Consider the following 956,952-nt stretch of genomic DNA (forward strand, 5'->3'; position numbering starts at 1 on the left):
GTAGCAGGGTTCAAAGTGGCGCACCTCTTCAGTGTAATATGTGGCGCCAACAGTGTTAGCTCGTATCCTGTTAAACGAGCACTAGTTAGATGCTGTGTTTTGTTTGATTCAATAGAGCATCTACCGCATGGGGAACTAACACCAACAATTTATGTGACAAAACTATCCCTTCACTCTGTCGTATAGCTACGGCTGTTGCTGCAACTGCTCGAAAACATCCAGGCAGTCCTCGAGCCACAGGATCGAGTACTGCTGAAAAGTACGCACAAGGTCTCTGTTTATCTCTGTGTGTCTGCTCTAAAACTGACAATGCACACCCATCCTTCTCATGTACATACAGTGTGAAGATCTTTGTATAGTCTGGTGTACCTAACACTGGTGCAGAACAAAGGGCTTGTCTCAATTGTTCAAAAGCATTCTGACATTCATCTGTCCATTCAAGGGGAATTGGTGTAGCTTTGGACAACAACGTTAACAAGGGTTTTATGATGTGCGAAAATCCTAGTATCCATTGCCTACAAAAGGACGTCAAACCTATGAAGGCACGAACATCTTTCTGAGTGCAAGGGACTGGTGTATCTAAAATTGCTTGAATTCGGTCTGATGTCAATGCACGTCCCTCCTTAGACAAAAGATGACCGAGGTAGGTCACCTTTGGTCTACAATATTGCAACTTTTTCCTCGAGACCTTGTGATTATTTTTGGCAAGAAAATAAAGTAGGGAGAGAGTACTCTACTCACATTGTTCCTGCGTGTCTGCTGCAAGTAAGATGTCATCAACATATTGAATAAGAGCCACCCCAGACTGTAAGTCGAAAGAATCAAGCTGTCTTTTTAAAGCCTGGCTGTAAATACTAGGGCTTTCTGTGTAGCCTTGAGGAACTCAACAAAATCTATAAGATTTATTATTTAATGTGAAGCTGAACAAATATCGACTGTCAGTATGAATAGGAATTGAGAAGAAAGCACTCTTCAAGTCAATAACAGTGAATGTAGTTGATGTAGGTGGAATCAAAGTAAGTAAGGTGGTAATGTCAGACACCACCGGATACTGGGGTACGACTATCTTATTAATTTCTCTCAAATCAATAATGAAACGGTAGATCTTAGTATCTGTGTCTTTCTTCAGGATCGGAAGAATCGGACTGTTACAAACATTATAGGGAACTTCCTCCACCACCCCTGCCATAATCAAGTCATTTACAATAGGTGTCAAGGCTACTTCGCCTTCTCTGGAGATCTTATACCGTGGTACACGAGGCAAAGACACTCCCTCCTTTACAGTAATACGTACAGGAGGAATAATCATTTGACCTACATCGGTATCAGAAGTGGCCCATAAAGTGCTTGGAAGAGAAGCTAACGCATCCGCCTCCTGCATGAGGCACGATCTCTCAACCTCTGGGTAGTTCTCATTCAAAATAACCCGCACCACTTCAGGGGCACAGAGTATGGTTGCTCGAAAATGTTTAAGCATATCAAGTCCCACAATATTATCTGGTGTGTTTGGAGATAACAAAAATGGGCATGGGGCAGTAAATTTATCAATGTGAAATGTAAGGGGTTGAGACAATGGGCTAAGAGAAGGTGTTCCATCGAACCCTATCGATGTAATCGTTTTTCCAGACAGGGGAGCCCTTGGAACCAAGTGTTTGGACAGAGCGCTACGAGTAGCTCCTGTATCGACCAGAAACTGATCAGTAGAACCCAAAACATGTGCTGATATATATGGACCCCTTTGATCGACTGGTACTTCAACCGATTCCACAACCCATCCTACGCAATCCTATGCATAATTTAATTTAATTTAATTTAATTGTGGGTTTATATAGCGCTAGAATCAACTCCCGGAGGAGTATCTCCGCGCTTCGACCGCTGGGGAACCCGTCCTGGCTCACCCTGAGAGATGGTCCCTAATAGGTATCTCTAAGGTGCGACCAAGCATCCCCGGCGGTCTGGGGGGCCGTTGTGAAGATGAGGCAAGCTAATGCCTAGAGTTGCCGAGTGTGGTCCCTGACTGGAGTAGGCACCGAGGCGAGAATTATCGAGCCCACTGACCCTGGTCCACGACCCTGCCGCGTCGGGAATCGAACCCTGGTCCCGGGCCGTCCTCTGCTTACGGGTCTGCCGCCTCTAACCAGTGAGCCACACCACTATTATTATACAGCCACACCATATGTATTATCCTGAGACTCAGTAAACTCTCCTTCAGCTATCTGGTACTGATTCAGTCGATCAAAAGTATTATGATCAGCCTGACCACGACCCCTTGCTTCAAACCTACCACGATCATTCGCTCCACTCCTCGGTCCTGAATAACTATTCCGTGACCTTCCACTTCCTCGACCCCGCTGATTACGCTGTTCTCGGAGCACCGGACAATCCGAATCCCAATGTCCAAACTGTTTACAGTATGCACACTGATCCTCAGAAATATCAGTACGAGTAGAAGACGTACCATACGATCCTCGTCTACCCCTATCATTCCCTCTCGACTGCGTCGCATAAACCTGAGCCAACATCACCTTCGTCTTCAAATCCTTTGCTTTCTTATCACTACTTTCCTTAGCCTCCAATTCCTGCCGTTCATAATACTGAGCCATAGTCAATAAAGAAGCAGGGTTTGCCGTGGTCCATGAACTTTCACCAGTTTTTAAACGTTTTGCAATCTCCGGTAGGAGATTAGCCACGTACTTATCAACGAATAAATGCCTGCCCGTGTCCTCTGTTAATGATTGCCCACTGTAATCATGAAATGCTTCCTCGAAACGTGAAAAGAAATCAGAGACCGATTCATCCAGCTTCTGTTTGCAAGAAGCCAACATCGTCCACTCAATTTTCTTAGGAGGAACAAGCGTTTTTAATTTATTCAAGATAGCCACCGGGAGATCTAAAATCAATTGACATGGCTTACACGCAGGTTCTCTATCTAAGTCAGCTCGGGCTAATTCCTTCCAATCTGCACCTAGAATCGCTCGATCATCAAACTTACGAATCGCCCTCCACATATCAGGAGGCAGTATCAACCCAAAGAAAAGATCAATATCGACTAATGTCATGACACACGAAGAAATAGCACCTTCCACACCTTCATAGAAAGCTGCTGGATTTTTACGGGGGTCAGGCAAAGCATTCTTGAGCGCCATAACGTCCGTTCTATTCCATGGCGTATAAACCCAATTATACACAAAATAACCCTTCGCATCTTTAGACCTCTTATCCTCATCTGTGCCTTGCCCATTAGGAGGGACATACAAAGGCGCAGCTTCTCGCATAGGCATGACATTAACTGCAGCGCTCTTATCTGTTCCAAAGATAGGGCACTCGTTGGATACTTCCGTTGATCCAGACGTAGACGAACCCGATGCCTTTTTCTCCGCTCGTAGCCGTGTCGCCTCATCCCGTAGCTTAACCAAACGCTGGAAAAACTCATCCGCATCTGCAAGAACAAAAATACCTTTACGAAAATTCTCACGACCAACTGATATAACTTTAGGTTCCAACTCAGGTGAATATCGTCTAAACCGTTCGACAACTTCATCTCCAAAATGATCTAGAAAATACAATCTTTCTTTTTCAGACCACTTACTCATAAGACCATCAATCTCTGAAACAGTTATAGAATTTGTAGTAAGTTTACGAGCAAACGAGCGCAATTCCGTAGCTCGATCAGCAGTTAACCTGATACGCTGATCTCCCTGATCGTCCTCGCCCGAGTCCTCATCCGGGGCCGTAGGCGGAACATACGGAGGCGGGCAACGGTCTAATAATGAAAAATCATCTGACTCATTAGTAAGGACAGGATAAAGAGGACGTCGAATAGGAAACTGACCATTAACTTGCAAATTACGTTCCCGAATCTCCCTCTCTTTCTGTTCCTGCAATTCTTTTTCCTGTAACTGTAAAGCTTTATCACGAGCAGCCTTTCGCTGCTCTTTGTCCGCCAAGGCTTGTTCACGCTTCATTCGTTCACGCACCGCTTTCTCCCACATACGCACACAATCAAACATATCCTGTCTAGACCTGCGCTGAAACAAACACTGCTCCACATATTGAACCTTTCGCAATTCAAACGACCCATGTAGTGGCCATTGCAATTCACGATCAGTTTTTGTATATTTGTGCCATAATGTACTATACATAATGGGGGAGGAAGGCGAAATTTTATGTACATTTCACGATTAGGTGTCCCCTCTGGGGGAGCCGGCTGAGATTCATTTAATCGATAACTGGTACTATGTCCAAAACAGCACATTCCTCGAAGTGTGCTTAGAACAGGCATGTCAAAATATCACGAAAAACGCGATATTACATAATATGGCACTTAAATATGTTTTTACACACTGTGTGCCGTTCAAACAACTACAAAGTCAGAGAAATATCTCTACGTGCCTGTCTATGTGAGGTGCACTCCACATATAACTCAAATCATAGGTCCAAATGTTAGCTAACTCAAACAAATCCAAAAAGCCACAGTAAGTGTCAGTAGACTACCTTACCAATCACAAGCTTACCAAATATTTTCAAACGTCCAGGTTCCAACTGCCAAGTTCCGTAATCGAATCAGCCAAACAGGCACTGCACGACAACCCAGCCGATCAGGATCTCAGTCGAGGACCGGCGCCACCTGGAAGGTCGAGTCAGAAGGAAAGGAAAAAAACACCGTGGATGCCAAAACTCGGGTCACTCAGTGGCAGCGTACGCGTCCATGGCGAGTTTCCAAGCCTTCGTCGCGACCTCTCCTTCGGGCATCCGAGTCGCCGATGAGTCCCTTCGTGGTCGCCAATTTGTGGTATTGGGTTTCGTCAGGTCTACATACTCTGCAAAAACTCTCGAACACCATAGAATAGAAGTTGGCACGGAAACTGGAAAATGCAAAAGACAAGTTTATTAAGACCCAATGGGGTGGTGGTACATTCCTACAGCACCCTTCGGCAATGCAAGAAGTTTCACCCCGAACATCGGTGCGCGACCTCTTTTATACAAGTTTAACAGTAATAAAAAGGTAGGCGGTATACTCTTTTCACAGTTTAGGTACATATAAGGGCATTTTTGGAACACAGCCAACATGTGGGAGGAGTTTAGTACCACTGGTCAGTTTGGAGAACATTCCTAAGAAGTGACCGCTCATTACCCTAAATGTTCGAGTGCGCATGCGTGAGCTTGACCAGTGCTAAAAATAGCCTTCTGCTGGGCAAGGTGAATGGTCAGTGGTATAGAGGAAGGACAAAATGGCATTCTGACCACGAGGCCGCATGTTCACACAAAATGGAAGCCAGGAAATACAAAATGGCCCCCGCACGTTTGGTCAAGTTAACGGTGAAAGTTGGTGTAGCTGAGCTAAATGCTAATTCAGTTGCTGCCAAATTACGACACTCAGACGTGAGTCCCTTGCTCACTTTGACACTGGATTCAAGATAGCCTGGCTGATGAGGATTATGAATCCGAAACCGGTCCCAGGATGCTTGTTTCCGGTCCAGGGAAGATATGGCTTGGCAGTTCGGGCTGGACTGTTCCCATGAGGCATAGGGTCAGACTGATTTGCCTATGGCCATGTCTGAACTGGGGTGGCGGAGTGAGCTAAAGAATGGTGATGGATTTAACCCAGATCATTTGACTGGGGGTGAGTGTTTGATTTGCTCAAACGCTCCGTCCATCATCCCCTTTTGTATCGCTTTGTTCGCCCTAAGTGTGGCAGGGTATGCTCAGACGTGAGTCCCTTGCTCACTTTGCCACTGGATTCAAGATAGCCTGGCTGATGAGGATTATGAATCCGAAACCAGTCCCAGGATGCTTGTTTCCGGTCCAGGGAAGATATGGCTTGGCAGTTCGGGCTGGACTGTTCCCACGAGGCACAGGGTCAGACTGATTTGCATATCTGAACTGGGGTGGCGGAGTGAGCTAAAGAATGGTGATGGATTAAACCCAGATCATTTGACTGGGGGTGAGAGTTTGATTTGCTCAAACGCTCCGTCCATCATCCCCTTTTGTATCGCTTTGTTCGCCCTAAGTGTGGCAGGGTATGCTCAGACGTGAGTCTCTTGCTCACTTTGCCACTGGATTCAAGATAGCCTGGCTGATGAGGATTATGAATCCGAAACCGGTCCCAGGATGCTTGTTTCCGGTCCAGGGAAGATATGGCTTGGCAGTTCGGGCTGGACTGTTCCCATGAGGCACAGGGTCAGACTTATTTGCATATGGCCATGTCTGAACTGGGGTGGCGGAGTGAGCTAAAGAATGGTGATGGATTAAACCCAGATCATTTGACTGGGGGTGAGTGTTTGATTTGCTCAAACGCTCCGTCCATCATCCCCTTTGGTATCGCTTTGTTCGCCCTAAGTGTGGCAGGGTATGCTCAGACGTGAGTCCCTTGCTCACTTTGCCACTGGATTCAAGATAGCCTGGCTGATGAGGATTATGAATCCGAAACCGGTCCCACGATGCTTGTTTCCGGTCCAGAGAAGATATGGCTTGGCAGTTCGGGCTGGACTGTTTCCATGAGGCACAGGGTCAGACTGATTTGCATATGGCCATGTCTGAACTGGGGTGGCGGAGTGAGCTAAAGAATGGTGATGGATTAAACCCAGATTATTTGACTGGGGGTGAGTGTTTCATTTGCTCAAACGCTCCGTCCATCATCCCCTTTTGTATCGCTTTGTTCGCCCTAAGTGTGGCAGGGTATGCTCAGACGTGAGTCCCTTGCTCACTTTGCCACTGGATTCAAGATAGCCTGGCTGATGAGGATTATGAATCCGAAACCGGTCCCAGGATGCTTGTTTCCGGTCCAGGGAAGATATGGCTTGGCAGTTCGGGCTGGACTGTTCCCATGAGGCACAGGGTCAGACTGATTTGCATATGGCCATGTCTGAACTGTGGTGGCGGAGTGAGCTAAAGAATGGTGATGGATTAAACCCAGATCATTTGACTGGGGGTGAGTGTTTGATTTGCTCAAACGCTCGGTCCATTATCCCCTTTTGTATCGCTCTATTTTAATTGGGTCAACATTTTCCATTAATCCTACATCCTTTCCAGTAAAATCCCATACTTCTGGTTTCACTGTTTCTTGGGGCTCTTCAGGTAAGTCTTTTATTGTCAGTCTTTTAATTTCTGAGTCGGGTCTTGCTAACATTAATTTGTATATTCCATCTTCGTCTGGGGTTTGAATTTCAACGCCATTTGGTGTGCAAAAGATAGTGCAGTTCATTTTACACAACAAATCTTGTCCTAGCAGGTTTACAGGACTGGAGTCGCAAACAACAAATCCATGCATTTCTTTAAAATTTCCAATTTTAATCTCCATAGGTTTTGTAACTGGGGTACTAATTAGCTGATTAGAATTTTGAATTTGAATTTGAATTTCAAATTATTTATTTAGCGCGCTTTTACCAAGAGGTTTCATGGCGCTTTTGAGTTACGACCAGCAACAGCAGCAAGGGGAGATTAGGCAGCAAAAGCACGGGAAAAAAGAAAGGTTTTAAGGTTCTTTCGGAACTCTATATAGGAAGGTAAAGTGCCGAGTCGCACCGGAAGAGAGTTCCAAAAGGCAGGGGCAAGGACCGCAAATTTTGCTCCACCAGCTTTTTTCTTTTTGAAACGGGGGGTGACCAGAAGTGCCATATGAGTAGAGCGAAGATCTCTGCCCGGCAAGTGAGGCTTGATGGCTGAGCATATGAACGCAGGGGCGGTGCCCATTCTGGCCTGAAAAGTGAGGCAGCCAAGTTTGAATAAGGCTCGCTCTCTCACAGGCAGCCAGTGTAATGCCTGCAACAAAGGAGTAGCACAATTAAATTTGGGCAGGCCATAGATCAGGCGAGCAGCCTGATTCTGCACTAGTTGCAGGCGGTGAATGGCATAGGTCGGCGCGCCATTGTAGATTATGTTACCATAATCAAGGCGCGAGAGCACCATTGCCATCACGATGACTTTTAGAGCCGGGAGAGAGAAAAAGCGGGAGATCTTCCTGATTGTCCTAAGGGAAAAGAAACAAGAGGACACCACGGAACTAACTTGGGAGTGAACAGAAAGTTGTGAATTAAGAAGAATCCCGAGGGTTTTAACTTTGGGGACCGGGAGTGGTGGAGCACCAAGTGATGAAGGCCAATAAGAGGGAGACCAGGGACTGCAACCACCTCCGGTAGAAACGCCCACTACTTGGATCGCTTCTCCCGAGAGGGGTAGGTTTGGAACGTCTGCTGTTCTCACAGTAGAACGGGTAGCACCAGTGTCCAACAGAAAGGTGACATAATTTCCTTCAACCTTTCTTTCAATGTATGGCCCTGTCTTCTCCACCGGCAAGGAGGCGCCAAGCACGTACTCCTCGTCCTCCCCCCTCAGGCACCGTCAGTAGGTGTCATCACAGAGAAACGTGTCATTTAACAGAAATTGTGAAGTTGCTGCATTTCTATCCTCCCTTCCTTCCCACACTTCGGTGTCTTCACCCTGTTGTGCTTTGCTCCTATAATTTGGTCTAGGTGCACGAGGCAACTGATTCTGCTTTACCTGTTGCTGGGTCTTCCGTGGTTTCTCATTCTGCGTCTGTGGATTTAAATCATTTATTTGTACGTTACCATTCTGCACAGCTGGACACTCGTCTCTCCAGTGACCTATTTGTCCGCGCCGGTGACAGGGGAATTTCTTTTTGGCCTCCTCTCGGCTCATCTTTACTCTGGGCTTTCCCTCACCCCCGGGGACTTGACTCTGATTACTGGTCAATTTCTTTAACTGCTGTTCTTGGTGTTCTGCTAATTTTACCTGTGCCCACATAACTTTTTCTTTTAACTCTTTTCGTTTATCTGCCAATTCATCCTCACAATATTTAGCATATTTCAGGACCTCATCAATTGGTTTAGACTGCCAGCAGATTTTATTGTCTTTGATCCACTGCGAAATCTCAGATCTTAACCCTAGCACAAATCTGTAAATGAAGTGGGTCATGTCCTTTATCTCAATGTTATCTAATCCACTGTACGTTTTGAATACCTGTAGCAGTTGTTCATAATAGGAATGCACAGTTTCATCTCTATTCTGGGTAGTTCTGTCTATTCGGTTCCAATCAGTTTCTTTTGCAGGCACCTTTCCTTTTAGATGCAATATTACCTGATTGTATTTTTTCATTACTTCTGCTGAAGGTGCCCCTGTGTTTGGGTCACTCGGGTATTCCTCACTAGGCCAATCAATAGCAATTTTACATTCTGTCTACAGATCTACAGGCACTACAATGTCGAAGAACCCATCTAAATCTTTCCAGAGACACTTCTGGACCTTCACAAATCTCTCGACCTGTCTGTACCAATCTACAGGTTTTTCTCGTAGTTTTGGGAAGTCATTAGTAAAGGACACAATATCTTGTCTGGACCATGGAACATGCACATACTTTCCACCTGGCACTTCTCACATAGGATACAATTTTTCTGCCTTGTCTGCTTCTTGTAACACGTATTCAGATGTCATTTGCTTGATCTATTATCTTCCTTTTTCTTGGCCCACCTGGCTTTCCATTTATCTAAGTCTCTCCATTTTTGTAACAGATTTATCAATTCTCTAATCTGTACCTTCTTTCCTGACACATTCATGTTCTCCAGATCCTTGTCTGTGAATTCTGCTCGGTAGGGTTTTTGTAAGACTTTCGATTTGCTAACATCTATTCCCATACTAGCTGCAGTGTCCATTAATTTCTCATGATATATTCTGGTATTTCGGGTTAGACTTTTACAAATGAATAACAATTCATCCTCCGTTAGGGTGTTCAGTCTGTCCAACCCCACATTTCCAGCTGAGTTCTTCCATTTCTATTCTTAGTTTGTAAATATCTAATGGTTTCGGCTGAGGATTTTGTTTCTCTAATTCTCGGCTCCATCTTTCAATTTCTTCAGGAGTCACTACTGTGACATTTCTAGTACCTGAAGTTGATTCCATTTGAATTTCTCTCGAAGTAAAAGGAGTGTTCTTTCTCTGTGACCCCCTTTCCGGTTCCCTTACTGGTAAATTCATCAAGGAAATCACAGATTCACATTCACTTGCCTGGTCATCTACAATCAAAGGCTCTTTTCTCGGCTGCACTACAGCTGGGGTAATAGTCGGAGTCTTTGGACTCCCCTGTTTATCCCCGTACAAAGGAACAACTGGTCCAATAGTTACTGTAATTGTCAAGGCTTCAGGACTTGTATTTAGTTGGGAGATTTTCTGGATTAATTCTGTTCTCTGTTTGGCTAGAGCCTCTCGCTCTCTATCCTGCAGTACCCTTTCCATGGAGGTTTCATGTAATATTTGCGGAGTCAGGGTTGGAGCATAATTCGGGGCAGTCGGATGTGTCATACTGGGTCCTTCACCATAATTAGGTTTTAGGAAGGGGTTTCCTGTACTCAAAGGCCTTGCCTCCTCCCGATAAGGAGGTCGAAGGCAGATATCTCTTGCATCTAAGGATCTTGTTCCCTCCTGGTAAGGTGGTCTTAGGCAAGTATCTCCTATACTTGAGGATCTGGGTTCCTCATTATAAGGTGGAGGATTCTTCATTAACAATTCCTCCAAATAATCATCATCTGAATCCACACAGGTCATCAGATGCTTTGTTTTCTCTATCTTTTTCTCTCCCACCGGTGCTTCTAGGGTTATCACAGGGTACAGTCCCTCTACTATCATGTTCTCTCTCCACTCTTTCATTCTCTTCTCTCGGGATTCTTTTTCCACTTTCGGATACCATTTGGTTAACCCTTTGTCCATTCTGGGTTTGTCTCGCTCAAAAGCCCCTATTTCCCATTTTTCTAAGGTCTCATATTGCGTTAATCTAGGTCTGAGATGTAAATCATTCATTCGGGTCCTCAAATTGAACAGAATCCTGCTATTAAATGTACCATCTAACGGAAATGTCAAAACTCCGTCATTTTTTAGTATATTCCACCCAATTTCCCAACCATACACAAGAGTGGTATCCTTTATCAAAAATCATGAATGATGCGGGAGTATTAGGTGGTGGAATGACAACTCCTTCTCTAGTTTTGATAGGCTTGTCTTTCTTGAAATAATTATTTACTTTGTTTACTAATGTCATTTTCCTCTTATTTCCGTACATAATGCTGTAGTTACCCCCTTTCCACTAATCTTTTCCAAACCCTAAATATCTTGGATCAGGTCTAGTCTCCGGAGTATACGTATGCCACATATACTTTTCCGCAATTTACTTTGTTTACAAAATCACTTCCAATCCAAATGCGTCTTTTATTTTCGTACCACCAATCAAATGCGCAAATTCAAAAGAATTCAACCAATGGGTGCGCGGCGTTTCTCGTAAACGAGTTCTCACGCTCCTGTGCTCACCCTCCTTTACAATTCCGCCTCAGCTACACGCCCGCTGTCTCGACCAATACCAGCGCGGCACTGAGTGACGTCAGCGCAGCTTCGCAACTGACTCCCTCCTTCACAAGGTAAGGAAAATTAAATTTCTACCCTTTAAAGTGCAAGTGCTCTGTTTAATTCACAACGTAAACACATTTGCCACTGTACTCGAGTGTCTAGAAAGAAAAGATTTGTTTCACTGCAAGTAAACCTCTTCTATTTACTTTTCAAATACTGCGAGCAGATCCCTTCTGCCTACTCTTCACACAAGCATTAGTGAACCTGCTACTCCTTCGACTCATCCACTTTGGGATATATACTAAGCCAAAAGTTTCACCAGTGAACTCCTGTGCTACGAATCAAGCTTAGATGAACCTGCTACTCCTTCCGTGTGACCCTTACTAGGTTATATCACAATAGAAGTTTTGCCAGCGAACTCTTTGCTATCATTTATTCAGACATTCATTCAGAAAACCCTAATTAGTGCTTCCAGTTCTGCCTAACCTGCACCAATTTTCCTCAAGCCACTGACCTCACTACGGCGTGGATACTCCTCACCACCCTCTATTCTGTCTCCGGGGATTTCCAGACAAACCTATAACAATCACTAACGAGTATTATTAGTACATTTATCAATATAACAGCAAGAAAAACAATTTAAAACATTTCATAATTTCTCAAAGCAATAAAACAACAATTTTACATTTGATCAATCGATTAGCAGCAACATTTTCACAATTAGCAGCAAATAACCTATTTACCTATCCTAACTAGTCCTACCTAACTTTAACTAGTCCATAACCATAGCTCTGCTACCAGAAAATTACTGATAGAGCGCGCAGGTCACCCGACTATACATTTTACCATATACGCATTGGGCCCATAAATTCAATTTATCATATTCATTAATCGGGTAACCTACACACTACTAACAGTAACCCTGTTCCTTCCTATTTATTTCCACTGTACCCGACTTACCAATCCACTGTTACGGGTACCTATGATCACAATGGATCAGGGAGCTAGCTGTAAAAGAAAGGCAGTCACAAAATCTATAATACCATTTTTATTCGTGCACTCATATAATAACCACAGACTCGGGAAGTTTTAAAACCTTTATCTAGAATTCGTCAGTTTCAGAAATCATAAGATTCACAGTAAGTAAACAGTCAATAACCAAGATTATAAAGAGCACGTATCTGTATAGGAAGTAAATGAGACTAACCATTTATGAGTCTAAAGGAAGGTAAGAACAGGGAACATGCTAGTAAGCAGTTTCAGAATTTAGACTTGCCAAGGAGCGACTAAAGGACGGGGAAAATAAGGAACATACTAGAATGTCACAGTTGAATTACCCCTGAAAAATGGGTACGGAAAAGAACTTTAGTTTGTACTACGAAAATTCTGAGATACCATGTAACTATAGGGAGGCTAAAAATAGACCATACTAATAAGACGGTATTATCACTTTGAATGGACTAAAGGATGGGTGAAGAAAAGGAACATCTATATTTTATGAACAGTATGTAGAACAGTACTTATAAGATGGGAAAAATTGGAACATGCTAGTATAACGACTATAATGTAAGACTTTATCATTTGTCAGCAAAGGGAGGTAAGAAAAAGGAATAAAAGGCAAGTACGATTTTATTTAAAGCAAGAATAGAGAATGCAAAATGAATGGGTTCCCTCAGATTTATATTTACCTAGAACGGTGTGGAGACCAACCCTGGCCACGGGTCAGTTAAGGACAGGAGAAACCCAAGGAAAAACAGTCGCCAGTAGGCCAGCAGGTGCAGTATAGAACCCAGGACAGGACAGGAAGACCAGATTAGGATCATGACAGGACCACCAAGGTAAGACCAGCACCCGCAGTTTGGAAGCAACGCCTGCGCTCCACCCTCTCTGCAGCTATCAGTCAGAACCCCGATTGGGTTATCGAATTTCCCAGCAAAGTGCTCCGCCAGCACTTAAGGTTTCCAAAACCCCCCTGGGTCTATGGAAATTTCGGACAGAGTGCTCCGCAGCACCTCTGTTCAGGATCAGCTATTGAGTGCGTTGGGTCAGTGACAGGTCAGCTATTCGGACAAGTCGGACAAATTCTCTAGCTAAACCTAGGCTAGTTATACTGTTTTCGGGTCAGTGTACCAGCCCCCAAATGTTGCAAGTGTAAGAATCCCCAATTTCGATTGGTCCAAAGAAAGGACAGGTCAACACACCAACCAGGATTTTACTTTTTCAAGCCCAAATTTGAATCTTTCATACCCGCCCATTGAGTTTCGGGTTCCCATGACATATTTTACACATTACAATGGCGCATCTATCAAATATACATTATGATACATTTAGTACATTTCAGCTTCTTCTACTAGGCGAAGGTGCATCTTCCCAGGCACATCTTGACTGGGACCTCTGGGTTGGCACACGTTTAATGTCACAGAGTTCATCCTCTGGCGGAAGACTGTCATGCGCAGAAAGGCTGTTCAATATGGAGTATTCCCATCCCTCAGGCCCACGGATTACGATACATGAAAAGTAAAGGAAAACAATTTAGAACGCAGAAATAAATGAGTACACTGTATACCAGAAATCCCTATATGACTCCCCTTACTTTATACTAACTATAGCATTAAGATTAGTGCAAAACGAACAGCAGTGCAAAAAACTGCAGAGCAAGCGTCGGCATGTGAGAACACAAAGCGGCCATTTTAAAGCTAGTGCGCAAGCGCAAAGATTTCCCACCAGAACTGCGAGTACGTCACGTCACGTGAGTGTGACCAACGCATGTGCAGAAGAAAATCCCGCTAAGCAGCGGCCATTTAATGAGGCAAGCGTATTATGGTTAGTAAACACATATGCAAGCTTCGCTGGGACACCCCGAATGTCAGGATGAATGGGATATTAGTGAGACAAACAGATTGATTTAGTTCATTAAGGTTATTCGAGGTTCTTGAATACAAGCAAGTCGCTTTACGTGCGAATCCTTGCTCCATCACTCATTATATGATGTGAGTTGAAAAACGTACTTTGTGTCCGATTATGACCCTGGCAGACACACTGCGGCGGCGGTCGGGAACACGCTGCCAAGCCGGCGGCATCCTGACAACCACATTACAACATTACCGCAGGGCTGGCGTGTGTCGGTGGCACAGTCATGGCGGCGGCATGCTGTGGCTCTAGGAAAGAGCCTGCAGTCAATCCAACCATGCTGCAATGCCCCCGGGCTGTCAGGCATATTGTTTCCCTGCAGCAGGGTCTGGTGGAGAAAGAGTGTGTGCAACAGAGCTGATGGCATGTGGCAAACACAGCTGGCTCCAGTATCATGTCTCAAGGCACACTCACACCAGAGACATGCTTCCATCCCAAAACCTGCCTTTCTTCCGAATTTTTCATGGCGATATGCCCACCATGAAAAGGTCGACAGAAAAGCAGATCATGAAAAGCTCAGCGATAGAAATGCCAGGATTGCCTCTGTGGGCCCCCACTGCCATCCTGGTAGCAGACATGTTGGCTGTGGTGGTGGTCCATCTTCCCTGCTCGTGTTCTGGCGGTCGGACTGACAGGGTAATGGGTGGTCGGACTGCTAAACTGCGATGGCAGTTTAAGAGACTGCTAGTGTCATAATCGGACCCTATGTGTCTCACATTTTCAACGCACATGCCAATAACAGGATGCCTGAATTTCCAGTTCAATTTTAAAAGCACAAGGCCAAACATAAGTATTGAAATAAGGACAAGACCTTTTTCTGTTCAACATTCTATGTTTTACAGAGAGCAAATGTATGGGAAGGTGTATATTAAAATATATACTGAAGAAGAGAGAAAAGAGGATAAGACCAGTTAGCTCACAGAGTCAGTGGCATTTTACAAACTTCACAGTGAAGAGCAAGAAAATATGGTACAGCCATGTCACAGTGAGTGACCACCTGCACATCAATGGGTCTAAACTGAGATGTGTGGCCATTTCTGTTCTGAGAGGGACATGTTGGGAGGATTCACTGCTTCTTCTGCTCTATTTGACAGAAATATTGGTATTAAAAATCTATCTATTCTTGTACATTTTCTTCTGTGAAGCTTGATGATTCATATTTCTTTTTTGTAGAATTTGGTCTGGAGAATCCATCTGCTTATGAAAGACAAAACCTCTTGTCGGAGATGATAGTTTATGTCTTTCGAGACCTTATCCATCTTGAGAGCCTTGTTGCTTCTTGAGAGGTGGCATCTTCACCCCTGCAGGGAAAGGTCTGCTTTGTGGAATTCTGGATATTTGCTTTGAATTTGGACTGCTTGCTAGGGAGTTTGAAAGTGGAACATTGTCAACTTTTCACACAATTTGGTGAGATGTTGTTGAGATAATTGTTAGAATATATTACAATCTACTTGTGATATGTGGACTAAGTACTTTGAATATTGGCTACTTGCTTTTTAGTATAAAAACTGAATGTTACCACCTTGTCAAAAATAATTTAGCAAAGTTGCTGTTTCTGTTTTTTAGTTTTACCAGTTCTTACATAAACCATTGCAATTAACTGTGGCTGGGTTACGGAGGGGGAATAAGGGACGGCATTGATGTTTGCTGGAATAGGCCTATCCATCCTGCTGCTCGAGTGCTGACTGAACACTGAATAGGAAAAAGTTTTTCTTTCCTTGTACTGTTTTGTAAAGAATCTGCAGCATGAGAGAGGGCTAGATGACGGAAGGAGTGTGGCAAACTCAGTCCCCCAGGTGTGGCAGTCATCTAAAGGGGGAACCGCACCATTAGGCAAACACGTGGTTAAAATTCGACATTTTTCCTGTGGACCCGTAAAGGGAAACACAACATCAGGTTGATGAAATTTCTGGGAAATCCAAAATGAAATGTCCTCCCACATAGGTGGGCGTTTGCCCATAATTGAATTCACAATCACTTGACTAATAACCAGTCCCAGAGCTTGATGCGCCTGAGCAGGTGCACCACTCCTAGCTGGATACACTAAAAAGGTATGGGAAACAAATTGGATTAGGCATCGATATAAAAGAACAATCTGGTTACATAATAATACATGTGTTTCAGCCAAATTTGAGTAAGGTGTAAAGCCTGCAAGAGTAGGCCAGGTGGCACTGTCAGTATCTAAAGGGCCCAAACGAAAAATACTGTGAACATGGCAAAGGGCTCCATTAAACCAAGTCTGGTGTTCCAAGACCATGAGAGGAATTTGAAGAAGTGCATAAGGACGATAAACATTTGATGCACCAATATAAATATGAAACATATTATCATTAGTGTTGACAGCTGGAAAAGTGACCCAAGTGGTACGATGCACCCGCTTCAATCACAAAAACCACAAAACCACAGGACCTCCAGCATTAGGGACTCCATGTGCCAGTAAGTGTTGAGTATCTGCCGGGCCACAATAAGCCTAAATGGCCACAGCCATAATCTATAAGCAAAGAATTAAAAAAGACAGCACAAAAATGGGTAAGAACCTTTTAATATTCAAGCTAGAAAACCAACAGAAGTAGGTGGTCCCTAAAAACTGTAGAAGATAAGTCCCACACACCACAGACTTCCACTCACCTCAGACTTCCATTCGAGATGATGCAAGCGAATTGTGTACAAGCATAAGCGCTACTCAGGGTTGCCACAAGTAAGTACCAGACCTGCTTAGGAACAGTAGTATCCTTGGGACCATAGGACATCAGTAGTTAGGGACTGAGTCACCAAACCACCTCAGTACCATGAGTCCGAGTCCGACTGGCTATAGTGTCTCATTTGCATTCCTACTCAAAACAGGAGTAACAATTAATTTATACCCCAGAATACAACAGTCCCGACCCTCCCAGGGATCAAAGTGACAGGACACTCCCTTTCACTCACACATGCATACTCATTCACAGGAAGATATGAAAGAGACACAAAATAAGTTTTACATTTTTATTTAAACTATCGGGTTCTGAAATGCAGTATATGTGCCACAATTAGAAAACAACTTCCTAGCAAAAATACCATCAGCATTGTCAATAAACCATATACTCTGAAAATCCCTGTCATATTATAAGACCATCTAGCATAACTCCCCTTCACTTCATCAAAAGCAAAACTGTTCATCTAGCAAAGATCTGTGGGCTTAGCAGCGGACCTCAAACCTTAGCATACAGGATTGATAGTTCTACAGCTCAGATACAGCTGTGATCTCTCTGGGAATATATCTCTCTCTCTGTTACAATGATGTGCATACCTATATCACAAGGTTCACATTTTCATAAACAGCAGCTGTATTTCTAAGTTGTGTCTAGTTGCAAGTGCCTGACCAGAACAAAATAACAAGGGACATTGTTGTTTGATCTTGTCTGCTGTTCAGACTAAATACCAGGAAAGAGCAGAACTGGAAAACAGCTGCAGGTTTGGTGTGAAAATATAATGTGCCGCAAAAGGAAACTTGATTATGTAGTAACATGTGCAAGGCTAATGCGGCCTAAGTCGTGTACAATTAGGCTAATATAGGAAAAATTCAATAAGCCCTATATGGAACCCATGACACTAGTACACACAATGTAAATCCTGAACAGGGTGGGGGAAGTGAAATTTCTTAACAAGGATTTGCCGACGGGTTTGACTCACCCTGTGACACTCTTAACAGGAGGAGACCCACATACCTCAAGGACTATGTCTGATTTTATTTCCTGTGTTCTCATATTATTGCAAAACTGTGTCCGCTTGGGTATTTTCCAAATTTGCTGTTCCTATCATCATTTTTTGTATTATTATACTATGATGATATTATTATAGAGAAACAAAGTAAAGTAAATAAATGTAATATGTACATACGTGCCCTCTATCCCTTATGTATCCTGCACCCCCGCACCCTCTTTATCTTTTGTACTTTGTGATTCCATGCCCATTTTACACTTATATGATCCCTGTAAAGCGCTCTGATACCCTAAGGGGTCAAGTTTGCGCTCTATAAAACACAACAATTTTTTTTTTTTTAAATAATAAAATAAATTGTATCTCTTTTTGGTTGAGCTAATATAGTTTCTTTAGTATGTGTTTGTTTTCTTAGTTTATTGTTTTGGTTTAGTGTTTGTTGGTTGGTAATGTTGGGAGGGGTGTGTTATGGCCTGTTATCACCTTCTTTGTCTATCTCCTTAAGATGATGTAATGCCCTGGAGCTTTGTGTTTATTCATGATCTTTGGAATGTTATGGTCACTTGGCAACAAGGAGATTCACGAGGAGAGGAGCTGTGCTGGCTGTACTGTCCTTGTGGTGGATGTCCTAGAGAACTGAAGTTAACCTTTGTATGAGTGTTCTCTCAACACATATAGAAATAACTAGAGGGTGAGTTGCTCTATAGCTTTCCTTCAGAGTAACTTATTTCTAGCTCTGGGGATGTTAACTGTTAACATGCGATTGTTTTATGGTTATTAGTGATATATGATTACTCAACATGTAGAAAGGCCCAAATGTCCAGCCATGTTTTTTACATGGCCAGTAACCAACCTCCTGTTGGCACTGAAACTCCCCTCAGTGACCTGTGTAAACCATGGACGGAGAAGTGGGAATCCTACTTTCAGTACACTACTGATTGAAAAGGATTGCACACAGCTGCCCACAAATGCAGCAGGCCCTGGGATGTAAAGTGTGATGGTATATTTAGCTCTCCCTCTCTGTCCTGTGTGGTTGGTAGAGTGGCCACAGACTCTCTGAGCCGTGCCCCCGGCACCAATCTAAGGTGTACCTCTCTGCATAGAGTCTGATACCTCCCAGTGTTAGTGACAAGCACTGCCTCCTCCCAAACACACCTCGAACGTGCTGGACTATTTCGCAAGAGTTTTCAGAGCTTTAGATGTTTTAGAAAGTGTAGGTCTAAAGAAAAGTGAGCTGTAAAATGCATTATTGCACTGAATGTTTTCAAATCTTTCTCATGTGGGGAACTCCTCTTGTGGAAAGAAGGTACCTCGCTTCACTTGCTCGCTGCAGTTTTGCACTTGGTATTATTCATGCAGGCATAGGTGGCATGAGTGGTGTAAGTAGGTGATGTCAACGTTGAACTACTTGGATGTTGGCTGGAATAGGCCGATCCATCCTGCTGCTCGAGGGCGCGCTGAACACTGAATAGGAAAATTGTAGTGTATGGTAAAGAAACTGCAGCATGCGCTTACCAGCTGATATGGTAATAAAGCAAACAGAAGACATTGCGAGCAACAATAGACGTGCTTGTTTTAGGCTAGTGCCTCAGGTCAGCAGAGCCACTTGTCCCATCATTAGATGTGGGCCCAGGAGGGCTGTGGTAGCTGACAGCAGGCTGTGTCTGGCTAGTCTATTAGGTGTAGTATACATTCTATAGTCCCTACTTCTGTCTGCAAAACCCAAAATGCCTATAGCAAACACCCATAGTTCCAATACTGTTTCGATTGTCCTACGTCTAGCATACTACTAGGACACCAGGGGTGCTGCCAGCTCCTCCAATCCTCCTTCTCTCACCAATTAATGTGGGAGATGGGGACTGGGACATTTGACAGAAGATGCACCGTTCCATGCAGGTAGGTTGAGGGAGTAGCCACTCTCTTTAATTTCATTACACTCCAAAGTCTTCCATCAGAGTTGCAGGGTGTGTTTAGACTGCTCATGGGGGGATGGAGAGGGTGGTGTGACGAAGGAGGAGTGTCAGCATGGCTAGGAAAATGCACAAAGAGTCGATGCAGGGTAGCAACATTGAGTAGGGCAATGTATTGGCGTGTCCAAGAAATCTGTAGAAGGGTAGAGCTAACAGAAGAAGAGGGGCAAGAGACATGTGGACGTGCGGGAATATTTAATCTGAAAGAATATTCATGGCATCATGTGATCTGATTTTCTTCTAGATAAAAGGATTAAATTAGAATGTTTTTTAATTTGGGATTGTTATATTTTATTTATAATATTCTTTAAAATGTATCCTTTTATTCGTTGTATGTGCACCCTGATGGTCTAATTGCAGGGCATGTGTGCATTATAAAGAAATAACGAATTGGGATGAAAAGAGACAGGCATAGCAGTGGGAGTGTTTGAGTGAGGGAGACAGGAAGGGAAATATCCCTCTCAGAGTGGATGTGTTTATCTGGAGTATACTTAATGATTGCCTTAATCAGGAACTAAAGGAATGGCAATTAACAGAACAAAGAAATACATATTTATTGAGGAGTTGTATAAGGTAATGAGTGTTGCCCTGCAGATAGTTTGGCAGCTGAAACTACAATTTGCTGATAAGAGTAGGTTGACGTCTGGCAAGACAGGATCAGTGTCCTTTCCCATAGTTCAATATATTCAGTCTGGACGGTCACCCTTTCTTACTAAAACCTATCCAAGGGTATCAAAGTGCTACTTTAATAGGTAGTGCCTGATGATGTTACCGAGAGAGAGAAATTGAAAGGGTAAACATGAAAGAAAACATACTTGAGGGCATCTAACACATTTTCTGATAAGTTAGCCACTTATGGTTGATGACTCTAATCTTGCCTCATTATTGAAACAATGGGTCTCTTTTTAAGCCTTTCTGGCATTTGCAATGCACAAGTCCAAAACAGGAGGGTGATGTTCCTTGTACAATTTAAGAAGGTAATGGCCAAACAGAATAAATTACAATGATGAAAAAAGCCCTTTGCTATTAAAAACAGCATTCTGTACTTCACAAAGTACATTAAAGAAAATATAATGATTAGATGATATAATAAAGAAGATAGATAAAATTGTGAAAGGCAAGTTGGTCTACAGAGTCATTGGCATTTTATAAACTTCACTGTTAAGGACAATGTAGTTTAAAACTTTATTTATAGAGTTTTATAATAATGAAACAATGCAGAAGAAGCCCAAAGGAAATGTACAAGGGACTGAAGAGATAGAAAATAATTATCAGCACGTACAATACAGAAAGCAGTTCATGCCAGTGCATATTATATATGAAATAAAAGACACCTATTAAAGCCAATGGGAAAGAATGAATAAGTGAAGAGAGAACATGCGATGGAGTATGAAGAGGAACAGGCAGCTACACTGCATCACCAACTGAAAGGGCAACCTGATAGTGGCCATGTTGAAGTAAACAACAGAGTCATCACATTGAATACATGTATGTTCCCAGTCACGCGTTAAACTCAATAGGGTATGCATCAACAATTCTCGGGTCCCTCTATAGCAATAGGGAAAAACAGCAAATAGTCCTGCAGTAGTTGCAATATGTTCTTGGGTATGGAGGCTGGTGGTTGTAATGTAGCATTATATATCACTTATGGTTTCGCAGTATACCAAATCAACAATCCATGCCTTTGCCGTCTGGCGGTAGTGCTGCCCTAGTGCAGGGACACCTGGTGTTTAGCCAATAACAGAGCATTGCAGCATAAGGTCGGACTCCTGCAGGCAATAGTTTAACATAGCCTAATAATGCCAATAGTGAGGGTCGGGGTAAGTGCAAAATCAATCATCCACTATAAATTGGAAAGAATTCCTCCCAATAAGAAAGTATTGGGGCACAGTTCCATGCCAGATGTGAAAATCAGAATGCTCCGTCTCGCATCTGGGACAACAGGGCGATTTGGCGGGGTCAATTTTAGTGATGAGTTGTGGGGAAGTGTATGCCCAGTGTAGGTATTTAAAGTGCAGTAGCTTGTGTTGATGGTTATGGGAGACAAACCCTGTCTGCTCACAACAATAGTACCATGTCATGTCTGGCAGGAGGTTCCCCGAATCTTTCTCCCATGCAACCCAAGCCTCCTCTACCCCAGCAGGTCTCAGTTGGAGAGATGAATGGTATAATTGAGAAACCACTTGGGCATTATCAGGGGACATAATTTACATGGTAAGTGGTGGGAAGGCCAAAAGCTTTGCAGGGAAGGACAAGAGTGTAGCATGCACGGTGTTGTAAATTCGATGCAGAATGAATCTGTCTATATAGGACACGTCATGCCCCTCTGTCAATGAAGCCACAGATCGCAGCGTGGCATCAACAAAGAGATTGCCCAGTGTGTGAAGACGACACGTGTCCAATGTCCGCTTAGTGAATGCCTCCGCAGTCATCAGGAGCCAAGGATTATCTGGGGGAGGAATATGTGGGGAGTATAAGAATTCAAAGCCCAGGAAACGTATAAGTCTGGTCCAGGCCCAGTGCGTAGTAGGGACCATCTGTATTTCCGAGGGAGTCCTTGGGAGGCCTTGCGGCTTTAGGAGTTGCAAGTGAGCATCCCAGTGGTACCAATAAATTGAAAAATTTGCCTGTTCTATAAGACAGTAGAGATAGAAGTCAGGGACCACAAACCCCCGCATGCGTAGGCCAAGGTTAATGTTTGTCAGCTAATTCTTGGTTGTTTACCGGCCCAGACTAGCTGTATAAGCAGGCTACGCAAAGTGTCAAAGAAATCGCCCATAAGTATATGGGGACATTAAGAAATAGATATAAAATCCAAGGTTACACCAACATCTTGATGATGGCAATTCTGCCAGCAATGTATAAGGGGAGCTTAATTCACTGATCAATTTGGGATAACAGCCTATTGATAGCAGAGCCATAATTGAGGCGCTGACCTCTGCGCTGTTCCGATGCTGATTGATGCCCCGGTATTTTGAGGAATCTGTATACCACTGTAAAGGGAACTCAAGGGGACAGGGGACAGTGGCCTCAGTCAACGGAAAAATGTCAGATTTACTTCATTAATAGTAAATCCCGAAAATACCCCAAATCGGACGACCTCCCAGAGAAGGGGAAAAAAGATTGAATTCGGGGTCCCTGAGGAAGAGCATCCCGTCGTTTGCATATAGGGAAGCCAAAAGGGGGCTATGATGGAAGTGCAATCTGCACTCCAAATGTTGCTCCTGGAAATTACGCACCAGGGAATCCATGGCGATGATAAATAATAAGGGAGAGAGAGGGCACCCCTGTCTAGGGCCTCATGAGAGCATGAACTGGTCAGTTAATTAGCCCTTCACCTTGAGTTGAGCCAATAGGGCAGTATAGAGTAGTCGCACAAGGTCCTGTAAGCCCTTTGGCTCACCTATTTTCCGTAGCATAGCATGCAAATAGGACCATCCAAGTGAATCAAACACCTTCTCTGCGTCGAGTAAAACTGCTGCAGCAGGGAGATCAGGAGTTATTTGGTTAAGGATAGTGAATAAAGTTTGGAGATTAACCGATGTAGAGCGAATTGAAACTAATCCAGATTACGATGAAGAGATTATGCTGTCCATAAGAATCGAGAGGCGACCTTACCCAAAATGTTGTTGTTGTGATTTAGCAGGGACAAAGGTCTGTATGAGGTGCAATTCTGCAGAGATTTGCCTGGTTTAAGTAAAAGAGTTATCACGGACTCATGCATTGTGGGGGGGAATTCCTTGTTTTAAAGATTCTGCATAGACTTGTAGCAGGTGAGGGTTCAATAAAGGCTTATAAGCCTTGCAAAAATCACCAGTGAAGCCATCCGTACAATGGGCACGAGTGCCACTTAGGTCATCAATGGCCTGCAAAATCTCGTCGCAGTAGATGGGCTTGGAGAGGAACTGTTGATGTCCCTTATCCACACCATAGCTACCTCTGCTAAATATTCAGCCAGCGCCTCATCAGTCACAATGCAGCGGGACATAGGAGAGGAAGGCATCGGAGATGTCTTCGCTATATGTAACTTAGGAACCATAATCCAGATGCACGTGCGTGATGAAGGAAGCCTGATATGGGGGTGGAGCAGTCTACTATAAATAACAAAAGAGAGAGTGGAGAGGTGGTGTCCTAACCAAACACCGGGGGTGGATTCGACCTCCCCTTGTAATTACTCATAATCAATAGGATCCACCCAAAAAGGATTATGGTAGAGGATTCCTTAAGCCCAGGGTCATGTGCATTGCCTACATTGGTTGGAAGCATATAGTGTTTCTTAAATACCCCTCACACACCAAAAGGGCCCTTGCTGTCATGCTTCATCATAGGGGTCTTCGCGCCCCTCTACGGGATGCGACGTGCTACTACCTGCGGATATGCAGGGGCACTGATATTGTTCACTATGTGTGGTGTAAACATGAGTAAGTGGAAGGGTAAGGAGTGAGTGTAAAGTGAATGTTAAAAAATACCTACCTCCTGTGGAGTAGAAACTTTAATATTCCATGGAGCAGGTATTGTTAAAAAGGTGTGAGATGGAGGTGTGTTGTGTCAATGTACAAAACCTCCTGTGTGTGTCAACATGTTTCGAAGCGTGCTGCTTCTTCTTCAGGACAGGTTAACAGATCCCTACCCTACTCTTATAGCTAGTTTGACAATATCATCAATGGTGTACTGGTACATAAACAGGTAGTGAATGCTACACGTAGGAGACCAATGGCCTAAAGATAAAATACAATACCAAAAGTAATTTCCTTAAGTATAATTTGTTGTATGGAAGGCGGGTGCCTCATGAGCCTTAGAAATGAGGGGGACAAAGTGGCAATTGAACTGTTCCTATCGGTCACTATATGCCCTTTCTCACCAAGACCTATCCATGGGCAACAGAAAATATGCTATTCAAACAGATGCTGCATTATATTACGGAGGGAGGCACAGATTTTTCAAAGGCTGAATCATGAGAGAAAAACACATCGAAGGCCATCTAACACATCCCTGGCAATGTAATCTCTTTCTTTGCTTGAGGAAAAAGGTCATGACCCTCACCTTGCTCCATTATTGACTAAAATGATGAGGATGTAATTCCTTTTTTAAACCTTTATTTTACCATTTTATAACACAGTACAGAGAACCAACCAGCAAGTATTGGTGAATGTGGCGAGAGACAGATGCACAGAAACCAAGTACATTTAAATATGAGCTTGTTGCAAGCAGCAGACACATTAGGCTCCTCAATAGGACACTGGGCCTCACCCCACAGGACTTTAAACCCCTCCCCTTCAGCATGTCCTGTTGTAGACCCGCTAATACTTACATTCCTCCCCAATATCGTCTGCCCCTTTTCTTTCTGAAGAGGGCCAATCCGATATTGGCCTCAGGAAGACACCACCGTCGTCGAGCTCCTCGTGAAGATCACTGGGGCCTAGGATCCCCAACTCTGGTCCCCCGTGGCTGCAGTGAAAAGGAGGAGAGCTCTGTCACACTCCCACCCGGCAGAAGAAGATGAAGCTGGGAAGCGTAGTCACTCTCCCCGTGAAGATTTCCAAGGGGCTTGGGCCCCGGTGCCCGGTGTCCGCGGCAAGAATGGGGGAGGCCTTCGCACTCCACGGTGGCAGGAGGAAAGCGGGAGGAGAGCCATTGCACTCCCCTGAGGCCCCGCCCGACCAGCCGCAGCCTCCGTGTCTGCCCGGCAGAACGCGAGGGTGCTAGCCAGTCAGGGAGCCGGCGAGAGTAGCCGGGGGTGGGCTCCCTGGGCTGCTCTCCTCACCTGGACAGAAGGGGTCCGGCTGGGTCTGGGCCCCCAACGAAGGGCTAATGCGGCGCAAGGCCTGCCACCTCAGGCAGCGCGGCTCTCCCCGGAGCAGTGGAAGAGCCGCTAATCTAATATGCACAAGATTGGGAAGAGTGCTGGGAAGTCCTGCATGAAAACCTGCCAGTTTTAAGTGTGTGGTGGTCTCAAGAAGATGGGATCACCACTAATTGGTTGAAAAGGTGCAGGGGGAGCTGCAGGATCAACGCAGACTCCCCTAGAACGAATCTGGAATGTCCCCACCCTCAGTCTCTGGGGGACACAAAGGATACTACCCCTTAAGGGTTCATCTGTTTTTTAAACCTGTCTCATGCTGGAACCTTTATTCTACAGCTAGGAGCTGAAACTTAGGGTTGCACTGAAGTGTGCAGGGTTAAACATGGAATGGCACTGAGGTGATAACCCCTAGAGGTGGGAAGGTGTAATTGCACAGGTGGTGCATTTATAAATGGTGTCCCTTTTGGGGATTGGAAATCACATGAGTAATGTGAAATGATAAGCTAATTGGGGTTATGTTGCTGGACATTCCTGCTAGGATGTCTGGCTGTACATGCTTTATTCTGTGATTATTATTGTGAGGCCTTTTAGGGACTTTAATTGCAATGTATTATAACTGTTGTCAGATATGATAAGTACCTGCAAATATAAAGGGATGCTAAACATGTATTCTTGCTACTGCATTAAGTGATGATCAACTCAGATTATTAGCCACTGTAAATCAGGGGTGCATACTGTATGGTCAGTATGAGATGCTCAGTCAGGGTTATGTGTCACTATGACAGGTGTTCCCGTTATAAATGCTTGTTGAGATACTGGGGTGGGTCGCCACTGAGATTGTGCCAGTGGGTAGGGCCCTCACTCAAAGTTATGGTCAACCCACTGCATTAGGGGGCAAGATGATGTGCATACATGGGAATGGTGGTACTAGACCCCACCCCACTTGGGAGGGGTGGGAATGTTATGCAATTCCACAAAGTAATTCCAATAGCTTATGTATGTTTGTAAATTGTTGCATGGTATTTAGTAGTGTGTGTGTTTAATAAATGTACTCTTCCTTTCATAAAGCAAAGTACAGACTTGGCAATCAATTATTGAGTGTTATTTTTGCATACTGGTAAATGGCAATTACTAGCCCACACCACCTCCCTGGAGTAAGCCTTGGACTGCTCTGCAACGCTACCCTCTGAGAGTCTAGCGCGACAATGGGGTGTTTGGTTCCCAATGAAGGACAAATGTAGACATGTTATTTGTGCAGGCCTCACAGATACTGCCTCATTTTCCAACACTGGCTAATCGGTTTTAATGTCCATTTGTCAAGTTCCCTGTGGAATGGGGCCCGCTTTAAGATGGTCTGCATGAAACACTGGCAGATAAAAGCTGTTTGTCGCACTATGTAAGGTGGTCCGCAGACGTCCCAGACCCCTTCATCAGAAATTCCCATAAGCGGCCCACTGTTGCACTGTTCAACATAGGCTTTTTTCCCAATGCTCACCTAGTTCAAGCCACCTGACCGAATGTTGAAGATGTGTGGCATAGTAGTATAATTCTAGACATGGAACCTCCAATCCCCCATCTTAGTAACGTTTGGTTAAGGTCATCAGAGCCACCCTGCTATGCCGGCTCACCCAGAGGAGCACAATTAAGTTGGAGTTAAGCTGCTTAAATTTTGTGTGCATTAGGTGACAAAGTGAGTTCTGCAGCACGTAGAGACTTCGTGGAAGCAACACCATTTTTGCAATAGCCATCCAGACCATTAGGGAAAGGGGCAAAGTGGTTCAGAGAGTTACTGATGTCCTCAAGGACACCCAAATGCGAAAATTGCTCTAATTCCCAAAGCAGTTCCAAAATTGGTAAACAATCCACCGGTGTGCCTATGAGAGAAGTGAGTGTGAATATTAAGGACTTATTTCAGTTCAGACAAAGACCCAAGATGTTTCCAAAATCATCTAGCAGCTGTAGAAGCTGTGGCGGCGAACCTAGGGGAGGAAAGATAAAATAATGCCTCATTGCCACATAGGGAATTGACATGTCGTACCTCACCCACCCGTATGCCCCAGTCGTGTAGTTCCTGGCATGCCCATATAGCTAGAAATTCTATCGGCAACGTAAATAGAAGAAGAGAAAGTGGGCATCCCTGGCGAGTTCTCCTACCGAGTGTCCACGACTCCGAGCAACATCACCCTACCTCACCCGTGCAGCCAGGTTTGTGTAGAGAAGCCAAATCCACCTGCAATACCGAGGGCCGAAACCCATGATCTGCAGCACCTGAAGTAATTAACCTCAGTCAACGGTGTCGAATGCATTTTCCAGATCAGTCAATCAACACAAGTGCAAGTTCTTCATTGCAATGATCTGTCTCGTGTACAAACATGCGTCAGACGCCTAAAGTTCATGCCGGTGCTCCTTCCTGGGATAAAATCACACTGGTCCTCATGAACCAAACGTGGCATATGTGGTGATAAACCAACGGCTAGTGTCTTGGTAAGTATTTTTATGTCTGTGTTTATCATAGTGAAAGGTCTATATGCTGTAGGGTCAGTAGCGTCACCCCTCCGGTTTAAGGAGCATAGAGAAGCCTCAGTAAAAACCTCCAGGAGGCCCTGCTTTAACATCGCTGGGCTGATAAAACTCAGTCGGGGAACCATCACCACCCGGCGTCTTGGCCCGTGGAAGCATATTATGCACAGAGCTAACCTCTTCAAGTGTTAACTGTTCATCCATCTCCTCAGAAGAGGTCCGTGCCGACTTAAGAGTGGCCAACCCTTCCAAGAAAGAGGAGTAGATACCCGCACTGCCATTCTTATCTACTGTATATACACGCTGTAAGTGTGTGCGAAACAATTCCACAGTACCCACCCTGGAGGTAACCCTGGTCCGATTCGGGGAGACTAAACTCGTCAGAATCAGGGATGACAGTTCCCTACTCAAAATCCAGACCAATAAGTGCCCAGATTTATTGCCTTCATGATGCAATTCTTGTCGATACTGCTTTAAAGTGTATTTGTCTAGTCAGGTCCAGGTGTCAGAGATACGTCCGCATATGTCTTGTTCATCCAGAAGCAAGGCCAGAGTAGTAGTTAGCATCACCTGGCTCCGAGCAAGCACACAGGTCGGCTTTGAATTGTCTACAGACCTCAAAAGACAGTCCCATACATGTGCCCCTTAGCACTGCCTTGAGTGCTTCCCACTCTACAGGTCTATTTCCAGAGGTGCCACAGTTCGACTCAAAGTAACCCTACAGGGTAAGCAACAATGATTCCCTGCCTGTCTGGTCCTCCAGTGCATCCACAGGCATCTGCCAATACTCAGCCCCCAGCGGTGCATCCGCAAGAGTAACCTTGCAACAAACTGAAGCGTGATCTGAAAGTAACTGTGCCATGTGCATTACCTGAACATCTAAGGAGGGATACATCCTGCCCATCTAGGAAACCCTGAATGAGAAAGTATCTGCCCCACATCCGCCTCCATGTAAGTGTGGGAAAATGGGACTTCAATGTGTCTCTGGTGTATGTGGAAAAGGATGAATGGAAAATGTGACGTATCCATTTCTTGGCTAGTGTAGTGGCACCTGCATCATTCATGTGAGTTTCCTGCAGACATGCAAAGTTAATTTTGTGGTGCTTAAGAAATGTGAGCACCCGGTATCTCTTTACATATAAGCCCAATCCCCAGACATTCCAGGTCGGGACTCTGTAAGTGCCCCCCATTCCAGGTGTGAATGTGTACCAAGCATCATCAACCCACCGACCCACCTGTCCGCTGCACCACTGTAAAAGTAAACAAACAACATGAACAGAACCCCCCCAACCAACCAACCCACCCATGGACAAACATAGCTCAAGCACATGTCTATCTATGTCTACCAAACGCGCGTGCCAGGACTCGCTCTGTATCCCTGGCCAGTCCAGCAGGGACTGGCTAACACCCAACTGTCAAACAGCGTCCCGGCCTGGCATTCATGGAATCATACTCCCCATCTTCACAATCAATATGTTGTAATGCACAAACACCAATGCGAGGCACATCATATAACTACAGAACTTTGCTTATTTACACTGCTTAGGAGATGAAACTGTGATACATTCCATTTTAAATTACATTTTAAGTGCCGTATCGATACGATCTCATTACGGAATAATTGTCTCATCGCACAGATGTCTTTTAATACTTGTTTTAGGTGTTTATGGGAAGTGTTTATCTCACAATCATTAACTTAATACTGTATGTGGTTATCTTTTATTTGCTCTGACTTTTATGCCGCAGTTGAGCCGAATAAAGTATTTGATGATGATCTACAGAACTAATGCAAATTGGATGCATGCTCGACTCCGGAGGATCCTAGGCACGCCCATCCACCCCAGGAATGCGCACAGACACTCCAGCACCATGCCATGCACCTTAACCGGTACATAGAATCACAACCGCAGGACACACAATTCACATTCCAACCCCATCTCCTCATACAAGTCCGTCTGTGCCCTTCCATGCTCGGACTGGGCTCAGGGCCCGTCCCCATGGCCGTTTTATTTCAAATACGATGGCCTACACTAGAGAAGACCTCTTTAGATTAAACCTGCTTGGGAGGATTGATGGGTACCCCTGTATTCCCTTTAAGGATAAGCCCAACCATCTTAGAAGTATTTGCCCTAATGCAACACACTTCTGCCACACATTCTGGAACTTCCGGCCTCCTGCATAACGATATAATAGGAAGGAGAGATAATACAATGGACCAACCTCCTCTTAGCTGTTTGCTGCTGAATACCAGATCTCTCATTGAACGCAGCATGGAGTGTGCACTGCTTATTGAGGCACAAGATATCAAATTGGCCTTCCTAACTAAATCCTGGTCTGATCAGGCGTCCAGTCCTGATTTAACTAATGCAACCCCCCCCCGGATTCCACTGTCACACTTTGGACAGACCTCATGGGAGAGGAGGGAGAGTAGCAGTCATTTACCATGATTCACTGAAGCCCACTTTTCACACTGCTTCAAATGCCACGTGTGAGGCTCTCTCATTTAGCTTACGCACGTCACACCATAGCACCTTTAAGGGGCTACTCCTCTACTGCCCTCCAGGCCCCAGGGGTGGGTTTTTAGAACTGCTGGGGACACTGCTTGAAGAAGGGCTATGTGCAGATTCCTTTGCGGTGCTAAGGGATTTTAATTTCTATCTGGAAGATCAATTAAATTCGGACACAGTCACACTGGGGCATGTGATGGAGGCAAGGGAACTAAAGGAGTTGAGCAGAGTACCAAGACACAACAAGGGGCACACGCTGGATGGGCTCTATTCCAACAATCCCACACTGGCAGTCTCTTCTGTACTCCCTTAGGTGTGATCTGATCATTGTGCCATCCTCTTTGAGGTGAAAGAGTCTAAGGACCACAAACTTAGATCGGTACCCACAGGTACCATCGGAAAAAGAGTTTGGAAAAACGTAAACTGCGAAGAGTTAGGAGAGGCATTGAAAAATACCAAGTATCCTCTCCCTGCATAGGTAGATGAAGCTACCTCAGTACTCACGGAGTGGTTAGAAGTAGCATGGGACAAACTCGCCACGTTAAAGTGTGGACCCCCAAAAGGGCTCATCCAACCGCCCCCTGGTTTTTGGATGAACTAAAAACCAAAAACAGGCCTGTAAACATTTAGAAAGGGTGTGGAGGAAAGGCTACAAAAACGTGGACAAAGAAAGTTATAAGCCAGGCCTTAGACAGTACAAGGATAAACTCTTGGAAACCAAAAAGAAGTTCTTTGCTGAACAAATCTCCCAGGCCGAATCCAATGCTAAATAACTCTTTAAAACTGTCACTAAACTAGCGGCCCCAAAGGTTCCCAAGAGCCAAAGGAGCCCAGAGCTCTGTGAAAAATTGGCCACATTTTTCCAACAAAAAGGGGAAGCGATCTTTTCTTCATTTAGCCTAGCTAAGAGAGGGATAAGGACGGTGCCTCCAAACATGGAACCAAACAAACCGGCATTAGCCAATTTCTCTCTGTTAGAGACTCCAGATACAATCAAACTTCTGAGTTCCATTCGGTCTGCATCCCAGATGGATCCATGTCCGGCATCGATATTAAAGCAAATCCCAGAAGTTATAGGATCGACCCTTACACCATTGTTGAACAACATAATTAAAACGGGTAAATTCCACAGCAACAGGAAGATTGCTTCTATCCTTCCCCTATTAAAAAAACCTATCCCGGACCCTAGTGATCCAAACAACTATAGGCCAATCTCAAGACTCCCGCTTCCCGCCATGATTATTGAAAAGGCCATGAACACCCAGATCAGCACATTTCTGCTAACCAACAATCTGCTTGACTCATCGCAATATGGATTTAGAGGAGAACACAGTACTGAGCTGGCCTTAATTAAATCCACAGAGGAGGTGTGGGAGGCCTTGGACAGAGGAGGAAAGGCAATTCTGATCATGTTAGATCTGTCAGCAGCATTTGACATGGTCCATCATGAAGTTCTGATGGACTGGTTGTCTGAAGTAGGAGTACACAGTGCTGCTTGTAACCTGATACAGTAGTTCCTCTTTGGAACATTGCAAACAGTGGAACTGGACAACCATAGGTCAAAGCCTTTCTCACTCCTGTGCAGTGTGCCACAGGGCTCATCGATAAGCCTGACACTCTTCAACGTGTATGTGATCTCCTTGGCTGGCCTAATTAAATCCTACTGCTTCCAAATCACCTCCTATGCAGACGACACACAAATAGTGCTGTCAATTAGAGACAGGGAAGAAAAGGAAACAGGGGCCCGCTTTCATGATTGCATGAGGGCCATCTCAGGATGGATGTCGTCCATCTGCCTGAAATTAAATTCAGGCAAAACAGAGGTTATTATGTTTGGAAACAACCCTAACCTGTGGACGCCAGATTGGTGGCTAGCAGAACTTGGCCTCTGCCCTGCGCCCACTAGGAAAGCAAAAAACTTGGGGGTGATTGGTGGTCTCGACATGTTTCTTAATCCTGAGAATCAAAGGAAAATAAAGTTCCTTCTTATGGAGAGCAGTCTCAGGACAGTGATCACAGCCCTTAATATGGCACGGATTGACTACTGTAATAGTCTATATTTAAATGCCCAAAAACAGCATGTTGACAGGCTCCAGATTGCACAGAATGCTGCAGCCAGAATGCCTACAGGTACTCCCAAATGTGTCTCTGTAAAGAAGGAGTTAAAACAACGACACTGGCTCCCCGTGAAGCCTAGGGTACGCTTTAAGGCCCTCTGCATGGCTTTTAAAGCCCTCAATGGAATAGGTTCCAACCATCTGAGGCAAAAAGTCAAATGGTATGTCCCTGCAAGAAACCTTCGGTCCACAGGAGTGAAACAAGTCCTAGTTCCTCTGATTAAAAAGGCCAGCTGAGGGGGCAGAAGTTTCATCACTTGTGCCTCTAAGACATGGAATGAGCTCCCATTCCATTTAAGGAACTCATCAGATCTCCTTCCCTTTAGAAGGAGGCTGCAAACTTGGCTATTCTCACAGTAAAACACCCATTGATGACATCAAGCAGGTATGCTCAGCTCCAGGACACCCTAGGGTAACCGTGCGCTATATAAGCTCAAATAACATAACATAACATAACATACAGCCCCAGACATTTTGCTCATACACCCTCAGTCTCGCCCACCATTCCAATCAGAGTATAAGGTACAATGTTCCTCACTTGACTGGAGGAATCTGTGTCTGCTCCATCTGGTTGCACAGCGATTCTGCATCCCATGCATCAGTCGGTCGGTCTATGGTAGACAGCTGACTAGTCCCAACCTCGCTGATCATATTTTTGTCGAGGTCCCAGAGTGCAAGAGTTAGGACTGGTTGCACTATCCTGTGGCTGTCCAGAGTGCTCACGAGTGCAGGTACCCCGCATTTGGGAGTGGCTAGCGTTCGACAGGGAGCCTGAAGGTTCACCCCAATCCATTCCTATACTTCTTCCGGTCGCTCAAAGAAGTGGGCCTTCCCATTATGTACGACATTTAAGCTTAGCTGGGTACTGGAGCATGTACCAAGATTGAGAGCCCTCAATTTCTGCTTGACGCTGAGATATGATTTACATCATTCCTGCACTTGTTTTGTATAGTCTGGGTAGATCGCAATTTTGGTGCTTCCAAACTGGGGGACAGCCTCTCCCTCGCAGCCCAAAGGATACAGTCTCTGTCGCAGTAGTTTAAGATCTTAGTAATGAGGGTCTGAGGAGGCGTCCTCAGATGAAGAGGCAGCACAAGGGCCCTTTAAGCTCTGTTCATCATGAACAATTCGGAGACGCCTTCTGGTCTAAATTCTGTCCTCACCCATTTCTCTAAAAATTACTCTGTGTAGAGTCCTTCTGCCTTTTATGGGACGCTTAATAATCAAATGTTGCTTCGATGAGAGCGTCCTTCCGCAACTTTGGCCCGTCGCTCTTGGTCCACTGTGATGGAGTTAAGTTGGACAACTTGGTGTTTGAAAATTGAGGGACTTTACCTCCCCCTGTAATTTAGTGATATTACCCACCGCTGACTTGATTTTATAAGCTACTTTCCGTAGGTCTGCACGTAGGAGGTGGACATCAATAGAGACTGTTTCAATCTTATGTTCAAGGACAGTATGTGATCCCTCTATGGCTGGCAAACATTCCGCTCTAGTTGGTTCTACATCCCCATCTGGTTCGTCAGTGACATTTTGCGTGTCCGACTGCCACGTGATCTTCTGCCTAGGCTGGTGCGGGGTGGTATATTGCGTTATGATGTTGGCCGCTTGAGCCCACACTGCCTTGTCCTTCCCCATTAGTGCTGTCGCCCTTCTCGGCAGGACCTAATCTCCAGCTATGCAGTGAGTGCCATACCTCCACCTTAGGTTATGGGACTCAATGCCAGCACTGGGCCACCCACCACGCGCACCCAATTATGCCACCGAACAGCAGCATGGAACAGCCCCCACTCCAAAATTCTGTGCAGCATAATAGCATCCAGGCTGGGGTGAGGGGTGGAGGTGAGCTCAGTCAGAAATGGTCAAACACCAAAGCTCAAGGGCACTCTGGGGCCCCTATGACCGATCTCAGGCAAAGTAATGTGGTTAGGAGTAGGATGGAATCAGTCCCTCGGCAGGGCAAGCATACGTGGGTCAACTCCCTACACAAGTCATGGCAGTAGTTTCAATCGAAGTGCCTGGATGAGCGAGCACTCTCCACACAGCCCCTGTGGCCCCAAACCATGCAGCAGGGCCTGGGGCACAGCTCAATTGTCTTCCGGCCACTCTCCATCCGGTGATGTCCCCTCTCCACTGGGCGATGCGCTTGGCCCCCGTCTTCCAAAGCCGAGGCCAACCCCTCTGTAATGCAGGCAGCAGGATTTCTGGAGGGCTCCACCACGATCTGATAACTTCACTCAGGCAATGTCCCTGCATTTTGTTAGGGCTCTCTTCTGAGATCCCCGGCTCCACGCACACTCTCTGTGGGGCCCAGGCTTCAATCACCAACGTAGGATTTAAATGCGGGTGCTACCCGCACTGAGCTCCCTCACCTCCTCTCCGTTCCCATGCCACTGGCAAGGGTGCATCTCTGCAGCTGTGGGGGTGAGCGGTCGACAAACCCTCGTCCCCTGGGTGCAGGTTCCTGCAGCTCCGCTGGGCCTCTGCCATTACTAGAGGCTGTGATTCCGCTTCTCACCACAGGCCTCACAACACAGCCTTTCTCCTTGCTGCGGCCACACATTACCGGTACGCTGTCAAGGGCTGACATCCGACCCTGATCAGATGCAGGTGTCAACAGGCATTCACAGCACCGGGGGAACAACAAACTGGTGTCGAGGAGCAGGATTTCTTGTTTTTTTATCTCTTTATTAGACAGCTTGTAACAATGAACACAGTGATCCCCCCCCAAGTTGGGGGAAAGTAAATCCACTTAAAGATTAGTCAATGCAAGCCATTTTCTTGAGTTAAACACAAGTTAAAGGTGCAGTAAATGACAACCTATTACAAAAAACACACCGTCTACCTCTGACCCCCCCCCGAAACCCGCCCCCCACCCGGCACTTATATGACCTTGGTGCCTTTTGACACACTTGAACAGCCACCTAAGCACTGAAGATAAGCTGACCGTCCTAGCAACACCTACAGATAATTGCATTACCTTTACCAACTCTCACTGTATGTCCGTATGGCTTAACAAATACCCCGTTAATGTGGCCCAAAAGTCCTTAGGGCACGAAGCCATGGCCAGCTCCTCTGCATAGATTCCCAACTGGTCTCTGCAGTATAATAGATCCCGGACCCATTTTTTTACTGTCAGGAGAGTTTTGGCCCACAAGCATTGTGCAATGGCCCTTTTAGCAAATAATGTGGAGATGGCCACCAGCCGTCTATTACGTGGCTTAAGACCTTTCACCCACCCAAGTATACAAACAACGGGTGTGCACAGCACATGCTCCAGGATCGCCTCCGAGAGACCTACCACCACTTTGTTCCAAAAAGCCTGCACGCCTGCACTGTCCCATGCAAGATGCCAAAAATCTGCATCATCGCTTCCACACCTCACACATCGCGCATTATCTCGCAGTCCGAACTTGCACAACTGCACAGCTGTATAGTAAATCTGGTGTAAATATTTAAAGTGGATTATGTGCAGGTTGCAGTTCGCTGTCAGGCGTCCTGTCATAGCACAAATGAATTTCCAAACTTCCAGGGTGAGGGCATCTCCCTGCGTCGTATTCCACCATTTATAGGAAGTGGTTTCAATGTGTTCCCATTCCCTGAGGGAGGTATTTTAAATTTTAGTGATCAGGCCTTGTCTAGAGTTGCTCGTCAACACTGCCTGTAGTGCGTGCAGTGCCGTAGGTTCCTCTGGAAAGTCGGGTAAACCACACGGTTGGCCTGTCGGATTCGTACATAAGTGAAGCCCAACATCAGGCCACTATCCCGTCCCTTCTGCACCTCTGGGAGTGTTGTGAACTGACCCTGTAGATACAGGTGGCCAAGGTGTATAATCCCCGTGTTTGCTAATGTGCGTTGCGCAGCCCGTGCCTGTGCAGCGGAAATGCCAGGAAGCACCACGATCGGAAGTGTCGAGGCATATAGGTAAGTCAGCTGTGCCCATCGTACCAGGGACTGTCAGGCCCAAGCCGTGCAGCGGACTGGGATACTCTCTGACCATGGCCCACCCTGCCCGCCCAACAGTGCAGCTGCTACCAATGGAACCGGGAGGATGGAGTCAGTCTCCACTGCCACGTGTGGCTGGAACGGTTGTGGATGAAACCAAAAGTGTGTGAACTGTGCCTGAGCACACAGATAGTAAAGACGCATATCCGGAGCTTCAAAGCCACCCCGGTCAAATGGCAGCGTCAACACGTCCTAGCTGCACTGGAGTTTCTTGCCTCCCCAGACAAAAGAAAGCAAGACCGACTGGAGCGTGTTAAAAAGATCGAGGTTTAGGTGAACGGGAATATTAATGAACATGTAGAGTAGTTTAGGTAAGATCGTCATCTTAACGACCGGTATGCGATCAGCTAGGGAGAGCGGCAGTGCAGACCACCTCGCCGCTTGCTCAGTAATTTTAGTGATGGTGCGTCCGTAATTTGTAGAGATGACTACTTCCGGGTCCGTATGTAGCCATACTCCCAAGTAACGAACCGGATAAGTGGACCATGTGAGGGGAAAGTCTAATTCTATTTCGAGAGTGCCCGTAGTCAGGGGAAACACTGTCAGTTTCGCCCAATTAATACTTAGACCAGAATATCGTTCGAATTTCAGATATTCGCTGAGTAGTTTGGGCAGATATGTGGCAGGCTCGTGGACATATAGCAATATATTGTCCACGTACAACGATACCACCAGTGGGCGCTGACCGGCGCAGTTTGCAAGCCAAAGGCTCAAGCATGAGCGCAAAAAGAATAGGTGACACGTGGCAGGCCTGACGCGTGCCCTGGTGTATCGAGAAGGCATCCAACACCCAGCCGTTCACACTGATCCAGGCAAGTAGAGTAAATGAATCCATTTAAGGAAAAAGGGGGGCATTCCCATACATGATAAGACCACAAACATATATTCCCATAGGAGAGAATCAAACGCATTGGCGTCATCAAGGAGCACCGCCACGGCCTGGAAATCTGGGTCGAAATAGTGCAGGGTGGCAAACACCGTGCGTAGATTGTGCATAGTCAAGCGAGCAGGGACAGATATGGACTGGTCCGGAAGGATCAGAAGGGGTACCAAGGGCTGGAGCCTACTGGCTATCATTTTCACCAGGATCTTGGTGTCGATATTTATCATGGACAGCGCCCGGTATGAGTCACAAACATTGGCTGGCTTATCTAGTTTCAAAAGCATTATTATCAGGGCTTCCGAAAGGGTCGGTGGAAATGTGTCTGTCTTGTATGCTTCCGCATAGACGTCTAGCAGCCGGGGAGCGAGGTCTTCTGCAAAGGCCTTGTAAAATTCACTGGGGAGTCCATCGAAGCTAGCCGCCTTGCCCGTTGGGAGTGATGCAATGGCTAACTTGACGTCCTCTACATAAAAGGGCTGTATGAGAAATTCCCTCTGGCCCTGGCCTAGCCAGCAGATCGCCACATCATCCAAATAAGACGTAATGTCCGCTTCGGGGGCGTGCGGCCGCTAGCTATAGAGGTTAGCGTAAAAATCTCCCACCACTCTGGAATGGTGTGCATTGCCCTCCTCATCAAGGACCTCAGTGATGAAGTCCGGACCACGGGTCGCCAACAACTTCTACGCCAGAGTTTGGCTGGGCCGACCCCCTCACCATAATAGCGTACCCTGGTGCGCCGCGATAGATGGGCCTGCTCCTCTCATTGTACTCCGTAACTAGATCGCAGGTCACAGCCAACGTAGACGAATCCAGATGAGTTTCATATTCGTGTTCCAATGGAGAGATTTGCGACGCTAGTTTATCAAGGCGGCCTCGGATGACCTTCAGGACTCCAGCCTGCGCGCCGATAAACACTCCATGTATGTCAACCTTAAATGCTTCCAAAAGGGTACCGGCGCTGTCCACCGTACCCTCTTTCTCTTTAAAGATGTGTTTGAAAACTTGATGAGTAAGAGAGGACTGTTGCAGTCTCCACAGGAAGGAAGGCCGACGGCATCCAGGAATACACAGTTCCAGTAAAACCGGCGAGTGTTCGGACAGTGTTTTGGCTAAGTGGCAAACCTCTGTAACCCAGGTGCTGACCACTTTAGACGCAAGCCAGTAGTCCAGCTGTGACCAAGTCCCGGGAACAAAGGATACAAACGTACTCTCTCGAACCCCAGGGCTTCGCTTCCTCCACACATCGTACAAGCTACCAGCCTCTAGTAACCCTAAAATGGCATCCACTGCAAGTTTATGTCGGGGGACTGAATTTCCCATTCTGTCCATACTCACATCAAGGCACACATTGAAGTTGCCCCCCATATGATTGCCGCTGATGGATATTTAGAAATGGGGCGCAACACATCTGCGAAAAGGGTGTGTTCATCCGCATTCGGCCCATATACATTCGTAAGCACCACCTCCACATCACCAAGTTTGCCATGTACAATCACTAACCTACCCATATCATCTATCTCCGAACCATAAGCTTTCAATGGGACATCTCTCTTGATTAGGACAAGCACACCTCTGGAGTATGAGGAGTAAGATGAAGCCACCCACATCCCGGCCCAGCGCATACATACAGTTTTATCAGAGTGGGGGGTGAGATGTGTCTCCTGCAAAAAAGATACCTGTGTCGATCCAAGTAGCTAAGGACAGAGCGTATTTTCTTGGGGCTGTTTAACCCTCGGACATTCCAGGCAATTAGCTTAATATTACCACCGGACCCTTTGCTGTCATATGTGGACATATCTATAGAGTTTAGAACGCAAGTGTTGTGCTGCCTGGGTACAGTTACAATGTGAATTAAAAGTGCCATCCGCCCAAACCCCCCCATCTTCCCCCCACCCCCCACCCACTTCAGCGACCCCAACACGCTAAAGCCATTACATCTTAGAACAAGCAGAACCCAAAAAAAAAGAACTAACAATGTAGAGCAGGTGGGCCATTACCATGTGGGGATCACCAGAGGGCTTCTACCCTTCCACCGAGTAGGAGGTGGCTGATTTATACCACTCTTCTGTGCTAAAGAGAAATTTTTGAATAGTAAGAAGGGGGGATTAATCCCCACCTAGACATAACCCACCACCCCGGGAAGCAGAGCAGCACCCAGCCGCTGCTGCAACTTAAGATGAACAGGATAAACTAGCCACTGAAATGGTAAGAGGCCTGCAAACCGATAATCTCCCTTGTGTGAGGTGTGATTGTGCCCCCCCACCCCGTCCACGTGTATCGTGAGCCCACAGCACATAATATCTATGCTAGTGGGGGCAAACAGCGTCAATAAACAGAGCTGGGGCGGAAGGAGTTTTCGGCATTGCGGCGCTTAAGTCTGGAACAGCCTTCCTTTTTCTTTAAGGAATTCGACAGAGCTGTTGTCGTTTAGAAAAGGACTGAAAACTTGGCTTTTTAGCTAATTGACTCCTACCTACTGGGCTTGCCACAGTTTCCACAGTAGGTAGTGTATAGCGCCAGGACACCTCAAAGTAGCAGCGCGCTCTGAAAATCCCATTAACATTAACATTAACAAGATGTCCAACTGAAGAAAAACAAGTCGCTTCATATAAGAAATAGTGCCCTTGTCCAGGGACCATATAGGTAACAATAGACATTGGAACACCCCAGGTGTACATAGCACTCGCATTAAGAACATTTATCTCAAAAGTAGTAAGATAATACAGTGCAGACTTGATCACATCTCATCCTCCTCCGGCTCAGCCTGCGCCTCGCGACGTTTGCACTTCGGCTTCTTAGTGTGGTCCATCGCCGCTTTGGGAGTGGTAAATATTTTGGATTTTCCATCTGAGCCAATTCGTAGGTGGGCCGGGTACAGCATGGCTTAGGGGATGCCTTCCGCCTGGAAGAATTTTTTAACAGTTCCATATTCCTGCCGAGCCGCCTGGACCGCCACTGTGAAGTCCGGGAAAAAGGACAAGGAGTTGCCCTGGTGTTCTACAGTACTTTTTTCTCTTGCCAGCCTTAAAATTACGTTGCGGTCCCTATAGTTCAGTAGGTGAGCATTGATAGGGCGAGGAGGGGCACCCGGCGCTGGCCTCGCCACCAAGGAATGGTGAGCCCGCTCCACAATGAACATGTTGAACAGGTTCTCCAGCCCGAAGATATCTTTAATTAGGGATTCGATAAAGGTCTCCATCTTCCCCGTGTTTGTCGACTCTGGCAGTCCAGTGATACGTAAGGTATTTTGATGGGGCAATGCCTCCAGGTCCATTGCCTTCTCTGACCCTTCGCCCAGGCCGTCTTCAGTGTTAGAGACCTGTTGCTCGACCTCCCAGATTCTGTAATTTTGTTTCTCCACCTGAGAGGACATATGGTCCAGCCTGTGATTTACCGCTGCCATGCTGCCTTCAATAGACTGGAGACTTTTTTGCACTGCCAACAAGGTTACTTCCAGTGTGGATGGTCCCGCTCCCCCCCAGAGAGTCAGCCTCAGAGTCAGAAGCTGCCCTCTGCTGCTGTTTATTGGATTGACTGACTTCAAAATTGAGGCACGACTGAGTCCTGTCCGTGCGCCCCATCATGAACTAGGTGTCGAGCAAGTGGCAGTGCCAAATCTCAAGGGGTCGTGTAGGTCAGGGGAGTCTGAGCGTAACTGCCACCAAACACCACAGGGGAGCCTCAACGCGCCCAGAGAATGCTGTTCCAGAGTATGTTCAACTGTGTAAGACGGAGACCCCAAGCAAAACCCGTTGTCTACCAACAGAACAGTGCCTCGACCGTCGTGAGTGGTTACAAGTACGTGGAGTTAGGGGCTCGTAGGCAGCGGAGCACAGATATGACGATATTGCACACCAGCCGGGCCTTAGCAGGAGTAGGTATATGGCAGGCAGCACAGTTCCATAGCCGCTCCTAAGATCGGGCACACCACCCGGGAAGTTTGATACTCAGTCTCAATGTGTCACATGCAAGACCAGCACTCCATTTTAGCAGGACCTAGTCACTTCCATGTGCAGCAGTCATGGGCAGCCGGGGCTTAATGGCGTTTATGAAGGACTCTCCCACAGCGCCAACGTCCTTTCAATAGCTAGTCTGGACTTCAAGTGATATTTTACAATAGATCCTGCACCTCACCGCGCATTCGAGGTTACGTGACTGCAGATGGTATAAGGGGGGAACCCCAAGGGGGGCGACGGGCCTCCACGCGACCCAAGTGCAGCTACGACACAGGACAGGTAGGTCCCAGCTCCCAGGACAATGCGCACAACCCACAGCCCGTGAGGCGCAGCCTAGAGCCCGGTCCCGCACCCGCCTCCGCAGCCGCAGGCCTCTGCAGGCCGCACCCCACTCACCGCAGCCAGTGTCAGCCTGCATTCGCAGCAATGATGAGCACACTCTCGGTCCACAGCCGACAGGAGATTCGCGTGGAGGCCCGTTCCGGTCACCCAAAATAGGATCTGGACCGACGCGTGCAGTGATGCAAGCCGCGGCCTCCACCGTGTCCCCCGCGCCAGTCACCTCAGGCTGGGCTCCCGCACACCTCGAGCCTGTCGCTGACCTCCACGGCAGTTAAGGGTCCACTCCGCCGAGTCACCTCTGTGCACCCGGGGGCAGGTATCTTGCACACAGGTGGGCCGGGCCTACTCTCCCCGCTACGGGGCGGCACGAGCCAGTGCAGGCCCGCAGAGCGGCTCGGTGTTTTCCCTGCTCCCCAGTCCTGCAGTTGACTGTAGCACTCTGTCCGTTGAGGTCAGGCAGACGGACAGACACCCCTCAGAAAGGCCGCTTCGCCCACATCCCTCAGCACTCTGGGTTGTCGGAGACCTCAGCGCCACACGCCAGCAGCCGCCATATAAGTCATCAGGCCTGCTCTCCGGTCAACTTGATTTTCAGCCGCTACAGAGCTTTCAGCTAATCCTTAATGACACCAGCGGCAGCAGGTGGTCTTCAGCTTCGAGACAGTCTTTGTTGATGTGGTGATGCTTCAATATTAGGCGGATCCTAGGCGGATTGGCGATATGCTGGGCAGAGCTACACTAAAGTGCGGCTATCTTGCCTGGCGCCCTCTAGCGCCCCCCCAGGAGCAGGATTTGATGCGGGATACAATGATTATTATGGCAGGCTGGTCGTTAGCTAAAGGGCTCACATCCTACCAGCCGTGTTGCTTGACCAAACCCCTTTCTTGTGCAATTGTAGAAGTATATGGCCACATAGAATATACTGAAATGACAAAAAGAACTCTTTAACTGTTAAAAACAATGTTTTGTGATTAACACAGTGACTTTAAGAAAAAACATGATTAGAAGATATATTAAAGAAGATATAGGAAATAGGGAAATACCATTTGGTCCTCAGAGTCATTGGCATTTTATAAACCTTACTGTTACTGTCAAGGAGACAATGAAATGCCCTGATCAACCATGCCATAGTGAGTTACCACCTGCCCTCCAATGTGCCTAAACTCTACTGTGTGGGCATTTTTGTTTAGACAGGGAAGGGTTAGAAGGTTTCTCTGGTTGCTCTGCTCTTTAGGACAGTGTTAGAAGATGGTTCTGACACTCTGGGCCGCCCGGATTTTTCGCTTTTTGAGCACCTTTTTGTTGAGCTTTTACTGTGGGAGAGCCTCATACGTTGGGACTCACCCACAGTGAACTCATGATGTAAGAGACTGCCTGTGGATTTTACTGGTGTCCCCCTAGCTTGACTAGGCCGCTGCGCAGCAAATGGAGTACGGGGCACCTGGCTGGTTACATGCAGACACATGTGTACATGCGTGTGCACACGTGTAGGGGCTGCGCAGGGGAGATTCCTGGGGTGTGCAGCCCAGGAGCAGATACAAAGTCAATGGTGTGGCAGGACTTATGCAGATTTGGGTGGTGACATGGAATAGGCTTTATACACTGGGAATAAGCACGCCAGGGAAAGTCACTGTGTTTTACTGTTTTCACTTCAGTATTCTCCTATGGGGATGTGAAGCCCAGGTGCTAGTTTCACTTTTCCAGGCTGGATTAATCACCTTTCTTCCAAGAGCGAAGGCCTCCTCTCCAAAGAAGAGAAGATAGGTGGAGCTACAGGCTCATTCATCAGCAGCTGTCACCGGGTGCCAGGCACCAAGGTGCACAAGTGAGAAGGCAGCACAGGGTAAGAGGCTTTCAGAGACCATGTGGCAGAAGACCCCTGGACGACGCCATCTTGAACCAACCCAGAGGCCTGGGCAGGATAAAGGGAGAAGGGGCATTGAAGTGATGTGTCGCTGTTTGATAGGACAAACAGAGACTTCCTGCCAGCCCCCTCCCCAAACTTTAAAAAGTGTTTGTACAGGAAGAGAAGCTCTCTCTGGGGTGTGGTCTGCTGAGGAAGAGGGTACTGGAGCCTAGTGCAAAGTGCAACAGTAGGGAAAGCGTTGGATAGTGGGAGGGTAAAAATTACTATTCCCACTCCAGTGCTGTGCAACAGTAGGGAAAGCGTTGGATAGCGGGAGGGTAAAAATTACTATTCCCACTCCAGAGAGTGCAACAGTAGGGATAGCGTTGGATAGCGGGAGGGTAAAAATTACTATTCCCACTCCAGAGAGTGCAACAGTAGGGAAAGCGTTGGATAGCGTAAGGGTAAAAATTACTATTACCACTCCAGTGAGTTTAACAGTAGGGAAAGTAATGATTTAATATATTAATAAAAATAAATTAAATATCAATACCAATAAAACATTAATTACAATTAATTACCAATTTAATATTATATAATAATTAATTAATTAGAAATACTAATAAATACTAGTTATTCAAAAGTAATTACCTATTTATAATTAATTAACAACTAATTAATTTTCAATAATAAAAAATAATTAAAAATAAAAATTGATACCAATTAATAATTAACTGTAAGTTAATTATCAATGCACAAAAAGTATTTTTTAATATGTAATTATTTACAATTACATTACTTCCCACCCCATTCCCCCATAAACCCACAACCTGCTACAGAAAATAAATTAATACAATTATCATAATTATAAAAAATAATTAGTTAATAAAAATTAATTACCAATTAATAATTAATTAACAATAAATTAGAAACCAATACCAATAAATAAAAATAAATTATTTACTTAATTACAATTAAATTACTTCCCACCCTATTCCCCTATAAACCCACAACCCGCTATGGAAAATAAATTAATAAAATTAACATAATTATCAATTATCAATTAATAAAAATGAATTACCAATTAATACAAATGAATTACCAATTAAAAATTAATCAACAATAAACTCAAAATGAATACCAATAAATAAATAAAAATATTTAATTAATTACAATTAAATTACTTCCCATCCTATTCCCCTAAAAACCCACAACTCGCTACAGAATGAAATTATGCAAAAACTAGATTAAACATACATTATACAAATAATATACACTTTTCACAGATATACTAACATAACAAAAAATGTGATATTATTAAAAATTCGATGTATTTTAATGCCTATATTATATACTGCAATATTTTAAACTTCTATATTTTGACAATCGATATTATATTACTTACCTTCAATTCAATATTTGTAACCACTATATTGTGTCCATTCGATATTTTGTCCATTCTATAGTTTTACTTCGATATTATGTCCATTCTATATTTTGTATTTGATATTATGTCTAGTTACCCTCTTATGTAACTCATGTAATCCAAAGTCCATATGTAATGCAACTGTTCTTTTGTAAATAGCTTTGACACCTTCGGGTAATGTTTGCGCTATAAAAAAATCGCATTAAATAAATAAATAAATAAAAATAGGGTGTCTGGCTGTTAATGCGTAATCCTGTGATTTAATCTGTGATGCCTTTGGGGACTGTGATTGCAATGCATTCTAATGATCCACAAAGGTGATGAGTACTGTCATTCTAAATTTATGCTTAAACATGTATTCTTGCTGCTGCGCTTAGGTGAAGAACCCAGACTGTTAGCCCTTAAGATGTAGAGGTGTATACTTCATGGTCAGTAGAAAATGCAGGGTTGCGTGTCACCAGGGCAGGTGTGCCTATTTTAAATGCTTGTTGAGGTAATGGTCTGGGTGGCCACTGGGATGATGCCAGTGCCCATGGCCCTCGCTCCAAGTTATGTTCAACTAACTGCATTTGGGGGCAAAATGATGTGCATACATGGGAGTGGTGGTACTAGGCCCCACCCACCCTGCCGGAGAGGGTGGAGATGTTAGGCAACGTCACAAAGTAATTCCAACAGCTTATGTATATTTGTAAATTGGTGCATAGTATTGAGTAGTGTGTGTGTTTAATAAATGTACTCTAACTTTTATAAAGCAAACTGGACAATCAATTATTGAGTGTTATTGCTCCGCACCTGTAATGACGATTACTAGCCCACACCACCTCCCTTGAGTAAGCCTCAGACTGCTCTGCAACGCTACCCTCTGAGAGTCAGGCGCTACAATTGGGTGTTTGGTTCCCAGTGAAGGACAAATGTAGTCATGTTATTTGTGCAGGTCTCACAGATACTGCCTTGTTTTCCAACAGACAGAAATATTGATATTTGGAGTCTGTCAATTCTTCTAAAGCTTCTTTGAATTCTGATCCATCTTGTTGTTTTGTCATGTTTGGTGTAAATAATCCATCCTCTTGTGAGAGTCAGTAACCTCTTTTTGGGATGACAGTCCATGTCTTTCTAAGTCCTTATCCTTGAGATGCTTATCCTATCCTGAGAGGCGGCAGCCTCACCCATGTGGAAAAAGGTCCACTTTGTGGCATTTTAGATACATCAAAATATAAAGGAATAATCTTCAATGTCGAGGAGACAAGTTACACAATTATTGAATCATTTTTATAAAGTGCTCTGTGTTGTCTTTGGGTTACTCCAGCGTGCTTGATTGAGGAGAATACAATTTACTGATTAGAGGATGTTGAAATCTGTTCAGACAGGTTAAGCAAAGTATTTCCACCTGCTGTTAATATACTAAGGGGCGTATTTACAAGCCCCTTGCGCCACTTTACATCACTTTTCCTATGTTAAAAATGACGCAAACGTGGCGCAAGGGGCTTGTAAATAAGCTCCCGAGTTTGCAGGAACACCCTTGCTCAACAAAAGGTATCTGTGGGTATCATAGTATGGATGTGCTTTACACAGAGTAATATAAAGAATGAAACCTAATTCGATGATATTATAACAACTGAAAATAGGGAGATGGCAATTGATCCTAAGTCATTAGCATTTTACCAACATCACGCTGAATTTCAAGGAAATAATGCAAATAACATCCTCAGTCCTGTCATAGTGAGTTACCCCTTGCCCATGAGTGTGCCTAAACGTAGGTGTATGACCATTTCTGCTCTAAGAAGGGTGAGTTAGGTGGTTTCACGGGTGGCTCGGCTGTTTAGGACAATAGGACAAAAACATTAGTCTTCAGAGTCTGGTATTCTTGGAGACTTTCTTCTGTGGTTCCTAACTAACTGTTTTGTTTTCTAGAATTTGATCCTCATAACAGAACCTTATTGAGAGCAAGCCACATATTTTATAGATTTCATCCATTCGGGAAAGCTCATCATTACTTGAGGTGGCAGCTTCAGAAATGTAGACAAATGTTTAAATTGTGATATTAGGGAAAGTTGCTTGGCGGTGTGAAAACTCAACGCGGACACATTTTTTGAAAAATAAGTTGAGTTTGTTTCTTTAAAAATTAAACATTGAATCAAATGGTGACTCAAAAATACAATTGCATGCAAAATAACATTTTATTCATAGTGTAGCTAGCTTAAATTCATGGAAAGGGTTGTGGTAAATGTAAGAAGAGGACAATAGAAAGCGAGAGATGGGAAATGAAGAGGCAAATCAATTTCATTTTATAGAATATTTATGATGTCATAAGAACTGACTTTCATGCAGTTAAATGAACAAGCAACTACAGTCATTTTATTTAAGGAACGCTGTTATTTCTCTTAATGAAACCTAACAATTGCAGTGGTTCGCAACTCATTTCAAAATGTTGTTAAGTCTTATTCATGGTAATTCAGCACAAGACCATATTATTTCATGCACAATTTCAATAATTCATAATCTTCATTAGCTGAGTTTTGAAGCTAGTTCTTTATTCATGTTCACATTCTTTTTCTTTATTATAAAAAGGGATAACCACAGTAGCCAACGTGTTTCATCCTGCTCGACTTCTTCAGGGCTCTATTCACAAATTAATTCCTATTGAAGAAGGGGCTCATATATAACTGGTGAACCTCTATGAGAGGACTTATCCTTTCGAGTCCTGTGATGTAAATGTGTTTCAAAAGTTACCAATTAGATCTTGGCGCTGGGAGTGTTGTCTTTGCTCATTGATGTGTGTTTTTCCATAACCTACGAATGTGGTTGATGAAAACACTGGGGAGGAGACCACATGAGTAGACAGAACGTCTAAATCCCAGAGGGACGGGAGGCACACAAAGGTCAGTATAACATATGATGGGAGACAGGAACATGGAACAACGCCCAACCAGCGTCAAGGTACTGGTGTCTCCTGTCCACCTACAGCTCAGACCGCTGCCCTGGCAGACATTCATGCAATGTATGAGACCGACCTGAACAGTTTCCCCAATTACATTCTTTTGGGCCTCCCCAATGCACTGACGTATCCCCTGGGGAAACGACCTTTGCCACAACTCCGGATCAACGAGTTCCGAAGTCACGCAAGCCAAACAACTCCATGCCCGAACAATGACTTAGCCTAAACCACGCGTGGTTAAGGCTGATTCGATCTAGTGTTTGGGCAAGGCAGAGTTCGGAGGAGCGTCACACAGGAACCGGTAAGAGGGGTTTGTGGGGTTGGGGAGGGGGTCATGTACGTTTTTTGGGGGTGTGGGGGTTGTGTTCGTTTTTTGCGAGTGGGAGGGGTTCGTGGGAGTGGGGTCTGGTTGTGTTCGTTTTTTTGGGGGTGGAGAGTTTGTGGGATTGAGGGATTGAGTTAGTTTTTTGGGGGTGTAAGGAGTTTGTGGGGGTGGGCGGTACGGGTTAGTTTTCAGGGGGTGGGGGGGTCGTGTTAGTTTTTTGCAAGTGGGAGGGGTTTGTGGGGGTGGGGGCTGGTTGTGTTAGGGTTTTGGGGGTGGAGAGTTCATGGGGTGGGGGGATTGAGTTAGTTTTCGGGGGTGAGAGGAGTTTATGGGGGTGGGCGGTTCGGGTTAGTTTTCAGGGGGTGAGGGTTGGGGTTAGTTTTAAGGAGGTAGGGCATTAGGGTTAAATTTTAGGGGGTGCAGGGTTAGTTTTCAGGGTTGGGAGAGGTTGGGGTTAGTTTTCAGGGGCGGGGGCTTGGGGTTAGTTTTTAGGGGGTGGTGGGTTGGGGTTAGTTTTTGCAGTGTGCAGGGGTTGAGGTTAGTTTTCAGGGGGTTGGGGTTGAGGTTAGTTTTTAGGGGGTGTGGGGGATCGTATTTGTTTTTAGGGGGTTGGGGTTAGTTTTGGGGGGTGGGGGAGTTGGGGGATCAGGGTAGTAGTCGGTATGCATTTTTTTCCATGCATGCCGTTAGCGCAAAAAAACGTGGCAAAGGAATGCGTGGTAAAATAAATCGTGGTTTAGACGAGGTCATGGTAGCGACCTCATTGTTAGGGCAGTCGTTGTTGAGGAACTCATTGTCCCAACATACAACCGTGGGAAATACCTCTCCCTATTCCAGCGATAACGTAATGAGAGTCATAGTGTATGCTCACGGGCTACTCATAGGCAGGGCCGGACTGGCCGTAGCAGGCCTCAGGCGTTTTCCTGGCAGGCTTAAAGGGGGGGTGGCCGAATTTACAGCCGTTTGTGCTGTTTTTGTTACTGGGGCCGGTATTGCAGCTGTGCTGATATATTGCCCCCAGTATTAAAAGCAACAGGGAGGCTGGTCCGTCAAAATTGCCAGGGATGCCCTATGTGTTCACAGTCCGGCCCTGCTAATAGGATCAAATTATGTGCTCTTGAGCTATCATATTTGTATCATTCCTTTGCACCTGTTTGAAAAGATTAGAATTACTTAAAATAAAGTTAAATACTGATAGGAAGTATTTGATAAGAAATCTCTCCTAAAACCCAGCACAGTATATCTAATGTGTTTACCCTTGACTCACCCCAGGAGGAGACTTCTTTCATGCCCTAGTCTCATAATCCACTAACGTGTTATAGTGGGAAAGTTATGTACCTTAATACTGTCCTGCTGTAAAGTCTGTTCTGCTACTTGACCAAATTTATTGGCAACACCTCTGCCCCCTTAGCTGTCGTTAGATGAGAACTATAAAACAGGCTTAATACAAGCAAGGACCACTAGGGACCTGGACAGGCTCAAGGGGCACTTTTCATGGATGATGATTTAATCCTGGTTTTGTAGTTAGAAAAGGGATATTTGACAAGTAATGAGCCTCTGAACGTCCTGGACATCCTCGTCCCAGTAAAGTTTACCCTATGCACTTACATTAATACTACAATGAAGATATATAGAAATGCAAAACCTCCAACATTTCCCTTACTGCTGGAAAAAAGATTTCAGGAATCAGTTGTATGTTTCTTTTTTCATGGACAGTAAAAACAGTTAAATACTTAATACTGCACTTAACACAGGTTCACCTGCTCTTCTTATCACTAGTCCTAGCAATTAAATTAATTTGGCAAATTTAAAAGCTTTAGGGCAGCCCCCTGTTGATTTTAGTCTGCTCCTCTGCTGGTTCAGGGCAGCTTTACTTTTAAGTTTTCACATTTCACTGCTTTTCTAAAGGTAATCATGTCCCTGAAGCTGTTGTGTAAGGATCTTCTGTGCTGCATCTTCTCAATGCCTATTAAACCCAGCTCTACTTAGTTTTTTACTGTGAACAGGGCTCTGCATAGAGATTCACTGCTAGTCTCAGCTTGTCTGATAATCTCCAAATGTTTAGCAATCAGCCTAGAAAACAGCAACAGCTGCATGTGTAGATTTCAAGGGTCACAGGTGATCTGTGAGTCGTACAGTGAGAAACCCTTCTCTAGATATGATTATAGGCTACTAAGAGTTATCTTATTGATAATGCCCAGGGTCACTCAGAGTTCTGTTCTTGACAATGTACAGATTTCCTAAAAAAACAGATTCACTAGGAATGTGCACATCACAATAACAAAACCTCATGGAGCTAAACATGTGACACCACCCAGATTTATTTGTTTTCATGGCTGCTGTGTAAGATACAGAGATCCTTTGAAAGCGCTTCTCTTAATTCTGCTCTGCCAATGATAACACTCAGAGGTTTGTTGTTTACAAAACTCATACTTACGTCACCCATTGCTCTGATCTTTATAAAGCCAAGTTATTTAGACCTCCTTTATGCACAATAATGCAATAATAAAATGCAATAATAAACTGTAATTTTTTGCGCCTGGCATGCATGCCCGACATCGGTTTATCCGCATCGGTGCGGCGCATTTTCCCGCTGTGCGCTGAAGTTTTAAAAAACCCGCGGTTCATGACGAGCTCAGCTCATCATGAGCGAACGAGAGGTGTACCTCATGATGAGCTGAGCTCGTCATCAGCGTCGATGTGGTTATAGGCAATGTATTCTTACACACAAACTAAAATCATCTTGTTCAAGTAAACCACTAAAAAGTTCAAAGTCCAATCCAATGAGGTAGCAAAATATACCACACTATCCAAACACATGCCCCCTAAACACCGTCTCCTTTACCTCCTGCTTTTAACCCACCCACATCTATCACCCCTTCTGTCACATTCATGAACAAGGCGGCATTCAGGTGATATGTCACCCAGAGCCCACATTCACTAGATCACCTCTGGCCTCAAAATTCGGTTCAGACACACTAAGAGCTCTGCTCTTCATAACCCTCATAACTCTTTTAATAATACAGACTCACTCCCAACTGTAGATTTAACAAAACAAGGAGATACTCCTTGAATAATACAGTTGTGTATAGATCTGCCCTTGAGAAGACTCTCAGTCACTAAAAACAGGGCTGGAGACTGTTCTGTTACAGTCTGCTGTTATAGATTCCAGTGCCAACTGTACACAGTTGCTCATAGTGTATAACATCCACAAATGTGTTTCTAAAGGTATTGTCAACGATTGTATTTATTTCATACTGTATTTTTTGTTTTCAGTTCTCTGTTCCTCAATGCCATCTCCAGGAATTTACGAACTGATCTATTTAAGCTAATTTCAAAATGCTAAGGGTGAGTATCCTTTTTTGTTCAGAATACAAGGTGCTTTCGTTTTGAAAGAGAAGGGTCAGGGTTTTCCTCTGGTTCTCTGGTAAATGGTCGGCATGTTTGTCCTGGTCAATCCTTGTAATTAGTACTTGGTTGATGGCGGCATGGCTGTTAGTCTATTCTTGTTAGGTTTGTGGCTGACATGCCCTCTTTTTCTGTTTAGCATTTGTCATCATTTGGCAGATTTGTGTGGATCTTTAAAAAGCTATATATTTGATGCAGAATTTGTTTCACCTCCTCAATGGCACAATGCATATTTATCTCACATTCTTATTGGCAGTGATGGGGACACTGCCTAGCTCTGTATGCCTTGGTATTTCCTACCCACTCTATTGAGGCAGAGGTAAAAGCATTTTCTGGAGATGCCAAGCAGATGACTTTGGTTTTGCTACTGGAGGCATTTACACCAAAATAAATAACAATTTGACAAGAAACCAGTCTTAGCTCACCAAATACATACTTAGTACCATAAAACATTCACCAACTGAATATAGGACTTTCTTGTGTGGGTTGTTAGAGACAACTTGCTGGCAGTGCTGCACAAATGTTGTTCCGCTTGGTGTCTTTTTGGCTCATCCATGAACGTCTCTCTGGATCTGGTAGCTTCTCTATGTCAGGGAAGAGTTTGTCTGCATGAGCAGGTTTGATGGTGTTTGTTGATGGTTACATTTTGGTTGTGTGCAGTTACTAATGATTTTGGGTCTTGCAGGGTCTTTGCTTCTCTGAACTTTGAGGGTTTGCTTTCTGCTTGGCCTTATTGCTTACTAATGACATTTGACTTTTTTTGGTCTAACTTGGCCCTTGTGCCTTCTTTACGTGGCACACTGTTCGGGGTTGGGCATGCTAGATAAGGCCAGGCTTGCATTGCAGTATAGTTCTTATGAGAGCCTTGAGTTTAACCTGAAGACTAACCGAGGGAAAGTACTAGTTGCAGAGAATAGATGCTACCTTCTGAAAGCAGCCAATGAGGTGCAGAAATGTAAGCTTTTGGTAGTTTATACCAATTGAAGACACTGCAATGTCACAATATTGGCTGATTTTAACATATACAAGTGTTAATTAATAACAATGTATGAATATTAATTCTATGTATGAAAAGGTAACCACTTTTCTCTCTAATGTTTCAGAAAAGGTGCTGTTTTTCTCAATGTGGTCCCCACATGGTCCAGGATGGAAGTAAGATCAATCTTTTTTTCTTCCTTGGAATTAGTGTTTATTTAAACTTCATTGAATTTTGATAAGCTATGAATAGATATTCAAGGCTGTAATCCACTGGTGATGACCAATAAAAATAACGCGATTAGGGATTAAATGTTTAATCAAACATTACAATTCCAGTACCCAGTGCAGAAGAAACTTTCACAGGCACTAAATGCCAGTGGTTAGCTTAACTAAGACACCCGCTCAGGTAGATAAACAGCCCCTCTCCCTCAATATATGATGTAGAAAATCCAACATAAAGCATCTAGTTAAAGGAAACTGAAGATCAATAAACACAATTACAGTTTCAACATGAAACTTCTGCACACTCTTTGAAGAAAAGGAAATTAATTAGCACCAAACATTATGGAACATTTTTTCTCCGGCCGGAGGTATAGGAAACGTATCATAACTGGTAACCTATGTCAAGTGGTTCAACCCACTCTAAAAAGGAATCTCCTGTAATCTTCACCTGTCCAAAAGGATTCTTTTCCCTGTCAGATTACAGTCAAAGGCATTCTCTTGAGAATTTTCCTAGGGTTCCATGTGGGTAGGTTTGAAACTCCCTTACCCGGTACGATTTCTTACGCAGGAGACTTGTGAGGAAAGTCCGCTGAGAGGTGTTTTTGGATTTAGATGTTGCTCACCAGCACAGTTCTAGAATCTGTTTGGTGTCAGTGATACAGCCAAAGTAATACTTATTTTCTCATTGGTTGTGACTGTTTCTGTGACCCGGCCATGACACTGGTTTGTGATAGCTGATTAATAACCATGGGGTGCCCCCCAGTGGAGGGAGTACCTACAAGCTCTTCCTATGTACATTTGTGAAGTCTTTCATGATTGGGTCTTCTCATTCCTCTGATTATATGTGTGATTACTCATTGGGTACGTAAGTGGTGACGAACCTCTCAATATGGGTCTATATGAAGCCCTTAAGGCTGCAGGATGATCAAGAAAGTTTACTGGTGGTTAGAGCTGCTGTCTCCCTTTTTCCATCTCTCCCCTCTGCACTGTTCTCTCATGTATACCCACTCTCAAAGGAGAAACCATTGCAGAGCCAGGTGTATGGGCCTCAGTTCAAATCACAAACTTTAACAACGTATTAAAGTTCCTTTGTGTTAACTTCTGTAGCCCAGTGTGTTAGCCTATGTCCATCACCAAAGTTGCTTAGTTAGGGAGACCAGAGCAAGACAACTTGAATGCAACCCTTAAAGGAGTAGGGAACATACTCTAGAGCTGAGGTGAATACTTTGTTTCTGCTGCAACATGAAGAAGAGAAGGAGAATGACTCCCTGGAATGTAGAAAATATGACTTGCTTCAGCCCAGAGTTCAAATCCAGCTGCCCAGTACACTGAAGCAAGAATCCTTGTTCAATAGACACTACTGAGCCTGGAGGACTCCAACCACTGCCTAGCCTGACCAAGGTTTGACAAGTAAACATTGGAAAGGATAGAGAGTGGAGATGCATTAAGGGGAATCACTAGCTGTCGGTATGGAGACTACCCCCATTGTCTGTGTGTACCCCTTCAAGGCACACATTCTGTGCATGAGGGCTGTGACGCTCTGATGGTGGTGCTGATGGCCCCTGCTGTGCATTAGTGCCTATGAGTATCCACCCTGACCTTATGCCTGCTCCACCAAGCCTGGTCTCTCCATCTGCAAGTCTTATGAGTTTGAAGACTCTGCCTGGCACCATCACTCATGTACAATCACAAGTGCAGGAAACTGTATCTCAAGGGCCATAATATCCATCTGAAATGTCCTATCTGTCTTTGGAGCCAAAGACCTTCAGAAGGCACTGCCAGTGCCGAAGCAGCATAACTCTCGTCTTCCACCTGAAAACTGATCTGTGTACCTTCCCTGCCTTTATGAACTTTAACTTTAAAAGCAGAATCCTCAAAAAGAGGGTCCTAGCAACTCAATGAGTTTGCAGTAGAATATGTGTTTTCTGGCTCCAGAGGCAATGGTAATAGTTGTCAAAAATTTTCACAGGCCATAGAGATCTGTACCAACATGGAGACTAACCTTAGATAAGCATTCTACAGTCTGTTCAAAACCCGAAACCTACAGTGTCTTCAAATAAGGCAGATAAAGGGAATATTCTGGGAACATATTTATAAAGATACCAGAGACCTACATCCCCTCCCAACATGATCCATTTTATAAGATGTCCCTCTTGGCCAGCCTGTCTGTGTTAAGGCATCAAAATATCAGAACTTAGTAGTACTATATGTCCTCTTAGTTACCAGTTACATGGCTGGAGCTGTTTAAAGTCGCAATCTTCTATGATATTGGAAATTATTTCTTTACCTTAAGCACTTTCTACCAGGATGTTGGACTATTGAATGAAATGTCTTGTACATTGCAGATCAATGTATCTCTTATCCTTCAAGCTTTAAACTCCACCTATCTGCCCTTCCCTTAGCAGTTGGAATCCCTTAACGCTGCATTATTGACCTAGAAAACATCAACACAGTTAATGTAGAGTCATTAAGGCATGTTTACTCAGTTATGAAATACAAACATGGCCTGATGCACAGAGAAAACTAGTTGGACATCAGAGCAAAGTACTTTTTGTTTTCCTCTAATTAAGTCATGATTTGGGAGTTTGGTTGTGAAAAACAAAGAATGCCCAGTGGGACAAAAGAACACGGAGCTTGCTCAACATTGTGTTGATCCTACAGTGCATGAGCGCACTGGCAGATTCACTATAGAAAGAGATCCTTACTAGGTATATGGGGCTTTCTAAATATGCAAGATTATGGTCCAAGGAAAAGGCTTCCTGACAAAACCATACTCTTGCTGTTTCACAGATTGCAAATTGAGTATGTCTTTGTGTCTTGCTGGTTTTAAATTAAGAATCTAGAGATTCTTAAAGTAAAATACTTTTCTGGAGAGATAAATTGATCTAAAAATTCAGGTGCATAGAAACATCTTTTATTTGGGGAATTCAGCATGTTAATTTTTTCTGTATTTTGCCACAGTTCCAAAGATGAAGCACCTGAAAGAGATGGACAGGCCCACAATCCTGCAAACACTGGATATCTGTGCTACATGCTACCCAAATAAAACAGCCATCTCCTGTTGTCGCTATTTAGAGTCTTTTAAGAAAGTAAGTCTGCTCATGCAAATACAGCTCTGACCACCACCTCCACTGGCAGAGGGTGAGGGAAGGCAGTGGTAAGAACTGAGGAAGTAGGCATCTTACTCTTGGTACGAGCAGTCATGTTTAAAACCATATTTCTTTCTTATTTCAGCTCGTATGGGAGCAAAGACTGGCAGTATTTGAAATACTACTCATCATCCTCCAGCGCGAGACAGTTGAATTCAAGATCATTGAGTGCATATCGCAAACCTCCTTAAAGTTCCTGCAGCAGCCGGTATGTTGCCTGAAGCAAGTTGTGACAGGTGTGGACTGGTATGAGGGAAAAGCATAAAGCCTGTTACAGGCTGGATTCCACTCAACTAGGTCGTGTTTTTAGCATTGTCAAATTCTAATAGTTTATTTATTAAAGAGTTTTCTATAGAGGTGGCTAGACCTGAGGGTATCAGAGCACTTTACATCATTGTCAAGGCATTATCAATCAGTATCAAGACAATATACATAGAGTGAGGAGAGTCAAGTCAGTGTATAGTCCTTGGGCGAAAATAAGATAGGAGGTGGTAGTTCCAGAGTGAGTTAGATGTTATATCCTGGATGGTTGAGGTGTTGAATGAGCAAGAATTATTTCAGTTGCCTTCTGAAACTCATGAAGAAAGAGTTAGTTCTGATATGTACTGGGAGAGAGTTCTAGATTTTGGGGGCATTGTCTGAGAAGGAGCGAGGAAGGGCTTTTTGTTTATGTATTCTAAGGGGGTGAGGAGAGGTGTATTGGAGATCCTTGGGTTACTTGTTTGGCCTGCCTTTGTGAATTTGGATGCGAGGAATGCTGGTTTACCAATGTGCACAACTCTGTGGGTGAGGCAGGCAGTCTTGAAGCAACAGTATGGTTCGATAGGTAGCCACTTTGGACTATTGATTGCGTGGGAGATGTAGTAGAATCACCTTGCTCCTGTGATCATCCTTGCCACTGAATTAAGAGTGGCTCTCAGAGGGGCTAAGTGAGATTTCCGGGTGCCTGTGAGGGTGGAGTTTCAGTAGTCCAGTCTGGATAGTACCAGAGCTTGTGTGGAAGTTTTTAGGTCCTTTGGTGGGAGGAAGGGCTTAATTGTGTTAAGGAGTTTTAGGTTGTAGAAGGCACCCTTTGCTGTAGTCTTTATGTGAGTGCTCATGTTCAGATTTGAGTCCGGGGTGATCCCCAGAGATTTAGTGGAGTCCGCCAGTGTCTGTTTGCATATCAGGGCATCTAGGTTATTTAGCGATTCTTATGTCTGGGGGAGCTGGCTGTGATTGGTCAAAAGGAGGATTTCCATCTTTTCTTGGTTAAGTTTGAGGTGGTTGTGTGTCAGCCAGTTTTGGACTTGTGTGAGAGTGGTATTCAGCCGGCGTATGACATCCAAAGAGGATATTTCCAGGTATAATTGGGTGTTGACTACATATAGGTGGTAGGCAATATTTGATTGTTCAAGTATTACAGTGAGGGGTTCCATGTAGATATTGGAGAGTGTAGTGTACAGTACTGAGCCTTGTGGGATGCCTTGTGTGATGGTATAAGCAGTGAAAGTTGAGTACTTTATCTTTTTTTATTTGAGATCGGTTATGTAAAAATGACGAGAACCACTTCAGAACCGCGCCATCTTATCTGATTCGTTGTTGTAGTGAGTTCAAAAGCAGTTTGTGGTCGACCATGTCGAAGGCCACTGATAGGTCAAGGAGGATGAGTAGGCAGCATGTATCTGCATCCAGAGAATTATGTATATCATCTGCTATATTCATCATAGCTGTTTCCAAGCTGCATTCCTTACTGAAATCGCATTGGTGGAATCAAATAGGTTGCTGCTGTCATTGTATTGATTGGGAGAGAACACACTTCTTAAAAGTTTTTACCAGGAAGGGGAGGTTGGAAACAGGCCTGAAATTGCTGAGGTGAGGTCATCCGGGATTGAACCTGTTTTTTTTCAGAGGGGGTGACTTGGCCCTCCTTGACACAGTCAGGTATAGTCCCATTGATGAGAGAGCTGTTTATTATCTTGGTCCAGAGAGGGGTTATGGTGTGGTTGAGACTTTTAACAAGAGAGGCTGGAAGAGGGTCTGCATAGTATGGGAGGGTTTGGATTTTTCAATCACCTTGTCGATGTCTTCTTCTGTGAGTGGGTGGAAAGTCTTCCAACTCCTGGGTGCTGTGTAGGACCTTGTGCGTTGGTAAAGACTGGTGGTCAAAGGTAGATTAGTCACTGACGGCGAGACCGGTGGGTAGGTAGAGTAGTTGCTAACCTCTGTGATGTGGGGGGGATTGCCAGTGGACATTTGCGTTTGACAGCCTAGGGAGGGTTCGATCTTCATGATTTTATCATTGAAGAATTTAGCAAAGTTTTTGCATCTTTCTCTGGAGACAAGAGGGGCTTCTTTAGTAGGTTTGGGGCCTTGCCGTTTGATGATGTTGAAAAGTTCTTTGGGAAGGTTTTTTGCTTTATCTAGTATACTGTGAAAGAAGGTGGCTTTCTCTGTTAGTATGGGATCTTTGCATTTCCTGCATTCCCTTTTGAGCTGATATAGGTGAGTTGGGAATGGGTTGGCTCTCCAGATTCTCTCTGCACCTTTCAGCTGTCTTCTTTCCCAGTTGAGGTGTTTGATTGAACCAGGATCTTTGTGGTGTCTCCCTGATACTTTTTAGTTTCATGGGCCTACTTGGTCTAGGATGGCTTTCATTGTCAAAATGTAGTGGGTTGCAAGCTTGTCAATGTGGGGAGAGGGACATCGTTCTTTCTCTCAGATCGGAAAGAGGCATCTGATTGATGTTTCTGGACCATTGGAGAGAGTTCCGAGATCGCTTTGGAGGCACTTCCGGTTTTAGGTCAGGTGAAACATGATGATGTGGTGATCTGACTAGTCGACTGGCAGGTTGTTGTCTATGTTTATTGAATTGTTCTGATGGCATCTATGGTTGAGCCTCTGTTGTGGGTTTGGCCTTTGCAATGTAGGGTAACATCTTTGCTGAGTAATAGTTAGCTTAAAGATTTGAGTAGCATGTCCTTCTCCTCATTCCAATGGAGGTTGAGGTCTCCTGGTAATAAGGTGTTAACGTTGGAGAGGGAGCAATGCATTATCAGATCCGACAGTTGTTCGCTGAAGGGGGGGGGCGTGTTTCCTGGTGGGTGGTAGAGTAGGTGACATTTAGTTACTTTATTGCCTTTAGGCGTTATGCTAATGCTGAGATATTCAAATGATGGGAAGGAGAAGGAGTCTGTTTCTGTCACAGTGATGTTGTTCTTGTTAATGATAGCTATGCCACCGCTGTGTCGGTCCTCCCAGTTCTTCTTGATAACAGAAAAACCTGGGGGACTAGAAGGTACAATTGGATGGTCAGACGTGCAGCTGATGCGCCACTGGCAAGCCTGTCTACGAACGCCAACGCCCGTCCGGGGCCAGGTGCCTGGAACTCTGGTCCTTTGCAACCAGAGATCAGATTCTAAACCCCAGTTGTTCTGTTATCACTACAGCCGTCTTGCAAAATGAACTTTCAGGTATTTAACCCCTGGATTGGTTTTTTTGCCAGCAATTATGCTTGCTTTGCAAATAATGTTGGTAGTCAAACTCTACAACACTCATTAAATAAGCTCTCACCTATTGATGCGAATGGCAACGCCCACAGTGATGGTTCCTTAGACAGAAGCCATCTCACAGCCCAAACATTGACAACACCTGTTTGGTTTCTTATGCGACCACAGACCTGATGCCCTATTTCTTACAGAGACTTGGCTACATGCTGGGTCCTTGCCGGATATAATTATGGCACTACCTGCAAATTTTTCTATTGTAAGGATAGAGAGGCAATACCTGATAGGTGGAGGCATTGCTATTATTTTTAAGAATGAGTGCCACTGTAAAATTTAAATTTTTTTGATCTCTGATTGTGAAGCATTGATCTTTACACTTGCTTTCACTCCTAAATTGTTGTTCTCCAGAGCTCTGATTTACAACCTTCCAAAGTACGCTGGGAAATGGTGCGGCTCTCTACCTAATCTACTGGCTACCCACATTTTCAAACTGCTAATTTTACGATACTTGGGGGTCTAAATCTTCATTTAGATGCCTAAAAGAGCACTCAAAGTGCTTCTTTGATTGCACTTATTTTGGCACTTACTAACTCACGGCCCATGGTGACTGGGCATCTTTTCGACCCTATTTTTTCAAATATAAAGGACTTGAAGACAGAGCCTACCCTTCCACTTTGCTGGTCTGACCACTTTGCTGTGCCTTTTACGGTCAAGATCCTTTCTTTCCTTCCCACAGCTCATCTAAAATTGCAATCAGAATGCAGAAATTGTCCTAAACTCAATATTACTGCACTGAATGAGCAACAGCTTTATACTAAACCTACTCTACAATAACAGATCGATTTAGACCAAGATTTAATTTGTCACTGGCTCACTGAGTCCATCAATTCTACTCTGCCAACTACTTACAATTAAGCGTGTAGGCAGAATTGGTTTAATGATGCCCCTAAAGCAGAAAGGAAATGCAGCAAAGCGTTAAAAGATGATGGAGGAAATGTCCTCTTTATATTTTCCTTTCCTAATGCGTTCCTTTTTTTCTTCTCTTCTTTTTCCTTTTTTTCTCCCCGATGAGCCTATTTCACTCTCTTTCCTTCCCACCACCATGCCTGGTACTATACGGGTTTCTCCACTGTTGTACTATGTAATTATTATTTGCTTTTTTGGTTTGTTGTATCTTTTAATTTCTCCCCATCCCTGAAAAAATTTCTCACTGTAAAAATGTTTTTTTCATGTACCGTATTTCTATTTTCCTTATATCTATATTATTATATTTGATTTGGCAGCCTTGATGAGTTCCCATGGCTGAAAGGCCAATCATAGGGGGCGAAGCACGTGTTAGCTGTGCCACAATTTTCTTTTGCTTTATTCTCTGTTTATGATTAAGCTCTCATAAGACTCTGAAAGTAAAGAGCCCTCTTCACACCTTACTCTGGACACAATAAACGGATTTCTTTCCTAATAAACGATGAATATTTTGATTTGTCCTGGCACACTAATTGGTCGTAAAATAAATGGGGGATGTTTCCCATTGCTGAGGACAAGTACTTTCATAAACATCCTCATTTATACGCTGGAGAGCAAATAATCTGGGCCCATTACCCCCTCAACCTTGTTAACCTAACTATGATACAGGACATTCCCAACTTTTCATGAGACAAGGGTCTGTGCCTCGGAGATGGAAGCATGCTATGGTCCTTCCGCTCCTAAAAAACCCATTTGGATTCCTCCAAAGTCTCTAACTTTCGTCCCATCTCTCTGCTACTAGTCTTTTCCAAAATATTGGAGAAACATGTGAATGGCCAGCTCATCTCGTTTGCTGAGGCCCAAAATGTTGTCCATCCTTCACAATGCGGCTTTAGGGCTGAAAATAGCACGCAGTCCGCCCTTTTGGGTGTCACTGAGCATCTAAGAGAACATCTAGGTGGTGGCAGCACTGACATACTAATTTTATTGGATTTGAGTGTCACTTTTGACACAGTATCCCATTTAATCTTGTTAGCTACAGTGGAGGCATTGATTGGGTCTGGATGATTCAGCACTGGGATGACTTGTCCTTCTTAAAAGACCATATATTTCAGGTATTTTTGTCCATTGGGTACTCTAAGCCAAAAGCTCTGACCTCAGGAGTTCCACATGGCTCTGATTTGAGCCCCCTTCTATTTAACATCTATGTCCACCCATTGGCAGTCTTAGTGAAGAGCCATGGACTTACCCTTTTTTCATATACTGACGATACTCAGATTATTTTCTCTTCATCGTCGGCACAGAACCATCACTCTTTGTTTCTGAACCTGGGTTGGAGCAACATTTTGACATGGATGAACATGAACTCCCTCATGTCTAATGGGGATAAGACAGAGGACATGATAGTGGGTAAGACAGCCTATCTGTGTGTAGGAAAGTAGGCTCTGCTTTCATGGTTACTGTGAGAAGTTGTCCTGGTATATGCTGTCCACTAATTAAAGTGGGCCCCTTGCACCAGTCCAAAAAACCCTTATGGTGATTTAAGAGGTAAAAGATAACCTTTGAAAGCTATCCAAGTTGTAGCTGCGGAGAGCAATCCTCAGGCTTAGTCTGGAAGGCATGCTAAGCATCTTGTTTTACCAGAATGCAATCTTATAGTAGTGGTTAAATGAAAGAAAAACGAAACAGTAGCAGTGGCGGCTGGTGACATTTGAAAGTGTGGGGCATAAAACAATATCGTAGTGCACTGAGGCGAGTGAGCATAGCGAGCGAGCCGAACCACCTATGAGTTGTTCGGGGAGTTCTGCCCCCGAGAAAATTTTGAAAAAAGTTTGGGCAAAGCGTGCATTTTCAAGCAAATTTGAGAAAGCAGGAAGGTTATTAAAGCAATCGTGAATCTTTTCTAACAAAGACAATGACTGGCAAAACTGTCTCAGGCAGGGAAATGAAACAGATTTTTGTGCCATAAAAAAGCCTGGGTGCGGCAGGTTAATGCGTCCATTGCAGGAACTTTCGTCAAACCTTTAGGGTACACACATTCCAATGCAGACGGTAGGTCTGAGGAATACAGGCTGCTGAGCTGGGCCACTGCAGTGAAGTGATAACCCCGGGTAACTGGAGCCTAAACTTTCCTCGAACTGCATGCTTGAAGGCGAGTTTTCAGGGGACCATCTTGGCCGAGAATCCAAGGCACACCACTTCTCATGAGCACGTGTCTGTCACCTGCAGAAGAGGAAGGAGGTCCTTGCCCTTCCCTATGCTGTGGGGAGGAGTGATGGTCACCCCTGCCCAAAGCACAGCTGCCGGCACACTTCGGGCATGGGCCGCCTCACTAAGAGCAGCTGCTGAGGGCGGCCAGCCTCTCCATGTGCACCGTGAGGCCCAGAAGAGGACAGAACTCAGGGGAGGCTGAAAAGTGCACTTTCATGCACACAACACGCACAAACACCGATCCCTCAATGTCCTCCCTGCAAAAGCATGGGCAGAACTTCACACAAGCAGGATTAAAAGCCACACACATTGCACAGCCAGCTTCCTTGTACCAACACCGCACAAGCCCGGCTTCACACTCGGCGCTCTGCCACACACCTCCGTACTGCACACCTAACTTCGTCCGAAGTATCAGCTGCCATACACACCATGCGGAAAGCAGCACTGCCTGGTCACTAGACACAGTGTCAGCCCCTGCATTGCTTCTTCTCATAGACACTGCATTGCAAACAAGCACTTTGGTCTCAACACGGTCTACCCAAAAGTACATGTGCTGCACGCCCCACTTATCAATCAGCTTTCATGTACCCACAGAACCTCATTCACAACACTGCTTCCACTCCACCAGAGCACTCCCATACACGGTAATGGAACTCGACCCTGTCCACAGACCACCCGGAATGCCTACACACAGCACACACCGATCGTTTGCATTATACGCCCAGCACAACACCCTGCCTCCCCACCAACCTCACAACATATACTTACAGAGTGTCATTTGTTTTGTGTGTGCAGTGAAACACTGGAAATATCTACAGCGCACTGTTTATTCTGTACAGTGAAACACTGGAAATGGCTACAGTTGTTCGGTGCAATTAGCACTAAACATGGTATACAGCACCACTTGTTCTGTGCTGCGCAACATAGGGAATATCTACAGTGCATCATTTGTTCTTTTCAGTGTGACACTAAACATCTATAACGTGCGCAATTTTTTCCTGTGCTTTGTAGTGCTAGAAGTGCTTACCTTCCATGTTTTTTTTTCTGTGCAGTGCTACATAGGGAATCTCTGTTCCCAGGAGGCCCCTATGCCCCACCGCCCACACTGAGAATGTGTGTGCACTAGAAATGGACACAGTTACGAGTTTTCTGCAGTGTGCAGTGTGAAGTGTCCGGACCCAGAGGCCAAGGCTAGGCTTCAGTGTTTTGTACATCTGTTACTAGATGCGGACAGCTCACTGTGTTGATATTTTTATAGTGCCTGCTTACCGTTTGCACGGGCCAAACGCTTTGACTCTTGAATATTCCGTACTTCGAGGAGCACATGGGCCGTCCTGTACCTGCTGGCAGCGGTCCCGACTCCAGGCTCGGGTTCTGATTTCTCAATGTTTCCTGCACTTCTGAGGTTCTGGTTCATAACATCTGGAATGGCCTAGTCTGGTCTTTGGTTATCTTATGAAATGTATTTATTTTAATTTAAAATATTTAAATTTTGCTCTGCAAATAGGTATTGTAGGATGGCCACTTCAGCAAAAATAATGCTGTTCTTAGCAAACCCTTAACCAGTTCGAGATAGCGCTAGGAGGACGTGCCAAAGACAGATGTGGCGCTTTACAAATCCCTCTGCAATAATGAAGGATCTTTACTTCAAAGGTGCAAACAATGGAACGGACAGAATAGTTTCCCACGCCTATGAGAGTCCCCTCCAGCTGTTTCTTACTTTCCCTTTTAAAGATATTTTACAAATTGGTAGTGCAAACCGAGTTCATGGGAGTCTCCCTAGAACGCCAGTCACGTGAACCCCAGAGACTTTCAGGAATACAAAATTCAAAGTCTCCCCTCATGATGTCAAGAAGAACTGCTACAGTCCTTGCTGCAATTAATGTTTACAATCAGACACAGTCGCAGCTCTCAATACGGGAGGTGGTTAAAACAAAAATAAATAAAACTTACCTGACCGCCGGTGACAGGGTACTGCGCCAGTTCTGCTCCTGGACAGTCCAGAACAGGCATGCTCCCTCAACCCTCCCTTCCTGTAAGCCAACCACAACGCTTAAATGGCAGCGTTGTAATTGGTGCAGAGTCCTGGACAGCGCTAAGCCCGGCGCCTGTAGGGAGGCCATTTTTGAGTCTTGCATAAACAGCACATGCGCTGCTTCTACGAGACATCAAATAATCTGTATGTGTTGGCTAGCGGCCGGTAGTTTCTCCTGCCGCTTGCCATTCGGTGAATGTTGACACAGCTCCTGTTAGCTGGATTTTCACTGGCTGTTGATGTCAAACTGACTTCCATGTAGTCCGGAAGCAGCGGCCACTAACTACAGTTTTCGTCAGCCAGATCGCACTTTTTTTTTTGTCGGTATCTCTGCCTGACGTAAACATGGCAGCGGCGCATGCGCAAGGCTGCGGCCGGGGACCATTCTGACTCGTACCACAAAATGGCTCTGTACGCTCTTTCTCTTTCCAGGAGTTATCATTGGTATCTCTGGAGCGGAAATAATTTACTCATACTTTGAGAGCTACCCTGATGGTCCCCTGATAAATGCACCTGTGTGCCTCGTTTTCAAATAGGAGTGTGGAAAATTCACCGATTTTCAAGGAAAATATATTTTCAATGAAGGAAAAACTGAACTCAATAGATATTTTTTAATTATTTCTAATTTCGTTGCCATACGTATGCATGAGCATTTTCTGCAACAAGGAGGCTCTGTGAACGTACATGTGGGAAAAAGAAGGTCACCTGAAAGTCATGTGAAAGCACAAATTTACATAAATTCTATGGCAACTGAACATGTTTACCTGGTAGTACCATGACGTAGGTACGTTTGTACGTATCTGCACACTAGGTTGACGTAAACCTGCATGCACCGAGAGTTTTGACGTTGGTATCTTGCGCATCTCCTCCCAGGAAGGTGAGGCTGGTTTTGTGAAGCTCTTTTCATCATTTTTGTGAGCGCCAGGGATACTGCGGGATATCAGTTTTGCTTTAGTGCTGTAATAAACAATTATGAGCGATATTTTGAACATTAGTGGTGCGTGGGAGCACTCTGGGGTGTTCATTACATGCACAAGGTTCCATCAGGTGTACGGCAGGGAGAGAGTGCCCCCCCCTGCCACAATTACAGACATCGAAAGGAGGATGGGTGAATCAGATCTTGAGCAGGCTGGAGGTTCGGCATTTCAAGCCATCTTCTGTAGTGGGCAGAGTCCCTGGCACGGGAATTTGTACTGGCAGGCACGAGGGTGCTTGTGTACAGTGTACACCTTTGAATGCGTCCGCAGTACCGTGTGCCCAGCAGATGCGCATGACAGCAGATCTGCTGCCAGTCTGCAGCAGGGCATGCCCCCTGCATTCCAAGGGCACGTGTGTTTCTATAGATGTAGTAAATGTAAATGTCATGGTACTTATAGAGCACACTGTCACCAGATGGTCACCTTGCGGTGTTGCCTATTCGGCTTCCTGGCGCTGATACTCATACCGCTGTGGAACCCCTCCTGGCTTTCCCTGTGAAGTGTCCACTCCTGGACACCCCCAGGGTGAAGCCAGGCATCCTTAGCGCTGTTGGGGCCGGTGTGGAGGCTAAGCAAGCTATTGCCCAGAGTTGCAGCATGGGGCCCGTGATTAGAATAGGCACCGAGGCGAGAATTAACAGGTACGAGGAAATTGAGCCCGAGACCCCGCCGAGGCGGGAATCGAACCCTGGTCCCTGGCCAGAACTCTGCATCAGGGCCTGCCGCTCTAACCATTGAGCCACACTCCTCCACTAGTAGGAAGTGCGAATGAGCTTCCCACCTCCACCCCCGCCCCCAGTGTGCTCTTTCACCAGGAGTTTGGTTGGGCGGTGTTCTCAGCAAAAAAGCACTTATGGTCACACTTTTCAATACCACCTTAGGCACAATGTAACATATAAGGGTATTTACAGAGGTAAACTAACCCCCTAGCCATCGAATGAAAAAAATCCATTTCTCTCTCTCTCTCTCTCTCTTTCTCTCTCTCTCACACACACACGCACACACATGACGTCTCACCGTTCTCTTCTCTATCACACACACACTCACTCTCGCTTGCACGCACACACATCCCTTATGTATGCGTGTCTCTGCTTCCCACTCAAACATACAAACAGAATCAATATGGCTTTTGCACACATGTAAATACATACATACTTTGTCTCGCTGTCACACACACACACACACACACACACAAACACAGATTTGCACCTCTGTCTCGCTCTCGCACACTAACAAAGACACATTACTTCCCTCTCTCTCATTCCCCACCCTTTCTACACAGTAAGACACCTGTATATCTGAGCCTGGCCTGCCATTATTACACCCACTGTATAGTATTGCTTGTGATATCTGCACGGATCAAAACAGACCCAGTGTCGCAAGGACAGTTTCTGGTCGCAAAAGCATCTTTGTTCCCCACTGGCTGAACTACTGAGGCAAATCACGTTTATGTGGCTCCTGAGTTTAATTGTTGAACATTAAAGAATGTATACTTTTCTAATATAACACATGGCAACCATTTCTGCATTTGTAATACAATCATTCGGATTTTGAGAGGAGTAAACATCTAAACATTTTTTGCCTTTGGAACCTGAATGGCATTTACCCCATCTGCTGAGTGCTAAAGGCGTTTACAGAAGCAGGAAGAGTTTCTCTCATAAACGGGAGACACACACAGAGGGCATCTGGAAAACAGGCATTTGCAATGCAATAGGTCTTGCATTTGCTAGAGTTTAAGCTATTGGCATTATAAATGACAATGTCTTTTATTTATCTATTTTGAAAACCAACACATAAATAAAAGGCATTCTCATTTACAATGCCAGTAGCTCAAACTCTCGCAAATGTGAGACCTATTGCATTGCAAATGCTTGTATCTATGTGGGCTGCATGCAGCCTACATTGAGAAAATGTAGAGTGTGCATGACTGCTTTGGTTGGCCCCACGGCCGACCAAAAAGGTCATGGGACTCAGAGTGTTGCAAGCCACTCCTCCCGACTCACCCACCCTCAACCAGGCATAACCTCCAGCCGGCCCCCAACCAAGCATATACCCCTGCCTTCTGCTTTCTCGCAGCGCGAGTAGCAGAAAATAAATGGTATTTAAAATACTGTGAGAAAGCAGTGGGGCGGTGCTCCAACGCCCTAATGGAGTGCCCACCACTGCACAGTAGTTATAAAAATATGTATTTACTAATATAACCCTTCTAGTACAACACAATTTTTGATAGATACATCTGCCAGTGGATTCCTCACCTTGTGTATATCCCCCTTGCGTCAGCAACGTTCGGAAAATTCTTCGTAGCACGCCGGCGTGGACGACGTCATAGGAACGCGGCATCGCACGCGACTCTATCTGACATCACCGACTCCTTATTAGGCCTACGTCGGCGTGATGAAATCAGGTCCCTTATTTCTGCGTCGTGGACGCTAACGGTTTCTGGGATCTTCTGTGATACAGATAGAGGCTTTGTAGCTATTTGTGTGTCACTGTTTCTGTTCTTCGTCGAAGATGTCGTCGAAGCAGTGCCGCTCCTGTGTCCGGATGATGTCGATTACCGATCCACACGGAGATTGCTTGTGGTGTCTGGGTTCAGATCATGACGTCAAGGGCTGTCGATCCTGCTCTAAGATGAATCCTAAGGCTCTGCGAGAACGGGAGGCAAAACTTCTAATAGCCAAAATTAAAGGTAAAGAAGCCAAGAGATCTTCGAGGTCAAGATCTAGATGCTCCAGATCGAAGCCGAAGTCAAGATCGAAGTCGCGATCGAGGTCGCGATCGAGGTCGCGATCGAAGTCGAGGGCCAGATCGGAGTCGGCGTCGAAGTCGGCTTCTGGGCATGCTTCGGGATCCTCGAAGAGAAAACACAAGAGGAAGAAGCATAGTTCGCGTCATCATTCGGGGTCGTCGGACTCGAAGGGGTCGTCGGACTCGAAGACATCATAAGGATTTTGTGTCTCCTTCTCCTGTTGTGAGCCTGAAGGTGGAGCCTCGCCGTTACGGTCTCGAGAGCATTCTCCGGATCCGGAGTTAAAACTAAATCCGGTTTCGGGTCAGTCTTCGGAGCATGAAGAGGTCGTGGAAGTTCCTCAGACACCGACTCCGGAGGATGACCTGGAAGGTCAAATGGGTCAAGAGGAGGCGAATCCGGAGTAGCCTCCTACGGAGCAGCTATTGGGTTCGTACCCTCCCTTTCCTGGTCCTGGTCAGGACCCTTCGCATTTCCTAAATGCCATGTTTGGTGTTTATGCGAGGGCAATGTACCCCACTGGAGCACCTGCGGGTCCCATGGGTCCTTTGTCATTTAACTTGGGTGTCCCCCAAGCTTATGCTCAGGCGCCTTTTCTACCATTTACGCCGGCGCCATATCCTCCTTGGCCCGGTAAGGCGCCGCCGACGTCATCGACTCCATTCACGGCTTCGCCGGCTCCGGAGCGACCTCGGGATTTGGATCGGGGCTCGACGCCGGTTCCGGCTTCCCAACCTCCAGTTGTTCTAGTTCCTCATTCGACGCCGGCTCCGACTCCGTCGGAGTCGTTACCGGATCCGACGACTTTGATTCGTCTGGAGTGGTCGAGGCGTAGAGCCCAGCATCTCTTGGAGGAGAAGGAATATGGGGAACCTCAAGTGGAGGAAGGCGAGCTTCAGGAGCACGAGGATTGCTTTGAGGGTCTGCATAGTGCAAGTAGCCTTGAACTTTCTCCAGAATGGGGGTTGCCTGTGGTTTCGGATGCACCCTCTAGGGATGTGGTGCCATACCACGTAGTAATCAAAAAGGCTGCTGAATTGGCAAATTTGACTTTGCCCACAGTGGAGTTCAAATCTAATATCCTCACGGAGGTCTTACATTCGCCTTATTCAGTTGTTGAGCCGACTCTGCAATTCACTGAGGCTCTGACTGAACCGATTTTAGAGGTCTGGAAAAAGCCTTTGTCTGCACCTGCGGTGTCCAGATCAGTGGCGAGACGATATAGGGTGGCACCTGGAGACCCTGAGTTTTTGACTTCTCATCCTTCGCCGGAAAGTCTGGTGGTGCAGGCCGCTTGTTCGAACAGGTCAGCAGGCTCTTTTCCCCAGGTTCCTGTAGATAAGGACTCCAAGAAAGTGGATCAAGCTGCTAAGGTTTTCTCCTCGGGTAGCATGGCTTTGAAATCCACAAATGCTACATGCCTACTAGGAAGGTATGTGCATGCCTTAATGGATTCAGTTAAGCAGTTGTCAGCTAAGCTTCCGGAGGAAGACAGGAAAAACTTCAACGAGGTTGTCTTGGACACTCAGGCGCCAGCCCGCCAGGTTATTCAGAGTGGCATGGACACTGCGGACTCTGTGGCTAGAGTGATGGGTTCTTCAGTGGCCACCAGAAGAGCCGCATGGCTAAAGTCTTCAGACGTTCAGGCTACTCTTATGGATTTGCCTTTTGACGGCATTGGCCTCTTTGGAAAGAAAGCCGATACGGCTTTTGAGAGGTTCAAAGATATCCGGGCGACGGCTAGATCTTTGGGCCTGCAAGCGAAAGGCTCTACCACCAGGAAGTTCAGGGGCTTTGGCAGGTCCTCCTTTCGTCCCTTTAAACAAAGCCAGCAACAGCAGCAACAGAACCCTCTGTACAAGTCATACAGAGGTAGACAAAGGGGTCGTGGACGTCAGGCCTCCTCCTCCTCTACTTCCTCCTCTAATACCCACCCCCCACCTACAACAGCAAAGCAGCCCTAGATCCGCCATTCTGGATCATGCGGGTCCAGTAGGGGGTCGGCTTACTCATTTTTTCCGGGATTGGGAATCGGTTACATCAGATCTTTGGGTTCTCAATCTCGTTGAAAATGGGTATGCTCTTCCTTTTCCGGAGTTCCCTCCCAATTACCTTTCTTGCCAAGGTTATTGACCGGAGGACCACCTGCTTCTCCTGCAGGAAGAAGTCCTGGCACTGTTCAGAAAGGGTGCAATAGAGGTGGTTCCGGAGCAGGAGAGGAGTCAGGGGTGCTACTCCCGGTATTTCCTGATCCCCAAAAAGGATGGCAGACTTCAGCCAATCCTGGATCTCAGGATCTTGAACTTGTATCTGAAACAGGAGAAGTTCAAGATGCTCACTCTTGCGCAGGTTCTTCAAGCGCTGTTGGAAGAAGACTGGATGGTGTCGATCGACTTGCAGGATGCTTATTTCCACATCCCCATCCTGAAGTCGCACAGGAAGTATCTCCATTTTACGGTAGGGTCGCCACACTACCAGTTTGCGGGCCTTCCGTTTGGACTTACTACTGCGCCTCGAGTTTTCACCAAGGTGATGGCAGTGGTGGCAGCACATTTTAGGAGGTCGGGAATACCTGTATTCCCGTATCTGGACGACTGGCTGATCAAAGTGGAGTCGCCAGAGAAGGTGCTTCTTCATCTGCAAGAGACAACTCAGTTGTTGCACAGGTTGGGTTTTTCCGATAAATGTACCCAAGTCTCACCTGGTGCCCTCCCAGCGCAACCTGTTCATAGGTGCGGTACTGGACACTACTGTATGTCGTGCATTCCTTCCAACTCAAAGAATTCGCGACAAACAAGAAATGATTCCTTTATTCTACAATGGAGCGGTTGTTCTAGTCCTGAAGGTCCTTCGTCTGCTCAGTCGGATGGCTTCTTGCATTCTGTTGGTCAACCATGCACGCTGGCATATGAGGGCACTCCAGTGGTGCCTCCGCAGGCAGTGGTATCATCACAACGGAGATCTCAGGGAGTCAGTGAGGATCTCCAGAGAAACTGCAGCGGATCTGTCTTGGTGGGGCGTAGAAGGCAATCTGTCTCAAGGAAAGCCTTTGCAACTTCCTCCATCGGTGGCCTCAGTGATAACGGATGCATCCACTCTCAGGTGGGGTGCTCATCTGGGGGATCTGGAGGTCAAAGGTCTTTGGTCTCCAGAGGAAAGGTTGCTTCACATCAACCTTCTAGAGTTGCGGGCGATACGTCTGGCGCTCAAGGCCTTCCTCCCTTCCCTTCGCGGTCAGTCGGTTCAAGTCCTGACGGACAACATGACCGTGATGTGGTATATCAACAAGCAGGGGGGAGTAGGGTCGCAGTGTCTCTGCAGAGAGGCTCTGCGTCTCTGGTCCTGGGTTCAGGACCACCAGATTTGTCTGATGGCAAATCATCTGGCCGGAGTTCTGAACGTACGTGCAGACATTCTCAGTCGGCAGTTCTCTGCCGACCACGAATGGAGGCTCCATCCGGAGATTGTTCACGACATCTTTCAGATGTGGGGGACTCCTCGGGTGGACCTGTTCGCCACTCGCGAGAATGCTCACTGCCTATCATTCTGCAGTCTCCAGTATCCGATGCAAGGAGCTTTGGGGGACGCGTTTCAGTTGAGTTGGGGAAGTCAACTCCTTTACGCGTTTCCTCCCATACCCTTGATTCCTCGGGTTCTGAGGAAGATTTGCCAGGACCGGGCCCAAGTCATATTGGTCGCCCCGGATTGGCCAAGAAGGGTGTGGTACACAGACCTACTTCCCCTCTCCTCTCACCCGCCGCTCCGTCTCCCTCTCAGGGTAGATCTCCTCTCTCAGATGGAGAGGCAGGTTCTACACCCCCACCTCCAGACATTACACCTTCATGCCTGGAGATTGAACGGGGCAACCTGATTTCCTTTTCTCTCCCTCAAGATGTGGTGGATGTCATTCTTTCGGCCAGGCGTGACTCCACCAAATCCATCTATTCGTATATATGGTCTGAATTTGTTGTTTGGTGTAGGGAGAAGGCTATTGACCCTTTGAGGGCTCATCTGTCCGATATTTTGCAGTTTGCTCTTTCTTTGGTGCAGCAAGGATTTGCTGTTGCCACAGTCAAAGGTTACCTTTCGGCATTATTGGCTTTTCTCTGTTTGCCGGATCAGCCGTCTCTTTTTAAATCTCCAGTGGTTTTGAGGTTTTTGAAGGGCCTCACTAATAAGTTCCCTCCTTCTCCATTTATCGTGCCTCAATGGGACTTAAATCTTGTCTTAACATTCTTGATGGGTTCTCCCTTCGAACCCTTACACAAGTGTCCTGTGAGGCTTTTGTCTTTCAAGACGGTCTTCTTAGTTGCGATCACCTCGGCAAGGAGGGTGAGTGAGCTTCAAGCTCTTAGTTCTAAGCCCCCATTCCTGACCATTCATGCTGATCGAATGGTTCTTAGGACAAGGGCTGCTTTTCTGCCTAAGGTGGTAATTCCCTTCCATCTCGGACAGTCCATTACCCTTCCTACCTTCTATCCTCCCCCTCACCCTTCCAAGGAGGAAGAGAGACTGCCCCGTCTGGACCCCAAGAGGGCCGTGTCTTTTTATCTGGACCGAACAAAAGACTTTTGGATGGACGACCAGCTGTTTGTTGGTTTTTCTGGCTGTCGGAAGGGTAGGCGGTGCACAAGCGCACACTTTCCAGGTGGATAATCCTGTGCATCAAGATTTGCTACTCCCTGGCGGGTAAGGACCCTCCTGAGGGTATAAGAGCTCATTCTACCAGGGCAAGATCTGCTACTTCTGCATTGTCTAGAGGTGTACCTGCTGAGGACATTTGCAGAGCCGCGACTTGGGCCTCCCTCCACACTTTCGTGAAGCATTACTGCTTGGATACCGAAGTAAGGAGGGACGGCCACTTCGCGCGCTCTGTCCTCCAAGATTTCTTGGTGTAGCAGGGTGGACACCCTCCTCCGGGAGTGGGGACTACTGTGGGACTCTATTCACAAGGTGAGGAATCCACTGGCAGATGTATCTATCAGAAGAACAAGTTACTTACCTTCGGTAACGCTTTTTCTGGTAGATACAGTATCTGCCTGTGGATTCCTCACTGACCCACCCGCCTCCTCGTTGTCCACTCTGCTATACCTGAGTTTATGTATTCTTATGTATATTTATATTTATATTTGTATATATATTGGGTTTTGATACCTTTGCTTCGCACTATGTGTGCAGTTCTGATTTGTATGTACTATGTACACTGTATATATGTATATTTGCTGTCATTGGTCCGTCCGGGTGCCTCGAAGGCACGGAAAAAAAGGGCAGAACTAATGTCATCACGTCCGACGTAGGCCTCATAAGGAGTCGGTGACGTCAGACGGAGCCGCGCGCGATGCCGCGTTCCTATGACATCGTCCACGCCGGCGTGCTACGAAGAATTTTCCGAACGTTGCTGACGCAAGGGGATATAAACAAGGTGAGGAATCCACAGGCAGAGACTATATCTACCAGAAAAAGCGTTACTGAAGGTAAGTAACTTGTTCATCTCATACATGGAGATAATCACAAAGCACACAATACTTAAGCACAGTCATGACAGTAAGCAGAAATAATACACAGTGGGCCCAGAGGGGCACCAAACTATATACTAATGAAGTGGTATAAGAACCACAACTCGAGTCAAGACAGTGTCTAGAGGACATAGACTCCAAGGAACCACCCAAGGTGAGTAAGTAGGCACGCCACGGAGGACAGGTGCAGTGTGGGAACACAAACGCGTGCTCCGTACAATTCTACGGGAAAGTCGCGGTTTAAGATTTATTGTTTAAGGACGCTTCCCAGTGGACTTCGAAGATGCCACTTGGAAGATGGAAGGTTGGAGAGCCAACCCACCCGTGGATACCGAAGTACCAGATTTCCTTATCCCAGGAGAGCCGGGTGCATAGGTCTGTAGTGGTTTCGGAAACCGCAGTCGAACCCAATGGAGAGCTTTGAAGAAGTGCAGCTGCTGGAAGGAATAAAAGTGTTCGTTAGAATTCAAATGTGGATTCTGGTCCAGGAGCACCTGAAAGCAGAGGGGACAGAGTCTGGGTCACTGGAGAGTGACCAGGGGCTTGATAGACGAATGCACACTGATGTTGAATGCTTCAGGTTGGTTGAAGGAGTTCTTGACTATGCAGCTGAGGGGACTAGGAGACGTCAAAGATGACCAGAAGCCAGATACAAGCTGTCCCATGAATATGTCGAGTGCTATGGGGTTGGTGTCCAGCGGGATCACCAACAAGCCTTGGCAACGGCAACCCATGCAAGAGGTCAAAGAAGTGTGCAAGGTGGACCAGCAATGCCCAGGAGACTCACCAAGCACAGGGGAGTCAGAGAAAGCCTGGAGCAACCAGGGAAGCTCAAGTAAAGTAAAGTTGACTCTCAAGTGGACCCACAGGCGTCACGAAAGAACCTCAAGCGATTTCGCAAACCAACAGCCCACAGAGAACCAGTGCAAGGAGGACAAAGTTCTTGGTACAACATGGTGCCAGAAGTTGGGGCTATCAATAGCCTAATGCACTTGTCCGGGAATGTTCAACAAGCACATGCACTTACAAAAGTACGCGGTGCACAATGTTTGGGTATTGCAGCCCTCATAAGAGATTCTGACCTCAAACTTGGTAAGAGGGCAGCTCAGACCTCAAGGGACATAGGAACCCACACCCTTTGTTGCTGGGATCTTCGGAGTTTGTAGGAGATCAGGAGCAGCAGACCGGTACTTCGCGATGTGGTGCCTACAGATTCAGGGGAGTGACTCCCTCACTCCATGGGAGATTGTCTTCAGTTGTCCTTGATACTCCACAGGTCCTGCACTGCTCTTGTCTGGTGCATAGGCACAGACGATACAGCAGACTGAGTGGGACACAACGTTGGGCCCAAACAAAGTCCAGTGAAGTCCAAGTGTCCAGACTGTCGAAGTTCAGCGGTTTTTGGTTTTAGAATCTTGTCCACATCAAATCTAAGGACCTACAGCCATGTAACCCCTGAAGTACCCACGGGGCAGGGTTGGGCAGATTCAGGGGACCCTCCTAGGGGAGGGTCTGGACAATGGGGAGGATACTCCCCTGTCCTTTGTCCAGTTTCGCACCAGAGTGGGAGCCGAATGGCTCCCATGACTGGTTTGAACTGGACAATCGACAGGGACACCAAATGTGCCCCTCATGCAGACTTGCAGGCACTGGCAAGCGCACCCACCCATCCCCAATACACTAAATCCCCTCTGGGAGGTGATCACACCTCCCTGTGACAGGATGCCTATTGTTCTGCCTTCCTCTCCTCGAGCTTGGCTCAGCAGCAGGAGGGCAGAAATGTGTCTCTGGTCGGCAGCAACCATTTTATGCTGTCCGGCACTAGAAGGCTGGTACCGTGAACACCAGGGACCCCACGAAGATCGCTTCTGAGGGGTGGAATGATACTTCCCACATTGGTTACCGGTGTGGCGGTAGGATTCCAACATGTTTGATACCAAACAGAATAGGGTTAGTTTCATCCATTTTAGAGTTGGTCTTCACGCGGTCGCGTAATGCCACTCTATGTTAGCCTGTGGCTGCATTACTGACAACCAGGGAAAATGGACTCCGTAGGCTGCAGGGGTGTCCTGTTCATGCAGGGGCACCCTCTCACTTAGAACCAAGCACCCTGCCTTCAGGATTGTAAAGGGTTGCTATAGGGGTGACTTATAGGTTTTAAGTGCAGTGACCCTTAGATATAGTTAACATATATCTTTTGTAAGTGGTGCATGCATCAACTCACACAGGCTGCAATGACGGGCCTCTATTTCCATTTTGCATTGTCTCTCATGGGTGGCATAATACATGCAGCAGCCCATGGGAGACCTCTGGGGTAGCTATGCCCTGGGGATATATGTGTACCATATACTAGGGTCTGACAAGGGTACCCCAGTATCCAATCTGGAGTGTACCTAGTACAATGTATAACAGTTTTAGAGAGAAAGCAGATAGACTGGGGTCCTGATTAGCAGGATCCCGGTCAGACTAGTCAAAACAGTACTACATCCAGTAAAAAGTGGGGGTAACCCTAAGAAGCAGATCCTACTTTCCTACAGTTACCCCCACTTTTTGCCTGGTGCTAAGATGTTATTTGACTAGTCTGACTGGGATCCTGCAAATCAGGACCCAGTCTATCTGCTTTCTCCCTTAAATTGTTGTGTTAGTACTTGGTACATCCCAGATTGGATACTGTGGTACCCTCATCAGTCCCTCGCATATGGTACTAAGGTACCCAGGGCATAGGTACCCCAGAGGACCCCATGGGCTAAAGCATGCATTATGTCACCCATGGGAGACCATTCATAATGGAGCTACAGGCCTGCCGTGCTGGCACCCTTACTAAAGATATAGATTTTCTATATCTAGGGACACTCAGCCACATGCATCAAGCTAAAAACCGGTCGCAAACGGGCAGATTCTCAGAATCTTCCCCTTTGCGACCGGTATTTTTGCATTTGAGATTCCTTAAATTGTGATTGCATTTAAGTAATCCCAAATTGAGATTCCATAAATGTAATGCATCAAAGTACAAAAATTAGCGATTTCGCTAATAGGAGTAGCAAATTACCATGAAGTTGAACTTCATGGTAATTTGCAAAAACGTTTGTGCATTTTTCAAAGTTTCATGTTGCGCACACACATGCCGTTAGGGCATGTGTATGTGCAACATATGTGCACAGATCAATTTCAGGGGTGCAACAGGGTGTCATTTTGACACCCTAGTACCATGGAGGCCCATAGGAATGAATGGGACAGCATTCCTTAATTGCGACTCGCAATTTGCGAGTAGCATTTAAGGAATGTGTAGGAATCGCTATTTTTATAGCGATTTCTACATGTATAGGCTTTTGCGATTCCTAAATAGCGATTCCTTAAAAATCGCTATTTAGGAACCGCAATTGCTTCTGTTGATGCATGTGGCTGATAGTACTTAAAACCTATAAGTCACCCTATTGCAGGCCTTAGCAATCCCGAAGGCAGGGTGCGTGGTTCTAAGTGTGAGGGTACCCGGGCATGAGCAAGACATCTATACAGCCTATGGAGTACATTCTCTTAGGTTGTAAGAGAAGCAGCCATATACCATATAGAGGGGCAGCGTGTAATTACGGATGACCATCTCAAAACTGGCTGCAACAAAACGATCATGTTTGGAAAAGCCCTCCATTAGGCTCGCAGTGTTCCTGGTGCCAGCCTTCTATACCCGGACAGCACGAAATGGTTGATGCCGACCAGAGACACGATTCTGTCCTACTGCTGCTGAGCGAAGCTGAAGCAGGGAAAGGCAGAACAATAGGCATCCTGTCAAAGGGAGGTGTGACCACCTCCCAGACAGGATTTAGTGTATTGGGGCTGGGTGGGTGTGCTCGCCAGCGCCACTCAATCTGCATGAGGAGCACATTTGGTGTCCCCATGCATTGTCCAGTTCAAGCCAGCTCTGGGAGCCGTTGGCTCCCGCTCTGGCACAAAACTGGACAAAGGACTTGGGAGTAACCTCCCCCCTGTCCAAACCCTCCCCTGTGAGGGTCCCCTGAATCATCGCAACCCTTTCCTTAGGGTACTTAAGGGCTTACCTGTGGGTGGGTCCCTGGATCCGTCTAATCGATTCAGATTAGACACCACTTCTTCTTCTACCAACTGGCCACTCTGGACTTAGCTGGACTTCCTTTAGGCTTGACTTCGTCTACCTTCCAGTCTGCTGGATTATCTGTGCCTGTGCACCATACAGGAACCTTCCAAGGCTTGTGGGCATCAAAGACACCTGAAGGAATCTCCCTTAAAGTGAAGGAGCCACTTCCCTGCATTCCCAGGCACCACAACTAAGTCGACCGGTCTGCTGATCCTGAGCTCCCCCGGACTCCAAGAGGTTCTGCAACACAGGTGGTGGTTCTCCACACTTCATGAGGCCTGCCCTGCCCTCTCACCAAGTTTGAGGCCAGTATCCCTGTCGGGGCTGCAATACCTGAACCCCTATGCACCTCATCAACTTGCAGTTGAAAAGGCTTGCTTCAGAGAAGATCTTCGGGCTTCAAGTAGCCCCAACCTCGAGTGACCAGAATCTTTAGCCAGACTGTATCGTGTGCATTGCGGCCAGCATCTTTTGGTGAGCTGCTTGTGGTCCTCTCGCGACTCCAGTGCCTTCTGCCTGTGGGTCGATATGAGGGTCACCTTTGCTTCTTTTGGGCTCCTCTGATTGCTCCGGGCCTGCCCTGACTCCCCTGCCTGTGGTGAGTCCCCTGGTCCTTGCTGGTTCCAACATTGCACCTTCTCCGACTTTTACATTGGTTGCTTTTTCCAAGGCTTGCTGGTGCTCCCACCAGACAACAACCGCTCAGCACTCGACATCCAACAAGGGACAGCTTGTGCATGGCTCCTGGTCTTCCTCAGCATTGCTTGGTCTTCACAGCTGCAGAGTCAAGGTCATTGTCATCACCCCTGTAATATCCGACATCGGAGGGCCTTCGTCTTCCAAGTCTCCTGCTCACTCCTAGGTAACATAGACTCTGTCCCCTCTGCTTGCAGGTACCTCTCATCTAGAATCCACCTTCGAATTCCACCGGACACTTTCTCCTTCTTCAGCAGTGGCACTTTCCTGAAGTCCTCCATTATGTTCAATTTCGGTTTAAGACACCAATTCAAAGCTATGCACCCAGCTTCCCTGGTGTAGGTAACATGGGTACTAGGGTATCCACAGGTGCGGTGGCTCTCAAACCTTGTGTCTTCTATGGGGTTTCTTCAGGGCCCACTGGGAAGGGTCTTTAATCTTTAAAAATCCAACCAAGACTTACATTTAGACTTGTACCAAACACGGGGTCGTGTTCCCACACTTGACATGCTCTACTTGGGGTTCCCTGTCACTCACCTTGGGTGGTTCCTTGGGTCCCCAGCACTTCTACGTCCTCTCAACAGTATCTTAACCTGAGTCGTGGTTCTTATACCACTTTCTTAGTATATGGTTAGGCCCCCCCGCAGGGCCCACTGTGTATTATGTGCTAATTACAGTAGTTCTATGCAAAGTAATGTGTGCATTGTGTTTATCTCCGGGTAGGAGATTTGTAAACAGGTTAGAGAGTATTATATAATGAATACATCTTTTTATAAATACCTTGTGTGGATCTTTTTCACTTAATTGATACTATAAGATTGCATTCTGTTAAAACAAGCTGCCTGAAGGCTGCTCTCCACAGCTACCACTTAGAGAGCTTTCTACGGTTGTCTAAGACCTCTTAAATCACCATTAGGGTTGTCTCGAATGGTGCAGGGTGCCCACTTACATAAGTGGACATCATATACCAGGCCAACTTCTCACACAAGTGGGATTCTAGACATTGGCTGGAGTCCCTTGGGGCCCTGCCCACCCTGTCTCCTCTGGTGAAAAATCTGGGCATTCTCAAGGATATTAAACTCCCCATGAAAACAGGACTAGAGTCACTGCTACGTGCTTTGCAGTTCTCAGATGGCTGAAAAAGATTCTTTGGCTGATCCCTTTAGCAGCGCAAAGAACGGTCATCCAGACCCTAATCGTATCCAGACTATTGTAATGTGTTGTACCTAGGCGCTAACATGATTCCTGTTTCAGCGACCTTCAGGTGGTGCAAAATGCTGCAGATAGGCTGCCCTTCCACTTACCAAAATCTTCCTCAGTCTCCCATCTGCTTCGGGAATTGTATTGGTTGAGGATCATCAAGCGCATTGAGTTTAAAGCATTGTGCTTTATGTTTGAAGCAAAACATGGCCAGGCCTGGACCGGGAACGCAAACCAGCTCTGGCAATTATGTCGAAGCAGCCTGGGGTGGGGAGTGGGTGCTGGTAGGAAACACTGCTGCTGTGCTTTTGTTACAGTGGGATGATTTTGCAGCACTGCTGCAAAACTGGCTCCCAGTAACAAAAACGACCCTCACCGGTCCAAAACCAGCCCAAACCCCATCAGCTCACTGGGAAAATGCCCACTACGACCAGTCGGCTCTGAACATGGCTTAGGACCTTAATAAATTCAGAAACTGGTGGCTCCCTACCAGCTGACTCGCTCCTTAAGATCTTCAACCAAACACTGTTCTCTGTACCGAGGTTTCGTCTAATCCACATGAAAGTTTGCTCCTGGAATTATGAGGCAGGTGAGGACCAAATTATGCCACAGGCTTTTCTACATTGTGTGGAAAGAAAATGTAAATAATGTTTTATGATGCCGCGTATTTTGGGATAGCATTGCTTTATTATTTTGAAATTTTTTAAACACAGTAACACTGAGGAAAGATTTTACCCCATCAGTACCAGTTTATAACCAAAATACAGCAATTAACATCAGAAAGATGTCTAGTCAACCTTTGTGAAGGGCCTCCCACTCCGCAAGGAATACGTGCTGCCACATTAGAAGCTCACCTGGCCCAGGCCGGGAGCAGCAAGGGTCCCTTCAAACCTTGGCGGTCTTGTGCAGAGTTAAGCAGTTTACCCATGCCCCTTTCCTCTCAACCCCTCCCCTCCATCCCTCTCTTCTCTCCTCTCCCAACCCCAGATCCCGTTCTAACTTTGCAGGCCATTTTCTATCACGCCTTTTTACAACTTCTGAACTCTCCCTATTCAACCTCTCACTTCACCTTTTGTCACCTCTTGCCATTCTGATTTTTCACTGCCCTCATCTCTAACAGCCTTTCGCATTTATCTCATGGCCTCTCTGGCCCCGTCACCTCCTGTGCACCTCAGCACTTCTCATTCACCTCAAGTCTCTCCATTCAAATGTTTGACTATTTGTATCTTACACCTCTCCAGTCCCCCCATTCATCTTTCACGTCTCCCCTTTGTTCTTCCACACCTTTTTGAACCAACGTCCCTCTCCCCTGTTACCTCAGCACCAGTGCCTAATTTGAGCAGGTGGTTTCCAGTGCTCATCACTGGCACCTAATTATGGACACTGGCACTATGAAAATCTTCCACATGGTGGCTCTGTCTGTGTAATTTAGAGATGAGCAGAACAGCTGTTTATTAATTCAATATACACTAAAAATTATAAACTCCTGGCACTCATGCTTATAGCTTTGGGGGCTTGAAATAGTCTGAATAGTCACACTTGTACAAGTGTTATGGCTAGTAGTTGCATAGGTATTGTCATTTACTGTGCAGGCAAGGCACTGGGTGGGTGTTTAAAGTTGCAGTGGCCTACTGGTGAGGGCCATGGCATATGTTGTATTACAAACGGATCACTGACATAATATAGAATGACAAAATATAGACCTACCAAAATATAGGATAGCAGGAGGGTAACATTTAATATTACCACTCCAGTGAGTGCAACAGTAGGGAAAGCGTTGGATAGCGTAGGGGTAAAAAATACTATTCCCACTCCAGTGAGTGCAACAGTAGGGAAAGCGTTGGATAGCGTAGGGGTAAAAATTACTATTCCCACTCCAGAGAGTGCAACAGTAGGGAAAGCGTTGGATAGCGGAGGGGTAAAAATTACTATTCCCACTCCAGAGAGTGCAACAGTAGGGAAAGCTTTGGATAGCGGGAGGGTAAAAAAGTACTATTCCCACTCCAGTGAGTGCAACAGTAGGGAAAGCGTTGGATAGCGTAGGGGTAAAAAATACTATTCCCACTCCAGAGAGTGCAACAGTAGGGAAAGCGTAGGATAGCGTAGGGGTAAAAATTACTATTCCCACTCCAGAGAGTGCAACAGTAGGGAAAGCGTTGGATAGCGTAGGGGTAAAAAATACTATTCCCACTCCAGTGAGTGCAACAGTAGGGAAAGCGTTGGATAGCATAAGGGTAAAAATTACTATTCCCACTCCAGAGAGTGCAACAGTAGGGAAAGCGTTGGATAGCGGGAGGGTAAAAATTACTATTCCAACTCCAGAGCATGCAACAGTAGGGAAAGCGTTGGATAGCGTAGGGGTAAAAATTACTATTCCCACTCCAGAGAGTGCAACAGTAGGGAAAGCGTTGGATATTAGAAGGGTAAAAATTACTATTTCCCCTCCAGAGAGTACAACAGTAGGGAAAGCATTGGATAGCGTAGGGGTAAAAATTACTATTCCCACTCCAGAGAGTGCAACAGTAGGGAAAGCGTTGGATATTAGAAGGGTAAAAATTACTATTTCCACTCCAGAGAGTACAACAGTAGGGAAAGCATTGGATAGCGTAGGGGTAAAAATTACTATTCCCACTCCAGAGAGTGCAACAGTAGGGAAAGCGTTGGATAGCGTAGGGGTAAAAAATACTATTCCCACTCCAGAGAGTGCAACAGTAGGGAAAGCGTTGGATAGCGGGAGTGTGAAAATTACTATTCCCACTCCAAATAGTGCAACAGTAGGGAAAGCTTTGGATAGCATAGGGGTAAAAATTACTATTCCCACTCCAGAGAGTGCAACAGTAGGGAAAGCGTTGGATACCGTAGGGGTAAAAAATACTATTCCCACTCCAGAGAGTGCAACAGTAGGGAAAGCGTTGGATAGCGGGAGGGTGAAAATTACTATTCCCACTCCAGTGAGTTTAACAGTAGGGAAAGTAATGATTTAATATATTATTAAAAATAAATTAAATATCAATACCAATAAAACATTAATTGAAATTAATAACCAATTTAATATTATGTAATAATTAATTAGAAATACAACTACATATTAGTTATTAAAAATTAATAACCTATTCATAATTATCTAACAACTAATTAATTTTCAATAACAAAAACTAATTAATAATAAAAATTAATACCAATTATAAATTAACAGGAAATTAATTATCAATACACAAACGTATTTTAATATGTAATTAATTACAATTACATTACTTCCCACCCTATTCCCCTATAAACCCACATCCCACTACAGAAAATACATTAATACAATTATCATAATTATCAAATATTTAATTAATACAAAATAATTACCAATTAATAGAAATGTATTGCCAATTAATATAAATTAATTACCCAAAAAAATTAATTAACAATAAATGTAAAATCAATACCAATAAATGAAAAAAATTATTTACTTAATTACTATTAAATTACTTCCCACCCTATTCCCCTATAAACCCAAGATCCGCTACAGAAAATAAATTTAGAAAATTAACATAATTAACAATTATTCAATTAATACAAATTAATTGGCAATTAATAAAAATTAATTACCAATTAAAAAATAACAATAAATTCAAAATGAATACCAATAAATAAATAACAATATTTAATTAATTACAATTAAATTACTTCCCACCCTATTCCCCTATAAACCCACAACCCGCTACAGAACTAAAAAGCTACATTTAATTAAAAATTGATAATAATTGCTAAAAATTAATATTTAATTTAATATCATTAAATTATTTCCCACCCTATTCCCCTATAAACCCACAACCCGCTACAGAATTAAATTACGCAAAAATTAAATAACATAAAATTCAATACTTAAAATACATTAAACATACATAACAAAAATTAATATGCACTTTTCACACATATACTAACATACAAAACACTTTAAAAAAATGTATATTATTAAAAAATCGATATATTTAATGCCGATGTTGTATACTTCGATATTTTGACTTCTATATTTTGAACATCGATATTACTTACCTTAAAATCGATATTTTTAACCACTATATTGTGTCCATTCGATATTTTGTCCATTCTATATTTTTACTTCGATATTATGTCCATTCTATATTTTGGAATCGATATTATGACTGTTTACCATTACAAACTAATCACTGCTCAGCACCCACCCCAGTACTCCCTCTCTTCCCCTAGCACTACTGTCCCTCACCCATGTCGCATCAAATTATCTTTTTAGGTTACAGATCATGTCTCAGCTATCTTATCTCACAATCTAACAGTAGCCCTCATCTTTTGCTCACACTCATTTATTGCATGTCCACACTTCCCTCCGGCACTTCACATTTCACCTCATTCCTGACCTCTTCAATCAAATTCTCTCACTCCCTTGCTGTCCTCTCATCTCTCCTCACTGAGCATACATGTCGGACCCGTATACGGGACCCGTATGCTCCTCTCGGCCTGTGCCACTCTGCTTATTGTTTTTTTTTTGTTTTTTTTTTTATTAAACCTTTTTATTAGTTGCTTTCAGTACAAAGTCATGACAGTGACAGCATCTGCAATCCAGTACAACAATAACCGTGGTACATACAGTAGAGAGGTATCAACTTCCCAAATGACAATAAAACACAGGCATATAATTCCATGTACAGCAGCGGGAGGCCAACATTCTAGGATCCCCCCCCCCCCCTCCAAAGACCGGGGCGTGATAAGGAAAGCAGCATCCTCCCCTCCCAGTTCAGACGGGAAGGCAGGCATGTAGGGCCGGCATCGCCAGAGTCCACCAACCCGAGATTGTCTACGCACCGACCAGGTAGCTGGCCGCATTATCATGTGTATCAGTGTATCATACGTACGCCAGGCGTATGCGTCTTCGCTGAGGAGCTCATCTAAGGTCAAATGTATGGATGATCAGGGTGCAGTATAGTGTGAAGCAGTGCGTAGTGCCTCCCTTCCCAGGAATCATCTGGAGCGTCGTGTAAGCGTAATGCCCAGTGTGTCTGTCCGTCATCCCCATCCCAAGTGGTGAAAGAGTGAGAGGGGCCCCTCCCTGAAGCAATATCACATGGTCCTCCGAATTTCCCAGTTTCTTCAACAGCAAGATTATGATGGGTGGTCCCCAGTCATGTCCTCTCACCTAAAGTCAGGCGGTGTGAAGTACCTCCCGTCACGTGTAAAGTAGCATGTTGAATGCAATGTAAAGCACCTATGCGCTCACGGGCCCGGAACCGGTTCGTCATCTCCAGAGGAGTCGCTATGTGTCGCCTGAGATAGCCAGTACACCTGCAGGGGGGACCAAAAGTCACGAGGCGCACACCTGGCAGGCAACAGTTCTGCATAAACGCCATGTTGGTCCTGGCAGTATGTGAGGTCGTCAAGCCAGTCCTTAAATTTTGGTGCTCTCCCCCTTCCCCATCTGCAAGCTATTCTCCGCTTAGCAAGGAGCAGCGCAAGGTCGACAAATTTGCGAACTGACTTGGGCAAATTTTTGGTGTACCCTAGCAACATCACGACCGGCTCCATGGGTAGGGGGCCAGCAATCATTATTTGGAGCGCATTATGTACCTGCTCCCAGTACAATTGTATGGCTCCACATTCCCAGGCCAGATGGAGGAAATCCGCGCCATCCGCCCGGCATCTAGCGCACCTATCATCCTCCGCGAGGTGAAACCGCAATTTCCTGACTGGGGTATAATAGTATCGTTGCACAAACTTATAATGAATAATTTTCAGACGACAGCTGGAGGAGACTCTAGCCGTGATCGAGCAGCAATACTCCCACTGCTCGTCTGTGAGTGCAGTTGGTAGGTCAGCGTCCCAGTTAGTCCGAGCTTTCGGCAGAACCGCTGGGCGCTGCTCACGCAAGGCGGCATACAGTTTGGACACCAAGTGCTTGCCATCCGACACGAGCATGACATGCAATGGCAATACCGTCCCCGGCTCCTCCGGGAAGGTGGGGAGAATGTCTCGCATACCCTGCCGGAGTCTAATATAGTAGAACACTTCCATGGGCGTCGGGGGTGTAGTCCGGAATATCTGTTCCTTGGTACGGAACATTCCATCATGGAATAAGTCACCCCACGTGCGAAGGTGTACGCGATTGCACATGGACCGAAATCCGTTTTCCGTTAGGAGGGAAAGTTTTGGGTGGTATGCAAGGGGCATCGCCGGGGAATAAAGCATGGGAGCGTTCAGCAGTTTAGTTACTCTCCGCCAAGCATCGACAGTACAGGTAACTGTGGTGGCAGGCGTTTCAACATCCCCAATCAGTCCCATCAGCATGCCCTTAAGCGGGATCGGGTGTACGATCCAGGCCTCAGCAGCGACCTGTGGCATAAAGGGAGCGGGGTTAACCCAGTGATAAGAATGCTGAGCCTGAGCACTAAGGTAGTACATTTCCATGTCAGGCACATCGAATCCTCCCCTATCATATGGCTGCGTCAAGACCTTCCAGCTAAGGCGTGGTTGCTTACCACCCCAGAAAAGGCAAAGCAGCTCAGATCTAAGCCGTTTGAAGAAATAGGCCCCCGGGAAGTATGGAATGTTTTGGAATAGGTATAAGAACCGTGGGAGGACGACCATCTTGATCAGGGAGGCTCTCCCTGCCATCGAGAGCGGCAGGGCCCGCCAGCGGGTTACGTTATCAGCCAATTGCGAGATAGCCACCCCGTAATTGGATCGGATTGTGTCGTCTTTAATGAGCGTCACTTCTATGCCCAAGTACCTTAAGTCAGAACTGCACCATTCCAGGGGGTAATCCAACGGAAACCGGGCAACCGATGCCGTGAGGGGGAAGAATTGCGACTTCTTCCAGTTAATGTGTACCCCGGAGATGCCGCCGAACGCCACGAATTCCCTCAGGAGCGGGTTAAGGTGATCTTGTGGGTGACGCACATACAGAGTGACGTCATCTGCATAGAGAGAAATACTAATCTGACGCTGCTGACAGTTAAAGGCACTAGCCTTGTGCAACTGACGTATTCTACAAGCCAGCGGCTCTATTGCCAGGGCAAATAGCAGGGGCGACAGGGGGCATCCCTGCCTAGTCCCTCTCGTGATCGGCATCTGTGCCGAAAGCACTCCATTGATGACGACCCTAGCAACCGGTAAGGTGTAGAGCAATTTCACCCAGGCTATAAAGATTCGAGGGAAGCCCATTCGGTCCAGAATTGCCAGCAGATAACCCCACTCCACCGAATCAAACGCCTTGGTGGCGTCCAGAAACACGGCAGCGATCGGCAGGTCGGGCGAGATGGTGGGTATCAGGGAGAACAGCGTACGCAAGTTATGGGAAGTAGCTCTCCCCGGGACAAAGCCAGATTGATCCGGCAACACCAGAGTAGTCATAAGTAGGGACAGCCTAGTCGCTAGCACTTTTGCGAGGATCTTCGCGTCGCAGTTGAGCAGCGACAGGGGTCGATAGGCATCAGTGTCCTTCGGATCCTTCCCCGGTTTCAAAAGCGACGTGATCGCTACCTCCCTCATGGAGCCCGGCAGTATCCCGACCTCAAGCGAGTCCTCAAAGACCTCTTTCAGGACAGGTGCCATGATGTCGATGTAGCACTTATAGAATTCGGCCGGTAGACCGTCCAACCCCGCCGCTTTGCCATTGCTAAGGGACATAATTGCCTCCCTGATCTCGTCCAGTTCGAACGGGCATCCCAAGAACGCCCTGTTGCTGTCGCTGAGCCAGCAAAGTGCGATGTCGTCCAGGAAATTACCGAACTCCACATCGCCCACCTGCTGAGTGGAGTATAGCCGCTTATAATGTTGTAGGAAGGTATTTCGAATTCCATTAGAATCCTGGTGAGTCCTGCCCTCCCCGTCGGAGATTTCCAGGATATGGGTAGCGAAGCGCTGGTGCCTCGTGAGCGCCGCCAGCACCTTACCCGGCCGGTCTCCCTCACAATAGCGCCTAGCCGTCCAGTATTTGCCCCGGAATTTCAATTCCCTGGCTGCTTCTTCCTCATATGCCGATAATTTTGTCCTGAATGCCCCCGCTAGGTCAGGGGAGGGATTGCTGACCATCTCAGCCTCCAGCGCCTTAAGCTCCGACTCAAGTTTAGTTAATGTGCGCACTATGTCCCGCAGTATCCCGCAGCTCTTAGAGATCGTGAACCCCCTCACTGTCACCTTAAAGGCTTCCCAGATTGTTTCGACCTTGTCGACTGATCCTTTGTTCCTAGGGAAGAAGGCTTCGATCTCCTCGCCCAGTTCATGTCGAAAGACAGGGTCCAGCAAGGCTGAAGGAGGGAACCGCCATGGCGGTCTCACCCTAGCATACCCCGGCATCTCCAAGACAGACAGTACAGGACAATGGTCCGAGTAGGTGCGAGGCAGATGGTTCACCCGAACAACCCCCCCAGCAAGGCCTCTCGAGATAAAGCAGTAGTCGATCCGTGCCCATGAGCGTGTATGCGCTGTGAAATGGGTACCCTCCCTAATCGTCGGATGTGTGTGCCTCCAGCTATCTATGAATCCAGCCTCTGTTATTATACCCTGGAGGGCATCCCTGGCGTTCGTGTTGTATTGTGCACTACCGTCTGATCTATCCACCATTGGGCATAACGACAAATTGAAGTCCCCCCCCCAGACAATGTGCGTGACTTCAGTTTCCAACACATGACCCCACAGCAACAAAAAGAAACCAGGAGTGTCAACATTAGGCGCGTAACAATTCACAAGCATTATCACATCGGTGCCCAACCGCCCCCAAAGGATGACGTACCTCCCTTCCTTATCCGCCCGCACCCCCAACTTTTGAAACGGGAGTTGTTTATTGATTAAAATAACAGTCCCTCTAGAGTACGTGGAATAGGAAGAAAACTCTCTCACACTCGCCCATCTACTCGCAAACTTGGGGACACTATTTGGGCTAAGGTGGGTTTCTTGGAGCATCGCTATCTGTACATGGTGCCTATCCAAATATGCAATCACATTCCTGCATTTACGGGGGTCATTAAGGCCACGGACATTCCAGGACATTATTGAGACAGTAGTCAAAGCATTATCACCCACTGTTATCTCCGCATCCCTGAAAGAAGCCTTTGGTCAACGCTCCAGCCCTCAGTCTGAATGTACCAAGTGCCGATCTGCCCGCTGTCCAGAACAATCTCTCCATACAACCAGTCATGCTGTCATACACACAAACTCCAGTACCTGCACACATGTCATGAGCGCCAACCGCAACAACAACTTCACTTTCAACAACTAGCAACCCAGCAGCCAAACCCCTCCCCTCCCTCCATGCACAACCTTCAAACCCCCGTTCACCCGCTCCACCCCCCACCCACTGAAGCAACCCAACCTTGCCAGTACCATAGCCCTCCCCCCCACCCCGAGCCCAACAAGCAAGAACAGTAGAAAAACCATGTGGGGAATCCCCTCCTAGTGACACTAGAGGAATGCACCCGAACACCCCACCACTCTCCTCTCGACCCGCATGTGCCATACGAAGAAGATAGAGAAGGCGGGGTGGTGCCTGGCCTGTATTATTCCTGCAGGCTAAACCCAGACAACCAGTCAGCGACTCTCATCACCACCCTCCATGTAAGAAAAGTTACCAATGAGTTCAGGAGGACTGTCCAAGGTGCAACCGCTGCATATTCCAGGACCTGCTCCACCATCGGGTCGCCCCGACCAAGATCAACTCCAGCATAGGGGCAAAGTATACGAAAGCAGATGGTGCCCAGCAGTAGGCCACAATGCAGCAAATCAGTCATCAACGTCTCTGCAGGTAGGGCCGGGTCTCCCAGACGGCAACAGGCAACAAGAGTCCAAGTCCATCCGACGTTCCATCATATGGAGTCAATAAGCAAATGTTCGCGATGGCGCATTCAAGATTCCTCGTGCTCAGCAGGGAGCACGTCTGCCTCATCCTCTCCCTCGTTCCGCCTGTCCCTCCTGGCATTGCGAAGCTTCCGAACATAGTCCTCAGCCTGCTGCGGATTCGTAAAAAAATGTTGTTTGCCCTGATGGGTCACCCTGAGACGCGCCGGGTACAGGAGCGCGTAGTCCACTTGCATGTCCCTCAGCTTCTTTTTCACGTCCAAGAATTTCCTCCGTTGGTCCTGCACCATGGGCGTAAAGTCCGGGTACAAGGAGAACTGCACACCGTCGCATGTCAGGTTCCGGTTCGTACGGGCTGCGCGTAGTGCTGCGTCACGGTCACGGTAGTTAAGCAGCCGGGCGATGATGGGCCTCGGCTGCGCCCCTGGTTTGGGAACCGGACCCAGGGAGCGATGCGCCCGCTCGACAACAAATTGACTGGAGAAGGCCTCCTTGCCCACTGCCGTGATGAGGATGCGCTCTACGTAGTCCTCCATGCGCCCAGTGTTGGTGGACTCCGGAACCCCCGTGACGCGAATGTTATTGCGCCTGCTCCTCGCCTCCAACTCCTCGTTCTTCGCCGCTATCACCCTCAGGATATTGTCCATTCTAGTTAGGCGCGCGTCGTGGGCCGTGGCCGTGTCCTCCGATGTTGAGATGCGCCGTTCCGCTTCCGTCAAGCGCTCCTCGTGGACCTCTATTTTCTGCGCAATGCCATCCATTCTGGATGATAAGCGGTCCACCTTATCCACTATCGTGGCGAAGCCCTGCCGCATTTCCTCCATCATCAGTCTCAGCTCCGGGGCCAAGGGAGTAGAGGGGGGGTCAGCGCCTGACGGTCCCGGGGCACCACTAGCCCCCGCCACGCTGCGCAGTGGTTTTTTGGCGGTCGGAGGTTCGAAAGAGAGCTTGGGCTGCTTATTGTCATTCTTGCCCATCGCGCCTCTGCTGTGAGCGCCCACCAGGTCCGGCGAGTGGCGCAAGTGTCTGTGTCCACTGGCCCCGGCGGAGCCTGCGCGTCCCGATGGCCCTCCGCGCAGCGGTCTCGTCTGAGGCGGTATTGCCTCCTCGAGGATGCAAGCCAGTAGTGAACGAGTTGAGTCCACACTCCGCAGAGCCCCCGCTCCGGTGAGTCAGCCGCGGGCAAGATGGTGAGGCGCCGTATCAAGCTACGCAGTTCAGAGCCCAGGGGATGGCAGCGGGGGGTGATGGTAGGCCGCTAGGCGCGGGAGGAGGGTCAGCGCGCCAACCGCGGGATGCAGGAGACACAGGCCGGCCAATGCCTATGTCCTCTGGGAGCCCCCAATCGCTCCACAGGCCTCCCCTCCCAGATGCAGGCAGATCACAGCAGGATTCCGGGGCAGCTGCAGGGGCCACGCGGTGCAGGGCCGGGTAGATGTCCGACCCCCTCGGCAGGCCCAGTCGGGCGCCGCGCTGGTCCCTCGTTACCTCGGCGGCCCACCAGCGGAGCGCACAGTATCCTAGCACTCCGCAGTGGCCCCAGAGGGGGAGAGACTCACCTCCGTCGCCCCCTGATAGGCCTCCAGCAGGTCGTACCTCAATCGATTCGAGCCCCGCAGCTCCGGGGCCTAGCCACCTCGTGGGAAGCCGCGGCCTCGCGTGGTCCGGCGTCCAGGTGCCTCGGCAGCTCTCTCCAGCGGCTCTCCCCGGTCAAAGCAAACAGCCGCGTATCTCCGGCATCCGACCTCGTATTTCTCTCAAAATTGGACAGGACCCGTGGAGTAAGCAGGTCCACCAGCGCTGTAAATCCTGGGCGGTCACTCGCAGGAGAAAAGGATATATTTAGGATGTCGCTGGCCAGGCAGCCAGAGCCTCACTGAAGTGCGGCCATTAGCTAGTGCGCCCTCTAGCGCCCCCCCACTCTGCTTATTGTTCCCTAATTCAGGAAGGCATGAATTGTCTATCTCACTGTTTTGGTGCAGGCCACGCAGTTATGGAACTTGCACCCTCCTTTGCTTCGCTCCACCAAGAATCTATTATCCTTTAAAAAGATATAAAAACCTGGCGCTATGCTCTGTAGGTTACCCCAATTGGCTGGCTCTCCTCCCCCTTCTGTGTGCTTATCGTAGGCAGAAGCAAGGGATCCACTACACCCGAACTGCAGGGGGGGCCGTTAAAACTCCAAGCCAGGGCTGGCCCTAGCACTGGTCACACACGGTGCAATCGTCTTTTTTGGTGCTCCCCCGTTTCCTCCTCCATGAATTCCCTCACTACCACTCACCAACAATAAACCTCATCTCTCTATAGCACCTTTCTGACCAACATTTCATTTTTTATAGCGCTACTCATAGTTTACTCACACTCCATGTGAGTGCACGGTGAGCGATGCAACAGTGTGAAAGTAGGGTAAAAGGAGTGATTGCAGGGTGAGTGAGGTGACCATATCAATTTGGGTGCGGATGTAAGTACAGAGTGGGACAAATTAATGCATGGTTAGTGATGGCCTCGTTTGAGTGAGCTACAGATTGAGCAGTGAGGGGGGACAGGTGAGTGAAGTGTCACATGAGTGCAGCGTGAGTAGTGTGCTCGTGTGCCTGCAGGGTGAGGTACAGGGTGAACAACGCAAGTGCATTGTTAGTGCAGAGTGATCACTGTGAGTGCAGGGTGAGCGGGTGAATGGTGTGAGTGCATGGTGATCAGTGTGAGTGCATTGTGATTGCTGTGAGTGCAGGATGAGCGTGAAAGTGAAGGGTGAGAATGAGGAGTGAGTTGTCTGAATGCAGGGTGCACTCCCAGACACTTGAAGCATAGGGTTTCAGATATAAGTTAAACTATTGCTATTATGGCATTAATCAGGGATCGAGGGTGGAGGGTGGAGGAAATAAATAATGTGCTGATCCTGCAACAAACTTCCAGTCTTATGATTAGGGTTACCAACTCATTATTTTGATGGCCCAGACGGTACAAAAATAAGCAGTCACCTAAAGCTGTATTTTTAGCACTTATCTGTCCATATGAATAGAAAGCACTTTTAATTGTGTTCTAGGGCTGCCTCAATAATCCTTGACTGATAATTAAAGAGAAAAAAGACAGAAAAGTCACATAACGAATGAATAAATACTTTTTTATTTATAACTTTATTTAGTGTCAAGAGGAGGTCTCTGCAGGCTCTTTAAACAATACATGTCAGACATTTTTCTTTTGGCAACCCTACTTTATATTCGTTTTCATTAAATGCATTCTCACACTAAAGCAGTAAATGAAAAAAATACAAATGTAAGAAATAGGCAGAGGGCCCAGGGGGTACTGGAACCAGAAAAAAAGCTAAGCCTCGGTAACCATTTTACAAAGGCATGTAAATATGCAAATGGTCTTTAAAGACCTGTGAACAACTCGGGCATGCCGGAGATAAGACTCCAGACACTGTCCAGCCGAGCCCCCAGCAGCTCGAGCTGCACTTCAGCAGCCCGGGCTGAGACACAAGAAGGGGGAGGAGGGGGGCTGAAGCCCCGTAGGCCTGGGCAGAAGTGTGACTGGGAATGCGCGACCCCCTTCAAATCACTCCACGGCCCCCCTGGGAGTCGCGACCCACAGTTTGAAGACTCCTGCCCTAAACTGTGGAGCTCTCTCCCCTCCGCTTTAAGGAATTGCAATCCTCTCCTGAGCTTTCATAAGGGTCTAAAAACCTGGTTATTTTAGCTTATCGCATCGGACCTGTGCATTATCCTTTGCCTGTAAACACTCTGGGGTGGCTGCATGCATTACAAATTGCATAATAATAATAAGGATAGGAAGGATAATATAGGAAGATTCATTTAACCAAGTTTCTGGGATGAATGTGATGTCAATGTCATTGTTCAGGATGGTTGCTGCCAGCTCTGTTGCATGCTTAATGGCCAGTCTACAGTTTATGAGCATGCAATTTGAATTGCTGCTGCTTCTGGGCTTCTAGGAGAGGGGTGCCGTAGGTATTTTGATGTACTGTGCTGGTGGCCTGGCAAACTAAGGAGGGTTAAGGTCTCATTCTACTCCAGAAATCACCTGTATCTTGAAGGTGGGGGTGTCCAGGGATGTTGTAGGGTTGTATGTTTTCGCTAGATCCATCGTCTCCCTTAGGAACATCATGGGGATTGATATTTCAGCCTGTGAAATTGGTTATCGAGGGGAATTGTGTGCCAGCTGTTCATCCGGGTCTGAGATAAACATAAGGGTTGCCTGGTGATGTTGGAGAAGGGTCGGTTTGAATGTCAATCATATGCAGGGTGGGTTTTAAGAATCTTACTGATGTTGTTGATACCCTTTGATACAGTAGCAAGTTGACTCTCCAAGTGAGTTAAACGATCGGTTATGCCGATTGTGGATATATAGTTCAATGGAGATATTAATTTGAGTTGACTTTCCATGCCGAGTTAGGCATTTTGACATGTCTCTTGATGGCGTACGTTTCAGTGGCGAGAGTATGGAGGTGTTGAGGGTCAAACTGTCATCTCTGTGGGGATCTGGGCTCTAATTCCCTTAGAAGCACAAGGGGCAAGAGATAAGTGCTATTTTCAGATGTTTCAGAATATGGTTTGACCCCTACACTGATAACACATGTTTATCATATAAGTTGGCAGGACTAGTTCTCCACCGTTTAATGTAATTATTTTTGTGGAGTTAGAGAAGTAGATGCTTCTAAATAACAAATTTGTAAACATTGTGATAGTCTCTACCAGATTATCTAAATTCAGGAACTTTCTGACTTTACACATTCTTTTCAGAGATACGGGGCGATTAGCTCACCACAGGAGCACCATGAGTTAGACATGATTAGGAATACCTAGACGATGGATGTGCGGCAGTTCTCATTAGTGCAAAAACAACAGGTGATGGACAGAATGCAGAACAATGTCATGCATTCGCCCCAGTACAGAGATGTAGGCCTAAATCCATCGTTTTTGTGCTCACCATGCCATTCCAGTTTGAACCCAGCCATATGCAAATCAGTCTTGGCCCTGTGCCCCATGGGAACAGTCCAGCCCGAACTGCCAAGCCAGGTTCTCCCTGGACTGGAAACAAGCATCCAATGACTGGTTTCGGGCTTTCAGCCCTCATAAGCCTGGATAGCTTGATTCCAGTGGCGTGGAGAGCACGGGACTCACGTCTGAGCATACCCGTCTCACTCGGGGTGACAAATGCAAAAACAACAGGTGATGGACAGAATGCAGAACAATGTCATACATTCACCCAGTACAGGGATCTAGGCCTAAATCCATCGTTTTTTTGCTGACCATGCCATTCCAGTTTGAACCCAGCCATATGCAAATCAGTCTTGACCCTGTGCCCCATGGGAAAAGGCCAGCCCGAACTGCCAAGCCAGGTCCTCCCTGGACTGGAAACAAGCATCCAAGGACCGGTTTCGGGCTTTCAGCCCTCATCATCCTGGATAGCTTGATTCCAGTGGCATGGAGAGCACGGGACTCACGTCTGAGCATACCCGTCCCACTCGGGGTGACAAATGCAAAAACAACAGGTGATAGACAGAATGCAGAACAATGTCACACATTCACCCCAGTACAGAGATCTAGGCCTAAATCTATCGTTTTTTTGCTCACCATGCCATTCCAGTTTCAATTAAGGTCAAAAGTTACTACTGATTATTCATACATCCATGTTACAGTGGTCAGAGCATTTATTAATGCATTGATAGGGTATAAAATATATCTAAAGTAGGCTAGCTGCATAAAAGATTGTATGTCACAATATTAACTACAGAAATATTTGCTACAAGAAAATCATAACAAAAATATAAAAAAAGAAAATATTGTGGAAGTATAAATTGGTAAGTGCTGATTTACGATTAATTCAACATTCATGTACGGTAAAGATACAAATGTCATAGGTACGTGTATGTGGAGTTTAACAAAGCTGAAATACTCAATAGTTATACCTTTATATACTTGTGAATGTTTTGGCTGTCAATTTGTGCAACAAGTTTGCAATGCATAGAAATGGTCAGGTAGATGTTTTGCAGGCTCACCTACATATAGACCTGTGTCAGCCCCATTTGAGGTTCCCCTCGTCAAGGAAATTATAGAAAATAAGCTTCACTGTCTAGGATAAGTGAACTCACTACTCTTACAAAGAGACAAACAAAAAACTCAGTAACAACTGCTCAAGTCATATCTGCCATCCTTCAGGTGACAAGATACCTTACCCCAAAACTATCCCCCCTCCACACCCCAGACGCTACAGTGGGCTCATTGATCACTTGTTTGACTAGCATCCCCTTTTCGAGGTGAGGCAAGGAGAGATGAGGAGTAAGGAGGAGTGTAGTGAGGAGTAGCAATCCTGCCCATCTCAATCTTGTTTACAGGATTCTTTCCCTCATAAAGAATAAGCCCACTAAATTAGTAAAATAGGCAAATGTCTTGATTCTCAGGTAGATTATATAATATTCCTAGATCTTATGATGTTCCTTCCTCAGCACTCAGGCACATAGAATTTACTAAGGGATGTGTGAACACTTGATCTGAGTAATTTTGTGGTATGCTTTGAGTGCACCTGTGAAACATCTTATTAAATAATATCCTAAGTGCTCATCGCTGCAATGCGTTACTCCATGCAACATACACATAAATGGTATGTGCTTTGGTCTGCATAAACCATCTATCTTCAAAGACACACTGCACTCATTTCAGTATTGCAGTGCAGTTACTCCATGCAGCACACACATACATGCATTGTTCCTTGGGCTACTCAGGCCTTCTACCTTCTGACACTGTATTCAAGGTTTACTGATGATGGATCTTCTGCTCACGGTCTCCCAACTGCAGTCATAGACATCATAATCAGGGATTTTTGGCACCGCAGTTAGGGGGATCTTTTTAAAAAGTCACGCAGCGCAGCCCCCAGCGAGGCTGTTCTACGTTGCGTGACTGAGCGGGAGCAGGAGAGGGGCTCTCTCCCCCCCCTTTCCCTTGTGCCGGCACTAATTTCAGCAGCTGTGCACCATGAACACACCTTAGCGCTGCAGCGCTAGGGTGCGTGCATGAGTGTAGGATAGGTTATGTACAGAAGGGGTACCCTTCCTGTACAAAATACTATGCTAGGCATGATGCAAAGCTTTTCCCACTTTGCATATGTGCAGCATGCATGGAAAGTTGGAAAAGCACATAGAAATTAAAGCATTTCACCTGTTAGCGCCTCTTTGAAGGGGTGTTAACTTTTGGTGCAAAACCATGTTTACAAATCTTTGTAAATATGGTTTTGCATCAAAAGGCTTGGGTGGTTGCATGGGAACGCCCATGTACCACTCATGTAATGCCCCCTCAGTGCAAAGTAACGCAACTTATAGGGTGCTTTCCAGCACAAATCATGCTTTGTGTTGGAAAGAAAATAGCAAAAAAAAGTATTCACGCTAGTTAGCACCTCTTTTGTGGCGCTAAACCAGCGCAAAAGGTTTGAAAATCTCCCCCTTAGTATTTGACAACAGCTATGTTCCCAGCCTCAAGTTTAGATATTACATTCTACAGAATTAAAGATTATGGTCTGCCGGTTTGATACTAGGGATTGTTTTTTTTAAAGTAGTCGGTCTTCATTGCTAACTAATCTCCCATAATCTTGAACAGCTGTCTGAGTTCACAGACGTGGAGAAAGTCGGCTGCAGAGTGATGGTGGAACTTGCTCGCTGGCTTCCCAACGTGGTACTTAGGAACATCCTGGGTCTTTTTGAGATGGAGGCCATCCCACATCCATATGTTGCGTTGTGCCTCCAACGAGTCATTCAAGGTCACGGTAAGTTGCCTGGCATTTGAGAGATCCTTACATCAGGGAAGACCATGCTAAGTGAAGTGGGAAATGGATTAAGTTCTGTTGGACACTATTGGTACAATGATCACACAATCCAAGATAGACGATATTCAAAGCACAATGGGGTAGTGATAGCTACAGACATGGGTCTCCGGTTAGGAGAGTACAGCACTGAGAAATTTCAACATCAGTAGTTCTGGCAGTTAAACTTAGAACCATAGGGTTTAACAGCAGATAAAGACTGTTGGGCCGTCAGCCTGCTTACTGCCTGCTTCTCGGAAATGTATAATGCAATCTGGTTCACAGCTTCAGCTTTTCCACTTAGTACTTTTCTTTGCTTGTCTCACTTGAACATTTTAGATTAAGTTACTGATCCATACAATTTCTGGCAGAATTTTACTGCGCATATTTGGTACTCTCTCTGTGATATCATTGTTACTCGTTACCCCCTCCCCCTTCCACTTCAGTTTTACTTTCTGACCTCTAATGTTGGGGAAATTGATGCTCCCAGGTTCAGGGCCTAGGGAATTCATGAGCAACCCTTCTAAACAAGTATGGCCTCTTGTACTTGAAATACCAGTAACCAGATACTACTGTGAGATCACAGAATAAAATGAACCTCCTTTTAGACTTTGACTCTCAGGGAATTGGCTGTCTATTTCCCGGAATCTCCTACAAGGAAACACAGCTAGTCTCCAGAAAGGACCTAAACAAATACTCTTCTAAATCTTGTGTGCCGCCTGTGTCAGATCAAAGGAAGCCCAAAGGCTGCACCGTTTCTCTGTTGGGCCATCCATCTCACTTCAATGTACACCCCAAGACTCTCCCTTTATATTGTCCCACCCATGTCAGTTCAAAGTACATATATTGGATCCAAACGGGGAAGGACCATAGCACTCCCATGTACTTCTGTTATTTCAATTGGTGTTATTGTCATTGGTGCAAATTGGTAAATCCTCCTGAGTAGGAGGATGAATTCAATGAACGTTTTGTGTTGCTCCCTGGGCGGGAGGGCGTCTCCAATTGCACTCCTTTGGGCATGAAAAGGCATTAATGTGTAAAAAGAACACATCTTTGTATTACTGAAGAAAGTAATATGACACAATGGAATAAAAAGCAACAATGAATAAAATTGATTTGGAAAATAATTTAAAAGAGTGAATACTTTATTGAAATATAAAGGAGTGCAATTGGAGACTTCCTCCCGCCCAGGGAGCAACGCAAACCATTCAGTTCAAAGTACATCCCAGTCCTAAGGTCTATCTGTTGTATGTTTCAGTTTGAAGGGCACTACAGGACTCCCATCTCTGCTGTGGCACCTGTGTACACCCGGGCACCACAGGCCTTTGCCTCCACTATGCAACCAGTCTGAGCTGTGTTTTTTGTTGTCACCTCACAGTGTCCACAATGAAGTATTCTGAGGGTTTAATCCTTGAACGCTTTCTACCCATCATGAAGAAAGCAAGAACTTTCACTCACTGTTGGTATTTCTGCCGCGGTAAGTATAAACTAGTATTAGGAAGCTTCTCTGAAACTGGATGGAGCAAGCACCCACTACAAGAATACATGCAATTTTTCAGAAAAAGCCAGGGATAATTTTATATAATTGTATGTATCATTTTGATCAACAGCCGCAGAGTTTGTCTGAGAATTTTTCCAAAATCTTCTGGGTGTTGAATTCATCTCTAAGAAATGATTTCGCTTTCTTCATAAAATGGACAGATTTTGTACATTGTATGTAAAATTGATATGCTCTGTATTATTTTGAGCAACAGCTGATGTATTAGAATGTGTCAAAAGTCATTAAAAAACTGCCCTCCCTCCCCTTGATTTTTATGAACCTCAAGCATGTATTCTGGGGAAGGGGAAAGTTGGTAGGGTTAAGGGTGTATATAGAGAAAGCATAAGTGGGCTTTTGGACAGAACTGATTTGTATTTTCTCTGCAGCCTTTGCATCCTTAACTTGGGCATTTGCCCAGAGCACAGAAGCAAAGCTTGTTTCGCAATATTTGAAGGGCTATGTTATCTGCAAGGTCTATCTTGACATACCATGCATGAACACCAAGGAAAAGTGCAAGGTAAGTTTTCAAGTCAGAATGGATTCTTGAGAGAGACAAAGCATGCTACTATTATCTACTGAGGGCCCGATTCACAGAATGAATTTAAGACTAAATCCTAAACTTACCACTATTTTGGTATTCACAGAATGCACTTACTACTTTTGGCATTCACAGAATGAACTTAAGACTCAATCCTAAACTTACTACTATTTTGGTATTCACAGAATGCACTTACTACTTTTGGTATTCACAGAAGTTAGGATTTTGTCTTAAGTTTGTCTTAAGACAAACTTAAGAAAGACTTAAGACAGACTTAAGTTAGGATTTTGTCTTAAGTCTGTCTTAAGTCTGCCTTAAGTTTGTCTTAAGTCTGTCTTAAGTCTGTCTTAAGTTTGTCTTAAGACAAACTTAAGACAAAATCCTAACTTCTGTGAATAGCAAAAGTAGTAAATTCATTCTGTGAATGCTAAAAGTAGTAAGTGCATTCTGTGAATACCAAAATAGTAGTAAGTTTAGGATTGAGTCTTAAATTCATTCTGTGAATCGGGCCCTGAGACACCAGTACCACATACTTTACAAAAATGTGCAAAGTGCCAAATATAATATCCCTTTTATCACCATGGATCATTTGAGGAAGGGGCCATGATTCACAAAAGATGGAGCCTTGTGAGGATCATGATGCCCCTCTCTCTGCCTGAACAGTGTTAATAAATAGCATGCTGCTGTCAGTGAGTGAGCATCTATGGTGCTTCACTGAGAAAAACGAAACAGGTCTTGGCTGCTACTACTGGAAGATGGCTCAGATTGACACCATGCGGTTGGTTACTGTCTGTCTTTAGTAGCAAAGTCAACAAAAGACAATGGACTTGAATTCAAACCCAATTAATTACCAATGGTTTAGATTAAATCTAGCACTCCATTCATCACTTTTTTTTCTAAGTGAGACGGCCTAAGTGCTTATCATGATGGCTGCATCAAAATGGGGACGCCCTAGTCCATTGTGCCATAGGCCATATGCAGAGCGGCACTAATGAGGCCCAGTCAGCCATACATTGGTCTGAATTTGCATATACTCACATACAGTGCAAACTTACTAGCTTCAAATGGAATGTTCCTATTGTAGAAGGACCGAGGCTGATTTGCAAACTGTTGATCATTATCTGTATTGGCAAACTGAGCAAAAGAGTGATGGATTAGAATTCAACCAAAAGTACAAATGGTTTAGGTTAATCCATTCTACCCATCACGTCTGAATTTACTCATAGGCGTATGACATGCTGTCTTTCTTGTGTAGAAGTTCTTGTGTAGAAGAATACTATTTAACCATTACTAGAAAGTAAGACTTTAACTGGCACATGCATCAAGGTAGGCTTTTGCGATTCCTTAATTGCGATTATTAAGGAATCGCAATTAAGGAATCACAAAAGCCTATGCATGTAGGAATTGCTATAAAAATAGCGATTCCTAAACATTCCTTAATTGCTACTCGCAAATTGCGAGTAGCAATTAAGGAATGGCTTACCATTCATTCCTATGGGCCTACAGGCCCATGGGAATTAATGGGAAATTGCGCATTCAATTTCAAGGGTGCAAGGGTGTCAAAAGAACACCCTGTTGCACCCCTGAAGTTGATCTGTGCACACATGTTGCGCACACACATGCCCCAAGGACATGTGTGTGTAACCTACAACTTTGAAAAATGCACTTTAGTGCATTTTTCAAAGTTATAATTTCTCTGTAACAGGCGGACCCAAATAGCGAAATCGCTATTTTGGGCCAATAAGGGGGCAGCACAGACCACAGACTAGCTTGTTGGTGTGAAAAAGGCCGCTTTATTGGAAACAGGTGCTCCTTACATACAAGTTCCCTTGGCTTGTGCCGTACAAAACTAAACCTCATTTCCTACTTTACCCCCCACCCCCTCCCCTAAACATTTTCCCCCCTGCAACAATTATAAACACAACTTGCAATTTATTAACCTTTCTACAACTACCTAACTAGGTAAACTTCTTATGTTCTTTCATAACTGTAACTATACATTATTATACCACAACTGACCTAGGAAAAACGCCCCAAAGAAACATAGCGCACCACACCAGCACCTGTTCCAGCGACAACACAAATACAAAATTCCCCCAGATGCACCTGCTCCCAAGAAAACTACCTAGCTGAAAAAGTAATGAGCTATCCAACAACAAACCCCGCAAAAACCAGCTGGAAGCTCGTTCCCTGGGGAGGGAGGGCGGGACAAAGCTAACCTGCCCAGTATCCTCCCTGACAGGCTGTTGTGTCACAAACTCCAAAATGGTGGCTAGTGACACAAGAAGGCCGGTTATAAAATGGCCAAGCCCAAAACTAGCCCAACCCAAGCCCAACAAGCCCAACGCCAGCCCAATGAAGCTCAACCAGCCCAATGGGCTCTGGCTGCCCCCCGGCCCAAAAAACCCCGGGGGGACAGGCTTCTCGCTGGTCGGCCACCACCCCCATGCCCTATTGGGCCAAAAAGGGGGGCAGCACAGACCACAGACTGCTTGATGGTGTGAAAAATGCAGCTTTTTTGGAAACAGGTGCACCTTAAATACAAGTTCCCTTGGCCTGTGCCGTACAAACCTAAACCTAACTAAATATTGTCTTCCTACTTTATCCCCCACCCCCTCCCCTAAACGTGTTCCCCCCTGGAAGAATTATAAACACAACTTGCAATTTCCTAACCTTTCTACAACTACCTAACTAGGTAACCTTCTTATGTTCTTTCATAACTGTAACTATACATCATTATACCACAACTGACCAGGAAAAAAGCCATCCGGAAAGTCGACCCCACTAGGACTCCTGACGCTTTGGGTATCTGCACACCCCTATCGCTCTGTCCAAAGCCTTCTTCAACTGCACTATATACAATTCCATGCCATAGCGGGACAGATGCAACCCATCTTCCCTGAAGACTTACACTGCCGTATAGCGCAGCTCCGGACGTTCCCTCCTTCCAAACCCTTCTTTGTCGCAAAAAACTCTCATGACCCTATAAATCTTCCTTCGCGCCCTTTCTATGGCCACCGACCGTTCAGCTCCTCTCCAATATCTCTTCGGTATAAACTCAGACCATATCACATGGCAACCAGACTATTGCCGCTGAATCTCCAGCAAATCCTGCTTCATTTGTTTCAGCAACGCTAAGCCTTTTCCCCTAAATGAATAACCAGAACATCCGGGCAAACTCCCCCCTTAACTACCTTACTCAGCTCTGGAATTAACTCATGCAACCTCATGCCCCTCTTCCCTTGCCAGTAACAACGAAAAGCCTAGGATCCAATGCTGGATTCAAATTCCTGGTCTTGTCCCATTCATATCGCTCCGCTTGTTTCATGAAAGAGTGTCCTAAGATGAGGATGGACAATGCTGCTATGGTCGGTCCCGCCTCCACACCTGAAAGGCACAAATGTGAGACAAGCGACAACAAATCAAGCCTTCTCCTCCCTGAAACCCCGCATCCTGATGTATGTCTTATAACAGTCCGATTTCCAGCACCCCAGTCGCATCAAATCCTCCCTCCGCACCCCTTCTTTGCCAGACCAAGCAAAGAAGTTGTTGCGCCTATACGAAAGGAGTGCATCCCAAACAGTCTGGTGTTCTCACCCATAGCGTGAAGGGCGTGCCGCAGAACCCAAAGTAGTCGTGCCGCTGACACCTGGCTACCCTCGGCCCGTCGAAAAACCTCACCCGCCTCATCACTCGCCCGGGACGCCGGCATCTCACCCCACAACGCGGGGCACACCGCCCGATCCGCCACGCATCCCATGACAACCCATTTCCCCACTCCCCGTTGATTAGTCTTCGAGTGCCGCAAATAAACCGCCACCTCCATGATCCGCAACTCCACCTCCCCCCACTGTACCCCCTGTTTCCCTCTTGTCCCCAGGGGCTCTGACACCCGAAAAACCCCGAAATACATCCGCGACATTAGCATGGAAAACAGAATAGCTTCCTCTCTGTTGCGGCAAATCTCCGGCATGAGCTTATCAAGCCGACAAGAATCCCCGCCGTAATGGGCGGCGCAGTGAGGCATTGGCACCTCGTTCCCGCGCCCATCCTTCCAATAAACGTGCACCCAGTTCACCCACCGACGGTGAATAGCCTCACCACAATTTTCCCATGAATGCTATGGCCGACTGCTTGCCCGCGATTGTCAACTCGGACATTCCTTTGTCCATTATTGCCAAAATGAAGTGCACCACCTGCTCACCCCTCAACCCATGACTGTCTAGCCGCGTCGCCCCACTGTCCAAAAAGTCCTGCCAAGCCTGCTCATACGCCCTCCACGTTGAAACGGCCACTGACCCTCTTACCAGTTGAGCAACTCTTTCTCTCCTACTGATCACATTCCTGTCGGCACCTGCATCTTGCATTCGTCCGCCTCCATGGCTAGCCCATGGAACCTCTGCCACTGTGAACGAGACAAAGCATCCGCAATGTCATTGTCCACCCCCGGCACATGCCGGGCTTGAAACAAAATGTCATGTTCCAAACATTGCAACACAAATACCCTAAACAACTTGCGCACCTGTGGGTCCCTGGCTGACGGCTTATTCACGACATGTACCACCGACATGTTATCCACCCTAAAAATCACCTTTTTGTGTGCCAGCTCCCCTGCCCACACCGTCACCGCCACCAGCTGGGGAAACCGTTCCAAAAATACAATGCTCCTTCCCCCGTTCTGCCACTGTGGGGGCCAAACCTCAGCGCACCACTTCCCTTGCCAATACAGTCCAAAACCACCCACCCCCGCCTCGTCCAAGGAGATGGTCGTGTCCCATTCCCACTCCTCCGGGGGGGCCATGGGAATACCATTAAATCACTCCAAGAACGCACGCCACATGCGCAGGTCTTCCTTCGTACCCGCCGACAGGCGCAGATGAGGGTGCGGTAGTGTCAAAGCGAACAGGGACACGCCCAGACGTTTGCAAAAGGTTTGGCCCGCTCGCACCACCCGGCACGCAAAGTTCAAGTGCCCTAAGAGAACCTGCACTTCCCGTACCGTTACCTAATGCTTGGCCAACATGGTGTCAATCAACAGCAGAATGTGCACCTTCTTATCTCCCAGAAAACGGGTCTCCATGGCTACAGAGTCTAGTTCTATACCCAGAAATGACAGCCCGTGCTTGGACCTTGTGACTTCTCTGGTGCCAGGGGCACACCCAGGTAGCCCATGAGCTCTCTAAAACTGTCCAGCTGCTGGTGGCAGTCCACCGAACCAGGCAGTCCCACCAGGAAAAAGTCATCCAGGTAGTGCGTCACTGTCTCTTTGCCCGTGTGCCACGAAAAAAGCCACTGCAAAAGGAGCTGAACCGTTCAAACAAAGCACAAGAGATGAAACACCCCATGGGTAAAGCTTTGTCCACGAAGATGGACCCCTCGAACTGAATCCTCAATAGTTGAAAATCCTCCGGGTGTACCCAACGCAGTCAAAAAGCTGACTTGATGTCGCGTTTTGCCATGAGGGCGCCTGTCCCCACCGTCACAACCAGCCGCTTGCCACGTCCACGGAGGAGTAAGAAACCGACGACAGATCAGCCGCTATGTAATCACTGACCGACGCCCCCTACGGCCATGACAGATGCTGAATCAGCCGATACTGTCCAGGCTCCTTCTTTGGCACCACTGCGATAGGGGAGATAATCAGGTCTCGAATAGGGGTCACTTGAAAAGGCCCCACCATCCGCCCTTCCCAGACTTCCTTTCCCAGTTTATCCAGTACCACCGCTGTGTGTGCTGACAGATTTTAGATTTTCGGCCCATCTGGCAGCTCTCAGACCCTCGTACCCCTGCCGGAAACCCTCCCGAAACCCCTGCCGAAGCAGTCCTGTGTCTTCGGTCCATGGATAAGACGCCAAGAAGGTTTCCTGCCGTTCCTGTTTAAATGGTGTATGAGCCTTTCCCCAGAGACCCCTGTCCTCCCCTACCTCCCCTGCCCCCGACTGTTGCCCCGACAGCGCGGACTGCTGACCCTGACTACCGCCTCCCTTCCCCCAGCATTGCACCACTGGGTACCGCCCTGCGCATTTGGAGCATTCGCACCAGAACCTGCAATATTATCTAGCACAAGCGCCCTTGTTGTAGTACCAACACACTCCCACTGTGGCACTGAACGTATTCCATCCCTGCCCCACCCCACCTGAAAGGGGCGAGGCGCGAGCAGTAAACCGCTGGCGGTTTATATTGTTTTGCCAAACGTTGCCCCACCCTATGGTCTGCTGGTGTAGATCTGAATCGATTTCCCCCCATTTCGCCTCCGGGTCCCAGGCCAAGCGCGCTCTAAACTTTTCGTCATAGTGTGACCATGCGTAACGCCCGTACATGAGCGGCGCTCACCGGATCACGTCCATGTATTTAAACAGCACGACAGACCGGTCCGGGTACTTTTCGCAGTACACACTGGCAAAAATCAAGAAACCAGCTGACCAATTTTCAATGTTCAGGGGCACCCTTGGCCGCTTAGCCAACTCGAGCTCCTCCTCCTTAGACCCCTCCTTTGCCGTCAGCTCACGATGCAGGAGCTTTAAGATATCCACTTACTCCCCTTTCCATATCTTCTCCTTGGTGGCCAACGACAGGTGTGCCCCCAAGGGATTCGTAATGCCCATATTCGGCAGCTTGCGCACCGGGACCTCATGACTCTGCTTACCTTCCTTACCATCCTTGCTCTCCTTGGGTATTCCCCCATCCGCCTTTCCCCCCGTCGCACCTAGACCCGTCTCCTCCGGCCCCACCCCTGTGTCCCACACGTTCGTTCCTTTATTCAAATGAACTCCTCTTCCTTCCCCCGCATCCGTGCCGACCGAGACCTTGTCCTGCGTGACTTACCTGGCGTCAAGGTCGGCGTCCGCACTGGATCCCGCCGCCTAACCAGTTGAGCAGGGGGGTCGTCACTCTCTCCGCCTTGGGTCTCTTTCGCGCACACTGCAAGCAACTAGGAACAGCATTACTCCGATACCCCCATCCTAACCCTCCCCCGCCTCTGCTACAATATTTCTCCTTCCACCACACTCTCCTCATCATAATCCAACTGTGACGGGCCATCCACCTCGGACTGCAGCCCTGTTAGCCCCATGCGTTCTTGCCATAGGCCGCCCTGTGCGGGCTCCCGCCTGCTCAGCCCTACCCGCTCCCTAAGTGTAATCCAAATGGGACGGGCCGTCCACCTCAGACTCCAGCCCTGTTAGCCCCATGCGTTCTTGCCATAGGCCGCCCTCTGAGGGCTCCAGCCTGCTCAGCCCTGCCCGCTCCCTACATGAGCGGAGCAGGTCACCCAAATCCAAACTCTCTTCCCTCTGCCCTGTGTGCCACTCCTCCGGGTCCCGATCTGAACTGACGGACCTCTGCCCCCATTCCCCGGTGGCTGCATTGACTCGTCGGGGGGGGGTTGGCGGGGTCTTACTGCCCGCCTCCTGTAGGACGCTACCGTCAGGTCCCTCGTGGGAGCACAACCGCCTGCGTGAGGCAGAGCTGGCCCATCCTCCCGAGCACCTCACCATGCAGTCCTGCTGAAAGAAAGAGGTGGAGTCCAACATGCCGGGGTTAAACCTGTCCCCTAAGCTGTCAAACCCACCAGCGTCCCCCCGGGAGCCCCCCAATCCCCCCAACCCCCACCGCACCGGACGAATGGCCCTGCACCGCGACTGGGTAGACCGCCAAGCCCCAGGCCCACTCCCCTGAGCGCCCCCCCCCAACCACCTGCACTTTTCTCCCCGTCACTCCATACCAAGGACTCCATCTCCCGGCGGACCACGCCTCCCCCCGGGCCCCCCGGCACCCATGCACCCCCACTAAACCCGACGATCCCAACGGCTCTCCCCAGGCCCCAGCGGCCGGCCACCGATTGCGCCGGTCCTCAGACGCCCTCTCGCGCCGTTCCCCCACGTCCAAAGCCGGCATGGATCCCAATGTAGAAAATCCCTGCCCCCCTGCCTCTCCCCCCACCCGTCGCCCGGCATCTCCCTCAACCCCATATTCTTGGAGAGCCCCCGCCTCTCTCCCACTTGACCCCTCCCCCACACCAAGACTACGCGACCTGGCCTGTACCTCCATGCCCCTGGCATATTCTCTCGGACCCTCTAATGCCCCATGTCCCCCATGCCCCCTCCCCTGCCCCTTCCCCCTCTTCCGTGCTATCAATAAGCAAGGTGTAAGACCCCCTGCTGTTCTCCAGGGCGGGCGTGTCCCCCCACCGCTCCACCCGTTCTGGGACCACCGCACCTCTCTTTTGCCACGTTTCCGCTTGTGGGCGCCACCCCCCTCGCCCGCTTCAACCCTGCATCCCCTGCCCCTCCCTGGACCGTGCCGCCCCCTCCCTAAACACAAGGTAGGCCGTGCAACAGTGCCCCGCTTCCCACCCCACGGGCGTTTGACAGGCGATTGCCACCCGCTGCGCTCCTAGAGGGTCTCACCTTCACGCCGGGCCGCAGCATGTCAGTCCGGTCTGCATCCTCTAAGAGGCGGATGGCCTCTAGGACACGCAGATCCTCCAAGCGTGCTATCCCTCTCAGTCAATGGGCCCCGTGCAGAGACGCTCCTCAGATCTCCTTGCTGACACCATGCACCGTCCCTCACAGCTGGTGACCAAAGGCTCCCACTGCCACTATCACCGAGAAACACACAACAGAACCCCACCACAAAGCTAAACAAAGCTAAAGTCAACAAAGCTAAATTGCCCAGTGTTGTCCGTGACAGGCTGTTCAATCAGTCATTTGTTAAGCGCACTACATACCCGCGAGGGTCTCAAGGCGCTGGGGGGGAGGTGGGGGCCGCTACTGATCGAACAGCCAGGTCTTTAGTGTCCTCCTGAAGGTCAGCAGGTCTTGGGTCTGTCGTAGCCTCAGTGTGAGGGTGTTCCATGTCTTGGCGGCGAGGTGGGAGAAGGATCTCCCGCTGGTGGTGTTCTTCTGATGCGTGGGACGGTGGCGAGTGAGACGTCGGCGGAACGTAGCTGGTGGTTGGGGGCGTAGAAGGAGAGCCGTCTGTTGAGGTAGTCTGGGCCGGTCTTGTGGAGTGCCTTGTGTCCGTGGATGAGGAGCTTGAATGATATCCTCTTGTTGACAGGGAGCCAGTGCAGGTTTCTCAGGTGGGGGGGTGATGTGGCCGTGTCGTGGTACATCGAGGATCAGTCGTGCTGAGGCGTTTTGGATGCGTTGTAGTCGATTGATGAGCTTGGTCGGGGCTCACGTGTAGAGGGCGTTTCCGTAGTCGAGTCTGCTGATGACGAGGGCCTGGGTGACTGTCTTTCTTGTATCTGTCGGGATCCATCTGTAGATCTTGCGGAGCATGCGGAGGGTGTTGAAACAGGAGGAGGAGACGGCGTTGACTTACTTGCTCATTGAAAGCGCTGAGTCAAGGATGATTCCCAGGTTGCGTGCATGGTCGGTGGGGGTCGGGCTGCCCCCAGTGCCGTTGGCCATCAGGAGTCATCCCAGGCTGACGGGTTGGAGCCGACGATGAGGACCTCAGTCTTGTCCGAGATCAGCTTCAGACGGCTGATCTTCATCCAGTCGGCGATGGCCTTCAATCCTTCATGGAGGTTGGCTTTGGCGGTGATGGGGTCCTTGGTGAGGGAGAGGATCAGTTGAGTGTCGTCGGCGTAGGAGATTATGTTGAGGTTGTGCTTTCGGGCAAAGTGTGCAAGCGGGGCCATGTAAATGTTGAACAGTGCCGGGCTGAGGGAGGATCCTTGGGGTACGCTGCAGATGATCTCGGAGGCTTCGGAATGGAACTGGGGGAGGTGGACGCTTTGGGTTCTGCCGGAGAGGAAGGAGGTGGTCCATTCCAGAGCCTTGTCTCGGATCCCTGCGGCGTGGAGCTGTTTGCGTAGTGTGCGGTGGCAGACGGTGTCGAAGGCGGCGGAGAGGTCTAGGAGGATGAGTGCTTCAGTCTCCCCGTTGTCTAGCAGGGTCCTGATGTCGTCGGTGGCGGGGATGAGAGCGGTCTCGGTGCTGTGGTTGCTGCGGAACCCTGACTGGGAAGGGTCCAGGATTCTGTTCTCTTCGAGGTATTGGGTTAGCTGTCTGTTAATGATTTGCTCAATGACCTTGGCCGGGAAGGGGAGCAGAGAGATGGGTCGGAAGTTCTTGAGGACTCTTGGGTCTGCCTTGGGTTTTGTGAGTAGGGTGTTGATCTTGGCATGTTTCCAGCTCTCTGGGAAGGTCGCGGTCTCAAGGGAGAGATTGATGATGTTGCGTAGGTGGGGTGCGATGGAGCTGCCTGCTTTGTTGAAGACGTGGTGCGGGAATGGGTATGACTGAGAGCCGGAGTTGATTGTGCTCATGGTCTTGATGGTGTCATTAATGCTCACGCTGGTCCAGGCTAGCTAGGGGACATGGTCGATGGTGTGCGGAGGGTCTGTTGTGTTGCTGTCATTTGGTGATGTCTGGGTGTTGAAGCTGTTGTGGATGTCTGTTATCTTGCGGTGGAAGAAGGTGGCGAGGGAGTCGCACAGAGCTTGCGACGGCAGGATGTCGTTGGTGTTGGAGCTGGGGTTGGATAGTTCCTTCACGATGTTGAAGAGCTCCTTGCTGTCGTGGGCATGGTTGTCGAGGCGGTCTTTGAAGGAGGTCTTTTTGGCAGCCCTGATGAGGTGGTGGTGGTTGCGGATGGCATCCTTGTGTGCTGCATGGCTGTCCAGAGTTTGTTCACTGTGCCATTTCTTCTCTAGTTTCCGGCAGGCTTGCTTGGAATCTAGGAGTTCTGCGGTGAACCAGCTGGCCCTCTTGCTGGTGTCTCTGTGGGGGGGTTTCTTCAGCGGGGCGAGGGTGTTGGCGCAGTCCTCGATCCAGCGTCTGAGGTTGTGGGCAGCAACGTCGGTGTTGGAGGGTTCGGTGGGGGGGCTGAGAGCGAGGTTTGCATGTAGTTGGCCTTCGGTGATTTTGCTCCAGCGGCAGCGGGGATCTGTTGGGTGTGGTGGTGTGTGGTGGGTTTCTGGAAGGTGAAGTGGATGCAGCGGTGGTCAGTCAAGAGGAGTTCGGTGGTGTGGCTGACGGAGACATGCGGGCTTGAGGAGAAGACGGGGTCGAGCGTGTGGCCGGCAGAGTGGGTGGGTGTTGTGACTGGTTGTCTCAGTCCAAGGTTGGTGAGGTTATCCATCAGGGTTGTAGAGTTGTTGTTGTTGTTATTGTTCTCAAGGTGAAAGTTCAGGTCTCCGAGGAGGATGTAGTCGGTGGAGGTCAGGGCGTGCGTGCTGATGAAGTCAGCGATGGAGTCGCTGAACTGGGGGCAGGGTCCGGGGGGTCGGTAGACGAGGGTGCTTCTGAGCATGGAGTTGGGGTCTGTGTGGATCTGGAAATGCATGTGTTCGGTGGTGCTGAGCGCGTCGTCAGTGCTAGTCGAGACCCTGATGCTGTTCTTGTGGTCGATGGCGATTCCTCCTCCGACTCCATTGTGCGGTCTCTGCGGGTGATCTTGTATCCGTCTGGGATGGCTATGGCGATTTCGGGTGCGGAGGAGTTGTTCAACCAGGTCTCAGTCAGGAAGGCGACGTCCGGGGAGGTTGTGTTGAGCAGGTCCCAGAGCTCAATGGCATGTTTGCATGCGGAGCGGGTGTTCAGTAGTATGCATCGGAGGTGGTTGAGGTCTTTCATGCCGGGTGGCTCGTCGGCTCTGTGGCTGGTGTAGCTGCAGTTCCGGCAGGTGAAGGGACCATGTGTGCGTTTTGGGGCGGCCTTGAAGCAGTTGTGGGTCCGTCCGGGGTTGAGAGCGTGCAGAGTGCTGGCGTCGTAGTGGCGGCGGTCGTCATGGCGGGTGCGGGGGCCAGGGGTTCTTGCGCTGGGCGCGGTCCAGGCGCAGACAGGCTGCAGATGGGCTTGCTGCGCACCAGTGGCATGTATGGAGAGATGGGAGTGCAGCAGCTGGGAGGCGGGGGCAGCGAAAGGGCAGTCAGGGGGGCGGAGCCGCAGGGGACGCAGCAGCGGGGGTGGTGAGGGGCGACGAAGGAAACAGAAGGCAAAAGGGCACAACAATTGAGGGGGGAACGATTTGCACAGAGGGCAGAAAGGTCACAAAAAGGGCAAAAAGGTCACAAGAATACAGGGGGAAACGAGTGGCACAGAAGGCAAAAGGTCACAAGAAGGGCAAAAAGGTCACAGAAAAAGGAGGGGAAACGAGTGGCACATAAGGCAAAAGGTCACAAGAAAGGGCAGAAAGGTCACAAAAAATGGAGGGAACCGAGTGGCACAGAAGGCAGAAAGGTCACAGAAATGCAGGGGCAGCTAAGCAACAGAAGGCAAAAACTGGCAGAGAGACACGGGGGCCGTGAGGGGAGCAGAATGAAAAAGCAGGCAGAGAGGCACGGGGGCAGTGAGGGGAGCAGAAGGGAAACCAGGGAGAGAGACACGGGGCAGTGAGGGGAACAGAGGGAGAGAACGGGCACAGACCACATACAGGCAGCGGGGAGGCAGACAACAGCAGTCACAGACAACAATGAAAATGCAGTCACTACAACGGGAGTAATGAAAGAAAATACAGGCAATACAATGGATGATGAGCAAACCTACGACCTACCACTGGCCACCAGGGATGAGGCGCAGGTGGTAGCTTGCGTGTGGAGGAGGGCCTCGAACTTCCTCAGCAGCAGCAGCTGGGCAGGGAGGCACAGGCGGTGCTGTGCGGAGGGGGAGTGATCTACCTGGAAGGGTAATGGGTCATGGGTCGCTCTCCTCACCGCACAGCAGCCGGCCTATATGGGGAGGTGGGAGGGAGGAGCAGCTGGGAGGCGAGAGGTGGGGGCAGCAAATGGACAGCTCGGGGGAGGAGCCACAGGGGATGCAGCGGCGAGGGGTGACAAAGTAAACAGAAGGCAAAAGGGCACAACAATTGAGGGGAAACGAGTGGCACAGAAGGCAGAAAGGTCACAAAAAGGGCAAAAGGTCACAGATATACAGGGGGAAATGAGTGGCACAGAGGCACAAAGGTCACGAGAAAGGGCAGAAAGGTCAGAAAAATCGGGGGAAACGAGTGACACAGATGCACAAAGTTCACACGAAAGGGCAGAAAGGTCACATAAATGGAGGGAAACGAGTGGCATAGAGGGCACAAAGGTCACAAGAAAGGGCGGAAAGGTCACAAAAAATGGGGGGAAATGAGTGGCACAGAAGGCAGAAAGATCACAAGAAAGGGCAGAAAGGTCACAAAAAACGGGAGGAAACGAGTGGCACAGAGGGTACAAAGGTCCCCAGAAAGGGCAGAAAAGTCACAAAAAACGGGGGTAAACGAGTGGCACAGAGGGCAAAAGGTCACAAGAAAGGGCAGAAGGGTCACAAAAAACGGGGGAAACGAGTGGCACAGAGGCACAAAGGTCACAAGAAAGGGCAGAAAGGTCACAAAAAATGGGGGGAAACGAGTGGCACAGAGGCACAAAGGTCACAGGAAAGGGCAGAAAAAATGGGGGGAAACGAGTGGCACAGAGGGCAGAAAGATCCCAAGAAAGGGCAGAAAGGTCACAAAAAGCGGGGGGAAACGAGAGGTACAGAGGCACAAAGGTCTCAAGAAAGGGCAGAAAGGTCACAAAAAATGGGGGGAAACGAATGGCACAGAGGCACAAAGGTCTCAGGAAAGGGCAGAAAGGTCAGAAAAAATGGGGGGTAACGAGTGGCACAGAGGGCAGAAAGGTCCCAAGAAAGGGCAGAAAGGTCACAAAAAGCAGGGGGGAAACGAGAGGTACAGAGGCACAAAGTTCTCAAGAAAGGGCAAAAAGGTCACAAAAAATGGGGGGAAACGAGTGGCACAGAGGCATAAAGGTCACAGGAAAGGGCAGAAAGGTCAGAAAAAATGGGGGGAAACGAGTGGCACAGAGGGCAGAAAGGTCCCAAAAAGCGGGGGGGAAACGAGTGGCACAGAGGCACAAAGGTCACAAGAAAGGGCAGAAAGGTCACAAAAAACGGGGGGAAACGAGTGGCACAGAGGCACAAAGGTCACAAGAAGGACAAAAAGGTCACAGAAAAACAAGTGGAAACGAGTGGCACAGAAGGCAAAAGGTCACAAGAAAGGGCAGAAAGGTCACAAAAAACGGGGGTAAAGAGTGGCACAGAAGGCAGAAAGTCACAGAAATGCAGGGGCAGCTAAGCAACAGAAGGCAAAAACGGGCAGCGAGTCACGGGGCCATGAGGGGAGCAGAAGGAAAAAACGGGCAGAGAGACACGGGGCAGGGAGGGGAGCAGAAGGGAAACCGGGGGGAGAGACACGGGGGCAGCGAGGGGAACAGAGGGATAGAACGGGCAAAGACCACGTACAGGCAGCAGGGGAGACAGACAACAGCAGTCACAGACACAACAATGAAAATGCAGTCACTACAACGGGAGCAATGAAAGAAGATACAAGCAATACAATGGAGGATGAGCAAACCTACGTCCTACCACTGGTCACCAGGGATGAGGCGCAGGTGGTAGCCTGCGGGTGGAGGAGGGCCTTGAACTTCCTCAGCAGCGGCAGCTGGGCAGGGAGGCACTGGCGGTGCTGTGCGGAGGGGGAGCGATCTACCTGGAAGGGTCAAGGGTTGCTGTTGTGTCACAAACACCAAAATGGTGGCTAATGACACAAGATGGCTGGTTATAAAAACCCCAAGCCCAAAACTAGCCCAACCCAAGCCCAACAAGCCAAATGCCAGCCCCATGGATCCCAACCAGCCCAATGGGCTCTGGCTGCCAAGCCCAAACCTAGCCCAACCCCAAGCCCAACAAGCCCAACACCAGCCCATTGAAGCCCAACCAGCCCAATGGGCTCTGGCTCCCCTCTGGCCCAAAAACCCCAAAGGGGGCAGGCCTCCCGCTGGTCGGCCGCCCCCCCCCCCAAGCCCCATTAAAAGGCATCTTGCATTGCATTCAAGGCATCGCAATTTGCGATGCCTTAAGTGCAATTGCACTTTGCTATTTTTGCATTTGGGATGATGCATCCCAAATGCAAAAATAACGGGCGCAAAGCGGCAGATTCTGAGAATCGGCCCGTTTGCAACCGGGTTTTCCTTTGATGGATGTGGGCCTAAATACGGACATGGGAGCAAATCAAATTGCGTGGGTCTTGTAAGTATGGGGCAACCTGGCTTCCTCTGCAAAGTGATTGTAACATGGGATAAATAAAACAAGAAACTGTGACTTCTTCAATTAGGAAATAAATGTTACCTTCTGACTATGGTAAGAACTTCCTGAATGCAGGCATATGAGTACAAGTTAACCCATGCCATGACTTTTTTTATGACAATGCATAAACATGCATCTCCACCACAAGTATTTTGCCATACAAAAACAATCAGTGTCCCCGCTTCACACGTACAGAGGTCAGAGGTATGTACTCTCTTCTGTGTTACTTCCTGTAGATCCGTGAACAGGTGTTACTGACACTTGGCCCAATGGCGACTCTGCTTCCCCCAGACCAGCTGGCTTTGGAACTACCAGGGGTGTTCCGAGAGGTATTATACCTCCAGGCAAGCCTGCCGAAAGAGAACACATTTGGCCTGATAAAGGTATGTCTGGGGCAAATGTACCCCTCAGAAATATCTACTGTATGTTTGAATGAATTATGTCCATGATGTATCGAAGAGAATCATAAGGGGGTGTCTAGTGAGAAGATGTTGTGTTTGGGGGTATTCTCTGCTTGTCTCTCAGATCTCTGCTGGATTTTTCTGCAGCTTTCGACACATCTGACCTAGAGCCCAGATCGGAGTGGTCATTATCTTGGTCTTCTCTTTTTTTCACCAGGGATATCATAGTCGGGCCTTCATTACAAGGGGCACAAAAATTCTGATGGTACAGGTTTCATTGGAATCATGAGGTTTGGAGGAATATGGCAGCTCTGCTGTGTTTCCTCAAAAGACCGGGGAAAAACAAGTACAGTAAATGAAATGTGACACCCATATGTTATTGCTCCCAAAATTTGAGTTCTTGTTATTTGCCCTTCCTAGACTCACAGCGAAATAGCAGATTATGATAGGTCACTCATAATGAGGGTCACAGTAATGCAGATGGAATCTAAGGAATCACAGAAATTATTTACACTGGTGCATTATTTTTTAAAACCCTTTCATTTTCAATTTTCTTGGGAGAAACTGCCTTTTTGTGTGGTCGCTGCACCACTACATAGAAGAAAGTAATGCTTTTGGAGATTCATTGTGTCAAAAAAGCAAAACTTTGAATCAAGACCATGTCAGTTTTTCTTCCTTCACTTTATTAGCCTTCCTGTCTCACTAGGAGTTAAAAACAAACTTATTCACAACTTTTGAATGTATAACTTATTTTTCGTTTTTCTATAACCCCCATATTGAGACAGAAACAATAACCAACTGGTTTTATTGTTACAATTGTACTTGATACCACCCATAAGAATTGTAATCATGGGCCCCTACTAGGGATCCAGATCACTTCTTCCCTTTAACCTCCATCGTTGGACCAACACTTACCTTATTTTTCATGAGTTGGTTTATATACTTTAGAAAAGGGTTTCACGTTTTTTTAAATCTGTCTATGTATGTTTTCTTAATAGCTATAGTTCACATGTGCCTCATAAATGTTCTATAGAAAACCTCTAAAAGCTTGGGAACTTACCATATACACTTTGTAACATCCAATGTCACCCTACCCCCCAGAGCAGCCTCATCAACAACTTCTATCTTAAGATTCTTATCAACTCTCCCCTCTGAGAATTCTGATCACCGCTCCTCTCCCTTTTGGGTATTTGCATCAAATCTCTTGGGATCCTGAACTTTACTTGCCACAGAAGATCATACTCTCCTACCTCTTGAGGATTCTCACCCTGTAAAGCTTCTGATCACATCTTCCTTCGTGGTGATACTGATTACCTCTCCCCAGTCAACCACTGACCCCCTTGAGAGTGTTGATCGCCTGTCCGCCACAAGGATCATGATTACTTCAATCCCCTTGACTGCCTTGAACTTCTTTCCTGAAGATAGAGCTTGATCCTGTCCTCTAATTTTTAAAGTGATGCTTATTCATCACTAGGAAGGGCCCTGTCCCAAGTGATGTCAGATGGCTGTGATTGCGTTGCTTAGTTGGTCAAGATCTGTCGTTTATGTGCAGTAATCATTTAACATAGTAGGAAATGAATGTGCTGAATGAAATTGAAAGCCATATGGATTAGTGATCTCTTTCTAAAGGCTTCTTCCTTACTAATTTCATTTCTTTTCCATTCAGCCTCTCGAAAATTTCCTTAGAGCTGGTGTCACAAAAGCTTGCAAGGAGGCTTCTTTACCGGAAGGGTTTGCAGCACTGCACAATATGGTAGGGGATTTTTTAGGAGACTTTTCTATCATGAAATCACTGTATCTTCTGAACAATAAAGATGATCAGTTGGTGTGATGGACACAAATCCTGATTAGATAGTAGAGATGTGGACTCCACTCCTGCCCATTCACTGACACCTCTCATGAGAGAGCACTAAAAAAGTCCCCTGTTATCTCCATCACAGAAGGCTGAAAATGCCACCCATTGTCTTTAAAGCACAACACTTTAAAGGTAATCCACTGTCTCCAAAGGGGGTGATTTCCATAGCTTGTGAGTGATATCATTAACCACTTTTTTCATAGCAAGGATCACAGAATTCCAGTCACTAGGTCTATAGCAGGAGACTAAGCACATTATTCACTTGTCGACAGCCAAGGAATAACAAAGATAGTCAGTCTCTCAATTCATTTGGTAAAAAAGGTCAACACCTAGCTTAACTGCTGAAGAGTCGAAACTAACACCCACTAGATCTATAATAGTAATGCTTAAGTGAGTAAAACAGAGAGTGAACTAAGGCAAACGTAATAAAGGATAAAAGTCTTAAATTACTCAAGATTTTGAAAGGAGCGCATCTGTTGTGGTCAAATTGTAAATGCTCTACAAAGTAGCAGCACTGAGGGCCAGATGTAGGTCGTAACGTCCGAAAATGGTGATTTTCCTGTTACCGGCCGGTATTTAGCCCTTTCTAATGTAGGAGGCTGGAAATAAGGATTCAGTAATTTACCGATTCCTTATTTTAAGGAATCGGTAAAATACTGAATCCTTATTTTAAGGAATCGGTAAATTACCGAATCCTTAAAACCTATGTAGCTAGCACTCAAGTGAGTGCATTTTTGCTTGAAGGATTCGTTATTTACCACCAACTACAAGTTGGTGGTAAATACTGAATGCAAAACAACAGGTGATGGAGAGAATGCACAACAATGTCATACATTCACCCCAGTACAGAGATCTGGGCCTAAATCCATCGGTTTTTTTGCTCACCATGCCTTTCCAGTTTGAACCCAGCTATATGCAAATCAGTCTTGACCCTGTGCCCCATGGGAACAGTCCAGCCCGAACTGCTAAGCCAGGTCCTCCCTGGACTGGAAACAAGCATCCAAGGACCGGTTTCGGGCTTTCAGCCCTCTTCAGCCTGGATAGCTTGATTCCAGTGGCATGGAGAGCACGGGACTCACGTCTGAGCATACCCGTCCCACTCGGGGTGACAAATGCAAAACAACAGGTGAAGGACAGAATGCAGAACAATGTCATACATTCACCCCAGTACAGAGATCTGGGCCTAAATCCATCGTTTTTTTTGCTCACCATGCCTATCCAGTTTGAACCCAGCTATATGCTGGACTGTTCCCACGAGACACAGGGTCAGACTGATTTGCATATAGCCATGTCTGAACTGGGGTGTCAGAGTGGGCTAAAGAACGGTGATGGATTAAACCCAGATCTTTTGACTGGGTGTGAGTGTTTGATTGATTCGGATGCTCCGTCCATCACCACCCCCTTTTGTATTTATTTATTTATTTATTGCCATTTATAAAGCACGACAAATACCCGCAGGCGTCTCGGTGCCCAGGCGTCTACCGCTTTTGGCCGCCACAAGTGTGGCAGGGTATGCTCAGACGTGAGTCCCTTGCTCACTTTACCACTGGATTCAGGCAAGCCGGGCTGAAGACGGCTGGAATGCCAGAAACCGGTCCTCGGAAGCTTGTTTCCGGTCCAGGGAAGACATGGCTTGGCAGTTCGGGCTGGACTGTTCCCATGAGGCACAGGGTCAGACTGATTTGCATATAGCCATGTTTGAACTGGGGTGGCAGATTGGGCTAAAGAACGGTGATGGATTAAACCCATATCTTTTGACTGGGGGTGAGTGTTTGATTGATTCGGATGCTCCGTCCATCACCACCACCTTTTGTACCGCTTTTGGCCGCCATAAGTGTGGCAGGGTATGCTCAGACGTGAGTCCTTTGCTCACTTTGCCACTGGATTCAGGCAAGCCGGGCTGAAGACGGCTGGAATGCCAGAAACCGGTCCTTGGAAGCTTTTTTCCGGTCCAGGGAAGTCATGGCTTGGCAGTTCGGCGCTGGACTGTTCCCATGAGGCACAGGGTCATACTGATTTGCATATAGCCATGTCTGAACTGGGGTGGCAGAGTGGGCTAAAGAACGGTGATGGATTAAACCCAGATCTTTTGACTGGGTGTGAGTGTTTGATTGATTCGGATGCTCCGTCCATCACCACCCCCTTTTGTACCGGTAAATACTGAATACCTTTAAAAAAGCAATAATTTGCTTTTCTCAAGGTGCCATGTGGCAGACATACATGCCCTTAGGACATGTATGTGCGCCACATGTGCACACATGCACGATTCAGGGTTACAACAGGGTGTCAATGTGACACCCTGCCATCTTGAATATGCTCCCGCTATTACCGATTCTGTAAATACCGAATCGGTAATAGTGAATGGCTTCCCATTCATTCCTATGGGCCTCCAGGTCCATAGGAATGAATAGGAAGGTATTTCTTATTACCGAATTGGTATTACTGAATCGGTAATAAGAAGTATTTCCAAATCGGTAAAGTGGGCAGATGACGGGATAGAGAAAATAAAATAAATAAATAAATAAAACCACCTCGATGACCTCATTATGAGCTGGCTGCAAATTGGTTTGAGGATACCGGGTCCTGGAATCTATAATTCTTGACTGTTATCCCGCTTCAAATGCTGGCTATCCTGAGTTTTCCCTAGAATGAGAATAACAACTTGGACCCAGAGTTACCAAAATATTTGGGATAATAAATACGCATTTCGGCTCCTGAAAGAGAGCTGGGATCGTGAGGAAGGTCTTAACTACACACAGCTCTGTTATCCACAGTATCAGAGATCCTCTTGTTCTGCACATTACAGTATGTGGGACAATAAATGATAATCGCCCCCTCACTAAATATTGTCTTCTTTTCTTTGGCAGATCTCTGCCGAGGAACCTCTGTCTCACAAAGGGCAAGCAGCTAAACAGACAGCAAATGAGCTCCTCCTCCTGCTTGGTGAGTACAGGATTGGTAAATCCTCAAACCCCATTTATTTGTTCGTCTAAAAATGTAATTGTAATTGAAAAAGTGAGCTTGTTCATTGGTTATTAGCTTGTACTAATCACCTTTGCTTCTGGCTGTGCCCTCCCCACATATCTCTATATTGCCTCCTTTGCCAATGCTTGTGCATTGCTAGTTCCACCTATGCCCTTTCCACTGCTATTGCCAGTTCTATCCATGCCTTGATGATAAATCACATGGGTGCATCTCCACTGTCCATGGCTCCTCTGAACATTACCTTCGCTCTTGTCTCCAGGCTCATTTTGTTACTCATAACTTTCCTCAGAACCATTTAAATGTTTTCTCTGTCGATGCATCTTCTACTCACGCTGCTTTAGTTCCTTTCTGTCCCTGCTTCCTCTGCCATGCCTCATCAGTAAACTTTAATCACCTCCTCACACCCTGTGGCCAAACATCTTTCTTTTTTCTCATCCCTTCTTTTCCTTTGCCTGCAAACTGCCCATGCTCCTGCACAATCCCTCCAACAATGGCTGTTTATAGACGCCTCCTTTGGTCATGTCTCCTCTGCTCATGCATGTACCCATACATTCTCTGCTATTGCCTTCACTGCCTTACTCTTTACTATATCTGTTCAGTTGTATTTTTTAACAAGTATGATTTCCTTCAAAACTAGATTTTGATGCTAAAGAGGAAAGTGATTGCCAAAATTCAGTACAATACAAACAAGTACATCTTTATTTGTAGTACTTTGTCAAATGTGATGATGGTGAACATATTCTCAAACACTTATGACAAGGGAGGGCTTCGGACTGCTATGGTTTATCAGCCTGAATTTAGAGACCAAAATCTGATCTATGTTGGCAGTCTGGTATAATTCTGGGAAGCCTAAATTTACAATCTTTATTCTCTACCTCTAGACTCGTCGATCCAGTCTTTGGATTCCTATTTACATGCACCTCAGTTTAAACCTAGATTTTAACCTGCCAACGAGCATCCTGGTTACAGGCCTCAATACTCATGTTTTGCATCTTGGCAATATATTTGTTAACATCAATCAATATGCTTAGGCTATGTTATGTTAATATGATTTAATATCATGCACAAGTCATCCCAGGGCTTCATCATCATTAAATTATTTTTTCCAGATTGAGTGTTCAATGTTTTTGAAACTTTTGGAACCATAGAATAGGCATAGACTACCAGGCAGGAAATGATCTAGATTTGAATACCAGAAAACTGACTAACAGGAAGTTTTTCAGTTCAAACAGTTGCTAAAACATTTCTGTAGGTCTAGGTCCAATTGTCCTAGCGAGAGGTTGTCTCTAGAATGTACCTTAGGTTCTCGACTTTGAGAACTGAAAGAAATCTTGCTATGTGTGGATCTGCCCTCTCTGGTGATGTTCCTGAAAGGATGGCTTCTGGTTTACAAACTGATTTCCGATGCAGCCTCTTGGCATGATCAGCACTCGGTGCCCTTGTCTTTCCAACCCCTGTTGGTGAGTATTCTGGCCCTCCTCTTTTCTTTTTGAGGGTTTCTTATCATGCTACTGATCTCTACCTCTAGGTTTGTTTGGCCAGCAAATATAATCTTTGTTAGAACTGGGATTTCTGTTTGGCTAAGGCTTGCGCAAAAGCAAGGCAGAAACCACCACTCTAGACAGGGCAAGGGAGTCACCTAAGGCGTGAATTACATTCTGCGCCAACCTCACCAGCCTAAACACATTATGCAATCTCTCACCAGTCTAAACACATTAGACCCTGCCTCCTAAGAATAACTCACATTTAGGGGTGTAAAGCACAGAGTGAAGTATCATCTCACTAACATGAACCTCCATAATCATAAACCACAGTTTAGAGGTATAAAACACAGGGTGCGCAAAACATACTAAATGCATTACATTGCCTAGCACCACATCACTCTAGTGCATAAATCACATTTAGGGCCTTGCGCCCTATCCACAAACCAGCCCCCCTGGCCAACTGGCCATCCCAAGAAGGGGCTCAAATGTCCTGTGTCCAGAATGTCAGGGCGCGCTGCCAATGCAGTGCCAGTCAGGGGTGCGCCATCTGCGCAAGCCTAAACGTTGCAGCTGCCCACTACTTGCTGGGCAGCTGAGGACAAGAACAGGGCCTAAATGCTGCAGATGGCACTAAGTGCTGCGCAGCTGTGGAAGGCCAAGGTAGGGGCGAAGGGAGTGCGACTCACTCCTAAGTTCACCAGGAACAGGTCCCCTGAAAGAAAAGCCTAAACGGTGCAGCTGCCCACTACTTGCTGGGCAGCTGGGGAACAAAACTGCGACATGGGCCCTCATTGGCCCTCTGGAGCAAAGACTGCGCCAAACCGTTGGAGCCCTCGTGGCTCTAAACAAATAAGGTGCATTTTGGTTGGAGCCACCTAGGCTCTTAAAACAACTGTGCCTCTCGGGGTGCCCTTCTAGGCTCTCAAACGAAGTGGGACATCAGGGGCAAGAACACGGGCCCCTCTAATCGTTGGAGGCCGCTCTGACACAGTGCCTCGCACCGCGCCTCAACACTCCATCTGCTCCCACCAGGAGCGGTAACTGAACTGCCCAATCGTGGGATCCATCCGGCTCAGGACAATGAGGCCGTAACGTGGGAGCGGCCCGCTGTTAGACGGGGCTGCTCAAGACTCGGGTGCCTCGCACATGTGGGCTCACCAAAAGCACCATTTCCTGCAAGTGCCGCAGTCGGCACGCACTGAAACACCCATGGAGTCCCCCAGCCCTTCTCTGACTTACCGGACTGTTCACGGGGGACTCCTCGTTGTCATTGGACGGCAGCACTTCTCCACCCGGTCATGGCGCAGGCCTGTGTGGCTCCTCTCCTCTCACGGGAGCCCCGCGCAGACAGACCTCGTCGGGCAGCACCTCGCAGCATGGCGGGAAGCAGTTCCGGTCCTCCTCCCTACGTGGGAGACCGGCAATGCTCCGCACGGTGCCTGTCTTCCGGGTCGCGCTGGAGCGGCCCGGCAACGTTTCTGCAAAGCAGCTCGGGCTGCAAGGGCGATTTAGGGCTGCATAGATGGGGTGGCACCCGTATTACCACTAATTAACGAGGACGCAGGGTGGACACCTGCTTAGCTCAAACTAAGCAGACTCCAGCGATCACATGCAGGATAGGCACCTGCTAATATCAAAATGAGCGGAGTGGGCACCCGCGCTGCCATCAACAAATGCAGCAATGAGGGGTAGGCTCCCTCAATAACAGGGCAAATTAAGATATAGCGCTTCCCAGGCGCTAGGGGGGGCACAGAGCCCACCAAAAGGCCCCAGAAATGACCTCTACAGCAAGAAGGGTCCTAGCAAAACAGGACACGGCTTCCAGGGCAAAGAGAGCCTCCCAGCCATCCTCAGGCTAGGCAGAAGGGGCCCCAGAAAGAAGTCCTGTAGCAATCCTGGGGCTGGGCAGGGCCCAGGGAGGCAAGCCTTCTCATGGGCCCCAGCAGCAGCACGCCCCTGGTAGATTCAAGTCAGGAAAAAAGAACATTTAACATGAGGTCACAGCCTCTTTTTATACACAGGAATCCTTTGTCTCCAAAGGTACAGGCAAGGGGCGAACCAGATGCAACTGGTTCCTGAGCACTTTGTTTTGCTCAGCCCCTCTGCCTATTCACAGGGTGGGTCAGGGACATCAGACACACCACAGGGGGCGGAGCCAGCATTGTGGAGGGAAAGCCCAGCCCTATTCAGGTCCCAGGTGCACCCCTCCCTCACATTAACATGCAGATCTCTCCATTCACCACCGGGGCAGACCTATCCTGACTCCAGGAGCCTGGCACACCAGCCAGCTCCAGCCAATCACAAGCCAGACAGTCAATTCACAATTACTGCACAGACACACCAACTTCTAGAAGTGGCACTTCCACACTAGACACATTAAAGCCGCACACATCATCGTGCAGCATTCAATCTCCCGAGTTCTCACATACCAAATTCGACCCTGCACTCCCCTCACATCAGGAACTACCATGGTCACACATATTCCCCATGCATTCCTATGGGAGGGCAGGTCACTCTCAACACACATACACAGAGAGCACACACACTTTACACTGGACCAAAGTGAAAAAGTACGCAGAGGCCTAAAATCACCAACACCAGGTTACAGAAACAGGCTAGGCAAAAGCAAAACGTTTCGGGGTGAACCTGCCAAAAGGGCCAGGACCAACACTCTTTATAATATTCCGACTGTGAATTGGGCCGTGATCTCTTTAAAAAGACTAGGGTGCAATAGGGAGAATACACTTCTCTGGATGCATGCCGCATCTTTATGACACTCATCTTGTTGCACTGCTATGGCACAGTTCCAGGTCCCACTAGCTACTGTGTCTTATAGTAAACACAGAAGACATTTATATAGTATGAATATTAGAGTTATTGTGGACAGGTGAGAAACATTTCCATGTATTGTTCATAGATTGTTTTACATTAAAACCTATAATTGGTGATGATCTGAAACCAAAGACAATAAATCAATAAAACAGTCTGATAGATCAAGGGCCTACCATCTGGTTAGAAAAGTAATTGCTAATTTTAAATATTTTTTGCCTATCTCTAGAGACAACTCAAAGTAAACTACTGGATGCAGGAGCTCAAGCGTCTCGTATTGAGGTAAGTAGCATAAGGCTGTGTCTCCAGAGAGCTTGTGCCACGGGTTAACATTTAGGAGAAGGCGCAGCAGTTACAACATGCTTATCAGGTTCTAAGATGCCTTATTTGTTTTATTTAGAGTGCTAATTTCCCGGTTAGCACAAGCGTTATGAAGAGAGACAAACTGAATAGTTTGTTAGAGTTTCTATGGTATATTAATGTTATGGAAAAAGCTCTAGAGCGTGAGTGTGAAATGCTTTTCTGAGTACTCTCTTGACCATGCAGGTATTACAAGGCAGGTTTCTTTGTGTTTGAGATACCAACTGATACATGGATGGAAACAGAAAAGAGTAACAATGTCAACATACCATATAGCAAATAGAGGGGGATTCTGGGACAGCCCTTTGCCTGTGTGGGAGAGCTTCCTTTAAGTATTGGCCTGATGAAATGTTTGTCATGTTTTGGTATCAGTCCAATGCATTTTGTGGTTGTGTATATTTCCCGCTGTTCGAAATTGTTTTGGAGAGTGTTTTAAAAAAAAAAAAATCTTTTGTTTTGCTCTTTTACTGTTGCCATCATTATGGAGTGTATAAAGCTGGGCTAGATCTTGTGAGTGGTTGATTGAGGGGTAAAGTGTCAATTGCTTTGCTCAGTAATTTTTCTAAACTGCAAACACTTGCAGTGTTCAGAGTTTGGCTTTTCTATTCTGACTTTATTTATTATATGGCTTTTGAGAGCCCTTTTTCAGGAGGGGCTGCCTTAGGGAACCTAAGGCCCTTCCATACATGACTGTGATGTTTCAGTGCAGAACCAAGCGCCTTTTTTATGCATTGCCAACGTTTCAACTTGGCCATGTGCCTATTGCATTGTATTGTAATTGCATTTGTATAGCGGTTACTACCCTGATGAGGCATCAAATCGCTTTTTCGACGAGTAGCACGCTACTCCGGGACCCACAGAGGATTAGTGTTGAATTAGTATCGTGAAACATGCAAGAACATTTTAAGTGGTGGATAGGTTAGGCAGTTATTTGGATTCTGAAGAATAGCAGAAGGATAGAAAAGGAAAAAGGGGTTTATATTTATATAGCGCTTGTTACCCCTGATGGGGTGTTGACGCATGCTACTCCGGACACCCAAAAAGGATTAGTGGTGAATTAGTATTGGAATATATGAAAGTAATTTGAGTGGTGGATATTACTCAGTTATTTGCTGTGTGAAGGATAGCTGAGGGATAGAAGGGGAAGAAAGGTTTGCATTCATATAGCACCTGTTACCCCTGATGCGGTTTTGAAGCACTTTTTTGGCAAGTGGCATGCTACTCTGGAACCCATAAGGATTAGTGTTGAAAGTTAGTATGGTGAAACAGGAAATTAATTTGAGTGGTAGATATGTTAGTCAGTTATTGAGAAGGGTTGGGGAGGGGTTAAAAAGGGGAAAAGGTTTACATTTTTATAGCACTTGTAACCCTGATGGGGTGTTGATACGCTTTATTGCCGAGTAGCACACTATTCTAGAACCCATAAAGGATTAGTGGTGAATTAGTATAGTGGATATTAAATTTGAGCTGTGAACATGTTAGTCTGTTATTTTGATTGAAAAGGATAGTGGAGGGATAGAAGAGTGAAGGATTTTTTTCTTCTTCTTTTGTTTTAGGTCATAGCAGTAGGAGTAGGCTTTTGGATGAGTAAAAAGGGTTTTTGGAGGGGAAGAGTCAGAGGGAAGAGTTTAGAAAGGTTTGTTTTGGGGGATCGGTATAGTAAAAGAGGTGTCAGATGATGCAAGGAGGGGTAGAGTAGGAGAGAGTCTAGAAAGGGTTATTTTGGGGATCATAGTAGTGGTATGGGGTTTGGGATAAATGGGAGAGTGGATGTAGAGGATATATTGATAGATTTATAGGGTGAGAGATAAGGTAGTGCATTGGAAAGAGTAGTAGAAAGAAGTTTGAGATGAGTCAGAAAGTTGGGCTAGAAGATATATTGAGAGAAGTGTAGGCTGAGAAATAGGGTAGTGCATTGGAAATGCTAAATTAGAAGAAAGTGATAAATATATAGATCCATAAGTACATTGAAAGTATATAGGTGCATAAAGGAGGTAAGTATATGTAGATTAAAGCTATTGATAGAGGTACAGGATGAGATATAGAGTAGTGCATTGGAGATGTTTTTTCAGGAGAAAAGTAACAGACACACAGATCCAAGTACATGGAGGTACATAAATGCACAATGGAAGTAAGTACGTGTAGAGCAAATATGATTTTTTTAACAACATAATTATTCTACATGTTTATACAAAGCAATACAGAAAGATAGGTACATAACTATAGTGAACATAAATGCTTATATACAGGCCGATATACTGTAAATTTCTGTTTGCTTATGGTGCTTATGTGGGTAAGACTAAATTCTTGAGTAGTTTTCTGAAGATAATATGGTTGTGGGTGGATCTTATGTTGGGGGGGTAATGAGTTCCATACATTGGCTGCTTAAACACAGAAGGATGTGCCACCCATGTTTTTTTTCTTGTATCTTGGGATTTTGAGGCGAGATGCCTCTTTAGAGAGGAGGTTCCTTTGTTGAAAGTGTTTGGTGATTATATTCCTGATGAAAAGCGGTCCCATTCCATGTATTGCTTTGTGAGTGATACTAAGTAGCTTGAACGTGGATCTTCGGGCAACCGGTAACCAATGCAGGTCTTTCAATGCAGGTGAGATGTGGTCTTGCAGTTTGATATCAAGAGTAGCCTGGCAGCCGAGTTCTGAATCCGTTGTAGTCTTTTCATGGTCGTTAAAGGTGATCCGTGGTAGAGGCTATTGGCTTAATCGAGTTTCGACAGAAAAAGGAGACAGTAGCTTGGATTTTGTGTGGAAATCCCAAATGAGGGGAAATTTGTCGCAGGGTTTTTCTAGTGACAAAGCTTGATCTTGCTAGTTTGTCCACTTGGGCATTCATAGATAGTATAGAGTCCTTGGTAATTCCTAGGTTTCTTACTTCCTTTAATACTTTAGGCGGTGATCCTAGTTTATCAGGCCAGGCGGCTATGTATTCTTCCAAGTCTTCATATACTTTTCAGACAGCACAGCTCAGAAACTGAAAGGTGTAACCTCTGCTCATTGCCAACTATAACTTATGCTGTGAGAAATGCTGAGTTATTGATATACATTGTACACAGTGCAAAATGCATATAAGCAGATGCACGGTTCTCCGTTGCATTTTTATAACAACCATATTCATGTACAAACATAGCAAAATTCACAGCAAGATCATCCCAACCGCACTTTATTGGCCCTTTTTTTTTGCAACCTGCCTAGCCCACAAGTGACAAAGAATCAAAAAGAATGAAAAAATACTCTGTTGCTAATAGTCTCTGTGTATCAATTGTTCCAACATCAGATGAGTACACAGTGTTACTTTGTGTTACTGATGCAACTACAATAAACATGTAGCTGAGTAATGTGAAATGAGGGAGCAACAAAATATTTCAAAAGAGGCCAAAACATGAATTGCTTAAAGGTGTATTGAGAGTGATGTAGCTGGGGAAATGTTATTTTGAATGAAGCGCAAAAAACAGCGAGTGCAGGTATTAGAAAATATATTATTAACTTGAGATGCCCCTTTAATTCACAGGGGCATATTTAAAAAAATGTGCGGATTACGCCAAATTTGGCAATGCCGCGCTCCAACATTTTTTAAACACAGGGATGTGCCATATTCACAAGAATAGGGCACACCCCTGTGTTTCCGCTAGCGCAAACAAAAGCTGCCTAGCATCAACGCAGGCAACCTGCCGCCCTGTTGCAAGGGTGCCTGCGCTGCAGAGGCGATTGTTTATGTACAAGAAGAGAGTTTCCCGCACATAAACAATCAATAATGGTGATGTGCTCTTTCTATATGTGTTGCAGAATGCGTTTCCACAGGTTTAAATTTGGCCATTAAAAGAGCAAAAATCAAGGAGCTATGAATTAAATGAATAATTTCTACTTGTATCGCAATTCTAAGTCCAGTTATTCCTTCTCGTTCATTTTTGGCGCTGGCTCAGCCTTGGAAATTAGGGGCAGTGTCAAAATGCAATGTGTGTTGAAATACTGAGGGGCATATTTACAAGCCTCCACCGCCAGCACAACGTCACTGGCTGTGATGGCAATAGGGGCTTTGCCTTATTTACATGGCAGCGTTAAACCACCTAACGTGGCTTAACGCTGCCTTGTAAATAAGGCACCCTTTCATGCTGTACTCAGCGTGAAAGGGGAAGGCAATGGGTGCTGCGGTGGGCATTCCACCGCCACGCCCATTGATTTTGACGTTGCCCCTATTTACAAGGGTGGCATAAATAAGAGGCAGCCTTGCAAATATCAAGGACCCCCTGTAATTGGATGTGATTTCTGGGACAGGGTAAAACATACAATGAAAAACAACAATCCCAGGCAATATGTGACAAAAGCAATGTGAAGAATAAGTTCAGGAAAACATTATTAAAAAATCATACATTTTAATTATTTCAGTAAATGATGTTTACATTTAAAAACAGCAGTCAATGACTGTCATTAATACATTTGAAATTCATTGCAAAATCAACAATTTGGTACAAATAACGATGGTTTCTTCGACGCGCGTTTCGACACTGGAGGTGTTTTCGTCAGGAAATAACCATCAAACACAAAAATTTCTAAAATCCAAGGCAGTAGAGCAACCTCCAGTTCTTGAGATTATTGTCGCTCAAGCATATAGCTTTAGAGCAAAATCTTGTCGTGAGGTGTAATGCTTTAGAAATGTGGTCGAATATTTAAAAGGGGCAATCGTTGTTTGGAGAGACCTATCCGTGTCGCTTACAAACGAACACTGAGTGTGTGTTCATTAGTTACGAAAACAAGCACTCTGGTGTATTCGTTGCTAAAACGCATACGGATAAAATGCGGAAATAAGTAACGGTCCCACAGGGATGCAGTGGTGACGGAGGCACACTGCTGTATTTATGGATAAAACGCATACGGATAAATGTGGAAATGAGTAGCGGTCCCACAGAGATGCAGTGGTGATGGAGGCACAGTATGGGAACCTGGGATTGGCTCTTGAGAAAAGTGTGCACTCTTTAGGGGCAATTTAAGCCTCCTTGACTCTGTCAGTGCGGGGTCAGTGCCGATTTGACCAAGAAAAAAACAACTTTTGTTTTCTTTAGTCACACTGCTTTTAAAAGCAGTGGGGTGGAGCTCCTCCGCCTTGGCGGAGCAGCCCCCACTGAACTCATGATACATTGAATTCTTTATCACATAAATCCATTGTATATCAAAGCAGGCTTTTAAAAAATATTTTAGTCAGGATTCAAAATGCAAGCCAAACCTAATGGCTATATCATGGTTCGTTTAGCTTCCTTAACAAAACTATATTCAAATGGGCTGGAAAAATAAGCATTGCTATTAAATGTATCATTCCTAATGACTATGATGAATATCCATAGTCTGTGATCAGCTTACTTCTCAGGTAGAGTATCCATGGGACTCTAGAACAAGTATAAGAGATACATTTTCTGTCTTCCAGAAGGGAGTGTGGTATATGGTGGTCCCTCGATTGGATCCTCCAGTGTTGAATGATTGACTGATGCCCTCTTTTGGTATCCTCACAGAAGCCGCTGGGATCTGCACAGGATAAAATCCAAAATAGATGTCTTGTTCCTTATGGTGGCCAACCTGAAAGGGTAAGTGGAAGGGGTGTGAGTGAATGTGGGATGCGAGTAATTAACAAACTGTCACTATTGTCCTCTGCCAGTAGACCCACTATAAGCTCAATGTCATCCTTAGTCCCTGGGTCATGCTTCATAACAAAAGACCCTAGTTTCCAAAGTTATCATTTGCATGCGCCCTCAACATGGCTTCAATGCCTTTTTATTATCAAATCAAATTCAAATTTAAAAAACATTATTTTCCCCAGATCATCCTCCTATCTACTAGCTAGCATATTCCCTGTAGATGTCACATTGATCCTTCCTAACCATATAGGCATGCTTCATACTTAGGCCATGCCTCCCACTGCTCCTTGTTAGCCAACTACTACCTTTTCCTGTTTTTTCCCGTCATTTCTGGATGTAAGGTACAGTTATCCCTCTCCAAATCCTCTCTCATCTAACGCGCCTTATTCCTCACATCTTCACCAAAATGGATGTAGAATAGAACAGATTAATCAAACAGCAACTATTGGTGATGGTGACTCTGAGGTCCATTTTACCATCAAGAGAGGATATTTGTACCATAAATCTACAGAATGTATATTTGGAAAACCAGGCTCCTGAGCACTCAAGAGGATTTCTCAGATCTAGATTGGTCACAGAGCATTAATTGAAAGTTCTCTCTTTCGGCCTGAGATTGACGCTTACAGTCCTCTTGATAGAGACAGTGCATGTACTTGTGAAAGGATTCAGGGCCCGATTCACAGAATGAACTTAAGACTCAATCCTAAACTTACTACTATTTTGGTATTCACAGAATGCACTTACTACTTTTAGCATTCACAGAATGAACTTACTACTTTTGGTATTCACAGAAGTTAGGATTTTGTCTTAAGTTTGTCTTAAGACAAACTTAAGACAGACTTAAGACAGACTTAAGACACACTTAAGACAGACCTAAGACAGACTTAAGACAAAATCCTAACTTAAGTCTGTCTTAAGTCTGTCTTAAGTCTTTCTTAAGTTTGTCTTAAGACAAACTTAAGACAAAATCCTAACTTCTGTGAATACCAAAAGTAGTATGTGCATTCTGTGAATACCAAAATAGTAGTAAGTTTAGGATTGAGTCTTAAGTTCATTCTGTGAATGCCAAAGGTAGTAAGTGCATTCTGTGAATACCAAAATAGTGGTAAGTTTAGGATTTAGTCTTAAATTCATTCTGTGAATCGGGCCCACCTTATCTAAAATGTCAAACTGGCTGTCTATTTTGAAAAAGATCAAGGAAAACATTCTAGTGCACCCTAATGTGCCAGGGTTGTCATTGACTTGTGATCTCTAATAATACCACCACCATTTGAAGCACTGTTAAAGATGTTCTTTTTGAAAACATTACAATTGCATATCAACAGAAGCATAGTGCCATAGATATAATAACCCTCCTATGACCCTATTACATAGAGGGCGCTCTTATCCTTTCAGTAGGTGTGCTGTGCGCAAACAGGAAAAGTGTGCTCTTTTATGAAGGGACAGCGGCGAACTTGTGGTGCAGTGGGGGCAGCACATTCAAGTGAAATACAGAGTAGCTGTTTAAACATTGCTCCCTGTTTCACTATGCAGGTGGCAACCCACCTGCACTTTTAAGAGGGATTATATATCCCTTTGTAGAGAGCCCCTTGAAGGCGGGTGCCTTGCAAGGGGTTGACTGGGAGGGGCCCTTAGGAGAGTGCGCCACTGTTTTGTGGCGCACTTTCAGTGTGCCTCCTGACAGCTTCTTTGCCTTTGCGTCTGTGTACATAATGCGGCATCGGTGCAAAGATAAAGAGATTCCCTCATTTGCATGGGGTCCACACCCCAATACACATGAGGGATCGCCCTCTAAAGATAGCACTGTCGCTACATGTACGCAGGTATTATGGAAGGATCCGAACAAGCATCTGCAGCCCCTTATGAAAAACCAAATTGCCCTGGGGGTGCACAAAGTGTGTGTGCAAGCCCGTTGCACCAAGGGGCTGCTTTATGTAACACGGCTCATGGTAGTAATAATCCAAAACCGATAAATATATATGCAGATAAGCATTTAGTTTCCCACAATTGAATTAAGCTGCTAAATTAAGTTAAAAAACACAGAGTAGTCAAATTCAGAGAGCATGGAACACAACAAAGACCTGAGTTTGACAGAACAGCATAAACGAAATATAAGTATTTATTGCAAAGGCCCCAAAGTGTTTAACAATGAAAAATTCTGATTGAGCATATATAAGTAAAGTATTAACAATTGTGGAGGAGAAAGAACTGTATCTTTGCCCCAAAACTAAGGTAAAATGTGGTTAGGAGGTATATGGGAGGACTATTGAGGGGAACAGGAGGGAAGGTAAGAAACGGATAGAATAGGTGTGAACAGGGCTTTAAGTGGGACGAAAAAGCTGGGGGGTCTCTGATAGGGGTGTGATTGCCGTAATTAAGGGCGTGGCTTAAAACCCTTAAGCTAAAAATCTGTGCTCAGCATAGTGTGCTGCCCCACTGGTATTTTGCTGCTTCTGTCCATTCATCCAGATATTTAACACAACAAGTATCATTACACCTACAACAAGCCAGGACTATTGACATTGTCAATGGTTGTAAATTGCATAAGATAAATCACCAACAACTATGACTTTGTTGTATATAATATTGAAAATGCTACTGTTCTTGTGGGTGAGGTTGTGGCGTAAGTCTAGAGCTGCCGACTTTAGAGCTGAGAAAGTGGGTTCGAGCCTGACGTCGGCTCAATATCCTCTGATTCAACAAATGAATATGTCCTTGTGTAATGCAACTGGTACTCATGTTTAGTTTAGTTTATTTGATTCAGTTCTCTTGCGAGAACAACACATTTTTAGCAATAAAATTACAATTTTGGTTTTAAAATTATCTATCTAATACAATTTTAAAAATGATTTAAAAAGTTATACACTTGGATACACACAAATTCATTGGGTGGAGCGTTGCAAAGGGTAATCAAATTCTGAACAGAATTTATATTACATTTGATTTTGATCGGTGTTATGTATCTGTTCCTGGCAGCGACAATAGTCGGATTTGGACAGGCAAAGAGAACATGTTCTAGATCTTGCACCCCACCTTTACATAAGCCACAGAGGTTAGACCCTCCTCCTTTTGGCAACCATTTAATAGTGTATGATCTTAGGGGTAGTATCCCAAGTCGTAGTAGAATAATACTTCGCCTGACTCCATGATTTAGATTAAAAAAACATATTGTTGCGTTTTTTTTAAAACGATTGTGTCAGCGTACTGATTGTATGTTGAGAGGACAGAGCAATATTGCTTGCAAGGGTCATGCTTAACCTGGGGGTAAGATGCTTCAGGCATAGTTTCAGTTGGGCTGGTGACCAAGATTTTAGCATATCCAAAGTCACAGATGATAATTTGAAAGCTCTGCATACGTTTTTTAAAAACACATACTTCGGAGAGTCTGGGTCAAATGTTTCAGTTTTTAACAGAGCTTGTAAAGTTCCTTGATCAGCATGGACCAGGTTATATGCCCATCTAATTATATTTGTGATCCCTCTGGAAAAAGAGCTGACTAATGATAGTTCGAGCCGGAGAGCTTGAACCGGTACAGCTTGCGGCATCCTGGTTAGTTTCCGCAGGATTTTCTCTTCTTTGATAACAATTTGTTTCCATTCATTGATTGGAATATGTTCTATTGCATATGATAGAACAGCTTCAATTTTAGAGCTATAGACCTGTGTCAAAGAAGAGAAGTGTCTTTGACCGGTGGAGGTATATAATCTTTGGAGGGCTCCTAGATGGACGCCTGCTTTTCGACCCATTTTTTGCAAGTGAGGCGGGTTGTGCAGGGACTGGGTGAAAATTCTCCCGAGATATATATATTCTTTTACAATTTCTTGTGGATTTCCCCCCAGTGTCCAGTTATATTTGACATGATTCTTCTTTCCTGTGAATGGTACTATTTTTGTTTTGGTGACATTTGGGATTAAATGATTTTCTCCAGTATATTTGGTAAGTGCCAACAGATTTCTTTGGAGCCTAAATGGGGTCAGGTCTAGAATCACTACGTCATCTGCGTACATCAAACAGTGGATTTTAAAATTTGCAATCTTAGGTGGAAAATTATTTACCTGATTAAGGTTTTCCGGTAGGTCGCTCAGATATAAGGAAAACAGCAAGGGAGCTAGTAGGCATCCTTGACGCAGACCATTTAAAGTTGGTATTGGACTTGTAAGGCCCTTCTCTCTCCCCATTTGGACTTGGCACCATGTCCCAGAGTGCAATGAGATTATTAGGTGAAGAAGATTTTGAGGGATTCCCATTTGCTGCAGTTTTTTCCAAAGTTTGTCTCGGTCAACCCTATCAAATGCGGTCGTAAAATCAACGAAGGCTGCATACACTGCCTTCGACTTTCTGATCACGTATTTTTCTAGTAGTGTTTGGAGTACTGCGATGTAATCTGTCACCAAATGTTTGGATCTAAACCCGGCTTGGTTAAGTGGAATAGAGCCGGTAGAGAAGGCCCACTCTTTTAGATGGTCTAGAACAGCAGCAGCAAAAATCTTCCCGGTTGCGTCCAGAAGAGCGATCTGGCAGTAATTGCTTGGGAGCAGCCTGGAGCCTTTCTTGTGTATTGGAATAACAATGCTTCCTTTCCAGGACTTTGGGTTTTTTCCTGTTCTATATATTTATTTAAAGAGGCATGCTAAAAGCTGACTCCATTCCTCTGGGTTGTTTTTTAGGACCGTAATTAGAATTTGGTCTGGACCCATTGCAGCCGATGGTCTTGCCTTTTTTATGTAGTATGTGAGGTATGAAAGTTCCTATTTTTTGCCTTCGTGTAATGGCAGTGTTTATCGTGGAATATCTTATTGGGCAGAGGATTATCTAAAAAAATTCCCTAGAGTGTCATTGTAGATCAGGTTACTTGATAGCACATTTCGAAAGCGTTCTTTTACGCTTTTAGAGGGAAAGCGTTGTTTATGGGACATTTAACATGACAGATATAGAAGGTGTGTAACGTTGTCTGTTGAAATAACTTCACAGCATGCTAATGACAATTCTTTTGTTGTTTAACATTTTTAGAAAAGAACCCCTGACGAAGGGCCAGTCAGGCCCGAAATACATGGGGTCAAGCTTTTTCACAGTTGCTAAATGTACTGGGAATTTCGACATGCTCTATACAATAAAAATCATGGAACATTGATTAAACTGGCTTACGATGATTCTTTCATCTTACATCGTGTGTTGCATCCTGGGACTGATATTACCCATATCAGCGATGGCTATGTTATTTACAGTACATTGCCAGTGTGTGCTAACATGTCCCTCAAGCTCTTTTTTTCTGTGGGAGAACAGGAGTTTAGGCATAGACAAATTTCCACTATTCGGAATACGCCAGTGTTTCTGGATAATTTGGGAGACCAGATTAGAAGCTACGCTATAGGTTGTGATACAGATAGGTTGTGATTCTTGATTTTTCTGTATAGAGCGTGTTTCCAGCAGGGCATCTCTATGGTTGTTTATGGTTGGTTAATGCTAATTTTTTAGCTTGGGCCACCATTCATCTGGGTAGTTCCTGGATATCAATTTTTCAGTTAGTTGTTCTGCTTGTTTCCTGCAGTCCTTTTGTTCGGTACAATACCTGATACTCAGGAACTGTCCGAATGGTAGATTCTCTTTTAAATGCCTGGGGTGAAAGCTATCAAATTAAAGGAAGCAGTTTTTTGTTGTGGGTTTCAAATGTGCATTGGTCTTCAAAGTGCCGCTTTATACAAAAATATTCAGATCCAAAAATACTAACTCCTTTTTTTCCCATGGTGTGTGTGAACTCCAAAAAAGTATTTTGATCATTTATCCATAATAGGAAAGCATTGGCTGTAGTCTGGTTGCCTTCCCAAATTAGTAAAATGTCATCAATATAGCTCTTCCAAAGTTTGATGTGTTGAAGAAAGGGGTTTGCTTGATTGAGGATTTTATGAGTTTCGAGATGATGTACATAGAGTCCTGCTACACTGGGGACGAAGATATTCCCCATACTGGTTCCATGCTGTTGGAGGAATAGCATATCCTTGAAATGAATTTATGAGAAAAATTCAACTAACTGCACCTTGTTATAACCTGTCAGTGGCATAACACAAAATGAAGGGGCCCCTGCAGAATGTGATGAAGGGCCCCTGAGTCTCCCTTATCCCACCAATATTAATTGCTCTTTGGCTGAATGGAGGATGGCAGAAGGCCTGGGGCCTCCTGCACCGCATGGGCTGTAGGGGCCTGTGTTTTGGGCCTGGCTGTGGCTGAGAATGAATGAACATAGGAGTACACCTATGATGTCCACACTACAAAAAAAGATCTCTTCGAGAAATTACTCCACACAGGTTCATGCAAATCTCACAACACTAATGATGTTTAGCAGTCAGCTCAGTGGTGGCCAACCAAATAAACCTCACTTGCTATGGCCACTAAATGAGGACTGTAAGTTGTCCAGAGGACACACAAATCAATCCTGGAGCCTTTAATCTCCAATTCATGACTTTTAGCACATTAACTCTCTTCCAGAGACGTGTGCTCATTTCACTTTCCCTTCGTTTTAATTCCTATCTCTTTAAAAAAGTACAACCTACTGTTCACCTTTGAACTTTATAATGGAGATATTTTAAAAACAATTACCATCCCTGGCCACAAGATGTCCTAGTTTCCAAAAAGTTGGGAATTGAGAGACGAAAATATCTGTAAGTTATGGTTTCACGACCCTTTCAATTATGTTTTCACAACCTTTTGTCAGCTTCTTCACTCAAAAATAACATCAGATCACATTCCCCAAATTGAGCGTGCACTTTTGTAAAAAGAACAGCCTTTTTACAAAACTGCAGATTTTGCGACTCTTTTGCAAAATGCAAAATCCTGGAGAGTCTGGTTGAGTATTTCAAAAGTTTATAAACTTCAAATATTGTTTCAGCAAGGTAGCAAAAGCCACTGACCCATCCTTTACAATGCAAATTTTACAAGATAGTCTTCCTATTAGAGGTCACTTCAGGAAGAACATTTGAAGAGATTGATTAGTGACAAAATCAGAGACACAAATAGAGTGTGGACAGATTATTGTGTCAAAAACATTGAGGACAAGAATATCAAGTAGGTAAGTGCAACTAGGTAAATGTAAATGTACTATTCTTAACTCCAGATCTACGTACCTTGACGATTGATATATAAATCGTCAAGGTACATATATGAGGAGTTATATGTAGCAAAACTTTACTTACCCCTAGAAACTGATGTACATGATATTCTTGTCCTCTATATTTTTGAGATGATATTCTGTCCCACAATATATGTGTTTCTGATATTTTTTCCAAATGCAAGCACTTTCAGGTCAGGCGTGTACAAAGAAGTGCCATATGAACATAACTCCATGTATAGGTACCATACTGATATCTACATCTTAAAGAATTGTAGGTGTTAGAATAATAATAAGTCATCTAAATTACATTTTATATACTTAATTATCAATATTTTAGTTAATAGTTTTTCTACTATATTATGGTAGCGCAATATTAAATTTGTTATATTCTGACAAACAAAGTTAGGGGTGTTTATTTGTGGGCATTGAGGAAGTGTGGGTCTCATTACTAAAGGCTGCGCTAGGCTTCATCTTGTCTGAAATCCCTTTTGTCTTCTTGTCAGCTTCCTGTATTGCCTCCTGGAACCACCATGAGACAGAGAAACTTCTCAATGTTATACAACCCCACACACCATATTGATGGGAGAAGATTGGTAAGAGTAAGGGTATTTTAATGGATATAAAGATGCTGTGTATCTGAGCCTTTCAGTAGCCATCCTTGGATGTTATTTGCAGTTCTCTTACATTGAATCTTTCCTAAGTACAATCTCATCTCCCAACCCTTGCTTCCAATCCATAACTAAACAGTCCAGTCTCTACACAATCCCTTTTCTATAATTTCTTGTCAGCCTATAATACCGCACCATGTCACTAAGATTTCCTACCAGTATTTACCCTTTTCCTCTTTTGCATATTTAGGAGGTCAGAAACCGCTTCGTTTCTGCTTCCTTGATCATCTCTCCCATTGCATTCCTCACTTCCCCTACCAACCATTGTAGAGTGAATAAGTTTAGTAAAAGTGACCGCTTCTGATGGTGATTTTACAATGCCTTTGATCAGTGTGGTGCCTGATAAGGCTTGTGATCAAACGCAGTACACCTCCATTTGCCCAGAACAGGCTAGAATTTCATAGGTACTGCAGAAAGAAAAAAGGGATCTCAAGGACAATCAAGTCAACAGGGTCATTATACAGGTTTGCAGTCGACCTTGCCATAAACCCCTCAAGGACCTTGTAGGAGGGCTCGATATGTTTTGGCTAACTTAATTTACCAAATGAACATTTTACGATTTATATGCACATGCTCCTCATACTCTTCATGAGACTGTATTGGGTAGAAAATATTGCCAGTTAAAAGACATTATGTTTGTGTTTGACCTCAATGACATCAACACTACCAACATCCTCGACAGCATGAACAACATCTGACTAACCCAACTCGTTCATGAACCCATGCACACCGCGGGACTCACACTAGACCCAATCTTCATCTCCAGTGACTGCATCAGGTACAGCCACACCACAGAACTCACCTGGTCTGACCGCTCCATCATTCACTTCACCATCACCAGCTCACGGACTGCTGACCCAGTCTGCCCAATCCCCCCACTACAGCTGAAGCAAAGTCTTAAAGGACACATGGATCAATACCCTCAACATCACCCACCTCATGTCCTCCAACAACCTAGACCAGAACGTCAGAAACTGCACCAACAGCTTCGCTCCCATTGGCAACAACCCACAGAAAGTTCACTAAGTATGCTAGCTGGAACACTGAAGACCTCCGAACAACTAAACAACAGCGTAAACAACTGGAAAGTAAATGTGCACCAGCAAGGACACAACCAACAAGACCAGCTTCAACACAACCCTCAACCTCTACTTCAGTCAGTTGAGAGAATTGAAGAAAAAAGCCTTATCCTCATGCATTGAATCAAGCACTAATAACAGCAAACAACTCTTCAACAGTGTCAAAGAATGCTCCAACCCCTCAGCTGCAACAAACAACATTACCCCCGCACAGGAATTCTGCAACAACCTTGCAACGTCTACAAATACTTTAAACGCTAGCCCAAGGCCACTGACTTCTTTAAGCAAAACAGCAAAACAACAACCTCGCTACCACCACAGACATCCGACTAACTGAATGGGGACAGCTCCCCCCACAGGACACTGCCTCCATCATGAACTCGGTCCATTCAGGGACCCCAACTGGCTTTTGCCCTCACCTCATCTTTAACCTAGGCGAAGCCAGAATAGCGAATTTCCAATTAATATACAAGAAGAATTTTGATTCCATTAAAGACAATTGAGGTTTACACTATGCAATGACCTTCTATTGCTGCAGCAACATCCAGCCCTTTAAAGACCAATAATACATCATAAAGCAATAGAATGTCCAGACAATATGTATATCCAGGGCACTCAGTCATCATCATCTTTAAGCTGCGACACAACAGGACAACATCTTCATTTTCGGTCAAGCTTTATAATAAGTTGTCTGCAAAGTAAAAAAATCATCTTTATTTCAGCCTTTGAGGTCATAAAAGCACAAATAAAAAGTACTGACATTGTAATGCACATGCACTTTATATCCGGGAAATTTAAATGTGTGAATTGTACTGTACTTTTTTGGTGCAAAAAAAAATAGAATTCAACATTAATTCACAAGTACTTGATGCTATAACACTATCAATTATAAACCTGTTAACAAACTTTGATAATACCTTTATCCTAGTCATTCTTTTTGTTTTTACATTTTTTTTTATTTTCTCCTCGTAGGGTGAGGAGGAAGGGATAATGTTAGCCTCTGAAGGCTACCATTTTGCAAGTTTAAAGCCATTCCGTGGCCACAGGTCTTAAATAACATTTTGCTAAAGTATTCGCATTAGATCAATCTGCTACTTTTAAAATATTTGTTAGCAAACTACCTGCCCAGAAAACCTTACTAGTCATTGCACCTCTTGAGGAATAGGCACCATATCTGGAAAGGTCTACTCGTACCTCACTTATTACTACTCTCGCCCAACTAGCTAAAGTAGCTGTGGAGACTGCCTTATAGGGTTTGACGTAATACAGTAACTCACCATCTGCCCTAAACTCCAGCACCTTACTCTCATACGATCTCATACATTTTACCACACATAGCTTTTCACACTCATGGAAAAATAGGATGAAAAACATGCTCAGACATTATTTTAGTCCTTTTCCATATGTTACAATGTACTCCTTCAGGAGAATAGAATCTATTTGAAGTCTCCAACGCTTTAACGTCGGAAACCCTTCTAAAAGAAATTAGACGAAATAAAGTTGCTAACTTCAGAAAGAGGAGAGACCTCTTGGCAGACTATGTAGTGGCTCCCACCAAACACTTATCACAAGGCAGCACAACAGAGGCATTCAAGGAGCTGCTCTCAATGGATCGCCTCTCCTCACCAGAAGAATGCAAAAAGTAATTTTACCCTTCACCTTCGAACCAAAGAAATCATCTGTGGACTAGAATCCTCGGTCATCCCCACCCTTTATAAAATGTATATGACACCTCTGCCCAGCATCATAAAAAACCCATGGACTGGTATCATATGGTACGCTGATGACACACAACTCATTCTCTCCCTCTACGAAGACACCACCAACACCAAGACTAACTTCCACAACTGCATTACAAACATTGCCAAATTGATGAACGACAACTGCCTGAAGCTCAACACAGACAAGATAGAGGGACAGATCTTTGGAAACAAAAGCTCCCCCTTGGATGCATCCTGGTGGCCCTCTTAACTCAGACCCCCAATGACCATGCTACAAACTGACTACAGACCATGCATAACACAGAAGGCAGACTCGCCATGGATCTCTCTAGACAAACCCACATCACCCCCTACCTCAGGGAAATCAACTGGCTCCCTGTACAGAAAAGATGCTGGTTATCAAGCTCCTGGCCCACGCATACAAGGCCCTACACAACTGCGCACCCACCTACTTGAACCATCGCCTGAGCTTCCATCAGCCCACCAGACATCTCCGCTCCACTTCCGTCTCTAACCTTCAACCCCGCATCTGATGTAGCAGATGCAGAGGTCGCTCCTTCTCCCACCTAGCAAGGAAGACATGGAATGAGCTACCCCATTATCTCCGGACCTCCCCATCTGTTCCAGAGTTCTGATGAGATGGGGAGCCCCTGAAGACCTGGCTATTCAGCTAATCAACTGGACCCTGCCATCGGCTGTATACCCTCACGGGTGACAAGAAGTGCTCTACAAATCTACTGATTGATTGATGCTGAGAGGCCGTATGGAGTGAATGCCTGTTGTTCGTGGCAACACATTTGAAGGGAATCTATGTCTAGCTAATTTGAGGAACATCAAAGTAAATATATTGATGCACCCTGTATGAATGTTTGTTGTTTTTATTCCTTAGTATAGTCATTGAAAGAGTGTGCCTAGAAATAACCATTAGCAAAAATATATTTTCTATACATGTTATCAAATTCTCAAGATTTTTATATTCAGCTACTGTTCCAGTAGTTGGACACTTTTCTGAATAATATAATTATTAGAAGTCTCCCTGGAAGACTGATACTGGATCAGCTAGTCCAAGGCAGTAGAATTGTCACACTAAGTATTCTTATTTGCCTGTGTTCCAGGTTCAGTGAAGGTCTGGAAGCCAGCAGTTGCAATTGGCCTTTTGGCCTTCCTATAGGGGTGCTAATAGATGTATTCGCCACATGCTCAGTAGTAAATTTTCCTGTTCTCCTTGTCTTAACCCCTCAGTCAATTAATGGGTTATGCTCTCAGTACATGGTATTAACTAATGTTGGGTGTATAGAGTGGGTAACATAAATGAAATATACAAACAGAGAGAGCCCCAATAGGGCAAATCACTCTGTTTGAAAAAACTGCCCACACTCACATACCAAGGTATGTGACATGCTTCATCATCGGGCCTGCTTACAATACGCCCTGGTGTATCCCCACACAGGGCGGAGCATAAGGGAGGGGGAACAAATAATACATTTCTCTTAACACGACATATAGTCAGGACAAGTGGACAAAGACAACACGTAACACATAAATTGGTGAAAGTCGTGCAAACACCAAGTGATCACAACCGAGAAGTGCGACGAAAAGTGCAGTATGGGGAGTGATTAAAACTGAATAAAGGTGTCAACCAGAACACAACCTTTATTAAACTTTTCTTGACACCCCTACCAGGATTAAAAAATGAAAGAGGATGGGAAAAAGCCTCAAAGAGATAGTTAGGAACCTCAAGGCTTCCCTCCTACCACTGCCAGAGTCAACATGTTTCGACCGCTCTGTGTGGGCCTGTAAGGTCACTCCGGTCTTCTTCAGGACCGTCGCATTCGGTGCCACTCTGGGTTCCTCCGTACTTCGGATAATGGTACCCCAAGGGTGAGGTAGGTCTAATCGATCCGTACCTCTCCTATATTGTGTGTGGACATTGTCCCCTCAAATGCGGGAGAACATTCACGAGTTTATATCTATTACAAAAATCTCGGTTGTGATCACTTGGTGTTTGCACGACTTTCACCAATTTATGTGTTATGGGTTGTCTTTGTCCACTTGTCCTGACTATATGTCGTGTTAAGAGAAATTTATTATTTTTTCCCCCTCCCTTATGCTCCGCCCTGTGTGGGGATACAACAGGGCGTATTGTAAGCAGGCCCGATGATGAAGCATGTCACATACCTTGGTATGTGAGTGAGGGCAATTTTTCCAAACAGAGTGATTTGCCCTATTGGGGCTCTCTCTGTTTGTATATTTCATTTATGTTACCCACTCTATACACCCCTCATGTGCGTACACTTAAGGTTCTTGGGGGTCTGGGGTGGTAGAGTATAAACTGATTTGACCCTCGCCCCTCTTCCGTGTTTGAATATTAACCAATGTTAACAAACTTTGCAGTGGGCAATAGTAGATAATACCTTAAAATCAGCTCTAGATGAGAACTCTCAGGACAATCTTAATCATTAGTGAACCCACGAATATGGGCAGTGAGATCAGAGTGCAATTACAAAAAAGAATAAAGATGCATGAGTGTAGTATCAATAAATAGCACACACTGCATAGCCAGGCTAATGCTTAGGAAAACATGCCTCACTTTGCACATGTCAAGATATACCTCACCTTTCTCTGCAAAATTATGTGACTTTCATTAATCTTACAAATTTACAGTTGTTGTTTTGAATTAGTATATTTCACTAGGATCCACCTGTTTCCATTGGCTATGTACCGGCCCAGTCCCTTACATACTAACAAGGTGAACATGTATCCTTGCTGCCAGAAAAATACTTTATACAGTCTATTTATACTCATGGAATGTCTATAGGCAAACTAGCCAAATACACTGCTCTGACACAGGAGCTCTTTAAAGCCTTTAAACCCTTAAGGGTACCATGGCTAATGATATGACTTTACAGCTAAATAATATTGTCAGCTCCTTTGTCACATGTTTTACTAGAAGCTAGGTTGCTGGCAACAAACTCTGTGTGATCATGGTCCTACTTAAACTTGGGTGCCACTAAAAGGTTTAATGAGAGTCTTTCATTGTGGTCATGGAGGGGGAGTTTGGTGTGGAAAGTGAAAATGGGTCTTAAAGTACGTTTTGCCTAATGCAATTTTTACTTTTACAGCAGCCACAGTGGTTCCCCACAGACACAATAATGAGCGAGAGCCGAAGCCTCCTACCTTATTCTGGCGAAAGGGTGAGACGGAACTTCAAAGCAACCATGTGTTTGAGCATTTCCTTCACCATGTGTTTGAGTATTTTCTTTGCATCCGTACATTTTATTTTTTGGTTTTCTATCAATGTGTAGTCGAAAAAAACAGTCATTTCTTGCCATGGTACACAATCTGCTCTATCATACATTGTCTTATCTTACTGCCTCATTCCTCAATGGATTTTACCCAACAGTGATTACATCTTTATCTGCCACATGCATCAACATTTGGATTTGCGATTCCTAAAAAGTGATTTTTAAGGATTTGCTATTTTGGAATCGCAAATCCCTATGCATGTAGGTATCTCAAAATAAATTAAGATTCCTTAAGATTATCTAATAGCGATTTGCAAATTGTGAAACGCTATTAGGGAATGTTACTCCATTTATTCCTATGAGCCTACAGGCCCATAGGAATGAATGGAAATGCATTCGCAAATTGCGATTGCCAAATTTGTCATCGCAAATTGCGAATGCAATTCTAAGGGTGCCAGGGGTCCTAAGGCCCCCCTGATGCACCCCCCAAAAAAGAGAACAGTGCTCATGTGGCGCAAACACCTGCCCTAAGGGCATGTGTGTGCGCCACATCTCACTTTGAAAAAAGCACTTTTGTGCATTTTTCAAAGAATGCGCAAATTACGATCAACTTGAAGTTGATGGTAATTAGCATTTCCTAAAGGCACACTTTGCCTTTAGGAAAGGGCTGATGCATCGCCTTTAGGGATTTGCAAATTGACATTGCCTAAATGCATTAGCTATTTAGGTAATCGCAAAAAATTGCGATTACCTAATTTGCAAATGGGAATGAGTTCATGCATCAGAAAAGGCCCGTTTCCGGTCGCAAATGGGCCGAATCGCTGAATCGAACCGTTTGCGACTGGAAAAAAGGTTGTTGCATGTGGCCCAAAGTTCTTTGAGTTTTGGCATAACGTTGCCAAAGGTTTGTTAACTTCAAATGAATGCTGTTTCATCAAGGTTAATAAAGGCCACTAATTGATTCTTTACATAGATGACTATTTACAATGTATATTTCTGAAGACAGCATAGTTTATGCAATAGTACTATATACACAGAGCCAAAATGTATGAGGAAGGTTTTATGTGAAACACTGCTGATTCTTTCTTTCCTGATTCCAACATTACCAGCTAATCTAGGCATTCACACTCTCAATATAAAAGACACCACGATCTTATAGGTAAATTATAAATTCCAAGCAAACCTTTGAAGCTGTTTATCTCATCACCACCAGAAAGCAAGCTTTCTCTTAATGAAGTAGACCCAGGCTGATGGCTTGTACAAACTTCCCCTAGCTTTGTAAATGCATATTTAATGGCAGCACCCATCTTAATGTCATTCACAAGTAGAAATATGGTGTCCTTTACATATATTTTGCAAACAAGTGTATGAGAATGATGATGCCTTTTGTGATACAACGTTTGGAATACAACATTTTCAGAAATATATGCAGTTCATTTCATGCCCTCTGCCAGAGCCACCAAACTGTATCATCACTATTACCAAGATCTACTGACTTAATTATATTCTTTTGACTCCTTAATGTTAAGACCAGGACATGGTATTGAAAGACCAGAAATGTGTAATGGACTAGGGGCCATATTATCAAGGAATGGCGATAACGTTATCTCTGCTTTAGCGGCAGGAAACCACCGCTAAATCAGCGATAAGGGGCTTGATAATATGCCCTTGAGAATTCCCATAGAAGACCAGGTTCTGGTGTGAACCTGGGCTTCTATGGGAATTCACAAGGGCATATTATCAATCCCATTACTGCCGCTTTAGCTGCAGTTTCCTGCCGCAAAAGCGGCAATAATGTTATCGCCATTCCTTGATAATATGGCCCTAGATTGGTAGGAAGCTCGAGAATCAAGATTGCATTGAAGTACCAGAGAAGAAGCTCATTCCATTGTTTAAGCTTTGCACCCAAAGCTGACATAATACATGGAACTACTCTGCCAGAGTAACTTTTAATGGATGATAAATATTCCTTGTTACATAAGAAACCATCTCCAGCTCTGCTGACTTAGGCCCAGTCACTCGAGGAGCTTGTGGAATCCTGCAAGCTCCATAAGATGTCGCTGGACTACCAAGGTCTTACAGGTATGCTAGAGACATCTTAGGAAAAAACACACATGCGCACACCATGCAATGTGTATCTAGTCTGTAGACGTTTGAAAACTCTTAGATTATCATACTCAGAAGACTCTAGTGACTATTAGAACTTCACACATTCTGGATAAGTATGCCGGTGCAAGAGAACAACTGACATGAGATTCTGTCAGCTTCTTTAGATCACTACCTCTGAGATTCCCTAGACGCAATGTTGACTCATCAAAACCTGCAAAACTCAAAAGGCGTACGTGGACTTCATTATTTCCCAGGGAAGTTTTCCAAAGATGTATTTTGAACAGAGCGATAAACAACCCAAAAGAAAGGGCCACAAAGGGTGAATATTTGGCTAGCTGCTGTACCCGTTTGTACCCAGGCATATATAAATATTTTTCTATATATATCTATATATATATGTATATATATCTATCTATATATATATATATATATATATATATTACCTACTGGCGGTCGCCAGTAGGTATATATAGTTAGGATTTTTTCTCTATGGGATTTTTGAAAATTCTATGTCTAATAACTTTGGCGTTTGTGGACGGAATTGGCTGAAATTTTCAGGAAAATGGCACATTTTGTTTCTGAGCAGCCCCTGAAAATTTTGGGGGGGTTCGTCAAGGGGGGGCCGAGAAAAAAGGGGGGTCCCAAAACGCGTTTTTCCCATGTTAATTTCCATAGGGCGGTTGGCCTCACTTTTAGCCCGAACGGCTGAATGGATTTGCACGAAACTTGGCAAAATTGTAGGGACTGGTAGCCCGATGTGCCTTTTGTAGGTCTCAATATATGTGCTCCAGTGGATTTTGAGAAATTAACGTTTAAAAAAAGATATATATCTGTAAGCGCGCTCTGGGCAGCGCTCCAGGACGCGTACTTTTCGCGCAACGGAGCTTTGTGAAGCGAAGCTGATTGGTTCTCTGGCGTCTGTCAACATTCCAAAAAGTCCGTAGCGGCCGCCATCTTGTCTCTCGGTAGGATCGAGAGACAAGAGGAGGCCAAAACAAAGGGGCAAATAACCATAAGGGGGCATAGTAGATCCTCCCTGACCCCCTAGGTTTAATGTGGAGGCTTTAAAACGGCCCCGCGGGGCAAAAAAAAAAAAAATTTTTTTTTTGTTTTTTTGCGTGGGTAGCGCCCGGTCCGGGAACCGGGAAGCTTTCTGGGCAGCGTACTGCAATGAAAAATGAATGATAGACTTTTCAAATACTGTTGTTAATTGATTGTTGGTTTTGTTGATTATTTTTTATTTTTTTTTATTTTTTAAGGATTGTTTATTGTGTTTAATAATTTATTAAACTTTCTAACGCGGCACGTCATATGACGCATTACGCGACAACGCAGGTCCAGAATATAGTCAAAATGTCTCCACCAACCAGCGGACGGCACACAACCCCTTTCAGCAGGCTAAATAGTTCTGTTAAATGACAACAGAAGGGACAGGCAACAAGAACCATCAGTCAAAGAGGGGAGGGCAAGTTCTTCTCTACCGGGTCACGTTGGAGCGCTACCGGAACTGATCGAATTGGTAGTCTACAGTGTTTCTGGATGTTTCAGACTGAAGCTGGCGTTAGCATGAGAGCACCACCATTTCGTAGCTCCGTCGTGGCCATTCCACGAGCAATCATGCTAGGCGCTCCCCACCAGAAGCCTGCGGGAGTCGGGGGCCCCCAAGACTTTTGTAGAATCTTCAAGGATGAGGGGACGCTTTCGAGAATGGAGCCCAAGCTCTAGCAGACAAGCGTCCGAGTTCCAAGGTGTCGCAGGCCCATTTTAGTGGACCACGCCCAAATCTGAAGAGATGGCCGCCATTTTGAGAGTCCTGTGGCAGCCGCCTATCGCTGCACCGCAAGAGCGGGAGCAACTCAAGTACATGGTGAGCGAGACGCTGTAGTCGAAAGAGCGGGCGGTAAACAGCTGAATAGCGGAAGAGGCACAGTGTAGCAAAAGCGGGCTGAATGGCAAATGAAACGGAAAAGGGGTGCCCCACTACAGCGTGTCTTTAGGTGAAACGGATTGTGGGACAAGGTGAAGAATGGAAGAGTCACCAAAAGGAAAAAAGTTCCGCTTGACCCCGGGAGCCGGCCACCTATGTCGGGGGCGATCTCAGGCCACACCAGGGCAACACGACTTGGGGAGGGGGCCGGAGCCAAGCGCCCCCTCCGAGTCCGCGACATGACACCGTCCCTCGGGGGCCTCCGTCAAGCGGTTCAGGGTGGCACCGCATCACAACAGCCCCCACTTACTTTAAGAATAGTGAAGATGAAGCAATTGCAAATAGGCTTCAGACAATGTTACAAGCACTCCTCAAAACTTTGAACTTTCAGAGTGCATGAGTTGGGACAGCGAGGGGTGATTTGGTTTCTCGGACTGTTTTTCTGGTCTCTCACCACTGGCATACTTTAACGTTTTCTTGTTTCTAGGACATTAATAGGTTTTATCATTACGTTATGTTATCGTTTCTTTGTTTGTTGTTTAATAAAAGTTCATGTTCATCAGTGGCCTACTGATTTTCGTTTTCCTATTTTTTTCTTTCCAGGTTGTTTCATGGTAAAGTTTCTGTTAACAGGATACAGTGATCACTTCGTTATTATTGCATATGTCCTTTTCACTAGGGGTGCTCTCTGGTCGGGCCAGATGACGTATCTCTAGTAAATGGTCCGGGTGAAAAAGGTGCATCAATCAGTGGGGAGTAGATAGGCATGACAGATTACAACGGGGGAGAAAGGTCCGCATTACGTACCCTTTCACTACTTGCAAAGATTTTCCTACGTTTATTTGCAAACAGGGAATACCTCCAAAAAGAACTAATTCCCAAACAGTCAATGTTCGGACAATCAATCAATCAATGAGGAATGAAATAGGTACGACGTGTTAAAGGCTTGCGTTACCTACCCTTCACTATCTGCAAAGGGAGAGAGAATATTCCTATTCTTCCTCGTTTGCAGGTAGAGAAGATCCTTAAGAGAATTAACTTCGAACAATTCAATGCTCGATTGAAACAATCAACAAGGGGTACTGTGAACACAAATGAACGCCGCTTATGTACATACGCATTGCTATTTTCAACAGGTTGTTCCTAATGTTTCTATTTTAGCGAGGTCAAAAAGAGATCCCATTAGTGGCCTACTGATTTTGCTCGATTCCTTTTGTTTTTTTACACGATTTTTCGCTATCTGCAAAGACTAAACAGAGTATTGCGACTCTGTGCTTGTTTGTAAATAGAGAATGAACCAAAGAGAACAATCAATCAAATGGAGAGAGAAGCAGGCACGACGTATTACAAAGGGGGCAAAGGGCTGCGTTAACTACCCTTCACTATCTGCAAAGAGAGAGTACTCCTAATAGAAATGAGGGGTGGGGGGCAGTATTCAAAGCAGATCAGTGTGCATAAACACGAAAATGTTTTTACTTACCACGTACTTGACATTCGACAGCTTATGATATTTGCTATTAAAAAACCATTGAAATTCACTGAAAAAACCATAGGTTATAGACCATATATAGTTAGGAATTAGCATTTACAAAACCTTGAAAATTCACTGAAAAAACCATAGGTTATAGACCATATATAGTTAGGAATTAGCATTTAAAAAACCTTATTTTACTCACACAAAACCATTGAAATTCCATATATAGTTAGTTGCACTAACTATATATCGCGCACCCGCAATCCACTGCTGATCATGTCACATATTACATCATTCATGACATGGTCAGTGACATCACTGATGACATCACTGATGACATCTCAAATGACATCAATGACCACATCACTGATGATATCATTCATGTGACAATACAATGCATCTCCTCACGTTTTAATATAACCTCTGTTTCACCCAGTGTTAAATACAGAGTATAATTTTTGAAACCATTGACACAGCAATACTAGTTACTACATACGTACTCACTGATTCCTACGTCTACACACACATTCACTCATTCACCCATACAATCATTCATACATACAATCACTCATCTTTACAACACTATCATATGCACTCATACACCTATACAGACACTTACACTCTGCCACTCATCCATGGAGTTACTCACACACCTAGTCAGTCCTGTAAAGAATCAATCACACTTCCATTTTCTTGTCTATACAGTTAAACATAGAGCACCTTACATTTTCAAACATACACTAACACATACTTACTTTCTTATACAATCATTGATACAAGTACACATTGATCGGCACAGAGTCACACACCTCCCAGCCAGCCACACACACACTCAGTCTCCTATACAAATACTTGGACAATCAATCAATAACCCATATAGTTAATCATATAGCTACTGATCAACACATGCAGCAGTTTACAGAACAACAGACATAATGATGCACAAATTAAGACAGTTTAGTCACTAACCCATGCACTCAGTGAGACACATTTAATCACTCACTCATACATTCAGTCATGCACCTACTAAATCCTTCGTCCAGACACTTATACATCTACTCATTCTTCAATATGTAAAACATATTTAAACTTTACAGAAACACACAGTCACTGGATGATGTCATCAGTGATCTCATCAGTGATGTCATTTGAGATGTCATCAGTGATGTCATCAGTGATGTCATTTGAGATGTCATCAGTGATGTCATCAGTGATGTCACTGACCATGTCATGAATGATGTAATATGTGACATGATCAGCAGTGGATTGCGGGTGCGCGATATATAGTTAGTGCAACTAACTATATATGGAATTTCAATGGTTTTGTGTGAGTAAAATAAGGTTTTTTAAATGCTAATTCCTAACTATATATGGTCTATAACCTATGGTTTTTTCAGTGAATTTTCAAGGTTTTGTAAATGCTAATTCCTAACTATATATGGTCTATAACCTATGGTTTTTTCAGTGAATATATATATAGATATATATACATATATATATATAGATATATATATATATATATAACGCTCAAACTCTTCGCGTATAACTCAAAGAGGCAGCACTCACAAACCAAAAGGTGTCCAAGTTATTTATTCGGGAACAAAGAAGCACAGACGCGTTTCGGCGTTAGCCTTCGTCAGTGTGTCACTTGTCAATTTCAAAACATCCCATATAAATACAAAAGTTTGTAAATGTTGACATAAACATAGGACTATGACCCTTTGTGCCTCTATGGGCGCCATATTGGAAGGGTGTATATCCGAATGTTGGATCTGTTACAATTCATCCATTAGTGCTAAGGTGAAAATAAAGCCGTGGATCGGCTAATGTCCTATGCTTAGAAGTAAATGTCATATTTACAGAAAAACAGTGCAGAAAATAATAACAATAAATATGGTATCAAACATATAAAGAGACCGTTCAGATGCAGGGACGTAAAGGAAAGAGTTACATATGTAAGTACGATGTACCCATAGTGGTCAAATCATCCTTGTGCTGCTATTCACTACATATTACTCTGGTTATTCAAGACCCATAATGGGGAGCAGCAAAAAGAAAGAAAAAGAAAGGAAAAACCTACTTTTCTATCAATTCAGGTTCCGATTTGCACCAATCAGACTCCGTACATACATATTTACATATATTGAATATATACATATCTACATAGTTACGTCCTTACTTTGAACTGACATTCCAGCGGAATGGGTAGAGCGCAGACTAGTGGTCTTCTGCAAGAAATGCAGTTAATGCAATTAATTTCATTCCAGCAAAGAGAGTTGATATTTCGGGATTTTTTTTATGTTATTAAGGTACAGTATTTCCGCTATCCACAAAATATACAAAATATGCAATTTACAACATATACAAATGGTCATCCGGCTGGTAGTAAATAGAGGGTGCTTATCATGGGTCCTACTACAGGCCATAGTTCTACTTCCCCAAATGACATGAAAGCTCCTCACCGCTGTTCATCCCTCCCGGATGTTTAGCCGAAAGGTCTACGATATATCTAGACTCGAGTCTACGGAGTTTCCTTAAGCGGTCACCTCCTCTTGCATTTGGTGGGACGATGTCCAATCCAAAGAATCGCAATTTAGTGCGATCTTTGTCATGTTCCTCAGCAAAATGCCAAGCAACCGGGTATGTAATATCTACTTTTTCGATTGCTCGTTGGTGTTCAAGGATCCTTAGTTTGAGTTCCTTAATAGTACTGCCGATGTAGCTGAGGCCACATGGGCAGACTAGGCAGTAAACTACAAACTGTGTACTACATGTGATAAAGTGCTTGATTTGCACTTTCTTGCCGGTGTCTGGAATGACGTATGACAGTACATGTCTGCTGCCACTGCAAGCCTTGCAGTGACCGCAAGGAAAGAAACCAGCCATCTGTTTTAAGGAGTTGGTTTTAGGAGGAAGTTTGTCTAGATGACTCGAGACTAACATGTCATTTAATGACCTTGCCCTACTGAAAGTAATTAAAGGATGTGTGGGTAGGTCATCCTTTAATATAGTATCAGTCTTCAGTATGTGCCAGTTCTTGTTAAGCATAGCTTTCAGATCTTTAGCTCCCCTGGAATACGGAGTGATTAATCTGAATTTTCCACTCTCCTTGTTGATGTTTCTATTTCTCGTCGCGTTAGGATCAACTGTGGCCAATAAAGTATTTCTCTGTATCCTCCTTACCTTATTCAGGGTCTTTTTCAATAAGGTATTGCCATAGCCCCTCATTGAAAATCTCGCTAGGCACTCCGAGGCAGCCGCCTCGAAGTCAGAGTCTTTGGAACAGTTCCTGCGGATTCTAAGCAATTCTCCATAGGGAATGCTATTCTTTAGTGGGGTGGGATGGCTGCTGCTGGCAAAAAGTGTGGAGTTACCAGCAGTTGCTTTTCTGTACAGAGTAGTCTGTAGGAGGTTATCTTCAATGTACACTCTCAGGTCCAGATACTCCACTGCCACCGGGCTCACTGAACCTGAGAAGTGCAAATTGAGGCCGTTGGTGTTAAGGATCTTTATGAATTCTTCTGCCGTATCCATCCCTCCATCCCACACGATGAACAAATCGTCAATATAACGATACCAGCATTTGACCTGTCCTGTGTCTGTACCAACTGTGCAGCTCCTGGGCACCTGCTCCTCCCACCAGCCAACGAACAAGTTCGCGTAGCTGGGAGCGAAGCAGGTACCCATCGCCGTCCCTGAGGTTTGTATATACAGTTGGTCCTCAAAGAGAAAAATGTTGTTAGACAGACACAATTCAATGAACTCTAAGATCATTTCGTTGTGATGTGCATATTTCAATTGGCGTTGTTTTAAAGCATATGTGACTGCTTCGAGACCCTGCTTGTGATCTATACAAGTGTATTGACTTGTGATGTCTAAAACCATTAGTAGGTATCCAGAGTCCCATTGTAGTTCCGGGATCTTAGTCAGGAAGTCTTTCGTATCTCTTATGTACGATTTTAGCTTAATCACCAATGGAAACAAAACATTATCAACGAAACGGGACAAGTTCTCCGTCAGGCTTCCAATCGAAGATATTATTGGACGACCGGGGGGATTGGTCATGTTCTTGTGTAACTTGGGGAGGTGGTAGAAGGTAGGTAGCATAGGGGTGTGGTTCCTTAGGAAGAGGTTCTTATCTTTTCCGAGCATGTTCAGGATATACCACTTTTGTATTAGTGCATCGTAGTTGGTGATGCTCCTTTGGTACGCTGTGTTTGTACATTCCTGATAGAAATTTCTATCGGCGAGTTGCCTTAATGCCTCAGTTCGGTATTGTTCTCTGCTCATTAGGACCACGTTACCACCTTTATCCGAGGGCTTGATTACCAGGAGTTTATCATCCATCAGATTCTTTATTGCTCGGCGTTGACATTCCGTGATGTTATTTGTTAAATGGGTTGGTTGCGATTTCCTATAGTTAGTTAGGTCTCTTTTCATTGCCTCTGTAAAGACATCAACTGCGTCCCATGTTGCTTGTGGTACGAAGGTTGATGCCGGTTTAAACGAGCTTTCCTCTCTTACTTGTTCTACCCCTTGTAGAACAGCTCGTTGAGCAATGGTCAAGTTTGCCAGTTCATGATCAGGCTCATGGTCCAACCGTAAGTCCTCTAATACTTCGATAGCTGGTAGATCTTTGGAGCTGAGTATGTCCAGTTCACTCACTTTGGTAGTTTTCTTGTTAGCTTTTAAATGCGGACGCATTTTAAAATGTTTATGGAGCTTCAGCTTCCTGGTAAATCTGAACAGATCGATTCTGGTCTGTGTGTACTCAAGGTCATTCGTTGGACAAAAAGTGAGACCTAAACTTAACACTTCAGTCTCCGCTTCTGTAAGTACCCTTGATGTCAGATTCACTACAGTGAGACTGGCCGAGTCAGTGTTGTCTTCATGATTCACATTTGTTGTTTCTTTGTCGTCCGGCGGTTTTGCCATGAGGAGGTTCTTGCGTTTCCTCTGCCTCCTCTTGCCGCCACCTGCCCTCCTCGTCCTCCTCCTCTGGTTGATGTTATTGTGGCATCTGCATCCGCATCGGGTGGTTTGTTTTTGCCACCCCTCAGCCAGGAGCTTTTGATCACTTCGTACTCCTCCTGAAAAGGAGTCTTCTTTGGGCGGGCCCCTTGTAAATCATACAACGCGCCTTGTGAATCCTGATCATTCTGCCACCGTTGTTCGTCTCCCGACTCGTTCTCAGTCAGGTCTGATTCAGAGGTAACGAGTTCTACCTCTGGTGTTCCGCTCGTGGTGGTTACCATAGTTCTTTTCTGGAGAGCCTTCCGTGGGGCATCATATTTCTTGGCGTAAGTGAGTACACGCCCGGTTTCGTAGTCGTTGGCGTCACGCTCATATTTCTCTTGCTTGCGTGTTCTTATCTTTTGTTCATATTTTGCCAATCTCATCTTCATCTGGTCCCTCATCTGGGTAGTTAGTGCCTTTACTCCGTCGTCCATTTCTTTTCCCAGTTCCTCGTTGATCAAATCAATTTCCGCCAGTGCTTTCCCCCTATCGCTCCAGGTGTACTTTACTAAGATTTTCAGGGTGCCCTCACAGTAGGATGCCGTATGTTCGAACCAATCTGTGAGGAGTTCGGGATCCAGATGTTCATACGTGGGCACCGTGTGCACTCTCAGCCCCCTAGGTACTCTCTTCTCTTCAATGTAATTAGTTAGGCTAGTAGCCTCCCACCATTTGCGCACTTCGCGCTCGTGTAGTTTCTCTAATTTCAAGAATGTCTCTTTCAGTTTATGATCCTGTGGTCGTTCTTCAGACGTTGTTGTTCTTGTTGCCACTTGCGCTGCTGGCCCCTTGCGCTTGAACATGTCTTTCGCAGCGTTCATATGCTCCGTATCAGAAAACATCTTTTAGCACTGTTAGTGGATGTTAGATGTTCGGTGTTGATAATCACAGTGGGGGTTGCTCCTATGATATGCTGCAACCCTCAGTGCATTGTCCCTTTTAAAACTCGGACACCTCTTGGTCTGCGGGCGTTCTATTGACAATTACCGCTACACGCTTAAACATCCATGTGTGAAAGGGAAAGGCAGAAAGTCAGCTTACCGGCAAGCGCGTCTTCCGTCTGGGAGCCCGGAGCAAGTCCAGCGCATTAATCCCTTCCGTCGATACACCGCCGATGTTGAATTGTCCTTTCAAAATGTTGCCCAGCGGCTGCAATGGTGCACAGCGTAACTCCTCCTCGGAAACGCTCAACTCCCACGGAAAGCCGTGCACACGTGAACGGGTGCTGCTAGCGGTTCGCGGGAAAACCGCATAACATAACGCTCAAACTCTTCGCGTATAACTCAAAGAGGCAGCACTCACAAACCAAAAGGTGTCCAAGTTATTTATTCGGGAACAAAGAAGCACAGACGCGTTTCGGCGTTAGCCTTCGTCAGTGTGTCACTTGTCAATTTCAAAACATCCCATATAAATACAAAAGTTTGTAAATGTTGACATAAACATAGGACTATGACCCTTTGTGCCTCTATGGGCGCCATATTGGAAGGGTGTATATCCGAATGTTGGATCTGTTACAATTCATCCATTAGTGCTAAGGTGAAAATAAAGCCGTGGATCGGCTAATGTCCTATGTTTAGAAGTAAATGTCATATTTACAGAAAAACAGTGCAGAAAATAATAACAATAAATATGGTATCAAACATATAAAGAGAACGTTCAGATGCAGGGACGTAAAGGAAAGAGTTACATATGTAAGTACGATGTACCCATAGTGGTCAAATCATCCTTGTGCTGTTATTCATTACATATTACTCTGGTTATTCAAGACCCATAATGGGGAGCAGCAAAAAGAAAGAAAAAGAAAGGAAAAACCTACTTTTCTATCAATTCAGGTTCCGATTTGCACCAATAAGACTCCGTACATACATATTTACATATATTGAATATATACATATCTACATAGTTACGTCCTTACTTTGAACTGACATTCCAGCGGAATGGGTAGAGCGCAGACTAGTGGTCTTCTGCAAGAAATGCAGTTAATGCAATTAATTTCATTCCAGCAAAGAGAGTTGATATTTCGGGATTTTTTTGATGTTATTAAGGTACAGTATTTCCGCTATCCACAAAATATACAAAATATGCAATTTACAACATATACAAATGGTCATCCGGCTGGTAGTAAATAGAGGGTGCTTATCATGGGTCCTACTACAGGCCATAGTTCTACTTCCCCAAATGACATGAAAGCTCCTCACCGCTGTTCATCCCTCCCGGATGTTTAGCCGAAAGGTCTACGATGTATCTAGACTCGAGTCTACGGAGTCTCCTTAAGCGGTCACCTCCTCTTGCATTTGGTGGGACGATGTCCAATCCAAAGAATCGCAATTTAGTGCGATCTTTGTCATGTTCCTCAGCAAAATGCCGAGCAACCGGGTATGTAATATCTACTTTTTCGATTGCTCGTTGGTGTTCAAGGATCCTTAGTTTGAGTTCCTTAATAGTACTGCCGATGTAGCTGAGGCCACATGGGCAGACTAGGCAGTAAACTACAAACTGTGTACTACATGTGATAAAGTGCTTGATTTGCACTTTCTTGCCGGTGTCTGGAATGACGTATGACAGTACACGTCTGCTGCCACTGCAAGCCTTGCAGTGACCGCAAGGAAAGAAACCAGCCATCTGTTTTAAGGAGTTGGTTTTAGGAGGAAGTTTGTCTAGATGACTCGAGACTAACATGTCATTTAATGACCTTGCCCTACTGAAAGTAATTAAAGGATGTGTGGGTAGGTCATCCTTTAATATACTATCAGTCTTCAGTATGTGCCAGTTCTTGTTAAGCATAGCTTTCAGATCTTTAGCTCCCCTGGAATACGGAGTGATTAATCTGAATTTTCCACTCTCCTTGTTGATGTTTCTATTTCTCGTCGCGTTAGGATCAACTGTGGCCAATAAAGTATTTCTCTGTATCCTCCTTACCTTATTCAGGGTCTTTTTCAATAAGGTATTGCCATAGCCCCTCATTGAAAATCTCGCTAGGCACTCCGAGGCAGCCGCCTCGAAGTCAGAGTCTTTGGAACAGTTCCTGCGGATTCTAAGCAATTCTCCATAGGGAATGCTATTCTTTAGTGGGGTGGGATGGCTGCTGCTGGCAAAAAGTGTGGAGTTACCAGCAGTTGCTTTTCTGTACAGAGTAGTCTGTAGGAGGTTATCTTCAATGTACACTCTCAGGTCCAGATACTCCGCTGCCACCGGGCTCACTGAACCTGAGAAGTGCAAATTGAGGCCGTTGGTGTTAAGGATCTTTATGAATTCTTCTGCCGTATCCATCCCTCCATCCCACACGATGAACAAATCGTCAATATAACGATACCAGCATTGGACCTGTCCTGTGTCTGTACCAACTGTGCAGCTCCTGGGCACCTGCTCCTCCCACCAGCCAACGAACAAGTTTGCGTAGCTGGGAGCGAAGCAGGTACCCATCGCCGTCCCTGAGGTTTGTATATACAGTTGGTCCTCAAAGAGAAAAATGTTGTTAGACAGACAGAATTCAATGAACTCTAAGATCATTTTGTTGTGATGTGCATATTTCAATTGGCGCTGTTTTAAAGCATATGCGAAAAGAAGTCGGATCGCACCACAAAACTTCTTTAAGACTAGAACGTGCAGGGCGTTCCCGGCAGCACATGGGGCGGAGCTGATCACGAGCTTCGCTCTCTACATAAATCATGTGTCAGCGCGCGCGCAGTGGTCGCGCCTAAGGCAAGCCCATCTGCGCCCGTCCGCGCCTGTCCCGCGCCCAGCGCTGGTCACTCAGCCCTAATCGACCCGATAGTATGCCGCAGATGGTCTAGAGACGGTCTCTTAGAACTGAGACCTTCAACAGTAGATAATCACACAAGGTACAACCCCGCGTTACCTCCGGACAGTTTCACCTGTTCAAACTGCCACTACTCCTTCCACCCCCCTTCGCCTCACTCATGTAAGTACACAAGAGAGAGACGCCTCTCCACTCCTCTACGTGAACTGAGTGCCTGCCTAGTCAATTGTCGGTCCCTGCCCAAACATGCTAGTGACATCTGGCTTTCTCTCACATCGAACGCCTGGGATTTAATGTTCCTTACGGAAACATGGACGAAAGAAGCTTCCAATCCCGATATTGCTTTAGCAGTCCCCCCTGACTATCAATTTTTCGGGCTAAACAGACCCGGATTAAATATAGGGGGAGGAATAGCTATTATCCTCAGATCCCACTGGAAAATCTCATCCAGAAAATTAGCTAATCTGGGATCTATTGAAGCTATGTACTTCAGTATCTACGAGGCCTCTCTCCTTATTGGTGCAGGGGTGCTAATTTACAATCCTCCCAACGGTCCCCCCACCCATACCACGTATTTATTTACAATCCTGGCGGATCTCTCTCTAAAACACCCCCATTTTACTGTCCTCGGAGACTTTAATCTACATGTAGATGACAGTAATTGTGCAAAGGCGTGCTCCCTAGTAGAGACTATGGCGGGCATTAACCTATTTCAGAATGTTGTGGGCCCCACACATACTGCTGGTCACACTTTAGACCTTATCTTCATGAACCTACCTGGCCTCTCTACCCTTGCCCCCCTCCCTGTGACAAGGTCGGACCATTTTATTATCCCTTTTAAACTCAAATTCCCACCTACCACGACCTCCACCTGCAGGACAGAGAAGGTGGCAAGAAAGTGGTTCAAAGTAACGCTGGAAGCGATGGAGCCGGCACTAGCCGAGCTCAGTTGGCAACCCTCCACAAACATAAATGAGGACGCAGCAAACCTAAATCAATACTTCACCACGGCCATCAAGAGCATCGCTCCCCTCACTGTTCTCTCCTCAGCCAGAACCAAACCATCTGCACCTTGGTTCTCCCAGCTATTACTGGAAGAAAAAAGCAAATGTAAAAGGTTAGAACGCCTTTGGCGCCGCACCTACGATTCAGCTGCTAAAACAACCTGTAGAGTGGGGCTAAAAAACTTCACAAAATCCAACAAAGTATTATGAAAGAATATTTCGCCAGCAAAATTAAATCCGCAGACAATTCAGCCAAGGTGCTCTTCCAAATTGTGAAAGATGTCACCAATCCTGCGGCCCTCTCGCACAAGAAAGAGCCTTGCCAAGAACTCTGTGATGGACTGTCGGATTTTTTCCACAAGAAAATTAATCTCATCTATGCTTCTTTTAATGTAGCGAATAGATCAGACACAGAGGTCATACCTCCTGTGCATACTACTACTAAGGACATTAGGCTAAGCGCATTTAAAACTATCACCTTAGACGCAGCATTGAACAAACTTCAGCTATGTAAATCGGGTTCACCTTTAGATCCCATGCCCGCTCAAGTCTTTTCTACAGTTGCCCCTGCGGTCGTATAACCCCTTGTAACAATATGGAACTCCTCTCTCCTATCAGGTCAGTTCCAGGAGACCTGGAAACAGGCCATCCTCATCCCCCTCCGGAAAAAACCAGAAGCAGACCCTACAGTACTCAGTAACTATCGCCCGATATCACTGCTTCTAAAACCAGCCAAAATCCTAGAAAAAATAGTCCAAGAACAACTCTCTGACTATTTAGAAAGCAATGATCTCCTACATGACTCACAATCCAGATTTAGGAAAGGGTATAGTACTGAGAGAGAACTTTTAGAGGTGTCAGAGACCGTGCGGGAAAGTGTGGACAGGGGCGAGGTAGCCATGCTTGTGCTCCTCGACCTGTCCACAGCTTTCGACACGGTCTCCCATGCCATCCTCCTAAAAAGACTCCTTGAGATGGGGATCTGTGACACCCCTTTAGCCTGGATTACCTCCTTTTTAACAGAGCGTACACAACAAGTATGGTGCTTTTAATGTTCTCCCTTCTTTTTAATTATTGTTGAATTATTGTTTTTAAACATTGCATTGTATAATAAATTGTCCAGATTTTTTCATAATTTCATTTGTGTTTTGCCTAATAAGTACAGTATTTCCTTAGTCTATGTGTTTTTGGTTCTAATTATGTATTGAACGTTTTTCACTTGAATAAGGTGTCCCAAAGGGAATTTTTGCTTGACTAAATAGTCTTCTTGGTATCCCATCCCTTTGGCTGTGGGGTCCCTCTCTCTTTTATTAGAGGTTTAAAAGTTTTCGAACCTGTCTTTCCAATATTGTAGCCTGGAAGACTTTGCACATGGTAAAACTTAATACGGACAAAACGGAGGTGCTGTTTTTTAATCAAGCAACCCCCATGCCACCTACCACCTGGTGGCCTGCGGAACTCAATCTGCCACCTTCCCCGGTAAAAGCGGCTCGCAATCTTGGAGTCCAATTCGACAACGAATTATCTTTTAAAACCCAGATCCAGAAAGTCACTTCGACATGTTTTCGTAAACTACGCATGCTAAAAAGATCTCCCCCTTTCTACCCGTTGAGTCACTGAAGACAGTGACCCACGCCTTGATCACTTCGCACCTGGACTATGCAAACAGTCTGTATCTAGGACTTCCTGCCTACCTACTACACAGGTTGCAGATCGTGCAGAACGCCGCAGCCAGGCTGATCTGTAAAGTCCCCTATCGCTACTCCATCTCGCCCCACCTTAGGAAGTTGCATTGGCTCCCTATCACTGCTCGCGTCAGATTCAAGGCCCTCGTACTAGTTTTCAGAGCTTTGAATGGTAAAGGCCCCAGATACCTTAGACATAGACTAAAATTAGTCCAATCGTCTCTCAACCTCAGATCTAACCACCTCCGGCTCCTACTCCCTCCCAGTTTCCGCCTTGCAAGGAAGAGTGGTAGAGCTTTTGCAGTGGTGGTATCTAAACTGTGGAACTCCCTACCCATCAGCCTCCGTCTCATTGACATCGAATCTCAATTCAGGGGCAAATTAAAGACCTTTCTATTCTCTGGCTGCTAATTTTCCCCCCATCTGCTCGCAATCCTCAGCGCAGGGACACCCCCGCTGGGGGTAGCCGTGCGCTCAACAAATGTCAATAATAATAATAATAATAATATATATATGTATATATATATATGTATATATATATATATATATGTATATATATATATATATATATATATATATATATATATATATATATATATATATATATATATATATATATATATATATGTGTGTGTGTGTGTGTGTGTGTGGGGGTGTGTGTGCGTGTGTGTGTGTGTATAACTTGATTATATACACTTAATACATATATATGTTTAAGCACTGCAGATGTGTATTTAGAATAAAAACTCTATGCTTATTTATATATACTTCTCAACATTTTGGTTATGTTTTTGTTATAAAATGGTAGAACAATATTAATAATTTGAGATCCTCAAATCCAAAGTTGTGGGCAGAGCAGGATCGTGAGCCTCAGTAGTGGAGGCTGGAGTTGGCCTTAATCTTTACTGAAATCATTTTTGGATTCTTTACAGCTTCCTGTATGCCTTTCTAGACACCACATGAGATACTGGAGTTTTTCATTGATTTTGGGCATCCCACATCATAATGCTGGAAGAGTATGGGTAAGTGAAAAAGTATTTTAATGGAGGAATAGGGGCCAGGTATTTGGGTGTTTCAGTTGCCCTCCATGCATGTTCTCTAAAATTGGATCCACTATAAATGTTATTTACCACACCCTGCTCCCAATCCATAACTAACCTCACCAGCCTCTATACAAAGCTGTTCCTAGCATTTCTCATCAACCAATAATACCTCTAAACCTTAGATGATCTTCTTAGTATCTCCACTTGTTGCACTGTCATTAAGCCCACTTCACTGTTCGACTATGCTTCTTTTCTTGCAAATTATTTCTCCTTTCCTCTTCTTTCCCCTTATGTCTGAATTAGACGTCACTCTTCTTTTAGATTCCCCATTTCATTTTCTGTCACTTCCTCCCACACCTACCTAACCTACAAATACAGTGTAAATAAGTTCAATAGGTATAGATCTTCATACACATTGGATATTTTTTGGCTTGCTAGTTTTAACCATATCCGTATTTCTACATTTACATGCACACGCTTTTCATATAATTCATGAGATTGAATCAGGTAGATAAGCTTGCCATTTAAAGGAGCATGTGACCACCTTCTTAAACGCGGGCACTGCTAAAAACTTTGATGAAGGTTTTTTATTATGGGTATGGTGTTATGTGGATAAAGGAAGTGGGCCTTGGAGAACGTTTTACCTCGTGCCATTCTTTACCACTTCAGCAGCCACGCTGGCCCACCACAGCGGCAATTATGAGGCAGAACAATAGCTTGCTACTTTACTCTGGTGAAAGGGTAAGTGACACATGATTTTAAAGGCCATCAGTTTTTTTGAGTATTTTCTTTGTCTCAGTACATTTTATCTACTTGGCTTCTAGCAATGGTGGATGGTCTACAAAGCAAATCTCATCCCTTGCACTCGGCCCCCGTCTAAAGAAAACTGTACAACCTCTTGTTTACAGCATCCTAATCTTATTGGCCTCTGGGTTTTGAAATTACTGTTTCTGAAGGTTTATCAATGGCAAATGAATGCTGTTTTTTCAAGGATTAATAAAGGCCACCAATCAATTATTTACATAAATGAATATTTACCATTCACAATTAGCAAGACAGTCTGTCTCTCATCCTTTCTTTCACTCCTCCAAACTATCCCAGACTCCCTTCACATCCCTTTTCTGCACCTACGCAGAGTAAACTTTTTTATCAAATCACAACCACTTTTCAAGGTGAGTTTGCAACTATTCTGCCATTGATACAGAGATTATATTTATTTCTACTTGCTGGATCTGCAGAACGTATATATATCCCCATCACCATTTACAAGTGCCTAAGACCTCATCTGACAGTTGTAATGATCACAGTCCAAAATAAAAGTACACCCTTTGTGCCCTGCAGTCACCTCATAACATTTTGCAGTTTTTAGTAAATAGTGACAGTAGTTTTGACATAACAGGGACACTATGTTTGTCAGTCCAATGGGGAGTGCTAATCCTATTTCAGACACAAATTCATTGCTTGATGTTTGCAGAGCACTTGCCCTCCCAGCCTTCTTGGTATAGGACGTCACCAGAACCCCTCTATAGCATATCGGACTAGATTACATGTTACCTTTTATGTAGTTTTTATTTTACGTATTTAGTTTGGGGTAATACACTTGAAAAAGATTGATTTCAAACAGACTAATGTTTATTGACAATAGTAAATAAAATATTGGATTATACTGTTTAGTTGCCTGCAGTGAAATGGAAAGTAAGCGGTGATTATGATGAATATGGAATTTTATTAAAACAACACTGTCTGTTAGTAAACACATTCTTCTGTCGAGTGCTGTTGTGTCAGTGCCCGGATTGGACCCAACAAGCCTTGGCGACAGCAACCCACGCAGAAAGTAAAGAAATGCTTCGGTGCAGACCATCAAGGTCTGAGGGACTCACCACACGGTGGGAAGTCAGAGCATGTGTGGAGCAACCAGGGAAGCCCAAGGAAAAGTAGAGTCACCTTCACAGGGACCCACCAGTCGAAGGACCAGGGATCGCGAAGGAGCCTCAAGCGGAAATGCAAGAAGCGGGCTCACGGAACACTCTTGCAGTGTAGTCCCCCACAATCTTCGGTAAAGATGGTGCTCGGGGTTTGGGCTACAAGTAACCCAAAGCACAACTTCAAGAGATGTCGAGAAGTTAATGCACTAGCAAATGTGCACAGTGTCCAGGAGTTCCGGTTCCACATCACTCGTGTGGGCTGCGGGTCTCAGCTTTGCTGGAGACTCGGATCGGCCTCTGAGAAGTCTGTAAATCCTTTTACTGTGCTACAGGTACTTTGGAGTCCGTCGGGAGCTTCGGAGATGCAGACCGTCAAATGCTTCATAGGTGCATGCTAAGCAGGGTAGTCACTCCTTGACCCCAAGGGAGATTTCATCCGTCCTCTAGTCTTTAGTAGAGCATCGAAGTTCCAGGATTCAGTTGTAGAGTTTCATCCAGGGTTATCTAAAGTCCTTTTGCCAGGGGTTCCTTACTTATAACTAAGAAAGGAGTTGGACTAACTCTAGAGACCCGCCTATGGGAGGGTTTGGAAAGAGCGGTGGCTACACCCATTTCCTATGTCCAGTTTCGCGCCAGAGCAGGGGCTGGTTGCCCCTGCAACTGGTTTGACCTTGGCTATGCACAGGGACACCAAATGTGCCCCCAATGCAGACTTCAACGCACTCTCTGAGTGCACCCACCCAGCCCCATACACTAAAGCCTGTCTGGGAGGTGGTTACACCTCCCTGTGACAGGAAACCTATTGTCCAGGCCTCCCCTGCCCATGTTTCGGTCAGGAGCAGTAGGCCAGACTCATGTCTGTGGCTGCAGCATCCATTTGGTGATGCCAGGGCTCTTTAAACTTGTTAATGGTTAGACCGGTGTGTACATGTCTCTCCCTCTAGAAGGGTGGAATTCTACCCCCACTGCCAGAACTGGCAGGGAGGGGTAGGATTCCAAAGTGTTTGACACCAAACACGAAATGTTTCTGTGCAGCCAACCCAAAGTTGGCATTTGCTGCGAGGTTATAATGCAATTAAGTGTATATGGTCAGGCTGCATCACAGAACAGCCCCAGAGAATAAATTCCAAAGGCTGCAGAGGGGCCCTGCTCATGCATGGGCACCCTCTCACATGAAACCAAGGACCCTGCCTTAAGGATTGATAAGGACTGCCATTGGGGTGACTGATAAATTTCTATGTATCGTCCTATCTCTTTGTTACCTCTTTATAGGCAAACTGTTGGAGAGACATGTCAACATCCATCTTTCGACCTATTTGGAGTCCACCAACTGTTTGGACTATTCCCAATCTGGTTTTTGGCCAAAGTACAGTACTGAACTGGCCCTGATGAAGGTAACTGATGATATAAGAATACTGGTGGATGCAGGTCAGGCAGTAATTTTGATACTGCTTGACCTATCCGCCGCATTCAATACAATATCTCATCAAATCCTAGTGGACCGATTACACTCTATAGGGGTCCAGAATTCAACCTTGAGCTGGATACAGAACTTTCTAACTGATAGGACACAAATAGTGAACGTGGGCCCTTTCCAATCTAAGATCAGTCATGTCACAAAAGGAGTGCCACAGGGCTCCTGTCTTAGCCCGTCTTTATTTAATGTTTACGTGGCCCCTTTAGCTGCGTTGCTTAGGGAAATTGGGTTTCTCCCAATTTCCTATGCAGATGATACGCAACTAATCTTCACTTATAACAAATACACCCTTGATGTTCAGAATGTATTCTCTGAAGGCATGAAAACAATAACCATTTGGATGAAGAGGAATTTTCTACAACTAAATACAGGGAAAACAGAGATCATGCTTTTTAAGGATGCCATATCTAGATGGTCTCCTGGATGGTGGCCTGAAGAATTGGGTGCACCCCCTACCCCAAAGACAGTGGTGAAAAACCTTGGGGTGCTAGTAAACAGAGATCTCAATCTCGAGGGTCACATTGCAACAGTTAAAAGATCTTGTTTTTATGTGCTGTCTGCTTCGGAAGATTTTCCACTTTCTTCCTATGAGTAGGCGCAAAACATTAATCCATGCACTGGTTCTTAGTCGCTTGGATTACAGTAATGTTCTATTAGTATCTGCCAAGGACTCTGATTTACAAAGTTTACAGGTTGTGCAGAACACTGCTGCACACCTGGTGGCCAGCGCCCCTTACCGTGCCCCTTCTCTTCCTCTCCTTCACAGCCTACATTGGCTTCCAATTCGTATGAGAGTCAATTCAATTCAATAATCTTTATTTCGTTGCAGTTGCATCATAAAAGATATACAGTTAAAATTCATTAAAATACAATTATATAATATTCAAAAGCACAAGTGGAGTATGGAAGATCTACTTAGGATTACATTGCATTATAAGTTCAGTTCATCCCGGTCTACGTCATCTTATTTGTGTCATGGTATTACGGTCAAAAAAATCATCACACATTTTGAATAAATATAGAGTTAAAAATAATCAACATTTTTACAAGGCTATAAAACAATTAAATTTGTAACCACCATGGCATAATAATTAAAAATTGCAATGGAATAATAAAAAAAATATTACATGGTTGGTATGCCCAACCGTAAAGTTGGGTACTCGGTCATCCTTTACTTATGGTATATGTAACGATCATGATATTAGTTTAAGAGGGTTTCAACAAGATATATGGTTAAAAGTGAAGACCCATTTTCAATCTAATAAAATTAGCAGCAAGGAGAAATCTACTGATGCCAAACACAATTTCTTGACTGGTGTCTGTTTTTAAAATTCTACCAGCCTTCTTATAGGAATTCGAACCAATAATGCGACATAGCGGCACTATCCACTTTTTCCTTGACTTCGCATAAGTGGAACAGAAAAATAATATATGTAAGACATCTTCCCTTACATTGTTAGAGCATAAAGTGCAGAGATCACTGTTTGTCTTCACCCAACTTTTCTCAAGGGCTTTAGTTCTCAATATTCCATATCTGTATTTTATATACAAGGTTTTTGCTAGTGGCGGCTGTACCTCATCCAAAAATGTTTCAAAATGTGCCACATCTTTAACCATTAAGAATTATTCAGTTAAGGGGCCATGGATTTTTATGTATGCAGAATCATAACTTATATTTGACCAGAATGACAATTTAACAATTTTTCTTGAACTCACACTCATAGATTCTGGCTCGCTCCAAAAATGGGCTAGTCCTAGTTTAACTAACCAGGATCTTACATGCTTTAACCAGTAAATTTTACTGCCACTATCTAGATCCATGACTTCTTTCAACCCGTTTTTATATTCGTTCAGCTCGGGAGTTGTCCATAATCTGACCCACAGCAATAGTGGTCTCAGCATTGCGTGTTGGTCAGTACATTTGATATTCAGATCCAAAAATAGTGGTATCAGCGGGATGTTAGTGGGCACTTTTAGTAATCCCCTAAAAAACTTATTCTCAAGGGTTTCAATAGTCTTCCTGCATACTGGTCCCCATAATTCTGCTCCATATAGTACCGCTGATTGAACCTTGCACCTAAAGATCTCTAAAGCTGGGGTAACTGCCTTGTTTAAGCATTTGTTGTGTCTTTTTAAAATTGGAAGTCAGTTTTGTTTGAACACTATTTTTGCTTTTTCTAGCTGCGGTCTCCATGCTAGTAGTGAATCAATTAATACACCTAAATATGTAAAGATCTGCTCGTGATCTAATTTGTGACCATTTAACATTAGATTTTTTCTAAAACTTTTGTGCGGGCTCAGTGCCATGTATTTTGTTTTATTTATATTAATTTCTAACCCTTTAAGATTGCAATAAGACTGGAACCTTTCTAATAAATTCTGGAGACCCCGTGGTGTTTGTGAAATAAGGATGGTATCATCCGCAAAAAGGAGGGACGGAACCCGTTCACCCCCCAATCTAGGTGAATCATTATCACACTTCTCCATGTAGTACGGGATGTCATTAACAAAAAGGGAAAAGAGTGTAGGGGCCAGCACGCACCCCTGGCGTACTCCCCTTTTTATAGGGATAGATTGTGAAAGTTCCCCGTTTGGGCCCCAACTAACCTTAGCGTAATTCTCCTTGTGGAGACTGTTGGACCCGGCCCTTGTGGGCAGGTTCACCCCGAGACTTTTTGCTTTTTCCTAGCCTGTTTCTGGAACCTGGGTTGTTGATTTTAGGCCTCTGCGCACTTTTTCACTGTGGTACAGTGTAAAGTGCGTGTGCTCTCTGTGTATGTGTGGTGAGTGACCTGCCCTCCCATAGGAATGAATGGGGAATATGTATGCCCATGGTAGTTCCTGATGTGTGGGGAGTGCAGGGTCGAGTTTGATATGTGTGAACTCGTGAGAATGAATGCTGCGTAATGGTGTATGCGGCATGGTTGTGTCTAGTCTAGAAGCGCCACTTTTAGAAGTTGGCATATTTGTGTAGTGAGTCTGCTGGCACGTGATTGGGTGGTGAGCCTGGCCCAGGAGTGCCTGGGCCTGCTTGTGGATTTACTGTCTGGTTTGAGTGGGACAGGGGCTGCAGAGCCCCCCGGAGGGAGGGGGTCGGAGTCAGCCCGTGGATGAAAGGCAGCATCTGCTGCCAGGGAAGCGGGAGGAGATAGCGTCTGATAATGCAGGGCTGTGCCTGCCTGGCCACCCTGCTGGCTCCCCCTCCTGCTGGCCCACTGTCACCTCTGACCTGAGGCTGACAGGAAGAAAGAAACCAGAAACACCACAGTGCTCCAGCAACCCCCAGAACTGGTTTAGACTGGGCTCAGGGCCCCCTTGCACACAGGCTTCAAAAGACTTCAAAGGACTTCAAAGACTTTTCTGTGTATAAGAAGGGGCTGTGTCCCCTTCCAAAATGTTCTTGTTTCTGACTTGAATCTGCCAGGGGCGTGCTGCTGCTTGGGCTCAGGGGAATCCCTGAGCCCTGCCCAGCCCCTGGACACTTGATGGACTTTCCCTAGGGACCTTTGCCTATGGTCCCCTCCTTGCAGACTCCTGAGGACTTTGTCTTATTTTTGCTAGGGCTTATTATAGCCTAAAAGCGCCTGGAAGCACTTGGTCTGCTGTTCTAGCGCTAGGTTTTTTTTTTTTGAAAAAACAAGTGCCACCCCCACCAATTTTCAGTGCTCTTTACTGCGAGCAAACAAATCAAGAAATGAATCACCGATCTGTTTGGTATATTTATTTATACCTGTTATTTACTAAGTTCAACATATAGACTTCAACGAGTTGTCCGAGGAAGACACTCAACATATAATTACTGTACACAAAAGAAAAATGTACGACGATTCACAAAAACAATTCAAAGAGAATATATATCACGAAATTCACAAACAATTTTAAACAAGAAAAAACACACAATTAGTGTAATACATATTTCATGATGAATGATCATTTAGCAACATTCATTTCATAGTGAACTTCAATTGATCGGAACATTTGCTCATCCAAAAACAATATGTACTCAATGAAGGAGACACGTTCTAGGAAAACAATGGGAGAATGCAGACGAATTAATCAAATGGCCAGTTAAACCAAGAAAACAATTATGTATTCTCTATGCATTCCTCCAATGATGCCGACGCGTTTCGAGTCCGTGAAACAATTAACGGGCTCTCATCAGGGCTCATTCAATCTGGATCTAAAAGTGTGTGTTAAAAACAAGAACAAAAAGAGAGAGCGACATGTCACCATTGTGTTCAGTATCCGAGTGACTGCCCCCACTGCCCCTCTAGGCCCTTTTAGTACCTGAAAAGTGGCTCCGGAGGCCTGATCTCGGGGATCTGTGAACACCAAAGCTTGTAGTAGGACCTTGTTATCTGTAAGATAACATAGAACTTAAAATGCCGTCAGGCATAGCATCATCATTGAAAACACACGCGGGAAAACCCGCGAACCATCAAGAAGGAAATCATCGTGTTCATACCTGGGACAGTACCGGGAGAAATCCCTGCCCCTTTCTTATTTCAAATGGCCCGTCATTCCTTCTTTAGACCTGTAAAATGCGAACCATAATAGCCGCATTAGGCTAATATCCCAATTCCCAACATTAAAAAAGCGCAAACGATATTCCAGAGTCAAAGGTTTTGCAGTCGCCTACCTGGAGACTCAGCGTTTTGTCCGTGGTCTCCGGTGAAAGGGCGTACTGTTCGTTCTGGTGGAGGCAAGAGAGCGCAGTGATGTATAAAAAGCCTGCCAACAGTCAAACTATTTGTATTTCAGGCGGGGTGAGTTTTAAATATCAGATCTTAAGTGCAAGTTTACCTTGGCTTCAGTATCTGTGGATCACGAACATATCAGTAATCCTTCGTGCGTTAGGGTGAAGCAGGTAGTGGCAACGTGGCATTTAATCCCGTCCAAATATCAGTAGCCTGTCAAGCAAAAGGGGAAGACGCTTCAGTAATCGTCTCCATTTGCGCATAAAAAACCATGACATTGAATGTTGTGTGGAGCACTCACCAGCTCAATAGGCGCTCCGTTGTCAGTCTGTTCAGGTTCGATTCCGAATCAGTACTGCCATGTTTGGGGCGGAGTTATAAACCTTTATTTAGCGCTTAGGATTCTGGGACATGTAGTTTCAAAAAGAGGTTAAGTGGATTAAAGCCTCGATACTTCAGACATGGTATTTAGTCCAGTTTGGGCACTGTTGAAACGCATAATTAAATACGCCTCCTTGCGCAGGAGGGTTTCCTCGATATCAACAAGAGCTTTTTTAGTGGGCATTGTATACAACACAGTCCAGGAAAAATCGGTTTCTGTGTGTGATTTATCAAGAAAGTGTTGGACCATTGGTGCACTAAGAACTTTATTTTTGATACGGGATCGGTGCTGTGTTATCCTGGTGTTGACCTGCTGATTGGTCTTCCCTATGTACAATTTAGGGCAAACGCAGGTAATGGCGTACACAACATTTTTGGTCCTGCAGTTGGAGAAACCTTTGTTGGTCCATTTGACCTGCTTGTGTTGAAATTCAGAACCTTCTAGACAGGTCCCACAAGACACGCAATTACCACATTTGTGGTGCCCCTCAACTGGTTTGAGGCCCCATCTGGATAAGAGATCCTCCTTGGGTTTGGATGTGGCAATGTCGGCACGTACCAAGTGTTGGCCGATACTTCTGTTTTTTCTGTAGGCAAAAATCGGCCTAGGGAAGGGACACTCTAGTTCTTCCAATAGGTGCCAATTCTTTAGGACCATTTGTCTGACACGATGTGTGTCAGGACCAAAGGTTGTGACACAGACCATCTGTTCTAGTTCAGTTTTTGTTTTGTTCTGCAGTAAGCATTCTCTTGGTGTATACCGAGCCCTTTTATGTGCATGTTTAAGCATCTTTTTGGGGTACCCACGGGTAATCATTTCATCACAAAACTTTCCAGCGTGATGGTCAAAGTCCTCCAAACTTGAACAATTTCTCCGTATACGGAGTAGTTGTCCATATGGTAGGTTACTTTTCAAATTGCGCGGGTGGGCACTCCGGTGATGGAGGATGGTGTTTTTGTCCGTTTTTTTACGGTAGAGTGAGGATTTAAGGCGCCCCTCTGGACAGGTAATTTGGACGTCCAAAAACGTCATCACAGTTTTACTCTGTTCAAGGGAAAATGCAATATCCTGGTGTTTATTATTAAGCCACTGGTGGAAGGCCATCAACTCGGCGTGGCTCCCCTGCCACAGGAGCCACACGTCGTCGATGTACCGTAACCACTGCCTAATGTGTTTCTGGAAGGGATTGTTGTTTTCAATGAACATTTGTTCATATTGTGCCATGTACAGAATGGCTACCTCCGGCGCATAAGGACAGCCCATCGCTGTCCCTTTGATTTGCATGTAGAATTGGTCATTGAATCGGAAATAATTCTTTTTCAATGTCAATTCAGCCAATTTTACAATGAATTGGGTTGGTACTCTATGGGGTCGTTCCCTAGTGTCCAAATACATCTCGATCACCTCAAGTGCCTCGTCTTGAGGGATCTGTGTATATAAGGACGTCACGTCCATTGTGACCATAATTTCAGATTCGGAATCAAATTCCATGCCCTCAACTTTAGCTAAAAAATCCGTAGTATCCTTGAGATAGGACCTTACCCCACTGACAAAGGGTTTTAAGAAAAAGTCAATGTATTTGGAAATAGGCTCCAAACACGAGTCACAGCCAGAGACGATTGGTCGTCCCGGGGGGTCAGTCAAATTTTTGTGGATCTTCGGGAGGAGGTACAATTCGTCTGCATTCTCCCATTGTTTTCCTAGAACGTGTCTCCTTCATTGAGTACATATTGTTTTTGGATGAGCAAATGTTCCGATCAATTGAAGTTCACTATGAAATGAATGTTGCTAAATGATCATTCATCATGAAATATGTATTACACTAATTGTGTGTTTTTTCTTTTTTTTCTTGTTTTTTCTTTTTTTCTTGTTTAAAATTGTTTGTGAATTTCGTGATATATATTCTCTTTGAATTGTTTTTGTGAATCGTCGTACATTTTTCTTTTGTGTACAGTAATTATATGTTGAGTGTCTTCCTCGGACAACTCGTTGAAGTCTATATGTTGAACTTAGTAAATAACAGGTATAAATAAATATACCAAACAGATCGGTGATTCATTTCTTGATTTGTTTGCTCGCAGTAAAGAGCACTGAAAATTGGTGGGGGTGGCACTTGTTTTTTCAAAAATTATACACGGTCCAGCCTACCCCACGTCCCAGGGCCTATCTCCTTAACTTTCAACACGTTCTAGCGCTAGGAGCGCTGTGGATTGTGCTCTAGCGCTAAAGAGCGCTTTATTTTTGTTCTAACGCTGGAAGCGCTGTATTTTTGCTCATTGCGCTGGAAAGCGCGCTTTGTGCTTCGCCGGTGCCCACCCGGCATCTGGCCCGTAAAAGAAATCAGCCCCCACCTGCCTGCCTAAGGAGAAGGGCTGCTGCGCTGCCCGCAGCGACCCGGAAGTGGTTGGCCGGCCGGCCAATCCCAGCGCGGCCGGCCGGAAGTGCTCGCCCCCGCAGCCCGGGGGAAAGAAAGAAGAAGGCGCCCGAGAGATGGCGGCCGGTGCCGCCGGTGCGGGGCTCCCATTGCTGTGGGAGAGCCCCGCAGGCCCCAGCCCGCCGTGAGGAGAGAGCGGAGGGGGCGCGGGGCACATTGTCGGTGCCCGCCCCCGCCGCCAGTGAAGCCGAGGAGAGAGGACGCCGGCGGAGGAAGGAGGAGGCAGCCTGGAGCTGCTGCCCCCCCAGCAGAGAATCCCCGTGACGCCTGCTGCCCCTGCGGAGGAGCCCCGCCGAAGACAGCCCGGTGAGTGAGAGGGCTGGGGGCTCCGTGATGTTGCTGGTGGTGCCGGTGGGGGCACAAGGTCCAGAGCGGTCCCGTGTGGCAGTGGACCGCTCCCACATAGAGATAGTGGTGCGGGAAGGGCGGCCCCGGTTGGCAGCGGGTCGCGCCAACGTGGGTTGGAGCCCCAGAAAGGCCATGGGGCATTTCGTGTTTTGAGCCCAGCGAGGCTCCAACGACGGGCGCATTTTGTGTTCTTTGAGCCCAAGAGGCTCACAGCGCCCCATTTCTGCTGAGGAGCCCATGAGAGGCTCAGAAGCGCCACATTCGTTTGGAGAGCCTAGATAGGCTCGGATGGGGCATCTCTTTGTTTAGAGCCACGGAGGCTCAGAGGGGGCATTTCTTTGTGTAGAGCCCCGAGGCTCCCTGCCCCATGATGATTAGAGCCCAGTGAGGCTCTTGGGGGGACACCAGTGATTATAGAGCCTGTGTGGCTCGAATGTGGCTCCAGCGACAGGCACAGTTTTTGTCGCCGTTTTGGCTGATGTCCCAGCTGCCCAGCAATTAGTGGGCAGCTGCACCGTTTAGGCGCAAGATGGAGAGTGAGTCCCTGAGAAGGACAGAGATGGCACAAAGGTGCCCGGCCAGTCACAGCTGCGCAGCACTTAGTGCCAGCTGCAGCGTTTAGGCCCTTGTGAGTGTTCCCAGGTGCCCAGCAAGTAGTGGGCACCTGCATCGTTTAGGCTCCTGACATTGAGACTCAGGGCGTTCTAGCCCCAACAAGGCCAGTTGGCCAAGGGACTGCCACAGTGGTGGCTTATGTGAGTTTTTGCGCAATTGTATGGTTATTGCACCTCTGAATGTGTTCTCTTGCATCATGTGTTATTCCTGCACCTCTGAATGTTTTTAGACATCATGTGACTCTTGCGCTACTGTACTATTATGGTACCTCTGAATGTATTTGTATTGCATCATGTGCTTTATTCTTAACACCGCTGAATGTGTAGGTTTATACATTATGTGTTTCTTTTTACTACTCCTCTGAATGTGATTTATGCATCATGGGTAATGTGTTCTCTCTTAGGCCCCTAAATGCTGTGTGATACTTAGGTGGTCGTTCTTTTTAGTACAGGTGGTCCTAGTCCCCTGCGTGACATTCTCCTAAGGTGTTTAGGGTTGCGTAGGAGGTACTTACCTGTTCCCAGTAGTTACTGGATGTGATCTATAACTGTTACTTTGTGTTACAGTGATTTTATATACTTTTATTCTAAGTTCTTTAAGTACTATTTCTATTTCTAAAAGTGCTGATTATGACAGTGGCCCATGTGGCCCTGTCCTGTGTAAATAATCCCATGTGAATATTGCCCGTGCCAGTTAGCACAATGTATATGTGTGATTTTATCTGATATGTTTTGACAATACAAAAGTTATTTTAATATAAACTTGTGTGGAGTTCCTTTTGTGGTGTGCCTAGGATGTTGTTGCTGTTGTGCGCTGGCGCAAATGCTTTACACATTGCCTCTGAGTTTAGCCTTGCTGCTCGTGCCAAGCTACCTAGAGGGTGAGCAGGGGTTATCTTGGCGTGTGACTTCCTTGCCCTGACTAGAAATGTGGTTTCTGCCTGGCTTTGGCGTCAGCCTTAGCCTACCAGAAATAGCCAGTTCTAACATTGTTGGTCAGCGGTGCGGATTTGGACTTGTGTTTGCGCAGTGCCATAGCAACAACTGGCTGCATTACAAAATTCTGCATTTTTCAGATAGTCACATGTTTGGGATTATTGTTTTTGATTTTGTTTTTCCTCAAGAGTGTCATTTTCAGACGGTGTTCCTGCGCTTTATGTTTAGTGGCAGATGAGAGAAAATGACAGGGCGGGACACCAGTAGAGAGGGGAGGTTCCCATAGATTAGGAATCCCTTGCTGGGTCCAGTGTCCAATTCCTGTTCCTGTCCCTGTGTGGGTAGATGGAAGAGAGGGAGGGTGGAGGAGAAATTGCTTGCTCATGAGGGTGGTTATTCCCTGAGTGTAGTGTGTGTGTCTGGATTCCCCAGTATGGTATGATCCAGTGGTGGCAGCTTAAATGTGTCCAGTGCGTGAATTCCCATTCCCAGTTCCCAGAGTATGGTGCCTGGTGCTCAGTAAGAGGGTGACAGGTTGAGAGTCAGAGGCAGTGAGGAACTGTTTCACCAGTCTGGAGGGGGAGTGTGTGGATGAGTGGTGTCTTGAACTGGAGGAGTTGGTGTGAGTTTTTTTTAAGGAGCTTGCACGGGAGGTGTACCTCTGGTGGTGTGCAGGAGGTCCTGCAGAGGCACTGGACAAGAAGGTGGATGTCTGGCAGTGTGCTAGATGTCTTGCCGAGGCATTAGGGAGTGATTCTAAAAGTAGTGGCTTGTGTATCTGATGAATCTGTGTAGGTGAAGAGGTTCATGTGTAGCCCAGCTAGGTCCCATTAGTATGGTAGGGGTGTAGGGGCTCACGTCCTGTCTCAGTGGAGGTGGAGTGAGTGTGGGGCGGTGCATCCCACGTTGGCTGGAAACCCTATCTCAGGGCCTGGAGGGTTCCCTAAGGGAGCGCCAGGTCAGGGGCCTAGGCTGTACTTACAAGTCATTTGAGGAGGATCTCCCTGTGTCTAGAGGAGGGGGAGTGTCTGTAACCAGAACTCCGGCGGTCCTAGTGTTGGGCAGTACCGCTCCTAAGTGGAGGGTGCAGAAGTCCTGGCTCGCTGAGCATTTGACCGTCTAGAGTGCTTGACCATTTGTGGGGCCTCTGGAGGTTGTTCCCCGAGGAGGGGGGAGGCCAGGTTCAGGTTCAGCCTGACCTGGAGGGAAGGGCATCTGTAATCAGTGTCCTGACCGGTTGTTGGCTTCCAGGGGTACCGCTCCAAGGTGGGAGGGTGCAGAACTCTAAAGGGGGGTGCAGAGGGACGGTGTCCTTACTTCTGACCCCGGTGGGAGGAAAGTGTGTTGCTGATACGCTACTGGCATGTGCTCTGTCTAGCCTGAGACATACTGAGAATCCCACTGTGATAGGGAGTACTGGAGGAAAGTGTGTTGCTGATACGCCTCTGGCGTGTGCTCTGTCTAGCCTGGGACATACTGGGCCTGTAATCATGGAACCGGAAGGGGGTGCAGAAGGACGGTGTACTTCTGACCCCGGTGCAACCTGAGGGTTTAGATCCTAGGTTGGGAGATTAGGAAGCTTCCAGGTCAAGAGGAATCTCTACTAAGGTGGATCAGCTGAAGAGACTGAGGGGGCTGCCCTTGCTGTGTGTTCTGGGGCCCACCTACAGTTTGTTGTTTCCACTAAGGTAGAGGAAAGGGGGCTTTGCTGTGTGCTGTGCCCCCCCACCTGCTTGAAGAGGGACTGTGCTGTGTGCTTTGTACCTCAGAAGTGGAATAGTTTCCAGGTGGTAGACCAGTGACGGAGTGAGGTCCTGATCTGGTAGGAGAATTGTGTTCTGGTGAGTGCTTCCCTGTGAGGGTGCGGGAACACAGAAGTAGAGGTAGGGTGGGGCATTCTTGCCCGTGACCTCTGGTCAGCCTGGGGGTGTGGACCCTAGGTTGTTGGATCAGTGGTAGTTGTAGCTACACTGAGAGAGAGAGTGGAGAATGGCTATTGTGTGCCAGGGGCTACTGCCCCCGCTCTGTGGATTGGTTAGGACCTGTGATATTTGGATGGCCTAGGGCCTGGTCCTGGCTGTGGATGACTAGTGTGTACCAGTGGGGTATCCTAGTTGTGCCAGAGAGCTTTTGTTGAGGGAAATCTATGTGGGTTCAGAGTGGCGAAAAACTGGAAGGTGTCCCTGCCGTGCGGGCCCGTGTCCGTGTTTTGTCGCCCAAAGCAGTGAAGCCCATCAGTGGAGTGATTGGTCTACCCTGCGTTTTGGCTGGAAGGGGGTTGTGTTGGACCCGGCCCTTGTGGGCAGGTTCACCCCGAGACTTTTTGCTTTTTCCTAGCCTGTTTCTGGAACCTGGGTTGGTGATTTTAGGCCTCTGCGCACTTTTTCACTGTGGTACAGTGTAAAGTGCGTGTGCTCTCTGTGTATGTGTGGTGAGTGACCTGCCCTCCAATAGGAACGAATGGGGAATATGTATGCCCATGGTAGTTCCTGATGTGTGGGGAGTGCAGGGTCGAGTTTGATATGTGTGAACTCGTGAGAATGAATGCTGCGTAATGGTGTATGCAGCATGGTTGTGTCTAGTCTAGAAGCGCCACTTTTAGAAGTTGGCATATTTGTGTAGTAAGTCTGCTGGCACGTGATTGGGTGGTGAGCCTGGCCCAGGAGTGCCTGGGTCTGCTTGTGGATTTACTGTCTGGTTTGAGTGGGACAGAGGCTGCAGAGCCCGCCCGGAGGGAGGGGGTCGGAGTCAGCCCGTGGATGAAAGGCAGCATCTGCTGCCAGGGAAGCGGGAGGAGATAGCGTCTGATAGTGCAGGGCTGTGCCTGCCTGGCCACCCTGCTGGCTCCCCCTCCTGCTGGCCCACTGTCACCTCTGACCTGAGGCTGACAGGAAGAAAGAAACCAGAAACACCCCAGTGCTCCAGCAACCCCCAGAACTGGTTTAGACCGGGCTCAGGGCCCCCTTGCACACAGGCTTCAAAAGACTTCAAAGGACTTCAAAGACTTTTCTGTGTATAAGAAGGGGCTGTGTCCCCTTCCAAAATGTTCTTGTTTCTGACTTGAATCTGCCAGGGGCGTGCTGCTGCTTGGGCTCAGGGGAAACATAGGGTAGGGTTTTCTGCGCTATCATTTTTACCATTACTATCCTGCGGTACACTGTTTTTATTTGGCTTGCTTATTTTGGATTCCATTACATCCTTTTCTTTGGTTGCCTCAGGAACCCCCTCAATAATTTTCGGTACCGGTGGGTCCTTCGGTACCGCTGGTGCCTCTGCAGTTTTAGTGACCTTGGCCTTCGGTAGTGTATGAGGTGCATTGGGGTTGACTTTTTTTAGGGAAGATTCAGCGATTCCCTTGATGTCCCCCTCAATCCGTTTTAGATAGGTCTCTACCTTGCTCAACCTCTCCTCAAGTGGACGTAATAAGAGTTTTAGTGTGTCAAAAATAATGTTTGACTCAATGTTCACAATCCCTTCCGTAACCCCTTTAGTTAAGTGGCCCCCTGTCGGTTGTATCGTGTTCCCATGGTCTAATGCATCATGCTCCGTGTTTGTGCTATCACTGATAATAGGTATTTCCATGATGCCAGGGCATGTTGAGATGTTTTTAGAACCCTTATTATTTTTTTTCCTTCCACCATGTTTAATCGGTGGGCCCGGTTTCACCTTGGGAATAGTCCCTGTATTAGCTCCTTTCTGTTGTCTGGTATTATGCACCTTGGCAACATTGGGAACATTGGGTAGTTTGTTTGGTGAAAGTAAGAGTGATTCTGAAACAGTAGAGGAGCTCCCATCTGTAACATATAGTGCATCACTATTAATATCCTGCAATGGGATTATTTCTAAGATAGGGGAAACATTAACTCCCCCATTAGGTAGAACTCTGTCCAAGGAAACAGGAGTTTGTGCGTTGGCTATTTGGCCTAGTGAAGATCGTCTTGCAATGGCCAGTTCCTGGGAAACCCGTCTCTCCATGATGACAATACTTTCATCGACAACAGAGTTCATCTTTTTAATGAATTGGTCCATTGCTCCAGTGAATGCAACAGTGTCAGTTTTCCCTTTAACCTCCTTTGTTGGCATTGTTCATAAGCCAGTTAGAAGTGAGAATTTAAAATAAGTTAAAAGAAATTAAATCCAAAGTACTCACGAAACAAAGATTTTGGGATGTTAGTGGGGTGGCCCGTCCCGGCCTCTGCCGGTCTTGAACGGGCTTAAACGGGCCCGCCCTTGGCCCGGGCTTTACCCGGGCGCTCCCGCGCGCGACTCGCGGGGCGAGAGGCGTTCCACTCCTTTAACGCGCCTCCGGGCGCTCTGCTGGCATCACCACCGCCGGGGCACCTGGGGGATGGAGTTCCCTGCCCTCACGGCGGTGATGTTGGCGATGCGGCTGCGGTGCTGAAGGTCGAGCCGTTCCCCTCACAGCAGAGTTATGGCCGCCCCAGGTATGTCTGCCAAGCCGTTCCCCTCACGGCGCTGTTGTCTCGTTTGAAAAGTGCTCCCACTGAGCGCTCGGCGGTCCACTCCTTTAACGCGCCTCCGGGCGCTCTGCTGGCGTCACCACCGCCGGGGCACCTGGGGGATGGAGTTCCCTGCCTCACGGCGGTGATGTTGGCGATGCGGCTGCGGTGCTGAAGGTCGAGCCGTTCCCCTCACGGCGGAGTTATGGCTGCCCCAGGTATGTCTGCCAAGCCGTTCCCCTCACTGCGCTGTTGTCTCGTTTGAAAAGTGCTCCCACTGAGCGCTCGGAGCTCCACTCCTTTAACGCGCCTCCGGGCGCTCTGCTGGCGTCACCACCGCCGGGGCTCCTGGGGGATGGAGTTCCTTGCCCTCACGGCGGTGATGTTGGCGATGCGGAGTATGAGATTCTATTTTAAAGTGTGCTGCTTGGGGTTCAAAGGTCTCAATTTGATGGGCCCTACATACTTAACTGAAAAATTAGTCAAATACACCCCAACACGTTCACTCCGATCTGAAGGGAAGAGCTTGCTCACCATCCCTCGTATTAAGCAAACTAGATTAGGAGGAAAATCCTTTCCTTATATAGCCCCTAAACTGTGGAATCAACTGCCCTTGGACCTTCGCCAATAAGCTAATTACTTGACATTCTGGAAAAAACTCAAGACTCAGCTCTTTTCACCTCTAATGCTCCCACTGTGTTGTGTTTACCAGTTGTCCTTAGCGCGGAGATACCCCATTTGGGGTGAGTCAGGCGCTTCATAAATGTAATAAATAAAATAAAAATATGTGCAGTGATTTAAGGTAGATATAGGTAACCTATATCTTAGTAAGGGGTGCATGCACCACCTTACCCAGGCTGCAGTAGCAGTCCTGTGGTGTCATTTTGGAAGGCTTCCCAGGGGTGGCATAATACATGCTGCAACCCCTGCTAGGCCTCTGGGGTACCTATACCCTTGGTACCTAAGGTACCATATACTAGGGACTCACAAGGGTACCCCAGTAACCAAACTGGAGTATACCTATAATACATGGAATCATTTTAGAAAATAAAGCAGATAGGCTGGGGCCCTGAATAGCAGCACCCCAGCAAAACTAAGTCAAAAACCATCAAAACACCGGGAAAAAAGTGGGGGCAACCATGTACTCAGATTCCACCTTCCTACATAACCCCCCCCAAAACGAAAGGAGATAAGGCTAACCTTGCCCAGTTGAGCCTTTATTGACTGAGTGGCCATATAAGGAAGTACCTACACTGACATGGTTACCCCCTGTCTTATGGTCCACTAAGCAATCCCTCACCCTAAGGCTATGAGAGGGTCTCCACCATGGGGAGTCACTACCTGTGGTGTGTTTTGGTAAAGTAAAAGACTGGTGAGGGGTCTGAGTATTGAAGTGAGGCCCTAATAAATTTGGTCTCAGCTCCCTCGGATCACTGTTCACCATGGATGCTTTTCTTTCCATGACTGAGTTGCACTTTGCTCTAAGGGTCAACCTTTTGCTGCCTAGAGCTAGGGTTTGGGTCCCTTTGGATGGAACACTGTAGGGACATGGTAGATTTGGAACCACTGGGTCCCAGGTGTGCCTTTGCCCAATAGAGTCTTTCTGGGGGTGGTCCCTTTTCAATGTCAAAAGGGATCCCTCAAGGGTGAGGAATTTTTTACCTGGCTAGGGCTACTAGACTGGGTGCCCCTAATCTGCTGATGGAGGGGTTCCTCTGGACAGAAAGCCCTGTAGGGTCCACTGACCTCCCTCACCTCTGCAGCCCTGGGCTGACTGAGGAAGGGTAGAGAGGGGCAAGTTACCTGCTCCAGGCTGGGTACCACCTTGGAAGGGTCCCCTGACATCAGAGGGGTTGTCAGGACAGGCCTGACTACCTCTGGGGCATTTCTTTTACTAGAGGTAGGATCAGTTCCCTGAGGAGGATGACCCTTACCTATAGTCTGGGGGGAAGAAGACTGTTCTTCATCCCTTGTGCTCTCTTGTGGAGAACAGTGGGCCATTCTTTCAGGCTCCATCACTCCAAACGTTCCCTGGGGTTGGGCTGGGGCCTGCACAGCCCCATTAACTCTCTCAGGGACGCCCAGCATTCTCAGATGGGCTTGGTGTTCAACTTGAGCCCAGGATGAAAATTCCAGATCATTGCCCAGTAGGCAATCTACAGGCAAGTTTGGGGACACTGCTGCTCTTTTTGGGCCTGTTACCCCTCCCCAGCTGAGATTGACAATGGCCATGGAGTGATCTGTTTTGACACCATCAATGTTGGTCACCTGGTACTTAAACTCAGGTAAAAGCTGTTGAGGGGGGACTAGTTTCCCTGTCACCATGGTGACACTAGCCCCTGTGTCCCTGAAGCCCACAGCTTTCTGACCATTGATTTTGGGCTCCTGTCTGTACCTGCCCAAAGCTTTGGGACCCATGGTAAATGTGGCAAATCCCATGCCACTGTCACAGACTAAGGAGGCATGTGAGGGGGACCTGTCTAAACCTTGGCCCACCTCTGTTCCCCAAGAGAATGCACATAACTTTTTGGGTGCAACACTACCGCCTGGGGGATTATCACTAGTAGTACCAGGAGGAGTGGTAGTGGTAGTTGGAGGAATATTTTCTTTATTGCCAATCCTGGGGCAACTGGGATCGGTTTTCCAGTGTCCAGGCTTATTACAAACATGACAATATGATTTCTTTTCAGGAGAGGAGGGAGTTTGGGGCCCATCCCCAGAAGTGGATTTTTGGGGCCCTGTAGGGGAACTGTCTTTTGATTTATCCCCACCTTTCTCTTGGGACTAGGTAGAATCTTTCTTCTGGTCACCACCTTGATTCTTAGGCCTTACCCTGGTTCTGACCCATTTGTCTGCCTTCTTTCCCAATTCTTGGGGAGAAGTCAGATCAGAGTCCACCAGGTACTGGTGTAAAAGCTGTTTTTGACAAATATTAAGGACCTGCTCCCTCATAATTAAGTTGTGCAATCCTTTGAAATCACACATTTTATTGCCATGCATCCAACCTTCCAGAGCCTTGGTAGCACAATATACAATGTCAACCCGGTCTTGAGTCTGTACCTTTTGGGTATCTCTGAACTTAATCCTGTATTGCGCAGTGGTTAAGCCAAACCCATCAATCAGAACACTCTTCAAGACAGTATATTATCAGCATCCTCTTCTCTAACAGTGAGGAGCTTGTCTCTACCTTTGTCTGCAGAGGAGAGCCACAAGATTGTTGCCCACTGCTCCTGGGGAACCTTCTGAACTTTGCAGGCCCTTTCCAGTGCAGTTATCCACTTGTGGATGTCATCCCCACTCTGGCAGGGAGGGACAATCTTGTTTAAATACCTATGGTCATGAGATCTTTCTCTGCCAGTATGGAAGGTGCTGCCACCATGCAACTCTCGTCCCATCTTTTTTCTAGCTCTTTCAAGCTCTAGGGACTCCCTTTCTTAAGCTACCTGCTGTCTTTTAATCCTCAGCTGGGCTTCCTCAAACTTCAGTTGCCTTTCCCTCTTCTCCTGGGAGGATTCCCTCCTATGAGAAGAGACAGAGGTTCCTATAGATACACCAGAATGGTCAGACTCCACAGAAGGAGATCTGGGCCTTCTAGGTGTACCTCCAACCCTTCCTGGGGGAACAAAGAGAGGGAATTCCTGGCCTTCATTATTTTTTCCAGGAGGAGCTGCACTGTCCAGGTCAAGGTCATTGTCACCACCCTGGTCAGCATCAGAGTCTGAGTCCTGGTGGTTTGCACCACTGGGCTCTTCCTCATCTGCTGCCCCATCCCCACTGCCTAACCCTTCAGGCTCTGAAGACTTTCTACGATCATCTAGCAGTAGTACCTCCTTGGAGCATTGGGTATTGGCACTTTTACCTGTCTTCAATTTCCTCATAGTACACAAGGCCCTCAATTCTAAGAATGGGAATGTGTCATACTTGGATGTCTGTAATATACTGACATCTGGCAGGGACCCACTGGTTCCAGGCCTTGAAGACATTACTAGTGTGGTGTGGTGTTGTCAGAATAGTCAAGCCTACGGTCAGAAAGAGCCTTTCAGTGAGCACGACATGTGGAAAACGCAAGAAAGCAGTAAGGCAGAAAAAAATCACCAATCAAGGGCAACCCTAAAATGGCCACCAAAAATCGATTGCCAGAGTTGCTGGTCAGCGCTCTAGCCTTTGATTGCAATCAGCATGACCCAGGTGAAGCGCACGTTCTGTGGCGCACTTCACCTGAACTTTGAGGAAGGAAGGACGCCCGTTGGAAATGCGCAGCGAAGTATTAGGAAAAACTTCATCGCGTTTCTGAAAAATAATCATACCTGGTTCGAGTACAAGTCCAGAGGAAACTCACGGAAGCCGCAGTAAGACTGCTCCGAGTATTATATTATTACGAGCATTAGCATTGTTTTGTTAGAGTAAATACTGTGTAAGAGGCATGTGCATTTGAGACTGAATTTTCTGAGGTTCTGAGCATGCATTTCATTGAGTCCTCTGCTCCCGTTGAATAAGACTTCCAGAGTCAGAACAAGTCTATAGAGGAAGGTCAGACTTGTAACACGCACCTTTATTTAGCGCTACAGTAGCAAGTGTGAGAGAAAGCGAATAGCAGCAATTAAAAAACAATCTTCGAAGATAGAGAGCTGTAGCTCGAAGAGAGATTACATTTAATAATATCAACGCAGCACTACTTAGTTGTGTTTTAGAGTGAATATTAACCTATAGTTGGGCTTATTGTTTAAGGAGACAGAATAAAGAAGCATAAGTAAAACCAAGTTAAGGTGAAGCAAGATAATAAATTAAACTGATACTTACCAAATACAGAATCCACAATAAAGACGGAAGCAGTAACACGTTAGGTAAGGAACCTGAGAAAGATAAAAGAAAAGAGGTTAGCAACAGAGATATAAGAGAATTAACCAATCACATTAAATGCTAGTTACAGCTATTTGAAGATAAGAACAAATAAAAAACACCAAGAAGAGAGGCATTGGTCACATCAAGACGGGGTAGGCGAGCAAGAGTATAGAATATATAGCACTATAGAAGTAAGAAGGGAGTTAGAGTATTAATGAGGGTTTTTCCCTTACAGTAAAACTTCTACTCGTTCTAACCAGAAGAAGACGTTTGAAGCTGAATAAAGAATTAGACGCGTTGTTGCTGTCTCTTCTCTGCCCCATCCCTTTTTCCCCCTGGGGTTTAGTTGGCATACACGCTCACATTCGCGTGTTGCTGAGAAAACTTAGTGTGGCATTGGGAACTTGCGACATTCTGCTCCTGTGTATTGGTGAAGAGCACATCTTGACAGGTGTATGCACCTACCTACTCTAGTGTGGCTTACTAAACTCTCTTGAGTTGTAGATAGAGTGTGCTAAGCTCTTGACACAGACCTTTAAGTTCAGTAGAACTTACTGTATTTAAGCTTGTATTATATGCACCTCTGGTACCTTAAGTGGTTTTCAGTTAGTCAATCACTTGAGATTATCTGGTAAAACAATGGCAAACTGGAATCCCACACGCTGCACACCAATGTGAGAAGTTGGCCTGGCATATGCTGTCCACTATTCTAGTGGGCACCTTGCACCAGTCCAAACGACCCTTATAGATGATAGGTAAAAGACAACCTTTATTGAAAGCTATCCTAGTGGTAGCTACGGAGAGCTGCCTTCAGGCAAAGTCTTGGAGGAATTTAAAGCAGCTTATTTTACCAATCTATAATCTTGTGAATGACCAAATGAATGGAGAACCACACCAAGTATATATATATAAAATATATGTTTTTATTCTAAACACATCTCACTAGTCTCTTTATGAGGCTAGCGGCAAAAGTACATACGGAAAGCTTAATAGCACACAGTAAATTAGCACAATATACGTTGAGCCCTAGGGGCATACCAAACCGTATATTAGGAAAGTGGTATAAGAACCATGACTTGACTAGACGCAAGGCCTAGAGCCTGTAGAAGTGCTGGGACCACAAGTAACCACCCAAAGTAGTGACACAGAGGACCCACAGGGGACGCGTGCAGTGTCTAAACATAGCTGCGGATCGCTGTTGACTTCAATGGGGAAAGTCGCGGTTGGAAATTTAAAGAAAGGGACACTTAGAGGAGGACTTTGAGCAAACCCCTTTTTTACTTAAGGGGTTCTACAGCCAACACCCACGGGAGCACTGGAGTACTCGAGTTACCTCAGCCAGGGAAGTCGGGTGCATAGTAGGTGTTGGGAATTGTCGTTGTTTCCAATGGCGATCTGCTGCAAAGTGCTGCTGCAGTCGAAGAAGAAAGTGTCTGGGTGATCCAAGCCTGGATTGAAGATGAGAAGAAACTGAAAGCAGAGGGGACAGAGTCTGGGTCACTAGTCAGTGACCAGGAGCACAAAAGGCGGATGCCCACCGATGTCGGGTGATTTCAGGTGAAGAAGGTGAAGCTTGACTCTTCAGCCATGAAGACCAGGAGGTGTCAACGACAACCAGGTTCTGGAATCGAGCTGTCCCACAAAGGATGTCGAGTGCTGCGGTGTCAGTGTCCTGATTGGACCCAACTAGCCTTGGCAACAGCAACTCATGCAGAAAGTAAAGAAATGCTTTGGTGCACACCAGCAAGGTATGTGGGGCTCACCACGCAGTGGGGAGTCAGGGCACGTCTGGAGGAACCAGAGAAGCCCAAGGAAAAGTAGAGTTACCTTCACAGGGACCCACCAGTCCAAGGACCAGGGATCACGAAGGAGCCTCAAGTGGAAATGCATGAAGCGGGCTCACAGAACACTCATGGAGTGTAGGCCCACAATTTCTGATGCAGATGGTGCTCGGGGCTTGGGCTACAAGTAACCCAAAGCACAACTTCAAGAGATGTCAAGAAGTTAATGCCCTAGCAAATGTGCACAGTGTCCAGGAGTTCTGGTTCCACGTCACTCGTGAGGGCTGCAGGTCTCAGCTTTGCTGGGGACTTGGATCGGCTTCTGAGAAGTCTGAAAATCCTCTTCCTGAGCTGCAGGTACTTTGGAGTCCGTCGGGAGCTTCAGAGATGCAGACTGTCAAATGCATCATTGGTGCCTACCAAGCAGGGGAGTCACTCTTTGACCCCAAGGGAGATTTCTTCAGTCCTCTAGTCTTTAGCAGAGCGTCGAAGTTCCAGGATTCAGTCGCAGAGTTTTGTCCAGGAATATCTAAAGTCCTGTTGCCAGGGGTTCCTTACTTATACCTAAGAAAGGAGTTGGACTAACTCTAGGGACCCACATATGGAAGGGGTTTGGGAAGAGGGGTGGCTGCACCCATTTCCTTTGTCTAGTTTTACTCCAGAGCAGGGGCTAGTAGCCCCTGCAACCGGTTTGAACTGGGCTATGCACAGGGACACCAAATGATCCCCCAGTGTAGACTTCAAAGCACTCTCCGAGTGCACCCACCCAGCCCCAATACACTAAAGCCTGTCTGGGAGGAGGTTACACCTCCCTGTGTGTGGAAAACCTATTGTGCAGGCCTCCCCTGCCGGAGTTTCAGTCAGCAGCAGGAGGCCAGACTCATGTCTGTGGCTGCAGCGTCCATTTTGTGATGCCAGGGCTCTTTAAACTTGTTACCGGGAAGACAGGTGTGAACATGTCTCTCCCTCTAGAAGGGTGGAATTCTACCCCCCCCCCGCCAGAATTGTCAGGGGGGGGCAGCATTCCAAAGTGTTTGACACCAAACACGACGTGTTTCCGTGAAGCCATTCCAAAGTTAGCATTTACCGCAAGGTTATAATGCACTTAAGAGTATATGGTAAGGCTGCATCACAGAACAGCCCCAGAGAATAGATTCCGAAGGTTGCAGAAGGGCCCTGCTCATGCATGGGCACACTCCCTCACGAAACAAAGCACCCTGCCTTCAGGATTGATTAGGCCTGCCATAGGGGTGACTGATAGGTTTCTATGTGCAGTGATTTAAGGTAGATATAGGGAACCTATATCTTAGTAAGGGGTGCATGCAGTAGCAGTCCTGTGTTGTCATTTTGGAAGGTTTCCCAGGAGTGGCATAATACATGCTGCAGCCCCTGGTAGGCCTCTGAGGTACCTATGCCCTTGGTATCTAAGGTACCATATACTAGGGACTCACAAGGGTACCTCAGTAACCAAACTGGAGTGTACCTATAGTACATGGGACCCGAACCAGGAAAACATAGTAAGCTATATTGAAGATAGCGGGATACCAATAGCTGATGCGGAGGAAGCAGTTAAATTAGAAGACATAGTGTCTATAGAAGAAGTGGAACTGGCATTGTCAACCTTACAGGGAAGGCGGCTGGAGTTGATTCGTTGGCATTAGAATTTTGTAAATCTTTTAAAAGAGCACTATTATTGCCTTTGTGTAGAGTGATACAATCGGTGGCAGCAAGTGGGCAGGTGCCGGAGTCGTGGAATACAACACAAATTGTATTTTTCTTAAAAAAGGGCAAATCTCCAACAGAATGCGGGTCATATCGGCCTATCTCACGTATTAATACTGACGCAAAGGTCTTTTCAAAGATCTTGGCAACTCGCCTAGCTCCACTTATGCCACGACTAGTTTCTGAAAGACAACACAGGTCCATTATGGGGAGGGACACTACTGCTCATGTCAATCAATATGGCCATTGGGGCATTTGATTACGCAGATAAGATGGGGATTGACTTCGGTATGATATTATTAGACGCCGAAAAGGCCTTTGACCGAGTCAGGTGGGACTTCTTATGGGCCGTACTGGCCAAAATTGGTCTAGGACCTCAATTTCGGTCCTGCGTACAGACTTTATACTGTAATCCACAGGCCAAGCTGTCGTATGGGGGACTGCATCGTCATCAAAAAGCTTTATTCGATTTTTTACAATCCTAAAAGCATATACAAACAGCAGTACATCAGAATTACACTAAAAGATTTCGGACTGATCTGAGCCATTTAATTTGATGTAATGTGTCTGACTTAATAATATCTAGGAAACCCTGGGCATAGCCAATAAGTTCAGGAGTGGTCCACAATCTCCTCCAATAGAGCAGGGGACGCAGTTTAGCTATAGCTGCAATGGGTTTCTTACCTAGATCTAACAGCAATGGACACATAGGAGAGCTCTGGGGAAGTCCGGTTATATTTCTTAGAAACCTATTCTCTGCTGAGGTAAGCGCTACAAGGTTCTCACAGCCCCACACCTCTGAACCATACAAAGCTCAACTAACAGCCTTCAGATTATAGATTTCAAGGACGGGACTGATAGGCTTAGATAGGATGCGATTTTACTCCCGACAAAGCTCTCCAGATATCTGTCTGAGTTTAAGTGAGGCTATGTCGATTTGCCGGCCCCACTTCATACTACCTTGGAAGTTAACTCCCAGATAGGGGAACTCGTTAACTATTTCAAGAGGACCCTCTTTCATTGCAAATCCTCTCGTGTTTGCCTTGCGTGCATTAAACGTCATTAACTTTGTTTTAGACACGTTGACCTCCAATCCCCTCTATCAGCAGAAATCCTCAAAAATTTGAAGAGCTTTCTTTAGTCCGCTCGGAGTCTTGGAGAGAATCAACGTGTCGTCGGCAAACATAAGGATGGGGGAATGCATTCACCTCCATTTCAGTTTCTGTGTGGGACAAGGCAGGGATGCCCTCAGTCCCCGTTATTATCCACTCTTTATATAGAGCCATTTCTGGGCACACTACAAAAGTGCACACAAATTAAACCTCTAAAAGCTTACAATACTAAACTAAAGATCCCATCCTATGCAGACGATATCGCAGTCTATGCAATCAACCCAGAGGAAGCTGTAATTAGTATTAAGGTAGAAGCAGACAAATTTGGCAATGTTGCAGGGTGCAAATTGAATGCTGACAAAACTCAGGTACTTACCACTGTCAGGATTCAGAACTCCATTATCGGATCTTGTGTCACTATAACTTACTTGGGAGTAAAGATAACGGCTAAGATTAATCAGATCATTGATTTAAATTATGTACCCTTGCTAAAAGAAACTATTAAATTGTTAAGAATTTGGCATAGGCTCCCTATAGGCCTGTTAGGCAGATGTAACTTGATCGAAATGAAAATATTGCCTACATTTCTATTTTTGTTTCTTTCTATTCCTTTGAAAGTCCCCAACATATTTTGTTTAAAAATTAGAGTTTTTTTTTAGTAGTTTTATTTGGGGATATAAAAAACCGAGGAGGGCGATTGAGCTGCTTAAAGCTACATATGATCAAGGTGGGCTTGGCTTCCCAGATTTCAAAGTCTATTTCTGGGCTGCTTTTACGGGTCATTTTCGTAGTTTGGTCGGCCTAGATCAGACTGATTTTGTCTTCACATTTATGCTGGGGAACCAGAGGGATACATTTTTATATGGAATTAGAGATCCAAACTATTTTAAAAGGGTAGAATTTAAGACCTTTAAGGATATTGTATATATTTGGCACTTTCAAAACATCTATGGTAGCAATATTGCTGTAGGTCCTCAAGACCGACAACTGATTGAATCAGACGAGGTTTTAGCCAGTTTTACTATCAAAGAGGTGCAGAAGGCAATTGAGGACACGGCAGGGAAGAAGGCCCCTGGCCCAGACGGCGTACCGGCCGACATGTTTAAATCAAACTCGGGCATGTGGGCAGTAGTCCTCACTAATGTCTTCAACGTGATTAGCTTGGAAAGGACAAAAGCACCAACATCATGGTCACAGTCTGTTATAATCCCCATTTTCAAGAAGGGACAAAGGGGAGACCCTAGATGCTACAGGCCCATTTCTTTGCTAGATTCTACCTTTCAAATATTGGGCAAAGTCATCTTGGAAAGAATCTCAAATTGGGCAACAAACAATGATATCCCGTGTGAAGCTCAGTATGGCTTTCGAGCCGGGAGAAGCACTGAGGATCAATGCCTAAATTTACATCTTTGGCTTTTATGGATTTGTCCACAGCTTTCGACCTAGTTAATAGGTCAAAGCTGTGGTCAATACTTTTGAATTTGGGCCTAGACCAAGCATTAGTGAATTTCCTGGCACAACTCCATAGTGATCTGAGGGCTACCATACGTATGTCCCAAGAGGGAAACTGTACTGCCTTTTTTAAATCAGAAAGGGGGGTGCGCCAAGGGTGCATTTTGGCACCAATGCTCTTTTCACTTTATATTAATTCACTGGGAAAGACCCTGGAAATGGCCTCCATTGATGTACCACGTATGGGTGACTCTTTAATGCCGGTCTTATTATATGCCGACGACACTGTACTGTTGTCAAGAACCCCCAATGGATTACAACGTCTCCTAAATTCTTTTGGGGACTTTATGCAAAGCTTGGATTTATCTGTTAATATTGATAAATCCCATGTTATGGCAGTAGGAAGTCGTAAGAATAGCATTAAAACCCTCACCTGTAATGGCTCAGTGTTATCTAAAGTTAAAGTTTTTACTTACCTGGGTGTGGTGTTCGAAGAGAAGGGGACATGGGCACCACAAATTACAAGTAAAGCTGTGGCAGTAAAAAGATCGGCTGCCGCTATCCTAGGTTTTGCGAAAAGGTTGGGAGGTAAACCACCTCAGGCTATATTAGCAATTTACAGAGCCAAAACTTTGTCTATTGCGAGGTATGGGGCTGCGATATGGGGCTACAAAAATCTGGCCCACATTCAAAGAGAAGAGAACATCTTTTTGCGATCCCTACTGGGCCTTCCTAAATCCACCCCAGCTTTCTCCGTACATATGGAATTGGGGATAGGGTACATTGAAGACTCTTTGGCCCTGGCCCCGCTACTGTCGTGGATTAGGACATGGCTTAACCCAGTCTTAATTCTAAACCATGTGATTATTAGGGATTGTATGGGGAGGGAAAACGTGGTTAAGATAGGTTGGCTACAATATATTAAAAACACAGCAGTATACTTAGGCCGCCCGGAGCTATATATAAACCCCGAGAGTCTAAGGAGAGAGGACATTGACTGGGTTAAGAAAAACTTTATAGAGAAGAAGGAAGCAGAGAGAGAGGCTATCGAAATTTTAAAACCAACTGCCAGGGCCCACTATATGATGATTGCTTCGTTATCTATTCAATCTTATTTGACGATAGTAAATAAGCCTTTCCATAGGTGGGTCCTCACTAAATTCCGATTTAACCAAGCACATTTTTTGCTAGGAGAATTTGACAAATGGTGTAAGCCTCACGAAAATGCTCCCTGTAAATGTGATCACTTCTCAGATCAAGATTTGCTACACTTTGTGTTTTTCTGCCCCTTGTATAAGAATGGGAGGGAGAAATACATTAAACCAATTTTGAGAGGTTTAGACTTTATACAGGTCAGACCAGCCTTACTGTATTTGCAGCTCATGGAAACTACAGTAGTTATGTATGGGGTAGCAAATTTCTTGATAGTGTCAATTCGATCAAAGCAAGCAAGATCAAGGTTAAATTGCTAACGTAAATTGTTTGCTTAAAACTATTAATTGACTAATGTTTTTGTAATCCAGAAATGTGAACCAATGTTCTGCACGTCTTGCACTTTTTCCCCAGGCTGTTAGTACTTTTGTATTTAGAATTGTAAATATATGTTAGTCTTGCTAATTTTTTTCATCTTTTTTACATTGTTATGGGCCCATAAAACTATTGTCCCTGCAAACATGATGACAAAGAAGTTTTTATATGAATATTTCACCTTTTAATTGTAATCCTTTTAACTTTTTTACTTGTTTTTAATAATTTGTCTGTATGATTGAAAGTGATTTTGTAGCATACTTTTATGATTTTAAAACAATCGAATAAAGTGTTTTTGACTCTGACTCTATATATTTGGCAAGCAATGTCTACTAGGAGCAATCTACTGATATTCCATAAAAACTAACCATTGCGGGGGAATCCCACTTTTCCTGAGGTATTTAGGGATCAAGTGGGTAAAATTTGGGCGAACTATGGAGTAAACTGCTTGGGCGATTTATATAATGATAGAGGTATTAAATCATTTGAAAATTTAAGACTGGCCTATAAACTTCCGGCCCATTTTTAAAAAAATATTTGCAGATTAAGGGTTATCTTGCTTCTAATGTGGCCGTAAAAGAAAAAAAAACATTTTACAGTCTGGGATTGTATCTATAGGGAGAAGTCTAAATCTCTCATTGGCTCAATGTATGCTCTTCTACATAGTTTCAGACCATTGGGCAATGAAAAATGAGTGGAAAGTTGGACTCAAACCTTGGGGACAATGGTCTCACCTAGAATGATAGAACAGGTATTAGGCTATGTTAAGGACTCTGCCCATTCTGTTAGCTTACAGCTCCAGCAAACACGTATTTCTTGCATGATGTATTACACTCCAGCTAGAAAAGCTAAATGGGCCCAGGGAAATAAGATGGGGGATAAGATAAAATGCCCAAAATGTGGACTGTATGCTGCTAACTTAAAACATATGTTTATGGAATGTCCAGAATTGAATAGGTACTGGAGGAAAATCGAGCAAATACTTTAATCTAAAATAGGATTGGATCACCCACTCACGGATCTTGAAATTATGTTGGGATATAGAAATGGTAATCCGGCAATAGCGCGTCTCTTTACAATTCTAATGGCTGCAGCTAGGCTGGCTATTGCCAGGGCATGGGTCTCTACTACACCACCGGTGGCAGAGGATTGGTGGGCGATTATCAGAGATACTTATGGTGTAGAGGCAGCTCTGGCAAAGGCATGGGGCATCAAATCATTAGTTAAATTAGAGGTATTGTGGGGGCCATTGGCCCTGGATGGCTTAAGGTAGCTGGATTTGGCTAAATATGAAATAAGAAGTATTTCCCCCAAAAAACATTTTCCTTACATATGCTATGTTACTGTGAAATTTCTATTTGTTTCCTCTCTTTTGTTTCTCACTATTCTCTTGCCTATGTATTCATATGTTTGCTTATTCATATTAATTTATTTGTTTATGTCAACTGTATGAACATGCTCATCTGATGGAAAAAAATATTTTATAAAAAAAAAAAAGGAATCATTTTAGAAGAGAAAGCAGATAGGCTGGGGCCCTGAATAGAAGGATCCGAGCCAAACTAAGTCAAAAACCATCAAAACACCAGAAAAAAGTGGGGGCAACCATGTAGTCAGATTCCACCTTCCTACAGTGAGGAGTGGTGAACTTATAAGTTACTCCACACTCCTGTCACATGGACTTCATATAATTAGAAATGAAGTTTGAACTACGGTCTGACACCACCTCTCTGGGAAACCCCACATGGAAGAGAATCCCCATCAGTGCACGTCTCACCACAAGGGCCGTCAATGTCCTGAGAGGGATGGCTTCTGGGTATCGGGTAGCATGGTCCACCAAGACCAGGATAAACCTGTTGCCCATGGCTGTCTTGGGGTCCAGAGGCCCCAAAATGTCAACACCCACCCTTCCAAAGGTTTGCTGACCACAGGGAAGGGCTGGAGAGGAGCCATGTGCTTCCTCCCACTCTTCCCACTTGCCTGGCAAGTTTGACAAGTCCTACAATGAGTATCTGAACTCTTGCACATCTGGGGCCAATAAAAGTGGGTGACAAGCCTTTCAACAGTCTTGTCCTGCCCCAGATGTCCAGCTAACGGTACATCATGAGCCAAACCCAGTAGGAAGGCTCTGAAGCGCTGGGGTACCACCAGCACACGGGCTGACCCAGGCTCAGCAGCATTAGGCTCGCTATACAGTAGGCCATTCTCCCAGTAGATCCAATGTGATCCAGACTGATCACCTGCTGCCTGGCTTGAGGCCAACACACAAGAGAAGGGCACTTCTTCTGTTCTGTACAGAATTCCTCCCTGGAGGGTCCTCCTTCTTGCCGCCAATGGGTCAGCTCAGGCAGGTCCCTCAGTTCTGCAACTTGCTCCCCTGTAGGTTCCAGGACATCCCCCTCAAGGTCTGCCTCCTCCTGGACTGTGGGAACAATGGGGGCTGGTTTCTCGCGCCCCCTACCTCTTCTCTTTAAGGCAAGTACCTGGGCCATACTTTCAGGCTCCAGGACCTCTTGAGCACACCTACTGGCTGCCATAGATCGAGTGGTAACACACTCCCACTCAGGCAAACCCAACATCTCTAAATGAAACCTTCTCACCACCTTAGCCCAAGGAGAGCTCTCTAAATCATTGCCCAACAGACAATACACAGGCAAGGCTGGCCTCACAGCTACTTGGAGAGCACCTGAAACCCCCCCACTCAAAGGAAACCTGAGCCACCTTGCAGTGGCTCTCTGTGTTGTCAGCGGCAACAACTGGGTAACATGCATTTGGGACCACCTGCTCTTCAGACACCAGCTGACTACTGACAGCTGTCACACTGGCCCCGGTGTCTCTCTGAGCCTCCACCCTATGGCCATTGATGGTCACCCACTGCCTGTACTTTTTGGTGCTATCAGGCAGCTGGATCCTGGGGACCACCTCACAATCTCCTAAAGAGACAAGGGACATTTCTGTGGGACCCCACCCACCTTGGGCACCCATCTCCTCCCCTCCCAGGTCTACACTCGCCACCAGACGGGGTGGTGTACAGGGTGGTGCATTGTGATTCTTCTGGGGGCATTGGGGATCATACTAGCGGTGGCCCACTTGTTTACACTGAAAGCATGTAGGGGGCCCCCTGTGAACAGGTTTACCTGTCGGGGCTCTGACTTCTTCTCAGGGGGAGGCTGGGAACCCTTACCTTGGTTCCCTTGGGAATTACTTTGGGGCCCTTTCAAGAACTCCCTCTGTTTACCCTTGTCCCACCCACTCCTCTGCTTGGGATACTTCACCAACCTTGGCGGAGTCTCCTTCATGCCCCAGGTGGTCCCGGGTATTCACCCAGCGGTCCGCCTCCTCAGCAAGCTTCCTAGGGTTAGTTAGCTTGCTATCAATAAGGTGCTGGCGTAGCTCTGGAAAACAATTACCAGACAAGTGTTCCCATGCAAATAAATCATAGAGCTTCTCAAAAGTACTCATTTTGCTACCCTTCACCCAACCATCCATAGCTCTGCAAAATAAAGACACATATTCTACCCAGGTGGTAGCCTCCAGCTTGTTACAATTCCTGAACCTCTATCCATAGAGTTCTGGGGTCAGTCCATAACTTGTCATCAGGGCTTCCTTCATGTGGGCATAAAGCATCCTACTCTCACTGGGCAGGTCTTACAATGTATCCCTCCCATCACTAACAAAGCGGCCCCACATTCCTGCTCCCCAATCCTTCTCAGGGACCCGGTGGGCCAACATTGCCATTTGACAGGCTGCAAACCACTGCCCAAAATCTTCATGCTTATGGAAATCTTTGATGACATCCTTTGGGAAATATACCCGGCCTTCTGCAGGCACAGATGATGCCCTGCCACCAGAGGGACTCAATTCAAAACTTTTAGCCTTAAGCTTCAATTCCCTCAAAAATCTTTCATGTGCTAATTTCTCTTTTTCCCTTTCAAAAGCTATTCTGTTATTCTAAAGCTTCAACTTCTTACTCTCTAGGTCCTTTTGACTCTCTAACTTGAGCTTGGCCATCTCCATTCTGTGCAATCTATTTCTCTCTCTGTCCTCCAGCTCTCCTGGGCATATGGCCTTGGAAGAAACACTGCTGCTTATGGGGGAATACACTCTCTTCCTGGCTGGACCCAATGGCCAATCCAGCTGCCGTTCTGCATTCTCAGCCTCCTCTGCAGGCTCTTCCACATGCTCAGAGGCATTTCTTGCTTCCACCCAGGCCCTCAGCGCCTCTTGGAACTCATTCTTCTTGGTGAGGCCTGGAGTAGCAACTTTACATTTTCTACAGAAGGCTTTCAGCTGTTTCACATTGTAGGCCTCCAACCTTTCTTCCTCAAAATCTATATCCATAGATGCGTTGGATGCTGCTTTACTCATGGCAATACGAACTGGCGGTCTTTAGCAAAAATAACAGTTCCAAGGAAAAATAATTCTACCCAAAAAATGTATGTGGTTGCGTTTGGTCTGCACTCACTAGTAGTGCACACAAATCACTGTATATGAGTCACAAATGCAAGTCCAAATCCTCACCGCTGACCACAAATGTTAAAACTGGGTGTCTTTAGTTGGCAATGGCTTATACCTTTGTCCAAATAGGGACTCTTGCTTCTAGTTGGAGTAAGGGGCTACACCCATAAAATAACCCCTGCTCAACCCTGTGGCAGCTTGGCACAAGCAGGAAGGCTTATCTCAGAGGCAGTGTGTAAAGCATTTGTGACCACACACAGTAATACAGTGAAAACGCTACAGATGGACACAGTACATGTTTTATAAAAATAAGTATTCTTTATATAGACTTAACACAAGACCCAAACGACAAAAATCCACAGTACTGTAGTAAGAAAATGACTTTAAGATAGTAGAAATAACTCAGTTCACTTTAGATGGTAAATGCGACACTTTTCTCACAAAATACCTTTGGATGCATCACGCAAGATAAACAAAAGGTTCGCAGAGAGAATGCTGCATCTGTTCCTTGCTTCGGGGTAGGTGATGCGTCTGTTCCTCAGTGCTTGCGCGAAGTAGGCGATGCGTCTGTTCCTTACCGGAGATGTGGTGGTGCGACGATCTTGTGGTGCGCCCCGGTTGCGATGCAACAAGATGGCGCCTTGATGCGATGCGACGATCTGGTTCGATGCGAGAAGATGGTGCCCTTGATGCGATGCGACGACGTAAAGACGATGCGTGCATGCCCGGCGGCCGTGAGGCGACTCTGTAACTTTAGGGAGCCACGACAGGCCCTGCGACACGCTTCTCCGGTGATGCGACGGCGACCCTTCCGGTAGCGAGACTCTACTCCTGTGATGTGACGACACATAGCTGTGACGGAGACATGCTTCTCCTATGATGTGACTGTGACCCTTGCGGTGGCGGCACGCTTCTCTAATGATGCGACAGCTGCGGATGCGACACGCTTCTTCTCGTTGAGTCGCACTTCCAGCTCCCAACAACACACAGGTTTCTGCAGACATAATTCCCAGCAAGGAAATTCAGGGGGAAGCTGGTGGTGAAGTCTTGTATCCCTGAGACTTCAGCAGGAGGCAAGCACAGTTCAAGCCGTTGGAGATTCTTCTTCAAGATGATGAACGTTGCAAATAAAAGTCTTTCTCATTTCCTTGGAAACAAAGAAACCACTGCAGGCCATCCCCAGCAATTACATCTAAAGTTCGGGGTCTGGGTCCCCCTTTTTATACGCACAAATCCTTTGTCTCTGAAGGCAGAGAGTGTCTGTACCTGGTCTAAACCAGTTCTGGGTGCATTCTGCCAGTGCACAACTTATACCTTTGTCAGTGTGGGCCAGTGTTATCAGACTCACCACAGGAGGTGGAGCCAGCATTGTGGTAGGCAGACAGAGCCCAATTCAGGCCCAGGTGCTACTCCTCCCACCACTCGCAATGCAGATAGGCATATTCAGCCTTGTGCTGACTCACCGTGTCTCCTGGAGCCACCCCAGCCCCAGCCCCTGTCACTCACAAACCAGACATGGAATACACAACCTAGCAGAGGGAGGCTTGGATGGATGGTTAGGCAAGAAAATACCTACTTTCTATAAGTGGTATTTTCAAACACAAAATCAACTTCACTAAAAGATGTATTTTATCATTCTGAGTTCAGGTATACTAAATTTGTTTCTCTACCATGTTCCGTGGGACAGTTAGGGTTATAAGATGTTATAATCAACTGCCCATTCTGGCCTATGGGGACAGGTAGCCATGCAATAGTGAAAACGAGATTGGCTATAATTCACTATCAGGACATGTCACACACATCAGGGCATGTCCTACCTTTCCCACATAATGCAACCTGCCCTAGGGCCTACCTTAGGGGAATCTAACATGTAGAAAAGGGAAGCGTTAGGGACTGGTTAGTGGGTGGACTTACCAAGTCGACATGGCAGTACTAGACTGCACACAGGCTCTGCAACGGCAGGCCTGGGACACACTTTACGAGCTGTTTCTGTGGATAGCACAATCAGTGCTACAAGCCCACTAGCAGCATTTTATCTAAATGCCGTGGGCACACACGGTGCACTGTACTAGGGTCTGACAAGTAAATCAAATAAGCTAATCATGGAGTCACTTATACATTACAAAAATTTACAATAGGGAGCACTTGCAGTGTGGCACTGAATAGCAGTGGCACAGTGTCCAAAGCATCTAAAACCAGCAAAAACATAAACGGAGACTCACTCCACTAGTACCTAGTCTATATTGACGAAGGCCATTTAGTGGCTGAAACGCGTCTCTCCTTGTGCTCAGGATTGAGGGCGACATCAACAAATAAAGAGATGCCGAATCCTGAACCACTTTGTGTCCGTGCTTTCCTTCCATGGTGTCACTGTGGGAGGTGGATTGTTTGGTTCATTTACTTATATATATATGTCCAGTTGAAGACTAAGTATAGTTGAAACGCGTAGGCCGTCCTGTTGCTTAATGCACGTGGTGTTTGTGTAATAAAGAAAATTTGAAATCTGACCTAGCTGCTGTGGTGCCGTGACTTCTGTGGTGAATAATACGTGCCCAGGGGATCCGAGGTGATATATATAAATAAATGCCATTGGAGGCAAATGAATTGCGTAAAAAACACCGGACTGGGGAGTGACACAGAGCGAGGCTTACCTTTTGAAAAAGTTCCAGGCGGAATGAAACATGTCAAGGACTGAGCCGCAAGCCGCTTGTTTCATCTCAATAAAGGCAATTTTAACGAAGTTTCCTGGTGTGGCCAAAGGTTTTTTTCCCCCGTGGAAACGAACACTGTGGAGAATATATATCGGCTTGGTTCAGCCGGAGGCTTAACACCACCACAAGAGCGCCGGCAATCTCCCGCATTGAACCAGTGTGTGTGAAGTCGGTAAAACCGAAGAAGGGAGATTGGTGCCGCCGGGGACCTCACCTCGGTTTTGGTTCTGGTGTCGGTTTCCAAAGCAGACTGACCCGGGGAAGCTCCGTGTCTAATTGATGCAACTGAAGCACTGTACAACAGCTGCGCAACGCTCTACCCACTGGAGGGTTACAAATAATTGAAACGGACTCCTTGACTCACGAGCACGACGGGGTTATGGAAAATATCTAATTGGAACAACAACTCCGAGGGAGACCCCCAAGAACAATAGAAATAACTAGAAAACTCGGACTGTGAATCAAGGGGTCACGGAGTAAGACACGACCACAAGTCCCAAAATGCATTTCAAACAGGAAGTGATTCCACAAATAAATGCCATTGGAGGCAAATGAATTGCGTAAAAAACACCGGACTGGGGAGTGACACAGAGCGAGGCTTACCTTTTGAAAAAGTTCCAGGCGGAATGAAACATGTCAAGGACTGAGCCGCAAGCCGCTTGTTTCATCTCAATAAAGGCAATTTTAACGAAGTTTCCTGGTGTGGCCAAAGGTTTTTTTCCCCCGTGGAAACGAACACTGTGGAGAATATATATATATATATATATATATATCAAAGGTGTTGCTCAAGCATCTCCTGCCCGCTCCAGACCGAAAGTTGTATCGTTATAGAAGGACTTCTTGGGCTAAGTCCTATTAATTAGGTAAAGGAAAACGATACTTGTGGGATTGTTAGAAGTTCTTTATTCCGCCGCCGCCAAACGCGTTTCGACTGCCAAGCAGTCTTGCTCACTGGACAAGAGGAAAAAGCGCGCGGCCATTTTTAAATAAAGAAATTACACGTAATGAACTACATGTCAAAGGACATGAAAGACAGACTCGTAATTTTTTGCATAATCATAACAGTGCTTATAGAATCACAAATATCCTTTGGCAAGACAACATGATAATTGTATAATTCACATTTCTGTGTTCATTTACAAAATTATTTGGTAAAAACGGGCACACTATTAAATTATCTGTGTGAATTTTCGCTTTCCATTAAAATCTGTCAACAAACTTTATCGACAAACTTAAGGGTGTATAGCCAAACTCGCGCCCAAGTGGGCATACAAAATTTGTCGATTAACATCGGCTTGCAAAATAAAGCTCAAGTGAGCATATACATCCTTCAACTATGTCAACCTGCTCTTATCATGCCACATTCCAAATAGATACCAAAATCACTAAGATTAATCCATCAGTTTTGCCAAAATTCATTTACGAATCTCATTTCCTATTAACACTGAACAAAGTCGAATCAGTTAATTTTGCTATGAGTCTGTCTAGAAAAAACTTTCTTATTCGTGAACATATTAATACATCAGTTACAGGCAGCTTCTCCCACTGTATTCACATACTATGTATTAAAGATGTGTATGTAAATCCTCCTCCATATTGAGACCCTTAGGTTGTTTTGAATCTAACTTGATTATATAGCGAGATTCCAACTGTCTTAGTTTTTTAAGACGATTACCACCTCTTAAGCTTACAGGAATAGAGTCAATCACATAATATGTAAGACCATTAGGGTCTTTATTATGTGAGCTCTCAAAATGTCGCGCTACGGGGTAGGATCTGTCGGAGTTCTTAATAGCTCTCAAATGTTGCAAGATGCGTTTATGTACCTCATTAATTGTGCTCCCCACGTAACGCAAGCCACAAGGGCATTGCAGCACGTAGACAGCATAATCTGTCTTGCATGTGTACTTGCCCTTGATTTTTTCAACTCTATTAGAAAGGCCCAGTTTGTACTTGTTACAGTTGACACCATGCGTGCATGCCTTACATTTTAAGCACTTCACAAATCCATTTTTCTCCGATAGCCAGTTTTTCTTTGCACGTGGTTTTTTAAGTGTATTGCTCACTAGGGAATCTCTGAAGGATTTGGACTTTCTAAAGGTAATTTGCGGTCGCCTGTCTACCTCCTTTCCCAGAATCGGGTCATTCTTGATGATGTGCCAGTGCTTGTTGAGTATTCTTCTCACCTCAACATGCTGTTTACAAAATGTGGTTATAAACCTACACTGACTCTGTTTTCGTTGGGCGGTTTTCTGGTTAGAAAACAGAATGTCCTCTCTTTTCTTTTTTGATGCCTTACAGATTCCCTGATCGATCCAATTCTCAGGGTACCCTCTTTCTGTAAATCTTCTTTTTAGCACCCCTAATTCTTTTGCTGTCTCTTCTGGGGTACTGCAGTTACGCCTAACTCTCAGGCTTTACCTGCAAGATTTAACCTTCACTTTACGGACTACAAGTCCCATCAATCACCAGAGTGACGATGCACTTAGCATACGCCCACTGGGGGGCTTGTTAATTAAAAAGTCGGAAATGAACAGCAAAGTGTTTTCCAGTGTCTTTCTTGCAGCCTCTGAAGACGGGGTCTTTGACCCTGAAACGCGTCAGGCAAGCTAATCTAAGTGGAGCTGGAAGGCATGCTTGTAATGAAGGCTGGAGGGTCAGAGAAATGTCGAGTGCTTTGGCAAATGCTAAGGGCATTTTGATGGACGATTTCTTGCACGGCGGCCTGGTCGTGGCCACTGCACCATCGCCTGTTGAAAAAAACAACTTCACTCAGCAGTGCGAGGCCTGAGTCTAAAACGAATTTGGATTCCTTGGCACATTACTCTACATGAATGCAGCATGCTTGAATGTGACACAACCTGCAAATGAAAGGTATTTTTTAAAAAGACAAGCATAATATGGAAATGCACACTGGGACTTACTCAAAGCAAGATTTAACCTTCACTTTACGGACTACAAGTCCCATCAATCACCAGAGTGACGATGCACTTAGCATACGCCCACTGGGGGGCTTGTTAATTAAAAAGTCGGAAATGAACAGCAAAGTGTTTTCCAGTGTCTTTCTTACAGCCTCTGAAGACGGGGTCTTTGACCCTGAAACGCGTCAGGCAAGCTAATCTAAGTGGAGCTGGAAGGCATGCTTGTAATGAAGGCTGGAGGGTCAGAGAAATGTCGAGTGCTTTGGCAAATGCTAAGGGCATTTTGATGGACGATATATATATATATATATATATATATATATATCCATTCCACAAAAGTGGTCCGTGACTTTCAGACGCACACTGTCAGCGGGTGCTCAGCGTAGGGGTCGGACCCAGACCCTGAATTCACTTATTTATCACCAAGAGACGCGGCACTCAGAGAAAGATGCAATCTGGAAAAGTTTTTATTTAAGAAAGCTCAACCGACGCGCTTCAGCCTCCACGGCTTTGCTCACGGTTGGTGAGTCCTTTCTCTATTACACTATTCGTACACCCACCTGGCCTCAATGTGGCATTGTGGGTAATGTAGTGCGTAAGTTAAAAATTCATGAAAGGAAATCATTATAGAATTTTTGCACAAGCAAACATTAATTAACATTGATATAGTATCAATTGAAATAACATTCACGATTACATAATCGTTCAGTACGTTATTCTGTTCAATTTCAGATTTGCAGCGTCTTTTGTTTAGTGCATGATAATTTATAACAAGGGAGTACGAGGGAAGGAAGAATAAAAAGGAAAGAAAAAGGAAAAGAAAAACTTTATAGAGTGTTATTTCATAGATCTGAACTTGTCTCTGCAAGAAAGTATTATTCTATAACTATGATGATTCTATTAGTCTCACTTTATTCACGATTAGTATCGTTGAAGTAATCCCATTCTGCAAATTTATGCATGGGCCAAAGTGTAAAAGCACAAAAAGAAGAGAAGAAAAAAGAGAGAAGAGAGAAAGGGAAGGGAGGAGGGAAGGGAAAGGAGAAAGGAAAGGGGAGGGAGAGAAGAAGGGGAAAAGGGGAGAAAAGAAAGAAAAGAGGAGGAAAAAAAGGAGGAAAAAAGAGGAGGAGGGGGGGTCGGGAAAAGCATGTTTCAGTCGCATTAGATATTCCATTCCACAGTTCTCATAGAGGTATCAGGATAGGGGTTTCTCAGTCCAATGGATATACTATGCACATCTTTACTCGAGATGTATAGAAAGTTCTTCATCAAAGTTCAGCCCTCTCGGTATTTTAGTTTTTAGTCTGATAATATATCGGGATTCCAATCGGCGTAATTCTCTTCTACGATCACCGCCTCGTTCATTTGGCAAGATGGTATCAATTCCATAATAGTTCATTGCCCGCCAATCTCCATTTTGGCATAGTGCTTGGCAGTAGCATATGCAATATTTTTGTTTTTTACAGCTCGGATATGTTCCAAAATGCACTTTTTTAAAGGACAAGTGGTGCTGCCAATGTATTTTTGGCCACATTTACATTCTATAACGTAGACCACATACTGTGTTGTACATGTTATTCGTTGGTTCACTGTCAGTTTGTTACCATTTGTTTCTACGATAGATTTTGTATTTTTTCCGATTGTGCATGCCTTACAAGAATTGCATTTTGTAAAACCATTCCGTTGTTCCTCAAGCCAATTCGCCGGTTCTTTCTTCTTGAAATGACTGCTTACAAGTATGTCCTTTAATGATCGTGTTTTTCTGTATGTCACTGTTGGCTTCGGGCCTATTAATTCTCCAATATCAGTATATATATATATATATATATATATATATATATATATATATATATATTGTCGCAAAAAACGAGGATTAAATCTCGGCGTGCTCCGCCGAGTGTGTACGCCAATTCCCTTGGGCCATAGGAAGTCGGAAGGAGGGACTTGTTGACTATATACATATATATATATATATATATATATATATATATATATATATAGTTATAGTTATAGTTATAGTTATATATATATATAAAGACAATAGAGATGCTCCGTCTTTCGTTGCGATTGCTTCTGCCGAACAGAAATTCACAAACAACCGGAGATGTAGGAAATGTATTCTTTTATTGTCCTCAAACAAAAAATAGAGCGAGAGAGAGAAAGAGAGAGAGAGAGAGAGAGAGAGAAAGAGAGAAAGAGAGAGAGAGAGAGATTGAGATAAATTTAGATATATCTCAAGAAAGAGATAGGCTGTAGTACCCATTTGGCCTGCCACAGGTGGAATGGCACATGGGAGCACCCAAATGGTTACGCTCATACATCATGCTGCTCCGGGAGTAATGGTAGGTGAGAGGAGATGCTAGTAATTGAGTTGAAACCATGTCTTGAATGTTTCCCTTGTCCTCCCATGCTAGCGATGAAGAAATGGCCTTTAGAGTAGTTATTCAGCATGACACCTAACATTCACCTCTTCATTGTCTTTCTAATAATGTCTTGACCAAATGTCACTCATTGCTATTCATGCTCACTTATCTTGGAACACATTTTTCAAAGAACATTTTTTCCAGTGACCTTGCAGTACTTTCTACCTGAAACATAATATTTGGCTTGATTCCTTGATTGTTCAACAACCTGGTGATTTTCATATCTGCAGCAGTGTCCCAAACAATAGAAATTTACATTGGATACAATAAGCTTGTAAGAGTTCTGTTTTGCCTTGAACTTTATGTTGGCCATTTTAAACGTTCCTGTCCCTAGTGACCCCACATTAAGGGGACAAATGGAATGCCATGTTTGTCCTGGTAATATCCATACCTTCTAGGATGCACTGAATGTTGCAGAACTGAAGATATGACTGCAAAGTGATAACCTTGTGCCCTCTGCATATTTTGCAAATTGGAGCTTCAGTAACATCTCCCTTGAAGGTACTGCTTTAAAGTGCAAAGGTCAACATAAGTGTGCTATATCTAGATGATGTGGGATTCTCTTCTAATGTTAAGATCTATTCAAAGTGAGTGAATCTTTAAAGATTCCTGATGCCAATAGCATTCCAGGTAAATGTTATTTCATCTACTATTCCGCCTGAGTCATAAAGACAACTTTGATGATTATGTATCAATTCCTTACTTAAGATGAGTGATTTGGGAAGTGTGGTCTAGTGATAGGAGAGGGATAATTTGTGGAGGGCAGAGATGGCGGTTACTGAAGGTGGGCCTTGTACTGGGTTGTGCCTGGCTCTCTTTTTTGTGTATTTACAGCTAAGAGTCTGGACATTCCAAGCCCGAATTATACAGTGGAGCAGCTACATGTTCAGTGTCATACTGTACAATTCTGAAGGAGACTGGGTAAGTAAGATGGGACGTCAGAGGGGGGAATTACTTATACATTTCTGTGTTTCCTTTATCCTCCATGGATGTATTTCTGTCACAAGTTAGTTGTGTGAGACACATTTAAAGCTGAAATCTGAATGACAATCATCCAATTTTGATTATGCAATTCAGGATGCTGAGCTCCACTATGATGAAATATCTTGAAGCTGAACATTCACGAAGTAAACTTCTGTCACAACAATTTAGAGATACGCAGAAATACTGAGATGCTTTGAAGAGCGAAAAGTCATGTAGCAGGATAGCCATTCACATCTTTGCTATGTGTATGCAGAAGAGTGGCAAGATGCTTGCTCTTCATGAATTAAAATACAAGCATGAATTGACAATTTTAACTCAAAATAAATATATAAGATTCTCTTGTGAAAAAGGGTATCCTCTAAGCCGGACAAAAAGAGTTGTAGCATGACCAGTCGACAGAGATTCTCTTTTGGGCAGCACATCTGTATTCTGTCTGATTACTGGTGATACCAAATCAGTTGTAAATAAACAAACTTTGATTAGCTATGAAATACAACTGATCCATCGTTAACAAAAGCAACATATTTAAATTTTATTTTCTAAAATACATGATTAGATTTCAATTTATTTGTTGTTGGTTCCGCACTCCTGGTAAATAGTTTAAATTTGGGTTGATTTAAAGGTAACAGTGTCGTTGGTGCACTGAATGGTAATCTTGCTGGGCTTCCAAGATTAGAGTATACTGAAATAGAAATATGTATCCTGTGACACAAGATGCATTCCATTCATGCACTCCTTTCCAAACTTTCATATAATTCCATACACTTTTTGAATGTTCAGTGAATCATTTATTCATAGCGAGGTTTTTATAACAGTTCATTGTTTTCATGAATGTTCAAAACATTTGATATTCGTTTTTTAGACTGCTAGTAGTGCCCAATGCATTTCAAGCTAATTGCCCTTCCTCAGGGGACTTCCATTACATCTGAAAGCAGTAATAATAAATCTTAGGTTAGTGTCTAAATGAAACTCGACAACTCTTGTCAAAGTCAAAGGTTCTCAAAACATAATACGAAAACATAATATTTTAAATGCTCCCCCACATTCGTGATGCATCAAGTGAAATGAACGGCATTCTGTTATAAAAACCTCGCTATGAATAAATGATTCACTGAACATTCAAAAAGTGTATGGAATTATATGAAAGTTTGGAAAGGAGTGCATGAATGGAATGCATCTTGTGTCACAGGATACATATTTCTATTTTAGATTTCAATTTATTCATATGATCTGTCATAACGGGCAGGCTATAAGGTGTTATTTCAACTGTCCTTTTTTCTCTAAATATTCAATATGAGTCAATCATAATCTTCCAACACGTGCGCCATAAATGTCTATTTTAGCATTGCATTTTATTCAAGGGCCTCCTTGTGCCTCAGGGACATGGGGTGCATGCAGGGAGCACTACATGTGCCCCCTGTGTGCATGCACCCAATTTCCTGCACATGCCATACCGTGCAGGAACTGTTTTTGGCGTTCTCATTGTGGTGCCCACTTTCGGAGGAACTGTCATGAGAACGTCAAATAATAGCCCGCCGAACACAAGAAATACTTGTAATAGGGCGGGTGGCCTGACCACGGGTTTGGTGGTGCAGCTGCAGGGCGAAACCGACGCTGCACTGCCAAACTCGTATCAGGCCCCACGATGGGACATAAGAGCTTGGCTAGCAAGGAAGATATATATCAGAGAAAAAGATTTACGAGAGGCAGGAAAATATGTAAACCCATGTTCTGCCATCTGAGAATATCGGCAGACATCCACCAGAGCATAAGATCTCATTACATGCAACAAAACAGCCATAGCTATTTCCTTTGAGCTACAGGTGCTTCTTGAAGAAGAAGAGTTTAGCCCTTGAATACTAAAAGATGAGTCTATCCACGGGTTAAGGATGATGTTGAAGTCCACGCAAATCATCAATGGTTCTCACCATTGATGTAGCTTAGAAAACAGACAATTAAAGACCACAGGATCACCAGTGTTGGCCCAATTGAGTACACATTGCATAGTGCATAATAGGCCCCTCTTGTCTGTTGCTATGAGCCATCATCCACCTATCCTGAGCCAGTAGGGCAATCCCTCTCTGAGAGAAGTGAAGCAAGCTCAGGATAGGACTTCATCCCAGAAATCATCCAGAGGGGAGGTCTGTTTATTCAAGAACTGAGTTTACTGTAGGCCAACTAAATGTGGATGAAGATAGCGTAGCTCCTATTAAATTAATTCTCGCTTATAAGATGCTTACATTTAATTGATATTCCACAGAAGAATATGAAGATGCTGCTCAGAACCACACCCCGGGCTAAACCTTGACATTCTTGATTGAATAACTTGCACACCCTGAAAGAGAACAACAGCACAGAATAATTTTGGTCCTAACGTTACCGTCCACAACCATAAGGCCTAATTTTTTCCCAACAACCTGACCAAACATTCCAACAAAATAATCAGTATAAAGACAAAAGTGATCCAGACTATGGCCCCGCCACCCACCCGACCCCCAGCCTTTCCCCAACCCTATCTATACCATGCAAGGCCCAGAAAAAGGGCTGACCAACCCCGGTCAAAAGAATACCACTAGCACTGCAGTAGACATGAGTATATAAAGTCCCCTACCCCCCAGAGCACCGCAGACCGAGGATGGATTTGGGAAAAAGAACTAAAGGGGCAGGGCAGTGACCGCCCGAGACACCCGCCCAAAGGACCCAAAATGTTTTCACCCAGAGCCATAATTAATAAATGAAGAACCCTCATGAAACTTTCATGAAATCTAACCTAGGTGTCAGCTGACCCTGCAGACCTAAAGCTTCCATTAACAGAGAGAAATAAAAAAAGAAAAGAGGGAAGGCGTACGCAAGAAACTAAGTTAACCACTCTGTAACAACCTACAAGGAAAAAGAAGCAAGAAGAAAAAGACAAAGCAGAATCAACCAGATCCATTAGTCTCCTTATTTCCCTCCACTGACTTGGTCAAGAGCTCCTCACCCCAGGCTGTTCAATACATGAATACATTTGCTCCTCATATTGGATGCACGGGATTGCTGGCTCCAGTAATGAAACCGAAGTTCCAAGCTTTTGAAGTTCCGGATTATGCTCTCTCAACTTCCAACGAAAAACTAGTCTCATGAGAGAAATCTGAACGAACAAAAAAGTCCACTCCAGCTGCTTTCACTGGTGATCCTGGATGAGCATCCATGTTTATCTACTGAGGGAGGAGGAAGTTACCCACATATATCAGGATGGCTTGTGAATAATGAGGATATGAGAATGGATAGCGATGGGCTCTCTGAATCATGCTGTCCATGTCCCAGCCCCCCAGTGTAGAAAAGGCTTCCCTAAACAACCAAATTATATAGCCTCTAGGATTGGTCCTCTGATCCCTCGGGATCCCCAATATCTTGAGGTTATTCTGGTGAGACCTATTCTCCAAATCTTAAACGCTTGATGAGAGCATGGTCATTGGAACTACATGTCATGGGATCTGGGTCTTGACTGCTCTCAAGAGTGTTTTATGGCTTTTCTGAACCTTCTCAACTTGCACAAGTTGTGAGTTCAGGGTGTCCATATTTGCAGAGAGTTTCCATTATTCCAAGGGTTACATTAGATCACAATTCTTTATTGAAGAAATGGGCTGAGTGTTATCTTTCCGGTTCCGTGATAGTGCAGCTGCAATTTCTGCGATCAAGAACTCTCAAGGGACTATTGTGAAAAATCCAGCCCTTATCCAAGAGGAGTTCCACAGCATTTATCAGAAGTTGTGTGACTAGGAATTGGTCCTTTCACAGACCAGATCATCCAGTTTCTCTGGGTCCACCATCATCGAAAACTGTCTGCTACACAATAGCATAAGCAAAAAGGTCAAATATCAGTCTTTGAAGTGTAATACGCTATTGGCTAGCTGGCATGAGGTAAGGCCTATGGCACCGATCAACTTCCATTGGATTTCTATGTTAGATTGTCACATCTTGTATTACCGGTTCTCCATGCTCTATTCAACTCTTTTGAATTACTTGTAAAATTTTAAAAAATAGACCGACTTCGTCATCCTTCCTAAGACAGGGAAAGATCCCTTTCTCAGTGGTTCATATCAGCCTATTTCTTTGATGAATGCTGATCCCAAGATGTATACTTAAATTTTAGGAAACAAGCTTTAGCAATGGTTAATTCTGATCTTGTTGATGAAAATCAACATGGTTTTGTTCCAGGGCGGGAAAACACTGCCCATGTTAATATTGTTAGCACTGCATTTGTGCTCAGGGAAATCAGGGCAGAGCAATCATGTTAGACCCTGAAAAGGCCTTTGAATGGGGTTCGTGACCTTTTCTTAGGGCCATTATGGCTGTGTAAGGATCTGGGCCGCGCTTTATTGCTTTGATTCAACAGCTTTACCAGAATCTTAAGGCTAGGGTTTAATGTTCAGGGTCTTCTACCAACCTAATTTAGATAAATTGTGGCACCCGTAAAGTGATGTCCACTTTCACCATTGCTCTTTTGTGCTTTATATAGAACCTTAAATTCAAGCCCTCATGAGCCTGAGGAATACTGCCTTGCTGCGGATCGATCAACGTGAGCTCAAAGTGCTTGCTTGTGCGGACGACATTACCATCATGACCTTTGCCCCAGAGGATTCTCAGGCAGCTTTTGAAAAATTGGCTAATGAGTATGAGTATCTCTGGGTACAAACTAAACCTTGATAAGACCCTGCTCCTCACCATCACAGTCCCTTCTTGGGATGATAGGCGATTGGTCAAGTCGGTGACCTACCTGGGGACCGAAGTCTCTGTGAAAAGGGAGGATGTAAGGGAATCTAATTATGGCATACTATCCGGCAGAAAACAGGAGAGATTGAGTAAGTGGCATCATTTTCACATTGGTCTAATCTGTCAATGCAACTTAATCACGATGATTATTTTCCCTTGCTACCTATACCTCTTTCTGGCATACCTTTATATTTAGTCAAATACTTTTTACGCAGACAGAAGCTATCTGGCAAAAGTTCATTTGGGGGTATAAAAAGCCTAGGGCTAACATACATATGTTACAGCGACCACGACTGGAGGGTGGACTTTAATTAACAGATTAACGTTTCTACTTTCTAGCAGCATTTATGTCCAGACTAGTGAAAGCATTGTGGTGCGAACCAAGGTGGCTAGGTGGATTGTTTCCAGAATTCCTCTCTTTCGGGAAATCAATATCACCCCACGCTTTGGCATTATCGATAGTGTCTATTTGAAGCAAACTCGTTTTGAGATTCTGGGGGTTCTTTGACTCTCTTTGGGCCTATCCGAAAATGCAGATGTTGGTGATTACATTATTTAACACATTTTCTTATATAGGTTCTAATCCTAACTTTACCCGTCAACTGCACGGATATTAGATCAACTGCTGTCAGACATCCTGCATACTTACTTTAGGCTCTTTCTTTGAGGGTGAGTGTCTTCTCTCTGTCGAGATAATATCACAGCGATTTCTCTTCCTTGCTTGCTGTATCAAGTTGCATTGTTGTTGAACTAAGCCATGCTGTTCATGAAGCTGTACTGATGAAAATCGAATACGGATTGAATCATATCCCTTAACTGATGTCTAAGGATTAAAAGTGGACTAGAATATTGGAGACTTTGAGACTGTTATTGACCATCTATTACTTAATGTGTGCTCGGAGAGGATTTGTGTATATTTTTCAGACAATGGCTGATAAGTGAAGCCGATCTCTTGGGGTCCAAGTTATTGCTGATGAAATGAGACGTACAAATATTTGATCAAATTCAGTTCTGAATGTCTCCTGGGTTAAAACTCATCAGTTCAAATGTATCAATGACTTCTATTATACTCTTATCATTTAGGAATTATTAATTTGAGGCAGGACTCAAGTGTTTTCGATGTTCTGGTGATTGGGCAGACTCAGTTCATATCTTTGTCACTTGTCTTGCAATTTTTCAATACTGGCAGGCCGTATTTTTTAAGCCGAATATGCTTAGCATTACTATCATGAGGTGGGCCCCTAAATTAATTGTATTGGGGCATTCACCTTGTGTACTAGCCCACCTAAGTGGGTTTTTTCTGTGCTATCTCTGTAGCTCAACTGAATCTGGCCCTGACATTGGTTGTTGGCACAGGCTCCTAACACAATTCTCTGGTGGCATGAATTTACCATAATAGGGCTCTTGGAGAGCCTGATTATCCCTAATGATGATGGCGTGCTTGCCTTAGGAAGATATAGGCACCGTTTAGGGGCTGTTTGGTGCAATTGCAGGCAGGTCCTTACCACCTATCTCCATAGCTTTTACTTTCCTTGTTTCTTCTGTTCTTGATCGTACTCTTTTTTTTATGCATCCAGCTACATTGTCTCTATGATTGTGTGATTGTTATGTCCTATAACTTTCGTACCACCAACTGATGGATTTGTTTTGTAATGTGTTATTTTGTGTCTGACTTATGACCTCAATAAAAATATCTATAAAAAATAAAGACAAAAGAGTGTGCTTGGTTTCTGGTGTTGGTAAATGAGTGGCAAAGATTATCTGCTGCTTTGAAATAATGACACAAGTGTCTTTGCTTTAATCAATGTAGCCTGCTAAATCATTGGAAGAGCCAAGAAAAATTCTCTAGCCCCAATAATAATGGAATTTGAGTAAAAAATAGACACAGTGGAACAGTTGGAGTACTCTATTGCCATGCACATAGAAAAATCAAAATGCTATTATAAGCAGTTTTGCTTTTTGGAATGTCTGAGCTCAAGAACATAATTGTTAAATCTTTCTTTCAAGTGTAACTTCACAACTGGGAGTACACTCTCTAGATGATCAGTTACAAAATCTCAAGAAGGTTCACTCCATCCTTGTTCAACAGATGAACTCATTTAAAAAAAAAAATAGTACTAGTTATTTCTTTTGTTTAGTCATATCCTGTAATTTGTTTAATCCTTTTAAACTCTGTTGGAGATAGCAAGTTGGACCTCATTGAGTGAATAAAAGAAAGGAAGATACAACAAATCATGGGTGCCTCTCCCGCTCAGTGTGGTTATCAAATATCAACAGTTTTGATGTTGCCATTACCTCTTTCATAAGACCGAGTTATTCTATGCAAATTAAAAATCCTCTCCTCAGGCCTTCAGCCCACATTCAGAGAAATTGAGGAGTGACAGCACATTTGAATGACCAAGAATGTCTGCCCATATTTAGATGACTGAATGTTTTATTTACGTGACCATCAGAAATGATCAGTCAGACTGATTTTCTATACACTGTATCGAGGTCCCAAGAACTGAGTATTCTCTGTTGTTTGAACAAGTAGGTATCTTTATGCAGAGGGCCCAATCGGGGTTAATGACAGATACTACAAACAGTAAGACTATTCATCACCCTACAGGAGGTGTTCAGGTATTATATTACATTAATACTATACCATTGAGCCTGAAAAAAATCTCTGCAGGAAGTTTGAACCTTCAATTGACAAAAGGACCTGGTCAGCAGGGCGAGAGATTAACACTCATACAACATTCCAAAGATGCATTAAAGTGTAGTGTACTAGCAATAGATTTGCGCTGGTGGTGATGACCAGCATTTCTGGGACCCAGGACTCTGCTTTTTCATGAACAGACGTTTGCTCGGAATGAGAGAGGGAGAAAGGAGGAAGAGAATGATAGGAAACTGAAACAAGGGGAGAAAGAATGGATGGAAAAAAACCTGCAGAGTGATGTAAAGATAGAGGCCTTAAGTATAATGAAGATGAGGCAGCTAGAGATAGAGCAACTAAAAATAGAGATGTGTATATAGTCAAGTTAAGTAAATATGCAGTTAAGAATAGTAGTTTTAGCCTTACCAGGTTGAAGCGCTCTATGGGAAGATCACGGAGGGTGAGATGGCTACAGCTATCTCCGAACAGAGCAATGGCAAAATAGAGAGCCCTAACAGCTTCTCTGTAGACTTTTTTTTTTAGCATTGTAACATCTTAAGGTGCAAGCCAATCTCTCTATGCTTAGCACTGCCTGGGAGATGGGCACCTTGCGCGTGACCTTCGTGAAGCCACAATTGTTCTGATATATAGGGATAGGAAACCCCTAGATGATTGTGCCTCTTTTAGGCTGATCTCATTGATTAAAACAAAAACGAAAATCCTGGCCAAGAATCTAGCAAACCACCTCATGTAGGTGGTTGACATGCATTTTAATTTTTGCCGTACAAGGCCATGAGTCATATTCTGCAGGGATTGATAGGCTGCTTGACACACAGTAGGGGACTACAAGAGTCAGGGGTCCTACTGGCCTTGGAAGCAGAGAAGGCAGTTGACTCCCTAATGATGGCCATGCTCCGCAAGAAGGGATTTGAACCTTATTTCGTATCCTGGGTTGGCCTACTATATAAAGACCCAGTGGCAAGAGTCCGAGACAACAGGGACCTCTCAGAAAGTTTTGTACTATCCAAGGGCACCCAACAGGGCCGTCTGCTCTCACCCATACATTTTACGGTCGCTCTTGAACCCCTGGCATCGTGGATCTGAATAGATGCACAAATATGGGACCTCCGAAAGGACCCGGGCTGTGAGGATGTTCTCTCACTATATGCTGATGATACCCTCCTCTACCCCGTGCTCTGTGCTGAGAATTCTGCTCACCTTGGAGATTTGGGACCTATGCTGTGTTCTGCATTAATTAGCAAATGTTGGTGGCCTTTTCCATGGAGGTGGGAGACCCGAACTGGGCTCTGGATTGCCCATTACGATGGATGCCCCAGGGGTTACAATACTTGAGTATTTTTGTGACACCAAACCGGACTTGTATCTGCAGGGAAACCTGGTGAAAATCCTATAGGTCTATTAGAGGGATGTGGAGAGTCGGTGGAATCTCACTCCTGGGGTAAGTGGCCCTTTATAAGATGATCTATTTACCAACATTTTGTACATCCTGCAGAATACCCCCTTCCCAGTCCTGGATGCCTTTTTCCACAGGATGGACAATGTCACAAGGGTTCTGCTGTGGGACGGTGGAATACCAAGAATTGCCCTCTTGTTACTGACAAGATGCCAGATTGAGGAGGACATTGCCCAAACCCAAACATCTGGCTCTATCACTGGCCCTCACAGCTGCTGACTGTTAATTCTTGGGCCTTTTCGGCCCAACAAGAATCGTCCTTGAGGGCAGACCGTACTGCTATGGCCCCGGAAGGATACCTCCGTCGACTCTACGGAGAGGGACGGCTACCCTATTCCCCTTACCACAGAGACAGTGGTCAACACAGAAGTGGGCAATGCATACAATGGGGTGGCGGGGCTGATTGACATTGGCAACCACACTTTGGGCCTCGGACATCCTCCGTGGTTTGCACAAGACAGAGGGACATCAAAAATGGTACCTGTTGGGGATCTCTCAACTGGGTGACATATTGAGAGAAGATGCAGTGACCATGTTTACTGATTTGCACACTGAATATGAGCTGTCAAGGAGTCAGTTTCCTAAGTACCAACAGATGCGATTCATTCTAGGTAAATGGGGGGCCTGCAGGAAGAGGTGGAAGAGGAATCTCCTATGGAATACAGGGTGCTGGGTGCCCCCCAACAGAGCATGCAGTGTCAAGGCTCTACTCCACACTCTTGAGTAACAGCCTTGCATCACTTGAATCTTTGAGAGAAAAATGGGAGAGGGATCTGGGTAGACGGGAGGATGATGAATGGGGGCAGGAGTGCGGGTATCCCAGAGAGGTCACGATGCAGGCGAAATTCTGCTTGATCCAATTCAAAATCCTGAGTTGGGCACATTACACTTTCACCCGCTGTTCCGTATGGGTCGGGCAACTGATGAACAATGCCTGAGGAGATGCCGCATGAAAGGCACCCTGATGCACACGCTGTGGCAATGTGCAAACTTTGGGGCCTACTGGAAATGGTGGGGGATAGAATATTGGATATTTTGGGCTACGAAGTGAGGCTTACACCCCAGCTGGTCTCATTAGGCATTTTGGGTGAACAAATCCTGGACCACTTGTGGCTCTGTGAATTCTGAACCCACTTTATAAATGTAAATGTGGGATACTTGTAAAGCGCACTGTTACTCTACCCGAGTGTCCTGGCGCTGTAGACCGCTGGGGAACCCGTCCAGGTTTTCCCTGTGAGATGGTCCCTTTCTGGGTATCTCCAGGGTGAAACCAGGCATCCCCGGCGTCTGTGGGGGGCCGTTGTAGAGATGAGGCAAGCTTAATGCCCAGAGTTACCAAGTGTGTTCCCTGGTTAGAGTAGGCACTGAGGCGAGAATTATCGAGTCCGTTGACCCTGGTCCAAGACCCTGCCGCGTCGGGAATTGAACCCTGGTCCCGGGCTGTTCTCTGCTTACAGGTCTGCCGCCTCTAACCAGTGAGCCACACCTCTCCACTCCAAATGTCATGGTTTCTTACGAAATTGATAGTAGCAAACCGTAACTAGTGAGTTCGGCAAGTACGAGTGATCTCGTCATGTTAGACCGACAGGTTCACTACGTATTTGGCGATTTCGTTCCGAACCATGGGTTCCATTTTGTGCATGGCAGCCATTTCTTTGGTTGCCCTCACATAGGCCGTCGACTGCGGTCGAACGAGTCCTTGGTACACGTACACGTTGCCCCGAGTTCGTGCTGACTTCTGGATGAACCAAGTGAACTGACCTCGTTGCCTGAAGCTGACCTTGCTGGACCAGTTCCCTGCCCGATAGCTGATCAAGATTAAGGATCAGAGCACAGGACATTGTAAAGTTTCATATGCACACACATCCCTTATCCTGCTCTGTATCTGTTCTGTTTCTTCCTTTATGGCCTCCTTTATGACATGGGTTGTGGTCCTTTCTATTGTGGGTTTGTCCGACTTATGTGAGAAGGAATGTTGATAATTTATGGTGGGCCGGACAACCGAAAAGTGGGTTTGCCGTTATGCGATACCTTTTGTAATAATGCCTATGATTGGACAAATTGTAAATAATGGGTGTTTGTCCGGAATGTGATTTTTGGCATAAAAGGAGAAGATCCACTTCACAAATTTGAGCAGTCTCCTACGAATATACGCGGTGTTGTACTTCGTGGACCTCTGTTTCTGGTTGCAGCCAATAAATCCTATCTTTGACGCCACCAAGAAGTATCCCGTGTCTCTGTATTCTAAGACAGGTGAACCCGAAGACTTTGGGCGTGCCCCTGGCGCCGCTGGGTACTAAAAGCCCGGTTCTTCAGTTGGCGCCCAACGTGGGGCGACTTCAGCAGTACCGGTCCAAGCCCGAAGATTGCGAGGAGCTTTGTGAGGAAATACCGGAAGAGGCCCCCACTTCATCGACCCCAGCATGTCGAACGTGGACTGAAGGTTTTTACTGCAAGGCTACCCGTTTTCCTGGCGGCTACGGAGGACTGCTGCCCTGACTGTCGCCCTGTCTTGGACACCCCCCTCCCCCTTGTGATGATTTGTACGGTGAGACGCTAGACGGATCTTCTGGTGGCGTGACTGATACCTTAGCTAAGTATAAGTGGGTCGCTCCCAGTCCTTTGTTTTGGGTTTCTTTGGGTCTTTGATTTGGTTCTTGCAATTACCAAAGCCGAGGGACTCGTACATTTACGAGACTATCGTTTGTGATAAATCCCTTGAAGTTTGAAGCTAGATTAGTGAGCGAAGATGCCTGGTCTTAGCAAAATTAGGAAGATATTTTGTTGTGGTTCTAACAGGGATTCCCGATTGGAGGACTCATGTCCGATACCTCTGGTTGGAACTCCGACTTATGAGCTCTATTCTAAACATAGCGTGGGTCCCATTACGTTTAACGAAGTATGGGTCCGCTACACTAGGAAAGATGGTGTCTTACGATGGCCTCAACATGGTAGTTTCAATACCGAGATTTTAAATAATTTGGAAGCTGTATTATTTAGGAAGAACGCCCGGCTGGCAATGTTTGACTCTTTCCGCCTTTGGTGTAAGGAAGCCAAACAACAAGAAATTAGACAAGCCAAAAGAGATAAGAGAGAAAAGGGTGTATCGATAATGCAAGCTGCTAAGCAGTTTAAAGAAAATGAAGAAGATCAAGCGATTGAGGAGTTGCATAGGCAACATAATATGGCCATCGATAAATGTTATCCAGCTTTGCCATCTCTCCTACAAAGTGCAACAAAGGACCCTGAAAAGGATCCTTTGATGTCACATTTGTTGAGATTACCACCTCCTTATGTGCAGAGTGCTACAGCACCTCCGTAACCTCCTGCTGTTGCTCAGCCGCCAGCTCCTCCTCAGCTGGTCTCTCCTTCTACGGCGCAGCCTCCTCTGGGGCCGCCGCCTTTACTATCAGTTCTGCCTCAAACTTCTTTGCCTTGCTCTCCTGTACCTTTGACTTCTCTTACTACTACTGCTACATTGCTATCACCCCAGAATACTTTGTCTCCTGTCCTTATGACAGCTTCACCTTCCACTCGACAAAGAATGACTGATACTATTACGGGTCTTTTGTCTCCTCTCTTTGGGTCATTGAATATGACCCCTGTTTCTGCACGTAAACAATTACGTAGCCAGCTTACTGGTCCCAAAGAACGGGTAGTGGTAGATCTTTTGGCTCGTAGATGGGTTTCAAATGTCTTGAGATATGATCTAGAGTCAGTTATGGATGTCTTCCAGCAATGGAAAGCACCGAAGCAAAGGTACGTTTTTGATGTTATGAGTACTTTCCTCCGTGAGGAATGGGAAGATAACGAGTCGGGTCAGGTCCCGTTGGAGTTACTTAATGTACAATCCGAGTTTGCGAAAGGGACGATAGTGGGTCCCGCGTTGAGAAAGCAGTTGTGACGATACTCGCGTTTAGGAGCGAGCTTCCTCTTAAGCAACTGTTTGAGTCTGATCCTTCTGTTAGCAGAAAAGTGAGACAGTATCCAATGAGAGAAGTTCCTCCAGTATGGCGCGATGCGGTAGCTGCTGGTGTGAATAATAATCCCCCAGCTGTACCAGCACATTTCCAAAGAGTATGGGTACATGTTCCGTGGAAGAGAGTCGAGGTTTTGGCTCTCAAACAGTCTTTACCTGATCCCCGTAAGAATCCGGCTGGATATTACAAAGAGTTGTCCCAGACAGTTGACGCATGCATCATGAATTTAGCTGACATAGACATGTTGTTAGGCAACGTGGTTCCCCAACTTTTGTGGGCGAAGATTCGTCATGAGGATCATGCGCCAGAGTTAGGTGATACATGGGTGAATATCGCTGCTGCGGATGGTAGACAGGTTGGTGGAGCTAAGCCTGAGCCTTTAGTTGCAGAATTACCTGGCAGGATTATCAATCTTATGAAGACAATGATGCCGGCTTTACGAGTGAATTGGGATAAATTAGCCGCATGTAAGCAAAAGAAGGATGAAAGTGTGTCTGATTTCTTCACTAGGTTTGAGGAGACATTCATAGATCATAGAGGTCAGGATATGAGTACGGAAGGTGGCCAGAGGTTGTTCGTAGACAAGTTTGTCTTTAATTTATTACCCGAGCTTTGTAATAAGTTGAAAGATTCTGAGAGTTCATGGGCTGTTTCTTCGTCGGCCCAGATATTGGCAACTGCACAGTACTACGAGAATAGGGACAAGGATGAGAAAGATAGAGTAGAGAAAAAGACTAAAAATTTAAAGACAAAGGTTCTGTTGCAGCAGGCGTATCCGCCTCGCCCGACTCAACAAGAGTCACAGCAACGCTCGCAGTTTCAGCAACAGCCACAGTTTCAGAGGATATCAGAGAAGCCTGAGTATTTTCCTCCAAGGCCGCCGTTAGGTCCGAATCAGTGTGCGTATTGTAGAGAGGAAGGTCATTTCAAGGGCAATTGTCCTGTCCTACGACAACGCGCGAGTGGTATACCGGGTCCGAGAGGTCGTGGTGGTTTCCAGCAAGTATCGAGGGGTAGAGGGCGTGGCACGTTTTCTCAGAACGAGCGTTCCTTTCCCCCACAGAATTCTATGAATTATTTTGATCAGCAGAATGTTTCGACTGTCAGATCTGCTCAATATTATGCTGATGATTATTATGTTGAGAGTGAGAGTACTGGTTATAATGATTGCTAGGATAGCCGAAGACAAAGGGAGGGAGTAGTGTCAGTTCCAGTAAACCAGAGTGGACCTTATGTTGCAGTAGTTACATCGGGTGTGGTAGAACCCTTTCTTTTGGATACTGGTGCAGCGTAGCGTTCTATCATGCACTCAAAACTCCCTGGCGCACCTTTGTCTGGCTTAACGAATGTTTCGGTAGGTTTCTCTGGCGCCCCAGTTCGTAATCCAGTTTCTAGTCCTTTGTCTCTTTCTATCGGGCCTTGTGAATTGGAAGCACCCCTTATTTTAACGACAGGTTGTGGTGAGAATTTGTTGGGTTTGGACTTGTTGAAAAGGTTGAATGCAACATTGCATTGTTCTCCTTCAGGAGTGCAGCTTACATTGGGTAAGAAAGTGGTCTCTCCGATGTATTTGTCTAAAGATCGGCTTCCACCGGAATTGCGTTCTCTCCCTGATACTCTTTGGGCTACTGGTCCTAATGACGTTGGTCTTTTGGAGATTCCACCTTATGTTGTAACGCTTAAAGCACATGTTAAATTGCCACGCATTCCCCAATATAGGATTTCTAGCGATGGTGAAAGAGCGCTTTTAGCGATCATTTACGATTTGATTGAGAAAGATGTGATTGAAGAAACGAGAGGTAACGTGTGTAACAGTCCTGTTTTGCCTGTTCTGAAGCGTACTGACTCTTCTCAGCCGCCTGTTTACAGTTTTGTGATCGACCTTCGAGAGGTTAATAAGATTGTTGTGCCACAGTTTCCTGTTGTCCCGGACATTACTGCTTTACTGACTATGAGTCCTGCTTCAGCTGCTTGGTTTTCGGTTATAGATCTGAAGAATGCTTTTTTCAGTATTCCAATTGCCGAGGAGAGTAGAGATATTTTTGGCTTCTCTTTAGGAGGCCGAAGCTTCTGGTTTAAGCGCGCTCCCCAAGGTTATTGTGAAAGTCCCTCCATCTACAGTCAGGCTTTGAAAACACAGCTTGATGCAATTGTCTTGCCAGCTGGTGTTGCTCTTATTCAGTATGTGGACGATCTGTTGATTGCTGCTGATGATGAGGTAACTTGTAAAGAAGCTACTCTTTCTTTGTTGCGACATTTGTCTGACCTCCACCATAAAGTGTCACCTTCGAAGTTGCAGTATTGTCGACAATAAGTGACCTACTTAGGTCATCTCTTATCGAAGGAGGGAAGAAGGTTGACCCCAGAACGAATTAAAGCGATTGCACAAATGACTGTGCCATCCACACAGAGAGAGGTGCGTGCTTTCTTGGGTATTATCTCGTACTGTAGGCAGTGGATTCCGAACTTTTCATTACTTGCGAAACCTCTGTTGGCACTTACTCTTATTGATACTCCGAATCCTCTTCCTTGGTCTGACGAATGTCAGGAAAGTTTTTCTGGATTACGTGATGCATTATGTTCTGCTCCGGTGTTGGGTATTCCCGACTACAGCAAGCCTTTTACACTCTATGTTCACGAGAGAGAGGGTTGTGCATTGTCAGTTTTGACGCAACAGTTTGGTGACAAGCAACGTCCATGTGCTTATTTCTCGTCGACTTTGGATCCGGTAGCTAGAGCATTGCCGAGTTGCTTGAGAGCTACAGCGGCAGTGTCTGTTTCAATTCGACAGTCTGCTGGTTTGGTGATGGATAATACGTTGGTTGTGATGGTTCCACATGCAGTGGATACTTTATTGAACAGAACGAAGACTCAGCACTTGACTAGTGCGCGATTGTCAGGTTATGAGTTGACACTTTTGGCGAGTCATGTGCACATAAAGCGATGCAACACGTTGAATCCAGCTACATTGTTGGCGATCTCTGTAGAGACAGATGCTCAAGAACAACATGATTGCTTTCTCAGGACAGAGGAAGAAACGAAGGGTAGAATCGATCTGAAGGATACTTCTCTTTTGAATTCTGATGATACCCTATGGGTAGATGGTTCATGCTTTAAGCTTCCGAATGGCGATACGACTGCAGCGTATGCGGTTACGACTTTGCACAGGATCGTTGAAGCTTCACGTATTCCACAGAATTCAGCTCAAGCAGCAGAATTGATTGCACTGACAAGAGCGTGTGTGTTGTCAAAAGGAAGAAGAGTGACTGTGTATACCGATAGTCAATATGCGTTTGGTGTCGCCCATAGCTTTGGGCGATTGTGGAAGGAACGTGGATTCCTTACTTCTCATGGTACGATGATTCAGCATGGACAGTTGGTGAATGAACTTCTCGAGTCGCTTACGTTGCCAACGCAAGTTGCGATTGTAAAATGCAGTGCACATAAGAAAGTTACAGATGACGTTAGTCGTGGTAATGCGTTTGCGGATGAAGTAGCGAGAGAAACGGCAAAAGATGTGACGAGTCGAATGTATGTTGCAGGTCCAGCGAGATGGGTTCCGGATAGAGGAATGTGTGAGGACACAATAGAGAGTGTGAAATTGATTCTGGCTGAAGCTACTGAGAAAGAATTGAGCGTGTGGAGAGAGAGTACGGGAATGTTACATTCGACTGGCTGTTGGATTGAGTTGTCAGAACACCAGCGATGGTTGTTGCCTGATGCGTATGTGCTTGCAGTGGTTACGATGGCACACGGAATGGCGCACATTAGTGCGAAAGGAATTTGTAAGTTGTTGGCTCCAGTGTGGGAGAATGGTAGAATTCCTAAGTTTGCGGAGAATCTGGTCAAGAATTGCATGGTTTGTCTGATGCATAATCCTGGCAAGGGAACCCCAACCCAGCAGGTCACTTCGCGCCTCCGACGTATCCGTTCGAGGTGTTGCAACTGGATTTTATCCACATGGAGAGATGTAACAATCTGAAATATGTCCTTGTGGTTGTCTGTGCCTTTTCAAGATGGGTGGAGGCTTATCCCCTAAAAGATAACACTGCTTTATCCACAGCTAAAATTTTACTCAAGGAGTTTTTCCCTAGGTTTGGTTTGCCAAGAATGGTGTGGAGTGATAATGGAAGTGAGTTTGTGGGCCAGATCATGAAGAGAGTGTGTGAAGGTTTGGGCATAAGGCAGAAATGTCATGCTGCCAATCACCCCCAATCAGCTGGTTTAGTTGAGTGCTATAATGGTACTCTGAAGCTTAAGCTAGCCAAGATTCAGGCAAGTTCTGGTCTCCAATGGCCCGATGCGTTGCCGTTGGCACTTTTGTCCACTAGAACTAAAGTGCATTCCCGAATAGGACTTAGTCCTTACGAAATTGTGTTTGGTCGCCCGGCAAATGTGTGGGGAGTGCCGAGACAAACGAAGTTCAGCAACATTGAATATCCTGTGTTGGTTGATTATTTGTATGATCTGACGGCTAAATTACGCGTTTTACATCAACAGTTTCATGATAACCTCCCACAAGCATCTGAAGATCCAGGTCACACCATCAATCCTGGAGATTGGATATTAGTGCGAAATTTCCAGCGGACCAAGAACATTCAGCCCCGTTGGACCGGCCCATACCAAGTACTTTTATCGACACGAACAGCAGTGAGAGTGCACGGCAAGAAAAATTGGATACACGGCGTACATTGTAAGAAGGTACCTTTACCTCTACCGAATGACCAGTGGATCCGTGAGGGTATTGGTGATCCAGAAACAGAAAGAGTGCCGAAATGTATGCCGTTTAGCAACGCACCTTTGGTAGGGACCAGGTCTGAGCGAGAGGACGACGATATCTTGCAAGCAGCTGTGCCTCCGCCTTTGAGATTGGACACCACTGAACCTGAATTGTTGTTCCGAGAACAGACGGTGCCTGGTAAAGGCCGTTATAATTTGCGACCAAGAAACAATGGACTAATAAAAAAATAACTTTTTTTTTCACTCTCTCATTCAAGAAGCTGTTTTGTTTTCTTTTTCCTTTTTCGAACCACCATCCGGGTTCAGCTATAGGGTCGCGGTATCAAAACTTGGAGTGGCAAACCGTGTAGACAAAAGGTCGACGGTTCTGGTTTGTTCTAGGGTGTCCCCTAGACTTACAGACGCACACCTGAGCGAAGAAAACCAACTGCCGCGAACAGCACGGTTAGAGGATGGAGTTTTTTGAGATTGAGAGAGCTGTTGTAAAGATGAACTTTAAGACAAAATTGTGTAAATTGATTCGTAGCAAATGTTTTTTAACAACGTGCCTTATAGTGTTTTCTAGCATGATGTTGTCTCTGATGGGTGGGATTGTTCTTGCTACCCAATTGACATTTGCACCCACCTCCCAACCTATGCCTTTCCCTACTACTACTTCTTTGCATTCGTTCCACACTTTACCTGAACATGAACTGGTTAGAAGGTCAGAGTTTATTAATAATTCCTTTGTACAACTTCTGCATCAATACCAGTTGGTAGTGAACACCACTAATTGTTGGGTGTGTGGTCTTATGCCACATACTACGGATAGAGGTATTCCATATCTGGTTCTGCCATTCAGTTACAATGGGTCTGTATGGGCATATCAGACGATTTTTATTTATGCCAACGAAGTCTATCCCCTGTGTTCCATGAAAGATAACTCGAGTAATAGTGCCTTAGTGAAGGGAATAACAGATATGATCAGAGATATCGATACATATGGGACTATTCCTAAGGATGAGGCATTAGCTTATATCGGATGGAACGTGACTGGATATAGTATTACTCTGAGTGAAAAGCAGAGACGAAAAAGGTCACCTCCGATTTGGATCGTACCCCATTGCGGTCATTTTTGTCTGCAAGGTAAAGGCAAGAATCCAAGAGCTCAGCTAGGGAAGAGTGTTTGTGCTCAGATGTATGTTTTTGCGTCCCAAACTTCCCCACCGTTTTTAGCAGCTAAGGGCACATATTTTGTTTGCTATGATAGAGCATACACATGGTTGCCCCCTGATTTTTCGGGAACATGTTATGTTGCATATTTGTTACCTCCTACGTATACTGCTGCTGCAGATTACCACAGAACGAGAGTTGTTAGGGGTGTCTTCAATCAGGAAGATACCACGGGACAAGAAGTGGGAGATTTTCTCAAGGGTTTCCTACCGTTTTGGGGACCTATGGCAAATAGTAGAAACATGCGACAATTAACGAGAGTGGTTGAGTCCATCATAAATGAAACTGCCGGTGCCCTTGGTAATTTGACTGCTAAGCTTCAAGCGGATCGCCTTATGACACTACAGAATAGAATGGTTTTAGATGTCATACTTGCAGATCGATGTGGAGTATGCAAATTGATCCAATCGAGTTGCTGCGTTTTCATACCAGATAATGCTCCTACCGTATACCAGGCCATTTCTAGGTTACATAAGATCTCCGAGTCTATACATGTGGAGAAAGGAGATTGGTCGTTGACTGGATGGTTCTGGGGACTGTTATCAACTTGGGGATGGAAGATTCTGATGATCATCGGGATGTTTTTAGCAAATCTTTTCTCGTGTTGTCTCTGTGCACAGTGTGGTCCTGCCATATGTGGCCTTTGTGCTACTACGTGTGTGAAAGGACCTGTCTCAAGAGAAGTACTGAGTAATAGGATGATGCTCCAGCAGCATCTTGATGATCTGATGAATATTGACCTCGATTCAGACACAGACTGAGTGATTGCCTATGTAAGGGCAAAAGGAGGGGCTGTGGTTCTGTGAATTCTGAACCCACTTTATAAATGTCATGGTTTCGTTACGAAATTGATAGTAGCAAACCGTAACTAGTGAGTACGGCAAGTACGAGTGATCTCGTCATGTTAGACCGACAGGTTCACTACGTATTTGCCGATTTCGTTCCGAACCATGGGTTCCATTTTGTGCATGGCAGCCATTTCTTTGGTTGCCCTCACATAGGCCGTCGACTGCGGTCGAACGAGTCCTTGGTACACGTACACGTTGCCCCGAGTTCGTGCTGACTTCTGGATGAACCAAGTGAACTGACCTCGTTGCCTGAAGCTGACCTTGCTGAACCAGTTCCCTGCCCGATGGCTGATCAAGATTAAGGATCAGAGCACAGGACATTGTAAAGTTTCATATGCACACACATCCCTTATCCTGCTCTGTATCTGTTCTGTTTCTTCCTTTATGGCCTCCTTTATGACATGGGTTGTGGTCCTTTCTATTGTGGGTTTGTCCGAGTTATGTGAGAAGGAATGTTGATAATTTATGGTGGGCCGGACAACCGAAAAGTGGGTTTGCCGTTATGCGATACCTTTTGTAATAATGCCTATGATTGGACAAATTGTAAATAATGGGTGTTTGTCCGGAATGTGATTTTTGGCATAAAAGGAGAAGACCCAATTCACAAATTTTAGCAGTCTCCTACGAATATACGCGGTGTTGTACTTCATGGACCTCTGTTTCTGGTTGCAGCCAATAAATCCGATCTTTGACGCCACCAAGAAGTATCCTGTGTCTCTGTATTCTAAGACAGGTGAACCCGAAGACTTTGGGCGTGCCCCTTGCGCCGCTGGGTACTAAAAGCCCGGTTCTTCACACTGTGCCCTATTTTTTTCAGCTTGACCCTGATGGTGGCTAGTAGGGATATCCTGAAGTACTGGGGGCACCCTCTCTGCCTACTGTAGAAAGCTGGCTCTGTATATACTATACAAAAGTAAGGTATAGTGTGCACAGAGTCCGGTGGATCCCCAAAGGTTTACAGAAGTATAAATAGACAATGCCTCACTCTCTATTTATAGTAGTGTGGGTGAGCAGCAAGACTTTATGAGATGGTAGTGTTAAGCATTTACTGTGCCCACTCAACCAATAAATTGTGTCACACACTCTAAGACTAAACTGTTTGTATAAAAAATATTTCTTTAGTTGTATTTTATTTTTAGAACCAAGCAGGACTTGGTACAGGTAAGTAAAATTGTATCTTTCGAAACAGGTTGATAAGAATATGCAAGCTGGATGAAATTGAATTTGTTACAGGTTTATAAAACATTTAAAGACACTAGATATTTGTAATTACTTTGTAATTACGTTTTAGATCACTCTTGAGAATACATTCTAGATACATTTTTCTACTCAGTGTGGTATACCTAGATATCACACTGGGACATTTCCTATACAAAGGTAAGTAAAGCACTTTGACATTAAACACAGTGGCTTAGGTTTCCATACAAACACAACTCAACACTTACAACCTTTCGAGAGGAAAAATAGTCAATGCAATACTATGAAAGAAAATGAGGTTATCGGTTTGCAGGTGAGCAATCGGTCTTGAGGGTTGAGTTTCTGGGTCGGAACAAAGATTACCCCAGGGTCAAGGATGCACTCAAAGAGCACCCTCAGCTGCACTAGGGCGGCCGGGTGCAGAGTGCTGAGGACCAACGTTGTCCTATGGGGCCAGAGGGCCATTGGTTGGTGGCTGCTCTTGGGCAAGCCACAAAGTTGAGGGAGTAAAGCTCCTAGGGTTAAATTCAAAGCAAAGGGGGATCCGAGTGAGCACAAAAGGTGTAGCCACTGCAGCACAGGGGTGGCCAGGTGTCGGGTGCTGTTTTGGCATCGGGTGCCCTTTTGTTTTAAATGGGAGATCTCCGGTTGGTGCCGAGATTCCACTGGAGCAGGTTGAGGTCAGGACAGGCCAGTAGGGTTGGGGCTAAGGAGGTTGATGTTCTCCTCTTCTTCCTTCAGCATGGCTCATCGGTCCTTCTTCTTCTTGCTAGTCTAAGGAGGCAAAGTTCGGGGTCACCCCTAAATACAAAATTTAGGGGTGTTTCAGGTAAGTACAGGTCGGGACCAATGGGTCCCTTCCTTTGGGTGGGTAAACCCACTATTATGCCACTGTCCAGGGGGAGCAGGGCAAAAGCATCTCTCTGGTTGGCTGGATCCCCCATCTTCAAGATCGCGGGGCCTGAGAGTTGTGCGTCGCCTCGCCTCCTTCACCTGAGGGGTGGAGTTGGCAAAGGTGGGCACACCTCACCTCCTATCTTGGTTTTCCTGCCGATTCTCCCGCCCTTAAGTTGGGATTAGAACCTGTGGGGGGCAGTTGCTGTTAGCAGCAAAAGGCAGGGTCAGCTAACAAAGGCGGCAAGCCTTTGAAGCTTCTCCTTCGTGGACCCTGTCCAGCCTGGGGGGGAAAGCTTGGCACCTCTGCCCAGGATGTGCTTTGTTTCAGGACCTCAAGGGTGGTAGGCTCTTGACCCAGGGGTCCAGAAACATGTCTGGGGTGGCAGCTGGTGAGCAGCCACTCAGCCAGGACATTAGAGTTGGGTAGTTTTTCAGGGGGCATTTCTAAGATGCCCTCTGAGTGCAATGTATATTAAATCCATCACTGGCATCAGGGTGGGTTTAATGGGCTCAGAAGATTGATACCAAACTTCTCAGTCTTTAGAAAAGCCATCATGGAGCTGTAGAGGTTGGTGTTCCAAACTCCCAGCCCATGATCTAAAATGGCATTACTGCCCTTACAATACCTGTGAAAATCACAGATACTGTATGGGCCCAGGGCTCATGCCAATTTGCCTTCACCTGTGGTATAGTGTACTTTGCCTTAGGGCTATAAGGCCTGCTAGAGTGGTGACTAGCCGATGCCACAGGCAGTATTTAGGTGGATATGCGACTTGTAGTTTTAGGGTCTCCCCCTGGTAAACAGACTGCACTGGCAGTGTATGGGTCCTGGGGAAGATTCTCTGAGGGTGGCAAAATATATGATTCAGCCCTCAGAGACTTTTTCTAGCTACAAGGCTCTTGATGCCCCTTGCACTTTTTACTTTAGACTTAAATGTAGGCCAGAGGAGTCAATCAATCAATCAATAACTTATTTGTAGAGCGCACTAATCACCCGTGAGGGTCTCAGGGTGCTGAGTGGGGGTGGGGTTGGGGGTGCAGTCACTGCTCGAAACAGCCAGGTCTTGAGAAGTCTCCTGAAGGTCAGCAGATCCTGAGTCTGTCGCAGCTGTGAGGGGAGGGTGTTCCATGTCTTGGCCGCGAGGTAGGAGAATGATCTGCCACCATTGGAGGTCTTGTGGATGCGTGGGACGGTGGCGAGGGCGAGGTCGGCGGAGCTAAGCTGGCGGTTCAGGGTGTAGAAGGTGAGACGCTTGTTGAGGCATGCTCGTCTGGCGTTGTGTAGTGCTTTGTGGGCGTGGGTGAGGAGCTTGAAGGTGATCCTCTTTTTGACTGGGAGCCAGTGCAGGTCTTTCAGGTTGGCAGTGATGTGGGTGTGGCGGGGTATGAAAAGGATGAGGCGTGCATAGGCATTCTGTATGCATTGGAGTCTCTTCTGGAGTTTGGTTGTGGTTTCTGCGTAGAGGGCATAGTTGTAGTCCAGCCTGCTGCTGACAAGGGCCAGATTGACTGTCCTTCTGGTTCCGGTGGGGATCCATCTGTAGATCTTGCGGAGCATGCGGAGGGTGTTGAAGCAGGAGGAGGAGATGGCGTTGACTTGCTGGGTCATTGAGAGCGATGAGTCCAGGAAGAGCCCCAGGTTGCGTGCATGGTCAGTGGGTGTGGGTGCGGCTGGTCACCAAGAGTCGTCCCAGGCGGATGGAGTGGATCCAAAGATGAGGACCTCTGTCTTGTCTGAGTTAAGTTTCAGGCGGCTGCTCTGCATCCAGCTGGCAACGGCCTTCATTCCTTCGTGGAGTTTGGTTTTGGCAGTGGCTGGGTTTTTGGTGAGTGAGAGGATCACTTGAGTGTCATCGGCGAAGGAGACAATGTTGAGGTTGTGCGAGCGGATGATGTTGGGGAGCGGAGCCATGTAGACATTGAAGAGGGTAGGGCTGAGGGATGATCCTTGGGGCATGCCGCAGATGATCTTGGTGGCTTCAGAACGGAAAGGGGGGAGGTGGACACTCTGGGTTCTGTCGGTGAGGAAGGAGGTGATCCAGTCCAGGGCTTTGTCGTGTATTCCTGCGTCTTGTAGGCGTGTGCGTAGGAGGTGGTGGCAGACGGTGTGGAAGGCGGCCGAGAGGTCCAGGAGGATGAGGGCCGCGGTTTCTCCTTTGTCCACTAGGGTCCTGACGTCGCCTGTGACAGCGATGAGGGCAGTTTCAGTGCTGTGATTGCTGCAGAAGCTAGATTGAGAAGGGTAAGGGATGTTGTTCTACTCGAGGAAGTGGGTCAGTTGCCTGTTGACGATTTTTTCGATGACTTTCGCCGGGAACGGAAGAAGGGAGATGGGCTGGAATTTCTTGAGGTCCTTTGGGTCCACTGTGGGTTTCTTGAGTAGGGTGTTGATCACAGCGTGCTTCCAGCTATCCGGGAAGATGGCGGTCTCGAAGGAGCTGTTGATGATCTTCTGAAGTTATGCGATGATGCGGTTTGCTTTGTTGAAGATGTGGTGAGGGCAGGGGTCGGTTGGTGAGCCGGAGTGGATGGTGTTCATGGTCTTGATGGTGTCATTGTTGTTGACGTGGGTACAGGAGAGCAGGTGGTTGGTGTGTCTGGGGGGCAGTCGGTCTGCAGTGTTGGCTGCAATAGGGAGGGTCTGGGTGTTAAAGCTGTTGTGGATGTCTGCGATCTTGTGGTGAAAGAAGATGGCTAGGGAGTCGCATAGGTCTTGCGATGGTGGGATATCATTGGAGCTGGAGCTGGGGTTAGAGAGCTCCTTCATGATGTTGAAGAGCTCTTTGCTGTTGTGTGCGTTGTTGTTGATGCGTTCCTTGAAGGAGGTCCTTTTGGTGGCTCAGATGAGTTGGGGGTGCTTGCGGATGGCGTTCTTTAGGCTGCGTGGTTTTCTGGTGTCTTTTCAGGGCGCCACCTTTCTCGAGTCTTTGACAAGTCCGCTTGTTTCTTGGAGGTCGGTGGTGAACCAGCTGACCTTTCTGTCGGTACATCTGTGTGAGGGTTTTTTGATCGGGCGCAGTATTCGATCAACTACCTGAGGTTGCTGGCGGCTGTGTCGGTGATGTTTGTCGGTGGGTCTAGAGCGAGGGCTTGTTCCAGCGGCTGTAGGGGATCCGTAGTGGGTGGTGGTGCGTGGTGGGTTTCTTGAAGGTGAAGTGGATGCAGCGATGGTCGGTCCAGTGGAGTTTGGTGATGTGGCTGAAGGTGACGTGGGTGCTGGCTGAGAGGATGGGGTCGAGTGTGTGACCGGCGGTATGGGTAGGGGTTGTGATGAGCTGTTTGAGTCCGAGGTTGGCAAGGTTAGCGAGCAGGGCAGCTGAGTTGCTGTCGTCGAAGTTCTCGAGGTGGAAATTCAGGTCTCCGAGAAGGATGTAGTCTGTGGACGCAAGAGCATGCATGCCGACGATGTCAGAGATGGTGTCGATGTACTGTGGCTGGGGACCGGGGGTCTGTAGATGAGTGTTCCTCTGAGAGTGGTGTTGGGGTGGGTGTGGATCTGGAAGTGCAGGTGTTCAGCTGTACTGGAGGTGTCTGTCGTGCAGGTCGAGACACTGAGGGTATTCCTGAAGACAATGGCAATTCCTCCTCCTGGTTTGTTGGTGCGGCCCCTTCTGATGATCTTGTATCCATCTGGGATGGCTATTGTAGTGTAGTTTCTATATTCCCAATAGGCTCTGGTATTGGAATAATATACACTATAGATTTGACATGGGACTGAGGTCAGTATGTCTCTATCAAGTATTCTAAACTTATTTGTGAGCGCCAGCTAGCTCAGAGGTCACTAGAGACTTTCTTGAATACACAAGAAGGGATTAGTTTCTGACAACCGCATAAACATGACAACTTTGTTTCCCAAGAATGAAATGTATCTTCAGAGCCGTTCTAAGTCCCGTTCCAGGATAATTCGAGACGAGCAAATGGTACTGTATGAAATGATAGATGGTATCATGAAAATTGATGTTTCCTGATGGAAACGTAGTGACAAGGAGGGAATGTGGAAAAGTAAATTTTGCCATGTTCTGTGTCCCTACGCCTCATCCATCATATGTTATGTGTGCATGACCAATATGCATATGTTATTCCCCATGTCTGATTAATGACGCAATTACAGTTGTGTCCACCTCTGGTATGTCAGCTCCCAGTCCTCGTGAATACTACGAATATCAGGCCTATGTAAAGTTACGTTGCCACGTTTCTCAGTGTGCACGTTATTCCATTATAAAGTCCCCGTTTCCAGGCCTCAAAAGGGCCCGGACCCTGGATTCAGCTCCTGTCTCCTGAAAGCCTCGCTGAGGAGCGATACAGCCCCCACCTGTATCCTCGACCCTTCACTTACTTCCTGCCTCGCAGTGCCCGGTGCAGCTCGGCTCTGTCTCTGAGTCTGCCAAAAGTATGTTATAGTTCCAGCTATCAGTTCAGTCCTCCTCTTCTGCATTCCTAAGCTACTGAACTGCATCAATAGTTTCCGTCATTGTCTAGCCTTCACGTCTCCACGTTAGAGAAATACTGCATTTACTGGTCATTTAATATTCTTCATCACGCACTACATGTAGAATAATGCATGGTCCAGTCTTAGAGTCAAGTTAGCTTTTCCCTTCATGACTTCTAGTTTATATCAACATGTTCCCTAAACATCAGATACCAGATAGGGTTTAGGTACATGTCGCTCCGACCCTCCAGACTCTAGTCTCTGCTCCTAGCACAGAGTTCGTAGCCCCCAGCTTCTCCTAGTAACACGTCATTGCCAGTTTTCGCGCACCATTAGGTTAGAGGTCCCGGCTCCTTAGGTAGCCCCCTCCTATGTTTCCGCCCATTCATGACATATTCTGTTACGTTTGTATCACATGTCTATGTATACTCCCAGTTACACCTACTTTTACTGTTATCTCTCGCGACTGCTACGCGTCACGCCTTCTGCTCCACCCACTGCTACGCCTACTGCAATGTAATGCTATGTGTTTGCGCTATGTATATAAGTCAATGTATTGTTATTAAAAGTTAGCGCGCTCATCCCAGACCTAGCCCCAGCAGCTGCTGGGTCATCCTATGCAGGTTGTCCTGATCCTGTCCTTATGCTGTAATAAACCTGCAGAAACTCCTACTACCTCGAATCTTGACTCTTATTTTATTGAGCTATCTGTTATTCATTCATTCATTCAAAAATAGATCCGGTATTATTTATTTATTTACCACAAAGTAGGTAGTCGAACTGCACCAAACCACACCGTGCTTTGCCATATCCATAGCAGAGGCATCAGTCTGCACAATGCACTGCTTGGTGTAGTCTGGAGTTTTGAGAATTGGTGCTGAGCACATTGCCTCTTTCAGGGTGTCAAAAACCTTTTGACAGCTAACTGTTGAGGTTACTTTCTGGGGAATTTTCTAGGAGGTGAGTTCTGTGAGTGGTGCCAAAATGAATCCATACCCATTCCCAAACCTCCTATAATACACAGTCAAGCCAAGGAATGCCTTGACTTTGTTCGAGGTTGTTGGACCCTCCCAGTCCAGAATAGCTTAGATCTTAGGTTGTAAGAGTTGCACTTGGCCTCCACCAACACTGCCAGGCAACCTGCCTGAAATCTCCAATTGAGGTTTTCTAGTAATCTTTTACGTTCAAATACTTACTCGATCACAGACCAGAAGCTTCTGGAAAAGCAGGGAAAAGCAGGAAAAAGTGAAGGTGTGAGATAGCTGTGGGCCAGTGATCACACTGAGGAGCAAGTGGTATTACAGCTCGAAAACCGGCACTGAAATAGAAGCAGTCTGACTATTGGCGAAGAAGCCGATCAGGGACCAAGAGGCCGGATTTGCGTGCTGTGCCCTCGTGTTACACGAATATACTCAGCCAAATGACCAGCGGTCTTTCAGGCAGGTATTGACACAAGTCAAGCAACTACTGACACAATATTACACAGAGGTTAAACTAAATTCTCTAAAATCTTACCAGGCTAAACTATAAAATCGAAGGGCAGTCCCAAGCTATGACTAAAGACTAGATATGATCTTTAACAGCAATCAATATATAGCAACAATCAATCAATCATGGCATTTGTAAAGTGCACTATTTACCCGTGACGGTCTCAAGGCGCTGGGGAATGCTGCTACTGCTCGAAAAGCCAGGTCTTGAGGAGTCTTCTGAAGGTCAGCAGGGCTTGGGTCTGCCGTAGGTAGGTGCGTAGGGTGTTCCAAGTCGTGGCGGCAAGGTGGGAGAATGATTTGCCACCTGAGGTTGCTCTTCGGATGCGGGGTACTGTGGCAAGGGCGAGGTCAGCGGAGCGGAGCTGGCGGTGTAGAAGCTGAGTCGGCTGTTGAGGTACGCTGGTCCGGTGTTGTGGAGTGCCTTGTGTGCGTGGGTGAGGAGCTTGAAGGTTATCCTTTTTTTGACAGGGAGCCAGTGCAGGTCTCTCGGGTGGGTTGTGATGTGGCTGCGGGGAGGGATGTCGAGGACCAGGCGTGCAGAGGCTTTCTGGATGCATTTGAGCCGTTTCAGGAGTTTGGCCGAGGCTCCTGCGTAGAGGGCGTTTCCCTAGTCCAACCTGCTGCTGATGAGGGCCTGGGTGACCGTTCTTCTCTTTTCAGCGTGGATCCACTTGTAGACCTTACGAAGCATGCAGAGGGAGTTGAAGCAGGAGGAAGAGACGGCGTTGACCTGCTTGGTCATGGAGAGGGTGGAGTCGAGGATGACCCCCAGGTTGAGTGCGTGGTGGTGGGTGTTGGAGCTGTTCCCAATGCGGTTGGCCACCAGGAGTCGTTCCAGGCTGAAGGGGTGGATCCGAGGAGGAGGACCTACATCTTGTCCGAGTTCAGCTTCAGTCGGCTGTTCCTCATCTATTCGGCAACGGCCTTCATTCCTTCTTGGAGGTTGGTTTTGGCGGTGTGGGAGTCCTTGGTGATGGAGAGGATCAGCTGGGTCTTGTCGGCGTGGAGATGATGTTGAGGTCGTGCAGTCGGACGACGTGGGTGAGCGGTGCCATGTAGATGTTTAACAGCGTAGGGCTGAGGTATGAGTCCTGGGGTACGCCGCAGATGATCTCGGTGGCTTTGGAGCGGAAGGGGGGAGGCGTGTTTGTAGTATGCGGTGGCAGACCATTTCGAAGGCGGCTGACAGGTCCAGGAGGATGAGGGCCGTGGTTGCTGTCTCGAAGGAGATGTTGATGCGATGGCAGTGCTGGCTTTGTTGAAGATGTGGTGTGGGCATGGGTCTGACGGAGATCCGGAGTGGACAGTGTTTATGATCTTGATGGTGTCGTCGTCGTTGACGTTGGTCCAGGAGAGCAGGCGATTGTTGCGAATTGTGGTCATGGGGGCGGCGGTCTCGGTGGTTGTCTGGGCAGTCATGGCGTTGAAGCTGTCGTGGATGTCTGCGATCTTGCGATGGAAGAAGGTGGCGAGCGAGTCGCACAGGTTTTGCGAAGGTGGGATATCGTTGGTGCTGGAGCTGGGGTTGGAGAGTTCCTTCACGATGTTGAAGAGCTCTTTGCTGTTGTGTGAGTTGTTGTCTAGGCAGTCTTTGAAGGAGGCCCTTTTGGCAGATATGATGAGGTGATGGTGTCTGCGGGTGGCGTTCTTGTGGACTGCGTAGCTGTCCGGTGTTCGTTCACGGAGCCACTTCTTCTCCAGCTTTCGGCAGGTTTGCTTGGAGGCCTGGAGGTCTTCAGTGAACCAGCTGGCTTTCTTGCTGGTGTGATTTTGGAGGATTTCTTCACCGGGGCGAGGGTGTTGGGCCAGTCGTCGATCCACTGTCTGAGAATGTGGGCGGCGATGTCGGCGTCGGTGGGGTCAGTGGATGGGCTTTGGGCAAGAGTGGTGGTTAGCTGGTCTTCGTTGACTTTGTTCCAGCAGCGGCGAGGCATCAGTTGAATGCGGTGGTGCGTGGTGGGCTTCCGGAAGGTGAAGTGGATGCAGCGATGGCCGGTCCAGTGGAGTTCGGTGGTGTGGTTGAAGGAGACGTGGGGGCTTGTGGAGAAGATGGGGTCAAGTGTGTGGCCGGCAGAGTGAGTGGGTGTAGTGATGAGTTGTTTGAGTCCGAGGTTGGCTAGGTTGTCGATCAGGGTGGTGGAGTTGTTGTCGTTGTTCTCGAGGTAGAAATTCATGTCCTCAAGGAGGATGTAGTCCATGGAGGCGAGCGCGTGTGATCTGGTGAAGTCGGCGATGGAGTCGCTGAACTGTGGTCGGAGTCCAGGGGGTTTGTAGATGAGGGTTCCTCTGAGGGTGGTGTTGGAGCTAGTGTGGATCTGGAAGTGTAGGTGTTCAGCGATGTTTAGGGTGTCGTCAGTGCTCGTCGACACTCTGAGGGTGTTCCTGTGGACGATGGTGATTCCTCCTCCTACTCCGTTGGTGCGGTCTCTGCGGGAGATCTTATAGCCTTCTAGGATGGCTATGGCGATGTCGGGTGCCGAGGAGGGGTTCAGCCAGGTCTCCGTCAGGAAGGGGACGTCTGGGGAGGTTGAGTCGAGAAGGTCCTAGAGTACAGCGTGTTTGCGGGCGGAGCGGGTGTTGAGAAGAATGCATCTGAGGTAGTTGGGTTCTTTCCTGGTGGGTGGGTTGACGGGTCGTGTGCTGGTGAAACTGCAGTTCCGGCAGGAGAAGGGTCCTTGGATGCGCTTTGGGGTGGCCAGGCAGTGTGTGAGTTCTTGTCCGGTGTTGAGTGCTTGGAGGGGGTTGGCGTCGTAGCGGTGTTGGGACTCACGGGGCCAGGGGTTCTGGTGCTGGGCGCGGTCCAGGCGTGGACAGGCGCAGATGGGCTTGCCTTTGGCGCGCCAGCGGCATGCCCGCTGAACGCGGCCGCCATAAGAAGGAGAGGTGGAAGGGAGGAGCAGCTGGGAGCGGGCGAATGGGGAATAGGGGGGCGGGGCCGCAGGGGACGCAGTGGCAGGAACTGGGAGAAGAACGGCGGGGATACCGAAAGGAAAAGGGACACAGTAATGCAACAGCTGGGAAGGGGGCACAAGGGCAAAAACACACAGTGAGCTGACAAAAAATAAAATTTACAATGAAAATAAAAATACCAGAAACAGGGGCAAGAGCAGGGAGGGCCTCGAATCCCAGACAGCAAGGGCAAGGGCACACAGGCAGTGCTGTGCGGTGTGGGGAGCCACCTACCAAGGACAAAATCACAGCAGTACTTATCTGTAATGAAGCAGCAAATAAAAGAGGATGATGACTCTGGACATGCACATTGTCTGGACATTCTATTGCTTTATGATGTATTAATGTTCTTTAAAGGGCTGAATGTTGGGGCTGCAAAAAAAGGTTATTGCATAATGGTAGCATCCGGGCTTGTAATGAAATCAGCCACCTTCTCATTGCCTTGTTCAACATCTCAATAGCAACCACCTTCCTCAAAGACTGGAAACAGGCAAAAGTCAACCCCCTATTAGAGAAACCATTAGCAGATCCCAGTGAATTCCAGAACTGACAACCGATCTCCCTGCTCCCATTCCCGGCCAAAGTATTAGAAAAAGTCATCAACCAATAACTCTCCTCACAACTGGAACAGAACCCCCTACTCGATTCCTCTCAATCTGGATTCCACAGCAACCACAACACCAAGACAGTCCTCATGGCGGCTACCGATGACATCCAAGACCTAAACGACTGCGGTGAGACTGTGGCTCTGATCCTCATAGACCTCTTGGCAACCTATGATACGGCTCCCACCCCACACTCATCACAAGGCTGCACAACAGAGGCATCCAAGGAGCTGCTCTCAGATGGATCGCCTCTCCTCACCAGAAGAATGCGAAAAGTCAGTCTACCCTCACCTTCGAACCAAAGAAAATCATCTGCATTACAGAAATTGCTAACTGGATGAGGGACAAGTGCCTGAAACTCAACACAGACAAGACAGAGGTACCGCACTTCAGAAACAAAAGCTCTCCCTTGGACGCATCTTGGTGGCCCTCTTAACTCAGACCTCCACTGACCACACCTACGAACCGACTACAGACAATATAGAACACAGCAGCCAGACTCGCCCTGGAACTCCCTAGACTAATTCACATCACCCCCTACCTCAGGGAAATTAACTGTCTCCCTGTACAGAAAAGCTCCTGGCCCAAGCAATCAAGGTCCTACATAACTGCGGACTTGCCTACTTTAACCATCGACTGCACTTACATCAGCCCACCATGCATCTCCGCTCCACTTCCGTCTCTAACCTTCACCCCTGCATCTGACGTAGCAGATGCAGAGGTCGTTCCTTCTCCTACCTAGGAACAAAAACATGGAATGAGCTACCCCTTTAGCTCCATACATCCCCATCTCTTTCAGAGTTCCCAGACCTAGATGTTTGGCTAATCAACTGGACCCTGCCATCGCCTGTATACCTTCACGCGTGACAAGAAGTGCTATACAAATCTACTGATTGATTGATGCTGAGAGGCAGAATGGAGTAAATGCCTGTTGTTCATGGCAACACATTTGAAGGGAATCTATGTCTAGCTAACTTGAGGAACATAGAAGTAGAGCTTTTTGTGCACCCTGTATGAATGCTGGTTGTTTTTATTCCTTAGTATAATCAGCGAAAGAGAGTTCTTAGAAATTAAACTTACCAAAAATACATTTTCTATGCGTGGTATCAAATTCTCAAGATTTTCATATTCAGCTATTGCTCCAAAGTATGGCCATTTCTTGATTAATATACTTATTAGAATGATCTCTGGAATCGTGAAACTGGCTCAGCTAGTCCAAGGCAGTAGAATGATCACACTAAGTATTCTTATTTGCCTGTTTTCCAGGTTCATTGAAGGTCTGGAAGCCAGCAGTTGCAATTGGCTTTTTTGGCCTTCCTATAGGGGTGCTAATAGATGTATTCTCCACATGCTCAGTAGTAAAAGCTCTTAATTGCCTGTTCTTCTTGTCATATCCCCTCACATACATGGTAGTCAATTAATGGGTTATGCTCTGAGCACATGGTATTAACTAATCATAACACACATTGCAGTTGGCAATAGTGGATAATACCTTACAATCAGTTCTAGATGAGAACTCTTAGGACACTCTTCATCATTAGTGAACACATGCATATGGTCAGTGAGATCAGAGTGCAATTACAAAAAAGAATAGGGATGTATGAGTGTAGTACCAATAAAAAGCACACACTGCATAGGCAGGCTGATGTTTAGGAAAACCTCAATTGCACATGTAACGATAATCCTCACCTTTTTCTGCAAAATTATGTAACTTTCATTAATCTTATAAGTTTACGTTTGTTGTTTTGAATTAGTATAGTTTACTAGGATCCATCTCTTTCCATTGGCTATGAACTTGTCCACTCCCTTACATGCTAACAAGCTGGACATGCATTATTGCTGTTATTTCTCTTTAAACATATTTGTGTGTATTATTTGTCTTCCAGAAAAATACTTCATGCAGACTATAGGCAAACTAACCAAACACACTGCTCTGACACTGGAGTTCTTTAAAGCCACTATAAATGTTATTTCCCACACCCTGCTCTCAATCTATAACTAACCTGACCAGCCTCTAAACAAAGCTGTTCTTAGCATTTCTCCCCAACCAGGCAATAGGCAAACTAACCAAATACACTGCTCTGACACTGGAGTTCTTTAAAGCCTTTAAACCCTTAAGGGTACCATGGCTAAAGATATGACTTTACAGCTAAATAATATTGTCATCTCCTACTTCACATGATTTACTAGAAACTAGGTTGCTGGCAACAAACTCTGTGTGATCAATGTTCCTACTTAAACTTGGGTGCCACTGAAACGTTTGATGAGAGTCTTTCATTGTGGTCATGGAAGGGGAGTTTGGTGTGGAAAGTGAAACTGGGCCTTAAAGTATGTTTTGCCTAATGCAATTTTTACCTCTACAGCAGCCCCAGTGGTTCCCGGCAGACACAATAATGAGCGAGAGCCGAATCCTCCCGCCTTATTCTGGCGAAAGGGTAAGACGGGGCACCAAAGGCCACCATGTGTTTGAGCATTTCCTTCCCCATGTGTTTGAGCATTTCCTGTGCCTCAGAACATTTAATCTTTTGGTTTCTATGAATGTGTAGTCGACAAAACCAGTCATTTCTTGCCACCTGTCTCTCTCTATAAATAACTACACAATCGGCTCTATCATACATTGTCTTATCTTACTGCCCACTGAAGTTTGTTAACTTCAAATGAATGCTGTTTCATCAAGGTTAATACAGGCTACTATTTGATTCTTTAAATAGATGACTATTTACAATGTACATTTCTCAAGATAGCGTAGTTTATGCAATACTACCATATACTCATAGCCAAAATGTATGAGGAAGATTTTATGTGAATCACTGCTATTTCTTTCTTTTTTGATTCCAACATTACCAGCTGAACTAGCCATTCACACTCTCAATATAAAAGACACCACAATCTTCTGGATAAATTATAAATTCCAAGCAAACCTTTGAAACTGTTTATCTCATCACCACCAGAAAGCAAACTTTCTCTTAATGAAGTAGACCCAGGCTGATGGCTTGTACAAACTTCAACTGTGCAAAAGTAAATAGGACTTCCCCTGGCTTTGTAAATGCATATTTAATGGCAGCACACATCTTAATGTCATTCGCAAGTAGAAATATGGCGTCCTTTACATAAATTTTACAAACAAGTCTAAGAGAATTATGATATCTTTTATGATACAAGATTTGGAATACAAAGTTTTCAGAAATATCTGCAGTTAATTCGATGCCCTCTGCCAGAGCCACCAAACTCTACCACCACTCTTACCAAGATCTACTGACTACATTTTAATCTTTGTACTCCTTAATGATAAGACCTGGACATGGTATTGACAGACCAGAAATGTGTCAGGGACTAGTTTGGTAGGAAGCTTGAGAATCAAGATTGCATTGAAGTACCAGAGAAGAAGCTCATTCCATTGTTGAAGCTTTGCACCCAAAGCTGACATTACACATGGAACTACTCTGCCAGAGTAACTTTTAATGGATGATAACTATTCCTTGGTACATAAGAAGCCTCCTCCAGCTCTGCTGACTTAGGCCCAGTCATTCGAGGAGCTTGTGAAATCCTGCAAGCTTCATAAGATGTCGCTGGACTACCAAGGTCTTACAGGAATGCTAGGGAAATATCAAGAAAAAACACATATGCGCACACCACGCAATGTGTATCTAGTCTGTAGTCTTTTGAAAACTCTTAGATTATCATATTCAGAAGACTTTAGTGACTGTTCCAGCTTCACACATTCTGAATACACATTCAGGTGCAAGAAAACACCTGATATGAAATTCAGTGTGCTTCGACTCATCAAAACCTGCTAAACTAAAAAGGTTTATGTGGACTTTTATTATTTCCCAGGGAAGTTTTCGAAAGATGTATTTTGAACAGAGGGATACACAGCCCAAAAGAAAGGGCCATACTGAGTGAATATTTGGCTAGCTGCTGTACCCGCATGTAACCACGCATATATAAATATATTTCAAAATATATCTATATATAAATGTATATATTATATTTATATATACATATATGTATGTGTCTGTGTGTGTATAACTTGATGATATATACATAATACATATATATTCAAGCATGTTTTTGTGATAAAATGGTAGAACAACATTAATAATTTAATATCCTCAAATACAAAGTTGCGAGCGGAGCAGGAACGTGAGCCTCATTAGTGGAGGCTGGAGTTGACCTTAATCTTTGCTGAAGTCATTTTTGGATTCCTTACAGCTTCCTGTATGCCTTTCAAGACACCGCATGGGACAGAGGAGTTTTCCATTGATTTTGAGAATCCCACATCGTATGTCTGGAAGAGTATGCGTAAGTGAAAAAGTATTTTAATGGAGGTATAGGAGCCAGGTATTTGGGTATTTCAGGTGCCCTCCATGCATGTTCTCTAACATTGGACCCACTATAAATGTTATTTCCCACACCCTGCTCTCAATCTATAACTAACCTGACCAGCCTCTAACCAAAGCTGTTCTTAGCATTTCTCACCAACCAGGCAATAGGCAAACTAACCAAATACACTGCTCTGACACTGGAGTTCTTTAAAGCCTTTAAACCCTTAACCACATCGGTGCTCGATGAGTTCCGCCCCTGTGCTGGAATATGCAAAAACCCATTATTCATGACGAGCTGGGCTCGTCATGAGCGTGCTGGGAGGCTACTGCATGACGAGCCCAGCTCGTCATGAGCGTCGAAGGGGTTAAGGGTACCATGGCTAAAGATATGACTTTACAGCTAAATAATATTGTCATCTCCTGCCTACTTCACATGAGTTACTAGAAACTAGGTTGCTGGCAACAAACTCTGTGTGATCAATGTTCCTACTTAAACTTGGGTGCCACTGAAACGTTTGACGAGAGCCTTTCATTGTGGTCATGGAAGGGGAGTTTGGTGTGGAAAGTGAAACTGGGCCTTAAAGTATGTTTTGCCTAATGCAATTTTTACCTCTACAGCATCCCCAGTGGTTCGCGGCAGACACAATAATGAGCGAGAGCCGAATCCTCCCGTCCTATTCTGGCGAAAGGGTAAGACGGGGCACCAAAGGCCACCATGTGTTTGAGCATTTCCTTCCCCATGTGTTTGAGCATTTCCTGTCCCTCAGAACATTTAATCTTTTGGTTTCTATGAATGTGTAGTCGACAAAACCAGTCATTTCTTGCCACCTGTCTCTCTCTATAGCTAACTACACAATCTGTTCTATCATACATTGTCTTATCTTACTGCCTACTGAAGTTTTTTAACTACAAATGAATGCTGTTTTATCAAGGTTAATACAGGCTACTAATTGATTCTTTAAATAGATGACGATTTACAATGTACATTTCTCAAGATAGCGTAGTTTATGCAATACTACCATATACTCATAGCCAAAATGTATGAGGAAGATTTTATGTGAATCACTGCTATTTCTTTCTTTTTTGATTCCAACATTACCAGCTGAACTAGCCATTCACACTCTAAATATAAAAGACACCACAATCTTCTGGATAAATTATCAATTCCAAGCAAACCTTTGAAACTGTTTATCTCATCACCACCAGAGAGCAAACTTTCTCTTAATGAAGTAGACCCAGACTGATGGCTTGTACAAACTTCAACTGTGCAAAAGTAAATAGGACTTTCCCTGGCTTTGTAAATGCATATTTAATGGTAGCACACGTCTTAATGTCATTCGCAAGTAGAAATATGGCGTCCTTTACATATATTTTACAAACAAGTCTAAGACAATTATGATGCCTTTTATGATACAAGATCTGGAATACAACGTTTAGAAATAGCTGCAGTTAATTTGATGCCTCTGCCAGAGCCACCAAACTCTACCATCACTCTTACCAAGATCTACTGACTACATTTTAATCTTTGTACTCCTTAATGATAAGACCAGGACATGGTATTGACAGACCAGAAATGTGTCAGGGACTAGTTTGGTAGGAAGCTCGAGAATCAAGATTGCATTGAAGTACCAGAGAAGAAGCTCATTCCATTGTTGAAGCTTTGCACCCAAAGCTGACATTACACATGGAACTACACGTTTTGTAGCGTGAGTCTTCTGGCATGCTATTGATTTTAATGTTTGTAACTCTGTGACAACTGCATCTGGGATTTTAATCTGTTTCCTTTAGTATTTCGACTGGAGCAACCTTCAGGAAATATATTTTTTAAATTGCGCATTTGCACTCTTTGTACCATTTGTTTCCCTCGTTCTGCCTCTGGGGTCAACATCACTAGAGCACTAACGCGGTGCCAGGAACGTTATCTTGACCCACCTGAAGATTAGCGCTCTAGTTGTCAGGGGTGTTTGTGATTTCTGGCTCCCCCCTCCACTTTCTGTCTCCTATTTAGGCACGGACGTGGCGAGCACTCCGATTGTAGCGTGAGTCTTCTGGCGTGCTTTTGATTTTAATGTTTGTAACTCTGTGACAACTGCATCTGGGATTTTAATCTGTTTCCTTTAGTATTTCGACTGGAGCAACCTTCAGGAAATATATTTTTAAAATTGCGCATTTGCACTCTTTGTACCATTTGTTTCCCTCGTTCTGCCTCTTGGGTAAACATCACTAGAGCGCTAACGCGGTGCTAGGAACGTTATCCTGACCCGCCTGAAGATTAGCACTCTAGTTGTCAGGAGTGTTTGTGATTTCTGGCTCCTCCCCTCCACTTCCTGTCTCCTATTTAGGCACGGATGTGGCGAAAGCGCAGCGGGCGCGCCAGCGGCGCGCTGAAGGCGCACCAAAGGCAAGCCCATCTGCGCCAAGATCGCGACTGGCGCTGGCCATGCCGTCCAAAACACCCTGAATACTGGTTATCAAGCGAGTACCCTCGAGAGCTTAATTTTCAAAGTAAGTGTTTGTGCGTCATCCCTATGGTACAGATATGGGGCCCATTCTCCTGTAGAACCTGTTCATGGACTACACCACTGTTCACATCCGAAGTTCTGCCCCATACACACATTACTTCTTCAATCCTATCTAGTTTTAAAGGGGGGCTTATTAACGCATGGTCTATGGGTAGTCATAGTCAGGACATCAAGGAATTAATCCTCGACCATAATTTAGACTTCCTCTTTATAACCGAAACGTGGCTCAATGACTGCAGCAACCCTGACCTGTCGGTCGCTCTCCTGCCCGGCTATGTCATATTTAGACTGGACAGGCGGAGTGGACGAGGAGGTGGAGTTGCCATAATAATCAGAAACTCCCTGAAATGTCATACATTTGATCTTGGCCACCTCAAAGGCGTCAAAAGCATTGGTTTTTCTATCATGTGCAATGCTTCCACATCCTTCACAGAAGGGTTAATATATCGTCCACCTGGTAGTTCTACTATGTTTTTGGATTCCTTGGGTGAATCCTTAGGACAATTGCTACTTCGTTACCCATATTTTACTCTCCTGGGCGATTTCAACCTACAGCTTGAATCTAAAACTGACTCCCAGGCCACTAACTTTCACCAGACACTCGAAATATTTGGACTCTCCCAAAAAGTGGTAAAGGCCACTCACCGAGCAGGACATACACTTGATGGGGTTTGTTCCAACTTCCCCTCTCTAGTGACTCATATTCCCATCCCACAAATTTGGACGGATCACTGTTTTGTCCCTTTTAACATTAATGTGCACCGCCCTTCTAAAACGGTAAAAACAACCTTGCAGCCTTCATCTAATCAAAACTGGGCAATGGTTGCCGAAAACATAAAGCTTAAACACTTGGCTCAGTTTCAGGCTCCCAGCTTGTCTGGTGATGTCGACCGAGATTCTAAAACTTTCACATCTGGATGCAGCAAGCTATAAAAGATCCTGAACCCCCAAAGCGCCCTTTAAAAAAAGAGAAAATTAAAAAGATAAGTGCCCCTTGGTACACACAATCTCTTGCAGAATTACACTTTCAGTGTAAACAAAGTGAACGCAAATGGAGGAAAGCCTATGACCCGATAGCCACAGCTCTCTATGTAAAACATAGAAATGCATATTTTTCTAACATAAAAATTGCTAAGAAGGATTACTATACTAAAGCAATTAAGGATGCCCAACAAAAACAAAAAAAAATGTTTTTTCTATAGTTAAATACTTCACCCACCCGAAAGCCCTCCAACTGGAAATTCCTCTGTCTCAAGACTTCTGCAATCAGATTGCTGATTACTTTGAGGAGAAAATCAAACTCTTACAGGATGATTTTCCACCTATCCTTCAATCCATCACTAAGGACACCAACGACACCACTGTGACAGCGGCACACACTCTTAGAATGTTTAGACCAGTGACTCTTGTGCAAACCCGCGATGCCATCATATCCTGTAAATCAGGATCCCCATCTGACTCTTGCCCCCCGCTGATCCTCCATCAGATAATTGATATAGTCAATCCCATCATAAATACAATAGTCAATGCCTCACAGTTCAGGCATTGTTCCATCGGATTGGAAAAAAGCAATAGTGAAAACTTTAATGAAAAAACAAAGTGAAAATATAACAGATCTTTCCAATCTTCGACCGATATCTCTTCTCCCGGTTCTCAGGAAAATAACCGAACACATGGTCCACCAAGAGCTGAAGAATTTTGTGGAAATGCATAACATCTTACACCACCAACAATCGGGCTTTCGCTCAAAGCATTCCACTGAAACGGCCCTCATCGATCTTACTGATTCCATTAAAAATTTACAGGATGAAGGAAAAAACGCCGTCCTGATATTACTCGATCTATCGGCAGCGTTCAATATCATTTCCCATAAAATACTTATTTCTAGGTTAAGAGAAAAAGGAATTACAGAGGTTGCTCTCGATTGGATAAGTTCTTTCCTATCCGAGAGAACCCAAACCATTTCATTGGGACCCTTTCTCTCGAGCGAAAAAAAAATCACCTCTGGAGTTCCCCAGGGCTCCATTTTAAGTCTGTTACTTTTTAATATTTACATGGTGCCCCTCATCACTCTAATTGAATCATACGGGATACTAGTAACATCGTATGCCGATGATACTCAATTGATTGTATCTTTAGATAAGAACTCCACTAATGCTGAACAGAACTTTCAGAACTGTCTGACTGACTATGCCCGGTAGGGCGACGCGTCACAATATCAGGCGCGCGCAGGTGGCCGTCGATGCGATGGGAGCGACGGGAGAACAAGCGGCGCTTCTACTAGCGGACATCGATAGGGCATTCGATTCAGTCAGTTGGACTTATCTCTTCGCTCTTTTGCCGCGACTCAACCTCGGTCCAATTTTTGTCTCGTATGTCCGGCTTCTATACACAGACATCACCGCCTCGGTGCGTGTTTCGGGGGCTGTGTCGGAGAAGTTCCCAGTTGCCAGGGGGACTCGCCAGGGGTGCCCCCTCTCCCCGTACCTTTTTGCCTTGGTCATGGAACCTTTGGCCGCGTGGGTGCGCATTGATGCACAACTTCGGGGCTTTGTGTGGGGAGCTGGACTCTCGGACAGGATTGCGTTATACGCAGACGATGTCCTCTTCTTTCTGACAGACCTTCACCGTTCTGGCCCGCGGATCCTAGACATAATGCGTATTTTTGGTGAAGTGTCGGGACTCTTCCTTAACCCGCGTAAATCGACTTTATGGGTGCTGGGCGGAAGATCGGAGGTGTTCCCCTAGGCCTCGGCCTTGCAAGTCGCGGTTGGTGGTCTAAAATACCTGGGAGTTTTCCTGTCTGAATCTGCCGCGGTTGCATGGGAGCGCAATGTGTTGCCGGTGTGGGACAGAGTTCAGTCGGACGTCAAGACCTGGTCTCGCATGCCCCTTAACATCTATGGCAGGTCGGCGATTTTTAAGATGGTCGCCCTCCCTAGACTCCTTTACCAGCTTCATAACTTCCCATATAGGGTTGACCCACAATGGTTCCGTCGCGTGAATTCGGTACTGGGACGTTTCCTGTGGGCAGGGGGTGCCTCCAGAGTGGCACTGCGGACTTGTTTCCTGTCCACGTACTGTGGCGGTCTCGCTACATCAGACATACTATCCTACTACCAAGCCTCTCATCTGCTGGTTCTGAATGAGTGGTGGTACGGTGGGCGTGATGACCCGGCATACGCCCTGGAACGCTTTCTTATGGGGGATGCCACGCTCCACACGCTGTTATACTCGGCCAGCCGGCGGCGGAAGCTGCCGCAGGCTACTCAGGTGGTTTTCATGCTTTGGAGACAGGTGCTACGTCGTATGGGCTGGTGGGGTCGCCTAACAGCGGAAACGCCACTCTGGAACAATGGCCGGCTCCCTGCACTTGCCTCACTGTCGGGGTTTAGTGGATGGGACTCTATTGGGATCTCGACGCTAGGCCATGTCCTTACTGGGACTACTCTTAAAACCTTTCAAGCCCTTAGCGCCGAATTCGACATGCCCAAGACCCAATTTTTTAAATACTTACAACTGCGTCACGCTCTCGCGCCGAGTCTAGTGGGGTTAGACCAACTCCCAGAATTTAGCCCCGTTGAAGCCAAGCTCTTCATGGGGGATCTGGGGGATAAAAAAGTCTCCAAAATTTATCAAACCTTAATTACTCACTGCTCCTCTTCCCTCTTGTCGTTGAAGGCCTCCTGGGAAGTAGATGTTGGCCCCTTGGATGAGGATGATTGGAGGGAGGCACTGGAGTCCCCCCGTGGGGCAGCCATCGCTGTGAGACTCCGATTTATACAGTTCAAGTACCTGCATCGGGCCTATTACACCAGAGAGAGACTGTGGAAGGCTGGCCTCATTGCCACCCCTGTATGCCTGCGTTGTGGGACGGAGAGCGGTACGCTGCTGCATACTGTGTGGTCGTGTGTGGGTCTGACTCGATTCTGGAGTGGGGTTTGGTCTTGCTTGTCAGAGGTGCTGCACTGGGACCTTCCTCGCACGCCCAGACTAGGTCTTTTACATATCATGGATCAAGTAGGGGGTAACATCTATAAGCGTCACCTCCTTCTGTTGGGCCTGACGGTCGCCAAATGGGATTTGGCAAAGGCGTGGAAGAGTGACCGCGCCCCCCCACTCAGCGCATGGAGGGCGGGACTAGATTTTCTTATGGGACTGGAATTGCCTGTGTTTGAGGCCAGGGGCTGCCCCCGCAAACATTACAAGATCTGGAAGCAGTGGGCAGAATACAGAGACTTGCCATTGGATCCTCCCGTTGACCTGGATGATGGACTGCCTACCGGCAGTGACCTCGGGGCCTAGGTGGCTCCAGGACGCCTATTGTGCTTTACACTATATGCTGCAGCTGATGGTGATCACGTGCACTGGGTTAGGGTGGGATAAGGGGAGGGTAGTCGGGGTTTTTTTTTTTTTTTTCTTTTTGGGGTTGTTGGCTGGGGGCGGGACGGTGGGTGGGGGGTTAGTTGAATGTCTAGGCTGTTCATGCATTCTATTATGTGTTTTCCACTGGCAGTGTCCTCCTGGCTATGGAGTACTGTATGTATGATTTGCCTGAAACCCTTAATAAACACAGTTGTGAGAACTGTCTGACTGACGTCTTTGTGTGGATGAGTAACAACCATCTGAAATGTAATTCAAATAAAACTGAAACACTGCCCATGGGAAAAAATGTCAACTTTAGCCCCAGTAAATGGTGGCCAAGGGGCACTACTGCACCTCCCAGTTCGGTTGAAGTGGCCAGAAATCTGGGTGTACTTTTTGACTCATCACTGTCCTTTGACCATCATGTAAGGAGTGTTGCAGGAAGCTGTTTCAATATTATAAAATCATTAAAAAAAATCTTTGATTTTCTCCCTATAGAATCGAGAAAGGCGGTGGCAGTGGCTCTGATACTTTCCCGCCTCGATTATTGCAATGGTCTTATGGCAGGGGTAAAAAAGCTCATGTTAAAAAAACTACAAAACGTACAAAACGCGGCAGCAAGACTGGTACTAAAACTGCCTAGAAAATCCTCTGCATCACCAGCCCTTAGGATATTGCACTGGCTGCCCCTCCACAAAAGGATTTTGTTCAAAATCCTTCTGACTACCTTTAGAGCGCTAAATAACATTGGCCCAAGGTGTCTTTCAAGAAGATATACCTGTTACAACCCTACTAGAGTTTTAAGATCAGTAGGCTGTAATTTAATCGGTATCCCCAAATTTCATTACATAACCAAGGGTGGAAAAACTCAGTGTCCTGGCTTCTAAGGCATGGAATTCCATGCCTAAAGAACTAAGACTGCTGGACTTAGTGAATCCATTCAGGAAACAACTAAAGACCTGGTTTTTCAATTTGACAGATGCGTACGTATTGGTTGCCATTTAGATTTCACCTTTGCTTTCTCCCACATTCCTCAGCGCCAGGATGCTCCTTCCGGAGCGACAGTTCGCGCTTTATAAATACCAAATACCAAATAGAAATACAAATAAAAACTACTCTGCCAGAGTAACTTTTAATGGATGATAACTATTCCTTGGTACATAAGAAGCCTCCTCCAGCTCTGCTGACTTAGGCCCAGTCATTCGAGGAGCTTGTGGAATCCTGCAAGTTTCATAAGATGTCGCTGGACTACTAAGGTCTTACAGGAATGCTAGAGAAATCTCAAGAAAAAATACACATGCGCACACCACGCAATGTGTATCTAGTCTGTAGTCTTTTGAAAACTCTTTGATTATCATATTTAGAAGACTTTAGTGACTGTTGCAGCTTCACACATTCTGAATACATATTCAGGTGCAAGAAAACACCTGACATGAGATTCAGTGTGCTGCGACTCATCAAAACCTGCGAAACTAAAAAGGTTTATGTGGACTTCTATAATTTCCCAGGGAAGTTTTCGAAAGATGTATTTTGAACAGAGGGATACACAGCCCAAAAGAAAGGGCCATACCGAGTGAATATTTGGCTAGCTGCTGTACCCGCATGTACCCAGGCATATATAAATATATTTAAAAATATATCTATATATAAATGTATATATTATATATACATATATGTATGTGTCTGTGTGTGTATAACTTGATGATATACACATAATACATATATATTCAAGCATGTGTTTGTTATAAAATGGTAGGACAATATTAATAATTTTATATCCTCAAATACAAAGTTGTGGGCGGAGCAGGAACGTGAGCCTCATTAGTGGAGGCTGGAGTTGGCCTTAATCTTTGCTGAAGTCCTTTTTGGATTCTTTACAGCTTCCTGTATGCCTTTCTAGACACCGCATGAGACAGAGGAGCATTCCATTGATTTTGAGCATCCCACATCGTATGGCTGGAAGAGTATGCGTAAGTGAAAAAGTATTTTAATGGAGATATAGGAGCCAGGTATTTGGGTATTTCAGATGCCCTCCATGCATGTTCTCTAACATTGGACCCACTATAAATGTTATTTCCCACAACCTGCTCTCAATCTATAACTAACCTGACCAGCCTCTAAACAAACCTGTTCATAGCATTTCTCACCAACCTGGCAATAGGCAAACTAGCCAAATACACTGCTCTGACACTGGAGATCTTTAAAGCCGTTAAAACCTTAAGGGTAACATGGTGAAAGATATGACTTCTGATAGATACATCTGCCGTGTGGATTCCTCACCTTGTGACTACCCCCCTGCGTCAGCAACATTCGGAAATTCTTTTTTCGTAGCCTCGCGCCGACTTGGACTCCTGACGTCATAGAGACACGACCTCGCTCGCGACTCCGCTGACGTCACCGACGCCTATAATAGGCCCACGCCGGCGTGATGACATCAGTTCCCTTTTTTCCGCGTCGTCGACGCTAACGGTTATCGGGAATCTCTGTAGCCAACGGATACTTTGTTGCCTATATTATTACCTTTTTCTGCTTCTCTGTATCCTGTTTCTTCGACAATGTCTTCTAAAAAGACCGACTTTAAGCCATGCAAAGAATGTGGCAAAATGATGTCCATCACCGACCCTCACAGCGACTGCATCTGGTACTTGAGCTCGGACCATGATGTGGATGACTGCTCTTCGTGTAAGAAGATGAACCCGAAGGCCCTGAGAGAAAGAGAGGCGAAGCTGCTGGTGGCTAAGATGAAAGCTGGAAAGGAGAAGTCGTCGAGGTCTCGTTCTCGAAGGGCGAGGTCGAAGTCGAGATCGAGGTCGAGGTCTGGATCTCGAGGAAGGTCGTCTTCGAAGTCGGCTTCTGATCGTGTTTCAAAAAAGAGGAAACATAAGAAGAGGAGACATGAATCCCGACGTCGTTCTGGTAAGGAGTCGGGATCGAGGTCGAGGTCACCGAAGAAGGTACGTTCGAAGGTGGTGACCGTTGATGTTTCTGATCCAGAACCTGAAGGTGAGGCCTCCCCTTCTGAGTCACGGGCGCCGTCTCCGGCTCCGTCTCCGACTCCGTCTCCGAATCCGGCTCCGAGTCCGTCTCCGGCGCCGTCCCCGGCCCGAGATGAGGAGGAGCTTTGTGAGGATGGGGATTCCGCGCCCTTAGGTGAGCCGAATCCGAACGCTCCTCAGGACAAGCCTGAAGGTTTTCATCCACCATTTCCTGCCCCAGGCCAGGACCCTTCTGCGTTTCTCAACGCGATGTACGGAGTCTTTTTGAGGGCGTGGTACCCCTCTGGGGCACCTTCGGGTCCCATGGGTCCTTTAGCTTTTATCTTAGGAGTCCCTCACTCCTACCCTCCGGCTCCGTTTATGCCTTACATGCCGGCTCCGATGCCGCCGTGGCATTTTCCGGCTCCACCGAAGCCGTCGACGCCGGTTCCGGCTTCGCCTGCTCCGAGTCGTCCTCGGACACATCCCTCTGAGCCTTCGGGTTCGATCCCGACGTCGATTCCGAATCCGTCGGAGCCGGTGGTGGATCCGATGGCAAAACGAGTCAAGATGAGATCCAGAAGAGAGGCTCAACGCCTTCTGGATGAAAGGAGGTTTTTGGATTCACAATCTGACGTTGAAGAGGGTGAATTGGATGAAGATGCTTTTGAGGATTTGGCAGACGCAGGAAGCCTGGATTTCTCTCCAGAGTGGGAGTTACCCTCAGGTTCTAGCACTCCTTCTAAGGACGTTCAACCCTATCATTTAATTATGAGGAAGGCTGCCAGTCTCCTTAAGTTGACTTTGCCTACAGCAGAATTCAAATCTAATATTCTGACTGAAGTATTGCATTCTCCGAGTTCAGTGGTGGAACCTCTTCTTCCTTTCAATGATGCTCTGACAGAGCCCATTCTAGAGGTGTGGAAAAAACCTTTGTCGGCTCCAGCTGTCTCTAAAAGTGTAGCCAGAAGATACAGGGTTGCCCCTGAGGATCCTGCCTTTTTAACCTCTCACCCTTCACCGGAGAGTTTGGTCATTCAGGCTGCATGCTCCAAAAAGAACGTTAGTGCTTTCCCTCAGGTTCCTTTTGAGAAGGAGGCAAAGAAGCAGGATCAGGTGGCAAAGAAGTCCTTCTCCTCTGCCAGTATGGCATTGAAGTCATCAAATGCCACTTGCTTGATGGGGAGATATTTACACGCTCTGATGGACTCTTTGCGTGTTCTTGTTCCAAAAATTCCTGATGACAGCAGGAAGGATTTTGAAGAAGTCATCTCTGACGCCCAGGCGGCGGCTCGCCAGGTCATTCAGAGCGGTTTGGATACTGTAGACTCTGTGGCGCGCATTATGGGCACTGCTGTCGCTACTAGGAGGTCTGCCTGGTTGAAATCTTCTGACTTTTCGGCTGATGTTCAGGCGACATTATTAGATCTTCCTTTCGATGGTTCAGGCCTCTTTGGGAAGAAGGCTGATGCGGCCCTTGAGAGGTTTAAAGATAGCAGGGCGACTGCTAAATCCTTGGGTCTTCAAGTGAGAGGCTCTTCAACTGGCAGAAGATTCAGGGGTTTTGGCCGCTCTTCCTTTCGGAATTTCCGGCAAGGCCAGCAGCAGTAGCAGCAACAACAGCAGCAGCAAAACTCCTTGTACAGGACATATAGGGGAAAGCAGAGAGCTCGTCCTCGTGGACGTCAGGCCTCTTCCTCCTCCACTTCCTCCAACCCCCCTGCCCCTGAGAAGCAGCCCTAGATCCGACATTCAGGATCATGTGGGTCCGGTTGGGGGTCGGCTCACCCATTTTCTACAGGATTTGGAATCGGTTACGTCAGATCTTTGGGTTCTCAATCTTGTAGAAAATGGGTATGCCCTTCCCTTTCGGGAATTCCCTCCCAATTTCCCTCCTTGCCAAGGGTATTGCTCCGAGGAGCATCTGTCACTTCTGCAAGAGGAAGTTTTGACTCTGATAAGAAAAGGTGCGATAGAGGTGGTCCCAGAGCAGGAAAGGAGTCAGGGGTGCTACTCCCGGTATTTCCTGATTCCGAAGAAGGATGGCAGGCTTCGTCCGATCCTGGATCTCAGGATCTTGAATCTCTATCTGAAGCAGGAGAAATTCAAGATGCTCACCCTTGCTCAGGTTCTTCAGGCGCTGCAAGAAGAAGACTGGATGGTGTCGCTCGACTTGCAGGATGCTTACTTTCATATCCCAATCCTGAAGTCGCACAGGAAATATCTCCGTTTTACGGTGGGATCGGAGCACTACCAGTTTGCGGTCCTTCCGTTTGGACTTACTACTGCGCCTCGAGTCTTCACCAAGGTGATGGCAGTGGTGGCGGCGCATCTCAGGAGGTCAGGGATTCCAGTGTTCCCTTATTTGGACGACTGGCTGATCAAGGCAGAGTCGTCAGAGAGAGTGCTCCATCATTTGCGAGAGACAACCCAGTTGTTGTACAGGTTGGGTTTTTCGATAAATGTACCCAAGTCTCACCTGGTGCCCTCCCAGCGCAACCTGTTCATAGGTGCGGTACTGGACACAACCGTATGTCGTGCATTCCCTCCCCCTCAAAGGATTCGCGACATACGGGAGATGATTCCTTTATTTTACAATGGAGCGGTCGTTCCAGTCCTGAAGGTCCTTCGCCTGCTCGGTCTGATGGCTTCATGCATTCTGTTGGTCAACCATGCACGCTGGCACATGAGGGCGCTCCAGTGGTGCCTCCGCAAGCAGTGGTATCAGCACAACGGAGATCTCAGGGAGTCAGTGAGGATCTCCAGAGAAGCTGCAGCGGATCTGTCTTGGTGGGGCGTGGAAGGCAATCTGTCCCAAGGAAAGCCTTTTCAACTTCCCCCATCGGTGGCCACGGTGATAACGGATGCATCCACTCTCGGGTGGGGTGCTCATCTGGGGGATCTGGAGGTCAAGGGCCTTTGGTCTCCAGAGGAAAGGTTGCTTCACATCAACCTTCTAGAATTGCGGGCGATACGTTTGGCGCTCAAGGCCTTCCTCCCTTCCCTTCGCGGTCAGTCTGTTCAGGTCCTAACGGACAACACAACCGCGATGTGGTACGTCAACAAGCAGGGAGGGGTAGGGTCGCAGTGTCTCTGCAGAGAGGCTCTGCGTCTCTGGTCCTGGGTTCAGGACCATCAGGTTTGTCTGATGGCGAATCATCTGGCCGGTGTGTTGAACGTTCGTGCAGACAGTCTCAGTCGGCAGTTCTCTGCCGACAACGAGTGGAGGCTTCACCCGGAGGTGGTTCACGACATCTTTCGGATGTGGGGGACTCCTCGGGTGGACCTGTTCGCCACTCACGAGAATGCGCACTGCCTGTCTTTCTGCAGTCTCCAGTATCCGATGCAAGGAGCCTTGGGGGACGCGTTTCAGTTGAGTTGGAGAGGTCAACTCCTTTACGCGTTTCCCCCCATACCCTTGATTCCTCGGGTTCTGAGGAAGATTCGCCAAGACCGGGCCCAAGTCATATTGGTCGCCCCGGATTGGCCAAGAAGGGTGTGGTATACAGATCTACTCCACCTCTCCTCTCACCCGCCGCTCCGTCTCCCTCTCAGGGCAGACCTCCTCTCTCTGATGGAGGGGCAGGTTCTACACCCCCACCTCCAGACATTGCACCTTCATGCCTGGAGATTGAACGGGGCAACCTGAATTCCTTTTCCCTTCCGCCTGACGTTGTGGATGTCATCTTGTCAGCCAGGCGTGACTCCACTAAGTCCATCTATTCTTATAGATGGTCGAAATTTGTCACGTGGTGTGGGGAAAGGTCTGTTGATCCTTTGAAGGCCCATTTGTTTAATGTTCTCCAGTTTGCCCTTTCTTTGGCGCGGCAGGGTCTTGCGGTTGCCACGGTAAAGGGTTACCTGTCGGCGCTGTCGGCTTTTCTCTGCTTGCCTGACCAGCCTTCTCTTTTTAAGTCTCCTGTGGTCTTAAGGTTTTTGATGGGTCTCACTAATATGTTCCCTCCTTCACCTTTTATTGTGCCTCAGTGGGATTTGAATCTTGTATTGACCTTTTTGATGGGTGCTCCCTTTGAGCCTCTCCACAAATGTCCCATGAGGCTTCTTACCCTTAAGACAGTCTTCCTGGTTGCAATAACCTCAGCAAGGAGGGTTAGTGAGCTTCAAGCTCTTAGTTCCAAGCCCCCATTCCTGACCATTCATGCTGATCGAATGGTTCTTAGGACCAGGGCTGCTTTTCTGCCTAAGGTGGTAACTCCCTTCCATCTAGGACAGTCCATGACCCTTCCTACCTTCTATCCTCCCCCTTACCCTTCCAAGGAGGAAGAGAGACTGCACCGTCTGGACCCTAAGAGGGCGGTGTCCTTTTACTTGGACAGATCCAAGGACTTTCGTTTGGAAGACCAGCTCTTCGTTGGATTTGCTGGCTGCAAGAAAGGAAGAGCGGTCCATAAAAGAACTTTATCGAGATGGATCGTCCTCTGCATAAAGATCTGCTACTCTTTGGCCGGTAAGGAACCACCAGAGGGTATAAGGGCTCATTCTACAAGAGCTAAGTCTTCATCCTCAGCATTGGCTAGAGGTGTACCTGTTGAGGATATTTGTAGGGCGGCAACTTGGTCTTCCCTCGACACTTTCGCGATGCATTACTGCTTGGATTCCGAAGTGAGGAGGGACGGCCACTTTGCTCGCTCTGTCCTTCAGGATTTCCTGGTTTAGAAGAGTGGACACCCTCCTCCGGGAGTGGGGACTGCTGTGCGACTCTATTCACAAGGTGAGGAATCCACACGGCAGATGTATCTATCAGAAGAACAAGTTACTTACCTTCGGTAACGCTTTTTCTGGTAGATACAATATCTGCCTGTGGATTCCTCACTGACCCACCGCCTCCCCGTTGTCCACTCTTCTATGCCAGAGTTACTGTAATGTAATGTATATATATTTTGTTGTCAAGGAAATGTTTCAATTGCTTTCCTGCTTTTGCTTAACACTGTGTGTTTTGCCTTGAGTATTGTGTACTATGTATACTTGTATATTTCTACTGTCATTGGTCCGTCCGTGTGCCTCGATGGCACGGAAAAAAGGGCGGAACTGATGTCATCACGCCGGCGTGGGCCTATTATAGGCGTCGGTGACGTCAGCGGAGTCGCGAGCGAGGTCGTGTCTCTATGACGTCAGGAGTCCACGTCGGCGCGAGGCTACGAAAAAAGAATTTCCGAATGTTGCTGACGCAGGGGGGTATTCACAAGGTGAGGAATCCACAGGCAGATATTGTATCTACCAGAAAAAGCGTTACCGAAGGTAAGTAACTTGTTCTTTACAGCTAAATAATATTGTCATCTCCTACTTCACATGATTTACTAGTAGCGAGGTTGCTGGCAACAAACTCTGTGTGATCAATGTTCCTACTTAAACTTGGGTGCCACTGAAACGTTTGATGAGTGTCTTTCATTGTGGTCATAGAAGGGGAGTTTGGTGTGGAAAGTGAACTGGGCCTTAAAGTATGTTTTGCCTAATGCAATTTTTACCTCTACAGCATCCCCAGTGGTTCGCGGCAGACACAATAATGAGCGAGAGCCGAATCCTCCCGCCCTATTCTGGCGAAAGGGTAAGACGGAGCACCAAAGGCCACCATGTGTTTGAGCATTTCCTTCCCCATGTGTTTGAGAATTTCCTGTGCCTCAGAACATTTAATGTTTTGGTTTCTATGAATGTGTAGTCGACAAAACCAGTCATTTCTTGCCACCTGTCTCTCTCTATAACTAACTACACAATCTGCTCTATCATACATTGTCTTATCTTACTGCCTACTGACGTTTGTTAACTTCAAATGAATGCTGTTTCATCAAGGTTAATAAAGGCTACTAATTGATTCTTTAAATAGATGACTATTTACAATGTACATTTCTCAATATAGTGTAGTTTATGCAATACTACCATATACTCATAGCCAAAATGTATGAGGAAGATTTTATGTGAATCACAGCTGTTTCTTTCTTTTTTGATTCCAACATTACCAGCTGAACTAGCCATTCACACTCTCAATATATAAGACACCACAATCTTCTGGATAAATTATAAATTCCAAGCAAACCTTTGAAACTGTTTATCTCATCACCACCAGAAAGCAAACTTTCTCTTAATGAAGTAGACCCAGACTGATCACTTGTACAAACTCCAACTGTGCAAAAGTAAATAGGACTTTCCCTGGCTTTGTAAATGCATATTTAATGGCAGCACACATCTTAATGTCATTCGCAAGTAGTAATATGGCGTCCTTTACATATATTTTACAAACAAGTCTAAGAGAATTATGATGCCTTTTACAAGATTTGGAATACAACGTTTTCAGAAATATCTGTAGTTAATTCGATGCCCTCTGCCAGAGCCACCAAACTCTACCATCACTCTTACCAAGAACTACTGACTACATTTTAATCTTTGTACTCCTTAATGATAAGACCAGGACATAGTATTGACAGACCAGAAATGTGTCAGGGACTAGTTTGGTAGGAAGCTCGAGAATCAAGATTGCATTGAAGTACCGGAGAAGAACCTCATTCCATTGTTGAAGCTTTGCACCCAAAGCTGACATTACACATGGAACTACTCTGCCAGAGTAACTTTTAATGGATGATAACTAATCCTTGGTACATAAGAAGCCTCCTCCAGCTCTGCTGACTTAGGCCCAGTCATTCGAGGAGCTTGTGGAATCCTGCAAGCTTCATAAGATGTCACTGGACTACCAAGGTCTTACAGGAATGCTAGAGAAATCTCAAGAAAAAACACACATGCGCACACCACGCAATGTGTATCTAGTCTGTAGTCTTTTGAAAACTCTTAGATTATCATATCCAGAAGACTTTAGTGACTGTTGCAGCTTCACACATGCTGAATACACATTCAGGTGCAAGAAAACACCTGACATGAGATTCAGTATGCTTCGACTCATCAAAACCTGCGAAACTAAAAAGGTTTATGTGGACTTCTAATATTTCCCAGGGAAGTTTTCGAAAGATGTATTTTGAACAGAGGGATACACAGCCCAAAAGAAAGGGCCATAGTGAGTGAATATTTGGCTAGCTGCTGTACCCGCATTTACCCACGCATATATAAGTATATTTCAAAATATATCTATATATAAATGTATATATTGGATATAAATATATGTATGTGTCTGTGTGTGTATAACTTGATGATATATACATAATACATATATATTCAAGCATGTTTTTGTTATAAAATGGTAGGACAATATTAATAATTTTATATCCTCAAATTCAAAGTTGTGGGCGGAGCAGGACAGTGAGCCTCATTAGTGGAGGCTGGAGTTGGCCTTCAACTTTGCTGAAGTCATTTTTGGATTCCTTACAGCTTCCTGTATGCCTGTCTAGACACCGCATAGGACAGAGGAGTTTTCCATTGATTTTGAGCATCCCACATCGTATGGCTGGAAGAGTATGGGTAAGTGAAAAAGTGTTTTAATGGAGGAATAGGAGCCAGGTATTTGGGTATTTCAGGTGCCCTCCATGCATGTTCTCTAACATTGGACCCACTATAAATGTTATTTCCCACACCCTGCTCTCAATCTATACCTAACCTGACCAGCCTCTAATCAAAGCTATTCTTAGCATTTCTCACCAACCAGGCTTTAGGCAAACTAACCAAATACACTGCTCTGACACTGGAGTTCTTTAAAGCCTTTAAACCCTTAAGGGTACCATGGCTAAAGATATGACTTTACAGCTAAATAATATTGTCATCTCCTACTTCACATGATTTACTAGTAGTGAGGTTGCTGGCAACAAACTCTGTGTGATCAATGTTCCTACTTAAACTTGGGTGCCACTGAAACGTTTGATGAGAGTCTTTCATTGTGGTCATGGAAGGGGAGTTTGGTGTGGAAAGTGAAACTGGGCCTTAAAGTATGTTTTACCTAATGCAATTTTTACCTCTACAGCAGCCCCAGTGGTTCCCGGCAGACACAATAATGAGCGAGAGCCGAATCCTCCCGCTTTATTCTGGCGAAAGGGTAAGACGGGGCACCAAAGGCCACCATGTGTTTGAGCATTTCCTTCCCCATGTGTTTGAGCATTTCCTGTGCCTCAGAACATTTAATGTTTTGGTTTCTATGAATGTGTAGTCGACAAAACCAGTCATTTCTTGCCACCTGTCTCTCTCTATAACTAACTACACAATCTGCTCTATCATACATTGTCTTATCTTACTACCTACTGAAGTTTGTTGACTTCAAATGAATGCTGTTTCATCAAGGTTAATAAAGGCTACTAATTGATTCTTTAAATAAATGACTATTTACAATATACATTTCTCAAGATAGTGTAGTTTATGCAATACTACCATATACTCATAGCCAAAATGTATGAGGAAGATTTTATGTGAATCACTGCTATTTCTTTCTTTTTTGATTCCAACATTACCAGCTGAACTAGCCATTCACACTCTCAATATAAAAGACACCACAATCTTCTGGATAAATTATAAATTCGAAGCAAACCTTTGAAACTATTTATCTCATCACCACCAGAAAGCAAACTTTCTCTTAATGAAGTAGACCCAGACTGACGGCTTGTACAAACTTCAACTGTGCAAAAGTAAATAGGACTTTCCCTGGCTTTGTAAATGCATATTTAATGGCAGCACACATTTTAATGTCATTCGAAAGTAGAAATATGGCGTCCTTTACATATATTTTACAAACAAGTCAAAGAGAATTATGATGCCTTTCATGATACAAGATTTGGAATACAACGTTTTCAGAAATATCTGCAGTTAATTCGATGCCCTCTGCCAGAGCCACCAAACTCTACCAATACTCTTACCAAGATCTACTGACTACATTTTAATCTTTGTACTCCTTAATGATAAGACCAGGACATGGTATTGACAGACCAGAAATGTGTCAGGGACTAGTTTGGTAGGAAGCTCGAGAATCAAGATTGCATTGAAGTACCAGAGAAGAATCTCATTCCATTGTTGAAGCTTTGCACCCAAAGCTGACATTACACATGGAACTACTCTGCCAGAGTAACTTTTAATGGATGATAACTATTCTTTGGTACATAAGAAGCCTCCTCCAGTTCTGCTGACTTAGGCCCAGTCATTCGAGGAGCTTGTGGAATCCTGCAAGCGTCATAAGATGTTGCTGGACTACCAAGGTCTTACAGGAATGCTAGAGAAATCTCAAGAAAAAACACACATGCGCACACCAGGCAATGTATATCTAGTCTGTAGTCTTTTGACTATAACAAAACTATTTTGCAGTCGGAAGCACTGACAATCCAGCCTTGTGATCCTCCTTATCTCCTGAGTGAATTTGAAAAATTTGACAGGGATACAACTATGTCAGTGGGGCTGAAAATAAAGTCTCGGTCCCCTACCGACCAGATTTCCCCTAAACTATTTTCTATATTGGCCCCGGTCTTTGTGGAAGCTTTGACTGGTCTCTTTAATAAATCTCTTTCAGAGGCCAACTTTCCCTTAACATGGAAAACAGCAAGAATCAGGCCAATACTGAAAAAACCTTCGGCCGACCCAAACACACTTCTAAACTATCGATCGATCTCACTGCTCCCGTATTTCGGGAAAATACTTGAATCCTTTGTCAGTCAACAGCTTGTGAGCCAGTTGGAAAATCAAGAACTTTTAGATCCCTCCCAATAGGGTTTTCGTGCATCTCATAGCACAGAGACAGCGTTGGTCGAAGTTGTGGACAATATTAGGCTGGCCTTAGACAAACACCAACCCTCTATTCTTGTCCTGCTTGATTTGTCGGCGGCATTCGACACCATCTCCCATAGCATTCTAATTCAGAGGCTATGGGAGATTGGTGTCAGAGGAACTACCCTAAAATGTTTCATAAACTATCTATCTGACCGTACAACAGCTGTCCAAATTGGCAAAAATATAGCGAACGAAAGGCCTGTTAGGATGGGTGTTCCGCAGGGCTCTATTTTAAGCCCTACGCTTTTTAATGTCTATATGACCCCTCTTGCTAGAGTGATTAGAGCCTTCGGCTTTGAAGTTCTCTCATACGCCGATGACACCCAGATCCTGATTACTTTGGGCCCCGATCCAAATGAGACAAGGTTTTAGAAATTGCATGATTGAGGTTGAAAAATGGATGAGCACTAACCACCTGCAGCTCAATGGTAGTAAATCTGAAATCATGCTTTTTGGTCAAGTTGCAGAACATTGGGCTCAAGATTAGTGGCCAACGAATCTGGGCAGCTGTCCCACCTAAGGAATCAGTGTGGAATCTGGGCTTTCACATTGATAATACATTGTCCATGATGAACCATATAAATAATCTCGTTGGCACTGGTTTTGGACTTATGCGCAGCCTTAGAAAAGTTTTTAAGTGGATTCCCGCTGAGGCTCGAAAACCCCTAGTGGTCTAATCATAAACAGAATGGACTATGGTAATGCGCTCTTACTAGCCATAAATGAACACCACTTGAATAGATTACAGATCCTTCAAAATACTGCAGCCCGGATGGTTCTTAACCTACCACGAAGGTCCCCATCGGCCCCATGTCTGAAGAGCCTTCATTGGCTCCCAGTAAAAAAACGAATACATTTTAAAACGCTATGCCTAGTCCATAAACACATGTACGGAAAGGGACCAAAATACTGGTCTCGAAAACTAACATGGTACATCCCCCGAAGAGAACTCAGATCTAGTGCTGAGTCTCTGCTCACTCCTCTCAGAATACAAACTTCCAGAAATGGTGGTTGTTCCTTCTCTTACCTCGCCCCTGCTCTGTGGAATAAAATGCCCATCAATCTCCGTGCCATCTCAGAACACAGCTGTTTTCGTAAGAAGCTGAAGACCTGGCTTTTTTCCAACTAGGCCTCCCTCTTTTTTTCTTGTCAGAGCCGTCTGCAAGGGCCATGAGACTCTTTGGATGTGACATGTGCGCGGTACAAATGTTTTTGACTTGACTGACTAAACACCCAAACTATATAGCATCTAGGATTGTTCCTTTGACAAGTCTGGGATCCCCAATACCCTGATGTAATTCCGGTAAGACCAATTCTCCAAATCTTTGACTCTTGATGAGAGTATGGTCATCTGAACTTCCTGTCATGAGATGTGGGTCTTGACTGCTCCCACAACAGTTTGAAGGCTTTCCTGAACCTTCTTGACTTGTACAAGTTGTGGGTTCAGGGTGTCCATATTTGTAGAGAGCTTCCTTAAATCCTAGGGTTATATCAGATCACAATTCTTTATCGAAGAAATGGGCTGAGTGTTATCTTTATGGGTCCCTGATAGAGCTAATGCATCTGCTATTTCTGGGATTAAGAACTCTCCCTGGGGCTATTGTGACCAATCCTGCCCCTTATGCAAGAGGAGTTCCACAGCTTTTATCAGAAGTTTTATGACAAGGTATTGGTCCCTTCCACGGACCAGATCTTTCAGTTTCTTCGGGTCCACCATCATCGGAAACTGTCTACTACACAATAGCATAAGCTATAAGGTCATAAATTGGCATTCGAAGTGTAAGACGCTGTTGGCTAGCTGGCACGAGGCATGACCTGTGGAACCAAACAACTTCCATTGGAATTCTATGTTAGTTTGTCACATCTTGTAGTGCCGGTTCTCCGTGATCTATTCAACTCTTTTGAATTACTGGGGGAGGTTCCTGGGTCATGGACTGAGATCAACATCATCCTCTTTCCTAAGAAAGGGAAATATCCTTTTCTCAGTGATACATATCAGCCTATTTCTATGATTAATTCTGATTCCAAGATTTATACTTAGATTTTAGCAAAAGGGCTTGCTACAGTTATTTCAGATTTTTTTTAGGAGCATCAACATGGTTTTGTTCCAGGGCGGGATAACACCGATCATGTCAATATTGTTATCACTACTCTTGAGGCAGGCTGTGCTCAGGGATATCCGGTCGGAGCAATGATGTTAGACCCTGAAAAGGCTTTTGACTGGGGCTCAAGGCCTTTTCTTAGGGCATTGTGGCTGTGCAAGGGCTTGGGCTGTGCTTTATTGCTTTGGTTCAAAAGCTTTACCAGAATCTTGAGGCAAGGGTTTTATGTTCAGGGTCTTCTACCGACTTAATTCAGATAAATCGCGGCACCCGTAAAGGGATGTCCACTTTCACCTTGCTCTTTGCCCACTATATTGAACCTTAAGTTCAAGCCCTCAAGACCTGGAGGAATATTGCTTTGCTGCGTATCTATCAACTTGAGCTCAAAGTGCTTGTGTATACAGACGACATTATCATCAAGACCTCTGCCACAGAGGATTCTCTGGCAGTTATTGGCTAATCAGTGTGGGCCTGTCTCTGGGTGCAAACTAAAGCTCAATAAGACCCTGGTCCTCACCAGCATTGTCACTTCTTGGGATGGGTCAAATGGGCACCTACCCGGGGATAGAAGTCTCTGTAAAAATGGATGATGTAAGGGAATCTAATGATGGCGTACTATACAGAGGAACGCAGAAGATATTGATTAAGTGGCATAATTTTCCCATTGGTCTAATCGTTCGATGCAACTTAATCAAGATGATTATTCTCCCTTTCTACCTATACCTCTTGCGGACATACCTTTGCATTGAGCTAAAGGCTTTTTTCCACAGACCGAGGCTATGTGGCCAAAAATCATCTGGGGGTATAAAAAGCCTAAGGCTAACATACATATGTTACAGTTAACCGAGGGCGGAGAACTGCGCTCCACCCACAGAGTGTGCGAAAATGTGCCTACTCCGCGTTCTGCGGAGAACGCAGAGTAGGGAAATCTCCACACACTTCGCGGCAGAGCGGAGTTGGCCAGCCCCTGCCACCCACCGCCCTATTAACAATTGGTAAAAACTTTTAAAAAAAGAGTTAAAAGTAAATAAAAACGACTACCTTAGCTGCTGCGCCCCAGGCTGCCCTCTTCTTCTTCATCACGTTCTTGGTGAAAACTGTGCATGCCCGGGCGCCCGCGGTAATTACCCGGCTCAGATGGATCTAGTGACGGTTTCTTCACGACAGGTATATCTTTAGTGCGCTTCCACGCAGAAGGTATGGACGCTGTGGTTAAAGATAGATTAACCAACTCCCTACTCACTGGTGTGATAAGGGTGTGAAACTGACGAAAGTGATTGGGTTTCAAAGGGTCGGCAGGGTGGCCTGATTTAATTTTCAGACAGAGGAACTCTAATTCCGTGAGAGACAGCAGGGGAAAAGACAAAAGTGCTCTGACCACAGTGGATCCAATATCCCCATGCCTTTCCACAAGGTCAGTGATGCCATTGACCGGTGGGAAACTCTTATATATATTTTCCACCTTATTCAAAAAGTAACTGCCCAGGTCATCACACTGGTGATTTGAGATGACAGGTGATTCAATCTTCAATCCAGAACTCTGCATAACCTTGAGCAGGGTGAAGATTGTTTTAGAGTGGTTATTGCCCGCCGAGATGTTACTGGCTATAAACTCTGCTCTGGCTCTCCGGGCCAGTTTATGATAGAGCTTCATAGAATCACTGACAAAATATCGACGTTGAAAATATCGACCTACAGGAATATCGATGCAGAAATATCGAAGGCAAGAATATCGACACCCTATCTACAACATGGGAAGTACAAAAATATTGAGAAAAAAAATATAGATGTTAAAAATATCGATGTTAAAAATATTGTTTTTTTTCTGTAAAAATATAAATGTAAAATAAAGTAAATAACACTAATAAATAAAATAAACATAGTTAAAAATATCTACTAATGTTTAAAATTAATAAATAATACATATATAATAATAATACATTAATTAAACATATACAGAAAATATATAATATATATGCACTTAACAATAAGTTGTAATCATTATTTTAATAGTTTATAAATTAATAAAAATTATTATAAATTACAAATACATTTAAAAACATAAAACATAAACATAAATAAAAAGTAAAGAATTATGTTTAAAAAATAAAAAAAAATATACCTTTAATATTTCTAAAATTAATTATATACTACATTATCTAAATTTATACAAAAAAATAATAACTAAATAAATAAAAATACTATTCAAAATCCATAAGTACAAAAAATACATTAATAAAAATGTTGGATAGCATACAATTTAAAATTACCATTCCCGCTCCAGAGAGCACAATAGTAGAGAAACCGTTGTATAAGTGTAGAGGTAAAAATTACTATTCCAACTCCAGAGAGTGCAACAGTAGGGAAAAAATTGGAAAGCATAGGGGTAATAATTACTATTCCAACTCCAGAGAGTGCAACAGTAGGGAAAGCGTTGGATAGCGTAGGGGTAAAAATTACTATTCCCTCTCCAAACAGTGCAACAGTAGGGAAAACGTTGGATAGCGTAGGGGTAAAAATTACTATTCCAACTCCAGAGAGTGCAACAGTAGGTAAAACATTGGATAACGTAGGGGTAAAAATTACTATTCCAACTCCAAACAGTGCAACAGTAGGAAAAACATTGGATAATCAGTGTGGGGCTGTCTCTGGGTGCAAACGAAAGCTCAATAAGACCCTGGTCCTCACCAGCATTGTCACTTCTTGGGATGGTAGGTGATGGGTCAAATGGGCACCTACCCGGGGATAGAAGTCTCTGTAAAAATGGATGATGTAAGGGAATCTAATGATGGCGTACTATACAGTAGAACGCAGAAGATACTGATTAAGTGGCATTATTTTCCCATTGATCTAATCATTTGATGCAACTTAATCAAGATGATTATTCTCCCTTTCTACCTATACCTCTTGCGGGCATACCTTTGCATTGAGCTAAAGGCTTTTTTCCACAGACCGAGGCTATGTGGTAAAAAATAATCTGGGGGTATAAAGAGCCCAACAGTAGGGAAAGCATTGGATAGCGTAGAAGTTAAATATAACATACTTATAAATAATTGTTGTAAATAAAATGTTAAAAAATTAAATTTTTAAATAACTCTACATCATTTGCAAATACCCATTAATAATTACTAAAAACATAGTTAAAATTAAATAATTAATTAACAATAAATTAACAATAAATACCAATAAATAATATTTAAGAAATATAAATTAACAAATAATAAATATTGAACACTAAAATATTTTTCAAAACAAAGCACATATTAATAATTAAAAATTGATTCAAAATTAAACAATGGTAAACAAACATTTTTTTGTAATGAAAAATGATTTACCAATTAATAAAATTAATTTCAAATTAATAAAAAGTAATTAACAATAAAAAATATCAATTGCCAATAAAAAAATAATTACCAATTAAAAAATTTAATTACCAATTAAAATGTAATTACCAATTACAAACCTTCATTACCAATTTAAAAAATTAATTAGCAATTAAAATATTTAATTACCAATTAATATTTAATTATAAATAAAATAATTATCAATATCAATTAAAAATAAATAATTACTTAATTACAATTAAAATACTTTCCACCCAATTCCCCTATAAACCCACAACCCGCTACAGAACTTAAACACAAAAATGAATTAAAATTAATTTACAATTACTAAAAATTAATAATTGATTTACTATAATTAAATTACTTCCCACCCTATTCCCCTATAAACTCACAACCCGCTCCAGTACTAAAACATAAAATTAAATTAAATATAACATTTTTATTATACAAAAAATAGTACACATATAATTCAAAGCAAATAAAAAACTTAACAAAAAACATATAACATACATAATAAAATACATAACAACAAACAAATATCGATATTAGTAACATCGAAATTAATAACATCGATATAATTGATATCGATATTACTAACTTCGATATTAATTACATCGATATAAAAAAAAACGATATTACTTACCTTAGGGTCGATATTCTGTCCAACGATATTCTTGACCTCGATATTCTTCACCTTCAATATTTTTAACTCGATATTAATGTTGGTCAATAATTTGGAATCGATATTGTGACTGTGCACCGCTTCATAGATGCTCTGTATTTATGTTTTACTTTAATATCATAAGTGCGCCTCCATGTGCACTCAAGTTGTTTGCAGTGTTTTTTAGCTTTAATCAGTGATTCATTAAACCAGGGATTAGACTTCTCTCTTTTTTTAACACTCAGTTTGGCAGGGATACAACTGTCCAAAACTTGCGTCAGCCAATCCTGAAAAAGTGTATTAGTGTATTTGCATCATCAATATCAGTTGGAAGCTGAGGCTTGTGGCTTAACAGTAAATTCAAGAAATTATTTATGTCTAACTTGTGCCAAGGACGTTTTAAAACTGGTAAGGAGCAGTTCAATGTAGGCTTTCCTTGCCACCGCAGGGAAAAAGGGATGAGAAAAATGATTTGTCCAGACCACAGGGATTGGCGACAGAACCTTTAAGGATCTTAAGTTCGAAAATATAGGGTCAAACAGGTGGCCTGTTGCATGTGTGCTAGTAGAGACACATTGAGCCAACTGACAGGCCGCTTTGCTGGCGAAGAAGATAACTTTATTCAGCAGTTCTTCCCTAAACACTTTAGATGGCCCTGGAGGTCGATAAATAAGAAGACTAGTAACAGTGAGATTGTGGTTTAACGTTATTTTGAAAAGGGCGCTTTTGCAGTCAGGGATGTCCTCCTTTATAAAACTGCAGTGATAAGACTCCTTGTGAATTTCTGCAATGCCACCTCCCATTACCTGATCTGTTAACTTGATTCATGATAACGCCTTGAGGGAGAGCCAACCAAGATTAAGAGTAATACCTCTGGAGACTCATCTATTAGTAAGTCGAAGACCTCAGCATGGTGCTTAGCCAGCGACCAGCAATTAAGGCTTAGAAAGTTAAACTCAACTAAATACGGTGTTAGTGAGCCTAACCTACTATTTGGAGTTGAAAAGGGCATTGCTTGCACTTAAAGGAACCAGCCGGGGGAATCCAGGCAGAAGTAGGGCATTTAGTGTTAAAAGACAAAAGCACAGCGTGTGAATACCTGCATGGGGCAACTGTAGATTGAGCAGAGGGTCTGGCGTCTGACGGCGGTGCGGACGGGTGCCGTCGGGCTTGCCTTCAGCACGCCAGCGGTGCACCCCCCGCGTACATCCGCTGCGCAGTCGCCTTACCGTGTCCATATGTAATGTCAGGGGTTTGAAAACTAGCCCGCTGACCTACACTAACCCCAAAATGGTGGTCCCGCTCCAAACAATCACGGAGCGTACTGCAGACTTTACCCCCCAAGCAACAACCTCTCATGCAACACAGTATAGCAGCAGTGAGTAAACCAAAATGTATAAGTAATTAAAACAACTTAAAAGCAGGTTAAAATACTATTAAAATACGAGCAGAATACAAAACAGCAAAGACGCTGTGTTCCTCTCCCGGCTCAAGCCTCAGGAGTCTATGGCATCCGTGTGGTTTAATGGGCCGAGAAGTTTGATACTAAACTTCTCAGTCTTCATTAAAGCCAACATGGAGCTGTGGAGTTAGGTGTGCCAAACTCCCAGTCCATGGTCTAAAATGGCTTCACTGCACTTGCAACACCTGTAAATGGCACAGGTACTGTAGGGGTTCCGAGGGCTCATGCAAGTGTGCCCTCACTTGTGGTATAGTGCACCCTGCCTAAGGGCTGTAAGGCCTACTAGAGGAGTGATTGACCTATGCCACAGGCAGTGTTTTGGTGGGCATGGCACACATGAATTTGTGTCATGTCGACCTGTAGTTTTAGGCTCTCCCCCTGGCACAAAGACGGCAGTGGCAGTGTGTATGGATCAGGGGAGGAGTTTCTGGAGGTGGCAAAATATATGCTTCAGCCCTGTGAGACTATCTCAGGTTCCAAGGCCCATGGTGCCCCTGGCACCTTTTACTTGGGACTTATATGTAGGCCAGAGGAGTTCCAATGTGGGAGCAAAGGTCCAGTTTTGGGGAAAGCACATAGGTACTGGGTACCTGATTAGTAGGAATCCAGGGCACACTTAATCAAGAAGCATCAAACATCAGGCAAAAAGTGGGGTGCAACCATGCAAAAAGGGACCCTTTCCTACACCTATCATACAGGAGTGGGAGGAAGGCATGAATTAGTGTATGGGAGCAGAAAAACTGGAGTACCAGACAAGAGGGTGCCCATGCAAATTCGAGAAGATTAGCGGTCCCTGGAGAGAACGGAGGAAGGAGAGACAGTGAGGAAAAGTGGGAGAGTCTTAGGTGACAGAGGGTGGAATGGGCTTGAGCCACAAGTTGAACTGGTTGGTTTTCATGTTGATGCGAACAATCAGAGGAAAAAGACTGCGTTGGCATCATGTTCCGGCCCAGGCCTCGGGAAGACCTATGTAATAATTGATGTATGTTCCGCTCAAAGCCTTCGACAGTTGGGGGATATGTTTTGCTGTTTGATTTCCTCTGTGAAACTTGAATGAAGAGATATAAAAACAAGAATAGTAATTTCACAGTATATGGTCTATAGTGGTATCCTGCACTCAATGTTGCAGATTGATATTTTGTCACTTAACATTGTGATATAGATCACATTCACAGGCAATCAATGCCTAGGAGAATAAAGGTCACCTTTTGCTAAAACTTTGAAACTGTTTATCTTATTTGGCTCTGCAAACAATAGACAGGCCAGCTCTGAATAAAGTATAGAGAGGTGGGCAATAAGGCTAAACACTCCTTGAGAGGGAAAGTAAATATAGCACAATATAAACAATAACACACCTGGTTGCAACATGTGAAAGTGTTCATATGGTGGTCTGTGTGTACATTCTTGTGTCATTTACAGTGCCCTGATGCAGGAGTGTGAAAACGGCATGCCGACTATATACAGTTCCTCACACCTCCAAACTCACCTTTCAAACACCAAGCCTTCCTTCAGTATTTGAAGTGATTAAAAAACAGTACTAAAAGAATAAATGTAAAACTGCACTTCTATAATATTATCAGCAGTAGCAGCATTATAGTTCATGCACCTACTTCACCCTGGAAGCTGATATACTCTTTGGTAGCCTAAGGCCTGTCTTATGGCAATAACAACCATTGCAGAGCATAATCCTGTATCTCACTGGGAAGAACAGGGAGTGGGGTAGGTTGTGTCTGTACACAGTGATGCAATGAGTGCAAAGTGTGACCACTTTGGTTTAAAGAAGCTAAGAAGAGACATGAAAGCACACTTTCTTTGCCTGAGTACCATAAGATTCCATTGCAGGTGACGCTGCTCATATAATGACTAAGGGCTGGCGGTTAACTCTGCTCCGCCAACGAAATTTGCCGAGTGTTAGTAACCAGGTGTTGTCCAAGGCGGTGGAGCAGGGTCCAAGGATGAGGACCTCTGTCTTCTCTAAGTTGAGCTTTAGACAGCTGTCCTTCATTCAGTTTGCCACGTTCTTTATTCCTTCCTGGACGAAGAGTCTGGCGTCTTTGAGATTTTTCGTGAGGGACAGGATAAACTGTGTGTCGTCGGCGTAGGATACGATGCTGAGCCCATGCTGTCGGACGATGGTGGTGAGGGGGCCATGTAGATGTTGAAGAGCGTAGGGGTGAGAGATGATCCCTGGGGTACCCCGCAGGTGATATCGGTGGGTTCAGAGAGGAAGGGAGGGAGTCTGATCCTCTAGGTTCGGCCGGAGAGGAAAGATTGGGCCGAATGTCATCAGTGGAAGCTAGGAGGGTGGTCTCGGTGCTGTGGTTGCTGCAGAATCCAGACTGGGGGGCATCTAGGATGGAGTTATCATCGACAAAGGCGGTCAGTTGGGTGTTCACGAGTCTCTCTTGGTGGCTTTGGCCGCGAAGGGGAGGAAAGAGATGGGCCGGTAGTTTTTCAGGTATGCAAGGAATTCTGAGTAACAGAACATGGTGACAGCCACACAAGTCACCCCCTCCTTCGTTCCCCTGTGTGTCCAGTTTTCAAAACTGTATAGGCTTGCTAGGTGTCCCTAGGTACCGGCAGAGCTAGGGTTCAAAATCCACAGCTGGGCTCTTTGCAAAAAATGGGTCAGTTTTCACTGTAATAATGTGGTATGTCCAAGTTGTGTTTTAGGCCGTTTCCTGTCGCGGGCACTAGGCCTACCCACACAAGTGAGGTACCATTTGTATTAGGAGTCTTTTAGGAATGTGGGGTAGGTGAAATTTTCTGGGCTCACGCAGATTCCAGAACTTTCCATAACAGAAATGTGAGGAAAATGTTTTTTTTGTGACAAAGTTTGAGGTTTGTAAGGGATTCTGAGCTACAGAACCTGGTGAGAGTCACACAAGTCATCCTCTCCTGGATTCCCTTGGGTGTCTAGTTTTAAAAAATGTATAGGTTTGCCACGTTTCCCTAGGTTCAAAATCCACAGCTAGGCACTTTGAAAAAAAAGGGTCAATTTTCACTGTGAAAATGGGGTGTGTCTACGATGCGTTTTGGCATGTTTCCTGTCGTAGGCACTAGGCCTACCCGCACAAGTGAGATAAGATTTCTATCAGAAGACTTTGGGGAATGTGAAGTGGGTGGAATTTTGAGGATCCATGTAGATTCCAGAACTTTTCGTCACAGAAATGTGAGGGAAATTTATTTTTTGCGACAAATTTTGAGGTTTGCAAGTGATTCTGAGTCACCGAACCTGGTGAGAGCCACACAAGTCAACCCTCCTGGATTTCCCTGGGTGTCTAGTTTTAAAAAATTTATAGGTATGCTAGGTTTCCCTAGGTGCGGGCAGGCGTAGGGTTCAAAATTCACAGCTAGGCGCTTTGAGAAAAAAGGGTAATTTTCAGTCTAAAAATGTGATGTGTATCCACGTTGCATTTTGGCCTGTTTCCTGTGGCGGGGACTAGGCCTACCCACATGAGTGAGGTACCATTTTTATCGTAAGACTTTGGGAATTCAGGGTGCATGGAATTTTGTGGACCCATGCAGATTCCAGAACTCTCCATCACAGAAATATGAAGAAATTGTGTTTTTTTTTCAAAGTTTGCGGTTTGTAAGGGATACTGGGTAACCGGACCTGGTGAGAGCTGCAAAAGCCACTCCTTCCTGGATTCCACTGGGTGTCTAGTTCTTAAAACGGTTCAAAATCCACAGCTAGGCAATTTAAAAAAGGGTCAGTTTTTACTGTAAAAATGTGGTGTGTCCACGTTGCGTTTTGGCCCGTTTCCTGTCGCGGGCACTAAGCCTACCCACACATGTCAGGTACCATTTTTATCGGGAGACTTAGAGGAACACATATTTGTAGAGCAACTGATATTCTGCATTGACTTTCTATGCATTTCTGCCTTTCAAATGTAAGACAATGTGTAAAAAAGAAGTCACTTTGAAAAATGTCCTATAATTCACATGCTAGTATGGGATCCCACAATTTCGGAGATGTGCAAATAGCTACTGCTTCTAAACTCAATATTTTGTTCCCATTTTGGAAATAAATAGGTGTCCTTGATACCTATTCTTCATTCTTTATATTTGACCAAATGAATTGCTATATACCCAGTACACAATGAAAAACCATGACAAGACCCAGCTCAGTTATTGACTATGGGTTCCTTGGGTTCTTGGTGAACCTAAACGTCCTATATATCCCCACAACCAGAAGGGTCCAGTGGATGTCACAGTATATGGCTTTAAAAATCTGAAGTACATAGAAGAAGTTACAGGTGAAAACGTTGGCTCAAATGGCTGGTTTTTTAATCTCATTTAAAATGTTTCTTATTTTCAACTTAGGGGCACATAAGGATGGCCACCCTAGTGGTAAAAGGGACCGCCCGCCTAAAGCACTAGGCCTACCCGCACAAGTGAGATAAGATTTCTATCAGAAGACTTTGGGGAATGTGAAGTGGGTGGAATTTTGAGGATCCATGTAGATTCCAGAACTTTTCGTCACAGAAATGTGAGGGAAATTTATTTTTTGCGACAAATTTTGAGGTTTGCAAGTGATTCTGAGTCACCGAACCTGGTGAGAGCCACACAATTCAACCCTCCTGGATTTCCCTGGGTGTCTAGTTTTAAAAAATTTATAGGTATGCTAGGTTTCCCTAGGTGCGGGCAGGCGTAGGGTTCAAAATTCACAGCTAGGCGCTTTGAGAAAAAAGGGTCATTTTCAGTCTAAAAATGTGATGTGTATCCACGTTGCATTTTGGCCTGTTTCCTGTGGCGGGGACTAGGCCTACCCACATGAGTGAGGTACCATTTTTATCGTAAGACTTTGGGAATTCAGGGTGCATGGAATTTTGTGGACCCATGCAGATTCCAGAACTCTCCATCACAGAAATATGAAGAAATTGTGTTTTTTTTTCAAAGTTTGCGGTTTGTAAGGGATACTGGGTAACCGGACCTGGTGAGAGCTGCAAAAGCCACTCCTTCCTGGATTCCACTGGGTGTCTAGTTCTTAAAACGGTTCAAAATCCACAGCTAGGCAATTTAAAAAAGGGTCAGTTTTTACTGTAAAAATGTGGTGTGTCCACGTTGCGTTTTGGCCCGTTTCCTGTCGCGGGCACTAAGCCTACCCACACATGTCAGGTACCATTTTTATCGGGAGACTTAGAGGAACACATATTTGTAGAGCAACTGATATTCTGCATTGACTTTCTATGCATTTCTGCCTTTCAAATGTAAGACAATGTGTAAAAAAGAAGTCACTTTGAAAAATGTCCTATAATTCACATGCTAGTATGGGATCCCACAATTTCGGAGATGTGCAAATAGCTACTGCTTCTAAACTCAATATTTTGTTCCCATTTTGGAAATAAATAGGTGTCCTTGATACCTATTCTTCATTCTTTATATTTGACCAAATGAATTGCTATATACCCAGTACACAATGAAAAACCATGACAAGACCCAGCTCAGTTATTGACTATGGGTTCCTTGGGTTCTTGGTGAACCTAAACGTCCTATATATCCCCACAACCAGAAGGGTCCAGTGGATGTCACAGTATATGGCTTTAAAAATCTGAAGTACATAGAATAAGTTACAGGTGAAAACGTTGGCTCAAATGGCTGGTTTTTTAATCTCATTTAAAATGTTTCTTATTTTCAACTTAGGGGCACATAAGGATGGCCACCCTAGTGGTAAAAGGGACCGCCCGCCTAAAGGGCGGGGGTCCCGAATTGAGGATTAGGATGTGCCCGCCACACAGGCGGGCGCATTCTGTATATTTACCATTGCGGCGGGCGGATCTGAAATCTCCGCCCGCCGCAATGTTAGAAATGCACCATTTGCATTTCAAAGCGCAACATGACAGGCACCGCGCGGTGCCTGCCATGTTGCACCTTGAAATGCGGGGGGTACCATAGGTACCCCCCATGTGCACCCCCCAAGCCACGGACTTCCAGGGGGCCCGCAACGGGCCCCTGCAGGGAGTCTCCGCATGCCTTTCCTTGGCAGCAATGCAGCCACAGACAAACATTGGTGATAGCCCATTGTAATACTTGTTTTCCGCCCTGGCCGCAAGGTGACCGGGGCGGAAAACATGCGGGCGGTGTTTCTCACCGCCGCGGTCCCCCCCGCCATACTAATATGGCGGGGGGGGGGGATTGGGCTGTGGATGTCGGGCGGATTTCCTCCGCCAGGCTGGCGGTGGCTACCGCCGGCCTGGCGGAGGAAATCCACCCTACATCCTAATGGACCCCTTAGTTTCTATAGAAAAAAACCTTGAAGGATCTAAACAAATGACCCGTAGCTGAATTCAGAAATTTGTCTCCTTCAGAAATGTATAGTTTTCCAGGATCCATTATTGCTTTCATACCTATTTTTACCACTAACTGGAAGGAGGTTGGTGAACAAAAAGTAGCAAAAATAGGCTATGTCCCAGTAAAATGCCAAAAACTGTGTAAAACATATGGGTTTCCTGACAAAAGTATATCTGTCCCTGAAAGCTTGGAAGATGGGAGATTTCAGTACCACAAACTGTTTGTGGATGCCATTTGCAAGGGAAAAATTTATGCTTTCTTCTGCAGCACTTTTCCCCCACTTTTCCACAAAAAGGCGTTTGTCTGCTATCACTTGCTATTACCTCAAACACAATATTGATGATACTGGAGCATTTATGATCACCTTTTGACTTAGGCAGAGCGCCATGGGCTTTGAAATTAGTGGAGCATGCAAATGCTTCCGTGGGCTGAAATGAAAACTTTACAACTGCATTGCACCACGTGGATGCCTTACTGTCCATGCATTATGAGAGAAAGAACATTTTAAGTGAATTAATGCACATATCAGTAGAGGAAAAAGCTGCATAGTACACCCTCAGCTCCCCACTTTCTCACTTGCCTTCAATACGTTGATGTTACCTACGTCTTCCAAAGAGCTAGGCTTTTCTTCTTCACAGCATGATTCTCGCTACCCACAAACCCTTTCCTTGTCTTTACCTTTATTTCTGGCTCAATGGGATTCTCACATACCATCAGTCTATTTTCTAGTCTAAATCTATTCACAGTAAACAAATTAATTAGGCTGCATTTTACTCAAAATATTTTGTAGACTCTGCCAGATTTGCTAGAAGTAATCACTGGTTTTCTCCTCCAAAAATAGTCAGGTGTCTTCTAACACATGGATTATTACTTCTTTACTCTAGATCCTTGTTTATGTACCAAAGGAAATGATAATGGGAAAGGGAAAAAGACATGCACATCAGCTTAATAAATCCGATTTTTTTTCTTTGTAATTTCAATATTTTCCTAGTCATTGCCTATACCTTCCAAGTTAGCTAAGTATAACACACTCTGCTGGGCATGTCGGTCTTCATGCTAGAGAAGTTGCAAAGCCAAATCTTGCAGTCAGGCAGTTCTATATGGGGCAGGCAGAACAGTCGAATTTGAGTCTGCATAATTCTGTGGGATTACAATAAAATTCTGTGGAATTCAACGATGGAGCGGAGTGTGCATTTGCTGCTATTTTTTTAGTGCTAAATGCACCCTCGCAACCAAAAATGGATGTGAGGATGCATTTTGCTCTAAGAAATAGCGCTGCCAAATACCAAATTCACTGCAGTACCTTCCCTTCGGTGCCACTGTTACATACTCAGAGTACATACGCCTTAAATACTCCAAGTATGAAAGGGCACCAAGAGGTATACACATCAGGGAAGTCAGTGGTTTTTAAACAGGGACAGAAGAGGGAGCTGTCCCTCTATGTTTAAAAATAACTGCAGATTAAAGTTTGACTGCTGATCATTAAACATAAAAGGTGACTAAACTGAAGAGTTAGTGCTTGGATGGTTGTAGAGTAACTGAATCCATGGATATGTGGTTAGATGAAAGTACAGGCATATGAATGGATGAAGAGGCTAGTGCCGTGTATGGGATAAGTAAGTCTGAGATTGACTGTGGCAGTGTGCAGGGGCATGGGTAGGCTGCGATGAAGAGGGAACCAAATAGTATGGTGACATCTGGGTGGAGAAATCAGAGCTTAGGAGAAGTTGTGGTGGTAAAGTAGGAGAAGACTGCACAAAATCAGTGCATGATGGAACACTGGGCAAAGAAGGGAGCACCTTACCTGGTTGAAGTGATACTGAGGGGTTGGGTAGCTGGACATTTTCTGCTGCTGGGCCATGTACCCACAGACCAAATTACCAGGAACACCCTTCTTTGTCTTTCCCTTTATGTCTGGATAAATGGTTACTCATTACTCATGTTACCTTCCCCTGAAATGTTTCTTCCGGCATACCAACAATGTAATTTGCATTTTTAACCTGTTCCCATTAAATAAATTAATAGGGCTACACATTACCCAAACTATTTTTTAAGCATTGTGCCAGATTTGCTAGAAGTAATCATCGATCATCTCACAAAGTGGTCACACTTAAACATAAGCCGTCTTCCCACTTAGACGATCACCTGTAGGCTGCACACCAGTAAAAAGCAAAATGTATTTCATTGTGGAGCAAGAGAGACTACGTGTGTGGATAGAGGAGATTGCCCTTGAACTGAATCTTGCCTAATGCTTTTTTTGGTATCTTCACAGCAGGAAACCCAGCCCTGCCACACTTGAAGTGGAATAGACCAGGGGCCAGATGTATGACCGTTTATAGTGGTCGCAAACGTGGAATCGGCCCGTTTGTGACCACAAAAAAGGGTGGTGGTATGTACAAGTCAGTGGCTCGCAAACTAGTGTGTGCAAGTTGCTATTAGGAAGGGGCATGCCAAGGGTGCCCCTTCCTAATAGCGAGTCATAATCGTATGCACCATTGTTTTGCAACCACATTTGTGGTCGCAAAACAGTTGCAGTTTACAGTCTACTTCAAGTAGGTGGTAAGACACTCCCAAAAGGGCTGAATTTGGAAACAAAAGTTGCTTTATTAAAAAATCAAACACAAACATTGGGATCTACGGTCCCCAACAGACCACCATCCCTGTGTTTGAATGCCATTCCCAATGAGTCACAAATTGCAACCTGCCTCTTGAATATCAATGAGGCACGTACCTTGCAACCCATTTGAAAATCGCAAATAGTGTCACAGACACTGCTGTACATTCCATTTTGCGAGTCACGAAAAGTCGCAATTTGCGATTCGCAAAACAGAATCGTCGTACATCTGGCCCCTCAAGCCTTGTACCTTATGATAGTGAAAGTCAAAGAACAAGTGAGAGGTAATCAGTGGATAGGGAATTAGCTTGTTTTTAAAAATGTTTCCATGCCAGCTGTAATGGAATGGCCTAGATCAATATTTTTCTTTAAATATTTCACCACTGGATATTCAAAAACCCCATTATCCCTCATCCCATCTTTTTTCCATAAGGGTAACTATAGAGTGATCAAAGAAGCCAATTTTAGGCACCCAGATCAGATTCCAAATACTTGACCAACCTTAGCCACCTACAGTTGCCACATTGATGTAATCTCCATCCCTCCTAGACCACTCTGGGTGCTTCATCTTTATGCCATGATTGCAAATGGCCAGGAATCACCTCTTTTGTGTATTTTCATCTTAAGTCCTGCATCTTCTTTATGGTTCTCTGCCCAGAAGAAAACAGTGTCTGAGTTTTCCTTACAAATAGCAAAGACATATTTTGCTCAACCACTCCCTAGACAATTTCAGGCTTTATTTGATAGATGGCCATTCTAACTTTCTTGCCATGCATTAAAGCATCATCCCTATGCACATAAATCAGCTTTACGAAATTGAATTAGTTTTTCTACGTAATTATTCATTCCTCTCTGATATTTGCAAAAATGTGTTTTGGTCCCGATATATCTGTGGGTCGTTATTTCCAAAGTCAATTACATGACAATAGGAGAACTACAGGCAGGTAAAAATAAAGGGCTCTGTTGTGGCTGTTGGGAGTTATCTTGCCTGATTCTTTTTTCTGAATCTTCACAGTTGCCAGACTTACGCACCTCAGATGAAAAACAAGAGAGCAGCATCGCATTGGTGTGTCGCCTTATAAATCACACTTCAGGAAGGCAGAGGGTAAGTGATCAGTGGACATGCCCATGTGTGAGTGTTTCCTTTTTCCCCACCCAGTGCCTGCTGTTACAATTCTCTATCAATGAATTGTCTTTAAATCTTCTGCAAACTTTTATACCCTCCCCCCAAATGATCAAATCTCTAAACTATTGCTTTCTCATTCTGAAAATGCCATTAAGCTCTAAGGTGAAAGTCTACTTTTCATGCTTCGCAGTGCGACAAGCAAAGTTACTGTGGTGTGTCGTGTGGAAGGGAGAGAGCTGGACAGTGTCACATCTACAAAGATAGTGCACTGCTACTATTTTCCCAAGTACTTGTTCTCCTTAAGGTTGCCTAGCAACATGCAGAAATTGTTGTACCAGAAGGTTTTGTACCGAAATGATAACCCTCCAGTACAAAATAGTTTGCTTAAACTTACTTTTGAACTTTGCCTCTTTGTACGTGTTCTTTATACACATGAAATGATCGAACAGCTTGGAGAAAACATAATTTCTCCTACTTTGTTCCTTTCTCATGGAGGCGTATTTTTTTAGTGTAAACCCCTGTCTACCTCCGTTAGTAGATGGGGCTCTCTGTGTTCAATTCCTTGGGTAATTACATGGGAACGCCCATGTACCACCCATAGAACACCCCTTGACGCAAAGTAATGCAAAGTAACACAAGCAGCTACTTTGCATTATTCTTAGCCAATCTTCCTCACAAATAAACATTTGCACTGAAAATTGAAAACTTTATCAAGACTTTGCACCGGCGCTCATCTCTTTTTGTGACTTTGCAACAACACAAAGCCTTGATAAATCTGACCCTACATTCTTATTTTATCTAACTCAGACCGATGTCGTCTCCATCCACCTAGCCCTAGATAACCACTTAATTTTGACACCATGATTCTTGACGAACTTTTATGTTTATTTGTTTAGTTAAGCACTCACTTCATGTCAACTGTTTCTGGGCTTCCGTAAGACACATGTTGTATGGGGATGACTGTTATTGCATGACATTCTTATTGTTTTTAATTGTATTGATAAGTGGTTGTGCAAGCAATAATTTGATCGAGGTTAGTTTTGATTCCTGAAGGTCAGGTTACTAGTAGTATTATTAGTGTGTGGACGGAGGATATTGAAAAGTGGAAAGCCAGTGACTCTGAAGTGTTTTCTACAATTGGTTCCAGTAACCACTAAAAGGTTGATTGCTTTGAATCTTAGTTAGTAAGCTGGTGGTGCATGATTTTATTCTGTAGGTATAAGGGTGTTGAACCTTAAAGGCAGTTGAAGGTTAGGCAAAGTGAGACTATTTTATTGAGGCGTGATTGGTCTATGCTTTTGTATGCGGAAAAAAGTGTGAGTGGTGAACGTTGAACGGCAAGTTTCAGTTTTTCATAGTACTTTGGTTTGTCAGGGGGAGTGATGTACAGGAAATAGCCGTAGTCACATTTACTGATGTTTCTACCTCCAGAGGTGGTATTTTTTGGGATGAGGGGCAAGATTTCTTTGAGGACCTATATTTAGTAGAAAGTGGTGTTGACCACTGCTACTGTCAGTTGAGACTGGGGTTTGTAGCTATATAAAGACTATGACCCTGACTTTGGTTTTCATGGAACAATGTCCCCAAAGAAGGTTGGGAATCAGAGTGCCAGTATTTTGTAAGGGAGATGTGGTGTCTCAGCACCAGGATTTCTGTTTTGGAACCAGGGTGTGTCAGGCTGCTCGAAGTCATCCACATCTCTATTGCTTTGAGGTCTTCTGTCACATTCATGAGTTGCTTCTTGTGACCTGCAAGTAAATCTACATGTCATCATCTTAGGAGTGGAAGGTAAGGCTGTGTCTTTTAGGTCAGAATGAAGGATGATGCAGTACTATTCATGAGACTTCGCAGGGTGGGAGATTTCAAACAACTGGAGCGGAGTGGTCAATGATATGTGCAACAGAGCAGTGATAGTGTAGCTGAATCTCACAAGCTGACCCAGATATTCACTGGTGCAGTTTCTGTTCCATGTTTTAAGCAGATTTATTGTAATGGAAAAATGAATTCCTTATTCATTTTAAATATTGGGAAAGGTTGTCAGTTTTTGCCCTCATATTTTGTTGCAGAGGGTGTTGCATTAACGAGCCCCCGGTTACTGAATGAGTCTTAATTTTCCTTGTTAGTGTGATTGCTTATGAATTATGTAAGATAATATCGCTCTTGCATCAGAATGATCATTCTGAAGGTGAAAAATCAATGGAAAGAGTTGTAAACACTAAACACCGAAGGAAAACATGCAATTGCTTCTGAGTGGGGCTTTCATTGCCTGTAAGGAAGAATACCATTCTACAGTGGTTCATTAGTGCCTAGGGTGTTATACGTTTCAGTGTGAGCATGTAATTGGTTGGTGACAGCTTGTACCGCAATGTTATCTTCCATCCCTTTAATTTCCAACTACTGGCCTACCCACATGGCTGGGTCCAAGCTGGGGTGGTGTGGTGACCAAAATAACGATCGATTTAACACAGATCTTTGTGACTGGGGGTGAATGTTTGCATTGTTCAGCATTCCGTCCATCATTTGTTCCTTTTGCCTACACAATTAAGCAGTCTTGGGAATGCTTATGTGCTAGAACTTCAACTGGCATTGAACAGGTTTACTTCACTACATACAGTCTAAAGTGGTTTCTGGAAACAACATGACAACAGAGAGTCTCCAGGAGCTTACAATTCTTCTGCAGCTTATGCAGAGCAAACCGGGGAGACTAGAAAAAAGAGAAAGTGATTTTTGGGGTGGGCATTATGCTTATTGACAGGGGCACAATACTTTGACTGAGTGTTTCACTCATTCTCTTTTTTGTGTCTTCACAGCACTCACTGTGGCATGGCACATCGGGAATGTTTCAGAGGAGCAGTCCTATACTTTTAAACCAGATCTGTTACGTGTCTGAGAGAGAAAGGGTAAGCAACAGGGAATATCAATAGAGGGGTGTGAGCCATTTGGTTGAATATTTATTTGACCCCCACGTGCATGGTTTTCTGTTGTCCTTCAATATGGGTGTCCGATATCCATCCTCATCTTCTACTACCTGTCTCCCCTCCTACAGAACTGATGTGTCTATTGTCTAAACTAAAATGGCTCCATGACAATCCTGTTACCCCCAATGACATCTCCTCCATCCTGCCAAGCCCTGTGTATTTAGCTGATCTTTACATCAGTTCTCGACTTCCAGTGCCAATTCTTCCCCATAATCCCACATGATAGACAGATTTATTGACTTTGCAGGTTATGTTGAGGTTTGTGTCCATATTACAGATGGATGGTGAAACCTTATTTTACATATGTATTGTTTATATGTCATTTAAAAAGCACCAGAGAAAGTGCAACTAATCTTAATCCATAACTGCCTTTTTGGGGAAAAAAACCTATTTTTACACTATCTGTGATACTACTGTAATAAACTATGGAACAAAATGGCTTTTTCTTAAACATACTGCGATAATTTCCATTAAAAAAGTTGTGAGAACATATGATCTTTACAAAGAGAAAAATTGTGTGGAATCAGTTTTCACTAGTGCAAATTTCTGTGGCATGGCACTGAGTCTTCAGCACTTTCTGAGATTAGAAAAGTAAGCTGCTGAATCGTGAGATCGGGTATCTCCGCCCATCCCAAACCTTTCAGGCCCTTCACACCCGCCATTTCCTTGTAACTACCAAGAATCCTTGTTTCAGGCTTGACTAGCTACTCCAGTACAGGGTTTAGTCTTTGGCTTCTGGGAAGCGTATTTCTGGTTTTATGTGGATAAACAAGAACTACAAATCCCAGAGTGGAAAGTCAAAACCCACACCATTGCAGTTATTTATGCATGGATGTGGGAAACTCATCGAGGATCTCGGAAACCTGGGGAGCTCAGCTATGGAGGGTCTACACTATAATAGCGTAAACTTTGGTCCTGAGTTATTGTGCAACTGAGCACTTCATAACAATCATAAGAATTCAGGACTAATGTTAACATTTATCCTGTTTTTTACTTTTGCTGGAGGTGTACTGCAAGCCACATTAGTTATAATACCTGTATGTATTGAAACGTATATAATGTAATTGTTCAATGCAGTTTATGAATCACTATTGCTGTTTGGTCATGATTAGCTTATGTTTAGGGTTCAAGTTACCTATAAATGTAAAAAATGTTTTCCATTTTTCTTTAACTCCCAACTGAAATGTATATTTATATATGTGTATCTCTTTCTTTTCCAGGCAACACAGCCTTTTCTCCCAAAAGTAGCCAACTTCTTGAAAAAGCATGCTACACAGATAACTAACACTATTGCCAATATTCTTTTTGGATAATAAAAATAAGACTGCCAAGTGCATATTGTAAAATAGGAAAGAATGTCAAGGACCTTTTTGAAAAATAAAATAGTTTGTTGCTGTCTACATGTGATTTGTGCAGCAGATTCAATTTGGTGTATGACTTCATCTTGTGTCTTGTTGCCCACTCTAGTTGTGCACTGTACATACACTTACTGACAAAGTACTTGAATAAAAGAGGAAGTTGATGAAAATTGTTTATGCTTTTGAAGAACACTTTTGGTTAAACTATTGTTCCTGATATTTGCCAGATCCAGTAAGTGGAATGACAGCCAAAAGACTGGGCATAGTTCCTTCTTAAATGACATATATTGTGTACAAACTGTGCTTGTACAACAGAAGGTAGCTATCATTTGTTTGTGTGGCTATGTGCAGTGCACGGCTACTTCAAGTGTAGTACTCTTGCCTGAACTATGCTAACAAAATACCTCCACCAGGTGTTTTATCTATTTCAGGCATGTCAGACTTTTTTGTGGGGCCTGATTAACGCGTTCCATGCGTCGGACGGCCCAAGGCTGTCACGTTGGGTGTGTGCGTCGGACGGCTGGGGGGCGTCCAATTACTGCACGCGTACAATACGCCTGCACAGTGGGGAAATTTGCACCGCAGGGAACGGGTTAAGCAAAATGAAGAGGAGCCCTTAGGACTAAGATTAAAATTTTTTACAAGTTTTACAAATCTGTACTACATAGATAGAACAAACCCCAGGATTGAAAGTAAATTGGGAGAAATTATTGATATTTCACTCACAACATCCACCATGCCTACACAAACAGAATTCCCTTTAGTGTGGACCAATGAACCTAAGGATTTAGATACATACATACCCTGACGTGGTAATAAGAGAGAATTACGGGAAAGCAGTGCAGCTTTTGACAGAGGTGATAGAGAGCTGGATACGGTTACCCCTCTCATTGATGGGCCGAATAGCTCTCATGAAAATTATTTTCTTGTTTGTCAATATACCGATACTATTCTCAAAAAACGTGTTTTGCACTTTGCACACACTTATGACTCACTTGGCCTGGGCTGGGAAATTGCTGTGCCTGGGATGGGGAACACTAACCCTCCCCTTATATGATGGGTCGGCTGGATGCACCAGACTTTGAAATATACTATATGGCATCGCAGAAGTGGAGAAGTGTGGCTCAATGGTTAGAGCGGCAGACCTGATGCAGAGGTCTAGCCCGGGACCAGGGTTCAATTCCCCGCCTCGGCGGGTCTTGGGCACAAAAATTCCACGGACCTGATAATTCTCGCCTCGGTGCCTATTCCAATCATGGAGTCCCACTCTGCAACTCTGGGCAATAGCTTGCTTAATCTCCACAATGGCCCCCACAACACTAAGGATGCCTGGCCTCCACCTTGGGGGTGCCCAGGAGTGGAAACCTCACAGGGAAAGCCAGGATGGGTTCCACAGCGGTATTCGTACAAGCTCCTTGAGACCCTTGCGGGTGAGTAGTGCGCTATACAAGTATCAATTTACAGATCATAAATGCATATTATTGGATTCATGGGCCACCAATTCTCCCACACTTGTACTGGGAGAGGGAAGCAGCTGACCCATTATCGCTCCCATGCTACCTGCTAAGCATAGCACAGCGTAACTTCAGCACAATTGACCCTATAGGCTACGCGTTACCTACTTAAGAAACGGCATATGAAAGGTGGATTCCGCTACTGTATTCGCCAAAGCTACCAATGGAGTGGTGCACATGGTTTCCCTTAAGTGCAGATGGGGCAATAATGCGGATACTGCAAAGGGTAAAAATACACAACATGGGAGACTTCTTCAAAGATGGAATCCTGATAACCTGAGAAGTGGTCCAAGACTCGATACCTGAGGCAACTCTGATCACCAGATATAATTGCCATGGAACATGTCAGTCACTGCAGGCGCTGTTGGGGTCAGACAGAGCAGAACTGCCTGAAAAAAACCCTGACATATTTGCTTCAGGCAACCTCCGCGGGATTTCAACACTATATAAACTTATGCGACATAGTCATGACCCACCAAATAGAAAGGCACAGCGGGAATGGCAGGAGGACTTGGGCGTAATATTAACAGACAAGCAATGGGCATACTGGTCCTCAATCACTAAGAGCATATCGCAAAATGGCAGACAACACCTGGTGCACTTTAAATGTCTCAAAAGAGATACAACCTGAGAGTTGATGAGAAATGTGTAAGATGCGGTGCTGAGAATGCTGGGTTTGGCCATCTTGCTTGGTCCTGTCCTGAGATACAAGCATTCTGGTTAAAAATGGCAAATGAGCTCCAGGGGATGGCCAGGCAACCAGTTCCAGACTCTCCAATGCTAGCCTTACTGGGTCTAGACTGCGACGTACCAAAACAACATAGAAGGTTAGTGGTAACAGGTCTGCTGCTGGCAAACACACGAGTTGCGATGCACTAGATGAGAGGCCCGGTGCTGAGGATCCCGGAATGGTACGCCGATATGACCTATTGTAATACCAATGCAGACATTTTTAATGCCTTGATGCCGATTCGTAGCAGACCACGTGACATATGGGTATCATATAAGACTTACCTACACAGTAGAGCAGAAACCCAGAACAATACGAATGTCCAGCAATCAGAATAATAGGAATGGGATGGGGAGGCGAGGATAATAGATAAGGTAATTGGGCGGGTATGCATGCTGCGATAGCAAGGCCACAGCAGTACTAAGGCCGGACGTTTTATCCCATTAAACAGATTGTTTAAGAGACCCAGGAATGCACTGATGATGTACAATACCTGATATAGTTACGAGATGTATATGTCAAGATTTGAGTTGCAACCCTAACAATGATTTTTCATAGATGCCTGTTTATGTCCCCATGGGGAAATGTGCTACCCCTATGCCACATGTAAATACATGCTTTATATTTATACTGTAAATGGTGTCAACAGCAACAAACTGTACCTTATTTGAAAATGATAATTATATTTTTTTAAAACATAGATAGATCTAACTCAGCACAGCCAGCATCTGGCACCACTTAGTTGTATTAGCCGTATTTGCTGCCTTGTAATTAATAAACAACGCTAATACATCTCGTTTTTATAAGGTAATTATTCAGCAACTTGCTTTGCAACTGCTGGTTTGTAAAGAATAGTTTCAAAAAGTAAAATAAATGTTATGTTATGTTATGGATATTTGTAGAGTGCATGGCTACCCCGAAGGTGTCCCACCACTAGCCGAGAGAGAGGCAGGTCAGAGCAGCTTAGTAGGAGGGGTTTTAAAAAAAACAAGTTTTTAGAAGTTTATGGAAGGGAAGGAGATTTGGATCAGATGGTAGGTGGGGAGAAAGTGTGCTCCAGAGCTTGGCGGACGTAAAACAGAAGGAACGACTACTACTTCTCATCCTGTTGATTTTTAGGACCGCAGCTAGGTAGGGAATGGATGAACGAAGGAGTCTATTAGGGTGGTAAGGGAGACAATGGCTTGGAGGATGGGGGCCTTTCTTCCAGAAAGATTTGTGGGCGATACATAAAGACTTGAATTTTATTCTGTCCGCAACCGGGAGCTAGTGCAGGGTTTTCAGAGCAGGCCCTAGGTTTGGCTGTTGGGAGTCACAAAAAGCATCCGTGCTGCACAATTCTGGATGGCTTGCAGTTTATTTGTGGTAGCCCTAGGAGCTCCTCAATACAGATCATTTCCATAGTTGAGGCGAGAGAGGATTAAAGCCTGGACCATGAGTCTTCTTGCTGAAAAAGGGAGGAGCGGAAGGACTTTACCGAGCATCTGCAGGATGCCAAAGCAAGATGCTGCCAGTTTAGTTGCCTGATGATAAAATGTGAGTGACTGATCCAGCCACATGCCTAGACTTTTGATCTGATTTTTGGGTGTGGGTGGAGGGCCAAGAGAACTTGGCCACGCTAGGCCGATGCCAGAGATGGGTGAGTTGCCCAGCATCATAAGCTATGTTTTATCTCCATTTAGTTAAAGGAAGAAGAGTGCCATCCATTTGGCGACTCTCTCCAGGAAGGGGCGTAGACTAAACAAGGTGGGTCCTGGGTAGTTTAGGGCCACCACTAACTTGGTGTCAACGTCTATCCCGAAGGGGAGGACAATCTGTGCCAGTGGGCTCATGTAGACCTTGAACAACATCGGGCTCAGGGATGAGCCCTGAGGGGCGCCTCAGCCAAGTGGGTTTTGATCTGACGAGTTATCCCCTTCAAATACTTGAAAGCTCCTGTCCTTGAGGAAGGACTGTAGCCAGGTGATGGCATTACCTGATAGACCAACATTCTTCAATCTGTGGATCAGGATGTCGTAGTTAACAGTGTTGAAGGCGGCACTGAGGTCCAAGAGGATGATGGCCGTCGATTCTCCCTTGCTAGGATCATTTTGGCCTTTTCAACCACTGGGAGTAATGCAGTTTCAGTCCTGTGTTGGGGGCGAAATCCAGTTAGAGACGGTGGAGTATATTATTAGATTCAAGAAAAGCAGAGATAACGTGCTTTTCTAGCATTTTGCTGATCCCGGGGAGAAGAGAAATAGGGCAATCATTTCCAAGTGTATCAGGGTCAAGACGGGTTTCTTTAATAGTGCCCTAACCATGGCATGTTTCCAGGGTGGGATACTAATCTAGTTGAAATGGAGGAGTTTATCAGCTTTAACAACACTTGGATGATTGTATCCCGAGCTTTACTAAAAAATTGTGAGGTGCTGGGTCATTGTGAGAGCCAGATTTTACTGAGGCACATGTATTTACTAGGGTGTCCATGTCTATAATGGGAATTTCCCTGAGCGAGCGCTCACCGGATATTGAGTGCTCTGTAAGCTGATGATTGATGGATGGGCCGGAGGGGAGAAGGAACTGTAGATATCCTTGATCTTATTAGAGAAGTACTCTGCAAGCTTGTCACAGCGTGCATTTCAGCTGTCTGGTGGAATATCCCTGACTGTTAGTTTTAGAAGGTGCTCGCGATCTTAAAATTTTTACGTGGGGCGTTTGAGGTGGAGTTGATTCTTTCCTCATAGTATAGTGCTTGTGCCTCCTTCACTTTGGATTGGTACATTTTAATAGAGTGCATGTAGATCTGTTTGCTTGTTGTATTGTAGTTTCTTCTCCATTTCCTCTCGAGTTTTTTGCAGATTTGTTTATACTCATGCAGTGTAGAGGAGTACCATGGAGAGGGGTTGTTCCTGGTTTTTTTTTATGGATAGGTTTCTTAGGTATAACTAGGTAAAGGGAGGAGTTGATCCATTTGTTAGATTGGTCATTCGCGACCGTGGGGCAGGGATCTAGAGTAGGTAAGTAATTTATCAGATCTGAATTCCAGGAGTCCAACGGGATGTTGGAACGGGAACGTTTCCCGCTACTGGTCGTGCCAGTATTAAGGGGGAGGGGTTGATATATCCCAAGAGAAAGGGACCAGGAAGTGGTCGGACCATTGTACTGGGACTGGGTCTGCGACTGAAAGCTCATTGCAGTTGGAGAAAATGGGATCTAGAAGATGCCCTTTTTCATGGGTGAGGATCGTAACATTTTGCTTTATCCAGAGAGCCAAAAATGTTTGGATTAGTTCAGTCGCTACTGGGTCTGAGGGGTCATCGAAATGCAAACTTAGATCCCCCAGTATAGTAAAGTTAGAAGGGGAGCATGCCAGGTTAGCACTAGCTTCTGGCAGGATTCTAAACAGTTGTCTATGGGGACCGAGGGGGGGGGTATATAAGGATACCTGAGAAGGTATGAGTTGAAGAAAGTGAGATGGAGAAGGAGTAGTTCTCACAGTCAGGAAGGATATTGGCGATAATGTTGCATTTATAACCTTCTTTTAGAATATTGGCAATGCCTCCTCCCCTCCCCTGTTCCCGATCTTTCCTCTGGATATGATAAACCGGTAGGAGACATTGGACTAGATCATGTTCTGACTCAGTGTTGAGCCCAGGCCCGGACTGGCCGTGGTGGGCACCGGGCAATCCCCCGGTCGGCCGCAAGGGTGGGGGCCGGTTTTGGGCCCTGGGGGCCGTTTTTGTTGCAGAGCCGTTTTTGCAGCATAGCTGCAAAATCGGCCCTGCAACAAAATTGGCTGAAAAGCGGCCCTGGCAAATCGCTCGCCCCCCTCCCGCCCAGGGGGCGGGGGGGCCGGCCGAGCACTTTGCCAGGGCCGGTTTTGGTTCCCAGTCCGGCCCTGGTTGAGCCAGGTTTCCGTAAGAAATAGCGCGTCAGGAAATTCCTCTTGGAGCAAGATAGAGATTTGCTTGGCATGTTTGGATAAGGATCTGCAATTAAGAGACATCCTTTTGTAGACTAAGGAGGAGGCAGGGACCCAGCGGGGTTTAGGTTGAGGAGATAAAGAATAAGAACATTGAGGACAAGTCAAGATGTCCATAAGTGAACGAATGGCGTGAAGGCACTTCTTACTGGGAGACTTCCTCAATCTTAAAAGTAACTCTGAGGAATATATGTGGCAGTGAGGACTGAAACCGGCAGGAGGGGTTGCCCCTGGCCCCAGCTGGATGCGGACAGGTGCAGACGGGCCTGCCTTTGGTGCGCCTTCAGCGCACCCGCTGTGCACGTCCGCTGCGCGTCAGCGCTATCGGCTAAGTTTATGCCAAGAAGCCCTGATGGGCGTTGGTGGAAGACTAGAGCATCTCACTTCCAAAATGGCTGCCATGTAGTGGCCCAAGGGAAGTGGGAGAAACCCACTTCCTGGAAAGAAAGAGAAACAACTCCCTCCACTCAAACAGGGATGTATGACATTACAACGCATGCTTTTACCACGCATGCCTTTACAACGCTGATTTTACAACACATGCCTTTACAACGCATAGTGCTTAGGGGTGCTGGATAGTGAATAGTTTAATTTACTATTCCAACTCCAGTCCCCGTGGATAGTAGGGAAGGTGTTGGATTGTACATTAAATCTATTCCCTATCCTAGAGCGCCCACCAGCGCAATGCGTTGTGATGGTTTGCGTTGTAAAAGTTGCGTCGTAAAGGCACTGTGTGGTAAAAGTTGCGTTGTAAAGGATGTTTCCCCTCAAACAGCAGCCTAGCTGCTGCGGTGGATCGGAGAGTGGAGCCACAGGGGTCCGATGAAAGAGGTGAGCAGGTAGTGCATGCAGCAGGGAAACAAACAGATACTATTTAAACAAAGCTAAAAGTTACCCCCAGTAATTGTTAGAAAGACAAGGTAAAAACAGGATAAATTAAGTTTTGAGCGCGTTTAAAACCAGAGCAAATGACACCAGCAGCACTCTGGGCACCACCTGCTCTGAGCATATTCTGACAGTGGGAGAGCGAGAGAGGGTTGGTGGGTTGTTTGAGATGTACGCTTTGAATCGTAATGGAATGCTGTTGTAATCAGATGTCTCTCTGTTTTGTTTCCTTGATTGTGTATGCCATGCTGCAAACTCTAGCGTTGCTTTAATCTCCTCTGAACGATGAGAGTTGCATTAATATACGTACCCAGTGTACTGTGCATTTTGGTTTCCTTGTAATCAAAATAAAAAGAATTTAAACAAAATAAAAGAAAACATAAAACATTGGAGGAAAAGCTCATTCTTATCTTAAGGTATCTCAGAACTGAATTAATTATTTAAAATCTGTATAAATGTCATGGTTTATTTTTAGAATCCCACACAGAAAAATCAACACAATTCAAAAGCTTATTGCATGTGACCAGCTTCAAGGAAAAGTTAAATCAATCAATCAATCAATCAATCAATCAATCAATCAGGGCTTTGTCTAGCAAGGCTATTCTCCCAGGAGGGTCTCAAGGTGCTGGGGTAGTGGGGCTGCTGGTCGGATAGGTGGAGGATCATTCGAAGAGCCAGGTCTTCAGGGCTTTCTGGAATTGGGTCAGCGACGCAGATTTCCTGAGGTGGAGGGGCAGGGTGTTCCAGGTCTTGGCAGTGAGGTAGTAGGACAACCTTCCTCTGGTTCTGGTGTTGTGGATCCTGGGGACAGAGGCATGGGCGAGTTGGGAGGATCTGATTTGTCTGGCAGGTATGTGGAATGTGAGGCTGTAGTTCAGGTATGCTGGTCTTTCGTCGTGTAGAGCTTAGTAGGTGTGAGTGAGGAGCTTTAAAGTGGTTCTCTTGTACACTGGGAGCCAGTGCAGTTGTCAGAGGTGTTGTATGATTTAGCTGTGGTGGGGGATGTCGAGTACCAGTCTGGCTGTGGCGTTTTGGACGTTCTGCTGCAGTTTCTTGAGCGGTTTCTGGGCGACGCCTGCGTAGAGTGCGTTTCCATAGTCGAGTATGCTGGTGATGAGTGCGTGGGGGACTATCTTTCTGGATTCTGTGGGGATCCATCTGAATGTCTTTCATGTAGAAGCAGGCTGAGGAGACTGCGTTGATTTGGTGGTTCACGGTGAGCGATGAGTCCAGTATGATGCTGAGGTTGCATGCATGGTCCGTCAGGTGGGGGAATTCCCAGAGCGGGTGGCCACCAGGAGTCATGCCTAGCTGAAGGGGTGGGTCCCAGGATGAGTACTTTGCCTTGGCCGAGTTGAGCTTGAGGCAGCTAGCTTTCATCCAGGTAGCAGCTGCCTTCTTTCCACGGAGAAAGCTTGTTTTGGCGGTAGTGGGTTTGTTGGTGAGGGAGAGGATCAGCTGGGAGTCATTGATGTATGAGACGATGTTGAGTCCGTGGCTTCTGACGATGGCTTCAGGAGGACCATGTAGATGTTGCAGAGGGTGGGGCTCAGGGACAAACCCTGGGGCATCCACAGCTGAACTCAGTTGGTTCTGAGAGGAACGGTTGTAGTCTGACTCACTGAGTCCAGCCGGTGAGGAAGGAGTGGATCCAGTCCAGAGCCTTGTCGCGGATGTCAGCGCTGTGGAGTCTTGTGATTAGGGTGCGGAGGGGGAAGGTGTTGCAGACAGCCAAGAGATCTAGTAGGATGAGGGCTGAGGTCTCGCCCCGGTCGAGGAGGGAGCAGATGTCATCATTGGTGGCGAGGAGTGCAGTCTCTATGCCTTGATTGCTTCAGAAGCCCGATTGAGAGGTGTCCAGGACGTGACTCACTTTGATGAACGTGACAGTTAGGCGTTGATGGCCTTCTTGATGACCTTTGCTGGGAAGGGGACGAGGGTGATGGGTCTGAAGTTCTTGAAGTCTGTCGGGTCAGAGGACGGCTTCTTCAGCAGGGGGTTGATCTCTGTGTGTTTCCAGTAATCAGGGAAGGTGGTGGTTTTGCTGGTGCTGCAAAGCTTGGGGGAGATGGCGGCGGCTGCTCTGTGAAAGATGTGGTAGGGGCAAGGATCCATCAGTGGTCTTGAGCGTGTCCTCTGTTGTGAGGGGGGTTGTGAGGGGGGTCTGTTGGGGTGCGGCTTGGTTGTATGCTATGGTGGTGGGCGTAGTGCCTGGGTCTAGGGTGTCGAAGCTGTCGTAGATCTTCCTAATCTTGTGGTGGAAGAAGGTGCCAGTTTGTTGCCGAGGTCTTGGGCAGAGAGAACTTCTGTGGTTTCACTTTTTGGCCCGGTGAACTCCTTAACGATGGCGAAGAGTTCTTTGCTGTTGTGTGCATTGGCAATGGGCCTGTCTTGGAGGACCGTTTTCTTTGTGGTTTTCAGGCGGCGATGGTGTGTGTTGATGGAGGATTTGAAGTTTGCATGAGTTTCTGGGGTTTTGTTCTTCCCCCATCTCTTTTTAAGTCGTCTGCTAGTGGGGCTGAACTCGTGGAGGGTGGGTGTGAACCAGCTGGCCTTCCTGAAGTGTTGCTTACCTTGTCTTTTCTTAAGGGATGCCAGGGTGTCAGCGGTGGAGGTTGCGTGCTGCCGTGTTGGCATCGGTTGGTGGAATAGTTGTGCTGAGGGCGTGATGAGAAGTTCTTCAGTGACCTTGATACAACTGTGGCGGAGGGGTGATGATGATTGTGGTGTGTGGTTGGCATGGTGAAGGCGAGATGCACGCAGTGATGTTCAGTCCTGGAGAGTTTGGTTGTGTGGCTGTAGCTGATATTCTCACAGGTGGAGAAGATGGGGTTGAGGTGTGTCCAGCTGTGTGGGTCGGTGCAGTGACTCGCTGCTTAAGTCAAATATTGTGGAGGTTCTCCATTAGGGAGGTGGTGGTCTGGTCACTTGGGTTGTCCATGTGGAAGTTGAGGTCTCCGAGTAGGTTTTAGTCTGTGTATGCGAGAGCCTGGGGTGCTAGTGAGGTCTACGATAGCTTCGGTGAAGTGGGGTCAGGGGGCCTGTAGATAAGGGTGCAGTGGAGGGTAGTGTTGTGGTTGGTCTGGATATGGAAGTGGAGGTGTTCCATGGTTGATGTTGTGTTGTTGGAGTGCGTGGTCCTTGTGGGTGATTTTGTAGCCTTTAGGGATGGCAATGGCGATGTCTGGTCCGGAGCAGGGGTTGGTCCAGATTTCCGTGAAGAAAGTGATGTCAGGAGAGGTGGCATTAAGGAGGTGCCAGATGTTTGTGGTGTAATTATGGAGGGACCGCACGTTGAGAGGAATGTAGTTGAGCCGGACGGTGCGCTGTTGGTTGACTGAGTGGCGAGAGGTGCTGGCATGTTAGCATTGCTGGAGGTGTGGTTTCAGTTCAAACAGGAGAAGGGTCCAAGGGTCTTCCTCAGTGATGTTATATGGTGAGTGGCGTCCCGGGTTGAGGTCAAGGAGGGCTCTGGCTTCGTGGCAGTGGAATGGCAGAGAAGAAGGTTCCATGTAGCTGGGCGCGTTCCAGGCCCAAATGGGCCTAAAATGGCTTGCCATTGGCACGCCAAAGCGGCAAGCCTGCTGCACAGCTGCGCAGCAGCAGCCATTAAGTAGTGCTACTGGGCGGGCTGGACAGCTGGGAGGCAGGAAGGAACACTAGAGGGAGGCTGGGCCGCGGGGATCGCAGCAGCAGGAGACAGGAAGAAGAAGCATAAAAAGAAAAGCCAAAAGGCAGAGGCAGAAAAACAAAAAGAGAAAAGCAGAAAGAGGGACAGAAACAGCAGCAAAAGAGACAGAAGGGCAGTCAAGCAGCAGAGCAGTGACGCTCTACCACTGGACCACCAGAGATGAGGGGCAGTCAGGAGCCTGTGGGTAAAGGAAGGCCTTGAACTCCTGGCCTCTGGGTCAGTAGCAGCAGTAGATGGGGACAGCAGCAGCTGCTACCAGACGGCTTTGCGCTGTGGAAGGAGCAAGTCCACTAAAGGATAGTTGCAGGTAATTAATCGAAAATAACAGCTGTTTGGGGAAGTGTCAGTATTTAAAACAACATGCTTGCCATTAATGACTAGGAAATGGAACAAATGCTTCAGCCATTTTATGATGTGCAACAATCTGAAAAACATACATAATGGCCTCTGGCAGAAGACTATAGTCACTTGTCTGTCTAAAACATTGCTGAATGGGTGCAGCTGTCTCACCCTCCACATAGCCATAACTCTGCAAGTGTGTGCTATGGCCCTTGATGCAACATTTGAAAGGTGAGAGATAAAAGAAAAACCAGTATCATAATCTCTGCCCTGTAACCAAATCTGGCAAAAATATACCTGTTGCTGTGCTTTTACAAACGAGCGGAGTGGTGGAAAGCAACATGGGGAGTCCCAGGGAGCAGGGATGTGAGGGGGAGAGAAGAAGAAAATATGTAATCTATGAGTGTCAGGAGCTTTTGATTTTTCTGCTTGTGCCTCCAATTGCATTTCTTCTTCCTATTATATATGCGTGTTTCTCATGATAAATGCATATTTCAATAGGTATCATTTATACATGTGTTCTAGATGGTGACAGTACCCCCATTATTCACATGTAATGTGAGTTATAACGCAGAACGTTTCAGTGTGTGTTAAGCAGAATTTGTTTGCCACTTCGATTTTAAATCACTGTTCATGGTGTCTGACTTATCTTGACAACAAGACAAGTGTATCTAAGTCTGATGCAAAAGCATCTTTCCTGAGTGACACGTAAATACTTTTCTGGGTGCTATGAGCAGACGACACTGTATATTGTAGATATCTTGAGCTGATGGGCAAATGCTGATATTGGGAGACTTATCTGTATTTTCATAGTACGGAACAACCAAAACTCAGACAAGTTCCAATCTCGTTGCACCGTAGCAGACGTGTTGAAATTTTTTTATCGTGGAGCGGTATGCAAAGAAGGCCCTTTGAAACTCCTCTTCGTACTTTGGTGCCAACAAGATTCAACCAGAGACTAAAAGGGAAGGACGGTTTACCATAGGATAGTTCGGTCAAACAATTTAATGAACATCTTCAGATTTGTGGTCATTCTCTTTTATATACAGTATTAATTTTTTATAACCTTTACGTTTGTCTTTATAATAGTATCTTCTCTTAAAATCCACACAGGTTTAGGGCACTCATTTTAGTAAAGCTTTTTAATATGAATACATAAGATATATATCCGACCCATAGCACATGATGACGACTAGCCTTCTATTTCACTGCTGGGGGGACTGTGCCGTGTGTAGCGCCATACAACATTCCGATAACACCAGTGGCCGCGATGCACCTGACTGATATATATATATATATATATATATATATATATATATATATATATATATATATATATATATATCCAACACTCCAGGAAGCACAATAAGGAAGGCCACAGGTAGCTTGATAGAGTTCTTTTAATAAACTCGAACACTTGCCAGCAGTCATAGTACCAAAGACAGGCTTCTCAGTCTTACTGTTTGCCAGACGCGTTTCAGGATTCCAAAGTCCTTTCTTCAGGGCAGTAAGCAGGAATGAAAACATTGCGTTGCATCATACTAATTTAAAACACCTGCCCATGTGGGCGTGGCACTCCCGGTGCTTCTTGGTGTTTGTAGTCTATTAACCCCAAGTGGGTGCGAAGCTCCTTCCTTAACCTCACGCGTGCGGCGCATTTTCCCGCCGTGCGGTGAGTTTTTTAAAAGCCCGCGGTTCATGACGAGCTGAGCTCGTCATGAGCGTCAAAGGGGTTAAATTAGGCAAAAAATTCCCCCCAGTGGGTCGATGCGCTGTACCTGGTGTTTTGACTGCCCTGCTTTGGAGTGGTCGATAGCGAACTCTGTGCACGCTGCAGTCCTGAATTGCAGCATGTACTGCTCCCTCTGATATTCCTTGGCTTGCAGTAAAGCCCGAACAGACACGCAAGGTCACGGTGAGCCTTCCTTGTAAGACTTGCAAAGCCCCAAATATCCAACACTCCAGGAAGCACTGGCATGCAATGTTGAGTTGCCAGCAGTGGACTTTTGGTGGAGTTTGGTTTCCATATGATTTCCCAAAACATACACCTCCACATCCAAAAATTCTACCCTCTGGGAACTAATAGTGGCAGTAAACTGTAAATTCATGGCAATGTCATTGATTGAAGTTACAAAAAGAGATGCCTCCTGTTAAGTGCCCTCCCATATGAAGAAAATATCATCAATGTATCTGCCATAATATAAATCCCAAGCTTCCTTGTGGGCAAATCTGTTGACGTGCTCCTCCCACCAACCAACCAAGAGGCAGGCATAGGTTGGAGAGAAGCACGCCCCCCATGGCAACCCCTCTCAGTTGTCGGTACAGAGTTCTGTCAAATAAGAAAACATTGTTGTTTAGGCACAGATCAATCATTTGAAGAAGCATGCAGATGTGGTCATATAGATTGATGGCACGAGAGTTAAGGAAGTGTTTGACAGTTTCCAAACCTTGTGTATGTAGGATGCTAGTGTATAAGGAGGCTATATTGACGGTAACTAATATGTAGCTAGGTTTCCACTTTATAGCTTGTATTTTATTCAAAAAATCACCTGTATCCTTAATAAAAGATGGCAGGGACATCATGTGTGACTGGAGAAAGTAGTCAACGTATTTAGACATAGCCTCCAAAAGATTATTCCTAGCTGATATTATCGGTCTACTGGGTACACAAGAGATACCCTTATGAATCCTAGGAATAAAGTACATAAAAGCTGTTGTAGGAAAGTCAATCTTTAGAAAAAGAAATTCGTTTTTGGACAAAAGACCTTTTCTTTTCAATTGTAGCAGGTGACTCATTACAGTGGATTTAACCTGGCTCAAATAATCATGACCAACTGTGCAATGGCAATCGGGATCTGTAAGATGGCATTGAGCCTCTTGAAGATACTCACATTTTGGCCACAAAACTATGTTTCCACCCTTATCAGCACTCATGATTACAATATAATTTTTATCACGCAGTTTTTTAATCAATGTCCAACAGCTTCTCATTCTGTGATTCTGTCTAAGACCTTGGGATTTAACAGATACATTTAATTTCTTTAAGTCCTCAGTGACCATTTCATTAAACACATCCATAAAGTCTTTTGGCATAACTGGATAAAATGAAGAGGGGGGACGAAATGGACTGGCAGCCGCCATGCCCATATTAATTCCTTCAAGACCCCCAGAAACAGTGCCTGATACATCACAGTCCAGACTTTCTTTATCCAGTGAATGCATGGTATGTAGCACATCAAGATCACAAACTTGTAAACTATCATGTGTGGTTCTTTCAATGTTAGTGGCATTTCTTGATTTATTTAATTGGAAAAACTTTCTGAGCTCAATCTTTCGTATAAATTTGTATATGTCAATGCGCGACTGTTCATAGGAAAAGTTGGACTCAGGGCAGAAAGACAAACCTAAACCTAATAGTTGATTTTCAGCTTTGGTTAGTACTGTGTCAGTTAAATTAATAATGGTATTGTCGTGTGTGTAACAATTCCATCTTCGCCTCCCTTTTCCTCTGTTTGATGAGTTTGAGCAGTTGTCTACGCCTTTTCCTCCGGTGCTGACTGGTGCTGTGCTCATTTGGATTTGAGGGTTTCTGGGGCGGAGAGTTGCGCGCCTGTCCATGGTTAAAAAATGTAGCTCCTCTCCCAAGGTGTATTTGGTCATCACCCTGGTTTGATTTACTGCTGAGGGGCCCCTTCCATCATCCGAATCGCCACTTGTTAATGATTTCAAATCAGAATCCTCCTGAATTGTACTTGTGCTAGTGCCATCAGTTGTTACAATGGGTGGTAGTTGGCTGGTTAGAGCTTTTCTTTTAACGTTGTCTTACTTTTGTGAAAAGGTAAATACCCTTCCTGCCACATAGTCATTGCGATCTCTGGCGAATTTAAAAGCTTTGCGAGTTTTGATAGTCTCTTCATGCTGTTTCAATTTGATCAGAATGTCTGCTCACCCCTTAGAGATAAGATCATTTTGATCACTGGCGTCGAGAATGCAATTAAGTTCATAAATCTCTTTAAGAATTCTGTCTCTGGGGGCGTGGCCTGCGGCCTCAAGATGGCGGTCGCACTTTGAGAGTGGTCCGGACCCCCTCCGTCATCCGCCGCCTAATTGCCACTTTCAGCCTCTGATTCCCTTCTCCGCACATCGGACTTCGTTTCCTGTGCCCCCCTGCGGCCCCTTGGTGTCCTTGGGCGGCCGCGTCGGCTCTTCTTCTCCCTTTACGAGCCCCTCCAGCCCGGGGCCCGTCATACTCAAAATGGCGTCCCCCGGGTAGCGCGCGCCAAGACCCGATCGCTGCGCCCTGTGTTCTGTGGCACTCCTCTCCTGTGACTGGCGGAGAGGGACGGCGGGCCCGCGAGGCTGATCCGACGCCTCGGGACCGCGATTCTGCCTGCTGGAGCTGGGAGCCTGGAGGAGGTGCGGACGCCTGACACCCCGGGTGCCTGGAGCCGAGCACGGGGGTGGCTGGACCGCAGAGCCGCCTGGAGCTACGGGCAGCGGCTGGTGCTGTGAAGGCTGTCGCTGGTCCTGGTGCGACGCTGGAGGTGCGGGAGTAGCAAGCCCTGCTTTGAGGTGTGCCTTCGTGGGAGGCGAGGAGCGCCTGGACGGGGGGGAGCGTCCGGTGCCCTGCTGCACGCCCTGAGGCCTGAACTCGCCCGGATTGCCCCGGCGCGCCCCCGTGGGAGAGGCCCCCTGGGCTCCGGGATCGGGTGTCACCCTGGGGGGGGGGGCCTACTGAGGAGGGCCGTGGATTGCCGGGGGCTTGTTGCTGCTGCCCCCCCGGGACCTTTCTTCCTCCCCGGCGGGGGAGGCCACACCACCACCAACGCTCCCCTCCCCACTGAATTGGTGGAGCAGAGGGCCGCCCGAAGGCTCCGTGCCTAAACTGAAGTGCTGCACGTCTGGTCTGGCGGCCTGTGCTGGGGAGAGCCCTTTTCTTGCGGCCTGTTGGTGTGGAAGCCCGTCGATCCTGTGCAGCGGCCTAGCCTGGGGGTAAGGCAGCCATCTTGTCGGGTGGCATCCCCGTCGACATCATCCCCCCTCTCCTCCCCCCCTCCTCCCAGAGCTGCGATTGGGGGTTCCTGAGGTTGACGGATTTGAGCATAGGGGTGAAGCTTGGCTGCTGTATCGGGTGGTGGGCAACGCTGCCGGGAAGCCCTTCTATTTCTTCCTGACCACGTGCTGGTTGGCCTGCCCAGGACCATGGGGAAGCCCCGCACTCCCTCGACCTCTGGCCCCGCAACCCGGACAACGATGGATCAGTTTGCAAAGTTGGATCGGGGCCCCGGCGGAGGGCCACCGGCCGGCTCAGGCCTAGCCAGGGGAGATCTTTCGGCAATCCTGCAGGCGATTAGCTCATCCCAGGCATCCGTGGAGAACAAGATAGGTGAGGTGCGAGGGGATGTGGCCTTAATCCGCCAAGATCTTCGCACGGCCACAGAACGCATCACCGAGGTGGAATCTCGAGTGTCCCCGGTGGAAGACGCTGTAAGCGCCCTCAAGTTCTATGTAGCCCATCTCCAGTCGCAGTCCTCAGAACTACACCGCAGAGCGGAGGATGCCGAAAACAGGGCGCGTCGCAATAATCTGCGCTTTTTGGGCTTTCCTGAGGGAGTTGAGAAAGATTGTGCCGCCACCTTTATGGAGACCTGGATCTGCTACTGGATGCCTAAGGAGAAGCTCTCCCCCTGGTTCGCGGTCGAGCGGGCCCATCGCTCCCTCGCCCCCAGGCCGCCGCCGGGTGCCCCTGCACGTCCTGTTATTCTTCGGGTCCTCAATTTTCGCGACAGGGACGCTGTCTTGAGTGAGGCCAGGAACCTGGGGCCACTCCATTACCAAGACTCTAAAATACTAGTCTTTTCGGACTACTCCAGAGAGGTCCAGGCACAACGTCGCTCCTATGACGAGGTGAAACAAAAACTCAGAGCGATGGGCCTCCGCTATAGGCTCCTCTTCCCGGCCCGCCTCAAGGTGCTCTTCCAAAAGAAGACCTACTTCTTCAACTCCCCCCAGGCGGCATGGACCTGGCTCACGGAGGAGCAACCCCTCCTGCCGGGTGTCCCTCTTTCCCCTGCTCTGGGGGCCCTGGGTCGACAGAGTCAGCCTGCACCGAAGTCGCAACGACGCCGGACAGGATCCCGGAGGAGAGGTGGCCGTCGGCGTGGGGGATGGCGATCGCCAGAGGTGCGGTCCCGGTGCTCGCCACCTCAGGACCAGGGACAAGGACCTGTTCCCCCACTGTCGGCTTCCTCCTTGATTGACCTGGGCAGCGTCCCTGGTCCCAGCGCAACTCTGCTGCGTGCAGTGTCGGACTCGGACCTGTCCGGAAGCCCTGTGATCCATGGCTCTGATTGGGAGACTGGATCGTGAACGATGCTGCCTCTGGCACTTGGGGCTCCACCCTGGGGTCCCTTACCGCTGCGACTGCCTGTGGCTCCCTGCGCCAGCTCCTGCGGAGCTCATTTGACTGGTTTGGTGGGGAACTCATCGAGGCTGTTATCCGGGGCTATAGCAATCTCACCAAGATGTATATGTTTTAGCTGATAGCCTGTCATCCGTACACATGGAGGGGGGTCCGACTCAGCCATGTTCCTCTGTGGTTGCTAACTGTTTTAGTTTAGCTATTTCCCTCCCCGGGAGTTGCTAGTGTTTACTTGTTTAGGGCGACAGATGCTTCACTTTGCGAAGTGTAGGGGGGGGGAGTTGGGGGTCGAGGGTGGGGTTGGAGACCGTTGTCTCCTGGAAGTTTGTTATTTTTGGCACCCTACGGGCCGCCGTGTTCTGTTCCTCTTGGTAGAACAATGGCTTTCCCTTCTTCCCTGGCTGGCGCGCACACCGTTACCTCCTTTACCCTTGTCCTGGGACCCCGGGTCTGGGTGGGGCTTCCTCTTCGGCCCGGCACGACTTTTCTCACACACCTGCAGTACCTGACTTTCCTCTTCATACATGTCCCCCACCCATAACAGACCTCTTCACATTCTCTCCTGGAATGTAAACGGCCTCTTAGACCACATCAAGCGCACCGAGGTGCTCCGGACTGCCCATCGCCACAAGCCCGACACCTTACTTCTCCAGGAGACGCACCTGCTGGGTTCCCACTGTCATTTCTTGGCCCGTCACAGGTTCGACCGAGTCTGGCACTCCGGCTTCACCCGGGGTTCCCGGGGGTGGCCATTCTCCTTAGACGGGGGCTTCCCTTTACCCATGTTACCCTCAACACTGATGCGCAGGGGACGTATGTGGCCCTGTCGGGACTGATTGAAGAAAACCCCGTGAACCTGATGTGCACCTATATTTCCCCAGCGCTATTGGCGCCCAATCTTCAGCGCCTGACGCAGGTGATTTCCTCCCTCCCCCAGGGCCTCACGGTCATCAGGGGACACTTTAACGCTGTCCTGCAGCCGTCCCATGATGTGACGGGCACCTTGTCGGTGTAGCGGTTGGTCTCCGCGAGGGCCCTAATGCGATGGACCTTGGCTCTAGGTCTCTGCGACATTTGGAGGGTGTGGCACCCCTGATTGAAACAGTACACACACATGTCGGCGGCCCACCACACCCACTCCCGTGTAGATATTGTCCTAATGCCCGCCACGGACTGTCAACTGGTGTCGGGGCGGTGATCCTCCCTAGGGGAATCTCCGACTATTCCCCCATATCCCTCCGCATCGGCTCCCCCACTGGGGGCCCTCGGACGGTTTGACGGCTGAACGCTTAGTTCCTGCAAGATTCCACATTGGTGGAATCCCTTGGTCAGGAACTGCGACACTATTTTTCTGCCAACACGGGTTCGGTCCCCGCACAGGGAACACTCTGGGAGGCCGGTAAGGTGGTGGTCCGAGGGGTGGCCAGAGGACTGGTCCACGCCAAGCGTGCGGACCAGGTTGCCCGACTGGTCCAATTTGAATCCCAGGCTGCACAACTGGAGAGAGCCCAGCTGAATGGGGATACTGGCGACACCTCCAGGCACTTGGCGGTAGTCCGGTATGATATTCGGCGGATCTCCTTGGAATCGGCCAAAGTGCTCTGGCGCTCCTCAGTGGCACGTATCTATGGCTGGGGGGATAACAATGGTAACCTCCTTCATAACTTTGTGTCTTACCCCAGAGCCAACCGTATTATCCCGGAGATCCTGTCGATTGCGGGGACCCGTCAGGTGGCGTCGTCAGCCATCGCGCAAACCTTTGCACACTACTATGCAACTCTATACGCCGCATGCCCCCCTGGTTCCTCCTTAGCCGGACTGATGGAGGACCCTGGGACTCAACTGCCCTGCCTCTCCCGAGAGACCGCCGAAGCTCTGGATGGCCCCCTCAGCCAGGAGGAAATACATGGGGCCATCTCCCTGCTGCATTGAGGCAGGACGCCCGGCCCCGACGGGTTCCACCAAGAGTATTACGCCATTTTCCGGGACAACCTGGTTCCCCACTTAACGGAACTTTTCTGCCAGGTGGTTGAGGAGGGATCCTTTCCGTCCGAATCTGATTTGGCTACCATTGTGGTCATCGCAAAACACAGTCGCCCTCCCTGGAATGCTCCGACTACTGTCCGATATCGCTGACTAACACTGATATTAAAATCTACGCCACAGCGTTAGCCCAACACCTCTGGCATTTGCTGCAGGACCTGGTCCATCCCGACCAGTGTGGCTTTATGCCTGCCAGGGGCACCCGCCATTGTATCCGCCGCCTCCTTCTGGCGCTAGCCCACCGTCACCGCCTGTCCCCATACTTGGCGTTGCTTCTCGTGGATTTCGAGAAAGCCTTTGACACGGTGGACTGGGGGTACCTGGATGATGTCCTGGAGAGGATGGGGTTCGGCCTTCCCTTCCGCCGCGTGATCAGGGTTCTTTATCACAGCCCTAGAGCCTGTGTCCTCATTAACGGAGAGCTGTCGGATCCATTCCCGATCCGAAGAGGCACCCGTCAGGGTTGCCTCTTTCAACCGCTCTTATTTGCTCTGGTGATGGAGCCCCTGGCGGCGTTAATCCGACAGAACTCCCTCATTCAGGCCTGGGCCTGGGATCGGAGCCAGGTGGCTAAAATCGCTCTATATGCAGACGATGTTCTGCTCTACCTGGCGGATCTGGAGCACTCCGGCCCTAGAGCTCTAGAGGCCCTTGCGGCGTTTGAACGGGTCTCGGGGCTTCGCCTTAACCCGGCGAAGTCCACCCTGGTCCCCCTGCACCCCTCTCGGAGTGCTTTGACTGGCAGGCATCGATCCCCCTCCGGAGGCAATCCTTCAAATACCTGGGTGTGTGGGTGACCCTCCTCCCAGAGCTGGAATGGGCCCTCAATATCACCCCCTGGTCTCTCGGATGAAAGCTGACCTCAGGAACTGGCAGTCCCTTCCTCTTAATCCGCTGGGCAGGAGCGCTCTTTTTAAAATGATGGTCCTTCCCCGCTTCCTTTATATCCTGCAGAGCACCACGGTCCACCTTTCCAGTGGCTGGTTTTGGGAATTAGACAGCTCCCTCACCTGATTCCTGTGGGGAGGTGGGCGTTCGCGACTGTCTCTGTCTCATTGCCGGGTCCCCCCCTTCGATGGGGGCATGGGGGTCACCAATCTCCAACTTTATTATTTGGCCACGAGGCTCATCGTGATTCACGACTGGTTCGTGGGCGGCTGGTCCGACCCAGCTTATCGGGTGGAACTCACCACCCTGGACTTTTCGCAGCTACAGGGATTCCTTTACGGCTCACCGGTGCCACAAACCTTGCCCCCAATCACTAGGACGGTGCTCATGGCTTGGCGTGCAGCCCTGAGACTTGTGAGATGGAACCGGACGCTGACCCGGCAGACACCGCTCTGGCATGGAGCCTGGTTGAGGGAGGTCTCGTCCTTGGAAGGTTTCCGCCGCTGGGACCTGGTGGGGATTTCGCTCCTGGGGAATGTATGGGTGGGAGACCACATGCGCTCCTTCTCGGACTTACAGAATATGCACTATCCCACTCCCAGTTCTACAAATACCTGCAACTCCGCCACACGCTACACACACATCTCCCGATATCCACCACCCTCCCAGAATTCAGCCCTCTCAAAGCGCAGGTAATGATGGGGGACCTGGGGAGGGGAGGGGTGTCCCGTATCTACCGCGCCCTGGTAAGCAATCGCCCCACGTCCCTGGCCTGACTTCAGGAGCGTTGGGTGGAATGGGTGGGTCCCTTGGACGATGCGGACTGGCGAGACGCCCTTATGGCCCCCAAAACCTTGACTACATCGTCCAAGTTACGCCTGGTCCAACTTTACTATCTCCATACGGCCTACCTTACCCCAACACGCCTCTTCCGAGCTGGTTTGAGACCTTCCCCGGCTTGTGTGTGCTGCGATTCTGCACGGGCAGACTTCTACCATGTGGTGTGGCTCTGCCCGGCCTTGGAGCCGTTCTGGAGCGGGGTGTGCGTGAGCTTACGGATGCTTTGGGGTGGGAGGTTCCCCGTAACCCGAGGCACCTGCTGCTGGGGATATTTGCTGGCTTGGATGGATCTAGGGCTGATAAGCGCTTCCTGGGGATGGTCCTGGCGGTGGCGAAGCGGGACATAGCAGCCGCTTGGTCCCAAACCGCACCCCCGTCGCTGAGGAAATGGAGGAGGGGTGTGGACTGGTGTGGAGTGCAGGAAGAGTCCCTTTTTGAAGCCCGGGGTTGCCCGGAAATGTTTAGCAGGGTTTGGGGTAAGTGGTTCGGCTTATTGCCTCCATGAGGGCCCTAGCCCTACTGTGCAAGTTCGAACTATGGAAGCTCTTATACCAACTCAGGAGGGTCTTATTGTTTGTGTTCTCACCAAGGTGGGGGGGGGGGGGGGCTCTTAATGCCGTACTGTGACTTGCTACCAATGAACTTGTTTGTTTTTAAAATTTTCAATAAATTGATAGTAAAAAAAAAAAGAATTGTGTCTCCATCAATATCAGCGTATTTGATGAGGATGTTGACCATATTCATTGACGCTTGAAGAACATTGGTGGCCCATTCTGAAAGCATATCAGGAAGGTGCAATCATTACTCTCAATCCGCGAGGCACCCTTCCTACATCCCGATATTGTTCCAGGGATTTCCTTTCCCACCACTTGGTAAGCTAATTTTTTTGTAGTTTTTCCAATTTTCTTAGTGTGCCCCTGATATCATTGGTATTGGTGTCATTAGGTTGCTTGTTGACTTCTGGATTAGCGATAGGCAAATTGTCAACACCGCCTCAGCTGCAGCTTCCCGGTCACGCAGCACGTCTTGGGCGGACATAATGGACGGTGAAAGATTGTGAAGTATGTGGAAGCCGGCTAATCAAAAATGAAATAAAAGTCTTTGGAATCAACTCAATCACCCCACCCGTACTAATGCTCCTTGTGTAACTGCGGGCAGTCGTCGCTCCTTACCGGCGGTTGATGTCAAAATCCGGGGTCCTCCGACTCCAAACTACGACAGCCTCCAGCTCGATACACGGAGAAACAGGCACCCTTATATACAGTGCTTAATTTGGAAAATATTAAGTGCAGGTGCTCCCATTTTTTTAGGAGGCCACGCCCACTTGAGGCTTATTGCCCACGCCCATAAGCCTCAACACATCAGAGCTACCTCCTCACTTCCTGAGTTCCGCAAGAAGCTAAAACCCTGGCTCTTCACATAAGCACCTCGGCGGCCTTGCACATACATACCTGCCCAAGCATCTGGATACCCTCTTGAGTGATTAGTTTACTATACAAATCAATATGACATAAGATATTATAACATATAGGAAGCCTATGACAACAACTTAAAAATGAACTCAAATTATAGAATGTGTGTAAATCTCAAAATGCAGCTTTAGGAAAGGCCATTTGAGGACTTGAAGCAGTTTTGCAAACTAAAAAGAATGTGCTTGCACTGCGCTGTTCAAAAGAAAGGAAGGGATGAAGGAAGGAATACACTAAAGAAGGCAGCAACAAATGCAGGCGCAAAGGAGAGTACTGGAGTGAGGAAACAAATAAGTAATGGATGAAAGAAGGAGAAAACAAGAAAAGAAAGTGCAAGGAAGAAATTAAGGAATAGTGCGAGAATAGAAGTGAACAATGTGTAATGGATGAATAGAAAGAAGAAAGAAAAGGAGGAAGAACAGCAGAAGGAAGGGTTGGGGATAAGAAAGGAAGAAATGAAAGAAGGAGTAGGGGAAAAAAAGAAAGTAAGGAATAAATGGAGGAAAAAATGCACCAAGGGAGGAGGTATGGGGAATGAATGAGGATATATGGAACCAAGAATGGAAAGAAGAAAGGAGAAATGGCTGGAGGTGCGGAGGATGAGAAAAAGGAAAAAGATGGGACGAAGGAAAGAAAGGAGGTAAAGGGAATGGATGTAAGTTTGAAAGGTACTGGATAAAGCAGGGACAGAGGGAAAAATGACAGTGTAATATTGAAAAAGAAATTGAAAAACAAAAGATTAAAATACATTTCTGTGTCCTTAACGCACTGTGTATGTTTGTAAAGCACATATTCAGCAGAGGGGGCCTTCACACCAAATTAAAAATGTTGCTATCCAGCTCAATGGCACTCATTTTATCGACCCCAGAAAGATGAAAGACTGAGTGGCCACACCAAGATTTAAATGTATGAACCTGAAATCAAACTCAGATTCCTGGAGTGGATATAAGGATATGTACAAGAAGGAAAAACATAAAAGGGAAAGGGAGGAAGAAGGAGAGGTCTGAAGACAATAATAGATACAAAGATACAAAGGTAGACAAAGAATGTGGAAAGAAGAGGGAAAGCAGAGATTGGGAGTGCAAGATTAGAGTAAAACATGATGTGAATGAAAAGTGAAAAGAGGAGAAAGGCAACGGAAGAAGGTGCAGACAGCGGGGAGCGTGTGAAAGGAGAGTGGAAATGAAAGATGAAAAATTAAAAGCAGTTAATGAGTGGAGGCGGCGATTAAGGGGAAAGGCGGATGTAGGGCTGAAAGTGAAGGAAGAATGGAGAGAAGCAAAAGAGTGAGGTGTGAATGGGGGGAGAAAAGCAGATACCGAGGGAGATCCCCCTTTTCCGCTGCCCCCGCCACAGTTCTGGTGTAGCTTTCCTGTGACTGCTCCACTAGGAGAGGACTAAGTGGATATGGAGTTATGTGCTTCTCCCTCTTTGGACTAAACCTTAAAGAAGTAGCATAGAGAGGTGGTGATCTTTATACCTTTTGTTGGTTTACTTACTTCCTTTCCTCCAAAAATCCAGAGAGTTATATTATCGCCAGACCAATTGGGTCGGGGCAGATACTAAATCTTGCGGGGTCAGAGATGGAAGCGCTGTAACCTTTCCCTCTCTGAGTTCATCTTCCTCTGATCCACAAATATTTTGAAAAGAAGGGGGGGACCTGGGTTGGCTCTACCCAACTCGAGACCCTAGGCTTCCTTGTGGGACACCAGCAGCACAAATTAAGCCCTCAGAAGGGTGTAAGTAAATTGGCAGGGCTCTTGGGAGGGGCAGACATAAGATGAAAAAGGAAAACCATTGAATAAGAAGCAGGCAAAAGAGAATGGCAGGAAAGTCAATCAGTGACAATCAATGGGAGGGCTCTAAGATCCTGTATGTTCTTACAAAAGCCCACAATATGCCTCACAACAGCGCATGCACTGTTTGGGAGGCTTTACCTACAACCGACAAGGACACAGACCTGGAGGCATAGAAACAAACAATTAAGCTGACCGATGGCCAGGCTAACACATATACAGAGAGACCACTGGATGTACGGAGAGCTAATATAGGCCTTTAAAGATTTATACTTCGGAATGTATTACTTTAAAGCAAACACTGAAAGAATGACAGGCCAGCGAACATTAGTGAAGAGTGTGGAGGAATTCCATTACTGACGTCTTAATTTCACATTTATAAACCATGGTCCTTGTTCTGGCAGCCTTCTCTCCTTAATTAAGTGAAATGCATTTATTTAGTGTTGCTTGCTGAATCTCTAAAAAGCATATTCTCTCTGGTGTGCCACGCTGGAAAGGATTTCATATGCAATTGCTGAGTGATGCCATACATTTTTTGTCTTTGTTTGTTATGGCTGATCAGATATTTCAAAAGTAGACTTTAAAACATATGTACATGATCACAAAGGAATAGAGCTCATGGGAGAACATGTGGCTTTTCACGGATTCATTGTCCCCGCTTATTTCTTCCCCAGAGTGGCATTTAATTACAAGAGTGTCATATCATGCATTGCATTGTGTTGTGTCTGAGCTGGCTGATTGTGACACAGTACTGTTAATGGGCGCGTGATGCGTGACACATTACGGTTAATGGACGCGTAATGCGTGAGACTGATTATGAATGGGGAGCAACAAGGCACTTAAGCAGACTCCAGGAATCACAGATGAAACCAATGATCCACTCATATCTGCCTCGCCTCCATAGCTGGCGACATTTTAATTGCATTACTGTAATTGTGTGAAAGTGTACACAAATAATATGGCAACATTTTTCCTAAAGCTTACACAAAATATGCATTTGACTCTTTGCTAATCACTGTGGTTTATATTCCTGCAATAAATAAGCCCCAGCAGCAATCTGCATGTTTGTTAGCAAAGAAGTTTCCATGTGTCACCATGGGGAAAACTGAAGATGTATATAATTTTAACATGTTCCCCATTTCACCAAGAAGACTGATCAGCAGATGTTTTTGAGTTCTGCGGATGTATCCATTTTCTGGTACTAACACTGCTTGTCTGAAATCTCTCAACTCTAACTGCACTGACCTTTTATTCAGCGCTCGTTTGCTCACAGGACGTTTAGGGGATTCACAACGGTTTTCTCTGCCACTCTGTGTCCTGTCCTCTCGTTGAACTCAACTGCTCCTTCTCAGTATTCTGAAAGATTCCCTCGCGCCACGGCCGGGGGCTTGGATGGGGACACCCAATCAGCTCTCATGCTGACAGGAGTGCCCCGGAAGTCAATTCGCGCCGAGCCTGCCTGTTCCTTTCCCACTCCTGCCTGCTCCATTCTCACCAAGGCCTGCCTCTGCCTGCAGAGAGTTCATAGCTGCCAAGGTTTCAGATTCTGATGAGTGACATTTTCATAATTTCAGTGTAATTATGAGTGACATTTCTACGGCAATGAGTGACACTTTCTGGCGAGCAAAATCAAGGAACGAAGCTAAGGGAAACATATAAATATCAGACATTGCACCCATTTGTACAACAAGACTGTCGGAATCATACTTTCTGTGCTACACAAGACCGTTCATTAAAGGGCCATCTTAGTGAATGAAGTCTCAATAGGTATCAATATCCAAGCAGACGTCACAGTCCTCAAATAAACATTCTGGAATGCTTACTGGTGGTGGCCATTAGTGGTGAAGGTGAGGCCTGTTGCTTTTTCTTGAGCTGATGCCCCTTTCAGAGAGAAGAATCTCAGCCAGGCAGCATCTCGAAAAAAGCGATTTATGATATGATAAAATTATTAAAAGATCATTTCACTGTGGGAGGAATGCGGTTCCATCCTCAGCTCATTTATACTGGTAGTTGGGACAGAGCTGGCATCATAGGTTGAAAACTTGAATGAAACACTGGCTTCCATCAAGCCTCTCTCCATTCTCTCTCTTATCTTTTTCGTCTTCTTCCCTTCTTCTCCCTAATCATTTTTACATTTGGTCTTTTTAGGGTCACACAACTGCTTTCTCTCTACTTTCGCTCTCTTATTTATTTATTTATTTTTAAAGTTTTATATAGCGCTGGCTAGATCTGGAGGTATCTCTCTTGCCTCAGACTGTTTCCTTTCACCATTTCCTTCTCTTTCCTTTCTCCCTCTTCTCTTCCCCCTCCTTCCTCTTGCCTTTCTCTCCTCTTTCCATCCCTTTCTTTCTGCCCACTCTCTTTACTATGCCAGTGTCTCCCTTCCTCCATCTCTCTGCAACTTATATAGCAGAGTTATAAATTCAGCTGACACAAAACTGGAGTGTCTGAATCGCTTTTGACACTTTTTTTTTCAATGAAATACATTTTTTTCCACGAACCTCCCAGCCAGTGCATTCCAGTGGCAAGGTCACCCAGGCTCCCAATTTAATGGGTGAGGATGCACGTCACAAACATGACCCCTAAAGTTCTGGAAACAAGCTTTAATGAGCCCAGTGGAAAAAAATGCTTTTCATTTGCAGAAATGCAAAGAGGCATTGCATCAGCAGGCACATTCAAACCACTTGCCAGGCAGATGACTTTATTCTAGTGATCTTAAGGAGCACGAGACGGAAGAGTTACCTGGGGGCCAATGGTGATCAATCAGGTCATGATATTGCCGAGTAAGCCGCAGCTCTTCGAAAACAATGTCCTAAGTTTCCCAGCCAGCTGCCAGGTCCTCTCAGCAATTCGCGGCGGCCGAGGGTCAATTTACAGCTCCTCACTGACACAGACTGCAGAGCCACACAGTGACAAAGGCAGTCCTGCCTGGTATCACGCTGGCATCAGGGGGTGGGGGCGATGGAGCATTCGCTGCCTGCTGGGGAAGCATTTGGGGTTCTCCCTGCGACTCCGAATTCAAGGTGAGACTCATTCACCGATCGCTCTGGCTGCAGCTTCTTTATTCAGGCGGCAGCCGTAATTCAACCCAACAGGGGCCCCCTGTTTGCACATTGAGTCCAGTCCTGCCCTGCGTGTTATGAGGTGGCGGCCGGCAGTGCGAGCAGGCAGCGCTGCCGGCCCCCGCCATGATGATTTGTAGCAAGTAAACCTCTGCTTAGTTCATTTGCTTCCCAAACTCCCCGCCTTCAGCAGCAGGACGTAACGTCACCGGCGGCGCTAGGTATGGCTTTATCTTACTGTAGCCCCCTGGATTTGATGTTCGTAGCTTTGCGCAGCCGCGCTACCTTGCTAGAGCTGAGAGCCGTGCAGCAGCCTTAGCTCAGCTGCAGCACTCCAAGCCGGCAGGAGCAGCACCGCGCTGCTAGCTGCTATACTGATATTATTACCGTTTTAGGCAGTGCTTAGCTGATGGACAGACTCTATGCAAATGCGTGACAATGCATTTCAGTGCGGTGATGCGGATCACCACACTGAAATGCGTTAGAGTCACGCCTAATGCGTGATACTTGGCAGGACTGAGAGTTGAATCTGCCTCCGACCTCAGCCCCGCTCACCGCTTCACTCTTTCTCTGCAGCTGACGTAACTCCGATCAAGGCCCAAGCAACTAAAGAAATTTCACAATTGAAAAGTCGGCACCTGCAACACTAGCATACCCATGGCTCTGAAGTCTATAGATTCGGCCCTGAGAAATAAGTGCTGGTGCTTAGCAACGGAAAGCGCCGGCACAAATTAAGCACTGACAACAGGGATCCCTCCTCTCTTTCCTTTACTTTTGCACGGCACAAAGTGCATTTAACAGTCTGTTAGTATCTGGCAATTGTCTTGAGAATTACTAACTGTGGCAATTATTGATATGGACCTGATTCAAAATGTGATTTGACGTATTGGTGAACGACTACATTTGTTTAATGTTATTGTATTTGAAAATGGAAAATAAAGTGATAAAAAAAAGTATATAAAACTAACTGCGCCTGGCGCAATTCTTATCACCAGGTTTGTGTGGCTGTCATGTGTTAACAAGTATTTAGATTCAAGAAGATAAGACTGCAAAGATTGCAGTATAGCTGAATTTTCCGGAAGCCAGCAGGCTTTTGTAATGGTTGCTTGTATCAAGGCATATAGAGGCTTGATACGCTGGGAATATTCGGGAATGTATGTTCAACCGAATTTCAAAAATCCCAGCAAAGATTGTAATTTTTTCAGGGTTGTTGGATTGTAATTTTTTCAGGGTTGTTGGAGAACGTAAACATGCACATTTCTCTAAGAAGTGAGACGCCAAGCCTTTACCTTCATTGTTGAGCTCATAGCCCAGAAACAACACTGTGTACTCTGCAATATGTGATTTTGCAAAGTTAAATTTGTAAGTGTAGTCGGCAAACAAAACTAAGTTGGGGTCCACGTGACAGAGATGCAGCCATAATTCGTCGTCCGTGAGATAAATATCATCAACGTACGAGTACGCATCAGGGTCTATGCCGTCTAAGGAAGAGAGGACACGCGCGGCAAAAACGCCAGGGCTGTTCTTGTAGCCCATGGCCAATCTTTTGAATTGTTTTTGTTTGCCGCCGGAAGTAAAGGCTGTCCATTGACTACTTAAAGAGGACAGGTTATGACTAAAAAAGCCATAGGAAATGTCGAGTGTGGTTTTAAACCTTTTTCTCACAAGACTGTTTACGATTGCAGAACTATGGGTATTTTGTACTGCACATGTTCGACAATGTGAGTTTAAATGTCCAAAATTAGGCGGTACAATCCATCGGGTTTGGTTACAGTAAAAAGAGGATTATTCATCGATGACACACATGTCTCAATCACTCCTTGATACTCAAATTGCTCTAGAATTTCAGAAACGGGAGCCTTTGCCTCCCGCCGGAGGGGATATTGGGGTTGTGGCTGTGGCATAGACCCCAATGCAGTGGCGTCACTAGGGTTGGTGTCACCCGGTGCGGGTAACTCTTGGTGTCACCCCCTCACGACTTACCGTCCGCATGGACCTCCTCCGTTCCGAGTCCGCCAGTGGACACAGATGGCAAATAACGGGACCATACAGAATCCTTAGTAACGTTTGTAAATTTAGTTCCTATATTTACAAAGGCCATAGAAGAACATTTTAATTCAACAAGGTCGGAGGTAAAAGATTGTAAGAAGTTAAGAACTAAGAATTACATAGAAAATATGTTACTGTTTTTTTATTTTAACATTAAACTTTAAATTTTACTGTTACAGGAGATAAGGTTGTAACAGTTCTGCATTGGGTTTGCACAATCAGCAACTGCCAGAATAGTATGCAACAGTACAAATGACAATGTCATATTAAATCTAGACTAATCAGAATTTTCCTTTCCTGGCCTTTAAAGCTGCAAACTTGTTAATTACTTCATCAAAATCAACTCCTTTCGCCAAATCACTTTCAATTGATAATATTGCAAGATCAGAAAGCCTTGACTGTCCCATGGTAGATCACAAATAGTTCTTTATAAACTTTAGCTTTGAAAAACTCCTCTCACATGAAGCCACAGACACACAGATCGTAAGAAATAGTTGTAGGCTCAATGAGAAATATGGGAGAGATTCTAGGAAGTCCCATTCAGCTATGAATTTCAAAACATCCAATACTGACCAGTCTTTGGCTTCTCCGAGATCAATCTCTGCTGCCTTCAGGTGCCTTCTCAGCCTTGGTATTTCTAATAAGAGCTCTCCCTCGGATAACTCATCATAGAAAGTGGTCAATTTTGGAATGGATACCAGTAACTCTTCTTGTGGCAGATATCAAACTCTTAGCTTGAACAGCCTCAAACATGGCTGCTACTTCATTGATGGCTCTTGATCTGATCTGGAGTTCAGAATGGAAACGATCAATACACTCAAGCATCGCCCTCTTGTTTTCTTCTTGCAGAGTTAGTCCAACATCTCTTGTCTTCTCACCTGTCTTACTTACAGCCGCATAGTGAGGTTTTGCTGGGAGGTTCTCCTTCCCTGTGCTTAATGACTGCTAGAGGTGTTTGGGGGGGGTTGGTGGAGTTCTCCCCTCAAGAACAATTGGAAATAAGAAAGACCAAAATGGTGCACAACACATTTTCCTTTGCATATTTAGCTGTATTAACTTTCAAAGCACAGTAAATCGTAAATGATGACCTGACATAAGCATGCCAGAAAGCATGGAAATGTCACACATAAGCACCCATGCCATAAACCGTGGAAATGCTACATATAAGCACCCAGGCCATTAACCATGGAAATGTCCTCAGGTCAGAAAGCATGGAAATGTCACACATGAGTTCTTGGTCTCAGACCAGGAAGCATGGAAATGTCACACAAAGGCACCGTGGCCAGAAAGCATGGAAACGTCACAGTCAGTCAAAGGCACACAGGCCAGCCAGAAAGCATGAAAATGTCAAACGAGGGCACCCAGGCCAGTGGCGCTGGTCGGAACAATTTCCAGAGTGTTGTCCTAAAAATTACCACTGTTCCCTTCACCTCTCTCACGGTCTTACTTCTTTCTTACTACACCTCTCCTCCTCTACCTCTTTTTTTTTGTCCCTCTCTCATCTTTCCGCGTCTGCAGCAGGTGCGCACAGCGCGCGGGGGCTGTCCCAGGCCAGGGCCGTCATCATTGGTAGGTGTAGGCAGCGGCGCGGGCGCGCTAATTGATTGACACACTCAGGCAGCTGCCGGGTACGCGGCGTATGCCGCGGCCGCGCCGCACCGTTGCATCCCATCCGAAGATGATGATCAGAATACATGATCATGATCATACACCTAATCTGATGCGCAGCGGCTGTGCCGTTCTTGGCGCGGCGCGCGGGTGCGCTTGGCTTGCACTGCTGACTGTTGCAGTTCACTATTTATATTTAATAAAATAGCCGGTGGCCAGGCAGCTAACTTAACTTACTGCTGGATTGGTGTCACCCCCAGATGGGGTGACACCCGGTGCGGTCCGCACCCCCCGCACGCCCCTAGTGATGCCACTGCCGCAATGGAATCTCATGTCTGGGTGAAAGTTTATCCTACCTAACCTGAGTATGGTACAAAGCCAGTGCAAGCACCAAAGCGCACTCCTCCGCAAATTTCATAGCTTGCTCTTTGGGCACAGTGTGTGAAAAACTAGGGAGAATTACCTCCTCCCCCCTCGGAGCAGCCAGCTAACAAGATGTCATATGAAGAAGTCCGATTCTCCCAAAAAATCCTGTTAACAACACGTTGTATATCACCTTCAATTAATGATACTATGTCAGATAGTCTGTCAGGGGGAGCCAGTCGAGTGTCAGCAGTTTCAACCGTGATGAAAGTGCCAGTTGCTGTCGCCTTCAGAAATGGATGCAGTGCTTGCCGCACTATTGTAACCTCCGCTGCGCTGTCTAGCAGCGTTACTTCCCATGTTCGGTTCCGAAGTTGAGTTCCCACCGTCCGTGGGATATCTTACTGTTAAAGGAGCAACTTTTTTTTCTGAAACAAAGGACGCGGACGAGGGAAATCGTCCTGCTTGCCTTTATCGTCAGTCTGACGAGGTTGCTTGTGTCCTTGCAGGGCACCTAAACATCTGCAGCGATCCTGGCGATCTCCTCCACCGGCTTGTGAGCCTGACGTTTCCTGTGAAGAAAGAGGATAACGCTAATCAGGGACCTGAAATCTATCAGGAGACCTAATTCTCGTGTGGTTGAGCAAATCATAAGTGCGCTCATTAGCAGGGACGGACTGGGAACTGAAAGCAGCCTTGGCAAAATTTGCTAGACCAGCCCCCATCTGGTGCATAGCGAGCGAGCCCAACCGCTACTATGGAGGTTCTCCCCTCAAGAAAATTTTGGAAAAAGACAGCCAAAAATGGTGAAGTTTACAGCACATTTTTCATTACATATTCAATTGTATCAACTTTCAAGGCACAATAAATAGTAGATGATGACATTAAAGAACATCAGGTTACCCACCCAGTCATATCAACCCATAGACATTCTTTCAGAGAGCACCAAAAATAGACAAGTAGTGAATCAGAGAGAACAAAGTAAAAGTGAGACCAGCACCCACATGGTGTGTAGCGAGCAAGCGCAGTGAGCAACCACTACTAGGGGAAGTTTGGGAGGGGTTGTCCCCCCAAGAAAAATTTGGAGACAGAAAGGCCAAAACAAAGCATTTTTCAACACATTTTCTCTCCTAAACCGCATTGATGACATCACCATGTCTGCAACGAATGAGGCAATTCCAATAATTGATCACGTCATCCATGTACAACTGAGCCAGTTCATAGGTATAATGGATGATTCCATCACAATGCCCTTTAGCCAGAGAAAATAAATAAAGATGTCATCTTTGTGCCATGGTCTCTCCTGGGCTGGGTGCTTGTAGTCGCTGCAGGGGTGCAGTGCTGCAAGAAGATCACATGCCATGACAATAGGCGCTACTCTTATTTCAGTCATTACCTTGCATTCTGGGACATTTCGTTTTGTTTTTCCAGTTATGGGTCTGGGTCTAGATTTTCATGCTAAGTGCTAACGCTAAAAGGTCACGATGGGGTGAAAGCATAACACGCTGGTCAGGAGTCATTTTACAAGCGAATCGCAATTTCATCAACCAGTGGTGAGAAAAATGAAGACAATAAATGTTTTTGACACAGTGTTTTGGGCTCCTCATTAGCTACCACTCACTACACCTAGTCTCTGTATGTGTGCCCACATTCTTGGGTCTACAGGGTACTGCTGACATGATGCCAGTTACCAAGTGGCTTTTCCTGGTGCCACCAACTTTCTTTCCCGTCCCTCTCCAGGAGCGGTGAGCCCCTGAGCCAGCCAGCATCCTATGGTGGTAAACACATTAGACTGTCCTTGCATGTGTGAGCACCCCTTAACATGTGGGTACACAAGGTTTGCTCGTCTGGCAGTGTGTGCGCACAAACCCAATGCCACCTTCTCTTCATCATGGGGCATGTAGCATGCAGGGTGCCTAGTCAATCAATCAATCAATAAATGAATCAAGGCATTTGTAAAGCGCACTACATACCTGTGAGGGTCTCAAGGCACTGGGGGGGGCGGGGTGCTGCTACTGATCGAAGAGCCAGGTCTTGAGGAGTCTTCTGAAGGCCAGTAGGTCTTGGGTCTGCCGGAGGTTGGTGGGGAGGGTGTCTGAGATCTTGGCAGCGAGGTGGGAGAAAGATCTGCTGCCGGCGGTCATTCTTCGGATGCGGGGGGCTGTGGCGAGGGTGAGGCTGGCGGAGCAGAGCTGGCGGGTAGGGGTGTAGAAGCTGAGTCGTCTGTTGTGGGGAGCTTTGAGTGAGTGGATGTGGAGCTTGAAGGTTACCCTCTTGTTGATAGGGATCCAGTGCAGGTCTCTCAGGTGGAGTGTGATGTGGCTGTGGAGGGGGATGTCGAGGATCCGACGTGCCGAGGCGTTCTGGATGCGTTGTAGTCATCTCAGGAGTTTGGCCGATGTTCCTGCATAGGGGACGTTTCCATAGTCCAGCCTGCTGATGACGAGGGCCTGGGTGACTGTTCTTCTCGTTTCGGTGGGGATCCACTTGAAGATCCTGCGGAGCATTCGGAGGGTGTTTGAAGCAGGATGAGGAGATGGCGTTGACCAGCTTAGTCATGGAGAGGGTGGAGTCGAGAACGACCCCTAGGTTGAGTGCATGGTCGGTGGGTGTCGGGGATGTTCCTAGTGTTGTCAGACACCAGAAGTCATCCCAGGATGAAGGGGTGGAGCCGAGGATGAGGACTTCCGTCTTATTTGAGTTTAGCTTCAGTCGGCTGTTCCTCATCCACTCAGCGACAGCCTTCCTTCCTTCGTGGAGGTTGGTTTTGGTGGTGTGAGGGTGTTTGGTGAGGAAGAGGATCAGCTGGGTGTCGTTGGCGTAGGAGATGATGTTGAGGTCGTGCTGTCGGGCGACGCGGGCGAGGGGTGCCATGTAGATGTTGAAGAGTGTCTGGCTGAGGGAAGAGCACTGGGGGACGCCACAGATGATCTTGGTATGATCTAGTATGTTAACCCACTGAGACGCACAAACCCCCAGCACCTAATCTGCACAGGGGACATACAAGTATGGAACGCAACTCACTGGCCCTCCGAGCTTGGTACCATCCCCACCCCGGCTACTCATGTAAGAAATCTGGGGGTTACCATTGATAGCACCCTAACCATGAAGCAACAGGCAAACAAAGTGGTAGGCCTTTGCTTCACCATCATGAAATGGTTAAAAAAGATCCTATGGATGCTGCCCCTCGCCACTCAAAAGACCGTAGTCAACGCACTCATCACATCCCGTCTTGACTACGGCAACATTCTTTACCTGGGCTCAAACCAAACCGTCATTAAACGTCTACAACTGGTCCAGAACTCAGCGGCAAGACTACTTTGCAATATTCCAAAAACATCCAGTGTGTCGATACATCTGTAAGACCTACATTGGCTCAGGGTAGATAACCGTATCAGGTTCAAAGCCCTGAGCTATATGTTTAGGATCAAATCCGGCACCGCACCTAAGTATCTACAATCCCTTGCAACCCCCTACATCCCGCAAGAGAATTGCGCTCCCAGAACTCTGCAAATTTTATGACCCCGAGGTTCAAACTGGTGAGGATGGGTGGGAGATCCTTCTCTGTTCTAGGGCCCACTCTTTGGAACAAACTCCCTCTCCATATCCGCAAAGAAGACAGCTATGCCAGTTTTAGAAAGAACCTGAAGACCTGGCTTTTCCAGAAATAACCACCCTGTCCTTTATTCACCTTTCTTCCAACGCCTCGGTTTGTCATCGGCGCCGGAAAACCCTTGTTGGGTAGCTGTGCGCCATACAAATGTAAAAATAAATAAATAAATAAGTCAATCATGGCCTGCACCCTGTCTGTACTAAACATACGAAGGAAAACAGCTTTCCACACACAGACATGGGAGGACACAATACAAGCATCATCTGTGGTTTGAATTCTCATTATAAATGCTTCGCTTTAAAATACCATAACAGAACACCAATATAATAATAAATACAGGACTGCAAGTACCAGAATGCACTCTGACTTGCAGAAGTCCTACATACAAAAATGTGCACTGTACATGCAGTTTTGATTTTCATTTTATAAACGCAGGAATTCAAGTTCCATAAAGTAATGTCCAATAAAAAGATATGATATACAAAATTCATGTAATTTTGAGTTTCATTCTGGTTCTGTAAGTACCAGCGTGAAATCTATCAAGCACAGATATGCTGCAAAAATACAAACTGTACATGTTGCTTTGATTTTCATTTTATAAAAGCAGGAGTACAAGTAGCAGAATGCTCTATATTCCTCCTACGTGTATTATATAGTACACACCCAGTACGTGTTCTGCTGGTTTTCGTTTTACAAATGAAGGACTACAAGTATCAAAATGCATCCTAGGTCAACTATAGCATAAAACACACTGTACATGTTATTTTCATATTACGAATGCAGGACTCCAAGTACCAGAGTGCAATATTCAATGTGCATGCATGATATAAAACAATGCACACTGTTATTTTGATTTTCTTTTTACAAATGCAGGACTGCAGCTACCAGAATGCAATATCGAACAGACAAGAAGAACACCAGCTGCTTGTATAGTTTAGATTTTCCTCCTATGAATGCAGACTGCAAGTATCAGCACACAAATTGGGAAACAGGGCAAGATAAGTTGTTGTAAAAACAACTGAGGTGGTAAATCACAAATCTCTAGTCACACACTGACCTGCTAAAAAAGGAGGGATGCTATCTCACTCACTTAGCACTCCCTCATACCCCAGCACCTAAGCTCTTCACTAGCCAAGCGCCTAGGAGGCATCACATGGTTCTTGGTAGCGCTATAGATACTCATCACACAGACCTAGATGCAGATAGTGGTGTGACGCAAACCCTCCTCCCGCAGCAATATGAGCTGAGGGGCCACTGAAACTCTCATACCTCACACACATTCTCAGTATGGAGGCTGAACTGGGGGCCCTTAAAGGTGGAACGACACCACCGCAAGGGCCGGCGCTGGGCCCCTAGCTGCAGAGAGACATAAAGGCGTCATGCCAGTGCTATGCAAATCATTAAAATAAATGAAAACATATAGAAAAGATTTTTCTGAATTAATTAATATGCGTGACATTTTGCATACATTGAATATATTGATGTGACGCACATCCCTTTATAACTAAACACCTCTTTGCCAAGCAGTCCTTTCATTATGCTCTGAAGGTAGTGGCTTGCTGACCTGTTACAAAGCCAGCATAACAAAACATGGAAAGCGACAACAATGACGCTGTTTGTCTCAACCGGATGCCTGTGCCGGTCTCATCACCTCCAGCATGGCTTGGGGCGGTATAAACGCTATAGTGGATTGCATTTGCATTGCATGTAATTTAAACGGCTGGCGTCCAGTCGTAATTGAATAGACTCACCTGCGGGCCTCTCTTTCCCAGTCCTATCTCTGGCCTCTGAGATGCCTCCCTCAGAGTCACGCGCACTTTTTAATGCGCATCACCAGACAGCAGAGACCCCACCTGAAGGGAAAACTACCTGTATAACCCCGGCGCGTAGACGTGGAGGCGGAGACATCTGCGTGCTGTGCACGTCCACGACTATACAAATGTCATCATGGTCAGGTCAGGTGGTTTTTAATCAGTGGTCGAAGTGGCGGGGGGAAGTAGGGGAACTGTGGGTGGAGACTCCGAGGGCAGGGATAACCCAAGGATGGGATCAGTGGGCGGAGTCAGAGTTGTGGCCAGAATGTGCCAAACATCCCAATTTCTAGTATTTGTTTGGCATTTCACCGACCAGTTACAGCTTATTGTGTTATTTAATTCAACCAATGGATACACTTGATTATTTAAGGTTTAATAGGAGTTAATGGCATTTAAATACATTCACAAATTAGGATATATTTCCAATCACACAATGTCCCAAATACACCAAAAAGTGTAATCCCAAGCAATTTGTCTCCAAGCCATGCAGTTTCTCTCATAAGCACTTCTCCTCCCTTCTTCCACAAGAGCAGTTCAAACATGAATGGCAAAATATTCTAGTTTGCAATTGTTTTCTATATAATTATGGCTCCGCCATATTTGCCACATAATACATCATCCACTGCATAATCTTACAGTTTTCACTAATCATTTTTGTAGCTCAAATGTATAAAAAGTTACTAAAAAACGTGACTTGAGTTGCTGCAAAGTGGATGGCCCTTTGCAAAGGTTGACTGGTCACCTTTCTCACTGCTGCATTTGTATGTTATACTGATACTAATGAGGCAGAATCTTTGCAAAAACTTAACATGTGTAAAATTTCCAAAAATATAAAGTATAAGAAAATATATTGCATTACGCTGCAGCCTTTATTTTGTTGCATAATTTAGTCAACACTGTGGCATCACTTTGTCCCCCATTGCTGCATAATTCCAGGGACCCAGAGCAGGTAGCACATGTTAAAAGTGCTTGTGCATGAAGCTGAGAGACTGTGAAGTTTGCAAACTTAGGGGCATATTATCATGGGGGGCGATAGGGAATTATCGCCGCTAAGCAGCGATAGTTCTATCGCCCTATTAGCAAGCTGTCGCTAACAGCAGTTAGCGACAGCTTATAGGCGCTAGCGAGCGGTTTGGGGCCCGCTTTGCATGTCAGCGATATTTATCGCTAATGACATGCAAAGTGGGCATACCCAACCTGTTAGCAACTGAAAGCAGTCGCTAACATCGCTATCGCCTATTACCAACACAGGCGTAGCGATGGAAATATTCGCACTAAGTGCGAATATCTCCAAAAACTAACGCCTGCCTCGACCAGTTCTTAGCCATTATATCCAATGGGAGGTGGATATAATGGCTAAGACCCTGTTAGCGATAATGCGTGAATATCGCTGTATTCTCAGTGATATTCACGTGATGGCCAAGTTCATGACCTCTAGAAGAGGAGGGAGAACCCCCTCTCTGCAGGCCTTCAAGGTTTTTAGGACAGGGGTCCAAGGGAGAGCATGACTTGGTATCATCAAGGAGGCAATTTAATTCCTCCAAAGTTAGATGAGGGAAGTCAGCAAAGCCTGGTTTAGAGTAAAGTTCGGAAGCCTCATCATGGACAGGAGAGGGAGCGGGAGAAGAAAGTGCGTGGTTAGTATCCAGCTCCAAGTTGAAAATTTCAAGTGATTTATGAATATCGGCAATTTGTGCATGAAAAAAGTTTGTGATATTGTCGCAAAGCTCCTGTGTCTCGACTATGGAGTCAGCCACTTTAGGCACCGATAGTGAGTCAATGATTTTAAAAAGGTCTCTAGATGATTTTAAAGAGGCAGTAAGTTTGTATAATAGATCTTTTTTTCCTCAACTATGGCCCTCTTGTATTCCCTTTACAGTAGTTTGTGCTGGATTTTTCCAGGAGAGTCGGGATGGGCATGCCAAGACCTCTCCTTTTGTCTACATTTCTGCCTTAAAAGCCTGAGACGATCGGAGTACCAGGGCAGAGAGGGACTCTTTCGGGCAGAATAGTGCTGCTTGGCAGGGGCCAAAGTGTCTATCGCGTTCAATAAGGCGTCAGACAGGCCTAGTGCTGCCGCATTAGGGTCTGACCGAGAAAGGGAGCTGAAAATATTCATAAATGGCGCCAGGGTCTGATTATTAATCTCTCTGTAATTCCTTCTGACTTCCCATTTGTTGCTCTTAGATTGATCTGGAGCAGTAAGAGTAACGTTAAGGTCAAAAGGTACTGCCCAATGGTCTGACCAGGCCAGAGGAATAGGCGTACCAGTCGTTAATCTGGAATCGTTTGAAAAGATGCCATCAAGCGTGTGACCAGCTAAGTGCGTGGGGCCATCAAGCAGTTGGATCAAGCCACATGCGGTCAAGCATTCTACTAAAGACAACGTGTCTCTGGCATCTGCGACCTCTAGATGAAAATTGAAGTCGCCAAGAAGGGTAAGATTGGGCCTGCTAATAAAGGGCTCTAAACGTTTCAGTATGTCTTGGGAAAAAGTAGCTCTAGGACCATGGGGTCTGTAGCAAAGTATACCAGAGAAGGAGGTTGAAGGGGCGAAATTTATCGAAAAGTACATTGCCTCAAAATTATCAGAGGGGGCAGAAAGGGGGTCAGTGCAGCACATGAAGGAATCCCTGAATAAGATTCCCAGCCCACCACCCCTGCGACCGGTTCTGTTCATCCTGGTAAAGTTGTAGCCCTTAGGGATGGCATCCACCAGGTCGGGGCCTGAAGAATCCAATCCCCAGGTTTCCGTAATGAAGACCCAAGGGGGTTTCCTCTGCGAAACAAAGTCACTAAAAGCCACATTATTTCTGACCAATGACCTGGTGTTGATAAGGAAGCCTGCCTCCTTTAAGGGATTTTCTGTGGACTTAGGTACCCCGGGACGAATCCGGTTTTTCCTGAGGTGCCAGATCCGACCAGGTCTAGAAGCGCTACTACAGCAGTGCAAGGTTGAAAGATCATCAGGAGATGTAGTATGGTGGCATGATTTAGGAATGGAATAAGTTATTATCTCCATCCACTGCCTCAAAGGTAACCCAAGAGTAGAACATTTCAAATTGAAACTCTGCGTTGACCCCAACCTCAAAAATAAGAGCCATACCTGCGTCATGCACTCCATATTGTGTCAAATGACGACGGAGTGCCGCGCCACTATGCGGTGGAATTTCGACTGCCCTAACGACTAAGAAAGGAAAACTACTTATATCTGTGGTAGCACAAAAAGGGTTAGTAATTCAACATAATATTGTGAACCTTTATAAAATCTCAAGCTTGAATGAACCTATAATTCATTTATATAGGTAGGTTATGCCGTCACAACTGTATTCCGGAAACAGGAGTGAGGGTATTGTGGACAAGTATAAGCACTACTAAAGTGTCTCGAAAATAAGACCAAACATTAGGTGTGCCATGTTGCAGGGATTCTGCTCATGCACAGAACTATGTGCAGGAAACCAGGACCTCGGTGTATTGTGGTGTACCAAAGACCCACCTCAGTGCCTAGAACCCTAATCAAACTAGCAATAGTGTCTCATTTGTTCTCTGTACTACAGCGAAGCTACCAATGATTAGACAACCTAGAACATGCGACTTAGGAAACACTCAGGAATAGAGGGAATCAAGAACACTCTTTTGTTCCAGCTCTCATACTAGTCCACAACGTGAGTAATCAGATACACTGTATAGTTTAAAATGTTTATTTTAACTAACGTGCTCTAGGATGCAGTACTTTCGCCAATACTAACAAACAGATGCATAAGAATAATACGATGAGCATTATTACAATTCCATAAAACACAAAAGGGGAAATCATTTTATAAAAGAAAGTGGAAACAGGATTATAGTGCCGTTACCACCTTCCCCGTGCTTGGAGCTAGTTTTAATTAATAACAGAAGAAGACCTTTAGGCTTTGATGGAGGGCCCCATACCTCCAAGATCAGATGCAGTGAATCACATCCCAGGACAAGCATAGCTCTTTGTAGATCGAAAGATTTTCTCCAAGTGCCTCCTCATGCATGCAATGTAATATTAAAAGCACCCGAATTTGAGTTTGAGCAGCTGAGGTTTCGGTTCCTTCTAGTGTGCGTGGGACTGATCAACATGAATTAACAGCATACATTGTTGTTCGACCTTGGACGCACTGTGCAGACCAAGGGCAAAGAGCGCGTCTAGATTCGTGAAAAACAGACAGTTCTCATGTGAAAGAGCACAAGCAGGTTATTTACGAGAGCCATAGTGTTTGTGTAAAAGCAACAAAAGCATTTACCTCACTTATGCTAACATAGCAATGTCTGCAGTTGATTCCATATCGTCACTACGGTCCTAGGATGCTTGTTTCCAATCCAGGGAGGAACTGGCCTGGAAGTTCGGGCTGGACTGTTCCCATTGGGCACAGGGTCAAGACTCATTTGCATACGGCTGAGTTCAAACTCGAATGGCATGGTGAGCAAACAAATCGATGGATTTAGGCCCAGATTTCTGTACTGGGGAGAATGTATGACATTTTTCTGCATTCTGTCCATCAAATGTTGTTTTTGCATTTGTCACCCCGAGTGGGACGGGTATGCCCAGACATGGGTTCCTAGCTATCCATGTCACTGTCCTCAAACTGTCCTGGCTGATGAGGGGTGAAACCCCGAAACTGGTGTTAGGATGCTTGTTTCCGGACTAGGGAGGACCTGGCCTGGCAGTCGTGCTGGACTGTTCCCATTGAGCACAGGGTCAAGACGTATATGCATATGGCTGAATTCAAACTGGAATGGCATGGGGGCAGAAAAATGATGGATTCAGGCCCAGATCTCTGTACTGGGGTGAATGTATGACATTCTTCTGCATTCTGTCCATCAATTGCTGTGTTTGCATTTGCCACTCCGAGTGGGACAGGCATGCCCAGACGTGGATCCTGTGCTCTCCATGCCACTGGACTCAGGCTATCCTGGCTGATGAGGGGTGAAACCCCAAAATCAGTCCTAGGATGCTTGTTTCCAGTCCAGGGAGGACCTGGCCTGGCAATTTGGGCTGGACTGTTCCCACTGGGCACAGGGTCAAGACTGATTTGCATATGGCTGGGTTCAAACTGGGATGGCATGGTGAGCAAAAAAATGATGGATTTAGGCCTAGATCTCTGTACTGGGGTGAATGTATGACATTCTTCTGCATTCTGTCCATCAATTGTTGTGTTTGCATTTGTCACTCCGAGTGGGACAGGCATGCCCGGACGTGGGTCCTGTGCCCTCCATGCCAGTGGACTCAAGCTATCCTTGCTGATGATAGGTGAAACCCCGAAACCGGTCCTAGGATGCTGGTTTCCAGTCCAGGGAGGACCTGGCCTGGCAATTCGGGCTGGACTGTTCCCACTGGCCACAGGGTCAAGACTGAATTGCATATGGTTGGGTTCAAACTGGAATGGCATGGTGAGCAAAAAAAACCAATGGATTTAGGCGCAGATCTCTGTACTTGGGTGAATGTATGACATTCTTCTGCATTCTGTCCATCAATTGATGTTTTTGCTTTTGTCACCCCGAGTGGTACGGGTATGCCCCGACGTGGGTCCCTTGCTCTCCATGCCACTGGACTCAGGCTTTCCTGTCTGATGAGAGGTGAAACCCCTAAACCAGTCCTAGGATGCTTGTTTCCGGGCCAGGCAGGACATGTCTTGCAGTTCGGGCTGGACTGTTCCCATTGGGCACAGGGTCAAGACTGATTTGCATATTGCTGGTTTCAATCTGGACTACCATGGTGAGCAAAAAAATGATGGACTTAGGCCCAGATCGCTGTACTGGGGTGAATGTATGAGATTGTTCTGCATTCTGTCCATCAATTGTTTTTGCATTTGTCACCCCGAGTGGGACGGGTGTGCTCAGACGTGGGTTCCTAGCTATCCATGTCACTGTACTCAAACTATCCTGGCTGATGAGAGGTGAAACCCCGAAACCGGTGGTAGGATGCTTGTTTCCGGTCTAGGGAGGACCTGGCCTGGCAGTCGGGCAGGACTGTTCCCATTGGGCACAGGGTCAAGACCTATATGCATATGGCTGAATTCAAACTGGAATGGCATGGTGAGCAAACAAAACAATGGAGTCAGGACCAGATCTCTGGATTGGGGTCAATGTATGACATTGCTCTCTATTCTGTCCATCGATTGTTGTTTTTGCATTTGTCAACCTGAATAGGATGGGTATGCCCAGACATGGGTCCCGTGCTCTCCATGCCACTGGATTCAAGCTATCCTGGCTGATGAGAGGTGAAACCCCAAAATCAGTCATAGGATGCTTGTTTCCAGTCCAGGGAGGACCTGGCCTGGCAATTTGGGCTGGACTGTTCCCACTGGGCACAGGGTCAAGAATGATTTGCATATGGTTGGGTTCAATCTGGGATGGCATGGCGAGCAAAAAAATGATGGATTTAGGCCCAGATCTTTGTACTGGGGTGAATGTATGACTTTTTTTGCATTCTGTCCATCAATTGTTGTGTTTGCATTTGTCACTCCGAGTGGGACAGGCATGCCCAGACGTGGGACCTGTGCTCTCCATGTCACTGGACTCAGGCTATCTTTGCTGATGAGGGGTGAAACCCCAAAATCAGTCCTAGGATGCTTGTTTCCACTCCAGGGAAGACCTGGCCTGGCATTTCGGGCTGGACTGTTCCCATTGGGCACAGGGTCAAGACTGATTTTCCTATTGTTATTGTTAGTGAGGTTTTGTATCGCGCCTAATCACCTGCAGGTCTCTAAGCGCCCGGAAAGATGGTAACAGACAATAACTTAGCAAGGTGGAAGCTGAGGTCATAGCTGGATTATACAGAGCTCATGCTTTTGCTGAACAGAAATGTTTTTAGGCTCTTCCTGAATCGTAATAGGTTCCCTTCCCGGCGCAGCCCCTCCGGCAGCCTGTTCCATAGCTGGGGAACTAGCACTGAAAAGGCTCTCCCTCCCTTGGTCACCAACCTATAGCGAGGACAGACCAGTAATTGGGAGTCTGAAGATCGGAGTGTTCTCAAAGGGCAATAGAGTTGCAGACGATCTTTGATGTAGGCTGGGGCTTTGCCATAGATTGCCCTATGGGCCGTGCATAAGTTCTTAAATTCCACTCTATCTTTAATGGGGAGCCAGTGCAAACTTTGTAGTAGGGGAGTGGCTTTAGATCTCCTCGGTAGCCTGAAGATCAACCGGGCAGCGTCATTCATTATGACCTGAAGTCTACTGGTCAGAGTTTTAGGTAAGCCAAGGTAAAGGGCGTTACCGTAATCAATTCTGGAGATGATGGTGGCCGCTACTATCGATCGCATCATGGATTGTGAGAGGACAGGAATTAACTTCCGTAGTTGCCGAATGATGTTTGTGCAATTTCCCACCACCGCAGAGATTTGAGGGGCCATTGACAGATCATCATCCAGCTTGATCCCCAGGCTCCTTACAAACGAGCTTGGTCTTGGAGCAGGGCCTAACTCTGTGGGCCAATAGAGATCACACCAAGGTGAGGCAGTGGATGGAATCACTAGTACCTCGGTCTTGTCAGGGTTAATCTTTAACAGGTTATCCGTCATCCATTGCACTGTAAACCGCAAGATGTTCTGGGCTTGGAGTTGTGCGGCCATAGTGTCATCGACACTTATCAGCAATTGCGTGTCGTCCGCGTAGTTAAAGACTTTACAGCCCATGGTGGCCAAAAAAGAGATCAATGGTTGCAGGTAGAGATTAAATAGAAGCGGGGACAGGGCGGACCCCTGTGGCACCCCGCACTCTAAAATCCCTATCTCAGATGTTTCGTCCCCCAGTTGTATCTTTTGGGTCCTTCCTGTAAGGAATGATTGCAACCACTGAAAGGCCAGGCCCTTAATGCCAAAGTCCTTCAGTCTTTCCAAAAGCAAGGCATGGCTGACAGTATCGAATGCCGCTGATAAGTCCAGCAAAATCAGGGCGCTCGGTTTCTTACAGTCAGCCATGCCTCTTAGTTCATCCAACACCGAGAGCATTACCAACTCGGTGCTGTGATGAGCTCGGAAACCTGCCTGTCGCTCATGGAGTAGATGATGAGTTTCCAAATAGAGGGACAGGGACTTTAATACATGCTGCTCAAGAACTTTTGAGAGAAAAGGCAACTGGGAGATAGGTCTGTAGTTCTTTAACACCGCAGGATCTGACCCAGACTTTTTCAGTAGAGGTCTTACACGCGCCTCCTTGAGCTCAACCGGTAGGTACCCCGTATCTAATGATCTATTGAGGAGGGAGATGATACATTCCTCCAACAAGGGGCGGGCAACACGGAAGATCTCAGGTGGGCATGGATCGGCTGGGGAGCCAGATTTAATTTTACTCATCAGCTGTTCTAGAATTAGTACATCCATCTCTGGAAATACTTCAAGGGAGCAGTCGGTCCTGATCTCAGGTGCTGATGTTATGGCAGAACCCAATACCACCCCGTTCTTTATCTCCTGGATGATGATCTTCACCTTCTCTAAAAAGTAAGCCTGAAAGGTGTTACAGTCAATAGGGGCCTTAGAGTTATCTGTTTTTTTGCTCAACTCTGCCAGTATTTTAAAGGTCTCTTTCTGAATATTCGCTGCCTTACTTAGACGGGACTCAAAATGGTCTGCTTTAGCTTGGGTCATAAGGTTTCTATATTGTTGAAGGGAGGCTTTATAGAGTTTCCTGTCAGTGTCCTGCTTGGTTTTCCTCCATGCTCTTTCCAGAGCTCTAAGCTTTCTTTTTGTTTCCCTTAAAGCTGGCGTAAACCAGGGAGCCCCTTTACCGGAACGCTTTATTTGCTGCGTTCTCACCGGCGCTATTTGATCAATGGCCCGGGTCATGCTCCTGGTTAGATCAGAGTATTCACGGTCCAGGCTGCGTTCCAGATCAGCGACGTGGGATGTTACCGGGAGCACCTTAGTCAGGGATGCTAGGTCGACCTCGGCCCATTTCCGGATTTTCCTGATACCAAGCGGGCCGCTGGTAATACAGCCTTTAATGCGGGCCTCACAGGATATCAGGTGGTGATCAGACCAGATGCAAGGGGCTACGTCTTTAAGGGTTAGACTAGCATCTGTGGTCCACACAAGGTCAAGAATGTGGCCTTTTTCGTGTGTGGGGACATCCACAATTTGTATAAAACCCACCGCAGACATTAAGGTGTCCAGCTGGCGCGTGGGCAGATCCCAGTTGGGTTTATCCCAATGTAAATTGAAGTCTCCAGTTACGAGAATTTTCATATATCTGGAGCATAAGTCAGATATAATAGGGCAGAATAGATCATAAAAGAGTGGAGTTGAATTGGGTGGTCGGTAAAGTGACAAGATCACCCAGCACACATTGTGCACAGTGACCTTTATCCCAAGCAAATCAGTATGGCTGGGTTCAAACTGGAATGGCATCGTGATAAAAAAACAATGGATTTAGGCACAGATCTCTGCACTGGAGTGAATGTATGACATTGTTCTGCATTCTGTCCATCAATTGTTGTTTTTGCATTTGTCACCCCGAGTAGGACGGGTATGCCCAGAAGTGGGTTCCGTGCTCTCCATGCCACTGGACTCAAGCTATCCTTCCTGATGATGGGTGAAACCCCGAAACCGGCCCTAGGATGCTTGTTTCCAGTCCAGGGAGTACCTGGCCTTGCAATTCGGGCTGGACTATTCCCACTGGGCACAGGGTCAAGACTGATTTGCATATGGCTGGGTTGAAACTGGAAGGGCATGGTGACCAAAAGAAAATGATGGATTTAGGCCCAGATCTCTGTACTGGGGTGAATATATGACATTCTTCTGCATTCTGTCCATCAATTGATGTTTTTGCATTTGTCACTCCGAGTGGGACGGGTATGCCCCGACGTGGGTCCCGTGCTCTCCATGCCAACGGACTCAGGCTTTCATGTCTGATGAGGGGTGAAACCCCTAAACCAGTCCTAGGATGCTTGTTTCCGGGCCAGGGAGGACGTGACTCGCAGTAGGGCTGGACTGTTCCCATTGGGCACAGGGTCAAGACTGATTTTCATATGGCTGGGTTCAAACTGGAATGGCATAGTGATCAAAAAAACAATGGATTTAGGCACAGATCTCTGCACTGGAGTGAATGTATGACATTGTTCTGCATTCTGTCCATCAATTGTTGTTTTTGCATTTGTCAACCCGAGTGGGACAGGTATGCCCAGACGAGGGTCCTGTGCTCTCCATGCCACTGGACTCAAGCTATCTTGGCTGATGAGGGGTGAAACCCCGAAACCGTTACTAGGATGCTTGTTTACAATCCAGAGAGGACCTGACCTGGCAGTTCGGGCTGGACTGTTCCCATTGGGCACAGGGTCAAGACTGATTTGCATATTGCTGGGTTCAATCTGGACTACCATGGTGAGCAAAAAATGATGGACTTAGGCCCAGAACTCTGTACTGGGGTGAACGTATGAGATTGTTCTGCATTCTGTCCATCAATTGTTTTTGCATTTGTCACCCCGAGTGAGACGGGTATGCCCAGACGTGGGTTCCTAGCAATCCATGTAACTGTACTCAAACTGTCCTGGCTGATGAGGGGTGAAACACCGAAACCGGTGGTAGGATGCTTGTTTCCGGTCTAGAGAGGACCTGGCCTGGCAGTCGGACTGTACTGTTCCCATTGGGCACAGGGTCAAGACATATATGCATATGGCTGAATTCAAAGTGAAATGGCATGCTGAGCAAAAGAAACTATTGATTTAGGCCCAGATCTCTGTACTTGGGTGAATGTATGACATTGCTCTGCATTCTGTCGATCAATTGTTATTTTTGTATTTGTCAGCCCGAGTGGAACGGTTATGCCCAGACGTGGGTCTCGTGCTCTCCATGCCACTGGACTCAATCTATCCTAGCTGATGAAGGGTGAAACCCCGAAACCAGTGGTAGGATGCTTCTTTCCGGTCCAGGGAGGACCTGGCCTGGCAGTTTGGGATGGACTGTTCCCATTGGGCACAGGGTCAAGACTGATTTGCATACGGCTGGGTTCAAACTCGAATGGCATGGTGAGCAAAAAAAGATGGATTTAGGCCCAGATCTCTGTACTGGGGTGAATATATTACATTCTTCTGCATTCTGTCCATCAATTGTTGTTTTTGCATTTGTCACCCTGAGTGGAACGGGTATGTCCAGACGTGGGTCCTGTGCTCTCCATGCCACTGGACTCAAGCTATCCTGGCTGATGAGGGGTGAAACTCCGAAAGCGGTCCTAGGATGCTTGTTTCCAGTCCAGGGAGGAATTGGCCTGGCAGTACAGGCTGGATTATTCCCTTTGGGCACAGGGTCACGACTGACTTGCATGTGGCTGGGTTCACATTGGAATGGCATGGTGAGCAAAATATGATGGATTTAGTCTCAGATCTCTATACTGGAATCAATGTATGACATTGTTCTGCATTCTTTCCATCAATTTCTGTTTTTGCATTTGTCACCCCGAGTGGGACGGGTATGCCCAGATGTACGTCCTGTGCTCTCCTTGAAACTGGACTCAAGCTATTTTGGCTGATGAGGGATGAAACCCCGATACTGGTCCTAGGATGCTTGTTTCCAGTCCATGGAGAACCTGGCCTGGCAGGTCAGGCTGGACTGTTCCCATTATGCACAGGGTCAAGACTGATTTGCATACGGCTGCGTACAAACTGGAATGGCATGGTGAGCAAGAAAACAATGGATTTAGGCCCAGATCTCTTAGCTGGGATGAATGTATGACATTGTTCTGTATTCTGTCCATCAATTGTTGTTTTTGCATTTGTCACCCCGAGTGGGACGGCTATGCCCAGACATGGTTACAGTGCTCTCCATGCCACTGGACTCAAGCTATCATGGCTGATGAGGGGTGAAACCCTGAAAGCGGTCCTAGGATGCTTGGTTCCAGTCCAGGGAGAACCTGGCCTGGCAGTTCAGGCTAGATTGTTCCTATTGGGCACAGGGCCAAGACCGATTTGCATATTGCTGGGTTCAAACTAGAATAGCACGGTGAGCCAAAAAACGATGGCTTTAGGCTCAGATCTGTGAACTGGGGTAAATGTATAATATTGTACGGCATTCTGTCTATCAATTGTTGTTTTGGCATTTGTAACCCCGAGTGGCACGGGTGTGCCCAGACGTGGGTCCCGTGATCTCCATCCCACTGGACTCAAGCTATCCTGGCTGATGAGGGGTAAAACCCCGAAACCGATGCTAGGATGCTTGTTTCGTTCCAGGGAGGACCTGGCATTGCAGTTCGGGCTGGACTATTACCATTGGGCACAGTGTCAAGAGTAATTTGCATTTGGCTGGGTTCAAACTGAAATGGCACGGTGAGTAAAAAAATGATGGATGTAGGCCCAGGTCTCTGTACTTTGGTGAATGTATGAAATTGTTCAGCATTCTGTTCATCAATTGTTTTTACATTTGTCACCCCGAGTGGGACAGGTATGCCCAGACGTGGGTCCCGTGCTCACCATGCCACTGGACTCAAACTATCCTTGCTGATGACAGGTGAAACCCAGAAATTGGTCCTAGGATGCTTGTTATCGGTCCAGGGAGGACGTGGCCTCGCATTTCGGGCGGGACTGTTGCCATTGGGCCCAGGGGCAAGACTGATTTGCATATGGCTGGGTTCAAACTAGAATGGCATGGTGAGCAAAAAAATGATGGATTTAGGCCCGGATCTCTGTACTGGGGTGAATGTATGACATTGTTCTGCATTCTATCTATCAATTGTTGTGTTTGCATTTCTCACCCCGAGTGGGACGGGTTTGCCCAGACGTGAGTCCCATGCTCTCCATGCCACTGTACTCAAGCTATCCTGGTTGATGAGGGTTGAAACCCCGAAACCGATCCTTGGATGCTTGTTTCTAATTCAGGGAGTAACTGGCCTGGAAGTTGGAGCTGGTCTTTTCCCATTGGGCATAGGGTCAACAGTTATTTGCTTATGGTAGGGTTCAACTGCAATGGCACGGTGTAAAACAAAACAATGGATTTTGGTCCAGATCTCTGTACTGGGTGTATCTATTACATTGTTCTGCATGCTGTCCGTCAATTGTTGTTTTTGCATTTTTCACCCTGAGTTGGACGGGTATGCCCAGCCATGGGTCAATTGCTCTTCATGCCACTGGACTCAATCTATCCTGGCTGATGAGGGGTGATGTCCCAAAACCTGTCCTAGGATGCTTGTTTTGCAATCCAGGGAGGACCTGGCCTGGCAGTTCAGGCTGCACTGTTCCCATTGGGCTCAGGGTCAAGACTGATTTGCATATGTCTGGGTTCAAACTGGAATGGCATGGTGACCCACAAAACAATGGATTTAGGCCCAAATCTCTGATCCGGGTTGATTGTATGACTTGTTCTGCATTCTGTCTATCAATTCTTGTTTTGGCATCTGTCACCCCAAGTGGCACAGGTATGCCCAGACGTGGGTCCTGTGCTCTCCATGCCACTGCACTCAAGCTATCATGGCTGATGAGGGGTGAGACCCCGAAACCGATCCTAGGATGCTTGTTTCCAGTCCAGGGATGACCTGGCAGTTCAGGCTGGACTGTTCCCATTAGGCACAGGGTCAAGACTGATTTGCATATGGCTGGAATCAAACTGGAATGGCATGTTGACCAAAACAACAATAGATTTAGATCCAGATCTCTGCACTGGGGTAAATGCATGACATTGTTCTGCATTCTATCCATCAAGTGTTGTTTTTGCAATTGTCACCGTGAGTGAGATGGGTATGCCCAGACGTGGATCCGGTGCTTACATGCCACTGCACTCAAGCTATCATAGCTGTTGAGGGGTGAGACCCCGAAACCAGTCCTAGGATGCTTGTTTCCAGTCCAGGGATGACCTGGTCTGGCAGGTCAGGCAGGACTGTTCCCATTGGGCATATGGTCAAGACTAATTTGCATATGGCTGGGTTCAATATGGAATGGCATGGTTAGCAAAAAAGTGATGGATTTAGGCCCATATCTCTGTACTGGGGTGAATGTATGACATTGTTCTGCATTCTGTGCGTCAATTGTTGTTTTTGCAATTGTCACCCCAAGTGGGACGGGTATGCCCAGACGTGGTGTCTGTGCTCTCCATGCCACTGGACTCAAGCTATCCTGGCTGATAAGGGGTGAAACCCCGAAACCGGTGCTAGGATGCTTGTTTCCAGTCCAGGGAAGACCTGGCCTGGCAGTTCAGGCTGGACGTTTCCCATTGGGCACAGGTTCAAGACTGATTTGCCTATGGCTGCCTTTAAACTTGGATGGTTTGGTTAACAAAAAAGGATGGATTTAGGCCCAGTTCTCTGTACTGGTGTGAATGTATGTAATTGTTCTGCATTCTGTTCAATTGTTTTTTTGTATTTGCCACCCCAACTGGGAAGGGTATGCCCAGACGTGGGTCCAGTGCTCACCATGACACTGAATTCAAGCTTTCTTGGCTGATGAGGGGTGGAACCCCGCAACCGATCCTAGGATGCTTGTTTTCAGTCCAGGGAGGACCTGGCCTGGCAGTGCGAGCTGGACTGTCCCCATTTGGCACAGGATCAAGACTAATTTTCATATGGCTAGGTTCAAACTGGAATAGAATGGTGAGCACAAAAACAATGGATTTAGGCCCTGATCTCTGTACAGGGGTGAATGTATGACATGTTCTGCATTCTGTCCATCAATATTGGTTTTTGAATCTGTTACCCCGAGTGGGACGGGTATGCCCAGAGATGGGTTCCGTGCACTCCAGGCCACTGGACTCAAGCTATCCTGGCTGATGAGGGGTGAAACCACGTAAATGGTCGTAGGATGCATGTTTCCGGTCCTGGTAGGACGTGGCCTCACAGTTCGGGCTAGACTGTTCCCATTGGGCACAGGATCAAGACTCATTTGCATATGGCTGGGATTAAACTGGAATGGCATGGTGAGCAAAACAATGATGGATTTAGGCCCAGATCTCTGTACTTGGGTGAATGTATGACATTGTTCTGCATTCTGTCCATCAATTGTTGTTTTTGCATTTGTCACCCCGAGTGGGAAGGGTATGCCCAGACGTGGGTCCCGTTGTCTTCATGCCAATGGACTCGAGCTTTCCTGGCTGAAGAGTGCTGAAACCCCAAACTGATAATAGGATGCTTGTTTCCAGTTCAGGGAGGACCTGGCCTGGCAGTTTGAGCTGGACTGTTCCTATTACGCAAAGAGTCAAGACTGATTTGCATACGGCTGATTTCAAACTGGAATTGCATTGTGAGGAAAAATACGATGGATTTAGGCGCAGATCTCTGTACAGGGGTGAATGTATGAAATTGTCTGCATTCTGTGACGGGAATGCCCAGACGTGGGTCCCGTGCTCTTCATGCCACTGGGCTCAAGATATCCGGGCTTATGAGGGTGAAACCGGTCCTTGGATTCCTGCTTCCAGACCAGGGAGGAGCTGGCCTGGCAGTTCGGACTGGACTGTTTCCATTGTGCACAGGTTCAAGACTGATTTGGATATGGCTGTGTTAAAACTGGAATGGCATGGTTAGCAAAAAAACGATGGATTTAGGCCCATATCTCTGTACTGGGGTGAATGTATGACATAGTTCTGCATTCTGTGCGTCAATTGTTGTTTTTGCAATTGCCACGCCGTGTGGGTCGGGTATGCCCAGACATGGGGTCTGTGCTCTCCATGCCACTGGACTCAAGCTATCCTGGCTGATGAGGGGTGAACCTCCGAAAGCGGTCCTAGGATGCTTGTTTACAGTCCAGGGAGGACTTGGCCTGGCAGTACAGGCTGGACTTTTCCCATTGGGCACAGGGTCAAGACTGATTTGCATATGGCTGGGTTCAAACTAGAATGGCTTGGTGAGCAAAAAAACGACATATTTAGGCCCATATCTCTGTACTGGAGTGAATGTATGACATTGTTCTGCATTCTGTCCATCAATTGTTGTTTTTGCAATTGCCAACCCGAGTGGGACGGGTATGCCCAGACGTGGGTCCAGTGCTCTCCATGCCACTGGATTCAAGCTTTCTTGGCTGATGAGGGGTGGAACCCCGAAACTGATCCTAGGATGCTTGTTTCCAGTCCAGGGAGGACCTGGCCTGGCAGTTCAAGTTGGACTGTTCCCATTGGGCACAGGGTCAAGACTAATTTGTATGTGGCTAGGTTCAAACTGGAATGGCATGGTGAGCACAAAAACAATGGATTTAGGCCCAGATCTCTGTACAGGGGTGAATGTATGACATGTTCTGCATTCTCTCCATCAATTGTTTTTGCATTTGTCACACTGAGTGGGAAGGGTATGCCCAGATATGGGTCCGGTGCTCTCCATGCCACTGGACTCAAGCTATCATGGCTGATGAGGGTTGAAACCCCGAAACCGGTCCTAGGAGGCAGGTTTCCAGTCCAGGGATGAACTGGCCTGGCAGTTCGGGCTGGACTGTTCCCATTGGGCACAGGGTCAAGACTAATTTGCATATGGCTAGGTTCAAACTGGAATGGCATGGTGAGCACAAAAACAATGGATTTAGGCCCAGATCTCTGTACAGGGGTGAATGTATGACATGTTCTGCATTCTGTCCATCAATAGTGGTTTTTGCATCTGTCACCCCGAGTGGGATGGGTATGCCCAGAGGTGGGTTCCCTGCTCTCCAGGCCGCTGGACTCAAGCTATCCTGGCTGATGAGGGGTGAAACCACGAAACCGGTCGTAGGATGCATGTTTCCCGTCCTGGTAGGACGTGGCCTCACAGTTCGGGCTGGACTGTTCCCATTGGACACAGGGTCAAGACTGATTTGCATATGGCTAGGTTCAAACTGGAATGGTTTGGTGATCAAAAAAATGATGGATTTAGGTCCATATCTCTGTACTGGGGTGAATGTATGACATTGTTCTGCATTCTGTCCATAAATTGTTGTTTTTGCATTTGTCACCCCGAGTGGTACGTGTATACCCAGATTTGGGTCCCATGCCCTCCATGCCACTGGACTCAAGCTATCCTGGCTGATGAGGGGTGAAACCATGAAACCGATCCTAGGATGGTTGTTTGCAGTCCAGAGAGGACATGGCCTGGCAGTTCGGGCTAGACTGTTCCCATTGGGCACAGGGTCAAGACTGATTTGCATATTGCTGGGTTCAATCTTGAATAGCATGGTGAGCAAAAAACAATGGATTTAGGCCCAGATCTCTGTACTGGGGTGAATGTATGAGATTGTTTTGCATTCTGTCCATCAATTGTTTTTGCATTTGTCACCCAGAGTGGGACGGGTATGCCCAGAGGTGGATCTGGTGCTCTCCATGCCACTGCACTCAAGCTATCATGGCTAATGAGGGGTGAGACCCCAAAACCTGTCCTAGGATGCTTGTTTACAGGCCAGGGATGACCTGGCCTGGCAGTTCAGGCTGTACTGTTACCATTGGGCACAGGGTCAAGACTGATTTGCATATGGCTGGGTTCAAACTGGAATGGCATGGTGAGCAAAAAAACGATGGATTTAGGCCCAGATCTCTGTACAGGGTACCGTGCTCTTCAGGCCACTGGACTCAAGCTATCCTGGCTGATGAGGGGTGAAACCCCAAAACCGGTGCTAGGATGCTTGTTTCCAGTCCAGGGAAGACCTGGCCTGGCAGTTCGAGCTGGACTTTTCCCATTTGGCTCAGGTTCAAGACTGATTTGCCAATGGCTGCCTTTAAACTGGAATGGTTTGGTTAACAAAAAAAGGATGGATTTAGGCCCAGTTCTCTGTACTGGTGTGAATGTATGACATTATTCTGCATTCTGTCCATCAATTGTTGTTTTTGCAATTGCCACCCCGAGTGGGACGGGTATGCCCAGACGTGGGTCCAGTGCTTTCCATGCCACTGGATTCAAGCTTTCTTGGCTGATGAGGGGTGGCACCCGAAACCGATCCTAGGATGCTTGTTTCCTGTCCAGGGAGGACCTGGCCTGGCAGTTCAAATTGGACTATTCCCATTGGACACAGGGTCAAGACTAATTTGTATATGGCTAGGTTCAAACTGGAATGGCATGGTGAGCACAAAAACAATGGATTTAGGCCCAGATCTCTGTACAGGGGTGAATGCATGACATGTTCTGCATTCTGTCCATCAATAGTGGTTTTTGCATCTGTCACCCTGAGTGGGATGGGTATGCCCAGAGGTGGGTTCCCTGCTCTCCAGGCCACTGGACTCAAGCTATCCTGGCTGATGAGGGGTAAAACCACGAAACATAGGATGCATGTTTCCCGTCCAGGTAGGACGTGGCCTCACAGTTCGGGCTGGACTGTTTCCATTGGACACAGGGTCAAGACTGATTTGCATATGGCTAGGTTCAAACTGCAATGGTTTGGTGATAAAAAAATGATGGATTTAGGCCCATATCTCTGTACTGGGGTGAATGTGTGACATTGTTCTGCGTTTTGTCCATAAATTGTTGTTTTTGCATTTGTCACCTCGAGTGGTACGTGTATACCCAGATTTGGGTCCCATGCCCTCCATGCCACTGGACTCAAGCTATCCTGGCTGATGATGGGTGAAACCACGAAACCGATCCTAGGATGCTTGTTTCCAGTCCAGGGAGGACCTGGCCTGGCAGTTCGAGCAGGACTGTTCCCATTGGGCACAGGGTCAAGACAAATTTGCATATGGCTAGATTCAAACAGGAATTGCATGGTGAGCACAAAAACAATGGATTTAGGCACAGATCTCTGTACAGGGGTGAGTGTATGACAAGTTCTGCATTCTGTCCATCAATTGTGGTTTTTGCATCTGTCACCGCGAGTGGGACGGGTATGCCCAGACGTGGGTTCCATGCTCTCCAGGCCCCTGGACTCCAGCTATCCTGGCTGATAAGGGGTGAAACCATAAAACCGGTCCTAGGATGCTTCTTTCTAGTCCAGGAGGACCTGGCCCGGCAATTCGGGCTGGACTTTTCCCATTGGGCACAGGGTCAAGACTGATTTGTATATGGCTGGCTTCAAACTGGAAAGGCTTGGTGAGCAAAAAAACAATTGATTTAGGCCTAAATCTCTGTACTGGGGTGAATGTATGACATTGTTCTGCATTCTGTCCATCAATTGTTTTTGCATATGTCACACTGAGTGGGACGGGTATGCCCAGATATGGGTCCGGTGCTCTCCATGCCACTGGACTCAAGCTATCATGGCTGATGAGGGATGAAACCCCGAAACCGGTCCCAGGATGATTTTTTGCAATCTAGGGAGAACCTGGCCTGGCAGTTGAGGCTGCACTGTTCCCATTGGGCTCAGGGTCAAGACTGATTTGCATATGACTGGGATCAAACTGGAATGGCATTGGGAGACAAAAAACGATGGATATAAGCCCAAATCTCAGTTCAGGGTTGATTGTATGACATTGTTCTGCATTCTGCCCATCAATTGTTGTTTTTGCATTTGCACCCCGAGTGGGACGGGAATGCCCAGACTTGGGTCCCATGCTCTTCATGCCACTGGGCTCAAGCTATCCGGGCTCATGAGGGTGAAACCGGTCCTTGGATACCTGTTTCCAGACCAGGGAGGACCTGGCCTGGCAGGTCGCGCTGGACTGTTTCCATTGTGCACACGTCCAAGACTGATTTGAATATGGCTGGAAACGATGGATTTACTGGGGTGAATGTATGACATTGTTCTGCATTCTGTGCATCAATTGTTGTTTTTGCAATTGTCACCCCGAGTGGGACGGGTATGCCCAGACTTGGGGTCTGTGCTCTCCTTGCCACGGGACTCAAGCTATCCTGGCTGATGAGGGGTGAAACCCCGAAACCGATCCTAGGATGCTTGTTTCTAGTCCAGTGAGGACCTGACCTGGAAGTTCGAGCTGACTTTTCCCATTGGACACAGGGTCAAGACTGATTTGCATATGGCTGGGTTCAAACTGGAACGGCATGGTGAGCAAAGAAACAGTGGATTTAGGGCAAGATCCCTGTACTGGGGCGAATGTATGACATTGTTCTGCATTCTGTCCATCAATTGTTTTTGCATTTGTCACACTGAGTGGGAAGGGTATGCCCAGATGCGGGTCCGGTGCTCTCCATGCCACGGGACTCAAGCTATCGTGGCTGATGAGGGTTGAAACCCCGAAACCGGTCCTAGGAGGCTTGTTTCCAGTCAGGGATGAACTGGCCTGGCAGTTCGGGCTGGACTGTTCCCATTGGACACAGGGTCAAGACTTATTTGCATATGGCTAGGTTCAAACTGGAATGGCTTGGTGATCAAAAAAATGATGGATTTAGGCCCATGTCTCTGTACTGGGGTGAATGTATGACATTGTTCTGCATTCTGTCCATCAATAGTTGTTTTTGCATTTGTCACCCCGAGTGGGACCGTATGCCCAGACGTGGGTCCCTTGCTCTCCATGCCACTGGATTCAAGATTTCATGGCTGATGAGGGGTGGAACCCCGAATCCGATCCTAGGATGCTTGTTTCCAGTCCAGGGTGGACCTGGCATGGCCGTTTGGGCTGGACTGTCCCCATTGGGCACAGGGTCAAGATCGATTTGCATATGGCTGGATTCAAACTGGAATGGCATGGTGAGCAAAAAAACAATGGATTTAGGCCCGAATCTCTGTACTGGGGTGAATGTATAACATTGTACGGCATTCTGTCTATCAATTGTTGTTGCATTTCTCACCCAGAGTTGGACGGGTATGCCCAGACATTGGTCCCGTGCTCTCCATGCCACTGGAATCAAGTTATCCTGGCTGATGAGGGGTGAAACCCCGAAACCGGTCCTAGGATGCTTCTTTCCAATCCAGGAGGACCTGCCCGTGTAATTCGGGCTGGACTTTTCCCATTGGGCACAGGGTCAAGACTGATTTGCAAATGGCTGGGTTCAAACTAGAATGGCTTGGTGAGCAAAAAAACGACATATTTAGGCCCATATCTCTGTACTGGAGTGAATGTATGACATTGTTCTGCATTCTGCCCATCAATTGTTGTTTTTGCATTTGTCACCCCGAGTGGTACGTGTATACCCAGACGTTGGTCCCGTGCTCTCCATGCCACTGGACTCAAGCTATCCTGGCTGATGAGGGGTGAAACCCCGAAACCAGTCCTAGGATGCTTGTTTCCTGTCCAGGGAGGACCTGGCCTGTCAGTTCAGGCTGGATTGTTCCCATTGGGCAATGGGCTCAGGGTCAAGATTGATTTGCACATGGCTGGGTTCAAACTGGAATGGTATTGTGAGCAAAAAAACATTGGATTTAGGCCTAGATCTCTGTACTGGGTTGAATGTATGACATTGTTCTGCATTCTGTCCATCAATTGTTGTTTTTGCATTTGTCACCCCGAGTTGGACGTATATGCCCAGACGTGGGTCCCTTGCTCTCAATGCCACTCGACTTAAACTATCCTTGCTGATGACAGGTGAAACCCCAAAACCAGTCCTAGGATGCTTGTTTCCGGTCCAGGGAGGACATGGCCTCGCATTTCGGGTTGGACTGTTGCCATTGGGCACAGGGTCAAGACTGGTTGCATATGGCTGGGTTCAAACTAGAATCGGATGGTGAGCAAAAAAATGATGGATTTAGGCCCAGATCTCTGTACTGGGGTGAATGTATGTCATTGTTCTGCATTCTATCTATCAATTGTTGTCTTTGCATTTGTCACCCCGAGTGGGACGGGAATGCTCACACGTGAGTCCCATGCTCTCCATGCCACTGTACTCTAGCTATCCTGGTTGATGAGGGTTGAAACCCCGAAACTGATCCTTGGATGCTTGTTTCTAGTTCAGGGAGTACCTGGCCTGGCAATTGGAGCTGGTCTGTTCCCATTGGGCACAGGGTCAACAGTTAATTGCTTATGGCTGGGTTCAACTGGAATGGCACGGTGGGAAAAAAAATGATGGATTTTAACCCAGATCTCTGTACTGGGGTGAAAGTATTATATTGTTCTGCATTCTGTCCGTCAATTGTTGTTTTTGCATTTTTCACCACGAGTTGGACGGGTATGCCCAGCCATGGGTCAAGTGCTCTCCATGCCACTGGACTCAAGCTATCCTGGCTGATGAGGGTGAAACCCTGACACCATTCCTAGGATGCTTGTTTCCAGTCCAGGGAGGACATAAACTCGCAGTTCTGGCTGGACTGTTCCCATTGGGCACAGGGTCAACACTGATTTACATATGGCTGGGTTCAAACTAGAACGACATGGTGAGCTAGAAAACGATGGATTTAGGCCCGGATCTCTGTGCTGTGGTGAATGTATGACATTGTTCTGCATCCTGTCCATCGATTGTTGTTTTTGCATTTGTCACCCGAGTGGGACAGGTATGTGCAGACGTGGCTCCGGTGCTCTTTATGACACTGGACTCAATCTATCCTAGCTGATGAGGGATGATGTCCCAAAGCCTGTCCTTTGATGCTTGTTTCCAGTCCAGGAAGGACCTGACCTGGCAGTTCGGGCTGGACTGTGGCCATTGGGCTCAGGGTCAAGACTGATTTGAATATGGCTGGGTTTAAACTGGAATGGCATGGTGAGCCAAAAAACGATGGATTTAGGCCCAAATCTCTTTTCCGGGATTATTGTATGACATTGTTCTGCATTCTGTCTATCAATTCTTGTTTTGGCATTTGTCGCCCCGAGTGGCACAGGTATGCCCAAACGTGGTTCCCGTGCTCTCCATGCCACTTGACTCAAGCTATCCTGGCAGATATGGGGTGAAACCACAAAACTGGTCCTTGGATGCTTGTTTCCAATCCAGGGAGCACCTGGCCTGGGAGTACGGGCTGGACTGTTCCCATTAGGCACAGGGTCAAGACTGATTTGGATATGGCTGGAATCAAACTGGAATGGCATGTTGAGCAAAAAAAACAATGGATTTAGGCCCAGATCTCTGTACTGGGGTGAATGTATGACATTGTTCTGCATTCTATCCATCAGTTATTGTTTTTGCATTTGTCCCCTGAGTGAGATGGGTATGCCCAGACTTGGGTCCGGTGCTCTCCATGAACCTGGACTCAAGCTATCCTGGCTGATGAGGGGTGACACCCCAAAACCGGTGCTAAGATGCATGTTTCCAGTCCAGGGAAGACCTGGCCTGGCAGTTCGGGCTGGACTTTTCCCATTAGGCTCAGGTTCAAGACTGATTTGCCTATGGCTGCCTTTAAACTGGAATGGTTTGGTGAGCAAAAAAAGGATGGATTTAGGCCCAGTTCTCTGTACTGGTGTGAATGTATGACTTTGTTCTGCATTCTGTCCATCAATTGTTGTTTTTGCATTTGCCACCCCGAGTGGGACGGGTATGCCCAGACGTGGGTCCAGTACTCTCCATGCCACTGGATTCAAGATTTCATGGCTGATGAGGGGTGGAACCCCGAAACCGATCCTAGGATGCTTGTTTCCAGTCCAGTGAGGACCTGGCCTGGTAGTTCGAGTTGGACTGTTCCCATTGGGCACAGGGTCAAGACTAATTTGCATATGGCTAGGTTCAAACTGGAATGGCATGGTGAGCACAAAAACAATGGATTTAGGCCCAGATCTTTGTACAGGGGTGAATGTATGAGATGTTCTGCATTCTGTCCATCATTAGTGGTTTTTGCATCTGTCACTCCGAGTGGGACGGGTATTAAGTATGAGCGAAATTTGCGAATTCGGGGTACGCGAATTTGTGCGAAAGAGAATTTGCGTTCCGCATAATCCGCAAATTTGTGGATTTTTTTTGTGTGTTCGCGGGGCGCTTCGCGTGTTTGCGGACCGCTTGCAGTGTACCGACCGTGAAGTTACCCATGCGGTCGTACATGGGCACGACCATCTTGTTCGCGTTGCGTATTTCCGTTTCCGGGCGCTAGCGATTACGTGGTTACGTGCATTTTTGCGTGCTTGCGGGGGAAATATCGCTCGGACTTACCTGCGCGGTCCTCAATGGGTGTGGCCATCTTGTTTTTCATTCATTGCTATGGTTCTGGGCATGCTTTTTCAATCCTTCCTCAATCTTTGCAATCCTTTGTTCCTCTGATCCTTTTTTTTTTTTTGGTTAAAAACTTTTATTGAGCAACAAAATCATGTGTACAGAGATGGGCCCACAACCGCACGGGCCGGCCGCTAAGATCGAAGCATATTGCGGTACAAAACAATGTTCGCCACTCCGGCATTCAGGCACGAACTGGACACAAAATGTCGCCCACAGTATGGAACAGGAGAAGATAATTTTCGTATTTTAAAACACACCAAAACAACAAACATAAAAAACAAGGCGAAGGAGTAATACACAGAAAGTCAGCCCTGGAGGGGAGGGAAACCCACTAATCAGGAATACAAAGTCATAATCAGTAGGACAAGTTAAGGCGGGGGGGACAGCGGGGAGGTCAATCAAGCCAAAGGACAGTACATAAAATTTCAGGAACATCAACCTAGGGTGATAAGGAAACATCAGGGGCCTCCACCAGGGGGGGGGGGGGGGGGTACAAATATCTCCGCGATAGGCGTTCCACTGACACCAAATCTTCGTCCAAGCCCTAGGTCTGCCCCTAGCTGTGTAGACGGTCTTTTCGCGGAACATAGACCAGTCCATGTTTTCTTCCCACACAGAGACAGCGGGGGGCCTGTGCGAGCCCCAAAGCTGCGCTATGTCCCGCTTCGCCACCATATACCCCAGGGTCGCCCATCTGGTCTGGGCCACCGAATAGTCGGTGGGTTCCCACACGTTCAACAAGCATCTCCGGGCCTCCGGCACCAGGGCAATTCCAGTCACATCAGCCATCACCGCAAGTACCTCAGTCCAGTAGGCCGCCACCCTCGGACACTCCCAAATAATGTGAAGAAACGTAGCACTCATCCCACACCCACGCTTGCATAGGCCATCCGGGGAAAAACCCATCGCAACCAAACGAGGACCAGTAACATACACCCGGTGGAGGATCTTGAGCTGAACTAGACGGAGACGGGCAGGAATGGCGACCTCTTTCGGAGAAGATAGCGCCGACTGCCAATCCTCGTCATCCAATTCCAGCCCGTCGCCGACCCATGCCTCTCTAAGGCGAACGAGCAAGTCAGCGCGATTGTGAATCAGCTTCTTATAAATCAAGGAGATAGTGCTATCAGGGAGATGACCATCCAGGATACGATCTTCGATGGGGGAGGACTCGGGGAGAGCGGCACCGGAAGTCAGAACAGTAGCGAGGGCATGACGGACCTGTAAATATCTAAAAAATTCCCTATCACTCAGGTCATAATCATTTCGAAGGACCTCGAAGGACTTCACCGCTCCATTCGCACACACGTCACCCACTCTACAGATTCCAATCATGTCCCAACGGTCAAACCCTTTCGTTGTCCAAAGACATCCCAGACGCTCAGATGCAAACAGCGGAGTTGCCAGCGTCACTCATTCGTCCCACCCCAAGCTCACATTCGCAGCGCGCCACACACCAACCGCAATCCTAGTTGGTCCCGTAAGGTGGAGCCCAGCCGACCTAGAGTAAAGCGCTCTATTAAAGTTACCACCCGGCAGCTGGAGTCTGTCCATTTCAAAGGCCGAATCCGGACTCGGGGAGTACATCGAGTGGTTAATGGCAGACAGTTGAGTAGCCCAATAATATCTCTTGATATCGGGAAGTGCTATGCCCCCGTAATACCAAGGGATGGTGAGCTTCGCAAGTGCGATACGTGGGCGCCCGTCCCAAATCAGTTGCCTTTGTAGACTCTCGACCTCTCGGAAATAAGTAGCGGGGATATCATCATAGGAATTCTGAAGTGCGTAAAGGAATCCCGGTAAGGACATCATCGTGAAAAGGGCAGCCCTGCCCAGCGGCGACAAGGGTAATTTACGCCAGCGAGCCACGTCCAGCCGCAATCTATGAAGCGGGGGAAGGAGATTACGTTCAAACCGGAGCGACAAATCCAATGTAATAAAAAAAAACAAATATTTGAAACCGGACTGAACAACCTGGATGGGAAATCTATTCGGCAATGGGGGCAGGTCACCCGAAATAACATAGACACAGGATTTAGCCCAGTTTATAATCAAACCAGAATTCTTACCAAACGAGGCGAGAACGTCAAATAAGACATTCAAAGATTTACGCGGGGAAGTAAGATAAAGAAGTATGTCGTCCGCGTAAAGCGAAACACGGTCCTCAAAATCTGGGGACCAACGTATACCCTTGAGGGAAGGCTCCCAGCAAATCCACGCAGCTAGCGGCTCTAATGCGAGAGCAAAAAGTAGCGGAGACAAGGGGCACCCCTGTCTGGTCCCCCTACCAAGGGGAAAGGGAGCCGACACTCGACCATTAACCACGACCTGTGCCAGGGGGTCGGTATACAGTAGCTTCACCCATCCAATGAACCCCGGGCCAAAACCAAACTTCTCAAGAGCCGCCCAAAGGTAGGGCCACTCTATCGTGTCGAAGGCCATCGAGGCGTCCAACGAGGCCAAAATGGCCGGCTCCGTCAGAAGCCCCGCCCTCGCGATGGCTCCATGAAGGCGACGTAGATTAAGGGCTGTGTTACGGTGCGGGATAAATCCGGATTGGTCCGGATGAATCAAGTCACTAACGACCGTGAGGAGGCGAGTAGTCAGGAGTTTGGCAAGAACCTTAGGCTCGACATTTAACAAGGAGATGGGTCTATAAGACGAACAAAGATCCCGGGGCTTACCATCTTTAGGAATTACCACAATCGTAGCCAAGCGCTGGTCATAAGGGAGCACACCCCGCTCCCGGGACTCCGAAAACATTGTTCGAAGATAGGGCGCAATCTTATCAGGACGCAGTTTGTATAACTCGATCGGCAAACCGTTCGGGCCCAAAGCCTTGCCCGAACGGAGAGAGCGAATTGCAGTCGCAATTTCGTCCGTGGAGAACGGGGACTCCATAGAGGCCCGCTCCAAATCGGAGAGGCATGGCAAAGCTATGTCGCGCAGCAAGAGGCGAGAGTCTTCTTCATCCCTTTCCGACACTGGGGAGTAAACCGCACGAAAATAGTCCGCAAAACATTCCACTATTTCAACCGGGTCTGTCACTCTCACACCATTCAAAGTCTGAATCACAGGCACCACTCGATCCGCCCTCTCCCTCTTGTCCAACCAGGCAAGCAATTTCCCCGCTTTGTCTCCAACATCATACAGACGACCCTGCTGCTCTCTAAACATCATTTTGGCCGCATCCGTGACCAGAGACTTATAGGCCAATTGCTTCAGACCCAGGGCATGGAGTTTGTCACGAGTGACACTAGATTCCAGGTCAGCCTCCATCGCAAGTATTTCCATCTCAAGCTCCACCACCTCCCGATTCCTCGCCTTTTTGGTTTCAGCAATAAGAGACAGGGCCTGCCCACGAATCACAGTCTTGAAAGCCTCCCATAGGGACACCGCAGAAGAGACAGACCCCTCGTTCTCCAGAAAGTAGTTGTCCAAGGACGTAACCAATTGACCACGGGTCTCAGGGGAGGTCAGGTACCAAGGGTTGATAGGAGCCACCCGGCCCGCCGCCTCCACCCCCACATCAAACCAGAGCCAGAGCGGAGAATGGTCAGAGATGCCCCGGGGGAGGTGCCTAATCTCGCGGACAGCCGAAGACTGTTCAGCTGGCATGAGAAAGTAATCTAGCCTAGACAGACTCCCATGGGCCCCAGAGTGGAAAGTATATTGAAGTTGAGTGGGGTGCATAAGTCTCCAGCAGTCCACCAAACCAAAAGTATCCAAAAAGCCACCCAGCCATAATTGGGTCGAAGGAGTATCCCTAGGGGGGTAACGATCACTTAGACCAGAGAGAACAGAATTAAAGTCACCAGCCATAAAGAGAGCACCATCAGGGAGGCCCAACAGAACTCGGCCCAAATCAGAGAAGGTAGAGGTCTGCAAGCCGGGGGGCACATAGACGGTAAACAAGGAAAGGGTTTTGCCCTCATATCGTCCCACGAGGACGGCATAGCGCCCCCGATCGTCAAGGATCACATCATCTATCGCAAGGGGAAGGGAAGCCCGGACCAGGATGCCCACCCCCCTGGAACCCGTTGTAAACCCTGAGTGCGCAACAAGACGATAGCCCCACCTATTCATCGCGTGACAAGTATTGCCCACTAGGTGCGTCTCCTGCAGAAAGACAATATCGGGAGACAAACGTCGCAGGCATCGCAACACCACCCCCCGCTTTATACGATCCCCTAGACCATTGACATTCCATGAAATAAACCTCAACCCGCTACCCCCCATCCCACGAAGTAATGCAGGAACCCTCCCCCAATGAGCACGACACTGAAAGTACAATTATCAAAATAGAATCGCCTTGAAAGAACAAAACACAAACTACAAACTCCCCAACAACCCACCCCCCAACACCCAAGGAAACACCCCCCACCCTGCACCCCTGCAGTAGACAAAGAAGCCACCCCAACATGCAGTGTGCCTGTCGCCCAAGAAACCCCATTCTACAAAAAGACCCCGGAGGAGGAAAAGGCTCTGTCCCACCCGCCACCCCGACAGAAAGAAAGGGAGAAGAGAATACATAGAAAAAGGATGCGCTCAAGTACAGAACCCAGGAAGAGATAACATGATACGGAAACAAGGGCCCAGATAACGAGTTCAGCTCTCCACGCCACCCTCGGCACCACCCGGGTGCTCGGTGGGATCAGTCAAAGTAGGCCGGTCCGGCAGAGAGTCCAGCCAGTCATTCACCGAATCAGGTCGATCAAAGAAAAGGGTCCGTTCATTGTACTCCACTCGTAGCCTGGTAGGAAAAAGCATGGCGTATCTCAGACCCAGGTCCCGAAGACGCTTCTTAACTCCACGGAAGCCCATTCGCTGTCGCTGTACAAGCTGTGAGAAGTCCGGGTAAAAGTTCACCGTGGCATTTTCGAAGGCCACTGGGCCCTTAACTCTCGAGGCCTGCAGGATAGCGTCTCGGTCCCTATAATGAAAAAGTTTTGCGACAATGGGCCTCGGCGGGGCGCCCGGCTTGCCCTGGCCACCCGGAACACGATGGGCACGTTCCACCGCAAAGAATTTGCTCAATCCAGATGGAGAAAGGTAGTTTTGTATCAAGTCCTCAACCAGGAGATCAACAGAATGCGGATCAGGATTTTCCGGAACACCGATCACACGCACGTTACAACGCCGTGCCCTGTTTTCAAAATCCTCCAGGCGCTGAGTCATGAAATCGTTCACCTTTCTGAGGTTGCCGATCTCCGTCTGCATCTCCGAGACGTCGGCCGTGAGGCTAGATGACTTGAGGTCCAATGACTTCACCTTCTCATTGGTTTTAGATAAGTCGGCCCGAATCAGGTTCACATCGATAGCCACAGTATCGATTTTGTGGGCCAGAGCTTCATATTGTTGGCCGATGGTTTCTCTCATGCCAGAGATGGCGCCCATGACGTCCTGCAGGGACGGTTCCGCCGAAGCCTCCAAAGGGTGCCCCACTGCACTCGGGCCAGGCAAAGTGGCACCGGGGGACACCTTCGATTGTGTGTACCTGTCCATGATGTTAGACTGGACCGGGCCCCCGCGAAGGGGCGTCTTGGTCTTTCGCCGCTCTTGGTCCCCTCTGCCAGTCATAGTGGGGACCGCGTCCCCAAAGGACCCACGCGACCTGGTGAAAATGGCCGCAGGAAGACAGGGCGCCGGAGCCAAAAAAGTCAGCAGCGAGGGCAAGTCGAGGTGTGAACCGGCCCAGAAGGATACGAAGCAGGCAAAAGGTGCAACTGTAGCCTCGCGCCGCTGGACTCAGCACTGGCCAGACACCTCCGTTGGAAGACGTAGTCTGAGGCAGAATCGAAACCGAAAGTTAAGAGGGGGGCCCATGGGCCGAGTCCCCCTGCCGTTGTTGTTCAACTCAGACACGGCAACAGCGCCTCACCAAGACCCGGGCGCGCCACCAAGGCGGGTCTCGAAAGTTTGAGTCGACGTAGCTTCGGTGCCCCTGGTCCAATTCGAAATCCAAAAGCAATATTATGATCAGCCCAGGTTCCTCTACATTTACCCTTGTAAGAAATCAGGATATGTTCAGGATATCATGCCGGGAGTGGCGGGGGTCCGGAGAGCGCTGTGCTCACGCGGCCATCACGGATGCCCGCCAAGGTCCTCCCTCTTTGATCCTTTTTTTAATCTTTTTTATTCATTATCTATCCCTCTATTTTTCTACATCTATATTTTGTGTTGTTTTCAACTTTTCGTTACTTTAAAAACTACTTTTTTTACCTCTTTTATTTTAATTACTTTTTCCCTATTCTTTCCTATTTTTTATTTAACTTTCCTGTCCAGAACCATGGCAAAGGGAGCCGGGAAGAACCAGAAGGAGAAGGGTCCCGCACCCCGTACCCGGCTCCCATGCGGGCACTTAAGGGGAGAGGATACGCAAGCCAGGGAGATCTTCAGCACGGTGGAGGTGGCCGCACTGATTTTCTACGTCCCGGTTCAGGGTATGGCCTCCGGGAGCGTCGCCGGCTCTGGGATAAGGTGTGCCGGGCCATGCATAGGGAGTCGGGGGGTCCAGTGCACCTACAACCAAGCGACGCACCGGTGGTCGGACGTCCTTGCCCGGGAGCAGGACCTGCTCCACCTGCTAGGTGTGGGGATCCCTGGCCTTGGTAAGTAGCTATTTAATAACTACTTTGTTTTCTTCTGCTCTGTGTTATATTGCTAATATATGTTTTTCCCGAAGAGCAAGAATGCTGCTGATTCGATTACATTGCAGGTAAATTAATGTTTAAATAGCTTCTGTGATTGCAGGTGCTCGCCTGCTCAGTGGCGTTGCTACTATGCTTACTTGTTTGCAACTTTGTGCTCATTTGAGCAGAACTGCGCAATGCTAGAGAGACTAGATACTCAAGTCTAGTCCTTCCTTTGTACTCCTGCTGCTACTAAGAAGAGATAGTGGTGGATTGATAGGTTGAGTATATTACGACTTGTTATTTAGTAGTAGGACATTTTTTAGTGGTCTGCAATCATGATGACGGACTGTGTCTGTCACATCACGTGCTGCTGAGTGCTGGCAGTCGTAGTAGAACCTTTTTGTTGTTGGTATAGTTAGTGATTTACATAACTTTCCAAATAGACGGTCTGCTAATCCAGCAATACTGTACTATCTATCCTAGTTGACCAGTAAGTAAGTAAGTAAATGCTTTATTGTTCAGTTAATAAAAACCATTACAAATAGCTATTAGCAGTAAAATAAAATGGTCAGTTAAAGGAAAACTGTTAAAAAGGTCGGTCTAAGACCATTAAAAAAATGGGACAATGAACATCCAGCATTAAGTACAGATACATTTCTGTTTTAGGTAAAAAATTGTGTATATGTCCACGCGCTTGCTTTCGGCAAGTGGGTTATTCTATCTCCTCCGCTCCCCTTCAGACCGGCATCTCCCAGAGTGTTCGTGCTTCTTGGGGAAAGTACTTTAATGTTCTTGGTCAGTATGGGTCTCTTGCCTGGTCTGAGGGCTGGAGGTGGATGATATTGTATAGGTGGTGTCCGCTTGTGCTCTCGTCGTTTTGAGCCTGGATTCTGCCAATCCGAGATATTTTACCAGTCGGCAGGCCATTTGCACGTCGTCTCCTCTAAAGCAGCTCAAAACTGCTTCTCTGCAGGACCTGATTCCTTTGTTTAAAAATAAGGGTCTCAGTAAGTTCTTCCGGTCTTGCTGCAGCTCTTTGCAGATGGTTATGAGGTGTGTAATATTTTCCTCGTGCATTCCGCACAGGCGGCATTTTGCTGGTTTTGATGGTCGCAGCCACGGGGCCATGTGGCCCGCTGCTGGTAGCACTCCAAGTCGTAGTTTTAAAAACGATTCTTTTGTTGTTTTGGAGAAGCTGTTCACCAGGTACGCCTGTGGAGTGAGTTTGTTGTATGTTTGCACAGTCAGCCAGCCATGTGCTCTCTTAGCTAATGAGGCTTTGTCTTGCAGGAGGGATTCTTTCTTGACGATTTTGTTTATAGTTTTTTTGAAACCTGACGGGCTCCCTTGGAGATCCCATAACTGCCTTGCCCCAAGGTGATTGATGGCATCCTCCGGGAAGTGTCTTGCTGGACAGTCACTTTTACTTTGTAGATCTTTCCAGAGGAGCGCGTTAAGGGTATTTTCTTCTCCTCTGCTTGTTTTGTGCCAGGTCTTAAGGTAAGTTCCCTTTCGTGCAAGTTCTTCTTTGGCCAACCCAAGTTCTAGGCGGATCTGCGCTGGTGAGATGTATTTTGGAAGACCGAACATGATCCACATTGCTTTTGAGACTACTCTATTCAGGGTTCCCGTGTCCCTCCCTCTCATTGCTTCACTTCCATATGTGATAGATGGAATCAACTTGGCTTTGATCACTTGTAGGAGCGGAGCGAGGTTTAGGCCAACGATTTTGTTTTTGAGGTTCCTAAGTGATGCTGCTATCATTAGGCCTCTCCTCTTAATCTCCTCCAGTTGCGGTTTAAAGCTACCCCTTTCGTCTATAATCACTCCCAGGTAACAATATTTGTTTGTGGTTTCCAGTTTGTTCGAGTCCAAATACCATCTAAATGGTAGTTTTTGCTTGCGATAATTAAGGGGCATGATTTTTGTTTTACTGTAGTTGATACAGAGTTTATTAGCTTTGGAGTATTCCGCAGTGATGTTGAGGAGCCGCTGTAGCCCAATCTGGGTCCGACTAATCAGCACCAGGTCATCGGCGTAAAATAGGCTGGAAATCTGTTTGCCCCCTAGTTTTGGAGTATGCGAGTTGTTAGCGTTAAGTTTTATGGAAAGGTCGGCCATAAAGAGGTTGAATAGGGTTGGCGCTAACACACAGCCTTGTTTTACTCCTGTGTAGGTTTGAATTTTCTTAGTTAGGAACTCTCCAGGGCCTAGTTTGACCTGGACCCACATGTCGCTGTGCAGGAGAATTAGCTGATTCAGTAGATCGTCTGGGATGTTCATTCTTTTCAATTTTTTCCACAACAGGTTTCTGTCTACCCGGTCGAATGCAGCGCTATAGTCTATGAAACACAGGTACAAGGGATAGTTTCCCTCTTGGGCTGAGTCGATCAGTAGTGACAGGGCTAGGATGTTGGTAGATGTCCCCATGTTTTTCCTAAAGCCAGTTTGGTTAAACAGGATTGTTGAAGTTTCTTCTACCCATAGAGTTAGTTCCTGAAGTAGGAGGCCTGCATAGTACTTTGCCTCGTTGTCTAGAAGGGCTATTAGCCGATAACTTTTGGGATCTTTTCTATCTCCTTTTTTATAGATAGGGGATATTATTGCCCCCCTCCATGATTGTGGGATTGTAGATGTTTGCCAGATTTTTCGAACATTGGTTTGAGGTTAGTTGCCCAGTATTTTGGGTCCTGCTTAAATATTATTGGTGGTATTCCATTTCGACCAGGGGCTCCGTCTCTTCTACCTTTTGCGATCCTTTTAATTATTTGTTCCGTCGTGATTATTACAGCTTCATTCATTCTCAAGTGTTCTTGGTGTAGGGGCAGATGTTCGTCTATCTTTCCATTGTCGGTGGCTGTTTCTTTCCCCCGTTCTTTAGTCTCACTAAAGTGAGTGCTGAAGTGGATTATCCAGTCGTCTTCTGTCACCTCGGAATCAATCCCTCGGTTTTTCCCATTGATCTGAGCATTGATCTTTTGCCAGAACTGAGCACTGCGATTTGTTTTGACGTCATGTAGGAGTTTTCCCCAAAATGCCTCTTCCTCTTCCCTTTTTTGCTGCCATATTAATTTCTTGCGCTCTCCTTTTAGCTGTCTGAGCTCTTGGAGGAGGGACGGATCTGTTTTTACTCTTCGTAGAGTCCGGTTAATCGTTGTCTTCAGTGTTTTTAGCCTACTGGTGTTTCGGAAGTAGTTGCATCTTTTCTGTTTCGTGTTACAGCGATTTCTTGTTCGTGTTACAGGCTCTTTTCTCAGCGCGTTATCTCTCATTTGTTTTACAAATGCTTCCCAGCTTGTTATCGGGTTATGCGTGATGCGTTGAGCTTCGTTGAGTGAGCGTATCGCTTGCTCCAGTAATTTTTCTGGGTTGGAGACTTTGCATTGTACCCGTCTTTCATTTGATGTATAGTCTGTGCCTACGTTGTTCGTGCTGGGAGGCTTTAGTGTCGCTGATGTGTTCATTACTGTTTCCTGAGGCAGGTGATCGCTGCAGTCAGTGAGACCGATTCTGAAGTCTACAACTCGATGGTATAGACTGCGAGATACAAAGGTAAAGTCAATGGTGGAACTTGCCTGGGTACTGTGAAATGGTGCTGACTGCGGTTGATCCCCTGGAAATCTTCCATTAAGTGCCCTAAGTCCTAGCTCCTCTAGTGTAGCCAGCAGGGTCCTTGTGGTTTTTGTGCTTCTGCCCCCCGAGGAGCGGTCTTGGTGATTAGGTTCCCAGGCGAATGGGTCCTCGTCGTATTTGGTGCCCGTGACTGCTTCGCTCAGCAAATTTAGATTAAAGTCCCCTGAGATAATGATGTTGTTCGTGAGCGCGGCCTTCACCAGTTTCACAAGTTCTTCCTTCAGTTGTCGAACTCCCTTCTTTTTCTCCCTGGGGTGCAAATAGAGGTTTATAAAGATTATATTCTCATTTGGATCTTGCACACGTGGTGACAGTCGTAGAGCTAACATTGCGTTTGGGGCAGATAAGTTGTAGTCTAGCTGGTCTACTTTTAGTATAGTTGTTAATGCGGTATAAGTGGCAAGGCCTCCTTTCTTATGGCCGAAAAGCGAGCTCTGGGTAGGCGGTAGGAGGTTCAGTGTATACCCTGACAGAGTTGGAGATGATTCAGTCCAAGTTTCTTGTAAGGCGATGATGTCAAATTTTGTCAGGTGATTGCCTAGGTCAGTGTCTGAGAACTTATCGCCGGTGCCATTGATGTTCCATGAACATATGCTTAGGGTATTAAGTTTGTTGACTTTTTTTGTTTTTGTTTGTCATTGGCTTGTCTCTTTCGCATTTAGGGACTTTGCGAGCCAGCTCCAATTGGGTGAAGCCCTCTTGTCATTAGTCAGTGATCTTGTTTCTTCCAGACTCAAGTGCGATTGTCTCTCTGGCGTTTTGCTTCGAGCTCCTCTTAAGACTGTTCTTTTGAGAGTCGTCTCCTTGGGCTTCTTTTGGAGACTGTCATGTAAGAGGGGCTCCAGGTATCTTGTAGGCGAGAGAGTTTGAAGTTCTATACCCCAAGAGTCAAATCTTTCCTTTTCTTTTAGTATTCTCTCCGGGAATTCTCCTGTGGTCCATATGGTTTTTGTCGACTCTACCCCGGGGTGACTCCGAGATTCAATAAATTTGACGGATTCCAAGTCTGACGATGTTATAGTTTTAAGGCTCTCTACTGTTTTTAATAGCCGCAAGATGTTTCCCCTGTTTAAAAAGTCCATTGAACCTCTAGAGTGGTATTCAGGATGGAATATTATGGTCGTTGTTAAACCGTCTGGCCCACTCTCTCTTGACGTAGTGTTTTCTTTGTCAGCAGGTTTGGATTCCCCTTGAGTGGGGGTTGCCTTTGGTACAGTTTTTTTGGGTTGGTCAGTTTTTACGGTGCTTTCTCGCAGGTTGCGGCCTGAGAGATTTAGCCTTGTTGTTATGATCAACTTGGGGCTTCCTTGGGTTTTCGTTTCAGCCCTGTTTTCAGGGCAATGTTTGGTGAGATGTACCGTACTTTGTTTTGTTCTTTCTTGTGTGTCACTGTCAGGTGAGTCTGAAGTTTTTTGTAGGTTGTGCCCCTGGTCGTTCTCCGCAGGCCCTATATTTTTTTCCCCTTTTGGCGTGCTCAACATGTCTTTCTGGGTTTTGGGCGCGGGGCAAGTGGTTGAACCACTGGGTGGGGCTGGGCCGGATCCAGGTTTGTCCTCTGGGCCAGTTTTTTCACAGTTGGTGGTCGTGGGGTTTATTTCTTCCAATTCCCTTGTTGCACTTGCTTGTGAGGGGTTGATTACTGTTTGATCACTGTTGCGGGCCTTACCCCAGGCTATGCACCCTGTCAGTTTCCTTTGATTTCTTCCCTTTCTTTTCTGTTTTCTTCCCACTTTTCCTTGCGATGGTTGGTGGGAGATTGCTCCCCCTTTTGGGTTACTTTTATCTGAGTCTGGTATGGATGCTGCAGAGTTTTGCCCTCGACTGGTTTGATGACTACTGATGATCGGTGTCTTCATTTGAGTTATTTTGTCCATTGTCGGGTATGAATTGGTAGGCGTCTTTGGGGGCTCTTGCTGTATTGGTTGTGGATCATCTTGCCCGGTAGTTGTGTTTAATTGCTTAACCTCAGGTTGCTTGAGGGGATGGCTGTTTTTAACTACCGTCCTGAAATCAGATAGAAGGTTTCCTAGTGCTGTTGGTAGCGTTGCTAGTTTGTCCACTATGGTGATGCAGGAGCAGTTAGATGCTATCAGCTGTGTCTCTGCCTGCGCCCTTTTTATCAGGTCATTCAGGTCTGCTAGCTTGCCATCAATGTTTGCCACGTATGTGGCCAGAGTGTTGAGGACAGAAAGTTGCAGATCCATCTTGTCGGATTGGCACTGGATGGCGTTTACTGAAGATTGCATTGTCTGCAGGAGTGATGCCCAGATGTCTGTATTCTTTTTAGTTCTTTCTTTTTTCGTACTGTCGCAGGAGCCGTTTCTTTGCTTTCCCTGTTCCGGTTCCACTGGGTATGATGCTACCAGATCTTCCCACTCTTCCGAAGTGAGGTATGAGGTGTTCAGGTCAAGCGACGTGGGAATTATGGATCCGGTACTAGGCGGTGAAGACATATCTGGTTGAGTCCGAGTTTTTATGTCTGGAAGTTGTGGTGCTGGCTCTCCCCCGCCTTTTTTGGGTTGATTTCTTCGAGTTGTTCCGGGTCAGTGATGTGGGGGAGGCTGCAGCCATAGTCCCGTTGCTCCTGAGTAGTTTTATCCTTTACTTGCCAAGCCTTGTCGGCAACGTCTGCTATACTTGGGCCGTGCTTGTTGCCAGGGGCGGTGATCGTTGTGCCCCCGTTTCCATTTTCCATGTGTACTTGGGGGGTGATGATTCTATTTGTCACTCTTGTGCTTTTGTCTTTTGGGCTTTGTTTGTCCTGGCCCAGAGGGGTTCGTCCGTGAGCCCCCTTTTTGTTGCTTGGTCTGCCATCGTGTCTGGATCGCGACGAGCCTCGCGAGTTCCTTTTAGGTCCTGGGAATTCAACTGGAGTGCTGGAGGGTCGCGTTTCTCTCCCTCCTTCCCATTATGGTTATCTCTTGATCTTACTGGACTCCCTCCTTTTGGGTCCTGGGAATTCAACTGGAGTGCTGGAGGGTCGCGTTTCTCTCCCTCCTTCCCATTGTGGATTTCTCTTGGTCTTGCTGGACTTCGGGGGGTTGTGTGGTTTATGTTGTAGCACTCCTTGGTTCCTGTTGCTTCGTAGTTTGCAGTTCGATTCCCCCCCGGATTCTCCGGGTTCTCCATTGGGACCCCCGTTGGGTCCTCCTTGTCTTCGTTTTTTTGATTAATGGTGGCTTCTTGGTTCCCCCTCTCTGGTTTTCTTCTGTTCTCTAGTGCTAGTTCTAGTTCCGATTGACTTTCCTGGGATCCCGGGGTTGGTTCTAGAGATCCCGGTGTGGCCCCTTTTTGTGAATTCTGGGTACAACTCACCTCTAATACTGCGCTTTCTGGCCCCTGCTCAGAGGGGGTTATCCTGTGTGTTTTGGTTGGGTTGAGTGGGCTTGGTAGATTGGTTTTATTGGCATTGTTGTTCAGATAGGGGAGCGTGCTGGGATCTTTAATAAATGCGAATTTTGTGTAGATTTTGGGTTGTACAGACAGTTTGCTACTAATTTGGCTGTGTCGGTGTCCTTGCGCCTCCGAGCCTCCTGGACTGACGAGGCCAGGGAGCAGAGGAGACAACTGAGAGGGTTCTTCCTCTCCTTTATTCTCTTCCATGCTCTCCCAGCTTGCGTCGCTCGTATCCATCAGGTCCTTCTTTAGCTTCTTTTTTGTATGCCTGGGCTTTCTCGTGAGATTCTGGGGTGCAGTATGGTCCGTGTTGTCCCTTTGCCTCCCCGACCTCATCCTGTATCCCCTTTGCTTTCTTTTTGTTTCCTTGAGTTTCCTTGGGTCCTCTGGACTTGATGTCTTGTTTTTGTCACGACTTGGCCTTCCCTGTTTTCCACTTGTTGCCTTTGGTTGCCTCGTTGCCTCGTGGTGTGTCGCTGATGGCCCTCTGCTCGCCTTTTGTTAGCCTTTAGTTATCATCACCTTAGTCCCTGTGTTCTGTCTCTTTACCCTTTACACTTTGCCCTTTTATCCCCTTGATGCCTTGTGGGTAGGGTTGGGGCGAGTGGAAAGTTTGTGACACCAGTGGCAACGGTGGCGGTGGTTAGTAGTTAGTGGTCAGTATGAGCCCCCGTCAGTGTCTGTGACAGGCTTCGGTAGACACTGCGCCAGACCTTTTGACTTAGGCTTAGGGTTAGGGTCTTGCCTGAGGTCTGCGAGTCAGGGGGCGAGCTGCTAGTGCAAGCGCTGGGCTGCAGATGCTGTGATATATTCTGTGTTATATTCTGTGGGGCTGCAGCTCTGTATATGGGGCTCTAACCAGAGCGGGGTGGTGTGGAGGTCGCCAGGCCACGTGCTGCTGGCTCCTCGCCCCCCCCTGCCCCCGCCTTCTGCCTCCTACCTCGCCTCTGCACCTCTTCTCCTCTGCTACTCTCTGTCTCTCTGCCGCTGTCCCCTTGAGCACCACCCGCTGGTGCCTGGAGCCGGTGCTGGTGCTGGTAGGGCCGTCTGGCTTGGGGCTGTTGAAGTTCGGGGTTTAACTCGGCTCGGCCGGTTTATGAGTTCGCAGTTCAGCCCGGCTGGCTCGGCCGGCTGTCACTCACGGCTGCTCAGCCCTCACGGCTCCCCCACTGCCGCTGCTCGCGTCCTGCTTGTAGCCTGCAGCCTGCAGCTCGGCGCCCTGCCCTGCTCTGACGCTTGGGCCGCTTGGGCCGTGCAGGGTCTGCTGGTGCCGTGGGTCAATTGTCCCCACTCCTGTCCTGCCTCCGTGAATGGCGAGTGGTGAACTGTGGAGCGGTGAAAATGGCCGGTAGTGAGCACGACTCTTGCCTGACTCTTGCCCGACTTTTGCCGGCTGGCGTGCTCTCTGGCGTGCTCACTGGCGATGTATTAGTTCTCCACAGGCAGCCCGGCCCGCCACACCCGGCTGCTCACTCCCTCAAGGCCGTGCAAAAGGCCCCCACTGACCGGAGGGCAGAGGACACCACAAAACAGCAGAAAACCAGGAACCGCGCTTAGGTCAGGGGGCGGGGGCCGCGGATGCAGCTGCCCCTCCGCGCCTCCTCCTCTCAGCAAGGCACTGTGAGCAGCGAGTACCGTGAGCAGCGAGAACCCGTGGCTCTGTGCTGATCGGGACCGCAACACAATGCAGCGAGCCACGATCCGACAAAACGGGGGGACGCAACGCGGTGTCTTTCTCCTCCTTGCTTCTCACTCCTCGCTACCAGCTGACCGCCGAACGCCGACTGCTGACTGGTAGGCGGGGTCTCACGGATGCTCCTAGTTGACCAGATCAGATAGGTCAATCAATACATGTAGTGCAATTGTTGGTAATTTGTTTCCCCGAGATAATTTTAGATTGTGGTCAAAGAAATCAAATATTTAAAAAAACAATCATCCATGTTTGTGTTTATTTCATGATCATCAGCACCTCCCAGGGGCAAGAAGACCGCACCTGAGACTCCGGCGGAACAAGGTGGGCAGGATCGGTCCTCTGCAGGCTCTTCTGCTGGCCCTAGTAAGTTGTTCTGTTGTTAATATTATTAATTATACTTCCCTAACTTTTACAGCTCCTATTCATTACAAACTGTTTCCTAATTCTATTTTTTACAAAATAGTCTATGATCTTCTTTTAGACTGTTTCTACATTCTTACCGTGCCTCTACCAACACTCTCTGTGCTACTACTATTTACTATTATTATGAGTCGGTCTGTGTAGGTAGGTAAGCTTGCCCATTCGGCAAACGGTGTTAAACAAAACTCTGATCCAGCAATAGCTCTAGAGGCACTGAGTGCAGTCCTCTGGGTTGACCTTGCTGTCTATTCCAGTCTTCTTAATGTTAGTGCTTTGACAATTTCCAACAACAAAATGTCAATGTCCACCAAGAATAAGCTAGTAGTTGAGTTTTTGATTTGATAGTAGCACATACCATACCGCTAGTGTTTCAGGGACTATTCTGCACAAACAAAAGTATGGACAAGAGAAATAGGATATTGTTGATGATAGGTGCAGTTCGACTTTCCACATACCTCAGTCAGAACAGAAGTTGAACCCCCAATCCCCTGATAGACTATCTAGTGTGTCTGACCAATGATTATACGACCCAGAAGAACAGAAGAAGACTACTGAGTCCCGACCTATCAGAGTCAAGGAAGCATGCTTGCAAAGTGCAGTAGTGCAACTGCAAACCCTTCCTCTCACTCACTCGTGAACAAAAACCACACAGTGTTTTTTAGTTTTAAGGTTTTATTTTCAAATAAGAAATAAAAAAACAATTTCTTTATTTTTAATAGCGCAGTATTCCCAACAAGCAGTGGTGATAGATGACGTTAAAGTTTAAACACCCGTCCCTAGTATATACTTCAACTTAACACATCTGGGGCCAGATGTAGGTAAATAGTTTTTACAGATTCTAAAATTCCGAATTTTACCGAATCGGTATTTTAGAATCGGAAAATGGGATGTAGGAAAAAATTCGGTAAAAAATACCGATTCGGTAAAATTCGGTATCGGACAATCGGAATTTACCGAATCGGTATTCCCCATTCATTCCTATGGGCCAAAAGGCCCATAGGGATGAATAGGGAATACCGAATCGGTATTTACTGAATCGGTAAATACCCATTCGGTAAATACCGAATCAGTAAGCAAACAAAAGTGAAACTCAAGTAGGCAGCCAATCAGGTGCCACCACCATCCCCCTCCCTACGAGGAAGTGGCTACACAGGCAGCTGCAACTAATTAGAAGCTTCTGGAAAGGCAGTTGGAGCCGAGCAGAGTGCAGGAGCAACAGAAAGGGTTTTGAGCACTTTTAAAAGTGAAAAATGACAAGCAGCCAAGAAAAAGAGCAGCCTGAGAGGAGAAGGAAGCTGAAATTCAGCAGCATGGAGCTGCAGGTCCTTGTGGAGGAGATGGTCAAGGTGAACCACAAATTGTTTGGCAGGCAGTCCCTCACTGTGGCTGAATTAGCCAAAAGAAAAATCTGGCTGGACATCATGGAGAAAGTGTATGCCGTGGGGGTAACCACCAGGGACATAGATGACCTGAAAAAATGTTTTTATGACCTGAGGAGCCAAACCAAGAAGAAAATGGCAGAACAACACAAGCAGGCATCAAAAACAGGCGGAGGCAAGAAACCAGCACCCCCCCTGACTGACCTGGAGGAGATGGTGGCCTCAACCCTGGAACCAGAGAGCGTCTGCGGACTGGGAGAAGTAGACAGCTCGGCCAGAGCTGCAAGCAATAAAGGTAAGACAAATGCACTGCAGTCCCCCCAACAGCAACACCCTTACCTGTACCCTTAGTGGGCAAGTGAACCCAAGTCCAGTACTGCTAGCAATATACAGGGCAAATGCCTGATGAGATATGTAGACAGGAAATGTTAGGACATGTCATACAGCACACCAACCAATTAGTACATGTAATGACTGCATGCAGACCATGGCCAATGTGATAATTATTTAATTGTAGTGACTGTGAGACAGTAGCACTTAGCTAATGTACGTTCATATGTCCACAGGTGAAACGTCTCGCAGGCGCTCGCAGGAGGCTGAAGGGACACAACCTGAGAGGGAGGAGAGTCAGGATGCAGGACAAAGTACACCCAACGTACCACAGGAGAAAGCTGCATCAAGTAGCCATCCACCTGCCCAAGACACAGAAATGGGCCAAGAGTTGCAGGCGTCCCCTAGCAGATCACAGTCCCCTCTCCTGCTGTCATCACCAGAAATGCCAGCATCACAGCATGATGTGATACCCCCATCACAACCAGGCAGGAGGCATGTCGTGGCTCCACTCCCCGATTTTGAGTCCGTAGCAGCTGACATGGAGGGTGACGGACAACAGAACTTGCCCGTAGCAGTGAGGCCTGCCACAACACAATCCAGTGCAGGGATGGGCCAAAGTACAGCAAGACGCCGCAGAGTGCAAGAAAGGCCAGCAGATGCACCAGTTGAGGGTGGCAGTGTGTTCCTTGGTCTGGAGGGGAGCATGGTGCGGATACAAAGGATGCAGGGAAAGGCCATCCAGGCATGCCAACGCCAGCTGAGGTCCCTGAATAGTAATATGGGAGAGATGGGACAGGGCATCAGTGAGATGGTACAGGTCAACAAGGAGATGGTACAGGTGAACAAGGAGATGGCACAGGTCAACAAGGAGATGGCAGCAGGGATGCGGGGAATCAACAACTCGGTGCAGCTACTATGCACCAAAATAGACAATGATTTTGCTGCAAGGCACAGGGACAGGCGTCGAGCACATGTCCAAAGTACAGCCATCAACCGCCTGGCCACAGCCACATCCCTGTTATGCAGGAGGAGCTCCAACATGCCGGAGGCCATGACACAAAACACTAATGAGGTCACCAGGGGCATGGGCAGGATGACCAGTGCCCTTGAGGCGCTGTTGAATGCACAAACTGCACACACAGCTGCTCTGGATGTGCCTGTAAGTGAGGAGAGCACCAGCAGGAGCAGCATTGGAAGCACCCCTGTAACTGAAACCAGGAGGAGCAGGCGCCATGCTGAGGCCACAGGCCAGCAAGACAGTGAGCAGGGTGAACAATGTACTAGTGTTACTGGGAAGCGAGCAAGGAAATAACTTTCACAGTGCATGTTGAACTGGTCCAGAACTGTGAGCATTGCAGTTAAATGCTTTCAGGTGCACTTTTGTGCTTAGAAATAACCAACGTCATTACAAAATAAAACTAGTGTTCTAGCATTCGACATATGTCTGTCTCATTACTTACTCAGAAATAGTTGCGTGTAATCTCCTCACGTCTGTATATGCCATCACTTGGTGTTGACACTCCAGCAGGTTGTGGTTCAGGCACAGCAATCTCGTCGTCATGATCCTCAAAGTCTGACAACTCCACCTCTGTGCCCTTCTTCACAGCAAGGTTGTGCAACATGGCACAGGCAGCAATGATTTTACAGCAGGTGATGGGGGTATACTGCCGGGCACCTCCACTCTTATGCAGGCACCTGAACCTGCTCTTCCATATACCAAAGGTACGCTCCACAATATTTCTTGTGCTCTTGTGGGCCCTGTTATATCTCCTTTGGCTGGGTGTTGAGGGGTTGAGGTAGGGGGTGAGGATGAAGGAGCGGAGGGCATAAGCACTGTCTCCTAAAAGGAAATGGGAATACATTACTCACCTGCATACATGTACTTCTTTCTGCAATAGGTGTGAATGGGGTCGCACACTGTGTCTTACCTAGAAGGTGTCCTTCACCAAATTCCCCTGCTGTCAGCCGTGCATAGATACCGCTGTTTTGAAATATGAAGGAGTCGTGGGTACTCCCAGGAAATTTTGCAACTAGGTCAGTGATGGCGCACTTGGCATTGCAGATCACCTGCACATTGACTGTGTGGGTGGACTTTCTATTCCTATATATGTCTTCGTTGGCTGCAGGGGGACAAATGGGAATGTGGGTGCCATCAATGCAGCCAATGATATTGGGAAACGCGCCATCAGATAAAAGTCAGTTTTTGTTTGGAGCAGTTCAGCATGGGTTGCAGGGAAAGTTATATAATGGTCCATCCCCTGTAACATGGCGTCAAGGAATTTGTGGAAAAAGCGTGACAGGCTGCTCTGGGTCACCCTACCAACCGCAGCAACCACACTCTGGTAGCTCCCAGACGCAAGCAGGTGTAGGCTGCACAGCACCTGCACGTGAGGTGGAATGGCGTGCGCCCTTGGGGTAGTGTGCTCCAACAGTGGGTGGAGGTCCCTGATGAGGTCCAAGATGGTGTCTGGGTCCAACCTGTATCTCTGGAGAATCTCTGGCTCTGTGAGCATGAAGAAGGTGATCCTCTGTCTGTAGACCTGCTCCTGTCTCTGCCATTCCCTCTCTCCTTCCTCCTGTAGCCGTAGCCGCCTCGCAATGACATAGAATGCCGCCATTGTGAAAATAGTATTGCATTTTGGGTCCATTTTTATGGGCTGCACCTGGTTACCACCTGATTTCAATCCATGGTAAATACAGACTCTTAAATACCGAATTTAAAGCAAATTTGGTATTTCAGAGCTTACCTACATCTCAATATTCAATTTTACCACTTCTTATTTACCGATTCGGTAAAGTTACCGAATCGGTAAACACTCCGAATCGGTAAATTTACCGATTCGGTAATTTACCGATTCGCATGCTGTTGCGATTCGGTAAATGTACCGATTCGGTAAATTTACCGATTCGGAGTGTTTACCGATTCGGTAACTTTACCGAATCGGTAAATTTACCGATTCGGACGATTTTCAGTCCCCTACATGCCGAACGCACAATACCGGTCAGAAACGGCCGAAAATACCGATTTTCGGCCGTTACCGACCGGTAATGAGCCACCTACATCTGGCCCCTAATTATTAATAGTAACTGTGCGGGACTCGGGAGCCCTCACCTTGTTGGAACTTCAAGTCCTCCTGGTGGTGATGAGGAGTAGGTGGTTCTGTCTGTAATAAGAAAAATGTTGCACGTTAAAAAGCAAGCATTCATCAGTTGTGCCAAAAAGTGTTGCATGTTATGGCTAAGCATATAAGTTAACACCCTCCCCAAAACCGTGACTTTTTTTCAGTCCCAATAATTAAAAATTGTTTATGTATTAACATTTTCTCTTCCATTACGTGATGAAATAGGGGGTGGTGTATGGCATCTAAAAATTTGACATGTTTTTTCTAGGCGTCATCACAACATCGGATGTGGCACTTCCCACCACCAGTGCTGGGGCTAGCAGCGTGGAGGGGTCCACTCCAGGGGCGGATGCGGCGGCGCCACAAATGCCACCAGGAGGAGCTGCTGTGGGGGGAAGGCTCAACAGCGGCGGACGGTGGTAAGTTATTATACTCCTTACTTATTGACATTTTAGAGTAGGCTCGCAAAGGGTTGTATGATGTACTGTACAGTAGACAGTACACTAGTAGAAGTACACTGTACTGTTATGAACAGTTATTAATTTAGAACTACATTTTTGCCAATCACGGAGAAGACAGTCACCCTTGACTTAGCCACAGCATTAGCGGCGGTAGTTCTCGAGTAAGCAATGGCCCCCTCTATTTGACTGCCACTCAGCTGTGAAACTTTTATTGTGAAGCTAAGTCAGATCAGATGAACTTGAGGGACGTGATGATCTAAAAGGGAAAGAAGGGTATAAGGAGGGACGAGCGAGTCGTAACATTTATGACTGTAAAGAATGATACGTGTTTTTGAATGCATGCAGAGGTAGCTGATGGGAAGGAATCAGATGCATGGCTGCTTGAGGCAAAGATGGTTGGAGGAGAAAGAAAAGATGACTGCCTGTGTGGGTAAATCAGAAAATGCATGTGGGGTGTGCATTGCAATATATCATTTGGGTGAAACTGAAATGCAAGTCAAGACGGTGGTTCACCAAATAAAATGAAAAGGGTGTTAGTTGGTTGTTGAGAAAAAGTAAAGTTGGTACAGTTGAGACATTAAGAAGAATGATAGATGTTTACTTTGGAAGCATGGATGGTATCTTCTTCCTTATAGATAGCAGAGGTTTATGTAGAGCAGATGCTCAGTCGATGAAGAGTGTTACTTTGTTTGAACAGCATGTCCGTGCCAGAGTAGCAAAGCAGAGGAAATCCAAATACTATAAGTTGTGATTGCTCAGAATTTCTCCCTTGACTAACAGTACAGTAGTTTACTTTGCAGGCAAAGGATATATTGTGTATGTATAGTTGACATTATATCAAGTCAAGTCCCTTCCTCCGGCAATTATGGGTACCACACTCACTCCCTATGTTAATAATTTTCTTTCAGCTGTGTCTATCATGGGTGGACTATCGCTGTAGTTCACTCAATCTATCACAACAAAGCACCTTAAGTCATCCAACATATAAGCAAAGATCATGTGATCGGCTGGATACATGATCAGAAATGAATAATCTTCATTTTCCTTTTGTAGTACTGAAGGCCAAAGGGGGGGCAGTGCGAAATATAAATTACATTGAGCAGGAGCCCTTAATGTAACCAAGTATGGCCAGTGCCACCCCTATAAAAAGTAAGAGCTTCCCTATAACCACCTGCATGTACTGCTTAAAGTAATGCGTCATCATGGCTTGTGTCTGTTTTTCTTGGGTGCAAGCTGACTGAGCTGGCATTATGCCGGCAACCACAAGTTCACGTGCAAGTAATTTCTTTCACCAAACTAGAGAAAAAAAGAAGAAGACTGGTGTACTCTCTGACACTATGTAGTGAGTCCATAGTGCTGCTAGTAGAATTCCTGAAACTCCCACTAATGTTACAGGCCTACAAAGATGGCGGAAAGATGCATGCCAAAATGTTATACTGTGCTTGCAAGTTGCTAGTGTTACTGTGAGACAACTTTCTGTTGAATTATTTTGTGTTATTGTTAAAGAGTATTGGTTACAGTATTTTTCTTTCTTTCTTCATATAGATGCTCCACAAAAGCTCACCCGAAAGGAGATGGCTGTCCGGAAGCTGGAGGCCATTTGTGCAGAATATCGCCGGCTGTGGGCTCGGGAACAGGAGGAGGAGGCGGCAACAGCTGCATCCTCCTCCAGTGCCCCCGGGTCCACCAGCCAGCAGCCTCCAGTATGGCGCTGTGGTCCGACAGCCTCCCGCCGCCGCCGCTCAGCTGCAACAAAACCAGCAGCTGCCCCCCCCAGAGCCTGGATGGCACACCTGCGCCGGCTACGCCGCCGAGTGGACTACCTGGAACGCACGGTGGAGAAGCAGAAGCACCAGCTCCAGGACCTCTGCAAAGAGCTGCGGGACCACCTGTCCACAGGACACCGCCGGAAGTGACTGTGTCCCTTGCCCTTTTTTTAAAGACTGTTGGGGGTGGGAATTGGGAGTTGGGTATTCTGAGGGGCTTTTTGCGGGACATTGAAATGGACACTTGTTGATGTTAGGGAGGGGGTGGTTTGGGTCTTTGGACTAGTTTATTTTTGTTAGGGTAAATATATAATTATTTATTTTACATACTTCAACATAGTGTACGCGTTCATATTACTTTGTGGGGTGGTAGGCGGGGGTTACTGCATGTTTGTTTTCCTCAAACTTACCAGCATGAATTATCTAAAACGTCCAAAAATTTACAAAAGTGCCACTAACAGAGTTAGTGAATTCAATTGGACTACTAGTACTTTACTAGTACTACTGTCAGTCTCTCCTCTCCTCCGAGTCCGAGCCCATTATTCTACCTCCCCAAAATGCTTATCTTACCTGTGATTCGTGTTTGAGAATAGAGCTAGGCACAGCGCTGGGCAGCATTGCAAATGGCGATTACAGTTGCCCATGAAATCCATCCAGGACAGAAATTCCATTGTTGTGATGGTAGTAGGAGTGGTACCACACTAGCAGTAGGAGCATATGAAAAACAAAGGAAAAAAATGAGACATTGAGTGGCCTGAGAGGAGGATTAGAAGGAGCAGTGTATTTGTAGCCTAAGCAATGCTGAAGATAAGTATGGGAAAAAAAATGTGCATGGATGATTATGGCTACAACAAGAACATTGACACAGCAGCGTAACAAGTCTTGACATGTAGGAGGATGATGTTGACGATGGATCCAATTGATGGTGGGCTTGAAATTCAGAATTGGTTTGAAAATACTCATTGGTGTTTTTTTAAGCAGAATTACAATGTCCTAGGATTCATCTAGCTGCCTTAAAATTGATTTGAGGAGGTTGCTTGCACCTTATCCTCCCCAGCAAGTGTGTGGAATTATTGCTTTCATTTAGTCACACCTCAATGAAAACCACACAGCCCTGGGGAAGAGGGTTAGGGTTTGAAAATTGGATGGGAATGGGGTTTTTTGAGAAAGTTTTGTGGAGAGAGGAAAAAAACACAGCATGGACAAACAACAAATGAAGAAAAACAAATCTTTGGATACGAAGATATCCATAAATCTTTTAAGGGACTTAAAGGAAGTGCATGCATGAAGTTGTTTGCTAAATGAATGGTTTGGTTACTGAAAAGTAGTACTAACTACAACTTATTAAGTAGTTCCAAACTATTAGACAGTACAGGGCTGCTGTAATTACGCAATTTCACTCAGAGAGAGAATGACTTAGTAGTACATTACATTAGTTTTAAAAATAGCAAAGAAAGTTATGAAATAGCTGTAGGGATGACTTTGAAGCAGAGAGTCGCACTCATAGAAGTTCACAACAATAAGTTATTTAAAAGATAAGGAGAAGTGAAGAGGATACTGTAACTGTATGTTGTTGTTGCACTGTTCAATTTATGAAGTTGCATGCATCAAGCCATTCCTCTTATTCGCGGTAATCCTCCATTCCATCTGACGCTCCGTCGATCAACCTTGGTGACCAGACACACTGTCCACTGCCTGCCTGGCAGATGCGGAACTGTGGATTGATGTTGTTCCCATGGCACAAGGTAAAAGCTGGCCTGCAATTGTTGATGGAAAAACAGGAAGGGATATTAAAACAGCACTGAGAAAAATATAAGGTACGGTGTGTAGTGCAAAAATAACACTTTCAGAGGCGATAGTATTACATACAGGCATCATTTCTAAGTGCATACTCTGAGTCTCCTTTTTTTTTAATATAAATTTTTTATTGTGGTGATTTGTCAGAAAACATATATTGCAATCACGGCTGCGCACATGCAGGTATAAGACGAGGAACAATATGTAGGTTAGATTGCATTACACAGCCCTTCAGTCCACAACCCTGAGGTCGGATGGCATATCAGTAGAATAGAACAAAGGTAGAAACAAGTCAAATCCCGCGTTGGACACAGAAAGGGTAGTTGTACCACTTTTGAAACAGAAACAAAACTCAAATGAATAAAATCCAGCAGAGAAAGTCAAAATAGCATACATTATGCCTCAAGAGTCCAGCACATACCCCTGGTGTCGCATCGTCTCAGGCCCCTATCGGTGCAGAACAAAGTCAGGGGGCTATCACAAGATTCATAAAAACATACACAAATTGCAGTAGAATCAAGTCCACCATCCCTCAGCGTACACACCCGCCCCTGGATCCTCCACGGGGCAGTGCCAGTTCTATCGTAGGTGAGTCACTCAATTCGCCACGGTATGCGTTCCAATGCCCCCATTTCTTGTCCCATACTTTAGGGCAACCTCTTATTTTATACACAGTCTTCTCATTGATCCATTGCAGCCACCCAATCCACCACCAGCGGTTTGTCCAGAGAGCCCCACCCCATTGCTATGGAGCGTTTGGCTAGCAGAAAACCTAGTGCCGCCCATTGTAACTCTGGAGCAGTCAGGTCGTTAGGCCCCCAGATGTTGAGGACACATTCCCTAGGTGACGTGGAAAGTGGTTTACCCAGGGATCTACTCATTTTACTCAGCGTAGCCGTCCAGAACTGCTGTATCACCGGGCATTCCCATAAGATGTGGTAAAAGGTACCAGGGAGTTCACAACCACGCAGGCATAGTGTGTTTGGGCGCCGTCCAATCCTAGCCAGGGTAAGGGCGGACATGTACACTCTATGTAGCAGTTTCAGTTGGATCAATCTAAATCTGTGACAAATAGCTGATTCCCTCTGGGACATTAGTGCCAACCGTCAGTTCTCCTCATCTAAGGGACCCAGGTCTACCTCCCATTTGGCCCGTAGTGACAGGAAGGAGTCTGGGAGATTATTGCAGAGCTTACGATAGGTAAGAGAGATGGCCTTTGCAGGAAGAGGTTCTTATAACAACCTGTCTTCCAAAGGGGAGGTAGCAGGTATGGAAGTGAGGTCGGGAAAAGCGGCCTGGATAGCGTGTGTAATTTGCAGGTATCTGAAGAACTCAGTGGACGCGAGGGCATATTTAGCTTGGAGTTCGCTAAAGGTCAGCAGTTTACCCTTGTGGACAAGGTCTCCAACCTCAGAAATTCCAATCGTGTCCCACCTATCAAACCCCTGGAAGAAGCACAGGGAGCCCAAGCCTTGTGCAGACCACAGAGGCGAGGCTTTGGTAAGTCTGCCAGCCCAACCCAATCGTCTGTTGGCTCTGTGCCAAATTTCCACTGTATGCGCCATAGGTCCAACATATCTAGTTTTGGTTGGTGTACTGTAGAGAGCCCCCAGATAACCCTCTCGCCCGGTTTGATTTCTATCTAATAGGAAGGCCGGATTCAGAGGCAAACCGTGTATCCAGTGATTAATCACTGCAATCTTAGAGGCCCAGTAATACAGACGGAGGTTAGGGAGGGTGATTCCCCCATCATACCAGCCCTGGAACAGCTTGCATAGGGCAATGCGAGTGGCTCCGCCATCCCATAGCAGCTATCGGAGCTCGCTTTCCACTGTCTTAAAATAGGAGTTCGGGATGGGGAAAGGGCAATTGTGTATGACATAAAAAAAGCGTAGAAGCACCAACATTTTAAATAGTGCTGCCCGGCCCGGGAGGGAAAGCGGGAGTGACCGCCAATTAACAACATCACTACGAAGCCTACGCAGTTGGCCTAACAGATTATGGTCATAGAACGTTTTAGAGTTGGGTGTAATAAAGATACCAAGATATGTAAAACCTTCAGTGGCTATGGTGATAGAGAACCCTCTAGGCAGGCGAGGCGGCGAGCCATGTAGCATATACAGCACCGATTTAGTCCAGTTTATAGCCTAGCCCGAATACTTCCCAAAATTAGTAAGGACGTGAAACAGACTGTTAATGGAGGACTGTAAGGACGACACATATATCAGAATGTCGTCAGCATAAAGGGATATCTTATCAACAGTCTCGTCATTCCAGCGTAGTCCCCTGATACAGACATCCGTACGGACCCAAGGAGCCAGAGGCTCCAGGGTGAGGGCGAACAACAGGGGGGAGAGGGGGCAACCCTGCCTGGTGCCTCGACGAAGAGGAAATCTCCGGGATGTGTAATTATTAACCCGGACTTGGCCCAGGAGGTCCTTATACAAAAGACGCACCCATCCAATGAAGTGGTGTCCAAAGCCAAAGCAGTGGAGGACCTCGAACAGATATGGCCATTCGATCGAGTCGAACGCCATTGCTGCATCAAGGGATAAGATGGCGGCGTCTTGTTGCATAATAGACTGGCGGCTCAACACGTTATTCACTCTACGGAGATTCAGCGCTGTGTTACGGCCCGGAAGAAAACCAGACTGATCGTCATGTATAAGGGAAGGAAGGAATTGGAAACGGCGAGTCGCTAGTAATTTAGCCAAGACCTTGGCCCCGGTGCTGATTAAAGAAATCGGCCGATAGGAGCCACAGTCAGTGGGAGGCTTAGCAGGTTTTAGAGTGACCGAGATCGAGGCCAGTCTTTGGTCGAGGGGAAGAACCTCAAGCTCTAGACTCTCCGTAAACATTTTAAAAAGGTGGGGAATAATGTCAGGGACCATCCCTTTCAGGAATTCAACAGGAACTCTGTCGGAGCCCATAGCCTTGCCGGAGTTTACAGCGAAAAGCGCCGTAGTGAGCTCATCTACAGAAATGTCGGCATCTAGGGCCAGACGATCTGATTCTGAATGGTCGGGAGGCGCATCTCCTCCAATAGTTGTCTAGATTCAGTGGACGAATAGCCACTGCCAGCTGTATAAACCTTTTCCAGGTGGTTGGCAAATGTCTCTGCAATATCTTGCGGGTCCACCACCACAGAGCCATCTGGTCTAGTTATGGATGACACCCATCTAGAACCTTGGTCTTGACGCTCCAACCATGCGAGCATCTTACCTGCACAATCACCAAACTCATAGACCCGATGACGTGTACAGAGGAGCCGTGCCTGTGCCTTTTCCTGGGTCAGCGCCCTATAGCTCAGTTGTTGGGCAAAGAGACGGGCAGCGGTGGAATCAGAGGGTGCTGCATTATGGGACGCCTCAAGGCTGATAAGATCAGTCTCCGCCTGCGTGATCCGCTCGGCTTGTTTACGCAGATAACCCGTCTTAAGGGCTAGTGCTTCACCCTTTACAACTGCCACGTAGGCCTCCCAGAGCGTAACTGCCGAGTCCACTGAACCAACGTTTTCGTCAAAATAAAGTTCAGTACTCTCCTGTAGCGCCTCTCTAATGTCTGGGATCTGTAATAGCCAGGGATTGATAACAATGGGGCCCCTCACTACCTGACGATTATAGGTCAGGTCCACCATGAGTGGGGAGTGGTCTGATATACCGCGAGGGAGACCTCTCGGTCAGACAAAGCAACCGACGTCCGAAATAGGGCAAAATAAATAATCTATTCTGGACAACCTATTGTGTGCATTGGAATAGTGTGTGAAATATGGTGTGTCTGGAAAGTGAAGGCGCCAGATGTCTTTCAGTCCCAAAGCATGGGCGAAGTCAGCCAACTCCGAGCTCTGACGGTGTGATCATTTCTTGGGTCTGCGGTCCAGGTCATCACACATGGTGGTGTTGAAATTCCCCCCAATTATGAGTGTACCAGGGGAGAGGTTTAACAGTTGAGTACCCAGTTCCTTAAGGGAGTCTCACACTAGCGTTGGCGGGAGGTACGCCGAAATGATGTTCAAGGGACGCCCCTCCCAGGTGGCCTCCACTAATGCAAAGCGGCCCAGGGGGTCGGCACAGCACTGTGAGTGAGTGAGTGCAAGAGTTTTCCTAACCAAAATCCCGGTACCTCGGGACCCAGAGGTAAACCCCGCGTGGACCAAAAGCTTGTATCCCCCTCTCTGGAGTGCCCGGCAAGTGTTACCGACTAAGTGTGTTTCTTGTAACAGAACAATGTCAGGGGAATGGCGCCTGAGGAACTGGAGAACCACACCTCTTTTAATTTTGTGACCTAAACCATTGACGTTCCAGGAGAGGATGGTAAGGGATCTAAAAAATAACTGTGTCATGACTGAGAGAGTGGAGGGTCAGATAAATGGGAAGTCCCGGGAGGACAACCAGTGGCGGCCAAACCCTAGGCCTCCTCGAAGCATGGGACTGAATAAAGTATGAGTTTCTCGGGAACCACGCAACAGCCAGGGCGACGGGCTCTGCAAGACAGGGCCCCGGACAGACAAAAGAGTACGGCTAAAGACGACTCTGCTGAAGACGCAAGGACAGGTAAGTGAGATTATATGACCATAGGAAACTCTGCTGAGGACAAAATTAAACAGCAACATAGCAACAAAACATCGTCAACCCCCCCCCACCCCCCCACCGCACACTCCTCCCCTCCACCCTGCTTCCCTGCCCACGGATTCAGAACTATCCACACCCCAACTAGGCAGAGTGCCTGTCGCCCTCCCATTCATAACTGGGGTACTGGTGATCCGCCAGTGCCACTTGCCCGACTCAAAGAATCAATGTATATACAATACACTTGTAAGAACATATGGTATGACTTATGCAATATTCACATGATAGAAAAATTACTTGTCAGTCAGCTGGTGCGGCCCGACCTCGGCCGATGGAAACAGGACCCAGGAACAAAGGTCAATACAAAAGGCGGAAGCCAAGGGTCCCGGACATCCGCGGCAACCACAAGGGAGCCACGAGGCAAAGACCACAGTCTATTTGGAAATGTTCCGCTGTCTGAGTCTCCTTTTTAAGGATAGTAATTGCACACAGCAGGCCAGGGCCATGCAGACGGTCAAGGCAGGCACCACCGAGTGAACCAACCTGATGATATAGCATACCTCTTTGACACAGACAGGCAAAGCATATCTAATTTTATGCAGCAAGCCACATAGCCACAATTTTACATGAACTGCTGTCTGGTCTCTGGCTTACACTACACTGGCTCGGCCCCTCCCATACCACGACTAGACAGACATGTAGGTCTGCTGTAGTTGTTGTTGACTTGTTTACCTGTTGTTTGCCACTCACGAAACTGCCATATTTCTTCCGTAAACCAACAATGATGATGATCAATCCATCCCAGTGAGTGACTGTGTAAAGAATAAAGATATTATGTAACTTTAATCATCAAGACTCATCATCATCATGGTATGTTATTGGCAAACTCAATGTTGTCTGCACACTGAGTCCAAGGACATTTTCCATATTGAAAAATGCAACGTAGTGGCTGGCCCCTGGAGTAGAAGTTTAATTTGTATTAAACAAGGTAACAGAGTATACTTGAGTTACATTTAGTGTGTAAAAGATTAAATGATAATAACAGAACACATAGATAGGATTCACTTCATGCACAACAAACAAACAACAATTGATTTCATCAGAGCCAGACAGCCAGTGTTGTCCACCACTGCATGCCATCTCATCATTCATTACCTGTTCCACTTGTCATCATCTTATTCTTAAGTGAAGGGCCACAGGGCAGCCTCTCGTGTCAATTTCAGAAGGTGCAGTCAGCATAGTGAGTCATTCCAGTCCCACTTCTTGTGAGGGGACTCGTGTACGGACTGAAGCGACAGTTTCTAGATCCTGCGTAATCCGGCCATCTGCCTTGAGGGAAATGGATAGGTGGGGTCTGAAGGAGGAGGATAGAGGAGCATGACTGAGTTGTGAACTTGTGAACTTCAGGAATGCAGACAGCGGCACCTTCAAAATGGAAAATAAGACAAAGACAGTGCTGCTGATGGATTTGTTGTGATTAAAGTTTTATTGTGCTAAAAGTTGCAAATCAAAGAAAGACACACAGAAATAAAAGTAAAAAAGGACAGAAGAAAACAAAAAGTACGTTTTTCAAGCCTAGTTGTCAGGGAAGTAGAGCTCGTCCTCAAAGTCTGTGAATTGAACATGGAGTAGGTCAACTAACAGAGAAGAGCTTCCGTCACCTAAGTCGGTGTCCTCTTCTTCCTGCGTGGATTCACGTATTTTGTAATCTGGTGGTATGAAGTGCTGATTCATCTTGATCATTGTTAACCTCTCCACATTTTTGGGCGAGAAGCGGTACCTTTTTGAAGTGACAATGGCACCAGCAGCACTGAAAACTCATTCTGAAGACACGTTTGCGAGTGGGCAAGACAAATAATTTATAGCCAGCCTGCTGAGCAGTGGCCAGTGAGGCCTTTTCCCATACCAATACACCAATAGGTCACGATCAATGTAGACCTCTGTATGGTCATCCAGATAGGCCTGCACCATCCACTCAAGGGCCTCCATGGGTGGTGCTCCACTTTGCGTACCATGTGTTGCCTTTGCATCCACACTGGAGTGAGCAAACCCTTGCTGAGTTATCCAACAATATTATGGCGGGCCTGGTGCAGGTGATGATGACGAGGATACTGTTGCTGCTGTCGGTAACGGCTGTGAGGGAAAGTGACTGCCTTCGGCCACAGAAGTGGACCTTGACGCCGGATGGCCTGCTGCTTCAGTAGTACTTGTGGTGTTTCTTGAAATTTCCTGCCGCTCTTTTTCGAACCGAGTGGCTGACACAGCTAGCCAATGTTTGTGCTTTGAAACATCTTCTTCATCAAAAGGAATGAATACTGTGCTGGTCAGTGCCTTTTTGTATCATGGATCCAGAATAGTGGCACAAATGTAATGTTTTTCTGAATGTATTTTTTTAAGCCTTTCATTGACAAGAAGGCGGCTTAATAAGCTCTCCGCCAACCGATATGCGTCTTGTTTGTGAACATCAGCTCGGAACGTTGAAGACACCGCCTTCAGTTGTTGCTCTAGCATGAACAACAATGGGATAGCTTTGCCCAAACTGCAGTCCTCCCTGCTGACTTCACGGGTGAAGACCTCAAAAGGACGAAGCATGTCTGTCAGGCTTTTAACTAGGTCCCATTCCTCCGGCTCTAGCCTCATGTCTTTCATAGCAGCAGACCGTATGTTAATGCTATTGATATACTCATTGATAACCAAGTACTGCTCAAACAGACTTTCAAGCATGTAGAAGGTTGAGTTCCAACGTGTTGCCACCTCCTGGATGAGTCCTTTGACTGGCACTCCACGGCTATGTTGAATGATCCTCATCTCCTTCCGGGCCTTAAAAGAATGGCTGAAATGTGTGCAGATTCTTCGGCAGGTGGTCAGTAACTTGCTGACTGTGTTTTCTCTTTTCAAGAAATCTTGAACAATAATGTTAATGCAGTGCGCCAAACACGGCACTCTGTAGTCGCCACCATCATGCATGGTCTTAACTATATTACTGCCATTATCCGTGGAAACATAACCAATCATGCAACTTCTTGGCAAAATCCATTTAGAGACCTTACTCTTAAACTCATCCAAAATGTTTAATGCAGTATGAGATTTCTCCATGGCAAACATGGCTACTGTTGCATGTTTACGACTCGCTTGAAAAATTGTGGCATGGTCAACACCTGTAGACATCTTTTCTCTAACCCCTGCAAAAGTGACCCAGTGTGCAGTGATGCACATGTAATCCACAGCTTGGCAACTGGTCCACATATCTGTTGTCAGGTGGATAGTGTGAACAGCACTCTTCTGCTAAGCTGACCCAATCACTTCCAGCACAGCTTCATGTAGTGCTGGAACTGCAACTCTGGCAAAATAGAACCGGCTAGGAACCTTCCATTTAGGGCAGACTGTTGCCACAAATTCTAGAAAACCCACCCCTTCCACGAAAGAAAACGGGAGAAGGTCCGGCGCTAGCATTTTAGCCAGCTTTGCGTTATACAGACGTGCCGTTGGATGGTTGCGTTCAAATGGCGCCTCCGACCAAAACATGCTTTTAATGATGGTCTGGACCGTTTTCACATGTGATGATGATGATCCAGACTTTTTCAACCCAGTTATGCTCATTGATGTACTTTTTCGCATTGGTGTCTCTCCCAGACTCTTAGTGTGTTCATACATGTTGCTGGGGTAGAGGGTGTGGGCGCTACTATTGCAGTGCTGCTGCCAGGGGTACTGGGTGTACCAGAAAAAATGTCTGTCGCTTCTTCACTTCCCCCTTGCACGATCAGCCCCTCATCATCATCAGATGAAATATGAATGGATACATTTGGATTTGTTGTACTTTTGGCTTCCCGGATCTTCCTTATGTGCACCTCCAAAATGATAGTGTGGTGTTTTTGGAGATGACCTCTCTGGCCTCCAGTTCCATAGTTGATACCAAGCTTACCCCGACTAACTACAGTTTTACAAATAAAACAAACGACCATGTTTTCTGCCTTTTTGCTAACACTAAAGAAGTCCCAAACTGGGGACTGGAGATGTCTGCTGGTGGTGGAGGTGCTACTTTCAATGCCAGATGAAGTGGAGGATGTGTGTGGCTGAATTTGACTCTGTTGTGCACTTACAGCACCACTACTTGAGGTAATGGAGGTCGAGCTGGATGGAGGTCCCTGCCGGCCCTTCTGTCGAGAAAATATTGAAGCTGTAGGTCGTGTTGGTGTAGTAGTTAACTGCATTGGTGGTGGTACCAGTGCCACGCCGCCCGCATCACGCTCAGAAGCAATTCGGGATAGGGTCAAAATGTCTGTCTGCTGCATGCCCGCTGGGGCTGCAGTGACGACTGTGATGACTGGGTCGTCGTCAGACTGTTCATCAGCAGCAGAATACACCAGTTCTTGTTCGTCGTCATCATCAGCCATAAGTGAAAGCATTGCGGGAACCTTCCTTTTAGGCTTCGCTACCTTTGTCGGCTCATGGCGTGCCTCACTCTCAGACTGCATTGGTGGGTTCCAATCAACATCAAGATCATCAGAAGGAAGGGGGCTTGAAGAAGAACTTGTAGTAGTAGCCCTCCTTGACCTTTTTCTTGCTGGGGATCTGGAAGACAATGGATCATCATCAGGAGGAGTGGCTTCCTCGGATGATAGCTCTGCTTGAATCTCGATTTCCTGATGTGCCACTACTTCTGGAGGATCAAGCATTGTGGGCAGTTGTGCGCTCCATGCGCCTCTAGTTGCGCCTCTCCATTCGCCTCGCCTTGCGCCTCTCCTTGCGCCTCTCCTTGCGCCTCTCCTTGCCCCTCTCCTTGCGCCTCTCCTTGTGCCTCTGCTTGCGCATGTACTTGCGCTTGTACTAGTTGCACCTGTGGTTGTCGTTGCGTCTGTGGTTGTTGAACACTCGTCAGATGAGTTACACCCTGCGTTGATTGGATGCTACTTTCTTGCGTTGAGCCAACATCACTGGTCGATGGTGATTGAGCAATTAAAGTGGCTGCCTCTGCAGCACTCATGGCCTTGGACCTAACTCGGCGTGGTGGCACTGAGCCCAATGAAGCGGAGGTGCTGCTCCCAGCTTGGTCCCCGGCGGACACCGCTGCTGCTGCAGGCGTAGTTTCTTTTCCCCCCAAAAAAAGTGTCTGTGGGCACACCAGTCTCCTTGGTAAGTGGCGCCACTTGCTTCTTCTGCTCCTTCTTACTGGCAGTGGCACTGGCAACTTTTTTGCTAGAGGAGCTACGGCCACCTTTCTTTGGGTCCTTCTTCTTCAGATGTCAGAACAGCTGGCCGCAGTTGCACGAGTTGCAGAGTTGTCTGTGGCCACACGTGACGTCACGTGACGTTGTGCTGCACACACCGCTGCAGGACTTCTTCCTGGCACGGATGATGATGAACGATGACTGATGTGATTCTCTTGTGCACCTAAAAGGAAAGGAAGCCAAAGGAACATCAGTTAAATACATTTTGCATATGTCGTGCTTCAATTAATATTTGCAACTAGGCATTGCATTTATTATTATTACAACAACACACCCAAAAACGGAAAGACACAAAATAAAAATTGCAATTCTAATCCAAAATGGATGTTTAAATTAATAGAAGAGAGACCACACAGAAAGACTTGAGCCATGCACCACTGAGTACCTCTGGGCATAATGGATGAAAGCAAGACAAACTGGGTGCAGGCCTGAGCACACTGCCTGGCTTCAATATGGCCCCTTGAGCCTTGACCCCCACTACATGGCCAGGCCCTGACTGGACCAGGCCTCAAAATGACCCCCACCCACATGGCCAGGCCCCAACAACACCCCAAAAAGTCGAAAAACACACAAAAATCACCCCATTCCAATGCCATCCATGCCCTCAATGATGTTTAAATTCAAGAGACCCCACAGAAAGACTTGGCCCATGCCCCACTGAGTACCCCTGGGCATAATGGATGAAAGCAAGGCAAACTGGGTGCAGGCCTGAGCACACTGTCTGGCTTCAAAATGGTCCCTTGAGCCTTGACCCCCACCACATGGCCGGCCAGGCTCTGCCTGTACCAGGCCTCAAAATGGCCCCCACCCACATGGCCAGGCCCCAACAACACCCCAAAAAGTCGAAAAATACACAAGAATCACCCCAATCCAATTCCATCCATGCCCTCAATGATGTTTAAATTCAAGACACTCCACAGAAAGATTTGGTCCATGCACCACTCACTACCCCTGGGCCTACTGGCTAGTGTGGCTTTACAGGCACCCCAAAATAAAAATACAAATTCCACATATAACAGTGAGCTAAAATTCCATAACATAAATGAGATTTAAGTTCAACAAAACTCACAGAAACAGTTGTAACATGCACCCATGACTAACCCTGGGCCTACTGGATACTGTGGCTACCCACAATATATATTTTTTAAAGTTGTGAAAAAGTTTTAAAATTGTAGTTGCAGCAACTGCAATGCCCCAAACAAAAAACACCAACTTACTTGTAAAATCTCAAAACCAAAAGTGATCCAAACTCCAAAGTCCAAAAAGTCCTCAAATACAAATATCCAGCAGCAGCCACAAAAAGTAATCCTTCCAGCTCCAGATCCAAATGAAAAGTGACCAGGGCATGGACAAAGCACTGGGAGTTGCCTGCCGGACAGGAACAGCAAGTTGGAGACTCTTGGGCACTTCCTTCCTCCCACTCCCCCAAAAATGGACTCCTTGCACAAAAAAGTGCAGCCAAATGTCAATCTTAGGAGTTATTCTGAACAAAATCATCATTTTCAGAAGGTTTATGCTGCCTGCGGTGTATTTCTTGTGCAGAATTGCAATTTTTGCAAGTTCGGGAAAGCAAGCTGTTCAAATCTCCCGCCGGAAGTCAGTTGCGCGCTGCATCTACGTGTTCGCAATTGTTTACTCCAGCGATGCGTGATCGCGGGCCCTTATGACTTACTCGCGTTGTCAAACTCTCGCTGTGCAAGATGGCCGGGCACCGATGATGTACTCGCAGTCGAAAAATTCTCGCGCGATCACGCAGCAAGATCCAAAATGGCGCAGCACCCGCAAACCGTGAGAAAAACAACTCGGCAAACTCAGAATCACGGTAAGTCAACACCGCACGCGCGGTATTGTATTTTTCAAGCGCGACCAAGCAAAAAAATCCGCCAGCTTGCGAAATGCGGATTTTTGGGCAAATTCGCGGGATTCGCGGACTGCGAAATTGCCCAAAATCCGCACATTCCGTGAGCGGAACGGATTTTACGCCCACACTTAACGGGCATGCCCAGAGGTGGGTTCCCTGCTCTCCAGGCCGTGGACTCAAGCTATCCTGGCTGATGAGGGGTGAAACCACGAAACCGGTCGTAGGATGCATGTTTCCGGTCCAGGTAGGACGTTGCCTCACAGTTCGGGCTGGACTTTTGCATCTGTCACCCCGAATCGGACGGGTATGGCCAGACATGGGTCCCGTTGTCTTCATGCCAATGGACTCGAGCTTTCCTGGCTGACGAGGGGTAAAACCCCAAACCGATCCTAGGATGCTTGTTTCCACTCCAGGGAGGAACTGGCCTGGCAGTTCGAGCTGGACTGTTCCTATTACGCAAAGAGTCAAGACTGATTTGCATACAGCAGATTTCAAACTGGAATGGCATGGTGAGGAAAAATACGATGGATTTAGGCTCAGATATCTGTACAGGGGTGAATGTAGGACATTGTTCTGCATTCTGTCCATCAATTGTTGTTTTTGCATTTACGCCCCGAGTGGGATGGGTATGCCCAGATGTGGGTCCTGTGCTCTGTATGCCGCTGGGCTCAAGCTATCCTGGCTGATGAGGGTGAAACCGGTCCTTGGATACCTGTTTCCAGACCAGGGAGGACCTGGCCTGGCAGGTCGGGCTGGACTGTTTGCATTAGGCACAGGTTCAAGACTGATTTGGATATGGCTGGGTTCAAACTGGAATGGCATGGTGAGCAAAGAAACAATGGATTTAGGCCCAGATCTCTGTACTGGGATGAATGTATGACATTGTTCTGCATTCTGTGCCCCAATTGTTGTTTTTGCTTTTGTCACCCCAAGTGGTACGGGTATGCCCAGACGTGGGGTCCGTGCTCTCCATGCCACTGGACTCAAGCTATCCTGGCTGATGAGGTGAAACCCCGAAACCGATCCTAGGATGCTTGTTTCCAGTCCAGTGAGGACCTGGCTTGGAAGTTCGAGCTGACTGTTCCCATTTGACACAGGGTCAAGACTGATTTGCATATGGCTGGGTTCAAACTGGAAAGGCATGGTGAGCAAAGAAACAATGGATTTAGGCCCAGAACTCTGTACTGCGGCGAATGTATGACATTGTTCTGCATTCTGTCCATCAATTGTTTTTGCATTTGTCACACTCAGTGGGAAGGGTATGCCCAGATGTGGGTCCGGTGCTAGCAAGGACAATGGACTCAAGCTATCCTGGCTGATGAGGCGTGAAACCCCGAAACCGGTCCTAGGATGCTTGTTTCCAGTCCAGGGAGGACCGGCATGGCAATTCGGGCTGGACTGTTCCTACTGGGCACAGGGTCAAGACTGATTTGGATATTGCTGTGTTCAAACTGGAATGGCATGGTGAGCAAAAAAATGATGGATTTAGGCCCAGCTCTCTGTACTGGGGTGAATGTATGTCATTGTTCTGCATTCTATCTATCAATTGTTGTTTTTTTATTTGTCACCCCGAGTGGGATGGGTATGCCGAGACATGGGTCCCATGCTCGCCATGCCACTGGACTTAAGCAATACTGGCTGATAAGGGGTGAAACCCTGAAACCGGTGATAGGATACTTGTTTCTTGTCCATGGAGGACTTGGCCTGGCAGTTCGGTCTGGACTGTTCCCATTGGGCACAGGGTCAAGACTGATTTGCATATGGCTGGGTTCAAACTGGAATGGCACGGTGTGCAAAAAAAGTCAGATTTAGGCCCAGATCTCTGTTCTGGGATGAATGTATGACATTGTTCTGCATTCTGTCCATCAATTGTTATTTTGCATTTGTCACCACGACTGGGAATGGGTATGCCTAGACGTGGGTCCCTTGATCTCCATAGAAAAGAGCAGGGTTTCAGGTGTTTCAGGTGTGAGGCAATAAACGGGCGCACTGCTAGGATGGCGCACAGTTGGATGTTTGAAGGCAAAAAGGTGCATGCAGAAGAGAGGCAAAGCCCTGTAACCCCTCACGATGTGTTTTTGGGACACACCAAGTACACGAAAGACAAATTCTGCAGCACACTTGTAGGAAAAATGAAGTTAAGGTGATGTCTCAATGGATATAAGGTGCAAAGTTCAAGGGCCGGGTCGGAATTATCACCGGCACCGCGACCTGCTGTTCTTACACCTCTCTCCTACAGCCCTGAGGAGTCGCAGAAACAGTGTGGTTTCTTGCGACGAAACACGTGTCGGCTGGCTCATGTACGAACAATAAAAGAAGATTCTTTAATTTTGTGGACAACTTCTTCGCCCTTGAACTTTGCACCTTATGTCCATTGAGACATCACCTTAACTTCATTTTTCCTACAAGTGTGCTGCAGAATTTGTCTTTCGTCCCTTGATCTCCATGCCACTGGACTCAAGCTATCCTGGCTGATGAGGGTGAAACCCCGAAACCGATCCTAGGATGCTAGTTTCCTGTCCAGGGAGGACCTGGCCTGGCAGTTCCAGCTGGACTGTTCCCGCTGGGCACAGGGTCAAGACATAATTTGCATATGGCTGGGTTCAAACTGGAATGGCATGGTGAACAAAAAACGAAGTGTAATAGGGAGGGATGACTTAGACATTAGAAGAAGGTGTGGAAGAAGAAGAAGGGCAGGTTAAATATATTTGGATGGATGGATGGCCAAGAGCAAGAGCGGGGAAAATGAAAAAGGTATTGCAAAGAGTGATGTGTGAGTGAGGGTAATAGGGTCAAAGCAGAAGTATGAATAAGTGCGGCACACTGAGATGTGAAGAGACCGGTTGGGGTTGTTCCGCCACTCGTCCTGGATGCCTCTCTCTCCACCAGCATATTTTCAGTTAAAGATTGGAATATTGTAAAAAGCAATATTATTATAACATATTTTTCAATGCCCGTTTTATGAATACTAGATTTATCACACATTGTTCACGTTTTGAAGATGTAGTGTCTCTTCAGCAGTAGACAATTAGCATGCAGAAGATAAGATGAGGAGATATCCCCTTCCCTGAATGAGGGCTGCTCCCAGGAATGATTGCTTTAATCAGAATGTAACATAATGACCTTGAACCATGAGTGAAGAAGTTACAGATTTAAGAAGGAGCTTAATAAATCACTGATTTTGTGTCTTGGTAACTTCAGAACACTTGATAGAGCCCAATACAAGGTCCAATTAGAGAGGGTTGGTGAACCATGCTAAGCAGTCACTGGGCTCATATTGAGCATACAATGACAAATCTTTTCCCCCAAAATTACAAAATGGGTATCATATAACATATCATACACAAACAGGTGGTCCCTGGTGATGCCATGGTTAGACTAGGAAATGTGAGAAAGCCAAACCATGGATTTTATATTACACTTAAGGGCATCAAACACATTTTATGGCTTTATTTACAGTAAAGAATTGTTTGAAATTATTTATTTTATTTACAAAATTTCAATAAACATTTGTGAAATTATGATTTTTTAACAAAACAACTTTTTTTGGGTATCTTGTTTGACTGTTTTCATGCAAGCGTGAACTTTGCATACAAAATTATATCAACAGGAGGTCGGTTTGAGCAGAAAATGTCTGTCTGTGAGACATTTTCTGCTTTAAAAAGCCATCCATTTGAAAACAGTTGTGGAATGTGGAAAATAAATGCATTTCACAAGCATTATTAAAATGTTTGCCAGATCTACTTTTTAGCCACTTGCAGCGGCTGAAGTCAGAGGTCGATAAACCTTGCAATGTTCTTTTATTGAAAATATATAATGTGCTTAAAAACCAGAAAAATACTTCCTGGTTAAAAACAAAACCTTGAGTTTATTCACCGGTAACTTTGTACTCATTATATGATGTGAGTTGAAAAACGTACTTTGTAAATGATTACGACCCTGGCGAACACACTGTGAGTCTGCCGGGCGGCAGTCGGGAACACGCTGCCAAGCCGGCGGCATCCTTACCGCCACATTACAACATTACCGCAGGGCTGGCGTGTGTCGGTGGCACAGTCATGGCGGCGGCATGCTGTGGCTCTAGGAAAGAGCCTGCAGTCAATACCAACCGCGCTGCAATGCCCCCGGGGCGGTGGGGCATATTGTTTCCCTGCAGCAGGGTCTGGTGGAGAAAGAGTGCGTGCAACAGTGCTGAAGGCATGAGGGCAAACACAGCTGACACCAGTAACATGTCTCAAGGGCACACTCACACTAGAGACATGCTTCCATCCCAAAACCTGCCTTTCTTCCGACTTTTTGATGGCGATATGCCCACCATGAAAAGGTCGGCAGAAAAGCAGATCATGATCAGCTCAGTGATAGAAATGCCAGGATTGCCTCTATGGGCCCCCACTGCCACCATGGTAGCAGACATGTTGGCGGTGGTGGTGGTCCATCTGCCCTGCTTGTAATCTGGTGGTCGGACTGACAGGGTAATGGGTGGTCGGACTGCCTAACTTCAATGGCAGTTTAAGAGACCGCTAGAGTCATAATCGGACCCTATGCCTCTCATATTTTCAACGCACATGCCAATAACAGAATTCCTGAATTTCCAGTTCAATTTAAACGCACATGGCCAAACATGAGTATTGAAATAAGGACAAGACCTTTTTCTGTTCAACATTCTATATTTTACAGAGAGTAAATGTATGGGAAGGTGTATATTAAAATATATACTGGAGAAGAGAGAAAAAAGGATAAGACCAGTTGTCTCACAGAGACAGTGGCATTTCAAAAACATCACTGTGAAGTTCAAGAAAATATGGTACAGCCATGTCATAGTGAGTGACTCCCTGCCCCTCAATGGGTCTAAACTGAGATGTGTGGCCATTTCTGTTCTGAGAGGAACATGTTGGGAGGATTCTCTGCTTCTTCTGCTCTTTTTGACAGAAATATTGGTATAAAAACTATCTATTCTTGTAGATTTTCTTCTGTGAAGCTTGATTCATATTTCTTTTTTGTAGAATTTGGTCTGAAGAATCCATCTGCTTAAGAGAGGCAAAACCTCTTGTCGGAGATGATAGGTTATGCCTTTCGAGACCTTATCCATCTTGAGAGCCTCATTGCTTCTTGAGAGGTGGCAGCTTCACCCCAAGCGGGGAAAGGTCTGCTCTGTGGAATTTTGGATATTTGATTTGAAATTGGACTGCTTGCTAGGGAGTTTGAAAGTGGAACATTATCATATTTTCACACAAGTTGGTGAGATATTGTTGGGATAATTGTTAGAATATATTACAATCTACTTGTGATGTGTGGACTAATTACGTTGAATATTGGCTACTTGCTTTTTAGTATAAAAACTGAATGTTACCGCCTTGTCACAAATAATTTAGCAAAGTTGCTGTTTTTGTTTTCTAGTTTTACCAGTTCTTACATAAAAAATTGCAATTAACTGTGGCTGGGTTAGGAAGGGGGAATAAGGGACGGCATAGATGTTTGCTGGAATAGGGCTATCCATCCTGCTGCTCGAGTGCTCACTGAACACTGAATAGGAAATTGTTTTTCTTTCCTTGTACTGTTTTGTAAAGAATCTGCAGCATGAGAGAGGGCTAAATGGTGGAAGGAGTGTGGCAAACACAGTTCCCGGGTGTTGCAGTCGTCTAAAGGGGGAACCACACCATTAGGCAAACACGTGGTTAAAATTCTACGTTTTTCCTGTGGACCCGTAAAGGGAAAAGCAAAACACACAAGATGATGGACGGAATGTTGCACATTGGCAAAACATTCACCCTCAGTCACAGATCTGGGTTTAATCCATCGTTATTTTGCTCACCACACCACCCCAGTTCAGACATGGCCATATGCAAATCAGTCTTGACCCAGTGCCTCCTGGGAACAGTCCAGCCCGAACTGCCAAGCCATGTCTTCCCTGGAGCGGAATCAAGCATCCTAGGACCGGTTTCCGGCTATCAGCCGTCTTCAGCCAGGATAGCTTGACTCCAGTGATGTAGTGAGCACCGGACCCATGTCTGGGCATACCCTTCCCACATAGGGCGAACAGCAAAACACACAAGATGATGGGCGGAAAGTTGCACATTGGCAAAACATTCCCCCCAGTCACAGATCTGGGTTTAATCCATTGTTATTTTGCTCACCAGGCCACCCCAGTTCAGACATGGCCATATTCAAATCAGCCTTGACCCTGTGCCTCATGGGAACAGTTCAGCCCGAACTGCCAAGCCATGCCTCCCCTGGACCGGAATCAAGCATCCTAGGACAGGTTTCTGCTATCTGCCGTTTCAGCCAGGATAGCTTGACTCCAGTAACATAGTGAGCACGGGACCCACATCTGGGCATACCCTTCCCACATAGGGCGAACAGCAAAACACACAAGGTGATGGACGTAATGCTGCACATTGGCAAAACATACACCCCCAGTCACAGATCTGGGTTTAATCCATCATTATTTTGCTCCCTACGCCACCCCAGTTCAGACATGGCCATATGCAAATCAGTCTTGACCCTTTGCCTCTTGGGAACAATCCAGCCAGAACTGCTAAGCCATGTCTTCCCTGAACCGGAATCAAGCATCCTAGGACTGGTTTCTGGCTATCAGCCGTCTTCAACCAGGATAGCTTGACTCCAGTGACGTAGTGAGAACGGGACCTACGTCTGGGCATACCCTTCCCACATAGGGCGAACAGCAAAACACACAAGATGATGGACGGAATGTTGCACATTGGCAAAACATTCACCCCCAGTCACAGATCTGGGTTTAATCCATTGTTATTTTGCTCACCACGCCACCCCAGTTCAGACATGGCCATGTGCAAATCAGTCTTGACCCTGTGCCTCATAGGAACAGTAAAGCCCGAACTGCCAAGCCATGTCTTCCCTGGACCGGAATCAAGCATCATAGGACCGGTTTCTGGCTATCAGCCATCTTCAGCCAGGATAGCTTGACTCCAGTGACGTAGTGAGCATGGGACCGACGTCTGGGCATACCCTTCCCACATAGGGCGAACAGCAAAACACACAAGATGATGGACGGAGAGTTGTACATTGGCCAAACATTCACCCCCAGTCACAGATCTGGGTTTAATCCATTGTTATTTTGCTCACCACGCAAACCCCAGTTCAGACATGGCCATATGCAAATCAGCCTTGACCCTGTGCCTCATGGGAACAGTCCAGCCCGAACTGCCAAGCCATGTCTTCCCTGAACCAGAATCAAGCATCCTAGGACCGGTTTCTGGCTATCAGCCGTCTTCAGCCAGGATAGCTTGACTCCAGTGACGTGGTGAACACGGGACCCACTTATGGGCATACCCTTCCCACATAGGGCGAACAGCAAAACACACAAGATGATGGACGGAATGTTGCACATTGGCAAAACATTTGCCCTCAGTCACAGATCTGGATTTAATCCATCGTTATTTTGCTCACCACACCACCCCAGTTCAGACATGGCCATATGCAAATCAGTCTTGACCCTGTGCCTCATAGGAAGGGAAACACAATATCACGTTGATGACATTTTTGGGAAATCCAAAATGGAATGTCCTCCCAATTGGGTGGGTGTTTGCCCATAACTGAATTCACAATCATTTGACTAATAAACAGTCCCGGAGCTTGGTGTGCCTGAGCAGGTGCACCATTCCTAGCTGGACCCGCTAATAAGTCATGGGAAACAAATTGTATTAGGCATCGATATAAAAGAACATTCTGGTTACATAATGCATGCGTTTCAGCCAAATTTGGAGCAGCCAAATTTGGGTACGTTGTAAAGCCTGCAAGAGTAGGCCAGGTGGCACTGTCAGTTCTTAAAGGGCCCATACGAAAAATGCCATGAACTTGGGGAAGGGCGCCATTAAACCAAGTCTAGCGTCAACAGCTGGAAAAGTGACCCAAGAATTGAAAACTTCAAAGTGGTACGCTGCATCCACTTCAATCACAAAAACCACAAAACCACGGGACCTCCAACATTAGGGACTCCATGTGCCAGTAAGTGTTGAGTATCTGCCGGGCTGCAATAAGCCCAAATGGCCACAGCCGTAATCTATAAGCAAAGGATTAAAAAAGACAGCACAAAAATGGGTAAGAACCTTTTAATATTCAAGCTAGAAAACCAACAGAAGTAGGTGGTCCCTAAAAACTGTAGAGGATAAGTCCCACACACCACAGACTTCCACTCACCACAGACCTCTACTGAAAATGATGCAAGGGAATTGTGTACAAGCATAAGCGCTACTCAGGGTTGCCGCCTTTAAGTACCAGACCAATCATTGGCAGCGCCATGTTGAAGGGATTCTGCTTAGGACCAGAAGTATCCTTGGGACCATAGGACATCAGTAGTTAGGGACTGAGTCACCATACCACCTCAGTACCATGAATCCGAGTCCGAGGCTATAGTGTCTCATTTGCATTCCTACTCATAACAGGAGGAACAATGAATTGATACCCCAGAATACAACACTCCCGACTCTCCCAGGGACCAAAGTAACAGGACACTCCCTTTCACTCACGCACGCGTACTCATTCACAGGAAGATATGAAAGAGACACAAAAGAAGTTTGAAATTTTTATTTAAACTATCGGGATCTGAAATGCAGTATACGTGCCACAATTAGAAAACAACTTCCTAGCAAAAATACCATCAGCATTGTCAATAAACTGTATCATCTGAAAAGCCCTGTCATATTATAAGACCATCTATCATAACTCCCTTCAATTCAACAGAAGCAAAACTGTTTATATAGCAAAGATCTCTGGGCTTAGCAGCAGACCGCGAACCTTAGCATACACAGAAGAATGTTCTACATCTCAGATACAGCGGTGATCTCTCTGGGAATATCTCTCTCTCTCTGTTACAATGATGTGCATACCTATATCACAAAGTTCACATTTTCATAAACAGCAGCTGTATTTCTGTGTTATGTCTAGTTGCAAGTGCCTGACCAGAACAAAATATCAAGGGACATTGTTGTTTCATCGTGTCTGCTGTTGAGACAAATCCCAGGAAAGAACAGAACTGGAAAACAGCTGCAGGTTCGGTGTGAACATATAATGTGGCGCAAAAGGAAACTTGATTATGTAGTAACATTTGCATAGCTAATGCGGCTTAAGTCGTGTACAATTGGGCTAATATAGGAAAAACTACAATACGCCCAATATGGAACCCATGACACTAGTACACAGGATGTAAATCCTGAACAGGGTGGGGGAAGTGAAATTTCTTAACAAGGATTTGCCTACGGGTTTGACTCACCCTGTGACACTCTTAACAGGAGGAGGCCCACATACCTCAAGGAGTATGTCTGATTTTATTTCCTGTGTTCTCATATTATTGCAAAACTGTGTCAGCTTGAGTATTATCCAAATTTGCTGTTCCTTTAATCATTTTCTGTATTATTACGCTATGGTGATATTATTATAAATAAACAAAGTAAAGTAAATAAATGTAACTGTGCATACATGTCCTCTATCCCTTATGTATCCTGCAGTCCGCACCCTTTTTATCATTTGTACTTTGTGATTCCATGCCTATTGTACACTTATATGAGGTAAACAGCGTTTACAACGCAACTTTTACCACGCACTACCTTTACCACGCAACTTTTACAACGCAATTCGTTACAACGAATTGCGCTGGGGGGCGCTGTAAGATAGGTAATTGTTTAATTTACTATCCAACACCTTGCCTACTATCCACGGGGACTGGAGTTGGAATAGTAAATTAAACTATTCACTATCCAGCGCCCCCCAACGCAAGTCGTTGTAACGACTTGCGTTGTAAAACCTGCGTTGTAAAGGCATGCGTGGAAAAAGCATGCGTTGTAACGACATACATCCCTTATATGATACCTGTAAAGCACTCTGATACCCTAACGGGTCAAGTTTGCGCTATAGAAAACACAAAAAAAGAATAAAAATAAAATAAAATAAATTGTATCTCTTTTTGGTTGGGCTAATATAGTTCCTTTAGCATGTGTTTGTTTTCTAAGTTTATTGTTTTGGTTACGTTTTTGTTGGTTGATATTGTTGGGAGGGGTGTGTTATGGCCTGTTATCACCTTCTTTGTACTATTTCCTTAAGATGATGTAATGCCTTGGAGCTTTGTTTACATCATGATCTTTGTATTGTGGTGGGTACTTGGCAAAAAGGAGATTCACGAGTGACAGGAGCTGTGCTGGCTGTACTGTCCTTGTGGTGGATGTCTTAGAGAACTGAAGTTAACCCTTGTATGAGTGTTCTCTCAACACATATAGAAATAACTAGAGGGTGAGTTGCTCTAAATCTTTCCTTCAGTGTCACTTATTTCTAGCTCTGGGGATGTTGGCTGTTAACATGCAATTGTTTTATGGTTATTAGTGATATATGATTACTCAACATGTAGAAAGGACCCAAATGTCCAGCCATGTTTTTACATGGCCAGTAACCAACCTCCTGTTGGCACTGAAACTCTTCTCAGTGACCTGTGTAAACCATGGACAGAGAATGTGGGAATCCTACTTTCAGTACACTACTGATTGAATAGGATTGCACACAGCTGCCCACAAATGCAGTAGGCCCTCGGTTGTAAAGTGTGATGGTATATTTATCTCTCCCTTCTGTCCTGTATGGTTGGTAGAGTGGCCAAAGACTCTCTGAAGCCGCGCCCCCGTCACCAATCTAAGGTGTACCTCTCTGCATAGAGTCTGATCCCTCCCAGTGTTAGTGACAAGCACTGCCTCCTCCCAAACACACCTCGAACGTGCTGGACTATTTCGCAAGAGTTTTCAGAGCTTTAGATGTTTTAGAAAGTGTAGGTCTAAAGAAAAGTGAGCTGTAAAAGGCATTATCGGACTGAATGTTTTCAAATCTTTCTCATGTGGGGAACTCCTCTTGTGGAAAGAAGGTAACTCGCTTCACTAGCTCGCTGCATTTTTGCACTTGGCATTATTCATGCAGGCATAGGTGGCATGAGTGGTGTAAGTAGGTGATGTCAAAGTTGGACTACTTGGATGTTTGCTGGAATAGGTCTATCCATCCTGCTATTCGAGGGCGCGCTGAACACTGAATAGGAACATGTTTGTCTTTCCTTGTATTGTATGGTGAAGAAACTGCAGCATGCGCTTACCAGCTGATATATTAATAAAGCCAGCAGAAGACATTGCGAGCAACACTACACCTGCTTTTGTTAGGGTAGTGCATCAGGTCAGCAGACCCACTTGTCCCATCATTAGATGTGGGCCCAGGAGGGCTGTGGTAGCTGACAGCAGGCTGTGTCTGGCTAGTCTATTAGGTGTAGTATACATTCTATAGTCCCTACTTCTGTCTGCAAAACCCAAAATGCCTATAGCAAACACCCATAGTTCCAATACTGTTTCTATTTGTACTACGTCTAGCATACTACTAGGACACCAGGGGTGCTGCCAGCTCCTCCAGTCCTCCTTCTCTCACCAATTAATCTGGGAGATGGGGACTGGGACATTTGACAGAAGATGCACCGTTTCATGCAGGTAGGTTGAGGGAGTAGCCACTCTCTTTAATTTCATTACACTCCAAAGTCTTCCATCAGAGTTGCAGGGTCTGTTTAGACTGCTCATGGAGGGATGGAGAGGGTGGTGCGACGAAGGAGGAGTGTCAGCATGGCTAGAAAAATGCACAAAGAGTCGATGCAGGGTAGCAAAAATGAGTAGGGCAATGTATTGGTATTGGCGTGTCCAAGAAATCTGTAGAAGGGTAGAGCTAACAGAAGAAAAGGGACAAGAGACAGTAAGTTAAAGATGTGGACGTGCGGGAAAATGTAATCTGAAAGAATATTTATGGCGTCATGTGATCTGATTTTCTTCTAGATAAATTGATTAAATTAGAATGTTTTTTAATTTGGGATTGTAATTTTTGTATTTATAATATTCCTTCAAATGTATCCTTTTATTCGTTTTATGTGCACCTTGATTGTCTAATTGCAGGGCATGTGTGCATTATAAAGAAATAGCGAATTGGGAAGAAAAGAGACAGGCATAGCAGTGGGAGTGTTTGAATGAGGGAGACAGGAAGGGAAATGTCCCTCTCAGAGTGGATGTGTTTATCTGGAGTATACTTAATGATTGCCTTAATCAGGAACTAAAGGAATGGCAATTAACAGGACAAAGAAATACATATTTATTGAGGAGTTATATGAGGTACTGAGTCAGTCTGAGTGTTGCCCTGCAGCGAGTTTGGCAGCTGAAACTACAATTTGCTGATACGAGTAGGTTGACGTCTGGCAAGACAGGATCAGTGTCCTTTCCCATAGTTCAATATATTCAGTCTGGACGGTCACCCTTTCTTACTAAAACCTATCCAAGGGTATCAAAGTGCTACTTTAATAGGTAGTGCCTGATGATGTTACAGAGAGAGAGAAATTGAAAGGGTAAACATGAAAGAAAACATACTTGAGGGCATCTAACACATTTTCTGATAAGTTAGCCACTTATGGTTGATGACTCTCATCTTGCCCCATTATTGAAACAATGAAACAATGGGTCTCTTTTTAAGCCTTTCTGGCATTTGCAAAGCACAAGTCCAAAACAGGAGGGTGATGTTCCTTGTACAATTAAGAAGCATATGGCCAAACAGAATAAATTACAATGATGAAAAAAGCCTTTTGCTATTAAAAACAGCATTCTGTATTTCACAAAGTACATTAAAGAAAATATAATGATTAGATGATATAATAAAAAAGATAGATACAATTGTGAAAGGCAAGTTGGTCCACAGAGTCATTGGCATTTTATAAACTTCACTGTTAAGGGCAAGGAGCCAATGTAGTTTAAAACTTTATTTATAGAGTTTTATAACAATGAAACAATGCAGAAGAAGCACAAAGGAAATGTACAAGGGACTGAAGAGATAAAAAATAATTATCAGCACGTACAATACAGAAAGCAGTTCATGCCAGTGCACATTATATATGAAATAAATGATACCTATTAAAGCCAATGGGAAAGAATGAATAAGTGGAGAGAGAACATGAGATGGAGTATGAAGAGGAACAGGCAGCTACACTGCATCACCAACTGAAAGGGCAGCCCAATAGTGGCCATGTTGAAGTAAACAACAGAGTCATCACATTCAATACATGTATGTTCCCAGTCACACGTTAAACTCCATAGGGTATGCATCAACCATTCTCGGGTCCCTCTATAGCAATAGGGAAAAACAGCAAATAGTCTTGCAGTAGTTGCAATATGTTCTTGGGTATAGAGGCTGGTGGTTGTAATGTAGCATTATATATCACTCATGGTTTTGCAGTATACCAAATCAACAATCCATGCCTTTGCCGTCGGGCGGTAGTGCTGCCCTAGTGCAGGGACACCTGGTGTTTAGCCAATAACAGAGCATTGCAGCATAAGGTCGGACTCCTGCAGGCGATAGTTTAACATAGCCTAATAATGCCAATAGTGGGGGTCGGGGTAAGTGCAAAATCAATCATCCACTATAAAATGGAAAGAATTCCTCCCAATAAGAAAGTATTGGGGCACAGTACCATGCCAGATGTGAAAAATCGGAATGCCCCGTCTCACATCTGGGACAACAGGGCAATTTGGCGGGGTCAATTTTAGTGATGAGTAGTGGGGTAGTGTATTTAAAGTGCAGTAGCTTGTGTTGATGGTTATGGGAGACAAACCGTGTCTGTTCACAACAAAAGTACCATGTCACGACCGGCAGTAGGTTCCCCGAATCTTTCTCCCATGCAACCCAAGCCTCCTCTACCCCAGCAGGTCTCAGTTGGAGAGATGAATAGTATAATTGAGAAACCACTTGGGCATTATCAGGGGACATAATTTACATGGTAAGTGGTGGGAAGTCCAAAGGCTTCGCAGGGAAGGACAAGAGTGTAGCATGCACGGTGTTGTAAAGTCGATGCAGAATAAATCTGTCAATATAGGACACGTAATGCCCCTCTGTCAATGAAGTCACAGATCGCAGAGTGGCATCAACAAAGAGATTGCCCAGTGTGTGAAGACGACACGTGTCCAATGTCCGCTTAGTGAATGCCTCCGCAGTCATCAGGAGCCAAGGATTATCTGGGAGAGGAATATGTGGGGAGTATAAGAATTCGAAGGCCAGGAAATGTTTAAGTCTGGTCCAGGCCCATCTGTATTTCCGAGGGAGTCCTGGGGAGGCCTTGCGGCTTTAGGAATTGCAAGTGAGCATCCCGGTGGTACCAATAAATTGCAAAATGTGCCTGTGCTACAAGATAGTAGAGCTAGAAGTCAGGGACCACAAACCCCTGCATGCGTAGGCCAAGGTTAATGTTTGTCAGCTAATTCTTGGTTGTTTACCGGCCCAGACTAGCTGTATAAGCATGCTACGCAAAGTGTCAAAGAAATCGCCCATAAGTATATGGGGATATTAAGAAATAGATACAAAATCCAAGGTTACACCGACATCTTGATGATGGCAATTCTGCCAGCAATGTATAAGGGGAGCTTAATTCACTGATCGATATGGGATGGCAGCCTATTGATAGCAGAGCCATAATTGGGGCGCTGACCTCTGTGCTGTTCCGATGCTGATTGATGCCCCGGTATTTTGAGGAATCTGTATACCACTGTAAAGGGAACTCAAAGGGACAGGGGACAGTGGCCTCAGTCAACGGAAAAATGTCAGATTTACTTCAATTAATAGTAAATCCCGAAAATACCCCAAATCGGACGACCTCCCGGAGAAGGGGAAAAAAGATTGAATTTGGGGTCCCTGAGGAAGAGCATCCCGTCGTTTGCATATAGGGAAGCCAAAAGGGGGCTATGATGGAAGTGCAATCCGCACTCCAAATGTTGCTCCTGGAAATTACGCACCAGGGGATCCATGGCGATGATAAATAATAAGGGAGAGAGAGGGCACCCCTGTCTAGGGCCTCATGAGAGCATGAACTGGTTGGTTAATTAGCCCTTCACCTTGAGTCGAGCCAATAGGGCAGTATAGAGTAGTCGGACAAGGTCCTGAAAGCCCTTTGGCACACCTATTTTCCATAGCATAGCATGCAAATAGGACCATCCAAGTGAATCAAACACCTTCTCTGCGGCGAGTAAAACCGCTGCAGCAGGGAGATCAGGAGTTATTTGGTTAAGGATAGTGAATAAAGTTTGGAGATTAACCGATGTAGAGCGATTTGGAACCAATCCAGATTACGATGAAGAGATTATGCTGTCCATAAGAAGAGAGAGGCGAGTAGAAAGGACCTTACCCAAAATGCTGTTGTCGTAATTTAGCAGGGACAAAGGTCTGTATGAGGTGTAACTCTGCAGAGATTTGCCTGCTTTAAGTAAAAGAGTTATCACGGACTCATGCATTGTGGGGGGGAATTCCTTGTTTAAAAGATTCTGCATAGACTTGTAGCAGGTGAGGGTTCAATAAAGGCTTATAAGCCATGCAAAAATCACCAGTGAAGCCATCCGTACCCTGGGCACGAGTGCCACTTAGGTCATCAATGGCCTGCAAAATCTCGTCGCAGTAGATGGGCTTGGAGAGGAACTGTTGATGTCCCTTATCCACACCATAGCTACCTCTGCTAAATATTCAGCCAGCGACATCATCAGTCACAACGCAGCGGGACATAGGAGAGAAAGGCATCAGAGATGTCTTCGCTATATGTAACTTAGAAACCATCATCCAGATGCACGTGCGTGATGAAGGAAGGCTGATATGGGGGTGGAGCAGTCTACTATAAATAACAAAAGAGAGAGTGGAGAGGTGGTGTCCTAACCAAACACCGGGGGTGGATTCGACCTCCCCTTGTAATTACTCATAATCAATAGGATCCACCCAAAAAGGATTATAGTAGAGGATTCCTTAAGCCCAGGGTCATGTGCATTTCCTACATTGGTTGGAAGCATATAGTGTTTCTTAAATACCCCTCACACACCAAAAGGGCCCTTGGTGTCATGCTTCATTATAGGGGTCTTCGCGCCCCTCTACGGGACGCGACGTGCCACTACCTGCGGATACGCAGGGGCAATGATATTGTTCACTATGTTTGGTGTGAACATGAGTAAGTGGAAGGGTAAGGAGTGAGTGCAAAGTGAATGTTAAAACATACCTACCTCCTGTGGAGTAGAAACTTTAATATTCCATGGAGCAGGTATTGTTAAAAAGGTGTGGGACGGAGGTGTGTTGTGTCAATGTACAAAACCTCCTGTGTGTGTCAACAAGTTTCGACGCGTGCTGCTTCTTCTTCAGGACAGGTTAACAGATCCCTACCCTACTCTCATAGCTAGTTTGACAATGTCATCAATGGTGTACTGCTACATAAACAGGTAGTGAATGCTACATGTAGGAGACCAATGGTCTAAAGATAAAATACGATACCAAAAGTAATTTCCTTAAGTATAATTTGTTGTATGGAACGCGGGTGCCTCATGAGCCTTAGAAATGAGGGGGACAAGGTGCTAATTGAACTGTTCCTATCGGTCACTATATGCCCTTTCTCACCAAGACCTATCCATGGGTATCAAAAAATATGCTATTCAAACAGATGCTGCATTATATTACGGAGGGAGGTATAGATTTTTCAAAGGCTGAATCATGAGAGAAAAACACATCGAAGGCCATCTAACACATCCCTGGCAATGTAATCTCTTTCTTTGCTTGTGGAAAAAGTCATGACCCTCACCTTGCTCCATTATTGACTAAAAGGATGAGGATGTAATTCCTTTTTTAAACCTTTATTTTACCATTTTTTATAACACAGTACAAAGAACCAACCAGCAAGTATTGGTGAGTGCGGCGAGAGACAGATGCACAGAAACCAAGTACATTTAAATATGAGCTTGTTGCAAGCAGCAGACACATTAGGCTCCTCCCTGAGGCCCCGCCCTACCAGCGGCAGCCTCCGTGTCTGCCCGCAGGATCGGGCAGACCAGAATGGCAATGCCGGCTCCCGCCGCAGAACGCGAGGGTGCTAGCCAGTCAGGGAGCCGGCGAGAGTAGCAGGCCCGGAATGGCCGTTGCGGGCACCGGGCAATCCCCCGGTGCGCCGCAAGTGTGGGGGCCGGTTTTGGGCCCTGGGGGCCGTTTTTGTTACAGAGCCGTTTTTGCAGTATAGCTGCAAAATCGGGCCTGTAACAAAATCGGCCGAAAACCTGCCCCGGCAAAGAGCTCGGTCGCACCCCCAGGGGGCCGGCCGAGCACTTTGCCAGGGCCGGTTTTGGCTCTCAGTCCGGCCCTGGAGAGTAGCAGGGGATGGGCTCCCTGGGCTGCTCTCCTCACCTACACAGAAGGGGTCCGGCTGGGTCCAGGCCCCCAACGAAGGGCTAATGAGGCGGATGACCTCAGGCAGCACGGCTCTCCCCGGAGCAGTGAGAGAGCCGCTAATCTAATATGCACAAGATTGAGAAGAGCGCCCCATAATGCTTTGCAGGGCCTGGGAAGTCCTGCATGAAAACCTGCCAGTTTTAAGTGTGTGGTGGTCCCAAGAAGATGGGGTAACCACTAATTGGTTGAAAAGGTGCAGGGGGAGCTGCAGGATCAATGCAGAGTCCCCTAGAACGAATCTGGAATGTCCCCACCCTCAGTCTCTGGGGGACACAAAGGAGACTACCCCTTAAGGGCTCATCGATTCTGTTAAACCTGTCTCATGCTGTAACCTTTATTTTACAGCTAAGAGCTGTATCTTACGGTTGCACTGAAGTGTGCTGGGTCAAACATGGAATTGCACTGGGGTGATATCCCCTAGAGGGGGGAAGGTGTAATTGCACAGGTGGTGCATTTATAAATGGTGTCCCGTTTGGGGATTGGAGATCACATGTGTAATGTGAAATGATAAGCAAATTGGGGTTATGTTGCTGGACATTCCTGCTAGGATGTCTGGCTGTACATGTTTTATTCTGTGATTATTATTGTGAGGCCTTTTAGGGACTTTAATTGCAATGAATTATAACTGTTATCAGATATGATAAGTACCTGCCAATATAAAGGGATGCTAAACATGTATTCTTGCTACTGCATTAAGTGATGATCAACTCAGATTATTAGCCACTGTAATTCAGAGGTGTATACTGTATGGTCAGTATGAGATGCTCAGTCAGGGTTATGTGTCACTATGACAGGTGTTTACATTATAAATGCTTGTTGAGATACTGCAGTGGGTCGCCACTGAGATGGTGCCAGTGGGTAGGGCCCTCACTCAAAGTTATGGTCAACCCACTGCATTAGGGGGCAAGATGATGTGCATACATGGGAATGGTGGTACTAGACCCCACCCCACGTGGGAGGGGTGGGAATGTTATGCAATGCTATAAAGTAATTCCAATAGCTTATGTATGTTTGTAAATTGTTGCATGGTATTTAGTAGTGTGTGTGTTTAATAAATGTACTCTTCCTTTTATAAAGCAAAGTACAGACTTGGCAATCAGATTCAGATTCAGATTCAGAGAAGCTTTATTCGATTTTTAAAAGAAAATCATAAAAGCATACATTGCAGTATAAAGTGCCATAGACATTAATTGATGATACAGGATTTTTAAAATTCAAGAATAAATAGATTAAAACAAGGTATTTTCACTTAAGAACAATCTAAAATAAGATTAATCATCGGGGTTATTACATTGAAGTCCGGAATCTTATGACAAGTTTTAAAAAGCCAGAAACTGCATAAATTACAGAGTCATTTTCTAGTTGTTGCAGTCTAATAAAGGCTAATTTACAAGTGCGGATACCCCACTGCTTTAAAATGGGTTTCAGAAAAGCCCTCCGTGGTGTCTGATAAAATTTACAGAAAAACACACAAAGGATGTTTGACTGAAGGGATATGTCGTCGCATGGACAAATTAAATTTTCCATAGCCCAAATATTAAGGTGAGGGAAAGTAATCAGTCGAAAGAAAGTACCAAACCTAAAACGGGACAGTAGCATTCGGGCATAACAGCTAGAATTGGACGTAAGGTACCATTGGAGCCCTTCAGAGGTGGTGATCTGTTGGTATCTGATAACTGTGGGCTTGATTTTTTCCATGCCCCACCTCTTCTTATTTAGATGGTCCAAAACCATCTTTTTTTATTGACTTTCTGGGCACCAAATCCATGCTCAATGGGCTGGTGTAAAATTCGAAATGCCCAATCTCGGTCATCATATTCTTCACATAGGTTAACCATTTAATGTTACCTACCCCGTTGAGTTTAAGACAATCATTTATTAAGTCTCTACTTACTGAGGTCTCGGGGGTGACCCAGACTTTGTGCCATAGTAATATGGGCGCTATTTTTATGATGTCAGAAATGTAAGGCAACCGCAATCCAATATGTGCAAGATAGGTGGGTGTTGATTTTGGTACAGCCAGTAGGTGGCGAATAAACTGGTTTTCGCTGTGTTGGATCATTTGAACATTTTCCGTTTCCCAGAGACCTGAGCCATATACAGCTGTAGAAACGCATTTTGCATTATAGAAGTGGATCAGCTCTCTTAGTGGTCTACCCCCTATTTTTGCCTCAAAATTGTTCAGGGCGCCTATAGTCCTAGAGAAGGCTAGCTGTCTGGCAGTCACAGCAGGCTGCCAGCTTCCTTTTCTATCAAAAAGTATGCCCAGGTAAGAGAGTCTATCTGTAGACTCAATTCGCCTACCGTCAAGAAAAATAGGACAAGGTGTCCTCTTAGACCCTTGGCCACATGGCATTGTGTATGTGTTTGAGATGTTAATTTTTAGTCCTCTATCTGTCATGTACTTAGCGAATTTGAGAACAGCCTTCTGCAGTCCAACCCTAGTACGGGACATAATAGCAGCGTCATCCGCATATAAAAGTAGTGGTACTGATGTTCCCATTATAGTTGGATGATCGTGCTGAGACTCCCTGAGATATTGACTACTGGAATTTATGTAAAGGGTGAAGAGAAGGGGTGGTAGAATGCACCCCTGTCTCACACCCCTCTTAATGGGGAACTTGTCTGAGCACTCACCCAATCTACCATAACGAACCCTAGCGCCTGCTCCCCTCTAGAGTTCTTAAACTGGAGAATTTGGCTGTCCAAACCCATATCTCTTAGTGTTGCCCATAAAAGATCATGGTTAACGCAATCGAAAGCAGAACTCAGGTCAACAAAGGCAATAAAAAGGTTTCCCTTCTTGGCCTGAGTATATTTCGATATTATTAACGCAAGGTTTAATCCCTGCTCTATTGTTCCTTTCCCCGTTCTGAATCCGTATTGTAAATGTGATATAATGTCGTTCTCCTCAACCCATGATTGAATCCTGTGTAAAACTATCCGACCTGCTACCTTCATTAATGCATCAAGCAATGAAATTGGTCGGTAGCAGGTGAGATAATTTCGATTACCTTTTTTAAAAATTAGGACCACTATAGCTTCCGTCCAAGAGGGTAAAAACCCCTGTTGTTTTACTTTATTTAAAACATTTGTTAGCAATGGAGCCCACAAATCAATTGCGTTTTTATTAACGTCTATTGGGACTTCATCAGGGCCCGGAGCTTTACCTGAGGGACTATCGCTAATGGCCTTTAAGACCTCCCCACAGTTAAAAGTAATGTCTAACGGGAATACGCTAGATTGGACAGTATCAGAGTATGTGTCCATCATCCCCGTTCCAAGGTTTACATAGTCTGAGGGGGTCACTTTATCGTAAAGGTGCGTAAAATGATTGACCCACGATTCCCCATCAACGGCTTGGTCTATAATACCTCCGTCTCTGTTCGTTAGGTAAGGGGTATTTACAATGTTCCAAAATGCGGTGTTATCCCTTCTTTTGGAAGCATCACACAAAGCAGACCAGGCCTCTTTCTTCAATTGATTTTTCCTAGTCGTAACGGCCGCTTTGTATTGCTTTCTGGCTTGTCGGATCTCAAATGGGCATTTGGGTGATGCATGCAGTGCCCTTTTCAGGATAGTATGTGCTTTAGTGCAACTTTTGTCAAACCAGCCATGCGGTTTGTTGGAATTTAATCGGTATTCCTTGGTTAATAGTTTCTTCATCTCACTTTGTATTTTTATAAATGAGCTCACAACTTTTGATGGCTCCTCGTTATGAGGTAAACAGACAAGTAGATCTTCGCGACAGGCCGATTCCAAGTTTTTAAGGAAACCCGCTGGCTCCACCTTGTCCCATTTAATCATATATACATTTCTAGTTGCCAATTTAATTTCCGGCCTGTATAAGGATTTCTAATTCAGGGTCTTTTTATGCCCTATGAGTTTTAAGTTAAAAGAAATGGGATAGTGGTCACTAAAAACAAGCGGAAGGGTTTCCCACGAGGATATCAGACCCGCATGGAAGGTTGATAGAAATGTAAAATCAATCGTTGAATTACATCCCCTGCCGTTAAAGGTTGGACAAAACGGAATAATTAGGGAACATAATTCATTTATGAAGGACAAATTAAAATAAAATATCATGCTATTGAGGATATTACCAAGTTTGGAATGAATTAAATTGGTGGGGGTGTCCTCTTTGTGTTCAGCTAGGCCGCACATGCCAGTCGAACCATACGGGCAAATAGTACAGTTAAAGTCTCCCATCCAGATCAAAACTATCTCACCTCGTAGGTGTTCCTGTAGAGTAGATAAGCTACTCTTTAATTTATCCATTACATTTTCCATATTGTCTTTAGGCACATTATTATAAAAATTTACTAAGGTCATGTTCTTAACATGGCCCCAGCTGATACTCAGAATCTGGTAAAACTCTTTGGAATTAAACTTTAAAATTTTGATTCCCGCTGCCGTAGAAACGTACGTGGACAGTCCCCCTTTATTTCTTCCTTGGGTAGTTATGGTTGCAGGTGTATGTAAATTCTGGAAACCAATTATATGTAATTCGTCCGCAGCCCAAGTTTCCTGAAGGCAGATTATATCATAATTGTGGACTGTATCTAGCCAAGGTTGGTAGGAGATTTTATTAGCTAGTCCTGCGACGTTCCAGGATAAAAGATTGTAAATGGGTCTTACCGTCTGGGGGGGAGTAACATCATCGATATTACTGATGGTGTTTACCCTCTGTGAGGGAGAGGCTGGCTCTGTCTCATGTGCCGATTTATCCCTTTGGACCTTAGGGGAATTATAAGGTTTGTGCGCATCCAGACAGTATATGGTCCCTGCATCCTTTTCTTCTCCCTTCCTAATTTCAGGCGGCTCCCTGCCTGGTGATACTCTCTGTTGTTTATTAATATCGTCCAACAATGGAGCAGAGACGTTCAGTGTTATTTTCTGCACCCTATTTTTCCCCAAATATCAATCCTGATCGTCCAGGGCTGTTAGCGCCTCATAACGATTGTCTAAAGGAATGGACCAAAACGGGGTATAAACAGACCTCTGTACTCTCTCATTTTGATATAAGCAGGGCCTATCTGCGTGAAATGATAGTGGATAGCAAGCCTCCTGCCTGCTATCAATCAGAGGAGTTGGAAGTAGTGGAATACGGCTAAAATTCTTCCCAATCTTACAAAGGGGTCTAGATGTACCAAGGGTTACTAGAGATTGAGGGTAAAAATAGCTCAGGTCGCGAGTTGATATTCCATCACCTCCTCTCTCCACGTACCAGTCTACAATGTGGGTAACTGCTCTTCGGTCCCTAAAATTTATGATCAGAACGTCTCCCTCTATGTCCTTTGGCCTATGCCCAACCCATGCCAGTCTTCTCACAAACATAATTTCACCATTTATATTAAGTGGCAGTGGTCTATTATTTCTTATCCAGTAGATAGCCTTGTTCTTTAACTCTAGATAGGCTTCCTTCTTCCCTGCTGCCAGTTCTGGAACACCAGTAAGAATTATGACATAGTGGGCTGCCTCTGGTGGCAGGTCTATATGTGAGCCCATTATTTTAGTGTTCTTATTCGATGGGTGTTCCCTGGTAGTATTAATATTTAAGCCTTCTGGGGCTTTTACTAAACTAGCCATTTTTACTCCTCTATTAGTTGTAGGAACACTATCTTTTCCTATAGGGACTAAGTTGGGCTCTTTAAGCAAGGGTATGGTTTCTAATGTTTTGTGGACATCCGCCGATTTCTGCCCACAAGGAATGGTGACTTGTTTAGGTGTCACCAAGTCCTTTAGCAGTTTACCGTTATTGGTGGTTGCTTCCGCAATAGTGCCCAATTGTTTAGATATCCTCTTTACTCTTTCTATAAGAGGTAAGAGTAAAGATTTTACTAAATGTTCAATGTTTTTCATTAAATCATTAGTGTCTGTGTACGGTGGCTCTTTTGTTGGCATACCTTTAACCTTTGAGGGGCTGATGTGAATTCTAGCTGTTTTTGCACATCTGCCCTGAATGCAATCCCCGCCCTGTTTTCTCTTTAGTGTAACACCCTGCCCTTTTTGTCTTGTCTTCAGATTTTTATTCCTAGGTATTGTAGTTTTTTATAGGGTCTTTGAGGGTTCCTCTGATAATATTTCCAGTGAGGTGTCCAAAGTATCACTATTAACTCGAACCCCCCTATATGATTTCGGGGATGTTATGCGATCTTGCAAGAGTAATGGAATACTACAATCGCTTGTCGGATTTTCTTCTATAACTTGTGGGGGGGGGGGGAAATTACTGTGATAAGGGAACCCAAGGAGGAATTTCTGTCGGCAAGTTCTAGAGACAGTCGGTGTTCAGCGATTGCTATCTCCTGATCAATTAAGCCGCCTTAGTTAAAAAGTTATCAAGCGTCCCTTTATTTGACCCCCCCCCATGAGTTCCTGGCCTTAGTTGTTTGTGTAGTAATTTTTTCTATAAGACTATCTAACACAACCTGCCTAGCTAGCAAGACAGTCCTTGGGGGTTAAAAATGATAAAACGTTTTTTACCAATATCATAGGCTAGATATACAAAAAGAAGTATTTACTACATGGGCAGTGTCTAGGGTCCAATATCCAAGGGGAGGGTCCCCGCCCCGGCCTCGTCTGGCCACAGACGGCCTGCCCTTTGCCCGGGCTTAGCCCGGCACCGCCCCCGTGCGCGTCCCGCGACGCGGAGGGAGCACCGGCCTTTTGTGCACCTTCCGGGCGCAGAAGTGGGCGGAGGAGGGCGGAGTGAGCAGGCAGAGGATTCTGGGGGCTGTAGTCCCCCCGCTCGGCGGCTGCGTGGTGTTCCTGTCGCAGCGGCGGGGGGGACCGGCAGCCAACGGTGACTTGGCAATCAATTACTGAGTGTTATTTTTGCATACTGGTAAATGGCAAATACTAGCCCACACCACCTCCCTTGAGTAAGCCTTGGACTGCTCTGCAATGCTACCCTCTGAGAGTCTAGCGCGACAATGGGGTGTTTGGTTCCCAATGAAGGACAAATGTAGACATGTTATTTGTGCAGGCCTCACAGATACTGCCTCGTTTTCCAAAAATGGCTAATCGGTTTTAATGCCATTTGTCAAGTTCCCTGTGGAATGGGGCCCGCTTCAAGATGGTCTGCATGAAACACTGGCAGATAAAATCTGTTTGTCGCACTATGTAAGGTGGTCCGCAGACGTCCCAGCCCCCTTCATCAGCAATTCCCATAAGCGGCCCACTGTTGCACTGTTCAACATAGGCTTTTTTCCCAATGCTCATCCAGTTCAAGCCTCCTGACCGAATGTTGAAGATGTGTGGCATAGTAATATAATTCTAGACATGGAACCTCCAATCCCCCATCTTCATAACGTTTGGTTATGGTCATCAGAGCCACCCTGCTATGCCGGCTTGCCAAGAGGAGCACATTTAAGTGGGAGTTAAGCTGCTTAAATTTTGTGTGCATTAGGTGACAAAGTGAGTTCTGCAGCACGTAGAGACATCGTGGAAGCAACACCATTTTTGCAATAGCCATCCAGAGCATTAGGGAGAGGGGCAAAGTGGTCCAGAAAGTTACTGATGTCCTCAAGGACATCCAAAAGTGAAAATTGCTCTAATTCCCAAAGCAGTTCCAAAATAGGTAAACAATCCACCGGTGTGCCTATGAGAGAAGTGAGTGTGAATATTAAGGACTTATTTCAGTTCAGACAAAGACCCAAGATGTTTCCAAAATCATCTAGCAGCTGTAGAAGCTGTGGCGGCGAACCTAGGGGAGGAAAGATAAAATAATGCCTCATTGCCACATAGGGAATTGACATGTCGTACCTCACCCACCCGTATGCCCCAGTCGTGTAGTTCCTGGCATGCCCATATAGCTAGAAATTCTATCGGCAACGTAAATAGAAGAGGAGAAAGTGGGCATCCCTGGCGAGTTCTCCTACCGAGTGTCCACGACTCCGAGCAACATCACCCTACCTCACCCGTGCAGCCAGGTTTGTGTAGAGGAGGCAAATCCACCTGCAATACCGAGCGCCGAAACCCATGATATGCAGCACCTGAAGTAATTAACCTCAGTCAATGGTGTCGAATGAATTTTCCAGATCAGTCAATCAACACAAGTGCAAGTTCTTCATTGCAATGATATGTCTCGTGTACAAACATGCGTCAGACGCCTAAAGTTCATGCCGGTGCTCCTTCCTGGGATAAAATCACACTGGTCCTCATGAACCAAACGTGGCATATGTGGTAATAAACGAACGGCTAGTGTCTCTGTAAGTTTTTTCATGTCTGTGTTCATCATAGTGAGAGGTCTATATGCTGTAGGGTCATTAGCGTCACCCCCCCCCCCCCGGTTTAAGGAGCATAGAGAAGCCTCAGTAAAAACCTCCAGGAGGCCCGGCTTTAACATGGCTGGGCTGATAAAACTCAGTCCGGGAACCATCACCACCCGGTGTCTTGGCCCGTGGAAGCATGTTATGCACAGAGCTAAGCTCTTCAAGTGTTAACTGTTCATTGATCTCCTCAGAAGAGGCCCGTGCCGACTTAGGAGTGGCCAACCCTTCCAAAAAAGAGGAGTAGATACCCGCACTGCCATTCTTATCTACTGTATATACACGCTGTAAGTGTGTGTGAAACAATTCCACAATACCCACCCTGGAGGTAACCCTGGTCCCATTCGGGGAGACTAAACTCGTCAGAATCAGGGGTGACAGTTCCCTACTCAAAATCCAAACCAATAAGTGCCCAGATTTATTGCCTTCATGATGCAATTCTTGTCGATACTGCTTTAAAGTGTATATGTCTAGTCAGTTCCAGATGTCAGAGATACGTCCGCATATATCTTTTTCATCCAGAAGCAAGGCCAGAGTAGTAGTTAGCATCACCTGGCTCCGAGCAAGCACACAGGTCGGCTTTGATTTGTCTACAGACCTCAAAAGACAGTCCCATATATGTGCCCCTTAGCACTGCCTTGAGTGCTTCCCACTCTACAGGTCTATTTCCAGAGGTGCCACAGTTCGGCTCAAAGTAATCCGACAGGATAAGCAACAATGATTGCCTACCTGTCTGGTTCTCCAGTGCATCCACAGGCATCTGCCAATACTCAGCCCCCAGCGGTGCATCCGCAAGAGTAACCTTGCAACAAACCGGAGAGTAATCTGAAAGGAACCGTGCCATGTGCATTACCTGAACATCTAAGGAGGGATACATCCTGCCCATCTAGGAAACCCTGTATGAGAAAGTATCTGCCCCACATCCGCCTCCATGTAAGTGAGGGAAAATGGGACTTCAATGTGTCTCTGGTGTATGTGGAAAAGGATGAATGGAAAATGTGACCTATCCATTTCTTGGCTAGTGTGGTGGCACCTGCATCATTCATGTGAGTTTCCTGCAAACATGCAAAGTTAATTTTGTGGTGCTTAAGAAATGTGAGCACCCGGTATCTCTTTACCTATAAGCCCAATCCCCAGACATTCTAGGTCAGGACTCTGTAAGTGCCCCCCATTCCTGGTGTGAATGTGTACCAAGCATCGTCAACCCACCGACCCACCTGTCCGCTGCACCACTGTAAAAGTAAACAAACAACATGAACAGAACTCCCCCAACCAACCAACCCATCCATGGACAAACATAGCACAAGCATATGTCTATCTATGTCTACCAAACACGCGTGCCAGGACTCGCTCTGTATCCCTGGCCAGTCCAGCAGGGACTGGCTAACACCAAACTGTCAAACAGCGTCCCGGCCTGGCATTCATGGAATCATACTCCCCATCTTCACAATCAATATGTTGTAACGCACAAAACCAAGGCGAGGCACATCACATAACTACAGAACTTTGCTTATTTACACTGCTTGGGAAATGAAACTGTGATACATGCCATTTTAAATTACATTTTAAGTGCCGTATCGATACGATCTCATTACTGAATAATTGTCTCATCGGACAGATGTCTTTTAATACTTGTTTTAGGTGTTTATGGGAAGTGTTCATCTCACATTTATTAACTTAATACTGCATGTGGTTATCTTTTATTTGCACTGACTTTTATGCCTCAGTTGAGCCGAATAAAGTATTTGATGATGATCTACAGAACTTATGCAAATTGGATGCATCCTCTACCCCGGAGGATCCTAGGCACGCCCATCCACCCCAGGCATGCGCACAGACACTCCAGCACCATGCCATGCACCTTAACCGGTACATAGAATCACAACCGCAGGACACACAATTCACATTCCAACCCCATCTCCTCATACAAGTCCGTCTGTGCCCTTCCATGCTCGGACCGGGCTCAGGGCCCGTCCGCATGGCCGTTTTATTTCAAATACGATGGTCTACACTAGAGAAGACCTTTTTAGATTAAACCTGCTTGGGAGGATTGATGGGTACCCCTGCATTCCCTTTAAGGATAAGCCCAACCACCTTAGAAGTATTTGCCCTAATGCAACACACTTCTGCCACACATTCTGGATCTTCCGGCCTCCTGCATAACGATATAATAGGAAGGAGAGATAATACAACGGACCAACCTCCTCTTAGCTGTTTGCTGCTGAATACCAGATCTCTCATTGAACACAGCATGGAGTGTGCACTGCTTATTGAGGCACAAGATATCAAATTGGCCTTCCTAGCTAAATCCTGGTCTGATCAGACATCCAGTCCTGATTTAACTAATGCAACCCCCCGGGATTCCACTGTCACACTTTGGACAGACCTCATGGAGAGTAGCAGTCATTTACCATGATTCACTGAAGCCCACTTTTCACACTGCTTCAAATGCCACGTGTGAGGTTCTCTCATTTAGCTTACGCACTTCACACCATAGCACCTTTAAGGGGCTACTCCTCTACCGCCCTCCAGGCCCCCAGGGGTGGTTTTTTAGAACTGCTGGGGACACTGCTCGAAGAAGGGCTATGTGCAGATTCCTTTACGGTGCTAGAGGATTTTAATTTCTATCTGGAGGATCAATCCAATTCGGACACTGTCACACTGGGGCATGTGATGGAGGCAGGGGAACTGAAGCAGTTGATCGGAGAGTTGCTAGAAGTAGCATGGGGTAAACTTGCCCCGTTAAAGTGTGGACCCCCAAAAGGGCTCATCCATCCACCCCCTGGTTTTTGGATGAACTAAAAAAACAAAAACAGGCCTGTAAACGTTTAGAAAGGGTGTGGAGGAAAGGCTACAAAAACGTGGACAAAGAAAGTTATAAGCCAGGCCTTAGACAGTACAAGGATAAACTCTCGGAAAACAAAAAGAGGTTCTTTGCTGAACAAATCTCCCAGGCCGAATCCGAATGCTAAAGAACTCTTTAAAACTATCAGTAAACTAGCGGCCCCAAAGGTCCCCAAGAGCCAAAGGAGCCCAGAGCTCTGTGAAAAATTGGCCACCTTTTTCCAACAAAAAGAGGAAGCGATCTTTGCTTCATTTAGCCTAGCTCAAAGAGGGATAAGGAAGGTGCCTCCAAACATGGAACCAAACAAACCGGCATTAGCCAATTTCTCTCTGTTAGAGACTCCAGATACAATCAAACGTCTGAGTTCCATTCGGTCTGCATCCCAGATGGATCCATGTCCAGCCCTGATCGATATTAAAGCAAATCCCAGAAGTTATAGGATCGACCCGTACACCATTGTTGAACAACATAATTAAAACGGGCAAATTCCACAGCAACTGGAAGAAGGCTTCTATTCTTCCCCTATTAAAAAAGCCTACCCTGGACCCTAGTGATCCAAACAACTACAGGCCAATCTCAAGACTCCCGCCACGATTATTGAAAAGGCCATGAACACCCAGATCAGCACATTTCTGCTAACCAACAATCTGCTTGATTCATCGCAATATGGATTTAGAGCAGAACACAGTACTAAGTTGGCCTTAATCAAATCCACAGAGGAGGTGTGGGAGGCCTTGGACAGAGGAGGAAAGGCAATTCTGATCATGTTAGATCTGTCAGCAGCATTTGACACAGTCCATCATGAAGTTCTGATGGACTGGTTGTTTGAAGTAGGAGTACACCGTGCTGCTTAGAACCTGATACAGGCCTTCCTCTTTGTAAGATTGCAAACAGTGGAACTGGACAACCATAGGTCAAAGCCTTTCTCACTCCTGTGCAGGGTGCCACAGGGCTCATCGATAAGCCTGACACTCTTCAACGTGTATGTGATCTCCTTCGCTGGCCTAATTAAATCCTACTGCTTCCAAATGACCTCCTATGCAGACGACACACAAATAGTGCTGTCAATTAGAGACAGGGAAGAAAAGGAAACAGGGGCTCGCTTTCATGATTGCATGAGGGCCATCTCGGGATGGATGTCGTCCATCTACCTGAAATTAAATTCAGGCAAAACTGAGGTTATTATGTTTGGAAACAACCCTAACCTGTGGACGCCAGATTGATGGCTAGCAGAACTTGGCCTCTGCCCTGCGCTCACTAAGAAAGCAAAAAACTTGGTGATTATGGACAACAACCTCTCCTTTGGCAATCACATAAGCTTGGGGTCTCGACATGTTTCTTAATCCTGAGAATCAAAGGAAAATAAAGTTCCTTCTTCTGGAGAGCAGTCTCAGGACAGTGATCACAGCCCTTAATATGGCACGGATTGACTACTGTAATAGTCTATATTTAAATGCCCAAAAACAGCATGTTGACAGGCTCCAGATTGCACAGAATGCTGCAGCCAGAATGCCTACAGGTACTCCCAAATGTGTCTCTGTAAAGAAGGAGATAAAACAACTAAACTGGCTCCCCGTGAAGCCTAGGGTAGACTTTTAGGCCCTCTGCATGGCTTTTAAAGCCCTCAATGGAATAGGTTCCAACCATCTGAGGCAAAAATTCAAATGGTATGTCCCTGCAAGAAACCTTCGGTCCACAGGAGTGAAACAAGTCCTAGTTCCTCTGATTAAAAAGGCCAGCTGAGGGGGCAGAAGTTTCATCACTTGTGCCTCTAAGACATGGAATGAGCTTCCATTCCATTTAAGGAACTCAGCAGATCTCCTTTCCTTCAGAAGGGGGCTGCAAACTAGGCTATTCTCACAGTAAAACACCCATTGATGACATCCAGCAGGTATGCTCAGCTCCAGGACACCCTAGGGTAACCGCGCGCTATATAAGCTCAAATAACATAACATGACATAACATACAGCCCCAGACATTTTGTTCATACAACCTCAGTCTCGCCCACCATTCCAATCAGAGTATCAGGCACAATGTCCCTCACTTGACTGGAGGAATCTGTGTCTGCTCCATCTGGTTGCACAGCGATTCTGCATCCAGTGCATCACACGGTCGGTCTATGGTAGACAGTTCACTAGTCCCAACCTCGCTGATCTTAATTTTTCGAGGTCACAGAGTGCAAGAGTTAGGGCTGCTTGCACTATCCTGTGGCTGTCCAGAGTGCTCATGAGTGCAGGTACACCACACTCGGGAGTGGCTAGCATTCGACAGGGAGCCTGAAGGTTCACCCCAATCTCAATCCATTCCTATACTTCTTCCGGTCGCTCGAAGAAGTGGGCCTTCCCATTATGTAGGACTTTAAGCTTAGCTGGGTACTGGAGCATGTACCAAAGATTGAGAGCCCTCAATTTCTGCTTGACGCTGAGATATGATTTGCATAATTCCTGCACTTGTTTTGTATAGTCTGGGTAGATCGCAATTTTGGCGCTTCCAAACTGGGGGACAGCCCCCTCCCTCGCAGCCGAAAGGATACAGTCTCTGTCACAGTAGTTTAAGATCTTAGTAATGAGGGTCTGAGGAGGCATCCCCGGATTAAGAGGCAGCACGAGGGCCCTTTAAGCTCTTTCCACCATGAACAATTCAGAGACGCCTTCTGGTCTAAATTCTGTCCTCACTCATTTCTCAAAATATTACTCTGCGTAGAGTCCTTCTGCCTTTTCTGGGAAGCCTAATACTCAAATGTTGCTTCGATGAGAGCGTCCTTCCGCATCTTTGGCCCGTCGCTCTTGGTCCACTGTGATGGAGTTAAGTTGGACAACTTGGTGTTTGAGAATTGAGGGACTTTACCTCCCCCTGTAATTTAGTGATATTACCCTCCGCTGACTTGATTTTATCAGCTACTTTCCGTAGGTCTGCACGGAGAAGGTGGACATCAATAGAGACTCTTTCAATCTTATGTTCAAGGGCAGTATGTGATCCCTCTATGGCTGGCAAACGTTCCGCTCTAGTTGGTTCTACATCCCCGTCTGGTTCATCAGTGACATTTTGCGTGTCCGACTGCCACGTAATCTTCTGCGTAGGCTGGTGCGGGGTGGTATATTGCATTATGATGTTGGCCGCTTGAGCCCACACTGCCTTGTCCTTCCCCATTAGTGCTGTCTCCATTCTCGGCAGGACCTAATCTCCAGCGATGCAGTGAGTGCCATACCTCCACATTAGATTACGGCACTCAATGCCAGCCCTGGGAGATGAACAGCAGCATGGAACAGCCCCCACTCCAAAATTCTGTGCAGCGTCATAGCATCCACGCAGGGGGTGAGGGGTGGAGGGGAGCTCAGTCACAAATGGTCAAACACCAAAGCTCAAGGGGACTCTGGGGCCCCTATGACCGATCTCAGGCAAAGTAATGTGGTTAGGAGTAGGATGGAATCAGTCCCTCGGCAGGGAAAGCAGACGTGGGTCCACTCCCTACACAAGTCATGGCAGTAGTTTCAATCGAAGTGCCTGGATGAGTGAGCACTCTCCACACAGCCCCTGTGGCTCCAAACCATGCAGCAGGGCTTGGGGCACAGCTCAATTGTCTCCCGGCCACTCTCCATCTGGTGATGTGACCTCTACACCGGGTGATGCGATTGGCCCCCATCTACCAAAGCAGAGGCCAACCCCTCTGTAATGCAGGCAGCAGGATTTCTGGAGGGCTCCACCCATGATCTGATAACTTCACTCAGGCAATGTCCCTGCGTTTTGTTAGGGCTCTCTTCCGAGAGCCCCGGCTCCACGCACACTCTCTGTGGGGCCCAAGCTTCAATCACCAACGTAGGATTTAAATGCGGGCGCTACCCGCACTGAGCTCCCTCACCTCCTCTCCGTTCCTGTGCCACTGGCGGGGGTGGATCTCAGCAGCTGTGGGGGGAGCGGTCGACAAACTCTAGTCCCCTGGGTGCAGGTTCCTGCAGCCCCGCTGGGCCTCTGCTATTACTAGAGGCCGTGGTTCCGCTTCTCGCCACAGGCCTCACAACACAACCTTTCTCCTTGCTGCGGCCACACATTACCGGTACGCTGTCAAGGGCTGACATCCGACCATGATCAGATGCGGGTGTCAACAGGCATTCACAGCACTGTGGGAACAACAAGCTGGTGTCGAGGAGCAGGCTTTTTTGTTTTTTTTTATCTCTTTATTAGACGGCTTGTAACAATGAACACAGTCATCCCCCTCAAGTTGGGGGAAAGTAAGTCCACCTAAAGAATAGTCAATGCAAGACATTTTCTTGAGTTAAACACAAGATAAAGGTGCAGTAAATGACAACCTATTACAAAAAAGACACCGTCTACCTCCCATCTCCCCCGAAACCCACCCCCCACCCCGGCACTTATATGACCTTGGTGCCTTGGGACACACTTGAACAGCCACCCAAGCACTGAACATAAGCTGACCATCCTAGCAACACCTACAGATAATTGCATTACCTTTACCAACTCTCACTGTATGTACGGATGGCTTAACAAATACCCCAATAATGTGGCCCAAAAGTCCTTAGGGCACGAAGCCATGGGCAGCTCCTCTGCATAGATTCCCAACTGGTCTCTGCAGAGTTGTGCCCCCCAGCATTGTGCAATGGCCCTTTTAGCAAATAATGTGGAGATGGCCACCAGCCGTCTATTACGTGGCTTAAGACCTTTCACCCACCTAAGTATACAAACAACAGGTGTGCACGGCACATGCTCCAGGATTGCCTCCGAGAGACCTACCACCACTTTGTTCCAAACAGCCCGCAAGCCCACACTGTCCAATGCAAGATGCCGAAAATCTGCACCATTGCTACCACACCTCACACATCGCGCATTATCTCGCAGTCCGAACTTGCACAACTGCACAGGTGTATAGTAAATCTGGTGCAAATATTTAAAGTGGATTATGTGCAGGTTGCAGTTCGCTGTCAGGCGTCCTGTCATAGCACAACTGAATTTCCAAACTTCCAGGGTGAGGTCATCTCCCAGCGCCGTATTCCACCGTTTATAGGAAGTGGTTTCAGTGTGTTCCTGTTTCCTGAGGGAGGTATTGTAAATTCTAGTGATCAGACCTCGTCTAGAGTTGCTCGCCAACACTGCCTGTAGTGCGTGCTGCGCCATTGGTTCCTCTGGAAAGTCGGGGTAAACCGCACGGATGGCCTGTCGGATTCGTACATAAGTGAAGCCTAACATCAAGCCACTATCCCGTCCCTTCTGCACCTCTGGGAGTGTCGTGAACTGACCCTGTTGATACAGGTGGCCAAGGTGTGTAATCCCTGTGTTTGCTAATGGGCGTTGCGCAGCCCGTGCCTGTGCAGCGGAAATGCCAGGAAGCACCACGATCAGAAGTGTCGAGGCATATAGGTAAGTCAGCTGTCCCCATCGTGCCATGGCCTGCCAGGCCCAAGCCGTGCAGCAGACTGGGATAATCTCTGACCATGGCCCACCCTGCCCGCCCAACAGTGCGGCTACTACCAAAGGAACCGGGAAGATGGAGTCAGCCTCCACTGCTACGTGCGGCTGGATTGGTTGTGGATGAAACCAAAAGTGTGGAAACTGTGCCTGAGCACACAGATTGTAAAGACGCTTATCCGGAGCTTCAAAGCCACCCCGGCCAAATGGCAGCGTCAACACCTCCCAGCTGCACCGGAGTTTCTTGCCTCCCCAGACAAAAGAAAGCAAGATCGACTGGAGCGTGTTAAAAAGAGCGAGGTTTAGGCGAACGGGAATATTAATGAACATGTAGAGTAGTTTAGGTAAGATCGTCATCTTAACGACCGGTATGAGATCAGCTAGGGAGAGCGGCAGTGCAGACCACCTCGCCGCTTGCTCAGTAATTTTAGTAATGGTGCGTCCGTAATTTGTAGAGATGACTACTTCCGGGTCCGTATGCAGCCATACTCCCAAGTAACGAAGCGGATCAGTGGACCATGTGAGGGGAAGTCTAATTCTATTTCGAGATTGCCCAAAGTCAGGGGAAACACCGTTAATTTCGCTCAATTAATACTTAGACCAGAATATCGTTCGAATTTCAGATATTCGCTGAGTGGTTTGGGTAGATATGTGGCAGGCTCGTGGACATATAGCAATATATTGTCCACGTACAACGATACCACCAGTGGGTGCTGACGGAATTGCAACACCGCCGGTCATGTCCCTGGTGCAGTTTGCAAGCCAAAGGCTCAAGCGTGAGCGCAAAAAGAATGGGTGACACGTGTCAGCCCTAACGCGTGCCCTGGTGTAATCGAGAAGGCATCTGACACCCAGCCGTTCACAAATATCCAGGCTCATAGAGTAAATGAATCCATTTAAGGAAAAAGGGGGGCATTCCCATACATGATAAGACCACAAACATATATTCCCATAGGAGAGAATAAAACGCATTGGCGTCATCAAGGAGCACCGCCACGGCCTGGAAATCTGGGTCGAAATAGTGCAGGGTGGCAAACACCGTGCGTAGATTGTGCATAGTCAGGCGAGCCGGGACAAATATGGACTGATCCAGAAGGATCAGAAGCGGTACCAAGGGCTGGAGCCTACTGGCTATCATTTTCACCAGGATCTAGGTGTCGATATTTATCATGGACAGCGGCCAGTATGAGTCACCTTGTCCGGTTTCAAAAGCATTATTATCAGGGCTTCCCAAAGGGTCGGTGGAAGTGTGCCTGTCTTGTATGCTTCCGCATAGACGTCTAGCAGCCGGGGCGCGAGGTCTTCTGCAAAGGCCTTGTAAAATTCACTGGGGAGTCCATCGAAGCAAGCCGCCTTGCCAGTTGGAGTGATGCAATGGCTAACTTGACGTCCTCTACATCAAAGGGCTGTATGAGAAATTCCCTCTGGCCATGGCCTAGCCATCAGAGCGCCACATCATCCAAATAAGACGTAATGTCCGCTTCGGGGGCGTGCAACCGCTTTCTATAGAGGTTAGCGTAAAAACCTCCCACCACTCTGGAATAGTGTGCATTGCCCTTCTCATCAAGGACCTCAGTGATGAAGTCCAGACCACGGGGCGCCAACAACTTCTGCGCCAGAGTTTGGCTGGGCCGACCCCCCTCACCATAATAGCGTGCCCTGGTGCGCCGCAATAGATGGGCCTGCTCCTGATCAGCAGTGTCATTGTACTCCGTAACTAGATCGCAGGTCACAGCCAACATAGACGAATCCAGATGAGTTTCATATCGTGTTCCAATGGAGAGATTTGCGAGACTAGTTTATCAAGGCGGCCTCAGATGTCCTTCAGGACTCCAGCCTACGCGTCGATAAACACTCCATGTATGGCAACCTTAAATGCTTCCCAAAGTGTACCGGCGCTGTCCACCGTACCTTCTTTCTCTTTAAAGAAGTGTTTGAATACTTGATCAGTAAGAGAGGACTGTTGCAGTCTCCACAGGAAGGGAGGCCGTCGGCATTCAGGATTACACAGTTCCAGTAAAACCGGTGAGTGTTCGGACATTTTTTTGGCTAAGTGGCAAACCTCTGTAGCCCAGGTGCAGACTACTTCAGACACAAGCCAGTAGTTCAGCCGTGACCAAGTCCCGGGAACAAAGGATACAAACGTACTCTCTCGTACCCCAGGGTTTCGCTTCCTCCACACATCGTACAAGCTACCAGCCCCTAGTAACCCTAAAATTGCATCCACTGCAAGTTTATGTTGGGGGACTGAATTTCCCATTCTGTTCATACTCACATCAAGGCACACATTGAAGTCGCCCCCCCATATGATTGCCGCTGATGGATATTTAGAAATGCGGCGCCACACATCTGCGAATAGGGTGCGTTCATCCGCATTCGGCCCATATACATTTGCAAGCACCACCTCCACATCACCAAGTTTGCCATGTACAATCACTAACCTACCCATATCATCTATCTCCGAACCATAAGCTTTAAATGGGACACCTCTCTTGATTAGGACAAGCACACCTCGGGAGTATGAGGAGTAAGATGTAGCCACCCACACCCCGGCCCAGCGTATACCCACAGTTTTATCAGAGTGGGGGGTGAGATGTGACTCCTGCAAAAAAGCTACCTGGACGTTTTGTCGATCCAAGAAGCCAAGGACAGAGCGTATTTTCTTGGGGCTGTTTAACCCTCGGACATTCCAGGCAATTAGCTTAATATCACCACCGAACCCTTTGCTGTCATATGTAGACATATCTATAGAGTGTAGAACTTAAGTGTTGTGCTGACTGGGTACAGTTATAATGCGAATTAAAAGTGCCATCCGCCCAAACCCCCTTATCTTCCCCCCAACTCCCACCCACTTCAGCGACCCCAACACGCTAAAGCCATTACATCTTAGAACAAGCAGACCCCCAAAAAAGAACTAACAATGTGGAGCAGGTGGGCCATTACCGTGTGGGATTCACCAGAGGGCTTCTACCCTCCCACTGAGTAGGAGGTGGCTGATTTATACCACGCTTCTGTGCTAAAGGGAAATTTTTGAATAGTAAGAAGGGGGGATTAATCCCCACCTAGACATCACCCACCACCCCGGGAAGCAGAGCAGCACCCAGCCGCTGCTGCAACTTAAGATGAACATGATAAACTAGCCACTGAAATGGTAAGAGGCCTGCAAACCGATAATCTCCATTGTGTGATTTGTAAATGTGCCCCCCCACCGCGTCCATGTGTATCGTGAGCCCACAGCACATAATATCTATGCTGGTGGGGGCAGACAGAGCAAAGATGTCCAATTGAAGAAAAACAAGTTGCTTCATATAAGAAATAGTGCCCTTGTCCAGGGACCATATAGGTAACAATAGACATTGGAACACCCCAGGTGTACATAGCACTCGCATTAAGAGCATTTATCTCAAAAGTAGTAAGATAATACAGTGCAGACTTGATCACATCTCCTCCTCCTCCGGCTCAGCCTGCGCCTCGCGACGTTTGCACTTCAGCTTCTTAGTGTGGTCCATCGCCGCTTTGGGAGTGGTAAATATTTTGGATTCTCCATCTGAGCCAATTCGTAGGTGGGCCGGGTACAGCATGGCATAGGGGATGCCTTCAGCCTGGAGGAATTTTTTAACAGTTCCATATTCCTGTCGAGCCGCCTGGACCGCAACTGTGAAGTCCGGGAAAAAGGACAAGGAGTTGCCCTGGTGTTGTACAGTACTTTTTTCTCTTGGCAGCCATAAAATTATGTTGCGGTCCCTATAGTTCAGTAGGTGAGCAGTAGGCGAGGCCAGCGCCGGGTGCCCCTCCTCGTCACCAAGGAAGGGTGAGCCCGCTCCACAATGAACATGTTGGACAGGTTCTCCAGCCCGAAGATATCTTTAATTAGGGATTCGATAAAGGTCTCCATCTTCTCCGTGTTTGTCGACCAGTGATACGTCAGTTATTTTGACGGGGCCATGCCTCCAGGTCCGCATTCTCTGCCTGGATCAGCGATAGTACCTTTTCCATATTCATTGCCTTCTCTGACCCTTCGCCCAGGCCGTCTTCGGTGTTAGAGACCCGTTGCTCGATCTCCCAGATTCTGTAATTTTGTTTCTCCACCTGATAGGACATATGGTCCAGCCTGTCATTTACCGCTGCCATGCTGCCTTCAATCGACTGGAGACTTTTTTGCACTGCCAACAAGGTTACTTCCAGTGTGGATGGCCCCGCTCCCCCCCTAGAGAGTCAGCCTCAGAGTCAGGAGCTGTCTTCCGCTGCTGTTTATTGGATTTACTGACTTCAAAATTGAGGCACGAATGAGTCCTGTCCGTGCGCCCCATCATGAATTAGGTGTCGAGCAAGTGGCAGTGGCAGATCATAAGGGGTCGTGTAGGTCAGGGAAGTCCGAGCGCAACTGCCAGCAAACACCACAGGGGAGCCTCAACGTGCCCAGAGAATGCTGTTCCAGAGTATGTTCAACTGTGTAAGACGAAGACCCTAAGCAAAACCCGTCGCCTACCAACAGAACAGTGCCTCGATCGTCGTGAGTGGTTACAAGTACGTGGAGTTAGGGGCTCGTAGGCTGTGGAGCACAGATATGATGAAATTGCACACCAGCCGGGCCTTAGCAGGAGTAGGTATATGGCAGGCAGCACAGTTCCGTAGCTGCTCGTAAGATCATACCACCCGGGAAGTTTGATACTCAGTCCCAATGTGTCACATGCAAGATCAGCACTCCACTTTACCAGGACCTAGTCACTTCCATGTGCAACAGTCATGGGCAGCCTGGGCTTAATGGCGTATATGAAGGACTCTCCCACAGCGCCAACGTCCCTTCAATAGCTAGTCTGGACTTCAAGATATGTTTTACAATGGATGCTGCACCTCACCGCGCATTCGAGGTTCCGTGACTGCAGATGGTATAAGGGGGGAACCCCAAGGGGCGACGGGCCTCCACGCGACCCAAGTGCAGCTACGACACAGGACAGGTAGGTCCCAGCTCCCAGTACACTGCGCACAACCCGCAGCCCTTGAGGCGCAGCCTAGTGCCCGGTCATGCACCCACCTCCACAGCCGCAGGCCTCAGCCCACTCACCAAAGCCAGTGTCAGCCTGCATTCGCAGCAATGATGAGCACACTCTCGGTCCACAGTCGACAGGAGATTTGCGTGGAGGCCCTTTCCGGTCACCCAAAAGAGGATCTGGACCGACGTGTGCAGCGATGCAAGCCGCGGCCTCCTCCGTGTCCCCGGCGCCAGTCACCTCAAGAGGAGTCCCTCCCTAAATCTCATGGGGACATGAAAAGAATAACCCCTCCAGGGCTCAGCCAGTATTTTAACACCTCCTGGGCTGGAGCTTTTGTTCTACAGCTGGGGGTGTATGGATGGACAAGTGTACTAAGGGATGAAGGACTGAGATGGGGAAGTCTGGAGGAGGGCATCCCCTAGAGGTGAAGAGGCGTAATTGCACCAGAACTGCATTTACTAGCATTATTTCTTTTTTGAGGGACTGCAAGTCACATGTGTAATGTGAAGTATCTGTGTAAGGTGATGCCGTAAGCCAAATGGGGTTATGTTGCTCAGACGTTCTTGCTAGAGAGTGTCCCAGAGAATGGAGCCCGCGGAGGGCGCCTCCTAAAATGTCAATCGACACCGACTCTGCTTCCCACTCCGAGTGCGGTGGCCCCGAGTCTCAAGGGGTGCCCCGCGACAACCACAGAGGCAGCGTACGCCGAGGCACTGCAGTGCAAACCCCACCCCCAGCCGCCTTGGCAGCTTTGTTGCTGGAGCACGATTCGTGGTGACGCCCGCAACGGGAGGGTGACGGTCTGAGTCGGGACCCCCACCAGCTAGAGAGGACCTTCAGGGGCATGACCGACCCCCACCAGCTGGAGAGGACCTTCAGGAGCATAACAAACCCCAGCGCCTGGCGGTGAGTGGAGCTCCGGTTGCAAGGAGGGGCAGGGGGGCTCCCCAAGCTTGCCACGGTTATTGGAAGCACCCATTAGCAGACTGGCACCTGCCGTTAAGATGTCGGCCGTCAGGCGCCGTTTCACAGCCTTATAGGGGAGCCCCTGCCCACGTGCCCGTTTTTGACAAGCTGCCTCTGCCATGGTGCCCTCTCAACATGGTTAGGGAAGTCGTGAGCCACCAGAGATTAGCATGTGGGGCAAATTCAGGTTTTAATTGAATCATATGCGTTTCTGCACTCAAGACTTTCAGTCACCCAAGACCACCACCCTTGAGTGCAACACCACCTGAACACCTGGCTGAACGATGGCAAGAATTTCCTGCTCTGTAAACATGTAATTTATAATTGTCGAAGCCTAATCACTGTTAAATTGTAATCCTGAGTGAATTTGCAATTTGTATATATATTTATCTCTAACCACTAGTATATGTAGTAAACCGTTGTACTTACTACCATTCCTATGTGATTTTAGAGTTTATCTGTTTGTATCTCTTCCTTGAGTGCTTTACAGCTTGTACATTTGCAATTTTTCCTTTGCTCGCTCAAGTTGTATATATAACTCCAACCACTAGTATATGTAGTAGAACTTTGTACTTGCTACTGCTTCTATGTGATTTTAGAGTTTATCTGTTTGTTTCTCTTCCTTGAGTGACTTTACAACTTGTACAGTTGCAATTTTTCCCTCCTTTCGCTCCACTTGTACATTTGCAATTTTTTCCAGTTTATATCTCTTGTGTGGATCACTGACATAATATCGAATACAAAAATATAGACTTACCAACATATCGTTGACAAAATATAGAATGCAAAAATATCGAATTCCTAACTACAAACAGGTAAGTACAAAAATATCGAATCAAAAATATCGTTGTAAAAATATAGTTAGTCAAAATATCATTTTTTTTTTAAATGTCTTAAAAGTTATTTCCAATTAATGAAATAATAACTATAATTAACTGAAACATACTTAAAAATACTTAAATAACCTTAAAATTAATAAATAATTAATTTAAGTAAAAAAAATAAACATACAATTTTATTTTTTAATACATATATATATATTAACGTAATATTAATAAAGATAGATAATATTTTTACTGTAAAATAGCGGGAGGATAAAATTTACTATTACCACTCCAGGGAGTGCAACAGTAGGGAAAGCGTTGGATAGCGGGAGGGTAAAAATTACTATACCCACTCCAGAGAGTGCAACAGAAGGGAAAGCGATGGATAGCGTAGGGGTAAAAATTACTCTTCCCACTGCAGAGAGTGCAACAGTAGCGAAAGCGTTGGATAGCGTAGGGGTAAAAATTACTATTCCCACTCCAGAGAGTGCAACAGCAGGGAAAGCGTTGGATAGCGGGAGGGTAAAAATTACTACTCTCCCACTTCAGAGAGTGCAACAGTAGGGAAAGCGTTGGATAGCGGGAGGGTAAAAATGACTATTCCAACTCCAGGGAGTGCAACAGTAGGGAAAGCGTTGGATAGCGGGGGGGGTAAAAATCACTATTCCCACTCCAGAGAGTGCAACAGTAGGGAAAGCTTTGGATAGCGGGAGGGTAAAAATTACTATTCCCACTCCAGATAGTGCAACAGTAGGGAAAGCGTTGGATAGCGTAGGGGTGAAAATTACTCTTCCCACTGCAGAGAGTGCAACAGTAGGGAAAGCGTTGGATAGCGGGAGGGTAAAAATTACTATGCCCACACTAGAGAGTGCAACAGTAGGGAAAGCGTTGGATAGCGGGAGGGTAAAAATTACTATTCCCACGCCAGAGAGTGCAACAGAAGGGAAAGCGTTGGATAGCGTAGGGTTAAAATTACTATTCCCACTCCAGAGAGTGCAATAGTAGGGAAAGCGTTGGATAGCGTAGGGGTAAACATTACTATTCCCACTCCAGAGAGTGCAACAGTAGGGAAGCATTGGATAGCGTAGGGGTAAAAAATACTATTCCCACTCCAGAGAGTGCAACAGTAGGGAAAGCGTTGGATAGCGTCAGGGTAAAAATTACTATTCCCACTCTAGAGAGTGCAACAGTATCGAAAGCGTTGGATAGCGGGAGGGTAAAAATTACTATTCCCACTCCAGAGAGTGCAACAGTAGGGAAAGCGTTGGATAACGTGGGGGTAAAAATTACTATTCCCACTCCAGAGAGTGCAACAGGAGGGAAAGCGTTGGATAGCGTAGGGTTAAAATTACTATTACCACTCCAGAGAGTGCAACAGTAGGGAAAGCGTTGGATAGCATAGGGGTAAAAATTACTATTCCCACTCCAGAGAGTGCAACAGTAGGGAAGCATTGGATAGCGTAGGGGAAAAAATTACTATTCCCACTCCAGAGAGTGCAACAGTAGGGAAAGCATTGGGTAGCTTCGGGGTAAAAATTACTATTCCTACTCCTGTGAGTGCAACAGTAGGGAAAGCGTTGGATAGCGGTAGGGTACAAATTACTATTCCCACTCCATAGAGTACAACAGTAGGGAAAGAGTTGGATAGCGTTGGGGTAAAAATTACTATTCCTACTCCTGTGAGTGCAACAGTAGGGAAAGTGTTGGATAGCGGGAGGGTAAAAATTACTATTCCCACTCCAGAGAGTGCAACAGTAGGGAAAGTGTTGGATAGCGGGAGGGTAAAAATTACTATTCCCACTCCAGAGAGTGCAACAGTAGGGAAAGCGTTGGATAGGGTAGGGATAAAAATTACTCTTCCCACTGCAGAGAGTGCAACAGTAGGGAAAGCGTTAGATAGCGTAAGGGTAAAAATTACTATTCCCACTCCAGTGAATTTAACAGTAGGGAAAGTAATGATTTAATATATTTATAAAAATAAATTAAATACCAATACCAATAAAACATTAATTAAAATTAATGACCAATTTAATATTATATAATAATGAATTAATTTGAAATACAAATAAATACTAGTTATTAAAAATTAAATACCTATTCATAATTAATTAACACCTAATTAATTGTCAATAACAAAAAATAATTATTAATAAACATTAATACCACTTATTAATTAACAGTAAGTTAATTATCAATACACAAAACATATTTTTTAATGTGTAATTATTTACAATTTCATTACTTCCCACCCCATTCCCCTATAAACCCACAACCTGCTACAGAATATAAATTAATAAAATTATCATAATTATCAAATAATTAATTATTAAACTAATTACCAATTAAAAATTATTTAACAATAAATTAGAAATCAATACCAATAAATAAAAATAAATTATTTACTTAATTACAATTAAATTACTTCCCACCCTATTAACCCACAACCCGCTACGGAAAATAAATTTATAAAATGAACATAATTATCAATTAATCAATTAATAAAAATTAATTACCAATTATTAAAAGTTAATTACCAATTAAAAATTAATCAACAATAAATTCAAAATGAATACCAATAAATAAATTTAAAAAAAATAATGAATTGCAATTAAATTACTTCCCATCCTATTCTCCTATAAACCCACAACCCGCTACAGAATTAAATTATGCAAAATTTAAATAACATAAAATTAATTACTTAAAATAAATTAAACATACATTACAAAAATAATATTCACTTTTCACAGATATACTAACATACAAAACACTTCAAAAAATTCGATATTATTAAAAATTCGATATATTTTAATGCCTATATTATATACTTCGATATTTTAAACTTCTATATTTTGACAAACGATATTATATTACTTACCTTCAATTCAATATTTTTAACCACTATATTGTGTCCATTCAATATTTTGTCCATTCTATAGTTTTACTTCGATATTATGTCCATTCTATATTTTGTATTCGATATTATGTAACTCATGTAATCCAAAGTCCGTATGTAATGCAACTGGTTCTTTTGTAAATAGCTCTGACACCTTCGGGTAATGTTTGTGCTATATAAAATCGCATTTAATAAGTAAATCAATAAAAATAGGGTGTCTGGCTGTATATGCGTAATCCTGTGATTTAATCTGTGATGCCTTTGGGGGCTGTGATTGCAATGCAGTCTAATGATCCACAAAGGTGATGAGTACTGTCATTCTAAATTTATGCTGATACATGTATTCTTGCTGCTGTGCTTAGGTGAAGAACCCAGACTGTTAGCCCTTAAAATGTAGAGGTGTATACTTCATGGTCAGTAGAAAATGCTCAGTCAGGGTTGTGTGTCACCAGGACAGGTGTGCCTATTGTAAATGCTTGTTGAGGTAATGGTCTGGGTGGCCACTGGGATGATGCCAGTGCCCATGGCCCTCGCTCCAGGTTATGTTCAACTAACTGCATTTGGGGGCAAAATGATGTGCATACATGGGAGTGGTGGTACTAGGCCCAACCCACACTGCAGGAGAGGGTGGAGATGCTAGGCAATGTCATAAAGTAATTCCAACAGCTTATGTATATTTGTAAATTGGTGTATAGTATTGAGTAGTGTGTGTGTTTAATAAATGTACTCTTACTTTTATAAAGCAAACTGGACAATCAATTATTGAGTGTTATTGCTCCGCACCTGTAATGGCGATTACTAGCCCACACCACCTCCCTTGAGTAAGCCTCCAACTGCTCTGCAACATTACCCTCTGAGAGTCAGGCGCTACAATTGGGTGTTTGGTTCCCAGTGAAGGACAAATGTAGTCATGTTATTTGTGCAGGTCTCACAGATACTGCCTTGTTTTCCAACAGACAGAAATATTGATATTTGGAGTCTGTCAATTCTTCTAAAGCTTCTTTGAATTCTGATCCATATTGTTGTTTTGTAGTGGTTGGTGTAAATAATCGATCCTCTTGTGAGAGTCAGTAACCTCTTTTTGGGATGACAGTCCATGTCTTTCAAAGTCCTTATCATTGAGATGCTTATCCTATCCTGAGAGGCAGCAGCCTCACCCATGTGGAAAAAGGTCCACTTTGTGGAGTTTTAGATACATCAGACTATAAAGGAATAATCTTTAATGTCGAGGAGACAAGTTACACAATTATGGAATCATTTTTATAAAGTGCTGTGTTGTCTTTGGGTTACTCCAGCGTGCTTGATTGAGGAGAATACAATTTACTGATTAGATAATGTTGAAGTCTGTTCAGGCAGGTTAAGCAAAGTACTTCCACCTGCTGTTAATATACTAAGGGGCGTATTTACAAGCCCCACGCGTCACTTTTACATCACTTTTCCTATGTTAAAATGACGCAAACGTGGCGCAAGGGGCTTGAAAATAAGCCCCCGAGTTTGCAGGAAGACCCTTGCTCAACAAAAGGTATCTGTGGGTATCATAGTATGTATGTGCTTTACACAGAGTAATATAAAGAATGAAAGCTAAGTAGATGATATTGTAAAAACTGAAAATAGAGAGATGGCAATTGGTCCTAAGTCATTAGAATTTTACAAACATCACGCTGAATTTCAAGGAAATAATGCAAATAACCTCCTCAGTCTTGTCATAGTGAGTTACCCCTTGCCCATTAGTGTGCCTAAACGTAGGTGTATGATAATTTCTGCTCATAGAAGGGTGAGTTAGGTGGTTTCACGGGTGGCTCAGCTGTTTAGGACAAAAACATTATTCTTCAGAGTCTGGTTTTCTTGGAGACTTTCTTCTGTGGTTCCTAACTAACTGTTTTATTTTCTAGAATGTGATCCTCATAACAAAACCTTCTTGAGAGCAAGCCACATATTTTATAGATTTCATCCATTCGGGAAAGCTCATCATTACTTGAGGTGGCAGCTTCAGTAATGTAGACAAATGTTTAAATTGTGATATTAGGGAAAGTTGCTTGGCGGTGTGAAAACTCAACGCGGACACATTTTTTTGAAAAATAAGTTGAGTTTGTTTCTTTAAGAATTAAACATTGAATCAAATGGTGACTCAAAACTACAATTGCATACAAAATAACATTTTATTCATAGTGTAGCTAGCTTAAATTCATGGAAAGGGTTGTTGTAAATGTAAGAAGAGAACAATAGAAAGTGAGAGATGGGAAATGAAGAGGCATATCAATTTCATTTTAAAGAATAATTATGACATTATGACAAGGAGTGCACAGCGGACAGGAGCGTTTCGAGCTCGCTGCAAAGCTTTGATTTTATAAACCTTTTTTCTTCCTTTTAGGTTGTTTTAGACCCTCGTTTTCATCTCCCCCTTACTTACACATAAATTGTGTCTTCACCGCCGCTTGGCGGGCTTGGTGCCTGGGGTGGGTCGGCCATCTTGGAGTGGGTTGAGGTGAGGTTGTACATCGGACAGCGCTTCAGTGCGCATGCGCCAGCGGGGGAACGCCTATTTAAGGCGAGTCCCCGGTCTCCCTCCCCCCTGACAAGGAGTGCACAGCGGACAGGAGCGTTTCGCGCTCGCTGGAAAGCTTTGATTTTAAATACCTTTTTTCTTCCTTTTAGGTTGTTTTAGACCCTCGTTTTCATCTCCCCCTTACTTGCACATAAATTGTGTCTTCACCGCCGCTTGGCGGGCTTGGTGCCTGGGGTGGGTCGGCCATCTTGGAGTGGGTTGAGGTGAGGTTGTACATCGGACAGCGCTTCAGGGCGCATGCGCCAGTGGGGGAACGCCTATTTAATGCTCCTCCCCTAGCGTAGCGGGATCGTGTAGCGGGCGTGTCCTCGCGTGGCCGGAGTCGTGCCAGAGTCCTGCCCGTCTGCGCCCGTCCGCGCTAGGGACGCGCGGGACGTCGCGGGAAGCCGGGTAGTGGCTAGCATTCCAACTTAGTGTCACTATGCTGACATATTCTAGGGAAAGCCTGTATTCCATCGGTCAGGTTAGCCTTAGTTGTACCCTCCCGCCTGTACATCCGCTACGAGGCCCCTACCACTGCCCTTGTAATGGTTGGGCCCTCGGCCCTCCGAGGCCCCTCCCTCGGAATAACCTTTCAGATGTTCGCCGCATTAGAGATCTCCCTTCTTCTTTGCGGATTCTGAACCTGAATGTCAGGTCAGCTCTGAAACATCATCAGAACATCTATGACCTCATTGAGGAGGAAGCCCCGGATATATTTGCCATTACTGAAACCTGGCTCCAGGAAGCGGATACTGCTATTTCCAATCTAGCTTGCCCCCCTGGCTATTCTATGCACACCTTGAATAGATCGTCCAGAGGTGGGGGTATAGCTCTTATAGTTAGGTCCAGCTTTTCCTGTGTGTGGAGTGCTCTTAATATCTCCGGGTGTGAAAGTGCCTTTTTTAAGGTCTCTGTCAGCCCTGAGTTTACGCTTTCCGGGATGGTCGTTTATCGTCCGCCCGGCAGCGATGTGGTGTTTAGAAATGCTTTCCCCGACATCGTTGGCCCTTTGGTTGCAGATTGCGCCAACTTTTCCATCATGGGTGACTTGAACTTGCATTTCGACACCCTCTCAGGTCTGACAGTGCGTTCCATTTCCTCTGACCTGGAGGCCTTTCAGCTCTCCCAGCTGGTCTCCCAGCCTACCCATACGGGGGGGCATATTTTAGATCCCTTTTTTACCAATCTGCCGGAGACTAAAATCATTTCTATCTTACCGGTAGAATGGACAGACCATTTTTTGGTGTCCATTTTTTGTCCTGTCTCAGCCACCCTCTTACATCTCTTCGGCTGGACGGGTCCCTAGGAGAGCCTGGAAGAAACTTAGGTTAGAAGACTTTCATCTTCTTCTACTAGAGGAGCCGTTGGGTCCTTTGACAGACGTAGAAAAGGGGTATGACCTCTTTTGTTCCTGGATCACTAGGGCCCTGGACTCTCTGATACCTATTGTATCGACTAAAATCAACCCTAGAGAGTCGAGCCCCTGGTACAATGGCGCCCTTCGTGCCTTGAAGGGAGCCTGCAGACGAGCGGAGAGGGCATGGCGGAAGACCTATGGAGCCGATTTAAAAGCTGAATACGCCAGGTCTGTTAAGCTCTACCATCGGGCTATCTGTCGAGCTCGAGCGGCTTTTTATGCCGCAGAATTCCGGAACAGCACTAATCCGTCAAAGGCCATCTTCAAGGCCGTAAAAGATCTTATGGCAAAGCGGACTACCTCTACGATCGTGAGTTCCAACTCCCACTGCGAATCCCTTGCCTCTTATTTCTTGGGGAAAGTCCAAGCTATTTATCGGACATTCCCGTGTATTGGGTTCGGTCGGGAAAGTTCCAGTGGGACATCGCATCAGACTACTTTGCTTTCCTTTCCCCCTCTTACCTCGGACGGGTTTGACAAACTTGCGTTGCAAGTCAAATCTGGATCTCCATCTGATCCAGTAAGGCCTGTTCTCTTTCGAGACCAGACCTTTATGGGACGCTCAGCTGTGCGTACCCTTGTCAACCTTTCCTTGGAATCGGGAGTAGTTCCAGCTAAGTGGAAGCAAGCTGTGGTGTCCCCAATCATCAAAAAGCCCTCCTTGGACCCGTCCAAGCCTGAAAGCTACCGTCCCATCTCGTTGCTACCCTGGCCGGCAAAGATTACAGAGGCCTATGTCAACTTGGCCCTGTCAGAACATCTTTTCCGGACCAACGCCCTCGATCCCACACAAAATGGCTTCCGTGCTGGGCACAGCACGGAGACCGCGCTACTTGTGATGGTGGAACATCTCCGTGCGAGGTTGGATGCTGGTCAAACGGCGGCGCTGATATTGTTAGACCTTAGCGCCGCCTTTGACACGGTATCTCACAGCATCCTCCTGCACCGGCTTGAGGAGATCGGCATTGGCGGCCAGGCGTTGCAATGGTTCCGCTCCTTTCTCGCTGATCGCTCCTTCTGTGTTGACATCCCTCCCTTCAAGTGCAATTTCCAACCGCTGGCCATGGGGGTTCCGCAGGGGTCCTCGCTGAGTCCCACGTTGTTCAATCTTTTTGTGAGACCGCTGGCTGATGTCGCTAGGCAGTGGGGCCTAACTTTGGTCTCATATGCCGACGACACACAGCTGGCGGTTACTCTCAGCGGGGACGCGGAGCATGAGGCCCCTAGGTTTCAGTCTGGACTGAAGGCGGTGGCTAGCTGGTTGACAGGCAACTGTCTCCAGCTTAATGGCACTAAAACAGAGGTGATGGTTGTCGGAAGGGGAGTGGAGCTGTGGGGTGACCAATGGTGGCCTTCAGAGCTGGGACCCACTCCGACCCCGGTGTCGGAGGTGAAAAATCTGGGGGTTTGGCTGGATGCGGGCCTCACTTTTGTAGGGCACACCAAAAAAACAGCTGCCTGCTGCTTCGGTTTGTTACGAGGCTTGAGACCTGTTCTCAAGTTCTTCGATGCCCCGACCAGGCAGCTGGTGATCCAGGCAACTATCATCTCTCGCCTGGATTACGCTAGCTCTCTTCTGGCTGGGGCTAATCAGGCTGAGTTAACTCGCCTGCAGCGGGTTCAGAACGCTGCGGCCAGGGCGATTGTTGGTTTGCCCAGATTCTGCTCGGTGGCTATTGTCCTTCGCTCCTTACATTGGCTCCCTGTAAGGAAGCGCATCCTTTTTAAGGTCCTGTGTCTTGCCTTTAAGATCTTGAGAGGTATAGGCCCAGAGATTTTGTCTAGTTGTCTCTCTTTCTATGTCCCCACCCGTACCCTCCGTTCCCAGGGCCTGGCCCTCGCTGTGGTCCCCAGATTCAAACTCAGCCTTATGGGGGGTCGTTCTTTTAGTGTTAAAGCTGCATCAGCTTGGAACGCCCTCCCTGTTGAAATTCGTCTGCTTGAGGACCTCTTGACCTTTCGGAGGGCTATAAAAACATTCTTGTTTTAGCTGCCTTTTTTACATCTTCATTTTCCTGTTGTGTTATGTTTCTCCTTGTCTCTGCGCCGGGACGCTCCTTGGCTGGAGTATCTGTGCGCATAATAAATCAATATAACATAACATAACATGTCATAAGAACTGACTTTCATGCAGTTAAATGAACTAAGCAACTACAGTCATTTTATTTAAGGAACGCTGTTATTTCTCTTAATGAAACCTAACAATTGCAGTGGTTCGCCACTCATTTCAAAATGGTGTTAAGTCTTATTCATGGTAATTCAGCTCAAGACCATATTATTTCATGCACAATTTCAATAATTCATATACTTCATTAGCTGAGTTTTGAAGCTAGTTCTTTATTCATGTTCACATTCTTCTTCTTTATTATAAAAAGGGATAACCACAGTAGCCAACGTGTTTCATCCTGCTCGACTTCTTCAGGGCTCTATTCACAAATGAATTCCTATTGAAGATGGTACTCATATATAACTGGTGAACCTCTATGAGAGGACTTATCCTTTCGAGTCCTGTGATGTAAATGTGTTACAAAAGTTACCAATTAGATCTTGGCGCTGAGAGTGTTGTCTTTGCTCATTGATGTGTGTTTTTCCATAACCTACGAATGTGGTTGATGAAAACACTGGGGAGGAGACCACATGAGTAGACAGAACGTCTAAATACAAGAGGGACGGGAGGCACACAAAGGTCAATATAACATATGATGGGAGACAGGAACATGGAACAACGGACAACCAGCGTCAAGGTACTGGTGACTCCTGTCCACCTACAGCTCAGACCGTTGCCCTGGCAGACATTCATGCAATGTATGAGACCGACCTGAACAGTTTCCCCAATTACATTCTTTTGGGCCTCCCCAATGCACTGACGTATCCCCTGGGGAAACGACCTTTGCCACTACTCCGGAACAACGAGTTCCGGAGTCACGCAAGCCAAACAACTACATGCCCGAACAATGACTTAGCCTTAACCACGCATGGTTAAGGATGATTCGATCTAGTGTTTGGGCAAGGCAGAGTTCGGAGGAGCGTCACACAGGAACCAGTAAGAGGGGTTTGTGGGGTTGGGGAGGGGGTCATGTATGTTTTTTGGGGATGTGGGGGGTTGTGTTCGTTTTTTGCGAGTGGGTGGGGTTCGTGGGGGTGGGGTTGTGTTAGTTTTTTGGGGGTGGAGAGTTCATGGGGTTGGGGGGATTGAGTTAGTTTTTTGGGGGTGGGAGGAGTTTGTTGGGGTGGGCGGTTCGGGTTAGTTTTCAGGGGGTGGGGGGTCGTGTTAGTTTTTTGCAAGTGGGAGGGGTTTGTGGGGTTGGGGGCTGGTTGTGTTAGTTTTTTGGGGGCGGAGAGTTCATGGGGTGGGGGATTGAGTTAGATTTTTGGGGTTGGGAGGAGTTTATGGGGGTGGGCGGTTCAGGTTAGTTTTCAGGGGTGAGGGTTGGGTTTAGTTTTTAGGAGGTAGGGCATTGGGGTTACATTTTAGGGGGTGCAGGGTTCGTTTTCAGAGGTTGGGAGGGGTTGGGGTTAGTTTTCAAGGGCGGGGGCTTGGGGTTAGTTTTTAGGGGTGGTGGGTTGGGGTTAGTTTTTACAGTGTGCAGGGGTTGAGGTTAGTTTTCAGGGGGTTGGGGTTAGGTTTTAGGGGGTGTGGGGGATCGTATTTGCTTTTAGGGGGTTGGGGTTAGTTTTGGGGGGTGCGGGGTGGGGGAGTTGGGGGATCAGGGCAGTAGGCGGTATGCATTTTTTTCCATGCATGCCGTTACTGCAAAAAATCGTGGCAAAGGAATGCGTGGTAAAATAAATCGTGGTTTAGACGAGGTCATGGTAGCGACCTCATTGTTAGGGCAGTCGTTGTCGAGGAACTCATTGTCCCAACATACAACCGTGGGAAATACCTCTCCCTATTCCAGCGATAACGTAATGAGAGTCATAGTGTATGCTCACGGGCTACTCATAGGCAGGGCCAGACTGGCCGTAGCAGGCCTCAGGCGTTTTCCTGGCAGGCTTAAAGGGGGGGTGGCCGAATTTGGAGCCGTTTGTGCTGTTTTTGTTACTGGGGCCGGTTTTGCAGCAGTGCTGATATATTGCCCCCAGTAACAAAAGCAACAGGGAGGCTGGTCCGGTAAAATTGCCAGTGGTGCCCTATGTGTTCACAGTCCGGCCCTGCTAATAGGACCAAATTATGTGCTCTTGAGCTATCATATTTGTATCATTCCTTTGCACCTGTTTGAAAAGATTAGAATTACTTAAAATAAAGTTAAATACTGATAGCAAGTATTTGATAAGAAATCTCTCCTAGAACCCAGCACAGTATATCTAATGTGTTTACCCTTCACCCACCCCAGGAGGAGACTTCTTTCATGCCCTAGTCTCATAATCCACTAACGTTTTATAGTGGGAAAGTTATGTACCTTAACACTGTCCTGCGGTACAGTCTGTTCTGCTACTTGACCAAATTTATTGGCAACATCTCTGCCCCCTTAGCTGTCATTAGATGAGAACTGTAAAACAGACTTAATTACAAGCAAGGACCACTAGGGACCTGGACAGGCTCAAGGGACACTTTTCATGGATGATGATTTAATCCTGGTTTTGTAGTTAGATAAGGGATATTTGACAAGTAATGAGCCTCTGAACGTCCTGGACGTCTTCGTCCCAGTAAAGTTTACCCTATGCTCTTACATTAATACTACAATGAAGATATATAGAAATGCAAAAACTCCAACATTTCCCTTACCGCTGGAAAAAAGATTTCAGGAATCAGTTGTATGTTTCTTTTTTCATGGACAGTAAAACAGTTAAATACTTAATACTGCCCTTAACACTGGTTCACCTGCTCTTCTTATCACTAGTCCTGGCAATTAAATTAATTTGGCGAATTTAAAAGCTTTTGGGCAGCCCCTGTTGACTTTAGTCTCCTCCTCTGCTGGTTCAGGGCAGCTTTACTTTTAAGTTTTCACATTTCACTGCTTTTCTAAAGGTAAACATGTCCCTGAAGCTGTTGTGTAAGGACCATCTGTGCTGCATCTTCTCCATGGATATTAAACCCAGCTCTACTTAGTTTTTTACTGTGAACAGGGGTCTGCGTAGAGATTCACTGCTAGTCTCAGTTTGTCTGATAATCTCCAAATTTTTAGCAATCAGCCTAGAAAACAGCAACAGCTACATGTGTAGATTTCAAGGGTCACAGGTGATCTGTGAGTCGTACATTGAGAAACCCTTCTCTAGATATGATTATAGGCTACTAAGAGTTATCTTATTGATAATACCCAGGGTCACTCAGAGTTCTGTTCTTGACAATGTACAGATTTCCTAAAAAAAACAGATTCACTAGGAATGTGTACATCACAATAACAAAACCTCATGGAGCTAAACATGTGACACCACCCAGATTTATTTGATTTCATGGCTGCTGTGTAAGATACAGAGATCCTTTGAAAGTGCTTCTCTTAATTCTGTTCTGCCAATGATAACACTCAGAGGTTTGTTGTATACAGAACTCATACTTACGCCTCCCATTGCTCTGATCTTTATAAAGCCAAGTTATTCAGACCTCCTTTATGCACAATAATGCAATAATAAACTGTAATTTCTTCCGTCTAGCATGCATGCCCGACATCGGTTTGTAGGCAATGTATTCTTTTTTTTTTATATTTCTTTTTATTAAAACAAGGCATCAACAAAATACAGCAGTGCATATGATAGAAGAGTGTCGCTCACAAATGCAATATATAGTGCAAAAATAATGGCGATGGAGGAGGGGGGGAAAGGGAGCACAGGGTGCAAATGACAGGTAGATTCATAGGCAAGGATCATGGGGAAAGAGGGGCGTCAAGTTCAACAATTGCAGGTGGTGTACAAATATTCCCTCTATATTGGTTCCAAGGTCCCCAAATACTGTTCCACTTTCGAGGGCGACCCCTAGCCAGGTAAACAGTTTTTTCACGTAACATACACCAATCCATACTTTCTTTCCATCCGTCCATCGTAGGTGGCCTTGCAGACCCCCACAGCTGTGCAATATTTCACTTTGCAATCATGACCCCAAGAGTGACCCATCGAATTTGTGCAGCGTTTAGCTCTGTAGGCTCCCAAATATTTAATAAATATCTCCTAGCTTCTGGCAAGAGCTGCACACCCGTCACTTCCTGCAGGGCAATGTATTCTTACACACAAATTAAAATCATCTTATTCAAGTCAACCAATAAAAAGTTCAAAGTCCAATCCAATAAGGTAGCAAAATATACCACAGTATCCAAACATATGCCCCCCTAAACACTGTCTCCTTCACCTCCTGCATTCAAACCACCCACATCTATCACCCTTTCTGTCACAACCATGAACAAGGCGGCATTCAGGTGATATGCCACCCAGAGCCCACATTCACTAGATCACCTCCGGCCTTAAAATTCAGTTCAGACACACTAAGAGCTCTGCTCTTCATAACCCTCATAACTCTTTTAATAATACAGACTCACTCCCAACTGTAGATTTAACAAAACAAGGAGATATTCCTTGAATAATACAGTTGTGTATAGATCGCCCTTGAAAAGACTCTCAGTCACTAAGAACAGGGCTGGAGACTGTTCTGTTACGGTCTGCTGGCATAGAGCCAGTGTCAACTGTACACAGTTGCTCATAGTGTATAACATCCACAAATGTGTTTCTAAAGGTATTGTCAACGATTGTATTTATTTCATACTGTATTTTTTGTTTTCAGTTCTCTGTTCCTCAATGCCATTTCCAGGAATCTACAAACTGATCCATTTAAGCTAATTTTAAAATGCTAAGGGTGAGTATCATTTGATGTTCAGAATACAAGGTGCTTTTGTTTTGAAATAGAAGGGTCAGGGTTTTCCTCTGGTTCTCTGGTAAATGGTTGGCATGTTTGTCCTGGTCAATCCTTGAAATTAGTACTTGGTTGATGGCGGCATGGCTGTTAGTCTATTCTTTTTAGGTTTGTGGCTGACATGGGCTCTTTTTCTGTTTAGCATTTGTCATCATTTGGCAGATTTGTGTGGATCTTTAAAAAGCTATATTTTTGATGCAGAATGTGTTTCACCTCCTCAATGGCACGATGCATATTTATCTCACATTCTCATTGGCAGTGATGGGGACTCTGCCTAGCTCTGTATGCCTTGGTATTTTCTACCCACTCTATTGAGGCAGAGGTAAAAGCATTTTCTGGAAATGCCAAGCAGATGACTTTGGTTTTGCTACTGAAGGCAATTACACAAAAATAAATAACAATCTGACAAGAAACCAGTCTTAGCTCACCAAATACATACTTAGTACCATAAAACAATCACCAACTGAATTCAGGACTTTCTTGTGTGGGTTGTTAGAGACAACTTGCTGGCAGTGCTGCACAAATGTTGTTCCGCTTGGTGTCTTTTTGGCTCCTCCATGAATGTCTCTCTGGATCTGGTAGCTTCTCTATGTCAGGGAAGAGTTTGTCTGCATGAGCAGGTTTGATGGTGTTTGTTAGTTGATGGTTACATTTTGGTTGTGTGCAGTAACTAATGGTTTTGGGTCTTGAGGGCCTTTGCTTCTCTGAAATTTGAGGGTTTGCTTTCTGCTTGGCCTTGTTGCTTGTTAATGGCAGTTGACATGTTTGGGTCTATCTTGGCCCTTGTGCCTTCTTTACATGGCACACTGTTCGGAGTTGGGCAGGCTAGGTAAGGCCAAGCTTCTTATGAGAGCCTTGAGTTTAACCTGAAGACTAACCGAGGGCAAGTACTGGTTGCAGAGAATAGATGCTACCTTCTGAAAGCAGCCAATGAGGTGCAGAAATGTAAGCTTTTGGTAGTTTAGACCAATTGAAGACATTGCAATGTCACAATATTGGCTGATTTTAACATATACAAGTGGTAATTAATAACAATGTATGAACATTAATTCTATGTATGAAAAGGTAACCACTTTTCTCTTTAATGTTTCAGAAAAGGTGCTGTTTTTCTCAATGTGGTTCCCACATGGTCCAGGATGGAAGTAAGAGCAATCTTTTTTTCTTCCTTGGAATTAGTGTTTATTTAAACTTCATTGAATTTTGTTAAGCTATGAATAGATATTCAAGGCTGTAATCCACTGGTGATGACCAATAAAAATAACGCGATTAGGGATTCAATGTTTAATCAAACATTACAATTCCAGTACCTAGTGCAGAAGAAACTTTCACAGGCACTAAATGCCAGTGGTTAGCTTAACAAAGACACCTGCTCAGGTAGATAAACAGACCCTCTCCGTCAATATATGATGTAGAAAATCCAACATAAAGCATCCAGTTAAAGGAAACTGAAGATCAATAAACACAATTACAGTTTCAACATGGAACCTCTACACACTCTTTGAAGAAAAGGAAATTAATTAGCACCAAACATTATGGAATCTTTTTTTTCCAGCCGGAGGTATAGGAAACGTATCATAACTGGTAACCAATGTCAAGAGATTCAACCCACTCTAAAAAGCAATCCCCTGTAATCTTCACCTGTCCAAAAGGATTCTTTTCCCTGTCAGATTACAGTCAAAGGCATTCTCTTGAGAAGTTTTCCTAGGGTTCCATGTGGATAGGTTTGAAACTCCCTGATCCGGTATGATTTCTTACGCAGGACACTTGTGACAAAAGTCCGCTGAGAGGTGTTTTTGGATTTGGATGTTGCTCACCAGCACAGTGCTAGAATCTGTTGGGTGTCAGTGATACAGCCAAAGTAATAATTATTTTCTCTGGGCTTGTGACTGTTTCTGTGACCCGGCCATGATACTGGTTTGTGATAGCTGATTAATAGCCATGGGGTGCACCCCAGTGGAGGGAGTACCTACAAGCTCTTCCTATGTACATTTGTGAAGTCTTTCATGATTGGGTCTTCTCATTCCTCTGATTGTATGTGTGATTACTCATTGGGTATGAAAGTGGTGACGAACCTCTCAATGTGGGTCTATATAAAACCCTTAAGGCTGCAGGATGATCAAGAAAGTTTACTGGTAGTTAGAGCTGCTGTCTCCCTTTTTCCATCTCTCCCCTCTGGACTGTTCTCTCATTTATACCCACTCTCAAAGGAGAAACCATTGCAGAGCCAGGTGTATGTGCCTCAGTTCAAATCACAAACTTTAACAACGTATTAAAGTTCCTTTGTGTTAACTTCTGTAGCCCAGTGTGTTAGCCTATGTCTATCACCAAAGTTGCATAGTTAGGGAGACCAGAGCAAGACAACTTGAATGCCACCCTTAAAGGAGTAGGGAACATACTCTAGAGCTGAGGTGAATACTTTTTTTCTGCTGCAACATGAAGAAGAGAATGAGAATGACTCTCTGGAATGTAGAACATATGACTTGCTTCAGCCCAGAGTTCAAATCCAGCTGCCCAGTACACTGAAGTAAGAATCCTTGTTCAATAGACACTACTGAACCTGGAGGACTCCAACCACTGCCTAGCCTGATCAAGGTATGACCAGTAAGCATTGGAAAGGATAGAGAGTGGAGGTGCATTAAGGTGAACCACTAGCTGAATATCTGCGTGTTCGTGGAGATTTTTTACATTTTCGCGGAGAGTATCCACCCTGACCTTATGCCTGCTCCACCAAGCCTGGTCTCTCCAACTGCAAGTCTTATGAGTTTGATGACTCTGCCTGGAACCATCCCTCATGTAAAATCACAAGTGCAGGAAACTGTGTCTCGAGGGCCATAATATCCATCTGAAATTTCCTATCAGTCTTTGGAGCCAAAGACATTCAGAAGGCACTGCCAGTACCGAAGCAACATAACCTTTGTCTTCCACCTGCAAACTGATCTTTGAACCTTCCCTGCCTTTATGAACTTTGACTTTAAAAGCAGAATCCTCAAAAGGAGGGTCCTAGCAACTCAATGAGATTGCAATAGAATATGTGTTTCCTGGCTCCAGAGGCAATGGTGATAGTTGTCAAAAAATTTCACAGGCCCTAGAGATCTGTACCAACATGGAGGCTAACCTTAGATACGCATTCTACAGTCCGTTCAAAACCCGAAGCCTACAGTATCTTCAAATAAGGCAGATAAAGGGCTTATTCTGGGAACATATTTATCAAGATACCAGAGACCCACATCCCCTCCCAACATTATCCATTTTATAAGATGTCCCTCTTGGCCAGCCTGTGTATGTTAAGGTATCAAAATGTCAGAACTTAGCAGTACTATATGTCCTCTTAGTTACCAGCTACATGGCTGGAGCTGTTTAAAGTCTCAATCTTCTATGATATTGGAAATTATTTCTTTACCTTAAGCACTTTCTACCAGATTGTTGGACTATGGAATGAAATGTCTTGTACATTGCAGATCAATGTATCTCTTATCTTTCAAGCTTTAAACTCCACCTATCTGCCCTTCCCTTAGCAGTTGGAAGCCCTTAAAGCCGCAGTATTGATCTAGTAAACCTCAACACAGTTAATGTAGAGTCTTTAAGGCATGTTTACTCAGTTATGAAATACAAACATGGCCTGATGCACAGAGAAAAATAGTTGGACATCAGAGCAAAGTCATGATTTGGGAGTTTGGTTGTGAAAAACAATGATGCCCAGTGGGACAAAAGAACACGGTGCTTGCTCAACATTCAGTTGATCCTACAGTGCATGAGCACACTGGCAGATTCACTATAGAATGAGATCCTTTCTAGGTACATGGGGCTTTCTAAATATGCAAGGTTATGGTCCAAGGAAAAGGCTTCCTGACAAAACCATACTCTTACTGTTTTACAGATTGCAAATTGAGTATGTCTTTGTGTCTTGCTGGTTTTAAATTAAGAATCTAGAGATTCTTAAAGTAAAATACTTTTCTGGTGAGATACATTGATCTAAAAATTCAGGTGCATAGAAACATCTTTTATTTGGGGAATTCAGCATGCCATTTTTTCTGTATTTTGCCACAGTTCCAAAGATGAAGCATCTGAAAGAGATGGACAGACCCACAATCCTACAAACACTGGATTACTGTGCCACATGCTACCCAAATAGAACGGCCACCTCCTGTTGTCGCTATTTGGAGTATTTTAAGAAAGTAAGTCTGGTCATGCAAATACAGCTCTGACCACCACCTCCACTCGCAGAGGGTGAGAGAAGGCAAAGGTAAGAACTGAGGAAGTAGGCTTCTTACTCTTGGTATGAGCAGTCATGTTTAAAACCATATTTCTTTCTTATTTCAGCTTGTATGGGAGCAAAGACTGGCAGTGTGGGAAATACATCTACTTATCCTCCAGCGCGAGACAGTTGACTACAAGAACATTGTGTGCATCTCGCAAACCTCCTTAAAGTTCCTGCAGCAGCCGGTATTTTGCCTGAAGCAAGTTGTGACAAGTGTGGACTGGTATGAGGGAAAAGCATAAAGCCTGTTACCGGCTGGATTCCACTCAACTAGGTCATGTTTTTAGCATTGTCAAATTCTAATAGTTTATTTATTAAAGAGTTTTCTATAGAGCTGGCTAGACCTGAAGGTATCAGAGCACTTTACATCATTGTCAAGGCATTATCAATCAGTAACAATACAATATACATAGAGTGAGGAGAGTCAAGTCAGTGTTTAGTCTTTGGGCGAAAATAAGATAGAAGGAGGTGGTAGTTCCAGAGTGAGTTTGATGTTATATCCTGGATGGTTGAGGTGTTGAATGAGCAAGAATTCTATCAGATGTCTTTTGAAACTCATGATGAAAGAGTTAGTTCTGATATGTACTGGGAGAGAGTTCTAGATTTTGGGGGCATTGTCTGAGAAGGAGCGAGAGAGGGCTTTTTGTTTATGTATTCTAGGGGGATGAGGAGAGGTGTATTGGAGCTTCTTGGGTTTCTTGTTTGGCCTGCCTTTGTGAGTTTGGATGCGAGGAATGCTGGTTTACCAATGTGCACAACTCTGTGGGTGAGGCAGGCAGTCTTGAAGCAACAGTATGGTTCGATAGGTAGCCACTTTAGACTATTGATTGCGTGGGAGATGCGGTAGAATCACTTTGCTCCTGTGATCATCCTTGCCACTGAATTAAGAGTGGCTCTCAGAGGGGCTAAGTGAGATTTCCGGATGCCTGTGAGGGTGGAGTTTCAGTAGTCCAGTCTGGATTGTAGCAGAGCTTGTGTGGAAGTTTTTAGGTCATTTGGTGGGAGGAAGGGCTTAATTTATTTAAGGAGTTTTAGGTTGTAGAAGGCACCCTTTGCTGTTGTCTTTATGTGAGTGCTCATGTTCAGATTTGAGTCCAGGGTGATCCCCAGAGATTTAGTGGAGTCCGCCAGAGTCTGTTTGCATTTCAGAGCATCTGGGTTATTTAGCGATTCTTATGTCTGGGGGAGCTGGCTGTGATTGGTCAAAAGGAGGATTTCCATCTTTTCTTGGTTAAGTTTGAGGTGGTGGTGTGTCAGCCAGTTTTGGACTTGTGTGAGAGTGGCGTTCAGCCGGCGTATGTCACCCAAAGCGGATATTTCCAGGTATAATTTGGTGTTAACTGCATATAGGTGGTAGGCAATGTTTGATTGTTCAAGTATTACAGTGAGGGGTTCCATGTAGATATTGAAGACTGTAGTATACAGTACTGAGCCGTGTGGGATGCCTTGTGTGATGGCATAAGCAGTGAAAGTTGAGTACTTTATTTTTTTTATTTGAGATCGGTTATGTAAAAATGACGAGAACCACTTCAGATCTGCGCCATCTTCTCTGATTCGCTGTTGTAGTGAGTTCAAAAGTAGTTTGTTGTCGACCATGTCGAAGGCCACTGATAGGTCTAGGAGGAAGAGCAGGCAGCATGTATCTGCATCCAGAGAATTATGTATATCATCTGCTATATTCATCATAGCTGTTTTATCCCTTGCTGAAATCGGATTGGTGGAATCAAATAGGTTGTTGCTGTCATTGTATTGATTGGGAGAGAACACACTTCTTAAAAGTTTTTGCCAGGAAGGGGAAGGTTGGAAACAGGCCTGAAATTGCTGACGTCATCCGGGTTTGCACCTGTTTTTTTTTTTCAGTGGGGGTGACCTGGCCCTCCTTGACACAGTCTGGCATAGTCCCGTTGATGAGAGAGCTGTTTATTATCTTGGTCCAGAGAGGGGTTATGGTGTGGTTGAGACTTTTAACAAGGGAGGCTGGAAGATGGTCTGCATAGTATGGGGAGGGTTTGGATTTTGCAATCGCCTTGTAGATGTCTTCTTCTGTGAGTGGGTGGAAAGTCTTCCAACTCCTGGGTGCTGTGTAGGAACTTGTGCGTTGGTAAAGACTGGTGATCAAAGGTAGAGAAGCCACTGATGGCAAGACCGGTGGGTAGGTAGAGTAGTTGCTAACCTCTGTGATGTGTGGGGGATTGCCAGTGGACATCTGCGTTTGGCAGCCTAGGGAGGGTTCGATCTTCATGATTTTATCATTGAAGAATTTAGCAAAGTTGTTGCATCTTTCTCTGGAGACAAGAGGGGCTTCTTTGGTAGGTTTGGGGGTTTGCCATTTGATGATGTTGAAAAGCTCTTTGTGGAGGTTTTTTGCTTTATTTAGCATACTGTGAAAGAGACACACACAGAGGGCATCTGGAAAACAGGCATTTGCAATGCAATAGGTCTTGCATTTGCTAGAGTTTAAGCTATTGGCATTATAAATGACAATGCCATTTATTTATCTGTTTTGAAAACCAACACATAAATAAAAGGCTTTCTCATCTACAATGTCAGTAGCTCAAACTCTCGCAAATGTGAGACCTATTGCATTGCAAATACTTGTCTCTATGTTGGCTGCATGCAGCCTACATTGAGAAAATGTAGAGTGCGCATGACTGCTTTGGTTGGCCCCCGGGCTGACCAAAAAAGTCAGGGAACTCAGAGTGTTGCAAGCCACTCCTGCCGACCCGGCCACCCCCACCCAGGCATAACCTCCAGCCGGCACCCAACCAAGCATATACCCCTGCCTTCTGCTTTCTCGCAGCGCGAGTAGCAGCAAATAAATGGTATTTAAAATACTGTGAGAAAGCAGTGGGGCGGTGCTCCAACGCCCCAATGGAGTGCCCACCACTGCACAGTAGTTATAAAAATATGTATTTACTAATATAACCCTTCTAGTACAACACAATATCTCATACATGGAGATAATCACAAAGCACACAATACTTAAGCACAGATATGACAGTAAGCAGCAATAATACACAGTGGGCCCAGAGGGGCACCAAACTATATACTAATAAAGTGGTATTAGAACCACAACTCGAGTCAAGACAGTGTCTAGAGGACATAGACTCCAAGGTACCACCCAAGGTGAGTAAGGAGGCATGCCACGGAGGACAGGTGCAGTGTGGGAACACAAACGCGTGCTCCGTACAATTCTATGAGAAAGTCGGTGTTTAAGATTTAGAGTTTAAGGACCCTTCCCAGTGGACTTCGAAGATGCCACATGGAAGATGGGAGGTTGGAGAGCCAACCCACCCATGGATACATCAGTACCAGAGTTACTTATCCCAGGAGAGCCGGGTGCATAGGTCTGTAGTGGTGTCGGAAACCGCAGTCGAACCCAATGGAGAGCTTTGAAGAAGTGCAGCTGCTGGAAGGAAGAAAAGTGTCCATTAGAATTATTTTTTTTTATTTTTTTTATTTTCTTTATTGAATTTTGTGTCAACAACAGGATCAGCAGAAATACAGAAATAAAAGCAATATAGAGGTTACATTTCACAAATAACGTAGCAGTTTCCACATTTGATATCAAATTCCGATCCAATTAGCAATTGGAGACCATAAATTCCTTCCGAAAGTTTTCTTTCTTATTCCCTTAATCTTATATAATGCAGTTTCTAAATAAAACATAGACAAAAGCCTCGTTTGCCACATTATGAAATTAGGTGATTCCTCATCTAGCCAGTGAGAGGTAATACATGAACGATATGCAGACATACAAATGAAAATAAAGCCTTCCTTTACATCTAAGCCTTGAAAATTCAGACTCTCTTCACATCCAAAAATAACCAATGATGGCATTACTTTAATTGAGATGCCTAAATTCCCCACAAGAAAGCGCTCTATATCAGCTATAAATTGGCCCAATTTGGGGCATAATGCAAACATATGAAAAGCATCCGCTGCAAAAATACTGCAGCGGTTACACTTTGTCCCCCGCCCAGAATTCCATTTAGCTAGTTTTCCCGGTGTATAATATAACTCAAAAACAGACATAAAATGTTGGCTTCTCAGAGATCCATTCAACAATACTTTGCCGGCAATCACCAAGCTCCTCTCTAGATAAACATTCTCAACACCTAGTTTAATTTGCCATTTACCAGCTCTAATTTCTAAATCATCTTCCACCTGTCCGATATAGGGGCCCTATTTTCTGCCGACTCTTAATGGCTTCAAATATTGTGATTTTTCCAAGTATAAACAAAGATTTAGAAATTTTTTGTACACAGAATCTTCGTACCTGAAGGTATTTAAAAAAGTCCAGACAGGGTATCTGGTATTTATTCCTTAGGTACTCAAAAGAAGCAAACTCATTTCCCTGAAGCAAGTCCCCAAGCTTACAAATCCCCAAGTTATGCCATCTATGAATCAACCTATCATGAAATAATTCAGGTAAAACAGAACAGTTCCTCAAAGGGGTATATATATTAATATTAGGGCTTAACCGGAATCTCTTTTTGATAATCCGCCATATAGCATACGCAGTCTCGAAAGTCTTAAATTTGTTTTTTTTATAATAACTGGGTTTGATGATCCGATTAAAGCACTGTTTAGCCTCGGTGCCCAGGAGCATCTCATAGATGGAAGGCATCAAAAAATCCTCAGTTGGATCTTCCAGGAGAATTAAAAAACCCATGTGCTGTAATATCGCAATCCAATGGTATAACTGAAAATTCGGGATGCCCCATCCAGCTTTCTCTCTAGGCAATACACACCTTTTAAATGCTCGCCGGGCCCCGTGATAGCCCCAGAGTAACCTAGAACACATTCTCTCTATTCGAACAAAAAACCAGATGATATCAAAAAAGGAATAGATCGAAATAAATACCAAAATTTGGGGAAAATGAGCATTTTAATCACATTACTACGCCCTAGAAGTGAAAGCTTCAGATTATTGATTCTTTCTAATATTTTATTGGAGGAGCCTATAATGGGATTTAAATTTATAGGAATCATTTCTTCCGTATTAGCAGGGATCTTTATGCCCAGATATGTAGCCTCCTTTTCAAACTTTAAATTTTCTGGTCGGCCAGCCACCGAATGAATAAGCTGCGTCTTATCGACATTCAATTTGTAGCCAGATAGCCGGCCAAATTCATCTGCTGACTCTACAATAATGGGTAATGCACTATTAATCTCTGATGTCACTATGGCTATGTCGTCTGCGTATGCACAAACTTTTAAATCCAAATTATTAACCTGAACAGGTTTAATTGCCGGGTTACTCTCCAGACTACTGATAAACGGATCGATGTACAGTGCGAACAGCAAGGGCGAGCAGGGACACCCCTGTCTCGTTCCTCTAGCTATCCGCACCCTCCCCGAGATCTTGCCTGAAACACGAATGACTACGGACGGTTGGAAGTACAATGACTTTATTGCACTGACAAATTCCGCCGGGAGTTCTTTTTTCCCCAAAACAGACCACAGAAAGGTCCACGAGACCCTGTCGAACGCTTTTTCGGCGTCCAACAAGGCAACGCCTACAAGAGAACAAGTCCCCTGTGACCAATCCAACAAAGATAGTATCCGTCTTATGTGATCTGTAGTGCCTCTACCCTGTATAAAGCCACGTTGTCTTGGAGAGACAAAACCCGGCATCAGATCATTTAGCCGGTTAGCAATTAGTTTCGAATAAGTTTTGCTGTCTGAAGGAACAAAAGTGTCCGTTAGAATTCAAATGTGGATTCTGGTCCAGGAGTACCTGAAAGCAGAGGGGACAGAGTCTTGGTCACTGGAGAGTGGCCAGGGGCTCGGTAGACGAATGCACACCGATGTTGAGTGCTTCAGGTTGGTTGAAGGAGTTCTTGGCTATGCAGCTGCGGGGACTAGGAGACGTCAAAGATGACCAGAAGCCAGATACAAGCTGTCCCATGAATATGTTGAGTGCTATGGGGTCGGTGTCCAGCGGGATCACCAACAAGCCTTGGCAACGGCAACCCACTCAAGAGGTCAAAGAAGTGTGCGAGGTGGACCAGCAAGGCCCAGGAGACTCACCAAGCACAGGTGAGTCAGAGAAAGCCTGGAGCAACCAGGGAAGCTCAAGTAAAGTAACGTTGACTCTCAAGTGGACCCACAGGCCGGAGGCATAGGAGTCGCGAAAGGACCTCAAGCGATTTCGCCAAACAACAGCCCAAAGAGAACCAGTGCAAGGAGGACAAAAGTCTCCGTACAAAATGGCACCAGAGTTTGGGGCTATCAATAGCCTAATGCACTTGTCCGGGAACAGTCAACAAGCGCATGCACTTCAAAAGTATGTGGTGCGCAATGTTTGGGTATTGCAGCCCTCATAAGAGATTCTGACCTCAAACTTGGTAAGAGGGCAGCTCGGACCTCAAGGGACGTAGGAACCCACATCCTGTGTTGCTGGGATCTTCGGAGTTTGTAGGAGCTCAGGAGCAGCAGACCGGTACTTCGTGATGTGGTGCCTACAGATGCAGGGGAGTGGGACACAAAGTTGGGCCCAAACAAAGTCCAGCGAAGTCCAAGTGTCCAGTCTGTCGAAGTTCAGCGGTTTCTGGTTTTAGAATCTTGTCCACGTCAAATCTAAGGACCTACAGCCATGTAAGCCCTTAAGTACCCAAGGGATTCAGGGGACCTTCCTAGGGGAGGGTCTGGACAATGGGGAGGATACTCCCCTGTCCTTTTTCCAGTTTTGCACCAGAGTGGGAGCCAACGGCTCCCAGGACTGGTTTGAACTGGACTATGCACAGGGACACCAAATGTGCCCCTCATGCAGACTTTCAGGCACTGGCAAGCGCACCCACCCATCCCCAATACACTAAATCCTGTCTGGGAGGTGATCACACCTCCCTGTAATCCTGTCTGGGAGGTGATCACACCTCCCTGTGACAGGATGCCTATTGTCCTGCCTTCCTCTCCTCGAGCTTGGCTCAGCAGCAGGAGGGCAGAAATGTGTCTCTGGTCGGGAGCAACCATTTTATGCTGTCCGGCACTAGAAGGCTTGTACCGTGAACACCAGGGACCCCACGAAGCTCGCTTCTGAGGGGTGGAATGATACCTCCCACATTGGTTACCGGTGTGGTGGTAGGATTCCAACATGTTTGTTACCAAACAGAATAGGGTTAGTTTAAGCAATTTTAGAGTTGGTCTTCACGCGGTCGCGTAATGCCACTCTATGTTAGCCTTTGGCTGCATTACTGACAACCCGGGAAAATGGACTCCGTAGGCTGCAGGGGTGTCCTGTTCATGCAGGGGCACCCTCTAACTTAGAACCAAGCACCCTGCCTTCAGGATTGTAAAGACCTGCTATAGGGGTGACTTATAGGTTTTAAATGCAGTGACCCTTAGATATAGTTAACATATATCTTTTGCAAGTGGTGCATGCATCAACTCACACAGGCTGCAATGGCGGGCTTCTAGTTCCATTTTGCATTGTCTCTCATGGGTGGCATAATACATGCGGCAGCCCATGGGAGACCTCTGGGGTAGCTATGCCCTGGGTATATATGTACCATATACTATGGTCTGACAAGGGTAGCCCAATATCCAATCTGGAGTGTACCTAGTACAAAGTATAACAGTTTTAAAGAGAAAGCAGATAGACTGGGGTCCTGATTAGCAGGATCCCGGTCAGACTAGTCAAAACAGTACTACATCCAGCAAAAAGTGGGGGTAACCATAAGAAGCAGATCCTACTTTCCTACAGTTACCCCCACTTTTTGCCTGGTGATAAGCTGTTATTTGACTAGTCTGACTGGGATCCTGCAAATCAGGACCCAGTCTATCTGCTTTCTCCCTTAAATTGTTGTGTTAGTACTTCACATATCCCAGATTGGATACTGTGGTACCCTCATCAGTCCCTCGCATATGGTATTAAGGTACCCAGGGCATAGGTACCCCAGAGGTCCCCCATGGGCTAAAGCATGCATTATGCCACCCATGGGAGACCATTAAAAATGGAGCTAAAGGCCTGCCGTGCTAGCACCCTTACTAAAGATATAGGGGGCATATTACCAAGGGTGGCGATATTGAATTATCGCCGCTTTAGCTGCCGTTTTCGGCCGCTAAGCGACGATAATTCCATTGGCCTATTACCAAGCTGTCGCTAACACCACTTAGCGACAGCTTGTAGGCGATAGCAAGCGGTTTGGGGTCCGCTTTGCATGTCAGCGATATTTATCGCTAATGACATGCAAAGTGGGCGTACCCAACAAGTTAGCGACTGAAAGCAGTCGCTAACCTCACTATCGCCTATTACCAAGAAAGGCGAAGCGATGGAAATATTCGCACTAAGCGCGAATATCGCCAAGCGCTAACGCCTGCAAATATCAGTTCTTAGCCATGTTATCCAATGGGAGGTGGATAACATGGCTAACAGCATTTGCACGCTAATGCGTGAACACCGCTGGTTTTCCAGCGATATTCACGCAAACGCCTGCAATATTATCGCTTTTGAGATAATCGTTGGTAATAGGACGTTATCTCAGCGATAATATTGGGCGAAGCGCGGCATTTAAAAAACGAACGCTAAGCTCAGTTAGCAATAAATATCGCTAACTGTTGCTAATATGCCCCTAAGTTTCCTATATCTAGGGACACTCAGCCACATGCATCAAGCTAAAATCCGGTCGCAAACGGGCAGATCCTTAAATTGCGATTGCATTTAAGTAATCCCAAATTGGGATTCCATAAATGTAATGCATCAAAGTAAAACAATTAGCGGTTTCGCTAAGAGGAGTAGCAAATTACCATGAAGTTGAACTTCATGGTAATTTGCAAAAACTTTTGTGCATTTTTCAAAGTTTCATGTTGCGCACACACACATGCCGTTAGGGCATGTGTGTGTGCGACATATGTGCACAGATCAATTTCAGGGGGTGCAACAGGGTGTCATTTTGACACCCTAGTACCCTGGAGGCCAATAGGAATGAATGGGACAGCATTCCATAATTGCGACTCGCAATTTGCGAGTAGCAATTAAGGAATGTGTAGGAATCGCTATTTTTATATCGATTTCTACATATATAGGCTTTTGCGATTCCTAAATAGCGATTCCTTAAAAATCGCTATTTAGGAATCGCAATTGCTTCTGTTGATGCATGTGGCTGACTGTACTTAAAACCTATAAGTCACCCCTATTGCAGGCCTTAGCAATCCGAAAGGCATGGTGCGTGGTACTAAGTGTGAGGGTACCCCTGCATGAGCAAGAAATACATACAGCCTATGGAGTAAATTCTCCCAGGTTGTAAGAGAAGCAGCCATATACCATTTAGAGGGGCACTGCATAGTTACGCGATGACCATCTCAAAACTGGCTGCAACAAATCAATCATGTTTGGAAAAGCCCTCCATTAGGCTCGTAGTGTTCCTGGTGCCAGCCTCCTATACCCTGACAGCACAAAATGGTTGATGCCGACCAGAGACACGATTCTGTCCTATTGCTGCTGAGCGAAGCTGAAGCAGGGGAAGGCAGAACAATAGGCATCCTGTCAAAGGGAGGGGTGACCACCTCCCAGACAGGATTTAGTGTATTGGGGCTGGGTGGGTGCACTTGCCAGCGCCACTCAATCTGCATGAGGGGCACATTTGGTGTCCCCATGCATTGTCCAGTTCAAGCAAGCTCTGGGAGCCGTTGGCTCCCGCTCTGGTGCAAAACTGGACAAAGGACTTGGGAGTAACCTCCCCCCTGTCCAAACCCTTCCCTGGGAGGGTCCCCTGAATCATCCCAACCCTTTCCTTAGGGCACTTAAGGGCTTACCTGTGGGTGGGTCCCTGGATTCGTCTAATCAATTCAGATTAGACACCACTTCTTCTTCTACCAACTGCCCACTCTGGACTTAGCTGGACTTCCTTTAGGCTCGACTTCGTCTACCTTCCAGTCTACTGGATTATCTGTGCCTGTGCACCATACAGGAACCTTCCAAGGCGTGTGGGCATCAAAGACACCTGAAGGAATATCCCTTGAAGTGAAGGAGCCACTTCCCTTCATTCGCAGGCACCACAACTAAGTCGACCGGTCTGCTGATCCTAAGCTCCTCCGAACTCCAAGAGGTTCTGCAACACAGGTGGTGGTTCTCCACACTTCATGAGGCCTGCCCTGCCCTCTCACCACGTTTGAGGCCAGTATCCCTCGTGGGGGCTGCAATACCTGAAACCCTATGCACCACATCAACTTGCAGTTGTATAGGCTTGTTGACTTCCTTCAGAGAAGATCTTCGGGCTCCATGTAGCCCCAACCTCGAGTGACCAGAATCTTTAGCCAGACTGTATTGTGTGCATTGTGGCCTGCATCTTTTGGTGAGCTGCTTGAGGTCCTCTCGCGACTCCAGTGCCTTCTGCCTGTGGGTCGATATGAGGGTCACCTTTGCTTCTTTTGGGCTCACCTTATTGCTCCGGGCATGCCCTGACTCCCCTGCTTGTGGTGAGTCCCCTGGTCCTTGCTGGTTCCAACATTGCACCTTCTTCGACTTTTGCATTGGTTGATTTTTCCAAGGCTTGTTGGTGCTCCCACCAGACACCAACCCCTCAGCAGTCGACATCCAACAAGGGACAGCTTGTGCATGGCTCCTGGTCTTCCTCAGCATTGCCTGGTCCTCACAGCTGCAGAGTCAAGGTCATTGTCATCTCCCCTGTAACATCCGACATCGGAGGGCCTTCGTCTTCCAAGTCTCCTGGTCACTCCTAAGTAACATAGACTCTGTACCCTCTGCTTGCAGGTACCTCTCATCTAGAATCCACCTTCGAATTCCACCGTACACTTTCTCCTTATTCAGCAGCGGCACTTTCTTGAAGTCCTCCATTATGTTCAATTTCGGTTTAAGACACCAATTCAAACCTATGCACCCATCTTCCCTGGTGTAGGTAACATGGGTACTAGGGTATCCACAGGTGCGGTGGCTCTCCAACCTTCTGTCTTCTATGAGGTTTCTTCAGGGCCCATTGGGAAGGGTCTTTAATATTTAAAAATCCAACCAAGACTTACATGTAGACTTGTACCGAGCACAGGGTCGTGTTCCCACACTTCACATGCTCTCCTTGGGGTTCCCTGTCACTCGCCTTGGGTGGTTCCTTGGGTCCCCAGCACTTCTACGTCCTCTCAACAATATCTTAACCTGAGTCGTGGTTCTTATACCACTTTCTTAGTACATGGTTAAGCCCCCCCAGGGCCCACTGTGTATTCTGTGCTATTTACAGTAGTTCTATGCAAAGTATTGTGTGCATTGTGTTTATCTCCGGGTAGGTAGATATCTAAACAGGTTAGAGAGTATTATATGAAAAATACATATTTTTATAAATACCTTGTGTGGATCTTTTTCACTTCATTGATACTATAAGATTGCATTCTGTTAAAACAAGCTGCTTTATACTCCGTATGGACTATGCCTGAAGGCTGCTCTCCACAGCTACCACTTAGAAAGCTTTCTAAGGTTGTCTTAGACCTCTTAAATCACCATTAGGGTTGTCTGGAATGGTGCAGGGTGCCCAATTACATAAGTGGACATCATATACCAGGCCAGCTTCTCACACTGTGGGATTCTAGACATTGGCTGGAGTCCCTTGGAACCCTGCCCACCCTATCTCCTCTGGTGAAAAATCTGGGCATTTTCAAGGTTATTAAACTCCCCATGAATCAGAACTAGAGTCACTGCTACATGCTTATCAGTTCTCAGATGGCTGAAAAAGATTCTTTGGCTGATCCCTTTAGCAGCGCAAAGAACGGTCATCCAGGCCCTAATCGTATCCAGACTATTGTAATGTGTTGTACCTAGGCGCTAACATGATTCCTGTTTCAGCGACCTTCAGCTGGTGCAAAATGTGGCTGCTCTTCCACTTACCAAAATCTGCCTCAGTCTCCCATCTGCTTCGGGAATTGTATTGGTTGAGGATCATCAAGCGCATTGAGTTTAAAGTATTGTGCTTTATGTTCAAAGCAAAACATGGCCAGGCCCGGACCGGGAACGCAAACCAACTCTGGCAATTATGTCGGACCAGCCTGGGGTGGGGAGTGGGTGCTGGTGGGAAACACTGCTGCTGTGCTTTTGTTACAGCGGGATGATTTTGCAGCACTGCTGCAAAACTGGCTCCCAGTAACAAAAACGACCCTCACCGGCCCAAAACCAGCCCAAACCCCTCCAGCTTACTGGGAAAATGCCCACTACGGCCAGTCGGCCCTGAACATGGCTTAGGACCTCAATACATTCAGAAACTGGTGGCTCCCTACCAGCCGACTCGCTCCTTAAGATCTTCAAATCAAACACTGTTCTCTGTACCGAGGTTTCGTCTAACCTACATGCAAGTCCGCTCCTTTGCATATCTGGGCCCTAAAGAGGTCTTCAAACTTTGGAATGCCAAGACCCCCCTGTCATAATTTTCAGGCGGAAGGACCCCCTCCTGACAAAAATGTCTAAACCTGTAGGCAGGGCTACTGGAATTATGAAGCAGGTGAGGTCCAAATTATGCAACAGGCTTGACTAAATTGTGTGGAAAGAAAATGTAAATAATGTTCTATGATGCCACGTATTTGGGGATAGCATTGCTATATTATTTTGAAATTTTTGAAACACAGTAACACTGAGGAAAGATTTTACCCCATCAGTACCAGTTTATAACCAAATACAGCAATTAACATCAGAAAGATGTCTAGTCAACCTTTGTGAAGGGCCTCCCACTGCGCAAGGAATCCGTGCTACCACATTAGAAGCTCACCTGGCCCTGGCCGGGAGCAGCAAGGGTCCCTTCAAACCTTGGCGGTCTTGTGCAGAGTTAAGCAGTTTACCCATGCCCCTTTCCTCTCACCACCTCTCCTCCATCCCTCTCTTCTCTCCTCTCCCAACCCCAGATCCCTCTCTAACTTTGCAGGCCATTTTCTTTCACCCCTTTTTACAACTTCTGAACTCTCTCCATTCAACCTCTCACTTCACCTTTTATCACCTCTTGCCATTCTGTTTTTTCATTGCCCTCATCTCTAACAGCCTTTCGCATTTGTCTCATGGCCTCTCTGGCCCGTCACCTCGCGTGCACCTCAGCACTTCTCATTCACCTCAAGTCTCTCCATTCAAATTTTTGTCTATTTGTATCTTACACCTCTCCAGTCCCCCCATTCATCTTTCACATCTCCCCTTTGTTCTTCCACACCTTCTTGAACCAACGTCCCTCTCCCCTGTTACCTCAGCACCAGTGCCTAATTTGGGCAGGTGGTTTCCAGTGCTCCGCACTGGCACCTAATTATGCACTCTGGCACTATGAAAGTCTTCCACATGGTGGCTCTGTCGGTGTAATTTAGAGATGAGCAGAACAGCTGTTTATTAATTCAATATACACTAAAAATGATAAACTCCTGACACTCATGCTTATCGCTTTGGGGGCTTGAAATAGTCTGAATAGTCACACTTGTACAAGTGTTATGGCTGGTAGTTGCTAGATCCATCATCTCCCTTAGGAACATCATGAGGCTTGATATTTCGGCCTGTGAAATTGGTTATCGAGGGAAATTGTGTGCCAGCTGTTCATTTGGGTCTGAGATAAACATAGGGGTTGCCTGGTGATGTTGGAGAAGGGTCGGTTTGATTGTCAATCATATGCAGGGTGGGTTTTTAGAATCTTACTGATGTTGTTGATACCCTTTGATACTGTAGCAAGTTGACTCTCCAAGTGAGTTAAACGATCGATTTTGCCGATTGTGGATATATAGTTCGATGGAGATAGTAATTTGAGTTGACTTCCTATGCCGAGTTAGGCATTTTGTCATGTCTCTTGAGGGCGTACGTTTCAGTGGCGAGAGTATAGAGGTGTTGAGGGTTGAACTGTCATCTCTGTGGGGATCTGGGCTCTATCAGCCTGATTCATCATTCTCCCGTTTTGCGAGCCCCTAATAGCGATTCATAAGGAATCGCTATTAAGGACTTGCAAAACGGGATTCATGTAGGAATTGCTAAATAAATAGCGATTCCTACACATTCCTTATTTGCGAGTAGCAAATTGCTAATCGCAAATAAGGAATAACTCCCCATACATTCCTATGGGCCAAAAGGCCCATAGGAATGATTGGGGAGTATTCCTTATTTGCGAATAGCAATTAGCTAATCGCAAATAAGATAGCGATTTAAAGGGTGCCAGGGGTGTCCAAAGGACACCCTGTAGCACCCCTTAAATGCAAATTGAAACAGGTGTTGAGCACACACATGTCCAAAGGACATGTGTGTGTGCAACATGCAACTTAGAAAAATGCTTTTAAAAGCATTTTTCTAAGTTTTCGGTATTTACCACGAGGTTTTGATAGAGATCGCGGGTCACCTGACCAATAATTTCACCATATAGTTTTCGGGCCCATAAATTTCAATTCACCATATACATTAATCAGGCGACCTCACAATTCTACCATCAGCAACCCTGAATTCCTCTATTTTATTCTAGTGTACCCGACTTACCAATCCACCGTTACGGGTACCTATGACCACAATGGATCAGGGAGCTAGCTGTAAAAGAAAGGCAGGCAAAATACAAACCCAACTTCATAAACTTTGATTTTCATAAAATGACCACGGACAACTGAGAAGTTTTAAAGGTTTTATCTAGAAATCAGTATCTGCGAGTATTAGGCTTACAGTTAAAAGGCAATCAATAATCAAGATGACAAAAAGCACGTAACCATACAAGAAAAGTGTAAGGGCAAACGTTTAATTTGTAACTAGAGTGACAGGGAACACGCTAAGTAGACTTAAACTGAAACTCAAGAATGGACATCTATAAATGAGCAAGCTTATTTGCATGTACTAAAATTATGCTATTAGGACGTACTTCATGAGAGAGAATTTAGAAACTTATTCACTTATAGAAAGAGTAAAAGGTGGAAAACCGCTATAATTCTAACATTATTATTTCAAGAATAGAATACAGGAGAAAAATATAAACCACATCTAAATTCATAAACAGTATGGAGAGAATTGTGCTCTAAAAAGGTAGGGTAACATAGAAACATACTATGAAAAATGCAATGATCATTCAGATGTTGCAAAAAACATGGAAATTATAACATGTGCAAGGTATGTCTTTATTGAAGCAAAGACAGAACATAGAAAGGTGCAGTATAGAGTTCTCAGCCCTATCTATATATTTACCTAGAATGGTGTGAAAACCAACCCTGGCCACGGATCAGTCAAGGACAGGAAATACCCCAAGGAATAGCAGTCATCAATGGGACAGCAGGTGCAGAATGGACACCCCAGGACAGGACAGGAAACTGAGATTAGGATCAGGACAGGACCACCAAGGCACGACCAGCACCCGCAGTTCGGAAGCAACGCCTGCGCTCCACCCTCTCTGCAGCTATCAGTCAGAACCCCGATTGGGTTAGCGAACTCCCCAGCAAAGTGCTCCGCCAGCACTTAAGGTCTAGTAAAACCTTTAAAAGTCTATGGTCAATTTCGGACAGAGTGCTCCGCAGCGCTCTGTAGATTCAGTCACCTATTGAGTGCGTTGGGTCAGTGACAGGTCAGCTATTCAGACAAGTCGGACAAATTCTATAGCCAAACCTAGGCTAGATATACTGTTTTCGGGTCAGTGTACCACCCCCCCAATGTTGCAAAGTGTCAGAATCCACAATTTCGATTGGTCCCAAAGTAGGCTAGGTTAACACACCAATCAGAATTTACTTCTACAAGCTCACATTTGCATTCTTGGGTACCGCCTAGCAAGATTGGGGTTCCCATGAGAAGTCGCACTGAATACAATAGGAAGAATACATTGTTAATAAAGTAACAGTTTTCTGTTTCTCTGGCTGGGTGAAGGTGCATCTTCCCAGGCACATCTTGGCAGCGACTTTCTCTTGGCGCTGTGTCAATGCCACCTCGCTACTTCTGATTCTGCGCAGTACTGCACTCCAACATCGACTCCCAAGCACCCCATCACCCCTCCGTACCGAGGATACATGAAAAGTAAGCGAAAACAAATTAAAACATAGAAATAAATTAATCAACTACATAACATGATTGTGTACTTATGACTTATCAGTATAAAAATATACTATGCAGTTATGTTTTAGTGCAATACACAATAACACGAGAGCATCTGCACAAGCTTCACCATATTATTACACAAGCAGCCATCTTGTGGCTATTACGCATGTGCACCCTTTCCCTCCAAAATCACAACTACGTCATGTCACGTGAGTGTGACTAACGCATGCGCAGAAGCAATATCCTAAACGGCGGCCATGTTAAAGACACCAATTAATCGTATTAGTAAAACACATAGGCAAGCATCACTAGGATACATGTTTAGAGTAAAATAAAGGAAATTAGTAAGACGTACGATTGGATTACAGAGTTATACATGAATCGAGGTTCTTGATTTCAGCAAGTCGCGTAATGTGCGAAATCTTGCTTCAAAAATCCCCTCTTTGATGATATTTACTATCATCACAAATAAAAATGGAACCAGATGCCAACTTTTCACACTTTATGCATCTCAATCTCTTCCAACAAGCGATTCAATTTCTCTTTCACATCTTTATCAGGGTGAGAATTTTTCACCTTTTTGTAAATCTGATTATTCATTTCTTCCAATTCAAGCTCATCCACACTCCGTTTCACACCCCTTCTATCCATCGTGTACTTCTTTGTGTGTTTGCGACATTTGCAACAGACGAATATGAGGAACAGGATGAGACCTATCACTCCAATTGGCATCAGTACCTTAAACAATAAACTTCTACCTAAATTGGCAAACCAATAACCTACATTGGAGAGACCATCGACAAGTCTCTTCCAGGCACTGTCAACCTCCAGTGGTTTGAGTTCTTTTTCCAAATTAGTAATGTTTTTCACATATTTTTTAATCTGTACACTTTTGTCCGGTATGTAAGTGCAACAATGTTGCGCCTTCAGCATCCGGCAGACTCCGCCCTCTTTTGCTAATAAGGTGTCCAGTGCAAGTCTGTTCTGCAAAACCATTGATCTGATCGCAACCATTTCGGTATTGACCAGCAGTAATCCGTGAGCTGTGTCATTAGACAACACATTCACTATTGTGGATAATTTGCAAATTCTGTGTGTGTTCAGAACCACTCCCACTCCAGGTATCAGTGCACTAAAAATACTACCCATTATTTCACCTACGCTTTCTCTTCTACTACGCACTAAGCCATTAGTGTTTTCATTGCTTCCAGCAATTTCTTTCACATGGTATATTTTCGGGAAAACAATGCCAAAGTAGCAGCTTCCATACCAGTGATCCGGCAATTTGAAATAAGCCTTGTCTCCACATATATAATAAATTCCGGGAAACACCGGTTCTGACCCATTTTTGAAACCCCAACCTCCAATTACCTTGTAATTGTGTTCACATTGACTGGAACCAATGAAAATGTTATTATAATAACTAGTCTTCTCGCGGTGAAGACAAAGTTTCCCTTTCCTTTCGAAATCCAGCAACAAAGCAGGACCATTCCCACCATTTGAGGTGCCTTCCATGTTTTCAGCCCATTTAAGAGTTTTCTGTCTTTTGTCATTAGCTTTTCTTTGGAAACTCTCCCTTCTTTTCTCTGCCATGTTTAAAAATATTTTTTCTTGTTCATGTAAAGAACAGGTCAAGTTATCTCTGTGTGCTTCATTCAAGTCTATGGTACCTATAGTCAGAAAGTATTCTCCCATATAACGTGTAACGTCACTTTTGGTATGTACAGGATTCAGATTTCCACGTATAGGAAGTTCAGAAAATATCACGTCAGAATTAGAATAGTAGTACTGTAACGGTCCTCTTTTGTAAAATAAACTAGCTAATATGCTACAGGAAATTCCATAGGTCAAAGGTAGGTGATGATAAGTCACGCCTTCAGCTACAGAAGTAGGTAGCTTCATGCAGACATAGCAGTCTTCTATTTCCATAGTTTCTACATAGTGCACTAAAAGATTAGCGAAAACATTTAACTGTGTCTGGTTTCTAACTCCATGGTAATGTAGTCCTTCCTCATCTGATGCTTCTAAGTCTCGTTTTGTTTGTCTGAGTGCTTTTTCACGTTTTTCTACACTTTGTGTTGTCAGTTCTTCAGTGTCAGTGGTCACAGTCTGAGTAGGGTCAATATTAGTATTTTTGCTTACCATAAAAGGAATGAAAACTGTCAGTCCTATCCAAATTATTATCACTATAGCTATACTACATATACATACTTTGCAGCATGTTTTGCAACAACTGCGTCTAGGCCTTCCATTCACGTTTGAATCAGACATTTTCGTTCAGAAGAAGATTTCTCAACCCCTCTCTGTAACTTTGCACAGTTAGCTTACTTTGCGCAACTTCAGGTTAATTCGTCTTCCTCTTCTGTAGACTGATCAGCAATCGATTCTCCGTCACTTTCGTCAGTTAAATCAAGATCTTCAAAATCCTCCAAAATTAAAAATGTCCATTCAGGATCGTGGTATTTTTCGTTCAGTCTTTTTATTCGATCACTCCTTCTTTTGGAGCTTTCTCCAGCTTGTTCTGTAATTCGAGGACTTTTTCTTCTTTCTGCAAGTTTTTCTTCTACTGTTTTTATTCTCAGTCTCAGTTTCTTAATAAATCCTGGTTCAATATTTTTCTTTTTCTTGAGTCTTTTAGTGGGCACTGTGTTTTGGCTTTCTTCTAACGCTCTTTTATTTTCGTTTGTTTGTGGCACTTCTGTTTCTGTCTCTTCCCTTCCTATCTGACTAGTCCCAGGTCTTGTATCTATTTCTTCTGCCTGGTTACTAAGCTGGCCTGGTTCAGGTGAATTTTGATTTTGGCTTTCGAATGTCTCTGTTTCTGTGTCCTGAACACGTTCTTCTAATTCTACCTGATCCTGTTCAAGCACTTCGATCTCTTGATTTTCTTCTGCTCGAACCTTTGTACTAGTTCTAGTCTGTCCCTTTTCAATTTCAGGAGTCAGTGGAGGAGTATCGATCACTTGTTCTGTCCCTGTCTGACCTCCCTCTTCGTCCTCAGATTTGATGTGAATCTCAATGATCTGAGGGTCTTCGCCTGTGCCTATCTCTTCCTCCCTATTCCACTCTCTATCTTCTTGGTTCCGTTCTCTTGTTCTGATTGGGTCTTCAGTTAAGTCAATTATGGGTATCCAATCATCTTGGCTGGTGCTCGGCTGTTCGTCATCAGCTACTTCAGGACCGGCGTCTGCAGACCCCTCAGCTGGACAACCTTCAGCTCCAGGTTCCTTGTCCGGAACTACTTTCTGTGTATGGCTGGCATGGATCCACTTAGGAACGCCTGCACACTTCACTGCTGTCGTGGTCACCAGTATTATTTGGCGCTTTTCTCCCCACCTCGGTGCAAGGCAACTTGAACGAGTATGCTTCTTGATTCTAACCCAGTCACCAGGAACCAACTTGTGAACTGGAGTTGTCGGGTTGGCAACGGCGTCTTCCCCAATCTGGCGAGAGATAGAACGCACTTGGTCACCCAGTTGCTTGCAGTATTCAAGTACCAAATCATCAGTAATGCTTAACAGTTTGTATCCTGGTACCCAGGCTTGTCTCATCACTCTTCCCATTAGGATTTCATGGGGGCTCAGGCCTGTTTTCCGGTCTGGAATACTTCTGAGTCCCATCAGAACAAGAGGCAAGGCAGTTATCCAGTTCATGCCAGTAGAGTCACACATTTTTGCTAATCTTGATTTTATAGTGCCATTTATTTGCTCTACTACTCCAGAAGCCTCTGGACGATGTGCACAGTGCAGCTTTTGTGTAATTCCAAATGCTTTACAGAGCTGAGCCATGATCTCATTCTGAAAATGTCCGCCTCTATCTGATTCAATAATGACTGGAACCCGAACCTAGGTATCAATTCTTTCAGTAACAGTTTGGCTACGGTTATGGCATCATTCTGTGTGGCAGGGTAAGCTTCCACCCATTTTGAAAACAGGCAGACAATGACAAGGACATACCTTTTTCCCTCACAACGAGGCATGGTGATGAAGTCAATCTGAATTCTTACAAAGGGACCCCCTGATCTTCCAATTTTTCCCAGTTCAACTACTGTTCTTTTACCAGCGTTAAACTGTTGACATGTTAAGCACCTCTGGCAGAGTGATTCTGCTACCTTCCTGAACTTCGGATTGTACCATGTTTGTTGGAAAACCAGAACCATGGCGTCCCTACCAGTGTGTGAATTTCCATGTATCAATCTTGCCATAGAGGAGAGCAGGTGTCTAGGTAACACAGGCATACCCTTTGGGCCCACAATGACACCATCCTCACTCCTTGGTCGACAACCAAGTTCCTTCCACTTCTCTTTCTCTTCCCAAGGCACAGCATGCTGCCATTCTCTCACCTCATCCCAGGTAGGCACTTCTTCAAACACCATAAGTTGGCAGCTGTTTCCAGTCCCTCCCAGTTTGATATTTATTGACATGCGATCCATAGCACATTGTTTTGCCACTCGATCAGCAAAATCATTTCCCATTGATACAGCGTCAAGGCCTCTTTTATGGGCAACACATTTGACTACTGCCAATTCTTTTGGTAATTGGATTGCTTCCAGTAAATTTTGTACAACCCTTCCATTCCGAATGGGGGTACCTGATGAAGTCAGGAATTCTCTTTGTAGCCATAGTTGGCCAAAGTCATGCACAACCCCATAACAGTACTGACTGTCAGTATACACTGTTATTTTTTTGTCTTTTCCCAATTTGCAAGCTCTTATCAATGCTATCAATTCGGCTACTTGTGCAGACTTTACTCCAAATAAACACGATGCTTCTTTAATGCTGTCTATAGAGACTATAGCATAAGCAGCACTTAGGCCCACCAGTTCGTGTCTCATACATGAGCCATCCACAAACCATTCCTCATCATGTACAGACAAAGGGGTTTCTTTAATGTCTGGGCGGGGTTTAGTACTGAATTCTGTCAGGTCAATGCAGTCATGCTCGTTCTCTCCCTGGTCTTCTACAACCATTGAGTCAGGGAGTAGGGTGGCTGGGTTCAGTATATTACACCGAGTAATAACTACATTTGCAGCACCCACGAAAATCCTCTCGTATTTAGTCAGCTGACTAGGGGTGAGATACTGAGTCTTGGTTCGGGTCAGTAAAATTACAACTGCATGTGGAACATACACAGTTACAGGATGTCCCATTACAATGGATTCACTCTGCTCTAAGCTCGTGCAAGTGGCAGCTACTGCTTTCAGACACCCAGGTAATCCAGCAGCCACTGGATCCAAACTGGCAGAAAAATATGCCACTGGGCGTCTAATCAACCCATGCTCCTGGGTTAAGACTGACAATGCACAATTGTCTCGGGTGCCACAGAACAGGGCAAACTCTTTAGAATAGTCAGGCATTCCTAAAGCAGGGGCTGTACACAGGCAGTCTCGTAATTTAGTGAATGCTGTCAAACTTTCATCATCCCATTCAACTGGGTCCTTTGCTCCTTTCTTGGTCATATTTATCAAAGGCTTTGCTAGGACTGCGAATCCCACAATCCATTGCCTGCAATAACCTACAACCCCAAGAAACATTCTGATCTCTTTCTGAGTACGGGGTAACTGCATCTTTTGAATTATACTGACTCTCACTGAAGTGACTTTTCTGATGCCTTTTTCTATCTGATGCCCCAGATATTTCACTGATTTTGAACAGAACTGCAATTTTTCAGGGGCCACTTTATGTCCCTTTTCACCTAGGTGATTCAGCAATGCAATGGTGTCAATCACACAATCTCTATGACTTTTAGACGCCACCAAAAGGTCATCTATATATTGCACCAAAACAGACTTTCCAGGTAAGACTAGGGATTCGAGGCATTTTTTCAGGATCTGATTAAAGATAGAGGGGCTTTCTGTGTACCCTTGGGGGACCCTATTCCAAACGTACACGTGACTATTGAAAGCAAATGAGAAAAGAAATTTGCTATCTGGATGCAATGGGATCGAAAAGAATGCGTGACATAGGTCTATCACAGTAAACCACTCAGCATCCCAGGGAATCTGATATAAGATCACTGCGGGGTTGGGAACAATAGGACAGCAAGGAACCACGATCTTGTTTACCTTTCTCAGGTCCTGCACTACTCTGTACTTGCCACTAGGTTTCTTGATTCCAATTATGGGAGAATTACAAGGGCTGCTCATCACTTCTTGTATGATGTTTGCTTCTAACAATTTCTGTATTTCAATGGCAACTCCTGCTCTCACTTCGGCACTCATTCTGTAAGGCTTAGTATTGGGGTAAACTGCGTTTTCTTTCATGGCTATTTGTATGGGATCTACATTTTCCATTAAACCTACATCCTTTCCAGTAAAGTCCCACACTTCTGATTTCACTGTCTTTTGAAGTTCTTCGGGTAAGTCTTGTACAGTCATTCGTTTAATCTCTGAGTCAGGTCTGATTAACATTAACTTGTAGATACCATCTTCGTCTGGGGTCTGAATTTCAACGCCCTTTGGTGTGCAAAAGATAGTACAGTTCATTTTGCACAACAAATCACGTCCCAGTAAATTTACTGGACTGGTGTCACAAACGACAAATCTATGCATTTCTTTAAAGTTCCCTATTGTAATCTCCATGGGCTCAGTAACTGGGGTACTAATCAATTGATTAGATACACCTACTACCTGGATTGCTTCTCCCGAGAGGGGTAGGTTTGGAACGTCCGCTGTTCTCACAGTAGAACGGGTAGCACCAGTGTCCAACAGAAAGGTGACATCATTTCCATCAACCTTTCCTTCAATGTATGGCCCTGACTGGTCTACCGGCAAGGAGGCGCCAAGTACACACTCCTTGTCCTCCCCTCTCAGGCCCCGTCAGTACTCGTCGTCACAGAGAAAAGGGTCATTTAACAAATACTGCGAAGTTGCTGCATTTCTGTTCTCATTACCTCCCCAGATTTCTATGTCGTCACCCTGCGGTGATTTTCCCTTAAAATTAGGTTTTGGCGCTCGGGGCACTTGGATTGTTTTTACCTGCTGCTGGGTCTTTCTTGGTCTTTCATTCTGCGTCTGTGGAATTAAATCAGGGGTTTGGGTATTATCATGCTGTAAATACGGACACTCGTCTCGCCAATGTCCAATTTCCCCGCACTGGTGGCAGGGGAATTTCTTTTTAGCTTCTTCTCTACTCATTTTTACTTTGGGCTTTCCCCCACCCCCTGGGCCTTGATTTTGGGTACTCTTACTCAATTTACTTAATTGCTTTTCCTGCTGTTCTGCGAGCTTTACTTGTGCCCACATCACCTTTTCCTTGAGGGCCTTTTTCTTATCTGCCATCTCGTCCTCACAGTATTTTGCATACCGTAGGACCTCGTCTATTTTCTTGGACTGCCAACAGATTTTGTTATCTTTGATCCACTGACAAATTTCGGGTCTTAGACCGTTTACAAACCTGTAAATGAAGTGGGTCATATCCTTCATCTCGATGTTATCTATGCCGCTGTATGTTTTAAACACCTGTAACAGTCTTTCATAAAAGGAGTGCACAGTCTCGTCCCTTTCCTGCGTAGTTCTATCTATTTTTGTCCAATCAGTTTCCTTTGCGGGCACTTTTAGCTTCAAATGTTGAATTACTTGATCATATTTCCTCATCACTTCTTTAGAGGGTTCCCCTGTTCTAGAGTCCCTCGGGTACTCCTCACTAGGCCAAGCTATGGCTATTTTATACTCGGTCCATAAGTCTACCGGAACCACGATGTCAAAGAACCCATCCAAATCTTTCCACAGGCATTTTTGAACCTTTACAAACCTTTCCACCTGCCTGTACCAGTCCACAGGCTTCTCTCATAATTTTGGGAAATCGTTTGTAAAGGACACAATATCCTGTCTAGACCATGGAACATGTACGTATTTTCCACCTGGCACTTCACGCATAGGACATAACTGCTCTGGTTTATCAGCTTCTTTTAGCACGAACTGAGGAGTCACTTGTTTGGATCTAGCCTCCTCTTTCTTCTTTGCCCACCTGGCTTTCCACCGGTCCACATCTCCCCATTTCTGTAATACTGTCAATAACTCTTTGACCTGTGCCTTCTTCCCTGACATGTTCAGGTTTTCCAGATCCTTGTCTGAGAAATCTGCTCTGTACGGTTTTTGCAAAGGTTTTGATTTCGAGATATCTATTCCCATACTAGCTGCAGTGTCAGTTCGTTTTTCATGGAGTACCCTGGCATTTCGAGTAAGGCTCTTGCAGATAAACAACAGCTCTTCTTCTGCGTAGGTATTTAATCTGTCTAATCGTACTTTTCCTGCCATAAGTTCTTCTATTTCTACTCTCAGTTTGTAGAGATCTAGAAGTTTTGACTGAAGAGTTTGTTTTTCTAATTCTCGACTCCATCTCTCAATTTCTTCAGGAGTTACTACCGTGACACTCTTAGTACCCGAGGTTGATTCCATTTGAATCTCCCTCGTATTGAAAGGATTATGTCTTTTCTGCATCCTTTTTCCTGGTTCCCTAATGGGCAGATCCATTAGCGACACTTCAGACTCACATTCACTTGTTAAGTCGTCTACAATTAAGGGCTCTGATCTCGGTTGGGCTACAACGGGGGGTAATAACTGGAGTTCTTGGACTTCCCTGTCGATCCCCATACAATGGAACCACTGGTCCAATAGTAACCGGAATTGTTAAAGACTCAGGACTTGCATTTAACTGAGAAATCCTTTGAATTATTTCAGCTCTATGCTTAGCTAGTGCTTCTCGTTCTCTGTCCTCCAATATCCTTTCGACGGAATTGTCATGTAATACTTGTGGGGTCAAGGTTGGAGCACAACTCGGGGCAGTGGGAGGTGTCTCTCTGGGTCTTTCACCATAACTAGGTCTAGGGTGCAAAGTACCTGTGCCTAGGGATCTTGGTTCTTCCTCATATGGAGGGTTTAGGAACGGCATTCCTGAACCGGATGGTCTTGCCTCACCTTCGTAGGGAGACCTACAGCAAAAGTCTCTTTCACGGGAGTATCTTGTGTCCCCACTAGCTGGCATTCTTGGATAAATATCCCTCGCATCTACGGGACCTAAACTCTCGGTATAGGGAGGCATGAAGCAACCCCCTCCCACACTGGCAGATCGGGCCTCTTCCTGGGGCGGAGGTCTTCGAGAATTATCCCCCTCACTAGAAGGTCGGTGTCCTTCATTATAAGGAGGTGGACTTCTTAAAAACAGGTCATCTAACAATTCATCATCCGACTCTCCAATAGGCACCCAGTGTTTACACTTTTCTGTCTTCTTTTCCCCTGCGGGAGGACCACCCGCTGGCATCATTGGAAACAGTCCCTCTACAATCATATTCTGTCTCCACTGTTTCATCTTTTTGTCACGGGTCTCTTGTTTCAGTTTCGGATAAAATTTAGTTAACCCTTTATCCATTCGTGTCTTATCCCTTTCAAAAGCTTCAATTTCCCATTCCTCTAGTGCTTCGTACTGCGTTAATCTAGGTCTGGGATGTAAGTCATTCATTCGGGTTCTCAAATTAAATAAAATTCTGCCATTAAATGTACCGTCTAACGGAAAAGCCAATACTCCGTCATCTTTAGTGTACTCTACCCAATTTTCCAACCATACACACGAGTGGTACCCTTTATCGAACATCATGAAAGATGCGGGAGTATTCGGTGGCGGAATGACAACACCTTCTCTGGTTCTAATCGGTATCTCCTTTTTGAAGTAATTCTTTACTTTCTTTACAAGGGACACTTTTCTTTTGTTTCCGTACATAATGTCGTTTTTAACACCTTTCCACTGATCGTTCTCAAATCCTAGATGTCGTGGATCAGGTCGAGTATGCGGTCTGTACGAATGCCACATACGATTTCTTCGAGTGACTTTGTTTACAAAATCACCCCCAATCCAAGTGCGTCTCTTAATTTTGTGCGACCAATGAAATGCACGAATTCAAATAATTTCGACCAATGGGTGCGCGGCCTTTCGTGAGACAGGTTCTCACGCTTCGGCACTCACCCCTCCTTTACAATTCCAGCTCCGCTACACACCCGCTGCGTCTACCAATCCCAGCGCGGCACAGAGTGACGTCAGAGCAGCTTCGCGACTGACTCCCTCCTTCACAAGGTAACGGAAACTTTCTTTCTTTCTAAAGTGCTAGTGCTTGGTTATTTAACAACGAATACACATTCGCCACTGTACTCAAGTGTCTAGACAGGAAAGATTTGTTTCACTGCAAGTAAACTACTTCCATTTACTTTTCACATACTACGGATAGATCTCTTCTGCCTACCCTTCACACAAGCATTGGAGAACCTGCTACTTCTCTAGACTCATCCACCTTTCCGGGATATATCCAAGTCTAAAGTTTCACCAGCGAGCCCCTTTGCTTTCACCCAAGCTCCGATGAACCTGCTACTTTTCCGGTGTGACCCTCACTAGGTTATGCCACAATAGGAATTTTGCCAATGAACCTCGTTGCTAACATTTATTCAATCATATATTCAGAAAACCCTAGTTAGTGCTTCCAGTTCTACCTAACCTGCACTAACCTTCCTGGAGTAAGTGACCTCAAAGCAAGTGGATTCACTTCACCACTCGCTATTCAATTCCCGGGGATTCCCAACAACATAGAAGACGTTTTACGAACGAATGGATAATTACATATAACAGTATAATAACAAGAATAACGATTTTAAACCATTTCATAATATTTCAAAGTAAACATTTCGAGTGAGTGATCAAATCACCTGAACTGCCTACCCTCTTTAGCAACAACAAGGTTTGTTATTTAGCAGCATCCAACTTATCTAACTTATCTAGTCCTACCTAACTTTAACTATTCCCTAACCATCCTCTGTGCTACCAGTAAATTACTGATAGAGATCGGGGGTCACCTGACCAATAATTTCACCATATAGTTTTCGGGCCCATAAATTTAAATTCACCATATACATTATTCAGGCGACCTCACAAATCTACCATCAGCAACCCTGAATTCCTCTATTTTATTCTAGTGTACCCGACTTACCAATCCACCGTTACGGGTACCTATGACCACAATGGATCAGGGAGCTAGCTGTAAAAGAAAGGCAAGCAAAATACAAACCCAACTTCATAAACTTTGATTTTCATAAAATGACCACGGACAACTGAGAAGTTTTAAAGGTTTTATCTAGAAATCAGTATCTGCGAGTATTAGGCTTACAGTTAAAAGGCAATCAATAATCAAGATGACAAAAAGCACGTAACCATACAAGAAAAGTGTAAGGGCAAACGTTTAATTTGTAACTAGAGTGACAGGGAACACGCTAAGTAGACTTAAACTGAAACTCAAGAATGGACATCTATAAATGAGCAAGCTTATTTGCATGTACTAAAATTATGCTATTAGGACGTACTTCATGAGAGAGAATTTAGAAACTTATTCACTTATAGAAAGAGTAAAAGGTGGAAAACCGCTATAATTCTAACATTATTATTTCAAGAATAGAATTCAGGAGAAAAATATAAACCACATCTAAATTCATAAACAGTATGGAGAGAATTGTGCTCTAAAAAGGTAGGGTAACATAGAAACATGCTATGAAAAATGCAATGATCATTCAGATGTTGCAAAAAACATGGAAATTATAACATGTGCAAGGTATGTCTTTATTGAAGCAAAGACAGAAAATAGAAAGGTGCAGTATAGAGTTCTCAGCCCTATCTATATATTTACCTAGAATGGTGTGAAAACCAACCCTGGCCACGGATCAGTCAAGGACAGGAAATACCCCAAGGAATAGCAGTCATCAATGGGACAGCAGGTGCAGAATGGACACCCCAGGACAGGACAGGAAACTGAGATTAGGATCAGGACAGGTCCACCAAGGCACGACCAGCACCCGCAGTTCGGAAGCAACGCCTGCGCTCCACCCTCTCTGCAGCTATCAGTCAGAACCCCGATTGGGTTAGCGAACTCCCCAGCAAAGTGCTCCGCCAGCACTTAAGGTCTAGTAAAACCTTTAAAAGTCTATGGTCAATTTCAGACAGAGTGCTCCGCAGCGCTCTGTAGATTCAGTCACCTATTGAGTGCGTTGGGTCAGTGACAGGTCAGCTATTCAGACAAGTCGGACAAATTCTATAGCCAAACCTAGGCTAGATATACTGTTTTCGGGTCAGTGTACCACCCCCCAATGTTGCAAAGTGTCAGAATCCACAATTTCGATTGGTCCCAAAGTAGGCTAGGTTAACACACCAATCAGAATTTACTTCTACAAGCTCACATTTGCATTCTTGGGTACCGCCTAGCAAGATTGGGGTTCCCATGAGAAGTCGCACTGAATACAATAGGAAGAATACATTGTTAATAAAGTAACAGTTTTCTGTTTCTCTTGCTGGGTGAAGGTGCATCTTCCCAGGCACATCTTGGCAGCGACTTTCTCTTGGCGCTGTGTCAATGCCACCTCGCTACTTCTGATTCTGCGCAGTACTGCACTCCAACATCGACTCCCAAGCACCCCATCACCCCTCTGTACCGAGGATACATGAAAAGTAAGCGAAAACAAATTAAAACATAGAAATAAATGAATCAACTACAGAACATGATTGTGTACTTATGACTTATCATTATAAAAATATACTATGCAGTTATGTTTTAGTGCAATACACAATAACATGAGAGCATCTGCACAAGCTTCACCATATTATTACACAAGCAGCCATCTTGTGGCTATTACGCATGCGCACCCTTTCCCTCCAAAATCACAACGACGTCATGTCACGTGAGTGTGACTAACGCATGCGCAGAAGCAATATCCTAAACGGCAGCCATGTTAAAGACACCAATTAATCGTATTAGTAAAACACATAGGCAAGCATCACTAGGATACATGTTTAGAGTAAAATAAAGGAAATTAGTAGGACGTACGATTGGATTACAGAGTTATACATGAATCGAGGTTCTTGATTTCAGCAAGTTGCGTAATGTGCGAAATCTTGCTTCATCAGTTTGACCTCGCGGTAAATAGCGGGCCGAAATTGCGAATTCGCTATTTTTAAATGGATGATGAATTGCATTTAAGGAATCTCAAATAGAGATTCCTTAAATGTAAATCCTCGCAAAATAGCGAAATCGCTATTACCGATTTTTGCATTTGGGATGATGAATCCCAAATGCAAAAATAGCGCTCGCAAAGGGCCAGATTCTCAGAATCTGGCCCTTTGCGAGCCGATTTCGGCTTGATGAATCAGGCTGTAATTCCCTTAGAAGCACAAGGGGCAAGAGATAAGTGCTATTTTCAGATGTTTCAGAATATGGTTAGACCCCTACACTGATAACACATGTTTATCATATAAGTTGGCAGTACTGGTTCTCCACCGTTTAATGTGATTATTTTTGTGGAGTTAGAGAAGTAGATGCTTCTAAATAACAAATTTGGAAACATTGTGATAGTCTCTACCAGATTATCTAAATTCAGGAACTTTCTGACTTTACACATTCTTTTCAGAGATACGGGGCGATTAGCTCACCACAGGAGCACCATGAGTTAGACATGATTAGGAATATCTAGACGATGGATGTGCGGCTGTTCTCATTAGTTTCAATTAAGATCGAAAGTTACTGCTGATTATTCATACATCCATGTTACAGTGGTCAGAGCAATTATTAATGCATTGATAGGGTATAAAATATATCTAAAGTAGGCTAGCTGCATAAAAGATTGTATGTCACAATATTAACTACAGAAATATTTCCTACAAGAATATCATAACAAAAATATAAAAAAGCAAATATTGTATAAATTGGTAAGTGCTGATTTACTATTAATTCAACATTCATGTACAGTAAAGATACAAATGTCATAGGTACGTGTATGTGGAGTTTAACAAAGCTGAATTAATCTATATTTATACCTTTATATACTTGTGAATGTTTTGGCTGTCAATTTGTGCAAAAAGTTTGCAATGCATAGAAATGGTCAGGTAGACGTTTTGCAGGCTCACCTACATCTAGACCTGTGTCAGCCCCTTTTGAGGTTCCCCTTGTCAAGGAAATTATAGATAATAAGCTTCACTGTCTAGGATAAGTGAACTCACTACTCTTACAAAGAGACAAACAAAAAACCCAGTAACAACTGCTCAAGTCATATCTGCCATCCTTCAGGTGACAAGATACCTTCCCCCAAAACCATCCCTTCTCCACGTCCCAGACGCTACAGTGGGCTCATTGATCACTTGTTTGACAAGCATCCCCTTTTCGAGGTGTAGCAAGGAGAGATGAGGAGTGAGGAGGAGTGTAGTGAGGAGTAGCAATCCTGCCCATCTCAATCTTGTTTACAGGATTCTTTCCCTCATAAAGAATAAGCCCACTGAATTAGTAAAAAAGGCAAATGTCTTGATTCTCAGGTAGATTATATTATATTCCTAGATAATAATAATAATAATACTGATGCTTATAAAGCGCGAACAGCTACCTCTGGAGAGGTGTCCCGGCGCTAGCGAATCCTACAACAAGGAGCGAACCGTCAGGGGGAGGAGAGGATTATTGCATAAAAAGCCAGGTTTTTAGGAGCTTCCTAAAACTGGCTTCTGTCGTGGCAGATTGGATGGCAGGGGGCAGGGTATTCCACAATTTCGCAGTGCCGGCCGAGAAGGACCTGCCTCCATGTCTAGCTTTCCTCACACGCGGTACAGTTAGCTTAAGCAGGGAGTTGGAGCGCAGCTCTCGTTTTTGGAGGTAGCGGGGGAGTCGGAGTTTTAGATAGTTGGGACACTTGCCTTTTAGCGCTTTTTAGATCTTATGATGTTCCTTCCTCAGCACTCAGGCACAAAGCATTTACTAAGGGATGTGTGACCACTTGATCTGAGTAATTTTGTGGTATGCTTTGAGTGCACCTGTGAAACATCTTATTAAATAATATCCTAAGTGCTCATCGCTGCAATGCGTTCCTCCATGCAACATACACATAAATGTTATGTGCTTTGGTCTGCATGGACCATCTATCTTCAAACACACACTGCACTCATTTCAGTATTGCAGTGCAGTTACTCCATGCAGCACACACATACATGCATTGTGCCTTGGGCTACTCAGGCCTTCTACCTTCTGACACTGTATTCAAGGTTTACTGATGATGGATCTTCTGCTCACGGTCTCCCAACTGCAGTCATAGACATCATAATCAGGGATTTTTGGCACCGCAGTTAGGGGGATCTTTTTAAAAAGTCACGCAGCGCAGCCCCCAGCGAGGCTGTTCTACGTTGCGCGTCTGAGCGGGAGCAGGAGAGGGGCTCTCTCCCCCTCTTTCCCTTGTACCGGCGCTAATTACAGGAGCTGTGCACCATGCACACACCTTAGTGCTGCAGCACTAGGGTGCGTGCATGAGTGTAACATAGGTTTTCTACAGAAAGGGTACCCTTCTTGTACAAAATACTATGCTAGGCATGATGCAAAGCTTTTCCCACTTTGCATATGTGCAGCATGCATGCAAAGTTGGAAAAGCACAGAGAAATGAAAGCATTTCTCCTGTTAGCGCCTCTTTGAAGGGGTGTTAACTTTTGGTGCAAAACCATGTTTACAAATCTTTGTAAATATGGTTTTGCATCAAAAGGCTTGGGTTGTTGCATGGGAAGGCCCATGTACCACTCATGTAATGCCCCCTCAGTGCAAAGTAACTGCGCTGATTTGCGCCACATAGGGTGCTTTCCAGCACAAATCAAGTTTTGCGCTGGAAAGAAAATAGCAAAAAAAAGTATTCACGCTGGTTAGTGCCTCTTTTGTGGCGCTAAACCAGCGCAAAAGGTTTGAAAATCTCCCCCTTAGTATTTGACAACAGCTATGTTCCCAGCCTCAAGTTTAGATATTACATTCTACAGAATTAAAGATTATGGTCTGCCGGTTTGATACTAGGCATTGTTTTTTTAAAGTAGTCGGTCTTCATTGCTAACTGATCTCCTATAATCTTGAACAGCTGTCTGAGTTCACAGACGTGGAGAAAGTCGGCTGCAGAGTAATGGTGGAGCTTGCTCGCTGGCTTCCCAACATGGTACTTAGGAACATCCTGGGTCTTTTTGAGATGGAGGCCATCCCACATCCATATGTTGCGTTGTGCCTCCAAAAAGTCATTCAAGGTCACGGTAAGTTGCCTGGCATTTGAGAGATCCTTACATCAGGGAAGATCATGCTAAGTGAAGTGGGAAATGGATTAAGTTCTTTTGGACACTATTGGTACAATGATCACACAATCCAAGATAAACGATATTCAAAGCACAATGGGGTAGTGATAGCTACAGACATGGGTCTCCGGTTAGGAGAGTACAGCACTGTAAAATTTCAACATCAGTAGTTGTGGCAGTTAAACTTAGCACCATAGGGTTTACCAGCAGATAAAGACTGTTGGGCCATCAGCCTGCTTACTGCCTGCTTCTCGGAAATGTATAATCCAATCTGGTTCTCAGCTTCAGCTTTTCCACTGAGTACTTTTCTTTGCCTGTCTCACTTGAACATTTTAGATTAAGTTACAGATCCATACAATTCCTGGCAGAATTTTACTCCGCATATTTGGTACTCTCTCTGTGATATCATTGTTTCTTGTTAGCCCCTCCCCCTTCCACTTCCGTTTTACTTTCTGACCTGTAATTTTGGGGAAATTGATGCTCCCAGGTTCAGGGCCTAGGGAATTCATGAGCAACCCTTCTAACAAGTATGGCCTCTTGTACTTGAAACACCAGTAACCAGATACTACTGTGAGATCAAAGAATAAAAAGAACCTCCTTTTAGACTTTGACTCTCAGGGAATTGCCTGCCCATTTCACAGAATCTCCTACAAGGAAACACAGCTAGTCTCCAGAAAGGACCTAAAAAAGTACTCTTCTAAATCTTTGTGTGCCGCCTGTGTCAGATCGAAAGAAGCCCAAAGGTTGCACCCTCTCTCTGTTGGGCCACCCATCTCACTTCAATGTACACCTCAAGGCTTTCCCTTTATATTGTCCCACCCATGTCAGTTCAAAGTACATATATTGGATCCATACGGGGAAGGACCATAGCACTCCCGTGTACTTATGTTATTTCAATTGGTGTTATGGTCGTTGGTGCAAATTGGGAAACCCTCCTGAGTATGAGGATGAATTCAATGAACGGTTTTCTTGCTCCCTGGGCGGGAGGGCATCTCCAATTGCACTCCTTTTGGCATGATAAGGCATTAATGTGTAAAAAGAACACATCTTTGTATTATGACACAATGGATTAAAAAGCAACACTGAATAAAATTGATTTGGAAATTAGTTTAAAAGAGTGAATAATGTATTGAAATATAAAGGAGTACAATTGGAGACGTCCACCCGCCAAGGGAGCAACACAAACCATTCAGTTCAAAGTACATCCCAGTCCTAAGGTCTATCTGTTGTATATTTCAGTTTGAAGGGCACTACAGGACTCCCATCTCTGCTGTGGCACCTGTGTACACCGGGCACCACAGGCTTTTGCCTCCACTATGCAACCAGTCTGAGCTTTGTTTTTTGTTGTCACCTCACAGTGTCCATAATGAAGTACTGTGAGGGTTTAATCCTTGAACGCTTTCTACCCATCATGAAGAAAGCAAGAACTTTCACTCACTGTTGGTATTTCTGCCGTGGTAAGTATAAACTAGTATTAGGAATGCTTTTCTGAAACTGGATGGAGCGAGCTCCCACTACAAGAATACTTGCAATTTTCCAGAAAAAGTCAGGGATCATTTTATATAATTGTATGTATCATTTTAATCAACAGCCGCAGAGTTTGTCTGAGAATGTTTCCAAAATCTTCTGGGTGTTGAATTCATCTGTGAGAAATTATTTCTCTTTTCTTCATAAAATGGACAGATTCTGTACATTGTATGTAAAATTGATATGCTCTGTATTATTTTGAGCAACAGCTGAGGTATTAGAATGTGTCAAAAGTCATTAAAAACTATCCACCCTCCCCTTGATTTTTATGAACCGCAAGCATGTATTCTGGGGAAGGGGAAAGTTGGTAGGGTTAAGGGCGTATATAGAGAAAGTATAAGTGGGCTACTGGACAGAACTGATTTGTATTTTCTCCGCAGCCTTTGAATCCTTAACTTTGGCTTTTGCCCGGAGCACAGAAGCAAAGCTTGTTCCGCAATATTTGAAGGGCTATGTTATCTGCAAGGTCTATCTTGACATACCATGCATGAACACCAAGGAAAAGTGCAAGGTAAGTTTTCAAGTCAGAACGGATTCTTGAGAGAGACAAAGCATGCTACTATTATCTACTGAGACACCAGTACCACATACATTATAAAAATGTGCAAATGTGCCAAATATAATATCCCTTTTATCACCATGGATCATTTGAGGAAGGGGCCATAATTCACAAAAGATGGAGCCTTATGAGGATCATGATGCCCCTCTCTCTGCATGAACAGTGGTAATAAATAGCATGCAGCTGTCAGTGAGTGAGCATCCATGGTGCTTTACTGAGTAAAAATAAACAGGTCTTGGCTGCTACTATTGGAAGATGGCTCAGATTGATACCATGCGGTTGGTTACTGCCTGTCTTTAGTACCAAAGTCAACAAAAGACTTTGGACTTGAATTCAATCCCAATTAATTACCAATGGTTTAAATTAAATCTAGCACTCCATTCATCACTTTTTTTTCTAAGTGAGACGGCCTAAGTGCTTATCATGATGGCTGCATCAAAATGGGGACGCCCTAGTCTATTGTACCATAGGCCATATGTAGAGCGGCACTAATGAGGCCTAGTCAGCCATACATTGGCCTGAATTTGCATATACTCACATACAGTGCAAACATACTAGCTTCAAATGGAATGTTCCTATTGTAGAAGGACCGAGGCTGATTTGCAAACTGTTGATCATTAGCTGTAGTGGCAAACTGAGCAAAAGAGTGATGGATTAGAATTCAACCCAAAGTACAAATGGTTTAGGTTAATCCATTCTACCCATCACGTCTGAATTTACTCATAGGCATATGCCATGCTGTCTTTCTTGTGTAGAAGTTGTCACAATACTATTTAACCATTACCAGAAAGTAAGACTTTAACTGGCACATCCATCAAGGTAGTCTTTTGCGATTCCTTAATTGCGAATATTAAGGAATCGCAATTAAGGAATCACAAAAGCCTCTGCATGTAGGAATTGCTATAAAAATAGCGATTCCTAAACATTCCTTAACCCCTTCCATGCTCATGACGGAACGGTTCCGTCATCAGCGTCGGTGCTCCGGTGCTGATGACGGAACATTTCCGTCATGAGCCAATACGATTTTAAACCCTTCAGCACTGCAGCGAAATTCGCGCAGCACTGAAGAGGTTAATTGCTACTCGCAAATTACGAGTCGCAATTAAGGAATGGCTTCCCATTCATTCCTTTGGGCCTACAGTGAGAAATGCGCATGCGCGGGCGGCCGCCCATGCGCATTGGTATCCAAGATGGCGGCGACGGCGGCGCGAACGATCAGAGGGAGCCCCGGGACGCCGCGGCCAAGGTAAATGCCTTTTTATTTACTTTTATTTAAAAATTTACAAAAGTTAGCTATGTAGGGGAGGGGGCAGGCTGCGCGTAGTGGGGCTACGTGAAATGCATAGGTGGGCGTAGCTTCTTGCCCACTTTGCGTAGCTTCGCGTAGCCCCACTACGCATGCTACGCCCAGGGTTAGAGCAAATCAAATTACGTGGGTCTTGTAAGTACGGGGCAACCTGGCTTCCTTTGCAAAGTGATTGTAACATGGGATAAATAAAACAAGAAACAGTGACTTCTTCAATTAGGAAATAAATGTTACCTTCTGACTATGGTAAGAACTTCCTGAATGCAGGCATATGAGTACAAGTTAACCCATGACATGACTTTTTTTATGACAATGCATAAACATGCGTCTCCACCACAAGTATTTTGCCATACAAAAACAATCAGTGTCCCCTTGCTTCACACAGAGGTCAGAGGCATGTACTCTCTTCTGTGTTACTTTCTGTAGATCCGTGAACAGGTGTTACTGACACTTGGCCCAATGGCGACTCTGCTTCCCCGAGACCAGCTGGCTTTGGAACTACCAGGGGTGTTCCAAGAGGTATTATACCTCCAGGCAAGCCTGCCGAAAGAGAACACCTTTGGCCTGATAAAGGTATGTCTGGGGCAAATGTACCCCTAAGAAATATCTACTGTATGTTTAAATGAATTATGTCCCTGATGTATCGAAGAGAATCATAAGGGGGTGTCTCGTGAGAAACTATTGTGTTCGGGGGTATTCTCTGCTTGTCTTTCAGATCTCTGCTGGATTTTTCTGTAGCTTTCGACACATCTGACCTAGAGCCCAGATCAGAGTGGTCATTATCTGGGTCTTCTCTTTTTTTTCACCAGGGATATCATAGTTGGGCCTTCATTACAAGTGGCACAATAATTCTGATGGTACAGGTCTCATTGGAAACATGAGGTTTGGAGGAATATGGCAGCTCTACTGTGTTTCCTCAAAAGCCCGGGCGAAAAACAAGTACAGTAAATGAAATATGATGCTTATATATTATTGCTCCCAAAATTTGAGTCTGTGTTATTTGCCCTTCCTAGACTCACAGCGAAATAGCAGATTATGATAGGTCACTCATAAAGAGTGTCACAGTGATGCAGATGGAATCTAAGGAATCCCAGAAATTATTTACACTGGTGCATTATTTTTTAAAACCCTTTAATTTTCAATTTTCTTGGGAGAAACTGCCTTTTTGTGTGGTCGCTGCACCACTACATAGAAGAAAGTAATGCTTTTGGAGATTCATTGTGTCAAAAAAGCAAAACTTTGAATCAACACCATGTCATTTTTTCTTGCTTCACTTTATTAGCCTTCCTGCCTCACTAGGAGTTAAAAACAAACTTGCTCACAACTTTTTAAAGTATAACTTTTCTTCCTTTTTCTATAATCCCCATATTGAGACAGAAACAATTACTAACTGGTTTTATTGTTACAATTGTACTTGATACCACCCATACGAATTGTAATCATGGGCCCCTACTAGGGATCCAGATCACTTCTTCCCTTTTACCTCCATCATTGGACCAACACCTACCTTATTTTTCATGAGTTGGTTTATATACTTTGGAAAAGGTTTTCACATTTTTTTTAAATCTGTCCTTGTATGTTTTCTTAATAGCTATAGTTCACATGTGCCTCATAAATGTCCTATAGAAAACATCTAGAAGCTTGGGAACTTACCATATACACTTTGTAACATCCAATGTCACCCCCTTCTTTCTTAAGATTCTTATCAACTCTCCCCTCTGAGAATTCTAATCGCCTCTCCTCTCCCTTTTGGGTATTTGCATTAAATCTCTTGGGATCCTGAACTTCATTTGCCACAGAAGATCATACTCTCCTGCCTCTTGAGGATTCTCACCCTGTAAAGTTTCTGATCACGTCTTCCTTCGTGGTGATACTGATTACCACTGACCCCCTTGAGAGTGTGGATCACCTGTCCGCCACAAGGATCTTGATTACTTCAATACCCTTGACTGCCTTGAACTCCTTTCCTGAAGATGGAGCTTGATCCTGTCCTCTAATTTTTAAAGTGATGCTTATTCATCACTAGGAAGAGCCATGTCCCAAGTGGTGTCAGATGGCTGTGATTGCGTTGCTTAGTTGGCCAAGATCTGTCGTTTATGTGCAGTAATCATTTAATATAGTTGGAAATGAATGTGCTAAATGACATTGAAAGCCATATGAATGAGTGATCTCTTTCTAAAGGCTTCCCCTTACTAATTTCATGTTCTTTTCCATTCAGCCTCTCGAACATTTCCTCAGAGCTGGTGTCACAAAAGCTTGCAAGGAGGCTTCTTTACCGGAAGGGTTTGCAGCACTGCATAATATGGTAGGGGATTTTTTGAGGAGACTCTTCTATCATGAAATCACTGTATCTTCTGAACAATAAAGATGATCAGTTGGTGTGATGGACACAAATCCTGATTAGATAGTAGAGATGTTGAATCCACTCCTGCCCATTCACTGACACCTCTCATGAGAGAGTACAAAAAAAGTCCCCTGTTATCTCCATCACAGAAGGCTGAAAATGCCAGTCATTGTCTTTAAAGCACAACACTTTAAAGATAATCCACTGTCTCCAAAGATGGTGATTTCCATAGCTTGTGAGTGATATCATTACCCACTTTTTTCATAGCAAGGATCACAGAATTCCAGTCACTAGGTCTATAGCAGGAGACTAAGCACATTATTCACTTGTCGACAGCCAAGGAATGACATAGATATTCTGTCTCTCAATTCATTTGGTAAAAAATGTCAACACCTAGCTTCTCTGCTGAAGAGTCGAAACTAACACCCACTAGATCTATAATAGTAATGCTTAAGTGAGTAAAACAGGGAGTGAACTAAGGCAAATGTAATAATGGATAAAGTCTTAAATTACTCAAGATTTTGAAAAGAGCGCATCTGTTGTGGTCAAATTGTAAATGCTCTACAAAGTAGCAGAACTGAGGGCCAGATGTAGGTAGCTATATACCGGTCGTACCGGCCGAAAATCAGTGATTTTCCCGTTACTGACCGGTATTTAGCCCTTTCTAATGTAGGAGGCTGGAAATTAGGATTCGGTAATTTACAGAGTCCATATTTTAAGGAATCGGTAAAATACAGAATCCTTATCGGTAAATTACCGAATCCTTAAAACCTATGTAGGTAGCACTCAAGTAAGTGCATTTTTGCTTTAAGGATTCGTTATTTACCACCAACTACAAGTTAGTGATAAATACTGAATACTTTTAAAAAAGCAATAATTTGCTTTTTTCAAGGTGCCATGTGGCAGACATACATGCCCTAAGGGCATGTATGTGCGCCACATGTGCACACTTGCACGATTCAGGGTACAACAGGGTGTCAATGTGACACCCTGCCACCCTTGAATATGCTCCCGCTATTACCGATTCGGTAAATACCGAATCAGTAATAGTGAATGGGTCCCCATTCATTCCTATGGGCCTCCAGGACCATAGGAATGAATGGGAAGGTATTTCTTATTACCGAATCGGTATTACCGAATCGGTAATAGGAAATATTACCAAGTCGGTAACTTTTACCGATTTATTACCTACATCATATTTACCAATTCCTAAATACCGAATCGGTAAAATTCGGTATTTAGGAATCGGTAAAATGAGATTACCCACATCTAGCCCTGAGTTCCCAATTTATAATCATAATATCCTGTTCAGTCTTTGTAATGATTGCTGTCACTGTAATGTTAGTCATGAAATGTTGACTTTCAATAAAGATCTATTCCTTTCTAACTGGAAAGAGGCCAATGTTATCATAAAGAAGGGGACATGAGGACTGATACTTCTGGAAAAACTGTTCACAATTCGCAGTCTGCAATTCACTCTCATAAGAAGTGATGGGTAAATGTTGTGCTAATGGCCAGCATCTGAAAACTCATCCACTTACCAGATTTGCATGGCCATTACCATACTGTTCACAATCAATATCTGATCCCAATCACTATAAGATGATGACCAGAGGGGAACTTAAAAAAGGCATTAACACATGAATATTAAAATTTTCAGTGTTCATATTGAGAGCTTTTGCCTAAAACCGGTTTGCCTACAAGCTTAAGGTTAGGTTTTTGATAGTAGTTGCAAGCTCAAATTGGCTAATGAGCCTGGGTCAACAGCTTGGTGTGCAGGAAGGAAAGATCTTGATAATGATGTTATATAGTCTGCCTAGATGTCTTACTTGCTGAGGAAGTTGACATGAGGTCCAACAAGGGCAAAAACTAAATTTTGCTAGCAGAGGTGCTAGACTTCTGCATAGATTAGCTTTATCAGGGGATCACCTATGTATGTTGCTGAGGAATGCTTCTAATGGTGGTCAAGTCACTCAGGGTAGAGACTGACCTGTGTTCTATGCCAAGCAGATGAACAATAGTGTGTACTGTGAAATAACCGATGGAGGGTAACTTACCGAGGTGAAAAAAGCAAGTGTTTACAAAGAAAGGTAAGTGCACACCTGGCAGAGTTAGCACTCAGTCCACCCGTACATGGAGGTTGATCATGGGCAGTCTCAGCAAAGAGGTAAAAATATTTTATTTTCATATTCTGGGGCAGCTTGTCTGAACTCCTTGGGCTGTCATGTATTTCCATGAATAGAAGGTCTGCAGCAGCAGGGCAGAGCAGGAGAGCTCATCAGTTGGCCTCAGCTCTACATTCACAAAGGTACTAACACCAGGCGCGACCGGCACAGGTAAGTGCGGTGGGACGGGCAGGTAAGGGGGGAAGTGGGCAGATGACGGGATAGAGAAAATAAAATAAATAAATAAATAAAACCACCTCGATGAGGCATTGTGGCGAGTGCAAGGTAAGCAGTTTCATTTATTTATTTATTTATTAATTTTACTTTCAATATCCCGTCGTCTGTCCACTTCCCCTCTCGACCGCCTGCTTCCACACCACTGCCCCACCGCCCCACCACGGTTACCTGTGCCGGCTGCACCTGAATAACACAGCCTTGTTGAGGTGCGACTCTTGAGATGGAGGAAGCCTCCATAATATATGCACATTCATTGGCAATTGCACAGCAGCCTTTTTAAAATTAAAAGTATTAACTCTGCCATTGCCTGAGATCAGCTTTTAAAAACAGTGGCACACACATATCACACTCACAGATGTATTTTCACCAAAATGCTCACGGGTAGTGTTTTTGACATCTCAAACCCTTTGATCGCCCAACGTAATGTTCGGGTTGCTCATTTGTTTGAGCATCAGCCCTTCAGCTACCTTCTATTTGCCACTGTGGCCTCATTATGAGCTGGCTGCAAATTGGTTTGAGGATACTGGGTCCTGGAATCTATAATTCTTGACTGTTATCCCGCTTCAAATGCTGGCTATCCTGAGTTTTCCCTAGAATGAGAATAACAACTTGGACCCAGAGTTACCAAAATATTTGGGATAATAAATACGCATTTCGGCTCCTGAAAGAGAGCTGGGATTGTGAGGATGGTCTTAACTACACACAGCTCTGTTATCCACAGTATCAGAGATCCTCTTGTTCTGCCCATTACAGTATGTGGGACCATAAATGATAATCGCCCCCTCACTAAATATTGTCTTCCCTTCTTTGGCAGATCTCTGCCCAGGAACCTCTGTCTCAGAAAGGGCAAGCAGCTAAACAGACAGCAAATGAGCTACTCCTCCTGCTTGGTGAGTACAGGATTGGTAAATCCTCAAACCCCATTTATTTTTTCGTCTAAAAATGTAACTGTAATTGAAAAAGTGAACTCATTCATTGGTTATTGGCTTCTACAATTCACATTTGCTTCTGGCTGTGCCCTCCCCACATATCTCTATATTGCCTCCTTTACCAATGCTGCTTCTGCTTGTGCATTGCTAGTTCCACCCATGCCCTTACCACTGCTATTGCCAGTTTCTATCCATGCATTGCTGATAAATCACATGAATGCATCTCCACTGTCCATGGATCCTCTGAACATAACCTTCGCTCTTGTCTCCAGGCTCATTCTGTTACTCATAACTTTCCTCAGAACCATTTGAATGTTTTCTCTGTCGATGCATCTTCTACTCACACTGCTTTAGTTCCTTTCTGTCTCTGCTTCCTCTGCCATGCCTCATCAGTAAACATTAATCACCTCCTCACACCCTGTGGCCATACATCTTTCTTTTTTCTCAATCCTTCTTTTCCTTTGCCTGCAAACTGCCCATGCTCCTACACAATCCCTCCAACAATGGCTGTTTATAGACGCCTCCTTTGTTCATGTCTTCTCTGCTCATGCATGTGCCCATACATTCTCTGTTATTGCCTTCACTGCCTTACTCTTTACTATATCTGTTCAGTTGTATTTTTTAACAAGTATGATTTCCATCAAAACTAGTTTTGATGCTAAGCAGGAAAGTGATTGCCAAAATTCAGTGCAATACAACAAGTAAATCTTTATTTGCAGTACTTTGTCAAATGTGATGATGGTGACCATATTCTCAAACCCTTATGACAAGGGAGGGCTTTGGACTGCTATGGTTTATCAGCCTGCATTTAGAGACCAAAATCTGATCTTTGTTGGCAGTCTGGTATAATTCTGGGAAGCCTAAATTTACAATCTTTATTCTCTACCTCTAGCCTCGTCAATCCAGTCTTTGGATTCCTAATTACATGCACCTCAGTTTAAACATAGATTTTACCCTCCCAACGAGCATCCTGGTTACAGGCCTCAATATTCATGTTTTGCATCTTGCCAATATATTTGTGAACATCAAGCAATAGGCTTAGGCTATGTTATGTTAATATGATTTAATAATGTGCCCAAGTCATCCCAGGGCTTCATCATCATTGAATTATTTTTTCCAGATTGAGTGTCCAATGTTTTTGAAACTTTTGGAACCATAGAATAGGCATAGACTACCAGACAGGAAATGATCTAGATATGAATACCAGAAAACTGACCAACAGGATGTTTTTCAGTTCAAACAGTTGCTGAAACATTTCTGTAGGTCTAGGTCCAATTGTCCTAGTGAGAGGTTGTTTCTAGAATGTACCTTAGGTTCTCGACTTTGAGAACTGAAAGAAATCTTGCTATGTATGAATCTGCCCTTACTGGTGATGTTCCTGAAAGGATGGCTTCTGGTTTACAAACTGATTTCCGAAGCAGCCTCTTGGCATGATCAGCACTCGGTGCCCTTGTTTATCCAACCCCTGTTGGTGAGTATTCTGGCCCTCCTCTTTTCTTTTTGAGTGTTTCTTATCATGCTACTGATCTCTACCTCTAGGTTTGTTTGGCCAGCAAATATGCTCTTTGTTAGAACTGGGATTTCTGGTTGGCTAAGGCTTGCGCCAAAGCCAGGCAGAAACCACCACTCTAGTCAGGGCAAGGGAGTCACATGCCAAGATAACCCCTGCTCACCCCCTTGGTAGCTTGGCACGAGCAATCAGGCTTATCTCGGAGTCAATGTGTAAAGCATTTGCACACGCACACAGCAACAACATCCCAGGCACACTACAAAAGGAACTCCACACAAGGTTATATAAAAATAACTTTTGTATTCTTAAAACACATCAGATAGTAATCACACAATATACATTGTGCCAACTGGCACGGGCAATATTCACAAGGGATTATATACACAGGACAGGGCCACGTGGGCCACTGTCAGGATCAACACTTAGCAGAAATTGGTACAAAAAAAAGATCATAAACCTACAACCAGTAACTACTGGTAATCACTGTACTCCATCTCAACCTGTAACATAAACTACATTATGTACAGTCACCTCAGGCGCAAATTACATTCTGCGCCAACCTCACCAGCATAAACACATTATGCAATCTCTCGCTAGTCTAAACACATTAGACCCTGCCTCCTAAGAATAACTCACATTTAGGGGCGTAAAGCACAGAGTGAAGTATCATCTCACTAACATGAACCTCCATAATCATAAACTACAGTTTAGAGGTATAAATTACAGGGTGCGCAAAACATACTAAATGCATTACATTGCCTAGCACCACATTACTCTAGCGCATAAATCACATTTAGGGCATTGCGCCCTATCCACAAACCAGCCCCCCTGGCCAACTGGCCATTCCAAGAAGGGGCTCAAATGCCCTGTGTCCAGAATGTCAGGGCGCGCTGCCAATTGAGTGCCAGTCAGGGGTGCGCCATCTGCGCAAGCCTAAACGTTGCAGCTGCCCACTACTTGCCGGGCAGCTGAGGACAAGAACAGGGCCTAAACGCTGCAGCTGGCACTAAGTGCTGCGCAGCTGTGGAAGGCCAAGGTAGGGGCGAAGTGAGTGCAACTCACTCCTAAGTTCACCAAGAACAGGTCCCCTGAAAGAAAAGCCTAAACGGTGCAGCTGCCCACTACTTGCTGGGCAGCTGCGGAACAAAACTGCGACATGGGCCCTCACTTGCCCTCTGGAGCAAAGACTGCGCCAAACCGTTGGAGCCCTCGTGGCTCTAAACAAATAAGGTGCATTTTGGTTGGAGCCACCTAGGCTCTTAAAACAACTGTGCCTCTCGGGGACCCCTTCTAGGCTCTCACACGAAGTGGGCCATCAGGGGCAAGAACACTGGCCCCTCTAATCGTTGGAGCGGCCTACTGACATACGGGGCCGCTCTGACACAGTGCCTCGCACCGCGCCTCAACACTCCATCTGCTTCCACCGGGAGCGGTAACCGAACTGCCCAATCGTGGGAGCCATCCGGTTCTGGACAATAAGGCCATAATGTGGGAGCGGCCTGCTGCTAGACGGGGCCGCTCAAGACTCGGGTGCCTCACATATGAGGGCTCACCAAACGCACCATTTCCAGCAAGTGCTGCAGTCGGCACGCACCGAAACACCCATGTTGTCCCCCAGCCCTTCTCTGACTTACCGGGCTGTTCACGGGGGACTCCTCGTTGTCATTGGACAGCAGCACTTCTCCACCCGGTCATGGCACGGGCCTGTGGGGCTCCTCTCCTCTCACGGGAGCCCCATGCAGACAGGCCTCGTCGGGCAGCGCCTCGCAGCATGGCGGGAAGCAGCTCCAGTCCTCCTCCCTACGCAGGAGACCAGAAATGCTCGGCACGGCTTTCCCCGGATTGGGGGGAAGCGGAAAAAGAAACCGCTAGGCTCCACCCATGTCCCAGGGACGGCGCCTGTCTTCCGGATTGTGCTGGAGCGGCCCGGCAACATTTCTGCAAAGCAGCTTGGGCTGCAAAGGCGATTTCGGGCTGCATAGATGGGGTGGCACCCGTATTACCACTAATTAACAAGGACGCAGGGTGGGCACCTGCTTAGCTCGAAATAAGCGGACTCCAGCGATCACATGCAGGATAGGCACCTGCTAATATCAAAATGAGCGGGGTGGGTACCCGCGCTGCCTTCAGCAAATGCAGCAATGAGGGGTAGGCTCCCTCAATAACAGGGCAAATTAAGATATAATGCTTCCCAGGCACTAGGGGGGGCACAGAGCCCACCAAAAGGCCCCAGAAATGACACCTACAGCAAGAAGGGTCCCAGCAACACAGGTCAAGGCTTCCCGCGCAAGGAGAGTCTCCCAGCCATCCTCAGGCCAGGCAGAAGGAGCCCCAGAAAGAAGTCCTCTAGCAATCCAGGGGCTGGGCAGGGCCCAGGGAGGCAAGCCTTCTCCTGGGCCCCAGCAGCAGCACACCCCTGGTAGATTCAAGTCAGGATACAATAACATTTAACATGAGGTCACAGCCTCTTTTTATACACAGGAATCCTTTGTCTCCAAAGGTACAGGCAAGGGGCGAACCAGATGCAACTGGTTCCTGAGCACTTTGTTTTGCTCAGCCCCTCTGCCTATTCACAGGGTGGGTCAGGGACATCAGACACACCACAGGGGGCGGAGCCAGCATTGTGGAGGGAAAGCCCAGCCCTATTCAGGTCCCAGGTGCACCCCTCCCTCACATCAACATGCAGATCTCTCCATTCACCACCCGGGGCAGACCCATCCTGACTCCAGGAGCCTGGCACACCAGCCAGCTCCAGCTAATCACAAGCCAGCCAGTCTATTCACATTCACTGTACAGACACACCAACTTCTAGACGTGGCACTTCCACACTAGACACATTAAAGCCGCACACATCATCGTGCAGCATTCAATCTCCCGAGTTCGCACATACCAAACTCGACCCTGCACTCCCCACACATCAGGAACTACCATGGTCACACATATTCCCCATGCACTCCTATGGGAGGGCAGGTCACTCTCAACACACATACACAGAGAGCGCACGCACTTTACACTGGACCACAGTGAAAACGTGCGCAGAGGCCTAAAATCACCAACACCAGGTTACAGAAACAAGCTAGGCAAAAGCAAAAAGTTTCGGGGTGAACCTGCCAAAAGGGCCAGGTCCAACACTCTTTATGATATTCCGACTGTGAATTGGGCTGTTATCTCTTTAAAAAGACTAGGGGGCAATAGGGAGAAGACACTTCTCTGGATGCATGCTGCATCTTTATGACACTCATCTTGTTGCACTGCTATGGCACAGTTCCAGGTCCCACTAGCTACTGTGTCTTATAGTAAACACAGAAGACATTTATATAGTATGAATATTAGAGTTATTGTGAACAGGTGAGAAACATTTCTATTTATTGTTCATAGATTGTTTTACATTAAAACCTATAATTGGTGATGATCTGAAACCAAAGACAATAATTCAATAAAACAGTCTGATAGATCAAGGGCCTACCATCTGGTTAGAAAAGTAATTGCTAATTTTAAATATTTTTTGCCTATCTCTAGAGACAACTCGAAGTAAACTAGTGGATGCAGGAGCTCAAGCGTCTGGTATTGAGGTAAGTAGTATAAGGCTGTGTCTCCAGAGAGCTTGTGCCACGGGTTAACATTTAGGGGAAGAAGCAGCAGTTTACAACATGCTTATCAGGTTCTAAGATGCCTAATTTGTTTTATTTAGAGTGCTAATTTCCCGGTTAGCACAAGCGTTATGAAGAGAGACAAACTGAATAGTTTGTTAGAGTTTTTATGGTGTATTAATGTTATGGAAAAAGCTCTAGAGCGTGAGTGTGAAATGCTTTTATGAGTACTCTCTTGACCATGCAGGTATTACAAGGCAGGTTTCTTTGTGTTTGGGATACCAACTGATACATGGATGAAAGCAGAAAAGAGTAACAATGCCAACACACCATATGGCAAATAGAGGGGGATTCTGGGACAGCCCTTTGCCTGTGTGGGAGAGCTTCCTTTAAGTATTGGCCTGATGAAATGTTTGTCATGTTTTGTTATCAGTGCAATGCATTTTGTGGTTGTGTATATTTCCTGCTGTTCGAAATTGTTTTGGAGAGTGTTTTTAAAAAAAAAATCTTTTGTTTTGCTCTTTTACTGCTGCCATCATTATGGAGTGCATAAAGCTGCGCTAGATCTTGTGAGTGGATGATTGAGGGGTAAAGTGTCAATTGCTTTGCTCAGTAATTTTTCTAAACTGCAAACACTTGCCGTGTTCAGAGTTTGGCTTTTCTATTCTGACTTTATTATATGGCTTTTGAGAGCCCTCTTTTCAGGAGGTGCTGCCTTAGGGAACCTAAGGCCATTCCATACATGACTGTGATGTTTCAGTGCAGAACCAAGCGCCTTTTTAATGCATTGCCAACGTTTCAACTTGGCCATGTGCCTATTGCATTGTATTGTAATTGCATTTGTATAGCGCTTACTACCCTGATGAGGCGTCAAAGCGCTTTTTCGACGAGTAGCACGCTACTCCGAGACCCATAGAGGATTAGTGTTGAATTAGTATCGTGAAACATGCAAGTACATTTTAAGTGGTGGATAGGTTAGGCAGTTATTTGGATTCAGAAGAATAGCAGAAGCATAGAAGAGGAAAAAGGGGTTTATATTTATATAACGCTTGTTACCCCTGATGGGGTGTTGAAGCATGCTACTCCGGAAACCCATAAAGGATTAGTGGTGAATTAGTATTGTGAAATATGAAAGTAATTTGAGTGGTGGATATTACTCAGTTATTTGCTGTGTGAAGGATAGCTGAGGGATAGAAGGGGAAGAAAGGTTTGCATTCATATAGCACCTGTTACCCCTGATGCGGTTTTGAAGCACTTTTTTGGCAAGTGGCATGCTACTCTGGAACCCATAAAGATTAGTATTGAAAGTTAGTATGGTGAAACAGGAAATTAATTTGAGTGGTGGATATGTTAGTCAGTTATTTGGATTGAGAAGGGTTGGGGAGGGGTTAAAAAGGGGAAAAAGTTTGCATTTTTATAGCACTTGTAACCCTGATGGGGTGTTGATACGCTTTATTGCCGAGTAGCACACTATTCTAGAACCCATAAAGGATTAGTGGTGAATTCGTATAGTGGATATGAAATTTGAGCAGTGAACATGTTAGTCTGTTATTTTGATTGAAAAGGATAGTGGAGGGATAGAAGAGTGAAGGATTTTTTTCTTCTTCTTTTGTTTTAGGTCATAGCAGTAGGAGGAGGCTTTTGGATAGGTAAAAATGGTTCATGGAGGGTAAGAGTCAGAGGGAAGAGTTTAGAAAGGTTTGTTTTGGGGGATCAATATAGTAAAAGAGGTGTCAGATGATGCAAGGAGGAGTAGAGTAGGAGAGAGTCTAGAAAGGGTTATTTTGGGGATCATAGTAGTGGTATGGGGTTTGGGATAAATGGGAGAGTGGATGTAGAGGATATATTGATAGATTTATAGGGTGAGAGATAAGGTAGTGCATTGGAAAGAGTAGTAGAAAGAAGTTTGAGATGAGTCAGAAAGTTGGGCTACAAGATATATTGAGAGAAGTGTAGGCGGAGAAATAGGGTAGTGCATTGGAAATGCTAAATTAGAAGAAAGTGATAAATATACAGATCCATAAGTACATTGACAGTATACAGATGCATAAAGGAGGTAAGTATATGTAGATTAAAGCTATTGATAGAGGTACAGGATGAGAAATAGGGTAGTGCATTGGAGATGCTTTTTCAGGAGAAAAGTAACAGACACAGAGATCCAAGTACATGGAGGTACATAGATGCACAATGGAAGTAAGTACATGTAGACCAAAGATGATTTTTTTTAACAACATCATTATTCTACATGTTTATACAAAGCAATACACAAAGATGGGTACATAACTATAGTGAACATAAATGCTTATATACAGAGGGATATACTGTACATTTCTGTTTGCTTATGGGGGTAAGACTCAATTCTTGAGTAGTTTTCTGAAGATAAGATGGTTGTGGGTGAATATTATGTTGGGGGGTAATGAGTTCCATAGCTTGGCTGCTTAAACACAGAAGGATGTGCCACCCATATTTTTTTTCTTGTATCTTGGGATTTTGAGGCGAGATGCCTCTTTAGAGAGGAGGTTCCTTTGCTGAAAGTGTTTGGTGATTATATTCCTGATGAAAAGCGGTCCCATTCCATGTATTGCTTTGTGGGTGATACTAAGTAGCTTGAACGTGAATCTTCGGGCAACCGGTAACCAATGCAGGTCTTTCAAGGCAGGTGAGATGTGGTCTTGCTAGAGATCGCGGGTCACCCGACCAATAACTTCGCCACTTCTGGCTTCGGGCCCATATACTTTATTTTATCATATACATTGATCAGATGACCACACAATCTACTACCAATAATTGTGAGTTCCTTTTCGATTTATTTCCAGTGTACCCAACTTACCATCCACCGTTATGGGTACCTATGACCACGATGGGTCAGGGAGCTAGCTGTAAAAGGAAAGGCAGCAAAATACACCATTCAAAATATGACTTTACTTTTTATAAAATGACCACGGACAACTGGAAGTTTTGAAAAGTTTATCTTAAATTCAAATAAAGGGCAGTCATACAGCTTTATCAATAGAATACTAGTGCGACAGGGAACCCGCTAAGTGAGAGGAAAACTAAGATAAGCGGCAAGATGAACACGCTATAAATCTGAGTTACTTAGTCAGTTTTCGAGAGAAAAACCAAGACCATATCAGGAAGTTGCAAACTGCAATACAGAAAATGATCTCTAAAAGGTAGGGTAACATAGGAACACGCTATGAAATCAAATGCAAATGACTTTATGAAATGCAATGGTTGCAGGAGAAAGCATGGAAAATTATTCACGTGCAAAGGTATGTCTTTATTGAAGCAAAGACAGAAAAATCGAAAGGTGCAGTTTAAGAACTCAGAGCGATATTTACCTAGACTGGTGTGAAAACCAACCCTGGCCACGGGTCAGTTAAGGACAGGAAAACCCTCAAGGAAGGATAACCCTCAGTGGGACAGCAGGTGCAGAATGGACACCCCAGGACAGGACAGGAAACCCAGATTCGGATCAGGACAGGACCACCAGGATACGACCAGCACCCGCAGTTTGGAAGCAACGCCTGCGCTCCACCCTCTCTGCAGCTATCAGTCAGGACCCCGATTGGGTCAGCGAATTCCCAGAAAAAGTGCTCCGCCAGCACTTAAGGTTCAGTAAAACCTTCAGAGTCTATGGTCAGATTTCGGACAGAGAGCTCCGCAGCACCTCTGTATCAAGTCACCTATTGAGTGCGTTGGGTCAGTGACAGGTCAGCTATTCAGACAAGTCGGACAATTTCTCTAGCTAAACCTAGGCTAGTTATACTGTTTTGGGACAGAGTACCACCCCCAAATGTTGCAAAGTGTCAGAATCCCCAATTTGGATTGGTCCTAAGGTAGGCTTTGGTTAACACACCAATCAGAACAGACTATTCTAAGGCCTAATTTGCATCCTAAGGTGCCGCCTAGCCAGATTGGGTTCCCACGAGAAGTCGCACGGAATACAATGAAAACTTATACATTTGTTACAATATAGGGACATTTGCTCCATCCTCCTGGGTCAGAGGTAATTCTCCCAGGAGCATCTTGACTGTGGCTGCCAGCTGGCTGAGTTCCACGGTCCAAGGTTGTCTTTGGCCTCGCATTTTGAGCATGCGCAGAAAGGACCTTCAAAATGGCTCACGACCCATTCGGACCCCCATTTCCCGTGATACATGAAAAGTAAGCGAAAACAAATTAGTACATAAAAATAAATGAATGTATTACATGTCATGATTTCACATTTTAGGTTCATCATTATAAAAATATACTATGCATTATTGGTAAGTGCAACAAACAATTTCACAAGAGCAGCAGCACAAAGCTTCACCACGTTATAGCCATCTTATTGCTTATTACGCATGCGCACCCTTTCCCTCCAAAACTATCTCTACACGAAGTCACGTGAGTGTGACTGACGCATGCGCAGAAGAGGAAAGTCAAGCAGCGGCCATTTTAGAAACACGGATTAATCGTATTAGTAAAACACATAGGCAAGCTTCTCTATCATACATATATATCGGAAATAAAAAATATTAGTAAAACATACAATTCGTTACGAGGTTACAACGGTTTCGAGGTTCATGAATAGAGCAAGTCGCGATGCGAAATCTTGCTCTATCAATCCCCTCTTTGATGATATTTACTATCATCACAAAAATGGAACCAGATGCCAACTTTTCTTTCACACCTTGTACATCTCTATCTCTTCCAACAGGCAATTTAATTTTTCTTTCTCATTTAAAGTAGGGTGAGAATTTTTCACCTTTTTATAAATCTTATTATTCATTTCTTCTAATTCAAGCTCATCCGCACTTCGTTTCACTCCTCTCGCATTCACTTGGTATTTCTTTCGGTGTTGGCGACATTTGCAACAGACGAATATGAGAAATAGGATAAGACCTATCACTCCAATTGGCATCAGTACCTTTAACAATAAGCTTTTACCTAAACTAGCAAACCAATGACCTACATTGGAGAGACCATCAACCAGTCTCTTCCAGGCACTGTCAACCTCCAGTGGTTTGAGTTCCTTTTCCAAATTAGTAATGTTTTTCACATATCTTTTGAGCTGTATGCTCTTGTCCGGAATGTAAGTGCAACAATGTTGCGCCTTCAACATCCGGCAGACTCCGCCCTCTTTTGCTAATAAGGTGTCAAGAGCAAGTCTGTTCTGCAAAACCATTGATCTGATCGCAACCATTTCAGTATTGACCAGCAGGAATCCATGAGCTGTGTCAGTAGACAACACATCCACTATAGTGGATAATTTGCAAATTCTGTGAGTGTTTAGAAGCACTCCCACTCCAGGTATCAGTGCACTAAAAATACTACCCATTATTTCACCTACGCTTTCTCTTTTACTACGCACTAAGCCATTAGTATTTTCATTGCTTCCAGAAATTTCATTCACATGGTATATTCTCGGGAAAACAATGCCAAAATAGCAGCTTCCATACCAGTGATCCAGCAATTTGAAATAAGCCTTGTCTCCACATATATAATAAATTCCAGGAAACACAGGCTCGGACCCATTTTTAAATCCCCAACCTCCAATTACCTTGTAATTGTGTTCACATTGACTGGAACCAATGAAAATGTTATTATAATAACTAGTCTTCTCGCGATGAAGACAGAGTTTCCCTTTCTTCTCGAAATCCAGCAACAAAGCAGGCCCTGCCCCGCCATTTGAGGTGCTTTCCATGTTTTCAGCCCATTTAGGTGTTTTCTGTTTCTTGTCATTAGCCTTTCTTTGGAAACTCTCCCTTCTTTTCTCTGCCATGTTTAAAAATATCTTTTCTTGTTCATGTAATGTACAGGTCAAGTTATCTCTGTGTGCTTCAGCTATGTCTATATTGCCTATAGTCAGAAAATAGTCTCCCATATATCGTATTACGTCACTTTTGGTATGTACAGGATTCAGATTTCCACGAATGGGAAGTTCAGAAAAGATCACGTCATTATTAGAATAATAGTACTGTAACGGTCCTCTTTTGTAAAATAAGCTTGCTAAAATACTACAGGAAATTCCATAGGTCAGAGGTAGGTGATGATATGTCACGCCTTCAGCCACAGAAGTAGGTAGCTTCATGCAGACATAGCAATCTTCTATTTCCATAGTTTCTACATAATGCACTAACAGGTTTGCGAAAACATTTAAATGTGTCTTGTTTCTAACTCCGTGGTAATGTAGTCCTTCCTCATCTGATGCTTCTAAGTCACGTTTTGTCTGTCTGAGTGCTTTCTCACGTCTTTCTACACTTCGTGTTGTCAGTTCTTCAGTGTCGGTAATCTGAGTAGGGTCAATATTAGTATTTTTGCTAACCATAAAGGGAATGAAAACTGTTAATCCTATCCAAATTAATATTACTATAACTATACTACATATACACACTTTGCAGCATGTTTTGCAACAACTGCGGCTAGGTCTACCACTCACGTTTGTATCAGACATTTTGGCTCGGAAGGAAATTTTAACCCCTCTTTGCAGCTTTTCCCAGGTAATTTTATTGCTGACCAATTTCACGGAGGTTCTTCCTCTTCCTCTGCAGAGTAATCAGGAATTTGTTCTCCGTCGCTTTCGTCAGTAATATCAAGATCCTCAAAGTTTTCCAAGATTAAGTAGGTCCACTCTGGATCCTTGTATTTTTCGTTTTGTCTTTTTATTCTTTCACTCCTTCTCTGGGTGTTATCTTCAGGTATTTCTGCGATTCGGGGACTTCTTCTTATGTCTGCAAGTTTCTCTTGGACTGTTTTTATTCTTAATCTTAGTCTTTTAATATACCTTGGCTCAATGTGCTTCTTTTTCTTGAGTCTTTTAGCTGGCACTGTTATTTGGCTTTCCTCTAATGTTCTTTTATTTTCACTTGTTTGTGGCACTTCAATTTCTGCCTTCTCCCTTTCTGTCTGGCTAGTCCCAGGTCTTGTATCTATTTCTTCTGCCTGGTTACTAAGCTGGCCTGGTTCAGGTGAGTTTTGATTTTGGCTTTCAAATGTCTCTGTTTCTATGTCCTGAACACGTTCTCCTAGTTCTGTCTGATCCTGCTCGAGCACTTCGATCCCTTGATTTTCTTCTGCTCGAACTATTACACTATGTCTAGTCTGTCCCTTTTCGATATCAGGAGTCTGTGGAGGAGTATCGATCACTTGTTCTGTCCCTGTCTGACCTTCTTCTTCGTCCTCAGTTTTGATGTGAATCTCAATGATCTGAGGGTCTTCGCCTGTGCCTTGCTCGACCTCTCTATTCCACTCTCTATCTTCCCTTATTCGCTCTCTTGTTCTCAGTGGATCTCCAGTAAGATCGATTATGGGTATCCAATCCTCTGGCCAAATCCTCTGCAGCTCGTCATCAGCTACTTTCGGACCAACGTCTGTGGGCTCCTCGGCAGTACTGGTGCTTGGCCATACGTCATTGGCTACTTCTGGACCTATGCCTAAAGGACCCTCAACGGGATTGGTGCTCGGCCGTCTGATATCAGCTACTTCAGGACCAACGTCTGTAGACCCCTCAGCGGGATGACCTTCAGCTCCAGGCTCCTCGTCTGGTATCACCTTCTGGGTATGGCTGGCATGGATCCACTTGGGAACGCCTGCACACTTCACTGCTGTCGTCGTTACCAGGATTACTTGGCGCTTTTTCCCCCACCTTGGCGCAAGGCAACTTGAACGAGTATGCTTCTTTATCTTAACCCAGTCACTAGGAACCAATTTGTGAACTTGAGTTGTCGGGTTGGCGACGGCGTCTGCCCCAATCTGGCGAGAGATAGAACGCACTTGGTCACCCAGTTGCTTGCAGTATTCAAGTACCAAATCATCAGAAATGCTTAACAGTTTGTATCCTGGTACCCATGCTTGTCTCATCACTCTTCCCATCAATATCTCATGGGGGCTCAGGCCTGTTCTTCGATCTGGAATGCTTCTGAGTCCCATCAGAACAAGAGGCAAGGCATTTATCCAGTTCAAGCCAGTAGAGTCACACATTTTTGCCAATCTATTTTTTATAGTGCCATTTATTTGTTCTACCACTCCAGAAGCCTCTGGATGATATGCACAGTGTAGCTTTTGTGTGATCCCGAATGCTTTGCAAAGCTGGGCCAAAATTTCATTCTGAAAATGAGTGCCTCTATCTGAGTCAATAAAGACTGGAACCCCGAATCTAGGTATCAACTCTTTTAGTAGGAGCTTTGCTACTGTTATGGCGTCATTCTGTGTGGCAGGGTAAGCTTCCACCCATTTTGAAAATAAGCAGACAATGACAAGGACATATCTTTTTCCCTCACAACGAGGCATGTTAATGAAATCAATTTGTATTCTCACAAAGGGACCCCCTGATCTCCCAATTTTCATCAGTTCAACTTCTGTTTTCTTGCCAGCGTTGAACTAATGACATGTCAAGCACCTCTGGCAAAGGGACTCTGCTACCTTCCTGAATTTCTTGTTGTACCAAGTCTGTTGAAATACCAGAACCATGGCGTCCCTCCCAATGTGTGATCCCTCATGTATCAATCGCGCCATTGGGGCAAGCAGGTGTCTTGGTAACACAGGCATACCATTTGGGCCCACCATGACACCATCCTCACGTCTCGGTTTACAACCTTGTTCTTTCCATTTCTCTTTCTCTTCCCAGGGCGTCACATGCTGCCATTCTCTCACTTCATCCCAAGTAGGCACTTCTTCAAACATTCTAAGTTGGCAGCTGTTTCCAACCCCACCCCGATTGGGATTTATTCTCAGTCGATCCATAGCACATTGTTTTGCCACCCGATCAGCGAAATCATTTCCCAAAGATACAGGGTCAAGGCCCTTCTTATGAGCAACACATTTGACCACTGCCAATTGAGGAAGTCAGGAATTCTCTTTGTAGCCATAATTGGCCAAAGTCATGCACAACCCCGTAACAGTACTGACTATCAGTATACACTGTTACTTTTTTGTCTTTTCCCAATTTGCAAGCTCTTATCAGGGCGATCAATTCGGCTACTTGTGCAGACTTTACTCCAAATAGATAAGATGCTTCTTCAATTTTGCTTAACGTGACCACAGCGTAGGCAGCACTTAGGCCTCCTAGTTCATGTCTTAGGCAGGAACCATCCACGAACCATTCCACATCATGCACAGGCAAAGGAGTTTCTTTAATGTCTGGGCGAGGTTTGGTACTGAACTCTGTCAGGTTAATGCAGTCATGCTCATTATCTCCTTTCTCTTCCATTACCATTGAGTCAGGGAGTAGAGTGGCAGGGTTTAAAATGTTACATCGGGTAATAACGATATTTGCAGCACCCATGAGAATCCTCTCATATTTAGTCAGCCGACTAGGGGTGAGATACTGAGTTTTTGTACGAGTCAATAGGATCACAACTGCATGTGGAACATATACAGTTACAGGATGTCCCATAATGATAGACTCACTTTGTTCTAAACTGGTGCAAGTTGCAGTTACTGCTTTCAGACATCCAGGTAGTCCAGCAGCCACTGGATCCAAAGTGGCAGAAAAATATGCCACAGGCCTTCTGATCAACCCATGCTCCTGAGTCAGGACTGACAATGCACAATTGTCACGAGTGTCACAGAATAAGCCAAACTCCTTGGAGTAGTCAGGCATTCCCAGAGCAGGGGCTGTACACAGGCAATTTCGCAACTGTGTGAAAGCTGTTAGGCTCTCGTCATTCCATTCAACTGGGTCCTTTGCTCCTTTCTTTGTCATTTGTATCAAAGGCTTTGCAAGGACTGCAAATCCCACAATCCATTGCCTGCAATAACCTACAACTCCGAGGAACATTCTGATTTCTTTCTGAGTACGGGGTAACTGCATGTTCTGAATTATTCTGACTCTCTTGTAGTGTTGTTCCTATCTTCCCAATAGGCTCTGCGCATTGGAATAATACCTACAGCAGTAAAGGCCTAGGCCAGACGTTAACTAGGTCTACTACTGTCGATACTAGACTTAAGTTTTGGGTTTGCCATCGTAGCTCAGAGTTCGCTAGAAACTTTCTCGAATGTTCAGGAAAGAATTAACTCCCCTGATTAGACAAGAAGGGATTTAGTTTCTGACAACCATAGAACATGACAACTTTGCTCTCCCCTAATCAAGAGTGTATCTCCAGAGTCGTGTGAGCACAAGGCAATTATTTTACTCAGTCAGTACGTGCATTCTTAGTCTCATCAGATTGTAGAGAAAAGGAAGAGACGGGCGTGTTCAATAAAAAGGTGTTATTTATTGATCAGTCTCTTTTCTCGTACAAGAGAAATGGATCGATATTATTGCAATACTTATAGTTAAGTAAAGTGCATACATTAAAAGCAATAGTATAAAATAATACTGTAAAAACATTGATATGGTTTCTGAGCCATATGATGTTTAAAATGATTAAAATATATTACATACACATATACATTTGACTAAACGTACTCAACTGGTGTTTCTAAATACGCCTACCCCGTGTACCTGACCTAAGTCTAATGCGTGGGCGGGAATAGAAAGTTACAGTTTAAGTTAAGTTTGTTTTTGCCAAGTGAATAACTAAAGAATTCTCTGTGAGGGGTTATTCAGTTCTGTACCTGGAAGTTAGGATGAATGAGGAATGGTATCTCTTTCTCTGCTCTCGATATTCCAGGCTGCCTGCGAGGGCTGCCCGAAAGCGCCGGTGCTGGGTCTCTCGGCAAGAGATAGCAGCGCGTCTCTCAGCGCGTCAGGAAGGCGGGGCTGCTGCCAGCGGGGTCTGCTCTGCTTCTGGGCTTCGGCAAGTATGGCTGCTCCGTCTCGTCACCACGCGTGTGTTTGCATAGGGCAAGATCGGCAATATTTATACCTTAAAGGTGCCGAGATTGACGTAAGGATGGACATAGATACGTCAATAAAGATGTCATACGACTTGCTCGTTAGCACATTCTTTTACTGAAGTTCTCTGTGAAATCAAAACAATGGCCGCACGGATTTTCCAGGTTGTCATAGGTTTGATTTGTTATCAGAACGTCGTATGCCTTATCAGGGGCTGGAGGAATGTCGCTTGTCTAATTAGATCTCAAGCGTTATGACCTAATCAGATAACACGTTCCTGTGCCGTAGTGTGACTGCGTCAGATAACGGTATCTGCATCATGGGGGCTTTTCTTGCCTCATGGGCTGACTGTTAGTTAACTTGATAGTTAGTTTAACCAGAATAGGGTCAGGAATAGGGGGATCGATTCAGAACCTATAGGAATACATGACACCCACTCCACGCTAACTATGGTCATATTTACTAATCTATGCATAGTATAACATAGTACAACATACTATAGAGTATAGTGTATACCTCACCACCCCAAAATACATAAATGCATTTTGAAATTTTCAAATATACTGAAAAATTGCAGTCATATATATTGTATGCACTTAAGCTATGAATTAAACGCTAAAGTAAACATGCATTTGTAGACATTATTGCTTATTTGGTATATGAGAAATACACATGAAATGGCTCTTAATATGGCTATACAGAAAGAAAGTTCGAGACCATTTCATCACATAATAAAATATTTGTGAACATACCAGCGGGCAACTAAAGTTTATAAAGTATCTAAAAATAGAAATCTTAGTTCTCTAGGAATAGTTTCTTACTTTAAGCAGAAGATAAGTGTCCCGAAAATTTTGTAAAAAATAATTTGGGGCTGCTAAAAAATTGGTGTCCGTGAACTGGTGGGAAAAATTGTTCATGTGACTTTATTTTTAAAGTTGAAGGCCGAATTCAGGGAACGCCGTGTGCGAGCTTGCTCAAAAGTCTCTATTTCTGTTCTGGAGAGAACATCATATCATTAAGGCTTTCGAAAAAACTGTCAACAGCTTCATGGGAAAGTTCCACTAAGTCGGAAATAGGTGTAACCATGCATTCGTGCGCATGATTGTCTCCATTGACATTCTGATTTGCATTGCTGACAGAAGGTCGTACCTGATCGATGCTGCTTTCATCTTGAACTTCACTACTCTTCAATCGTAGTGGTGAAGATTCCACGAATGCCGTCATCAGGATTGGCAGCCTTTGAGGGCAGCACAAAGCGTGAACCTTGGTAGGAACCAACAATGTATCTGCATCCACTGGCGCATCCGATTGTAGCGTCAGACAGGTGTCTAACACGCATTCTTCTCCGCATAGCAGACACCTTAATACAGGTAAAACACATCTTTGCCACATTAGTCGAAATGATAGAAACCAAGTCATGTTCAGGTCTCTAAGCCGGGAGAGTCCCAGGATTTTTGATATCCGGTCCCGGTATCCAATGGCTAGGATTGTTTCTTCCATTGTCGCGAGAGTTTGATCTGTGACATGGGTTGCCATAACGAAAAATAAGGACTAAGAATAGGATTCCTGCAATTAGTCCCAGGATCAGGGGAAGTCCGCCAAAAATCGAATGGACGAAATCTGGAAAAATACCCAGTATGGCTTTGAATGGTGTTAATGCCATCGAAAATACTGTCTTAAATACCTTTGAGACCCCAGTGGTATCAGAAATATTTAAGATTTCGCTCAGGATTTCCGCGAAATGTACGGGTGAATTAGTTGATAATAATGTATGTATCTCTGCAGTCGTCCTTGCGACTTGTAGATCATACGTTTCTTTTGATGACGTGAGCCTTGTAGGCGTCTGAAGAAGCACTGTTTTCATTCTGCTTAAAGTATCTATTCGAATAGAAGTAATTTTCAAATTGGGCCATGCCCTTGCCTCCCTGTCTGGAAAGGAGCTGGGGAACAAAGAACGTCCACAGCACTTGACCTTCGCAGTCGTAGTGACTAGATAAGGAGTCCCGGGCATAAGACTACAACATCTGCGGTCTACAATAAGAATGTAACTCCCATTATAGAGTCTTTGAAAGAATGGTTCTATTTCAGTTGCAGGTGCGCCTTGCTGGTGACATGAAAGGTTGTATGAATTCCCTTCACAGGCTCCATGCAAACTAATTCCGTTACACAGAAGCGTGCCGCTTAGTGACATAGCCCAATTGTTGCCACTAAGAAACACTTTCTGTCCTTTATTACTGACACATGCATGTGAATAGGGCAGGTTCCAAGTTGTTTTAAGGTACCCCTTTCCCAATTTCTCGTACATGCCAGCCTGTATATATTTTTGGCAGTATTGAAACCTGAAGGTTGAGATTGGAATATTTATGATTCCGTGGATTATCCATTCACTGACAGGTCGTTCTGACATTGTCATTGGTAATCTTTCTAGTTTTTCAATGCTCAAGATTGTATAATCAGCACCCTTTTGCGCCATACCGATTTGTCTATCAGTAAGGTTAAAGATTTGGAATAGTGACGTTGTGTTGATTAAACGCCAAGGCACATAGCCTGAACGCAGATTTTGTAACGTCCAGCCAAGCTGTACAATAGAACGCAATTGTGACTGACCATGTTGTAATAACAGTAAGTCTTGCGATAATATGTCGATTGCTGAAGACACAATGCTGTCCAATGAAAAAATTCTGGAGGACAGAGTCATTAACCCATTGTCCACTACAGAAAGTGATTTTTCCAAATTGATACGGTCAATTTCCCGTATTCTCTCTGCTGTTTCAATTTGATTAACCTTCCAGGCCTCATTGTATGCTGCATATACAGAGGCTGCTATGAAACGCTTTTGACGCTGTTTGCGTGGTCCCATTATGAAATCACGCAAGTCAGCACCATCAGTAAGTAAAGTTAGGTGTTGCTTAATTTCAGGCAGTGTGGAAGTTTGTAGCCACTGAAGGCATAATTTGCCCACACTGTAGGTGGTTATTATCCCTGGGTGATGTCTTTGAGGATATCTAGGGTCTGGCCTGTTCATTTTGAAACCTTGTGTTTTGTTCAGGAATCTGTCTTGACAGTTATTAGTATCTGTGGGCCAGATCAACCACTGTTTCCAATCAGGATGTGTTCTGTTTTGGTTTAATATATGGTTTACGTCTATCTCTTCATCTGTATCAGAGCTATTGCTAAACATTGTTGGCTTTGGAATAGACGGTTTAATTAAATCTTTGATTTTGGCTAAGCCAAGACAGGTGGTTTGTTGAACAGTGTCATTTAAAAATATCATTTGTTCTGGGATCATGCAGGCTCTAAACAAAGCTTCTATACCCTGTACTTGCCATTCTTTTGTACCCCAAACACTTTTCAAATCAACATTTTTGTCCCAATAATCAAATCCAAAGGTATTCATTTCTTCGAAGAATGAATCTGAATATATCAACTTTGTGGTGGTTATCATGGTTTTCATCCCTGTCTTGTTTGACAATTTAAAATAAAATGTTTCAGCATTACTTGTGTTAAAACCTGAAAAATATGAATATTTGTCGTAAACGGTTCTTGAGCTCCCTTTTGGAGGCGTTGCACAATGTTCCCATTGATTATAATTTAAAACATTTCTAGGTTGTGCAGATCTATGTAAAAAATGGTTACCATAGTGGTTATAGCAATACATACTATCATAATTTGTAGAACCCTGCAAATAATCATGTTTGGTAAATTTAGCAGACATTACTAAGTCAGACATCATGTTATTAATGCTTTCGAAGTCCCAATCATCAGCAAATGAGTTTGGTTTTACAAAGTCACTCAAGGAGATCTTGATTTGGTGCGGATATTTCAGGATCTCGACCGGACCATAAATTTCATAGTCAGTGTTGTCCCAGGCTACCCCACCAGGTATAGGATTGGCTGTGAAGTTGGCTGAAGAAAGTTCTCTTTTCTCGACGTGTGAAGATGTGTGTGGTTTGAGGACCAAGTTGATGTTCTGACTTGCTGTGTCCATTTTAGCATATTTTCCCTCAATGAAGCGTCCCAAAGTTAATACCATGATGAGCCAAAGTATGAGGATACATGCACCAAAACCCACCCAAAATTCAATCCATGGAGAAATCAGATATGTTTCTTTTAGTTGGTTCAAAAGTTCCTTAGCTTTGTCTTTAAAGGATTTTGATGATGGCTGTGTCTTTGATTCACTGAGGCTTTCAGAGGAATCATCGAAGTTGATGAAGTAGCCGGATGCAGTTCTGTCAATTGTTCCAATTGCTTCAGGATTTTTGTTTCTTGAATTGTCACCTGGTACTTCACTATAGATTGGTGTGTCTCTGCTAAATGTTTTTATTTGGGTTTTCAGAGGTCTGAGTTCTATTGCATTGTTGCATAGTCCTTGTTGTTCTTCTGTAGGCGTCTCGAATCTGATGAGCCTCTTTGTTAGGACCTCTGTACTGGTAGCAAACCTTGGTGTTCTGCTACTTATTGGGAGTCCACTTGGCCTACTGTTTGTTATCGGCCACATGTTGTGGTTTTACCAGGTCGATGGATACAACTCGGTTCTCCTTTTTACCAGCAAGTGGCGGTAGTACAACTGATCTTGTCCCGTTGACAGACAAGACAGGAACTGCTTTTCTGTAAGAAGGCCCAAATTCCTTCTTTACCGCGATCTTCTCCCTGACTAGATCCCCGACTTTTGGAATCCAGACAGGTCTTGCTGGGACAGGTGGTGATTCTTCAGTGGTTGTTGGCTGTTGTTTCAACTGTATGTTGCTCAGGTCTTTTCTTGTTTTGTTTAAGTCCTGCAAAATAGCCAAACGGTCTTTGACATCAAAGCTTTTTTCTTTAACCACTGAAGTCTGACTGTCGAGGTCAGAGATAATCATTCTAGTTCCAAATAATAATTCGTACGGACTGAATCCCTTCAGAGAATTTCTTGGCAAGTTATTTAGACTATGTTGGACACTTATTAGATGTTTGACCCACCCAGCTCCCGAACCTAATACCTTTGCCGTTATAGATTGCTTTATGTCACGTTTTTTTCTTTCAACAATTCCGTTCCCCTCAGGGTGAAATGGACAAGAGTACCGCAATTGCACGCCCATGCTGACCATGGCCTCCTTATAAGCCCGAGAGCTAAAAGCAGGACCATTGTCCGAATGCAGCATGCCAATTGCGTATGTGCCGATAAAGACTCGCAAATCTTTTATAACAGTTCTGGCGTCAGCCGTTCGCTGGGGCCACATCCATCTAAATCTCGTGCATGAGTCCACTGCAACCAAGATATATTTATAGTTACCATCCCTTTGTAAGGGACCGCAGTGGTCTAGATAAACACAGGCTAATGGTTTATCCGAGATAAGAAGGGGCGTCTGCGCTGGACGTCTCACCGTTGATACTTTCATTTTTTGACATATTTCACATGCTAGAACATAGTTCCTCGTTTGTCTTCTCATTTGTGGCCACCAGTATCTCTGTTTTAATAATGATACTGTGGCTGAGACGCCAGCATGGATAGAAGCAAGCCCTTCGTGTGCCGCTATTATTAGTCCTAACCTATGTTCCATGTTTGGAATTGCCCTATCCCCCACTCCAGGGATTCGAGCAAAAGGAACATTGTTTGCATCAGTTATGTATGAGTATTTTACTGGAAAGCCTTTAGGGAGTGGTTCTATCGAATCCTTTTCTGAAGCGCTGACAGCTTGTAATATTTCGCTGTCTATTTTTGTTTTTGACCGGGTGACGGCAGCTACGGAAGCCGTTTGCACAGCTGCCTTCGCGGCCTCATCAGCCAATGAATTCCCTGCAACGTGAACGCCATCACGTTGATGACTCAGTGTATGTATCACGTGAGTCTTTGGTAGTTCTTTTTGTAAAAGAGCTATTTGTTCCCAGAGCAGTTTCTGCTTTATTGGTGTATCTGTGTCATCTTTGTAACCGTTTTGAATCCATGTCTGCAAATCCTTGTTGTATGATTTGACGCAGTAATATGAATCTGACACTATAAGTGTCGGGAATTCGCGATCCGCATTATCTAGCGCCATTTTCAAGGCTATTATTTCAGTTTGTTGTTCTGAATTAGTTTCAACTGAGTGTGTTTTTGTTAATAGAGGTCTTAGTTTACCTCCGCGCCACACTTCTTTTGTAATCTCACATGTGGGGTTGTATGCTTGTTCTCCCCAAACGGAGGGTTGAGCATGTCCGTCTGTATAGATTACACAGGCGTAATGTCGTAGAGGCAGAATGTCGATTGGCAGAGGATACGTCTTTTCATATTTTAGATTTTTTAATTCTTCTAGTTCTTAAAAAATTGTCAACCAGGCTTTACTTGATAACTCATATCCTTCATATAGGACTTTCAGAAGGGCAATTCTGGACTTTTTAAAGTTGAATTTGTAACCCTCTGCAGCGAACCCAAGTATTATGGTGTTCACTCTTTTCAAGTGAGTATCCAAGTCATCATCTGTTAAGTAAATGTCATCGACATAAGATAATGCTTCATCATCATATAGATGTAGTAATTCTGTTACTCTCGCTGAGAATACCCCCGGGCTGTTTTTGTACCCCTGGGCTAACCGACAGAATTGTTTTTGAGTGCCATTTACTGAGAATGCAGTTAAATATCTGCTCTCTGGTGCTATGTTTTGACAAAAGAATCCATTGGAGATGTCCAAGGTAGTTTTGTATTTTTTGCGCACTATGTTATTCATTAGTGCAGCACTGTGTGAGTTTTGCACTGCAAAGGTTTTGCAACATGTGTTAAGGTGTCGGTAATCCAAAACTAGACGATATGAATTGTCTGGTTTGGAGACCGGAAACAAAGGATTGTTCATTTGTGAGGTGCAAGTTTCAATCACCCCCTGGTATTCTAGCTGATCTAGTATTTCATTTACCTGTTTTTTAGCTTCTTGCTTAATTGGGTACTGCCTTTGTGCAGTAGGTTGTGATTTTAACTGGATTTTGTGAGGAGGAGAATCCTCATCCCATCCTACATGATTTTTATATAAAGCAGGTGCTAAGGCCACTGCCCACTTTCTAGCAAGTGTGTATTTTTTATGAATCGGGATTTGATTCGAGAAGGCAGGCATAATTACTTCTTCGCCATGAGGGCACTCCCTGACCAACTCTGGTGGCCAGTCTTTTTCAGCTAGAAGGATATCATAGCCCTTGGAGAGATTATCCCAAAATAGTCCCCTTATTTTCCTAGTCTTATCTCCCTCTATACGTAATGTTATCTCGTATATCTTGTGGGGTTTGCTAACTCTGGTGTCTGCAGTTTCCACTTGAAGATATTCATTCGTGTCCACTGTCTCCAGATGATTCATAAGGACTTTGCGAGCTATGCTCACTTCTGCTGCGCTGTCTAGCATTGTCTGAGCCCACTCTCCGTTTTTCAGTTGTGTCCTCAGTATTCTCGGCATTGTTAACTACCTTGATACTGGCTACCTTCTTTTTTGGAAATTGTAATTTCTTTTTTTGTTGAGCAGGTTCCTTGTCTTTGGACTTGGCGTGCTCTTCTCTTTGTTCTGATCGTCCTCTTCTTTCCGATTTCTGCGAAGAAGTCTGAAAAGATTGAGAGGGACGTGTATCAATGTCTTGATATCTATCAGGTTTTTTAATATTATCCCTATTTCTAAGGTTATATCTTTTCCCAGAGGGGTCACTCTGGGGTGACCTGTGTCTCTGGTTCGGAGATTTCTCCCTTCGCCTAGGAGACCTTCCTCGGGAATGGAATTTCTTTTCTTTTGGATTGGATTGTTTGTTTCCATCCCAGTTCTTTTTTGGTGAATTATTATTAAAAAATATTTTTTTCTGGACTTTCAGTCAGTTGCGGTTTTACTGGTATTCCACCTAAACTATCTCTACCTAGTTCTTCATAGGATTTTTCTATGATTCTGGCAATTTCAGCTGGTTGGTCTGCTATATCTGTCTCTTTTAACCTCTGGCGGATCGCCACGTTTGCTGCTTCACCTTTTATATTGGCTAATAATATAGCCGAGACCTGCTTGAAGTCTTTCAGTAATTTCATACCAAGAGTTAAAGCTGGTTCTGGACCGTATTCATCTTGAATTTGTTTTAGCACATCTGGTATTACCGAAATGGATGGAACACCGTGCGTTTTTGTGTAGATTGAAGCAAAGACTGTACCCCAAGTGTCACAGTCCTCTATGTGTGGTGCGATTCCCATTGGGAGACATATAGTCAGAATCCTGTGTTTTTCTAGCGGGGTGGTGTCAGGAAACACCGCCTCTATTTGGGTGATTTTCTGTGCCAACCAGAATGGTATCTGTTCCCGTTTAGCCGGTACTTTACCTAGGCAGGATTGGATGTTCTGTGGTGTAATTTTATTTGTGTTCCCCTGGTGAGGGGTCAGCTGTGGAAGTTTAATCGCTGGCTGAATTGTTGAAGTCCGCATCACATACTGAACTAATTGTCTATGAATTTTTAGTAATTGTTTTAGCTGTATTAACAGCTCTCCTGTAGACATTCCTTCGATGTCTGGGTGTGGTGTGTATCCGGCTAAGACCGGCCACGTTGCTCCTGGTCTACCTAAAGGACCGAGCCTTGTAATGTGATTGTTATGTATTAGGGCGCCATCAAATAAGAGCAAATGCTCTTGGAATTTGAGTGGTACTTCCACCTCCTCGAAAGGAGTGTAAATGTCGGGTGGAACCTCTATTTTGTAATAGTGGAAGTACTTTGTTACAGCATTTGCTGCTGGAAAATGTATCCATGTATAGTATACCTCTGTCTGCCGATATTCATGTGCCACAATTACGAATATGACTGTGCCACCTCTAGGTGTCAGTCCATTTTCTATAAGTTTTAAGGTTATAGATTTCCTTTTGGCGACCGGGATGAGTATTATATCCCCGTCCGCATCTAGTGCTGCAGTATCAGCTGCTGCTATTTCAGCTGCTAATCTAACTGCCTCTCTTTCATCCTCATTGTCAGACATTTTACTGTCAATAAGGTTATTTTGTTTGTTTGCAGATCAGGTTTCTTATGGAAACAGAGATTAGATGCACAATATTTTGGAACAGTGTATCCTTCAACGTTGACTAAACCAAGAACCTTACATAGGAGTTCCCTCCTGCGAGGTTTTGGAGGATATTACCTTTCACCCACTCCAGACGTCTTTGGAGTATTTGGGAAAAGGGGTCTGAGTGAGAAAGCACGACTGAGTTACTCTAAATGTCTTACGTTAGTTTTATCGCCCTTTCCAAACGCGTTGGGCGCCATGTAGTGTAGTTCCTATCTTCCCAATAGGCTCTGCGCATTGGAATAATACCTACAGCAGTAAAGGCCTAGGCCAGACGTTAACTAGGTCTACTACTGTCGATACTAGACTTAAGTTTTGGGTTTGCCAGCGTAGCTCAGAGTTCGCTAGAAACTTTCTCGAATGTTCAGGAAAGAATTAACTCCCCTGATTAGACAAGAAGGGATTTAGTTTCTGACAACCATAGAACATGACAACTTTGCTCTCCCCTAATCAAGAGTGTATCTCCAGAGTCGTGTGAGCACAAGGCAATTATTTTACTCAGTCAGTACATGCATTCTTAGTCTCATCAGATTGTAGAGAAAAGGAAGAGACGGGCGTGTTCAATAAAAAGGTGTTATTTATTGATCAGTCTCTTTTCTCGTACAAGAGAAATGGATCGATATTATTGCAATACTTATAGTTAAGTAAAGTGCATACATTAAAAGCAATAGTATAAAATAATACTGTAAAAACATTGATATGGTTTCTGAGCCATATGATGTTTAAAATGATTAAAATATATTACATACACATATACATTTGACTAAACGTACTCAACTGGTGTTTCTAAATACGCCTACCCCGTGTACCTGACCTAAGTCTAATGCGTGGGCGGGAATAGAAAGTTACAGTTTAAGTTAAGTTTGTTTTTGCCAAGTGAATAACTAAAGAATTCTCTGTGAGGGGTTATTCAGTTCTGTACCTGGAAGTTAGGATGAATGAGGAATGGTATCTCTTTCTCTGCTCTCGATATTCCAGGCTGCCTGCGAGGGCTGCCTGAAAGCGCCGGTGCTGGGTCTCTCGGCAAGAGATAGCAGCGCGTCTCTCAGCGCGTCAGGAAGGCGGGGCTGCTGCCAGCGGGGTCTGCTCTGCTTCTGGGCTTCGGCAAGTATGGCTGCTCCGCCTCGTCACCACGCGTGTGTTTGCATAGGGCAAGATCGGCAATATTTATACCTTAAAGGTGCCGAGATTGACGTAAGGATGGACATAGATACGTCAATAAAGATGTCATACGACTTGCTCGTTAGCACATTCTTTTACTGAAGTTCTCTGTGAAATCAAAACAATGGCCGCACGGATTTTCCAGGTTGTCATAGGTTTGATTTGTTATGAGAACGTCGTATGCCTTATCAGGGGCTGGAGGAATGTCGCTTGTCTAATTAGATCTCAAGCGTTATGACCTAATCAGATAACACGTTCCTGTGCCGTAGTGTGACTGCGTCAGATAACGGTATCTGCATCATGGGGGCTTTTCTTGCCTCATGGGCTGACTGTTAGTTAACTTGATAGTTAGTTTAACCAGAATAGGGTCAGGAATAGGGGGATCGATTCAGAACCTATAGGAATACATGACACTCTCTGAGGTGACTTTTCTGATACCTTTTTCTATCTGATGTCCCAGATATTTCACTGATTTCGAACAGAACTGTAATTTTTCAGGGGCCACTTTATGTCCCTTTTCACTCAGGTGATTCAGTAGGGCAATGGTGTCAACCACGCAATCCCTATGGCTTTTGGACGCCACCAATAGGTCGTCAATGTACTGTACCAAAACAGATTTTCCAGGTAAGACTAAAGTTTCAAGGCATTTTTTCAAGATCTGATTAAAGATAGAGGGGCTTTCTGTGTACCCCTGGGGGACCCTGTTCCAGACATACACGTTACTGTTGAAAGCAAATGAGAAAATAAATTTGCTATCTGGATGCAATGGGATCGAAAAGAAAGCATGACATAGGTCTATCACAGTGAACCATTCAGCATCCCAGGGAATCTGATACAGGATGACTGCTGGGTTTGGGACAATGGGACAGCAAGGAACCACAATTTTGTTTACCTTTCTCAGGTCCTGTACTACTCGGTACTTGCCACTAGGCTTCTTAATGCCCATAATGGGTGAATTACACGGGCTACTCATTACTTCCTGTATGATGTTTGCTTCTAGCAATTTTTGTACTTCAATGGCAACACCTGCTCTCACTTCGGCACTCATTTTGTAAGGCTTAGTGTTAGGGTAAACTGCATTTTCTTTCATTGTTATCTGTATTGGATCTATATTTTTCATTAATCCCACATCCTTTCCAGTAAAGTCCCACACTTCTGACTTCACTGTCTGCTGGAGTTCTTCAGGTAAGTCCTGTATAGTCATTCGTTTTATTTCTGAGTCAGGTCTTATTAACATTAGTTTGTAGATACCGTCTTCATCTGGTGTTTGAATTTCGACGCCCTTTGGTGTGCAAAAGATGGTACAATTCATTTTGCACAGCAAATCACGTCCCAGTAAATTTACCGGACTGGTATCACAGACAACAAATCTGTGCATTTGTTTAAAGTTTCCAATTGAGATCTCCATGGGTTCGGTAACAGGTGTACTAATTAATTGATTAGATACTCCTACTACTTGGATTGCTTCTCCCGAGAGGGGTAGGTTTGGAACGTCCACTGTTCTCACAGTAGAACGGGTAGCGCCAGTGTCCAATAGAAAGGTGACATCATTTCCATCAACCTTTCCTTCAATGTATGGCCCTGACTGGTCTACCGGCAAAGAGGCGCCAAGTACGCACTCCTCGTCCTCCCCTCTCAGGCCCCGTCAGTATTGGTCATCACAGAAAAAGGTGTCGTTCAACAAATACTGCGAAGTTGCTGTATTTCTATCCTCATTGCCTCCCCAGACTTCTACATCATCACCCTGTGGTGACTTCCCTTTAAATATAGGCTTTGGCGCTCGAGGCACTTGAATCGTTTTTACCTGTTGCTGGGTCTTTCTTTGCTTTTCATTCTGCGTCTGTGGAATTAAATCAGGTGTTTGGGCATTATCATTTTGTAAATACGGACACTCGTCTCGCCAATGTCCAACTTCTCCGCACTGATGGCAGGGAAATTTCTTTTTGGCTTCCTCTCTACTCATTTTAGGTCGGGGCTTTCCTCTATTCCCTCCCCCAGGACCTTGGTTCTGAGCAACTTTATTTAATTTACTCAGCTGCTTTTCCTGTTGTTCTGCGAGCTTTACTTGAGCCCACATCACTTTCTCCTTCAGGGCCTTTTTCTTTTCTGCCATTTCGTCCTCACAGTACTTTGCGTACCGTAGGACCTCATCTATCTTTTTGGTATGCCAACAGATTTTATTATCCTTTATCCACTGACAAATTTCGGGTCTTAAACCGTTTACAAACCTGTAAATGAAATGGGTCATGTCCTTCATCTCGATGTTATCTATACCACTGTATGTTTTGAACACCTGCAACAGCCTTTCATAAAAAGAGTGCACTGTCTCGTCCCTTTCCTGCGTTGTTCTATCTATCTTGGTCCAATCAGTTTCTTTTGCAGGTACTTTTATTTTCAAATGTTGAATTACCTGTTCATACTTCCTCATCACTTCCTTTGATGGTTCCCCTGTTTTGTCATCTCTCGGGTATTCCTCACTAGGCCAGGCGATGGCTATTTTACACTGTCCACAGATCTACAGGGACCACTATGTCGAAGAACCCATCCAGGTCTTTCCATAGGCATTTCTGCACTTTTACAAATCTCTCTACCTGCCGGTACCAGTCGACCGGTTTTTCTCGTAATTTTGGGAAGTCATTTGTGAAGGACACAATATCCTGTCGAGACCATGGGACATGTACATATTTTCCCCCTGGTACTTCACGCATAGGGCATAACTGTTCTGGCTTTTCAGCTTCTCTTAGGGCGAATTCGGGAGTTACCTGCCTAGACCTGGCCTCATCTTTCTTCCTAGCCCATCTGGCTTTCCATTTTTCCACGTCTCCCCATTTCTGTAATACTGTCAATAGTTCCTTGACCTGTGCCTTTTTCCCTGACACATTCAGGTTTTCCAAATCTTTGTCTGAAAATTCTGCTCGGTAGGGTTTCTGCAAGGGTTTCGATTTTGAAATGTCTATTCCCATACTAGCAGCAGTATCGGTCAATTTTTCATGAAGTACTCGGACATTGCGGGTAAGACTTTTGCACATAAACAACAGCTCTTCTTCAGAGTAGGTATTTAATCTGTCTAATCCCACGTTTCCTGCCATTAATTCTTCTATTTCTACTCTCAGTTTGTAGAGGTCTAAAGGTTTTGTTTGCGAAGTTTGTTTCTCTAATTCTTGACTCCATCTTTCGATTTCCTCAGGGGTGACCAAAGTGACACTTCTAGTACCCGAAGTCGATTCCATTTGAATCTCCCTCGCGTTGAAAGAATTATGTCTTTTCTGCATTCTTTTCCCTGTATTTCTAATGGGCAAATCCAGCAGTGAGACTTCAGATTCACACTCACTCGTCTGTTCATCTACAATTAAGGGTTCTGGTCTGGGCTGTGCTATTACGGGAGTAATAACTGGAGGTTTTGGACTTTCATGCCGATCCCCGTACAATGAAACTACTGGTTCGATTGTTACGGGGATTGTCAATGCCTCAGGACTGGTATTTAACTGGGTCATTTTCTGAACGATCTCAGCTCTCTGTTTTGCTAGAACCTCCCGCTCTTTTTCTTCCAGTAATCTCTCTATGGATTTGTCATGTAACACCTGCGGGGTTAGTGTGGGGGCATAACTTGGGGCAGTAGGATGAGTCTCACTAGGTCCTTCACCATAATTTGGTCTTGGGAATAAACTTCCTGTACCTAGGGATCTTCTTTCTTCCTCATACTGTGACTGTAATAACGGCATTCCTGAACTTGAGGGTCTCATCTCGCCTCCGTAGGGAGGTCGAGAACAAAAATCTCCTTCACGGGAATATCCTGTCTCCCCACTAGCTGACATCCTGGGGTAAATGTTTCTTGTATCCACTAGTCCTAGACTCTCGGTATAGGGAGGAATGTGGTAACCCCCTCCTACACTTGCGGACCTAACTTCTTCCTGAGGAGGAAGTCTTCGGGAAATATCTCCTGTACTGGAAGGTCGATGTCCCTCATTATAAGGAGGCGGACTTCTTGTACATAGGTCATCTAATAATTCATCATCTGACTCTCCAATGGGTACCCAATGTTTAGATTTTTCCAACCGTTTCTGTCCCCCAGTAGGATCATCTGCTGGCATCATGGAAAACAATCCCTCCACTATCATATTCTGCCTCCACTGTTTCATCTTTTTAGCTCGTGCTTCCTGCTTCAACTTTGGATAAAATTTAGTTAACCCTTTGTCCATCCGTGGCTTATCCCTTTCGAAAGCCTCGATTTCCCATTCCTCTAGCGCTTCATACTGCGTTAATCTAGATCTGGGATGTAAATCATTCATTCGGGTTCTCAAATTAAATAGAATCCTGCTGTTAAATGTTCCATCTAACGGAAAAGCCAATACTCCGTCATCTTTCGTGTATTTCACCCAATTCTCCAACCATACACATCTGTTGTACCCTTTATCGAACATCATGAAAGATGCGGGAGTGTTGGGTTGCGGTATGACAACACCTTCTCTAGTTTTAATCGGCTTGTCCTTTTTGAAATAATTCTTCACCTTATTTACAAGAGATACTTTTCTCTTAGTTCCGTACATAATGTCGTTTTTAACTCCTTTCCACTGATCGTTCTCAAATCCCATATAACGTGGATCAGGTCTGGTATGCGGTCTATACGAATGCCAAATACGATTTTACAAGTGATTTTGTTTACAAAATCACTTCCAATCCGAGTGCGTCTTTTATTTTCGTGCGACCAATGAAATGCACGAGTTCAAATAATCTCGACCAATGGGTGCGCGGCCCTTTCGCGAGACAGTTCCCACGCTCCGGCGCTCGCCCCTCCTTTACAATTCCAGCTCCGCTACCAGCCCGCTGCGTCTACCAATCCCCGCGCGGCACAGAGTGACGTCAGAGCAGCTTCGCGACTGACTCCCTCCCTCACAAGGTAACGGAAACTTTCTTTCCTTTTAAAGTGCTTAGTGCTTGGTTATTTTACAACGAATACACATTCGCCACCGTGCTCAAGTGTCTAGACAGGAAAGAATTTGTTTCGCTGCAAGTAAACTACTTCCATTTACTTTTCACTCACTACGGGTAGATCTCTTCTGCCTACCCTTCACACTAGCATTGGAGAACCTGTTACTCCCCTAGACTCATCCACTTCTCCGGGATATATCTGAGACTAAGGTTTCCCCAGCGAACCCCTTTGCTTTCACGCAAGCTCCGATGAACCCGCTACTCTTCCGATGTGACCCTGACTAGGTTACGCCACAATGGGAATTTTGCCAATGAACCTCGTTACTAACATTTATTCAATCATATATTCAGAAAAAAACCCTAGTTAGTGCTTCCAGTTCTGCCTAACCTGCACCAACCTTCCTTAGAGCAGGCGACCTCAACGCGAATGGATTCTATTCACCACTCGCTATTCAATTCCCCGGGGACTTCCGACACAACAAATAACGCTTAACTTACAACTGTGTTAATACATATATCAGTACAATAATAGGAAAATAACAATTTAAAACATTTCATAACTTTTTTAAAGCAAACACTTCAAGTGAGTGATCAGATCACCCGAATTGCCTACTCTTGTTAGCAGCATCCGACTTAACTAGACTAACTAGTCCTACCTATCCTTTAACTAGTCCCTAACCATAACTCTGCTACCAGAAAATTACTGCTAGAGATCGCAGGTCACCCGACCAATAACTTTGCCACTTCTGGCTTCGGGCCCATATACTTTATTTTATCATATACATTGATCAGATGACCACACAATCTACTACCAATAATTGTGAGTTCCTTTTCGATTTATTTCCAGTGTACCCAACTTACCATCCACCGTTATGGGTACCTATGACCACGATGGGTCAGGGAGCTAGCTGTAAAAGGAAAGGCAGCAAAATACACCATTCAAAATATGACTTTACTTTTTATAAAATGACCACGTACAACTGGAAGTTTTGAAAAGTTTATCTTAAATTCAAATAAAGGGCAGTCATACAGCTTTATCAATAGAATACTAGTGCGACAGGGAACCCGCTAAGTGAGAGGAAAACTAAGATAAGGGGCAAGATGAACACGCTATAAATCTGAGTTACTTAGTCAGTTTTCGAGAGAAAAACCAAGACCATATCAGGAAGTTGCAAACTGCAATACAGAAAATGATCTCTAAAAGGTAGGGTAACATAGGAACACGCTATGAAATCAAATGCAAATGACTTTATGAAATGCAATGGTTGCAGGAGAAAGCATGGAAAATTATTCACGTGCAAAGGTATGTCTTTATTGAAGCAAAGACAGAAAAATAGAAAGGTGCAGTTTAAGAACTCAGAGCGATATTTACCTAGACTGGTGTGAAAACCAACCCTGGCCACGGGTCAGTTAAGGACAGGAAAACCCTCAAGGAAGGATAACCCTCAGTGGGACAGCAGGTGCAGAATGGACACCCCAGGACAGGACAGGAAACCCAGATTCGGATCAGGACAGGACCACCAGGATACGACCAGCACCCGCAGTTTGGAAGCAACGCCTGCGCTCCACCCTCTCTGCAGCTATCAGTCAGGACCCCGATTGGGTCAGCGAATTCCCAGAAAAAGTGCTCCGCCAGCACTTAAGGTTCAGTAAAACCTTCAGAGTCTATGGTCAGATTTCGGACAGAGAGCTCCGCAGCACCTCTGTATCAAGTCACCTATTGAGTGCGTTGGGTCAGTGACAGGTCAGCTATTCAGACAAGTCGGACAATTTCTCTAGCTAAACCTAGGCTAGTTATACTGTTTTGGGACAGAGTACCACCCCCCAAATGTTGCAAAGTGTCAGAATCCCCAATTTGGATTGGTCCTAAGGTAGGCTTTGGTTAACACACCAATCAGAACAGACTATTCTAAGGCCTAATTTGCATCCTAAGGTGCCGCCTAGCAAGATTGGGTTCCCACGAGAAGTCGCACGGAATACAATGAAAACTTATACATTTGTTACAATATAGGGACATTTGCTCCATCCTCCTGGGTCAGAGGTAATTCTCCCAGGAGCATCTTGACTGTGGCTGCCAGCTGGCTGAGTTCCACGGTCCAAGGTTGTCTTTGGCCTCGCATTTTGAGCATGCGCAGAAAGGACCTTCAAAATGGCTCACAACCCATTCGGGCCCCCATTTCCCGTGATACATGAAAAGTAAGCGAAAACAAATTAGTACATAAAAATAAATGAATGTATTACATGTCATGATTTCACATTTTAGGTTCATCATTATAAAAATATACTATGCATTATTGGTAAGTGCAACAAACAATTTCACAAGAGCAGCAGCACAAAGCTTCACCACGTTATAGCCATCTTGTTGCTTATTACGCATGCGCACCCTTTCCCTCCAAAACTATCTCTACACGAAGTCACGTGAGTGTGACTGACGCATGCGCAGAAGAGGAAAGTCAAGCAGCGGCCATTTTAGAAACACGGATTAATCGTATTAGTAAAACACATAGGCAAGCTTCTCTATCATACATATATATCGGAAATAAAAAATATTAGTAAAACATACAATTCGTTACGAGGTTACAACGGTTTCGAGGTTCATGAATCGAGCAAGTCGCGATGCGAAATCTTGCTCTATCAGTCTCGCAGTTTGATATGCAAGAGTAGCCTGGCAGCCGAGTTCTGAATCCGTTGTAGTCTTTTCATGGTCGTTAAAGGTGATCCGTGGTTGAGGCTATTGGCTTAATCGAGTTTCGACAGAAAAAGGGAGACAGTAGCTTGGATTTTGTGTGGAAATCCCAAATGAGGGAAAATTTGTCGCAGGGTTTTTCTAGTGACAAAGCTTGATCTTGCTAGTTTGTCCACTTGGGCGTTAATCAATAGTATAGAGTCCTTGGTAATTCCTAGGTTTCTTACTTCCTTTAATATTTTAGGCAGTGATCCTAGTTCATCAGGCCAGGCGGCTATGTATTCTTCCAAGTCTTCATATACTTTTCAGACAGCACAGCTCAGAAACTGAAAGGTGTAACCTCTGCTCACTGCCAAGTATAAATTATGCTGTGAGAAATGCTGAGTTATTGATATACATTGTACACAGTGCAAAATGCATATAAGCAGATGCACGGTTCTCCGTTGCATTTTTATAACAACTATATTCATGTACAAACATAGCAAAATTCACAGCAAGATCATCCCAACCGCACTTTATTGGCCCTTTTTTTTTGCAACCTGCCTAGCCCACAAGTGACAAAGAATCAAAAAGAATGAAAAAATACTCTGTTGCTAATAGTCTCTGTGTATCAATTGTTCCAACATCAGATGAGTACACAGTGTTACTTTGTGTTACTGATGCAACTACAATAAACATGTAGCTGAGTAATGTGAAATGAGGGAGCAACAAAATACTCTAAAAGAGGCCAAAAGATGAATTGCTTAAAGGTGTATTGAGAGTGATGTAGCTGGGGAAATGTTATTTTGCATGAAGTGCAAAAAAACAGCGAGTGCAGGTATTAGCAAATATATTATTAACTTGAGATGCCCCTTTAATTCACAGGGGCATATTTAAAAAAATGTGCGGGTTACGCCAAATTTGTCAACGCCTCGCTCCAACATTTTTTAAACACAGGGATGTGCCCTATTCACAAGAATAGGGCACACCCCTGTGTTTCCGCTAGCGCAAACAAAAGCTGCCTAGCATCAACGCAGGCAACCTGCCGCCATGTTGCAAGGGTGCCTGCGCTGCAGAGGCGATTGTTTATGTACAGGAAGGGAGACTTTCCCGCACATAAACAATCAATAATGGTGATGTGCTCTTTCTATTTGTGTTGCAGAATGCTTTTCCACAGTTTAAATTTGGCCATTGAAAGAGCAAAAATCAAGGAGCTATGAATTAAATGAATAATTTCTACTTGTATCGCAATTCTAAGTCCAGGAATTCCTTGGCGCTCATTTTTGGCGCTGGCTCAGCCTTGTAAATTAGGGGCAGTGTCAAAATGCAATGTGTGTTGAAATACTGAGGGGCATATTTACAAGCTTCCACCACCACCACAACGTCAGTGGCTGTGATGGCAATAGGGGCTTCGCCTTATTTACATGGCAGCGTTAAACCACCTAACGTGGCTTAATGCTGCCTTGTAAATAAGGCACCCTTTCATGCTGTACTCAGCGTGAAAGGGGAGGGCAATGGGTGATGCGGTGGGCATTCCACCGCCACGCCCATTGATTTTGACGTTGCCCCTATTTACAAGGGCGGCATAAATAAGAGGCAGCCTTGCAAATATCAAGGACCCCCTGTAATTGGATGTGATTCCTGGGACAGGGTAAAACATACAATGAAAAACAACAATCCCAGGCAATATGTGACAAAAGCAATGTGAAGAAAAAGTTCAAGAAAAAATTATTAAAAAATCATACATTTTAATTATTTCAGCAAATAATGTTTACATTTAAAAACAGCAGTCAATGACTGTCATTAATACATTTAAAATTCATTGCAAAATCAACAATTTGGAACAAATAACGATGGTTTCTTCAACGCGCGTTTCGACACTGGAGGTGTTTTCGTCAGGAAATAACCATCAAACATACAATTTTATAAAATCCAAGGCAGCAGAGCAACCTCCAGTTCTTGAGATTATTGTCGCTCAAGCATATAGCTTTAGAGCGAAATCTTGTCTTGAGGTGTAATGCTTCAGAAATGTGGTTGAATATTTAGAAGGGGCAATCGTTGTTTGGAGAGACCTATCCGTGTCGCTTACAAACGAACACTGAGTGTGTGTTCACTAGTTACGAAAACAAGCACTCTGGTGTATTCGTTAATAAAACGCATACGGATAAAATGCGGAAATAAGTAACGGTTCCACAGGGATGCAGTGGTGACGGAGGCACACTGGTGTATTTATGGATAAAGCGCATATGGATAAATGTGGAAATGAGTAACGGTCCCACAGAGATGCAGTGGTGATGGAGGCACAGTATGGGAACCTGGGATTGGCTCCTGATAAAAGTGTGCACTCTTTAGGGGCAATTTAAGCCTCCTTGACTCTGTCAGTGTGGGGTCAGTGCCGATTTGACCCCAAAAAAAACAACTTTTGTTTTCTTTAGTCACACTGCTTTTAAAAGCAGTGGGGTGGAGCTCCTCCGCCTTGGCGGAGCAGCCCCCACTGAACTCATGATACATTGAATTCTTTATCACATAAATCCATTGTATATCAAAGCAGGCTTTTAAAAAATATTTTAGTCAGGATTCAAAATGCAAGCCAAACCTAATGGCTATATCATTGTTCGTTTAGCTTCCTTAACAAAACCATATTCAAATGGGCTGGAAAAATAAACATTGCTATTAAATGTATCATTCCTAATGACTATGATGAATATCCATAGTCTGTGATCAACTTACTTCTCAGGTAGAGTATCCATCGGTCTCTAGAACAAGTATAAGATATATATTTTCTGTCTTCCGGAAGGGAGTGTGGTATATGGTGGTCCCTCGATTGGATCCTCCAGTGTTGAATGATTGACTGATGCCCTCTTTTGGTATCCTCACAGAAGCCGCTGGGATCTGCACAGGATAAAATCCAAAATAGATGTCTTGTACCTTATGGTGGCCAACCTGAAAGGGTAAGTGGAAGGGGGTGTGAGTGAATGGGGGATGCGAGTAATTAACAAACTGTCACTATTGTCCTCTGCTAGTAGACCCACTATAAGCTCAATGTCATCCTTAGTCCCTGGGTCATGCTTCATAACAAAAGACCCTAGTTTCCAAAGTTATCATTTGCATGCGCCCTCTACATGGCTTCAATGCCTTTTTATTATCAAATCAAATTCAAATTTAAAAAACATTATTCTTCCCAGATCATCCTCCTATCTACTAGCACATTCCCTGTAGATGTCACATTGATCCTTCCTAACCATATAGGCATGGTTCATACTTAGGCCATGCCTCCCACTGGTCCTTGTTAGCCAACTAATACCTTTTCCTTTTTTTTCCCGTCATTTCTGGATGTAAGGTACAGTTATCCCTCTCCAAATCCTCTCTCATCTACCGCGCCTTATTCCTCACATCTTCACCGAAATGGATGTAGAATAGAACATATTTATCAAACAGCAACTATTGGTGATGGTGACTCTGAGGTCCATTTTACCATCAAGAGAGGATATTTGTACCATAAATCTACAGAATGTATATATGGAAAACCAGGCTCCTGAGCACTCAAGAGGATTTCTCAGATCTAGATTGGTCACAGAGCATTAATTGAAAGTTCTCTCTTTTGGCCTGTGATTTACGCTTACAGTTCTCTTGATAGAGACAGTGCATGTACTTGTGAAAGGATACCTTATCTACAATGTCAAAATGGCTGTCTATTTTGAAAAAGATCAAGCAAAACGTTCTAGTGCACCCTAATGTACCTGGGTTGTCATTGACTTGTGATCTCTAATAATACCACCACCATTTGAAGCACTGTTAAAGATGTTCTTTTTGAAAACATTACAATTGCATATCAACAGTTTAAAAGATAATGAAGCATAGTGCCATAGATATAATAACCCTCCTATGACCCTATTACATAGAGGGCGCTCTTTTCCTTTCAGTAGGTGTGCCGTGCGCAAACTGGAAAAGTGTGCCCTTTTATGAAGGGACAGCGGCGAACTTGTGGTGCAGTGGGGGCAGCACATTCAAGTGAAATACAGAGTAGCTGTTTAAACGTTGCTCCCTGTTTCACTATGCAGGTGGCAACCCACCTGCACTTTTAAGAGGGATTATATATCTCTTTGTAGAGAGCCCCTTGAAGGTGGGTGCCGTGAGGGACTGCACCCACTTGCAAGGGGTTGACTGAAAGGGGTCCATAGGAGAGTGCGCCACTGTTTTGTGGCGCACTTTCAGTGTGCCTACTGACAGCTTCTTTGCCTTTGCGTCTGTGTACATAATGTGGCATCGGTGCAAAGATAAAGAGATTCCCTCATTTGCATGGGGTCCACACCCCAATACACATGAGGGATCGCCCTCTAGAGAGAGCACTGCCGCTACATGTACGCAGGCACTCTCGGTATTATGGAAGGAACCGAAGAAGCATCTGCAGCCCCCTATGAAATACCAAATTGCCCTGGGGGTGCACAAAGCGTGTGCGCAAGCCCGTTGCACCAAGGGGCTGATATATGTAACACGGCTCATGGTAGTAATAATCCAAAACCGATAAATATATATGCAGATAAGCATTTAGTTTCCCACAATTGAATTAAGCTGATAAATTAAGTTAAAAAACACAGAGTAGTCAAATTCAGAGAGCATGGAACACAGCAAAGATCTGAGGTTGACAGAACAGCACAAACGAAATATGAGTATTTATTGCAAAGGCCCCAAAGTGTTCAACAATGAAAAATTCTGATTGAGCATATATAAGTAAATTATTAACAATTGTGGAGGAGAAAGAACTGTATCTTTGCCCCAAAACTGAGGTAAAATGTGGTTAGGAGGTATATGGGAGGACTATTGAGGGGAACAGGAAGGAAGGAAAGAAAAGGATAGAATAGGTGTGAGCAGGGCTTTAAGTGGGACAAAAAAGCTGGGGGGTCTTTCATAGGGGCGTGATTGCCGTAATTAAGGGCGTGGCTTAAAACACTTGAGCTAAAAATCTGTGCTCAGCATAGTGTGCTGCCCCACTGGTATTTTGCTGCTTCTGTACATTCATCCAGATATATAACACAACAAGTAGATTACACCTACAACAAGTCAGGACTATTGACATTGTCAATGGTTGTAAAATGCATAAGATAAATCACCAACAACTATGACTTTGTTGTATATAATATTGAAAATGCTACTGATCTTGTGGGTGAGGTTGTGGCGTAAGTCTAGAGCTGCCGACTTTATAGCTGAGAAAGTGGGTTCGAGCCTGACGTCGGCACAATATCCTCTGATTCAACAAATGAATATGTCCTTGTGTGATGTAACTGAAACTCCTGTAGAGCGCTCCACGTTTGTGCTGTATACAACTGAAAACTTAGTTCCTTGAAGTTACATCAAAAGCAGTGATGGCTAGTACTATTGCAGAGTTAAGTTATTATTTTTTTTCACCCTGAGGGTAAAAATGGAGAGCCCGATAGGGACCTGTCTTGCCACTTGCTTTTAAGAACTGCCAGCGCTGAGCACTAGCAGGACCCAGCCCACTTAAAGCCCTGGGTGTGAAGGAGGGTGGGAGGAGTGATGTAGGAAGGCCGGGCGGTGGGGATAAGAATGGGTGGCAAGATCTTGTGGTAGCACAGGCATCTCACTAGAGTCTGTGGGCAACCAGCGCAAGGATGTATTATCCTACAATGGAAATCTGGGACACATCAGATTAGGAGGAAACTCATAAGGAATATTATACAACATGTAAAGCATTATCAGCGACCCAGCCACAAGAATTCACACCGAATTCAAAAGAAAATTATTAACTGAAGATGAGCAGCAGATCTCAGAAAACAGAGCACTATATATATATATATATATATTCCTCCGACAGTAAATAAAACGATCATTCCGAGGTATTTAATGCCCCCAGATGCCACAGCAGGTTATATATGTTGAGTATTTTCTAAACATGAGACCAGCGGAATATGTACTGCATAATAAGATGCTAATGTCTCTAATTTCATGGTGCCTGAATAATAACTTCTTTTCATATGGGAAGGACATTTTCCGACAGAAACAGGGAGTTGCCATGGGGGCTTGCTTCTCCCCGAGCTATGCGTGCTTGCACGTAGGGCTCTGGGAGAGGCAGGTCCTCATGACACAACACAAAGACATCTTTGAGCATAGGATCAAGCATTGGCTATGATTTATAGACGATGTTTTTATAATTTGGAAAGGGGACAGCAAGAGTGCGCAGATTTTTGTGGATCAACTCAACACAAATGATTTTCATCTGCACTTTATGTCACATAGCAGTCCATCCAAAATCGAATTCTTAGATGTAAGCATACAGGTGGTGGAGGAAAAGCTGGTAACTAGCGCCTTCAGGAAACCAACTGCTGGCAATGCAATTTTGCACGCAACCAGCGCACACCCGAAACACCTAATCGCAAGTATTCCCTACGGGGAAATCTTGCGATTGAAACGCATTTGCAGTACACAAAAAGAGTTCGAAAGATGTCAAGGTGAAAGCCTTAATAGAATGAGACGGAGGGGTTACACAGAGAACATTATGACAAAAGCAGTCTTGAAAGCCAGTCAAAACCCCAGAGAGTCATTACTACCAAAATACCATGATTTAAAAAAAGAGACAAGTGACAATGATGATGCTCCTAGATTAATTACTACTTACAGCAGGCAAGAACATAAGATCAAAGCCATTTTAACCAAAAATTGGCCCATAGTTTTGACCGACAATATCTTGAAAGATAGATTACCAGTTAAACCAACAATAACCTTTAGGAGGTGTAAAACTATGGAGGCCCACTTATCTAAAACCAGAGTGGAAGGAGCTCCGGTAAAAACGTGGCTGCCAACTAAACAAGGGTTTTTCAAATGTGCTACTTGCCGGGCATGCAAGTTTGGTGTCAATACTGCTAAGTATAAAACGCCATTCAGGGACAATGAAATTGCTATCAGAGGCAATTTTGATTGCCGTACAGAGTTCGCAGTTTATGTTCTCACGTGCACCTGTGGGCTACGATATGTGGGAAGCACAAAGCTCCAGGTGCACGTGAGAATCTTGTAGCACATTAGAGCAATCATAAACTGCGATCCCGCCTATCCTGTGGCGCGGCATTTTAAATATGTACATAACAAAGACATCAATTGTCTGACATACTTTGTAATTGCACAGTGCCTCTGCCACGCAGAGGTGGAGACAGAGAAAAATTGCTGAGACAGTTGGAGACAAAATATATTTTAAATTTGAACAGCAAAGCTCCAAATGGTCTCAATAACACTGAGGATTTGCATACATTCCTTTGATACATCCTCTTTCTCTTGGCCTATAGTTACGTAGTTTTCTATGCTGATGTAAGAAACTTTTTACAAGAATAATAGATCCCTTTTTGTTGTAATTTTCTTAAACCAACTTTTAAACCTATCCTGCAGGCATGTAGTGATTGGAAATCTGATTAAATAACTAAGAACAGTTGGATTATTGATACAAAGGGAGAAATCATGACTTGACAATGTTCAACCTCACAAGGTTCCTGTTTTTTTGCCTTAGTGTAATGGCAGTGTTTATAGTGGAATATCTTATTGGGCAGAGGATTATCTAAAAAATTCCCTAGAGTGTCATTGTAGATCAGGTTACTTGGTAGCACATTTCGAAAGGGTTCTTTTATGCTTTTAGAGGGAAAGTGTTGTGTATGGGACATTTAACATGACAGATATAGAAGGTGTTTAACGTTGTCTGTTGAAATAACTTCACAGCATACTAATGACAATTCTTTTGATGTTTAACATTTTTAGAAAAGAACCACTGACGAAGGGCCGGTCAGGCCCGAAATGCATTGGGTCAAGCTTTTTCACAGTTGCTAAATGTACTGGGAATTTCAACATGCTGTATTCAAGGCGCTTGAGCATAATGCACGCATTTGAAAATTGAAATTACCTGGTTCTGCAACCTCAACTCACGAACAATAAAAATCATTACCCATATCAGCGATGGCTATGTTATTTACAGTACATTGCCAGTGTGTACTAACATGTTCCTCAAGCTCTTTATTTTTCTGTGGGAGAACACAAGTTTAGGCATAGACAAATTTCCACTATTCGAAATACGCCAGTGTTTCTGGATAATTTGGGAGACCAGATTAGAAGCTACGCTGTAGGTTGTGATACAGATAGGTTGTGATTTTTGATTTTTCTGTATAGAGCGTGTTTCCAGCAGGGCATCTCTATGGTTGTTTATGGTTGTTTAATGCTCATTTTTTAGCTTGGGCCACCATTCATCTGGGTAGTTCCTGGCTATAAATTTTTCAGTTAGTTGTTCTGCTTGTTTCCTGCAGTCTTTTTGTTCGGTACAATACCTGATCCTCAGGAACTGTCCGAAAGGTAGATTCTCTTTTAAATGCCTGGGGTGAAAGCTATCAAATAAAAGGAAGCAGTTTTTTGTTGTGGGTTTCAAATGTGCATTGGTCTTCAAAGTGCCGTTTTATACAAAAATATTCAGATCCAAAAATGCCAACTCCTTTTTTTCCCATGGTGTGTGTGAACTTCAAAAAAGTATTTTGATCATTTAGCCATAATAGGAAAGCATTGGCTGTAGTCTAGTTGCCTTCCCAAATTAGTAAAATGTCATCAATATAGCTCTTCCAAAGTTTGATATGCTGAAGAAAGGGGTTTGCTTGATTGAGGATTGTATGAGTATGAGTTTCGAGATGATGTACATAGAGGCCCGCTACACTGGGGACGAAGATACTCCCCATACTGGTTCCATGCTGTTGGAGGAATAGAATATCCTTGAAACGAACTTATGAGAAAGATTCAACTAACTGCACCTTGTTATAACCTGTCAGTGGCATAACGCAAAATGAAGGGCCCCCTGCAGAATGTGATGAATGGCCCCTGAGCCTCCCTTATCCCACCAATATGAATTGCTCTTAGGCTGAATGGAGGAAGGCAGAAGGCCTGGGGCCTCCTGCCCGCATGGGCTGTAGGGGACTGTGTTTTGGCCTTGGCTATGGCTGAGAATGAATGAACGTAGGAGTACACTTATGATATCCACACTACAAAAAACTGATCTCTTCGAGAAATTACTCCACACAGGTTCATGCAAATCTCACAACATTAATGATGCTTAGCAGTCAGCTCAGTGGTGGCCAACTAAATAAACCTCACTCGCTATGGCCACTAAATGAGGACTGTAAGTTGTCCAAAGGACACCCAAATCACTCCTGGAGCCTTTAATCTCCACTTCCTGACTTCTAGCACATTAACTCTCTTCCAGAGACGCGTGCTCATTTCACTTTTCCTTCGTTTTAATTCCTTTCTCTTGAAAAAAGTACAACCTACTGTTCACCTTTGAACTTTATAATGGAGATATTTTGAAAACAATTACCATCCCTGGCCACAAGATGTCCTAGTTTCCAAAAAGTTGGGAATTGAGAGACGAAAATATCTGTAAGTTATGTTTTCACGACCCTTTCAATTATGTTTTCACAACCTTTTGTCAGCTTCTTCACTCAAAAAAAACATCAGATCACATTCCCCAAATTGAGTGTGCACTTTTGTAAAAAGAACAGCCTTTTTACAAAACTGCAGATTGTACGACTTTTTTGCAAAATGCAAAATCCTGGAGGGTCTGGTTGAGTATTTCAAAAGTTTATAAACTTCAAATATTGTTTCAGCAAGGTAGCAAAAGCCACTGACCCATCCTTTACATAGAGGAATATTTACAATGCATAGTTTACAAGATAGTCTTCCTATTAGAGGTCACTTCAGGAAGAACATTTGAAGAGATTGATTAGTGACAAAATCAGAGACACAAATAGAGTGTGGATAGATTATTGTGTCAAAAACATCGAGGACAAGAATATCAAGTAGGTAAGTGCAACTAGGTAAATGTAAATTTACTATTCTTAACTCCAGATCTACGTACCTTGAAGATTTATATATATATCGTCTGCTAGAGATCGCGGGTCACCCGACCAATAATTTCGCCACTTCTGGCTTCGAGCCCATATACTTTACTTTATCATATACATTGATCAGGTGCCCACACAATCTACTACCAATAATTGTGAGTTCCTTTTCGATTTATTTTCAGTGTACCCAACTTACCATCCACCGTTATGGGTACCTATGACCACGATGGGTCAGGGAGCTAGCTGTAAAAGGAAAGGCAGCAAAATACACCATTCAAAATATGACTTTACTTTTTATACAATGACCACGGACAACTGGAAGTTTTGAAAAGTTTATCTTAAATTCAAATAAGGGCAGTCATACAGCTTTATCAATAGAATACAAGTGCGACAGGGAACCCGCTAAGTGAGAGGAAAACTAAGATAAGGGGCAAGGTGAACATGCTATAAATCTGAGTTACTTAGTCAGTTTTTGAGAGAAAAACCAAGACCATATCAGGAAGTTGCAAACTGCAATACAGAAAATGATTTCTAAAAGGTAGGGTAACATAGGAACTCGCTATGAAATCAAATGCAAATGACTTTATGAAATGCAATGGTTGCAGGAGAAAGCATGGAAAATTATCACGTGCAAAGGTATGTCTTTATTGAAGCAAAGACAGAAAAATAGAAAGGTGCAGTTTAAGAGTTTCAGAGCAATATTTACCTAGACTGGTGTGAAAACCAACCCTGGCCACGGGTCAGTTAAGGACAGGAAAACCCTCAAGGAAGGATAACCCTCAGTAGGACAGCAGGTGCAGAATGGGCACCCCAGGACAGGACAGGAAACCCAGATTCGGATCAGGACAGGACCACCAGGATACGACCAGCACCCGCAGTTCGGAAGCAACGCCTGCGCTCCACCCTCTCTGCAGCTATCGATCAGGACCCCGATTGGGTCAGCGAATTCCCAGAAAAAGTGCTCCGCCAGCACTTAAGGTTCAGTAAAACCTTCAGAGTCTATGGTCAAATTTCGGACAGAGAGCTCCGCAGCACCTCTGTATCAAGTCACCTATTGAGTGCGTTGGGTCAGTGACAGGTCAGCTATTCAGACAAGTCGGACAAATTCTCTAGCTAAACCTAGGCTAGTTATACTGTTTTGGGACAGGGTACCACCCCCCAAATGTTGCAAAGTGTCAGAATCCCCAATTTGGATTGGTCCTAAGGTAGGCTTTGGTTAACACACCAATCAGAACAGACTATTCTAAGGCCTAATTTGCATCCTAAGGTGCCGCCTAGTAAGATTGGGGTTCCCACGAGAAGTAGCACGGAATACAATGAAAACTTATACATTTGTTACAATATAGGGACATTGGCTCCATCCTCCTGGGTCAGAGGTAATTCTCCCAGGAGCATCTTGACTGTGGCTGCCAGCTGGCTGAGTTCCACGGTCCAAGGTTGTCTTTGGCCTCGCATTTTGAGCATGCGCAGAAAGGACCTTCAAAATGGCTCACGACCCATTCGGACCCCCATTTCCCGTGATACATGAAAAGTAAGCGAAAACAAATTAGTACATAAAAATAAATGAATGTATTACATGTCATGATTTCACATTTTAGGTTCATCATTATAAAAATATACTATGCATTATTGGTAAGTGCAACAAACAATTTCACAAGAGCAGCAGCACAAAGCTTCACCACGTTATAGCCATCTTATTGCTTATTACGCATGCGCACCCTTTCCCTCCAAAACTATCTCTACACGAAGTCACGTGAGTGTGACTGACGCATGCGCAGAAGAGGAAAGTCAAGCAGCGGCTATTTTAGAAACACGGATTAATCATATTAGTAAAACACATAAGCAAGCTTCTCTATCATACATATATATCGGAAATAAAAGATATTAGTAAATCGTACAATTCGTTACGAGGTTACAACGGTTTCGAGGTTCATGAATCGAGCAAGTCGCGATGCGAAATCTTGCTCTATCAATCCCCTCTTTGATGATATTTACTATCATCACAAAAAATGGAACCAGATGCCAACTTTCTTTCACACCTTGTACATTTCTATCTCTTCCAACAGGCGATTCAATTTTTCTTTCTCAGTTTTGGTAGGGTGAGAATTTTTCACCTTTTTATAAATCTGATTATTCATTTCTTTTAATTCAAGCTCATCCGCACTTCGTTTCACTCCTCTCGCATTCACTTGGTATTTCTTTCGGTGTTGGCGACATTTGCAACAGACGAATATGAGAAATAGGATAAGACCTATCACTCCAATTGGCATCAGTACCTTAAACAATAAGCTTTTACCTAAACTAGCAAACCAATGACCTATATTGGAGAGACCATCAACCAGTCTCTTCCAGGCACTGTCAACCTCGAGTGGTTTGAGTTCCTTTTCCAAATTAGTAATGTTTTTCACATATCTTTTGAGCTGTATGCTTTTGTCCGGAATGTAAGTGCAACAATGTTGCGCCTTCAACATTCGGCAGACTCCGCCCTCTTTTGCTAATAAGGTGTCAAGAGCAAGTCTGTTCTGCAAAACCATTGATCTGATCGCAACCTTTTCGGTATTGACCAGCAGAAATCCATGATCTGTGTCAGTAGACAGCACATCCACTATAGTGGACAATTTGCAAATTCTGTGAGTGTTCAGAACCACTCCCACTCCAGGTATCAGTGCACTAAAAATACTACCCATTATTTCACCTACACTTTCTCTTTTACTACGCACTAAGTCATTAGTGTTTTCACTGCTTCCAGCAATTTCATTCACATGGTATATTCTCGGGAAAACAATGCCAAAATAGCAGCTTCCATACCAGTGATCCGGCAATTTGAAATAAGCCTTGTCTCCACATATATAATAAATTCCAGGAAACACAGGCTCTGACCCATTTTTAAATCCCCAACCTCCAATTACCTTGTAATTGTGTTCACATTGACTGGAACCAATGAAAATGTTATTATAATAACTAGTCTTCTCGCGATGAAGACAGAGTTTCCCTCTTTTCGAAATCCAGCAACAAAGCAGGCCCTGCCCCGCCATTTGAGGTGCTTTCCATGTTTTCAGCCCATTTAGGTGTTTTCTGTTTCTTGTCATTAGCCTTTCTTTGGAAACTCTCCCTTCTTTTCTCTGCCATGTTTAAAAATATCTTTTCTTGTTCATGTAATGTACAGGTCAAGTTATCTCTGTGTGCTTCAGCTATGTCTATATTGCCTATAGTCAGAAAATAGTCCCCCATATATCGTATTACATCACTTTTGGTATGTACAGGATTCAGATTTCCACGAATGGGAAGTTCAGAAAAGATCACGTTATTATTAGAATAATAGTACTGTAACGGTCCTCTTTTGTAAAATAGGCTTGCTAAAATACTACAGGAAATTCCATAGGTCAGAGGTAGATGATGATATGTCACGCCTTCAGCCACAGAAGTAGGTAGCTTCATGCAGACATAGCAATCTTCTATTTCCATAGTTTCTACGTAATGCACTAACAAATTTGCGAAAACATTTAAATGTGTCTTGTTTCTAACTCCGTGGTAATGTAGTCCTTCCTCATCTGATGCTTCTAAGTCTCGTTTTGTCTGTCTGAGTGCTTTCTCACGTCTTTCTACACTTCGTGTTGTCAGTTCTTCAGTGTCGGTAATCTGAGTAGGGTCAATATTAGTATTTTTGCTAACCATAAAGGGAATAAAAACTGTTAATCCTATCCAAATTAATATTACTATAACTATACTACATATAAACACTTTGCAGCATGTTTTGCAACAACTACGGCTAGGTCTACCACTCACGTTTGAATCAGACATTTTGGCTCAGAAGGAAATTTTAACCCCTCTTTGCAGCTTTTCCCAGGTAATTTTATTGCTGAGCAATTTCACGGAGGTTCTTCCTCTTCCTCTGCAGAGTAATCAGGAATTGGTTCTCCGTCGCTTTCGTCAGTAATATCAAGTCCTCAAAGTTTTCCAAGATTAAGTAGGTCCACTCTGGATCCTTGTATTTTTCGTTTTGTCTTTTTATTCTTTCACTCCTTCTCTTGGAGTTATCTTCAGGTATTTCTGCAATTCGGGGACTTTTTCTTATGTCTGCAAGTTTCTCTTGGACTGTTTTTATTCTTAATCTTAGTCTCTTAATATACCTTGGCTCAATGTGCTTCTTTTTCTTGAGTCTTTTAGCTGGCACTGTTATTTGGCTTTCTTCTAATGTCCTTTTATTTTCACTTGTTTGTGGCACTTCAATTTCTGTCTTCTCCCTTTCTGTCTGACTAGTCCCATGTCTTGTATCTATTTCTTCTGCCTGGTTACTAAGCTGGCCTTGTTCAGGTGTATTTTGTGTTTCGCTTTCACCTGTCTCTGTTCCTATGTCCTGAACATGTTCTCCTAGTTCTGTCTGATCCTGCTCGAGCCCTTCGATCCCTTGATTTTCTTCTGCTCGAACTATTACACTATGTCTAGTCTGTCCGTTTTCGATATCAGGAGTCTGTGGAGGAGTATCGATCACTTGTTCTGTCCCTGTCTGACCTTCTTCTTCGTCCTCAGTTTTGATGTGAATCTCAATGATCTGAGGGTCTTCACCTGTGCCTTGCTCGACCTCTCTATTCCACTCTCTATCTTCTCTTATTCGCTCTCTTGTTCTCAGTGGATCTCCAGTAAGATCGATTATGGGTATCCAATCCTCTGGCCAAATCCTCTGCAGCTCGTCATCAGCTACTTTCGGACCAACGTCTGTGGGCTCCTCGGCAGTACTGGTGCTTGGCCATACGTCATCGGCTGCCTCTGGACCAACGCCTAAAGGACCCTCAACGGGACTGGTGCTCGGCCGTCTGATATCAGCTACTTCAGGACCAACGTCTGTAGACCCCTCAGCTGGACAACCTTCATCTCCAGGCTCCTCGTCTGGTATCACCTTCTGGGTATGGCTGGCATGGATCCACTTGGGAACGCCTGCACACTTCACTGCTGTCGTCGTTACCAGGATTACTTGGCGCTTTTTCCCCCACCTTGGCGCAAGGCAACTTGAACGAGTACTAAATACAAGGAAGATGCCGCAGGTCTTTTGTGCAATCCAGACACAGTAGGGGAATCTCAAAAGTATTCCGCACGAGAGGCTGGAGTAACAGGATAGACACAGGGATACAAAAGGTAAGGAAAGTACCCATCAGCCCACTCAATAGTGGAAGCTCGTCATTTGGGATTTTCAAGCTTGAAAGGTTGGTGTCCAACAAGCACTGCCTTAAGTAGATACTGAGGCTAGCTTAGGACCCAATGGTTGAACCCTCAACCAGAGCAAATGACAGCATAAGTGGCCGAAAGGGCTTAGTTGCAGTGCTCAAAGAAAAAAGAAAATGTGAGAAAAAGGAAAATGATCCATGTGATTTAAAAATGCCTATCTTGACGTCAACAAGGAAACTTTATTGGGTGTGCCCGTCAAGATGGTATGATTAAAAACAGAGTGATAATAGCAAGAAAGATGGTTTGCTATTTACCATAGATGTTCTCTGGTCAACATGTTTCAGCCTTTAAAGGCTTTCGTCAGGACCTATGTATCACTACTGCAACACTTACTTCAAAACTTGTGAAAAAAAGAAATATCAGAATTTTCATGGGTGGTGTATCCCCTCCCAACTTTGTGGGATCAGGAACCTCACCTCACCTGGCGACAGCTCAGGCTAAAGGAGGCCACGCACTCTCCGTCGTTGCCTCTGGCTTACGCTGAGCCGAGGGGGAGGTCAACTTGAACGAGTATGCTTCTTTATCTTAACCCAGTCACCAGGAACCAATTTGTGAACTGGAGTTGTCGGGTTGGCGACGGCGTCTGCCCCAATCTGGCGAGAGATAGAACGCACTTGGTCGCCCAGTTGCTTGCAGTATTCAAGTACCAAATCATCAGAAATGCTTAACAGTTTGTATCCTGGTACCCATGCTTGTCTCATCACTCTTCCCATCAATATCTCATGGGGGCTCAGGCCTGTTCTTCGATCTGGAATGCTTCTGAGTCCCATCAGAACAAGAGGCAAGGCATTTATCCAGTTCAAGCCAGTAGAGTCACACATTTTTGCCAATCTATTTTTTATAGTGCCATTTATTTGTTCTACCACTCCAGAAGCCTCTGGATGATATGCACAGTGTAGCTTTTGTGTGATCCCGAATGCTTTGCAAAGCTGAGCCAAAATTTCATTCTGAAAATGAGTGCCTCTATCTGAGTCAATAAAGACTGGAACCCCGAATCTAGGTATCAACTCTTTTAGTAGGAGCTTAGCTACTGTTATGGCGTCATTCTGTGTGGCAGGGTAAGCTTCCACCCATTTTGAAAATAAGCAGACAATGACAAGGACATATCTTTTTCCCTCACAACGAGGCATGGTAATGAAATCAATTTGTATTCTCACAAAGGGACCCCCTGATCTCCCAATTTTCATCAGTTCAACTTCTGGTTTCTTGCCAGCGTTGAACTGCTGACATGTCAAGCACCTCTGGCAAAGGGACTCTGCTACCTTCCTGAATTTCTTGTTGTACCAAGTCTGTTGAAATACCAGAACCATGGCGTCCCTCCCAATGTGTGATCCCTCATGTATCAATCGAGCCATTGGGGCAAGCAGGTGTCTTGGTAACACAGGCATACCATTTGGGCCCACCATGACACCATCCTCACGTCTCGGTTTACAACCTTGTTCTTTCCATTTCTCTTTCTCTTCCCAGGGCGTCACATGCTGCCATTCTCTCACTTCATCCCAAGTAGGCACTTCTTCAAACATTCTAAGTTGGCAGCTGTTTCCAACCCCACCCCGATTGGGATTTATTCTCAGTCGATCCATAGCACATTGTTTTGCCACCCGATCAGCGAAATCATTTCCCAATGATACAGGGTCAAGGCCCTTCTTATGAGCAACACATTTGACCACTGCCAATTATTTTGGTAATTGGATTGCCTCTAAAAGGTCTTGGACAACTTTTCCATTCCGAATTGGGGTACCTGAGGAAGTCAGGAATTCTCTTTGTAGCCATAATTGGCCAAAGTCATGCACAACCCCGTAACAGTACTGACTATCAGTATACACTGTTACTTTTTTGTCTTTTCCCAATTTGCAAGCTCTTATCAGGGCGATCAATTCGGCTACTTGTGCAGACTTTACTCCAAATAGATAAGATGCTTCTTCAATTTTGCTTAACGTGACCACAGCGTAGGCAGCACTTAGGCCTCCTAGTTCATGTCTTAGGCAGGAACCATCCACAAACCATTCCACATCATGCACAGGCAAAGGAGTTTCTTTAATGTCTGGGCGAGGTTTGGTACTGAACTCTGTCAGGTTAATGCAGTCATGCTCATTATCTCCCTTCTCTTCCATTACCATTGAGTCAGGGAGTAGAGTGGCAGGGTTTAAAATGTTACATCGGGTAATAACGATATTTGCAGCACCCATGAGAATCCTCTCATATTTAGTCAGCCGACTAGGGGTGAGATACTGAGTTTTTGTACGAGTCAATAGGATCACAACTGCATGTGGAACATATACAGTTACAGGATGTCCCATAATGATAGACTCACTTTGTTCTAAACTGGTGCAAGTTGCGGCTACTGCTTTTAGACATCCAGGTAGTCCAGAAGCCACTGGATCCAAAGTGGCAGAAAAATATGCCACAGGCCTTCTGGTCAACCCATGCTCCTGAGTCAGGACTGACAATGCACAATTGTCACGAGTGTCACAGAATAAGCCAAACTCCTTGGAGTAGTCAGGCATTCCCAGAGCAGGGGCTGTACACAGGCAATTTCGCAACTGTGTGAAAGCTGTTAGGCTATCGTCATTCCATTCAACTGGGTCCTTTGCTCCTTTCTTTGTCATTTGTATCAAAGGCTTTGCAAGAACTGCAAATCCCACAATCCATTGCCTGCAATAACCTACAACTCCGAGGAACATTCTGATTTCTTTCTGAGTACGGGGTAACTGCATATTTTGAATTATTCTGACTCTCTCTGAGGTGACTTTTCTGATACCTTTTTCTATCTGGTGTCCCAGATATTTCACTGATTTCGAACAGAACTGTAATTTTTCAGGGGCCACTTTATGTCCCTTTTCACTCAGGTGATTCAGTAGGGCAATGGTGTCAACCACGCAATCCCTATGGCTTTTAGACGCCACCAATAGGTCGTCAATGTACTGTACCAAAACAGATTTTCCAGGTAAGACTAAAGTTTCAAGGCATTTTTTCAAGATCTGATTAAAGATAGAGGGGCTTTCTGTGTACCCCTGGGGGACCCTGTTCCAGACATACACGTTACTGTTGAAAGCAAATGAGAAAAGAAATTTGCTATCTGGATGCAATGGGATCGAAAAGAAAGCATGACATAGGTCTATCACAGTGAACCATTCAGCATCCCAGGGAATCTGATACAGGATGACTGCTGGGTTTGGGACAATGGGACAGCAAGGAACCACAATTTTGTTTACCTTTCTCAGGTCCTGCACTACTCTGTACTTGCCACTAGGCTTCTTAATGCCCATAATGGGTGAATTACACGGGCTACTCATTACTTCCTGTATGATGTTTGCTTCTAGCAATTTTTGTACTTCAATGGCAACACCTGCTCTCACTTCGGCACTCATTTTGTAAGGCTTAGTGTTAGGGTAAACTGCATTTTCTTTCATTGTTATCTGTATTGGATCTATATTTTTCATTAATCCCACATCCTTTCCAGTAAAGTCCCACACTTCTGACTTCACTGTCTGCTGGAGTTCTTCAGGCAAGTCCTGTATAGTCATTCGTTTTATTTCTGAGTCAGGTCTAATTAGCATTAGCTTGTAGATACCGTCTTCATCTGGGGTTTGAATTTTGACGCCCTTTGGTGTGCAAAAGATGGTACAATTCATTTTGCACAGCAAATCACGTCCCAGTAAATTTACCGGACTGGTATCACAGACAACAAATCTGTGCATTTGTTTAAAGTTTCCAATTGAGATCTCCATGGGTTCGGTAACAGGTGTACTAATCAATTGATTAGATACTCCTACTACTTGGATTGCTTCTCCCGAGAGGGGTAGGTTTGGAACGTCCACTGTTCTCACAGTAGAACGGGTAGCACCAGTGTCCAATAGAAAGGTGACATCATTTCCATCAACCTTTCCTTCAATGTATGGCCCTGACTGGTCTACCGGCAAAGAGGCGCCAAGTACGCACTCCTCGTCCTCCCCTCTCAGGCCCCGTCAGTATTGGTCATCACAGAAAAAGGTGTCGTTCAACAAATACTGCGAAGTTGCTGTATTTCTATCCTCATTGCCTCCCCAGACTTCTACATCATCACCCTGTGGTGACTTTCCTTTAAATATAGGCTTTGGCGCTCGAGGCACTTGAATCGTTTTTACCTGTTGCTGGGTCTTTCTTTGCTTTTCATTCTGCGTCTGTGGAATTAAATCAGGTGTTTGGGCATTATCAACTTGTAAATACGGACACTCGTCTCGCCAATGTCCAATTTCTCCGCACTGATGGCAGGGAAATTGCTTTTTGGCTTCCTCTCAACTCATTTTAGGTCGGGGCTTTCCGCCATTCCCTCCCCCAGGACCTTGGTTCTGAGCAACTTTATTTAATTTACTCAGCTGCTTTTCCTGTTGTTCTGCGAGCTTTACTTGAGCCCACATCACTTTCTCCTTCAGGGCCTTTTTCTTTTCTGCCATTTCGTCCTCACAGTACTTTGTGTACCGTAGGACCTCATCTATCTTTTTGGTATGCCAACAGATTTTATTATCCTTTATCCACTGACAAATTTCGGGTCTTAAACCGTTTACAAACCTGTAAATGAAATGGGTCATGTCCTTCATCTCGATGTTATCTATACCACTGTATGTTTTAAATACCTGCAACAGCCTTTCATAAAAGGAATGCACAGTCTCGTCCCTTTCCTGCGTGGTTCTATCTATCTTGGTCCAATCAGTTTCCTTTGCAGGTACTTTTATTTTCAAATGTTGAATTACTTGTTCATACTTCCTCATCACTTCCTTCGATGGTTCCCCTGTTTTGTCATCTCTCGGGTATTCCTCACTAGGCCAGGCGATGGCTATTTTACACTCAGTCCACAGATCTACAGGGACCACTATGTCAAAGAACCCATCCAGGTCTTTCCATAGGCATTTCTGCACTTTTACAAATCTCTCTACCTGCCGGTACCAGTCGACCGGTTTTTCTCGTAATTTTGGGAAGTCATTTGTGAAGGACACAATATCCTGACGAGACCATGGGACATGTACATATTTTCCCCCTGGCACTTCACGCATAGGGCATAACTGTTCTGGTTTCTCAGCTTCTCTTAGAGCGAATTCGGGAGTTACCTGCCTAGACCTGGCCTCATCTTTCTTCCTAGCCCATCTGGCTTTCCATTTTTCCACGTCTCCCCATTTCTGCAATACTGTCAATAGTTCCTTGACCTGTGCCTTTTTCCCTGACACATTCAGGTTTTCCAAATCTTTGTCTGAAAATTCTGCTCGGTAGGGTTTCTGCAAGGGTTTCGATTTTGAAATGTCTATTCCCATACTAGCAGCAGTATCGGTCAATTTTTCATGAAGTACTCGGACATTGCGGGTAAGACTTTTGCACATAAACAACAGTTCTTCTTCAGAGTAGGTATTTAATCTGTTTAATCCTACGTTTCCTGCCATTAATTCTTCTATTTCTACTCTCAGTTTGTAGAGGTCTAAAGGTTTTGTTTGCGAAGTTGGTTTCTCTAATTCTTGACTCCATCTTTCAATTTCTTCAGGTGTGACCAAAGTGACACTTCTAGTACCTGAAGTCGATTCCATTTGAATCTCCCTCGCATTGAAAGGATTATGTCTTTTCTGCATTCTCTTCCCTGTATTTCTAATGGGCAGATCCATCAGTGAGACTTCAGACTCACACTCACTCGTCTGTTCATCTACAATTAAGGGTTCTGGTCTGGGTTGTGCTATTACGGGAGTAATGACTCGAGGTTTTGGACTTTCATGCCGATCCCTGTACAATGAAACTACGGGTCCGATTGTTACTGGGATTGTCAATGCTTCAGGACTGGTATTTAACTGGGTCATTTTCTGAATGATCTCAGCTCTCTGTTTTGCTAGAACCTCCCGCTCCTTTTCTTCCAGTAATCTCTCTATGGATTGGTCATGTAACACCTGCGGGGTTAGTGTGGGAGCATAACTTGGGGCAGTGGGATGAGTCTCACTAGGTCCTTCACCATAATTTGGTCTTGGGAATAAACTTCCTGTACCTAGGGATCTTCTTTCTTCCTCATACTGTGACTGTAATAACGGCATTCCTGAACTTGAGGGTCTCATCTCGCCTCCGTAGGGAGGTCGAGAACAAAAATCTCCTTCACGGGAATATCCTGTCTCCCCACTAGCTGACATCCTGGGGTAAATGTTTCTGGTATCCACTGGTCCTAGACTCTCGGTATAGGGAGGAATGTGGTAACCCCCTCCTACACTTGCGGACCTAACTTCTTCCTGAGGAGGAAGTCTTCGGGAAATATCTCCTGTACTGGAAGGTCGATGTCCCTCATTATAAGGAGGCGGACTTCTTGTACATAGGTCATCTAATAATTCATCATCCGACTCTCCGATGGGTACCCAATGTTTAGATTTTTCCAACCGTTTCTGTCCCCCAGAAGGATCATCTGCTGGCATCATGGTAAACAATCCCTCCACTATCATATTCTGCCTCCACTGTTTCATCTTTTTAGCTCGTGCTTCCTGCTTCAACTTTGGATAAAATTTAGTTAACCCTTTGTCCATCCGTGGCTTATCCCTTTCGAAAGCCTCGATTTCCCATTCCTCTAGCGCTTCATACTGCGTTAATCTAGGTCTGGGATGTAAATCATTCATTCGGGTTCTCAAATTAAATAGAATTCTGCTGTTAAATGTTCCATCTAACGGAAAAGCCAACACTCCGTCATCTTTCGTGTATTTCACCCAATTCTCCAACCATACACATGTGTTGTATCCTTTATCGAACATCATGAAAGATGCGGGAGTGTTAGGTTGCGGTATGACAACACCTTCTCTAGTTTTAATCGGCTTGTCCCTTTTGAAATAATTCTTCACCTTATTTACAAGAGATACTTTTCTCTTAGTTCCGTACATAATGTCGTTTTTAACTCCTTTCCACTGATCATTCTCAAATCCCATATAACGTGGATCAGGTCTGGTATGCGGTCTATACGAATGCCACATACGATTTTACGAGTGATTTTGTTTACAAAACCACTTCCAATCCAAGTGCGTCTATTATTTTCGTGCGACCAATGAAATGCACGAGTTCAAATAATCTCGACCAATGGGTGCGCGGCCCTTTCGTGAGACAGTTCCCACGCTCCGGCGCTCGCCACTCCTTTACAATTCCAGCTCCGCTACCAGCCCGCTGCGTCTACCAATCCCAGCGCGGCACGGAGTGACGTCAGAGCAGCTTCGCGACTGACTCCCTCCTTCACAAGGTAACGGAAACTTTCTTTCCTTTTAAAGTGCTTAGTGCTTGGTTATTTTACAACGAATACACATTCGCCACCGTGCTCAAGTGTCTAGACAGGAAAGAATTTGTTTCGCTGAAAGTAAACTACTTCCATTTACTTTTCACTCACTACGGGTAGATCTCTTCTGCCTACCCTTCACACTAGCATTTGAGAACCTGTTACTCCCCTAGACTCATCCACCTTTCCGGGATATATCCGAGCCTAAGGTTTCCCTAGCGAACCCCTTTGCTTTCACTCGAGCTCCGATGAACCTGCTACTCTTCCGGTGCGACCCTCACTAGGTTATGCCACAGTAGGAATTTTGCCAATGAACCTCGTCACTAACATTTATTCAATCATACATTCAGAAAAACCCTAGTTAGTGCTTCCAGTTCTGCCTAACCTGCACCAACTTTCCTTGGGCCAGTGACCTCAAAGCAAGTGGATTCTATTCACCACTCGCTATTCAATTCCCCGGGGATCCTTAACAACATGCAAGACGTTTTACGTACGAATTGATTAATACATATAACAGTATGATAAGAAGAACAACAATTTTAAAACATTTCATAATTTTTCAAAGTAAACAATTTTCAAGCGAGTGATCAATTCTCTTGAAGCGCCTACTCTTATAGCAGCATCCGACTTAGCTAGACTAACTAGTCCTACCTAACCTTTAATTAGTCCCTAACCATAACTCTGCTACCAGAAAATTACTGCTAGAGATCGCGGGTCACCCGACCAATAATTTCGCCACATCTGGCTTCGGGCCCATATACTTTACTTTATCATATACATTGATCAGGTGCCCACACAATCTACTACCAATAATTGTGAGTTCCTTTTCGATTTATTTTCAGTGTACCCAACTTACCATCCACCGTTATGGGTACCTATGACCACGATGGGTCAGGGAGCTAGCTGTAAAAGGAAAGGCAGCAAAATACACCATTCAAAATATGACTTTACTTTTTATACAATGACCACGGACAACTGGAAGTTTTGAAAAGTTTATCTTAAATTCAAATAAGGGCAGTCATACAGCTTTATCAATAGAATACAAGTGCGACAGGGAACCCACTAAGTGAGAGGAAAACTAAGATAAGGGGCAAGGTGAACATGCTATAAATCTGAGTTACTTAGTCAGTTTTTGAGAGAAAAACCAAGACCATATCAGGAAGTTGCAAACTGCAATACAGAAAATGATTTCTAAAAGGTAGGGTAACATAGGAACTCGCTATGAAATCAAATGCAAATGACTTTATGAAATGCAATGGTTGCAGGAGAAAGCATGGAAAATTATCACGTGCAAAGGTATGTCTTTATTGAAGCAAAGACAGAAAAATAGAAAGGTGCAGTTTAAGAGTTTCAGAGCAATATTTACCTAGACTGGTGTGAAAACCAACCCTGGCCACGGGTCAGTTAAGGACAGGAAAACCCTCAAGGAAGGATAACCCTCAGTAGGACAGCAGGTGCAGAATGGACACCCCAGGACAGGACAGGAAACCCAGATTCGGATCAGGACAGGACCACCAGGATACGACCAGCACCCGCAGTTCGGAAGCAACGCCTGCGCTCCACCCTCTCTGCAGCTATAGATCAGGACCCCGATTGGGTCAGCGAATTCCCAGAAAAAGTGCTCCGCCAGCACTTAAGGTTCAGTAAAACCTTCAGAGTCTATGGTCAAATTTCGGACAGAGAGCTCCGCAGCACCTCTGTATCAAGTCACCTATTGAGTGCGTTGGGTCAGTGACAGGTCAGCTATTCAGACAAGTCGGACAAATTCTCTAGCTAAACCTAGGCTAGTTATACTGTTTTGGGACAGGGTACCACCCCCCAAATGTTGCAAAGTGTCAGAATCCCCAATTTGGATTGGTCCTAAGGTAGGCTTTGGTTAACACACCAATCAGAACAGACTATTCTAAGGCCTAATTTGCATCATAAGGTGCCGCCTAGTAAGATTGGGGTTCCCACGAGAAGTCGCACGGAATACAATGAAAACTTATACATTTGTTACAATATAGGGACATTGGCTCCATCCTCCTGGGTCAGAGGTAATTCTCCCAGGAGCATCTTGACTGTGGCTGCCAGCTGGCTGAGTTCCACGGTCCAAGGTTGTCTTTGGCCTCGCATTTTGAGCATGCGCAGAAAGGACCTTCAAAATGGCTCACGACCCATTCGGACCCCCATTTCCCGTGATACATGAAAAGTAAGCGAAAACAAATTAGTACATAAAAATAAATGAATGTATTACATGTCATGATTTCACATTTTAGGTTCATCATTATAAAAATATACTATGCATTATTGGTAAGTGCAACAAACAATTTCACAAGAGCAGCAGCACAAAGCTTCACCACGTTATAGCCATCTTATTGCTTATTACGCATGTGCACCCTTTCCCTCCAAAACTATCTCTACACGAAGTCACGTGAGTGTGACTGACGCATGCGCAGAAGAGGAAAGTCAAGCAGCGGCCATTTTAGAAACACGGATTAATCATATTAGTAAAACACATAAGCAAGCTTCTCTATCATACATATATATCGGAAATAAAAGATATTAGTAAATCGTACAATTCGTTACGAGGTTACAACGGTTTCGAGGTTCATGAATCGAGCAAGTCGCGATGCGAAATCTTGCTCTATCATCGTCAAGGTACATATATGAGTAGTTATATGTAGCAAAACTTTACTTACCCCTAGAAACTGATGTACATGATATTCTTGTCCTCTATATTTTTGAGATGATATTCTGTCCCACAATATTTGTGTTTCTGATATTTTGACCAAATACCGAAGAGATGCAAACACTTTCAGGTCAGGCGTGTACAAAGAAGTGCCATATGAACATAACTCCATGTATAGGTACCGTAGTGATATCTACATCTTAAAGAAGTGTAGGTGTTAGAATAATAATAAGTCATCTAAATTACATTTTATATACTTAATTATCAATATTTTAGTTAATAGTTTTTCTACAGTATTATGGTAGCGCAATATTGAATTTGTTATATTCTGACAAACAAAGTTAGGGGTGTTTATTTGTGGGCATAGAGGACGTGTGGGTCTCATTACTAAAGGCTGGGTTTGGCCTTGATCTTGTCTGAAATCCTTTTTGTCTTCTTGTCAGCTTCCTGTATTGCCTTCTGGAACCACCATGAGACAGAGAAGCTTCTCACTGTTATACAACCCCACACACCATATTGCTGGGAGAAGATTGGTAAGAGTAAGGGTATTTTAATGGATATAAAGGAGCTGTGTATCTGAGCCTTTTAGTAGCCATCCTTGAATGTTATTTGCAGTTCTCTTACAGTGAATCTTTCCTAAGTACAATCTCATCTCCCAACCCTTGCTTCCAATCCATAACTAAACAGTCCAGTCTCTACACAATCCCTTTCCTATAATTTCTTGTCAGCCTATAATACCGCACCATGCCACTAAGATTTCCCACCAGTATTTACCCTTTTCCTCTTCCGCATATTTGGTAGGTCAGAAACCTCTTCGTTTCTGCTTCCTTAATCATCTCTCCCTTTGCATTTCTCACTTCCCCTACCAACCATTGTAGAGTGAATAAGTTTAGTAAACGTGACCGCTTCTGATGGTGATTTTACAATGCCTTTGATCAGTGTGGTACCTGATAAGGCTTGTGATCACACTCAGTACACCTCCATTTGCCCAGAACAGGATAGAATTTCATAGGTACTGCAGAAAGAAAAAAGGGATCTCAAGGACAATCAAGTCAACAGGGTCATTATACAGGTTTGCAGTCGACCTTGCCATAAACCCCTCAAGGACATTGTAGGAGGGCTCAATATGTTTTGGCTTACTTAATTTACCAAATGAACATTTTACGATTTATATGCACATGCTCCTCATACTCTTCATGAGACTGTATTGGGTAGATAATATTGCCAGTTAAAAGACATTATGTTTGTGTTTGATCTCAATGACATCAACACTACCAACATCCTCGACAGCATGAACAACATCTGACTCTCCCAACTCGTTCATGACCCAATGCACACCGCAGGCCTCACACTAGACCCAATCTTCATCTCCAGTGACTGCATCAGGTACAGCCATACCACAGAACTCACCTGGACTGACCGCACCATCATTCACTTCACCATCACCAGCTCACGGACTGCTGCCCCCAGTCTGCCCAATCCCCCCACTACAGCTGAAGCAAAGTCTTAAAGGACACATGGATCAATACTCTCAACACCACCCACCTCATGTCTTCCAACAACCTAGACCAGAACGTCAGAAACTGCACCAACAGCTTCGCTCCCATTGGCAACAACCCACAGAAAGTTCACTAAGTATGCTAGATGGGACACTGAAGACCTCCGAACAACTAAACAACAGCGTAAACAACTGGAAAGGAGATGTGCACCAGCAAGGACACAACCAACAAGACCAGCTTCAACACAACCCTCAACTTCTACTTCAGACAGTTGAGAGAATTGAAGAAAAAGACTTTACCCTCATGCATCGAATCAAGCTCTAATAACAGCAAACAACTCTTCAACAGCGTCAAAGAATTCTCCAACCCCTCAGCTGCAACAAACAACATTACCCCCGCACAGGAATTCTGCAACAACCTTGCAATGTCTACAGATACTTTAAACCCTAGCCCAAGGCCACTGACTTCTTTAAGCAAAACAACAACCACCACAGACATCCGACTAACTGAATGGGGACAGCTCCCCCCACAGGACACTGCCTCCATCATGAACTCGGTCTATTCAGGGACCCCAACTGGCTTTTGCCCTCACCTCATCTTTAACCTGGGCGAAGCCAGAATAGCGAATTTCCAATTAACATACAAGAAGAATTTTGATTCCATTAAAGACAATTGAGGTTTACACTATGCAATGACCTTCTATTGCTGCCGCAACATGCAGCCCTTTAAAGACCAATAATACATCATAAAGCAATAGAATGTCCAGACAATATGTATATCCAGGGCGCGCAGTCATCATCATCTTTAAGCTGCGACAAAACAGGACAAAATCTTCATTTTCTGTCAAGCTTTATTATAAGTTGTCTGCAAAGTAAAAAAAAAATCTTTATTTCGGCCTTTGAGGTCATAAAAGCACAAATAAAAAGTACTGACATTGTAATGCACATGCACTTTATATCCGGGAAATTTAAATGTGTGAATTGTGCTGTACTTTATTTTGTGCAAAAAAAAAATAGAATTCAAAATTAATTCACAAGTACTTGATGCTATAACACTATCAATTATAAACCTGTTAACAAACTTTGATAAGACCTTTATCCTACTCATTCTTTTTGTTTTTACATTTTGTTATTTTCTCCTCGTACGATGAGGAGGAAGGGATAATGTTAGCCTCTGAAGGCTACCATTTTGCACGTTTAAAGCCCTCCAGTGGCCACAGGTCTTAAATAACATTTTGCAAAAGTATTCGCATTAGATCAATCTGCTACTTTTAAAATATTTGTTAGCAAACTACCTGCCCAGAAAACCTTACTAGTCATTGCACCTCTTGAGGAATAGGCACCATATCTGGAAAGGTCTACTCCTACCTCACTTATTACTACTCTCGCCCAACTAGCTAAAGTAGCTGTGGAGACTGCCTTATAGGTTTGAAGTAATACAGTAACTCACCATCTGCCATAAACTCCAGCACCTTACTTTCATACGATCTCATACATTTTACCACACATAGCTTTTCACACTCATGGAAAAAAAGGATAAAAACAGGCTCAGACATTATTTTAGTCCTTTTCCATATGTTACAATGTACCACTTCAGGAGAATAGAATCTATTTGAAGTCTCCAACGCTTTAACGTCGGAAAGCCTTCTAAAATAAATTAGACAAAATAAAGTTGCTAACTTCAGAAAGAGGAGAGACCTCTTGGCAGTCTACATAGTGGCTCCCACCACAAACTTATCACAAGGCAGCCCAACAGAGGCATCCAAGGAGCTGCTCTCAGATGGATCGCCTCTCCTCACCAGAAGAATGCAAAAAGTAATTTTACCCTTCACCTTCGAACCAAAGAAATCATCTGTGGACTAGAATCCTCGGTCATCCCCACCCTTTTTAAAACTTATATGACACCTCTGCCCAGCATCATAAAAAACCCATGGACTGGTATCATATGCTACGCTGATGACACACAACTCATTCTCTCCCTCTCCGAAGACACCACCAACACCAAGACTAACTTCCACAACTGCAGTACAAACATTGCCAAATAGATGAACGACAACTGCCTGAAGCTCAACACAGACAAGATAGAGGGACAGATCTTTGGAAACAAAAGCTCCCCCTTGGATGCATCCTGGTGGCCCTCTTAACTCAGACCCCCAATGACCATGCTACAAACCGACTACAGACCATGCAGAACACAGAAGGCAGACTCGCCATGGATCGCTCTAGACAAACCCACATCACCCCCTACCTCGGGGAAATCAACTGGCTCCCTGTACAGAAAAGATGCTGGGTATCAAGCTCCTGGCCCACGCATACAAGGCCCTACACAACTGCGGAACCGCCTACTTGAACCATCGACTGCAATTACATCAGCCCACCATACATCTCCACTCCACTTCCATCTCTAACCTTCAACCCCGCATCTGATGTAGCAGATGCAGAGGCCGCTCCTTCTCCCACCTAGCAAGGAAGACATGGAATGAGCTACCCCATTATCTCCGGACCTCCCCATCTGTTCCAGAGTTCTGAAGAGATGGGGAGCCCCTGAAGACCTAGCTATTCAGCTAATCAACTGGACCCTGCCATCCTCTGTATACCCTCACGGGTGACAAGAAGTGCTCTACAAATCTACTGATTGATTGATGCTGAGAGGCCGTATGGAGTGAATGCCTGTTGTTCGTGGCAACACATTTGAAGGGAATCTATGTCTATCTAGTTTGAGGAACATCAAAGTAAATATATTGATGCACCCTGTATGAACGTTTGTTGTTTTTATTCCTCAGTATAGTCAATGAAAGAGCGTGCCTAGAAATAACCATTAGCAAAAATAAATTTTCTATACATGTTATCATTCTCAAGATTTTCATATTCAGCTATTGTTCCAGTGGTTGGACACTTTTCTGAATAATATAATTATTATAATTCTCCCTGGAATACTGATACTGGCTCAGCTAGTCCAAGGCAGTAGAATGGTCACACTAAGTATTCTTATTTGCCTGTGTTCTAGGTTCAGTGAAGGTCTGGTAACCAGAAGTTGCAATTGGCCTTTTGGCCTTCCTATAGGGGTGTTAATAGATGTATTCGCCACATGCTCAGTAGTAGAAGCTATTAATTGCCTGTTATCCTTGTCTTAACCCCTCACATACATAGTAGTCAATTAATGGGTTATGCTCTCAGTACATGGTATTAACTAATGTTAACAAACTTTGCAGTGGGCAATAGTGGATAATACCTTAAAATCAGCTCTAGATGAGAACTCTCAGGACACTCTTAATCATTAGTGAACCCACGAATATGGGCAGTGAGATCAGAGTGCAATTACAAAAAAGAATAAAGATGCATGAGTATAGTATCAATAAATAGCACACACTGCATAGCCAGGCTAATGTTTAGGAAAACATGCCTCACTTTGCATATGTCAAGATATACCTCACCTTTCTCTGCAAAATTATGTGACTTTCATTAATCTTACAAGTTTACAGTTGTTGTTTTGAATTAGTATATTTCACTAGGATCCACCTCTTTCCATTGGCTATGAACCGGCCCAGTCCCTTACATACTAACAAGGTGAACATGTATCCTTGCTGCCAGAAAAATACTTTATACAGTCTATTTATACTCATGGAATGTCTATAGACAGACTCGCCAAATACACTGCTCTGACACAGGAGCTCTTTAAAGCCTTTAAACCCTTAAGGGTACCATGGCTAATGATATGACTTTACAGCTAAATAATAATGTCAGCTCCTATGTCACATGTTTTACTAGAAGCTAGGTTGCTGGCAACAAACTCTGTGTGATCATGGTCCTACTTAAACTTGGGTGCCACTAAAAGGTTTAATGAGAGTCTTTCATTGTGGTCATGGAGGGGGAGTTTGGTGTGGAAAGTGAAAATGGGTCTTAAAGTATGTTTTGCCTAATGCAATTTTTACTTTTACAGCAGCCACAGTGGTTCCCCACAGACACAATAATGAGCGAGAGCCTAAGCCTCCTACCTTATTCTGGCGAAAGGGTGAGACGGGACATCAAAGGCAACCATGTGTTTGAGCATTTCCTTCACCATGTGTTTGAGTATTTTCTTTGCATCCGTACATTTTATTTTTTGGTTTTCTATCAATGTGTAGTCGAAAAAAACAGTCATTTCTTGCCATGGTACACAATCTGCTCTATCATACATTGTCTTATTTTACGGCCTCATCCCTCAATGGATTTTACCCAACAGTGATTACATCTTTATCTGCCACATGCATCAACATTTGGATTTGCGATTCCTAATGAGTGATTTTTAAGGATTTTCTATTTTGGAATCGCAAATCCCTATGCATGTAGGTATCTCAAAATAAATTAGGATTCCTTAACACTATCTAACAGCGATTTGCAAATTGTGAAACGCTATTAGGGAATGTTACTCCATTTATTCCTATGAGCCTACAGGCCCAGAGGAATGAATGGAAATGCATTTGCAAATTGCGATTACCAAATTTGTCATCGCAAATTGCGAATGCAATTCCAAGGGTGCCAGGGGTCCTAAGGCCCCCCTGATGCACCCCCCATAAAAGGGAACAGTGCTCATGTGGCGCAAACACCTGCCCTAAGGGCATGTGTGTGCGCCACATCTCACTTTGAAAAATGCACTTTTGTGCATTTTTCAAAGAATGCGCAAATTACCATCAACTTGAAGTTGATGGTAATTAGCATTTCCTAAAGGCACACTTTGCCTTTAGGAAAGGGCTAATGCATCGCCTTTACGGATTTGCAAATTGACATTCCCTAAATGCATTAGCTATTTAGGTAATCGCAAAAAATTGCGATTACCTAATTTTCAAATGGGAATGAGTTCATGCATCAGAAAAGGCCGGTTTCCGGTCGCAAATGGGCCAAATCGCAGAATCAAACCGTTTGCGACTGGAAAAAAGGTTGTTGCATGTGGCCCAAAGTTCTTTGAGTTTTGGCATAACGTTGTCAAAGGTTTGTTAACTTCAAATGAATGCTGTTTCATCAAGGTTAATAAAGGCCACTAATTGATTCTTTACATAGATGACTATGTACAATGTATATTTCTGAAGACAGCATAGTTTATGCAATAGTACTATATACACAGAGCCAAAATGTATGAGGAAGGTTTTATGTGAAACACTGCTGATTCTTTCTTTTCTGATTCCAACATTACCAGCTAAACTAGGCATTCACACTCTCAATATAAAAGACACCACGATCTTATAGGTAAATTATAAATTCCAAGCAAACCTTTGAAGCTGTTTATCTCATCACCACCAGAAAGCAAGCTTTCTCTTAATGAAGTAGACCCAGACTGATGACTTGTACAAACTTCCCCTAGCTTTGTAAATGCATATTTAAAGGCAGCACCCATCTTAATGTCATTCACAAGTAGAAATATGGTGTCCTTTACATATATTTTACAAACAAGTGTATGAGAATTATGATGCCTTTTGTGATACAACGTTTGGAATACAACATTTTCAGAAATATATGCAGTTCATTTCATGCCCTCTGCCAGAGCCACCAAACTCTATCATCACTATTACCAAGATATACTGACTTAATTATATTCTTTTGACTCCTTAATGTTAAGACCAGGACATGGTATTGAAAGACCAGAAATGTGTAATGGACTAGGGGCCATATTATCAAGGAATGGCGATAACATTATCTCTGCTTTAGCGGCAGGAAACCACCGCTAAATCAGCGATAAGGGGCTTGATAATATGCCCTTGAGAATTCCCATAGAAGACCAGGTTCCGGTGTGAACCTGGGCTTCTATGGGAATTCACAAGGGCATATTATCAATCCCATTATTGCCGCTTTAGCTGCAGTTTCCTGCCGCTAAAGCGGCAATAATGTTATCGCCATTCCTTGATAATATGGCCCTAGATTGGTAGGAAGCTCGAGAATCAAGATTGCATTGAAGTACCAGAGAAGAAGCTCATTCCATTGTTTAAGCTTTGCACACAAAGCTGACATAATACATGGAACTACTCTGCCAGAGTAACTTTTAATGGATGATAAATATTCCTTGTTACATAAGAAACCTCCTCCAGCTCTGCTGACTTAGGCGCAGTCAGTCGAGGAGCTTGTGGAATCCTGCAAGCTTCATAAGATGTCGCTGGACTACCAAGGTCTTACAGGTATGCTAGAGACATCTTAGGAAAAAACACACATGCGCACACCATGCAATGTGTATCTAGTCTGTAGACTTTTGAAAACTCTTAGATTATCATACTCAGAAGACTCTAGTGACTATTAGAACTTCAAACATTCTGGATAAGTATGCCGGTGCAAGAGAACAACTGACATGAGATTCTGTCAGCTTCTTTAGATCACTACCTCTGAGATTCCCTAGACGCAATGTTGAATCATCAAAACCTGCAAAACTCAAAAGGTGTACGTGGACTTCACTATTTCCCAGGAAAGTTTTCCAAAGATGTATTTTGAACAGAGCGATACACAACCCAAAAGAAAGGGCCACACTGAGTGAATATTTGGCTAGCTGCTGTACCCGTATGTACCCAGGCATATATAAATATTTTTTTATATATATCCATATATATATTGAGGATTGCGGTAAGTAGGCGGCTGCCTGACCCCACCAACATCCTTTTGAGACGATCATTTCCTGGTGTTATACTGTTTAAATTGAGCAGCGCATTTTATAATTTTTTTAAACTCAGCAGCGTTTTTAGAATGAATAGCGATTTTAAAAACATGTAAATTTGCCTATTTGCACACTTATACCTCTGTACCTTTTTGCTCCCGCCTCGGTCCCCGCAGCTGTGTGCTGTTTGTGTGGAGGGCGTGGAGACCGGGCACTAGAACGCGCAGGGCGTTCCCGGCAGCACATGGGGCGGAGCTGATCACGAGCTTCGCTCTCTACATAAATCATGTGTCAGCGCGCGCACAGCGGGCGCGCCGATGGCGTGCCGTAGGCGCGCCTAAGGCACGCCCGTCTGCACCCATCCGCGCCTGTCCCGCGCCCAGCGCTGGTCACTCTGCCCTAATCGACCCGATAGTATGCCGCAGATAGTCTAGAGACGGTCTCTTAGAACTGAGACCTTCAACAGTAGATAATCACACAAGGTACAACCCCGCGTTACCTCCGGACAGTTTCACCTGTTCAAACTGCCACTACTCCTTCCACCCCCCCTTCGCCTCACTCATGTAAGTACACAAGAGAGAGACGCCTCTCCACTACGTGAACTGAAAGCCTGCCTAGTCAATTGTCGGTCCCTGCCCAAACATGCTAGCGACATCTGGCTTTCTCTCACATCGAACGCCTGGGATTTAATGTTCCTTACGGAAACATGGACGAAAGAAGCTTCCAATCCCGATATTGCTTTAGCAGTCCCCCCTGACTATCAATTTGTCGGGCTAAACAGACCCGGATTAAAGATAGGGGGAGGAATAGCTATTATCCTCAGATCCCACTGGAAAATCTCATCCAGAAAATTTGCTAATCTGGGATCTATTGAAGCTATGTACTTCAGTATCTAAGAGGCCTCTCTCCTTATTGGTGCAGGGGTGCTAATTTACAATCCTCCCAACACTCCCCCCACCCATACCACAGATTTATTTACAATCCTGGCGGATCTCTCTCTAAAACACCCCCATTTTACTGTCCTCGGAGACTTTAATCTACATGTAGACAACAGTAATTGTGCAAAGGCGTGCTCCCTAGTAGAGACTATGGCGGGCATTAACCTATTTCAGAATGTTGTGGGCCCCACACATACTGCTGGTCACACTTTAGACCTTATCTTCATGAACCTACCCGGCCTCTCTACCCTTGCCCCCCCTCCCGGTGACATGGTCGGACCATTTTATTATCCCTTTTAAACTCAAATTCCCACCTACCACGACCTCCACCTGCAGGACAGAGAAGGTGGGAAGAAAGTGGTTCAAAGTAACTCTGGCACTAGCCGAGCTCAGTTGGCAACCCTCCACAAACATAAATGAGGACGTAGCAAACCTAAATCAATACTTCACCACGGCCATCGAGAGCATCGCTCCCCTCACTGTTCTCTCCTCAGCCAGAACCAAACCGTCTGCACCTTGGTTCTCCCAGCTGTTACGGGAAGAAAAAAGCAAATGTAAAAGGTTAGAACGCCTTTGGCGCCGCACCTACGATTCAGCTGCCAAAACAACCTATAGATTGGCGCTAAAAAAAAATCACAAAATCAAACAAAGTATTATGAAAAAAAATATTTCGCCAGCAAAATTACATCCGCAGACAATTCAGCCAAGGTGCTCTTCCAAATTGTGAAAGATTTCACCAATCCTGCGGCCCTCTCGCACAAGAAAGAGCCTTTCCAAGAACTCTGTGATGGACTGTCAGATTTTTTCCATGAGAAAATTAATCTCATCTATGCTTCTTTTAATGTAGCGAATAGATCAGACACAGAGGTCATATCTCCTGTGCATCCTACTACTAAGGACATTAGGCTAAGCGCATTTAAAACTATACCTTAGACGCAGCATTGAACAAACTTCAGCTATGTAAATCGGGTTCACCTTTAGATCCCATGCCCGCTCAAGTCTTTTCTACAGTTGCCCCTGCGGTCGTACAACCCCTTGTAACAATATGGAACTCCTCTCTCCTATCAGGTCAGTTCCCGGAGACCTAGAAACAGGCCATCCTCATCCCCCTCCTGAAAAAACCAGAAGCAGACCCTACAGTACTCAGTAACTATCGCCCGATATCACTGCTTCCAAAACCAGCCAAAATCCTAGAAAAAATAGTCCAAGAACAACTCTCTGACTATTTAGAAAGCAATGATCTCCTACATGACTCACAATCCAGATTTAGGAAAGGGTATAGTACTGAGACAGCACTTTTAGAGGTGTCAGAGACCGTGCGGGTAAGTGTGGACAGGGGCGAGGTAGCCATGCTTGTGCTCCTCGACCTGTCCGCAGCTTTCGACGCGGTCTCCCATCCCATCCTCCTAAACAGACTCCTTGAGATGGGGATCTGTGACACCCTTTTAGCCTGAATTACCTCCTTTTTAACGGACCGTACACAACAAGTATGGTGCCGACCTTTCTGGTCTAAAGACAAGAAACCGCTTGGCTGCTGGGTGCCCCAAGGATCTGCTCCCAGTCCCCTTTTTTTCAACGTGCATGTCGCACCCCTAGCAAAGGTGATCGAGACATCTGGGGGGAATTTATTTTTTCCTTACTTTTAATGTTCTCCCTTCTTTTTAATTATTGTTGAATTATTGTTTTTAAACATTGCATTGTGTAATAAATTGTCCAGATTTTTTCATAAATTCATTTGTGTTTTGCCTCATAAGTACAGTATTTCCTTAGTCTATGTGTTTTTGGTTTTAATTATGTATTGAACGTTTGTCACTTGAATAAGGTGTCCCAAAGGGAATTTTTGCTTGACTAAATAGTCTTCTTGGTACCCCATCCCTTTGGCTGTGGGGTCCCTCTCTCTTTTATTAGAGGTTTAAAAGTTTTAGAACCTGTCTTTCAAATATTGTTGCCTGGATCACTTTGAACACGCTAAAACTTAATACGGACAAAACGGAGGTGCTTTTTTTTTTAATCAAGCAACCCCCATGCCACCTACCACCTGGTGGCCTGCGGAACTCAATCCGCCACCTTCCCCGGTAAAAGCGGCTCGCAATCTTGGAGTCCAATTCGACAACAAATTATCTTTTAAAACCCAGATCCAGAAAGTCACTTCGACATGTTTTCGTAAACTACGCATGCTAAAAAAGATCTCCCCCTTTCTCCCCGTTGAGTCACTGAAGACAGTGACCCACGCCTTGATAACTTCGCACCTGGACTATGCGAACAGTCTGTATCTAGGACTTCCTGCCTACCTACTACACAGGCTGCAGATCGTGCAGAACGCCGCAGCCAGGCTGATCTGTAAAGTCCGCTATCGCTACTCCATCTCGCCCCACCTTAGGAAGTTGCATTGGCTCCCTATCACTGCTCGCGTCAGATTCAAGGCCCTCGTACTAGTTTTCAGGGCTTTGAATGGTAAAGGCCCCAGATACCTTAGACATAGACTAAAATTAGTCCAATCATCTCTCAACCTCAGATCTAACCACCTCCGGCTCCTACTCCCTCCCTGTTTCCGCCTTGCAAGGAAGGGTGGTAGAGCTTTTGCAGTGGTGGTATCTAAACTGTGGAACTCCCTACCCATCAGCCTCCATCTCGTTGACATCGAATCTCAATTCAGGGGCAAATTAAAGACCTTTCTATTCTCTGGCTGCTAATTTTCCCTCCATCTGCTCGCAATCCTCAGCGCCGGGACACCCCCGTTGGGGGTAGCCGTGCGCTCAACAAATGTCAATAATAATAATAATAATATATATATGCTCTGTACCAAACCCCGGGAGAGGTGGGGATCGTGAAAGACTACTTAGACAAAAAGAAGCTTACTTTGTCATGTTACTTGATACGAGGTCCCCTAATGGGTTAAATGCTTTTGATGAATTACACCACTTTTTGTAACATGATATCTGAATGAATTGGTTTGATTTAGTGTGTTTGATCCAGTTTCAATTTCTTTGATTCTATCTGAAAATATTACTGACAAATGGGCTTTACATATTAATGATGAAATTATATGTAGGATTTGACGTTTATATCGAACAACTCTTGATTCAGGTTCTCCATTTGGGCTTTTTAGCCGTCGATTGTTTTTTAATCAGAATACATTAATCTTTTTAAGTTTTTGTTAATATTACTTTGTTTTGCACTATAGTTAGCACTTACATTAATCACAACCTAGTACTGCTATTATGATTTGACTATAGGAAATTTGGGGATATGAAATGTGCAATGTATTGGCAACTCTTTACTTTTCTTTGAAATGCACTTGCATTTGAGCAATCTTTATATATATTTTATATATATTTTTCAACTTAACAACACTACTGTTATGATAGTGGAGCACTATGCTCTCTTCATTTGTTAAGTTACATCAGGTATGGAGAAATACTATTTGCTCGACTAAACTGATCATTTGTCAATATTTTGAAACTGTGATAGACTTATATTTTAAGTTTATTGTTTGCTTAGAGCACTATGCTGTAACTTCTTTCCTCCCCACTGCGGTATCTTACTGCAGTAAAATTTCCATTTCATATATCAGGTCTACATTGTTGTGTACCCTTGCGACCTGTTTCTTTAGGCGCATAGGCTTTTATTTTGTATATATTGTTTCCACCTACTCCTATCGCGTCATGTGACCAAGCTCCGTTCGTGGAGCGAAACGTCGTCAGGGAGAGCACTTGCTCTGGTAATACTGCAATAAATTTCTGCACTGCTACACTATATGGTGTTTTGGCGTCTCTTACTTGATCCATAAGTGAGAGGAAAGGTGACGAAGAGAAGGAGGTCCGTGCCTGTTTATGACCGCAGCCATCGGCGGTCGGGATTCCTTTGATATATATATATATATTACCTACTGGCGGTCGCCAGTAGGTATATATAGTTAGGATTTTTTCTCTATGGGATTTTTGAAAATTCTATGTCTAATAACTTTGGCGTTTGTGGACGGAATTGGCTGAAATTTTCTGGAAAATGGAACATTTTGTTTCTGAGCAGCCCTTGGAAATTTGGGGGGGTTTCGTCAAGGGGGGGCTGAGAAAAAAGGGGGGTCCCAAAACGTGTTTTTAACATTGAGTTTTCCATAGGGCGGTTGGCCTCACTTTTAGCCCGAACGGCTGAATGGATTTCCATGAAACTTGGCAAAATTGTAGGGACTGGTAGCCCGATGTGCCTTTTCTAGGTCTCAATATATGTGCTCCAGTGGATTTTGAGAAATGAACGTTTAAAAAAAGATATATATCTGTAAGCGCGCTCTGGGCAGCGCTCCGGTTCGCGGACCTTAAGCGTACCGGAACTTCGCGTAGCTAAGCTGATTGGCTCTCCGGTGTCTGTCAACATTCTAAACAGTCCGGAGCGGCCGCCATCTTGTCTCTCGGTAGGATTGAGAGACAAGAGGAGGCCAAAACAAAGGCGAAAATGACCATAAGGGGGCATACTAGATCCTCCCTGACCCCCTAGGTTTAATGTGGAGGTTTTAAAAGGGCCCCGCGGGGCAAAAAAAACAAAAAAAAAATTTTGTTTTTTTTGCGTGGGGAGCGCCCGGTCCGCGAACCGGGAAGCGTTCTGGGCAGCGTACTGCAATGAAAAATGAATGATAGACTTTTCAAATGCTGTATGTTAATTGATTGTTGTTTTTGTTGATTATTTTTTATTTTCTTTATTTTTTAAGCATTTTTTTTTAATGTGATTGTGTTTCATAATTTATTAAACTTTCTAACATTTCATTGTCAGAAAGTTCATAATTATCATGGAATATACATTGTAGTCTCTGAGGGTGTAAAATGTCCTCATTTGCAAGGAGGTTATCTACTGCTTGTACACATTGCAGTAGTTCATTGTCCCAAGTTTCATCGAAAAATTCAATGTCAATTTGATCAATTGTATCAATCAATTCTTGGCTGCTCTCTTGCAGGTCCATTTCAAAAGAAACTTGGTTTTTGCCTTCCATTTTGCCTGAAATTTGGATTAAAAAAATATATATTAGTAGAGATAGGGCAATGTTGGGAATAATTTTAGATAGGCATTTTTTATCAGTGAATTTATCTTTGGGCAGTGTATAGTATCAGAGTGGAAGTAGGAATATAAAAAAGTGTATGTGATTTAACGTAAGTAAATTCATAATTATACAAGAGAAGCCTAACTACATCCATAACTATAACAGAGAAGTCTCTCTAAATCTATAACTACTACAGAGGGATAGTATATATCTATCAGAAAAAGTTTACCATATTAACTTATAGTGCACAATATACTTCAGTTTTAAAAATAAAAACTTACCTTTAGAAAGAAGTTGAAGGAATTAGTGAAAATACTATTGAAATGTACAGCAAGAAGTAGTAGTCAAAATGGCTGTGTTTTCTTCTCTTCCTTTATATATATTCAGGTATATAACCAATGAAATGTCAGGTAAAAAAAATAGAAAATGAAAGTAACATTTTCATTGGTTGTCAATTCCAACACTTCAGATGTGTTTTGTGAAGTAATTTACCTCAGGGTATTTAGAGAGGTCTACAGGCTAAATGACTAAATGGAATTCCAATCAAATTTGTGAAAATGGTAGGGATTGGTATGTAGTATGAGCTAATCTATATTTGGTGAAATTGTCTCCAGTGGCTTTTCTGTGAACTACTTCCCCACCTTTTTTGATGGTGCGCTTCCTAGAGAGCGACCCGGTACGCGAACCGTTGAGCGCCCCGGTTCGCGAACCTTAAGCGTTCCGGGAGTCCACCATTTTGTGTTTCGGTCGAATTAAGATACAAGATGGAGGGCAAATAATGTTCAGAATGGGTAGAAGGGGGCACGGTAGAGTTATCTTGACCCCCTAGGTTTTCTGAGGGTGGCTGAGGAGGCTTATATGTGCGGAAAAAAAACATTTTTAAAAAAAAATTCGCGAGGTTAGCTCCCGGTTCGCGTACCGGGTAGCGCCCCAGGGAGCGTACTTTGTTGGAAATTAGTGAAAAATGTTAGAGTAAAATAATAATTGTGAGTGATCAGATGTAGGGTAGCTCTGAGAAGAGCTTTTGGGTTTATGGTACATTTAGGTACTTATAAGTAGGTACCAATGCACATTCTTAAATTCAGAGTGAAAACTCTGTTGCCCTCATCTGAGAAGTGAACTCCATCTCCTCTGAAGATATCTTGCATGTAGTAACGCAAGTTATTGTTGTACAGGGAGCCCATTCCATGGTCTCTCATGTAAGCTGAAACAGATTTGTTTACATGCTTCCTCGACTTCTCAATTTGTGGACAAAATTGGTTTGACCACCTCCATTTCTGTCTTTGGCATATATTTGAATATACCAAGGCAGTCTGAGGAAAAAGTGCCATTAATTGCTCAAAGGTGTCCTTTAAAAGCATTTCCAGACCTACACCAGTCAAAGTGCCCAAGTCATTACCTCCACAGTGCACAATTAACAGGTCAGGTTTGGGCAAATGCATAAAGGTTTTCACCAATGGTATCAATTGGTGACATTTTAATCCTCTGTGGCCAAACCACTTAATTTCCACATCTTGTAAATTGAGGTTAGGTAATTTCCTGTTTTCAACGTACCTTTGAGCCCAGTGAATATAACTATGTCCAACAATCCAGACAGAAAACATGGTGAGAGAAGGTTCTCCTGCAGTCAGATGAAGTGTGGCAATGAAATGGCAGTTGAAAAAATGAGAGTTTAAAATGAAAAAAACTGTGGAGTTTCTGTGTTCATGAAGCAGTAACAGTGATTGGTGGATTTTGATTGCTGAAAACAGAAAGTTAGGGTGCACGGATGTGTTCTTTGAAAGATGTATTTTGAATAGTCAATAAAAAATCATTAAATGAAAGAATGCACTGGATATGCAGGTGCACTGAGAGTTCAGAGTTCAATTGCAACAAAGTTGTGTGAACTTGCAAACACCAGAAGTCTTCCAAGAGGTGGTTGCCATGCAGAAAAGACAGAAAGGGCAGAGGGGGGAAGGGTTTTCATTTGAAAAAAAGTGAGGGAAGAGTTTTGATTGGGTGACATGAGAAATATGTGTGAAGAATTACAGCATTTCTGTGCTTTTGATAGCTGCAGACTCTGGAGTGCATACCTTTTGCTCTGCTGAAGACAAATTGGTGTGTTTCTGAGACTGTTTTCAAACTCAAAGTATTTGCTAAGGTGAGAAAATATTTCTTTAATTTAGAGAATAGTGTGCTTTAAGGAGAAAATTATGAATTATGTGGCGCAAATTGCTTGTAAATATGCTCCCACCTGTGCATGGAAAATTTAGATTTTAAATGTTTGTGTTACATAGCCATGTTAAAAGTGACCCAACCATGCTGGAAAGGCAATCAAAAAACGCTTTCATGTGTCTTAAGGACATTTTAAGTCATTTTCCCATGTGCAGTGTTTTGAAATTATGATTTGAAAATCGTTTTTGGGGAAAAGTAATGGTTTGCAAATTTATGACAAGGACATAATGGTGTATGCTTCTCTATAAGGCATTTCAGTGTCTCTGATGTCATTTTTCCATTATTACATTAAAAGACCTTTCCCCGTGGAGCACATTCCTTGTAAATATGCTACCACCTGTGCATGGTAAATTTAGATTTTGACTGTTTGAGTTACATAGCCATGTTAAAAGTGACCCAAAAAAGTTGCAAAGGCTTAAAAAAAACACTTTCATGTGTCTTAAGGACATTTTAAGTCATTTCCCCATGGACAGTGTTTTGTAAGTGGCGCAAAAGAGGCATACACCTATCAATAAAAAATTATTAATAAACATATAAAATATATTTTTGGATTTAAAGAAGAATAAATTTTACAGCTATAGATATTAGCTTTTAAAAAACCAATGAAATTCATTGAAAAAACCATAGGTTATAGACCATATATAGTTAGGAATTAGCATTTACAAAACCTTGAAAATTCACTGAAAAAACCATAGGTTATAGACCATATATAGTTAGGAATTAGCATTTAAAAAAACCTTATTTTACTCACACAAAACCAATGAAATTCCATATATAGTTAGTTGTACTAACTATATATCGCGCACCCGCAATCCACTGCTGATCATGTCACATATTACATCATTCATGACATGGTCAGTGACATCACTGATGACATCACTGATGACATCTCAAATGACATCACTGATGACATCACTGATGACATCTCAAATGACATCACTGATGACATCACTGATGACATCTCAAATGACATCACTGATGACATCACTGATGACAACATCCAGTGACTGTATTTTTCTGTAAAGTTAAAATATGTCTTACATATTGAAGAATGAGTGGATGTATAAGTGTCTGGATGAAGGATTTAGTAGGTGCATGACTGACTGTATGAGTGAGTGGTTAAATGTGTCTCATTGAGTGCATGGGTTAGTGACTAAACTGTCTTAATTTGTGCATCATTATGTCTGTTGTTCTGTAAACTGCTGCATGTGTTGATCAGTAGCTATATGAGTAACTATATGGGTTATTGATTGGTTGCCCAAGCATTTGTATGGGAAACTGAGAGTGTGTGTGGGTGGCTGGGAAGGTGTATGACTCTGTGCATAATGTATGGGTTCAAAAGTGCATGTGGAAACAGCTGTATGGGTGGTTGACTGTGTGCATGACTGTATTGGTGAGTGAATGGATATCTCAGTGCTACATGTCAAAGTAAGTACATATGTAAAACACAGTACATGTGAGAGTTGACATATATAAATAACTGTGCATAAGAGCCAGTGAATGTGTGAGTGGCTGTGTGGATCATTGTGCTCTTGTATCCAGGATTGTATAAGTGAGTAAATATGTTTAGTATATGTTTGAATAAGTAAGGTGTGTTTAACTGTATAGTTAAGGAAATGGAGGTGTGATTGATTGTTTGCATGACTGACTAGGTGTGTGTGTAACTTCATGGATGAGTGACAATCTGCGAGTCTGTGTTTACACTGAGTGTATCTAAGGTTATATTAGAGTCTGAAGAGGTTCATCGTATTATCACATGAATGATGTCATCAGTGATGTGATCAGTAATGTCAAATGAGATGTCATCAGTGATGTCATCAGTGATGTCATTTGAGATGTCATCAGTGATGTCATCAGTGATGTCATTAGTGATGTCATTTGAGATGTCATCAGTGATGTCATCAGTGATGTCATTTGAGATGTCATCAGTGATGTCATCAGTGATGTCATTTGAGATGTCATCAGTGATGTCATCAGTGATGTCATTTGAGATGTCATCAGTGATGTCATCAGTGATGTCACTGACCATGTCATGAATGATGTAATATGTGACATGATCAGCAGTGGATTGCGGGTGCGCGATATATAGTTAGTACAACTAACTATATATGGAATTTCATTGGTTTTGTGTGAGTAAAATAAGGTTTTTTTAAATGCTAATTCCTAACTATATATGGTCTATAACCTATGGTTTTTTCAGTGAATTTTCAAGGTTTTGTAAATGCTAATTCCTAACTATATATGGTCTATAACCTATGGTTTTTTCAATGAATATATATATATATATATATATGTGTGTGTGTGTGTGTGTGTATAACTTGATTATATACACTTAATACCTATATATGTTTAAGCACTGCAGATGTGTATTTAGAATAAAAACTCCATGCTTATTTATATATACTTCTCAACATTTTGGTTATGTTTTTGTTATAAAATGGTAGGACAATATTAATAATTTGAGATCCTCAAATCCAAAGTTGTGGGCAGAGTAGGATCGTGAGCCTCAGTAGTGGAGGCTGGAGTTGGCCTTAATCTTTGCTGAAATCATTTTTGGATTTTTTACAGCTTCCTGTATGCCTTTCTAGACACCACATGAGACACTGGAGTTTTTCATTGATTTTGGGCATCCCACATCATAGTGCTGGAAGAGTATGGGTAAGTGAAAAAGTATTTTAATGGAGGAATAGGGGCCAGGTATTTGGGTGTTTCAGTTGCCCTCCATGCATGTTCTCTAAAATTGGATCCACTATAAATGTTATTTGCCACACCCTGCTCCCAATCCATAACTAACCTCACCAGCCTCTATACAAAGCTGTTCCTAGCATTTCTCATCAACCAATAATACCTCTAAACCTTAGATGATCTTCTTAGTATCTCCACTTGTTGCACTGTCGTTAAGCCCACTTCACTGTTCGACTATGCTTCTTTTCTGGCAAATTATTTCTCCTTTCCTCTTCTTTCCCCTTATGTCTGGATTAGACGTCACTCTTCTTTTAGCTTCCCCATTTCATTTTCTGGCACTTCCTTCCACACCTACCTAACCTACAAATACAGTGTAAATAAGTTCAATAGGTATAGATCTTCATACACATTGGATATTTTTTGGCTTGCTCGTTTTAACCATATCCGTATTTCTACATTTACATGCACACGCTTTTCATATAATTCATGAGATTGAATCAGGTAGATAAGCTTGCCATTTAAAGGAGCATGTGACCACCTTCTAAAACGCGGGCACTGCTAAAAACTTTGATGAAGGTTTTTCATTATGGGTATGGTGTTATGTGGATAATGGAAGTGGGCCTTGGAGAACGTTTTACCTCATGCCATTCTTTACCACTTCAGCAGCCACACTGGCCCACCACAGAGGCAATTATGAGGCAGAACAATAGCTTGCTACTTTACTCTGGTGAAAGGGGAAGTGACACATGATTTTAAAGGCCATCAGTTTTTTTGAGTATTTTCTTTGTCTCAGTACATTTTATCTACTTGGCTTCTAGCAATGGTTGATGGTCTACAAAGCAAATCTCATCCCTTGCCCTCGGCTCCCGTCTAAAGAAAACTGTACAACCTCTTCTTTACAGCATCCTCATCTTATTGGCCTCTGGGTTTCGAAATTACTGTTTCTGAAGGTTTATCAATGGCAAATGAATGCTGTTTTTTCAAGGATTAATAAAGACCACAATCAATTATTTACATAAATGAATATTTACAATGCACAATTAGCAAGACAGTCTGTCTCTAATCCTTTCTTTAACTCCTCCAAACTATCCCACACTCCCTTCACATCCCTTTTCTGCACCTTCGCTGAGTAAAATTATTTATCAAATCACAACCACTTTTCAAGGTGAGTTTGCAACTATTCTGCCATTGATACAGAGATTATATTTATTTCTACTTGCTGGATCTGCAGAACGTATATATATATCCCCATCACCATTTACAAGTGCCTAAGACCTCATCTGAACGTTGTAATGATCACAGTCCAAAATAAAAGTACACCCTTTGTGCCCTGCAGTCACCTCATAACATTTTGCAGTTTTTAGTAAATAGTGACCGCAGTTTTGACATAACTATGTTTGTCAGTCCAATGGGGAGTGCTAATCCTATTTCAGACACAAATTCATTGCTTGATGTTTGCGGAGCACTTGCCCTCCCAGCCTTCTTGGTATAGGACGTCACCAGAACCCCTCTATAGCATATCGGACTAGATTACACGTTACCTTTTATGTAGTTTTTATTTTACGTATTTAGTTTGGGGTAATACACTTGAAAAAGATTGATTTCAAACAGACAAATGTTTATTGACAATAGTAAATAAAATATTGGATTATACTGTTTAGTTGCCTGCAGTGAAATGGAAAGTAATCAGTGATTATGATGAATATGGAATTTTATTAAAACAACACTGTCTGTTAGTAAACACATTCTTCTGTCGAGTGCTGTTGTGTCAGTGCCCCGATTGGATCCAACAAGCCTTGGCGACAGCAACCCACGCAGAAAGTAAAGAAATGCTTCGGTGCAGACCAGCAAGGTCTGAGGGACTCACCACACGGTGGGGAGTCAGAGCATGTGTGGAGCAACCAGGGAAGCCCAAGGAAAAGTAGAGTCACCTTCACAGGGACCCACCAGTCGAAGGACCAGGGATCGCGAAGGAGCCTCAAGCGGAAATGCAAGAAGCGGGCTCACGGAACACTCTTGCAGTGTAGTCCCCCACAATCTTCGGTAAAGATGGTGCTCGGGTTTGGGCTACAAGTAACCCAAAGCACAACTTCAAGAGATGTCGAGAAGTTAATGCACTAGCAAATGTGCACAGTGTCCAGTAGTTTTGGTTCCACATCACTCGTGTGGGCTGCGGGTCTCAGCTTTGCTGGAGACTCGGATATGCCTCTGAGAAGTCTGGAAATCCTTTTACTGTGCTACAGGTACTTTGGAGTCCGTCGGGAGCTTCGGAGATGCAGACCGTCAAATGCTTCATTGGTGCCATTGGGTAGTCACTCCTTGACCCCAAGGGAGATTTCTTCCGTCCTCTAGTCTTTAGTAGAGCATCGAAGTTCCAGGATTCAGTTGTAGAGTTTCATCAAGGGTTATCTAAAGTCCTTTTGCCAGGGGTTTCTTACTTATAACTAAGAAAGGAGTTGGACTAACTTTAGGGACCCGCCTATGGGAGGGTTTGGAAAGAGGGGTGGCTACACCCATTTCCTTTGTCCAGTTTCGCGCCAGAGCAGGGGCTGGTAGCCCCTGCAACTGGTTTGAACTGGGCTATGCACAGGGACACCAAATGTGTCCCCAATGCAGACTTCAACGCACTCTCTGAGTGCACCCACCCAGCCCCATACACTAAAGCCTGTCTGGGAGGTGGTTACACCTCCCTGTGACAGGAAACCTATTGTCCAGGCCTCCCCTGCCCATGTTTCGGTCAGGAGCAGTAGGCCAGACTCATGTCTGTGGCTGCAGCATCCATTTGGTGATGCCAGGGCTCTTTAAACTTGTTAATGGTTAGACCAGTGTGTACATGTCTCTCCCTCTAGAAGGGTGGAATTCTACCCCCACTGCCAGAACTGGCAGGGAGGGGTAGGATTCCAAAGTGTTTGACACCAAACACGACATGTTTCTGTGCAGCCAACCAAAAGTTAGCATTTGCTGCGAGGTTATAATGCAATTAAGTGTATATGGTCAGGCTGCATCACAGAACAGCCCCAGAGAATAAATTCCAAAGGCTGCAGAGGGGCCCTGCTCATGCATGGGCACCCTCTCACATGAAACTAAGGACCCTGCCTTAAGGATTGATAAGGCCTGCCATTGGGGTGACTGATAAATTTCTATGTATCGTCCTATCTCTTTGTTACCTCTTTATAGGCAAACTGTTGGAGAGACATGTCAACATCCATCTTTCGACCTATTTGGAGTCCACCAACTGTTTGGACTATTCCCAATCTGGTTTTCGGCCAAAGTACAGTACTGAACCTGCCCTGCTGAAGGTAACTGATGATATAAGAATACTGGCGGATGCAGGTCAGGCAGTCATTTTGGTACTGCTTGACCTATCCGCCGCATTCGATACAATATCTCATCAAATCCTAGTGGACCGATTACACTCTATAGGGGTCCAGAATTCAGCCTTGAGCTGGATACAGAACTTTCTAACTGATAGGACACAAATAGTGAATGTGGGCCCTTTCCAATCTAAGATCAGTCATGTCACAAAAGGAGTGCCACAGGGCTCCTGTCTTAGCCCGTCTTTATTTAATGTTTACGTGGCCCCTTTAGCTGCATTGCTTAGGAAAATTGGATTCCTCCCAATTTCCTATGCAGATGATACGCAACTAATCTTCACTTACAACAAATACACCCTTGATGTTCAGAATGTATTCTCTGAAGGCATGAAAACAATAACCATTTGGATGAAGAGGAATTTTCTACAATTAAATACAGGGAAAACAGAGATCATGCTTTTTAAGGATGCCATATCTAGATGGTCTCCTGGATGGTGGCCTGAAGAATTGGGTGCAGCCCCTACCCCAAAGACAGTGGTGGAAAAACCTTGGGGTGCTAGTAAACAGAGATCTCAATCTGAAGGGTCACATTGCAACAGTTAAAAGATCTTGTTTTTATGCGCTGTCTGCTTCGGAAGATTTTCCACTTTCTTCCTATGAGTAGGCGCAAAACATTAATCCATGCACTGGTTCTTAGTCGCTTGGATTACAGTAATGTTCTATTAGTATCTGCCAAGGACTCTGATTTACAAAGTTTACAGGTTGTGCAGAACACTGCTGCACGCCTGGTGACCAGCGCCCCTTACCGTGCCCCTTCTCTTCCTCTCCTTCACAGCCTACATTGGCTTCCAATTCGAATGAGAGTCCATTTTAAAGTGTGCTGCTTGGTGTTCAAAGGTCTCAATTTGATGGGCCCTACATACTTAACTGAAAAATGTGTCAAATACACCCCAACGCGTTCACTCCAATCTGAAGGGAAGAGCTTGCTCACCATCCCTCGTATTAAGCAAACTAGATTAGGAGGAAAATCCTTGCCTTATATAGCCCCTAAACTGTGGAATCAACTGCCCTTGGACCTTCGTCAAGAAGCTAATTACTTGAAATTCAGGAAAGAACTCAAGACTCAGCTCTTTTCACCTCTAATGCTCCCACTGTGTTGTGTTTACCAGTTGTCCTTAGCGCGGAGATACCCCATTTGGGGTGAGTCAGGCGCTTTATAAATGTAATAAATAAAATAAAAATATGTGCAGTGATTTAAGGTAGATATAGGTAACCTATATCTTAGTAAGGGGTGCATGCACCACCTTACCCAGGCTGCAGTAGCAGTCCTGTGGTGTCATTTTGGAAGGCTTCCCAGGGGTGGCACAATACATGCTGCAACCCCTGGTACTAAGAGGAAGGGGTCCCAGTCTAAATAGACAAATGATTTGAAAAATTTAAACAAAAAATCACACAGAAAATAAATCCGTCCACACTGTTTTAATCACAATGGGAGTAAATATTGCATCTATCACATTTGAACAATCAACAAGTGGTTGAACAGTGTCCCAGGAAGGGAGGGGGGGGTGTTGGTGAGATCAAGTGAGGACAATGTGATGGGGAAGGAGATTGAGTGACAGAAAAATCAATCAATTAAAGTAATAAGTAAAAAGAGTTACGTATTATGTACAAGACAAAGGACAATAAAGTTCGGGTTGTGTATCTAAAAGAGTCATACTCCGCAGAGTTCAATTAATGGACAATTAGGGCATGGAGTTGACATTGAAAAACAGGTGGTTGTCGACGTTTCGTCCCTCAAAACTGCGCAGGTATTGATACTATCCTTGCAATGGGGTCTTCATCAGGACGTGTAACGGGGCAGGCAACCTGTATCATGAGTGGTCAGGATTAATTGGGAAGAGACTTGTCGCTGTGTCCAGTCAATGCGTTCAAGACGCGTTCAACAATAGGGAAACATTAGTTCAGAAGACTCGTGGCCAAGCGATGTCCAGTGCCGAGTAAATCTGGCGGTGTACCGATCGAGCTCCCCATTGCAAGGATAGTATCAATACCTGCGCAGTTTTGAGGGTCGAAACGTCGACAACCACCTGTTTTTCAATGTCAACTCCATGCCCTAATTGTCCATTAATTGAACTCTGCGGAGTATGACTCTTTTAGATATACAACCCGAACTTTATTGTCCTTTGTCTTGTACATAATACGTAACTCTTTTTACTTTTTACTTTAATTGATTGATTTTTCTGTCACTCAATCTCCTTCCCCATCACATTGTCCTCACTTGATCTCACCAACACCCCCCCCTCCCTTCCTGGGGCACTGTTCAACCACTTGTTGATTGTTCAAATGTGATAGATGCAATATTTACTCCCATTGTGATTAAAACAGTGTGGACGGATTTATTTTCTGTGTGATTTTATTGTTTAAATTTTTCAAATCATTTATCTATTTAGACTGGGACCCCTTCCTCTTAGTACGTAGCTAACCCAGGTCCCAGTGACTATAGCTGGGTAAAACCCCCCTCTCTATGCAACCCCTGGTAGGCCTCTGGGGTACCTATACCCTTGGTACCTAAGGTACGATATACTAGGGACTCACAAGGGTACCCCAGTAACCAAACTGGAGTATACCTATACTACATGGAATCATTTTAGAAAATAAAGCAGATAGGCTGGGGCCCTGAATAGCAGCACACCAGCAAAACTAAGTCAAAAACCATCAAAACACCGGGAAAAAAGTGGGGGCAACCATGTACTCAGATTCCACCTTCCTACATAACCCCCCCCAAAATGAAAGGAGATAAGGCTAATCTTGCCCAGTTGAGCCTTTATTGACTGAGTGGCCATATAAGGAAGTACCTACACTGGCATGGTTACCCCCTGTCTTATGGTCCACTAAGCAATCCCTCACCCTAAGGCTATGAGAGGGTCTCCACCATGGGGACTCACTACCTGTGGTGTATTTTGGTAAAGTAAAAGACTGGTGAGGGGTCTGAGTATTGAAGTGAGGCCCTAATAAATTTGGTCTCAGCTCCCTCGGATCACTGTTCACCATGGATGCTTTTCTTTCCATGACTGAGTTGCACTTTGCTCTAAGGGTCAGCCTTTTGCTGCCTACAGCTAGGGTTTGGGTCCCTTTGGATGGAACACTGGAGGGACATGGTAGATTTGGAACCACTGGGTCCCAGGTTTGCCTTTGCTCAATAGAGTCCTTCTGGGGGTGGTCCCTTTTCAATGTCAAAAGGGATCCCTCAAGGGTGAGGAATTTTTTACCTGGCTAGGGCTACTAGACTGGGTGCCCCTAATCTGCTGATGGAGGGGTTCCTCTGGACAGGGAGCCCTGTAGGGTCCACTGACCTCCCTCACCTCTGCAGCCCTGGGCTGACTGAGGAAGGGTAGAGAAGGGCAAGTTACCTGCTCCAGGCTGGGTACCACCTTGGAAGGGTCCCCTGACATCAGAGGGGTTGTCAGGACAGGCCTGACTACCTCTGGGGCATTTCTTTCACTAGGGGTAGGATCAGTTCCCTGAGGAGGATGACCCTTACCTATAGTCTGGGGGGAAGACGACTGTTCTTCATCCTTTGTGCTCTCTTGTGGAGAACAGCGGGCCATTCTTTCAGGCTCCATCACTCCAAACGTTCCCTGGGGTTGGGCTGGGGCCTGAACAGCCCCACTAACTCTCTCAGGGATGCCCAGCATTCTCAGATGGGCTTGGTGTTCAACTTCAGCCCAGGATGAAATTTCCAAGTCATTGCCCAGTAGGCAATCTACAGGCAAGTTTGGGGACACTGCTACTCTTTTTGGGCCTGTTACCCCTCCCCAGCTGAGATTGACAATGGCCATGGAGTGATCTGTTTTGACACCATCAATGTTGGTCACATGGTACTTAAACTCAGGTAAAAGCTGTTGAGAGGGGGACTAGTTTCCCTGCCACCATGGTGACACTAGCCCCTGTGTCCCTGAAGGCCACAGCTTTCTGACCATTGATTTTGGGCTCCTGTCTGTACCTGCCCAAAGCTTTGGGACCCATGGTAAATGTGGCAAATCCCATGCCACCGTCACAGACTAAGGAGGCATGTGAGGGGGACCTGTCTAAACCTTGGCCCACCTCTGTTCCCCAAGAGAATGCACATAACTTTTTGGGTGCAACACTACCGCCTGGGGGATTATCACTAGTAGTACCAGGGGGAGAGGTAGTGGTAGTTGGAGGAATATTTTCTTTATTGCCAATCCTGGGGCAACTGGGATCAGTTTTCCAGTGGCCAGGCTTATTACAAACATGACAATATGATTTCTTTTCAGGAGAGGAAGGAGTTTGGGGCCCACCCCCAGAAGTGGATTTTTGGGGCCCTGTAGGGGACTTGTCTTTTGATTTATCCCCACCTTTCTCTTGGGACTTGGTAGAATCTTTCTTCTGGTCACCACCTTGATTCTTAGGCCTTACCCTGGTTCTGACCCATTTGTCTGCCTTCTTTCCCAATTCTTGGGGAGAAGTCAGATCAGAGTCCACCAGGTACTGGTGTAAAAGCTGTTTTTGACAAATATTAAGGATCTGCTCCCTCATAATTAAGTTGTGCAATCCTTTGAAATCACACATCTTACTGCCATGCATCCAACCTTCCAGAGCCTTGGTAGCACAATCTACAATGTCAACCCAGTCTTGAGTCTGTACCTTTTGGGTATCTCTGAAATTAATCCTGTATTGTGCAGTGGTTAAGCCAAACCCATCAATCAGAGCACTCTTCAAGACAGTATAATTATCAGCATCCTCTTCTCTAACAGTGAGGAGCTTGTCTCTACCTTTGTCTGCAGAGGAGAGCCACAAGATTGTTGTCCACTGCTCCTGGGGAACCTTCTGAACTTTGCAGGCCCTTTCCATTGCAGTTATCCACTTGTGGATGCCATCCCCACTCTGGTAGGGAGGGACAATCTTGTTTAAATACTTTTGGACATGAGATATTTCTCTACCACTATGGAAGGTGCTGCCACCATGCAACTCTCGCCCCATCTTTTTTCTAGCTCTTTCAAGCTCTAGGGACTCCCTTTCTTAAGCTACCTGCTGTCTTTTAATCCTCAGCTGGGCTTCCTCAAACTTCAGTTGCCTTTCCCTCTTCTCCTGGGAGGATTCCCTCCTATGAGAAGAGACAGAGGTCCCTATAGATACACCAGAATGGTCAGACTCCACAGAAGGAGATCTGGGCCTTCTAGGTGTACCTCCAACCCTTCCTGGGGGAACAAAGAGAGGGAATTCCTGGCCTTCATTCTTTTTTCCAGGAGGAGCTGCACTGTCCAGGTCAAGGTCATTGTCACCACCCTGGTCAGCATCAGAGTCTGAGTTCTGGTGGTTTGCACCACTGGGCTCTTCCTCATCTGCTGCCCCATCCCCACTGCCTAACCCTTCAGGCTCTGAAGCCTTTCTACGATCATCTAGCAGTAGTACCTCCTTGGAGCATTGGGCATTGGCACTTTTACCTGTCTTCAATATCCTCATAGTACACAAGGCCCTCAATTCTAAGAATGGGAATGTGTCATACTTGGATGCCTGTAATATACTGACATCTGGCAGGGACCCACTGGTTCCTGGCCTTGAAGACATTACTAGTGTGGTGTGGTGTTGTCAGGATAGTCAAGTCTAAGGTCAGAAAGAGCCTTTCAGTGAACACGACATGTGGAAAACGCAAGAAAGCAGTAAGGCAGAAAAAAATCACCAATCAAGGGCAACCCTAAAATGGCCACCAAAAATCGATTGCCAGAGTTGCTGGTCAGCGCTCTAGCCATTGATTGCAATCAGCATGACCCAGGTGAAGCGCCCGTTCTGTGGGGCACTTCACCTGAACTTTGAGGAAGGAAGGACGCCCGTTGGAAATGCGCAGCGAAGTATTAGGAAAAACTTCATTGCGTTTCTGAAAAATAATTATACCTGGTTCGAGTACAAGTCCAGAGGAAACTCACGTAAGCCGCAGTAAGACTGCTCCGAGTATTATATTATTACGAGCATGAGCATTGTTTTGTTAGAGTAAAGACTGTGTAAGAGGCATGCGCATTTGAGACTGAATTTTCTGAGGTTCTGAGCATGCTTTTCATTGAGTCCTCTGCTCCCGTTGAATAAGACTTCCAGAGTCAGAACAAGTCTATAGAGGAAGGTCAGACTTGTAACACACACCTTTATTTAGCGCTACAGTAGCAAGTGTGAGAGAAAGCGAATAGCAGCAATTAAAAAACAATCTTCGAAGATAGAGAGCTGTAGCTCGAAGAGAGATTACATTTAATAATATCAATGCAGCACTACTTAGTTGTGTTTTAGAGTGAATATTAAACTATAATTGGGCTTATTGTTTAAGAAGACAGAATAAAGAAGCATAAGTAAAACCAAGTTAAGGTGAAGCAAGATAATAAATTAAACTGATACTTACCAAATACAGAATCCACAATAAAGACGGAAGCAGTAACATGTTAGGTAAGGAACCTGAGAAAGATAAAAGAAAAGAGGTTAGCAACAGAGATATAAGAGAATTAACCAATCACATTAAATGCTAGTTACAGCTATTTGAAGATAAGAACAAAGAAAAAACCCCAAGAAGAGAGGCATTGGTCACATCAAGACGGGGTAGGCGAGCAAGAGTATAGAATATATAGCACTATAGAAGCAAGAAGGGAGTTAGAGTATTAATGAGTGTTTTTCCCTTACAGTAAAACTTCTACTCGTTCTAACCAGAAGAAGACGTTTGAAGCTGAATAAAGAATTAGACGCGGTGTTGCTGTCTCTTCTCTGCCCCATCCCTTTTTCCCCCTGGGGTTTAGTTGGCATACACGCTCACATTCGCGTGTTGCTGAGAAAACTTAGTGTGGCATTGGGAACTTTCGACATTCTGCTCCTGTGTATTGGTGAAGAGCACATCTTGACAGGTGTATGCACCTACCTACTCTAGTGTGGCTTACTAAACTCTCTTGAGTTGTAGATAGAGTGTGCTAAACTCTTGACACAGACCTTTAAGTTCAGTAGAACTTACTGTATTTAAGCTTGTATTATATGTAACTCTGGTACCTTTAGTGGTTTTCAGTTAGTCAATCACTTGAGATTATCTGGTAAAACAATGGCAAGCTGGAATCCCACACGCTGCACACCAATGTGAGAAGTTGGCCTGGCATATGCTGTCCACTATTCTAGTGGGCACCTTGCACCAGTCCAAACGACCCTTATAGATGGTAGGTTAAAGACAACCTTTATTGAAAGCTATCCTAGTGGTAGCTATGGAGAGCTGCCTTCAGGCAAAGTCTTGGAGGAATTTAAAGCAGCTTATTTTACCAATCTATAATCTTGTGAATGACCAAATGAATGGAGAACCACACCAGGTATATATATATAAAATATATGTTTTTATTCTAAACACATCTCTTAGTCTCTTTATGAGGCTAGAGGCAAAAGTACAAACGGAAAGCTTAATAGCACACAGTAAATTAGCACAATATACGTTGAGCCCTAGGGGCATACCAAACCATATATTAGGAAAGTGGTATAAGAACCATGACTTGACTAGACGCAAGGCCTAGTGCCTGTAGAAGTGCTGGGACCATAAGTAACCACCCAAAGTGGTGACACAGAGGACCCACAGGGGACGCGTGCAGTGTCTAAACATAGCTGCGGATCGCTGTTGACTTCAATGGGGAATGTTGCCGTTGGAAATTTAAAGAAAGGGACACTTAGAGGAGGACTTTGAGCAAACCCCTTTTTTACTTAAGGGGTTCTACAGCCAACACCCACGGGAGCACTGGAGTACTCGAGTTACCTCAGCCAGGGAAATCGGGTGCATAGTAGGTGTTGGGAATTGTCGTCGTTTCCAATGGCGATCTGCTGCAAAGTGCTGCTGCAGTCGAAGAAGAAAGTGTCTGGGTGATCCAAGCCTGGATTGAAGATGAGAAGAACCTGAAAGCAGAGGGGACAGAGTCTGGGTCACTAGCCAGTGACCAGGAGCACAAAAGGCGGATGCCCACCGATGTCGGGTGATTTCAGGTGAAGAAGGTGAAGCTTGACTCTTCAGCCATGAAGACCAGGAGGTGTCAACGACAACCAGGATCTGGAATCGAGCTGTCCCACAAAGGATGTCGAGTGCTGCGGTGTCAGTGTCCTGATTGGACCCAACTAGCCTTGGCAACAGCAACCCATGCAGAAAGTAAAGAAATGCTTTGGTGCAGACCAGCAAGGTCTGTGGGACTCACCACGCAGTGGGGAGTCAGGGCACGTCTGGAGGAACCAGAGAAGCCCAAGGAAAAGTAGAGTTACCTTCACAGGGACCCACCAGTCCAAGGACCAGGGATCAGGAAGGAGCCTCAAGTGGAAATGCAAGAAGCGGGCTCACAGAACACTCATGGAATGTAGGCCCACAATCTTTGATGCAGATGGTGCTCGGGGCTTAAAGTAAAGTAAAGTCCACATTTGTAAAGCGCACAATCACCCGTAAGGGTCTCTAGGCGCTGGGGGCCGTCGGGAAGATTAAGCGAGCTATTGCCCAGAGTCACATGGTGCTGGGCTACCCTGCCGCCGAAGCCGGGGATCGAACCGTGGTCCCCAGATTCCAGCGTCAGTCGCCCTGGCCGCGGCGCCACACCTCTCGCCACGTCGCTTTGGCTACAAGTAACCCGAAGCACAACTTCAAGAGACGTCAAGAAGTTAATTCACTAGCAAATGTGCACAGTGTCCAGGAGTTCTGGTTCCACGTCACTCGTGAGGGCTGCAGGTCTCAGCTTTGCTGGGGACTTGGATTGGCTTCTGAGAAGTCTGAAAATCCTCTTCCTGAGCTGCTGGTACTTTGGAGTCCGTCGGGAGCTTCGGAGATGCAGACTGTCAAATGCTTCATTGGTGTCTGCCAAGCAGGGGAGTCACTCTTTGACCCCGAGGGAGATTTCTTCAGTCCTCTAGTCTTTAGCAGAGCGTCGAAGTTCCAGGATTCAGTCGCAGAGCTTTGTCCAGGGATATCTAAAGTCCTGTTGCCAGGGGTTCCTTACTTATACCTAAGAAAGGAGTTGGACTAACTCTAGGGACCCACATATGGGAGGGTTTGGGAAGAGGGGTGGCTACACCCATTTCCTTTGTCTAGTTTTGCACCAGAGCAGGGGCTAGGAGCCCCTGCAACTGGTTTGAACTGGGCTATGCACAGGGACTCCAAATGATCCCCCAGTGTAGACTTCAAAGCACTCTCTGAGTGCACCCACCCAGCCCCAATACACTAAAGCCTGTCTGGGAGGTGGTTACACCTCCCTGTGTGTGGACAACCTATTGTGCAGGCCTCCCCTGCCGGTGTTTCAGTCAACAGCAGGAGGCCAGACTCATGTCTGTGGCTGCAGCATCCATTTTGTGATGACAGGGCTCTTTAAACTTGTTACCGGGTAGACAGGTGTGAACATGTCTCTCCCTCTAGAAGGGTGGAATTCTACCCCCCCCCCCGACAGAATTGTCAGGAGGGGGGTAGGATTCCAAAGCGTTTGACACCAAACACAACGTGTTTCCGTGAAGCCATTCCAAAGTTAGCATTTACCGCAAGGTTATAATGCACTTAAGATTATATGGTAAGGCTGCATCACAGAACAGCCCCAGAGAATAGATTCCGAAGGTTGCAGAAGGGCCCTGCTCATGCATGGGCACACTCTCTCATGAAACAAAGCACCCTGCCTTCAGGATTGATTGGGCCTGCCATAGGGGTGACTGATAGGTTTCTATGTGCAGTGATTTAAGGTAGATCTAGGGAACCTATATCTTAGTAAGGGGTGCATGCAGTAGCAGTCCTGTGTTGTCATTTTGGAAGGTTTCGCAGGAGTGGCATAATACATGCTGCAGCCCCTGGTAGGCCTCTGGGGTACCTATGTCCTTGGTATCTAAGGTACCATATACTAGGGACTCACAAGGGTACCTCAGTAACCAAACTGGAGTGTACCTATAGTACATGGGACCCGAACCAGGAAGACATACTAAGCTATATTGAGGATAGCGGGATACCAATAGCTGATGCGGAGGAAGCAGTTAAATTAGAAGACATAGTGTCTATAGAAGAAGTGGAACTGGCATTGTCAACCTTACAGTGAAGGCGGCTGGAGATGATTCGTTGCCATTAGAATTTTGTAAATCTTTTAAAAGAGCACTAATATTGCCTTTGTGTAGAGTGATACAATGGGTGGCAGCAAGTGGGCAGGTGCCGGAGTCGTGGAATACAACACAAATTGTATTTTTCTTAAAAAAGGGCAAATCTCCAACAGAATGCGGGTCATATCGGCCTATCTCACGTATTAATACTGACGCAAAGGTCTTTTCAAAGATCTTGGCAACTCGCCTAGCTCCACTTATGCCACGACTAGTTTCTGAAAGACAACACGGGTTTATGATGGGGAGGGACACTACTGCTCACGTCAATCAATATGGCCATTGGGGCATTTGATTACGCAGATAAGATGGGGATCGACTTCGGTATGATATTATTAGACGCCGAAAAGGCCTTTGACCGAGTCAGGTGGAACTTCTTATGGGCCGTGCTGGCCAAAATTGGTCTAGGACCTCAATTTCGGTCCTGCGTACAGGCTTTATACTGTAATCCACAGGCCAAGCTGTCGTATGGGGGAATGCATCGTCATCAAAAAGCTTTATTCGATTTTTTACAATCATAATAGCATATACAAACAGCAGTACATCAGAATTACACTTTAAAACAGATATCTGGCATAAATTCATATAAAATCCAATAAAAAAACAAGATTTAAGATCATTAAAACCAGAAGTTAAAAAGAGTAAAACATTGGATTTATCAACAATATATATGTACAGTATAAAAATAGTTATATCAAGTCAAGGACAATATGCAATTTGACGCGCCCTCAAGATCCATGCCCAGCCTAGGAATTTCGCCATAGCCAGTGCAATCGGTAGCGATGTATCTGTGCGCAAAATTTGATCAGCCTCCGCTGCTACCCTGGTGCCCAGAAACTTACAGATAGGTAACAGCCAGGCCCGCCTTGGGGCAGCATAGGTATCACAAACCCAGAGGATATGTGCCGTTGTCTCATTATTGGCAGAACATCCTGGGCACCCAGCCAACATATGTGATGACCATTTCAGGGTGAAGGATCTTACAGGGTGAGACCCCACCCTGAACTGAAAATACAATTTACGATCCATGGGTTTCGTAATTGCATCCCAGTATAATTCCATCCTAGGGACCAATTTATGGTCCATAAAGCGGCTAGTAAGGGAAGAATACACTTGTTGTCTTGCATTATTCAATGAAAACAGTTCCCAGTACTTAGCCTTTAACAAAGATTTAGAGGGAAAAATTGAGTTTACTGGATCGGTCCACAGCACTAGCAGTCCTAACTCCCCTAAAAGATTTCAGACTGATCTGAGCCATTTAATTTGATGTAATGTGTCTGACTTAATAATATCTAGGAAACCCTGGGCATAGCCAATAAGTTCAGGAGTGGTCCACAATCTCCTCCAATAGAGGAGGGGGCGCAGTTTGGCTATAGCTGCAGTGGGTTTCTTACCTAGATCTAACAGCAATGGACACATAGGTGAGCTCTGGGGAAGTCCGGTTATATTTCTTAGAAACCTATTCTCTGCTGAGGTAAGAGCTACAAGGTTCTCACAGCCCCACACCTCTGAACCATACAAAGCTGAACTAACAGCCTTCATATTATAGATTTCAAGGACGGGACTGATAGGCTTAGATAGAGTGCGATTGTACTCCTGACAAAGCTCTCCAGATATCTGTCTGAGTTTAAGTGAGGCTATGTCGATTTGCCGGCCCCACTTCATACTACCTTGGAAGTTAACTCCCAGATAGGGGAACTCGTTAACTATTTCAAGAGGGCCCTCTTTCATTGCAAATCCTCTCGTGTTTGCCTTGCGTGCATTAAACATCATTAACTTTGTTTTAGACACGTTGACCTCCAATCCCCTCTATCAGCAGAAATCCTCAAAAATTTGAAGAGCTTTTTTTAGTCCGCTCGGGGTCTTGGAGAGAATCAACGTGTCGTCGGCAAACATCAGGATGGTGGAATGCATTCACCTCCATTTCAGTTTCTGTGTGGGACAAGGCAGGGATGCCCTCAGTCCCCGTTATTACCCACTCTTTATATAGAGCCATTTCTGGGCACACTACAAAAGTGCACACAAATTAAACCTCTAAAAGCTGACAATACTAAACTAAAGATCCCATCCTATGCAGACGATATCGCAGTCTATGCAATCAACCCAGAGGAAGCTGTAATTAGTAGTAAGGTAGAAGCAGACAAATTTAGCAAAGTTGCAGGGTACAAATTGAATGCTGACAAAACTCAGGTACTTACCACTGTCAGGATTCAGAACTCCATTATCGGATCTTGTGTCACTATAACTTACTTGGGAGTAAAGATAACGGCTAAGATTAATCAGATCATTGATTTAAATTATGTACCCTTGCTAAAAGAAACTATTACATTGTTAAGAATTTGGCATAGGCTCCCTATAGGCCTGTTAGGCAGATGTAACTTGATCGAAATTAAAATATTGCCTAAATTTCTATTTTTGTTTCGTTCTATTCCTCTGAAAGTCCCCAACATATTTTGTTTAAAAATTAGAGGTTTTTCTTAGTAGTTTTATTTGGGGATATAAAAAACCGAGGAGGGCGATTGAGCTGCTTAAAGCTACATATGATCAAGGTGAGCTTGGCTTCCCACATTTCAAAGTCTATTTCTGGGCCGCTTTTACGGGTCGTTTTCGTAGTTTGGTCAGCCTAGATCAGACTGATTTTGTCTTCACATTTATGCTGGGGAACCAGAGGGATACATTTTTATATGGAATTAGAGTTCCAAACTATTTTAAAAGGGTAACATTTAAGACCTTTAAGGATATTGTATATATTTGGCAAGCAATGTCTACTAGGAGCAATCTACTGATATTCCATAAAAACTACCCATTGCGGGGGAATCCCACTTTTCCTGAGGTATTTAGGCATCAAGCGGGTAAAATTTTGGCGAACTATGGAGTAAACTGCTTGGGCGATTTATATAATGATAGAGGTATTAAATCATTTGAAAATTTAAGACTGTCCTATAAACTTCCGGCCCATTTTAAAAAAAATATTTGCAGATTAAGGGTTATCTTGCTTCTAATGTGGCCGTAAAAGAAAAAAAACATTCAACATTCTGGGATTGTATCTATAGGGAGAAGCCTAAATCTCTCATTGGCTCAATGTATGCTCTTCTACATAGTTTCAGACCATTGGGCAATGAGAAATTAGTGGAAAGTTGGACTCAAACCTTGGGGACAATGGCCTCACCTAGAATGATAGAACAGGTATTAGGCTATGTTAAGGACTCTGCCCATTCTGTTAGCTTACAGCTCCAGCAAACACGTATTTCTTGCATGATGTATTACACTCCAGCTAGAATAGCTAAATGGGCCCAGGGAAATAAGATGGGGGATAAGATAAAACGCCCAAAATGTGGACTGTATGCTGCTAACTTAAAACATATGTTTATGGAATGTCCAGAATTGAATAGGTACTGGAGGAAAATCGAGCAAATACTTTATTCTAAAATAGGATTGGATCACCCACTCACGGATCTTGAAATTATGTTGGGATATAGAAATGGTAATCCCGCAGTAGCGCGTCTCTTTACGATTCTAATGGCTGCAGCTAGGCTGGCTATTGCCAGGGCATGGGTCTCTACTACACCACCGGTAGCAGAGGATTGGTGGGCGATTATCAGGGTTACTTATGGTGTAGAGGCAGCTCTGGCAAAGGCATGGGGCATCAAATCATTAATTAAATTAGAGGTGCTGTGGGGGCCATTGGCCCTGGATGGCTTAAGGTAGCTGGATTTGGCTAAATATGAAATAAGAAGTATTTCCCCCAAAAAACATTTTCCTTACATATGCTATGTTACTGTGAAATTTCTATTTGTTTCCTCTCTTTTGTTTCTCACTATTCTCTTGCCTATGTATTAATATGTTTGCTTATTCATATTAATTTATTTGTTTATGTCAACTGTATGAACATGCCCTATCTGATGGAAAAAAAACATGTTTAGCAAAAAAAAAAAGGAATCATTTTAGAAGAGAAAGCAGATAGTCTGGGGCCCTGAATAGAAGGATCCGAGCCAAACTAAGTCAAAAACCATCAAAACACCAGAAAAAAGTGGGGGCAACCATGTAGTCAGATTCCACCTTCCTACAGTGAGGAGTGGTGAACTTATAAGTTACTCCACACTCCTGTCACAGGGACGTCATATACTTAGAAATGAAGTTTGAACCACGGTCTGACACCACCTCTCTGGGAAACCCCACATGGAAGAGAATCCCCATCAGTGCACGTCTCACCACGAGGGCCGTCAATGTCCTGAGAGGGATGGCTTCCGGGTATCGGGTAGCATGGTCCACCAAGACCAGGATAAACCTGTTGCCCATGGCTGTCTTGGGGTCCAGAGGCCCCACAATATCAACACCCACCCTTCCAAAGGGGTTGCTGACCACAGGGAAGGGCTGGAGAGGAGCTGTGTGCTTCCTCCCACTCTTCCCACTTGCCTGGCAAGTTTGACAAGTCCTACAATGAGTATCTGAACTCTTGCACATCTGGGGCCAATAAAAGTGGGTGACAAGCCTTTTTAACAGTCTTGTCCTGCCCCAGATGTCCAGCTAACGGTACATCATGAGCCAAACCCAGTAGGAAGGCTCTGAAGCGCTGGGGTACCACCAGCACACGGGCTGACCCAGGCTCAGCAGCATTAGGCTCGCTATACAGTAGGTAATTCTCCCAGTAGATCCAATGTGATCCAGACGGATCACCTGCTACCTGGCTTGAGGCCAACACACAAGAGAAGGGCACTTCTTCTGTTCTGCACAGAATTCCTCCCTGGAGGGCCCTCCTTCTTGCTGCCAATGGGTCAGCTCAGGCAGGTCCTTCAGTTCTGCAACTTGCTCCCCTGTAGGTTCCAGGACATCCCCCTCAAGTTCTGCCTCCTCCTGGACTGTGGGAACAATGGGGGCTGGTTTCTCGCGCCCCCTACCTCTTCTCTTTAAGGCAAGTACCTGGACCATACGTTTAGGGTCCAGGACCTCTTGAGCACCCCTACTGGCTGCCATAGACCGAGTGGTCACACACTCCCACTCAGGCAAACCCAACATCTCTAAATGAAACCTTCTCTCCACCTTAGCCCAAGGAGAGCTCTCTAAATCATTTCACAACAGACAATCCACAGGCATTGCTGGCCTCACAGCTACTTGGAGAGTACCTGAAACCCCCCCACTCAAAGGAAACCTGAGCCACCTTGCAGTGGCTCTCTGTGTTGTCAGCGGCAACAACTGGGTAACATGCATTTGGGACCACCTGCTCTTCAGACACCAGCTGACTACTGACAGCTGTCACACTGGCCCCGGTGTCTGTCTGAGCTTCAACCCTATGGCCATTGATGGTCACCCACTGCCTGTACTTTTTGGTGCTATCAGGCAGCTGGATCCTGGGGACCACCTCACAATCTCTTAAAGAGACAAGGGACATTTCTGTGGGACCCCACCCACTTTGGGCCCCCATCTCCTCCCCTCCCAGGTCTACACTCGCCACCAGACGGGGTGGTGTACAGGGTGGTGCATTGTGATCCTTCTGGGGGCACTGGGGATCATACCAGCGGTAGCCCACTTGTTTACACTGAAAGCCTGTGAACAGGTTTACCTGTTGGGGCTCTGACTTCTTCTCAGGGGGAGGCTGGGAACCCTTGCCTTGGTTCCCTTGGGAATTACTTTGGGGCCCTTTCTAGAACTCCCTCTGTTTACCCTTGTCCCGCCCACTCTTCTGCTTGGGATACTTCACCAACCTTGGCGGAGTCTCCCACATGACCCTTGTGGTCCCGGGTATTCACCCAGCGGTCCGCCTCCTCAGCAAGCTTCCTAGGGTTAGTTAGCTTGCTATCAATAAGGTGCTGGCGTAGCTCTGGAAAACAATTACCAGACAGGTGTTCCCATGCAAACAAATCATAGAGCTTCTCAAAAGTACTCATTTTGCTACCCTTCACCCAACCATCCATAGCTCTGCAAAATAAAGACACATATTCTACCCAGGTGGTAGCCTCCAGCTTGTTACAATTCCTGAACCTCTATCCATAGAGTTCAGGGGTCAGTCCATAACTTGTCATCAGGGCTTCCTTCATGTGGGCATAAAGCATCCTACTCTCACTGGGCAGGTCTTACAATGTATCCCTCCCATCACTAACAAGCGGCCCCACATTCCTGCTCCCCAATCCTTCTCAGGGACCCGGTGGGCTGCAAACCACTGCCCAATATCTTCATGCTTATGGAAATCTTTGATGACATCCTTTGGGAAATATACCCTGCCTTCTGCAGGCACAGATGATGCCCTGCCACCAGAGGGACTCAATTTAAAACTTTTAGCCTTATGCTTCAATTCCCTCAAAAATCTTTCATGTCTAATTTCTCTTTTTCCCTTTCAAAAGCTATTCTGTTATTCTAAAGCTTCAACTTCTTACTCTCTACGTCCTTTTGACTCTCTAACTTGAGCTTGGAACTCTCCATTCTATGCAATCTATTTCTCTCTCTGTCCTCCAGCTCTCCTGGGCAAACACTGCTGCTTATGGGGGATTACACTCTCTCCCTGGCTGGACCCAATGGCCAATCCAGCTGCTGTTCTGCATTCTCAGCCTCCTCTGCAGGCTCTTCCACATGCTCAGAGGCATTTCTTGCTTCCACCCAGGCCCTCAGCGCCTCTTGGAACTCATTCTTCTTGGTGAGGCCTGGAGTAGCAACTTTATATTTTCTACAGAAGGCTTTCAGCTGTTTCACATTGTAGGCCTCCAACCTTTCTTCCTCAAAATCTATATCCATAGATGCATTGGATGCTGCTTTACTCATGGCAATACGAACTGGCGGTCTTTAGCAAAAATAACAGTTCCAAGGAAAAATAATTCTACCCAAAAAATGTATGTGGTTGCGTTTGGTCTGCACTCACTAGTAGTGCACACGAATCACTGTATATGAGTCACAAAAATCCTCACCGCTGACCACAAATGTTAAAACTGGGTGTCTTTAGTTGGCAATGGCCTTTGTCCAAATAGGGACTCTTGCTTCTAGTTAGAGTAAGGGGCTACACCCATAAAATAACCCCTGCTCAACCCTGTGGCAGCTTGGCACGAGCAGGAAGGCTTATCTCAGAGGCAGTGTGTAAAGCATTTGTGACCACACGCAGTAATACAGTGAAAACGCTACAGATGGACACAGTACAGGTTTTATAAAAATAAGTATTCTTTATATAGACTTAACACAAGACCCAAACGACAAAAATCCACAGTACTGTAGTAAGAAAATGACTTTAAGATGGTAGAAATAACTCAGTTCACTTTAGATGGTAAATGCAACACTTTTCTCACAAAGTACCTTTGGATGCATCACGCAAGATAAACAAAAGGTTCGCAGGGAGAATGCTGCATCTGTTCCTTGCTTCGGGGTAGGTGATGCGTCTGTTCCTCAGTGCTTGCGCCAAGTAGGCGATGCGTCTGTTCCTTACCGGAGAGGTGGTGGTGCGACGATCTCGTGGTGCGTCCCAGTTGCGATGCAACAAGATGGCGCCTTGATGCGATGCGACGATCTGGTTCGATGCGAGAAGATGGTGCCCTTGATGCGATGCGACGACGTGAAGACGATGCGTGCATGCCCGACGGCCGTGAGGCGACTCTGTAACTTTAGGGAGCCACGACAGGCCCTGCGACACGCTTTTCCGGTGATGCGATGGCAACCCTTGCGGTAGCGACACGCTACTCCTGTGATGTGACGACACATAGCTGCGAGGGAGACATGCTTCTCCTGTGATGTGACTGTGACCTTTGCGGTGGCGGCACGCTTCTCTAATGATGCGACAGCTGCGGATGCGACACGTTTCTTCTCGTTGAGTCGCACTTCCAGCTCCCAACAACACGCAGGTTTCTGCAGACATAATTCCCAGCAAGGAAATTCAGGGGGAAGCTGGTGGTGAAGTCTTGTATCCCTGAGACTTCAGCAGGAGGCAAGCACAGTTCAAGCCGTTGGAGATTCTTCTTCAAGATGATGAACGTTGCAAATAAAAGTCTTTCTCATTTCCTTGGCAACAAAGAAACCACTGCAGGCCATCCCCAGCAATTACATCTAAAGTTCGGGGTTTGGGTCCCCCTTTTTATACGCACAAATCCTTTGTCTCTGAAGGCAGAGAGAGTCTGTACCTGGTCCAAACCAGTTCTGGGTGGATTCTGCCAGTGCACAACTTCTTCCTTTGTCAGTGTGGGCCAGTGTTATCAGACTCACCACAGGAGGTGGAGCCAGCATTGTGGAAGGCAGACACAGCCCAATTCAGCCCAGGTGCTACTCGTCCCACCACTCCCAATGCAGATAGGCCTATTCAGCCTTGTGCTGACTCACCGTGTCTCCTGGAGCCACCCCAGCCCCAGCCCCTGTCACTCACAAACCAGACATGGAATACACAACCTAGCAGAGGGAGGCTTGGATGGATGGTTAGGCAAGAAAATACCTACTTTCTATAAGTGGTATTTTCAAACACAAAATCAACTTCACTAAAAGATGTATTTTATCATTCTGAGTTCAGGTATACTAAATGTGTTTCTCTACCATGTTCCGTGGGACAGTTAGGGTTATAAGATGTTATAATCAACTGCCCATTCGGGCCTATGGGGACAGGTAGCCATGCAATAATGAAAACGAGATTGGCTATAATTCACTATCAGGACATGCCACACACATCAGGGCATGTCCTACCTTTCTCACATAATGCAACCTGCCCTAGGGCCTACCTTAGGGGAATCTAACATGTAGAAAAGGGAAGTGTTAGGGACTGGTTAGTGGGCGGACTTACCAAGTCGACATGGCAGTACTAGACTGCACACAGGCTCCGCAATGGCAGGCCTGAGACACACTTTACAAGCTGTTTCTGTGGATGGCACAATCAGTGCTGCAAGCCCAATAGCAGCATTTTATCTAAATGCCGTGGGCACACACGGTGCACTGTACTAGGGTCTGACAAGTAAATCAAATAAGCTAATCATGGAGTCACTTATACATTACAACAATTTACAATAGGGAGCACTTGCACTGTGGCACTGAATAGCAGTGGCACAGTGTCCAAAGCATCTAAAACCAGCAAAAACATAAAGGGAGACTCACTCCAATAGTACCTGGTCTATATTGACGAAGGCCATTTAGTGGCTGAAATGCGTCTCTCCTTGTGCTCAGGATTGAGGGCGACATCAACAAATAAAGAGATGCTGAATCCTGAACCACTTTGTGTCCGTGCTTCCTTCCATGGTGTCACTGTGGGAGGTGGATTGTTTGGTTCATTTATATATATATATATATATATATATATATATATATATATATATATATATATATATATATATATATATATATATATATATATATATATATATATATATATATATATATCCATTCCACAAAAGTGGTCCGTGATTTTCAGACGCACACTGTCAGCGGGTGCTCAGCGTACGGGTCTGACCCAGACCCTGAATTCACTTATTTATCACCAAGAGACGCGGCACTCAGAGAAAGATGCAATCTGGAAAAGTTTTTATTTAAGAAAGCTCAACCGACGCGCTTCAGCCTCCACGGCTTTGCTCACGGTTGGTGAGTCCTTTCTCTATTGCACTATTTGTACACCCACCTGGCCTCAATGTGGCATTGTGGGTAATGTAGTGCGTAAGTTAAAAATTCATGAAAGGAAATCATTATAGAATTTTTGCACAAGCAAACATTAATTAACATTGATATAGTATCAATTGAAATAACATTCACGATTACATAATCGTTTAGTACGTTATTCTGTTCAATATCAGATTTGCAGCGTCTTTTGTTTAGTGCATGATGATTTATAACAAGGGAGTGCGAGGGAAGGAAGAATAAAAAGGAAAGAAAAAGAGAAAGAAAGAGAAAAAGAAAAACATTATAGAGTGTTATTTCATAGATCTGAACTTGTTTCTGCAAGAAATTATTATTCTATAACTATGATGATTCTATCAGTCTCACTTTATTCACGATTAGTATCATTGAAGTAATCCCATTCTGCAAATTTATGCATGGGCCAAAGTGTAAAAGCACAAAAAGAAGAGAAGAAAAAAGAGAGAAGAGAGAAAGGGAAGGGAGGAGGGAAGGGAAAGGTGAAAGGAAAGGGGAGGGGAGGGAGAGAAGAAGGGGAAAAGGGGAGAAAAGGAGGAAAAGAGGAGGAAAAAAAGAGGAAAAAAGAGGAGGAGGGGGGGTCGGGGAAAAGCATGTTTCAGTCGCATTAGATATTCCATTCCACAGTTCTCATAGAGGTATCAGGATAGGGGTTTCTCAGTCCAATGGATATACTATGCACATCTTTACTCAAGATGTACAGAAAGTTCTTCATCAAAGTTCATCCCTCTCGGTATTTTAGTTTTTAGTCTGATAATATATCGGGATTCCAATCGGCGTAATTCTCTTCTACGATCACCGCCTCGTTCATTTGGCAAGATGGTATCAATTCCATAATAGTTCATTGCCCGCCAATCTCCATTTTGGCATAGCATCATGTGCTTGGCAGTAGCATATGTAATATTTTTGTTTTTTACAGCTCGGATATGTACCAAAATGCCAATTCGCCGGTTCTTTGTTCTTGAAATGACTGCTTACAAGTATGTCCTTTAATGATCGTGTTTTTCTGTATGTCACTGTTGGCTTCGGGCCTATTAATTCTCCAATATCAGTATATATACATATATATATATATATATATTCATTTTTGTCGCAAAAAACGAGGATTAAATCTCGGCGTGCTCCGCCGAGTGTGTACGCCAATTCCCTCGGAGTAATGGTAGGTGAGAGGAGATGCTAGTAATTGAGTTGAAACCATGTCTTGAATGTTTCCCTTGTCCTCCCATGCTAGCGATGAAGAAATGGCCTTTAGAGTAGTTATTCAGCATGACACCTAACATTCACCTGTTCGTTGTCTTTCTAATAATGTCTTGACCAAAAGTCACTCATTGCTATTCATGCTCACTTATCTTGGAACACATTTTTCAAAGAACATTTTTTCCAGTGACCGTGCAGTACTTTCTACCTGAAACATAATATTTGGCTTGATTGCTTGATTGTTCAACAACCTGGTGATTTTTATATCTGCAGCAGTGTCCCAAACAATAGAAATTTACATTGGATACAATAAGCTGGTAAGCGTTCTGTTTTGCCTTGAACTTTAAGTTGGCCATTTTAAACATTCCTGTCCCTAGTGACCCCACATAAAGGGGACAAATGGAATGCCAAGTTTGTACTGGTAATATCCATACCTTCTAGGATGCACTGAATGTTGCAGAACTGAAGATATGACTGCAAAGTGATAACCTTGTGCCCTCTCCATATTTTGAAAATTGGAGCTTCAGTAACATCTCCCTTGAAGGTACTGCTTTAAAGTGCAAAGGTCAACATAAGTGTGTTATATCTAGATGATGTGGGATTCTCTTCTAATGTTAAGATCTATTCAAAGTGAGTGAATCTTTAAAGATTCCTGATGCCAATAGCATTCCAGATAAATGTTATTTCATCTACTATTCCGCCTGAGTCATAAAGACAACTTTGATGATTATTTAGCCATTCCTTACTTAAGATGAGTAATTTGGGAAGTGTGGTCTAGTGATAGGAGAGGGATAATGTGTGGAGGGCAGAGATGGCGGTTACTGAAGGTGGGCCTTGTACTGGGTTGTGCCTGGCTCTCTTTTTTTGTGTATTTACAGCTAAGAGTCTGGACATTCCAAGCCCAAATTACACAGTGGAGCAGCTACATGTTCAGTGTCATACTGTACAATTCTGAAGGAGACTGGGTAAGTAAGATGGCATGTCAGAGGGGGGAATTACTTATACATTTCTGTGTTTCCTTTATCCTTCATGGATGTATTTCTGTCACAAGTTAGTTGTGTGAGACACATTTAAAGCTGAAATCTGAATGACAATCATCCAATTTTGATTATGCAATTCAGGATGGTGAGCTCCACTATGATGAAATATCTTGAAGCTGAACATTCACAAAGTAAACTTCTGTCACAACAATTTAGAGATACGCAGAAATACTGAGATGTTTTGAAGAGCTAAAAGTCATGTAGTAGGATAGCCATTCACATCTTTGCTATGTGTATGCAGAAGAGTGGCAAGATGCTTGCTCTTCATGAATTAAAATACAAGCATGAATTGACAATTTTAACTCAAAATAAATATATAAGATTCTCTTGTGAAAAAGGGTATCCTCTAACCCGGACAAAAAGAGTCGTAGCATGACCAGTCGACAGAGATTCTCTTTTGGGCAGCACATCTGTATTCTGTCTGATTACTGGTGATACCAAATCAGTTGTAAATAAACAAACTTTGATTAGCTATGAAATACAACTGATCCATCGTTAACAAAAGCAACATATTTAAATTTTATTTTCTAAAATACATGATTAGATTTCAATTTATTCATATGATCTGTCATAACGGGCAGGCTATAAGGTGTTATTTCAACTTTCCTTTTTTCTCTAAAAATTCAATATGAGTCAATCATAATCTTCCAACACGTGCGCCATAAATGTCTATTTTAGCATTGCATTTTATTCAAGGGCCTCCTTGTGCCTCAGGGACATGGGGTGCCTTTAGGGAGCACTACATGTGCCCCCTGTGTGCATGCACCCCATTTCCTGCACATGCCATACCGTGCAGGAACTGTTTTTGGCGTTCTCATTGTGGTGCCCACTTTCGGAGGAACTGTCATGAGAACGTCAAATAATAGCCCGCCGAACACAAGAAATACTTGTAATAGGGCGGGTGGCCTGACCACGGGTTTGGTAGTGCAGCTGCAGGGCGAAACCGACGCTGCACTGCCAAACTCGTATCAGGCCCCACGATGGGACATAAGAGCTTGGCTAGCAAGGAAGATATATATCAGAGAAAAAGATTTACGAGAGGCAGGAAAATATGTAAACCCATGTTCTGCCATCTGATAATATCGGCAGACATCCACCAGAGCATAAGATCTCATTACATGCAACAAAACAGCCCTAGCTATTTGCTTTGAGCTACAGGTGCTTCTTGAAGAAGAAGAGTTTAGCCCTTGAATCCTAAAAGATGAGTCTATCCACGGGTTAAGGATGATGTTGAAGTCCACGCAAATCATCAATGGTTCTCACCATTGATGTAGCTTAGAAAACAGACAATTAAAGACCACAGGATCACCAGTGTTGGCCCAATTGAGTACACATTGCATAGTGCATAATAGGCCCCTTTTGTCTGTTGCTATGAGCCATCATCCACCTATCCTGAGCCAGTAGGGCAATCCCTCTGTGAGAGAAGTGAAGCAAGCTGAGGATAGGACTTCATCCCAGAAATCATCCAGAGGGGAGGTCTGTTTATTCAAGAACTGAGTTTACTGTAGGCCAACTAAATGTGGATGAAGATAGCGTAGCACCTCTTAAATTAATTCTCGCTTATAAGATGCTTACATTTAATTGATATTCCACAGAAGAATATGAAGATGCTGCTCAGAACCACACCCCGGGCTAAACCTTGACATTCTTGATTGAATAACTTGCACACCCTGAAAGGGAACAACAGCACAGAATAATCTTGGTCCTAACGTTACCGTCCACAACCATAAGGCCTAATTGTTTCCCAACAACCTGACCAAACATTCCAACAAAAAAATCAGTATAAAGACAAAAGTGACCCAGACCATGGCCCCGCCACCCACCCCGACCCCCAGCCTTCCCCCAACCCTATCTATACCATGCAAGGCCCAGAAAAAGGGCTGACCAACCCCGGTCAAAAGAATACCACTAGCACTGCAGTAGACATGAGTATATAAAGTCCCCTACCCCACAGAGCACCGCAGACCGAGGATGGATTTGGGAAAAAGAACTAAAGGGGCAGGGCAGTGACCGCCCGAGACACCCGCCCAAAGGACCCAAAATGTTTTCACCCAGAGCCATAATTAATAAATGAAGAACCCTCATGAAACTTTCATGAAATCTAACCTAGGTGTCAGCTGACCCTGCAGACCTAAAGCTTCCATTAACAGAGAGAAATAAAAAAGAAAAGAGGGAAGGCGTACGCAAGAAACTAAGTTAACCACTCTGTAACAACCTACAAGGAAAAAGAAGCAAGAAGAAAAAGACAAAGCAGAATCAACCAGATCCATTAGTCTCCTTATTTCCCTCCACTGACTTGGTCAAGAGCGGATGTATGACGTTATAACGCATACTTTTACTCCGCAGACCATTACAACGCGACTTTTACTCCGCATACCGTTACAACGCATAGCGCCTTGGGGCGCTGGATAGTGGTAAGTATAATTTACTATTCTAACTCCAGTCCCCGTGGACCCTAGGGAAGGTGTTGGATAGTAAATTATACTTATTCCCTATCCTAGAGCGCCCCCCAGCGCAATGCGTTGTAATGGTATGCGGAGTAATGGTCGCGTTGTAATGGTAGTGCGGAGTAAAAGATCCGTTGTAACGGGTGTATACCGTCAAGAGCTCCTCACCCCAGGCTGTTCAATACATGAATACATTTGCTCCTCATATTGGATGCACGGGATTGCTGGCTCCAATAATTAAACCGAAGTTCCAAGCTTTTGAAGTTCCGGAATATGCTCTCTCAACTTCCAACGAAAAACTAGTCTCTTGAGAGAAATCTGATCGAACAAAAAAGTCCACTCCAGCTGCTTTCACTGGTGATCCTGGATGAGCATCCATGTTTATCTACTGAGGGAGGAGGAAGTTACCCACATATATCAGGATGGCTTGTGAATAATGAGGATATGAGAATGGATAGCGATGGGCTCTCTGAATCATGCTGTCCATGTCCCAGCCCCCCAGTGTAAAAAAGGCTTCCCTAAACAACCAAATTATATAGCCTCTAGGATTGGTCCTCTGATCCCTCGGGATCCCCAATATCTTGAGGTTATTCTGGTGAGACCTATTCTCCAAATCTTAAACGCTTGATGAGAGCATGGTCATTGTAACTACATGTCATGGGATCTGGGTCTTGACTGCTCTCAAGAGAGTTTTATGGTTTTTCTGAACCTTCTCAACTTGCACAAGTTGTGAGTTCAGGGTGTCCATATTTGCAGAGAGTTTCCATTATTCCAAGGGTTACATTAGATCACAATTCTTTATTGAAGAAATGGGCTGAGTGTTATCTTTCCGGTTCCGTGATAGTGCTAATGCAGCTGCAATTTCTGCGATCAAGAACTCTCAAGGGACTATTGTGAAAAATCCAGCCCTTATCCAAGAGGAGTTCCACAGCATTTATCAGAAGTTGTGTGACTAGGAATTGGTCCTTTCACAGACCAGATCATCCAGTTTCTCTGGGTCCACCATCATCGGAAACTGTTTGCTACACAATAGCATAAGCAAGAAGGTCAAATATCAGTCTTTGAAGTTTAATACGCTATTGGCTAGCTGGCATGAGGTAAGGCCTATGGCACCGATCAACTTCCATTGGATTTCTATGTTAGATTGTCACATCTTGTATTACCGGTTCTCCATGCTCTATTCAACTCTTTTGAATTACTTGTAAAATTTAAAAAAATAGACCGACTTCGTCATCCTTCCTAAGACAGGGAAAGATCCCTTTCTCAGTGGTTCATATCAGCCTATTTCTTTGATGAATGCTAATCCCAAGATGTATACTTAAATTTTAGGAAACAAGCTTTAGCAATGGTTAATTCTGATCTTGTTGATGAAAATCAACATGGTTTTGTTCCAGGGCGGGAAAACACTGCCCATGTCAATATTGTTATCACTGTATTTGTGCTCAGGGAAATCAGGGCAGAGCAATCATGTTAGACCCTGAAAAGGCCTTTGAATGGGGTTCATGACCTTTTCTTAGGGCCATTATGGCTGTGTAAGGATTTGGGCCTCGCTTTACAGCTTTACCAGAATCTTAAGGCTAGGGTTTAATGTTCAGGGTCTTCTACCAACCTAATTTAGATAAATTGTGGCACCCGTAAAGTGATGTCCACTTTCACCATTGCTCTTTTGTGCTTTATATAGAACCTTAAATTCAAGCCCTCATGAGCCTGAGGAATACTGCCTTGCTGCGGATCGATCAACGTGAGCTCAAAGTGCTTGCTTGTGCGGACGACATTACCATCATGACCTTTGCCCCAGAGGATTCTCACTTTTGAAAAATTGGCTAATGAGTATGGGGCTATCTCTGGGTACAAACTAAACCTTGATAAGACCCAGCTCCTCACCATCACAGTCCCTTCTTGGGATGATAGGCGATTGGTCAAGTCGGTGACCTACCTGGGGACCGAAGTCTCTGTGAAAAGGGAGGATGTAAGGGAATCTAATTATGGCATACTATCCGGCAGAACACAGGAGAGGTTGAGTAAGTGGCATCATTTTCACATTGGTCTAATCTGTCAATGCAACTTAATCACAATGATTATTTTCCCTTGCTACCTATACCTCTTTCTGGCATACCTTTATATTTAGCCAAATACTTTTTACACAGAAAGAAGCTATCTGGCAAAAGTTCATTTGGGGGTATAAAAAGCCTAGGGCTAACATACATATGTTACAGCGACCACGACTGGAGGGTGGACTTTAATTAACAGATTAACGTTTCTACTTTCTAGCAGCATTTATGTCCAGACTAGTGAAAGCATTGTGGTGCAAACCAAGGTGGCTAGGTGGATTGTTTCCAGAATTCCTCTCTTTCGGGGAACCAATATCACCCCACGCTTTGGCATTATCGATAGTGTCTATTTGAAGCAAACTCGTTTTGAGATTCTGGGGGTTCTTTGACTCTCTTTGGGCCTATCCGAAAATGCAGATGTTGGTGATTACATTATTTAACACATTTTCTTATATAGGTTCTAATCCTAACTTTACCCGTCAACTGCACGGATATTAGATCAACTGCTGTCAGACATCCTGCATACTTACTTTAGGCTCTTTCTTTGAGGGTGAGTGTCTTCTCTCTTTCGAGATAATATCACAGCGATTTCTCTTCCTTGCTTGCTGTATCAAGTTGCATTGTTGTTGAACTAAGCCATGCTGTTCATGAAGCTGTACTGATGAAAATCGAATATGGATTGAATCATATCCCTTAACGGATGTCTAAGGATTAAAAGTCGACTAGAATATTGGAGACTTTGAGACTGTTATTGACCATCTATTACTTAATGTGTGCTCGGAGAGGATTTGTATATATTTTTCAGACATTGTCTGATAAGTGAAGCCGATCTCTTGGGGTCCAAGTTATTGCTGATGAAATGAGACGTACAAATATTTGATCAAATTCAGTTCTGAATGTCTCCTGGGTTAAAACTCATCAGTTCAAATTTATCAATGACTTCTATTATACTCCTTATCATTTAGGAATTATTAATTTGAGGCATGACTCAAGTGTTTTCGATTTTCTGGTGATTGGGCAGACTCAGTTCATAGCTTTGTCATTTGTCTTGCAATTTTTCAATACTGGCAGGCCGTATTTTTTAAGCCGAATATGCTTAGCATTACTATCATGAGGTGGGCCCCTAAATGAATTGTATTGGGGCATTCACCTTGTGTACTAGCCCACCTAAGTGGGGTTTTTTCTGTGCTATCTCTGTAGCTCAACTGAATCTTGCCCTGACATTGGTTGTTGGCACAGGCTCCTAACGCTATTCTCTGGTGGCATGAATTTACCATAATAGGGCTCTTGGAGAGCCTGATTATCCCTAATGATGATGGCGTGCTTGCCTTAGGAAGATATGGGCACTGTTTAGGGGCTGTTTGGTGCAATTGCAGGCAGGTCCTTACCACCCATCTCCATAGCTTTTACTTTCCTTGTTTCTTCTGTTCTTGATCGTACTCTTTTTTTTTATGCATTCAGCTACATTGTCTCTATGATTGTGTGATTGTTATGTCTTATAACTTTCGTACCACCAACTGATGGATTTGTTTTGTAATGTGTTATTTTGTTTCTTACTTATGACCTCAATAAAAATATCTATAAAAAATAAAGACAAAAGAGTGTGCTTGGTTTCTGGTGTTGGTAAATGAGTGGCAACAGATTATCTGCTGCTTTGAAATAATGACACAAGTGTCTTTGCTTTAATCAATGTAGCCTGCTAAATCATTGGAAGAGCCAAGAAAAATTCTCTAGCCCCAATAATAATGGAATTGGAGTAAAAAATAGACACAGTGGAACAGTTGGAGTACTCTATTGCCATGCACATAGAAAAATGAAAATGCTATTATAAGCAGTTTTGCTTTTTGGAATGTCTGAGCTCAAGAACATAATTGTTAAATCTTTCTTTCAAGTGTAACTTCACAACTGGGAGTACACTCTCTAGATGATCAGTTACAAAATCTCAAGAAGGTTCACTCCATCCTTGTTCAACAGATGAACTCATTTAAAAAAATAATAGTACTAGTTATTTCTTTTGGTTAGTCATATCCTGTAATTTGTTTAATCCTTTTAAACTCTGTTGGAGATAGCAAGTTGGACCTCATTGAGTGAATAAAAGAAAGGAAGATACAACAAATCATGGGTGCCTCTCCCGCTCAGTGTGGTTATCAAATGTCAACAGTTTTGATGTTGCCATTACCTCTTTCATAAGACCGAGTTATTCTATGCAAATTAAAAATCCTCTCCTCAGGCCTTCAGCCCACATTCAGAGAAATTGAGGAGTGACAGCACACTTGAATGACTAAGAATGTCTGCCCATATTTAGATGACTGAATGTTTTATTTACGTGACCATCAGAAATGATCAGTCAGACTGATTTTCTATACACTGTATCGAGGTCCCAAGAACTGAGTATTCTCTGTTGTTTGAACAAGTAGGTATCTTTATGCAGAGGGCCCAATCGGGGTTAATGACAGATACTACAAACAGTAAGACTATTCATCACCCTACAGGAGGTGTTCAGGTATTATATTACATTAATACTATACCATTGAGCCTGAAAAAAATCTCTGCAGGAAGTTTGAACCTTCAATTGACAAAAGGACCTGGTCAGCAGGGCGAGAGATTAACACTCATACAACATTCCAAAGATGCATTAAAGTGTAGTGTACTAGCAATAGATTTGCGCTGGTGGTGATGACCAGCATTTCTGGGACCCAGGACTCTGCTTTTTCATGAACAGACGTTTGCTCGGAATGAGAGAGGGAGAAAGGAGGAAGAGAATGATAGGAAACTGAAACAAGGGGAGAAAGAATGGATGGAAAAAAACCTGCAGAGTGATGTAAAGATAGAGGCCTTAAGTATAATGAAGATGAGGCAGCTAGAGATAGAGCAACTAAAAATAGAGATGTGTATATAGTCAAGTTAAGTAAATATGCAGTTAAGAATAGTAGTTTTAGCCTTACCAGGTTGAAGCGCTCTATGGGAAGATCACGGAGGGTGAGATGGCTACAGCTATCTCCGAACAGAGCAATGGCAAAATAGAGAGCCCTAACAGCTTCTCTGTAGACTTTTTTTTTTAGCATTGTAACATCTTAAGGTGCAAGCCAATCTCTCTATGCTTAGCACTGCCTGGGAGATGGGCACCTTGCGCGTGACCTTCGTGAAGCCACAATTGTTCTGATATATAGGGATAGGAAACCCCTAGATGATTGTGCCTCTTTTAGGCTGATCTCATTGATTAAAACAAAAACGAAAATCCTGGCCAAGAATCTAGCAAACCACCTCATGTAGGTGGTTGACATGCATTTAAATTTTTGCCGTACAAGGCCATGAGTCATATTCTGCAGGGATTGATAGGCTGCTTGACACACAGTAGGGGACTACAAGAGTCAGGGGTCCTACTGGCCTTGGAAGCAGAGAAGGCAGTTGACTCCCTAATGATGGCCATGCTCCGCAAGAAGGGATTTGAACCTTATTTCGTATCCTGGGTTGGCCTACTATATAAAGACCCAGTGGCAAGAGTCCGAGACAACAGGGACCTCTCAGAAAGTTTTGTACTATCCAAGGGCACCCAACAGGGCCGTCTGCCCTCACCCATACATTTTACGGTCGCTCTTGAACCCCTGGCATCGTGGATCTGAATAGATGCACAAATATGGGACCTCCGAAAGGACCCGGGCTGTGAGGATGTTCTCTCACTATATGCTGATGATACCCTCCTCTACCCCCGTGCTCTGTGCTGAGAATTCTGCTCACCTTGGAGATTTGGGACCTATGCTGTGTTCTGCATTAATTAGCAAATGTTGGTGGCCTTTTCCATGGAGGTGGGAGACCGATCTGGGCTCTGGATTGCCCATTACGATGGATGCCCCAGGGGTTACAATACTTGAGTATTTTTGTGACACCAAACCGGACTTGTATCTGCAGGGAAACCTGGTGAAAATCCTATAGGTCTATTAGAGGGATGTGGAGAGTCGGTGGAATCTCACTCCTGGGGTAAGTGGCCCTTTATAAGATGATCTATTTACCAACATTTTGTACATCCTGCAGAATACCCCCTTCCCAGTCCTGGATGCCTTTTTCCACAGGATGGACAATGTCACAAGGGTTCTGCTGTGGGACGGTGGAATACCAAGAATTGCCCTCTTGTTACTGACAAGATGCCAGATTGAGGAGGACATTGCCCAAACCCAAACATCTGGCTCTATCACTGGCCCTCACAGCTGCTGACTGTTAATTCTTGGGCCTTTTCGGCCCAACAAGAATCGTCCTTGAGGGCAGACCGTACTGCTATGGCCCCGGAGGGATACCTCCGTCGACTCTACGGAGAGGGACGGCTACCCTATTCCCCTTACCACAGAGACAGTGGTCAACACAGAAGTGGGCAATGCATATAATGGGGTGGCGGGGCTGATTGACATTGGCAACCACACTTTGGGCCTCGGACATCCTCCGTGGTTTGCACAAGACAGAGGGACATCAAAAATGGGACCTTTTGGGGATCTCCAAACTGGGTGACATATTGAGAGAAGATGCAGTGACCATGTTTACTGATTTGCACACTGAATATGAGCTGTCAAGGAGTCAGTTTCCTAAGTACCAACAGATGCGATTCATTCTAGGTAAATGGGGGGCCTGCAGGAAGAGGTGGAAGAGGAATCTCCTATGGAATACAGGGTGCTGGGTGCCCCCCAACAGAGCATGCAGTGTCAAGGCTCTACTCCACACTCTTGAGTAACAGCCTTGCATCACTTGAATCTTTGAGAGAAAAATGGGAGAGGGATCTGGGTAGACGGGAGGATGATGAATGGGGGCAGGAGTGCGGGTATCCCAGAGAGGTCACGATGCAGGCAAAATTCTGCTTGATCCAATTCAAAATCCTGAGTTGGGCACATTACACTTGCACCCGCTGTTCCGTATGGGTCGGGCAACTGATGAACAATGCCTGAGGAGATGCCGCATGAAAGGCACCCTGATGCACACGCTGTGGCAATGTCCAAACTTTGGGGCCTACTGGAAATGGTGGGGGATAGAATATTGGATGTTTTGGGCTACGAAGTGAGGCTTACACCCCAGCTGGTCTCATTAGGCATTTTGGGTGAACAAATCCTGGACCACTTGTGGCTCTGTGAATTCTGAACCCACTTTATAAATGTCATGGTTTCTTACGAAATTGATAGTAGCAAACCGTAACTAGTGAGTTCGGCAAGTACGAGTGATCTCGTCATGTTAGACCGACAGGTTCACTACGTATTTGGCGATTTCGTTCCGAACCATGGGTTCCATTTTGTGCATGGCAGCCATTTCTTTGGTTGCCCTCACATAGGCCGTCGACTGCGGTCGAACGAGTCCTTGGTACACGTACACGTTGCCCCGAGTTCGTGCTGACTTCTGGATGAACCAAGTGAACTGACCTCGTTGCCTGAAGCTGACCTTGCTGAACCAGTTCCCTGCCCGATAGCTGATCAAGATTAAGGATCAGAGCACAGGACATTGTAAAGTTTCATATGCACACACATCCCTTATCCTGCTCTGTATCTGTTCTGTTTCTTCCTTTATGGCCTCCTTTATGACATGGGTTGTGGTCCTTTCTATTGTGGGTTTGTCCGACTTATGTGAGAAGGAATGTTGATAATTTATGGTGGGCCGGACAACCGAAAAGTGGGTTTGCCGTTATGCGATACCTTTTGTAATAATGCCTATGATTGGACAAATTGTAAATAATGGGTGTTTGTCCGGAATGTGATTTTTGGCATAAAAGGAGAAGACCCACTTCACAAATTTGAGCAGTCTCCTACGAATATACGCGGTGTTGTACTTCGTGGACCTCTGTTTCTGGTTGCAGCCAATAAATCCTATCTTTGACGCCACCAAGAAGTATCCCGTGTCTCTGTATTCTAAGACAGGTGAACCCGAAGACTTTGGGCGTGCCCCTGGCGCTGCTGGGTACTAAAAGCCCGGTTCTTCAGTTGGCGCCCAACGTGGGGCGACTTCAGCAGTACCGGTCCAAGCCCGAAGATTGCGAGGAGCTTTGTGCGGAAATACCGGAAGAGGCCCCCACTTCATCGACCCCGGCATGTCGAACGTGGACTGAAGGTTTTTACTGCAAGGCTACCCGTTTTCCTGGCGGCTACGGAGGACTGCTGCCCTGACTGTCGCCCTGTCTTGGACACCCCACCCCCCTTGTGATGATTTGTACGGTGAGACGATAGACGGATCTTCTGGTGGCGTGACTGATACCTTAGCTAAGTATAAGTGGGTCGCTCCCAGTCCTTTGTTTTGGGTTTCTTTGGGTCCTTGATTTGGTTCTTGCAATTACCAAAGCCGAGGGACTCGTACATTTACGAGACTATCGTTTGTGATAAATCCCTTGAAGTTTGAAGCTAGATTAGTGAGCGAAGATGCCTGGTCTTAGCAAAATTAGGAAGATATTTTGTTGTGGTTCTAACAGGGATTCCCGATTGGAGGACTCATGTCCGATACCTCCGGTTGGAACTCCGACTTATGAGCTCTATTCTAAACATAGCGTGGGTCCCATTACGTTTAACGAAGTATGGGTCCGCTACACTAGGAAAGATGGTGTCTTACGATGGCCTCAACATGGTAGTTTCAATACCGAGATTTTAAATAATTTGGAAGCTGTATTATTTAGGAAGAAAGCCCGGCTGGCAATGTTTGACTCCTTCCGCCTTTGGTGTAAGGAAGCCAAACAACAAGAAATTAGACAAGCTAAAAGAGATAAGAGAGAAAAGGGTGTATCGATAAGCAGTTTAAAGAAAATGAAGAAGATCAAGCGATTGAGGAGTTGCATAGGCAACATAATATGGCCATCGATAAATGTTATCCAGCTTTGCCATCTCTCCTACAAAGTGCAACAAAGGACCCTGAAAAGGATCCTTTGATGTCACATTTGTTGAGATTACCACCTCCTTATGTGCAGAGTGCTACAGCACCTCCGTAACCTCCTGCTGTTGCTCAGCCGCCAGCTCCTCCTCAGCTGGTCTCTCCTTCTACGGCGCAGCCTCCTCTGGGGCCGCCGCCTTTACTAGCAGTTCTGCCTCAAACTTCTTTGCCTTGCTCTCCTGTACCTTTGACTTCTCTTACTACTACTGCTACATTGCTATCACCCCAGAATACTTTGTCTCCTGTCCTTATGACAGCTTCACCTTCCACTCGACAAAGAATGACTGATACTATTACGGGTCTTTTGTCTCCTCTCTTTGGGTCATTGAATATGACCCCTGTTTCTGCACGTAAACAATTACGTAGCCAGCTTACTGGTCCCAAAGAACGGGCAGTGGTAGATCTTTTGGCTCGTAGATGGGTTTCAAATGTCTTGAGATATGATCTAGAGTCAGTTATGGATGTCTTCCAGCAATGGAAAGCACCGAAGCAAAGGTACGTTTTTGATGTTATGTGTACTTTCCTCCGTGAGGAATGGGAAGATAACGAGTCGGGTCAGGTCCCGTTGGAGTTACTTAATGTACAATCCGAGTTTGCGAAAGGGACGATAGTGGGTCCCGGCGTTGAGAAAGCAGTTGCGACGATACTCGCGTTTAGGAGCGAGCTTCCTCTTAAGCAACTGTTTGAGTCTGATCCTTCTGTTAGCAGAAAAGTGAGACAGTATCCAATGAGAGAAGTTCCTCCAGTATGGCGCGATGCGGTAGCTGCTGGTGTGAATAATAATCCCCCAGCTGTACCAGCACATTTCCAAAGAGTATGGGTACATGTTCCGTGGAAGAGAGTCGAGGTTTTGGCTCTCAAACAGTCTTTACCTGATCCCCGTAAGAATCCGGCTGGATATTACAAAGAGTTGTCCCAGACAGTTGACGCATGCATCATGAATTTAGCTGACATAGACATGTTGTTAGGCAACGTGGTTCCCCAACTTTTGTGGGCGAAGATTCGTCATGAGGATCATGCGCCAGAGTTAGGTGATACATGGGTGAATATCGCTGCTGCGGATGGTAGCCAGGTTGGTGGAGCTAAGCCTGAGCCTTTAGTTGCAGAATTACCTGGCAGGATTATCAATCTTATGAAGACAATGATGCCGGCTTTACGAGTGAATTGGGATAAATTAGCCGCATGTAAGCAAAAGAAGGATGAAAGTGTGTCTGATTTCTTCACTAGGTTTGAGGAGACATTCATAGATCATAGAGGTCAGGATATGAGTACGGAAGGTGGCCAGAGGTTGTTCGTAGACAAGTTTGTCTTTAATTTATTACCCGAGCTTTGTAATAAGTTGAAAGATTCTGAGAGTTCATGGGCTGTTTCTTCGTCGGCCCAGATATTGGCAACTGCACAGTACTACGAGAATAGGGACAAGGATGAGAAAGATAGAGTAGAGAAAAAGACTACAAATTTAAAGACAAAGGTTCTGTTGCAGCAGGCGTATCCGCCTCGCCCGACTCAACAAGAGTCACAGCAACGCTCGCAGTTTCAGCAACAGCCACAGTTTCAGAGGATATCAGAGAAGCCTGAGTATTTTCCTCCAAGGCCGCCGTTAGGTCCGAATCAGTGTGCGTATTGTAGAGAGGAAGGTCATTTCAAGGGCAATTGTCCTGTCCTACGACAACGCGCGGGTGGTATATCGGGTCCGAGAGGTCGTGGTGGTTTCCAGCAAGTATATAGGGGTAGAGGGCGTGGCACGTTTTCTCAGAACGAGCGTTCCTTTCCCCCACAGAATTCTATGAATTATTTTGATCAGCAGAATGTTTCGACTGTCAGATCTGCTCAATATTATGCTGATGATTATTATGTTGAGAGTGAGAGTACTGGTTATAATGATTGCTAGGATAGCCGAAGACAAAGGGAGGGAGTAGTGTCAGTTCCAGTAAACCAGAGTGGACCTTATGTTGCAGTAGTTACATCGGGTGTGGTAGAACCCTTTCTTTTGGATACTGGTGCAGCGTAGCGTTCTATCATGCACTCAAAACTCCCTGGCGCACCTTTGTCTGGCTTAACAAATGTTTCGGTAGGATTCTCTGGCGCCCCAGTTCGTAATCCAGTTTCTAGTCCTTTGTCTCTTTCTATCGGGCCTTGTGAATTGGAAGCACCCCTTATTTTAACAACAGGTTGTGGTGAGAATTTGTTGGGTTTGGACTTGTTGAAAAGGTTGAATGCAACATTGCATTGTTCTCCTTCAGGAGTGCAGCTTACATTGGGTAAGAAAGTGGTCTCTCCGATGTATTTGTCTAAAGATCGGCTTCCACCGGAATTGCGTTCTCTCCCTGATACTCTTTGGGCTACTGGTCCTAATGACGTTGGTCTTTTGGAGATTCCACCTTATGTCGTAACGCTTAAAGCGCATGTTAAATTGCCACGCATTCCCCAATATAGGATTTCTAGCGATGGTGAAAGAGCGCTTTTAGCGATCATTTACGATTTGATTGAGAAAGATGTGATTGAAGAAACGAGAGGTAACGTGTGTAACAGTCCTGTTTTGCCTGTTCTGAAGCGTACTGACTCTTCTCAGCCGCCTGTTTACAGGTTTGTGATCGACCTTCGAGAGGTTAATAAGATTGTTGTGCCACAGTTTCCTGTTGTCCCGGACATTACTGTTTTACTGACTATGAGTCCTGCTTCAGCTGCTTGGTTTTCGGTTATAGATCTGAAGAATGCTTTCTTCAGTATTCCAATTGCCGAGGAGAGTAGAGATATTTTTGGCTTCTCTTTAGGAGGCCGAAGCTTCTGGTTTAAGCGCGCTCCCCAAGGTTATTGTGAAAGTCCCTCCATCTACAGTCAGGCTTTGAAAACACAGCTTGATGCAATTGTCTTGCCAGCTGGTGTTGCTCTTATTCAGTATGTGGACGATCTGTTGATTGCTGCTGATGATGAGGTAACTTGTAAAGAAGCTACTCTTTCTTTGTTGCGACATTTGTCTGACCTCCACCATAAAGTGTCACCTTCGAAGTTGCAGTATTGTCGACAATAAGTGACCTACTTAGGTCATCTCTTATCGAAGGAGGGAAGAAGGTTGACCCCAGAACGAATTAAAGCGATTGCACAAATGACTGTGCCATCCACACAGAGAGAGGTGCGTGCTTTCTTGGGTATTATCTCGTACTGTAGGCAGTGGATTCCGAACTTTTCATTACTTGCGAAACCTCTGTTGGCACTTACTCTTATTGATACTCCGAATCCTCTTCCTTGGTCTGACGAATGTCAGGAAAGTTTTTCTGGATTACGTGATGCATTATGTTCTGCTCCGGTGTTGGGTATTCCCGACTACAGCAAGCCTTTTACACTCTATGTTCACGAGAGAGAGGGTTGTGCATTGTCAGTTTTGACGCAACAGTTTGGTGACAAGCAACGTCCATGTGCTTATTTCTCGTCGACTTTGGATCCTGTAGCTAGAGCATTGCCGAGTTGCTTGAGAGCTACAGCGGCAGTGTCTGTTTCAATTCGACAGTCTGCTGGTTTGGTGATGGATAATACGTTGGTTGTGATGGTTCCACATGCAGTGGATACTTTATTGAACAGAACGAAGACTCAGCACTTGACTAGTGCGCGATTGTCAGGTTATGAGTTGACACTTTTGGCGAGTCATGTGCACATAAAGCGATGCAACACGTTGAATCCAGCTACATTGTTGGCGATCTCTGTAGAGACAGATGCTCAAGAACAACATGATTGCTTTCTCAGGACAGAGGAAGAAACGAAGGGTAGAATCGATCTGAAGGATACTTCTCTTTTGAATTCTGATGATACCCTATGGGTAGATGGTTCATGCTTTAAGCTTCCGAATGGCGATACGACTGCAGCGTATGCGGTTACGACTTTGCACACGATCGTTGAAGCTTCACGTATTCCACAGAATTCAGCTCAAGCAGCAGAATTGATTGCACTGACAAGAGCGTGTGTGTTGTCAAAAGGAAGAAGAGTGACTGTGTATACCGATAGTCAATATGCGTTTGGTGTCGCCCATAGCTTTGGGCGATTGTGGAAGGAACGTGGATTCCTTACTTCTCATGGTACGAAGATTCAGCATGGACAGTTGGTGAATGAACTTCTCGAGTCGCTTACGTTGCCAACGCAAGTTGCGATTGTAAAATGCAGTGCACATAAGAAAGTTACAGATGACGTTAGTCGTGGTAATGCGTTTGCGGATGAAGTAGCGAGAGAAACGGCGAAAGATGTGACGAGTCGAATGTATGTTGCAGGTCCAGCGAGATGGGTTCCGGATAGAGGAATGTGTGAGGACACAATAGAGAGTGTGAAATTGATTCTGGCTGAAGCTACTGAGAAAGAATTGAGCGTGTGGAGAGAGAGTACGGGAATGTTACATTCGACTGGCTGTTGGATTGAGTTGTCAGAACACCAGCGATGGTTGTTGCCTGATGCGTATGTGCTTGCAGTGGTTACGATGGCACACGGAATGGCGCACATTAGTGCGAAAGGAATTTGTAAGTTGTTGGCTCCAGTGTGGGAGAATGGTAGAATTCCTAAGTTTGCGGAGAATCTGGTCAAGAATTGCATGGTTTGTCTGATGCATAATCCTGGCAAGGGAACCCCAACCCAGCAGGTCACTTCGCGCCTCCGACGTATCCGTTCGAGGTGTTGCAACTGGATTTTATCCACATGGAGAGATGTAACAATCTGAAATATGTCCTTGTGGTTGTCTGTGCCTTTTCAAGATGGGTGGAGGCTTATCCCCTAAAAGATAACACTGCTTTATCCACAGCTAAAATTTTACTCAAGGAGTTTTTCCCTAGGTTTGGTTTGCCAAGAATGGTGTGGAGTGATAATGGAAGTGAGTTTGTGGGCCAGATCATGAAGAGAGTGTGTGAAGGTTTGGGCATAAGGCAGAAATTTCATGCTGCCAATCACCCCCAATCAGCTGGTTTAGTTGAGTGCTATAATGGTACTCTGAAGCTTAAGCTAGCCAAGATTCAGGCAAGTTCTGGTCTCCAATGGCCCGATGCGTTGCCGTTGGCACTTTTGTCCACTAGAACTAAAGTGCATTCCCGAATAGGACTTAGTCCTTACGAAATTGTGTTTGGTCGCCCGGCAAATGTGTGGGGAGTGCCGAGACAAACGAAGTTCAGCAACATTGAATATCCTGTGTTGGTTGATTATTTGTATGATCTGACGGCTAAATTACGCGTTTTACATCAACAGTTTCATGATAACCTCCCACAAGCATCTGAAGATCCAGGTCACACCATCAATCCTGGAGATTGGATATTAGTGCGAAATTTCCAGCGGACCAAGAACATTCAGCCCCGTTGGACCGGCCCATACCAAGTACTTTTATCGACACGAACAGCAGTGAGAGTGCACGGCAAGAAAAATTGGATACACGGCGTACATTGTAAGAAGGTACCTTTACCTCTACCGAATGACCAGTGGATCCGTGAGGGTATTGGTGATCCAGAAACAGAAAGAGTGCCGAAATGTATGCCGTTTAGCAACGCACCTTTGGTAGGGACCAGGTCTGAGCGAGAGGACGACGATATCTTGCAAGCAGCTGTGCCTCCGCCTTTGAGATTGGACACCACTGAACCTGAATTGTTGTTCCGAGATCAGACGGTGCCTGGTAAAGGCCGTTATAATTTGCGACCAAGAAACAATGGACTAATAAAAAAATAACTTTTTTTTTTCACTCTCTCATTCAAGAAGCTGTTTTGTTTTCTTTTTCCTTTTTCGAACCACCATCGGGGTTCAGCTATAGGGTCGCGGTATCAAAACTTGGAGTGGCAAACCGTGTAGACACAAGGTCGACGATTCTGGTTTGTTCTAGGGTGTCCCCTAGACTTACAGACGCACACCTGAGCGAAGAAAACCAACTGCCGTGAACAGCACGGTTAGAGGATGGAGTTTTTTGAGATTGAGAGAGCTGTTGTAAAGATGAACTTTAAGACAAAATTGTGTAAATTGATTCGTAGCAAATGTTTTTTAACAACGTGCCTTATAGTGTTTTCTAGCATGATGTTGTCTCTGATGGGTGGGATTGTTCTTGCTACCCAATTGACTTTTGCACCCACCTCCCAACCTATGCCTTTCCCTACTACTACTTCTTTGCATTCGTTCCACACTTTACCTGAACATGAACTGGTTAGAAGGTCAGAGTTTATTAATAATTCCTTTGTACAACTTCTGCATCAACACCAGTTGGTAGTGAACACCACTAATTGTTGGGTGTGTGGTCTTATGCCACATACTACGGATAGAGGTATTCCATATCTGGTTCTGCCATTCAGTTACAATGGGTCTGTATGGGCATATCAGACGATTTTTATTTATGCCAACGAAGTCTATCCCCTGCGTTCCATGAAAGATAACTCGAGTAATAGTGCCTTAGTGAAGGGAATAACAGATATGATCAGAGATATCGATACATATGGGACTATTCCTAAGGATGAGGCATTAGCTTATATCGGATGGAACGTGACTGGATATAGTATTACTCTGAGTGAAAAGCAGAGACGAAAAAGGTCACCTCCGATTTGGATCGTACCCCATTGCGGTCATTTTTGTCTGCAAGGTAAAGGCAAGAATCCAAGAGCTCAGCTAGGGAAGAGTGTTTGTGCTCAGACGTATGTTTTTGCGTCCCAAACTTCCCCACCGTTTTTAGCAGCTAAGGGCACATATTTTGTTTGCTATGATAGAGCATACACATGGTTGCCCCCTGATTTTTCGGGAACATGTTATGTTGCATATTTGTTACCTCCTACGTATACTGCTGCTGCAGATTACCACAGAACGAGAGCTGTTAGGGGTGTCTTCAATCAGGAAGATACCACGGACAAGAAGTGGGAGATTTTCTCAAGGGTTTCCTACCGTTTTGGGGACCTATGGCAAATAGTAGAAACATGCGACAATTAACGAGAGTGGTTGAGTCCATCATAAATGAAACTGCCGGTGCTCTTGGTAATTTGACTGCTAAGCTTCAAGCGGATCGCCTTATGACACTACAGAATAGAATGGTTTTAGATGTCATACTTGCAGATCGAGGTGGAGTATGCAAATTGATCCAATCGAGTTGCTGCGTTTTCATACCAGATAATGCTCCTACCGTATACCAGGCCATTTCTAGGTTACATAAGATCTCCGAGTGTATACATGTGGAGAAAGGAGATTGGTCGTTGACTGGATGGTTCTGGGGACTGTTATCAACTTGGGGATGGAAGATTCTGATGATCATCTGGATGTTTTTAGCAAATCTTTTCTCGTGTTGTCTCTGTGCACAGTGTGGTCCTGCCATATGTGGCCTTTGTGCTACTACGTGTGTGAAAGGACCTGTCTCAAGAGAAGTACTGAGTAATAGGATGATGCTCCAGCAGCATCTTGATGATCTGATGAATATTGACCTCGATTCAGACACAGACTGAGTGATTGCCTATGTAAGGGCAAAAGGAGGGGCTGTGGTTCTGTGAATTCTGAACCCACTTTATAAACGTCATGGTTTCGTTACGAAATTGATAGTAGCAAACTGTAACTAGTGAGTTTGGCAAGTACGAGTGATCTCGTCATGTTAGACCGACAGGTTCACTACGTATTTGGCGATTTCGTTCCGAACCTTGGGTTCCATTTTGTGCATGGCAGCCATTTCTTTGGTTGCCCTCACATAGGCCGTCGACTGCGGTCGAACGAGTCCTTGGTACACGTACACGTTGCCCCGAGTTCGTGCTGACTTCTGGATGAACCAAGTGAACTGACCTCGTTGCCTGAAGCTGACCTTGCTGAACCAGTTCCCTGCCCGATAGCTGATCAAGATTAAGGATCAGAGCACAGGACATTGTAAAGTTTCATATGTACACACATCCCTTATCCTGCTCTGTATCTGTTCTGTTTCTTCCTTTATGGCCTCCTTTATGACATGGGTTGTGGTCCTTTCTATTGTGGGTTTGTCCGACTTATGTGAGAAGGAATGTTGATAATTTATGGTGGGCCGGACAACCGAAAAGTGGGTTTGCCGTTATGCGATACCTTTTGTAATAATGCCTATGATTGGACAAATTGTAAATAATGGGTGTTTGTCCGGAATGTGATTTTTGGCATAAAAGGAGAAGACCCAATTCACAAATTTGAGCAGTCTCCTACGAATATACGCGGTGTTGTACTTCATGGACCTCTGTTTCTGGTTGCAGCCAATAAATCCGATCTTTGACGCCACCAAGAAGTATCCTGTGTCTCTGTATTCTAAGACAGGTGAACCCGAAGACTTTGGGCGTGCCCCTTGCGCCGCTGGGTACTAAAAGCCCGGTTCTTCACACTGTGCCCTATTTTTTTCAGCTTGACCCTGATGGTGGCTAGTAGGGATATCCTGAAGTACTGGGGGCACCCTCTCTGCCTACTGTAGAAAGCTGGCTCTGTATATACTATACAAAAGTAAGGTATAGTGTGCACAGAGTCCGGTGGATCCCCAAAGGTTTACAGAAGTATAAATAGACAATGCCTCACTCTCTATTTATAGTAGTGTGGGTGAGCAGCAAGACTTTATGAGATGGTAGTGTTAAGCATTTACTGTGCCCACTCAACCAATAAATTGTGTCACACACTCTAAGACTAAACTGTTTGTATAAAAAATATTTCTTTAGTTGTATTTTATTTTTAGAACCAAGCAGGACTTGGTACAGGTAAGTAAAATTGTATCTTTCGAAACAGGTTGATAAGAATATGCAAGCTGGATGAAATTGAATTTGTTACAGGTTTATAAAACATTTAAAGACACTAGATATTTGTAATTACTTTGTAATTACGTTTTAGATCACTCTTGAGAATACATTCTAGATACATTTTTCTACTCAGTGTGGTATACCTAGATATCACACGGGGACATTTCCTATACAAAGGTAAGTAAAGCACTTTGACATTAAACACAGTGGCTTAGGTTTCCATACAAACACAACTCAACACTTACAACCTTTCGAGAGGAAAAAGAGTCAATGCAATACTATGAAAGAAAATGAGGTTATCGGTTTGCAGGTGAGCAATCGGTCTTGAGGGTTGAGTTTCTGGGTCGGAACAAAGATTACCCCAGGGTCAAGGATGCACTCAAAGAGCACCCTCAGCTGCACTAGGGCGGCCGGGTGCAGAGTGCTGAGGACCAACGTTGGCCTATGGGGCCAGAGGGCCATTGGTTGGTGGCTGCTCTTGGGCAAGCCACAAAGTTGAGGGAGTAAAGCTCCTAGGGTTAAATTCAAAGCAAAGGGGGATCCGAGTGAGCACAAAAGGTGTAGCCACTGCAGCACAGGGGTGGCCAGGTGTCGGGTGCTGTTTTGGCATCGGGTGCCCTTTTGTTTTAAATGGGAGATCTCCGGTTGGTGCCGAGATTCCACTGGAGCAGGTTGAGGTCAGGACAGGCCAGTAGGGTTGGGGCTAAGGAGGTTGATGTTCTCCTCTTCTTCCTTCAGCATGGCTCATCGGTCCTTCTTCTTCTTGCTAGTCTAAGGAGGCAAAGTTCGGGGTCACCCCTAAATACAAAATTTAGGGGTGTTTCAGGTAAGTACAGGTCGGGACCAATGGGTCCCTTCCTTTGGGTGGGTAAACCCACTATTATGCCACTGTCCAGGGGGAGCAGGGCAAAAGCATCTCTCTGGTTGGCTGGATCCCCCATCTTCAAGATCGCGGGGCCTGAGAGTTGTGCGTCGCCTCGCCTCCTTCACCTGAGGGGTGGAGTTGGCAAAGGTGGGCACACCTCACCTCCTATCTTGGTTTTCCTGCCGATTCTCCCGCCCTTAAGTTGGGATTAGAACCTGTGGGGGGCAGTTGCTGTTAGCAGCAAAAGGCAGGGTCAGCTAACAAAGGCGGCAAGCCTTTGAAGCTTCTCCTTCGTGGACCCTGTCCAGCCTGGGGGGGGGGAGCTTGGCACCTCTGCCCAGGATGTGCTTTGTTTCAGGACCTCAAGGGTGGTAGGCTCTTGACCCAGGGGTCCAGAAACATGTCTGGGGTGGCAGCTGGTGAGCAGCCACTCAGCCAGGACATTAGAGTTAGGTAGTTTTTCAGGGGGCATTTCTAAGATGCCCTCTGAGTGCAATGTATATTAAATCCAACACTGGCATCAGGGTGGGTTTAATGGGCTCAGAAGATTGATACCAAACTTCTCAGTCTTTAGAAAAGCCATCATGGAGCTGTAGAGGTTGGTGTTCCAAACTCCCAGCCCATGATCTAAAATGGCATTACTGCCCTTACAATACCTGTGAAAATCACAGATACTGTATGGGCCCAGGGCTCATGCCAATTTGCCTTCACCTGTGGTATAGTGTACTTTGCCTTAGGGCTATAAGGCCTGCTAGAGTGGTGACTAGCCGATGCCACAGGCAGTATTTAGGTGGATATGCGACTTGTAGTTTTAGGGTCTCCCCCTGGTAAACAGACTGCACTGGCAGTGTATGGGTCCTGGGGAAGATTCTCTGAGGGTGGCAAAATATATGATTCAGCCCACAGAGACTTTTTCTAGCTACAAGGCTCTTGATGCCCCTTGCACTTTTTACTTTAGACTTAAATGTAGGCCAGAGGAGTCAATCAATCAATCAATAACTTATTTGTAGAGCGCACTAATCACCCGTGAGGGTCTCAGGGTGCTGAGTGGGGGTGGGGTTGGGGGTGCAGTCACTGCTCGAAACAGCCAGGTCTTGAGAAGTCTCCTGAAGGTCAGCAGATCCTGGGTCTGTCGCAGCTGTGAGGGGAGGGTGTTCCATGTCTTGGCCGCGAGGTAGGAGAATGATCTGCCACCATTGGAGGTCTTGTGGATGCGTGGGACGGTGGCGAGGGCGAGGTCGGCGGAGCTAAGCTGGCGGTTCAGGGTGTAGAAGGTGAGACGCTTGTTGAGGCATGCTCGTCTGGCGTTGTATAGTGCTTTGTGGGCGTGGGTGAGGAGCTTGAAGGTGATCCTCTTTTTGACTGGGAGCCAGTGCAGGTCTTTCAGGTTGGCAGTGATGTGGGTGTGGCGGGGTATGAAAAGGATGAGGCATGCATAGGCATTCTGTATGCATTGGAGTCTCTTCTGGAGTTTGGTTGTGGTTTCTGCGTAGAGGGCATAGTTGTAGTCCAGCCTGCTGCTGACAAGGGCCAGATTGACTGTCCTTCTTGTTCCGGTGGGGATCCATCTGTAGATCTTGCGGAGCATGCGGAGGGTGTTGAAGCAGGAGGAGGAGATGGCGTTGACTTGCTGGGTCATTGAGAGTGATGAGTCCAGGAAGAGCCCCAGGTTGCTTGCATGGTCAGTGGGTGTGGGTGCGGCTGGTCACCAAGAGTCGTCCCAGGTGAATGGAGTGGATCCAAAGATGAGGACCTCTGTCTTGTCTGAGTTAAGTTTCAGGCGGCTGCTCTGCATCCAGCTGGCAACGGCCTTCATTCCTTCGCGGAGTTTGGTTTTGGCAGTGGCTGGGTTTTTGGTGAGTGAGAGGATCACTTGAGTGTCATCGGCGAAGGAGACAATGTTGAGGTTGTGCGAGCGGATGATGTTGGGGAGCGGAGCCATGTAGACATTGAAGAGGGTAGGGCTGAGGGATGATCCTTGGGGCATGCCGCAGATGATCTTGGTGGCTTCAGAACGGAAAGGGGGGAGGTGGACACTCTGGGTTCTGTCGGTGAGGAAGGAGGTGATCCAGTCCAGGGCTTTGTCGTGTATTCCTGCGTCTTGTAGGCGTGTTCGTAGGAGGTGGTGGCAGACGGTGTGGAAGGCGGCCGAGAGGTCCAGGAGGATGAGGGCCGCGGTTTCTCCTTTGTCCAGTAGGGTCCTGACGTCGCCTGTGACAGCGATGAGGGCAGTTTCAGTGCCGTGATTGCTGCAGAAGCTAGATTGAGAAGGGTAAGGGATGTTGTTCTACTCGAGGAAGTGGGTCAGTTGCCTGTTGACTATTTTTTCGATGACTTTCGCCGGGAACGGAAGAAGGGAGATGGGCCGGAATTTCTTGAGGTCCTTTGGGTCCACTGTGGGTTTCTTGAGTAGGGTGTTGATCACGACGTGCTTCCAGCTATCCGGGAAGATGGCGGTCTCGAAGGAGCTGTTGATGATCTTCTGAAGTTATGCAATGATGCGGTTTGCTTTGTTGAAGATGTGGTGAGGGCAGGGGTCGGTTGGTGAGCCGGAGTGGATGGTGTTCATGGTCTTGATGGTGTCATTGTTGTTGACGTGGGTACAGGAGAGCAGGTGGTTGGTGAGTCTGGGGGGCAGTCGGTCTGCAGTGTTGGCTGCCATAGGGAGGGTCTGGGTGTTAAAGCTGTTGTGGATGTCTGCGATCTTGTGGTGAAAGAAGATGGCTAGGGAGTCGCATAGGTCTTGCGATGGTGGGATATCATTGGAGCTGGAGCTGGGGTTAGAGAGCTCCTTCATGATGTTGAAGAGCTCTTTGCTGTTGTGTGCGTTGTTGTTGATGCGTTCCTTGAAGGAGGTCCTTTTGGTGGCTCAGATGAGTTGGGGGTGCTTGCGGATGGCGTTCTTTAGGCTGCGTGGTTTTCTGGTGTCTTTTCGGGGTGCCACCTTTCTCGAGTCTTTGACAAGTCCGCTTGTTTCTTGGAGGTCGGTGGTGAACCAGCTGACCTTTCTGTCGGTACATCTGTGTGAGGGTTTTTTGATCGGGGCGCAGTATTCGATCAACTACCTGAGGTTGCTGGCGGCTGTGTCGGTGATGTTTGTCGGTGGGTCTAGAGCGAGGGCTTGTTCCAGCGGCTGTAGGGGATCCGTAGTGGGTGGTGGTGCGTGGTGGGTTTCTTGAAGGTGAAGTGGATGCAGCGATGGTCGGTCCAGTGGAGTTTGGTGATGTGGCTGAAGGTGACGTGGGTGCTGGCTGAGAGGATGGGGTCGAGCGTGTGACCGGCGGTATGGGTAGGGGTTGTGATAAGCTGTTTGAGTCCGAGGTTGGCAAGGTTATCGAGCAGGGCAGCTGAGTTGCTGTCGTCGAAGTTCTCGAGGTGGAAATTCAGGTCTCCGAGGAGGATGTAGTCTGTGGACGCAAGAGCATGCATGCCGACGATGTCAGAGATGGTGTCGATGTACTGTGGCTGGGGACCGGGGGTCTGTAGATGAGTGTTCCTCTGAGAGTGGTGTTGGGGTGGGTGTGGATCTGGAAGTGCAGGTGTTCAGCTGTACTGGAGGTGTCTGTCGTGCAGGTCGAGACACTGAGGGTATTCCTGAAGACAATGGCAATTCCTCCTCCTGGTTTGTTGGTGCGGCCCCTTCTGATGAACTTGTATCCATCTGGGATGGCTATTGTAGTGTAGATCCTATATTCCCAATAGGCTCTGGTATTGGAATAATATACACTATAGATTTGACATAGGACTGAGGTCAGTATGTCTCTATCAAGTATTCTAAACTTATTTGTGAGCGCCAGCTAGCTCAGAGGTCACTAGAGACTTTCTTGAATACACAAGAAGGGATTAGTTTCTGACAACCGCATAAACATGACAACTTTGTTTCCCAAGAATGAAATGTATTTTCAGAGTCGTGAAAATAATAGATAACTATTTTACTCAGTCAATCGTGCATGCTTCGCTTCTACAGAGTTGCAGAGAAAATAGATGGGCGTTTCAATAAAAGGAATTTATTGAACAGTTTCCTTACACATGCAAGAGAGGTATACTGCTACAATCATTAGCCAGAATGCAAAGTATAATGCACACAGCGTAAATAGTAGTATAAAATAATATAGTAATAGCATTGTCTGGTGCAATGACATAAAAATACATACATAAATAACACGGGCTAAAATACTCAACTGGTGCTTCTAAAATACGCCTACCCCAATGTACCTAACCTAGGTCTAGTACGAGGAAAGAAGTAAGTGTGGTCTTTAGCATAGGTTTAGTTTTGCCAAGAATTGCCAAAGGTTTCTCTAGGTTCTAACCAGCTCCATACCTTAGAATGAGAGAGGTTGGTATCTCCTTCAAGGACTCGATTTCCCAACACCCCGCAAGGGGAGTCAGAAACACTGGAGTTGGATTTCTCGGCAGAGGACAGCTTTTAATCAGTGCCTCAGATGGAGAGTTGGCTTCCTTCGGCACTTGCTGTAGCGAGCTGTGTCGTGCAAGTAGGTAGTCGAACTGCACCGAACCACACCGTGCTTTGCCATATCCATAGCAGAGGCATCAGTCTGCACAAAATGCACTGCTTGGTGTAGTCTGGAGTTTTGAGAATTGGTGCTGAGCACATTGCCTCTTTCAGGGTGTCAAAAACCTTTTGACAGCTAACTGTTGAGGTTACTTTCTGGGGAATTTTCTAGGAGGTGAGTTCTGTGAGTGGTGCCAAAAGGAATCCATACCCCTTCCCAAACCTCCTATAATACACAGTCAAGCCAAGGAATGCCTTGACTTTGTTCGAGGTTGTTGGACCCTCCCAGTCCAGAATAGCTTAGATCTTAGGTTGTAAGAGTTGCACTTGGCCTCCACCAACACTGCCAGGCAACCTGCCTGAAATCTCCAATTGAGGTTTTCTAGTAATCTTTTACGTTCAAATACTTACTCGATCACAGACCAGAAGCTTCTGGATAAGCAGGGAAAAGCAGGGAAAAGTGAAGGTGTGAGATAGCTGTGGGCCAGTGATCACACTGAGGAGCAAGTGGTGTTACAGCTCGAAAACCGGCACTGAAATAGAAGCAGTCTGACTATTGGCGAAGAAGCCGATCAGGGACCAAGAGGCCGGATTTGCGTGCTGTGTCCTCGTGTTACACGAATATACTCAGCCAAATGACCAGCGGTCTTTCAGGCAGGTATTGACACAAGTCAAGCAACTACTGACACAATATTACACAGAGGTTAAACTAAATTCTCTAAAATCTTACCAGGCTAAACTATAAAATGGAAGGGCAGTCCCAAGCTATGACTAAAGACTAGATATGATCTTTAACAGCAATCAATACATAGCAACAATCAATCAATCATGGCATTTGTAAAGTGCACTACTTACCCGTGACGGTCTCAAGGCGCTGGGGAAGGGGAATGCTGCTACTGCTCGAAAAGCCAGGTCTTGAGGAGTCTTCTGAAGGTCAGCAGGGCTTGGGTCTGCCGTAGGTAGGTGCGTAGGGTGTTCCAGGTCGTGGCGGCAAGGTGGGAAAATGATTTGCCACCTGAGGTTGCTCTTCGGATGCGGGGTACTGTGGCAAGGGCGAGGTCAGCGGAGCGGAGCTGGCGGTGTAGAAGCTGAGTCGGCTGTTGAGGTACGCTGGTCCGGTGTTGTGGAGTGCCTTGTGTGCGTGGGTGAGGAGCTTGAAGGTTATCCTTTTTTTGACAGGGAGCCAGTGCAGGTCTCTCGGGTGGGTTGTGATGTGGCTGCGGGGAGGGATGTCGAGGACCAGGCGTGCAGAGGCTTTCTGGATGCATTTGAGCCGTTTCAGGAGTTTGGCCGAGGCTCCTGCGTAGAGGGCGTTTCCCTAGTCCAACCTGCTGCTGATGAGGGCCTGGGTGACCGTTCTTCTTGTTTCAGCGTGGATCCACTTGTAGACCTTGCGAAGCATGCAGAGGGAGTTGAAGCAGGAGGAAGAGACGGCGTTGACCTGCTTGGTCATGGAGAGGGTGGAGTCGAGGATGACCCCCAGGTTGAGTGCGTGGTGGTGGGTGTTGGAGCTGTTCCCAATGTGGTTGGCCACCAGGAGTCGTTCCAGGCTGAAGGGGTGGATCCGAGGAGGGGGACCTACGTCTTGTCCGAGTTCAGCTTCAGTCGGCTGTTCCTCATCTATTCGGCAACGGCCTTCATTCCTTCTTGGAGGTTGGTTTTGGCGGTGTGGGAGTCCTTGGTGATGGAGAGGATCAGCTGGGTCTTGTCGGCGTGGAGATGATGTTGAGGTCGTGCAGTCGGACGACGTGGGTGAGCGGTGCCATGTAGATGTTTAACAGCGTAGGGCTGAGGTATGAGCCCTGGGGTACGCCGCAGATGATCTTGGTGGCTTTGGAGCGGAAGGGGGGAGGCGTGTTTGTAGTGTGCGGTGGCAGACCATTTCGAAGGCGGCTGACAGGTCCAGGAGGATGAGGGCCGTGGTTGCTGTCTCGAAGGATATGTTGATGCGATGGCAGTGCTGGCTTTGTTGAAGATGTGGTGTGGGCATGGGTCTGACGGAGATCCGGAGTGGACAGTGTTTATGATCTTGATGGTGTCGTCGTCGTTGACGTTGGTCCAGGAGAGCAGGCGATTGTTGCGAATTGTGGTCATGGGGGCGGCGGTCTCGGTGGTTGTCTGGGCAGTCATGGCGTTGAAGCTGTCGTGGATGTCTGCGATCTTGCGATGGAAGAAGGTGGCGAGCGAGTCGCACAGGTTTTGCGAAGGTGGGATATCGTTGGTGTTGGAGCTGGGGTTGGAGAGTTCCTTCACGATGTTGAAGAGCTCTTTGCTGTTGTGTGAGTTGTTGTCTAGGCAGGCTTTGAAGGAGGCCCTTTTGGCGGATATGATGAGGTGATGGTGTCTGCGGGTGGCGTTCTTGTGGACTGCGTAGCTGTCCGGTGTTCGTTCACGGAGCCACTTCTTCTCCAGCTTTCGGCAGGTTTGCTTGGAGGCCTGGAGGTCTTCAGTGAACCAGCTGGCTTTCTTGCTGGTGTGATTTTGGAGGATTTCTTCACCGGGGCGAGGGTGTTGGGCCAGTCGTCGATCCACTGTCTGAGAATGTGGGCGGCGATGTCGGCGTCGGTGGGGTCAGTGGATGGGCTTTGGGCAAGAGTGGTGGTTAGCTGGTCTTCGTTGACTTTGTTCCAGCAGCGGCGAGGCATCAGTTGAATGCGGTGGTGCGTGGTGGGCTTCCGGAAGGTGAAGTGGATGCAGCGATGGCCGGTCCAGTGGAGTTCGGTGGTGTGGTTGAAGGAGACGTGGGGGCTTGTGGAGAAGATGAGGTCAAGTGTGTGGCCGGCGGAGTGAGTGGGTGTAGTGATGAGTTGTTTGAGTCCGAGGTTGGCTAGGTTGTCGATCAGGGTGGTGGAGTTGTTGTCGTTGTTCTCGAGGTAGAAATTCATTTCCTCAAGGAGGATGTAGTCCATGGAGGCGAGCGCGTGTGATCTGGTGAAGTCGGCGATGGAGTCGCTGAACTGTGGTCGGAGTCCAGGGGGTTTGTAGATGAGGGTTCCTCTGAGGGTGGTGTTGGAGCTAGTGTGGATCTGGAAGTGTAGGTGTTCAGCGATGTTTAGGGTGTCGTCAGTGCTCGTCGACACTCTGAGGGTGTTCCTGTGGACGATGGTGATTCCTCCTCCTACTCCGTTGGTGCGGTCTCTGCGGGAGATCTTATAGCCTTCTAGGATGGCTATGGCGATGTCGGGTGCCGAGGAGGGGTTCAGCCAGGTCTCCGTCAGGAAGGGGACATCTGGGGAGGTTGAGTCGAGAAGGTCCTAGAGTACAACGGCGTGTTTGCGGGCGGAGCGGGTGTTGAGAAGAATGCATCTGAGGTAGTTGGGTTCTTTCCTGGTGGGTGGGTTGACGGGTCGTGTGCTGGTGAAACTGCAGTTCCGGCAGGAGAAGGGTCCTTGGATGCGCTTTGGGGTGGCCAGGCAGTATGTGAGTTCTTGTCCGGTGTTGAGTGCTTGGAGGGGGTTGGCGTTGTAGCGGTGTTGGGACTCACGGGGCCAGGGGTTCTGGTGCTGGGCGCGGTCCAGGCGTGGACAGGCGCAGATGGGCTTGCCTTTGGCGCGCCAGCGGCATGCCCGCTGCACGCGGCCGCCATAAGAAGGAGAGGTGGAAGGGAGGAGCAGCTGGGAGGTGGGAGCAGGCGAATGGGGAATAGGGGGGCGGGGCCGCAGGGGACGCAGCGGCAGGAACTGGGAGAAGAACGGCGGGGATACCGAAAGGAAAAGGGACACAGTAATGCAACAGCTGGGAAGGGGGCACAATGGCAAAAACACACAGTGAGCTGACAAAAAATAAAATTTACAATGAAAATAAAAATACCAGAAACAGGGGCAAGAGCAGGGAGGGCCTCGAATCCCAGACAGCAAGGGCAAGGGCACACAGGCAGTGTTGTGCGGTGTGGGGAGCCACCTACCAAGGACAAAATCACAGCAGTACTTATCTGTAATGAAGCAGCAAATAAAAGAGGATGATGACTCTGGACATGCACATTGTCTGGACATTCTATTGCTTTATGATGTATTAATGTTCTTTAAAGGGCTGAATGTTGGGGCTGCAAAAAAAGGTTATTGCATAATGGTAGCATCCGGTCTTGTAATGAAATCAGCCACCTTCTCATTGCCTTGTTCAACATCTCAATAGCAACCACCTTCCTCAAAGACTGGAAACAGGCAAAAGTCAACCCCCTATTAGAGAAACCATTAGCAGATCCCAGTGAATTCCAGAACTGACAACCGATCTCCCTGCTCCCATTCCCGGCCAAAGTATTAGAAAAAGTCATCAACCAATAACTCTCCTCACAACTGGAACAGAACCCCCTACTCGATTCCTCTCAATCTGGATTCCACAGCAACCACAACACCAAGACAGTCCTCATGGCGGCTACCGATGACATCCAAGACCTAAACGACTGCGGTGAGACTGTGGCTCTGATCCTCATAGACCTCTTGGCAACCTATGATACGGCTCCCACCCCACACTCATCACAAGGCTGCACAACAGAGGCATCCAAGGAGCTGCTCTCAGATGGATCGCCTCTCCTCACCAGAAGAATGCGAAAAGTCAGTCTACCCTCACCTTCGAACCAAAGAAAATCATCTGCATTACAGAAATTGCTAACTGGATGAGGGACAACTGCCTGAAACTCAACACAGACAAGACAGAGGTACCGCACTTCAGAAACAAAAGCTCTCCCTTGGACGCATCTTGGTGGCCCTCTTAACTCAGACCTCCACTGACCACACCTACGAACCGACTACAGACAATATAGAACACAGCAGCCAGACTCGCCCTGGAACTCCCTAGACTAATTCACATCACCCCCTACCTCAGGGAAATTAACTGTCTCCCTGTACAGAAAAGCTCCTGGCCCAAGCAATCAAGGTCCTACATAACTGCGGACTTGCCTACTTTAACCATCGACTGCACTTACATCAGCCCACCATGCATCTCCGCTCCACTTCCGTCTCTAACCTTCACCCCCGCATCTGACGTAGCAGATGCAGAGGTCGTTCCTTCTCCTACCTAGGAACAAAAATATGGAATGAGCTACCCCTTTAGCTCCATACATCCCCATCTCTTTCAGAGTTCCCAGACCTAGATGTTTGGCTAATCATCTGGACCCTGCCATCGCCTGTATACCTTCACGCGTGACAAGAAGTGCTATACAAATCTACTGATTGATTGATGCTGAGAGGCAGAATGGAGTAAATGCCTGTTGTTCATGGCAACACATTTGAAGGGAATCTATGTCTAGCTAACTTGAGGAACATAGAAGTAGAGCTTTTTGTGCACCCTGTATGAATGCTGGTTGTTTTTATTCCTTAGTATAATCAGCGAAAGAGAGTTCTTAGAAATTAAACTTACCAAAAATACATTTTCTATGCGTGGTATCAAATTCTCAAGATTTTCATATTCAGCTATTGCTCCAAAGTATGGCCATTTCTTGATTAATATACTTATTAGAATGATCTCTGGAATCGTGAAACTGGCTCAGCTAGTCCAAGGCAGTAGAATGATCACACTAAGTATTCTTATTTGCCTGTTTTCCAGGTTCATTGAAGGTCTGGAAGCCAGCAGTTGCAATTGGCTTTTTTGGCCTTCCTATAGGGGTGCTAATAGATGTATTCTCCACATGCTCAGTAGTAAAAGCTCTTAATTGCCTGTTCTTCTTGTCATATCCCCTCACATACATGGTAGTCAATTAATGGGTTATGCTCTGAGCACATGGTATTAACTAATCATAACACACTTTGCAGTTGGCAATAGTGGATAATACCTTACAATCAGTTCTAGATGAGAACTCTTAGGACACTCTTCATCATTAGTGAACACATGCATATGGTCAGTGAGATCAGAGTGCAATTACAAAAAAGAATAGGGATGTATGAGTGTAGTACCAATAAAAAGCACACACTGCATAGGCAGGCTGATGTTTAGGAAAACCTCAATTGCACATGTAACGATAATCCTCACCTTTTTCTGCAAAATTATGTAACTTTCATTAATCTTATAAGTTTACGTTTGTTGTTTTGAATTAGTATATTTTACTAGGATCCATCTCTTTCCATTGGCTATGAACTTGTCCACTCCCTTACATGCTAACAAGCTGAACATGCATTATTGCTGTTATTTCTCTTTAAACATATTTGTGTGTATTATTTGTCTCCCAGAAAAATACTTCATGCAGACTATAGGCTAACTAACCAAACACACTGCTCTGACACTGGAGTTCTTTAAAGCCACTATAAATGTTATTTCCCACACCCTGCTCTCAATCTATAACTAACCTGACCAGCCTCTAAACAAAGCTGTTCTTAGCATTTCTCCCCAACCAGGCAATAGGCAAACTAACCAAATACACTGCTCTGACACTGGAGTTCTTTAAAGCCTTTAAACCCTTAAGGGTACCATGGCTAAAGATATGACTTTACAGCTAAATAATATTGTCATCTCCTACTTCACATGATTTACTAGAAACTAGGTTGCTGTCAACAAACTCTGTGTGATCAATGTTCCTACTTAAACTTGGGTGCCACTGAAACGTTTGATGAGAGTCTTTCATTGTGGTCATGGAAGGGGAGTTTGGTGTGGAAAGTGAAACTGGGCCTTAAAGTATGTTTTGCCTAATGCAATGTTTACCTCTACAGCAGCCCCAGTGGTTCCCGGCAGACACAATAATGAGCGAGAGCCGAATCCTCCCGCCTTATTCTGGCGAAAGGGTAAGACGGGGCACCAAAGGCCACCATGTGTTTGAGCATTTCCTTCCCCATGTGTTTGAGCATTTCCTGTGCCTCAGAACAGTTAATGTTTTGGTTTCTATGAATGTGTAGTCGACAAAACCAGTCATTTCTTGCCACCTGTCTCTCTCTATAAATAACTACACAATCGGCTCTATCATACATTGTCTTATCTTACTGCCCACTGAAGTTTGTTAACTTCAAATGAATGCTGTTTCATCAAAGTTAATACAGGCTACTATTTGATTCTTTAAATAGATGACTATTTACAATGTACATTTCTCAAGATAGCGTAGTTTATGCAATACTACCATATACTCATAGCCAAAATGTATGAGGAAGATTTTATGTGAATCACTGCTATTTCTTTCTTTTTTGATTCCAACATTACCAGCTGAACTAGCCATTCACACTCTCAATATAAAAGACACCACAATCTTCTGGATAAATTATAAATTCCAAGCAAACCTTTGAAACTGTTTATCTCATCACCACCAGAAAGCAAACTTTCTCTTAATGAAGTAGACCCAGGCTGATGGCTTGTACAAACTTCAACTGTGCAAAAGTAAATAGGACTTCCCCTGGCTTTGTAAATGCATATTTAATGGCAGCACACATCTTAATGTCATTCGCAAGTAGAAATATGGCGTCCTTTACATAAATTTTACAAACAAGTCTAAGAGAATTATGATGTCTTTTATGATACAAGATTTGGAATACAAAGTTTTCAGAAATATCTGCAGTTAATTCTAAGCCCTCTGCCAGAGCCACCAAACTCTACCATCACTCTTACCAAGATCTACTGACTACATTTTAATCTTTGTACTCCTTAATGATAAGACCTGGACATGGTATTGACAGACCAGAAATGTGTCAGGGACTAGTTTGGTAGGAAGCTTGAGAATCAAGATTGCATTGAAGTACCAGAGAAGAAGCTCATTCCATTGTTGAAGCTTTGCACCCAAAGCTGACATTACACATGGAACTACTCTGCCAGAGTAACTTTTAATGGATGATAACTATTCCTTGGTACATAAGAAGCCTCCTCCAGCTCTGCTGACTTAGGCCCAGTCATTCGAGGAGCTTGTGGAATCCTGCAAGCTTCATAAGATGTCGCTGGACTACCAAGGTCTTACAGGAATGCTAGGGAAATATCAAGAAAAAACACATATGCGCACACCACGCAATGTGTATCTAGTCTGTAGTCTTTTGAAAACTCTTAGATTATCATATTCAGAAGACTTTAGTGACTGTTGCAGCTTCACACATTCTGAATACACATTCAGGTGCAAGAAAACACCTGATATGAGATTCAGTGTGCTTCGACTCATCAAAACCTGCTAAACTAAAAAGGTTTATGTGGACTTTTATTATTTCCCAGGGAAGTTTTCGAAAGATGTATTTTGAACAGAGGGATACACAGCCCAAAAGAAAGGGCCATACTGAGTGAATATTTGGCTAGCTGCTGTACCCGCATGTAACCACGCATATATAAATATATTTCAAAATATATCTATATATAAATGTATATATTATATTTATATATACATATATGTATGTGTCTGTGTGTGTATAACTTGATGATATATACATAATACATATATATTCAAGCATGTTTTTGTGATAAAATGGTAGAACAACATTAATAATTTAATATCCTCAAATACAAAGTTGCGAGCGGAGCAGGAACGTGAGCCTAATTAGTGGAGGCTGGAGTTGACCTTAATCTTTGCTGAAGTCATTTTTGGATTCCTTACAGCTTCCTGTATGCCTTTCAAGACACCGCATGGGACAGAGGAGTTTTCCATTGATTTTGAGCATCCCACATCGTATGGCTGGAAGAGTATGCGTAAGTGAAAAAGTATTTTAATGGAGGAATAGGAGCCAGGTATTTGGGTATTTCAGGTGCCCTCCATGCATGTTCTCTAACATTGGACCCACTATAAATGTTATTTCCCACACCCTGCTCTCAATCTATAACTAACCTGACCAGCCTCTAACCAAAGCTGTTCTTAGCATTTCTCACCAACCAGGCAATAGGCAAACTAACCAAATACACTGCTCTGACACTGGAGTTCTTTAAAGCCTTTAAACCCTTAAGGGTACCATGGCTAAAGATATGACTTTACAGCTAAATAATATTGTCATCTCCTACTTCACATGAGTCACTAGAAACTAGGTTGCTGGCAACAAACTCTGTGTGATCAATGTTCCTACTTAAACTTGGGTGCCACTGAAACGTTTGATGAGAGTCTTTCATTGTGGTCATGGAAGGGGAGTTTGGTGTGGAACGTGAAACTGGGCCTTAAAGTATGTTTTGCCTAATGCAATTTTTACCTCTACAGCATCCCCTGTGGTACGCGGCAGACACAATAATGAGCGAGAGCCGAATCCTCCCGTCCTATTCTGGCGAAAGGGTAAGACGGGGCACCAAAGGCCACCATGTGTTTGAGCATTTCCTTCCCCATGTGTTTGAGCATTTCCTGTGCCTCAGAACATTTAATCTTTTGGTTTCTATGAATGTGTAGTCGACAAAACCAGTCATTTCCTGCCTCCTGTCTCTCTCTATAACTAACTACACAATCTGCTCTATCATACATTGTCTTATCTTACTGCCTACTGAAGTTTTTTAACTACAAATGAATGCTGTTTTATCAAGGTTAATACAGGCTACTAATTGATTCTTTAAATAGATGACGATTTACAATGTACATTTCTCAAGATAGCGTAGTTTATGCAATACTACCATATACTCATAGCCAAAATGTATGAGGAAGATTTTATGTGAATCACTGCTATTTCTTTCTTTTTTGATTCCAACATTACCAGCTGAACTAGCCATTCACACTCTAAATATAAAAGACACCACAATCTTCTGGATAAATTATCAATTCCAAGCAAACCTTTGAAACTGTTTATCTCATCACCACCAGAAAGCAAACTTTCTCTTAATGAAGTAGACCCAGACTGATGGCTTGTACAAACTTCAATTGTGCAAAAGTAAATAGGACTTTCCTTGGCTTTGTAAATGCATATTTAATGGTAGCACACGTCTTAATGTCATTCGCAAGTAGAAATATGGCGTCCTTTACATATATTTTACAAACAAGTCTAAGACAATTATGATGCCTTTTATGATACAAGATCTGGAATACAACGTTTAGAAATATCTGCAGTTAATTTGATGCCTCTGCCAGAGCCACCAAACTCTACCATCACTCTTACCAAGATCTACTGACTACATTTTAATCTTTGTACTCCTTAATGATAAGACCAGGACATGGTATTGACAGACCAGAAATGTGTCAGGGACTAGTTTGGTAGGAAGCTCGAGAATCAAGATTGCATTGAAGTACCAGAGAAGAAGCTCATTCCATTGTTGAAGCTTTGCACCCAAAGCTGACATTACACATGGAACTACACGTTTTGTAGCGTGAGTCTTCTGGCATGCTATTGATTTTAATGTTTGTAACTCTGTGACAACTGCATCTGGGATTTTAATCTGTTTCCTTTAGTATTTCGACTGGAGCAACCTTCAGGAAATATATTTTTTAAATTGCGCATTTGCACTCTTTGTACCATTTGTTTCCCTCGTTCTGCCTCTGGGGTCAACATCACTAGAGCACTAACGCGGTGCCAGGAACGTTATCTTGACCCACCTGAAGATTAGCGCTCTAGTTGTCAGGGGTGTTTGTGATTTCTGGCTCCCCCCTCCACTTTCTGTCTCCTATTTAGGCACGGACGTGGCGAGCACTCCGATTGTAGCGTGAGTCTTCTGGCGTGCTTTTGATTTTAATGTTTGTAACTCTGTGACAACTGCATCTGGGATTTTAATCTGTTTCCTTTAGTATTTCGACTGGAGCAACCTTCAGGAAATATATTTTTAAAATTGCGCATTTGCACTCTTTGTACCATTTGTTTCCCTCGTTCTGCCTCTTGGGTAAACATCACTAGAGCGCTAACGCGGTGCTAGGAACGTTATCCTGACCCGCCTGAAGATTAGCACTCTAGTTGTCAGGAGTGTTTGTGATTTCTGGCTCCTCCCCTCCACTTCCTGTCTCCTATTTAGGCACGGATGTGGCGAAAGCGCAGCGGGCGCGCCAGCGGCGCGCTGAAGGCGCACCAAAGGCAAGCCCATCTGCGCCAAGATCGCGACTGGCGCTGGCCATGCCGTCCAAAACACCCTGAATACTGGTTATCAAGCAAGTACCCTCGAGAGCTTAATTTTCAAAGTAAGTGTTCGTGCGTCATCCCTATGGTACAGATATGGGGCCCATTCTCCTGTAGAACCTGTTCATGGACTACACCACTGTTCACATCCGAAGTTCTGCCCCATACACACATTACTTCTTCAATCCTATCTAGTTTTAAAGGGGGGCTTATTAACGCATGGTCTATGGGTAGTCATAGTCAGGACATCAAGGAATTAATCCTCGACCATAATTTAGACTTCCTCTTTATAACCGAAACGTGGCTCAATGACTGCAGCAACCCTGACCTGTCGGTCGCTCTCCTGCCCGGCTATGTCATATTTAGACTGGACAGGCGGAGTGGACGAGGAGGTGGAGTTGCCATAATAATCAGAAACTCCCTGAAATGTCATACATTTGATCTTGGCCAACTCAAAGGCGTCGAAAGCATTGGTTTTTCTATCATGCGCAATGCTTCCACATCCTTCACAGGAGGGTTAATATATCGTCCACCTGGTAGTTCTACTATGTTTTTGGATTCCTTGGGTGAATCCTTAGGACAATTGCTACTTCGTTACCCATATTTTACTCTCCTGGGCGATTTCAACCTACAGCTTGAATCTAAAACTGACTCCCAGGCCACTAACTTTCACCAGACACTCGAAATATTTGGACTCTCCCAAAAAGTGGTAAAGGCCACTCACCGAGCAGGACATACACTTGATGGGGTTTGTTCCAACTTCCCCTCTCTAGTGACTCATATTCCCATCCCACAAATTTGGACGGATCACTGTTTTGTCCCTTTTAACATTAATGTGCACCGCCCTTCTAAAACGGTAAAAACAACCTTGCAGCCTTCATCTAATCAAAACTGGGCAATGGTTGCCGAAAACATAAAGCTTAAACACTTGGCTCAGTTTCAGGCTCCCAGCTTGTCTGGTGATGTCGACCGAGATTCTAAAACTTTCACATCTGGATGCAGCAAGCTATAAAAGATCCTGAACCCCCAAAGCGCCCTTTAAAAAAAGAGAAAATTAAAAAGATAAGTGCCCCTTGGTACACACAATCTCTTGCAGAATTACACTTTCAGTGTAAACAAAGTGAACGCAAATGGAGGATAGCCTATGACCCGATAGCCACGGCTCTCTATGTAAAACATAGAAATGCATATTTTTCTAACATAAAAATTGCTAAGAAGGATTACTATACTAAAGCAATTAAGGATGCCCAACAAAAACAAAAACATTTTTTTTCTATAGTTAAATACTTCACCCACCCGAAAGCCCTCCAACTAGAAATTCCTCTGTCTCAAGACTTCTGCAATCAGATTGCTTATTACTTTGAGGAGAAAATCAAACTCTTACAGGATGATTTTCCACCCATCCTTCAATCCATCACTAAGGACACCAACAACACCACTGTGACAGCGGCACACACTCTTAGAATGTTTAGACCAGTGACTCTTGTGCAAACCCGCGATGCCATCATATCCTGTAAATCAGGATCCCCATCTGACTCTTGCCCCCCGCTGATCCTCCATCAGATAATTGATATAGTCAATCCCATCATAAATACAATAGTCAAGGCCTCACAGTTCAGGCATTGTTCCATCGGATTGGAAAAAAGCAATAGTGAAAACTTTAATGAAAAAACAAAGTGAAAATATAACAGATCTTTCCAATCTTCGACCGATATCTCTTCTCCCGGTTCTCAGGAAAATAACCGAACACATGGTCCACCAAGAGCTGAAGAATTTTGTGGAAATGCATAACATCTTACACCACCAACAATCGGGCTTTCGCTCAAAGCATTCCACTGAAACGGCCCTCATCGAACTTACTGATTCCATTAAAAATTTACAGGATGAAGGAAAAAACGCCGTCCTGATATTACTCGATCTATCGGCAGCGTTCAATACCATTTCCCATAAAATACTTATTTCTAGGTTAAGAGAAAAAGGAATTACAGAGGTTGCTCTCGATTGGATAAGTTCTTTCCTATCTGAGAGAACCCAAACCATTTCATTGGGACCCTTTCTCTCGAGCGAAAAAAAAATCACCTCTGGAGTTCCCCAGGGCTCCATTTTAAGTCTGTTACTTTTTAATATTTACATGGTGCCCCTCATCACTCTAATTGAATCATACGGGATACTAGTAACATCGTATGCCGATGATACTCAATTGATTGTATCTTTAGATAAGAACTCCACTAATGCTGAACAGAACTTTCAGAACTGTCTGACTGACGTCTTTGTGTGGATGAGTAACAACCATCTGAAATGTAATTCAAATAAAACTGAAACACTGCCCATGGGAAAAAATGTCAACTTTAGCCCCAGTAAATGGTGGCCAAGGGGCACTACTGCACCTCCCAGTTCGGTTGAAGTGGCCAGAAATCTGGGTGTACTTTTTGACTCATCATTGTCCTTTGACCATCATGTAAGGAGTGTTGCAGGAAGCTGTTTCAATATTATAAAATCATTAAAAAAATTCTTTGATTTTCTCCCTATAGAATCTGGCTCTGATACTTTCCCGCCTCGATTATTGCTATTCCTTGGTACATAAGAAGCCTCCTCCAGCTCTGCTGACTTAGGCCCAGTCATTCGAGGAGCTTGTGGAATCCTGCAAGTTTCATAAGATGTCGCTGGACTACTAAGGTCTTACAGGAATGCTAGAGAAATCTCAAGAAAAAATACACATGCGCACACCACGCAATGTGTATCTAGTCTGTAGTCTTTTGAAAACTCTTTGATTATCATATTTAGAAGACTTTAGTGACTGTTGCAGCTTCACACATTCTGAATACATATTCAGGTGCATGAAAACACCTGACATAAGATTCAGTGTGCTGCGACTCATCAAAACCTGCGAAACTAAAAAGGTTTATGTGGACTTCTATAATTTCCCAGGGAAGTTTTCGAAAGATGTATTTTGAACAGAGGGATACACAGCCCAAAAGAAAGGGCCATACCGAGTGAATATGTGGCTAGCTGCTGTACCCGCATGTACCCAGGCATATATAAATATATTTAAAAATATATCTATATATAAATGTATATATTATATATACATATATGTATGTGTCTGTGTGTGTATAACTTGATGATATACACATAATACATATATATTCAAGCATGTGTTTGTTATAAAATGGTAGGACAATATTAATAATTTTATATCCTCAAATACAAAGTTGTGGGCGGAGCAGGAACGTGAGCCTCATTAGTGGAGGCTGGAGTGGGCCTTAATCTTTGCTGAAGTCCTTTTTGGATTCTTTACAGCTTCCTGTATGCCTTTCTAGACACCGCATGAGACAGAGGAGCATTCCATTGATTTTGAGCATCCCACATCGTATGGCTGGAAGAGTATGCGTAAGTGAAAAAGTATTTTAATGGAGATATAGGAGCCAGGTATTTGGGTATTTCAGATGCCCTCCATGCATGTTCTCTAACATTGGACCCACTATAAATGTTATTTCCCACAACCTGCTCTCAATCTATAACTAACCTGACCAGCCTCTAAACAAACCTGTCCATAGCATTTCTCACCAACCAGGCAATAGGCAAACTAGCCAAATACACTGCTCTGACACTGGAGACCTTTAAAGCCGTTAAAACCTTAAGGGTAACATGGTGAAAGATATGACTTCTGATAGATACATCTGCCGTGTGGATTCCTCACCTTGTAAATACCCCCCTGCGTCAGCAACATTCGGAAATTCTTTTTTCGTAGCCTCGCGCCGACGTGGACTCCTGACGTCATAGAGACACGACCTCGCTCGCGACTCCGCTGACGTCACCGACGCCTATAATAGGCCCACGCCGGCGTGATGACATCAGTTCCCTTTTTTCCGCGTCGTCGACGCTAACGGTTATCGGGAATCTCTGTAGCCAACGGATACTTTGTTGCCTATATTATTACCTTTTTCTGCTTCTCTGTATCCTGTTTCTTCGACAATGTCTTCTAAAAAGACCGGCTTTAAGCCATGCAGAGAATGTGGCAAAATGATGTCCATCACCGTCCCTCACAGCGACTGCATCTGGTGCTTGAGCTCGGACCATGATGTGGATGACTGCTCTTCGTGTAAGAAGAAGATGAACCCGAAGGCCCTGAGAGAAAGAGAGGCGAAGCTGCTGGTGGCTAAGATGAAAGCTGGAAAGGAGAAGTCGTCGAGGTCTCGTTCTCGAAGGGCGAGGTCGAAGTCGAGATCGAGGTCGAGGTCTGGATCTCGAGGAAGGTCGTCTTCGAAGTCGGCTTCTGATCGTGTTTCAAAAAAGAGGAAACATAAGAAGAGGAGACATGAGTCCCGACGTCGTTCTGGTAAGGAGTCGGGATCGAGGTCGAGGTCACCGAAGAAGGTACGTTCGAAGGTGGTGACCGCTGATGTTTCGGATCCAGAACCTGAAGGTGAGGCCTCCCCTTCTGAGTCACGGGCACCGTCTCCGGCTCCGTCTCCGACTCCGGCTCCGAATCCGGCTCCGAGTCCGTCTCCGGCGCCGTCCCCGGCCCGAGATGAGGAGGAGCTTCGTGAGGATGGGGGTTCCGCGCCCTTAGGTGAGCCGAATCCGAACGCTCCTCAGGACAGGCCTGAAGGTTTTCATCCACCATTTCCTGCCCCAGGCCAGGACCCTTCTGCGTTTCTCAACGCGATGTACGGAGTCTTTTCGAGGGCGTGGTACCCCTCTGGTGCACCTTCGGGTCCCATGGGTCCTTTAGCTTTTAGCTTAGGAGTCCCTCACTCCTACCCTCCGGCTCCGTTTATGCCTTACATGCCGGCTCCGACGCCGCCGTGGCATTTTCCGGCTCCACCGAAGCCGTCGACGCCGGTTCCGGCTTCGCCTGCTCCGAGTCGTCCTCGGACACATCCCTCTGAGCCTTCGGGTTCGATCCCGACGTCGATTCCGAATCTGTCGGAGCCGGTGGTGGATCCGATGGCAAAACGAGTCAAGATGAGATCCAGAAGAGAGGCTCAACGCCTTCTGGATGAAAGGAGGTTTTTGGATTCACAATCTGACGTTGAAGAGGGTGAATTGGATGAAGATGCTTTTGAGGATTTGGCAGACGCAGGAAGCCTGGATTTCTCTCCAGAGTGGGAGTTACCCTCAGGTTCTAGCACTCCTTCTAAGGACGTTCAACCCTATCATTTAATTATGAGGAAGGCTGCCAGTCTCCTTAAGTTGACTTTGCCTACAGCAGAATTCAAATCTAATATTCTGACTGAAGTATTGCATTCTCCGAGTTCAGTGGTGGAACCTCTTCTTCCTTTCAATGATGCTCTGACAGAGCCCATTCTAGAGGTGTGGAAAAAACCTTTGTCGCCTCCAGCTGTCTCTAAAAGTGTAGCCAGAAGATACAGGGTTGCCCCTGAGGATCCTGCCTTTTTAAACTTTTAACCTTCACCGGAGAGTTTGGTCATTCAGGCTGCATGCTCCAAAAAGAACGTTAGTGCTTTCCCTCAGGTTCCTTTTGAGAAGGAGGCAAAGAAGCAGGATCAGGTGGCAAAGAAGTCCTTCTCCTCTGCCAGTATGGCATTGAAGTCATCAAATGCCACTTGCTTGATGGGGAGATATTTACACGCTCTGATGGACTCTTTGCGTGTTCTTGTTCCAAAAATTCCTGATGACAGCAGGAAGGATTTTGAGGAAGTCATCTCTGACGCCCAGGCGGCGGCTCGCCAGGTCATTCAGAGCGGTTTGGATACTGTAGACTCTGTGGCACTGCAGTCGCTACTAGGAGGTCTGCCAGGTTGAAATCTTCTGACTTTTCGGCTGATGTTCAGGCGACATTATTAGATCTTCCTTTCGATGGTTCAGGCCTCTTTGGGAAGAAGGCTGATGCGGCCCTTGAGAGGTTTAAAGAAAGCAGGGCGACTGCTAAATCCTTGGGTCTTCAAGTGAGAGGCTCTTCAACTGGCAGAAGATTCAGGGGTTTTGGCCGCTCTTCCTTTCGGAATTTCCGGCAAGGCCAGCAGCAGCAGCAGCAACAACAGCAGCAGCAAAACTCCTTGTACAGGACATATAGGGGAAAGCAGAGAGCTCGTCCTCGTGGACGTCAGGCCTCTTCCTCCTCCACTTCCTCCAACCCCCCTGCCCCTGAGAAGCAGCCCTAGATCCGACATTCAGGATCATGTGGGTCCGGTTGGGGGTCGGCTCACCCATTTTCTACAGGATTGGGAATCGGTTACGTCAGATCTTTGGGTTCTCAATCTTGTAGAAAATGGGTATGCCCTTCCCTTTCGGGAATTCCCTCCCAATTTCCCTCCTTGCCAAGGGTATTGCTCCGAGGAGCATCTGTCACTTCTGCAAGAGGAAGTTTTGACTCTGATAAGAAAAGGTGCGATAGAGGTGGTCCCAGAGCAGGAAAGGAGTCAGGGGTGCTACTCCCGGTATTTCCTGATTCCGAAGAAGGATGGCAGGCTTCGTCCGATCCTGGATCTCAGGATCTTGAATCTTTATCTGAAGCAGGAGAAATTCAAGATGCTCACCCTTGCTCAGGTTCTTCAGGCGCTGCAAGAAGAAGACTGGATGGTGTCGCTCGACTTGCAGGATGCTTACTTTCATATCCCAATCCTGAAGTCGCACAGGAAATATCTCCGTTTTACGGTGGGATCGGAGCACTACCAGTTTGCGGTCCTTCCGTTTGGACTTACAACTGCGCCTCGAGTCTTCACCAAGGTGATGGCAGTGGTGGCGGCGCATCTCAGGAGGTCAGGGATTCCAGTGTTCCCTTATTTGGACGACTGGCTGATCAAGGCAGAGTCGTCAGAGAGAGTGCTCCATCATTTGCGAGAGACAACCCAGTTGTTGTACAGGTTGGGTTTTTCAATAAATGTACCCAAGTCTCACCTGGTGCCCTCCCAGCGCAACCTGTTCATAGGTGCGGTACTGGACACAACCGTATGTCGTGCATTCCCTCCCCCTCAAAGGATTCGCGACATACGGGAGATGATTCCTTTATTTTACAATGGAGCGGTCGTTCCAGTCCTGAAGGTCCTTCGCCTGCTCGGTCTGATGGCTTCATGCATTCTGTTGGTCAACCATGCACGCTGGCACATGAGGGCGCTCCAGTGGTGCCTCCGCAAGCAGTGGTATCAGCACAATGGAGATCTCAGGGAGTCAGTGAGGATCTCCAGAGAAGCTGCAGCGGATCTGTCTTGGTGGGGCGTGGAAGGCAATCTGTCCCAAGGAAAGCCTTTTCAACTTCCCCCATCGGTGGCCACGGTGATAACGGATGCATCCACTCTCGGGTGGGGTGCTCATCTGGGGGATCTGGAGGTCAAGGGCCTTTGGTCTCCAACTTCTAGAATTTCGGGCGATACGTTTGGCGCTCAAGGCCTTCCTCCCTTCCCTTCGCGGTCAGTCTGTTCAGGTCCTAACGGACAACACAACCGCGATGTGGTACGTCAACAAGCAGGGAGGGGTAGGGTCGCAGTGTCTCTGCAGAGAGGCTCTGCGTCTCTGGTCCTGGGTTCAGGACCATCAGGTTTGTCTGATGGCGAATCATCTGGCCGGTGTGTTGAACGTTCGTGCAGACAATCTCAGTCGGCAGTTCTCTGCCGACCACGAGTGGAGGCTTCACCCGGAGGTGGTTCACGACATCTTTCGGATGTGGGGGACTCCTCGGGTGGACCTGTTCGCCACTCACGAGAATGCGCACTGCCTGTCTTTCTGCAGTCTCCAGTATCCGATGCAAGGAGCCTTGGGGGACACGTTTCAGTTGAGTTGGAGAGGTCAACTCCTTTACGCGTTTCCCCCCATACCCTTGATTCCTCGGGTTCTGAGGAAGATTCGCCAAGACCGGGCCCAAGTCATATTGGTCGCCCCGGATTGGCCAAGAAGGGTGTGGTATACAGATCTACTCCACCTCTCCTCTCACCCGCCGCTCCGTCTCCCTCTCAGGGCAGACCTCCTCTCTCTGATGGAGGGGCAGGTTCTACACCCCCACCTCCAGACATTGCACCTTCATGCCTGGAGATTGAACGGGGCAACCTGAATTCCTTTTCCCTTCCGCCTGACGTTGTGGATGTCATCTTGTCAGCCAGGCGTGACTCCACTAAGTCCATCTATTCTTATAGATGGTCGAAATTTGTCACGTGGTGTGGGGAAAGGTCTGTTGATCCTTTGAAGGCCCATTTGTCTAATGTTCTCCAGTTTGCCCTTTCTTTGGCGCGGCAGGGTCTTGCGGTTGCCACGGTAAAGGGTTACCTGTCGGCGCTGTCGGCTTTTCTCTGCTTGCCCGACCAGCCTTCTCTTTTTAAGTCTCCTGTGGTCTTAAGGTTTTTGAAGGGTCTCACTAATATGTTCCCTCCGTCACCTTTTATTGTGCCTCAGTGGGATTTGAATCTTGTATTGACCTTTTTGATGGGTGCTCCCTTTGAGCCTCTCCACAAATGTCCCATGAGGCTTCTTACCCTTAAGACAGTCTTCCTGGTTGCAATAACCTCGGCAAGGAGGGTTAGTGAGCTTCAAGCTCTTAGTTCCAAGCCCCCATTCCTGACCATTCATGCTGATCGAATGGTTCTTAGGACCAGGGCTGCTTTTCTGCCTAAGGTGGTAACTCCCTTCCATCTAGGACAGTCCATTACCCTTCCTACCTTCTATCCTTCCCCTCACCCTTCCAAGGAGGAAGAGAGACTGCACCGTCTGGACCCTAAGAGGGCGGTGTCCTTTTACTTGGACAGATCCAAGGACTTTCGTTTGGAAGACCAGCTCTTCGTTGGATTTGCTGGCTGCAAGAAAGGAAGAGCGGATCATAAAAGAACTTTATTGAGATGGATCGTCCTCTGCATAAAGATCTGCTACTCTTTGGCCGGTAAGGAACCACCAGAGGGTATAAGGGCTCATTCTACAAGAGCTAAGTCTTCATCCTCAGAATTGGCTAGAGGTGTACCTGTTGAGGATATTTGTAGGGCGGCAACTTGGTCTTCCCTCCACACTTTCGCGAAGCATTACTGCTTGGATTCCGAAGTGAGGAGGGACGGCCACTTTGCTCGCTCTGTCCTTCAGGATTTCCTGGTTTAGAAGAGTGGACACCCTCCTCCGGGAGTGGGGACTGCTGTGGGACTCTATTCACAAGGTGAGGAATCCACACGGCAGATGTATCTATCAGAAGAACAAGTTACTTACCTTCGGTGCCCTAAGTAACTTGTTCTTTACAGCTAAACAATATTGTCATCTCCTACTTCACATGATTTACTAGTAGCGAGGTTGCTGACAACAAACTCTGTGTGATCAATGTTCCTACTTAAACTTGGGTGCCACTGAAACGTTTGATGAGTGTCTTTCATTGTGGTCATAGAAGGAGAGTTTGGTGTGGAAAGTGAAACTGGGCCTTAAAGTATGTTTTGCCTAATGCAATTTTTACCTCTACAGCATCCCCAGTGGTTCGCGGCAAACACAACAATGAGCGAGAGCCGAATCCTCCCGCCCTATTCTGGCGAAAGGGTAAGACGGAGCACCAAAGGCCACCATGTGTTTGAGCATTTCCTTCCCCATGTGTTTGAGAATTTCCTGTGCCTCAGAACATTTAATGTTTTGGTTTCTATGAATGTGTAGTCGACAAAACCAGTCATTTCTTGCCACCTGTCTCTCTCTATAACTAACTACACAATCTGCTCTATCATACATTGTCTTATCTTACTGCCTACTGACGTTTGTTAACTTCAAATGAATGCTGTTTCATCAAGGTTAATAAAGGCTACTAATTGATTCTTTAAATAGATGACTATTTACAATGTACATTTCTCAAGATAGTGTAGTTTATGCAATACTACCATATACTCATAGCCAAAATGTATGAGGAAGATTTTATGTGAATCACAGCTGTTTCTTTCTTTTTTGATTCCAACATTACCAGCTGAACTAGCCATTCACACTCTCAATATAAAAGACACCACAATCTTCTGGATAAATTATAAATTCCAAGTAAACCTTTGAAACTGTTTATCTCATCACCACCAGAAAGCAAACTTTCTCTTAATGAAGTAGACCCAGACTGATCACTTGTACAAACTCCAACTGTGCAAAAGTAAATAGGACTTTCCCTGGCTTTGTAAATGCATATTTAATGGCAGCACACATCTTAATGTCATTCGCAAGTAGAAATATGGCGTCCTTTACATATATTTTACAAACAAGTCTAAGAGAATTATGATGCCTTTTACAAGATTTGGAATACAACGTTTTCAGAAATATCTGTAGTTAATTCGATGCCCTCTGCCAGAGCCACCAAACTCTACCAGAACTCTTACCAAGAACTACTGACTACATTTTAATCTTTGTACTCCTTAATGATAAGACCAGGACATAGTATTGACAGACCAGAAATGTGTCAGGGACTAGTTTGGTAGGAAGCTCGAGAATCAAGATTGCATTGAAGTACCAGAGAAGAAGCTCATTCCATTGTTGAAGCTTTGCACCCAAAGCTGACATTACACATGGAACTACTCTGCCAGAGTAACTTTTAATGGATGATAACTAATCCTTGGTACATAAGAAGCCTCCTCCAGCTCTGCTGCCTTAGGCCCAGTCATTCGAGGAGCTTGTGGAATCCTGCAAGCTTCATAAGATGTCACTGGACTACCAAGGTCTTACAGGAATGCTAGAGAAATCTCAAGAAAAAACACACATGCGCAACCCACGCAATGTGTATCTAGTCTGTAGTCTTTTGAAAACTCTTAGATTATCATATCCAGAAGACTTTAGCGACTGTTGCAGCTTCACACATTCTGAATACACATTCAGGTGCAAGAAAACACCTGACATGAGATTCAGTATGCTTCGACTCATCAAAACCTGCGAAACTAAAAAGGTTTATGTGGACTTCTAATATTTCCCAGAGAAGTTTTCGAAAGATGTATTTTGAACAGAGGGATACACAGCCCAAAAGAAAGGGCCATAGTGAGTGAATATTTGGCTAGCTGCTGTACCCGCATTTACCCACGCATATATAAGTATATTTCAAAATATATCTATATATAAATGTATATATTGGATATAAATATATGTATGTGTCTGTGTGTGTATAACTTGATGATATATACATAATACATATATATTCAAGCATGTTTTTGTTATAAAATGGTAGGACAATATTAATAATTTTATATCCTCAAATTCAAAGTTGTGGGCGGAGCAGGACAGTGAGCCTCATTAGTGGAGGCTGGAGTTGGCCTTCATCTTTGCTGAAGTCATTTTTGGATTCCTTACAGCTTCCTGTATGCCTGTCTAGACACCGCATAGGACAGAGGAGTTTTCCATTGATTTTGAGCATCCCACATCGTATGGCTGGAAGAGTATGGGTAAGTGAAAAAGTGTTTTAATGGAGGAATAGGAGCCAGGTATTTGGGTATTTCAGGTGCCCTCCATGCATGTTCTCTAACATTGGACCCACTATAAATGTTATTTCCCACACCCTGCTCTCAATCTATACCTAACCTGACCAGCCTCTAATCAAAGCTATTCTTAGCATTTCTCACCAACCAGGCTTTAGGCAAACTAACCAAATACACTGCTCTGACACTGGAGTTCTTTAAAGCCTTTAAACCCTTAAGGGTACCATGGCTAAAGATATGACTTTACAGCTAAATAATATTGTCATCTCCTACTTCACATGATTTACTAGTAGTGAGGTTGCTGGCAACAAACTCTGTGTGATCAATGTTCCTACTTAAACTTGGGTGCCACTGAAACGTTTGATGAGAGTCTTTCATTGTGGTCATGGAATGGGAGTTTGGTGTGGAAAGTGAAACTGGGCCTTAAAGTATGTTTTACCTAATGCAATTTTTACTTCTACAGCAGCCCCAGTGGTTCCCGGCAGACACAATAATGAGCGAGAGCCGAATCCTCCCGCTTTATTCTGGCGAAAGGGTAAGACGGGGCACCAAAGGCCACCATGTGTTTGAGCATTTCCTTCCCCATGTGTTTGAGCATTTCCTGTGCCTCAGAACATTTAATGTTTTGGTTTCTATGAATGTGTAGTCGACAAAACCAGTCATTTCTTGCCACCTGTCTCTCTCTATAACTAACTACACAATCTGCTCTATCATACATTGTCTTATCTTACTGCCTACTGAAGTTTGTTGACTTCAAATGAATGCTGTTTCATCAAGGTTAATAAAGGCTACTAATTGATTCTTTAAATAAATGACTATTTACTATATACATTTCTCAAGATAGTGTAGTTTATGCAATACTATACTAATGTATGAGGAAGATTTTATGTGAATCACTGCTATTTCTTTCTTTTTTGATTCCAACATTACCAGCTGAACTAGCCATTCACACTCTCAATATAAAAGACACCACAATCTTCTGGATAAATTATAAATTCGAAGCAAACCTTTGAAACTATTTATCTCATCACCACCAGAAAGCAAACTTTCTCTTAATGAAGTAGACCCAGACTGACCGCTTGTACAAACTTCAACTGTGCAAAAGTAAATAGGACTTTCCCTGGCTTTGTAAATGCATATTTAATGGCAGCACACATTTTAATGTCATTCGAAAGTAGAAATATGGCGTCCTTTACATATATTTTACAAACAAGTCAAAGAGAATTATGATGCCTTTCATGATGCAAGATTTGGAATACAACGTTTTCAGAAATATCTGCAGTTAATTCGATGCCCTCTGCCAGAGCCAACAAACTCTACCATCACTCTTACCAAGATCTACTGACTACATTTTAATCTTTGTACTCCTTAATGATAAGACCAGGACATGGTATTGACAGACCAGAAATGTGTCAGGGACTAGTTTGGTAGGAAGCTCGAGAATCAAGATTGCATTGAAGTACCAGAGAAGAAGCTCATTCCATTGTTGAAGCTTTGCACCCAAAGCTGACATTACACATGGAACTACTCTGCCAGAGTAACTTTTAATGGATGATAACTATTCTTTAGTACATAAGAAGCCTCCTCCTGTTCTGCTGACTTAGGCCCAGTCATTCGAGGAGCTTGTGGAATCCTGCAAGCGTCATAAGATGTTGCTGGACTACCAAGGTCTTACAGGAATGCTAGAGAAATCTCAAGAAAAAACACACATGCGCACACCAGGCAATGTATATCTAGTCTGTAGTCTTTTGACTATAACAAAACTATTTTGCAGTCGGAAGCACTGACACTCCAGCCATGTGATCCTCCTTATCTCCTGAGTGAATTTGAAAAATTTGACAGGGATACAACTATGTCAGTGGGGCTGAAAATAAAGTCTGGGTCCCCTACCGACCAGATTTCCCCTAAACTATTTTCTATATTGGCCCCGGTCTTGGTGGAAGCTTTGACTGGTCTCTTTAATAAATCTCTTTCAGAGGCCAACTTTCCCTTAACATGGAAAACAGCAAGAATCAGGCCAATACTGAAAAAACCTTCGGCCGACCCGAACACACTTCTAAACTATCGATCGATCTCACTGCTCCCGTATTTCGGGAAAATACTTGAATCCTTTGTCAGTCAACAGCTTGTGAGCCAGTTGGAAAATCAAGAACTTTTAGATCCCTCCCAATAGGGTTTTCGTGCATCTCATAGCACAGAGACAGCGTTGGTTGAAGTTGTGGACAATATTAGGCTGGCCTTAGACAAACACCAACCCTCTATTCTTGTTCTGCTTGATTTGTCGGCGGCATTCGACACCATCTCCCATAGCATTCTAATTCAGAGGCTATGGGAGATTGGTGTCAGAGGAACTACCCTAAAATGTTTCATAAACTATCTATCTGACCGTACAACAGCTGTCCAAATTGGCAAAAATATAGCAAACGAAAGGCCTGTTAGGATGGGTGTTCCGCAGGGCTCTATTTTAAGCCCTACGCTTTTTAATGTCTATATGACACCTCTTGCTAGAGTGATTAGAGCCTTCGGCTTTGAAGTTCTCTCATACGCCGATGACACCCAGATCCCGATTACTTTGGGCCCCGATCCAAATGAGACAAGGTTTTAGAAATTGCATGATTGAGGTTGAAAAATGGATGAGCACTAACCACCTGCAGCTCAATGGTAGTAAATCTGAAATCATGCTTTTTGGTCAAGTTGCAGAACATTGGGCTCAGGATTAGTGGCCAACGAATCTGGGCAGCTGTCCCACCTAAGGAATCAGTGTGGAATCTGGGCTTTCACATTGATAATACATTGTCCATGATGAACCATATAAATAATCTCGTTGGCACTGGTTTCGGACTTATGCGCAGCCTTAGAAAAGTTTTTAAGTGGATTCCCGCTGAGGCTCGAAAACCCCTAGTCCATGGTCTAATCATAAACAGAATGGACTATGGTAATGCGCTCTTACTAGCCATAAATGAACACCACTTGAATAGATTACAGATCCTTCAGAATACTGCAGCCCGGATGGTTCTTAACCTACCACGAAGGTCCCCATCGGCCCCATGTCTGAAGAGCCTTCATTGGCTCCCAGTAAAAAAACGAATACATTTTAAAACGCTATGCCTAGTCCATAAACACATGTACGGAAAGGGACCAAAATACTGGTCTCGAAAACTAACATGGTACATCCCCCGAAGAGAACTCAGATCTAGTGCTGAGTCTCTGCTCACTCCTCTCAGAATACAAACTTCCAGAAATGGTGGTTGTTCCTTCTCTTACCTCGCCCCTGCTCTGTGGAATAAAATGCCCATCAATCTCCGTGCCATCTCAGAACACAGCTGTTTTCGTAAGAAGCTGAAGACCTGGCTTTTTTCCAACTAGGCCTCCCTCTTTTTTTCTTGTCAGAGCCGTCTGCAAGGGCCATGAGACTCTTTGGATGTGACATGTGCGCGGTACAAATGTTTTTGACTTGACTGACTAAACACCCAAACTATATAGCATCTAGGATTGTTCCTTTGACAAGTCTGGGATCCCCAATACCCTGATGTAATTCCGGTAAGACCAATTCTCCAAATCTTTGACTCTTGATGAGAGTATGGTCATCTGAACTTCCTGTCATGAGATGTGGGTCTTGACTGCTCCCACAACAGTTTGAAGGCTTTCCTGAACCTTCTTGACTTGTACAAGTTGTGGGTTCAGGGTGTCCATATTTGTAGAGAGCTTCCTTAAATCCTAGGGTTATATCAGATCACAATTCTTTATCGAAGAAATGGGCTGAGTGTTATCTTTATGGGTCCCTGATAGAGCTAATGCATCTGCTATTTCTGGGATTAAGAACTCTCCCTGGGGCTATTGTGACCAATCCTGCCCCTTATGCAAGAGGAGTTCCACAGCTTTTATCAGAAGTTTTATGACAAGGTATTGGTCCCTTCCACGGACCAGATCTTTCAGTTTCTTCGGGTCCACCATCATCGGAAACTGTCTACTACACAATAGCATAAGCTATAAGGTCATAAATTGGCATTCGAAGTGTAAGACGCTGTTGGCTAGCTGGCACGAGGCATGACCTGTGGAACCGAACAACTTCCATTGGAATTCTATGTTAGTTTGTCACATCTTGTATTGCCGGTTCTCCGTGATCTATTCAACTCTTTTGAATTACTGGGGGAGGTTCCTGGGTCATGGACTGAGACCAACATCATCCTCTTTCCTAAGAAAGGGAAATATCCTTTTCTCAGTGCTACATATCAGCCTATTTCTATGATTAATTCTGATTCCAAGATTTATACTTAGATTTTAGCAAAAGGGCTTGCTACAGTTATTTCAGATTTTTTTTAGGAGCATCAACATGGTTTTATTCCAGGGCGGGATAACACCGATCATGTCAATATTGTTATCACTACTCTTGAGGCAGGCTGTGCTCAGGGATATCCGGTCGGAGCAATGATGTTAGACCCTGAAAAGGCTTTTGACTGGGGCTCAAGGCCTTTTCTTAGGGCATTGTGGCTGTGCAAGGGCTTGGGCTGTGCTTTATTGCTTTGGTTCAAAAGCTTTACCAGAATCTTGAGGCAAGGGTTTTATGTTCAGGGTCTTCTACCGACTTAATTCAGATAAATCGCGGCACCCGTAAAGGGATGTCCACTTTCACCTTGCTCTTTGCCCACTATATTGAACCTTAAATTCAAGCCCTCAAGACCTGGAGGAATATTGCTTTGCTGCGTATCTATCACTTGAGCTCAAAGTGCTTGTGTATACAGACGACATTATCATCAAGACCTCTGCCACAGAGGATTCTCTGGCAGTTATTGGCTAATCAGTGTGGGCCTGTCTCTGGGTGCAAGCTAAAGCTCAATAAGACCCTGGTCCTCACCAGCATTGTCACTTCTTGGGATGGGTCAAATGGGCACCTACCCGGGGATAGAAGTCTCTGTAAAAATGGATGATGTAAGGGAATCTAATTATGGCGTACTATACAGAGGAACGCAGAAGATATTGATTAAGTGGCATTATTTTCCCATTGGTCTAATCGTTCGATGCAACTTAATCAAGATGATTATTCTCCCTTTCTACCTATACCTCTTGCGGACATACCTTTGCATTGAGCTAAAGGCTTTTTTCCACAGACCGAGGCTATGTGGCCAAAAATCATCTGGGGGTATAAAAAGCCTAAGGCTAACATACATATGTTACAGTTAACCGAGGGCGGAGAACTGCGCTCCACCCACAGAGTGTGCGGAAATGTGCCTACTCCACGTTCTGCGGAGAACGCAGAGTAGGGAAATCTCCACACACTTCGCGGCAGAGCGGAGTTGGCCAGCCCCTGCCACCCACCGCCCTATTAACAATTGGTAAAAACTTTAAAAAAAAGAGTTAAAAGTAAATAAAAACGACTACCTTAGCTGCTGCGCCCCAGGCTGCCCTCTTCTTCTTCATCACGTTCTTGGTGAAAACTGTGCATGCCCGGGCGCCCGCAGTAATTACCCGGCTCAGATGGATCTAGTGACGGTTTCTTCACGAGAGGTATATCTTTAGTGCGCTTCCACGCAGAAGGTATGGACGCTGTGGTTAAAGATAGATTAACCAAGTCCCTACTCACTGGTGTGATAAGGGTGTGAAACTGACGAAAGTGAATGGGTTTCAAAGGGTCGGCAGGGTGGCCTGATTTAATTTTCAGACAGAGGAACTCTAATTCCGTGAGAGACAAAAGTGCTCTGACCACAGTGGATCCAATATCCCCATGCCTTTCCACAAGGTCAGTGATGCCATTGACCGGTGGGAAACTCTTATATATATTTTCCACCTTATTCAAAAAGTAACTGGCCAGGTCGTCACACTGGTGATTTGAGATGACAGGTGATTCAATCTTCAATCCAGAACTCTTCATAACCTTGAGCAGGGTGAAGATTGTTTTAGAGTGGTTATTGCCCGCCGAGATGTTACTGGCTATAAACTCTGCTCTGGCTCTCCGGGCCAGTTTATGATAGAGCTTCATAGAATCACTGACAAAATATCGACGTTGAAAATATCGACCTACAGGAATATCGATGCAGAAATATCGAAGGCAAGAATATCGACAGCCTATCTACAACATGGGAAGTACAAAAATATCGAGAGAAAAAATATAGATGTTAAAAATATCGATGTTAAAAATATTGTTTTTTTTCTGTAAAAATATAAATGTAAAATAAAGTAAATAACACTAATAAATAAAATAAACATAGTTAAAAATATCTAATAATGTTTAAAATTAATAAATAATACATATATAATAATAATACATTAATTAAACATATACAGAAAATATATAATATATATGCACTTAACAATAAGTTGTAATCATTATTTTAATAGTTTATAAATTAATAAAAATTATTATAAATTACAAATACATTTAAAAACATAAAACATAAACATAAATAAAAAGTAAAGAATTATGTTTAAAAAATTAAAAAAATATATACCTTTAATATTTCTAAAATTAATGATATACTACATTATCTAAATGTATACAAAAAAATAATAACTAAATAAATAAAAATACTATTCAAAATCCATAAGTACAAAAAATACATTAATAAAAATGTTGGCTAGCATAAAATTTAAAATTACCATTCCCGCTCCAGAGAGCACAATAGTAGAGAAACTGTTGTATAAGCGTAGAGGTAAAAATTACTATTCCAACTCCAGAGAGTGCAACAGTAGGGAAAAAATTGGAAAGCATAGGGGTAATAATTACTATTCCAACTCCAGAGAGTGCAACAGTTGGGAAAGCGTTGGATAGCGTAGGGGTAAAAATTACTATTCCCTCTCCAAACAGTGCAACAGTAGGGAAAACGTTGGATAGCGTAGGGGTAAAAATTACTATTCCAACTCCAGAGAGTGCAACAGTAGGTAAAACATTGGATAGCGTAGGGGTAAAAATTACTATTCCAACTCCAAACAGTGCAACAGTAGGAAAAACATTGGATAATCAGTGTGGGGCTGTCTCTGGGTGCAAACGAAAGCTCAATAAGACCCTGGTCCTCACCAGCATTGTCACTTCTTGGGATGGTAGGTGATGGGTCAAATGGGCACCTACCCGGGGATAGAAGTCTCTGTAAAAATGGATGATGTAAGGGAATCTAATGATGGCGTACTATACAGTAGAACGCAGAAGATACTGATTAAGTGGCATTATTTTCCCATTGATCTAATCATTTGATGCAACTTAATCAAGATGATTATTCTCCCTTTCTACCTATACCTCTTGCGGGCATACCTTTGCATTGAGCTAAAGGCTTTTTTCCACAGACCGAGGCTATGTGGTAAAAAATAATCTGGGGGTATAAAGAGCCCAACAGTAGGGAAAGCATTGGATAGCGTAGAAGTTAAATATAACATACTTATAAATAATTGTTGTAAATAAAATGTTAAAAAATTAAATGTTTAAATAACTCTACATCATTTGCAAATACCCATTAATAATTACTAAAAACATAGTTAAAATTAAATAATTAATTAACAATGAATTAACAATAAATACCAATAAATAATATTTAAGAAATATAAATTAACAAATAATAAATATTGAACACTAAAATATTTTTCAAAACAAAGCACATATTAATAATTAAAAATTGATTCAAAATTAAACAATGGTAAACAAACATTTTTCTGTAATGAAAAATGATTTACCAATTAATAAAATTAATTTCAAATTAATAAAAAGTAATTAACAATAAAAAATATCAATTACCAATAAAAAAATAATTGCCAATTAAAAAATTTAATTACCAATTAGAATGTAATTACCAATTACAAACCTTCATTACCAATTAAAAAATTAATTAGCAATTAAAATAATTAATTACCAATTAATATTTAATTATAAATAAAATAATTATCAATATCAATTAAAAATAAATAATTACTTAATTACAATTAAAATACTTTCCACCCAATTCCCCTATAAACCCACAACCCGCTACAGAACTTAAACAGAAAAATGAATTAAAATTAATTTACAATTACTAAAAATTAATAATTGATTTACTATAATTAAATTACTTCCCACCCTATTCCCCTATAAACTCACAAGCCGCTCCAGTACTAAAACATAAAATTAAATTAAATATAACATTTTTAATATACAAAAAATAGTACACATATAATTCAAAGCAAATAAAAAACTTAACAAAAAACATATAACATACATAATAAAATACATAACAACAAACAAATATCGATATTAGTAACATCGAAATTAATAACATCGATATAATTGATATCGATATTACTAACTTCGATATTAATTACATCGATATAAAAAAAATCGATATTACTTACCTTAGGGTCGATATTCTGTCCAACGATATTCTTGACCTCGATATTCTTCACCTTCGATATTTTTAACTCGATATTAATGTTGGTCAATAATTTGGAATCGATATTGTGACTGTGCACCGCTTCATAGATGCTCTGTATTTATGTTTTACTTTAGTATCATAAGTGCGCCTCCATGTGCACTCAAGTTGTTTGCAGTGTTTTTTAGCTTTAATCAGTGATTCATTAAACCAGGGATTAGACTTCTCTCTTTTTTTAACACTCAGTTTGGCAGGGATACAACTGTCCAAAACTTGCGTCAGCCAATCCTGAAAAAGTGTATTAGTGTATTTGCATCATCAATATCAGTTGGAAGCTGAGGCTTGTGGCTTAACAGTAAATTCAAGAAATTATTTATGTCTAACTTGTGCCAAGGACGTTTTAAAACTGGTAAGGAGCAGTTCAATGTAGGCTTTCCTTGCCACCGCAGGGAAAAAGGGATGAGAAAAATGATTTGTCCAGACCACAGGGATTGGCGACAGAACCTTTAAGGATCTTAAGTTCGAAAATATAGGGTCAAACAGGTGGCCTGTTACATGTGTGCTAGTAGAGACACATTGAGCCAACTGACAGGCCTCTAAATCTGCCAGGAAACTGGCGATCTCCGATTTGCCATTGTTTTCAAGATGTAAATTGAGGTCACCTAAAATAGTAAAATTCGCCGCTTTGCTGGCGAAGAAGATAACTTTATTCAGCAGTTCTTCCCTAAACACTTTAGATGGCCCTGGAGGTCGATAAATAAGAAGACTAGTAACAGTGAGATTGTGGTTTAACGTTATTTTGAAAAGGGCGCTTTTGCAGTCAGGGATGTCCTCCTTTATAAAACTGCAGTGATAAGACTCCTTGTGAATTTCTGCAATGCCACCTCCCATTACCTGATCTGTTAACTTGATTCATGATAACGCCTTGAGGGAGAGCCAACCAAGATTAAGCGTAATACCTCTGGAGACTCATCTATTAGTAAGTCGAAGACCTCAGCATGGTGCTTAGCCAGCGACCAGCAATTAAGGCTTAGAAACTTAAACTCAACTAAATACGGTGTTAGTGAGCCTAACCTACTATTTGGAGTTGAAAAGGGCATTGCTTGCACTTAAAGGAACCAGCCGGAGGAATCCAGGCAGAAGTTGAGCATTTAGTGTTAAAAGACAAAAGCACAGCGTGTGAATACCTGCATGGGGCAACTGTAGATTGAGCAGAGGGTCTGGCGTCTGACGGCGGTGCGGACGGGTGCCGTCGGGCTTGCCTTCAGCGCGCCAGCGGTGCACCCCCTGCGTACATCCACTGCGCAGTCGCCTTACCGTGTCCATATGTAATGTCAGGGGTTTGAAAACTAGCCCGCTGACCTACACTAACCCCAAAATGGTGGTCCCGCTCCAAACAATCACGGAGCGTACTGCAGACTTTACCCCCCAAGCAACAACCTCTCATGCAACACAGTATAGCAGCAGTGAGAAAACCAAAATGTATAAGTAATTAAAACAACTTAAAAGACGGTTAACATACTATTAAAATACGAGCAGAATACAAAACAGCAAAGACGCTGTGTTCCTCTCCCGGCTCAAGCCTCAGGAGTCCATAGATCCGTGTGGTTTAATGGGCCGAGAAGTTTGATACTAAACTTCTCAGTCTTCATTAAAGCCAACATGGAGCTGTGGAGTTAGGTGTGCCAAACTCCCAGTCCATGGTCTAAAATGGCTTCACTGCACTTGCAACACCTGTAAATGGCACAGGTACTGTAGGGGTTCCGAGGGCTCATGCAAGTGTGCCCTCACTTGTGGTATAGTGCACCCTGCCTAAGGGCTGTAAGGCCTACTAGAGGAGTGATTGACCTATGCCACAGGCAGTGTTTTGGTGGGCATGGCACACATGAATTTGTGTCATGTCGACCTGTAGTTTTAGGCTCTCCCCCTGGCACAAAGACGGCAGTGGCAGTGTGTATGGATCAGGGGAGGAGTTTCTGGAGGTGGCAAAATATATGCTTCAGCCCTGTGAGACTATCTCAGGTTCCAAGGCCCATGGTGCCCCTGGCACCTTTTACTTGGGACTTATATGTAGGCCAGAGGAGTTCCAATGTGGGAGCAAAGGTCCAGTTTTGGGGAAAGCACATAGGCACTGGGTACCTGATTAGTAGGAATCCAGGGCACACTTAATCAAGAAGCATCAAACATCAGGCAAAAAGTGGGGTGCAACCATGCAAAAAGGGACCCTTTCCTACACCTATCATACAGGAGTGGGAGGAAGGCATGAATTAGTGTATGGGAGCAGAAAAACTGGAGTACCAGACAAGAGGGTGCCCATGCAAATTCGAGAAGATGAGCGGTCCCTGGAGAGAACGGAGGAAGTAGAGACAGTGAGGAAAAGTGGTAGAGTCTTAGGTGACAGAGGGTTGAATGGGCTTGAGCCACAAGTTGAACTGGTTGGTTTTCATGTTGATGCGAACAATCAGAGGAAAAAGACTGCGTTGGCATCATGTTCCGGCCCAGGCCTCGGGAAGACCTATGTAATAATTGATGTATGTTCCGCTCAAAGTCTTCGACAGTTGGGGGATATGTTTTGCTGTTTGATTTCCTCTGTGAAACTTGAATGAAGAGATATAAAAACAAGAATAGTAATTTCACAGTATATGGTCTATAGTGGTATCCTGCACTCAATGTTGCAGATTGATATTTTGTCGCTTAACATTGTGATATAGATCAAATTCACAGGCAATCAATGCCTAGGAGGATAAAGGTCACCTTTTGCTAAAACTTTGAAACTGTTTATCTTATTTGGCTCTGCAAACAATAGACAGGCCAGCTCTGAATAAAGTATAGAGAGGTGGGCAATAAGGCTAAACACTCCTTGAGAGGGAAAGTAAATATAGCATAATATATACAATAACACACCTGGTTGCAACATGTGAAAGTGTTCATATGGTGGTCTGTGTGTACATTCTTGTGTCATTTACAGTGCCCTGATGCAGGAGTGTGAAAACGGCATGCTGACTATATACAGTTCCTCACACCTCCAAAATCACCTTTCAAACACCAAGCCTTCCTTCAGTATTTGAAGTGATTAAAAAACAGTACTAAAAGAATAAATGTAAAACTGCACTTCTATAAAATTATCAGCAGTAGCAGCATTATAGTTCATGCACCTACTTCACCCTGGAAGCTGATATACTCTTTGGTAGCCTAAGGCCTGTCTTATGGCAATAACAACCATTGCAGAGCATAATCCTGTATCTCACTGGGAAGAACAGGGAGTGGGGTAGGTTGTGTCTGTACACAGTGATGCAATGAGTGCAAAGTGTGACCACTTTGGTTTAAAGAAGCTAAGAAGAGACATGAAAGCACACTTTCTTTGCCTGAGTACCATAAGATTCCACTGCAGGTGACGCTGCTCATATAATGACTAAGGGCTGGAGGTTAACTCTGCTCCGCCAATGAAGTTTGCCGAGTGTTAGTAACCAGGTGTTGTCCAAGGCGGTGGAGCAGGGTCCAAGGATGAGGACCCCTGTCTTCTCTAAGTTGAGCTTTAGACAGCTGTCCTTCATTCAGTTTGCCACGTTCTTTATTCCTTCCTGGACGAAGAGTCTGGCGTCTTTGGGATTTTTCGTGAGGGACAGGATAAACTGTGTGTCGTCGGCGTAGGATACGATGCTGAGCCCATGCTGTCTGACGATGGTGGCGAGGGGGCCATGTAGATGTTGAAGAGCGTAGGGGTGAGAGATGATCCCTGGGGTACCCCGCAGGTGATATCGGTGGGTTCAGAGAGGAAGGGAGGGAGTCTGATCCTCTAGGTTCGGCCGGAGAGGAAAGATTGGGCCGAATGTCATCAGTGGAAGCTAGGAGGGTGGTCTCGGTGCTGTGGTTGCTGCAGAATCCAGACCGGGGGGCATCTAGGATGGAGTTATCATCGACGAAGGCGGTCAGTTGGGTGTTCACGAGTCTCTCTTGGTGACTTTGGCCGCGAAGGGGAGGAAAGAGATGGGCCGGTAGTTTTTCAGGTCTGCAAGGGATTCTGGGTAACAGAACATGGTGACAGCCACACAAGTCACCCCCTCCTTCGTTCCCCTGTGTGTCCAGTTTTCAAAACTGTATAGGCTTGCTAGGTTTCCCTAAGTACCGGCAGAGCTAGGGTTCAAAATCCACAGCTGGGCTCTTTGCAAAAAATGGGTCCGTTTTCACTGTAATAATGTGGTATGTCCAAGTTGTGTTTTAGGCCATTTCCAGTCGCGGGCACTAGGCCTACCCACACAAGTAAGGTACCATTTGTATTAGGAGTCTTTTAGGAATGCGGGGTAGGTGAAATTTTCTGGGCTCACGCAGATTCCAGAACTTTCCATTACAGAAATGTGAGGAAAATGTTTTTTTTGTGACAAAGTTTGAGGTTTGTAAGGGATTCTGAGTTACAGAACCTGGTGAGAGTCACACAAGTCATCCTCTCCTGGATTCCCTTGGGTGTCTAGTTTTAAAAAATGTATAGATTTGCCACGTTTCCCTAGGTTCAAAATCCACAGCTAGGCACTTTGAAAAAAAAGGGTCAATTTTCACTGTGAAAATGGGGTGTGTCTACGATGCGTTTTGGCATGTTTCCTGTCGTAGGCACTAGGCCTACCAACACAAGTGAGATATGATTTCTATCAGAAGACCTTGGGGAATGTGAAGTGGGTGGAATTTTGAGGATCCATGCAGATTCCAGAACTTTTCGTCACAGAAATGTGAGGAAAATTTATTTTTTGCGACAAATTTTGAGGTTTGCAAGTGATTCTGGGTAACCGAACCTGGTGAGAGCCACACAAGTCAACCCTCCTGGATTTCCCTGGGAGTCTAGTTTTAAAAAATGTATAGGTGTGCTAGGTTTCCCTAGGTGCGGGCAGGCGTAGGGTTCAAAATTCACAGCTAGGCGCTTTGAGAAAAAAGGGTCATTTTTCAGTCTAAAAATGTGATGTGTATCCACGTTGCATTTTGGCCTGTTTCCTGTGGCGGGCAGTAGGCCTACCCACATGAGTGAGGTACCATTTTTATCGTAAGACTTTGTGAAATTCAGGGTGCATGGAATTTTGTGGACCCATGCAGATTCCAGAACTCTCCATCACAGAAATATGAAGAAATTGTGTTTTTTTTTCAAAGTGTGCGGTTTGTAAGGGATACTGGGTAACCGGACCTGGTGAGAGCTGCAAAAGTCCCTCCTTCCTGGATTCCACTGGGTGTCTAGTTCTTAAAACGGTTCAAAATCCACAGCTAGGCAATTTAAAAAAGGGTCCGTTTTTACTGTAAAAATGTGGTGTGTCCACGTTGCGTTTTGGCCCGTTTCCTGTCGCGGGCACTAAGCCTACCCACACATGTCAGGTACCATTTTTATCGGGAGACTTAGAGGAACACAGATTTGTAGAGCAACTGATATTCTGTATTGACTTTCTATGCACTTCTGCCTTTCAAATGTAAGACAATGTGTAAAAAAGAAGTCACTTTGAAAAATGTCCTATAATTCACATGCTAGTATGGGTTCCCACAATTTCGGAGATGTGCAAATAGCTACTGCTTCTAAACTCTATATTTTGTTCCCATTTTGAAATAAATAGGTGTCCTTGATACCTATTCTTCACTCTTTATATTTGACCAAATGAATTGCTATATACCCAGTACACAATGAAAAACCACGACAAGACCCAGCTCAGTTATTGGCTATGGATTCCTTGGGTTCTTGGTGAACCTAAACGTCCTATATATCCCCACAACCAGAAGGGTCCAGTGGATGTCACAGTATATGGCTTTAAAAATCTGAAGTACATAGAAGAAGTTACAGGTGAAAACGTTGGCTCAAATGGCTGGTTTTTTAATCTCATTTTCAATTTTTCTTATTTTCAACTTAGGGGCACATAAGGATGGCGGGCGGGCTTTGCCCGCCCGCCACCCTAGTGGTAAACGGGACCGCCCGCCTAAAGGGCGGGGTCCCGAAATTGAGGATTAGGATGTGCCCGCCACACAGGCGGGCGCATTCTGTATATTTACTATTGCGGCGGGCGGATCTGAAATCTCCGCCCGCCGCAATGTTAGAAATGCACCATTTGCATTTCAAAGCGCAACATGACAGGCACCGCGCGGTGCCTGCCATGTTGCACCTTGAAATGCGGGGGGTGCCATAGGTACCCCCCATGTGCACCCCCCAAGCCACGGACTTCCAGGGGGCCCGCAACGGGCCCCTGCAGGGAGTCTCCGCATGCCTTTCCTTGGCGGCAATGCCGCCACAGAGAAACATTGGTGATAGCCCATTGTAATATGGCGGGTGGTGTCTAACAGACACCGCCACCATGTTACTTGTTTTCCGCCCCGGCCGCAAGGTGACCGGGGCGGAAAACATGCGGGCGGTGTTTCTCACCGGCGCGGTCCCCCCCGCCATACTAATATGGCGGGGGGGGGAATTGGGCTGTGGATGTCGGGCGGATTTTCTCCGCCACGCTGGCGGTGGCTACCGCCGGCCTGGCGGAGGAAATACACCCGACATCCTAATGGACCCCTTAGTTTCTATAGAAAAAAACCTTGAAGGATCTAAACAAATGACCCGTAGCTGAATTCAGAAATTTGTCTACTTCAGAAATGTATAGTTTTGCAGGATCCATTATTGCTTTCATACCTATTTTTACCACTAACTGGAAGGAGGTTGGTGAACAAAAAGTAGCAAAGATAGGCTATGTCCCAGTAAAATGCCAAAAACTGTGTAAAACATATGGGTTTTCTGACAAAAGTATGTCTGTCCCTAAAAGCTTGGAAGATGGGAGATTTCAGTACCACAAACTGTTTGTGGATGCCATTTGCAAGGGAAAAATTGATGCTTTCTTCTGCAGCACTTTTCCCCCACTTTTCCACAAAAAGGCGTTTGTCTGCTATCACTTGCTATTACCTCAAAACAATATTGATGATACTGGAGCATTTATGATCACCTTTTGACTTAGGCAGAGCGCCATGGGTGACTGAAGAGCTTTGAAATTAGTGGAGCATGCAAATGCTTCTGTGGGCTGAAATGAAAACTTTACAACTGCATTGCACCACGTGGATGCCTTAATGTCCATGCATTATGAGAGAAAGAACATTTTAAGTGAATTAATGCACATATCAGTAGAGGAAAAAGCTGCATAGTACACCCTCAGCTCCCCACTCTCTCACTTGCCTTCAATACGTTGATGTTACCTACGTCTTCCAAAGAGCTAGGCTTTTCTTCTTCACAGCATGATTCTCGCTACCCACGAACCCTTTCCTTGTCTTTACCTTTATTTCTGGCTCAATGGGCTTCTCACATACCATCAGTCTATTTTCTAGTCTACATCTATACACAGTAAACAAATTAATTAGGCTGCATTTTACTCAAAATATTTTTTAGACTCTGCCAGATTTGATAGAAGTAATCACTGGTTTTCTCCTCCAAAAATAGTCAGGTGTCTTCTAACACATGGATCATTACTTCTTTACTCTAGATCCTTGTTTATGTACCAAAGGAAATGATAAAGGTAAAGGGAAAAAGACATGCACATCAGCTTAAAAAATCCGATTTTTTTCTTTGTAATTTCAATATTTTCCTAGTCATTGCCTATACCTTCCAAGTTAGCTAAGTATAACACACTCTGCTGGGCATGTCAGTCTTCATGCTGGAGAAGTTGCAAAGCCAAATCTTGCAGTCAGGCAGTTCTATATGGGGCAGGCAGAACAGTCGAATTTGAGTCTGCGTAATTCTGTGGGATTACAATAAAATTCTGTGGAATTCAACGATGGAGCGGAGTGTGCATTTGCTGCTATTTTCTTAGTGCTAAATGCACCCTCGCAACCAAAAATGGATGTGAGGATGCATTTTGCTCTAAGAAATAGCGCTGCCACATACCAAATTCACTGCAGTACCTTCCCTTCGGTGCCACTGTTACATACTCAGAGTACATACGCCTTAAATACTCCAAGTATGAAAGGGCACCAAGAGGTATGCACATCAAGGAAGTCAGTGGTTTTTAAACAGGGACAGAAGAGGGATCTGTCCCTCTATGTTTAAAAATAACTGCAGATTAAAGTTTGACTGCTGATCATTAAACATAAAAGGTGACTAAATTGAAGAGTTAGTGCTTGGATGGTTGTAGAGTAACTGAATCCATGGATATGTGGTTAGATGAAAGTACAGGCATATGAATGGATGAAGAGGCTAGTGCCGTGTGTGGGATAAGTAAGTCTGAGGTTGATTGTGCTGGTGTGCAGGGGCAGGAGAAGGATGCGATTAAGTGGGAACCCAATAGTATGGTGACATCTGGGTGGAGAAATCAGAGCTTAGTAGAAGTTGTGGTGGTAAAGTAGGAGAAGGCTGCCCAAAATCAGTGCATGATAGAACACTGGGCAAGGAAGGGAGCACCTTATTGATTGAAGTGATACTGAGGGGTTGGGTAGCTGGACATTTTCTTCTACTGGGCCATGTACCCCCAGACCAAATTTCTTATCTGCACCAGTTCTTCAGCTGCAGTGTAACTGAGGCTTTTTGCCTTGCTGCATCATTATTGCTGACCAGGAACACCATTCTTTGTCTTTCCCTTTATGTCTGGATAAGTGGTTACTCATTACTCATGTTACCTTCCCCTGAAATGTTTCTTTCGGCATACCAACAATGTAATTTGCATTTTTAACCTGTTCCCATTAAATAAACTAATTGGGCTACACGTTACCCAAACTATTTTTTAAGCACTGTGCCAGATTTGCTAGAAGTAATCATCGATCATCTCACAAAGTGGTCAGACTTAAACATAAGCCGCCTTCCCACTTAGACGATCACCTGTAGGCTGCACACCAGTAAAAAGCAAAATGTATTTCATTGTGGAGCGAGAGAGACTACATGTGTGGATAGAGGAGATTGCCCTTGAACTGAATCTTGCCTAATGCTTTTTTTGGTATCTTCACAGCAGGAAACCCAGCCCTGCCACACTTGAAGTGGAATAGACCAGGGGCCAGATGTATGACCGTTTATAGTGGTCGCAAACGTGGAATTGACCCGTTTGTGACCGCAAAAAAAGGTGGTGGTATGTACAAACACTATTTTGCGAGTCAGTGACTCGCAAACTAGTGTTTGCAAGTTGCTATTAGGAAGGGGCATGCCAAGGGCGTCCCTTCCTAATAGCGAGTCATAATCGTATGTACCATTGTTTTGCGACCACATTTGTGGTCGGAAAACAGTTGCAGTTTACAGTCTACTTCAAGTAGGTGTTAAGCCACTCCCAAAAGGGCTGAATTTTGAGAAAAAAAGTTGCTTTATTAAAAAATCAAACACAGACATTGGGGTCTGCTGTCCCCAACAGACCACCATCCCTGTGTTTGAAGGCCAATTACCAATGATTCACAAACTGCGACCTGCCTCTTGAATATCAATGAGGCAGGTACCTTGCGACCCAATTGAAAATCACAAATAGTGTCACAGACACTGTTGTACATTCCATTTTGTGAGTCGCAAAACGTCGCAATTTGCGATTCGCAAAACAGAATGGTCGTACATCTGGCCCCACAAGCCTTGTACCTTCTGATAGTGAAAGTCAAAGAATAAGTGAGAGGTAATCAGTGGATAGGGAATTAGCTTGTTTTTAAATGTTTCCATGCTAGCTGTAATGGAATGGCCTAGATCAATATTTTTTTTAAAAAATTCACCACTGGATATTCTAAAACCCCATTATCCCTCAACCCATCTTTTTTCCGTAAGGGTAACTATAGAGTGATCAAAGAAGCCAGTTTTAGGCACCCAGATCAGATTCCTAATCCATGGCCAACTTAAGCCACCTACACTTGCCACATTGATGTCATCTCCGTCCCACCTAGCCCACTCTGGCTGCTTCATCTTTATGCCATGATTGCAAATGGCCAGGAATCACCTCTTTTGTGTATTTTCATCTTAAGTCCTGCATCTTCTTTATGGTTCTCTGCCCAGAAGAAAACAATGTCTGAGTTTTCCCTACAAATAGCAAAGACATATTTTGCTCAACCACTCCCTAAACAATTTCAGGCTTTATTCGATAGATGGCCATTCTAACTTTCTTGCCATGCATTAAAGCATCATCCCTATGCACATAAATCAGCTTTACAAAATTGAATTAGTTTTTCTACGTAATTATTCATTCCTCTCTGCTATTTGCAAACATGTGTTTTGGTCCTGATATATCTGTGGGTCGTTATTTCGAAAGTCAATTACATGACAATAGAAGAACAACAGGCAGGTAGAAATAAAGGGCTCTGTTGTGGCTGTTGGGAGTTATCTTGCCTGATTCTCTTTTCGGAATCTTCACAGTTGCCAGACTTACGCACCTCAGATGGAAAACAAGAGAGCAGCATCGCATTGGTGTGTCGCCTTATAAATCACACTTCAGGAAGGCAGAGGGTAAGTGATCAGTGGACATGCCCATGTGTGAGTGTTTCCTTTTCCCCCACCCAGTGCATGCTGTTACAATTCTCTATCAATGAATTGTCTTTGAATCTTCTGCAATCTTGTATATCCTCCCCCCAAATGATGAAATCTCTAAACTATTACTTTCTCATTCTGAAAATGCCATTAACCTCTAAGGGGAAAATCTACTTTTCATGCAGGGCAGTGCGACAAGCAAAGTTACTGTGGTGTGTTGTGTGGAAGGGAGAGAGTTGGACAATGTCACATCTCGAAGATAGTGCACTGCTACTATTTTCCCAAGTACTTGTTCTCCTTAAGGTTGCCTAGCAACATGCAGAAACGTTTGTACTGGGAAGGTTTTGTACCGAAATGATAACCCTCCAGTACAAAAAACACTTTGCTTTGACTTACTTTTAAACTTTGCCACTTTGTACATGTTCTTCATACACATGCAATGAGCGAACAGTTTGGAGAAAACATTATTTCTCCTACTTTGTGCCTTTCTCATGGAGGCGGATTTTTTTAGTGTAAACCCCTGTCTACCTCCGTTAGTAGATGGGGCTCTGTGTTAAATTCCTTGGGTAATTACATGGGAACACCCCTGTACCACCCATAGAACACCCCTTAATGCAAAGTAATGCAAAGTAACACAAACAGCTACTTTGCGTTATTCTTAGTCAACCTTCCTCACAAATAAACGTTTGCACTGAAAATTGAAAACGTTATCAAGACTTTGCACCAGTGCTCATCTCTTTTTGTGACTTTGCACCAACACAAAGCCTTAATAAATCTGACCCTACATTCTTATTTTATCCAACTCAGACCGATGTTGTCTCCATCCAGCTAGCCCTAGATAACCACTTAATTCTGACACCATGATTCTTGACAAACTTTTATGTTTATTTGTTTAGTTAAGCACTCACTTCATGTCAACTGTTTCTAGGCTTCCGCAAGACACATGTTGTATAGGGATGACTGTTATTGCATGACATTCCAATTGTTTTTAATTGTATTCATAAGTGGTTGTGCAAGCAATAATTTGATCAAGGTTAGTTTTGATTCCTGAAGGTCAGGTTACTAGTAGTATTATTAGTGTGTGGGCGGAGGATATTGTATAATGGAAAGCCAGTGACTCTGAAGTGTTTTCTACAATTGGCTCCAGTAACCACTAAACGGTTGATTGCTTTGAATCTTAGATGGTAAGCTGTTAGTGCATGATTTTAATCTGTAGGTATAAGGGTGTTGAACCTTAAAGGCAGTTGAAGGTTAGGCAAAGTGAGACTATTTTATTGAGGCGGGATTGGTCTATGCTTTTGTATGTGGAAAAAGTGTACTTTGGTTTGTCAGGGGGAGTGATGTACAGGAAATAGCCTTAGTCACATTTACTGATGTTTCTACCTCCAGAGGTGGTATTTTTTGGGATGAGGAGCAAGATTTTTTTGAGGAGCTATATTTAGTAGAAAGTGGTATTGACCACTGCTTCTGTCAGTTGAGACTGGGGTTTGTGGCTATATAAAGACTATGACTCTGACGTTGGTTTTTATGAAACAATGTCTCCAAAGAAGGTTGGGAATCAGAGTGCCAGTATTTTGTAAGGGAGATGTGGTGTCTCAGCACCAGGATTTCTGTTTTGGAGCCAGGGAGTGTCAGGCTGGTCAGAGTCATCCACATCTGTATTGCTTTGAGGTCTTCTGTCACATTGTTGAGTTGCTTCCTGTGACCTGCAAGTAAATCTACATGTCATTATCTTAGGAGTGGTAGGTAAGGCTGTGTTTTTTAGGTCAGTATGATGGATGATGCAGTACTCTTCATGATACCTCGCAGGGTGGGAGATTTCAAACAACTGGAGCGGAGTGGTAATGGAAAAATGAATTCCTTATTCACTTTAAATATTGTCAGCTTTTGCCGTCATATTTTGTTGCAGAGGGTGTTGCATTAACGAGCCCCCTATTACTAAATGAGTCTTCATTTTCCTTGTTAGTGTGATTGTATATGAATTATGTAAGATAATATCGCTCTTGCATCAGAATGATCATTCTGAAGGTGAAAAATCAATGGAAAGAGTTGTAAACACTAAACACCGAAGGAAAACATGCAATTGTTTCTGTGTGGAGCTTTCATTGCCTGTAAGGAAGAATACCATTCTACTGTGGTTCATTAGTGCCTAGGGTGGTATACGTTTCAGTGTGAGCATGTAATTGGTTGGTGACAGCTTGTCCCGCAATGGTATCTTCCATCCCTTTAATTTCCAACTACTGTCCTACCCACAAGGCTAGGTCCATGCTGGGTTGGCGTGCTGAGCAAAATAACGATCGATTTAACATAGATCTTTGTGACTGGGGGTGTATGTTTGCATTGTTCAGCATTCCGTCCATCATTTGTTCCTTTTGCCTACCCAATTAAGCAGTCATAGGAATGCTTATGTGCTAGAAAATCAACTGGCATTGTACAGGTTTACTTCACTACATACAGTCTAAAGTGGGTTCTGGAAACAACATGGCAACAGAGAGTTTACGGGAGCTTACAATTCATCTGCAGCTTATGCAGAGCAAACCGAGGAGACTAGAAAAAAGAGAAAGTGATGTTTGGGGTGGGCAATATGCTTATTGACAGGGGCACAATACTTTGACTGAGTGTTTCCCTCATTCTCTTTTTTGTGTCTTTACAGCACTCACTGTGGCATGGCACATCAGGAATGTTTCAGAGGAGCAGCCCTATACTTCTAAACCAGATCTGTTACGTTTCTGAGAGAGAACGGGTAAGCAACAGGGAATATCAATGGAGAGGTGTGAGCCATTTAAGCAACAGGGCATATCAATGTAGGGTTGGGAGCCATTTAAGCAACAGGGAATATCAATGGAGCGGTGTGAGCCATTTAAGAAACAGGGAATATCAATGAAGGGGTGTGAGCCATTTAAGCAAAAGGGAATATCAATGGACGGGTGTGAGCCATATGGTTGAGTATTTATTTGACCCCCACATGCATGGTTTGTTGTTGTCCTTCAAAATGGGTGTCCGATACCCATCCGCATCTTATACTGCCTGCCCCTCCCCCTACAGAACTGATGTGTCTAATCTCTAAACTAAAATGGCTCCATGACAATCCTGTTACCCCCAATGACATCTCCTCCATCCTTCCAAGGCCAGTGTATTTAGCTCATCTTTACATCAGTTCTCGCCTTCCAGTGCCCACTTCTTCCCCATAATCCCACATGATAGACAGATTTATTGACTTTGCAGGTTATGTTGAGGTTTGTGTCCATATTACAGATGGATGGTGAAACCTTATTTTACATATGTATTGTTTATACATCATTTAAAAAGCACCAGAGAAAGTTCAACTAATCTTAATCCATAATTGCCTTTTTGGAAAAAAAAAACTATTTTTACACTATCTGTGATACTACTGTAATAAACTATGGAACAAAATGGCTTTGTCTCAAACACACTGCGATAATTTCCATTAAAAAAGTTGTGAGAACATATGATCTTTACAAAGAGAAAAATTGTGTGGAATCAGTTTTCACTAGTGCAAATTTCTGTGGCATGGCACTGAGTCTTTAGCACTTTCTGAGATTAGAAAAGTAAGCTGCTGAATCGTGAGATCGGGTATCTCCGCCCATCCCAAACCTTTCAGGCCCTTCACACCCGCCATTTCCTTGTAACTCCGAAGAATCCTTGTTTCAGGCTTGACTAGCTACTCCAGTACAGGGTTTAGGGCCCGATGTAGGTAAATCTAATTTACCACTTCTAAAATACCGAATCATACCAAATCGGTATTTAAGAAGTGGTAAAATAGAGGGGGGGAAATGTAGGTAATTCTGAATCGGTAAATACCGAATCTGTAAGATTCGGTATTTACCGATTCTGTAAATACCGAATCGGTATCCCCCATTGATTCCTATGGGCCTTGAAGCCCATAGGAATCAATGTGGAATACCGAATCGGTATTTACCGATTCGGTAATTACCTATTCTTGCAAGGGTGCAGGGGGTGTCACTTTGACAACCTCTGGCACCCCAATTACAGGCATGTGTGCCATGTGGCACACAGACATGCCCTAAGGGCATGTCTGTGTGTCACATGGCACAGGTGTGCATGCACAGATGTGCATGCACACCTGGATTCGGTATTTCACCACCCAATTGGATTGGGTGGTAAAATACCGACTCCTAAAGGCCTGTGGGACTCAGAAGAGTCCCACCTACACCTGGAAGGTACCGAATCGGTAAAAATACCGATTCGGTATTTTACAGATTCTGTAAATTTACAGATTCGGTAAATTTACAGAATCTGTAAAATCTGGCCCCCTACATCTCAAGATGCCAAATACCGGTCGGAAACCGCCGAATTCGGCCGTTTCCGACCGGTATTTGCCACCTACATCGGGCCCCTAGTCTTTGACTTCTGGGAAGCGTATTTCTGGTTTTATGTGGATAAACAAGAACTACAAATCCCAGAGTGGAAAGTCGAAACCCACACCATTGCAGTTAGTTATGCATGGATCTGGGAAACTTGTCAAGGAGCTCAGAAACCTGGGGAGCTCAGCTATGCAGGGTCTACACTGTAATAGCATAAAGTTTGGTCCTGAGTTATTGTGCAACTGAGCACTTCATAACAATCATAAGAATTCAGGACAAATGTTAACGCTTATCCTGTTTTTTACTTGTACAGGAGGTGTACTGAAAGCCACATTAGTTATAATACCTGTATGTATTGAAACGTAGATAATGTAATTGTTCAATGCAGTTTAAGAATCACTATTGCTGTTTGGTCATGATTAGCTTATGTTTAGGGTTCAAGTTACCTATAAATGTAAAAATGTTTTCCATTTTTCTTTAACTCCCAACTGAAATGTATATTTATATATGTGTATCTCTTTCTTTTCCAGGCAACACAGCCTTTTCTCCCAAAACTAGTCAACTTCTTGAAAAATCATGCTACACAGATAACTAACACTATTGCCAATATTCTTTTTGGATAATAAAAATAAGACTGCCAAGTGCATATTGTAAAATAAGAAAGAATGTCAAGGACCTTATTGAAAAATAAAATAGTTTGTTGCTGTCTACATGTGATTTGTGCAGCAGATTCAATTTGGTGTATGACTTCATCTTGTGTCTTGTTGCCCACCCTAGCTGTGCACTGTACATACACTTACTGAAAAAGTATTTGAATAACAGAGGAAGTTGATGAAAATTGTTAATGCTTTTGAAGAACACTTTTGGTTAAACTATTGTTCCTGATATTTGCCAGATCCAGTAAGTGGAATGACAGCCAAAAGGCTGGGCATAGTTCCTTCTAAAATGAGATAGATTGTGTACAGAGCGATACAAAAGGGGATGATGGACGGAGCGTTTGAGCAAATCAAACACTCACCCCCAGTCAACTGATCTGGGTTTAATCCATCACCATTCTTTAGCCCACTCAGCCACCCCATTTCAGACATGGCTATATGCAAATCAGTCTGACCCTGTGCCTCATGGGAACAGTCCAGCCCGAACTGCCAAGCCATGTCTAGATTGTGTACAAACTGTGCTAGAACAACAGAAGGTGGCTATCATTTGTTTGTGTGGCTATGTGCAGTGCACGGCTACTTCAAGTGTAGTACTCTTGCCTGAACTATGCTAACAAAATACCTCCACCAGGTGTTTTATCTATTTCAGGCATGTCAGACTTTTTTGTGCGGCCTGATTAACGCGTTCCATGCGTCGGACGGCTCCCGGCTGTCACGTTGGGTGTGTGCGTCAGACGGCTGGGGGGCGTCCAATTACTGCACGCGTACAATTCGCCTGCACAGTGGGGAAATTTGCACCGCTGCGAACGGGTTAAGCAAAACGAAGAGGAGCCTTTAGGACTAAGATTAACATGTTTTAAAAGTTTTACAAATCTGTACTACATAGATAGAACAAACCCCGGGATTGAAAGTTAATTGGGAGAAATTATTGATATTTCACTCACAACATCCACCACGCCTACACAAACAGAATTCCCTTAAGTGTGGACCAATGAACCTAAGGTTTCAGATACATACATACCCTGACGTGGTAATAAGAGAGAATTATGGGAAAGCAGTGCAGCTTTTGACAGAGGTGATAGAGAGCTGGATACGATTACCCCTCTCATTGATGGGCCGAATAGCTCTCATGAAAATTATTTTCTTGTTTGTCAATATACAGATACTATTATCAAAAAACGTGTTTTGCACTTTGCACACACTTATGACTCACTTGGCCTGGGCTGGTAAATTGGTGTGCCTGGGATGGGGAACATTAACCCTCCCCTTATATGATGGGTGGGCTGGATGCACCAGACCTTGAAATATACTATAGGGCATCGCAGATCATACATGCATATTATTGGATTCACGGGCCACCAGTTCTCCCACACTTGTACTGGGAGAGGGAAGCAGCTGACCCGTTATCGCTCCCATGCTACCTGCTAAGCATAGCACAGCGTATCTTCAGCACAATTGACCCTATAGGCTACGTGTTACCTACTTAAGAAACGGCATATGAAAGGTGGATTCCGCTATTGTATTCGCCAAAGCTACCAATAGAGTGGTGCACATGGTTTCCCTTAAGTGCAGATGGGGCAATATTGTGGACACTGCAAAGGGTAAAAATACACAACATGGGACACTTCTTCAAAGATGGAATCCTGATAACCTCGGAAGTGGTCCAGGACTCGATACCTGAGGCAACTCTGATCACCAGATATAATTGCCATAGAGCATGTCAGTCACTGCAGGCGCTGTTGGGGTCAGACAGAGCAGAACTGCCTGAAAAAAAATCCTGACATATTTGCTCCTGGCAACCTCCGCGGGATTTCAACACTATATAAACTTATGCGACATAGTGATGATCCACCAAATAGAAAGGCACGGCTTCTGTTGTTCTAGCACAGTTTGTACACAATCAATGGGCATGCTGGTGCTCAATCACTAAGAGCATATCGCAAAATGGCAGACATCACCTGGTGCACTTTAAATATATCAAAAGAGATACAGCCTGAGAGGTGAAGAGAAATGTGTAAGGTGTGTTGCTGAGAATGCTGGGTTTGGCCATCTTGCTTGGTCCTGTCCTGAGATACAAGCATTCTGGTTAAAAATGGCAAATAAGCTCCAGGGGATGGTGAGGCAACCAGTTCCAGACTCTCCAATGCTAGCCTTACTGGGTCTAGACTGCGACGTACCAAAACAATATAGAAGGTTAGTGGCAACAGGTCTGCTGCTGGCAAACAGACGAATTGCAATGCACTGGATGAGAGGCCCGGTGCTGACGATCCCGGAATGGTACGCCGATATGACCTATTGTAATACCAATGCAGACATTTTTAACGCCTTGATGCCGATTCGTAGCAGACCACGTGACATATGGGTACCATTTAAGACTTACCTACACAGTAGAGCAGAACCCCAGAACAATACGAATGCCCAGCAATCAGAAGAATAGGAATGGAATAGTGGAGGCGAGGATAATAGATAAGGTAATTGGGGGGGGCATGCATGCTGCGATAGCAAGGCCACAGCAGTACTAAGGCCGGAAGTTTTATCCCATTAAACAGATTGTTTAAGAGACCCAGGCATGCACTGATAATGTACAATACCTGATATAGTTACGAGATGTATATGTGAAGATTGGAGTTGCAACCCTAACAATGATTTTTCATAGATGCCTGTTTATGTCCCCATGGAGAAATGTGCTACCCCTATGCCACATGTAAATACATGCTTTATATTTATACTGTAAATGGTGTCAACAGCAACAAACTGTACGTTATTTGAAAATGATAAATATTCTTAAAAACATAGATAGATCTAACTCAGCACAGCCAGCATCTGGCACCACTTAGCTGTATTAACCGTATTTCCTGCCTCGTAATTAATAAACAAAGCTAATACATCTCGTATTTATAAGGTAATTATTCAGCAACTTGCTTTGCAACTGCTGGTTTGTAAAGAATAGTTTCAAAAAGTAAAAGAAATGTTATGTTATGTTATGGATATTTGAAGAGCGCATGGCTACCCTAAGGTGTCCGAGCACTAGCCGAGAGAGAGGCAGGTCACAGCAGCTTAGTAGGAGGGGTTTTAAAAAAAAAACAAGTTTTCAGAAGTTTATGGAAGGGAAGGAGATTTGGTTCCGATTGTAGGTGGGGAGAAAGTGTGTTCCAGAGCTTGGCGGACGTAAAACAGAAGGAACGACTACTACTCCTCATCCTGTTGATTTTTGGGACCGCAGCTAGGTAGGGACCGGATGAACGAAGGGGGTCTATTAGGGTGGTATGGGAGACAATGGCTTGGAGGATGGGGGCCTTTCTTCTAGAAAGATTTGTGGGCGATACATAAAGACTTGAATTTTATTCTGTCCGCAACCAGGAGCCAGTGCAGGGTTTTCAGAGCAGGCCTTGAGGTTTGGCTGTTGGGAGTCACAAAAAGCATCTGTGCTGCACAATTCTGGATGGCTTGCAGTTTATTTGTGGTAGCCCTAGGAGCTCCTAAATACAGAGCATTTTCATAGTTGAGGCGAGAGAGGATTAAAGCCTGGACCATGAGTCTTCTTGCTGAAAAAGGGAGGAGCGGAAGGACTTTACCGAGCATCTGCAGGATGCCAAAGCAAGATGCTGCCATTTTAGTTGCCTGATGATCAAAAATGATCCAGCTACATGCCTAGACTTTTGATCTGATTTTTGGGTGTGGGTGGAGGGCCGAGAGAGCTTGGCCAAGCTAGGCCGATGCCAGAGATGGGTTAGTTGCCCAGCATCATAAGCTCTGTTTTATCTCCATTTAGTTAAAGGAAGAAGAGTGCCATCCATTTGGCGACTCTCTCCAGGCAGGGGCTTAGACTAGACAAGGTGGGTCCTGGGTAGTTTAGGGCCACCACTAACTTGGTGTCAACGTCTATCCCGAAGGGGAGGACAATCTGTGCCAGTGGGCTAATGTAGACCTTGAACAACATCGGGCTAAGGGATGAGCCCTAAGGGACGCCTCAGCCAAGTGGGGTTTGATCTGACGAGTGATCCCCTTCAAATACTTGAAAGCTCCTGTCCTTGAGGAAGGACTGTAGCCAGGTGATGGCACTACCTGATAGACCAACATTCTTCAATCTGTGGATCAGGATGTCGTAGTTAACAGTGTTGAAGGCGACACTGAGGTCCAAGAGGATGATGGGCGTCGATTCTCCTTTGCTAGGATCATTTTGGCCTTTTCAACCACTGGGAGTAAGGCAGTTTCAGTCCTGTGTTGGGGGCGAAATCCAGTTTGGCAAGAAAAGCAGAGATAACGTGTTTTTCTAGCATTTTGCTGATCCCGGGGAGAAGAGAAATAGTGCAATCATTTTCCAAGTGTATCAGGGTCAAGACGGGTTTCTTTAATAGTGCCCTAACCATGGCATGTTTCCAGGGTGGGATACTAATTTGTTGAAATGGAGGAGTTTATCAGCTTCAACAACACTTGGACAATTGTATCCCCAGCTTTACTAAAAGATTGTGAGGTGCTGGGTCATTGTGAGAGCCAGATTTTACTGAGGCACATGTATTTACTAGGGTGTCCATGTCTATAAGGGGAATTTCCCTGAGAGAGTGCTCACCGGATATTGAGTGCTCCGTAAGCTGATGATTGTTGGATGGGCCGGGGGGGAGAAGGAACTGTAGATACCCTTGATCTTATTAGAGAAGTACTCTGCAAGCTTGTCACAGCGTGCATTTGAGCTGTCTAGTGGAATATCCCTGACTGTTAGTTTTAGAAGGTGCTTGCGATCTTAAAAATTTCACGTGGGGCGTTTGAGGTGGAGTTGATTCTTTCCTCATAGTATAGTGCTTGTGCCTCCTTAACTTTGGATTGGTAAATTTGAATAGAGTGCATGTAGATCTGTTTGCTTGTTGTATCGTAATTTCTTCTCCATTTCCTAGAGTTTTTTGCAGATTTGTTTATACTCATGCAGTGTAGAGGAGTACCGTGCAGAGGGGTAGTTCCTGTTTTTTTTTTATGGATAGGTTTCTTAGGTATAACTAGGTCAAGGGAGGAGTTGATCCATTGGTTAAATTGGTCATTCGCGACCGTGGGGCAGGGATCTAGAGTAGGTATGTAATTTATCAGAGCTGAATTCCAGGAGTCCAACGGGATGTTGGAACAGGAACGTTTCCCGCTACTGGTCATGTCAGTATTAGGGGGGGGGTTGATATATCCCAAGAGAAAGGGACCAGGAAGTGGTCGGACCATTGTACGGGGACTGGGTCTGCAACTGAAAGTTCATTGCAGTTGGAGAAAATGGGATCTAGAAGATGCCCTTTTTCATGGGTGAGGATTGTAACATTTTGCTTTATCCAGAGAGCCAAAAGATTTTGGATTAGTTCAGTCGCTACTGGGTCTGAGGGGTCAACAAAATGCAAACTGAGATCCCCTAGTATAGTAAAGTTAGAAGGGGAGCTTGCCAGGTTAGCACCAGCTTCTGGCAGGATTCTAAACAGTTGTCCATGGGGATCGGGGGGGGGGTGGCGGTATATAAGGATACCTGAGAAGGTATGAGTTGAAGAAAGTGAGATGGAGAAGGAGTAGTTCTCACAGTCAGGAAGGATATTGGGGATAATGCTGCATTTATAACCTTCTTTTAGAATAATGGCAATGCCTCCTCCCCTCCCCTGTTCCTGATCTTTCCTCTGGATATGATAAACCGGTAGGAGACATTGGACTAGATCGGATGTATGACGTTACAACGCATACTTTTACAACGCCTACCTTTACAACGCGGTTTTTACAACGCATACCATTACAACGCATAGCGCTTTGGGGTGCTGGATAGTGAATAGTTTAATTTACTATTCCAACTCCAGTCCCCGTGGATAGTAGGGAAGGTTATTGGATAGTAAATTAACCTATTCCCTATCCTAGAGAGCCCCTAGAGCAATGCGTTGTAATAGTTTGCGTTGTAAAAGTTGCGTGGTAATGGTAGTTCGTTGTAAAAGTTTCGTTGTAAAGGTTGTATACCGACTAGATCAGGTTCTGACTCAGTGTTGAGCCAGGTTTCCGTAAGAAATAGCGCTTCAGGAAATTTCTCTTGGAGCAAGATAGAGATTTGCTTGGTATGTTTGGATAAGGATCTGCAATTAAGAGACATCATTTTGTAGACTAAGGAGGAGGCAGGGACCCGGCGGGGTTTAGGTGGAGCAGATAAAGAATAAGAACATTGAGGACAAGTCAATATGTCCATAAGTGAACGAATGGCGTGAAGGCAAATCTTACTGGGAGACTTCCTCAATCTCATAAGTAACTCTGAGGAGTATATGTGGCAGTGAGGACTGAAACCAGCAGGGGGGGGTGGCCCCTGGCCCCAGCTGGATGCGGACAGGTGTAGACGGGCCTGCCTTTCGCGCGCCTTCTGAGCACACGCTGTGCACGTCCGCTGCGCGTCAGCGCCATTGGCTAAGTTTATGCCAAGAAGCCCTTATGGGAGTTGGAGGAAGAGTAGAGCATCTCACCTCCAAAATGGCCGCCTTGTAGTGGCCCAAGGAAAGTGGGAGAAACCCACTTCCTGGAAAGAAAGGGAGAACAACTCCCTCCACTCCAACAGCAGCCTAGCTGCTGCGGTGGATCGGAGAGTGGAGCAACAGGGGACCGATGAAAGAGGTGAGCAGGTTAAAGTGCATGCGGCAGAGAAACAAACAGATACTATTTAAACAAAGCTAAAAGTTACCCCCAGTAATTGTTAGAAAGACAAGGTAAAAACAGGATAAAATAAGTTTTGAGCACGTTTAAACTGGAGCAAATGACACCAGCATCACTCTGGGCACCACCTTCTCTGAGCTTATTCTGACAGTGGGAGAGCGAGAGAGGGTTGGTGGGTTGTTTGAGATATACGCTTTGAATGGTAATGGAATGCTGTTGCAATCAGATGTCTCTCTGTTTTGTTTCCTTGATTGTGTGTGCCATACTGCAAACTCTAGTGTTGCTTTAATCTTACCTCTGAACGATGAGGGTTGCATTAATATACGTACCCATTGTACTGTGCATTTTGGTTTCCTTGTAATCAAAATAAAAAGAATTTAAACAAAAGAAAAGAAAACATAAAACATTGGAGGAAAATCTCATTCTTATCTTAAGGTATCTCAGAACTGAATTAATTATTTAAAATCTGTATAAATGTCATGGTTTATTTTTAGAATTCCACACAGAAAAATCAACACAATTCAAAAGCTTATTGCATGTGACCAGCTTCAAGGAAAAGTTAAACCAATCAATCAATCAATCAATCAATCAGGGCTTTGTATAGCATGGCTATTCTCCCATGAGGGTCTCAAGGCACTGGGGTAGTGGGGCTGCTGGTCGGATAGGTGGAGGATCATTCGAAGAGCCAGGTCTTCAGGGTTTTCTGGAATTGGGTCAGCGACGCAGATTTCCTGAGGTGGAGGGGCAGGATGTTCCAGGTCTTAGCAGTGAGGTAGAAGGACAACCTTCCTCTGGTTCTGGTGTTGTGGATCCTGGGGACAGAGGCATGGGCGAGTTGGGAGGATCTGATTTGTCTGGCAGGTATGTGGAATGTGAGGCTGTAGTTCAGGTATGCTGGTCTTTCGTCGTGTAGAGCTTTGTAGGTGTGAGTGAGGAGCTTTAAAGTGGTTCTCTTGTTGACTGGGAGCCAGTGCAGTTGTCAGAGGTGTTGCATGATTTAGCTGTGGTGGGGGATATCGATTACCAGTCTGGCTGTGGCGTTTTGGACGTTCTGCAGTGTCTTGAGTGGTTCCTGGGCGACGCCTGCGTAGAGTTCGTTTCCATATTCGAGTCTGCTGGTGATGAGTGCGTGGAGGACTATCTTTCTGGATTCTGTGGGGATCCATCTGAATGTCTTTGGTGTAGAAGCAGGCTGAGGAGACTGCGTTGATTTGGCGGTTCATGGTGAGCGATGAGTCCAGTATGATGCTGAGGTTGCATGCATGGTCCGTCAGGTGGGGGGAATTCCCAGAGTGGGTGGCCACCAGGAGTCATCCCTAGCTGAGGGGGTGGTTCCCAGGATGAGTACTTTGCCTTGGCCGAGTTGAGATTGAGGCAGCTAGCTTTCATCCAGGTAGCAGCTGCTTTCATTCCACGGTAGAAGTTTGTTTTGGCCGTTGTGGGTTTGTTGGTGAGGGAGAGGATCAGCTGGGAGTCATTGACGTATGAGACGATGTTGAGTCCGTGGCTTCTGACGATGGCTTCAGGAGGACCATGTAGATGTTGAAGAGGGTGGGGCTCAGGGACAAACCCTGGGGCATCCAAAGCTGAACTCAGTTGGTTCTGAGAGGAACGGTTGTAGTCTGACTCACTGAGTCCAGCCGGTGAGGAAGGAGTGGATCCAGTCCAGAGCCTTGTCGCGGATGTCGGCGCTGTGGAGTCTCGTGATTAGGGTGCGGAGGGAGAAGGTGTTGAAGACAGCCAAGAGATCTAGTAGGATGAGGGCTGAGTTCTCGCCCCGGTCAAGGAGGGAGCAGATGTCATCATTGGCGGCGAGGAGTGCAGTCTCCTTGCCTTGATTGCTTCAGAAGCCAGATTGGGAGGTGTCCAGGACGTGACTCACTTCGATGAACGCGACAGTACGGCATTGATGGCCTTCTCGATGACCTTTGCTGGGAAGGGGACGAGGGTGATGGGTCTGAAGTTCTTGAAGTCTGTCGGATCAGAGGACGGCTTCTTCAGCAGGGGGTTGATCTCGGCGTGTTTTCAGTCATCAGGGAAGGTGGTGGTTTTGCTGGAACAGTTGATGGTGCTGCAAAGCTTGGGGGAGATGGCGGCGGCTGCTCTGTGAAAGATGTGGTAGGGGCAAGGATCCATCAGGGCTCCTGAGTCGATGCTCTTCATGGTCTTGAGTGTGTCCTCTGTTGTGAGGGGGGTCCCGCACGGTCTGTTGGGGTGCGGCTTGGTTGTATGCAATGGTGGTGGGCGTAGTGCCTGGGTCTAGGGTGTTGAAGCTGTCGTAGATCTTCCTAATATTGTACTGGAAGAAGGTGCCAGTTTGTTGCAGAGGTCTTGGGATGAGAGAACGTCTGTGGTTTCACTTGTGGGCCTCGTGAACTCCTCAACGATGCCGAAGAGTTCTTTGCTGTTATGTGCATTGGTAATGGGCCTGTCTTGGAGGGACCGTTTTCATTGTGGTTTTCAGGAGGCGATGGTGTGTGTTGATGGAGGGTTTGAAGGTTGCATGATTTCTGGGGTTTTGTTGTTCCTCCAACTCTTCTCAAGTCGTCTGCTAGTGCGTCTGAACTCGTGGAGGGTGGGTGTGAACCAGCTGGCCTTCCTGAAGTGTTGCTTACCTGGTCTTTTCTTGAGGGATGCCAGGGTGTCAGTGGTGGAGGTTGCGTGCTGCTGTGTTGGCATCCGTTGGTGGAATAGTTGTGCTGAGGGAGTTGATTAGAAGTTCTTTGGTGGCCTTGATACAACTGTGGCAGAGGGGTGATCATGATTGTGGTGTGTGGTTGGAATGGTGAAGGCGAGATGCACGCAGTGATGTTCAGTCCTGGAGAGTTTGGTTGTGTGGCTGTAGCTGATACTCTCACAGGTGGAGAAGACGGGGTCGAGGTGTGTCCAGCTGTGTGGGTCGGTGCAGTGACTAGCTGCTTAAGTCAAATATTGTGGAGGTTCTCTATTAGGGAGGCGGTGGTCTGGTCACTGGGGTTGTCCATGTGGAAGTTGAGGTCTCCGAGTAGGATGTAGTCTGTGTATGCGAGAGCCTGGGGTGCTGATGAGGTCTACGAAAGCGTTGGTGAAGCGGGGTCAGGGGGCCTGTAGACAAGGGTGCAGTGGAGGGCAGTGTTGTGGTTGGTCTGGATCTGGAAGTGGAGGTGTTCCATGGTCGATGTTGTGTTGTTGGAGTGCGTGGTCCTTGTGGGTGATGTTGTAGCCTTTGGAGATGGCAATGGCGATGTCTGGTCGGGAGCAGGGGTTGGTCCAGATTTCCGTGAAGAAAGTGATATCAGGAGAGGTGGCATTAAGGAGGTCCCAAATTTTTGTGGTGTATTTATGGAGGGACTGCACGTTGAGAGGAATGTAGTTGAGCCGGACGGTGCGCTGTTGGTTGTCTGGGTGGCGAAAGGCGCTGGCATGTTGGCATTGCTGAAGGTGTGGTTTCAGTTCCAACAGGAGAAGGGTCCAAGGGTCTTCTTCGGTGATGTTATATGGTGAGTGGAGTGGCGTCCCGGGTTGAGGTCGAGGGCCCTGGCTTCGTAGCAGTGGAATGCCAGAGAAGCAGGTTCCATGTAGCTGGGCGCGTTCCAGGCCCAGATGGGCCTAGAATGGCTTGCCTTTGGCACGCCAAAGCAGCAAGCCTGCTGCACAGCTGCGCAGCAGCAGCCATTAAGTAGTGCTACTGGGCGGGCTGGACAGCTGGGAGGCAGGAAGGAACACTAGAGGGAGGCTGGGCCACGGGGGATCGCAGCAACAGGGGACTGGAAGAAGGAGCATAAAAGGAAAAGCCAAAAGGCAGAGGCAGAAAACCAAAAAGAGAAAAGCAGAAAGAGGGACAGAAACAGCAGCAAAAGAGACAGAAGGGCGGTCAAGCAGCAGAGCAGTGATGCTCTACCTCTGGACCACCAGAGATGAGGGGCAGTCAGGAGCCTGTGGGTAGAGGAAGGCCTTGAACTCCTGGCCTCTGGGTCAGTAGCAGCAATAGATGGGGACAGCAGAAGCTGCTACCAGACGGCTTTGCGCTGTGGAAGGAGCAAGTCCACTAAAGGATAGTTGCAGGTAATTAATCGAAAATAACAGCTGTTTGGGGAAGTGTCAGTATTTAAAACAAAATGCTTGCCATTAATGACTAGGAAATGGAACAAATGCTTCAGCCATTTTATGATGTGCAACAATCTGAAAAACATACATAATGGCCTCCGGCAGAAGACTATAGTCACTTGTCTGTCTAAAACATTGCTGAATGGGTGCAGCTGTCTCACCCTCCACATAGCCATAATTCTGCATGGGTGTGCTATGGCCCTTGATGCAACATTTGAAAGGTGAGAGATAAAAGAAAACCAGTATCGTAATGTCTGCCCTTTAACCAAATCTGGCAAAAATATATCTGTTTCTGTGCTTTTTCAAACGAGGAGAGTGGTGGAAAGCAACATGGGGAGTCCCAAGGAGCAGGGATGTGAGGGGGAGACGGCACGTGGGGAGAGAAGAAGAAAATATGTAATTATATGAGTGTCAGGAGCTTTTGATTTTTTTGCTTGTGCCTCCAATTGCACTTCTTCATCCAATTATATATGCACGTTTCTCGTGATAAATGCATATTTCAATAGGCACCATTTATACAAGTTGTGTTCTAGATGGTGACAGTACGCTAATTATTCACATATGATGTGAGTTATAATGCAGAAAGTTTCAGTGTGTGTTAAGCAGAATTTGTTTGCCACTTCGATTTTAAATCACTGTTCATGGTGTCTGACTTATCATGACAGCAAGAAAAGTGGATCTAAGTCTAATGAAAAAGCATCTTTCCTGAGTGACACATAAAGACTTTTCTGGGTGCTTTGAGCAGACGACACTGTATAATGTAGATATCTTGAGCTGATGGGAAAATGCTGATATTGGGAGACTTATCTCTATTTTCACAGTACGGAACAACCAAAACTCAGACAAGTTCCATTCTGGTTGCACCGTAGCAGACGTGTTGAAATTAAAACAACTTTATCAGGCAGGGGTATGCAAAGAAGGCCCTTTGAAACTCCTCTTCGCACTTTGGTGCCAACAAGATTTAACCAGAAACTAAAAGGGAAAACAGTTTACCATAGGATAGTTCGGTCAAGCAATTTAATGAACATCATCTGATTTGTGGGCATTCTCTTTTATCTACAGTATTAATTTGTATAACCATTACGTTTATCTTTATAATAGTATATTTTCTTAAAATCTACACAGGTTTAGGGCATTCATTTTAGTAAATCTTTTTATTATGAATACTTAATATATATATCCGACCCTTAGCACATGATGACGACCTGCCTTCTATTTCAATGCTGGGGGGACTTTGCCGTGTGTAGCGCTATACAACATTCCGATAACGGGAAACATCATTTACCACGAAGGCATTACCACTACTAACATTTACCACGTGACACTTACCACGCAGGGTGCCTTCCACGCAGGGTGCCTTCCACGACGTCTTTACCACGGGCTGGGGGGGAGATGTGGTATTCCTTCGAGTCGTTCTGCGTGGGCTTGGGGGGCAGAGGGGGGCTGGGGGGGGTCTCCCCCCCCAAAAATAACAAGCGGGGGGCAGAGGGGGGCTGGGGGGGGTCTCCCCCCCAAAAAATAACAAGCAGTTTACTTTAAAAAAAAAAACGAACATAATTTTAAAAGAAAAAGGAAAGAGCCTCCCCCAAAGACGTGCCGTGTACGTCAAAAAAATAGTCCTTTTTTTATTTTGGTATACGTGTTTTGACGCTTGTTTCAATGGAGGATGGAAGTAAGGGCTCGTAGAGAAAGACGTGCAGGTAAGACGTTTCTAGGCGTAGTAAAATCCTACGTTGTAAATACCAGCGTGGTAAAGCCACTTGCGATGTAAAATTCTCTTGGTAAAGCCATGCGTGGTAATTGAAATCGTGGTATAATCATATATTCCCGATAACACCAGAGGCCACACTATATATATTCGTACCAACGTCTGCTCTCACAATTTAGAACAGACTCCAGCACGCGCGGGGTCGCTTCTTGTAAGTGTTTATTTAAGCCCCATACTAACAGGTAATGGTTTCGACCGCAAAGCAGTCTTTCTCAAACCTGAAGTTGCCGCCATTTTTTCACCATTTTATACTAGTGCAAATCTTTAAAGTGACAGTGCATCATTAGCAATAACGTTTTGAAAAAACAATTCAAGTGCCAGTGCTACAATATAACCTTCAAAGCAACTTGTGGAAGAGGTGTGGCGCAGCGGCCAGGGTACCTGGCTCCGGGGTTCGCGGTTCGATCCCCAGTGCCGGCGGCAGGTTAGCCCAGCACCATGTGACTCTGGGCAATAGCTCGCTTAATCTTCCCGAGGGCGCCAAGTGCAGGGGCACTACTTCGGAGGTAGTTGTGCGCTTTACAAATACAGGTGTTTCATTTCATTTCATATGCAAACAAAGTATCTAGACACAAATGTCTACGGTCTGCAAATGAGCGTACCTCCCAACAAATTGCCAGGCAATGAGACAATATTACAATTTAAAACATTGAATGTGTGTAAAAAGACAGGCACCTTCCGACTTCCTGCAGCCCCGAGGGAATTGGCGTACACAACCGGCGGAGCACGCCAATACTCAATCCTTGTATAAACAGCAATCCAGTACGCTCTCAGTAAACATCGCCCAGCCAGATTAAAATCCAAGGGTGTTTATTTAAAAAAAAAAAAACATGTTTCGGCTTGCCAGGAAGCCTTGTTCACGTAAATGAAATAGTGCTAAAAAAATACTGATAAAGCATTCGGCCATTGAATCGTGACAGCGCAATGCATTAACATAAAAATAGGACTGTAAATAAGTCTTTCAACAGCCTAACAGATCTCGTGCACTGTATGGCGGTACCTGTATTAGACCTATGGCACAGCCTTGGTATGCACTTGCGACTTATTTAACTGTATATCATTGTGGTCAGCTGCCAATTTCCCAATGCACTGTACGTATTTTACGTAGTGACTGTCACCTTTTCATTCAAGGCAATAGACATGATGCACTGTATGGTGGTACCAGTATTAGATTCATGGCACTGCCCTGTTATGCACCTGCAACGTTTTTGACTTTGGCAAAAAGGTAGCCCTTGGTTCAGAAAGAGACGTTTGTTTTTTTAAATGGTGTAAATCCGTTCAGTAGTCTTTGAGATATTAAAGGAAAGAAATCTTTATATATCTGGGCGGGACCTAACTACACAAGCACGAGCTTGGCTCTAATTGGCTGGCAACACTTCATACCAGGAAGTGTTGGTAGCCATCTTGGCGCAATGCTTTTTAGGTTTTGCCTAGCGACGCAGGGCACACGCAGCCCGCTTGGCGAATTCTATTGTTGTCAATTTTTCCTCCGAAGGAGGACAGGAGATGTGCACGCGCCAAGACAGCAGATGTGCACGCGCAGGGGGACAGGAGATGTGCACGCGCCCAGACAGCAGATGTGCACGCGCACGGCGTTTCTTCTCTGGCGATCTCAGCTGCTCCTTGTTGGCAGAGTGGTGAGAGCGTGTGATAGGTGAACTGCATAAAAACTCCTTTTACTGAGAGAGCAGTACATTGGTGAGAGCAATGTGTATACACATTTTAGAGACAATGATTAAAATAATATCAGAGTTTAACATGCTATCCACTGCACTACCCTAAACCCTAAAACATTATCCCAGCACAACCCCCTACACTACACAAACACCACTCTGCTACCCTAAACCGTAAAACACTACCCCCAGCACGACCTCTACACTACACAAACATCACTGCCCTACCCTAAACCCTAAAAGACTACCCCCAGTGCGACCCTCTACACTACCCAAACACCACTGCACTACCCTAAACCCTGAAACACTATCCCCAGCATGACGCCCTACACTACACAAACACCACTGCACTACCCTAAACCATAAATCTACCCCGAGCACGACCCCCTACACTACACAAACACCACTGCACTACCCTAAAACTACCCCCAGCATGTCCCCCTACACTACCCAAACACCACTGCACTACCCTAAACCCTAAAACACCACCCCCAGCACAACCCCCTACACCACCCGAACACCACTGCTCTTCCCTAAACCTAAAAACACTATCCCCAGCACAACGCCCTACACTACCCAAACACCACTGCATTGCCCTAAACCCTAAAACGCTACCCCCAGCACGATTCCCTACACTACCCAAACACCACTGCACTGCCCTAAACCATAAAACACTACCCCCAGCACGACACCCCTACACTACCCAAACTCCACTGAGCTGCCCTAAACCCTAAAACACTGCCCCCAGCACGACCCTCTAGACTACCCAAACACCACCGCACTACTTTAAACCGTAAAACACTACCCTCAGCACGACCCGCTAGACTACCCAAACACCACTGCACTACCCTAAACCCTAAAACACTACCCCCAGCACGACCCCCTACACTACCCGAACACCACTGTGCTACCCTAAACCCAAAATATACCCCAGCACAACCCCCTACACTACCCGAACACCACTGCGCTACCCTAAACCCTAAAACACCACCCCCAGCAAGACCCCCTACACTACCCGAACACCACTGCTCTACCCTAAACCCAAAAACACTATCCACAGCACGATATCCTACACTACCCGAACACCACTGCTCTACCCTAAACCCAAAAACACTATCCCCAGCACGACCCCCTACACTACCCGAACACCACTGCAGTGCCCTAAACCCCAAAACACTACCCTCAGAACAACCTCCTACACTACCCGAACACCACTGCACTGCCCTAAACCCTAAAACACTACCCCGCACGACCCCCTACACTACCCAAACACCACTGCACTGCCCTAAGCCCTACATTGTTACCCCCAGCACAACGCCCTACACTACCCAAACACCACTGCATTGCCCTAAACCCTAAAACGCTACCCCCAGCACGACCCCCTACACTACCCAAACACCACTACACTGCCCTAAACCATAAAATACTACCCCCAGCACGACCCCCTACACTACCCAAACTCCACTGAGCTGCCCTAAACCCTAAAACACAACCCCCAGCACGACCCCCTAGACTACCCAAACACCACTGCACTACCTTAAACCCTAAAACACTACCCTCAGCACGTCCCCCTAGACTACCCAAACACCACTGCAGTACCCTAAACCCTAAAACACTACCCCCAGCACGACCCCCTACACTATCCGAACACCACTGTGCTACCCTAAACCCTAAATCTACCCCAGCACGACCCCCTTCACTACCCGAACACCACTGCGCTACCCTAAACCCTAAAACACCACCCCCAGCACGGCCCCCTACACTACCCGAACACCACTGCACTGCCCTAAACCAAAAAACACTACCCCCAGAACAACCTCCTAGACTACCCGAACACCGCTGCACTGCCCTAAACCCTAAAACACTGCCCCTGCATGACCCCCTACACTACCCAAACACCACTGCACTGCACTGCCCTTAACCCTAAAATGCTACCCCCAGCACAACACCCTACAATACCCAAACACCACTGCATTGCCCTAAATCCTAAAACGCTACCCCCAGCATGACCCCCTACACTACCCAAACACCACTGCACTGCCCTAAACCATAAAACACTACCCCCAGCACGACCCCCTACACTAACCAAACTCCACTGCACTACGCTAAAACACTACCCCCAGCACAACCCCCTAGACTACCCAAACATCACTGCACTACCCTAAACCCTAAAACACTACCCTCAGCACACACCCTAGACTACCCAAACACCACTTCACTCCCCTAAACCCTAAAACACTACCCCCCGCACGACCCCCTACAATACACAAACACCACTGCACTACCCTAAACTCTAAAGCACTACCCCCAGCAAGACCCCGTACAATACACAAACACAGGTGCAGTACCCTAAACCCTAGAACACTAACCCAGCACAACCCCCTACACTACACAAACACCACTGCGGTACCCTAAATACTAAAACACTACCCCCAGCTCGACCCCCTACACTACCCAAACACCACTGCACTACCCTAAACCCTAAATCTACCCCAGCATGACCCCCTACAGTACCGAACACCACTGCACTACCCTAAACCCTAAAACACAAACCTGCAGCACGACCCCCTACACTACCCGAACCCAACTGCACTACCCTAAACCCTAAAACACTACCCGCAGCACGACCCCCTATACTACCCGAACACAACTGCACTACCCTAAACCCTAAAACACTACCCCCAGCACGACCCCTACACTACCCGAACCCAACTGCACTACCCTAAACCCTAAATCTATCCCCAGCACAACCCCCTACACTACCCAAACACCACTGCACTGCCCTAAACCCTAAAACACTACCCCCATCCTGAACCAAGCGTCATGACAGGCGAGGCCTGCTCAGTGAGCAGGGAGGAGTGGTGGGCAGAGGGCTGCCTTTTGCACTTGTTTAAAGTGTGCATGTGTCTTTGGCCGGCCGTCTTCAGGGAGACAGACACATTTGTGCACTTTAAGCTGCTCAACCCAGCTGTCTTAAGACAGCTAGGTTGAGAGCAAGTGCAGGCATCCAGTACCCTTGGCACCGGCAAAAGATTCAAAAGAGGTCACTCCCACCAATCAGGGCACTGCTCACATGATGGTTTAACAGAAGGTGAGCAGTCCTGGGTTGGTCGAGGACTTTTGCTGGGGCCTGCTCTGCAGTCTCAGCAGCAGACGAGGTCAGATTGAGGAGGACGTTGTTACCGTCGTCAAAATCGGTAAGTATATTTCGTTTTTCTTTAGTTTGAACGTCCACCCACCCCCAGTAGATGCCAGCTGCCACTGGAGCTCGGTGTGAATCAAGTGGAGCGTCTGAAAAGTACAAAGCCTTGAATCAGGTGCAGCAGTGTGCTGCCCAGCGACGACCGCCAGTAGCGTGGGACGTATGTTTTTAAGACTTACTGGTCATGGAGCCACCGTTTGTGTCTGTTTCGAAAGTCAACCGTTTTTCATGAGAAATGATTAAGACAAAAGTCAGACACCGCGTTGGCGTTAATTTTAAATACTTTTTGTGTGAAGTGGTTGGTGTTCAGTTTGTTAAATGACCACTAGGTGGCAGTATAACTACATGCTCGCTTTTATAATTCGTGTGTGGAAGGAACGGTAAGCTACCATGTAAGCAATTCTCAAGTAAAAATGTATTTAAGTAATTATACTTAGATGAATTATTTAAATAATAAGTATCAAGGGAAGGTGACTATAAGTAATTACATGTAAAATAATAAATGACAAGTACTTAACTAAAAAATATAACATTATGATACTTAAAATTTCATTTTATATATGTGTGATCTGATTTTTAAAGTACAACCAGCTGTCCCCAAGGGCGTCCTGGCACTGCAGTGAACCGTCAGGTCTTCAGGAGCTTCCTAAAATGATTCTTTGACTTGATGAAACCAATGACAAGAGGGAGTTTATTCCAAATTTTAGCCTCTAGGAAGGATAATGACCTTCCTCCACTTCTTTCTTGCCTTTTGAATTTTGGAATTTTAAATAATAAGGCCTTACTTGATCTCAAACGTCTTCTAGGAGAATGCCTATCCCAGAGGTAAGTAGGACTGATACCACAGAGCCACCACCAGAGCTTTGAACTGGATGTGTTTCTCTGTTGGCCACCAGTGCCGCTGTCTGAGATGATGTGATATGCAGCAGCACCGGGGTCGTCCAAGAACCAGACTTGCTGTCGCACTGTGAGTCAACTGAAGTCGATTAAAAACAGAACTTTAGGGAGACCTAAATACAGGCTATTAGCCGTAAGAATCCTGGAAGCAAATACGTTGTGTACGAATGATTTAAGTGGCTGCAAAGTCAATATGCATTAAGCCTGAGACATACCCCATTTTCCAGCATGATCGTAGAGGGCTGTTATCCATCACGAATCCCTTCCACCACGTGCACATTTTTTTACTTTATTAGCTTTCCTCAGTAGGCTGGGGTGCGTGAGTGGGTCCTGCTCCTCGTCTTGAATAGGCCACCCTGAAGGGTCAGAGGCTCCGGAATCGGAGAATGCGGTGTTTGTATGTATATATATATATATATATATATATATATATACTAGCAGCCCGTCCTGACGTTGTCCGGGAGCAATTAGGCTTCAGGGCCCCCGCCCGCCCCGACGTTGTCCGTGGGTTCCCCGGAGCCTTCCTCCATATATTGCAGTATTATACCTCTATGTATACTTTGTACGCTTTTGTAGCAGCCCGTCCCGACGTTGTCCGGGAGCAATTAGGCTTCAGGGCCCCCGCCCGCCCCGACGTTGTCGGTGGGTCCTCCAGAGCCTTCCTCCATATATTGCAGTATTATACCTCTATGTTTACTTTGTACACTTTTGTAACCTGCACACGTAACTTTTTCCTCCTGTAATGCACCGTTTGGCTCACTTTTTTAATGCTCCGTTTGCTTCCTCTTGCTACCTGCACACGTCACTTTTTCCTCCTATACCTCTATGTTTACTTTCTACGCTTTTGTAACCTGCACACGTAACTTTTTCCTCCTGTAATGCACCGTTTGGCTCACTTTTGTAATGCTCCGTTTCCTTCCTCTTGCTCACGATGTACGCTTTTGTAACCTGCACACGTAACTTTTTCCTCCTGTAATGCACCGTTTGGCTCACTTTTTTAATGCTCCGTTTGCTTCCTCTTGCTACCTGCACACGTCACTTTTTCCTCCTATACCTCTATGTTTACTTTCTACGCTTTTGTAACCTGCACACGTAACTTTTTCCTCCTGTAATGCACCGTTTGGCTCACTTTTGTAATGCTCCGTTTCCTTCCTCTTGCTCACGATGTACGCTTTTGTAACCTGCACACATAACTTTTTCCTCCAGTAATGCACCGTTTGGCTCACTTTTGTAATGCTCTGTTTGCTTCCTCTTGCTCACGATTTTCATTTTTGCTTCATTTTTCCGCTGCTCACTGCTCCTAAATAAATAAATAAATAACCTACCTCATCCGCCGCTCACTGCTCCTCCCCGCCTGTCCGCCGCTCCTCACCGCCTGTCCGCCGCTCCTCACCACCTGTCCGCCACTCCTCACCGCGCCATGTCCGCCGGTCCTCCTCGCGCTCCTGGATGCCGCTCCTCCCCGCGCTCCTCACGTCGGGCACGCACGTTGCGGCCGGCGCTTCTTCCAAGGGACAACTTTTTTTTCGGTAAACTTTTTAAAATAACGTATATTTAATAAGTTTATATAGCCTATGTCCATCTGCACACCCTGACGATTACAACGCTATATCAGGTGTGTGGATTGGCGCTGTGGTTCCCGAGTTTACCCGCCTCAAAGGTTCAAAGTTCTTCCTTTATAATAGTAGTATATTTAATAAGTTTATATAGCCTATGTCCATCTGCACACCCTGACGATTACAACGATGTATCGGGTGTGTGGATTGGCGCTGTGGTTCCCGAGTTTACCCGCCTCAAAGGTTCAAAGTTCTTCCTTTATAATAGTAGTATAGATATATATTTCAAAAAGTACTCCCTCTTCGTCAGTAAAGGAAACCAGACTCCCAGAGTGCTGCAAAAATATCCAATTTAATGGCTACCAATTATTATATTGTTTTTTTTACTTCACTTCACTTCACTTTTATGCACTTTATGGTTTAGTACTATTTTATGGATTTAATACAGGGTTAATACACGGTTGCTCCTTCTTTTCACAATTGTTCTTAATTGAAGAACGAAAACTTTTTAGACACCTTTTGATCTACTCTTTTGCAACACCTTTACATATCATTTTTTAACATGGATAATATTATTAATTTTCTTAGGTAGAATATGTGAACAGAGTTATTATATCAGAAAAAAACTAGGATTTATCCTAATACTTTATGCACCACATTTATGCATTTATTAAACTGCTATCATATCTCAAGATATATAAGCATGTATATTTATGGATCAATATATTTATTAGGGTTTTTTTAAACATTTAAAAACTTTTTTAGAATTGATCATCAACAAACCAATTTTAGGGGTTATTAGCCGCATTGCGGTATGTGATTTTTTATATACATATTTATTACTATTTATTTTTTAGTGATGAATGTATTTCTTGACTTTGTGACAACGAGACATTTTCAAATAATTAATGTTGATTAGCAGTGGTGGCAAATACAGATAAATTGTTGGTTGAAAATGATTGAACAATTATTTATTTTTTCAAAACAATATGTATATATATGTTCCTTCTACCATTGAATAAGTGAAATATTTTTTCCATGCTTATTATCATGTGCATAAGTGCTACAGTATAATTGGTCTATTCACCTTACTGGCGTTGCCATGTGATCAAGGTCCTTGGGGGACCGAAACACGTAATGGCGGAAAATAAACCAGCATTCTAAGCACTGATTTCTGGGTCCGTGTCTGCTTACTGCTTGGAGAACGAAGGAGGCGGTGAAAAGCGGTGGAAATATATATATATCAATCACAATCATCAATCCACAATCCTGAAGTGCACAGGGACGCACGAAGAACAGGTACAGACCAATTCAAGTGAAGGTGCAAAATAAGTGCTTTATTCCATAACGGCCAGCAGCATTACGCGTTTCGTCCGGGGAACCCGGACTTGATCACATGACGATGCTCAGAAAACCAACCTCTGAAATACTAGCATCAATTCCATTATATCCCGCCTATTTTAATTCATAGACATAGACAAAAGACTACGTAATTTCTTTACATGGAGTGAAGATATTATACTAACCCTCAGTGCAATGCACAATATCATTAAGAGACAGCAAAATTACTTAATACAGTCTCTAGTGCAATATCTCATGATCAGATCTATAGATTTACATATTGTAAAACACTTAATTCAAAACCATTCCATAACATCGAAACCATGTTTTGTATATTGATCAAAAGGACATTGATGGCACTAAAAAATAAAGGGCAAGTGCACAAATGAATATGGCTGACAAGTATAATATCAAAAATATGAAAAAGTCTAATCAGGGTAATTGTGGGTGCATAAGAGGGAATAACATGCAGTAATCAGGAATAATGATAAAGAGAAGTGCAAATAGTGCAAAATTAAAATCTTCTGTTTATGAGAGAGCTTCAAACCCTCATAATTATCAGGCATGAGTAGCAGTAAAGTGCAATGTGCTAGTGCAATGTGAATAAAGATAAACCGTGAAGTTCATTATATACATTCAGCAGCATAAGGAAACAACAATACATAATTCAATATATGAATCCAGACAAATTTGAAAAATGCATTACAGAAATATAATGTGAATGCCCATAACTCGAAGGTACTAAATGGTATTAATAAGTCACATGAAAACCCAATATATACAAGATCAAATTCATTTTGAGGGAATTCCAATTAATAATTGTTCTAATAGTTAGTGAAAAGCCCATAGATTTCTAGATAATGTAAACCTCAGCACGTATAAAACCGGTAAAAACAGTAAAACCATTATAAAACGTGCTTTAAGAACAGGGCAATAAAAGATACAATTAAAAATCTCTGACTTATGATGGGTTACAAGAATATGTACCAAATTACGGAAAATGTTAAGAGGACTAGAAAAACTCCATAATAACAACCCTTTAATAAGGAATACTGCCAAAGGGTTTAAAATGCAAAAAAGGCGGTGGTTTAAAGGAAATTATGTAAGTCCTCACCCATGTTAAGACCATTAGGAATCTTCGATTTAAGCAGTACAATGTAGTAACTCTCTAATTGTCTTAGTTTCCTTTCTCTATCCCCACCTCTTTTGGAGAAAGGAACAGCGTCAATTACATAGTACTTCAAATCGATAAGGTTATTATTATGAACCAACTTGAAGTGACGCGCTACAGGATAATTGGGGTCGGAATTAACTATCGCCCGTAGATGTAGCAGAATACGGTTGAACACCTGGAGCTTAGTGCTACCAATGTATTGCAAATTGCAAGTATATTGTAAGACGTATACAGCATAATCCGTCTTACAGGTGAACAGGCTATTAATCTTGCAAGCAATAAGTGAAAAAGCCTCATGATACTCCGCGGTATTAACTCCGAACTTGCACGCTCTGCAAGAGCTGCATTTGAAAAACCCTGATCTTTTCAAAAGCCAAATAGAGGATTTAGTGACTTCAGGACTAGTCTTAACCAGGGCATCCCTCATAGAGGGCGCCTGATGAAAAGTAATGGCAGGATGGTCATCTATTAATGGGGCTAAAGTAATGTCCGTCTTAAGAATGGGCCAATTGGATGATTTCAGGATCTGTTTGATTTTACGCTCTTGACAACTATAAGTTGTAATGAGTCTAATATATATATAGATATATATATATATATATATATTAATTTTTTTTTTAAAGTACTCCCTCCTCGTCAGTAAAGGAAACCAGACTCCCAGAGTGCTGCAAAAATATCCAATTTAAAGGCAATCAATGACACGTTTCGGATTTCTCCTTCATCACGGTCAAGGAGAAATCCGAAACGCGTCGTTGATTGCCATTAAATTAGATATTTTTGCAGCACTCTGGGCGTCTGGTTTCCTTTACTGATGAGGAGGGAGTACTTTTTGAAATGTGTTGGGTTATCAGGTAACCCCATGGACAGCTCTAACTATATACTATATATATATATATATATATATATATATATATATATATATATATATATATATATATATATATATATATATGTATATATATGTATATATATATATATATATATATCTGCTCCTTTTCCGTACTCAGGTGCAATATCCAATGCCCAAACGGTGAAAAAAGCACTCGCAGGGGACAGTTTGGGTTATTTTATTCAAACACCAAACAAACACTGCTCAACAGACGCGTTTCGGTAGTAAACCTTCATCTATGTTTACCGAAGCGCCATCTTGGTCATGCTTAAGAACACAATGTTAATGAAAAGCAAAAAAGGACACATGAAAATCCATCAGGTCCCAATATGAGCGCCATCTTAGAGTGTCAAGTTAATCAATAAATCAATGATTAAACCGAAATAAAGCCCATGAATGGGCACATCTATTTACAATCAATATGAAATGGACATATTTCAAAAACATTAAGCCCTGGATGGGCATATGCTCATTATCAAACTGCTTCACCTGTGTCCAACAGTGACCAATAAAGAGTCAAATATCCAAAGGAGAGAAAGGGAGAGATAAAGAAGAAAAACAGGCAGAGAACAAAAGAGGAGAAAGGAACAAGAGGTTAGAGAAGAGTAATTCTATTTACATATGATACAATATTGTACAATTCAGACATCAATTACAGTATATACATTAACTTATATTAACTTATGGTTGGGGGTATGACCAACCCCTAGTTCTTAACCCAGAAGACCATAAGAATCTATCAAACTCCTCATGACTAGAGCACCCCAGTGGCTTATTCCCCCAAGTGTATAGCCAGTTCTTCACTGCTATTCAAACCTAGAGGATGTTTCGTCTGCATGTCGACGATGTACCTCGACTCAAGCCTGCGAAGTCTTAGCAGTCTATCTCCCCCTCTATGAAGGCAAATTCCGCCTTGTAACAACGTATTCGAAGAATGCCATGCACCTAAAAAAGATTCTGAGAAGGAGCTGGCATATACTTCAGACTGATGAGGTTCTAAATCAAGATCTGCCTTCCAATCCGTTGATTACCTTTAGAAAGGCGAGATCTTTAAAAAATGACCTAGTACAGAGTCATTTTGTTAAAAAATCAAAATCAGCGTTTGGTCCTATGCAAGGCTTTTTCCCTTGTGGAAAATGCAAAGCTTGCAAGATCAGTAAAAGAGTCTTGAGTTATGAAATCCCCAACGTAGGAGTACGCAGAAAGATCAGAAGTTTTCTGACTTGTACAACTCCCTACAGCGTTTATTGTTTAACTTGCCCATGTGGGCTACGCTATGTGAGGAGCACCATCAACCCCATGAAAATGAGAATACTGGAACACATGAGGGCCATTGCAAAAGGTGATGAGGCATACCCTGTTGCGCGCCATTTTGATAAAGTTCATCAACGCAACAGGGATCTATTGAGCTATTTTGGCCTGGATCATGTTCCAAGCAATCCTAGAGGGGGAGATAGACTGCTAAGACTTCGCAGGCTTGAGTCGAGGTACATCGTCGACATACAGACGAAACATCCTCTAGGTTTGAATAGCAGTGAAGAACTGGCTATACACTTGGGGGAATAAGCCACTGGGGTGCTCTAGTCAGGAGGAGTTTCATAGATTCTTATGGTCTTCTGGGTTAAGAACTAGGGGTTGGTCATACCCCCAACCATAAGTTAATATAAGTTAATGTATATACTGTAATTGATGTCTGAATTGTACAATATTGTATCATATGTAAATAGAATTACTCTTCTCTAACCTCTTGTTCCTTTCTCCTCTTTTGTTCTCTGCCTGTTTTTCTTTCTTCTTTATCTCTTCCTTTTTCTCCTTTGGATATTTGACTCTTTATTGGTCACTGTTGGACACAGGTGAAGCAGTTTGATAATGAGCATATGCCCATCCAGGGCTTAATGTTTTTGAAATATGTCCATTTCATATTGATTGTAAATAGATGTGCCCATTCATGGGCTTTATTTCGGTTTAATCATTGATTCATTGATTAACTTGACACTCTAATATAACGCTCATATTGGGACCTGCTGGATTTTCATGTGTCCCTTTTTGCTTTTCATTAACATTGTGTTCTTAAGCATGACCAAGATGGCTCTTCGGTAAACATAGATGAAGGTTTACTACCGAAACGCGTCTGTTGAGCAGTGTTTGTTTGGTGTTTGAATAAAATAACCCAAACTGTCCCCCGCGAGTGCTTTTTTCACCGTTTGGGCATTGGATATTGCACCTGAGTACGGAAAAGGAGCAGAGATTTGACAAGTGGGTGCACCCCCACTTCAAGGAGCACCCGCCTGTGAGTGCAGCGTCTTGGTGGTTTGTTGGAGCAAAGATAGATATATATATATATATATATATATATATGTGTATATAAAATGCAGTAGCCGAACACTAAGGGGAGGGGGCGTGGGCCCCCCTCTCATCCTTATTAGGCCCTGGGGACCCAATTCCATGGGCCCAAATTTAATTAAAACAAACATTGGCATAGCCAATAGGTCTAGCCTTTGGGACCTTATGAGTATTTAGTTATGCAGCACAATTTCATTGGTGCAACAACATTAACTGTTGCATGGCTAAGCAGTTATAAGTTCCCAAAAGTGAGACCTATTGGCTATGCCAATGCTTATATCTAATGTAATAGTGTTTCGAGGCTCCCAAGCACTGGGGAAGCTCTATAAAAATGACAATGTCTGGCTCAATTTCATTTTAAAACGAAGTATGCATGTTATTTCTTCTTTTTTTTTTATAAATTAAGCTGTGACAAGCAACTGCCACAGCGTTTTTGTCAATGGGGAAGTCGAGGGATAGCTTATGAGGCCTTTCATCTTTTTTGCAGTTTTATATAGCGGGAAATCGATCCCAATGTATCAGGGAATTTTACTTGAGCACTAGAGGGACACATTAATGTTTCAGCAAGGAGAGATTAAATGATTTGCCACGAATGACAAGATCTTTGAACCTGAACCTCCTGCCAGACTTGAACCTGGCTCCCCAGCTTCAAGGTCAGCCACCCTAGCCGTTCAGCCTGAACCTCTCTGGCTCCACAAGGTCTCTGGCACCTTACAAATGGGCTGGAGAAAGGTATACCACAGGGAGCACGTGAAGAATTTGTTTTAAAAAACAAAGCTGTCTCTGCTTTTCAAAGCTGTTTGGAGGGCCTGCTAAGTACAATAACCCCTGGGTACCTTCTAAGGGAAGAATCCTGTGCCCTGAGGCTGCAGCAGCCCGTGCTACAGAGCACGCGATGGGGCAGGTGGGGGGGGGGAGGGTTGTTGCTAAAGGGGTTATGATGCTTAAGCTGTTTTAGCCCAATGGACGTTGGCCCATCAATCAAGAAGCCACCAATGATAGTGTGAATGCTTGTAAATAAAGTATAATCCCGCCCCTCCTCCGCCCTTGGAAGCGTCCAATCGTCACGTGTACAGAGCCAACGAATAGATGAGGGGGTGGTCCACTACAGAGTTGATTGAAGAACGCCGAAGTGTGTCCGCGCTCAGCGTGGGCCGGAGAATGGAGATGACAGCATGGCAGCAACTCAGCGAGAGAGGTGAAAGAGAAAGTATCTATCCTCTGGTATTTGGCTGGTCATGCTTGAAATGAACAGCAATGAAGGGCTGCACTCGGGTTAAAGTGGAATGCACAGCGGGAGAGAGAGAGGCGGAGGGAGTTGTTTGCGCGTGCGCTGCGCGCGAAAGCACTGCTAAGCAGCATGTAATTGTCTGATGTCAGAAACTGGTCAGGGAGGGCTGGAGCGAGGCACGATGCATTGGAGAGGCGGAGCGAGGTGCGCGCTTGGGCGCGTAATCGCAAGCTGGTCACCAAGCCTTTGCTAGCATCACTTTTAAAACCCGCTTCCAAAATGTCTCGCAGATCAGCGCATGGGCGGATTCAGCGAGACCTAAAAAAGTGGGGGGGGGGGCACGCGAACCCTCCTTCCTGACCCTTATTAGGCCCTTGGGGACTGCATCCGCCACGGCCAAATTCCATAGAAAAAGATGAGGGGAAGCCGCACTGCCCCCTTCCCTAAGCTTTATTTAGGCCCCATGGACCCCATTGCCCATAATTTAGAGAACATTGTAGGAGAGTAGGGTCTGCTTCCTACGGTTACCCCCACTTTTTGCTGTGTTTCACTGGTTTTTCGACTTTAGTCTGGCTGTGACACTGCAAATCAGGAACACAGCCTAGCTATTCTCTCTCTAAATTGATTGCATGTACTTTAGGTACATACCAGATTGGTTACTGAGTTAGCTTGTGAGCCCCTAGTATATGGTACCTTAAGTACCAAGGGCATAGGTACCCCAGAGGCCTACCAGGGGTTGAAGCATGAATTATGCTACCCCTGGGAAGCCTTCCAAAATAGCACCACAGGTCTACACTTGCAGCCTGGGTAAGGTGTTGTAAGCACCCCTTACTTAGATATAGTATACCTATATCTACCTTTTCATATAGACACATATTAACCTGTAAGTCACTCCTATGGCAGGCCTTGACAATCCTGAAGGCAGAGTGCTTGGTTGTGTGTGAGAGGGTGCCCTAGCATGAGCTGAGCCCCTCTGCAGCTTTCGGAATCCCTTCCTTATAGCTGTTCTATGATATAGCCATACCATATACTCTTAAGTGCATTACAACCTTTGCTGTTAATGCTAACTTTGGTTTGACTTTATCAAAACATTCTTTGTTTGGTGTCAAACGCTTTGGAATACTACCCCTCCCCCCTGCCAGTTCTGGCGGTGGGGGTAGCATTCCACCCTTCTAGAGGGAGAAGACATGTACACACTGGTATACCAGGTAAATGTTTAAAAGAGCCTCAGCAGCACAAATCAGATGCTGCTGCCACAGACATGAGTCTAACCTCCTGCTCCTGGACAAATCTCCGGCAGGAGAGGCCTGGACAATAGGTTTCCTGTCCATGGAGGTGCCAGCACCTCCCCAAACAGGCTTTAGTGTATTGGGGCAGGGTGGGTTGCATTCAGTGAATGCTTTTCAGACACTGCCTGGGGCACACAAGGTGCTCCATGCATTTCCCAGTTCAAACCGGTTGCTGGGGCACTCAGCCCCAGTACTGGCGTGAAACTCGACAAAGGGGAAAGGGTGTAACCACCCCCTCCCCAGATCCTCACATAGGTGGGGCCATAGAGTTAGTCCAACCCCTAAACTTAGTATAAGTATAGGAACCCAGTACCTCGGACTTTAGATTACCCTGGACGAAACTTTGAAGATGAAATTTTGGACCTTCGACATTCCATATCGACTGGAAGATGGAAGAAATCTCCCTTGGGGTCAAGGAGTGACCTCCCTGTTCAAACAGGCACCAAAGAAGCATTTTGCCGGTCTACATTTTCGAGGCTCCCGCCGGATCCCGAAGAATCGGCGACACAGGACATGGACATCCTGCAAGTTTGCAAGTGCACCTACTTCCCGAAGTGTCCCGAAGTTGTGCATTAGGCTATTTGTTGCCCTTGCCCTGAGCACCTTTTGCACTGAAGCTGAGAGGCCTACACTCCACGAGTGTTCCGTGGGCGTGTTTTCTTCACTGCAGCTTGAGGCTCTTTTGTGATCTCAAGTCTGTTGGCTAGTGGGTCCCCACGAAGGACAATCCTTTGTTTCTTGAGCTTTCCTGGTTGCTCCAGACGTGCTCTGACTCCCCTGCAAAGGGTGAGTCCCTCAGACCTTGCAGGTCTGCACCGAAGCCAATCTTGTCATCTTGCGTGGGTTGCTGTTGCCAAGGTTTGTTGGGTCCAATCTGGATTCTGACGCTACAGCACTCCACATCCTTTATGGGACAGCTCGAGTCCAGCTCCTGGTTGTCGTTGACACCTCCTGGTCCTCGTGGCTGAAGAATAAAGCTTCACCTACTTCACCTTAAAGCACCCGACATCGGCTGGCATCTTCCTGTCGCCATCCTGGTCACTGGCTAGTGACCCAGACTCTGTCCCCTCTGCTTTCAGGTTCTTCAGATCTTCGATCCACCCTTGGATCCATCCGGACACTTTGCTCCTGGTAGCCTGCAGCACTTCTTTGCAGCTCTCCTAAGGAATCGACGACGAAACCTGACACGAAAAGACACCTATGCACCCGGCTTCCCTGGGTGAGGTAACACGAGTACTTCGGTGCTCCCGTGGGTCTTGACTCTCAAAGTGTCTAGTACTGAAGGGGTTCCCTCGCATTCCACTCCTAAGTGTCCTAAATCTTTAACTGTCCTCATAGAAGTCTATGGTGATTCGCGGTTGTGTTTAGACACTGCACTTGTCCCCCGTGGGTCTCCTGCGTTCCTACCTTGGGTGGTACCTATTTGCCCCAGCGGTTCTACAGGCCCTAGGCCTCACTTCTATCCCTCACGTGGTTCTTATACCATTTTTTTAGTATATGGTATGCGAGTCTTCTAGGGCAAAACGTATACTGTGCTAATTTACTGTGTGCTATTTAATTTCTTGTATTGTACGTTGGCCTCTAACCTCATAAAGAGACTGAAGGGGAGGTGTTTAGAATAAATACATATATTTTATATATATATATATACCTTGTGTGGTGTACTTTCATTTGATTATTCAAGAGATTATAAACTGGTAAAACAAACTGCTTTACATTCCTTCAAGACTTAGCCTGAAGGCTGCTCTCCACAGCTACCACTAGGATAGCTTTCTATAAAGGTTGTCTTAAACCTACCATCAATAAGGGTCGTTTGGACTGGTGCAAGGTGCCCACTAGAATAGTGGACATCATATGCCAGGCCAACTTCTCACAACCATGGTGCATATGTTGGCTCGCCCTAGTCGCATAATTCCAATGGCCATGGTGTTAAGGCAGCAAACCTATTGCTCATGTAACAGCCATCTTGCAGGTAGAGTTTACAATTAGCAGAGCTATCACTCGAGGCACAATAGTCCTTACAGGTAAGGGGCAAAGACAGTAGAGCGTTTGCTCAGGCCACACAGTTCATGCAGGTAGGAGGGAGTAAGCATGTCAGACTTATTGCTCAGATGACACAGGTCTTGCAGGCAGGGCATAAACCAGCAGAGCTATCCCTCAGGCCATTCAGGTCTTGGAGAAAGAGTCTAAAGAAAGCAGAGCTATCGTTCAGGTCACAAAGGTCTTGAAGGCAGAGTTAAAAGACAGCAGTGCAATCACTCAGAATATGCAGATCTTTGAGGTAGAGTTCAAAGACAGCAGTACTGGGGGGGCTTGGTCGAGCGGCACTTAAAATGGCCGCACTCTAACGAGGCTCCTGTGAGGAACTCCCCACGGCCCTGTAAATCCGTCACTTATCCTTGGCCCTGACTGTCCTAGAGGCCGGGATTAGGTACAGCGTGGGCTCCGGTTTCCGTGGACCCCTCCACAGACCCTCCCGGTGGCGTGTGGACGGAGCGGTGATCACCGGCAATTAGAGTAATTAAAGAAAACAAGGGTACCCCATTAGTAGAACCTGGGGTGAACGTATTTGTAAGAATTACAATGGTTTTTAGTGGCCCCAAAGGGGTCCTGGGGAGGATACTTTAGATTATGAAATTAATTCATGAAATTAATTCAGGGAGAAGGTCTTGGCAGAGTACCATATAGGTAAATTTTATTACAATATTATGCAAACAATAATGATAGTTACTTCCTTTTACAGGTGCTCACATATGTGACAAAAAGTGCTCAAAGTGACTTTAGTGAACAAATATTAAAAAACAATTATATACACTTATATACAAAGATGTCACCACAAGGTTATTCCCGCACAAAATATATACAATGAAAATGGGGAAGTTTTCCTTGAGTTTGTCGACGGCGTTTCGATCTAGAGTATTTTAGATCATCATCAGGACGTGAGCTTCCCTGAAATTATTAATAAAATTAGTTTTAATCCTATGGTCTTGCACAAGATTGAAAAACAAATTAATTAATGCTCCCAAAGCTCTGTGGTTCAAACAATTTTAGGCATTATTTAACTAGGGTGAGCAGCCCTAGGCTACACAAAATCGTTTTTCAAAGAATTATTTGCACGTTTTTTTTAAAAAAGGGGGAAGAGTTTACAAACTATACACAATCAATTTGCAGTAATAAAACTTGAAAGAATCAAGTGTAAACTAGTTTACACGCTTTTGCATGCTAGTGAACTCACTTAAGGAAGTTTCTCAACAGTAATTCAAAAGCAGTGGAGAAATTAATTCTGCCGATATGAGTATCTAAAATTTAAAGAAAGAAAATTTAAATTTGGAGTTCATACAGTGATGTAACCCAAAAGTAATCAGGATGGAGACTTACACGGTGTCTGTACAATAGACGTCAGGGATTGAAGAGACTAGTACTATTTACATGTGAAGTCTCCGTCTCCAGAAGGTCATCTATAAACAAGTGGAAACTGTTTAAATATAACCTATATGCGTGGTTGTTTTTGGTAAAACAAAGTATTCCATCTATTTAATCTTTTTTACCGTGGCCGTGTTATTTCTTTAAGCCATACGATGTTTTGAAGGAGGGAACTGTTACGCGATGTGTTGTCCGGTTAAGTCGTGTTGCGGCGTCAGGGCGGGAGCTAATCAGAAACATAATAATAAACGGTAGGGTAGAAGATTAGATTAAACCCTCCCGCATCAAGATGCGTATTTTTAAAAGGGGACGTATCTACAGCGATGCCTGTACTTACTTAATCACCGCAGGGTTCTGTGCCGTGGGGTGCAACTCGCTGTCTCAGTATTTCAGCGTTCTTCCGAGCACTACCATATTGAACGCGGGGTATATTTAAGCGCATGCGTCGGCTAAGTCATACTCCGCGCATGCGCATATGGTTCTTGTAACGCGCATGTCTGGAAAGGTAGTGTCACTAGCGCGAGTTCCTGCCAGTTTGGTTTTTTACGTTTTTTTACGCAAGGCAAAGGGTTTCTGGTACCATTACAAGGACAGACATCACAATGCTATAATACTTTCCCAGAGATGTAACCATCATTACTAGAAACCACCTATCTATTTTACATTTACATGCTTATACATTCATATTTACATACAGCGGACATCATCAGAAATACAATTTTTCCACGCTGGTAATTATGTATTTAGCCACAACTGTTCCATTGGTCCAAAGTATTAAGTCCTTTCTCAATGCTTTTGCATAGAAAAATCCATTTACATTCCAATCGATTCAGAATTGTCTGCTGATTGCCTCCTCTTACATTAGGTACAACATGGTCAATCACTTGCCACAATAGGTCATTTTCAGAGTGTCCAAGTTCTACATAATGTTCAACCAAAGGCGCAGTGAGTACCGGCAATTAGAGGCCTGCCGCGGCCTGCCCCATGGTGGTGACAACGTCGGACGCTGGCCTCGCGTGATCCTGAGGCCGGCGGCGGTGAAACGGGGCCGGCGGCAGGCGCCAGGGGACCGGCCGGTCCGGAGGTGCGAAGTGGAGCCCGGACGACCCGGGGGGGCACTGGAGTGGGCGTGCCCCTCCCCCGGGTGACAGCGGAGAGTGGAGACCCTGGGGCTGTGGATTGTGGTGCAGGGGGAGCGGCTGCAGCCGGTGTGGGCTCGGAGGCCTGGGCCGGGCTCGGAAGAGGCTACCCAGAACGCAGCTGACATTGCAGAACTCCGAACTACCGCTAAGCAGATGCAACAACACGTTCAGCGCCTATCACAGCAACAGAAGGTGGTGATGGCTCGGCTCGAGGACCAGGAAGGTCGGGCCCGCCGGAACAACATACGCGTGGTAGGGGTGCCGGAGAAGATGGAGGGGCCCAGCGTGGACCTGTTTCTCGAGGACCTCATCCTCAAGCACCTGCAGCCCAAACGCCTCTCGAAGTTCTTCGCAATCGAGCGGGCTCACAGAGCACAGGTCTCCCCGCCACGTCCATGTGCCCCGCCACGGACAATAATCGCACAGAACCTTAACTATAGGGATCGCGACGCCATTTTGCAAGCAGCTCGCCAACAGGGAGATTTGAGGTTGTACAATGCCACCATCACGCTCTTTCCGGATTTCACGATGAAGGTGCAGTGGGAACGTAGTTCCTTCGACGGAGTTAAAAAAGTGTTTCGGGAAAAGCGCATCAAATATATGATGTTTTTCCCGGCAAAACTTAAGCTTCTCAGGGGCGGGAAATCCTTCTTCTTCACCTCACCAGAGGACATTTACTCATGGCTGGAGGAGCACGGGGATGCGGCTGGCGCTGGATCAGAGGGAGGCTGGAGGGACACGGTGCCACGGTCTCCGACCTCCTCGGTTGTTTCTCGAGGACCTCATCCTCAAGCACCTGCAGCCCAAACGCCTCTCGAAGTTCTTCGCAATCGAGCGGGCTCACAGAGCACAGGTCTCCCCGCCACGTCCATGTGCCCCGCCACGGACAATAATCGCACAGAACCTTAACTATAGGGATCGCGACGCCATTTTGCAAGCAGCTCGCCAACAGGGAGATTTGAGGTTGTACAATGCCACCATCAGGCTCTTTCCGGATTTCACGATGAAGGTGCAGTGGGAACGTAGTTCCTTCGACGGAGTTAAAAAAGTGTTTCGGGAAAAGCGCATCAAATATATGATGTTTTTCCCGGCAAAACTTAAGCTTCTCAGGGGCGGGAAATCCTTCTTCTTCACCTCACCGGAGGACATTCACTCATGGCTGGAGGAGCACGGGGATGCGGCTGGCGCTGGATCAGAGGGAGGCTGGAGGGACACGGTGCCACGGTCTCCGACCTCCTCGGTTGTTTCTCCGGGGAGAGGGCAGTGGCGGGGATCTCCTTTGCCTGCCGGCAGAAATCGGCCGCAGAGCCTGTTGGCCTTGCCGGATATGGGGTGAAGGAGCCCAGACTGGTCTGCAGTGAAGACATTGACAGAGATTCATGTGACATATAATATCTCCTTCATGTCCCCTGGGACTGGGTGTCAGAGGTGATGTTGGATACTGTTTCGGGGGGGCGCGTGGGAGGGAGGGCCCTTGCGGAGATGCTTCTCGAGCGATTGCACTGTTTGAGATCATACTTGGACAGGATGTGGCTATTACCAGACTATGAAGTGAGGCCGAGGGGAGCCCTTAAGTTGCGGGACTAAGTAGAGGTACTCACCCCCTTGGTTATTCGTTTGAAGGGCTACAAGCACTCTGCTCGTTGGGGGATGCCCGGCCCTGTTGGCTGGAGTAGCAGGGTAGCAGGGAGGGGGGTTAGTTCAAGGGGTAGGGGGAGATGAGTTTGTTTCAGTTTAGTTCCTTGTGTTTCTTTTATGATGCATCTGTTTTGGCTCCTAAGGCACTATCGATGGGAAGGCGGGGGGGAGGGAGGGACCAGGCTTGCCTCCCCGATTGATCGTATCAGTTGTCTATCATGCCCATATCACAAGCTAGTCACATTAGAGTAATGTCCTTGAATGTTAACAGCCTACAGAATAAGATAAAACGAACCATGGTACTCCAGTATCTGCATAGGCACGCACCAGATATTGTCCTGGTACAGGTAACACATTTGCTGGGAAACCATTATAAGGCCCTTAATAGATTTGGCTATACACTACGGGCACACGCAGGGTTCACCACAGGCTCAAGGGGGTGGGGATACTCATTAGGAACTCCATGCCACTGGTAATTTGGAGACAGTGGCTAGACCCCTTAGGGCGCTATGTGGCATTGACAGCCCAGTGGGAAGGTAAGACTATCAATTTGTGTTCGTTGTATATACCTCCTCGGCTACACAGCACCACCCTCCCAGATGTCGGTAAACTGTTGCTCGATATGATTGACTATATATTCACGCAGGTGGGCAACATGGGACAGTTCCAGGGCGGGTGTCATAGAGCCAGGGGGATATCTGATCATTCCCCAGTGGAAGTACAGCTCCGAGGCCCGGTCCGGGATTGGACTAACCCCCCCCCCCAGACTTGACATGTTTTTATTTAAGGATCAAGAGTTCAAGGGCGCATTCAGGGGACGAGTTGACCACTACTTCGCCGATAAAGTTGGCTCTGTCATCTCACATGGTATAGTCTGGGAGGCGTACAAGACAGTGGCCAGGGATTTTGTGCAGGCAGAGGTAGGGAGACGCCGTAAAGACAAACTGGCGCACATTGATCAACTGGAGCGCGACCTGCAGGCCCTGGGGAATGTGGGAGAGGGATCTCCTGAGCAAGATTGGGATAGGAGACATAGGCAGCTGCTCCTGGAGAAGGAGATAAGAGATATGCTTACTGACCAGGCGAGGTCCCATGCCCTGGCAATCCAGAGGCGTGTGTATGATTTGGGGGATAAGGCCAACAAAATGATCGCCTGGCTGGAGAACAGGGATCGGGACTGGAATTGGGTCCCGGGTATTGTACGATCGGACGGATCTATGCGCACCACGGGTCAGGAGATAGCGGCGGAATTCGCAGGATATTATGAGACAATTTATACATCGCACACTGCCAGGCAAGAGCAGGAATGCCAGGACTTCCTGGCCCCTTGCAGCTACCTGCATTAGAACAAGCAGATATAGACATCCTTGAGTCGCCCATCACAGTTCAGGAAGTTGAGCATGCCATGGGAGATCTGTAGAAGGGGAAGGCGCCGGGCCCCAACGGGTTTCCGGCGGAAGCATTCGGGTGTGTATCAAGTCGACTAGTGCCCCATATGCTGAATATGTTTCAGGAAGCCAAACAGTGGGGAATCTTGCCGAAGGATCTGCTGTCGGCAACGATCGTGGTCATACATAAAGCCGGCAAACCGCAGGAGCAGTGCAGTTCTTATAGGCCCATCTCCCTACTTAATTTTGAAACAAAGGTACTGGGAAAAATACTGGCCACGAGACTGGGGGCGGTTATCCAGTCCTTAATCCACCCGGACGAGTCGGGCTTCATGTCCATAGGAGCACACGTCTCAACCTAAGGCGATTATTCGGGATCCTACAGGGGGTGTCTGAGAGGCCCGGAGTGCCAGCGGCGCTGCTGTCTCTTGACGCCCAAATGGCGTTTGACAGTATTGAGTGGCAGTACCTCTATGCAGTCCTGGAGAAACTGGGCTTTGGCGAAAACCTTCGGGCTTGGGTGCAGCTGCTATATACTGAACCGCTTGCTAGAGTCCAGGTAAATGGAGTGCTGTCCAGGGAGTTCCGCCTGTGCCGGGGCACGTGCCAGGGTTGCCCCCTTTCACCCACCCTGTTCGCACTGGCGCTTGAACCTCTAGCGCACTGGATACGTACGGACCCCTTGATTTGGGGTATAGACTTGGGAGGGGGCTGGGAGGAGCGTATTTCATTATACGCAGACAACATCCTTCTATATGTCCAGAGGCCGGACGCTTCCATGCCGAGATTAATGGAAATTGTAAGCGAGTTTAGTACGTACTCTGGATACCGTATAAATTGGGGTAAGTCCTTAGGTCATGTACTGGCCGGGCCGCAGCCATCGGCGGCCTATGAGGGCCTGGCCTGGAAAGAAAGCTTCAAGTATTTAGGAGTCTGAATCACACGGTCTGACTCGGAGTTCTTGCGCCTGAACGTGTCGAAGCAGCTAGATCAGCTCCGCGGTGATGTGGAGCACTGGAGGTCTCTACCGCTTTCTTTGATGGGACGTGCCGTCTTATTCAAAATGATGGCCCTCCCCCGCTTGCTCTACGCCTTGCAAAGTGCACCCTTCCTGGTCCCCGACCAGGTTTTTAGGACGATTGAATCGGAACAACGCTCTCTGCTTTGGAGCGGTGGGTGTCCCAGAATAGCCCTTAAGAAATTGCAGAGGGGGCCATACAAGGGAGGTCTGGCGGTGCCGCACGTCCGTCTATATTATTGGGCGACGCAACGAGTTCATGTGAACGGGTGGGTGTTTGCCCCATTGGATAAACCAGCCTACAGGGCAGATAGACTAGCATTTGGGAGTGCCACGTACTTGGGCGCCCTCTATACCGGGAGGAGCCGGTGGAGCCTCATAGGGATTGATGTGCTGGGGGATGTCTGGAGGCGGGGAGAGATGGTGGGTTTTGCGGAGTTGCAGTCGGAGTATCAAATGGGAAAAGGGGAGTTCCTGCACTGTCAGCAGCTCAAGTAAAAATGGGAATCAGATTTGGGACTGCTGGAGGATGATGATTGGGGGGAGGTGTTACAGTGCCCCCGGGAGGTGGCGATTTGGGCCCGGTTCAGGCTCGTCCAACTGCGTATCCTGCATAGATCATACACCCCGCGAACCACGCAATACCTGATATAGTATACAGACTCCCACTTCTCCTTACGGGGTGTGGGGAGGAAGGGACCTTCTTTCACATCCTGTGGGACTGCGCTAAAATTAGGCCATACTGGTCCAGACTGATAGGCATTATGGCAGAAGTGGTGGGAGCGGAAGTTCCGTTGGAGGCCAGATGGCATGTGTTAGGTGTCACCAAAGACATCAACTGGCCGAAATGGGACAAAGTGTGGCTGGCCCTGGCTAGTATGGTGGCCAAGAGAAACATTGCAAGGTTGTGGGGTAGTGATCTGTCACCCACAGTGGAGGAATGGGAACGAGATCTGGACTAGTTTCAGCGGGCAGAAAAGGTGCTCTACAAAAGTCGAGGATGCCCCAAGGAATGGGAAACAATATGGGTGGCTTGGAGGCGGTATAGAGGGGATTGGATGGACTCCCAGCCGAATGTAGAGTCACCATGAGAGAAAAGTAGTGTGAACCTTGTTGTCTCTGGTCTGTGTCCTTCATGGCGGGGGACTGCGATGCCTGCCCCTGGGTGGGCTCCTGGGTTTGGGGCTGCATTAAGGAGAGGTGCTGCAGGGTTCCGGCGGGAGAGGGGGAGCGAGCGGGGGATGGTGTTCACCAAGTGTAGGCATTGATGGGTTACTGTTTGGTGAGAGAGTTTATCAAGGGTGGTGGGCTTAGCCTGTGCAATGTAACTATGGGTGATTTTATCTGTGTTTGTCAATGAATTCCCGTTGGTAATACTGATGTGCTATGTTCTGGAGCCGGTTATTTCAATAAAAAGATTTTTTTTTTTTTTTAAAGACAGCAGTACTTTCACTCAGGGGAAGTATGCTGAGCCCTGCCCCCCAGGAAAAAAGAAACTATCTCCTACTACTTTAAGGTTAATGCAATGTCTGTGAATAGCCTTCCTGATTCCAGGGCACTTCGTCCAATCCTGGTGACCTTCAAAATAGCAGAGATGTCACCTTCAGTTATTGGCATTTGAATTTGAAGTCTGTCAAGCAGTGCACAATACTAATTTTATGTAACCTAACTTTGATCTGTGAAGACCTGCGGCAGGGAGCCAGATGGTGCAATCGTCTGGACTTTGCAACTGACTTTTCCTTTTGGGAGAGGAGCTTTTAGCTCACTTGTAGTATTGTACTGCATTGTAGAATTCATGTAGCCTTTCATACCCCTGGATGGTCGTTCTAAGAACAAGGGAGGTTTGGGGATGGTGTGGTCCACAGAGTGCACAAAGAAATGCCATGTGTAAAATACCCCATGCTGGTGTAAAATGAAACATTGTTAAATCCCACTACTGGTGCAAACTTAAAGGCGCAACTGACATGAGCAAATGACTTCACTTTTGAGTACAAAAAAGTCACAAAAGGAGAACTTTCACTCGAAAGTCATTTAACCATATGTCAGATTACTTCATTATGGTGTACCGTTAAGAATAGGTAAATCTTATTCCAGACATGGAGAGTGGGTGTTCCAGGTGGGAGTGAGCTTGAGAACGCTTTTTGGGTATTCATACTTATTTTCTGACCTCTTTCTGCCCTGAGAAAGTTGGAGATTTACCTCTTTCAATGGCGGGGCTACCTTTCATGGGTGAAAATGGGAATCTAATGCCCCAAAACTGGGGAGGGTGTAAAGAATGGGGCTTCTCAACATATCTAAAATTCTAAATATGCTGGCATTCCTCCATGTGCAATGGTACAGTTTGCACATTTACAAATGTGAAAGCCGTTTCCCTAAAAACAAATGGGAATTCTCAAAACTTACCTGGAGTACCTCATGAAACCTATGACTGTTGCATATTTCCTCTAGAAGTCTTAGAAAGGTTTGGGAAATCCTAATATTCATAAATCAGCACCCATGCAACAGTGTAAACCCGCGGGTGCAGGTTTGCTAATATCTTTGGTAATTGGGCCTCTAAGATTGTCACCAGTCATCATGAACTAGGGAAACATGGTCAGCAACATTTGACACAGTGCCACGTTATGCCATTTAATTGCCTTCAATATTTCGACATTTGATCCAGTGCCCTCGTGTGGCTCCAATGCTTTCTTTCCGATTACTCTCAATGTATCTGCCTTATGTCTTTCCAGTCTCACACCTCTCATACCACTTGTAGTGCCCCTCAATGCTCCTCCTTTGGGTCCTGCACATTTCAATGCTTACCACGCGCCTCTTGTGGATATCATCAGGCCTTATAGCTTTGAGGTTGAACATTATGCCAACGACACTCAACTCATCATGTAATATCCGTTGACATCCACACCACTCAAGCTAGCTTTAGTGTATGTTCAAGGTTGTTGCCTGGCTGCGAGACAATTAGCTAAAATTTAATGTTGACAAAACTGAGGTACTCCTGCTCGGAAAAACACAAGACCGTGGTCTGAAGACTGGTGGCCCAGAGAGATAGTTCCCGCTCCTCTTCCTGTCACTGCAGCTAGAAATCATTGTTGAAAACCAACTCATGATGGCCAACCAAGTCACAGCAGTCTAAGCCACCTGATTTGGTACCTGCAAACCTCTCAATAAAACCTTCTCCTGGCTGCCCATCCATAGTCATCAATGCTTATTTAAGCTCTGATCACCTGTAGATTAGATGGTGGCAATGCAGTACATGCTGGCATTCCAGAATACCTGGGCAAAAGATTACAGGTGTTGCAAAAAGCTGAAAGAATACCGGCCTTGAATCTTTCAGCACTCGTCAATCACTCACCACCTTCGGGATGTTCACGGGCTTCCTGTGCACAAATGTGCACTCTTTAAACTCCTCTGCCATGCTCACAACATCAGCCCAATCCATTTAAACAATGGATACTCCTTCCTCAATCACTCCAGGATCATTTGCTTCTGCTTTGCTCTATTTGGCTCACACCCCATGAATATTTCACACCAGAACATCTCCTATCTAAAAGGCAAACTCTGGAATCAACTTCCTCTGACACTACACACTGCCAGCTCTTGTCTCGATTTGTAAAAGAAGCTTAAAACCTGGCTCTTTGAATAACTAGATCCCTGTGTTAATTTCACATCAGCTCAGCAATCTGTTAGCACAAGGTTGCCCTTGGCAAGGTGAAATGTGAGCTCAAAAATTCAACATACCATACTTTACTATGCCATAGAATATAACAGGACCAAGCTCCTAAATCACCTCCATGTTTTCTGTGTAGGCCTAGAAGGCAAAGGCACTACAATGGCAGATGGGGTCTACACATAGCAAAACAGAAACAGTCAGTGAGCTTTAAGGGAGTTCATGTTACATTTTCAGGAACATTCAAATTGTCTAATGCAGTTCATACCCTAAGCCTTTACCTCACCTGATAAGAATCCCATGTGGTAGAGTCAAAGGGCTTTATTAGGAATTTGGCAGACATTTAAGATATCCAGTCTGCTGTTTTACAACTGCCATAGGCTAAAAAACACTAGTAATATAACTGAAGGGCCATATGTCATGACCGTGACATAGCAGGACCTCCTGGTGACAAATGAAAGCTGTCATCTGTAAGCAGTGATGTGTCCTTCTGAGGTTTCAAAGCTATAGGAGACCTTGCTGGAGTCTTTACATGGTCCTACAACTAAGCATGAGTCATTAGCATTGTTTCTGGTCTTATCCCGGCAGATATCACAGGATTTCCTTGAAGGATGATCACTTGACGTTCGTTCGCTCGCTGCGTTTCTCATAGTGCTCCATGGATGTCTTTCGGATTCTCGCAATGCGGTTCTGGTAGTGCTTAAACCAGCCAGCTCCTCCACAGAAAAGGATCCAAAATTGAGATTGCCCTGGAAGTACAGGTTCCTCACCAGGATGATATTGCCAACTGTGATATCTGTGGGACTGGTCACTCTCGACCTACTTGCATCCTTTTTTCTCTCCATCGTTCTCTGTCAGTTATTGGTAAACCCAAGGTGATGTGACCAGGTTCCATGGAAGTTGAAGAACCGGGGTTTAACCCAGCGGAGTCAGGGACACGCCTAAGATCTTCGAGTTCACCTGTCTTGGTATTCAAAGACAAGGAATACTTCTGGATGGCATCAGTGGCCAAGTTTATTAGCTGCAGATAGTAACAGTGATCCTAGAAATACATCACGGTGTAAATTCTCAGGAGACTGCTCATTTTACTAAGGCAAGACGTCTCCTTTTATATCCAATATTCACATTATAAATGTACACCCACTGCACAAAATTCTAACCAAAAAGATACATTTTCAAACAAAGTACCACATAGCAAAAACTCAATTTACAGTATCCCAACCCAAAAGTTAATTATTAGGAATGTCCCAAATTCAATCTCTACCAGCCGGACAAACCTATAATTGAAAGCATAACCCATGTAATGAAGAAACATAAAAAAGAAACAGTAACAGATGCTGAACAAGATAAAGCATGTGCAAGGAAACTAAAAAGTTAACGATGTCCTGAACATTGATTGGCAATCTCAGATAAAGATCGATCAGGGAAATTGGCTTTGCGAGGTCAGTTTCAGGTGAAGAGGTCAGTTTCTTACAGTTCATTTCAGAGTCAAAAAGAAACCTAGTTAATGTATACATTAACTAAGAAGGCCAGGCCACTTCGTTCGCCAGGTTATCTTTACAGGCCTAGGTGAGGCAACACAAAATGGTGGCACAGAACAAAATGGAGTCAGACTTCAGAATTACAGAACCTCAAACCCTCCTCCTACGTAGGCAATAACCTAAGACTAATGTTAATCTGAATCTAGGTCTATATCAATATTCATTAGGTCATCAAAGTGTTGCTGTAGCATCATTTTATTATTCTCTACTTCTCTCGGAACAGGTCTCCGAACACACATAGTAGCACAAAGACTACAAATGGCGGGACCACACTGGATGCAAAGACAACAAGAGAAAAAAATGGCTAAAACCATACCAAGGAATGTCAGAATCTTCCATCCCCATTTGGACAGCAGTCCACAAAACCATCCCGTCAATGACCAGTCTCCTTCGTCTAAATGGATAGACTCAGAGATCTTATGCAACCTAGAGATGGCTTGGTACACTGTAGGGGCATTATCTGGAATGTAAACACAGCAACTAGATCAAATCAATTTACATACTCCTCCTCAATCTGCAAGCATGATGTCTAATACCATACGGTTCTGCAAAGTCATAAGGCGGTCCGCTTGAAGCTCAGCTGTAACATTACTAAGAGCACCTGCTGTCTCATTAATAGTAGCTTCAACAACGCGGACGAACTGTCGAATATGCCTACTGTTGATCATAGGACCCCAAAAGGGCAGGAAGCCCTTGAAGAAATCTCCTACTTCATGTGCTGCAGTATCTTCCTGATTGAAGACACCTCTACCATATCTCGTTCTATGATAGTCTGAAGCAGTAGTATAACATGTTCCTGAAAAATCAGGTGGCAACCATGTGTAGGCTCTGTCATGACAAACAAAATATGTGCCTTTAGCTGGCACAAACGGTGGAGAAGTCCGGGATGAATAGACATAGGTTTGAGCACACACACTCTTACCTAGCTGAGCTTTCGGATTCCGACCATTACCTTGCAGACACAAATGGCCTCGTGGGGTACAATCCAAATAGGGGGAGACCTTTTTCGTCTCTCCTTCTCTGTCAAGCTGATACTATATCCAGTCACGTTCCAACCAACATAAGCCTGCACCTCATCCTTAGGGATAGTATTGTATGCATCAATATCTCGGATCATAGCTACTATTCCCCTTATTAAGGCACTATTGCTGGAGTTATCTTTAAGGGAACGTAAGGGGCGTACCTCATTTGCATAGATAAACATGGTCTGAAAAGCCCACACAGACCCATTAAAAGAAAAAGGCAAAACCAAATATGGCATACCTTTATCTGCCGTATGAGGCATAAGACCACAAACCCAACAATTAGTGGTATTTACTACTAACTGATGCTGATGCAACAACTGTATGAACGAGTTGTTGACAAATTCTGATCTCCTTGTTTTTTCATGTTCAGGCAACGTATAAAACTGGTGCAAAGAAACAGTAGTGAAAGAAAGCATAGGTTGAGAGGTGGGTGCAGATGTCTGTTGTGTAACATAGACAATCCAACCCACACAAGCTAATGTGATACTTAAAAACATCAAAAAGCACAATATTATAAAACATTTGCTATATATCAATGTACAAAATCTTGTCTTAAGATCTATTCTCTCAACATCTCTTTCAGTTACAACAGACTCCATCCTCTAATGTGCTGCTCGCGGCAATTTTCCTTCTTCACTCAAGTGTGCGTCCAGGCGTCCTAGACGTCCCTAGAACCGCAGACCTTTCGTCAATACGCGGGCCACCCCTTAAGTCTTATACCACGACCCTGCAGCTGAACCCGGATGGTGGTTCAAAAAAGAAAAAGAAAAATAGTCTTTTGTGTGAAAGAGTGTAATTCACAAAAAAATTCAGATTTTATTTGTCCTTTTTAGACCTTAAGTTGTAGCGTTCTTTACCAGGCACAGTTTGATCCAAAGAGTGTCTCTGGATACGTAGTATCAAATCTTAAACACGGCGGCACAGCTTCTTGCAAGACTTCATTATCCGCACGTTCTGACTGAGTCCATTCCAGATGTGCATCGCTAAAAGGTACACATCTTGGAACCTTTTCACTCTCGGAATCGGCAACACCTTCCCGGACCCACTTATTGTACGGTAAGGGCAAAGTTATCTTCTTTCAATGGGTACCATGTACCCAGTTTTTCTTGCTGAACACCTTAATAGCAGTCCGAGTTGATAACAGGACTTGGTATGGACCGGTCCATCTTAATTCCAAGTTCTTTGACCTCTGGAAATTCCTGGCTAGAATCCAGTCGCCAGGTTGAATCGTGTGGCCTGCGTCTACAGAAACTGAAGGCAAAGTGTCATGGACCTGTTGGTGAAGAACACGCAATTTAGCAGTCAAATCATGTAAGTAGTTAACCAACATAGGGTACTCGATATCACTGTACTTCTTAGGCCTCGGCACACCCCAGACATTCCCTGGGCGTCCAAAAACAATCTCGTATGGGCTAAGTCCCACGCGAGAATGTACTGTCGTTCTCGTGGACAAAAGTGCCAATGGTAAGGCGTCCAAAAACAATCTCGTATGGGCTAAGTCCCACGCGAGAATGTACTGTCGTTCTCGTGGACAAAAGTGCCAATGGTAAGGCATCGGGCCATGTAAGACCAGAGCTCGCTTGCACCTTGGCCAACTTCAGCTTCAGAGTGCCATTATAGCACTCGACCAGGCCTGCTGACTGGGGGTGATTCGCAGCGTGAAATTTCTGTTTGATACCCAGACCCGCACATACTTTCTTCATAATCTGACCCACAAATTCACTCCCATTATCATTCCATACCATCCTCGGCAAATCTGGGAAATAATTCTTTGAGCAAAACCTTGGCTGTAGACAAGGCAGTATTATCCTTTAGGGGGTAGGCCTCTATCCATCTGGAAAAGGCACAAACAACCACAGGAACATACTTTAAGTTATTGCATCTTTCCATATGAATGTAGTCTATCTGCAACACCTCGAACGCATACGTTGGAGGAGCAAAATGACCCGCTGGAGTTGGTGTTTTCCAGGATTATGCATCAAGCAAATCATGCAATGTTTAATCAAATTCTCAGCACATTTAGGAATTCCACCATTCTGCCATACCGGAGCCAACAACTTACATATCCCTTTTGAACTAATGTGAGCCAGCCCATGAGCCATAGTAACCACCGGAAGCACATATGCATCCGGCAACAACCATCGCCGGTGCTCTGACAACTCAACCCAACAGCCTGTTGAAACCAACATTCCCGTACTCTCTCTCCACATACTCAATTCTTTCTCAGTAGCTTCTGCCTGGATCATCTTCACACTTTCTCTTGTATCTTCACACATTCCTCCTTCCACAACTCATCTGGCAGGACCTGCAACATACATCCGACTCGTCACATCTTTCGCTGTTTCTCTCTCTACTTCATCTGCAAACGCATTCCCTCGACCCACATCATCCGTAACCTTCTTATACGCACTACACTTTACTATCGCAATTTGAGTCGGCAAAGTAAGTGATTCAAGAAGTTCACTCACTAATTGTCAATGCTGAATTTTCGTAACATGGGAAGTAAGAAATCCTCTCTCTTTCCACAACCGACCAAAGCTGTGAGCCACGCCAAATGCGTATTGGCTATCCGTAAAAACATTCACTCTCTTTCCTTTTGACAACACACACGCTCTAGTCAATGCTATCAACTCCGCTGCCTGTGCTGAATTCTGTGCAATACGTGCTGTTTCAACAATCGTGTGCAAAGTTGTGACAGCATATGCTGCAGTCGTCTCTCCATTCGGAAGCTTAAAGCACGAACCATCTACCCATAGGGTACCATCAGGTTTCGAAAGAGGAGTATCTTCAGATCAACTCTACCCCTCGTTTCCTCCTCTGTCCAGAGAAAACCGTCATGCTGTTCCTGAGCATCTGTCTCTTCAAAAATTGGCAACAATGTAGCTGGAGTCAATGTGTTGCACCGCTTGATGTGCACATGGCTAGCCAAAAGCGTCAGCTCATAACCTGACAAACGTGCACTGGTAAGATGTTGAGTCTTTGTTCTATTCAATAGGGTATCCACTGCATGTGGGACCATCACAATCAATGTATTATCCAATACCAAACCAGCAGACTGTCGCATAGAAACAGCCGCTGCCGCTGTAGCTCTTAGACAACTAGGCAATGCCCTAGCTACCGGATCTAAAGTGGCTGAAAAATACGCACATGGGCGCTGCTTGTCTCCAAATTGTTGCGTCAATACTGACAACGCACAACCTTCTCTCTCGTGTACATAAAGTGTAAAAGGTTTACTATAGTCGGGGGTACCCAACACCGGAGCAGAACACAATGCATCACGCAATTCAGAAAAACTCTTCTGACATTCGTCAGACCAAGGAAGAGGGTGTGGTGTGTCCTTAAGAGTAAGTGCCAACAAAGGTTTCGCTAGCAAAGAAAAATTCGGAATCCACTGTCTACAATACGAGGTGATACCTAAAAAAGCACGCACCTCTCTCTTTGTGCATGGCACAGTCATTTGGGCAATCGCTTGAATACGCTCTGGGGTCAATCGTCTTCCCTCCTTCGACAAGAGATGACCTAAGTAGGTCACTTCTTGCCGGCAATATTGCAACTTCGAAGGTGACACTTTAGGATGAAGGTCAGACAGGTGTCGCAACAAAGAAAGAGTAACTTCTTTACAAATCTCTTCATCATCAGCAGCAACCAACAGATCATCAACATACTGGATCAGAGTAGCACCAGAAGGCAATGCAAAAGTATCAAGCTGAGTTTTCAAAGCCTGACTATAAATGGAGGGACACTCACAATAACCTTGAGGAGCGCGTTTAAACCGGAAACTGCGGCCTCCTAAAGAGAAGCCAAAAATATCCCTACTTTCCTCAGCAATCGGAATACTGAAGAAAGCGTTCTTCAGATCAATAACAGAAAACCAAGCAGCTGAGGCAGGGATCATCTATTCTACTATAATAAAGGAAGAACTTTCAGCCTTTGAGGCGGGTAAACTCGGGAACCACAGCGCCAATACACACACCCGATACACCGTTGGAATCGTCAGGGTGTGTAGATGGTTATAAGCTATATAAATAAAAAAAAAAACGTTATTTAAAAAATGTAAAGTAAAAAAAAAGTAGTCCCTCCGAAGTAGCGTCGGCCGCGACGTGCGTGCTCACATCAGGAGCGCGCGGAGGAGCGGCGTCCAGGAGCGCGACGAGGAGCGGCGGACATGGAGCGGGGGAGGAGTGGTGACGTGAGGAGCAGCGGACAAGCCAGCGGCGGTGCGAGCAGCGGACAGGCGGGAGGAGCGGCGGCTCAGGTAAGGGGACCCGGGTCGGGGCAGGCGGGGGGTCGGGGCAGGCAGGGGACAGGCCGGGCGGGGGCCCGGGCTGCTGCACAATGTCGGGGCGGGCGGGGGGCGGGGAAGCCTGTTGCACCCGGACAAGGTCGGGACAGGCTGCTAGTAGTCAATAAAGCAGTAATGTCTGGGACAACAGGAAACTGTGGCACAACAATCTTATTGACCTCTCGAAGGTCAATCACAAACCGATACACAGGTGGCTGAGAAGAGTCAGTACGCTTAAGGACAGGGAGAACAGGACTATTACACACATTGCCTCTCGTTTCTTCAACCACACCTTTCTCAACCAAATCATAGATAATCGCTAAAAGAGCTCTTTCGCCATCACTGGAATATTTGTACTGAGGAATGCGAGGTAATTTAGCATTCGATTTAAGGGTAACAACGTAGGGTGGAATCTGCAAAAGACCAACATCATTAGGACCTGTAGCCCAAAGTGTACCAGGGAGAGAACGCAGTTCCAGTGGAAGGCGATCCTTAGACAGATACATCGGGGAAATCACTTTCTTATCCACGGTAAGGTGTACTCCCAAAGGAGAACAATGTAATGTCGCATGCAATCTTTTCAACAAGTCCAAACCCAACAAATTCTCGCCACAGCCAGTCACTAGAATAAGGGGAGTCTCTAATTCACAAGGAACAATAGAAAGGGGCAAAGGACAAGAAACCGGGTTACGAACTGGGGTGCCAGAAAATCCTACCGAAACATTAGTCAAGCCAGACAAGGGTGCGCCAGGGAGTTTAGAGTGCATGATACAACTCTTTGCTGCACCAGTATCCAAAAGAAAAGGTTCTGCCACACCTGATGTAATCACTTCAACATAAGGTCCACTCTGGTCTACTGGAACTGACACTACTCCCTCCCTTTGTCCATGGCTGTCCTAACTATCATTAAAACCAGCACTCTCACTTCCAACATAATAATCATCAGTGTAGTACTGAGTGGACTGGACGGTCGGAACATTCTGTTCAAAATAATTTATAGAATTCTGAGGGGAAAAGGAACGTTCATTCTGGGGAAACGTACCACGTCCCCTACCCCTAGGTACTTGTTGGAAACCACCACGACCTCTCAGACCAGACATACCATTCGCACGCTGTAGCAAGATCGGGCAACTATTCTTGAAGTGACCTTCCTCTTTACAATAAGCGCACTGATTAGGGCCTAGCGGGAGTCGCGAAGCAAAAGACTCAAGCTTCTGCAACAGTTTCTGAAACTGTGGGGGTTGCTGAAACTGACGCTGATTAGGGTGAGGCGGATAAGCCTGCTGCAGAAGAACTTTTGTTTTTAATTCTCTAGTCTTCTTCTCTACTTTATCCTTCTCATCTTTATCTCTATTCTCATAGTATTGTGCAGTAGCCAATATCTGGGCCGAAGAAGAAACAGCCCATGAACTCTCAGAGTCCTTTAACTTATTAGAAAGTTCAGGAAGTAAATTAAAAACAAACTTATCTACAAACAACCTCTGACCACCTTCTGTACTCATGTCCTGACCACTATGATCAATGAATGTTTCCTCAAACCTAGTGAAGAAATCAGACACACTCTCATCTTTCTTTTGTTTGCATGCTGCTAACTTGTCCCAATTCACCCGCAAAGGAGGCATCATAGTTTTCAATAAATTAATAATTCTACCAGGTAGTTCTGCAACTAAGGGTTCAGGTTTGGCACCTCCTACCTGCCGACCATCTGCAGCAGTAATATTAACCCATGTATCTCCTAACTCTGGCGCGTGATTCTCGTGACGGATCTTCGCCCACAAGGGTTGAGGAACTACATTACCCATCAACATATCTATGTCAGCTAAATTCATAACACATGCATCAACTGTCTGAGACAATTCCTTGTAATAACCGGCAGGATTTTTACGGGGGTCAGGCAAGGTCTGCTTAAGAGCCAAGACCTCAGCTCTCTTCCAAGGGACATGCACCCACACTCGCTGAAAATGAGCCGGTGCAGCCGCAATACCATGAGCGGCATCAGCCACAACTTCTTCTCTCCATACAGGGGGAACCTCTCTCTTAGGATACTGCTTCACTTTTCTCCTAACAGAAGGGTCAGGTTGGAACAATGACTGAGGTGGAAGTCTAGACCTAAAAGTGAGTAGTGTCTCTACCGCTTCCTCAACATCGGAACCCACTATCGTTCCTTTAGCAAATTCAGACTGAACATTAATCAATTCCAGTGGAATCGAACCCAACTCATTATCTTCCCACTCCTGACGAAGGAAGGTACACATGACATCAAAAACATACCTTTGTTTTGGTGCCTCCCACTGTAGGTAGATATCCATAACCACTTGTGGACCGTACTTGGAGGCATTCGACACCCATCTACGAGCAAGGAGATCTAACACTGCCCGCTCTTCGGGACCAGGAAGCTGACTACGTCTCTGCTTACATTCAGAAACAGGGGTCATATTTAGTGACCCAAAGAAAGGAGACAAAAGACTAGTGACAGTCTCAGTTATTCGTTGCCGAGCAGAAGGAGAAGAAGTTGACATGAGGACAGGAGACAAAGTGTTTTGAGGGAAGAGAGACGTAGGGACAGAAATAAGAGAAGTCGAAGATAAAGGAGTGTAAGGCAAAGGAGTTTGAGGCAAGGCTGGTGGCAAAGCTGGCGGCCCTGGAGGGGGCTGCACGGCGGAAGGAAGAACCACCTGTGAAGCAACAGGTGGCAGAACAACAACAGGGGGTTGAACGACAAGAAGGGGTGCAATAACTGGAGGTAATGGAGGTGCAGTAGCACCCTGCACATAAGGGGGTGGTAATCTCAGTAAATGTGACATCAAAGGATCCTTTTCAGGGTCTTCAGTCACATCTGAAAGGGGAGGTGGCAAAGCCGGGTAACATTTGTCAATAGCCATACAATGTTGTCTATCTAACACTTCAATCGCACGATCTTCTCCATTTTCCTTAAACTGCCTAGCAGCTTGCATTACCGACTTATTCCTTTCCTTCCTATCTCTCTTAGCTTGCTTAATTTCTCGCTGTTTGGCTTCCTTACGCCAAAGGCGGAAAGAGTCAAACATCGCCGGCCGGGCTTTCTTCTTAAATAGCGCAACTTCTAGGTTATCTAAAACATCTGATTCAAAACTACCATGTTGGGGCCATCGTAAAACACCATCTTTCCTTGTATAACGGACCCATACTTCATTATAGGTAATGGGACCCACACCATGCTTTGAATAGAGCTCATAGGTTGGAGTTCCAACCGGAGGTATCGGACACGAGTCCTCCAATCGGGAATCCTTATTACAACTACAACAAAACCATTTCCTAATTTTGCCAAAACCAGGCATCTTTAGCTCGCTAGTCTTGCTTCAAACTTCAAGGGGTTATCAAAAAATGATACACTCGTAAATATACGAACCCCTCGGCTTCGACTATTGCAATTGCCGAATCAAAACCAAGAAACAAAACAAAGCCGTGGGAGCTACCCACTTATACTTAACCAAAATGTCTGTCACGCCACCAGAAGACGGTCTAACGTCTCACCTTACAAATCATCACAAGAGGGTCCAAGACAGGGCGACAGTCAGGGCAGCAGTCCTTTGCAGCCGTCGGAAAGGGGAAGCCTCTCAGAAAAAAAACCTTCGGTCAACGTCGACATGCAGGGGTCAATGAAGTGGTGGCCGTCCTCCAGATTTTCCTCACGGGGCTCCTCACAATCTTCGGGCTTGGACCAGTACCGCTGAAGTCGCCCCACGCTGGGCGCCAGTTGAAGAACCGGGGTTTAACCCAGCTGCGTCAGGGACACGCCTAAGATCTTCAAGTTCACCTGTCTTGGTATTCAAAGACACGGAATACTTCTGGATGGCGTCAGAGACCAAGTTTATTAGCTGCAACTAGTAACAGTGATCCTAGAAATACATCACGGTGTAAATTTTCAGGAGACTGCTCATTTTACTAAGGCGAGACGTCTCCTTTTATATCCAATATTCTCATTATAAATGTACACCCACTGCACAAAATTCTAACCAATAAGATACATTTTCAAACAAAGTATCACATAGCAAAAACTCAATTTACAGTATCCCAACCCAAAAGTTAATTATTAGGAATGTCCCAAATTCAATCTCTACCAGCCGGACAAACCTTTAATTTAAAGCATAACCCATGTAATGAAGAAACATAAAAAAGAAACAGTAACAGATGCTGAACAAGATAAAGCATGTGCAAGGAAACAAAAAGTTAATTATGTCCTGAACATTGATTGGCAATCTCAGATAAAGATCGATCAGGGAAATTGGCTTTGCGAGGTCAGTTTCAGGTGAAGAGGTCAGTTTCTTACAGTTCACTTCAGAGTCAAAAAGAAACCTAGTTAATGTATACATGAACTAAGAAGGCCAGGCCACTTCGTTCGCCAGGTTACCTTTACAGGCCTACGTGAGCGCAACACAAAATGGTGGCACAGAACTAAATGGAGTCAGACTCGAGAATTACAGAACCTCAAAGGAAGTCATTTTCGTAGAACAACCAAATAGGACCATAGCTGGTGCACATTTGTGATAAAAAGGGTTGCTCAATACAACACTGTCATTTGTTTGTCTCCTTGCTGGTGTTGGACAATTCTCAGGACTTTAGTCACCGTCTGCATAAATATCTCACTCCCGCTGTTCATTTGGGGGCAGCATGAGATGATGTTGTTATGAATAACACCAAGTTACAATAAATATTCCATCATTTCCTGGGCCTGAAAGAACAACTGTTGTCTGACCTAGCTTGTAAAGAATCTGATGGTCAGGCATCATTTTGTCCAACTTGCGAATCTTCAAACCTTTAATAGTTGAAAGCGGAAATAGTTTCAAGATAGATTGAATATTCATCAGCTATCACCAAAGCACATGGCAGCGCTTACCATTTTCTATGGCTGGTTTTCCCCCTCTTGTGAGCGAATCAGCATGAACTTGTCAGGTAGGCCTCTTACTCTATCCAGCTATCAGGACCTCTACCATCCCTTGAATCCATGGACACTACCCCTCTTTGAGATGGACCTCAGCTTTTATGACCACCTGGCGCAATTTGTAGGCGGTTATATGGCAGTCTGTCTGGGTTAACCAGTCTGGACCGTCTGCCATCTCTAGAGCGTTGAGTGCATCAAGGGCTCGCTTCAGCATAGACTTCCATTTTCCTGACTGGTGAGCTACATAGGTACTCATCCGAGGACGCGTGTGATCCACCTACTCTTCTGATAGTGCTTAGTCTCCTATAAAGCATACGTCCATTACAATGTCCTCAGTCTCTTTCCATTACTTTTGCTGTGGTGGGCTTTGGCTGCCCTCAAAGCCAGCAATGCTTTATGTTTTGGGGTAATACCCCACCTCAAAAATCAAAGCCTGCAGTCGCAGCATCCCTTTCTCAATGCGATCCCTTAGACATAGCGCTTAATCTTTAACTGTGAGGATGAGAGATTAGTGATCAATAACAACAGTGAATAGTGCCCCTATAAGTAAAGATATAATACCAACACCAGAGGGTGGATCTGGTCTTTCATTCTGTTTTGGGGCGGCTCTGTTATATCAGGACCAGCTCTTGCGTGGCTTATGTGACTAGGCTCATGTGCTGGAACCTCCGTAGACCAGGACCACGTTGAGGCCATAGAGGCTGGACCTAACCAAAAATTCAATTTTACTAAATATGGCTGGAAATAAAACGTTGTGAGGTTTACGAGAGGTGCATTTGACATCCTGAAGTGCTTTTGGGTCTTGCAAACTCCAGCCCCACTGAGTATATGTTTTTAAATTATATCACGGATGTTCAGTGAGTGAGGCCAAAATGGTATTAAATCTCCCACGGAAGTTAATGATACCCAGGAGGCTCCCAATTTATAAACAATGTCCAGGCTCTGCTGCATCTTTGATATCCTGCACCTTCTTGAAGTAAGTAGATCCCTCTTCTCCACTCATCACATACCTGAAAAACCCAATGTTTGCTTTCAGGGTTTGTTGAGGGTCAGACTACTGTCCTTATGTCTAGTGATCAATGATCAGAGTATCATATTTTTTTCTCTCATCCTTTGGGTACCAAAGTATGTTGCCGCTCATGTTCATAACACCTGATAAACCAACAAATGTCTCATTTGGTGACACTAAATCCAAGTTGTTTATGTCTCCATAAAGCAACATGGATAAAAAAGTGGTGATGTAGCTCCACATATGGGTTAGATAGAATTTGCGATACATGCGTTCATGTATAATTTCCAAAAAATTGAAAGAACCTGTTAGGTCTATTACATCGTCACGAATAGTCAGGTGGGGTTCTGTTCCCCTTGATGGTCTTGTTAGCAAGGTGTATCTTATTGAGATACAGAGTTCATTGGGTTGCTTAGGCTTCCTTAGAGGTTCTACCCGGGGAACATCCTTTACAACGCAGATTTTACTCCGCAAGGCTTTCACAACGCGTCCGTTACAACGCAAGTCGTAACCACGACTTGCGCTGGAGGGCGCTAGAGGATTAAGAATAGTATATTTACTATTCCAACACCTTCCCTAGTGTCCCCGGGACTGGTGTTAGAATAGTAAATTATACTATTCTCAATCCACGCCCCCAACGCAAGTCGTGGTAACGACTTGCGTTGTAAGGGACGCGTTGTGAAAGCACGCGTTGTAATGGAACGCGTCGTAACGTCGTACATCCGTTCTACTCTACTGGTTCACCACAAGATGCCGGTTCTAGTACTGTTTCACCAATATCGGCCTTTCTGGATTCGGCAATTGTTGTATCACTTTATCTTGCATAGGGGCAGGGATTTGATAGCAATGGAAGGTCAAGGCTGTGTGGTGTATCAATGGGCAGGCCCGCTTGTCTGTCCATCCTGCCATCTAATTCACAAAAGAGGCAGTGCACAATGGTTTGCCCGAGCCCTATCTAATAATAAGTGACCGAGCCCTATCTAATAAAAAGTGACCGAGCCCTATCTAATAAAAAGTGACCATGCCCTATCTAATAAAAAGTGACGAGCCCTATCCAATAAAAAGTGTCGAGCCCTATCTAATAAAAAGTGACAACCAAAAGGGACGAGGTCAGCAATGTCGGCTGCTCTTTTTACAAACTGCTCTAGTATTTAAAATGTTTCACTGTACATCCAGATAGCTCACTGAATCCCTACCCAGCTCCACCCTATGAGGAAACCGCTCATTGACCCCACCACCACTGCTTGTCAACCTTGTCAACCCCCATGTTCCACATTCAGATTCTGCACAATCAGTCCCTTTCATTTCTTGCACTGTAGCCTCACTTCTGATGTTCAAGAAAGTCCTTAATAGCCACCCTTTTCAGCAAGACCTAGAGGGTGGCTGACGCAAATCCTCCACAACCATCCCAGCTCTAGGCAGCTCAGAGCATAACAGGTTCCATTTTAGATATGTTTGAGTACCAGTGGCCATGTTCCACTCCCTACAGGACTTAAATGCATGCCATTTTTTTGCACTCAAGCAAATTGAGGTTGGCTGCACATACTATGGGCCGCATTTACAATAGAATGGCGCCGCACGGTGCCGCAAGCAATTTTTCCGTGCTGCATCGAGCTAAAAGTGCAGGAATGCGCTGCATGTTCCACTATACAGAGCATTTCTGAAATAATATAAAGAAAAATAAATAAACAGGTCAGCGTCGCAGCTGATGTTGTGCTGTAGAGTCTATCCTTCCTCACCGCATGCTTTGCTGTGGGTTTACACCTCCCACATTAGGCGAATGCAACACCAGTTAGATTACTCACCAGAGGCTGCCTCCTTCCTCCCTTCAAAGGGCAACAGCACTGCTGGCAACCTATCCAGGCACAGAGTCCACCTTTACCAACCATCACCCACCCACACAAACAATGGATTGTTCATAAATAACTGGGTGGTTCTAGTAATGTTCAAGACTTGGAGGGTAGCATTGCACGTACAAAGAGAGTTGTATCATTAATGTTATTCTTTAATTATTGGACCTATCCCTACTGGGTCCATTAAATAATTTTCTGTGCCATTGACCCATAAGGGTCTCAAGGCCAGCACCTTCAGACTCTTACGGGTGAGTGGTCGTGCTTTGCAAACACCTGATTGATTGCTCATTTGCGCATGTCATATTGCATTTTTTTAAGTAGATGTTACATCGATAAGTAACTCCTGCAAGTTCTCAGTTCCAGGTATTGAGAATGCTGGACCATGCAGGGCCGGCTTTAGGGCAGTGCGACTGGTGCGGCCGCACTGGGTGCTGACCTGGAAGGGGGGGCACTGTACTCAGGAGAGGCGCTGTGTTTAGCAACTTATTACAATTTAAAAACGGCTGCTGCAGAGTTCCTTGTGCATCCATCTTTCGTGCAGCAATAAAAAATGTCAGGATAACTCTTGTAAATAATGTTCCTGCCAGAGAAAGAGATCAGAGTTGTGTCTAGTGGCAGCTTTGACTGCTCGTGAAAACAAAACGGTATGTGGAGGGTCAAGGGGAATGTTTCAAGACCTGTCTGCTCGCTCCCCTATAACAACGTACATAACAAAAGAGCAGATCAAGTCAGGGAAAGTGTGTGCCTACATCAGCACCAGTGCGGTACCGGTGATGGGTGCGTGAAAAATGGGCTGTCAGAATCTTAAGGCATTAGTGTCGGAAGGCTGAAGCAATTCCCATCAGACCACCCATTTGGTGGAGTTTACGTCACGTGGGAACTGTTTATCATGCCATCCCAAATCCGCCCCAGTAATGCCAGTGCGGGGATGGATGTCAAAAGTACTGATCATAATTTGCATCTCTAAGTGATGTTGATGAAAAAAATTTTGCAGTGCTCAAATGGTGATGTTAAAATTGACTACCCAGACTTCGGGAAGCGTTTAGATAGAAGTCAAGTGTCAATGATTAAAAAGCGCTGGGTCGTGAGGCTACCCACTAGCGCTGTGCAGTATGGTCGACATGTTTCAGCCATGAGGGCATCTAGCCCGGCTTTCTTCAGGACCGGTTAACAAAAATAGCTACTGCAACTGCTTGTAAAGTGTGTAGGTGAAGAGTATAAACATGTACTGACAAAGTTACATATACCAGGACTTTAAATGCTTGGGTGTCCACTGGAGGGAGAGGAAAAATTCTTCTTCCCAGCTTTATGTGGGTGAAGACCTCACCTCACCCGGCAACCGCTCGGGGGAATGAGGCCCCGCTCTAACCGTCGGTACCCCGGTTCTGGACCCGAACCGGGGTACCGACGGTTAGAGCGGGGCCTCATTCCCCCGAGCGGTTGCCGGGTGAGGTGAGGTCTTCACCCACATAAAGCTGGGAAGAAGAATTTTTCCTCTCCCTCCAGTGGACACCCAAGCATTTAAAGTCCTGGTATATGTAACTTTGTCAGTACATGTTTATACTCTTCACCTACACACTTTACAAGCAGTTGCAGTAGCTATTTTTGTTAACCGGTCCTGAAGAAAGCCGGGCTAGATGCCCTCATGGCTGAAACATGTCGACCATACTGCACAGCGCTAGTGGGTAGCCTCACGACCCAGCGCTTTTTAATCATTGACACTTGACTTCTATCTAAACGCTTCCCGAAGTCTGGGTAGTCAATTTTAACATCACCATTTGAGCACTGCAAAAATTTTTTCATCAACATCACTTAGAGATGCAAATTATGATCAGTACTTTTGACATCCATCCCCGCACTGGCATTACTGGGGCGGATTTGGGATGGCATGATAAACAGTTCCCACGTGACGTAAACTCCACCAAATGGGTGGTCTGATGGGAATTGCTTCAGCCTTCCGACACTAATGCCTTAAGATTCTGACAGCCCATTTTTCACGCACCCATCACCGGTACCGCACTGGTGCTGATGTAGGCACACACTTTCCCTGACTTGATCTGCTCTTTTGTTATGTACGGTGAGCTTTGACTGCTCACCATAAAGTAGCACAGAGGGTTAATACGCCTGCTGCAAAGAACACATCTGTATTTTATGAGGTTATGTGAGTGGATTAGTAAAACCAGCCTTTACCAGTGCTTTAAAACAAATGAAATGTATGTGAGAGAGGGTCTATAGAGATATGAGGGGCACTTTTGCCAGATGGTAGTGAGGGAATCCAAGGAGGAGGTCATTGGAGGAGGAGTGCCAAAAAGGATTGTCGCAACGGGCGCCACCAACGCTAAAGCCAGCCCAGGGACCAGGCATTGCAAAACAAGATCATGCCGCGTTATACCTTGGGGCTTTTCAGATATGGCTCTTTTTTACCCAAATGCTTACAGTGTTCAAATTGATACTGTAGGAAGAAAACAAAAGCGCTGTGTGCTTGTTTGTCTGCTAAACTTGGTCATCATGCTGATCGGCAGCATGCTGTCCCTTGCAAGGACTGGTTTTTCCTTTTGTCTCCTATACACATTGATGGGCTCCCATGCGTTGGTGCAAGAAGAAAGCAGGCCTCAGGCAGGGCTTTAAGTGGGCCGGGTCTCACCGGGTCTGAGCACTGGCAGTTTTTTTTAAGGGGGCCTCAAACGGGTCTCTATTGGGCTCTGTTTTGTGCCCTGGCACAGGCGGTCCTGCAGTGACAGCAGGCCCAACAATGTGTGCATGCTCACACTGCTCACTTGTCACCAGTGGAGATGTTACGGCATGACGTCATGCCAGGTGAGCGTTGTAGGAGAAGGAAAATCCTTGAAAGAGTCTCATTTTCTCTCTGGATTTTCCTTCTCTTTTTGAAACTCAGGAGCAGCATCATTGTGGTGGCGTCACCAGGGCTTTAAGTGGATGCTTTTTCAATATTATATACAAGCCATAGTTGCTGCTTATTTATCTTATGCAACTAACAACCGTTGACAAAGCCAATAGTCCAGGCGAGTTGTAGGTATGATGTTACTTGTTGTGTTATATATCTAGATGCAATGACAGAAACTTCAAAATACACGTTGGGCGGCACACTATGCTAAGCACAGCTTCTTAGCTTACGTGTTTTTAAGCTACGCCCCTAATTACATTGGCCACGCCCCTTTGAGAGACTCCCCCCAGTTTTTTCATCTCACTTAAAGTCCTGGCCTCAGGCAAGTAATAACTGGCATCAACACATGCTTTGACCTCACTCAGCTTTAAAGAAAAGATAAATCTGGAAGCCTCTTGCGGATTGGCCTCTATAGACACCTGCTCTGTATTGTTGGACTCAATCAGAAAACTAGACAACCGGTCCAAGATAAAGTAAAATGTCTACAGCTTTCGCCACCCAGCGTTCAATTTGTGCCAGTGGTTGCACGTGAGGGGCTCCAGCCCTTATTTCTGAGGACCAAGACTCAGTTTTCATTATAGGCTTTGATCCACATCAACAGCAAGAAGGAAGATTATGTAGATAGAAGAAGGAAGAAAAAGATACGCAAACAGTGACGAATGAAGAGAGCATGGATGAAAAAGAACCTGAAAGAGTAAGAAAAAGAGGTAGTGTAGGGTGGCGGAGGAAAGAAGTGTGAGACGGAACCAAGACAAGGGGCAGATTTACAAGCCCCTTGCGCCACTTTTGTGTCATTTTTAACATGGGAAAAGTGGCACAAGGGTGGCGCAAGGGGCTTGTAAATAAGCAACTAGGTATTCAAAAAACACTGTACTTGGCTGCGCGGGCAACTGGCCTCTAACATAAACTTTGCGCCTCTAAGTTTTATGTATTTTACAGATTAGGCACTGCCACCACCACAGAGGTGACAATGCACAGTCTCAAATCAGATATGGGGCAATTTCAACATTAAGTGTCATTGCACAGATTCTGCCGGAACTCATGCTCTGCATATTGGTCAATGGCCATACATCAGCTCACTTTGCACCAAAATGTTTCTTTTATTTGGGTGATACGTGGTGCCCTCATACTGTACAGCAATTTGCCAATACTTTCAACTATTTCGCAGAATGTGCTCCCTTGTCTGTTGCAAGACTGAAGTAGAATATAAGGACCAGCGCCTACTTACCTGATCACTTATCAATCTACTACCCAGGATGGACTCTAAATGCTTACCATGAGCTGACTGGATAAGACTGCCTTGTGTCCTATAGTGCTCTGTCAAATCTACTTGTAAGAAATGAGGTTATTGATTGAGCAGGGTTGAAGCCCCACTCAGGTAACAACCACAATCCTTTTCAGAGTGAACCACAAAAGTCACTAAATTAACCTGTGCTTAATCCTCTAGTAGCTTAACACAAAGCAGTCAGTCTTAACTTATAGGCAATGTGTAAACTATTTATGCAAACCTCAAACAGTAATAAACTGAAAAAATAATACAAGAAAAATCCCAAACCAATTTAGAAAAATAGAGCAAGTTTTAATCAATAAAATGATACCAGATAACAAAAATTAAATCAGTAGAATCAGAAATGTACAAATTTAAAGTATCAAGTGAAAATAATGTCTAAAAAGAGTTACTTTCGAAGTCTAGTGCAAAGAGTTCTATTCACAGTGGAGGAGGGCATCATGGGCTGTTGTCGCTCTAGCACGAAGTGTTTAAGTGTCATGGACATTTGTTGCTGTAGCTTCGCATTGGCGGTCACCAGGGGCTGCTGTTGCTCTGGTATGAAGTGCAGCTCTTGTGTTGCCTGTCACCGCTGACAGTCGTTTTAGCGCGAAGAGCACTACATGTTGGTGGTCATCGTGGGCAGCAGAGTCTTCGCACCCACGGGCCCATTTGCAGTAATGCGGAGCTCAAACTTCAAGATTCTCAACTGTGTTTTGGAGAGGAGTACACTTAGGTAAACACTGATGTCAGCCAAGGGTCCAGAACCAGGGGAGTCACCTCTTTGGGATAAGGGACTCACTCCAGCAGAGCTCAGGCAAGTCCAGTTGCAGTAGGTTAGCTGGGCAGTTGTATGGAGGCCTCTGAAGCTTGCTGTGTCCCTATAGATCACACAGGTCAACCAATAGGCCCTTGGAGTCACTCTGGTCAATCTAGGATGAGGGCAAGCAGGTCCAGTCTTTCTTCTCAGAAAGCAAGGCAGTCTTTCAAGCAGCAAGGAAAACCTTCTTCTGTAACCTCCACACATCCAGGAGTGTTCTGATGAATTACTCTGGTTGTCCAATATTTATACCTGGTGCAAGAGACTCCCTGTGTTCTACAACCCCATCTGGCTCAGGAAAGTTCTTCTACTTCTCCTGTCAAGGCTCTAATAAATCTGGGGTGCCATTGGACAGGACAGGCTTGGTCTCAGATTTCTTTGTGTGTGCTGGAGACAAAACCCTTTGAAGTGTAAGTGAGGTTGGGGAAGGCTCCTCTCAGCCATAATGACAGTATGACCAACCCTGTCCACACCTACACCCTGTTTGTGGTACTGTATGGAAGCAACCCCCCCTCCCCAACAGCTAAGCCTTTTACAGTCATGTGATCGAGAGCATTGGCAGAACATGGTTCGGATAAAGAAATGCCAACTTTCTAAAAGTGTCATTTACAGAACTGTGCCTTAAAATCCGACTTTACCATTAAAGAGGGTTTTCTAATGACAATTCATTTCTGTGTCAACAGCATATCTCCAACGCTCCCATTCCAAAGTGATCACTTATTAAATGTAATATGGTAACCCTGTGTTAGACAATGGGAGAGGCAGGCCTTACAAAGAAAGGGCACAAGTACTTTAACAGTGGTTAGCAGTGGTGGTAAAGAGTCCTAAAGCAAACAAAAACAAATTCAGCAAAACAGGAAGAGTCAAGGCACAAATTTGGAGGGCATACCACACCAAGGATATCAGGCCTAAAACTGCTTTCTTCTTACTTTTCTTTGCTGTGGTATACTTTCTGTTGCTAAAAAGTAGAGCACAAGGTATCAGTTACTGCCATTCCAGTGATTATTTGTAAAACAGCACTTAGCCACCAATTTCAGGGGAAATATGATCAGGTGTCATTAGAACATACTGACATTAGCAAGTTCCACAATGGCAAGTTCCACAACTGCTTTCCCCTTAGAATACTTGCTTCTGCTAAACATTACCAGGCCTCAGTCCGTTAAGTTGTCACACCATATACATGTATATTTGGTCGCTCTAATGCTGGGGGAACAATGTCTTGTGCTGCTGTCCTGATTACATTTGATCTACAGTTATAAGAAAATTGCTAACCACAGATTACAAGTTAAGGTTTGAAGAAAGTGAGTGGGACACTCCATCCCACACACACCCTCATACACTGAGGTTATATTTGTACTCATGCTATCAAAACACATGATACATTAAATAATCATGTTAAATTGAAGGAACACTGTTAGACGGGGACCTGGAGGGTCGGCCGAGCACAAGGGGAGAGGCCTCCGGGAGGGCCGTCTCCAGCGATCGTACAGACAAGTAACTTCCCCCCCACAGATGGACACCACACGAAGATAAGATTCAACACTCTTTATAGGCCGTTCTTGGAGTAAGGTAATACGGTACAGTGAGATCAGGACACGAGGATCCTCTCAATTCTAGTCTCTAGTAAGGAAAGGGGGTAGCGGGACAGTCTTGGTACCCACGGGTACTGCGATGAGACGGTGGTAGCTCACAATCCTCGAGCTCGGTGTTCGGACAGGTCGGACCGCGGCAGCGCCAGCAGGTCCCGAAGAGGTCGTAGGTGGCGACGGGCCGCGGCAGCGCCTGCAGGTCCCAGCAAAAATGGCAGTTACAACGGGCCGCGGCAGCGCCAGCAGGTCCCCACGAAGATGATGGTTACAACGGGCCGCGGCAGCGCCAGCAGGTCCCAGCAAGGATGGTAGTTGCAACGGGCCGCGGCAGCGCCAGCAGGTCCCCACGAAGATGATGGTTACAACGGGCCGCGGCAGCGCCAGCAGGCAGGACGATGGTTCACAGGGCAGGGCTGCGGCAGCGCCAGCAGTCCGTCAAGGATGAGTTACTCTCGGTGTCTCTCGACTCCAGGATACAACTGCCTTCCTGTTCTGGAGCTGCCTCAGTTATAGGTCTGGCGCTCTTTGATGTCCGGACCCTCGCTCTTGGAGGTCGGGAGGTCCGGGATGAGGGAGTCCAGACACCCAGCAGGGGGGTGGAGCCAGCGCCCGAGGAGGCTGGGGGTGATCGGCACCTGGCGGGAGAGGGCCATCGACACTTCTTACTCCCATTGACCTGCCAAGTGGTCCGTTCACCTCCTGGGTGGATGGTGGTGCCGGGATGTCGGGGCCTGGCCAGGCCCAGGGTTGGGGTCGAGCTGAGGCCGCGCGGCCGCGTGATGCCGTGTCCAAGATGGCGGCTGGGCCGGGCAATGGTGCTGACGGTGGCCCGGGCCCGTGACACAGGGACATCCGGGAGCAGGCGCCCCATAGGGGACGGGTTGCGGGTTGGTTCTGGGGGTAGCACCCGGAGAGCCGGTGTCTGGGCTCTGTCATGCGGGGAGGGAGCGAGCCCGTCATGGGGCCTGTCCAACATGCGTCCCCCCCAGCTGAAGGCGGGGAGAGTCACCCATCCTCCTGGGGACTCTCCTCGTCGAGGCGGAAAAAGCGGGACAGGCCATCCGCGTTGGCGTGGTCTTGGCCAGGGCGATGTTCCACAGTGAAGTCCATCCCCTGCAGGGAGATGGACCATCGCAGTAGTTTGGGATTCTCCCCCCGCATTTGCATTAGCCATTGCAGGGGCCGATGGTCTGTTTGTACCCGGAAGTGGGTTCCGAAGAGGTAAGGCCGGAGCTTCTTGAGGGCCCACACTACAGCGAAGGCCTCCCGTTCAATAGTGCTCCAGCGCTGCTCTCGGGGCAGTAGGCGTCTGCTGATGAAGGCCACTGGTTGGTCGACTCCCTCGGGGTTCAGTTGGGAGAGGACGGCCCCAATACCATGGTCGGAGGCATCGGTCTGAACGATGAACTCGCGGCTGTAGTCGGGGGCCTGGAGCACAGGAGCGGTGCACATGGCGGCCTTCAGCTTCTCGAAGGCCGCTTGACAGTCGGGCGTCCAGTTGACTCTTTTTGGGTGGTTCTTCGACGTGAGTTCCGTGAGGGGCCCTACAATGCTGCCATAGTCCTTCACGAACCGCCGGTAGTATCCGGTGAGTCCCAGAAAGGCTCGGACCTCTGTTTGTGTTTCGGGGGGTTGCCAGGACTGAATGGCAGCTACCTTGAGTTGAAGGGGGGCCACCAGACCGCTCCCCACTTGGTGTCCGAGGTAGGTCACGGACCCCTGGCCTATTTGGCACTTGCTGGCCTTTATTGTGAGGCCGGCCTGTTGGAGGGCCTGCAGGACTTCTCGGAGGTGGTGGAGGTGGTCTATCCAGTGGCGGCTGTATACTGCGATGTCGTCCAGGTAGGCGGCGCTGAATTCTTCGAGACCCGCCAACACCTGGTTCACCAGCCTTTGGAAAGTGGCTGGAGCGTTCTTCATGCCGAATGGCATCACTCTGAAATGGTAGTGCCCATCCGGGGTGGAGAAAGCGGAGCGTTCTTGGGCCCTGGGGGTGAGGCAGATCTGCCAGTAGCCCGCTGTCAGATCGAAGATGCTCAGGTAGCGGGCTGCCCCCAGGCGGTCGACTAGTTCATCTGCTCGGGGGATAGGGTGAGCGTCGGTTCGGGTGACCGCGTTCAGACCCCGATAGTCGATGCAGAATCGGAGTTCAGGTGTGGTGCCCGGGGCCGCGACCTTGGGGACCAGGACGACCGGGCTGGCCCAGGGACTGTCTGAAGGTTCGATGACTCCGAGGGCGAGCATCTTGGAGACTTCTTCTTGGATGCAGGTTCGTACCCGATCCAGTACTCGGTACGCCCGGTGTCGGACAGGGGGACTGTCCCCGGTGTCCACGTCGTGCAGGCACCAGGAGGTGACTCCGGGTGCGAGAGAAAACAGGGTTGCGAACAGTAGCAGGAGGGCCCGACACTCTTGACGCTGCTCCGGGATCAGGGCCTCGGAGAGTCGGACCCCGTCCACCGAACCATCTCTTTCACGGGACCTCAGTAGGTCAGGGAGGGGCTCGGAGTCTCTTTCTGCGCCACTGTCGGTAGCCATCAGCAGGCTGAGCTCTGAGCGCGCGAAGTGTGGTTTGAGTCTGTTGGCGTGGAGCACCCGTAGGGGGTTCCGGGGGGACTCCAGGTCGATGAGATAGGTGACGGGGCTCTTGCGCTCGATCACCTTGAAGGGCCCCGTCCATTTGTCCTGCAAGGCGCACGGTTCGATGGGGGACATCACCCATACCTGCTGACCCGGTTCAAACTCGATGGAGGAGGCATGTTGATCGTACCACTTCTTCATGTCCTCCTGACTGGTCTCAAGATTGGCTTTGGCGATCTCCCTGAATCGCCGGGTCTGATTGCGGAGGGTCAGGAGGTACTTGTAGACGTCTGGAGGGGTCTTCAGGGGGGCCATTTCCCATTCCTCCTTCACTAGGCTGAGAGGCCCGCGAATGGGGTGTCCGTACAGGAGTTCGAAGGGGCTGAAGCCGAGGGACTTCTGGGGGACTTCTCGGTAGGCGAAGAGGAGGCACGGTAGTAGCACGTCCCACTGGCGGCGTAGGGGTTCTTCTAGTCCCATGATCATCCCCTTGAGAGTGCGGTTGAACCGCTCAACCAGTCCGTTTCCCTGGGGGTGATAGGGGGTTGTGAATCGGTAGGTGACCCCGCACTGCTGCCAGAGGGATTTCATATACTTTGAAATAAAGTTCGTACCCCTGTCGCTGACGACTTCCCGGGGGAAGCCCACTCGAGAAAAGATCCCCATTAAGGCTCGACCCACTACTGGGGCTGTTATAGTACGAAGGGGGACCGCCTCAGGATAGCGGGTGGCGTGGTCCACCAGGACCAGGATGAAGCGATGCCCTTGTGCTGTTCGGGGGTCCAGGGGCCCCACAATGTCTATCCCCACCCTTTCGAACGGGGTGGTCACCACGGGGAATGGCTGTAGGGGTGCCTTGAGTTTGCGGCCGCTCTTCCCCCTGGCCTGGCAGGTCGGGCAGGACCGGCAGTGGTTGGAGACGTCATTTCTCATTTTGGGCCAGAAAAAGTGAGTCACCAGGCGGTGGTAGGTTTTGTCTTGCCCCAGGTGCCCGGCCAGGGGGACATCATGGGCCAAGTTCAACAGGAAGTCTCTGAAGTGGAGGGGCACCACCAGCACTCGACCGGCCCCCAGCTCTGCGATTCTTTGCTCGCTGTACAAGAGATCATTGTCCCAATAAACCCAGTGGGCCCCGGTGGTGTCTCCTTGGCCCTGGGCGAGCGCTTGCTGTCGCAGTCCCTCGAGGGAGGGACAGGTCTTTTGCTCCTGCCGGAATTGTTCTTGGGTGGGCCCCCCTTCTTGACGCCACTGAGCCAGGTCGGGAAGTTCGGGGGGCTGTGCGGACCCCTCTGGGGTTGGTTCCGGGTGATCGGTATGGATGGAGTCTTCTTCTGGAGCGATCGGGGGCGGAGGTGCTGACCATTCGGGTTCTTCTGGTCTAAGGATGGTGCGGGTGGCCATGGACCGGGTGGTCACGCACGCCCAGTCCGGGAGACCCAACATCCCCAGATGCTCTCGTCTTTCAACAGCTGCCCACGGGGAGCTCTCGAGATCGTTCCCCAGGAGGCAGTCCACGGGGGCATCGTCGCGGACAGTTACTTTTAGCATGCCGGACACTCCTCCCCATTCGAAGGGGACGCAGGCCATCCGACACAGGCTCTCCGAATTGTCTGCCGATCGGACGGGGCAAAGAACGTTTGGCAGGATTTGTTCTGGGGTCACCAGGTGACAACGGACGGCCGTCACACTGGCCCCGGTGTCACGCAGGGCTTCGGCCTTGCGCCCATTTATGCTCACCCATTGGCTGTACTTCCGAGTGTTGGCGGGCAGGGGAGTCCGCGGGACCATGTCTCTTCCTCCTAGGCAGGCCAGGGTCATGGCGGCGGGTTCCCACTCGAACTGCTCCGACTCGTATGCTTCAGGGTCTTCGGAGACTTGTTCTTCTCCTAGGGCGGCGGCCGCCACCTGGCGGGGCCCGGGAGCCTGGTTCTTCGGGCAGGTCGGGTCACTGGCATAGTGGCCGACTCGCTGGCATCGGTGACACGTAACGTTGGCTCGGAACCCCGGGCGCATCGGGGGGTTTCCCCGGCCGGCTGGGGGCGGGGTGGTGTTAGCGGGAGTGACCGGGACAGCGTCTCTGCCCCGGCCCTGTCCTCCTCCTCCTCCTCGGGGACGATGATGACCTTGGTTGGTTCTGTTCTGCTCGTTCGGCCCACTCCGGGCCACTCGGGTGCTCTCCCACCGGTCCGCCTCGGTGGCGAGCTGCCGTGGTTCAGTCAATTTACTGTCGAGGAGGTGCTGCCTGAGCTCGACGAAACAGTTGTTGGAGAGGTGCTCCCACACAATGAGATTGAAGAGTTGTTCGTAAGTGGTTACGTGGTTACCCTTGATCCATCCCTCGAAGGCTCGGCTGAAATAGTTCACGTATTCCACCCAAGTTGTACCGGGGATCCGGGTGCAGTTGCGGAACCTCTGGCGGTACATTTCGGGCGTAAGCCCATAACGACTGAGGAGGGCGGCCTTCATGTGGTCATAGGACGCCATTTGATGGTCCGGAAGCTGCAGCAGGGCATCACGGCCCTCGTTGACGAATCTCCCCCATAGACCGGCTCCCCAGTCACTTCGAGCGATCCGGTGGGCAGTCATGGCGATCTCATAGGCCTTGAACCACTGCTGTATGTCGTCATTTCGGTGGTATTCTCGGACCACATCCTTGGGGATGTGGACCTTCTGCTCGGTAGTACCCGGGGAGCGCGGTGGCTCGGGCACCCCTAGGTTTTTGTTCAGTTTGCGCATTTCTATCTCTGCTAGTTTGCACTCGTGTTCGTATGCCAGTCTTTTTTCTTCGAGATCCCTCTGTCTCTGTTTTTCCTCTCGCTCTTCTCTGAGCCGTAAGTGTTCTACGTTTATTTTTTGTTCCGCCAGTTTCAATTCTCCGTCTAATTTGAGCCGTGCCAAGTCTAACTCGTGTAGTCTATTTTTTTCCCGCTCCTGGATCTCTTCTCGGGAGGGACCTGTTCTCCGTTCTTCCGTCAGGGTGGTGTTGACTTCCGGGGCTTCGAGGTCCCGGGGGGTGGCGGTATTCGTCTCTGTCCAGGCCTCTAGGGCGTTTTTGAAGTCTTCTTTTGTGCTTAGCCCGGTGGTAGCAATGCCTTAGTCCATGCAAAACTGTTTTAGCTCTCGGTGGTTGTATTCCTCCAGTTTTTCCATCTGGAACTTCTCTGCAGATCCGCTCTCTTTGGTCGTCATTGTGGTTTAGTCGTAGGGTGAGTTACTATCTGTACGGTACGCGTTGGTTCGGATCGCGCCGCTGGCCACCAATGTTAGACGGGGACCTGGAGGGTCGGCCGAGCACAAGGGGAGAGGCCTCCGGGAGGGCCGTCTCCAGCGATCGTACAGACAAGTAACTTCCCCCCCACAGATGGACACCACACGAAGATAAGATTCAACACTCTTTATAGGCCGTTCTTGGAGTAAGGTAATACGGTACAGTGAGATCAGGACACGAGGATCCTCTCAATTCTAGTCTCTAGTAAGGAAAGGGGGTAGCGGGACAGTCTTGGTACCCACGGGTACTGCGATGAGACGGTGGTAGCTCACAATCCTCGAGCTCGGTGTTCGGACAGGTCGGACCGCGGCAGCGCCAGCAGGTCCCGAAGAGGTCGTAGGTGGCGACGGGCCGCGGCAGCGCCTGCAGGTCCCAGCAAAGATGGCAGTTACAACGGGCCGCGGCAGCGCCAGCAGGTCCCCACGAAGATGATGGTTACAACGGGCCGCGGCAGCGCCAGCAGGTCCCAGCAAGGATGGTAGTTGCAACGGGCCGCGGCAGCGCCAGCAGGTCCCCACGAAGATAATGGTTACAACGGGCCGCGGCAGCGCCAGCAGGCAGGACGATGGTTCACAGGGCAGGGCTGCGGCAGCGCCAGCAGTCCGTCAAGGATGAGTTACTCTCGGTGTCTCTCGACTCCAGGATACAACTGCCTTCCTGTTCTGGAGCTGCCTCAGTTATAGGTCTGGCGCTCTTTGATGTCCGGACCCTCGCTCTTGGAGGTCGGGAGGTCCGGGATGAGGGAGTCCAGACACCCAGCAGGGGGGTGGAGCCAGCGCCCGAGGAGGCTGGGGGTGATCGGCACCTGGCGGGAGAGGGCCATCGACACTTCTTACTCCCATTGACCTGCCAAGTGGTCCGTTCACCTCCTGGGTGGATGGTGGTGCCGGGATGTCGGGGCCTGGCCAGGCCCAGGGTTGGGGTCGAGCTGAGGCCGCGCGGCCGCGTGATGCCGTGTCCAAGATGGCGGCTGGGCCGGGCAATGGTGCTGACGGTGGCCCGGGCCCGTGACACAGGGACATCCGGGAGCAGGCGCCCCATAGGGGACGGGTTGTGGGTTGGTTCTGGGGGTAGCCCCCGGAGAGCCGGTGTCTGGGCTCTGTCATGCGGGGAGGGAGCGAGCCCGTCATGGGGCCTGTCCAACAAACACACAGCATTTGCACATAGTGAAGAGAAGGTCTCATGCATATGCCGCAGTCTTGGAATTGATGGATCTGGGGTTTCAATCTCGGCTTCGGTAGGAAAGGAAATAATTTGGGCTTAGTGGTATATCAGGTTGGATCACTGTGCCTCAAAATGTAAACATACTTAATGTGAAAAAAATGAATGAATGCATATATATTTGTCATTCAGGTACCAAAGGTGCCAGGTGCTGTTATGCACAATCCCAATTGATTCCATGTGGACGCCTCCACTCCAATAACATTGACGGATTTCTGTAATCCACACACAACTGGACTCACCGTCCGTATGGCTAGGAGCAGGGCACCTAATCTTTGAGACTCTCCCCCAAGAAATGTTATCTGTTCAGCTCTTCACTGCTCATCGGAGCCAGGTCCATTCTTTAGTAAATACATTAAAATACGTGACCGAATCCCAACAAAAATGGTGCACTTCATCTAGCATACATGGCTGTAATATCACTGAAGGACAAAAAAAACACCAGCAGAAGCAGATTATGCTTTATTAGGACACTTGCACAGTGACCTGCTATAGTGACCACCTGAGTAGCTTCTGATACACTGGATTTCATGCGGATGCTGCCAGGCATGCCACATTTCATGCCTCACGATGGACATACTTCGGATGCTGCTTGACTGTTGACAAATAATTAAATTGTCATTTCTTCACATGTAAATCTTTAGAGTCTCAAAGATGGAAACAGAATTGCCCTAGAATGAATATACTATTTTGCAGTTATCTTGTATCAGATGACTATGTTAAGATTGGTTTAGGCATAATCCCTCAATTTTGTTGGTGAAGGGTAGACATGATTTGGACAAAAGAAAGATAGAACCCACTTAAAGTGATGAGGAGATGATAGAGTAGAGAAGATGAAAAACACATTCTGTACGCAAACCTGCATCGTTAACAATCACCAGCAATAAGCATTCCAGAATGTTCCCTAGTTTGATGTTGTCTACTTGGGTTTTGAGGCCTACTGTCACTCTCACCAGATAGCCCATTTTACTGCTCACTGGCCACCCTTGAGAAATCTGTCACACAACAAAAATTTTTGGAAACATTAGAAAAGAAATCCTTTTGAGGTGAAACGCTTGGCTGTATAAGGAGTACCAGGAATTTTAAGAACAAGGTGAACCTTTCATCATAATGGGAAAAACGGAAGTGCACTTGAGCATTCCTAATAGACAGCATGTAGGTTTTGTGCCAATTAGAGCTACAAGAATTGAAATAAGCCTGAAGCGACCCTTGACCCTGAGCTCAGGCAGGTCGCTCCCCTCGTCGCACAGCACCACCTATGTGTCCATGTCCCCGTGAGCCCGCTGCTGTTGCTCGAGGCCCTCCTCCACCCGCAGGCTACCACCTGCGCCTCATCCCTGGTGGCCAGTGGTAGGATGCTAGCTCCTTGCGCTGGTTCCGTCCTTTTTTTCCGGTTGTGACTGTGCTTCTGCCCTGGTATTGTCATTAGCTGCCCTCGTATTGTTATTACTGTATTTCGCCTCTAATTCCTTTTTACTGTTGTAATGTACTGTGCCCTTTTGTATTTCGCCTCTTATTCCTTTTTTACTGTTGTACTGTATTGTGCCCTTTGCCTCGCATCCTCCGCCTGCTCTACCCTCTCGCTTTTCCCGCTGCTGCGGCCTCTGCGGCCCCGCCCCCTTGCTCGCCCATTTGCCGCCCCTGCCCGCCTCCCAGCTCCTCCTCCCTCCCACCTCCCCTTATATGGCAGCCGCTACGCAGTGAGGAGACGACGATTGACCCTGTCCTCAGTCAGGTTGCTCCCCACGCCGCACAGCACCACCTGCGTGTCCGTGCCCCTGTGAGCCCGCTGCTGCTGCTTGCTGGGAGTTGAGGCCCTACTCCACCTGCAGGCTACCACCTGCATCTCATCCCTGGTGGCCAGTTGTAGGCCACTAGCTCTTTGCGCTCACTCCGCCCGTTTTCTCCTGTCGTGACAGTGCTTTTGCCCTCGTACTGTCATTAGTTGCCCACGTATTGTCATTACTGTATTTTGCCTCTTATTTCTTTTTTACTGTTGTACTGTACTGTGCCCTTTTGTATTTCGCCTCTTATTTCTTTTTTACTGTTGTACTGTATTGTGCCCTTTTTCCCATTTGCCGTCCCGCTCCCGCCTCCCAATTGTTCCTCCCTCCCACCTCCCCTTATATGTCGGCTGCGCGCAGCGGGCGCGCCGCTTGCGTGCCCGTCTGCGCCTGGACCGCGTGATGAAGCAAGGATTCGCAAGTAGAGAAACTTGCTTGTACTCAACCCTCTCTAATAACTCATAATGTAATAATAAACATGTTTTGTGTACTAATAATTGCGCCACATAACGTTACTAGTATCCATGGGGAAGCTTGTCAATGTGTTTTTACTAACTATAATCCGCTTGCACTAAAATGGTTGCTGCTATGCGGGATTTTCTACTGCGCATGCATCTGTCATACTTACGTGACATGACGTATCTTTCGCTTGGAGGGAAATTTTTGTTTCTGCACACTAAAACTAAAATGGCTGCTATGTGTTATTAACGTGCAAGAAGCTTGCATAGCTGCTTTTGCTAAGCTGTTCGTTCTGCCTTATTTCTAATGCAATAGTTAAAATAAAATAATGGGAATAGAGTAGTGATAAGTGGTATACAGAACATTCATTTATTTTATTTTTTTCCAAAACTGTTTGTCTTTCATTTTTTACATGTAACATTGCGGGCCTGATGAAACCCCTCTGCACCCATTTTGAACATGCGCACAAGACTCCAAAAGCTCAAGAGTCATTGGCAATGAATGGAAGCCAAGTCCAAACTTGCGAAAAGATGTGCCTGGGAGCGTGAACTTTCAACCCCAGGAGAGGAAGCTGGACTGTACAATACTGAATGCTTTTGTTACTGATTGATACATTCATTGCCGGGTGGAATAAAAGTGCATGGGAAAATAAAGTTATGGGCCGGAACATTAATTTTAATATCATCAAGAAAAGTTTCATTTTTGGTATGGTGTGATGACCTCTCCTCTCTTCTTGTCCAATCAAAATTGGGGATTCTTACACTTGCAACTGACCTGGAAAATAGTATAACTAGGGTAGGCTTAGTTAGATAATTTGTCCGACTTGTCCGAATAGCTGACCTGTCACTGACCCAACACACTAAATAGGTGATCGAGAACAGAGGTGCTGGCGGAGCACTCTGTCAGAAGATTCGATAACCCAATCGGGGTTTGGGAGCAAGGGTGCTGGCGGACACTCTGAAGGAAGATTCGATAACCCAATCGGGGTTAGGCTGTTAGCTGCAGAGAGGGTTGTAGTGCTGGCGTAGGAACTTAAATTGTGGGTGCCAGACTTAGCCTGTGGTGGTCCTGTCCTGATCCAATTTGGATGCATCTGTCCTGATTTCTGGTCCGCACCTGTTGTAGTGCTGGCACTTGCATTTTGGGTTTCTATCTTCTAACTGACCCGCGGCCCGGGTTAGTTCTTCACACCATTCTAGGTAAATATACTATGTGGGTATGTCATTGTACTGTTTCCTTCTCTCTTCCCACCCTAATGTCAAATGCATAAAGACTGCCTTATAAAAATCTTTGCATATTCTCATTCTAATCATAATTTTTCTGATCGAAAGTTTTCTGGCTACAAATGTTTGGATTATGACTTTTAAAGAATTCTAGATAACGAGTTTAAACCGTTCCTGAGTTTGTGATTATTATATGACTGCCAATGTTATTTCTCTACCTATTTTCTTGCTAACTCCCTGATCCTTTAGGATTTTTAGGTACCGGTGACAAGGATTCGTAAGTCAATGGTATAGGTCCTAAAACGTATTTATAAAAATCACTGATTATTGGAGGAGTGCACAGGTTACCTCATTAAAACTCATCATATGTTGTTTTATGGGCCCAGGTGAGTATGGTAAAATCGAGTCGGGTGACCTGCACGCTCTATCACGCGCCCAGCACCAGACCTCCTGGCCCCAGCGAACGCCACGACACCCGACGCTGCTACGGCGCCAACATCCTCCACGCACTCAACACCGGACGAGCGCACAACTGCTTTCAGGCCGCCCCGAAGCACACCAAAGGAGCCTTTTCCTGCCGGAGCTGCAGCTTCACAAGCCTCCGAGCCGCCAAACTACCCACCGTGACAGGACGCAACCACCTCAGATGCATACTACTAAACACCCGCTCCGCATGCAAACACACCGCTGAACTCTGGGACCTGCTCGACACATCCTTCCCGGACGTCGCCTTCCTGTCAGAGACCTGGATGAACGCCTCCTCGGCACCCGCCATAGCCATCCCGGACGGCTACAAGATCACCCGCAGGACTGACCATCGCTGCATCCACTTCACCTTCCGGAAACCCACCACGTACCACCGCACTCAACAGATCCCCGCCGCAGCTGGAGCAAAATCACTAAAGACCAGCTGAACACCACCTTTGCACAAAACCCACCCGCCGACCCCACTGCCACCGACACCTCCGCCCGCAACCTCAGGTGTTGGATCGACGACTGCGCCAACACTCTCGCCCCGATCAAGAAACCACCCAACAGACGCACCAACACGAAAGCCAGCTGATTAATGGCGGACCTCCAGGACTCCAAGCAAACCTGCCGAAAACTAGAGAAGAAATAGCACTGCAAACAGACACCGGACAGCCACGCAGCTCACAAGAACGCCATCCGCAGACACCATCACCTCAGATCTGCCAAAAGGGCCTCCTTCAAGAACCGCCTCGATAACAACGCACAGAACAGCAAAGAGCTCTTCAACATTGTGAAGGAAATCTCCAACCCTAGCTCCAACACAAACGACATCCCACCATCGCAAGAACTGTGCAACTCCCTTGCCACCTTGTTTCATCGCAAGATTGCAGACATCCACGACTGCTTCAACAACCAGACCGCCCGACAGCCACTGACACCTCAGACCACACGGACACCACCCACATCAACCCCCTGCTCACCTGGACAAACATAAACGACGACGACACCCTCAAAATCATGAACACCATCCACTCCGGCTCTCTGTCAAACCCATGCCCACACCACCTCTTCAACAAAGCTAGAGCCACCATTGCACCCCATCTCCGCAAGGCCATCAGCATCTCCTTCGAGACCTCGACCTTCCCGGAGATCTGGAAGCACGAAGAGGTCAACACCTTACTCAAGAAACCCAAGGAGGATATGAGGGACCTCAAGAACTTCCGGCCCATCTACCTGCTCCCGTTCCCGGCAAAGGTCATCGAGAAACCCGTCAACAGACAGCTGACCCGCTACCTCAAGGAGAACAACATCCTGGACCCGTCCCAATCTGGGTTCCGCAGCAACCACCGTACTAAAACTGCCTTCAACGCCGTCACCGATGACATCAGGGTCCTGCTGGACAACGGCGAAACCGCTGCCCTCATCCTCGCAGGGATCCGAGACAAGGCTCTGGAATGGACCACCTCCTTCCTCTCCGGCAGAACCCAGAGCGTCCGCCTCTCCGCTTTCCGCTCCGAAGCCTCCGAGATCATCTGCGGCATACCCCAAGAATTATCCATCAGCCTGACATTGTTCAACATCTCTCTGGCACCGCTCGCCCACGTCGCCTGACTGCATGACCTCAACATCATCTCTTAAGCCGATGACACCCAGCTGATCCTCTCCCTCACCAAGGACCCCCTCACCGCCAAAACCAACCTCCACGAAGGAATGAAAGCCATCGCAGAGTGGATGAAGAACAGCCGTCTGAAGCTGAACTCAGAAAAACGGAGGTCCTCATCCTCGGCGCCACCCCCTCAGCCCACTGACCATGCATGCAACCTGCGGTTTATCCTCGACTCAACACTCTCCATGGCCAAGCAGGTAAACGCCGTCTCATCCTTCTGCTTCAACACCCTCCGCATGCTCTGCAAAATCTACAGGTGGATCCTCACCGAGACACAAAAAACGGTCATTCAGGCCCTCATGAGCAGCAGACTGGACTACGGAAATGCCCTCTACGCTGGAGCCTCGGCCAAACTTCCGAAATGACTACAACGCATACAGAACGGCTCTGCATGCCTGATCCTTGACATCCCTCGCCACAGCCACATCACACCCCACCTGAGAGACCTACACTGAATTCCTGTCAACAAGAGGATCACCTTCAAGCTCCTCACCCACGCACACAAGGCACTCCACAACACCGGACTGGCATACCTCAACAGATGACTCACCTTCTATACCCCGAACTGCCAGCTCTGCTCCGCCGACCTCACTCTTGTGACCGTCACCCGCATCCGAAGAGCGACCACCGCCGGCAGATCGTTCTCCCACCTTGCCGCCAAGTACTGGAACACCCTCTCCATCCTCCTACGGCAGACCCGGGACCTTCTAACCTTCAGGAGGCTACTCAAGACCTGGCTATTCGAGCAGTAGCAGCACCCCACCCCCCCCAGCGCCTTGAAACCCTTGCGGGTGAGTAGTGCACTTTACAAATGTTCTGATTGATTGATTGATTGATTGTAGCAGTAAATACGGAGGTTAAAGCTATCAGAGCTACAGGGAAGTCTAAAAACTGCCTAAGAAAAGACAAAATTGCTTGCAAGTGTAAATGTCAGATTACTGATAATGTTACGAAATAATTATATCAAAGAAAAATAAAACGTTGCACATAATGAAAAGGGAGGGCATGCATTTGTGACAGAATATGGAAAAGATCTTTTAACCTAAACCAAAGAGGACCTATGGGCAAGATTAATAATCGCTGCTTGGTGAAGTGGATACAATGGACTTCAGATTACATTATATCCCCATTTTCAGCAACAGCTCGATCATTTTGTCCTTGAACAAAATGAGGACATTATAACTATTTCGAGGCTGAGTTAGGAAATTCGGCAACTGAACTATCACTGGTAATTCATTATGTCTTAGATCTGGATATGACAAAGAGTTTGGGGGGGAAGCATAAAAATATTTTAGAGGAGTTAGGCGAATGGTTATTAAGACTTAGGGCCTAATTACAAGTTTGGCGGTCCCTCGGAGCGACAAACTCACAGTGGAGGTGCGGTGACAGTCGGGGACCACTGCATCAGCTGTCTGACCACTGTATTACAAGTACAGCAGTCGGACCTCTCTAGAACCATGATCCCCGACGGTGGAGTGGTGGTCTTGAGGCTTCAATATGCATGGTGGGGCGGCTGCGACACGCCAAGTATATTACAAGTTTCCTCACCACTGGCAGTCTCATGGTGGTCCCTACTCCATGAAATTGCTAGTGGTGAGGAAACAAAGGGGGCCTACAGTGCCCCCTCTTGCCCTATGCATGTGGGTGAAGGCAGGGGGCACATGTTCTACCCACCTGTGTATATGCACCCCTGTTCCTGCATGGCATAGACTGCTCAGTCCATCCCATGCAGGAATGTGCATTGGTGCTCCTGCAGCAATGCAGTTCTAAGGCTCACATACGAGTATTTGTACTGCACTGCTGCCTGCCTACCATGACGCCCGCCCACCATACCACAAACATATTCATAATCTGGTATGCGGTGGTCGACTTTGGCAGTCCTGGAGCAGGGCACTGGCGTTGCAGCCCGCTCCAGGACCGCCAAAGTCGTAATCATGCCCTTGTCTGGAGGAATGGTTTTCTGATTTGCACCTCTTAAAACAACAATACTGGAAAGTTATCAGTGAAGCAGCAAAAAAGGCATCATTACCAACAGACAAAAGTATGTTGACTTTTAAGAATTCTTATACCTTCTGTACTAATATTGTACATCTTGCATAGCTTGCGTATTATATTACCCTCCCATTAGCATCTAAGGTACGTGGAAAACATCAGCTAGTTCATATAGGAATATATGTTTATTTATGATTAGCAGGGGTACGGTCAAATATATCAGAAGTAAGTCAAATGTATAGATTGTGCAATATTAAGACTGATACCATTCCTCGTCTATTTTTTGAGAGCCCGGGGACATATGATTTGGAGGAGTATATATCTGCTGCTACATGTTGATTGCCAAAAAAAGCATGCTAGCTTATAAGTTTTGTTTGCAGCAACTGAACAATGTACTAACAGATGAAAATATTTAGAGAGTTATTTAGAAGCATATTTACAGCAAGCAGTGGAGAGAACAATAACTTATAGTTGTTAGAAAAGACTATTTAGTACCACCATTAGTAGTCCACCACAAGTAATAAATTCACTATTCTTTTTAGGTGCGGAAAATGTTTCAGTAATTTAAATCTGAGCTCAACCTCTGATAGCTATAACACAGAGCAGACAGGCTGAACTTAAGAAAATGTGCAAAGCATTTATAAGTATCAAAACAGTTAAAACGTAAACGACAAAACGCAATAAAACAACTGCTCTAATTTTGATAAAGTAGAGAATACTTTAATAAACAGAAGGGCACCAAAACAACAAAAAGGGGAGGGTGGGTGGGGTGTAGGTCTTCGCTTAGAGAGGGGGATGGGGCTTGGGGGGAAAGCATTTGAAAAAAGCCCTCAGATGTCCTGGTTTCACAAGTTTATTTTCACAGGGACTGCACAGGGTGAGGGGGTTGTGTGTGAAGTTTTGGATGACTGGGAATAGTAGTAAGCAGTTGAAAGTTTTGTCATGAAATGTGAATGGGCTTCAGGTGAGGGGTAGGAGAGATAAAATAATGCAGTATTTGAAGGATTGTGAGGCACAAATTATTATCTTACAAGAGACACATCTGACAGAACAAGAGAGTAGAGAGGTCTTTAAGGCACAGAGGTGGGTGGCACATGCATTGTATATAAGACAGACAGCCGTTATTAAGGGTGTAGCAATATTAGTAAAGCACAACGTGAGTATATTGATAGAAGGGAGTGTCTTAAGTACTTCAGGAAGATCGTTAATTGGCAAGGCAAAGATCTACGGGAAGAATATCATATAGGTTGGTTAATATGATCCCAATCAGGATGATACTGGTCCCTTAGAAGAACTAGTAAACAAATTGTTGGGTTCACTGGACAGATTATTATGGCAGTGGATTTTAGTACAGTCTTGGATCATAAGTTAGATAGATCTTTTAACAGTAGAGCGACAGCCAACCCCAAAATATCAGATAGAGTACGTCTAATGATGTTGCAATGGGGTTTGTGCGATATATGTAGATGTAAGTCTGGTTAAAAAAAGGCTTTACGTATTATAATAAAAAATATAAGCATAAATCTCGAATAGATTATTTCTTGGTGGATCGTGCAATAAAGGATGAGGTGGTAGAGGTGGAACATATTGGAGTACAACTTTCAGATCATTCAGCCATCCTGTTATGTGTGAGACTAGAGGAGGGAACGATCAGTTCAAGATGGAGGCTGCATCGCACGATCTTGTGTGAGTCAGAGACAATTGAGATCTTAAAAGGGAAAACCAGGGAGGTTTTTTTTTGTGAAAAATCAGGGTTCGGCTAAGATAGGAATTGTCTGGGATGCCTATAAGCTGTTCTTAAGGGTTAGGCTAGGCACTTTAGTGGTAGGAAAAAGACAAATAAATTATTTAAAAAAAGTCTCAGATTAGGAAGAACAGTTATAATAAATGCAGGAAGTGAGGAAAGTTGTGAAAAGGAGAGGGAGGAAATAATACATTTAAAAGTATGTCTGTCAGGGGTTTTAAGTAGCAGAGTTAAGGAGAAGTGGGAGGCTAGCCAGTTGGCACATTTTGAATATGGGGAGGGCTGTAGCAAGCCACTTGCCTGGAAGGCAAAAATTGAACATGTTAGAAACCAGATTAAAGAAATTACCTGTGAAGGGTCAGATGTGGTTCTAAGTGATAGTGGTGGAATAGCCTCAGCCTTTTATGAGTATTTTGAAATGGTATATAAGGAAGATCTGGTTGTTAGGGAGAATGATGTGCTGATCTGGCTAGATAACATGAAGTCTCTACAAGAAGAGGAAATGGGGGTATTGAATAAGGAGATTTCTGTAGAGGAATTGGAGGAGGCTATTAGGGTTGGTAAGAAGGGGAAGGCCCCAGGGCCGGATGGCCTTCCAGTAGAAGTGTATAAAGTACTGGCTAGCGAGTTAATACATATACTGAGACAACGTTTTAAATGCCACCTTTTTGTTTTGATTTTGAGTTACCGGAATCTTGAAAGGAGGCTAATATAACGCTAATCCCAAAGCCTGGCAAGTCATTAAAAAATGTGGAACCGTATTGGCCTATCTCTTTTAAATGACAATTATAAGATGTTTGCGAAGGTCATGGCAATTAGGTTAAATGCAGTAATGCCTAAATTAGTCCATGAGGATCAGAAGGGTTTCATTAGGGAAGAACTTTGAAGGAGTTGACATATTCATTGATAGGATCAATAGATATGGCTATGGCTTACCATCTTCCCTTGGCAGTAATAGCGCTAGACGCCTCTAAGGCGTTTGTTTGCGTAAATTGGTTATACCTGCAGACGCTGGTTAAAAGCCTTAATCTGGGTGCGAATGTTTGTAAAATGTTCAAAGCTATATATAACGCTCCAAATGCCAGAGTACTGGTTAATGGAATATTGACACAACCGGTACAGGTTGAGCGGGGTACTAGGCAGGGATGCCCCTTGCCCCCACTCTTGTTTGACTTATATATAGAACTCCTGGCCAGAAAAAATAGGAGCAGTCAAGGTATATTGCCCTTTGAGTTTCATGATTGGAATAAAGAAAATTTGGGCTCTATGCTGATGACATTTTAATTTTCACAACAAACTTGCAACACTCGATGGGGTGCCTGTTGGGTATAACAAACAATTTTGGGAAGATTTCGGGTTATAGTGTCAATGAGCAGAAAACCGAGGTTATGGCCTGGAATATGGATACAGAGGGGATGGAATGAAAAAAAGAAATTAGGTAAATGGGGGTTAGGGATACACAAAATCTTATAGATCTCACCAAGGTGAATTTTGATAAAGCTAAGAAGGAGATTAGTGCAAGCCTACGGGGATGGATGCATCTCCCACTCACATTATACGGTTGAGTAAACTTGATTAAGATGATTGTTCCACCAAAGATAACCTTTTTATTTGAAACAATCCCCCTTACGTTTCAGAAAGAGTGGTTCATAATGCTTCAAAGTGAAATTAGTTCCTTTATTTGGACGTCAAAAGGACCACAGCTTTCTTGGAAAAAATTGAGAAGGAGACTGATTAAGGGGGGGCTTAGTTTTGCCGGACCTATTATTTTATTCTTGGGCATTTATCTTAAAGAATGGAAGGATGCTATTAGATATCCCGTCAAATACAGAGATTGGTAGGATGTTTAGAGAAATGCTGAGAGAAGAAGAGGGAGCAGAAATGGGATTTATGTTTAAATTTGCTGATCCGAAGTATTTTACGAAGGTTAAATTAAAGGTGTTAAAAGCAATGGCAGAAACCTGGTACAGAATTAGAAGAGCTTTAAAAAAATTCCGTACTTAAGTTGGTCAGCCCCGATGTGGGGTGCACCAGGTTCTCCAATGTGGTCTAAGGATCTTCTGGCTCAACCACTTAAAGAGGCGGGTATTTAAGGTGGAAGCAGTTGTTTCCGGATGGACACTTAGGGGCCGATTAGGATGGCGGACGGACTTGCGTCCGTCCGCCATCCCAGAGGTGGAGGGACCGTCCGCATGGGCTGCGGCGGTCCCTCCGTGCAAATTAGGATGTGACCGCCACCCTGGCGGTCACATCCTGGATATTTAACATTGCGGCGGGTGCTGCTTCAAGCAGCACCCGCCGCAACGTTAAAAGTGCATGTTTTACATTTACATGCACAAAGCGGCAGGCACCGCGCGGTGCCTGCCGCTTTGTGCATGTAAATACTGGGGGGTTCCATAGGTACCCCCCATGTGCATCCCCCACCCGCCTACACCCTGGGGGCCCGCAACAGGCCCCCAAAATCAAAAGTACACATGCTTTTCCACGGCGGAAACACCGCTGCGGAAAAGCATGTTTACTAATGCATCCTAATTTGGCTGGCGGTGTCTGATAGACACTGCCAGCCAAATGAGAGCTTTTCCGCCGCGGTTGTAATCCGACCGTGGCGGAAAAGCAGCGGACAGAAACCAAGACCCACCAGCCATCGTAATGCGGCGGTGGGTCTTTGGTGACTCCGCAGAGGATTTTCCGCCTCCTCCGGCCCGGCGGTGGCTTCCGCCGGCCCGGAGGAGGCGGAAAATCCTCCATCCTAATCGGCCCCCTAGTTTCTTGGGCTGGGTGCGAGCAGAAGTTGGGTTCGAGCCTTTCAAGATTTAAATATCTTCAGATCCAGAGTTGGCACCGGGCATCGGGTGAAGAAATAGGTGGTTCAAATGAACTGGAGGAAAAACCTCTGTCTAGTTCCGTGTTCAAAAAATAAATTGTGCTTTGGTACTGGCTGATGCTTGAAACGGAGGACCGTGCTTTTACGTTACCTGAATATCTGTGGGGAAGTTGCTTGCCGGAGACTGCGATGGAAGATCAATGGCAAGTATATATGTCTATGCTATATAAAATAGTCAAACCTGCGTATCTCAGGAGGAACTATTTCTTTACCATGCACAGGGCGTATTGGTCCCCATGAAGGCTGTTGAAATTCGGGTCAGGATGAGTGGTGGTGTGTCCTAAGTGTGGCAGTCCAAATGAAGATGACCTTCACATGTTTGTACGCTGCATGAAGATTCAAGCCTTTTGGGAGGCCGTGAGTAAATGCCTGTCTAAATCTTGAAAGTGCAGATCAAGGTAAGCGCTGAATTAATAATATTTGGAAGATTAGATCTGCAGTGTAATGTTAATATGGACGGTGCAAAGTAAGTATTTTATGCTATACTCTTGGCTCGCAGAGAGATTTGTAAATGATGGGTAGCTCCTGTCTTACCAACGGATTGTGGCTGGCTTCAATCGTTGAAATATATTGCTAAACTGGATACTTCGGTTCAGATGAGAAAGAGATATGAATTCTGGATTCCATTTCTGTCTTGGTGTGGTTGACGGTTGGGGAATTTTCATAAAAAAAAGTCCAATGATTAATGTCTTTCATCTGCTTCGGCTGGCTTTTAGTCCCTCTGTGTAAGCAGGAGGATTTGTCCAGTTTATATGAGGCATGAAACCCTGGGTTGGTTAAGTTAGAAGAAGGGTGAAAAAAAGACCAATGAGGGGGGCGTGGCTTCGAGGGCGAAGATGGTGGACGTGGCTTGCTAGAGCCCGCTACAAATCCGACTAATTATCCTGGCCCCCGGACCCGCATCCCAACTCACACTTGTGGCGGAGGTAGTGGCTGGCGAGGGGTGCCCTCCGGTGTGGGAATCTGGGCTCCCGGACCTTTGGTGGCGGAGATAGCGGTGGCAGCGCTCCGGGGCCTAGTCACAGCGTGGACAGCCGGTGCCTCGATTTTGGTGATCCCCGGCCGGGAGCTCCCGGAGTCGGCTGGCTGTGGCGGCGGTGGGGCCCGCGCTCTGGGGTCTGGACCAGCTGCGGAGCGGAGAGTGAGGGCGCGGCCGTGCCCTACAATTGAGGCGTGAGTGCAGGCACTACGGGAGCACTGGAGGAGGACTGCGGCCTACACTGGGACCCAGAAGCTGGGGCCTCAATTTCGGCGATCCCCGGTTGCCAGAGGTGAGGCGCGAGGGAGACCTGGGCGGAGCGGCAGCGGGACTGACGGTGCTGCGGCCCCCGGGGTGAGATCCTGCTCGCTCTCCGGGCCGGGAGCTGTTGACCTTGCCTGATCTCCGAGCCGATGGGCCTCCCCCTGTTTTGGATCTCCCCGGAGGTGGTGCCTGAAATCTGGCGTGCACGTTGATTCTGGCGGCAGTGGCGAGGTGAGCGCACTGAGTGTCTCTGGGGGCGCTAAGTGACTGGCTTAGAGGTGGAGGGCTGGAACCCACGGCGGGTGTACTGGCAGACCACCCTGGGGTGTTGGATAGAGGTGTAGGGGACCCCCGACAGCCTGAGGCGAGTGACTGGCAGTGGCCGGTCAAGATTGGAGCCACATGAACCGGGAGGTGTAACCGGACTGGAACCACGCCGTCTTCTTAGGTCCACGGCCGGAACTGAGTGCAGGCCTACGGCGTCCCTGGGCTGTAGTGGAGGACTGAGTCGAGGACCCGTCCACCCTGGGGCGGTGGAGCCCATAGGGAGCAGGGACCCTGATAGATCCTGGTTGCGCAGAGGCTTGCCCTGAGGAACCCTGCATGTGCCCCCCCCCAGTGGCGGACAGAGGCGGTCTGCAAGAGGTGTGGGTCTGAGGCGGGGAGGACCTTCCTGTGAAATATCGTTGGCTGTTACTGGAGGTGTGGGATACCCCGCAGAGAAGATCCGCGACCGCTCCGAGAGCACTGGCCCCGGAGTGAGCCTCGGCCATGACCAGAGGGGGGGGGTGGGCCTGCCAAGCAGGGACCCATCGACAAGTTTACGGGCCCGAGTGGGGGTCCCGGAGCGTCAGGTGGCCAGGGGTCGGGACCGGACAACGCGGCGCTCATGGCGGCGATAACCCAGTCCAGGGACATGCTAGATGCCAAGATTGGGGCAGTTGGGGCGGACTTGACCCTATTGCGCCAGGACCTGCGCAACGCGGTAGCACGAATCACAGAGGCCGAATCTAGGATTTCGGTGGTGGAGGATGATGTTGGGACCCTGAAGCGGAAAATGGCGGCGATGGAAAACATTCTAAGGGGCCTGGCGCTTCGTGTGGAGGATGCCGAAGGGCGGGCGCGCAGGAACAACCTTCGCTTTGTAGGTTTTCCGGAGGGTTGTGAGAAGGGCAATATGGAACAGTTCTTGTCCCAGTGGTTGGAGAGTTGGCTCCCCCCGGATGTCCTGTCCCGCTGTTTCGTGATCGAACGCGCCCATAGGGCCCTGACGCAGAAGCCGCCGGTGGGAGAGAGGCCCAGACCGGTGATTGCTAGAATCCTAACCTTTCACGACAGAGACACTATATTGCGGGAAGCGAGGGCCAAAGACTCCCTTCTCTTTGAAAACCAGAAGATCATGATCTTCCCTGACTACACCAGACTTGTACAACAACAGCGGCACTCCTTTATTGCCGCCAAGGCGAAACTTCGTGGCCTGAAGATTCAATACTCCTTGCTCTACCCGGCCCGCCTACGGGTGGTCTTCCAATCACGAACTCACTTTTTTGATACACCGGAGGACGTTTTCAAATGGACTGATGAAACGGTGAGAGTCAGGCCACATGCTCAACCTGGCTTGAACCCGGGACACTCGAGAGACCCATCACAGGACCGGAGGGGACCAGAATGCCCGAGCCAGAAGGAATAGGAGGTCTAGATCACGGAAGCGCTCTACTTCTCGCAGTGGGTCTCCACCTGCTGCGCCTACTGACTCTGATCACTCTGGAAAGGGACGCTGAGAGACTGTGGGGACCTATGCCCTTCTACGGATGCCCTGAGCTCCAGCTGAGAGGAGCTGTACCGCTGTGTTCTACTGTGCTGATGATTGACCGCTGCGCATACTGCCACGGCTGGTTTGTTCTTATACCATTGTGTGGGGTTGTGGGGAGGGGTTCGGGGTGCTCCTATATAGGGGCTACTTGCCTCCTACGTGAGTGGGAGTTGTATAGGGAGGGGGGGTTCTTTTGTTCAGTGGGTAATTGGGATTCATTGGTATGGTTGGCCTTGGGCGCTCTGTTTTGGGCCCGAGGTTGCCCATACCGCGACAGATACTTCAGTGTTCTATGAGGTATTGGGGTGGGGGGCGTGGAACGGGAGATGGGGAGTTGAGGGGTTCGTTTGGAGAGCAGGGGGGGTGGGGTTTGGGTTGGTTGGATGGGGGTACACGCGACTTTTGGTGCCTTGTTCTGTGATGTGCTGTGCGCCTGGGCCTGGTGCGGGGCGTTCTGGTGTTGGGTCTCGTGGGATTATGGCTGAGGCATCCACCCCGGGGCTCCCCAGGGAGTCACTACGTATACTGAGTTGGAATGTTAGAGGGATGCTGGACAAGATCAAGAGGGGGCAATATTGCGGTGGGGAAAGAGGGAAGCGGCGGATGTCTTGTTGTTGCAAGAAACTCACATGATGGGGACGAAAGTGCTAAGCCTGCAAAGGTATGGATACCAACAAGTCTTTCATGCGGGGTTCTCCAGGGGTTCCAGGGGTGTTGCCATCCTGATCTATCAGAGGCTGGCTTACATGCACGGGAGACAGTGGATAGACCCCCAGGGTCGGTATGTGTTTGTTCAGGGGAGGGTGGGCACGGAACCAATTGTGTTTGGCTGTGTTTATACTCCCCCCACCCCCTGCAGTGGTCTCTGGCTGAGCGTTTGTTTGCAGTATGGGCTGAAATTGCAGATTCCCTAGCGGTACTAGGTGGCGATTGGAATGATGTAATGGATATGCATGATGACCGTCGGAGGCTGCAGGGGACGCCTGCTGCTGCCACCCCTAGTCGGCTACGTGCCATGGTGGAGGGGCTAGGCTGGGCGGATGTTTGGCGACATATGCATGCCAGGGCCCGTGAATACACGTATGTCTCTGCCGTCCATGGTTCCTTCTCCCGGCTAGATTATATATTTGTGCCTTGTGGATTCCTGGATAGGGTGCGGGAATCTAATATCCTGCCTAGGGGACTGTCTGACCACTCCCCTGTGGCTGTGGAGGTTGACCTACGTAGGACGAGGCAGCCATTCCGGTGGAGGATGTCCGCATGGCACCTTCAGCAAGCTGACTATGTGCTACACATGCGTGGTGCGATTGCTAACTACTGGCGAGAAAATCTGGTGGAAGGCACAGATCTAACAGTCGTCTGGGAAGCCATGAAACCTACCCTGAGGGGAATTGATCTTTCGTGGTGTGCGGCGGCCCGTCGCAGGCGTCGGGAAGCTGTAGTGGGGGCGGCGGCTCGGGTGGAGGCTCTGGAGCGACGTTATCAGGAGGGGGAAGGCGCAGTGGCAGTGCGGCTGCTTCTGCAGGCGCAGCAGTCCTATGCGTCGGTGTTACTGGACGAGGCTCGACAGGCGTGGTTAGCCACGCGGAGTAGAATATATCAATGGGGAGACAAGTCTTGTGCTATGCTCCACAAACTATGCCAGCGTACTCTGCAGCCGCTTGCCCTGCCCGGGCTTACGGATGGGGATGGTGTTACAGTTACGGACCCGGCGGCGCTGGCAGCTAGCTTCGCCAGTTATTATGCAGAGCAGTATGCGCCGAAGGATTGCCTTTCAGCTGCGGCAATCGACAAATTCATCGCTGACCTCCCACCGAGGGCAGTCTCCACTGAGACTCGAGCGGCGTTGGACCTTCCCCTCACGGCGGAGGAACTGGGTGATGCTCTGGGACAGCTCAACACTGGGAAGGCGCCCGGGCCGAGCGGCTTCCCGTGTGACTTCTATAAGACATTCCATCTCCAATTGGGGTCCCATTACAGGACTGCGCTAGAGGCGGCGCGAGAAGTGGGTAGGCTGCCGGCTGACTGGCGCCATGCTGAGGTGGTGGTGTTTCAGAAACCGGGAAGGCCCCCTGATCGTCACGACTCGTACCGTCCTAAATCATTGCTCAACATCGAGGCTAAGCTATTGGCTAAAGCGTTGGCGAACCGTCTCCTCCCGTATGTCGCCGATCTGGTCCACCCGGATCAGGCGGGCTTTATGCCACGTAGAGCGACACGGCACAATATTCGCCGAGCGCAGACGGCCGTAGACGCGATGAGAGCCACGGGAGAGCGGGCGGCCCTGCTCTTGGCAGATATAGATAGGGCCTTCGATTCGGTGAGTTGGACCTACTTGTTCGCGCTCCTGCCTCATCTTAATTTGGGCCCGGTGTTCATCTCCTATATCAGACTTCTGTATACTGACATCACGGCGTCTGTGCGTGTCTCTGGAGCGATTTCGAAGAGGTTTTCCAGCGGCCGGGGGACCCGCCAGGGTTGCCCGTTGTCTCCATATTTATTTGCATTGTTAATGGAGCCTCTTGCCTCATGGGTGCGCATTGATGCGCAGCTGCGGGGTTTTGTATGGGGGGGGGCCTTACCGATAGAATCGCCCTCTATGCGAACGACGTCCTCTTTTTCCTCACGGACCTAAACAGATCGGGTCCCCGAGTGTTGGAGATAATGCGTATCTTTGGTGAAGTATCGGGCCTCTACCTTAACCCGAGTAAGTCCACCCTGTGGGTGCTGGGTGACGGGGCGGGCGCCGGCTCGTGGGCGTCAACCTTGCGAGCTGCGGCCGGGGGCATATTGTATCTCGGAGTGTTCTTGTCCGAGTCCGCGAAGATCTCGTGCGAGCGTAACGTGCTACCGGTGTGGGAGAGGGTCCAAGCGGACATTAGCACTTGGTCTTGTATGCCCCTTACCATCTATGGCAGGTCGGCGATCTTTAAAATGGTCGCCCTTCCACGCCTCCTTTATCAATTGCAGAGCCACCCGCACCCAATCGCACCGCGATGGTTCCGGCAGGTCAATTCCGCCTTGGGCCGCTTCTTGTGGGCATGGGGTGCCGCTAGAGTGGCGCTACGCACGTGCTTTATTTCCACGTATTGTGGTGGCTTGGCCACATCGGACGTCCTCTCGTATTACCAGGCCTCTCATCTGTTGATCTTAAACGAATGGTGGTATGGAGACAGAGGGGACCCGGCTTCTGTGCTGGAGCGCTCACTGATGGGGAATAACACGCTACATACTATCCTGTACTCGGCCGGACTCAAGAGGCGGCTGCCGTCCGCCACGCAAGTGGTATTTGCAGTTTGGAGACAAGCACTGCGTCGGATGGGTTGGTGGGGAAGGGTGACGGCGGAGACCCCGCTGTGGCGAAATGGACGACTTCCCGCGCTGGCCTCGCTGACCGGGTTTGGCGGATGGGACTCCATTGGGATCTCCTCGCTTGGTGACGTTCTGTCCGGCGTGACACTTAAGTCATTTCAGGACCTACGGGACGAGTTCCACATGCCTAAGACTCAATTCTTCAGATATCTACAATTTCGTCACGCATTGGCACCTAGCCTGATTGGGTTGGAGTCACTTCCGGAGTTCAGCCCCGTGGAGGCGAAGGTTTTCATGGGTGATCTTGGGAATAAAAAGGTGTCCCGCATATATCAGACGCTGGTCACCCACTGTTCCTCCTCCCTGCTCCCACTGAAGGACGCCTGGGAAAAGGACGTAGGGCCCCTGGATGAAGATGACTGGAGGGAGGCGCTGGAGTCCCCACGTGGGACGGCTATTGCGGTACGACTCCGACTAATCCAATTTAAATATGTGCACAGGGCCTACTATACACGGGAGAGACTATGGAAAGCGGGCCTGATTGGGTCCCCGGAGGGCCTGCGTTGTAGAGCTGAGATAGGTACCCTGATTCATACTGTGTGGTCGTGTGCTGGTTTGACTAGATTCTGGAATGGTGTTTGGAGCTGTTTGTCGGAAGTGCTGTGCTGGGATCTCCCCCGCACCCATCGCCTGGTTCTCCTTCATGTGTTAGAGGGGGTAGGTGGTAATATTTACCAGCGTCATCTCTTGCTATTGGGTCTAGTGGTGGCCAAGCGGGGCTTGGCACGGGCGTGGAAGAATGAGCGAGCCCCCCCCCCGGAGTGCGTGGAAGGCTGGACTGGATTATTTTATGGGGTTGGAGCGTCCAGTGTTCAAGGCCAGAGGTTGCCCCCGGAAGCATTATAAAATCTGGAAACGGTGGGCGGTTTACAGAGGTTCGACTCTGGATCCCCCAGCAGAACCTGACGACGATCTGGATGTGGGTGATGAACGCCGGGCCTAGGGTGACGCATGGCGCTGGGCATACAGATAGCATGCACAGGAGGCTTGACGTGATCGCGTGTACAGGGCTAGGGAGGGATAAGGGGTGGGTAGTGGGGCTACTGGGTGGCTGTGGGAGGTGGGGGGGTTAGGGTGAAATGTTCTTTTCTTGATTGGGATACAATGATATCTGTATGTTGATAATTTACAGTGACCTCCTGATTGTGGAGGACTGTATGTCTGCTTTTACCTGATCAATCAATAAAAAAATTTGTTGTGAAAGAAAAAAAAGACCAATGAGGAAAAGAAAAAAAAATCCAAGAAGTCGAAAAGTAGATATGAATTTTCAACGTTTTAAAGGAAAATAGCACCAAAAACTATTAAACGCCTACTGCTGTCATCTCGTTGCTCTTGACTAGTACCTACGTGCAAGTTAAGGTCGACTACAATTGAGCATGGGTCAGATATAGCGAGCAGGTTCATTCCTAGTGGAAAAGTTACCTCTAGATGTCGACAGCCTTCAATAGAAGCAGGCAGTGGACTGGCGTCAAGAGAAGTGGCTCGGCGGTGATGGAGTCTGGGGCCAAGATGGAGCCTCGTTAAATCGTTGGTTTATTCTCTATCAGCAGAAGTCTAAGTTTTATTGCCCTGGAGGTCTTCGTTGTTGATCAGGTCCTCGTCGACAGCATGGATAGATTTCGTAGCCAAGTGGAGAATGAAGTGCACCCTCGGCGAATTGGCTGGCAGGTTGGACTTGGTCCCCCTACGGTTGCCCAGGCATAAGTTTCTCAGCCCCTAATGTTCAGGGTTAGGCAGCAGGAGTACACTCTGACACCATCCAAGTGTTCCAGGACCTCAGGGACAGTCCTTAGGGGTCAAGGCTCATTCTGACAGAAGCCACAAGCAGGATCCAGGGCAGGTCCAGTAGAAACTGGCCAGTTTGGCCCTTCCAGGAAAGTGGGTTTCTTGCAGCTTTTGTGTCCCTGTAGGTTAACAGGAGAAAAGCCAGTTGACCCTTGGAGTCCACTTCTTAGTCTTGGGTACAAGTGGGAAAAGGTCCAGGCATTAGGGTTCACCTCACAGGCCTCAACAGTAGGTGCAGTCCTTCTTATCTCTTCCACAGTTCCAGTAGTGCTCTGAAGAGGGTGCCCGAGGATTTCACATTCATTCCTGGCACTAGTCTGTGGGTGGGAGACCATACCCACTTTTGCAGTACTTCCTGGGTGCCCTACCACAACCGATACAACAGGGCTCTAGTCTACCTAAAATTACAATGGTTGAACCTTTTTTCCCCAGTGCAGAGCTCCTGTGCCCACCCTAGAGGTGAGGCCGGGGAAATGATCAACCCCTGCTCTGTGGTCACTTAAAGCAGGATTTGGGGGAAGCTTCTATCCCAGCTCCCCCTGGGATTGGGGCTTGACTGATAAGGACAAAAAAGAGGATAGGCCAAGGTGTTAGTTATATCTGCCTTTGGCGGGGGCCACTTTGAAGTTAACGAAGTTCCCGGAAACTGCCCAGACGGTCATTCTGTCAGAGGAACAGAACACCTGCCCACACCCAAGGCCTTTGTTTCAGCCCTGGGAGCAAGTTCACACCTCATTAAGCAGATATTCAGCTTCGGGGCTACAGCTGGAAGTTCATGTAAATGAGCCACTGTAGGCTGTAGACAGGTAGAAGGCAACTTTCTAAAAGTACTTGCTTTAGAATACTAATTACAATTCCGAACTTGTCAATAAATTGGGCTTGTAATAAATATTTTAAAAAGTCCAATAATCATCTTTTTAGCTGGTTCCCTAAGTGGAGATAACAATATTTAAATGTAATATTACACCCAATCGTTCTTATGGATCAGCTAACCCTGCTACAGTGAAAACAGCTTTGAGGGCCTTGTCACTGTAAGGACATGCTTTACATTAAACATTTACATGTCCTACTTTAAAATACCATGCACCCTGTCTTCTGGGCACTCAAGGCTTCCTTAAGGGGTGTCTTACTGCCACTCTAGTGGTGGTGCAAAGTGTGTTACATTCCTGAAGTGACAATTACCATACAGGCTACATGTACAAAGTGTACTAATCACTAGTGAATTATAGTTATGGCTGCCAGTTTTCCTTTTTTACAGATAAATGCAGACAGAACACAATGTGTTTCCTGTCTGTATTTATTTTTAAAAATGGAAAAATACAAATAAATGCTGTCTTTCATGAACTCCAGGCAAAAACAGAGTAGATAAACATCCCAGGGAATTAAACAAAATAAGATTTCCTACGGGCATATGTTAACAAATATTTGTAGTATAATGCTAATAGTACCTGTGGGTGTAGAGTTTTGTTATAAGTGGCTGCTTAATTTGCTAAAACGCAACAGGCATCCACATATGAGTCCACATCTAGAGTTAAATAAATGTGTCAATATACCATTTTATGACTCCATTTATCATCAAAACTCAAAATAAATATGGATAAATACCAATAAAATTGCCACAAACAAATATGGGTACATACAGACAGAAATGTTAAAAAAAAGAAATATCATAAAACCAAAAGCCCTAATAATAGTTTATATAAATATGCCTAATAGGAGTAATGCCCACTTCCACATGCTTTAGGGGTCAGATCACATGCACTGGGGCTTGGTGAGTAGGGTCCCAGTGCACAGATTCAAAACAAGAGCAGCATCAGTTCAAAATAAATGGGGGTAATCATGCAAAAAGTTGCATTTTCCTCCTATAATCAAGAGGGATTTAAAATGTGTTATTTACTGGTTCTTATGATTAATATTGTATGTATAGCATGGAATGCTTTTACAATTTATAGTTGTGGGTTTTCTATATCAAGTGCTTATAGTGTGTTGCTTATGAAACCCAAAATAAAATCATTTAGGATTCTACAAAATATCACAAACTGAAATCTTAAATACAGGCAGATCACCTTGATAAGAAGTAAGGGTATTTCATTTCAGTGCCAATGCTGCTTAGATTGCTTAACCCCTTGGCCGCAACAGTAATTCCGCCGCGGCGCTGGGGGGCAGGGGGGCCGCGCGGCTCCGCCATGCTCGTGACGGAACCACTCAGGTCACGAGCCACAGGCACGCTGTGCTTGTGACGGAGTGGTTCCGTCATGGCCCGCCCGCTAATTAAAACTGCCGCGCAGGCGTGGAATTCCTGCAGCATGGGCGGGGCGGCCGTGCCGTGACGGAACCACTCTGTCACCAGCACATCGCGTCCGTGGCTTGTGACGGAGTGGTTTCGTCACCAGCACGGAAGGAGTTAAAACCATTTGATCAAACTTCAGAATTTATAGAATTTTGATGCGAAGGTGTATTTACAGTAGTTGTTTCCACCAAAGGGTTATAAGCGAGATCAAGCAGAAAACGAGAGAGAAGCTCAAGTTGTCTATAACATCACCTGGAACCACAAGAGGGAAAACAACCCTGTTATTAACAAATCCCCATCAACAATTTTATACTTTGTAGGCCTCTCTACCACAAAAAGACTTTTACCATGCACAGACAGGGGAAGAAAAGTCAGAGGGGAAAATGCACAACATGGCCTTACCTTCCTCAGTCCCCCATAAAAAGAACCTGGCTCCCTACACCAAGTACACCACCCTCTGCAATCTCTCCCTCCACTGCCTAGGTCAAATATAAAAAAATAATTCTGCCACCCTCTCTCGCAGCATCTGGAAAGCTCCTCCAACCCAATCCTAAAGTAGTTACCTGGAATCCTGTCACACTTCTTGTCCTCCAGTGGCAACACCCTCTCAACTCCCTTTCCTCCAAACAAAAGTAGCTGATGTCCTGCCATACTATTCACCCACCCTCTGCAACACACTTCTCTCACCTTCCTCCTCTATACAAAATCCTCCTGCCCTCCCTCATCACTCATTGCACCTTTCCTCCCACCCACTACCTGAAGCTGCACTCTCTCGATGTGACTGCGTGAGTCAGGGTTGCTCATCACTGTGACTAGCTATTCCCTGTCAGAGAAAGTCTGTGCAGACCCTCAGATTAGAAGGGTAGATGGTTGGTGGTTCATCAACAAACCTCATGAATTCCCTGCCTATCTGGTCTGCAGACACCATGAGAAACCAACAGATCACTGCTCACCTGACATTATCTTTGGAGACCAGCAGAGCCTAGAAAAAAGTCAACATCTTTTTTTCATTGGTCTGAAATCAGAGCATTGAATAAGCAGTTTTGAAACCGGTTTTCACTAGAATGGCTCTCAATGACATTAAACATATGTATTCATTGGAACTTGCTTTTTCCCACCCAAGGTTGACATTTCAACCTGCAAAGAAAAATTGAAACTACCTTTTAGTAACATTCTTCCTTGTCTTCATTGCCTTTACATCAATAAACAAACATATGCAATGCAATTGGTCTCGCCTTTGAGACCTTATATGTATTTAGCTATGCAGCACATTAGCCTGGGTGCTGAAACATCTACTGTTCTTTAACATGGAGGGAAAGTAAGCACCAAACTGCGTGACACGCCAGGTATGGGAACACATGGAGAGAAATATTGTCTTTCAGCGGGAAATGGTATAGTCCAAAGCTCTGTTTTTAATATAAAACCAGGGCCTTCGGTGGTCATATCAATGAAAATAAAAGATTTGAAAAAAATATTATGGTCTACGGGTGGTTGTGGAAGACAATTTGTATGGACTGGAATCTAGAGAATGCTGAAGTGATTCTGGTATTTTATGGACCTCTGCTGGTCGTTTTTTATCAAAATTAATAGAGGCAGTTGCCAGAAAAATAACAAAAAGAAAGTCCCTCAGCAGAAAGCAATTTTGGTATTATACTGACCTCTGCTGGTCGTTTTCTATCAAGACAGTTAAATAGAGGCAGTTGAACAGAAGAAAAGTCCCTAAGCGGAAGCATACAAGTCCTAGGGCTGATCTCCAGAGCCCACAAAGTACATGCACATATAAGTATATACTAAAGTATATACTAAAGTATATACAAGATGTCTCGAATGCTTGACCTAAAAAGGTTAAAAATAAAGAAACAATAGGAAGAAGCTATTGTTCCTGAACCAAATGTGAACACAAGCATAAAACCATGAAAGAAATCCAATTGAAATCTACACTATTTCAAGCACGGATGTCATTTAGGGACGCATGTGCGACCCCTTACTTGCTCCTTGCGACCTGTGGCACTAGTTTTATGACCACTTGCCTGAAAGGTGGCAAATTCAGTGACTAGAACACTGGGGCATGTCACTATAATAGGTGTCTGGATCCACCATTCTTTTTGGTCCATTTTCATTATGCTAATAATGCATCATAGTGTTTTAATCACTGTTAGCAAAATAAAGAATGAAGCAGCAGGAGCTAGAACAGGAAGTTCTCTGGCAGCTGTGGCAAGTACTTGTAAATGTTTGTTGTGTGCATTCATGCGAGTGTGTGATTGTGTCAGAGAAAAGGTGTGCGAGTGTGCCTTTATGTGTGATCCTGTGCTTGTGTGAAAATGAGGGAGTGACAGGTAGTGAGAATCACTGATATTGAGGAGCAAATTTAGTATGACTTTGCGCTACTTTGCATTATCATGCAAATGCCACTATGTATAGGTCATGGGTGTATTTTGGCATTCCCACCCTAAAACTCAGGGTTTATGACACAAAGCCCTAGCTACTCAAAATATTAGACACAGCTGTGCACCAAAAAAATAATATCTTCTTGAGGTAGGCATTACGCTGGAGAAATGTTTTAATTTCTTCTGACTTGTAACAAATTGCATGTGTGCTGCACTATACAATTTCACATCTAATGTGAGAAAAGTTTTTAAGTTTGTCTAGGCATAGTACTTTTGTACTGGAAGCTTTACCTTGAAGTACAAACCCAATGCTAAATAACATGCACACACATTTACACTAGGGTGCACAGTAATGTATGTGTGGTGCTAAGCAGCCTGTTTGTTACTGAGCACTGGGAAAGAGAGGAGCAGTCTCATATTCTAGCAGATGTGGCTTTGCAAAGCTTTCTTTCCCTGGCGCAATGCAGTGTACTATGTTTTCTTCTTTTTTTGAGTCAGTGATGGAGATAAAGAGAGTGAGGAAAACAGTGACAGTAAAAAAGTGAGATTATGTAGGTGAGAATGAATAGGAGTGTGAGGGAGCTCCAGCAAGAATGAGCGAGGGTCAATGAGTGAGTGAAACTGTGAGCAAGAATGAATGAGTGCAAGTGAGTGATAATGAAAACATGAGTATTAATGAGTGAATTTAAGTAAGCATGAGTAAGAATGTGGCGTTATGCTTGCGAGTGTGCCCTTGACCTTGGCATACCAGACCAATTCAGGAAAGTGCTATCTGTGATTACATCCCCTCTGGGCCAGGTGATAAACAGGGCTCTTGCCATGGCGGTCGTGCCTAGAGCCTGGAAACAGGCCAGGGTGATACCCCTGCTTAAGAAACCCACTCTGGACCCAGCTAAACCTGAAAATGATCGCCCTACCTCTCTGCTACTGTGAGTAGCGAAGATCACGGAGGCTTATGTCAACTCCCTCCTCACGGACTTCCTGACCACTAACAACACTCTCGACCCCTCCCAGAATGGCTTCCATCCAGGCCACAGCAAGAAGTCTGCTCTCTTGGCTGTGACTGAACATCTTTGGACAGCACTGGATGCTGGGCGCACAACGGCACTGATTTTATTGGATCTCAGTGCCGCGTTTGACACGGTATCCCATGCCATTCTCTTATGGTGCCTAGAGGAGGCTGGAATTGTAGGTTTGACCTTCGAGTGGCTCACCTCAATCCATGCTCAGAGATTGTTCGAGGTGTCAGCACCCCCTTTTATCTTGGGTATTCATTCCATCAAACAAAGGGTTCAGCAGGGCTCCTCCCTGAGCCCTCTGCTATTCAATCTTTATGTCCCACCCCTGGCAGCAGTAGCCAAGAGCAGAGGGCTGACCATGGTCTCCTACGCCTACGACACAAAGTTGATGGTGGCGCTCTCGAGCGACTCTAAGCAGGACGCCCTCAAGTTCTAGAGCGACCTTGCAGCAGTCGCAGAGTGGATGACCACCAACTGCCTATAGCTGAATGGGAGCAAATCGGAGGTGCTGCTGGTGGGGAAGGACCATGGTCAGTGGAGCGAACTCTGGTGGCCCGAGAGCCTAGGTAGTGCCCCTCCTCCCAAGCAGGTTGTTAATAATATGGGGGTATCGGTGGACTCGTCCCTCAGCTTCCAAGTACAAACAAAAAAGGTGGCATGGACCTGCTATGGTCTATTGCTTGGGATCAGACCCCTACTGGGCTTTTTTGATGCACCTACACGGCAGGTCATTATTCATGCCTCGATAATGTTGAGATTGGACTATGCCTGCTCGTTGTATTTGGAATCTAATAAGGCAGACATTCTTAGGCTACAGAGGGCACAAAACACGGCTGCAAGAAACCTTCTTGGTCTGCGCAGAATGTGCTCTATGACAGACGCCATTCGCCGACTCCACTGGTTGCCTCTGGCCAGGCGAATTGAGTTCAAGGCTCTCTTTAAGGCCCTGAAACATGCCACCCCTGGTATACTGGCCAACCTGCTTGCGCTATACATACCCCCACGCCAACTTCGTTCCCTGGGGCAACAGCTGGCGGTGGTCCCCTAGGTAAGGAGCTGGGGGTCGCTCTTTCCGTAGCAAGGCGGCTATCCTATGGAACTCGCTGCCCGCACACATCCACGGCCTCAACTATCAGGAATTTAGGAAGGCAATTCAAATACACCTCTTCCCTGCACTATAGGCCTGCTCTCTGCTCCCTTTGAGCTTGTCTGTTGCTCTGCTGTCAGCGCCAGGACGCCTCTTTGCTGGGGCAGCTGTCGTGCTTTACAAGTTGAGGTAACATAACATACTGAAGGTAATTCTAGCCTTAAAGAGGCACCCATGGTAAAAGTCTGGCATCAGCATACCGGAGGCAATCCTTTGCATGGCAGGCACCTGTGACAACATGTTAAGAATAGAGGGCTCACTAGAGGTTATACTTGGCATTTAATGGCACTCATGACAAATGCTGGCGCTGGTATACAGGGTGTAATTCTTGGCATAGAGGCACCAGTTGAAAACTGTTGTCCCTGGGTTAATGGAGGAAATTCTTGTCAAAGGCGGCACCTGTGGCAAAGTGCTGGCTGACACATTGAAAGTATTTTTTGGCATAAGGGAGGACCATCATGGTATATAGAAGGGGAAAATGATGACAAAATGCTGGTCCTGACATATGAGAGACAATTATTGACATAAGAGTCACCCATGGCTTATGGACAGCACTTCTGGCAAAACTGAGCATTTGGCATATTGTATGTACTTTTTGGACAAAAGGGGCACTCATAGCATATGGGGAGCACCCATGACAGTATCCTGGAACTAGCACACTGAAGGTCATATTTAAAAGAGGGGGCACTCCCAGCACATTTTAGAAAAAATTGGGTAAATTTTCCTGGCACGCCATCAAAGTCTTGTGTAGCTAATGAGTGCTTTCTCAGAACATATGGATTTTTTGCAAATTTATGTGAAAACTGTCCTTTAAAATACATCTGGTCCAATGTTTTCAATATTTGCGTGGTGACAATGCCGCCCCAAAATGTTTGCGTAGAAGATTTCGGGCTCACTTGCTGCAAATCAGGGTAATATTACAGCCTGCCACTTTAAAAAATCACCAGCCACCACTCCAAGAAAGTTAGGTAAACAGTTTTTGATGACCACTGTTTATTTTCTGCCGCTTCCACACGGACATATCATGTTAGGCTTTGTAAACATAATAAATTCAGAGGTGTAATGTGTGCTCTTCTGATTTAATGAAACAATTAACTAAAAAAAAAAACCTTTTTAAACAAGATGTTGCCATGTTTCATTATTGTGAATATGTGAAAAATTAAGTGTCCAAATAAAACCTTCACCTTTGTGCTTTCCATGAGTGGCAGAGTCTTACACGTGACTTTAAATTAAAATCTATTAACAGTAAGGAATCACTTAGGCCAAAAATACAATTGGTGTTCAAGATATGATCTATGCCAATTAATACATAAGGAAACACCCACTATTGTTTTATTTAAATCTCTTTTTTTCCTCTCCCCATGCTTTATGAACACATTTCTAATTGCAGTACATAGTAGGAGAACTAATATTTCATGACAGTTTGTGGTATAAATAAGTGTAGGTTCCCAGTGCTGTTGTTTATTTTGTGCCACTATATCCCCTTGGGATGAACACATACTTTTTCATGTACAAGTAAGAGAAAATTAGTAATTATTCCCTTGCATATCATGTCAGCATCCTAATACAGGTGGTATCTAAAACAGATGTTTGTCTATGTTGTATTTTTATATTAATAATGCATTTATTATGGAACTTCAGCAATACCAATTATTGTGATGTCATCATGTGACATCACTTTCAAGGAAGATTGAGAAACAAAGGTCATATGATGTACCTCCTGTGATGTCATTAAGTCAAAGGTGTGAGAGGTCACTGCTGCTACCCCAGGCATTTTAATGAATCAATGTCCATGATTTCTAGATTCACTGACGTAAGTAGAAAAAATGTTCGCTTTTTTTTACTGGACCTTTAAACATCTACCCTACCAAACAGACGTGTGATGTCATAAAAAAAGTCAAAAAAATCACCCAAAAAAAGTATGTGTATTAAGAACAAAATTGATTATTTTTAATTTAATATTTATCTGGCTACTGCTGCCATACCTTTCCAAATATCACACGGCAAGGTCACAGTTTTAATTGAAAATCTCAGGATTTTTTTCCAACAGTTGAAGAAGGGGTTTAAGGCTCCTGAATGAACTAGTTATGAAATACAACTTGTACATGTATTTTGTCTCTTTTGGATGACACCAGCCGCGGCCAGGGCAGGTGAGAGCGGTGGGGCCATTTGGGTGGGGGGGGGGGGGGGGGGGGGGGGGGGATTTCAAGAGACAACGATGAGGGAAAATGTATTAGTTATTTAATTTTCCCTCATCGTCATCTGTTGGAATACCCCCCCCCCCCTCTCCCCCCCCTCCCCGGCCCCACCCGCTCTTACCTGCACGGACCACGGCTGGATGGCACTGTTTAATCACTGGCTTGGCTTTACAGAGAACTGTTTCGTACAGAACTGGACCCTAGAGAGGTGGTGAACCACACATGAATTTTTTTGATGCCGCTTTTACTAAGTTAATTTACCTAGAAAAGATGTTCACCCATCAGGCAGTAGTGAATAAGCAGAGTCTCACTCTAAAAAGTTCATTTTAGGAACAAAGTGCAGGCTTCTCCCTAAAACACAAGGCACCTAGACTAATCTAAGCTGTACTCCCTTCACCTGGGATCATTGTAAACAATAATCAGTTCTTACACAGCTTGATTTTACTGTACACTTTCAGAGCAATGCCCCTGCATAAACATAGGAAGTGTAATTTCAGCAAATATTTTCCGCTCAAATGGGCTACCACAGGTTGTGGCACTATAGCTGTGTGGCCTTCGTTGTATTCTACTAAAGTAAGAAAGCATTCAATAAACAGTGTACAATTTTACCATGGGGCAACATTAACTTATTGTTCAGTTAATGAACCTGCCAACAAGGAAATCCATCTCTGTTAATGATCCCCTATAACAAAAATGAAAGCTAATTATTTTGGCCTTTCTTGGTCACAACCCTTAAGAGACCCACCAAGCAAGTTGCAAATGAAATACACAACTGCTGTACAAAGGACTTCAACAGAAAATGGGAGAATGGGAGTAAGCACAGTGAAAAAACTGGTTGTTTACTGTGGTATAGTAGCATCACATGCTAGCTCTTCATCAATACCAACATGCTTGCCTGAAGGTTGCTTCTCTTTTTACCAGGAGTGAAGGGGGCTGTAGTGGCAATGTTCATCATCTATTATCATCAAAAGATCAAGCCGGAAACAGTTTTTCAATCCCAGCGAGAAGCGATACAGATCTCCTTAGCATGTTTGGTACTGAGGCAAAGCCAAATACTTTTTGGATGTGTTGTGTAGCATAGATCCTGGAATGCTCATTAGCCATCCGCTCGAAGAGTGTCATTTCATTGTTGACGTAGCTTGTCCAGTACCGGAGGAGCAGGAAGCTGAGAGGGGACAGGAGCTTTGCCAGGCACAGGGACCACAATTGAAATCTAAAACCAGCCACACACCTGATTTTTGTTTTACAAAAAAGAAAACAATTAAAATAAACACTTCAGAACATTAGAGAGTTCATATGATTTGCTCTGTTTAATGTTTGGATTAACATATATTGGAATTTGGAGCCATCAGGGGCTTATTCCAGGTTTTTCCTTCCCAAACTGTGGGTCTGAAAGGTCCAGGAGATTAAAGTGTCACCTCCGGTAGCAGCAGAATATAGGTCCGGGGTACCGACGGCTAGAGCGGGGCCTCTCGTCCTGAGCTGTTGCCAGGTGAGGTGAGGCGTCCCCCCGTGAAACTGTGGGTGGTGACAACAAATCCTGTGGATCTTTCCAAACAAAAAGGATATCACAGGTTTTTGTATGATGTATTGTTCCACTTTTACTATATACTTTTTTCAAATAGTACTTGCAGTAGCAACAGTCATCTTGGTCCTGAAGAAGGCCGTGATCAATTATTGATCACCATGGCCGAAACATGTTGACCTTTTGTTTAGGCCTACGCGTTCGACAATTTTTTCAGATCGCATTTGCACTTGCTTTTTAGGTCGAGCTGGAGTTGCATCCGATAGGATGCTCCAGTTCGACAACTTTAGTCAGCCGTCTCGGGGGAATTAGGGACAGGAGGGTGTTACGCGCCTCTGTTGCCGATTTGGCTGGATTTGGGTGCGTGAACGCGCACGCTTTCGTGTTGGTGAACAGGCACGCTCGCAGGCACACACACGCGCGCACATGCACGCAGGCACACACACACACACGCGCGCAGGCAGGCAGGCACGTGCACACACACACACACACACACGCAGGCACACAGACACACACATACAGGCAAACTCACCCGCCCCCTCCCCCCTTACCAGGCTCGCACCACTGTGGCCAGCGTGTCCAGGTCTTCCAGCCGGTACTGCGGCGGCTCCTCTGGAAGCGGCGGAGGCGGCTCCTGCAGAGAGGTAGGTGGGCACCAGGCTGCCTCCTCTCCTTGCTGTTTACCAGTGCTGCTCGCCGGGCTGCCCGGCGCTTTAGCCGCCCCAGCCTCCATCGGCGGGGATCCCCCCTCACAGCCGCTGTCCTGGCCACGGAGTCCCCCGTCGGATGCCGCCCCGCAGGCCGGAACACAGCACTAGGAGCCCGGGGCTTCCGCGCCACATTACCTCGGCTCACAGGGAAGGCATGTGGATCGCCGGGGGACAGAAGCTCCAAACGGAGACAGCGCACCTACAGCCGGCAGCGGCGCCCAGCTACACACAGAGCGGCGCGGAACACACAGCCCCGCCCACTCAACAACTAGTAGCCAATACCAAACGCCCTAGGTCTCAGTACAAGCTCTATTAGCTGCGGCACGTTCCCACTCCTCCCAGCCCGGATACCACACTCGCGTTTTTTTTTATTTTCATTTGCGGCCGCCAATGCTTGTTTATTTAAAGTCTGCGAAGGCCTTGATTTACTCTGTTAGCTGTGTAATGAGTTTAGGGGAATGGACAAATATGGGTGGACAGTGGGCAGCGCTTCTATTTACCTACTCCTCTACAATAAGCCTTGCAGAGTCGCACATGCACGCTGGCTCTAGGCTGGACCTAAAAACATTCCCAATGCAACAGGTCTCGCATTTGCGAGAGTTTAAGCTATTGGCATTGTTAAATGACAATGCTTGTTATTTATCTGTTTTAAAAACACCTAAATAAAAGGCATTTTCATTTACAATACCATTAGCTCAAACTCTCGTAAATGCGAGACCTATTGCATTGCAAATGCTTGTTAATATTGACACCTAGAGATAACTAGAGATAACTATTAAATTTCTTTTTTCTCCTGGTAGCCAATTTTAAACGTCACCTTTTTTGACACATTCCTTGCACTGCAACTCGCTTCACATCTTTACGGATTTTTGATCTACCAAAACATCCCTGAGCTCCTCCCTCACAGTGAGGCGGTTGTAGCCCTTGGTCACACTAGGATTTTTAAACAAGAGGAGATCCCAGATGATGAAGTATTTCCCCTCTGTGGGTGATGGGATTCTGTCCTCTTAAATAGGACTTTCTTTCATGTCTGATTAGGAGGGATTTACTTGTACTGTCAGTACTCTGCATCTCCGTTTGGAGATTCTGTTAGACCCACAGACTTTTTTGGCTGATATAGTATTGATTGGGGATTGCGTCCGCGCTGGTCTTTAAACTTTTTCCCTGAGACCATTCACTTACCTTATTTTTGTATTTGATTAAAGTGTCAGCCAGGAGGAAGGTGCATAATAATGGCATGATGGGCTCAAATATTAATTGAACAAATTGATTGGAATATTAACAATTCAATAACAGACCAATAGTTCACAGAATTGCTTCGGTGAGCATGCTTTGTATTTGATTTTATTTGGCAACACTTTGGGAAAAGAAAAGCATCATTTAAATTAAAAGTGCACGGAGTTTGTTGACAGAAAGGGATGGCGTGGCTCAATGTTCTTCATATGGCACTTTTTATTATTTACATTTTACATAAAAACAAACATGATCTAGAATATAAAGAAAGGGCTATCAATACATTATTCATGTGAAATGAGAACTGAGGTGCATATCATGAAACATGAGGTTAGCCCCAAAAAACTTCAAAGTGTTGAATTGGATGAGCTAATGAGACAATTGTTAATGCTTAAATACATTCAAAATTATTCTAGACCTGAATGATCGAAGTAGGATGAAAACACTTATGATGTAGTGATACAAAACAAGGAACGCAAGTCAACCCAAAAGAGTATAAGTAGACAAGGTTGGTATAAAATAAGACTTTCGGTCCATATGATTTTTTTCACATTCATTAGTTGAGTGAGTTTAATCTCGAAGTAAATATTAGTTGGATACTATTTTTATTGTTCTGTTTCTATTAATTTCGTATTAGCAATCTTTGTTTAATGCTGTATTCATTTTGGATTCTTCCCATCTGTAGATGACACTATTGCAACATCTACCAAGCTGTGGGCTTCACTTCTTTCATATTTTCCCTACTTTATGTTTTTTAGAGTAACCCTTTTCTTTAACCTTTCTTAAATTATTCAGGGGAAAAACCCCTACCCACCCCTCATTTCCACTACCCCTACAAGACAGTGCAGCTGTCTGGTTTCTTAAAGACATGTTTGAGACATTCAGAAAGTTGACCTAGAAATGCATTCCACCTGTTGCTTACCATTGAGTTTGTGGTTTGTAACTTAAATTTTTTGGCTTTCTCTTTGCTGACTTTTTTGCTGTAGGCTGTCCAGCTTGAGTTTGTCCCTCATGTTGTTCAAACCTTTGGTTACTGTATTCTCCCACAAACTCGCTCTAAACAGGGATTTAAATCTTGTTCTTATCTTGTCACATTTGTTGCGCATTCAAAGACAGAGATCAAGTGTCAGGTTGTGTCTTCCAGGGAGCTTGGTGTTTATTCTTCTTTCTTTGACTTCAAAGTGAAAGAATTTTTGTGACAAACATGCTGACCAGGGGGGGTCTGCTTGAGGAAGGCTCTACAGATATTGTTATTTTTTCTATCATACAACTAAATAGAAATGTCTGTAAATGAACTGTGCTGACGATCAAAACAGTACATTGGGTGATGACATTTCCACACATTATCGTTATAATTAACAATGTGCAATTTTACCATGGAACAAAAAGAACTTCCTGTTCAGTTAAACGATGTGTCAAAAAGGAAATTCCATCTCTGTTAATGATCCACTATAACAAAAATTAAAGCAAATTATTTTGGCTGTCCTGGTCACAACCATTCAAAGGGCCATCAAGCAAGTTGCAAATGAAATAAACAACTGCTGTACAAAAGAGGTCAACAGAAAATGGGAGAAAGCACGGTGGAAAACCAGGTTGTTTATTATGGTGTAGTAGCATCAAATGTTGCCTCTTCATCGATGACAATATGAGTGCCTGCTGGTGGATTCTCATCCGACCAGGAGTGAAGGAGGCTGTAGTGGCAATGATCATCAGCTATTACTGTCAAAAGATCAAGGCCAAAAACAGTTTTCCAATCCAAGCGAGAACTGATATGGATCTCCTTAACATTTTTGCTCACTGGGGGAAGCCCAAAAACTTTTTGATGAGTTGTGTAGCATAGATCCTGGAATGCTCATCAGCTGTTCGCTCGAAGAGTGTGTTTTCGTTGTTGACATAGCTTGTCCAGTACCGGAGGTGCAGGAAGATTAGAGGGGATAGGAGTTTTGCCAGGCACAGGTACAGGAAAACAGCAACGGCCACAATTGAAATGAACAACTAGCCACACACCTGATTTCTTTTTACAAATAAAAAAACAATTAAAATAAACACTTCAGAGCATTAGAGTTCATATGATTTGCTCTGTATAATGTTTGGATTAACATATATTGGAATTAGGAGCCATCAAGGGCTTATTCCAAGTTTTTCCTCCCTAAACTGTGGTTCTGAAAGGTCCAGGAGATTAAAGTGTCAGCCAAGAGGAAGGTGCATAATAATGGCATGATGGGCTCACATTTTACTTGAACAAATTGATTGGAATATTAACAATTCAATAACAGACTAATAGTTATGATCTGCTTCGGAGAGCATGCTTTGTATTTGATTTTATTTGCCAATACTTTGGGAAAAGAAAAGCTCAATTTAAATTAAATGCTCACAGAGTTTGTTGACGGAAAGGGATGGTGTGGCTCAATGTTCTACTTCATATGGCACTTTTTATTAATTACATTTTACATAAAAACAAACATGATGTAGAATATAAAGAAAGGACTATCAATACATTATTCATGTGAAATGAGAACTGAGGTGCATGATATCATGAAACATGAGGTTAGCCCCAAAAAGCTTTAAAGGGTTGAATTGGATGAGCTAATGAGACAATTGTTAATGCTTAAATATATTCAAAATTCTAGAACTGAATGATCGAAGTAGGAGGAAAACACTTATGATGTAGAGATACAAAACAAAGCAAGCAAGTCAACCTAAAAGAGTACAAGTAACCAAGGTTGGTATAAATTAAGACTTTTGGTTCCATATGATTTTTTTCACATTCATTAGTTGAGTGAGTTTAATCCCAAAGTATATATTAGGTGGATACTATTTTTATCGCTGTATTTCCATTCATTTTGTATAAGTAATCTTCGTTTATTGCTGTATTAATTTTGGATTCTTCCCATCTGTAGATGACACTACTGCAACATCTACTAAGCTGTGGGCTTCACTTTTTTTCACATTTTACCTACCTTTATATTTTTGAAAGTAACCCTTTACTTTAACCTACCTTAAATTCTTCAGGTGAAGACCCCATACCCACCCCTCTTTTCCACTACCCCTTTTCAGGACGCAGCCTACAAAACAGCACAGCTGTCTGGTTTGCTAAAGACATCTTTGAGACTTCAGAAAGTTGAACTAGGAATTCATGCCAGCCATTGCTTACCATTGAGTTTGTGGTTTGTAACTTACATTTATTGGTTTCTATTTGCTGACTTTATTTGTTGTAGGCTGTCCAGATTGAGTTTTTCCCTCGTGTTGTTCAAACATTGTTTACTGTATTCTTCCACAAACTCGCTTTAAACAGGAATTTAAATCTTGTTCTTATCTTGTCACATTTGCTGTGCATTTAAAGACAGAGATCAACTGTTAGGTTGTGTCTTCCAGGGAGCTTGGTGATTATTTTTCTTTCTCTGACTTCAAAGTGAGAGCATTTTTGTGACAAACATGCTGACCACTGGGGGTCTGCTTGAGGAAGGCTCTACAGATATTGTTGTTTTTCCTAGCACACAACTAAATTGAAATGTCTGTAAATGAACTGTGCTGACGATCAAATGAGTACATTGAGTGATGACATTTCCACACATTATGGTTATAATTAACAATGTGCAGTTTTACCATGGAACAAAAAGAACTGCCTGTTCAGTTAAAGGACCCGTCAAAAAGGAAACTTCATCTCTGTTAATGATCCCCTATAACAAAAATGAAAGCAAATTATTTTGGCCTGTCCTGGTCACAACCATTCAAAGGGCCACCAAGCAAGTTGCAAATGAAGTAAACAACTGCTGTACAAAGGACATCAACAGAAAATGGGAGTAAGCACGGTGGAAAACCAGGTTTTTTATGATGGTATAGTAGGATCATATGTTGGCTCTTCATCGATGACAATATGCTTGCCTGCTGGTGGATTCTCGTCCGACCAGGAGTGAAGGAGGCTGTAGTGGCAATGTTCATCATCTATTACTGTCAAAAGATCAAGGCCAGAAACTGTTTTCCAATCCAAGCGAGAAGGGATACGGATCTCCTTAACATTTTTGCTTCCTGGGGCGAAGCCAAAAAACTTTTTGATGTGTTGTGTAGCATAGATCCTGGAATGCTCATCAGCTGTCCGCTCGAAGAGTGTGTTTTCGTTGTTGACATAGCTTGTCCAGTACCGGAGGTGTAGGAAGCTGAGAGGGGACAGGAGCTTTGCCAGGCATAGGGACAGGAAAACAGCAACAGCCACAATAGCAATCAATAGCCAGCCAGACACCTGTGTTTTCAAAAACAAAGAAAAAAATTTAAATAAACACATCAGAACATTAGCGAGTTAATATGATTTGCTCCATTTAATGTTTGGATTAACATAAATTGGAATCAGGAGCCATCAGGGGCTTATTCCGGGTTTTTCCTTCCCAATATATGATTTTGAAAGGTGAAGGAGAACGAAGTGTCAGCCAAGAGGAAGGTGCATAATAATTGCATGAGTGGGTTCACATTTTACTTGAACAAATTGATTGGAATACTAACAATTTAATAACAGACCAATAATTAACTGATCAGCTTCAGAAAGCCTGCTTTGTGTTTGATTTTATTTGCCAACACTTTGGGAAAAGAAAAGCTAAATTGAAATTAAATGCTTACGGAGTCTGCTGTCAGAAAGGGATGACGTGGCTAAATGTTCTTCTTCAAATGGCACTTTTTATTAATTACATTTAACACAAAAAAAACATGATCTAGAATATAAAGAAAGGACAAATACATTACTCTTGTGAAATGAGAACGGGGGCATGATGTCACAAAACATGAGGTTCGCCCAAAAAAACCATAAAGGGTTGAATTGGATGAGCTAATGCTTAAATATATTAAAAATTCCAGAACTCAATGACTGAAGTAGGATGAAAACACTTATGGTGTAGAGATAAAAACAAAGCAAGCAAGTCAATGCAAAAGAGTACAAGTAACCAAGATCGGTATAAAATAACACTTACAGTTCCATATGATTTTTTTTTCACTTTCATTAGTTAACTGAAATTAATCTCGAAGTAATTATTTGTTGGATACAAGTTTTATTGTTATGTTTCCACTAATTTCGTATTAACAATCTCAGTTTAAAGCTGTATTAATTTTGGATACGGCCCATCTGTAGCTGACACTACTGCAACATCTACCGAGCCGTGGGTTTAACTTTTTCCATATTTTCCCTGCCTTTTTGTTTTTTAAAGTAACTCTTTCCTTTAACCCTTTTTAAATTATTCAGGTGAAGACCTCATACCCACCCCGTCATTTCCGCCCCCTCATTTTAGGTCCCAGCCTACCAGACAGTGCAGCTGCCTGGTTTGATAAAGACTTCCTAGGGACATTCAGAAAGTTGACCTTGGAATGCATTCCACTCATTGCTTACCATTGGTTTTCTGGTTTGTAACTCACATTTTCTGGCTTTCTATTTGCTACCTTTATTTGCTTTACACTGTGCAGCTTGAGTTCTCCCTCCCATTGCCCAAACCTTGTTTGTTGTATTCTTCCAAAAACTCACTTTCTGCAAACAGGCCTTTAAATCGTGTTCTTATCTTGTCACATTTGCTGTGCATTCAAAGACAGAGGTCAAATGTAAGGCTATGTCTTCCAGATTGTTTGGTGTTTATTTTTCTTTCTCTGACTTCAAAGTGAGAGGATTTATGTGACAATCATGCTGACTAGTGGAGGTCTGCTTGATTAAGGGTTTACCGATGATTTTTTTTCTAGTACATAACAAAATGTAAATGTCTGTAAAGGAACTCAAATCAGTAAATTTCCACGTGTGCTGTATTCCTTTATCAGTAAAACTGTATGTGAGTGCAAATGTAATGGTCATTTCAATTGGAGATGTGCTGTCTGTAATGTCAGTATGCTACCATACCATGCATACTCCATGTTATCCCACTCCTCTCTACTCTGCACCACTCCACTCCACGCCACTGCACTCCTCTCTGCTCCATTCCACACTACACCACTCCACTCCACACTGCATCACTGCACTCTTCTTTGCACCAATCCATGCCTCTCTACTTTACCCCACTTCACTCTACCTCAATGCACTCTATCCCATACTACTATGCACCACTGCACTCTACCACACTCCACTCTGTCACCCTCCTCTGCAACACTGCACTCTATGCCACTGTACACTACACCAATGCACTCTACTCTGTACCGCTCCGCTGTATACCAGTGCACTGTATGTAAATCCCCTCTATGCAACTCTAATCTACTGTGCACCACTGCACTCTACTCTGATACAATCTACTCTGCGCCACTGCATGCAGCACCACTCCACTCTACTCTACTCTGCACCACTCTATGCCAATCCACTCTAGACCACTTTACTCAAAACCAATACACTACGTCAATCTACTCTGCACCACTGCGCTCTACACCATTGTACTCTGTCACTGCACACTACACCACTTTGTTCTGCACCAATGCACTCTAGGACACTCTACTCTATACCCCTGCACTCTACACTTCATTCCACTCCTCACTAAGCCACTTTACTCAAAACCAATACACTTTACATCACTGCATTCTATGCAAATCTACTCTACATCACTGCACGGTACACCCCTATACTCTACACCATTGAACTCTATGTCACTTTACTCTGCACCACTGTATGCCACTGCACTCTACACTCTGCAGCACTGCAGCCAATGCTACTGAACTTTATGCTTCTGCACTCTGTGCCACTCTACTGCACTCTATGCCAATGAACTCTAACCACTCTAATCTAATTCCATCACTGCACTCTAACACTGCCCTCTACGATACTTGTTTATGCCTCTCTACTCTACTATGCACCACTCTACGCCATGCCACTGCACTTTACCCCACTCCACTCTGCAACACTGCACTCTACGCCACTACTCTATAGTACTCCACTCTACCCTACACCACTACACTCTACGCCACTTCACTCTACTCTGAAACAATCTACTCTACACCACTGCACTTTACACCACTCTACTCCATGCCACTCCACTTCACGAAATTGCTATAAACGTTGCACCACTCTACTCTACGCCACTGAACTCTACCCTGCACCACTATAATATAACCTGGATCACTCCACTCTACTTCACTCTGAAACAATCACTGCACTCTATGCCACTCTGCGCCACTCCACACTGCACTACACCACTCCACTCTAAACCACTGCACTCTATGCCAATTCACTCTGCACCCCTTTACTCAAAAGCAAAGCACCCTACCCCAACTACTTTGTACCACTGCACTTTATGCCACTATACTCTACAACATTCCACTCTGTCACTGCATTCTACGTTACTGTACACTACATCATTATACACCATTGCACCCTACGTCACTGCACTCTCCGCTACTCTATTCTACTCTGCACCACTGTCCTCTGTGTCACTGCCCCACTCTAGTCTGCACCACTCTACACCACTGCATTTTAGGCCATTGCACTCCATGCCACTCTACTGCACTCCATGCCACTGCATCACTCTATTCTATGCCAGTGCACTCTACCATGCACCATTCCACTCTACACCACTCCACTCCACTCTATACCACTTCACTCTACGTCACTCTGCAACACTGCTCTCTCCGCCACTGAACTCCACACCACTCTACATCGCTCCACTCTACGACACCCCACTCTATTCTACTCTGCAGCACTGCACTCTATAACACTCTTCTCTATGCCACTGCACACTACACCACTTCACTCTACTCTGAAACAATCTACTCTATGCCACTGTAGTCTGTGCCACTTTATTCCACTCTGCTCCGCTCTACACTACACCACTCTTTTCTACACCGCTGCACTCTGTGCCACTACTTTCTACACCAATGCTTTCTATACCATTTTACTCAAAACCAATACATCTTACGCCACTTCACTCTGTTCCACTCTAATCTGCACCACTGTACTGTACACCACTATACTCAGAGCTACTGCACTCTGTGCCACTCTACACCATTTCCCTCTGTCACTTTACTCTGCATCACTCTATGCCTATGCACTCTACACTAATGCACTCCATGTCACTCTACTCTATGCCACTCTCCTCTGCACCACTCTACTCCACACCACCCTACTGCATTCTATGCTAATGCACTCTACGCCACTCTAATCTACTGCGCACCACTGCACTCTACACCACTTCACTCTAGGCCTTTCTGCTCTACTATATGACAATGCACTGTCTCACACTACTATGCACCATTGCACTCTTTGCAACTGCATTCTATACCATTCCAGTCTAGACCACTACACTCTATGCCACTCTACTATGCAACACTGCACTCTATGCCAATGCACTCCACTCTACTGCTCTACACCACCCCACTCTACCCTGCACCACGCCACTCTACATCACTTCACTCTACTCTGAAACAATCTACTCTACGCCACTGCACTCTCAGTCAACCAATCAACTCGGATTTAAAGATTGCGGCTAATCACCCATGAGGATATCCAGGTGCTGAGAACATGCTGCTAAGGAGTTCGGTTGAACAGCAAAGTCTTGAGTCCTTACCTGAATTCCAGGAGAATGAGGTTGAGGATGAGGTCCATAGGTGAAGGGGGAGGTCATTCTAGGATTTTTCTGTGAGGTAGGAGAAGGAATGTCCTCCGCTGTTGCTTCGGTGGATGCCCGGGGAATTGTGAGGGAGAGGGAGGTGGAGCGCTGGTGCCTGGAGGGATGGTTGTAACTCAGGCGGTGGTTGATGTATGCCAGTCCTTGGTTGTGAAGGGCCTTGTAGGTATGGATCAGCATCTTGCCTTGACACTGTTTCTGAATGGGGAGCCAGTGGAGCATCTTGAGGTGGGGGTGGTGTGGGTACACTTGGGGAGGTTGGGGATGAGTTTGGCCGCTGAGTTCTGTATGGTCTGTAGTCTCTTCAGGCAGTGCGGGGTGATTCCTACATAGAGTGTGCTGCAGTAGTCTGGCTGGCTGGTGACTAGTGCTTGAGTGTTGGTTCATCTGGTGTTGACAGGGAGGCATTTGAAGATCTTACGAAGCATGCGAAGAGTGAGAAAGCAGGCGGAAGAAACTTCGTTGTTCTGGTTTTTCATGGTGAGCTTACTGTCCAGATGATCCCAAGGTTGCGTTGTGGTCTGTCGGAATGGGCGCTGGTCCTAGTTCAGAGGGCCACCTGGTTCTAGTTCAGAGGGCCACCTGAGTCGTTCCACGGGGAGGAGTTGTTCCCAAAGATCAGTACTTCAATTTTGTCTGTGTTGAATTTTAGACAGTTGTTTTTCATCCGGTCGGAGGTGCTCATCATGCACCTGGGGAGGTCGGCCTTCGTGGTGGAGGGGGCTTCTGATAGTGAGAGGAGGAGCTGGGAGTCATCTGCGCAGGATATGATGTTCATTCCTTCAGTTCTGACAATGTTGGCCAAGGGTGTCATGTAGATGTTGAACAGTGTAGCGCTGAGGGACGAGCCTTGAGGGACCCACTGATGATGTTCTTGGGTTCCGAGATAAAAGGAGTCAGGTGGATTCTTTGGGTTCTTCCAGTGAGGAAAGAGGTGATCCATTTGAGGACGTCTCCTTGGATTTGATGTGATGAAGCCTCTTGATAAGGGTGTGATGAGATACAGTGTTGAATGCAGCTGAGAGGTCTAAGAGGATCAGGGCTGCCATTTCTCCCTGGTGGAGGAGGGTTCTGATGTCGTCCATGGCAGCGATCAGGGCGGTTACGGTGTTGTGGTTGGTGAGGAATCCGAAATGGGAGTGGTCCAGAAGATTGTTGATTTCCATATGTTCAGTGAGTTGGCGGTTGAAGTCTTTTTACACTACTCTACTCTACTTCACACCACTGCAATCAACGCTGCACCACTCAATCTCTATACCACTGTGCTCTAACCAGCAACCAATATACTCTACCCTGCACCACTCCACTCTACTCTGATGCAATCTTCTCTACGCCACTGAAGTCTACTCCACTCTACACCTCTGCACTCTACGCTGCACCAATCTATGCCTCTGCAGTCTACGCTTTGTCACTGTACTCTAAACCACTGCACTCTATGCAAATCTACTCTACACCACGTCAATCAAAAACAAAGCACTCTACGCCACTTTACTCAAAACCAATACACCTTATGCCACTGCACCTACGCCAACTACTTTGTACCACCACACTTTATGCCACTACACTCTACTCCATTCTACTCTATGCCACTGCACTCTATGCCACTACGTGTTACATCACTCTACACCATTGCTCTCTATGCCACTCTAGTCTACTCTACACCACTGTACTATGCATCTGCACTCTACACCACTCCACTCTACGTAACTGTACTCTACGCCACTCTACGTCAATGATCTCTGCAGCACTCTACGACCATGCACTCTGCCACTCTACTCTGCATTCTGCACTCTATGCCACAGCACTCTACTGCACTCAACACCTCTGCACCCTACCTTGCAGTACTCCACTCTAACCTGCAACACTTCATCTATGCCACTTACTGTAGGCCACTCTACTCCACTCTTCACCACTTTACTCTATGCCACTGCACTCTACGCTACTCTACGTCACTGTACTCTACATCACTTTAGTCAAAACCAAAGCATTCTAAGCCACTGCACTCTATGCTAATCTACTCTGCACCACTGTACTTTACACCACTTCCCTCTAAGGCACACTACTCAACTCTACTCCACTCTATGACACACCACTCCACAATACTAAACTCTATGATGTTCTAGTCCATTAAACTCTGTTCCACTGACACACTATTCCGCTCTATGCCACTCCACTATGTAGCACTGTACTCCACTCCATGCCACTCTACAACACTACTCTATGACACTCTACACAACGTACTCCATGCCATTCCATGCCACTTTACTCCACTCTATTCTATGACACACTATTACACTCTTTATCACTCCACTCTGACAATCTACTCTGCTCTACTCCACTCTACACAACACCCTCTATGCCACTCCACGACACTCTATGCCACTCCACGATACTCTACTCAACTCTATGACCTTCCACTCTACGGCACTCTACTCCCTCCAAAACACTCTACAGCACTGTACGCTACTCCATGATACTCCACCTCACTCCTCTCCTTGCCACTCAACTATACTGGACCCCACTCTATGCCACTCCACAACACTCCACTCCACTTTCAAACACTCCACTCCATGTCATTCTACGCGACCCCACTAACTTTTAGCCATGCTGAACAGCAGCCACTTTGGTGTGGAGAAAGTAACAAATTAACATAGAAGAGGTTACGGAGAAATAAAATCAAAGTTGGGGCTTGGGGTCAAATAAATGCAGTAAGAAAAATAAAAATTGCAAAAATTGCAAATAAAAATAGCAAAGCAGTCGGAAAAATGTACAAAGTAGTAAATGAGCCCTTAAAATGCATATAAATAGCAAATTACCTCTTCAAATGTATAATCAACAACTACAAAAGGAGTAAAAGATAGCAAAATTCAGAAAAGTGAAGAAAAGATGTAAAGAACTAAAAACAGACCTACACGCAGATAATAATTTACACTTGCAATTTCAGTTCTATCGCACATCTTTGTCTTTCAAACATCATGTTTAATTATTTTACACATTTTCCTAAATGGCCAGTGCTGATAGTATGCTATCATGCTGCAGCAGTTTCAAACAATAACTATTCCTAATATTGCTCCCTGGTTTCCTCTCCCTTCTTATATCATGACTTCTAGCTCTCCAAAACTTCAATAACTGCCTCCTCTAATGGGTATATGATTTAGGGATTTTCAACTAATTCTAATAGGTTGTCTAGTTTTCCACATGCACAATGTCCTAAAGAGTAAGAGTACAGTAGTAGCACAAAGGTTGTTTTCCCAATAGCTAAACCTCTATCTAGGCATCTCAATATTAATTTTGCTCGCTTTGAGACTCAGTGATGGTTTGATGACAGTTAAATAATAAAATATGAGAACTCCAAAACCCCTTTCATGTTCCATGACTGAGTCACTTGTTGGTGCCAGATAATTGGATTTTGTGATGAAATGGCAGGCAAAGCCCCGTTGAAAAAGGAATCTTAAGTTGGCCAGTTTTTAATTTGTCCAAGGATTAAAACCTAATATTCATGTATCGGTATAGTCTCATGACTATACTCCAGAAATAAGGTTCTTGGAAGGAGTTTTGATTCTACACCCTTCCATATAAAGAATATCAGTATCAGAGGTGAATTATGAGGTTTAAACTACAAAAACAATACCATGTTTTTGAATCAATCTTGGACTTCAGCTTATGTGCTGGTGTTGGTAATGAGTAAGAATTCCTTCTAGTTAGGGTTTTATGCCCGGTAAGCATGGGCTATCTTCATTTGAATGAGGAGAGGGAGCCTTTGTGACAGTTGCAACACATATGTATGATTTAATATTTTTGTGTACCATTAACAATGTGCCACATACATTTTCAGACACAATTTTACATCTACAGACTGAATTATTACAATTGCTTTTGAAATTAGTTTTTTCTATGAGGTGTAGAAGTGTATTTATTAATTTGTTTTAGTTAGGCTACATTTCTGTTCAATCGCCTTATTGTTGTGGAGTTTCCACTCTTCAGTAGGAACTGTGCGTTTCTTGGGCAACATAAATGTTGGAACGATGCCAGACTGATTCCGAGCACCCCCTCAGGATATGTTGTCTTATTGACCAGCTAGCTCACAGTGCCGCCATAATAACCCCTAAACTTAGACAGATAGCAAAAGGTTTTGGCAACCACAGAACCCAACAAGCCTGACTCCCCCCGGAATCGTGGTAACAGATCTAGAGCCCTTTCGCTCACTCACTCATGCTATCTCGGAGAAGTATACAATTAATGCACAGAGGGACGTTTTCAATATTTATTGAACCACTGTGATTCTTGAATAGAATATATGTGCTGCAATGATCAATATACTGAAGCAGATAAAAGTAATTAGCAGTATAAGGACAGAAAACAAAATAAATATTTTCACCATCTTGCTAAAACAATGTATATATGCAGACATATAAAACGGTATATAGCGTACTCCTACTATGCAATCACTAACCTAGATGCCTAGGGTGTGTGTGTGTGTGTTCTGCTAAGAATCCCCTATTGGATGACCCAACCCCCTTTACCTGAAGGGAAGGTATGTAGGTCCAAGTCTTGGTCACAGGTTGGACAGCCCTCCTCGCAGAGGGATCCTCAAGCAGCTGGGCTGAGGTTTCAGCATGTAGTGACCTCGCAATGACAGCAGGTGCTTCTCAGCCACAACCCGGAATCGCTTGTTTATTTATAACAAGAAGCATCCTTGCTCCCAAGCAGATACCTTAGTCAGGCCGCCATTGTTCATGATCTTTTGATAGCTGCGTCGCACGATGGACAAAAATCAACGCATTGGCACAATGTATGTTCAGACCTTGTACAAGATGTTTAAGGTGTGATAGTGTTCTTATGAAGTGGAATTTGTAAGCAATGTAGTTTCAGGGAAATAATCCTGTACTGTCACACATGCAAATGTGTGTCAAAAGTCATTGTGTGAAAGGGAAGGCAACTTAGGAAAAGTGTGCATGTTAAAATGGCTGCATTTCTCCCTGGGCCTAACTGAACCACATGACAATATTGACCAAGATGGAAGTAATCTCTGTCACTCAACTGTGTCCCCTCCCCCTGCTCAGATCGTCTCTCGGCAGCACATGGTCAAGCTGAAGTAATAATAGTTTATTTTCATTGTTATTATTCTGTCCTCAGTGACCCTTCCACAGTTCTGATGTAACTGGCAACATGTAACCACATTTTCCGTTTCTTCACTGGGATCTATCTATTCATTCGAAGAAAGTCTTATTGGCAATGTTTCTTGTTTGATCAAACATCTCCAGATGATATTATCATAAAGAGTTTTGCATAATTGTTTAAGAAAATGGGATAGTACCTAGGTGTTTAGATAATATGATGCTTATTTTTCTTATGGTCTGATGTACTGAAGACATTATAAATTTGCTCACAACATGAAGATTTTGCAAAAGGTCTTATTTTGATATGCAAGAATTGTGTGTAAAGATCCTCCACTTTAGGGTAACCCCGAAGACTTTCCTGTTCTACTAGGGATACTGCACGATTCTTTTCTGATTTTGCTGCTCATTGGGAATTAAACAATTTTTTAACTTTTGCATACTCTGTATAACTGTATAACTGTGCAATTGGGAGCCTTTGTGGCACTGATTTTGTACCGCTTATTTCTGAAATTTATAATCAAACCCTTTAACTTTTCATTAATCTAGAACTCAGTTATTGATCAGGCTTATTCAATTCAATCATTTTAATCAGTTCTACCTTCATTGGGTTTGATGCTTTGGGAGGTGCCTTAATTCGGGGACACATTGTTACATGAAATTGTAGTTTAACACCGTCTCCAATTCAGTAATTGTGGGAGAATTCATTGAGGTAAATTTTTGGGGTACCATTTTGCTCCCACACAGTCGGTGTTGTTACTTGCACCGAATGAGATAGTTACAAATATTGACCTACTAATTAATCTAGTTCCTATTGCTCTATAGAGAGTCTGACGCATGCCAGAAAACTGCACAGCTACTGACTACATAAATAAGTTAGATTTAAATTACCTTTTACTGAATGTATCTTAGAAGGGTCTACATTGAACATCCCTACTGTTGGTGAGAAGGGCTTCACTAGATTTTATGTTAAAGCAAAAGTTGGAAGGGGAGAGGATCAACCCATGTCGGAATGACCGCTGAAGTAATGTTTCAATTAATCAAATGTGTCGTCCTCAAGTTGATATATGTCACTAGGACCCCTTGAAAACATTTCTGTGCCAACTCCAAGAGCATTTGCCTTCATTACCTAGTCATAGGTTTGAGTGTGAAGAACAAAAGAAAAAGTATATCTGTTTGGAAATTTAATAAGAAAAAGAACCTGTAAAAGAACCACGGCAGCCAGTTACTAGTACCAAAGTTTGCTTTTAATCCAATTGACTATTTAACCCCTTGCGTGCTTCTGTCGGCCAACGGCCGTCGCGCGCACTACCTTTGTAGTGCTGTGCACGTCCGTTGGCCGGCGCAGCCCCGCCCACACCGCTGAACCGCTGCACCCCGGCGGAATTGCTGCCGCGGTTAAGCGGCTATGGTGTTATGAAATAAATATGTATGGTTTTACTGTGATTCCTATTAGCATCTTTCCAGTGCATTAGAGAAAGGTTATATTTTTAGAAACTCCATGAGAGAAAAAACTAAATATTTTTGCAAAATCTCCAGACCAGCCAGTAAACAGGAGGGTAGTCTGCCACTCACTGATTTATTGCCATTGGAGAGGCAAAACATATATCAAGGTGTGATGCTTTCTGTGAGAAAACTTTCCTGGGGCCCCAGGGAGGTCAGAGTTTATTAGGCTGCAATTATTATCTAAAGTAAATGAAGGGGGAGTGAAGCTCGCCAGTCTTTAGACCAGAGTCTCAAAGAAATTGTCTCAGAGACCCTCAACCACGTTGTCTCCTCCAATAGTGTATGTTATCTCCATTGGAGTGATGTACTGGATAGTGTCATCATCGGGTCTCTTCACTTGAGTGTTCGGTTCTCCAAATGAATCAAACCGCCACCAGGAAGAGGTTGTTTGAGTGTAAGACAATGGTAGGATCTGGGTGATAGGAGTAAAATTACCTACTTTACCTAAAAGTATGATTTATTGGAAAGGAAGGGATAGAGGTAAGACTAAAAACGTATCGATGTTGATTAGGGCAATTAATGGGTCCTAAAGTTCTGGCAAACATGTTTCGGTCTTCTGTTGTCTCTGGGGTCCATGGCCTTCATACGGACCGTGAGTGGTAGATCCCAATATACATTGATTATTGGGGAAATGTTTAGTAAGTATATTAACTTACAGTTCTTCTCTCACAGGCCAGGGACGGAAGAGACATGGAGAGCGAAGGAGCCGGGAGAAACATAACTAATAGGCTACAGACGGAACCCCCACTCTACCTGAACCCCATGGGACTAACCATAACCCATATTGCGTTACAGGCAAGAATAAAGACTATAACACAGAACTGTCATGTCCCATAATGAGGCCTGTGAGAGAAGAACCATAAGTTAATATACTTACTAAACATTTCCACCAATAATCAACTAACATTGGGATCCACCAAACAAGGTCCTGATGAAGGCCATGGACCCACAGATGCAACAAAAGGCCGAAATCTGTTGAGCAGATCTTGAGATGTTTAGCACCCATTAAGTGTCTTAATCAACATCGCTACATTTTTTGTCTTACCTTTATCCCTTCCTTTCCAAAAAATCATACTTTTAGGTATAGGAGGTAATTTTACTCATATCACTCAGATCCCACCATTGTGTTACACACAGGCATTCTCCCTCCTGGTGAAGGTTTGATTCACTTGGAGAAGAGAACATTCAAGTGAAGAGACCAGATTACGACACAATCCACTACATCACCCCAACGGAGATAACATACACTGATGGAGGTGACAACTAGGTTGAGAGTCTCTGAGACAATTTCTTCGAAACTCTAGTCTAAAGACTGGTGAGGTTAATTTCCCTTTTGATTTGCATTAGATTATAATTGGAACTGAGTGGGCCCTATCCAGCTTCTCCTCCTCCTCTTGATTTAAAGTCGGCTGCAAGTATGCCAACTGGAGTTGTTTACCACTGGGATTCTGAAGCATCAGTACTATTGGAATTCAAATTGAATGCTCACGTACTCGAGTTCAGAACTTCCCTCTCTTACGATAGAGAGACTGAGCAGCCTAAGTCTTGCTCAAGGAGCCGATGCAATGTCTAGACAATCAGAACACAGGACAGTTCATTACCACCCAATAACTGATTATCCAGTCAGTAACATGTAAAACATTAATCAGTATAGAAACCAGAAATCTATAGCAACTTCCAGGATGGGGATACAACTCCAAGCAATGTAACATTGCTTGCCCCTGTAAACATAATTAGCATGGGGGTGAACAGCCACTGTTATCCAAGACGATAATGAAGCCCATGTCCAAGGCCTTTGAACCAGAGTTTGTGGTCCTTGTGAAAAGACTAGGGTAAATGCAACACCAAATTCTTGGTCTCATAAAGTTATACTAGATGTTGTAGACGTTCACTTTGTTACATTTCAAAGGCAAATGCATTTTTCTGCTCGTGCAGTAGTGATTTGGGTTTCAGTGACCGGTATAGGAATGTTTTGATGCATTTAATGGTCTGGTTTCAATGCATCTGCCACTGAACGCTTCAGGACCATTTGAACTGCTGTGGACCCCCATTGCAAAGCAAAAGAGTACCCGCCCAATCCTGGCAAGTAAAAAGGTAACTTTTTGGGGGGTGCAGGAACAATGTCTGTGGGCCAGTGGACTGAGCACAGACTATTAGAATCCAGCTAGCCACAAGCTAGCTTTCAGAAGGTAATCACTGGGTGTAGTGCCAGCTCACCAGAATACCATCTAGATTGCAACAAGATAATTAAGGGTTCTGCATCTGGAGAACCACTAGTCATGGTAAAGAAATTACAGCACCACTGGTACCCAGAGATCCGATGGGAACTGCACTGGACATTACCAACAAGAAGGGCAAATTTGGAGACAATGTAAATTCTGGAGCACAGACCTAGGGTTTAGATGCAAAAATATCTTTGGAACCCTTGGGGCTGGAAAGATGTATCCAGCGGTTCCAGAAATCAGAACAACTTCACCAAACCTTTTCTTCAAATCCCCAGGCCAAGGGGTGAAGCCGAGGTCATCCTTCAAGCACTCTGGTGGCAAGTGAAAGATCCAAACAGGCTTCCGTATCAGCACAAGAGGAGTCACTGATGATTGGATCATAGAAGCTCACACTCAAAGGTGACAGGCCCTAGTGATGAACCAGATGGGTTTAGTACATTTTTGAGGCCCTGTCTGATGGGATACGTCATGTCCTGCAGCTGTTGCAGTCCTGTGGCAGCTTGTAAAGTCGTCTTAAGTCAGCTTACCTTCAGACCTCACTGACTTGCAAGCACTGTTTCTGAAAGATTAAATCCAGTATCTTGCAGCAGTCTCTTCTTGCACAGGACTGTCGCTGAAGCACTTCCACTAAAGTCTTTGGTCCAGGCTTGGTCTCTGCCTTGCCTGTTGCGTCCCACAAAAACAAGAAATTGTATCACAGGGCTTACATTAACTATAAAGAAATCCCTGCCCTTCCAGTTAATGGATTAACATTTCTTTTTAGTTATTTATTTTCTTTTTATTTTATAGGTTTTATTTAGCGCTAGCTAGACCCGAAGGTATCAGAGCACTATACATATTCGTGACAAACATAATATAATCAAGTCGCTGAGCATATGAAGCGAGACACATTAGATTCTAGTACAAACATAAATATATACAAGGAAAATCGTTGGGCAAAGAGGGTGGTAACCATATGTGGTCAATAAGAACAATATGAGATAAGGGAGAGAAAGATCTAATAGACAGTAGAAGCAAACAACTGACTATCACAGAGGGTCTAGACCTAGAAAGAGAGATATTTGAACGGAGTTCAGTTTGCTTATATGTTAAAGTATGTGTTGAGGAGATGAAGTTTCCAGTCTCTTTTTAAGCAAGAGAAGGAGGGGTGATGACACTATCCACTGCAGAGTTCTGTCTCTTCATGCTTTTGTGAGTTTGTTGTCTAAATAGTTGGGGGTATGTGAGTGAAGGGCTTTGAGGGTGAAACATATTATAAATCTAGGGGTTGGACCCATATAGTCGGTGGGACCTGGGTATTTGGACAGTATATATGAAAAAGGGTCCCAGACAAACCACAACAAATTAATAGATTCACAGTGTTTAAGTTAAATTAATTCAAAAAAGATCGAATCAGGGTGCAAGGTGTTTTTATTTTCACCGCACCTGTTCTAAATATGCATTAGTTCATTTAGTCAAAAGATAAATATATACACAATATACATAAATTCAATGCGCCCACGGGGGAGAGGGGAAAGTGCAAGTGAAATGATACACATTTTGATAGTTCAACATCACTAATCAAAAAAAATTCTCATTTGCATATGTCCATATTTCAAAATTACAAGAAATCATAGATCCCCATATGAGAGGTCAAATACAGTGTATAAACATCAGAGAGAATTTCATAACAGAATCTCCTATTCAGCTATAAACATTAAACTGTTCTGTAGGAGTTCAAGTTAGTAGAGAAAAGTCTACGTTTCGACCCATAGGATGTAGGACGATCGATCCTTACTACGCGGGTCTTCGTCAGGACGTCAGGGAAGGGGAGGGAAGGTGGGGCTGTTCCTAAAGACAAAACAGTGAAACACGATTTTTAAAAAAGGTCTCTGTACAGAGTCCTTGAACATTAGATGCCGGTATATAACAGAAGAATGGAAATTATAAATAAAATTAAAGTTCAAGGTGATTAACAAGGAGGTGAAACTGGTGGCAAACCCTTAGGTTACACGAAATTACCTGTAGAGGAATCAAATGGTGACCTGAGAGAACGTGGTCCTTGCCATCGATGTAGGTATCAGTGAAAATAGCTGTATCTAGGAACCAATAAAGGCGCCAATCAATTTGTATCCTCGCCGTAAAAATGTTAATTTACTTTGGCTACACACAATAAATGGCCTACCTCTGCCGTATTTCAAATTGAACTCGAAGATTCAAATTATTCTATTACTCTAAACCTCCATGGCGGGGGAGTTACTCGTGTTTCAGGTCAAACAACGTCAATTTGCCCTCGGCATATCTGTAAGGGCAAATTACACATAGCCGCGTCATTTGTTAAGAAAGCCCGCCGCTCGATCAAACGGAGCCGAGTAAACACAGGTCTACAGACACCGCCTAGTTAAACACTCACCCGATCTAATTTGGAAAGGTTGGGGAGCGTGTGGGACAGCGTCTTCCCCGTCGGCAGACAACCAGGAAGTGCTGTCTTGGTAACCCGAAGGGTTTAACCACACCACATGAAGAAAGACTGGCGTTACTATAGTAACACAGAACGCCGTCGGGATACATTGACGTCGGAAAAGAGACTAATATCGCAAAAAGTCCGCAAAGGAGCTAAAAGTATTAAATAAATACATTCAGGCAATTGTTAATGTGACGTTTTCAGCAGGTAGGTAAAATACACCATTAGCTAAATGATAAAGTTAGAGAAGCAAACAGTCAGCTTAAAAATTACACACATTTTTGGCGCGGACCTACCGAAACGCAGGGCGGTCAAGGCGCACATTGTAGCACGGGACAAGTTATCTTATCGATAGTATATTATTGAGCAAAAGATAGCGCGCGGGCATACCAAGCATGGTGGTCTAAGGCGCGGTATCCCAACACAGTGACATAAGCAACCAGAGGGTAAAGACCACCTGGGTAACAATCAAAAAGAAGACAAGTAGTGAAATTCAGCACAGGCATATCAAAAAGACATAATTCTCACAGAGTCTCTGTTTAGGAAAAACCACTATCAGTGTCACAAAATTTGCGTGAACCTACCACATGGTGGTTAAGACGCATGAATGATTTAAAGGGTGGCCATCTGGGCAAAACTACTCTCAGATTCATTGAGACCCCTACGTACTGAATCAAAAAACCGGATCCATTTGATTTCTCTGACGTTGAGGATGGGTTCTATACTTCCACCCCTCGGACCCAGTTTCACTTGTTCTAGAATGGTCCACTTAAGGCTTTCCGGGGGATGTTCAAGTTTTTTGCAGTGGTCTACCAAGGGAGCTCCCTCAACCTTACATCTTATGCGACTGCAGTGTTGCAAGAAACGTACTTTGGCTCGCTGTTGTGTCTGGCCAATGTATATTAAATCGCAGGGGCAAACTATGCAGTAGATTACATCAGATGAATTACAATTGGTATGCGATTTAAGTATCACTTGATGTTGTCCGTGGGAAAAGATTTTAGTCTGGAGTGTTGCTGCACAGGCTTTGCAGGAGCCACAGCGATAGTGACCCACAATGGGGGGTAAGTTCCACATGGATGTTATAGACGGTTCCTTCGGGGTCATCAGGAATGAGCATACCACGTGGTCGCGAATGTTCTTCGCCTTTCTAAAAGCGTGAAGGGGTGGGTGGCTACAGTTGAGATCCTCACAAATCAAGTGCCAATATTTATTGATGATTTTCTTTATGGCATTACTTTGTGTGGAAAAAGTGGTTACACAGATAATGCGTTGTTCATTGCTGTTCCGTTGAGGCCCAGATTCCAGTAAGGTTTCCCTGGGATTATGCCATGCTCTTTTTCTGGCTTTTTTGACCAGTCGCCTCGGATATCCTCTTTCAAGCAAGCGTTCTGTCAGAATTGTTGCTTGCTCCATGTAATCATCTTTTCTACTGCAATTACGGCGAATCCGTAAAAATTGACCAAATGGCAGGTTGTCACGCAGTCCCCTTGGGTGATGGCTTGAGTATAGAAGTAGAGAATTTCTCTCCGCAGGCTTCCTGAAGAGGGTGGTCTGTAGGATCTCATTCTCCACAAAGATAGTTAAATCCAGAAAGTCAATTGATTTTTTGTCATAGTGGGTAGTGAATTGTATGTCAGAAGTTCTACCATTTAGCCAGTTGAAAAAGGTTAAGAGATCTTCTTCATTACCAGTCCAGATACACATGATATCATCTATGTATCTCATCCACATATTTATTTTGGATCTGAAGGGGTTGACATCGTTGAGTATGAACGCGTCTTCATACATGGACATGAAGATTATGGCCAGGTCTGGAGCAAATGCCGCCCCCATCGCGACACCCTTGGTCTGAAGGTAAAAGGAATTACGAAAGATGAAAAAATTCCTCATCATTGCAATTTTAAGTAATAGAATGATAAAGGATGTTGGTACTCGGGTCGGTGCCTCCCGTTTATCAAGTGCAATCGTCATAGCCATCAGAGCCTCATCCTGGGGTATGCTGGTATACAGTGACACAATGTCACAGGTTACCAAAAATTCTTGCTGTGAGTTGAAAAGACGTCCGTCAATCAAATTAATGATGTGTGTAGTATCTCGCAGATAAGTTGTAGTTGCTTCTGCTATAGGTTTTAAAAAGAAATCCACATACCTACACAGTGGTTCCAAAAGGGAGCCGCACCCAGATACTATTGGTCGGCCTGGGGGCTGGTGAAGATCTTTGTGTACTTTTGGTAAAGTATAGATGGTGGGAAGACGTGGGTTCTTTTGATTCAGGTACTGAAATTCATGTTCAGACAAGAATCCCTGTTGGAGTCCATCCTGTGTCACTTTCAGGATCTCAGCTTTTAGCTCTCTAGAAGGGTCTCCATCCAATAGTTTGTAACTAACCCCATCATTCAATTGTCTCATAATCTCACTGGTATAGCTTTCCAGGTCCTGTACAACAATTGCACCACCTTTATCAGCAGGTTTCACTACCACATCCATGCTGTCCCTTATGGATTTGAGCGCAAGTTTCTCGGCTTTGCTAGTATTGAACTTAACAAATTTCTTCTCTTCCAAAATTTTACTCACGTCCCGTAGGACGAGGCTCTCATAGGCCAGGATCCGTTGGGTAATGGCGTAAGTAGAGGGTACGAAGGTGGATGGAGTCCTGAAATGTGTAGCAGATAGGGACTGCTCAAAGGGTTTGTCCTTGAAAAAATATCTCAGTCGTATCTTACGAAAGAACTTATGGAGTTCAACTATGGTGTTGAAGGTATCTGGTTTCGAGGTAGGGACGAAAGATAGACCTCGGCTGAGTACTTTGATTTCATCATCCAGTAAGGAGTATTTGGAGATGTTGATCACAGGGGAAGTCCTTTTTACCACCTGTAATTCTTCCTGCGTGTTGATCTTTCTCCGTGTTCCTCCTGGGGAAAACTCACTTGTTTCGTGCCTCTCCCTCTCCCGGAGTCCCAATCTTGTCCAGCATTGGATTGGCCCCTGCCGGTGCCTCTGTTCCAGTTGTTCGCTCTGCCACGTGGTGGTCTCCATCCGCCCTGACCTAAAAAAGCTGTAGGTTGGTATGGGGGCCCGTAGGGGTCCTGATATCCGTATGCCCCACTTGGGCCAGCTCTTTCGGAATCCTCTCCGGAACTATATGACGAATCCGAGAAAGTGGTATAGTTTCGTCTTCCTCTGAAAGAACCGCGGCCGCGGTTAGTGAATCTTCCTTGGCTATCTTGCCTGTAATATTCGTCCTGAAGATAGGGATATGTTCTTTTTTTGTCATAGAGTTTCACATCACGTGCCAGTTTCTCAAGTTTCCTTTTTATTGTAGTTGTTTCAAAGTCTTGGAGAGTCGCTACAAGTTTGGTCAAAGCCTCTTTCGAGTTAGTGAGAGTCGTGTCCCCAGATATTTCAGCCTTCAAGTCAGCTATCTGCTTGGTTAGGGTAGCAATTTGCTCATTAGCAGTTTCGATTCCTAGGACCATCCAATGCCGCGAACAATTGTTCGCGACAAAACTGAAGCCTTCACGGAATTTGGGTACGTCTATGAAAATTGCGGGTTCAACTTTCACCTGTAAGCCTACAGGAATGATGTTTGATTGCAAACACTGTGCAAGGAAATGACCATGGAGTTTAGTTCTGATCAATTTCTTTTCGAGACGTTCCAAATTGTTAACTTTATCATTGAGAGAAAAATCAATCACAGGTGTAGTTGGAGACAAGAAATTATTAGCAGGATCTAATAAGAGTTGCTTAATGTAATCCTCAGTATAGGAAAGGACCTCCTAGTCACTCATATTGGAAGGGTGAACAAACAAATTAGAAAATAAAAGAACCAAACAGAGGGTTTTGAAAAATATAAAGAAAGGACAACCTCGCAGACCAGCGTCTGCTCGAAGTATATTATAAATCTAGGGGTTGGACCCATATAGTCGGTGGGACCTGGGTATTTGGACAGTATATATGAAAAAGGGTCCCAGACAAACCACAACAAATTAATAGATTCACAGTGTTTAAGTTAAATTAATTCAAAAAAGATCGAATCAGGGTGCAAGGTGTTTTTATTTTCACCGCACCTGTTCTAAATATGCATTAGTTCATTTAGTCAAAAGATAAATATATACACAATATACATAAATTCAATGCGCCCACGGGGGAGAGGGGAAAGTGCAAGTGAAATGATACACATTTTGATAGTTCAACATCACTAATCAAAAAAATTTCTCATTTGCATATGTCCATATTTCAAAATTACAAGAAATCATAGATCCCCATATGAGAGGTCAAATACAGTGTATAAACATTAGAGAGAATTTCATAACAGAATCTCCTATTCAGCTATAAACATTAAACTGTTCTGTAGGAGTTCAAGTTAATAGAGAAAAGTCTACGTTTCGACCCATAGGATGTAGGACGATCGATCCTAACTACGCGGGTCTTCGTCAGGACGTGAGGGAAGGGGAGGGAAGGTGGGGCTGTTCCTAAAGACAAAACAGTGAAACACGATTTTTAAAAAAGGTCTCTGTACAGAGTCCTTGAACATTAGATGCCGGTATATAACAGAAGAATGGAAATTATAAATAAAATTAAAGTTCAAGGTGATTAACAAGGAGGTGAAACTGGTGGCAAACCCTTAGGTTACACGAAATTACCTGTAGAGGAATCAAATGGTGACCTGAGAGAACGTGGTCCTTGCCATCGATGTAGGTATCAGTGAAAATAGCTGTATCTAGGAACCAATAAAGGCGCCAATCAATTTGTATCCTCGCCGTAAAAATTTTAATTTACTTTGGCTACACACAATAAATGGCCTACCTCTGCCGTATTTCAAATTGAACTCGAAGATTCAAATTATTCTATTACTCTCAACCTCCATGGCGGGGGAGTTACTCGTGTTTCAGGTCAAACAACGTCATTTTGCCCTCGGCATATCTGTAAGGGCAAATTACACATAGCCGCGTCATTTGTTAAGAAAGCCAGCCGCTCGATCAAACGGAGCCGAGTAAACACAGGTCTACAGACACCGCCTAGTTAAACACTCACCCGATCTAATTTGGAAAGGTTGGGGAGCGTGTGGGACAGCGTCTTCCCCGTCGGCAGACAACCAGGAAGTGCTGTCTTGGTAACCCGAAGGGTTTAACCACACCACATGAAGAAAGACTGGCGTTACTATAGTAACACAGAACGCCGTCGAGATACATTGACGTCGGAAAAGAGACTAATATCGCAAAAAGTCGAAGACCCGCGTAGTAAGGATCGATCGTCCTACATCCTATGGGTCGAAACGTAGACTTTTCTCTACTAACTTGAACTCCTACAGAACAGTTTAATGTTTATAGCTGAATAGGAGATTCTGTTATGAAATTCTCTCTGATGTTTATACACTGTATTTGACCTCTCATATGGGGATCTATGATTTCTTGTAATTTTGAAATATGGACATATGCAAATGAGAATTTTTTTTGATTAGTGATGTTGAACTATCAAAATGTGTATCATTTCACTTGCACTTTCCCCTCTCCCCCGTGGGCGCATTGAATTTATGTATATTGTGTATATATTTATCTTTTGACTAAATGAACTAATGCATATTTAGAACAGGTGCGGTGAAAATAAAAACACCTTGCACCCTGATTCGATCTTTTTTGAATTAATTTAACTTAAACACTGTGAATCTATTAATTTGTTGTGGTTTGTCTGGGACCCTTTTTCATATATACTTGAGGGTGAAACAGGCAGTCTTGTAAGTACATCTTCCTTTGATGGGAAGCCAGTTGAGGATCTTGAGGGCTGGTGTGATGTGCTCAAACCGTTTAATACCTGTTATGAGCCGGGCTGCCATGTTTAAAACTGATCTAAGGGAGGCGAGGTGAGTTTTCGGCGTCCCTGTGAGGATGGTATTTCCATAGTCCAGTTTGGAGAGGACAAGAGATTGTACTACCATCTTGAAATCATCGGAGGGAATAAATGGTTTAATTTTCTTGAGGTGTTTTAGTGTGTAAAGCGCTCCTTTCGCTGAGTTTTTTATGTGATCCTTCATTGACATGTTTTTGTCCAGGGTGAAGCCTAAGGACTTTGCGGAGTTGGACAGAGTGAGAGAACAATTTAGTGCATTCAGGTTATTGAGCCAGTTGTGGATTGGTAGGTGGTTACTTTTAGGGGAGAACAGCATTATTTCTGTTTTGTTAGGGTTTAACTTTAGGTAGTTGGAGTTAAACCAAGATTGTATTGTAACTTTAGCTCAGATTCCATTGGACTTGCTCTAAATATGACAGCATGGAATTTATATGCAAAAAATGGGCTGTAGCACTTTTCTATGTACTTTGGAACTGACATTTTATGTCTGATATCTTTGGTTTGTTTGTAATTTAAAAATGTTTTCCAATTTCTATACTCTGGTACTGATGTAGACTTACTGGTGGCTGGGCACTTTCACCTATAGATGTATTTGACAAAAAGGAAAATCACTGTTCTTCAGTGTATGACTACTATGTTATGACATTAAAGACATTAAAGAATTGATGTTTATAATAAAGTAACAATTGACAGTGAAATTAATCATTGTTGGATCAATTGATCTGGGTTTCCTTGATCTGCCAAATTTGAATGTGGTTCAACCCACCGCCGTCCAAAAGATACTGATTTATAACTTCTTTGGATGATGACATGATGAACAAGGTACCTGTCGAGGAGTCCAAAACTTATGATTAGTCCGCACCAATGGGAGTGTCTGCAACCTTTGAATCTTGAGAGGGGTCCTCCAATCCCACAAGTTCATGACTAGAGTGTGATTGGGGCAATATACACAACCTTCCCCACACGTTTGCATGTGGAGTGACCTAAAAGAGAAATGGCACCTTTGTTTGTCAAATAAACAAAGCTTACCATTTTCAATATTCCAGCCAGCCAGATGCATCATCAGGCAAAGAAAGCAAATATGTCTGAACAATATTATTTCAACGTTTGGAAAACATCTCTGGCAAGAGTATCCAAACACAGTGACGCTGAGAAAGTTGAGGATAAAAAACATGTGCCCCACAAGTTGATAAGACAGACTCTCCTCCTGAAGGCTGACAGTCTATTTATTGGTTCTGTTGTCCACGTGCTAAGAAGTGTAAGAATAATGGTAACTTATTTGTGAAAATAACACTTAAGAATATCTATTTTCAATAGATTATTATGCTGCAGATTCAGTAAGTGATCTGTAGTCACTGTGCTTAGAAAAACGTCTGCAAAAAACACAGATATGTGACTTAATTTTACATATAGCCAGCTCAAAAGGTATCTCGTTCTTCATTCTCACAAAAACATTTGCACGTTTTTTGCAAAGTTCCTCTTCTTTGGTGAGTCCAATTAATTTGTAAAAGTGCCTTTTTAGTAACAAAGTGCCAACCGCATATCAGTCTCAGATGCAGCCTAACGTATGGTGATCTTGAGCTATTTACACTGTTTATGGCCCATTCTATGTCAAGCATTGATATTTTCACATTTTAACACAATATACCAATACTTGGTTTTCACTTTGATGAGTAAAACAGCAAGCATATGCTTTATTTATGCCATCTGTGGCAACTCGTTTTGGAAATGTGGATAGGTTTAAAGGCACTTTCCATGAAAGCTTTTTTGTTTTGTTGTGATTTAAATGATTCTCATATTTGTCCTTGCAGGCTCATGATTTCAATGGTGCAGCAGGTACAGTGGCACAGGGTCCAAAAGCTCTAGGAAACCCACTGAACACTGATAATTGCTATATGTTACTATTAAACAAGCAGTCACAAGAGAGTAACCTTGCAGGCCCTAGGGACATGATTTGGACGGTGCAGCAGGTGCAGTGGTACAGGGGTCAAAAGGTCTAGGAAACTCACTGAACACAGATTATTGCTATATTTTACTACAAAAAAAGCAGTCTGGAGTGCTTTTTTTGGTTCTTTTGTAACCATTGCGCCCAAAGTAACACATAACCTAAAGCATCTCTGCAATAGAAGCTGTAACCCACTGGACTTTTCTGTCTATCTACAACTTATGTTACATATAGTGCATTTATACAGCACATTTTCACCGTTTTTTTATGGTCCTAAAATGCTTCTGAATCTTGACACACTAACACCTTGGCAAGGACATTCTTCATTCTATAACATTAGCACTTCAGCCATTGTAAAGAATATATGAATATTTATAACTTACCATTCGGCATTCCATACCAAGCATTGGCAAAGCCAAGAGGTCTCGCCTGTGCGAGATCTGTTGGCTTTGTCAATGTTTTCCAGCCATATTATACGGCAGTGCTAGCTTCAGTGCAGCATAACTTAAAATAAAATTAAAGCGCTACAATGCGGACAATTCTGGCTCTGTCATACAGCTTTTTTTACTTTGCTTTCAGCCATTTGCAACATAGCTAAAAACATTAGCAAAGCCAATACATCTCACATATGTAAGACCTATTGGCTATGCCAGTGCTTGTTCATTATTTTGTCCGTTTTTTCCTGCTTCTCACTTCCGTGCAGATTTTTAAATCATCTTCTGTCTTTTCTAATCAGTTTCCAGTTCATATTCTACTGCTAGAACCTCCAGTACTCAGCAGTGGCGTTTTCTCAGCTCGAAGTATCAGACACATGTCTAGGGTCTTGCCAAGGAAACACTCAACTCTTTACTTGGTGCTCAGTTTTGTTAATAAACCTCCTGTCTACGCACGTTGTAGTGGCAGGTCACGGAATTGAGAGAGAGAGAGAGAGTATAAAGTTATATGCCCAGGATTACACACAGTTAGTAGCAGGAAGGCGAGGATCAGAACTCTGATTTTCTGAATACACAGCCAGCAACTTACCTACTGGGCCGCATCTTCTCCAGATGCAGTTTGTCTCTTAAGTAACAATATTTTATTTTAGTAGGCACTGCAGAAACGATGCTCAGAAACAGGCCTTGTGTGGTTAAACCACTTGTTGCCGCGCTTTCAAAATATCGGTTAAACAAATTGCCAGTCTTCTGTGTTTTTCTTCCTCTTTGCTGCACGCTCTGTCACTAACCAAGCCACAGGCAGGCAGTTTTTCTAAACCTCAAAGATGATTTAGAAACCAGAGCTGGTGCTTGAGACATCCTCAGACTTCGTGTCTTGCTATTTCTGTAGTTCTGCAGTTGTTTGACCTTTTTTCCCCCAACAACTTTTTGCTAATGTCTCTTAATTTCCACCATAGTTACGATGTAAGCGATGCTGTGATTATTTTTAGGGCAACAAGACAAATAAGCCATCGAAATGAGACTGGTAACTGAGGGTATCGGTGCACTGGAGGTTAAGGCGGCATAGAGGACACGTCTTTTAAACACCAATGCAGGCAGGGGGGGTGGGGATTTTAGGGTCTGCCACTAATGTGAACCGGGTCGATCAAGGCTAAAAAAGTAACAAACATTGTCAGCGTCAAGGAGTCGGCTTTTGCACACTGCACGTGCACATAATTTGTGCACAAATTTACAGATCACAAAATGGTGCACATTTGCATGCCGGCACACAGACATCCATGCAGACACAGATCTACAGGAACACTGCTCACAGATCATCAGACACAGTCACGCAGGTCAGCCCAAGTACACAGATCAACTAACTGTCAGGCAGGCATAAAGTCCTACAGAACACACAGAAAACCTCACAGAAACGCATCCCAGAAAGCTCGGGGAGTGTGCCCTTTGGTTTGCCAATGGCTTTCAGTCATGCTGTCATGCTGTTTAGCACCCCCATTGTTGTGCAGCACGGCTAACGGGAATACATTTTAAAAAGGCGCTATGGGGCAGTGGTTGTGTCATTTTGTGGGTGCAAATGAGTTGGGGCGGAGTGGGGTTAGCGATATAGTGGGCCGAGATGAGGGGAGGGAAGCAACACAGGGGTTTGGGGAGAGGCTAGGAAACAACACAGAGGGCGGAGGTAAGGAGTAGAAGCACAGGGCGAGACAGCAACATGGAGCAGGCAGATGGGAAGCACATGAATGCTCAGGCAATTGGGAGGTAGTGGGGCAGGGGAACTGGTGAGACTGGGGGTGGCAGGAGAAGAGACAGACTAGAGAGAAACGTGGAGCGAGTGCAGCAAAAGTACATGGGTGAGAGTGTGTAACACCTACAGCAATGGGACGAAAGAGTAGCACACTAGGAAGACAGCTGGTAAACACATGTATTCTCTCATTCTTAAGATAGAGGAAAAAAGTAGGTCTCTAAAGTGAGCAGGGGAAAGACACAAGTAAATTGGCAATGCGTAAGCCAACAAATATCAAGGAAGCAAATGAGGGATAGGAAAGTCAACCAATGGTAAGCAATGTGCGGGCTCCAAGCCCCTGTCTATTCTTGGTAAGCCCACAATATGTCTCACAACAGACAGCATATGAGCTGCCTGCTAGCCTCACTCTAAAAAAATATTTTCACAAGGCTCAAAGGTCAGAGAATAGCTGGGCTACAAATGAAAAAACTGAAAACTACCGTATCAGCACCATACTGCTGTCCTAGCCAAACTAATGGAAGCAGAGCAAGTGTCCTTTCACCACATTGTCTCTTTTTCTACCCTAAACTGTCGTCAATTACTAATAATGAAAGTAGAAGTAGCTCTAGACAGGCAGGAGGTGGCCTCCTTATGTAAACTAGAGAGAAAGTGGGTCTCTGGGATTCAAGTAGAGTATTAGGCTCACATGAGGGCAGTGAGGCCAGCAGGGTAACGCATGTGCAGGATGCCAGTCTCGTTGTGGTCTGAGGAATGACCTGACTAAGGCTTGCCCTACTTTGGCTTGTCCACCTTTGAGAGCCTCTGGGAGGAAGGGGTTAAGAAGTGAACCCCTGATCAATATTTGGCTTCCTTCTGTCTACCAGAAGGAGATGGAATCTGGGCAATTTTTTAAATTTGTGTAGTTTCAAGTAGCCTCGATTGCTCTTCCGCTTACTTCCTCCTTCATGGAATATAATTATTCGGCAGTAGGCAGTAACCGTGCATTTAATAAATACATTAATAAACAAAATGGTGCCTGGCTACTGCTTATGTCCAAAACAGTCATAGTATAGGGACCCTTTTAAGGATATCTATGGGGATAGTGTTTTCCTTAGGTTTTTGTAAAATCCTCCCTCACTTATTCAAGTGTCATGCTTCATCGTCAGGAACCCAGGGCAGTACTTCATACCCGTGGTGCAATACAACCTTAGTAGGGAGTGTCTTTCGTGAACAATTGTTCAAGTGGAGATTTAAAATTACCTAAGGGACTTCACATTCATTAGTGAGAGTTCATTGATATGGTTAACAAGCACTGGCGTTGCCAATGGGTTTCGCATTTGGAAAGTTGGAGCTATTGGTTTTGTAAATGACATTTTATATTTATATATTGTTATTGACAATGCCAATAACGATATATAAATATAAAATGTCATTTACAAAACCAATAGGTCCAACTTTCCTACTGCGAGACCTATTGGCAACGCCAGTGCTTGGTTCTCTCTCTCACAGAACAAGCAAGGCAAAATGTATTTTGTACAAGCAGGCATAGGGCGCCGACTTTTCAAATACAATCGAGGACTCATCAGCAGAATAAATGCCTTAGACTGGCAGTATAAAACAAAATAGACCAGGAGTCAGGCAGGAAAAACGTCACTGCATAAGCAAGAGCAGCAACTCGCTGGACAGTCGCGGGAGAATTCTAGCTGCCAAATTAAGACAAACTTTACGTCAGCCACTGACAAATTTCCTATTCAGGACACTGAACACATTGGCAGGAAAGTGCCCCAGTATTCCAAGTTACTAACATTGAGTCCTCATCCGGGTGGCGTAGATGTGAAAGAGGGGGGGGGCGCTGTAGAGCTGGATATGCTGACTCAGCGATTGCTCCGGCTTTATTGCTCGTCGTAGCTCGATTACCAGACAACCCCCTGCGGTTTTTCCCAGCCAAACACTAGTTCAATGCATGTGCGGTTTCCCTTAAACTCTCCCATCTATAAAAGCAGCTTTCAAAAGCAATAAGTCAACAGTAATGAGAAAGGGATGTGTTTGTCCTCGGAAGGACACCGAAGCCTTTTCAGGCGTCTAGAAAGAAAGTTATAGAATATTTTTAAAAAATTGTCTTTTGTGTCAGTTCACTGCAGCTTCTACAGAACGACATGTGGTAACTGCTGGTAAAATCATGGTCATTAATTGGGGGACAGTTTGGGGAAATGAAGCACACCGCCCTTTCGAGGAAAGCATTAAATGGTTTAGGAGTTAGGGTCTTGTCGCCATTTTGCGATATGTTAGCCTTTGCGGGTCCAGGCTCCGGATGGCTCAATGCATGTAATTGGCATTGTATGAGTAGGGTTGTGGGGGAGGGGTTTGGGCACTGTACATTCGACGCGTGCAATTGTGGAGAAATAACAGTGCATAACTCTGCTCAGCCCGCTCACAGTTAATGAAAATAAAGGTTTGGGGCAAAATTTAAGAGCACAGCTTTAGCCCACTCCTGCTCCATTTGGGGTCAGGCTGGAAATCTCTTATAACAAGCATTGACATTGCCAATAGGTCTCGCTTGTGGGACCTTATAAGTATTTAGTTTTGCAGCACAATATGATGAGTGGCGTTGCGTGTGTGAGTGGCGTTGCATGTGTGAGTGGCGTTGCGCGTGTGAGTGGCGTTGCGTGTGTGAGTGGCGTTGCGTGTGTGAGTGGCGTTGCGTGTGAGTGGCGTTGCGTGGGTGAGTGGCGTTGCGTGGGTGAGTGGGGTTGCGTGGGTGAGTGGGGTTGCGTGGGTGAGTGGGGTTGCATGGGTGAGTGGGGTTGCGTGGGTGAGTGGCGTTGCGTGGGTGAGTGGCGTTGCGTGTGTGAGTGGCGTTGCGTGTGTGAGTGATGTTGCGTGTGTGAGTGGCGTTGCGTGTGTGAGTGGCGTTGCGTGTGAGAGTGGCGTTGCGTGTGTGAGTGGCATTGCGTGTGAGAGTGGCGTTGCGTGTGTGAGTGGCGTTGCGTGTGTGAGTGGCATTGCGTGTGTGAGTGGCGTTGCGAGTGTGAGTGGCGTTGCGTGTGTGAGTGGCGTTGCGTGTGTGAGTGGCGTTGCATGTGTGAGTGGCGTTGCGTGTGTGAGTGGCGTTGCGTGTGTGAGTGGCGTTGCGTCAGTGAGTGGGGTTGCGTGGATGAGTGGGGTTGCGTGGATGAGTTGCGTGTGTGAGTGGCGTTGCGTGTGTGAGTGGCGTTGCGTGTGTGAGTGGCGTTGCGTGTGTGAGTGGCGTTGCGTGTGTGAGTGGCGTTGCGTGTGAGTGGCGTTGCGTGTGTGAGTGGCGTTGTGTGTGTGAGTGGCGTTGCGTGTGTGAGTGGCGTTGCGTGTGTGAGTGGCGTTGCGTGTGTGAGTGGCGTTGCGTGTGAGTGGCGTTGCGTGTGTGAGTGGCGTTGTGTGGGTGAGTGGGGTTGCGTGGGTGAGTGGGGTTGCGTGGGTGAGTGGGGTTGCGTGGGTGAGTGGGGTTGCGTGGGTGAGTTGCGTTGCATGGGTGAGTGGCGTTGCGTGTGTGAGTGGCGTTGCGTGTGTGAGTGGCGTTGCGTGTGTGAGTGATGTTGCGTGTGTGAGTGGCGTTGCGTGTGTGAGTGGCGTTGCGTGTGAGTGGCGTTGCGTGTGTGAGTGGCGTTGCGTGTGTGAGTGGCATTGCGTGTGAGAGTGGCGTTGCGTGTGTGAGTGGCGTTGCGTGTGTGAGTGGCATTGCGTGTGTGAGTGGCGTTGCGTGTGTGAGTGGCGTTGCGTGTGTGAGTGGCGTTGCGTGTGTGAGTGGTGTTGCATGTGTGAGTGGCGTTGCGTGTGTGAGTGGCGTTGCGTCAGTGAGTGGGGTTGCGTGGATGAGTGGGGTTGCGTGGATGAGTTGCGTGTGTGAGTGGCGTTGCGTGTGTGAGTGGCGTTGCGTGTGTGAGTGGCGTTGCGTGTGTGAGTGGCGTTGCGTGTGTGAGTGGCGTTGCGTGTGTGAGTGGCGTTGCGTGTGTGAGTGGCGTTGTGTGTGTGAGTGGCGTTGCGTGTGTGAGTGGCGTTGCGTGTGTGAGTGGCGTTGCGTGGGTGAGTGGGGTTGCGTGGGTGAGTGGGGTTGCGTGGGTGAGTTGCGTTGCGTGGGTGAGTGGCGTTGCGTGGGTGAGTGGCGTTGCGTGGGTGAGTGGCGTTGCGTGTGTGAGTGGCGTTGCGTGGGTGAGTGGCGTTGCGTGGGTGAGTGGCGTTGCGTGTGTGAGTGGCGTTGCGTGTGTGAGTGGCGTTGTGTGTGTGAGTGGCGTTGCGTTGCGTGTGTGAGTGGCGTTGCGTGTGAGTGGCGTTGCGTGTGTGAGAGGCGTTGCGTGTGTGAGTGGCGTTGCGTGTGTGAGTAGTGTTGCGTGTGTGAGTGGCCTTGCGTGTGTGAGTGGCCTTGCGTGTGTGAGTGGCATTGCGTGTGTGAGTGGCGTTGCGTGTGTGAGTGGCGTTGCATGTGTGAGTGGCGTTGCATGTGTGAGTGGCGTTGCATGTGTGAGTGGCGTTGCATGTGTGAGTGGCGTTGCGTGTGTGAGTGGCGTTGCGTCGATGAGTGGGGTTGCGTGGATGAGTGGGGTTGCGTGGATGAGTTGCGTGTGTGAGTGGCGTTGCGTGTGTGAGTGGCGTTGCGTGTGTGAGTGGCGTTGCGTGTGTGAGTGGCGTTGCGTGTGTGAGTGGCGTTGCGTGTGAGTGGCGTTGTGTGTGTGAGTGGCGTTGTGTGTGTGAGTGGCGGTGCGTGTGTGAGTGGCATTGCGTGTGAGTGGCGTTGCGTTGTGAGTGGCGTTGCGTGTGTGAGTGGCGTTGCGTGTGTGAGTGGCGTTGCGTGTGTGAGTGGCATTGCGTGTGTGAGTGGCGTTGCGTGTGCGAGTGGCGTTGCGTGTGTGAGTGGCGTTGCGTCGATGAGTGGGGTTGCGTCGATGAGTGGGGTTGCGTCGATGAGTGGGGTTGCGTCGATGAGTTGCGTTGCGTGTGTGAGTGGCGTTGCTGTGTGTGAATTGCTGCTTGGGGGAGTGGGGGGGTGGGCGGGGGAGCAGCAGGCAGATGCGAGTGGAGCGCACGCTGGAGAGGGAGGGGGTGGGAGGACTAGGCAGCGGGAGAGAGGGAGAAAGGAGCGCGAGGGAGGCGTTTTTAGATACATGAAGCCAAAATTACAAGTGAGCATGTTACAAAAGCAAACGCTACGTTACATGAGACAATAGTGACAGTTGTGCAAGTATCAAGAGCAACAAAATACAAGAGGTAGCAAACGATATGCAATAGCATATCTGAGGGAACACGGCCTGGAGGTAGCAAACGATATGTTCTTAGAGGAAACAATCTTCTCGGCATTGATGGTTGGGGGAGTGGGGGGGTGGGCGGGGGAGCAGCAGGCAGATGCGAGTGGAGCGCGCGCTGGAGAGGGAGGGGGTGGGAGGACTAGGCAGCGGGAGAGAGGGAGAAAGGAGCGCGAGGGAGGCGTTTTTAGATACATGAAGCCAAAATTACAAGTGAGCATGTTACAAAAGCAAACGTTACGTTACATGAGACAATAGTGACAGTTGTGCAAGTATCAAGAGCAACAAAATACAAGAGGTAGCAAACGATATGCAATAGCATATCTGAGGGAACACGGCCTGGGGGAAGCTGGCTGGGGAGGGGGAGGAGAAATGAAAGGAAGGCTGTGTTTGCGGGGAGAGAGAGGGGAGGTGCTGGTGTGGGCGGGGGGAAGTGCTGGTGTGGGAGGAGTGCTGCTACGGCAAGGCTGTGTTTGCGGGGAGAGAGAGGGGAGGTGCTGGTGTGGGAGGGGGGAGTTGCTGGTGTGGGAGGAGTGCTGCTAGGGGAGGAGAAGCCCTGGCCGTGAATGCTTGTGCATGTTCACGTGAACTGCAAGAAAACGCCGGGCTGAAACCCCTTAGTTTGAAGAGGATTTTGCCGACATGAATTCGACCCTATCCATTCCTGCGGAATGGGACAGGCTCGACCTAAAAACTGAAGCGGTGGGGGTAGAGCCCAGAGGGGAAACCCAGCAGAGAGCTTGTTGTACAACGAGAGGCCCTGCGGTCTATTTCCTTGCAGGAGTTCATGTTTTAGCATGTCAATCGCCGCCATGAATAATTCAGAGGCGGCTTAAATAGCAGCCTGGGGAGGGGAGGGGCGAGGCAGGGTATATGCGTGTGTGCATAGAAGGGTGAGGTGCCGGCAAGTGGGGAGCACAGTACGGCTGGGCATCTGCGGGGACCTGGCTACCCCCGTGGGAATGTGGAAGGGAAAAAATACTGCTCTTCAAGGTATCCACAATCCCACCTCCTCAATTTGAGAATGTAGTAAACTCCTGTCGGTGCAAAAAGGGGTTTGGGTACCAGTGGGAATCAGAAGCTTCTCTTCCCTACTCCCATTGCCCCTTACCACCCCCAGCCCCCCTACACACTCATTCACTCACACCCACGCATGTGTCCGAGATGCTCTGGCAATCTGGAGCAGGCCACGGCTGATGACGTATGCCTGACACAGGTGTGCAGCAGAGTGAGGCGTGGGAACTCCGGCACGGCAGCCAATGGTAGAGGTGCAGGGCAAAGGTCCCCACGCGATGGAATGTTTGATGAGCCGTTCCCCCCTCCGCCCCAGCCAACTGCTAGGGCCAGGCATAAGCGCGCACTCTATCAGGGCATCTCAGTATTCACCTGCGTCATTCCTACTGTTTTTCCAGTCAACGGCAGCCACCCGCACGCAGCTCGTCCAATGCACCCCAATCTACGCCTGCACCTCTCCCTCCGGCTCTCTATTAAATTTCACACAACCTTCTATCAGCCCTTACCCTACAACTCGTGCTATATCTGAGGTGCGCACCCGACAGAGATCTGCCAATGTTCCTCTGCCCAAGAAGCAGCACAGTGAATGCAGGGTGCGACTGAACAAGACAGACGAGGGCAGCACGAGGAATGTGAGACAAAGAAAGAGCATAGGTAGAACTGTGTAAATGCATGGATGGATGGATGGGAGGGTGCGAGAAGGAGAGAGAGAGAGCGAGAAGGAAAGAGAAAATGAGAGAGACTGGGGAGAGGAGAGAGAATGAGGAGGGGAGAGAGCGCGAGATGTGGAGATAGAGGGAGAATGAGAGAGGGCGGGAGAGGGGGAGAGAAAAGAGAGAGAGGGAGAGAAAAGAGAGAGGGGGAGAAAAGAGGAGAGAATGAGAAACAAGTGAGGGAGAGAAAAGAGAGACAAAAGAAAGAGAGGGGGGAAAGAGGGAAAGTGAGAGGGAAAGGGAAAGAAAAGGGATGGAGGGAAAGAGGGAGAGAAAAGAGAAAAAAGAAGAGGAAAGCGAGGGAGAGAAAAGAGAGAGGGAGATGGCGAGCTAGAGGCATAGGAGGAGATGGAGAGCGGATTAGTCGATTTCTTAATTCCATTTACTTCGTATGGTGTTACTCACTCATTGAAAACTTTCCAATATAAGCTGACATATTAAAATACTACACACGTGGTTAAGAGTACGCAGGGCTCACTCTGCTTATACAGCAGATTGATATAATTACGCTAGTCATCAGACTCAACAAGTAGGTAAAACAATCTGAACGCGCATTCACAGAAGCTTAGCAGAGCAGAGAGCCTGGCAGCGTCATTGTATGCACACAAAGCTGTGGGGCTGCTTTAAGCCCGTGTTGGTGGTGCTGGCTTTTATTGTGTGTTGTACAACACGCATCTGTTTAGCAGATAAACAGTAATCCGCGCATTTATAAATACACTGCCGTGGGTCGCTGGCAGCCATTAAGAAGCCATCTGTCTGTCTTTTGCGGCGGCGGCCCATGGACAGACACGCAGCTGTCCCTTCCTGGGCCTGGACTGTGGGTGCCACTCGGTATTCTGCGCACTCGAGCCCATCATAGAGCAGACATAAGGAAACAAGACAGAGGCAAGGAGTGTGGCAAATGGCCGGAGGGAAGCCGGATGGGGGCGGGAGAGCCTGGTGGGGGGGCGGGAATGCGAGCGAGGGAAGCAGGCGGATTAGGGAGATGCTCGTGCTTGTGTGGTCACGTGACCCGCTTTTGTGCTCACGTGACTCACATGCACTGTGAGAAAACTGCAGTGGTTTCACGAGTCGATTGAGCCCTTGAATTTTCGCCTATTACATTCGCAAGCGAATGATAATAGGCGAAACCTAAAAAGAGAGGTGAAATATGAGTTGGTTATATTGACTCACACGCCATAACATATGTGCCATCGTGTTTCAGCCTTCTCATGAGCTCAGCAAGGGTCACAGACGGTCGTCAGGGCACTGCGTCTCAAACATGCCCATTGGCGTGCGAGGCACACAAATGAGTTTACATGCAACACACACCATGCATCACTCATGTTATTTTCTGTTGTCATTCAGTTGTGGGTATATTCAGCGACCTATCATAGTTGGAGAAAGGCATGTTAGACACAGACGGCCCCCGGCCGTCCAATGTCACGGTGGGCATGTGCGTCGGAGAGCCCCCGGCCGTCCGATCTGCACACGCGTCAAATTCTATGTGCACCACGGCGAAGTGGTTAAATTATTTGAGCAAGCTCCTTTCTCCATTACCCACAGTGCAACACTGCACACATCACACTGCATTCATGAGTCTTAAAGTGCTGCAAAGTATGGTTATAAACTGATCACGTCTCACCAGTACAGGTTTTGTTATGGTTCACAAATCTTTCTAGATATCCCAAGTGCAGACAACAACTCCTGGGGAAAGAAAAGCACAGACAGGCAATATTTCTGCACTTACAAAACTGGTATGGAACACAGGCGATTAATGTATAACAGAAAAAAACACAATTCTGTATGAGTTTTTCAAAGAGGAGGTGTTTTTTTTTATTAACAATAATCCTGCCTCATTATGAAGGGGCTCCTAATGCTCTTCATTTCTTCATGCTGATATTACGCATGCCTGATTCACTGGTAGCATCTCAGAGATGCCAATACCGTCCTAAAGCTGACTGAATTTGTCGTGCCAATACAGATGGGCGCTTGCCACTTGTACCAGGGAGCTAGCTAGGTGATAACCATACTAGGGCAGGCATTCACACACACACTCACCAAAAGGCTTATTGTATGGACAAAGCCAGGCTCCAGTGTGTGCGAACTTCCTATACCCAGCAGGAGCCTCTCCTAGCAGATTATGGCCACCACAATCTTTACATCTATCCAAATATGATTCCACTCATTCCAAGGGACAGATGTGCATTTCTTTCTTTATTGATTCCATTAACAATCCTCGTTTTATTTATTCATAAATCTCTTCAGTAGTGTTTGTATCTAAATTTCATTACTGCAACCCCACAACAAGATCTGGTGGTTACAAAGATCCAGTAGATATCAGTAGCAGATGGAGATCTTTAAAAGTGGTTGAACCACCAAACTTCCCTCTAGTTATTTTTTTCTGTGCAACAGTAACCTCTTGGTGGATGCACATTTAATGGTTGTATGTGCAACTGAGTGATACCAGCAAACATAATACTACCTTGTAATAAGATTGTAACTGCCACCTCTCCATACATTTAAAGATTCTTTAAAATGGTAAATTGAAAGCACATTTACCTCAATTCTTTCTAAACGTAAGACCTTTAGAAATTGTTCTCAAAGGGGACCATGAATTTATCCAATTCTTTAGATTCTGACAACTATATCTGGGTCTAGAGTGCCTACGGAGAAGCAGAAACAGTGTAACCCAGGAATAACCATAGACCTGGTATGTGGATCAATGTGGTCCACTCAGAAGCAAAGCAGAGATAGCTCACCCCAAGGAATGATAGACCCCCATAGTAGTGGTTCTATGGGATGCACTACTAAGCAGAGAGGATGCAAGGCCAGCCACAACCTCTACAATGGTGGTTTATGTTGTAAACACAATCAGCAAAGGCACAACTCACTTGAGAGGGCGCTTATGACGAACCAATGAGGCGAGGGGTTAGAATGTAGTCTTTCAGAGGAAAATAGAAATAAGCCTTAAGACAAAAGGTGAAGCAGAAGTGGGTAAGGAAGAAGGGAAAGAGAAAATAAATGGAGGGAGCACTGGAGTGCACCTGTGCAAAGGCCCTATGTGGCCCTGCCTGGCCCGAACAGGGAAGGCACCACATTAAAACTCCCTTAGACTCACAGCCCCATACCATGATCCCACAGGAGGAGAGGTTAAACAGTGCTGTGTAGGACATTGACTGCTGGGTGAATCACTTGAATGAATGCTTTTGGCTCATAATGGCATTTTGCAGGCATTTGGAGAAAGAGTGGTTGAAACAGGGTCATCTTAAGGTTCATGGGGGTCCCAAGCGAACAAGGAATATTTTGTGCGCACCTGTTTGGAACAGCCATCGATTTTATTACTCTTTTTCTGCTACCTCCAGCAGAAATGGTGCCAAACAATACTGAATGATAGTTAAAGTTTCAGAAACACAGTCATAAAAAAAAGTTTACGTATGATTCGCCCTGCAGTCAAAAATCCTTCAGATGACCCCACGGAGAGAAGGACATAGTAGGATGTACAGGTGGTCAAGGAAGAGGGAGAAAACTTGATAAAGAGAAATAGACCGAGACGAAATTGAGTGAACGTATGCTGTCTCTTGGGGTCCCTTGGAAGGCGGGGACCCCGTGCAATTGCACTTTGCACATGCCTTGGGATTAAAACAGCTCTACTTGAGGAGAGATGAACTGTCCAAGTGAGATAATACTGTGGCGAATGGCAATTGTTAGAATCACAAAAGGCCATGTTGGTTGAAGAGCCCCGAGACGAATGCCAAGATCTAAAAGTTTTAGCTACAGTAAGGTTTCTGTCCCCCCCCCACCCCCTAATCAGACAGTACTCCTTGTAAAATTAAAATGTGGTGATATAGCATCAAAAAATACAAAATGCAAATTAGGGTTCAACCAATGTATTTGTGCCTGTTCAATAGGTGTCAAGAAGGGACCTTGCATGCCAGCTGCTCCAAGGACCATCTCTGTAATCCGAACCCAGGTGCACTAGTCGATTTGAAGCAAAATAGGACTGCAATTCCAAGAATGCACTAAGGACAGGAAACATGACATCCCGCCAACAAGGAAGACCTGGCAACTCCACCTCCATTTGAATTCTGTTGTAAGTTTGTATAATTGGAGAGCACGCGGGATAGTGACTTTCAAATAGATGCCTGCAAATGGCATTTTATGGCTGACCTCCACCACACCCACAAACTGAAACAAATGTACATGTGCTTTATGTTTTATAAAGGATGTGCTTTACATGTCTTATGATGGTACATTAGAAAACAAATTCATGCCCTTCGCTCAAGAATCATGTCACGACTTCACTTTCAGAGAACTCAGTTTCAAATGTACAGTACCGTCTCTCCCAGGAAATTAGTTGAGGAGTTGTACTTTCTTATTTGACATGTATTCTTTCCTGTGCTAAAGTGAAGAGAATCAGAATGCATTTTTGGAAGCTCATTCAGCAGCCAGACGCGTGGACACTGCATACAGCTTTTAAACAGCACACACGATTGATACTTCTAGTTTTACGGACACAACTTGTTTGTTGATATGCTTTCATTTTAAATATAGCATTAACCGGACACACCTGCTCCTTGCTTTCACACTGGCAATGTGCGTAAAAGCCATGAAATTGTGCTGCAGTTACAGAAACACCAGGCCCCTTTGTTTTTCTCTATCATCAAAGAACCGTGGTGGGGAGGGAGAGCCACGCCTTACACAAGCAGGGTGGCATAAATAACTATTTGCCTTGGCCAGCGAACTGAGGGATGTTCCTTTTGTTTGCATGTCCCTTCACGGTTCACCGTTGTTAACAGCTCCTAATAGGGTGAACAACCGTCCGTAAATTTCACGGACAGTCCGTAATTTCGGCCATCTGTCCGTTGTCCGTGAAGGATTCTTTAACGGACGCCATTTGTCCGTAATTTTAACCGGGCAACGGTCGTACCTCCCTAAAGCCGGCACAGCTTCCACCCACCTCCCTTCTTGACTTGACATGACGCATCCAGGGCTGTTTGCATCTGAATAGATGCCCCTGCTCTTGAAGCTGCAGCCCCCACCCCTCACACCTCTAGCCCTTGATGAGCTGTTTAGAGGTGCTTGAAGGTGACTGAGAGGGTGGGGCTGCAGCTTCAGGAGCAGGGGGCATCTATTCAGATGCAAACAGTCCTGAATGCGTCATGTCTCTGCAATTTGTGTAAGACATTCCCTTTCTGCCCAGGGCCCCAAACATCCTACAACCGGTCTGGATTACACCGAGGCAGCACGTGGTTCTCTTCACAGCACAGAGCTTAATTACTGTCACTAAATTGAAACAAACCTCGATTCTTCAAACATAAAGTCTTTAATGTATTAAAATAAAGAAATGGCACAATCGCACCCACACTGATTAATAAAGTAAGGAGGACAATCAGTTAAATCAGTTCTCTTGGAGTATCTCCTTTAAGTACTGTACATCACAGTGGGGGATGGCAAAAGTAACATTTTGGACAGAGAGACTGACTTCTCATTGTCTTGTCCAGGAGGGGGTGAAGAGCCCTACCCCACCCTGGAAGAGACCAAGATGATACTAGAATACCGAAAGCCCACCCCTGTGCCCACCCTGGTGGATCCTGGTCCCCCTCCTGCCCCCCACTCTCCCCAGTGATGGCTCCTGTCCCTCCCCCTCGACCTGTGGTGGATCCAGTCTCTGCCCTGGGTGGCTTCTGTCCCAGTCCAGGAATGGCTCCTGCAACTCAAAAAGGCTCAGCTCAAAATTAATATGAAAAGGTGGGCAAGTGAGTAAGTGAAGGGATGGGTGGATGGCTGGATGAATTAGTGAAAGGGTGAATGGATGAATGAAAGATTGAATAGATGGATAATAAAAGAGGATGGATGGATTGATGAGTGAGTGGTGGAAGGATGGAAGGGAGAAAGGGTAAATAGCTGGATGTATGGGTGGAAGGGTAGCTGGATGGGTAAAAGGGTGGATGGATGAGTGAAAGGATGGATGAGTAAAAAGGTGGATGAGTGAGTGGGTGGGTGGATGGATGATTGAAATGATTGATGGATTGATGAATTGATAAGTGCAAGGGTGAATGGATGGACAGATGAGTGAAAGGGTGAATGTAAGGATGGATGAGTGAGTGAAGGGTACATTGGACTAAAGGATGAATAGATGAGTGAAGGAGTGAAAGGATAAATGGATGAGAGAAAGGATGGATGAGTGATAGGGTCAATGGATGGATTCATGAGTGGGTGGATGGATGGAAGGAAGGATTGCTAAGTGAAAGGGATGATGGAGAGAGAAAGGGAGGATGATGGATGACTGAAAGGGTGGATGGGTGAAAGAATGAGTGACTGGGTGGATGGATGAGTAAGGGAAAGGATGGCTGGATGGGTGAAAGAGTAAATGGCTGGATGGATTAGTGAATGGATGGATGGGTAGAAGAGTGGATGGATGAGTGTACAGGTGGCTAGGGTGAAAGGGTGGATGGATGGATAAAGGATGGATGAAGGGATGGATGAGTGAAAGGATAGATGGAAGGATACATGATGGATAGGTTTGCAAATGGTTGAATATGTTTGGATATGGCTGGGCTTACTTATATGCTATTGTGCGACCTCTGATATGTCTGTAAAACTTATCCAATTGTCCTGAAGTTTTGTCCTGAATTTTGACCTCCTGTCCTGAATTTTTGTCCTGAATTTTGACCCTTTGTGCTGAATTTTTACACTCACCGTCCTGAATTTGCACCATTGCCAGTTGGTAACCCTAGCTCCTAAACAGCTCCTCTCCTGTCAGCCGTATCTTTGTTTTGGTGATTTGTAGCCGCCCCCCTCCCCCATGTGTGGTGAAACTCACACAGTGCGCTTAGGGGAACCTAGGCAGACGTGTGTTTCGGCATCACTTTCTTTTCAGGGGAATCATTGCTGATGCAGTAATTAAGAATATACACCATTTCAAAATAACTGTTTAAGACTTTGTAAATCCACCCTAGCTATTCAGTTGCAATTCACACCTAGACGTGATTACTCGTAGATAACACTTTGTGAATTGGGCCACAAGTGTTTTGAACACTTTTTTTGATAATGTGCACATGAAAGTTCCCTTTTCGTTATAGTCCTATAAATATTTCAGAGACGATGGTAAAAGCTCTTTCATTGCTAGTGTTCAAGAACAGCCCTCATTTATTGTTAAAAATATTGAATTATCATAAGTAAATTATGAACTGTCTAGTAGAGGCCTCTGAATATCTGTGTTCAATAACCAAGAGACTTTTGACCATGCCCTATGGGTCCACCCAGTACTTTAAATCTCAAAGAAAAACAAACAGCATACTCTTCCTTCAAAGGTTTACCTTTGTGCATTATCATTCAGAGACCAATTTTAGTGGGTCTCTAGCTCATAAACCTCTTCCCAAAATTGTAGCAACAAATGTCCCAAAGGATACGTTTACATATATATCAGAACTGCAAGGCATTGGTAAAAAATCCATGGACTGAATGAACACACAAAGCTTCATAAAAATAGAGTGTGTACTAGAAAATTAGGCAAAAATCCCTTTTTAACAGATTGCTGAAATGGCTCACAGCAACAGGCCATCACGTAAGATCCAATGTTGTAAAATCCAGTGTAAGGCAGTGCCTTTCCAACCTCAAAGCACAGCATATTAAGAGAAGTGTTAGTACTACATCCCCTACAAGTCTGAAATCCTGGAACAAGACAGGCTTTCAAAATCCCAAATAAAGTATATCCCTTTCATGCTTCCACGCCTCCTTTTATACAAGGTTTCATGGCGAAGCCACCTGGTCTTCTGTGAGCCATGTACTGGGATAGGTGGGGCACTGCCCACACTACCCAGCAGGCAACATCGAACTCTCAATACATAATAATTGTCAGAATCTTGTTCAGAAGGCTATGCAGCGAGCAGGAATTACTGGGCCCAACCGTGGTGGAAGAGTTCTTTCACCCCATCAGTCCCAAGGCTCAGTCAACTATGGGCTCTGAGCAACTGGGCAAAGTACCCCTTCAGCACTTGACTTTCAGGGGTAGCGGATGCTGTACAGTCTATGGCTTCTCAAGGAGGAGATAAGTGGAAGGCGAGCACAGACCTACAACTCAAAATACATCCGGCAACTCTATTAAATCAACTCCATTAAATGATTGTCCAGTCAAATACTTATTTTTATGTAAAATTGAGAATTTATCTACTAACACAAAGTACAATACAACACACTGCAATCAATATACACAGCCTTCATGAGGCAAGCCCACTAATGTTACCCGAGTCAGCTTTCCAGTCTCACTTCTCTGTTTATAGCTGAATGTTATACCCAATTTAGGTGTGGCAATATCCAAGATAGGTTAAAGCGTTCAAGTCTCAGAAGTTCTATGGGGGCTCTTCAGTAAGATTCCCAAGCACCTGCACTAGGGCATCAATTCAGAGCAAGTTCCTCAGGCCCGACAGCCCCTTTGTCTGTCTTACCTGCTCTTGTGGAGTTGTGGATCAGAGTCCCCATGTGGCCCTCAGCAGGCTGGTTAGGTCCAAATGGCAGAAAGCTGCTGCTGCAGAGGCCACCGTCCTCGGAACTCCTCTGATGCTGTAGGTCTCTCCTGGGATCCAGGGACAGAACTCTGATGCTCAAAGATAGGATAGTTGAACTTGTTGCTCTCCTTCTCCACAGGTCACAACTTGTGAGGTCTTCTAAATTGCAAAGGGTGACGGCTCTCTTTCTTCTTCAAAGCCCCTTCCTACCTAGCACGCAGGTAGAGTCCCAGCAGCACATACAGGATGATGGGTCTCTCTCTTAATCGCTGTCCCTACCTGGCATAAAGTTTTGCGGGCTGCACCAACAAGGTGATGGCCCTCGTCGGATCACAGTGCAGTATCAAGCAATGGCCCTACATCTCTAACAGTGCAGTGCCATGGGTGATAACGCTTATTTTTCACCGTGCCCCCGTTTGACGCAGGGGTCAAATCTCAAGTTTCACTCCCAAGATCCATACGAAAGGATCCCCGCTGGACTTTGCTCCTTCCAAACGATCTCCTTCCCCTCACAGGGCCTACTGGTCCTGTGTCAGGCTGAAATTGGTGCTACAGGCTCCAGGCGATTGTCCTTAATCCTCCTGGGTGAGGTCCCATCCCCAAGCATGGGAGACTGGCGGACCTGTAGTCCACAGTCCTGGTCAAACCATGTAGAACTCTCTTCGCAATGATGTACAGCTTTAGTTTGCCAATATGGGAGTCTCAAGCTCCCCTTTTTATAATCAACTTCCAGACACACTTGTGATTAGTGTTTCTGTATTTGAAGTTTGTGTTGTGGAGTTGCTCACTTTGAAGTGTGCACTCCTTTGTTGTGCTTTTCCTCCAGAGATCAGCCTATCCAGCAGGACATCTCCAATCTTGATAGTCCCAACACAGGCCAAGGTTGTCATCCTCAATGATATGTGCTTCAAAAGGTTATCAAAAGGCTCCATCCCTGCTTGTTATGATTCTCCGATCAGCCAGCCACATCTCCTTCCCCAGATGTGCCCAGGCCCCTCAGACCAGTGACTTCCTTTCAGAATCAAAGAGCTCCAATGGAAGTGCACCGAAGAGCCTGGGTCTTCTTTCCTCCAATGTCCATCTCTCAAGCATACTAACATCCTCGCGCACACATGGAACAGTTCACGCTATTTCTCCTGATCTATATCCTTTCTCAGGCACACGTACATCCTCGCACTGCACACAACGCAATGCAGGCCAAGGGTTTAATTAAGCACACAATAGCAGAAATTTACTGGAGAACAGGCAAACTCTAGTGAAACAGGTAAAATAGACCTGTTCACTCAACTCACAGATATTGAAAATCATCTTTAATGAATCACAAATTAAACTGTAAGGTAGGCTCCATCAAATCTAACCTGACCATTCAGTCTGCTAGCAGGTAACGAGACTAAGAAGTGTGAATGACCAACTGACAGGAAATTGTGGAAAAACGGACAACCATTTAACATGCTTTAATTCAGCATCTCCCACAACACCCATATTCAGTGGTCCTGGTATGAGTGGCAGGGCTTTGTGGCTAAGATATACATTTTAAATACAAGCCAGGCCTGACTGTATGTGAACATGAACACGCTTCCCTACAGAGTGGGTGTAAAAAGCTTGGGGCATTGAAAGACAAATGAATGTCAATGCTAAGAAAATGTGTGCTCCATTGCCATATTTTATACTAAACTGCATGTATGTATTACGCACATTAACAAAAAGCAGAAACTGGAAACTTTCAGTTCTCTGAAAGCTGTAGAGCTGGTGATTGCAGCTGTAAAAAACCCTTGCCATGCACGGATCTGCCTTGTAAGGAAGCACAAAGAGTTACATTTGCTTTCTTTCCATCTGCTACTGAAGTAACAACATGTGAGGTGTGCAAGAATTGCCACTTTCATCAAAACAGAGAATCACTGGTGACAAAGTTATACAAAGATGCTGGGACTCGGGAGGGCGGCACACAAGGACTGCAGACCGAACCGTTTCATAATGTATGCAAGGAAACTAGTGGCTTGGAATGATAAAATTTAGGCCAGGTAACCAAAACTATCTGAGTAACTACAAGGCTGAGAGCATTAATGTACATTAGGTAGAATAAAGTAATACTGTAATGCAAATTAGGTAGATTAGTCTCAGAATAGGTTTGTGTGATAAAGTATGCTAGGATTATTCTTAACAATAACGGAAAATACGGGAGTCACAGCGAATCTGACACATTTGGTGAATCCGGTGGTGAAGCAGGAATCCTCGAGTAAAAAGGTACTTCCGCCTGTCACTAATTGCAATATCAGAGAGAACTTGCCTACACCACGTGATCAAACTCCCTCTTCTGGTTGCCTTCTTGCTAAATAAATACGTGTTCTGAATCCAACAGCATGGCTGTTTTTGTCGTTACCACATATGAGTCAAAGGAATATGGCCACACCTAATGAAGGACTCATTTTTGCTGACCTTTCCCCACCTTTGAATACACAAAATATCCTAAAGCTGATTATAACATTTATTAACTCAGACTCATTTCCTCAAGTGACATTGTCTGGATTAAACTCTCCTTCAAGTGTATAGATGGCCGAAACTATCAAGAATCAACCATGTTTTTGTTTCCAAACACAGTGATAGACCAAATGTTAACATTTAAGTATTTTATAAGAAAGGTATAGATTTAATAGTAGATTATCTTGACCTATTGTATGAAGCAAAAGTTTCTGATAAAAGCCCAATGGTGCTTTATGTCTACCGCTTCATGTGGGAAACAACCTTTACAACGCAACTTTTACAACGCACTACCATTACAACGAAACTTTTACAACGCAACATCCATTACAACGCATGACATTACAACGCAACCATTACAACGCATGACACTACAACACACACCACTACAACGCATGTCATTACAACGCATAGCATTACAACGTTTAACATTACCATCCAACACTTACCCTACTGTTGCACCCCCTGGAGTTAGAATAGTAATTTTTACCCCTACACTATCAAACACTTACCCTACTGTTGCACCCCCTGGAGTTAGAATAGTAATTTTTACCCCTACACTATCCAATACTTACCAGACATGCAATGTAATGTTATGCGTTGTAATGGTATGCGTTGTAAAGGTATTATGCGTTGTAATGGAATGCGTTGTAAATGTAGTTTTTTAAATCTCGTTGTAATGGCATGCGTTGTAAGGGAATGCGTTGTAAAGGATGTTGCGTTGTAAAAAATGCGTTGTAAAGGTATGCATTGTAAAAGTGTGTGTTGTAACGTCATACATCCCTTCATATTAAATAGCAGGCTGAAAATGTATTGATCTTCCATCAACATGGACATAGAGAAGTCTATGAAAAATATTTGCTATCATTCCGGGATAGCGAAAGAGCTGAGGCTCCTTGGTCTTGAAATCAGGTGGGAAAACCACTTGGGTCTCTATGAAGTTGGAACATTGCAGAGCTGAACATTTTTTTGTCTTTTCAAATTCTGTTTCTCTCTTTGATTCATTTATGGGAGTTTTTTTGCACAGAACTTGGATCTGCTGGGACATTGAAAGGATAGACTTTAAGGTATTTTCTATTCCTGTTATCCCTTCTTTAAAGAGGCATGCTAAGGGGGTCAATGTATTTTATCGAAATTAATTATGGGATGTCAATCTACCAGACTGATTTTAGCTTTGGGATGATGATTTATTGCTCTGTTGTAGACAAGATGCTCTAATTGAATATCTTATTTGTAATGTTTATTTTTTACCTACTTGTGATCTTAGGAGTGATGTATCAATGTCACAGAAGGGCATCTGAATGCAGAAAATCTGTTTCCGGAGGCTATTTTAATATTTGTAGGGGATTTTCATACTAAATATCGTCATCTCTCTAGCAGAGGCATAGCTTTTCTGAGCTCGAGCCTTGCCGCTCTGGTCCTTTCCAACAGAAGGAGTTATAAGCGGGCCCCTTTATGACTTGAATTGGCAATGGAATTAAATGTAGCCTTAATGAACGGCATGTTTAATGACTACCTGTCTGAACATTTTTCATGGCAACGTGGTAAACTTAGATCCTTATTAGATTATGCTTTTGTTGCCTAGATTCTAAACTTTTTTTCAGCATCACATTTGATCCCATTGTTTGGAGGGTTCATCGTCAGTTAAAAAATGATCTTAAATTGGCAATTGATCTTCCAAAAGTAGGATCCAATGAAAATAGGATTATAAAATCTCGCTGGATTAGGATTTATGTAAATAATCCAATTTTTAATCATAGTTTAAGGATGTATATTTACGCTAGGGTTGTCTCTACCACGAACAATGTAAACATTCCCTCCTGTTAGAATTTAGACCATGAAATATATGAAGTATTGGCTAAACCCTTCCACTCAGGAAAAAAGCTTATGCTATCAAATGAATTAAAAAAAGAGGCACAAGTAGCGAAATTATGGTTATTTTTAGAGTGCTCTTAAACCAGCATCGTATACAACTATCTAGAGGAGGACATGGACCACCTGTTCCCAGGATGGGCCATCAGCATGTAGCAGGTAATAAAAGTAGCAGTATTGTTTTCAATTTAGGTTTTAATTGCCTTCACGAGCTGATGAAGTTCTCTCCTTTGAAACAAAAATGGCGTCAGACATTAATGGTTAACAGCAGGGGTGAAGCTTCCATTGGTCTAGTAGGTGCCTTGGTACTAGGATACAGAAGACTCAGGTGGCTACTGACCCCTGATTATTGCTGTATTTTATCAATCAAACAGGAGCCAGTGGGTCTATTACCTTCCTTGAATTAGAGCCCATAACAAACTGGCCTGGGATTAAATAATAGTGTACCCGCATGATTGCCTGATTTGTTTTGTGTTTATATTCTGCGTATTTTGTATCCCACTGTTATTGCACTGTTAGTTGCTGCTTTTAAGTGAACGTGTACTGGGACCCCCTCTCAATGTACTGTCTACATATACCAGTGTGTTCTTTGAGGAGGAGGAAAAAGCCTGGAGTGTGCAAGTCCCAGAGCGGATTCTGGTGACTGGATCCAAGTGAGCAGAGTGTGAGGTATCTGGTCCAGTCAGGACTGGCCCTAGGAGAGAGCTGTCCAATCTCTGACAGAAGACTGTAACCCACGCCAGAGCCTGCAGTAAAATTGAGGGCCACTGCCTGGTGTCACTGATTTCATTGGGGCCTTTGCCTATGTTTGTGACTCTCAACTGCCAGAAGTGGGGCAGTGGGACTCTTGTGGCAGTAGCCCATTGCCAGTGAGACTGTTTGGGCATTGCCTCTTGCCAATGAGACTGTTGGGGCTGTCATCCATTGCAACTTAGAATATTGGGGCCATTGACAGTGTATGTTACCCCGTATGCTGGGGGGGGGGGGCTCTGAGACCGTTCGAACATTCACCCAAGATATCTGACCTCATTGGGACCAACGCTCAAGACCCCTGATGCCAGCAGGGAGCCACAAGGGGTCACTTACTGAGCTACTGCCTGAAATCTGCCAACAATGTCGTGTTTAGCATGGAGGAGAGAAGGGGGGAGGGAGGGGAGTGTGCCTGTGGTGGCACACGGCCCTGCTCAGCACTAGGGAGCTAGGCTTGAGAGCCCACTGTGTAGTATATTTATTATGTTCAGTTTGAATATATAATAAATACAGCTTTACTATGTAAAGTAAGTAGGGGGCTGGACAATCAACTTATTGTGGTCACTGTGGGTATTTTGAGTTATGAGCTTATGCATAGCTTGTGCCTGCATCCCCCTAAAGAGACTGTTTGACCCGCGCTACTGGCCCAGTTACTCAACTCAAAGCCCATAGTAAGCTGCGACCCAGGACAAAAGGAGTAAAAAGGCCAAAACCCAGCAGGTGGGCTCAGTAATTCTTGTGTGCCCTTTCAAAGGGGTTTTGACATGGTCATATCTACATGACTGATTACTGTAATATTTGATTTGTGCTACTCCTGTATTGGACTATGGTTTTGGTTCTTGCAGTGTTACTTAGGAGCTTTGGTTTTCAACAATATTTTGTTAATGTTCTGTTTAAATTACAGCTCTTTTCCATGCCAATTTAACAGGACAAGTCGAAATTGTATGTACTTAAACTGACTACTTTTTATTACATTCAATGCATTTCTTGGAGAACTTGCACCAATTGTGGACATGATCATACATTAAAGAAAGAGATTGAATAATCTGATAGAGTCTCGCCAGGGAGTCGTCTTAGAAATTGTATTCTACCAAAATATTGACATTGAATATTGACCTGCCAAAATATCGTGGCCAAAATATTGACTACAACGATTGTCAAGGAAGAATATATCAGTAAATATAAATTTACTATTCTTAACTTCACATATATTTACCTTCACTTTTTTTTTAAAACCTAGTTCATTCCATTTTCTAAAGAACAAGTATAAGGTCATAAAATTAAATGTATATCATAAGTTCATCAGCAAGTACATAGGAACAAACCAACAGTGCTACAACAGCAGCAGGTAGCGGTTTGTGCGGAGTACCTGGCCGCTACGGGGTGCGACAATAGAACTTAAGGCATGTGTACTCTTCTTTGTCAGTGTGTCTAGTGCACCCTTAATGCGGAGTAAATCCAGGAGGATTGTCTTATGGCAACAAGTGGCGCCATGCGGGCCGAGGAGCCTCTAGTGGTTGTTGATCGGACTGGGATTCTGTGGCTTAGTCCCCCAGACCTAGGTAAAGGGTCCCCCCGGGGCACCTAGTAAGGCAGGAGAGGGGACTAGTTGGCAAAACTGATCTAGTACTGTGTCCTAGGAGTTGGAGTCAGGGACTTTGCATAGTCGCTAGGCCTCCTCGTATTTGAGGTCCTCTCCCTCTGCTCGTCCCCACTTATGACAATGGCACCCTCAAATGCATTGCCAGAGTTCTCTTCGACAACAGGAGGGCTAAGCTGGCGAAGTGGGTCTACACCTAGTGTTGTTTCTGGCATTTAAAAATGCCAAGGGAGTCAGTCTCTCATGTGTCCAAATCTGGGAGCTAAGTGATGCTGTGGAGGGTCTCATATACATGAGACCATTAGGGGGAAAGGGATGGACAGGACTAGAGCCTGTGGCGTAAGACAATGGATGCCGAATAACACAGGGAATAGCAGAAGTGTGCATGGGGGAAGTAGCGGTTGAGTTGGTCAGGTGTTAAGTAGACCTGGTAATGGACAGAGAACTGCATGCTTTTTAAACGTGCATTCTGTGAGACCAAAAGCACCACAATTGAGGGACTTCTAAAGCCTATTACCACTCTTTGTCGTTTAACACCCTCCCAATGTCGTCCTCCCACCTAGAGTAGAGGGTCAAGAGTGAAGGCCGGGTTTGATCCCTCAGTGCCTTGTATGTGCCTCCCAGTGCCCATTTGAAGCAACGCGTGGAGGTCCGCATGAGTTTGGGGCTCGTCGTCCGGTACAGACCAGAGAGTGCAGAGAGTGTTGTGGAGCTGCCAGTACATGAGGAATTGGCCTGGAGGTATTCCGTGGTCAACTCTAACTTGGTCATTGGTAAGTAGTCGTCCTTCAGTAAAATAGTCCTGGTAAGTAGTCATCCTCCAGTAAAAAAGTCATTTTGTCTAGTGTGGGCTCATGCCATTTGGCCGGGTCTGGTGGCTCAGTGGACGAATGCGTCCACTGCAGGGGCCTGTGTTCGACTTCATGGTCACAGGTTCAAATCCTGGTGGGTCCACTCAACCTTTCATCCATCTGTGGTCGATAAAATGAGTACCATTGAGTTGGGTAACAATAAACATCTGTTATTCAGTGCCAAGATACCTACGGGTGAATGTGTGCTTTACAAACACACATGTTATGGTATTTGCATAGTTCCGGTGCACAGTACATCCCCGGGGTGCACGGAAGTCCTTGCAGTGGGCGCGAGGGTGCATATGGTGTAATGTGACACGTAAGGAAATATACCCTGACCATACATCGTCGCGATGGAGGAGTATGTCTTGAAAACAGTAGGCAATGGGCCACGGTGCCTTGAGGGTGCAAGACTCCTGGCCAGTCCCAACCAAGTTCGTCCCACCAGCCAGTGGGATATCATCTACAATTGGACGCCAAATAATAAGTTTCAGAAGAACGGGCACTCCCCCACTCCCTTCCATCCCTATTGGCAGCTGCAGCTTCGCCAATGCAATGCGGTCGTGCTTATCTCCCCAGAGCAGTTTCTCAATAGAATGTCCAAGTCTTAGAAGAAGGAGCGGGGAGGCAATAGGGAAAGGCACGTAAAATAGTACAGGAGTTGGGGGGAAGGATAACCATCTTTGATAGGGCTAGTTTTTGTGTTACTGCAAGTGGGAGCTGCTTCCAGAAACATACCCATGGTCACAGCAATGACAGGGTTCGGCTCCAGTCGTAGGGATCTGCGGCTGAATGGTATAGTGTATTCCGAGGTACAGGAGGTACTGGACTGTGATACCTCGCAAACTAAGTGCAGCCCTGCCTAGTGTCACCTCTCAATTGGGGTCCCTGGGCTTAACAGAATTAGCCCAGTTCAGGGGTGTGGAATTTAGTAAAATATCTACTTGTCCATGGGGCAGGTTGCTTCATAAATCTACTTGTCCTGGAACAAAATCCACTTGTCCCTTTAGTGCCATGTAGTGCGGTGACAAATTATGGTAGCAATCTCATTATATAAGAGCTCTTATATAGCCTTTCCAATTATGCCAGGGCTCATAACATAGTAGTGTTGGAATACTAGCAATCCATTTATGTTACCAGGTTTCCACAGATCCACATACTGGGACTGAAGGTAGTGGTAAGCAATAGCTCCAGGGTTGAAATGCCCTTTTGATCTGTGCAAACTAACATGCATGTTTTAAGGGTTTTCAACAACTGTTCTCTAATCTTTTCCCATACTGAGAAATGTTGGAAATTCACTCCTGACAAAGGCAGATGTAAACCTTCTTCCAGAGTTGGTAAAAAAGTGGTTGGAGGAAAAATGAACTTGCAAACACTCCGGTTTTCACATGAGCAAATCTACACATGCAAATTTGCTCATGCTAAAATGCAGTTAATAAATATTTTCTAGGTTTACTATTTCTTGCCCTACTTCTGGAAATTCTTGTGAATTCACGAAAGCCATGTAGCTGCACTTAATGCAAGGACATATACCAAGGGTTCACTTTTGAGATTTTCTTTAATAATTGGGCCCCACATTTTGGTCTGGCGTTAACCATGACCTTTTGTGTGTATTAAAATTCTCTCTCACTCTCTGTATTGGCTGGCTTCACTGAGAGTGACAGCAGTCTGCTCTTTCACAAGTAGTTTTGTTCAGTGCCAGTAACTAATTTGGCCGCGTGTGCTTTTTTGAGACCAAAAATATTTTTTGCTTTTATCAATGTTTGTTATAATGGTGAGGGCCCGCCAGCTCTCACATCAATAAGGTTTTACAAAAACCATGCCAAAACAAGTCACGCAATGCCAAATAAAAAGCTGACCACCAATTTCAGATCTACTGGCTTTGCCAATGCTTGTTTTGTTTACCATAATCTTATTGAAATTGGTTACACTGATTTTCCTATATGAATATTTTTGGGAAATACGAGCATGCATCAACACATTTAATAAATGATGCTGCAAAGAAATGGTACCTGAAATTTTACAGTAGTTTAGCAAATTGTTTTTTTTCTTTCATTTTTTGGGTAACATTTTATATTGAAAGCAAAGAATCATTAATCTTGCTTTCAAGCTTCTGCAAATAATTGCATCTAATCAGAGAGCATTCTGGGAGCAATATGCATAACCTCATATTGCTAAACTTTGAAACCGTGTGTACACATTTTTATATTGGAACCACTGTCAGTAGTGCATCAGAACTTACATTTACTTAGAGCGCTCACTCTAAAAATAAAGGCTTTCAATTAATAAACCATAAACAAAACCATGAACAGCATTAACATATACACACACATATTAACTGAACTGCAGGCAGTGCCCTTCCCTGATACTTAATGTGGTACTGCAAACTGGCAGCCAAAGGGTTTGTGCTGCAAGGGGTTGGGCCTACTTGTCCCAAGGACAAAATACACATTAAAACTTGTTGCCCTTGACCCCAAACAATATGTCCTGGGAGTCGGGCTATAGGAATTCCACATCCCTGCCAGTTAACGTGGAGACCCACTACATTGGCAAATTCATGGAACATGACACATGGGGGGAAAGGTCTGAGCATATGTCAGGGAGGCAGAGCAGCAAGTTGTCCACGTATAAGGACACCGCATGTAGCCCATCGACTAGGGGGATGCCCCATTCTCACCCCTCCCGATGGAGACTAACCACGAGCGGCTCCATCTCTATCATGAACAGAGGGGGAATAAGGGGCAACCCTGTCTGGGCCCCAGCTCATCGAGAAGGCTGGTGAAATGAGCCTTCTACAGGGGTGTGGAATTTAGTAAAATATCTACTTGTCCATGGGGCAGGTTGCTTCATAAATCTACTTGTCCTGGAACAAAATCCACTTGTCCCTTTAGTGCCATGTAGTGCGGTGACAAATTATGGTAGCAATCTCATTATATAAGAGCTCTTATATAGCCTTTCCAATTATGCCAGGGCTCATAACATAGTAGTGTTGGAATACTAGCAATCCATTTATGTTACCAGGTTTCCACAGATCCACATACTGGGACTGAAGGTAGTGGTAAGCAATAGCTCCAGGGTTGAAATGCCCTTTTGATCTGTGCAAACTAACATGCATGTTTTAAGGGTTTTCAACAACTGTTCTCTAATCTTTTCCCATACTGAGAAATGTTGGAAATTCACTCCTGACAAAGGCAGATGTAAACCTTCTTCCAGAGTTGGTAAAAAAGTGGTTGGAGGAAAAATGAACTTGCAAACACTCCGGTTTTCACATGAGCAAATCTACACATGCAAATTTGCTCATGCTAAAATGCAGTTAATAAATATTTTCTAGGTTTACTATTTCTTGCCCTACTTCTGGAAATTCTTGTGAATTCACGAAAGCCATGTAGCTGCACTTAATGCAAGGACATATACCAAGGGTTCACTTTTGAGATTTTCTTTAATAATTGGGCCCCACATTTTGGTCTGGCGTTAACCATGACCTTTTGTGTGTATTAAAATTCTCTCTCACTCTCTGTATTGGCTGGCTTCACTGAGAGTGACAGCAGTCTGCTCTTTCACAAGTAGTTTTGTTCAGTGCCAGTAACTAATTTGGCCGCGTGTGCTTTTTTGAGACCAAAAATATTTTTTGCTTTTATCAATGTTTGTTATAATGGTGAGGGCCCGCCAGCTCTCACATCAATAAGGTTTTACAAAAACCATGCCAAAACAAGTCACGCAATGCCAAATAAAAAGCTGACCACCAATTTCAGATCTACTGGCTTTGCCAATGCTTGTTTTGTTTACCATAATCTTATTGAAATTGGTTACACTGATTTTCCTATATGAATATTTTTGGGAAATACGAGCATGCATCAACACATTTAATAAATGATGCTGCAAAGAAATGGTACCTGAAATTTTACAGTAGTTTAGCAAATTGTTTTTTTTCTTTCATTTTTTGGGTAACATTTTATATTGAAAGCAAAGAATCATTAATCTTGCTTTCAAGCTTCTGCAAATAATTGCATCTAATCAGAGAGCATTCTGGGAGCAATATGCATAACCTCATATTGCTAAACTTTGAAACCGTGTGTACACATTTTTATATTGGAACCACTGTCAGTAGTGCATCAGAACTTACATTTACTTAGAGCGCTCACTCTAAAAATAAAGGCTTTCAATTAATAAACCATAAACAAAACCATGAACAGCATTAACATATACACACACATATTAACTGAACTGCAGGCAGTGCCCTTCCCTGATACTTAATGTGGTACTGCAAACTGGCAGCCAAAGGGTTTGTGCTGCAAGGGGTTGGGCCTACTTGTCCCAAGGACAAAATACACATTAAAACTTGTTGCCCTTGACCCCAAACAATATGTCCTGGGAGTCGGGCTATAGGAATTCCACATCCCTGCTTCTAAGTCGCACTCTGGAAGTGGGCTTTGTGTAGACCAATTTAATGTACTGTAGGAGACGGGTGCCCACCCTCATGAAGGCCAGCACTTGGAACAGGCACTCCCATGTCTGCGTATCGAACAGCTTCTCGAGATACAAGACGAGGAACACCGCTTTGGGATACACAGCTGGGGCATGAGTCTGTAGGTAGAAGAGACCCCAGATGTTTTTGGAGGTACTCCAACCGGGCACAAAGCTGTGCTGGTCAGGGTGTATTAATGTACAGAGGACCTGGGCATATCTGTCCGCTAGAAACTTACCAAGTATTATCTAGTCAGTTCCAAGGATGGCATCAGCCCATAGGAGGCTAACAAGGTACGGTCTCTGTCTGGTTTTTGCAGGGAGACCATGTTGGTGTCAAGGGCTGGGGGAAGGGCACTCCACTGCACATCAACTGCGTAAGCATAGAGGTACGAGATATTCCGTCCGGTGTACTTCGCTCAAGGGGGCCTGGGAGCAGAGAATGTGGTCTCAGCATACATATAAAGAGTGGGGTGCAGAGTAATATAAGTTAACTGGTCATTACGATGTTTTGCCTTCCGACTATCTGCAAATGTACAATGTTTGACCCAATTGGCAAAGGGAGCTGAATGTGTGTGTGTTGGGGAGCGAGGCAGAGGTGGGTGGGAATGGTCCAGGTGGAGGACTAACACATAATATTAGTCTCCCCCAGGATCCATCGGATGTGTGTTTTTTAAAGCCAGGATCCCAGACAGTGTGTCCCAGAAGGAGCCCTGGTCTGGGTTGGAGGGACAAATGCTGCTGAATATCTGCAGCCATCCAACTGGCCCTACAGCGCAATATGTCCCTCCCAGTCTATAGTCATGCCCAGGACCTGAAAAGGGACCCCCGGTTAAATTCAGACCATCGCAACCTGGGCATATGCTGAGAAGGTGGTGGCACTCCAGCGCTTTTGTAGGCATTGTAGTTCTGGTGTTATGGTGTGGCTCTCCTGTAGGAAGATTATATGGGTGTGCTGGTGCTTAAGGTATGCATATACTGCATATTGTTTTCGAGCTGTATGCATGCCTCATACATTGAGGGTGTGGAATCTAGTGAGTGCATGCGTAGGCATGGAAGGGGTAATAGAAAGAGCCCGACTGGACTCCTGTGCATACATGTGGGACTTACCGCAGCCTTTTCAATGGTGGTTGTGCTGGTCTCCGACGCAGTCTGCATTTAGTAACATGGCCCAGGTACAAGTGTAGGGTATTTATTCAAAGGTGTGGCAACTGAGGAGAACAACATTTGTGGTACGCACAAACCTGGCAGCGCAAGCGATGAGCGAATAGCAATGAAGAGACGTGGCGATGGGGCAATTAACCATTTTGCTGTGTGAGAACGCCAAGTTTAAACACACCCTTGTGGGAGGCTGGGCACAACAGAGTGTGTAATTGTGCCTAGATGTGTCGGGGTGAAAGGAGGCACTGGCTTTAGGCACCGAGGTCCAACCGTGGTCTGTCCCCTGTAAGGAAATTGGAGAGTGGGCAACTTGTGCAGGGGAGGGGAAAAACCTATTGGTGGGGGCGCCCTCTGAAAAACAGCAGTTCTCATTTGATGGGTAGGGAGAGTCATACCAGGTCATCTGCAGTTTGCGGGATCACCAGTAGGATGGGGTCTGGGAATCACAAAGGGGTCATGAGAGGAATCAGAGTCTTCTTCTGTAGTGAAGATATGCTGTCCTCCCTCCCAGTCTGTGGTCCATGCTTCATATCCGAGGAACGCTGCGGCTTAAAGTGCCCGCTGTCTGTCTGCAATGATTTCCTCAAGAGCCGAGCCCTTTGAGGGGTGTGAAAACAGCTGAGGGAGGACCCCGCTTCCCTTGTGCTGAGGGCAAGGCAGTTGGTGAGCTCCCACGCTTGTGTCTTCGTGGGCAGCGGTGGGATATTTGTCTACCGAGTCCCAAGCCTCTCCAGGTTTAGAGAAGAAAATTGAGGTGCCATCTACTAGCAACTTAAGGCGGGCGAGAAACAACTGAAAGTATTGGGCGTTTAACTGTCTCAGCTGCTTCTTTTCCCCCAAGAAGGTGACTCCTTGCCGCTGTACAGCCTGTGTATAATCTGGGAAGTGCATGACAGTCTTGTCTTCGATTCTCAATGACCCCTTCACCCTGGCAGCCAGCAGCAAGGCGGCATTGTCTTTAAAGTGAAGGAGTTTTGCAAGCATCGGACACAGTGGAGGGCCTGGTGGTGGCCGTTGGGCCGTAACTCGATGGGCTCTATCTAAGGAGTACAAGGGAGTGATATCGGCCAATTTAACAAATGTTCAAAAATAGATCTCCAAATCCATATCGGATCACAGCCTTCAATGCCTTCAGGCAACCCCAGGACCCGAATGGTGCTCCGTCTGGAGAGGCCCACCGCATCGTCAACGTGTTCCTCAAGGACCTGGCTCATCCTCTGCAAATCCTGGATGGAGTGTTGATCTTCCACCACTTGCGGCTGTAGCAAGGCTAACGCCTTCTCACCCTCCGTCTCACTGTCTGCTGGGAAACATCCTTTACAACGCAACTTTTACCACGCAGTGCCTTTACGACGCAACTTTTACAATGCAAACCATTACAACGCATTGCGCTGGGGGGCGCTCTAGGATAGGGAATAAGTTTAATTTACTATCCAACACCTTCCCTAGTGTCCACGGGTACTGGAGTTGGAATAGTAAATTAAACTATTCACTATCCAGCAACCAAAAGCGCTATGCGTTGTAAAGGTTTGCGTTGTAAAAACCGCGTTGTAAAGGCATCCGTGGTAAAAGCATGCGTTGTAATGTCATACATCCCTGTCTGCCAGTTTGCAGTGATCGTCCCATAGGAACCCCATCTCATCCATGAGGAAGCATAACTTTGCCTCCACAGAGACACAGAAACTTGATATCGCTTCCAGGACGTCATTCAGTTTGTCCGGCACAGGGAGTATAGTGTGTTGTATGCCTTCAGAAGAGAGGGTATCTGAGACGGCCAGTTTGAGCCGTCCATAGGGGCGTGAAAAGTTAGTCCACGTTTGGCCCTACAGAGAGGCCTGGCACCTTGTGATGGCCATGGGTAGCTATTGCCTGGGACGAGTTTAGCGGGGTGGTCAGCCAAGAGTCATCCCTCTGCCTTTATTCTCCCATAAGTGATTGTCTGACAGAGTTCTGTATAGTGGACACCAGCAACGTCATAGGAGTATTGCAAACCAACTGGTAGGCCTCAAAATACTCCTGATGGCCTCCCTCGCTGCTCGGCCTCATCGTAGGGTGCTCAGTCTGAGGGAGGTGGAGGGGGGGTTGAAATAAGGAGGGAGGGGAAGCCCCTCTCCAGCCCTCCAGCTGTGCTGCTGGAGACTGCGCTCTCGATGGGACAGCAAGGGTGGGGGAGCAGAATGCCCTTGACTACGATCTCGCTACCCTGAGCCAACAAATATGAGGGGGACGGGCAAGGGCCTGCAGCCCTTCCTGTGGCCTCACCGGTGTCTGTGCTACATATATTTACCTTCATGATGAGAATATGTATAAGTTCTGGTCACATCATAAACCACAAGGCCAAAGGCCAAGTGGTTTGTAAAGGTCACCAGAATCCAAAGATGGCAATATCAGACCATATTACACCTGGTACCGGTTATGTATTTTTTATATTGCATGTTTATTTTGGGGTCGTTAGTATGACCAAGCTGTTCAAAATGCAACTAACAATGGAAACTGATTGGAATTAGAATGTCTAGATTTTGATTACCTTTCTTGAATAAAATGCTGGAAAAAAGTGTCTGATGGCAAGATTTATGAGATTGTGTGATTTACTCTGACTGCAGAATCATACATTTACTGCATTTGTACATAATCTGTAAAATTTGCAGATTACACCAGAACTATTGTTCTAGCTAAAATGAATGAAGAGAATACTGTCAGAGAATATGCTGCATAATCTGTATTTTTTGCTGCGTAATTTATATAAACTTGCTACATAGTGTGTTCTTCCCTGCCACATAATAAACCTAGAATCCCTGGTAATGTAATAGATCTGCTCAGTGGTGTGGGCTGTCATTATGAGGATGAATCCTTATTACAAAGGCAAATGTGAAATAGGTTCCATATTTCATAGTTCCCTATGATATAATGGGTTTTATGGCACTATATTTTGTGCAATAATAAAACACCAAAATATGTACTATTCAATACTATTCAAAGTAAGCAGATGTTGGGTAAATAATAGAAAATAAAGACTTGCCTTCGGTATAGTGATAATCGATATTTTAGTCACTAAATTCGACACGTCGATATTTTTATCTGACTTAAACTGGAAATCAGTAACAGTGAAGAAAGCATAGCAACCTTACTATAATGCGGTACTAATGGATAGTTTATAATAAGCTATCTGTAAATCATACCTGAAATGTATGAATCACAGGTTACTAAAATACTATAACTCTTCCTTTTTGATAAGACGCTAAAGGCATCAGTTACCCTACGAGGCACAGTGAACAGAGCTGAGCTAAGAGCTTGACATCTTTTGCTGACTCAAGCAGCTTGTTAGATTAAAAAAAACGCTAATTACAGACGTCAAGTGAAGAACGAATTCTTCTTTAGTTGCGCCTACTTAAAGATCATCTGTGTAGACTGGCACACCAGCTCGTGCTTTACTTCAAAGGCAGATTTAACAACCATCGGTTATACGGCTAAAAAAAAAAAAAAACTCGTGATGGTCATGTGCTTATTTGTGAACTAAGGAATGTTCGTGGATGCACGAGATACCGGAGCGAAGGGGACCCAGGCCATAATATAGGTATAGAGGGGTTCAACAAAACTCTTCTGCATGATGGGAGAACGAATACCTACTCACGCCCTCCTCCTTCAACACAACCGAGATTTTTACCTTTTTGATTAGTTTAACCTTGTTTATCACAAAAGTAATGAGTGTCCTCATCCCAGTATCAAGAGGGTACAATGAGAAGTATAAAATGTCTACCAGTACAATTGGTATGATAAGTAAGGGGCAGACCACACAAATAAGTGTTACAGAGATACCCTACTGGCTGGACTTCACCTATCGATGAGAAGGAAGTGCTGTTTACACAGGCTTTGCTAAATAAGGTAATGGCCAAAAAATGCGGCTGGAAACTATTCAGTTTTCATCAAACCAATACTTAATTTGAGACTTCAATCGCCACATTGAAACCTAGGTAATGTTTTCTACCAATAACGAGTGTGCTTTGCATCAAAGGGTGCCTAGTGACCTCTGGGGTGGGGGAAAGTAGTATACCTGGGGTGCCTGAGAATATCACAGAGGCTCTGTAGTGGGAAACGATACTCCAGTATTGGATGAAAAAAACGCCGCAGTGCCTCGTGGTCTGCATTTAGAAAGCTCAGGGTTGGAAACTTGTGCCATTGAGGCCACAGTACAGAAAAGTAGTTACACAATTTACCTGCTACATTCAACGCAGCAGGCACTTCCCCATATTGCATATTCTACTCCAGTGGCTGCCTCAGTGGAAATGCTTCAAAAAACACTTATGGGTCATTGCATAACTTCGAGTATGTCTTCACCCTAATTAATTAACTCCTCCCTCCCCCTGTTGTGGCCAGGACAACTGGATTATGTGGGGGCTTGTGTCAACTAAAACAGGAGGTCAGGATGGGTATTTTAACATTTTAGGAGAGATGTGGTTGTATCTGTGAGGCGCGGCGGCCTCGCTATGTAATTAATTAAGGAGGGGCTTGACGAGGAGGTAATGTGCGCACACCCAGCTTCGACCTATAAAAGGCACGACGAAGGAACCTTTTCACTACACACATGAGGGTCTGCAGTAACGCGTTAGGCACACAACAGTCCAATAAAAATCAGTTTCTCCTTGCAACGTTAAACTGTGTCAACTCATGGGCCTCTCCCAGCCCAATTGGCTTTTTCTCTTAAAGGTAGGATCCTGACAGAAAAAGATAGCTGAATACACATTGTTCAGTACAAATGGATTTCTCTAGGAAAGCTCGTTTTATCTAACACACAAAAGGTGGGCGAATGCAAAATAATAGTTGCCACTTAGCTTCCCTTTAAAACACAACACGAGCATTAGAGACTCCCTCACTCTTTAATTCCCCTCGGAGGCAAACTTACAGTTCTCTATTTGGGCTTTTCTACCAATCTCTAACTTTACGCTGACCTTCTATTTATCAGTGTTTATTGTTCTCTTATCCTAGAACTTCTCTTTCATTTTGTTACTTTCACTTCTCGTGCACAACTCTGCTGTTATCTCATCCTCGTGTCACACTCCCTGCCTGCTCTCCATCGCTGCCTTCTGCCCAGGGCTTTAAGTGGGATGAAAAAACGGGGGGGGTTCTCAAAGGGGCGTGGCCAGTGTAATTAGGGGCGTGGCTTTAAATCACTTACTCAAAAAATCTGTGCTTCGCATAGTGTGCCGCCCGACTTGTATTTTGCTGTTTCTGTCATTGCATTCAGATATTTGATACAAGTAACCTCATACCTACAATAAGTAAAGAATATTGGCTTTGTCAATGGTTATTAGTTTCAGAAGATAAAAAAGCTGCAATTATGACTTGTATATAATATTGACAAAGCTTCCAATTAAATCCCTGGTGACCCTACCACGCACAATGTTGCTACTCCTGAGTTTCAGAAAGAGAAGGGAAATCCAGAAAGAAAATGACTCTTTAAAGTATTTCCCTTCCCCCACAACGCTCACCTGGCATAACGTCATGCTGTAACTTCTCTACTACTCTGCTGTCTCGAAACGGGTCTCTATCGGGCTTTGTTTTGCGCCCTGGCACTTTTTTCCCGACTGCAGTGACACTGCAAACAGCTGTCACTGCAGTCCGGAAAAAAACGAATTGACTGTGTCAGTGCTCAAAACAGAGCCCGATAGAGACCCGTTTCGAGGCCCCTTTTAAAAAACTCCCGGTGCTCAGACCCCTGGAGACCCGGCCCACTTAAAGCCCTGCTTCTGCCCGTCCCTTTAAGTTTTAAAACGGTTCTGTCTTCCTCTCAGTCTCTTTACTTCTAACACTCTACACGAATTGTTCATTTCTCCTTCTCCATCCCTCAGACTCTCGATATGTCCTCTGCCCTCTTAACCCGCTCTTGTGGAACCGTGAATGTTTTACGCAAGCCCAACATAAAAATCAAAACGGCGGACTTACGGTTTTAATTCATTGAATTTAAGATGCAACAGAATTTTGAATGCTGTCAAAGAGACCCGTGTCAATAACTATTAGCAGCTCATTGAAGACTGGGTCGCGTTTTGATACTTGCTGCTCTGAAATCCGTCCCTAATCCGCAAATCAGAACAAAACTACATGTGCCTAAATTCAAATATAGGACTGGGTGCATTACTGGCACCAGGTAAGGGAACATGGCATCTTACAGACCTGCTGATTTCACAGACACAAGCCCGCTGGATGGCTCAGTGAATTAACTCTCGCTGCTGACATATGCGTTGATCTGCAGCAGATCATGAGTCTGAAGCAAGGTCAACTCAGCCTTCCATCATTCTAAGGTCGGTACAGTGAGTACCGGTAAATTGGCAAACGTTCCATGTGACCACAAGTCACACTTTAAAGCAATACTAGCATTTTGGCCAACACCACGGTGCTTTCTGAATCTTGTGCTTTTAACACTGTGTGTGATTTGATTTTTTAATTTATACGGCGCATGAATGCCTGAGGCAGGCAGCTACTATCCGGTAACAAGGAGATTACCTGCACTTCTCAGGAATGCTGCAATACATTTAATTGGAGAGTACCGGCAATCCTCTGGAGCAAACAGGTACTCTATAGACTGAGGGCCTTATTTATGAAAACTGTTCCATCGATGTATGGAAACAGCCATGCAACAGTTTTCATTGTGCTCTCCTTGCGACATGATGGATGCGTCATATTTACTGTATGACGCATCATGTCGCAAGGAATTACAGATACGTCAGTATTTCTGACGTATCTGTAGGCGCAGTAATGAAGCTTTATTGGAGTATGTCACAAAAAAGAACGCAACTCCAGGAATGTCGCCTTTCACATGGGGCAAGCCCCATGTGAAAGGGCCTGCGTCAGTCTTACGCCAGCTTAGACAGGCAGGCTTAAAATGTTGACGCAGTGGCGTCCTAGAAGTGGCACTGCTGCGCCACTTCTACGGTGGGAACGCCTACCCTGCATACATTATACCTGAAGCAGGTATCATGTAGCGCCGGGCTTTACAAAGTTACGTATCTGCTTAGATGTGTCACTTTTAAAATAGGGTGCAGGTGCATTTTTTACGCCGCCGATGCATCACAAAAAGTGATGCAACAGCAGCGCTAAAGTCTCACAAGGCCTTAAGGCCCTGAGTACCTGCACTTCTATATTTCCATTCAAAGCACTGTGCGTGTAGGCTGAAACATCTCAGCATGCAACCTGTTGATGCTTACAGTTAGTTTCACGTTGTGCAGCTTAAATATCTACCGCACTTATCTATGTTGTGAATATGTTAGGTCTTAGCCCTTTCTTCACAGAATATTTACTATTGTAAAACGTTCTGACTCCGATGCTCTGTATAGACTTGTTATCTTTGATGTGAACTTTTACTGTTGTAAAGCGCTATGATGCCTTCGGGTCTACCTAGCGCTATAATAAATAAATAAATAAATAAATACAAATCCAGGACTTTGCGAAGGTGGCACAGGTGATGGAGTTGCATCAAGAGAGAATATGGAAACACCTACTATTTACAGCTGTTAAAAGTGCTTTATAAAAGAGACATTATTATGAGCGGCGCACGCTCACCTGAGACTGGTACCGGAGGTCCAGGAGCACCCCCTCTCTCACGCGGGTCAGGTTGGGGAGGACGAACTGCGGGCAGGGGAAGGAGGCCAGGATCTCCCTGCGCTCGGCCCTGCTGACGTTCCGGAAGAAGTCGTACTGGTCGACGGCGGCGAACTCGCTGAGCGCGCAGACGTAGTAGGCGCCGTTGAGCAGCGTGACGGCCAGCCAGGTGATGGGCGCCACCAGGGCCCGGCTCGTGATGTCGCAGAAGACGAAGCAGAGCAGCTTGGACTTCATGAGGCGGCTGTGACGGCTCTGCTCCACCGGCGCCGACGACGTGTGCGTCGTGCCCGTCAGCAGCCGCCACGTGTGGTCGTTGAAGACGTAACCCACGATGAGGAGGATGAGCGCGGGCACCCCGATGAAGGCCAGCCCGTAGTACAGGTTCTTGGTCGCATGGCAGGGGCAGCTGAAGGCGAAGAAAGAGAAGAGCTGCTGGCCGCCGATGGTGAGCAGCGCCACCACGGCGTTAAAAATCAGCGACTCCTTGCTCTTCAGGAAGGACAGCAGGCCGCTCCAAGACATTGTGGCTGCCTTCTCTGTGTTTTTGTCCTCCCTTCCTGGCCGGCCTCGCCTGCTCTTCAGGCAGGCTGCGGTTACCCGACCCGTCTGGTTTTGTTGTCTGGGTGTGCCTGCGCCTGAAGCCCGGCCCACTCCTTTCCTCTCCCCCTGCTTCCCACCAGCCTGAGCCCGGGAAGGTCGTAAACTTTAACCCCCCCCCTGTATTCAAAGACCATGTTAGGGCACCACCAACGCATTTCTTCCTGAGGAAGAGGCGTGCCAAGTAACTTCTTTAAACTTTAAAAAGTGCGCCTGGTATTTAGTTGCACATCACTTTTGTGCACAGGCATGCATCAGGCATCCTTTTCATGTTTATGTTTTCTTAGTGGTAAAACGTGAAAGCACCTTACTTGGAGTTGTTTTAGGTAGCAGTCTGGCAGAATAAAGGTTTTGCCTAGGTGCCTGTGCAACCCTACGTTGCTGTGAGTGATGAACATTTTTTATTCTGTGAGTTGCACTATTGCAATTTTTTTGCGCGTTTGTAATACGGGATTGCTTTGCAGTCCGTGACGACGAGAGTGGTGTCACCACCATCACCTCAACCCGTGGCACAGCAAGTGTGACAATCGTGCTTAGGGGATTCAGTGCGTCCCTTACACGCTGGGCCTTGGTGCAGCCTTGATAGCTGCACCCCTATCTTTAATGGGCTGCTTACCACATGTTATCTCACCGTCATGTTGTCAGTGAGGAAGAATGAGCTGCGTCATGTAAAAGTGCAGATAACTCTATTGTGGTTATTCAGATGCATTAGTAAGGGCACTAATGGGCGGAATATGTTTGCTTATGAGACCGAGCCAGAGAGATTGATGTGCAAAAATAAATATGATTTAAAAAATTCCTTTATGAGTACAAATATTGTGGTCGTAGAGGCAGTGCCTCAAGGAATAATGTCCCCAGGCTAAACTACTTTCACCCAAAAGAACGCTGGCAAACGCACACTGCACAAACTTTGTTAATTCTCTTGAGACCACCCAGGGAGAACGGAAAGAGAAATGTATATGGTCTTGCAGCGCAGTTTCAGTCTTCTGTCAAACGAGACCTTTGAATTCTGGCATTCTCGCTTTATCAAACTGTGTGATCCTCTGCAGATCAGGTGGTCTTCCTTTACCTCAATTCCTCTATTAATATCCTATTGGGAGTGCCTAATGGAGATTCAGCTTGAAGTGTTCTTCATTGTCCCCTAATCCCAATCATGGTTGCAGTTCGATGTTTGTTTAGAAACAGAGAGCAAAGGTCTACCTGGTCAAAAATGGTTTTGATCCTCCAGGGGATCTGGGTATGGGCACCATACATAGTGGGCCGAGTCTTCAATATGGGCCTGGATATAACCCAATACCACCCCTAAGCAAAGATTCTAGATGGAGCAGTCTGGACCCTGCGCTAAAATAAGCCCTGGAAAGTGTTTTAATACCATCCTTATACCCGCAGTTTACTTTTTAGTGGTTATTAGTACGCATGATTGAGAGAGAAAAAATACCTACACATCCTATAACAACATCCCAAAAATAGTCTAATGAAAAGGTTCCTAATGGGAACAAGGACTGTTGAAACCAGTCTATGCTACACACACTTCAATATTTAGGACCGACCTGAATACCTGGCAGGAGCTCAAAGAGTAATTACCAACCAGAGCACTACTCCAGTTTATACAGCCAACTCTAATGACTGGGGCTGGATTGCTACCAACCTAGCCCAAGAGAAACGAAACACGCCTAGCATAAAGCATATGGAGGCATGGAGAGCAAAAGTCGTGAAAAAACAGCCAATTTAGTGGCCTAGAATGTGGAAGGAATTACCAAGATTCTTTAGAGTGAGGCCACACTTGCAGTTTTGGAGAAAGGAGACATTATCTGTCTTTAAGATACATGGGCGCTAACACCCATGCTGCTATCTAGGTACGCTGAATATCACAAGGGCTGCCAAAAAAGCCCATCTATTTGGGAGACCCTCTGGAGATGTATCAATATACGTCAAGCACTCAGTAAGACTATTCTTTTTGGAAATAAATATTAAATCAGAAATTCTTTGAGCAGGAATTCTAAAAGACTCCATAGGCACTAGAGGAACCTAGTCAATACTAATCGTCAGTGCCTACCATGGTAGCTGTTGGAAAACGAGGCAGCATCTGTGAGGCCTGCACAAATAACATGACTACATTTGTCCTTCACTGGGAACCAAACACCCCATTGTAGGGCCTGACTCTCAGAGGGTAGCATTGCAGAGCAGTCTGAGGCTTACTCAAGGGAGGTGGTGTGGGCTAGTAATCGCCATTTGCAGGTGCGCAAAAATAACACTCAATAATTGATTGTCCAGTCTGTGCTTTGCTTTATAAAAGTAAGAGTACATTTATTAAACACACACACCACTCAATACTACACACCAATATACAAATATACATAAGCTGATGGAATTACTTTGTGACATTGCATAACATCTCCACCCCTCCCGCAGGGGGGGTGGGGTCTAGTACCACCACTCTCATGTATGCACATCATCTTGCCCTCAATGCAGTGAATTGGTCTTAACCTTTAGCAAGGGCCCTGCGCACTGGCACCATCCCAGTGGCGACCCTCCCCCCCATTACCTCAACAAGTATTAAACAGGCTACACCTGCCTTGGTGACACATGACCCTGACTGAGCATCTCCTACTGACCATATAGTATGCACCTCTACGTCTTAAGGGCTAATAGTCTGGGGTCTTTACCTAAAAGCAGCAGCAAGAATACATGTTTATGCACACTTTAGAATGACAGTACTCAGCACATTTGGATATCATTAAAAATGCATTGCAATTACAGCTCCTAAAGGCATCACAGATGATCACAGGATTAAGTTGTAAATACTGCCAGACACCTTAGCAAGAGTGTCTAGCCACTTAGCTTATGACATCACCTTACACCGATACTTCCCATTCATCAGTCCCTCTAAAAGAAATAACCATTAATAACTGCATTTCAGTGCAATTACACCTCTTCACCTCCAGGGAATGCCCTTCTGCAGACATCCCCACCTCAGCCCTTCACTCCTTGATGCAATTATCTAATCACTCTCAGCTGAAGAACAAAAGTTCCAGCCCAGAAGGTGTTAACTGCAAGTTGAGCCCTGGAGGGGTTGATTCCTTTGAATCCCCGAGACACTTGGGGTGGGACTTTGCTCTTCGTGCTGTGGGGAGACTGCACTTCTCCAGCAGCTCCCCAGCACCTTTATACATGTAGGGTGGTGACCACTGTTCCCAAGAAGCCGCGCGGCCGCGCACTTCTCTACCCCCGAGCGCGCAGTCCCATGTGTGGAGCGCGCACAGAGGGCACATCCCGCGAGAGTATTCGTGTCACCGCCGCTTTTAAAAAGCGCACGAAAAGCGGGCATTTCCAGACGGCAGGAGACGGCGGCGAAAGGAGCAGAGGTGTTTCCATGTGGCCACTTGCGTTATGTATTTCTGAAGCACCTTTCTTTGCTGTAATGTTTTAGTAGTAACGCGTGGCTGCGGGGGAGATGGAGTGCTTTTATTTAAGAATACATGTTAATTGCAGCCCCTTCAAGAGCGGCGATTAACATGGATATTTAAATAAAAGCACTCCATCTCCCCCGCAGCCTCGCGTTACTATCAGGACAATACAGCAAGTTTAAAAACACTGCGTGTATTTCTCGGCTAATCTGCCCAGTTTGCAGACTTGCTGTATTGTTCTGATAGTAACGCGAGGCTGCGGGGGAGATGGAGTGCTTTTATTTAAATATCCATGTTAATCGCCGCTCGTGAAGGGGCTGCAATTAACATGGATTCTTAAATAAAAGCACTCCATCTCCCCCGCAGCCTCGCGTTACTACAAAACAATACAGCAAGTCTGCAAACAAGGCAGATTAGCCTAGAAATACACGCAGTGTTTTTACATTTACTGTATATGGTTTGGTAGTAACGTGAGGGGAGATAGAGTGCTTTTACTGGCAATGGGGACATGCAAAATTTCCCAAATATCTGGACCCCAAAATGAAAATGCCTCGGGAGGTGCCTAGTGAATCGCCAGATTGCCATCTGAGAATTATTACTTCTCTGAATGTATTTCCATCACTGGAGCAGACTCACGTTCTGAGAGGCTGAGCAAGAGCTGCAAATATGTCAGACATTTTAAACTCAGGCGGGATCACGTTCCCTCTGCCCAGCTGTCAGTGTTATTCCGTGTTCCACAGAGATTTGCGGTAATATAAAACCCGACACTGCCAAGGTTTCAGATTGCTTATGTGTGACATTTTCATAATTTTATTGTAATTATGAGTGACATTCGACCACTATGAGTGACATTTTTTCACGAGCAAAATCAAGAAATGAAGGCAAGGGCAACATATAAATATCGTAAATCACACCCTTTTGACCAACAAGAAACTCCTACAAGATCTTAAAACAGTTTTAAATCACGAGAAATTGAAGGGCACTAACCTAGTTAAAAGCAGTAACTCACAGCTAATTCTCATTAAATACAGTTTTGAGAATATGCTTTGCTCAGGCTCTTTCGTGAAAACTGTTACTAAACAAAACGCTAATCTTGCTCCAGCAGTCCATTATTCACAAGAGTGATCTTGACGTTTTTATTGGTGCATGAAAACTCTAGGACACACAAGTAATTCTGCCCCACAATTGTCAAACTTCTAGGAGTGTGATGGTCAGTAGTTGCGTGGCTACTATCATTGGCAACATAAAAGGGGCAATGGGTGGGAAGTTCCTCGCTGCCTGCGCGTTGTTTTTGGCACTGTTACTGGACTCGGTACAGCCGTTCAGATGGTTTTGTGGGGGGTGGGGTATTATTATAATTTAAAAGCACATGATTTCACAGAGAGATACCTCACGAGGCACAACTTACTTAGTTTGCGACGCAACTCTTTATATGGGCCGCATCCAGCCGCAAGGACACCCGCCACAACAAACACCGGCCTGAGCATGAGTGTGTGGCTCAGCAGCAGCTACATGGGACGGGCTTCAATCAATCAATCAATCAAAGCATTTATAGAGCACGCTACTCACCCGTGAGGGTCTCAAGGCGCTGGGGGGGGGGCTGCTACTGCTCGAAGAGCCAGGTCTTGAGGTGCTGCCTGAAGCTGAGATGGTCCTGGGTCAGTCGTAGGTGGGTGGTGAGGGAGTTCCAGGTCTTCGCTGCTAGGTAAGAGAAGGATCTTCCTCCGGAGGTGGTTCTGCAAATTCGTGGGACGATGGCAAGGGCGAGGTTGGTGGAGCGAAGCTGGCGAGTGGGGGTGTAGAACGAGAGTCGGCTGTGTGAAAATGCACCATCTTTTCACTTTTTTAAGTAAACGTTTAGAGTGACATTTGGTGCTGCACACGCGCGTTGTCTGGTTCCTGGTGCACATAGCCATGGTTGCAGCGCACAGAGACCCTCCACTGCCGCACACAGAGGAAAAAAATTAGAGGGAACATTGGTGGTGACCCCGTTCTCCTGGGGCCACCACAAGCCAAGAAAACGCCGGGTTGCCCTTGCAGGCCGGTCCTGGCCGGCAAGGCATTATGGGCCTGTCCGCACAAATGATGAGTGGCTCTCCCGCTGATCCGGGGAGAGCCGCGCTGTGGCCTCCGTCCACGTCTTGGGCCTCGGCGGGGGGCCCGGTCCCACCCGGACCCCCAGGTGAGAGGATGCGGCTCGGGGAGCCCACCCCCTGACGCTCTGCCCGTTGTTAGGGGGCTCGGTCCCACCGGGTCCCCGACACCGACTTTGTTGTTCTGAGGGTCCCGGTCCCACCCGGGACCCTCGCGTGTCACCAGGGTTGGAGGGCAGCCCAGGGAGCCCACCCCTGACTGCCCCCGCCGGCTCCCCGCGCATCTAGCACTCTTCTGTGCTGCCGCGGGAGCCGGCTGAGCACTTCTGGTCTGCCCGCTCCGGTGGGCAGATGCGGCCTCAGTGGTCCTGTCGGGACCTCAGGGGAGTGCGGCAGCACTCCCCCAGCCTTCTCCTCATCGTTGGGGCCCGGGGAGGGGGTCCCTGGCCCCCGGACATCTTTGGGGGGCGCGATGGCGCTCCCTCACATCCCGCTTCGGCGGGGGGTCAGGGTCAGCTCCTGGCGCCCCCTGGGGGCAATTTTCACGGGGGGGCACGACGGCGCTCCCCCGCCCCCTCCTTCACATCACTGGGGACCAGGATGGGCTCCTGGCCCCCTGCTGGCATCTTCACGGGGAGCGCGACGTCGCTCCCTGGCTTTGCTTCCTCCTGGGGCAGCCCCCGGGACCTGACCCACCCCGGGGGCATCTCTGAGACCGGTGGCGGAGCCCCAGGCGCTTCTTCATGGGACTTCTTAGGGGTTAAAGGTCGCCTACCTTCCGGGGGCCATATCTCAGCCCCTGGGGGTCCGATCTGCCCCATTTTCGCGTCTTCTCGCTCCTGGTGGTGACTCCCAGCCACTGGGAGCACTCTCCTTCGTCCTCCTGGTCTTCAAGAGGGTGCATTCTGCAGGGAGCGGTCTTCCCTGGCTCCCTGCGCCTCTCTTCTCCCTGCGCAGAGGCCTCTTCTTCTGTGCACCTGTCCTGGGCTCTTCCTCTGGCGCTTTTAGGGGCCTGGGGGGCAGTCAAGAGTGTCCTCCTTCCACCTGCGCATTGCGCAAGGCTCCAGCACCTTTCGCCTCAGAAGACCACACCCCAGAGAGAGCTTCTCTTCTTGTGCAGATACTTTTTAAAAGTTGAGTAGGGGTCTGGCAGGAAGTCTCTGTGTGTCCTATCAAACAGCGACACATCGCTTCCCTGCCCCTGCTCCCTCCTTCTTGTCCAGCCCCTAGGTTTGTTCAAAATGGCGTCGTCCAGTGTCTCTGGCCACATGGCCTCTGAAACCCAACTCCTTACCCCCTCACTGCCCTCACTGTGGTTAAGCTTGGTGCCTGGCACCCAGCGACAGCAGTTGATGGATTGGCTTGTAGTTTAACCTATCTTTTTTCCTTGGAGGGAAGATCTTTGCTCTGGGAAGAAAACCTGCCAGGGCCAGGGACTCGGAGAAATATGACATTTCTGGACGACCCAAAAGCAGTACAAATATGACTTTGGACTCTGCAGAATACTCATTTTCACATCCGCTACAATGGACATTAGTGTGTGTCTGGAATCCACAGGCTTTGTGGAAATCATTTTAGCCATGGGCCCCACATCCCCATAGGGGAATAATGAAGTGAAAACAGTAAAACACACTGACTTTCACTGGCATGTTCCTTCCCAGGGTATAAAGCCTATTCTATGTCACCACCCAATTCTGCATAATTCCTGCCACACCATTCACTCTGTAGCTGCTCCTGGACGGCGCACGCTAGGAATCTCCCCTGCGCAGCCCCTACACGTGTGCACACGCATGTACACCCGTTCCTGCATGTAACCGGCACGGTGTCCCATACTCCAGCTGCTGCGTAGCGGCCTAGTCAAGCCAGGGGTACACCAGTAAAATCTCCATGCAGTCTCTTTCATTATGAGTTCACTGTGGGTGAGGTCCAGATTATGAGGCTCCCCCACAGTGAAAGCTCAACAATTAGGTGCTCAAAAAGCGAAAAATCCGGGTGGCCCATAGTGTCAGAATCACCGTCTAACAGTAGCACACACCGGAAAAACTAGAAAAGTTGGTCACCTGGAAAAACTAATAAACACACACAAGGGTTCAGAAATTATCCTACTGGGAGACTTCAATATGCACTATCTGGATAAGTATTATGAGACCCAGTGAAACTAATCAGAGAGTCCAAGCCTTCTTGCAGCCATACAATCTGGAATCGGCACAGATTACAGCAAAAAGGATCAAACCCGGACTTAATTATCCTCACTCCTTCAATAACCAAACCACAATTGATTACGTATTCCTAAGACAGGGGCTAAGTGAAGCCATCACAAACTTTGATAAGTGCCAAAGGGCAGGGAGCAATCACGCCACTCTGATGGTGCATCTGACCTTATCAGGTGGGAATCCGAAACTATTACACATACTGGGAAAAACAAAAGGTGAAGAAAACTTGAAACTTCAGCGCATGATCAAATAGTCACCTGTATCTGTAGCAAAGATATATGGATGGAAGAGCAACTGAAAAGGCTTGGTGTATAGTGTTTCAAAAGTCGGAAATTATCAAGGGCTTGACTCCTCTAGTTTTTGAGTTGTGTGCATGCTCCTGCAAGAGAACAGCCCAAATAAAATCAAAAAGGCATCAAACTTCTCCCTTGAATTTGTGCCAGAGATTAAAAAAAACCACTTAGGATCCAAGGGCAACACTGAGGGCAAACAACAACTTCAAAACCATCATTTCAAGGCAGGAATTTTCTAAAGCAGAAAAGAAGCAGAAGCAACTGGTATGGGAGAACAAGAGAAAAATCATTGAGGCCGAGTGGATTAAAATCTTCAACCTAATAGCAGCGAACAAACACCAATAATTTTGGAAGTATGTCAACACCTTTTGCCAAGGGAGGATCGAAAAGTGAAAACTCTGTTCCAGCAGAAAGATGGATAACTCATGTTACGACCCTCCATACCGGGCCCCCAGACAAGCCTCCCCACACAAGTTACTTTCCACACATAACTATGGCAGAAAAGAAGCATAAGCAACTTGTATGGAAGAACAAGAGAAAAATCCTTGAGGCCAAGTGTATTAAAATCTTCAACCTAATAGCAGCGAACAAACACCAGCAATTTTAGCAGTATGTCAACACCTTATGCCATGGGAAGAGCAAAAGGGCAAACTCTGTTCCAACAGAAAAATGAATAACTCATGTTACGACCCTCTATACTGTCCCCCCAGACAGGCCTCCCCCTGACAAGCCACCTTCGACACATAAAGACGCCGCCACAATAGATGTAATATTAGAACTTCCTGTACCAAATGACCAGATGGTCAACAAGGTCCTGAAAAAGATCAGAAAGAACAAAGCCCTGGACCAAACGGCTTACATGGGTCATTATTTAGAGAAGATCCGCCTCGGTTCACACCCGTTGTATGCTGAATGTAGACTATATGAAGATGTCCCAGACTCATGAAGGGGACCCCTACTGCAGCCCATTTTTAAGAAGGGTGACAACACTGACCCCAGAACTTTTAGGCTAATTGCACTGCTGAATACTGAGAGGAAGCCTATGCCAGCATTATATTTCAAGAGTTAGCTAAATGGGCATCCGTTGAGGGCCTGCTGCCTTTTTCCTAAACAGGATTCCGAGCAGGAGGGTCAACTGTGGATAACATAGTGGCCCTCTCTTATATAGCCCATCAAGCCATCACACACAACACTCTGCCCTTCTTTGCCTGCTTTATTGACTACACCGCGGCCATTGACAGAGTAGTCCGGAAAATACTCTGTCAGAAACTGGAGAGGTGGAACATCTGTCTCAAACTACTGAGACCCATCATTTCACTTTACACCAGGACATGGGTAAGGGTCAAGCTCTATGGAGATATAGCAACAGCAAAAATCACTACCAGCCGAGGAATAAAACGGCTGTCTGCTTGCCCCAATCTTATTAAACGTAAACATAGCTCACCCGGACCCGGTACTATCCGACGTGAACCTATTCATCCAGAGGATTGGAGAAAGGAAAATTCACCTCATGCAATATGCAGATGGCCTTGTGCTTGAAGATCACACAAAAGTCGACTCCAGAAGATCCTGAATGCACTGAACACACATAACATAAAAAATTATCTCATTGCCAATGCAAAAAAAAAAAGAAAATTTGATTTTGGGATGTTACCCGAAAAAAGGGTCTTGAAATGGAGGCTGGGGTCATAGATGCTTTACTGTGTACAGAGCTATAACTATCTTGGAGATTGGCTTTGTGAAACGGCAAAACCAACCCTACACTTACAAAAAAAGTAAGATTAAAGGAATGATGGTCATACATGTACTTCGCAAATTAAGCAACAACCTTGACAGCCCAATGACCTCGGCCTTTAGGTGGGTGATCAGGGCAAAACTGCCCTTGGTCAACTGTGCACAGCAAGCATTTCCAGATATGCTGGCAGCCGAACTCAACAAGCTTCAATGCATGGGGGGTTGAGAGAGTGTTTCAACTGCCTTCCTACATGAGGAACACCTTGATTAGACTAAAATTTTGCTTCATCAATCAAAAACTCGAGTGTATGGCCGCCTTGGCGTAATACTTTTATCAGATAACCGCTGCCCCCGAGAATACTATGAAAGCAGTCCTAGAAACAATCTTCATAAATAAGAACAATGCCTGGACTATTAATCTCAAAGTTGCAAAGGAGACGCTGCAGCTTGTATTAGAGAATGGGACCCAAACATCACCAAGTATACATCCATCAAAATTGCGAACAAGAAGCAATTGCACCTCCGCTCACGTGAAATGGACATCAAAGCTTTACAAGAGAGGGACTTACATGACTCCCTAATGACACCTCAAACAAATCAGTCATGCACACAACATCTTCAGCACGCACTGGGCAAACGCGGTCTGATTCAAATACCATTTTTTTGGGGGCAGATTTATATAGTGTGAACTCGACCCAAAGGTATTGGAGCGCTTTACATGAGCACCAGTTATGTTACACAAGGACACATTCATTTTCTGGTAGGCACGAGGAGATTAAGTGATTTCCCCAGAATCACAGGATGCTGAGCCGGCGCAGAGGCTTGAACCTGGGTCCCAAGCTCCAACGTCAGCAGCTCTGGCTGTGAAGCCACATCCTCTCCCACTATGGACACGACTGGTGCCACTTCCAATAAGAGAACCGAACCCGGGCTGGAAAACTATCTAAAACATTACATGCTGCAGATTGTATGACTATAAAAGGGAATTGCTTGCCAAAATATAGTTTCGCTGCCGGCACTGCACCTCTCCCATTGCACTCTCTTGAGGCCACTCGATTGGTTACAGATACTCAATATCTCTTATTCACACTGGAAACTGTGGGTGAGATGGCCAGATTTCGAAAATGTATACACCACGCACTGCTCCTGTTAAACGTCAAGTTGGCAGAAAACACAGTCTAACTGCCAGTCTCTGCCCGCCTCTATAGCAAGGAGCAGCCTAGTGCCCAATAAACTCAGCTCCCGCCTGTAACATCAATAACATCCACTTTTAGGGCACTGTACAGTGCACTGAAATATCCTGTTTGTATGCACTGATTTTTTTAAATCCATTATTTATGCATGAATGAATCCTTTTTAAATTAGGTTTTTACATCGCTCATGTGTTTTTACCTTGTGATTTTGACATATTTGTAATGGTCTCAAGTAATCATACACTAAAGCAATTCATTAATTCCATCCTTACACCCCATTTAATGAGCACAGCAAGCGAACCAGCCAGAGTAGGTTCAATAGGTTTTTGAACCAATTTTTTAAAAAAAAATGCTGTCAAACAATGTACTTTCACCAGTGCCCCTCAGTCATTTCATGGAACGTCGCAGGGACAAAGACTACTAACTCTAACAAAGAAGCACTCGCCTTTCTCCAGAGTGGCGATCTACTGTCCTTGCAAGACACTTGGACTTCCACACCAGTACTAAAACGAGGCTTCGCTGAAATTCAACTCCTTGCCAAAAAGATCAACCTTTTCGGCAGGCCTTTTGGAGGCCTTTCCACATAAATAAATCTGGCGCTAGGCATAGTTTGAAAAATCAGACTTATTACTGACCTGGCCCTTGGTGTGCATCTCCGAGGTATAAAGATAAATAGGATTAACACACCCATAATACTAATCAATGTATACTTTACCTGCACAGACACCCCAAGAATAGACAAGATGGGAGAACTAGCGCTCACCTTGGAAAATCTAATCCATACCCATCCCTACAGCAAGTTAATCATCGCTAGAGACTTTAATACTCATAGGGTGGTGGGATTATTGAGCAGGCAAGGGATTGACAGATGCAGCAGGGAACATGCTAAACATATTTCTTAAAACCTATTAGCTAAACTCAGCCCGAAACAAGGCCACCAGGGCAAACCTCCCAAGGTCTTTCAATAAAGTGTCTTCACTGGATTGCCTGCTCCTAAGCAGCCACCTCTTTTTACAGCTACTAGACTTCTCAATTGAAACCTAGGAAACCAGCAAACATTACCCATTAATCGCCACACTAACGCTGCAGCAATGGCTGGCCCATTCAATGGAAGTCTTAGGTAACCCTACGGGGGAAGAAACCTATACACTTCCAAAAAGAGTGAAATGGAACAAGGTAAACACCAAGGACTTGGCAGCCTGGAAGTCGAAATAGTTACGGAGCAGTGACCACATCTCAGGAGCAAAAACCTCCTGCAATGACAGCTCTGCATAAACTGCTGAAAGGGAGAACAACAAGAATACATCTAGGCATACGTGGAATGGAGCGTTTCCCTTACTGCAACTACAGCAAGACTATGAAAGACAGCAAGAGGAAACTAAAGAAGGCTAAGGGGCAATATTTGTGAAATAGAAGTTTGGAACATTTTAAAATCGTAGCTAAGACCAGGAACCAACACAACAGGTTATTATGGCAATACAAGCAACAACAACTTGGAGCAGTGGATAATGTCTTCAAACTACTAAAATCCTCCAATCAGGCTGAGTCCAGGTAATCTATTAACAGCCTCAATGGACAAATCCATAGACAATTGCAACGGTGTTTCAGCCACATCTTCGATCAGCCACGTTAAGAACTTGTACAGTAACCCTTCAATCAGTACAAATGGCTTTGCTTGGACCATGCCAGAAAAAAGCTTGCCACTGAACCGTCCATTCCCCAAGGCTGACGATCAGTCTCATAGCCACCAAACTTCATCTTTGACTTCTGTGGACCACAACCAAGTTGTTAAGACTCTGAAGAGAATAAGAAGCGACAGAGCCCTGGGACCAAGTGGGCTCCATCTTCAAGGAGGATTATGATTTCTGGGCATCTTTGCCTCACCATTATACCAACACTGCTGCACAACTGCTACTGTGGTGACTCTTGGTACGGATGGATCCTATGTCCAATTTAAAAAAAAGAATTAACTCAGATCCTGCTAACTACAGAATGATTGCCTTGCTAGACATCAAGACTAAAGCATACTCCAGCGGGATACTACAGGACTTGGTAAGCTGGGTCAGGGACGAGGACATTCTGCCATTCTTCCACTTAGTTTTCAGGAAAGGGACATCAAACACCAATAATATTCTAGCATTGGCTTATCTGGGGGACCAGGCTTCTCGACCCAGCAACTTCCTGCTTTTCGCATGCATTGTTGACTATATTGCATCATTTGACAGGGACTGCCAGCTAATTCTTTGGAATAAATTAACCAACTGGGGCATCTCGAATAAACTGCTGCAGGCAATAATCTTCCTTTATTCGCAAAAATGGATAAATCAAGCTGACACACAACTCAGTAACATCTAAAGTCCACACTGATAAAGGCCTAAAGCAATGATGCGTTCTGGCGCCCGTGCTCTTCAACTTGTACACTGCAGATCTTGGGCAGTCATTAAAAGCTGCAAACCTATCCGTGCCTACAATAGGCAAGAAGAGCCTATTTTTGATGCAATATGCAGATCACATGATCATTATGGATCACACCAAGAGGGGGATGCAAAAAGCAGAGGATGCCCTCAATATCTATAACATTAAAAACAAATTTGTTATAAATTGCACAAAAATAAAGGTTGCCACTTTCGGTTGTTATCCAAATAAGAACAAATTACAATGGGTTCTAGATAATTAAAAAGATAACAAGTGACACAAAATACAACTATTTAGGTGTTTGGTTCAGTGTCAGTGGAAAGCCAAAGCTCCATGCCACTCGAATGGAAGAGAAAGGAAAGGCAGTGACTTACGCTTTATATACACCCAATTCAAATCTGCACAGCACGACCACAGAAGCCACCTAGAGAGTAATACAAGCTAAACTTCTTCCAACCATCAGTTATGGTCATCTAGCCTACCCTCGCGCCTTAACATCAATAATGGAAATGGCGCAGTGTGGAACCTACAGGCATATTTTTGGCATTCCATCTCATGTTCGAAACTCCTTAATACGGCTAGAGTTAGGACTTTGCACACAATCCCTCGAGAATATGGCAGCCTTTGTCTGATACCATCATAAAGTCCACAACTCATCTGCTCCTACAATGAAAGTGGTCCTGAAAGAAATACTCAGCTCTGGCAAGAATCCATGGACGGAATTCTTGTCAGTTTCACACGACAAATTGAACCTGGCCTGGGAAAGCTGGGAAGACCGCCCAGTGCCAGGATCATTACTAAAAACCATATTAAAGAAAAAAGTTAGGATCCTCTCTAGGCAAAGTGACGTTAATAACATACAAGAATCCAAATTGAATATTAAGATGATTATAAAATCATACTGGGAGACCTCAATCTAGTCATATCAGAATAGTCCATTGAGGAAGGTAACGCTAAAACACATTCCCTATGCAAGACTAATGGCCTTACCAATCAAAGTGCTCCATGCAAGATGAAAGGTGCGCATTGCGCCAGGGCGATGCAGACTTTGTCATTTAAGAGAAGAAATCCTGGAACATCTAATATGCATCTGCGCAACTCTCCTAAATGCACAACACACTTTATTAAGACAAGTCTTTTTAGCACACAGGGTGCGCACATGTATTGAAGACAAAGAGATTCTCTACTACCTTGAGACTCCAGTAGAACTGGCAAAATTTGGGAAATTTATGTTGGTAACTAAGCTACTGCTGAATGGCTTTCCTGCAGTAGCTATAATGGCACAGCCTTAACACCAACTGGCAGTAGTATGATTCTACATTATGCACCGAGCAGACGTTCGTGCCCTTGCTACTCTGGAGTCTGTAATACTGTTCCACCAATCCGCTCTAACATCACTTTCTTTCTGGGGCGTGTCAACCGAAGGTAGCACATGGGTATAGGAAGTGCACTGAATGGACTAAAACAGTAGTGCATGTGGCAGTGGTATGTAGACCAACATATGAATGGGGCCCACACATTAACAACCTTTCAGAGATTGTGCAAAGGTCTTTGTACATTACATTCTGTCTGGTGTTAGAATTGCCTTGGGGATGTGGATTTTTGCGCAGAAGATTAAGCTCGCATAGAATAACTTATGTGCTCCTGTTTGCACAACAAATTTGCTGTTAGTACTGAATGGCTTATCTTTTAAAATTATTTTTAGCTCTTTTACAGCCTAAATGGCGATTCATTTGTTAGACGCCTATGTCAGAAGATTATGCACACACAGAATTATTTACTTGCACAATATGAATATACTGCTAGTACTGAATGTTTTTTCTTTTTAAATAATTCTAAGCATTTTACTGCCTAAATGCTGATTATTTGTTTGATGTCTATTATTTTTAAATGGGGCTTAATTATTTTGACTGCGCCAATATATGCTAATTGTCCGTGTGTGAATTACTTTTAATGAATGGAACCAAAAAATGTATTAGTTACTTTACAACACAATTTTCTCAAAATAATGGCTAAAAGCCTCATATGTTGGAGACTCTTCTGAAGAGAGACACAAACATTATTCTAAAACTGACAATTCTATACATCAGCCAAGCCAGTCGTGCATATGCCTATAAGAAAATTGTGTGATGGTCCCTTGAAGCTGTGAAGCTGACAGCCCACCTAGCCCCTTTCCTCTTGCGTACTGAGTGTTTTCCCTGTGACCTGTATGGACCTATCTGGAAAAAAAAGGAGAAGTACTGGGTGTCCCCCTTTACTTTTCAAAAATGTTGCAGCAGCTCTGACACACACTGAGTAGTGCCCCTCGTGGCTATCTAGGCCCTGTGTTAGTGTGCAGGATGCAGCACTAGGGGAATATACACTTTCAAATGAGTAGCCAGGAAACTGATATGGCTTTGCACTAGACAGTAGGTAATTTCTCCTGGTTGAAAACCTGATCGGAATGTGTCATCAATGATTTAAAAAATTTACACCAAAGTGGTAAGAGAAAAACAAGATTTAATAAGCACATAACTGAATATGGGATAGTAATGAGTAGCCTCTCCCAGAGGAAGAATTGAGTCATTAAGGCATCAGACAAAGGCGGTAATTTTGTGTTATGGCCAAGGGAGATGTACTTGAAATGAGCATATATTCAGCTTTCTGATGCGAAGTGCTCTGCGAACATTGGGAAGAAGGAATATTTATCCGTAATAGAAAGGTACAACAAGCAACATTATAATTGGAATGGGCGCGATTAGTTAAATACTGATGAATACCGACTTCTGAAGGTCGATCACTTAAGCCACCAGTGATCTAACTTATTTCCAAAATTCACAAGAACAAAACAAATCCCCATGCAGACCAATTATATCAGCACAAGGGAGTCTTTTGGAAAACATCTCAAAATATGTAGACTGTTTTTTGAGTCCCCATGTCACCTGACTGCCATCATATTTACCTGTCACAAACAACTTTTTAAAACACATTGTGTTTGCAAGAATAATTTTCTACTTATGACACTAGATGTAATATCTTTTTATACAAGCATTTCTCATAAAGATGGTTGTAGAACAGCTAGACACTACTTAAGATTGCGACCCATTAAATACTATCAACAAACTTCAATGATTATGGAGATGATGGAATTTTGCCTGGTTGAGAATATCTTAATATTCAACAAGGAATGGTTTAGACAGTGACAAGGGACAGCTATGGCCACCAGTTTCACCTCGAGCTATGCTAATTTGCAAATGGGCTGATGGGAGGAACAGATAATCCATAGCTTTGAAATGGAAAAGTTTTCCTGACATATTATTGTATGGCTGAGATACATAAACAATCTTTATATAGCTTAGAAGGGTTCAGCACCAGAGTTTGTGGCCCTAATAATAGTGATTTGAATCCCCATTTCAGTAGCATTATTAGTGAGGAAACTATAACTTTCCCTGATGTACAAATGTTGATCATTTATTATAAACTATAGAAGACACAGCACTTTCAAATTACTATAAGTTGCGCACATTCGTACACAGTGTTGTCACCTAACTCGCCACACTACATTAACTATAACTTGCCTCTCTATCATGCACCGTGTTCTCACAAATAATGTGATTTGTAATGTCATAAGTATTGTTATTAATGCTGGGTTTTCATATGTTGTGCGTCATGTAATGTGCAAGGGTATAAATAGCGCATGGAGGTGTGAGTTATAGTTAATGTAGTGTGACAAGAGAGGTGATAACACTGTGTACGGAGGTGCATGAGTTATAGTAATTTGAAGGTGTTGCAAAACTATAAATATGAAGTACAAGTTCAGAATTTGTAATGCATGTTTACTTAAAGTTTGGTTTGTGTAGGAAGAATAAATAAAGGTATAGTAATTTAAAGTTGGTGCATAAATATTACACTTAAGGTATAACTAAAGCTTTAGAATTTCTAGTGTTTGTGTCGTTAAAGTTTGATGTGTATAAATAGAATAACTAGAGTAGTAACCATCTTAACAGCTTCTCCAGGGTTAACCCTGAATGTTGACGTAGCCACTTTTGTGTGTGGACAGATTGGGCCGCCATATACTGCTCCAGATATATTTTGATCTTTATTTCCTCTTTACTAGATTCTTGGGACTTCAACCATCTGTCTGCAGCATTTTTGATCTAGAAGAATGAGGAGTTTGGAGTATTCCCTGGGGCTCCTCTTTCTTTTCGAAATCAAAGTTGACATCTCTCTTCTTCCTCTCCTAATCTATTGAGGATCATTTTCTTAATCTCCACATAAGGAGTATTACCATTAGCATTCACTGTTGGATATGCTGCTTGGGTCTTACCAGTTAACAAAGCGGCTAAATAGAAGGGCCTTCTTAATACTGGCCATGAACTGGCCCTGGCGGTTCTCTCAAAGTTCCATAAAAATGCCTCTGCGTCTTCCCCATGGAAATGTTTTTGTAGAGGCATCGTAGGATAGGAGCAAATCCTTTACTTTGAGCTATACCCAAAGCTGATTGAAACTGACATTCTGAAACTTAGGTCAACTCTTCAGCCTATATCTTTAGAGTAGCATGGAAAACACTATGCTCTGTTTCGCTATAGTCGTATATATCTCCAGGGCCCACTCCAGTTTTCGACCATCAGCAAGTTGTTGAATCAAATTCTCCATGCTGTGTCAGATGGTTAAGATTCATGTATTCTCCACCATATATCACTTAATCGAATAGTATAATGATTCCACAACAACTTGTATTGCACAGTACTTACCTCCATTATCATGATTCTAGGTTATGCCTCTTAGGTATGGCCCGGGAAGGATGGGACCAGGTAAAAGATGGCACTAAACCCCTGCTAGCACATGTGACAAATCTTAAGATACTTCTATGGCAAATCAGAAAAATAGTGAAGAACAATCTAGAGCAGGCACAGTTGGCCCAGAAACCACAATATGACTCAAAAGAAAGGTCCTTCCAAACAGGGGATTAGGTATTGCTTATGTTCGCCTCATCAGACCATAAACATCTGGGTCAGTGGCATGTCCCCTATCAAGTACTGGAAAAGGTTACGCCAGTGACTTACCGTATTGAGTTAGACCCAACGTAAAAGACCATCCAGATCTATAACATTAACTATTTCAAACAAGCATTGGCATAGCCAATAGGTCTCGCTTTTGGGACCTTATAAGTGTTTAGCCATGCAGCACATTATCCTGGGTGCTGTACCACCTGGGACTGGAGAGTTATACAATTACTACACACTGGATGAGGAGTCTGAATCAGATATACATGCTTGCCTCAGGATAAAATTTGACACATTCAAAAGGTTTTTTACCGCAACCCCATTCTCACTACCAATGCACTGCACTCTAAGATCTGACATGTACAACCAGTGCACTGTAGTCCAACATGTCTCAGGCATCACTGTCCGAGATGTTCTGCTTTCAGATACGTCACAAACACAGACAACCTGCCACATGTGAAAAATCACCAATTTAAAAAAAAATGCCCTGCCATTGCAAATGCCCTAAGGAACGATGACAAGCTGGCTGACTGATTAAACGCTCCCGGCTGACATCTGCTTTACGTGTTTGGAAAACCTTGAGCAGTATGTAGGCCCCCTGTGTCACATGGCACGCACGGAAGTCTCAGACAGTAGTTGCTCGGAATGCTTGGAAGCCATGGGTAAGGAGCAGTGTGAGAAGTTGGCCTGATATATGATGTTTCCAATTCTGGAATCACGTTGTATCGGTCCAAACAATCCCTTATGGTGTCTGGTTGTAAGTCAACCTTGTAGACAAGCTATCTTAATGGTAGCATAGACTAAGCAGCCTTGAAGGCTTAACTCAAGAGGTCGTGTTAAGCGAGCTGTTTTACCAATCACAGTCCTGTAATATCAAATGAAAGGACACCACACAAGTATATATTATAAAAATATATGTGTTTATTCTTAAAATAATCCCCAGTACTCTTTATGAACAAAGGGGCACAAGCGTTAAATCAAAAGCACAGTATAACATACAAAGTTGCGCAATTATGGATGAGGGCGAGGGGCCACTCAGACCATATACTAAGAAAGTGGTATAAGAGATACCAATCGAACAGTGGTTAGGCCTAGGGCCTAGGGAATCGCTGGGAGCAGTCGGGACAAGCAATGCTGAAGTCGGGAAAAGCCCGTGGGATTCGGGTGCAGTGCTTAAAGCACACGCATGCACCAATGCAAGTCAATGGTGCGTAAAAGTTACACAAACAGAGTTTTAGGATACTTCCGATGAACCTAGAAGGACAAAACTTTAGTCACAGACCCTAGAGGTGTGTACCAGTGTGGGAACACCGGCGTTGCAATGTTACCTCACCCACAGGAAGCGGGTGCATAGGGTCGAAGTGGCGTCGGGTTTCGTCACGCAGGTTCTGGGTGCTTGAAGCTGAAGATGCTGCAGGCGATGGGAAGGAGAAGTGTCCGGTGGGATCCAAGGGTGGATCCGAATAGAAAAGTACCTGAAAGCAGAGGGGACAGAGTCTGGGTCACTCAGTAGTGACCAGGGTGGAACCAGGACGGAACCAGGCAATGTCGGGCGCAATCAGGTGGTTGTCGAGGAGCTTCTCTCCGCTGCCACGTGGGCTCTGGGGCATCTGCGACGTCCAGGAGCGGGTCACAAGCTGTCCCACGTAGGCTCTCACTGTCGGCGCTGTCGGCTTCAAGATTGGAGCAAACAACATTTGGCAAAAGCAATCCACGCGGAACTGGAAGATTGCTTCTCGCTCAGACCAGGAGGGTCAGAGTGGGGGCTCCTTTTCAGGGGAGCTGGTGTAAATCTGGAGCAACCAGAATCACAAGTCGTATTTCGGTTTTCGCCGGCACAGGGGCCACAAGCCAGCTGGCAAGTGACCGGGCCAACGCGTTGAGCCAAAAGAAGCAGAAGGGCCCCACGCAGCACTCGTCGAGTGTAGAGGGGTGAACTTCGGTGCAAGAGTGGCTCAGGGTTGGGGCTTCCCAAACCCCGGTGTACAGCTTCGAGGGTCACTCGTGGGCTGCACGGTCAGCGTCTCGTGGTCTTTTCAAGATGGCGTGCCCCACGCTTCCGGTCGTCTCCACGGGTCTCAGCTCTGCAGGGACTGTGGATCGGGCTGTAGGAAGGCAGGCAAGCTTGATCTCGTCGATCTCTGTCGCTCGAGTTCTGGCGGGAACTGCAAAAAAGCAGACGTCGAGGTGCTGGATGGTGCCTGTTTGCACAGGGTGGTCACTCCTTGACCACAAGGGAGTATCTTCAGTCTTCTACGTTGAGTAGGATGTCTTGGAGGGGGAGTATCCTGGTCCCCATTTTTAAGAAGGGAACTAGGGATAGCCCCAGTAATTACCGTTTGATTGCTCTCCTTGACTCAATCGGAAAGGTCTTTGCGAGATGTCTTTTAGGATCTCTCTCCGCTTGGGTTGAGGAGAATAACATCCTGCCGTTTGAACAGACTGGCTTCCGTAGGGACCACGGAACGCTAGATAACCTCACCGCTCTTCATGTGGTTACAGATAAATATGTACAGGTGAGAGGAGGGGTAGTGTATGCTGCTTTTATAGATTTCTCCACGGCGTTCGACAAAGTCGATCGTGGAACGCTGTGGAGAAAATTGGCTGCGCTCGATCTTCCATCTTATCTGTTGGAGTTGGTACGGGCTCTCCATACAGAGACCTGGTGTAGGGTCCTGCTGGGGGGTGAAAGGGGGCTATCTGATCCGATTCCATCTGGTAATGGCCTTAAACAAGGCTGTCTATTGGCTCCCCTTTTGTTCTCCTTATATACGGCTGACCTACCCGCTGCTTTGTCTGCCACAGAGGGCATCGCCCCGGTGGTGGGGGGGGACCCCTTTATCTTGTCTGATGTATGCCGATGATGTCCTTATACTTGATTTAACCCCGAAGGGCCTTGCAAATCGGCTACGTGCTCTTCATATTTTTGCTGTGGCCCATTGCATGAAGATTAACATAACAAAAAGTAAAGTCATGTGTATAGCTGGCAAGAAGAGGTGTCGATCTGTAGATTTTGGTTGGTTTATCGGGGGTCAAAAACTGGAGGTTGTAAAGTCCTATACTTTTTTGGGGAAAATTATTACGGCTAATCTGAGTGAGAAGCTTCATATAGAGCATTGCTCTCGCAAAGCTCTTGCCCATGGCAAAGGTTTAAATGCTCTATACCATGCGACGGGGAAACGGCACTTTCCAATCTTATTGGAAGTATACAGATCTAAAATCCCCGCAACAATACTATATGGTATTGAATTAATAGAGGTCAAAAAGTGGGATTTTTGCCATAAGATTGAGGGGAAACTTTTAAGATCTCTTTCTTCCCTTAATACTGCTTGCTCTTTGGCCGCTTGCAGGCTCGATTTCGGTCTAAGGAGCAGTTGGGTGCAGGGACTATGTGCCCTAGTAAGATGGGTGGCCTGTCTTGCGAGAGCGGAAGTTGGGACAATGAGAGCCCTCCTTAAAAGTGAATTATTGGGTAATTTTAATGAGTTCTCTCAACTTGTTCATAACTTCAGAAAAGCCGTAACTCTTTTAAAATTGGATGAAACTACCCTCTTTTTGTATTCCCCTTTACAGCTAAGACTCGTTTTAAAAGCAGCCTCTTGGGACCTAAGTTTTCAATCGGATAAAAAGTTAATGTGTGAAAAAAGGAATGTAGTTTTCCTCCTGGATTCCTATCTGATGAAACTTCCACAACCCTATGTCTCATGGTCCCTCCCCCATGGTATCCGTAGATTTTGGTTTCTTCTACGCTACGACTTAATACCCTTAAATCTTCTGCTCTCTAAATGGTATGGTTCCTCTTCATTGTGTAATTTATGTAATTTGAATATCCAGGACTGTATGCATGTTCTACTGATTTGCCCGGCGCGTCGCAAATTGCGCTTTAGATGGTTAAAAGTTATCTGTTTCCGTCTTGGCATTGTCACTTTGAATGATTTTCTTCATGCACTTTATTTCCCTCCTAATGAAATGTTCTGCTTCTATATTTTTAAATTTTTTAAAGGTTTTTTAGCTATTTATTAACATTTCATGGAGATGCAATGACTTGCCAATTTTTCACAGTTCCGTCTTGTATGTCACTTTTGTATCTAATTTAGTTATCTTATATGGCAGATTGTGTCTGTGTATGATATGCGTTTTGTTCTTAACTCTGTACATTTTATGTGGCCCTCGGTTGAGAGCCAAAACATAATAAATAAAATTGATTGAGTAGGATGTCGAAGGGTCCAGAGTTTCATTTCTTATGTTTCATCAGGATAATCTGAAGTGCATTGGCACTGCTCCCATTCTTATACCAATCTAGGGGGCTGGATTACCTGCTAGGTCCCCTCCTATGGGTGAGACCCAGGAAGGGGGTGGGTACACCCCTTTCCTTTGATCCAGGCGCGCTGGGACGGGGGCTGGTGTGCCCCAGAACCGGTTTGGCCGGATTATGCAAGGGGCAGCCTTGTGCTCCCCATGCAGTGTCTGGTTTCTTTCAAACCTCCCTGCTACAATCCACTATCTCTTGTCTGGGGAGGTGGGACACCTCCCTGCGACAGGAAACCCTTTGTCCAGGCCCCCTTGGCTGAGTTTCGGTCAGCTGCAGGGGGTCAGACTCGTGTCTGTGGCAGAAGCATCCATTTTGTGGATCTGAGGCTCTTTTAAAAATCAACCGCATTTCAGTAAAGTAACATGTCTTCTCCCTCTAGAGGGGTGGAATGCTATCCCCTTCGCCAGAACTGGCGAGGGGATAGTATTCCAAATTGTATGACACCTTACACGACATGTTTTGATAAAGCCAAACCAAAGTTGCTATATAACCGCGAGGATTTAAATGCACTTAATAGTATATGGTATGGCATTATCCTGGAACAGCTTAGGGTGTTGTTCCCGACAGCTGCAGACAGGCTCAGCTCATGCTAGAGCTCCATCTCACATTAAACCACGCACTCTGCCTCCAGGATTGATAAGGCCTTCCATAGGAGTGGCTCACAGGTTTATATGTGTCCAGATATAGGTTTAGATATAGGTATACTATATCTAAGCAAGAGGTGATTACACCATCTTGCCCCAGCTGAGTGATCAGCCAGTTGTGTCAATTTAAGAACCAGCCAGGGGTGGCAAAAGATATGCTGCAGCCCCTGGTAGGCCTTGGTGGCACCTATGCCCTGAGCACCTATAGTGCATGGTACAGGGGCTGACAAGGAGTCCATTTCCAATTGGGGTATGTACCTATAGCACATGTATTAATAATTTATAGAGAGAACAGCAGGCTGGGGGTCTGATTAGCAATCCCACAGCCTCAGTAGTCGAAAACCAGTGAAGCAAAAAGCAAACATTTGGGGTGACCATAGGATAGCAGACCCTACTCTCCTACACAACCCCCCCCCCCCCAAACGCAGGAACATTAAACTAACCTTGACCAGATAAGTCTTCATGTTCTAAGTGGAAGTACCTGGAGAGTCCATCTGCATTACCATGGTCAGTCCCTGGGCGGTGCTCCACTGTAAAGTCCATCCCCTGTAGGGAAATGGACCACTTGAGCAGTTTGGGATTTTCACCCTTCATCTGATTTAGCCACAAGAGGGGCTTATGGTCTGTCTGAATTAGGAAGTGAGTTCCAAACTAGTATGGCCTCAACTTCTTCAGGGCCCAAACCACAGCAAAGGCCTCCCTCTCAATAGCTGACCAACGTTTCTCCCTGGGGGTCAGCTTTCTGCTAATAAAAGCAATGGGCTGGTCTTGACCATCTTGATTAAGTTGTGAAAGCACAGCTCCCACCCCCAACTCAGAAGCATCTGTCTGTACAATGAACTGTTTGGAGTAGTCAGGACTCTTCAGGATAGGTGCAGAGCACATGGCCTTCTTCAGGTCATCAAATGCCTTTTGACAGCTAACTGTCCACTGAACCTTTTTTGGCATCTTCTTGGATGTCAAATCATTTAATGGTGTCACAATGGACCCATAGTTTTTCACAAACTTTCTGTAATACCCAGTCAGGCCCAAGAAGGCTCTGACTTGTGTCTGGGTAGTTGGAGGAGCCCAGTCCTGTATGGTCTGGATCTTGCTCTCCAGTGGTTGAACCTGACCCCCACCTACTAGGTGGCCCAGGTACACAACCTTGCTCTGCCCTATCTGGCACTTGGTAGCCTTGATAGTCAGGCCTGCCTTTTGCAGGGCCTCCAGAACCTTCTTCAGGTGGATCAGGTGATCCTCCCAGGTGGAGCTAAAGACAGCAATATCATCTAGATATGCTGCACAGAAGTCATCCAGCCCAGTAAGGACTTGATTCACCAACCTTTGGAAGGTGGCAGGTGCATTCTTCAAACCAAAGGGCATTACCACATACTGATAATGTCCACTAGGGGTAGAGAATGCTGTCTTGGCTTTTGACTCTTCAGCTAGTCTGATTTGCCAGTAGCCAGCTGTCAAATCAAATGTGCTCTGAAACTTGGCAGAAGCCAACTTATCAATGAGCTCATCTGCTCTTGGAATGGGATGTGCATCTGTCCTAGTGACAGCATTGAGACCTCTGTAGTCCACACAAAACCTCATTTCTCTCTTTCCATCTTTGGTATGAGGTTTTGGCAAAAGGACCACTGGGCTAGCCCATGGGCTCTCTGATGGCTCAATCACTCCAAGCTCCAACATCTTTTGCACCTCAGCCTTTATACAATGCCTGACATGGTCAGGTTGCCTGTAGATCTTATTCTTCACAGGCAGACTGTCACCAGTGTCCACCTCATGGGTGCACCAGTTAGTTTGACTGGGTGTGAGTGAAAACAAGTGTCTGTGGGCTTGCAAAATCTGTCTGCAGTCCATCTGTTGCTGGTCAGTGAGGCTGCCTGCCAAGGCTACTCCTTCAACTGAACCATCATCAGGGTTCTGGGAAAGCAGGTCTGGGAGAGGGTCACTCTCTTCCTCCTGTTCCCCATCTGTGGCCATGAGCAAGCTCATGTCCTCCCTGTCCACAAATGCTTTCAAACGATTTACATGGAGCACCCTGTGGGGGCTCCTAGGGGTTCCAAAGTCAACCAGGTAGGTGACTTCTCCCTTTTTCTCAATGATAGGGTAGGGTCCAGTCCATTTGTCCTGGAGTGCTGCTGGGGCCACTGGCTCCAACACCCACACCTTCTGCCCTGGCTGGAACTCAACCAGAACAGCCTTTTGGTCATGCCAAGCTTTCTGCAATTCTTGACTGGCCTCCAGGTTTTCGGATGCTCTCTCCATATACTCAGCCATCCTGGAGCGGAGACCAAGTACATAGTCCACAACATCTAGCGTAGGCTTTTTGAGAGGTAACTCCCATCCTTCCTTCACCAAACAAAGTGGACCCCTCACAGGGTGGCCAAACAAAAGTTCAAAAGGGCTGTAGCCAACCCCCTTCTGTGGGACCTCTCTGTAAGCAAAGAGCAAGCAGGGTAAAAGGATGTCCCATTTCCGCCTGAGCTTCTCTGGTAATCCTTTTATCATTCCCTTGAGGGTCTTGTTGAATCTCTCCACAAGCCCATTGCACTGTGGGTGATAGGGTGTGGTAAACTTGTAGTTTACTCCACACTCCTTCCACATTGCTTTTAAGTATCCAGACATGAAGTTAGTGCCTCTATCTGAAAGTACCTCCTTTGGAAAGCCCACTCTTGAGAAAACTGCAATGAGGGCTTTTGCCACCACAGGTGCTGTGGTGGTCCTCAGGGGAATTGCTTCTGGGTACCTGGTGGCATGATCCACTACCACCAGTATAAATCTGTGCCCAGATGCTGTTTGAGGATCCATGGGACCCACAATATCTATTCCAACTCTTTCAAAGGGTACCCCCACCACAGGTAGTGATATGAGGGGGGCCTTTGTTGTGCCACCTGACTTACCACTGGCTTGGCAAGTGACACAGGAGCGACAAACTCCTTGACATTTTCTGACATATGAGGCCAGTGAAAGTGAGGAACAAGCCTGTCCCAAGTCTTGTTCTGGCCTAAGTGTCCTGAAAGGGGAATATCATGGGCCAAGGTGAGAAGGAAACCCCTACACTTCAAAGGTATAACCAACCTCCTGGTGGTACCAGGCTTGGGGTCTCTAGCCTCAGAGTAAAGAAGTCCATCATCCCAATATACTATATGGGCACCTTGAGCATTCCCTGCAGCCTCAGCAGCAGCTTGCTGTCTGAGGGGTTCAAGTGAAGGGCAATCTAATTGGGCCTGCCACAGGTCTGCCCTTGAGGGTCTCCCTGTCCCCAGAAACTCAACCTGATCAGGCTCAAGTTCTTCAGAGACAGTCTCCTCTTGGACTGCAGAATCAGTTTCATGTGAAATCTGATCCTCAACCTGGGGCAAGGGGGAAGGCACAGCCTTAACCCTCTTGCTCCTTCTCTTGGGTTGTGGTTGGTCTATTGTTCCAAGATCCACCACTGGTTTAGGAAGGCACTTCTTAGCCTGAGTCCTTGTCACTGCAAGGACATGTGCTGAAATCCCTAGCATTTCTGCATGAGTCCTGTACTCCACTTCTGACCAAACTGAGCTTTCAAGATCATTGCCTAACAGACAATCTACTGGGAGGTCTGCACTCACAACAACTTTCTTTAGGCCATCTACCCCTCCCCAGGAGAAGTTCACAACAGCCATGCTATGTGAAGTAGTGGAGTTGCTTGCATTGGTCACTAGGTAACTTTTGCCTAGTACAATCTGTCCAGGGTCCACAAAGTCAGGTGTCACCATAGTGACACTGGCACATGTGTCCCTGTAGGCCTGAGCCAGTTTCTCATTTATCAAAGGCGTCTGCCTATATTTGCCCAGGTTACTGGGACTCACTGTAGTGGACACAGATAAGTCCACATCATATAGGAGAACTGCCTGAGTAGGGACTCTGACTAGGCCAGATTCCATCTCAGTACCCAAGGTTAACCCCACTATACCCTTAGGTTGTGTACCACCACTGCTAACTGTACTAGGGGGTGCAGGTGCTTTAGGAGCTGCAGTGGTGGGGACTGGATTTTTCTTGGTGCATTCACTGCCCCAGTGTGAAACTGATTTGCAGGTATTACACCAAGGTTTCTTTGGGCCATCATTCTTCTTTTTCTTGTTTCCATTTTGGGAACCACCCTCCTTATTACTAGTTTGGGGGCCTGAAGACTTCTGGTCCTTTTCTTTATCTTTCTGATTCCCACCCTTCTGGTCTGTTTTCTTCTGGTCACCACCTTGGTTCTGGGGTTTCTGCTTAATCCTTGTTCTGACCCATTTGTCTGCCTTCTTTCCCAATTCTTGGGGAGAGGTCAGATCAGAGTCAATAAGGTATTGATGCAACAGCTGGTTCTGACAGTTATTAAGGATCTGCTCTCTCATTATAAGATTGTACAATCCTGTATAGTCTGAGACTTTACTTCCCTGCAGCCAACCCTCCAGAGCCTTAGTGGCACAATCAACAAAATCAGTCCAGTCCTGAGTCTGTGCTTTTTGGGTGTCTCTGAACAACAACCTGTATTGCTCAGTGGTTCGGCCAAACCCTTCAATAAGAGCACTCTTCAGGCAGGACAGAGTAGTTTTTGGCATCCTCAGGTCTAACTGTGAGGAGCCTGTCCCTCCCTTTCTCAGAAAAGGAGTACCATAAAATTGCAGCCCACTGATCCTGAGGAACCTGCTGTACCATGCAGGCTCTCTCAAGAGCAGTCATCCATTTGTGGATGTCATCCCCTTCCTTGTAGGGGGGCACAATTTTTGTCAGGTTTCTATTATCATAGCTCCTGTCTTTCTCTCTAGGAATTATGCTGCCACCAGTGGCATCTAAGCCACACAATTTCTGTTCTCTTGCTAAAGCAAGTCTAGCTTGAGCCAGGGCTACCTCCTCCCTCTCTATCTGGAGTTTGACAGCCCTCATCCTGGCCCTATGCTCTATCTTCTGAGAGGAAGTCACTCCTCTCTGAGATTCTCTTGAGGCACTAGAAATATGAGAGTCCCCTGACGGAGATCTCACCCTTCTGTTGCCTGGGAGAATGATATTTTGGGATCTGGGGAGGTGCTGGCCCTCTCCATTCCCAAGTAGGTTTAAGTTGGCCTCGTTAAGCCTGGCAACTATAACCTGGTTACCCCTCTGATCCTGATCTTCAGGTTCTTCTATGTCTGAACCTTACTCCTCCTCTTCCTCCTCTTCTTCTTCCTCCTCTGGAGTGGTATCAGTTACAGGGGGGTTCACTCCAGCTCCTGAGTCTAGGGGAGCTGCACTCGCCCTATCTAAGTCATCCTTTTCCAGAATGGCTATCAGGGTAGGAATGGTGGGACCTCTGCCCCTTTTTATCCCTCTTGATATGCACAAGGCAAACAAGTCTTTGTGGCTAAGTTTGTCATAGCTGGAAGTTGCCTGGGTAAGGTCAACTGTCACAGGCAGAGAGCTTGGAGCTTCACCTGTGCCAGACATGACTGCTAGTGAGGTGTAAGTGGTGCACTTACCTACACTAAGTGTTTTCCTACTGTACCTTGCTAGTGAGTTGTAGTCAGGGTGTGCTAATCCCTTTAATCTACAACTACTAAGTTCAGTAGAACTAAATATGCTAAGCTTTAGATGTATATGTACCTAAGGTACTTGATGTGATCTTTCAATTTGATAAAAAGATTGCAATGGTAAAACAACAGCAAGCTCAAATCCGCACCGCTGCGCACCAATGTGAGAAGTTGGCCTGATATATGATGTTTCCAATTCTGGAATCACGTTGTATCAGTCCAAACAATCCCTTATGGTGTCTGGTTGTAAGTCAACCTTGTAGACAAGCTATCTTAATGGTAGCATAGACTAAGCAGCCTTGAAGGCTTAACTCAAGAGGTCGTGTTAAGCAAGCTGTTTTACCAATCACAGTCCTGTAATATCAAATGAAAGGACACCACACAAGTATATATTATAAAAATATATGTGTGTATTCTTAAAATAATCCCCAGTACTCTTTATGAACAATGGGGCACAAGCGTTAAATCAAAAGCTACTGACTAACCTTTGGGAGGCATTCTCGAGTGGAGAACAGGTTCGCCAGCTGCAGGCTTGTGCTGTGTGGTTCCCCGCCGCCGCAGGCAAACTCGGCCGCCGAGCGGGAACTACACTACCCAGGATCCTTTGGGACGCCGCCTTCCTCCCCGGATTTCCGCGCACGGAGGCGCTTAAATCCAAGCTGCCCCTCCAGCGTCGCGGGAGCGCGCGGGGCCGCGCCGGGCTAAGCCCGGGCAAAGGGCGGGCCCTCTGAGGCCCTCAGAGGTCAACAGTGGTCGGGCGGGCCACCTATCTAATATCCACTGAAAGGTGAGCCATTGTTTCTACTATGGGGAAACGTAATAATATCACCACCATTACAACCAACATAGACACACAGGCTACTGAAGTCCCTGCATCTCTACAACTCTCCTTTGAGAGTCTTCTGGATAATGATTTCAACGAGATTGCTGAGACTGAAAGGAGGCTGTCTTTGGTTTCCCAAATTAATAGTCAACCGAGCATCACTATCAGCCCTAAACATACTACACCTCTATTGCCAGAGGTAATTGTAATGAAATGTACCCCTGCGGTAAGCCCATCTGAAGCATTACAAGAAGGAAACTGATGCCGCTTGTGATCTTGTGTCGCCATCAGCGCTTCCCTCCACAAACACTAAGATCACAGGAGCAAAACGTAAAAGGGGCCCAGCAAAGACTGTAATAAATAAGAGGAAGCAGCCTCCTAGGAGTAACAACCAGCCAACTCCACAGAGCATGTGGACTAGGGGGAAAAAGCGCCAAACAGAGGTCCCAACAGCTTGTTCTGACGCTGGGGAACATTGTGATATTGTTATAATAAATGAGGGAACAAGTTCAATCTGCACACAGACGGATTTCCCTAATGAAAATGTTCATCTATTCAAACCACAGGGAAATCTTATAGAGACCATTGCAGATACAATTTTTAAACAACTTGAATGTCAAATGATCAAACAATTTAATATTATTTTTAAGAGGTTTGATAGACTGGAAACTCTCGTGAAAAACGATGAAGCTAAGAGGAAAGGTATGGTTTGCTTAGACCAAATTAGAGGTGATCGCCTGTTAAAAGACTATGGGCCAGATGTAGGTAGCCAAATACCGGTCGGTAACGGCCGAATTCGGCCGTTACCGACCGGTATTTGGCTTTTGAGATGTAGGGGGCAGGAAACAGGCCATTTCGGTAATTTTACCGATTCGGTAAATATACCGGTCGGTAAATTTACCGACCGGTATTTTTACAGAATCGGTAAAATTGAGATGTAGGTGGTATTTTTCTGAGTCCCACAAGCCCTACAAATTCGGTATTTTACCATCAAATTCAATTTGATGGTAAAATACCGATTCAGGTGTGCCCTTAGGGCAGGTATGCCTGCCACATGGCCCCCGAACCTTTTTTGGGGGTGCTAGAGGGTGTCAAAGTGACACCCCCTGCACCCTTGTCAAAATCGGTATTTACCGATTCGGTAAATACCGACCAGTAATGCCCCATTCATTCCTATGGGCTTCAGATTCGGTAAATCCACATCTGGATTTACCTACATCTCGGTACTTCTATTTTACCGATTCATAAATACCGAATCGGTAAAATTCGGTATTTATGAGTCGGTAAAATAGAATTACCTACATCTGGCCCTTAGAGTCTATCACCAGCACCCTATCTAGCGGAGAGTCTAACAAAAACTGTAATTCAGTTACAGCTAAAGGGGTCATAGGGGCATCAAATGCAAATACCGCCTCCTTGACACAATCATCGGTGGAAGTAAATACAAGGCAAAACCACTCTCCTACAATTCCGCCTCCCATTCCTTCACAATCTTCCGGTTTATCTAACACCACAAACACTACTAAAAAGAGTAACCCCCCCAGTGGCATAGCTAAGCGGAAAGTACTTACCAGGCCAGCAGAGAGGACAACCGGAGGATAACAGACCGATAAAACATCAAGGTCCTGCCCTACATCTTCCTCCAGAGTCGTGCCCATATGTTTTGGTTTTGGCCGGTATACCTCCGCTTAGGGAGGGTCAAGGGGAATCTTGGGTCCAGTTACACAACAAATGCATTGACTGGTTAACTAAACACAAGGGGGTCGGCTACGATATATCAAATGAAATTCTATCTGCTCGACGGGTGACCTGGGTTGGACCCCTGTTTAAAAACATCAACGGGGATTGCATCACAATCAACTTTAGGAACCCGGGCATAGTAACATTTTTACTAAATAGGAAGAATATTCAGCATGGCCCATCCACCGTGGTGACCCCCTTACCTCTGAACTATTTTTACAGACCCCCGAACAGATTGTTGCAACCACCTCTTATGTTTCCGTTACATAATAGATTTTCAGCACTATCAGACCAGGGCACTTTAGACTGACTGCCAGTAATTCAGGAAGACCCTGTTGCAGTGGTGCCCAATGCTGAATCTTTACAGATTGTAGAGCCTGAGGTGACTTTGACATCATCCGACCCTTCTTTGCCATTAAAACCACAATGTGATCAACCGGTTCACCCAACAGCCATTGCTAGGGCGACCGTTCATGATGTTTGCCCACGTCTTAACGAGAACTTGTCCATTATCAGTTGGAACATTGCAGGGCTGAAGGCAAAACTGGAAATTAAAGCCTGGAAGGACTGGGTAAATTGTTATGATGTTCTAATGTTTCAGGAAACTTGGACTACAACCCATTTGTTATTTGATGGGTACAGCTGCCACAATAGGATTGCATCGTCTCCACCTTTAGGTCGTCCTAGTGGGGTCTATCAATTTGGGTAAAGATAACTGCAGAGGTAAAAATAGAAGTAATACAAACCAATAACCCAAGTTTTATGGCACTGGTATATGCAAGAGAGGTAAAATTGTGTCTGATTAATTTTTACAATAATGATTTTTTATCTTATCCTAACTGTAATTTTTTAGACTTGTTTAATTTCATTGATGATATAGCGGAGGGACGTAAATATGGGAAGTTTGATGGCATTTGCTTAGGAGGGGATTTCAATGCACATATTCATTTAAGGAATCCCCCTTGCAGGAGAGGTGTAGAACTATCCGATCTCCTTGCAACTAGAGAACTCGTAAACTCTATGGAGTTTGCTGGTAATGACATAAGCACTGCCCCGGTCCCAACTTACATCGGTCACGGGTGTGCAACAACTATTGATTATATATTTGTTTCACCCTCCCTTGCCGATGTTTTACTTAAAGCAGAGGTAGTGTGTAATGTATATAGTGATCACTACCCAATTGTGATTTACCTAAAATTGTTGGGGGGGGGGAAAATCACATAGGGAAATTGGGGCAGCAAATTTGGATGCCTCGACTGATGGATTAAGGGTTGTTTGGAGGGGGGTGGATAATAGGGGCGTTCTGGCCACCGTGATTAATAAATATCCTGTATTGATCTCGAATTGTCTTGCCATTGATAGCTGCGGGGGCAATTTGATTAAGTCATTTAGTGAACTTTGCTCCGCAATAAAAAGTGAGATCTCCAAGCCATCATCCAGGAAAGTTGAGGATGCCCCAAAATGGTTTGACGCCTCTTGTTCGAAGGCAAACCGGGATCTAAGGGTTGCTCTCACGGCCAAACCTCGGGATATTTCCCGGGTAAGGCTCTTGAGAGCAAGGTATAAATCCACTCTACGTATTAGATCCAATGAGTTAGTCAAAGATCATTGGGAATCCCTTGTACGTACAGCCGCCCTAAAAGATACACCAGGGTTTTGGAGGGAGGTAAATAACCTAAGATCTCTTGGTTCAAATATAACATCAATTAACTGTAACATCGTTGGACCTGTGTGGGTGGACCACTTTTCAAAGATCTATGCTGTATCTGGTCACCCTGCAGTAACCCTTCCTCCTCCAACTCCTCTGAACATTACATTGCTTGAGGTAGAGGATGCCATAGCAGAATCTGCCAGCAATAAAGCACCCGGCCCAGATGGTCTTTCCATCGACCAATTAAAATGTGAAATTAATTTTTGGGCACCGCTTCTATGCAATGTATTTAATAGTCTAACATACGAATCCATCCCTGAAACATGGTCTAATAGTACTATCGTCCCCATTTTTAAAAAAGGCGACAGGCTGGATCCTGGGTGCTACCGCCTAATATCATTAATTGATAACACCCTGAAAGTTCTGGGTAGGGTAATCTTTAAAAGAATTAGAACCTGGGCGGAGGAAAGTTCCATCTTACACCCGAGCCAGCTAGGTTTCCGTAGTAAAGTGGGCACGGTAGAACAATGTTTAAACCTAAACTTGATAATGGCTAAATATACCATCGCCAAAAAATCCCCCTTATATTTTGGTTTCATGGATTTGAGTTCTGCTTTTGATTTTGTCAATCGTTCCCGTTTATGGTCCGTCCTTCTTAATTATGGTTTAGATGATTATTTGGTTCATTTTTTATCTTATCTTCACAGCGACTTAAGAGCTCGTGTGCGTATTAATTCTACTGGCGAAGTTTCCAGTGACATTTTAATTGGCAGGGGGGTCAGACAGGGTTGTGTTCTGGCCCCTCTGCTTTTTATTTTATATATTAATGAATTGAGTAGCTCACTAAGTACCTTAACAAAAGATGTACCGTATATAAACGGCACCCCCATTCCCACCCTACTTTACGCTGATGATGCAGTCTTAATGGGCTGCACCCCAAAGGCATTGCGTATTTTAATCTCTGGCTTTGTTAGTTTTATGGCTGACTTAGGCTTAAGTACAAATTTTAAAAAATCCCTCATTATGACATGTGGCCCAAAAAAGTATAAAATTATCGAGATTAATTCAGGGGAGAATGTTCTAAAAAGCACCTGCACTTTCCCATATCTGGGGCTGTTGTTCTCAAACAGCGGTTCTTGGCAACCGCATGTTTCCTACGCGAGGAATAAATTGGGTAAAGCTATCAACTCAATAATTTCTCTACGCCAACCTAACCATGCGGACGTGATTATGCCATTAATAAAGATTTATCAAACACAATGTATCCCTACTGGTACTTATGGCGCAGAGGTTTGGGGATATACAAATTGCCTCCATATCCAGACAGAAGAAAACAGATTCTGTCGGAAGGTGTTGGGTGGAGTTATCTGTGCATCAAACTATATATGTCACAGTGAATTAAATATTCCCTATATTGAGGATTTTGTTAGATCAAGGCCTCTCCTTTTTTGGTTAAAGATATGGACGAACCTGGCAGCCATATGGACTCGAGATATAATCTCAGATTGTTTGAAATGTGACAGGGCACATCACATACCATGGCTGAAAGCAGTAAATGAATGTTTAATAAGTGTAGGGCAAGGTCATCTGTTTACATCTCCCAACCTTATAGATCGTTCGCATAAAAAGTGTATTCAAAGGGCTTTGTATAACCTCTATAGAGAAAAACGGGAAAGGATAAATCTTTCAAAGCGTACAGTTGTAAAGTATAGGGGCCACTTAGAGCCCGTTTTTAGTTACTCTGCCCCGCCCCAGAAATATCTACGTCTAAATCTTGGTAGATGGAATAGAAGCTTACTGTTCCGTTTTCGGGACGGGAGCATTGTTAATTTGTTAAATTTCCCTTTGGGTTACAATAAACATTTGGAAACCATAGGTTGCCCATGTAATCCGACCATGAAACAAAGCCTTATGCACTTTAAGTTCTTTTGTGATTTTTATAAATTGCTCACTGTGCACTTTTTAATGCCATATTGTCGGAAACACGATCTGCTAGATTTTAAGATTGCGATGAGGAATTTATTAATTGTTAGGTACAGATGAAATAATATTTAGAGTGAGCTGTTTTCTCAAAGCTGCTCACGAGCTACTTTGCATATTGATTGATAGGAATTTGTATATTGCACATTGCACTTTATATCTTTCATCATTTTGTACATTGTAATTTGTACATATATTTGTTCGGATTTCTTTCCTTTTTGTCTTACATTTTTATAGCTGTCGCTGTTTTTAAGAATTTTTAAAAAATATTGTATATATTGTCTTTTTAACATGTTTTAGCATTTTTGTAGATAAGACAGACTACATTTATGGTTGTTCACTCTTGTATCGTATTGTATGCCATTGCGTTTGTTGTGTACTTTTATGGATGTATTTTATTCCGAATAAAGATCTTTGACTGACTGACTGACAAATCAAAAGCACAGTATAACATACAAAGTTGCACAATTATGGATGAGGGCGAGGGGCCACTCAGACCATATACTAAGAAAGTGGTATAAGAGATACCAATCGAACAGTGGTTAGGCCTAGGGCCTAGGGAATCGCTGGGAGCAGTCGGGACAAGCAATGCTGAAGTCGGGAAAAGCCAGCGGGATTCGGGTGCAGTGCTTAAAGCACACGCATGCACCAATGCAAGTCAATGGTGCGTAAAAGTTACACAAACAGAGTTTTAGGATACTTCCGATGAACCTAGAAGGACAAACCTTTAGTCACAGACCCTAGAGGTGTGTACCAGTGTGGGAACACCGGCGTTGCAATGTTACCTCACCCACAGGAAGCGGGTGCATAGGGTCGAAGTGGCGTCGGGTTTCGTCACGCAGGTTCTGGATGCTTGAAGCTGAAGATGCTGCAGGCGATGGGAAGGAGAAGTGTCCGGTGGGATCCAAGGGTGGATCCGGATAGAAAAGTACCTGAAAGCAGAGGGGACAGAGTCTGGGTCACTCAGTAGTGACCAGGGTGGAACCAGGACGGAACCAGGCAATGTCGGGCGCAATCAGGTGGTTGTCGAGGAGCTTCTCTCCGCTGCCACGTGGGCTCTGGGGCATCTGCGACATCCAGGAGCGGGTCACGAGCTGTCCCATGTAGGCTCTCACCGTCTACGCTGTCGGCTTCAAGATTGGAGCAAACATTTGGCAAAAGCAATCCACGCGGAACTGGAAGATTGCTTCTCACTCGGACCAGGAGGGTCAGAGTGGGGGCTCCTTTTCAGGGGAGCTGGTGTAAATCTGGAGCAACCAGAATCACAAGTCGTATTTCGGTTTTCGCCGGCACAGGGGCCACAAGCCAGCTGGCAAGTGACCGGGCCAACACGTTGAGCCAAAAGAAGCAGAAGGGCCCCACGCAGCACTCGTCGAGTGTAGAGGGGTGAACTTCGGTGCAAGAGTGGCTCAGGGTTGGGGCTTCTCAAACCCCGGTGGACAGCTTCGAGGGTCACTCGTGGGCTGCACGGTCAGCGTCTCGTGGTCTTTTCAAGATGGCGTGCCCCACGCTTCCGGTCGCCTCCACGGGTCTCAGCTCTGCAGGGACTGTGGATCGGGCTGTAGGAAGGCAGGCAAGCTTGATCTCGTCGATCTCTGTCGCATTAGTTCCGGCGGGAACTGCAACAAAGCAGACGTCGAGGTGCTGGATGGTGCCTGTTTGCACAGGGTGGTCACTCCTTGACCACAAGGGAGATTCTTCAGTCTTCTACGTTGAGTAGGATGTCGAAGGTTCCAGAGTTTCGTTTCTTATGTTTCATCAGGATAATCTGAAGTGCATTGGCACTGCTCCCATTCTTATACCAATCTAGGGGGCTGGATTACCTGCTAGGTCCCCTCCTATGGGTGGGACCCAGGAAGGGGGTGGGTACACCCCTTTCCTTTGATCCAGGCCGCGCTGGGACGGGGGCTGGTGTGCCCCAGAACCGGTTTGGCCGGATTATGCAAGGGGCAGCCTTGTGCTCCCCATGCAGTGTCTGGTTTCTTTCAAACCTCCCTGCTACAATCCACTATCTCTTGTCTGGGGAGGTGGGACACCTCCCTGCGACAGGAAACCCTTTGTCCAGGCCCCCTTGGCTGAGTTTCGGTCAGCTACAGGGGGTCAGACTCGTGTCTGTGGCAGAAGCATCCATTTTGTGGATCTGAGGCTCTTTTAAAAATCAACCGCATTTCAGTAAAGTAACATGTCTTCTCCCTCTAGAGGGGTGGAATGCTATCCCCATCGCCAGAACTGGCGAGGGGATAGTATTCCAAATCGTATGACACCTTACACGACATGTTTTGATAAAGCCAAACCAAAGTTGCTATATAACCGCGAGGATTATAATGCACTTAATATTATATGGTATGGCATTATCCTGGAACAGCTTAGGGAGTTGTTCCCGACAGCTGCAGAAAGGCTCAGCTCATGCTAGAGCTCCATCTCACATTAAACCACGCACTCTGCCTCCAGGATTGATAAGGCCTTCCATAGGAGTGGCTCACAGGTTTATATGTGTCCAGATATAGGTTTAGATATAGGTATACTATATCTAAGCAAGAGGTGATTACGCCATCTTGCCCCAGCTGAGTGATCAGCCAGTTGTGTCAATTTAAGAACAGCCAGGGGTGGCAAAAGATATGCTGCAGCCCCTGGTAGGCCTTGGTGGCACCTATGCCCTGAGCACCTATAGTGCATGGTACAGGGGCTGACAAGGAGTCCATTTCCAATTGTGGTATGTAACTATAGCACATGTATTAATAATTTAGAGAGAGAACAGCAGGCTGGGGGTCTGATTAGCAGGCCCACAGCCTCAGTAGTCGAAAACCAGTGAAGCAAAAAGCAAAAATTTGGGGTGGCCATAGGATAGCAGACCCTACTCTCCTACATGCAGGGCCAATGGAATCATGCAATTGCACAGCGATTTTGAGAAAAAGCAAGAACAAAAAACCTTTGACATGCTGCTGCACAGTGGAAGGACTTTTGCAAAGCTGAAGGGGTCAGCTTTGTTGCTTATTGCTATATTTGGGTGTTAAATTAGTACTAATATAATACAAGCAATGCACAGAGAGTGTTACCAAGTAAAAATGACGAAGCAATACTATTACAAAATGTGCCACATTATGCCCCATCATTTTCCTTTTCTCGAATCAATTTACTCAACCCTGCCACCTAATTTGGCCTTCTCCTGCCACATAATTCCTGTTGCGCTTGTAGTAAGTTTAAAAAATACTTTCTGGTGTATACGTTCACCTCCCTCCCCAAGAAAAGCAATAGCCCTAAAATATGTAAAGATACACAATGTAAAAGGCTAATGAAGTTATACCTTGCATGCACACATTGTCTGAATAGTGAAAAAAAAACATGTGTCAGGTTAGGGTGATGAAATGGTGCATATGCAGTTTGTGTGCTAATAGTGAGGGTAAGGCCACACTGATTTAACGCACCTTAACTGTGCGCTAATTCCTAACAATAAGAAGGTCCAACAACTACATATGATTATTTGTATGGTGTAAAGTTTGCATCCATATGTTAAGGGCCACTAGTATCGTTTTTTCAAATAGCGATTACCTAATTGCAATTCTCTGCGAATTGCAATTACGGAATTGCTATTTGAATATATGAATTCATGAGTTTCATTTAGCATGACAAGTGGAGAGAGCATGACAAGTACAGAGCTTGTTGGGGTCTGGAATCCTACCGCAGGTCATGAGATGTGTCTGACAACGCCTCCTCCCCCCCACCATCAGTTCACCTGTGAATTCCATACATATGTTTCAGGCCCAGCGTGCAGGAGATGTCTTGCGCTTCCAGATAGGAGAGACAGTGGTGAAAGAGGGGAGTATTTAATGCGCAGAAGTACTTTTAATACCCGCAGTGTTAGTGCCCCCTTGATACATGTTGTACCGGGGACGCTTATGTCTGGGGTTGCCCACCCATGTGATCTGCAATTATCCACCCCATTGGACCTTTTCTGGACTAGAATTATAGACATGGGTGGTTGAACAAACCAAAGCATGCTTCCTACTGTATCTTTGAATGTGTTTGCAACGCTGGGTAGTCATTGAACAACCGTGTGCGTTCTGGGATTTGCTCCACAGGTTATTTCCGCAAACCAATTGGGCTGACTCACCTGACGGCAATGATTTGGAACTTTGCTGGGCCGGAAATTGGCTACCCTAACTATTTATTCTCTTTCCAATTACTGACGTAGGAGTTGGGTAATAAAGGGGGCACATCTTTAATTAGGCTTTGGCAACTTCAGTACAACCCACGTGGTTGGTCACGAGAGAACCCGTCAAAAGTACCCATAACAATGTAAATACTTTTTGGGTTTATCTAAAAGTAAAACAATGTTTCGGGTGATAATGAGGTTTCTCGTGCAGGCAGCGGGTTTGCTTTCGGCGTCTGCACATTAGGGCACAATAGGTGTGCCTTCAACAAGGAAGCAGGAGACTTACGTCCCCCACATTTTATGAAGTGGATGGCAGTATGGCGACTTAATTAAAATGTACATACTTGGAGCAGATGTTAGGCCATATGGGTGCTTGGACATTGCTCCACTCAAACAAAACAAACCCTGCATGGGCACATGAACGTCCTGGTTTGCTTAGCAATCAACTCTGGGTTATCTGGCGTCAACAGAACCAGGATTTGGCATTAAGAGGTAGTGCTTTGACCATTGAGGAAGATGACACTGTTTAGTGAAATATGTAAATATGTTGTCGACCCCATATTACCCGAGTGTGCAGTTGGAAGTTTAACATTTAAATTCTTGTGAAATCCAACTCATACTAATACTGAAGCGAAGAGGAGGAGCTTTGCGGGCATACAAGATGGTCGCGTGAGCCCAGAGCTCCCGAGACCCGCGCCGCCCTTCGCAAATATCCTGACTATATCCTGATTCTGAAGATGGGCTTTTGAAGGCGACCTTTGGCTGACCTCAATATTCTTTTCAAAATTGAAATCGAACGTCGGGAGCCGCTTTTACATCGACTCGAACTTTCACGGCCTGCCCCGGGACGGGGCTGGGGGCTCTGCTGATCTTCAGGCCGAGGAGTAGTTGAACAACAACGGCCAGAGGGGACTTCCCCAGGGCGGCCTCATTTCAACTTTCAGTTTCACTTTCCTACTCCGGGTTCTGCTTGACTGGCATTCTCTCAGATCTACCCCGGATCCGGCTTGATTTCGCTCTACTGTTGAGTGCCCTCTTCTGTGAACGTCTGGTCTCCTGCCCTGTTGGCATTTTCGTTAATTTGGCCCACTTTCGTATACTTTTGGCTTCATTGAGATCGGCCATTTTCACCAGGTCTCGAGGGCCCCTCTGGGGCGCTATTTCCAATATGGCCACCAGACCGGACACCGAGAAGCGCAAGACGAAAACGCCTCTCCGAGGGGGACAAACTCAAACCAATGTGATGGATCGCTACACCCATCCTAAGGGATCCCCCTGCGGCACTGGCCGTACTCCTGAAGACCCCATGATGGATCCTGCTGCGCCTATGGAGGTTTCGCTTCAGGACGTCATGAGCGCCATCACCAGTATGAAGGCCTCCATGGGACAACAGTATGAGGCCCTCGCCTCCAAGATTGATACGGTGGCTGTCGATGTCACGCTGATTAGAGCGGACCTGGCGAAGACCAATGAGAGGGTCAAGGCGTTGGATTTGAAGACCTCCAGCCTGACTACTGATGTCACGGACATACAGACTGAGATCGGCAACTTGCGTTCTTCACGTGACTTGATGGCCCGTCGGCTTGAGGATTCTGAAAATAGGGCTTGGCGCAATAATGTACGCATCATAGGTGTTCCGGAAAATCCCGAGGACGCTGCCACCGACCTCTTGGTGGAAGACCTGGTCCTGAATCACCTCGCCCCCGCCGGACTCAGTAAATTCTTTGCGGTTGAACGGGCCCATCGATCTCCTGGTGGGAAGCTGAAGCCGGGTGCCCCCCCGAGACCCATTATTGCCAAACTCTTCCACTTTCGGGATAGGGACGCTATCCTTCGAGCTTCTCGGGAGAGCGGCCCTGTGAAATTTGAAAACACCACTGTGAACTTCTATCCTGACTTTACTCCACTTGTTCAGCGGCAAAGGATGGGGTTTCAGGGAGTTAAGCGACGGCTGCGCGATGTGGACCTTAAGTATGCTATGTTGTTTCCAGCCAGACTTCGGATCGAATATGAGAAACAAACGTTTTTCTTCGATCGTCCGGACAATGCAAGTGACTGGCTTGATTCCTTGCCGAAAAGAGATAATCGAACTGAGCACCCCGGCGGCGCCGACGGTGGCTCACCGGAGCAAGAGTGACATTGTGGTTCCCGACGTCTGAACTTTCCACCTGTTTGTCAGCTGAGTTTGGATAATGGTTCTTTCGTTCTATTTTAGGTTGGCCCAAGGGTGGCGGGGGTGTAAGGGGACTCTTCCTCCTCCTGGGTTCTTTGTGTAGATTAGTTTTCTGATTGGGCGACAGGCACACTGCAAGTTGGGGTGGCTTTTGAGTCGTACGCAGGGGTGCAGGGTGGGGGGTGTTGTACCGGGCTTGAGTTGGGCGGTGGTGGGGGGGTGTTCGTGTGTTTGTTCACAAGGCATCGTATTGTTTTCTCGTCTATGTCGATCGTTGGGTACTATGGGGGGTGTGCTCTGTTTCCTTCCCGGGGTTGGGGGGTGGTGAGTTGAGACTGCTGTCCTGGAATGTCAATGGTCTGGGTGACAGGATAAAACGAGGGGTTGTGCTGCAGTTCCTTAGACGTCATTCCCCTGATATTGTTCTTTTGAAAGAAACGCATTTAATTGGTAACGCATGCCAGGCTATGAATAGACGTGGCTACCGACTGGTCGCTCACTCTGGATTCACTTCCGGCTCCAGAGGGGTGGGTATTCTAATCCGGTCCTCTCTCCCCCTTGAAATTGATCAGGTAATACTCGATGACAGGGGGCGCTATGCTGCACTCACTGGTAGATGGGAGGGTAAGACACTTTCCATACTCACAATGTACGTCCCTCCGGGCATGCAGGCGTCGACCTTTGCTGACTTAGGGCGGCTCTTACTGGGGCTTCCTGAGGGTCTTCTGATCCTGGGTGGGGACTTTAACTCCGTGGTCTCTGGCACTATGGATCGCTACCCTCCTAGGGATTTAGCTAGGTCTCAACTGTGGCTGGCTGACCTGCTGGAGACCTTTGGCCTTATAGATAGTTGGAGGTTACTGCACCCTACGCAGCTACCATACACCTTTCATTCGGGGGCCCATGGTAGTCTCTCCAGGTTAGATTATTTCTTAATGCCAGCAGTGCAATCATCCTCCATCAGAGAAATTCGTCATCTTCCCAGGGGTATTTCTGATCACTCCCCCCTGTGGCTTTGTGTTGGGGCTGGAGTGGGTGGCGAGGGTAGAGTGGCTCCCATTAATCCCTGGTATCTCCGCAATCCTAAAACCCGCTCTGAACTACTGAAATCTATTGACCATTACTTCGATGAAAATGAGGGGTCTGTTTCTTCTTCTATTTCACTGTGGGAGGCCTTCAAGACGGACATCCGTGGACATTCTTTGTCTTTGATTGCTGCTTCCAAGAAGGCTAAATGTGAGGAACTCGTACGCCTCAAAACCGACATTACTGTGCTTCAGAGTGATCTTGAAGGTGATGTTACTCGTTCTAAATTGCATTCCCTCAGTCTGAAACAAGCTGAATATAGAGCCCTTGTGACCGACGCGGCAAAAGCGATGAATAGAGACCAACAGGGCGGGTTATATGATTTGGGCGACAAGGCTGGTAAACTGATTGCGTGGCTGGACAAGACAGAGAGAGTGAATCGTGTTGTCCCTGTGATTGAAAGCCCAGATGGTGAGTGTGTCACTGACCCTGCTGGTATTGTTGAGTGCTTTGTTGACCATTTCCGAACTGTGTACGCCTCGGTCAGTGATAGGGACGAGGAGGATTCCCAATTGTTGTTGCGAGACATTGCACTGCCTCGCCTTTCTGATGATGATAGAGACCTACTGGATGCGCCTTTTACGATAGATGAAGTCGCTGTTGCCATACGTTCCCTTCGTTCTGGCAAGGCAATGGGTCCCAATGGTTTGCCCATTGAACTATATAAGCTGGGACCCGACAAAATGGCGCCCTACTTGAGGAGTATGTTTCTTGAGGCTTTCGATTCTGGTTCCCTCCCCGTTGATCAGCGACTAGCTACCATAGTTGTACTCCACAAGGAGGGTAAGCTCGTATAGGCCCATTTCATTACTCAATGCCGAACCTAAAATACTGGCCAAATTGCTAGCTTACCGGTTGATTACGATGATTAGCGACTTGATTTATCCGGATCAATCCGGCTTTATTCCACACCGGAATACCGCCCTTAATCTTCGGAGACTTCACGGAGTTCTCGCGAGAGCTGAGACTCTTACTGAGCCGGCCATTTTGGCCTCTTTAGACGCCACTATGGCTTTTGACACTATAGAATGGCCTTATCTGTGGGCAGCCCTTTCCAAATTTGGGTTTGGTCCAATATTCATTGCCTGGGTGAAGCTTCTTTATGAAAAGCCCCTCGCCCAGGTGGTTGTTAACGGGAAGGTCTCCGGTATTTTTACACTTGGGCGAGGCACTCGGCAAGGTTGCTCGCTGTCCCCGTTGCTTTTTGCCCTTGCTTTGGAGCCATTGGGAGCCTTCAATGAAAGGCATTCGGTGGACTACCGACTTTGAGGATCGAATCTCGCTATACGCGGATGACATCCTCCTATACCTTACATCCCCTCAGAAATCCCTAAATGTGCTTTTTGATGTTCTGACCTCCTTTGGGAAGATCTCGGGTCTCATTATTAATTGGACCAAATCATGCGTCTACGTTTTGTCCGGTGATCTTCCTCCACTGCCTCGTAGATTCCCAATTCAAGTTGCTGACACTGGCTTTAAATACTTGGGGATTTATATTTCTCTTGATCCCGCAGTTCGCTATGAACGCAATTTACTACCCCCTCTTCACCAACTCAAGCTTGACGTTGCACGATGGCGTCAGTTGCCTTTGTCGCCACTGGGTCGCGCGGCTCTTTTCAAAATGATGTCGCTTCCCAGATTTTTATATGCACTCCAAAAAAATTTTGACCCCATTCCATCCGGTTATTTTCGTGAAGTGGAGCACCTGCAGAGGCTGCTGATCTGGGACGGGCGTGCGCAAATTGCTCTGTCTAAGCTCACGCTTCCGTGGTACGATGGAGGCATTGCCCTCCCAGATATCAAGCGCTACTATTGGGCTTCTCAATTAAGTGCTGTCAACCACGCAACTTACGCTCCCGGTCCTACCACGGCCTTTGAAATGGACAAACACCTCTTGCCGGGTGGGAATTTTAATAGAGCACTATATTCTAAGGGGCTCCATAGGACATTGAAGGGGCCCACGAAAATCGCTGTAAGAGTGTGGCACGATACGAATGTGGCCTTGGGCTGGTGTGACAGGTTGACGCGCGCGACTCAATTGTATGCTTCCGAAGGTTTGGGCAATTTGTGGCGGACGAAAGGCTTTGATAAATGGGACATGATTGGTCGAAGCAAGGTGGGTGACCTCTGGTCTAAAGGAAATGTGAAGACCTTTGAGGTACTCAAGGCGGAATATGAGCTTGGAGACAGGGAATTCTTTAGATATGCAAAAAACACAGTTGATGGACAGAATGTAGAACAATGTCATACATTCACCCCAGTACAAGGATCTGGGCCTAAATCCATCGTTTTTTTGCACTCCACACCACCCTGGGTTAGACACTGGCTATATGCAAATCAGCTCTGACCCTGTGCCTCATGGGAACAGTCCAGTCCGAACTACCTTTAGATTCTTTAGATATGCTCAGGTACGTCATGCCCTGCTGTCAGTCTTTGCTGTTGGGACTGCTATTCCCGAATCCTCGCCTCTCGAGGACCGTATCCTGGACGGCTATGTACCTGATAGTAGAATTTCATTGATCTATACAAAATTGATCAACACTTGAATTGACTTGCTTGTGCACCTCAGGGCTTTATGGAGTACCGACAGCTTGGAATTGGACGATGAGGACTGGCAATCTGCATTGTCCTCGCCTACAGAGGTTGCCATACCTGCCCGCCTTCGGTTCGTCCAACTTAAGATCCTTCATCGTGTGTATGTCACTGGTCCGAGTCTGGTTCGAATGGGCTATTCTTTGGATGGGCTGTGTAAGCGTGGCTGCGGCGTGATTGGCACCTTCCTTCACATTTTGTGGGAATGTCCCGAGGTGGTTGATTTCTGGTCCCGAGTGCATGCGATTATGGAGAGGGTCACGGGGGTTCCGATTCTACCAGAGGCCCGGCGCTGTCTCTTGAATGTGTGGGAACCGAACGATTATAATGCTGCTCAGATCTGCTGGGCGACCCTCGGCAACATGATTGCTAAGAGGGATATTGCACAGCTATGGGGCTCCCACACGCCGCCCACTGTATTGGCGTGGAAGGAGAACATGGACTGGTGCATATTTAGGGAAAAGACTGTGTATTTGTCTCGAGGCAGACCCAGAAAGTGGATCAGAATTTGGTCACAGTGGAATGCTTATCGTGGAAATATATGTACTCCCCCACACGATTTTACCCCTGATGTTCCCTTGTCCCCCTAATTGGCATTCCCAGTGTTTTGTATCGACTGTATGTATTGCACTGTTTCCTCGCTGCCCCCCCTTATCGTTACTGCTTTTAACCAAACTGTGCATACTGTGTTGTTCGAAGCTGCTCCCACATGTACTCAGGATCACCATTAGTGTCATTTTGCCTTGTGAACTATGTTTAGTTGTTTGTTGTATATTTCAATAAAATTTAAAAAAAAAAATACTGAAGCAAAACAACCTTTAATGTGAAAGACCGAAATGTGCTCCGGTCTGGTAAGGTAAAAAATGACCTACAAATGTAGAGGTCTTTCTGAAATCTGACTTATTTGATCTTCTTTTTAAAATGTTGCTCCAGATAAAAAAAATATCATGCCCACGAAAAAAAATCCAGAGTCACCCCCTCACACATAAAACAAGGTTATTTTTACAATCCCAGCTGTTGACCCAAATCTGTTTTGTCCATTGAAACCGCAGCATGAAAAGTGCAATTAATTTCTGCCATCCTCCATTTTCCTTGGTCACAAGATAGTTCCTGACGCCAGAAAGTCTGGGGGTCATACAGGCAGCAAATTGAGGAACAAGGCGGCACTAAGTCCTTACAAGATCCCAACTGCACAGCCCCCTTCTCCCCCTCCTCTATGTTGAAGTTTTCAAAATCCTACAGTATTTGGGGGTGGGGCGTGAGTGGGGTTTCGCTGGGCTGTGAAACTATGTGAAAGACTGCAAATCGGCACAGAGGGTGCAGGAATGTGCACTATTACATGATATATGTGTGTGGATTATATTTGTACTTTCGGGTGGTTGGGGGGCCACAAAATGCAGGGCTGCAGTGCAAAGAATGTCCTAAAAACATGCAATATACAAATTCAGACTGGGTAACGAATCACTCGAAGTTCTATGCTCCATATGCGCGTGAATCCTGTGTTTTTAAAATCGCAGATTAGGGTTTTAACAATGAAAGTATTGCTTTGCTGGTGTGAGTTCGTCATAGTCAACGGGAACATATGAGGGGTTTCCATCCTGGTTTCATGCGCCTGGTAAAGGAACTCTCTGAATGTTGCTAACTTGTAAATTATATACCTGTGCATCTATTTGGGTGGTGGTGGCACCAAAAGGCTGGCGGCTGCTATGTGGTTCGCCTAGGGGACAGGGGGCGTCACAGACAGGTGACTACAAATTACGGATCAGGTAATTGGAGGGATTTGAGCTTTTTAAAGGCAGCAAGACAAGCGGTCACGTGTCAGTGGAATAAAGGGTGCCCCCATTTATTTACCAGTTGCTTTAAAGAGAAAATTCTAAAGAGAGTGGTAGGCGGGGTGGGGCAAGGTGTTTTCTGTAAAACCTGGAAAAGAGAGGGGTGAAAGGGGGGCAAGGTGTTTAGTGTCCCTATAGTTCTACCTCCACGAGTAACAAGCATTGGCCGCGCGGTCGTAAAAGTAATCGCGCACTGCTACAGAGAATAGTGAGATTGGAAGTAATTAACAAGCATTGGCCGTGAAAGTGAAAGTAATTGCGTGCTGTAAAGGTGCAGCCAGATGGCGCATGTGCGCGTAACCGTGCTCGTAACCACAAGCTCTAGGCCACACAAAGCGTGTGGTCGGATTTTTGAAGCCCATTAAGTAAATGTCTCGCCAGATCAGCGCATGCGCTGGCTCAGGCGAGACCTAAAAAAATTAGAGGGTCCAGTACCTCTATTGATGGGAATCTCTAATGTGAAAAATTATTTGTAGTGCCCAAGTATTGATCCTGATCTCCCCAGTTCTCTTAAACAGGAACGGGTACAATAGCTCCACATTTCCAAGGCGGTGTTTTCACTAATACCAGGGAAAACTGATATCATAGAACACCCCATCAATACCCTACCAGGATAAAATTCAGGCTACGACTATACCGTATAGCCAAAGCTAGGAGAACAATTATAGAGCAGGAGGTAGATCAAATGCTACAAATGGGATATATCGAACCTTCCTGATGTTTATGGATTACCTGATTGTTTTGGCTCCCAAACTGGCCGGTCAATCCGATTCTGTATTGACTTCCGTGAGGTCAACAAGATTTCCCAGTTTGATGCTTATCCGCTCCATTGAGTGGACAAGATGGTAGAATGATTAGGTGAAGGCCAGTATATTAGTACCGTGGACCTATGTAAAGAGTACTGGCAGATTCCCTTAAGAAAGTGTGATAGAGAAAAAAAGGCTTTTTCAACCCCAGGAGGATTATATCAGTTCAAGGCTTCACGGGGCCCAGCAGCGTTTCAGCGTATGATGAATACCATACTCCGGACTCATGAACAATATGCAGCAGCCTATTTAGATGCTATCATCATCTATAGCCCCACCTGGGAACACCATATACAACATCTACAGGTGGTTATACAAGCCTTAGACACAGGGTCTCAAGAACAATCCCCAAAAAGCAATTTAGCCGTGCGCAAGGGAAAATATCTGGGATTTCTCTGGGGAGGGGATGTATTAAACCCCAGGCAGAAAAAGTAGCGGCCATCGCTGGAGTACCCATCCTAAAACAAGGAAAGAGCTTAGTGCCTTCTTTGGGCTCTTAGGATATTACAGACGGTTCATACCTCAGTTTGTGACTCCTCTAACTGACTTTTTACAAAAGAATGCGAGAACAGAGCAGGAGTCAAAAAACCCAAATCCTGGGATCTTAGCAGCCTTTTACCAACTTAAACAGGCCCTCATTTCAGAACCTGTGCTGATCAGTCCTGATTACTAGAAACCCTTCATAGTCCAGACCGATGCCTGAGACGTGGGTGTTAGCACTGTCCTCCTCCCAGATTGATAACAAGTCAATAGAACGACCCATTGTATTTATTAACTGGAAACTCTTACCTAGAGAAAGAAACTATACGGTTGTGGAAAAGGAAGCCCTTGCCATTAAATAAGCCATTGATACTCTCTGCTACTATCTGGGAGGAAGGGACTTTACCGATCATCCCCCCTTAGAGTGAATGGCGCGGAATAAGAGTAACAATGAACGCATATTGAGGTGGTTTTTGGCCCTACAGCCTTTAGTTTTCCAACCTTACACAGAAAAGGTGTTGATCAGACAAATGTAGATTATCTGTCCAGGTACCCCCAAAACAGTGTTCTTACCAGTAAGAATCTAAGGGAAGAGGGATGTGAGGTGGACCAAGGCCAATCCCGGTACACACCTCTATGCCTCCTATATCCAGACCGTACCTGGAAGAAATCCGGTAGGACGGGGTTAACACAACCCATCAAAGACTCGTCCTCCCATAGTCAGGAGTCCGGTTTCTTTAAACAGGAGAGCAATTACCCCGTAGAGAAGAAACAATCCTTGCCGTGGAGAGGAGAGGAGAAGAAAACCACCCCATCGGTAGGAATCAGGGGCGCGAGTCCCGAAGTAGTTGACTGGATGGATGAAGAAACCGATTCGATCTAGAGGAACACCTCCGGCCACGAGTCAGGGAGACGCCACGAGACCGGAGACGACCTGGACGAGTGGAGCAAAGACTGGTGGTTACCCCAGGAGGACGCTGACAAGCACGCCACAACTCAGGAGAGTTGCAGCTTACCATATGAGTCTCGTTAACCAAGGTTGGGGGTTTTATGGGCCTTAGAGAGGGGTAATGGGGGAAGGGCACTAGGGTGTGATGGGAGAATGTTTTCACTTCGGTTGAGTCTGCACGTAACAAAGAGCCCCACACCACTTCTCACCTGATATAACTTCCCACCCCGTTTCTCACCTTGAAAAGCCACAAGTCGAACATAAACAACACTTCTACTTAATGAGCAGTTTACCGCTTGCTAACAAGAACAATGGCAGAAAAAAAAGGAATTGAGCCTTTCTTGAAGAATAAAATATCCCTGTATGTGGGAATTTTCTCTTCCCTCTTTATCCCACCCCGAGTGAAGATCAGCTCTTAAAGCTTCTCATTTATTTTTGCACCAGAAAAAGATGAGGTGATGGGCAACCTAGATAACCCAGAATAGGAAAAAACACCATACTTACCGTTATTATTTCTCTTCCTCTGAGACTCTGGGCACCGTACCATTCTTGCATAAATCCTGGCTATCCCTTTTATTACCTTGTCCTGAGAAAGTCCTGCCGTGCCTATCAGTAAATCACGCACCCCTTGGGGTCGAAACGTCGACGTGCTCGTGATAATCCTGACCCTACATTCTCCCCCCTCATGAAATGGAAATTTAAAACTCCAAACGGCGCAGTGCTTTGTGTACCAAGGGATGGATGTCTTTTGAATGACCAGTTTCATAATTGCATACAGTACTGTATATATCTTGTTCACATTCAGCACTTTTTTCCGCACTTTTTTCACCATATCACTTGCGCCAATGGAACAAATTACATGTTCATGAACCTTGACAGCCTTTTAATGTCATTTCGACACCATAAAATGTAAAGACCATATGGATTTATTATTATTATTATTATTATTAAATTACACTTGTATAGCGCTATCTACCCGGAGGCCTCGTAGCGCTCATGACTGACACTTTATTAGCGCGGGCTCAGGGCAGATCAGCGTACTTTCGCATACAAGTGTGTTTTAAGGGTTTTCCTGAAGGAAAGATGGTTAGTGGTTTCCCGGAGGGATAAGGGGAGGGCGTTCCAGAGCCTGGCCGCGGTGTGTGAAAAGGAGCGGCCACCCCATCGAGCCTTCTTGACTCTGACGGAGGTGGCCAGCTGGAGGGAGCCAGAGCGGAGGGAACGCAAAGGAACATAGGGGGTAACCAAGGTCTGTAGAATTGCGGGGCCAGTGTGATGGAAGGCCTTGTGTAGAATACACATAGCCTTGAACTGTACTCTCGCTGCAATAGGGAGCCAATGGAGTTCTCTTAAGGCATTCCTAGCTGACTGCCAGCGAGGAAGATTGAAGAGAAGGCGGGCCGCACTGTTTTGGGTGACTTGGAGCTTTTGAATAACAAAGGAAGGGGCTCCCATAAAAAGAGCGTTCCCATAGTCCAGGCGCGATAATATCAGGGCCTGGACCAGGATCCTCCTGCTTGAAAAGGGAGCAGGGGGAGCACCTTCCGCAACATCCTCATCAACCCAAAACAGGTGGCTGCAATCTTAGTGGCTTGTACCGAAAAGTTCAAGGCTGAGTCGAACCAGATCCCCAGGCTTTTTATCTGGGGCTTGGGAGTGGGGGGCTCACCCAGACATGGTGGCCAGATGGATGCAAAAGCGGAGGGGGAAGAATTCCCCAACAGGATGACGTCCGTCTTCTCCCCATTAAGTTTTAAACAGGAGGATTGCATCCATCTGGCGACCGCCTCCAGACAGGGACCTAAGGTGTGGGACGAACCCTGCGCGTGGTCTAAAGAGACCACCAGTTGGGTATCGTCCGCGTAGGTGACAATACGCACACCGAAGGGTTGGACTATCCTGTCTAGGGGCTCCATGTAGGCATTAAACGGGGTGGGGCTCAGGGATTTATCCTTAAATACAGACCTTGATTGATTTAATGTTGGTGTGTTTTTGTTTTTGTTCTTTTTTCTTTGATTCATGGTATTTGCCTTTTTTCCCTTCTCTTTCCATTGATTATTACTGAAAGGTTTGAGTATTGTTATTTAGTTAATCTAGAATCAATTCTGTACCCAACAGAACCAACATTTTCCACATATTAGAATATATTCAGGGCCAAATGGCCAGAATGTGGGTAAAATATGCAAAATTTGGGGAGCAAATGCCAGTTCCATCTGTAGTCTCCCGTTGTGGTAATGGAGCTTTAGTACTACTTCTGGTAATTACTGTAACCTGTGGTATTGGTAATTCAACGTGCTGTATCACTGCACAACCTGTAAACAGGCCAGATTCTAAGCATTAAGGGCCCGATGTAGGTAAAAGTCATTTACCGATTTTAAAATACTGATTTTTACCGAATCGGTATTCTGAAATCGGAAAATGAGATGTAGAGAAAAAAAATCGGTAAAATACCGATTCGGTAACATTCGGTATCGTGTTTCGACACTTACCGAATCGGTATTGACAGAATCGGTAGATACCGATTCGATAATGACAATACAACCGTATGGCCCAAAAGACCCATAGGAATGCATTGGCAAAACCGATTCTGTATTTACCGAATCGGTATTTCCCGAATCGGTATAAATACCGATTCGGTAAATACCGAATCGGTAAACACGGAATCGGCAAGCAAGGAAAAGTGAAACTAACGAAAGCAGCCAATGAGGTGGAACCACTCTCCCCCACCCTAGCAGGGAGTGGCAACCCAGGCAGGTGCAACTCATCAGAACTTTCTGGAGAGGCAGCCAGAGCTGAGCAGTGAGAGTGAGCAGCAGAGAGAGTGGTTGGAGATTTTTGAACACAGTGGAAATGGCAAGCAGCTCTGAGAGCCAGAAGGCTGAGAGAAAGCGCAAGGTGAAGTTCAGCAGCATGGAGCTGCAAGTATTGGTGGAGGAGGTGGTGAGGGTCCACATGCAGCTGTATGGGAGGCTGTCCCTCACAGTCCCTGAGTCTACAAAGAGGAAACTGTGGAGTGCCATCAGTGAGAGGGTCAATGCTGTCGGTGTGACCCCCAGGAGCATGGATGACCTCAAGAAGAGGTTTTATGATATCCGGAGCCTCACCAAGAGGAAATTGGCGGAGCTCCACAAGCAGGTAGGACTGACCGGTGGAGGCAGGAACCCCGTGCCCCCCCTCACTGAACTGGAGGAACTGGTGTCCACAACGATTGAGACGGAGAGTGTGGTTGGAGGTGGGGACATGGACAGCTCAGCCAGAGCCAAAGCAAAAGGCAAGAAGCATGCACAGCATGACACACCCTACCAGACACCTCCCCATTGGCCCCAATGTACAGCCAAAGCCCAGTCCAGTACTGCTAGCAAAATACATGAGCAATGCATGATGGGATATGTAGACAGCTAATGTAGGAACTATTTACAGTGCACATTAAACTGCAATGCACTTTAAGAAAGAATCAGAGTAATGAAAATGACATGTGCAATGCATTTATTGTGTTGACAGTAAGACATTTCCACTCAGTTGACAAATGCTACTTTATTCCTAGGGGCGCCATCAGGTAGTGGAGCAGCAGCTGCACAAGTGTCAGCTCCAGCAACAGCGGACACTGCGGTGGCAGGGACAAGCAGCATGGATGCCTCGCAGGAGGTGGAGGACAGCAGTGCCATGGCCAATGAGGATGACTCAGGACATGCCCTCTCATTTCACCCCTCCCCCCAATTGTCACAATCCCCACCATTGCAGTTCTCACCAGAGAACTCACCCACACGGTCCCAGCCAGCACCTGCCACAGCTCCAGCCAGGAGGAGTATTGTGGCCCCATTGACCATCATGGAGGGAGCTGCGGGTCAGGCACCAGCACCCACACCTGTGACACCTGTGGCACAGCAGGCCACCCAGCAGACCAGCACCAATCTCCGCCGCCCACGCACTTCCAGCAGTGCAATTCCATCACGGGAGGGCACCGTCTTCCAAGGGCTTGAGGGGAGCATGGTGCGGATCCAGCGGATGCAGGCCAAGTCCATCCTCGCTTGCCACCGGCAATTGCGTGAACATAACCTGCAGATGGGGGAAATGACAAAGGGATTTGCTGAGTTTGTGGCAAGTAACCGGGCAATTGCAACAGGAATGGGTCGCATAACAACTGCCATAACACAGCTGTGTGCCAAGATGGAGGAGAATGAGCACACAAGGCGCAGAGATGCCCGTGTACAAAACCGGGCAATTAACCGTCTTGCCGCAGCAACAGCCCTGCTATGCCGCCGAGGGTCAAATATGGAACAGTGCCTCACTCAAAACACTGCGGAGGTGACCAGGGGCATGGCCCGCATCACCAGTGCCAACGAGACACTCCTCATATCCAACGTAGTGGTGAATCCTGCCCTGGACGTGGCCGAGGCTGGGGACAGCAGCAGCTACAGCAGTCCGGCCAGCGCAGTGTCCGAGCCGCGCCGGAGCTCCAGGCGCTCCGCAGAGGCAGCCGGACATGCAGAAGGGGGGAACCGCATCCCAGTGGGTCTGCAAAGCGCAGCAGGAAATGACACTGCCAGTGTGGGTGAGGCAACCCGGCCCATTCCCTGTCCCCACATTGTAGTTAATAATTTCATTTGTTGCACATCAGTGCTGTAACGTTGTACCAAAAATTTAAATTTTACATTTCTTCACATCCATAACGTGTCTGTGCATCTGTACTCACTCAGAAATAGTTGTCTGTTATTTCCTCACGTCTGAACCTGCCATCACTTGGTGTAGACACTCCAGCAGGTTGTGTTTGTGGCACAGCAATGTCATCGTTGTAGAGTGTGACGGTAAGGCCTACCACGTGGGCTCTATGCACTACAGTAAGGGACACAGACTCTGATAGCAGGTTAGCCGGAAAAGACCACGAGCGGTCTTCCGCTTGTTTATTTATACCTCGGAGCGAGCCCGCCCCGAGGTTGTGCGTGCATGCGTGCGTGAGAGGATACAATGTATGAGAGAGCCCGAGTGGCTCTCTACATCCCTCCTTTATTTTAGTCCTCTTCAGCCAGCACGTTCTAAAGTTCGTGGTCAAGGGGATGACAAAGCAAAGTCCACCAACCGTTGGCTCGGCCTCGGATTAGGCCGTAGACTGTAGCGGCGATTCCTGGTCCATGGTAGTTCGACAACCCCAGCCGGGGCCGTCCTTGGTTCTTCGCTCGCCTCTTCAGCCCTTGCCTGACTCCGCCCGATGTCGGGGCCTGGTGTCATTGGCCGTGGCGGAGTGTCCTCTCGTGGTGGTGTAGGTGCCGGACCAGGAAGACTGTCAAAGTTCATATCTTCCGGGTCTCCGGGTTCCGTTCTTCTTGTTCTCAGCTGCCGGGCGGCTGTGTCGGCCACCTTCTTGAAACACGATACATTTCTCGTTACCGTTTGGCCGTCTCTCTTTGCTGTAACCATTGTTCCTTGCATTCGTTCCACTATCCATACTTCGGGTTCAAAGGGAGTCCGAAACTTCCATCCTGGGTGGCGATCTTTGACAACGACCGCGTCCCCTTCTCGGATGGCGGGATCTTTGGCGTGACGGTATACACTTGCTTTACTGTTCGTAGCTTGTCTCCGGGCCTGTGTGGCCTCGGCGTCTCTCTCTTCCGGCACCCACGTGCTCACAGTGGGGATGCCATCCCTAGGAGCTCGTTTGAACAGTACATGTGAGGGGGCACATTTCGTCGTTGAGTGGGGCGTCTGACGGTAGGCTCCTAGAAATTGGTCCAGGGCAGTTTCAGGGTCTTCGCCATTGTCTACAGCTATCCTGAGGGCTCTATTTAGTGTTCGCATCAACCTCTCCACTTCCCCATTAGCTTGGGGCCACAGCGGGGTGATCTTCCGGTGCCTGATCCGGAGAGCCTCTAGGTATGCCTGGAATTCCCTTCCTTGAAAAGGGGGTCCGTTATCGGACTTGATTTCTTCGGGGAGCCCCATCGTGGGGAACACGCGGTTCAAGACTTTCTTAACCTGCGGGAATGCAGTGGACGCTATGACCTCCACGATTGGGAATTTTGAGAAGGAATCGACCAGCACCAGCATGTGCCGTCCGTCCGGGAAACTGCCAAAGTCAATGCTGAGTTGAGCCCACGGTGCTTGGGGTGCGTCTTCCGTGAGCACGGGCGCTGGGGCAGGCTCACCACCTGTGATCGTGCATGCATGGCAGGACTGTATCATTGCTTCCACCTGGCTGTCCATCGCGGGAAACCACACCTTACTCCTCAAACGGGCCTTTGTCTTAGCCATACCTTGGTGTCCTATGTGGGCTAGGCTCAGGGCCCGTTGCTGGAGACCTTCGGGCATGACGATGAGATGTCCGCGTAGCACCACTCCCTCGTCTCCGACGCTTAGTTCACTGCGTATTTGCCACAGCTGTTGCCTGGCGTGACTCACTTCCGGTCGGAGGCAGGAGGCGCCGTCGAGAAAATGGGCCCAGCGATTTCCCTCGAGGGCCTGTCGGACCCTCACCAACGTCTCCTCCGCCGCCGTGGCGTCGCCAATCTCCCTGAGCGACATGTTCTTAGGGCACGCTGCCTGTGTGACCATGTGGACGATCTCTTCCACTTCTTCGCCGTCTTCGGCGAGGGACTGTGGCGGGATGACATCAGGATGTCGCGACAGGTAGTCGGCGGGATTGTGCTCTCTTGGCCTGAACACCACCTTGAACCTGTAGCCCTGCAGCTGGACAGCCCATCGTTCGATGCGCGGGGGAGCTAGTCGTGACGTCCCCGCGAAGAGGGGCAGCAGGGGCTTGTGGTCTGTGACCACTGTGAATTCCTGTCCGCAGAGGTAGAGATGAAAATGCTGGCACGCCCATTTGATGGCCAGGGCTTCTCTTTCAATTTGGGCATACCTGGTCTCAGTGTCTGACAGGGCCTTGCTGGCATATGCAACCGGTTTCCACTCTTCAGGCCCGTACTCTTGCAGCAGAACGGCTCCTAACCCTACTGGACTGGCGTCGACGATCAATTCGGTCCGCCTGCGGGGCTGGAAGTAGGCCATGGTGGTGTTGTCCAAAAGACTGGCCTTGATGGTGTGGAGCGCTTTGTTAGCGGCTGCAGTCCAGTCCCATTTCTGATCAGCGCGAGTGAGGGCTCGGAGGGGTTCCGCGATGGCAGCTAGGTTCGGGATGAACCGGCCGCAGTACGTGGCCATGCCCAAGAAGCTGCGGACTTCAGTCTGACTCCGTGGGGTGCTGGCTGCTTTGATGGCCTCCGCCTTCTTGGGATCAACTTTCAGGCCTTCCCTCGTAAACGTGTATCCAAAGAAATCCACGGACTCTTGATAGAATGCGCATTTGGCTCGGTGTAAGGTCAGGCCGCTATCGGCGAGTCTTTGCAGGGTCGCCCTCAAGTTTGCATGGTGTTCTTCGAGGGTCGTGGAGTACACCAGGATGTCATCACTCAGGTTAATCTCCCCCCGTAGGCCGGATAGCACCTCGCGAATGGCGCTTTGAAAGACTTCGGCTGCCGATGAGACACCAAAGCTGAGCCGGGTGTAGCGACGCAGCCCCACGTGCGTCGAAAAGGTGGTAATGTACCTGCTAGCTGGCTCCAACTCAAGCTGGTGGTAACCTGAGTTGAGGTCCAGCTTGGAGAACCACTTCGCCCCGTTGAGGTCGGCTATGATGTCATCCATAGTAGGGGTGATGTGCCGTTCGCGCTTGACGGCGGTGTTGGGGAGTCTCATGTCCACGCACAGACGAATGGCTCCCGGCTGCTTCGGCTTGGGGGCGACCACCAGCGGTGAAACCCAGGGCGTCGGGCCCGACACTTTCTTGATTACCCCCAATTCTTCAAGTTTGCGAAGCTCCTCCTCCACTTGAGGCCTAAGGTTGAAAGGCACTCGCCGGTGCCTGAGAGCAATAGGTTTTCCAGTTGCGTCGATGTGCAGCCTAAACTTCTTTCCTTTGAGCTTGCCAAGGCCCTTGAACAGTTCAGGGAAGTCTTTTAGCATGAAGTCTGCGTGGGCCTGGTGCACTTGGTTGGCGAAGAATACCAGTCCCAGGTCCTCTGCTGTGTGGCAGCTCAGGAGGGTGCCCTTCTTGCCTTCGGTGATATGAAACTTGGTCACTGTGGAGTACTCTCCGTTGACTACAGTGGTTTGGATCACTCCACGAAGAGGCATAGGTTCCGTCCCCCCATAGGTGTAGATCTGTGCCGCGGACGGTGCCAACGTCGGCTTCGGGGACATTCGCTCGTACTGGTCCGAGTCCATGACATTCACAGACGCCCCTGTATCGATCAGCGCGTTGACATTCGTCCCATCAATCGAGACGGAACACATGGGAGGCGGTCTTCTTCTTGTGGATGCACGGCTCACATAGGAGATGACATACACTTCGTCGTCCTCATCGTCTTTGTATCTGGGCCGGCGGTCTTGTGCCTCTGTGTCGGGAGGGGGCCTCTCCTGGTCGAGAGACAGCTGTCGGACGCGCTGTGTTACCGTCCTGGCGCGCGGGCCTGCTGATCGGAATTTCCCTCCCCGGCAGACGGCGGGGAAATGATTCAGACGTCCGCACTTGAGGCATGTCTTGCCTTTGGCGCCACACGTGGCTGTGGCAGGGTGGTCTTCACCGCAGTACCCGCACTGACTGCCTCTTGGCGGGCCACCTCGCGGCCTCGCGGGCGGGAATCGTCTGTGTACCGCATCCACTCGTTCTTCTTTGATGGTCGGGGCTCTCGCCGCCGACGGGGCGATCACCGGGGTGCGCAGCGCTGCCTCCATCTCCTCTGCACGGGCATCGGACAGTTCATGTGATCTTGCCAGGATGAGGATCTCGTCTAGAGTGATACCTGGTTGCCTGAGGATCAGCTTTCTCAGTAACTTTGACTTACAGCCCACTATGATCTGATCCCTGATTTCGTCACGGGGATTGGTGAACGGACACGTGCTTGCCAGCCGTCGGAGTCGAGTGTAATACATGTCGACCGACTCGGAGTCCATCTGCCAGGCGCGTTTGAACTTGAACTTTTTGAAATCATTGTTCAACTGGGGATCAAAATGTGCGTTGAGGGCTGCGACCGCGGCATCATATTTATCCTCAGGCCCGGTGTTGGGGAGCGACTCGAACAGATCATAGATCTCTTGACCCCCATAGAGGATGAGGAGCGACCTCTTCACCGTCCCATCCGTTTCTCTTGTGCCCTTGAAGTAGAGATTGAGGCGTCCGACCCATGCCTTCCAGCGGATGGCAGCCGTCGCTGGGTCCGCAGATTCGCTGAACGGCGGTATGGGCGCTGCGCCGGCGTGCTGGTGCGCGTGAGGCGCAGGTGTGGGGATCCCCACCGGGGCTTGGGCTCCTTGCTGGGCTTGGACTTGCGGCTGTGCAGCGGGCATGACTGGCGGTGGCTGGACCGCCTGCTGCTGGGGTTGGCCAGCCCCCGCCTGGGCCGCCCCTCCACCATTCAGACTCATGGCGTGGCGATATGCTGGCTGTGCAGGTGCTTTCCGGATTGGGGAGCCTTGTAGATAGGGCCGAGGTGCTGGGGTGCAGCTTTGGGGTGTGTGTGTGTCACTAGGAACCCCCCTTTATGCAGCTGGTGCCTTTGCGTGTGCCAATGCTTGTTTAACTTGTATTGACGAGGTGTTCACCCCTCTACCTCCACCTTGCTGTCCCTTTCAATTAATTTTGCAGTGCTCCTTTCCCGAATTCACAATTCCCTTGTCCGGGCGTGGAGTGAGAGGCCGGGCAGGCAGCTCGCATGACGGAGCTGAGGAGGCGTCCGACTCGCAGCGGGGGCAGGTGCGGAGCGGGAGGAGTTCAGCGTGTCTCGCAGCACGCGCCGCGGAGATGCGCCGTCCGCGCGTCTTCTCCGGGAGGGGGGGCGAGTCCGCACTAGGCCCAGTCACGTGGTGCGGCTCCGGGCTCAGATGACGGCGTGCGGCCGGCAGGCACACCTCCTTCTCGCAGGCCTGCGGGAGAAGGCAGGGCGGGGGCCGTGCAAGCGGGGCAGACGGCCTACTCACCCGCAGGAGCACCACAGCACACGCCGACCCCACGAGTCCCGCCAGCTGAAGGCGCTCCCTCACGGGAGGCGCGTGGGCGGGTCTCGAGCGACGGGGGACCGGCACACCACAGCGGGTGGGCACCGCGGCAGGAGGCAGGCGGTGCAGCAGAGCCGAGGCACCCGGCACACGTGGGGAAGCAACACCGGCCTCGTCGCCAATGTAGAGTGTGACGGTAAGGCCTACCACGTGGGCTCTATGCACTACAGTAAGGGACACAGACTCTGATAGCAGGTTAGCCGGAAAAGACCACGAGCGGTCTTCCGCTTGTTTATTTATACCTCGGAGCGAGCCCGCCCCGAGGTTGTGCGTGCATGCGTGCGTGAGAGGATACAATGTATGAGAGAGCCCGAGTGGCTCTCTACAATCGTCAGGGTCCTCGTAGTCAGACAACTCTACCTCTGTGCCCTTCTTGACCGCAAGGTTGTGCAACATTGCACAGACAGCAATCATCTTGCAGCAGGTGATGGGGGTATATTGCCTTGCACCTCCGCTCTTGTGCAAGCATCTGAACCTGCTTTTCCAGATGCCGAAGGTCCGTTCTACTACATTCCTTGTGCTTTTGTGCGCACGGTTATACCTCCTTTGGCTGGGTGTTGAGGGGTTGAGGTAGGGGGTGAGAATGAATGAGCGGAGGGCATATGCACTGTCGCCTAGAAGGAAAAGGGGTAACATTACTCCCATGCATACATGTACTTCACACTGCTATTTAGGTTATGGGGGTCTGACACTGTGTCTTACCTAGGAGGTATCCTTCACCGAATTCCCCTGCCGTCAGCCGTGCATAAATTCCGCTATTTTGAAAGATGTAGGAGTCGTGGGTACTCCCTGGAAATTTTGCAACCAGGTCAGTGATGACACACTTAGCATTACAAATCACCTGCACATTTATGGTGTGCCGTGACTTCCGATTGCGGTATACGTATTCCGTGTCAGCAGGGGGGCAAATCGGAATGTGTGTGCCATCTATGCAGCCAATGATGTGGGGGAATCTTGCCATCTGGTAGAAGTCTGCTTTTGTCTGTACCAGTTCTGCATGGGTTGCAGGGAAGGAAATGTATTGGTCCATCCTTTGTATCATGGCGTCAAGGAACTTGTGGAAGAACCTTGACAGGCAGCTCTGGGTCACCCCTCCTGCCACAGCAACTACACTTTGATAGCTGCCAGACGCAAGCAGGTGTAGGCTGCATAGCACCTGCACGTGCACTGGGATTGCGTGTGCCCTTGGGGTGGTGTGCTGCAACAGGGGTTTGAGGTCCCTAATGAGCTCTAAGATGGTCTCTGGGTCCAGCATGTACCTCTGTAGGATCTCTGCATCTGTCAGCATGAACAGGGTGATCCGCTGTCTATACACCTGCTCCTGTCTCAGCCATTCCCTCTCTCCTTCCTGCTGTAGCCGTAGCCGTCTTGCAATGACATAAAATGCCGCCATGGTGCAAGAAGAATTGCATTTTGGGTCCATTTTTAGGTCTCGCCTGTCGATGCGCATGCGCATCGAGCAAGCGAGACTATAGGGGCTCATCTACACTTTATCTAACTTGCAAGGAATCGTGGCGATTCCTTGCAGTGCCCGTGACTTTTAAGCTCAATGCGCATGTGCATTGAGCTTAAAAGCGCGTGCACAGCCGCCCGCATTCCTCCGACACCTTCGAAGTGAAGCTTAGCTTCACTTCAAAGGCCCGGCTTCCACGGCCGCCAGGCCACATCAAAGGCTTCCCCAGCACTGCCCCGCCCATCAATCACCCTCCCACTGCCACCCCCCTCCCTCTCCATATGGTGCGCTCTGCCTCAGGCCTCTGAGCCGTCCCTACGCTCCCCGCCCACCCCCATCCATTAAATTCTGGGGGTTATCGTAGGTTATCGCGTTTCTGCGACTGCTTTTCTGACCTCAGTTACGAGTGCAACTCTAAATTATTCTAACAGATTGCTGTGCGTTCTTGTTTACATGCCATGAAGCCGATGTGACCTGGCAGGCCACGGCTTGAAACCAAATTAAGTATTTTTTTTTTAAATGAAACAAAGTGGAAGTGTATTGTTTGAGCGCAAAGTCGCAAGATACAAGAACCGAATTAGGCGCATCATTTTGAATCATGGCCACGAATTGCAGTTGGAGGTGTTTGAAAACTACTGGAAGAGCGAGATGTATAAAATATATGACTATGCCGCCAAACAGACGGGCATCCGTGAACTGCCTCCCATTCGGTGCCCCCTCCCAATATGGAAAAAGAAAAAAACACCTTGGACATGTTTTAATGGAGCCCAACACACGTTAAAGTACTCACCGGCACCACCCCGCTGTGTTTGGCCGCCTGCAACCTAGTAACACTGCCCACATCTCGCTCCCGGCTGGGGCAAGCCTGCACAATGTGTCCCCGTCAAAAATGAAAATATATATATGTATATATTGATTAAAAAAGAGCGCGCTCCCAGCCCGCCTCTTTGTCAGGGGCTCCCGATCGGGCTCAGCAGCTGCCGCCGGTGCACTGATCAGTCAAACACACACACTCCTCCCTTCCAGGCCCCCACTTGTCACCGCGGCCCGCCTAACCCTCGCCTTCGGTGCCCGCTCGGCTGGGGCAAGTCTGCAAAATGTGTCCCTGAACATTCAAATTATACATGTATATACAAAAAAAACATTAATATGGTCGGCCTCATGCTAGGCTTTGGGACGGGACAACATTAACGTGTTGCTAGGCTTTGGGACGGGACAACATTAACGTGTACGGCCAGAGCTTGGGCATATTCCCTCATCCGTGAACTGCCTCATCTGGGTTTTTGTAATGCCAGGCCCCCCCCTCCCTCGATCTGTTAAGTGACAGAGGCCGTCCAGCCTTCGTGCTCAGCAGAGCGCAGGAGAGTGTGCCCCTGCTGTGGGCTAATGGACTTCGCCTTTCATAGGAAAGCAGCCTACGCCAGACCACTTATTTTTTGGAGCCAAAGCCACAGGAGTGCTTTCAGTTTTTTGCTATGCGCATAAGAAGAGCCTGTGTCCGCCCCTCCCCCCAGTACTGAGGATGTTCGATAGTCTTCAAATCAAAGATATAGACCAGCTAGCAGAGCTTTCCCATCAAGTCCAAGGACAAACCAGCAATTTTTTAAATCACTTTCCATTTTAATCATTTTAGCCTACTTGTGTCCACATGTACTTTGATTTATTTTCTCTGTCAGAAGAGTTAGGAAAGAGAATGTAAAGTCTTGCGGGGGGCCGCATGCAAAATGTATAGGGGGCACACAGATACACACATCTGTGGTTGTACGCACAATGGCACTAACGCCACACTCCCCCCACTAACCCACACATATATTAACACACACCCCTGGCACTCTAAACACCAACACACACACACATACTTTGCCTCACCCCTCCCCCAACATCCCACATAAGTTCCAATATTTTCTTTAATACGGAAAAGAATTCATTGGTTCCGAGATTCTGGCTCTGTAATTAATGGGCCCTTGTCGAATTAGGCCGTGATTAATGGTTTTTGTAAGATGCCAGTCTTCTTTCTGAATGCTCGAAACCCTCTGTCGCCATTTGTTTGTAATTGAGAAAATTACCGGTTTGGGATGTGTAGCCGGCCAGCCTCCCTCACCGGCACTCTAATGGTTCCAGAACATGAGTGAAGACTCGAGCTGGGTTAAAAATAATCATCAGCAGATCTACGATTGGCTACAGCGGTTACCATCTGTGGCGGATCCTGCTACTAGGAATGTATTTGCCCCACCCCATCCTTCACCACCTCCAAGCACACACGCGCTCTCCCACTCACCAAACACACACTGTTCCTTGCTACACATGTATACACACTCCCCCACCCTCACACATGCATGACCACACCCCTCACCCCACACACAGATACACACATCTGTGGTTGTATGCACAATGGCACTAACGCCACATTCCCCCCACTCACCCACACATATATTAACACACACACCCGGCACTCTAAACACCAACACACACACGTCCTTTGCCTCGCCCCTCCCCCAACATCCCACATAAAGATTTGGTCTAATGTTTATCTGTAGCACCACCCTCCAATAAGTGTTAGAACATATACACTTCTCATGAATCCATAATTTATGTATTAACTATCTGATGGAGGTGGTGAGCTGCATTTGGCATATTATGGAACTCAGGTGTCAGACTAATTGTTTGACCACATACAGTTACTTTGAGTGAGAATATTTAACATGCGCTCCTTGCAAAAATGTCCTGTGGACCGTATCCTTTGGAGTTAGGTGTGTAGTCTTGTTTTACAGAAGGGACTTCATAGCCTCTGCAATGCAGAAAGCAGGTCAGATCTTGCATCACAGCATTGCCTCACTTGCAGTCACAACATCCATCTCGTCTCTCAGCCCACATCAGGAGGCGCACGCAGCATGTTTTCTTTAATAAACACTACGCCTGCTGCGCTTAAAAAAAATAAAATAGCCACAGCTCTTATGCCGGGCCTTACTTCCCTGTCCATTCTCGTCTCTGAGCCCACAGCAGAAGGTGTGCAGTGTGTTTTATTTATTTTACTTGACAGCACTATTTTCTATCTTTGCCTTCTTATTGTCTTACTTTTCTGCTTCTCACTGGGTCAAAGTTTAGTGACGAGAAACAAGTTTACAGACATGGGAGCCAGCGTTCATTACCTGCACATACAGAACTGCTCCGTGTGCATACTGTGTAATATATTAACTCAGAACTTAAAGTGCTAAGGAAAACCGAACGGTGAACAATACCTACGAACGCTATAGAACACCTAAGCATTTGAGAGTCAGGGGAATAAATGGCAAGACTGCATTTAGAAGGGATAGCACTGCTCCAATGCTTTTAATGAGAGAGTACTGACACATCTCAGTACCAAATAGGTACTCTGTAACAAGGAGTACCTGTACTTCAAAATTTCGATTTCAATCACTGGGCACCACATTTTATTGTAAACATTTGTACTTCCCCTCACCCCGGCCTTCAAACATCGTTTCATAGCGTAGAAACCTCTTCAGCTAACTATCAACTCCCAGTGGTATTTATGCTATAGCCCCCTCCTGTGGTATTTCTGCCCCCCATAGCTTTGCGGTCCCTCACTCACCCTCAACCCCTCACCCTCACTCACCCTCACCCTCACTCACCCTCAACCCCTCACTCACCCTCAACCCCTCACTCACCCTCAACCCCTCACTCACCCTCACCCTCACTCACCCTCACCCTCACTCACCCTCAACCCCTCACCCTCACTCACCCTCACTCACCCTCACCCTCACTCACCCTCACTCACCCTCAACCCATCACCCTCACTCACCCTCACCCTCACTCACCCTCAACCCCTCACCCTCACTCACCCTCAACCCCTCACCCTCACTCACCCTCAACCCCTCACTCACCCTCAACCCCTCACCCTCACTCACCCTCACCCTCACTCACCCTCAACCCCTCACTCACCCTCACTCACCCTCAACCCCTCACCCTCAACATCAACCCCTCACCCTCACTCACCCTCACCCTCACTCACCCTCACTCACCCTCACTCACACTCACCCTCACTCACCCTCACCCTCACCCTCACCCTTACTCACCCTCACTCACCCTCACCCTCACTCTCACTCACCCTCAACCCCTCACCCTCACTCACCCTCACCCACCCTCACTCACCCTCACTCACCCTCAACCCCTCACCCTCACACAGTGGAATAGGTCTCGGAGCATTTGAGTTAGAGCTTTTAGAAATGTTTATGGTTTTTTTTTTAAATTCTTTAGCATTGGCTACAGGAAACAAAAATGCTAAAGATTTACAAAAAAACCCATAAACAATTCTAAAAGCACTAACTCTAATGCTGCGAGACCTATTGCATTTCCAATGCTTGTTATAGGTTGCACCTGGTTACCACCTGATTCCAATCTATGGTAACTACAGACTCTTAAATACTGAATTTGAAGCTAATTCGGTATTTCAGAGCTTTCCTACATCTCAATCTTCAGTTTTTCACACAGAATCGGATTTACACCGAATCGGTAATTTTACCGAATCGGTGACTTTACCGATTCGGTATTTTTTTCCGATTCCCTATTTTTACCGAATCGGTTTGTTAACGATTCGGTATATTTACCGAATCTGTGTATTTTCCAATTCGGTATTCTAACGATTCGGTAACTTTTCCGAATCGGTATTATCACCGATTTGGGCGGTTTTCGGACTGCTACATCCCGATGGCTCGATACCGATCGGTAACGGCCGAAAATACCGATTTTCGTCCGTTACCGACCGACCTACATCGGGCCCTAAGTCTTTTTTATTATTTTTAAAGTTTGTTACGGGCATTAAATGTGTGTACCAATCCGTGTTCTAGCTACTTTTGAATGGAATTGTCGCTGGTTTGCCCTTCCAAATGTTAGGCTTAAATGGGCTACTACCAAAACTTTCATGAAACCTCTGGATGTGTGAATGGAGAGGTAGCTAGTGGCTTCTAGGTTGCTGAAAAGGACAGATCACCACCAGACTCAGCTTTACATGACAACTTCGTCTGGTATTCAACAAAACATAAAGGGCACCCCCAAAAATATATTTTAGTTTCGGGAAAGGAGAATAAGACATTGAATAATCAACAAAAGTCCCCACTTAACTTGCATTGCTTCTAGCACATTTAGTCAATAAATAATTACTGACCCATCTACAATTTTATAGAAACGTATTTCATTTCTCATTACGTTTATCTTTTTCCACAATTTTCAATATAAAACACCAATTTCTTGTATGAACCATTTAATTTCATTTATAAAAGCCAACATTGCTTTACATATATTAATTGTACAATAAAAACACGGCTGAGCCATTATAAACCCTAATCAACTTTGATACCTCTCATATATACCATTCTTACCTCATCCATGCACACTCACAGCATCCATTCACATGCCCCCAGGAGTGTGTTTTTTAATGTATGATGAATATATGCAAAGGAGTTTTGGATTTTTGTAAATGATTTTACAAGTAAATTATGTATTTTATACTAAAAATTCTGAACAAATATAAAAGTGTAGTACATGTCTGCACGACATGTTAGTTTCCTGTCCCAGAGAGGGGAATGGCCTGATCCCTCAAGTTTCTGAAAGGCCAAGGTGGCATACCAGTCACTGTCCTGTGCAACCCTTGCCTGCCAGACACTGCATTATTAAACTGCTGCTGAGCTCACAAGGCTTAAGGAAAGAAAATTGACAGGGTGTCATTCTTTCATTTCTCTGCTTTGCACATAAAACACTTTAATGCTAAATCAGCAAAGTAATTTTTGATGAAGTGGTTGAATTTTAATGCATTAGTAAAGCCCAACTTGCTGCTTCGTCTGCTGTTTTAAAATGGTGAAGCGAGCGAGTGCTTTTTAGGTCTCGCCTTGGCAGCGCATGCGCTGTCTCCCGAAACATGCTGTATCTAGTGTATGGGCATGCAGCACTCCCATCGCTTGTTTGAAAATGTCTTTACTTTATCATGCCAGCAGCTGTATCAGTGTCCATGTCAGGTGGAACTAAAGGCAAGCTTCAGCTGCACATGTCGACTCCTAGTTTCCGCTGATGGCCTCTGCTGCTTTGTGCTCCCTCTGGTGTGGACACCCTGAGAGAGAATAAAGTTCATCTGTAGATGTTCTTTATTATGGTTTCAACAGAGAATATGAGTTCAGAGGCAAGCTCCTTCTGAAGAACTATTGCAGTTTTCTCTAAGGTCAAACTGGGACAGAAACAGGCCTGGGTGCAAATGTAAACGCTCTTTCAAGACTTTTTACTACACTGTTTTTACTAGTGTCTGGGTGAGGGCATGAGGGTAAGGTCGGGGGAGAGTTTGTGCGTTCTTACATACGTATATATGTGTGCCTACAGCTAGACTTACCTGTCACTGCGGCCACGGGAACTGCACTGCTCGGAATACTTCAGCTGTTTCTGTAGTAATGCGCTACCTACAGCTCACGACTAGAGTAGCAAGGATTCCAGTGGCCCTATTCCAAACAAGGAAAATGGCCCCTTTGATTGCTGTTAGCGTAGTACATACAGCAAATTTTAGGCTTCAATGGGCCCTTGGGTGCGCCAGGCCCTGGTGCCACTGCACCTGCTGCACAAACACTGGTTATCCCCACCACTCGTCTTGGCCATAAAATCAGACAATATTGGCACAAAACTGACTTCCACAGAATAGATTTTGGCAGGTTAAACCCTGGGAAAAAAAGCCAAAAAGGTGGAACTTGTTCTTTTAAATACATGCTCTGCATGTTATGCCTAATGTCCACATTGAAAACTCGGAATAAGAAGTATATAACACACACACACACACCTGGTCAATATCTAACCATAGGATAATCAGAAAAAATGAAATTTCAGAAGGAGAGGGCAGCGTTTCGTGTCAGATGCAGTTTAATATTTATGTTTACTTGTAAGTGGCGGTGTTGCAAAGTTTAGTTAGCTGATTGAAGGGGTGGATGGCAAGATGCTTGGATGAATGAGTGAAATGATGGATGTAAGTATGAATGAGTGAAAGAGAGGAACAATGGATGAATTCATTCATCCAATAAATGAGTGAAAGGGTGTATGAATGATGAAAGGATGGATGAGTGAGTGGAAGGATGGATCAATGAGTGGATGAAATGGATCGATTGACTGACTGAAAGGGTGGATGGATGGGTGAGGGAAAGGATGTATGTAAGGGTGGAAGAATGGATGAATGAGTGAAAGGGAGGATACATGAAAGGGTGGATGAGTGAAAGGGTGAATGGAAGGATGGATAGATGTGTGAATGAGATAATGGATGGATGGGTGAGTGAGTGAAAAGGTAGGTAGATAGATGTATGGATAAAAGGGTGGATGTAAGAATGGACGACTCAAACATATGAAGGATGGATGAATAAAAGGGTGAATGGAAGGATGAGTGAAAGGGTGGATGGATGATGAGAGGATGGATGGATGAGTGAGTGAGAGGATGGATCATTGAGTAAAAGGGCAAAAGGCTGGATCAATGAGTGGATGAAAGGATAGATGGATCGATCGACTGAGTGAAAGGGTGGATGGATGTGTGAAAGGATGGAAGTAAGAATGGATGAATGAAAAAATGGATGGATGAGTGTAAGGGAGGGTAAATAGACAAATGAGTGAAAAGGTGAATGGATGGACGAGTAAGTGAAAGAATGGATGGATGGGTGAAAAGGTAAATGAATGATGAGTGGATGGATGGGTCAAAGGGTGGATGGGTGACTAAAAGGATGGATGGCTTAGTGAAAGGATGGATAAATGAGTCAAAGGGAGGATGGGTGGGTGTATGGAGTGAAAGGAGGGATGTATGAGTGAAAGGTTGGATGGATGAGAGCAAGGATGGATGGATGACTGAAAGGATAGATGATGGTGAATGGATGAAAGGGGGATGGATAACTGAAAGGATCGATTACTGAGTGAAAGGATGGATATATTTGAATCTAGATGGCTAGATTTTGATATGGATTGGCAGACAGATGGACGGAATGGTCACAGACGGAATGTTGGAAGAAGACTGAATGGATGACAGAATGTAAAGGGTGTTCTTTTTACTTACCTGGTCCCGCTAAGCTGCTACGCTGCTGCCCTGCTGGTCTCGCCCAAACGCTCCACACCACAGGAGCCAACGTTGATATTTCCGGGGGAGAGCAAGGGACTACAGCTCCCAGGATTCCTGCTGCGGCGAGGACGCCGCCGACGCTAGACCCACGCGCCAGGAGGCGCTTAAAGCAGGGCTTGGTGCTGAGGCCCCCTGTGTTCTTTTTGCTTACCTGGTCCCGCTAAGCTGCTACGCTGCTGGCCTGCTGGTCTCGCCCAAACGCTCCGCACCACAGGAGCCAACGTTGATCTTTCCGGGGGAGAGCAAGGGACTAAAGCTCCCAGGATTCCTGCTGCGGCGAGGACGCCAACGACGCTAGACCCATGTGCCAGGAGGCGCTTAAAGCAGCGCTTGGTGCTGAGGCCCCCTGTGTTATTTTTGCTTACCTGGTCCTGCTAAGCTACTACGCTGCTGCCCTGCTGGTCTCGCCCAAACGCTCTGCACCACAGGAGCCAACGTTGATCTTTCCGGGGAGAGCAAGGGACTACAGCTCCCAGGATTCCTGCTGCGGCGAGGACGCAGCCGACGCTAGACCCACGCGCCAGGAGGCGCTGAAAGCAGCGCTTGGTCCATCGTCCCGCGGGACGCGCGCGGGCGCGTGCCGGGTGAAGCCCGGGACAAGGGCGGGGGCGTCAGAGGCCAGAAGAGGCCGGGCTGGGCTACCCCCCTAACACCTGAACTTTTTGCCTGGACTTTGAAGTATTATATAAGGTACTTTTATAAAAAAGCATACAAATTTTATCTGTACAAGTTAGTGTTGAAGTATGCGTAATTGATCATAGGGCTGTCTTCTTTTTTTATTTTACAAATCTCTTCTAGTGTGGTGAGGGAATATCATGTATAGTGAGATTTGCCCCTCTAAATTCACAATAATGACTGATATGGGTAAAAATAATAAGTCTTGTGCCTCTCGTCCGATGACTAGGCACCAGGCTGCCACGATTCAACCCCTCCCGAGTTTAATAGCCATTGATAAGATGCTTCAGAAAACGATCGGGGTAGTGGCAACAACAATAGAAAACACGGAGAGGCGATTATCAATCACCCCTGCTGGCCCTCCGCTACAGCAAGCGGGGGATTTTTCTGTAGCCACAGTTAATCCTCCTGACTGTAGTTACTTCCTCACGTCTTCTTTTGCTGAGTTGCCCTGTGCACAGGCTGCTATTGGTGTTATTGATAGTCTGCCTGTTGCTAAATCCCCCCCACAAGCTGTAGGGAAAAAAGTACTTAAACCCCGCCCTAGAAGTAAGAAATGTAAACTTAAAAAAAAAAACAATTAAAAGAACCATGCCCCTTCATGATTCTAAACCGGTTGTTGTTGGTCCTTCTGCACCACCCGTAGGAACACCTGTCAGGGTTACTCATCTACTCGTCGACTTCCAGGCCCATATTGAACAGATCATTGGTTCACTTATCAAACCACTAGCATCTAGGTTGGATAGATTAGTTTCCACAATTAATACCATAGGTTTAGGGAAAGTTTAGCCTGCGAGCCCATTGGGAAAACATGCCAACAGAGTGAATTCTAGAACTGCCAAGCCTACCCCCTGCTCTGAAACCACCCGAGTCGATAATGGTGTTGCTGGGAATCCTGTCACCGGGCCGACTTCTGACATCACTAATTTAATTTTGGATACCAGGGGCCCGCCTGACAGTGATAATATCGTAGCTGTAACCTCCCAGGCAATTGGTAACTCAATTCCCCGTACGGCTTTGCCTCTGCTTAGGGATGGGTGAGTAGCTGGCGGAACCAACATAGCGCCGAAGGGGGGGTCTAAAGTGGGGACAAGCAATTCGGACCAACAATCCCTAGCTAGTAGAAACACCTTAGCAAGGGGTTCCTCAACAAAGCTGCCGTTCATTGATCTAACTCCTGAGTCCCTGCCATATGTAGTGGTGCTTGCTGGGGTTCCTCCCCTAGCACAGGGAAAAAGTGAGGATCACAGTGATCTTAAAAATAAATGCATACAATGGCTTAACACCAACAGCCTTTTCCCCCTAATTCCTCAGGTGAAATACTGTGTGTTAGAAGAGTAGATTGGATTGGGTCTGGACCTAAAACTATCGCAGGAAACTGTGTGTTTATTAATTTTAGGCAGACATTTGCTGTAGAACACATTTGTAATGGGTTGCCAATCTGGTCGAATACCCAAATTCTTCCCCTCTACTTATCATATTTCTATCCTATTCCTCAGATGAGAACCGGCCAGAGCAGAAGTCCCCAGTATCCAGGGGCCCAAAATAAACCCTCATATAGAACTCAACAGGGGATAACAACTTGGGAGGGCTCCTATTCACACTCCCTTACTCTCACTATTTCCCCAAAGAAATAGGTTCAGTTCCTTGGAGCAGGTGGATTGACGCCTTGTGGGGCAGAACTCTATACCACCAACGGACAGTAGTATAGGTAAGCAAGTAAATAAATTGGAGGGTAATGCTGTCAGCACTGGCCTAGAAAATCCAATAGTAGATCAACACTTGATTACTGAGGATAGGACGGAATTGGAAGAAAATGCACAATATGTGGAGCGTTGTGCCCCTAATGAGGCACTGCTTAGTGGTGAGACAAGGGAAAGGACATCTGAGCCTAGAATTTTAATTCCTGACACTGGGTCTAATATAGGCACGGACAAAGCATTACCTAACCCTGGGATAGCTGATGGATGTATAAAAATTCTGTCCTGGAATGTGGCCGGGTTAAAAAATAAATTGCCCTTTCTTGAGTGGGGTTCCTTTATTGCAATGCACGATATTTGCCTGATGCAGGAAACTTGGGCACTGGAGGAGAGTGTAATGCCTGGTTTTGCTACCTTTGACATCCTGGCAACAACTGGGGGAAGGGGGAGATCATCGGGCGGGATCACAATATGGGTGGGCACGCATCTGGGCGCCCAGGCTGCACAAATACCAACTAATTCCCCAGACGTTCAGTGTGTACTCCTAACCCCTCAAAATACGCTGCAGGTGGCCATATTAAAGATTTACTCAAGGCCAGTTAAGAGTGGGCGGGAATCTGATGCAATTGATGCATTAAAAAACTTCATGCAGTCACTTGACCCTTCAATCATCTTGGTGCTTGGAGGAGATTTTAATTGCCAGTTTGAGCCCCTTGTGAGTCCAGAACTGGGTGAACAGGATGATGAAGATCAGTACTGGCACGTTCCTGACCCACAGATCCCTTCAGTCAGGGCATGGTCTCTCCCTTACAACGTCTTTGCGGGCGTGTAATGGGAGGTTGGAACCTGACAGACCGGGGTCAGCTACGTTTAATAGACTAGACCAAACTTCAATCATTGACTATATCATGATGGAAGTTAGACATTGGGACAGGCTGCTGGAATTCAGGGTTCACCCGAGACAAGATAGTGACCATAATGCTCTTGTTTTAACACTGAAACCTGGGAGCTTTGGGCTGACAAATCCGGCGCCTGAATTAACCAGTGCAATCCTGCCTCTCACAATAGCTAATAATAGGCGAAGGGTAAAATGGCCACATCTTCAGGATTCCCCCACTAAACATGCCGAAATATATGATAGCTATACCGCTGATTTCTGAGATGGGGGATGCTGGCTCCCAGGGTAGAGCTGTGAAAATCCACAAGCAGCTGGTTGCCGAGCTAGTGGATGCGTTTTGCCCTGTGGGTGGGAAAAACCCACTGAGGGCTAGGACACATCCCTGGTACAATGCCTCCTGCAGGAAGGTAAAAAAAGACCTGCTATCTGTAATTAAAATATAGATAGAGCAGGTATTAAGAAATTCCGACTGCTCTATAAAAAGGCAATCAGTAGGGGAAAGAAGGATTGGGAGGAGAAGACGTGGGCGGAGCTTGGATCCGCACTGAAATGCAAGGATTCTAAGTCATTTTGGGCTATTGTTGGCCCGGCACTTGCCCCGAATATAGCATCCTCAGTGTGGGAAGCACACTTTGGAGCACTATACGCTAGTGTCGAGTCAGGGACTATAACCCGCACAAGTAGTGAACTTTTCAAGGAGCAAGGATTGTTGGGGTCGGCAGATTTGGTTCTGGGGGAAGATGTGGTGCCTCCTCTGTTGGCCGCCCCGGGCTCCCACCATGATTATCGATTGGTGGGGACTTTGGGCGACCAGCGGCGGCGGGATTCCCTGGATGTTGGGTATGTGTGCCATCTTGAATGGCACGAGGCTATCACAGTGAAGGAGGTTGAGTCAGCAATAGGAAGGCTACTTCCCAATAAGGCCCCTGGCCTGGACAAATTGCCTAGGGATTTATTTCGCTCCCAATCTAAAATATGGGTGTAGGAGAGTGGGGTCTGCAATCCTATGGTCACCCCAGATTTTTGCTTTTTGCTTCACTGGTTTACGACTTTCCCTGGCTGTGGGCCTGCTAATCAGACCCACAGCCTAGCTGTTCTCTCTCTAAATTGACAACCATGTACCTTAGGTGCATTTACCAATTGGTACTGGGCCACCTTATCAGTCCCTGTACAGTATACCTTAGGTATCCAGGGCATAGGTGTACCCAGGGCCTACCAGGGGCTGAAGCATGTATTATGCCACCCCTGGCTGGCCATCTAAACAGACACAACTGGCTGCACGACAGCTGGGGCAAGGTGGTGTAATCACCCTTTGCTTTAGATATAGTTACCTATATCTAAACCTAAAATGGACACATATATTCCTATCAGTCACTCCTATGGAAGGCCTTATCAATCCTGAAGTCAGAGTGCTTGGAATTATGTGAGATGGTGCTCTGGCATGAGCTGAGCCCGTTTGCAGCTTGCGGAACCAAGTCCTAATAGCTGTTCCATGATAACGCTATACCATATACTCTTAAGTGCATTATAATCCTCGCGGTTAAATGCTAACACTGGTATAACATTATCAAAACATGTCGAGTAAGGTGTCATAAGATTTGGAATACTACCCCCTCGCCAATTCTGGTGAAGGGGGGTAGCATTCCACCATTCTAGAGGGACACGACAAGTATGTAACTGAGAACCCCGGTTAAAGTTAACTCGAGCCGTGGCATCACAAAATGGATGCTGCCACCACAGACACAAGTCTGACCTCCTGCTGCCGGGAGTCCTTCCAGCGAGGATGGCTTGGACAAAGGGTTTCCTGCCCTGGGAGGTGCTAGCACCACCCCAGACAGGATTTTGTGTATTGGGTAGGGTAGGCTTGAAAGGAATGAGACATGCCTGGGGCACACAAGGTGCCCTGTGCATACACCGGTTCAAACCAGTTGCTGGGACACACCAGCCCCAGCTCTGGCGGGAAACCGGACAAAGGATAGGGGGTGTAACCACCCCCCTTCCTGGTCCCACCCAGGGGAGGGACCTAGTCAGTAGTGCAGCCCCCTTTAGCAGGATAAAGGTAGGAGCTGGTCCCATTCCAAATCAGATTATCCTGAACATATTCTACAAGAAGAAACTCTGGACTTCGACGTTCTGCTCCACAGAAGACTGAAGAATCTCCCTTGTGGGCAAGGAGTGTCCACCCTGCACAAGCAGGCACCATCAAGCGTCCAGCTGCTTCCCTTTGTCGTCTTCCTTCCAGGATCCAGACTTCAGAGTCCGACGAGACCCGGATTCCCAGACCTCTCCGACCTCAACCCACATCTGCAGCAAAGCTGAGACCCGTGGGTGCGACGAGACACGTGGGACAGGCCATCTTGGAAGAAACTGCACTTCGCTTCCAGCACGACTCCCGGGGTAAACTCGACCAAGTGCTTTGGGGACTGAGAAGCCCCATCCCCGAGCAGCTCCTGCACCGAAGATCAGCCCTCCAGCATCCACGAGATCTGCGTGGGGCCCTTCTGCTTTGTTGCTGCTCGACGCGTTGTCTGGTCACTTGCCGGCTGGCTAGTGGCCTCCTAGACGACGAACCTTTGAATCTTTGCTGCTGGTCTGGTTGCTCCAGACTGGCCCTTGCTCCCTTCCAAAAGAGGGGCACCCCGGACTCTCCTAGTCCGCACCAGACGCTTTCTCCACTCACCGCGTGGGTTGCCTTTGCCAAGGCCTGTTGACGCTGATTCAGGATCCAACACCGCCGACAGCGAGAGCCTGCGTGGGACAGCTCGTGCCTCCATCCTGGTCGTCGAAGACACCTCCTGGTCCACGTGGCTGCAGAGTCAAGCGTCCACTCTTCACCTGATTGCGACGTCTACATCTGGTTCCTTCCTGGTTCCACTCCAGTCACTGGCTAGTGACTGTGAACATTGTCCCCTCTGCTTTCAGGTCTTCTTCTTCAACAATCCACCCTTGGATTGCACCGGACATCTTCCTCCTGGTGGCCTGCAGCATCTTTTCAGGCTCCATAGACTTCAACGCGAGAACCCGACGTACTTTGACACCTGTGCACCCGCAGTCCGTGGGTGAGGTAACAAGAGCATTTCGGTGCTCAAGGGTAGTTTAACTGTCCTAGTGTCCAGTTCCACCGTCGTTGTTGTCCTAGCTAGTCAGGATTGTCCGTGCTCACCTTTTACTTGAACTGTACTGTCCATAGACGTTGTTACGCATCTCGCGTGTGAGTTCACACTCTGCACACGCGTCCCGTGGGCCTCCGATTACTTACCTGAAGTTAGTATAGCGTGGTCCCACCGATCCTACAGCCTCTGGACAGCTCCATTCCTTTTATCGACTCTCACATTCCACTTACTTAGTATATGGTTTGTCGTGCCCCTAGGACACCATTGTAATTTTGTGCAACTTAACGTATTTTTCGTAAGAGTTTGTCATGTGCTTAGCCCTCTGACCTCATAAAGAGTTTATAGGTGTTGTTATTAATAAATATACTGTTTATTTTCATAACAACCTGTGTGGTGTCCTTTCATCTGGTATTCAAGGGGTTATATTGTGGTAAAACAGCTGGCTTCACATGCCAAAAGAGTTTAGCCTAAGACTGCTTTGTCCATGCTACCATTAGGATAGCTGGTCTATAAGGTTGACTTACAACCAATCACCATAAGGGTTGTTTGGACTGATACAAGGTGGTCACTAGAACTAGTGAACATCATATATCAGGCCAACTTCTCACATTGGTGTGCAGCGGTTGGGATTTTAGCTTGCTGTTGTTTTTACCCCGTATAATCTTGAAATATCATTTGAAAGATCACATAAGGTACTCTAGGTACATATAACAAGCTTAGAAATACTCTGAGTTCTACTGAACCAGCTGTTGTAGTAGAAAGGGCATAGCACACCCTGACTACAACTCTTAGCAAGGGATCAGTAGGAAAACCCATAGTGTAGGTAGGTGCATCACTTACACCTCACTAGAAGCATGTCTACCCATGGAGAGTCTTCAGAGACTCCCCTAGTGGTTAGTGACCCTCCACAGGTCCTTTCCAGATATGCAGCTCTCAGTTTCCAGGAGATGAGACAATTGTGTACCTCCAGGAAATTGAAACGTGGTTCTAACCCTACCACTCCTTTTCTGTTAGGTCTCTTAGAGACATATGATGCTAGAAAGGCTTCTAACACAGATGGGAGCATGCCAGCCTTAGAAGGTACCCTTGGTGATCCAGATATCCCTGAAACAGAGAATGTAGAGGAGGAGGAGGAGGAGGAAGGGGACACCTCTGGGGATGAGGCAGACAAAGGTCCTGAGTTAGTCAGCAGACTTACAAGGGCCAACTTAGACATACATAGAGAAGGATCTGGGGACCCCCAGTACTGACCCTAAGCAGGCCTAACTTTGGAACTATGAGAGATAGATCTCATTCTAGGGACTCCAATGCATCTGTGCACTCTCATGCCTCTGCTCAGAGGAGAAGGATTTCTCCCCAGAGGAGAATGACTTCCCCTCAGAGGAGAGAGCATGAAGCAACGATGAGACAGGCTAATCTGAGGATCCAGAGGGAAGAACTTGCCCTTGCCAAAGAGAAGCTTGCCTTTGCTAGAGAGCAACAGTTGAGTGGGGTAGTCCCCACTGGTGGCAGCAATATCCCTAAGGATAAAGACAGGAGTTTTGATAATAGACACCTGAGTAAAATAGTGCCCTCCTATAAGACAGGAGATGATATCCACAAGTGGATAACTGCTTTGGAGAGAGCCTGCAAAGTACAGCAGGTACCCCAGAGTCAGTGGGCAGCTATATTGTGGCTCTCCTTTGAAGGTAAAGGTAGAGACAAGCTCCTCACTGTTAGAAATGAGGATGCTAATGATTACCAAGTCTTGAAAACTGCTCTGATTGATGGGTTTGGCTTAACCACTGAACAGTACAGGTTGATGTTCAGGGATACCCCGAAAACTCAGGCTCAAGATTGGACTGACTTTGTTGATTGTGCCACTAAGGCTCTGGAGGGCTGGTTACTGGGAAGTAAAGTTACTGATTACACATGATTGTATAATCTAATTATGAGAGAGCAAATCTTAAATAATTGTCAGAACCAGTTGTTGCATCAGCACTTGATTGACTCAGATCTGACCTCTCCCCAAGAATTGGGAAAGAAGGCAGACAGATGGGTCAGGACAAGGGTCAAGCAGCAGTACCAGAACCAGGGTGGTGGCCAGAAGAAAGCAGACCAGAAGGGTAATGAGAATAAGCAAAATGACCAGAAGTCTTCAACAGGGCCCCAACAACCTAAGGAGGGTGGGTCCCAAAATTCCCAAAAGAAGAAGAATGATGGTCCTAAGAAACCATGGTGCCAATACTGTAAAAGTAAGACTCACTGGTTTAGTGAGTGCACCAAGAAAGGCCAAACTCTTACCACTACTGTCCCTAAGACACCTGCACCCCTAGTACAGTTAGTAGTGGTAGTGTACCTCCCAAGGCTATAGTTGGGTTAACCCTGGGAACTGAGGTGGGTTCTGACTTAGTTAGAATCCCTACTCAGGCAGTTCTTGTTTGTACTGGGGACATGGATATGACCCCTACTGTAAGTCCTAGTACTCTGGGCAAATACAGACAAATGCCTTTAATTAATGGAAAGATGGCTCAGGCCTACAGGGACACATGTGCCAGTGTCACCATGGTGACACCAACATTTGTGGACCCTGACCAGATCATGCTAGGTTCAGATTACCTAGTGACCAATGCTAGCAATGTCACTACCAATCACAGTATGGCAGTTGTTAATTTCTCCTGAGGAGGGGTAACTGGCCTCAAAAGGGTTGTAGTTAGTTCAGACCTCCCAGTAGATTGTCTTTTGGGCAATGATTTGGAATCCTCACTGTGGTCAGATGTGGAGTACAGGACTCATGTAGAAATGCTAGGTCTCTCCTCACATGTTCTTGCTGTTACTAGGTCACAGGCCAAGAAATGCCCAGCTGAACTAGTGCTGGATCCTGGAAGAATGGACCAGGCACTAACCAAGAGAAAGAGCAGTAGGGGTAAGGCTGAGCCTTCCCCCCTGCCTCAGGTTGAGGATCGGCCCTCTCAGGAGGCTGACCCCAAGACCCCAGAAGGAACTGTCCGAGAAGAGCTTGAACCTGAACAGGTTGAGTTTCTTGGGACAGGGGGACCTTCCAGGGCAGACTTGAGGCAGGCCCAGTTAGACTGTTCCTCTCTTGAACCCCTCAGACAGCAGGCTGCTGCTGAGGCTGCAGGGAATGCTACAGGTGCCCATAAGGTATATTGGGATGATGGACTCCTATACTCTGAGGCAAGAGACCCCAAGCCTGGTGCTACCAGGAGGCTGGTCATCCCCTTGTCTCTTAGAGGTTTCCTTCTCACCTTAGCCCATGAGATTCCCCTTGCAGGTCACTTAGGCCAGAACAAGACTTGGGACAGGCTTACCCCACACTTTCACTGGCCTCATATGTCTGAGGACACCAAAGAGTTTTGTCGCTCATGTGTCACCTGCCAAGCCAGTGGCAAATCAGGTGGCACCACAAAGGCCCCTCTTATACCACTACCTGTGGTGGGGGTTCCCTTTGAAAGAGTGGGGATTGACATTGTTGGACCAATGGACCCCCCAACAGCATCTGGGCACAGATTTATACTGGTGGTAGTGGATCATGCCACCAGGTATCCAGAAGCTATCCCCCTTAGGACCACTACAGCTCCTGTTGTGGCCAGGGCCCTGCTTGGAGTTTTCTCCAGAGTGGGGTTTCCTAAGGAGGTTGTCTCTGACAGAGGTGCAAACTTCATGTCAGGATACTTGACTGCAATGTGGAAGGAATGTGGTCTCAATTATAAATTCACCACACCCTATCACCCACAGTGCAATGGGCTTGTTGAGAGATTCAACAAGACCCTCAAAGGGATGTTAAAAGGGTTACCTGAAAAGCTTAGGCGAAGATGGGACATCCTTTTACCCTGCCTTCTGTTTGCTTACAGAGAGGTCCCACAGAAGGGGGTTGGTTACAGCCCTTTTGAGCTTTTGTTTGGACATCCTGTAAGAGGACCACTATGTCTTGTGAAGGAAGGATGGGAGTTACCTCTCAAAAAGCCTAAACTTGACATAGTGGACTATGTACTTGGTCTCCGCTCCAGGATGGCAGAGTACATGGAGAAGGCATCTACAAACCTTGAGGCCAGCCAAGAACTTCAAAAAGCTTGGCATGACCAAAAGGCTGTCCTAACTGTTTACCATGCAGGACAGAAGGTGTGGGTGTTGGAGCCAGTGGCCCCAGTAGCTCTCCAGGACAAATGGTCTGGACCCCATACCATCATTGAACAAAAGGGAGAAGTCACCTACTTGGTGGACATGGGAACTCCCAGGAGCCCTCACAGAGTACTTCATGTGAATAGGCTCAAAGCATTTGTTGATAGGGAGGACATGGGCTTGCTCATGGCCACAGATGAGGGACAGGAGGAAGAGAGTGACCCTCTCCCAGACCTGCTCACTCAGAACCCTGATGATGGGTCAGTAGATGGTGTAGTCTTTTCTGACAGCCTCTCTGAGCATCAACAAAAGGATTGCAAGCAAGTCCTTCAATCCTTTAGACAAATGTTTTCTCTGACCCCCAGTCAGACAAACTGGTGCACACATGAGGTGGACACTGGAGACAGTCTGCCTATAAAGAGTAAAATCTACAGGCAACCTGACCACGTCAGGGACTGGATAAAGAAAGAAGTACAAAAGATGTTGGAGTTGGGAGTCATTGAACCCTCAGAGAGCCCTTGGGCTAGTCCTGTAGTTCTAGTGCCAAAACCTCACACCCAGGATGGTAAGAGAGAGATGAGGTTTTGTGTAGACTACAGGGGTCTCAATGCTGTCACTCTCCACCTGGGAGGATCACCTGATCCACCTGAGGAAAGTTTTGGAGGCCCTGCAAAAGACAGGCCTCACTATCAAGGCTACTAAGTGCCAGATAGGGCAGAGTCAGGTTGTGTACCTGGGCCACCTTGTGGGTGGAGGCCAGGTTCAACCATTGGAGAGCAAGATGCAGGCCATAAAGGACTGGGCTCCTCCAACCACCCAGACATAGGTCAGAGCTTTCTTGGGCCTGTCTGGTTACTATAGGAAGTTTGTCAAAAATTATGGGTCCATTGTGACACCACTTAATGACCTGACAAGCAAGAAAATGCCAAAGAAAGTTCAGTGGACAGTTAGCTGTCAGAAGGCATTCGATGACCTAAAGCAGGCCATGTGTACTGCACCTATCTCAAGAGTCCTGACTACTCCAAAACCTTCATTGTCCAAACGGATGCATCTGAGTTGGGTGTGGGAGCTGTTCTTTCTCAACTGAATATTGATGGTCATGACCAGCCCATTGCTTTTATAAGCAGAAGGCTGACCCCTAGAGAGAAACGTTGGTCAGCTATTGAGAGGGAGGCTTTTGCTGTGGTTTGGGCCCTGAAGAAGTTGAGGCCATACTTGTTTGGAACTCACTTCAAGATTCAGACTGACCACAAGCCCCTCTTATGGCTAAATCAGATGAAGGGTGAAAACCCCAAACTTCTTAGGTGGTCCATTTCCCTACAGGGGATGGACTTTTCAGTGGAGCACAGACCAGGGACTGACCATGGCAATGCAGATGGTCTCTCCAGGTATTTCCACTTAGAGTAGGAAGACTCACCTGGTCAAGGTTAGTTTAATGTCCCTAAGTTTGGGGGGGGGGTTATGTAGGAGAGTGGGGTCTGCAATCCTATGGTCACCCCAGATTTTTGCTTTTCGCTTTACTGGTTTACGACTTTCCCTGGCTGTGGGCCTGCTAATCAGACCCACAGCCTAGCTGTTCTCTCTCTAAACTGACAACCATGTACCTTAGGTGCATTTACCAATTGGTACTGGGCCACCTTATCAGTCCCTGTACAGTATACCTTAGGTATCCAGGGCATAGGTGTACCCAGGGCCTACCAGGGGCTGAAGCATGTATTATGCCACCCCTGCCTGGCCATCTAAACAGACACAACTGGCTGCACGACAGCTGGGGCAAGGTGGTGTAATCACCCTTTGGTTTAGATATAGTTACCTATATCTAAACCTAAAATGGACACATATATTCCTATCAGTCACTCCTATGGAAGGCCTTATCAATCCTGAAGGCAGAGTGCTTGGAATTATGTGAGATGGTGCTCTGGCATGAGCTGAGCCCGTTTGCAGCTTGCGGAACCAAGTCCTAATAGCTGTTCCATGATAACGCTATACCATATACTCTTAAGTGCATTATAATCCTTGCAGTTAAATGCTAACTCTGGTATAACATTATCAAAACATGTCGAGTAAGGTGTCATACGATTTGGAATACTACCCCCTCGCCAATTCTGGCGATGGGGGTAGCATTCCACCCTTCTAGAGGGACACGACATGTATGTAACTGAGAACCCCGGTTAAAGTTAACTCGAGCCTTGGCATCACAAAATGGATGCTGCCACCACAGACACAAGTCTGACCTCCTGCTGCTGGGAGTCCTTCCAGCGAGGATGGCTTGGACAAAGGGTTTCCTGCCTTGGGAGGTGCTAGCACCACCCCAGACAGGATTTTGTGTATTGGGTAGGGTAGGCTTGAAAGGAATGAGACATGCCTGGGGCACACAAGGTGCCCTGTGCATACACCGGTTCAAACCAGTTGCTGGGACACTCCACCCCCAGCTCTGGTGGGAAACCGGACAAAGGATACGGGGTGTAACCACCCCCCTTCCTGGTCCCACCCAGGGGAGGGACCTAGTCAGTAGTGCAGCCCCCTTTAGCAGGATAAAGGTAGGAGCTGGTCCCATTCCAAATCAGATTATCCTGAACATATTCTACAAGAAGAAACTCTGGACTTCGACGTTCTGCTCCACAGAAGACTGTAGTAGTAGAAAAGCTTTATTCGATTTTAGCAAAGTTTTAAAATCATAAAAGCAACACAGCAAGAAATCAATACATGTTGTGCATAATAAAACAGTAACTGACACATATAAATCATTACAATTAGAAAACTGTAGGTACAGTAATTGTAGGACACATTAAGCTTTTCCTTTTTCTAAAAATACTCTTTAAAAAGCCAACCATGGTGGCCACACTCAGTTCATCATGTAACGACTGAAGGTACAGTAAGGCTGGGCGGCACTGGTACCATGTCCCTCTATTATTCAGAAGAGGTTTAATCCAACGGGCTCTCTCTTTACAATAAAATTTACAAAAGCAAATCACATGGAGGGTTGATTGTTCGGCCACCCCATCACAGGGGCACTTACAAAGCTTTTTTGCCGAGTCATTAATTTTGGGAAATGAGACAAGGCAAAAAAAAATGTCAAATCTAAACCTTGTAAGTAGAAACCTGTCGAATCCCTTTGTACACCAGTTCAAATAGGGTTGTATGTTAACAGATACTAGCGACAAATGATGCCGCACGACCGAGCCCTTGTTGAACTCAACCCCAAGCCGCAGGGATTTCAGATGGAACCAACAGGTATTCTTTAAATCTTTCCTCGTGACCTTACATAAACCCTCTGGTACAGTAAAGAACTTGGGGTACCCCATGTCTTGGCAAAACTTTGGAATGTAGTTTAGCCAAGCTATTTTATTTGATTTATCCAGTGCCATAACATCGCGAATAATCTCTCTGTTCAACTCCAGTTCTGCTGCAGTCCAAACCCTGTGCCACAGTAACAGAGGTTGCATCGCTATCAGATCGCTGATATGGCGAACACCCAACTCAGTGTGACAGTTATATACAGACTGACTAGAAGGTACCGCTAAAATGAACCTAAGAAAAGCATTTTCTACTTTTTGAATTTCCCTAGTATCTTGGATGCCCCAGACACCAGCACCGTATATGGCCGTACTAACACATTTGGCCGAATAAATTTTAATTAAAATTTCGGGGGGTCTTCTGCCCATCTTGCATGAAAAAGACATGAGTGCTGCAATCGCTTTTTTAAAGGACAAGGTCCTGCTCCTAATAGCCGGACCCCAATGTCCCCCACCCTCAAAAACAACACCTAAGTAGGAAAAAGATTTGGTTACCTGCACTTTCTCCCTGCATGCAAATAGCTTGCAGGTTTTAGTTTTGCCCCTGGCGCACGTCATCATGTAGGTTTTTTATACATTCAGTTTCAGACCCTAGAGTCCATGAAATTAATATAGACATCTAGGGCTGTCTGCAGACCTCTCTCTGTCCTGGCCATGATGACGGCATCATCCGCAGATAACAGGGAAACCACTTGTTTAGAACTAATTCTAGGTGAATCGATAACTTTGGACACCAAAGCATCCTCTAGGTCGTTGGTGTATAAGTTAAAGAGAAGAGGCGCAAGAACGCACCCTTGCCTCACTCCACGCTTCACGTGGAAGGGCTTGGTGCACTCACCCCCAGTTCCGAATCTCACCCTGGCCCTTGCCCCTGCATAGAGTTGCCTTAGGAACGAAATAATGGCCTCCTCCACATTAAGATCTTCTAACACCCTCCACAGACACTCGTGCTTAACGCAATCAAAAGCAGCACTCAAATCTACGAATGCTGCATAAAGTTTGCCCGCCTTGGCCTGAACATATTTCCCTTGTAAGAGTGTGAAGTTCAGGACCTGTTCGACGGTGCCCTTCCCCTCACAGAAGCCGTACTGGACCGGGGACAACACTCCTGCTTTTTCTACCCAAGATAATAGCCGGTTCAAAACAACCCTCCCTGTTATCTTCATAAAAGAATCAAGAAGGGAGATAGGGCAATAACAGGAGGGGCTCTCCCTATCTCCCTTCTTGAAGATGGGGACAATAACCGAATCGGACCAGGTCTTGGGAAACCCCCGTTCGCAGATTGCCTCCAGTACTCTCTGCAAAATTGGGGACCATAAGTCGGCCGAATATTTAAAAATGCCATTAGGAACCCCGTCAATACCTGGAGCTTTACCCCCCTTGCTCTGCGCAATTGCAGCGGATACTTCCCCAACTGAAATACCCAGATCAATTTGGCAAAAAGTCCGGGATGCCTCCTTGTCCATGTCCTCTATATCGGCTAGCTTTGAAGTCCCCTCCGGGTTGTAGACTTCTGAAAAGAAGTCGATCCAGGAGTTTTCGTTGATAGCAACCTCCACCCTTGCATTATTAGCTTCATTAAAAAATGGTGCATTAACTGCACGCCAAAATAGGGCACTATCCTTGGATTGTGCGGCATTGGCCAGATCATTCCAAGCCGTGGCTTTGATGTTGTTCTTACAGTTGATCCGTGCTAGGCGATATGCTTTCCTACACATAGTCACCTCGGCCGGGTCCCTAACCATGTTACGTAGCGCAGCTTTAAGGCGAGAATGCGCCCTGGAACAGGCAGCATCAAACCAGGAATTAGTAGACGGCCTGGGATTACGACCTCTTCCTGACCGGGACAGGCTGTCACGAATGGTCCGTGAAATGACCTTGAAGGCTGACAAGATATCTTCATTAGAAGTCTCTACTTCAAGACACATTTCAATTGAGGCGAGGGATCCCTTGACTATCTTGGTATGCATAGCCTCCGGATCTATCCGATTCCACTTAATCGCATATCCATTTTGTCTGGGCATATCGCATATTTTTAGCCAAGACAGTCTTTCAATCAATGAGCCGTGTTTCACGTGTGGTAAAACAATAGCAAAGGAGAGGGGAAGATGGTCACTAAAACCTACAGAATGAATGGTAAAGTCTGAAAACCAGGTGGCATGACTAACAGAGGCAACAATAAAATCAATGATGGTACCAAGCCCTCTCCCCACAAAGGTTGCACTGAACTCCACGCAAGGGGTGCACATCCTATGAACAAAATCCAAATTAAAAGATGCCAACATGTCATTCAGAGATTCACCCCCATCCGAATGGGAAAAGTGTGGGGACACAACATCCGCATCCGCCCCTATGAGTCCACAACCCCCCCGATCTTGTCCACACAAATTGTGGTTAAAATCCCCCCCGCAAACGATTATACAGTCCCTCCCCTTCGAGGTTTTAATCCCGTGAATGTCATCAATCATGAAGACTGAAGAATCTCCCTTGTGGGCAAGGAGTGTCCACCCTGCACAAGCAGGCACCATCAAGCGTCCAGTGGCTTCCCTTTGTCGTCTCCCTTTCAGGATCCAGACTTCAGAGCCCGACGAGACCCGGATTCCCAGACCTCTCCGACCTCAACCCACATCTGCAGCAAAGCTGAGACCCGTGGGTGCGACGAGACACGTGGGACCGGCCATCTTGGAAGAAACTGCACTTCGCTTCCAGCATGACTCCCGAGGTAAACTCGACCAAGTGCTTTGGGGACTGAGAAGCCTCATCCCCGAGCAGCTCCTGCACCGAAGAACAGCCCTCCAGCATCCACGAGATCTGCGTGGGGCCCTTCTGCTTTGTTGCTGCTCGACGCGTTGTCTGGTCACTTGCCGGCTGGCTAGTGGCCTCCTAGATGACAAACCTTTGAATCTTTGCTGCTGGTCTGGTTGCTTCAGACTGGCCCTTGCTCCCTTCCAAAAGATGGGCACCCCGGACTCTCCTAGTCCGCACCAGACGCTTTCTCCACTCACCGCGTGGGTTGCCTTTGCCAAGGCCTGTTGACGCCGATTCCGGATTCAACACCGCCGACAGCGAGAGCCTGCGTGGGAAAGCTCGTGCCTCCATCCTGGTCGTCGAAGACACCTCCTGGTCCACGTGGCTGCAGAGTCAAACGTCCTCTCTTCACTTGATTGCGACATCGACATCTGGTTCCTTTCTGGTTCCACTCCAGTCACTGGCTAGTGACTGTGAACATTGTCCCCTCTGCTTTCAGGTCTTCTTCTTCAACAATCCACCCTTGGATTGCACCGGACATCTTCCTCCTGGTCGCCTGCAGCATCTTTTCTTTCAGGCTCCATAGACTTCAACGCGAGAACCCGAAGCACTTTGACACCTGTGCACCCGCAGTCCGTGGGTGAGCTAACAGAGCATTTCAGTGCTCAAGGGTAGTTTAACTGTCCTAGTGTCCAGTTCCACCGTCGTTGTTGTCCTAGCTAGTCAGGATTGTCCGTGCTCACCTTTTACTTGATCTGTACTGTCCATAGACGTTGTTACGCATCTCGCGTGTGAGTTCACACTCTGCACACGCGTCCCGTGGGCCTCCGATTACTTACCTGAAGTTAGTATAGCGTGGTCCCACCGATCCTACAGCCTCTGGACAGCTCCATTCCTTTTATCGACTCTCACATTCCACTTACTTAGTATATGGTTTGTCGTGCCCCTAGGGCACCATTGTAATTTTGTGCAACTTAACGTATTTTTCGTAAGAGATTGTCATGTGCTTAGCCCTCTGACCTCATAAAGAGTTCAGAGGTGTTGTTATTAATAAATATACTGTTTATTTTCATAACAACCTGTGTGGTGTCCTTTCATCTGGTATTCAAGGGGTTATATTGTGGTAAAACAGCTGGCTTCACATGCCAAAAGAGTTTAGCCTAAGACTGCTTTGTCAATGCTACCATTAGGATAGCTGGTCTATAAGGTTGACTTACAACCAATCACCATAAGGGTTGTTTGGACTGATACAAGGTGGTCACTAGAACTAGTGAACATCATATATCAGGCCAACTTCTCACAATGGGCACCATATTTGGATGTTCTATTTAATGAGATCCTAATGGGGATTGATCTGCCAGGGACTTGGCTTGGAGCTGAGATCGTCCCCATATATAAGAAAGGTTGCCCGCTAACCCCATCCAACTACAGGCCAATTAGTCTTATAGATACAACACAAAAACTAATGGGCAGGATCATTTTGGACAGGATACTGGGGTGGATGGAGGAAAAGGAAGTATTGACCACACTCCAGGCTGGATTTAGATCAGGCATTTCTACTCTGGATCAAATATTCCGTCTGAAGGTGTTATTTTGGAAAACGGCAAGGGTGGAGGGTGGCACCCTCTACCTTGTCTTTGTTGACCTGCGGACCGCTTTCGAACTTGTTCCCAGGGAAAAGTTGTGGAAAGTTTTGGCAGACTTGGGTCTCCCGCCCTACTTATTGACTATATTAATTAGACTACACCCTGGCAATTATGCCCAAGTTAGGTGCGGGAGGCATGGAGATCTCTCAAAATCTTTGCCTGTTCTGAAGGGAGTATGTCAGGGGTGCGTCCTGACCCCAACGTTATTCTGCCTTTACATCAATGGTCTTGTAGATCATTTAATTGGTGTAACAGACAATGACGCTCCTAGGTTAGCGACTGGGAGAGTGCCCGCTCTGATGTTTGCGGATGACACTCTGCTGTTATCCAAAACATCATCGGGCATTCAGCGCATTGTGGATGGCTTTGCAGCGTTTTGTGCTTCGCGAGGATTGGAAATAAACTTGGATAAGACTAAGTTTATGATTTTTAATCCCCCGAAGCAGACACGCCCAAACCCTATTCTCAATGGTATTCCCCTGGAAAGGGTCAAGACCTTTGTCTATCTTGGTATCACCCTGACGGAGAACTTTGATTGGGGCTTCCAAATTTCTAAATCACCTCTCAAGTAAAGTTCATAGAATATCAGACTTCAAACCGGCAGCTCTTGAAATATATCGACTCCAAGCCAGAAGGGCCACAATATATGGTGCTGAACTTTGGGGCCATTAAAATACATCTAACCTCTTGAGGGTGGAGCAAAACTTCATGAGGAATTTGGTAGGTTTACCACCAAGCACACCACTTATTCCTCTGCGATTTGATGTGGGGCTGGAGTCAATAGAAGAGCTCGCAGCTGCACGGCCTATGCTCTATTGGAAGAGGTTGTGGTCAGTTCCAGAACTGGCCTCCTATAGAGCGGAATTCTTGGAGGTTTGTGCTTTCCTAAATAGTAAAAATATCCCATGGTTGCTCCATATTAGAGCTCTTAGTACACGGATAGGTCTGCCACAGCTTTGGGAGACTCCTGAGCTGTGAATATCTGTGCATATTGGATAATGTGATGTTGTGGAGCCTGCTGGGTGAATTCACAATGATGAGTCACGATTTTAGTACATTGGATTTTGAACACGAAGGGGAATTCTTTTAAGTGTAAATGCAGATTCTTGCATATGTTGTGGAAAACGCTATTTACTAGGCAATGATGATTGTTTCTGTAATTAATTTTATAGTGACCCCCGACGAAGGGCTGATGCTACAGCCCGAAATGCATTGGGTTTGAAATAAAGAGATGCTGCTTAGAACTACCTGTTGTCGTTTTGGATCATATTTATGAAGAAGTCCGATGGGCACAAGCAAATATGAAAAGCTTCCAAAATGCATTTTGTTATGGATGTGGCGAAAATGAAAAATTTTGAAAAGACTGTCTATCATTGGATTAACTTGGAGAAATGTGGAACGTTGTAAAATGTGTTGGATAGTTTATCCAGTTCTTGCAGTGCACCAGGGAGTGGAGCGTAGAATCTGCGCTCCCCATATTTGTATTAATTACAATGCTAGGGCTTGCATATCCCTGGGTCGCACGCGATATGCTAAATAATGTTGATTATAAGATTCATCCTAAGAAAATATGGTGTGCACACCACCCCTCTCATGAGTCTACCACTCAGGGCATTCACCTGTAAATGGACAAAATCAGATAAGGAAGCCTGTCCGGCATGTGATTATAAACGTGAAGATGTCTCTCATGTCATGTTCTTTTGTCCTGCGTATGTAACAATAAGGAAATGTTGGCTGATTCCGTTATGCAGGAACCATGGATTTCGACACTTTGTTCAGGCTTGTCGGGTCTTAATTTATGATACCCACCCCCCTATTGTTTTCGCTGTATCCCGCTTCCTATTTGGCATGTGGCGTAGAAGGAAAAGTTTTGTATAATATATGTGATCAATTATGAATTTTATACTGCTGCCTTTTGATAACTCTCGAGTTTAATTCATTTTTATCTCTAATATCGACTTGTTCGCTATTTATTGTTTTAATGTCTTGTGCTTTGTATCTATTTTATCTGCACTTTTATGGTCTTCTGACCGAAATAAAGTTATCAAAAATGTAAAGGTGAAATAGTGATTATTAACAAGTGGATTAAAGTTGAAAAGAGTAATGGATAGATGCTTCGATGGAAAAGACAAGCAAGCTCCTCGTGGGAGGGTGGTGATGACTTGTTTGGTGCCTAAGAGCTTTGATTCAAAGTGGGGGATATTTTAATTTTCTAGCAACTCCCTTGCTTCATCGTGTTGCAGCTTCTTGATTCCGATCCGAAGCAGAGACCTGCATGGCAGGTGAGGTGCAGCCTAAGTATTCAGCATGTGTTGCCTCACTTTAGAACTGACGAATGTGTCTTGACAGGTCTTCCTGCAGCAATACCAGTGTCTTTGGTAGTTGTGGCCCACTTTTGGGCCATTGCAGATGAAACTCACAGCAAGGCAAATGCAGCCCACCTCTGGGCCAATGCAGATGGATCCCAGAGGAAGGCAGTTAGAACTCTCCCTCTGTAGAGAAGTTGTGGCCCACTTCTAGGCCAGTGCAGATGATTGTGTATTCCTGACAAATGCAGTCATCCAAGGACGATAAAACTATCCTATGGCTTCTCACACTGTAGGTTGCGGCAACACCAAATCGTGACCCGCAGCAGCGGCCAGAATGGCACACAGAGTGGGAAAATCGGAGAGAGGCCAGGAGATCACTCCTGGATTCGTTCAGAGGGGACCTTGCCTGGCAGATGAGCAGGACTATTCATATTGGAGCAGGAACAAGTCAGCTCTACTCATGGCACATGGCTGGTTCCTATCAGAGGTGGCATGCTGGAGAAAAAGAAAACCATGGACTGGTTAGCTGCCCAGAATATTTGCCCATGGCTGAGAACAATTCAAGCAATCTACCCGTCACTTTTTAGTTTTCTTCACTGTAACCCCCTAAGTGCGAGGGGTGTTCTCAGATGTGGGTCCGATTCGTATTGTGCCATAGGACTCAAGCTGAACCTTCCTGATGAGGCCAAAACCGATCTGGTGTTGCTTGGCTTGTGCTTCTATTCAGAAAGTACCTGGCCATGCAGTTTGGCCTTGAATTTCCTATTGAAGCACAACCAAAGACGATTTGCATATGACTGGTTCCTTTTTCAGGTGACATGGTAGAAAAACTATGGATTGGATTGTGGACTATAATTACCCATAGCTGAGATTCATTCAGACAATCCACCCATCAGTTATTTTTTTTTAGCTCAGGCAGATACCAGCACTGGTCACACAAGAGTTCTTTTTGAGAACTCTCTGGAGCACTCCCTTCCTTTGTCATGAAGAACTTGGAACTGCACAAAGTGGGGTATTTTGGATCCAACTTTAATACATGTTTTTATAGACAAAAGAGTTGGATCCACTGTCTCAAAATTCAGAACCGGTGTGGGGTGGTTCTTTTTGAAGTGTCCCTATCGAACTGTGATCCAGACACATCCTTCGTGTCAAGTGATGCTCCTTACAGCAGGTAGTCCTGCAGCTGTCTCCAAAATGGAGCACACACAGCATAGGCCCAAAGAAGTATGAGGTTTCGGTTATATGACATTACATCACATAGTAATACCACACGTGCCATTACAAAGCGGGTATTACTACGCGATGTCAATTTCAACGACATGCCCGTTACATCGCATACTTTTACCACGAGTACGCCTTTACCATGCATGCCATTACAACGCAAAGGCATGCGTGGTAAAGCTATACTCATATTTAAAGTTTGCAAGGTAAGTGGCATCTCTACCCCTACACCTACACAACACACTACTCCCACCCCTACACTAGCTCTAACCCAAAAACACTACGACACTACAACACTACCCACACTACTCCCACCCCTACACTATCCCTAACCCTAAAACACTACTACACTACAACACTACCCACACTACTCTCACCCCTACACTACCCCTAACCCTAACCCAAAATGAGTACTACACTACAACACTACCCACACTACTCCCACCCCTACACTACCCCTAACCCTAAAACACTACTACACTACAACACTACTCCCACTCCTACACTACCCCTAACCCAAAAACTCTACTACCCTACCCTAAACCACTACCCACACTACTCCCACCCCTACACTACCCTAAACCCGAAAAACACTACTACACTACAACACTACCCACACTACTCTTACCCCTACACTACTGGCGGTTTTCTTTCAAAGGCGGCGGGGCTCCGCCCTCCCTATCAACTTGTAAGTCAGGGATTTAAAATGCTAAGTAACAGCAATGTTACTTACCATTTTAAATCCGGAACCGAAATGCCGATCAGAGCCCTGGGCCATCTGTCATCCTGCTGCCTGCCTGCCTGCCATCCGTTTAGGACGCACTCGAGCGAGCGTCACTGCAGCAGCAGGCAGGCCAGGCAGGAAATGGAGGCAGCGTGTGGGGTGATTTATGACACATGCGCTTTTTGCGCATGTGTCACAATTTAAAGGTTAAAAAGACTGCCGGAGTGTAAACACCGGGCGCATTAGGTGCCAGCCCGGGAATATAAAGAATGGCCCTTTTGGGGCCCGCCCAGAAATGACACAAAGCAGCCTCATAAATTTACAGCAACCTCGGGCGGCTACAGTGTAAGCCCGAGGCTGCATTGAAGTGTAAATAATCTACATGAAGGCTGACCGGAACAGGACTTTAAACAGGCAAGCATCTTTTCACTTAGGTTCCTCCTATCTTGAAAGTTTTCTGGGTTCAAAAATTATCCCAGTGGCGCTGCTCATGTGGATTTCCTGCATTTGTACATATAACTTTTTGAATGTATTTTCTCCTCAGTGAATCCATTTTTCCCTGAGTGGGAACCTCTTCCCGTATATCTTGAACAACTGCAATTATGCGACATTGGAGAGGAAAATTATGCAGCAGGTTTGGCAACATTATGCTGCAAGAAATTGTACTTTTTGCAGCATAAGCAGTATTATTTTGTCATTCAAACTGGTAAAACTACGCTCTGGACAAAGCTGCAACACATTCGTACCACTTCAACACTGAAAACAGCAAACAGCAACTGGAAGGTTCTCAGTTAACCTTTGCAAAGGGTCCTCCATTGAATGGAACATAGGGAGATATATGCAAGGAAATGGTGCAGCGCGGTGCTGCACGCAATTTAGCAGCACCGTGCTGCATCATTTAAAAAATACAGGGAGACACATTTACAAGAATATAGCACACCCCTGTGTTTCCCCTTGCGCTGCCGCTAAAAAAAGCTGCATAGCGCTAACACAGACACTTTGCGCCATAGTGCAAGGGAGCCTGCGTTGCAGGGATGATTGTTTATTGGCAGAAAGGCACACCTTCCCGCACATAAACAATCTTTAAGGGCGATTTGCTCTTTCTATGTGTGCTGCAGAATAGAAAGAGCAAAAATGAGGAGAAATAAAGTGTTTCTTTTCGTTGCGCCAGTCTAACACCTGCTATTCAGTGGCGTTAGCTTTTGACGCTGCCTCAGATTTACAGATCCTTGTAAATCTGGGGCCGGGTCAAAAACCAATGGGTGTTGCGGTGCAACAGCCACAGCAACACCCATTGAACACCCCATTCATGAAGATTCCTGCGTGAAAGGGTGCCATATTTACAAAGTGCCGTTAAGCCACGCAAATTGGCTCAATGCCGCTTAGTAAATATGGAGCAGGGCATTGCGCCTTCGGAACTTCAGAAAAAGTGATGTCCTGGTGGCACAATGCCCTTGTTAATATGCCCATGATTCTCTCTTTCTTTTATACCTTTCGAGCTAGAAACAGTTTTTTTGTGAAATCAGCAAATTATGCAAAAGATGGGGAATTTTATGGCAAATCTAAAATGATGTGGAAAATGTTGCAGCCATAGAATTTTAAAATTCCAGGGACTTTGCTTATATCTCTTTGAAATATGTGGGTGTTCCCTTTCCTCTGAGACCTGAAAATGCGCTTAGTCCTGCAGAAGTAGTTCTCATGTGCTACTAGGGTTGTAAACTCTCTGCACCGCCTTTCTATATGTGCACAAACATAGAGATAGATTTATGGATGTTTGTAGCATTTTTCAGGACAATCTGCCCAGGTATTGACACTGTTTCAGTTTTTAAGTCTACATTTCATCAATACTAGCTAATTTTCCATTATCACAATTGCAACTTGCAATTGTAAAAAAAAAAAGCACACAAAGAAGGAGCATCATGGTGTGAATTTGCTAGCATATATGATAATTTAAAGGTGTAAAACATTTATGATTCGGGCCAAAGATATTTTACTACAAATGTTAGCAGTCATAATCTGTAATATTGCTATGATATAAAAAGAAATTGAAACTCAGGCAACAATAACTGCAGGGATAGGATTTTTAGCCCCTCAAGCAAAGACATATCTTCCCATTTGATCCTCTCCTCCCCCAAACAACAATGTAACCTTAGTGGCATTTTGACACAATCTCGTGCCCCTAGTGGTAGTGCCTAAAGCAGCTGCTTAGAGGCCCAGTACATACTAAAGCTGACTGGATTGAGTTAATCAAAATTTACAAACAGTGTGTTTGGCTAAAAATTGGCTCCCTTATCAACTGCAATAACTCTTATTTCAAACAATTGCACTGTGAAAATGGTGAAAAACTACCAATGCATCACAAAAACAATTAGATGGCTGACTTAAAAACGTAATAAATAAGCAATCAGTTCTTTGGAGAGGCAGTTTCTGGGGGGAAAAAACAGCCATACATAAAATAAATTTTACAAAAATCAATCAGTTTTTGAAAAATTTAAAATATCCAGCAGAACCAGCCCCCTCCCCAGTTGTCTGTGGGTTATACGATTTTTAATTCAATAAACTATAGATGGAAAATAAAGTTTGTTTGAGCCCGAGTCCTCATTTGGTTCGCATCTTCATATATGGATGTGAACATATTTGGTTGGTTCTCAAAAATCTTGGACTACCTCTATTTAATGTCTTTGGTGGTAAGTTAAGACAGTGATTGCATACTACCATTGAATTATGAAAACAAGTTTCTGGAGATAGTAATGCGTGACAAGAATGATTGCACATTTTTAGGTCTCGCGACCTATCAATGCGCGCAAGCGCATTGAGCGGAGCGAGAATTCATGTCCTCAAAATCCTCGTCAAACCAAGGGCTTTTTGCCGCGGTTTTGTTTAAGTTCACGTGAATCACGTGACCAAACAAGCACGCGCATCAGCCTCCCTCCTACTCGTACCTTCAGTTTCTCCCGCCCCCATCCGGCCTCTCTCCAAGCGCATCGCGCTTTCGCACACAGGCATTCCGCCTGCCACACTTCTCCTCCCTCGCATTCCCACACCCCCACCAGGCTCTCCCGCCCCCATCCGGCTTCCCTCCGGCCTCTCTCCAGATAACTCAGCCTCCAAAACGTACAAATCTTTGAGCCAGTCTGTTCCTTACATTTGCTTTGCTTTCTTGTCAGTCTCATGTGTATGCTTCTTATCCAATGGCTTTCATTCTTTTTGCATGTGACCCTTCAAAGAAGCATTGGCTCTTTACTAGACTTTTGATTGGATGACATGAATTGTTTCCTTCCACAGCTTACTTTCTGGAAACAATTTTTTTTTCTTTTTATTTCAGCACTCCATCAGAGCGTATGTTTTATCTCTCTTGCCAGCATATGCTCCATTTCTTCCCTGCTCAGCCTCTTACCCTGTGACGTGGACCCAGTGCTCTGCATGGATGCATGCCTCTGTTACAGGGTGCAGATCTTTATCGCGCTTTCGCACACAGGCATTCCGCCTGCCACACTTCTCCTCCCTCGCATTCCCGCCCCCCCACCAGGCTCTCCCGCCCCATCCGGCTTCCCTCTGGCCTCTCTCCCCGTAAGCACCTCGCTCACATTCCCGCCCCCCCACCAGGCTCTCCCGCCCCCATCCGGCTTCCCTCTGGCCATTTGCCACACTCCTTGCCTCTGCCGCAAAGGACTCCTCCCCCGTCACTCTCCAAAACAGCTTTGTGCGACGTCTGTATCCATTACTTGGATATGTTGGCGCTCGTAATTGGTTATTGACCTTTACTAGGACAGTGAATATTTGTATTATATGGGGGGTCTTTTGCTGTTTGCCAGAGAGTCACTACACTCACTGCACCCTACCTCACTCACGGATCGATCTTCACTCACCAAAAATGCCATGCAGAAGTACAGTGTTACATGGATATGTTGCCTGGCACGTTCTATTCAGTGCACTGATACATTGCTATAAGAGGACACAGATGTACGGAAACATACGTGATTGCTCGGCTTGTTCAGTTTGTCGGGCGCTATTCTGTTTCCTGGGGAAGACGGGACCAGATCCCGGTCATCTGGTGTGTGATAGCGGCCGATATAGCGCTTGTCGCCTGACGGTGACATAGCACTACTGACAGCACCGCCGGCGCCCAGACTGACAGCTATCAGCATAGGTTCCCTCCCGCCCCCAGCCAGTCCAAAGATAATTTTAATTATCTATGATGCAGTAGGACAAACATCGCTCTAAGCCCCAGAAACCTATTATTGAACTTAATCAACCTCGGAGTAGCAAGGCGGGCAATCTGCTGATGGGCCTGTGGTGTGTAGGCCCTTCAATGGGCCGCTTTTGTGCCCGTCTCAGTCTCCACTGCAAATGACACATCATCAAGGCTGTTAAAGCCTCTACATACATCTAAGCACCTTGACGGCGATGCTAGTTACTGATACTTAAATAAGTATATCGGGTTATATATTTTTTGTGATTACTGTGTAATTTGAGGTCTCACGCCTTCATCCTCACAACACCACACACCATCGGAATACACACACCCTCCCCCTCACACCACCTCACCCACACTCACCCTCACACACAATTACACTCAAAGACCCTTACACACCCTCAATAACATTCTCAAAAATCACACACACTAACACACTCACACACCCTATCAGCATCACACATCATATCACAATCAATCACCCTTTTCAAACACACTCACACGCTCTCACATTACACAAATGTCAGAAAAAGACGTTAATATTTCACTTGTGTTCTTTTATTTTCCTCACAATAAAATACACTGAACATAATCTTCACAAAAGGTATTTACAACAGTTTATGCCATTGCCATTATAAATTACAATAACTTTTATTTAAGTATTAATTATTTTAAAAAAATCATAACCATTGTTATTTGTAATATCAATACATCTAAGTCACGTAAATACAAAACATTTGCATTACAAATACTATGAATATCACATTTGCAAAAGTTAAAAGTATTGGCATTGTAAATGACAAAACTATTATTTTCGCAATTTTCAAAACCAACACATAAATATAAAATGTGTCATTTACAAAACCAATAGCTCCAACTTTCCTACTGCGAGACCTATTGGCAACGCCAGTGCTTGTTGTTGTGTGGCATTTTATTGCGGTGGTGATGTTTTTTGTGGCGTCTTGCTTTTTCCTGCATTACTGCAATGTAAAGGTGTTGAGCTGTGCTTTGTTTTGATTGTTTTTTGTGTTGTGCTTTGTGTATGTTTTTCGTGTTCCGTTGTTTACTTCGGATATGTTAAAAAATGCTAGATTGCCAGCAAAAAACAGCTCATGCCACAGGGTTCCAGTGACAAACAACCACTAACTACTGCCTAAGGCTGTAAAACACCACTGCGTGAGCTCTTCAACTATTTAAGACACCAGAAAGCCCTTAAAGTGGCACAGACCAAGTTTGAAATCCGTACCTGCAGAGTTAACAATATGTGTTAAGGCCCTTGGTTCCCGTGTCCTTTTATTGCCCAAGCTTTGTGGTCTTGCTGTTTTCAGGGCAAACTCTCATATGCATTTGCTCAAGAAATGGATCCATAAATATCGACCAATACTTTAAGTATCTTACTGTCAGATATTCCTAATGTATATGTTTCTAGTGAGTTAAGAAATTGCATCTGCTAGTGCTATAGTTTGCATTTATGTCATTTCTAGGTATAATGCACAATGAACATATGTGGAGGCTCTGTCTGAATATGTGTTTTTTCTATATAAATTAGACTTACCAATGAATTCTCAGAGCACTAAGTGATAATTGTGACACCCACAGAAGAACTGTTACTCTTAAAACGTCTTTATGAAACACAAATCTAGCTCTGGTATCCATGTGTGTTCCATTTGTATTCTCTCCTTTCTACCTAAGTGTGGTGGGTGGGAGGGAGACACTCTTTTTCCTCTGTTCCCTTACTTTTCACTTGCACCCTTCCTGGTATTTTTCTTCATTGGAAACTTCCATATGCTGCTTCCTTCTAGCTCAGCCATTCACCTTACTTGTTTTAAGTATGGCCTAAATCTGGCTTTAGTTGTCTTGCCAGTCTCATGTTTTTTTAAAAGAAATGGTGTATGCATAGAAACATACAGCCCTCTTCATCCATTAGTCTGTTCAAGTGTCATTCGCAATGTGCAACTGTCCACCACAGCTTTTAACATGCGTAACAGCTAATTGGAAAAAAATCATGTGTTGCTTAGAACCTGGGTAAGAATCAGTATCAGCACATGGGAATCTGTCAGAATAATTTCAAACATTTATATCATTGTGAGGAGGGCATTAATCTTTTTCTCCAACCTGTTTCATACTGAATAGATTAAATAATGACCATCAGGCTCAACTGTATGCTGTCCAATTTAATTAAACAATATACGTTATTTAAAACATCATACAAAACTTTTAAACAATACTTTTCAAAATCAGGATATGCAAATATGATAGTGCAAAAAGAGTGCTAAGATAAAAAAAAAACAGTTCTCCAACAGAAATGTTTTGAGTACTTCATCATACAACTTTGCTATAATCCATTTGCCAACATTCATCTAACGGTGGGCCAATGACATAAGTTATATTCCGATTAATTGCTGTCGGAAGTGCAAGTGTGGGTTATTAAAGTGTCGACGTTTCGACCCCTTGATCCAAATTTTCCTAATTTATTTTTATTTATCCGTTTTCTACTGTACTGACAGGGACAGGAACCCTTCTACCTGAGATTGACATGCAAAGTATTTAAATATTATTATTTTTTTGTCAATTGTGTTTAAAAATATATTGGTTTTGAAAGTTCTTAAAATGTACATTTATTTATTTCCATAATTTCTTTTTGTTTAAATTTTTCTGCTGTGCTGGCTGAAGGGCACAAGGACCTGAGAGTGGCATTCAAACAATTTACATAGTATTATTTAAAATAATATTGTTTGTGTTTACAAATATCATATTGGTTTTGGAGGGATATTTCTTAAAATATACATTTATTTATTTTCATATTTTATTTTTATGTAGCCATTTTCTACTATACTGACTGCCACAAGGGCCTGATAGTGGCATGCAAAGTATTTAAAAATAAAATAAAACATTTGTACCTAGCCTGCTTATGCAAATAACGTTTTTGTTCTTTCTTTCTTAAATAAATGAAAGATTTTTAATGGATATTTCTTATATTATAAGCAATGCATATTACACTCATTTCCTAACGTATTTTTATTTAGTGGTTTTCTAAAATACTGATAGACCCAAGGGCTTCAGAGCGCTATATGAACTATTTTAAATACAATATTTACTTAATTATTTTGCAAAATTGCCTTGCTCAAAAATGCAAAGCTTTTGCTGACTTCTTAAAAATTAAATGTTTGTTTCAAATTGATATTTCTTATACATGTAGCTATTTAATATGTCATAAAGATTACTGGGCAATCAACGTTGAATAGCTGATGCAGAAAAGGAAATGGCCAGCTGTCATTTTTGGTAGGAACAAAATTACAAGTGTGTTTCTTTGTGGATGTGCAACCTGGCTTAGTACCCTGGCCCTCTTCAGAAGTCAGTCTTGCTTGGCAACACAGAAATTCTCTGAAATAATGTATGAGTTTTCTTTTATGAATGCCTAGAAGAACTGATTTTTCAGTCCATTTATCACAGAAATAGTGCAGAAAATTGCACCAAAAAATGCCAATTTTTAAAAATTTCTTCGTGGGGGGAGAACCCCCCCACACCACCCTTATTGCCGTCGGCCTCGCTCGCTTCGCTCGCTCGCTCCCGTTCATTGAAGCCTACTTCAAAAGCCCCACCAGGTTAAAATTCCACCAGCCGCCACTGCCTAAACCCTAAAACACTACTACATTACAACTCTATCCACACTACTCCCACCCCTACACTGCCTTAAACCCTAAAAGAGTACTACACTACAACACTACCCACACTACTCCCACCGCTACACTACCCTAAAACACTACAACACTACACTAAACACTACCCCACACAAACACTACTATACTACACTAAACCCTAAAACACTACAGTGCACAAACACTACTACACTACCCTAAACCCTAAAACACTACACAAACTCTACTACACTACCCTAAAACACTACACAAACACTACTATACTACACTAAACCCTAAAACACTACACTTACCTAAACCCTAAAACACTACACTACACAAACACTACAACACTACCCTAAAACACTACACTACACAAACACTACTACAATACCCTAAACCCTAAAACACTACACTACCCTAAACCACTACACTACCCTAAACCCTAAAACACTACACGAGACAAACACTACTACATTACCCTAAAACCTAATTCACTACACTACACAAACACTACTACACTACCCTAAAACCTAAATTACTACACTACACAAACACTACTACACTACCCTAAAACCTAAAACACAACACTACACAAACACTACTACACTACCCTAAACCCTAAAACACTACACTACCCAAAACCCTAAAACACTACACTACACAAACACTACTACACTACCCTAAACCCTAATACACTACACTAAACAAACACTACAACACTACAGTACACACAAAAAAACACTAAGACGTTAAAAAAAAAACACAAACGTTAGAACACTACTTTTACACTACCCTAAACCCTACAAAAGAAACCCCCACCCCAAGCTCAAACCCCCTTACCTCTCTCCTCTCCAGCGTCGTCGTCTCTGCTCCCAGTTCCTGCTTCCTCCTTCCTGCTTGGTGCGCGTCGTTGTGAGGAAACAGTCTAAGTTTCCTCACAACGACTTGGATAGCGGCCGCCATTACACATTACATCGCATGCGTTGTAAAAGCGCATGTGATGTAATGGTATGCGTGGTTTTTATCAAACGTTGTAACATCGCATGTGTTGTAACGCATGCGATGTAATAGCAACGCGTGGTAAAAACCGCGTTGTGATGGCTGTTTCCTGAGGTTTCTGGGCCTGCCTGTCATTCGGCTTCCTGAGCAGTAACCAGGGACAGACAAAAAAGCAGGGATGACATAGAAATCTCGCCACCTTTAACAACAGGAACTGCATTCCCACCCCATAACCATACAATCAACCAAATAGCAGTAATCAGGAAGAACTAATCTAGCAACCTCTTCCTAACAAAGTTTTTATGGAATTTCAAAAGCTAGCCCTGTTTCCATCCTTCTCCCTTCAGTGTCTGACTCTCCACCTCCAGCCAAAAGAATACAGGCAGTACACCTCCGGTGTGTGCAGAAGCTGTCCTCATCCTCCTTCGTGTTCCACCATAAGCCAGTGGCATCCAAAATGGAGCCCACTGACTTCAATACTCGCACTAATACACAGAGTCTTACCACCACACATGTGTTACAGACTTACTATGCACTCGACATACACACAGGATGCTGGCACAAAGTTCTGGACTTCACATAACAGTGGACCTTTACACAAGAGTGGTAAGTAGGCACTCACACGGGCACAAATAAAAAAATGTTGGGTCACCTATAAGATCACATAAAATGGTATGAGCCACCACCGCTTGATGTGCAAAACTCAAAACAGCCACAGTAGTCTTCCGTCCACTATGAGGGCTTGCTTGGTGTGCCCCTACAGATCACAGGACAGCTCCTGGACCTTGCATTGTCAGGGAGAGATCTGGGCCTCAGTGCATATGCTTGATTAGACTGACGCCATGGACTAAATAAAAATCAGAATACCTCATTCACAGCACTCTGATATAAGGGCGGGTCTGCATGGTGGTATACCATACAGGGGACAGTCCTGCCCCAACAAAAGCCGAATCCCGGGAGTTACATTTAGACTTACAGATTAAGGGCCAGATGTAGGTGGCCATTTACCGACCGGTAAATCGGTATTTGTGATGTAGGGGCCCTATTTTACCGATTCGGTAAAGTTACCAAATCGGTAAATTTACTGAATCGGTAAAATACCGAATCGGTATTTTTACCGATTCGGTAACTTGCAGATGTAGGTGGGACTCTTCTGAGTCCCAAAGGCCTTACAGAATCGGTATTTTACCACCCAATCCAATTGGGTGGTAAAATACCGAATCCAGGTGTGCATGCACATGTGTGCATGCACACCTATGCCATGTGACAGACAGACATGCCCTTAGGGCATGTCTGTGTGCCACATGTCACACATGCCTGAATTCGGGGTGCTAGAGGGTGTCAAAGTGACACCCCCTGCACCCTTGCAATATTCGGTATTTACCGAATCGGTAAATACCGATTCGGTAATGCCCATTGATTCCTATGGGCTTCAATGCCCATAGGATTCAATGGGCATTACCGAATCGGTATTTACCGAATCGGTAAATACCGATTTTTACAGAATCGGTAATTCAATTACCGATTTTACCTAAATCTCCCCCCTTCTATTTTACCGATTCATAAATACCAAATCGGTAAAATTCGGTATTTATGAATCGGTAAAATAGAATTACCTACTTCTGGCCCCAAGTGCCAAATGCATTTGGATGGAGAAACTCTTCACATAAGTTAATTATTTATCTCAATAAGTTCGATCTCCCGGTATAGTTTTATATCAGGTTGATATATAATGGATGTCTGATGAGTGGCCATTACCAAGCGAGCAGTTGGGTTTGAATGGGCTGAAGATGGGCAATCGGCAACGATTTAATGCATAAATAAAGACTATTACAATCCACTCTGACACCTGTGAATTACGTGATGACCTCATGGCGACTAAAAGCTGAGAAGAAATGAAGAATAGGTCAGATTTATGTGTAATTAAAAGTACAGGAAAAAATGAGTGCTGCAGCCTGGATGTCTAATTTTGGGGAGGTGTCAATTTGATCCACAGGGTTCTTCAGAGAGTGAGATGGGCTGGGGCAGCTGCCAAAGGAGGTTGCTAGAGGGAAGCCCTGCTGCCCATGACCAATCGTCTGTCTTCTCTGTGCTCATTTCAACTAGTGATAACCCATCCATTTTCCAACACCTCTGACCATTATAGATTATTGATCATTGGTACGGTAATTACAATGCATTCAGTGACCAGAGGTTGTGGCGTAACGACCAGAGCTGCCGACTTTGGTGCTGGGGAAACAGGTTAGAGCCTCGGCATCAGCTCAACATCCTGTGATTCTAGGCAAATCATGTAATCTCCCTGTGCCTACCAAAAATTGATGTGTCCTTGTGTAATATAATGGTGCTCATGTAAAGCTCTCTGAAACCTTTGGGTCAAGTTCGTGCTATATAAAAACAAAAAATGCTATAGGTGACATAAGCAGTTAAATGCAATAAGATGTGTCTGACACGTTCGCCACTCTTCCTTCTTTAGTTCCTGATAGATACACAATGCATACCATAGCTTCACGAAACAAAATATTTGGTCAGTTTTGATGAACACTGTACAATTAAGGTGCACCCCTGTATTAATAGGAATCTGGATACAGAAACTGAACAAAGAGTTTACAATGGTTCCCCTCGAAGAAAGCATATCAGTCTATGTTTACTTGGCAGTGTGTGAAATAAAAAATAGAGAAGATTTGTCCTGTTGACCTGTTGACTGCCATTCAGTGTTGAGCGAGAAAACTGAAATAAGGAAGTTTTCTTTTACTTAAATGATTTTGTCAAGCAGTCAACAGTTTATTACTTGCTGGTTTTATATCACAAAGTGCACGAATGTTCACCTTAGTCACTATTTTACCTGCACTTCCTCGTTCTTTGGAGCACCTACTTTGATCTAGATATATTTTTCCCTGTGTCATTATCTTATCACCGGAGTGAAATATCGAGAATAAGTTTATCTAAATATAATTACGTGTATATGTGTTTTTGTTTTACACACTGTCAAGCAAGCATATGCCAATATGCTTTCCCCTGTGGAACCATTGCAAATTCTTTGTTTTGATGTACACTGCAACATGACTCGCAGTAGCAGTCCCTCTGCAATGGCAGAGGAGCATTGCCCCACTGCTTTCAATCAGTGTGAATTAGAAACAATAATTGATAATAACTTTGAGTTATTATCATTTCATGTTTTTGCTGCTTTGCGGGCAGGCGGGCGGGTGGGCCAGGCTGCTCTGCTGTCGGAGCAGGGGAGGAGTGGTTTGCCCACTCCTAATTGCACGACTGTTTGGCTGGCGCTCTCAGGCCACCCACACCAGCTATGCGCACTTTACCTGTTTCCAAGCATGCTGATTTACAGCCTGTGTGGTGAACATACCCAGGCCCTCATTCCCTGACTGAGCGTCGAATCAGGATACTCAGACCACTCAAAATGCTGCATGGCAGCATTGTGATTGGCCAGGGGAGCCTGGGTGCTTACCAATCCAGCGTTGTGATTGGTCAGTGGGGCCTGGCTTAGCTTCCTGTTCCTTGAGGAGAGCAGGAGCAGGAACATGGGACCCAGCAGCAAGGTAAGTTTATATATATATATATATGTGTTTGTCCTAGACTAAAAGTAACAGATGAACTCCGTTTTTAACAGATGGACCAGAGATCAGACCATCAAATATCGCGGGGTCGGGGCAGACCAAGAGGAAGAGGGAACAGAGAAGAGGAGGGCAGGGATAAGGAGGAACAACGGAGAGATCACTGCGCTCCAATGTGAAACAGAAGGTGAAGAAATAATCCAAGGCAATACAATGATTAATTTGAGTTGTATTGAATTGACAAACGAAGATAAACAAGTACTTGAATTAGGACTCTCCTACTGCCACAAGAATGATTTTAATTATCCTAATAGTCTTCCTCTATATCGCGTGACACCCGGCAAGGCTGCCCTCTATCTCCCTTGCTATTTGCGGACGCTATAGAACCACAAGTGGCGCGTATAAGACAACGTCATACGGCCTGGGGGATTTGGTTCAGTACCAGGAGTCTCCTCATCTCACTATACGCGAATGATGTCACCTTGTATATATGTGACCCTGTGGTAAATCTCGACCCTCTCCTTTGTGAATTCATCAGGTTTGCCTATCAGGCATCTCTATCAATTGGGCCAAGGCAGTTATTTTCCCCCTGACAGGCAATACTGCCCCAGTTGTCTCCGAATTCCCTCTCAAGTAGGAAGGAGGCTCTGTCAAATCCCTGGGCATCTGGCTTAGTAGGAACCTGCAGGAGATGTGGAACTTAAACTACGGGTGTGCCATCTCCTGGTTGGAGGATAGGGTCGCACTGTGGGCCAGACTCCCCCTCTCTCTGGTGGGGAAAATAGCCCTCGCTAAAATGATAGTCCTGCCTAAATAAATTTTTTTATTTGCCAATATTCCGATCCCACTAACGAGGGCCTTTTTCAGAACTCTTAAACACTGCTGATCTCGCTTGTGTGTGAGGGTGGGCAGGCTCGAGTATCCTGGGATCTACGACACTCCCACTGAGTCAGGGCGGTCTGGGCACTCCGGATATGCAATTATATGCCTGCTGCGCGCAGGCCCAGTTCCTTCACTATTGGATTCACTGACCCCTTTTCAGTCTCATGTGGCCATTGATACCGATGTAGCAGCACCTGTCCCACTGTGGGTTGCCCTGTATCAGAACTATCGCCACCCTAGGGAAGACATAGACACAGTGGATGCTCTTCGCTGAGCGCATAACCCTTTATTGCCTCACCTTAGGGATAGGATTGGCGGGACTGCGGATCAAAAGGTGAATCTCCGCACCTTCTCAGATCTCTACCCAAATGGCTATTTCCGTCCTCCACCAGTTGCGGAGGAGGGCCAGTCAGTACCTTTCACTGAACTATTTTCATATCATAAGCTCAGGGCTGCCTGTAGATCCCTACACAAAAGTTTTCCGTGCTCCCCGATGCCTATGGCAGCCTTGGAAAACGTGTTGAAGTCACCCTCGTCTCGTAAACTGGTTACACGATTATATACACATATGCAAAACCCCGCACCCTTGACACAGCTGAGGGCAATTTCGGCGTGGAACAATGATCTCCAAGAACCGCTTACTGAGGAACAATGGTCGTACTGTTGCCGCGAGCTCTCCGAGCTCTCCCCGAACTGCAGACTACGTCTAATCCACTTTAAGTTCCTCCACCACTATTACAGAACCCCTATGAGTCTACACTGCATGGGACTTTGGGATGATGAGAGCTGTTGGAGCCTTCTTCTGACTTTTTCTATATTGCATGGGACTGCCCAAATCTGTCAACATACTGGTTCATGATTTTCACAGTGATAAACCAGATAATTGGCGTATCTGCAACTCCATCTCCCCAACTAGGTCTGTTGAGCTATTTAAAGGACACTACTGTTAAAGTTCGTAAATTGCATGCTTTACTTCTCCTTTCCGCTAAACGGCTAGTGGCTGTACACTGGGGTAGAAAGAGTGTGCCTTCCATCAAGGAGTGGATTGGGGACGTCACGTATGGACATTCACAGCTAACCACCTTTTGGCAACTTATGCCTCCCACATCACGACCACGTGACATTTGGGAACCTTTTCTTAATTGGGACGGGAGACACAGGCTGCTGCAGAGAACACACAGACTGCCTAGGGGAGGGGGGGGTTGGATGGTTGGGTGGGATGGGATTCTCCCTTTTTTAATGATTTCCTAGACGGAATGCTGGCACTCGTTCCTACACTGGGCTCCATATCTTGGACATCACAGGTCCCGAACTCAACTAGTGTCATCACTGGGTACTCGTAAGACTCTTTATGACTCCATTTGCATGTTGCTAAAAGTGCTTTGTGATTTTTTATCGGGTTCAGAGGGAAGGCGGGGGCAAAAAGTGATTGGTACATGTTTAATGATGCTGATATTGCGTTGATTTTACAACTTGAGACTACTAGCTGTTTGTAACTGATGTTACTGTTTCTCTTTTGAAAATTTCAATAAAAATAAATAAATAAATAAAAAGCTTATGCCAATAGTAGAATGGATCGTTATACATTTGTTCAAAAACTTAAATTGATGAAAATGCATAAAACAACCCTCCTGAAGCTCCTCAACTGTTGGATCTGACCACTACCATTCCTGGTGACTTTAATAACTTAACTGTATCAGACATTCCTATTTTAGATGACATGTGGTTTCTGGTGAACAATGATGAAAACGTGAGCCTACCAAACGAGGAAATGGAAATAACAGAAGAAACGACTTCATTGAAAATAAACGAAGAAGACCGAACACCCTTTCATCCAAAATCAAGATTCGTACCGCAAATGGCAAGAGCTAACGTTGATATCTCCTCTGAAAATGTAATAGGGGATCCACGAAAAATGTACCAGAACATAAGGTCCAGAAAAGAAGAATGTACCCCAGAGAGACACGAATACATGAAGTTTTGGGAAAAATCAAAAAAGAACAAAGAATGTTAGTAAAACCTTCAGATAAAGGAGGGAATGTGGTTCTCGGGGTGAGGGGGGATAACCTCTACAAGAAAGAAGCCTTAAAGCAGCTCAATAATACAGAGTGTTATAAAAGAATTACATTTACAGAATATCAAGAAGTGATTGATCTTTTTTTCTGACAGACTGAAATAATGGAATGAGCAGAATCTGCTAGGTTGGGATGAATACAAATGTATCAAGCAGGACAATTCAGTTACCCCAGTATTTTACATGATACCGAAAGTCCATAAAGACATTTTTAATCCACCAGGAAGACCTATAATTTCATATTGTAACAGTGTTTTTGAAAATGCTTCAAAATATATTGATTTCTTTCTTAATCCTATTGTTAAATCACTCCCCTCGTACATCAGAAACTCTGCAGATTTTTTAAAACATATCTATGATGAGAAATGGGGGGATAATATGGTTTTTGGTCACTTTATACATTTCAACCCTATATACCAGTATAAGGCCTATGGATGATCTGAAGGCCACACATCATTTCTTAAAAACAAAACCAATGAGATTTGTAGCGCATAACGCCATGCTGTTAGAAATGATGAAGAGGTGCCTCACACGGAACATTTTCATGATCTGTTCCAACAAGAACAAGGAACGCAATGGGCACCTGCTTCACCCCCAGTTATGCCAACTTACATATCGGCTGGTGGGAGGAGCAGGTGCTCAGAGGGCCAGATTTGCAACAATGGACTGAAAATGTCTTGTTATGGTTAAGGTTTATTAACGATGTTTTCGAGCTGTGGCAGGGCACAGAAACAGAAGTGATCTGTTTTATCAATGGTCTAAACAAGAACATGTTAAATTTTAATTTTGTGGGGCACTACAATAAAATGACCATAGACTTCCTGGATGTAAGAGTGCTGGTGAGCGGAGACAAACTGGACACCACAGTCTTTAGAAAATCGACTGCTGGTAACACAATACTCCACGCAGCCAACTCACACCTTACACCCTTCATTAGGAGAATTCTGTTTGGGGAGTGTTTGACAGGGCTAGGAGGACGTGTAGCACTGTGGAGGATTATGAAATTGTGGAACAAGAAATGAAAAGTCGGTTTTTACAGAGAGGTTATCCTATTAAAATCTTGGAAAATGCCTCTAAAAAAGCAAGGATGTTAAACAGAGAGAAATTGTTATTTGGGCCATCAAAGACAGCTGTGAAAAAGAAGAAATATAAACAGGGAGAAAACATGCATAGGTTTGTAACAACGTATAATACTAAACATGAGGAGATGAGGTTAATTTTAAAAAATCACTGGCACTTTATTAGAAGTGACCCTGTTATAAGGTCACAGATGAAAACGTATCCAGAAATAACCTACAAAAAATCTTAATCCCTAAAAGACCAGATGGTGACAAGTGAATACAGGGAGTGTACTGGAGGACATACCTAGTTGCAACAGAGAGAAGGGTAAAAAATAAAGCCTAAAATGTAAAGCCTGCCAAAATGAGGAAAATCTCTCAAATTTTAAAATGTTTTTTAACAAAACTGTAAAAATAAGAGGATTTGTTACCTGTAAATCCAGTTTTATAGTCTATATTTTGAGGTGCCCATGTGACAAAATATATGAAGGCAGCACCACCTTGCCAGCACATAAAAGGATTTTGCAGCACAGGTGAGCTATAAGTAACAATGACCGTAGTTACCCTGTTGCAAGGCACTTTGAAAAACTACATCAAAGTGATCCAACAAAAATGTGCTATAGTTGTATAGTGGAAGTGCCTAAAAAAAAGAGGGGGCAATAGAGAGAAAGAACTACGAAGACTGGAAACATATTACATTTAAGAACCAGACAGTAAAAAGCCCAATAGATTGAATGTGGACGAGGACTTGTTCACATGTCTGTACTAACAAGCTGCATAAACTGCACACGCTAGTAAGCCATTTCTGTAGTTTAAAAGAAATTGTAAAAAAAATGTAGTACATCATGGAAGAGGACATTTTGCACTAAGCACTTTATAGATTATTAGCACTCTCTTTAGCAGTGTAAAGCACTAGTACTTAGATTAATAGTTAAAGAGAAGGGAACATAATATAAAAAAGAAGTTATGTATGAAATGAATACATTATGCACTAGCACTTACATACAAATGGTATGAAATTGTGGTTAACACTTGATGAAAGCAAATGTATTGAAATTGCAGCCTTGGTAACTTCAAGCACGGTGCACTTTAATACTGAAATTGGTATTTGATATGTAGTTCTTGATAGAATTGCCAATACACATTTCTGACCTTGTTCTACAATAAATAAATAGACAAGGGAGCAGACATTTATGACAGGGGAATATTATTAGGAAGCTGCAGAAAAGTGCAACAATTTTAGTATTTCAATGTGGAGTACTGTAGTATTTAAGCACTGGAGCACTTTACAGACTGGGGAACTTTCCCCTTTTTTGTATTTATTTGTGAGCGTTTAAATTTCCTGTTACAAATGGAAATGTGTATATACTTTATTGAAATCATTTTAAAAAATATGATCTTAATGAATCTTTTGTAAATGGATTTTTTAATAATTAAAAAGTTTAATATAACTATATCCCAGTTTTATACAAATGTTGTATGCAGTGCAAGAACATTCCAAGATGGCTCCTACAATTCCAAAACCCAAATACCCAATGTATGTAAAGGTTTGTCCTCTGTCTATGTTTGTATCCGGGCCTCATTCCTTTTACTTTTGGGGAAGTGGCGTATGTATTTAAATGGAAAATAAAGCATGGCTTGTATCGTGACCAAGGCTGCAGCCCAAATGCGTGGATATGCCATCACCTTGAAATAAAAGCTTTTGAGTAAAAACTAACCTCTGGACTGCCGGTTTGTTTCTTGGAACAGAGAAACTTTGAAATTGAATATATATATGCCAGTCACACATTTGTATGAGATGTTATCCCTTACCTGCAGACCCCTTCGCTGGAATATGGCATTCTGGGACATGTAGTCCGGTCACCTGGTGGCCACTACATGTTGGGCAGCCCACTCCGGCTGGAGTGGGAGGAATAAGGAGAACAGCCAATCAAGACTGGGCAGGACACTCAAATTAACCCAAGGGGAGGAGGCGTGTTCATTTCTGCAACTGAGGGCATTGAGAAAGGCCTTGCGGCCGAAATGCATTTGCCTGTTGTTAAGGAGAATAAAGCTGCTCCTTCGGATTTCCCCATGGTGGCTTCTGTTTTCTTTTCTACAAAAGAAGCGTGCTGATATCCATTACCGTGTGAGCCAGTGACACGGTCCAGAAGCAACCCGCAGCGCAAGTTTCACCGGAACCATTGGCAGCGGCAGCTTCGGCTGTGTGAGAGGGTTTCTGCGGTAGCAGTTTTTCCGGCGAACACCTGGTGACCCCAGAAGGCGGGGATGCGATGCAGAGGCAATTCCGCCTCTCTGTGGAACGAATGCCGAGTCATTCGGAGCCTCGTAAAGAACGCAACCTGGGCGTTTAAGGTAGCTGCGGCTTGGGGACTCGAGGGAGCCTGCTTAACTCTATAATTTAAATGGAATGGAGGCACGCTCTTCCTTTGGACTTACCTGCCAGTCACACATTTGTATGAGATGTTATCCCTTACCTGCAGACCCCTTCGCTGGAATATGGCATTCTGGGACATGTAGTCCGGTCACCTGGTGGCCACTACATGTTGGGCAGCCCACTCCGGCTGGAGTGGGAGGAATAAGGAGAACAGCCAATCAAGACTGGGCAGGACACTCAAATTAACCCAAGGGGAGGAGGCGTGTTCATTTCTGCAACTGAGGGCATTGAGAAAGGCCTTGCGGCCGAAATGCATTTGCCTGTTGTTAAGGAGAATAAAGCTGCTCCTTCGGATTTCCCCATGGTGGCTTCTGTTTTCTTTTCTACAAAAGAAGCGTGCTGATATCCATTACCGTGTGAGCCAGTGACACGGTCCAGAAGCAACCCGCAGCGCAAGTTTCACCGGAACCATTGGCAGCGGCAGCTTCGGCTGTGTGAGAGGGTTTCTGCGGTAGCAGTTTTTCCGGCAAACACCTGGTGACCCCAGAAGGCGGGGATGCGATGCAGAGGCAATTCCGCCTCTCTGTGGAACGAATGCCGAGTCATTCGGAGCCTCGTAAAGAACGCAACCTGGGCGTTTAAGGTAGCTGCGGCTTGGGGACTCGAGGGAGCCTGCTTAACTCTATAATTTAAATGGAATGGAGGCACGCTCTTCCTTTGGACTTACCTGCCAGTCACACATTTGTATGAGATGTTATCCCTTACCTGCAGACCCCTTCGCTGGAATATGGCATTCTGGGACATGTAGTCCGGTCACCTGGTGGCCACTACATGTTGGGCAGCCCACTCCGGCTGGAGTGGGAGGAATAAGGAGAACAGCCAATCAAGACTGGGCAGGACACTCAAATTAACCCAAGGGGAGGAGGCGTGTTCATTTCTGCAACTGAGGGCATTGAGAAAGGCCTTGCGGCCGAAATGCATTTGCCTGTTGTTAAGGAGAATAAAGCTGCTCCTTCGGATTTCCCCATGGTGGCTTCTGTTTTCTTTTCTACAAAAGAAGCGTGCTGATATATATATATATATATATATATATATATATATATATATATATATATATATATATATATATATATATATATATATATATATATATATATATATATATATATATATATATATATATATATCAAGTCCACAAGGTGCCTGCTATGGAAGGACACACCAAACAGGTAAGAATTTGTGCTGAAAATTATTTTACTGAAGGATGCTGAGCAAAAAGGGAAAGCTGAGGTAAACACACTGAATAGCAGTCTTGTTCCCGGACGCGTTTCGTGCTGGCGCACTTAATCATGGGCTGAAGGCTGAGTGTTTGGAGAGACGGCATCACATGTTTTTGAAGCGCTATACATAATTGAAGTCCCGCCCCAGTGGGCGTCGCCACAGACTGTGGCATTGTGGTCTTCGTAGTTCTTCGTTTTTCCCATGTGGGTAGTGTGCCATATCCCCAAGATTGTACAATAAAATAATTTTCAGCACAAATTCTTACCTGTTTGGTGTGGCCTTCCATAGCAGGCACCTTGTGGGCTTGATTATATATATATATATATATATATATATATATATATATATATATATATATATATATATATATATATATATATATATATATATATATATATATATAGATATATATAGATATATATATAGATATATATGTTTATATATATCTATCTATATATATATATATATATATATATATATATATATATATATATATATATATATATAGATATATATGTTTATATATATCTATATATATATATATATATATATATATATATATATATATATATATATATATATATATATATATATATATATATATATATATATATATATATATATATATATATATTTCACAAAATGCCCAAGAGCTTAGGAGGTCACACAACTGTTCGCCATCCATCCGGATTTCACTTTCACTCGCTCCATCATCCGGTAAAATAATGTTTGCCTTACGCGTTTCAAGTCTTCACAACTCTTCTGAGGGAGGTTACAGATGCATGACAACGCTCGTTTTTCAATGCAATTTTCGTTTTTATTCACCAATTGGCCCCCTAGCTTTAACAATTCACCGCTATACTTTGTGGGATAAGTAGTCCCAGAAACGAGTAAAGATTTCCCCTAAGTGGGTTTGGTTGCATCTGTCATTTTAAACTTTTGTATTTCCTTATATATACTTATCTCTCTCTCCCTCCTGACCCCCCCGCCCACCGGTAATCCCCCTGCGCGACCCTCCTACATCCCGCCCCCGCGAGTCATGCCGGCCGCCACAGCACACAAAGTGATGATTCTCTTGTTAATGATGCATGATCTATACATATAACATGTGATAAACCACAAAGGCAGATGAGCGGAGTGAAATATCCAATTTAATAACATATGTATTACAATTGTTGAGTTTGGGAAGTGACAAGACTCACAATAATGAAACCTGCTTCTCCCCTTCCACAACAATGGTAATAAACGTCATGTTACTGTGAATTCCAGTGTGTGTATACATTTACGCCAAGCTGTTCCATATTGTGCATTAGATATACGCAAAGGTATTTAAGGAGGATCAGAGGCAAGGCTCGTTGCATAGGCCCATAGTATAGAGCAGTGAAAATACAGAGTATGTATGGTCCAGATCCATATCTCCTGCACCATGGTAATAATATGGCGGTGAAACTTTGCATTGTTGTAATACATCTGCATTTGTCATTATACTTGCTCCAAACAATAACAGCCTTTTGAGCACAAAGAGAGCTCACAGACGCATTATGATGGGCTAGAAAAAAGATGAGTCATTTAGGGAATGAGAGATTTAGTCAAAAGTATTTAAAGTGCATCATCCAAGGAATACCTGCACTGTTATGACAAGAAGTGGTCACTTACACGTGGCGCTGATGATGCAAGTGCGAGAAGTTTGGTGTCAACTGAAGACTTCCACATCTCTAAGGACTACAGCACTTCAAACCTGTACATTGGATCAATGGAGCCAAGTAGCCTGGACTGTCTACTGCGCCTCCCTCGTTGGTGTCTGCCAGGCCCATTGCCCTCACTCATTTCTTTCCTGCCTGTGCTAATGTAGTCTGCCAGTCTGCTAACACTCTGGCCAAGACATCTGAAAGGAGGTAAGGATGCTGCTAGGAGCCGTTTATTATATTTAATAGCTTTTAGAAGCAACATATTCAGTATTAACCACAAATGTTGGTTGGCTTTGATGAAGTGCTGTGGCTCACAAGTCGTGCTCCTTGTGCCAAGAAACAGTAAATAAATATAATTATGTGTATGCCCACGAGCAATATAGCTTTTTTCATCTGGGTCCAAGTAGGAAATGCCAGGGCAGATATTGGTAAATTGTTCAGTCAGAAGGATTGAAGATAATGTATTTATGTGCCACCCTACCAGCTTGTCATTGGCAGAACTCCCAGTTTCTAGATTCTTAGAATGTGCATGCCACATCTGCAGGTGGAAGGAATCGAGGCCGTGTCCTTTGCTGATGTGAGAAGAATAAAATAGTTTATTAGTCAATTAAAACCATAAACAAGATAATGCAATTCATAAGGTTTGAAAATGCAAACAAGAAAGATTAGGAAAGATTTGTCATACATCTATTTCGGCCACTGAGAATCTTGTCACTAGTCCTTCACTTTCTTTAACTTTCCTTCCTAAGTATATAAGTAGAGATGCCAAATACAGATACTAAATGGACAAAAATTACTGATCAAGGACAGGTCGTTTCCCTAATGTGTAAAGTGCAAAATTGCCTTCGGGCGACTGGAGTTCACCTAAGTAAATTGCTATAGATAATTAAAGTGCTTATATGCAGGACTAAGGTGAGTATATGTACAGTGCTAGATAGATGGTTTTCCCCCTGTAAAAGTGCAGGTGTGCAAAACTATGCGTCATTCAAATGCCAAGTTAAACAAAGTGATTACCTGAGCATAGCAGGATAGGTAACAGCTAATTATTGCGGTCCCTTGCAGCCAGTCCTTGGAGATTACCTACTCATGTGAAGTATACCTTAAAAACTACGGATTTATCACGTCCTAAAATTAGAATTGGGAACCCCCTCCAGATTACTACTCGCCCAACCTATATGCTGATCATTGTTTTGAAAATATTCAACAGCTGGGTTAGTCTAATGTTCAGCATTGTGTTGCATGCATCCATAGACTCCACCAGTGCAGGCCTACATGACCTAATTCCCCGGTGGAGGAACTCCTGTCTTACCAGAGATCTTCATTGGACCATCAATACAGGACAAATGCATACAATGTGGAGCAATGTCTTGTTCCCCCAATGGCATAAACGGCAGGACCGCATCCTTTGCTGAGGTGGATTTAGCCCAGCACTTCCCCTCTCAATGAGAATTATTTATTGTGTGTAGTCCGGTTGAGTTTATGTTCTCATCCGTAAGAATGTATGTTCTGTTACCATCTAAGTACATATTTTACGTTTGATGTATAACCCCTTGCGTGCTTGGCCGACGGGAGCACTACCTCCCTAGTGCTGCCGTCGGGCAACGGCCGACGGAGCCCCGCCTACCCTTTAGAACGCCCGCACCGCGGCGATTTTTCCGCCGCGGTTAAGGCGATAAGAACACAAGGGATTAATTAATGAAGTCTTGATGAACAGTTCTGAAAATATTTCCTTAACAGCTGTTATATTTTTTACATTTGCGGATGTACTTTATTCTATTATTTTAGAGAGACGTAATAATTAGGTTCGGAATTCGTGATGGCTCTATGTCATATCCAGTGGTTCCGATGACTAATGCATCCAGTGCAAACAATTGTGTTTGACCTTCTTGTCACAGATTTGAATCCTGGTGGATCCACTAGGCTTTTCATCTTTCTGAGGTCGATAAAACAAGTACCATTTGAGTTGGGTGACAAAAAAAATCTCTTATTTCAGTGCCACGAGATCCAGTGATGCACACACAGTTTGCAAATGCACATGTGATGTGTGAGTGTTGGACAGGAATCTCTGCTGCATAATGTACAGTTGTGTGCACTGCTATGCATGCTTGAACTGCATACCTGTGATTATGTCTTTTTAACTTCTGGTCACTCCACAAACTAATCCTGTGTGCGTGCATTGACCTAGGTCTGGTCTTTTGACAATGATATATTCTGGACGTAGCCCTGAAACAGGAGGGATGATCAAAGCACACCCACATAGTGGCAGGGGACTATTGTCCATGTCGCGAGTTTCATGCGTGGAGCGTGGTTGCCCTATCATGGTGGGTGAAATATAGTGACAGGCTTGTAACCGTGAGATATAAATGCACACTTACAGGCCCATTCATATATAGGTCTGCTGTTCACGATAAACCCTGAATCCTGAACATGTCATAACATGCATTGTACGTGTACAAGTGTACTAGGTATGTTAGTGTGCAGTGCACAAGTAATAGAGATGTGCAGTTCCATTTTGGAAGCCCACAGCCTGGGGAGAGTGCAAGATGGAGGAGAGGTTGCTTTCTCCAGCAGAACGTGTGTAATGCTGGCATCTCCTAGATGGGGAGCACCAGAAGCATGGTGAGGAAATAGGGAAGAGGCTTCCTTAGAAGTGTCAGGATCCTTCTTGATTCATTGGACTGTAATGATTCTGACTGCAGCTGCCATTAGGTAGATTGCAGGGGTACAGGGCGAGACCTGCAGTATCTATTGACAGGGAGAGGTGCCCTTTGAAGGACATAGATTCTTGTCTTTCTTCCTGATATCTGTGAGGAAGGGTCATAAATAACTATGTGCATCATGCTCTCACCTGTTTGTGGAGACTGCCCAGCTCAGAGGAGCATCCTTGCAGACAGAGGCCAGACCTGGTAGGTAGCCTGTCTAGGACACATGAAAGGGGACCGACCCTAACAGGTTCCATGGAAGCAGACCTGCAATACACATCCTCCATTTGCGAAACCAGCATACGGATGGGAGCTCAAGTACCATTGTTGTTACGCAGGGATGGTTGTGATAAGGGCATGGCGAATTTGCATGTAACAGAACACTTCCTGTTGAGCTAGGTCATATTCTTTTTGCAGCTCTGAGAAACTGAGAATTTTCCCTTTTTTCCATAGGTCTCCAACTGTGGAAATACTGATGGCGTCCCATTGATCAAATCCTGGCTGTGTACCCGGTGTACCTAGACTTTGGACTGACCATAGTGGCGTGGCTTGGGTTATTATCCCTTGCCATCCAGGTACTTTGTTTGTCTGGTGCCAGATGTCAATAGTCAGGGCTGTGGGGCGGGTTTAGAGGCCTTTTTTGGGTTATGAGTATAGGGCCCCATTGTATCCTTCCTTTTCCATTAGGAGTCTATCCATCTGATATGCGTGTTCTGTCTGGGAATAATACACTCAGTGGTTAATAACCACCAGTTGGGACTCTCAGTAGTAGAGTCGTATGTTGGGAAGCGCTATCCCACTGTCATACAAACTCCTTGTTAGTTTATGTGTGGCTATGTGTGGTATTTTGCTGTTCCAAAGCAGTGTTTTCATTGCACTGTCTATGTTTTTGAAGTAGGCTTTGGGGACCTTAAATGGGCTGTTTTGTGGGATATATAGGAAACGCTGCAGTGCCAGCATTTGAAACAGTGCTGCATGTCCTAGTAGGGACAGTGGCAGTTCCCTTCAATGTCGCACATCATTCTGCAATCTGTTTAGGGGACTCAAAAGGTTTCAGGTGTAAAAGAGATCTGGGTCTGGGGGTATGTATACTCTGAGATATTGGAAAACCTCAACTGCAGTTGTGGCTGCATATTCGGGTGGCAGTTTTGGATTTGGTCCACGGAGTGTGTAGATTACTGACTTGGACCAGTTAATGGTGTAGCCTGAGTATTTTCCGAAATTTGTGAAGATGTGTAGAATTCTGTATATTGATTTCGCTGGTGACGCAAGGTATAGTAAAATGTCGACGGCATATAGGGATATTCTATCCTCATGGCCCTCCGCCCATTTTAGTCCTCTAAGAATTTGGTCGCCTCAAACCCAGGTTGCAGGTTGTTCTAGCATCAAGGAAAAGATCGGTGATGATAGGGAACACGCCTGTCGTGTTCCCCTCTTCACTGTGAATGTCCTTGAGGTGTGGTTGTGTACGCTGACTTGTCCTTTGAGGTCTATATAGAGAAGCCTAACCCACTTAAGAAATTTGGGGCCGAAACCGATTCGTTGCAGGACCTCGAAGAGGTATGGCCACTCGGACTGGCCATAGCAGGCACCGGGCAATCCCCCGGTGCGCCGCACGAGTGGGGGCGGTTTTGGGCCCCTGGGGGCCGTTTTTGTTACAGGGCCATTTTTGCTGCATAGCTGCAAAATCGGCCCTGTACCAAAATCACCCGAAACACGGCCCCGGCAAAGAGCTCGGCGGCACCTCCAGCCCCCCGAGTGGGGCCGGCCGAGCACTTTGCCAGGGCCGGTTGTGGTTCCCAGTCCGGCCCTGATCTTATGAGAGTATTATAGCATCTTCTACGATTGTGTCTTTCCTATCCACTACATTGTGTAGCCAGCGAATGTTTAGGGCCATGTTGTGGCCAGGCATGGAGCCTGATTGGTCCACATGTACTATTTTAGTGATAATAGGGGCAAGTCGGGAGGCTAGAATCTTAGCGAGGATTTTGGCCTCAGCATTTATTAGATCGGTCAGTAGGAGCCACAGTTCTCACCTGGTTTCTCCTTCTTGCGTATAACTTCTATAGAGGTCAACCTTTGATCTTCAGGTAGGGCCGCCTTCTCGTTACTTTCTAGGCACATGTGGTGCAACCTGAGATGCTGTGGCTTTATTGGGAAACAATTGGGCTCCATAACCTTCCCGGATTGTGTATTGCTGATTGCTGAGTGGATTTCCTCCTCTGAAGGGGTCTCCTTTGAGCGAGTCTTAATCATCAGGGGATAGTGTCAGTAGGGGAATGTCCGCAAGCAGTTGCCGTGAATCTTCTGCCATGGTTTTGACAGCTGGAGTATACAGCCTCTCGAAGAAATGCACACATAGGAGGGGCAAAAAGAAAAAGAAAAACATGGGATGGGAGAGGACAGAAAAGGAAAAGGGAAATATATTGGAATGAGGGATTTTAAAGATGAGAAGGGACTGGAGAGGAAAAGAGAAAAAATATGAAGGACACAACATTTATACTTCGAGATATGTTAGACCTCTTCATCAGCTCACTAGGTATATTTCACACTCGTTCTTCAATAACCTTAGGAAAGTGACCACAAGATTTGCTAACACTTCCTCCATCACTACCCCAGGTCTACAAACAGCTGGTAATGCTACTCTACTCTACTCTACGACACGCCACTCCACTCTATGCCACTCTACTCTATGGCACACTATGACATGTATTTAAACCAAAGAGAGGGGCTCAATGTAACCCAAGGGAAATAGAGCTCCAATATACCGTTAAGTTAAACACGTTTTTTTCCCATTTGGGAGATCAAAGGATCTCAGATTCAGATCGTCACCTCATACAGTCAATCACCTCATGCAATCCAATAGTCACACTATAGAGAACTTACCAGCCATGTGTTTTGGGAAATGCTCAACACAAGAAAAAACCTAATGTTAAAAATATATATATACCTTTATTTTACATAAAAATACATGAATCCATATATAGTATCAAATAAAACATAACACAAGACATTAAAATGCATAAAAATCACCTAACATAAAGAGGAAAAAGTATGGGTCAAGACCATATATTTAGTCTTTGCTATATGTTAATTTGGTAATTTTGCTGACAACCTAGGTGAGAAATATTATTCTTGAACCCAATTTTCAGTTGACAACTCCAAATTTAACCATTGTACAATGCGTCGACGCGTTTCGGAAGCTCGTGATGGTTTTTGCCTCCTTCTTCAGGACAGTGTATATAGTTTTCCTCCCAATCAGTATTTCACCTATGCAAACGCATCTGGGTGGTTAAAGCATGATCCGGACATCATCTAATTCGGGGTCAATTATTAATAAAATTAGACCTCCCGCATATCTGTTTTGACTTTGACAATTAATATATACTGGCGCTTTCTAAAAGGAACGGGATGTGTGGTGCCACTTTTCTGTGTCCTCGTTCTGCTCCTTAAGGTCTTTATCTTATATTTGGACCTTTATCGTCGCTTACGTTCTGTATTTACCAATATTGTTTTGCTGTTCCCTGTTCTTTTAAGTGGAAACCTTTCTTCTATAATGATTTCACTGGTATTTGATGCTCGTGGCTTTTTCAATTTCCAGGCTGATATCCCCGGCGTGCTCCACCAGCGTCTATGTGATCGCCAGTGAAGTTTGGAAAACGGACATGCCCCTCCACTCTGCACCTCTCCACTCTACGCCCCGCTAATCTACACCACACCACGCCACTCTCTGCCACTCCACTCCATGACACTTTACTCCATTCTGCGCCATGCCACTCAACTCTACTCCACTCCACCATACAACACTTTGTGCCACTCCACAACACTCTATAGCCCCTCCACTCTATGACACTCTGCTCCAATCTACACCATTCCACTCTACAACACTCTATGACACTCTACAACTCTCTATACAACTCCCTCTTTGCCACTCCATGCAACTTTACTCCACTCTACTCTGACACACTACTGCAGTATGCCACTCTATGCCACTCCACTCTACGAAACTCTATGCCACTTCACTCTATGAAACTCTATGCCACTCCACTCTATGACACAGAAGTCATCTCCACTCAACCACATTCTACTCTACTCCATTCAATGACACTTCGCTCTACGAAACTCTGCTTTGCAACTCTACGCCATTATATGCCACTTCACTCTACGACACTCGACTCCACTTTATGCCATGTCAGTCTACTCCACTCTACACCACTCTACGCAACTCCCTCTTCACCACTCCATGCCAATTTAATCCACTCTATTTCACTCTACTCCACTCCCCTCTATGACACTCTACTCCACTCCATGCCTCTACACTCTACAACACTCCATGCCACTCCACTCCACTCTATGCCCGTTCACTCTATGCTCCTTCATGTTACTCCATTTCACTCCACTCTACTCTACGACACTCTGTCACTCCACTCTACAACATTATATGCCACTCCACAACACTTCACTTTGCTTCATGACACTCCACGACACTCCATGACACTCCATTCCAAAGCAGTCCTCTCTACTCCACAACACTCCAATCTATGACACTCTATGCCACTCCATTGTATGACATTCTACTCCACTCTATGCCACTTCATTCTATGCCACTCTACTCCACTCTATCCCACTACACTATATGAAAATCTACTACACTCTATGCCAAGACACTCTACTCCACTGTACACAACTTCCTCTATGCCAGTCCACGCCACTTTACTCCACTCTACTCAACAGCACTCTACGCTACGCCACTCCACTCTAGAATACTTTTTGTCAGTTCACTCTATAACACTACTCCACTCTACTCCACTCTACAACGCTCTATTCTACACCACTCCACTCTATGCCATGACACTCTACTCCACTGTACACAACTCCCTTTTTGCCAGTCCATGCGACTTTACTCCACTCTACACCACTCCACTCTACTCAACAATACTCTACTCTACACCACTCCACTCTACAAAACGTTTTGCCAGTCCACTCTATGACACACTATTCCGCTCTATGCCCCTTTACTCTATGCCCTTCTACTCTACTCACCGACACTCTACGACCTTTCACTCTACACCACTCTATACCACGCCATGCCACTCTATGCCACACCACAACACTCTATGCTACACAACACTCTATACCACTCCACAAACTCCACTCTGTGCCGCTCCAGATTATCAGGGCCGGGCTGGGAACCAAAACCGGCCCTGGCAAACTACTCGGCCAGCCCCCCCCGGGGGGGCTGAGGGGCTGCAGCCGAGTTGTGTGCAGGGGCCGGTTTCAGGTGATTTTGTTACAGGGGGCAGATATTGCCGGCCCCGGTAACAAAAACGGCCCCAGAGGGGTCCAAAACCGGACCCCACCCTGGCGGCCCACAGGGGATACGCCCAGTGCCCGCTATGGCCAGTCCGGCCCTGCAGTTTATGCTATTCCACTTCATTCCACACCACACTACTCTATGCCACAAACTTTCAGCCAGGCTGAACAGCAGCCACTCTGGTGTACTACATGGCAAAAATCTTTGGCAAAGCGAATAGATCTTCATAGGTGAGAGCGATTGGCTTTGCCAATGCTTGTTTCTCTTTGCCGCTAAATGTATCACAGAAGCTACTGCTGATGTCATGTGGATGCAGGCAGCAAAGGTGAAGTACTTCTATGGAGTTGCTGGCAACTGAGAAGGTATGGGCATTATTGGAGCCCCTCTCCATTTCTTGCAAATGTGCCCCCAAAGGATTTGTTACGTCGCTGGTCGACAGTAGCCCCTAGAGCATGGTGAACTGGATATTCATGCATTATCGATTGTGTAGGGAAATTCCATGTTTTCTGTGTAAAAAAGTGCTTGTCTTTTTGACAAAAAGAAGCACTGGACTGGACATTGATTTTATTAAGTTGGCAGGATGGTGGTATTGATTTTTGAGCCTGAGTAACCCCCCAGATTAATCTCAATGAGAAGCCTGTGACTGCTTGCCCCTCGACTACTGAGAATCAAGTGCAGAAAAGGGTGTGCTTGGCCCAGTTTGCAGAGCCATAGTAAGGCGCTGGGGGGCGCTCTAGGATAGGGAATAAGTTTAATTTACTATCCAACACCTTCCCTAGTGTCCACGGGGACTGGAGTTGGAATAGTAAGTTAAACTATTCACTATCCAACACCCAAAAGCACTATGCGTTGTAATGGATTGCGATGTAAAAACCGCGTTGTAAAGGCAGGCGTTGTAATAGCCTGCGTTGTAACGTCATACATCCGGTTTATAATAATTATGATTATGAACTGTGGAAATGTTAACAAAGAACAAACCAAAGTTCCCAGCATTTATAATCTGCTGCAGTTTCTTGATTTAATGCATTTTGTTATAGGATATCGATAAAAAACTTACATGTGGTGCTATTAGAACTACATTTTGCCATTTTCTACTGTAAAGAGAACCCTGAAGACAGACAAAAATGGATTTACCTTTGTCCTGAAACAAACAACCTCTCCTATAAATGTTACCATCGCATATGGGTCTGTTGGTTCTTCTGTAGCCTAGATTTATGAAGTACAGGTCGTGTTGCGGCATGAAGGTATTGTCAACCAAAACTGCTGTTTCTCCTACACCCTTGTATTGAATTGGTAGTGGCTTTCAGAGCAGATTCCTGCTCTCGCACCATACTACTTTGTAATATGATGGTATCATAAAAAATAATTAAGTAGTAAAGCGTTTGAGGACAGACCCTTTATGATTTGTTTCATGACTTTATGGGCTGCGGTGGATGAAGCAGATTGTGATGTGCAGAGTGGAGATTACAGATCCCACTTAGTGATGAAGTTGTGTTGTGTTGCATGGAGGGTGCATGCTTCAGCGGGTGTAGCCTGTTTCTCTGTGTCAGGTAAAATATGCAGGGTTGTGCTGAGTAAAGTGTGTGCACTCCACAGAGTAGAATACCCCTTTATACTGCTTGCTTTCCTATAGGTCCCTACTGGGTGGCGGTGCCATACACAGGGACAGTTATTTTCCTTCTCGTTTCTGTTTATTCCTTTGTGGGTGATGTATGATGTGGTGTGAAGTTGTTACGTGATAATAGTGAAGGTATTTAGCAATGGTGTTCCCGTATGTGGCAGGCATGTGTGGTTGTGTGCAGGTAGGTCGGTGTGAGGTGTGTACTTTCTATTTATTATGTGTTGGTAAAATGTATATGTGTGGTATTATGAGTTGAGTTAATGCATAGGGCAAATATGTTACGTGTTTTGTGCACATGCCTTAAGTGCTATTTCTTAGTGTTTCATTTAAATAATATGTGTATACTGTGATTTGGTTTGATGTGGTATCAAGTTATTTTTTACTTGGATGTCCTTTTTGTCAGGTGTAAGATGAGTGGTCTTGTGCATTGTGAGTCTTTCACTGTGTTTGACTGTGTGCTCCTAATCCCTGTTGAATGATATGATGCATGACTATTTTGTGTGCATAGAGAGGCAGATGAAGGCAGAAACAAAGCTTCTAACATTATTATTCCTGGCGAAGAGTCTCTGCTTACTGAGTGAAATCACCTACATGAAGGGTGAACTATATCATGCTTCTGTACGTTGTATATCTGTCAGGGTCACTTCACAACACTGCACTGGGAAATCTCACCTCAAAATTTGCAGTCAGAAAAGAAGCTTCCCTATTAGTCTGGGCACCCTAACACCACGACTGCCAGAATGAAAATCCTATCCCAAAGGACCACCTAATTATATGGACAAACATATTATGTCCACTGCCTGCTTTTAGGACAATTAGACTTCAGAAGCCATGCCTTCCAGCATGGGAGAGACCTCTTTACATGTCAAGACAAAGTAATAGCACTGCTCTTCCATTAGTTTCTGATTTTGAAACTGAAAGTTTCCATATATTTTAAACTCCTCCACAATGTTGGGAGGGATCCCATTCAGCCAGTGGCTCAGAGAGGAGAAAGCCTTTCTGCATTCAGACTTTTGGTGGGTGTGGCTCTTGATATTAGAACCAAGGAATCAAGGACGACCTTACATTCTTTGGAGTCCGCCAGGAGCATTCTGAGTCCTGGTGTCAGCCTTTTAGCTGCAGCTATCTGTCTCTTCATTCTGCTAACAGCCACAACTAACTGAGAATCTCATAAGAAGTGCCCTCTCACACCTTCGGCCATTCTACCCAATCATGCTTCACATTAACTCACATTCAAGACCCAGTCACCACCCTTGCATCTATCCAATCACCTGACACATAATTTCCAGATAGGTGTTTTCAAACTCCCTATGTCCAGTAACTGGTACCTGTTAGACTCATCCACCTTAGGGGCGCCTTCCCCCAAACCTTTTGCCTTTACACTCCTATTTTTGCTAAAATTAGTTTTTGGAGGATTTAGGACTCTGTGCACTTTACAACTGCTAACAAATGCCAAAGTGTTAGTGCTCACTCCCTAAAACATGGTGAAATTGACTATCACCTGATTGGCATGGTAAACAGACATAATATCGACTACAAAATATCGAATGGACATAATATCGAGTACAAAATATAGGCTGGACAAAATATCGAATGGACAGAATATAGACATCAAAAATATCGTTTTTAAGGTAAGTAATGTAATATCGAATGTTAAAAATATAGAAAGTTAAAATATTGAAGTATATAATATAGGTTATTAAAATTATCGAATTTTTAATAATATCGAATTTTTTATAGTGTTTGTTACGTTATTATATGTGTGAAAAGTGTGTATTTATGTTACAATTCATTTAAATTAATGATTTTTATTTTTTTATTTTTGCGTAATTTAATTCTGTAGCGGGTTGTGGGTTTATAGGGGAATAGGGTGGGAAGTAATTTAATTATAATTAATTAAATATGTAAATGTATATAATGGTATTAATTTTTAATTAATTGTTAATTAATTTATATTTGATAATTAATTAAATTTTATTTGGCAATTCATTTTAATTAATTGATTAATTGCTAATTATGTTAATTTTACAAATTTATTTTCTGTAGCGGGTTGTGGGTTTATAGGGGAATTGGGTGGGAAGTAATTTATTTATAATTAATTAAATATGTAAAAATATTTATTGGTATTTTTTTAGAATTAATTGTTAATTACTTTTTTATGGGTAATTAATTGAATTTTAATTGGCAATTAATTTCAATTAATTGATTAATTGCTAATTATGTTAATTTTAGTAATTTATTTTCTGTAGCGGGTTGTGAGTTTATAGGGGAATAGGGTGGGAAGTAATTTATTCATAATTAATTAAATAATTCAATTTATTTAATTGTTTTTAATTTGAATTACTTGTTAATTGATTTTTAATTGTTAATTAAATAATTGTTAATTTGTAATTAATTTGAATATGTAACTAATAGTAAAAATTAATTGTAATTTGTAATTTTAATTGATTAATTATTATATTATATTAAATTGGTAATTACTTTTAATTAATTTTTTATAGATATTAATTTATACTGTTTTTAAATAATATAAGAAGTATTTACTTTCCCTACTGTTGCACTCTCTGGAGTTGGAATAGTAATTTTTACCCCTACGCTATCCAACGCTTTCCCTACTGTTGCACCCACTGGAGTGGGAATAGTAAGGTTTTACCTCTACGCTATCCAACGCTTTCCCTACTGTTGCACTCTTTGGAATGGGAATAGTAATTTTTACCCCTACTCTATCCAACGCTTTCCCTACTGTTGCACCCACTGGAGTGGGAATAGTAATTTTTACCCCTACGCTATCCAACGCTTTCCCTACTGTTGCACTCACTGGAGTGGGAATAGTAATTTTTACCCCTACGCTATCCAACGCTTTCCCTACTGTTGCACCCACTAGAGTGGGAATAGTAATTTTTACCCCTACGCTATCCAACGCTTTCCCTACTGTTGCACTCTTTGGAGTGGGAATAGTAATTTTTACCCCTACGCTATCCAACGCTTTCCCTACAGTTGCACCCACTGGAGTGGGAATAGTAATTTTTAGCCCTACGCTATCCAACTCTTTACCTACTGTTGCACTCATTGGAGTGGGAATAGTAATTTTAACCCCTACGCTATCCAACGCTTTCCCTACTGTTGCACCCACTGGAGTGTGAATAGTAATTTTTACCCCTACGCTATCCAACGCTTTCCCTACTGTTGCACTCACTGGAGTGGGAATAGTAATTTTTACCCCTACGCTATCCAACGCTTTCCCTACTGTTGCACCCACTGGAGTGGGAATAGTAATTTTTACCCCTACCCTATCCAACGCTTTCCCTACTGTTGCACTCACTGGAGTGGGAATAGTAATTTTAACCCCTACGCTATCCAACACTTTCCCTACTGTTGCACTCTTTGGAGTGGGAATAGTAATTTTTACCCCTACGCTATCCAACTCTTTCCCTACTGTTGCACTCTTTGGAGTGGGAATAGTGATTTTTACCCCTACGCTATCCAACGCTTTCCCTACTGTTGCACTCACTGGAGTGGGAATAGTAATTTTAACCCCTACGCTATCCAACGCTTTCCCTACTGTTGCACTCTTTGGAGTGGGAATAGTAATTTTTACCCCTACGCTATCCAATGCTTACCCTACTGTTGCACTCTCTGGAGTAGGAATAGTAATTTTTACACTTCCGCTATCCTACGGTAATGATATTGGATATTATTTAATTATATTATGTTACTATATATATATATGTTTTAACAAATATGATTGTAAAACAATGTTTTTATAACTTTCATTCATTATTTAATCATTATAAGGTAATTTAAGTATTTTTAAGTATATTTTAGTAAACAATTTTTAATGTTAATTTAATTTAACATTGTTTTTAATAAAGTCGATATTTTTATAAACTATATTTTTGTAAACGATATTTTTTACTCGATATTTTTGTACTTACCTGTTTGTAAATACAAAGTCGATATTCTGTCTGTCGATATTTTGTCATCGATATTTTTGATAGTCGATATTATGTCCCTTGATATTATGTCAGTGAATCGATTGGCATATTTAATTTACTTATAAGTCCCTAGTAAAGTGGTATACAATATACCCAGGGCCTCCCTAGTAAAGTGGTATACCATATACCCAGGTAAATTAAATGTTACTAGTTTGCCTGCAGCACTTATTTGCCACCCACATAAGAAGACCACTCTTCAGTTCACTTTCTGGACCTGCGGAAGGATTTCTGTTGTGGCCTGCTGTGTCCTCCCAAGACTGCTTTGCTGCACCTGGAAGGACTGCTTTGCGACCTGAAGCCTGCCTTGAACCCTCAGAGGCCTGCCCTGCTGCTTGAGCCCTGTTCCACTGCTTGAACCCAAGACTACCAGAGTGACTTCAAGGGCTAGTTGGCTGGCGTCCTGATCAGAGACTGAGGAACAGAAAAGGCTCCAACCATCTTGAAACCCGCACCTGGAGTGAGCCTGAGTGAGTACTAATACCCCAAGTGGTGCCCCTCCAGTCCTGGACCCTTCGTGGTGGTGGCAAAGGTGCCCAGATTGCCAATAGTAAAAACTTGGGACGTAAACAATTTTGGGCTAAAAACCACTCTGAGAACCGAGGGAAGACCGACACCAATCTCCTTCTCTATCCGCCCAAGGTGCAACAAAGGTCAGCCTGACTTAGCGGCAGCTCCCGCAACTTTCTTTTCCACTGCAGCATATCCTGTTCAGTGGTCCTTCGCCAAAGGGGTATCCGGCCTCATGGTTACAGCCTCGAGCATTGTCCCACTGGAGATTTTCAACTTCCAAAAAAAGTGACTAAGTCCAAACGAAGAAATCTTCACCGCAACTTCGTCCAGCATCCCCCCGACAAGGCAGTCTACTCCTCGGACACTGCCTGCAGCCTTGACTTGCTGAACTTCTACCTTCTCAAAGACATGCTGTTGAAATTTCTACAAAGTCCGAAGATAAGCGCAACTGGGCCCAATCCACTTTTTTATCCGACTCACTCTCCATCACGGTCAGACATATTTTTCAACTTTGACCAGGTCTTGCACGAATAGATGGCCATGGTTTGCGCTTCAATCTTTTAGGGACTATTTTTCACTTTAAATCGAAAAATTCATAACTCAGGCTCTAACTGATTGCATTTTTGTCATTTTGGTGTCAAATAATTTATTAAAATATACTAAATTTTTCTGAATTGGTGTGAATTTTTTTACGTTGTGTTTTCACTTTATTCCTGTTGTGTGCTGCATTGCCTCTCATTTAAGCCTGACTGCATTTGTGCCAAGCTACCAAAGGTGTAAGCACAGGTTAATTTAATAACTTTTGTGGTTCACCCTGACCAGGATTGGGGTTTTTGCTTGAGCAGGGTTGACTCCCCACTCGACCCACTCGACCCACAGCCCAATTTCACACAGTACCCAAAAGATTAATTTCCGGACACAGGCCCAAAACTACTTTTATACAGGTTGCCAACAGTAAAAGTTGAATCTCCTGTCACACTGAGGAAAGCCTTCAATAATATCATGTACCTACACCTGGTGATTGTAACTCATCCGTCAGTAATATAATGACATGGGCACATTCATAAGTTCCCTAACTCAGTGGCATATGCATTGAAAAGACGCAATGGAATGAAAGAGAGGAGCAATGGAAAAGAGGAAACAATCCAAAATGTTTTCTATGGTCTGTAAATCCAGTACTTGTATAGCGCACAAATCACCCCCGAAGGGGTATCTCGGCGCTGGTGGCCGTTGGGAAGATTAAGCAAGCTATTGCCCAGAGTCTCATGGTGCTGGGCAGACCCCTGCCGCCGGCACCAGGGATCAAACCGTGATCCCCAGCGTCCAGCATCAGTCGCCCTGACCGCGGTGCACACCTCTTCTGTAGCCTACTCATGTTATACTCACTAGGACCCTCTTGTTTCTGGGTGGACTCTGAACAGGGAAAATGTAAAATCGGGAAGGTGTTAGAGTGTGGTTAATGGGAAGTAGGATGTAATGAGCACTGTGTGTGACTGTATGCTGAAGAATAAGTAATGCTACAGTGCGTTTCTCTCAACATGCTCCTTCTAAACGAACCGGAAAGGCAGCCATCGATGACTCTGAGGTGCATGGCTTCTTCATCAGTGAAGTCACAGAAGTTGCAACGTGCATCAAGTCTTTCCACAAATTCATCCATTGTCTCACCAACCTGCTGTCATGCTTGGTTGAAAACATACCTTTCATAATTGACATTCAGCATTGAATTAAACTTGGCCTACAATGCTTCTTTAACCTTTTGGTGCGATTTTGCATCATTCTGTGAAACTTTCTTTACCACTTCTTTCACTCCATCATCTGCAAGGTTTTTTCAGTATTTGATGATCTTCTTGTCATTGTCATCTTCAAGCGCACCTATGAAGTCATTGAATACTTCGATCCACACAGCCCACATGGCCCCCAATGTTCTGCTTCTTAGAAGTGCTGAAAAGTGGTGGCAGCTTTAGGAACATGGCTGCATTGTATTTCACGTTCCCTTTTGCGCGATTTTGTTAGCACATGCTGTTCAAGTGAATGCATTGCAGGCTGGCACCGACAGCGTCTGCAAACAGAATTCAGTGGAGAAGCATGTGATGCGGTATGCTTCAGTCATCCTTGACAGTGAGTAAGTTCTCTGGTTCTCGTACCTTGTTGACGTTATTGTTATTTCTTGCTTTGTCTGACTAATGGCTCTGTTTTTGTAGCACAGCGTCTCTGTCGACCACCTCACTGGCAGTTTTGTCACAGATTGTGAATATGCTCCTCTGCAGGTCCTTTGATTGCTTCTGCGGCCGTGAATAGGTTGGAGCAGAGCTTTGACTCCACATGTGCATGATCGCAGACTGCTTTGTAACGATTCTGGGCACACGTGGCACGCACAGGCAGTTTGCTGTACTGTTGCAAACTCTCAGGGAGAGTTTTGTTTTCCTCGGGCACACATCCTCTAATCGTTGCCGATTGTAGCGTCTACCACAGCCAAGGAGCCAGCAAATGAATTTCGCCCTGTGGGAGCTGTGGTCAAGCATTAATTTATTCTTCAGTATACACACACACTGCACATTACATCATACCAATGTAGCCATCATACTTCCCATTAACCACACCCTAACACCTACATATTACATATTTCCTTTTCAGAATCCGCCCAGAACCAAAAGGGTCCTAGTGCATATAACATCAATATGCTACATGGTACACAACGAATACATTGGTAATTCTGTATATCAGTAAGTATGTGATGCAAATTTACAATAGGGATAAGAAAAGGGCTCCTGGTTTCAATATATTTTTTACACTTCCTTCTGTAGTTATCTATATTTATTTTTGGATATTTTCCTGTCTTTATCCATATTTATTCAGTTTTTGTCTGAAAAAAATTAAATGTGACTATTATCATTCCTTATCTACTTAACTGAAAAAAAATTAAATTCATACTTGAATGCCTACTGGTTTTTAATGCTTTAAGTACTCATGTATGATACAATAATGCATCCAGAAAAAAATACTGGCAAAACTAGTAGGTCTTGCCTGCGATAGAGTGAGGAAGACCTATTGGCATTGCTAATGCTTTTGTACCCCAGATAGCTGGACACGCCTGGCGGCCATCTTGGAATAATTTTTCTAATCAATTCTAAAAATCATTTTAAGATGGCACACGTGTTATCACCTGTTTGCACAAATGCCATTAAGAGGTGCCCATCTGAAATGGTGAGAAAGCCATCAAACAATGGCTGCTATATTAGCACCTAGTGGACAGAGGCACAGAGGGATCAAGCAACTGAATTGGTGGAGCTTATTTATAAACAAGAAGAGCAGAGGGTGGGAAGGGAGGAGGGAAATGGGGGAACAACGAGACAGAGAGAAAGTCAAGAAGAAAGCGAAACCCTCCATCTGGCTACAGTTGCCCCAGGGATTGACTACAACTGGACTGTAGTGAGAAATAAGGGCAAAAGCCAATGTGCGCTTGTTGTGATGACCCTTGAGTGAGCTGCTTGTTAACAGCCTCAGCTCCTCCGCAATGGCGAAGAAGCGTCGCCCCACTGGCTCAGCCAGCAGCTGAAAAATAAAATGATATTGTTTTATTTTTCAGCTGCTGGCTGAGCCAGCGTGTGTAGGTATGGGCAGGGCCATGGGAGGGGAGCAGAGTGATGTGCACTGCTAACTGTGCATGTCATTTTGCCTGGCTGTCTTAGGCCGGCAAAACAGACATGCACACTTCGGTTTCTCCAAGCCCAGCTGTATTACACAGCTGGGTTGGAGAAACAGCACAGACTCCCTGCGCCTGAGCGAGCATTAAACAAGCCAGCTCAGACCAATCCTCGTGCTGCTCTCATGCAGCATGAGAGCAGCTGGGGGATTGCACAGGGAATCTCTGAAGCTGCCCCAGGGGCTGCTGGGACCAGGAAGCAGTGGAGCTCCAAGGAGGCAGATGCAGCATCAGGTACGTTTTATTTTTTTATTATTCCATTTCTCCTCCCCGACACTCATCCAGCTCTTCCCACTCCACCACTATTTATATGAATCGGCTGCCATTGCTTGTTGATGACTGGTTGATTGCCAATGTGGAAACTAGTAATTAATAAATCAGTTTTTTCTTGTTAAGAGAAACTTTTCATCTACACTGTATGGGTGAGTTCTCTTTCACAGAACACCATAGTTACACACTTACTCCTCTCTTTCAGTAAATCTATAATGACAGGTTTTCAACGACTGTGTGTGCGCTCTCTGATCCCAAAAGTTCACAAATCATTCAAAAAGTGAAATGTGTGACTGCTAATTGATCTTTTGAGCACACGAAGGCCTTTGAGTTGTTCCTGAGTCATTACAGCGGTGGGTGCAAAAATAAATGCTGGAAGCTGGTATTGCTGCAGAGACTTGGCAAGAAGTCAGCCATACCTGCACTTTTGTTGTTTTATCCTTGCCGTCTATCACAGTCTGTGAGACAGCAAGGCAGAAAAGTGCATGCGGGTAGCACGCAGCTGCATCAATGCAGTACAGTCCCAGGAGCGGATTGACTGGGAGGAGGATAAGAGCAAGAGGTCAGGAACCTGTTTTACTGGCCAGATACTGAAGACAGGGCAGGAGGGAATGCTGACATTGACAACACAGACCACAAATCTCACAGAATACACCATTTGTGTGAAAAACACCTGCCTGAGGAGCTCATTTAATGTTTTTTTAACAGATTTTTATTACTTTTAAAACCAAACCGAAAACTAATACATTAACCAAAAAGAAAACATTTAGGGGCAGATTTACTAGCCCCGTACGCCACATTTGCGCCGCCGTTGCATCACTTTTGAGACGAAGCAGTGGCGCAAAGCCAGCGCCATGCTGCAGGGTATTTACAACATGATGCATCTGGGAGATGCATCATGTTGTAAAGCCCTACGCCACATGTGGGCTTTCCGGCACGGGGGGGGGGGGGGGCGTTCCGGGGCAGGCACGCCTCAGAAAAGTGGCTGAGTGAAAGCTACAAGATTTCACTCAGTCACTTTTACGGCCCTGCTGCGTCAAAACACTGCGCCTGCTTGAAGCAGGCGTAAGGATTGACGCAGCATGTTAGGCATGGGGGCACCCTGAGCCTTGCTGGAGCTGCTTTGCGCTTGCGACGTAACTCCAGCAATGCGCCACCTTTCCGCCGGGGGATGCGACACGCATCTGCCCATCCGTGCGCCACTGTGCGCCGCATTATAAATGCGGCGCATCAGTGGTGGCGCACGGGTGGGCAGATGCGTCGCAACTCTTCTGGCGCATCCCTGCTGATTGGCAGAGATGCACCAGAAGTTGAAAATCTGCCCCTCATTGTAACTGGGCGCACAGAGGTTTAAGTGGGATAAAAAAACAGGGGGTGGGTGCAGGTGGTAGGGTCTCTGAAAGGGGTGTGGTCTATTTAATTAAAGGCGTGGCTTAAAAATGACTAAGCTACAAATCTTAGCATAGTGTGCCCCCACTGGTTCTTAGTTGCATAAGATAAACAAGCCTATCACTTCGTTGTGTATATAGTATTGAAAATGCTTCTGTTCTGAAATGATCGAGACAGAATGAACTAAAGAGAGTCTCTTTGAAGTTACATCAAAGGTAGGGAATGGTGGTACTACTACAGAGTTAAGATTTTTTTTTTCACCCTGAGAGTGAGGGCATAAAAGGAGATCTCGATAGGGACCCGTCTCAGCCTCTGATTTTTAGAACTGCCTGTGCTGGACACCGGCAGGACCGAGCCCACTTAAAGCACTGCAGGCGCAAGGATTGGCAATGGTGGCAGTCAAGATCACATATACTACAGTAAATATCAGCAGGTGACATAGGGCAAGTACCTCGCCGAGTACCCTGGGGCTTCAGCAAAGATACACAATGGAGAGCGCACCTGGACAATACAACACAGTCCCATACAGACATATCATCATTCAAAACTACACAGCGCAGATCCACATAAAATCAGTGGTCGAAGTGAGGGAAGAAAAGTAGGGGAAATGTGGGCGGAGACTCCGAGGGCGGGGATAGCCCAAGGATTAGATCAGTGGTAGGAGTCAGAGGTGTGGCCAGAATGTGCCAAACATCCCAATTGTTAGCATTTATTTGGCATTTCACCGACCAGTTACACCATATTGTGTTATTTAATTCAACCAATAGATACACTTGATCATTTAAGGTTTAATAGGAGTTATTGGCATTTAAATATATTCACAATGTGGGATATATTTCCAATCACACAATGTCCCAATTATGCTTAAAAGTGTAATCACAAGCCATTTGTCTCCAAGCCATGCAGTTTCTCTCATTAGCACTTCTCCCTTCTTCCACAAGAGCAGTTCAAACATGAATGGCAAAATATCCCAGTTTGCAAATGTTTTCTATATAATTATGGCTCTGCCATATTTGCCACATAATACATCATTCACTGCATAATCATACAGCTTTAACTAATCATTTTTGTAGCTCAAATAGATAAAAAGTTACTAAAAACGTGACTTGAGTTTCTGCAAAGTGGATGGCCCTTTGCAAAGGTTGACTGATAAAATTTCTCACTGCTGCATTTGTATGTTATACTGATACTAATGAGGCAGAATCTTTACAGAGACCTAGGGCCACATGCATCAACCTATTTAGGAAGTGCAAACGGTGCGAATCGGTAAATTCGGCCGTTTGCGATTCCTAAATAAGTTTTTGGGATGCATCATACATTTTTGTGAAATTCGCTAATTTTTTGTGATTTCCAAAAATGCGATTGCTTTTAGGGATTCGCAAATTTGCGATTCCTTAAAAGCAATGCATGATTGTTTTTCAAATTGCGAATTAGCAATTAGGGGGTGCAAATTACCACGAGGTTTAACCTCGTGGTAATTTGCGAAAAGTTATGAAAATGCTCAAAAATGCATTTTTTAAACTTTCATGTTACAGACACACATGTCCTTAGGACATGTGTGTGTGAAACATGCACTTTAAAATACATTTCAGGGGTGCAGGGAGGGGTCCTTTGGACCCCCCTCTGCACCCTTGCAATGCATCAAACAAATGGGATTCGCAAAATAAAAAAGTGCAAAACGGCATTGATTCCTATGGGCTTCTAGAAGTACATGCAAAACGCTTTGATCCGTCGGGTTTTGGAATCATCACTATGGGAGAGGACCACTCGCTCTTCGAGGGCCTAATCACCCCAAGGGATAACATATCTCTGACTTCTTTCCTCACCGCCTCCCGTCTGGCCGCCGGGATTCTATAAGGCCGTTGTTTTATGATTTTTCCCGCTGGTGTTTCGATATGATGTTCCACCATGTCTGTCTTCCCGGGTAGGTCCGAGAAGATATCCGAAAAGGGTCGTAGTACTGTCCTTAGTTCGGTTTCTTTCGTGTTTGATAACTTCCTGTTCACCACGAGGAGTTCCAAGGTAGAGTCCTCGGTTGATACGGTCAACCGAGGACTCTCGGTTGACCGTATCAACCAGATGGGTTACTCTGGTGGCTGGTCCCAGCCATTCCTTCAGTAGGTTTATGTGGTAGCACTGAGTCTTGGCGGGTGAGAGCTGTAGTCTGTAGATGGTAGCTCCTATGGTTTTGATTATCCGATATGGTCCTTGCCATTCGGTCTTGCTTTTGCTGCTGATGGACGGTAAGAGGACTAAGGCCCAGTTCCCCACCCGAAGGCGTCGCAACTTCTTTCCTTTGTCATAATTCCTTTTCTGCTGTGTTTGTTTGTGTTCCAGGTTGGA

At 45.4% G+C, this 956,952-nt stretch overlaps 2 protein-coding genes and 1 long non-coding RNA gene across 11 annotated transcripts; 1 reads left to right on the forward strand and 2 right to left on the reverse strand.

Annotated features, from left to right (window-relative positions):
- Positions 1-97,717: 97,717 nt before the first annotated feature.
- Positions 97,718-654,055, forward strand: LOC144763503 (uncharacterized). Of its 9 annotated transcripts, XM_078649147.1 has the most exons (22): positions 97,718-97,879; positions 99,294-99,392; positions 99,842-99,972; positions 115,307-115,453; positions 117,138-117,224; positions 120,194-120,269; positions 124,854-124,906; positions 130,504-130,575; positions 138,235-138,324; positions 144,322-144,393; positions 162,352-162,441; positions 205,516-205,602; positions 239,240-239,311; positions 241,089-241,178; positions 241,820-241,891; positions 249,969-250,058; positions 256,558-256,629; positions 258,396-258,485; positions 258,982-259,053; positions 278,258-278,347; positions 281,179-281,268; positions 282,567-282,868. In XM_078649147.1, exons 1-22 carry the CDS (start codon positions 97,756-97,758, stop codon positions 282,657-282,659), a joined length of 1,959 nt encoding a protein of 652 aa, XP_078505273.1. In that variant the 5' UTR covers positions 97,718-97,755; the 3' UTR covers positions 282,660-282,868. The 9 variants fall into 9 exon arrangements, with proteins under 9 accessions (XP_078505273.1, XP_078505274.1, XP_078505275.1 ...); XM_078649148.1 differs by lacking the exon at positions 205,516-205,602; XM_078649149.1 differs by lacking the exon at positions 99,294-99,392.
- Positions 129,371-308,647, reverse strand: LOC144763504 (uncharacterized). Its single transcript, XR_013596228.1, has 4 exons — positions 308,530-308,647; positions 277,744-277,892; positions 184,536-184,588; positions 129,371-130,567 (listed from the first exon to the last, which is right to left on the reverse strand). It is a non-coding gene; the product is annotated as an uncharacterized LOC144763504 (long non-coding RNA).
- A 103,355-nt stretch (positions 654,056-757,410) lies between the features above and the next one.
- Positions 757,411-822,938, reverse strand: CALHM4 (calcium homeostasis modulator family member 4). The gene is made up of 2 exons (XM_078649156.1): positions 821,565-822,938; positions 757,411-759,775 (listed from the first exon to the last, which is right to left on the reverse strand). The coding sequence occupies exons 1-2, from the start codon at positions 822,126-822,128 to the stop codon at positions 759,365-759,367; spliced, it is 975 nt and encodes a 324-aa protein (XP_078505282.1). The 5' UTR covers positions 822,129-822,938; the 3' UTR covers positions 757,411-759,364.
- Between the last annotated feature and the right edge of the window lie 134,014 nt (positions 822,939-956,952).

Source organism: Lissotriton helveticus, chromosome 6, assembly GCF_964261635.1.
Source record: "Lissotriton helveticus chromosome 6, aLisHel1.1, whole genome shotgun sequence".
Lineage (NCBI taxonomy): Eukaryota > Metazoa > Chordata > Amphibia > Caudata > Salamandridae > Lissotriton > Lissotriton helveticus.

Coding starts and splice junctions, on each gene's coding strand:
- LOC144763503 (XM_078649147.1), top strand. CDS start 97,756: ATGGTGGAACTTGCTCGCTGGCTTCCCAACGTGGTACTTAGGAACATC. Junction 278,348..281,178: donor ACACTTCAGGAAGGCAGAGG/GTAAGTGATCAG, acceptor GTGTCTTCACAG/CACTCACTGTGGCATGGCAC. Junction 281,269..282,566: donor ACGTGTCTGAGAGAGAAAGG/GTAAGCAACAGG, acceptor TTTCTTTTCCAG/GCAACACAGCCTTTTCTCCC.
- CALHM4 (XM_078649156.1), bottom strand. CDS start 822,128: ATGTCTTGGAGCGGCCTGCTGTCCTTCCTGAAGAGCAAGGAGTCGCTG. Junction 759,776..821,564: donor ACCTCCGGTACCAGTCTCAG/GTGAGCGTGCGC, acceptor TTGAAAACACAG/GTGTCTGGCTGGCTATTGAT.